This window comes from Rattus rattus, chromosome 10, assembly GCF_011064425.1.
Source record: "Rattus rattus isolate New Zealand chromosome 10, Rrattus_CSIRO_v1, whole genome shotgun sequence".
Classification (NCBI taxonomy): Eukaryota; Metazoa; Chordata; class Mammalia; order Rodentia; family Muridae; genus Rattus; species Rattus rattus.
The window spans coordinates 66,383,565-67,398,564 of NC_046163.1; the positions used below are offsets into that span (position 1 = coordinate 66,383,565).

Genomic DNA, 1,015,000 nt, shown 5'->3' on the forward strand with positions numbered 1-1,015,000 from the left:
ATGTTGATATTATCTTTACAATATTTGCCTACCTGTTGGGACCAACAGTGCTGTAGAGATACCAACCTATGGTGAGTCACAGGCCTTGCATTTTCTTAGATGTGAAAGTAATAATAATAATAATAATAATAATAATAATAATAATAATAATAATACAATAGAGCATGCAAATAGGGTATTCTATTCTGCAGGGTCAACTCTGCCAGCTGGCTGAGGAAAATACACTTTTATGAATGGGGCTACAGTTAGGAGTGCCCACCCACCAAGGACATCATACCTAGTTCCCAAGTTCAGAGGATGAATTCACCTCAGTTCCTTGAGTGTGTGTGCTGCACCTGTGGGCTGACATTGTCATTGCCATTCAGAGACCCAGGTGATGGGCAGTCCATCTTACTTTCATCAGGGAGACAGACAGACAGACACACACTAGGTCTGTAGCAGTGCAAGCCACATATTGATTCACTTTGTGTGGTATGTGGGGGTGCATAGTCCAGTATGGGTGAAGTGATCGGGGGACAACTCACTGGCATCCGTGACTTCCCTCCACCATGTGAACCCTGGGCCTTGCACCCAGGGCCTTAGGCTTGACTACGAGTGTCCCCACCCCGAGCCATCCTGCTGTCTCAACACTGGCTCTCTCAATTTTGATCTGTAAATGGCAAGCTATGTCTGCTCACATAACGGTTCTTAGGCTTGTTCTTCAACAGTCTGGGTGGCAGTCGCCCACGTGCACAGACAAGGAAAATGCACAACAAGCCATACACTTGAGACTTATACACAGTGCACAGATTACATCTCAACAGAAAGACAGTTTAAGTTGAAAATGGAAATGCTGAACACAAATTTTTCTATTAAATATTCTGTAGGTAAAAATTTCCCCATAAGGACAACAATATATTCACCAAATATAAATGTTATTCAATTTAAAATCACGAAATGGAATAAAAGTGAATTCTAACTCCTTTCATAAGGGTATATACATACATGCACACACATACACACATACATACACAAACACACATACTGACACACATGTGCATACACTGACAAACATGCACACACTGACACACATATACACTCATGTGCACACACACATACACACACATATACACATACATACGCAAACACACATACTGACACATGCATACACTGACACACATGTACATACTGACATATATTATACCCATGCATGCACACACATACACATGCATACACACATACACACTCACATACATATACAAACACACACTGACACACACATGCACTGACACACATGTACACACTGACACACATGTATACCCATGCACACACATATACACATGCATATACACATACACACTCACATACATATACAAACACACACACTGACACACACATGCATACACTGAAACACATGTGCACACTGACAAACATGCACACACTGACACACATATACACTCATGTGCACACATACATACACACATATATACGCAAACACATACTGACACACATGCATACACTGACACACATGTACACACTGACACACATGCACACACTGACACACATATACACTCATGTGCACACACACAGAGACATAACAGGAAAATAAAAGAAAATAATTGTAGTGGAGTTGTACACAAATTGGAAGAGAAAAATGTTAACACCCTCGTTGGCTTTCTTCTTTTCTTTTTTCTGTTTTTAATTTGTTCTCCCTGACTGTCTCTCTGAAGCCCCTTTTCTGTTGATTTTCTATCTTAAGGAGAGGATCGTTCTAATTTCTCCTGTTAGATTAGTTTTACATGTGTTTGAACTTAATATAAATCCAAGTGTGGAGCACATGCATCAGCTTGAGGGATTCCTGGCCTTCACTGCCATGTGTGTCACATGAATGTGCAGAGCTGAATGACACTGTCATCCCACTGTGGACAGTTGAGTTCTATCATTGCGGGAATTCAGGGATTATTGATAAATTCCACAGCTGACGGGCATCTCGCTTCTGTTCATGTCTCCTCTTGGATCAGCTTGATTCAAAAGTTTTAGCAGTTAGCCCAGTTTGTCTGAGAATTTAAATTAGTTGACATAGGCATTAATATTTTTATGGGTAACCACACTACATCTGGAGTTTATGCTCCCACGTATCAGTTATTATACGTGATTATCATTTTAATAATAAACCCGTGGTTTACCCCAAATCCAATCAGGGGGTAAGTTTTATTCATGAGCAAGAGCTACGTGTGTGATACCTGGAATCTAATCTCTTCCCGACTAATTACATATAGTGAGTGAGGTTTATGTGGAGAGTAGGGGGTTTCCTCAGAGTTGTATAACTGAATCACAATTTTTGCTAATATGTTATCAAAAGTGATTGTTTTGACATTATGTCTTCACGTCAAGAAAAGAAGGTGGGAATGTGCCTACAGATGCTCACACATTTTCCTCCTTCCTGCTATGTGTGCTTCCTGAGAGGTGACTTTGCCATCCCACATTGAGGAGTTCACCCCACATCTTTGAATATGCCCATGGGCCATCAGCCTGCTCTGACCACTAGAACATTCGCATGTAAGACACAGGCAGAGGCCAGGAGGGAACCTGTACCTTACATTAGTGGGGATTTTTCTATTGCCATCAGAGTGAGCCGAGAGCAGTGTTCAGGAGCTGTCAATCTGGTGCTCATCAAGCTCTCGGCTGGCTGGTCCACTCACGCTGGTCCAGGGCAGAATGAGCCAGCAACAGACGGAAAGCTGGGGCAGGGCTACTCCTGCCTGCCTGTACTTCCCTGTGCACAGTGGCTTTCTTCTCTCCTTTCTTTTTCATAGCTACTTCTCGGGTGCTTATGGGAAGGTAAAACTATTGGTGTGTAACTCACTTGGGACACAGCACAGGCGTGATTATACTAACCTGTAAAACTGAGACAATGAATGTGTCACTTCATTGTCTGCCTTTACAGATGACAAGCAGAGTGCCTCCCTGTGGAGCAGAGCTGCTAAGCCCCTGCAGTCTGTGTGTGAGTGTGCAAGCAAGAGCCTGCAGAGGCTAATGCTGGGATGCCTGCCCTTAATCACCACTGTACTTAGTTCATAGTTAATATTACTGGTTTACTCATCTTTGTATTTTTTTGATTTGTGTGTATATGCATGCCACTGTGTGTATGAGTGTGCATGTCTGTGTATGTGTGTGACTATGTGTATGTGTGTGTAAGAGTGTGTATATGTGTGTAAGTGTGTGTGTAAGAGTGTGTATACATGTGTAAAAGTGTGTGAGAATGTGTGAGAGTGTGTATGTTTGTGTATGTGTATGTAAGAGTGTGTATATGTATGTAAAAGTGTGTATATGTTTGTAAGAGTGTGTGTATGTGTGTGTGTGTGCATGTATGTGTGTGTGAGTGTGTGCGTGTGTGTGAGTGTGTATGTGTGTATGTGTATGTAAGAGTGTGTATATGTGTGTAAAAGTGTGTATATGTGTGTAAGAGTGTGTGTATATGTATGTGTGTGCGTGTGTGTGTGTGTGTGTGTGTATGTGTAGGTAAGAGGGTAAACTTCAGGAGTCTGCTCTTTCCTTCCTTTTATGGTCTGTTCTCTCAGGATCAAACCCAGGTCATCAGATTGGAGACACTAGCCTTTCCCTGCTGAGTTTGTCTAGAAACCAACGCTGGCACACTCTACAGCAGCGCTCAATGATATGTCAGTTTATTGCACTGTGTCGTGTCCTGTGTTACTCTAAAGACTTATTTTCCAAAATCCACCTAAGTCCTTATACACAGCCATCTTTACACTAACATTTTGCTCTTAAAATTTTCCATCTAAGTAAATCAGTGAGTCAAGAATGGGGTTTTAACCAAAGGTGACACAATTAAATGCTAAAATGTTCTCAGGGGCGAGAAAAGAAAGACAAGCAGGGAACAAAAGAGAATCAGGGTTTTTCTCTAGTTGCCTTTTAATGAGAAACACCTTAGAAACATCTCCTACATCTCGAGATTTCTGGAACTATAAATGTTTATAGAGAACAAATTGACTCTTCGCTTTCCAGACCATCTTCATTTTTTAAAAGTTGGGACTGACAGACTACAAAGACTATTGAATTCTTAGAATATCTTAAATGTAGGGTGGTATAATCCAGAGGACAGAAACGACCACTTTGAATGTATTAAGAAGTCCACAGACATGGCAGCTGACTTGTGCATACAAAGCCACAGGTGAGCTTGCAGTTAGGTGACTACAATTGAGTGGGTCCTATTAGTCCCATTGCTTCTCTGGTTGGCTTAGAGTCTGTGTCTTACAAGCCCGGTGTTTAGAAATACAAGGTGTATCTTGCCTAAATTTGTCAAGCACAGTTAGAGCAGGATGTCCTGAGATGAACGAAGAGGTAGAGAGACTTCCATTGACTGGGCAGCTTCGTGCCGGCTCCTTCCAGAGAGAGAGCAAGCAGAATTACGCATACAGTTGCTGTCTTGTAGAATAAGGTCTTTGCGATTAAAGCACCCCATGGAGTGAACTTCATAACAGAAGGGAAGAGGAGGGGCTTGGCAGGATGCCGCAGGATAAGGGTGTACTGCTACTTTAAAAATTAAGCATGCACACCCCACCTGACTCCCTCCCACTGACTAAGGTACCAGCTTGAAAGCTAGGACAGCTCAGTTGCTGAGGGGCCACCAAGCAGCCTGCACTGAGGTACAGGTAACCTTTTGAGTTATGGGGAATAGTAACCTGAGTGCCAAGTCTTACCCGGGGTCTTCCTGTTGCTGGGCCTATTTGCCAGAAGTAATGGGGAAGGGGGTGTTACAGCACGGTTGCCAGGCAACATGGGACGGAGGTCCCGTTCAGGAGCTATTTCTCACACTGAGGGGACTGGTTGAAACGCAATAAAGAGATGGTAAACTCAGCTTATTTATCAATACAATTACTTACACGGTATTAGGAGTCCATATTTAACCTCCAAATACAGAGTCATATGTGGAAACATTAGCACAAATGCTTGATAAATATTAGGCGCAGGGCAAGCAGATGGTATTGAGGTTCTAATCAGCTTTGCCGTGAGCTTAAAGTAGCTGTGCAGGCTGGGCTGGGGGGGAGGCCCAGAGTGCTTAGCTAGCTCCGCTTTGGGCAAATGCAAGTTAGCTCTGGTCATAACATATGGTGTTCCTGAAAAGAACTAAAGGGTGCTTTGCCGCATTAATTAGAGTGGCTAGTGCCAATTCTCTGGGGTCAAGTAACAGCTCAAAGTAGCTATAAGCTTCTACAATTCACAATCATATATGAATACACAAACTGGTTGTTTTATACATTGATGATCGTGATTCACCCCCCCCCCCAAAGTTAAGATCTTTATCCTAATTTTTGACTCTTAAGTTGTATGGTTCAAAAGTTCGCCATTGTTTTATTAGGGATGGGGGTGGGTATAAAGTCTTCATGCTTAGAATAAACTCCCGGTCTCTTGTGCGTTGTTCTCCAGACACCAGCTTCATGTTTCTGTCCTCTCTAAGGACATCCTTACTCTGTCTTCCCTGTGAAAGTGTCTGCGGTCTCCCAGAGATGGAGAATCTCAGTATTCAAGTGCCCAGCCTTCCCAGTGTTCCTGGTGAACAGAGCATCCCTGGACAGTAGTTGAGGAATGCTTTCATCAGGTGAAGAATACTTTTCTGTCATCATGCATTACCTGGCTCTCTTACACGGCTTCCTGGGTCAGGCCATTAGAACATCGATCCTTGCCTATTTGGCCTCAGTGTTGCTGGCTGCCTCGCAGGGCGTTTTCCCAAGGCTGGAGAACGTGGGTGCTTTCAAGAAGGTATCCACTGTGCCAACCCACGCCACGTGTGGATACCCAGGCCCTAGCACCTTTTGTGGTAGCGCCGTGGCAGCTGAGCATGCGCAGTTGTGTACCGAGAGGCTGTGTATCCAGGACTGCCCCTACCGCTCTGCCTCTCCTCCCTATACCGCCCTCCTAGAAGGCCTCAGGAGCTGCATTCCTGCAGACCACGGTGATCTCCACCCTTACTCCAGAAGCAACTCCACGAGCTTCATATTCGGAAGTCACAAGAACTGCCCCTCTCTACAGGCTCCGAGGCTGGCAGCAGAATTTACCTTAGCCGTGTGGTTGAAGCCCGAGCGAGGCGGCACTATGTGAGTAACACCAGCTATGTTTCTGGGTTTCAGTTGGCCCAGAACCCCTGTGAAATGGGAAGTTGTGAAAATTAGTGGAGCCTGAGGTCTCACCTAGGAATTAAGGTGACAATACAGCTGTGAACCTACGGGGGCCTCCAGTTGAAGACCAGCTGCTGTGTCAGTCTCTCCTTTCTGGCTCCACGGTCTGAGTATTGTTTCCTGAGAGGTTTTCAATCTGCTGAAAATGGAAAATGAAAATGAAATAGATTTCCTTTCATTTGAAATAGTTGCATGGTGGGGGGGGGAGGTCAATCTGTCTGAACATAAGCCAAGCACATATGCAATGTATATTATCTGTAACAGTTATATATAGCACAATAGAATTATATAGTGATAAATATCGACCATAGCAGAGTCATTTATTATTATTTCTTTTATTTCTCATAGGCTAGCTGACTAGTGCCCGTAATAGAAATAGTTGTTATGTTTGAAGTCTTGCTTGAGGCTTCCATATACAAAGTGTCCCTACGAGAAAATAAAAATTATTGACTAGGCAGGTAGTTTTCTGAAGGCCTGGGGCTGGTTTACTTACATTTCTTTTCTCAACAAGCTTTTTATGCGATGAATGGAAGACGTTCCCTTCCAGGGTTGAACATGCAGACAGCACCCGCCCCCCTGCCCAGTGCAGTCTTTGACCCACGTGATGTTCCCATCTTCAGATTCGTTAGGACGTGGGTGAACATGAGAGGTTCTCAAGAGCTTCCCAGGCGTTGAACTTGCTAAGGATGCCCTAGACACGATCAGGAATAAAAACCTCCATGGAGCCAACTTCCGATTGCGTAGTCACACGTTCTTCCTGCTGTCTTCCCTTCTCTCGGGAACAGCCGACTGCAGTCCCCCAAGTAACACAAAGCCCGCCTAGGATCACCAGCAACATTTCGACTGAGCTTTATTTAATTTACTTTTTAAATTTTGCTAGTTCTGTGCTTCCGTGCGTGTGCAGTGCCTATAGAGGCCAGAGAGGGCCCTGGAGCTGCTGCTGTGGGTGTTTATGAACCCACAGGTGATTTCCTGACGTGGGCTCTGGGAACTGCACCCAGGTCTTTTGCATGAGCATCTTAGCCTTTGAGCATCTCTCTGCCTCCCGATGCTCTTCCTTTGTTTAATATCCCATGTGCTTTTGCCATTTCCTTCCATGCATCATGTTTGTTTCAGTAACTCTCACCCCACCGTTGGTCTCCTAGCAGCTAGTGTTGGGTGCCTGCCCTTGGGATGTTTGCTTTGTGGGACTGTGTTGGAGGAGCGTCTTAGAACTTACAAAACAGCAAGGAGATGTAGCCATCTCACGAGCTATTATGATTTAGACACCTTACGTACTTAACGTTTCTTCTGCCAAGGGAAGGTTCATCATCATTCTGCTTTTGTTTTAAGTTTGGAGTGAAAATAATTTGCAGTCCATGACCCCTGCTTCAACCGCATTCCCCGCCCCGACCAAAAAAAAAACAAAAAACAAAAAACAAAAACAAACAAACAAAAACAAAAAAGAATGCTGGAAATGTTGGAAATGTCAGGAAATTGAAGGTACTGGTCTTGCCGCCAGCATCCAGACTCTTAAAACATCTTCTCAAGTTCACAGAGACATCTCTGTACCAAACGCCCCTTCCCGCCGGCTTGCTCACCTAATGGTAAGACACAGGGGCTAGCCTGGAGGTGCTGGCAGGAAGTTTATAGTTTGGGGGATCTGCTGCTTGTATCAAGGTTATTTCATTCTTGACGCTAAAGTACCTGTGGGAATTGGGGGAATTTGGGGGTGTTTGCTCTAGATAAGTAAAACAAACAAAGCACGGATTATCCAATTGCTGTGTACTCAGGAGCAGAATAAATCCAGTTCCTAAATATTTTACTACCTGCCTCCGTCTCACATTTATTATCTACCAAAGCTAGAGTGTTTACAAGCAAACAAAATAGCAAGGGAGATAATCAATAACATATTAAGAAAAGCATTTTCAGCAAGCTTGGGGAAATAAGTCTGCATTTGGTAAATACATTCCAGCGTAATGATTGGATTCTCACTTGTAGATTTCATACTCAAGACAAATGAACAAAGAAAAAACTCTTAGACTAAAGGCCCAGAGAAATAGGATAATGGTAGATTATTTTTTTTCATGTCAGTAAATCACAAATATTCAATTACCAAAGCATTAAAAATAGCCTGCAGTAGAATGTATGTATGTATGTATGTATGTATGTACTTTAAAAGCTTTTATCTAAAATTATTTGCCAAAATTAAAAATGCCTATTTCATATCTTACCAAACGTAGGCAAAAAGAATCGTGAGTTAGATCAATAAAGGAGAAAGTGGTGCTCTGAGAGCTTCCTCTCTTCTCCAACTTGGGACAAACATAGATGCAGGTGAAGCAAGGCTTTTAAATGCTCCCTGTGAGGATAATTTTGAAACGTCTTTTGCAGCAATTCCTGGATGGCCCAATGTTCCCTTCACCTCTGGGATTCTCTGACTGATTTTGATTACTTTTGGGGAGGAAGTCTGTAGTATCCCATATATCCTCAGGTCCTCAGAATCCTGGTGCTCTGAGGGAAGGAGTCTCTCCTCCTAGATGGAAAAGCCTGTTCAGTGAGCAGGAAGGAGGATGCTTAAACATCTTTGAGTTGAGAAGAGCGGTTTGTGATCAGTGATGCCTGTGGAGGTGCCTGGCCCGAGTAGACGAAAGTCAGGTGAGGGAGGAGCCCTGGCCTCTGAAAGGCACACCAGACAACCTATAGAGAAAGGGACCTTATAAAAAATTCCCGCCCAGAATGACGTCACTCCCTTATCACCTCAGCACTCAGGATATTGAGCGGGAGAGCCTGCAAGAGCAAACCCAGCCGGGGCTGTGTAACAAAACCCAGTCTCTAAAGTAGCATAAGTGTGACCCAAGACCTAGGTCCTTCCTAAAAGGTGGTTTGTGCCATCAAAGTCCTTCTTAATCTTATTCTTAGAGAGAAGGTTCCATCCAGAATCACTGCACCAGGTCCGTGTTTTGTGGACACCTGGTCACGGAGGATGTAGGTGGCCATCTTGTACACACTGCTCCTGGCTTCTGGCCGGTACAAGATAAAGAGGACGAGACAGGGGTTGTTCAGTCTCCGTTTCATCCCAGGAATCAAATAGAGCAATTCTGACTTCAGGGCTCATAACTCAGAGCCTTCCATGGACTCTAAATTCATTTGACATTAAAAGAAGGAGAAAGATTTGCCCTGGTGACTCAATACCCATGTGGGATGTGGTGTGTCCTACCACTTCCTATAAAAGGAATAGCAGGGAGCTAATGGGCCAGTAGCCTAAATGTTAGTTTTCCAGGAGGATGAGACGACTTTACCTTCCGCCATGAATCTCTAATGAAGGGTGTTGAGGCTCTGGGGAAAATATTGTAAATAAGAATTCCTTTTTTTTTTTTTTTTTTCTGAAGTGAAATGACTTCTGTTGGAATAAGGGTTTCTAGGGGTATCATGAGATTCAGGTACTTACTCATAGCGCACCACTTTGGGTGGGGCTGGCTGGGGTCCCTTTAAGAGGACAATACCTCAGCTTGTCGTTTTGCTTGGATGCTGACCTTTTCTGTCTTTTCTGGTTGCTTCCTTAGGTGTGTGCTCGAAAAGACAGCGGATGGGCAGATTGTGTTCAAAGTTACAATATCTGAGAGAGAGACCATGTTTTATTATCGCACAGTAAATGGTTTGCAGCCTCCAATAAAAGTAATGACACCAGGGAGAATTCTTATGAAGAAATGGATTCATCTCAGTGTGCAGGTGAGTAAAATAAAAAATATTTAACATTCGGTTAAACACGGAGATCCGTCTTCCTGTCTTTTCTTTTAAGTGGCACCTACCCAGAAAAGCTAAAACTGATCTAAATCCCGGGTCTATGCAAATGACAGCGGAGGAAGACAGATATTTCAATGACCTCATGGTGTATCTCATGATGTATTCTCAGTTTCTCCCCCCACTAAGGCTGCTGTAAAGCTCTCAGCCCCAGAGCTGAACAGTAATGATGCCTTGGGCACTAATCACATGTCCAGAGAATCTCTGTTTTATTTGGTCCCTGCATTTTATGTTTAGACGTTAAGCCCTTTAGAGTCCGACACCCATCCTGCCGGTTGTGGCCGGCTTTAAATCCTTGCTCAGTTCCTACAACTGTCTTTCTCAGATTGCGTCTGTTGACGTGAATGGAACTTGGCTGTTGCACTGAGGCGGTGACCTTAGCACTGGTGAACTTTGCACTGGAGGCACTCAGAAGGTGTCATATTGTCGTTGTCGTTGTCACCCACAGTTTGGAAGAAGAACCTTCCAGGCCGTCAGATGCTGAGATAGCTGCAAGATATCTGGCATTTGCAGTGTTGAGAACAGAGACAGGGACCGCCTTTTGTTTCTTCAGGGCTTCCTTTGTCTCAGCGCTGCCAAATCCACTCTTGCTTTTCAAGCCAGAGGTAGAGCATGCTCCATTTCCCAGGAGGTGCTCCTGTATGGGTGCTCACCCAGGGACCAGCAGAATTCCTCCTCACATTTTATGGAAATGATTGTTGACTTTAAACACACATGGATGCACATTGTATACATATGTACAGGTGTGTCTATACTTTTACATATATATATTTATGTATCTATATATAAAGAAAGCAAGCATATACTGTGTATCCATATATATCTATAGCTATATCTTAGAGCAGATAGATAGATAGATAGATAGATAGATAGATAGATAGATAGATAGATAGATGGATGCTGGCTCCTGCCCTGAATCAGGTACTAAATAGATTTCCTTAGTGTTTGATGAGGATCAGACTCGCTTGTGTTTCTGTGCCACACCACAGTGATAGATAGATAGTGGATCCCACCTGATGTCAGTCCTGTACTGACAGCTGGACTCTCTCCTGGCAATCCTCAGTTGATAGTGGTCGGTAATCAACAGATAGGGAAGCGCCTGTCTTATTTCTAGAAGATGCCCATTCTGACAATGGATTGGCACAACCAGGCTGTGCTCTAATTTTAAAAATGAGGACATAAGAAATTTTGTATAAAGGGACTTGGCAGACATCACCAAAACATCTGTCTACAGCAAATCTTGGTGTCTGCAACAATGAAGCCAATCTTTCTGGGTGCCTTTGCTTCGGCTGATCTGGGAAAACAGACAGGGATTCGTCAGACAGCAGTGCTTAAGAGGCAAGTTCCAAGTGCAAAGAGGTAGCTGTGTCTGAGTGAGCATCCCAGAAGCTCGGCCTTGTGGGGGGGCCCCACTGGAGTCACCGTCACTGTTCTGCATGTAGCTGAAGTCATCTCCTCATTTCGGTGACATTTTATTTTTAATTCTTCCCCTCTTTAAAGGGTAGCATACCGATGGCTTAAGATTTTGTTATTTATTTATATTTCATGGGTATGAATGGTGTGCCTACCTTTAGTTAGGAGCACTTCTATGTGTATAGTGCTGGAGGAGGCCAGAAGTGGGGATCAGACTTCCTAGAACTGGAGTCACAGAGGTTATGAACCACCACGTGGGTGCTGGGAACTGCACCTCAGCCCCTAGAAGAGCATCAAGTTTTCTTAACGGCTGGGCCGCAACTCTACTCCCAGCCCTGGTGATTTAGTGAGGCTGCATAGAGTTTAAACTGTTTGTCTACCAAGGGACAAATTATCCTTTCTGATTTATGCATGTTTTTCTTTTTCTTTGTTTTAAATTTTTAATTGGGTTTTTGAGGCAGGGTCTTGAGTGACAGCGCAGACATTAAGCTGTTGCCCAGACTGGCTGTAAATTGCCAGCCCCCTGCTTCTGTTTCCAAAGTGCTGAGATTACAAGTGAGTGTTGCTGTGCCTGGCTATGAAGTTTTTAGAGTAAACTCGCTGGACTCTAATTAAGTCACAAATGAAAACATCACACAGCGAGATTAATGATGCTGATTAAGCACTCGCCCGTTCCCAAATCCATACATGTCACTGAACCTCTCGCTGTCACAACGGCCATTCTGAAGCTCTAGGCTTCTCTTAGCGTCTTAGCCATTCACTGTCAATTTTATTTTTATTCACTTATTGACAACAAAAACCGAAAGCATAATTAACTTTATATCCTTTTCCATGACCGCTGTGTCTGTTTGTTACTACTCGTAAACTGTACAAAACGCTGGATAGCACTGTAACATTTGTAATACTTCTGTGTGGGTCTGCAACATACTCTGTTCATCTTTCCCCTTTTAATCCTTGGTCTTGTGTATGTATACATGTGTGCATATGTGTGCACTTGTGTAGGTGGATGCAGGTATCCATGAAGGCCAGAGAAAGGGATCAGATATCCTGTTCCATCACCCTCTACCTTGTTTCCTTGAGACAGGATCTCCCGCTGAGCTGGGAGTTTGGCTATGGACTAGCAAGCTTGAGTTATTAAATCTCACGTCTCCACTCCTGACAGCACACTAGGCCAGGTGCACAAAGCCATGTCTAACTTCTTATGCAGGAGCTGGGGGTTTGAATGCAGGCCCTCACACTTGCACAGCAATCTCGCTAATTTATCCAAGTTATCCATCTTCCCCAGTTTCTCCATTTTTTTCCCCTAATGCTTCTAAAATCGTGTCTTTTGATTTGTTTGTTTGATTGAGTCTACAGTATGACAGTTTAATGTCTGTCTTTCTATTCGCTTTTGGAAAATGATGCAATTATATCACAATCTCAAAAGTTACCAAAATAAGAGAGGACAGCAAGCACCCACTGTAAGAGAATAAAAACATAGAATAAAAAAATCACACACACAACCAACCAACAACAAATTAGTGTATAAACACACACACACACACCACACATACCACACACTATACATACACCACACACACACACCACACACACACCACACACACATACATACACACATACACACACACACACACACACACACACACACACACACACACACCACATACACAGACAGACACCACACACAGACACACACACAGACACACACACACACACAGAGACACACACACACACACACACACACACACACACACACACACACACACACACACACACACACACACACACACACACACCCAATCAACAACAAAATCATACATACATACATCTGTGGAAACAAATCAAAGGACTAAACAGTATTGGAGGGATGGTTGCTAATACTAAAATGGGTGCTCACTTCTCCTACCCTGAGCTTAGTTTTCTTCTCAGGCTAAACACCCCTTGCCGAGAGCAAATACTGAGAGATGCTCAGCCTTTCCCTTCTGCATGATGCTTCCCAGTGAGTTAGTGGGAATAGTTTAGAATAAGAGCTGACTGGATTAGTTCTCTTTCCTTGCGCAGTAGCCTAAGAAACCCAAACATAACCTGGGAAAGCTTACTTGGGAAAGATTGATTATTTCTCCCAACCGCCCAGGACAAATTTGCACCAAATTCTTCTGTTCCTCTGAATCCCAGGTTCCTTGAGAAAGCCCACACAAAGTGGCAGGACAGGAAACCCACTGAATAGAAAGTGCTTCTGGACTTGTCACCACCCACAGCTGCTCCTTTGTGTGTGTGTGTGTGTGTGTGTGTGTGTGTGTGTGTGTGTGTGTGGCCTTTGTCTTGGTGCATTTATACAATCATGCCTAACACCCAGCCCTAGCAGGCCCCTGTGCTAACAACCACTTTAAATCTTACCTGCTATGTCCTTCCATGAGCTTGCTTCAGCGATGTTTCAGTGTGGCTGCACTGGGCCACAAGGTAGGTGTTGGCTAGGATAACACAGGTCTACTTGCTAGGAGCTCCAAAGAAATAAAACTGTGAACCTCTCTCTCAAAGCACCACATGTAGTGAGACCTTCTCAGGGTGGCACCCCATGACAGCAGCATGTATCATGGGAGTTCAGACAACGTCTGGATTCCCCATATCTCTGCCTTAAGGTTTACTTTCTGTCCCTCCGGAGCCTTTACCTTCTTGTGACATTTCCCGATGCCGAACCACTGTGGCTTCAGTGTTTGCTCAGTACTTCCTTCCCTTCTGTTCCCATGACCTGTGTTCAGAGGGGTCATTTAGCATTCATTTCTCATGGACAAAATGAAAATATTGAGTGATGGAGAGGTGTGGGACAGTAAAAGACACTGTGGTTCCTGGTTGAGGAGGTTTGAAACCCCAAGGGACGGTAGGCATTTCACCTGACTCCCAGGAAACCAGGCCCATCACTAGCCCACAGCCCTCAACAGATTTGTGGCCATCAGTCACATAAGGGCACTGTCCAAAGTCCCTTCACAGGTGGAAGACGTGACCACAGGTCAAGACAGATCTCCATTATAAGGAGGTACCTAAAGGCCTGGAGGCTTAGCCAATGAACTTTCCTTCTGAGACACTCCTCCCTGAAAAAGGTATTTAATCACTACCCTGAGAAGTGATTTTACTCATCCACTGTCCACCATGACAGTAAACACCTTGAAAATATGAGCTGCCTCTTTTCATCAGGATCCACCGTGGGTAGCCAGAGAATGGGTAGTCACAGAGAAGGCCTTCTCTTCATAGCTGCCATCTAATCTCCTCAAGCTCAAGCCTACCTGTCTTCCAGCAACCAATCATTCTTCCTGTGGAACCAGCCAGAGCTCCCCCTACCCCTGCCTGATCCATCCCCCTGGGCCCTAACTCTGTTCTCAGCTCTCCTTCCCCATTCCGGTGGTGTCTGGACATCAAGAGCCCGAGAACCAGCCGGTCTCTGCCTCCTTGCAGGCCCAGGGACCCCTGAGCCAGCTCTGGCTAAATCCTGCCGCAGCTCCACAGACTGCACTTTCCAACCCTGGAACAGTGTTCCATGGCTTCCCAGAGCCTGACACCCACCAGGCAGTGTGGCGTGGGGATAAGCGCAGCCAATCCCTGTAGCAGAGTGAGTGCAGGACCTCACTATTCATCCCATAGAGATGGCCCTTGTCACCAAATCGATGTAATTAGTTCCACCCCCAGGGCTCTGAGGAGTGAAGGGAGAGAAGCATGTCCTGAGACGTGTCCTCTGACCACACACCACTTGACTTCTGGTCACCAAATGCATGCCATTGGATACACATGCACACATACCATGAATAAATTCATGCTGTAAAAAGCAATTTAAGAACTCAGAATGTTAACTTCCCCACAACATTTTTAAATGCCTTTAAATGATTAAATCCCTGGGCAATAAAGATACCAGGAAGGGCGAGCCATTGGAAGCGGAAGAGACCTAACATGCAAACCACACAACCGTCCCAGCGATGGCTTTATCAGCATTTGTGTGAAAGCCAGCATTCTGAGATAAGAACCGTTGGAAAATGGGAAGTTTGTAAATTAATATTCATTCAGGGACTTCAATCTTAAATGGTTGCTGATTTAAATTTTGTTTTGGGGTTTAACATATTGGCCATTTCAGATTATGTAATAAAGAAATTTATTAAACCATACTTTTTATACTGAAACTCTTGGGAAATCAGTTCATGATTTCGTTAAGCACAATTGAGATAATCTTTGTAGATCCTTAAGGGGTCAATATTAATACTGGATTCAGATATATTGTCAAACTATAAGATAGGTATTTAAAATCTTTGGAATATATAGAGAAATTTCCTTGAGTATTTTGTTGTGGATTGGCAGGCAATACTGCTTGGGAGCGTTGAGCTGCGGGTTACCCCAAGCATTTAGCTGCATTTAGCCCCAAGTCTCCTGTGAAAATTGTCTTTGCCGTGTAAGTGACTCACACACTTCATGGAACCTATAGCTTCAAGGGATCACCAGTAGAGTCTCTGTAGAAACCGTGCTGAATTACATGCTGTAAGCCATGAGTTGCAACTGACAGTGTCGGGAGGCTGAAGTTTCAAGGACTGTTTTAGCTATAGGGCCGTTCACATGGTCTACGGCATCTCGAAGGCATCTGTGTACACTGATCAACTGAGTTCCAGAGGAGCCTAGCCAGGGCAGGATGAAGAGAGGCAGCTTAATACAGTGTGGGGAGAATGTATTGGTAAGTAAGTGTGGGCAGCCAGGGAAGGAGGAGGAGGAGGGGAGGGAGGAGGGAGGAGGAGGGAGGAGGAGGGGGAGGGAGGAGGAGGGGGGAGGGGGGGGAGGGAGGGGGAGGGGGGAGGGAGGAGGGAGGAGGAGGAGGGGGGAAGAGGAGGAGGGAGCAGGAGGGGGGAGGAGGAGGAGGGAGGGAGGAGGAGGGAGAGGAGGATGAGGGGAAGGAGGAGGGAGGAGGAGGAGAGAAGGAGGAGGGAGGAGGAGGAGGAGGAGGAGGAGGAGGAGGAGGAGGAGGAGGAGGAGGAGGAGGAGGAGGAGGAGGGGAGAGGGATTATAGAGTGAGCCCTGGTTTATTTGTGAAGTGTTTTGATTTATGTCTTCAGTTTGAAGAAAGAAAACTATTGAGAGCTCTGGAGATAGATATGTAGTTTAAGAAACAATTTGTTAGACTAGATAAAGTAGTATCCTGGCCTTGGAGTAGCTACAGGTATGCACAGTTAATATGGCTGTTTAAATGCCCCTGGTGATGGCCCAGGGCATTGGAACAGGGATGGTATGGAAGCCCTCTCAGGCTAGAACACTGTCTAGCAGTGTTCACAGGAGTTCTACCCTGACCCTCACCCCCATTTCAAGGCCTCCCAACCACACTGCCCCTTCTCCTTCAATAATTCTCATCGACTGCACTTGTACCTTTGTGTGCCTAGTCACATAAGCATGTGTGTGTATTAAATGTCCTCTCTCTGGGCACAGCCATCGCTAGCCATTTGGCCAGCACCTAAGTTAGTTGAATGTTTTTGAGTTACTCAGAGCAAAGTTAGAGCAAAGAACTTATGAAGTGTTTGGAGCAAAGAGGTAATCATTAGAAGCATGGTTTTAGATATGGCGTGTGTACATATCACACCAACAATCTTACATGATCACATTGCAAATGCTGATTGCAGCTGTACTGCATTGACTCGGATTATGCTCATTGTAGAGTTTAGAAAACATGGGGCCCTCAAGAGTTAACACAGCCTGCTCATAAATAGTATTAAATTCATTTAACTTTAAAATAAAATCCACAAATTACTATAAGGGGTGTAAAGTGATTAAGACAGCTTCTTGCTCTTACAGAGGACCAGAATTTGATACCCAGAACTCACAATGGGCAGTGCACAAAAGTGTGTAACTCCTCTCTCTCAGGACCTTCTGTGATCTCAGAGGGCACCCATGCTGACACACAAACATTCACATAGGTAAAATTGAAATATTTTAATAACTTAATTGCCACAAAACTAAGTCATTTTTTAAAACCTAAAGGGTCATTTTCAAGGTTCTGTGACCAACAAGAGCAAAATGCCACAGGAACTGAAAAGACCCGATTGTAACAGAAATATAATTTCGGCATGTTTCTAGATATTCTTACATATTTACAATGTATATATGTATGTGTTATGTTTTACATATTTACACATTCATAGAAAGAGTCTATACACTTTGCAGCTGCATCTCTCATTTCTACAAGTGGTTTAAATGTCCAACAGGATTATTTTTATGTAAAGCACCACTTAACCAGTTCTGTGCACAAGTCAGTGCTAAAGAGTGGCTCAGTAGATAACAGTGTTTACCACCAAGCCTAAGAGCCCAGCGTAGATCCTCAGAACCCACATGATGGAAGGAGAGAACTGACTCATGTAAGTTGTTATCTAACATCCATATGCGCCTTATGATGCACACATGTGTGCGTATATGTATGCACACACACACCCATACACACACACACACACACACACACACACACACACACACACAAGTGTTTCGAAAGGAAAGAGAAATAATAGAAGGCTTGCTAAGCTATGTCCTAGCCTACATCTTACTTGAGTACATCTACTCAGCGTTTGCATGGCTCAGCTTCAGAATGGTATGCTGACAGGGTTTTGGTCAAAATTATATAGCATATTTAAATTTTTGATCTTTCCCTGGGATTACAATATATGATACATACTTTGTCTGGATGCTGGGCAGTTATGTATGGTGAACTGCAGATTCCACGTATTTGTAGAGTTCTAAGAGTAACCCACTCACTTTCTCCAATGTCCTGGGTAGCACAGCTGTCATGACTGGAAGACTGAAGTATTTAAAACTTCATCCTCACCTCAACTCACACTCTTTCTACCTGGATTCCAGATTGCTAACCCTACTGTAACCAGAACATCTGCATTTCCAAAGTTCATATGTGAGCAATAGGACACATTCAAATGAACTGTTACATAGAGAATAAAAAACATTCCATATACACAACATACAGAGCCAGTGCCCTTTCAGACAGGGGATGTGTTGCATGTGAGAGAGAGGCTGCTGGGCTTGAGTGCTGCAGGTGGACTATAAGCTTTGTTACATGAAGAATAGTAGACAGACCAGACTGTACCTTAAACATCATTGGGAAGGGTGCAGCTTCTTAAGCAAGAATCTATAGATACAGTGGGAAGGGGACAGGGATGGAGGGTGAGGGGTGAATGGGGACATCCATGTTGTGGTCAGTTTACATGTTGCTAAGCACTACTTGACTGTAGAGAAGGAGAACAAGTTATCCTGAAGACAAGGGTGAAGGCAGGCCATGGTAGGCCAACTGGAATGGTGCTGGGTGAATGAGAGTCAGTTATTGATAGCTGAGAACAATTCAGTTACCTCAATTCAATTAGGACCTTCGTTGATAGAAGGAATGTAAAGTTGACAGATCCTGGTATTCTGCTCCATATGGTTTCATGTAGTCTAGTTTATCCAAATAGAGGCCCCAGAAAAATAATCATGTTTGTGATATATACCACAAGCTGGGCCTCAGTTCTCAGTCATAATTTCCACCTTTGGAAGTCATTCGAATTAACAAGAAACTGGCTTCCCTCATGCCCACAGGCCAGCATGTCTTCAGTGGCCTAAAAGGGGGCCTGCGTGTTGCTTCTTTCCACCCTGATGATCTTAGAAGAGTGTAAGAAAATATGGCAACCAGGACCCAGTGCAGGAAATTACTATCTTTAGATCCGGGAATGTTGGGACAAGTGCTTAAAGAAAGGGTCATATTAGTTAATTCTTGAAGACTAACAGGTTTCTGGTTGGTATAGAAGAGGGAAACAGAAAAGTCTGTCCGGAAGAAAGAGGGGAGTGAAACATGGAAACTAAAGGAGTCAGTGAGAGACACTGAGTTGTCTAGAAGTATGTCATTGTGTCAAACAAAAATAGCTCAGACATTTAAATGAATAAAGAATTTGGGGGGGGAGAATATCTCTTTTGACTCATAACTTACATTTTTTATTAATGGATTCTAAACATGCTTAATAATTTTTATTATTTTCATTGCCATTATTAAAATTATAAATACAAGATCTATATGATGTATATACCCAAAATAGTCTTGTTTAGCTCATGTGTATAACAGAACAGTACAAGGCCCACTGTAGTGTTTACCTTGATAAGTTTGAATGTCATCAAGATAATATTTTACAGCAAAGACGCGAGACCAGTGAGATAATTTCTACTGGGACACTTCTAATCAAGACATACAGAGAGCCATGAATAAATTAACATTTAAACCTAGAAACTGATATTTGAAGATGAACTTACCTATTTATTTCTGTAAGAGAATGGCTAGCTCTCAACAATAGCTATAAAATATATAATATATATAAGAAATATATACAAATATCATGCTCTATGTTGATTCTGTATGGCACTAAAGTTGAAATTTGCAATAAAAACGTGTTTTCTGTGTCTACTTAGTTCTTTTATTAAACAATGTCTAGTCTTGAAAATGCCATCATGGTGATTCTGTCAAATTTATAATGGTTCACATCCGATGATGGTGCTGCTTAAACCCGTTCACCGAATGGAATTGCCATTCTGAGCATCTTCCCCTAAAAGCCAAGTGTAATAAGACTTGGGTGATTTTCGCTCTTTTGTGGGTAGTTGTTTTTGAGCCCAAAGGGCTGAGTGATGCCATTGGTTGTACATCACTAGGCAGAGCAGCGTGCACACACCCCCAGGGTGGAATTGGGCTCATGGTATGCAGCATTTCGCAAAGGAATAGAAACTATGGCTGTTCTTAAACACAGACTTGAATAGTTTTATTTCCCCATCTATTTTCTTTGGTATTTCCCTCTTAAATATAATATTCTAAATTATTCAAGGTTTCCGTATGAGTTGTATTCAAGGCTAAGGAAAAATAGTTTTAAAAGACATGTTTCTAAGAATGGAAAAGTTATAATGGGTCAACCTACTCTCAAGTAATCTATTTATAAATTAGTGTTTATGATGGGGATAGAACTTTCATCCTTTCCCCTTCAAAATCATATGATAATATGACTCCTCAATGTGTGCTTGGAAAGTAGAAAGATAGATATGTTTTGTTTGTGCTTCATATTCAATTGCTTTTATCTTGGGGATAGGAGGAAGGCAGAAAGAGCAGAAACTCTACAACTTAAATAAGGCTCAAGAGCAAAGCCAAGGGTCATGAGGAGAAGCTGAGGGGTCTGAGGATAAAGCCAATGCCCACGCGAGCATGGGGGAAGGAAACAAGAGAGCGTTCATTACATGTGTATGCTGTGTAACTTACAGTTGACTTCTGGGAATGGAATCCCCTGTGTTGTTCTAGTTATTTGGAAAGAGTGTTCCATACAAATAATTTGGAGGTATTTCCATTACAGTAACTTTACAGAAAACAATTGAGTTCCATGTCTGGGTTAAAAATGAGACACAGGAAGGGATGGTTGAAGGGACGAACTTCAAATGAGGTGAATTCTGTGACCTCACACCTGTGGACAAATACTGACCCCTATGAATAAATTCCTTCCAACCCTCCCCAGGATCACACACAGAAAGCACATCAAAATGTGTAGGAGAAAGGCTTTGGTCATTATTAAAGCAGCGCATGTTGTGAGAATATCTGAAAACCTAGGGGCTTGATACTTGAAGCATAGACGTTGCGTAGATAGTCCTTTTCTGTGTTTTTGTTGATTGATATTTTAATCATATATATTTATGGGGTACATCATGATAATTTGCTACATGTATGCAGTGGGTGAAGATTGAATGGTGGCAATTAGCATCTCTGTCTCTTAATAATTCAATTAACATAATTCTATGTATTTATGAACTGGAGTGCGATGTTTCAATGAATGAACATAATATGTACAGCTCAAATCGAGATGCTAACATTTACATCTCATGTTTACCATGCATTAAGACTGCAGCCCCTCTGCTCGTTACACAGTGCTTGATAGGCTGTGGTGGACTTTGGTCACCCCACTGTGCTGTGGAGTGCTAGAACATGCTGCTTCTACCTAGCTGACCTTTGCCACCCTTCTGTCACTTGTAATACTCATGACAGCTGTTTCACATTCAGATCTCAATTCTGTGTGTGGTGTTCTTGTGTCTGGTTTGTTTCACTTAGCATGATGTCTTACAGTTCCCTTAATTTTACTACAATGAGAGCACTTTTCATTTATTAGAAGATTTTCAATGAACATGAAATACCACATTTATAATCAGTACATATCTTGATGGGTGTCTAGATTGATTGCATAAAATATACCTAGAAGTGGAGTGGCTGGAACTTGCAATAATTCTTTTTTTTGTGTGTGTGTGTGTGTGTGTGTGTGTGTGTGTGTGTGTGTGTGTGTGTGTGTGTGTGCAATCTCTATTATATGGCTTTACTAATCTATATTCCTAAATTTGAAAGTTTTTTCTCATATTCTGCTTAATATTTTCTAGTTGTTTTAAAATAAATCATAAACTAATGGCAGTTATAGTAATCATATTATGCTAGCTAGAAAAAGTCCTCCCTCTTTGACTATATTTTGGTCAAATTATCCATTTGTATTCTCTTCCTCCTCCTCCCTCCCTACTCTTCCAGGATCAAGTAACTCGTTTCCTATTTTACACATTTCAGACACCAGACTAGGCATGTTCAGGGTCGTTAGCGCCATAGACCTTGTTATCTCTATAGTAGGAGATCAGTGCTGGTGTCTATTATGGATGGTTGAGAGCATATGGTACTAGTCTTTCCCTTAGCTTATTTTATCTAGCATGGTATCACCCATTTCCATCCATACTGCTGCAAATCAGTTTACAGTTCACCCAGTTGAGTAATACACAACCAACCATATGCATATCTTCCCCCTTTTACTTAGAAACAGGCTGGATGATTCCCATTCTTTACTGTTGGGAATGGTAAATAAGGATGGGTGATAGTGCTAAAGTTTGGGGGCTTTCTGTGTAGACAATTGTGCTATGTGAAATATAACATTGATTGTTCATCTGTATTTTCATGTTTCCCTTGTAGCATTGGCTAGGATTCCTAAAATTATATTGCGATACAATGGTATCAGCATCCATCTTTATTGTTCCCATTCCTCATCTCAGGGAAAGTAATTGAGTATCTCATCACTGAATGGGATGCTAACTGTAAGGACTTTTGAAGGCATCCCTGTCTGAATGTATGAAATCTATCTTCTATTTTTCTAGCTTGAAATAGCATTAATATTAACAAATTTCAAATACATCTTCTGAACATGATTTTTTGTTTAATAAACACACTCCCGAGCTTTATAATGTACTCAACTGTTTAAATATTAAAAGAACCCCACTCCTGGTAGAAAGATGATTATAACATTTTATTAACTTTAAAGGGTACTCATTTCCTAAAGCTGATAGATGGGATAACACTGTAAAGTCTATCTAGACACAAACAACAAAGATTTGGTGTTGATCATTGTATATCTATCTTCAGTTATGAATGAGTTTGGGTTTGTTAAAGGTTTGTTCTCATTTCCATGTCTAATCATTCAATCACATCGCTTCTCTTTGGCCTGTCAATGTGGTTGATGACACTGATGGATTTTCAAATATTAAACAAACACTATATAACTAGAATAAACCCTACTTACTCCTTTTCAATAATTTCATGTGCTGCTGGCTTTGTTTTTTTTTTTTTTTTTTAACTTTCTTAATGTAGGAATTTAAAGTCAAGAACATTTTCTTTTGTATTATTAGGACTGGCTTTGGCATTGTGCTATACTCCAGTTGTATAATTTAATTTATTTTCTAACTACAATCATAAATTTCTATGTCTGCATTACTTTAGCTGTACCATGCATATTTCAGTGTTTTATCTGCTGTTCTCTCTCTCTCTCTCTCTCTCTCTCTCTCTCTCTCTCTCCCTCTCTGTCTCTCTCTGTCTCTCTCTCTCCTCCTCCTCCTCCTCCTCCTGCTCCTCCTCCTCCTCCTGCTGCTCCTCCTCCTCCTCCTCCTCCTCCTCCTCCTCCTCCTCCTCCCTCTCTCTCACACACCACAACACAAAACACAACACAGTCTTCTCTTGAAGGCTTCTCTTTTTACTTCAATTTGTCTTGAATTGTGTTATGTATTTTCCAATTATTGAAAGAATTTTAAAATCACACTTCTAATACTGATTTCAATTTTGGACCCATTTTAGACAGAGGACATAATTCGTTGGAAAATTTCCCAGCAGATCAGTTTGTCATTTGTTTTGAGTAAATGTTTCCTCTTTAATTGAAATTCACATACATTTTCCTATTGTTCTCTGCATTATATATTTTCATGGACTTTGTTTTGTTGAAATAATTTCCTTTAAGCGTTCTTAAGTGTGGTTTGCCAATGACAAATTTCTCCCACTCTCTCACAGATATTCTCGATGTTTAGGTCTCTTGAATCGTGACAATTTTCTTTTTGGGTAATTAATATCATCTAGTGAGGATTACCTGATAAAATATAATTTGTGCATTTTCCTCATTTTTCTTTGATGCTGTATCAGCTTTTGCTTCATGCATCCAGATATGCTTTTGTTAGGTCTGTGAGCACTACAGTGATTATGTCTTTCACCTCAAGCAATCTTATCCTATGTAACAACATTCCATACTCCCAGATTTTGGCTTGTTTTCAAGTCTGTTGACTGATAGCAAACACGGCACCCCTTTTCTTTATTTGATTGATACCATAATACCAGTCCCTCCTGCTCTTAGTAACAGGTTCATGTTATTGAGTGGTGATTGGTTTTGGTATACATTATGTCTATTTTTCAGTCATGCATTTTGATGATTTTAATATGTTTGTGAAGAGAGAATCTTGTAGTAGAGTCTGTACTGGGACTCAGGACTCTTCTGTCAACTATCTCAGATTGCTAATGTCACAGGAGGAGTATACTCTGTGCTTAGATAAACTTTAACATCTTGTTCTAATCTAACCATTGTCTACCTTTCACTCGTTGGTTGTTTAGGCTTTAAAAATCTAAGTTTCTCAGTTGTATTTTAGTCTTCTTCCTGCAACTTTTATGATGTCTTGTATATTTTGTAGTTGGTGGTGGCCTCTTTGGTTAATTTTTCCTTCTGCCTGTATTCTGTCTTTCTTTCTATACTCAAAGCACCATAGGATACTTTAACAGACTCTATGATCCCTCCTTCAATTCTAAGTATATCATTTATAGAGTGTTTTAGTGGCTGTGGTTGCTTACACATATACAATTCACTTCCCACAGTCTACTGACATCGACACCTTCTTCTGCTGAAGGCCTTACTTCCACCCAGGCCTTTCCTTCATCCTAAGTTAAATCTAATTGTCTTGAGTGATGTGCCCTCAGCACCTCTTCATCATTTCACAACATTTGTGTGCACCTAATGTCACAAACGAGGAGGATAGTTATTACCCAGAGTGCTACCGTTTCTTTGTTTTGTTTGTCTTTTAGAAAAGAGAATTTTAAAGTCATTCCTGAAAGCTAAGCTGAGTGAAGCTAATAAATACCCTTATGCCCTCTCATGTGATGACGTCCTACTTTTCCTCTTCAATGTTAAAGGGTGTTTCCTGCTGGCTTTAATTTTGTGATTGGCAATTAATGTCTCTGATCACTCAGAGTTCTATACCACTGTTCTGGCTGCTTTGCATTTGACCAGGAATCTGCTGTTCCATCAGCTGTTCTGCACTTCAGCTCTATCATTCCTCTGGTGCTTTTTTTGTCCCTACCCCCACACCCTGCAGAGTAGTTTTGCATGTTTCCCTCTTCCCTCCCCTTACTTTCTCTGAGCCTGGGGTAGGGATATTGTTACAGATATTTCAGTTGATATGGGTACCCATGACCAGTTCTGTGTTTTGGCCACTTATATAAAAAATACAAAAGCCAAAACCAAAACACCAGGAACAACACAAACAAAACCAGAAGGGAATTATTGTACATGGAATCATAGACAGTAGCATAATATAAAATAGAAGAAAGCAGAAAGGGGGAATTTTAGAGAATTTATAATTATAAGCCCTTGTATGAGGAAACACTGGTTTAAAATTGATTTCTCTAGCTTTCATTGTGAAGCATTAAAAAAAATTGATTAGGCCCTAAGAATTGGAAGGGAGGGAATAATAACAATAAGGTCAGAACCTAGTGAAACACAAAATAATGGGTTCCTTGAAAGATTGATGAAACTAAAACCCTGATATAGTATGGGTCTTATAGCTTGAATGAGAAAAGAATGGAAGAAATGCAAATTTATACCAGAGGGACAACATAAATACTTCTTGCTCAAAAGTTCCTCTGATGGAGCTATCCCTGTCCAGTTATTTACAAGAGACAGTATGTTACAGTGGTTATTTTATCTGTGCATGCTGGAAGCTCTAACTTAGAGGTTTCTCCAGTGTGCTAAATAAAGGGACATTATCAAGAAGACATGGGGGTTGATTACTGTGTTGTTCCTGCAGCCCTGGGATTTGACCATCTTCTCATCTTAATGTGAAGTCTTCTGTATTTGCTTCCTGTGTTATAATCATGCCTTCTGACTGTAGGAAGAAAGAGACTGAGGAGAATGAGATTGGGTTGCAAAGAAATGTACTAAGTACTTATCTATCACTTAAACTGCTAATTAGTAATAAATTATTGACTAGGTTTGAAGAACATTGGCTGACAAAATGATCCTTAGAAAATTTTCTAACAAAAAAATGAATTCAATATGGAGGGCTTAAAGTAGAAGTTATGCTGATCAAATAATCAGAGGTTGATTCTGACAAAGCTTCGACATGGTCCTATCAACATATAAAAGTTTATGAAAGACTGTCACAGCTCTCAGAGCCTTAGCTAACTGTGAAGTGCTTGAGAGAAGACAGTCCAGAGCACCTTCAGACTTTGAGCACTTTTCTGCATCCCTATGCCACTATGGAAGTTGAGGGCAGCTGAAATTTGTTCCAGGGTGAACGACACTTGTGAAGTGTCTGTTGTTAACTACCATGGTGGGTAGAGAGCCATTCTCACGATTAATTCTCAGTGAGAAATAGGCCTAACTGTGAACTCAGCATCTAGTTAGCATTGGTATCTATTATGTTCCTGCTGCTGCAGTAAACAGCATGACCAAAAACAAATTACAGGAGAATTCATTTATTTTTTGACTTAAGTTTCAGGGGAATTGTTGGTGATGGTTGACAAGGCAGGAAAGCTTGCCAATCACATTTACACACACACACACACACACACACACACACACACACACACAGAGAGAGAGAGAGAGAGAGAGAGAGAGAGAGAGAGAGAGAAGAGAAGAGAAGAGAAGAGAGAAGAGAAGAGAAGAGAAGAGAAGAGAAGAGAAGAGAAGAGAAGAGAAGAGAAGAGAAGAGAAGAGAGCTAGCATTAGGGTAAGACTAAAACCTCTCAAAGTCTGCTCGTAGCAATGAACTTCCACCAGCAATGAACCTCCCTGTGGCAAGCTGAATACGAATGTCCCCAAAGGCTTATACACTTGAGTAGTAGGTCATCAGTGAGTGCCACCACATGGGAAGGATTAGGAGGTGTGACCTTGTTGGAGTAGGCATGGCCATTTTGAAAGTATGTGAATGTCACTGGGGGTGGGCTTTGGAGTTTCAGAAGCCTAAACCAGGCCCACTGTTGCTCTCTCTCTCCCTGCTGCCTATGGATCCTGATGTACAACTCTTATTTACTACTCTCACACCATGCCTGCCAGCATGCGGCCATGTTCCCTGCCATGACGATATTGGACTAAACCTTTGAAACTGTAAGCAGGCCTCAATTAGATGATTTCCTTTGTAAAAATTGCTGAGGTCATAGCGTCTCTTCACAGCACTAGACCACTGAGAAAGACAAAAGTTGCTGTCAGGGAGTCTGGTGTTGCTGTGACAGGCCTGACCGTGCTGCTTGTTGGCAGAATGAGGACTTTGAGACTTTGGATTAGAAAAGCATTTGAATGTGTTAAGTGGGGCATAATAGGCTGTATTAAGCAGGGCATGGAAGACAGTGGTGCTGAGGGCAATGTAGATTTTGATAGTCTGGCTCAAGAGGGTTTCACAGGAAAAGAATATTAGTAAGTAGCCTACAGGCCATTCATGTGATTATTCTGCAAATAATGTAGCTGCTTTCTGCCCTTGTTCCAAAAAAATCTGCCAGAGGCTAAACTAAAGAGTTTTAGGATTAATAATGTTGGCAGAGGAGATTTCAAGACAGCCTAGTGTTGACTGTAGTGCTTGGTATTTATTCTTATGCAGACCTAAAATAAAGAGATGCGAGCTGAGCAAGTAAAAATACAAACTGTTCAGTTTGAAGAGAAAGGGAGCATCAGGAAGTGTGATGGAGTTAAGTTCTGCGTCCAGGGTGATAAACACGTTTAAAAACATCTGATGTTCAATTTGGAATAAAGAGTGGTGATCACAGAACAAGACCCCATCAGGCTAAGCTTCCAACTTGTGCAAAGGAACTAGAGAAAAGTTTAAGCAGTGAAAGGAACTATGGAAGACAGAAAGCTGATAAGATGTATTTGAATGAGTGGGCCAACTTCCAGCCCCACAAGTAGAAGAAACTTAGAAGTTTCAGCAACATGATGTTGGCTTTAAACTCCAAAATACTAGAAAGGGATTGTGGAGTCTTCTGCACTTAAGGAAAGCCATTGAAGCCAGGCCTGTGTCAGAAGTGTCCCTGCAAGGAGGCCCAGAGAGGCCAATTGCGTGAAGCTATAAAAGTGAAGCCCATATTTTGTTAGAAATCACAAGATGTTGGAGGTACCATAGTTCTGGGGTATCTGACAAGGAGAGCTGCAGACTGGATGTGGAAACAGCCCAAGAGACAGAAGTATGCTGCAGTCATACAAACTGAAAAGATTTGGAGATCTGAAGAGTGCTTTGACATCAGACATGGAGAACAGGATCTGGAGTTTGTCCTGGTGATTCCTGGTCTTGCTTTGGTCCAATAGCTTCTCACCATGCTCTTTCCCTCTCTTTTGGAATGGTAATGTACATCCTCTGCCACTGTGTGCTGGAAGTGTGTGATCTTCTCTTTTATTTTATAGGGTGTTATAGTTAAGAGATATCATTGAGTCTCAGAAGGGACTTTGAACTTTAGACTTTTAAATGCCGTTGAGACTGGTATAGACTATATGAAGTTTTGAAGCTGGACCAAATAAAAATTTTCATTACGATATGGCTACCAGCTTGGGGCGGGGAGTAGAATGTGGTGATTTGAACAAAGATCCACCTGATAGGCTCATATATTTGAATGCTTAGTCACCAAGGAGTGGTGCTTCATCAAAAGAATTAGGGATTACATGTAAGCCTTTTTGGAGTTGGTGTGGCCCTCTTGGAAGAAGTGCGTCTGTAGGGGTGGGCTTTGAGGTTGCAGAAACATGCTTGTAGATTCAGATACAGAACTCTAAGCTACTACTCCAACCCCACATCTGCCTACATGCTGCCACACTCCCTGCTATTACAACAATGGACTGAACCTCTGGAACTGTAAACAAGTCACAGTTAAATGCCTCTCTTGTAAGAGTTGCTGCGGTCATTGTCACTTTGCAGCAATAGAACATTGACTAAGACACTCCCCACAAAGCCACACCAGCTGAGAGCTACGTGTTCGAATACATGAGCCCATGGGGGAGCATCTCTCATTCAAACCACAGGCAGAATCAATGTGTCAATGTCTCAACAGGTTTACCAGACCAAGCAGTCTTCCGGGAAACGATACGTTACTAACATTTCATGTTAATTCAGAGTTTAGAGAGTAGACATGGTTTGCCTGCTTTATTTTCCTTGATTTCTGCAGGTGTCATTTACATAAAACTTCAGATGCTGAGTGTCAGTCTTAGGACCTGAAATCTTGTCCTTTGCAATGTTGCAGTTACCATCAACTTACCTACTGTAGGCCTGGCTGGGTTCATGGCATTAAGAAAGCAACTTCAGTAAGATGCTAAGGTAGCGACTGTCATTTCTGGTAGCCCTGGTGGGGAGGGTGTTTGCTTTTTTAATATGTACTGCTATGTGTATTTCTATATTTACTTGTACCGTCTGTAACTAGCCCATGTAATGATTAAAATAATAAGCACAGCCTGATCATGGTTAAGATAAAAACCAAGGATAAATTATTCAATTAATTAGAGCTAATCCAAATTAGCGTCTTTAATTATGAGTTGTTGTTAATTTTTCCTACAGTCTGTTAGATATACTGCCCTAAATCACTAATGCAACCATAACTGAGCACTGTCTATAGGCTACCACTCTAGTGGTTTTTTTTTTAGCTTTTTAAATTTTACTTTTGAGACATATATATTATATATATATATATATATATAATATATATATGCAGTTTATCTACATAATTATCAACCTTGCTTTCCACCTTCAACTCCTCCAATGTCCCTTCTGCTATTACTAAATTTAGGATTTATTCTTTAATTATTATTGTTACAAATATGTATTTTTATGTGTATGCATGCTCACATGTGCTTGCACATGTGTGTGTGTGTGTGTGTGTGTGTGTGTGTGTGTGTGTCTGTATGTACAACCTACTGAGTCCATCCAGTATTTTTCATATGTATATGTGTCCAGGGCTGACTATTTAGGATTTAACAATGGGAATATTTCACAGGGGAAACTGAGTCTCCCTTTCTCAGCAGCTGTTGACAGCCTGTACTTCGTCTTGGAGCAGGGCCTTGTGGAGTCTCCTTTGTCCATGTTTTCATGTCAACTGGGTATTGTCCCCATGCTGATTCTGTTCAGGTAACTGCATTGTTGAGAGTTCATGGGTACATTCACCCTGTTTAGAGGGTGCTGTCTAGCAGCAGATGTCCTGGGTCTCTGGCTCTCAGACTTGGTCTATAATCAGCGACAGTTTTCCTTGAGCCTTGGTGCAAGAAATAGGTTGTAGATATACTTACCAGGATTGGGATTCTCTGGTCAGCCATTTTCTGCATTTTGACAAGTTGCGAATTTCTGTAACACTCTATTGTCTGCTACAAAAATAATATTGTTGCTAGCCCAGTCATTGTATAGTTTTGAAGGATTTGAATGAGTAGGACTACTGACATTTTGGATAACCTTTAAGATAGAATCAGAAATTTCCTATAGACACATAGGCTTACTGTAAATAAAAGTGTATTAAATTTACTCTCTTAGCCAAGCTTCAGACAGTGATATTCTTTGGGATGAGGACTACACTTTTTTTTCTGAGTATAAGGGTACGCGTGTTTATAATACAGTTAGGGATTATATTAGTAGAGGAAATGAAAGCAGTCGGTTCTCCTCTAGGGTCTGTGACCTTTACAGCCCAGGGCAATGGCAAGGTTTACAGTGCCAGGCACAAATGTCCTCCTATTGCGCTGGTCTTAAGTCCAACTAGAAGCTATGTGTTACTCACAGGATAAGAGCGCCATCACTACAGAACAGGGGCTATCTTACCGGCTCCGTCATTGTATAGTTTTGCAGGCTTTATCAGAGTAGGACTACTGACATTTTGAATAACATTTCAAGTAGAATCAGAAGTCTCCTATAGACGTGTAGGCTTACCGTAAATAAAAGTGTATTAAATTTGCTTTCTTGGCCAAGCTTCAGACAGTGATAACCAGAATTCCCTTTCTATACAGGAAGTCTTTGAATCACAGTTTACTCATTTTTGAATGGCTTGAGTCCTTACATATGATGCTGATTTCTGTTATAAATGTTAGGTATGGTTCTTAGGCTGGTTTTCTTTCGTGTTTTTCTGTACCGATGGAGGAGATGCTACTCTGGCGCCTTAATATTGAAAACATGTCAGATTGACAGACGTGTGTATGCGTTGTGTCAGAGATGAAACAGAATACATGGAGTGTGTCTAGATGTCTCCCTGAACTTGGGTTTTGTTGGTGCTTAGGTTTTTATTGGTACACAAGACCCCTCTGTCTGCTGTTGCCAGGCCCCAAGACGCCCAGCATTATCTGGAAGCAAGGGAGGGACATTCTGTATTACAAGTAATGCGCTCATCCCTGAAAATGCATACATGCTTAATCTGGTGAGGTTTGCTGTGCAAACCAGGTGGAGAATGTGGTGAGCAACAAGCAGCATTAAAATAGAACAAACATAACACGGTCATAATGCATTTGCCAGCATCTCTATTCTTGCCTTTCAGAGCTGTTATTTGGGAAATGATGGTGATTTAGATGGAAATACTTTATGTGGTGGCAGCTGTTTGACAACCACGATGGCTGTCAAGTGGCTAGCAGGAATGGATCAGGCTCTAAGTGCTGGACAAAAGGACGGCTTGGGTGGGGTGGAGGCAGATAGCATGAGATGCTTGTCTCATACTCTTTGGAACAGCAGGCGAATGGACACTCGTGCATCAATTATTTCTAGAATTTTTCTTAAGATTCTCTTAGACTGTTGATAGCGATGTGGTTTAAGTGAAATGGCAGAAAGTGGGGTTTGTGAATTAGGGGATCCCACAGAAAGGAAGATTATGTTGGGCCAATTCATCAGTATCAACATTCTTGGAACTGATCTAAGTCTTTGGGTTCTACTGGGGTGGGGAGCAGTGCTGGGAGGTTTCCTGTGCACTGTCTCTGTCTATTAAAATACTTTCAAACCCTTTGGTGATAAATACACATGCATATTACCTAATAGCTTGGAGTAACAGAAGCATCCTTAAGTTGAGAAAAGAAAGATGCCAGGCCACATCCTCCTTGTTGCCTATCTTTATAAATCTTTTCATGGTTAATGTAATGAAGCATATATTTTCATACCATGCCTGTAAAAGGAAAACTTCGTATTTAAGATTATAAGTCACAAAATAAGGAAAACGGAGACAAAGGAAATTAAAACAGAGACCTGCCTTTAATTAGAGTGATCACTAAGACTCTAAATATTAGAAAGGACTTTCCACTTTCCTGGTAAAGTGGAAAATCAAAACCCCCAAGTCTTTGAAGGAACGGCCAAGGTAGTAAATTGGAACAGGAGAGACTCAGCGGAATGAATGGTTAGGCAGAGGTCAGGAGGGAAGCAAAGCGTTCACCCCACACTGTTGCTACACGGAGACTGAGCAGGTGGGCAAAGGCTGGGCATGCTTGGATGGTGAGACTCTGAAATGGAAGAGACAGAGGCATATTCAGCATGAGCACACAGAACCCTGGCGCGGGTCAGGGGAACTATAGGACAAAAGCATCCACCCTCTTTTCCCATATACGCCAGCCCATTTCCAATTATCTGGGGAGAGATGAGCATTAGAGTCTGGAAGACCTAGGTACAGCCCTGTGAAAAAAAACCCAGGGATAAGTCAGGCTATGGGGTAATACCTCCACACTGATGGAGCAAGCCTCCCTGTGGCTCCCACAGGAGGTCACTGGGAAATGGCGGCAATGGATATTACCCTCCCTCTGTTGGTACCATACAGCCAGTAGTTGAGCTATATAGGCTCAACCAAGGAAAATCTGTGGACATAGAAACCAAGGAGTTACCCCAGAGATTCCTAGAGTATCCAGTCACCTCAACACACAGTGCCAAAATAGGGCTAAACTGTTCAGCTCAGGGCAGTTGCTCTGGAATCTCAGTCCAAAAAGTTGCTTATGTAAATTCCACTGGGATGCTCCGTACCACAAGTCAGGCTTTATAGGCGAGCTGCAAGCTGTACCTGTGGGATCATCACAGTTCGCTACCACAAACAAGTAAGGGAGAAAAGCCTTTCAAACCCTTGTGTCAAAGAAGAAGCACTCAACAGTGGGATGGCATTTCACAACTGAGTATGCTTATAGATCCTTGTCTTTTTGTTATTTTAAATCTTGCATAAGTCTTCTTCTAAGGATGTTGCTTCAGTTTCTATGTTATGTGATTAGGTATTGTGATGGGCATGTTTGTTTCTAGACCCAGTCATTGAGTACTCTGCACTCATATCCCTAATTACAACCCAAACTCTTCCCCTTTTATCCCCGCCTCATTACCCTCTCTCTTCCTCCTATCTTCATAAACTATAACCTGCCAGAACTTCAATGATACATATATTCTGTGTATTCTAACAGTAGCTCTACTTTGCCCTTCCAGCTGTTCTTTGGCCTGAATTTTTCTATGGTCTAACACCAATCTCACCTCCTCTCATACTCTTAATCTCAGTAGCTTACCCCTCGGTTCATCAAACTACCTGTGTCCTTTTACCTTTCAAGAGGTATTCAAGTTAAAGGAGCTGCTGTATTTAGCTAACTTTAAGAATATTTGCACAGCAGATCTAGCTTGCGATCACAGTTGCTTCTTAAATTAATATAAGACTCCTAGAGTAATAGAGGGGACCACACTTGTCAGTGTGAACTCGAAGTTTGATGGCTTATCATTGTAACGTCACTAAGACCTAGCTCTACTTGGTTGCAGATGCTTCAAACTTAAAAATTACAGATTCAAATGAATTCAATTAATAGGACAAACAAAAATGCAAGACCTCATGCAGTCATATAAGAATTTCAAAAACAATCAAAATAGCATGATTTCTTCAGAAATAGCATTTCTACAGAACTGGGTTCCATCAAGAGTGAAATAGGTGAAACTCCAAAAAGAACAAGTGGATTAAAAGAGATTACAATGAGTAACTGAATGAAGTAAGAGTGGGCAAAAGAAATAAGAGTTCAGTTAAAGGGCTAGGGAGATGGCTCAGTAGTTAAGTACACTGACTGCTCTTCCAGAGGTCCTGAGTTCAATTCCCAGCAACTACATGGTGGCTCACAACCATGTAATGGGATCCAATGCCCTCTTCTGGCATGTCCGAAGACAGCTGCAGTGTACCCATAGACATTAAATAAATCTTTAAAAAATATTTATAAAAAAGGAGTTCAATTAAGAGAAAAGAAAACATGAATTAGTAGAATCAAAAATTCCTAAAGCACATAGAAAGCAGCACGAGCAAGAAGGTAGAAGCTTCGTAGCCAAGGCAGATGATCTGAAATCAGGCACGAGAACCCACAGTAGCAGCCAAGGCCCCGTGAGTGCACACTGTACTCTGACTTCCATGCGAACACCATAGCACTCACCTCCTACTCAAAAGCCCAACCAATAGAGTAGACACATGCCTTGAGGATGGAAGACAAGGTAGACAAATAACAAAAGGCAGACACCGACGAGGTGGAATATGAAGGTGACACAGTATATGACATTTATAGCACTTCACTGAAAGATCACTATTCATGAAGCTAAAAGACAACCATCCAGTGAGCAAAATATGGATTAAAAAATCACCATGTCAGAGCCCTCAATATGAGGTAGTGGGCACCTTCCTGGTTTAAGGAGACACTTAGAACACTGGACAGAAAAGACCAGGCAGACCAGAAGAGAAACTCCCATCACATGATAGCTAAGGGGACAAAAGGAAAATATGGAAAGTGACAGGGAGGATAAATCCATTGGAATCGTAGCAGGTTCCTCAGCAGAAAGCACAGAAGCCAGGAAGGAGATCATGGGATGGTTTATTTCAAGCTCTGGAAGACAGTAACCCACGAGCCAGGTTAGCACACTCAACAACCTTGTGTCATAACTGAAGAAGAAAATCTGACAATCGGAGGAAAGAAAAGGAACTTCAGCCCTTCAGTGAGCACTCAAGAAAATATTTCAAAGAGTCCTTCCAGTTGTCTGGCAAGATGCACACATCTATGATTGTGAAGGGAAGAAAAGAAACCTAAAGAGTAGTTAATGTAGAAAACACTGAAGAAAACATAAAACAATGCAGAGGTTAACAAATTAAAAAAACTGCATACACTCTGCACAAATAACTTTGGGTGTTAGTGGCCCCAATTCTGTTATCAGAATGCTAAGGTGAAGGGGTCACTTTAAAGAGCAGGATCCATTCATAGGTTGCCTCCAAGAAGGACATCTCATCATAGACGCTACCTCGGAATGAAGGGATAGAAAGCAGGTTTTCTGAGAGAGTAGGACGGGAAAGCAAGCAGCAGCCACAGATCTAATATGACAAAGAGACTTCAAATCAAAACTAGTTAAGCTGTTCACTGCGGCATGAGCAACCACTCAAGAGGATGTGGTTATTCTTACACTGAACCCTAGAACATTCAATTTCACGAGATATGTGTAACTAGAAAAGAACACCAATTGATCCCATACTACAGCAGAGGTTTCAGGCCCTCACCATAGCCATCAGGACATCTTGGAAAAAAATAATCTTAGTTGAATCACAAGATAGATGAACTGGCCCTAACAGAGAGCTACTCAACATGGCCTCTACACGCTGCAGAAGACACAGTGTCCTGAACTGACCGTGGCTCTTTCTCTAAAGTGCATCATGACATAACTCACAAAACTAATTTCACAACAGAGAAATAAAAAACAGAGGCAGCAGAACACACGTAAGTTTGTGGAAGTTTATATAACACAATTGAGTAATTAGCGGGCTATTAAATATAGAAGAAAATGGATACACACAGAGAGAATTTGCTTAAGTGCGTTAAATCAGTCTCACAAAGATAAACATTTGTTTGTTCTCTGTTGTGAATCATAAATTTTTAAAAGATAAATTAAATCATGTACATACATAAGACAAGAAATGGAGGCAAAAAATTGCCCAGTGAAACAGAGGGGTAAGTCAGAAGTCACTGGTGAGTGCAGAGAGAGCATGTCTACTTGGGGAAATAGTTCTCAAAGTTCCCATTTTCTTACATGAAAATATCACGATGGGCCAATATGCCACACAAACTGAGAACGTGGCAGTTTAAAACTATTATTAGATAAAATATTAGTGTTTCGAAGGTTAAAAAAAAGAAAAGGAAAACAAGAAAGGAGGTCTGAACACCATCGTGTGTTGGGGCTGGGAGAGTGTCTGCTGGAAAGCAGTTGTATTCTGGCCACCTGAGTTTAATGCCCAGTGCTATGGAAAGAAGAAAACCACTTCTCGGCTTCTATCCTCTGTGCTACTTAAAACCTGCCTGTGTTAGAATGCGTCACAATATCCCACAAGAGGCAGATCATTTTTGTGCATCAGTTATATAAAGTTTCTAAGTTGGTGACAATTTTAGAAAAGCGAATTCCTCAGATAACTTCAGGGGCTGAAAGATAGTTCAGTAGTGGGGTGCACGCACGCCGTGGGTAAGAACTTGGGTTTTATTCTCAGCGCCACACCCACAGGGAAAAAAATCAAAACAAAACCAAAATAGAAGAAAATTCAAAGACAAATTAAAAATGCTTTTTTGTGATTAAATGCTATAGTGAAACTGACTTGTTCATCCTGCATTTTCATAAAGCCCTGGGTGGCGTCACACACAGTGGGGTGGACTGGGCCACCAGTCATTAATTAAGAAAATGCTGGACAAACCCGCCTACCAGTGAATCATACAGAGACATTTCTCAGATGGGTTTTCCCTTGAGATGATCCTAGCTTGTGTTGACAGGGGAAATGACTCCAGCACGGTATCACCTGGGACACGGCGGTAGCAGATTGGTGCGAGCTCCTGTGTGGCAGTCAGGGTGGGCCAAGATAAGTTCTGCATGAGTCGGGGGATGAAATTAACCGCCAGGGCATCTCATTTCCCACACTTTAGTCTGATGACTCTGAAAGGCGGTAGTGTGTGGAGGTTGGAAAGCTGAGGCATTTCTCTCTAAGGTCCACATGGGAGAAAAGAATGGGTATTCGGAGAAGGTACTTGTTAACTAATAAGACATTTTAAAATTTCATTAAAAAATTGGAGCATCATTTTCAAATGCTTGGAAAATAAGTAATAAAACTAGCAAAGAGGACCCAGTAATTTCCCTCTAATGTTAACGAATCCCCCGGCAACTTGCAAATGTATGGTTTGCATAGTTCTAAACACAATATCCTTAGTCCATATGGCATTTACCTACACGTTATTTTACTTGAACAGTGCCCTGGAGTTAACTTCCACACACCCTTGTGTTTTAAGGTGCAGGAGTAGTAGCAGGGACTCCCTACTGGAAGTTAAAGGGTGTTGTTAAGGAAGTGACTGGAGTGAGAGTTGAGGAAACTAAAACACTCTGGGTTACCCTTTTTTTCCTAATGCGGACATTTATAGATTGAGCAATTTATCTTCCAAACTCTTGGCAAACAGTGGTGTTTGCGTAACACTACTGATCAAGCTCTTTGCCCATTTGAGTCCATTAGTCCCTCGTCCAGTCAAGGCTTTAGCGATGTCATCACATGAGCTACTCTGTGAAGGAGGTAGAGAAATGACTACTGCAGCAGAAACCTTGGACTAAGTCAGTCTGTTGACGTCACTTTTACAGACTAATAATGGGTTGTTACCAGGACATCCCAGTTGGTATGCAAACCTTGTGATGAGATATGGGCTTCCTATCACTGAGCCATGCCTGACTGAAGCACTGGATGAATGAGAATGTTGAACATTTGCAAGCAGGTATCACAGGCCATATGGTACTCAGCACGGCTTCCTTGATGGAGAGTATGGACAGACAGAAGAGGGATGGGTGGAATGTTTGTTCAGTGTAGGGGTAAGACCTGGCACAAAAGCCTATGGGCTCTGGCAGACTCTACTGAGGAAGAAGCAATGCCCAGGGCAAACAACACTAAGAAAGGCATTTAACCTCACTCACCTTGGTTCTCTTGGTGGTTGAACGCAGTGCATAGACAAACTTTGTACATGTCCGAAACTATCTGCAAAGCAATGTTTATAAAGTTGACCCTCTGGATTTCTCCCCACACACCTGGCTGTTATTTGTTAAGGCGGACCGGGGAGCAGGTCTCTAATGGAAACACAAAGAAAAGGCAAAGGAAAGGAACGGGATTATGCAGAATGCAAGAGAAGCCGTAGATTAGCCCAGCAGATTTGACCTGTCAATCAAATCTATAGTCATTATTTTTTTTTTAAAGACTAATAATGGTCTGCTAACTGGGCAGCCCGGCCGCTGCGAGGGCAATAGGACGAAATCTTGAGCCTTCTCTGACTAGTTGACACCCGGCTGACCCATTTTAGGAGACGCCGTTTAGGATCAGAGAGTTGAGTCCGTGTGGATTCTGATGAGAGTTGTATCTATATTTAAAGCCGGATGTCACCGGGAGCCCTCCTGGTTTTGTCAAACTGTCTACTGGCCCGGATGAGCTGCAATTGAATGTCAATAAGACCAAAGCAATTTTGGTTGACTCACAGCACCAGCTTAAACATATTCACTCGCGCCGATTACATTTGACAGATAGTTACCTTCCGCTGAACTCCGTGGTTAGCAGCTTGGGCGCGCGCCTGACAGTGAGCTAGGCGTTGATGCCTAATGTTTATTTCATATCCTGTTTTTCCCTTTCTTAATACTGCATGTGTGAATCACATTTAAATATATTCTCAGCTGATGTTCTCGTCAGTCCCCTTGCCGTCTCAGGACAGAATGGTATAATGATTCCTTTTCACTATTTTAAAAAATGTGATGTGTGCTCTCCAGTTTTTTGGGGGGTTTGGTTGTGTGTATATGGGTGTGTGCTCTCCGGTTTTAATTTCACTAAATGGCACTGAATATGGACTAGTTTTTTCAGGATATTTGGTGAACAGATGTCACGATGTACAGCAGAAACACGCTGGGCTGCTTGGAGAGTTGTCACATCCTAATAAACTTAATCTTCAAATTTGGTACATTATCATGCGGCTAGGAAGTAAGCCCTCGCTTGTTTTCCTTATCATCGTTCCTTTATTTTCATCAGTCTTTTCACTTTGGCAGTGTTCTTTAAATATTTATATCCAAAGTTATCCATTTCAAGACTATTTTGTCACTTTTAAGGCGTCTGTAATTTAAATCACATGTTCTAAATCAACTCGATTGAAAGAATCAAGTGGATATACAAACACACTGTAAGGCATTGCAGTATCATTTCTAAATATTAAACTGGGCACTTACCAAGTGAAGTGGGTTTATGCCGAGAAGGGCGTATGGGGATATTGGGAATCCACTCACTATGGTATCACGCCTCCGTTTTACAGTTTCGTTAAACTCATATAGCACCTGACCGGGAACTTCAGGGATGTGTAGATCTCATGATCTAAGCCTAATCTCTTCCTCTCTACAAATAAGACTGCAAATCCCCAGAATCCCTTTCTCTGACTGGCTGAGTGGCAGTAGTGTTTGCCTCAGCCTGGCCCTGGCTTCAACACTATGATTTTAAAGCAAACACGTTTTGCTCACAGATTTCAATCTATTCTGGAACCTCCGGTTTAAGACATCAAACAATTCCGGTGATGTAGTTAGACATTTCACGCAGGAGAACTTAAGCTCAAGTAGGGAAAAAGAGTTTTCAAAATTACTTCCTCTGCATTTCCTGGCGTTCCTTGTCTTATTCTCTTAAAACTGACAGTTTTTAAATTTTTGTTTCTCTTTTACTGACAGCAACTAAAAGCACTGACAGGTGAGAGGCGAGAGGAAACTCAAGTCATTATTATTTTGTCCACTGATGCCTTGGCACCAGGAGGGGTGCTGCCTAGATCTTACAAACTAATTTGTTTGCAGTGGTTCTAGAAGCTCGGGGACATTGTGCCACATGAGTGCCTGAGGTAGGACAGAGGTACGATTGACACCCTGTGCTCTCTTCAGCAGGGATGGTTGGAATCTGTAGCAAAGTAAATTGTCTACGTCTGTGTGTTTACTTCTGGTAGCCTTGCCTGTAAATCTTTTCAGCATGTAAATTTTTCTTAGAAACAATGGCTATTACACAAGTAGCAAAAAGAGAGAGGGCAGGTTAAGAAGTTAATGAGTATTCGATTAAGAATTTACTTTAATGAAATAGGGGATTCAAGATCAAAAGATAAAATTTGTTTTATTGTAATGAGAAAAATCTTGTGTAGTGAGTTTATCCCTTGTAGAAATGCTTCACGAGTAATTAATCGGAGAGAACTGCATCCTACTGATAGAAGTCTGTTGGACCAACCAGGACCAACACACATTTTAATCATAGACGGGCTAATTCGTTCTTTTGAAAAATGTTAGAGGCTGAGTGATGGCTCAGTTGGTAAAGTTTCTGCCAGATAAATATGAGTTTGGATCACTGGAACCGATGTAGAAGCTGGATGTGATGTCGCTTAACTGTAATCCCAGGTGGGGATGGAGATGGGGACATCTCCATAGCTCAGTGCTCAGCTCATCCTGTGGAACCACTGAACTCTGGCTTCACTGAGGAAGTCTGCCTCAGGGAATAAGGTAAGGTGAAGATTGACCAAGGGAGAGACACCCAGCGTCAATGTTTAGCCTCCACATGAATGTGCACACATATATACATGCCCCTATACACATACCAAAAATACATATCAAAAACACAGAAAAGAAAACATAGAAATATCTCTCTCTCTCTCTCTCTCTCTCTCACACACACACACACACACACACACACACACACACATACTCACACATGCTCACACATATGGCAAGAATCTTTAGGATTCATGTGTTATGTGCACACACACACATGGAGGGGGAGGGAAGGAGGGAGACAGACAGACAGACAGACAGACAGGCAGGCATACCACTATATACTACTCAATTTCATCTAAGACTCTTTTTTTTTTCTTTCCTTATATTAAACATCCAAGGCCCATGTTGTCTGGTATCTTTTAATTGTTTTACACCATTTTGACCAATGCTTTTGATGTTTTTGTTCTTATGTTGTGGAGATGATACACACACACACACACACACACACACACACACACACTATACTCTATGTGTATGTATATATGCTAAATCACTACGTATTGTATTATATTATATGATGAGTATGTATTACTCAAGGTTAACACTGAGTTACATTTTCAGTCTGGCTTCCATAGACTTGAAGCCAAAATGGCAAGCACTCGTCGCAGGAAGTGGAATCTAAGTGTCCCTGGCAGAAACTCCATCAAGTGCCATGTGCACATACGCACTTAGAGATCCTCTCCAGTTTGTTCTCTGGCTTCTCCTGAGACGTTCTTTGAAACCCACTTCCCACACCTGTCAACACAGCATTTGTGTTTCGGCGTGACCGAGAGCAAGGTCGTGTGCAGAACGCTAATGAAGTGTGGGAAGTGGCTCCTATACACAATAAGTCATGCTCTTAGATTAAACCATTTGGAATTCCCATGTGCTTTGTATTTGCAAGGTCACGACTCCTCTATGTACATATGTGGGATGTACACACTTGTGTGCAAGTGCGTTCAAGTGAGGAGGCCAGAAGGGTAGCTCGTGCATCCTACCGTATCAGTCTCTGCCTTGTTCACTTGGCACATGGTCTTCTGTGGAAGCGAGAGCTGAGCCAGCAGCCAGCAAACCCCAGAGATTCTGATCTCCAGTCTCTACCTCTCTCAGTGCTGCATTTGCAAACTCCCTCTGACCACACCCGGTGGATCTGAACTGGGATCTGAACTCAGTGTCTCTGAGGTGTGCCCTGAGAACCCTTTTCCCTAAGTCACCCCTCCAGGTTCAAAGTCATGATATTAATATGCAGTATTAATAGTCAAGCATCAGGAGTGGCTGGCTGTTAACAGCAACAAAAGCATCATCATAAATGCTTGGTGGGTTCCCAGAAAACTCCTTAAAGACTTCAAGCATGGCTTTGATCAGGGTTCTTCAACCTTCCTAATGTAGCCCTTTAATACAGTTCCTCATGCTGTGGTGATTCACAGTAATAAAAAAAAATTGTTGCAACTTCATAGGTGTGATTTTTGCCATTATTATGAATCATAATGCACATATCTGATATGCAGGACATCTGATATGCCACCCCTGTGAAAGGTTCATTCCTCCCCTGGAAGCACCCCATAGGACGAGTCGCTTCTTGAAATGGATAACCCAGAAGGTAGAACGTTAAAGGCACTCAGTTTGCAGAAAAAGTATCATTACCCTGCCACAGTCTGGCTTCGTTTTCCTCTCCTCTTGAGACAACTTTTAGATCCCTTTGCTTTATGTGAAAATTAACTTTATTTTATTAAAGACAAAAGTAATAGTTACAACTATATTCATTTGTGAAAGTTTGTCTTCACTTTATATAAATAACAAGAAACTGCTTCACTGCAGGATGTAGTTTGTTTTCGTTCTTTCTTTCTTTCTTCCTTTCTTGCTTTCTTTCTTTCTTTCTTTCTGACATTGTTGTTTAGGAGAAAGTGAATTAAGTGTGACAGAGCTTGATTCTCAGGAGGTTTGGACATAGAGGTTAGAAGTTGAGAAGAGCCTGACACTGTTCAGCTGAATGGTTTTAGCCCCTTTTGAGAATCGGAGTTATACCTAATGTTAGGGGGAGGAAGGCCGGAGGGGGGCACACAGGTAGAAAACTCTCTTCAAGTTAAATGTTAAAATAAGGTCCTTTATGTCTGCCTCTGGTGGACTAGAGCACTAAAGACCCAGTGACCCATGTTAGAAGTATAGCTATAAAATAGATTTTAATATTTAAGGGTCTGTAAAGGGAGCCCAGTAGTTCATTGATTTTATGTATTTTTGTATTTATTTTTTATTTTGGTTTTCTAACCAAAGTCTCCATGCTGTGAGTATCTACTTCATTAAATTTAAAAGCACTGTGGCCCACTTGAAGGCTCCATGTTCTATTAAAAGTATTCTGTAGCCAGAGTTTTCATGCCTGCTATTTAGAAAACATTCTACATCTGAAGAAAAATGCCTAACTACAATAATATTGGTCTTGCCTGATCTCCCTTGCAAGGAATCATTTGTGAATAATTTGTGATGGTGGGAGATGATGGTGGGAGATGATGGAGGGAGATGATGGTGGGAGATGATGGAGGGAGATGATGGAGGGAGATGATGGAGGGAGATGATGGAGGGAGGTGATGGTGGGAGGTGATGGAGGGAGATGATGGTGGGAGATGATGGAGGGAGATGATGGTGGGAGATGATGAAGGGAGATGGAGGGAGATGATGGTGGGCGATGCCCGGATGAGCATCTCCATCTCAGCTCCAGTACTGTTCTCTTTTGCTTTCTTTCTGCCAGGGTGTGAGCTTCTCTGCTGTTCTTTTCATGCCCTGACAGATTAAAAGCACTGGCCACGAGCACAAGGTTATGAGTTATTTTGGTCAGACGTTCAGTCGCACCAATGGTAAAACTGAGAATGCGGAGAGATGGAGGTTGAGTACCAAAGCAGCAGAGGCATTGCTATGGCTGCCTGGGAATGGGATTCGGAAGCCCTGGGAACCAGAATACGGGAGGGTTAAGAAAAGCTTAGGATGGTGTAAGTGATGATACCGGTAGGACCCGGAAGCACAGGATTCCATCAGGCCACACACTGCAAAGGCCGGGTTCAGGAAGCAGACTCAAGGCCACTCATGTTACATCCTGGAAAATAATTTACTTCCATTTTGTCCTTGCCCTACATCTACGGCTGGCTGGGTTTACAGGCGATGGACTAATTACCCGGAAATTTCCAGGCAGTAAACTGGCTGGATGTGGCATAGTTACTGCTGGCTGCTTTTATCCAAGTTTACATTGAGATTTGTGAACAAAATTAGAGACAGCATACTGGGGGCAACCAATCGCTCCCTGGTTATATTTAGGCCCTCTTCACAGAAGAAATACATATCTAGTGTAGTAAACCTTATAAAGAGTCTGTGGCCGAGGATACCACAGGCCCTGTGAAGGCATCTACTACGGATATTTCACAAAATGTAAGTGTCGTTAAACTGCTTCCTAAATTAGATGCTTATGCCCATAGAATGGTCCTACGCTCAGCCTTCACCGGAGAAGCCTCTTTCACAGTAGGAAACAGTCAGAGCAGACATTAATATCTGGTCAGAGTGCTGAGACTTTAGACTGCTAGGTGCCCTGCCCTGAATGGAACATCTGTAGCATGTACTGTGATGTCCAGGGAACATGGTGGAAGAGAGGGTAGAAGGAATGTGAGAACAGGGGGATGGGGAGGGCAAATTTGGGACACACTTCTCTGTGCATAGCATGGCCACAGCAATCATGAACTCACAGCAGTGGTGTCCATGTGTGTGAGACCTATGCCTGTCTGTGCATAGTGGTGTCCTCAGGTGTGAGACCTATGCCTGTCTGTGCATAGTGGCGTCCTCAGGTGTGAGACCTATGCCTGTCTGTGCATAGTGGTGTCCACGTGTGTGAGACCTATGCCTGTCTGTGCATAGTGGTGTCCGTGTGTGTAAGACTTATACCTGAAATAAAGGGGTAACAGTGGGAGTGAGTAGTTGTAAATCAAGTGATTGGCAGAGGTGTGTAGGGGAGAAGAGGAAGTAATAGGGTAAAGTGATCAATATATATGAATATGCAACTTTAAAAAATTTAAAACTAATTAAAATAGAGTGGAACCAGTGTGCTATGAAGTTAGAGTAAGTGGGAGTATATTACATGAAAGATGCCTCCATGCCATATAGTGTGACCAAAAAAAAAAAAAAAAAACAAAAAAAACAAACAGTGATTTCTTTTCTGCCACTGACTCCAACAGTCTAAGGAAATACTGTCTTACCAAAACCAGTGACTGCATTTGAGGGCCATGAACTGCCCAGCCTTCCTCAGGCCGACCTCTTGGAAATAGCTTCCAAGTTCCTCTCCCATCTAGAGAGCTGAACAGCTGAGGCTGTTCTGCTGGTTCCTCTGTGGAGTGTGTCTTGGTTTCTGTGCTTGTCCATCATCCTCTAACTTCTTTAGAGTATCTGAAGAATATTTTGTCAGAGATGACACATGTTTTCTCATTATTATGCTTACTCTCTTTCCTCTGACCTAATGGAGACAGTCTCTAACCTCCTCTTCCTCCTCCTCGTCCTCCTCTTCCTTCTCTTCCACCTGTGCTGCTGCTTTCTTCTTCCTCCTCCTCCTTCTAACAAATACGTTGTATATCAGTACACTGTTGCTGTCTTCAGACTCACCAGAAGAGGGCATCAGATCCCATCACAGATGGTTGTGAGCCACCATGTGGTTGCTGGGAATTGAACTTAGGACCTCTGGAAGAGCAGTCAGTGCTTTTAACTGATGAGCCATCTCTCCAGCCCTACCTATGCTTATTAAGATCAGGTTGGAAAATGCCAAGGGTAGGAAGTTGGCCATCAGGCTGTACATCTGTCCCAGGACACCTGTAGGGGTCTTCCTGTCTTCATGAAGCCAGTGGCCTGCATTCTATGCTTCTGCCAAGATGGCCTGCGTCACCATGGGATGCAAATCAATGGCTCAAATACTCAAATCCTTCTTCTCTTAAATGATCATTCAAGAGACAACCATGCATCCTCATTTTGCTATTTTTTAAAATCATTCGACCATAGTCCATGCTTTCATTCTGAAGACATATCCACTCCTAAAATAGCTTTTGGATGTAGACCGATTTGCAGCCTGCAGGTCTCGACCTCTGGTTCGTAGCGAAATCCCTGTTTGTTTTGTTTTGTTTGCTTGTTTTCCCTTTCTTTTTTCTTTTAACTTCACAGATTCATCCTCAGAACATTCAGCTGACTGCCTTCTGAGTTGCAATGCATGGTCTTCTGAGTAGGAGAAGGGAATGCACCGGTGTACAGGCTGAGAACACTATAAATTAATGATTTCCACCTGACACTCTTCTCTCAGCACACTGCTAGGGTAAATTTCAGAGAGGCAGTTGTTGACTCAAAGAGTGTGCATAACTGTGTTTTGGGTACATATTGACAGAATGCCTTCAGAAAATGTTTGACTACAGCAGAATCCTACCGGAGGCCGCTCCAGAGTGTCTGACCCTTAGGTTTCTGTCAATAGAAGGCATTGTCTCTTGTTGTCTTCGCATAACGCGTTTTGCGGTTCTCCCCCCACCTTGTTTAAATAATTCGGAAGATAATAAATTTGATCTATAGTCCTGAACTCATTGAGATAAATGGGAGCAGCCCCCTATATAATAATGGGATCTTTATATTTGAATTGTTATTATCACCTCATCATATCACAGATGTCATTAAGAATTTTGTTACTCTGTATTTATTTATTGAGCATAGGTGCATGCATGCATGCTTTGTGTGTGGAGGTGGTAGGTGCCATGGCAAACGTTGGAAGGACAACTTGCAGGCATAGCCTCCCAGTGTAAATGACAGGGTCCCTTGTCACTGAACTCTAACTGTAGGAGTTGAAGACTGAAGGCAAGTGAGTTCACGTGCTCAACCCTCTGCTGATTCCCCTCTGTGGCTGTTGTTTTAAAAGTCAGGATAGTGTGGTAGAGTCCGCACTCCCTGACCATGCTCTATATGGGTTACTTATATAATTTCTTGAGGTAACTGGAGCTTTTTTTGATGAGACCGTTGCCATTGCTGGAATGGATTCAGGTGGTGATCCTCCTTTGAAGGCTTGCATAGCTGACGGTGTGTTTCAAACACCCAGCTGAGAGCAATGCCTTGTATTGATAGAGCCCTTGTTTTCTGATATACTTGTCATAGACTCTATTTTCATGAAGAAAAACATGAGAAAAGTCTGAGAACTACTTTTTTCCGTAGATGTTCATGTGTATGATGTGTGTGTGTAAGTGTATGTGTGTGAGTATGTGTGTGCATGTGCATCTGTGTGAGTGTGTGTATGTAAGTATGTGTGCAAGTGTGTGTGTGTATGTGTAACTGTGTGTGAGTGTGTGAATGTGTGTGTGAGTGTGTGTGCATGTGCACCTGTGTATGTGTGTATGTGAGTGTGTGTATGTGAGTGTAAGTGTATGTGTATGTGTATGAGTGTATGTGCATGTGCATATGTGTGAGTGTGTGTATGTATGTGTAAGTGTGTGTGAGTGTGTGTATGTGAGTGTGAGTATGTGTGAATGTGTGTGTGAGTGTGTGTGCATGTGCAATTGTGTGATTGTATGTATGTGAGTGTGAGTATGTGTATGTGTTTATAATATCCAAGTGAAAGTTAGAGGACAGTTTGCTAAAATCTGTCCTGTTTTTTTCACCATATGGGTCTGAAGGGTCCAACCGAGATCACCAGGGCCAGAGCTTTATCCACTGAACTATCTTGCCCACCCATTTCAAGTCACACAATATTCTAGACTATCCTTGAACTCTGACTTTGAACTTAAAAAGATGTATGTCTTCCTTTATATGTATGAGCACTTTGCTTACATGGATATATGTGCACCACGTGGATAGGTATCTTTGGATGTCAGGAGAGGGCTTTGGAGCCTCTCAGACTGGAGTACAAATGATTGTGAGCTAACATTGAGTGCTGGTGTTTGAAACTGGGTCTTGTGGATGAGTAACGAATATCCTTAAGGCGAGCTCTCTGGACCCTTCCCTTGACATTTTGCTGCTTCCGTGTGAATTTGCCAGTGCAGAGAGCGTAGGTGTGCATCCCAGTGTCTGGTTTATGTAGTGCAAGGGATTGAAACAGTGCTTCCTGCATGTGCGGCAAGCACTCTCTCAGCGGAGTCATATCCCAGCCTGCGTTTGTTTCATTAAAAGTAGTTTGCAGATGTAGAAAGCATACATGCATTAAAACCAAAACAAAACAAAAACCTCCCTAAACAGTTCTGCCAACTGAGTGTTCAAACTCAGGAGTTTATGGAGGACATATCTGCTTCAAGCTACCATTCTCTCTCTCTCTCTCTCTCTCTCTCTCTCTCTCTCTCTCTCTCTCTCTCTCTCTCTCTCTCTGTGTGTGTGTTTGTGTGTGTGTGTGTGTGGTGTATTCATGTTTCATGTTGTAGGATGAATAAGAAGAGAACAAAACCCCTAAATAAACAGAAAATAGAAAAATAGAAGGTAAGGAGACAAACCTGGACAGTATGATAAAGAGTCAGTAGGTGATGACTTAGGTCTTTGTGGGTGTCCCTGGGCTCCCTGGGGAGACAACAGTTAAACTGAGAACTGACTAGCAACATAGTCAGTTAACCCCACATCTCTTAATCCCTACACTTCATTATTAAGAAAAGAAAACCCTCATAATTATTTAGATCACAACTTAAATTAAATAGATGTAAATTCTAACTCTGGGGTGACTTGGTGAAAGGTACTAAGCTACCCCATAAGCCTAATTACCTTTCTCTGGGCAGGAAGTTAGACCAGTTTATTAATCTCCATTGTTGAAAGCATTAGGAGATGTGCATAGCTGGGAGCATCCTGGGGGAGACAATGGTACTCTGCTGCTCCTTCTGTTAGATACTGTAACCATGGTGATTCTCCACCTCACCTTTCAATTGTCTCCTCCTATAATACCTCCCCCCATGCTGGATTCTTTTCTAAACAATTACTGAAAGTACTTGTAAGCTCATTACGTTCCCCGCTAATGAGCAAAATAAACAAATGCTTTTCATACCAAGAATTTTTATCTGGCCCTCACACATCTGAGGTCTGTTGGCCTTTATGAACATCCCCAATATACCAGCGGGCAGTTGCACTAAGTCTCCAGAAAGCTTCCAACAGTGTGCATACCAGGGGAAAAATAGCTTGGGACAAAATACTTAGATCAAACAAGTATGAATTATAAGACAATATACGTACATATGTTTTTTCTGGAAATATATGTTCTGGAAAATTATATATAGTAATAAGTTAATATATTAATTACATTATTAATAATATATTATTATGTATATATAATTATACAGAGAACACATTAGATTTCCTAGTTTTTTTTTTTTTTTTTTCGAAGCTGGGGATCGAACCCAGGGCCTTGCGCTTGCTAGGCAAGCGCTCTGCCACTGAGCCAAATCTCCAACCCCAGATTTGACAACATATGTTATATATTATATACTACTATATGCTAATATGTATTATATATATATAAATTTCCAGAATATTTATATATGGACAAATTTTATGATATATATATTGCTTAGAATACTCATCAAATTTGGCAATCCAATTCCACCATCTAGTTTCCATAAGATTATAAAAAATTATTTTATCAAATCAATGGCAAGAGATAGTTTTTCCCCCAGTTGAGAGTAAATGATCAGACAGCGTTAACTATTTTTGCATTTGACCCACACCTGAATTTTAATCGGGGCTCACATAACTTTAATTTAAGAGTGACTCTTTAAGGGGCTGGAGAGATGGTTCAGTGGTCAAGAGTGTTTGCTAAGGTTCTAGAGGACTCATGTTTAGGTCTGAGTACCTGTGTAGAGAAGCTCACAATTGTCTGCAACTGGAATGGTGATGGAATCTTCCTTTCTGAGCATCATGGCCTCACTGGGGATCTCTCTCTCTCTCTCTCTCTCTCTCTCTCTCTCTCTCACACACACACACACACACACACACACACACACACACAGAGAGAGAGAAATACACACAGACATATACATACATTCACAGAGGGATACACAGACATGAATAAGTTTCACAAATTTTAATGAATGACCATTTAATAGATTCTGCTTTGTTCATTGTTCAAGGTAAATTAAATGTGTGTTCTTCTCCATTACTGAGACAAGACTCTAGATATGAACTGTCAGACCTACATCGAGACAAAGAAGACCTAAACCAGGGCCACTTTGAAATGACATTCTCCACTATAGAATGCCTTCAAGGTCAGATTTCATGATCCATGTATCAGAAAGAGGGTAAAGAGGCCATTGGTATCTTTGAACAATTTTTCTTCTTAGTATTATCTGGAGCTGAAAAGAGTAAGCTGACTCACAATGGTTAGAAGATGGGAACTTATGGAGAAGCACACATTGTAAAAACTTGTCATCTAGGCCTGAGGGAGGACACAGTCTGTAACATGCTTGCCATGTAAGCTAGAAGATCTAAATTCATCCCTAGAAACCATGTAAAAAAGCACGTGCCTACAATCTAAGCCCTGAGCAGGTAAAGACAGAAGATTCCTACAACTGGATTGCTGGTCAGTCTAGCTCTGTGAGCCATAGCTACTATAAGAAAAACTGTCTCCAAAATGGTAGTGAGTAATAGAGGAAAGATACCAGACATCAACCTCTGGTTTCCAAGTGCCCTTGTACATGTGTACATGCACACACTCTCTCTCTCTCTCTCTCTCTCTCTCTCTCTCTCTCTCTCTCTCTCTCTCTCTCTGTCTCTCTCTCTCTTTCTCACATTATCACATTAATAAAAACGTTTATTTAATAGTATAGTTCATCTTAAAAGTTCATCAGCTGTAACTCAAGCAGCCAGTGGCATTTGATTCTGTTTGTTGTCGCAATTTAGGTCTTCCCATAAATGACCTGGGATCCTTAAGACAGCAGTAAGGGCTGACATGGGTTTGGGTTTAGACTGAACAAAGACACGATTCTGTATGTACATGTGGAGTCATTGATTGAGGCCTTTGACTTTGGGTGAGCAGTGAGCTCACCCATTGGCAGAATCGTTTTGTTCTCTCAGTTCAGGAGGACATTTTCATGACCCTCCTCTAGGCCCAGGGGTCTGAATGCTGCTCTATCTATTGCTACAATTTAAAGATGCATAAAAGTGAAACTGGATAGAATTTGAAGGAGGAAGGGTGATTTTAAACTCACACATTGAAATAGTCACTAAGACAGATATGGAGACCCATGCCTGAAAACCCATCACTCAGGATATCGAGGTATGGGAGGATGGCCACAAGTTTGAGGCCAGCCTGGGCTACATTGTTCAGGGATGGTCAGAGCTGCTGAGTGAGACTCTGAGAATAAAAAAAAAAAAATGGAACAGACAAACAAAAATGTCCCCAAATAGCCTTCACTTACTGCTAAAAAGGTCATGAAAGGAACGGACTTTGGGTAATGAACATTCTGATTTTATATAATGAAAGCATGTCTTCGTTCTAGACTCACAAAGGCGACCATCTTATGAGGACAGCAATGTAAAAAGAGAGAGGGGTGTGTCAGCATCATGAAAAGCCCAGCCCCTGAGCTTTTCTGTTGTCCCTAGTTTACTGGCTTGCCACTCTCATTGATGGCTTTAGACACAGAGCTTTACTCATGGGGGGAACTGAGTGGGTACCCAGCAGGCAGTAAATGTAGTTCTAGGGAAGGAAGGAACAGCAGGGAATAAACGAGGGAAGGAAAACAGAAACGCCTTTTCTGGAGTTTATACTCTAGATAGAGAAGAAGAAATAAGACCTGAGTGGGTGGAAATGGATAAGAATGGTCTGAGAAGAAAGGGAAGTAAAGGGGGTGGCCAGGCTGCAGAGTGGTTATAGCTCTCGTCCCGGAAGCGTGAGTACAAATACAAGGAATTCACAGAAAGTAAGGCAGGTAGTGTGCCCCTGCAGTGTCAGGGCTCCTGTGGGGAAGATTGGAGGCAAAAAGGCAGAACAACCCTCAAGGGCCTTGTCTTGAACAAGAAGAAAGGGAAAGACAGACAACCAATGTGTCTTACTTACCTGCACATTAATACCACAGCACAAACACACACATATAAAAGGACTGAAAAACAAAACGAAAGATACAGAAAAGGAAGGAGGAAGGAAGGAAGGAAGGAAGGAAGGAAGGAAGGAAAATAGGAAGAGAGGAAGAGAGGCAAAGAGAAAAGGAGGGAGGGGAGGGGATGAGGGGAGAAGAGAGAGGAGAACTCTAGCAGGGTCCTAGTCTAGAAATTTCAGTCTTTGGATAGTGTGATAGTTAGTGCTAGATTTTTTTTTGTTGGTGGTGGCGATGGTGGCTGTTTTGGTTTTGTTCTTGTTTTGTGTCAACTTGACCAAAGCTAGCGTTATTTGCAAAGAGGAGTATCGGTTAGGGAGAAAGTGCCTCCAACAGACTGCCTGTAGGAAAGCCTGTAGGACATTTTCTTAATTATGATCGGTGTGGGAGGGCCCAGCCCCCCACACCCCCGGGATGATGCCAACCTTAGGCTGATCTCCTTGGGCATTTAAGAGAGCAGTTTGAGCAAGTTCTGGGAACAGGATAAGCAGCAGCCCCTCTGGTCTCTGTCTCGGTTCCTGCCCCCAGGTTGCAGTCTTATATTCCCTCTGTGACTTCCCTTCAAAATAGACTGCTTAGAAGTTGTAAGAAGAAATAAAGCCTTTCTTCATGAAGTTGCCCTTGGTGGTGGTGTTTACTGAAGAAATAGAAAAGTAACCACTGCAGGTAGAGTTAGGAAAGTCTTTGCTAAGCAAATATTTGAAGAATATCCTGAAAAGGTAGGTGGATGGCATAAAAACATCCTAAGAGAGGTGAACTGCAGAGGCAGAGAGACCTGAGGTGGTGATGGTGATGATGGTGGTGGTGGTGGTGGTGGTGGTGGTGGTGGTGGTGGTTTTGTCTTTTACACTGAGTATCAGCTCAAATTCACTTCTAAATACCCTCTATCACTCAAATGTCCCTATCAGCTACAGTTCCTTGGGGGAAAAAACTGATTTTATAACTAAGGCAGGAAAGTGAAAATAAACAGACCTAGATAAGCTTTTTATGTCAGAAAGTAAGACTAAATGGGAGAGAGGGAGAGGGAGAGGGAGGGGAAGGGGAGAGGGAGGGGGAGGAGAAGGGGAGGGAGAGAGGGAGGGGCATGGGGAGGGGGAGGGGATCACAGAGAAGGATACTGCTGTGACCTAGAATCTATCAGGTATATCACACACTTCAGCTTTACAGAGCTTCTACTGTCCAAACATGGATCCACGTAGATGTGGAATTACGTATTGATGGCAGGCCTAGTGGTGTTGGCCTGTCATGGTGGGTATTGAAGAGGCTGAGACAGGGAGATTGCAAGTTTGAAGTCAACTTGAGTCACCTAGTTGGACCCTATCTCAAAACACAAAGTAGAAAGAGAATTGGAGGCACAGCTTAGTGGTAAGTTACTTGTCTAAGGTGTTTCAAGAATGCACTGAGAGCGTGGTGGCTTGGATAAGAATGGCCCTCATAATCTCATGTATTTGAATGCTTAGCCATCAGGGAGTGGGTTAGAATGATTAGGAGGTGTTTTTGTTGGAGGAAATTTTTCTTCTTCTTCTTCTTCTTCTTCTTCTTCTTCTTCTTCTTCTTCTTCTTCTTCTTCTTCTTCTTCTTCTTCTTCTTCTTCCTCCTCCTCCTCCTCCTCTTCCTCCTCCTCCTCCTCCTCTTATTCTTCTCTTCTCCTCCTTCTTTCTTCCTTCTTCCTCCTTCCTTCTTCATTCTTTCTCCTTCTTTTCCTTCTTCTTCTCCCCCTTCTCCTTGTCCTTCTTCCTTCTCATTCTTATTCTCTTCTTCCTTCTTCTTCCTTCTTCTTCTTCTCTTTCTCCTTCTCCTCCTCCTTCTCCCTCTTACCTTTCTCCTCCTCCTTTCTCTCCCTTCTTCCTTCCCCCTGTCTCCTTCTCCTTCCCTTCCTCCTTCTCCCTCCCTTTCTTTCTCTTTATGGATCAGAATCAGGATGTAGGTCTTAGCTACTGTTCCAGGGCCAGGCTTGTCCCCATGCTCCCTACAATATCACTCCATAGAGTCACAGAGGAAAGACTCAATGGATGGCTTTAATGATCTCAATGGCTCTTCCTTCCAAATGCTAACTGGACTTAAGTGGCAGATTAAAGTTGGCTGATTCAAACTGGCTCTGGTACACTCAGACTTCTGAGACCTTGAATGGGTTTTGTTGTTTTCAATTCTGTGACTAATTCTCATTATCACGTCAGCTGTTTTTAATAATCCTAACTATTCAGCCAATACCTCTATGGGAACAACCTGCTCTCATCACAGAGACACTACAGTGCTCATGAGCCAGTGAGAGGCCATCCTCCACGAACTGGAGTTGGCTGATGATAAAAGTTAGAGATACAATCCAATAAAATATGTTAGAAATAAAACCACATTTAGATTTAAAATGGCAAGCAGTTGTTCGGGGTGGAATTCCATGTGGTCTCAGAGAGGGGGGATATAACATACTTGAGATTTTTTTAAAATAACTTTATAGAGTTTGGGGGACAAATTGTCTTATGCTTAAGAATTACAGGCAGTATTATGGGATCTTTTATGCAAATCTGTTTTTTTTTTTCATTTAGAAATAGATGTTTCTATTTTAGGGCATTTTCTATTTCAGAAAGTCTCAGACTGGTTTTTCCTCCATCGAGTTGGTTTTAATTCTGGTTCATGCCACGGTGGTTTTCTTTCTGATTGAATTCCTTAACACTCAAGATGGCTTTCGGTGTATTTGTATGACCCATTGTTTCTTAAAGGTGAATTGGAATCTAGGTTGTGTTGTCAAACACTTCATATTAAGTCTATTTAAAAAGATGTTATTCAAGAGCTGGAAAGATGGCTCGGTGTTAAAGAACACTTGCTGCCCTTGCAGAAGACCCGGGTTAAGTTCCCAGCATCCACGTGATACTCACGATTGTCTGTAACTCTAGTTCCAGGGATCCCACTCCCTCTTCTGGCCCCAAGGCACACAAGGGATGCACATGCATATATGTGTGGAAAGGCAACACACACGCTCATTGAATAAGATAAATAAACATTTTTTAAAAGGTGTTTTTCAGAATTCTTAAGATAGTTTGACTTTAAGACGAGGCCAGATGAATTAAGGAAAGTGACCTTCTTAAGATACTGTGACTTTTTCCAAGGAGAAGTCCAAACATATGCTGTATGGACACACATGAGCCATCTAAGGTACCTTGTCATAAGGATTCCTTCAAATGACAGTGCTTTGTTGACCAGACTAAAATTCAGTATTTAAGTTAAAAACAACTAATGTCATGTATGGTGATCCAAATATCACCCGGTAGGTTAAATGTCTTGTTATCACATATAGCTTCTTGACAGAGTGGTATGTGGGTGATGTTTCTATTTTAGATGGATTTATCCATGCTATCTCTTTAGTAAATGCTCACTAATATATGAATGTCTTTCATATGTTTGTTTATGTGTATGTGGGCATGTGTGTATGTTTAGGTCTTGTTTCAGCAGACTTGGTGAGATTTTATGGGTGTGGCTTCTGGCTACTAAAAGACACAACCTCACATCAAGCTCCCTATTCCTCCAGTCCTTACAAGTTTTCAGCCCCTTCTGCAATGATCTCTGAACCGCAAACATGGGAGTGTTCTGTATCCTTTGAGGCTGGACTCTACAACTCTGAGGTATTTGGCTGTAGTTTTCTGTAATGGTCTCTACAAAGAGAAGTTTCCTCTCTGAGAAGTGAAATAGGAATGTGGACAAGTATAAAATAAAGTTAGAGATTATGCTGCTTTAGTAAAATGGTGGCTGTAGGTTCTCCCCTCAACAACCATGTCTTCTCTGATCCTTGGTGGTCGTCTCAGTGTCCAGTGCCAGCGATGGTCTCCCTCTTATTGCGTAGGGATTGCCCTACCGCGTCATCCTTATGACCTTTCTGTCATGCCGGCCATTGTTGTCAGTCATACGTATCATAGCTGGATACTGATGGTTGTTTTCCTCCTTAGGAAGCTTCCGTGACACATTCTGGTACCATGAAAGAAGTCGCCAGGGAGGGGACATTCAGGTCAAATCCAGCTTGGGTCCTCTAGGTTCCAGGTCCAAACTGCACAGTGTCGTCAGTAATAGGGACTGCCCTTCCCTAGTCAGCCAAGGGTAACATAAGTAACCTGTAACGGTTGGGGTCTCTTGAGCATCCCTGAGCAAGAGCTCAAAAAAAAAAAAATAGCTTCTCATAACCTGGGGTGTTGGGGTTTTTGTTAGACAGTCTATGGATCTTGAAGTGAGTCCTGCTAGCCAGACAGAAAAAAAATTCATTTACTATACATGTAAAATAAATATATTAGTATATATAAAATTTACATATAGACTTAATGTGTTTTCTAGGGTTTTTGAGAATGACAGCATGTAGTCAGCCAAAGCTGGCCTTCAGCTGTGGCGATCCTTCTGCGTTCCTACCACAAGTGCTGGGATTGCAGCTGTACGCCACCAAGCCCTCCTTGTGGTGTCCTTTGAAATATAATTTTTGCTAATCAGGTGTAAGGACAGGAGGATAGCGCATAGAACTCTGCTGCTATTTTTGTGCATACACTCATATGGATAAGGCTAGCCTCTTACAGGGCATATTATTGAACAGCTAAGTAGTGGTTAAAATAGAATAAAGAGCTCCCATGAAATAAAGGCTGGAGAGTGGCTCGTACGTATCTCCATGTGCTTGTGGACCCCTTAAGGGGGTCGGCTTAAAGCCCTCTGCAGATGTGGCTGGATTTGCCAATTTACTCATTCAAAGCACATCAACTTACATGTGTAGGCTGCTCTCATCTGCTCAGGGCCTGAGAATGAGAGGTAGAGGGGGGTTTGTGAGAAGCTTTCTCTTCACAAATCAGAAATCCCATTGTATACATTCTTATTCCCCTCAATAACCAGCGAGGGGGGAGCCCCGGGATGAGCTATTGCAAAAAGGCCACTATTGTCTCCACGGTGTCACTGTGATGGCACTCCAGATCAGAATTGTAAAATAGTTTGGACAATCTTGTAACATAAAACATGGTTCAGAAAACCAAAGATTTAATCTTATTTATAGAAAGATGGTTGGTTGGGGAGGGCTTGGTGTGGGGAGAGCAGCTAGGGATCACCATGAATCATTTTTAAAGGGCCAGGCAAGCGAAACCATCTTCTGGAATTTGCTATGACTGACACGGAATTCTTCTAAGCAGAGGCGTGATGAGTTGATAAAAACAGAAGGTGATGAAGGTCTTGAACAGCAGCAGCGGATACAACGCAGAAAATCAAAAGCGTGCTTTCTATCTGACTCAAAATAAAGGTAGCCCTAAACTTGTAAAAGACAACATTTTTATTTGAATGATATGACAGAGCTGTCACAGGAGTGCTACCTGCTATAAAGAAAGCACAAGAATTATCACCTTTATTAGAGCAGTGGCACCGGGCTTCAGCCATACATTTCTAACTTCTGTCCCTCTGCAGAGACAATTTTCTTTTCTTAAATAAACTGTCATGCTCCTCTTAATATATTGTTGACTCTCTCAAGCTCTGAGAATACTGCTGATATAAAACATGTATATGTTAGATTGGTAATAGTATCTTTAGTGTAACTGACGAGAACAAATGTGTTTCCCTCATGGCTGTGCTAATGTGATAAAGGAAAATTGGCTGTTCATCAGGTTTTGGGCTGGGTAAAGACAGTAGAGATGGAACCACGTTCTTTTTTTATGCATTAATACCACCGGGAACTTTTCTCTGGTTATATTTCATGTAGCCTGCATGTTGTGCAAAGATGCTGTAAAACACCAGATAATGCTACAAATAACAAACTGGAAGAGCCTATATCTTTCATAATGATAACAGTCAAACACCAAATAACAGTAGCCGGCGGAGAAAAATGGGATGCAAGGGGAAAAAAGGCGCGGCGATACTATTCAGTGGAGAGAAATAGATCTGGGCCCATGAGGAGCCGGCTATGACTTTAGGTCTATTTCAGCTTTGTTTAAAATGGACTCTCATACAACCCTGGCTCAGTCTATTTCAAAAAGGACACACTGAAATGAACGAAGTTGGCTAGAAGGAAGAAATACAATGTTGCCCAACTTAGTTGTTGTTGTTGCTCTTGTTAAGGAGATTCATTTTTACCAAGCAGTTTCCTCGCTGACCCCTAGGTTCCTGAGTTTGTTTTCTGAGTGGGGGGCGCTCTGGAAAGGTACGGCAAGAACTCCCATAATAATGGGAAGGTTTCACCTTGCTTCCACGTTGCAAATCCTTTTTAAAACAGAGACAGGGCTGAAAGAGTTTAGAAAGGAAAAGTGGTTGTGGGAGGGAATGGGGTGGTCTTGATCGAAATACACTATATGCATATATAAAACTCTTAAATACCAATAAGTAAATCAAAACCCGTATTGACCCGGTGACTTACGAATAGTCGTAGAGCCACTAGCTCATAGCAGTGTGTGTCTGGTAAAGGCCCACGTGCCCTCTGACCTCACATTGTTCTCTTTACGGTTGGAGTCGGCAGCAGACAAGTGCGCCTGTTTTATCGACGAACCTACAGCAAGCCTAACTCAAACTTCACTATCTGTCAAACTCCATTTTAGAATAACCCTGTTTTAGAATAATTCCCCTGGTTGAGCTTCATTAAAGCATTACACACCAGCCTTTTAATTTCACAATAGCGCACCTCCAATTTCTTTCCCCCTCTCTCTGCCTGTCCCTCCCTCCTTTTTCTCTTTCTGCTCGAGTTGCTTTGCTAACTCGAATGCCTTTAACCGTCAGAGACACGGCAGACAGACAGTTTGGTAGACACTATAGTTGGTGCCGAAACAGCAGTCGGTTTATTCTGAATCCCTGTGCAATCATCAAAGATCGTGCATGACCACAACCAGAAAGGTATTGCCTCCGAAATGGTGACCGATCGGTGATTCGTATCATACTTCCTTTCCACTTCTTTCTGCTGTACCCCAGAAGCCATCAGATTGCAATCAGCGGGCCATATCTGACTGGTCACCCGGTTTTGTGTTTAAACTGACACCTAATCAGGCCGATTTGTTTAAGGACCTTTAATGGCTCCTTTGCCTACATCAGAGATAATGGCACATAAGGAACTATTTAGCCACCACACCAAATTCTTCAACTTGACATACCCTCCGGGGACTTATTGGAAAATTGGCTCTTCTCTGCTATAGATAGCTATTAGAGTGTTTGATTTTTATCAGCTTAGAATGTGATTGCCAAATTTTTAATGTTATTTTATAATGGGAAGGTATATTTAAAAGAAATCAGCTGTAGTCCAGTGACTAAAAAAATGGGTGTTTATGGAGAGCATTTTGCACTAGCGACTCAGGGTATACCCACACATACATCTTGGGTATATCTGGGTTTGCATATCTCTCCCTTATGTATTTATCTGTTTCCAAGTATGGACATGATGTCATTAGCATTCAAAAAATTACACAACCCTTGGAAGGCCCCGGAAGCCTAGCTATCAATCAGCACACACACATAGAACAGCACCATGCAAACCCCATGAGTACCCCAGAACACATCATCGCAGCATGAAAAATCCCAGTGTACAGATCCATATCTGGGTTTGTAACGGGCAGAGATACTGTCCTGCTACTGACATAAGTGCCTCCATTTTCCACCTGAAGGAAGCCGAGAAAGAGCGAAATGCCTTGAAGGAAAGACAGAAAGGCTGTGGGCACGCTGTCCAAGCCAAGGATAAGTTTGTGCCCTCGATGACGGGAATAATTCTTACAGGTGCATGAGACGGAAGTCAGCTTCTTTGTGGACGGTTTGGAGGAGAACAGCACTGCATTCGATACAAGAACTCTCCGCGACTCAATTACAGACTCGGCCCCCAGCACTGTACAAATAGGACAGAGTTTAAACGGTAAGATTTTTGTCTTCACAATTCTATTTCATGTTAGCCAATTGGTCCTGGTTTTGAAAAGCAAACATGTTAATAATATATTCAGATGTATTCATTTCCTAGGGATACTGTAACAAATTTCCACCAATGCATAGTTGAGAATAGGAATTTATTCTTATGTGTTTTGATGCCAGTCACCTGTGATGGGGATCCAGTACTGTGGTTCCTTTTAGATATCTGAGGCGGGTAACTACTCCACACCTCTGTCCTGGTTACAGCCAGCCAACCTGGCCAATCTACCTACCACTGGGCAGTTCCACTCTGCCTTTATTGGTCTCCTCTGTGTATCTCCCTTTATTTCCTTATAAGGAGAGTTGTCATCAAATTAAAGAGCCATCTCATTCAGGGTAAGTTCTACCTCAAGATCCTTAACACTACCCACAAAGACCCTCCTTCTAAGGAGCCACAGTGATAGACATCACATGGACAATCTCTTGAGGGAAACTTTAAAATGAAGACTTCTCTATTCTGATCTCTTTAAAGTAAATGAGAGCTGGGCAGATAGGTCAGTCAGTAAGGGGTCCTAAACTTGTATACCCAACATCGACATTAAAAACATAATCTATGTATGGTGTCCTGAGTCTGAAGTCCCAGCTCAGAATAACAGAGATGGGTAAATGCAGCTCAGTGGCTTCCAGGATCTGTGAGAAACCCTGCCCCTCAAAACGAGCTGGAGTGCTACCAAGGAAGACATCAGATGTCAACCTTTGGCATTCATATGCAAGGAAACATACATAAATAAGTTCACTCCCTAGCCTCACATATATGTGCAACAATATATAACATTTCCCTTTTCAACTCACTGAATATTTATAAAGGTGCTACTAAATGAGAGTCCTAGCATGTTTTGTAGAAACCGAGGCACACTCTTAACATGTACCACGTCAGATCGGGGGCATTTCTATTCCCAACATGTATGGGAACGTACAGATCAAAAGAGAGCTCACCCTAGAATCTCAGAAGAGTAGGAGTCAAAATGGAAATGGTCTTGGAATACCCAACACCATCGCCTCTAGACTTGAAGGTGGAAATAACATATAATGCACGCGCACTACCGGAAAATCCAAACAACGCACAGCTCTGTGAACTAGGAGGACACAATTTAACCTCTCATACGCTCCCAGTCTCTTTTTTTTAACCCATACAGTGAAACGTATGGTGACAAATATACTTTCCCCCAAAGGAAATTATGACACATATGCCTTCACTAAGCTACCTAAAAATAGATCTTTCCTCTCCAGACGTTCGAGATCCACGTGTTGTGTCAATAGCTCTTTCCAGCCCTGTGCTTCCTCATTCAGGGTTTATGTTGCATGCCCTTGTGTAGCCGCTGCATACGTCTAACACAGATGCCTGTGACGAGTCTCTATAGAATTTCTAATGTTTCCAAATTATCAAAAAGCGATTTGACAGAAAATTATGTCTATATCTAATCTAAAGCTAATATATCTATATCTATATCTATCTATCTCTATATATCACACAGATTTTTATCAATATTTGTGTGTATAGGTTAATATTTATATATTATATAGTTTAACAATTATCTGACCGTATGGTGCCTTGATAATCTATACTCTTGTGCTACTTCGCCTAGAGGCACTGTGGATCTCATCTATAAGTGACTATAAAACCAGGAAAAGCTACTCCTGCCCCACTGTGACACCAACTTTAAGATGGTGGTGATGGTGCAGACAGCGGTGTCGTAAGGCTCAGTGCAGCAGTGCGGTGTACAGAATTAGCATGACGGATGCTCACGCACCTGGCATGCACCAGACACCCAGAACTGCTACTTAATTGTCAAAGGAGCAAATGCTCCGCGTGTAGCATGTACTAAATCATGCTGGTGAGTGTGCCTATTGCTAATGTGTGCAATTATTTCCTCAGATACATCCACAGAAGGAGAAGGGCTGGGTTGGAGGATATAGCTCCTTGATATGTTAGGACCCAGCATAAAGGCTGTTCTAATGCATGACAACAGAAAGTTGTGAAGATTCACAACCCTTACTGAAAGGGTATTGTTGCTTTAAACACACGTGTTCATGTGGTGTATGTGTGTGCATATGTTTGTGTGTGTGTGTGTGTGTGTGTGTGTGTGCGTGCATGTGTGTGTTGATACTCGTAAGGATTCTATGAGAAAAATGTTGTTGGGTGTGAGCTGGCCTTTACTAACGTTGACTAGCTTTCCACACTCTCCTCAGTTTTTTTCACCTCATTTGTAGACTCCTTGTCCATGTTAATGTATCTAAATTATACCACGTGATTCCCGCATACTTGGAAAATTCATTAATACGCCTAAGAATATCATGCTGAATGTTTTCTCCGGTGCTTTCAGTGACCTGCTGACTCGGTTCAAGCATTTGGATCTACTATTGAATTCTTTGATGCCTGTCAAAGCAGCCATACGAGGTAGAATGTCAGTCCTGGCAATGCAACTTGATGATGTGTTTGAAGTTTTATTTTTACTAGAATAGACGTGCAGGTGGGGCGGAGTATATGCACTTGTGTGCAGTTGTGCACAGAGACCAGAAGAGGGCATCGGATCCCTAGAAACTGGAGTTAGGGTTGGTTGTGAACAGCCGACTAGGGGAATTGAACTCAGGTCTGCTTGGAAAGCCTAAGCAGTATAAACCACTGAGTCATCTCCCCAGGCCCTGCTTTGTAAGCTTAGGAAATTGTATGCATCTGCATAGCTCTAGGATGAAAATGATCAGCACTAGAGACAGCGTGCTCTGCGTGGATGTGCACAGAATGGTGTCAGGAGAGACGCCCGCCTGCCACTAGAGATGCAGGTTGTCTGTTCTGGAACTAACGTGCAGACACGCAGGGAGCACGCCGACTTCCTGTTACTCAGAGCTATCTCCATGGGACTTAGCCACGTTGTATGTAGAGAAAACATCGCAATCATTAATACTGAGTATTGTGACAGGCTCACAATTTGCCACCATCTTGGCCCTCCCTGACCCTGCCAAATGGCCTGAGGTATATTTTCTGGGGATTTCCACCCACGCGTTGCCATGTCAATGTGCTGTCCTATGAAGCGCCTATTCTAGATGGATTATTTTGGACCAATTTTTGATCGAATACTTTGTCTTTTTCTTATTAGCGTGTGGAAGTTCATTACTCTTTTGAGTGCGTCTTTGATGAATGCATGATTAACAGGCATCATCGTCCAAGCTATAGGTGAGAGTTTCATTGTCTTTAAAGGTAAACGCTGACACATAGTATCACTCCTTTTTAGTAAAGCCCAATTTACAGACCCTTGTTTCATACCTAACATGTTTTATTACTATACCGCGACACACTTGAACGTCATGATGTATGTATTCTTACATTTTATTCTGGAAGCTTCATTATTCCACATCTTTCACTTGGGTCCGCGTCCTATCTAGAATAGATAGATGAACGTGATGTAATAGAGTGGCAAAGCTCCATCGTCTCTCACCTAAACAATTAACATAGAACTCCTTATAGCCATCTGATCGTCTCTGCGTATATTAGGATGGCTTCATTTCTGAACTTTGTCGTCTGTTCTTATGACCCCTGTACATTTGGGTCGACACGTTTAGTCTCAGTTGTTATTGCCTGTATTTCTACGTCTTTCCGGGTCAGTTTTCCGACTCCCTTTTTCTGCCATGGTTGTGTTGCCATTCACTTAAACTTTAAAAGTGGTGTTTCAGTTTCTGTTTACCCTCTATTTAAATCAGAATTATTAAGTTTGGGGCTAGAGAGAAGGGTCCAGGTTAAAAGTACTTACTGCTCTCCCAGGATGTGAGTTGGTTCCCAACACCCACAAGAGTTGGCTCACAACCACCTGGAATTCCAGCTCCAGGAGATCGTATAGTCTCATCTACCTTCTGCATGCTTCTATACATGTCACATTCACACAGCACACACACACACACACACACACACACACACACACACACACAGAGCACACATACCCCACATGCATACATGCATACATGCATACAAACACCACGCTCTGCTCTGTGCTGCAAACGAACTCATGCACATTTAGATGCCTTACACTGGTAAGCACATCCTCCGTGAGGTCATGTATGTAGCAGCTCTGTCATGTCCAGGGTCAGCTTTGCACAGCATTCTTCCCATCACCTGGTTCTTACATTCTTTCTGTTTCCTCTTCCAAGATGTTCTGTAAACAGGGGGAGGAAGTGTTATAAATAGACAGCCTATCAATGGGCACTCATCATTGCTTATTCTTAACATTTTGAACAATTGCGAGTTTCTACATTAACCAATACTTTCTGGAAGCTGTGCTGACCAAGACTGAAAGCAGCCCCAACCTATGAGATAAACAAACTATTTAGAAGGGAATTTGACAACAATGTTGGTTAGCAAGACAACATCAATAGGTTCTCTACCAAAGAAACTGTGGCTTCCTTAGTCATGGGCCTTATAAGACCAGGTATGAATTCCCTCTCATAGATCAGGCTCCCCTTGTGTATTTAGGAGGGAGATGTAGAGTTCATTGAGAGGAGGGGAGGGGAGGAGAAGGGAGGGTCTGAGGAAGAGCTGGGCTGTGGAAATGACTATGATAATTGTATATATAAAAAGTTAAAAATCATTTCAATTTGTATATACTCTTGAATCTGATTGACACAGGAAAAGTAAACTCAGTAGTGGATGTTTTCAGAAACTTGGTTTCAATAATTAGCACATTGGGAAGAAATCCAGTCCTCTGCACACAGAAAGTTTGAGTAGCACGTTTAAACCCCGTGAACCTTATTAGGTATTTAACCCCCACTGGTGTCTCTAAAAGTCTTTCCTCACATTAAGTATTGCTAAGAGTGTTTGTGGGCACTATAAATTTGTCTCCTTTGCACTGTGGGGCTAAAATGACTTGACTCTGTTCTACTTCAGCGCACTAAATGCTGAAGTGATGCTTCAGAAGGCCATTCCAATCTGAAAATGATATTTATTTTTTTTTAAACTCCATGAAAAGGAGTTTTTAACCTATGATTAAAACACAAGCAGCAGGAAATGGTTTCTCACAAATATCTAGTTTTTATTAATTCTTTGTTCACTCACTTTATGGACATTCAGGGGCTGGGAGGAGGCGAGGATGTTTTTAATGTCTAGCCGTACTCCATCAGCCTATAGGTATGATGGTACCTACTGTATCTTTTCTCTAATTAGAGATGGCATGTGGCCTGGTTCATTACTTCTGCCTAATGAGCCAGGCTCCCTGCCACCTCTCTAATCAAAAAAGAGATAGGTACAGAATGTTCCTATGGACTTTCTATAAATCATTTTATTTCTCTTGCTTTCACCATTTTTTTAATAAAAAAAATTAAGTCACCATTCACCATAGTTTTGTCCATATCCAAGATGGCTTTGTTCAGAGGGGACAGTTATGCAAAACATCTCTGCCAGCTAAATTAAAGGTACTGTCATGCAGGACTAGGCTAACTGCCTCTGCTTTCTGTAGACTGCCTCTGACATAGGACTGTCCAGCGGGACCTATAGCACATTGAAAAGTGTGTTTATTGGTCCTCCTGCCTCCTTCCTGTCCTAGCTGATGATAACTTCTCACATGAGTATTGACTGCCATGGAGTTGCTCCCGAGTCATGTCTGTATTGTCATTAATTGTTCTGGGGCACATTTAGGAAATTAATAGATAAAAGGAATGCTTTCCATTGGACATGCCCCTATGCATATTAGTGTGGTAACTTGGTTTGATCAGACTGCCTTTCAAATATGAAAGAGACCATCCGTATTGTGCACACTTTTTTCTGCTGCTGTGTTAAATCACGGTGACCAAGGCACCTCAGAGAAGAAAGGTTATTTAGGATTACTGTCTCAGAGAATTGGAACCCATCCTGGCAAAGTGAAGGAAGAGATGAGGGCTTCCATCTTGAACTGCAAGCATGAGACTGAGAGGGCAAACTCATAATGGGGCTAGTCTTTAAACTCTCAGATCCTTCCGCCAGTGACACACTTCTTCTAGCAAAGTTGTACCTCCTAAGCCTCCTCAAACAGCACTGCCACCTGGAGAGCAAGTACGAAATGCTGGAAACTCCAGGGACATTTTCACTCAAGCCATCATACGTATCCACCAAGGTCCGACTGCACCTCCTAAGGATATATTCTTTCCGTTATCGAGTTAGCTCCATGGTTCCAGCATGTCTCCAGCCTTAGAGAGTTAAAGCGGCAAACATGTATTTACAATGAGCTCCATGGATCATAACAGCTCCTTAAATATTGGATTCAAAATTACAGAGCCATGTGAGTCACCATTTCTCTGAGCTATTTCGGAAGAGATTTATAAATAAATATTCTGTTTCCTATCGAGATATTCACTTTCCTCTCCAGGTGAGGAATGCCTTGGTAGGTATTTAAGTGGGCAACTCTTTCTTCAGAAGATTGTTGGCCATGAGGTGTTAACGAGCATTTGTTGAGTGTTTATGAAAGCTGATGCTGGGGAAGATGGCCCAAGCTCACCCAGTGCCTTTTACTTTGTGTCTGCCGCTTTGGTGTATCTGAACTCAGCGCTCTTGACTGGAGAAGGGGTGCAGCAGGGAGGTTTTCAAAGTTTCACGATTTTAACCTTAAGTATGCTAGGAAATTCACTTTCTTTAGTTCTCCCATGGTTTTTGCTAATCTTGAGAACATTTTGAGAATTACATTAAAAATAATAAATGGAAAAAATATGAATCCATGAAAGAATGAAGAGAGAGGTAAATGTTGTGGAAAAAAAATAAGGCACATGAGAACATGAGGTTGCTATGCCAGCGCAAGGATCTGAGTTTGCTATCCAGGATCCAAATAAGAGGTCGCAGTGCCGTGTGGACCTGTAAGCCACACTAGTGTTAGGAAGAGAGACAGGGAGACAGGATCATACTAGTCTATTGGCAAGCTCTAGGTCAGGGAGAGATCAAAAAACTAAACCAGAGCTCCTGGGGACAAAACTACCAACCATGGAGGGACCCATGGCTCCAGCCACATATGTAAGAGAGGATGGCATTGTCTGGCATCAATGGGAGGAGAGGCCCTTGGTCCTGTGAAGGCTCATTCCTCAGGGGAATGTCAGGGTGTTGAGATAGGAGTGGGTGGGTGGGAGTGGGAACATCTTCACAGAAGCAGGGGAGGGGAGAAGGGGGAGAAGGGGGAAAGGAAATAACATTTGAAATGTAAATCCATAAAATAATCCAATACAAAAAGAAAAAAGTAAAACCAAAACAAAACGAAAAACAGCAAAAACAAAAAAGAAAATCACACAAACAAAAAACCCAAGACAGATAACCCATGACTGCCCTTTGACCTCTAAATGAATACACTCATGTGAACAAACGTGCATGCATACACTCACACATATAAAAAAAGAACAAAGACATATAGACGCTTAGGAGGTCCAAGTTAAATACAAAATTGACTGCAGTTCATTGCACGAAAGTGGTCTAACTGGAGTTTCAGAACAAATAGGCAGTTGCGTTCTAAGAGATACGGGGTGTAGGATTTGCAGCCATGTTGGATAAGAAGTACTGATTAAGAGCCAGTGGGAGCTATGTAATCACGAGTTAGTAGAACAAAGGCAAGCATTTTATACTCTTGTAACTTGAGACCTACTGGCATGATGATATGTCAACAAATGTGAATGGAAGGTATTGAGATATCTGACTAATTCACTTAAAATTAAAATTTATTCAATGCTTATCATTTTATTGTTTGGCAAAGGATGAAAGGAAAAGAAAAACTGCCAAGATAACATTATTGTGGGACAGAGCTCAGCCACCAAAAAAAGAACAAAAGTTAAATGGTGGGCTTAATCAAAACATACTGATTTGGGGACATAAAGAATATAATCACACAATGGCTTGAATCTGTTCTTTAAAAAAAAAAATGCTCATTGTAGAGTTCAAGAAGCAGAGGCCTGGAATAGTGACAGTGTTCAAAGAGAAGCTGGTTGAACAAACATAGTCCATCCCTATAACGTAGAATGAACAGCATTGTGAGGAAAGAGACCTAACCTGTGTATAGCCATGCAAGGGCTACATGTGTTGTTCCCTGAGAGAGGCAGGGGTGTGTGGAATAATCGCTAGCCTATATGTCGCTGAAGCACAGATATTAAATGTCTGGACAGACATTTGCCAAAGCATATTTCAAATGCTAACAGAGCTCCTCTCTGTGTAGGATTTAATGTGTGATCAACACACATTGCTTAATAGTGCTGGTGAGCTTGCTTTCAATATTCTACATGCTTAAAGTATTTTTAAATTTTGGATGAGAGTGACCAATATCATCACTTCATGGAGTATGGTCTGTGAACATAACCACCTGTTGTTTCATAGATACTTGATTTTCATAGCATAGAAAGTGATCTTGGGCCTTTTACATATTAAGATTTCATACAGGGTGTGTGATATTTGGAAAAACTGTCCTCTCCAGACATTTAGATCTTTGTATAAACATTACAACTTCCAAAATAATTATGAGATATGAGCCTTAGAATCAGACAGATTGGGGGTTGACCCCCAACTCTGCCTCTCAGCACTGAGAAGGTGGAAGCTGAGTGTTGTCAGGAAGTGAGGTGATTACCAGCTGTAGAGCATGCTTGAAACAAACAGGCCTAGAGTAAGGGAAAATGGGGGAGAGGGGAGGAGAGTGAGAAAAGGGGAGAGAGATAGATGGTGGGGGGACACAGAGACAGGGAGAGAGACATAGACAAGGAGAGAGAGAGAGGGAGAGACAGATAGACAGAGAGACACACAGAAAGAGACAGAGAGAGACAGACAGAGAGAGGTAGAGAGAGACAGAGTCAGAGAGAAGAGAGAGACAGAGACAGGAAGAGACAGAGAAAGACAGAGACAGGGAGAGACAGAGAGAAGGAGGGAAAGAAAGGGAGGGAGGGAGAAAAAGGGGAGAGAGAGAGAAAGAGGAGGGAGGGAGAGTTTGATATTACAACCACTAAAAGAGAAAAATTAAGTTAAAATACAATTAAAAGAAAATTAATGTATTGAGAAAAAAGGAAAGGGGCAATCAGATCTCTCTACCAAGCAATGGGTAAATGAAGGAAATAATATTTAATTTAAAAGAAGAAAAGAAAAAGCAATAAAGGAATGAAAGAAAAAAGGAAAGGAGAAACACTGAACAGTGCACTGGAGGTAAACACTCATCCCCTCTGTGGGTCTGCCCTGCCCCTGCAGTTACAGGCCCTGGGCAGCACAGGAAAGGTAGGTGTCTGCCCCTTGTTTCTGGGTGCACACAAACATACAGTTGTGTTAGTGACAAGGCTTGGGACTGAGCGCTCATTCAGCGTCTTACAGTGCAGACTAGAACCTTTCGCAGAACAAAACCAAGTTCTGTGGCCGAAGCAAACTCTAGGTACTTTGGATCCAGAAGTTTTGGATGCTTTTGTGAGTATCTGGGTCCCGGGTAACCGTGGATTCCTCAAGGAAGGCAGAGCAACAATTGCAATGTATGGAGTGGACGCAGAACATCCTAGGTGCCCGTAGCCCAGGATCTTCATGTCTTTTAATAGTTTCTTTTAATTTTGATATTATACTACTATAATTACATCATTTCTCCTTTTCCCTTTCTCTTTCCTAGCCTTCCCACATACCTCTCGTTCCCTCAGAAACCAGTCGCCTCTTCTTTCACTGTTCTTCCAGTTGTGTGTGTGCATATGTGCATGTGTGTGTGTGTGTGTGTGTGTGTGTGTGTGTGTGTGTGTGTGTGTGTGTGTGTATGTTCCTAAATATCACCTGCTCAGTCTGTACAATGTTCCCTGCATGTGTGTTCTCAGGACTGACCCTTGGATATGGGACAACCAACTGGTGTGCTGTCCCCTGTGTAAGACGATGTCTCCCCCTCTCAGAATTCCTTAGTTACATGGACTTCTTTGGCGTCGGTCCTGTCTCTGTTCATGGAGCATCTGCTCAGACTCCCACTTCCTTTCAGCTGCTCTAGAGAGCTGGTCTTAAAGGGACAGTGAGCTCAACTGCACTGTGTGTCTCTGTATTGGCTTCTCCTCTGTGGCTGTAATTAAAGACTCTGACCAAGGCTACTTAAGGGAGAAGGTTCATTTTAGGTTACAATCCTTAGGTGGTCTATGTTCAGCATGGCAGGACGTCTATGACAGCAGAATGACGAGTCTGATTTAGCTCGTCTGTTTGTGGTCAGTGAGAGCAGGAAGTGGGGCCAGTCTATAAACCCGAAGCCTACCCCAGTTACCTACTTTGTCTCACAGAGCTCCACAGCATCCCCCAGCAGCACTGTGATCTGGGAGAGGTCAAGTACATGAGCTTTTGGGGACTATTTCTCATTCAAACCTACAGGTTCATGCAGAGGTGGGGTGAGGGTGAGGCTACTGTCCCAGAAAGTAACTGTGACAGGATGGAATTCCACAAAAGGAATTCGAAAGGATGGCTTTCCCAAGGATGGGTGAATTCCAAAAAAAACAGAGGGAAAACAGCTGGATAGAGTTAAGAAAGTCCAGTCAGGAATAAGATCAATACTGAGATGGAGTCTGAAGAAATAGGACTCTTTAAGCTGAAAAGTTTAACCAGTGGGAATTGTATAAAAAAAATTCGCTTTTACATTAGATTAGGTTGGAAGCTTGCAAATGAAATTGATGACCTAGAACACTTGTGAGGGCTGCGGGGGAGGGGCTGTGTCAGCAGGAGGAGTACGGGGGAGGGAGGACATATGACCAAAATACAATGTATCAAATTCTCAAAGTAGTAACAAAAAAAATAAAAATAAAAACATCAGCGATCTCCAATATAGTTCTCATGTTTTTATTTTTCTTGTGTGCATGCATACACGCATGCGTGAGTGTGTGTGCGCGCGTGTGCATGCTGTGTGTGTACCCATGCACCTGTGTGCATGGGGTCAGCTTGTTGTCGTTCCTCAGCAGCTATGCACACGGTGGTTTTGAAATGGGAACCTGAGGCAGATGGAGAGGGTTGGGCTGCTAGCTGACAGTCTGGCTGCTGTCTCTCGGCCTCCCCAATACATCACCCTGTCTGGTGATTTTATGGTCCTGCATCAAGCTAAGTTCCTCATCTTTGTGTGCCAAGTGCTTTGGGGACAGAGCGCTCTCTGAGCCCCTGGTTTCAATGAGCTTCCTCCAGATGCCTCACTGAACTGGTAGGGGCCCAGTCGCCAGGACAGTGAGATGACACATGGGTGGCTCTGACTTGCAGGAAAGCACCGGAGCTTAGGCTTCCCAAAGCAGCAACTTCAGTGTGACCTTCCAAGATAGCTGCCATCAGAGCAGGGCACTTTTGCCTTTTATTTGAGGAACACAGAACTCTTTTTACATGCCAGCATGCTGTGCAGTCCCAAGGTCAGACTAAAGCAGCCCGCCTTGCTGTTGTCTTACTGCTCTCCGCAGTTTTGCTGACTGCATCTTCCCTTTTCCCCCACTCTCACCAGCGAGCACCCCGGCGCGCACCCCTCCCCTTTGGCAGGATCTGAGCCACCCCTCACTCCTGCCTAATGCGTTATTTCTTAAGTCTTTCTCTAATAGCAGCGTCTCTGGTTCTCTCCAAGTCTCAGTCCATTACTACAGTTTCCCAGTCACCACTAAGAAGCTGTTTTCCTAGCTGGTTTGAATTCCCAGCTGTGGAACAGCTGGAGAGAACCGCTGCATCTCCTCAGCCATCTTGGCTCGCCCTGGACTAGCTACTATGTCATATATCTGTACCTTTTAAAAGAAACTCTTTCACATCATGGCAAAATAAGTATCATCTACTGTTTTATTTTCCCATAATGTTAATTTCTGGGCTATGTGTGATATAAAGATTGAACTTAAAGTGATTTTATTGGTACACGTTGTCCCTTTGATTTTTTTTTCGTTTTTTGTTGAATATCCATGAATTTCTTCCTGATTGTTAAGTCACCTTGATCTGCCACTCTAGTTTTACGGTTGTGTACTTCCTGTTTGTTTCAGAGGTCAAATTAATCAACTTCTTGTCAAAAGTGGTAGCATTTGATTGTATATTGATGTCTCAGAGTTTGTTCTTGTTCTGATGTTTCTTATCAGTATTCTTCAAACAACAGTTCTTAGATTCCATTTCCCCAAATGCACTTTAGGATCCCCTTTCATAATAATTATCTAATGGGAATTTTATTAAAATATAATTCAAATTATATTAAAGTATATGAAGGACTTATGTTGTTATTATATTGAATATCTGCATCTTTTACCAGGGTATATGATTCTATTTAGGTATCCTTTTGAAAAATTATTTGTTTTTATTTTTAAGTGTGTGTGTGTGTGTGTGTGTGTGTGTGTGTGTGTGTGTGTGCGCGTGCACTTCCTGGGGAGGTCAGTAGTGGGATTTCCTGGGTCTGGGTTTAAAGGATATTATAAGCCAACCAACATGAATGCTGGGAAGAGACCTAGGCTCCTTACAAATCAGCACATGCTGTTAACCTTTGACTGTATTTCCAGTCCCTTAATTAGGTCTTCTTCAGTGTGTTTTGGTAGATTTCTGCATAAAAGCAATTAATGTATTTTGTTTATCCCATGTGATTTAATGTTTTAATTTCTTCATAAAAAATATTCTTCATACCACAGTTCCTATTATATTTTAAATAAGAACATATTATGGGGTTTTGTATGCCATTTTTTAAAAAAGATTTATTTATTATATATAGGTACGCTGTAGCTGTCTTCAGACACACCAGAAGAGGGCATCGGATCCCATTACAGATGGTTGTGAGCCACCATGTGGTTGCTGGGATTTGAACTCAGGACCTCGGGAAGAGCAATCAGTGCTCTTAACCACTGGGCACCCCAACCCTTGTACGTCATTCTTATTGCCATCCCCATTTTAAAACTTTCATTAGTTCTAGTATTTTAGTTCTAGACTTGTGGCTTTTCTATATAGAAAACCATGTAAGAGAAATAACACACTTGTTCCATTTTTACTTCTTTAACTTTTGAGTTTCTTATAATTATGGAATGTGGATTTTTTTAATTTAAAAATTTGAGACAAGGTCTTGTTCTTTAATCAAAGCTTTCCTGTAACTTATTGTACAGTCCAGGTAGGTTATAAATTCATAATAATCTTCCTGCTTCCACTCCCCTAGTTCCAGGGTCATAGGTGTGAGCTCTCAAACCCAGCTAAGAATTCGTGTACAGCATTGAAAAGAATAGATAGACCAAGTGTCTTCAGACTGCTATTGTTTGATGGAAAGCCTTCCAATTTTCCTATTAAAAAAGACCATCATGGTGTCTTCATAAGAAATTTAGTATTTATTGCTGGCTGCTTAAGGTTTTGTTGTTTGCATGTGAACTTTTAAAACATGACAGCTAGGGTGTTGACATCTGACATTTTCACTGATGGTTACACTGACACTGGGTCTGTACTGTCTCAGTCTTGCCCTGATACAACTTAAGTCATTTCACCACTTCCTTGTTATGGGTATGTTTCACCTACAGACTGAGGGAGCAACAAAACCTGGAAACACTGTCTCCAGGAAGACTGAAATTACTACTGTTATGAATATCAGCACATAGTAATTAATAATAATAATAATAATAATAATAATAATAATAATAATAATAATAATAATGTTCACAAAATGCTTAACATTACTCAACATTCTAATATATTATCCTGATGGGTGCCCATTTATTCTGCTATTTCTCTCCTTTCTTTTTTGAGCCTGGGCACTGTAGACATTTCATGTCTATAAGACATTCAGAATCCTTAATCTTCCACCTGGCTTCTAAGTAAATCTTTATCAGTTCACGAGAATTTCTCAGGAAATCTGTCAAGGAAATCTAATGTTACAACTATATCTCTCTGTGTCTGATCATTCTGTTGTTGTTATATGTAAGAAAACCTTTGCCTACATGAAGGCTACATCATTTCCCTATGATTTATTGTAAATGTGTTGTAGCTTAGAAATTAACCTTGCTGTCTTTATCCAGCTGAGCTGATGCACGTGGTAGATGATGGAGGTTAAGGTGCTTCAATATTTGAAACATAATTTAACAGTTCCAGTACCATTCAGAAGATTATTATTTTTCAATTTAACTTGCTTTGCTACTTTGTAAAAACGCAGTTCGTCTCATTTGATTTCCGGATATCGCCTGTACTAGGTAGATAACATACTTCATTTTTACATATTGATTTCTCATCTTGTGAATTGAGTCGTGTTATTTTCTATAAAATATTTAAATGAGTTTCTTAGAATTGTTCTATATATGTGAGGCACTCTTACTTTTCCAGTGGGGAAGACTAATACCACCATGAATGTAGAATGACATTGTTTATATATATATATATATATATATATATATATATATATATATATAATATGTATGTATGTATGTATGTATGTATGTATGTTGTAGCTATATGGAAAGATTTAGCCATTCACCATTAATTATGATGTGGTCTGCTGACATTTTAGAGTTGATTAACTATCAGAAAATATTTTCTTTCAAAGTGCTTGGATTAGTCTTATAATCTTGAGCCAGAGTTAGAGTTGGGCAATTATTTGATGGAGAGTCAGATGTCGCATCTACCCATTGCTGCCTTAATTTCATGTGTGACTTAGTTCTCTATGCCAAACCCACTTTTCACCCTTAAAATATGTCTACATTTTCCCATGGCGTACCTTCATCTTTATCATACCAATTTACAGCATTAGAACTTTTGGAGGTATTTTACACCATCTCTGTAGAGCCCACAGCTGCCTTGTGATTGATGTCTGTGCTGGTTTGGGCAATGGTGTCACGTTGGTTTCACAAAACGGATTTGGAGACTGTTTCTCTTCAGGCTTTTGAAGAAAGCTTCAGAGAGTTGTTGTTGGTCTTTGAAATGCCCAGCAGAATTTTCCAAGGAAGTCTTGAGTCCCAACATTTTCTTTGTGAGGTTTTTAAACCTTACTCCTGTCTCCTTCTTCCCTCTGTACCTCCTCATGTTGCCATTCCTCTTGATTTGGCTTCAGTACTTAATGTCTCTCCAAGAGTATCTAGTTGATCACAAGTATCTAGTTTTAGTGAAAGGTTTATTTATAGACTTTAAAATTTACCTATATGATATCAGGAATAATATCTTTCACTTCTGACTTTCAAAATGTGTTTCCCCTTATTCAATGTATAATTGTCAAACTTATAATCATTTCACAAAGACCTCTTATCAAATACTAGCGCTTTAAAAGATTCCTGTGATTTTTATCATCTCCTATGTTATTTACATGATTTTGTTTCTTTTGTAACTGTTAAAACTGCCAGGGACACTGCAGTCTTAAGCAGTTGGTAATTTAATTTCAACCAGCATCCTCTGGAAAGGGCTTCTCTTACTAGGAGAACAGAATATCCATCCAGGACTCAAAGGGGGGACTCTTTAGGATGTGCATGGTAAGTTTCTGAGAATGACTTCTGTAAGGCACCAGTGCCATTTCTAATCCTTTAGAGGTTCTCTAACTAGATTTTATTCTGATTGTATTCATTCTGCCGCTCTTGTCTACAGGTCTGTAAGCTTCAGAGAAAAAAATTCAATAGAATTAATTCCATCCAGAAATAACTATTTTTTACAAATAGTTATGCATTTAACTACAAAGCCTCCATATGTGACTTGAAATCTGATTTATTTTCCCAAGTTCTGAAAACATTGGCTTGGCAGTGGTTGGGAGTACAATCCAAGCACTAACGTCAGGACAGAAAGAATTTCCACTGTGACTCTGTCTTAGGCACTGTTCTACCTCTGTGAAGAGACACTGGGACCACAGTTACTCTCATAAGAGAAGGCATTTCATTGAGGCTGGCTCACAGGTGCAGAGATCTGGTCCATTCTTATCATAGAGAGAAGTATGAGAGCACATAAGGAGGCATGGCACTGGAGATGCAGCCGAGAGTTCTTCACAACAAGGCCACAGCCACTCCAACAGGACCATGCAATCTCTCTCAAGTAATGCCACCCCCTGATGATTAACTATGCAAGTACATGAATCCACGGGGGCTGCTCTTACTTATATCACCACACTCAACATCCCTGATTGCATTTTGATATTTTTTTAGCCACATCTTGCAGCTTTTCCTCACAGATGCTGTTATGTTAGACTGTTAGCTTCATGTTTTATTTCATGTTTTATTTGCCTTTATAAACAGACTAAAATTATCTCACTAACATGGATGTGTCTACAGAAATTAAAGTTTTATCTATTGAACTGGCATGCTGGCTTTGTATAGTAATTATAGAGACGCTTCACTGTATGCTCTTTGGGATTTTTCAAAATAGAAGAGTATGTTGTCCAAGACATAGAGGCTATTTATCGTCTTCTTTAAGATTTGTGCTTTGAACTGATTATTCAGCACCTTTGCAAACATATTCATGTGTAGGCATGTGAGCATTTGTTTTACATGCTTGGGTAGGGGTGCAGGTACCTGTACATACAGAGCCCCAAGGAGGACAACAGTTGTTCTGATCTACCACATGACTGTATTCCCTGTGAGGTAGAGTCTCTCACTGAGCCATGAACTAGGCTGACATCCTACAAACTCCTGGCTCTGCCCCTGAGTGGTGCTTGTGGTCCCTCATTACCATGCCTCCTGCACTGTTACCATTGAGCAGCGGTCACACATAGTTGTGTTATGTGACACTTGACTCCTGCACTGTTGCTACTGAGCTCCCCTCAGCCATAACATAGCTTTCACCCTATCTTGTATGTTTGTTTATTTCTTTAACCTCTCACTCACAATGAAGAATTTCTTTCTGTCTTTATTTTCTCCTGAGCAGCTATGGGATATTTCCTTGGTCTCTGTCCTTGGCCAATTTATATAATTTGGACCTATTTTTCCCGTACAGATATTTTTCAAAGAGAGAGTTCTTTAAGGCGTGTTTTTCTCCTATGAGTATCTGCTAAAAATTGTCAATTACCAAAGGGATTGTTAAAGTCTATTCCTGTGTCGATGCCCTTGACCTCCTGTGTGACCTCCTCTCTCACGGTCATAACGCCTCCTCTTGAGATGGATAATATATGTTCACTTTGTGTCTTTGCAAAACTTTCTCTAATTCTTTCACAAAATGCCCCACTATGAATTCTGAGGCACCGGCGATGACTGTCCTATCACAGACTCCAAAGTGTAAAACTCAAATGATTTTTAAAGGTTATAAAACCCAGCCCTTTTATTTTATAGATGATAAAATGGATTTCATTGTCCCTTTGCAGCAGAGCTTGCCTTTAACTATTATTAAGATATAGGAAGTGGATTCTAATTTATCAGCCTTGCCTAGGAGGAAGCCTCCACTCCCAGCACCCTCTCTGCCTGCCATCTTTCCTCTTGGGTGACTACAGTAGCCTCCTCTGTGTCTGAACATGTTTCCCTGACTTTCAAATCTCAACACCTTTGAATGAACCTGAGATCCTGCCACTCACCTGCTCCCAACCCCCCGGAGGCCTCTCATTTCATTCAGAATAAAACCCAGATCCTTAAAACATGCTATAAAGCTTTCAACACTGCATAGATCCATCTTGCCAGCCTGTTACCTTCTGAATCCCTCCTCCCTCCCTACCTCTGAGCCGGGATGCTGTCTCCTTGTCATCCTTCTGACATGCATAGCTCTACGAGCCTTTTCACCCTTTGTTGCCCTCTTGGAACATGCTACTCCTAGATGTCCAGACGAGTTAACCTCCCTCCCCACTGCTGCTCCATTCTTAATGAAGTCTCTCCTTTCGAACGTACCACCCCAGAATAATTTAGCCTGGTTCTCACCCCTACTCTAAGTTTTCTATTATCAACAGTACTTATTATGTTTACATATAATTCTTGTTTATTACATCTATGTATCTATTTCAACACGAGCTCTATAAAAGCAAGGGTGTGTTTCCTTGACTTCATCTTTTGGTCGAGTGGTATACATTTGGCTGCAACAAAACTGACTGGTACACATTAGGATCCGAATAAATATTTGTGGATGAAAATTAATGAGATCAACCAGGCATCCCAAACCGCAGCAAAGACTCTGACAAGATGCAAGCATCTGCTATCTAGGTCATGTCTCAGCGGCAGCATACCGTTCCAAACCATGGAGGGTCGCCCACTGTGTCTGCTACTTTTCTGTTGCTGTGATGAAGCAACTGGATCGAGGCTAATTTATAAACAAAACTGTTTGTTTGGCGTGCGATTTCAGAGAGCGAAGGGTCCATCATGGCAGGGAGGTGCAGCTTCAAGTCGAGGGAGCCAGAAGCTGAGAGACCACATCTCAGCGGCAGAGAGGAAGTAAAGAGTGAAAACAGGAAGTGAGGTCAGACTATAAAACCAAAGCCCATCCCCAATGATGTACTTCCTCTGGCAAGCTTCGTCTTTTTTTTTTTTTTTGGGAGCTGGGAGCTGGGGACCGAACCCAGGGCCTTGCGCTTCCTAGGCAAGTGCTCTACCACTGAGCTAAATCCCCAACCCCGCAAGCTGCATCTTCTAAAGGCTCCAGCATCTCCTCAAATGGTGTCACAGACTCTGGAACAAGTGTCCGATGTGTGAGCCTACAGAAGGCATTTTCATTCAATCCACCACATCCACCGTTTGTTATGGTGTAATTTCTTGAGACAAAACTTTCCCCTCTAAACTGCTATATAGACATTGTGCACAGTATTTCATGTAGAAGAAACAAGTCTCATGGACGGCACATTATACAAATTAGCGTTAGGTCTCTTTGCTAACTTGTATGATTTTACCAACTTCATGTGGCTGCCTTAACAGCAATGGGTGACGTCAACAATAAAAGTTGGTTTTCTTTGAGTACCCTGAAAGAACAACACCACGTTCACACAGGACTTTAATTCCAGAACCAGGGACGACTTCCTTGAGCCTTTCTTGCACTCATTCATGGTTTCAGCACTGCCTTATCATGTTCTCCTCACATGATTTTTCTGTCCCGTGTGTCTGGATTGTTTCTTCACCTTATAAATGCCTTCTCCTTCAAGATGGGCCTTCTTTAGTGATTGTTTTACCTGATTCCATCTGCAAAGACACTACATGTAAATGGAGTGACATTCTCAAATGTGAGGACTTGTATCTTTCTGGGGACACAATTCTGTCCAGAACAAAGCCCTGCCTGATGAACAACCAGGTGTTGACTGTAAAAACTGCACCACGGCATCATTTGTAAGCAATTGCCCAAGGGAACAATGGGAACATTTTTATGTGTCTCTAGAAAAGACTTCAGTGAGTTCAGTCATCATTTCTATTGTCTTGATTTCTCAAATACCTTGCTTTCTGGTCCCCAACACACAGTTCAATGGTCTCAAGTACACAGTGAATTCCTTGGCATCTCTCATCCTCCTAGATTATCCTTTGCTCTGGGATCCACTTCCTCATGCCTCTACCTACGTGTACTGATCATCTCTGTTCCTTTGTGTGGGAACCTTCAGCTCATAGTCCCCTTGGTTAGATAGATGTGCTCTGTCTGGAAACCATCAGTGCTAGACACTGCCAATCACGCAACACTTGAGGATAATGGGATGTGCATTCACCTTGCATGTATGTGCCACAACGTAGTGACCATGAAAATACATCATGGAGAGGCTACAACTGTCAGTCACCCCTCTTGCCCATTCTCATGGAAACCCAAGTCCATCCTCATTCTGCTCCCTAAATTTACATCAGCACCATCTCCCTCACTCCTTTCATTCCTTTTCTTTGATTTCCTGCATCATCAAATATCATTGAATAATTGGTAAAGTTTATTTAATATGTTTCCAGTTTGGTAGGACAGACAGAGAAGTACATAAGTATTTTTAACATAGTAAAAGGAACACAGCAAAGCGGGGAAGAAGCTTGCGGCTCTGTGGTGGCCTTGGAGTATTTCCCAGCTGAGGTGTCTGGGTAAGGGAGGAATGCTGGAAATAAAGGCAATGTGGAGTACAGGGTGTAAGTGTTGACAGTGATGAGCGCTTAAAGAGCCTGCGGAATTTCATCTTCGAGGCTGTGGTATGAGTAGGAAGGTTGTGTGGAGAGCTCTGTGGGGAAGGAGATGAGTAAGAGAATTGATAGGAGGTAATCCACCTTCCCTTGTTCTTTGGCAGATAGTGTGACCTCTTTCCTCTGAAATAAAGTTGATACCATGAGAAATGATGTCCTCAGTTCACTTTGTCTTCCTCCCAAATATCACACAAGAACCCGTGACTCAGAGGAACCCACACGCACCCCTCCCACTTTCTTTTATCTGAAATCCAGAATATTCTTCCTTTTGCCATTCTGTCATAGTCTACATTTCCATTGCTGTTTGAAAGATTGTAGCCAAGAGCAGCTTTAAAAAGGTTATCTCCGTTGATCAGTTAAAAATCCTTCTCATCCTGAATAAATACTCATATATAGAGAATACTCAACCATTTTCTCGACTGCACCATTTAAATATGAGCATTGGATATAAAGAATATAGTTTGCTTGTTTGCTCTGCTTTTGTTCTTACTGGCACTGGGATTGAGCCCTAGGCCCTGTGCTTGCTGAGCAAGTGGTCACCGCCTCTGAGCTATGACCTCAAACGAACAGCATAGGTGTAGCGCTCCGAGCGTGGATACACAGACTCGGGCATAGACATTTAAGATCTCCCTGCTTTTCTCAGAAACCCCCTCCTGACCTTATGATCGATTCAGAATGCTCTTGATTTTCTGGGATGCACACGAGAGGTCATTATGGATTATACCACCCACCATTAAGTTATTTCTTTGTATTAGTGTTCTGTCTCTCTCTATATACATGTCTATGATTAATCCGTGTATATGCCTGATCTCCACAAAGGCCAGAAAAGGGCATCTGATCCCCCGGAACTAGAGTTACAGATGGTTGTGGGCTGCCATGCAGGTGCTGGGAATTGAACCTGGGTCCTCTGGAAGCTCGGGTGGTGGACTTTACCACTGAGTCATCCCTTTAGTCTCCGCTGTTCATTTTTCATTCACTTAGCATCCTTCCTCTGACCAGTTTCCAGTTTCCTCCAAATGTCTTCCATGGACTAGTAGCAAAATAAATAAATGAATGAATAAATAAATAAATAATGACTACTTAGGAAACTGAATGTTTGGAAAAATGGCATTAGTCCGTGCTTAGAATTTAACTTTCCAATAAACATTCAATTAATGAATCAACATTATATATTAGATCCTATCCCATTTGGGATCCCTATGATCCAAACTCCAGCTTGGATTTTTTTTCTTTTTTTATTAAATACAGAACAAAGATTTCAAAGTGGGGGTTGTATTGGTTACCTCTGTGTTGTCCTGAGCACAGTCCCAGGCAGAGCTAACTGAAAGGAGAAAGATTCAGGGGTTCACTGTTCTCGTCTTTCCTGGGAGGGAGGGAAGGCATGGGACAGCAGCTCTGCCTATGGTGGGGATGTGTGCAGGAGGCTGCTCACTTCACTGTGGACTGGGAAGCAGAGCCAGGAAAGAATGGAGGCTGGGAAGCTCGAAAAGCCCCGTCATGGCTGCTCTAGGTGGGCTCTAGCAGGCAAAGGTCCATGCACCTAAACTAGCACCATCAGCTGGGGACATTTCAGATTCGAACTGTTACTGTATTTCATTTCTCTTCTTCCCTTCCCCTTCCCCTTCCCCTTCCCCTTCCCCTTCTTTCCCCTTCCCCTTCTTCCCCTTCCCCTTCTTCCCCTCCCCCTTCCCCTTCTTCCCCTCCCCCTTCCCCTTCTTCCCCTTCCCCTTCCCCTTCCCCCTTCCTTCCTCCCCTTCTTCCCCCTTCCTTCCTCCCCTTCTTCCCCCTTCCCTTCCTCCTTCTTCCCCCTTCTTCCCCTTCCCTTCCCCTTCCTTCTTCCCCTTCCCCTTCCCTTCCTTCCCCTTCCTTTCTTCCCTCCCCTTCCCCTTCTTCCCCTTCCCCTTCCCCTTCCTCCCCTTCTTCCCTTCTTCCCCTTCCCCTTCCCCTTCTTCCCCTTCCTTCCTTCCTTCCTTCCTCCTTCTCCCCTTCCTCCCTTCTTCCTTCCCTTCCCCTTCCTCCCCTTCCTTCCCCTCCTTCCCTTCCTCCTTCTTCCTTCTTCCTTCCCCTTCCTTCCCTTCCCTTCCCCTTCCCCTTCCTTCCCCCTTCCTTCCTTCCCCTTCCCCTTCCTTCCTTCCTTCTTCCCCTTCCCCTTCCCCTTCCCCTTCCCTTTCTTCCTCCCTTCCCCTTCTTCCCCTTCCCTTCCTCCCCTTCTTCCCCTTCTTCCCTTCCCTTCCCCCCTTCCCCCTTCCCCTTCCTTTCTTCCCTCCCCTTCCCCTTCTTCCCCTTCCCCTTCTTCCCCTTCCTCCCCTCTTCCCCTTCTTCCCCTTACCCTTTCCCTTTCCCTTCTTCCCCTTCTCCCCCTTCTTCCCCTTCCCCTTCCCTTCTTCCCCTTCCCCTTCTTCCCCTTCCCCTTCCCCTTCCCCTTCCCCTTCCCCTTCTTCCCCTTCCCCTTCTTCCCCTTCCCCTTCTTCCCCTTCCCTCCTCCATGCTCTCTCTTCACGTGTGTGTGTGTGTGTGCGTGCATGGGAAAGAGGAATATGGGAGGCTAGAGGACACCTTTTTTTGTGGGTTTTGTTTGTTTCCTCGCTCCCCTTGGTCAGGCAGCTCTTTCCTTGTGTTTTGGCTGCATTTCTGAGGCTGACTGCCCCAGGTATGAGTGCTGGGGTGCAGGTGTAGGCCACTGCAAGAAGCTTTTACTGTGGTTTCCAAGAGAGGCTCTAACTCAGCCAGTGTGGCTTCTCTGGCAGGTTTTTACCTGGGCTGTTGCCCCCTCCTCTTCCTTTTCTTTCCCTTTCTTGTGGTTCCAACTCTTTTGAGTTTTTCTGCTCTCACAAATCCTAAGTGTTTAGTAAATAAGCAAATAGTTGTGTGTCTGTGAAGGCTGATATTCTCCTAAGGTTGAAGGGACCACTGATGGTGCTATGGTCTTTGAACCTGATGACCTTAGAAGAATCCTTAGGGGGGATGATGATATTTAGACTGAGTTTGCACTCTGATGTAATATGTAGGTGACACACTATTCACGGGCAGAGAACACCTTGCATCCATCTGTGATGGGGTTTTGAGATTTTTCTGGACAGTGTTTGTTTTAGTTAGAATCCACATTCTGCAGTTTGAACCAAAACGAGTGGGATGTGTGAACAGACGCTTTTCCACTGGCAGAACAAATATTCTGAAAATTGCTGTTGAACAACCAAGCTTAAGGCTCGGCTCGGGAAACCATAGATTTATAAGTTTGTAAATTAAATAGGATCTCAGGGAAGTGTAGCTACATGTTGAGTCTGGAAATCATCCGCTAAAGGATTCGTGTTGACTTCACAGCCTTGTAGCTGCTACAGAAATGAATAGGATCACTGCTAACAGTGACGACTTAGAAAACAGACTCAAGTCTTGGAGAATTCCAGGGGTGCCAGCAGGGACATAGTTTAAAGCTCTGTAGTCTGAGAAGAGAATCGGATGAATAACCTGTATGCCTGCTTGGATCCTGGGGCTTCATCTGAACATATTTTTCAGGTTCAGAGCTGTTTGTTGGAAGAATGCAAGATTTCCGATTGTACAACGTGTCACTTACAAACAGGTAAGCGGAGGCCATCTAATAAAGTGTGGGCCCCAGTAGGATAGGGTCGATTCACTTAAAGTACCGTGGAGACTACACCACATTTTCATCTTCACAGCAACTGGTAAACATCACCTAATTTATATCTGCTATGTTTGCTTAGGCCTGACTTAACATTCATTCATTAGTATTTTCCTGTCAGGAACTCTACAATATGGGGTGGGTGATCAAAATCATTCATGAAAATTTTCTCTAAGAAAATTAATTTTGTCAATGCCACCTAGATTGGAATGTGCTATTTCAAAACTCCCATATAAAGTAGATGTTAATACTTAAAAACTGACTTCAGAATTGCTTTTAGAAATTATAAGTGTTGCAGAGTCTGAAACTGTAGAGCCATTAGCTTGGCACACGAGAGTCTCAAGGGACAAGGACTTTACACAGATAGGACATCTGAAGGGCTGCTGTGCATTTTTCTATATCTGCTTTACAAAACATCATATAGACTGTGATTAGTACCCAGCAAGCATTCTCTCAACTACAGAGTAGGACAAAATCTATCTTAGGGTTTCCTGCAGGCAAACTGCTTCTATCTTACGGCCATGATTCCGCTGGAGTTGAATCCTGAAGAATTCCAGCTTAGAATCTACTTGAGAGAGTATGGGTGTCATGGCGATTTCTGATTGTCAGCTAGATTACATCTGGAATTCATTAAAATCTAAATAGTTGTGAGGGAGGTTTTCTTAACTAAATCACTAAAAGCAAGAAAACCCTTTTCTAATTCTGATCTTTTGTGGTAGGAAGATTCACCTTCAACCTAGGCCACACCTTCTCTTGAAAGCTTTCAAAAAGATCATGGAAAGAGAAACCTTGTTCTCTTTCCTGCTTACTCTTGATAGCAAGTTCATTCCCTCACTGTCATTAGAGGCTATTTGGGGGCAGGGGGTTCCAGCACATACCGAACACCAACTGGGACTCCAACCCCATGGACTGAAAAAGTACTGGATTCTTAGCTGTTTAGCTGGTAAACAGTCATTGTTGGACAAGCCAAACAACAGACTATATATATTTTATATATTACTGCACATGATATATATATTAATGATATAATATATATTACTATGTTATATATAGGAACAGAGCTTATAGAATGTATATATAGATACAGAAGCATAGCTCATAAAATGAATAATATATGATGATAATATATTATACTATATATTATTATTCATTCTATAATTTCAATTTCTCTAGAGTACACTGACTAATACAGACTTTTTGGTAGGAGAACTGGTAGTGTAAGATCACCCATGTAGTGCTGGTTTGAAAGGCATGGACAAGTCATGGAGAACAGTTAAGGGCTGCCCTTGTGTGGAGGGTTTGGGTACATGAAGAGAGCCCAGAGGAGGCTACTGGTGAAAGTGAAGCCCAGTTGTAGCTAGAGGCCCCAGCATTTTTGGTATGTTGGCCATTCACGAAATAATTGCCAAGGAGGGCAGCGAGTGTGGAGTGGATCCAGCCTGGGCCTAGGAGACAAGCTCTTTGCTCTGTGCAGAGAGCACAGCCAGAGAAGTTACCCAAGTGCTTTGGAGAAGTCCAGAAGATCGTGAGTGTATCCCAGATACTGGACAATGTTGGAGACTGCTTTTGCTTTATTCCGATTGCAAATTTCCCCCCCAGGCTCTTTCTCCTTGAAGTAAGAAAATCAAACTTAATTTTGATTTTTACAGGAGCCCACACTTGAGAAATTTTTGAGGTTTAAAAAGAGATGTTTTGGGTTCTTAAGAGAATGGATATTTAAGAGATTGAACTTCTAATGTATTTAAATTTGTAAAGACTGTGGGACCTTTCAAGTTATTTGTGTGTGTGTGTGTGTGTGTGTGTGTGTGTGTGTGTGTGTGTGTGTGTGTGTGTGTGTGTGTAGGAAGCTCTGTACAGAAGTCAATGGACAACGTTAGCTGTCCATTCTTGTTTTTGACCTTGTTCTGAGGCAGGCTCTCTCTTGTTTCACCCATTTCAGCCTACTCCACACTAGTTTGTCTATGGCCTCTAGGAATTCTTTGTCTTTTCTAGCTCCGAATACGAGCGGTAGGATCACAGATGTGCACCACTAGCCCTGTGCATGAGTTCTGGAAATCCGAATTCAGATTGCATGCACTTGCTACAAGAACGTCTAGCCGCTGCGACGTTCCTTGCCCCTCATTTACTGTTTTCAATGGGATTTTTTCATATCTTTTCAAGAAAGACAGAGACTGGTGTGGTAAAATTCTACATGTCAGGACTAGCTCTCACTGATTTAGAAAACATCTCAGTTGAATGTTGCTACAGCCTGCGGTATACCCATAATCAGTTTAACCCTCCTTGTTTATCTTGCCTGGACAAGGATGCTATCACATGGAGTGGGGAGGAAAGAGGATGTCCCTTACCCAGCATCTTTCACACCCCCTTTGTCTTTGCCTATGCCTACTATGCCAAAGACTAATGCTTCTACATTTCTTTGGAATGAAGTTTTTTTCCTAGCCAGAGCAAGGATTTCATACCAGTTATTGACTTTGGAACACATTCAATAGCTGATGTCAGTTGAAAATCACCAGTGAGATTTAGAGTGGTCTCTTCATGTCCCTTAGTAAAAGAAAACACCTCCCACCTCCACCATCCCCTCACTAGGGGCTGAAAGGATGTCTGCTTCCTCTAATCTGACCTTGGTTATTGGTGTAGACTGGGAGACCGTGTTGGGAAGGCTGGGGAGAGAGTGGCCTGTGGTGCTCTGGAGTAGGCGTACTTTTCTTAATGGAAAAATTAAATAGATATGCCTGCCCCGGCATTCTTGTCTGGCTATTGGCAGCTAGCTTATGGTCTGAAGCCATTGAAACATTTCAGGAAGCCAGAATCTATGAGTCACAGGAAGCCATTGACAAATGGCCTTGGCCTCAGTCCCTTCACCCAAATGAGAAGCCTATAAAATGATACATGCTCTCTTATGCTTTCCCCTGGATGAACTGGAGATGTCATCTTAAATCTCATTATTTTCAATATATTGCTATTCACTCAGTGCAAGTCAGTTTAAAAATCTAAATATACGACACCTTTCTACATTATCGCAAATAGGCACAGAGACATTGAATTTATGTAAAAATCCCTTGATAAAGAGCAAGGTCTTGTACAAGCTGCCTCTCTTCCTCTTCCTTTCCTCCCTTTTTTTCCTAGTCCTGGGAGGTGAACTGAGGGACTCAAAGGCAGGCGAGTGGCAAGCGTTGGTCTCTGACATATGCTTCCAGCCCTCTGTCTTACTTTTCGTTGAGACGTGAGTTCAGTAAGTTGCTCGGCTATCCTAGAACTCACTCTGTAGCTTAGGCAGGCCTTAAATCGGAACTCTTCATGAGAGCATCCAGAATAGCTAGAATTACAGGAATGTCCGCTTGCCTAGTCACTCTTGGTGTAAAACATTCACACTTTAGGGTCTTTGGAACGGATCAGATGGCAAAAGTGCTTGCTATGCAAGCCTGATGACCCGAATTCAGTCCCTGGTACACAGCAAGGAAGGAGAGAATGGCTCTGGATTGTACACCGACCTGCTGCACATTCCTCTTGTCACTCACTCACACACATGTACATACTTGCACACTCACACATATACACACTTGCACACACACATGTACACACTTGCACACACCTACACACAGAGACACACACTCACACATAGACACACAGACACACACTCACACACACATATACACACTCAGACAAACACATGCAGACTCATACTCACGCACACACACCTATACACATAGTCACACAAACACACACACTCATAATCTTTTAAAAGTTAAAACCTTCGATCCCCAGCTCCGAAAAAAAGAACCGGAAAAAAAAAAAAGTTAAAACCAAAACCATAGCATTTTTAGCGTACTTTTGTCTTAGCTTCATCCCTGTTGCTGTGACAGAATGATGCTCCCAAAAGCAACCTCTTGTTTTTAGGCTCACAGTTGAGGGTACCATGATGGAAAAGTGAAAGCAGAAGGAGCTCGAAGCAAGGGGTCACATTGCATCCATGGTGGAAAAGCAGAGAGGAATGGATGCTTGCTTGGACGAACCCAGTTTGGTTTAATCTACTTCCTATAAAGCGGCATATTTTCAAAGCGCATGATCCTGACTGCAGTTAGGAGGGGTCTTCCACATCAATCAGTATGATATAGACAGTCTCTCATGGGCATTCACAGAGGATAATGTTAACACAGCCAGCCCCTCACAGGCATGCCCGGAGCCTTGCCTTCTAGGTAATCCTAGAGTCATCAAGTTGATCATCAACACTAACCACCACAGAACATAGTGAATATATGTCCAAAATGAGTTTTATTTTATGTCTCATTGAAAAATTATCAAAGGTAAGTGGTCACCCTGCAAATAACAGAAGAATGGTATTAGTTCTTAGGAGTCCTGTCACTGTGAGGTTGTATGTCCTTACTTTCTTCTCTGGACCATTTCAGAGAGATTCTAGAGCTCTTTTCTGGAGATCTCCCCCACTTGCACATCCAGTCACATTGCCGATGTCCAGGCAGCCATCCCCGTGTCCACCCCTCGGTTCAGCAGTATTGCATTCCCAATGGTGTGGAAGACAGGCTCCAGCATCGAGTGTCACGGCTGAATCCTGAAGCCCACCCTCTCTCCTTCATCAATGATGATGACGTGGCTACTTCATGGATCTCTCATGTGTTTACAAACATTACACAGCTCAATCAAGGAGTGACTATCTCTATAGATTTGGAAAATGGACAGTATCAGGTAATCAGGAGCAAGACTGGGTTGGGTACACATGCTCTAGTTACTGTGGTCAAATGTAAAGTTTATAGCTTCAAGGAAAAGAAATGTGCTGTCACAGTCCTGAAGACTCAAAATGTGCAATCATGGTGTTGGCAGGAATGTACTCCCTCCAGAGACTCTGTCAGGGAAGAGTCTCACTTGCCTCTTTCAGCTTCTGCTCATACCTGTTAATTCATGGGTCTCTAACTCCAGGCTCGTCCTCCGTTTGCACAGAGCCCTCTTCCATGTTTCTCAGAATGTGCTAGCTCCCCCACACCCCGCCCCGCCATCTTCTCTTTAAATGGACTGATCTCATTTTAAGATCCTAGTTTATTAGATCTGTAATGGCTATTTCTAAGAAGGTCACATTCACAGGCACCTGTAGTTACTTCTTGGACATAGTCACCAGGACACACAGCTTATTCTATTATGTAGCAAAACACAGAGTTTCCAATGGAATCACAATATCCAAAATTGATGCCCAATGTTTAGTGTGTAGAGATTGATATTAAAATGGAATTTATGAAATATTTGGACTTTCTTTTATTAAGAACATACATTAACAGAGCAGGTGGTTACTCATAGGTACTTTTTGAGAGTCATTTTCTTTGTGTCTTTAAAACAAACCTAATTTGTTGGTTGTAATTTACAAAATCATCCAGAATAGGAAGAAATATGTAATTACAGAATGGGTTGTCTTGATTGTAGGTTTGAAGTTTCTAGATGTTCCTTAAGTTATCCATCACAATAATTAGGAGGAAGTGAGTCTTAATAGTCAGATATGATGTCTTGCCTTCCTACCTGTGTTCAGTTTCACCACCCCTGAGAATAATGGAGCTCTCCCTCCCTAGGTGTTTCAAATCACCATTCAGTTCTCCAGCCCACAGCCTGTGGCGATCCGGATCCAGAGGAAGAAGGCAGACAAGTCTCTCTGGGAGGACTGGCAGTATTTTGCAAGAAATTGCAGTGTTTGGGGAATGAAAAACAATGGAGATTTGGAAAACCCTGATTCTGTCAACTGTCTCCAGTTTCCTGAGTATGAACATCTCAAAAAAAGTTATTTTTAATGAACCGGTGCTTTAGTACCAGTCTGTGGGCCAGCCAGCTACCTAGGCTGGAAGAAATCTCTCTCCACCATTGGCTTTAGGGAGGTTGAGTGACTCCCAGACCTTAGAGTGGGGTTTTGAATGGCTTACAGCTCCTGTAAGGGGGAGGATTATTACACCCCACTGCTGTTGCATAATGACTTCCATCTTACCCAGCCCAGCATCTGAATTTGCCTTCCCATGAACCCCCTAGTCTTCCTCTCTCTGACGATCCCACTTTACTGATAGGTGAAACAAGTGGAATGTTTCCCAGACTGAAAACTTGAGAGTTAACTGACACCATATGGAAATAAAACAAGCCTGTGATTTCTATTTGATCGAAATCTATTTGATTTGAATCTATTTTTTTGAAATATAAAATTTCTTTCCTTGACAGTTTTATCCCGTTTTCCCATGGTAATGTCACCTTTGACCTCCTAACATCTGGACAGAAGCATCATCCTGGGGACTATGACTTTTACAACAGCTCATTGCTGCAAGAATTCATGACAGCCACTCAGATACGGCTGCACTTCCGAGGGCTGTACTATCCCGCTTGGCACACTGTTGGCTCAAGGCACAGATACTATGCAGTGGATGAGATCACCATCATTGGGAGGTATCGTTCCTTACCAGAGTTTTAAATGCACTGTGCTTTTCCACTGTGAGTTTTCTTCTAAATGAGGTATCCGTTGTACTATTAGAAGCAAATGTAGGAGCTGAAATCTCGGGTCAAGCCAGATCAAAGCTTGATACTGATACGATAAAATAAGTTGTCCTGCCACAATTTTACAGGGAGATTTTCATCTGAGACTTTCCTGTATTCTGCGTAGCCTTGTTATCAATGAATCGTAGAAGATATTTTCAAAGCACAGTATTCCAAAGGTTGGAATGTGTGTTTAGGGGTTGAGTAAGCTTGATCCTCAGATTGTAATTTTACAAGAAAGCAAGCAAGCAAGCAAGCAAGCAAGCAAGCAAGAAAGAAAGAAAGAAAGAAAGAAAGAAAGAAAGAAAGAAAGAAAAGATACAATACTTTAAGCAAACATGACATCAAATTTTTCATGCATTTTACTTTTAGTATATAATTTATAATATTCTCTATATTTAAAATAAGGTAATTAATTTGGGTTGTAGTTACACATAAGTGCACATAAAGTATTCTTGAAATGGATTGTTCTAGCAAAACAATCTATCCTGAAGGTTTAAAGAGATGCCTCCCCCCAAAACCCAGGAGACACAAAATTTCAACAACTATTTTTGTGTAATATAATAACAAAAGGAAATACTGTTAAATAACTTAATATTTCCTATCTCATTGTGAAACAAAGGACAGAAATTGAAATCTACAATTTCTTCCTAAGTGTAGCTTGAATGGTTTCAGCAAATGCCTTCCTATGACAAATTACACATGGTTAAAGGGGTCACTGCGCACTTCACATCCCTTCCTAAGACGTCTTCACAATCACCTTTACACATCACTGGTGCAGGTCACCCATGTGATTAAAGAGAGCCCAGTTCCTTTCTGTGCGGTGTGCATGTGTGTGAACTCTCAAGCCTGCGATGTGCATGTGCGTGAACTCCTGCAGGTGTTGACAGCAACTTGCTTCTGAGGCACGTGTGCCCCTCACATTCACAGATGTCAATGCCATGGCCATGCCGAGACCTGTGACAGAACCAGACGGCCTTACCGGTGTCTCTGCTCACCTCACAGCTTCACTGAAGGGCCCCAGGTATGTCGATTCATCCCAGAAATCTCAGAGGAAAAGGGATGGGTAAATAGAAGTGACTAGAAACTTAATTACGGTCTCAGCTTCCGAATACACTTAAATGGATAAGAACATAAAGTATTGATTTCTTAAAAAATATTATTATAGCTATTGATAAAGCTGAAACGTGTGTGCTTCAAACTAATCCCAGACAAGCTATATCTGAAACGAAACCCGAAGGATTTTTTTTTTCTCTTTCTGTCCCTTTCCTGGTTTATCAGTCTTGTATGTTGACCAAAATAACATCTAAATTGCCTCAGTAAACTGACCCTAGACAAGGAAAAACATCTGCTTCTTCCTCTGAAAAATATTTGAAAGTATCTGTACCACAAGGGCATGGTGCGCACTTGTGATCACAGCACTCGAGGGAGAGATGGGCTTAAAGTGTTTGTGTCACAACCACAGGGACTTGAATTGCATCCACAGCATTCATGGGAGAACCTGGGCATAGCAGTGCACACTTGCATTCCCAGCATTAGTGGATCTCTGGGGCTCACTGGCCAGTTATCTTAGTCCATCTGACGAATTTCAGGTCAAAGAAAGATGCTCTCTGAAAGCCAAGTGGCTAGGACCCGAGGTAGAACACCCAAGGCTGTCTTCTGGCCTACACATGCACCTCACATGTGAACAGAAGTGATCACGATATGGACAGATTCACACAGTTCTAATTTATATCCAGCAGGGAGAGAAGATCCCCGGGTCTGTGTGAGTCTGTGAGGTACACTGAAGGAAGAGCCAGGCTACACTAATTTGAGAAATTAAAAACACTGATTAAAACCTGTGTCTACAAAATGCTGTCACCAAGCCACCATTTCTTATTTTGTGTTCCCATGTCAGTGCACGATCATATGTGTGTGTAGTCCGTTCCTTGATATTTGGAACCATCTTGTCCTTACATCATCTTTCAGGGTTTTGGCAAGGTGCCTTTCTGTCCTCTGAGAGACCTAATCCAGTCTAAACTGCCCTCAACTGCAATGTAAGACACCAGGTCATCTGGGGCTTTGGTGCTGAGCTGGATATAACAACTAGAGACCACTGCATGCAGGGCAAGTGTCCTCGCTGAGCCATAGCCCAGGGCAATGTTGCAGACATTGACTTGTTTGCCACTGTTTATCTTCAGACAGGGTCATTATAGAGCGCTCTTGCTGGCCTTAAACTTGCTCTGCAGCCCAGTTAGGATTTGAATTCATGATCCTCTTGCTTCAGTGTCACCAAATCTAGCAAGAGAGAAAATTAATTTTTAATACTTTGGTTCTGTGGCTTACCATATTGTTTCTAAAATTAAATGAGTTAGATTGATCGATTTACTCATTACTGAGTGTCATGGTTTGAATATGCTTGGCCCAGGGAGTGGCACTATTTGGAGGCGTGGCCTTGCTGGAGTAGGTTTGTCCCTGTTGGTGTGGGCTTAAGACCCTCATCCTAGCTCCCTGGAAGTCAGTCTTCCGCTAGCAGCCTTCAGATGAAGATGTAGACCTCTCAGCTCCTCCTGCACCATGCCTGCCTGGATGCTGCCATGTTCCTGCCTTGATGATGATGGACTGAACCTCTGAACCTGTAAGCCGGCCCCAATTAAATGCTGTCCTTTATAAGACTTGCCTTGATCATGGTGTCTGTTCACAGTGGTAAAACCCTAAGACACTGAGTCATCAGCACAAATGTGCACATGCATGTTACACACACAAACATGCACATACAATTTAACAACTGTTCTGGATGGCTTTAGCAGAACACTGAATCTAGCTGGTACCCACAAGCCAAGCTCTACTCTGGCATATTTCTTTCTTCTGATGTGGGTACTCGCATTTCCTGGTAACATGACACTGGTTAGCTTCCCCTGATGTTAAATGATGCAGTTTGTCCCTCCTCCTCCTTCCCCTCCCTCCTCCCTCCCTCCCTCCCTCCCTCCCTCCCATCCCCTTCTCTTCTTCTTATGCCCTTCTCATTTTATTCTTCCTAATTGGTCACGTTGATGTGCTTGGTATTTTATGATTCTTGGATGATTTCATGCCTCTCCTTAAAAATAGAGGCATTAAATGAATCAAGGTTCGTGATTGGTGTTGGAGTCTAAGTCGTGATTGCTGGGTTTGGACTCAGGTGGTGCCTTCTGGGTTCAGAGCTGGTGACTCAATTAGCTATAATTTAGGATGAGAATGTATTTCAATGCTTCTTATTTAGATAGCATCTTTGGAACACACAAGTGTAGACCTGTGTAGTTTTTCTCTTTGTCCTATTTTGATATTTTGTGAATTTAGTTACAAATGAAAAACATGCTGCATATGCAACTTGCTGAGAAAAGTTTGCCAAGCACCGCTGAAGGAGAAATGTCAATAAACTATTAAGTTGTTTTCAAGTCATCCAACCATAAGCTTTTCATGTTCTGCTCTTTAAAAATGTTTGATTTGAGCCATTCATCTCCTTTGGGACATCATGTTCTTCATGTTCGTGAAGGCCTGGAAAGGTACAGGAGGAATGTCTCCAGTTCACAGGGTCAGGCTAACCCTTAAGGGTAGTCCTCAATAAAGGGGCTTTTGTGAATTATCACCATTGGGCACACCAGTGGAAATGCCGGACTTGAGAGCATGCTGGTTCTGGGCAATTTTCTTTTCTGTGAGCCAAGTGTGTTTAGAGGACTTGAAGGGAGGTTAGCTGCAGAGAAAGGGGGAAGCTCATACTTAGGAGCCTGCCTTGCAGGGCCTCTGCCCACACTCCTCACTTGTTCACAGACATGAGCCGTGATCTGAAAGTGGGAATGGTGTTGAAATTTTTTTCAGATGAAATTTCTCATTGATTTCACTTGATTTGACTAGGAAACCTATGTAAGACATACTGATAAGTTGACTGACAGACCACAATGTTCATTATTCAGAAGACAGTTCAACTGGCCATCTATTATTACCAAGGGCTAACTTGTACGATTTAACCCTTCAAAAAGAAAAAGAAAAGAAATGGAAAACAAAAATCCACTCAACTTAATCCTGAAAAAACTATGCTTGCTCTGAAGTGAATTAAATCTGGACTTATTTTTTTTCTGTATCCTATTATAATTAGTAATTGCTAGACCACGGGCCTTGGGAAGGCTCCCTAGCTGTCATTAATATTTCCGAGGAACTCTGATATATTTTGGCATTACATTGGCAATTTAAGTTCTTGACTTTAATATATGATATATGCGATAAAATAACGGCATATTTCATCAATAAAGCACATTTTCGAGGGCTTGCGATGTGTCCTCCCTAGGAAGACAACGCTGTACATGATTAATGTGCTCAGCCTGTCTGGAGATTGATCTGAGGTAGAAAGAAAAAAAGACAAAAGGAAAGAAAAGCAAAGCAAAATGCTAGCGACTAGCCAGTAGCTAAGTGTTCGAGTGGAACTGAGGATTTCAAAGTAGAAGAAACCATTGCATGGCATTGAACTTACATTAATCACCAGATAGCCGGTATGGAGAACATGTTTCCCAATACTTTCTTTTCTTTCGTTACCAATCAATAATACTGATGCATGTAATGTGGGGCGTCTAAAAGTCTTTCGTTTTGAGTTAACTGTAGATTTCCATTAAGTTATTGATAAAGTAATGCAGCGACTGTACACCTGTGCTCACACGCACTCATAATCGGTTGTAATTTCTTTGGGGATTTACGATTTGCACACCACAGGACACACTTCCAGAGTAGGAAGAGTCAGAGCAGTCGTACAGTCACCAGCCTATTAGGATAGAGGGTGCACCCCCCACCCAGATATTCTCTTCCATTTTGACATCAGGCCTCCACCTCCAACCTCCAGTCCCATTTAGCTTCAGCTGCTGTCAATCCAGTCTTCTGTTACACAGGCTTTCAAATCTTACTCTACCAACTCCCTCTTTAGATCTTTTTCTAACTCCTTGTGGTAAGATCTATATCAAAAGAGGGAGCTGGCATTTTACTTGACCCGATTACCAACTTGACCAAATCCATTAACCAACTTCTCCACTACCCTTCAATTTATTAGTGCACTTTGGAGACAGGGTCTCATGCAGCCCCATCCTTCTTATAAGCTGAGGCAGCCTTTGAACTCCTGACTCTCCTGGCTCTGCCTCTGAGGGACTAGAGCTACCAACCTTCACCTCAATGCCCCGTCTTCTCTGAGGCTTTCTCGTTCGAGCTTGGCTGAATCTACTCTCAAGAAAAGTGTGACCAGGTGAACCGTGCTGCATCAGAATTCAGCCTCTGTTCCTTTCCCTAGCTGCAGTCCAGCCAAGAGTGACACAATGTCCAGGAAGTCCGCCAGCGCTGGTACTCCGCTGGCTGCTTAGTTATTCCTTCATCACTGTGTGACATCATTACCTGCAAGGAGAGCCAAGCCCTCACAGAGTAATTTATTAGTGACCATGAATGATTCTCTTAGTTTTTTGGCGCTAATGTCTGACCCTTTTATAACACGAATCCTGGGTCTTATGAATTAGCTAAGATCAAACACTCAGTGTGCATTTTCGTTAGTATTACAGATAGCAGAGCCAGCGTGACATTTTATTTAATAAGCTTTCCTACATCCAATAAGCCAAAAGATGCCAACATCACACTTCACAATGCTCATTATGTTAAATGGATATTTCCTGTTCTTTTATGGAATACATTCCTTCACAGCACTGAAATCCAAAAGTGTGAGTCACCATGACTAGCCTGCACCTCAATGATGCTATCCCATCCATCACGCTTCCAACACCGCTTCCGCCTCCCTGCGAACAGTAAGACGCCGCTCCAAATGTATTCCCTTTTCCATTTTAATTTTTTGTAATACCAGTGAGTAAATACCATTTTAACTAGCATTGGGGCATTTTCTATTTTAAATATATTTAATGAATCCCAGTATGAGAAATTTAATTTTCTCTCTGACACATGGCTCTACCTTAATAAAACCCTAGCTATTTTCCTGAGGTCAGTACATGCATAAAATATAGTTAAATGGAAAGAGGTTATGGGCCTGTGGACAAATATTGCTTTGTGGAAGACCCAGATATAAAATAAGAGTAATAAAATATAGTATTTGAAGGAGTGAAAGTGAATTTTCTGAACTTGAGGATATCACGGCTTTTCTGAGCAGTCTAAGAAATTACCCATGGATCAAACTTAATAGTTCTAACAACTGCCAAAGACAAAGAGCAGGTCCTACAGGTACCGAAGAGAATGAAACACAGGACAAGACACGGGGCCAGAAGAGTCCAGTGAAATTATGTTCGGCAGTCAGCACAGATGAGCTCAGGGCCTGGAATAGAGCTCGCAAGTGTAGCTTGAGCATACCCCTCAAACCCACATTTTGCAACTGTAGATAGGCTTGCCTTAAAATCAGGAAGAATACATAGTGGCCAAGAAAATTTGTGTCAAGATTATCACCAATAGATGGGATTTTTAAGTTTTTTTACATTTTTTTCTTTAATTTATTTAACTTTTTCTTTCTCCTACTGGATATTTTCTTATTTACATTTCAGCTGTTATCCCCTTTCCCAGTTTTCCCTCCGGCCCATCCCTCTTCCCCATCCCTCTTCCCCCGGCTTCTATGAGGGTGCTCCCCCACTCCCCCACCCCTCCCACCCTACCACCATGGCATTCCCCTACACTGGGGCATGGAACCTTTACAGGGCCAAGGGCCTCTCCTTCCGTTGATACCCCACAGGGCCATCCTCTGCTACATATGTGGCTGGAGTCATGGGTGGCTCCATGTGTGCTCTTTGGTTGGTTGTTTAGTCCCTGGGAACTCTTGTGGGGGTGGTCTGTTTGCACATGGTCACACAAAAGCCACTTTGATGCAAGTGTACGGTGAGCATGCACCCCAGTTCACCACATGCCCTCTCCTGCCTGCCTGCGTCTGAACCAGCTTGGCTTTGTTGCTGTAACACAGACCATGACAAGCCACACGGAGAGAAAAGTGCTGTATTTGCTTTACGCCTCCCATGGCACGGTCTGTCATTGAGGAAAGTCAGGGCTAGAACCCAAGTCAGGACCTGAAGCAAAGACTTCGGAGGAATGGTGCCTACAGGCCTCTTCTCCACGGCTTGTTCAGATTGCTTTATACAACCCAGAACCACCTTTCCAGGCAGGTGGCACCACCCACAGTGAGCTGGGCCATCCCACCTCAAACACCAATCAAGAAAATGCCCCTACAAACTTGCCTGCAGGCCAATCTTACAGACACATCTTGGTCTTCCAAGATGACCTCAGCTTTGTCAAGTTGACAAAAGCAAAGAAAAAACCACCATGCCTTCCCATTCATTCTTCTTTCCACTTGTTTCTTGAGAAAATTTTACTTTTCATTCATTTGTTTGCATTTGTGTGTGTGTGTGTGTGTGTGTGTTGTGTGTTGTTGTTATAAATAAGTCTAGGTCCCACATTGCATAAACAAATCTCTCTCTCTCTCTCTCTCTCTCTCTCTCTCTCTCTCTCAGTCTGTGTGTGTGTGTGTTCTCTGTGTGTGTGTGTGTGCATTCATGTGTGATGTCGTGAATAAGTCTAGAGTCCATACATGACATAAAACACACTATTGATGTATGTGATACTGATTTAATTCATGTGTATGATTATTTCCAGTTGTATTTCCCTTTCAACAGTGTAACTTCACACTTCTTCATGGCTGAACAGCTTATTGTATATATAAATATATGGCATGTTTCCTTGTGAATATCTCTGTTGCCGGATGCCCAGATTGACCCCATAAGGCAGCTGTTGTATACAGCGCTGCACTGAACACTGACGTGCAAGTGTCTCTGTGACAGGCTGATTCGAATCATTTGAGTGTACATTCAGAGACATTGCAGCTAGGTTATTGACCTTAGTTAGAATAAGACGCAAGTTCCAGAATTATTAGAAGAGTAGGAAAATCATTTCAAGATGTGGGCACAGGCAGACACTTTCTAAATAGCACAGAAGTCATTCAGGAATTGACAAAAGCAATTTCATCAAATTACAAAGCTTCTGCACCCCAACCAACAGGAATTTATCTCAAGCATGCAAGGAGGGGCTACTGCAAAGCTCAATTATCAGTTTATATAACACATCATGTCAACAGACGAATGGTTTCAAATGTGATATTATAGATTATTTTCCACTGTAAGAGAAAGCCTGAATCTGGATAATACATAAAGTCAAGAGGTTAGCTCAGGGGGTTAACTCAGGCTCATGGTTCTGGGATTTTAGGAACATGGAACTTTTGAATTTACAAAAGAGCCTCATGTAATTTCAACCATGGGCATGAAGTAGTTGCCTGTTGAAAAGAAGGGAGACAACACATGGGCCCAGGTACTTTGCCATATTCTCATTTCTCTGAAAACTAATTCATTGTTACGATAAAGACGTGACACTCCATTTCCAAGTTCTGCTGTCGTTCTAACCAAATTTCTGCCTAAGCTTTAGCAGCCAGACCCTGCCTAAGCCATAATAGATGTGAACAGTGGAGTGAAAACAGGATAAAATCTGACGTCATTGATAGCAAGTGTGACACACAGTGCTGAGAGGCTAGGAACTCTCCTGCTGAGAGCAAAAGCACAGGATGTGAATGGCTCCACCTACCAATCCTTATGTCACATAAGAAGTTCTAAAAGTGGGTTATTACAGAGATCAGCATGACCCTTCTGCAGGGATGACACAGCTTTGCAAAGCATTCCACGTTTAAACAACAGTAACAACAACAGCAGCATTTCTGTTAACTAAAAAGAGAGAATGGATTTGAGAGCAGACTGGGAAGTTAAGAACACTTGCTGCTCTTACAGAGGACCTGGGTTCAATTCCTAGCTCCCACATGGCAGCTTATAATAGCTCTAACTCCAGCTGCAAGGTTTCCAGCAACCCCTCTAGGCCTCCATAGGCACTACATGCACAGTCCATGTATACAAAACATGTAGGCAAAACAGGCATAAACATAAAATTAAGATGAAGTACTTTTAAGGAAAGGTGTACAGCTTTGGAGAGAAGAAAGGAGCCCGCCCATGTATACAGTTGGCATGACTGTAGACGATTCAGATGGTCTCTGAAAGTGACCAAAACTTTGCTGAGAATTATTGATTCATAGCATGGATTGCAGGGCTCAAGGATGAGGAGAACTAGACCTAGTATATTACTACATCCCAGGCTCAACAAAAGGCATTTGCATTAGGAGCAGAATGCTGTGTGTTAGCACTTGGTGAAAAGAAGTATTTATGTGTAAATCTGACCAAAAAGGCTCAAGATCTCTGTGCTAAAACTACTTATTTCTGATGACACACATCCCAGACCGAATAAGAGATACTCCTGATTTGTAGATAAACTCAATACCATCAGGACTTCACTGTTACTCTGTAGATTCAATGAAATTCCACCTAGAAGACCAACAGATATCACAAGTTAATATTCTAACATTTTCGTGGAGCGGCCAAAGACACAGAATAACTGGTATAACATGGAGGGAGAAAGTTTGGGCTCTCGTACTCACTATTGTAAATCTATAGCAAGACAATGCGGCATCAGCTGTAGGATACAGGAACAGATCAATGGAAAATAATCCCGACCGCAGAGGTAGGCCCATAACACTGTCTACTTATCTTTGACATATCAGCAAAGGTGAGAAAGTGGAGGGTAGGGAATACTGTCAACACGTGACGTGAGAACAAATGGATATCCTATTCTAAAATTAAATAAATAAATATAACCTAGTTCTCATGCTCCACAAACATTGACTCAAATGAATCATATCCCTCAATGTTAAATGTAAAATTAAACTCAGAAGGTTACCTGGAAGAAAAATCTGTATGACTTTAAGTATGATAACAACTTTTTAGATAGACACAAAAACAAACCAAACATAATTGAAAATAAAGAATCAAAATGGCGATAAAAGAAAGAGTAAAAATTGAATAAGACTAAAATTGTGACAAATCTGTGAATCATTGGAGGAAAGGATGAATGGTATAATGTAGAGGAAGAAATATATGCCCCTAGAGATATAGTTTGTGTTTAAGTAACAACAATAAATTAGTTACTAGTTTGAAGTTGAATGGTTGTACTTACAGGGTATACTTATTATAATTATTTTAATAGTTAAGACTATGTAGGGTGATAAATTCACAGAAAAAATCTGAAGCTGTGAGCATAGTAAAAATATTGTATCTCACCATGAGGTATGTGTGTGTGCATATATATATATATACATATATATATATAAAACATATAGTACATACATAAATAATTAACAAATTAGTAAACATGTAAAATAAGTATTTCATGTATATACATGTTATACATATGAAATAATCATTGTCTATGAGCTATTAATAAAAATGACCAAATATATAGAGATAAGAAAAAAAAAGGAAGAAGACACAAGAAACTGACCTGTATTCAAATCAAACCCTCTCATCTGCAAAAGGGAATGAGAATAAGCTGCCCATAGGGAGAGCATCCTTGCAGAAGAGAAGTCTGGTAAATGAACTCCCCAGAATTTGCACAGAACACTTAAATTTATTTTTTTTAAGTCACAACCTGAGAGAAAGCTGAGCAAAACTCCTGAACTCAAGACCCATCATGGTCCTTGGCCATGATGGAGCCATCCTGTAGTCTTGCTGTTTGAGTATCCAGAGTCGCCTTGAGAAGGAGCAGCTGGTGTCCACTAGACTGAAACACAGCTGGACGTCACACATGAGCCGCTGGAGACTGCGGAAAGGAGGAGGAGGAGTCTGGGTGCTTCAGCAGTCGATGTTTGTAAATATATTTATTTTCATATTTGGAGCAGAAAATGTTAGAATCTTTGTTGAATAGATAGAAGGAAGTTCAAAAACCCACTCACAAAATCCTCACGAATTCTTCCCAAAAACCCTGCCAGAGTTTGCCTTGCTCGGCTGAATAGACTGAAGAAATGTAGGACGGGGACAGATGGAGCCAAGGGTTGATAGGTTTAAACACTGAAACCGGAGTACAGACAGCAGTGTCACCCCGCCATTCTTTCATCTTTACACAGTGTTAAAGGTTAGTAATGTTGTCTGTAAGTTAAAAGACCACAATAGATGTCAGGTTGTGCATGCTTTAAAACAAGTGTTAAAATGAAAATTTAGGTAGTGGTTTCTCAAAACTCTCTATTTCTGCAAAACTGCTTTGGAAAAATTTACGTCCTTAATCATCATGCTTTATAACTCACACGTCCAGTCAATCCTGATGCCCATGTTTATGGTGACTTACCACTGTTCCTCTGTCAACCATGGGAAGTGGTTCTCTCTGCTCCAACAGCCGTAAGTGCCTTTAGCTCCTCAGGAACGGGCAGAACATGAGGAGTCTCTCCCCACCTCAAGCTGGAATTTTAATTGTCCTGATTTTTTGTGCAGGTCATGGGCAGGGAACCACAGATCCAGTGAGTTTATGTGTACACCAGCCATGTCATACCCAAAGCCAACCTCTCACGGCCCTCCTGTCTAGACTCCCAGTTATTGCATTTTATATGTGAGTTATAAAAGAAAAAAGACAGTAAAGGCAAAAGGCTGTGAGGGGAGCGCGTCGGAGGACGGGAGTTGGGGTGAGGGAGTAGGAGGTGGTTATGACCAAGCTACAGTGTTTGCATGTATGAAGCTTTCAAAACACAGAAAGGGAAAAAAGGCATCATATCAACTGTATACTAGGCTTTGATTTAGGGTTCTCATCCTACGTGTCCTTAAAAACAAAAACAAAAGCAAACAAACAAAAAATATATTACCCTCTGCCACTTATCTGCACGTCCTTTGAAAAGGAACATTTTAATTTTCTTTGGTATTAGATGTGAGCAATGCAAATACTCTATATCCTTCTAGTACATACATATATATTTTATTTCTTATGAAAGTCAAAAATAACATATGCACACTTCATTTGATTTTAATGCATATTTAAAATAACTCTGAGAACTTCTTACCACAGGTTTTGAGGATCTTCCCCTCCCACTGTTTCCCGACTCCTCACAGATCTACCCAAACCAACTTCAAGTCCTCTCTCTCCCCCTCCCCCACTCATAGTCCGCCAAGTGCGATTTGCACTGAGTATATCCTGCCCCATGTTGAGACATGCACCACGGCATGGCCCACCTACCTAGAGTCTCACTTAAAGAAAACTGATCACCCTTCCGCCAATTATCAAAAATAATGTATTATTATTAATTTTAATATATTGGAATGAATGTACACTGTGGAAAATACCACTTATAAAGTATAAAGGCCACCTGTTTTGTGCCACCCACAGATAATTCCAGCTAGCAGTGTGCACGGCTACCTTCAGCTCTGATAGTATTGGGACTGTGTGTAAATCTGTAGAAGCTTTCCCCATCTCCCTAAAGTTGCCTGCATACATAAGTGAACTGCCTTTACCTAGGAAGTAAAATCGTATTAAACATGCTACTTGAACTTGATTTTAAAATTGAAACTGCTTTATGAATGCCTGGGTGTATTTGTCAGTATGGGCATTCTGTGTAAGCATTATGTATGCTTACCTCTGGGCTTTGAAAACATTACACTCTCTCAGTGTAATAAACCCACCTCAACAGGGCCAGATCTTTCCTTTGAACTCGGAAGCAATTCCACAGAGAAGTTTCTATGCACAGAAACTGGCTCCTAGTAGGCCCGATGTGAAAGGAAATGGACACCCTAGAGGTGAATTTGCACTAATTAATTATCCCGATGAACCCCTATGACTCTAGTATTTATAATGGTAAAATGTCCAAACTGATAAATGTGTTTACCTTTACCAGGAAACATAATGCCTAAACATTTTGCCGATGTCTTAAGGCTGTATGCCAGAGTCTAGCTGTTTCAGTAACTACTAGCGACCAGGGTCAAAATTCATCTTTAATTGAAAACATCAAGAAGCAAGGATCGTGTTTTTGGAGTATTGATAGAGCACTTACTTCACTCTTATCAGAAGGCCTTGCGACTGTGGCTTATAGGTTGAAAATAAGGACAAAATAACAAATGAGGGAGAAAAAAAAGCATTCAGATCAAAAGCAAAAGCAAAAAACCTGTTGTTTCCGTGGACATCAGAGGACTTCTTTTGCTGGAGCTGCTCTTCTATCTAATTCCAGCCTGCGGTTATGTCGTGGGACACAAGCTACATGTGTGACCAGTGTGACAGAACCCCACCCCCACATCCTTACTCTTCCCCGCCAACTTTCATGAAGAAAGTATCATTTGAAACATCACCCTGGGGGGAGAAAATTCTTTCAGTAAGATTGTTTTGAAGTAAATCAAAACAGCAACAAAAAACAAAATTTTAATGGAAAACAAGTTGAGGTTGTTTCTTACAGCGGAATTTTAAAAGTTTAGACACGAGCACAGCTGCAGGGTGGATGGTTCTGGGCAAAGGAGTCTGGGTATTCATTTCCTTTCTTCTAATCCCAAGAATGAGGAGTTGCGTCTCCCTGATCTTCCTTTTATCCAAGTACAGTGTATCTCTTCTGAACCTATAGCCACTAGAGAAAGTGGCATCCCAGTGACATTTGATGGCCCTGGGAAGAGTCTCTGTGATGTCTCTGGTGGTTATAGAGACACGTGAGAAAGTGACCCGGAAATAATGTTCCTTCATATTTTTAATTTTGGTTTATTGCATAGACCAAGGTCTGAACAAATCATGGTCCTTGAAGGTCACAGAATCCCCACGTTTTAATGACAGTATTCCATGTAGCATTGTGTTAGGCATTCTGCTGCAGCCATTCAGACTTGAGGTCACAGACTCTGGTTTTCCCCATTACCATCGGTCATTGGTAAGATACTGACTTTTCTTCACGTTTGAGATGAACAAACTTGGATTTACAGGAGTAAAGTGGATAATGGCTAACTTAATTCAGTAGCTTCGATGATGTCTTGTAGGCTTAGGTTTTTTTCCAATCTACTTTAGTACGGGTTCTTAAATGCTTTAACCTCACTTCTGGCCCACCACCCATCAAAGGTAGTAGAAAGGAAAGGTTAATAGGGCAAAAGGGGTGTGTGGGCCAGCTTAGGAATAGTTATTTCAGGCAATTTGAACCATCATTATCAGGATACCGGCAGTTCAGTTCACACAAATCCGCAGTGGTAGCTCGATCTACTTGCAAACACCATTCACACATCAGCAACAACAGTTTGATCCAGAAGAAACCATAAATTGCAGATCATCTTGAGACCTCATAGAATCAGCAAGAAGCCACCAAAATGCCACCAGAAGCTTTTTCATGCCTTTCTCTTTATGAAGTCATGACAAATGATGATCAGCAAAGGAGGCAAGGTGACCCAATGCCACAGCATTGTCAGGGAAGGCCAGCATTGGCAAAGCCCAGCGAAGACCAGCAAAGAGTGGCAAGGAGAACTGTCCGTTGGGTTATACTTCTCAAATACCGTCTGTCCTCTCACGTGTCTGCTCTAGCAAAACATCGCATGCCCTCTGTCTAGGCAGCTTCCGGAAAGCGCCATGTGTCCATTCTCAGCAAAACATCCTCCCACATGTCTGGTTCAGCAAAACATCGTCACAAGACAGTTTACATAAAAACATCACATGACACAACTGAGTCTCCAAAGAAACCAGGACCTTGCACTTCAGTGTCCCCTAACCAGTTTAACCTTCGGTTGCTAATGCTATCCTAACATAGAGCATTAGTAGGTCATGTTCTCTGAGGGTCACTCATGTGCTAGGTGCTGTAACAAATTTCCGTTTCTTAACTACAACATTATAAAATCGGGATTCCCATTTCCGTGAAATAAGTGGCACACAATAGGCTTGCAGAGGTAAAAATTATAAAATATTACAATGTTACCAAGTCAGGAATCCAATGTGAATGCTTTGTGATGTGGGTCCTACAATATAGCAAAGTAGCCCATTTGTTTGTAAACTTCTCTTTTAACGCACATGTTAATATGGTGCATGTCTATGTGGTGCAGCATGGCAGTTTAGCACATGGGCACAATGTGTAACGATTACCGGAGACTCTGGTCATGTGCTTGTTCTTGAGTGCCTGTGATTTCTAGATCCTTTCAACTGGCTGCTTCAAGTTTACCATTAGTCGGTGCCAAGTACAGTTGTCATCGGTGCTCAGAACATCAGAATCCATTCTGCCTTACCCTATACTCATTGACTCTCCACCCTCCATTCTCCTCCTGGGCTGCCGCAGCCTCATCTGTCTTTTGCCTTTGCTGTTACCTGTGCGGCTTCCGTGTGAAACTGAGAACACACCATGTTTCTTTCTTTGCGCTGATTTATTTGATAGGGGTTCTGCATGTGTAGCTGCAAATGATGCAATTCCACTCTTTTTAGAGTTGCATACTATTCTACTCTGTATATAAACCATTGTATTTATCTATTTTTTCTACTGATGGGAGGAAATTTTAAATGCTTATCTTACGGTTCAGAATAGCGAGAACACATACTTTACATTACACTCACACTTATTTCTTGCAATCAGCAAGCACATTAATTAGACTTTCTGATGTTTATCCCACAACTAACTCTCCCTCTCTCTCCTCCTCCTCTTCTTCCTTTGTCCCTTTTTTCCTTTTCTTTTCTTCCTTCCTCCCTCCTTCCCTTCTTCCTTTTTTGTTTTCTTGTCCATGTGCCATAGTACCTGCCTATAATTTCAGTACCTGGGAAACCGAGGCAGAATAACAACAATAAGTTCATGGCCACCTTGGACTTCATACTGAGTTCATGGCTAATCTGTGATATATGTAAGACCCTGTCTCAAAAGAGAAAATCGCCTGGCCAAGGAGCTGTAACAAACAATAGTTGTGTCTATCTTTTGTCAAGGCTGTAACTGTCTTTTTGAGACTGATCGAATCATGAACACGGTGTGCAAACATTTGCCCACTATCAAGCCTTGGTGTGCCTTAAATGCTTCAAAGAAGAGCTCTCTTTGGGCATTGGTATCAGAGGTGTGAATTTCAGCCATCATCTTAGCAACTCCCCCTCTGTTCTTACTCTGTGTGCAGAGTATGAAAATAGGTATCTAGCATCTCCTGGGAGAGGGTTCTAAGGGAGCCAAGGCTTCAATACAGAAGAACAGGAATATGACACCCAGGTCCCTAAAGGACAAAAGGACAGGACATGACATAAGTGTCTCTAGAGGACAGAAGGCATGGTGAGGGTGTCTCTAGAGGATAGGGAGAAGGTCAGAGGGCAGCTCCAGCCCATGACCTTGAAGTAGTTATGGCTATGAAGAACTTCGTCACCACAAGAATATTGGGGCATCTTGAAAGCTCACTGGGCAAGCTCCTTAACAAGGAACTGCAGATCAGCTCCCCTGGTTTCGAACACTGTGAGCGGATGATGTTATGCATGAATATTTTCTTCTCTATTTGCTTTCCCCTCAGTTAAGTAGGAAGGGAAAACTCATAGCCTTTGCTTTGCGTTCCCTGGGAAAGGGAATGCCTGGGGGTGGGGGTGGGGTGGGTTGGGGCAAGGAGCAGGGAAGCATCCTCTCAGAGGCAAAGGAGAACAGTATGGAGTGAAGAACTTCTGGAGGGGGACCAGGAGGGGGCAACATTTGCAATGTAAATAAATAAAATAATTAATTAAAAAATAAGCTGAAGTAAAATATTAGAATAAGAAATAAATGTATACAAGAGAAAATAGCAATACAAGAGAAAAAAAGAATTCTTTATACTTTTCTCTTTTTAAAAATAAAAAGGGAGACATTTCCAAACTATGTACAAATTCAGGGGGAAAGTGCCTTTTGTCAATATTTAAATTCACTGGTCCTAAATCATCAGTGAGCTTTAGTTTTTTATTTCCTTACTGGACATAATCAGCCGATGTGTTTTCAATCCTTGAATTGCCACCTAAATCATGCTCACGTACGTAAATCGGTGACCAATCACCTTTCCTTTCTCAGGCAGAGGAGTAAGTGTTGTGTCAACTCCATGTTGGTACCTGGTCTGTACAACACTTTACAAACATGCATGTTCAAGAAACAGTAGTATGGAGATCTAGCCCGCACTGCACCGCCCTGTACCACACTGCACAGGATTATGCCAGCACACCAAAGCACGAGATAAAGGCAGATGCGGACGAGATTCTTCCCTCTTTCTATTTCTGTTATTCTTAGGTTTGGTCTTCTCATGCCCTCCCAGGTTTCCTGTGGGTTTTGTGCAAGGAATGGTTTAGACTTAACCCTTTTCCCCATTAGACTTAACCCTTTTCCCCACTGACACACCAATCCCTTCTCTTGTACCTTACATGCCTGAGAGTCTTTCTTCTATCTCTTCTGTTGGCGATGCTTATGTCTGTAGCTCCTATTCGCCTACCTAGATTTTCCATCTCCAGCACCCCCAGTTTGTGTTTTCTTCATGGTTTCTATTTCTATTTCCACGTCTCAAACCCTTTTATTAACTTCCTTCCCCTGTTGGTTGCATCTTTCTGCATTTTTTAAGGGACTAACTCATATCCTCTTTAAGGGCCTCTGTCATCTTCATAATATTGAAACTAGTGTCGCTTTCTTGTGTGTCAGCTGTCTTAGAATACCCATGGCTTGTTGTACTAGGAGACCTGGGCTCTGTGGCACCACGTTGTCCTGTCTGCTGTTGACTGTATTCTCACACTGGCTTCCAGGCTTCTGGATTTCGGTTATTACAGGTTTAGGTATGACTTCTGAGCTTATCTTTGTTAGACAGATGCTTTTGTTTTTCCGTTTTCTCTTTGGTCTTCTGGTCTAAATGGCCCAAGATTCTGGTGACCAGGTAGTCTTAAAGTGCAGTAGGGTGTCTCCGCTGGGATTTTGCAGCCTATGTGACCTCTGGGGATTTGAGTGCCACATCGCCTCTGGGGTTCCAAGCGTCTCTGTGGCCTCTGGGTTTTTGTGTGTTTGCTTGGTTTTTGGAATTCTTGGTACAGCCTGTCCTCCAGTAAAGAGGAAGTCTTCTGACAAGGCTGTGATCTGGGATATGGAGCCCAGGGGTGGGGGAATGCAGTTGGGGTTATTGGGGGAGGGTTTTATGGAGTGTTAGCTGGTGGGAGATAGCATCTTCCCTGGGGCTCCTAGAATGGGTTTGGCTTCTGGTAAAGCAGCTGTGGTTTTGGACAAAAATATGGAGCCCAGGGCAGGGGGTCAAAGAGATGCTTCACAATTGGTTAAATCCGTTCATTTCCAACTGAGTGCAAAGTCTGAAAGGTCAGAGTGATAATTTCATATTCGTTTTCCTGTTTGTTTGTGGTTCCCTCTACTGTCAGAGCTAAGCGTAGAGAGGTTTTAATATTTCAACATCGTTTTAAAGGTTGTAGAAGAATCCTAATTCATACCTTTTATTCTCTGACTTCTGAGAGAGTGTTACAGACAAAGCAGTCAGAGCTTCTTCCCTCGCAAGTTTTAAATTTCCATTGTGTGACAGTGGCGAGTATATGAGAAAGCCATCACGACTTCCCATTTCTCCTGACGTTTTGTCATTCCAGTGTGGTCGATGCTCCCCTCTTTATAATGACAAGCCTTTCCGCAGTGGTAACAATGTTCATGCATTCAACTGTAAGCCTTGTCAGTGCCATGGCCACGCCAGCAGCTGCCACTATGATGCTTCCATGGACCCATTTCCCCTGGAGTACAACAGAGGTGGCGGAGGAGTCTGTGATGACTGTCAGCACCACACAACAGGTAATCCCAAGTCCGGAGTGGCTGGCTCAGCCTGTGGGGCCATGGGTGTCTATCTCTGGACGCAGGGTATTTTAAATTATGACACGGTTATCTTAATTAGGAATGTGCTTTCATGCAATTAAGTTGGGGATCAAATCTGTCTCATCGAACCTCCCCAAGTGAGAAATAGTCCTTCATTGAATATTTGCACAAAGATATGTCTACAAAAGGGTTCACGTCATCCATGAAAACTTGTAATTCTTATAGCTTAGCCTGGCTCAACTTAATGTATACTTACAGAAACTTATGTGTGTCCCTTATGTACCCACCTGCCTTGTATCTGGTTTCGTACATGGCTATGTTACCCCCACTCAGAGTTTACGTAGAAACCAACCATCTTTTGAAGATGTCATAAGTGCCTAGACCAACACAATGGTTCATAGGGTATGGAGCTCACTGGAGAGACTGGCAATCTGAAATAGAGCCCCAGAACCTACATAGTAGAAAAGAAGGGCCAACTCCTGCAGGTTGTCCATGACCTCCTCAGGCACACATGGTGCTCATATATCCATCACACACACACACACACACACACACACACACACACACACACACACACAAAGATTATAAATACAGAAACAATAAACATTCTCTGTGTGTTCAATGACAAGTAATTCTAGTAGTCATTAAAGTCACCATTTTCTGAAGAGCAGTGTTAACATTAAAGCAGAAACACACAGTTTCAGTGTCTGTGAAATATAATGCATCTATAAAGGACCCAAAAGTGTTACCCAAGGACATGAGTGAATGAATTGGATGGGTATTGATAATGATAGGTAATAGCATGAGACCCTGGCCAGGGACCCAACCATGAAGAAGAGTGTTTTTAGGCTTCTCGTGGAAGAGCAGGCTCTAGAGTAGAGACATGCTGGGACACCATCATCATGCATGAATGCCAATATTATAGAAGCATTAAGAATTTATCTAACTTTTAGTTCATCAGAAGCTAAAAATCACTCAAACTGAAAGTTTTAGTTGAGTATATAGTTTTCTGACATTGAGTCCATTTCCAGAAATGTCAGAACAGGGTGTATGGATTTTAAAACGGAAATTGATAATGTGAAGGGATATGGTTTTTAACTGGGAAATTGATAGCTTGAAGGTTTATTTCAGACTCCTTCTGTAGCTTTGGCACTATTCACACTGTCTCTGGAAACTACTCAAAGCATAGGAACCAATTCACTTATTTTATTAATTTATTCATATTTATAGTGTATATATCTTATGCTACTTATATTTTGTGTATTTCTTATTTTATTCATATTTATTACTTTATAATTTTTATATATTTCATTTGCTTAATATTTTATTCATTAAAAATGGCTAGAGGAAAGGGCTACTTCATAAACTGGAAGCCATGGGAACTACGGTACGCACTGAATATATCAGGGCCTTCTAATACTTAATGCAAGATTTACCTGGTGTGTATAAATAAAGCAAATGTCTTATTCTGATACATGAAACAAAAGGAAATGACTGACAAATGCACTAAAAAGTCAGGTTAAGGGCACCACATCCATTATTTTAAGGGCATTCTCCATTTTTCAAGAGTCACTTCTGAAAAATAAATTTCTGTCCATTTTTTGTATCTGTGTAATCCCATGTATGCGTGTTGACCATGTGTATATATGTGGAGGCCAAACTTTCATGACCCTTTACCTTCTCTCTCTACCTGGTTGAGCTGTCCAGTCCGTGAGCTCCAAGGATCCATTTGCCACTGGGTGACTGGTCTGTGCTCCCCATGGGTGTGGCTATTTTTGGGTGTGCCAGGTATCGGATTCAAGTCCTCCTGCATGCACAGCAAGCGTCTGACCAACTGTGTGAGCCCCTTGAGTCACAGCAAGCGTTCCTGACACCTCCAGCATGCCTCCTTCCTTCCTCTTCTGTAGATGTCATCCGCCACATGTGTGGCAATTCCTCGGAGTTCTCTATAGAAATAAGTGCCTGGCCATGGAAGAGCAATTTTAAGTTTAGAAGAGGATTTCTTTAAAGTGAATGCTGCCCGACAAAGCAAAACTTTTCAGAAGTGTGGTACTGCATAGCAGATGGGCTTTTAATGAAGTAAAGCGCCATTTGGAGTAGGTTCACCGTTTCATATGCTCCGGATCACTAAATTGGCAGGTAGACATGAAGGGTGCATTAGAATGGACATCCCCAAAATTACAGAATGTCCTCAGAGGAATACAGTATTCAGTCTTGAGTTACATGACCAACCGTAATGAATTATCCACCCTAATGCATAGCCTGTCCCAACACAGGGAGAAACTGTGAGTCATGCCAGGATTACTTTTACCGACCCATTGGTGCCAATCCTGCTGACCCGGAGGTTTGCAAGCCCTGTGACTGCAACGGGGACGGAACTAGAAACGGCAGCCTCCTCTGTGACCCGGTGAGTTACTTCATGGGAGGTAAGGAATGGGACACTTACCTGCTAGAGGTCAGTCTGGGACACTCACCAGGTGTCTAGACTGTATTTGCAGGAAGTTTTGAGACAACCGAGGTAGATAGGCCCTTGAGCCGTGTCTATCATGAATGTTAACTGACTGCTGTGTGGCGAGAGAAAATGCCAAAGTGGAAGACTCGTTGGAGAGCGCAATCCTAGTCAAACTGCAAAGCAGCCAAGTATTTCTTTTCTAAAAAAAATTATAAATAAGGCACTTGAACCCCAAAGTCAGGAGAGGATAGTCCCAGAGAAGCCAGTTGTCTGAAGACTCAAATGGAAGTCATGTTTCTCTGCTTCTAAACTCCTACCTGCCTCATAGTTTGAAAATGAAATATATGTTTATATTCTTTAAACGTGTTTCTCGTCTATGTGACAAATTCTAATGTCTGACTTACATGGATGTGGGTCTTCACTAAGTTGGGTTGTTAAGTCCTCCTTCTAGTCAGTGTCTCAGTGTTCAATCCCCCGTCCTTATCTCAAGTTTTCATGTGTTGCCCTCAGATGCACAATGGCTTCAGGTAAAGAAGGCTTGTCTCACAAAGCCAGCTCAACCCTGCATCCATTTTAACGAATACGTATAGCTCTGAGAAGTTGAGAACACAGTGGTTAGGACCACAAGCCCCGTTGTAGAACACTTTTATCAATTGCATCGTAAACATAGTAAATTCAAGACAAGCTACACATATCTTCTAACTTTCAGCAAACCCTGAAAACAGGTTTTCAAAACAGGTTAGGTTGGCGATATCTTGTAATCTAAGAATTTGGAAGGCAAACTCACCAGTTTGAGTCCACCCAGCCATGGCTGGATTGCAAACCTGAGCTGGCCTATGCTGTATAGTAAGGCTTGTTTCAAGTCAGTTTCTAAAACTGGAATGATAGAGTAAATAAAGCCAGATGAAGGACATGGAGGGTTGTCAAGGTGTGATAAGGATAGGAGGCCATGTTCATTGAAACGTTCAAAACTGGAAGACTAACAAGATCTTCCCCGTGGTTCTTTGAAACTGTTGAGAACTTTGTTATCTGATTCAGGAGGCTGAAGACGAGGTCCTGGCAGGAGAAATGCCTTCTCCCCAAGCCACATCCCAGCCCTCGGTGCACAGTTTTCACAAACTTTTTAGTGAAATCAGAATTCATCCTCATCATGCTCATTCTGCACACCTCATGTCTTTGTGTTTGACGTCTGTGCTGCCTTACCCAGGTTGTCACCTGGACATCCCCAGCTTCAGAGTGGCCTGTGGTCATGTCTGTGAGTATTTTCTGGATTTCTAATTGATAGAGGACCCAGCCCACAGTGATCAGTGCCACCCCTCGACAGGTGGGCCTAGGCTTTGTAACAAAAGCGGCTGACTATGAACCTAGGAGTGAACCAGTGAGCGGTGATCCTCTGTGGTCTCTGCTTCAGCTCCTGCCCCCAGGTTCCTGCCTGGATTTTTACCCTAAATTTCCTCCATGGAGGCATTAAGACAAACAAATCCTCTTCTGGTTGTTATGATTATGGTGGTTTTTATAACAACCGAAACCAAACTAGAACACACACACACACACACACACACACACAAACTTAAGCAGGTGGCCTGTTGCACTAATTCCAGGACTCAACGAAAGAAGTTGCCATCTCTACTCTGGTCACACCTAAGACGGACAGCATAGGCAGGACCATACCAACTCCTAGCAGTTAGGGCATTTCATAAATAGTGTGTGTGTGTGTGTGTGTGTGTGTGTGTGTGTGTGTGTGTGTGTGTGTGTGTGTGTGTGTGTTTACAGGACTATGTGTGCATGTGTTTTTTTCTGCTCATGTCTCCATGTGTATGTCTATGTCAGTAGGACTGAGGTCAGAGGTCATCAGTAGATGATACTTGTCAACCTCCATCACTGTTTTATACTTTAGAAACAGTGTCTCTCTTCCTCTCCCCCTCCTCCCCTCTCCCCTACCTTTCTCTAGTCTGGAACTTACCAGTTAAGCTGAGCTGATAAGCCATTCAACCCAGGTATCCTCCTGTCTGTGCTGAGACATTAGTATGTATCCTTCTACCCAGCTTTTTTTTTTAATAACCTTAAGAGCATTAGAAGAAGTTCTTGGGTACCCGAACCATCTCTCCAGTCTCCATAATTTAGAAAAAAAATTCTGTGTCAGCCAGTATTTAAGTTTAGATTCTTATTCCAGTGCTGTCTAGCTTAGAGAGCCTGGATTTCCCTGCAGATCAGTAGTGGACTGATCGGTGATGGGATGTACAACTAAGAAGTTCTGAGTCCTGGAATTAACGGGACTATCTATCAAGAAAATTGTCCATTTATTTTAGATTTTCCAATTTTGTGGAATATAAGCTTTTGAAATATGACCTAATGATTCTTTGGATTTCCTCTGTATCTTTTGTTATGCATCTTTTTGTTTCAATTTTGTTAATTCTTTGCACTGTGTCCTTTGTTCCTATTTTATTGATTTCAGCCCTCAGTTTGATTATTTCTTGCTGTCTACTATTGTTGGGTGTGTTTGCTTCTTTTGTTCTACAGCTTTCCGGTGTGCTGTTGAGTCACTAGTATGAGATCTCACTAATTTCCTTAAGAAGGTGCTTAGCACTATGCATTTTCCTCATAGTACTACTTTCACTGCGTCCCATAGTTTGGATACGTTGTGGATTCACTTTCACCAAATTTAGGAAGTCTTTAATTTCTTTGTTTCTGTCTTGACCCAGTGGTCAGAGAGTAGAGAATTGCTCAGTTTTCAGGACTTTGTTGGCTTTCTGTTGTTCTTGTTGTTGTTGAAAGTCAGCTATAATCCATGGTGGTCTGATAGGACACACGGGCTTATTTAAATTTTCTTGTGTTTGTTGAAACTTGCCTTATGACTGAGTATGTGGTCTATTTTGGAAAATATTGTGTGGGGTGCTAAGAAAGAAGCATATTCTGTGTTCAGGTGAAGTGCTTTGTAGATAACTGCTAAGACCATTTGAGTCGTAATATCTGTTAGCTCCATTATTTATAAACAATCTCTGTTTAATTTTTGTCTGGATGACCTATCCATTGGTGCAAGTTGGGTGTTAAAAGTCTCCCTCTCTAATTGTGTGGGGCTCAATGTGTAATTTAAGCTTTGGTAATGTAGCTGTTGCAAATGGGGTTGCCCTTGCTTGTGAGGCATAGATGTTAAGAATCAAAATGTCATCTTTGTGTATATTTCCTTTGGTGAGTGTAAAGTGTCCTTCCCCATCTCTTTGATTAATTTTGGTTGGAAGTCTACTTTGTTAGATATTTGAATGGCTATACCAGATCAATTATTGGGCCTATTTGCTTAGAAAAAAATTTTCAACCCTTTATTATGAGGTAATGTCTATCTTTGATGTTAAGGTGTGTTCCTTGTATGCAGCAGAAGGATGGATCCTATTTTCACATTTATTCTGTAACCCTATGACTTTTTATTGGGGAATTGAATCCACTGATAATAAAAGATATTAATGACCAATGATTGTTAATTCTTATTTTTGTTGTTGTTGTTGTTGTGTGTATGTGCACACACACATGTGCTCATGCTTCCTTTTTTTTGTCTTTTTGGTTTTGCTGGTGTGAAATTATTTATTTCCTGTGTATTCATAGGTGGAGTTAATATTGTGTTGGAGTGTCCCTTATAGTATAATATATGGCTGGATTTGTGGATAATGTTGTTTAAATTTGACTTTTTCATGGAATATCTTGTTTTCTCTATGATGATTGAACATTTTGCTGGGTATAACAGTCTGGGCTGGCATCTATGCTCTCTTACAGTTTGTTTGGCATCTATCCAGGCCCTTTTTCTTTTAGAGTCTCTGTTGAGAAGTTGGGTCTGCCTTTATGTTACTTGACCTTTTTCCCTTACAGCCTTTAATATTCTTTCTTTGTTCAATACATTTAGTATTTTGATTATTATGTGGCATGGGGATTTTTTTAGGGTCCAGTATATTTGGTGTTCTGAAAGCTTCTTGTAACTCTATAGACATCTTCGTCTTTATGTTAGGACATTTTTCTTCTATGATTTTGTTGAAAATATTTTCTGACCCTCTTATCTGGTAATCCTCTTCTCGTCCTCTTATTCCTAGGTTTGGTCTTTACATGGTGTCCCATATTTCCTGGATGTTTTGTGTCATGGACTTTTTAGTTTTAATATTTTCTTAGAACAGTGTATCAGTTTCTTCTATCATATATTTTATTCTCTCTTCCAATTCTTGCATTCTCTTGGTGAGGCTTATATCTATAGCTCTTGTTCACTTGCCTAAAATTTTCATATCCAGGATTCCCTCACTTTGTGTTTTCTTTATTGATTCTATTTCCATTTTCAGGTTCTGAGTAATTCCTTTCCTTCACCTGTCTGTTTTCTTAGATTTATTTAAGATTTATTCATTTCCATTTAAGGGCCTCTATCAACTTTATAATATTGGTTTTTAAGGTCATTTTCTTGTCCTTCAGATGTTTTTGGAATATCTAGGGATTGATCAAGTACAATAGTTTGGCTCTGGTGGTGCTATATTGCCCTGGTCATTGATTGTGTTCTTAAGTTGGCCTCTAGGCATGAAGGTCTGGGGGTAAATACAGGTTTAGGTGCAAATTACTACATTTATTGTTGTTGGATGGATATTTTTTCCATTGGTTTCTATTTTGTAGCTGGTCTTCTAGCCTGAGTGTCCTGTGCTTCTCGTGGATGGCAAATTCTTAGGTCCAGCAGGTTGTCTCTACTGGTATTTTGATGGAAGCCTGCATGACCTCTGGAAAAATGAAAAAAAAAACCCTATCTATTCATAGGAAATAAAGTTCCTATTTTTCAAAAAAAACCAGATGGTCATATTTATGAGTTGCTTTGTGAGCATCATGTTTTCCCCCCATATTTCCATTCTTCTCTTGTGACATGTCCTCCACAAAGCTATTCAAAATGGCTAAATCATGCAGGTGTGTTTAGTGTGCAAAGGCACTGTGAGTAAAGTCCAAAAACTCTCATCATCCAGATCTCCATGATCATCAGTCTAACTTTAAGTGAGAGATCCTGTCTCAAAAGTACCTCAGTCACTTTTATAACACTGTAAAGAGACACCTAGACAACTAATAGGAGAAAAAAACCCATATAATTAGGAGCTTGCTTATAGTTTCAGAGGGTCAGTCTCATCATGGTAGGGAGCATGGTACCATGAAGGAAGGTAGAAGCCTGAAACAACAGCTGAGAGCCTATGTCTGATACATAGTTTGGAGGCAGAGGGAGGAACAGAGGGAGTAAGGAAGGTATGGAGGGAGCGGGGGAAGTAGGGAGAGAGGGACAGAGAGAGAGAGAGAGAGAGAGAGAGAGAGAGAGAGAGAGAGAGAGAGAGAGAGAGATTTTTAAACCTCAAAACCCAGTGGCATGCCTCCTTCACAAGGCCATACATCCTCATGCTTCCTAAATTGCCCACCAACTGGGCAACCAACATTCTAATATATGAGGCCATGGGCACACTTTCATTCAAACCATCATACAAAGGAATAAGGTTGCATGATAGGACACCAAGCAACCTTCTCCAATGTTCCTACAATGAACTCCTACAGATGTACATAAGCCATTACACAGGCATATCACGCACACACACACACACACACACACACACACACACACACACACACACACACACACACACACACACAAGGAGCAAACTCATTGAGATCATTCTGTGTACAGTTTCTGGGTACTGTTAACAATCCTGGAGGGGAAAGTGTTTCCCACTGAGAGAACCCCTTTCTGTAGTCTGACCTTGTAAGTTCACAGGGTGCAGACTAAGCTACTGTGTATTTGTTGACAACTTGAATATATTGCTTTCTACGAAAACCAAAGATTTCTACAAGCAAAGCCACCCATATTCTTCACATGAGAAGAGAATATTTTGAAGAATACATCCATTGATTAAACAGTTCCTTTTCTTCTTGCCAGCGTTTGTACTTTGCCCATTCAGACGAAACTCCCGGATTCTAATTTCCCGATCTTCAGACTTCGAGTTTGCTTTAGTGATTCTTTGTTTGGCAGTATCGCCATTACCTCATTGGCTTTTAGTGAGTTGTGAGGGAAGATGTCATCTGCAGAACATTAAGTTTCCTCTCCCACCAGCCAAATGCATACTTAAGAAGACATAATTTTTGTTTCATTTTACTTACAATGACAGAAATCGTGGGAAATGCTGTGTTCACTTATCATCCTAAAAATCATGCTTCTTGCTTTCTTTAAGCAAAAACATACCAACTTTTAGCACCCCTATAGTAAAATCTGTATATTGATTTACTCAATGCCTTGAATTTACTAGGTGAGAAATTCTCTCTGGGAATCTGGATGAGAGTGGAGAAAGATGATAAAGGTGGGGCTTTTTGTTTGGTTGGTTTTGTTTTGTTTTATTTTACAAGGTTTCACTATTTTTAATGCTGTCATTATTATCCCAGCCAAGTTCATGACAGTTGTCACACAGCAGTGTAGCCATTATTGCCACATGGCCTGTACAACTGATGTGGGTTCTCTTGCTGTCCAAAGTTGGAGAGGTCCTGGTTGGGATCACCAAGCAGCATGGTGGAACCATTACAGTGCTGTTGGGAAATGCGTGTGCTCACAGTTGTAACACTTGACTGACTCCTGTCAGCTCCCAGCAAGTTCAAACCAAGCTGTTCCCCTTATGTGGGCTTAACGTCCTTCCTGTTGCTGTTACTGATCTTGCAGCTTAGAATTCTGGGTAAATTGAGAGCAGTGGCTATGTGCCATGGGAAGGAGGCAAAAGTAATCTATGCGTATAAAGATAGGTGGCTTCGGCTTTATTTGCCAAGCTAAGTACTGTGGAAGAATCAGACAAGGTATGACCCTCGGGGAACATGACCTTAAGGAGGAGTAGTCTTAGTTTACACATGCAGCTAGCACATGTCTTGTTGCATGGGGTTGTACTTGGAGGAGATGATTATACGGAGTTCTGAGGGAAGAGTTGCAGGTGTCGCCTACTCAGCCCCTCAGATATTGAAATTAAAGACATGGACTACCACAACCGAAAACCTTAAGTTTTTGTCTCACAAATACTTAAATGTGTACTCTTCAAACAATGTTCAAAACTTACTGTCTATCTTTCCTTGAGAAGAAATAACTTTATGGTATTTTTTAGCCCTTCTAAACTCCTTGTGGGTGAATTTTATGTTAATTTGTTAATCTCTAATGGAGCCAGTACACACACTCTGCGTCCTTTTAGTTCTTTTGGATACCCCAGGGTGCTCTGTGTTCCTCTTAGTTTAGTTATTATGCAAATTCCTTTACTGTCCAGGATTTCCCTTCCAGAAAGTGTGGTACTGATGGGATAGTTGAGGATTTAGGATCCTAGTTTGGATGCCTTCAAAACTGAATTCTTGAGCAGTTGAAAGGTAGTGTAAGACCTTGATTTATACCATTCCTATCCCTGGTAGTTAGAAGCAGAGGCACCATTGCCAAGCTTCCTGGGAGCTCTCTCTTATTTGGGTTCAAAGCCTGAAGCTTATGTAAAATATCTGAATAAATGTTTCCCAATAGAATTCACTCCATGGTGTGCTAAATGCTGCTAATAAATTCTTTCTGAGTTTTTCATCTACTCTTGTGTTGAACTAGGTTGCAGGGTTTTCCTTTCTCTGCCTTTCTTATGATGAAGAAGTGCTAGTTTATAACCTTCCATGCAACATCTCATTCAAACCGAACAGAAAGTGAGTTCGTCTTCCCACCTAAAGAAACCATGTAGACAAGTTGTATTAATTGCATCCAAGACCCCAAGCATTAGACATTAAAGAAAATGGCCCCTAGGGACAGGGACTAAATTTTATAGTTTTAAAGTTTACCCAGATGTCTTCCTTTAAGGAGTGTCTATACCAAGCTACGGGAAAGGGGCTGAGGGTTTTGGGAAACCAAAGTTGTTAGTATTTCAGAAAGAAGAGATGGACTCAGAGAAGTCATATGAGAGGTCCCCAGAGAATGTTCCATATGTCTTCAATGATTATTGTCATTTTACATGTAAAGAGCTAGAGGATACCATCCCACTGAGGAAGATTGAGGGTAAAAGCACTAAGCAGTCACAGACAACTGAGAAACTTCCGGGCGGGCAACAAAATAGAATAACCCATTCCAATCCACGATAAGATATATACTAAATCCCACTAATTTAAACTGTTTCGGAAGCTAAGGATATGTACAAATGTCAGGTGCATATGTTACAACAGTATATTACAAACATCATCAGTCTATTCGGGGTGTTTTTAAAGGTCGATGGGGAGGTAGTAGGTTTAAAAACAGAGACTTTACATAAGAAAACACTAGAGTGTATGAAATGAAAAACTGATTAGAATTGATAGTAGATTGTCCACTGAATAAAATATTAAGACACAGCGTAACAGCAATATAAATGAGACGAGGAGATAAAGATGACTGAGAATCGTGAAGGCGGTGTCGGTGAGCCGTCACACAAATTCACAAGACTTCATATGAAACCAAGTTCCCGGAGGAGAGGAAGGGGTTGGGACAGACAAACATATAGAAAGAAATAATAGCTAGAAATTCCCAAAGTTGTATATACAAACCATAAAGCCGCAGAGCCAAGAAGTCCAATAAAACACAGAGGGGAGAAGCACAAAGGAACCAACAAACAGGTGGATAATCATCAGATTCCTCAGGAATATTGATTGTTTCCTGTAGTGATGAAAGGAAGATGTTAAAGCATCATAGGGAAGACACACATTCCATACACAATAATCATCAGATGAAGACAGTCCTGACAGATAACGTAAGTGAGAAGAAAATGGAGCAGGAAAACACACAGAGAGATAGCACCACTTAATCTCTTGTCCACTGCAGCATCTTTCTGAGGGCAGGATGGACTTCGATTGTACAGTGTATACAGTTACAGCTCACTGCAGGAAGGACCAGCCATAGAAAATGGTTTGTAAAAGTACTTCAGAGGAAGTGAAATACTAAAGGTTCCACACATTCATACAGCAAAAGATGGTGCTCCAAAACCAGCAGTTCCTAATGTGCATTTCCTGGTCATTTAACTCTCTCTAAGTGGAAAGGGGAAGTTTAACCCAAATCAACATCACCTTCAAGAGTTTATAAGGTGGCACTGGTAAAGGGGCAGAAGGGAAGGGCTTTGAGGGTCTAAAAACACAGAGGAGCTAATTTTCCTCCTAGGTAGACTGTGTAAATATATATGAGAAAATGATAGTCATGTAATGAAAATAAGGCGAGGACATAAAAATGGGGTCAATAAGTTGCCGTGATACAAATTAGGAAGGGACAGAGAAGGAAGTGCATTCCTATTAGTGAAGAGAAGACAGTGGCGTGAGATGTCGGCCACAGCAATAACTGTGTCAGAGTTCGACATCCTAATACTCCATTTACAGGCGAGCGATCAGGAGGTGTGTGAAAATGGGATCTCACAAACTGAGCATGCGTGGCATGTGGGAACTACAGTTCAAGCAGGAGCAACACAACGGCTGAACAGAACCAGTGGGAAAACAGAGCTCACCAGCAGTAATTATGGCAAACCTGCAGTGACTCTGCTAACATCAAGAAATACAGATTTCACCACAGCCATTTTAAGGAGGCTACTAAAAACAGTTATAAATTGCAAAGGGGGGTAATTTTCATTTTAATGATAAGCAATACTAATTCTTAACACGTGTGTGCCCCAAACAAAATAACTGTGCATAGAAAGTAAACTTCAATAGAAGTGAATGAAAATAACAGAAAAATCTCCAATTTCATGAAGAAGAAAGACATCAATACCCCTGTCTTCAATAACCAGGAAAAACAAATGGACAGAAAATCAGTAAGGATATAGATTATGCCAACACTATCAACAGAGTTGACCCCATTGACACGAACAGAGCACTCAGTCCAACCGCAGTTGATCGTTGCTTGTGTTTTTGAAGTCTTCCGAAAATGTCTAGCAACATAGACCAAATTGGGCCATAAAGCACCTCCGAAAACTGTGCTTTACTTAAATCATATAAAGCATATTGATTAGTCGGCTAAATGACCAACCAGCAAGATATTCAGAAACATCACTAAAGCTTTAAAAACTGACCTACTTCTAGATAACCCAGAGACAAAAGAGTCAAAATGTCAATCGGAAGTCAGAGACGAAAGTTCAAATCCTGCAGTCTCCACCCTTGAATGGCCGAAGGGGGAAGATCCTGAATCTATAACCAATATGGACACTCTAACAAGACCCTGCATCAAAAGAAATATAAAGGGAGCCCACAAGAGACCAAGCTGCACATTACACAGCATGCAGGGGTCTCCCTGTCATTGAGGACAAGGAGAGGGGATGTGGGAGAGAGGGTGTTAGGGTTGGATAGGGAAGGGGGGCTGAGATCAGGAAGTGAATAAATACATTAATTACAATTTTAAACGGAGATAGATATTTAGAAAATATTTTGAGTCATTGGAAGTACCAACCAAACATAGCAGAATGTTGGAATGCCGACCTGGTAGAACATAATGGGCTATTCTGAGCCAGCCCAGGCTGCCTTTTGGAAGAAATTTCAAAGAGCTCACATCTCATAAAATGGGAAAGAATCCCACCCAAGCCATGCTTATGAACGTTGTTTCAAATTTGAGCCACATTTTGTGAACAGGTTTCACTTTCCTTTTGTAAACGTGTCTAATGGTGTTCAAGGCCAAACTATGATTCAGGCAAGATCATAACTGATCTAGACAGTGTTTTAAGCCTTGAAGAACAGGGAAATGATCCTGGCCTGAATATGAGGATACACGTGGCTGTTGTTGTGTTGTTGTCGTTGTTGTTGTTATTGTTGTTGTTGTCATCTGTAGTACCATCTTATCTGTCTTTCTTCCCAGTATTTGGAATCTCAATGCTAGTAGGGCATAAGATCTTAGAGACCAAACCACTGTCCTCTCATCCCATTTGACAGGGACATAGAGATGTGAATGAAAGCACAGTCAGCAGCGTTATATATGAGAACTGCTAGACATTGCTGATCAGGTCTGGAAAGATGGCCCTGTAGTTAAGAATACTCACCACTCTTTCAGAGTACCCAAGTACTCACAGCTTCCTATAACTCTAGAAGCAGGGAAATTCAACTGTTCCTGTCTCCTCTGGGAAGCAGGGAAATTCAACTATTCCTGCCTTCAAATCCACAAATCAATATGCATGTATGCAGATGTATACGTAACTAGAAACAAAATAAATCTTAAGAAAAGGCATCAGATTTTTTGAATTGACGGTTTACCTCAGAACTGGATCTAACTGGCATGGCCACACTTCAGTGACCTCCTTCAATTGTCTATGTAGCTGGGTGACCTAGGTGGGACTCATGTATCTGGTGACTGGCAAACAGTCTGTCCACCCTTTATTTTTTACAACTTAGCTATCTGCAGAACTGTTTTATCCTGAAATAAATGATTCCTATAAGCCCTCATTTCTTAGACAAGGTAAGATGAAGCAAAAATTATTCTTTTAAATCTGTTTTCTGAAAGCCCTTCCTCAGACATCAGAACCCATGTGTGTAACTAACAATTATATTAGCAGTCTGTGATGGACTTACTGTGAAATGAGACCACACGTAACTGAGAAAACACTGAAGTATTCCTCAAAGAGGATGCACATCAGAATCAGACTTCAGTGTTGTGCCGCTATCTACAGAGGGCTTTAATAACGGTCACACTTAAATGGGACCTTCTCGTCGCCGGGAGACTTGCTTCTTAATTTAAACACCTACATGCTCCAAACAGATTGGACCGACTAGATAGTAAATGGAAGGAGAGAGCTGGGGTTGTGAAGATTAAATTAGCTGCTGTCTCTTTTCTATTTTCAGGACTTGCATGCCTATATTCTGATTTCTTTATATAGTGCCTAAATGCTTAATTCCCTGTTTCCCCTTTAGTCATATGGGTCTATTCCATGGATCTATTTTCATTCACTTCTAAATTTTCTCCCTGCCGAAACTTCCCGTGTTTTCTGCCACGAGAGGCACAGCCTGACCACCTCCTTGTCTGTTTAACACTTCAAGAATTTTTTTCTCTCCTTCCTTCCCTGTCTTGTACCTAATGAGCAAATTATCTAAAAATAGATATGTTCATCATTCTACAAAATGTTGTATCTGCTGTAGGTTGGAGGCCAATGTGATTGTAAGAGACGTGTGTCTGGCAGACGATGCTTTCGGTGCCATGTTGGGTTCTATGGCCTGCAGGCGCTGGATCCTGATGGCTGCCGCCCCTGTAACTGTAATCCCTCTGGGACCGTGGATGGAGATATTACCTGTCACCACAATTCAGGCCAGTGCTCATGCAAAGCGAACGTTATTGGTACGTATGATGCCCGGGTTTACAGTCACATCTGTATTCCCATCTAGGGGAAGAAAAAGCCTCTATTTGATTTCTTTCACTGAAGGGTAAAACTTGACTTTCTTGCTCAAGGCTGGGAAATACAGTTCAGATGAAATTAGCCGTCTTTACGAAAATGACTAAATTAATAATTCTATCCAGCTATAGTTTGAAGCTTAGTTTAATCAACCCTTTAGAAGTTCCTTCAGTCAGTAGAGGCTCTAGGTACATGGACTTGACTAATAACTCACAGAAAAATGTAATTTGCCGGCTACATAGATGTTTCTTTTAGAAAAATTAGCACTTTTTCGAAATGTTTTACACTTAACAAGTTCTAAGCAAGTCATTTCCCTGCTAGTTTTAATAGACCAAAATAAATGGATTTTTTTTCCCGAGACGTTCTGCACTAAAGGGTACTTTGTGATAAATCTTTTCATTTTTTTCTATTATATTTCTTTGAACTGTCCCTATGAAATGCAGAGGGAGTCAACATAATTCCACACATCATGTTTACTGCTGGAGTTACTCATAAAGGGTCACATAATTTTAATTTTGTAATTCCGTACCAAGTTGATTATAATAAACCGCGGACCTCAGTGTTATTTATCATTTTTTTATACAAGACATGCCTTTTTGTTTGTTACTCCCACAGGTATTTTTCAGAAATTAGATTTGATTATAGCAATTTATTACATCCAGGGCTTTTGAGGGGAACCACCGCCACATAAGGACAAAATTTATCAAGTGCCCAAAATGCACCACGCACATAATGCACTTTGAAATTTTGATGTATGAGAATATTATGAGGGGAAAGTTTGCTGATGAAGTGCGCCCTGTGTTCTAACTGTGCATGCCCTGGCTCCTGCATGAAGTTTAAAAAACAAAACCAAAAAACATTTCTATTGTCACCTAAGACACCAAGTCCTGTGTGGTTTTACTGAGTCTGACCTGAACTTCAAAATAATAAAACTGCCTACCAGTGATAATATACACCACACATAGACAGACACAGACACATGCATGCATGCATACATATGCATGTTTATGTGTGTATTTACATGTAATTCTGAATGATGTATTTTTGTGTGATATAATCCAATCTGTTTCTTTCGTGCACACAGATACAAAACTCCACCTCTCTGGTACACAAACATTTTAGTTAATCAAAAGATGATGGACAGGTCTGATGACATCACCCAGGGCCCCTCTGGCTTAAGGAAAGATTACATAAAAGTGGACAATATTATTCCTGCCTTTAATTATGGCAAGCACACAAACACTAACTTATAAAAACAAAGTCTAGCTGACTTGTGGAGGGCAGCTTGACTCTGTGTGTGCGAGGAGTGACATGCAGAATTACTTCTGTGTGGCTTTCTTTGTTCTTAGGTACGAGACGCGTTTTAAATTCAGGATACAGAAACACGAGTTAACCCATGCCTTTGTACACAATGGAGTGGCGGCTTCTCCATTTCTGTGACATGTGCCCTGTGGTAGTGTGATCCCACAGCCTGGAAAATAAAGAAATCTTAATTACTCGTAATTCATCGTGATCCGTGCCATTTATTATTGCCCTTTACTCACGCCGTAAACATTGTCCGGCAGGGAAGTATAAATATGTATTTTGTGAAGATTAAACCCTCGGTTTAGCAGTACTCTAAATGGTGACTTCCAGAGCGAATCTTCCGCAAGTGAAAGACTTTTAATAAAATTGCAAACTCGACGTGAATATATATTTTCCTAATAGGATTAGCGACCGTCCTTGCCGAAGATTACCTCGTTAATAGGAAGAAACAAACCCCCTGAAAATACAAGGGTGTGTGGCGTGTGTTTCAGGAGGCAAACTGTTTGAGTTAACAAAACTGTTAAATCTTACTAATGATTCTATCACCAGTAAAATACATTACCACCAATAATTTTATTAAAGTGGGTCATTCATCTAGAATAAAGAGGGAGAAGCCTGAGAATTAAATGCCAAGTGTGCGAACTCGCCTGCACTTGTTAGCTGCGAGTGTGATGCCCTGTAGGCCTCCGTGAGTATCGTTAGGAATAGATTACCTGTCAGGAATATGTATGGAGTATTCAAATAAGCACTGTGCATATTTTTAAAACTGATCTGATATGAATCCATGTAGACCGATTTTAATAGTTCAAAATGAGTCATAATTCTTGTTAACAATACAGTTATTTTTAAAATTTGCAGCAATCGCGGTCCTTTTTATTTTCCTTATTGAAATTAAATGATATGCCTTAGGTGAGCCATTCATCATGGTTAAAGAACTTGCCTTCCGCTGGAGTTTGAATGAATTTTTACCCACATACATACATATTAGGCATTTTTTTTTTTTTTTTTTTTTGCAGCTTAGGGCTACTTTCCTCCGTATCAGTGCCTGAGCGTGTGTTCGACTCTTGTTTTAGGGACAAGTTTTTATTACAATTATAGTTTGAAATAGATGTCTCCATTGTTTCAAAGCAATGAGGGCAGCAGGTATTTATGGTCACAGACCTGTGAAGTCGGCGTACTGTAAAGGCAGGCTCTGCGTTTGAGCGCCACGCCCCTGCATTCTTTGGAATCCCTTTCCGTGGCTGCAACCTTTCTCTTGAGACTAACGTGAGTTGTCAGAGGTTTAAGTTTCGGTGAGGAAACATTCTTCTCCATTTGCAAACTGCATGTTTGCGCTCCTTTGAACAGGAGCAGCACGAGGCTCTGTCCGCGTTCACTCCGTGCTTGAACAGGTGTGTTTGGGTCACGTGGTTTTGACAAGCGCCCAGACTGCTGTATGAGCCAAGGCAAGCGTAATTTATATTAATTGAAAATGATAAAATATAGGGCCTACAAAGGATTAAAATAAAAATTACTCTGGATAAGTTATATGTATGCGGATTATTTAGTTTTTAACAGCTGAATGTAAATGCGCCCGTTGCCCTCACAGAGCAACGTTTTGTTTGTGCTTCTACCCCGGGCTTTAAAGGTATAGTCAACAAATACAAACTTGGTGTATTTGTAGGATACAACATGGCACTTTGGCATGCAGACAACTTGTGAAATGGTTGTTTGAGGCTAATTGGCGTATCTACTGTCCACATGCCTAACATACTTGCAGTAAAGACTACTAAAATTTATTCTTTTACCGGTTTTTGCGTGTATGCTTTAAAACAGTTTACCACTGAGATTCTAACCACAGTGATAGGGAAGTGATCTCAGGTCCAGTTTATTCTGCCTATCTGACATTTTATACCCTGCTTATCCTCCTAGAAAAATCTTTAGTTCTCTTCAGGCGATTTCTGGTTTTTAGAAAAGTTACATTCGAGCGGCCATGCACATTTCTTTTTATTCTTCCAAACCTATTCTACTCTAATAATTTTGATGTTCGTGAAAGTGGGTGAGTCCCCATGCGTGCAGCAGAAGTAACACATGTATCCTGCACTTTTGTATCGTGTTGTTTAGCAATGAAATTCCACAAAGCACCCCGCTCTCCGCTTGCATGCGAGAACTAAATCAGTGCCACCATGGCATTTCGCATAGATGGCCATCCTGGAGTGGTCCTCTCTGTGGTTCGGCTGTGTTCAATGTTTGACCTTCAGCCCTCTTCAGGGACGCTGTCCCTCCTTCTCCCTCCCCTCACCCTTTCAAATGTGCTTTGTTTCCAGGGCTCCGATGCGATCGCTGCAGTTTCGGATTTAAGTTTCTCCGGAGTTTGAATGCTGATGGATGTGAACCTTGCCATTGTAACCTCCATGGCTCGGTGAACCAACTCTGTGACCCACTCTCTGGGCAGTGCGTGTGCAAGAAGGAAGCTAAAGGACTTAGGTGTGACGCTTGCAGAGAAAACTTTTATGGGCTGCCCTGGAGTGCTTGTGAGGTCTGTGATTGCAACAGAGCTGGCACCCAGGCTGGGACCGTGTGTGACGCTGAGACAGGGCAGTGCGTTTGTAAGCCCAGTGTCGGAGGGAGACGATGTAGTGAGTGTAAAGAAGGGTACTTCAACCTACGTCAGAATGATTCCCACCTCTGCTTGCCTTGTAACTGTGAGAAGACCGGGACAGTAAACGGCTCTCTGCTGTGTGACAAGTCAACTGGGCAGTGTCCCTGCAAATTAGGGGTAACTGGTCTACGCTGCCATCAGTGCGAGCCTCACAGGTTCAATTTGACGGTGGACAACCTTCAAGGGTGTCAGGCGTGCGAGTGTGACTCCTTGGGGACATTACCTGGAAGCACTTGTGACCCCGTCAGTGGCCAGTGCCTATGCCTACCTCATCGACAAGGAAGAAGGTGTGAGCGGTGTCAGCCAGGTAAGAGAGACTCGCTGTCAGTTCGATGACTGCAGGTAATCCCTCTGTTTCTGGTTGCAGCTTCTAAAGAATGGGTGTTCAACACCATCGCTGCATTTCTGCCATCCACACTGAGCTATTTGACCTGCTTGAGGCTGTCTTGTCTGTGTGTTTGCTGTTTGTGGGGAAGGGGGGCACCTTGCAGGAATCGAACATACTTCCTGAGAGAGGAATGCTATAATTTTACCTTGACATGTGTGAATTTTTAATCAGTTAAAAGATATGTAACTGAGAAAAAGGGTTATTATTTTGTGTATTTTTTAAAAAGGAGAATTTGACCTAATCATCTGTATAATATTGAATATCTAGATGATGGATCAAACTTCTAAATGAAGTGGCTGGTAAAAATATTTTTAAAGAAAGGGATGCACACTGTGGCACCATAAGGATACATCTAGGATTGTTTGTGAATGCTGTCATATAATTAAATAGATGGCTGTCTGATTTCACTGTTTAGAAGCCCGTCTTTTCAATTGTTTCCTGGTAGGAGTAAAGACCTTCGCCTTTTAAAATAATTTTAATCAAAGTAAAACTTTACAATGAGTTGGTCATATTTTAAGTACAGCTGAAGCTACATGGATCTAGGAAAATTGCAGGAGTTTGTTCTTCGCTGGGGTCTACAACACTTTAGCCATGGGTCCTTGGCTGGGTTAAGCAGAGGTTATCTCCTACCGAGTTGGCCTTAAGTCCAGGGAGGTAACTGTTGGTTACTCCCAATATATGTGCCCTTAGTTCACCACTGGGAGTATCTTGTCAGCAGAGAAAGGAAATGAATTCAAGAGGGGCTTGGGGACAACATGAAATGGAAGATGTGTGGATGCGGGGGTGGGGTACGTATGATGCAAATGTAGTGTTCCTACTCCTAAGGGGAAAACGAGATGGATAAAGCTGCTTAATGAGTGATCCCATGAACTTCTTGAAAGTCAGTAAAACATAACTTTATAAGAATAAAGCTAAGATCAGTGCTTGCCAGGAGCTGAGCGAGAGACACTGTGAGAGGTTCAGATACGTTAGTATCGTCTAAACTTCGACTGTGTGAGTAGCTACATAACCACCGGTTCTCAAAATCCATTGATACACACAAGTAAATATAGGAAATGTCACTTTAAGAAACTATGCTACAGTAAACCTGAGTAAAAGAAATCCCACCCCCAACCCCACCCCCCACCCCACCCCACCCCCCCGCCAGGCTACAACATTCATATTCTTCTTTCTTCCCCACAATGAGGCTTCCCAGTTCCCTCTTCCTCCCTTCTTCCCCCTCTGTGGGTGTTTGTCCACCATGTGTTCCTGATGATGCCTAGGATTCTAGTCTCAGTCGTGCAGATGGGCTTACAGTCCACCTGCCTTTTCCAGTTCCACGAGGGGAGGCAGGGGGTGGGGAGCATCTCTTTGCTTGTTTCGACAGGATTTGCACCCCCTAGCTAACTCAGCATGGTCAGAGATGTCAGGACATCTAAAGTGATCAGCATACCCAGGAATCTGTTTTAACTTGGTGTAAGGAGTGGGTGTCCCCAGGAAGTAAGATCATTGTGGAGAGCCCGGCCATCAGGCTTGTGAACACAGCTGCTACTTCTGTGCCTTTCCCCCTTGAGCAACCTCTCAAATTTGCAGTCTCTTGAGGTTTTGCTCTCCTGAACTGGTTTTGTGTTCTTTCTTTAAACACTCTTTTCCTTTAAAAAGATGTCTAATTTTCTCCTGCATGGTGGATAACCAGGAATCCGCATCCTTGATTTTCAGTGGTAAAGGGGTTCCAACAGGTCCAGTGATGCATATTTTGCCTAATTATCTTCTGGTAAAATTAAATGTTTCATTCTGACTGGATTGTGTACACACTGTGCATGTCACCTGTTCTAAACAACTTTTCTGATTTTGGATAAAACTCTAAAACAAAGCTTCTCCTTTTGAAGAAGGTCTGACACATCCTCCAGGTATCTGGACACTCTTAACAACCCTGACTGTGGTCTTCTGTGTGTTGTGTCAATGCAGACATAGAGAAAAGTAAACATCAGCTCTACAGGGGAAGAACAGGCTTTTCTTTCTCTGTGCGCCATGGACTTCTGCCTCATCTGGATCCTTCTTGGACAGAATTCTTCTAGTCTTACATTTCTTTCCATCTTGGTCCTAACCGGGGTGACCCATTGTTTCCATCTTTCTGCTGTTTGCCTTCAGGAGCTCTCTGCAATGGAGTGCTCTCCCAAATGCTCTGCAGTCACATATAACAAAAGGAACCTCACCTTTGCAGATACTTTCCAATTCACCCTTTTCAGGCAACTCAGCTACTCTGGTTCTGGCTTTAGTGTGGGTGTCTGTAGGGCAGGGGGCAGGAGAACTAGTCACAAAGATATTCCTGTCTCCCTGTCCCTAGTGCTGGAATTACAGGTGCACACTACCACACCCAGCTTTGTAACTTGGGTTTCTCTGGACTGAACTCAGGTCTTTATACTTCTGTGGCATTTTCTATCTTAAAGTTAATTCGTCTTGGTACTTCCATGGCCAGCCAGTATAGGATACTTTGCCATTACCCAGACTATTGGTTACCAAATCTCTATTTCTTCTAGAACTAGATTGAAACCGAGCTATGTATTAGCATGTGTAGGATTGGTTGATTTCTTTCGATAAAAGTTCTCATTTGAAAGAACTGCCTAACTTCTCATTGTACGTTTAGTGAACCAGAAATATTTTCTAAACATTAAACATCAGTGTCTTAAAAGGTGAGTTCATTCAAACCTCTGTAAATAGGTAATCATCATAAGGCAACTTTGAAAATGCGCTAACGTTTATTCCATGCGCTGTTAATTATTTGAGTCTGGAAAGACGTTCCAGTTCTAGAAATCATGTTACACTCTCATTCCTAGTGCCTTCGATATGTTACTTCTCTTTGTGAAAGTTGTGTGGATCTGTGTAAGCAGAGGAAGCATTCCTTTGTGTATATATGCCACACTTTACTTTATCTAGCCATCAGTCGAGGGTGAAGAGAACGGGATCCTGCCACTTGAGACACCCTGTGTAGAACCAGAGGTCAGGCGTTTAAGTGACATAAGCCAGGCTAAGGACAGCTGGCCAAGTGTGAGCTCACCCTTATGCGGGAGGCTGCTCAGTTGGGATCACATAAGCACAGGGTAGGGAATAGGTAACAGACAGTGGGAAGTGTAGGAAGGTGGAAAAAGTGGTAACTGGGTTCTAAGAAGTTTTGTCCTGCCACTGAGGAGTGGAGTGAATATGTAATGTCCTAAACACTTCTAAAGGGATAGTCACAAAGGCATCTTTGTTTGCTTTTAATTTTTTAATTAATATATTTATTAATTCCTTGAAAATTTCACATATTATTTTGCTCATATTCTCCCCCTTTTTCTACCCCTAATTCCTCTTGTTTCCACTCACAGTCTATTCCCCTAAGTTCCTGTCTCTCTTTTTAAAATTTAATAACCCATCAAGTCTAATTTGCATTGTCTATATCCTTCTGGGTATGGGGTCATCCAGTCTCATGCGACTGACCTACAGGAGCCACACCCTTAAAGAGAACTGAGGTGCCCTTCTCTGAAAACCACTGGCTGTCCATGATTAAGGGTAAGGGTTCGTGAACCCCTTCTCATGCCAGGTCAGATGCTAACTGGCTTAATCTCGTACAGATTGTACAGCAACCACAACTGCTGTGAACTCATGGACATATCAGTCCTATCATGTCCAGAAAACACACATACACACACACACACACACACACACACACGTGTGCACATACGCATATATATATGTATATATGTGTGTGTGTGTGTGTGTGTGTGTGTATAATTGATCCAGTATATGTTGTTGTGTGTCAGTTTTTAAGGGCCAAATTAAATTTAAACTTGATGCAAAAATGGAGTAGGTGAAGGTAGCATTAAAAGGAGAATGCTTATGTCATTAAGAATGTCAACCTCTTGGCTGGAAAGATTTCTAAATAGTGCAGGGCCCTTGTATTTCTTGCAGAGGACCAAGGTTCAATTCTGAGTACACACCAGGTGACTCATAGCCACTCATAACTCCAGTTTCAAGGGATCAGACACCCTCGTCTGGCCTCTATAGGCACAGATGTGTTAGTGTTGCATAGACATACAAAGTATCCACCTGTATATAATTAATCCATTAATTAAATTTACAACAGAATGGGAATCTCATATGATAATTTAGTGGGAAACACAAGAAAGAGGGAGGGGGGATGTGATTAAGGGACCCAGTTATTATAACTGCTGACTTGTTCGTGGCCACCATTTGCCTTCAGCATTCAACAGCTCTGATCTTCTTCCAGCATCCGTTACTACTCAGTAGCAGACAGTACTGTGTCTGAGTAAGTATATGAATGCTGCCCACTGCTGCTTCCTTCTACTCTCAAACCCTTGGTCAAGACCTCTTTGCATGTCCACAGAGAACTAACTGCAAGAGAGACTTCCGTATATCTGTGTACGTATATGTACATGTATTAAACACATGAGCCCCTGTTACAAGAATGGAAGAGACATTGATTGATACAGATAATTACCAGATCTCAGTGGCACCAACCACCCTGAGTGTTTAAAAGTCTCTGAATAGCAAACTGGATAGGAGTTGTCCTTTGCCTGTAAGGCTCACTGAAGGGTGATCTCCATAGAAGCAGAAACTGCCGTATGCAGAGGAACGGCAGACTGAGCTTGTCATTATTCCTTAGTTTTTCTTCTTTGTTTCCGGTCTTCCTTATTTAAGATTACAAGTGCTCCATTCAAAGAACAGCCCAATCAGCTACTCTCATTATGGATAGGATGCCTGAGTATTTCTCAGGCTCTCCAACTAAGGAAACTCCTGACCAAGCATCCTCAAAGTGTAAGATATTAGCCTGTCTTTGTACACATGCTAGCTGAATTAGGTAGCCCTTGTCCCAAAGACACCAATGCTCTAAGAAATTAAATAGGTGCAGAGTAAACCAGATACAGAAATGCTTTGAGCATGGGCATTATTCTTTTTCAAAGTGGCTGTTACACCCACTTTGCCTTCCTTTAAAGGAGATGGCCATTGTCCCCACCCTTTTGGAAGGAGTTTTATGGCCTCTCTAGTTAGGTAAAGAGAAAAAAAAAAGAGTTAGTCTCCTAAAGGATAAGCAACAATAGCAGTTAAATTCCAAGTAGACAGCTGAGGTGGTTCTGAGGTTGGAGGTACCAGGGCAGAATCAAGGCAGGAGTGGGGTTGGCATTAGGGGTACCCGATGAGGATTGGGTAGAAATAAAGATGGAGAGTAGTTTCTAGTATCTTCTCCCTTTTTAGTTCAATTGTATGTTTCCTAGGATTCTCATGGTTGCAGTTTTACAAACTGTGATTTAAAGGAGTAAATCTGCCCCCGAAGCCCTCTGTTTTAGTTCTACTATGTTCAACTGCGCCATGGCGTTCAGTCCTTTTATACTTATTCAAATGTAATGTTTTTAATATTGTCCATTGTTTGTTCCCACTTACTCTTGTACTTTCTTTAATTGCACTTTGGGTGTGTGCATGTGTGAGTGAGTGAGTGTGTGTTTGTGGGGCCGAGGACAACTTTGGGGAGTTAGTCCTCTCCTTCTCCCACGAGGGTTCTGGAAATAGATTCAGGTCATCAGTGTCTTTATCCTCAGAGACCTCTCGCCATCCTGTTGGCTGTTTTTGAATTTAGAAACTATGTCTGGTCAGTCCATGAGTGCATAGTTCCCCATATGAATCCTAGCATTTCTTTTCTGTGGCTCTGTCTGTGCTCAAGGACGACTGCTGTGACCCCTTTTGAGCTAGCCATATACAGATTATACTTCTTATCTTGATTTAAAAAAAAAAGTGTTTGCCTTTGAAATTATTACCTTATTGAAATTGTTCAGGTATTTTTAAGAACCGAACTCTGTGACTCAGAACATTGGCCATTTTTCCTACTCCATTTCCTACACTCATTGTTTCCCCACGAATGTTGCAGTTGGTAGAACTCAGCAGCTTGAGCGTCCTCTTCTGTTTGGGGGGCATCTTCAGTCCCCATCCTATAGTTGGTCTCCACACCTCACCTTTGCGGCTGCCTCATGTCTGGTCCTAGGTTTTCATAAGTCTCTATCGTGTCTTGGTTTCTTTGTATAAATGGCCTAACAGATGATCCAACAGCATCTAGGAACACGAGGAGCGAAGTCATTGTATTTTGTGTTTCTGGAGTGGTCTTTATTGCTTGAGAATTTCCAACTGCAAAGAGGCATCTGAACCTTGACTTGTGCTTCCAACGGTCTTCAGAAAAATAGCACCCCATTGTCTTAGTGATCTTGTCATGTTTTCCGTCCCCAGCTTTCTAGATGTTTCCATCATTTCTGTATATCTAGTTTTCAGAAAATTTCAGGCTGGTGTACTTTTTATTTAACAATCCTGCTGCTCAGTGAGCTATCTTCATTCATGTATGAGAATTCTTCTGTCCTATGGAAATCTACTTGGTGGATTCATGGCAACCATCTAGACTGGTTTTGACCAGATACCGGCATGCCAAGCCTGGCCAAGAGGAGAAGTAAAATTTTCAGTCTCGGGTAGTTTTTCCACAATTTCCCTGTTGGATGCAAAACCTCACACTTACTCTGCCAACTCTTCGTCCTCTGTGTTCTCCTTCTTCAGCTAAAGATTCCCATCTTCTCCTGAAATGCGAGCCCAACCGCCTCTTCCTTGGGGAGGGATAAATCAGCCCCGTATCTGACTGGAGAGATTTTTTTAAGCTTTGAAGCCCACACTTTCCTTTCTCAGTTTATGTGAGCCTGATCAATATGCTTATTGCGGGACTCTCTACTGAAAAATCCTTATTTTTCCTCTTAGATGTCTGTTATTGACTGCTATCCCCTTTTAGAAAAAATAATTTCATTTGGGTGAATTTTTAGGAGGAAAAGACTGCTCAATCTACCACGTTTAACTGACAGTGCTGCCCTGCATTTTCTGGGCTGTAATCTTGTCATGTCAAATCATTATAACCAAGCTTGACTCCTCTTTCTCCCAGAGCTCCCGACTCATCCATCACAATCAGTCCTGGGGGCTTTACCTCGCGGTGTGACTCTGTTTTGATCACTTCCTAACACTCCCACTCATTCTTCTCCAGTCCAAGCCACTTATTCCTGTACTAACCAAGCAAACTCCAAACTCTCTCGCTCTCTGCTTTATCCTTCTTCAAGGATTCTTGGCCATGCCATGCCAGAGACAGGTGCTCCCCAAAAGTCAGCCAAGTCTTGTCTGCCCACCCTCCACTGGCTTTCCAGCAGAGTGAATGGCAAAGTAGGCAGGCTTTCAAGGCACCATGGTTCGCAATTTCCAGAGGCTCCCTGACTATGTCATTGTCTCCCCAGCCAACTAATGTGACTGTGACTCTGCACGATCATCCGTTCTATCGCTCAGGCACATGGTACAGAGCCTTCATAAACGGCTATCCATAAATATTTATCGAATGAGTAATTATGTATAAAAATACCTCAGTTGCCTTTGCCTATTTTTAGGCAAGGGAACAGCAAAGATCTGTGTGGAAATGTCCTTGTGCCTTACGATGATCACTTTTCTGCTCTACAAGGGGGAATAGTAGCCCAAGTCGTGTGCAGTTTCGAAAACAAACCAAGATGTAGTGTTCACACATGCACACCAGAAGAATGGGGCAAAGTATAATCGGGATGACCGTTGGTTTTCTCATCTTCTGACTTAAGAATTTCCACTTTGAACTTTGTTTCTTTCTGGCTTTTCATCTCTTCAAATGACACTTGCAAGGAGAACACAGACTTTCTATGAAGTCGATATGTTCGACACAGCAGTCTCTACTCTCCCCTACCTTTTTGCATCTCCGAGTCAAAGAAAACACATAACGCTGGGTACCGGTGTACGTAGGCACATACAAGCAATGGGACCCAGAGGGAGAATCCCAGCCTAAAGACCCTACCTGCTTCTCTTCTGTGACTAGAAATATAAACTGGCCCATGCTAGAGGGCCCCACATAGATTCTTGCCCCGCTTTCTTCAAAAGCACCGTTGAGGAAGGTTTGTGTAATGAAACCTCATGTATTATTAGCCTAACCTTAGTATGGACACACAAGGAATGGGCTCAATTCAGTTGAAATTTATAGGTAATTTGTTAACACAGCAATGTGCACTGGAAGGCACGTTAGAGCCGCATTGGTTTTAATACGCCATTCAATAACTTGAGCAGAGGTTAAAAATGCTGCTTAACCCCCATTAAGTATTTTTAAAATGCTTTAATTTAAAATTATTTGTAGCGTGTGTGTAAAGACGAACGTCCACACACCCACAATAATAAATACAGACTGAACGTGTTTCCCCGGGTTCTCTTCTCCAGCTCTGGATGACCTCGTACCATTCAGCAGCAGTACTTAATCAGAGGCCAGAGCGAGGAAGGCAGGGAAGGGTGTCAAGCCATCCTGGGCTAGTGACCCTCCCGTGTCCTTGAGAACCAGAGGCAGACAGGGGGTTTTATTGAGGGCGCTGCAGCTTGGAAATACAATAAAGGCTAATTTATAATGGAAACAGCTCCTCGTGACATGGTGAGTCCTAATAGAACAATGTTTCACATTCTCTCCAGCACCCGATTTTGCCTTTTATTTTATAAGTCACATAGACAATTAGGGAATGAAACTTATCCTCCTGGCTAAGTGACGGGCTCAGAAACCAGAATTGTATGAGGACCCCGCCCATGGACTGGAGTCAGGTGGCTGATGTTCTATTCAAAATTAGAGCATCTGTCGGGGAAAAGAATCTACACTCACCAACATCCTGATGCTTAGTGTGTGTGTGTGTGTTGGGGGGATACTTTTGAGTTAACGTTTTTCCCACCGAGTTGAGTCTCATGATAAGCACATTCCCTATGACGAAGGGCTGGAAAATAGTCTTGCCTTGGAGAACTTGGACTACACTCTTCCCAATGTGTGGAAGGAGGGAAGAGTTGTTTTAACTTCCATTTAGAAAACTCTCACTTCTGTGGAGACCTCATAGAAATGGTTTCAGTGAGAATAGTGCAGACTAAATGCTGAAGCAGTTACTAAGTGCCCGGCTCTGCCTTGGAGCGTTCTTTGAAGTAAGAAATATAATGCAATATGCATATTTCTGTGACGGAGGACTCATTCTCTCCTCACCTAGTAAGGCAAAAGGAAGTAGAGTCTTTCAATAGAATGGGGCATTTAGAAGTCCCTGAGAATCTGATCACAGAAGACATGCCTCAAACTCTGGGACATATTTTGAAAAAAAAAATGTCTTAAATATTCATTAAAAACCACTTGAGGCTGCTGTAAATCACATGTAGTTGCGAATATCGGTAAGGTCTCATCTTCCACTCCCCCTCAGCACGTGATTCTGGTTCTTGCTGCTTCAGGCCCTGGGATATCTCATTTGTTTGGAAAATCCAAGTAATAGGCATGAAAAAAAAAAAAACACCAGAGTTGTTATGGGCTGCCTGAGTGGGTGAGTGAAGAACCGAATAGCAGGCTCTAGAAATGGGATTATGTACACCAGCTGGGTTGGAAGGATTTATAGAAAGTCTCTAGACCACAGAGAAGACACCTGGGAGTGTCCGTTTGGTAAATACCGAAATGCAGTGGAGTGAAAAACACAATATAAAAGTCTGACTTGGATTATGGCAATACGCAATGAGTGTGTAATCATTTTAATCTCCCTGCTTTCATCAGAGATCTCAGTATTTGTGTTTTTATTATTTTCGTGTTTGATGCTGAGAAATACGCTATGACTGGGTGAGAAATCCCACCGCTGAGAAGACAGAGACAGGCATTTTCTCTGTGAGTCCCAGGCTGCATAGTATGTGATTGGCCAGCTAGGGCTACCTGTAAGATGCTGTCTTTAAAACAAAGGGAAGAAGATGAAGAGGAAACGTGCTTCTAGGAACCTTCCCATATGCTCACAGATGCTCGGCCAGGTAAGGAAGCTGAGCTTTGCGTAAAACACACAAGTCCAGTAGAAAGCTTAGGGGTATTGGCTTCTGCCAAGCCCTTTGTTCTAAAAGCAAGGGGTTTTTAGAGGGTTGACAATTTCCATCTCTCATTTGAACCATCAGGTGATTTGTTGAAAGTCACATTTTTATTGTTCCCACACTTACACATCGCTTTCCACATTCCCTGTGAAGCTGGGCCACTCTGACCAGTCCTCTCGACTCATAGATCCCTACTGATCACCTTTGCCTCCCACTGGGAAAAATACGTTCATACTTTAAGGTGTATTTGTCCAACTGTCTGCCCATCCTTCATCCCACTGTCCACACAATGAGCTACATATTCATTTCTTTGCTGTATCCAGTTTCCAGGTGGCACGTCTATTTCATATAGGACCAGATGCTGGGCTCTGGGCTCCTTTAAGGCATAAAATCACATACATACAAAGGCCTTGTGCTTTAAGCTGGGAAATCTGCTTCCTGTAAGCACAAGGAACATGTAATGTAGAAGAAAATGGTGGGTTCTTCAAGGACAGAGGCATGGATAATTTAATAGAGAATATGTGAGCCGGACTTGAAGAGTATATAGGGCTGGAAAGGTAGCAGAAGTGAATGGTTGCTGAAAGAGGAAATACAGGCAGAGCATTTACAGCACATCTAATTTAATAAGAGCACAAACTGCCCTAAATAACACAGGGATGAGTGGCCTTGTGTTTTTACTCCCTGGAACATTGGGTCAAAAGCATGGAAAATGCTGTCAGCATTATTTTTATTAAAAAAAAAAAAAACCACCCAAATGAAGAGAAGCATTAGAATCCTGATTTAAAAACTGCAGCCCTTGGCACTGCATCCAGACACCCTAATTATCCAGCCCTTCTCACCATAGATTCCTCCCACAAACATCCTGTCCACAGTTTAAGGTGCAGGGTGCTGTCTCCTAATGGCCTATAATGAGTGCCGAGCCAAGCGCTGCCCTCCTTTTCTGAACATGGCCCAGAGGTTAAGTTTGTTTTCTTTCTCCCATTTCAGGGCCTTCGCAAAGCCTAGTTGTTCATGGTCCCCAGGAGGGATATTGCTGGGAAATGGGCTCTCGTTTATGCTCAGGACAGGTGCTGTGCTGCGCAAATAACCCCGACAGGAGACGATGCCCCCAGTCGTACTAATAATGTAGCAGTCTGGGGTACTCTGGGCTCTTTCACGTAGAGCAGTGTTCTGATGTGACGGCCACACTGTCCGCTACCTGTTCAGGACCACAGTTAGCTGAACTACGAGAGGGAACGGTAAGTTTTGCCAAGATGGTTTGTGCCTGAGAACTCTCAGCTCTACATAAGACACGGTTAGCACATTGACCTGATGGCCGTGTTTAAGAAGGCAGCAGAAAGACATTCATGAGGGAGAACAGCTTCAGAAAGAAAAAAAAATCACTTACCATGCTACAGATGTGAAGACGCGGACCATGAAGCTGAGCTAATGGAGTGAGCTCAGAGATGGATTGAGTCGCAGCAGAAATTAAGGTCAGTTATAATTAAGCCACACTCAGGAGTGGAAGCTTAAAGCAGGAGGGGAGGGGAAACGTTGTTTTCTATAGTTGGAAGCCATCAAAGGAGGGGTAATGGTCTAGAATTAGGCACATCCAGGTGATGCAGCAAGTAATCTGTGTGCAGGAAGTCGCCTTCTACATCCTAATTGAACTGCTTAAAAATAGGACAACTAAAATACTGGTGGGGTTCACCTTTCTAATCAAGTCCTCAGAGGAGGCTCATTCACTAGGTCCTCCAGCATGGGGGAGAGCTCAGCACTATTCTCTGCACACTGATGTCCACCATGCCTGCTTCCTGCCTCCGTGGTTGCTGCGTGCTTCTCGAGCTTTCTTCAGTGGTTGTCCTATGCTTACATTTCTGATATTTTTTCTGTACAGTGTCTTGCTCTCCAAGATATGCACTACCCAATCTTATAGACCAAAATGCCACCCCTATTTGTATACACAGACATAGCTAGTAAATCATTTCTTGTAAAAATGATCCCTTTTTGGTCGAGAATTCTCTGTGGCTCAAAGCTATAGCAATAAGCCCAAATTACTTCTAAGTACCTGTGCTAATGGGTCATTTATCCAAACTGGAGAGCTGTTAGGACTTCATGATACCTTATGAATGTAAGAAGCTAGGTACATAGCTCTGAAGAAAAGACGTGTTCCTCTCAAAGAGAAGCCTTTGGTGTTTGTGACTTGGATCATAGGACAAACCAGGTCTTGGACCAGGTATGAGTTGATGTGGCTGTAACCTATTCCTGCAAGTGGATATAAGGATAGATATGGAGAAATAAACCATGTAATCTGGCTGTAAATTATCATGAACGTAATACTCCCTGAGCCATCTGCCCAGGTGTTCTAGGTCTCTCCATTTATCCCATTCATTCTTGACAAACACAATTTTTACTGCTTTTGAAGCCGACTGAAAGCATTGCTGGGACCAGGACAGAGTAGACTGATTTTCTGTGACTCTAGGATGACGGCTTCTTTGTAACTAGATCCTCCCTGGTAGGTGAGACCTGAGCAGTTACTCCCTGCTTCTCCCAATACAGCAGACAACACAGGGAGGCATGGCTTTGTTTTCTGTCTTATTCTCTTCACTAAGACTAGTATATCCCAAAACATAACGATCGTGACATTACATTTTCATCATTCATAACTTTATAGGCAGTTTCTGTGGTCCCTCCCTCTCTCCTATTGCCTCCACTAAATATTCCAGGTTGTGTTTGGTATGTGCTTGTGTATCAAGTAGATATGTGCATACGTGCATACACATGCATCTGCACACACTACACCAGGAACCCTTTCTATTTCATTCAAATGGCTAAAGCCTTCATGACTTGGTGTTGCTGACACCCTTCTTCTGGTTCCAGAAGATGTTAAAGAACTCCGGTGTGATTATGAGTCCTGCTTTTCTTTCTTTACTTTTGACATAAGCAAAGGATGTGGATTATAGAATAAAACTAAAATATCTAAACTCTGTGTGTGTGTGTGTGTGTGTGTGTGTCTGTGTGTCTGTGTGTGTGTATGGTGCGGTGTGTGTGGTATGTGTAGTGTGCATGGTGTGTGTGTATGTATAGTGTGTATGCATGCACACACATGCACTTGTATGTCTATGTGCACGCATGTTTTGTGAGTGTAGAGCGTGCAGAACTCCCTGACTCCTTGAGTCCATTTTCATTTGCTCATCAGGGTTTAGTGAAGGCCTACTATGAGTAGTGGAGAGAATGATGATTTATACAGATGAGGTTCTGACCCTGATGCAGGTGACAGACTGATGAAAATTAGATTAATTACATGTTTCTGGGCACTGGTGGGAATCAGCAGGACGCAGTGAAGCTCTCAGAGGCATGCCCGAATTGGCCTAGAGAAATTTGTTCATGGAATTGAGGAGACCAGCTTACAGAGCAGAAGGGATAGATTGAAACCATTGCCCTGGACAGAGCAGCACCCTGCACCCCAGAAAGGCATTCAAGGGTCTTGAACTGTAAAAAGAAAAAAAAACAAAACTAAAAACTCTGCAGCCCTCTGTGTTGGAAAATGACTGCAGAGGGGAAGGGGGGTTGATTACAAAGTGGAAAGTCATGGTTGCAATTATAACTTTCTTGAAGGAAATAAGCCATAGAGGGAAGAGGAGACATTAAAAGTATCTTTGGAGAAAGATGGTTTAAACTCCACTGTGGGATGCAGATCAAGAGGAGGCCAGGGCTTGCCAGTGGGTAAATGGCTTCTGGAGCTGGGCAGCCTGTGCTTGAAATGGGCTTGTGGGAGTCATTAGTTCAGCGCGGGGGAGGGGTTGCAAACCTCCTTAAACCTGTCTTCTAATGTGCACAAAGGACATGACAACTTCTGAACAGATTACTGCATGTGAATCTTCTGCAGCACTGGTTCTTGGTATACACCATGCAAACCTCAGTGGCAGCGTCACAGGGAGTGGGAGGGAAGGGTGGAAGATTGAGGATCCTCTGGAGACCCTGTCCGTAGGTCTCGATGATTAAGGAAGTGTAGATCACGCATGAAGGAGACAGTTTAAGGGGTGAGAACTTTAACTGTGTTCTGTATGATCGATTACATTTGAGTTTCAAATGATAACCAATTAGTATAAGTAAAGCACTTTTTTTTACTATAAAAGTCATTGTTAAAATTGAATGTTAACTGGAAGTCCCGTATTTAACTGACTGTCTTACTAAATGTCTCTCTGGTATATAGGAGACACCACTTCCTATTTGGTAACTATTGGAGCCCAGTGGAAGAGAGCCAGGCTTCAGCTGAAGAACTTCAAATGGGCCCAAATTACTTTAAATTGTGAATTCGTTCCTTTCTAATGTAAATGAGCATTTTGCTTGCGTGTGTGTATATACACAGGTGCCTGGTGTCCAGCGAGGCCAACAGAGGGTGTCAGGTCTCCTGGAAATGGAGTTGGAGAGTTGTAGACCGCATGTGAGCACTTGGAACTGAACTGGGGTCCTCTGCAAAGGCAGTGAGAGCTTTTAACCACTGGGCAACCTCCCCAGCCCCTATATTAAATTTTCATGTATGCAACTGAGTGACTGTTTTTTATTTAATTAATATATTCATCAAGAAGAGCTCTAGCCACCGTTGTAGTAAGGCCCAGAGGTCCCTTGAGATTATTTTGGCTTTGGGTGCTATCAAAACACTCTCACTTTTAGAGAAGATTGAACCAAAGGTGAAAATGAAACCTTTTTCTTACTCCTAGGCTTTTACAGTTCTCCCGGCAATGCCACTGGCTGTCTGCCATGCTCATGCCACACAGCTGGCGCTGTGAGCCACATCTGTAATGGTGTCACCGGGCAGTGCTCTTGCCGCGATCCCTCCACCACTGGGCAGAGCTGTCACCAGTGTCAAGACCATTACTTTGGATTTGATCCAAGGACCGGAAGGTAAATCTTTATTTATATGGATAACAGAGCACCATAGACTTAGTTATTATCCTTAGTTTTCCTTATCCTCAAGAACTTTGGCAGATTTCAAGCGATAATTTCTACAAAAATGTTCTTTGGGGAATATATTTTCAATTCCTTGATATCTTGCTTACTAAACTTAATGGTTATTGCTCCATTCTGTGCTTGTGAACTCCCTTGATATTCTCCCATCATCACTGAAAAACTCTCTTCAATGATCAAGAGATATCCTCATTTTCTCATTTTTTAACTCTGTGTCTGTCTCCTGTTTCTCTGTCTGTCTGTCTGTTGTCTTTGTCTGTCTGTCTGTCTCTGTGTGTGTGTGTGTGTGTGTGTGCTCGAGTGCATGCATGCACATGTGCATGCTTCTGCAGATGGAAGACAGAGGTCATCTTCGGTTATTGTTCCAAAGAGCTGGCCTTTATAATAAAGGATCTTCAGCTAGCTTGGAATTTGCCTATTAGGACAGGCTGAATCAGGGCCGTACTAGACCAATAACTGTGTTCCACCATGACTGGCATTTGTGTGTGGGTTCTGAATCTCAAATTCAAATCCTGCTGTCTCTCACAGTGAGCAGTTTGTCATCGAAACTCCTTCTCCTGCCCCAGCTTAGTTCTTTTTTTGAAGGAAGACACCATTCCCTCCAGTCTATCCCAATCTGAATTCACCCTTCAGTTTCTTTAAACCCAAGCAGTTTTTGGTAAAATAAAATCCTGCTTTCTCTCTCTCTCCTGATTTCCACTCATCACACCTCCTATCTCAGCTTCTTCCAGGACCCAAATCTGCTTCCAGAAGAGTGCGCTGTCATTTGTCACTCTGCGGGATGTCTGGCTAGCACTGGAGTTGGAGTCTCTGGGTTAGACAGTAGATTGAAATGTTAGCATCAAGTAATGAGGAGTAGAAAGAGAAAAAGAAGACAGTAGAGCCTGCAGTATTGGGAGGCACTGAGGTCTCTACAAACTCTGAATCTAGTGAAATTCCATGGTCCACGAAATGGCAGGGTGTAGAGGACAGAGCTGAACTATGACAGGTTGAGTTCAGGAGAGGGGAAGATCTCCACAAGTATGAATTTAAAGAAAGATGATTCATAACAGGTTTTATGCAGAATAAGTTGAATATTTCTACATACCATCTGACTCATATTGACTCAGAGAGAGAGAGAGAGAAAGAGAGAGAGACTTTAATAAAACTACACATTATTCTTTGACAGGAAAGCATTTTTCTCCATCTATGTTGCCTTCATATTTATTCTTCCAAGTTTCATTCATTGAGTACTTGGAGTATCACTGTAGTTTAGGTCTGAAAACCTGGGTTTTAAAGGCTTAGTCCTACCTTGGTTCTTTTAGGATATGGTTCCTTGTAGAGATTAGGGTCCAGTGGGAGGTAGTCATTCCAGTGGGGGAAATGTCCTTGAAATGTGCAACCTGAGCCCCTTTCTCTTTGTCCTTTTCATTTCCCAGACATAAGAGTGGTTTTGCTCCCTCAGATGCTCGTCTGCCATGATGTGTCATGATGACATGTCACTATAGTAACCAACAGTGGGAATGACCACTGAAACCTTGACTTTCTCTCTGTATGTTGTCTGGGACATTCATTACATCGATAAAAAGTCAAAGTAGGGATAATACATTTTTTTCCTTTCATCCCTAATGGCCATCAATATTCCAAACTGTGGACATTTCCATGCCAACAAAGTTCTCCCATGTCTAGCATTGGCCTACGCTATGTCTCCAGTCTTCAAGATTCCAGAAATGCTGTGCTGTGATTAGATGACCTTGTTCCAACGCCCTCATCCCAGAACCACCACTTAATCTGTCCCTAGGCTTTTTCTAATTTTTATGCTGGTAACCTTGCCTGGTTCTCCACTGATCAACCATGTGACCAACTTTGTGATATTCTGCTCATAACCCGGGACAAAGCCATCTTTGTTTTGCTTTCAAGATCTGTCCCTTCTGCTGGTCAGTTCTATAGGTGACTCCCTTGCTGCCGCCCTGGGCTGACTTAACTGAGGATGAGCTTCTGCTCAATGGACCCACAGCCTTGTAGCTTATGTGTATTTCTTGCCACCTTAGTCTCCTGCCCCTTCAGATGGTGGCTGAGATCCCTGGCTTCAGTACCCTGAAGATGCCTTGTAGATGTTCCAGCCCTCCACTGTGCAGATGAAATGGCGGCAATGGAAATGAATAACTCCAGATTGCCTCTCTGCTTCCAACATGTCTGCCTTCTTATACATCCTTGCTTTCTATCTACTCACAGAAGAAAGCAACCTTTGTAAAACTGGCCTATTTTGAGTGTGAACCCTTCCTGAGTTTTGCTTTCTGTTCCTTCCTTTCCTTCTCACCTTCATCTCCCCACCCTTCCACCTGAACTTACTTCATCAAATTCTTCACTGATTTAACTTAACGGTTGCCTCTTTGCTGGATAAAGCTGCACACAGTTATGCTGTCACCACCTCGTTACCAGCTCCTCTCCTTGGCCTTGCCTTGCTTAACAAGGCCTGAGCATTATTGTTTGATTTCCCATTCTTGTGCTCACTTACATTTAAGAACATTTTTCTTGCTTCATCCTGTTTATTTCTTTGCATCTTTTCCTTATCCCCCACCCTTTGTGCATACAATAACCAAACTCATGAAACACAGGCAGCTAAGGGATAGCAGACTCATTATTTTGGTAGTATCAGGGTAGAACATATGGTCTTCCATATGTTAAATAAGTGCTCTACCACTGAGTGACATCCCTAGTCCCCTAAATGACAGGTAGAATTCTCATCTCTATCAAAGACAAATTATATAACAAAACAGGATAGTTAAACACGAGTTAAGGAAAGATGGTTAGGGAGTAGGGTTGCCCTGGAGGGAAGGACAGAAGTATCCATGATGTCTTATACTCTAGTCACATTAGAGGGATCTAGGACATTTGCTGAAGGGTCACATGAATCACCTGCAGTCATGGAGATGGGTAGACTAACAATGTAATTTACACCTTGTAAGTATGAATAGGGGGAGACAGTCTATCCAAGGTTAGGTAGTCGAGCTGAGGTATATTCTGAGACTCAGAGTTTACCAGAGCTAGGGGTCCCATTAGAATAACAAGAAAAATGAAGTGGGTCTGTTAGCATCAGTATAAAGTATCATCTGGAATCCTGAAAGATTCCACATAGAGGAAATAGGCAAGACTCCAGTGGGCTACACAGGGAATAAGAACATTGTTGAAGTAGAGGCAAACCTGAGCTCTAACAAATGTTGGAACTGTTAGTAGGAAAGACTTCTGAGGAAAACAGAAATCATGGAAGAAAGCTTGAAATTATCTCCCCAAGTGGAAGGTTACCCCTGACTGCAAGCAGCAGTGTCTCTGAGCATAGGGGAGATCAGAGTATTTAGCCTGCTGTGCTGGGCCAGTGAGTAAGAGCTCCTCTCAGGACTGATTGTATGTGAAGGAAGAGGTGTTTATCAAAGACAGATGGGGACAACCAGGCAACCCTTGTTTGGAGAGTCCCTGTTGTTATCATTTCTGAACTAGAAAAAAATTTCCCAAGAGAAAAGCTTGGTTCTTATAATGTCTAATTTGAATCTAATTTGAAAGTTGACTTGATACACAACATTTCAAATTCTAGTGTCACACACACACACACACACACACACACACACACACACACACACACCAACCTACCTGCCTCCAGGACCTTTTACTTTCTCTGAAAGGTGAGAGGAGCCATGGAAACACCCTTTATATCCAGACTGAAGGGAGACAGGATCAGGTGGGATGGGTTAGATGCACCAGACCATGGGGTGCTTCAGTCAAAGTCAATTGAAAGGCTGACTCCTGTTTGCTGTTCACGACTCATTCCTTTTTCAATATGGCTTTGATTTAATTGTCGTGACTAGTAACCCACACTCTTCCTTTGGTCTCCGAGCCTCTCCTCTGTTTTCTCTTTGTTTGTCAGCTCTCTGTTTTGCTGTTTGCTCCTATGTAACATGCTCACCCACCAACTAAGCTGTCCTTGACATCAGCTACTACCTTACTTCATCACTGACTGTTGTTGAGAACATGGCCACCTCTTTAGGTCATCAATTATTCCATCCTAACAATAACATGTGACATGTCCTCATCATCCTGACCAGAGAGGTATACAGCTTTGGATGTCTCTCTCTAAATAAAAGGCATCTTGATAGTGCTTCTAGTCTAGGCACTATAGGACACAAGCTATATGCTAGCACTAAAAAACGCTGTGGAAAGTAAGAGTGCTATGTGTAGCAAAGCTTCTCTGCAAAGCATAGAAAACCTAAAGCTCTCAGTCCTGGCTCATCATGCTACACTATCTGCTGGGCAAACATCTGGGCATGTGTTCTAACCTCAGCAGCCCACAAAGATAGCCAGGAATGTTCATAAGCCTACCTGTAAACCGTGCTGTGGAGGAGAGGGTGGGAGAGTCATAGAGTTTAATGGCACCAGTCTAGCTTCAAGTTTTGTAAGAGGCCCCATCTCAAGTGAATAGGTTAGGGTTTGGTAGAGCAAGACACCAGATATCCCACTCTGGCATCTGTGTACACACACACACACACACACACACACACACACACACACAGGCATACATTCATAACATTCTCTACACTATAGGAACACACAAACAAAAATGTGTAAAAAAATGAAAGAGAAGGGACAAAGCTTTCAATCATCCATTTGTACTTTCTGGAGTCAGTCACGTGGGCCGTTTGTGCTGTGAGTTGACCCTCCTATTTCACTGGTGAATTCTGCCATCTCTCTTCACTTTAACGTGAAGAGTCATTAGGGAAAAGTACTTCAAACTGTGCCGTAGGAATCACTCCAGTGTGTGTTTGCTCATCATGGAGAGGGGAACAGATAGACGCTCACCCGTTTATGATTCCCATTTCTTTTCTGAATGACAGTTTTCTAGGATATCTCTGCTAAATTCTGTTTGCTGTCATCACACTTCTCCCACATTATCTGTTTTTTTGCAGTGAAGAGTAGACTAAACTAGACGGGTTCTTATGGGGCATAAGGAGACTTCATCCTACAGCTATGGAGGTAGATGTCTGTGATTCTATCATGTGGGGAGAGAGGAGCAAGCTAGTCAAGGATGATTAAAATCAATCTAGGCCAACTTCTGCTACATAGTAAAGCCAAGGTCAGCCTGGGCTACACAACACCCTACCTGAGAGAAACTAAAAGAAAATTTTATTTCTGAAACAAATCTTGTTTATAGTCTAGATGTATGTGGATATACAGTGTAGGAAATGATTATGTCTTGATGTTTAGAAATAAAAAGTAAGGAACTCATTTGCTGCGACTGTGGTAGGTGATTCCTAAGATGCATGTGTTAATTTCCGGTGTCTACATTGACCTGTTCTGTTGCCAAGCAGGAAGGCATCGAAGCACGTTGTGGTTCTCGCCATATTGGAAAGGTCTGTGATGTCCTCATCCACGTGCCTTCCCCAATCTGATGGCTCTTTCCTTCCCTGTGCTTTTTCAGACTATTGAGGAGAGCGATGCCCACTGGGTTTGGTGGTGGTGGTTTTCTTAGTTTATTCCTGCTATTCTTTTAAAAATAAACCCAAAGAACCAACTAAATGAACGAATACAAGCACTGACCCTAAATGGAAGGGAGCTGAGAAAACTACACCTGTCAATCACAGCATCCTGGGACCACTCTGGAAAAGCCTTTGCCAGCTTTCAAACTCATACGCCATCCTCCAAGTGTAAGCCACCATGCTCTTCCAAGAGCTCATCCCAGTGAAAACATTGCTTCATTTGCCGCTGGTTTAACCAGCCCTGAAACAAGGAAGCAAAAAATACTCTGTTCAGGGTTAAAAAAATAATAATAAAGCAAGAAATGTGTATCACATTGGTCTAACTCTAAAACATAGAGAAGGAAAACATTAAAGTGAGCTACATCTGGCTCACCTCTGAAATGGCCACATGAATTTCCTGCTGTCACCCTCAAGTGGACTGTGAGTGATTATTTCCCAGAGTTGAGGTACCTCAAGTTCCTCTGGCAGCCTCTCTCATCACTTTCTTAAAAATGTAACTCCCACATGTTACAGCCCATAATGTTTCTTCTTTAGTGTTCAAAGCCACTGAGAGTCACTAGTTCAGTTTACCTTGTTTTAAGACCCAAGGTCCCAGGTGGGTCTAACATTAAACTGTAGTTTTGCTCTGGTAGAAAGACCAGGGCTCAGGGCTGGTCAGGTGTCTGAAAGCTTAGACTCCATGAAAACATGCGGTCAGATTTTCCTGCCACAGGATTATATAGATTTGACTGCAGAGATCCTCCACATGAACACCATGTCATAGATTTGCTCTGGTAATCTTTACGACACTGTCACCAGTGGGTCTCAGTGGGTCTTTGCTCTGAGAACCACATCAGTGACTTCAAATAAAAGCACACATCTCTCTTGCAAAGAGATCTCTTACACAGTGATGGTGTAAAACTTGCTGCATGCTGTCTGTAGACCCGGGCTTCCCTGTGACTCTGTGAGACAGGGGCTGCCATCTGAGGTTATAGAGGTGACAGACCCCAGTCACGCTCACAGGACAGCTTGGTCAGGACCATAAGGCAAGGGCAGTTTCAGGAAAACGAGAAAAGAATTCAAAGGCACTTGAGTTTCATGCTGCCACTTCTGCCACTTCATTCCCACTTCTGCCCAATTCTGTCTTTTGAAAGAAGTCACCCCATGTTCCGGAGTGAGAAAATAACTTGTGTCTCATGGACAGCAGACACTGTTTAAAAGGATCTGCTTAGAAGGAAAAGTATATAGTCATTCTTTGAATTATCTTATGGCCGTTATCTATTTAGTCCACCTAATATAGACTGTGGGAAGCTCTTCAAGAAATGCCAGACTTTGTATGTTATTAATGGCACCATGTCCTCGATGTGACAAACTGGGAACAGTACAGAGCTGAGCGTGAGGACAGGGTCCAGCTCGTCTTTCCCACTAGACCAGGTATATTAGCTTGCTCCTGGATATAATAAATTACTGTAAATTCAGTGTCTTAAAACAACAAGGATTTATTATCTTATAATTCTGGAGGTCAGAGGTCCTAAATTAGTTTCAGTGGACTAAAACCAAGGTGTCAACAGGCCACCTGTGTTTCCTCTGGAAACTCCAGGATAAAAATCCATTGTCTTCATCTTGACTCCTCCTATAGTCTACCTACATTCTTTAAGGGGTGAGGAGAAGTAGTGTTTGCTGCGTGTGTATGTGCGTTAATGGGTGGGGGTGGATCATATTCCTGTGTGTGCACATGGGTGTTAAGGGCAAAGATTGGCACTGGGTGCTTTCCTCAATCTCTTCACACCTCATATTTTTGAGAGATGCTTTTCAAAGTAACCTGGGAATTAGCAATTAGGCTTGGCTAGCTGGTCAGATAGCTCCAGGAATCCTTGGCTCTGACTCTCTAGCACTAGGCTTCCAGGTTTACATTGCTATAACCAGAGCAACAAGGATACCAGGCCCAAGTTCAGGCCCTTATGCTTATACAACAAGCACTCAATCAATGGAGTCATTCCCCCAGCCTTTGTTTCTGTTGTTGTTGTTGATGAGGATGATGACAATGATGACAACAGCAATGACAAGACGATGATGATATCCCCACGACACAGCTGCATTATACTCAAGAATTATTTGCAAATTATTTGTATTATTTGTTTTGTTTTAAATTTTGGTTATACTTTGTCTTCTGGGGATTGGACACGAGCTCTCTTGCTTGATTGCAAGGCAAGCTCGTGACCAAGTGGTCTCCTCATCCCTTTTCTTCTGTGACTCCCAGCGCTGTCAGCCGCAGAACAGCTTTCTGCCTTCTCTGAATTGAGCTTCTCTCCTCAACTTGCCTTTTGTTGTTGTTGGTGGTAGTTTTGGCCATTTGCGTTTGTTTGTTTGTTTGTTCGTTCGTCTGTCTGTCTCTCTCGCCACCCTGTCTTCTTTGCATAAAGACCTCTATGATCACATTGAATATTTCTGGACCATTTGTGGTCAGTATACCATCTCAAGATTTTTAACCATACTTGCAGAATTGGTCTTACCAAGTAAGGATATAGATTTTGAGTTCCACCAGTTAGGACTTGGGCACTGTCAGGGCCATACTTCAACCTACTATACTGAAGGTCACCCTTCTATCACTTAGGGCTCAACTGTGGCCTTCTCCCTATTTCTTATTGGAACACAATGGTACTCCTTCTCTGTAAATTGTCCCCTGGCTACTTTCTGAGGACAGCGGTAAAAGTGAGGTATAATAGAGGGCATGGTGTGTGCAGAACCGCACTGAGATCTTAGAACTGTAACTGTTCAGGCACTGAAAGAGCTTTACGAGAAATGAAGATTTACCTAACCAAATCCCCCTTTTAGAAGACCGGGTAAATGGTCCCACACCGGCTTCAAAAGATGGAATTTAAAAGATTCACTGTCTCATGCAGTAGCACATCTTGCCTTTAGCCCTTGTCCTTGCACGTCAGAGGCAGGGTCTCCAATGGAAGGAAATGTTTCCTTCCCGTGACTTTCTATTCGTTCATCTAACTCTGCAGACCCAGAGAAAAGAGATGTAATCTCTCTCCTATTTGAAAACACTCCCACATCTCAATCATTGGCATGGTGACATAGAGTGTCAGCAAAGGAGGAGACACTGGCCGCAGGTCCACGGCATGCTCAGGGGTTTAGTTTCCTGGTAAATAACAGGAATGCTTCGTCACCGGGATCAGATGCCTTGGTTGCATGAAGGCAAGGATAGCACTAGCATGGTCTAGTTTATGAGTTCCTGAGTTCAAGCCCAAAGAAGGGTTTCTGAAACTGGTTCTTGAGTTGCTCACTTCTCCTAGATAAGATACTAGCACTTCCTTGCGAATACATGTATTGCCTTGCATTCACACTAACTGCACAATCTCACCCTATACCCTCCCATTACCAATCTAAGTTTAGCTTCAAGAGAATGCAGTTGCTCTGAGAGACTGTGACAAAGGAGAAGTAAGAAGCTTGGGTGGCAACCTCAAGGCCAGATATCTACCACAGGGTTGAAAGTGCTCAGCCCAGGGAAAGCCATGCCTCTACAGAGGACTTCTAGCCACCGGCCCACCCTGCAGCTGTGAGTCAGCTGAGCGTTCTGCTGCCAGGAACTATGACTGAGGTCAGCTTTGAAAGGGAAATCGCCCAGGGGGATTAGACCAAATAAGCAAGGCTCAAAACCTAAAGCATCTACATCTATCATCCACAGTTCGATCTGTTTCTGGTGACCCCTTCTACGCCCAAGTATTTCTTGGTGCTTCATTCAGTAAAACTTCAACCACACAGTAGGGTGTGTTGCAACCTGACTGTGTGACCGTGCAGCAGTGTGGGTTGTATCCTGACTGTGCGAAGCTGATGATGGAACATTCTCATTCTAACTCCTGAAAATGACCTTGACATCTCATTTTCTTTTCCTCATTGGTTAGCCAGTCTAAAAGCCTCAACGATTTGGCATCTATTCTTCCTCCATGCTCTGTGTTGAAAGATGTCCTCACCTCTGTTAGAAAATTAGAAGCCCAGGAATGGCTCTAGAGTCTTTGTTCCCTCTCTTTCAAATTTTCATTCACAATTCACTAATCTTATTTGCTGAAAACTTCAATTCTAAACCCATCCATTTACTTATCTCCCAATACCCTAGCCCACCAATGTCTTCTCCTCACCTGTACAGCTTCCTGGGTCACCATGACCCACGCCAGTTCATTTTCCAAGCATTCTGATTGCAAGCCCAGGAGATCACTCAGTGGGTCAGAGAGCTTGTGGTACATTCAACTTAACTTTCTGTTAATAGAAGAAACACCATGACCAACAGCAAATGGAGTGGGAAAGTTTTATTTCACCTCTCAGATTCTAGTGAATCATCAGGGCAAGTGTGGGCAAGAGACTGGAGGCAGTAACCTGATACAGACCGTGGAGGAGATCTGCTTACTAGCTTGTTCCTCATAGCTTGCTCTGCCTATATTCTTATATAACCTAGAGCTACCTGGCCAGGATGAGCCCCTCCCACAAAGAGCTCAGGGCTCCCTGCCCGGCACTGGCCCCTTTCATAGTGAATTGTATATCCCCCAGCCCCCCACATCACAAGGAGATGACAAGCTTCTGGTTCAGTGAAAAACCCTGCCTCAAAGGAATAAGGCAGAGAGTGATATTCGGGGAGGATTGGCTTGTCCCTCTGATTTCTGCACACACATGTGTGAACTTATACAATCGTACACACTAACTAACATCCATGCATCTCTCTCTTTGTCTCTGCCTCTGTCTCTGTGTCTCTGTCTGTCTGTCTTTTTCTCTCTCTGTGTCTGTTTCTGTCTCTCTCTGCCCCCCCACACACACAGAGAGAAAGAGAAGAGAGAGAGAGAGAGAGTCTACAGTCTACAAAGTCTAAATTTACTCAGTGCTACATATCAGATGCCCCTGTATTCTGACTGTGATCATCGTATGAGATGTGGGATTTTCCACCTGAGGCATCCGATCAGTATGAAAAGTTTTAGATTTCACAACATTTCAGTCTTTGCATTTTCAGATTGGAGATGTTCTGTTGGTGCTCTCCCTAGGCCATGCCCATACTTGTTCTCAATCCTGTGCTACACACTCACACATACATACATACGTACACACACACACACACACACACACACACACACACACACACACACACACACTCCACATGCATCCTTAGCTCCCAGCTTCCATTCTCTCTTCCTTCACAGTCGTCCATGCACTTCCTGAGGACAGGAGACGCTCCAACACTCAGCACTGTGTTTTTAGTGTGGATTCCCACCCGGGAACACAACTGGTCCTCAGTGAAGGGTACTTAAGTCCCTCCTGTGTCAGTCACTTTCAGGGACATGTGAGTTGAGGTCCGCAGCTGAGGAAGGGTGACTTGTCTCCCTATATCCCTTCAGTTGAGTTCCTTGCAGTATCATCAGCCCTGAAGCACACTGTCCTCGTTATGAGTAATGTTTCTTCAATAACAATAATTAGGACGCCATTTGTGTAAGTAAAAGAACCCCCAGGAAAGCACAGTTGAGGAGATTTGTCGTTTAAGAGACAGGATACAATTATCCCCAGTGTACCTGGTAAATAGTGATTTGCAGAGGGGGTAACAGCACAGCACCCGTGTGCTGGCGGAGCAGAGCCCCCCTCCTGTTTTGTTTATCATAATGAACTGGTCAATAAACATCACAAATTGTTTATCTATATAAATCTTGACAGATTACTCTTTATGAAATCCATTTAGCAACTGAGGTTTTCCCATAAGGATGAAAAATGAAGATTTTAAACAGATTGCGGGAGCAGCTTGGGCTGTGCCAGGAGAGTCTGTGCAATAAAGGTTTCTTTATATTAATATTACGAAAACCATTTATCCTGGCAAAATCAATATCACAATTCATCTTAGTTTGTTGCTTCTTTTCGAAGCCTAAGATGTCTTCTCCTTTATTGTGTCTAATTTTGTTTTAATAAATGTGAATTATATTTCATTTGGTTGATACTCCAAGGAAGGGGCATTAGAAAAACTGTCCCCAAACTTGTGGCGTATTTGCTAAAGAGTCTTTGAAATGTTTGAAATTGTATTTGAGTGGCTGAGAAATTTATAGGAATCGTTTCATTTAAGCCTTAATTACAGTATTATCCTCTGTGTCCTTTGGGCTAGTAGTAAACTGTAATATTCTAGAAAATCTGCGCTGATGAACTTCACTTAAGGAAAATTCTCGCTCACCGAAACTAAGCAATTATAACAACTTAGATATGTCCGATACAACAGCGGCCGGGGGAAGAGACAATAAAACCAGGAATAGATGCATTTAATTACTCAAAACATTGCTTGCTTTCCTAAGAAGTGATTTATTTATTCCATTTGGATTCGGAACTTAATATCCCACGGATATTGACATAGCTGGCTCTGAGCTGTGTGGATAGCAGTCAGCTGGAAGCAAATAGAGCTTCATCAAGGGATGGAATTATGTTACACAGTGCAAGCCATTACTCTAACTGCCCTGTATGTAAAGTAAGTGTGATTGTCCCCTGAGTGAACGGCCATAAAACCCGAAACACTCAAGAGACACTTACTCATGAGTGGTATGTATAGAAAGTGATATTTATGTATAGAAAGAGTGGGGGAAGGGAGCTGCCTGATACCGCTCAGACCCCTGGTATTACACTGAAGCCTACAAACAACGCACGCTAAGTGCTACCACGCAATGAATTAAGAACAAATCAGGCATTTCATTGCTTCTATGATTCTGTTTTCATTCCGATGCATTATTTTTTTTTCTCTTTTCTAACGCTTTGCAAAAAAAGCATCTATGGAAGATGAAATTCTAGTGCACGTGTCCAGATAAAGAGCACCAGTGTCGTCTGCAGGGAGGAAGTCCTTTTTATCAAAACCACAAAAAGGGCAACTACGGAACTGTAGCTTTCGGGAGGAAACACACTTTCTTCCCCATGGCAGATTCGTCCATCAAACAAATTCTCGGGTTATTTTGCGGCTTTCGCTTTTATCGGCCTTTTTAAGGGTGTTGAATGAATTACCCAAGAGATCACGCCATAAAATTTGCAGGAGGGTGAAGTCACCATGTCCACCAGTTTCTCTATAAAATAAACAAGGGGGGAAATCTATTTAGTGCTGTTTTCTATGTACCACCCAGGAAGGCCCTATTAAACAGTCCTCACGGCTGCTCTTACTTCTCTAATCTTTATAATGTCCAGACTGCTTAGCCTAATGGAATGCCACAGGGAGGGAGAGAGACCATGCACGGGAACAACCCACCCTAAAGAGAAACCCTTCCCTCTCTATCGCTGCTGAAGGTTAGTGCTGCTCAGATTACAGATGACTCTAGGTCTTAGAGCTTGGCCGTTACACTGAGCATGCCTCATTGTCCTTTAGTCCCTCTGTAGAGATCAGGGTAACTGTCTTTCCTCCAATCTTATCTGGGTGAATGATGGTTAATGCTAATTGTCCCATTGGCGGCATCTGGAATCTCCTGGGAGGTGGGCCTGTGTGGATGGTGCTGATGTGTTCCGGGAGACAGGAAGACCTGTGTGTTGTGGGTGGCACCATTCCCTGGCTGGGATCCCGAGTTTATGATGGAGAAGAGAGCTGGGCAGCAGGCATCGCTTTCTGGATGTGGTTGTGCTATGACCTCCTGCTCCAGGCTCTTGCACCTTGACTTCCTAGTCATAATGGGCAACTTGGGGGCCAGATTCAACCATTTCTCTTTTAAGGTGCCTTTGTTGGCCCATCTCCCAAGAGATTCCTGATTCTGACAACAGGACAATTAGCACTAACAATCATTTACCTGTATGGTACTGGAGAAAAGACAGTTATTCTGATCTCTGTGATGGGGCTGATGTTATAGGATGCTGAGGTATTCTTTTTATCACAAAACCAAGCAAAAAAATAAAATAAATGAAACCAATACAGTGCACAGACTATAAATGCAACCCATACACAGCGCCAGTAATAATTATAATCTTATCTAAATATGTCAGCAACATTTAGCCTTTATAGAACTAAATGTAGAATTTGAAGAGTTTTAGGGAAAGCAATGGCTTATACTTAGTTTCTGTGCTGTAACTGGATATTTAAATTAAAAGTACTTTTGTGAGTACCTAATTCAAACGTGTAGCTGACAGCAAAACGTCTATTGTTAGAAAGCACAAGGTTCATTGTATTACATAGTTGGTGTTAAGGTTAATCGTGACAATGCTCATGACGTGTAAAGGCTGTCGAGGGGGTTGTTGAGACAAAGGTTTGTGTAGCTCAGGTTACACAGACTCACCGTGCAGCTGGGAACTCCTCCATCTTCCTCCCTCTGATGCACACATTCCAAGATTGCAGGAGTCCATCACCATGCCTGGCTAGAGTGCAATTCTCACCTGTGTGTCTGTCTGTCTGTCTGTCTGTCTGTCTATGTATAGAGGCCAAACATCATTGTTATACAACTTCCCTGATCAGGTCTCACACCGAATCATGAGTTCATCACTTCTTCTAGACTGCCTAGGTGACGAGACTAAGGACCTTTCTGCCCCCATCGCTGAATGCTACCCTAACAGGCAATTGTCACCTGCTTTTCACGAGGGCGCTGGGGACCCAACCTCAGTTCCCCATGTTTGCTCATCATCACGCACCTCAGCAACTGAGCCATCTCCCAGGCCCCATTTCAGGCCCTTAACCCACGAGCATCAACAACAAAGTCTATGACAAAGTGTTTTACCGTGTTCTTGGGCGGTCCAAGCATCCCTTCCAATACGTTGGCAAAAGCAAGCTGTGTTCAACCACAGTGCTGTTGATAGGTATGACATATCCTATGAATTATTAACAAAAACATTCTTCTGATCCTCCATGTGTGTCTTCAGATGCCAGCCTTGTCATTGTCATCTAGAAGGAGCCTTGAATGAAATGTGTGATGTGGTCACAGGCCAGTGTTTCTGCAAAGAGTTTGTCACTGGCTCAAAATGTGACATTTGTGTTCCCGGTGCAAGCCACTTGGATGTCAACAATCTATTCGGCTGCAGCAAAAGTAAGTCTAAGCTGGCCCATTGCTGGCATGTGAGTCCCTGGGACCTGGGAGGAGGATCTCAATGCTTTCTGCCATTAGAAGTTATTAAAAAGACGTAGGCACAGTATGAAGAATTAGACTAAGGCAAGTTTGTTAACCATTCTAAAGGAATTCTGTAAGCCCTTTCTTGATGAAAGAATTACAATTTCTAGGCTGTTAGTAAAACACTGACAATTATCAAAGGACAAAAACAATTCCAGTTTTCTCCAGACGAGGTGATTTTTTTTCCAGAACATCAACATTTGCTGTTAAAATCATGATGTTTCTATTTGAACAAAAATGATTAGTCGCCCTAGCTCACCAATGTACTTCCATGCAATTTACTATAACAAATAGAGATTTGTTATTTATTACAAATTTCATGTTCTCTGATCAGTTTTATGAACATTTTCTAATGTTTTATTAATACTATAATTTAATAGTTATTATTTTCACAGCAAGCTGAGCTCTTTAATTGATATTCTGTTCTTGCCACTTTCTTCTTAATATTAGTCATGAGTCTGCATCCCACATTTATAATTTTAATTATTTTCCACAAATATGGCATTTTAGTGTATTTTTTTTTTTACTTTGTAGCACTCGACAGTGTTCCAAGTTGATCTCTGAAGGTCACCTGCAGTCTTTCGCTTTATAACTATGTTCTATAGTCACAACTATATTGATGCTAGTTCTCTGTTTACTCTTAAGATCACACACACACACACACATCCATACTTTCCAAGAATTCCCAAAAGATGGCTCCCGGGAACATATGACAGCAGCCCTCTGCAGCACACAGTGCTGTGCATTCTGTCCTTGTGGGACTGTTGGTCCATCGTGAGTCAAATGCTAGGAAATTCCCTACATGATGATGTCGTAGTCAGTTTGTTTGGAACAGTGGCTTGCCTGGAACTCTATTCTCTATATTTAAGGGAGCTGGAGAGGGGAGAAAAGGAGAAAGAAAGGGGAAATCAGGAAGGGAAAGAGAGTTGGGGACAGTGGGCTCCACAACTTGCTTTCCTAAACTAACAGCCAGTGAGCACAGCCAACATCACAAGAATGTGAGGTCACAGACGGACATTAGTGTGGTAGCTATTAGTAAAGCTGGGAACTGCTTCCGGCCGTTGTTTGCCTATGCATAACAGGTGTCTGAAGATTTTCCTGGACGTTCTAAGTGGCTCATGGTATCCCTCACACAGGATGTTGCTTTGGGATTTTCACTATGATGGTATATCCTATTTCCTGGAAGCATACTCAAGACAGTTTCCCAACAACATCTGTGACTAGTTAGGAGAAGTCCTCTTTGAGTCCTGGGATCTAAATTCTAGTTGTAGCATTGTATGCAGTAAAAGTAGTAAGGCCCTCTCTGGACAAGAAGTCACTATGGGGTCCTGTGATCTAACTTCTGGTTATAGCAGATTGCATATAATGGAAGAGGTAATGCCCTCCTCTCTGGACAGGAAGTCCCCATGGGTCCTGGGATCTAACTTCGGGTCATAGCAGGTTGCGTTGCATATAATGAAAGTGATAATGCCTTCTCTGGCTTCGTGTTTCTCTCCTGGCCATGCCTCTACTTTCCTGTCATTTCATTTATCCTTTCAAGAGCTAGTCACCTCTGCAGATCAGAGAGAGAAGAAAATTGATGATTCAATGGTTGTTTTTATATTGCTTCCTAGTCTATCATAGCTGGTTCTAAACTTATATGCAGATGCATATCTTCATATTTTGGAGCCACTCACAGCTCACTTGTATTTAGGAATATTAACCTGAAAATAAGATCAAGTAAACATTTTATTTATAACTGTATGAAAACACAGATTTAGGAATACCGCAACCAGAAGGGATATGAGACCAATGTACTGTAAACTACACGATATGTCAAGTTGAGTCCAAACATGCAGGCTCTCCATGCTGCTTGCAGTGGTGCTGGGATCTCTGACACTTTTCATGGACATTGTTTTGAGCTTTGAACCACATCCCTGAAGCAAGTTCATTCCCTCACAAAATTTTCTGAGATTCTCAGTGATTTCCCCTCTGGTAAAGCTAAGGGAAGTGTCCCAGGAACCAGGAACATGAATGAGTGGTACCGGATCCCACGGTTCCTCCAAGAGTTCTTCCAGCTTATAAGGAAGAACAACTTTCTCCATATTCTCCGCCTTTGTTACATTGAATTGCCAAGCATCTTATCTATTCATATATATATATGAACAATTATGTAGAGTTTATTTTTTAATATAATCACAGATAGAGAGATTTCTCCTTTATTTTTTCTTGATTCCCCATTGTCTACTTCTTCTCCCTCAAGAGAATGCAGGACTCAGAGTCATGGTGTTTCTACTTTTTCACATGAAAGAAAGTAAGAGAGAGAGAGAGAGAGAGAGAGAGAGAGAGAGAGAGAGACAGAGAGACAGAGACAGAGACAGAGACAGAGACAGAGATAGAGACTGAGAGACAGAGAGAGAGAGAGAGAAGAAGGAAAGAAGAGAAAGAAGAAAGAAAGAAGGAAGGAAGGAAGGAAAGGAAGGAAGGAAGGAAGAAAGAAAGGAAGGAAGGAAGGAAGAAATTAATTCTTTGAGTAGAAGTGGCATGTGGAACTCCCCAGTCAGGGCCCCATGAGCACAGAGCATGTTTCTCATTAATCCTCCCAGAACCATCTACAGAAGATAATGTCAAACAGGTGAGGGGGTCAGTATGTCTCTTCCCAAGACAGGCCCTTCCATAAGAGGGAGGAGTTTTCATCAAATATTCCATTTCCACCCAATCATTGGGATAGCTGAATCAGGCCAGGAACAGTGTCTTGTCTTGTACATCATTAGTGAAAACATAGTCATAGAATCCTGGGTCTCTTTTTTTTTTTTAAACTTGAATAAAATTCCCACAAAAAAAATCATGTTTGGAATTCCCATCAGCCATCACCAGTATGTTTAAAAATATAATTGTAAATCATATGATAAAACATAATCATCTATACTGTCCATAGTCATCTAAAAATTCTGTCACTAGAATTATATCAGGTCACATCCACTATACATATTAAAGCAAGCATTAAATACATGCTGTGGACCCCTGTTCATGGTTCCCATTTCTCTCTTTTTGCTTCTTTGAAATTTGCATGTAGTATTAAAATCTCAAGTATTCAAATATCTATAAATGAATAATAATCCCCAAAACATGTAGGAGCCAGACATGGTGATGCTTGTCTGTGACCCTTGGTAATAAGGCAGGAAGATTGTGAGCTCAAGACCTAGCAGTTCTTAATCATCTGAGAACTATTATATTTGTGAAAGCCTTGGTACACATATTGAAAGTGGAGATCAAAGGTGTGCTATTTACTAAATACTTATAATAATGCACACGTGTTCTTATAAACATGTTCACACACAGAAGTGACTATGACAAATGCAGGCACGCGTACACACACACACACACACACACACACACACACACACACTTTCTCCTCAAGATGATCCTAAGAGATGGATTTATCATGCTCTTACTGTAAATAAAGAAAGGCTTAGCCTCCAGCTCATACTTGAATACACTCCTGGGTCTAGCAAAATCGCTAGGCTTGGACTCGAGCATCAGACTCTCCATCAGAAGAGCCCTGTTACACTGCTTTGTTTCCTTCTTTAAGAAGTTGTCTCTGCATTTTGGCCTGTGTGGCTTTCCATAATTGTTTCTCCCTGCTGCAAACAAAAGCCTTGTAGATGAGGGGCAAGAGGTTACACTTACCTCTAGTATAAGGAAGTATTCGGAATACAGTTAGGAATTATGTCGGTTTAGGAAAATGGAGGGTAGTTGGCTCTCCTCTAAGAATCATGACTTCATATCTCTGAAAATCCCAGCTCTGGTCACCCTTTATGAGCCTCTCTACCCCCATCTCTACCTCTTCAGGCTGACTGCTTATTTTAAAGGGCCTGCTGACAAAGTTACACCTCGGTTAGCATTAGGAACTTAAAATACTTGTAAGTATTCACTTTGCCCAGGACAGGAGAGTAGATCTGGACACAGGAACTTTCATGGAAACTTGAGTTTATGTGTAGCTCCTTTGCTCCTCCTAGCAGTTTTGATATGTGCCAGATATGTGCTATGTGTACAGCCCCTAGTGACACCCAGGGTCCCCTGGGCACTGAGTGTCTTCCACGGTTGGCAACACCTTTTATGTTCTCACTGTTACTTCTTTTGTCAATGGAACTCAGGCCTTTGTCATTCTAGGAAGAGCCCTGCCACTCAGTTACACCCCCACACACTTTCATAATGCATTGCTAAGAGGTTTAAGTGTGGCCTTGCTAACACTGTCAGAGGAGGGCTCTCAACAGCTTTCACTTGGTTCTCTTGGGTTTCGCTGAGGTAATTTTCCTCTTGGGTAACAGTAATCTGTGACTTCTGTCGCAATAAATCATAGTCAGGAATAGGACCCCATAATGGACCTATGCCTCTCCTAGGAAAGTATTAAACCCTAGGGCTCAGAGTAGCCTAGAGATCATCTCTTGTGCATAGCCAGAATTTACGCTTACCATACTCTGAGTCACTAAACCTTTTAGAAGAACAGTCCTCTGACCATTCACTTCCTGTGCTACACATATGTTGAATGCAATCAGTCTTTTATCTTGAGACCCTGAAAGGTTCATCAGATAGCCTCAGACATTTCATATAACATGGCTGTAGCTACTTCAATGGTCTCAGTTCTTTGCCTCTTCTCTGAAAAGTACCTTTTGACAAAAGGATTGGTGGGTTTAAAGTCAGGAAACACAATGGTGTGTACCTGCCGTGATATCTCGTTCAGTGGGAAGCTGTATCAGGTCTCCTAGCACAGCGTAGATGGAGTTTGGGCTTTGGTAGCTGTTTTCCCAGATTTTTTTCCCCTCTGTCTGCTGTGTATTCTGGGAAAATAACAAAGCTCACACTTAAAAATTGGGAAGATTGCTATGACAGGAAAATCACCAGTGGCAAAATATAGGGATTCTCGAGTCAGTTTCTATATTGTGCTGCACTTGGACGAGTGCCCTATGTTCAGGGAAAGCAATCTAAACACAAAAGCACCCTTCACAGATATTGGTCTAGTCACATAAGGATTCACTTTTTAATTGACAATGTTTAGATTTTTGACACCCAGATCAATTTATGTCAGCAAACAGTCCTTGAAATTATGCCCTTCAAAGTAAGTTTAGCAGAATGGAAAATTCCATCTTCAGCATGAAAGAATTGCTTTAATTTAAATTTAAATTCAAATATTTGATTTAATGTCAAATTTCAAGGGAATCTGTCAATTTTTAAATTCAATAGAAAAAAAATAAACGTTTGGAATCCTTGAGTTATATTTTTGAACTAAGGCGCAGAAATGTTTAAATACCCAGAGGTTCTCTCTTAACCCTATTTCTGTCAGCTGTTCTGACCCACAAGTGTGTTTTGCGCTTGTAGGATAAAAAGCTTTGTCTTGGAGAATTAGTGATGCATATCCTTTGTTTATTAATGTCTTGGTAAACCACATGTCTTCTTGAAAAAGTGACCCTGAATCAGAAGGACCACTTTGCTGAGTGTCTTACTTCAGTTTCCTAGTGTGTTTATCGATTGCTTTGTTAATAAACGCTCTCTCTGTTGTAATTTAGCTCCGTCCCAGCAACCTCCACCCAGAGGACGGGTTCAAAGTTCTTCTGCCATCAATCTCTCCTGGAGTCCACCTGATTTTCCCAATGCGCACTGGCTTACATACACTCTGTTCAGGGATGATTCCGAGATCTACACAACTGATGATCAGCACCCTTACTGTGAGTCCTAGGATTTGGTGATGGAAATACGTGGGGTTCTAAGAACAAATATAAGTTAATTCCCTGGCACTGGGGATAAATGAAGAACAAAGAGCACTCATGCAGAGAGAATCACAAATCTCACAAGGGGGCAGAAAATAACCACATTGAAAATAAGATGTTCTGTGTTTGGTGAGATGATCACCAAATTCCCCGAGAGGAAAGCAGTGACTCAACCCAGCATGATTGGTACATGAAGCCTGGATCTCTCGTGAACTCCAGAGCGTTTGTGTTGGTTCACAGGCGGGCATCTTATACTCAGCAAATTGTTAAAACATGTGAAATATCTTTCCTTCATATCAATAACCATTGCAGTCATCATACTTACCATGGAAATTGTACCTCAAATTAAAAGCTACAAGTGGAGATAAACCCCGTGTCCATTCACTATGCAGTGTGTAGTGTTGAGATGTTGGAAGTAATGAGACATTCAAAGGTCTTGCCGTGTGGGATCCGTAGGGCATAATCGATCCTGGTGTACTCTTAAATATGTTACAGGCTATGAAAAAATGTGTCTCTGCAACTCGATAAAGGAAAACTATGACATTCTGGTGGGAGAAATTTAAAGGTATAAAAGCATATGGATTGTTCTGTTTCAGTTTACAAAACCTGGCGGAGATCTGAGCACAGACGGCCTTTTGAGAGTCAGCTCTCTCTTCCCATGACAGTTTCTAGGTACCTCCCTCAGGCCTTCCACCTCACCCAGCAAGAACTTTTACCTGCACAGCCATCTCGCATGGCCTCCAACTTTTAGGTAACACGAATAACCAGCTTTGAAATGCGAGCTAGGAGACTAAACTTCCATAACCTTCTTGAACATGGATGAAAGGAAGCTGAGTTTACCATGCCCTCTGACCTCAAAGCCCCGCCCACATGTCAGACTTGTTTTTATCTATTACATCAGCAGATATCATTCCAAACCTATTGTGTATGACTTGCTCCAACTTTCTCCTTACTCTACACACCCCTTCCCTGCTTCCAGTCTTCTGTGAAGTTAATGGAAACTCTGAACTCTGTGACACAGATCGGGATGGGAAGCAAACATCTGCCCGCATCTGCCATGTTGGCAAAGCATCCGAAAAACCTGCTACTAAAATGTCTATTTTCTTCCAAAAGTCAGCGGGATCCAGGTGTTCCGAAACTTAAACTTTTGTGACAGAGGATGAGTGGAGTCATAAAAATATTGAAAATGGTTTCTGAGTTGACAGGACCACTGGTTGAATTATCTCTGAAGGTACAACGCCACTGGCTCCCTTCCCCAAGTGGCTTTGAGTTAGATTTGAGCCCATCAGTGACTCATTCAGTCCCTGTTTCTCACAGTAGCATGTTGTGATCTGTTTCATAAAATGGGATATAGGAACACAGCATCACCGCTTTTTTACATGATTGTACACTAACAGTATCCAAACCATGTTTTCTTGGGTAGTAAATATCCACTCATTCGCTAATCGGACATTTCTATAATCCTATTAAATGAAGTATTATTTTCCAAAACCTTATTTTGCACTAAAAATGCCACATCTGGCATTTGTCGACAATCCCCCGTAATTAATGATGTGAGCGTTATCTGCATGATGGCATTTGAACAGCGGGAACAACCCGTGAGCACGGTCAGAACTTTCGGGCTCTCTAATAATCCCCCCGTGTTTATCGCTCCAGCTTCAGTGCCTGGGTAGCAGGAATAAAGAGAAAAGGAAAAATTATTTCTCTTCAGCTGGATGAGCACAAGTCTGTGGGCTAAATGAAGGCAGTTGGAATTGTAGGTGGAGAATCACTGAACTTTTCAAAGAAAATTAATAGTGTTGTCTCCTAAGCAAGTTTGATCAGGCCATTGTAGAATTCCTCATTAGTATAAAAACTTCCCATGGCTAGCCTGGAGTCCTGTGGGACACTCTAGGGCAGTATTTTCTTGCCATCCTCATACACCTCTATATTATCATCTCTAAAGTTCTTGAATGACTTTTCTTTGGTAATAATAACGCACTGTATTAGTTGACATTACCACCAGCCACCAGCTACACTCATTACATGGGATAATTTGAAAGCATCTGAATACTGGTAGTAACTGAGTGCTAGACCCAGTGCTTCCCTAAATAAAATGTACGGATAAATACCCACATGCTGCCGGTAGAAGAGTGTGTGCTTGAGTTAGCTCTTTGGTTTGGTATTTCCTTTTTCATTGATTTAATTGTTTCTATTTTTGAGAGAGACAGCGACAGAGACAAAGAGTTAGCTTATGCTATGTGTATACATTTGTATACATATTATATATAAATAGGTTGGTGATGTGTATACATGTGTATACAGAGACTTGATATGTGCTCATTTGGTGTCTCAGCCAAACCCAGAGCTTACATGTACGTCACCCACTAGCCAGCTGACTCTGTGGAAGCCCTGGACCAGTCTTAGGAAGCCAGCATTACAGACAAGCTGCCCTACCCTTATATGTGTTCTGGGGATCCCATTTCCAGTCTTCATGCTTGGTCAGCAAGAACGTAACCACTGAACCAGCTTTCTAGCACTCAAGGTGGCTCTTTGGACTTCTACCTACTCTGTACTTTGCTCAGACCCCCACGGTGTTTGCAAAGGGCCTCCTCTACATCATTAGTATGAAGAGCACAGTTTTCAGAGGAAAATAACATCCTTCATTTAGTGTTTTATATTTAAGAAATGCCCAGTGATGGGCTGGAGAGATGGCTCAGCCATTAAAGGCTAGGCTCACAACCAAAATAACAAGAAATGCCCAGTGAGTTTCATATATACATATACCAATTATCCTGACATCCGAGCAAGTCTGAGATATATATATATATATGTATATATGTGTGTGTGTGTGTGTGTGTGTGTGTGTGTGTGTATTATACATTATATGAATACCAGACACAATAGAGAGATGGAGTCTAAAACTGAAATTCATCATGCTTGCTGGTGAAATGCATATTCAAGGGTTTGAGGATATGGCTCTGGTAGAATGTCTGCCTAGTGCACTTGAGGTCCTAGATTTGAGCTACAGTAGAACAAACATACACCTGGCTACGGGACTGGAGAAGGGAGTCCAGTGCTTAAGAGAATGTAGTGCATTTATCCAAGTTTATGTCCCAGGACCCATGTTGGTGGATCACAGTCACCTCTAACTCCTGCTCCAGGGTATCTGACCTCTTTGGACCTCCCCAGGCTACTTTCTTCATACGCACATACCAAGACACATACACAGACATATAGAAATTTACACATAATGGAAAATAAAGTAAATCTCATGAAGAGGAATTAACAGTGGTCATGTCACTGATCCACATACATTAATGATCTTTACTACATCACATAGAGTGAACACGATAAGGATTCTACTGTTGAACTGTCTCCACCACCAGCTCCCAGTAATGACACAGAGACATTTTATTATTTATAAAAGCTTGGGCATTAACTTAGGCTTGTTCTCTACCAGTTCTTATAACTTAATTAACTCCTTTATACTCGTCTACATGTGCTAAGTGAGCGTTACCTCACCTCAGCCCCTGTATCTGACTCCCTCTTTGTCTGACTCTTTCCTAGAGTTCCTATCTCTTCCCTGAAGTTCCACCTTCTCTTTCCTGCCTAGGTAGAGGAGGTCAGCTTTGTTTGATTAAAGCCAATCAGAGAATTCTTTAGGACAGAGAGACACCTTCACATGGTGTACAAAAATATTATCCCAGCAGGAATGACCCTAGGTACCCAGTGAAGGATAAACGGATAAGGAAATTTAATGCTTTCTGCATGGCAGAGTACAACTTTCTATCAGGAAGAATACAATTCTGCTTTATAGTAGGAAGACGGGTAGGAGCGAAATTGTCACATTAAGTGGAATGAACCTGAGTAGAAACACAAATATCACATATGTTTTTCTCATCTGTTGGATGCAGATATCTTGTAAAAGATATGGAGATAGGAGTGTAGTATATTTGAGAAGAAAAACAATGGAGGCAGAGTGATAAATTCTGGACATAATATAAGAACATGATGGAGGTAAACTATACGTGGATGAAAGTATCACAAAAAAGAACCCACACTATTTTGTACCATTAACATATGCCAGTCAAAATCTCAGATGGGAGGACACACCGTCCTCTTCAGGGACTCAGGGCAGAAAATTGAGAAGTCGGCAGGCAGGTGTGGCCTCTGTGGCAAAGTCCTTGTTCCCAATTTGCTATTTCTATGTTTCTTCTGAAGATGATGGGGTAGGGTTCTCAAATAAACCTTTCCACAGGAGATGCAGGGCAACTGTATGCGCTCTGTGTAACATCCCTATCCACTCACATATTCCCACTCTGGCTTTCATCCCATTCCCATTTCTTATCAAGCAACACCGCTCCCACACATTCTCATTCTCTGAGATAAGATCGCATTTAAAAAAGAAAAGATAGAACGATCTGGCAAAGCCTTGACATGGAGCGTGCTGTCCTGTGATCTCTAGGGTAAATCTCCTCCTTGGGTGCTGTCAGAAGCAGGTCCTTAAGGAATTCTGCCATTGTGGAGCCCAGATAAACTTCCATTCCAGGGGCTGTGACAGTGCCCTTGCCAATGGAGTCTCTGTCCTAGTGGACTTTTCTGAATATGGGCGGTGATGTTTCTAGGTCTGTCCTACCTCTCACTCCTGTGGAGGATGCCAGACTCCTTAGGTAGCGTAGGAGGCACTCATGTGATGGTTGTTTCAGTGAAGAAACTGCAGTGACATGTGTCCAGCACAGTGAAACACCTCTACCTGCCGTCTCCTCCTCCTCCTCCTCCTCCTCCTCCTCCTCCTCCTCCTCCTCCTTCCCTCCCTCCCTCTTCTCTCTCTCTGTCCCTCCCTCCTCCTCTCTCTTCCTCCCTCCTCCTCCTCCCCTCTCTCTCTTTCTCTCTGTCTGTCTCTGTCTCTCTCTGTCTCTCTGTTTCTCTGTCCCCACCCTACCCCGACCCTCTGCCTTCGGCCTTCCTCTCCCTGACTTCCCTGTCCTCCATGCACGGAGACCCTGCTCATCTTGGACTTCTCTTTTACAACGTCTCTGTTCTTGAGAAATCTCACCAGAATTTAGCAAAACTCATGTATAGTTGTTTGCCATTTTATTGGTCAGGAAAGGATACACTCATTATTAAGCAGGAGGAAGACCAGGCGCTTGGTGGTCGTTTACAGAGGGTTGGGCCCATGTAACAGCATTTAGCAAGCAGAGCACTTACACTGAAAGTAAATATGTGTTTCGGAGATTGCAAGGACTTCCTCTGGGTTCTTCTATCGAGGGACCCCGTGAAGAGCAAAACAAGGACAGAAACAGACTTCTAAGTGTCCTTTGCTCCACTTGACACAAGGCTCTCAACATACTAGACAGTAAAAGCAAACAGCGCTTGCCTGATTTCCCTTGGAAAAGCATCTAACACACTCCTAAGTGCAGGACTTGATCGGTAAACTTCCTAATTAAATAGCACCAGAATAAGACAATTGCAAAAGATTCCTTGACAATTGTTAGTTCTGACTGTCTGACTTCCCTTTTTATTTCAGATACTCAGTACTTCTTGGACACTAGTCTGTCACCGCACACAGCATATTCATATTACATAGAGACCTCCAACGTGCACAGTTCAACAAGGAGCATTCCTGTGATTTACAAGACAAAGCCAGAGGGCTCAGAAGGCCACTTGAACTTGACTCACATCATTCCTGTGGCCTCGGACTCCATTACACTTATCTGGACTGGACTCTCCAACCACTCTGGTCCTATAGAGAAGTATGTTTTATCATGCACACCTGTGGGCCACACTGAGCCCTGTGTCTCCTATGAAGGTCCAGAGACCTCAGCTACCATCAGGAATCTGGTTCCATTCACCCAGTACTGTTTCTCTGTCCAGGGCTGTACTAATGGGAGCTGTTTATACAGCTCACCTATTACAGTAACCACAGCCCAAGCACCTCCCCAAAGGCAGGAGCCACCTACAGTATGGAAAATCAGTCCCACAGAACTCAAAGTAGAATGGTCTCGGCCAGTGGATTCAAATGGTAAGAGTTCAAGGCTTAAATTTATCTTTCTTTTAGAAGACCAAAGCAGTAGAAATGAAGAGTTGTGTAGGAAGACTGGCAACTGTATTTGCTTATATGAATAAGAAGATGTATTTGCTTGGGAAATGCTATGTGAAGATTAAAAATGTGATTTCTTCTGGATATGGAAGAGGGTATTTCATCTAATTTAAGAACAAATTCCACTCAATTAAATTGCTCTTTCAAAGGCTAATATTATCTTTGCTCTTAATGACATCTGCCACAACACAGATGATGTTGATAATTGGACACTCTCTGCTAAAACGCATTATGTTTGACTGAGTCACGTTAGGGCGCCCAAAAGCTGAACATTTTTCTTTTAAGAAAGAAAAAAAATATAAACTAATACCAAAAAAAAAGTTGTATATAGGCTAGTTGATTCCATTAAGTTAATTTTTGTGTTCTTAAAATTGAACCTTGGGGTTCGTGGGTCAGACACATATTCCTAGGTTTTTAGTAATTTGTGTTACACACACATTGTGGTAAAACTTTGCATCAAACTTTTATTGCTCGGTAAAGGCTGGATACATCTTAGCGACACAATGTTTGCACAAGCATGGCATATGCCAAATTCGTAAGTACCCCCCACAGCTTCAAAATACTCATCCTGGAAGTGGAACAGGCAAGTAGTTGAAAAGGATGCAGGAATTTTGAGCATCCATCTCGGAAATGTTGTATTTCACGCCGGACAAGCTATAGTTGTTTTGCATTTATGCTTCCTTTGATGAGTTTTCCCCAACATGGCCTCACGGTAGTTTGTAATCGTCTTTGTTGCTTTTGTGTGCACTAGACATACAGCTCTCTAAACTTCTACATCTACGTTGGTGGGGAGAACCAACAGGTCATATAGTCAGAATGCGGAAAAGCAAACAACCTTAAATAACCCGTCCCCAAATAACGCCTTTCACTCGGTCACTTCAATTTGCTGTCTCTCTCCTAGGTGTAATTGTCAGGTATGAGTTATACATGAAGAGATGGCCGTCCACGGAGGAGAGTCTCGTGTTTGAGAGCCGTGGTTGGTTTGATTCTCACCGAGCCTCACAGTCAGCCAATCAGAGTGAGAATGTGCTGCAGGATCCCCAAGTCAGCACAGTCCTCTCTGGCTTGGACCCACACACAGAGTATGCATTTAGGGTGTTGGCTGTGAATATGGCTGGCAGTGTGTCATCTGCCTGGGCTTCAGAAAGAACGGGAGAATCAGGTAAAGGCCATTTTCTTGGATTCTTATTTTAAAACCCCTCAGTGAAAGTGCTGCCTGGGAACTAAGGTCAAAGAAGATATTTCAGACAGAAAAAGCAGATGAATAAGGTACTAATTCGTTTGTGGAGGGGCCGGGATTCCTCCCCCTAAGTGGCAGTTGATTTCCGGTGTCCGGTGGGTAGATACTTAACCCAATCTTGTTTGTTGTTGTCATGGTTTACCAGTTTTCAGTTTTACAATTAGCTTGTACTTTCTCTTTTCAAGACAAATATTGAAGGTAATAAAGTTTACACAATGGAATAAGCTAACACACTGAAAATCCTGAACCCAGTATGCTTAGAAACAATGGGAATTACAGTGTGGGAGGGGCGCTAAGTCTGGTGTTCGTACGGCATCTTTATCACGGTAACTGATCTATTCCTCACCTTCCACCTTACTCCTCACGTACAGTGCACTTCACATCCCATAAGCACTGAAGAAAACAATTATTGTTTTACGGGTTGAATGTACAGATATAAAAAAAACAAACCGTCTAACTCCTGCTGTAAATTTAACATGTTGAAACTGTAAACGTTTAACCCAGTATGCAGTCTTGTGTCTTAAGCTTTGGGGACTGAGACAAGTTCTCTGTCTGGACTATTCAAATGTCTTACCAAATTACTCACAACCTATTTTCATGAAAACAGAGAGAATTCTATCAGAGTTTGCACATGTGTGTGTGTGTGTGTGTGTGAGAGAGAGAGAGAGAGAGAGAGAGAGAGAGAGAGAGAGAGAGAGAATGCATGCCTATATGCAGACAGAGTCTAGAGAAAGCCATTAGGTATCCTGATATCTCTCTCTCTCTCTCTCTCTCCTCTCCTCCTCTCCTCCCTCCCTTCCCTCCCTCCTCCCTCCTTCCCTCCCTCCCTCCATCCACCCCTCCCTCCCTTGCAACAGGGTCTGTCACTGGGCCTGGTGACTGCCAGTTCACAGGGAGCCTCCCATCATGGCCATCAGGACACTATAGCTATAGATGTGTTTGAGGTGACACCCCTCAAACACCCCTCAATCACGTACTAGGATCCGAACTCAGGTTCTCATGTGTGTATCACGAGTTCTTACCCACTAAGCCTCCTACCATTCTAGATTTTATTTTGTAAATGAAATAATACCTCACCTGATAATGTGAAGCTAGTTGACATCCTTGTGGATGACAGATTAAATATTTTTATTTTTAAAATTAAAAAGAGCAAGTATACATTAATTTTGAAAATAAGAATATTTTACAAAAATTAGGTCTTTCAGAAACTAGACCAGCTCAGTCTGAAGTCCCGTGTGGGTAACGTTGCTTTTGTCTTCGACAGCACCTGTGTTCATGGCTGCTCCTTCAGTCTCTCCACTCTCACCATACTCCCTCAGTGTCTCCTGGGAGAAGCCAGCAGAAAACTTTACAAGAGGAGAGATTATAGGGTACAAGATCAGCATGGTTTCTGAACGTTCCCCCCAAAGAGATGTTCCAGTCATGTGTTCAAAGGTATTTTTATTTTCAACTCATTTCCTTTCAAAATTAAATTATGGCCCCATTTGAGGTTTTATGAATTTCTAGAATTCTGTAGCAGAATCCATCTCCAAACATGTTCATCTAATGGGCATGTTCTTCAGTAGAGCATTGGACGCTCAAGGTCCTCTATGTGTATGTATGCTTCTCACTTATTTTTCTATCATGTTGAACTAAAGTGGTTATAATTTTATTTCATGAGACCTGCTGTTTCCACTTAGTCTTAAATATTTTTAAGAAGTCTTTTCAGCAGCTATGTACTATATAAGATAATCTGAAAACATTATTTGAACACATAATAGCACATTTAACCACTCCACAATCTGTCGGTATTTATACTGTATTCATTTAGATGTCAAAATGACATTGACAAGACCATCTTATATGCATGCTTTGTTTATGTCTTCACTTCCTTGGGAAAAGTCATGGCGAACCAGATTTATCACACCATAACAGAAACCGTGACAGTAGGGCTGCCGATGTAACCCTTTGGTACAGTGCTTGCTTAGCATGGATTAAGCTCTGTGCTTGACTCCCAGTACTGTGTAAAACTAGGTGTGGTAATACAGGTCTGTAACCCAAGCACATGAAAGGCAGAGGCCATTCAAGGTCATCCTGAACTACCTAGCGAGTTTATGGCTAGATCAGGCTACATGAAACTCTGTGTCAAAATTTATATGCAGATGTAATTCATATAAGTTCAATGAACACAATATTTGCTCAAGGCTTTGGATGTATGTGTGGTCACATTGTGTCTTCTAGTAGTGTCTACTCCAAGGATGAGAATACAAAATGTCAACAGTCATAAATGCCTTACTATACTGGCTGGTTTTGTGTGTCAACTGGCTGGTTTTGGTCCATGAGACCCAGCTGTAAGGCATTTTCTCAACTAGTGATCAAGGTGTGGGGGGGGGACCCAGCCCATTATGGGTGGTGCCATCCCTGGGCTGGTGGTCCTGGGTTCTATAAGAGAGCAAGCTGAGCAAGCCAGGGGAAGCAAGTCAATAAGTAACATCCCCCTCCATGGCCTCTGCATCAACTCCTGCTTCCTGACTTGTGTGAATTCCAGTCCTGACTTCCTTTAGTGATGAACAGCAATGTGGAAGTGTAAGCTGAATAAACACTTTCCTCCCCAACTTGCTTCTTCGTCATGATATTTGTGCAGGAAGAGAAACCCTGACTAAGACACTTACTGTATCTAGGTTCTAGCTCATTGGATATGGAGGATGTAAGAAAACAAGAGGGTCCTGTTCTCTCTAGTCAGAGATGAGTAGATTTCCCTGTCTAGCCTGTATTAGAGGCATGATAGTGTATAAAGATAGAGGACATTGGTGTCAGCTACATAGGGCATTCTATGCTCTTGGCTATACATTTCAACTTCTGAGGGACATATCCTTTGATGAACACTAATTTGAAATAAAAAAAAATCTCAATGTTTTTTCCCAATCTGTGTGCTGTGTGTTTCCCAGACTTCCAACACTCTGATCTGGTCTGGTTTCGTGTCCATGACCAGAGAGGCCAAGTTCGATCACATAGTACTCACGTGGTTTTTCTTGAGATACTTCTCTTCCACATAGGGTAGGTAAGAAAGGGCAGTGTCTGAAGTCTGTCCTCTGAGACTATTTGTCTGCACTGCAGTTCCTGAGCAGCACCATGTGGGGGCATCAGCGGCCTCCTAGCCTAACTTTGCATCTACTTTATAGGACAATCCACCTGTCCTCTCAGTGTTCTCCTTTCTTTGTGTTTTAGAGAGAAATCCCATGGTCTGAGAGGCATTCTTTGGGCTGGACTCAAATCTTAGATTGTCATTTTCATCATACGATGTTTTGTTTGAGTCCATCTGGCCTTAAGACTTGACATACCTGAGAAGTAAAGCAGCCAATAGGAAGAAACCCCACCTACACTATTTTTTGATGTGTTGTTGATGCTCTGTTGAAATGTGAGCCCAGCCTTTAGAGTGGTTAATGAATAGTTCAGGATATCTAGAGTTTCCATCACTTTCTGTGCCTTCGCTCTGCCTACTGTCTGTCTGGTGGCTCTCTTTCCATAAAGAATTTACAGTATTTTCCCACTATTATGTGTGGCAGAGCCATGGGCTCTGTGAGGTTCAGTGTCCCAAACAGTTCATGAGCCAACACTACAACCTGGCCTGGGGCTGGTGTTGCGATAAATATTAAAAATTTGATAACCTTTTAACCTGTGCTAGCCCTGGCACCCGTAGGCCACATGGCACTGTGAGGTATCTTGCACTCTCTCTAGTGCTGATACCCATGGATCCACGTGGCACTTGGTTCCCTTTTGATCCTCTCTAGAGCTTGCACCCGTAGGGCCACAGGGCACTGTGGGGTATCCTCATCTCAGAGACTCCACACTGCCCCCAAGTACTCTCTGACCCAGGTGGTCCGCTGGCCATTCCAGCATGGTCCCTTGCCACTCTGGTCCCTGGAGTTAGTTCCAGTACCCATGGGGCTTTGTGAAACTAACCATAACTGATCTCTGATCAGCAACTCTTCCGTGCAGCTCTCTACTAACCACGAACTCTCTGGTTCCAGCTACCTGGTAAAATCAGGGCTCTGGAAGACCAGCATGGGGCTGGCCTATTGTGTCTCCCTGCCATGGACTCTGCTCACACTCCCAACAACTGCACCTTGGTAGTTGAGATATAAACTCCCAACTACCTGGGGAAACCAGGACCCAACAAACTGTAATTTATCAACCAGATTTATATGTTAAATTCGCAATCCACAATACATCCACACAGTAAACTCATAACCAATTGATAAAGATATAAACTGCCCCAACTAGATAAGATAAATCGACCTATAGAAATCCATTCCTTAAGAAATATTCATAACAACCTGTATCTATGCAGGGATGCATGGCGAGGATTGTTTAAGTCTGCTCCGTGTTGTCCCCCCCCCGCCCCCTGCTTCTCCCTCTCCTTCTAAAACCTCTGTTCCCACCTCCTTTCCATCTCGTCCAATGACAGGCCTCATTTTATCTTGTTTGCCTTCACCTGCATAATGACATCAACCTATAGGCTGGGACAAGTCAAGTAGCAGAATTTCACATTGATACCACACTGGTTACAACCAAAATGGTGACTATTAACCTTCAGATGGGAGTTTGTTCATCAAACATTCAGATTCTTCCTGAAGAACGAAACATAAAACTCATTTAGGGGTGCAAGACAGAGTCACCTTTCTTTTAATTTGAACTGGATGGATATCCTAGATGTCACAGAAAACGTGACCTCTTAAAACCCAGCCGTTGCTTCAGACCCTCTAATTGTTACACAGTAAATCTCCTCCTCTTTGGAACACATCTGATTAAGACCCTCTCCCCCATACACTCATTCCCTGCTTATCTGATCCATTTAGTACGACTTTATTGACATGGAGAACAATGCTTTCAAGAAGGATTGTATAGTTTGTCTTAAATTGATGATGACCCTAAGATGGTCTCTCTTGAGCGTGTAGATGACATTGGCAGTGGTCATCTGATTACATAGTCCTAAAACTTAATTCTTTCCCTAAAGTTGTCTTAATGATTACTTAATCCACCACTAGTGCAAGTTTAAAACTTATACCACTAGAGCAAAGTCATAGGCTGTCAAGGGTCCACCTACCCGTGTCTTCATTGCCAGCCTACGGGCGTTGTCCAGCTCCACTATGCCATTTTAATAACTTGACATCTTCCTCCTACGAATCCCAATCCCTGATATGACTGTCACAGTCATGTTTTCCCCAAGAATACCAGCCGTGGGAGGAGAACGAGAGCAGGAGAGATGCGGATTGTACTCAGAAACAGCAGGCGGTATAATGGGGAGAAGAAGAATCTGAGGTGCAGTGCCTCAGTGAAGGGGCCTCAGTGGACACCCCACAGAGTTCAGGAACCAGAGTAAGCTCTGTAGATGGCACACATGGGGTAGAAATCCCAGGCTCTTCAACTTCCACTCTGCCTTCTGATACCACTGTCAAAATCACCGTACACCTGGTGGGTTACAATGGCACGCATTGATCCTCTTGGATTTCAGAGGCCGGAGGACTCATGAGGCTGCTTGGAGAGCCTTGCTCCTTTCTATACCCTATAGGATTTCTGTAGCTGCTTCTTCTAGCTTCCTCCAGATACTTGGTGGTGCTCACTGCGTTGTGCCAACATATCTCACATTTCTGCCTCGTCTGCTCTACCCCCTCTGTCTGTGGGTTTTTTCTTTCCTTCTAAAATGGTAACAGTTATCAGATTAAAAGCTATTCCTAAACACAAGATGTGTTAACTCATTACCTATTTGAAATGCCTCATTTCAAAAGGTAAAATTCCCAAGTTCTGGATAGACATGTATTTTTGAGAGGACCTATTTAATTCACTGTGAATATATTTGCCTTTTTTTTTCTGAGCTGTCTTAGTGGAGAAAATATATACACATGGCACACACATGCACACACACACACACACACACAAAACACAGATGTCTATTATTCAGTGAGACAAAGAGGCAATAAGATACTTATGATTTTATCCTCCTCCATCTGCATATATGACTTTCACTGATCTCACAATAAAAACAACATGTAGTATAATAGCATGTTTTTCAGTTTACACAGCCTCCTGTGCAAATAATCTAGAATGCTGTTGTTCGGTAAATTTATAAATAGGTCTGGTGTTTGAGCTTTGATCCTTACATCCCATATTTATCATAGGTGTTTTTGCTTACACTTACATTTTGCTCTTCTTTTGTTCTTAGGCTCATATAAATTTGAAGTCAATAACCAGATAAACTTTCCCAGTATATTGTGTTGTACTCCTGTAGGAAAACTACCCCACACTAAAATCCGTTACTAAACAATGTGAGCGTCTTCACCTGTGTTTATTTGCCATGTATCATTTTATACGAATGTCAAGCCTAAGGACTATGTCAGTGACTACATAGAATCAAGACCATGGTGAACACAAGGCACAGAGCTATTACTGATGTGATTCACCAGGCTTTCCACAGCTCTTTATAATTACAAAGTTCGTACCCCAATGAAAAAGAAAAGGTGTAGCAAATACATCAACACTGTACTTATTTTTATCATTACCAGGTCTTCTCTACTATATACACAGTTGTATGGTCTATAATATTGTAGCCTTGGTGATATTATCAATTTATATTGGCATATACCATAAGCATTTGACTGCTTGTCTTAGAACATTAAATAACTATGGTCTCCCTAGGTAGTACAAACCTTCAGCTCTTACTACTCTGAAGGGCCACACACAATCACATATGCAGTCTGGTCTATGGTTGACCAAACCACCAGAGTCCATGAGTGCATAGCCCTAAGAAAAATAATTTATATTCATGATTCTGTTTCTGTGGTAGTCCCCCAAATATAATTTGTATCCTTAGTTTAAGTAAGTTTTCATAATTGCTTGTGGTTGGCCCTAGTCGTAATGATGGGATGAATTCTGTGTTGGCTATTCAACTATTTGTCTATAGTGACCCTCCCGGTCTCCTTTATTCAGACTTTCTACTTTCATTTGAAAACGTATTAATGATAACAGTATTTCAAAACTGTAACTACCAATCTAATTGAATGTATTTATTTGGATAAGAAGGGTAAGTGAGATTTGACCTAGAGGGATAGTCACAGAGCATCCATTCTTTTTCCCCTCCTACTGTGGGATTTGAAAGCAAGAGATAGAGAGGCTGACTCAGCACCATGCTATTGTCCCATGCACTGCCATCTAGTAGCATGTGGCATCCCCACCATGAGCTACTGTTGGCTTGGTTTGGACTTTTTCATGGTAAGTACATCAGTGTCGCCATCTTTATCTCTACCATTGGTGACAATAACCATACATCCATGCTGCTTTATGAGGCCATAACTCCGTCTTCTCATTTATCCACTCAGGAACTGCATTATTACCTCATAAAGCAGTGTGATTATACAATCATCAATTAAACCTCGGCTTGTTGAGACTTTTTTCTTTGAAAATCTCTTCCCCGTGTAGGAGTTGGCAATGATTCCCTCTGTCTGAATTTCCATTTTGAATGCCAAGACTATGTGCCTCACATCAGTTGTTATCTGATTACTATTATTGCTGTTTTTGCCTTGAAGCTGGTGCATTTTGCTGAGTCCCAAGACCAGTCTTACATCGTTCAGAGACTCAAGCCTTATAGGACCTACAGTTTTACTGTCTCCCTCTGCTATTCAGTGGGCTGTGTAACCAGTGCTTTGGGAGAAGGACAAACGCTAGCAGCAGGTAAGAACGTTCTAACGAATACGAAGAAATGCACTCAGTTGAGAATCAGTACTACAGGTCTGCTGCACTTTGGGCTTCATATATGTCTTCTCTGTTCTCCACTCCTTCCTCAGCCATCCTGGATGTGGTTTATCTTGAGAGTTTTAAACAAAACCAACATTAGCCAAGGTTATGGGCACATCAGAAGAGCTCCAAATTAGATACAGGAAGAGAATGGTTCCTGTGCCCAGCATCTAACTAGGGCCTCCTAATTTCCTGGTAGTTGTAAGATGCATTTAGGAGCGATCCTATAAAGTCACATGACATTTCTTCCTTAAATGGTAACTTCTCTTCTCGGGTTGGGTCATTGACTCCTGTCCCATGAGGCTCTCTGGCAATGTCTAAGTTGCCTGCCACTGGATGTTGCATCTGTTTGATAGGCAATTGCTTACATATTATTCTATTCATGATTAACAAGAATCCCCTAAGTCTGCACAATGTAATAGGAAGCTTGTTAAATCTTATAGTGTGGTTCATATCGTTTTTGTTTTGTTACTAAGAGCCAACTAGATTTACACAAAGCTGAATGCTATCAACACTATCGGACCACACAAATGCATCACTGCCATCAACGTTCTCCACCAACAGTGTTTAGAATATTTTCATTTGCCCGTGTTTCTGTCAGCTCTTCTACAAGGTTTTGATTCTCTTTATGGGTGTGTCTGCATACACAGAACTTAGGGGATTCCCTGACGAATTATAGGCATTGTATGAACATACATTTAATTATTACCCTACTGTCTGTAGATCTAATTCTAGTGTTTCTGTCCCCAGTTCTGGGAAAAATAATTCTGTTCAAATTATGTCACACAATTACTATTGCTTGTTACAATTTTCAGTTGATGTGAAGTTCATCCAAATTCCATGATAGTGTGGTTCATTACCTCAGTGACTGGCTTACTTGTGTACTGATAAGTTTAATCTATGCCTATTTCAGATGTCTAAGCACATTTAAAGAATGCCCAGTGTGTTAATCATAGGGAATCCATACTTTTCCTATAAGCCTACTTATTTTTTATGAACACTAAGATTCAAAGGTAATACATTTGAGTAAAAGGGGTGGATTCTACCTACTTTAGGCAAAAATGATATAAAATAATTTTTTGACAAAATTTGAAAGGACATTCAATCTTTCGGCTTGAATAAACTACAAGAGAGGTGAAACACAAGCTGAAGATTGACTCTGGTAGGGTGTTGGATGGAGAGCCCTGGCAGTGAGGTTAGTCATAGCTGGGACCAGAGCCTCAGATGAGGCACAGCACTGCAAAGTCATCCAGTGCTGTTGGATACCCAGTGTAACTGAATACATAGTAACATCTCCCATGGGTTTGTCTAATCTCTGTCAGGTTGAGTTCCCAGCACCCACATGGCAACCCACAACCATCTTCAGCTTCAGTTCCAGGGTATGCAGTGCCACCTTCTGACCTCCATGGGCAATAGACACACAACTGGTACACAAACATATGTGCAGGCACAGCAACCATATATGTAAAATAAGATAAAATAAGTTAACAAAATGAAGCAAACTAAAATTTAAAGATTTGCGTCCAAATTACAATTTTCCAATTTGTCATTTGTAGCATAAAAGTCACTTATGTGTCCCCGAGCACGTCATTAATACATTACCTTATAAAACCTCCAATTAGAAAGTAGCCGTCGAATATTCAAAAGTCCATGGGAATCCTGAGGACAATGTACGCAGTGTTTAGTTTAAGGAATTAGCATCGAGTAGAACGATTGGCAAGAGGATGTGTGCCAGGACTCTCAGCAGAAAAGAAGCCATAGGGAAGAGCAGAGGAGCAGAGGATGCATAGCTTGGAGTTTAGAGGTTAGACCACCACTGATGCTACTGCAGATGGAGGCTAGACCATCACTGATGCTACTGCAGATGGAGGCTAGACTATCACTGACGCTACTGCAGATGGATTTGGTGGAGTGATAAAGACATTCATATCTATTTACTGAGTGTATAAAATGTACTAGTCCCCATGTGAGAGGTTGGCACTATTCTAGACATTGCTATGATGAAATTTGTGGTTGACCAAGACTTCTCTGGCAATACCTTCTGAGGGGATACCCATAGATTCTCAGAGTCTTTCTCAGTGGGGACTAAGGGACTCTGTCCAATGAGTAGAAGTGAAGATGGACAGGTGAAATGGATAGAATTGTAGAGAAACTACCCACAGGTTCAGAAGAGGGGAAAGTTGAAGATGACAGCAAATATCTGAGGAGACTGTGGCATTTCTGTTAAGTGAGATGGGGGAAGATGAACAGAAGGGAAAACAAACTCATGTGCTTGCGTCCGATCCCTTAGTGTAGCTATGGCATTTACAGGCAGCTAGAGGCAGAGCATGCAAATTTGAGGGTGAAAATGTTGCCGCTTTTATAATCACCCATAGAGAGATGGAGGGAGAGCTTCGACGCCAATAGGTCAGCAGGGCAGAGAGGATGCAGTGACACAGGCTGAAGGAAGTGTCTGAGCAAACACGTGTGTGGGACACGGCAAGAGAGAAGCAAGGAAACGGAGATCAGAGAAGGATTCCCATCTGGAAAGTTCTATACGGCTTGTTACCTCTAATGCCATATGCTGTCTGGGGAGCAAAAAAGGCATGCAGAGATGTGTGTGTGTGTGTGTGTGTGTGTGTGTGTGTGTGTGTGTGTGTGTGTGTGTGTGTGTGTTGTGTCCCTGCAATGGTCTGAGCTGAAGCTGGGTATAAAGGACTGAGCAATGCAAGACAATGCCTTAAGAAAATTCAAAGTTTGGATAAACATTTCAATCTACCCATGGTTCTACTTAAACCATTACATTAGCTTCTGTTCCTGGGGGAAATCTTTCCTATTCTGGTGGAGAAATTGTTCCAGTGGCTTTCAGAAAACAAAGAGAGCTTAGTGTTAGCCATTGGTATATGCTGTCAGGAATGTGAATTCTCATCTGCCAATAAAAGTAATTTGTGAGATGGTAGTGGGAAGATGGTTTTGGTCATGTTTGTTTGATTGTAAAGCATACTGCTTGCAGGTGTATTCAGATCAGCGAGAAGAGAGATCAGCTTCTATCTGCCTGCGAGCGAGGCTCAGTGACTACTGTCTTCTTCATGCCTCTTACTTTCACAAGATGCTCATGTTTCTTCCCTTATACATCACTTAAGATTAAACATCTAGATAAGCAATGCTGGAGCAGAACTTTCGCGTAGTCCAGCCTGTATCGGAAAGGGATAAGAGCTGTCCGTCCACTGAATGAGTCTCTCTGCTCTATTGCTTCTGTGAATGGCGGGGTGACTATCTGTAGGTTTGTAGGCCATTTAACTCTCAAGTCCAAGTGGGAGGGATGGAGGCCTGCCGTTCAATAGCGTTGTGGTAGAAAGTCGCAAATCCAAACAGGCTTTTAGCTGCTTAGAAGTGAGGGATCTCAATGTCATCATCTCTTCATTAAACAATCTGTCACTATGTTTTAAAAGATGATTGTGAACCTTTATCTGCCCATTTCATTAGAAAGCTTTAGAAGCAGATGCTTCACTTTAAGTATTTCAGGTGTGTTGATAGAAAGGGTGCACTTCGCCGTGAGTCCTGTATCCGAGCTGGGTTTAGTACCTGCATCGCTCTGTACTGATCTGAGGGATTGGGTCTCCAGGGAGCAATTGGCAAAGCTTGACTTAAGGCTACAGAATCATTCCTGGTCACCGGGGAAGTCACCAGAAGGCTGGACCTTCTTCAGATCGATGCTACTTGTGAATTTCTTCATATCTTTCCCACAGTCTGTCAGGCTTAAATCTTCCTTTGGGAGATCCATTTCTAGAGGAATACCATGGTATTTTCTTTACCTGTCGCTGGCTTCCAGACTAGAAGCTGAGAAGTGGCCGTCTTTTAAGCATGTAGCTAAGGTGTGTTAGGTTTTCTCTCTGAACCTAGAGTGTAGCTCTCTCTCTCCTTTTTTTCCTGGGTTGGAAACTCGGCTTGTTTGAATGCAGGGGACATAAGTCTTTTCGTTGTGAATAGGACCCAGGGTGATTAAACAAGCACTCTTAATATGTTAATTTATACTTTTAATTACAACAATCTTGTCTATATAGTCATTAGTGAATACTAATATAAATATTTTTCCACCTCTTTATTCCTGGAGCGTAAGGCAATCACCCAGTCCTTTCTGTGAGGTTGCCGGCTTCCGTCTCATAATTCCATCTTTGTTCCTAGTTATGAATGCATTTTGTTCCTTCCTGTCTTGAATAATCCTTCATTAAGCTAGTCACTTTCTGCTCCATGCTAAAAAGGAAAAATTATCATGCAAATGTGGCAGGCCATATTAAAAAGCACATCACCCGATGCTTTTGTCGCTGTCCTTCAATTAGTTTCCCTTCTTTGAATTTAATTCCATTTGTTGTTAAAAACTACCGACTTGATGTATGGACTCATGAATCTGAGACTGCTGCCAAGAAAGTGAGGGGGGAGAAAAAAAAAATCAAAGGCCCTTGGAAGATGTGCAGAGCCGAAATGAATTCGCTTCACCTTTGACAAGAACACTTGAACCGCCCCGGAGTCCTCTGATGATTCGACCTGGCTAATTATCCAATTATTTATTTCAAAAGCAAAGATGGCGTCCTACAACGAGAGTGGTTTAAAGCGGCCTGAGAAATTTGGGAGCAGCAGATGACTTAAGGACCATCCAAGATAAAGAATATCTGTGCGCCATCCATGGGCACTCCCCCACCTCTGAGGAAGGAGACCCAGACTCACGGACACTTTCTGTCTGTTTTCTTTTTTTCCCCCTCTCAGCAGAGATTATTTTCACACTTGCAAAAACCGTGTCAAATTGCCACGGCTCTTAAGCAATATTTAAGTTGTATTCCTCTTGATTAAAAGCTTTTGGTTCAAAGCAATACTTTTTAATTGCCTAATGATATAAGTCAGTTCTTAGGGGGAAAAAAAAAAACCCGCACATTTAGGAGTTCATTTGTGATATAACTGAAAAATTCATTGCATGGCAGTAAAACAATTTACTGTTAATTACAAGGAGAAGAATTTGCTGTAGCATGCTCACAGATTGCCATGAATCATGCAGCTCTCCTAGAGATTTATAACAGATGTGTAAGAGGGATGAATTAGCAGGGTTTAATAACAGAGGCACAAATCACGCAGACTTCAAGGAGCTTTAATTGATATAGTACAATGTGACGGGCATGAATCACTCAGCCGTTCAACAGCATTGGAACATATGGTCAGCTCAATATGCCGCATCTTAAATCGGTTGGTGAGTCGTTGCTCGTCCCATATGGTGGGAGCAATATATTTTTCGTGATTAAAAATAAAATACATCCATTTTTTTAAAGAAATATGGTTGGCGAAACGTGTCTGTTGGTGATCAGGCATCTGAAAGCCAGGCTAACCTGGGTGTTTTCCGAGGTTTCATTAGGATTATTTTCAAACACGGCAGCTTCCCCCAAATAGATGAGGGACATTGTGTTGGCCGGAGGTGTTAGGAGAAAGGGCTCCGTGCTGTTGGCACATTTGAGCCCCCAGCACAGGCCCATGGAAAGCAAGAAGCTGAGATTGTCAGCAAGGCCCTGCAGACCGGGTGAACAAGATGAAGGGTGATGTCCCTTTGGGGGAAAGGTTAGCACGTCGACTTTGATGGGAAATCTTTAGTAGCAAGGTTTTTTTTTTAAGTAGTTTGGATAATAATAATAATACTACTGTGGCCCCCGATGGAGCAATCACATGGGCCACCCTTTTGCTTCTTCATTATGTATCGCCTTCCTCAGGAACATAAAAAATGGCCTCCATACATAATGGAACTAATGCCATGGCACTAATGTAGAGTCAGGTATCCTGGCTGACACCTAACCAGGACTGTGCAAACATACTTTCAATGCAACTGGGTCCTGGCAGCTTTCAGAAAGGCTTCTGCAGCATTAGTAAATGTGTCAGACTTGAAAAAAAAAAAAGGGAATATTGCAGCCTTAGTCTGTGCTGCCAGGGTTTAATGTCAACAATTAAAATTTATTTTGATCCTTACCTAGTGTTTATTACTGTTTGTATACACAACAGACCTTACTAATACAGAGATGCACTATTAGACAGAAATGCCATCTGTTCCCAGAGAAATGCTGGCATCTGTCTTCGATGCTAAAACTAAAATGATATTATTTCTAACACAACAAAATTAACTGCTCTTTGCTCACCGACTCCACTTTGAAGGGCTGCAGATGTACCTCAAGAAAAGGCTGGCTTGTAGTAAGGGCAATGACCTGGGGCCAGGACTGCGGTTGGATAGTGACTTTTATCAGGTTTCCAGACAGCCTTTGGGGCATGCAGAAGAGCCATGCAGAAATCACCTTTACAAAAGGGAACTTTACCACTGCTGCATTCTCCCTCCGCATCATCCACAGATCATTAAAGTAAGGACTGAAATATATAAAAATAGATGGAATTAGACTCAAGGATCCCACCCCCAAAATTTGACAGGTGCACCCTCAAAAGTAAATAAGTAAATGAAAGGAAAGTTTAAGGAAAGAAATTGAATACGTGAAAATACTAGCTAGCACTCTCCATTGGTCCCACAGTGACCCCTTTAGGAAAATACAAACTCTCTTCTCCGCGGGCTATTAAACTTTTTCTCCCTCAGTGGCATATATAAAAGATTTATAAGCAGCCCCCCTCCTATTTTATTTTTGGGAGGCCTAAGTATCTTATTAAGAAAAGGTCTCTCACTGTTCGAAGTTAAAGAATCCGGAGGACCAAGGACAACGATAACACCCACACTGATGTGAGAGCTGGGATGCTTTCTGAGATGGACCCCTTGGATTCCATATGTCACAAAATAATAAATTGTGTCACACCCATGTTTAATGCGTGTACACAGCGCATTAACTGTAACTACAGTACATTTATTTGTGCTGGAGGAGACTTGAAAATGATTAAAAAATCAATAGAGTGCTGTCAGACAGGCAAGTGTTACGATACGTTTAAGATCCTAATTGCACAGGCCCCATAAAAGCTTCAAGTTTGTGTAGCAAGGATGCCATAATTACAGTCAGAGCAACTACCTCTTATATTAATGCTGGACGTTAGGGAATGGCAGTGGTGGCTGTCACTGTCGGTATGGTGTGGAGTTCAGAAATAGTGGATCCTCTTCTCTCTAGACCTGGGCGGTGTTAGCTATGGACAATTGATCTAGCATCTCTTGAAAGACAGTGACGGCAGTGTTCAGGAACCAAGTTCATTTGAGGTGTCTGAGAGCCGTGCTTTGTAGCCTTTCTGTGACACATAAATGCTGCATGCCACATTCAGGGTAAAGAAATGAAGGCTGGGGTTGGGAAATGGGATTGGGAAAGAAAGCGAAATGCTAGAGGTTGTGGTCGGCTTCCTTGAAGTCTATGGAGACCTGTAAGTCGGCCCACTTGCTAGTTTTCTGATTGAGAATCACTATTTTGCCTCAATTCAACCATGTCTCTCAGTGAAGACCTAACTAGAGAAAAGGAAGTGCAAATGACACACAAGGATATCCACACTGTGCACATACTCACATGGTACAAGTGATGCACAAGAAAATCCCCACTGTGCACACACTCACATGAGTGCTGATGTTGTGGACAAGAACATCCCCACTGTGCATACACTCACATGGGTGCTGATGTTATGGACAAGAACATCCCCACTGTGCACACACTCACATGAGTGCTGATGTTGTGGACAAGGACATCCCCACTGTGCACACACTCACATGGGTGCTGATGTTATGGACAAGAACATCCCCACTGTGCACACACTCACATGGGTGCTGATGTTGAAGACAAGGACAAGGACACACACACAGCTTATGGTAGACAAGGACATCCCCACTGTGCACACACTCACATGGGTGCTGATGTTGAAGACAAGGACATCCCCACTGTGCACACACTCACATGGGTGCTGATGTTGAAGACAAGGACATCCCCACTGTGCACACACTCCCATGGGTGCTAATGAGAGACAAGGACATCCCCACTGTGCACACACACTCCCATGGGTGCTAATGACAGACAGGACATCCCCACTGTGCACATACTCCCATGGGTGCTGATGTTGAAGACAAGGACATCCCCACTGTGTACACACTCCCATGGGTGCTAATGACAGACAAGGACATCCCCACTGTGCACACACTCCCATGGGTGCTGACGAGAGACAAGGACATCCCCACTGTGCACACACTCCCATGGGTGCTAATGACAGACAAGGACATCCCCACTGTGCACACACTCCCATGGTGCTGAGGAGGGAGCAGGCAGCAAGTACAGGAATACATTCCGTTTTCTAGAGTCCCATAACAGTTGGTCAGTGAGACACCAGGGAGTGACATCTGGGCTCCCGAGGGAAGTGCTTTCCTCTTCTACACACCAATGGCTGAACAGAGTTGCTGCCACCTGGGAATTCATTCTTAGGTCCTGGTCTCAGAGTTTATGTGCAGATATTTAGGCCTAGCAATGTTTGGAAAGTAACATTTCTTGACAATGGTTTTATATGTTTGAGAAAAGGTCTAAATGGTTTTTGTAACTTTAATTTTTTCAATCCTTATTTGTAATGATGGCTCTTAAACACTTTAACCTCCCCCTTCTACCAGAGGTAGTGGGAAAGAAAGGATATGGGGGAAGTAGACCTGTTTAGAAAGGTTCTCTGGAGCAACTCCCATCTGTGCTGTCTGGAAATCGGCCGTTCAGCTCACAGGCCAACAGTGGTAGCTCTCCACTCACGAACACTTCATGGATTCACCAGCAGTCCAGTTTGGTAGAGTCAGAATAGCAAACACAAATCAGCAGTGGTGGCACCACCTAGCAGAGACAGCCAGGCCTCAGCTGAATCAGCACAAGTCAGCAGGAGGGACCACAGCCAACAGGAACAGCAGGAGAAGTTCTCATATGTACCTCTCTCAGCCATGTGAAGATCAGTGAAGACTCGAGACCCACAAGCTTGCACAGCTGGCTCTACAAGCAAGGCTAGCTCAGCCTCCATCACTGTCCATCGAGTCCTTTTTAAACTCCCTTCGAACATCACACATCCTCCATGGGTCTTGCCTCGGCACATGAGTCTGTCTCAGCTGACATCACTCTGTCAATCAGCCTGAGTTTGAAGAAGCAGCAAGAAACTGCAGCACACCACCAGAAGTATTTGGTTCTCTCTATGGAGTCTCAACAAATGGAGCTCAACTATGCAATGTAAGGTGGACCAATCCATGCGTGTTGTTAGCAAAGTACCCTTCATCACGTGTCCTTTCACGTGCTTGCTTTAGCAGTGCATCCTTGTCCTGTGTTTACTTCAGCAATATGTTCCGTCATGAGTCTGCCTTGGTCTTTCACCTGTGTCCACTTCAGGAGAACACGCCTTCACATGTCTGCCCCAGCAAAACGCCATCCAACACAACTGACTCTCCAAAAAGCCCTTAAGTTTCCACTTAAGATTTTCTTTTGGCAAAGTACTTAAGGATATCCTACATTAGTCTAAACCCTACACACCCTGATTCATGAAAGCTCTGGTCATGTCTGGATGCCTGGATTCACAGTTGGAAATATAGATACCTGGCCACAGTAAATAACTAGTCTACACAGACTTGATACACAAGGATTTGAAAACAAAATGAAGAGATTTGATTCAAAAGACCCGTGAGTCTGTCTTGCTTAAGACTCCACACTCCATAAATTTTGCAAGTGTAAATGTATTCATTACAATATGCTGTTAATCAGATAATAAGGTAACAAATGCCGCATAAAGGGTGTAGGTTAGCCAAGCATTTTAGGAGACTTTTTATAAGATAAAACATTGGGGAGCTAAGGAGTTGGCTTGGTGGAAACGAGCCCTCACTCTGTAAGTGCAGAACCTCAGGACCCACATGAAAGCCACATCTGGCTGCCTGTAGGTGTTGCTAGCCCCAGTGCTGGAGGTGGGACAGGAATGAACGAATCGCTGGGGCTTCTTGGATGACCAGTCTACCTTTTTATAAAAAGATGAGTTTCGGGATCAATGAGGGAGTCTATCTCAAGAGCATTAGGTAGATTGTTCATCGAGTTATTGTTGATATATTGTGCTGGAAAATCCTTCCTCAATTTTCAGATGGGAAATCTCAAATAATATAAAGTTTGAATCATTTTGCTAAATTACTTGTAGTATAGGAAATTAGGGTGAAATATTTCTAAACATCTGAAGTTGAATTCCTCACTCAACGTTATCTCTTCATTGGCTGTGCTAAGATTGCAAACTGTTTTAAACCTCTCTCTTTCTCCTCTCCTCTCCTCTCCTCTCCTCTCCTCTCCCTCCTCTCCTCTCCTCTCCTCTCCTCTCCTCCTCCTCCTCCTCCTCCTCCTCCTCCTCCTCCTCCTCCTCCTCCTCCTCCTCCTCCTCCTCCTCCTCCTCCTCCTCTTCTTCTTCTTCTTCTTCTTCTTCTTCTTCTTCCTCTCTCTCTCTCTCTCTCTCTCTCTCTCTCTCTCTCTCTCTCTCTCTGTGTGTGTGTGTGTGTGTGTGTGTGTGTGTGTGTGTGTATGTCCCCCAGGTCCAGTTTAATTGATAGACATTTCCTCTCAACTCCCTCTCCTGCCTGTGAAAAGTACCCCAGTAGGAGAGTGTCCATCACCCCCCTACCCATTCCACCCCGCCCCACACACACTGCAAACAGCCATGGTTGACTCCTCTGTGTGATGGTGCTACAATGTAACAGCTGGAATGTTAGATTTTCTTTTTTAAGCAATAAGATGATAAGCCATCAGCTCTCATCCAGCTCCTCCTCTGGAGGAGACTAACCAAAAACATCCCAGTTGCTTGGTGGATCAATTCTCTATGAATAGAGCTGCTTGAACAGTTGTCACTGATTGGACCAGATTCTCCCCGTAACAGTGACCTTCTTGTTTATAACTGTTTGCCAGACTGAAGGCAAAGCTGACCTCTCACTTTATAAGGTATCTATCTTTCTATCTATCTATCTATCTATCTATCTATCTATCTATCTATCTATCTATCTATCATATTTCTAATTAAGAAGTGCTGTGGATTGTGCCATCAAGGTGGAGAGGGTCCTGAATTCAGCCTGACCCACGATTTCACATTCCCTCCCATGTCCTTGGTAGAATTGTAAGGAAGTCAAATTCTTGGGGCTTTGAGGAGGCTCTGAGTAGAGGATGCGGCTCACCCAATGCTGAAAATTAATGTTTATCCAAGCTTTGACTATTTAGTTTAAATATAATAGATATAGAAGAACGCTTTCCTCATTTGAGACAGCCCTATTGGATATCAGTAGAAGAGGGCTATATGGTATTTATCAAATTAAAATGTCAAGTCCACGTGCTCTAAGCTCCAGAAAAGTCTGTGTGAGATGCAGAGACTGTGACAACAGAAAGGCTCAAATACCATTTCTTTACCTTTCTCTTTTTTCCCTTTTGCTTGTCAGTAAGGTAGAAGGGGCAGATGTGTGAGGATGACTTAGTAAATCATTTGACTTGGAGGGACAAGGTCCTGTGAATATTGGTCCCCAGAAGCCATATGAAAATACAGGGTGTTAAGATATACACTTCTAACCTCAGCACCAGCAAAGAGAGACGAGAATATTCCTGGGACTGACTGGCCAGCCAGTCTAGCCTAACTGATCCTCTCCCTAGCTCTAGACCTGTAAGACATTCTGCCTCAAAAAGATTGGCAGAGTTCATGGGTGACATAATAACACCTGAGAATATCCTTTGGCACACATGCACACACACACACACACACACACACTCACACTCTCACTCACACATGCTCTCACACATACACACATAGACGCACATAGATACACATAGGCACACATACAAACACATATACACACACATACACTCATAGACACATAGACACACATACACACACATACACACATCCATACACACACATACACACATCCATACACACATACTCTCACACATACACACACATAAACACACATATACACACATATATATACACATACACACATAAACATTCACACACATACACACATAAACATACACACACACACACACACACACACACACACTCGGAAACGGAAATGAGTAACACATGGACATGCACACGTGTGCACACATACAAAAGGTCAAATTATAAAGAAAAACATGTTAATTGTTCTTTTCCTTACATTGTAGAGCTCGAGACTGAAATAATGGCAGGCCTTCCTGCCCATCTGAGCCTGTAAGCAAACATAGGCGGCCAGAGGAAATGACGAAGGGGAGATGTATCCCCAGACACAAACTGGGTGCCGAGAGTTTCGGGCTGGTTTATCTCATTATTTTGTTTTGGATTATTGCAATGACAAGTGAAAACATCCCATTTAGCTATGTTTTGGCAGAGAGTACCAAGAGAAGCCATGCATATAAAACTCATACATGTATAAAGAGATCACACTGATTCCTGCAGCAGTCAAGGAGTGCACTTGCTAATTTTCTATTTAAGTCAATGAACTTTTCACTCTGTTCCATCTCAAAGTTTAAATAGAACTGTAGCTGGCTGCTTCTCTTCAGAAAGTTGCCCAGTACCTCAAGATAAGAGTAATAGTTCTTCTATGCTCTCAAGGTAAATCTCCTGCCATGCTTTAAGAATCTCAGCTCTTGGCTTCACATCGCTGTGTTTCTTGACACAGGAAACCTTTTCTGTATAAAGCTGTGTTAGTGAAACTATAAATTAAAAGTCTACAAACACAGTTTGGGTTCTTGGTCAAAACCCTTGGATATAGTTGTGTTCATTCCTTTCCTCTTTTTCTAATTCAGCCCACAGGCTTAAAGTAGGGATGAGTGTTAGACTGCAAACAACTTGTTTAAATCAAAAAGAAATCATTGTGTCTGGCCCATGATGGTCCAGGCTTTTAATTCCAGCACTTAGGAGGCAGAAGCAGCAGGATTGTTGTGAGTTCCAGGCCAGCTTGGTCTACATAGCAAGTTCCAGACCAGGAAGAATTATACAGATAAACTCCATCTCAAACAGACAAACAGACAAAGAAGATACCATACTTGAACATTGCCCTACACTTTCAATAACTCCATTGCTAGCCGGATTTTCCTTTCAGTGGGGTACATGGAAAGGTTTTAATCACTGTTTACTAGCAGAACCTCGGAGCAGCTTCAAGGGTTGCCACTACCCAGGACCTATGAGGGTTTCAGGTCTCACAGTCCTCAGCAGTGGTCACTGAGTAATTACTGAGACAAGTGGCTGGTGGCATGGTGGCCTCAGGTCCAGATGTACTCCAGGTACTACAGTACCTAGAACCCACTGTGCCTGCACCAGCTCAGATAAGGGGCTGGGCATCAGTCGCTCTCAGAGTGGCCTGGCTTTCAGAGTGGTGTTTGCTTGTCTGTCTGCTTAATTCCTATCCATTCTAAGTCTAGGATAAAAATCAGGAAATTTCATATGAAAATGACTGACTGAAGGAGAGAGAGAGTGACAATGTGTGTGTGTGTGTGTGTGTGTTTGTGTGTGACAGAGAGAGAGAGAGAGAGAGAGAGAGAGAGAGAGAGAGAGAGAGAGATTGATTGATTGATTGATTAGGCATACAATGACGGTCCTCACTGTATCCCAGACATCAAGTGCACACTGATATCATTTCAAATGCAGGAAAATATAAACTACAGACTGAGCATGTAGCTGGGAGGTAGAGTGTTTGCCTAGCATGTAACACCCTCTAGATTAAACTCCAAGTATGGTAAAAATAAAAATAATACAATGAAATAAACCTAAAGTCATTAATCCTAAATTAGCATTCATTTGGAGGACATACTTGGGGCAAGTCACCCACACCCTGCTCCTGGAAGGGCACCCCTCCATCTCATTCCCCTTGACCCTCCCCCTTATTTCTGCCACCTGGTCAGTACCAGGTCAGTACAGGGCTGGACTAAAGGTTCTGCCTCAGTTAGCAGTGCTGGTCGTACGCTGGTCACAGTTCAAGGAGGTTCAGCAGTTTCCAAATAAGTCAGCTTCCATTCATATATATTAAATAAAGCTTATTTCTTCATCAGTGTCTGTATGTTTTTAGAGTTAGGAATTTGTTAGTTGTTTAAGTTTTATTCAGTCATCTTCAAGATCAACTCTGCATCCTATTTTCCACTCATAGAACTACGTAGACACCTATGATCACAGTTGACTTTGAGTGTGATGTTCACAGAAGCATCTCTCCCTGTGTCCTTCTGTGTCCTTCAGCCCCTGCTCAGCTAAGGTCTCCCATGGTGACAGGAGTTACCAGCACTACAGTCCATATCAGGTGGCTTCCTCCTGCAGAAGTCAATGGCCCACCTCCCTTGTACCGTCTAGAAAGGAGGGAGTCCTTTCTCCCAGCTTCCACGGCTGCTATGACAAAGGGAACCCGCTTCATGGGAGACGGTTACTGCAGATTTCCCAGAACGGCTCACCCAGATTTTATAGGTAAGTGTATTTGACATTTTTATTTGAGAAGTGCTACGCCCCAAGGTGTTGTCTATTATTTTGATATCTCTTTACAATGAATTTTTTATGGTGGCTATTTATAGAAATATGAACTCAGCCTTTTTTTTATAATGGTAGCCTGATTGTGTCAACACATCATGCCTTCAGGATTGTTTGGGGAGCAGAGAGGAGGCAAGGGGGGAAGGGAAGAGGGAGAGCCAGCCTCATTGGATCAAAGTGTGTCCTCAGGCTGCCTCCATCATTGTGTACTACGGCAGGTTACACTGTTTGTGACAGGGTTTGAGGAATGCCTCTTGCCTCCTGAGAACGCATGGGGTCACCAACGCTTATGAAGAGACTCAGAAGAAACCAATTCACCCTTACTGTGTAGACGATTACATCAGGTATCTGACGGCTGTTCAATTTCCACTTTCATAGTTGAGCCCACAACAACTATCAATATCTCTTGTTCTGTGAGAAACATCAGGGGAAACTATTCTTGGGGAACCCAAATTCTCCAGGCAGGCACTGTGGCGAAGCCAAGGAGGTTCCTGGTGCAGGCACAAAGTTTGAAAGTGTTTCAACACTTAAACAATTAAGGCAGTGTTCGGGAACATGGAAATCAATACAAATAATTCACATGTGAAAGGGAAGTTCCTGTTTTATTACTGTGAAGAAACACCACGATCAAGACCACTCACAGAAGAAAACATTTGATTGAGGCTCACTTAAAATTTCGGAGAGTTGGTCCGTCTTCATTGTGGCAGAAATCATGGCACCACACAGGCAGATATGGTGCTGGGGAAGTAGCTAGCCACATCCTGATCCTCAGACAGTAGGCAGAGAGAGAGAGAGAGAGAGAGAGAGAGAGAGAGAGAGAGAGAGAGAGAGAGAGAGACAGACAGACAGACAGACAGACAGAGACAGAGATAGATGGACAGAGACAGACAGACAGAGAGACAGAGAGAGACAGAGATAGACAAACAGACTAGACCTGACCTGAGTTTTTGATACCTTAACACCACCCCCTCACTAGAGAGACACCTCCCCCAACAAGGTCACACCTCCAAATCCTTGCCTGACCTCTCATCAGCTGGGGACTAAGCATGTAAATATTGGCATTCAAAGGCCAGTATCACCCAAAGTGCCACAATAAGTCCCCGAAACATTGAAAATCAAAGCAGATTGGAGCTTCTACTTTCGTGGCCTTATTTCCTGTGGCTTGGGCTCCTGACTTTAGTGTTTCCAGAAAAGTCTAGAAGACCATTGGTTTCTATGGATTTGTACTTTCTGACAGCACTATACTGGTGTACTCCAGAAATTATGGGGATTTATGTCCAGACTTCACTTTAAAAATAAAATAAAATAAATACAAGGAGGTTGAAGAGATGGCTCCATGGGTAACACCTTTGCCATGTAAGCGTGAGGACCTGAGTTCAGATCTCTAGAACGCAAGTGAAAGCCACAGGTATTTATGCGTGATTATAAGGCCAGGCTCCTGTGGCATGGCCGGAGGTGGAGAGAGGAGAACATCAGGAAGCTTCCTGCTGGTTAGCCTGGCCTGTGTAGGTGTGAACAGCATAGCTACCCCTCCTCAAGGGAGGTCAATAACTTATGCCGACCCATACCGGAGGCTGTCCAATGAGCTCCACATGTTATCATAGCTCGAGTGCCCACCTCTACACACATGCAACAATACTCACACACACTCACACACATACACACTCACACTTACACACACTCTCACACACACTCTCTCACACACACACTCTTACATACACACACTCACACACATACACACACTTCCTCACACACACACACACACACACACACACACCACACACACACACTCACACACACACACTCTCACACACACACACACACTCTCTCTCACACACACACACACACACTCACACACACACACACACTCACACACACACACACACACACACACACACACACACACACACACACACACACACACACACACACACACACACACACACACACTCACACACACATACACACTCTCACACACACACTCTCTCACACACACACGCACACATACACACTCTCTCACACACACGCACACATACACACACTCTCATACACACACATGAAATAAACACACAGCGTAGGCTTAATATTGTTATATAAACTCAGATGTTGAATATGTGAGGAAATTTGTTTAAATTCCATATTGTATAAATATTATATATGTAAATTTCTACATTACAATGAAATGGAGTTTGACCTGGAAAAGCAAATGCCACTAGCTTGATTTTTACCTAAAGGAGCAAACAGTTGGCTTCTGAGTGAGACTGGTTGCCGATGTACGCTTGTCGTAAATCATGATTACCTGTTAGCTGAGATATATTGAGATTAATGTGTGCTTAACTATTTCCCCCCACACATCAAAACCATCATAATTAAAAATTAAATCCAAGTTCCTGAACTTCTGCTTAGAATTTTTCCATCATTGAGAAACTACAGAAGAAAGTCAAAGTAGGTTGTGAGAGGAAGTCTCAGCTGGTGGACTCTCTCTCAGGTGGAAATAGAAGCTGTGTCCCTGGTTGAACATTTGGCTTTGGGATGAATTTCTTTCAGGAAACAGCACTCTGCTTCCATTCGGCCGGGTCTGGCTGCTGTAAGTATGTCAGATTGGATTTGCAGGCCAGCCAGCAGACAGGGATTTTGATGGGATCGCCTACTGTTGCTGTGCTGAAAGATAGAGTAGCCTGTCCATTCCTAATAAATTTAGTCATCCTCGCTGTCTCCCTCACTGGCCTCATCCTCTGAGGTGCAAGGGCCAGGGGCAGATGCAGCATCTGGGAACATTTCCAAATTCCACTTTAAAAATCTTAAGCCATAAACACTGGCCTCACTGAGCGAGATCCTTCTGTCTGCTGCACGGCCTCCAGATGCACAGAGAATATGCTTGGGATGCAGATCCCAGGCTGCACAGGAACTGCTTCCCAGAGCACTGGAGATTCTCCTGAGAAAAGGAAGGGACGTGGCTGACTTTCATGGTGAACCAGTAGTTTGATGTTACTTAAGACTCTCTTTAACAGAGAGAGAGAGACAGAGAGAGAGAGACAGAGAGAGAGACAGAGACAGAGACAGAGACAGAGACAGAGACAGACAGAGAGACAGAGACAGACAGAGAGACAGAGACAGACAGAGAGACAGACAGACAGAGACAGAGATAAAGATAGATGATGATGATGAAGAAGATAGATAGATAGATAGATAGATAGATAGATAGATAGATAGATAGACAGATAGATAGATAGATGGATGATAGATTTTTAAATGCCATGCACATGTGTGTGTGTCTAAGTGTGAGTATGTATGTGCATGCTGGTGTCCACAGAAGTGAGAATGGAGTCAGATTCCCTAGATCTGGAGTCATAGGCAGTTATGATCCCCACTGCCATGTGAGTGCTGGGAATTGAACTCCAGTCCCCTGTAAGACCAGCGAATGCTTTTAACTACTCCGCTGTCTCTACAGCCCTCCTTTAAATTCTTAAAACAACCTGCACAACCGGCTCGATCCTTTGGCTCAACTGCCAGGTTCGGTTAAATGATTTTATTATTTTATTGAGATGGGTCATTTATCTACATTTATGCATTTATCCGGTTAGTGAGTTAGAACAGGTTTTCAAAACTACATTTGTATGTGGAGAGGAGAACATGCAGGAGCAAATACGTGTGTGTGTGTGTGTGTGTGTGTGTGTGTGTTGGTGTGTTTGTGTGTGTGTGCATGCATACATGTGCATGCATGCATGTGTGTGAGTGTGCATGTGCGTGTGTGTACGCATTACATGGTATATATGACCAAGGGTGTCATTTGTTTGTCACCACATCATCTGTTTCAGACAGGTCTCTTGCTGACCTTGAACTTACCAAATAGGCCAGACAGGTTGTCCAGGGCTTTCCCATAGTCTCACCTGTCTCTACCTCTGAGGCGTTGGGATTACAGTGTATGCCACCCCGCTTTGCTTTTAACTTGTGAGCTTTATGTTTCAAACTCAAACCCTTGTGTTACACCTTGGGCAAGCACTGTCTTGGCCCAAGTTGTCTCCTATTCCCTCAAAACCAACTTCCCAGCTTTCTTTAAATAGCTACCTTCCCAGAGAGAGAGAGAGAGAGAGAGAGAGAGAGAGAGAGAGAGAGAGACAGAGACAGAGACAGAGACAGAGACAGAGACAGAGACAGAGAGACAGAGAGAGAAGTGTAGTCAGCATTACTTCGGTCTTTTTTTTTTTTTTTTTTTTTTTTGGTTCTTTTTTTCGGAGGTGGGCACCGAACCCCGGGCCTTGTGTTTTCTAGGGACGCACTCTACCCCTGAGCTAAATCCCCACCCCTCCGTCTTTTATTTAGTCCTAACTGTGCCCCACACAGGAGGCATGAGGAAACAGAGCTACACATGTGTCTTGTCCCAGGTACTGGTAATACGGAAGTCAACTTTGGATCAGGCACTGAGCTGACTCTGAACCAAGGAGGTCAGGGCTTGACCTTCACTATGAAAGGGGATTTCTGAAGACTAGTTCTCAAAGTCAGGAAATGAGGAATATGACTCTTAGAAGGAGCTAACGCTGTGGCGTGTTTGGGTTCATGCTTTTGTTACTTTCTTGGTGATGAACTAAATTCCAGAAGACGTTATTTATCTTGCTTGTTTATTTGTCATGTTTCCAAGGACATCTGAAGGCATTAGATGCCTAGAAATTAGTTCCATTGAGCCACAAGGAGGTAGATAGCTGGGTGGGGCAGGATGCCCAGCTTACACGTGTCTATACATTTTGCAGTCCAATCTAATGAGCAGACCCCTAATATGACCTATCTACTGCAATTCTTACCTTCAAGACAAACCAAGATAGTACTTCATTTTAACTACTCTCATCAGATCTGAAAGGCTCACTGACATATTTCCCAAAACACGGAGAGCAGTGAAGTTTAACCATAAGGCAAATGTCTGGTAATGTGTGCCATTATAGTTTATCTTGGGGGAAACGGTCTCCCCTGCCCCATTATTGATGGGTTATGTAACCACGCTCATAAGACCTTCCGGGTCAGGAGCAGTGTCTTCAAGTCCCAGTATAAACTCACTGCAGTGAAGAAAACTCGAATCTCCTGTTTATCTCCTCCTTCAATTTTACACCCGGCAACACGAAAACAAAGCACCCAGATATATATTACAACTGCTGTTTAATATTACAAATTATTAAGATCAGGATTATGAATTCTACCTTCGAGCAAAATCATGAATCAGATGAAGCTTTGCTCTTTAAAATGTGTTTGTATTGTTTCGTCTTCTGATACATGGGATTTTCCAAAGCCCTAATCCTTACGTTGAATCTGTTATAGTATCAATCCTTTGTATCGCAGTATACATTCATGACATGAATTAGCTTCTCATATCCTGGTGAATAAAAGTGAGGACTTGGGAAGCAGAGTAATAGCACTTACTGTCTATCTGTGCTGCCTTATTTATTAGCTAAGCGCATTTGGACAAACCTACTCTATTCTGTGACTGTTTCCTTTCTGTCTGGAATAACTACACTTGTAGGTTACTTGTAGGCAGGAGAGGAGGGATGAAGGGGGGTGGTCCAGCTAATATTCTGTGCACTGTGCCTACACACATGCTGCTCAGCTCTCTTCAAACTGCAGCTACAAGCTACCACACTGTTAATATTATCCAGGTGCCCACTATAAGTGGGAGCTTTTTCCTGAATAAGAATTTTCTGTAACATTGACCAAAGATCAACGAGTGTTCTGTTAATTCATTCATTCTCATTGATACAAGATATGTCTGGCTAGGTGTTATATCTGGGATAAGTTATATGGAATTTTCTACACTAAAATATGATGTTTGATTTTGCTACTGATGGTAGCTTCATGTCTTTGTGAACATGACAGCTAAATGGCTCTAGTGAATCTTGAAGATCGTCTGAGTCTAGTGGATCTTATAAAAGCTAAGTGGGTTTAATACTGGAGAGACTATTGAGAATCAGGTCAAATATTCCACATCAACTAAATTGAGGTTGGTATCACATGTTAACATTCTGAGTTCCTCGAGCTCCAATTTTGTGACCGTTAAGTATTTATGTAGTTCCCTCAAATTCAAATTTGTGACATCACCAAAGAATCATGTGTTTTGAAACTCAGGCAAATATTTTTTATAAATTTATTTGATTCAAAATTTATTTCTTGCCTATCAGATGTGCTTGAGTGTTAATATACTGTTAATCTATGTGTACTGTGTGTGCAGGAGCGAGTGGTCAGAAGAGGGCATGAGAGCCCCTAGCTGGGAAGTTACAGGTGACTGTGAGTCACTATATAGGTGCAGGGAACCAAACGTCTGTCTCTGCGAGAATAGTGTACACTCACAACCACTGAGAGATCTCAGCCCAAGTCTCAGGAATTTTAATTCAACTACTGAGTTTTGATTCTCTCATGGAGAATGGTGTTTATAATTTAAGATCCATAGAAATGTACTCTTCTCTACTCCTCTGAAAGCTGTGACACAGAGGGACCAAGCTCATCATCATAGAAGGAATGTTTGGTTCTTGAAGCAGATCACGGGCGTATATAAAAAAACAGCACACTGAAATCTGTTATAGGATGTTAGAAGTAGGCAGCCATAGAAGTACTCTGAAGCAACGTTCCCTGCTTGCATGCAGCCAGCAATACTTTGGCTGTCCAGACAGCCTCCTCCCCCTTGTCCAGCTCCAGTGAGATGTCTTCACCTGCTGGGTGTAAAAGGAAATCACTCTCATGTTCAGTATTTCTCCCCCAGGAATGCAGAGCGAATCTATCTGATTTACACAAAGAATTTTCTTCTTTCCATGCGAAGGTAAAATCCTAAACTCAGCTAGACTGGCCTCACAAAGGTGATCTACCTTCTCCCTGTCGGTAAATCAAGTCCATAATCATTTGAGGAATGTCGGCTATTTGTAGTATCAGATGTCAATCCTCCAGCCTTTTAAACTCCCTCCACTGCTGACCCTGCCCAGGAAGCAGTGCCTGCCTCTGGAGAGAACTTTGTAGCAGCCGCCAGGGAGATGTGTGCACGTGTGCGTCTTTGTGTCATTCCATTTTATTTGTCTTCGAGAGAAATGCGATCACTGGCGCTGAGTATCCTGCAGCTGACACCCTCTCCTTTCCTCACAGTGCTCAAGGACACAAATGATTGTCATTCCTGTTGGTCTCATGTACTTACCTTCCCCAAGAGGCCTAAGCAAAGATGCTTCAGGACATAAAATACAAGGAATTAGCAAGTACAGAAGGAGAAGCACACTACATTCCAAATCAATAGTCTTTTAAGACATGCATTTTATATCTTCTACTGTATGGGTTTTATGTTTTATTATTATTTTTTGGTGATTGGGGCATTTAAGTACTTCATTAAAACCAATTTGATTATAAGCAGAGTGGAGGCATAAGTTTGGGTGACCTTCTTCAGATAGACTAATTAGGAAAAAGCACCGTAATTCTGACCTTCAACACCCTCCACGTCCTTCTATTTGTTTTCCTTATAGTAGAAACAAGTAATCTGGCTGGAAATTGCCACAAAATAGAAGAGAAAAAAGTAAAACCAAGCTGAGTTTTTAACATGATAGATTTCAGTTACGGATTTTGCTTAACCTTTGATATTTGATAATGGCATTTGTTGTTGGGAGACAAATCTGGGGGTCTACTTAGTGGCTCAGCTGATGGGTAAACAAAAGGAGTGACAGAACAGGAGGAGGAAGGGCGTGTAGTGGGAGAGCCAGTGAGCAATGGTGTTCACATGACGAGGACGGGCTGATGGTAGCCAAATGCTGAGTGATAGCTTCAGAGGAGACAAGTGCGTCTGGGTGAGTTCACCTGTGCAGCCCATGTGCACAGATTCGTGTGCTCACCTCAGAATAGCAGAAGTCCCACTATGTCATAGCAACTGGGAGTCTCAGGAGCAAACTTCACCATGATCTCCTTGGCTGGCTGTAGGAAAGGGGTCTAAAGAGGTGCTTAGGAAACGCTTTGGGCATTGTGTCCATAGCATGATCAGATGAGGGAGGGTCATTTCTAAGGAGCACCAAACCCACCATAAAGCCTGATTTATGAAGACCCATTTTAAGTCTTCACATCTCAATCCCATTCATTCGGTGGATTGGTTTTTCATCCTATTGTCCTATCTTTGAAATAATGATTTTTAAAAGCTGGGGTTTTATTTCAGTGGTAGATACAGTGCCTAGCAAGAGCAAGGTCCTGAGTTTAGGTCCCAGTATGGTATATATACATGTGTGAAACAGATATGCTGTTTCTTGATATATAAACTGCACAAATGTCACACACACTAGTGTCACACTCATAAACATGTGCTCAGATATCTATGCTTAAGCTATCGAATGGCTTTTGAAATGATGGGAGGTTGATTTTGAAATGTGGTGGCATGATGTGGCGGGCCTATGCTGAGGCATGCCCCTCCATCCCCCATATATATGATGGGTCTAGTATAAAATGAACTTTATTTGGGGTGTGAGAAAAGAATGTGGTAAATAAAAAGGAAACAGAGAGGATAAAAAGAGAGGAGAGACAAAGAAGGGAAGGGGCTGGCCAGGAACACTTGGAGAAAGAGGGGAATGGAGGTGGGAGAGGGCAGAAAGGGAAGGAGGGAGAGAGAGACCAGAGAGAGAAGCCAAAGAGAAAAAAAGGGAGGCCAAGCAGTCCTTTCATAGCAATCCATGCTTATTGGCCATTGCTAGGTAACTGTTGGGTGGAGCCTAGAGGAAATGCTAATAGTGGTCATTCTGGTGTCTTCACAAATACTTCAGTGCTCTTAAACATTGGCCCACCCTAACACCATTCTGTATTTATGTGACATGGGTTAATTGTTTGCTATTTTCATCCCGTATGGATAAATACAGAGTGGGACTTGCAACAGAAATGAAGTACAATGAACTATAATGCTTGCTACAGTCACGGAGGCTTTCCTTTTGATTTAACATGTTTCGTGTTTACATATGTTTTCCAAATAATTAATTGGGAATATCTAAGGCATCGTACTCACTTCCACACTAGATATCCACAATAGGGAAAAGTTTCTTTCTTATTATTTGGATCAGAATCTGAGTCACATCACCAGTGAGGTAGAAGCTCTACATTTCCAAGATGATTCCAATGTCCCAGGGAGATGGTTTTGGGAGGCCGTGTGCTAACAGTTCTACATGAGTTGAGAAGTTTTAAATAATATTATGCAGACAGTATGTGAGGTATATCAATGAAGGGGGCTCAGGTCCAGGGACATACTGCTGTTCTTACTTGTCACTGATCACTTAATGCTTGAAAGCCCATCTCTGAAGTGGAAACTAAAGAGTCCTTTGGAAAGTCATTCGGATGGTGTTTTGCCTGGGCAAACATGTAAAGGAAGGTCTCATCAAAGTGGACACAGATGGGAAATGCTAAGGCAGACTTATGAATCAACATTCCCCTGGAGCAGGCACAGGAGAGAGGGTGTTCTGCTAAAGCAAGATTGTGAAAGGACATGTGATGAAGGATTCTTTGGTAAAAGCTCGCGTGTATTGTTCTGCCTTACATTGCATAGTTGAGCTGCGTTTGTTGGGACTCCAAGGACTTGTGCTGATTGGATGCACATGCTGAGGAAAGACTTGTTCTGGGGCAAGTCACGTGGAAGGCACGTGATGTCTGGAAGGTATGAATGGGACTTCATGAGTGATAGACAGAGCTTGGCTTGCTGGTACAGCTAGCTATGTAATGTTTGTGGCTCTCACATCTGTGGAGGCACAGCCTAGGACTTCTCCTGGTGTTCCTCTGATCCCTCCTATTGACTCAAGCTGATGCTGAGGCCTGGATGTCTCTGCTGGGTGACACACCACTGTTTTGCTAAGCAGACTCTACTAAACTGGACTGCTAGTGCATCCATGAGGTGTTTGTGAATGGATCGGGCTGTCGCTGACAGCTAACCTGTAAATTAAACTGCTGATTTCCAGACAACAGAGATGGAAGTCAATGGAAAAAACCTTTCTAAAGGGTCACTTACCCTGCACCCTTTCTTTTCCACTACCTCTGGTAAGGGAGGCGAAGCATTTAAGAACTGTCACTAAAAATAAGGTTTGAAGAAATTAAAGTTCCACATCTCCATCTTCTTGCTAGCTAATTGCTAACCATCATTAAAGTGCTAGCTTTAGTGTCCCTGTAAAGATTTTCCCAGCAGCCCTCACCTTTCTCCCATGTCAAGTCCAGGTCACTGATATCTTTTACGTACTTCTACAGAAATTACATTTTTTTCTCTCCCTTAGCCCATACTACACTCTATGGAAATGGGGTGTTTGCTGTTTTTCCTCTACTGAAATTATGACTGTCTTCTGAGAGTTTCAACATTCTTTCTTACACAGTGTAAAATTATACACCAAATGTCTGAAAAAGAATGCTCATTGATTAAAGAATTGACTGAGTGATGGCAAAGGAATAATCTATAAGAAGGGTTGCTTAGCTAGAAGGATTACTGAAGAATGCAATTTGTTATGCATTAGAATATGTTACATATTTTAGAAGCCATATTATTGAATGCACCGATAGTCTAGAGTAATAATTCAATTTGCTTGATTTCTCTGGGCTTTCCATGTAGAAGTAGGCATATTAAAACTGGGTAGCACTAAGACAAAGTAAGATTATTAACGAGGCCTACCCAGTGGCGAGTAGCTGCTGTGGACATAGTGTTAGATCAGTGGCTGTTTGTTCCACCATTTTTAATAATCTGCTGCTGGAAGGCAGATTGGCACACACCTTTTAGGTTAGAATCTTGGCTTATTAAACTCTGAGCTTAATGACTATTCGACACTGTTACCCTAACAAATCATTAATGCTTATCGCAATAGGTTTAAGATGACAATCGCAATAAACGTATATGGAACAATAAAATGCACATTTAATCTTGAAAGTGGTTTACAAACAACAATGATCAATGCTATGGATGGATTCGCAGTATCATGCTGATTGAAACCACTTCAAGGGCATTGGCGGTATTGGCTCTCACAGTCCGATGCAGAAGATAGTGGTGACAAGAGTAACAGTTCAGGTTTCTGTGTCAGACTCCCCAAAGGTAATACTGTCTGTCCTCATGGCACAAGCAGATCGCTTAAGTCTGTTCTCCCATTCTGAATCTATTTTCCCCTGTGGACCATAGATCATCAATAGGTGTCAATGTAGGACTCTATCCACGGGGTTGACTCCCACACCTGGGAGACGGTTAGCACATTCTACAGGCGTCTAATGGTATGTATTAAATTCCCCTTCTTTCCTGGAGGCTTACATGCCCTGGGTCTCAGTTCTCCATTTGCTAGCTCAGTTTCAATCTGGATACCCTTGTAACCATAACTCCAACATCTTCCCCATTGCTCCTAAGCATTGTTTTTTCTTAAAATGCATGACTTCATCACTGTGTCAACCTGTTCGTCACTTATTGACCTGCAGTGATAAAAAATCTTCTTTGTTGTAAATGCTTTCTTGAAAATTGTTGATCATTTTCCAAATGGTGAACACATAAAATATCTCTACTATGTAGAGTAAATGTCATTAGGGTAATCATGCCCTCTTAGGGAACAGGATGGGGTTACCATGTCCTCTTGAGGAACAGTTTAGGTACATCATGTCCTCTTAGGAAACAGGATAGGGTCACCATGTCCTCTTGGAGAACAGGATAGTGTCACCATGTCCTCCAGAGGAACAGGATAAAGTCACCATGTCTTATGGAAAACTGGACAGGGTTTCCATGGCCTTTGGAGGAACAGGATAAAGTCACCAGGTCCTTTAGAGGAACAGCATAAAGTCACCATGTTCTATGGAAAGGAGGATAGGGTCACCATGTCCTCTTGAGGAACAGGATAGGGTAGCCATGTCCTCTTGGGAAACAGGAATAAACTCAATCGTTCCAACAGGTGTATCCTTCTATTTTCTGCAACCTGTATTTTAAGCCTCTTCTTTGCCTTTTATTCCCTTCAGTCCATATATAGCTCTTCCAATTTCACCCCATTAACTAGACACTGAGATTAGCATTATAAGCAGGATACTGAGCTGGGCAAGTTTAGTCCCCAACACAAAGAGTTTAAAGTATTGAAGTATGATCATTCACTGAACACAGACATATGGCAAACGCTTCTTATATCTTGCTGTGAAACATACCAGAAATCTCTGACAAGAAGATTTTGTTAAAAATATGGTTGATTAGACAGACATTGTCAAGGCTGGGCTGGTGGCAGAAGCTGATAATCTGGGTAACCTGGGAAGCTGGGGCAGAAGAAACCTGTTGAGGGCCATCCTGTGCAACTGTGCAAGCAGAGAAATAGACTGAAGAGTTTAGCTCTGTCCTAAATCACAGAAGGGCTGGGCATTCAAATAAGCATCACATTTATGCACATCACAAGCAAGGTCTTGTGCTTAATTCCCAGCACATGCACACACCCAAATCATACACACCCAAATCATACACACCCAAATCATACACACCAAAAGTGTATACACACACACACACACACACACACACACACACACACAGTGTAAAAGAAAGAATGATAAATAGAACAGACAAAATTGTGGGTTTTTAAAATAAAAACTATAAGTTGTTAAGGCAAGATTCACTTTGAAGATAACTTAGATAATTATATTAATGTCAGAAAGCTTAAAGTTTAAATCTATAAACACCATGCAACTAGATGCTATGATGGCGAGTAGCAGTAGTAACCATGATATAGGACATCTAGGCCTGAGTCTCACAGAGTCCTGCCTCTGCCTCTTGGGGAACTTAGAACTCCAGACCTGTGGCTCAAAAGGAGGATCTCACAGTCACGCAGAGAAATGAGACAGTTTGGGTACCAGTCACTAAGGAGGAGGAGACTGGCAGTCTGGAGATGGTGACTTGTGAGGGACAAAGAAGAATCTAGAAAAGGAGAAGAGATATTTAGTCAAAGAAGAGAGAGAAGAGATGTTCATCATATGGTGGTGTACACTCAAGAATGGTTTTGTCGGTTCTTTAAGTGAATGTGTGTGTGTGTATGAGAGAGAGAGAGAGAGAGAGAGAGAGAGAGAGAGAGAGAGAGAGAGAGAGAGAGGAATATAATAATGATACAAAGAGGAGAAGGAAGAGGAAAAAGAGGAAGAAGAAGACGGCGACTAACGTTGATTAAAAATGAAATGATCTTTATCGAGAAACTGAAAGATAAATCATTAAATGATTAAATGATCTATTACCAGATTTACCAAGAAAACTCATCTCTACTGTATGACCCAGATGTTCCTCTCAAAAATGTTTGTTTAAGAAAATGAAAGAATTTACCTCCACCAAAGGATGTGTGCGATACTTTATGGTACTTCCCTTCACTGGGAGCCACTCAGATGGCCAGCAGTGGTTCCTTCACAAAGGGGGTTCAGTCACACAGGGCAATGCAAAGGGATGGAGTGAGGAGAGCAGTGTGGGTAACTGGCTTTCTGCGCAGAGGAAAGAAAGCCGAAGAGGACTCTCTGCTAATTGCATTCATGCAAACTTTAAAGGGCAGGGCTATTTAGGTGACACGAAGGAGCCGCCTGAGGCTGAAGCAAATGTTCTGTACTGAAGCAGGGAATAGTATCATGGGTACATCGGTCCCCTAGAACAGAATGAATTAGATCCTTCGAGTCGATGCACTGTATTTCTCACATGCTGTACCCCAATAAACTTGGTAAACAAAGTGACCCAGTCTACACTCAGCCTTCCAAATTTCATCTAAACCAATCAGTGTCTAATAACTTACAAACGTAAGAAAAATGCCTTTCAGTGATGCTGCACAGCTTCTGCTTTTGGTGTTGCTGTGTGTGTGTGTGTGCGTGTGTGTGTGTGTGCATGTGTGTGTATGTGAGTGTGTGTGTGTGTGCGTGCATGTGTGTGTATGTGCATGTGTGTGTGTGTGTGTGTGTGTGTCCACATGCAAGTGGAAGGCATCAGGTGTCTCTGTGATTTCCCACTTCTTCTTTGAAGCAGCATATCTTCCCAGATGATGTTTCCTTGGTTAAGCCAGAAGCTTGAAGGGCTGTCATTCTGTTCCCACCTCCCCTTCAGAGAAGGGGTTAGAGGACTGTGAATCGCCTGGCTTGTTTCACAGGTTCTAGAATCCAATCGCATGTCTTATAACTGGACTCCAGAGCTCCCAACCACTAGCCAATGGCTCCAGCCCATATCATGCACAACATCACTAGACGAGCTCATGTTTTCTCCACAGAATGGCTTTCCTTGTGATATTATTCATAGCCAGATCCGTATTTTACAATAAAAAAAATGACCGTAGTTTGTGTATCCCCATCTATTTCTCCTAAGAAAGAAGTTTGTTGAAGCAGGATGTGTTCACTTGGACACACAGCTGGCCACTCCTGGCCTTGATGACCCTGGCATCTCTCTAATGCATTTTCCATAACTCATGTAATCGGTTTTCACATGCTGTTATTCATTTTAAGTGTGAGCAAAAGGGTATGTTGAAAACTGTTTCTTTTTCGCGTACTTACAAATTTGATCATCACAAAAAAAATTTGGAGAAATATAATTAAGGGTCGCAGGATGAATTTGACACTCGGGGAAAGTGTGTGACACAGAGGTGGTCAGCAGCAGCCTCCACCTCTGTGTCGTCTCCTTGTTTACTTCATAAATTCCTGCAAATTAGGACTCTAATTTCCAGAGCTGTTAATGCCTCATTAAAACCTGCAGCCCATCTCCTCTTTCCAGTTCCTTTCTTTCTTCTATCTAACATGCAACATTATCTCTGTTATGTGACTATCTGTATGGCAGTGCATTTAGGAAGATGGATATAAACAAAAAAAGCTCTTAAAACTGTATCTTCGGGAAGTACGTGAACACCTCGAGTTGTTCTGACACGAGTGATCTCCTCGTTACTTGTTGTTTCAGCTGTTGGCGTCTGCGTATCTTGATGCCTGCTCTTCTGTTGCATGAATGTGTTGCTGGGATGGACTAGGTCAGCACTCCGCTCACACAGACCCTGTCAGTACAGAGTTCATGACGCGTTGACTGCTTTAAAATGTATTCATATCTGCTTGTTGCTTTATATGTGTCTGTGTGCACATGTATACAAGTACCCAAAGAGGCCAGAAAATGGTGTGGAACCCCTGAGAGTTACGGGTACAGGCAATTAGAAGCTGCCTGGCGTGAAAACCAAGAACCAGGCTTTTGTCCTCTGAGAGTGTGTGCTCTTAATTGTGGCCACTGTCTCTTCAGCCACAGGGTCGACCTCTCTCAATCATTAAAATGTGCTGCTATTTTTCTACTCCAATCAAAACCAACAACCAGCAAAGGCAATTTTAAGTCTTTGGGTAGATTTGGACATGACGGTGAAGAGTCACGTGTAAAGAATAAAGGGTCCAGGGAGGTGGTTACGCACTAGCTGCCCATGCCTGAGGGCCCGAGTTCAATCCCCAGAACCTGCCACAAAGCGACAAGTAGAGGCACACATGTGTGATCCCGGCACTCACACGGAGAAAAGGCAGAAACACCAGCTAGTCTGAAATCCTTAGCAATGAACGAGACTCTCCCTCAGTAAGGCAGAAGGTGAGAACAGAATCCCAAGTGGTTTTCCCTACCTACCCTCCTCACACTCATTGTGGTGAGCAAAGGGTTGTTCTTGCCAGAGCTGAACTGTGTTCCCAGTCTTCTGTTCCAGAATACCATTATCTCTGTCGATGGTGGTTATATTTTTCCTTCTTTAGACAGACTGGCCAGGAAATATAATCAGAATTTCTCATCTTGAAGAGAGCTACCCCGAGGGAGGAGAGCAAATCACGGAATGAGCCTCAACCACTGAGGACAAGGAGAGACCCTAGCAGGCTAGGAAACAGTAAGAAGGAGGCTCCAGCCATAGAGCCTAGAAAATACTCATGGCTTACACTGTCGCCAACAAACACTGTGGCCCCACAGGCAGGTAGGTAAAAAGGAGTAACACATCTTTCTGTGCCTCAGTATCTGACAGAGATATTTCTAAAACCTATATAATTTGTAATTTTAGTAATTTGTAATTTGGTCCTCCAAATTCTTGTAGAAAGTTACTTGTAAAAAGTTAAGTATTTTATATAAAATTAATATATAGTTATAGAATAATCATAATTTCTTGGAGTTTATTTTTCAACTCAAGTTCTTTTAGACAATGATATTCTTAATGCTTTATGGAAATGATATTTTAAAATAATAATAATTATTGTTATTATTATTATTATTATTATTATTATTATTATTATTATTATTATTATTATACGTGTGTGTGCCTGCTTGTCTCCATGTGGGCCACATGCATGCAGTTTTCCTTGATGGTCAGAAGAGAGACTCAGGTCTCATGGAATTGGAGTTTTAGACGTTCTGAGCCACCTGATATGGATGCTGGGAACTGAGGTAGGGTCTTCTGTAAGAGCAGCAAATGTCCTTAACGAGAGCCAATCTCTCAAGCCCTACAATGGCTTTGGCATCATTCGTTTCTGTGTGTCACACTGAAGATGTTCCTAAGTGTCAAGATCACACATGTGATACAGACATGTCATTTGTTCATCCCTCAATCAGCTGTGGGTCATTGCTCTCCAAGTAAAGGTTTCCTGCTCTGTGACCAGGGCACTTGAACCCCTGCCACTGTGTAAGCCAACACATCCTTACCTACCCGGTAAGACAGAGTGCAAGGTGCTCCGCACATGCCAGGGTGCCATCTACATTATGTCCTCCTCAGGGTAGCTCCTAAGCTGCACGATTTCACACAGGAAGTCCTGATGTAGCTCTTTGGTTCCTGGCTTGTGTTTATGACTCAAATACCAGGTTGAGTTTTTTCTTTTCTTGCTTCCTCCCCCAACCCCCGGGCCCCCTCCTCAGCAGGACAACAGAAGATCCAGGCTTCCTGTGTTAGAGTCATCCACCCTGCCAAATCCTCTCACATCTTCTCACATTTGACCCTGGAAAATATAACATTAAGCAAGTTTGATGGTCCAGCTAAATTCCATAAGGCCATCTCTGACATTATGAATAGCAATTGATTTTAAGTTAGTTAGCTGTTAGTTAGTTTAAATTAGTTAACTGTTAATTTTATGGCTCTTATTTCTGGCTTTCTGGTGTAATTTCCAGGTTAAATGAAGGGTCATCATGTAAATTAACTTAGCGAGTCTCACTAAGTTTCCCTCTGTCTACTTTCTTGTAACAAGTTAATTTTCTAGAAGCCTTGATTTATGCTCCCTTCTCTGCATCTCACTATAATATGATATATATTACATACCATACCCATATGTGTATACATGTGTGTACTTATACATGTACATGGGTATACATGTGAGTGTGCACATGTAAGTGTGCATGCATGTATGTGTGCCCACATGTGTGTATGCTTGCATGTACCCATGTACATGAGTGTGTGCATGTGTGTATGTGTGTGTACGTGTACCTGAGTGCACATGTGTGTATGTCTATGGACTATGTATGTATGGTAGGTATGTGTGTGTATGCATATGCTACAGTTTACACAGAGAAGTAAGAAGACAGCACTGGGTTGCTTTGCCCTTCTGTGTGGTTTGAGGCAGGTTCTCATGGCTTCCTGCTCATTTTTGAACTTGTAGAAACCCTCCTGCCTCTTCCTTTCCTCCGTCTTAGGAGCACTGGGATGACAGAAGCACTTGAGTTCAGCTGTATATCAGGTTCTGAGGATTCAAAACTGGGGTGGCAAGGACTGAGCCCACTGAGCCATCTCTTCAACCCAGATCATATAGATCTTTTTTGCTATAATAAGGGAATTTTGAAACGGTTTCATTTGTAGCTACAGTACTCTCGTCACTGTTTTATTCTTATGCACCAAGCATCTTTGAAATACTTCCAAAGGTGCCACAACCAAAAGGCATTAGTAGGTTAATTTTGCTTCCTCCTGTCCTGGGCAGCCATCCTTTATCCCAGTTAACATCTGAGGAAGAAGTCAGTAGTGTGATGCCATTTAGCGAAAGGGAGAAGAAAGGTGGGTGCCACCTTGTGTTTTATTAGTGGAATTGTCAAGAAGATAAACCAGGTGGTTATTAGGCCCCACTTGGCCATCTCAGCTCTTGATAGAAGTGTCGTGATCCATTTGGGAAGTCACACTATTAAAACCTAGACAGATGGGGCAGAGGCATCAAAAGAGAGTAACAAAAAATGATGAAGGGCCTTGAAAATGGGGCCTGGAAGAAAAGGCTGAGAGGCCCTTGGCCACTCAATCTTGAGGAAAGAACACAGATCACTGCTTGATGCCATTTCTACCTCATTAAAGGGGCACAGCATGGAAGAGAGGGGCTGATTGTTCTCTTTCTTCAGCAAAGATGCTGCAAGACACAAGGAGTCTGAGGCATGCAGAGGTAAACATGGGTTAAACACTTGATGAAAGTGGGTAAGTTTAATAGTTAAAAATTGCATGATTGTAGACATAATCATTGTCCCGGGACCAAAATCAAACCAGATCTGGCATAGGAATCTCAACTACCTCAGGTCTGAACTTGGGGCTTTCCATGAAAGGAGCACAAGTTCTCATAAAATCCTATAACACTTCCTGATGCTCTTACTTGGGCGCATTTTAAGGTCTCTGAACATTCCTAGGAGGCTTAATTGGGTTACCTCCTAGAAGCAGGTAGGGTTTCAGAGAGCTGGGTGCTATGGCTTTCGCTCTATTCTCTTTTTTCCTTTTATTTATTGCTTTGTTTATTTTGTCCTGAGTAGCTAAAACTTGGGCAAGACAGCTTAGAACAGAGCCTATCATATTGTCAACTGCCAGTTTCCCTCTGTGTTTGGTTGTGATCTGATTTTCATTGTACTGGTCTGTTAGTTGGTTGTTAGTTGGTTGTCAGTTGGTTGTCCATTGGTTGTCAGTTGGTTGTTAGTTGGTTGTCAGTTGATTGTCCGTTGGTTGTTTGTTGGTTGTCAGTTGGTTGTCTGTTGGTTGTCTGTTGGTTGTTTGTTGGTTGTCTGTTGGTTGTCTGTTGGCTGTCCGTTGGTTGTCTGTTGGTTGTCAGTTGGTTGTCTGTTGGTTGTCCTTTGGTTGTCCGTTGGTTGTCTGTTGGTTGTTCGTTGGTTGTCCGTTGGTTGTCCGTTGGTTGTCCGTTGGTTGTTCGTTGGTTGTCCGTTGGTTGTTTGTTGGTTGCAAGTTGGTTGGGGTTCTTGCCTTGTCTGTTAAATCCTCTGGCTTTAACATGACATATATATATATATATATATATATCCCCCGTGTGCCCTTTGCCGACCTTAATTATCCAAGATAAGCATCAGATGATTTATATCCTAGCAACCAATGGGTGAGTTTTGTTTCCGTAAAGGAACAAGGACTAGCATCGGAAGTGTATCTGTTGCATTGCTACCCATTAGTTGTCCATGGCTGCATACAAGTGTGGAGGCAATGTAACAAGTCCTGTGCTGGGTTTTCATAGAAAATTCCCAGCGTTTCTGCAGTGGGTGTGATGTGGTGAGACCCCTTTCTCATTAAGCCCAACAGTGGTCTCATTGTGTCCCCTTTATAAATTTCATATTACTCTTAAGCAGTAAAAAAAGTACCCCACAAAATCATATCTTCTGGAGTACTCTGCGGTTACAATGAGAAACCTAGTGAGGAAATAGATACAGTGCACCTTATCTTACTCCATGGGTCTAAAGCAAGCCTTCTAACTGTCCATTCACTTGGAGTGGTAGAAAAGCTTGGGTCATTTCTGGCTCTTTTCTTTATTTGAAAGTTCTTTTCTGGGTTGAGGCTATGCCCAAAGATGGTAGTGGTTGTACCTGGCTCCATTGTTTACTTCTTGGCTGTGAGGTAAGCAGTTTGACCTAACAGGAGCTTCAGTCATGATCATGCATCAAGCCATCTTGCCAAGGGACCTGGCACTTTTGCATGATAGCATCTAAACTATAATTCTTGAGCTTGTAGGTGGATTGTCACAGTAATAGAAAGTTGACTAACAACATATTGTGTCTGAGATGTGAGCAGGATATTGTAAGTCCCCTCAGATAATGGCTTGGACATCCTCCTTGGTGTGAGTGTTATTCTTTTAAATATAGAACAAATCACATGCCATAGTACAATAGATCCTAAAACTACAACCTACAAGAGAATTCAGACTACCCTGACAATACACTGACTAGAAAGGACTGTTGCCCAAGAGAAGATGTTACATAATGCTTCAGTATTGCCAAGAGAAACCATGGGCTGTCTGCTGGGAACCTGTAGAGCCTGCGGACACTTTCCAGCCTCCATCAGCCAGCCAAAACTAGGATTTTTAAGTGATACAGGAGTCAGGCTGGATGCAAGGGCTCTGTGGCTACATGGCATGCAAGGAATAGAGAAGTTTGCTGGAAATAGCAGCCTCCCTTGGCTTCTGGTATTACTCAGAAGGGTGCCAGCCTCCCCTGTGGAGCCCATGATCCCCAGCGGTGTTCTCTCATAGGAGGGCTGCAGCAGGGTGGCTTCTTGGGAGCCTGTGGAAGAGCTTAATGACCCCCATGCCTGATGGCAAGAGAGGATCTCACTTCTCTGTTTGTTTGTTGGTTCGGTTTTGTTTTCTTCTGAGATGATATTGCAGGTGCCCATGGTCATAATCTTAATTAGAACTGAGGCAGTTGCATAATAAACTCACATCTTAGTTTTCAGCACATCGAACAAAAGCATCGACTTGCTAAATCCCAAGGGCTGGTGGGAAAGGGAAACTATAATTTGAGTAAATGGGTTCTCTGCCCCCACTTTTTTTTTTAAAACAGTTACTTACACGGTTTAAACTGTCAAGAAGTAAATCTCCAGCAGAAGCAATTCTATTTCCTCAGTGTGGGAGCCACATATGTCGGTGCTGATGGAGTCTCCGGTAGGGAAGCAGATCCAGCCCCAGGAGAAAGCTGGTGCAGGCTCCGCCTTCAGCAGCAGAACTGCCAGCTCAGTGCTACAGCTCTGCAGAGCTCCTAGCTTCGCCCTTGTGTGTGCTTGTGTCTCTCCCTGTGGCTGTTGCCCAAGGACTGCTCTTTATCTGACTACTCCAGACACTTTTCTCTCTTAAGCACCAAGGTAACTAGTCTGTGTGCCATCCCTTCAGGCCCTGATGGAGACAGTAGACCAGTCTGCACAGATGTCACTTTGGTGCTATGTCAGTGGTTGTAGCATGTTTCTGGGCTTTTCCTGGCCTCACCAGGACTAGGGATTTACTTTCAGAACCCAAAATAGAAGACCAAGTTGCAGCCGCGGGAGAGAGAACTTTGGACTGCCAGAGCATATCATGTCTGCGCTCATGGCTCCAAACACGGGTGGGAGTTTCAGTCATCTTTGGCTAAGTGTTTGTTGACAAAAATGAAGTGCCGGGTGCCTGTGCTAAAATGAGAAGCTTGTGAATGTGAAATGTGGCTGGGGGCTTATGGGTTTGAACACTTTGGTGTATGCCTGGTGATGTTATTTTGGATGGTAGTGGTTCATTTAAGACATAGGAACCAGGTGAAAAAAAGGGGTTGGCTGGAGAAGAGAAGAAGACAGGAGGAGAATTGCCTGCTCCCCTTCTGTCTGAGCTCTCTGCCTTCTTCTTCTGAGTACCTAGGGTTAGCCCAGCTTGTCATGACCAACGGCATTCTGTTTAATTGTAAACCAAGTCCTTCCTTCCTAAAGTTGTTATTGTGATTATGAATAATAACTAATGTAATTACCTGAAATACAATGTTCAGTCCGCAGCTATAGAAAGTCTAGGAGATAGGCCACCCCTCCCAATTTGTTAACCTTCATTTGGAAATATTTATCCAGTTGGTACTGTCTACCAGACACTATATATGACACAGGAGAGCACAGCTATACAGAGCCTCTGTCTTTGTCAGGAACTTATTTCAGGTAGTCTCAGAATGGAAGTGGAAATCCAGCTTATTCACTCACTAAAATAAAAAAAAATATGTGCCCTAAAATTAGCATAAATGATCCACCTCAAATATCATATTAAGGAAGCCCTATTGTCTAACCATATAGGATAAGGACTAGAGCTAACGCCACTGTCTTATTCTGAACACATAAAAAACACCCTTTTCTTGAAGGCTTGTGTTGAAGTTTTCATAAAAATCAGTTAATTACATTCTAATTAATTGTGTGTGTTGTGTTTATTTAAACCAAGGTTTTCATGTTGAATTTGCTTCCCACTAAAAGGAAAACCGCTTCCATGGATGCTGTGAAGAATAACAGAACGGAGGTGAAGGCAGAACAAAGACGCAGTTGAGTTAAGACAGCTGCTGGGGCTGGGAGGAGGGAGGGCAGGGCCGGAGATGGAAAGATTGATGTTTATGCAAATCAGAACTTGGGGAAAGTACTGAGCAGCGGGATCATGTTATCAAAGATGTGGTTGATGGATTTTGAATTCACTGAACTGAATCTGTTTAGGGGCATGTGTTAGGGAGACAAACATCAACACCAAGACCTGTTCTAATTCAGGACTTTGTATCTTCTCTGGGAGGCAGACTGTGCACAGTTAGGAGCGTATTGAACAATCACTCTGTAAGGTGACAGCAACCCTCAGCCACAGAGTCCTGAACATAGAAACAAACATAAAAACGACTTTTTATTTTCTTTTTCTCTTTCTTTTTCCCCCTTTATTCATAGAAGGGAGGAAAATTTCAAAACCTCAAGCTATAGGCTGTGACTCAAAGGTCCATTATAAACTCACAGTTTTTAAGGGTCTCAGCCCAACTTTTGGGGGATGAATTCTTATCTCAACTGATATGCATGGCAAACATAATTATGTTCCTCAAAATTAGTATTGATAAATCATCTTCAAATATCATATTAAGGTCCTATTGCTTCTGACCACATAAATATAAATATAAAAGCTAACTTTACTATCCCACCATGCCTACTTCTCCCTCCTCCCAAACTCTCATGTACACAGCAATGGCAGACAATGTGTAAGTCCATTCCAAGTAACATCAGTGTGTGTGTGTGTGTGTGTGTGTGTGTGTGTGTGTGTGTGTGCGTGTGATTTCCACCCATGTGCCTAACATCACTGATATTTCTCAGTGTAACACACAGCTGAGCATTAATAATTCCTGTGAGGTGAAAAAGGCTAAAGAATAGTGGGTAGCACTAATCATAACCAGGGGATCAGATGCTGGGCAGGTGGAGGAGGAAGGCAGGAACCAGAGATTGGTTCAGGAGCTTCAGGGTGGTGGGGAAATTTTACGTATTTTCTTAGTTTATTTGTATCAGTTTTGATTTTCTGTCCTTTTATCCATCACCATGCCAAATTTGTGTTGTATTCCTGAAATCTTTCTGGTCTATGGCAGCTGCACACGTGGTTGTTGCTGTTATTATGGTAGACTTCCTGCTTTACTTCAGAGGCAGGGAGGAGACTGACAGACACACAGACACATGCATACATACATACATGCATACATACATGTATCGTGCATAGATACATAATTATGTAAATTTATAGGTAATATATACATAGATATGTAGATAGAGAGATACATGATACATACATACATGCATACTTGGATGTTTACATATTATTGTTAGAATAGAGTTAAATTTCAAATTCCATCAAATAATCTGTTAGAAGTTATGAAAAAGGGCAAAAAAAGCCAAGATGAGCAAAAAACAAAACAAAACAACAAACAAAAAGAAGAAAACATTATAGAAAGAACTGCCTGTGGTATCCAGAAAGTGGATAATAACAATATTAACTCTACTCATGAAAAGCAGTACCACCCTTGGGGTGATGGCTGTTCTATTTCTTTGATTTTCAAACTTTATGCTTTGTGTGTATGTGTGTGTGTGTGTGTTTAATTTTTCAATGTTTTACCTTTTAAATAATATATTACCTCAAATTTAATTATTTTACAACACTGGCAGAAATGATTGACTAAACTCAATGTTTATTCTTGTAATTATTATACTTCTAGTATGTCAGAGCTACCATAGCAAATTACCTTGAGCTGGATGGCTTAAACAATAGAAATTTGTCTCCTTGTTCTGGATATTTGCTAGACGTCTGAGACATCCCATGTTATTGGTTCTGTATGATCAGGATTTTTGAGTTAAAGATGGCCCAGATTCCAGAGGTGCCAGACACTCGAAGTCACCGAAGATTGTCTTAGGTCAGTACTGGTGAGTTCTTTGTCTCAGGGCAAAGAAAATTAATGAAGTGAATTTTTATGAGAATAAGGAAAGTGGAATGAGGAATCATCACAGAAAAATGAAAACTTGGGTGAAATATTAAAGAAAAGTGAGGGGTATGGACAAGGAGTTTCCAAAGGAGGAAAAGTCATCAAATGTTTCCTGAGTGGGGATTTTATGCAACAGTGGCAGAAACACTGACTTCAAAGGCTTAGAGAACTTCTATTGTGATTACCTAATTCTCCAAGCCTTTATGAGCTGTGCATACCATGGGCTCAACTACAGAGATTCTGTGAGCTCTAGAAAGAATTGAAGGCCACTTTTGCTTTGCTGGTGTTTGGCCTTGACATTCAACTATCTCTTGGTCATTGGGGGCTGTGTTGTTACCTCTGAGCTTGCAGGTGTCACTGGTGCTGTTATTGGGTTGAACTCTCTTTGTTCTCAGCATGACCAACTTCTTGCTTTACCACCTTGGAGAGTTAACTCTACCCTAGTCAACAGCAGTCTTTCTTAATTACCTTGTATGCAGCTCCTAGTCGGGGGTTCTGTGTGTGAAGAGATAAGCTTCTGGTTAGCAGCCATCTTCATTTTCAAGTTAATCTGTCCCATCACACATAGCTCCATTAAAAATAACAGAGTGTGTCAAGAGCTTTAAAACAGCCATCTGGTCTACTCTCATTCACCCAGAACCCTGTCCCTCCTCCAATGTCTAGGTTGGTTATCCCAACCAAACCAGTTCCTCTTCTTTATCTTTCTCAGTACTCCTTAATCTTCCTGCCAACTGCAGGCTCTGTATTCACTGCTGCACATGTGAGCAACTTGGCAGTTTTTACCATGAGAGCGCCATTCTTACTCCCCGTGGAGTCCTAGCTCCTCGCCCAGGTTCTTCTCTATCTTCGTAGGACTTGCTGACCATATGTGGTGTCTTCTGCGTTCAGCCTCATCATTCCTCTCCCTGCCTGTGTATTCACAGTGTGTCTTCTCTGTATGAGTGTCTGTCTCCTCAGTCATAGTGGATCTGGGACACCCCCAACTCCAGCATGACTTCATTTAAGTTAACACCTGTAACAAACCTTGTCATATAGATCAGATTTTGAAGTACAAGGGCACACAACTTTGGCATGCTGTTTGGCATGAATGTTACAATTCAATTTATAATAAACCGTCCAAATCACCAACAGGAAGTAAAGAACTGGCTCAATGAAGAAAATGATTACCTAATCAACAAGACCATCACATCCTTAATGTATTTTATATTTACCTTACTAAACAAAACTTAGCTTAGTACTGCCATCAATATTACACAATATGGTAACTGAATCAATGGAATAGTAGGTCAAAAGCCCTAATGATTGCTATTTCATCACAGGTGCCGCATATTTTTTTATTTAAAATACAACCCAGGAATGCAACATGAACAACCAGATAATTTATTTTAGCTTAAGACTTTTATAGATACAGAGATGGCCTAGCCATCCTATTCTGAGTTTTGTCAGAATGCTTGGGCTCAGACAATCATAGTGTGAAGACGATAGTTCTATCAGACGTGTGCAGTCACAACTAGGATTCACCAACTGAAGCAGCTGTTTGTCATTTCCCTAGATTGCATCACAAAAATATCAACATGCCACAATGTTCTCAGATGCTAATCAAAGACATACAATTGTCTTCCCAGCTATAAGCAGTATGGTAAGTGACCAACAGACACGTAGCATAATATATTCCATCTGCATTTCTCACAAATATATTGAAGGGTAACCCTTAGTATAAGCTTTGACAGCCTTCAGTGCATAAGAAAACCAATGTTTGACTACAAATATGAAAGTCTTAGGCAAAATTTCTTGTCACTTACTTTATTTTCCTTATACTCTGGTTGCCTGTATCAGTGCTTAACATACTGAGACACACGTACGATCATTCTTCAAAGGTCAATGAATACACATCAAGGTGGTGCTAGCCACACGTAGCTCTTTTCAGATGTGTGCAAGTCCAGCAGGGGAATGACAGTGTTCATTTCTTCATTTGTTACATTGTCCTAACTGCATAATTTGGGAGCAACAGCAAAAAGTCAAGACATCTTCCTGTAGTTCCACCATTAATGGTGTTTCATTGATTAGGGAGTGGGTGACTGTCATTGAGCATGAATTTGCAGTAATTGAGATTAACAAACACAGTCTGAGTGAAAATGAATGAATTAAGTACAGCACCTCTCATTGGACACACGCCTCAACCACCGGACATTTGCTTAAATACAGTAGCTTATATTAGACACGGGACTGGGTCGTTCACTTCACTTCTTTGCTTACAGTTCATTTTCGACAATGTGTGATCATTTCAGAGAAGATAAAGCAAGCTGTTAAGAGTCTTATAAATGACCATTTTGTTTTTCATTATTTATTTACTTATGTATTTATGTTTGAGACAGAGTGTCACTTTGTAGCCCTGGCTGGCCTAGGACTCGCTGTGTCATCCAGGCTCACCTTGGATTCACAGATACGCACCTCATGAGTGTTAGGATTAAAGATCTATGCCACCATAACCAGCACTTGCTTATACTTACGTTTATACTGTGTTTTTCTTAAGGCTTTATTTGTGTGTGTGTGTTTGTGTGTGTGTGTGTGTGTGTGTGTGCATGTACACGCATGCATGCATGTTCGTGCACACATGTAAGACCAGGTGCCCATAAAGCACAAGGAAGGAGGTTCATACTCTCCCCCCACCCCGGGGCTGTAGTTACTAGCAGTTAACTGCCTGATGTGGCTGCTAGGAACCAGCTCCTGTCTCTGTGAAAGCAGTACTCTTTCTTGTTCACTAGCTGCCTCTCCAGCACCAATATTTATATTTGGGACAGGATGTTATAGAGCTCACACTAGACAAACTCACTATGTAGCCAAGAATCTCCTTGAATTCCTATTCCTCTTCTCTCTCTTCCCTGCACACCGAGATTACAGGCATGCAATACCACGCTAAGGAAAGCAATTTGTTTTAAATGTTAAAGAGGTAATTGAAGTGTCCATGGGTAGTAAGCCATCTTTGCTCTATTACTCTTAAAAAGGTATCAACTCTGTCTTTGAGTCCATGACAACTATCTCGGTGCCTAGATGGCAATCTGCTAGGTGTTGAGATCAGTTGTTCTGAACCAGAGAATTCCAAAGAAAATAAATTTTTAGCCAACTAATTTAAAGCTGCATTCTTCTGTGTTAGTAGGCTTTGGGCATCGGCCTCACGCTCAGCCCAGCATAGCATTTTACCTGCCAGCTATTCCTGACAGCCTATTATACAGTTCCTACAGCTGCTGTGTGTAACTGTGTAAAGTCAAGCAGCATTTTTGAATATGTTCGCCTGCTCTCACAGGTAAAGGAATCAATTTCATAGGCAAAGTGTCTGTCTTTCTTCTTTTTTTCAGCTCTAAACACTGACAGTGAGTTGTTCTAGGTGTTAATGACAGAGCATCATGGTGGGATTTTTTTTTTATCTTGTTTATTCCTCACCTTCCAAACCAGCTTTTATGTTGATGACATGGGGTTTCATACGGATCTAAAAGTACCATGTCGTCTCTAAGCATAGAGTGCCCCTAAATCCTCTACCAAACTGACTAATGTGGCTGGCTCCATTGGCCATTCGGTTTTCTGCTTATATCTGTAAAATGGCATTTTTTTTTTTTGCTCCTCTCTGCTGCCGGAGACATTGCTATTTCTACCCATGTTAATTAATAAATAGTGTTTTCTAAATTTGAAATCCTAAACCTCCAGTCATTCTAGCTGTAATTATTAGAAACAGTTATCAAAGATTCTGTATGTAAATTTACCCTCACATCAGAGTATTGTATTCCTTTGGTTTCTTCCACAATGAATAGAAAAATATGAGAGGAATTTTCAAAACCTTTATATTCTGCTTTCTTTCCTTTGATTTGGAAATTAATCTGAGTTTCTTTATATTTTAGTCACGGCAGTCTATTTTGAAAGACACGAGTTGTTTATGCATAGTGTTGAAAACAGCTTTCGGCTTTGATTGTCTCTCTCAGTGTTTCTGAGTCAAAACAACTCTCCATTAGGATTTCCTGGCAGGCTGGAAACACAACACAGAGCAAATATCCTAGGAGCAACACGAAAGATCCAATTGCCTGATTCATTATAACACAAATATTGTAATCAATCATAATCTTCAGTGTTCCATAAATTCACAGTTCTGTGAAAGGGATAAGAAAAGAGAATTAAGCTATCAATGTGTTCACTACAAAAGGAGAAGGTATTTCCTGATTATCATCATTCAGAATTAGTCAGACATATACATGGTAATCATTCATATTTATTCAATAAAATTAAAATCAACACAAACCCCACAAAAGATAGCCTTTATTTTTCATTTCTCTAAAACATGAAACAAAATAGAGTTAGGTTCTAGTTTAGTCCCCTCTCCAGTTGATGATATAATGGGTTTGGGGAGCATAAATATGGAAATAAATATAGCGTTCCATTTCCCTGCTTAAGGTCAATGTTCTCTCCTCTGTCAGAAGGTGGAGTAGAGCCATCAGCAATCATGGCAAGGGAGCTATGTCTGAGTATCCCAGCTTCTTGAGCCTGCAGACACACATGGTGCAGCCTCCTCATCTGGAGTTAGGTCATGAACTCATCCCTGATAACTTTCCCCTGTCATTTTATATAAAATCACATATCCCTGTAGATGGATGGAATTTAGGACTCTCCATTGGTTAAGATTTCAGAGAGTAGCAGAGCTTGTTCTGCCATAAGTGGGTCTGTGAGTGTGTGGTGTTTCCCTGACCCCTGGTCCTGGGAACATACCAGTATTCTGTGATGAGTGACTTTTAATAGATTAGGAAAGTTTACATTGCATCACATTAGACAGAAGTTGTGCTTTGGTTGTGAGTCTGGTTGAGATGAGTGTATGATTTCTATGATATTTTGCATGAAAATACTTATTCTAGAAAGAGGACTATTTTATACTCTTCAATAAACTTGGCATGCCCTCCCATCTCTTGATTGAATTTGTTTTGACCTTACACTCAGCATGGACTCACACATCAACATTTGGGAAATTTTTACTATCAAAAAAGTGAATCCGTATCCCCTAGGGAGAGAAACTACATTAAGCTTTTATCATCCTTTAGCTTTGTACTATGGCTCAGCCATCCTGCCCTTTCTGAACTGTAAGCACTTATGAGCAGGCTTCCATTATACATGAGAGCAGAGGTGGCCAGCAGTGCCATGTACATCTGTATGGAACAAATTTCTAAGTGGAATACCATCATAAGAGCTATTGGGCTAACAGAGGTTTGGACACTAAGGTCTCGTAATGCCACTGAGAGCTTGCTTGCCTCTATTTCTTCACCCAACAGGAGACAAAAGCTTAAGTCGTATCTATTCTTCTCTTAATTCTAACCGTGCAATGAATATAGTTACCTTGACAGCCAAGAAACACAGTGAGACAGGTACAAGTTCTCTCTACATGAAGGCCATGGAGTAAAAGACAAGATTAGAAATGAGCTTGATCTTCAGTGACATTCCACATGAGCCAAGACCTTGATCTCCTAAAGCAACCCAATTTCACACACACCCACACACCCACAAAAGCCACAGGGGAGTTATTGAATGCTTGGCACTATAAAGACTACAATATGTGTGCAATAGATGCAAAAATATGCTTGACATATTTATAATCTTCAATGGGTTTACGACATAAAAATAGCATCTGGGTAGGCAATTCTGGGCAAGCAAACTGTCTTAAGTATGCAAGGTAGCAGAAAGGAAGATTTATTTCTCTCCCTTGAAAAGGTAGTCTTCACGGTCAAGGGCCTTGAGAGACAAGTCAGATAATGCCTCTTCCCTCAAGCTAAGAGAAGATAAAAGGAACAGCACACAGAATAAGGCCAGCATCTGCCACCTCATGTGACAGGTGTGAGAAGCAGGGTGCACCAGGTTTATGGACGTGGGTTGTTGAACATGTGGAGTCACAACCCTGAGCTGAGTTCCACAGGTTAAAACCCTTTCAGCTTTGTAGCATCTTGTAGCTCTCGTAGCTTTACTGTGTGTAAAATGGGGCAATAGTAGCCACTGCCATGACTTTCTGATAGGGCCTCAAGGATTGAAGACATTGTACAGTAAGGCCCCTGAGGAACCCTCGACACAGTGACCTAGACAACACAGCACTCTTGAGAGGCCTTGGTAAAGAGGGTAGAAATGAAATCTATGAGGAATGGCAATGTTTGCAAGCACACGCAGGCCAAACAACATACACTCTGAAGAGGCCAATCCTGGAGAAAAGTGTCAAGGCAATGGGTGAAAGGGCAAATTTGGGAAATGACAAACATTTCTTTCCAGAAAGCATTGTCATTTGTCTGTTCTTTGTGTTAAAATGTAGAAGATAATTCGAGAGCTTTTGTTGATGTTTTTAGTAGGAGAAGAGATTTCTACTTAATTTTCTTTCCAACAGGACTCAAGACAATTTTGTATCAATAGCAATACAAGGAGCAGCGCAGTGGCAAGGGAGACAGTTCAGTCCAGGAAAAGTGCATTCCATGTAAGCACCAAGGCCATGTTCGTTACCAAGACCCAAAGAAAAAGTCAGACACAACAATGGCAAGTGCCTACAATCTCAGTGGTGGGATGGTAAAGACAGCTATGTTCCTGGGCCTCGCCAGTCAGAAAGCCTAACCTCATCTGCAAACTTCAGGGCCTACTGATGGATCCTGTCTGAAAAATCACTCCAGGAAGACCTAGAGCTTCCACAGGCCTCTGCAGCATACACGATCCATCCACACATAGATATGTGAGCACCCACCACTTAAAAATTGTTTGTAAATAAACAATGATTTTGGAAGCTCAACCTCAAAATAGCACATTGAAATTCCAAACACTCTAGAGTCAAGAAGAGACATGATGTTTCCAGTCATCCTTCATGCCTGTGTTAAAGGTGAAGAGAGTAGATCTCAATCCGGTACTTATCTGAAGTGATCAATAAGGTAGATGAGAGGTGACCAGCATTTGTAGATATTCAGTTAGTTTTGTTTTGTTTTTTTTTTTTGGTTCTTTTTTTTTGGAGCTGGGGACCGAACCCCGGGCCTTGCGCTTCCTAGGCAAGCGCTCTACCACTGAGCTAAATCCCCAACCCCTCAGTTAGTTTTTAACCAGTTAATAGTTTCTCCCAGTAAAAGAGAAAATATAAAACTAGAACAAAATAGCAGTCTGAAAGAATCTGTCTCCATCCAATAGTATCTATCCTGTTCCTGTCCTGGTGGTCGTTCGTCTGGCCTGACCACTGGGCTATTCACATTCTTGGTCCAGAATCATCCTCATTAAATACCCGCATCATCCCCGGTATTCCCAGGGAATGAGATGAGTCCTCCTAAGCTGTATCTTCTGGGATGACAGCTACAGAAGGTTTAAAAGTACCCTAGTGTCAGAATCAAATGGTTTCTTTAGAGTACAGAAAACAGATCTGGGGGGACACTTATTTCTTAATCATGCTTTTGTCATGTGACCTATGCCCTACCACAGCTGCAAGAAAACAGAGCTGCAATCACCCTACAAATAAAATTAAAGCTTAATCAAAAACGCTGGGTAATGGATGATTTTGCTGAGATAGCGTTTAGTGAGGACTTTAAGATGATCACCCCGCACTCTTTGCTATGTGGGCTCACCAACTGCTTTTTCTTTCCTTTCTAAATCTCCTTTCTTACCTCTGGAGTGTGAAGTGATACATCACTTGAGAACTCTCCAGAATCGCTCTCTCTTATTTGATGAGCAGTGAGCGCACAGATGGCTATTAGCACAGGCCTCTGTGCACATGCCAGCCATGGAGGTGGCCACATTGTCCTGAGAGCTTTCTCATGGAACAAATCAAATAAAGATTAGGAAAGAAAATGCCAGTCTGGCCACAGCTAACGAAGGAGATCCAATGACAGACATCTCAGTGGATTTGTGGATGGGCTGTAGCCCACTGTGGTCTTTCCTTCCAAATTCTCTTTCAAGAACATATCCAGAATGAGTGCCAAAGAGACTGATTTCAAATCCCTCTGTACTTCCCTTAAAGGAAGTATGTTCCTCTGTGTCCCAGAATCTGATCAGTGTTATAATAAGAGCACCTGGATCTAAAGGCTGTCAAAAGAACCAACTAAAGTGTAGTCAAGCTTCCCCTTGCTTTTGACCTCAACTAATTACAAAAATATGGACCACTTTGCTGTGTGTATTATTAACACCGCTGTGATTTCCACTGCTTCTCAGAGAGCTCACAGGAAGAATTTGGACAGTTACAGAACCTAAATTTTTGAAATATTTTTATAGGTAGGTGTGTGTGTGTGTGTGTGTGTTTGTGTGTGTGTGTGTGTGTGTGTGCACGCTCGTGGGTGTGTGCATACACACATGCATATGTGCACGTGCCCATGTAGACAGTGAAAGTCTCTGGGTGTCCTGCTCTATTACCTTCCAACTGTTCCCTTGAGGCAGAGTTTAGAACTGGTAACCGTCAAATCTAGAAATATGCTTCCCAGTTCTGCCCCTCAACACTGGGCCATTAAGCATGCACATGGTCATACCCAGATTTTAAATTCAGTATTGAGACCTAAATTCAGGTTATAAGCCTACACAGCCAGGATTTTTGCCCACAAAGCCCTGTCCCCAAGCCCTTGAAGTATTCCTTAACGTAAAATGGCCACTGCAGAAACCAGCATCTGCTGCTCTGAGGGGCTGAGGGGTGAGTCTGAACATGCACCTTTGTTTCTCTGCCATCGCATTTGTAAACACTGGCACAGGGAAAGCTATGCACTCTCCCAGAGCCGTCTTTTGTCAGGCAAAGCTTATTCCAGCCCATGGCGTCACCGTGAGTCATATTTCCTAACGTGCCACTATAATATTGTACTAGAAACTGAGGCTCCCTGACCAGGAACTGTTCCCACATATTGCAGTGATGGAAAAATGCCCACAGTGAAGGCTTCAGCTGGGAGTAAAACTGGTAAATGGAAACTGAGCAAAATCACCAAGCATGAAGTTCATTATAAATAACATATCGTGATGATTTCTTCAGAAATAGAGAACTCTGTCCTATGACTTTGTTTAAAAAAATCATAGCTGTGTCTCACTTAAAAATATTACCTTTCTGCCCTGTTCCCTTTCATGGAATACAGAGCTAACAGAGAGATTACAGAATATGGAGCTAACAGAGAGATCACAAATACTGATCGCACATACATTCTCAGAAGAATATGCAACAAAGCCATGCTGCAAAGGTTATGAGCTGAGGAAAGACTTAGTCTCCTGACCTCAGCAAGTCTCCTAAAGGGAGCTTTCTAGAGCGTAGACATTTTTCCTGTCTTGTATGAGTACATACATGTGTGTTGGCATGCGTGTGGAGGGGAGGCCAGAAGTCAACCTTGTATTTGCTCTTCAGGAACCCTGTTTGGGAGACAGAATCGTTCACTAGTTTGAACCTCACCAATTAGCCTTAGCCGGACGGCCATGGGCCTCCAGCTTATGTGGCTGCTTCTGCCTCCCTGGGACTGGGATTGCATGGGCACCCACTTGGTTCAGCTTTTTGGAAGCTTGAGTTCTCATGCTTGCAAAGCAAACACCTTTGCTGCTCTCTCCCCAGCCATTTTCAATCTTTACAGTGTATTCCGATTCCAGCGAGGAGAAAGGCTTCAAAACACATTTTTTTGAAGTTCAGATTCTAAATGTGCAAAGATTAACCTCCAGTGCTGAGATTGCTGAATGCCATTGGCAGTTACCCTTGAAGTTGGTAGACCCAGGCCACTCTTAGATGGACCCCACGGAATGCCAGACGGCTGACCGAGTAAGCCCCTCTAGAAGAGACTAGCCAGGTTCCGTGTCCCCACTGATAGGCATTTCAGCTAAGGTCTCCCACACTGAGTCCTGGGAGACTCCTCCATGCCAGGTCTCTGGGACTTTTTAGATGCCCCCCACCAGGGAGAGGGGATGCCAGGGGCACCCCCTCAGAGGCAAAGGGGTTGGCGGGTGGGGGAAGAACTCTGTGAGAAGGGACTGGGAGGGGGGCAAACATTTGTGATGTAATAAATAAAATAATTAGTAATAAAAAAAATAGAGACTAGCCAGTCCCTTACATTCCTCAGCTGAGAAAATGGAAGGCAGTAAGTTCATATGGACCCATGGATGAGTCTGTCTTAGAAATCAGGTACCCACCACCTCTCACACACCCCACACACGGTTCTTCATCCTGGAACATGTTTTTCTGGACCTGTTATTCAAGAAAAAAATAATAGAAAGAAGTCCTCAGCTAGAGGTGACTCTCTCTGAGATTCAAACTCCTTGGAACATGGCGAATGGATGAGAAGTCCCTCCCACCGAAAGGTGCTCCTTAGGTGGGAGCATAGTCCTCTCCACCCAGCTCTTCAGAATTCCCCTAATTTTGATTATTTATGCACTCTATTTTCTCTTAGAAAGTTGTTTTGACATTCAGTTTTCAAAATGCAGATAATGGGAAGCTAATTACATCCAAGAGGAGCAGGATAGGGACAGGAACAAAGGAAGGGTTTTGTGAGAGTTCTGGGCAGCCGGAGACCCCCAACCACCACCCCTTGTGACTCGGGTGTTAAGTGGTATTAAGCTGCCATCCCAGGTGAGAAACTCGGTGACTGCCCTGTTTAAAGGGATGGCCATTTGGTGATTCTGAAGAAAACGAGGCGCCTTGTAAAACATTGCCATCCCAGTTCCTGTGTTTCTTCAGCCCTTTCCAAACTGAAGCTGAAAATGCCCTGGGTCATTGGTGAACTAGGGCTAGCCATGGCACTCAGCTATTGCTTGGCACGTGGTCCATACCCCGTACTCCAAAGGGAGAGGAAGTAAATAGGGTAACTATTTAAACTAAATAGGGTAACTCAAAAATTTCAAGTTCTATATGAGCTGATCAGGTCACAGAAAAGCTTGAGAGGTATTCATCCTCCTCCAGGCAACAAAGAATATACACCAGGCTTAACAAGATGCTATTATGGATATTCATCTTGTGGGTTATTTTTCTAAGCCTACGTTCTCTGTTAGGCTGGCAGAGGGTTCTACTTCTCACCTGGCGGGGCAGATGAAGGGGGCGTTTCTTCTGATCTTACAGTGCAGACAGAACCCTCCTTGCGCCAGCCGCCCTCAATTACACCAGGTTTTGGGTGTGTCCCTGCAAGAGAAGGTCATGGCGGCCACCATCACTAGGGAAATGGCATCAGGGGAGATGTGCACTGCTCTGTCACAGTTGTGGCCTCCTCCTCTGAACCCTTAGCATTTGGCAGCTGTGTTGCTGAGTCTGTGTTTCTGCCTTAAAACGTGATGAAGGCTGAATTCTTTCTTACCTTCTTCTAATATCTCTGCTGGGACTTGAAGAGTTCTCAGGCTTTCTGGGTAGAATGGTCCTGCAGGGTGGTTTGGTTTGGTTTGGTTTGGTTTGGTTTGGTTTTTTCTGAGCTTTGCCACTGCCTTGCTGTGTTTCCCTTTGGAGGTGATTCTTCTCCCACCCCTATCCTTTCCTGTGACATTTCTACTTTGACCTGTTGTTTTTCTCTGGCCCTGTCCTTAGTTTCTTTTCCTTTTTAAAAATGCATTCTTCTATTCCACATGTGCAGTGTCTAACCAATGCTCCTTCTCAGGCCTGCTGCACATTTCTGTGCGAGCATCCTGTCTGATGGCTTTCAGTACCCTGAGTGGTGTCTGTGTGCCTGGTCCTCTTAGCCTTTCTTGACAGAACCTAGTTGAGCCTTGTGTAGAGCTGTGGTCTCATCAATACCAGTGAAGATTCTAGGGTCTGTGCTCCTCTGTAAGAAAGAGTGTCCATTGCTGATCTGTGCAGACCACAAACTTACAGCAAGAGGGAAACATGGCTTTCTTAGATGCTCAACTTATTATAATCAGCTTGACACCTTGCACTGGGTCCTTTCCTATTGCTGTGACATTGTGTCATGACCAGGGAATGAGAGATGGCATTGTGGCTAAATGGATAGACTACCCTTTTGAAGTACCTGAGTTCAGCCCCCAAGACTGACTTCAGGAACTTCACAACTGTCTGTTACTCCAATTCTATGGACCCTGATAAGCATCGTACCCATATGTACAGAGTTCACACAGACATACACACAGTTCAACAAAAACAAGTTACCATGGCCAAGGGTAACTTAGACGTGAAAGGAGTTTATTTTTAGTTTGTCCATGATGGTGGGAAGGCAGAAGACATAGCAGCAGGCAGGGAAGGGATGGTGATCTTGAGTGTGGGTTGTGTCTTTTCCTCCTGATTTTTCATTAAAACAATGCTTCTGAGCCCTCTACTGTAATACCTGGTCCTTTGAAATCAAACAAAAGAGCCACAGTAATGTCTCTTGCTCACAAAGAGGAAATGAAAAGAACCAGAGAAATAGAAGAATATGGAAGTAGAAACCATGGCACCTGGATAACCCACCAGTGTTTATTCACAGGGCAATGTTACAGATTCTCCATGTATTACAACTGCAGTTCCCAGAAGTGTTCAGACAACTGACTGGATCCCAAGGTTAGCTGAATCTGTAGCTATCAGATATGACCATCGCCTGATCCATGCTTTGGTGGCTTTGTAGGACAGATACAAAGAGAACTGGTCCTATCTCTTCCCCCATCTCTGTATCATTCTTCGTTTCTCTCAGCAGTCTTTGAGCCCTGCGTTCAACACTGTGTGACCACTGGCTCTCCAGGAGAGCAGACAGGTTCATTAAAAGTCTGTTTCTAGTAGCTGTGCTTCTCTAAGGCTGGATCCTCTCTGAACCTTGGCTTCATTATATACCTAAGAAACACGGTCTGTGATGGTTTGAAAGAGAAACAGCCTCTGTAGTTTCGTGCCACTCCAATGCTTTGTCTCCAGTCAGGAATATTTGGGGGGGGGGGTTCGTTTAGATGGTGCAGCCATGTTGGAGAAAGTGTGTCACTGTAAGCAGGTTTGGGGAGTTTAAAGCTAAGTGGCATTTCTAGTCTGTCTCTCTGTTTCATACCTGTAGTTTAAGGTGTGAGTTTCCCTAGAGAGAGAGTTATGGGTAGATGTGGGCACCCTGACATGGGTATTGGGAACCAAACTAAAGTCCCCTGGAAGAGTGCTTTATGGTTAGGTTCTCTAAAGGAACCAAACTGATAGAATGACTATATTTGGGATTGGCTTTAGAGTGGCTGTCAGACTGGGTGGTCTGACTATCCCAACAATGGAAAGGTCAAGATACAATAGACCATCCATGAGGCTGGATGTCTCAGCTGGTCTTCAGGATACACCTGAAGAAGCAGTGGTCGTATGAACTTGCCAGCAACATAAGGGCAAGCAGGCGAAAAGCAAGAGCTTCTTTCTTCCACGCCTTTTATTTAGGTTGCCAGCAGAGGATGTGGTTCAGATTTAGAGAGTATCTCCTAACCTCTGGGTCTTCACTTTAAAAATCTCTCGCAGGAGGACCAAGATAACTTTGGCTTTAATTCCATATAGACAAATTGACAACTAAAAATAGCCATTTCAAGTGCTAAGTGCTCTTAGCTGTTGAGCCATCTGTCTGGCCTCTCACCTTTGGACTTTCGAGGTCTAGTGCAGACACACGTGGGCTTACACAAATCACACTCACTCACGTACTGATGCTCTTGTCTTTTAGGGCAGCTCTCTGTGATCAAGTAGTGTCCCTTCCCACTCTCTGTAGGCAGCACCCATCTCCTGAATCCTTGCTACATTTTAAGTACCAGCTTGACCACATGATTTAGAATGACTCTCTCCCTGAGCCTCTGGCTGGTAAAATGCTAGGTCCATTTCGCTTCCAGCTCTGATCTGCAACTCAAGACAAGTTTACTCTGTGATACAAACACAGACTTCACAGAGGCCAACTGAATGTCATGGTTTTGTTCTTAAGAAATCCCTGGCCTTTTGTTGTGAGAGTTGTACTTGAGGTCTTTTTTTGTGACAATTTCCTTGAGATGAATGTGCTTTTGCACAAAGCCCATTGGGGTCTTCAGAACCTTTCTGGAATGGATTCAGTACAGAAGTGTATTCAAATTAGGCCTAATGTTGAACAACATTGCCAGCAATATTGGGGACAGTTGACACATGAATGTAAAATTCTTATGAAATACAAAACCGTGCTGACTGAGGAGACAAAGCTGTTACATGGGACTGTTAGATAGCTTCAGGTTCCCCCATGGTCTAATTGATTGTTCGTTGGGCTCACTCAGCCAAAAGTAGAGAGAAACTTTGTATAGACATCATTAGTTTTTCTCCATTTAGAGATTAATCATGAAGAGCTCTGGCTCTTTAATTCTGTAATTTGTATATTTAATGGGCTGCTGCAGAATCTATGACAGTAATTAGCATAGCCTGAAAACTCATTAATACGCAACAACATGATTAATGCAACATTAATGCAAACATGACTGGAGTTATTTGGGTTATGTAGTAAGAAGATTAAAGCTAAAATGTCCTGTTTGTTTTACCAGTGGTGAGTGTTACAGGGAGGAAAAAAAAGGAAAATAAAAACAGGTATCAAATTAGAAACGAAAAAGAATGAGCAAAACTGTGAATCAAGGTGAGTTTCTATTTTCAATTAGTTGTAAAATTAAGGACATAAATATGTTTTTTTACTTGTGTGGTTATTCATCCATGCCTTTATTATTATTAAAGGTGGGCTTACAGTCAGCCTTTTAGCTAAATCTAGTTAACCTTTTAGCAACTTTAAGCAATATTATTCTAACATTGAAAACACCTTTTAATTATAGTAATCTTTGACCAGTCCATAACACAATTCTGTTTTGAAACTAATGCACATTATCAGCTATGCCACACGGGTGAAGAGTTTGTTCCTGATTATGCAAAAGTTACACATTATATCTGTCTCACACTGTAATCACTGAAATAGATATTTATGTTTTATATGACATCACCATCAGACTCACATACCCTAATAAACTTATTCAATATTAATTGAAAAAACCTTAATATGCAGCCATGTTTTGGAAGGTTGAACACAAAAGATGCCCTGTTCTTCAGCTCTTCTCATACATGTTATGGCATGCTAAAGGCCTTTTCCCCTTATTTACTATAGTGTGCTTTATATTAAAACTGTCTCCAGCTCTAAAGAACGTAGTTCTCATTCTTAGAATCAAGTATCAAATCATTTCTAATCTCTGAATCTAAATTTCCATCTTCAGGTCTAACGTACATGGAAGAGTAAAGGATTATTTATCTGTTTTTATGTTTTGCTCTTAATTCTCAATCTACACTGGGACAATATTTGTCTCTTTTTTTTTCCACTGAAAATATCAAGCACTGGTTCCTGCTGAGCCTCAGGGAAGAAAACTGAATCTGATGAGTCTGTCCTGGTGTTTATTCTTGGTGATGACCTTGCTCATTGCCATGTAAAAGAATAACACTTTCTACCTTAGAGATCCAACCTAGGGATCTCAACCTAGGGATCTCAATAGACAGACCCAAGTCAATCACCCTGGGACCAAGTGTGTAGGTACAAGTACAAGGTGCTACCACGAGGAGGTGCTGTTAGCAGCTTGTGGCAGGACTGTGGACCCAGTGGCTTCACTATGGCTCTGAAATCCTATTTTTTAAGACCCTCACTGAGTGAATGGAAATGTCAGGACTCCTGGAAGGCTGTCCCAAAGCCTGTATATAGAACATTCCAGCCAAGCCAAGTACTCCTTTCATCCTCTTTCACATCATATGTGAAGTTAAAGTAGAAATTTAAAACAGCATATTCTGAATCCACGCTGTTTTGGAAAACTGGTCCGTGTGTGTGTAGTCTGTAGAATATTTGACCGGCCGACTGATGCTTTTTGAGCTGAACAACTATATTCTTCAAAAAGGTGCCAGCTTTTAACTTACTTTAAAAAGGGAAGGCACAGAAACAGATTAAAATGCACCATTGATAAAGCCATTTGCTGCTCTTGTAGCCACCGTTGTGGTTTTAGTTGACTGGAAGCCTATTTAATGAGACCATTATCAAATTGAATAAATAGCTACATAGTGATCCCTTGGTTGTTTAGAGGTGGAATTTTGAGAGCTTCTCATATGAATAGGCTTTCTTTGGATAATTCATATGAGATCATCCTTACTAGTGGAATGGAACAGAATCTATTTTCCATAGAGTATCTCATGTGATCCTTTATTTCTGTGCATGGATGAAGTGGACATCCTTTCTGTGATATGATCAGGTGGCTTACAGAGTGGCTGGAGGGGTAAGCAGGGTCATGTAGTCATGGGTGGGATCATAAGAAGTGGGATTTCCCACGGTTGTGGATGGAAATCACATGGTAAGAGCATTTGCTGCACAGGTAAGAGTTCAGGTTTCCCCCTCCCCAGTAAAAGGCTGTCTGTGGCTGAGTGTGTTCCTTTAACCTCAGTACTATGAGCAGAGGAGTAGGTTTGCTGGTCACTGGCCTCACAATAAGTTCAGTGAGAGACCCTGTCTCCATGAATAAGGTAGAACAGTATACCAGAAATCCTCATCTGCTTCTGCAGTATGCCAAGGCATTGGCTCCTTTACATGTGAACGCACCACTGCCACCACCTCCATCCCAAACACACTGAGACACACATTCACACACAAACACACATTCACACACAGATACACACAGGAATACACAGACACATACATGAACACAAATGAACACACACACCATAGAGACACATGCACACATACACATATACACACACCACTACCATCCACCTCCATCCCAAACACACTGAGACACACATTCACATACAAACACACACAGAGGCACACACAGACACACACAGGCATACACAGACAGATACATGAGCACAAATGAACACGCATGGGCACACACACACTACACAGACATACGCACACTCACACATACACACACACCACCACCATCTACCTCCATCCCAAATACACACAAACACCTACACATACACACAAGCACACATGGATACACATGTGTGTGTGCATGCCATCCCCACCACTAGCACAAAAACAAAGTACTCATAAGATGGATCTCTCAGTAGAATTTGGAGATTATACATTGGTTTTGGTCTGGATTATAGAAAAGGGAGAAGATGATCATTAAAAATTGCCCCTCCAAATAAAAGCAAGTATCACCTCTAAGTTTTAAGCTTTAGGAGAGTCTGCACCTGCCCCTCCATTTGCATAGTGTCCTTAATGGTGAGCACCATTTGGAAGAGATGCCCGCCATGTATTTCATGAATAAAATAAAGTTTTCTTGCAATTTCACACGGGCCTGAGGGACTCTGTGCTTGTGAGGGCTAACCTGAAAAGCAGCAGGTGCTAAGGGCTAATCCTCTGATATCCCAGAGAGCACTTGGAGAGAAATCCACCTCATTCTTGGAATTGAGTGGGAATTCGAGCCTCTTTAAAGGCTCTGTGCTGTATACACAGTGAATGTAGAGCCACAATACAGACCTCTAAGAGACACTGAGCATAAGTGCAAGCAGCAGAGATGTACACTGCTTACAGGGACTGCATTGCTGTAAAGAACCCCACAGGTGACATCATACGATTACCTAAGTTTGACGATTTCTTATCTGTGTGCATTGACAGAACTTTGCTAGAGGAGGCGGCGAGGTACAGGGAAGTCAAATGTTTTGCTTCTCATTATATATAAATTCAATGCAGCAGTTAGTGTTTGAACATTTAAAAAACATATTGGTTATTTCATTTATTTATACTTCAAATGTTATCCCCCTTCCCAGTTCCCCCTCTGAAACCCCTCTATACCCTCCCCTCCCTCTGCTTTTATGAGGCTGCTTCCCCACCCACTCTGTAACTCCCAACTCAACAGCCTTGTATTCCCCTACCATGGGGTATTGGGCCTTCACAAAACCAAGGGTCTTCCTCCCATTGATGCCAGATAGGGCCATCCTCTGCTACATATGCAGCTGGAGCCACAGGTCCCTCCATGCGTATTATTTGGTTGGTTGGTTGTTCAGTCCCTGGGAGCTTTGGGGGTTAGGGGGTTCTGGTTGTTTGATATTGTTGTTCTTCCTATGTGGTTACAAACATATGATCATCTTATTAGATGCTGAAAAAATGTTGACAAAATTCAACACCACTTCATGTTAGAAGTTTTGGAAAGATCAGGAATTCAAAGCCCATACCTAAACATAGTAAAAGCAACATACAGCAAACCAGTAGCCAACACCAAACTAAATGGAGAGAAACTTGAAGCAATCCCACTAAAATCAGGGACTAGGCAAGGCTGCCCACTCTCTCCCTATCTACTCAATATAGTACTCGAAGTTCTAGCCAGAGCAATTAGACAACAAAAGGAGGTCAAAAGGATGCAAATTGGAAGGGAAGAAGTCAAAATATCACTATTTTCAGATGACATGATAATATACATAAGTGTCCTCAAAATTTTCACCAGAGAACTCCTTCAGCTGATAAATAATGTGGCTGGATATAAAATTAACTCAAACAAATGAGTAGTTTTCCTTTATTCAAAGGATAAATGGGCTGAAAGAGGAAGTAGGGAAATGACATCCTTCACCATAGTCACAAATAATATAAAATAAATTGGTGTAACTCTAACCAAGCAAGTGAAAGGAACTCAAGTCTCTGAAGAAAGAAATTGAAAAAGACCTCAGAAGATGGAAAGATCTCCTGTGCTCATGGATTGGCAGGATTAACATAGTAAAATGACCATCTTACCAAAAGCAATCTATAGATTCAATGTAATCCCTATCAAAATTCCAACTTAATTCTTCACAGAAATAGAAAGAATATTTGAACATTTTAAGTAAGAAAATTTGGCTATCCCATTCAAGGGGATATGTGCATGTATGTCAGCATATTGGGTCTGTGTGTATAAATGCTCTTTTCTTTCTTATTTCCTGTTTTTAAAACAGAGCACCTCTCTGAACTTGGGTCTTTCTGTTTTGACTACACCGGGGGCCCCTAGGCTGCTCCAGTCTTTGATCAGTCTCCTCAGCCCTGGACTTGCAGGCATGCACTGCTTTACCTGGCTTTCATGTGGATCCTGGGGACCCAACTCAGGTCCCCATACATGGGCAACAAGCACTTTACCAGTTAAGTCATCCCTCTCTCTTAGTCCTCTAGCATAAGGGGAATCCATCCATTTTTCTAAAATGCTCTTGCTCCCTGGAGGGTCCTCCTTGCAGGAGGACACTCACGCTTTACCAGGCTCTGGTTACCTCTGACAAATATGGACTGAGATGGTCACAGTTCTAGTCATTTTATGGAGAGCAGTCAGCCTTTGGGTACCATCAGGGGCAGCTCCCCATTCTCTAGTTAGAAAGAGTATGCATGACAATGATTTCATACATGGGAAGTCATACTTGTGGTCATGTTCAACAGCAAGAAGCCTTTAGTACCTTCAGATGTTTTCTTGCTTTGTTTGAACAACTTTTAATTTGTATTACACCTAAAGTGTAGCTTCTTTATTTTACATTTCTCTACACTGAAAATCAGAATTCTTCCATGGAGTGGCCAAGCCTCTACTAGGAAAGGTACATAAATGGAATGCAGATACCTCTCCTTATGCAAGGCCTGAGTAGTTGAGTTCCCACAAGACAAGGACCTATGGGGACATTCATGTAGAATCTTCTGGCTTTTCCCAAGGGAACACTTGGTTCAATTTTGCCTTGTGTTTTTATTCTTGGCTTTACTATTGGAAGTCTTTCATTTTGTCTATGATGGTCTTTCCACAGAATGAGAAAAAGAAAGCTCGGGCTGTGACTCATTCTTGTTTGTCTCTGAGGATCATGGGCACAGAACAGATCATACCCCTCTGTTTGTTAATAATGATGATGTGCTTGAGTCAACACAAGGGCCTGGTCTGAGTTGATCAGCTAATCTGGATGTTCTCTCCCATTGGGAGCTTAGTTATGACAATAATTTCCCCACCAACCTGTTCCAAACAATAGTTAGGTGATAATCAAAAAGTTAGAAAGGTCTGGCTGGTTCATTGGTTCTAAGTGTTAATAGGAACATCCAGAGTTGAGCCAAGCAAGGATGAGAAACTGACTCAGGTTGCTAATTTGCTAAGGGTTCTGGACATTGGAAGAATTTTATCTCCTGATTAATACATCTTTAGTTTTTTTTCAAATATTTAATAATGGTTCTTAAAAGCTTTAACCTCCCTTTTAGCCCACCACCCACCAGAGGTACTGGGAAAGAAAGAATATAGGGGGTGAGGGGAGGAAGTGAACCTGTTTAGAAAGGTTATTTGGAGCAACTCCCATCTGTATTGTCTGAAAACCTGTAGTTCAGTTCACAGGTTAGCAGGCAGCAGGAGCTCGATCCACTCGCAAACACTTCACGGATACACCAGTAGTTCAGTTTGGTAGAGTTGGGATAGCAACAGCTATGGCATGACATAGGAGAGACAGCCAGGCCTCAGCCTCAGCTTGAGTCAGCAGGAGGGACCAATAGGAACACAGGAGAAGGTCTCCGCTGTGCCTTTCTCTAGGAAGTGAAGATCAGCGAAGACTCAAGACCCATAAGCCTTGTACAGCTAGTTGTACCAGCAAGCCAAGCTCTGTCTCCATCACTCCATTGAGTCCTATTTATACCCTCCAAACGCCATGCCTTGCCTCAGCACCTGTATTCCATCAGCCCAAGTTCTCAGAGTCCTGACAAATGCAGCCCTAGTATGCAGTGTGAGGCAGACCAACGCATGAGTGTTGTTAACAAAGACTCCTTTATCACGTGACTTTTCATATGCTTGCTTTAGCAGAATATCCTCTCTCCTGTTCTCCTGTGTCTCCTTCACGAGTCTGCCTCAGTGTTTCACCTGTGTCCACTTCAGGAAAACACTCCTTCACACGTTTGCCTCAGCAAAACAGCATCCATCCAACACCACTGACTCTCCAAAGAACCCTTAAGTTTCCACTTAAGATTAGGATTTAGGAAGAGACTGGGTGCCAGAAATTAAATCAGGATTTCCTGCGTATACAGCATATCACCTCTCTATACTGTAACCACAATTGGTACTAAACACTGTCACTTGGTTATGTGCCAATATGCTGGGTACAGTGTGCACACTATTGTTAAATATAGGAAGTTCTTAAAAAAGATTGTACATGAGAAAATGAGAAAATGAATGTAAAACCTTTTCGGCTGTGAAGAAACAGATTGTAAGTAAAGGTGTCCTGAGCTGTCTCAGTGCCGGACTGTGAGCTGCTCTTCTTGTCCCGTCTTCTCCTGCCCATTCCATACATTCTTCTTCAGGCTTTGAATCCTGCTGGGGCTGGACTATGGCAATATCCCTTATCAACCATCCCCTTGCCTTCAAAATGTCATGTTTCCTTCTGAAGAAGTTCTGAGTGCATAGAAAGCTGGCAGTAGTTAGGAGACAGAATGAGTGTGCATCTTCACTCCATTTCTGGGTCTTACCTCCAAAGGAGTCGGAAGTGGATTCACATTCATTTGGCTGCGTGAGATCCTGTCATGTGGCTGCAGGGGCCTTTGATGGGAAGGTTTGAAGGGTGAGTTTCATCCTGCTCCCTGTCAGTGCTTGTTAATTTATTTTTCGGATTGCCATAAAAGCTACTGAAATCATTCCATGCATAGGTCCCTTGGCCACTGTACTGGTGAAGTGGAAATTTCTGGTTTCTTTGGAGACTCAGTTGTGCCAATGTTTTTCAAAAGGCTGTCCTATGGGAGGTTGTTTGCTGAGGCAGACACTTGAGAGGACACAATGTTTGGAAAGAGTATAAGTAGAACCCAACAGACTGTCTTGCATTGGTTCACCTTGCGATGGTTCACTGGTCTTTGCTGGTGACAATCTTAACATTGGTCTGCCTTGCAACACTGTGGTCTTCATTGATCTTCACTTGTAATGACTTCATAGAGAAAAATGGACCAAAGAACTTCTCATGGCTGCTTCTTGCCTCTTCCACAGACTTGTGCCAATTTGGTGGGGCCTTAAGGTTTCTTTTGGATCTAGTCGCTGCTACTAATTCATATTTTGTTTTTGTTGATTGGACTGGGCTGCCGCTACTGTTTTGTGTTTGATGTTTTAGACTGAATTGCTGATATCATGACAACAAAGATTGGAGTCATCCCCAAAGAATTACTTCTAAACAGATCTACATTCTTTTTGTCCTATTAACCATTCTTCTCCCCTGCCTTTGATCAGTGGCCTAGAAGGAAGATTGAAGCATTTAAGAACCCTTCTTAAAGTAGGTTTTAAAAAATATCTAAGCCTACATACTGCAAGTTGGTGGAATTTGATTAATCTTTGACAATGCTTGTTTGATAACATGAATAGGAGACATTGCTCCATATTTAATATATTTATTATGTTGGCAAATAATTCTTGAACTCTTACTTATCTGGCATGAATGTATATATTTAAAATTATAAAAAATGTATGTTTATTTCTGCATAGTTTCGTGCATATATACACATGGATATTCACTGAGCTAGAAAACAATAATAGAACTGATAAACTTTGGAGATCTGTGTCAAAGTTTTCAGCTCCTCATTGACAATAAAAATCCTATCTTACTTAAAGATGGTTTTGTAGCTGAAACTTTTCTTTAATCTGGGCATAAACACTACTTTTGCTAGAGTCACTTGTTAAAATATTAATAATAAACAATTAAGGCAGATACATCAAGGAACTAAAATGTATGCTGGAAAGTCGGTTGCTTGTCCCAGAAAACCAGGAGGTATACTGGATGGATTACAATTCACCATTCAATTAAATTGTGTCCAAGTTAAACAGCACTGTGTATTGAACGTTAAACACCCCCACAAGCTCATGTGTTTGAAGCACATGGTCGCCAAATAGTGGAGTTGCTTTGAAAGGTTGTAGAACCATGATTAAGTGGAGCCCCGTGGAAAGAAGTACGTCACTGGGGTGGGTCTTCATGTTTTATCCCACTACACTTGTAGTCTACTTCCTACTTCCTGACTGGGATGAACTGTATCCAGCCACCTTCCTGTTATCATGCCTTCCCTACCACAATACAATGTAGTTTTTCAAACTGTAAGTGAACTATTCTTCTTTAAGTAGTGTCTTGTCAGGCATTTGATCACAACAATAGGAAAAATAACAAATCCCATCAGTTGGCTCATGTTTAAATTACCACAACCACAATCTTCGACACAACAGATTCCCAAAAGAATTTATAAGTGGAGTCTGTTGCATAACAAATGAAGCAGGTGTACCTATTAAGATGATTTAAATTGGGGATAATGTATCATCTATGCAAGGCTGGTTGAAAGTCTATAACTGTAAGATATTGGCAAAAGCATTCTAATTGTAAGTGTGATGCTTTAAATAATACAGCCAAGTCTCATGATATCTTGACTTTATAGGAACTACCTAAAAATCTTGGGAAAGTAATCTGGAGAGGAAGAAATTGAGATTTATCTGTATTGATACAGACACTTTTCTGTCGATATATAATCCAAATGTAGATGAATGTTATGTATTAGGATATATGTACCTATTTGGCTGTATCAGTAGATATGTAACTTGCACAGATAGCAATCACTCTCTATTCACCTGTAATGTGACTTTATCTAAGATTCCATCACATCGCTTATAGTTTTTCAATTATAATTAGGCTAACATTGTTAGGCTCAATTATCTGAACTATTTTCCCTGGTTCTTGGTGGTGTTTTAGAGCTCTGGAGTTCTTGGTCGCAATCATGTGTGCACTGGTGACTGTCAGGGCAGGGGATCCCCTGTTCTTAAGTTTATACTTTTACCTGAAAGGCTTCTTGTTCTTTAGACATGCCAAACTGGTCTTTCTCTTAACCATAACTTTCCTAATGGGGTAATGCTCATTACAGTCAGGTTTTATTCTTCCTCAACTTCCCAAAACAGCAACTCAAGAAACAGACATTGAAGGAAGAAAAGTGGAAACTGTTATGTAATACAAAAACAGTGGTTGACAAGGTCAGCCATTATCATCCCACCTACTGCGTCAGAAACTACATCCGTTTTTCCCAAGTCTTTAACAATGAGTCTGGTTTCTCATTTTCACTGTTGGTGTTGTTCCAGAGAAAACAGAACTGAAATACAGTGTTTGAAGAAGAGGAGAAAAACATACCAGACTCTTTCAGAAAGTACACATGTATCTCAAAGGGAGAATGTCTTAGTTGGGGTTTTACTGCTGTGAACGGACACCATGACCAAGGCAACTCTTATAAGGACAGCATTTAATCGGGGCTGGCTTACAGATTCAGAGGTTCAGTCCATTATCATCAAGGCAGAAGCATGGCAGCATCCAGGCAGGCATGGTGCAGGAGAAGCTGAGAGTTCTATATCTTCATCTGAAGTCAGCTAGAAGACTGACTTCCAGGCAGCTAGGCTGAGGGTCTTAAGCCCACACCCACAGTGACACACCTACTCCAACAGGGCCACACCTCCTAACAGGGCCACTCCCTGGGCTGAGCAGATATAAACCATCACAGAATCACAAAACCCTATTCTAATTGCATGTTTACAGTGAAATTCAATATGTGTACAAATAAATATTTTCATTCAATTTAAAAATATCATATCTGATCTTTAACATATAAGTTTTTGTTTATGGAAAGAAAAACAGAAGTTATTTTAATGTTATGTTAATACAAAAAGTGACTGAGTTAAGATAAAATTATGAGTCAGCCTTGGCCATTCAGTTCAACGCATCCTTATTGAGAAGCTGAGTTCTTTTACACCGAGGAATTGAGAGGAAGAACAAATTATCATATATAAGAAATATTATGAGACAAAAATGTTCCACTTCTATAAAGCTGTGTCTGTGGAACAGAATCCAAGCACAGAGACTGACTCAGAACAAAGGGTTAGCATGCTAAAAATAGACTTTTCTCCAAGATTAAACATTTATTTGGCAAATATTTTGAGGACTCTGTTTTGTGCCAGCCACTGTTCAAGGTGTTAAAGACGCAGAAGTAAATAAAGCAAAGTTCCTCCAGCGTCGGGTGCTTTCTGAGGACATTTTAAAACAGTCAGAAGAAAACAATAATCTGGCTAAAACACCGGCTGACTAAATAAATAAAGTGTTAAGAGGCTATAGTCTGTAACAGACAAGGAGATCAAATCCTTTGTATAGAAGGAATACTTAAAAATCAACAATAAAAGCAAGACCGTCTTTGTGCTGGCCACATGGGCTTCTATATTTGGATGCTTGGTTATCAGGAAGTGGGCTACTTAGGATGAATAAGAGGTGTGGCCTTATTGGAGGAAGTATGTCACGGGGGGGGGCGGGGCAGGCTTTGAGGTCTCAGAAGCGCAGGATTTTCCCCGTGACTCTTTCTCTCTTCCTACTGCCTGGGATCTCATTGTAGAACTCTTAGTTACCATGTCAGCTTGCCTGCCACCATGTTCCCTCCCAGGATGATAATGAACTAAACGTCTGAAACTATAATTAAATGTTTTCCTTTATAAGAGTTGCTGTGGTTTCTCTTCACAGCAGCAGGACGTTGACTAAGATACCATGTATCTCAAAATACAATGAAGCTTTATCCCGTTGAGGAGCCTTTCTGTGAGAGAAGCCCAAATTCAGCATTCATTCTAGACATGCAAATCACAAAGCAGAATCAGATTCTATTACCTAATCCATCTGATCCTCACTGGTCTCTCCCGGAAAGGCCAAGGCTGGATTTCTACTAGCGTTCGAACTGCCGAGGCTGACAGTGGTTGTAAAACGATGAAATACGAGTAAGAAGCGAAGCAATTTGAGAAGTCTCTTGTCGTGAACTAAGAAATGAATTGGTGGTTACCTTTCAAGGGGTGACGACGTGGAGGGGGAGTAAAGAATGAGGAAGGCAAAGCCTTGGCCAGAGATGGAGAAGGGGAAGGCAGAGGGCTGGGATCACAGTGGTTAGAGCAGTATGGGGCAACAGGGTGTCTGAAAAAACCAAGTAAAGTGTAAGATGGTAAACTGCATGTCTCTGGAAAATAACAATTACAATTCCGTGAGCCAGATAAACTGGATAAAGAAAGGAAATAATATATATATATATATATATATATATATATATATATATATATATATATATCAGAAACACAATGTAGCCTAGAGAGTAAGGCAAGGAGGCTGGGCCAGCAGGAGGAGAAGGCAGGGATAGGACAGGAATATTTTATCAATATCTAATATATATATATATATATGTATATATATAATATGTTATATATATATATATATTAGATGTGTGCTGTGTGTTTATGCAATGTGTGGTATGAATATGCATGTGTGTATGTGTGCAAGTGTAAATGCACATGTATGCTGTGCAAGTGTGAATGTGTGTGCATGTGAATGATGGGCACACACACAAAACAATGGAATCCAGCTGGGAGAGTGGTGCTACAACCGGGACAAAGGGGATAACACACACCATGCCACTGGACAAAGAAATTCATACACAATTTCAAAAAAATCAACATATTGACGGCTAGTACATCTGAATTTTTGTTGTCACTGATAATATAAAAGTTAGACAAAAACGACCTCAAATTATCATGTTCTGAAGTAATCCATTTCAGAGTATGAGTGCAACAGAGATTCAAAGCAAAAAGCATGTGTGAATGTAAAACTTTCTTTTTCTGCAGCTACTGTAGGATTTAAACTTACAAAAGGATTCCACATTTGCTGTTGGTTAGATTTTCTACTGTCGTATACAGAAAAGCAGGAAAATGAACATGGTGTAGATTGTTTCTGCACAACAGCTCTTGACATTCAGTACTCAAATAGAAAAGACGTGTGCTTGGCTTCCAAAAGCTCAGGTTCAGGTCCTCCGCAAGTCTCAGAAAAATCTTCATTTCTGACTTCTCAAATCATAGATGCCACTCTTGCCTGGCTCTAGATTTGTACACGTGGGTTCTTTCGGATATACTCTCCTTCATGCTGACTGTACTTTGCACAATAGTATTAGCCAACACTTTGGTTGGTGAGGTCATGGACCCCTGAGGAGAACCTGGTATTATCACATTCCTTTAGCAATATGATTCTCAACTACATTCTAAACACCTGTCCTGTATCCACAGATAAGTGAACTGTTAGCCCTTATCAGAGCTAGAACTTACACTCCATCCACTTGTTCATGAATTTGACATTTGTCTAGTCTTATAATACTGTTTAATTTCATATATTTCTTGCTTGTTATAGTATATATAATCTATTATTAACATATTATTAATATAGTATATATTCATCCAATCAAATATATCTGTGTATATATAATCACGGCCATATTTGCTGACACTTGTCCCACTAGCCCAAAGCACTGACCACTTAAAATTTGTTCCTTAAAATTTATTTCCCAAATGAATATGTAAACTTAGAGACAATACAAGCAGTCTATTATTTCTCTTCTCTAGATAATGACGTTGAAGCTTAGCTCACTTCTTCTCTGTCTTGCCTTGAGCAGTGCAGATCTCCATTCTATGGAGTGGAAAGCCGCTATTCACTGTGCTGCCTGTTTGAGTCAGAACTGTACCTTCACAGTGTCTAGAGTAGAGCTTTCGGGATGCTTGTCTGGGGATGACCCGCAAGCTTTCTTCCTCTTGGACCAGAGATGGAAACACGTTTGTGAGGTAGAGGGCAGGGAGGGGAGGGGATGCTCTGAAACACAACTGTAATCAAACCCTCTGCCCTCACACAGGATTTCATATCTGCATTCATTCCTTTGGTCAGTGAAAGTCACGTGACTGAGTCTAAGTCAGCACTTGGGAATCTGTAGATAAGTGACTTCTACTGGGGGAAAGAGGGTGTTAATTATCTTGAATAATTGTGCATTTAACCATTCTATCTCATTGTAAATTCAATAACGTTTTCTTTATTTCACACATCCATCAAACTGTTATTATGTTTATATTTACATATATTTATTTGTGAGTTTAGCTTATTTAAATAAATGACTACACGAAGTAAGCATTCGACTCAAAGGCTAGGATTCGTCTATCTGCGTCGTCATAGTAACCTAACTATTATGAACATGCTTGATAGAATTGTAAGTTTTCAGTTTCCTCCTAGAGTCCAGGAGAAAGAGAATCATTTTCTATTCATCTTGATAACATGGATAAAAGAGATGTCAAGACTGAGAGAGATGTGGCTGACAACGTCAAATCAAGATGCCCTTCCTTGCCTCACATGTTTTACTTCATGTGAGAAACTTACCTCTCCATACAGACTTACCTACTTGTTGGTCTAAAACACATTTCTTTGTTCTAGAAGGCTTGCACATTTATTGTTTTGGGGGACACACATGCATTTGTACAGTCGTTGAATGCTGTGTAATAATTAAAATATTCCCAAATGCATCTTAACTATTTAAATATTTCCATAATCCTTGAGTATTATTTTTCTTTCACCAAATTTCTCAAGTCGCAGTCAACAGTAATATACTGAGATGGAAGGACTGCTCCTCTCTTTCCTCCCTCACACTCTGGCTTCTATTGTCTCCTGGTGCTCTGGAGATGCCATTCTGCCCTTTAGTAGAGAGCCAGTGCCACCTTCCTTTCTTGAATTACAGCTATTTTTATTCAATGCCCTTGAGCTATCTAGCTTGAATTTTCACCATAGTAGTATTTGAGAGGAAAGAGAAGATCAAAAACTGCTGGTCAGGCTGAACCTCTCATCTACCTTCTCCTCACCTAAAATCTCAATATAGTTATGAGATATACTTGTGCACGTTGTTAAGTAATGGAACAGGAAGGTGGACCAGATGACGATATGGCCGAGTCAGTTTAAGTTCAGTACCTGTCAGCTTGACACAAGCCTTGTCAATGGCCAGTGGACATTATCTAGAGATGGTAGACAAGATTACTTTGATGGTTAATAGATGTCAGAAGGCCCAGCTCACTGTGGGTGGCACCAATCCCTGGGCTATAGAATGGTGCTAATCACCAATGACCTTAGGGGTAAGCCAGCAAGCAGCTAGCTCCTTCATCATTTCTGCTCTAAACCCCTGCTCCTGCTTGAGTTTCTACCTTGACTTCCCTCAGTGATGGATTAAAACATGTAAATTCAAACAAATGTCCTCTAAATCGCTTTTGGCCTTGGTCTTTAGTGTTTGTCATAGCAACAGAATGAAGCTAACCCCACCCCATGGAGGTCCTTCAGTTATTAGCCCAGCCCAAAGGGAGAACTTTCGAGTGTTTCTAATCCTGGCCTATTGTGCATTACTGCTCGAGTCAGAATCCATCCATCATTTATTACTGTGCTTTGGCTTCTGTTGGGTTCTCAGGTATGCTGCTGATCTCTCTATTCTGCCCTGCTAATTTTATATTTCCAACGGGACGTACCAGAGCCAACTGTGACAGTTAGATGTCACTGTTAGGTCCAGCACCTTAAGGGAGATGCCCTCTACACAAGGAGGTCTCCACATACGTGCTGCAGAGGTGGGATCCCAAGATGGGAGCAGGGTCCTAGCAGTGCGTTTGAGAGAGGCACTGCAGGTCAGCTTCTGAGAGAAGAGAACTGGCTGGTGGGTGTGTACTCTGGAGAGTCTGAAACTTACCGCCATCCGCTGACTCTGTCACTCAGCTCCAGCAGGCTAGCTCGCCCACAGAATTTCGTTTTAGCACCTATTGTTAAATTTATTCTTTCATTTTCATAGGATTTAAACAATGATGTCCTTTGGGTTTTTTTTTCATTTGTGTCAAAAACTCATTTACTTTTAGGGCCCTCTGATAATATTTTCAAACAGATATGATTAGGTATCCAGTTTGGGGGTTGACAGCCTGACTTTTCTGGTGGTCAATTTTTGGGACACACTTAAACTTCATTTTATATTGGTCAACAGGATTAAACATAGCAGGTAATATAACTTCAGAGTTCCACTTAGCCTTTAACAGGGTATATTTAAACCCATCCAGTAGGGCCAAACACACTGCTGTATTTAATTTCCTGGCTGTATTCACTGCGTCATACGTGATAATGAAGGCAGATGTTTATCAGGAAGAGTCGACAAAACGGCAGCCCTGACTAACCAGTGCCATTCACATCTCCAGGCATCAAGGCCAGCTTCTGGACAAGGGTGCCTGAAGGGCTGATCCTCCTGGCACTGCACCCCGACAACGAGGAAGAGTATTTCGCCCTTCAGTTGAAGAGTGGCCGTCCATACTTTCTTTACAACCCCCAGGTAAATTACTAGGCACAATAGTTGGCATTCTTGAGAATGTCAGTTGGATGCCAGGTACTGAGGTAAATGTTCATAGGACATCCTCATCTGAGGCCCCCAGGGCTTCCAGAAGGCGTCCTGCCTTGTCTACAGCAGAGTTTCTCAAGCTTTCTCATGCTGTGACCCTTTAATGCAGCTCCTCAGGCTGAGGTGACCCCAGCCATAAAATTATTTCATGGCTACATCATCATTTTGATTTTGGCACTGTTATGATGCAGAATGGAAATATCTGATATGTGACCCCCAAGGGGTCACAGCCCACAGGTTGGGAACCACAGATCTGTGTCCTACCAATGAGGAAAATGAAAATTACAGACAAGGAACTGACTGTACACAGTCCAAACAGCAGAGCTCTCTCCCAACCGCATCTGTTCTACTTAAAGTTAGTATGCCTCCCTATGATGGTTGAAAATGGATAGCTGCAATGGTGCATGACTGGGATTTTGTCCTTCAAGAGGCTGGGGCTCAAGGACTGCTGTGGGTGGGAGGCCAGCCTTGGTGCGTAGTGAATTCCAGGCCAGCCTGGGCTACAGGTGAGACCTTGACACAAAAATAAACCAACAAGTTATTTAAAACAAATCTGGACAGATTTTCTCAGAGAATAAATGATGACTTTGTTTTCTCTCAGGCCTGCGTTCTTCTCCCTTCCCTTTGTTTTACCCTTAACTCTTTTTACTTAAGTAGTTAAGTACTTAACTAGCAAATATTTAAGTGTAGTTAAGTACTGTTTAACTTCTTATTTCAGATGCAGAAAGTTTTAAATGGATTGATATGGTCATAGCCCTGGGAAACAACCTAGAAAGTTTGTAATGAAATGATTAATTTAAAATATTCTGTGGATATTTAGAAAGAGATGTTTGAGGTCACATGAGCATGAAATGGAAGCTTCGGTCAGAGTGGTCAGTCTCCTCAGGAAGTTCTAATGGCCATTAGACATTAGGCAGCACACTCAGCCTGTGAGTGATTTACCAAAAAAGACTATTTGCTCTCCATTTGCTTAAGCCTTCCCTCTAAAACCAGCGACTGAGGCCATGAACAATACTTCCAAATAAATATTTTATGTGATGTTATCAAAACTACTGAGGCTTGCCCACGCTGTGTCCAAGGTATACTAGGATCCTGGACTAAGAGCTGTGGGGGAGGGCCTCAGACTCTTGCAACCTGGAAACCTGGTGACCTGGAGGAAGATCTGGGCCTCAGATACCCAGTGACTTTCCAGGAAGGACCAGGATGAGAAGAACCCAGGCTTGAGCACCCACTGACCCAAGGGGTCACCTTTTGGATCAAGTATGTCTGAGGATCCTGCTACGCCCAGCAGGCTGGTGGATGGGGGGGGGGGTTCCCTGCTTAGTGGAGCTGAGAACGGAGCACATGCCAGTAAAGGTTGCTTCGTGCTGTCTTCGAAGTGGCCCGATAGATCCTGAGCTTGGGAATTAGATGACCTTTGGGACAAGAACCACTGGATATCCTACCCTTGCTAAAACTGCAGCTTCTTATTGGAGAGAGAGAGAGAGAGAGAGAGAGAGAGAGAGAGAGAGAGAGACAGACAGACAGACAGACAGACAGACAGAGACAGACACACAGAGACACAGAGAGACACAGAGAGACAGAGACAGACAGAGACAGAGAGGCAGAGAGATAGAGAGACAGAGAGACAGAGACAGAGACACAGAGACACAGAGACAGAGAGATAGAGAGATAGAGACAGACAGGGACAGAGAGGCAGAGAGACTATGCAGATAAATAGCATCACCAGCAAACCCAATCGCTAGGGAGACAGAGAAGCTGCAGCTGCCAGGGAAGGCAAGGCAGATGGTAGCTATAGACAGAAATCAGCACACTAAAGTTGGTTCAATTACAGAACTGAGAACATTAATTTTTTTTCCTTTGAACACTTTAAGGAGATCAATTAGAGAAGAGATATTTTTAAAGCTTACCTTGGTAAAACATAAAGTTGGAGAAAGTTGCAGAACAAGAAGAAAAGGAAGAATAAGATAAAAATAATATACCATTTTAAAATGTGTTGATAAAGGGCCTCTTATGAATTTATTGAAAAACCCGAGCAAATCCCAGTCAGGATTCAGCGGGTGATCCCTGTGCCAGGCATATATCTTCTCTACCCAGAGTTCTGCGTGTCTGAACCCAATCATGGACACATCGATGAGGTGTGTCCCATCACATCCCATTTCCCAGGGGAGCTTCCCCCAATGTCAGCTAGTCACTAAGTGGCAGGATTTAAAACCATGCAGCCTAGGTCTACATCTAGGGAGGCACTCCCATAACTTGGGGAGAGACTGAGGCAGGAGAATTGCCAAGAGTTTAAAGTCAGCAGAGGTTTTATGAGACTCTGCCTCTCAAGAGAAAAGATGAAGCAAGCATCGAGCGGTCTCCAGGACGGTTTAGCTTTCCTTTGGTGCTTCTTTTCATCAACAAACAAGGATGCTTCTGAATATTCAGAAACGTAGGACAAATGGTGGCCTCGGGGTACTATATGGAAGGGCACTGTGGGTAAAGCCTGGGAACTGAAGGTGAAAGGCATCTAAAACTATCCCAAAGAGAGGCCAGGATAAAGGGTAAACCTTACCACATTACCTTAACCCCGAGTATCCAGAGAGTGCATAACCAGTGGTGGGTTTTACAGGCAGATACCACCTTCAATATGGAAGAACGTTAAAGCACGGAAGAAATGAAGACAATGGCAAAGCACAAAGGAAAAAAAATCAACAAATAAGGTTAGCTGTAGGGGCTGGAGGACAGAACAGAAAGATTTTTTAATGTGCCCGCTTAGCACATAGTTAGGAACTCCATCACCCTGATGCCATTTTTCTGTAAGATAAAGAATGATCATTAAATAAAAGTTTTCAGAAAATACATGGATGAACACGATGGATGAAAGGAATGAAATGCTAAAGTGTAGACCTCCTCAGGATCCGGAGGAGAGCAGTGGAAGCGAGCAGCAGGCACAGGAAGAAGAAGGCCGGGGAGCAGTGGAAGCCTGGCTCTGCAGCACACCCTTATCTGGGGATTTCTGAGAAGCCATGTGGAGAAAGCCCTGGCCATTTCAGCACTTACCCCAGAGGCTCTAACGGGAGCAGAGAGGCTCTCTTAAGGGGTGGCAGTTCATCCTTGAAGCCACCAAGTCAGTCAAATGCCATCGCCATCCTAAGTCAGACCAACTGTTTTAGACCACAGGATAGAAGTGGTGTTGAGTGTTTGTGTTTTCCTGTATAACTGGTTAAGAACTTACAGGGCAAAGAGGAGAGTTCAGTGAGTTAAAATACTTGCTGTGCAAATTCAGGGCCTGAGCTGGGATCCCCAGTATACGCATCTAAAGCTAGTGTGGTGGGAGCCCCTGGGGAGACAGGTACATGGGCCAGCCAGCCTAGCAGAATCTCTGACTCCAGGTTCAGTGAGAGACCCTGCCTCAAAACAGAAGACAGAGGGTAATTGAGGAGGATGATACTGTACGTTGACCTATGGACATACAGGCACCTGCACACATATGTGTATACTCACATAAGCACATGTATGTGACACACATGTATACATACATACACATACTCACACAAGCACATGTATGCAACACACATGTGCATATGCATGAACACATACCCACACAGCACACACATACTCACACAAGCACATGTATGCAACACACTTGCACATGCATGAACACATGCCCACACAAGCATATGTGTGTAACACACATGTGCACATGCACGCACACATACTCACACAAGAGAGAGAATTAAAAAAAGAGAACTTGAATCAGGCTCTGGGATTAGGCTCTATGACACAAACATGAAAAAGTGAAACTCGCAGGCCTTCCTAGACTAAGAGTTTAAGGATGGACACGCCCACATCCTTAAACATAGGAGACAAAGCATTTGGAGAATGAAAACTGTATGACTCCAGCTCTGAATGTCAACACCCCGTCTCTTTTGATGTGAGTCCTGCTGCTCTCTTTGAAACTCTAGGGTCCTTGAAGACTGCGGGGGATGAAGGGACCAAACAATGCCACCCCTCACTCAGCCACATGACTGTCATGATCCTGAAGGTGCTGCCAGGAAGCTCTCTGGAGTCCCATCAGGTAGACAGGCTGGCTCAAGTCACAGTGGCAGAGAAACGTCCTATCCTTTCTGCTCTCTTGGTCTTCTCTTAGCCCAGCTCACCCCGCTGGCACCTGGCCAGCAATTCTGCCCCTGCCCCATACAGCTTCATCCTAAGTGTCTACTGAGTTGGCAGATACTGGCCAAATACTAAGAAAACCACGCTAGTAGAAGTGGAAGCTGGTGGAAAAAGGAGGGCTCGGTGATGCTGGGTAAGCACATTTCTGTCTAGAATAATAATCGGTCCGCACGAGGCAAAAGCTGTCCATTTTCAGCACACTGACAATTCACTTACTTTTGAAAATGTAAGGTATTGGTTAAGCAGGCTTGCCCCGGGTGTATTTGAGGAGATGTAATCAGATAGATTATACTAAGTGCTCCCGGGCCAGGAGGCAGTCCAGGAGGCAGCGAGCCCCAGGTAGCAGGGGCTGTACCGTCACCCACCTCTAAGGAATTCATAGCTAATGCAGGTTAACTGGACATGTCCGCCAACTGCATAATGAAGACCGTGCTTATTTTTAGACGAGTATTGAAACTGCCAAGCAGAGAAAATCCGAGCAGTCTCCATTTGTTTTGTTCTCACTTTCGGGTAAGAAACTGAAGACAGATTCATATGGGAAGTGAGAGGTAGCTCACATTTAAAGGGGAAGGTGCGTTTGTTTTGTGCACCTGATATTGACATTATAATTACGTGTGTTTTAAGTACTTTAAGCATCACTTTAAGTCATTATTTCCCTCTTCTCTGGGAATTAAGACAAGGTTGCCTCGTGAACTCTGCATTGTTCCCACCGCGATGGTAATTATATGCTTAATGTGTTTTTCTTATTGGTCTGCCACTGCTCTACCCCAGAACCCAAACCTTGGAAAATGTAGATGCAGGCTAAACACCTCGTGACAGGTTATCTGGTTAAATGTTATATCCCTGTGACTAAAACTGTGCCATAGCTGAATCAGACCATCTGTTTTCTGAGATGAGACTTCTGACTTTGATCCCGCGGTGACAGGCTACTACTTAGTGATTTTACGTCATTTGCTAGATGCGTTACTTGTCCCACAATAAGCTGTGGTGGAGATTTCTAACTGATTCTCCCTGAATCCAACCACCGGGATTTAGTTTTGATTTTGGAAAAAAGGACATTTTCCAGGAATTTTAAAGTTACTGTCTACCACGCAATTTCAAAATAACTTCATATTCTCTTGAATGTCTCCAGTTTTAAAACGGCTTAATAACCCTGAAAGTTTAATTGCTTGAATAACTGTAAATCCTCCACAGAGGGAGACCATAGCTTCTCTTCTGTGTATCCAGAATGCTCCATTGGATAAATATTCAGGGAGAAGAAAAGACGTTATTAGTGATAGTTAAAACTGAAAATGTGCATCCCAGGGAATGCTGGAAATAATAGTTAAGAGATAAAAGTGAGGGGTGGGAGGGAGTGTCCACCAGTTAAGAACACACACTGCTCTTACAGAGGACCCCAGCACCAGCATCTGGTAACTCACAACCACATGTAACTCTAGTTCCAGGGAAACCTGGCCTCTGGCCTCTGAAATCACACACACACACACACACACACACACACACACACACACACACGCCCCCCCACTTGTATATGCACACACACGCACACATGCATACACATGCACCTGCTCATGCAAACGCACATATGTGCATGCGCATGCACATGAACACTCTTGTACATACATGTGCGCGCACACACACACAAACATATGCACATGCTTTATAATAATAAAAATAAAGCTTAAAAAGAGACCAAACTGAGAAATGAATTGCAGCTCTGATTTCTACAGTTTCACGGGGTCTTTCAAAGCTACAGTGTTCTACTCCTTTGTTTGACTTCTTCAATTTTGCAGATACTTGATGAGGTGATAGTTTACTGTTCAACTCTAATCATGTGTCCCTTCCGTATTCTATACTCAGTGGCATTCACAGAAAATACACAGCACGTTACATTCACAGACAAGGAACCTTTGAAAGTAAAACTTAAAAAATGATTCTGATCAGACTGTAATTGCTATGCGCGACATTTTCCATGCACAATACCTGATCCTATTGCAGAATTATTATTATGGGGACCTTGGCATCCTCACCAACCAATGCCACACGAAGTTTCTCTCAGACTTGAAGCAAGTTTGGTGCACTCTGCTGCAGGATACCCCAGTGGATCTGCAACCCATCAACATGATTCCTGGTGGCGAGGACTCTCCCTTGCTTCCGATGATTGCCAAACAAAACGTGCAGAGCCTCTGCCTCAGACACCTGATCTTTAAAATGCAGAACCGTTTGTAACAATTTTAACGCTAACTAAGTACACTTTGATGAGACAGCGTTTAATAAAATGCTCGTTAATTTCATCATTAGCGAGGGTGTGCTCAGAAGTGAGCCAGTTTCTTATGTCACACCCAATTAGCATCCCATGCCAGTAATCCCATTAGTATTGTTGAATTCACTAATGGAAAAACTAATGGGCACGCTACCAGGGCACATTAATTGGGCACGACACCAGTTCTGGTTTTAATTATTAAACTACGATAATGAAATGTGTGTTTGTAAAATATTAAAATGTTGAAATAGAGTTGAGGAAAATAAAAGAATAGGTAGGAAAAAAAAACAGAAAGGAGAAGAGTCTAGGATTAGAGATAACTTTGGAAATGGTCATGGGTCTCGCTGCCCAGGTTATCTACAGAAGTTGGGATTGTCGGTGTAAGAAGGGACGGCCTGTGCTGGTGGGGAATTGAATGCTCCTTGTTGTTGGTTCTGTTGCTGCTGCTGTTGTTGTTGTTTTAATATTAGTAACATAAGTTTCTCTTGTCAAGTATAGTATGAGTCTTAAGAAGGGTTAATTGAATGTATAGAATGGGCATATTCTATCTTTAGGAAAATATAAACAGAAATGTTTTGCATAGGAAAGTGTGGTTGATGTCCTGTGCTCAGCCTTGTAAATCTATCACGAGAGAATGACTGACTTGTTCTCTTAGGTAAAACAATTGACTAAAATTGTTAGCATTTGATGGAACATTCTAAGTACTTAGGACAATTATTTGTATTTTATAAATATCAGTGTTTGCCTGCATGGGTCTGTGTATCCGGATGTGTGCAGTAACTAACGAGGCCGGAAGGGGGTGCAGAGTCCCTCAGAACCGGAGTTGCAGACAGTTGCCAAGCGCCACACGGATGCTGAAAATCAAACCCAGGTCCTTTGTAAGAGCAGCTAGCGCTCTTAACCCAAGCTCTTCAGTCCTGATTCAAGATTGCTTTTTAAAAATATGTGTGCTGTTTAAACAATTCTTGCTTGCAGTGTCTAAGAACTTGCAACGGCTTCGTATTTGATTTTTCTCGGGCAAATGGACCTCAAAACTAAATGTATCTTCCTTAGGTTTGGAGGGGTCTGCTCTCTTAGTCATGATGGTAAATGCTGGCTAACGAGGATGGGGTTTCTTGTATGGATTCTGACTTGCACATGGCTCTCTGTGCTAGTGCTAGTGCGTTTCTTCTCTCTGATTCCTCGCCCTTGCCTCCTTGGTTAATCTTTCCTCTTGGCATCCCCTGTTCACTGCCCTCAAACTCAAGAACTTGTTTTTCACCATGTTATTATGAACACACTAGAGCTACAAATGTCAGATTTTTAGGCTACAAAGCATTGAATACGAACCTTAACTCTACACCTACGTTTAATAAATTCTCACTTTAACATAGGTCACCTCCCATCCCTTCTTTCAGTGCACATTACGGAATTATTCATGAAGAAAGGGGAAATTTCCGGATGCTTGTCTATTGTTAGAATAAATTTTCATTCCTCTTTTCAATTTTAAATCCTTCTCTTCCACTTTACAATTTTCCTTGAACAATCAAATGTGGGTACAAGTACCCAAAATGCCAGTGCCTTTGTAAGAGTCTGCTCTGGAGCCTTCTGTTCATGTTTGGTCACCGTGGCTTTCAGACGTCCACCACAGGATGGCCATGGGCCATTAGTAGACGCCAACTTACGTGCTGAGTATATGGAAGAGTGGCTGCTTTGTGTTGGGATCGTAATGCTGGAATCTGAGAACTGGTTTAAAGCATGTATATGGTGTCAGTGACACCTGAATGTGAGCACTCACTCATTTGTTCATTCATTTATTCACTCATTCATTCGTTGTTCATTCACTCTCTTAAGGGATCACTAGTGGAAGTTACCACAGCTGATGATCATAGTCAACAATACAGTGACGGACAGTGGCATGAAATTACAGCAATCAGATATCAGTCTTTTGGCCAGATCACTCTTGATGGGCAGTACACAGGTAAGGGCTGTGTGTGTGTGTGTGTGTGTGTGTGTGTGTGTGTGTGTGTGTGTGTGTGTGCGTGCGTGCCTTGCCTGCCACGCGTGTTTACCTGCATATGTGAATCTCACTGATTTCTCCATTCAGTTTCACTCTAGTCCCCATGAGATCTGACCCTCAGTTGATCTTAGCTTTCCCACTGGTAAACTCTGGCCATCAGCTCCTTGTCCAGGTAGGACTCCAGTAAAGCAGGGAAGGATATGAAGTCACTCCCAGCCGTTCTGTACTTTCTGCATTCTTCACACCACGCAGGGGCTCCTAATTGCCCAATGAATGTTCCCTTTTGCCTCCAGAAAGCAAGCAAGGAAAGCAAGATCTATGTATAAAATGAGAGAAAAAAACAAGCCTCAGAAATGGTAACTAACTCCTCCTAGTTCCCGCAGTGGGGAGGCAGGACCCTGCCCACATACCTGGGGTTTACATTTGACTATGGTTTCTTCCCAGCTGACTCTGTCTTCCATTTTCATCCAATGGCATAGGTGTTCATGGATTTACTTAGGCTGTAATGGATTCTAATGGGCTCCTACTATGTTCTACTATTATTCTCGATGCTCAGATAACAAAGAGTAAACAGAGTTTGTAGTGGCTGTGGTGTAGATGTAAGTGGTAGAAGGTGACAATAAATAAAAGTATAAAGTCATAACAAGTTAGGAGAATGTAAAGTCAGGATAGATAGGTGTTATCTGTGTTGATAAGGCTTTAACTCAACCACTAGACACTCAGGTGGTTGGCATGGGGCCATTGTCATAAAAGGTTTGTGCATTGGGAGGAGTGTTAAGTTTGACTCAGAACTATTCAGTAAGCAATTTCTTATAACAGTTGAGCAGAAATGAGGGGCCAAGAAAGAAACCATGAAAATATCTAGAAAGAAATGTGTATGTTTTGGGTCAAAACAAAAAACAGTGGACATCAGGCTTAGATGAAGGAAATGGTGGGTAACAGACCCCAGGAGTCTCAGAACACTTTGTTACATGTTAGGGTCTAACAAGGAGGCCAGTTTGGTAGCAGACAGGAAGAAGTTTCTGATGAGATGCAGGCTTACAGCAGATGCCTATCTGGGAGATCTGGGAGCTAACAGACAAGGAGGTAAAGAAGAAGCAGGAGAGCTGGGTACCACAGATCTGCGATGACTTTCACTCTGAGATTCATCTCCTCTCTTACAGGGTCCTCAGCCTCTCTGAACGGAAGCTCCATGACAGGAGGCTACACCACACTGTTTGTGGGTGGGCTGCCACAAGGTCATACCGTCCTCCAGAAGAGACTTGGTGAGTTTCACAGGAAGTGGAAATCCATACTATCCTAGTGTTACTGTTTCTGTGACTGTGAACTGAACATCCCAGCAGCACAACTGCAAGGAAGAAAGCTAGGAAGAAAGGGTGTGTTTAGCATGCAGTTCCATGTGAGAGTACATCCCTGCAGGGAAACCATGGCAGGAACGTAGAGCTATTGGTTACGTAGAGCAGTTGGTTACATCCCCAGCCAAGAGCAGAGAGAGGATGAGTCCATACCTACCTGCTACTTAGCTCACCATCTCCACTCTTACACAACCAAGGAATTACATCCAGGGATGGTGCTGCCCACAGTGGTAATGTCTTCCCATATCAAGCATCAATGACCTTCAGGGTCAATGTCCCTCTGCAAATGTGCCCAAAGGGTAGCCTGCTCTAGATAGTCATTCATTAACACTCTTATCAGGTGATTATAGATTGTATCAAGTTTACAATTAATACCAACAAGCATAATGTTGTACTTAAAACTTTAACCACAATCTATTTACAGTACTTAAAAGTATCAAGAGATATTATTTATTTCATATATATATATATGTATATATATATCTCACATATATGTTAATTTTTAGCCCTCTTCTTTCTCAGAGCAACTTCAACGGTTCTATTTACCTTGTCAATGTCAAGTTCTTACTATTCAAAAGGTTTATTATGGGCTGGAGAGATGGCTCAGTGGTTAAGAGCACTGACTGCTCTTCCACAGGTCCTGAGTTCAATTCCCAGCAACCACATGGTGGTTCACAACCATCTGTAATGGAGATCTGATGCCCTCTTCTGGTGTATCTGAAGACACCAGTGTACAGTGTACTCACATACATGAAATAAATAAATAAATCTTAAGAAAGAAAGAGAGAAAAGGGCAGTATTGTTTTTTTTTAAAAAAAGGTTCATTATGCTTTTGCCAAAATGACTTATATTATGATTCATATAATTTCAGAATGTGTGTAGAGATTTTTTTCTAAGACTTTTAATCCAATGGAAATAACACAGGAATGGGAAACTTGACTTCCAGATGTCTGAGGAACATTCCCAATGTATTGTGTGACAGTCCTAAAAGAAGTTATGGATGGATGATCCTAATCCAATCCTCAAAATTCTATAATTAAGATATTGGGGCTGGAGAGATGTCTTAGTGGATAAGAGTATCGTTCATTCTTTCAGAGGACCTAGATTCTATTCTCAGCACCCACATGGTTGCTCAAAATCTGGCATCCTCTTCTAGCTTCTGTAGGCAGTGTGACCACTCGATGTGCACACATATAAATACAGATATAGAGCTAGATATAGAGATAGATAGATGGATAGATAGATAGATAGATAGATAGATAGATAGATAGATAGATAATAGATAGGTAGGTATATGATAGGTATAGAAATAGATATAGATGATATAGGAATGGATGATAAATAGCAGATGATGGTAGACAGACAGATAGATGATAGATAAATGATAGATGATTGATTGAGACATAGAGATAGATAGATGATAGATAATAGATAGAGATGATAGATGATAGATAGAATGATAGATAGATAGAATGATATATAGATAGATAGAATGTTATATAGATAGAATGATAGATAGATAGATGATAGATAGATAGATAGATAGATAGATAGATAGATAGAATGATAGATAGAATGATAGATAGATGATAGAGAAAACACCACTACATATAAAATAACAGGAAAGTAATGTTTAATGATTTTAGTAGAACAGATCCTATCTTAATTAAGGTTTTTTTCTGTGATAAAATACAATAACCAAAAGCAACTTGGGAAGAAAGTAGTTTATTTCAGCATACAGTTGTAGACTGTCATACAGGAAAGTCAGAGCAGGAACTAAAGCAGGAGCCATGGTGAAATACTGCTTGTTGACTTGTTCTTCATGGCTTGTTCAATTGGCTTTTACATTCCAGGACAACCTAGCTAGGAATAGCACTGTACAAACTGAGCTTGACATTTCCACATCAATAATTAACCAGGAGAATACTACACAGGCTTGCCTATGGACCAACCTCATGAAGGCACCTTCTCAACTGAGATTCCTCCTCTCAGATGACTGTAACCTGTACTAACACACACACACACACACACACACACACACACACACACACACACACCTTACTTTCACCACACAGAAACATACTCCAAAATAAAACTAATGAGAGGCTGGCAAGATGGCTTCACATATGAAGGCTTTTGTTGTCTAGCCAGGCAAGCTGAGCTCAATCCCTGAGCTCCACATGATATAAGGAGAGAGCTAATTCTGACAAGTTGTCCTCTCATCACCACCTATTGACCGTAGCATGCATGTGCTTGCCCAGAAACACACATAGAAATAAACATAATAAAAATTTACATGACCTTGACAGCAATCACCTCCAAATGCTTACTGATGGCCTTAGGATTTTTCCACGTCCTACTAGGACTCACAGGGCACCTCAGGGGTTTCTCTCAAAAGGCTTCCATGGAGTGTTCCAGATGTCCTGGAAGGGCTGGGACCCTGAGATAAGTGTGGTCATCAGTGTGAGGGAGGGTGTGTTCATTTGAGTGCTTGGGTGGGAGGTGCTCATGTGTGTGGGTGCTTATGCACCTCTGAATATGTGCATGCAGCCCCCGAGCACTGCGGTCGTCAGCACAGTGCTAGGAAGAAGGGATTCTGGGCTTTTAAGTGAGTGCTGAGGATCCAAACCCAGGTCCCCAGGCTCTTGTCAGTCCTTCAGCAACTGAGCCCTGTCCTAGCCCTAAACCTCACTTCTGAAAGTTCTAAGCACTTATTTTGCAGGCTTATGAAAACAATTTCTGGGTTAACTCAAAAGGTAGTATTCTCAGTAATAGCAAAATATCACATTTTATTGTATTTTTTTCCATAAATCTGTTTCTACAGACTCACTGCAAATGAGCCAGAACCAAAGAGAAAATTGCAACCGTTCACTGTAGCTACTAGGGTTGCATGACTTGTGATTTTCAGGAACTTGGGGTACCGATGCTTGTAGGTTTCTTCTTTTCGAATGTCAGGTAAAATGGATTGCTGAGCAGTAAAGTCTACGCCATTCAGTGATGTGCGATTCCTAACGCCTTCCACTTTTGCAGAGATAGTCCGAAGAGGCTTCGTGGGCTGCCTCAAGGATGTGTCCATCCTGAAGGGTTCCAGCCCCTCTGGGACATGGCTACCTTTGGATTGGCAGAGCTCTGAGGAACAGGTCAATGTACATCACAGCTGGGAGGGGTGCCCCACCGACCTAGAAGAAGGAGTTCAGTTCCTGGGAGCAGGTGAGGCGTGGCCGGTGACTCAGCCTGTGTTAGTCATTTTTCTGTCACAATCACAGAGTACCCAGGGAAGTTGACTTAAGAAGGTTAACTTGGGCTCTCAGTTTTCCAGGTTTCAGTGGCTTCTGTCTTGTCCCTGAGAGGAACACATCCTGGTGGAAATATGTGACCTTGTAAAACCACTCCTTGCTTGTAAGCGGAAGAGAGGTCCCATACTGCGTCTCATGTCTCCTTGTTGGTCCTCAAGGTCTCCCCCTGGATCCCACTTTTGAATGATTTGAGGGCACCCAAGGGCCACAGGAAAACATCGTATCTGTGTTCTCTTCATGGTTTCATTTTACCTCCTCCGCCCAGTTTACTTTAATGAGTTTATATTGCAGAACTGTATATGTTGAACCATACACTATTTTCAAAGTATGGATAGAAAACGCAACTGTTAAGATTCATGGCACATACTCATGACTGGCATCTCTGGAGGGCCCCAGAGTTCTTGTGTCCCACGTATAAATCAGACAACAGATACCAGCATGCAAGTTACTGTGAAAAAAAAATGGTGCCCAGGAGTTTTTATTGCTAAAATGACTCAACATCCCCATCTTCCTTAATATGTAATTGAAGGATGCCCGTCTTTACAGCTCAGCAGGGGCTCTCTGAGGGACCTCTGGTGAGTAGGGCCATCCCTACCACTGCTGCAGAGGCTGAAGAAAACTGTGAGGTAGTGACCTTCCTTCCCACCCGCCTCTGTGAATGCCCTGACCCCCATGGCATGATCCTGGAAAGAAACAGGATGGCTTGGCAGATTTAGAACATTCTTCATTAAACACCCAAGTCAGCCTCCTGTCTCTCAGTTGATTGGTTATAAAGTAGCTTAAACTGTGTTTAGTAGCATAACCGTAATGATATAGTTTATTTTTTCATTAAAGGTGTGGCATTCTGGGCTTGTCTTAGCTTCCTTAAGGGGTTAAGCATCCTGCAAGATTCATGTGTGCGTGTGTGTGTGTGTGTGTGTGTGTGTGTGTGTGTGTGTGTTTATGTGTGTCCAAGGACATAATCTGTTTCCTCTTCAAAGGTATATGACACTCATCTTGCAGGCCCCATAGACAGCAGGAGGGATATCACGGACTGATCTGTCTTTTGTGAGATTTTTAAACAAAAGTCGCACCTTTCTCGGATGCTTGCCACATTCGTACACTGCCTGCAGTATGCTGATGTGTGCACACACTCTTGTCTTAAAGGATTTCTGGAGCTTCATTCAGATACGTTTCATGCTGCAAAGGACTTTGAGATTTCCCTGAAGTTTCAAACAGACCAACTAAATGGATTGCTTCTTTTCATTCACAATACAGAGGGTCTGGATTTTCTTGCTGTAAGTTGATGAATTTAATTAAGCCTATATTAAAATATAAGGCCCAACTTTGGAAGAGATAAATTGTGTGTTAGTACCAAGCACAATGTTTTTTTTTTCTAAACTTAATTTTATTTTCCTATTTTTCCTCAAGTAGTCTTTATTTCTACAGGCCTGTGAAATGACTTACAGAGTTAAGATACCTTTTTCAACTGACAATTAGTGCTATAAATGTTGTAAATTGAACAGAACAGAGCAGATGTTAAAAATTAAGGGAATTCAATTTAGTTTCTTGATACGTGAAAAATACCTCTTCATTACTTTCTGATATAGTTTCAAAATGTACTTTATATATTTCACTCGGTGTCATATAAAACACAATACAATGAATGCTAATGAGCAAAGCACTTACTCTGAGGGCTCAATTATCATCCTTTTGTGTCTTTCTTTCCCCAACTCTAGCCAGAACCAGCATGTAATCATAATTTTAGGTTTCTTATTGGTATGTATTTTATAGTTTGAATGATCAACATATATGAATGAGTATTATAGATTTTGAGGTTTATGAAAATACACTTTTAGAAATTTCTATTTATTCACAGTATTCTAGGTTATTAACATTTCCCATTGAGGTGTTCCATTTTCAGGGCTGTATAATATACCACTCACCAACAACACCCTGTTGTTTATTTCCATGTATTTGATAGGGCAAATAAGATTAATATGAGTGGTTTGTAAATTTCCCAACATGCGGTGAGAAAGTATGGTGGCTTTTTTTTATTTACCATTAATCATTCAATCAAACACTATCATCAGAATTCAGTGGAACACTGGAGAGATGGCATCATGGTTATGAATGTTTATGTTTATATCTTGACTCTCTCAGCACCATCTCTCTTGGTGTTTTCTTCCTGTTTTCAGCTCAGTCTCCTCTATGGTGTGGGCCCCTCCTGGCTCTCCAGCCTCTTCCCCTGATGTTTGTTATGATGATGGTGGCTAACCCTCCCCCATTTGTCACGGTGAAAGTATGGCAGACGTCTGTACTCGTTGTGTGTCTCTGAGCAAATACCTAACAGAACTAAAAGGAAGAGGTTTATTTTGGCTCACTCCATAGCCCTTGTCGATTTTTTATTGAGAATATCTTGATGACAGAAACACAGGGCATGGGGAGGGGTTGGGGAAACATCAGGGACAGGACAGGGAAGCAGGTGCCCTTCAGAAACTCACTCCCAGAGAGCCACATTCTCCAATCAGCCTGTGCACTCCACCACCATCTCAAAACAATCTAGTCTGATTTTTTTTCAAATTTATTTTTACTTATGAGTATGAGTGTTTTGCCTACACATAGGTCTGTGCACCATATATGTGCAGATTCCCACAGAGGCAAGAAGAGGTCAGTAAATCCCCGTGAACTAAAGTAACTGATGGTTGTATACCACCATGTGGGTGCAGGGAATCAACCTCAGGTCCTCTGCAAGAGCCACACGTACTCTTATCATCTCTCTGGTACTTCTCTTCAGTCTTAACCCAGCGGGTTAACCCATGGAAGACATCTGAACACTGATGGGCCCTGGATATGCCTTCACCTACACCAACAGGGGTGACTTCTGACCTCCCAGGTGACTCAATACAATCAATCTGGCAGTCACATAGCCTTGATTTTTACACACTCTTCTGTACAGTCTGCAGGATGGTCTACCACAGATATGCGCTTGGATAAATGAGGGAGTTTATTAAGTACACAGCGAGTAAAAGTAAAAGAATGTTTTGCAAGTAGCAGAAAGACAGAGATAGAGAGACAGACAGATATCACGGCACCATCAAATCATGTTCTCAAACCCCCTAGCAGAAATCACCTAGGGAAGGAAGCTCCATAAAGTCCATCAGCTAGGTTCCTTGAGGCCTGCACAGAGCAGGTTGTCTGTCTCCTGGGGCATGATTTCCAAGTGAAAGGACAAAGAACATAGAAAGGTGAACTCACCTTATTCCCAAGCTGGTGCTGAGGATAGCCAGGAGACACCAAGAAGGGAAACTGAGGCAGTCTGCGGGAGTTCCCAGTTAAACCTGCTCTGCGTGGGCGAGCTTCCCACACTCAGCTTCAGGCTCCTTACCCCCACCGTTGGCCTCTTCCTACTATGGGATATGCAATACTAACCAATGCTGGGAATAATTCACCTTCTGCTGTCTGATTTTACTCCTGACTTCCTTTGCTCTTTTATTTTTTTTCCTCCTTGTCACATAGTGGGGCATGCTACCCTGTCCCCAGACAAGGGGACACTGATAACACTTTGAGACAAACACGTTTAAGTCAGAAATGGGGCGGGACAGCCCTGCTTCCTGAGCCAACATCTCAGCACGTGACATTTACCAGCATGGGCGCCTTGCAGGTACCTAGCACAGTCAGTTCTGGTCACCCTGCCCACATGAGTTACTTTACGAAACCCTTCTTAGAGACTCCCTGATCATCACTATAATCCGCCTATTGAAATGCCTTTTGATGATGTATCACTGACGAAGCATCCAGCATCCCAGTTTCGGATGGGTGCTTCCTGTGTCCAGGGAAACGAACTTCTGATATAAAATGCAAGTCAATATGAAACAGTTTTTGGTGTCAGATAAGAGATGAACTTTTTCCATCTCACCCCACAATACCTAAGGTCTACCTCTGCACACAGAGCAAGGCTCTCTCAGTCTCCCACACCCGTGCCTCCTGTGTCCTACCTAACTTGTAAGCTTTCTTTAAATCCAATGTCCTCTGACTGCTTGTGTCTACCACCCTGCTTGAAGGACCCATCCATGTATCTCAAATTCCTGTAAATCTTATGTGATATGTGTGCCTGTGTGCGTGTGCGTGGGGTGGGGGCAGCGTGTGGGCTTAGGTTTTCCAAAACCCACTGTAATTAGGGTTCTTAAATGCTTCAATGTCCCACATACCAGAGGTAGGGACAAAGAAAGGTTAACAGGAAAAGGCTGTTGTGGGCCTGTTTAGAAGTAGTTCTTTGGGGCAATTCCAATCTTTACTGTCAGGATATCAGCAGCCCAGTCCAAAACATCAAACAAACATCAATAGGAGCGGCTCGATCCAGAAGAAACCACAAAGCTCCCCAAATTTTCAGGAGTCCACAGAAGCAACAAGAAGCAGCTGGAACACCACAAGAAGTTCTCTGGCATGTTTCTCTCTATGACGTCACAACAAGCAAAGATCAATCAAGGCCAGCAAGGCGTTGCAGGACGAACCAATATGAGAGCATCGTTCACTGTCTTTGGCGTTATATTCATATTCTTTCTAGACATAACATGCCCTCTCAAGTGTCCGTTCCAACCAAACACCACATTCCCTTTCTCCAGACAGCTTCTAGAAGAACACCACATGTCTGCTCCAGCAAAACATCCTCTCATCATACAGCTTCCAGAAAGACACCGCATGGCACAACTGAGTTTTCAACAAAACCAGAAATTTCCACATAAGGGGTGTGGTGCAGTCAAGTGTGTGTGTGTGTGTGTGTGTGTGTGTGTGTGTGTGTGTGTGTGTGTGTGTGTGTGTGTGTGTGTGCAGGTACGTGGGTACACTTGTGTGAATACACATGTGTATGTGTGCATATGGAGCCCAAATTTGACCTTTAATTCCTTTCTGGATATACTTTCCACTGTGCTCGTTGATACAGGGTCTCTTGCTGACCCCAGAGTCTGTTAGTCCAGCCAGTTGATATATCCAGCTTGTTCCCTGGAGCTTCTGTTTGCCTTCCCAGCGTTGTGATCCCAGAATTACAGAAGGCCACATTCCACCTGGTGAGGGATCCCTGAGCTTGGCAAGTGGTTCAGCCTCAGCCTTTAGAGGAGCCTTTGCCCCAGCTCCTCTAAATCTTTCCTGCCTCAGAGGGAGCGAGTGGCTCATCTGCTTCTGTGGCCTCTCCTCACTCTCGGCTACAGGAGTGCTCCAACATCCCCTCTGCTATCAGGAAGATTGTAGGGAGCCGAGGATCTTGGTGCCTCTTGAATGAAGCCTGCTTGCTGGGGATGTATCACGAAGGCATCTACATAGAAGGCATATTCTTTTCTCATCGAGATTGAATTTATTTCATTTAGCATGCTATTCTCAAACTTTCAACTAGTATGGTTGCTGATTTCATACCTAAAACAAAAATTAAAAAAAAAAACCTGGTTGGCAAAATAATTATCGTGTAATGTTTTGAGGGAAAATATGAGTGCTTCTCCCTTACAATGAAGATTTTGGGTAAAATATGCTGACATTAGAAAATGGAGCATTAATCTGAAAGAATACACACAGAGGCAATTACGCTAGAGACTCAGAATAAAACTGAAACATCGAATCAAAATAAATCTTACAAATTTGAAATTGAGTTCACTAACCATTTAAAACAAGCTTCATCAAGCCTGACATTTCATTCTCTTATTGTCCTGTCAAATTTTCTCCCAAATTAAATTGATACATGCAGTCGTATTTTCTCATTTCTGAGAACTCACAAAACGGAGTCATAGTTCACAGTGTTCTGTTCTCCACTTTGCCAGCCGTTTAGAGTGGGATTTAATCTGTTAACTATGTTACAAAAGTAGCTGGTGTCTCCATAATAACACAGCGTGTAGCATAATCATTACTGGGTATGAATCTGTTTGACTGAATACAACATTCTTCGTAGCAATTGTAAGCTTGCAGCATATTTCATTACCCGTTACTTCAGCTCTGCTTAGGATAAAGTGAGCCGCTTTATTGCGTCTTGCCTTTCTTCAGGAAGCTGACCTGTTCTTGTTGAAGCTGCCATCCTGCAGCTTCTTGACGAGCCTCTTTGCGTTTTTTGAATGTGAAATGCAGATGGAACTGAAGAGCGGGCTGCTGAGCTTCCAGTTAAATTCCAGCTGTATCTTTACACGAGTGGATGTCAGGCTGGGACGGACCCACTGTGATGGAAAGTGGAATAGAGTCACTATCAAAAGGGAAGGCTCCATGGTGTCAGTTGGTGTGAATGAACTTACGAAGAGCACCTCCCGGGCCGGGGACCAGCCTCCGCTGCTGAATTCACCTGTCTATCTGGGCGGGATCCCACAGGAACTACAGGACTCCTACAGACATTTGACTCTGGAGCAAGGTAAGTTCTCATCAGAGGCAAACACCATTGGACATGGCTCTGGACCACCAGGCATTGGTTATACTATTTCAAATATGGCCGTAGACGTGCACTAAAATAAGTCCCACTAACCTACCTTCCCTTTGCTGACAGCCCTTTAAGCTAAAAGAAAAATACTTATTGGATATTTCTTCAAACAGATTTTTTAATGTATTTTTATAGTTCTTTTGGTAAGTTTTAAAGATTCATTTCTTTAGTTTGATTTTATGTTTGTGTCTTGCCCGAGTGTGCATATTCAATGCAGTGCCCTCAGAGACCAGAAGAGGGCATCAGACCCACTGGAACTGGACTAACAGAAGGTTAGAGACACCATGTGACTGCTAGAAATGGAGCCCAGGTCCTTTGCAAGAGCAGACAGTGCCCTTAATCTCTCAAGCCGCCCCATACAGTTCTCCATGCTATTCGTAAGAGTGTCTGACCGCGTTCCTTAAATTCAACATGTTTATTCCAACATATCTTCAGCAAATAAGTGTCACACAGATAAACCAATTCTGTATGTATTACATGCATAATTTCCTTGAAAACTCAGGTAATTCGGGATGTTAAAATATTGATCATTATCTATATGTGAAGGTAAACGGTAGAAGTTTGTGTAGATGTGAATGAACAACAAGGAAAACAGTGACATTAATCTCAGACGCTGATGTCAGAGCTCGTCACCTCCATCTTCAGTAGAAGCTTTGTGCAGTGAAAACACATGAAGCACTGAGCTTAGTAGAATTTCAAATATGTCTGTGGAAAAATTAGACAGCTTTATCAGTAACCGTCAGAAGAGGGAAAGCAGTTAAACATAGAACCCAAAATTTAACTCATGCATGGCTGTACTTAACTAGAAAAAAAATTTTTTAAAGGCGCTTGGCCATGTTGGCACTGGAGAGGCTGGGACAGGAGCATGACAATTTTGGAGCCCTCCTGGGCTTTATAGTGAGACCCTGGACTCAAAAACAAAAGGAAGATGGCTAAGAGCATCTGGGTGAAATTCCCCTGAGCTCTTCTCATGAGAAGAGCAAGGAAGTTCTTCCCAAGGAGCCTCTGAGTGAGCCACGGCGGTTCCTGACCCCGCCTGACGATGAGGAAGGTGAAGAACTGGCAAGAAAGCCTCTGCAGGAGACCACACAGTTAGAAAGCAGATGCGAGGGTCCATAGTGCATAACCTGGTGCCACAGCTTGGCCTCCTGACAGTGAAGCATTCTTTTAGTTGGTGTTTGCCATTGCCCTGTCCCTGTGACTTGGGGACAACACAGAAACTTCCAACGTGTGACCAAACGGGCTCTCCTAGAGAGAATGTTCTCCGCTCGTTTTTAAATCTATGCACCATGAATGGTTAAAATTTCCATGAAGCAGTCTTTGCCTATTTGGTAAGTACATAAAGATTTAAATGACTTTGGATCGAGGATATATGGGGCGCTGTAAGGACGCTCTGAACAGAGTAGCAGCAGTAAGGAGTTAATGAATAACCAGGACCTGAGACAGTAATGACATTTTCAAGGCACTTAAGATGTAGCAGCTGCTAAAAATATTACATTCACACAAGATCGTCCCTAGATTTTCAGGCTTTCCGGTATTAGAAGGAGTCTGGCAATTCTCTACGAGTGAGAAGACTCCATCCTGTTTACACCGGGCTGGGTAGTGTTGGATAAAACAATCTCCTTATCCAGGCTTAGACTACAGACTCATACCTGACCCTGTTCCCACTGATGGCCTTGGAGACATGAAGGAAAGAGAATGCTGAACTGATACTGAGGGGGAAAAAGGTAAAGCATCAACATAGACCCAAGGGGAGCAGTTTTACCTTCACTGGATGTAAGGCTACGGTACCAATGCACTTTTTTATTTATGTATTTATTTGTGATTTCTCTGTGTCGCTGGTTTCAAACTATGGATAAACTTTTGAAGTCTGGTTTGCTTGAAGATACTAAGGAACCAGAATTAGCTTTTTTCATCATCATTGTTATCGTCGTCATCGTCATCGTCGTCATCGTCGTCATCATCATCATCATCATCATCATCATCGTCTTTCCAGGTGCACAGGAATGGGATAAGTGAAATGTTGATAAAAGGCTTGAGACCCCCCCGCCTCTTGTTTTAAGACTCTGACTCAGATACTTTGAGACATACTGACCTATTGTACCTGGTTACGGACTCACCTGAGAGAATACCCAGCAAAGAGGTGCATAGCCTACCGGCAGCCACGTGTAACCGAAACGATTCATGTGTGCCCCCTGTATCGCTCCTGGTCCTCTCAGTAGCCGTTTTATCTTTTACCTCATCCTTCCCCTAGCTTCCTAATTAGAGCCTCCTCTTCTCCGGACTCTGTTTTGCAGTTGCATCCATGCTACATTTTTCCTCCCCTAGCCATTAATGTAACTGTTCTCCAAATCAAATGTAAAATTAATTTTCCTTGCTGTTTTGAAAGTTCTGGGCAACTTAATCTGCTAAGCTTGTAACCCCTCACAGAACTGTGGGAGTTCGTCTTCTTGGAAATATCACAACAAGCACATCCCGGCAGCTGCAACTGCCCAAGGCACACAATATCGTCGTGTGTGCTCTGCCTAAACCCTTGGAAGACAGGGAAGGGGCAAGCTAGAACCCATCCTGCCTGCCCCTCAAAGCACATAGCCCCCTGCTGCTTTTCTGATCCTTCCACACAGACACTTGGGCCATCTAGGTATTGAGACGTTTGGGAGCTGGGGAAAGGAAGAAAAGAACAAGAACTTCTGTTGCTTTGTACAAGGGCAGGGGATGAAGAGTCTCCGCTCCTGTCAAAAGCACTTCTTTTCCCAGCTTTTTATTATCCTGTTCATCCAAGTCTGAAGTGTTTTAGGGAGGGTTTGGTGCCATGGTGTTGAAATAGTGGAGTCACCCCATCGGAGAAGTCTGTTCCACCTGAAGGAAACCACAGCAGGGCCCTGTAGGTGAGCTCCGTGGCTTAGCCGGCAGGCTAGTGCCCCAGGAGTCTTTGCTCCTATAGTTGGTGCCTGGAAACCCACTTCTGGCCTCTCTGGATACTTCTCTGTGCAAATTGAAAGGCAGTCACCATACCTGTGCCTTTCCTGACTTTAAATATGGACGCAGTAAAGTAATCTCCATGCCATTAGATGCCTGACTTTTGAAAATTGTAGTGAAACATGATGAGCATGAACCTTCTAGCCAGTTTTCGTTGTGTCTGTATGTGCATTGTGTCTGTATGTGCGTAGACATCCAGGTTTGCACTGTGCCTGCATGCGAATGAGTACACCTTTGCATACGAAGGCCGGAAGTCTACCTTTGTTGTTCCTTGGAGACTGTCCACATATTTATGTATTTATTGATGTATTGTGAAATCAGGGTTCTTCACTTGTCTAAGTCTCTCTGGTTGGCTAGATTGATTAGCTAGAAAACCCCAGGGATCTGTTGTCTCCTCCTCCCAAACCCTTGGGTTACAAGCACTAGCGAAAATGTCCGGCATATTTTTAAAAGACCTTTGATATAACATTCAATCTTTATGACATTTATGGATGTAAACAATGTGCGTGGATCATTTTTACCCTAACTCTTGTCTTCTATCACCTATGGAATCCATTCTCTACCTTTCAATGTCTTGTCATTGTTTTCTTAATAACTCGCCTAGTCCAATTTGTGCACCATATACAGGGATGGGTTGAAGTCTTTACTGGAGAACACTCAACTTGCCAGGCACTGTACTGCTAAAGAGGACTGACTTTCCATCCTCTGTGGGCCATGAATATTCAGTAGCTGCTCAGCTAGTGATGGAGACATGGGAACCCCTTCTTACCCCATGTTGGAACGTGCACTAGCTTGACCTTGCTCAGGCATTCTGCAGGCAAGCGTATTTGTTAGAACTCATGCATACATTGATTGTGTCCTGTCCGGAAGACACTGTTTTGCTGTGGTTGTCCCTGACTCTGGCTCTTGTAATGCCTCCACACAGTCTTCTGTGGTGTCCTCTGAACCTTGAGTAAAGAGTAGGATACAGAGGCTGAGCCTTCACAGCCAGTTTTCTCTGGACATTGACCACTTATGAGTTTCTATATTAATCTTTGCACAGAGAAGTTTCTCTGAGGAGCTCTGAGCTACACTACTCTACAGGCACAGGGCTGTACAGTTAGCAGGCAGCTTGATACCGGGTATTGTTTCAGTAAAACAGTAGCCATAGATTCACCTGTGGGGCCTTCGAACTTCCCAGCCATGGGTTCTTAGACTTATGGTGCTAGGCATGGCTTTCCTTCTCTAAAGCTGGCCTCCAATCCAACACGATGAATCCAATAATAAATCAGGTATAAATTCAATAATGAGACAATCAGTTGCTAACCCTAACATTCACGCGACTACCGCAACCAGCAGCACATCTTTCCCATAGCTTTGGTGTGGGATTCTTATCCCCTAGCAGCCTGCAGTTCACCTTATGGTACTGTGAAAGCTCAGCCAGCAGGGAGGAAGCTTCCTGGCCAGCGGCATCTTGATTGCACCGTGTGCTATGATCAAAGTCTTCAGCCATAGGTTTACCATCAAGTTCTGATGACTGCCCATCGTTTTGATTCGGTTTCCAAAGATAGAAATCAGTTTCTCACAACCGCGTAACAAGCACCCGATTGATCTGAGCCATCCCTGAGTGGCTTTGTTGGCATCTTACGTGGGCCCTTCAGTGGCATCGTGTGTGAACAGCAGAGTATGTTCCTCAACACCCCATCTCCAGACCCCGCCTTGACAGCCCAAAGTTCCAGAAGCATGTGGAATTTCTTAGAGCAGCACAGCCACATTGTGAACGCTGCCTGTCTTTTGTCCTCTTTTTATGGGGATAGAAAATAGGGTGCGGAGATGTGAGAGGATCCTCATACGGATCGCCAGAAAGTGGCTGCCATTAACAACAGGATTCTTCGGTTCTGAAACTTCCAGCGAATATATCTTATACCAAGCCTCACTGCTTCCAACTCAATTCAACCAACTCTTTTCATGCCTACCATGTATTGAAGATAGACTCGCAGTATTGATCAGTCAGGCCTGAAGGAATTGAAATAATAGCCAAAGGCCTTTAAAAGGAAGTAGACTGTGGCTTAACACGACAGAAGAAATAATAAGACATCAGCTAAACACTGAGGAGAACAATTTGGCCATTTTAATCTTTAAGAACCCTCATGGTGTGACCAGACTTTGCAAACTCGACATTGTCTTGTGCAGAAAGGTGAATATGGGGGAATGGTGACTGCCGTCCTCTTCTGTCTTAACATGGGGCATATTTCTGGGCATCTCCTGGCCAGACTTCACAGATGTGACCTCTGGTGACACGTGTTCAAAGAAACAGGAAACAGTGATTTCTTTGGCTTGATTTCTCTTGGTCTATGTTGGTTCTCTGGCAAACAGTGAGACCTACAAATCCACTGGCTCTCATCCCCAGGCGATGTCTCAGGCTCGGCGTGTTAAATGCACATTCCGTGAAGTTTATGGGGTTAACACTGCTGACACTGACTGATGGTCTTTGCTAATTTGAGTGTGAACCCAGTGCCCCTTCAAGGTGTGTATTCAAGACGACGGAGTACAGAGAAAATGGCGGGGCACAGGACTCTTGCCTTTTCCTGGTGGTTTTGCTGGGACACATTCCATACCTATAAATGAGAATTGGGATGATTAGACAGCTCATGCCAGTGTTGGGGGGTGGGGGAGCAATGTTTTCTTCTCTACTGTCCTACATAAACATTTCATGCTCTATCTTGTCCCCAAATCACACAAATGTAGGGATGATTTCTTTCACCCCCTCACCACTTACTCCTACTAACAATTATCCTACATTGACCAGGCTCATGGAGACTCCTGTCTATCTTGTATGAAAGTTTAAATTTTACTTTATAGCTAAAAAAATTTTTTTAAAAAACGTAGGCCTATATAGGCAAAAGAAATTGTTTATGTGCCAAGGTGGGATTGTAATTTTGCATGTGCAGCTTTTCAAAATGGCATCTCTAGGTATGTCTCCGCAACCATTTAGCCAGACGAAAAGCAAGAACGATAGATTTCTCAAACAAGAGTTTAATCATTGTCCCTGACTAAGCCCTCCCCCAAGAGGTGAAACTTTCAGAGCACAAAAACAGTTGGTCATTAATGACCCAAGCCCTTTCTGTGACACGAATCCCTTTTTGTTTGCTAGGGTTCCGTGGTTGCGTGAAGGAAGTTGCTTTTACACGGGGTGCTGTCGTTAACTTGGCATCTGTGTCCAGCCGTGCTGTCAGAGTCAATCAGGATGGATGCCTATCAAGTGACAGTACTGTTAACTGTGGGGGAAACGACTCCATCCTGGTTTATCGGGGAAGCCGGCAGAGTGTTTACGAGAGCGGTCTCCAGCCCTTTACAGGTAACGTGGCAGTCTCTAAATTAAATGCTATAGGTCTGCCATCTGCTTTCTTTTCCCTTGCTGAAAGCCCACTGCAAGCCTGTAGGAAGCTGGCTTTAAACTTTCTACTTCTTATTTCCCTTTAAGAATACCTGTATCGGGTCACAGCCTCACACAAAGGAGGTTCGGTATCCAGCGATTGGAGTCGGGGACATACGTTGGGCTCAGGTAAAGTCTGCTGATTTGCAACCATAACTGTAGACATATGAATATGTCTGTGCACATAAAATCTATGGAAGAAAAATCTATGCCCTGAAACAGCACCAGGTTGGTTTGAAAATGGCTGTGGAAAAATTCAGACCTCTGCATTTGAGTTTGTAAGAGTTAACTGTGTCTTGCTAGGGCTTTTTCTTTCTTCTTTAGACTCAGAGAAAGGGAACCTTAAGATACTTACAGAATTAAGAGGCTACCATGTTATTTCAGAGTGAGAAACATCTACTAATCGTCAATATCACAAGAGGTAGAAGACAGACATGAGGGTACCATTAGTCAGGATGGTTAAGTTCTTGAGTGTCACAGAGAGTGCACTCTAGAATCAGGGACATCTGTCATATCCTAGGAGACATCTGTCATGGTGGTGAGCAATGGCCTTGGAGAGTGACTCTCAAAGGCAAAAAGGTTCAAATAAGTTTGTTTTCCAATCAGACGAAAAGCAGTGAGTCATGTTAGACCAGACTTCAGACTTCCGAGCAGCAGGTGGGTGTTTTGTACTTGTGACTGTGTCAGCACAATCATCCTTAGGGTGGCAGGGCTGGGAGCTATGGATCACAAAGTGTTTGATGAATCAGGAGTTTTCCACCAATCCAGTGAAATGGCTGTCGGAAGTCTAGCACATAAGTGGTGGTTGTTGTCTCTGAGGACAGTTTCTCCAACCACAAAATATTGTCCCAAAGGATGCTTTTCACCATGCTATTCTTTCATATTCCTCAATTATTGGTTACTAGCCCTTCATTTAAAGGGTGTAAAAATATTGAGATAGATCACTGTATTAGTCAGGGTTTCTACTCCTGCATAAACATCATGACCAAGAAGCAAGTTGGGGAAGAAAGGGTTTATTCAACTTACTTTTCCACATCGTCGTTTATCACCAAAGGAAGTCAGGACAGGAACTCACAGAGGGCAGGAACTTGGAAACAGGAGCTGATGCAGAGGCCATGGAGGGATGATACTTACTGGCTTGCTTCCTCTGACTTGCTCAGCTTGCTCTCTTATAGAACCCAGGACCACAGCCCAGGGATGGAACCACCCATAATGGGGCCTTCCCACCTCTCATGGAGGTTCAAGAGTCGCTGCCTATGGGTTTTCTAGAGAGGATGATGGGAGAATCTCCTAAGATAACTAAAATAATTACCTACATATAGACAAGACATTGAGAAGAACATTCTCTCTAGACCCTCCTCAACCTCAGAGTGGGTAGAAGACTCAGAATAAAATAGCCATTGGTAACTGGCATGTTTCTACCTCTGTTTTACCATCCGCCACGTTCTTAGCAGATATGCTACAATTGTCTGCTTTTAGGCAGGTTAGTAAGTGTCTAGAAAATCCATGGTTAGCTAACTTCCTATCATGACTTCACTATGGAGTTCTGAAGGTACAGCCATTATCTGACCACATGTCCTGTATCAGAAATTCACATTTGCAATCTGACCACAACACCAGGCAGCTCCCGAGGGCTGGAGAATAACTGCACTATTTAATTATTTTTTGAGTCCATTTTGCTCTGTCCCTTATGAGAAGACCCTCTGGTAGACAGTACTGTGTTTGCCTTGTACCACATTCACAACGAATAAAATCAGCTTCTCTCTCTCCTTACCTCTTTCCTGGCAACTTGGTTGTGTAGCTGTTCTCTGTAGATGCCTGTAGTGTTTTAAGCACAGAGAGAGCTGCTCTCTGTACCTGCTCTCACCCTCAATGTTCACTTTGCTTTCCTTAAAGCCGTCCTGTTGTATTGGTCTGAACAATAAAGTCTAGGAGGAGGCCGTTTGATGTGGGGAACCCGACTGTTTCCCATTGTCCATCGACAGAACTCAGAAACCCAGGAGCAGTTAGAGCCACTCTGTCGTCCATCTTGCTGTCACACAGTTCCATGGGCTCTTTCTTTGTGTCCCCAGCACAGTCAGCTGTGATGAAGTTGTTAGTGATCAGAGCTGTGTAAATATCTAATAAGTAATTAAAGGTTATGGATTTTTTTTAAATCGGGACTCAGCTTGCGAGATCTTCTATAGTTCCTATAAGCGTTGTTTTGTTCTAAGATGCTCTGAAGGGAATGTCTCTAAAACTGATTTTGAAGTCTATCCAGGGCACCTACTCCCTTAACCTCCCAAATGAAATTAAAACTGTGTCCTATATATCATACCTGCTAGAGCTTTGCTTTTTGAAAACCGTTTTAAGAAAGATTGAATTTGGAAAGTGAGACTAGCCATTCCAGTACCACACACAGTCACATGTGTGGTTTTCCTGGTTTGGGCTACCTGAAAGGCATAAAAGTGTCAGCTCAGTGTGTGTAGTAACAGCCTAATTACCTTGCTCTAAAGAGGCACATCATTATACTGCTTCACCCTGTTACCTACCGACCACGCACCTCCTTCCTGATGAGTGTTGCTTAAACACGTCGGATACAGTCAATGTTTTGGGGGAAACCTGGTCTCAACTAAAAAGGATGTTCTGTCGATAGAGTTTTGATGGTTTTGAAATATAGCTTAAACTGAATGGCTCAAGATGTGCAGTCATATTAAATCAATGCTGAAAAGTTACAACTCTAATAAATTGTATTTATGCTAATGGTCGAGTCTGATTTACGGCTGCCATTAAAAGTGAAGAATAGGAACAGCCATCCCCTCAGACTGGCGCTCGCTCTCCCTCTCTCTTTTATTCATTCCCAGCTCCACACAGTGTGCCAACTCCCTCAAGAGCCCAGAGCATAAATGGATACAGTGTTGAGGTGGCCTGGAATGAACCCGCTATGGTTAAGGGTGTCCTGGAGAAGTACATTCTGAAAGCCTACAGTGAAGACAGCACCCAGCCCCACATGCCCTCAGCCAGCACTGAGTTTAACAACACCGACATCCGCACAGGTAAAGGAGACTCCTTAGAGTCCTGCAGTATTCTTTGTTTGGTTTTCATGCTTGGCTCTCCTGAATACATTGGATATGTGTGCTTGGCCCAGTGGAAAACAACAGCATGAGGTAGACCGTGATGGCACACACCTGTAAGCACAGAGTTGGGAAGCTAAGGTAGAAGAATGGTGAATGCAAGGCCAGCACAGTTTCGTTGTAAGTACGGGACCATCCTAGGCTGCATAGCTGTACCCTATTCCAAAAGAAGGAAACGTGCATGTACATACACACACACACACACACACACACACACACACACACACACACACACACACACACACACACAGACACAGACACACACACACCCCACCAACCAAAATAAGGAAATCAATGTGATGGAAACCTGTGTCTATCTGCCTAGGATAAAAAGGGGAATTCTGCAAAGCACAGATTCCAGTGACTATACATGCATTCAGAGGTTCATCTTCTCTCCTTCTAAGGACTGGGTTGCAGGATTCATAGCCTCTGAATATTGCATAGATATCTTTTTAAAGATCATGTACATATCTATAGATACAAGTGGAAGCCATACATATATATATATATATATGCACATATGTGTATATGACCACTTTGCATATTTTACCATGTAAAACTGTACTCTTTGGGACTAGCTCAAGTTCACAGAACCATTATTTATTGTAAAATTGCTGGTTAAACCTAATTATCTCAAGGTGGAGGGGGGTTATAGCCCCAGCCATTTGACTGGCAAATCGGGGAATCAATTTTTCACAGTGCAGCTGGCCATGAAGAATGATTAGAAGGGAATACACCCACACCTCCCTGACACATCTCACACCAGAATCCATGTGTGTAGGAATAAGAATTTCAGCTTTAGAAAATGCCGCAGCAGATTCAACTAGAAAGCCAAGTAGAAGCCTTTGTTCCCCAAGAGGAAAAGCTCTCCTCCACAGCAAAATATTCACTGGAGTCATCATGTAGACGTGGTCACTTTTCTCTTTCCAGCACATTTATTGTATAAACCCAAGCCTTCATTTCTATCTTTAGAAGTTTTAATGTGTCACCTGGATGTGTACACATTGCAGAATTGTATTTATTTGTTATCACACCTATTTGCTGTGGATGCATTTGTATGAGCACACATGGTGCATATGTCAACATCATGAACACGTTGAGAGGCTCATTCTCTCATTCTGCCATGTGGGCCCCAGGGACTGAGCTCAGGTCATCAGGCTTGGTGGCAAGTACTTTACCCACTGGGCCAGTTCATCAGCCCACAGCCAACTTTCATATAAAAAAAAAACCTTCCTTCTTCTCTCTAATACTCCCTGATGGAAACTCAACCTAAGTCCCCGCTGACCTTTTTCCATGTTGCACAATTGGCAAAATAGAAGTCTATAGTGATAGTCCCCAAGCAGCACCAGTCCCACCCCATTTCCATAATCTATTCTTATAATCCATTTTTCCCAAATCACTCAAGTGTGAACGCCCCCCAAGGTCCCTCTCATTGTTGCATTCGTAGTTGAGACACATTAGAGCCCACAGTGGAAGTGGAGTCCACCTCGAACGCTCTCATTAACTCTCTTTATTTTAATTGGATATTTTATGTATTTACATTTCAGATGTTATCCCCTTTCCCAGTTCCTCCATCTCCCATCCCCCTCCCCCTGATTCTATGAAGATGCTCCCCACCCACCCACTCCCACCTTAACACCTTGGCATTCCCCTACACTGGGGAAACGAGCCCTCACAGGACCAAGGGCTTCTCATTCCACCGATGCCAGACAATGCCATCCTCTGCTACATATGGGGCTGGAGCCATGGGTCCCTCCATGTATATTCATTGGTTTAGTCCCTGGGAGTTTCTGGGAGGGTCTGGTTGGTTGATATTGTTTTTCCTGTGTCTGTCCTTCCCTTGAGCATCATTGTTGCCTTCTAATCTTCCCCGTCCCTCCACATATCTACATGTGGCAATCATTTTCTAAAAGTGTTAAACTCAGCCATGTCTTCCACATATCTACATGTGACAATCATTTTCTAAAAGTGTTAAACTCAGCCATGTCTTCCTACCTACCGATCTAGTCAAACTGCTGAATGTCTTCCGTAGGCTTTCCATGGTTCTTTTGGTACTGCAGGCATGAGTCTGTCCTGCAGGACTAGCCAGGTGTCTGTGAGGGTCTTCCCAGAGAGCTTTGACAGAGGAAGGAAGATCACTCTGAGTGTGGGTGACACTGTTTCAGTGGCTTGGTGTGCAGAAGGAATGAGGACCGGATGCGTACCAGCATCCACTCTGCCCACTTTCTCACGGAGAGCATAGTGTATCCGCTTATCCCACGCTCCCACCACCATGCCTTCCCTGCTCCGATGCACTGTGTCTGCTCAAACCATGAGACAGAAGGAACCCTGTTTCACAGTTGCTTTTATCAGCTCTCCTCACAGCAGTGAGAAACGTAATTAATAAAGGGACTTTAAACCACCTTCTGGATCCTTCTTCCACGTTCTTCTTAACCTGTGAAATGGAAAAGTAATATATACCCAAAAGAATATTAATATTACATGGTCCATTCTGGCCCTGGTACTTCTTAACTGCTGCAAGTTGAAGACATCAGTTCAACTCTACATGCTCCAGACTCCGTTTATGCTAAGGAGAATGAAATACAGCTACTTACCCCATAAGATAACCAGAGAAAATAACACCACATCTGTGTAGAACATAGAAAATGATGCGTGGCACGTGAAGCATTAAGAACGGGAGCTGTCAGGGTCTATACACTATGAACATAGTGTGTAATATCTGGTAACATTTTCTAACAAATAAGTAGTGGTCGCAGGAGCTTATCACTTCCAAAAATTTGTACAAATTTCTCCAAAGGTTATACAAATTATATTTCTACCAGCAAGCAAAACACAAGAATTTATATTTCATTTCATCTTAGCCACCACTATATTTTATAAAAACCTTTGCAAATTTGAGAATCAAAAGTTTGAAGGTATTGTTTTAATTTAAATTTATTTGCTCGTTAGAGACACCGTTTGGATATTTAGTCACTAGACTTCTTTTGAGATGTGGCCTAAATTGGTTCCTTGTTAATTTTTCTAGTGCCTGAGTCACACTTTTCTCTCTAGTTATAAAGCATATTTATAGTTATAAATATCACTCTTCCAAATTTTGCTATTTTTCTTTTAGTCTGTACTTCACACAAAAATTTTAAAAGATATTTTGTATAATTAATATACTATTTCATTTTTTCTATGAGTTTAAAAATGAAGAATGCATATTTTGTATTCAGGGTAAATTAGTATTTGTTCATGTTAGATAAGTCAACCATCGATGCCTTACTTGTTATAACCAATCTACGTTTAGTGCAGGATCAAGTCAGATACTGAGCTTGGAGAAGCATTTTCAAGATTCTGGACGATGATGCCATAGAGTGGTGGTTCTCAACCATTGGGTCATGACCCCTTGGGGAGTCACATATCAGATACCTGCCTATCACATATTTACATTATGATTCATAACAGTAGCAAAATTGCACTTAAGAAATAGCAAAGAATAACTTCATGGTTGGGGGTCACCATAACATGAAAAAACTATATTAAAGGGTTGCAGAACTAGGAAGGTTGGGAACCATAGCCCTAGAGAAAGAACAGGCTAGATTGAGAACCAGGGCAGTGAATTAGTCTGTGTTACCATCAGAGTGGGAAATACAAGGCTGAAGTACAGGGAGGGAGAGTCACAGACTGGTTACTAACTTTCTGTATGCAATCTGTTGATGAAGTAGCAGGAGAATTCTCATTGATTGACCTTTCCAGTTTTCCTCAAAATACTGTTTCTATTGGCATTTTTCTCTTTGTTCTTATGACTTCATATCCATTGTGTATGTTTTCACCTTTAAACTTGTAGTGGATTTTGGAGTTTTGTGGTTGGACTAAGTTGTATATTCATCTGCACTAGAAGCAGAATTTTGTCCATTCACATTTATTTTTATAGTTGAGCGGTTGACTTTGTTTCTGCCTTCAAGGTACGGATGTTATGGTTTTCTCATTGCATGGATATTTATATATGGTATGGTGTGTGTGTGTGTGTGTGTGTGTGTGTGTGTGTGTGTACAGGCACACACATGCCACATTCTATCTAATGCTGGTCATTGCCTTTTGAGACCAAGTCACTTAGTTCTTTGCAGATGAATAAACGGTGCTAACAGGTTGTGGTGGTTTGAATGAGAATGGTCCTCATAGGCTCTTCTGTTTGAATAGTTGGTCCCCAGTTGGTGAACTCTTTGGGAAGAATTGGAAGGCGTGGTCTTATTGGAGGAGGTATGCCACTGAGGGGTGAGTTTTGAGGTTTCAAAAGCCCATTTCATTCCCAATCAGCATTCTTCCCACCCCAGCCCACTCACTCTGACTCAGGCTTGTGGATCACTCAACTACTGCTCCAACACCATACCTATCTGCCAGCTGCCATGTTCCCTGCTGTGATGGTCACAGATTTTAATCCTCTGGAACAGGATCCAGGGGAGTCAGTCAGGTTTACACTTGCATTGGGAGCGCTTCACTGACTGAGCCATTTCTCTAGCCCCTTCTGTCTCCTAGTTTCTGTTTCTTAGTATAGACTGGATTCATTGACTTGATCCCAAAAGGTGTGTGGGCTGCTTCGAGCTCTGATAGGCAGGCAAGGCCACATGCAGATGGAATTATAAGCAGTAAAGACAACTTCAAGTCTGCCAGAGAGCTCTGCTAATACAGAAACAGAGTAACAGAGGATGGGGCGGCATGTACACCGAGTGCCATCACAGTAACCTTGGTAACTATCTAAGGCAAAGAATTCCAGAGTGAAGAAAATAAGGACTAGAAAGCAAAGTGCTGTGAGGGAGAGCAGCACAGATTCCAGGGCTGGGGGTGGGGCGGGGATGGGGCTGGGGGTGGGCCGAGGTGGGGTAAAGTTGAGCAGACTTGGCAGAAGGGTGGCTATCACTTTGTGAAGCAGCTCCTGTCATGCAGTAAGCCTTCGTGTCACTTGAGAAAATAACTTTTCCTTGGCATAACTAAAAGTGACTTTGGTGGAGATGTTAATATTTTCATTAATTTAGCTTTTTAGAGTCACATCTATTTGGATAAAATAATGCTGATACTGGGTAAATACGGGCTGATTAGATTTATTGCCCAATACAGGATTCTTTACCAATTAAGTTGAAAAAAAATTTTTTTTTCAGAAAATGAGTCTGTTTCTTTTCATTAATTATTTCTCTGTTTTATAATGAGCTCTTTTCCTCCACAGACTTAGGTCTTTTGTCTGTGAAAAATTCAGCCTTATGTATCAGATCATTGCTAATTGTAGGAAAGAGCAAGTTCTCAGTTTAACTCTCTCTTCTCAGGTCGCCCCTCTCCTCTCATTTCAGTTCAGAACTTGTATCAAGTCAGTCTGTGCTCAGAGCCCTCTTTGGCCAATGATTTACCCAATGCCCCAGCCAAGTTTAAAGCGATGTCCCTGAACCAAAGTTTTCCATCTCAGTGGGGTATGAAACCCTCATTTATGTAATTACTGCAAAGGTAAAAAGGAACTCCTCGTGTATTTTGCTTAGAATTACAAAGAAAGAAACGTTGAACCATAGTTTCAGATCTCTGAATTAAAGATTTTTGAATTCTGGGTTATTGTCTTATAATTGTTTTGTGGTTTTTGTTTAGTTTCGGTTTTGTTTCATGTCTTTGAGCTTTGGATTCTGTTCATTGACTGACTTTTAGTTCTTTGGTTTCCTTCTTTAAAGTTCCACATCCTCACCTTCTTACTTTACTAGCTCTTACTTCCTCTTATGTCTCTACACTTTTGACTGCTATCTAAGTGTCTGCTTACCACTTAATTTGTCCCTTGGCTCATAGATACCAAATTCATTAGTTGCACACAAGTAGCGCTTTTGAGATAATACAGACATTTTGGCTTGGATGTGAAATGAACTCTCCTCCCCCGCCCCTCCCCCCAGCCTCACCCCACCTCCCACCCCAAAGGCTCATTTGTTTGAACTCTTGCTGCCCAGATGGTGGTGCTGGTTTGGGAGGTCGAGGCTTTCTGGCATAAGGAACCTATATGACAGAGGTAGCCACTGAAGGCGGACTTTTGAGAGTTACAGCCTAATCCCTTTCTGTCCCCTTCTGTGCTCTGTGTGGAGCCTTGTGATCTGTCCCTTTCCTTGGTGACAGAAGCCAGTCTAATGCCATGTTTCCCTCACTGGGACAGACCTGGTTTCTCCATCTGCCGAGTGCATAGCCCAGAAACTCACCTTCTACAATTCAGTAGCCCCACCCCTGGGAAAACTAACTGTTTTACTGGTCATCGAGTTGGTGTCCATGAAGACTCTCACGGGTGGATGGCCCATCTGCTGAGGGAAACTTGCGTTACCCTCTTAGCTCACCAGCTCAGCTCCTAAGAGCCAGAGCCATTGCTCTTTGCCTCTTGTCTTTCAGATATTTGTAAGTATGTGCCCCTGTTATTGGCTTCTCCTAAGGTATGGCTTTAAAACACCCTACCACCCCGCGCCTAATTGCAGAGCATCTGGTTTAATGGCTTTGGGATTGAGCCTGTGTATTAGAGTTTTAGACTGAATAATTCTCTTGTCCATCTAGCATGGTGAAATGGGGTTAAGGGGAGAAGTTTGATGTCATTACTGAATTTCAATTTCATCCAGAAATCCTTGGGATAACTTTTCCCTCCCAGTTGAAACTTGAAGATTTAGAATGGAAAGAAATACATGAAGATGTTTTTTTCCTATAATGTATAAGTGTAGACAACAAAATATTATTCAAAGCTAACAATTAGCAAGACAATTAAGCCCAGTGGGTGTTGGACTCTGTGGCCAGACTCACCCGAAGGCAGAGGCTAGAAGAGCACGAGTGATTAGACGAGAATATCAACAGAACAGCAGAACAGCAGAAGTCGATGGTCAAATATTCGCCTGGTGGATTTTGACCACTAGAGTCAGGTGAGGACAATCCCACCAGCAGTGGAGTCCAAGGGTTAATAGACCCACTTAGAAGTAAATGGGCCCCTTTGGGCCACAGGGGCTAGACTCCATACCCTCCCAAGGCCACAGTTCAGAGATCATCTCCTCCACCTGAGCCTCCGGGTAGGAAGTCCTGCTGCAGTCGCTCCTTATTTCTGTAGACTCGGTACAAAGGGCTCCAATTAGCTCTCTGTAGCTTCTGTGGATTTTCCCTTTTGGCCCTGTTAACACGCCAAAGATGCGGCCAGAGTCCAGCCCTTTCCCCTCTGAGGCTGCGCAGAGAGAGGCGCAGAACCTGATGTGAAAGCACACCAAGAGTAAGTGGCTCCAACGATGTGCACATATATGGTTATTTTTTTCCTTGAGCTGTTTGAGCACATGAACTTAATTATCAGTGTAATTAGCAGAGCACCTGGCATCCTGTTAAGGCTGTAATTGCTCAACAAGAATCCCTTCCTCAATAGCCTCCTCGCATCGCATTGCTCTAAAGTCTAAGGGCTACGTTCCTTTCCCTTTCCACCAAGCAATTATTATTCTGCCGGGATTATTCTTTACTGTTATTTACTATTCAACAACAACAGTAATCATTTTTCTTTAGATACTAACATCCAAATCTACATCTTTGTAGGAACATAAGAGATTTCAATTTATCATACGACTGGTAATGGCTTTTCTCACTAAAACTAGTTCCGGCCTCTGTGGTTGAATTTACTTCTGTGTGGGGAAGGGGTTGGGTTGGAGCAGGGCAGTGGCTTATCTGAAAATCTATAAATTTCTATTCTGTCCTGAGTAGTTTCAAGTAACAGTGTTTCAGCTCCATCGTATCAGGGGATTCCCAAATGGCTTCTGAAATGCAGCCCCTCTCGCAGGATCCCGGGCTAGGACTTTACATTCTACACTTTGCTTATTTTCCAGGTTTGTACTTTGGCATGGGACTCATGGAACACCCAGGGTAAACTCCAGCGTGGAGACACTCTCCTTTGTGAGGCCTTTAACACTGGCTAGGCTGGAATTACTCACACCTTTCCATCCTCCATGGTCCAGCTGGATTAGCTCTGCGTGAGGAAAATCCCAGGGCACACAGGGAAAGGAAGAGGGGTGGGGTAGAGGGCTGCCAAGAGCACACAGTACAAGGAGAGTTCCCTAGGGATTATGCTGGGATACAGATCCCTACTCACTCAGGCTAGAAATGGGATGCCTGGCTTTGATTTCTCTTTTATTTTTAATTTAAAATTAAATTTAGGAATCTACACCCTTTATTTCTATTTTTAATTTGTTTTTTAGGATTTTATATAAGCATACCGTACTTACATCATTTCTGATTATTGCAACTCCCTCTGGTCTTCGATTCCTCTGGCATCCCTCTCATGTCTTCTCAAACTCATGCCCCTTATTTTTTAAATATTCATGTATATTTATATATAATATTTATAAATTTAATCTGCTGAGCTTACTTAAGTGTTGCTCAAATGTATTTGTGTTTAAGGATGAGTGCTTGGGATTGGATAACCTCTCAGGGGCCGTGTCCACAGAGATTGCTCCTCTCTTGGCAACTGTTAATGTCCATAGCTCTTCCTCTTGTCAGATTTTCCCATCTATATTGGGATGTCAACTGGTGTTGCCATGGTTCAGGTCTTGCCTATGCCAGACTCTTGAGATTCCATGGGTTCATCTTCCCTGTTGCCTGTGGAAGACACTATCCCTCAGCAGATGTCCTGTTATCTGGCTCTTAGAGCCTCTTCCCCTCCTATTTCTACACGGTTCCCTGAACCTTAGGAGGTTTGTGTTGTAGATGTGTCAGTTGGCACGAGGTACAACTCTGAATGTCTGATCAGCACACTCCCCACCCTGAGATGCCAAGTAGAACTCATGTTGCTAACTATATGGAAAAGGAAAAGTAAGTCTAAAGTTCATGATGCCCATTTGCTTCAGAGCAAAACCAAGCAGGTGCAGTGACTGGCTGGCCCGGTAACGTCTTACCCACATGTGCTGAAAGCACAGATGTTTGACTGTGTATTTTTAGTTTGGAGAAAGCCCATAAAGTAAAGCCATAGACAAAGGATGGAGGCCACTCCTGAAACTGTCCCTTCCTGTTAACCAGAAAAAGTTGGTGAGCTCTTTTAGCATTTTCCATCTACTGATAAAAAGGGAAAACTTACTAGTAGGGTATCTTCAGAGAAACTAAAGGGTTAAAGGGCTCTGAAAGACCACAGAACAGTGAATGGCTGGATGGGTACCCAAAACCAAACTCTTGTAATTGAAGAACAGTAGCAGGAGTTGGGTGGGGGGACTTTAAATCCTGTTACTCCTGTCTTGGGACTGACTTGGACTAAAATCCAGTCATTGTTTGATGAAGGAGATTTTATTCTGTACTATGTAAGTGGGTATCTTAGGGTTTCTATTGCTGTTAAGAGACTCCATGACCATGGCAACTCACCTAAAAGAAAATATTTACTTGCGACTGGCTTACAGGTTTAGAGGTTCCGTCCACTTTCATCATGGTGAGAAGCATGGCTCCATGCAGGCAGACTTGGTGCTGGAGAAGAAGCCTAGAGTTCTGTCTCTGAATTGGCAGACAGCAGGAAGAGGGAGACACACTGGGCCTTGCCTAGGCATTTGAAACCCCTAAGCTCACCACCCAGGAATACACTTCCTTTAACAAGACCACACACTCTCATGGTGCCCCTTCCTAATGATGAAGCATCTCATATATGAGCCTATTGTGGGATTCAGATGCAAACCACCACAGTGAATGTGTGCAAATGAGAGCCTGTGTGTGTCCTATATTTAAATCATAAACAATATACATTGTGTTTGCCTGAGAAGTTGTGTTGGATCTCTCTAGTTCAATATGATGTGATTTTCCCCCCATTCATGTTAAGGCTATGATTTCTAAACGGCCACTCTCTTCACATACATTTTATTTCCTCATTAGACGATAAGCTCTTAAAGAGGAAGCATTGCATTATACACTAATTTTTAGGTCTTGTGTAACAGTTTTTCTATGAATGAATGATAGAGTGCCTGCCACCAACCCTTAGTTAATGTGAAGTTAATGTTGTGTATTACTTCAGGCTTGGTAGTGCTGAGGCTTGCACCCTTAGTAGGGCTTCAGCACAGCCACTGTTCTAAAAAACTCTCTTATGAAATGACTTACAGAGGTAGTCCTGATCTGAACAGATATTTAGAGTTTAATGCATATTTTCTCCACAGCAAATAATAATAATAATAATAATAATAATAATAATAATAATAACAATAATAATAATAATAATGGTAGACGGAAAGGTTCTAAAGATTGGTTTTGAAATTTTTGCTTCATCACGAAATTCACAAATCAAGCATTTTTCACTACAGTAGTCTGATGATGTGCATAGAGAGCAGACAAAATATTGATTTCAAAAAGCTTACAATAGTTTGTATCATGTCGATAGCTGTACACCTATCAGCTGTACCCGGAATGTATGAAAAACTAAAATAAACAATTAAAAAAAAACTAAAGAGATCATCCAATCATCAATAAGTGGGAACATGAATTCAAGAGAATTATTAAAAAGAAGACATATAAAATGGCCAATAAAAATGTGAGGAGATCTTCAGATATGGAGAAATGCCAGCTAAAATTGATTTGACATTCCAACTCACCCCTGGAATGGCTGGAATGGCTATTATACAGAGAGAGAAAGAAGAAGAAGAAGAAGAAGAAGAAGAAGAAGAAGAAGAAGAAGAAGAAGAAGAAGAAGAAGAAGAAGAAGAAGAAGAAGAAGAAGAAGAAGAAGAAGGAGAAGAAGAAGAAGAAGAAGATGATGATGATATGATGAGGATATGGAAGCAGCAGCAGCCTGCGTACTCTACAGCTGGGGATAAAAGCTGGTGTATCCACTGTGGACTCACTGCACAGCTTCCTCAGAAACAGACATCAATACAGAAAACAGAATGACCGATTCATTCATTCAGATCAGCTGTCTCCTCCTGGCACATGCCCTAAGGAGTCTGCATCAGCACATTACAGAGGCACAAGCACATCCAAGTTGACCCTGGCACTACTCACCAGAGCCAAGGTGCAGAGCAGCTTAGATGTCCTTCCGCAGATGAATTCCTGAGAAGTGAGGCACATGTACACAAAGGAGTTTTGTTCAGCCATAGAGAAGAAAGTAGAAGGGAGTGTAAGGGGTCTGCTCAGACAGAAAGGGGAATGAGATGGTGCTGGGAGTGAGGATGCTAAAAGTATATAAGCCTGTGAGGAAATACTTTGATGAGAACCATTATTTTATAGACTAATTTTCAAAACAATCAATGATCTGGTGTTTTCTAGGCTAGATTGCCTCCTGGCAATGCAGGCAAATGCAGTGAAACACTAAGGAAGAGAAGGAAAGTTTTGTGCAGAATAGCTGAAAGATGATCTATCATTTTCAATTAATTACACTTGAAAAATAGAGAACTCAAAGAAATGACTTAACCAACATGGCAGCCTCTTCTGGAGTTAGATGCCCACAGTCTGTCAGGTGGAGGTAGCTGTCGTAGTCCAGCAACACTCACTACCTTCTTTGGGGTCAAGTCTTTAGTTTTGTGTTCCAAAAAGACTGCTTGGGCTTCACCTCAACTGTGTGATTCCACTCAGCAAAAACTTAGAACAGTTAGAGAAAGATCTACATATTTGCATTAAAGTGATATTTTGAGAGCTAGCCTATCATGGGTGACTGCTGTGATCTAAATTCAGTGACACAGCTGTGTGGACCGCTGGGACTACTGATCTTACTCCAGGTAGCCATTTATCTAGAAGGAAGGAAACCATTTAGTTTGTTGAGGAAAAAGTGCATAATATATACCAAGAGGTCACCTAGTGGTCTCTGCCACCATCAGCAAATGGGGGAAGAAATGAAAAAAGAAATTCAATTCGTTGGGATTGTTCACAGATTAATTTTGACGAAGTCTGTGCCAGTTTTATAGTACTCCATAAATTTATTTGTAGTTTATTACAAACTATTTCTTTAAATGTAAATCTCGAAAGAAATTGGTCTGAAGATTTGCACAGGACAAAAATACAACCCTGTGACAGAAATTGTAAAAATAGAAGTGATGTAATGTTCCCGCTTCGCTAATGTAGAAGAACTGCATTAGACTGGGCCGTGTTGGTGAGTTAGGATCTTTGTCAGTTACCCTGGAATATGTACTGTGCCTGGGCGACTTGCTCATTGAAGGGATACTCTGAGGCTGTCTGCTCTCTGACTTTCTGTTTGTTTTTTGTTTTAACAAGTAATTCATTTGAGCCTGCAGAGTAGGAATTTTTGTTACAAGCATGCGGATTTCAGTTTGGTGTAACACATACCATTGTTGAAAGTGAAGATAATCCTTAAATTCTGCTGCCCAGTGGTCAGCCGTGGTATGCCTGTATGCTCATAATACTCTACGAAAGTACATTAGTGTTATCAATCATGTTTGATAAAGAAAAGGAAGTCCCCCAAATTATCTCTTTCTACTCTTTTATCCTTTTATAATGTATTATACTTGGGCTGATTCAGGAAGATGCACACACACACACACACACACACACACACACACACACACACACACTTCTGAGTCAGTTGTCTTCTTTAAGAAGTTGTCAGCTGGTTTGAAAGGCAAGTCACTCTTTGTAGACCAATTGTGGCAGTGAGGATGAATCTCTGAACACATTTTAAATGAAGTATTCTCTATTAAAAGTGCGGTGCTGTTTTTCATGGTGCTTCCTTTTCCACCCAGGAGATCAGGCTGAGGTCATGTGGGAACAACAAAGACCAAAAGCCAGGGTGTGGCCTTGACTTAGGAGCACAGTATGTTTCTCTGCACATCCACAGCCCTTCTGAGAAATAGGTGACCCCATCAGACTTGGAACCAGCTCCTGGGACAGTGGTCAGCAGAAATGGCTTTCCTCCGGTTCCCTCCTGCCTCAGGCCTTCCGGTTTCTTAGGGGCAGTCCACTGAGGTTAGCACCTGTCTGTTATGTAAGTTAAGGAGTTAACCCACGCCTGTGGCTTCTAACTCCCTTATAATTAAGATGACAGAGACCCTGTGGCTCTCACGAAGAAGCAAGCATTGATTTAAAATTTGACGTTAGCCGTAAGCCTGCTGAGAGACTCTTCATGGGTCAATTCAAATCTCTGCTTAAACCATTTTCTAAATCTGGGATTAAGCCCTATATTATATAAAGGAGATGGTTATTCTCCCTCCTTGGAAACATCAAAACCTGCGCAGCCTTGGACCCAAGGTGTGCGATCTCCTGTGCTTCCCAGTAGAAGTTCTAAACTAGGACACAGAGTTCATTTGAAAGAGATCGACCGTTAAAAACACCAGGCTTAAGAATGAGCTTAGGTCAGAGGATGTGCCAAGGCTCCTCCAGAGTTTGAGCAAATTGAAGGCTGACTTTATTCTGTAAATACCGTCTGACCTTATGTTCTATTAGTCTGTAGTCACTATACATAATAATGTCTTTTCTACTAAATTCCCGAGCCTTGGAAGAGGTGATGCAGATGCCTCATTCAAAGCCATACATTCAATAGCCCCGTGTTCCCATCAGCTTATTGCTATTCAGCATGCAGGATGGCAGAAGCCCCGCCATCTTGCATGCTAGAAACAGGGCAAAGTAGACGAGATGTGGAGATTCGCGGACACCTCCCCTAGACTAGACTATCCAATGTTCATCCATACTTAACAAACATCACTAAACAGTTTCTTGGGGTCAGCGTCCTCATCTGCGTTGGGTACCTGGATGGTGTGCAGAGAACACGGCAACCTGGATTGATTCGCTCCCTCTAATCCACACACTGGGCCAGCTCAGATGCACACCAGAGAATTATAATTCATCAGCCCCATGGCAGGAATCTTAAGGCAAAAACCGTCCCCTTGTCTTCTCTTCTTCCCTGGCTTTTCCATTCTGTCCCCAGTGATGAGCCACTCAGCCTACGTGGTGTCCCTTACCAGATGGCCTCTTAATAAGTGCCTTGCTCTGACCCACCCTCGCATTCTTGATCCAAATGTGAGATGCCAGCAAATGAATCAGAGAATGGCACTTGGCTGAGTTCTTGGGAGATGGAGGAAAGCCCCGGGGACAGGAAGTGAGAGACAGCATGGCCGAGGCTGTGTCTACTCCTCATTATGGCCAGTAAATAGAAGACATGAGAGAGAGACAGAGGCAGAGACAGAGAGACAGTCAGACAGACAGAGAAACAAAGACAGAGAGACAGAGACACTGAGAGACACAGAGACACAGAGACAGAGACACAGAGACAGAGAGAGACAGAGGCAGAGAGACAGATACACAGAGAGACAGAGGTACAGAGAGAGACAGTCAGACAGACAGAGAAACAAAGACAGAGAGACAGACAGGGACAGAGAGACAGAGACAGGCAGAGACAGAGAGACAGAGACAAAGAGAGAGACAGAGGCAGAGAGACAGATACACAGAGAGACAGAGGCACAGAGAGAGATACAGAGACACAGAGACAGAGACAGGCAGAGACAGAGATACAGAGACACAGAGACAGAGAGACAGAGACACAGAGAGAGAGACAGAGGCAGAGAGACAGATACACAGAGAGACAGAGGCACAGAGAGAGAGTCAGACAGAGAGACAGAGACAGGCAGAGATAGAGACAAAGAGAGACAGATACACAGAGAGACAGAGGCACAGAGAGACAGAGGTACAGAGAGAGACAGTCAGACAGACAGAGAAACAAAGACAGAGAGACAGACAAGGACAGAGAGACAAAGACAGGCAGAGACAGAGAGACAGAGACACTGAGAGATACAGAGACACAGAGACAGAGAGACAGAGACAAAGAGAGAGACAGAGGCAGAGAGACAGATACACAGAGAGACAGAGGCACAGAGAGAAAGAGACAGTCAGATAGAGAGACAGATACAGAGACAGACATACAGAAACAGAGAGACAAAGAAAAAGAGACACACAGAGAGACAGAGATACAGAGACAAAGATAGGCAGACAGAGACAGAGACACAGATACACAGAGAGACAGAGGCCCAAAGAAAGACAGATAAGCAGAGAAAGAGACACAGAGAGAGATAGAGACAGAGACAGAGACAGACGCAGTTGAGAGAGAATGAATAAAGTCTCCATATTATTTTGACCATCTCTCTTAACACACAAACACTCCCCAACCCCCTTGAGGCATAATCTTTGCAGGGAGGCCGCTGGCTTTAGACTCCGGGTAGACAACGCCATGCGCGGATTTCAACCACCAGTCTAAAAGTGCACCGGAAATGAGTGGGTAATGAGAGCAGAGCAGCCAGGTCTTTAATTGAATTAAAAGCTGGGTGACATCAGTGCAGACACCTGTCCAATTACAGACAGGCCAAGGTGTTTACCGTTGCTGTACAAGCCATTCGAAGATGACAGAAATCTTTCCGCCCACAGATTAGCATAATGAAGGAGAACAGATTACAGTGGATGCTCGCCAAACACCGAGCTTGGCAGCTGGGGGGTGGGTGGGGGGAGGGAGAGGAGTCTGCTAAAGAACGGAAATAGAAGCACAGGCCTTCTCCAGGATGCTGCCATCTTGCTTTGGTTTCAAATTTTGGCCGGCAGAGCATTTGTGCTTGCAGACATTTAGCCAAAAATTAGCCATAAAATCTCAATGGCAAAGCCACCTCCTCTGTTCTCCCGCCTCTCCATGCTTGGGCTCTGTGAGAGGTGCAGCAGCCTGCATAGCTAATGTTAGCCACACAGGAGGTTTCTCCAAGGGGGTCAGGCTGTCTCCATACTCCTCTTTGCCTCTTTGGGGATTTGAGGTGAGAGGAAAGGAAAGAAGGATGTTGGTGGTATCAACTAGTGTTGGAGATACTCATCTGTCTTTGAAAAGATACAGTCTGGGGCGGGCGTATTAGTAATGAGCCAGGAGCAATGAACCAAATATCTGCTTTTATTAAACCGTAGTGTGTGTGTGTGTGTGTGTGTGTGTGTGTGTGTGTGTGTGTGTGTGTGTGTGTGTGTGCGTGCATGCGCTCACATGCTTATACGAGTACAGTGTGTGTGTGTGTAGGCCAGAGGACCACCTCACCTGTCCTTCCTCAGGTACTGTGTCAACACAGGATCTCTAACTCTCCTGGAGTTAGCAACGTAGGCTCATCCGGCTAACCTGTGAGCCCCTAGAATTCACCTGTCTCCATCTCCCCAGCCCTATAATTACCAGGTCTGTCTCCACACCTGATTTGGTTTTGAGTTGACCTATTTGGGGTTTTGTCCCTGAAGGAGTGCTGGGCCTTGAACTCAGGTTCTTGTGCTTGTGTGGCCACTGGCCATAGCATCACCAGGGAGGATACTGAGAGCAGCAGGACTGACATGGTCTCTGCAGTCACTGACCTGGGAGTCATTGTGAGGGACATTGATGCTGTAGCTTCTCTGTACATGAGCTCTCCTGGGCCAGTCTCTCAGTCTCTCCAGAGAAGACATTTGGAGCCTTATACAGAAGTGGGGATCTTAAATTCCTCCCTACCTGGACAGGCTTCTTTCCCTTAAACAAAGTTCCTGTCCCGCCCTTCACTTGGGCTTTGCAGAGACTGCACTTGACTGGAAACTCCCTTGGTGTGGTTTGTCAGGACATCTCAATGCCAGGCATTAATGCACAATGCATTATCGCTTAGAGTGAGAGTCAGGGCCCTGCTGGGGCTGGCAATTCAGGTCCACACGCTGACGCTCCCAGGCTTGGTGGGCCACTCACACTTTTAAGACATCGATAATGCTTGCTTTATGTTTATTGAATGCTATGTCAGTGGTGCCTCCTTCCATTATCAAGAAAGACCAGCAGGCTTTCTGACACAGCTGGGGCCATTTCTGACTTCACAGAGTTTTGTGGCTAGAAGGAAGTTTGAGAGGTCACTTGCCTGCCCAATGAATGGGACAGTCTCAAACTGAAAGGCGTTCTCAGGGTTGTCCCTCACAAGGACATCCACCCCAACCCACTTAAAGTTCATAGTGTTGGAATCTATTTCTTTGTCCTCATAGAGAGTTAGCCAAGTTCTCTGTGGACACACTTTCTTTTCCTCTAGAGTCCTTTATAACTCTGCTCTGTATTACTCCGTATTATTTTTAAATTCTGATATTCAAGCAAATTTTTATAATTGTCCCTTATCAATTTGCCTTTGCTTAAAGTCCCCCTATTCTGGTATGATTTAACTATCAATGGAACAGCCTAGATTTATCTGACAGAATAGTCTCAGTTGAAGAACTCTCTAGATCAGACTGCCCTGTAGGCATGAGTCTGGGGACTCACCTTGATTGTTAATTGATATTGGACAGCTAGGCCCACTATGGGTGGTGTAATTCCTAGGCAAGTGGTCATGGACTACGCAAAAATTCTAGCAAAGTGGAAGCTGGCCTTCACACCAGCTAGCCAAGAGCATCCTTTCTGGTGGCCGCTGTACTTCTTTGGCTGAGAAGTGAGTTTGGTTGGAGGTCTCTATAGAAAAGCATGTTGGATAGAATAGTAAACAGAGCTCCCTTCAAGTTCTTGCCTTGACCTCAACCCTTGCCTTCTCCCAGTGATGGACTGTGCCCTTGAAGTGGAAGCTGAATAAAACCATCCTATCCTTAACTTGCTTTTGTTCAGAGTGTGCCATTGTAGCAACAGAAACAAAACCAGAACTCCTCGTAGCATCTTAGACTCATGGGTCAGACCATGCAGATGCCTCCCTGCACACAGCATTCCTGAAAACACCCTGCTTCCTCGTGAATCTGTGCATGGCTACTGTCGATGTAGTCCTGGTAGTCTTCTAAAAATAGGGTAGCTTCTCAATCACCTTTGCTAGAGGCCGAAAGACAAAGCATTGATTGATAATTTCTGATGATAGATTATCAGGATAGCACTATTTTTCTCTGGATACAAACAGTCTAAGTGTTTACCTTAGACTTCTAGGGATTCATTTAAGGATCAGGGAGGCTGTATTCAAGATGGGCTACTTGCTGGGGGCTAGAGAGAAGCTATTTTGCTTCCTTTGTTAATTGCACAACTTTTTATAGGCATCAACTTTAATGTTCTCCACACTGGAGCAAAGGGAATCAGATATGTGTCCCAGAGAGGAGGACAGATATGTGTCCCAGACAGGAGGACAGTCACAGACATAGCCAGTTCTTCCTCATGACTCATGATTAATAGTGACCAGTCAAGAAGGGAGAAAGCATGGGATGGTCAGTCACCCTAGGCATCTTTCTGAAGTTCCTAATCTGAAAGTTATTTAGCCACTTTGACAGACACTTGGCTTCTTGAAAATGCAATGCAATGGGCAAATCCCCCTTGGACCTAGGAAAGAATCACCACTCCAACCTAGAAAGGGATAACGCGTTTTTTAAAAGTGTGATGTAGAAGTCATGCAAACTTTGCACTAGGGATCCAAGGCTGGCAAACCCCCAAAATTCAGCTCTCTTCTCCTCTCTGTCTTTGCTCTCTATTCTCTGTACTGTATCTTCGTGTCTTGGTATTTACTATTTTCTCACCTGCTTGAAAGAGGAAACACAAATGCTTTGATAAATGGCCCAAGGAATGATCTGGTTTCTCTCCACGGTCCTTTAAAGTCTCTAAACTTTTCTAGGAAATATAACACAATTTGGTAAACCTCTCCTCCAGAGCAGAAAGCTGGAAAAAGTATTTTGCTGAGAGGTTAAAATGACCATCCTTCAAAGTTTTCTTTAATTAAATAGGCCTCCCTTAACCCTGGAATGGAGTATGCATCTTATTCATTCTCATGTCTATATACTTTAATGACTTTAGGGAAACTTCACTGCTATATGATGAGCTTCTTAAGTAAAGAGGAAGCTTAGGGAAGAATATCATGGTACATTCATGTTCTGCTTAGCCTTGTCAACTTGGCTGAACTTAGAGTCTTCTGAGAGGAAATCCTTGATTGAGGAATTACCTAAATCAGTTTGGCCTATGGGCAAGTCTAATGGGGTCTGTCTTGGTTACTAGGTGATATATGGATATAAAAGGACCCAGTCCACTGTGGGTGGCACCATTCCCTGGGCAGAGGGTCTAGGCCTATAAAAGAAAGCTAGCCAGTCATCTACCTGCATGACCCAGCAGGCAGTTTGCTCTCTTCCACAGCTTTTGCTTTGAATTTCTGCCCTGTCTTCTATCAATGATAGATTGTTACCTATAAGTGAAAATAAATCATTCTTCCTGTGAAAAGTTTTTGGTCACAGCAACAGGATGGAACTAGAGCAACATATATGCAAAGAGACTGATTTACTGAAAACAAGCTAGTCTTAGCAGAACACTGAAGCTCACTTAGTCACAGGCTTTACTTGTAATCCTCTCTGACTATGTAAACCTTTCCTGAGAAGCCAATAGAATGGCTAAAGTCCAACCATGGCACTTCAGCTGTGATTTGAAGGGAGATAATATCTCAAGTAAAGAGTTTGTGCAAGGGCAGGCATCTGTGATTCTCTGTGATGATGTTTCCTTAATTCCTAACAGATATTCCTATAAAGCCTGTTATATTACCAACCAGGATGCAAACTTGTGTCTTTCCTTAGTCAATATTGCTATGCCTACACTAATGCTGTCCATCTACAAGAGATTGCTTTTGTCAGGTGATCATCCATGAGCCTTATATCCCAGCATACCTTGCTCATGTTGATAATACAAATGTCACTCTCTGAGGCCTGTCTCACTTCCTATTGGTACTATTCAAATTCAGTCACATAAGCTGTAGTGGCTTTGGACACTCACAGTAGAGTTGTGCTTCCCAACAAGAAAGATGAGTCAAAAATGTCATAAAGCTAGAATTGCCAAGACTCATGTATGGTGATGATTTTTTTTCATTTTGACACTAGAATTTGTGTATCACGATAGTGGAACTAAGAAATTGGGACCTAGGGAGTTGGGGAGACGGCTCAGTGGGTAAAGATCTCACCACAACAAGTAAGAGGACCTGAGTTCAGAGTCCCTGCACCCAGGTAAAGGTCAGGAAGGTGTGGCAGTCCATCTGTGTTTGATCCGAGTGGTCAGGAGGTAAGAATGGGGTCCTGAAGGGCAAACAGGTTAACTAGCCTAGCAGAGTCAGCAAGCTATTGGTACAAGTAAGAGGTCTTGCTTTGCTCCATTAGGTGAAGAGGGATAGACATCTGATGTGACTTCTGGCCTCCACATGCACTCACAGACATGCAGGTACCTGTATCCATACACACACAGGTGAGCGATGGGATGGAGACCTGGCTCAGTGGTTAAAACCACGTGGTGCTCTTATGGAGGAGCCTAGTTAAATTCCCAGCAACCAGGTTAGATCTCTCCCAACAACCTGTAATGCCATCTTCAAAGGACCCAGTGCCATCTGGCCTCCACAGACACTCACACACATGTAAGCATAACCCCAGGCGGAAACATGCATGACCACAATTGAAAAGAAACATACGTCTTTAAAAAAGAAAATAGGGAGGAGCAGATCTGTGACATAACAATTGCATAGGACTTACATCCCACGTCCCATCCCAAGGGACGAAAACGAAAGCAGTGCACAGCCATGTTATCTGTGGACTGAGGGAGAGCGAGTGGAGTACACCTTTAGGAAGACAGGTGAAGGTGTCCACCCTAGGTGGGACAGCAGGGCCGGCCAATGGGGCATTGAAAAATCTGCATAGGTTATGAGGATCCACGCATGGGGAGGCTTGATAGATTAGCAAGATCCAGAAAAAGAAGACTTGAAGAGCCGGTCTGGTTAAACAGCGGGCCCTTAAGTGTGTCCTTGGAGGAATCAGAGCCAAACAAGGAAAGAAGCAAACGGTCTGCAAGTAAACAGCTCAGGGCACCGGGGTTGCAGAGAGAGCCCATGTCCAGTACGTACAGAGAATCTATGAACCTGGCTTACTTGGTTTTGTATTTAAGAGACAATGACTTATCTTTGAAAGACTGAAGTCATTCACAGGCAAAGGAGGCAGGCGCTGGGTTGCAATCATATCACGAGTTACACTAAAGCCATTCTACATTAGCGTCCTCTGCACACAAATACAGACAACCAAACACATATACACATACATGAATACACACACAAACACACATATATATGCACACAAATATATACACATGCAAATACATATACATACATGCAACCATATCACGAGTTACACTAAAGCCATTCTACATTAGCATCCTCTGCACACAGAGCTACGACGGGGCCGCTATGTGCCTCAACTGCTAATCTCATTAGTAAACTTTTGAGGTAAATATTATACTATCCCGCCACATAGACCACTCCTGGGGCCTTTCCTTCAAGAGAGATTATTATTCGTGTAGATATGAGAATACTAAGGCACTGAGGCCTGGTTAGGCCCATAGAATTTATAAGGTACTCCAACCTAAGCTGCTGTGTACTTGCTATATGATAAGGAGACTGTGATTGGGTTAGCTTGAGTAGGATGAGAGGCCCACTATTGCAAATGTGGAACTCAGGCTACAAGTCATGAGTACTGGGACATGCGAGAGCAAATGGCGGGGTACCAATGGCAGGAGGAGGAAAAGGAGAGAGGTTGCACCACAAAGAAAAGGAGTGTGTGTGTGTGTGTGTGTGTGTGTGTGTGTGTGTGTGTGTGTTTATGTGTGTGTGCATGCATGCGCTAGCTCACTCTCTTGCTGTTTTTGGCCACAAACTGAGGTATTTTCCAACAGATGTACTACACAGATCTCTATAGTCACTAAAATGAAGACTGGGGACAAGCTCCTAGGTGAGGACGACATGAGAAAGCAAATGGCAGCTCACCGTCTTTGTTCATTCCTTCTTCTCGCTCTTTCCAGTCATTAAACTCTTTACTGGGGAGGACAAAGACACATGCACATCTGTTAAAATCTGTACTAGAGTTGGGCTGGGGAGATACTCAGCAGAAGCACACGTTTGTAATCCCAGTACAGGCAAGGCAGAGACAGGATGAGTTTTGAGGCTCATTGACCAGAGACTCTAACCTAATAGGCAAGTTCCAGGTAAATGAGAAAGTTTTTTTTCTCAAAAAACAAGATAAGAACAGGTGAAAAAGATACCCAAGATTGACCTCCAGCTTTCACAAGCATGTGCACATGTGCATACATACATACACACACACAAACACATGTACACATACACACACAAACACACATACCCATACGGATGCATACATACACAAATACAGCATACATACACAAATACAGACAACCAAACACATATACACAAACACATAAATACACACAAAATATGTATACACATACGAATACACACAAGCAAAGACACAAACACACACAAATATGCACATGAATACATACACACAAATACACATACAAATACATATACACACAACAACACACACAAACACACACACACATACACACACACACACACATACCCATGTGAATACAGACATACACAAATACAGACAACCAAACACATGCACAAACACATGAACACACACAGGAATACATACACACACAACCAAACACATATCTACATATACATTCACAAGTAATAAAGTATTTAAAGGGTGACATCTCTCGCCAGTGTTGCTCCTTGGAGCACTAATGTATCGTCTGTTTTACTGAAGGCTTAGTCAGTGGAGGATAACAAAGACTGGACTACCTTTTTAGCAAGAGTGATAACAAATCTACCATTTGAATCAAAGCTTGCCCTAAGAACATTCAGTGGGAGAGACCAGAGCAAATGCATAAACTGTGTGTTCGTTGTGTCTTCAATCCATCAGACTTGCCTGAGGAGAGAGTTTCTTCTTGGTTATATGAGTAGGCAAAAGGTGTTTCAGGACTATGGAAACTTTCGATTGCGGAACAAATCTTCGCACATCGTCTGCAAAGCCAGGTTAATTCAATCCTCCCTGTGCAGCGCTTCCACTGGAGACAGGTGTCTTAATTAAATAAACTAATAATTTCACAAGTAGAAGTAGAAAAGCATAATTATCCAATTTACTAATTGTTCCGTTGTGTGAATTTGCATACTTTTCCTGCCTACCACACAAACAGTTTGTCTCGGTGTATCCTAGCGCAGGAATAATGGAACCCCTCCTGGGAGGAGCGCTCTCTAACGTGTGCTAACAAACTGCACATGGGGCTTCCTAGGTAAACACAGGCGAAAAGTGCCAGGGTCGAGCAAATGGAGCCATTTTTGTTTCTGTGGGAGGTTCGGGCCCTGTAATGAAGCATTATGCAGGAATGGGTGCTTGGCATCAGAAGCATAAATACTGTGTTAGTGCTGTCTTGGCAGTGAAGGGATGTGCTCATGAGTTTCCCTCTCCACCACTAAGTGAGGGAAAAAACGAAAGCTATGCATTGTGGTTCTCTGTCTGTCTGTCTGTCTGTCTCTGTCTCTGAATCTGTGCCCTTTTCTCTTTCTCTGTATCCCACCCTTTTCTCTCACATACAAGCTAGCAAACATATAAACCTTTCGTGCCCCCCCTTTTACCCTAGGCATACTGACAGGACTACATCCCTTCCACAGCTATGCAGTAACCCTGACTGCTTGTTCTCGGGCGGGCTGCACCGAGAGCTCACGTGCATTGAGCATCTCCACTCCACAAGAAGGTAAAGTAATTTCAAAGGTCTTGACTTCCACATTTCAGTCATGAATAATAAAATAGGAGAAGAGCTAAATGCTGCGAGGCCATTTGCTGGAAAACCCGACCTAATTTGATGACAAAGTGCATTGCCAGGCCATAATTGCTCCCATTTTTTGGGGGGGTGCGAAAATGAATCAAACTCCATAGCCTTTAATGACATGCATCTTTAATAGCTGTAATGCAGATTAATGGGCTTTTTAATTGCTGTTACATTGTTCATGCAAGAGCCTTGTCATTAATATGGAGCATCTGAAAGATTAATGAAAGCTTCCTCATTTTACTACGGCTCAGAAGTAAATCTAGAGACAGTCTGACTAAAAAGAATTGATTGTATGGCACAGTATGAAATTGAGAATCAAACGGTTGATTTCCATGGTCTCTTTTAACGGCTAAACACCAGCATGGGCAACAAGGACTTCGGGAAGACGGAGAGCCTCCACGTGCCAACCGAGGCACGGTGAATCCCCACTCCTTTCCTCCCACTCGAGTCTCTCTCCCGTTGTTCTTGGGATGTGCAAACTGTTGGTCTAAATTAATGTTTCAGAAAACATGGGCGAGGGCGGGCAGCAGTGGGGAAGAGAAAACACCTCAGGACTCCAGAAGTAGAAGCTTCACTCAAGCATTCAAACCTCCTCCTCAAGAGACACCAGCTCTTGGAACACTGAAGGGGCTGCACTTCCTCTTGCTGTCTCCTCACACTGCCTAGTAGGAAAGGCATTTACACTGGAAAGCTTGGTCTTCAGGGCAAAAGGCCAAAGTTAGTCTGCAAGGTAGCTCTGGCTCTCTCTCTCTCTCTCTCTCTCTCTCTCTCTCTCTCTCTCTCTCTCTCTCACTCTCCTTGCTTGCTCTTGCTCTCTCACTTTCTCTCTCGCTCTCTTTCTCCTCTCATGATCTTTCACTCTCTCTTTAGCTCACTCTCTCTCTCTTTCTCTCTCTTGCTTTCTCCTGCTCTTACTCTCTCTCTCTCCCTCTCTCTTGCTTTCTTACACTCTTGCTCTCTCACTCTCGCTTTCTCTGTCTTTGTTGCTTTGCTCACTCTTGCTCTTTCACCTTCTCTCATGCTCTCTCTAGCTCACTTTTGCTCTCTAGCTCTCTCTCTCTCTTGCTCTCTCTAGCTCTCTCTCTACTTCTCTCTCCTTACTCTCTCTCTCCTTCTTGCACTCTCTCTCTCTTTCACTCTCCCTCACCCTTTCTTCCTCTCTATCTCTCTTCTTCTGCTTCTTCTCCTCCTCCCTCCCCCATGCATGCTTCCCTAAAATCTCCTTTCTTTATCTCCTTTTACCTCTCTTTGCAAACCCCGTTTGCATAGGAAAGGTGTTAGAAGAGAGAAGGTGAGAGGCAGTCAGAAGCTTGGTGTGATGCCTTGAGGAAAGAGGATTTTGTGACATCCGTCTTGAGACCCTCTATTCTGCTTCATGCTTGCTCTGGAACAGAGTCCAGCTCCCCACTGCCACCCCCACCCCACCACTGCACTGTCAGAGGCACAGTAGCCCTGTCTACTCTACTGAAGTGGTATTACTCCTCTCAGGTGGCATTGTGCCTTCTGGGGCACAGCGTTATCACCCCATTTTATAGTCAGTTCTACCAGCCCTCATCTGGGAAGTTTCTGGTTGCTTCCTCTTCATCTACTTGTCTAGACTTTGCCTGGTATCCCTCATGCCTGCCTCGCCTCCATCCCACCAAGGGATTGGCCACTCATCTAGTGCAATTCCTTTGTCTTGAGGTGAGCAATTCCCAAATGGCTTTTCCAAGGAGCCAAGTCTAATAGGCAGAATGGTGCTTCTGTTTCTGCTTACTTTTTTGTTTTGTCTTTTAATTTTCCGTGATTTCAATTCATTGGTTAGTATGTAAATAAATTCTTTTCAACAGTTACAGTGCAGTTTCAATATACAATTGATCTAAGTGTCCGTTTCCTGGCCATTCCTGTAGTTGGAGAGATTTTAAAGCCTCGCGGTTAGGAACTGCTCACCAGTGCTGCCCGAATCACTCCACAGGCTATGCCAAGCCAGACACAGGCTCGGCCCCAGGAGGACATGATGGGTTAACAATACTTTTGATGAAGTAACACAAACGTCAGTCGACTGAAGTAAAGAAGGGACTCCCCATCCATCACAGATGCAAATTCTCAGAAATTCAGGACAGTTATTTAGCGCCCTTCCTAAAGCAATTACTGACAAGCAGCCTGGGAGTCGGGAACACCTCCGTGCACGGGACTGCAGCTTTAGGCCATGATTTATTGGTCTGAGTCTGGAAAGTTTTACTTAGAAAAGTAAACTAAAATTAGACTCTGTTTCATCCTCCTCAGCACCCCAAGAGGTTCAGGCACCAGTCGCCGAGGCCCTTCCCAATTCCCTGTCCTTCTTCTGGAGTCCACCCAGACAAGCAAATGGAATTATTACACAGTACTCCCTATACATGGATGGGAGGCTGGTCTACACCGGCAAGGGACAGAACTACACAGTCACAGGTGGGCCTTCTGTCACCATCAGGTAATAGATTCATAACTGTCCTTTCTAGATGACCACTGCATCTGTTTTTCCGAATCAGGTGAGTGAGATTTGCCTCCTCGGGGCTTCAAGGGAGCCTTGGGACTGTATTAGCCCAGACATTTCTGGATCCCACAGACTATGTGTTTGAATCTGAGTGCCAGTGTGGCCCTATGCACATGAGTCTGTGAGCTGACTGAATTGGTGATGTCTTTAAACATCTCCATGGTCACATGGCCAGCTATTTGAAAATATATACTGCCGGCATGGAGAATAATTTGAAGATGAAGAAGGATGTCTTGGCATGGCTCAAATCTCAAACCATTTGAGACAAAATATGTATCATAGGGCCAGATTATCTGACTCATGAGCAACACGAAATTGCCAAAAGCTTTCTAAATGCCAGAGGCTCACGACGAGTGCCATCTGGTCTTTGCGTTCGTTGTGTTTGGGGTGCTCCGTGTTTACCCAGACTAGTCATGGTTATATTGTTGCGTTGCTGTGTTAGACTATGGGGAGGTAGTATTACTCAAATGATGATTGATTCAAAAGCTGAGATACTGTGTGTTTGTGAAAGGTTATAGCAAGTTCCAGTCAAAGTTAGAGTTAACCATTCAAGGGTTCACTCATTCCCATGAAAGCCGGGCACTACGATGGCAGAAGTAAGTGGTGTGCTCCTGGTGTTCCTGACTTTCGGGGACACGTTCAGACCCCAGCATAAAGGATTGCTGGGCAGTTGTATTCTCCTTTCTATATATTTTTCTCCTCTTTAGTCTGAGAACATATAGTGGACAAGAACTGTGCCCTTTATATTTCATTCGGGATTAGATGGACATTTGTGATCTCTATTTCCCAAGGTAGACGTGGTCTCTACTTTATTGGTCAGGAACCTGAGATACAGCAGGATCAAGGCTGCACAGCCAGTGAGGGACAGACATGGGTGCTGACCAGAACAGTCTAGCTAGCTGGTGTTCGAGGACTTAAGTCATGCCTTCTCTGAGTCTTCAGGTCTGAATCCATAGCAGGAAGGTGGTGGTTAACCTTCCCTGTCAGCTGGACTGGATGGAGGATCACCTCGGCGACACAGCACCGTGTGTCTCTGGGAAGTTCTTGCACAGAGACTTAGCTGAGAAAGGAACTGCTAGCCAAAATGTAGCACTGAAATGTGTTCCCTAGGCTCACACCCAAACTCAGTAAAAAAAAAAAAAAAAAAAAGCCAGATGGATACTGCCTTCTGCTGTTTCCTAATGGCCACAAGCTGCCCAACATCCCAGCTACTGTGCCCTCCCTGCAGAAATGACTTCACTACCGCCATCCGTGAGCTGAGACCAACCCTTTCTTCCTCCCCTAGTTAGGGTTTCTATTACTGTATAGAGACTCCATGATCATGGCAGGCTCACAGTTTCAGAGGTTCAGTCCATCATCATCATGGCAGGAAGCATGGCAGTGTGCAGGCAGGCAGATGTGCTGGAGAAGGAACTGAGAGAAACTATTCCATAAATGATGGTTCTTAGAGCACACCAGAGAACTCTACACATGGAGTAATGGACGGAGTACTTTCTCAGGTTCAAAGTATATTGTTCATGAAAGGAAACCAACCATTCTGTCCATACAGGTTCATGTCTTCCTCCAGAAGAACCCTTCTTGTGATGCCTGAGAGGCCAAATATGTGTATAGCCCCCTGGGTGCGTTTTTCAATTTTTTTTGTAGTGTTTTCCACTGTTTTGGATGATCACATTTCTCATTCTAAGATGCGCATTCAAGAGGCTCTGAACATGTCTGCTTTGCTGTATAAACCAAACCTACTCCGGACAGGACACCAACTCAGCAGTCGCAGGGGAGCATTCAAGGAGTCGCCTGACTCTCTGGGAGATAGGACATCAGCAAGGAATAGTTCGGTTGCTAAAGTGAGCTTAGGCTCTGGTTCACTCCTCAGCACCACCTCCACCAGGAGTCCCGGATACACCTGACCTCCCAACATGCAGGGGACAGAAGCAGGAGGGCCAGAAGTTAAAGGTCATTGTTTTCAAGGCCATCGTCAGCTGAGCCTGAGACCGAGGTAGACTACAACTGATCCTGTTTCAAATGAGAAAGGAAGAGGACGCACCGAGGTGGAACTGCTGGAGAGTAGACATGCAGGGCCAGGAAATCCAGACAGGAAAAGAAGGAAGAACTGCAGCCATACATCTAAGACCCACGCACAACACAACCCAAACAGGTCACACTGATTGCTTCAGCTCTATGGACCAGATTGGCACACAACACACTGTAGGCTGCAAGCATTTCGCAGGTACACAGAGTTACCATCAGGTGACATTTTGCAAAGCCGAAAGAAAAGTCATGTGGCGAGGGAAGGGCTAAAGAGTCCATAGCAGTTTCCAGTACCACCTGCGAAACCATACGCAGTGCCTTCTATGAATTCTGGAATGACCAGTGGACCTTCAGTGGAAGGCTTCAGAAATGGTGCCACAGTGGACCGGAACAACAGGCGCCATATGTGTTCTGGATACCACACTTCGTATGCTCAAAGCTGCCTTCCTTTTCTACTAACAAGTTCCCCAGTGGGGTCAGTCTGTGTGTCCAGTTTAAAGAACGGTATCTCCAGCATCATCGCTCATCAAATTTCTGTAGCTTCCTCACAGGTAGCTGCCCTCTGTGTTGCCGCCACTGAATAGCTGAAGCAGGAAGCATTCTGAGGTGCTACTGCTGTTCACTGTGGAGAGAACGATGAAGGGCAGGTTGGAAGGTGGATTTGAGTCTTCTGATCTTTATTAAAATTTGTCAGCAGTTCTTTGAGAGTTTCGTATGCGTCTTGAGCATGCTCCCGTCCCTCCTCCTTCCTGTTCCCCGATTCGTCTCCTCTTCCTTACCCACCCAAATCTGGGGATCACCCTCTGTCTCCTTTATAAACCCTCAAAACCAGTTTTGACCTCCACCCATCAGAATGTGGTCGACTTACCAGAGCCCACACTCTGGAAGAAAAGCATCTTCCTCCTCCAGAAGCTATCGGCTGCCAAAGCTATGTGGCTCGGGGTAGGGTAGAGGGTCGAGCCCCTGTCTCCACACTCTGATCTTGTCTGGCTTGGGCTCCCAGAGGCCTTGTGCGTGCTGTCGAAACCACCGTGAGTTCACACGTGTAGCACCCTGCTGTGTGCAGACTGCAGTTTCCTCGTAGCCATCCTCCACCTCTGTCCGTTACACTCTTTCTTTTTGTTTTTCTGAGATGATCCCTGAGCCTCTGCAGGACGGGTGGTGTATGTGTGTCCCTGTTAGAACCGAATGTTATGCAGTCTCTTGTTCTCTGTGCGAATCACCATCTGCTGCAGGAGAAGCTTCTCAGGGGCAACGAGAGATGCTCTGAGCTCTGGGTATAACCGTTCGTCCTTGGAAGTGGGTTTAATTCTCATAGTAAAATGTTCCCCTAGAATCTGGGCCTATCTAACCTCAGGCTCTTCACCTGACAATGCTAACAGGAAGCTGTTTTATCTTATGGTTTTGCATACTCTTGGCTGCATTCAAGAAACACACCTCATGACCAACAGTAGACACTGCTAGTGGGTCAAAGAATAAATGCCATCCAAAGGGAACCAAGGAGCAAATAGATGTCACTATGCCAATAGCTGACAAAATTGACTCCAAACAAAAACGGCAAAAAGAAAAGGGAAAAAAAAATCAGTGGAGATGAGGAGGGATATTTCATATTTGTCTAGTTTGATAGTAAGCAAAGATAAGGCCCAGTAAACCAAGTCCAATGTGGATCTGCATGGTCCCAGGGGTTGGGGGAGAGGTCCATGCTTTTCATGTTGTATACAGTTTGTTTTCACTTCCAGATAGAACAGGAGAAATAACCTAATGGCAATCCCGGGACACCTGCATTTACCTTCTAAGCTGCACAGTAAATATCACTGTCTGGGAGTGGGCAGGGACCTACATGGTCGAAAGCATTCCTCACAGAGGAGAGGCTAAGTTCAAGGTCCAGGTGTTAGCAGGGTTGTCCTCAGATGTTTCTGCTTGCCTTGAGGAAGACAGTCTTCTCACGTGTTCTCACTGGGCCCTTCCCTGCTTGCTGTCTCTTCTCCCAGTAGGGTCAGCAGTAACTTAATTAGGTCTGCAAGTCTATGACCTCATTTAATAAAATTCTTGGCCCCAAATGCAGTCACGTTGGAGGGAAGATTTGTTCTGCATTGGGTCCCTGCATAACATCACATCCTTAATTAAAAAAAAAAAAAAAAAAGACAAAACACTGCAGAATACATTTTCAAAAAAAACCTGATGTAGTAATTTCATCTTATATGCGTACTATTTTGCATGCCTGGATATATGTGTACCAGGTACATGCCTGGCATGTGAGGTACTCAGAAGAGGAAGTTAGAGCCTCTGGAGCTGGAATTACAGCAAACTATCATGTGGGTGCTTGGAACTGAACCCAGGTCCTTTGAAAGAGCAACAAATCCTCTTGACCACTGCACCTTCTCTCTTGCACCCCATTGCAGAATATTTTGTCTAAGAGAGTTACATGATCACATATAATCATGGGGACATTTGTCTTTTGTTGTGATAAGTATTATATGTAGATGTTAATGTGCTATGTTTTAAAGGGGGAGCAAATGTGTTTAATACTGTTAACGTTTCTGACAATTTCACACTTCTGTTCACTGACCTCATACCCACCCCTTCTGCATGAGCTGGCGGCTTCTCTCCCACCCTCTCGACTCTCATGTCTTTCTTTCGGTGTTTCACTTTTACAAACAGGTTGCCTCTACACTGTCCCCTGGTTTCCAGACAATTCATCAGTGATGAATATTGTTTTCAAATCATATTTATTTTTACTAACAAAAAATATTTGGTAATTATGTTCATGTGTAACTTCTGGTCCCATCAACTGCGTTTCTGGGCAATTATTATTATATTAGTTTATTTTTATCAATATAATTTATTATTTTAATCATTATTGTATTTTACTTCAAAAATATTTAATTACTCTTTATGAGTAAAAACATTTATAGGACAAGAAAATTTTTGAAATTTCACTAAGGACAATGATTCTCCACATCCTGGCCACAGTCAAGGGTGCTTTAAACTCCTTTGCTTTCTACTCCATTAAAAGCTTCCTCTGTAGCATGATGCAATGGCCCGTCCTAACTGGTCAAAGTGTCCAAGTCTCTCCCCACTCCTCCACTTGTACGTGGCTTCTCTTAACATCTGCAGTTGAGCAGGCAACCCCCTAGCATGCGTAGGGAATGGGCCTAGCTGGCAAGGGAGATTGGGGTTGAAGCAGGGCATCCCATCCAATAGCCACTTAGCCTCTGGGTGCTCTGAATTCTTTTCTTCTTCGCCTTAAATATGAAGCATTAAAAGTCAGAGGCACCGCTGCTTCTTGGGTCAGTACAAACTATATTTAAAAATGCGCACGGTTCAAGTTTTTGCCTTGCATGGGCCATAAGCTTGTAGTACACTGGGTCAGCTCTGACACTGAAAAATGAATCCAGTTAGGGGACCTCCCGAAGGCTGTTGATGTTGGCTATAATAAATAGCACACACTTTAAGTCAAACTTTTTCATTCCATATTCAAAGGTAATGGATTTTTCGTAACCATAGTAACCTTGGTGTATTTCTGGATAAATACATGAGGTATATACATTCTGGTTTTATTTTTGAATATAAACTACCACATTATGTATTACTAATAATATGAAAAATAGGATGTAGGTTAGTGTAATGACAGCTTAAACTAGTATGCATTTTTCTTCCGCAAAAAATAAATATTTATCAAAAGTAAGGGTTCAATTAATTTCCCCCCAGTTTTGTGGTATTCTGGTGGTGCCATTTATCTTTCCTGCAAGATATCCATTAATCTCTTATTTCTGTCCCGTGACAGATTTTCTAAAGAATTTTGAGTTAAAGGCAATTGTCCTTTTAAAACTTCTGATTAAAAGCATTATCAAAAGATTGAAGAACCTATACTGATAACACCAGCAGGGCTACAGGAAGCTACTTAGATGTGCGTGTGTGTGTGTGTGTGTGTGTGTGTGTGTGTGTGTGTGTGTGTGTGTGTGTGTGTGTGTGTGTGTGTGTGTGTGTGTGTGTGTGTGTGTGTGTGTACACACCTGTGACCAGGTAGGGAAATAGGACCCTCTGTGAGAGCCTTCAAAACCCCAGGACTGCTCCGGAGTTAAGGCCAGAGAACATGGTAATGGATGGAGATGATCCAAGCAGTAGCCAAGCAGATCATCCTCCCCATAAAGGGCCACCCTACCAGAAACAGACGGTCTTTGAGAAGTTTGAAAGAATGTTTCAGAGAAGCCCTTGGGGCCTAGAAGGACAGGAACAGTGAGTTGTGTTGCTGGAACTCAGAAGGATACACAACAAACTGGCCAGAAAGTTCCCCAGGGTCCCGCTACCCTGAGGCATCAAGAATGAAGCCTGAAGCCGCTCGTTGTCTTCTAAGCTGGTTTCGGTTGACACAACCTGAGCTATGGTTGCTGATGGTTTCTAGGCAGCCAACGGAGAAATGGCAGTGACAACTCCTTTTAATAAGTAAGGATGACTGGCATCAATTATAAGAACACACGTGCTTGCTCAGGCCCGTGTCTTGAGTCACCTTGGCTCTGATGAAACACCATGGTTTAGACAACTCATGGAAGAAAGAAGTCCTTCTGGCTTACAGTCCCGGAGGGCCAAGAGTCCATGGTTGTTGGGACAGCAAGGCAGTAGCAGGCATGGTGGCTGGAGCAGGATGCTGAGAGCTCAGATCTTTTTTTAAAACTTGATTGCATCCCATTCACTGCCCTCTCCCGGGTACCCCCTCCCACAAAACTCCCTCCCATTCTCCCCTACCCTTCTCCTCTGAGCAGGTTGGTACTTCTCGGGTATCCCACCCCCCAATGCTAGCCCTTCAAGTCTCTGTGAAGCTATGTGCTTCTTCTCTCACTGAGGCCAGACAAGGCAGCTCAGCTAGTAGGACATATCCCATGGACAGACAACAGATTTCAGGATGGCCCCCACTCCGGTTGTTCAGGACCCACATGAAGACCAAGCTGCACATCTGCTACATACATACATGGAGCCCTAGGTCCAGCCCGTGCATGTTCTTTGGTTGGTGGTTCAGACTCTGAGGGCCCCAATGGTCCAGGGAGAGAGAGAAAAGAGAGGTAAGACCTTGAAACTGTTGGAGAAGTGGAGGAAAGATCAGGGGGGTTGGGGAAGGGATGACGGGAAATTCTGATAACGTCGGGTAGTTAAGTATTTATATCCTCAACCTACTAAAAGTACTGCAACTTTCCTTTGATCTTATTCGTCAAGGTCAAACAGTACCACATATAAAAAAGCAAACAAACTAGAAATGTTCATCTTGAATGTACCGAACACTTCAGTCTTACGACAAGAAATTTATTGGAGATGGAGCAGTATTCTTTGTGACACAATAAAGAAATTTAAAGGTTAGGTTCCCCTAGCCAAGTGTTAGATGGACCTCATCAATACTTTACAAATTTGAACAACATTATATCAATCCATGCTATTGGTTTATATAGATATAGTAAAACTTTTCTAGTAATTCCTTTAGGTGGGCCTTGAACTCCTACTATGCCTGCTTCTACCCCCACTACACTGTTATGGGACCATGAATTCTTCATACAGTGCAAGGGATCAAATCAGGGCCTCATGCATGCTGTGGAAGCACCCTAGTGTCTGAGTCGAATCCCTTGCCCTGATTTTACAGTTTGAATACAGCAGTGCAGTGCTACTCTTTGTACATATTACAGAGAGGAACCCTGCTAAAAGGCTTAGCCCTGAGTCTGAGTATTAATAAGGCAGAGCAAGTGTGGATGATCAGATGAGATCACGATGGCTTCTGTAAGTCGCAGGGTACCTTCACTTTATGCAATAGAATACATGGAAGAATGAAGCCATGGAAAGTCTCTGGAACCTTTATGAGTCAAGTTCTAAAGCAATTGACTCTGTGAGGGGAGGCCCCACAGCGCTTTCTCAGGATGTGACTTGATATCTTAGCACCTTGGGTCCATGCTTTCTTCAAAAGAGTCACATTTACTGAGTGGCACAGGATCAAAAAAGAAATGGGGTAGCATGTATAGAATGCTCACCTACCCCTCAAGCTTTGCTGTAGACGCCGTAACTCAAGGGTCATTCTTCCAGGCGAGCACTTCACTGTACAAGGCATTGATGTGTGAGGAAACAAACTGTGCATATTTATATTTTAACATCTGTTCCCTTATTCACACGTGAGGTGTTGACTGAAGTTTCAAGCTCCTAAGTGGTATGAAAGGATCTTGTGCAGGGAGGGACTTTAGAGGCATCATGGGAGTGACAGGAAGTTACTGTCAATGCAATAGCAGTGCAATTCTTCTCAGAAGTGGTGGAACAAGGTGACCTATTGAGACCTTGACAAATGGAGCCTTTAATTTGTGGTTTTAACTCTTAGGGTGCCTTCCAGAAGAGTGTGTGTTAAGGATACAGCTTGATGAATATTCTTGGCTGATCGTGATATGCACAGCTGTTTTCCAAATCAATCGACAGCACTACCACTCCTGGAGAAGACCCAGCTTCACATGGTAGTCAGGTCTCCTCTGCCACAGCTTAGACGGGTTGTGTGCTGAATATGAGTAGAACCAAGTGTCGTTTGCCTATTTCCCTGGCCAATTTCGAATGTCAGGTGGGGAGTAAATCAGTCACAGCGCTCTTTTTTTATTGTGGTACCCACAGACTAGATACTTCTCAGACTCCAGGCAGATCTAATCTAGGAACTCATCATGTTTCAGCTAGACACTCAGAACCAGCACGGTGAGTCACCAGCCTGTGCATGGCTGCAGAGGAACCAAACCCACTGTTCCCAGTGGTCAATGATTGTGGCCATGGGCTTGCAATGATGGAGCCAAAGTCTGATCTAGGGATACGGTGAGCAAGCAGTCTAACATACAGGATGCTATATGTGTCCTTTAGTGACGTATAGACATGGTTGCTTTTGTGTATATGGGTGAATGTGTGTCATGTTTGCACTTACATATGGGGAGATGCGCTCCAAAGCATGAAGTATTCCCCTAGTAAGAGGATTCTAACACTTGCTTTGTCCCTTCCTCTCTTCTCTCTCTCTGTCTCTCTCTGTCTCTCTCTGTCTCTCTCTGTCTCTGTCTCTCTCTCTTTCTCTCTCTCTCTCTCTCTCTCTCTCACACACACACACACACACACACACACAGGGCATGGTGGTGAAGTTGTTGTGCCTGTAGAATTCCTATCAGCTCTCTCACCTCAATTGCTCTCTGCTTTCAAGTTCTTGAGACAGTGGATCTATAATATCTATATATCTATATTGCATATAGATATATAATAATCTATCTACCTACTATCTATCTATCTATCTATCTATCTATCATCTATCTATCTATCTATCTATCTATCATCTATCTATCTATGAACTTCATCTGTCTGTCTATCTACCTACCTAGCTATCTGTCTGTCTCCAACTTTGGCTTACTGTCTAGGCTAGGCTAGCTAGCCAATGAGCCTCAGGTAGCCTTCGGTTTCTACCCACATTGCTCTGTGCTCATAGGAACATGGCACCTACCTCCTACCTGTGGGTCTGGGGATCCAAACTTGGGTCACAGGCATGTATGTCGGTTGTTCTACTAGAAATCCAGTCTCCCCAACCCGTTTCTTCTTTACCGTGAGTGAGTCATTCCATGTTTTAAATCCCCTGCTGTTTGGAGTCTAGAAATTATATTTTGTTGTTCGGCATTTTCCATTTTAATGTGCTTGATAAAGTTGGTATAAGAGACATTTTAGAAATCCGATGGCACATGTAGACTAATTGTGTTTACCCTCTGCTTCTCCCAAATCTTTCCTCTGATATGGAGTCCTACCCATAGCGTCCCTCATTTGCTCCTGACCGTATCAGAGTTATACCCTGTACATCTAGCCATGTCTATAGCTGCTGAAATGTTAAACACACATCACTTCCATTCATTCCCACATTTTCCTCTGATTCAAGACTCCCCAGGTCATCTTATACGCATTTATCATTTGAATGTATTCCACTGTGTTAACCAATCTTAAATAGGGTGCATCTTTGTGAAAACACGGATTTAAGGGCATGTATAATCATTATATCACTACTGATTTCCATAATCTGTAGTATCTACCATCTAGAACAGAGTTGACATCTCCCAAACTTTTATTGGATTGCGTTCAAATGAATTAAATTGAAAAAAAAATCATCGGGGATCTGTAAATTAATATTTTGAAGTAAATAAGTAGTGATGCATAATTCAGAAGTAATTAATATGCTAAACCTGGTAAATGGCTTTAATGAGGTAGGCTGTTCATGTCGCTTCCTAGAAATTTTCATTTAATCACCCAATAAGTAGCAAAAAAAATTTTTTTTAACTACTTGTGTTAGTTCGCTGGGCTGTCCTGAAAGGTTATGTCATAGTTCTGTGGAGTGTTCTCTAAGACCTAGGTGACTGCAGCACCTGTCGCCACTGCCTCTCCGTAGGGAGACTGCCCAAGTCTCTCTCCTGTGTTCTTTGATTTGCTGGCCTTATTTAGAGCTGATTGGTTGGTACAGATGTTACCGTGATAAGTGCTTCTGTCTTCACAACATGCCCCACCCCTCTAAATTTTCACTTCCCCTGGCATAGCCATCCTGCTGTATTGAGATCTACCCTAATGACCTCATCTTAGCCAATTACAATGGAAGGCCCTTATTTCCAGCCGTCTCAGGAGGCTGCGGGGGCTCAGACTTCAACTTGTGCATGAGAGGGTTCTTAGTTCCTCATAAGTTCTATCTCAGAGAAGTGTCCGGCTGTGTATTCAATAGTCCAATTAGCCATATTCAAACTTTCCTCAAATATTTACTTACTAGAACCAGATAAGGCAACTCTTTGTAAAATCAGTTGAACGTGTCCACATTCAGTGACAGCTAAAACTGACAGTGGGGGCAGATCCTTTCCGTTCATTAAGTTGGCAATTGCAGGGTGTCTTTCATAATCTCTAAAGACTGCAGAGCAGACAAAAAAGTCAAAGCCCTTGTTCTCACATCGCCTCTGTTCAGTAGGAGCTTGAGAGATACTGCAGTTCAGAAACCATGGAGATAGTCTGTAGAGCCTCTGCTTTATGCCCACCACGCATCTTTCCTTCTAGAACATTCTACTCACTGACTCTGTAAGGCCCATGTCTCTTGTATATGGGAGAGTTTTATTCCTCACACATAATTTACCATTCATAACATCCTAACCCTGCACACCCAAAACTTACATTTTCCTCCTTAACTTCACGATCTCTAGCACTGAAGCCTTTGAATTCTCCATGAATGATCGACAGGGAATCTCAACCTTTAGATCCCTTCCTGCCCTTGTTCACAAAGAGAAACTTTTGGGTTACTTCTTCTCAGTCTGGAATCTAAGACTTTTTCTTCACCTCGAAGTACCTCCTGTTTCCAAGATTCACAATCCCATCCTATAGGAATTGCCCATCTTTACATTTAACTAATTTACTTAAATTTAAAATATGTTTTTCTCATTTTATTAATTTTTTTTTGAGAATTTCACACATGGATACTGCATTTGTGTCATTCCTACATCTTTTTCGCAGCCCTCCAGTTCTTGCCACATCCTCCTGATTCCCCTTTGGTGTTTGTGCACATGTATGTGCATGTTTGATACAACCCACTGATTCCATTCAGTTTCGCCAGCATGTATTACATATGTGTTTGCTAGTATGTATATGGGGTCAGATAACCAGCAAGTTCAACATGGAGAAGGCTGAATCTTTTCTCATCCATCACAGCCCTTTATCTAGTGATGGGACTTGGTGAGATTTCCTTCCCACTGCTGTTGGTGTGCGAGCAGGCATTGTCATTGTGCAGGATTTGTTTAGCTGATGACATTGCTGAGATTTCATGGTTGCATCATCCCTATCCTATGTAGAAGACATGATCAGCCGTGCCGATCCTCTGGCTCATATAGTCTTTTAATCCCAGTTCCCATGATGCTCTCTGAACCTTAGATACAGGAGTCCTTGTTTTCTTTGAACCTAAGTCTCTCCATATTTCCCACCATTCCTTTCCTCCCCTCCTATGCTCCCTTCAGGTATAAAATTTGCAGTGTTTTCATCATGATTACAATGCTCTCTGGTGCCATTGGCATTACAGTGCACTCTAATGGAATCTATAAAAGGTACATAGGTGTTCCTCATGCCTGATCCCAAGGCCTGAGGCAGTGCTGAGTAACTTGGATAAGTCCACCAGCAGTCAGCATTCTGCTGTCTGCCATCCCCCAATCTCCAGCAGGCCTCGTGTTCTTGCTCTTCATCTCTCTCTAGTTCTCTAACTTGTGTTTTCTCCCCTTTGCTCTGATCTCTGCTTCCGCTATTACATGACATTCTACATTCCTATAAACACAGCAATCTATATTGGATTTATGGCTCAACCCTAATCGCATATGACCTCCACTTAACTTGATTATGTTTTATAACTTGATTAAGTTGACTGACTTAACCCCTTGGTTTTGACTTAACTTGATTAAATTGAGGTCATATTAAACCTCAAAGACTCCATTTCCATATAAGACCACATTCACACATTTATAGGGGCTTAGGAATTGAGCATGTCCTTTTACAAAACAAAGACTTAACCCAGAAGACCTGAGTTAGATCTGAAACTTCCCCATTCTAACCTGTGTCTTTCACATTTATTTTCTTCCTGATTCAAATAAACATGAATGCCATGCAATTCCAGATCCTCTTTGAATCCTGTGATGCCCCTCTCTTAGTGTCCAGATTCTCCTTGGGTCCTGGGACAATCCTCTCCTTGTGTCCAGATCCTCCTTGTGTTCTGGGACAACCCTCTCCTGGGGTTTATATATTTCATCTTCCTAATTTCCCTGTTCCTGTCCAAGCTCTGGTCTGGTCTCTCTCTTCTTCTTCAACAAACATTGGTTACTTTTGCAGTCTTTGAACACCAAATGAGGTCTTCCTATAATCCCCATTCATGCTGATCGTCAGCTCAGATTTTTTTTTCTAGCCATGAACACATGTGATCCTTTTAGCCCAACTCCCTAGAATTGAGTTTATTTTATTGGCTATGTACACCATTTTGTTTTTCTTCCAGAGTTTCATCTCAGGAGACACCAGTAGTCTTCATTCTTTTGTATTCTGTATATTAACTAACTATATATTAATTAGCCCTGGATAATGTAAACATCTGTGTGTCCATGTATACACACCCACATCTGTAATTGCAAGAACACAAGGAACTAGTGTTTTTGTTCCCTTAACAACTCTGAGTGCACACAAAATTTGATGATTAGATTCACAAAATTTGATGATTAGATTCTCTTTCCTCTACAGCCATTCAAGGGGGCAGGCAGATACAGTGTCTACTGTAGTTAACATTTGACTACTAGGGTTTCTCTAAAATTACCACCCTTAGTACCGTAAATATGAAAAATGAAAGGAAAGATCATTGTTAAAGAGTTTTATGAACCAAGCCAGGGAGTGATGATTCCTGCCAACCATGTTCCAGCAGGTAGAAGTCAGTCTCATTGCAATGCTAGCTGTAGGGGAGATTCAGTAACTCGCTCTCAGTATTACCTATGAATGAGCCCACAAGTCAAAGAGCCACAGGACTGGTGGGTTCCTAAGTCAGGTCCCACAAAATCAAGGAGTTGGAGTTTTGGGATCCTCTGGAAAAGCCTCATCTTCTAGACCCATATAGGCTTCTGAATGTATGTATGTTCCTGTAGCGGTAGAGCTGAGGGCTTGGTTTCAGGTCAGGGTTTTCACTACCAGGTCATTTCACAGAGTCTCCTCTGTCTTCACGGTGGAGAACTTTCATTGTATTAAATCCCCTTTGTGTTAAATTCGTTTACCAACAGCTAAAAATATTGCAGGAGCCACCCAGCTTACTCTGCAGGGCTTCAGTCTCCATGGTCTCCTTACCATAGCACATCGCTACAACTGCTCTGCGTTACTCTTAGCTACTACGAATCTCTTACTAATCCTATATGTTCTAGGTGTGCGTGCGTGCATGCGTGTGTGTGTGTTTGTATGTGTCTGTGTGTGTGTGTGTGTCTGCGTGTGTGTGTGTGTGTGTGTGTGTGTGTGTGTCTGCGTGTGTGTAGGAAAAAACATATCTCACATATGGTGTAGAGCTTTCTTTGTTCTCAAAAATCCTCAGGGAGCAGCACTGTCTTGCAATATGTTCCTAGGAATACAAGAAGCTATGCATTCTAAGCCAAAGGGCTCATAATTAGATGACACCCTCTAGAATAATCTCACTTTTTCTCCATCAGACACCAGTTTGCAGAAAATTCATCAAATCAATCATTTCCAACCTACACTGAAGGGACGGATTGTATGAAGGTACGTGTTGACTGGAGTCCCCTCAGAATTCCTCCTACCACAGGGTTCAGCAGGACATGCTAGCTTGGCAGTCCTAGGCCACCCTGATAGGCTTCAGTCTCCAGGAAGGAGATAAGGATGGAAACTACTTCAGGACTTAGTTTTGGAATTAAATATGATAGTGAATTTGTGATGGTTTGAACATGGGGTTTGCCACTCATTTGTGAATGTAGAGAATTATTCACAGCCACATAGTTATGATTATAAAACTGTAAAATTACTACTGTGATACATATACTCAATGTGAAATCCCCTTTGGGCATACATCTAAACTGCCTGCTCCACTCAATCCAGAACCTATCAGTTGAGCATCTTTCTGCATTGGGGTTTAGCCATCTAATGCCCCTGTGATCGTATCTTCCAAGCCTTTCCGTGGAAAGGCTCAGAAACAGATATAAATGCCATGTGGTCTGTGGACAACTTCTGGAAACATAAGAATAAAGGAAGATGCTACCCATTGAGGAGGTGGATGGCTCCAGGCCAGGGCAGGTAATAAAGTACACACAACACTGTAATGCTCACGTCATGGGAATCAAACCGGGCTCTTTATAATATGCGGATACCATATTCGGGCAGCAGTGAGAAGCAAAGAGGGAGTCCAACAATTGAAAGTACTAGAATAATAAGTTTTAAACTTTGTTGTGAGCCAATGGAGAAGAAATTTTCAGGAAATAAACTAACATGAACTTGGGCTGAAGAGATGGCTGGATGGTTAAGAACATTTTGCTCTGCCAAAAGACCCAGATTAGTTCCCAGCACCCATGTCAGGCAGCTCATAAATGCCTGTAACTCCAGCTCCAGGGGATCCGACACCCTCTTTTGGTCTCTGCAGGTACCTGTCCATACTCATACACAGACAGATACAGACACACATAATTAAAACAAAATAAATCTAAAAAAAAGAAGCGTGAAACCACCATTGTTTTAGGAGATAAAAACATCAAAACGTGAGATTACTGCCCAGTAGTGGAGGCATTGAGACATGCAGTAAGGAGACCTGCAGTGAGGAGACCTGCAGTAAGGAGAACTGCAGTGAGGAGACGTGCAGTGAGGAGACATGCAGTGAGGAGACCTGCAGTGAGGAGACGTGCAGTGAGGAGATGTGCAGTGAGGAGACACACAATGAGGAGACGTGCAGTGAGGAGACACGCAGTGAGGAGACGTGCAGTGAGGAGACGTGCAGTGAGGAGACGTGCAGTGAGGAGACGTGCAGTGAGGAGACGTGCAGTGAGGAGACGTGCAGTGAGGAGACGTGCAGTGAGGAGACCTGCAGTGAGGAGACCTGCAGTAAGGAGAACTGCAGTGAGGAGACGTGCAGTGAGGAGACCTGCAGTGAAGAGACACACAGTGAGGAGACCTGCAGTGAGGAGATCTGCAGTGAGGAGACCTGCAGTGAGGAGACGTGCAGTGAGGAGACACACAATGAGGAGGTGTGCAGTGAGGAGAAGGACAGGCAGGTTTGAGCTTCAGATGCAAGAAGCTAATTGAACCTCACAATGCAGATGGCCGTGGGAGGAGGAGAAGAGAGAAAGGCATTACAGTTATTTGTTGACAGCTCCATCGTATTATATGTATGTATGTTCATCCAGCAGTGTAAAATCAAATCCTCTTAGTTTAAAATCCTTTTAAATAGTGTTTAAATATATTCTGATGACACAATCTGCTGAAGTATTTACCCTTGGCGGGGATTTCCATTAACCTTGTTGTAGATACTGTATATTTTGGGGGCTTTGCCTACGGAGTAAAGCCTTGTGACATCATTATAAGACCACATCTGGATAAGCTTAGAGCCTTTGTCAGTCCACATCTGGATAAGCTTAGAGCCTTTGTTATTCTATCCGATTTGGGGAGTCCAGCAGACCATAGGAGAATGCCACGATTAACAGAGCCCACGCTTTAGATTATTAGGGTGCCCTTTCTTTAATGGAATAGGCAGAAGGAGGTAAAAACCCGAATGCTGTAAATGATACAAAACAAAACAAAATCCAAAACTGCTCAGCACCCACGTATCAGCGCTTTTAAGGAAGGACAGTTGTATGGTGGGATTGTGGGATTTCAAAGGTTAGAGACAGAGGTTGAATTCAAATGGTTTGGTTTTGTTTGTCAAAGTTTTCATCATCCCAAGAGACCTGGCATGTCTCTTTTGGCTTTCTAATCTTTAAAATTCCCTCAACATTTTTGCAAATTGTCTTCAAAATAATATCTCTGTATCACAGAAGCAAAAAATTAATGTCCAATGAAAATTCAGTTTCTTTCTTTTGGTCAGGGCCTTGATAAACTTGGAAAGACAGCCCACTTACTTCAGTCAGCTACCCGGGAGATCATCTCTCAAGGAAGCCTTGTCTGTCATCCTGTGGTTGCTTTCCACGGAGGAGTTGAATGCTCCAAAGCAGCGCTGTGCGGCCACTCTTGCCTTTACAAAGCTTCTTTGCTTCTTTGTTGGTCTTCTGTCTTGATGCCCTTGTTGCAATGGAGAAAGATCCAGCCCTCATCACTTAGTGCTTTTGGTAGGAGTGTTCACTCTTTCCTGTGGTGTGTGGACTTTCTCCACAGTGTGGGGCATTCAGTCGTGAGAAGCTCTGACTTTGTGGCCTTATGGCTGGGAATCCACTCCAACTCGACCAGGTTGAAAAACACTGAAAAGTTCTTTAGTCTGTTGGGAATCATGTGCCCAACTTTAATACCAAAGGGGCAGACTCTTCTTACTTTAAAAAAAAAGTAAAAAAAAAAAAAAAAAAAATATATATATATATATATATATATATATATATATATATATATATATATATATGCGCCTTGGGGAAACTCACAATGACTGAGGGCCCAGTACCAAATATCAAATGTTACAGCTTAAAAATTTGGCTCACTTGTTAAACTTCCAAGTGTCAAATTCTGCCACTTGTAAAGCTGGCCCTCACCAAGCCATCTATACATTTTCCAGCTGTCTGGGTGACAAACATGTCCCAGGAAATCACTTTACTTGGCTGCCCTATCTGTCCTTTTTCCAGAGAACCTCCCTGAACTGTTGCCTGATATCATCAATTTGATATTTTATTGATTCATTTTCCTCTACTTCTGAATTCTCAAAACTTTTTAGCCCATAGCTTTTTCCTCTCAAGTAAGGTTTTCCTTGTGCTGAAGGGAGGCCATTCATTTCTGTACATAGAGTAAAATCTTCAAATTACACTGCAGAGCACTTTGCAGGAAATTGCAGGCTCTCTTCTGGTTGTATATGAAGGTGTTTACATTCTGAGGGACTCTAAAGGGATGTGGAAGAGTAATTATTGGTGGGCCAGTTGCTGGTCGGGAAAGAGCCACTGGAAAAGTAGAGACAGGTTTAACTCGCATGTAAGGACTTTTGTAGCTTTTAAATGTTGTCTGCTGCATGTTGGTTAGTGTGTTGGCCATTTAAGAGTAAGCACAATTTAAACATAGTTCCCCGAACACAGTCTTGTCCTCTCAAAAAGAAAGTGTCCCCAAACCCTCAACGGATACAGGAGACCTGATAATACTACATACACTATTTCCCTATACAGAAATACTGATAATCAAGCTTAACTTACATAAAGCATACAAGAACAAAATAATAAATAATATAATTATCGTGTTAAGACTATGATAAAAGTTATTTAAAAATGTTTCTATTGATATTTCTGGAATCTTCCGTCTCACATTCAGACTCTTGGTGACTATAAGTATCCCAGACTGAGAAAAACAGATCTATAGGTATGGGGAGAATTACCATCTAGAGAAATGATATAAAAGAAAACTTAAAAACATGAGAAAAATAACTTTTCCACATCTTCACCCCCCCAGAGACAATCATTAATTATATTTATTATATCATATATTATTATATTATTATATCATATATTATATTTATATAATTAATTAATTATATTTTGCTTTACATCTTTAAAAATCTCCTGATTTGCTTTTGTTAATTTATAGCTACATATTCCTATATGCGGAGCAGGACTATTGTATAGATTATATAATCAATAGGCATATTTTCAAGCAAGTACATTCTTTTCCTAACCATGCTTCTAGTCTCTTTACTGTACTCTAAATGACACTGCATGATATACTTAAGGAGACAATTCCAATATTTGAATTATCTCTAAAAGTCGTTGTGAATCGTAGTGTGATCTCACATACTTTTAGGTAACGTTTTGTCTACACACATTTGGAGTTTCTTTAAATCCCCTTGATGCTTTTGCACATGAACTTGATATATTCTTTTCCTGTTTGTAAATGTTTTTAACATACATTGCAATGCTTACTGTTCCCCCAAAAGCTGTGTAACATGATTTTTCTATTTTTATCATTTGGATCTTACATTTTGTTTGTGTTAAATCTTAAATGATACTTTTGGTTAAACATGTTAAATATATTACACACACACACACACACACACACACACACACACACACACACACTCTATTAGGGCTAGAGAGATGTCTTAGTGATTAAGAGCGTTGGCTACCCTTCCAAAGGACCTGAGTTTGATTCCCAGCGCACACATGGCAGTGTATTAATCATCTGTAGCTCCCATTCTGGGGGAATCTGATGCCCTCTTCTGGCTTGGCAAACATACCCACATACCTAAAATTAAACTAAATTAAATTAAAATAAAATAAAGATGAGAAAATAGAAGAACTAAATACTTTCTACCAGAGTAACCCCTATAGATATTTTCTCACTTGCCAGGATAAGTATTTTATTGATATTTCTCTAATATGTCCTACTTTCAAAATGTTTTCCCATGTAACAGATCCTATGCATCTATGATGAAAGATAGTTCATCCACTCAGATGCCTGGCACACAAGCACTAGGACCTGAGTTGGGTTCCCAAGTCATACACGATAAAGCCTGGTTTGGAGGCAGGTGTTTGCATCTCAGCCCTGGGGATGGGTGTCCAGTAGGATCCCTGGGCTCACTGGCCTGTCAGCATAGCCTAGTCAGTGAGCCTTATACAAATGAGAGACCGTGTCACAAAAGCACCTAAGTAAGGGCACCCAAGGTTGACCTCTCGCCTAGTCATATTTTGTGCAGACATGTGCATGCCCCCACCCAACAACTTATTACCATTTTATTTATACACTCGAAAGAGCGATTCTGAGACCACCATTGATTTGTCTGCATACATCCATCCAGTTAATGACATAGCTAGGAATAGACTTTTGGCACTCTGATAATATTCTGTCTTCGAAATCACAAGCCTCGACTAAATGTTTCCCGTACAAGGGTGATGGGAACCGTCACCGTCTTATTAATAACAGTCAGCAGTGTCAAAATATTAACACAGCATTGCTGTCTTCCTGCCGTCAGTGCGTGCTTAAGGATGGCGTGTCAGCTGAAGTGTCTCTTCGGATGTGAGCTCCAGATTTTAGGATTTAAAAATATCAAGTAGTTATAGAGATAAATTCTGCAACGTTCAAACAGAAGAGCTATACATACTCATTCCCGTTTGTTTTTGCGAAACGGGGTCTTGCTATATTGCCTTAACTGTGCCATGGTTCAAAGGTCAAAGGTTTCCTTAGTCTGGGTGTAGGACGTGGAATGAGCCCTGGTGAATGACCCCATCTAGACTAAAACATCCGGTCTAAGAACTGAGGACTCCACCCCCTGCTTAACAACTGAGGACTCCACCCCCTGCTTAGCAACTGAGGACTCCACCCCCTGCTTAGCAACTGAGGACTCCGCCCCCTGCTTAGCCATTGAGGACTCCGCCCCTAGTTCCCACTCTGCCCACTCCTCAGATGTAGAATAAGGGAAAGAGCTTGCAGGAAGGAACGCAGCCCAGGACTGCTGGGAAGTTTGCCTTTAATGCCCCGCAGGGAGTTCTGCAATGAGGAATCATTCTAGAACCTTCCCTGTGTGTTATTTCTACTATAAAGTTGTCTGCAAGCCTATGGCCACCGAAGACTACCCTGCTAAACACGGATCCCCAGAATAATGATTTTAGGCTAGATTAGAATGCCACTCTGCCATTCAGGTTGCTTCATTATGAAAAATAACCAAGACAAGGCAGATTATAAATTCTATTAAGTTGAATTGTTAGATGTCATAAAAACCTATTAAAATATAGACAATTCCAAGAGCTTTGGCCCCTGCTGAATCTCAGCTGTAATGTTAGGGTTGGTTTTAATATATACATTATTAAATAAAACATTTCTATAATGCTTTAGACCTTTAATGTGACCCAAACCTAACACACTCCTGAGTAGACTGCTCTCCTACACCACAGCTGTGCAAAATTTGCTTTTTAAAAGCAGTCTATTAAGTGTAGTTTTCATATTTTTATACCATTTTGTTCTAATGACCTCCCTATTCTGGCCATTATTCCAAATTTACTGTTTTCAAAATGTATCATATAAATAAAATTAGTTATAAATGCTAACGTTAACCAAGCATTAAGTAAATCAGAAAGCAAATGTCTTATAAGATGACCACTGTGAGAGGCCTAAGCAAAGTCATCATCACGATTTCGGTGACAGCGGAGACAAATGTAATTTAGAGACAAAAAGACATTTCCTCTAAGACAAACATGAGTATATGCTCATTTACTTTCTCTCTTTCTCTGATTAGCATAATTGCATAAGTAAACAGTTGGATTTCCATTCTAAAAATACTCTCATTACTCATTGTATATATGCTTTGCTGTATAATGTGATGTTTTTAAAAAGAAGAGCCCAGAGAAAATATTAGGGGTTAATATTAAATATTAATCCTAATACCTGGAATTTTATTTCTATATGTATTTTGATGCTACTATCCTCACTTTAATTTGCTATTAATCAGTGACGCTTTAGATGCTAAATTAGCTCTTCTTATAAGTATGCTTAGTAGCCTGAACACAGGTCCACAGTGATTTGTAATTTTGTGAAAATTTCTCCTCAGGTAATTTGCAATCCTTTATTGTAATTTTCTGAATAAAATGGTTTAGAATCATAGTTTTTGTGCATGTGCATAGATATATGTATATGTAGATAGATATAAATAATGATATATAGATGATTGATAGATGATAGGGAGAGAGAGAGAGAGAGAGAGAGAGATGGATAGATAGGTAGATAGATGGACAGATGGGTAGACAGACAGATGATAGTTAGATGATAGACAGATGACTGATAGACTTTAGATAAATGAATGGATGATAGATAGATAGACAGACAGACAGTTAAATAGATTAATAGAGATAGATGCTACATATATACATGGTAAATAGGTAGATCAATAGATATAGATAGGTGACAGATAGGCAGATTGAGATATAGGTAAATAATACATATATAGATGATAGATAGATGATAGATGATAGATAGTAGATAGATGAGAGATAAATAGATAAGATAGTAGATTGATAGATGAGAGATAAATAGATAAGATAGTAGATTGATAGATGAGAGATAGATGAGAGATAGATAATAGATAGATAGATAGATAGATAGATAGATAGATAGATAAATGATAGATCATAATCCAAAACAATGTGTAACTCAAGAGATATGTGAGAAAACCTCATACAAGTTGTCCTATCTTCTGTACTCTGTAAGATATACAGACAGTATAATCATCGCCCCACAAATATTTATAGGGAGGGGTAGATAACTGAATGGTAAGACAGTTATTTCTGAATCTATATGGATTAAGTTGAATCCATATATTTCTATTTTATATGAAATTGACAATATGTCTTGGATCTAGTTAAAAAGCCTGCACAATATCATCCCAAATACTCTGTTCTTGAAGTGCAGCATTTCCAATTCTTTGAATACTTGCTAATAAGAGATATTTCACTGAAAGAACCACTTGGCTTCTGCTTATTTAGATGATGCTTTCAAGCTGCCATCCGTCAGCCGCGACCTGTGTATACCCGTGTGGAATGCAGTCGTTACTCCAGACTTGCAGGCATGATACGACATTGTGACAACATGCCTTACTTGCTCTTTGCCTGTGTCTTATTCTCACACACTCTAAGCTCCTGAGGCTTTGAGGAGCTCTTGTCTCCTCTCTCTTGTTTTTAAACTGTCTTTCCCCAGTGCAACGATCTCATCCAAAAGGGCATTCAGGTTTTGCCTGCCTGCTTTCAAAACGGACCTGCATTCTTTCCGATAAAAACTACACCAGAGGAAAATGGACAGGAAGTGAGTTAAAAGCTGATGATTCAAGCTCAAATGCAGTTTGTGCCATCTTCCAGGTGAATCCACGTTAATAATCTGAATGTGGATCAGTTACTCCTCTCGGGGTTTAAGTTCTAAGAGCCATGAGTTAACTGGTGGTGAAGAGCACTGGCTGATCTTTCAGAGTTCTGGGGGACGGGGGCTTTCATCGCTATGCAGCCACATGGCAGAGCACAGCCTTCTGTAGCCCCTTTTCCCATGAATTCAATGCTCTCTTCTAGTCTCTGCCAGCACTTTACACGTCAGACATACAGACATACATGCAAGCAAACTATCTCAGATAAAAAGTAACTAAGTAAAGAGCTGTGAGTTAGTAATGTAGGGGAAGCTGCTGCTTTTCACTTTGCAATAGCCTGGGTAGTACTCTCAGCATTATTTTGTATCAGCATTATTTTGGGGTGTGGTTTGAATGGGTGTGTCATTGCCAGCCTTGGGTTCTTAGCTCCTCCCTCACTGTCGTGGGTATGCACTCTGTGCTTTGCTCACCACTCTGTGCCGTGGTTGGCTTTGTTGTTCATTTGTTTAGAAGACAGACGTTGTCAGCAATGAATGAAGTTGGTTTGGAAATTAGAGAAAGAAAATAGATTCAATTATCCTGTGATTTTTTTTTAACTACCATTTTCACATTTCTCCCCTAAATCTATTTTTTAAGATGTGCATCATCTATGAAGCATAAAGAGTACCAAGGATTAAACTGGAGATGTCAACCACCCACCGATTTTACCCCCAAATCTCAGAGAGGAAGCACAGAGATGCAGAGATGGACAGTTAAAGGGATAGATGTGTTTATCTCTGATTCCCCAGAACCCATTAATCTGAACGGACAAACACGTCTCATTAGCTGTAATGGTCGTATTTCCCTGGCTCACTCACTGCCTTCACCTGCTGTCCATGAACTTTGACTTCTGTGTGCCACCCCTCATGCGTTTCTGAGAGTCCATATGGTTTGTTTCACACGCATATAGGATGGCGTCTGACACCAGTGGGCTAAGTGCCATAGGTACTCCCCGGGGTGTTTGTCCAGTTCCACTCTGTGCAGACGCCCTTGTCATAGTGCACGGGGATCTACGTTTCCACAGATGTTCTGCCGACACCCAACCGTCTCCTACTGTCATGCAGACTGAGTACCAGTAAATGAAAGCGTCTTCTTAGAAGGGCCATTTTCTTCTGGGAATGAGGCCTTCGTGCCAAACTCCTCTTCTCTTAAGGTGAATCTGTTTCCGGTGGTCATGGACTGAGCAGGGTGGTTACAGGTTCCCTTGGCCTCTTATTCAAAGGATTGAGATAAAGTCTTACACAGATTGCAAAGCATCAAGGGAGCTCTATTCAAGGCAAGATAAAGCCATCAAGATTGACAGCTAGATAAATGAGTCAAGATACTCAGAGGCCTTTGGTTACTGCTACAAGGTTACTTTCTACGGCATCTAAAAGGAGGAGGGACTTGGACTAAGGCTCATAGTGGTTCTCTTGTTCTGATTGGCAGAATTCCATCACCATTTTTCTTCTGTGCCTATGTCTCCTTCTGTATTTGATTTTAATCACATTGACCTAATTATGCTTTGGCCTGTGACAGAGACTCTGGGATTCTCCATAAAGCTTGATGTGGGGACAGGGTTTTGCCTTCTTCTGCCTGCATCCAACTAGTCTAAGTCAGGTCAGCTATTCTGCTCTTCGACCCAGACAAAGGCAGAATGTGGTTAAATGGACTCAGTCTAAATTTGATGGTTTTTAAGACTAGAAGACTGTTCCATTGCTCAGACAGGGGAGTTTGTGTAGCTAGATGCAGGCAAGGATCAAAAGTTGCTAACAGGTTGCAAAGCTGGTTTTCCAGAGAGGGTATACACCCATAGTACATACAGGTGTGGCTCTGAGGCTACCAAGTACATCATTATTAGAAAAGGAGTGTGTGTACACCCTATGCTAAGTTATTGTATGACACTAATCCTGGGGAGATATAAATAACCATCTACTCACCCCAGATTGGGAATCTATGCCAGACCAATATAATGATATCTCCAAAGTTGAACTTGGTGAACCAATGAGTTTTTGGAGTTATTTTCAGAAGTAGAAATTACTCAAAGACAACTGTACCACCAATGTTCATCCCAGCATGGGTGACAGTTTATGAAATCTGGAAACCCAGAGCACAGTGTGCACCCAGTAGCTGGCTCAGCAGATTAGAGTGTCCTTCCCAGGAGTTCCAGTTGATCCAACCCTCTGTCAGGAAGCTCAGGTCTCTGCTTTTTACACTCATCTTGGCTAACCTGTCTCTTCCAGTCACCTTGGTTGCTCTGATCCTCTTCCAGACAGTTCAGCTGATCTAAGGCTGTCTTCCAGAAATCCCCACTGTGCTAGTCTATGCTTAAGGAGGGAGAGCCATAGTGAATCTACTCAATTTCAGGAACTTCCTAAATCTATTGAGTTGCTTTCTTCCTGGACTTAATAAACTTCTCTGAATGATGAAATGCTTCATCTCCCTTAAAACATCCTGTTGTTTCACCTCCCTTCTGACATCCTGTATCTTAGCTAGCTCCCCTGCAAAATGGATCGTAATCTCAGAAGAAATTGCTGCACAACACAAAGGTTGACTTTTTTCCTCCTGTGCTTTCTGGTGTCCAATTCCTCTAAAAGTTTTTGCTCCATGAGCAATGCAATGGCCTTCTGACAGGTTATGCCAAATGTTGAGTTATCCTGTGATACTCACGGGATAAGGTTTCAGAGTTCCCAGTGTAAGAGCCTTTATTACTGTGGTGGGGACTCCACTTTCTTTGCACACGAGTGTGTCTTCCAGTTCAGAACATCCTTAAACCCCATTATTTAGACATTTTTTATGAAGGTTCCAGAATTGTGATCATGAATCTTCGTTGTGAACTTGACTTGTTTTAGAATCACCAGCTCTGGATGTGTCTATGAGGACATTTCTGGAACCTTTAAGTGAGGTGGGATGACTTATCCTGAACATGGGCAGCACCGTTCCTTGGGCTGGGCTTTCTAACTTGACAGAAGAAGCAAGCTGAGCACCAAGCTTCATGCCTCTGCGTCCCGACTGCATATGTAAGGTGATCCGCTGCCTCACGGTCCTATTGCCATTATAGCCCCTCCATGATAGGCTGTACCCTAAAACCATCCAAGACAAATCCATCAGTCCTTCCTTCCTTAGGTCCATCAATTCTTCCTTCTATCCACCATCTTTCCTTCATTCCTTCCATCTGCCCATCCTCCCTTTCTTCTTCCCTTCTTTCCATCCATTCATCTGTCCATATTTTTCCTCCCTTCCCCTTTTCTTCCTTCTGTCCATCCATCTCTCCTTCCTTCCTCTCTTCCTTACTTCCATCCTTCCTTACCTTCCTACCTTCTGTCCTTTTGTCCTTCCTTCCATCCTCCCTTCTGTCCTTTTGTCTGGCCTTTCTTCCTTCCTTTCTCTCTTTCCTCCTTCCATTCTTCATTCTTTCCATCCTCCCATACATCTGTCCTCCCTTTCTTCCTCCCTTCCTCCCTTAAGTTGCTTATAACAGCTATTTTGCCACACCAACTCACTTTTATAGATTTTTAAGGCATTATTAACAAAAACAAAGGGTGACAGTGTTGCGGTTTTTTATATGGGTCTTTTAAAACCTATGAAGTATAAGCTGGACTAGAATTTGTGGCAACCTTCATGCCTCAGCCTACTGAGTACTTGGGAATACAGGTGTGAAACATCATACCCCTTCTAGTCTAGGGTGTGATCCAGGTACAAGAAGACAGCTAGTGACAAAGTCAGGGCTGAACAATGCTCTTCTAACCACACCCTGCCCCACCTACCCTGCCCCACCATGCCCCACCCCACCCTGTTTTAAACACCCATTGTAATCACTCATCCAGGCCATAAGTTGCTCTCAGGCCCTGTCCTGCGCTCGCTCTCTCTCTCTCTCTCTCTCTCTCTCTCTCTCTCTCTCTCTCTCTCTCCTTTTTTCACAGGTCCTGGTCACCATCCCACCTGGCCTATGAGGAAAATACTCCCATTTAGGCTTGTGCTAGATTAGTATACAACATCTTTTTCTAAACCCCTGCATTCAAGAAATCTCTCCCCTTAATTTCCACTTTTTAAAAATTATAACAGTTTTTAATTTCAACGTTATCTCTTTTGGAAAATTTTTGTATTTATACAACCAGATAAAATTCTCTTTGGGGAAATATTAAAGAAATGTAGCTGTACGTGAATGCACAAAGATTTAAATTATCCATATCATAAGCATTATTATTATTATCATTATTATTGTTGTTATTATTTATTTATTAAAAAACAAATGAAAAGCCAGGATGAAACATTTTATAGTATGGTTATTTAATAGAAATTTGCCCACACTATGCCAAGTAACAAACACTGCCCTAGATATTGTATAAAATTAAGTTATTAAAATTATGAGAACCATTCCATTAAATATGAGTAAACTAGATAAATAGGAACAGCAAAGGAAAAAGATATGAAGACAGTAACAACAGCAATATTAATAGAAATATTAATAGAAATACTTAGCACTCATCAAATTTGTGAGTACTTTAAAAATCAGGTCTCAGCATTGATGGAGAACACTTGCAATAATGCTAATATAGCCGAGATTGATGATTTATATTAAAACATAAATCGATTTGTAGTAAGAATTCTCTATGCCCCTCATTAAATTAAATTTTATATACACGTGTGTGTGTGTTTGTGTGTTTGTGTGTGCATGTGTGTGTATATGTGTGTGTGTGTGTGTGTGTGTGTGCGCGCGCATGTGCATGCATGTGCGTGTTCATGTCTACGTGAATGTGTGGAGAGCAGAGGTCAACCTCAAGAGTTGATTACTATTATTCTCCACCTTATTTTTTGAGACAAGGGTTCTCACTGAACCTGAAGATCACTGATTGGCTAGACCAGCTGACCAATAAACCCATGCAATCCTCCTACCCGCAAGTACTCAGAACCGGATGTCTGCCATAGGCTCCTATACCCGGATTTTTACTTGGTTACTGAGGATCAAACTCAAGTCTTCATTAATGTGCAAAAGCACTTTACCTACTGAACGTTCCCCCCCAGCCTGCTGCATTCTCCTTGTGTGTTCTCTCTGTCCCTCTCTATGATGTTCTGTGCTCTGCCTCTGCTCTTTCTGGGTCCCTCCAGTGGGAAGCATTTTAAAGAGATGAGGAAGGAGGGAGCTTCAGATCACATAGGCAGCAGATAAGGTAGAGTTACAGACTTGAGACTGACAGTAGCTCCGGTCCTCCACTAGAAGGGGGGCTCCTACCCACAGTGCGGTCCTGATCTCAGCTTGGTACGACCTTCAAGACTGAGGTGGTCTTGCCTCAATTGCTCTGTGATGATGCCAGTGAATTAGCATTGTGGAACATTCCTCAGTCTTCCTGACATTTTTATACACAACCTTGTCTTTATTTTTCTTTAATACAATTTCACTCACATGTACCATCTGTTCCCTTGTCTGGATTCCAAATGATCTCATCGCATCTTTAAAACTCTTTAGAGTTTATGTTGAAGAACTAATGAAGAATGTTCCTAACAGAACACTGAATCTAGATGAAGTGTCACAGAGTAAAGGATTGGCCCTGCTGGAGCAGGGAAGGGGAATTCATTCACACTGGGAGAACTTGGAAAGTCTTCCCACAGGAGGTGGCATTTGATTTGCCTCTGAAGGCTGGTAGAAGGGTTTGCCAAAAACCAATGTGTGTCTTACCACCTCGAAGAGAGTTCGCGGCTCTTGAGGGCGAAGGCACCTTACTTCCTCCTGTCATACTATTGCCAAGTCGGAGGCTAGGTTGCTGTAAGTCTTAAATTAATGTGGCAGGATTGATAATGAATCTCTATTGAAAATCATTCCCAGGTGAGGTTTGTGTTTGGTAAGGCAGACAGGATCTGTAACCGTGCCTGATAAATGGAAGGTGGTAGCCAAGTTATCCTACTACTAAGAAAAATACACTATAGAGAGACTCTCTTAAAAGCATCACCTGTCAATAAAAAAAAAGCTGACAGCCAATGAGTTGAGGCAGGAAATAGGAGGTGGGACACTGCCAGGAAGAGAAGGGATTTTGAAAAATAATGAGAGAATAAAAGGAGAGATTTGCACGAGATGCTGAAGGGGTCACTGAGGAAGACGGTAAGGAAGAAGCAGGCCAGGAATGAAGGAAAGGCAATGAACCAAGTGGTAGACATAGAATAGTTTGAATGGGCTGAATAAATTATGAGCTAGTTGGGGAATAGTTATAGCCTAGGTATTTAATAACAAATAATTAGTATCTGGGTCATTGTTTTAGGAGCAGGGGCCAGGCAAGGGGGAAAAGTGATTTGTTTTCTTACCACACATAATGTTTTAGTTTTACTGTCTGGTATGAGAACACCAGCTTATTACACATTTCATTCTTCCCCTCACAGGTTGCCAGACACTACCTTTTGCCTTATATCTCATAATTAACTTCTGTTGCTTAACACTCTATCAAGGGCTGGATAGATATCTCGCTGGGTTAGAATGCTTACTGTTCTTCTGAAGAATCCAAGTTCTGTTCCCAGCACTCACATCAAGTGGATTAGATGCCCTCATCTGGCCTCCACAGGCTCCTGAATTCACTTGGTATCTACTGACACAGATGTGCACACACACACACACACACACACACACACACACACACACACACACACACACGGACATATCAAAAAACTTTTCAGAAAACCATATAAGCATATATAATCTTGCAAAATATTGACTAAACTTTACTTTTTAAAGACATTATAGTCAATCCACCTAAATCTGAAACCATCTTTGGCTTTGACAGCCTTAGCCACATTATATAACCAAGTTTGTTCAGAGAGGCGTCCTAGAACATTGTCTCATTTTTCCTTCCAGTTTGGGAAGCTCAAAGCATTGTGTAAAATGAAAAAGGCTACTTCCTTATTAGAATTCCAAAACAGGGTGGGCGGAAGTTTTGAGGGAGAAGCTATGAGGGAGCCACTTTAGACTCATAGTACAAAAGTACCCAGACAAACAGCCTTGGCTCAGAATACTTCGATTCATTGCACACAGATTCAGGAAGCCAGATTGGGAGACAGCTGGCTAAGGGTGTTGTCATCCCGGAGAAGATTTCCTGACAGACGTCTGGTCTAACCATCCAAAGATGAAGAAGAGAGGAAAGCAAGGCAGTGCCCTCCCTCCCTGTCATATGTGACAATAATGAGAAGTGGCCGTCCCATATAAACTGCTCAGTGATGGCACCCTAGTCATCAGGATTTGCCCAGCACGGGCCACTCATGGCAGCTGGGACCAAGGGTCCTCCTCCTCCTTTCCTTCCTCATTTCTTCTTGATTCTACTAAAGGTTCTGTAAAGTCACTAGGAGTGTCTGAGGTATTGGGAGCTGAAGCAGATGCCCTAAACAAAAGGCTTTCCTAGTCTTAAAAGGTATATGGAGCATGGGTGATGGCCAAGTAAGGGACTTGGCAAAGATTGGTATAAAATGGCAACCAGAAGAGGGTAAAGTGTCTGTGTGTTGGGCCCAGTCAGGAGCTGCTCCCTGGAGAGGAGAAATATTGAACCAGATCTTATTAAAGATCCAGGACTCTCCGACAAAAGTGTCTCCTGAAATGCGCTGCAGATGCAATCATATGTCCCAGGCCTCATCTGGACGGTGATTCCCTACTTTACACATTGACTGGGAAGTGCGTCCTGGCCTTTGCTATGAATAATCACCCATTTGAGTCCTGTTGCTAGTCCATGCTTCTCCAGGGAGTGAAAGATTCAAGGATGCTCTTTCAAGCTACATAAAACCTCTGGTTTCTATTATTTATACAAAAAAAAATTGGTTTGGGATATAAAAGTCTGGGCAAACATTTGTGGGGCAAGAACTAGCCCCAAAATGCAGAGTACAGCCTGATACTCCATGCTCTGAGAATTTGCTCTCTGTTTTACAAGTGTCTACAGAATACACAACCTGTTCTCTCTGCAGAGGAATGAATTCTCATTGAACTGTTCCCTAAAAGCGGCCAAAATGACAAAAGAAAATGTGGCCAGAGATTGCCTGGAGAGCTGTCCAGTTTTAAACATCCAAGCAATTATTCATGAGAAGTACACGCAGAGATAAGGAAACCAGGAACAGCTGAAGCGTCCTGTATTATATATAAAACATTAGGTTGTTACCAGATGCAGAAGCAGATTATATGTCATCAAAGAGAAGCAAGAAGTGCTTTTTAATTTTCTAATAAGACAAATAAGAAGATATAAATATCTCCATTCGTACAAGAAATTCAAAGAAACCGTTGCCGGTTCATTTTGCATGTTGCGATCAATGACATTCTGCGAGCAGCAGCATGAGATCAATTGTAAACCAGCATATAATTCATGGTTGGTACTGTAAATTATAGTTTGCCTGACAATAATTGGGAAGGTTCCCATGTAATCAGATCTTTTGCTTGTAACAGTCTGGGGAGGGGCCATGATCCACTTATAATATATATTAGAGTGGTCTGTCTTCTCTGGTCACAATTTCCGGCATTTGAGTTTATAGAAATGATGTCACCATGATAATAGAAAGCAAGATGTCTTGATAAGGGGCTTGAGGAACAGTGGTCTCTTGGTTTCAGGGTTTCCCTACCCTCAATTTACTAGACCCAGAATTCTGCAAGTTTCTGGTTGTTGGACTCTGCAGCCCACACCAGTGCCGTGGAAGGGCCCATTCTCATCAGTAGATGTGTTACCAAACCATTTTCAGTTCAACCAGGAAACAATAGTAATGTTCTTCTCTGCTGTAAGTTCTAACCTGATGGCTTCATTCATGCCTGGCTCCCTGAAACTCCCTGTCTTGTCACATCTCTTCAGAAGGAAAACTCAAATGACATTTGTTCCCTTTTCACATGGCTGGCATTCTGTCCCCAGTGGCTTCCTAAGGATCCTTTCATTGTTTAGCTTTCTCCTCCCAATTCACCAAGAATTTCCCAACTGAGCCGTCTACTGACAATCCAGTCACATTCCATTCCTCTGCCCTTGTCCCCTACCTTTTCTTCCTCTTCCTCTCTCTCCTCCTTTCCTTCCTCCTCATCACTTCCCTTTCTATCTCCTTTCTTCCCCCTCCTCTCCCTCTCCCTTCTCTCCCTCCTCTTCTTCATTCTCTTCTTCTCCCTCCTCCTTTTTCCTCTTTTGTCCTTCTCCTTCTCTTCCTCTTCTTTCTCCCATGTCTGCTCTTTCACACCTATTATTCAAAGAATATTAAGTAGATTTCATTTTCTGAAGGAAGCCCACTAGGAATAGTGCTTTAGGGTAGTCAGGGACACTCATTAGAATGAATGATATCAAAAGATGTTTGAGTATGTTAGCTTTCTCTTTGCACCTGAGCTTCTAGTTGTCCCAATTAAGACTATTCCCACTTCCTACCCTAGTAACATCAGAACACTCAGATTCAGATCTTTATCTGAGAAATGTGGCCCAGGAAGTTATTCTCCTTTTGGAATTAACTGAAAATAAAATTGAGGAAACTCAAAGGAATAGGCCCTGAAAAGCTTAGCCAAATGACCCAGTAGACTGTGTGACAGGTGATCATGGTAGTTTCCTGAACATCAGGCTTGGCTGCAAATCCAACATGTGCTTAGGCCCCGGTTTCTATGAAGGTGATTCTCTCTGCATACAACATCTAACTTCACTCTCAAACAATGAAACTAGAATCAATGACCCTTCTTCTCTTATTTTGAGATCCTCTCTTCTTTCCTTATATAAAGATATCTATGTTCATACACAACTTGGCAGAACTTGGAATTTGTCTATCCAAGATACCTCTTCCTCCATGGGAAGGGACCAATGTAGAAACACCCTGAGAGCCAGTGTGGCTGGGCTCCATCTTGGGAACCTAAAATAGTTGCAAGTCCCCTGAAGCTCTGTCTGTCTGCAGATACAATGGCCTTTCCTTTTGCTCGATTCCTGGCCCTGGCCTGGAATTCCATGCTGGAAGAGAAGCTCATGGCCTATATTTCAGACATCTTACTCTCAAAAGCTGAGGAATCCACATGGAACTTGGAGAGCTATATTTCCTGTTTCCCCAAACTGTTATATCTAAACATTAACCACCCTCTCTATCCCACTTGTCACTGTGCAGAATGATCCCTTGTTCTTCCCTCTGTGTCCTGACCAGTGACTCTCTGCCCTTGTAGATAATAGCACTTTATAGTTAAGTCATAAAATTATAGCTTAATTGAGAAGTTAGGACAGAATCAGAAGAAAGAATGAAAGAAAAACTTCATGGACTAATATGACTGCTATGCTGACACCAACCCTCAAGGCAGACAGAAAGCAAGATAAGAGTAGAGAGGAGGAGTCATAACTGCAGTTTTAGACCCATTGGATTCCTCAAGGTTATTGCCCAAACCATAAAGGAAGGGGGAGAAAATAGCTAATACGATAAAGGGATAAACAAGAGAATAGGACAGTTATCACTGAGTAGTCCCAAAGGCCCATTTCAGATGGAGGAACCAAAAAACTCTTAGTACACTCTCCCAGCACATTCAGTCTGATTTGTCTCGTGTCTGTGCTAGTGATGTAAGAAACATTAAGTGCTTGAGATTTATCAGAGTTGAGCATCGTGATCAGTGAAGGTGGCAGAAGACGCTAGAGTATTATTACATTCTTGTTCTAACATCTCACACAAAGCTATGGGAGGAAGGATTTGTCTTGCCTTACACTTTGATAAGGAATACAGTACATCATGTCAGGAAGGCGTGGGCCATGAGTGTGAGACAACTCGTCACCTGGCAGCCACAGTCAGGAAGCAGAGGGTATACAGGAATCAGGCCCACCATAATGACACACTTTCTCCCGTAGGGTGGCATGCACCTCATAAAGCTTTCACAACCTTCTAACACAGATATAACAGCTGTAAACCAACTATTCAAACATCTTACATTCAAACCACTGTACCCCGCCCCTGGCCCTCCTTAGCCTCACCGGTATATCATCATTAGTGTGTATTCCTCCTATCCTCCAAGCCTCTATGGTCTTCAACAAATACTGTGGAAAAGTCCTAAGTTCACAGTCTCTTCTGATACCCAAGGTAGTTATTTAATGTCAGCTCCCAGTGGTGGAGCGACAAGCCCTGCAGGTGCATGTTTGTCATCTGGAGCTGATTACAGAACCATCTGGACTCCAGTGGCCTTGGAGTCTCACCACTCCAGGTCTTCAGCCTGGTTCCCATCTCGGACATTCGGGATCTCTACTGCAATTTGGACTTCAGTTTCTCAGCTTCATACAGAGGCCTTTCAGAACCTTTATACAGGGAATCTGACTGTGTCTCATGTTGTCTGACCTCAGATTCCTTCTGGAACCTTGGCACAAGCCTCCATAGTCCCTCATTCATACATCCTTCATACCTGAAAATTTGATATCACATGGCTGATGTTGCTAAGCCCTAAAGGCAGCTTGAGATGCATCCTGTGGCTATGGGCCATGGTTGCAATGGTCTCTGTGCCCTGACCTGTAGGTTGATGTCATTATGCAGGTGAAGGCAGGTACAGCATAGAATGAGGCCTGTCATTGGACAAGAAGGAAGGATGGGCAGGAGAAAAGATTTAGAGAGGAAAGGAGTCCAGAGCGAGGGAGAACAGCAAAAGAAGCAACATGAAAGCAGACAAACGATCCTCGCCATGCATCTCTACATAGATACAGGTTGTTATGAATGTTCTTAAGGAATCGATGTGTGCAGGATTTTGTGTGTCTAGATGAGCAAACTATATCTTATCTAGGTGGGTGGTTTATATCCTTATCAATTGGTTGTAAGTTAATTGTGTGGATATATTGTACATTGGGCTTTTAACATATGAATCTGGTTACTAGGTTACAGTCTTCTGAATTATGTCTTTACTAGATTGTTGGGAGTGTGAACAGAGTCAGTTCTGGGCTATACAATGATTGAGGCTAGCATGGCGTGGGGCCACGCTAGCAAGGCCTGTGGACCACTATGTGTGTATCAGGTGTGGTAACAACCCGCCGAGAGGACAGTGTGTGAAAGCGGCTGACAGAGAAACAGCAAGAGCATGTGGATCCACAGGGAGTGGGAACTCAGGGGAACCAGGACATACACCCTTTTTAATTATACCATAACACTGACCCTTGGGAAACACTTCCCTGGGTTATTTTCAAGTAAGAAACTACTTCTTTGGCACTCTGAGTTTGGGTTTACTCATTTCAAATGGATTTCTGTTTGGAAAAGTTGGAGCCTTCCATTGATCATATCTTTCCCTTGGAAAATCCTTCTACTGGTCTCAGTATAAAAGTGAGTTTTCCCTGTAATTGTGGTAATCTCTTTAGCAATTGCAGCTTCTTTCCCTGAACCATAATTATAGGTTTAACCTGACTTACATCCCATCTTCCTCATACTGCAGTTCTGGCCCGATGCCGTTGTTGCTATCTCCATAGACCTGGGTAAGAACAGAGAGCAGTAACTGCGATGGACCTGAATGCTATCTTCTCTGGAACACTTCTCCCCCAGAGAAATCCTATTACTTTTTAACTCAGCCCCATTCAAGCCCTCGAGTTGTAGACAAAGTACAGCCAGGTTCTGATACAGCCCTGTTTCCCTCTGAAACTTGATAAGCCAGAACCCACATTTCCTTTGATACTCTGTTATACTGAACTCACACCAGTATGGCACATTCAGCTTTATCCACAGCATTCAAATTCTTTTCTACCTTGAAGTTCCAAATTCTTCAATTTTCATGTCACAGGCCATGTCCCAAAAGATTACTAAGAAACACACTGCTAGGCTTATCCCTAATGGCCATGTCCCTTGGTACTATTTTCTGTATTAGTTAACAATCATAGTTTCTATTTCAAAATAACTGACAAAACCCATTCAAGAAGTAACACTTATTATCATCTACAGTCCTTAATGGTTATGAAGGCAGAAAAGTATGATCTCAGGGCAACTGGTTTTATTATGTTCACAGTAAAGCAGAGAACAGACACTAAGTGGATGTGAGTGTAAAATCTCAAGGCACGCCTTTATCACTCAGTTCTAGTAAAACCCTACCTTAGGAAGGTTCACCACTTTCTAAAGCCATGTGGTCGTCCTGGAAGCAAGTACTCAAACATATGACTTATGGGACACTATACCCTCAAACCACAACAGTGAGAAATGGCAAGTACTTAGAGAATGTCACCTTATATAGGGTCATCAAAGGCCATAGTGGGGGAAGGCAGCAGTGGTGAACATTCTGGGAATAAGATAGTCTCAGAAAAGCAGAGATAGCTGGTGAAGGAGGGGTTGCGTCAGCGCCATGGGTTAAAGAGGTGAGCAGCAACATGCTTGTGTCTGCATAGGGTAGATTTTGGATTTAGAATCTGGGAGATGGTTCCAGGGATGATGAAGTAATGAGTGGAACTGTGCTGGATGGTGGATAAATGAAGCTGAGGTGAAGGGCATTGCACTTGAGGAAGTTAAAGTGAAGCCAAATTCAGAGATGAGTCATTATTGAGGATGTTGAAGTTGCCAAGAGGGAGATTAAGATTGAAAAGAAAGCTGAGCCAATGCTGAAGTCATTGAGGAAAGGAGACATGTGACATCAGAGGTGGAGTAGGCCATGTGCTAACTAGGTTTCACACATAAATTCTTCTAAGTAATAAATTGATATTAATATCCTCCAGCAATTTCCCATCTACTTCATATGTGTGTATCTGCAACATTAATATACATGTAACTACCCCTAATTTAAGTTGCCTGCATTCTCTTGTCCCATTAAGCTACGTATTCAACAACCTCAATATCCCACTGTTTCGTTTGCCTTGCGGTGGTGGTATTATGAAGCATTAGTGCTTGGCATTCATGTTTGATACTCAGATCCTCACAGCCTTGCCTCATCATTTCCAACAACTCATCTTCTCTCTGTTGGTTTGACAATTACGTTGGGTCCTTTGACATTGGTGTACTTTTTAGAAAGATAATGGCAGTCCAAGTAGAGGCTCCTTCTCTGCTCCTGTCCATTTATCACTCAACAAATGAAAAATATTTTCACTGGGCATCACTTTAAACCTGAGAAAATATAGTCAGCATGATAGAAAATACTTGTTTATACTCAAAAGGTTCCTATTCTGTTGAGAGGGATATAAGGTCGGGATGGATGGCAACTTAATTTGAATCATCTTGATAACTATAAAGAGGAACTAAATCAGGAAAGAGGGAAGCCATAAAAGTGAGCTGTCTGACTATTAAAGAGACTACTCAAGGGGCTCTCAGCCTGGGGTGGGGGGTAAGCAAAATCCATCCAGGAACAAGAAGGAAATGGACTTTAATTAGGGGGCACACCTTCAAAGACCCCCAGGTGTGATGTGAGGGGAACAGAGTTGTGCCTGGGGAATGAATGAGTGGGAATGGGAAGTGGGCGGTTAAGTCAATAGCTGTCCTGTGGATCAGTATTAGATTTCATTTTAAGAGCATTAAGAGGTCAATTCAGGACTCCCTCCCCTCCCCTCCCTTCTCCCTCCCCTCCCCCTCCTCTCCCCGTCCCCTCTTTCTCCCCTTCCCCTTTTATCTCTACCCCCCCACCCTCACTCCCATGAATATGGTTACTGTTGTTTCCAAAGAATCCAAAGAGAATTCTTGGTTGTGAATCCAACTCTCAGATCCCACCTCATCTTCACCATGCCCCACCCCACTCCACCCCACCCCACCACACCACACCACACCACGCGCCATACCACACCACACCACACCCCTGCCATATCTCTGACAGCACTCCCTCCACCCTCATAGTCTCATTCTTGTTACCTGCTTGTTTCTTCCCTTCTACAGTCAACTCTTCCCTTTTTAATTCATTCACAGTTTCTAAAAAGAATGAAACTCTGTAGGGCCAGGAAACCTTGGCTCTCGTTCATTCCCAATTTTCTCTCCTTCAGGTCATTCCTAACACACACAACAAATGCTCTCTTACTCAGATTTTTGAAATCCTTCACTTACCCATTATCCTCTGTCTCTTGTTTCAATTCTGTTTTCCTTGAGAACAAAATCTTTGAAGGTCCACAGTCTTTAACTGTTGTGTCTTCTCTCTTCATGAGTGGAACTTCTGGCTATACCTCCTTCTGCAATGTGCCTGCTCTAGAATTCCTGCAAATCCATATCCACTGGCTGTGGGTCTCTGCTCAAAGTGTGTGTCACCTCAATGAGATGGCCATTGACTCCTGCCTATCAAATCAACTCTGGCTCTCCTGACTCTTCTTACTATTTTAAGTTTGATATAACTTCCCATGTTATTTATAGTTGTGTGTGTGTGTGTGTGTGTGTGTGTAATTTTTCTTTTATTTTACTTTTTATCTTTGAGACAGGGTCTTACTATGTAGCCCAGACTGGGCTTAAACTCACAACAATCTCTCTGCCTCAGCCTCCCAAGTACTGGGACTATGATATGAGCTACAACACCTGCAGTATAAACATTCTTTTTTAAACTTTATATGGTGTGTGTGTGTGTGTGTGTGTGTGTGTGTGTGTGTGTGTGTGTGTGTCTGTGTGTGTGTCTGTGTCTGTGTGTGAGAGAGAGAGAGACAGAGAGAGAGAGAGACAGAGAGAGAGACAGAGAGAGAGAGAGAGAGACAGTCAGAGACAGAGGCAGACAGAGACAGAGAGAAAGACAGAGAGAGACAGAGACAGAGAGAGAATTTTACATCATGCACCCAGTCCTATTCATCTCCCCTTCCCCTCATACCTCCCTTCTACCCTTGCAAGCTCCCCATCAAGAGAGAGGAAAAATGTCCTTCTGGAGCCTGTAGTATGTCACAGTGTGACCATGGGATACCCTTTTGTCCACACTTCTTTGCTTGCAAATGTTCCTTGCAATGACTCATTGATCTGGTATGAGGCCTCTGGCTTCTGCTACACTATCAATACTGGATCCTTACTGGGACTCCTCTGGAATATCTTATTGCCCTGTGTCATGGAGATCCTGTTATTTTGCATGTATGGGACCAGCAGTTCATTGATGGAGGAGATGGTAAGGTGAACCAATTCATAGCCCTATATCTGGGCCTGAGAGGTATCTGAGCTGGTCACCTTCTGCCTCTGCCTTCCTGCTCTCACCCCCTTGGGGTTGGATCACCAGCAACCCCCCAAATGAGAGCCAGTTCTACCCTGATGCCGAGGTGAAGTACAAGGCTCACTCTCCTGATTGTTATAGCCAGTGAGAGACATGCTTTCTCCCATTCTCATGACACCAAAGCCAGCTTTCTTCCATAGATGTTAAGGGGAAAGGGAGAGGAGGAAAGGCATATCTTCCTCCTCTTTGACAACTCCCAGCACTCAAGAGTCAGGGCCATCTCTCCTGCACTCATCCCCTTGATGCTAGCTCACCACCTGCAGAACTCACATCCAGGACCAGATCTGCTGTGCTGCCCAGGGAAGGTGCAGCGCCCACTCTCCTGAGTGCTGCAGCTGGTGAAGGGCAGGGCCAGCTCTCCTATTCTCATGACCAATTGGACCTCTCTTGCCAGCCTCAAATGTTAACAAAAAATGGAGGAGGAGAAGGAGAGGAGGAGGAGGAGGAGGAGGAGGAGGAGGAGGAGGAGGAGGAGGAGGATGCCCATGCCATCACACAGCAGATAAGAGGCAGGTCTGGCTTTTCCATACTCACACCCTTGGGGCAGACACACCCAGAACTCCCATATTCAGGGTCTACTGTCCTGAGTACTGCTGCAGGTGAGGGGCAGGGCTAGCTCTTCTGCTCTGATGACCTCAGGGCCAGTTTTTCTCTCTACTTTATATGGCAAGTGGCCAGGGTAAGCGGTATCTCTCCTTGACCATGTCTTGCACAGTAGACAAGTGGTGGGGCCAGTTCTCCTCCACTCATGCCCTTGGGCCAGTTCCCTTGTGCCCCTATGACCAGTATCAACTCCACTGTGCTGCCCAGGTGAGATGCAGAACTGATAATATATCTGGTAAGGAGCAGGGCCAGCTCTCCTGCTCTCATAACCCTCGGGTCAGGTCTCCCAGGTGATGATGAGGGGTAGAAGGAGAATGGTTTCTTTCCCTCACCCATGCTACCACAGGGGAGAGTAGTTGTGGGGCCAGCTCTCCTGTGCGCTTATCCTCTAGGCTGGCTCACATGCAATTCCCATAGTGTGCAGGGCCTCTCCCCAGTGTACTGAAGGTGGCTAGGGGGTGGGATCAGTCCTCCTGCTCTCACGTCTCAGGACCAGCTCTCCCAGGATTCCTGTGTGAGAAGTGGGACCCATTCTGCACAGCCCTTGGACGTCAACATGTCCCCAGAAGCAGCCAAGACCAAGGATATCTACCTTGCTTTTGGTGGTAACTGATCATGTAGTCCTGGGTAGAAGAATAGGCCAAGACCCCACCTTGGTCCTAGCTACATATATCAGGTTATTTCTCATTACCTTGAGTCTCTAGTTTGAGTCTCTCTCTCTCTCTCTCTCTCTCTCTCTCTATTCTCTCCCAACATCCTTCTGTATATCTCTTCCATTTCTCTACCACTCAGTTTCTTCTTTTAGTGGCACCCAGGATCTCTGAAAGTCTGAGATTGTCTCAAGAGTGGTCTCAGGAGTGCTGTGTCCCATTCATGCATCTTGGCCCTAGGCAGGGGTCATCTCAGTCATGGTCTGCCCCCTAGACCTACACAGAAGTGTAATGTTACTCTTCTCAGGCTAACTCCCTACCTGGGCCTTCCTGACACCAGTGTAGTAGTCTTCTTGGCTTTTTCCTCTCCCAGCCTGCCCAAGTGGCCCCATGCCACTTGCTCATGGTTTTCTCTCTTGGGCTCAGTCCTTGGGGCCTGTGGTCCCAAGCAGGATTCTTCTAGTCTCTGGCTTCTTCCCCATCCTGGGAGCTCATCCAAGCCTGCCATGCAGGACTGGTGGTCATCTCAGGCTGGCTTCCCATCTGGGTCCCCTGGCAACAGACTGGTGGTTCTCTTAGGCTTGCTGTTTTCAGGGAATATTCGGCTACTAATCATTCAGCTATTTATTTGGTCAGAACACTGAGTGTAGACATAACCTTTCTCCTCTCTGCCACCTACTGATACACATATGGCACAGCAGCCACACCAGCCAGGCCTCTAGGAGCAGCTCAGCATGAACATTCTTAAGTCCCAAATGTAATGTACATTAAAGGTATGTTTGTCTTCAGATGAAATGCTTGACCATCCACAGACTGACAGCACTTAGGATACAGACTAGGTAGGGCGAGCTGTATCACTAACTGGGGGATTTAATAGTGTACAGTTCTTCTGTTTCAGTCCCTTCTCAAGAGTAGTGGTGGTTGAATAATAATGGTAGGCTCATAGATTTAAGTGTCTAGTCACTAGGGAGTGGCATTATTTAGAAGGATTAGGAGATGTGTCCTTTCTGAAGGAACTGTGTCACTTGGGGTGGGCTTTGAGCTTTCAAAAGTCTAAACGGTACCCTAAGCCACACCCAGTGGTTCTCTCTTCCTGCTGCCTGTGGATCCAGATGTAGATCTCATAGCTGCTTTTCCAGCACCATGCCTGCCTACATGTGGACGTGTTTCCTGTCATGATGATAATGGACTAAATCTCTGTACGAACGCCCCAATTAAACGCTCTTTCCAAAATGGCGTCTCTTCAAAGCAATAGAGAATGTACTAAAACAAGAATCATGCTCACTCTACACCAAACATGACCCTCCTGAGTGTAGTCACTTCCTCATCCTGATCTCCAGTCCCAACAGTCATAGAAGTCACATGCTTCCCAACCCAAAGAAGAAGACAACTTGTCACCGTACAATCCAAGTGTAGGAAACATCCCCTTTGCTCCTGTTGCTACAGGAGTCTCTTCCCATCTGTGGCAGATATCCTGTGTGCGTTTACACTAGGTCATCAAGGCATGGGGTTATAGTGTGCAGGAGAGCAGAACATTCTACAAGTTAGGGACACTCTGTACTGCTATAACGTGATCACTGTGGTGACAGCTAAGATAACAAAGTCCCAGATGTAAATGACAGATTTGAGATGCTCTTTGAATGAAATTATTTCTTCTCCCAATGCAAACTCCGTGGCTGCATCCTTGCCTTAATACTCTGATATAACAGAAAGGGGAACTCCATTGATAACTGAGCCAAGAGCATGGCAGTATCAAGTCTCAGCTGCTGTTAACCAAGATGTTCAGACAGGGCTAAGATATATTCAAAGGTCACTCAGAATTGGCCTCACGAATGGTGACTTGACTCCTGGCCAATCTGTGCCATCCTGGCTTTCACACCTGAAATGACACGGAATAAAACCCCTCACTTTTCCTTCCCAGAAAATATAAGGAATTCAGACTCGTAGGAAAGAAGAAAAAGAAAGATCACTGAGTTCTTAAACATCAGGGCCAGAAAAGGAAGAGCACTGGAGACTTATAGTAGACTGTGTCACTACGTAAGCACAATATGATCTGGCAGAGTAGCCCTGTGGGCAGGAGTTGTTCCTGGAATTATCTTTTCTCACATCAGGTGTATCATGTATTCTTATTGTGACTAAACACCTAACAGCAACAATTTACAGGAGGATCACAAAGGGACAGGTCAGCCAGGGGCTCCTGCTAAAAGAATAAAATAAAGCAGAATTAAATAAAATAAAATTAAATAAGGTAGTGATGAAGGACAATACCTGTACTCAACATCTGGGCTCCATGAGCTCATGTAAGCACGCGTGCACATGTATACACACACACACCCCATCAGGGTAAGATGTCACTAAGGTTATAATTTCTAGGAACCTACCTCTCTCTCTTGGTTTCACCCACACTGGTGATACTTTGCTTTCTTTAATCGTGCTGACCAGACATCCTAGATGATAGACAATGTTGCAAAAATGTAAGCCAAATAAACTCTTTCCTCCTCAACTTGCTTCTGGTCACAGTGTCACATCACAGCCATAGTGTGCCTGAGTATGATACATGCTTTATACAATGTTTGTCCAAATGAAGACGCTCTAGTTCTTACTTGTACACATTTGATGTAGTTGCTCTCATGGCCTCTCAGAGTCATTCTGCCCTGTGTTGGTTGGTCACCTTCAGTGTGTCCTTGCCGTATTCCTCTGACCACACTGAATGAGGGTGCCTGTCAGCATGGCACCATTAGATACAATACAGAAGCTAGAAAGAAGCAAGGTTTGGTCAGGAGCACACTTAGTGTCATCTGGGTGACCTCTTTTTGTTCTGAAGCAGCATTTGCTACAAAATTACTGGATTGCCTTTCTTCTGGTGACCTACATGCTTAACCAATTGATTGTATTTTGCATGAAAATCAGCACGCCTTTCCTAGTTTACTTTTGCTATCAGTATAATGCAAAATCTATTTGCCTGAATTAGGTTGCATTTCATTAATCTTTTAAACATGAAATTGTAATGGTTCAAGGTTAATGAGATTTAAGAATATGTGTTACTTAAATCATGACATATTTCAATGATGTTTCTCAAAATTACTATTTTTAATATTGTGAAAGTACAAATTATATTTATATATAAAATTATAAAAAATATTTATAATGATATTGGTCCAAAGTTTAGTTAGAGTATTGAGTATTTTTATGTGTGAAAAATTCAGGGTACTTAAGGATGGAGTTGGGGAATTATAGATTCGTGTGTTCTCATTAGGGATGTTGTAGTCACTAAGAAAGTAAACAGAAATGAAATGCCAAGGAAACTCAAGGGAAGGAAAGATTGTTCTGGTTAGGGTACTACCCCACTTTTCAAGGCTGCCTTTCATACCTAGCTCAACTGTATCTTCATCTTTGTCACAGTTCTATATTCATTGATATGGCTATAGAAGCCCAAAGCCTCTAACATGTCAGACATTGTAATACATGCTAAAAACACAGCATGGCTGCAGTGGTGTGAGTGTTGTCATCCTGGAGGTATGAGTAAACTCCTATGGTGTCAGATGAGCGGAGGATAACTGTTGCCTGTGCTAAGGTGACTTTGGGGAGTAACAGGGACATCTGACACATGAGAATAGCTGTGCACCTAACCCGGATGATCTGAAGGTCATAGATAGACCATGGCCAGATAGACAGGAAAAGGGAATTTCAAAGGTTTTGTTGGAGGCTGTATATTTGCATTTCAAAAGCATCTCTTGTTGTCTTCAAAATAAGTTAAATGTCTCATCTCTTTTTAACAGAGTCTTTGAACTAAGACTAAACCCTGAAAATGATATACCTGAACATAGACATGCAAGGAAACAAATTGTTAAGGGGAAGAAGTCAGCCGGACGTGTGACTGACACAGGTCCATGTCAATGCGGCCATGCCATTTACAAGAGAAACCCACTTTATTTCTGCTGACTTTCATGACTGTTGACTCATTTTAACAATTCCTAGAAGTCAGAATAAAGAAGGGGAGTGAGCTCTCCTGAGAAGATGTATTAGGGGGAATAAATTCTTGATTCATCCCTTCCTCCAGATTTAAGAGTATTCACGGCCTATGAGATTACAGTTGGTGCATGCACACGTGCAGGGTGCACCAACAGCTCTCGAGTGATCCTGCACACAGCACAGCTGCCGCCAGAGCGAGTGGATCCCCCAGTGTTGGCTATCCTGGATTCTAGGACTGTACACATACAGTAAGTAGAGCTCTTGGGTCTTGTGAACATGCTGGCTCGAGTAAAAATCCCAGTGAGTTCATTCAGCAGGGCTTGTGACATCAGACTAATTGTATTGTGATTAAATGCACAGAAATGATTAGGCCAGTGGTTCTAGGAACCTTTGATTATCACTCGTCAACGTAATCTCCCTTTTGTCTCTAGGCAATCAGGGCAAGCTAAATGTGTATGCAACTTCTGTGCAGTTGTCAGTAAAAGAAAAGTGACCACCCACTTATCCACTGTCAAGGTCTTTACAGGCAGGGGGTAGTTTGTAATAAATTGTAAAACATCATATGTATATATTTCTTTTTTAAAAAGATTTGTGTGTGTGTGTGTGTGTGCGTGTGTGTGCGTGCGTGCGCGTGCATGTATGTGTGTTGCCTAAGGAGGCCATGAAAGGGCATCAGATCCCCTGGAACTGGAATTACCAAGGGTTCTTAGTCTCCACATGGGTGACAGAGAGCAAACCTGGACCCCCTACAAGAGTAGCCAGCTTCCTTCCCTTGTAGTTCCAGTCAGATAAGAATATGACTTGTAAAACTGTTTAGAATTTTCTTTGATATTAGTGACTTTTGTTCATTACTCATTTCATGAGGTCTAAGGTGGTGCTGAGTTAAAATTTAATAGATTTTTCTTAGCATCGATTCATGGGGTTGTTTTTTTTTATTGCTTACTCCCAGTTTTCTCATCTGTGAACAAAATGTTGACAGTGAATAAATTACAGCATTCACTCAGCCTGAAGAGCTTGCTGTTCATTCTGCTGCTGCTGCTGCTGCTGCCCCTGCTGCTGTTGCTGTTCTGAGCCCAAGCTCTTGTATTGGCCCTTAGTTACCGTCAAACAAGCCCTGTTATTTGTTCTCAAAGATTCCCCGCTTCCCTGAGTATCTCTTTGCTATGCTGTCTTCTGTCTGCTCTGCCCCAAGATACTGTAAGCCTCCTCTGAAGTGCCCATCCCTGCTGCTTCAGCCTGTCCAGATCCTCCATCTGATGTAAAACCTCACAGCGCCAAGAAGCCTTGCCCCTTCCCCCAGCTCTCCTGGGTTTCTCTCTGACTACCTGCTCACTCTGTGCTGGACTGCTGTGTGTTGCTCCTTCTCACACTCCTCAGAAGTACTCAGATGCTCTGTGCCTACCAATTTTTGTCCTAAACCCAAGATTTTACAAAACCATATACGTTTGTATAGTGTTAACTATTTTAAAGTTGCAATGAGCTGTAACGATGGCTCACTAAGAACACCCACTGTACAGTCATGAAGACCTGTGCTCAAATCTGCAGGACATACATAGAAACTGGGTGTGGTCGTGCTGCAAGCCCAGCACTGGTGGGAGATGCAGGGGGGTTCTGTGGCTTGCTGTTCAGTCAGTCTAGCTTCTAGGAATAAGCATTTTATAACCACGTGTGTTTTTAGAGACAAGTACATTTGAAGAAGAAATAAGCATGTAGGGTTTTTACACAGGATGCGTTAATGTTGCTGTGGCCATTACCGACCCTCTATGTCTCTGTTTGGACGTGAATGAGTGCTGCTGAAATGCTGTAACTTTTGTTCCTTTCAAGGTGGAAACAACCAAGGCAACTAAATGGAATCCTGGAGCGCTACATATTATATACATTGAATCCTACCCATAACTCCACAGTGTGGGATGTTGTCTACAACAGCACAGAGAACCTCCAGACCCACCTGCTCCACCACCTTTCCCCTGGGTGCCTGTACCTCATCAAGCTGGGAGTAAGTCGACCTAGTGTCTATCTTTTCTCTTCATCCCATCCTCCCAACTTCCCAAATCAAACAAACAGACTAACAAAATACCCAAAAAAAAAAAATCTTATCCCACAGAATTTATACCATAAATTCCCCTCACAGCCTAGATACGTTCTATTGGTTAATTAGCTGCATGTTTAGTCTGTGTCATTTGAAAGGATATGATAACCTTCGGAGTTAGGAGGTTCTCCTAGAAATAGGGTGAGTTGCTCAGAACTAATTTTTTTATTATTTGTGGGACGTTGTAATTGTTGAGAGCCTTTCCCAAAATGCTTGGATGAATAAGGCAGGTTTCCTGTGGTGTTTGTATTCATTTGAAAGACTCCTCGCAGTGTGAATTTAGATCTTGTATTTTTAAATGAAGATTCAAATGACCCCAAGATAGCCTTGATTGTTATTTTACTGTGATTTATATTTAACTTCTCCTCAGAAGAACAGTCACTTGATGAAACGCCAGAATCAACAGTTTAGCGCTTTCCTTGGGAGGAAGGTGGCATTTTTAATGCTAAATGGCACTTCTGTACATGAAGGTCTTTTAAAAGACCTTGATATTGCTGTGGAATTTGTACTCCCATTTCCTTGTGCTTTTTGATGAAATATAATCTTTTTTTTAAGTTTAATAGCACATCAGAAAATAACTGAATATAAACATGAGGTTGTCCCTATTTGTTTTAAACACCCTCTTCATTTTATAGCAATACCTATATGAGGGTATTTGCTTTGATAAATGCCATAGAAAATATTCTGCTCTTGATTATGAATAAATTTACATTTATGTAGACACTGTGCACGCATTCATTTTACTTAACATGCTCGCGGATGCTCAAAATATTATACCACGAGAAAACAAACTGCAGCCCACTGTTGTTAACTGTCTGCCTTGACAGCCCAAAACAAGAGCAGGCAGGCAGTGTGAGGCCCCGTTCTGAATGGCCCCGTGTGCCTTGCTGCTCAGCACAGCATGTGGATTTGGGAAGTGACAGTTCAGCCTACTTTTAGTCATGTCACTGAAAAGCTAAGAAGCGTACCCAGGAACTTGAGTTTTCAAAAGCTAACCGTGAAGCCCACACTGCTTTCAAAATAGCTTCTGTGCACATGGCGACCCTGGTCAGTCCCAGTTGCTTGGAAGCAACCAAGATTAAACAGAAATTGTTGAAATTTGGCATTTTATCAGGAGGTAAGTGGCGTTAAAATGCCCTGCTCCTAAGGCGGTTTCTAGGATACACTGTGCAGTCAATCAAAACCCACTTCGATATCCTAGAGATTTTAATTTTGTTATAACTGGAAACTAAGGACCAGCGGCTTAGCGGTCTGCTCCCTTGAGTTTTCGTTCAGATTTTCCTACTGCGTAACCCAAGGCAAGCATACAGTGGCACATCAGCTACCTTTTTTTTTTTTTTTTCTTGACAAAAATTAGGGCATTAAGTTTAATGGTTTTTAGTGTCTTTTTGAGAGCCCTAAAACTCTGTAATGCTAAGAAAGGTAGCCCCCAAATGATTGCAATATGTGTCGAATCCTGAGGAACGTTGGTGTCAGAGGTCACAGTGACATGGATGTCCTTGTGCCTCAAAGGTTGTTATGGAGACAAACTTGCTCATTTTCTTGTATTCTAATGCCACTGTGTCTATCAGGGCAGAGCATACCCTAGTGCCTTTTCCAGGAAGTATTCAACCGAAAGTTTTCATCTTTGTTTGTTCTAACTTAACTCTGTTAAGCAGTAGACTAAATGAAGCGTGGCATTTTAGGCTCAACCCAGTTAACTGACGGATTATTGTATATTTCACAGTCTCAATATAATAACCAGCTCTCAAGGTCATTAGATAAGTGGTGGAGAGCAGGTGTTCAACAAAGCAGAGAGCCCTTTATAGATTGTTTCAATGTGTTGACTAAGTGCTCAGACACAAAACACGCAGACACCGAAGCCCTCCAGTGGCCTCTGAAACAGAGGAAGACCCACTGGGGATTTGAACCCTTGGGATGCACATCGAGCGCAGGACCCAGAGCTACTCTGTGTCACTCCACTTTAATGCTTCCGTTAGACTGGGTTATAAGCCCCCAATGCAGAAAGCTGGCATCTTCCAGAATCCTCTCTGCAGAGTGCTGACTGTACCTGCTGGAGAGAAGGCGCTTCAGAGACAGCTCATGTGGGAATGGATGAACAGCCCGCCAACCGCAGTCACTCAGGAAAGGCTCTGGGACCCTGAGTAGTACCACATGATTTCTTTTAGAACGTTGGTTATCGGAGATGCGTGCTTCCACGGCCTGCGCTGTTTGCACGCAGTGACGTCTGTGTTGACGTTTGATAAGTCTTAATGGTTTGTAATGAATACAGTAAGCTAACGATTATGGAAAGGCAGTGTTAATGCAGGCAGAGGCTACTATTTGAAAATACTGTCATGTGGTGACTGTTAAATAAGGGAAATGGTGAGGTCGACTGTGTGTGTGTATGTGATATGTATATGATTGTGCCTGTGTATGAAAGTAGGAGCAGACATAGGTATGTGTGTGTAGAGCCCAGTGATCACTGATATCTGTTCCCTCCCCCTCCCTCCCTCTTTCTCTCTCTCTTCTTTTATCTTTTGAAATAGAATCTTTCCCGGTAGAATACCTTAGGGCTCACTAATTGTCTAGGCTGTGCAGCAAACGCCAGGGACCCTCCTCAAAGCACTGGGGTTACATATGCTCGCCACCAAGCCACCTTTCTACGTGGGTGCTGGAGATCTGAACTCAGGATCACGTGCTAGCCTAGTGGGCACTTTACAAGATGATCTCTCTCCCTAAGCCTCAGCTTCACTTCTTGGGGGAAAAAGACCCGATAAAGCAATTGTGAGGTTTTTGGGGATTTTCGTTTTTGTTTTTGTTTTTGTTTTTGTTTTTCCTTCATCCTTCACGCTTTAAAATCTCCTGCATTCCCTTGGGCCCTGCTTATCTGAAAACAAAACCCTAGGAAAAAAAAATAAGAATGCTATCTTTAGTAGGTTCCTAATAGTTATTGTTCCACAAACTTGTCTCTGTAATTAGATTACCTGCACATTTTATTGTACCAAACAAAGGCCATTTAGATCAGAAGTGAATTTTGTTTTCAAGCGTCTGCGATTGACTAAAAACTGTAGGAAATAGGTCGAAGCAGCTTGCTACCTCGCAGGCTTTCACAGTCCTCTCTGTTTCATAAAGACATCTTCAATTGATCCAGTTATTTATTTATTTTCCTAAGTCTGAATTTCAATCAGCGTTAGACCAATCAGACGTGAGTTGAGGAAGAGCCCTCTAGATACCAGAACTGACATCTAGTTGCAGATACTTCTGTTGTTTCAACACCTGTTTATGTCCCGTTTCGCTGGCCAGAAAGAGCGTCTTACTAACTCCAAGGTGCTTCTTCGCCAAGCAACCAGTTTGCAAATCTCAGATGACAGCCCCCGGGAACAGCCCTCCCAAAGAGGATGTTGTATTTATCTTAGAGAGCATCATAAAATTCTCAAAAAGAAGGCCAATTTTTGTTTATGCTCCATTTAAATAAATGCAATAGTATACGTCACATAGCACAGTGTTTCTCTGGAGCGAGGTAACGGGGGTGGGGTGGGGTGGGTGTGTAAGTCCTGTAATATGAACACGTATGAGGAAGAAAATGGTAGCCATCAGAATTAAGTCTCACTCGGTGATCAGTTTAACAAGCACAGGCTGCCAACCACCTGCTTTGATCTAAGGGATAAAAATCTGAAACTACAACTGAACATATTCCCTCTCTTTGAGAAATGGGGTGGCCCTCTGACACACTTCCTTTGATGGCTCCCACACCGCACATGGCCCACTTCCTGGATAATTTCTGAGACTTGTAGCATACAAGTTACATGCTTGTGTTCTCAGTTCCTTTTTAAATGCCCCGGCAGCTGGTTCTTGGGTCAGAAGGGGCTTCTTACAGCAAGGTTTGGTCACGTGACTGGCTGGTTCGGCCTGATTGTTGAAAGCTCCATCTTCAAGAGGACTAGAGCACGTGCGCTTTCCGCTTTCTTCCGCAGACAGGTTCTTCCACTGAACCTGAAGCGAACATTTTTCTCACGCTGGCTGGCCAGTGAGCCCCGGTGTTCCATCTACTCCGAATCCTGGGGATACAGGACAAGTTTGCCGTGCTTGTCCCGGATCCAGACTCAGGTCCTGTTACTTGGGGCATAGCTGCTTCACTCAGCCAAGTCCACAGGGGGCTACCTGCTTAGTTTTGAAAATGTTCTCACACTTGTCTGGAGCTGCTTACCCATCAGTGTGCGCCCTGCACCTCTAGGCTGTAACTTAGGCTGGTTCTTCCTGCACCCTGGGTCATTTTGTGCTTATGGGAAGATGAACTCTCGGGTCTTAAAAAGCAATCTAATTAAATGCCGTCCCTCACCATGGAAACAAACATAGTTGGGGGCAGCCGTGGGAACATTAATTTAGTGGAATCCAGGACTCCCCTCAAAGAGGTGTCTCTCTTCACTGTTCATCTAAACTTTGAGAGCCAGAACTGAAGTGTTCTTCTCTGTACCGGCTTAGGCGTGTTCCGGCGGCGGTTGTACAACCAGTGAGCCTAACCAAGCCCTGATGGCCGAGACTGTTCCAGAAGGAGTGCCAGCCCCCAGAGCCCACTCCCACTCACCAGACTCCTTTAACATCTCCTGGACAGAGCCTGGGCATCCGAATGGTGAGTGAACTCCTTTTAGCCTGAAGTTAAAAACATGATTAGCAAAAGTAAATTAATATTCTAAATGGCAGCTTATATGTGGTACTTAATTTTTAATGATCATTTTAGCACACAAAATACCCGAGATACTATCCCCGTAGTTAGGGAGAATGAGCTTTTTAGGCTAACATGCAGTTTTAGTGGCTCAAAAGTGCTCCCTCTTGATGGCTCTTGTGTACTGCATGCCATTGTTTAGTGAGAGCCGGGAGAGAGGAGAGGGACAAATGGAGACTCCTGGAGAATGTGGCTTTGAGAGTGACATTGTCTTTAGCAACTTTCCCTTTTCAGTGACCATGAGTTCTTCCTTGGAAAAGTAAAGAGGCAGCAAGTCCGTGTACACAGTACGTTCCGGATGCTTCTGAGTTAATAAGTTTATTTTAAAAGAGGCCACTCGGAACTCACATTCCTTAGAATGCTGTTTATAAATATTTCAACATGGAGATTTAAACAATGCATGCATTAAACATGCATATACTTACACTTGAGTTAAGGTGCACTGTGTTCCTATGTGATGTATGTGTCCTTGTGCTGTTTAGAGAGTTAAGAGATGTCCAGTTAAACACCACGAAAACAAAGCCACATTATAAAGACATTTAATAGCCTTTCTCAGACACTGATCTATTTATCCAGTTACTGGAGGTATCATTAAGACCGGCTAAACATAGCATTTCTGTTTAACTCTGGCAGAAGGAGCAGACTATAAAACCATCTCCCTCTTTGTGACAAATATCAAAATATGTGGATATTGTAGAAACTATTGTTAAGTAACTCACTGCTGGAAACAGAAGTGGCTTCGGTAAGCATAGCCAGAACGAGTAAAGCAGAATCAAACCTAGAAGTTTTACTCGACTGCCTCGTGTTTACTATGAATTAATTAGACTGTTTCCTCTTAGTTAAACTTTTAGCAAACGCAACAGCTATATCTGAGGTAATGGAGAGAGTTATGGTAACCAGAGTGGGAGGTTTTTCTCTGCCACTGAAGCTACTCTTGTATGGTTTCAACTTTCTTAATAAAAGTAAACGCTGTCTATAGGATACTATATTAAGCAGCCAAAATCCTTGTCACATTTCTGACTCCACAGAGAAATCTGTCTAGTCCGTGGGTGTCAGTGAAATGTTGCTGATTTGTTTCTGATTGGATGGCTGCTAACCAGCTGCCTGGTTTGCATAGAGCAGGGCTGTCTTCCCAGTTTGGTAGTTGTCACTCAAATTTCTCCTGCCCCGTGCTCCTGGCTTGCACGCCCTTTTCTCGTTTTTTGAGGGTCCCCACCTTATATTCTGTGCATGTGCAAAGAGTTTGTTAAATAAACCCAAAGGAACAAGAAATAAGGAATATTCTGATAACACTGTCACGGTGGCGTAATGTGTTTAACCGCAGTAGGGCTTTTTATACTTTCATAGTGGGGCAACGATTAAAGGGGTTGTCGAGATTTCTCAGCGCCAAAGATCACGACTGCTCTCATAGAGGACCTTATAGGTTAGCCACGCTGTCCTTTCTTGAGCTGAAGCAAACCCCGCTACTCTTGACCAATGATCTTTCAATGCCTTCCTCGTGGCATCTATGTCATTTGACCTGGGCTTAACATTATTTTATTATCCATCCGGCACTCGCGCAGATGGGCAAGTATATGAGTCATTCATTTATTTCCAGTAGAAAGCCCAAGTACGTGGAATGCCTCTTGTTAGGGTCCAAACTTGGTTTATGCAGTTGTAACTCGTGAAAACTGCCCTCGTCGGCCCCATCTCGCCATGGCAAAGAAACACTTTCAAATGATGCTGAATGCTGTCTCTCAAGCTCACCTACTGGAACCTCGTTGGTAATACTGATTTAAGAATTTGATTCCCAGGCTCCGCCCCAGGGGTTTAACAAGCGGCAGAGAGGATGCTGGGAAATGTTAATGAACTTACCTGGCTAAGATTCTCCGTTGGGGCCCTGTGTTAGTTACTTGTGCCCTTGCTGAGACGCAAACCTCCAGAAAGCAGATTGACGATAGAAGGCTCCATTTTGGATCGCGGTTCCAGGGACTAGTTCTTCACTGTAGTTCTTCACATAGTCATGGCGATGGGAGCTTGAGGCAGCTGGAGGTGAATGGACACACTCAGCTCCATTTGTCTTTGGATCTAGTCTGGGACTACAGCCCGTGGAAAAATGCCACCCACAATTAGGGTGACTTGTCCCACATCAACTTGTTCACTCTTGATCCTCTCTCTCCGAGCCACGCCCAGAGGTTACACTGGTCTACCTAAGTCCTCACAGCCTAGAGGCTCCTCATATAGGCGACTCTGGATCCCATCACACTGACAATGGAAATGAACCATCCCAGGCCCTGATACCCACCCTCATTGCTTCCTGTCTCATTTGAATGTCAGCACATCCAGGTTGGCTTTTCATCCTGTCCCATGTCCCTCATCCCACTTTTTCTTTCATGTTGCACTCCTCTGAGGGACACCACCTGCTTTTTTACTAGACCCAAACCTTGGCCGTTACCCATGATCACTCTTGACCTCATTGTATCCTTTGATTTCTCTTGCAGGGAAGTCAATGTGAAGTTGAGGCATCTAGTTACTTGTACCGTCAAAAGCAGAGTACAGCTTACTCTATCTTTTTCATTCAATCCAGGGCCTGGCCCTCTAAATAACATTACCTATATCCTCAGTAGGTCTTCTCACATCAATTAACCCAATGCAGAAAAATCCCCACAGGCCAATACCATCTTCACAATTCCTCAATGAGTTTATTTTCATAATCGACTAAGATGAAGTTGACAATTAAATCTAACCAAAACACACGTCAAAATAGTTGTTGTACCCCTGTAATAATTTAACAAATTTGGGGCTGTGCTTGTCTCTGAAGACTTACAGAGTACAGCGAAGATGAGAACTCTAGCAGGATCTTGAAGCAGAAGCTATGGAAGAAAGTTCACGTGGATCAGTGCTTATTTAGCCTCCTTATACAACCCAAGACCTAGGGAATGGTGTCGCTCACAATGGGCTGGTCTCTTACACATCGTTTAATAGTCAAAACAAGCACTCACAAGAGATGCCCATGGGCCACTCCAATCAGGGCAGTCCCTCAGTTAAGACTTTCTTCTCTCGTGACTCCCTACTATGTCAAGTTGACAGTTAAAGCTAACTATGACAGTACTTTAATTCCAAAAATTAGTCCATGAAATTTATAATATCCCCATGTACAGATGTAGAAAATTGGATTAATAAGAATTAAACAATTTAATTACTCAAAGTCAAGACAGCTAATTAAGAAGGAATGTGGTATGAAAAAAAAAATCTGTGAATGGCAGAAACTCCTGATTTTCCCCTAAGTCTGCCTCTAGCTTTTGCAGACTTGTCCCCAGCATAAGGTTCCAACTAGATCTATGAAAATAACAGTGGAAGTTTCACTCACTAGCTCTTAACCTCTACGGGCAAGATTCAAATGCTTACATGCCTGTTGTGATTTTTTTTTCCGGGATTAAAGAACTAACTGTGTACTTTCTTAAAGTTTCATTCAGAAATAACTATTTTTCCATAACCAAATGTAATTCTATTTTCTTTCTGTTAGTGTTCAGTTTTAACAGGTGCAGTGGATCCCAGAATTCAGCGAGCCACTTAGGGAGACTGCTTGACAGTTTCGAGCAAACCTTGGTTAACTTTTATGAAACACCTCCTATCAATTTGTCAGGTAGAATTTCCCAAGCACAGCCTTTTTTAGATTCTGTCGATGCCATTTTTAGGCAAGCACAACAGTAATAAGGCACCTTCCACAGTGTGGGAGCTTCTTCCTCTCTCTCTCTTCCTTTTTAATTGAAGGATCAAGTATTCACAGAGGGAGGTATCTGCCATACTCAATAAAGTATCTAAACCTTGGGGGCAGCATACAGTTGATATTCTTACGGCCAAACCTCACTGACAAAGAAACAAACAAACAGGCCTGGAGCGTCGATGCTCGCTGTGTGCATTATTTTTATGGCACACGGACACATTGTTGTCTAATTTCTATGGTAAACATAATTCTTCAGTGTAAATAGAGATACCTTGTATTAAATTTACATTGGGTTGTATTGAATTTCCTTGCTTACATATGACAACCCATTGAGCACCTCAGGAAATACAACTTGACATAGCATGATGAAGAGGCAGGAAGATCTATACCCCTGTGGGTGTACTTTACTGGCAATTATGATTCGGCTTGCCTGCTAAATTAAACACCTTAAAAATTCTATCATCACGGAGACAGATGACAAACTCCTAAGTGCCTTACGTGAGCCAGCCAATGAAAATTAAGTATTCGTGTTGTAAGTTTTCATTGAAGAACAGTGTGGAACTGGATTAAATAACTGAGTTCATTCTCTCTCTCTCTCTCTCTCTCTCTCTCTCCCTCCCTCCCTCCCTCCCTCCCTCCCTCCCTCCCTCCCCTCTCTCTCTGTCTCTGTCTGTCTCTCTCTCTCCCTCTCTCTCTCTCTCCTTCCTCACCCTTCCTCTCTCCCTATGTCTCCCTATGTTTCTATTTCTTTCTCTCTCTTTCTTTCTGCGTGTGTATATGAAGGCACACACACAACACACACACACACACACACACACACACACAAGAGATACACAAAAAAACAGTACAGTTTTGTGTGGCTGTATTACTGATTAGTACCCTGAGGGATTAAACAAGGAAAGGCACAGACACTCTGATGAAAGTTACAATGATGTGCCCCTATTCTTTTGGCTTTACGTGTCCACACCCATCTCTGGTTTCCTCCCTCTCTTCAAGGCCTGGGGGAAATGGATATACAGAATCTGTGACCTACTGTGTTGCATATCCTGTCAGGTCTGAATGTGTGAGGACCAACATGTAGCCAAGATACCTTTTTGCTCTAATATACTCGCATGTTACTAAAATTTATCTCAGGTGTGCTATTCTCTCTGTGACGTGGGGTGAGCCTCACTGGCACATCCACATGCTTGCCCTCACAATACTGTCCTTTTACCCATGTGACAGTACCAAAGAAAGGGACTAAGGGGATGGGAGTCTCAGGTCCCTGCCCTGTCACCTTCCTGCTGGGCTATGAATTCCAGAGCTCTGTTCCTCCACAAAAGGCCAAGCTCTGTCCAATAACCTTTCTTATAAGGCCAGATCAGCCTTGAAGTCCGGAAACCTGGTATAATCCTTTCCCCTTATAGATAGAAGTGTGTCTGTTGGCCCCTTGCCCGTGGGTAGGTTGGTGTGTTGGGAGTCTTGGCTCACAAGCACTTCTCTCCCTCCTTTGGCCCACACTCTCATCTCTGCAAATGATCTCTTAGCTGAAACGACCTCAGCTGCCCACGGACTGAGTTGCCTACCATGGAAAGGTTGATTCTTACATCCCATTTTATTGACCTTTACAATGTTTGTGGGACAGGACAATGGCAGTCGCAGAAATACATGCCAGCAGCTTTCTTTCACTCTAGGGACAGTCACCGGAAAAATAAAAGTTTGCCAATCGCTTGCACCAAAATTTCATTTTGGTTCATCTACATCTTAAAAATCATGAAGGAGCCATGCTGGAATTTTCCTTCTGGAGGCAGATCCTTGCATTTTTCTGTGACATCTTCATTGTAAGCAACTTGCTGTCATCCCAGGGAAAGCCTTTTGCTTCTCATTGTGGAACCTCTGTTATTTATAGTCAAATAATGGCCTATGATGCTTTCTTCCCTCTTGATGAAATCGTTTCTGGTGTGAGGTGTGGCTATGAGATCATTTTCTCAGAAGAGTACCATTTCTTCACCCAGCCCAAACTGGTTTAGTTCCTGCCTCATCACCTGTCACCATTGAATTTTTCTTCTATTCCATGGGGAGTTCCTTCAACACTCACCGGACCTCATCTGTCTTCTTGGTCGTATTATTAAGGTTGTGAGGGCAGCAAGCAATCAAGACTCTTGTGTTATATCTAAGCTCCCTGCATGTTGTTTGATGCCTGCCACACCGGAGACATTCTATCCATAGCTACTGACCAGCAGGGGCACTGTGCAAAACAACAATACAAAATCCTGTAGAGGTTTGACTACAGGGATTAATTCAGTATCCCATTTTTTTTTTTTTGTTGTTCTTTCTGAGCTTGATTGAGGGAGGGAGGATGTAGTGTGCACATAGGAGAACTCTTGGATATGAGCACCACCAGAGAAGGAGGGAGAGCCAGGATTATGAACACAGAGCTTTCTGAGATGTCAACAGACTTCTCTTAACTTGAGTTTTGATTATATAACCTAAAAGTAGTTAAAGCTGTCTTTCTCTTAGAAAAAAAATAAGTCCTCCTAAAGTGTATTGTTACCATACTCTGGTTTTTATTCCAACTGGTTATTCCATATCCCGGGGGAAAAATAGCTTTAACATTTGTTGTCAATATATTTTTTCTGCCTCCCTTTCCCTCACCTCCACTTGATCTTCTTTGTGATTTTGGGTTATTTTTTATGTCCCTTGATCTTGCCCAATCAGTACAAGTTCAGAAAAATGTCAGAGATTCTCCTGGACATTTAAGGCTCCAACCTCCCTTCGAATGATTCTTTAAGGTTACTTTGGCAATGGCAGTGAGAAGACAGTATGGATAGACATAGATGTCATCACGCTCTTGCTCCTTTGCAGTGAGACATTACCACATGGACTCTGGGATTTTTTTTTCTGAGTCACGGGTTTATATAGCCTGTCTTTGATGGAATGTACAAACGAATCTGATGCAGTCCTATTGGAGCCTCTGCTATAAGGAGAGGCAGCCATGCTGAAATCCTTACCTGTAGCGACTCCTCCTATTGCTTAACTGGACCATTAGTTTGCTTTCTAAGATTTTGCTACACTTAGCCATTCTAACATAGGTCTTGATTGGCTCATTATTCAATCAGACCAGCATTTAATTTTCTTCTTACTTATATAGGAGTGGGTTCTAATTCTTATTCTTTCTGCCATTCAGAGTAACAAAAAATACTAACGTATAGGCGATGGACCTTCAATAAATGTTAATATTTTCAGGGGGACATTTTGATCACACTTAGGATCATAATAGCATGTTTAGGTGTAGGAAATTACTACAAACTTAGAGATTAACCAGCATCAACAGTGAGGTAAGCTTGTCTGATCTATACCTGCATCCATGCTCATTAGTTACATGCCCCTCACTTGTCTTCCTAGCAATACTGATAGCAGTTCCGATATCTAAGAACTGTCAGTATTAAAGGACATAATCCACACACACCTCATGGTGTCTAATGTCTGCCTCAGAATAGGCCACCAGTTCTATGTGTTGCTTTAAGGAGTTTTTATGTAATTAAATTTGTTCTTTGGTGATCACACCCAACCTATCATAACCCCCTAAGATCTCCACCTCACAGTCTCTTTCCAAGATTCATGTTTCTTTGTTCATTCTGTGGCTCACTAAGTCTCACCAATGCTGCCATTGCTGTGACCAAGGGTTGGAAACGCCCAATGGAGCCTGGTGGACACTCCAGGTGTCTATGTTGGGTTTTGTTGGTTGGCTGGTTGGTTGTTTTTTTTTTTTTTAACTACTTGTTGTTTTAAGAACTAGCCTTTAGATTTTTCTAGAACTATTCATGCATAACCAACATTCTAGCTAAAGAAGGAAAATAGCTTTAGCTAGAGTTTGGAATGTCTACTGCGTCCTATGAGTACTCAGTTTGGAGACCTGAGATCAATGAAATTTAAATCACTGTGTTAACAGGTTTTTTTTTTATTTATTTATTGCTTCATATAACTATGCCTTCAAAGTCAGTTTTACAATGGCTCTTACTTTATTAATGTTATTTCTATCAAAAAGCCCGCTACTAAAAATAGTTATAAAATTTGCCTATATAACTCAATACAGACTAGAGTGTTCTGGTAAGAAAGCCTTCCTGTGCTTCCGTAAGAAAGCTACGTGAAGCTTAGTTAGTCACTAAGAAAGCAGATACAAAAGTAGAAGAAGAATTAGGTGAATTGGAAGGTAAACAAAAAGGGAGGAACAGGATCAAAATTTATTATAAAGGTATGTGAAAAGTCATAATGAAAACATTCTTAAGTATGATTGGTACATGATAATAAACATATTTAAAAATTTAGGACATTTACCCCAAAAGAATGTTCTTTCCCTACTATATTTCTTATTGTCAATAAAATTAATAAATATACCAGCCATAGTGGTATATTTACCTATGGTATATTTTTAAATATACCATAGGTAAATTTAAATTCAGAACATAATTCAGAGCATGATAGTTCATGGCCTAGCACAGCCTGGACGGGAGGAAATCCCTAGGCTTGCCTCAGTCTCTGTGAGTGAGAGACAGATCTAAATGGAGCAATCTCTAAACCACAACAGCATACCTCTTGACCCTGATTTTGAAGCCTGGTGCTTTGTTGGTAACAGTTGGGCCACAAAGCAGAGTATGCAGACACACCCTCTCCAAGACTGGCTTACATAGCCCAAGTCCCTATTTTGAGAAGGGACAGTGGCTTGTTTCTGTGACTTTGGGCAGGCATGATGGATCACTGATTGCATAAGGCATGAGCAGATAGCCGTTCATAACCTCTCCCTCCCTGGCTGTACCATATAGGATAGCTTGTGACACATGGAGACACCTAAGTGGCCGTTATCCTGAGGTATTCTAAGATGATGTTAAAATAGCCCAGGTGACCATGGAATGGGGTGAAGAGAAATTTGAAATGGATTCAATTGGTAGAGAAAATGGGGGTGGGGTGGATGTCAGGAGGGATTTAAATGACTTATTCAGAAACCTAACTTACCCAGTGTACAGCATGCTGCAATCCTCTCCTGCATTTGCTGTCAGGTGTGGTTTGCCTCTAGAACACAGGGTAACTCGTGTGTGTGTGTGTGTGTGTGTGTGTGTGTGTGTGTGTGTGAGAGAGAGAGAGAGAGAGAGAGAGAGAGAGAGAGAGAGAGAGAGAGAGAGAGAATGTACGTGAATGTGCAGGATGCTTTTTACACTGAAGTTAGACTGAAACGCACCCACTCCGTGTCACACCCGGATACTAAGATTTCTGCATAGTTGAATTAACTGTCAAAATGCTTGGTTTTCATTCCGGCTCCTCTGCCTCATTCCCATCTTTGGGGAGGCCCTGCTCTCAACATATGTCATAGCTACCTGGTTCCTTGGCATAGATTTCTGGGGGTTGACTTGCTGGAATCAGGTAGACAAAAAAAAAAAAGAAAGAAAGAAAGAAAGAAAAAGAAAAAGCCCACCAACCGTAGATGAGCTGTCACTGAAGTGGATGGAGAACTCAAAAGACAGGCTGAAAATTGCTGAGATGGGACTGGAAAATTATGCTCAGGGCAAAACCTTGGGAGCACCCCTGGTCCCCCAGGTATCACTAAATTAAAGAGCAGATTCCTCATTGACCACAACCATAGCTTAACTCTTCCCAAAATGATTCAAGTATACCCTTTGTGATAAAAATGGGTGAGTGCTTAGAATTTACTCCTAAAACCTTCAAAAATGCTTAGGATTTTAAAGCTCATGCTTAAGGGATTTCAATTACTTATATCCACAATTTACTTTTTTAATAAAATGTCTTACTTCCTAGCATGTCAGATAAAGGACAGCTTCCTAGTGCAAGAGAGACGCTCTCTGTTCTGTAGTTGTTTAAGAAAAGGGACGTGTTGATCTCGGTATTTTCTACTTCTGTTGAGCTCAGACAGGGTCTTAGCTTCTCTTTAAGAAGAGAAGAGATTACCTGAGAGGCTGAGGGATTAAATGTTTGTTTCCCATGGTTGGAAATGCACTGTCATTCTTGGTGATGTTCTTATCACTGTGATTCTGTCCTGCTCTCCTTCCCATGACTTCCCATGTATTTGCGAGCCGTTTGCTGTCCCTGTTTCACTTGACAGAGTTATCCACGTGTGCCTTCCTTTGTTCAGTAGCTTCATAGTCATCAGTGTTCCACAGAGAGTCGCACTAGGGACTATGGAGAATGTATGCCAGTAAAGGCAGGCTACCATATTTACATACACAGCCTAGTGGTGCATGGTGGGAAAATAAGGACTTCTTCCTCAACATGGAAACTGAGGAAACTCCCAGTGCAACTGTAAAGAGTTATCAAGAAGGAAAAACAGGCCATAGTGAGAACTGTGTTAAAATATTAACTTATTTAAAATTCTTATATTCTAAGAGGTTGAATTGATCAAGAGATAATTTTAATGAAAGAGAAAGAGAAAATATGCTAGACGTTAAAACCAGAAACTGTTTTTTTGATAAATTATTGATCTGTTTTGATGCTGAGGATTCAACACAAGACATTATTCAACACACACACACGCACACACACACAATTAAAGGAAAATAAGAGGCTGTGCCATGAATATGTCAGGCCAAAGGTCAATGAGGATTCTTATAAAATGATTTGGAGACAGAGTGCTGTGGACAGGTGGAGAGGTGAGTAACTCCCTCTTGGAACAGATAGATCTTACAGTAAGGAAGCCCTGGTATTATTAGCTCCATGAGTATTCGTCCCAATGGATGAAGGTTGGGTCATGTCACAGACATTTACCGAAGTGGCCGTCAAATTCAGGTCAAATTCAGTGAGGAAACCAGCCCTCAGTAACTTCCTCACTGCTCTTGACTTTGCTAGACTTGCTCTTTGGAGTCTTGTGTAACTTGCCATGGCTCCATTCTCCAGGTTCTTCACTTGTAGAGGAGGGATAAGGATACAATCCCTCCTTTAGGGAAAAAGTTAGGCATGTGTCCACTTAGAACATACACAGCTAAATCCCAAGTAGTGTATGCTGCAGGAGCAAAGAAGGTCTCTTTCTATCCGAAGCATCCACCGAGGATGATTTTAGAACACATACACATAGAAACATAAGTGTGCCTACTTCCTCTGTTTGGTCTGGAACCTAATGGCACTTGACGAATGATCTCCAACAACATTTTCCTCCAAAGTGTTTGGTTCCCTTGCTCTCTCCGAGCCAAGTACATTACCAATGTGTGTGTCTGAAGTAAAGCATATCCTTTGAGAAGAGGCAGCATTTAGAGGAGGGAAGTGGGTGGTTCGATGACCGGAGGTAGCTGCTTTCCTAGATACTTGCTATTGTCTTGTGGCCATACTGGAAGCTGCTTTTCTGCCTTCCCAGGGGTGATCACAACATATGAGTTATATCTAGATGGTACTCTGATTCACAATTCTTCGGAACTGAGCTGCCATGCCTATGGATTTGACCCTGGGAGCTTACACACCTTCCAAGTTCAAGCGTGCACAGCGAAGGGTTGTGCTCTTGGCCCATTGGTAAGTGTGTGAATTTACATTCTGGGATGTGTGAGCTGCTGGGAGACACTGGGTATCAAGAGAAAAATGGGAGCTTGTTGAGTACAAGGGGGAAATTATTCTTATTAAAGTTTACTTAAGAGATGTTTTTAGTTCAATGTACATTTCAGGGATGTGTACATTTCAGGGAAAATGCATGTATTGTTGAATAAACAGTAAATTGTCTGCTCTCGTATTCGTACGTATAATCATGCCTGCTTTCATGATAAATGAAAGATACACATTTTTCTTCTTAATGATACCACAGCAACTACATTTATGATTTTAAAAATGAACATCGAAAACTACAATTCCCACAATGCATTTAGATTTCTGTCCAAAGGGCAAGTTAACCAATTAAAAGATGGAACTTACTTCACCTCTTCAAATAAAGTATTTTTATTTCATGAATCTGATGTAGCTTTCTAAGAATAGTATTTAAATTTTTATTACTCTCTGCTTTTCATGCCCACATTTTAGAAGTCTATACTGCGTGTCCCTTTCATTGATGGTTACAAGCATGAAAAAATTATCCTTTGCTTTCCGACGTCATTTTCCACCAGTTAATACCGTGAGGCCATCACAGTCTGACACTGCTTTTTCAGTTTGAAAATAATATACTACACTTGTAGGCATTTCCTGGATTAAATGGATTTAGCCTCTTTTTTAAAAGGAGAAAAACTCACTAGTTAGAGGTATTTTTGGCAATGTTTGCTAATTCCCTATCATTTTAATGCACTGTCTTCGTTGAACACTATATTATATAAATATTACTACAAGAAGCAGATCTTTAATGTAATTGTACTCCTTACTTTGGATCACACCTTCCATTCAGAGATTGGTTGCTCTCTAAGAAACTAAAGCCCCAAGTCACTGAGACTGAGGCAGAGTCCTTAATGTAAAGCATTTACAACCAGAGCGCTCCGATGGCTACCCTTAAAAGCAGAAATGGAAGGAGGCCAGCAGATCTCTATTCAGAGAAAGAGAGGGGGAGAGACACAGAGAAAGAAGGAGGAAGAGGAAGAAGATGAGAAGAAGAGGAGGAGAAGGAAGAAGAAAAGGAGGAGAGAGAAGAAAACAAAGGAACACTCTATGTGCGCTTAAAAACTTGGACTTGTTCCAAGTGTAAACTATGAATTAAAGTCCTGGCTGCCCCACCTCATCTACGAGATACTCCAGAAACTTTAAATAAGGGGACACAGTTATTGATCTCTGTCCTGAACAGACAGCAGGCAATGTTAACCTTAAGAAATCAAATACCACAGCCCCTGATAGAAAGGGAAAGAGAATTGGATTGCGAAATCAGCTCTGCCAGGTCCCCGTCCAGTCTGGTCTGCACGGTGACTTCTGCACAAAACCATCTCCTCCACTTGCCCCTTTCCTCTCCTGCACCATTAGCAATGGCTTCCACATTTGGGAGACAGAAATATGCTGGGCTTTAAAAAAATATCCTTTGCAAATTGAAGAGCCTTCTTACCCTCACATGCAGGGAGACCCTTAGAGGAACGTGTGTCACAGTCTCAAGTGTGGCATCATGTGCCCTTTACACGGGCACATGGTTCATAGGCAGGGAGAACAATGCATGGATTTGGTAAAATAGGGGATTTAAAAGTAAGTCCTTTGTGCATCCATTGCACATTCTTGCTGCTTTGGTACAGTAAGAAGTTGATGGCTCGATGCGTTTTGCCACCACAGTCTGACCGAAGGGAGCTATTTGGGGTGATTAGGACAGAATTGCTCTCTGTTCCCATTTAACTCCCCTGTGGCCTGTTCCATTATTGTCAATTTAAAGAACATATTTGATTTTTGAATGATTCTAATATTAAAAAAAAATTCTTCAGAGGCTGAAGAGATGGCTAAGGGCTTAAGAGCAGTTGTTGTAAACCTGTGGGTCGTAACCCCTTTGGGGATCAAATGACCCTTTCACAGGGGTCTCCTAAGACCTACAGACATTTACATTATGATTTATAACAGTAGGAGAATTACAGTTATGGAGTAGCAACAAAAGTAATTTTATGGTTGGGGTCACCACAACACGAGGAACTGTATTAAAGGGTCACCCCAAAAGGAAGGTTGAGAGCCACTGGCTGAAAGCCAATCTCTGCTCAGGACCTGAGTTTGGTTCCCAACAACCATGTCAGGCTGTTTACAACATCCTAAGCCCCCAGATCCAGGGAAACCAGCATCCTTGTTTGGCCTCTGTGGGCTCCTGTATCCATACGCACATGCCCATACACAGAAGCACATACCAACACATAACTAAAACTAATAAAGTAAATCTTTCAAGAAAAAATATTTTTTTCCTGAAGACGTTGGAGGACCCAGGGGAGGAAACTCTAGACCTGCCATTTCAGGCCCATTCAGAAGCATACATGTTCTATGAATCCTTCGATTTCCCAACACTGTTTATCTTTAAAACATGAGGAGAAATTAAGTAAATATTACTTACCTAAGAGTTTCAGGGGTGTGATAAGAGTTTTATTAAGAATGGAAATTATGTTGAAATGTTTCTGGGCTTTTCCACACATTCATTCTTAAATTTATTATCTGTTTCAAAGGAAACTTTTAGGTCAAAACTGAGCCAACTTCTACCATTCCAGGGTCCTTTTCCATTTTAAGGCAACATAAATATTTAAGAAAAAAAATAAAATAAAGAAACAAACAAAAAAGCCTTCCTGGTCAGGAAAAAATGGTCCAGTAATCAATTTTTGTATAGAGTAAAAGTCAGAATGTTTAATGTTTATCTTGAATTAGCTAGGCATTTGAAGTGAATAATATAATTATCTGAAATTATCATTAATTGCTTGATTTTTCAAGCGTCATTTTGTTGGAAACTCCTTTAATCCCCTGTTTGTATAATGATTGGAACTGTACACACAGTTAAAGTAGCTGCATTGTGAAGAAACATTAAAGAGATGAAGAGAATCTCTCCAATCTAGCCTTTCATCACTTTCTGTACATAGCTGTTTGTGACTGAAGCAAGGTCTGAGCAGACAGCTCAGCGCCAAAGACCCCAGAGCCCTTCTCCGATAAAGATAAAATACCTGCGACCTCACGTTTATTAAGAATGAGCGCTCAGCCTTTTTCACACTTATTTTCATAATTGGAGAAATGCATTCACCTTAATAAATGAAGCCTCCACACTAGAGAACATTTGTCCTCTGCAGGAGCTTGTGTTTGATCTTCTAGTGAGTGCTGAATGAGATTGTTTGTCCTGTATGGCCAGGGCTGGGAACATAGTTGGTAACGTGCTTTCTTTAAAAGAATGAGAACTTTTAGCTGACTCCCCAGAACCCAGATGCGGTGGTGTGCATGAAGGACCCCACCCCAACTCTTGGAAGACAGAGACAGGCAGATGACTAGCACGTCCCAACAAGCAGGCCTAACCTATTGATGAGTTCTAGGCCAGTGGGAGATACTGTCTTCAAAACAAAATAGATATCTATTACAGAGCAAGGCCTGCATGCCTTCTGGACCCCACAAGTACATGTACATGCACATGATTCACCTGCACATGCATACATGTACAGACATGCACACACAAAGAGTAAGGTGAAAACTACCTGCGTATTCAATAAACTTTGAAAGGTCAAATATGGACCACTGATGCTCAGTTTAGCAAGTTCTAGACAATGATTACAAGATAATAAAAAAGACTGTGGGCCCCTTTTTACTTTCTTGCCAACAGTTACCTTTTCCTTTGGACACTTGGTCATTATTGGGCGATTAGTTATTGAGCCATTTCTGATCCTTGTCCAGGTTAAGACTCATTTTTTATTTCAGAGCCTTGCTTTCGAAGCAAATTATTTTTTGTTATAAGCAGGTCAACATCACATCAACCTCTTACATGATTGTTTCTTGGGGAGATTCACTATGGTACATTTATTTCTTGATGCCGTCATGATGTGTCCATTCAAAACACAGCCTTACTCCATGGGGAATCAGCAACAGCTTATTCTGAGCTAAACGTGAGTGAACGTGACCCAGAAATGTGGATTCTGGTCGCTCTGAGTGACAGGTTACACAAATAAATGATTACACAAATATTTCCTAGTTACGTAACCAAAAAATAAGTAAGTAAACAAACAAATAAGTAAATCCATGCTCTGGCCAAATACATTGGTGGGAGCATTAGGTAGGCAGGCACCGGAAAAGCCAGAGACTTTGCTTAGATCCTATACGCTGTTTGTCGATACACTTGGCTTTTGGATTGGTGAAGGCCAGTGGTCTACTCAAAGAGTACATTCTAGGGATTTCCTGAGATTTCATTTCATAGTCAAGAGGTATGAATCAGATTCAGGCATGCATGGTAAAAGACTACTTAGTATAAAAATTTTTAAAAAAAAGATAGCAGGGGTTGGGGATTTGGCTCAGTGGTAGAGTGCTTGCCTAGGAAGCGCAAGGCCCTGGGTTCGGTCCCCAGCTCCGAAAAAAAGAATTAAAAAAAAAAAAGATAGCAGAAGATGATCCTGGTTCTGAATATGCAATGTCTCAACCCTTTACAAACACAGGGGACCCTAATAAGTCATCTGGGCTCTTTAACATAGACACAACTTCTTCAGGACTCTTCAGCTGGTGGTGCCATCTTTTCATACAAAAGAGGAACACAGCTCAGACAAGAGATGGGGAGGGGAAAGGGAAGAAAGAGGGAGGGAAGGGCAGAGGGTAGGGGGAAGGGAGGTGAGGGAAAGAGATCAGAAGAGGAGGCTTCTGATGGCCTTCTCACAAGAGTCTATCCCTCCCATCAAGAAACTGGGAATTTAGGAAAGTGTATCTATATCTATATCTGTATCTATATCTATATCTATATCTATATCTATATCTATATCTATATATCTTTCATTTACAATTACTTAAAAATCATCTTTAAGCATCTCTGAAAATAGTCTTTGGTTATGCACAGACATGAGCACAAGCTCACTGTGAACCAATCAAAATCCTGCAGAAATCACAACCCAGGGTCTCAGTCAGGAACTGGAATTCTAAGCTTTCTCAGCAGGCACACAAGGTCTGTCTAGATGCTGACAAGCCGAGGCTCGCAGACAGGATGCTACTGCCACAAGTAGTTTGCTTCACAGCAAAGAGGATTCTTTGAAGAAATATGCTCTAACCACAGCATGTACACATTTTATTTGAAAACAAAGTAAATCCTTTTTATACTCACAGGTAGAAAATCGGACTCTAGAAGCTCCTCCGGAAGGCACGGTCAATGTGTTTGTCAAACCTGAGGGATCTCGGGAAGCCGCTGTGAGGTGGGATGCTCCTCCTCACCCTAATGGGCGCTTAACCTACTCAGTCCTTATCACTGGAAATTTCTATGCAGATCAAGGTAAATTGTGTGCAAGTCTTAGACCTTCAATAACATCAGAAAATTGTTCATCTGTATCTGAACATTTGCTTTTAGCCTAATTTTCATTTCTGGATTTTTTTCTTTTCCTAAAAAGTTGAACCTTCATAGATACATTAGAGAGGTGTGCTCAGTGCCTGTGCTACCCAGAGCTGCAGTGATGACCACCACCAGGGTAGGGTCCAGCAAAGTGTGTATCAGCACACTGTATAGAGACAGCTGTACTCAGGTGGGGTTCGCAGGACAAAGGTGGTTTTGTTTCTGGTATTTAAACTACACCTGTGGTCAACCGGTCGAACTGTTAAATAGGACATTCCAGAAAGAAACAGAAAGGCTATATATGGTTTCCATTCTATCATATTGAAATAATTGCTCTGTTTAATTATTACTTCTTGTTAGTCTCTGACTTACTAAAATAGAAATTGAACATTCTCACAGGGACGCAGTTCGGCATACAAATGGGGGTTGGCAGGCTCTATTGTTTCAGTCACCTCTGGTTTGTTGAGCTGAGTCCCTAGCAAGTGAGGGTTCCTGTGTGTCCCTTCCTTGTCTGAAACACAATTCCAACCTGAAATCTTTGTGCAAAGGCTTCAGCCTTGATTTTGCACTGCATCCCAGGTAACTTATTTCTGTGTGCCATCTTCATAATTCCCCATCAACTTGGGAGTCTGGGTGCAGCAGGTATTAAGAGGGGTTGGACCATCGGTGTTTCTTGAAAATATCATCGAATTCTCCATGTTGGTACGTTGGGTTCTGTTAGCACGACTCATGTAAGCACAGCCTACCAGAGAAGCAAGCACTTTGGGACAGGAAAATTAATGTGTGTTTTTAGTAACTGTTTCCTCTGTCACTTTCTCCAAAGACGTCACAGTAATTTTATAGGAAGTGTCTTAAATGTTCGTTTTCAAACTAGTAGCAAGTAGACACTCTCTAGTAAAAAGAAAATAGTCCCCTCCAGAACATCATTTGTTTGCATCTGCCTTATGTCCAGTTGTAAGATGATTTAACTGCATTCCCAAAATGTGTAGAAGCAAAGGAGATAGGAAAATGGACCTTTTGAGCCTTTGAAGAGGGTATCCCTCAAGTTCTGCAGTGTATCTGCAAGCAAATAAGCAAATGAACACTGAACAGACTCCAACTCAGAGGCTTGGCTGATCCCCTCAAAGATTGGCCTGTCCCTTTTTTATGCAATCAGGGCTTTGATGTATTCTGCTGTGAAGCACTCGTAAGATTATGAGGTGAAGGAGCGATGATCGATTTGAAAAAAGAAGCAACATTTAGGCTGGACCCATGACAGCCCAGCTCTCTCTAACCCAGGCCTCTGGGTGAATAATGCAAGGGCCACGTTCCCCTCCTGTTTAATCTTGCATTGTTTTTCGTGGAGAACATTTCTGCTTGCCTTCTAAGTCCTGTCATCTCTGGTTGTCATCCCGTCCCTCAAACCATCAAAACGGTATTAAATGTTGCAAAGCTGGGCAGCGAGAGAACTTTCAAAAGTCAGAATCCATTTGCTAAGCAGCCCTTGTAGAAAATGTATTCTGTCCTCGGCAGAATTTTCCTTCACGTCTCTCCACTGAGAAGTTTACTGATTTCTCCCAGTGGAATCTGCTGGAATTTATCGGTTCATGGTTGGCAGTCACAGATTAAGGTAAATGTCGATCCGTAATGACCCTCTACATGTTAGCATTTCAGTAAAGCTGGGCTTTTATGTCAGAGATATCGGAGAGGGAGCTATTACACATGACAGGGGTGATCAAGGGACTCCAGACCAAGGCAAGCATTATTAAATATTGACTAGTTCCGTGATTTATGTAGAGCTGGAGGAAAAAAAGTGACTTTTTAACCATTATATATTCTTCAGCAACGAAAACCAGCCATTTGTCTCCTGCCGGTAGTGAAGGACAGAGCGCCTGCATATTTTAGTGGGGGGGGGGGGACCCAGTCTTATAAATGAGAAGAACTCTTCTGTGATAACATTTCAGCTTGTTAATTGCCAAAAGCAAAACAGACAAATGGGAAGCAATTACGAGGTTTGACTTAAGAGAGTCCTGTGGTGTGCTCTCCGACTTGGCGGGACGGGAAGTGGAGGAACCTCTTGGGATCAGTCCTAGGAACCTCTGTTTGGTGGGTCATTGGGAGTCAAGTACAAGGATTTTTGGCATCTTGTCCTGTTGGCTCTCAGCAGCCGGGTGGCCTCTACACTGAGGCTAGCGAGGTCTGTGTGGCTCCTTAAGAAGGGAATTGAACGTTAATTCATCAAAGTTATGAAAGAGATCATCTGCTTCCTAGAGTTATACAAGGCTCGTGGAATTGTCGGATGGCTCATGGGTTATTTCCTTGACATGATGAACAGCTCTGAGGACTGCTGACAAGAGTCAGCAGTGAGGATTCCCAAGACAGGAGGAACAGGTGCCTGTACCTGGGTCATTATTTCTCAAGCTAGGACAGCTAGCTCTGTCTGCAGACACCCATCCAGGATCCTTGTTCCAAGTGGCAACTCTGGCAGCCAACCAAAATCTTTACCAAGTCAGGGCTACGGTTTGTATCAACTTAGGCAACATATATTGGAAGATTCTCTTTTTCTAAAAATTGTCCTTTATCAGAGGCTATTTCCCCAGGAGTCAAAATTTTAAAGACAAAAATGAAAAGCAGCCAAAACCTTCCAATTCACCCCTGAATCTGAGAGGAAACAGCAGTGCCTAGTCTCTTCTCTCATCCAACTGCCTGTCTGTGATCTGTCCGTCTGTCTACCTAGCCGCCCATGTCTCTATCTGTATATATTCTTCTCTTACATGGTTAAGTTTTTCTTCTCATACACATAATTTCTCACACAAATAATGCCACACTCTGTATTTATTTCCAGCATATTATTTTGTGGAGTTTTCTTCCTTATAATCCTTTAGACAATGAAGTTCCCATTCCACGAAGACTATCTGGTGCTGCTTGTATGAGGGTAGCACTGTGTTGCCAACAGAGATGGGCACATGTTTGTGACATTGTGTTTTTGAATCAATAATAGGGTGGCACTTCCTACTGGGCCCCGTGTCTCCCATTTTCTTCGGTAGACGAGGATATTTTTATGTCTTTATTTTCCCTTACTTTGGAACTAAGTATAGGTTTCTGTCTCTATAAATCATAGCACATGCATTTAGATGTTAATGTCACCAAGTAACTTTTAAAAGCTACTTTTAAGAAAATTACTGACAGCCTTCACTCTCAGATCAGTATAATCAGAACCCTGTGCTGGCCCAGTGTGGATTTTTATCTGTCTGGTAATGGTCATTCATCCACTGACTACACGGAATGGCAGGCTTTGTTGCAAGCATTTGACAAACATTGTTGCAAGTCATTGTCCCGGAAGTACAAGAGTATCGGTATGGGGAAAAGACGTGATTAGTTAGACTTTCAACTAGTTTCTAACTAGGTCTATAACACAGCACCAAAATTTGGACCCAGAGGACACCTGCAAATAGGTGAGTCAAGAGGGGTACACCAGCCAATCTGTCCTCAAGCATGGGAGGCAAGAACAGTAGGTGCTGGAAAGACAAACGGAACAGAGTTAGTCAGGGGAAGGTGTGGGACAAAGCTAACGTCCCCGTGTTTTGACGGTCTAGATTCTGAAAACACAGTGTGATAGAAGCACAAGTCAATAAGAGTCGCAAACTTAAGTAAAGCGCTTCTTCCGCACTAGGAAATGGAAGACCTCACATCCTGCCATTTACGGGAAGATTTGGTACTTGGTTCTTGGAGTGATACCTGCCTTGCCTCATCCGTTCCATTTTCCTGAGGTGAGCAGGTACCATTCACTGGTCTGCAGTTAGGATGCTATTCAAAGGCTCTCAGGAGTGAGTCCCTCGCCTGACTTAGATGAGCCACGAACTCACCGTGATCAGTAGGAAAAGCCCCTAGTGTTTGCAATTTTCTGCTGTTGTAGTGTTTACTTCATATGTAGTCGTTAACAATTTTCATTCTAGGTAACAGGTTTATAACAACTTCATGCATATTTAATTTGTACTATTTTTAAATAAAGAGAATGTGTGAATTCAATAAAATCTGCAGTAAATTACAACAAGTAACAGAACCTTGACTCTCATGAAACTGGCTTCAAGATTGTAAGTGACCATTTATTTAGCCAGATACGTGAAAATAACCTGTGTCAAGAGTTTTGGTGGATGTTATCACTACTGCAGATTCCAAAATTTTCAACTCAAATATTATAAAACTATCCAGTTACCAAGATGGGAAGGAGAGGGGAACTTCATGAAGAGAAAAAGAAAAGGCTCTGAATCCTTCAGGACATTGCTTTTTCTCCTGCTACCCCCCAGCTTTCGGTGCGTCCTCAGCGAGCCTATTTTTAGTAGACAATGGGGTGCCTTAGCCACACATCCTGCTCTTTGCCTGAGCAGTGATTGTGGAGTCTTCTGCGAATTGTTTAGCTGTTCATTATCTTTCCTTTGAATGGCCTGGGAAGTGATCTTCGGTGCTTGAGGGCCTGGCAGATTGTTTTGTGTCTGAGATGTTCTAATTGCCGAGTCCTTTGTGCACAGCAGCTCCGGATTCCTCTTCAAATACTCCTTTCTTCAAATCCCCTATTTGGTGTGGTAGTGCAGAATAAAGACACAGATTCGAGGAAAGAGGCTGCGGGTTACCGGGAAAACAGAAAGCGGGCGAATGGGAGTGGTCTTTCACATCTCCAAGGGAATGTCTTTACTGTGAAGGCGGACTGATAATCTGGCGTTGCTGTAACCTCGACTCTGTGATTTCTGGAAGTTCCACTCCAGACTAGGGACAGGTAGAACACATGAGTTTTCTGTGGCATGGACACCTCTGACAGGAAGGGGTCTCTCCAAAGAACAAAGGCAAGAAGCAGTCTGAGACCAGGAAATGTCAGGGAAAGAGAAGGCAAGAGTGAGGATGGAATTAGCATTAACTGTGTGTTTCCCTTGCTCAGAAGAACTGACAGCCACCGTACAAAACCAAACAGAAGACAGTAACTTAAAAGGCATTATCTCTACATGATTATATTTCGGAATGGCTTCTACTCCCACTCTTCCCCTTTTCGATGAACTAAGACTTTTTTATTTTTTTTTAATTTTCTTCAATAGTTCATTCTCTTTGCGGAGAATGAAATAGAAACCTGGCAAGAACACAGTTTTCTAATGGAGAATAATTCGGAATTGACACAGCGTTTCATACTCAGATGGGACAGGTGACACAGCCGTAGGATAGGTGCCCAGAGGGCCACAAGGAGAGCCTGGTTTAGATTCCAGTTTCCACAGGGCCTCTCACAGGGTTAAACATTCTTGTCTTTTATGATTTGCCTGCAGATCTTTCTCCAATGGTTGTAAACAAAAGGAACAAAGTACAAAGCTGCAAAGTGCACACAGTTAAGAGTGTCCCTAGAGTCAGGATGGCACCGGGAATACTGGAGTGGGAGGGTCTGGCTGTTAGGGGGGATTTGATGTGTAGTGAGGAACACGGTTTTCTCAGCCCACAGAGCCCCTGCAAGGTGGTGCTTCCTTTCATATTAATGGAGTTTGCCTCCAGCAGAAGACAAAGGAGGGGCACATGAAGGAACTGTTTGTTCTCTCCTCTCCTGGGCTCCAGTCAGCTACAGGAGACAGCAGTGCCTGTGTGGTCCACACCCTTTCAAATGCTCCTGCCTCCTGCCCTGTGAGTGGTGACTTACTCTGCCTAGGAGTTGCCAGTCACCAGGAAGGACCTGTGACTAGTCAAACGCTACAGAGCTCAACAAATTTGAAAAGAACTTAGAAAATGCAGAGTGTGGGTCAAGGTTACCTAGGAGAGACAGGGATTTTGCACACGATCTCCTCCTTCCCGGGCCCACTCTCCCTCTCTCCCCACACCAATAAACCATGGTTTTTTTTTTGTTTTTGTTTTGTTTTTTTTTTTTTTTTTTGTTTTTTGTTTTTTGTTTTTTTTAAATTACAAAGCAGAAGGAGCATTTGTTTTCTCAGGAAGGTAAAAGAAAATAACGATCCCTGGAAATCCCTTCTTCCGGTTGCAAGGAGACTGCAGGAAGGCTGGGGCAGTTCAGAAAGGGGCTGCTTTGTTTTATTGTCCCTGGGGCCTGTTTTTCACTGCAGAGGGAGCTGTGTGTTTTCCAAGTCCTGCTGGCAAGCCATGCAGTATATCTGACACGGTGCCCCCTGGGAGGGACGGCAGTGGGGGAATTGTTCGTGGCAAGCAGGACAGCTTCTAACTCTTTGGAATCCCCGTCGGAGAACTTTGTAGCTGTGTGTCAGTCAGTGGGAAGATAAAAGAGGCCACTTCTTTTTCAAGCAATTTGAATTCATTTCCCCGTAATGAGTTGGAGGGAAGGGCAGTCGGACTAAGCTCAACTGAGATGCTGGGGAGTGAATTTTCCAGGGTGGAAGGAACAGGGAGCTGAGGAAAAGGAAAAGAGAAAAGGAAAGTGTTTTGTCAGCCTGGTAACCGCCGCTGCTACCTTTACTGCCAAATATTGACCTGGCTTGTCAGTCTGTTCCTTAGGGCTGTTTGCTCTGATTTCAGGACCTTATGTTTGAGAATGTATGGCCCAATAGTATACATCCTTACCCCAGGTTTACAGTAAAAGTCTGAGATATGGCCCCTGACTCTCAGGAGAATGGGACAGTCACGATAGTCCCTCACCCAACCTCCCATCAAGGGCTGACAAGTGGCAGGGGCAACTGAGTATTTACTCATGGGAGACAGTTTTGACTGCCTGGTTCCTTACAGAGATAGAGAAGGAAGTAAAGGAGCGTTGTGGTAGGGGATCCGTTAGCTTGGAGACAGCAGGACAACAGGCCGGAACACTTCTCCTTCACCATTTTAGATGTTTCTATATCGACATGGGAGACATTATAAATGTAGTCACATAGCTACTATTAATCTGGGAAACAAGAGTTCATCCGAAAACAAAAGAGGAAGAAAGGGAAAGGTTACAGCTATTGCAGCTTTTTTGATGCCTTTCTGGAAATAAATGTAAGTGTGAAAATGAAGGATCCTTAAAGGCGCATTCGTCTGGCTTAAAAGTAATTGCATGTTATTTGCGAAAAATAAGATCCATGTCATTTTAAGTTTTTGGCTAGAGAATGCATATTTAGAGCACATACTGTCATTTCTGACTCTACATCCCGTCGTGGCCAATAAGGCCATTGGATCGTATTATTGGGACAGAGCCTTCCACAAGAATGGAGTTAAGCATTAATTTATCAAACTCGTTTTAGAATCCATCTCCCCTCAACCCTCATACAGCAGCTTATTGGATTTGTGTCTGATACCTAATTGGCTGTTTTCCCGACATAATGAATGAGCGAGCCATCCTGTTCATGGAGGCAACAACCTAGTGATGATGGTTTCTGTAAATAGGCACCATGAACCACGCCCAGAGTCACAGACCTCAGCCCACAGATACCCCAGAGGGTGAGCAGGCCAGGGTCAAGTTCTCACTTGGAGCTCGACATGGCATCCTAGAGAAGCATGCTCATTCCAACTCCTTCCAGAGACACTCAAATGAATCAGCACACCCAACAGGACGCCTTTGGCACAGTTGGGAAATAAAACTCCTCTTCCTGTTACAAACGAGAAAAACTTTAAGCATTGAGCAACCCTCAGACCTTGTTGGGGGGGGGGCCTTCACATCTGTCGGTCAGCCAAGAAGCAGATGTGTTTGAGCCTGTGCTGGCCACACCATTCATCTCTCTGGAGTGGGTCCACTTATTTTCCTAGGGCACAGGCTCAGCACCTGTCCAATGAAAGAGTAACATGAGTGTCTGCTCATAGAGAGTTGAGGAACGCAGGTATTCTTATGAGGTTTAATACTCTGAATTTTGTAACGAGGCATTCTTCAGTAAATAACTGACACACTTAAAGGTTGCCTGTCAAATGATTTTGGAGAATTAGTTACACAGGGAAAGAGAAAATCTCTACCTAGTACCTTTATCCTATGGAACATTCCTCCCAGGGCAGGGAATCTCTTCTCTCGTTCCCAGATTTCTCTTGCTAGGCTTCAGGAGAAGTCATGTGTGTATGGTGAAGGGCTGCTCTTCCTTCTGCAGGCCCATGAGAACCAAGAGTCACATGAGTGTAGTCCTGAGACTGAGGACAACCCACTTGAAAACGTGTCCCAACTGCATGTTCCTAGGGAGTACGCGTTTGCTAAATTAGTGACACCAAATCAAAGAGTCCCATGGAGTGATTTTTAAAAACTCAACTTTGAATAGTTTTTAGAAGTTTGCATTTTTAATTTGTGAACATTTGCCCAAAAGATCACATATTTCCCCAGTCATATAATTTTAGAGAGATATTGAAAGAACTTTTTTACCCAAGAAGAGAAATTTGAAAACAGAGAGTCAAATTCAAATATTTGTTCATTTGTCCACACAGCACACTGGCATCTGCTCATCCCATGAAGCAAGAGAGGTGATGACAGTGCCGGAGAAGCAGGAACTAAGGAAGTGTAGTCCCTGTAGACAGGGGCTCCGGGTGTCACAGGAATTATGAAAATTAGGCAAACAACCATTCAAAAGTACAAGATTACAAACTCAAGAGTAGTTAAGGCAAAACCATTTATCACCTAGTTATTGCATAATACCTCTGAGGGTCAGGAAGGGTCTTCAGGCCAGTGCCATTTAAAGTAACTGGGACAGAAGATTAAGGGCCAACCAATAAGAAGGAATGCATCTGTGAGGTTTATAAGATGGATAAAAGTATGGGGTTGTGCTAATAAACAAAATAATAGATCCATTGATAGATGACAGATATGAACCGTCAGACAGACATAAACAGACATACATAAGTAGATAGATACACACACATATATATGTATATATACATATATAGACAGATGTAGATTAGTAGATAGATACATATATACAGTCATACATACATACATAGCTAGATACATACATATATAGATACATAGATAGAGACAGACAAACAGACATAGGTAGGTAGGTAGATAAGTACATATATATAGATAGAGACATAGGAAGATAGAGGATATATACATATATATACATGTAGATATGTAGATAGCTACATATATACATAGATATGTAGATACATAAATACAAGATACATATGTAGATATATACATATCTAAATAGGTAGATACAGACAGACAGACATAGATAGGTATATATGTGTGTGTGTATGTAAATATGTAAGTAGGTAAGTAGGTGAGTAGGTAGGTAGGTAGGGTAGGTTCATAGATAGATAGACAAATAGATAGATAGACAGACAGACAGATAAATTTGAAATTTGCTGTGAGCATTTCTTGGACTTTGTACCTAACACGAGGCCATGGAAATGTCTTAGCACATCCTGCCACGTGCACACACGTGTACACACATGCACTATGACTAGTATAAACAGTCCAAAATATATTAACAACACCCCTTGCTGGGGGTTGAATTCTTGAGTATTTCTGCATATTTCCTTAGGACTTCCAGTTCTTAAATTTTTTCTAAATTACATATTGAGGAATTTTTAGATAATTTGTTGATGTTCATTGTCATGATGCTATCAGGAAAAGCCACATCAATTCGGATGCCGTCTGACCATGTGCTCATGCGCCCATCCAGCTGGTACTGAGCTGATTTGATTGATAAAATGAGAGGTTTCTCTAGGTTCCTTTTTTATTTTTGAGGCCTTAAAACTTGATCTGATATTCAAGGCAGCTTAAGTATTATGGATGAGGCTTAATAGCCATCCTAACATTACGTATTTTACCCAACTTAATTTTGTATGTTTATGAGGTCTGAAATGGTGCTATAATTTCGGCTAGTTAAATATTTGCTGATTGTTGTGTGAAACACATTCCCCATCTAGAGCGGGAGCATATGTGTTGCTGGACTTGGCTAAGTACATAAGAGATTGGGCTTCACAGCTACACTGCTTCTGGCTTCTGAGATATTTGTTTTCCCCCTATATCCGGCTGACAGATCACCCATGTGCTCAATTAATTTGCTGGTTCCAACAGCTAAAACCTTTTCAACACTTTCATATCTTTAAGTTAAGTTCTCTCTCACCCTGCAGCTCATTATGCACTGTAATTGAAGATTTCGGTTCTCATATGCATATTCGCCTGACCGCACGTCAGATTAACTTGAACAAAATACCACAGGTTTGTTTAATGGCTTCTCTCCCTAATAAATTTATTGTTGAGGAATTAACATCTTTAGATATGTCTCACCTGCTGGAATGTATCATCATTCCATTCATTTAAGTATTTTATATCTTCCAGTAAAGTTTTGTAATTTTCTACATAAAGAAGTCGTATTTCTCATTGTAGTTTTCTTCACATATTTTACTTTTTGCGTTCACTTATTTTATTATAGTGTTAACAGAGTCATTGGTGTCACAGCGGTGTTTTAGAAGCACGCCATTCTTGTCACCAGAGTCCTTGCATGTTTATCAATCTCTGGATTAACCACTTTTCCACCTCTCTGAAGACAGAAAATGTGCTTTACAAATGCACGCTGGGTGACTCCATTATGTGGCGCCCGCTGGATACCACCCAAACACAGAGTGAACAGCCATTTGAATAAAAGGACCTCTCGCTCAAGTCTGTCACCGCAGATATAACCCATACAATTTACATATACCCCAAACAAAGAATCCGCTCAACTATTTGTTCATGGTAATTAATTTCAGATTATTAAAATAAATCCAGTATGAGAAGATTACAGTTCATATCTATTTGTGTAGACTGAGACCACTAGAATTCTACTCTCCTAATTGTTTTCAAAGCAAAAAGTCAGATGGACACATAAAAATATTTGTAAATGTGTGCCCCCAGTATTGTATGTCATAAAAATCGAGTTGGGGCACTGTAGGGGTGAAGCAGAGGCTAGTACCAACAGGGTAGAAAATGTCCCTGAATGTCCATGGATTTGCATTATGATGAACAATAGAAAGATTAAGGTTGTACCAATGCATAGGTATCACTGAGATAACATACAGTATCACATCTGCAGAACAGCAAGCATCAGTTACAAATGTGCCAATAGCTTTAACAGTAGCAAACAGATATGACCGGTACAGGACAAAAGACAACGAAATATTAACAAGGTAACAATGTGTGTGTCTTCAGACTGTAGATATTTTAACCTCTTTTCCTAGTTTCTGATACGCTTCATGAGGGCACGGATGGACACACACACACACAGACACACACAAGCACATGTGCACATTCATGTGCATGCATTTATGTGTGTACAGACATATGTATATGTGCAGATACACACATGTGCATATACATCTAGGATCCAAAGGGAACCTCAGGTACCAATTCTCTAGTGATAGACACTTGCCTTTTGAGGAACAGTGTCTCTCTCTGGCTGCCTATTAAGGCATCTGCTAGCTTTGGTTTGAGCCACCATTTTTGGCTTTTTAATTTTTATCTTTTCTTATTGTATTGTATGAGTGCCTGTGTGCCACGGTTTACATGTGGAGATTGAACTCAAGTCTTCGAGACAGAAAGCACATACATGCCTTTATCCTTTGACTCATCTTTCCACCCATGCCTGGATTTGTTCACATGGGTTTGGGGATCAAATGCAGGTCTTTGTGTTTGTGAGAACTTTACCCACTGAGTTATCTACTAACCTTTAATATATTGCTGAATTTGGCATTCCACAGTGGTAAAAATGGACTATCTGAATGGAAAAGAAGAGGAGAGGACAGGAGAGGAGAGGAGAGGGAGAAGAGGAGGGGAAGGGAGGAGAAGAGAAGATAAGAGATGGGAAGGAAGAGGACAGAAGAGAGAGGACAGAGGAGAGAAAGGGGAAGAGAGGACAGAAAGGAGGAGAGGAGAGAGAGGAGAGGAGAGGAGAGGAGAGGAGAGGAGAGGAGAGGAGAGTGAAGTGGAGGGGAGGGGAGGGAAGGGAATGGGAAGGGGATGGGAAGGTGGGAGGAGGGGGAGAGAGGGGGAGAGGAGAGGAGAGAAGAGGGAGAGGGGAGGAGAGGAGAGGGAGAGAGAGGGGAGGGGAAGAGAGGGAAGGGGAAGAGAGGGGAGGGGAGGGGAGGAAAGGAGAGGAGAGGAGAGAGAGGAGAGGAGAGGAGAGAAGAGAAGAGGAGAGAAGAGAAGAGAAGAGAAGAGAAGAGAAGAGAAGAGAAGAGAAGAGAAGAGGAGAGAAGAGGAGAGGAGAGAGAAGAAGAGAGAAGAAGAGAATCAGTAACATTTTATTAACAAACATACTGGCCGATTTTAGCTCTGAGACCTTAAAACCCAAGAACTTAGGAGCCAAAGACCATTTCTCATTGTGGTAGGAGTGTTTTAGAACCACTCAAAATTCCTCTTCATTATCTTCTTGTGATTAAGTGGATCCCTTAAAGTCTCCCTCTCACTCTCCCCAATAACTGGTTCCCATGAGAAAAGCCCTTTAAATGCAAAGTGCTGAACAGTGCCTGTAAGTCTAGGGAAATGCTTCAGCCCTACGCTGAGTGAGAATGTGTAGGCAGATCTCAGAGCACACACGTGAGTGTGGCTCAGGGGCAAAAGTAAAAGATAAAAGTCAGTCACACAGTAGGCCATGTTTTATCTCCGAGATATTAAGGAACACAGGGGACAGGTTTTTAGTTAGTTTTTTTTTTTTTCCTGATTGAATGCATAGTTGATCAACACGTTCAAGGGACAAAATTAACAACTGTATTGGGTTTTTCTCCAAACCAAATCCTTTTTAATTCCCAGGATACAGTGGTATTCTCTAAGTCAAATACTTGCTCCAAGTCATGCCGAGTACTACCTCTCCCAAATACCCTATTTATCCGTGGGGAAGCCCTCAATCTACCTGCCGCCTACCAAGTTTTAAGTAAACCAATGAACATCTGCATTAAATTTTAAAACCTTGGATGCGTTTGGTGCCACGCACTGCCGGCTTTCGCTCTCCTGTCTCAACTGCCTTGTAAATCACGTAAATAAGCACAACAAACTCTTACTGACCGATCCGCTAATCCGGTGGCCTGCCAGTCCATCAGCGTGATGACATGTTGAAGCTGGCCCAGGAAACCTAAAGGTATGCCATATGTCAAACCCTGCCCTCCATCAAGTTTGGAGTGGCATGCCTTCCCTGGCGTGGTGGCCAAGTGTGGTGGCTTGTAGAACCTTAATGCGACTTCTTTTGGCTAGCTCAGCATTCTTGAAAAAAATAAATAGACTTTTTCAGTTGGTGATTGAAAGGGTTAAATAGTACCAATTCATTACTGCTCACAAAAGGATTTATTTTGTTCTCATAAATCAGTTTTATTCCACATTTTTATTTTTCCCCTGGGTGAGCAACTCCAATTGAAATCAATACAGGTGCAAGTGACACAATCAATCTAGATATTTGACTATGGATTAGAGATTCCCCGGGTCTGCTTTTCAGTCATTTCCTTTCTGATCATCTCCCCGGAGAATTGCATATTCTTATTGGCATCTGTGAGTTATGGATGTGTTTAAAAAGCAGATAATTGTTGGCATCATCATAATCACCCCTGTATACCAGCAAAGGAAGCCCCCACATGAGTAGAGACGGAAAGAGGCAGCCTCTGAACATCTCGCTGCCTCATTAAACTGCTGAGATCTCTCAATAGTTTTCTTCAAGAGAGGTGGAGTTTTAAAAATAACCGTTCTTTTTAACATGAGCCTAGTCATTCGTAGAAGCAAGCTGCCTTCTTACGGCTCTGTGAGGCAAGCACACAAGCCTGTCCAGGGGCAGAGGCATTGTGTATCTTTATACACTTGTTTTAGAACCGTACTGCACCAGCTTCTCTGGGTTAACAATGAGAAAACAGCTAAGGGAAGTTAAACATCTCCGAAGGGATTCGAGCTGCTGCTTTTCCCTCTGTAATTACCCAGGCTACGAAGACACTGTCTGCGGGACTGAACAGAGAAACAGAGCCCAACTTTAAATTGCAGAACAAAATTGATTAAGTTGCTGCTCGAGAGGCCAACATTTATATAGCAGACTCTCTTTGCTTTACAAACAGATTTATATCTTATGACCTTTATATACTCTTGGTACTGTATTACAGTGGCCATCGTGGCTACGGGTTCATACCTAGGCCAGTTTCTTGCCCAGGTTAGATAAAGCACTTAATAGCTCCCTTAAAAATACGTATAACAAGGCAGGATTTTGTTTCCTCCTTTGCTTTTCTTCAATCCGAAGGCGAGAGCAGCTCTGCACTTCCCACTTGTGGTGACTACTCTAGGGTAGCATGGCCTTTTTCTCTTATCTGAAGAGATCTGTACTATCCTTAGACCTTTGATCTCTCCCTTACTTTGTTTCCCAGAAGTGAATGAATGCTATTATAATTTATTTGATGTAGAAAAAGGGGGAAATCCCCCTGCTAAATAACACAGGCTAACAAATGGCGAACTTCCTCCTTGACCTTTAGGTCACGGGTGGTGTGTCAACAGGAAACAGGAAAACATTCAGTCTGTGAACAGGAAGTACTGTAACAGGAAATTTAGTGTCTGGGCAAGTTGGACAGAAGGTAGGGTTGTATGCACTCACTCAGGTTGTATGCACTCAGGTTGTATGCACTCAGGTTGTATGCACTCATTCAGGTTGTATGCACTCATTCAGGTTGTATGCACTCAGGTTGTATGCACTCACTCAGGTTGTATGCACTCACTCAGGTTGTATGCACTCACTCAGGTTGTATGCACTCACTCAGGTTGTATGCACTCACTCAGGTTGTATGCACTCACTCAGGTTGTATGCACTCACTCAGGTTGTATGCACTCACTCAGGTTGTATCCACTCAAGTTGTATGCACTCACTCAGGTTGTATGCACTCTGGTTGTATGCAAGACAACAGATACTAGAGCAGCCCCCGTGAGATCAGAACCCACTTGGTGGTCCCGGAGAATCACAGCTCTGCTTCTGGAGCCTCAACAATCTTAGAGCTTTCTAGAACAACCCTAACCATTGATTCTCTCCATCAAGATTTGGACTCCATGAGTGGAAACATCTGATTGATGAGGCAATGGCCACAGGCCCTGGACCTTCCCTCCTGGCCTTTCAGTCACCACAAACCATCAAGCAAAGTAAACTCCTCCTGGGTCACAATGATATTCCTGGCCACTTGAGTCCCGCTGACTGAAAATCATGCTATCATGTCTCAGTCTTTCTCTTGGTGCTTGCAACGAAAACTTCCATCACTCTGTCCTTGTGGTTTTTAGCATCTAACTCATTTCAACTATGTTGTTTACTAAATACTTAATAAGGCTTTGCTTGTTTGTTTTATTTCTATTTTCAGAGTGTCTCTATGATACTTTCTTTAACTTTTTAAGGTTCATATCTTCCCATCCCACCCCAAGCTACATGGTTGTTTCACATTTTCTGCGTTCCTTTTTGGTGCTATGAATACCCAGCTCACTCTTTCTTCCTTTGGGTTCCTCTTGCTCAATGTGCAGGCAGCTCTGATGTTGGGAACTCAGCCTCCTCTGGCTTTCAGTTTGTGTTGTACCAACGTGAACCTTGGATGTTCTCAGAGCCCTGTGTATCTGTGGCTTGGGAGGATAGAGGGAAGTAGAGATTGTAGAATAATGAGTTAGACAGAACCCTGTGGAATTTAGTTCACATCTAGGATGTGAATGTTCTGAGGATGTTTCCGCTCTGTAACCTCCCATGCATGAGCCATTCCTGGACCCTTGTGTTTTCAGCCAATCTGAAGACCCACAGGACAGCTAGCTCTGACGCCTTTCCCACCTCTGACATGCTTTGGTTGCTCTCTCTTCTGAAAGGCAAGGCTAATTGTGTTCTCGGGATTTTCCTTAGATTCTATGCCTGCTCTGTGAGCAGTGAGCAATTGTGTTGTTCAGTGTGGAAGGAACCTCATCTTATCTGCTTTCCCAGTTAGGGGCCAGAGTGACCATTGTTCTCCCTCCCTCCCTCCCTCCCTCCCTCCTTCCCTCCCTCCTCTCTCTTCCCACCTATCCAACCCTCCTTTTCTTCCTTTCTTTTTTTCAATAGGGTCTTCCTGGATAGCCCAGCCACCCTGTATCTCACTTTATAACCCAAGCTGACCTCAAACTCACAATGGTCCTTTTGCCTCAACCAGCTAGACACTGGAATGACAGACATGTGACACCTTACCTGACTAACCCTCCCGCCCCATCTTCTTCCCTCCCCATAACTGTCCCACCAGAGCCTTCAGCTGCTTTGCTGATGTTATTTCTGTCCTCCAGTTTTCTTCCCATGTGGGTGACTTTTGACAACACTGAATTCATCACTCTTCTCCCTATATACTTTCCAGACTTCATGACTGATTTCCAACTCTCTCCAGCAAGATAATTTGCATCTGCACATTTAGAAAGTGTGTGTACGGTCTGTAAGGTGCACCAGCAATCCCCAGTTCCTGGGCTCATGGCTTTGTGGAAAGCCTTCCTCTTATGGTGGTCAAAATCTGTGACTTGCTTCTAACCTTTCTAAGAAAGGATGTGGGGATATGACCTCTGCAGCTCACTCAATAAGTTTGAAAATGTCTTGTTGGGAGATGATCTCCCTGGACATGGTAAGAGGCCATACTGGGGGAGACCCATCCATACTGGGGGAGACCTTTCTAAGGAAACCCAGCCATACTAGGGAGACCCAGTTGTATTAGGGAGACCAAGCCATACTGAGCAGATTTCCACAGGGAGACAAAGAATCAAAGCCTCACTAACAAGCAGCCAGTGACAGCAGCCTTTAGCCCAGTGCTAGCAATAAACCAAGACCCTCAGTCCCGGCAGCCTGCTAGGTCCAAATTCAGCCACCCTGTGCTGAGAGGGCATCTTCAGAACCTAGAAATGTGCCTTCTGGCCCAGCAGCATTTGGATTGTCCTTCTGAGATCTTCAGCTGAGGAGCCAATAAGGTACGCCAAGGCTTAGAGATAGCGTGAGACGCTATGCATGGGTAGCTCGGCGCTGCTGCTGGTAGCAATCCTGGTCCATGACAACAGGGCACAAGAAGCATAGGAGCCCCAACAGCATGACCCTCAAGGACAGCAGCTGGAAGTCCTTGGGAAAAACTATGCAATCCCCACCTGATGCTTACCTCCCCAGACAGTCGCTGTTCTCAAACTGAGGATGCTTCGCAAGCACATATAACCGCTCACAGTAAGGTCTAAATTCTGAGCATGTTGTGAAACTATAGTTGGGTGGTGGTCAGTGCTCTGGGATCAATAATGGCAGTAGGATTTTCCGATTGATCACAGTGGGGCAAAGGGTTCGGCACCTGTGGTGTGTGTGGAAAGGCGGTGTAGGAACTCTACCAGGAAACATTCCTGGTGATAAAATAGCCCTGCACGTGCCCGCTGTTCAGTGGGGAAGCGGGAAACCACTCTCTGTGACTGGAACTCATTGGCCCAAAGCACTTTTTCATTCGCTCGTTTGGAATTTGCTGTGCCAAAATGGAGAGAAATCTATTGAAGTATGTCAATAAAGCTGACTTTTCAGATTACAGAGCATAGATGACAAAAACAGATCCCGTTTTCTTAATCTCTATGCATTTTTAGTAGGCTGTGCTTTGAGGGTGGTTTTGGGTTCACAGCACCACACACCACAGAAAATGTCCAAAGCATTGGCTTCAGCTCACGCCTGATGTCACTAACATGACGTCCACTTGGGAAAACAGAACCGTGGAACAGAACACCGTTGCCATTCTTGCTCCAAACGTGTCTTTCTCCGTTGTGTTGATGAGATACTGGGTGTGTTTGTTCCATGTAGTGCCAGTGTCTGCACTGCAGAGTGACCGACTTAAAGAGCAATCAAAGAAGACGACCTTTCACCTAATGGCGACTAATTAAAATTACATAGACTCGTCACAGTAGCAGTAAGAAATGGACACTGTCCTTAGAGGACTATGTGACTCCCAGACAACTTCTTTCTTCTTTTGAAATGTCGAGTCAAAAAGAAAGAGAGAGGTGAATGGGATGCAAAGTGAATAAATAAAAAAAAAGTAATGAAACAAAACAAAATAAATTTCATATCTAGACAAGTATTAGATGACTGAGTGCAATACTAAACTTCTTGGCTCATAAATGTTCTCTTTCAGACTCACAAGTAATTTAAGTTCAGTGCATAACTTTAAACACAGTAGGGGTCACTCTGATTATTTCTTTCTGTCTCCAAAATAAAATACTACTCTTAATACGAAGATGTTGTGTTTATAGGTCTGGACAAATGTGACTACATGGTAAAGATGGGGAGGGCCCTATGTGGTATGGTTTGGGTTTAGGGGAGGAAAGGGGATGGAGAAATGATGTATATAATTAATAATTATTAATTACTGTAATATAATATCAAAAATTAAAAGCTATGCGCTAAAGGTGCAGACTGGTCGGCCAAGCACTTGCCTAGCGTGCATGAAGCTCTGGATTCTTTCTCCAACACTGAGTAAACTAGGCATGCTACTACATGCCTGTGATCCCACCAGTGTAGAGGTGCAAGGGTCACAAGTTCAAGGCCACTGTCAGTGACATCCCAAACTCAAGACCAGCTGGAGTAAATGAAACTTAGTCAAAGAAAGGGAGAGAGAGGGGAAGAGGATAAAGGAGAGACGTGAGGTGAGAGACATGGGGAGAAAAACAGACTAGGTATGTAGTTTTCCGTAAGCGTTTAGTGTGGTCACATGCTTCTCTCTGGGTCAGCAGTTGCCGAGTTCACAGATAAGTTACAGAGTGAACCCCCAGCACCTTTGAGACCCCCCTTCTACTCAAAGACCTATAGAATTATGAGACTTGGAAAATATACTGGATGAGTACAATAATCCAAAACAGTATCTCAAAATGTCTCAAAAACGACGAAGCAGCAAAAGCTTAAATGCTAGTAATGGCTGTCTAGAGTGTCTTAGCTCCCTGCGCACCTGTCCCGGTGCTGGCCAGTGAGCCTGGCCAGCACGATCTGCGCTATGGCCTCCCATGCCTTTTCTCTTGGGTATTGGCAGAGCGCTAAGGGATTGGGATGGATGGAGCACACCACTTCTAAAACCGAGAGCTCAATAGGCCAAAATATACAGCTTTTGTAGCTGGAAATAGGAAAATTAGTTAACACCTTTCCTACGTTAAGGTCTAATTGGATTCAGACAAGGGCCGGTACGGAACAGAGGGGCCCCGGGTGAGACACGTGAAATCACCACGACGTAACAAGATTCAGTTTGGTTTGTCCGCTGTCATTTCTCATTATCATCTCTTTCTGGAGAACGGATTCATGTTGTGCCGTTTTCTGTTCTTGTTACAGTCTTTGTCACATGAATAAGATATCAGGATGTTAATGTCTGCCGCTCACGGTGCAGTATCTGTGCGTGAGGGCACGGCACAGCCACGCTGACCTTTGTAATATTATGGACTCTGATTGGTGGTTCGCCTCACCTCCTTCCTACAAGTTAATAAGGCTGTAAAAAGGAAGAGAACAGAAATGGCCAGCCAGTCAAATTATAGAATATTGAAAAGGTCAGAGCGGCACTGCACAGAGGAAAAAATTATGGAATATATGGTGCATTAAAATTTTTGTGACAATGAACATTACGAGAATGAGAAAAGATACCCACTTACATGATTTCAATCAAGAGAATCCCATAGGACAGTGTCCCAGGACAATAACCGTCTTTACATCCTGAATCTGATGTGCAAAAATACCCACTTACACTGGGTCTCACTTAACAAAATAATTGCATAGAAAATATCCTGCTATTATACAAATAAGAGTATGGAAGTTTTCTCCCTAGAAAACATCAATGGTCCATGCTAGGAGCAGCAGGTGAACCTGTTGGTCTGCTGTTAAACCTGGTGACACAGATTTTAGCTGTCTCCTCCTCCTCCTCCTCCTCCTCCTCCTCCTCCTCCCTCCTCCTCTCCTCTCTCTCTCTCTCTCTCTCTCTCTCTCTCTCTCTCTCCCTCCTCCCCTCCTCTCCTCTCTCCCTCCCTCCCCCTCTCTGAAATAAAAATAGAAAGACAGAACTAGATGATTTAATACGTCTAAGGATTCCTCAAAATCTGAAATATCCTGAAGTAGCTAGAGCCATTTATCTTAAAAGACTGATTGATTTTCATTTTTATGTATATAAATATTTTGCCTCTATGTATATCTGTATACTGTGTCTGTACCTTCACCTAACCCAGGAGATTAGAAAAGGGTGTCACATCCCTAGGAACTAGTTACAAAGACAGTTACTAGCCACACTTTTTTTTCTTTAATGATGTGACTTGGGGGCTGAGAAATGGTCAGTGATCAAGAGTGCGCACTGCCCTTCCAGGGGACCTGAATCCAGTTCCCAGTGCCCTCCTAGAGGAGTTAGGACTGCCTGCAAATCCAGCTGCGAGGAAACTGGTGACCTCTCTTGCCCCTTGCACATACATGCATATAACAGCACCAAGAACACACATACACATACAACAGTAGTAATAATAAGATGTCAGTTCTAAGATCCATATAAAACTTTGTTCCCTCCTTGTGGTATAAGAAACCTGTTTCCAGTCCCTGCACCATGAATGAAGAAACACAGGAGAAGAAAATACTAAGTCAGAAATCGTGAAGTCGCTGTCGTCATAGATACCACAGTGCAAGCTGATAACTCACTTTGAAGTTCTTTCGCGCATACATTAATATTTCTCGTACAACAGTTGTGTTAGATTTTGTAGCCTTCAAAGATAGGTCTTGTTTACATATTAGCTCTCTCTCTCTCTCTCTCTCTCTCTCTCTCTCTCTGTGTGTGTGTGTGTGTGTGTGTGTGTGTGTGTGTGAAATGTTTATATACTATACTCTTTCTTTATATAGCTAATTTACTAACAGAATAAACATTTTATAGCCTACATCCAGAGTCAAAAGCTTTTCTACTTAGGAGACCACGTGTGGTCCAGCTACTTTTAGAAGCAGAGGAAATGAACTGTGATCGTTACTGTAAGGTTAGCCTAATTGTTGGGGCTGGAGCAATGGCTCAGAAGTTCAAAGCACTGGCTGCTCTTATATAGGACCTAGGTTCAATTCCCAGTACCCATTTGGTAGTTCACAACTACCTATAACTCCAGTTCCAGGATCCAATGCCTTCTTCTGACCTTTATGGGCATCAGACACACCCATGGTACATAGGCATACCTACAAGTAATGCAGTCATACAAATAAAATAAATCTTTAAAAATAGCATAGCTACAGTACCTAATTCAGCTGTTGGTTCTCAGATCTCACCGTGTTGATGAATCATTCAGTGATTTCTGTTTCCTGTACTGATCTCCTCACTCAGTAGGTTTGAGTGGAACCCAAGCGTGTGCATATTTATGAAACAGCTCTAAGTAACTCCCGTGTGAATGAACCCTGGATTACGGCTAAAAACAGCCATTCAGGAAAGAGTTTGGCTCTCCCGACAGTCCTGCAGTCCAGTGCTTCCTGTTAAGTTACAGCAGTGTGGATCGGAGAGGCTCTGCTAAACATCATCATGACTGGGATTCAGAGTGTGGCAAACTCTGGTTCCCAGCCCAGAAACTTACAGGGACCCACTCACCCACGATTACTCCCACAGAGCACTGGCCGAGGCAGAGCCAACAGGAAGGGAGGACTGTGATGAACCGCTTATCACCTCAGGTTCAATGGCTCCGGTCTTGAGACCGTCAGGCCCAGAGGAACCCATGTACGGGCACACAGCTCAGTCCCGAGGCGCAACCCAGAGCTGTTTGAGAAAGCGCGCCTTTATCTGGGAGTCCAGAGTCATGAAGGTGAAGGAGAAAGGAGAGCGTGGGTGGCGGGATGAAGTAGTACTTTAATATGTCGATCCACACAGGGTTTTGAACGGAGGATTTTTGAGCTTCGTGAAGAGTGGAAATCCTGGCCTTCACCCTGGGTTTTCTGAGCTGAGCCATGCCCCAGTGGAGGCACGAGGGAAGATCACACTCACTCGTCTGCACGGCTCCTGAAGATACACGTGTGCGGATTTTTTTTTTTTTTGAGCTGAGCAAAATGGTTATATAATTGCTTCCTTCTCATAATTATTGAGTAATTATATACTTCTTATAATTACTCAGTAATCATTGTTCTATAGCTAGAAACTAACGTTACAACTAATTGTATAATTACCATGTATTAATGTTGTTATATGGCAAACTTAGAGGAAAGTGGCACTTAATATATTTCTCTCTGCCATGCCGTTTTCAGAGCTTCTGACAGGGTCTCTTTTACATCTCAAAAAAAAAATTGCTTCCAACACAAATAAACAAACCCAACACAAGGAGGACACTTTTTCTCCGGTGTTTTGAGCATAGATGCTGACTCTCGTGTTCACACCTGGTTAGAAATAGGTAAAATTATGCTCTTGTGGCATAATTGTAGAATTGTGTCGGTGTTTGCCGTTCTCAGCCTTTCACATGATGTGCAAATTATACAACTTCTTTGCCAGATGGGCATCTGTCTGGGTCTCAGTAGGACAAGGTGACCTTTCTGGAATTTTACAGCTGAGCTTGTGACAACAGAAGCCTTCGTTTTAGCCATTAGTAAAAATGCTTCCAGAGAGCTTGGCACCCTGGGGCCTGGAGCTGGCCATGTCACTGTCCCGGGACAGCGACCAGACAGGACCTGCATGCTCTGTTAACAGACCTCTCCGGTATGGGGGCCACACTTTATGCTTTTGAGGAGTCCTCTTGTGGGCACCGAAGTCTCAGTGCATACAGTTGGCACTCAGCGGTCTTCAATCAGGCTATGAAGTCACAGAGAAGCCCAGAGGGTTCAAAGGGCACAATCAGAATGACACTCACTTGGAGCGAAGCCCCTAAAACTTAAAACTCTGTCGTCACGGCGTGGCATGTACTGCAGGATAGAGCTCCTATTTCCACCTGGGACTTGGCATCCCTCCATAAACTTAGAATACTTCTTTACTGAAAATAAATAGCACCTACACTCCCCAGTGTTCTAGTGCATAGACAATATTATTCTCTCTGGAATAGCCGTGCCTTTGGTTGTACCAATTTCAAGACCAAAATGACAGATTATTGTGTAGAGTCAGGATTTCTTGTGGCCAAAAGAGACACCTAACTGTGCATATGTTGTCACAGTAAAAATTTCAGCTACTTCCTTCACCTGGAAATTATTGCAAATATTTATAAATAACTTTAAGGATAATTTTGTGTGTGTTTAATCTTACCTGTCCCCCCAATGTTTCGTGAAATGGCCACACCCTAACCAGATCTCAGACTCCTGTTAGTCTTAGAATTTGAAATATTATCTGATAGAAAAATAAAACGACAGGAGATTTGTGTTGGTCACAATTGAACAACATTAGATCTTAATTGAACACCGGTAGATTTTGATGATTAGCACATAGTTAATAGTCACTCAGGAGACAGGATGCCAGGTGCATACATCTTAAGCACATGCCAGTGTTCAGCACTCCTCTTGTGGGTGTGAATTGTATGGATTATATTTCTCTTGTGGGTGTGAATTGTATGGATTATATTTCCCCCATGGGTGTGAATTGTCTGAATTACACTTGTCTTCTGGATGTGAATTGTATGAATTTTATTTGTCTTGTGGTGTGAATTATATGGATTTCATTTGTCTTGTGGTGTGAACTGCATAGATTACACTTGTTTTATGGGTATGAATTGTATGGACTACACTTGTGGGTGTGAATTATATGAATTATATTTGTCTTTTGTGTGTGAATTGTGTGGATTACACTTGTCTTGCGGGTGTGAATTGTATGGATTATATTTGTCTTGCGGGTGTGAATTGTGTGGATTACACTTGTCTTGCAGGTTTGAATTGTATGGATTATATTTCTCTTGTGGGTGTGAATTGTGTGGATTACACTTGCCTTGTGGGTGTGAATTGTATGGATTACAGCAAAACAACAGCAGCAATCTGTCGTGTGTTTTTATGGTAGTGAGAGAGCTGGGTAGATTTGTTCACAGGCAGTTAACCAGACTACATACTTTGATGAGCCGCACACAGAGAATGCTTCTTTGCTGTGTGCTATTATACACATTATGCTCAGAAGGCCAAGAATACCACATAACAGGTGGTTTTGAGCAGATATTTTATGCTGGGTGCAGGAAAGAAAGATCTCAGCTGACTTTCATGGTGGCACTGTGTGAGAATCCAGCTCACGGATAAAAGCTAGATGCTCAGAAACATCAGGTATCGTGGGAGAAGACACATTACTAAAAAAGCTAAGCACGGGTTCTAGCCCTGGGCCTCTCCAATGGTCAGCAGGCATTCTTTCCTTTGCACATTTGCAAAGACCTGTGAAAATATATCTTTATAAATGTTTTATATGTGGCCATCTCATAAAACATGAAACCAACCTGAAAAAATACTCAGGCAATTGCAGAAGATAACCCATTAAGTGCAATTTTCTCTTCAATCAGCAGGAGACAACTACACCCTTATCAGCGGCAGAAAAACCATGCACAGCAGCGAAGGAAACCGGCTCTGGGTGCTGGTGGACGGACTGGTTCCCTGCTCGAATTACACCGTACAAGTGAATGCTTCCAATAGCCAAGGGAGCGTGCTCAGTGACCGCGTCTCTGTTGAAATGCCTCCCAGCGGTGAGTGGGAAATCTTTTGTTGGCTTTCTGATTTTAACTAGAGGAGTCCCAAGAACTGAGTAGCAAGTGAACTCTGTATTTTAGAATGGAGAGGCTCAACTGTAGTTTTCCATGTTTAGGATGTTTTCTTTTGTGGAAACTCTTTATTGATATTCTTTGATTACTTTAATGAGTCTTTTTTTTTTTACTGTGTGTGTGTGTGTGTGTGTGTGTGTGTGTGTGTGTGTCTTTATACACAGGTTATCTCTGATGCCCATATCTTAGAAGCATTAGGAAATTTTTCTGTTTTTTGTTTATTTTTATTTGTTTGCTCATTTCTTCAACTTGTGAGATTTTGTTAAACCTTCTCAATGTTGACAGCATATGAGGAAGGAGACAGGAGCATCAGTACTTACTATTGGAGAATTGTGGAAAGGTACAACCCCTTTTAGAACATATTGACAATGTCAGTTTAAAGATATAGGTCTTCTTGTAAGGGGCATGGAGTGGCTATTACAGTCAGACTCTCATTCACAGACAACGTAAACACTTCATCCCAGCATTTACTCTACCCCCTTCCTATGTGAAATCCAATGCATTCTGAGTAGGTTTATTTTAAATATTTTTATCCAAAATTGGCGCAGTTTGGAACAGCCATACTTATTGATCTTAGATGTGCAGTCAGCTCCATCCCACGCCCTGACTACCTGTGAGGTCTGAGAGCTAAAATGAAATCTCCCGCCTCGGTTCGGTATTCATAGATCCTGAACAGAAAGCAGGTTCAAAGTAACGAGACATCCAATTGAGGCTGGGGAATGTGAGCTTTCAGAAAATGCAGCGGGAGAATGACCAAGGAGATCTCGTCTGCCCTGCAGCCAACTTCCTGGCACGGAAGAAGCTTGGTCAGCTGTGTGTCCCTTTTACAGCATGCGTTCTGACTTAGATCATTCTCGGTTTATGGCAACGTAGTTTGAATTCCCAAGGCACTGATTCTATCCATGGTCCGTGGCGTAGTTAGGCCTGTGTGGTGTGGTAAGTTCTTGTCTGTATGTGATGACAACTCAGTTAAAACAGCACAGGCTTGCTGCTCACGCAGTACTCACACGAGGGTGTGTCTGTTAACGAAAGGATCAATGTAACTGAAATAGGAGAACTAATACATCATTGCTTTAGGAGGGGTGGGGCAGAGCTGAGGCCCACTGGGAACTGAGGCTCCTAACTGGTTTAGGGCAACTGGGATCAGTGTAACCACTGAAAGTAAGTACCCAGAGGAAGATGTGGAAGGTGACCCTTCACCCAAAGAGGAAGCAGCATCTTTGGAGCATTGGCCATGTCTGTGCCGCCACCAGGACTTCCTTTCTCCCGTCGTTGTTAGATTGTTGCTGATCACAATTAGGAAACTCACTGCTTTGAAATGATCTCTTTTATGACCTTGTGGCAGTTTAAAGGTGACACCTCATTGATTAAATAGGTTTTAGTTCATGCTTCCTTTTACTTAATGAGCTGAAAACAGATTATCATGATTTACACATAAAAAGTCCCGCTGAAAAGCATGTGGCATTCGGTAGAATATGTGTGTTTAAGTAGAATTAAATTAGTGCCGAGAGTTATTAAAGAAGTCTTGCATGCCTTCCAGAGAGCCCAGCTTCATACCGAAATGGGCAGGAAATGAAGCAGCAGGCAGGAGGGAGCCAACTGGCAGAGGTGCTGCTGTGTACTCCTCGCTTTCGTGGTGTTTGCCTAGTCCAGCCACCCCCGCCTTTGCTTTCCTCTCCCAGGTCCACCCTGTGGTGATACTGAGTTTCCAGGGTCTTTCTATGCTGGGAAATGTGAGGTTTGAAACAAAGTAGCCTTAGCTATGGTTTGTTTTCAGATACATGAAAGGCGCCATTATAGAAAGTTTGGGGGTTGGGAGGGAAGCGGATGGTTTTCCTTTACCTAGTGTTTGCCATCAAATATTACCTGGGGAGGTGGGATGGCTCAGCAGGTGAAAGGAAGGGAAGTGCCACTGGTTTTCCTTTACGTAATGTTTCCTATTAAATATTACCTGGTGGGCAGGGCTGGAAGAGTGGCTCAGCACGTGAGAGTGCTTAGTGCAGAACTGTGTTTGAATAGTCAGCTCCTGTGTAAAAGCTGGGCGTGACCGCATGCTGAAAACCTCAGTGCCTGGGATGTCGAACGGGAGACAGTAGGTACTTCTGTCTAACCGACCTCTCACCCTAGTACTACAGAGTGAGATCAAAGCTCAGAAAACGGTTCCAACTCAGGGAACTAAAGGGGAGAAGGTTGTAGCAAGATGCCAATGTTCTCTTCTTGTTTCCACAGAAGCCCTTGGGTACAGAAACACTTTCAAAGCATACATACACACATATCACACATGCATATACACACATAAATACACACACACCCCACACGCACATGCCACACATGTATATACACATACCACACACTCACATGCACACACACACACACACATACACACACACACACACATACACACACACACACACACACACACATACACACACATACATACACACATACACACACATACACACACACATACACACACATACACACACACACACACATACACACACATACATACACACATATACACTGCATACATACACATATACACACACCACACACACATGCACACACACACACACATGCACACACACTACACACACCCACATACACACACCATATGCACCACATACCACACACACACTCACATGCACACATACCACATACGTACACATACCACACACCACATACATCATACACCATATACATACAGCACATGCACCACACACCACACACACAGCCCACTCAGCCCACACACTACATACCACACAGCACACATGCCTACATGAATAAATTCACCTATTTCATCAGTTCATCAGTATGCTATCTCTTGCCGACCTAGTCTGAGATTCAGTCCACAGCACAGAATACACTCACGTGTATTGAAGTCATCTGTTTAATTTGACCATCTCAGGTTTGCTGATAAGATCCTACATAGCAGGGACTGGGCCCTGTTCATTTTTATCTTCGGTTCCTAAATCAGACTTGGCACGAGGTAGGTGTGTGATGAATAATTGGTGAGAGCATGAATAAGTTGGTCAGGTCAGCTTAACAAGGGGCTGAGGAGACGGCTCATGGGAACCTGCTTATTATGCCTCATGAAGGGCTGAATTCAGAACCCCAGCACACAGACTAGTCCCCGTAGCTTTCAATGTCTGTCACCCCAGAACTGTAGGGGGTTAAGACCAGAAGATTGTTGTAGATGATTTGCCACCAGGCAGTTTAACCAGAACGGCTAAAGAAATTCAGCCAGAGACCATGAAGGACACGTGGCATCCCCTTGTGTATATGTATATGCACCTGCACACACATAGGCATGTACTGCATACACACCCTTAGATAAATAGCTAAATAACCATTAAGCTGTTGGGTTATCATTTCTCAGTTTCTCACAGACCTAGTCACCACCTGATGACCTTTATGTGATAGTCATCTGCAAAGCTGTGACCTCCTCTGTGCACAGTTGTGACCTCCTGTGTGCATACCTGTGACCTCCTGAGTGCACACCTGTGACCTCCTCTGTGCACAGCTGTGACCTCCTGTGTGCATACCTGTGATCTCCTGTGTGCATACCTGTGGCCTCCTGAGTGCACACCTGTGACCTCCTGTGTGCATACCTGTGACCTCCTACGTGCACACCTGTGACCTCCTCTGTGCACAGCTGTGACCTCCTCTGTGTACACCTGTGACCTCCTCTGTAAACAGCTGTGACCTCCTCTGTGCAACACTGTAACCTCCTCTGTGTACACCTGTGACCTCCTCTGTGCAACACTGTAACCTCCTCTGTGTACAGCTGTGACCTCCTCTGCACACAGTTCTCCAGTGGAGAAAGCTCTCCATGTAAATCTAGCTGCAGTCTGACCAGAGAATTAATGTAGGAAACAGCTCCACATTTCATGAGCTCAGTTACATTTTCTCCAATGAGTATAAGATGAATACGCCTTAGCTTATGCAGGAATCTAGACAAAGGAGACAAGGGCATGCAGTATGAAGAATTTTAAATGCCAGGCTGGAAAAATGGCTCCGTACTTATGAGTGCAAACCGCTCTTTCAGAGACCCTTTCAGAGTTTCGTTCCCAGCACGTGTGTCGGGTGACTCACAATTACCTGTAACTCAAAGTCCAAAGAATCTCATGTCCCTTGTTGGATACTTCCAGCATTGTGTGTGACACACACACACACACACGCACACACACACACGCACACACACACACAGGCGCGCGCGCGCATACACTCACACACTCACACATACACTCACACACTCACACACACTCACTCACGCACAAACACTCACACACCCTCACATACACACTCACACACACACATACACACACACACACACTCACACATACTCACACATACACACCCACACACACTCACACATACACACTTACACACACACACACACACTCACACACACACTTTGAGACATCTCTTCTGCTGGTATCCTACTCTCTCTTGCTGATAGGAGAACGATAACACATAAATAACAGATACAAGGCTGGAGAGCCGATTTGGTGGATCAAACATTTGCTTCACAAGCATGAGGACCTGATCCAATCTCCAGAACGATGTGTTAACGGGTACGAGACCTCACACTCAGAAAGCCAGCACTGGGGAGCAGAGCTGCCGGACAGCCTAGCCTGAGTTCAAGGGCTCCAGGTTCAGAGAGAGACCCCATCTCTAGACATAAGGAGGGACATGATCAAGGAAGATGCCTTATGTCAGCCTATGGCTTGCACATGTACACGCACACACATGCAGACACATGAACAGAGACACACACATACACGCAAGGGAAATCTGATGAACCCATGTTATCTAAACTTAGGAATGGAACACAATGATTGCTACTGAGAGCGAAGTATGTTGATTAATGGTGTCAATCCCTAAAATGGCCTTTGTACGTAAAAACAAAACAAAACAAAACAAAAAAAACAACAAAAAAACCAAAAAAACAGAAAAAAAACATTAATTTTTAGTATTTAGGATCTTTATGAAGTATATCTTGCTTTTCATCCATGGAACACAGCCCCACCTTCCCATGCTCTCAGAATCCCAAAATCCTACAGTCACTACATTTTGTATTATTTCTAAAACATAATACTCCCACTTGGGGCTAAGATACTCTAGGAAATGAAAGATCACTTTAATCCAAGCTCTTGAATAGCATTATGGTCCAGGTTCAAGAGTTCTAGGCAAAGAGTTGAAAAAATAAAAAAGGAATCCAAATGTTAATCCATAAATATGAAACCTCCCTGTGACCTTTACCCCACCAAGGTCTGGAGTTACTAATGGGGTTAGGAATTCAGCGCTTAATGGGGCCCGGTGCATCTGTGTTTTGTATGCATGGGATTCGGTGTTCAGTTTAATAAGTGGTTGACATTGGTGATGTCCCTTAATTTGCTTAAATCTAATTGGCTCTTTTATCAGTCAAACCTGTATGGATTGGCAATTGATCAGGAGGGGTCAGCCATGACTCTGCATGTAGTTAAATGGTGGAAGCCACAGCAGCTGGATAATAAGCAGCGAAGAAACGGGTGAGCGTAGAGGAGGAGGACAAAGGAGCGCCCAAGTTTTTCGGGATCTTCAAGTTCAGAACAAAGGCATTATGGAGTGTATAAATTTTAAATACACTGTGTTTTGCCTCCAGACTTCAGCCTTTTTTTTTTTTTTTTTTTTTTTGCCAGATGAACTGGAATCTTGTCTGAAACTGTCTTTGTTACATCAAAGACCTACTCAGAAGGCAGAAAGAGACAGAGAGGTATGAAAGGGCATAGTTTAAAATGATTACTGACACCCTTCACACTGACGGGCTACAGACGGGCTATTTTTTTTTTTTATGAGTGCTTCATGGTTTTGCAGAAGGAACCACTTTCTTCCGTTTATGCACACGGCTTCGATGTAAGCATGGAAGGAACTCAGGGCCCCCTGTGCTTCTAAACTCCATCCAGTTTTCTCTGGCAACAAACAGTTGGTGATTCCAACCTTTGAGCCGATGAGGATCACAACTCAGAAGAGTCATAAAAATATATAAGGCTTGGGAAGCCACTGTGTCTGAAATGTGTTCTTTGAAAAGAGAAAAGAAAGTCCGGGAAGTGGCTACTGGTGGATCCGCCTCAAGGGTCTTTCTGTAGCTCCTCCCCATCCTTACCGCCTGACACATGTGACAGAGCGGAATCCACAGGGTTAGAGCCCACATCATAGACTGTGGAGTCGCACAGACATGGATCTAAGCCTGCGTCTTCGACTAGCTGGAGGGGATGCCATGGGCAAATGCCCCACATACCTGCACCTCATCCCCAGTTTCCACCTCCATGGATTGGGCTGGCTGAAGATTCCACCCCGACAGAATCCCATCTGATAGAATTGTGTTTCTTGGCAGTGTTTCAGTTAGTGACCATTCCTGCACTGCTCTGCTGTCCTATGTAGGATATGTATGTGGGCATCAGACAGATAAAAATACTTGTACTGTCTATCCTGCCTTTATTCTTATCTTTTTAGGTTCATTTATTTATTTATTATGTGTATCCATGTTTTACTTGCAAGGGTATATGTGTATCTCGTGCATGGCAGGTCTAGTGTCAACAGAGATCAGAAGAAGGTAACAAATCCCGTAGAACAGAAGTAATGGCTTCTTTTGAATGCTGCATGGGTGCTCAGAACAGAACCAGGGTCCTCTGCAAAAGCAGTACATCCTCTTAATTCCTGAGTCATCTCTCCGGCCCATGTCTTTTCTGTGTCAAATGAATGGTGATTAGGCACGCAAAATGTTAAAAACACAGCTCATTGCACTTTTCCTTGTAGGAAATAAGAGGATTGTTCTTACCAGCAAAACTAATATGGGCTTTTCCTTTTATTATAAATATCAAGAAATCTAGATCAATAAAATGGTGTTTAAAATGGGTATAGCACAGGGCCAGCGAGACGGCTGAGCAGGTGAAGGCACTTAGCCTCCCCAGCCTGACAAGCTGAGGAGAGCAAGCCTAGAACCCACGTAAGAAGCAGGATGCAGGAGAACATCTACATCTCAGACCACCTTAGCAAGATGGGGGTGTAGAATCTGCCAGAAACTCACAGGCCAGCCAGCCTGGAGCACTAGCTTGCACATGCAGTACAGGAACAGAAGCAACAAGAGAGACCCTACCTCAAAAAAGAATCGACTCCTGCAAACTGTCCTCCGACCAGCCAGCATGTGCCCACACACACAGACACAATAAATAAATCGTTTATGACTCAGTCCTTGAAGGGGAAGGTCTGTGTTCCTTTCACATGTGGGTGATTTTTAAAAGTTTTTTTAGTTATTTCTAAAATCTGGAATCTCTTTTCGTATTTCTTTTTAGTTCTGCTAGAATATCAAACATTTATGGGCTGGGGAGGCAGGGGCAGTGTTCGATATATATATATATATGCCCAAATATATATATATATATATATATATATATATATATATATGCCCAAATGGCTGAAGTGAGGAATTTGCTGAACAGGTGAACAGTGCACCATGCTGTGGTCATTATGACTTGTACAACAGTCTTTTTTTTTTTTTTTTTGCTCTCTCTTTTACTTGGATAATCATTTTTCAGGGTTTAAAATTAGATTGAAGCCATCTAAATTATTGCTCTTCCTCTTGTCAATTTTGTCATTGCGGCATAAAGCAAACAGCATTAACCCTTGAAGTCTCTGTATGTCTAATTCTTTGTTTTAACCATATTTTCAGTGAGTTATTGCAACCAAGAGTTTGAGAGGCCATTGAGAAGAGCAGTTAAAACAGGACATGCACTGTGTACATGAGTGCATAGTGATATTACATGTGATAAGGTTTACACAGAGCCAGTATGACTAATGCTAATATTCCGTGCGGCTAAATAGTTACCAGAAGTTTTACATGGAGCCAGGCTGCTTTCTTAGGGTGATAATGTGTCATTTATAAGTGTGGGATCCTTATTCCAAACACGATACCTTTAGTGCATAGTTCGTGAACCCACTTTTAAGGTCAATGCAGAACAAGGGGCGGGAGAGGTGGGTCAGCTGCTAAGAATGCTTGCTGTGCTTTCCGAGGTCCAAAGTGCCACATTGTGAGGCACACAACCACCTGTGACTCCTGCTCCATGGACTGTAACACCTTCTTTTGGCTTTGACTTCCATGGACAATGCACACACCTGTGATTGCACATAGGCACGTGCACACACACAAGCACACACATACACACGCGCACACACATGCACACATACATACACTCACACACACATGCACACACATACACACTCACACACACTCATGCACATGCACACACACACTCACACACGCTCGTGCACGCACGTACACGTTCAAAAATAAAAATAAAGTCTTTAGAAGGGAAACAGAAATTAAACGATAATTAAGGCGAATCTAATCACAAGATTTTCTTACCTGTTCCACAACCTCACACAGTTCTGACAGGATAGTTTGACTAAGTCCTAATTTTACATTGCATAAAACAATTTTTGTAGAAACAAATCTCCACTGTCCTCATCATTTAGGTGATATTTGATTAAGTTATAAAATGACACTCAGGAGCACAGCCGATATTAACACGTTTGGTAAAGTAAAACTGCCGCACCATGAATGTGGACTTCTATTGGTATCAGTGGAGTTTTGCCTTTGAGCTCAAAAGATAATTAGATATCCCTCTCCATGCATTGCAGAAGAAACGGGAAGCATGTATTAACCAAGAAAATCAGTTAGGAAGCGGGAATGAGAAGATCATCTGCTAGTTAAGAGAAGGAAGTGAGCTGACGGTGTGCGGACACTGCTCTCAGGGCACCCACCCTCCAGGAGATCAGGAAAATTCCAGGAAGCTCTTAGCTCAGGCCATGGAAAGTCATGGCTCTGCCTTGGAAGAAAAAGGAAACCATAGATATTTCCTTTCAGTTGACCAAGACCTGAGTCTGCGACTCTAAATATAATGTGCTCATGTGAACCTCTTTTCCCCTTCACTTACAAAATTGCATTTGCTTGTTTATATTTATGTGAAGGTTTCACGTGCAATGGCACGTTTGTGGAGATCAGGGGACAGCGCTGCTGTGAATCTCTGTCCACCACGCGGTACCAGGAGGAGATGCAAACAGTCAGACCTGGTGGCCACCCACTCCCCTCCTTTGCTTTTTTAAAGGAAAGATTGGGATTTTGTTTTCTACGTTTTAATTTCAGACCGAACCTCATTCTAAGGCCGGGAAGCAGACTGTAGGTCTGCAGCCCTCTTGACCACCTGGTTTATTTCACGGAGCCACAACAATGCCAGCCTAAGGACCTGCGTGCCTATTGGCCTTTCTTCATTATAGGATAGATAACGTACTACTTAAAAAAATGATAAAACCAATAGTTTCCCGAAAGGTAGGACTTCCCTTTCCCTGATCAAAGAGCTCCTTGGCTTGCATTTGGTGGCGTTCTCTTTCTGATACCCATCCACCCACCTTGATTTATTTGCAAGATTTAAGTAGAGGCTGGATGCATGCAAACATGCAAAGGGACATGGTATGTCTAAAGGCTGGAAGAGTGCGAAGAGATAGAAATAAAAACATAAATGAACAGAGAGATCTAAAGAGCGGGCCAGTATGGTGGGTTACGGTGTTCAGAGGGCACAAGGAAGGGTGAGATTCACTGCCCTTGCATAATATAAGAGCCTCAGTGAAGATGTAGGAAAGAGTTGGTGTTTTCTAAAACAACGCTCTCCCACATAAACAGATGGCTCGTCCTTCCCTCCAGTATATTAAAAAATCCACACAATTTATATTACACCCGGTTCTTATGAATCTTCAGAATAGTTGTGCATTAATGCTTTCCTTCTGTGTATATCTTCCAAACGTGCTGCCATTTTTTTTCCCCTTCCCGGGAGAAAAAGAAAAAAAGAAAAAACTCAACTCACAGAAAGGTAATAAAGTGCATGAACTCAGCCAATAAAATGCATTTAAATTCTTAATAAAACAGTGTGCAAAACACACACTACCCCACCTAACCTTATTCATGGTCTCTCCTAAGTGTTTAACTGGAGTACAGCCATGGTGTTTGCGTCTGTTTTAAATATGTTCTCACACACAAATTCTTATCTTTGTTTTTCTACAGTGGATAGTTTCCGATGTGGTCCCTGTGGGTGTGTGTCTGTGTCTGTGCACACGCTCCCATGCACATTTATAAAATTAAGTGTCCTGAGCCAAAGAAAGGGGTGTATCTCCCCTTACAGTTTGCGAAGTTTCCTTTACTTTTTATGCTGATAGTCTTGGCAGTGAACTTGCTGCTTATAAAAACACTTTAGGATAGGCACAAACTTCTGAGCCACGAAGAAGAAGGAAGGAAACTTTGATGTGCACTTACCAAGCACCCAACAAGCCTCCAGCCAAGAGCTGGTAGCCCTGAACATTTGCATAGCACTCTCCTGTGGTTTACATAGACATACACGCCCCCACACACACAATTAAGGACTATCTTTAGAGCATCCCGGGGCAAGGCAAAGAGACTGAAAAAAATAATTAAATGAAAATCACATTTCTCCTGCTTTACCAAGGGAGAAATACGGGAGGTATTGCCTCTCCCAGTTTCATTGATATTAAAAATCATATTTTTAAAAGGAGGAAGTACAATTCTCCTGTCTGCATTTCATCTTAGAAGAAAGGTTCTTCTTTAACTTTAAGGTTAGAAAAAAATCATGTCGATGTGACGGCTCCACTGTTTAAATGCTGCTTGAAATTTTATTTGAATTCTTAGAATGCCCTGAAGAAATGTTGCCTTTATTTCTTGGAAAATAATATTATTCTTTTCTTTTCTTCTTCGTCTTCACAGAGCAACGCACTATCTGGCTTGCATAAAGTCCTGTGAGCATTTTCTCACCAGTATACACACTCTAACAAACTGGGGCAATCTGTAATAAGGCTGAGACGTTTCAAGGACTCTTTCCCATTTCTTCATTAACAGCATAAACAGTAAAACGTTCCCTTTTGTTAGCTCCATAAATGGGAAAGACCACTCAGACCCAGAGTTTCTAGAGTCCATTCCTAATGCGAAGTCGACCATAGTGGGCGTTCCTTCCGACCGCTGTGCTACTCTGATTACAAACTAATTGGTACAAAGGAAACTTCAATGTGCAGGTGGCAACTGTCCAACCAAAAAATTGAAAGCGTGGAGAGCAGACTTTCCTGAGAGATGGGCTGACTGATGCGGGGAGCCACACCTGGTCCTCACACTTCAGTGACTGCTTTAGGGGCTTTGCACTGACTTCCGTTCTTATTGTAATGGATGATGTCTTATCTGGCAGAAAACAGAATCGTGGAAAAGAGAAAAAAAATGGCGGAACCGTGATGGTTACAGAGAGGATTCAGAGCTGGTCTTCTCCCTCCATGTCTCAGCATGTGCGCATGTGCAAAATAGGCTCACATGCTGGGTCTCTAGGCTCACGATAGCCCACCTGATCTGTGGCTCCCCTTCAGTTTCCAGTTATCCGGGGTCACCTGGGGTCTGAATTGTTACATAGAAAGTTCCAGAAGTAAACAATTAATGGGTTTTAAACCGCGTGGTCTTCTGACCAGCACGTTAAAGCTTCATGCCGCCTCATGCCATCTATGGGTCCAGGGTTTCCATGAAGTATATATTGCTCTCAGTTGCTGTTCTCTTACTACCATCTCAGTTACCAGATCAACTGTCCCATTCTCGCGGGGCTTGCGTTCACTTCACCCATATTTTACTCAAGGTACAAGAGTAGGGTTATTGATAATTAGGATATGCAGCAGCAAAGCTGTAATGAGAGATATTATTAGCTTAATGTGTAAAGAAAAAAAAGAAGTTACGTGCTGAGAGTGCTAAATCTATGACAAGAATAACCAGTGAAAGACAATTGGAAAGACAGAAATTCTTGCAGTCTTGCTGTATGTTGCCATATGTTGGTTTGCCCTCCCTGACTTTAACTTACACACTCAGCTTTGTGGTACAGATAAAGCAAGCATTGTTATACGAGTCCTGTAGTCTGTGGTTTTAGTTCTCTCCTGGTGTGTCTCAGTCCTGTTGCTCTCAGTGAGGAAGGGTGACAGTATCACGTCCTCGGGGAATGACAGTGGCTGCTTGTTTTTCATTCTTACACAACCTGCCTTCATTTTTCCTGTGACCATATGGGTCTCGTTTTCCTCTCAGAAAGATGACTCCTCCAGGGTTCAGAACATGGCCTACACTTCCTTGTTTCTTGCTGTTCACATTCCATTTCCCTCCCCACAGAGGCATGCCTTAAATCACAGCCAGTGGTTTCTGGGAAGGGAAGCAAGGCATGGCAGCCAGGAACTAAGTGACCTCAGGTGGCAGCAAGAACAGACTCCCTGGAAGCAGGCTTCAGTGAGACAGCTCATTTTGATGGGGCTGGAGGGAAAAATAAAAGGCTATCTAAACCTTTGGGAAGTGGGTAAGGGCTTTAGGGTAGGTGGACAGCATTGGCAGGGCCAGGGTGCTTGGGATGTCTCATTTGCATAAGGAGGAATTCCAGGTGCTGCTGGACATTACCTTATAAGGGAAGAGGAATTCTAACCTGGCTACTGGGCAACATGACCTCCTCCAGTGGACAAACATGGAGTTACAGAGAGGCATGCAGGCCAGGGGTAGGGGAGCAATTGACTCCTGCCAATCTCAGAATGAGATTTCCCAGATTTGAACACATCCTTGACCCCACTCTTACTTCAGACCTGCTCCCCAGTCCCATGGCTCCCTGGCCCCACATCTTCTGATAAGTGATATTTGCTTCATCAAAGCCATGAAAGGATATCATTCAGTCACCCGAGAGACATGCCATGTCACATACTTAAACCTCAGACTATATGAATGGCCAGCTATTGTCCTGGGAATGGTCTGAAAATGTAGCCAGCACTGGAGAAAGCAGGGTGGGTCAGAGAAAAGCTACCGAGGATGGTAGATATCTAACGGCATCATTCCTAAGTTAACATAACTGCTACAACTCCCTTTAGTAAATTGGTCTCTGGTCATTTACACTAGTCATAAATTGCTGGAATAAACTAGTCTCTGGACCAGCTATAAGTTTCTATACAAAGTGTCCCCGACCTAAACGTTAACTGCCTGACCACTTACCTGCTGTCTATCTACTTCTGTAAAATGCTAGCTTGCTGCAAATGTCCACAGCTGCCTTTCTGTATATGTCACAATTGTGGGTTTTGTCTTTGAAAACTCAAAGAAACTGGAGGTCAAGGCTGCTTCCTGCTATTCGGCTTGGGGCAGCCCCACTGGTGATAAATAAAAAATCCAGACTTACTCAGTCATCTTGCTAGGTTCTCTCTTCAGGTACTCTATAGTTGAAGATAGATTGGATGCTGGTGGCACTGGCTAGTTGAATCCAACAGTACTGAAGACCAACTCTTTGGATTATTCTCTCTCTCATGGAAGCCAATTAGTTCTTTTCATGATCTAAGCCTCTGAGTTGAGCTTTACCATCTGGAGGGAGGTAGACAAAGTCAAGAATAGGGCCTTCATTCTTATTGCAAACTATATCAAACTGGGAAGCTTGGTATTCATGCCAGCTTTTGTCTAAGCTCTGGAAGGAGTTAATTTCCAGAAGCAATCCTGATACAAAGTAGAACAATCACTTCTAAGACTATGTGACTGCTGGCTACCCATGGACTCCCTTGCCCTGGGAGTGCTCCCTTGCCCTGGGAGTGCTCCCTTGCCCTGGAGGTGCTCCTAGAGCCACAGCACCCAGAGTCTCCTGAGAACCTCTGTCTCCACTTACATATCTCAACACCAAGTTTCACCAACAATCTTTTTCTTTTCTTTTTGTTGTTATTGTTGTTTTATTCATTTGTATTGGATATTTTATTTATTTGCATTTCAAATGCTACTCCCTTTCCTGGTATCCCCTCCACAAACCCCCTATCTCCTCCCTCCCCCTGCTTCTATGAAGGTGCTTCTCAACCCACACACCCTCTTCCTCCAGCCTCCCTGTCCTGGCATTCCCCTACACTGGGGCATCCAGCCTTCACAGGACCAAGGACCTCTCCTCCCACTGGGTTACTCCATGTGTACTCATTGGTTGGTGGTTTAGTCCCTGGGAGCTTGGTGGGGAGGGGAGAGTCTGGGTGGTTGATATTGTTGTTCTTCCTATAGGGTTGCAAACCCTTTCAGTTCCTTCAGTCCTTTCTCTAACTCCTCCATTGGGGACCCCATTTTCAGTTCAATGATTGACTTCAAGCATCCACCTCTGTCTTTGTCAGACTCTGGCAGAGCCTCTCAGGAGTCAGCTATATCAGGCTCCTGTCAGCAAGCACTTCTTGGCATCAGCAATGGTGACTGAGTTTGGTGTCTATATATGGGATGGATCCTCAGGTGAGGCAATCTCAGGATGGCCTTTCTTTCAGTCTCTGTTCCACACTTTGTCCCTGTATTTCCTTTAGACAGGAGCCATACTGTGTTAAAAATTTGGAGATGAGTGGGGTGGCCCCATCTCCCAACCAGGGACCTTGCATAACTTCTAGATATGGTTACTACATGTTCTCCCTCCCCTTTGTTGAGCATTTTAGCTAATCTCATCCCCAAATCGACTGCTAGGTTTGACCTCAGTGCTTGCCTTAGAGGTTTATTGTTGTGAGTAGACACCATGACCAAAGCACTCTTACAAAGGAACACACTTAGTTGAGGCTGGCTTAGAGTTTCATAGGACCAATCATCTGAACTCAGAGGTTCAGAGTTAACAGCATGGCAGCATGCAGGCAGACATGGTACTGGAGGAGCTGAGAGTGCTGCTTCCTGATCCAATGGTAGCCAAGATGAGACCATCTTCCAAATTAGGTGGAGATTGAACATAGAAGACCTCAAAGCCCACCCCCATAGTAACAAACTTCCTCCAACAAGGCCACAGCTACTCTAAGAAGGCTGTATCTCCTAACAGTGCCAGTCCCTATGGCCAACCATTCAAACACATGAGTCTATGGTGCCATACCTGTTCAAACCAGCACAGTGCTCATCAGTGACTTGGGCTTCTCATGGCTGAATTCTCATCCCTGCTGCCTATCAGTGCTTCTCACAGCATATTCCATCCCAAATCAGGGAAGTAGCATTACCTGAGAACTTACTCCATGTCCAGACTTTTTCTTTGCTTTTCCCTGAGTATGTGTATGTGATGTGTGTAGAAGGTATCTACCTGTTTGCATGTATACAGGCACATATGCATTTACAGTTGAGTGTGCACATGTGAGTAACTGTATGTGGAGTGTATACATGTGAGTGCATGTGTATGCATGTGTGTGGAATATGCACATGTAAGTACCTGTGTGTAGAGTTTGTTCATGTGAGTGCATGTATGTGGAGTGTACACATATGAGTGCATGAATGTGAGGTGTGCACATGTGAGTACATGAATGTGAAGTGTGCACATGTGAGTACCTGGGTATGGAGTATGCACATGTGAGTACCTGTGTGTAAAGTGTATACATGTGAGTGTATGTGTGTGGAGTATACACATGTAAGTACCTGTGTGTGGAGTTTGTTCATGTGAAGGCATGTGTGTGAAGTGTACACATGTGAGTGCATGTGTGTGCAGTGTGTACATATGAGTGCATGTATGTGGAGGACCCAGGGTGACATCAGGGATTTCTCTCAATCACTCTTCATGTTATTCATTGAGGCAGAGTCTCTCTACTGAACATGCAGCTCATTCTTACATCTAGTCTGCCTAGCCAGTGGGCTTACCTGCCCATTTGACATGTACATGGGTAGAAATTCAAATTCTGGTCCTGGGGCTGGAGAGATGGCTCAGTGGTTAAGAGCACCGACTGCTCTTCCAGAGGTCCTGAGTTCAAATCCCAGCAACCACATAGTGGCTCACAACCATCTGTAATGGGATCCGATGCCCTCTTCTGGTGTGTCTAAAGACAGCTACAGTGTGCTCATATACAAATTCTGGTCCTGTATCATGCTTGCCGCTTGTAAGTCAAGTGTTTTAACCACTGAGCCACCTTCCCAGTGCCCTAAAATCAAATTCTCCAGCTCCACCCTCCAACTACTAAACCAGATTTTCTGAGAATGAAGTTCTATTTTAATGGCGCCCCGTTTCCCCTCTCCAGCCTCAGTCATTCAGGTATTCTAGTTTGGCAGCTGTGGAGCTGATCATCTTTAAAATACCCTCAAAGCAAACATGTCACATGATCTTTTTCACAATGGTATGCCGCACTTGAAATTAAGACACGAAACACGCAGGCGAGTAGGTCAGCAAGTTTCTGTTCCTAGCCTAACTTTGAATAGAGACACTCTGTTCTTAGGGTCAGAGGCCTTCCCTACAGTGTCCTGGACCGGATGGACACAGTGGGCAGCTAGTTCCAGAGGCCTTCCCCACAGTGTCCTGGACAGGATGGATACAGTGGGCAGCTAGTTCCAGAGGCCTTCCCCATGGTGTCCTGGACAGGATGGATACAGTGGGCAGCTAGTTCCAGAGGCCTTCCCCACGGTGTCCTGGACTGGATGGATACAGTGGGCAGCTAGTTCCAGAGGCCTTCCCCACGGTGTCCTGGACAGGATGGATACAGTGGGCAGCTAGTTGGCCTTCCCCACGGTGTCCTGGACGGGATGGATACAGTGGGAAGTTAGTCCCGGGGGCTTCCCCATGGTGTCCTGGACAGGATGGATACAGTGGGCAGCTAGTTCCAGAGGCCTTCACATGGTGTCCTGGACAGGATGGATACAGTGGGCAGCTACTTCCAGAGGCCTTCCCCACGGTGTCCTGGACAGGATGGATACAGTGGGCAGCTAGTTCCAGAGGCCTTCCCCACGGTGTCCTGGGCAGGATGGATACAGTGGGCAGCTAGTTCCAGAGGCCATCCCCACGGTGTCCTGGGCAGGATGGATACAGTGGGCAGCTAGTTCCAGAGAGGCCTTCACATGGTGTCCTGGACAGGATGGATACAGTGGGCAGCTGGTTCCAGAGGCCTTCCCACGGTGTCCCAGGATGGATACAGTGGGCAGCTGGTTCCAGGGGCCTTCCCCACTGTGTCCTGGGCAGGATGGTACAGGCGGGAGCTAGTTCCAGAGGGCTTCCCCACAGTGTTCCTGGACTGGATGGATACAGAGGGCAGCTAGTTCCAGAGGCCTTCCCCACAGTGTCCTGGACAGCTAGTTCAGAGGCCTTCCCACAGTGTCCTGGACTGATGGATACAGCTAGTTCCAGAGGCCTTCCCACAGTGTCCTGGGGCAGATGGATAGCAGTTGGGCATCCTGGACAGGATGGATAGTTCCAGAGGCCTTCCACAGTGTCCCTGGACTGGATGGATACAGTGGGCAGCTAGTTCCAGAGTGTCCCTGGACAGGATGGATATAGGGCCTAGTTCCAGGCCTTTTCCCATGGTGTCCCTGGACAGATGGATGCAGTTGGAGGCCTTCCCACAGTGTGGGGTAGATGGATACAGTGGGCAAAGGTTCCAGATCCCCACGGGTGTCCTGGACTGGATGGATACAGTGGGCCTAGTTCCCCACTCCCCACAGTGTCCCTGGACTGGATGGATACAGTGGGCAGTTAGTTCCCAGATTGTCCTCAGATGGCTCCTAGTTCCAGAAAGTTCCAGAGGCCTTCCCACGGTGTCCTGGACTGATGGATCAGTTCCAGAGGCCTTCATGGTGTCCTGGACAGGATGGATACAGTGGGGCTAGTCAGGCCTTCCCCAAGTGTCCCGGACAGCATGGACACAGGTCCCTAGTTCCAGAGGCCTTCTCCAGTGTCCTGGGGGCAGATGGACACAGTGGGCAGAGTTCCAGAGGCCTTCCCCACAGTGTCCTGGACAGGATGAATAGAGGGCAGCAGTTCCAGAGGCCTTCCACACAGTGTCCTGGGGCAGATGGACATGGGGCAGCGGTTCAGAGGCCTTCCCCACGGTGTCCTGGACTGGATGGATACAGTGGGCTGTCCAGAGGCCATCCCACGGTGTCCTGGGCAGGATGGATACAGTGGGCAGGTTCCAGGCCTTCCCCATGGTGTCCTGGACCGGATTGGGCAGTTCCAGAGGCCTTCCCCACGGTGTCCTGGACAGGATGGATACAGGCACTCCAGAGGCCTTCCCCCATGGTGTCCTGGACGGGATGGATTGCAGCTAGTTCCAGAGGCCTTCCCCACGGTGTCCCAGGATGGATACAGGGCAGCTAGTTCCAGACTGGCCATCCCCACGGTGTCCTGGGCAGGATGGATACAGTGGGCAGCTAGTTCCAGAGGCCTTCCCATGGTGTCCTGGACAGGATGGATACAGTGGGCAGCTAGTTCCAGAGGCCTTCCCCACAGTGTCCTGGACAGGATGATACAGTCGGCAGCTAGTTCCAGAGGCCTCCCCCACAGTGTCCCTGGACTGGATGGATACAGAGGGCAGCTAGTTCCAGAGGCCTTCCCCCCCGGGTCCCGGGGCGGATGGAAATAGGGGGCAGCTAGTTCCAGAGGCCTTCCCACGGTGTCCTGGCTGATGACAAAAGGGCAGCTAGTTCCAGAGGCCTTACAGTGTCCTGGACTGATGATACAGGGCAGCTAGTTCCAGAGGCCTTCCCCACCGTGTCCTGGGGCAGATGGATACCGTGGGCAGCTAGGTCCAGAGGCCTTCCCCACGGTGTCCTGGACTGGATGGATACAGTGGGCAGCTAGTTCCAGAGGCCTTCCCCACGGTGTCCTGGACTGATGGACAGTGGGCAGCCAGTCCCAGAGGCCTCACATTTCCTGGACAGGATGGACAGTGGGCATAGTTCCTTCCCACAGTGTCCTGGACAGCATGGATGTGGCAGCTAGTTCCAGAGGCCTCTCCACAGTGTTACAGTGGGCAGCTGGTCCAGAGGCATTCCCCCACAGTGTCCTGGGACAGGATGAATAGAGGGCAGCTAGTCCAGAGGCCTTTCACAGTGTCCTGGGCAGGATGGCCTCCAGAGGCCTTTCCCATGGTGTCCCACCTCCAGAGGCCTTCCCACGGTGTCCTGGACAGGATGGATACAACGGGCAGCTAGTTCCAGAGGCCTTCACTGGTGTCCTGGACAGGATGGATACAGGGCAGCTAGTTCCAGAGGCCTTCCCACAGTGTATTTCCAGAGGCCTCCACAGTGTCCTGGGGGCAGATCAGGGCAGCCAGTTCCAGAGGCCTTCCCAAGTGTCCTGGACAGGATGAAAGAGGAGCAAGGCTGGTTCCAGAGGCCTTCCCACAGTGTCCTGGGGCAGATGGACAGGGCATAGTTCCAGAGGCCCCACGGTGTCCTGGACTGGGATGGACAGGGGCAGCCAGGTCTCCCAGAGGCCATCCCCACGGTGTCCTGGGCAGGATTGATACAGCGGGCAGCTAGTTCCAGAGGCCTTCCCCATGGTGTCCTGGACCGGATGGATACAGTGGGCAGCTAGTTCCAGAGGCCTTCCCCACGGTGTCCTGGGCAGGATGGATACAGTGGGCAGCTAGTTCCAGAGGCCTTCCCCATGGTGTCCTGGACAGGATGGATACAGTGGGCAGCTAGTTCCAGAGGCCTTCCCCACGGTGTCCTGGACAGGATGAATAGAGTGGGCAGCTAGTTCCAGCGGCCTTCCCCACAGTGTCCTGGACAGGATGGTTACAGGGGGCAGCTAGTTCCAGAGGCCATCCCCACGGTCCTGGGCAGGAACATGGGCAGCTAGTTCCAGAGGCCTTCACATGGTGTCCTGGACAGGATGGACACAGCCAGTTCCAGAGGCCTTCCCACAGTGTCCTGGACAGGATGAGCTGGAAGTGGCAGCTAGTTCCAGAGGCCTCCCCCACAGTGTCCCTGGAGATGACACAGAGGGCTAGTTCCAGAGGCCTTCCCACAGTGTCCTGGGGCTGGGAGCTAGTTCCAGAGGCCTTGTATCCTGGACAGGATGGATAAGGGCAGCTAGTTCCAGAGGCCTTCCCCACAATCCTGGGGGCAGATGGACAGTGGGCAGCTAGTTCCAGAGGCCTCCCACGGTGTCCTGGACTGGATGGATTTGGGCACGAGTTCCAGAGGCATCCCACAGTGTCCCTGGACTGATGGATACAGTGGGGCAGCTAGTTCCAGAGGCCTCCCCACAGTGTCCTGGGGCAGATGGAAGGGCAGCTGTTCCAGAGGCCTTCCCCACTGTGTTGGGGCAGATGGATATTGGGGCAAAGAGGCCTTCCCATTTGTGTCCTGGACTGGATGGATACAGGGCAGCTAGTTCCAGAGGCTCTCACAGTGTCCTGGACAGATGGATACAGTGGGCAGGTTAGAGGCCTTCCCCACAGTGTCCTGGAAGCATGGATAGTTCCAGAGGCCTTCCACAGTGTGGGGGATTACAAGGGAGCTAGTTCCAGAGGTCCCCACAGTGTCCTGGCCTCCAGAGGCGCTTCCCCACAGTGTCCTGGGCAGGATGGATACAGTGGGCAGCTAGTTCCAGAGGCTTTCCCCATGGTGTCCTGGACAGGATGGATACAGTGGGCAGCTAGTTCCAGAGGCTTTCCCCACGGTGTCCAGGACAGGATGGATACAGCGGGCAGCTAGTTCCAGAGGCCTTGGTGTCCTGGACAGAATGGATACAAAGTTCCAGAGCCTTCCCCAGGTGTCCTGGGCAGGATGGACACAGGGAGCTAGTTCCAGAGGCCTTCCCTCAGTGTCCTGGACAGGATGGATACAGTGGGCAGCTAGTTCCAGAGGCCTTCCCCACAGTGTCCTGGACAGGATGATACAATGGGGAACTAGTTCCAGGAGCCACTCCCCCAGGGTCCCTGGACTGGATGGATACAGAGGGCAGCTAGTTCCAGAGGCCTTCCCCACAGTGTCCTGGGGCAGATGGATATAGTGGGCAGCTAGTTCCAGAGGCCTTCGCGACGGTATCCTGGACAGGATGGATACAGCGGGCAGCTAGTTCCAGAGGCCTTCCCCACAGTGTCCTGGGCGGATGGATACAGTGGGCAGCTAGTTCCAGAGGCCTTCCCCACAGTGTCCTGGCAGGATGTATAAAGGGGGCAGCTAGTTCCAGAGGCCTTCCCCACAGTGTCCTGGGGCAGATGGATACAGTGGGCAGCTAGTTCCAGAGGCCTTCCCCACGGTGTCCTGGACTGGATGGATACAGTGGGCAGCTAGTTCCAGAGGCCTTCCCCACAGTGTCCTGGGGCAGATGGATACAGTGGGCAGCTAGTTCCAGAGGCCTTCCCCACGGTGTCCTGGGCAGGATGGATACAGTGGGCAGCTAGTTCCAGAGGCCTTCCTAGTTCCAGAGGCCTTCCCCACGGTGTCCTGGACCGGATGGACACAGTGGGCAGCTAGTTCCAGAGGCCTTCCCCATGGTGTCTTGGACCAGATGGATACAGCGGGGAGCTAGTTCCAGTGGCCTTCCACACAGTGTCCTGGACCGGATGGATACAGTGGGCAGCTAGTTCCAGAGGCCTTCACCACAGTGTCCTGGACAGGATGATACAGTGGGCAGCTAGTTCCAGAGGCCTTCCCCACCGTGTCCTGGGGCAGATGGATACGTGGGCAGCTAGTTCCAGAGGCCTTCCCCACGGTGTCCTGCAGGATGGAACAGTGGGGCAGCTAGTTCCAGAGGCCATCCCCACGGTGTCCAGGGCAGGATGGATACAGTGGCAGCTGTTCCAGAGGCCTCATGGTGTCCTGGACCGGATGGACAGGGTAGCTAGTTCCAGAGGCCTTCCCATGGTGTCCTGGACAGGATGGATACAGGGCAGCTAGTTCCAGAGGCCTTCCCCACGGGTGTCCTGGACAGGATGGACAGGGCAGCTAGTTTCCCCATGGTGTCCTGCACTGGATGGATACAGTGGGCAGTTAGTCCCCAGAGGCCTTCCCCATGGTGTCCTGGACAGGATGGATACAGTGGGCAGCTAGTTCCAGAGGCCTTCCCACAGTGTCCTGGACAGGATGGATACAGTGGGCAGCTAGTTCCAGAGGCCTTCCCCACAGTGTCCTGGACAGGATGGATACAGTGGGCAGCTAGTTCCAGAGGCCTTCCCCACAGTGTCCTGGACTGGATGGATACAGTGGGCAGCTAGTTCCAGAGGCCTTCCCCACAGTGTCCTGAACAGGATGGATACAGCGGGCAGCTAGTTCCAGAGGCCTTCCAATTAGTTCCAGAGGCTTTCCCCACGGTGTCCAGGACAGGATGGATACAGCGGGCAGCTAGTTCCAGAGGCTTTCCCCTCGGTGTCCTGGACCGGATGGATACAGTGGGCAACCAGTTCAGATGCTGCAATGCTGGAAAGCTACAGACTCACTGTTTATGCATGGAGGGATGCTAATCAGCCCTCCCCTGAGGATGCTGTGAAGGGAATTTCCTCTGCTCCTGGATTCCTTCACAGGACATCTGTTATCAGGATCTCCATGTAACTAGACCCAATCTCGTCCCTCTGGGTTTCCTACGGAGCTTCTCATGACTTGACTACATCTCTATCCCAGATTCCAGGGTTTGATGGCTGTGGGACTATAAGAGTTAAGGTTTTTCCTTCTCGAAGTTCGAGAATACAACTCCACGGAGGCTCCTGGTGTAATTACCAGTTGCCAAGAGGGCCATTAAGATGGCGTAGTGCTTTATTTGACAAAAAGGGTTCTTTGATGCAGTGGTTATTCATACCGCGGGAGCCTCTCTGGGTGCAGGTATTTCTCTCTTACTTTTTTAGTAGCATCTATCAATCGTATAAAACAACGAGACGTGCTGTGGTCTGCACATGCGCCTAAGATGCCCTTCGATCAGAGCTCAGCTCTCACAGTCTGGGAGGAGACTGCTCTTCCACCTCTATTTCTGCGGTCGCCTTGTAACTGGGACGTTAAGCTCAGGCAACTCATGAAGGAAAGTCTAAAGCCTCAGACCCACCTCAGGTTCCCTGGTGTCTCGTGCCTGTGCCGGCATAGCACACATTTTTAGCCCCTGCCCATCAACGGGAACCAACTGCGTCAAATCTAATTTCAAGCCCATCGATTGGCTGAGCCATTGAGAGTTGAAAAGCTGACGGTGGGACGAGAGCGGATCCCTGAGTTAACGCGCTAACTGATGCTTTTCAGCTTGTCATCTAAATAGTGAGGGCTGGAGCGATCCCCTGAAATATATCTTACGAGCGTCACAAAGTAGCACGGCACGGGAGCGATGTGACATAAAACACTGGCCGTGTAGAAGGTAAGGGGACAACCATCTCGGTCCATCCACTCCCAGGTGGTTACAAGGGGAAACTTGCCACCAAGAAGCTAAACAGCCTCTTTCACATTCACCCGCGAACGTCTACCACGCACTTGAGTTAATCAAAATATAAAACAGGTCGGGAGAGATGTCTCTGCCTCAAAGTGCCTGCCGCACAGGCCTGGTGACCTGAGCTTAATCCCTGGAGCGCACACAATGGTGCTAGGTAAGAACCAGCGCCACAAAGTTGACCTCTGACCCCCACAGCTATGCCGTGGCTCACGTGACCACACATACGCACATCGTCTGCTGCTCTCTTTAGGGGATGCCTCGCCTGCTCTGAAGGCGTCTCTTCTGTTCTTCCAGCTCACGAAAGACTTCCACTTGGGATATACTCTTCCTCCTTTGACTTGCGTGCGAAAAATTTAGGTTTTTCCCTTCTATTTGCTCTCGCAGAAGACGTGTTCAGGGGTTGCAGAGAAAAGTTCATCAATGTATGTGCAGATGCGTTTGCTCAGTATTAGTATGTCACAGTGGGGTCATTATAGTTAACTACGGACTTGCCTTCTCATTGGACTCGTATTAAATTTCAGATCTTCCTGTTAATTCTCTCTGTCTCAGAGGAGATGAGTGGGTCTGATCTTTGCACTGAGCAGCGAGTGTGTTCTTCTCAAGACGTGCAATTTTATCTCATGGAACTAACTTTAAAATTTTTTTTTTTAAAAAAAGTCTGTGAAAGACAGGAAGAAAGTCTACTTCTGTGATAGCTAATGAATAAATGAGTTTATCACTAAAGCACCTTTTTGTGGACACTTTTAAAATCCTACAGTGTGGCAGAGGCATTTGTTCACAATGGAATGTGAATAATATCGGGAACAGAATCTACCGCTATTAACGGTGCAACTGGGCGATCAAAGCATTCTCGGAACAGCCACACCAGTGTTTACTTCTGGTAAGAGGACAACCATATCCTCATCAGAACCTGAATTGGGGGCCTTGAGAGATTAGTTGGTAAAGTCCTCCCATACAAGCAAGAAGACCTGAGGTTGATCTTGCAGCCATACACAATGTTTTCCACAAGTAGATCTTCTGCACAGCCACTGCATTGAGAGCAGAGAACCCCTGGGGCGCTGCCAGCCAGTCCGGCCTAACTGGCAGGCTCTGTGCTCAGTGAAAGAAATGTATCAAACAGTCAGGAGAAGAGCAACCTAGGAGACACATCAGGTTGACCTCTGTCCTTTATACTCCTACACGCACGTTTGTATTCAACAGTACACAAGTGCACATACACACTCACACATGTGCACATACACGTGCACGTGCACACACATGCACACACACAAACGTGCACACACACATGCACATACAAAAGAAAACTTGGAGTTGGAAACATGAGCACAGAAAAGGCTTGCATATTTCATGCATACAGTTACTTCTTATCAAATTGTATATTTTTTTAAAGAAATTGACCTGGGTTCCTATAACCCATGGGATTCAGTAGTGTTTTCGCTTGTTTATGATCTTAATCACAGGGTCTTCCTTGGTAGCTTGGTAAAGGGCAAGGAGGGTCCACGCAGAAAAGACCAGATGGTGTGTTAGTGGGTGCCCAGCCTTGTAAATGTAGGCAGTCAGTGAGGAGACTCAGCCAAAAGTGCTCTCCTTCAAACCCAGTGACTTAAGTTCGATCCTAGAACCCACAGGGTGGAAGGAGTAAAAAGTCCCCAGCAAGTTATCCTCTCACCTTCACACTGTACCATGCAGGTCCCGTCCCCTACAATCGTTATCATCATCATCATCATTTTATATTTGATGTAATATAATATCTGATATGGAATGCAATCTAATATAATGTATAATGTCATAGTGATATTTCTAGGTGTAAATATTAGTAATTATTCTTTAAATTTTTGTGAAAAACGAAAACCTAAGTGGAAGGGATGAGTGGACTGGGTGTAGCACATTAAGTTACGAGAGCGAGATGTATTTGAAGATCAGGGCAGCTGTTTGGGGGCCAGGACTTTGGGGATAAGAAAGGCATTGAGTCTGTTTGCCTGCGTCATATCTCTGGTATCTGCTTTCTCTGCCTTGGAAATCTGTCTGTCTCCTGTCTCTGGTATCTGTTCTCTCTGCCTTGGAAATCCCCTCCTCACCCCCAGTTCCTGAGTCTTGATGTTTAATTTAACACAAAGGTCTTTGAGAAACACAACAGGGGGTTGCTCCTGGTCGTTCTGGCGTTGAGGAAATTGAAATGTACATGTTTTTTTCTCATTTATCAAAGAAGGGTAAGAATCTAAAGTGACATTTTATATCAAATGAATTATGAACTGTGTACTTTGTACCTAAGGGAACAACAACTGAATTAGGGCTTTGGATAGGAAGGAGCGCATGACAGACACACACAGAAATAGGTTTTTAATAAAACATACAGTAATTTCTGGAACTGTGTCTGATAACGACATGCTGTCTTATACTGGAAGTTGGGAACGCATGCGGGCTTTTCAGAAATGAGTACGATTTAAGTGTAGTTTAGAGATTTCCACAAAAGATTGAACCTAAATTTCGTACGACATGGGGCTTAGAGCCTGGGACAAGGTCTTGGATATCTTAGGGTTTTTTTTGTTTCTTCTCAACTCTTAGTTTTTTTAGAAAAAACAATTGTAAATCATTTTCTTTCTTTGAAAAGACAAAAGTGTAGGTTATGTAGGGGTGGAGCTATCCTATAAGATTAAAATGACTTCCATAAACATGTCACATGCTGTCCTTTCTCCATCTATGTACCTACGCACAGACTCACAGGTGACCAAGATATTCTCATTAACATTCCAAGTTTCTAAAACCACAGTGTCGGGTTCACATCTCAGTGTCCTGTCCTGTCCTGTCCTGTCCTCTAGGTGACCTGCGTGCTTGGCACCATCAGGTGTGACCTCAGGTTCTCTGTTTGTACGTGGGAAGAAATGATAGGTCCACACAAGAAGAAGGGCTGACGGTTCTCACAGCACAGAGAACGTGATGCCGTGAGCATGGCCATTGCCTCTGTATAAGGTTCTGCTGACAGTAGACTCCTGAGGCGAAGGACCCTCTAGAATTGAGTCCTCCAGGGGGAGCCTTGGGGATGTGGTTCGCAAGCATCTCACTGTACAATGGGAATGCTTGTGGGAATTAGAAACATGCTCTTCCAGGTGATGCTGCTGTGCCGATGCTTCTATGCTTCTATCTTATAACCCTATCATGGGAAATTTAATAGATCGGGTTAAGTAAGCTTGAGAAGTAATGGAAAGCAATTCTTTTTTAAAGATTTCTTTATTTATGTAGATGAATACACTGCCTTCAGACATGCCAGAAGAGGACATCGGATCCCATCACAGATGGTTGTGAGCCACATGTAGGTGCTGGGAATTGAACTCAGGACCTCTGGAAGAGCATGCAGCGCTCTTCACCATTGAGCCACCTCTCCAGCCCTGAAAGCAATTCTTGTAATTGTACCCAAGGTGGCAGATGCCCATAATCTAAGCCGTAGGATAGGCTGTGACATGAATGCAAAGAGTTCTAAGACCAACCTAGACTACACAGCAAGACCATATCGAAAGAAAGAAGGTTTTAGTTTAAATTCTCTTGAAAATGCTACTTATTTATTTATTATTTATTTATCTGATTACTTATTTATAGATTCCCCCTTTATTGAAAACAGACATTTTTTTCTCACATAACATATCCTTATTATGGTTCTTCTTCCTCTAAGTCCTCCCAGATCCTCCCCACCTCCTCCTTTCTGTCTCTCACTAGAAAATGAACGGGCTTCTGTAGGATAATAATAAAAATAATAAAGTAAGACAACAGACAGACAGACAGACAGACACACACACACACACACACACACACACACACACACACACACACACGCCTTACATTGACATTCCAGAATTGGACAAAATAAACAGAAGGAAAAGAGCCCAAGAGAAGGCACGAGAATCAGAGACCCACTCCTTCTCATACTTAGGAATCTGATAAAAATGTTAAACTGGAAGCCGTAACACACACAAAGGACCCGGAGCAGAGCTGTGCCTGCCCTGTGCGTGCTGCCCCAAGCTCTATTAATTCACGTGAGCTTAGATCTCGTTGATTTAAAGGGCCTGCCCTGTTCTCCTGGAGCCCTCATCCCCTCCTGCTCTTTCCCTCCTTCCATCACCTCCCCACACAATGAAGGGACTCGATGGGGACATCATTTATGACTGAGTGTTTCAAGGGCTCTTCCTCTCTGCACGGTGTCTGGCTGTGGGTCTCTGTGTTCGTCCCCATCTTCCTCAGGAGGAAGCTTCTCTGATGATGGCTCAGCAAGGCACTGATCCATGGGGGTAGTGGAATGGAATGAGGTGCCGTTCTATTACTGTTTCTGTTTATAACCGTGTAATGTGTTTTATGCTCAGTCCCTGGGCTCTTGTCTATGCTCAGAATCTTGGTGGGCCAAGCAGTGTCAGGTATGGGAACCACGCATTGACATGAGCCTTAAACCCAATCAGACACTGGTTGGTTGCACACACAAGCTTTGGGTTTCTGTTATACTGGAGCATCTTATAGGCGGGAGACCATTGTCAATCACAGGGTTTGTGGCTGGGTGGGAGCTCTCATACAGACGGGAGAAGGGGCCTTAGCGAGAAAGCATTGGTTTTAGACTTCTACATTCCCCAAGGATCTTTACATCAAAGAGATAAAAGTATGTTAGTACTAATTTCACAGGTGGTCCACATCACTGCTATGATAATTGCGTGACTAGATTGCCAGAGATAATCACCACAATACCCTGAGTGCGTACTTTTTCTTTTTTCCATCTATTTATACAATTAACTGTCAAGTAAGCTGGGAGTCAAACTCAGCGGGGTGTCGCACCTTCTGGAAAACATGCTCAGCCTGAGAATTTGTCATTTTCTATTCTAAAATTTGATTCTAGCTCTATGATTCCTTGAGTTGAAGTCAGTACTTAGAAGTCATTTGATGTTTTCACTTCCTGTTCACTGCTGTCTTTAGTCTCCCTAAGAAATAACGTGAAGGTTGTGACCTTGTGAGGTGAGACATACCTTCCTCGTACATCCACCTGCTGCCACAAAACACCACAGGTTGTTTATTTAGTCATTATCTATTTGTTTATTTATAGATTATCCTTTTATTGAAAACAGGTATTTTTTTCTCAAATAATGTATCCTTATCATGGCTTCTTCTTCCTCTAATTCCTCTCAGATCCTCTTCACCTCCCCTCTTACCCAGACCCTCCTCCTTTCTGTCTCTCATTAGTCAATGAATGGGTTTCTGTAGGATAATAATAAAAATAATAAAATAAGACAGACAGACAGACAGACAGACAGACACACACACACACACACACACACACACACACACACACACATCTGACACTGGCTTATCAATAACCTAATTGTGTTTCTCAGGATCTTGGAGCTGGAAATCTCGAGACCAAGACACCAGTAGGTTTGATGTCTGGTGTGAGAACATCTTCCTCAGACATAGCCATCTGCTCACCGTCACCTTCCATGACAGAAAGACTTGAGAGCATCCAGTAATCTCTTCAAATACCCACTGAACACATTCAAGAAGCCTCCGGGACCTAGCACCTGCCAGCCCCGATCCCTCGTGATCACCTGGGAATGGAGATTCCAATAAATACACACACATGAGGGAGCATAATCAAACAAAGGCAGCATTCTGAAGAGAGTCTGATCGTTTATGCCTAGACGCCATTGTTGGTTGAGTGGTCAGACATGAACTTGAATATTAGATGTAATGGTTGTCATGATTAAGATGACTTTTTTAAAGCAGGTTATCCTGATCCTTCGATAATTTGAATAGCTTTAAAAATGTTTTTAAAGGACTTAATTTTAAGTACTTGATTCTAAGCTAACCCGCTAGACTTAATAGTGATCTACGAAAGGTGGTTTTTCTGCCTAAGTTAGGTTCATTTGGCTATCTTCACATCACACACATTTAAAGAAGTGAAATAAACCAAAACCCCTCTTTTGAATTATAATTTCACTTCTTATCATCTGAAACAATTTTTAAATTTAAATATATTTTTAATGTCCCCTTTCTAAAGAAAGCAGTGTGGACACTTTCTAAAACTATTTGTGAACCTTTTAAACTCCAATAACAGTAAGTTCTTCAATATTTAAACAAAAAAATAGGATGGAATTTTCCAACTAATATATTTGTTGTGTGCGTTTCCAGCTAATTTTTCAATGGACAATAGATTCTAAACAAAGAGCGCTCAAACGGCCAGATAATGAAGTGCAAAAGAATAGCAGTATTGTATAGAAACTAATTGGATGAGAATTATGATATTCATAAGTAATAAGACTACTACGTAAGGTAGGTGTTTAGAAATAGTAAGAGGAATTCACATGTCAAAAGCAAAGACGTTAAGTCCGGCGTCTGAATCTAGCAAAGGTCTGTAAGGAAAGAGAACAAAATTGGTTGGGTGATTTGAGACCCGGGGAAATTAATTCCTGCGGGTGTTCTGGCCACCCCATTCAGGGCCACTAATTAGTCTAACAATGTGACAGTTCTGCTCCCTAGCTGAACAAATAGTGCAGCTAATGAAATTCAAAAGCCCCTACTTCATCCAGAGCTTTGGGGTGTCGCCAGTGAACGGGGGTCCTTCAGTGTGTCGGATGCTCCCCGGCTGACAAATGCACAAGACTCTCTCCCAGAGTCCTCCACAGCCACACTTCCGTGTTTCACAGAAAGGGCAGAGGAGTGGGCTCCCTGATCCGGTGAGTGCTTGGATGGAGTGGATCGTTTTTTCCCAAAGTGCTCCCTAGAAATTAGCATTCAGAGTCATCTTTGTATTCCAGGGGCCCGAGCCACCTCTGCCCCTTCTTCCTGTATGATTGTCACTATGTACTGTACCGGGGGACATCCTCATCTCTTCCCCGCTCTAATTAAACCGTTCATAGTGAATACACAGCCCTGTCTACATATCACAAAACAATAATTACTGGAGCCAGGTGAGAGACGCGCCCATTGTGTCCATATTAGCTTGACAGATAATTTGTGCTAATTTTGAGGCAGTGCTCTCAAAGCCCTGAAACGCTGCTGAACTCTTTAAATTCCCAGAGGAGATATAATCCCAGCAAGTCAGAAACCGAAGGCGAGTGCTGAACCAACGTCAGGCTCTATTCAAGCACAGGCTCCAATGTAATCCATCCTGTCACTGAGATCGTGTGCTTTGTAAATAAAATTCTTATAAGCGTATACTTCATCCACAGAGCTATTGGTGTGTTGTGTGTGTGTGTGTGTGTGTGTGTGTGTGTGTGTGTGTGTGTGTGTGTGTGTGAGTCTGTGTGCATTCATGATGTATGCCCATCAAATGTGTCCTTATATGTATAGAAGCTGAAGGAGGTGTCTAGTGCCCTATCACTCTCTCCAAATTCACTTGTGACAGGGCTGTCCCTGTACCTGAAGCCAGGCTGGTGGCCAGGCATCCCCAGTGGATCCTCGTGACCCCAGCCCCCACAGTGCTGGGCTTACAGACTCGGGCAACCATGCCCAGCCTTTTACATGGGTGCTTATGCCAGATGCTTTCACCCCCTGAGCCCTCACTCCATCCCCCCAGACACTGCCTTCGAGTTCAGCTCTTCCTACACTGGAGCAGAGAGAGACCTTGAGGAACTGTGGTCAGCTCTCAGCATGGGATAAAGACCTGTACCGCATGCATCTAGCTCTCTGGGGCTTTTCTCTCTGGGTCTCTCTAAACCAAAGATACCTTGACGGACACAGGAAACCTCTGGCTACTCAGAGATGGATGGGGTGGACCCAAGAGGCCCAGAACCAGGAAGGTGAAGAAAGACATTTTCTCCAAATCTCTGCCCCTGCCCTCCCACACACAAACGCTCATAAAGATTTAAATGACACAATTTAAAGAAAATTTCTTAAAAAAAACAAAAAAACAAAACCTTTTCCTTCTATACCTTTTCAGTAACCCTTAGGTTAGTATCCTCACTACAAACTGTTCCCCTGTGTTCTTGCAAGCTCACTGATAAGGAAGCAAAGAGATGGTGACTTCTGTGCCTAGGAGGAAGGCCCCATGGGCTTGCCCAGTCTCTTAAGTCTCCATGAGATAGAAAACCAAGACCTTGGGTTTTGCAGGCAGCTGCTAGCTTCATCCGGGCATGCATTTGCCGTTAGTCTGACCAAGTTTCTCTCTTCTAATCCCGTCTACTGCACACATAGAACTTTCAAAGAAATATCTTTGTAAGTTTATTTATTTATTTACCGTTACGTGCAATGCATATTCACATGGAGGTCAGAGAACAACTCTTAGGAATCAGTTTTCTTTTTCTACCTTGTTGGCCCTGGAATTGAACTCACTATGTCTTCGGTCTTGGTGGCAAGCACCTCTATCCTCTGAGTCATCTCACTGACCCCATGTCGAAGTCCCATGATGACTGAATGTGGCAACACAGAGAAAGCATCAGTCCACAGCTTGGCTTACAAGCATACCCAGTGTTGGCGTGGGCACTTCTGTGTGTCTGTCTTTATCAATGAAAATCAAGATGACAGCACTTTATCAAATGGCAACTAGACACATCATTTACGCCGTCCATCTGGCCATTATGTAATAAGTTCAAACTCTACCAGACTCTCAATTTTGTTCCGTTTTCATTGAGAAAAAAAAAATCATTTGACGAGTGTTAGAGTTGTATTTTTCTTTTTAAATAAACCTCTTGTCTTCCCTCCGAGGCCCAAAGGCCTGGCTGACTTGGGCTTTTCCTTTAGGGTTGAGTCTTGGTGTAGTCTTCAAAGATAAGTCTGGACCTGCGGCAAAGTTTGCAGTGGATTAGGGCTGGTCAGGCTTGGTTTGGGGATGGAAAAGGGATTTGCTATTAAACTAGGAGTACGAGTCTATATGTGTCTACAAATGAAGCAGCAATGGCACTGACTTAGCCTTCAGTAGCAAGGTGTATTTTCCTTATTTGTGATAAGGGTCATTACATAGAAATAAAAAAAAACCTGTTGACTTATTGGTCTTGTAGTTTAAAAACCGAAATTATGAAAATCTGGGTTCTGTTTTAGACTCTGCAACATCGATACATTGCAATGTCTATAGAAAGTCTGTACAGTGAGAACCTCTCAGGACCACTGAAAGAAGATTCAGTGGTTGGGTGTCCATCGCTCGGGCTGCTGGTTGGCTTGACCTTGGCTCCCAGGGTCCTGAGGACAAGGTGCCTTGCTGACGACAGCTGCTGTGTCTTTACAACCCAGTTCTCTGATCCTTCCTCTCACTGTTTAGTCCTGTTTCCTGGTGGACTTCCCATTGTTTTCAAAGTACTTTCGGACTACTAGGTAAGCATTCTGAAATATCTCTAGGGTTGAAGCTCTTGCAGCCATTACAGTGTTGAGATCTCGGGGCGGGGGAAGGACTTTTCATCCATCATTCTCCCCCACCCCCAAGTCTCATGTGAAGCTGGCGGTCAGCAGAGCTTTGCCTCTGCTCTTGTTTTCTGTACTGTTTGGTCCAACTCATGAAAACCTTGTTATTTGTAGGTAACCTCGGATCACAGGCAGCACGAACCCTTGCTCTTCAAGGGTTCACAATTTTAAAATGTTATCTGTGTGGATCGGGACTGCAGAGATGGCTCAGCAGTCAGGGTCACCTGCTGCCCTTCCAGTGCACCTGAGCTCCGTTCCCAGAACCTACGTTGTGTGGGTTCCAAACCACCTATAACTGCAGCTCCAGGCCATCTGTCACCCCCTTCTGGCATCTGTTTGCATCTGCACACACATGCACACATACCCGTGTATAGACACATCTATGTACAAATAACATAAACTTAAAACTTTGCTTTACATATGTTCTACAGAAATTATATCTAATTGTGTTACATATTTATGCCATATATGACAGCACAGTAAATTATTCTAAGGTACAGTTTCACATTTATACATGTATGTATGTAGGCACATACATGATTATAAGCTAAATACACATTTTGAAAAGTCCATAAGGAAAATGAATAATGAACCGGAGCTTGGTGATGGGGATTAAATACGATCGACTCTCTAGATAACAATGCATCAACAAGACTGAAGTGATTATCATACCCATTCCTAGCCAGTCAACGACTTTGAAAAACATCACCTGGAGACACATCGGCTGAGATACTCAGAATACTATACATAATGCTGAAAAGAACTTTGCTCTGTTTCCTATGGTGTTGGATGGAGTACTTCCCATATAAGAAAACATTGCATGGAAGATCAAAGCTCACCAAATAATACATAAGTACTGCTCTTTTGTGTTTAATATGGCATAGATTATATATATATATTTTTTTTCTATAGGAAATCATCAATAGTTAACAATGGATATTTTTCAAGTAGTTTGTGAATGGACAACTTCTTTTCATTTGATTGGTCATCTTAAAACTTTGTGTTAGATCTAACACACACACAAAAAAAGAAAAAGCGAAAGTTCTGTTTAGCACTATGGAGTCAAACTGTTAGCGTTGACTCATGTTTAGCATTGTTTTAAGAAGAGACCACAGCATGACAGCTGCCTTCAAATATCTCTTCTTACTTCAGCTCTGGAACATTCTTGAAAAAGTGATGGCCAGACTTGAGTTAAGATTCAGCATGGTTTGACAGAGGAAGCCAGGTCTATAAGACAGAGAAGACATGTGCGAAAACACGGGCTGCTGTTTCCGGCTTTTGGACTTCATGTATGTGGTGCATCCTTTTCCAACATAACATCAGTTTCTACCCATGAGGAAAGGGACCCCGGAATATATCAGGGTGACCGGAATGCATTCTCCCGAACCTCTGACTAAACTAGATATTGCTTCCACGTGAACTTGCTTCCATGTGAACTTTTCTGATCCTTGACTGTTCCAGAGATGCTTGCTGATGTGAGGGAAGGTTCCTAGGGAATGAATGGTAAGGAAGAGAACACCCTTAGTGGAAAGGGAACAAGATGAGAGCAGGAGGAACTGTCTAGGTAATGATTCAAGGCGGGAGAGATGGCTCAGTGGTTAGGAGCACCCCCATGGTGACTCCATAATTTCTAGCTCTAAGGGGTCCAACACCCTCTTCTGGCCTCTGTGGGCATGGCAGATAGATGGACAGATGACACAGACAAACTCTCAGACACATAAAATAGAAGCAATTCTTTGTATCAGAAGAATCTGATTTGAACAAAAAAATTCCGCCTTCACCGAAGCCTAATTTTTCAATATCGCAAATGGTAGCCTGCTGTATTTATTGAATGGATGTAGTTCTTATTCTGTATTATGAAGCACTTACAGTAACAGGGTGCTTAATGGAGTAAAACTAGAGCGGCGTCCTCAAGCTACGAGCCCTAGTCGAAATTCTTTCTCTGAAATAACCAGTTTTGTGATTTGAGATTAAGTATTTAACTTCTATTAGCCTTGCTCTTTTGATCTATACTACAGAAAGATAAGTCTGTGATTTTAGAGCATAATTCCGAGGATTGAAAACGATTATGGGAGGGAACCTGGCGTACGGGGTGCATTTAGAAACTTAGCTCCGCGGAGGCTCCATGTGGCCGCGGGATCTGTTCTAACCGACTTGCTTCTGCTCAGTGCCGCTCTGCTCGTACATCCTTGGGCTCAAGGTTGGCTGTCCATTTGTTAGCACATCTGCACATTGCCCGTAATTAATATCTTTTTAAATGACATATGGTTCCGTGACTGGAAATCGAATCTCGCCTTCTGTTTCAATTTGTTCATGACTCAATGACTTAGTTTATGTGTCTGAACTTTAATTTTCCATTCAGGAAACGAGAATTCAGACATCCTTGCTTTCTCCGTGGCAGTTCCTCCAGAAAGTGATGGGGAAGTTTCTTTGAGCAGCTGCCAGGTTAGCTAGCTGTGTATTAGGAGCACACGTGGATAAGAGGCCATGGTTTTGTTTTACATGAACAGGAAATTTTACGTAATCTTAAAAATAAAATCCCTCTACTCTATACTCTGAGGATAGGGTCAGGTCCTTGGCAGAACCAGCATGGAACCAGTTCCTGAGTTCAGTGAGCACAGGGAACTGCAGCGAAGCCTGAACCAGAATAACGTGGAGACCCTGATTAACCTAGGCAGGCCACCCATGGCAAAGTACCCATGGCAGTACCTAAATAGTCCACGGCCCTTTGAATGGCACAGTGAGGCATGGACATTTGGAACATCTGAACCCTCCGGTGCTCTTGGCCGTCCATCGTACTGACTGCATGCTCCGTGGTAATGTTGGCCATTGTCTTGCCCACCGCACAGAAGGGTGATAACTGAGGACACCTTTGCACATGCTCTGCCTTCTCCTCCCCCAGCAAGAAAGACCTTAACACAGAATAGCATTTAATATCATGTCCATAAACCCAGCAAGTGAAGTTGTTGCAGCCGATGAGTGTGTGGCCCCCACTGGGTGGTGGTCAGCTTACCAGTGACCACGACATAAAGAAAATCGGCTCCCCCTAATACTTAGCCTCATAAGGGGTGAGGCCTCATGCCCACCTCCTCTCTGCAGGCTGGGATTTTGTCTGACGAGATTACACAGGTTTTACGTTGCTGTGATTAAGGTTGAGAGATACCGTGGTATAACAGTGACTCGTCGGAGCCAGTTTAGAACGCTGTCCACTTAGTAGAGTAATAGTAGTGGTAGGTGATCCACTAGGGCTGTGGCCAAACAAGCCACAGATTCTCGGTCAGGTGTGTCTAACTCGAGGAGGCCTTATATCCAGAGAGAGGTTGGTTGCCCTGGTTACTCCCATGACCTTTTTCTCACGCTGGCACCGGTGGCCATGCCTTGGCAAGGCAGCCTTTACTATGGGTTTATCTGTGATTACTTCGCTCTTCTGAGAGCTCACACGCTAGCACTGTGAGGACTGGGCAGGCTTCCTTTCTCCATGTTGGATGACTCAATGTGAGAGTTATCTTAAAGGGGGTGCAAGCTAACATAGGTCTCTTTGGCACCTTAATGCATCATTTGAAACATGTGCATGTGCACACACACACACCCACACATACACACACACACACACACACACACACACACACACACACACACACACACTGATATATAAGGGAAGTACTGAGAAGTCTTTTTCTCCCTATCCCTTCTCCTTTTGGTACTGGCAGACTTAGCAGTCACCTCTATACAAAACAACCAACCCTACATTCGCTGTATAGATGCAGTCCACAGGCTCCCATACATGTGTAAGGATCAAGACTTTAGGGCATGTGTGACCTGTCTTGTCTGAATGGGGGGTGGGGGTGGGGCTGAGCTGTTTTTAAGGTCTGGGTCCAAAAGTCTATTATTTTTAAAGTTTAATAAAATCATGTATCCCAAATTACACCATCTTGACTCGTCCAGTGCATGATTTATTTATGGCCTTCTGTTCTCTCCTTTTTGCCTTCGAAAGAAGGTTGAATTTGAAATTTTATTAAAAACTCCCCTCCTGTGGATTTATAGCCGGGGGTAGCTGTTTTATCCGATTGCCACGTAGAATTAGTATTTACTGGGCAGGATGTGTTGATTCAGGAGGCTGTCTGTGGCGTGCTTGCCCCGCGAGGGTCATATGAAACTTGAGAGAGGCTTTTTGAGCAACATGGCATCCTGGGAACAATATATCAAGGAAATAGATACAGGGCACTCGTGTTGGAGACCAGGCTTGGAGTTATGACTGGCTCCCCGATATTGCTTTCATGCAAAGGAGCCTCTGAGGAAATGGGCCCAGGATAAAAGGGGCTAAGCAGAGAGAAAGAAGGCTTTCGGGAGGGAGAGTCATGCAGAAATCATGGAAGATGGCCGCTTCTTGGCAAACGTGTTACAGTTCTGTATAATCGAAGTACGGGAAAACAGATGAACTTGCTGTTGGCTGGTCAGTCAGAAGAGGCTGTGCGTCACTTGGAGATTACGGAGGACTCGTTGGGGGTCCTTCTCTCTAAGCCTCACAGTATGGTAGCTCTCACGCACCCACAGAGGGATTTTAGTACACATGTTAAAACTGATTTTTTTTTTCCAGGCTGATGACTTAAAAAAAAAACTCCCTCAGAATTCAGTTAATGTCGCATTCCTCCATCTAGAAGCATTAGATAAAATAATAAATAAAAAGGGTTATGATTTTATGGGGCAGCTGGTGTGTGTCTTAAATTTTTAATCCTTGCCTGGTTTCGAAGCATACGTTCTGTATGTATGCGCTTGTTAAAAACCGACTAAAGGATGTGTATCAAGTGAGGCAGGGGGATGATGTAAATTGTTTGTGGTCACAGATGAAGTTTCAGGCTAAAAGCCCTGAGCTGCAGCTCCACCTGGCAGTGTCACCAAACAACTCAGGTCACCAAATGCAGAGTTTCACTGCCAGTCCCTAGCTCTCAACGTACTTGGCACAGGTGACCAGCCCTTCTCTTCTCTTTAGTGACCCTTCCTTCCTTGGCACCTAGTGCCTTGGTACCTTCTCTTAGTTTTTTCCCTAATCCCTAAACCCAAATTATGAGTTGAGTCCTGGCTCTGGTTTTAGACCCCGTCTGTACTCCTCTCCTCTGCTCTCGGACTCTAAGTTCACAAGTCGTAGCCTGTAAAAGCCATCTCTACCCAGCCATCTGAAATGTCTTCCTCAATCTCTCTACTGAAAAATACCACACAGTACACAGAGGATGGATTACACAGCTCTCTCTCTCTCTCTCTCTCTCTCTCTCTCTGTGTGTGTGTGTGTGTGTGTGTGTGTGTGTGTGTGTGTGTGAGAGAGAGAGAGAGAGAGAGAGAGAGAGAGAGAGAGAGAGAGGCCATTACCCGTGCCCTGCCTTAGCACCTGTCAGCTCAGACAGGAGGTTACCAGTCACTCACTTGTCCAGGCTGTAAACAGTGACACTGCCCTTGACTGCCTTACTTTCTACTGACAGCAAACAGGCTCCCAACCAGGCGACAGCATATCTCCCCGCCATCGTTGTTACTGCTGCCATGTGCCACACTTACCTCAACAATGGCATCTATCTCTACTCACGTCCCTGTCCTCATCCCCTCACAGTGGGACCTTTAATTTTTTAATCATTCTGTTCCATTCTCTTTACTAAACACATTGCCCATTTGAGGGGAGATCTTCGGCCCTTCCTGGGGGTTTGAGTTTTACTCAGGAGGAGTTCTGGTCTACCCCGAGGCTTCAGCACCCTCAGAGCTTCCTCTGTGCTCTGGCTTCCTCTGTCCTCTGGCCACATTGCTCTTCACAGACATCCCCATGGCCATCTCTCACATTCCCTATGGTCTCTGCTCAAAAATCCCAATTGCATGCCGTCCTGTGAGCTTCCTACCTACCTAACACATTATCCAATAAAGTTACATACTCTACTCTACTCCGGCATTCATTCTTGTCTCAGGTTGCTGTTTATGGTGGCAGGAGGCCCACATACTTGGAGGTCAGAGGGCCGTTCACAGCAGTGGGCTCTTTCGTCCCCACATGGTTCTTGGCATCAAGCACCGGTCATCAGACTTAGGAGCAAGCAAGCGTCTCTGCCCACTAAGCCACCTCTTGCCTCAGGAAAGGGTTCGCTTCTCCAGGTCTCCATTCCCCCATCTTTTCATTGCCTAATCCCCTCACTTACACATCAGCTCCACAGGGTGCTACCTGTTTCCCTCGGTGCTGCTTCCCCTCCATGGGTAGAACACTACTTAACACAGAGCACAGCCTCCATAAATGTGTATTGAACAAGTGAATGAATTATTGATGAACTCAAGGCCCTTACCGAAGATTGATGAATCATGTAATCTGACTCTTCCCATCTCATTGCTGCCCATTCATTAGCCTCCTGTTCACAGGCAGGGTCTCCCGCACGGTAGAGCAAGAGCCCACATACTTTACCAGGATATATATTATACATATATACACATATGGTGTTGAAAGCGGACCCCTATACTTTGTCTTCATTATAGTATTACTACAATGCTAGTAAAAAAAATTAAATAACTTGAGTTTGTAAATAATATCATAGTAACTAAGTTATGGTAAGGGAAGTTTAACTCAAATGTAGTGATGATAATGATGATGACAATGACAGTGATGACAATGACGACGATGATGATGACGATGATGATGATGACGACGGCGACCTGCCCTAGAATCCAAAGTGAGGTATTCCGTTGATGCCTAGTGTGATTTTTGTACACATAAGGAAGCATGTCCCTGAATTACAGATAAGAGAACATAGGTTCAGAGTCATCCCATGATCTTCCTGAAGCCTAGAGCTCTGTTTGATCTGCCTTTGAGTCTCTGACAAGTTTCATAGCAAGTGATCTGATTGACTCGTGCAAATTCTAATTGTCGAAAAAAATCAAATAATTGTAACAATCCTGTCAAAATACTTTTATAGAAAAGTCTTTTTTTTAAAAAAAAACCATTCTTGCTGTGCTCACAGAAAGTTTCCGGTGGGTAATATCTAGGCATGTTAGTGAGCACGGAGCATCGTGCAAAGGCTTTCAGACTGTGGGAGACACAAGAAGGAAGGAGTTTAGTTTTCATGTGTTCTTGGGAAGACTAAAGATTGGAATGTGAAATCATTACAGAAAAGTGCCACGTCAGCAAACTCCTTATCCTTCTGGAAGGAAGGAACACAGCAGCCCAGGTCCAGTCAGTGGTACAGTTAAGGGACCACAGGTGACATGACCTGGAGGAGTAAGACCCAGACGGCATCAGCCCTCAGCCTGCCTGAAAGCGGGTTAGATTAAAGGTACTTGATGTTTGCTTCACTACATTTCCTCGGTGCTTTCAATTAGATCAACGGTAGTACGTGTGGGGACGGGCTCTGGATTCTTCCGTCTGGAAGCCTGGCCTTTTACGTCTGAGGCGCTGACGTCATTGTGGCGATGAGCAGGGAGGAAGCGCAGCGCTTCAGGAACGAAAATGTTAAATTAAATGGACCGTGTTTAACGTCGCTGTTGATCCTGAGGAACAGTTTTCCAGCGTGCGGAACATTTCCACTCCACCCAGCATATGTCCCCACAGTTTTCTCTGCTCTAATTCATCTGTGTTTCCCGACAGCTCCAGATGGCCTGCTGTCTCCTAGGCTTGCAGCTGCCACTCCAACCAGTCTTCAGGTTGTCTGGTCTACACCAGCTCGCAACAACGCTCCGGGCTCTCCCAGATACCAGCTCCAGATGAGGCCTGACCCCTCCACCCGCGGCCTTCTAGAGTGAGCATTCCACTTAGGTCTCTTCCGATGGGCTGGCTTATACGGTGTCCGCAGTTTTAAAAAGGTTTTCATCGTAAAAATGAGAACTGAAGAGTGGGTCGGTTAATATTTGCAACAAAATGGGGTGTCTTTTAAACGTTCAAATGAAGTAAAACATGAACAAACATTTCTGTGGGTATAAATTTGCTCTGCAAAAAAAAAAAAAAAAAAAAGAAAAAGAAAATCTAGCATTTGTCTTTACAGCAAAGAAAGCAAAATTTTCTCACATTCTTAAGCCTTTCACAAACTCAAGTGCCACACACTGGAATAGAACTGGAACTTGTAAACCGGGCTAAACTGCAAAGAACCTGTTCTTCTGCCCGTAATGTCCTCAGAGCAGCCACTGACCTTGCAACCAGAATTTATGTCCTCAGTATCGTAAGAGAACAAAGTCTTTCCCCATGGCTGTTTATTCTGCAGTAGATAGAATGTGATGGAATAAAATAATGACACTTAAATCTACGTTGGTATGTCTGAACACTTTTCACAGTGTCATTCGACTGATTTCTGTTTCTTTGTCTTAATTATTTGCTGTCTAAACCTTCCCAATGGTCATTTCTTTCCCATGTAGATTACTCCCCGTTCCTTCTTCGTTGTTGAGCTATGAAGTGACCGATCTCCAGCCGTTCACAGTGTATGAGTTTCGGTTGGTTGCCACCAATGGCTTTGGCAGTGCATACAGCGATTGGACTCCACTCATGACTACAGAAGACAGTAAGTAGGCCAACGGTACAAGGTCAAACATCAGCTATGGTAGGGACCCTTAGCTGCCTTATGGTTCTCAAAACAAGGACATAAAGCCCCTCCAGATTTCCTGTTGTCGAATGGCAGTAGCTCCACCAGGTTAAGAGAGGAGAGCGGTGGTTACTCTCGATAGAAGGAGGAACATCGTGAACCCAGAAAGATGGAGGGTTGGACCCAGAGACAGAAAGAAGGAAATACCATAAGTCAGCTACGGCTTGGCAGTACTCAGTCCTTCAGGGTACAGAAGGAACAAGGAAAGGTTGTGGTCTTCCACACATTGGCCACTTGTGACATGCTTTAGAGACCTTCTGGAGGGCAGGCAGCGATGATATGAGGGGTTTCAGTGTGGCATCGTAAGAGGCCATTCAGTCATCACCGGAAGCAGGCACCATCCTACTTGGGCATATGTACTGAATAGAGCATCCAAGGATAGGTAAGCAGAGCCTGAGGAATGATGGGTAACACGGGCTATGTTCTGCCTTATTCAACCAACCAAGAATTCTTTAGGGATTTCTTTTTACATTGAAAATAAAATTATGATTAGTCACATTTAAGAAGTAAACACATACATGTGATATCTGGTTTTCATATTAACTACGTCTATAAAAGCCAACATATTAAGGCAGGCATTCTTTTTATTTATTTATTTATTTTTTTTTAAAGCTGAAAGTGAAATCAACCTCCTCAGTGAAGGAAGGCAATATTTTTCAACAATGAGCTTTTGGGGTTAATCCTGTCAAGCCTTTTAATCACGGGCTCCTAAGGAGAGGTTTATTCAATGCACATTTGCCATTCTGGTTTTATAGCCAACAGGAGCAGGAGTGACCTTCATTAGTGCAAGCCAACAAATGCAGAGGCATAACAATGTCCAAAGCACTGCAGATTTGGTGTTAAGTAGCTTATTTTATTTTTGTAATATCCAGAGTTACTTTAAGTACTTAATGATAAGGCATAAAGTGTGTCTGAATGAAAACAGTTTTTCACCTTTTACATTTACTTTACTTTTAAAAATTCCATTATGAGCAATATAGCTGTCTCCGTGCCTTCCAATTCTTGATTACTCCTGGAATCAAGCTAAACAATTTGATACAAAGGTGTATCAAATGTTTTTGGTTTTGTTTTTGTTTTTGTCCCAGGGTTCTACTCCAAATATCATCAATTAGAAAGAAGAAGTGTGCCCGAGAGTCAGGAATCGTTGATGTCCAACCTTTAGGTAGAGCATGGCACACGCCCTGGGAAATCAGACACTGTGGTCACCACGGTATTCAGATTTATGAACTGGAAAGCTCACATTCAAAATAGATTTTTTTTGAAGAGACATTTAAAAGATGAAGATAGATGTTTAATCTCCTATTAAAAATACCATGCTTGATGGCACTCAATAAAGATTAACTAAAAATAACTATTCAACCCACTGCAGAGGTGATGGCTCAATTGAGAGCCAAGTGGGTAGAAGGGAAAAGGGAATTTCTTTTTCTTTTCTTTTCGTGTGTGTGTGTGTGTGTGTGTGTGTGTGTGTGTGTGTGTGTGTTCTTGGCAGCAATCTGGTCACAGTGTTTACTGAATGGTGGCCATGCCTGTGCTGTCCACAGGTAGGAAGATAGTTTATAAACCACTGCACACTGTCCCTTAGTACAACACCCTTTTTTGGTCAAATTGGTCTCCCATCACCTCTTACTGTATTGCCATTCCTATAGACTGCCCATGGTTAGGGTTTTTATGCTGAGACGCTGCCATCTTGGTAATATGTGGCTTGAGAGCTTGTGCTCCTCTCTTCCCTTCAGAACGAGTAGGATTTGATGATTTGACAGGCATCTCACGCAAAGCACCAGCCGTCACTTCTGCTTAATCACACGAGCCAGGAGATCGATGAAATGGTCTCTCCTCCACTTTGCATATACACCGAGTCACACGAGTCAGCCAAGAGCTGGAAGGTAGCCACGGGCCCTGCAAGGCAAGCTCCCAGCGTACACTCAGCCCTGGGCCGTGGCGACAATACTCTATATCTTTTGGCTGTCAGTAGAGATGGATCCCACCTCTCAGAGGATGTGCAGTCGAGGTGAGGAAGGTCGAGTGATCGGCGTGGGGCACAAGCCGTTTTTCTGTCAAGGCTACGAGGTATGGCTTATACAGCTGCCTGTGTCTGACAGAGCCACGCCAGAATCACCCTCGGCACCTCCTCTCCTCTGCTGGAGTGGTGATCAGTGCAGAAGTGTCTCGTCTCATCTTATGGTGAAGCAGAGAAGTCCTCTCACACGCATATTTGAAGTCTCCCCCACACAAATCTTGGTGCCTGGGTAGAGCACCTATGGTAGTGTTGCTCACGTGGTATCTTGAGGCAGTGCTGTCTACCAAAACTGTGGCAGGGCCGTGAAACCAGAGAGGTAGAGAAGTGAGCTCCCTCAGCAAACTGTGTCAGACCCAGGAGCGGGTGTGTCAGATGGTAAGAGGAGGGCTTCTACTTAGTGCACAAAAGCGTGGGGATTGTTAAGCTAGAAATAACTATTCGTCCAGATTCTATCATCCTACAGAGACCACACCGCTGTTGTATTTTCATGATTATGTGCCGTAAATGAGTGTAGAAACTATAGTTTCAAGGAACAAGTCTCTTTGAACCTCTGGTTAAATATGATTAGCATGTTTTGCCTGTGATAATCTGAAACCAGAGATGTAGGTCGGAATGTGCTTTTACCTCAGAAGCCACTTCTAGGGTGTGAGGAGAAGTTCTCCAGTACAAAAGCTGTGAAGCATTACAATGTTTTGTTTTTTTTCCAAATAATTGATCATTTATATCAGTGTGCCACCAATATCCAGTTCTGTGCATTTTTAAAAACTGAGGGTGCAGACAGCAAATACAAACAATGCATCCTTCCTATGAATTTAAATCCTGTTAAATATGTCAACAGAAGATTTTTGTTGCAGCCAGCTTGGTCACTGTAGTGTTCAAGCATTTGCAGCCAGATAAGTATAAACAGCACATGGACTTTTGTAAAATGTCCTAGTGGTAGTTCAAGCGACTGACATGTGCACCGTTTGCAGAGCTCTACAGCGATTACACTGTACTCAGGTGAGTAAGTTTACCATAGGAGGTAAAATCACCATGGCTAGCACCTGAAAGCACTTTTTAGTCATTTGATTTGTATGTCTCTGTGTGAGTTTGTGTGTGAGAATGTGAGTGCATGTGCATGTGTAAGCATATATGTGAGTGTGTGGGCGAGTGTTGCAAATGTGTGTGTGAGAGAGTATTGTGAGTGTGTACTTGTGAGTGTGTGTACAAGTGAGTATGTGAGAGCACATGTGAGTGTGCATGTGTATGAATGTGTATGAGTATATGTGTGAATGTGCATGTATGAGAGTGTGATTGTGTGCATGTGTGAGTGTATGTGTGTGAGAATATGTGCAAGTGTGTGTGAAAGTATGTGAGTGTGCATGTGTATGTGTGAGTATTGTGAGTGTGCATGTGTGAACAGGTGTGAGTATATGATCGTGTATAAGTGTGTGTGTGTGTGTGTGTGTGTGTGTTGTATACATGCAGAGGTCAAAGGCTAACCGGATGTCATTCCTCAGGAGCTGCTGTACACTCTTTTCTTTGACAGTCTCTCACTAGCCTAGAACTTGTCAGGTAGGCTAGGGCTGTGGTCAGGGAGACTGTAGCTATCTCTGCCTCCCTGGAAATGGGACTTGTAAGCACCTGGCACCATATCCATTCTTAGTGTGGGATCTGAGGACCAAACTCAGGTCCTTGTGCTTCCTAAATAAGCTAGCACTCCAACCCAAAATGGTGTCATTTTCTAAGCCATACATAATGGTGCTTCTGAACCCATAGATATTCTACAGCTCCCATACATTGATAGCTGTTTGTGTGTAGTATATGAATGTAAACATTTTAGTTTGGGGCAGGGTTCTGTGAGCTTCAGCTTCAATATGATGGTAGATGGGCTTCTCCTACTAAATTCCAGCCCTGTGTCAAATATACCTCCACCCACTTTGCTTTAAAGGAAAAATGCTAGACTAGGAAGAGTCATAATCTATTTTTAATAAAGATTTTCCAGGTAAGGAGACTGAAATATTTACTTTTATTTAGACTGAAATTGAAATATTTAGGTGGGTTTTTGGGGAAAGGGTGATAGTTTATCAAAATTGTATCTACGTACAAGCAATGAGTTCAACTAATGAAATTACTTCCTAAAAACCATTGCTGACCTCAAAACCAACCCCACAACAAGTGACTCCATGGTCAGACACTTAAAAGAACCTGACCATTTCTCCAAGACTGATAATTCAACAATTCATACTTATATACTTTAAAGATGTGTCTTTAATGATGCATATGCATGTAGAGAGTATTCGCAATGAGTACAGATGCCCAGAAGGCACAAGATCCCTCCTGGAATTGGAGTCACAGGATGGTTCCCAATGAACTATCCAGTATGGCTGCTGGGAACTGAACTGACGTCCTCTGAAAGGATTGTCTGTCTGTCTGTCTGTCTGTCTGTCTGTAGGTATGTACCCAGAACTGTTGAGCCATCTCTCCATACTCCCCCAACAAACACCTCTATTTATAAGCATAAATCTAAGTGACATTACTAAATAAATTTGGGGATTTGAGCAGTTTATTCTGAGGGTTCATACAGATGCTTTTCCGTATTTGTTCATTATCTTGCTGCAGGTCAAGTTTGTCTTCAGTGTGATAAATAGATACGTCGCTTATATACATTGTGATATCTAGCGGACGTTAACATGCTTTGGTGATCTGTTGCATCAAACCTAGGGTCTTTTGGACCTTTACCCTTGTATGAACCAGTGTTTTAGTTTCTGTCAGTTGCTCTGACAAAGATCATGACCGTTAGGGAAGGAAAGGGTTTATTTGCCTCACTTTAGGTCACAGTCCATCGTTGAGTGAAGTTAGGGACAGCAACTGTGACTATAGTGTAACTGTAACTAGAACCCCTTGTGAAATCAAATCCAACGAGGAGACCACGTAACTTCCAACACACTGTGGCACAGGATATACCAAAACATAGGATGGGAGCAAAGTTCAGAATTCTGGGCCAAACAAGACTGAAATCCAGCTGGGCAAACTGCAAGCTCTGCATCGCTGTGTCTGACGTCAAAGGGCTCTTCAGATCTCCACAGCCTTTCAGCTCCGTGGACTACAACACACCTTTCTCTCTGGGTCTGAATCTACACTCTATTAGCACTTATTCCTCCATTGACACTTTTCTTCTCAGGTGTCCCTTGACCCTGGCGTCTCTACGATCTTGACATCACCAATGCTGCAGATGTCACCTTCACAGTTTCACATAATAGCCTCCCTGGAGCTCCATGCAGGGACACCCCTGACACCTGACCACCCCCCAGTGGCTCTCCTTAGTCTCAGAGGGAGATTCCACAGCTCCTTTCCTGTGACTCTGAAGCTAGAACCACACGGCCAAAGCTGCCAAGTACTGCTGTTTGATGGGGCGAGAATGCGGCGTGTGCACATGTGTGCACTCAACACACACACACACACACACACACACACACACACACACACACACGCAGAGGGTGAGAGACAGAGACAAAAAGACTGAAGGTCATGAACATAGGGAAGGTGAACAACACACTGTTCCTCCCTGGAGGCTTCTGCTGATTGGGGAGGGTAAAACAGAAAACAGTCCATACGGCTGAGACACCTACGAGGTTAGGGTGACTCCCAAAAGATGCTGGGAAATCCTTCATGACAGCAACAATGAGAATATGTATGGACAGTAGACATGGGCATTTCCTTTAATACCATTTCAAATGTGCTTCATGGCAACTGGTCCAGAAGAGAAGGAAAGTGCCCCCCCAAAACCAGAGCAGTGAGGAGGGCTTTCAGGGTGTCGGTGTGAGGAGGAGGGGAGAGCAAGAGTTGAAGTGGGGGAGGGGCATGATGGTTAGTCTTCTATGGCTAGAGATAGGCCTGTGGCTACCTTGGCATTAGCCTTCTCTCCATGACAGAGGACGTTTTAGCCACAGAGGTTCCAAACCAAACCTTGTACTTTTCAAAAGTGGGTGAGGAGACTCTGTAGGGAGAGACAGCCAAACAGAAAGCCCTTTCCTTGTTTTTAGCCTGGCGATGTAAGTGTAGGTGCTTACATTTAAAAGGCAGTATTACGCAGCAAACATCCTCTTTCATCACTAGTGTGTTTTGGAATGTCAAGCCTTCAGCAGCATCCTTAAGAGGCATCTACGCAGAGGAAAGTGGAAATCTTTTAAATTGGGGTTGAGCGCGCTTGCAAATGATTTTGTGGAGCCAAGCATCTACCACTGTGGGAACTTCAGCTGGGCCCCATTTCAAAGGCAGGACCCTAGCTAGGCTTGTAGACTATTAAGTCCTTTTGGGGAGGAGGGGCAGTTAAATCACATGCCTCTCAGCTGCGCACACAGCCACTCCGGTGCAAGCAACTCTGCCTTAATTACCTGCGGTCTAGGGGAGGGGCTGGAACTTGGAGGCTGTGTGAAGCTAAGGAAGGGAGGCTCCCTCTCTGCAGCTATGGGAAGCCCTTGGCCCTGTTGGCTAAAGGCTTTTTGGGTCCAGCCAGTTGCGGGAGGAACACGCACATCCCTGTAAGTAGCCCCTCACCTCTGCTTGGGAAGGAAGCCTAATAAGTCCCTTGTTCCCTGGAGTGGGTTTTGGCAGAACTGAGCCTTTGCCTGTCGTTGCGACCTTAGGAGAAGGGTTAGCCATTGCCTGCGCTTCCCCCTGGGGAGTCACATTTTAGCATCAGCACTTAGATTATAAAACAATGTTTCCATTAATGAAGAGAGATGAGCTAAAAGTTTGAGACGGGGCCACATGGTCATTTTGTTTCTTCTACTCCAGATATCTTCCCCCAAATGCTCTGAATATTAAGGGCTGGATGCTGGTCCGTTTTATGCTTTCACATGTGTACATGAATGTCTGTCCCACAGACAAGAGGAATCTGAGGACAAACAGCCCGTTTTCCCTTTCTTTCTGTGTGTGGGCATTCGCTTTGCTTATGTCTATGCGCCCCATGCACGCTGGTGCCTTGGAGGCCAGAGAGGGCCTGGGTCACCAGGAAGTCTGGAGCTGGCATTACAGAGTGATGTGTCCATGTGGGTGCTGGCAATGGAACGCTGGTCCTCTTCTAGAGCAGCAAGTGCTCTTGCCTGCTGAGCCATCTCTGCAGCCACAGAAGTCCCCTAATTCTCAATACTAAGAAAGAAAGTCTCCACGTTTGTCCCTATAAGCCTTTTCCCCAAATTCCTGCATTTCCAAAATTAGTAAGGGCAAGTGTCTTACTGTTATTTCTTAATTCTTATATCATAATCTTAACATTGAGTGAAGTTGTTCACGCCATGTGAGTGACAGAAACTTCTTTAGGCGATCGACTGATGAACGAAAAATTGCATACATCTGCCTCAGGTTCCTCCCTGAGCTCTTAAATCCCCTTTAAGCGCATTAAAGCAGGCCTGCTCTGGCAAACTTGGTCCCTAATTGCAACATTCCTTACAGCCTTTAGATAAAGCTACATAGAGAAGTAACAAGAAATCCATCCCTGTCTAGCCTGTCTTACACTTAGTTTAATTAATTAATAAGTAACTTTTTTCACAGTTGCCTTACTGCTGCGGTCTCATCTTTACTGAGAGCCTGGTCTATACCAGGCGCCGGACAGTAACCATCTGTTTATTCTGGCCTTTAAACTATGCTCTATCTGGAATGTGCTCAGAATGTTTTTAATAAGTATTTTTGTTCTTTAAAAAAAAAAAAAAAGAACTATTCATGTTTGGAAGTTCTCAGTGGACTTTGTGAGCTGATCCTTTGGGAACTACCACGTCTAGGTCTTAAACAACCAGCATTAAATCATCTCCAATCTTCTTAGAGACTTCAAACATCTGAGAAATGTTAACCATGGCCAAAGGTGGGGTGTTTGTGTAATCATTTTCAATAGATTGTTACACACACACATCTGTCTATCTGAAACATTCGAAGAACATATTAAAACTCTATGAAGACTCTTGTAATAATGCTTTCTCACTCATTGTGATCATAATCCTCCCCCAAATAATACTCTTCCAAGAGTGATTAAAAATGGTCATGATCTAAAAGAGCAGCCAGAGTGTGCATGTGCGTGTGTGTGTGTGTGTGTGTGTGTGTGTGTGTGTGTGTGTGTGTGTGGAGGGGGGAAGTTGAGGGATCAGGAAAGAGCCCCTGTGAGCAGAGCTGACAGTTACACCCACATTAACCCAGGTGGAGCTGATTCTGCATGGGCAGCTACTCTGACAGATATCTACACCCTGGGTCTTTCTCATGTTGGCACAGCACATGTTCTTTGCAACCCAAGACTGTCCACGGAAGCACCTCTCTGCTTCCAACAGTTGCTAGAACGCCACTGTTCTCTCATTAGATCTCGGAGTCTCCTGTTGGGGTCCCCCGCCCCCAGTCACTCGTCAGAAAGCTGAGAGTTGACCCTGTGCCAGTCTCCAGCTCGTGTTTGGAGTATTTGTTTTAGGGGTGCACTGTGGTGCCATCTACATGATTGCAACATGAATATTCCCTTCTCGTTATCCTATTGGTCTTCTTGCATTTGGCTCTTCCGTTATTAGCTGTCAAAAATTCTTTGGGGAAGTTGTTGGGTATAAATAATGAATTGATGGAAGAATTCATGATTACAGAGGAGGCAGAGGGTGCCATGCTTCTAGCTAGCACGTTGCTGGCGAATAGTGTGGCTACCTTAGGCATGTGATGTATAGCTTTGTCTAATGGCCATCTCTATACGGCCCCCGTGGTTTTTAATTCACTGGCAAATTTAGGGGCTATTCACTTAGGAGTTAATATTAGCTGGAAAGAGTTTTTAAACTCAGTGAGGTTCTCTCTATGAGAATGCTAAAATATTAGCTTGAGGGCATTTGAGACTATAACAGGAAAAGCACCACCATCGTTGTTGCTAACTCCATAGCAAACACGTGTAAAAGACTTTTCATCCCGAACCCCTGAACTTCATGCGCACCTCTAGTTGGGAACCATTTCTCGTGTTGGTCCTGTGCACAATGCATGGGTGCGTGCGCGCGCGCGCGCACACACACACACACACACACCCCTCCATCACACACATCAGAGCTTACTGTGAAAAGGCTCACACCCCTTTCTTAGCAAGGTCATGACTTTCTATTAGGCTGGGGCAGAACCTCTCTGGTGAGCTGAGCAGTTTCCTACTAAGATCACGTAAGTGCCAAAATAAGACTGCTTTCGGTTATTAACGCCAAGAGGAGCTCATCGGAACCAGGAGGCCGTGATTTGACCAGAGAGCAGGCTCCTGTCCCCGGCTCCAGGGGGGGTGCTCTCCAAACAATTACGCCTCCGGAGAGAGCTGCTCCCTCGTATCTTCATCACTGGGTAGCTGAGCTGTGTGCCTGTCAGATTTCCTCACCTCCCCTCGAGTGACAGAGGCATTGACAACATGTTATACTCCACATTGATTTTACAGTTAAGGAGCTGATTGTGATGTATAAGGATTTTACGAATTCAGCTGAGAGGCTGACTTTTGCCTTTTATCATTCCATTAAAATTTTATAACCATCTTTTTCATGTCATTTCACCCGTGAATTCTTACTTTAGAAAGTGATAGCTACTGCGGTGAGCGTAACTCTTCCCGTGTTCACGGCTTTTTTATTGTATTAGCCGGCTACCCCAATTACAGTTATTACTCATGTTTTACATAATTGTGGTGACCCTTTCAACGGAGCAGTAGCAGGACAGTTGATTTGTATATAGAATTAGACGATCCTGCTTATCATCTTAGAGCACTAAATTGAAAGAGTGCCAGAAGTCAGGTTTTAACACTTCCCTAACCAAAGGAGCTAATTAAGCCAAGTCTCTCCCTCTCAAAGAGACGCTTTAAAGGACCCTTCTGCAGTGGAAGCAGGGACTGCACTCGGCTTCCCCAAGAGAGAAGCTAATAAAATGTATGCTGGCTTTGGGGAACGGGGATCATGAAATTGAAATTGAATGTCCCCTCTTCCCCAGATAAGAGGTCTTTAAGGAAGGGCTGTGCTCCGTGGGAGTTTGAAGTGCAAGTTGGGCTCATTATCACGGATGTTTTACCTATCACACATCAGCATCTTCCGGAGAAATAAAAGGCTTTATTCTCGTCACAGAGAACAAACTACATCCTTGTTGGTACTTTTCCCTGAAGAAGCTCATGGCTTGATAGCTCACAGAGGAGGGAATAATTATGCGAGACCCTGATGAAAACCTGCTCAGAAACATTCTGATTTTTAAAGTGTATCTTATTCTTCACTGGGGAGAGGGGGTGAGAGAGGGTTAGGCTGAAGGCTTGAATCTCCACCATCGATTTTACAAGCTCCCATATCAGAGGAATTTTTTTCCCCCCTTAAAGATTGCAAAACAACATTCATAGCTTGCAAGGATCTCACTTACTCTTCTCTGGGAGATAGCTCACCGTGCATGACACGCCTGGCTAAGAAAGGAGCCGTATCCCCATGTTGGTATGGTAATTGCTTCGGTACCTATGTACTGGAGAGGTGAGAAGAAATGTCACCGATGCGTTCAGATGGCTTTCAAGTGGAAGTTAACAGCAGAGCAACCTGGGGAATGTCTGTACCAACATCACTAGGACACTAGGATTCTATCTCCACAAAGGACGTGTGACCAAATGGTCAAAAATGGCTTGATATCAGGCCCCTTCAAAAGACAAATTACGATTCTACCATGAGTCCAGTTGGTGGCTAAAAACGTGGACCATTCTGTTTGAAAACACCCTTTAACCAGCTATTATCTCAGCCACTGGCTTTCCGAGTCTGTGGCTGCTTTAACACTTGCACCTCGGTGGGACACTGAATCACACATTCACACTCAAATCAATGCTGTTTTTTAAACAATTATTAAATCCAACTATATCTTTTTAAAAGATTTTCAATAAAATCTAATGTTCACAGGAAAAAAAATCTCATAAATGTCAAAATTGCTATGGGCAGAAGAGAGGGCTATGGTATTTTTTTTTTTTTGATCCGTTGTAGCAATTTATAGATCTCAGGCCATGGTTTATAAGAATGCTAAATGTTCTGGAATTACAGCTGCTACTGATCAGTGATTGAGCCAGATTTGTGTTATTGCTCCATGTTCCTGCTTGTACCCAGAGAGCAGTAAAGCCGCAATATAATAAAAAGCACCTGCATTTTAAATGAAATTTCAATTGAAAAACTTAACAGCCCTTCAAATTGCAGAATTTAACGCAGCCCAGTAAAGCTTAAATAACACTTTGCCTGCGCGGGCCGAGGGGATTCGCATTCAAGGTGACTTGATTGTGTCGCATGGTGAAATTATTTACAATTAAGGAATTTCTCTGGAGGGCTGCAGAGAGCTTGCTGCCCCCCCCCCACCTCTGCAGGCATATGGTGGGCCTTTTTCAGTATTCATGGGGCCTCTCGAACCTTTATGGTAATTGAATCAGTTAGAGGGCTGAGTGGAGCAGGCGCAAAACCTGTTAACCTAAAGGTCAGATGGGTGCATTGTTTATTTATCTGTAGGTGAGGGAGCTAGATCATCGTCAGCTCTGACACAGGCACAGGGAAAGAAAAAAGTCGCCGATAATATTAACAGGGAGTAGATGAATCGCAAACCGTGGATTAGCATGACAAACAGGAGCAGCATCCTATAGAATGGATAATGAAGACGCTGCTGCAGGGTTTCTGTGGGTTGGAAACTCTTGGGTCTGTTAAAACAGAGTTGTTGGATGGAATTAGTGCTGGGGGATCCGGGGAGCAAAATGTGGCCGAAGCCAGAACTTTTGTTAACCCTTCACTTCGTATATTTCACTTTTGATTAAAAAGAAAAAACAACAACAACAAAAAAATGATCTCTATGGATATTTTTAGCATTGGCTTTAATTAAAATGAATGGTTTTGATGGACCTATGTTAGCCAGGGAAGGGCAACTTCAGAAATATTCAGCGAGGAATTCACTACGGTGATGAGCGGGGCAGTTGCGCCTGCCCTCTCACCCTTTACCTGTTTATCTCTTGCCTCTACTGAGTGCTTGTTCATTTGAGTTTTACTGTCAAGAGTCTGTGGGCAGTTTTTAAGGCCAGGACTTCCTGGCTGTGTTCTCCTTTATAGAGCCTGGACCTATGGACGCTCCTGTTCTAAATGTGAAAGCGGGGATGATGTCGGTTGCCTGGCGGAAGCCTACAGAGTGCAATGGGGCCATCACCCATTATAACATTTACCAGCATGGCCGCCTCTACTTAACAGTCTCTGGAGGGGTCACTAACTGCACGGTGGTCCGTCTGCGGCCTCACACAGTCTATCAGTTCCAGATAGAAGCCTGCACCTCCAAAGGGTGCTCCATGTCACCAGCGTCTGAGACGGTGTGGACACTCCCGGGAACTCCAGAAGGTATCCCAGGCCCAGAGCTGTTGCCATACACTCCAACCGCGATCATAGTATCTTGGCAACCCCCGACGCACCTCGATGGCTTGGTTGAGAACATTACCATCGAGAGACGGGTCAAAGAGCAAGAGGGAGTTAGGAGCCTGGTGACCCTCCCAAGAAGTCAAGCCGTGAGGTTTATAGATAATGATCCCGCCCTCCGCCCTTGGACACACTATGAATACCGGGTTGTGGGGAGCACTCTTAATGGAGGCACAAACAGCAGCGCTTGGGTGGAAGCAACCACAAGACCGTGCCGGCCTTCCGGAGTGCAGCCGCCCACGGTGCATGTGCTAGGACCGGATGCAGTCGAGGTAAGGTGCGGGGTGCTCTGCCTTCTCTGCAAACCCACAGACGTGTGAACCCACCCTGGCTGCACTCTGTGTTGAACAGAGCCATCTACTGACAAGACTACCACATACATTTATTGTCCTAGGCGTTTGCTGCAGAAACTGGGCTTTTGGCCTTTAGCCCAAACTATCTCAAATCCAATGTCAGTTTTTCATTTCTCCCTGTATCCCTTTAATTATATTGTTGAGAGACTGCTATTTGCCTCGTACACATGAAATACTTTGACACCGCTGTGGGATGCTCAGCCTCCACGCCACAGCATATTTAAGCGGATCAGAAAATGAGCCGAGATGGGTATCTGATGGAAATACTGAGGGGCACATCCACAAACAAAAATTGCACACCATATTAATCCGACCTTCCTTATTAAGAAAAAAAAAGTGCAAGAACTAAAATTATGGAGAAAGAAATGGAGAAAATAGCATATTGCTGGGATATCCAGAAAGCTCAATTATTTGCCTCATTCTTTAGGGATTGAACTCCAGAGGACGGGGTAACTACCATTGTTTTGGCTGGCATACAAACTTCATTCAAGGGAAATTAGTGTAACCAAACAGGAGGGAGTTTTGCAGCGTAGAAGCCTCTTTTGTGTAAATACACACATGCTTCTGTGGGTTCGCTCTTGTACCACTGCCAAAAGGCTTGGTACGGCGGCAGCTTGCTCACCAGAGCACAAAGCAAAGGGCATTTGCATAACAGCAGAGTTCATCTGTTGGAATTATTCCTTGGATCTAGGCTGCGTCTTCTCTCACCAGTGGAAGGCGCACACTAGGTGATGCTGGATAAGTTAGGTTTGGCAGGAAATCCGTTTAACCCACGATCTAGAAGTAACTCCCTAGCAGTTTTTTTTTCTTTAAAAGTTGGTCTTTGAAAATTAAACACCCGAAATGATCTTAATTGTCTCCCCTCTGAGAATGGTTAACGTAACCCAATGTTGGTGAATTAAGTCAAACATAATGCCATTCTACTGACCGAGTACTAAGTGGAACGCAATTTTTAAATACAGCATATGTGATATTTGCTGTATGGACTGGAAAACTCGTAAGAAGCGATCTTTGGTCAAATAAAAAAGCAAAATAAAGAACAAGCAAACACGGAATCAGTGATCATTCCAGAACTGACTTTCTCAACTTCGGAAACGTTTCGTGGGACTTTGGGGTGGTGGTGGTCGATGGCCTGTGTTGTGGGATGCTTAAGGTAACAGCTACACCACAGACGTTGCTCTGATCTTTAATACCTATCTGACTGCTGGCTGGGTTTTCATTAGCTTGGCTAAGGGAGCTGAATCCCAGGAGTGATCACCTCAGGCCCACGAAACCATTGCAACCCCAGGCCAAGTTTTTAGAAAGAGCTTGCAGTACAGAGCGACAGCAGCCAGGCGAGAACTCCGGTCCTCACCCCTGCATTAATTCCCATTTTAATCTAGGAAATAAAGAGAGCGCATGGAATACTGAACTAAATCTGGTGCATCATGGAGTGCATTTAAATGTGGCTCAAAGAGCAGACTTTCGTGTTAGTATTGCTGGCTCAACATTGTACTTGGGAGATCACTTAAAACTTCACTGAGGTACCCTTACCTAGTGCGATAGCCCCTGGTAAACAGATAGATGCCTGGCAAACTGTGACTTGCTCTCTGCAAGGACAGATCCGAAATCAAAATTGCAGATAGATAAAACATTTATGAGGAACCACAGGATAGTCATTAATGCTCGGGTTAAGAAAGCCATTCAATATTTACCATGCACTACTCTTCTAAGTAAATTGTCAATAATATTAACAGTGACAATATGTTCCACTTCCAATGTTCCCTCAAGCGCATTTATGAATGTCTCCTTTTGACACTGGAGACAGAGAAGTAGGACCAAAAGAAAGGCCCTTACCTCATGGGGCTTACCTCACAGACAAGTGTGGATAATAGAGTCCTGCAACTGGCAAGGATGGGGGGGCCAGGGCAGGAGCAGAATCAAATTAAAGGTTAATAGGGAGAGCGATCGGTGCAGTAAAGGACGGTATTTCGCTGGTCTTAGTCACGCTGTGCTGCTAGTAGCACTAGCGTGGGCTGGGTAAGTTTAGAGAGAAGAGCTGCATTTGGGATGTTGGTGTTGAAGCATCCAGGGCAAGGGGCAACATCTACTGATGTGCTTCTCACCAGCAGCGTCCCAAAGCTGTGTAGGTATTAGAGACTGACAGACAGGAATCCTGTAGTTTCCTGTGTTCCCTCTGGTCCCTCTCCATGTTACAAAGCCACCAGTTCGGTCATCAGTCCTGACCCCCATCCATGGTCCACCTCTAAACACAACAGTCAGATTAAATTTTTACCTCTTTAATACCTCACATGGGGGTAATAGGTTTGAAGATTAGGGTTTTGTGTGTTTGTACATTTTCGAGAGACAAATTGTAGTCGAGTTGGAGTTGAGCATTGATACCACCTTGGTTTATCCCTGTTCTGTATAGTGTCACCTGAAGGAGCTACTGTCTAATAGGGACAGTGGGAGAAGTGATACAAACTGAGTGGACTAGAAGACAAATACAAAGTAACATATTAGTAAGTATTACAAAGTAACACATTAATAAGTAATACAAAGTAACATATTAGTATTACAAAGTGAGATATTAGTATTACAAAGTAAGATATTACTAAGTATTACAAAGTAACATTAATAAGTATTACAAAATAACATATTAGTATTACAAAGTGAGATATTAGTAAGTATTACAAAGCAACACATTAGTAAGTATAAAAGGAGTTGCTCCCCAGGCAGACCTAAGAGACTCCTACTGAGGATGACACATTGAAGTCATACCCAATGTGAGTTCAAGGACAGCCTAAGTAACTTAGTGAACAGCTGTCCCAAAATGTACAGAGAAGCGGACGATGTAACTCGGTGGTGGAGTGCTTACCTGGGCTCAATACCTGACCACTAAAACATTACTTATATATTTGTAAAGATGTAAGTATTAAGGAAAATTGAAAAACACACAGTAGGTCAATATCATAGTCTTAAAATCTATCAGAAAAAGAAAGCATCTCAAAGTCACTATATTATGTGTAAAATGAAATTTATTTACTTCCATATGGTACTTATTTTCCTGAAAAAAAATTCATTTCTGCAAGTCTATAGAGTCTCTACTCAGACTAAAATGGACAGTTCAATAGAAGTGTAGAATAAATTCATGTTTGAATATCAGTCTAAAACTTTTGAATGAAGTATTAGCAAGTGGAGCAGAATATCAAAGATAGACTGGGGCGAGTTTGATCCAATTCCACACATGTAAGGAAATCGCAGCAGCCTACTGTCTGTCAATGTGCCTCTTCCATTAACCAATTAAGGAGAAAGCCTGTTGGGATTTTTTTTCCCACAAAAAGATTTACAAGGGTCTGGAAAAGTGGCTTCGCAATTAAGAATAATTACCATTTCACTGGACTCCAGTTCAGATGTCAACACCCACATCAGGCATCCCATAACTGCCTAACAACTCCAGTTTCATGGGGCCTGATACCGCCTGGCCTCCTTGGGCCCCTGCACACATGTGGTATACATAAACTCACACAGGCACCCACAAATAAGTAAATAAAAACAATAAATAGTTTTAAGTGACCTTATAAGATTTTGAAGCCATTTCTTTACAAGATAAACAAGCAAAGTAAAATCAGATTAAAGAGGAGGATTTCAAATAGGATTCAGCCAATATATAGGTTACCATAGGAAAGCACTTAGTAAGAATGAGAGATAAAACTGAGAAATAAAAAGTAAAATGCAGAAGTCACCAGACTGTGCATCTGTGTCTGTACAACAGAGACATACCTTAGTTTATGGTGCCATAAACTGGGGACTTCTAGCTTTGAACCCTCGTCCACTCAGCTCTCTTATGCTGAGACTGTAATGTATCCTTGCTTTATTTGTATATATATATATATTTACTACCTATTCCCTAGCCTTTTTGTAAAAGTAACCTCTTCAGCCCACATGCCCACAAGGTAAAGCAAGGAGTTTCATTTCATTGAGTTATGAACACTCAAATTCTCAAGTCCTGATGCTGCCCTACTGATGCATGTGGACGTGTGAATTTCCTCCATGTGCTTGCTGTGTGTCCTTTGGAACACCCACATGGAGATGAGTCACCAAGGTATGCAGGAGTCGGACTATCCTAGAAAGCACCGTAGCTAAAGTCAAGCCTACAAAGCAGCTTCTACTTGGTTCCTGGCTTTCTGCTCATTGACCCTGAGGCCTTCATTTCTGTCTAGTTTAGAGGGCTACGTTCAATGTAGGCCTTCAGAAAATGTCTTCCAGGCAATGAGGCCGAAAGAACTCTGGGTGCCGTGAACATTGCTTGCTCAGTTCCGGTGAGTTCTGGGCAATGAGGCAGGAAGAGCGCTAGACACAGTGAACTTTGGTCGCTCAGTTCCGGTGTCCTCGTGCTAATGCTGATGGCCTTCTATTTCAGGTCACTTGGAAAGCCCCGATAATCCGGAACGGAGACATAGTGAGCTATGAAATCCGAATGCCGGACCCGCTCATCGAAATAACCAATGTGACCTTGTTTGTGTTGAGTCATCTGGTCAAGCACCTGATTCCTTTCACTAACTATTCAGTCAGCATCGTTGCTTGCTCTGGAGGTCATGGGTACCTAGGAGGATGCATGGAGAGCCTACCTACCTTTGCAACTACCCACCCGGCCCTGCCTCAGGAACTGGCCCCGCTGTCTATCAGTCTTCTAGGCCAATCTTACGTTGGGATTTCTTGGCAGCCACCATCCAAACCAAATGGACCAAATTTGAGGTAGAGAAAGTGGTTTTCCTTCAGGGTCTCTTTAAGCTGTATCATTCCAAGGAGTCGGGGGGTGGGGGTGGGAGTGGGGGTTGTACTCACATCTCAACAAAGAATTAATCCCATACTGCATATCGTACCTGCCTCCACAAACCCATAATAATTGTACAGCATCCTCTCTCACTAACAGTTGCATAATATTAGAGTGTACATCCTGATTTAAATGGAAGCAAGGACACTCACCAAATAAGAGAGAAAATCATAACGTTCGAAACAGACTAAAAGCCACCAAATACTTAGTACATAGCTGAGATTTCACTTCATTATTCTGTTCTCACTTTTAAAAACGTTTTTATTCTGTTGGACAGCTCTGGCCCACGTTCTGTGTAACTCGGTGGGACAACTGTGTCTCTGAGTGGTAAAGTTAACCCTGAAGTTGCCTCCATATCACCACTATCTACAGACTGTGAGGAATGTTCTCGGAGATAAGACAGGATCTAAGAACCATGATTCTAAAATGGTTGAGCACCAGCCAGAACGGGATCCTTGGCAGAAAAAAAAAAATAACAGAGTAGATAATATCAGTGCTTATGAAATTTTGATGATAGGAGTCTTAGGAAATCATTAACTTGATAAGATTTTTGTAGTCCTACTTGGTGTGAAACTCTCAATAACTGTTGAGCAACTCTGACACAGAAATCTAAAATGTTTACCATTCCCACTGATGTTCAAAACTATGAGTGGGAATGATAATTTCCAATTAGCAGAGTTTATGACAGTTGCACCAGAAAAAAAAATGCTTATCTGGAAACACTGTGTAATTGCACCGGGGTCTTACTATGCTTGCACGCATCACAAGCACCTGCCATTAAACTACCCGAATCTCAGTTAACAGTGTTAGTTGAGACAATCACGATATCCCTGCTTGTCTTTTGCTTTAGATACGAGCTTCTGAGACGTAAAATCCAGCAGCCACTTGCTTCAAATCCCCCAGAAGATTTAAATCTGTGGCACAATATTTATTCAGGAACTTGGCGGTTTTACGAAGATAAGGGTCTTAGCAGGTGAGATTACGAAAACTATAAAAACAAATGCCGGCGTTTAGTTTGGGGCATGTTGGAATAGTTCAAAGCGTAGCAGCGCCTCCGTTGTGTGCACCTGTTATCACTCACACAGGAGAATGTTTTCAGTTGTTATCGGTGGCGTTAATCATCCAAGTGTAGCCAAGGTTTGCTTAGTGTTTGCTGCCTCAGCTGTGTGCTTGCAAAAAGCCTTTCGAGTCACCCTTAAGGGTGCGTGAGCCCCAGCCTGTGGCCTTTGTCACAGCTCTGTCTAGACATGGAGCTTAGGAGAGGAATGTGGAAGTACTGGATGTGGGGGTCACTGTGTGTCTCCTGTGCGTCTCTGTGCTCAGGGTTACCATTCATTGAGTTAGTGAGACTTGAAGGAGTTGAATCTAGGCATTTGCTAAAGCACGAACCAGTGGGTGATATCTGTCAAAAAACATATCCTACAATAAGTGTGATCTACATTCTCTTCCATCTCCTGCTAAGGAACCAGCTTTGTGAACCTACGCAATCCTTTCACCATCTCTGGGTTTAACAGTAACTTTTAATTGTCCTCTCGGTCTGCTAATCCAGGCCTAGGCCTGGGAGCTTTGAGCCTTTGTACAATCTTACTTAGGTCTGGAATGTTTTCAACCTCTGAGGTTTGCTGCCTACTAATCTCTCACCCTTTCTAGGTCTTTCTGAACTCTGGCTGGCTGCTTCAATTTAGCCGTTCTGGTTCAAACCGCTTTCTACTCTGACTGCTTCAATCTGGCTTTTCATTCTCCGCCTCTGACTGAATTGCTCTGCTTAGCCTCAAACTAACCCTGGCAATTCTTTCTAATCCTATGGTCCCTTCTCATTCCCTGACTCATTCCATCTTCACAGGTCTCTAGCTTGTTCTCTCTTCAACCTGTCTCCATAATAAATTCTCCTGGTAATCACCTCCTCTCCTTGTCCCCCTCCCCCCCACACACTCTCTCTTAAGTCACCTCTCTTTCCTCTCTGTTTCTTGTGAGAGTTGGGCACATCCTATTCTGTTAAATCTTTCTGGTTCATCAGTTTGCCTGCCACTCAACTAGACATGACTTTCAAACATGGCTGCTTCCTTCTACAAACTAACTTGACCTTCATTGTTTGGGATTAAAGGCGTGTACTAAGGCTGAGCACAAAGAGAAACAGGTTCACGGTGTGAACAAACATCCTATGACATCTGGGCCTTCACCTGTACTGTCTGTCATTCACAGGACCCACCGATTTCTCAATCTCTCGGTCCAGGCAATGTGATGAGGTTTCAAACACATGCCTGGACGTCTTTTGTGAAAACCTCTCGGTTATATCTTTCAACAACCTTCCCAGGGTAACTGTTGTCTGATATCCTACTCTCCATCCTTTGCCTCTGAGCCCCAGACTCATTCCCACGGTGCTCATGACATGCAATGCGCAGAGTTTGCACCTCTGAACTCGTTCTTCACTAGACCCCTTCCCATCGCCAGAATGAGTCACACTTCTGGCTTAGCTGGGAGGTTCTTCAGGAAGCTGCCTGTCCACTCTCTTGCTGGTCTGAATATGTGATCAAATAAGCACACACCTGGCAGCTATTTCTAGAAGGACTGTGCAGATAAACAAGTGTGTTGGGGCAATCTGGGTAGACTTCTGAGACACTGAGTGTCAAGGACACTTTTTTTTCTACACTGGAACTTGAAACAGTAGTTATTGTTTTTTATTGAAGTAATGGAGGGACTGGAGACTAAGCTCAGTTGGTAGAATGCTTGCCCGACGTGCAGAAACCCCTGGCTTTAATCCTGAGCAAGGAGAATAAATGGGGTGTCCAAGGAAGGTAGAGAGACAAGAGGGTCAGAAGTTCAAGGTCATCTCTAATTATCTAGTAAGTAATTGCTTACACCTCAACAGCTTGGGGTTAAAAGACAAGGTGTGGTTTCTTTTTCTTAACATTCGAAACATGTGGCACGAGCCTTTGTAATGTGAGAGCAGTCTTTTTTTTTTTTAATCAGTCTACTATTTGTACGTCCGTTCAGGCTACTTTTGCTCGAAGGGGGCATCTCACCAGTGTGGGAGGAAGCTGGAAATTAGCCTTCAGAAGGGCTCAGAAGGGATGGGTGCATAATGCCTACTCCAGATGCTGCCTTCATCAGCCCTGACAGTAGACAGGACTCCCCTTCCTGCTGGTAACCCACAGCTCCCAGCACTCCCAGGAACAAGCTGAGTCCACACTGCTGTCTCCCATATTGAGACACCGTAATGAACCTTTCCCCTGGACCCACCCAGTTTCCCTTGGAATCTGGGAGAATTGCCTCTGGGACCAACCCCAATCCGCACAGAAACCAGAAAGCATGGATGGTAAAGACCTTTATGTGAAATTACAAAGTATTTGCATATACCCCACCACGGGCTGGCATATGTTTCAGTCATCCCTGCACGGCTTACAATGCTTAGTAAGGTATAAACATGAGGAGTTGTTGTACTGCACTGTTTAGGGAACAAAACAGGAGAAAAATGGCTCAGTACCAGATGCTGTTATTTTTCTAAATATTTTCCATTCATGGTTGGTTGAATCTGAGGATGTGGAACCCCAGGGCACAGGAGGCTGACTTTGTTTATCCTATCGATTTATCCGTTTGGCTGTTTGTTGTTGCTCTTCTTAATTGAATCTGTCTCTCTTTAGAAGGCATACGTAATTACATATCCTCCCCCATCTTTCCCTGCCCCTCTTCACCTCTGTTTATGTGAGTGAACAGAACACTAAAGTGCCTTTTCACATCGCACTTCTTATATATTTGGTTTTCATGTTATGTCTATGCATGTTTTGCTTGCATGTATGTCTGTGCACCACATGCATACCATGCCCATGGAGGCCAAAGGAGGAGAGCATTAAATCCCTGGAACTATAGTTACAGCCAGTTGTGAGCTACCGTGTGGAGGCTGGGAACCAAATCCAGGTCCTCTGCAAGAGCAGCCAGCACTCTCAGCCTCTGAGCCTCTTCTCCAGAGTTCCTTCTTTATTTTGTATTTCAGTGATAATTCTTCTGATCATTCATATATATATGTATATATGTATGTATATATATGTATGTATATATGCATATATATGTATATACACAAACATACATAGATAAATAGATAGATATGTGTATTGTGTGTGTGTGTGTGTGTAATTCAGCAAAGAATGACTGGGCATTTTTATTAAGATAGTTATGATATTTAAAGGAAGCTGGACTCACTACCTTGCTCAACTGGTCAGTTTACTATGCTGTGTATTTTAATATGAACAAAAACACCATTTACACATTTTTCTATACAATGTCTATATCCTGAAATTCAGAACTTTCTTATAGTGATTTTGCCTTCTATATCTTTTTTTTTTTATTAACTTGAGTATTTCTTATATACATTTGAGTGTTATTCCCTTTCGGTTTCGGGCAAACATCCCCTCCCCCTTCCTTATGGGTGTTCCCTCCCACCCCTCCCCCATTGCCGCCCTCCCCCAACAGTCTAGTTCACTGGGGTTCAGTCTTAGCAGGACCCAGGGGGCTTCCCCTTCCACTGGTGCTCTTACTAAGATATTCATTGCTACCTACGAGGTCAGAGTCCAGGGTCAGTCCATGTATAGTCTTTAGGTAGTGGCTTAGTCCCTGGAAGCTCTGGTTGCTTGGCATTGTTGTACATATGGGGTCTCAAGCCCCTTCAAGCTCTTCCAGTTCTTTCTATGATTCCTTCAACAGGGGTCCTATTCTCAGTTCAGTGGTTTGCTGCTGGCATTCGCCTCTGTATTTGCTGTATTCTGGCTGTGCCTCTCAGGAGCGATCTACATCCGGCACCTGTCGGTCTGCACTTCTTTGCATCATCCATCTTTTCTAATTGGGTGGCTCTATATGTATGGGCCACATGTGGGGCAGGCTCTGAATGGGTGTTCCTTCAGTCTCTGTTTTAATCTCTCTTCCCTGCCAAGGGTATTCTTGTTCCCCTTTTAAAGAAGGAGTGAAGCATTCACATTTTGATCATCTGTCTTGAGTTTCATTTGTTCTAGGCATCTAGGGTAATTCAAGCATTTGGGCTAATAGCCACTTATCAATGAGTGCATACCATGTATGTCTTTCTGTGATTGGGTTAGCTCACTCAGGATGATATTTTCCAGTTCCAACCATTTGCCCACGAATTTCATAAAGTCGTTGTTTTTGATAGCTGAGTAATATTCCATTGTGTAGATGTACCACATTTTCTGTATCCATTCCTCTGTTGAAGGGCATCTGGGTTCTTTCCAGCTTCTGGCTATTATAAATAAGGCTGCGATGAACATAGTGGGCCATGTTTTTTTATATGTTGGGGCATCTTTTTGGGTATATTCCCAAGAGGTATAGCTGGATCCTCAGGCAGTTCAATGTCCAATTTTCTGAGGAACCTCCAGACTGATTTCCAGAATGGTTGTACCAGTCTGCAATCCCACCAACAATGGAGGAGTGTTCCTCTTTCTCCGCATCCTCGCCAGCATTTGCTGTCACCTGAGTTTTTGATATTAGCCATTCTCACTGGTGTGAGGTAAAATCTCAGGGTTGTTTTGATTTGCATTTCCCTTATGACTAAAGATGTTGAACATTTCTTTAGGTGTTTCTCAGCCATTCGGCATTCCTCAGCTGTGAATTCTTTGTTTAGCTCTGAACCCCATTTTTAATAGGGTTATTTGTCTCCCTGCGGTCTAACTTCTTGAGTTCTTTGTATATTTTGGATATAAGGCCTCTATCTGTTGCCTTCTATATCTTTTAGGGTGCAAGTTGTCAAGCCAACTATCCAGATAATTTAGTTCAAATAAAATAAAATAAAATGCCTTTTGTTTCCGTGACTGTCTTAGGACAGGGTCGTTGCTGAGGATGGGCGAGCCGGTCCTTAGATTTGAGTTAGAGTCTCTCAGAGCCACTGGGTAAGGGCTCTGCTCAACAAGTTAGACAGATGAGGAAGATTTCATGGATGCCGCAGCTAACGAGTCTCCTCTCTAAGAGCACCGTGTACAGTGGTGACAACGCGGGGCCACGAATTCTAATAATATACATCAACAAAGCTGACACACTTTTGATTCTGAAGAAAATAACCCAAGTCATTCTCAGCTGTATTGAAAAGTCTTATTAGTTAACCAGAGATTCCACAGCTTTTCAGGTGGCAAGCCTCTATAGGTTTTGACCCAAAATATCAAAATAAATGCCCCCAGCAGACTGAAATCACATAAGGTTAAGAGCTAGCCCAAATCACGTCTCCTCCTTGGTGATGTGAAGCTATAGGTCTGACTGATTTTTCACCCAAAGAGAAAGGGAAGAAGAGTACATTTTAGATGAACAGTCTAAAATTCCTCCCGTGTAAACATCTCCGTAGGGCTGGAGGGTGGTTCAGTGAGCAGAGTCCTTTCTGTCCAAGCATGAAAAGCTTATTTAGATCCTTCAGAGTCCATGCAAGAAGCCAGGTGCTGCAGCCTGTGCCTTGTGGTCCCAGCAATTGAGGAGACAGCAATAGAATCAATCCCTAGGGTTTGCTGACCAGGTAACCAGTGAGTTCCAGATTGAGTGAGAGACTCTCTCAAAATTTAAGGTGGAGGGAAACTGAGAAAGAAAAACAACAGACACCTATTACTGGCCCTCAGGACGCCAGGCCCCAGGGTACAGACGAGCTTGTATAAACACTGGAAAACAGCCCCCTACAAGGTGCATGCCCTGGCTCCAAAAGGACAGGCAGCTTCTTACTCTTTGTATCCAGCCTAACAGCAAGCATTTAGGAAATAAGGTTTGAATGAAGGAAGGAACGAACAAATGAACAAACAACGAACATGGTATTAGCATTTTGGCAAATATTCTTTTTGCTTACGAGGTAGTTTGCCCAGAGAATACTCTGAAATTCAGTACAGATCATCTTTGTGCCGGACACGCACATGTTTGTGTCACGTGCCAAATTACATGTGACCTGCGATCTGCGAGGCTGCTTTTGACTGATTTGGGAAACACCTAAGGAGGAACTTAGGAACACCTAAGTAGTCGATGGATATACAATATTTGATATTTGATAGAGAAGAAAATGGAACCTTCATCAATTACACGGAATCTAGTATAATTGAATCTAGTTCCTCCACTAGTGGAACCCGCTTAACGTTTTTATTCATTCGAGTTAGAGCGGCTGGACTTTGGAGTGAGGATTGTCTCTTAAGATTTTAACCATTCCTATTTTGTACAAAGGGAAATACCATCACCGAGTGTATCACCTTAACATTTGCTGTTGGAGCAGAGGTCTGCAAAGATGGGTCTCGCTGTGATTATGTGGTGTCAACTGTCCTACTGTTCTCCTCACGGAAGTTCGTTACTTCATTAAGTGGGTGCCTCGCTTGGCACCAACTATCAACAGTTTTAAGTTCACCAAAAAGATGGTGTAGAGAATAGGAAAGCCGCTCCCATATAATCAACTCATCCTTCTGGAGGCATAGGGGTAAAGTGTGGAGCACACAGCCATGTAGACCAGCCACGGGAAGATACTGTTACTGAGTAAAGACTGTTTGGGCCGGAAGCAGATAGAAGCACTGTGGTTAAGACTGTGCAGCTCTGAGTTGGATTCTCGGTGCCTAGGTCAGACACTTCTACCTGTAACTCCAGATCCATGGGGATCGACACCTTCTCCTCACGCACAGCATCCTCACTCACATGTGCACACACCCACGCACCAGTACACAGGATAAAAATAAATGTGTTTCGAACTCACAAGGTAGGAAATACGTTTCATGAAAATACAGAAATTTAATTTTTAAAATTTTGTTTGCAATGAACACTGCACGTTTCAGTTTCTCATGGAGTAGGAAAGCGATCGTATTAAAAGCTGGAGAAGGTGGGGCTGGAGCGGTGGCTCAGCAGTTAAGAGCACTGACTGCTCATATAGAGGACCTACATTTGGTTCACATCACCCACGTCAGGGTGCCTAGAAACACCTGTAACTCCAGCTCCGGGGCTGCAGTGCTCTCTTCTGGACTCTGGGGATACCTGAAAGCACTCATGCAGGAAGCCATATTTACAATTCTCTGTAAACATTAGAGAAAGGACAGAGGCAAATGCAGAGTGTCACTCGAATGCACACTGGCCTCTCGGTTACTCGAAGCAGCGTATATCAGCGTGGTCGAATCCTCAGCCATGAGGAGGAACACATAAGCAGTCCTGCAAACCATTTAACTCGTCAGAGTCCTGGGGTTTGGTTTGTTTTAATCTCTAAAACAGAGAAGACATTTAATTATTTGAAGTAGATGAACTCTAAAAGTAGTTCCACTTGGGAAGTTTTAATACATCTTGAAAGCCACCTTTTCAGTTGCACATATCCATATGACCTGTGCCTTCTGTGTTCTGTCTGGTTTGTGTGTGTATATGTATGTGTGCGTGTGCGTGTGTGCGTGTGTGTGTGTGTAATGACCTACCTAAATTACATATTACATTAAATTATAAAATTCCTGGAAGTATGATAGAAAAAAGGCCCCCCAAATTTGTACACAACGAAAAATATTAGCACTGTTAGCTTCCTACAAAGGACTAAAACCATGGTGTTATCTGCAGTCACAAAAGTTGTTAATTATATAACATCACTATGTGGAAGAAAAGCTCAAATATTGTAGTGGAGAAGATCAGAAACCTAGTCTGCAGCTACAGGAATAAGGCCATTTTATGACTTGAAATACAATTATAAGTATTTCACCCAGGGACGGGGCTAATGAAACCAAGGTCACAGGTTCAATTCCCACATGAGCCATTAGTTCCCCTTCCTTCTGTTGCCTCAGACCCACCACCCTCTTAACCCTGACTCTCACACTTCCCATCCATCCTGAGGTCACAGAGGATGCAGAGGTAAATTAGCCCCTCCCCTCAGCTAGAAGTCTCAAAGGTCAAGCCCCAGTCATGTGACATCATCCCAACAGGGGCAAGGCAGATTATTACTGGATTGTTACTGTTATTGTTATTGTCATCATCATCATTATTATTATTATTATTATTATTATTATTATTATTATTATTTCCTCATCCCACTGGCAGTACCCAAAGCTGCAGCCAGTTCAGAGGGCCTCTTTATTCAGACTGCCTACATTTGAATCTCGGCTTGCCTGAGAGGAGTCCAGTGACTTGGACAAGCTATTTAATAGTTCCAACTCAATTTTCCTCTCCTTCAAAATCAGCAGTATAATGGCATTGTATACTGTTACTGTGAGGAGTGGATGTGTTGACACTGGATGGTTGGATGGGCTTTCAGTTGCTTTGGTCCTACAAGCCAGTTCATACTGGGTAAAAAGCACATGGACGTGTATCTTCCCAATATTGCTCAAGTCGAGTTTGACAGGCTGGATGACTGGAAACAGAACGCAAGCACAAGGGCACTCGATTACAGTTCTCAAAGTTAACAGCACCAAACAAGTTATCTTGAAGGCCAAGCTCTCCCCAGAGGCTTCAGAGAGCAATCTTAGCTTCTCCTAACTTCTGGTGGTCCCAGCATGCCTGTGTTTGTGGGAACATTAATCCCGTTTCTCCCCATCTTTCTGTGATCCTCTCCTTGCCCGTGTCTGACTTCAATACAAGTTCTCTCTCTCCTCTTACAAAGATACATGCCATTGTGTCAAGAGTGATCCCTAAGCCGGGTGGCCTCATTAGACCAGCAAATACCCTATAGTGTGAGTTAGAATACACTAGACTTAAGAATGTCTCTCTTTGGGGAGTTTTGGGGGAAGGTATGAATGAACCCATGAAAGGAAGAAAGGGAGGGAGAGAGGAAAGAAGGAGGAGGCAGCAGGGGGGGAGGGAAAGAAAAGACTGAACAGGCAAGTAATGAAAGCCTGTGAAGGGGCCAGTGTTGTAGAGAAAAAAGACAGAAACTTTAGTGCTAGCTCTTGTTTAGAGAAATAAACCAATAATTGACCCCCAAACCCATTGAGCCATCACCTATGGCTACAGCAGCCAAGTAGTGTCGCCCTATATGACTGAGGCAGAACTCCAAGGAATTACCCTTGGTCCTCAGTACGAAGCACAGAGGGTGCACAGAGTTCCGGGTGGGAAAGCCTTCTAAAACTCCTGATGTAACTTTGGTCAAGCCATCTAGCGGAGTTCGTGGAAATGGCTCTCCCCCCTTGGTGCGGTGACTAGCAGGGCGTGTGACATATTGAGACAAACACTTTGGACTTGGCTTTTGAAAGTATCAGAGGCTGAATACTCTGGGAACACATAATGACCCCAAAATAGAAGATCTGAGGCCAAAGCCAGGACAGCCACTTAGAACTCAGGATGTCTAGCATGTCTCTCAATACTGCAGATTATTGCAGAGTCAGGGCCTAATTTCGCCTATAAGTAGCATTTTCCTACTCAGGCAATTTTGAACCAAGAAGATAAAGCTACTGGGCTCCCGCTTGAAAGAGCCAAAGAGACGAGGAATTAAAGTTACAGTTTCAGGAAGTTCCTATCATGCCACACGTCCACATTTCTCCTCTGTCAAAGTGATGGTCTGTTTCCTCTGTATTGACTCAAATCAACATGTGCAGAGTGGGGCCCGGCACACATCGCTGTCACCGAACTCTCAGAGGGACGATCTTGTGCACCCTGCTCACAGTTGAGGTTTCGTCTAAGCGTTTATCTGCCAGCCAATGAGATCCCGGGGACGGGAAAGAGGTATAGGAAGGGAATGATGATGGAGTCTGATATTTGAAAATGGATGAGTTTCCCTAAAGAAGAGAATAGAACTCTGGATGGTACCGGGGCAGAAAGCTGGCAGGCTGCCAGCCTTGTAATTACATCTTGAATTGAGCCCTAATCCTCACCGCTTCTGAAAACAGTAAGAGCGGGGAAGACGATAACCGCGTTTATTTTAAAGACAGATATTTGCCTATTGCTTCCAAATAAAGTACTTTCCTGACGCTCCGGTGGAGGCCAGAGGGCTGTGGAGATAATGGTATGTTTTGTGTACGTAGGAAGGAAATAATGCATTTTCCTAGAAGGAAAAGGAAACGGCGTTTTGTGGAAAGGGATCCTGTATTTTGTGAGGGGGAAAATATGCATTTTGTCTTCCATAGAACGTGTTTTTTTATACGTCTGCTGTTTGTTTCAACAAAACCCGCAGGTTCACAACGTACGAATACAAGCTCTTGGTACACAACAGCCTGGGCTTTACACCGAGCCAAGAAGTGACAGTCACCACCTTAGCAGGCTCTCCAGAGAGAGGAGCCACTGTCACCGCAAGCATCCTTAATCACACGGCCATAGACGTGAGATGGAAGAGACCAAGTAAGAAAGCTTTGCGTGACCCTCCTCTCCTCTGAGCATCAGCACCGCATTAGTCATTTCCTGTGGATGTGATGAAACACCATGACCAAGGCAAATTAAAGAAGGAAGCGTCTATGTGGGTGTGCAATTCCAGAGAATTAAAGTCCATCATAGCTAGGAGGCACACCAGCAAGCAGTATGGCGGGGACATACTGCTCCAGCCAAGCCACACCTCCTCAGCCTCCCCAAATGGCACCACCAGGCCTGGGACTGTGAGGGGACATTTATCCTCCACATCACCACAGTACCATAAGGGATTTCAGTGGCACATTAAGAATACACAAGTCAGGGAGCCTAGGCAATGTATGTGCATGTATGTTCACAAATGCAGGTGTGTTTATGATCACGTGTACGTGCGCACACGTATGTGGGCAGAGGTGTGTGTCAGCCAGAGGTCAACTGAAGGTATTTTTCTTCAGGATAACTGTTTTTCTCACTCTCCTTAAACTCATGGTTTTCCTAGCAAGCCCCAGGGATAAGCCTGTTCTCCAAGCACTTAGTTACAAGCAGACACCACCTTACCCAGTGTTTTTATGTGGGCTCTGGGGATGGAAGTCGAGGTTTCAACATCATCCTCCAAGGCCTGTGATGTTTGACTTAGCAGACAAATGCCTCCTTCCCTCGTCCTGGACTCGTGCATTACCCGGATTCACTTCTGATGGGAATAGTTCCCTTAACAAGTGGATTCTGTGCCGACTGTGACCCTCTGCACTCCCAGACCTAGAACCTCATTCCTCATTAGCAAGAACCGCATACAATGATGTCACCAAGGTGATGGGTTTTCCCGTACGTCGTGCTTAGCACCCGTGTTGGCTGGCGAAGGACTTCCCTTGGCCTGACAGCACACTTGTTCTAGGGGGTGGAGAGAGCACACAGATGAATCCCTCTGCCTCCAGTACTTAGGAAAACACAGTGAAATGAAGCCTCAGCTACCTAACAGTATGGCACTTAGCATCTGATCTGCTCCCACATGGTGCCCTGTAAGGGCAACCAGGAAAGAAGTTCTGAGTCTGTCACGGAAATGTTCACCCTAACCATTTTTCCGGCATCACGTGAGATCTGAAAATGGCTGAAGCAAAACATGTCAGTATTTTCACAAAACACTGAGAAGTAGCAGCTAATTTGTACAGGTTTGATAAAAAAAAAAATACTTTGTTTTATAAACACTCAGCCCCAGAACAAGTATCCACTATTATACAAAAAGGTGTACACAATCTGAATCAGTCTGGAGTTTATTACGGCCTAGGAAGACCCAAGTGGGTTTGCATATACTCTCTGCCATGTGCTACCCATCATGCATCAGGACTAGTGTTTGATGTCATGGATGCAAAGCAGGGCAGTTTGTGGCAGTCACCCTCCCATCATTGATAAAATACCCAAGATGGAAGGGAGGACCATATCATGTCACGGGCTCAGTGCTTGGGTCTGTGGCCACTTTTTTTTGGAGCTAGGAGGTCTCTGGTGAGGGAATGCACGAGGTGAGTGTCCATGACAGAAGAAGCTACTCAAATCCTTGCAGCTTTGAAGCAAAAAGAAAGAGGCCATGTGTCAACATTCATGCCAGCAGCATGTCCCAGCCTACTAACCTCACAGGGCACCAACTCCTAAAGGGCTCCCAACACTACAAGAGGCTGAGAACCAAGCCCAGGGCAGGAGGGCCTAAGGGATGTTATGCATAGAGGCAAACATTGTGTTGGTCTAGGCTTCGACCATATAATGTATTTAAAAACAAAAACAAAAACTTCAGGGTTTTGGCAAGGTTCTTGGTTTTTAATGATCTATTGTGTTTCTATTAGAGTAACTTGAACCATTTTAATGGAAATTTTTAAATTAATTGATGTTATGATTACCTTCTGTCACACATCTCCAGGAAAAATAGGTTTTATCTCAAGCTGAGTTTATTTGTGAGTGCGTATGTGTTACATGTGTGTGTGTGTGTGTGATTTGTGTATATGACTGTGTATAAGAGAGATGTGTATGATGTGTATATGTTGGTGCATGTGTATGTTGGGAGGTTGGGGCTACACATGCATGTGTGGGACTGTACATGATCTGTGTGTATGAGTCTGTGCATGTACACATGTACAGATTTGCATGTGTGAGAGTGTGTGATCTGTGTGTATGACTGTGAGAGAATGTGTGTAATGTATGCATGTGTGTATATGCATTGGTTCAGGTGGGGGGGAGGTTGGAGGTATACATGCATGTGTGAAACTGTATATGATTTGTGTATATGCATGTACACATGTGCATGTGTGCATATGCATCTGTGAGAGTGTGTGTGATCTGTGTGAGTGTGTGTGAGAGAATAGGTGTGACGTGTGTGTGCACATATACATTGGTGTATGTGTATGTGTGTGGGGTGTGTGTATAGAGGTATATGTCTGTGTGTGTGTGAAAGAGAGAGAGAACAGTATAATCTGTGCGGTGTGTGTTTGCACCTTATATGTTACGTGTATATGTGTGTATGTGTGTGTGATCTGTGTGAGTGTGTGTGAGAGAATAGGTGTGACGTATGTGTGTGCACATATACATTGGTATATGTGTGTGGGGTGTGTGTATAGAGGTATATGTCTCTGTGTGTGTGAGAGAGAGAGAGAACAGTGTAATCTGTGCGGTGTGTGTTTGCACCTTATATGTTGTTATGTGTATATGTGTGTATGTGTGTGTATGTGTTTTCACCCATTCTGTTCTACACCTTGCCCACCAAGTTGTCTCAAGAGCTTGTCCATAGGTAGCACATGCATGTACATGCCCATCCACGTGCATGCACACGCATGTGCACGCACGCACGTGCACACACACACACACACACACACACACACCTTGTGATACTTAAACACTGAAGTGAAGACCTGGCTACTGTGGTCTCACTCACACATATCCTCTGTTATGTTGTCGTGTTCCTGAAGTCGCTGTGCTTATAGAAGCTGACAAACCTAATAGATGTGAAGTGGCCCGCTGACGTTCCATTACATCAGTAATCAGCACCTCTGACCTCGGGATGTAGGTAATGCAATCTGCTGTGATTTCCATTCATACCTTGGAAATTTCTTAGATAACTCTCGGCGAGCATAAAGGTTAACTCTGAGAAGGGTTGACTCTGAAAGCCTGCAGCAGGATCCTCTCCCTCCTCTGTGCAACCTGCTCTCTTAAGTAAGTGAACTAGTGCTAGTCTCTCTTTGTGAGAGAACTGCCTGCTTCCTCAACTTTAATTTTGAAGTTTTTTTTTTTTTTTTTTTTTGCTTGAGAGAAGAAAAACTGGCACATAGCCTACTAAGTTGAACAGGATGTAGCTCTGGTTTAGTGCACATCTTAGACTTGAAATTCTTAGGAATGCATTTTTACGTCTTTCCCTAGTGAGCATCATCTTTTGAAAATCATGAAATATATATTCGTGCATATAATATGTGTGTACATGTGCATACATGTGCACAGAAGCACACACGTATACACACACACACACTCATTCTGGGTTGGGAACTGACTCAGTCTGTAGCCCCAACTCACCTATGACATAACAAGACACAGGGACAGGAAACTCCATTGATGATCCCAGCACACCTCATCTGGTAAACACAGTAATGAACAGAGACTATGTCTAAAAGTATAAGGTGGGCGTCAACACATGAGGCTGACCTCTGACCTCCACACATGCCCTCTCACCCCTTTGGCCTTCTTCATGTACACTGTAGTAAATGTTTACTCAAATACATGCACACAGGGAAATTATAGCAAAGACATGTCATTCCTCTGCTGTGATTCATACAAACGCACAGCATTTTAGCAAAAAAAAAAAAAAAAAAAAAAAAAGGAAGAAAGAAAAGAAAAGAAAAAAAGTCCTAGGTAAATTTGCATCAATCTAAGGGTTGACAAAGAGAAGCCATTTGATATCTTTATTTTTATTTTTATTGGGGCAGAGGCAATAAAACCTGTGGTTACTTCGGCTCCCACCCTGGAATGGTTTCAGGTCACTCTTTGAGGTTAACTCTGGAAGGGCGGGCTCAGAACCATTTGATTCACTACCTAACGATTTGCCTGCTTCCCTCACACGCGTTTGTAATGTGAGGAGACAGTATCTCTGCGTGTTCAAACTTTTTGCAGGACTAGGGGGATGGACACTATAAACTTCCAGCACAAATATATTTTCTTTCTCTGTTCTTCATGCCTAAAGTATCAGGAAAAGCAAAAAATTGTATTTTTGACCCATTTTACCCATCAAAAGATGTCACCTGAAGACAATGGTCTCCACCTTCATTTTAAAGATTTCATTTGTATTATTTTAATTTAGTGAGTGTTCAGTTAGTGATATCTTTTACTGTTTCCCATATCCTTGTATTTCACATATACATAAGGAATTAATGAGTTACTCGTATCTTCACTGTAATTCTCAATGTTTCTTTTATAAATTATTTTCATTGTTTAATATTACACACAACTTATATACACACATATACACAATAATTCTTCTCAAAATGGCCCCAGTACTTAGGATCAATCTTTAATTTTCTCAATCCTAAATTCTGGGTTCCAATTCGCCTTTCCACCCACTGGACGATGATTCCAGACAGTTTAATCATGAGCATTTATTTGCATGTCTTACTATTGTTGTGAGTGTCGGTTGTTTTGTGTATGTGTGCATGCCCGAGTTCTCAGGTAAGGTCAGAGGGGAAACAGCTTGAGGGAGCTGACTGACTCTCATCCCACTACGGCTTCCAGGGTTTAACTCAGGTGGTCAGGCTTGTCTTTCCCTTCAGAGACAGCGCACCAGATCATCATGAAAGTTAGTTTTTAAGGTAACCATGTGTTAATTTTTGCCTAGTAAGATAGTAGTTCTGTTCTCCTCCCCACTCCCAGTCTCCACCAGGATGTCCCCACCCCACCCACCCCACCTACCCTACCAACTCCACCCACCCCACCAGACCTCTAAACTCCCTGGGACCTCCAGTCTCTTGAGGGTTAGGTGCATCTTCTCTGACTGAATACAGACCAGGGAGTCCTCGGCTGTATATGTGTTGGAGATCTCATCTCAGCTGGTGTATGCTGCCTGGTCGGTGATCCAGTGTCTGAGAGATCTCGGGGGTCCAGGTTAATTGAGACTGATGGTCCTCTTACAGGGTCGCCCTCCTCCTCAGCTTCCTCCAGCTTTTCCCTAATTCAACCACAGGGTCAGCAACTTCTGTTCATTGGTCATGTGCACATGTCTGCATATGACTCTCTCAGCTGCCTGTGGGGTCTTTTGGAGGGCAGTCAGTCAGGATAGTTCCTTTTTGTGAATGTCCCATGGCCTCAGTAAGAGTATCGGGTCTTGGGGCCTCCCCTTGAGCTGGATCCCTCTTTGGGTCTGTCACTGGACCTTCTTTTCCTCAGACTCTTCTCCATTTCTATCGCTGCATTTCTTTCAGACAGGAAGAATTATGGGTCAGAGCTTCGGCTGTGGGATAGCAACCCCATCCCTCACTTGATGCCCTGTCTTCTGAAGCCTTCTGAAGCCCGTCTGATTCTTTCCCCCTCTGCTATGCTTTGGATGTGGACTGGATAGTCCACTGGCTCATGTGTTTGAACACTTAGTTCCCAACTGGTGGCGCTGTTTTGGAAGGTTGTGGAACTTTTGGGACCTCATGCCTTGCTGGTAAAGTTATGTCACTGAGAACTCACATTGAAGGTTACAGCCCAGTCTCCATCTCCTGTCCTATTGTCTGCTTCTCAAAACCCCCAAAAAGAGCTGACATTATGTATCCTTGCCTTCCCCATTGGGATGGATTGTACCCTCTGAACCCTGAATCTAAATGAACCCTCCCTGAGGCTGTTGCCATTGGGTGTTCTATCCCAGCAACAAGGAACACAATGGGCATATCCGACTTTGTAGATAATCCTTAACTTTTAGTTTGCTTTAGCCAGGGTATACCGTGATACACCTATATTTAGATATATTGTCAGTAATCTGGCTAAGAGAATGTGGTAGTGTGGGTGAACCCAAAGGTTCATATGTTCAATGCACAGTCTCTGTTCGGTGAAACTGTTTGGGAAGGATTAGGAGGTGTGGTTTTGTTGAAAGAGGTGTGTCACTGAGGGGTGGGTGTTAATGTCTCAAAAGCTCATACCAGGCCTAGACTTTCTCTCTTTCTCTCCTTCCACCTTAAGGATAAAAGTGTAAGCGCTCAGCTGCTGCTCCACCACTGTGCCTGCCTGCTTGCTGCCATGCTCCCCACCGTGACAGTCACAGACCCTAATCCTCTGACAGTATGAGCCCAAATTAAACACCTTCTTTTATAAGTTGCCTTGACGATGGCATTTTTGTCAAAGCCATAGAAAAGTAAGATAAATTATATTCTCTTTATAAGCATCTCTTCATTGTGGGTAAGGTTTAACTGATATAACGATGAATATTTGCTGCAGTGTTTGAAGGTTCTCACAGGTCAGCACCCTTAAGGTCTCTGCTTCCTGTCCTTCCTTTTCATTCACACACATGATTCACCTGTACCTTGGGCCCACAGGAATGGAACCAGACATCTCTGGCCTTAATCCTCTAACACTGACTCAAAAGAATTGATTCCCTCCTTCAAGTTGGTCTCCCTAGTATTTTTATTATTTAAAACTTTCATAAGATATATTTTAATCATACTCTTTTTCCCAGATCCTCACAAAGAGATCCTCCCACATCCCTACCCACCCAACTTCATGTTCTTTTTCTCTAAAAATGAAAGTATTAAAAAAAAAAAAAACAACACACACATATACACACACTCGCGCATGCATGCAAACACAAAACATAGAACAGTAAGACACAAATGACCAAAACAACAAAAAACACCATGGGATTTGTTTTGTGTTGGCCAAGTAGCCCTGGCTGTGCCCCTGCCCAGGAGTGTGGCTGATACACCCAGTAACACTCTACTAGCAAAATCTGATTTTTCATCTGCTAGCTTGTATCAAGCGTAAATAGCTTCCTGTGGGGATGGGGTTGGTATCCTTTATCCTTCTCCTTGCTACAATGTTGCCAGCCTTGAACCCGTGCTTCTCTGAACTATGCTGTCGGTCTGTGAGTTTACAGTAATATCAGCCCCATTATGTCTAAGAACACACTGTTTCCTTGGAGTCATCCACCACCTCTGCTCTTACAGTCCTTCTGCCTCCTCTTCACAGAGACCCCTGTGTGCAGGAGTGGACAAAGACATCCAGTTAAAGCCCAGTACTCCAAAGTCTCTCTGTACCTTGTCCTGCTCCAAGTCTCTGTTAATTGCCATCTACTGCAAGAAGCTGCTTCAGGGGCTTCTCTGGGGGTTGAGCAAGGCACTGATCTTTGAGTATCGCAGAACATCATCAGGAGTCACTCCCCTGCTTTGTTCCTGTAGCAGGATAACAGTTGTAGGCTTTCTACTAGGCCCATGACTTACCTACTCTCAAGTTCTTGGTCACTTTAGAAGTGTCAGAACAGGCTTTAAATCCAATTTTTTTTAAAAGCAGCTGGTTACAATTTTTTTTAAAAGCAGCTGGTTACTCCTATAACATAAATGCCACTCTCGCCTAAGTAAGACTTGCAGGTAGATACTGTCGTTTGTATCTTGCTGCCACTTTGGAAGGTACATTTTTCTTTACTCTTTGGTGTTGGGTATCTGAAATTCTGCAGATTTTCTTCATTCGATGCAGGTTTTAATTCTTCCCTGTTTCTGTGTTTGCTTCCCTTTCATATCCAAGGTAGATCTCTACAGCATCCCCATTCAAACCTTTTCGTAATTCCAGGCACATATTTTCCTATGCCTCATAGCTTCTTTTCATCAAGACATGCCCTTTTCAGTTATTTTTGAAGAACATTATTCAAATGTTTTCTAAAACCCCCATCTCCTTATGAAAGGGAAGAATCTTCTAAGCAGTATTTCCCTTGTCTTATGAAATGAAGAAGCCATATAACACAATTTTCCTCCTTTAGAAAACAAAAATTTATATTCCAGTTGCTTCTAGCAATCAACAGAAAGGGTGAATGTTCCTTAGGAGCACGCACCGGCTTTCTCTTCTGAACTAATTCAGTTACAACTCTTCATCTCTCAGAGAGAAAATAAGGTCAATGGAATATACACAGAAGTCCCTAAGTTGTGGCTCTTCTGTCCCTTAAATGGTTCACTGACTAGGAAGCCACGCCATGGCATGAGCAGTGCAAACAGACTATGTATTAGGCCTCACAGAACATCTCTGTGGTGGTGACCAGCAGCACAGAGTGTCCATGTCATTTGCGTATGTAGGTTCTCTACAGTTTAGTGTCTTCAGATTCGGCAAAAGGCAGGACAAGGCAGAACGTTGACCCTTGCTGTCTAGGTACACTGCCTGTTTCTAGTCCAGAAAGAATAACACTCCCAAAGGCTTCTGCATCAGGACTAAGCCACCATCTTGTATCTCGTCCCTGGAGCAGTAAGTAGCTTGTATTCTGTGTCAAGTGGGTAGACAAGGGGAGCCAGGGTAAGAATGGGCAGTATCTGTGTTCTTAAACTCTCAATGCCAGTTCCAAGATGTGTGTAATCTATGAATCTAAGTGGGCTACGTGGAACATCTGTAAAGTAAACATAAGTAAAATGTGTTTACCTTTGTCTGCTTGGCATAGTCCACATGATTGTGACACTCTCTCCAAACTGGAACATCTCTGGGAATGAGGAGAAACCCACCAGACGGGGTTAATAGAAAGTCGGGTGCTCTGGGCAGTTGGAGCCCCAACCCCAGCAACGCAGAAGGAATAATCAGTTGCTGGGGTTGGGGATGTTTGCCAGCCAAACTGTGAAAGGAAAGGTTCAGATGGCAGTGTAGCCTGCAAGCCGCAAGCACAGCCCCAGAGTTGCTGGCTTTGGTGTCTGCCTACCACCCATCCTGGGGTAGGATTGCCAGTAATGTAGGTGCTTTTAAATTACCCATTGTCCTTATCAGTGACCCCTCCCCCACACCCCTGTTAGTGACCCAGAAGAAGGAACACTGGTTCACCAAATCGTGCATTGCTACAATTGACACTTAGGTATTTTGTCCGTAGTGGGCTCCCTTTCTGGGTGAGTGCATGTGTATGTGTTGTGTCTCCCCAGGAAGTCTCTCACGTGAGCATCGAGAAGCACTCGTAAAGTTCGTGTCATAAAGGTTTAACCTTCAGATTAGCCTGATTGCCTAAGGTATCCAATAACACAAACTTGACGTGTAACACATCTCCCGTGTGGTGGGATGGTCACAGATTAGTGAGTGATGCTCTAATGAGAAGAGGAAACTCTCTCACAGACAATCCGCGTGGCTTTGCTGAACAGGACTGATGTTATCATTTAGGAAATAAGAATGGCTATGAGTCCAGTTGATGACATCAGAGGAGAGAAACGCCTCCATCTCCGGGGTTTGCCAACTTAAACTACAAAATTTTCTGGCATAAACCTTTCCAACCGCACTGGCACACATATCCTTTAAAAATATTTCTAGAGATAAAGCAAAAGTAGTATCGTGGCTAAAGAAAAATCAAAATTAAAATTTGCCTTTTGTGCAATGAGCCCCACAATGTTAATGTTCATATAAAGAAATCTTTGAAAAATGTCACATAAATCCTCATCAGTGTGTCATTTTTCATTGCACATAGATTTGTAAATAGGTTGATTTTTGAGGGTTCTTTAAATAACTGTAAATAGCATAATTAGAATATTCGAAGGAAAAATTGAAGTATATGTTCCCTAATATGACTTCTAGTTTGGTTATAGAGTGAAAAGAAAAATAGAATTTGTTTAAAGATAAAGTCTAACTCCTCCAGTTTCAACCCCCAGAGAAGGTTCTAGAACATTTTATAAAACTGAAAGTCTACCATTTTGTTTCTATCCCTTTCTAGAAACAGTTAAGAGAATTTATTCTGCCTTCCCTATCTGCCACATAAGCAACATTCTGTGTTTTCTGTTAATAGCATTTCAAGATCTGCAAGGTGATGTGGAATATTACACGCTGTTTTGGAGTTCTGGGACCTCGGTGGAGTCTCTGAAAATCTTCCCAGATGTAGACTCTCACATCATTGGCCACTTAGCCCCAAATGTGGAGTACCAGGTTTTCCTCTTGGTCTTCAATGGAGTCCATGCGATCAACAGTACAATAGTGCGTGTGACCACGTGGGAGGAAGGTGAGTGAAGAGTTCAAGGGCCTCTTGGCTTCAGTCACGCCAGTGGGATTACTGGATCCTTTCTGGAGTTAAGATCAGTCTCCTTCCTTTATAAAATTCCTGGTGCTGAAAGGAAGGGGTAGGAACCAAAATGCTAAGGTGCCCCTTGTCTCAAAGGGACAGATGAATGGGCCAGGACCCTTGAGACACCAGCTCGGAGCCGAAATAATCAGCCATCAGGCCGGATGCTGCCCGTTCGTTGCAGTGAAGTCTTAGTTGGGAGCCAGTTCACATTAATAAAAGGTGATATTCAGCAACATTTTTTTCTAAGATTAGTCTCAGAAGCATAGTGCATTTCAAAATGACACCCAAGCTCAGGGAGAGCCCTCACTCAGTCACTGGAAAAAAACAAAAAAACAAAAACAAAAAACCAGTAGGCAGAAGCTCAGCCCGGAAGAAGAATTGCATGTCTCGGTTTCTAAGCCAGTTAGCGAGGGAGAGGAAGCCAGAGAGTCAACTTGCGAGTCGGAAATGAGTCTGGAATGGTCTTCCTAATCTTTCTGGCTTTATATGGTCTCATTATAAACATTATAATATCGTTACCTCCCAAGCGAGTGTTCCAGGCCATTAGCAGAACTCTTTAAGTGTGGAACCCATTTCCCTTTGTGATGTCAGAGGTCAGCACCTTTTGTTTATAAAATAGGACGGATCACAAGGACGATTTTTCAACTAGTTAAGATGAGTTCTTATGATAAAAATAGGCCTTGGCGTAGTTATTTCTGACATGCCTGAATAATTGTGTAATTTAACGCTAAGCAAGGTTTTTTTCTAATGTTAGATTTCATCATTACCTATGGTAATCAACACTCAAAATCATTTACATAATGACAATATTGCATTATTGCTTCCTATCGCTTGAGTTACAAGCTAGTAACAGCGAACGATTCTTTTTCTTTCTTTCTTTATTTATTTTTTTTTCTTTAACATTCCAGCAGCTTCCATGTACTTAGATTTTATTTTATTTTATTTGGCTTCAGTAGCGAATCCCTCCCCCTCCTCCGAGGAGACATAAATACTAGACAGCCGTTAGAGGTGCGGACGGGTGGGTGATTTATCATTTAGATCTCCCCCCCCCCACACTGGCCGCAGAGCATTGAAGATTAGCACTATGCTGGTGGTACGGAGCGTTTTGCCACCAATTCCTTTTGGTTTCTGACTGAGAGTCTAATAAGCCAATTTGCAGAGGACTTCAGACTGTGATGGCTTCATCACAGGAGAGCGGATAAGAGGGGAGCCCTTCGCTGAGCCCGCGCGCACCAATCCGCATTTAGTCTAACAAGTGCTTTGGTTGAGACAGCTGGAGCTTATTCGGTTCCTTTCTTTAATTCCAGAGCCTCGGGGCATGCGTCCCCCAGAGGTTGTCATCATCAACAGTACAGCTGTACGTGTCATCTGGACATCGCCTTCAAACCCAAATGCCGTCATCACCGAGTCTTCTGTCTATGCAAATAACGAGCTCCACAAGGCTGGAGCGGGCGCGCCGGGGTCGTTCACGCTGGAAGACCTGTCTCCCTTCACTATCTATGACATTCAGGTCAGACCACTGTTTTGTTTCTTTTTGGATGGTTAAGCTCACGGATGCGTTAAATACAACATGCCGAGCGGGGCCTCTGAGTGTGGAGGCCCTTTGTCCTGGCTACAGATTATTGTCTATTCGACGGGAAAGAGGAGAGAAGAGAATGAAATTGACCGGAATGAAAGCGGTTTGCGGTGAGGACTCATAGACTCGAACCCCTAGAGAAGGGCGCCTGGTTAAGATGGAGCCGGTGCTGCTGAGGGAGGCATCATGGAAGCTAACCGCGGCATCGCCAACACTCTTTCTAGGTTTTCTTCTTCCTCTACCTTTCTGTTCATGCCAAAACCAGAATTCACTTGTTGATGTAGAAGTTTTTCTCTCTGTTCTTTTGTTCTGCCACTTACTCAGGGAAGTAGCCTTGCTCAATGGCTTCCTGGCTGTCCCTCCCCCTTCCTAAGGCCCTGGCACCGATGATGTGAAACACTGTTCCCCGCTAGCATTCAGATTTCAAATGCATCAGGAAAACATAAAGAACAGCCAGCAGAAGAAAAAAAAACAAACAAAAAAAACAAAAAAACAAAAAAAAACCCCGAAAAGCTCAAAAACAAAACAAGCAAACTAAAAGCAAAACAAAGGGTTTTCCCTGCAGATGAGGACAGCTGCATTAAAATGGTTTGTCTTTGGGAATCAAGAAGAATCTTCACGTCCAGGCCCCCCTCCCTAGAAGAGTCCTTACAGCACATGGCGAATTCATCACAGAGTTTAGAGAGTACTTTGTCCACCAGAAGCTTAGGGACCCTGTTCAGTGTCTACTGAGTCTAAACCAGGAGAAATACCAGAGCACTAAAGCGTCTGAGATACAGAGTTACCCTGGGGGCACTGGTAATCTTCTGAATGTCAGAGACAGGAGATAACAAGGCCAAGGGAAGAAACCAGTGACGGAAAGATTTCGGGATCTCGGCATTCATAAAGAAGGCTGAAATTTAGTAAATTTTTAAATAATCTATGCAGCTTCTAAAATTCATGAGCAGTTCATGAATAATTTCAAAAAGGCATTAAATGTAGGAATTTTATTTGATCCCAGAAACATTTTGTCAGTAGTACTGTGTCTGCCCATGTCACATGTCAGATTTTTCCATGTCTGAGAGGGAAGCACATCTACAGTATTTTAATTAATTAATTAACTAATTAATTGTTTTTGGGGTATGGGTATGTGCATATGTGTGAGTGTGCATGTGTGTGAGTGTGCATGTGTGTGAGTGTGCATGTGTGTGGGTGTCTGTGCATGTGTGTATGTATGTAGTCCAGAATTAATTAATTAATTAATTAAAATTTGACTACAGTCTCCAGCCATCCCTACCAGGACAACAGGCTTAGCTTCATAAGCAATCAAAAGAAACGATAGACACACACACACACACACACACACACACACACACACAAACCTTCATGAATTGTTTTTTTCTTTGCACTCTGATTCACAACAAGCCATGTGAGTTACATTAGCACCACATTACATTAGCACATGTGGGCTGACTGACATTTGCGGTCACACTCCTTAAAAAGAGTCCACACATATAAGGAGGACCACATATGGGTCAACTCATAAACCCATGAAGCTACATCTTAGTGATCAAGGAGCACGGGACGGTGATGGATGCTGTACCGTGAGGTCTTCATTGGGTCCCTGTTGTAGGACAGGGCTGAGCTCTGAGAAGGAAGTATGGTCAATTCCCTTACATAAGCTGACAGTCTTGAACTGGAAACGTAGCTCCATGGTCAAGAGCTCTTGCTGTGCTGTGGTGAGATCCTAGTACCCACGTAATAATCCATGTGTCTCGAAATATCCTCTAACTCCAGCTCTAAGAGATCTTGATATCCTCTTTTGGCCTACATACAAACACATGAACACACACACACACATACACACACACAATCACACTCATGCACATGTGCACACACACCCCAAAACTAACTAATTAATTAAAATATTTAGATATCAAGCTGAGCAGGCTGAGTTCAGGCTGGTGGTGAGAACATTAGGGCTGTGTGCACATGTCACTCAATATTGGGCTATAGAACAAGGGCTGTCATAGAAAATCACATGCCATGTCCCCTTTAGTAAAATGGAAACTTTACTCACACTGCTGTGTTGGGTTGGTTGTGACCAGAAGAAAGCATATTTTAATCAGACTTGTGTCACTGAAATGGAGACAGAAGGCTAAAGTTGAAGGCAATATATTTGAATGTTTGCCTTAATCTCTGTGTTGTAAGAGTGGTTGTCTTGGGTTACTGTACTTGGCATACATATGCATGGCCGTATAGTTGAATGTTAAACTTTAGTGACTTTTTATGATGTTAAACATCATTTAAATCAGCACCAAACGGTTATGCCCAATATGTAGAATGAAACTTCCCAAGGTTAACCTCTTCTACAAAATAGCGAGTTGTCCTGTTGAATAAATTAATTCATGCCCCCCTTTTGAAAGGGAATCATGACTTCAATTTTAAAACTTGGTTTTTAAAGCCTTTTCAAGTAAACACGGTAACCTCTCATGTCTACATTTCATTCACATGTTATCCAACATAAGGTACTAGAAACAGGCTCAAGGCAGAGCCTGGTAGCATTACATTAGTTAGAAAGAAGACACAGCGTCATTCTTCCCTCAAGTCAAAAGAACATCTTTTGAAGGAACACAAGCAGATACAAGTAGCTCACCGCATAAACATATGTGTGATATGTTAGCGAAGAAAGCGGTAGGGTGTAGTAAATCCCAGAACAAACACCAGGCAACTGACCAGATCTTGGGTTTCCTGATTTCTCTGCCTTCCAGTTGACAGCTGGGGACAGTTCCTGTGCTGTTGATCACAGTGGGGTGCTAATTCCACAGTATCTTACTACATCACCAGCTGGAAGGGAGGACTTGAACTCCAAACATGAAGAAGCAAGGAGACCGCTCCATTTGTTACACGGATTCCTTCACTGCACGTGGTGAACATGTAACATGCAAACACGTGTTGAAATGCATATCTCATCATATAACAATCATTTTATATCAGAAGACATTAAAAAACTACTTGGTCGAGAGCCCGTCACAAATAACGTCATGCATGCCGAAGACAGAATTTCATTGAGTTTCTTGGGTTGATCCCATTGTGTGCCAGAGTCCAATGTCTTCCAGTGAGCACAAAATCGATGCCGCTGTATTTTAAGATAATCTACCTTAAAGGTTGTTCCTTATTTGTATCTTTAATCATAATGTAGGATCTTGAGACTGTTTAAGTCAATGAACTGTTACTACAAAAGGCAATATTGTAGCTGTGTATAACGTGCTGTAGTAAACGCATGCCCAGTTCCGGTTTAGGTACAACACTGTTTGGAACAGAATGATGTCTATTAAATACAGTGTGAATTTCATCCACTAAGTTCTGATGTAAAGAACTGAAGACCGATTGACTTGAAACTATAACACTAGAATTTAAGAACCATCGGTACATAGAATTCTTTTGCCTCTGTGTGTAAGGCCTTGAATGTCAATTAGTACGAGAAAAAGTACAGTTCAGGGCTGGAGAGGTGGCTCCGTGGATAAGAGTACTTGGTGCTCTTGCAGGCCCCAGTTCTACCCAGAACTCCCATGGCTCCCAACCACCCATAACTCAGCCTGCAAGGGATCTGTCACTTGCTTCTGTCCTCTATGAGAATCTGCAAACACATGTTGCACATAACATACACTCGGACATGCACATTTTTAAAAGTAAATGAGTCTTTTTAAAATAGTTGACTTTATCCTTTAATTGAAAATAGAATAATACTGCATTTGGTAGCTGCTCCATCAGCTTTCCCTGGTGTATCCACTCATTCCTCCTCCCAGCTACTGGATATGCTCCTTTTGTGGGTTACTGATATTTGATGGGGCCCATTTCCAATCCTAAATTCTTCCACCCTCTCAGTTTTTGCTCTAACTAGGTGGCAGGATTTAAGGGGTGAGTGATGATTTTCTGCTGTGATTAAGGGGACAATACTATTGCAGCTGGAACAAATGGATATAAAATAGCTCAGCCCATTGGGAGGTTTCCCTGGGCTTCATTTTTCTCCCATTAGATATTAGCATTTAGGCAATTTGTTGTAAGGTGTCAAGGCTTGCAGGAGATATCATCATTACAGCACATGGTTATAGATCTGGAGAGCACTGTGCAGGGATAAGCTATTAGGCTCGGGAATCAGCACCTGAGCATCTCCCGTTCCTTGGCCGTTCAGAATAGATTAATAAGCCTTCCCCTCGTGAGGGGTTAGAAGCAGAGACAGAGCATCGCCATGCTAATCAGTAAATCAATTGTCATGAGCCCAATGCTGTACTCTGTTCTGAGCTCGTGCCACTGGACTCGATTCACACACACAAAAAAATGAATATTTACTAAGCCTCGTGAGGTTGTAGAGAATTTGAAGAGATTCATGGGAGGGGGGTAGATTCGGAGTGTTACTGCTCTGTTTTGAAGATGATTATATTCATTCCTTTCCACACTAATCTTTGCAGGTGGAAGTCTGCACAAAAGACGCCTGTGTGAAAAGCAATGGCACCCAAGTCAGCACAGCGGAAGATACTCCAAGTGGCATTTCAATACCTATAATCCGTGATATTACTTCAAGGTACCTAGCTTTTTATCAGCCAATCTAAACAACTTTGATCATACGAAATGGAAGCACATATCAAAGAAATCAGGTTAGCCGTGAAAAAAAAAAATCTCACTTAAAAGTTGCTGTAGATGTGGACGCCTATCAAATTTCCTATATTTCTCAAGTAATCTATACTGCATATCAGAGCATTGAAAAGCTGTTTTCCTGATCTCGTATCTCTTGCCTGGTCATCTGCTGCTGGATAAATATAAGAGAGCCTCTCTATTTAAATGTGCCCTTTTAATGAATCCTGTTGTAGAGCAAAATATAATTTTAATTAGAATTATAACACTTTATGACTGAGTCTCTTAGAAAATATTTGATTTGTGTATTTCAGATTATGCCAGAACTAAAAAATATATCTCACATAAGTAGATCAAATAGTGTTTGCATAGCTGTTAACAATTTTACTGGATTCTTGGTAGAATCTCTTTTTTTTAGTCTTTCCTTGCTAAGAAATTACAAGAGATTAGAAGGGAAGTCTTTTAATAACTCAAGAGTTGGGACTGGAGATATAGGTCTACAAGTTTGACTCCAGCCTGGTCTACAAGTTCCAGGTGAGCCAGGGCTATGCAGTAAGACCTCGTCTCAACAAACAAACTAAAGAATAGTAGTAATTGCTTATTTTGGATTTTGGCAACACGTACATTAAAATCACAATAATACAGAGACTATTAGCATGGCCCCTTCCCAAGGATGACACTCCATCATCATCACCATCATCACCATCATCACCATCATCATTATCACCATCGTCATCATTGTCATCCACTGTTAGCAGTAAGATTTAATGCTCTTTCCAAGTATAGAAATGAGGCTATTATTGCCGACCTCCCCCCCCCCGTACTCTGTGTGACTGAAGAAGGAAATGTGTGTGGTCCCTTGTCCTGCTTTGACCCTAATGAGACGAATCACCATCATTCACCTAAATACACGTAGACCGACTCTGTCTACCACTGTGTTTCGAATATGATAGGTTCAGCTGGAATATAGGTATGTCTCTAGTTTTTTTGTTTTGTATTTTGTATTTTTTTATTTTTCCCACCAGTATGGAAAGAGGTATATTGAATTAAAGCAAAGCATAATTATGACAATTAGCAAACACAGGTAGCTAGACATTCGATATTCATGTTAAAAATGTTCCTTGTCTTCTTAAGTGTGTTTTCAAAGAAAAGACCCATACACTCCCATCTAATTCGGATGTTCTAATTAGCATTACCCTTCCCATCCATTTTTGCCATGTGCACCAGGACTAGATGCTTGCTGTGTCAAGGAAAGGTGGACAAGTTAATTGGCCACTAGAGACGTCTATTTATTGTTTACTCAAACATATTTGTTTGAAGCAAAAACAATTCTAAAGGAAAAATACAATTTTAAATTTGCAAAGTTCTATCCTGTAGTGGGGGTGGGAAACTAAATAGATATTTGCAAAGTATGTGAAAATACTGTCAAGTCTGACAATGTGCGAGAGATCCATAAAGCAGAAAGCCCCATGCTCTGGTGAGGATTATACGGCATAGAAGGAATCTTGGATAGGACACTGAGTCCACTGTTAAAGTCTGACAATAAGTACCATTCGGGAGATGGGTATTATGCTGTTCCTGTCCCCCAGCATCTTTATAAATCACACACTCCGCATAGCAAAGAACCGTGCCTCGGGCTATCTATTTATATCCATCAAAATATTGTCTCTAAGCTTTATGACAAACTGAAGGAATGTGTCTGGGGCAACATGATTATATCTGTTCTGTCCTTTATGGGGATCACTGTGGATGATAACAGAGGGACGAGAGCTGGACTGCATCTTCCCAATGTAAGAAGTTGATGGAAGGCCATCAAATGAACATGACCCCACAAGAATGGCGAAAGTGGGTGAGGAGGCACCGGCACAAGCCAGCTCTGAACACAGTTTTGGAAGTAGAACTTACATAGAAGAAGCAACTTGTCTATAATGGTTATTCAAGTTGCATCACACTGGAGACAGAAAGAATGATATGAAACAGCTTATTGTCTGAAGAAAATCTGGGAGTATAGAAACAGGAGACACTGTGGAGGGGTGGGTGGGTGCAGTAAAGGTCAAAGACGAACCTAGCTGAAGATCTTCGAAGTGACCGGTACCCAAGGTCCTTCCCCCTGCAGACCTATCCAAGTGTCGCTCTCCCATCATCTGGTCCAGTCCACCTACCAAGAGATTAGTTAGTTATCCACCAGGGAAACTCGGTGATGTATATTAAGAATTGGGGGCACCAGGCACAGAGTGGCAGAGGCGATGCAGAGGGGTAAAATCAGAGATTGAGACTACAGTGGGAACACAGAATTTGGCTACCTTTTCTAGCTCCGTTCTCTATGTCAAGTCGCCAGTCAGAAATGCCTTCTTATAAGAAACTGCTAATTTTTACCTGGAAAACAATGAATCATGTAATATAAAATACTCCCGTATAACAGATTAAGGGACCTTCCAGAAGATATAGCTTCATATGGGGTGGGCTGGTGCATCACTCTTCAAGTTGGACAAAAGGACCAAGATAAACACAAAAAATTACTTGAGAAACACAAACAGTATATGTGCAGAAAATACACAATCTAGAAAGAAGAGGAAAGCCTCTGTCAAGGAGACAAAAACCAGGATACCAGAAAATTAGGAGTCATTGACCTCTCGGAGAAGAAAGAAGGGACACTGTGGGTGTTGGAAGTGTGAGCGCTGGGGTGAAACTTCGGGAGAAACTCTGAGATGATGTTTCCGAAAGTGCAGTAAGAAAGAAGAAAAAAGGGAAGGCTGAGAAGGTTCGCATGCGCGAGATACACAGCTGCGAATAGCCAGCACTTCATTAAAGAGGAGAAAAAGCAACCAAAGAAAGATGTTGAGAAAAGATTTTTGAACCACAGGCTACTGAGTTAAGGGCTGCCGAGTCACGTGGCTGCCGAGTCGCCTGGCTGCCGAGTCACCTGGCTGCCGAGTCACGTGGCTGCCGAGTCACGTGGCTGCCGAGTCGCCTGGCTGCCGAGTCACGTGGCTGCCGAGTCACGTGGCTGCCGAGTCGCCTGGCTGCCGAGTCACGTGGCCTAGCAAACGCATTCATAAAGCATCCTCTCATTTTCTACTCCTGACCAATATGTGTGTGGGGAGGGAAGGTTCGGGGGGAGGTCTCATGTTTTTAATAGAAATTATTGGTATGTAGGTTCCTTCTCTCCTCACAGCTACCTTAATAGGTATGCAGTGCTATGTCACTACAATTCTAATTTGCATTTCCCCTAATGTTTGATGAGACCAGTTATCTTTTCTTATGTTATTCGTCAATTACCTAGTTGAGGGAAACCCTTGCAAATCTATTGCTAGTTTAATTGGATTCATTATTTTCTTGTCTGATTTGTTATTTTCGTATAGTTATATGCATATATACTTGGAAATTATTCCTGTCTAATATCTTGCAGTAAATGTTTTCTCCAGTCTATGGTTTGTCTTATGGTTTGGGGAAAAACGGGGGGGTAAGGAAGTTGGGGGTTGGGTGGCTTTGATCTGTTCTGAGACCAAGGTCTCATGTAGTCTTATAGTCCTAACTGGCATCGAACTTGCTGTGTGTAGCAGTGTTTTGTCAGTGTCCTATGGCTGTGAAGAGACATCATGGCCTTAGCAATTCTTAGAAAGGAAAGCATTTAATTGGGGCTGGCTTAGAGTTTCAGAGGGTTGGTCTATTATTGTCATTAGCATGACAGCAGACAGACAGACAGACGTGGCGCTGGGGAGATAGCTGTGATTTCACATCCTGGCAGCAAGGACAAAGAGAGAGCCCCTGACCTGGCTTGGGCATTTGAAGGCCCAAAGCTCACCTCCAGTGACAGACACACTTCCTCCATGTCTCCTAATCCCTGTCAAGTGCGCCACTCCCTAATGATCAAACATTCAAATATATGAGCCCATAGGAACCATGTCTGTTCAAGCCACCACACCTAGGGAGACCTTGAGCTTCTCAGCCTCCTGTCTCAGGCTCCCAAATGCTGGGATTACAGGTGTGGGCCACCATGCCAGGCCAAGGTTGAATTTCCTTGTCTCTTAATAGTAGTCTTTACAAAACACAAGACTTAAGTGTCAGGGGCATTGCGTTTGCCTTTTCTCCTTGTCTGGCTTCTACACCTGGCTTTAACACAAGAACTCTGCCGTATTTGAGCTTGGGAGTTTCTCTACTAGAGGTTCAAGTTCAAAACCATCTTGGGCTGTCTGAGATCCTGGGTCAAAGGAAAAACCAAAACTCCAAGAATATAAACTGTATTCCCACTACCTTTCTTCTCCTAGAACAGCTGTCTGTTTATATTTTGAATTTATATCTGTAATTAAAATGCTGTGTGAGAGAAGGTTAGTGTTATTTTTATTTTCTGTTGGTTTTTTACAGTAAATACAATTTACTTCAGTGAGTATTTTCTCTGCTGAATATTCTGGGATGCTGTGAGACGTGAACATGAGCACATTCTGTAGGGCACTTCTGAATCTTCTATTCAGTTTATTAATATGTTAATCAGATCACCGGCATCATGCTTCTATATGCTGACTGTTAGATTCACATGACCTATGAAAACACACAATCTGACTCATCTGTTTTATCTTCTTAAAGCTCGTTTTAGCTTTTTCTTTCAATTCTGTTTTTTTTTTACAAAAGGATTTTGGAAACAGTTCCTCATATCTACAAAAATCTCTGTGGTTTAAATTAGGAGCACATTAAACCTGTGAATCAATAGGGAGAAAATTTGTATCTCAATACTATCCAATCTTTCAGGTGTTAGGCACATAAATTGCTTATGTATTCGATACATCCATCCCATGAATGTTTGGTAGAGCTCAGTACACAGTAGTGAACGTGTTCCATTAGAATTGTGCCTAATTGTTTCCTTTTAGGGGTGCCATTTATTAATGTTCCTTTAAGCAAATTAAAATTTAATTGTTTGTTATTGGCATGTAGAAACACCATTGATTTTGATATAATAAAACTGTGTACAGCAACCTTACTACATTCATTATGAGCCTCCTTGGGCCTGCGATCATAGATTCCTAATCTCTACATGGAACTGCAAAGCGAAGCTTTCAGCCCTTTTCCCATTAAGGATGTTGTTTGTCGCCTATGAAATTTAGAGAGAAACCTTTCATCAGGTGGAGGAATTATCTTTTGGAACTCACTCTCTGAGCATTGTTTATTGTTATAGATATGTATAAAATCGTGTCACATATTTTCCCACATTTTATATCTTTGGACGATTAATTATGTGCTAACTTTAAAGACGTCAAGCAGTCAGCTTTCTCTGGCTAAGCCCCGTGTGGCTGTGATGTGAGCTTCACTTTTTCCGTGCTGCTGGGAGCCGCTTGCTTTAGGCTGCAGGTGTTTCCGCCTTCCGTGTGCCTTGTCCTCTGGCAGTGCATATACCTTGTTTGTCCTGCTGATTCTGTCCCTATAGAATGGGTTGAAGGCTACTCCTTTATTTTGTAGAGAAATCCCCCAAGACGTTATCATATACTTCTTGAATGTTGGTGGAATTCACAGATGAAACCCACTTTTGTCTCGAGTTTTCCTTGGAGGAAAACCACTAACTTGGAATGCGGTTTTCTTAATTATTTGTAATTTTCCTAGCTGTTTCTTTTCAACTGAGCCTTTTCTTTTAACTTGGTTGTGCAAAGAGTTGGTCAATTTCAGATAATTTGTCAGCTATAAGAGTAGAAGTCTGTTTACAGTGTATGCGTTGACTTATTTCCTTCTATGGTAGTCGTCTTAGAGGCTGTTTTAGGGTTTTACTGCTGTGAACAGACACCATGACCAAGGCAGCTCTTATAAGGACAGCATTTAATTGGGGCTGGCTTACAGGTTCAGAAGTTCAGTCCATTATCATGAAGGCAGGAACATGGCAGCATCCAGGCAGGCATGGTGCAGGAGGAGCTGAGAGTTCTACATCTTCATCTGAAGGCTGCTAACAGAATACTGGCTTCCAGGGCAGCTAGGGTGAGGGTCTTAAAGCCCACACCCACAGTGACACACCCACTCCAACAAGGCCACACCTCCTAATAGGGCCACTCCCTGAGCCACGCATATACAAACCATAATAGAGGCTTTTAATTTAGATATTCTCTAAAAACCTCTTGGCTTTATTGGTATTTTCTGGTTTTGTTTTTATTAGTTCTTTGATAATTTTATACAATGTAATATATGAAACTCCCCAAACTCTTCCCAGATTTCCCTACTTCACCACCCCAAGCTCTACTGTGACAATGTATTCAATAGTGTGGCTCTCCACTAGAACATGGTTAACCTACTCGAGGCTATACCCTTTAAGAAAACTACCCCGGGGGTGGGCGTGGGGTGGGGGAGCACCCTTATAGAAGAAGGGAGAGGAGGGGATGGGGGCTTCTGGACAGGAAACTGGGAAGGGGAATAACATTTGAAATGTAAATAAAGAAATATCCAATAAAAAGGAAGGCAGGAAGGAAGAGAGGAGGAGGAGAGGAGGGAGGAGGGGAGGGGAGGAGGAGAGGAAAGGAGACAAGGAAAGGAAAGGAGGAAAGGAAAGGAGAGGAAAGGAGAAAAGGAAAAGAAGGAAAGGAGAAAAGGAAAGGAGAAAAGAAAGGAAAGAAAGAAAGAAAACTTCTACCTGCTCCCCTCTCCTCGAAGCTATCTTTTGCCGATTGTTCCTCAGATAAAGGTGGTTCTTCAAGCTTCCTTCTTCATACTGGGAATTTATCCAACTTGAGCTTCCACAGGTTTTATGTAGGCTGCACAACCACCGCGAGATTTTATGTTAACCACCCTGCTGTGTCTGGAAAACACTGTTTTCTTTTAGTCATCCACCGCCCCTGACACTTAAGATCTTTCCAGTCTCTCTTCCACAGTGGTCCCTGAGGCTTGAGAAAGGGGTGCAAGGATACAGATGTCCCATTTAGAACTTAGTACTCCGTGATCTCTTTTCTGCAGCTTGACAAATTGTGGTCACTATGCTGACCACAGTCTCCTGCTACACTAGTGGTGTCTTTATAGCGTTCCTACTGGAAGCAGTCTTACTGATTCAACATCATTCCTGTCAAAATTCCAACACAATTCTGTGCAGAATTTGAAAGGATGGTCTTAAATTTCTTTTTTAGAAAAATCAAAAACAAGGACAGCCCAAACAGTTCTGAAGAGTCAGAAAAAAGTCGCCTGCTGGAGCTATTCACACCCCAGATTTCTAGTTATACTGCAAAGCCACCACAACGAAAAGACAAGAGGCATGGTGTTTGGTTTAAACACAGACACGTGTGTCAAAGAAATAGAATTGAGGAAACCACATAGAAGGACAGAAACTCATTGCCAACTGACTTTTTGACAAAGAGGCCAAAAAGTCATACTGGAGAAAAGATGAGATCGCCAACAAATGGTGCTATTCAAACTGGAGGTAACTACATGTAGTGTTGTAAGACCCCATAGTGGCCTTACCTCAAGAGCACCACCCACAGAGCACAGATTGACAAAGTGACCGCTGCAATAGCAAGAGGGTATAAGGTTTTTAATCCACATATGTGGGTTTGCTCATCCACTCAGGGAGAGGCAACCCTGAACCCAAAAAGCACACAACTTTTATTCATTACAGAGGGCAGACTTCAGCACCAGAATTAGCTGGCCCATTCTCATTGGTGTACACAGGACAAAGGATCTGGTCAGGTATTGGCTGGCCTGCTCAAGGGGCTGCTCTTGGTTCAATTAGTCACTTTCCTCATCCAGCCCTACACTTGGCCTTGGCGAATCACTGGGAAAGGGCTAAGTTGGCACATCCTTTAGAGGGGGAGTTGAACTGGGTGGTCGGGCAGGGTCAGGATGACATCTTGCCGTTGTTCTCAGAATTTACCACAGGGTGGGGTAGGGGGTCTTTCTGAGAACAGCTGTTTTTCTTTTTTGTTTTAATTAGCTTAGTCAGAATCTTGATCACCAAAACTTTAACACTGGACAGCATGATGTCAAATGTATCTCTCAGAAAGGTCACAAGTTTGTCATAGGCATCCTGACCACCAGATGTATTTCTCAAAACCTTGTTTTTATAACTTTGTTTCTCATATCTAGGAAACTATGAAACTCTATTTCTTCAGTAGAAGGAAGATAGATCTGTAGCTCTCACCCTGTACAAAACTTCAACTCTCGAAAGCTACTCATCCCCACCTAGGATTTCACTATAGATCTGTGACCAGATACATAGAAGACACCATGGGGGAGAAAGTGGGGATGCACTTAAATTCACTGGCAGGCAAGGACTTTCTGAACAGGGGCCCTGTAGCTAAGGCATTTAGACCAACACCTAATAGACAGGATCTCTTGAAGCTACAGCACATCTGTTTTACAAAGGGCACCATCAGCCAAGCACCAAGGTGGCCTACAGAGGGAGGAAGAATCTTTATTGGTTTTCTTTGAAATATTATTTTCAGTTTGCTACTCCAGATAATTCTGCTCTTGACTGTTTCTCTCTTCTTTCTTTCTTTTCTATCCGTTTCCTCAGAGAGCAGCTTACTTCGTTGGTAAGAGAGGAAGTGAAAAGCCTAGTGCTTTGAGGTGTCTTCTAATCTCTGACTTACGCAGAGCACACCGTAAGATGTGACACTCTCATTTGTTCAAACTATTTTTACTTACATTGGACCTTATTGCCCTGTAGATGGTTCACAAGGAGATAAGTTAATTCACAATTAACTTTATACAGATTTTTAGTTTAATTCTCATGTGTTCTGTGGACACTGGTTTGAGATTTCTCAGTTCTCTCACACCAGTTAAGGTTTGTTTCAGGGCAAAGATACAACTATGTTAGTTATTAAGTGCACACCAGTTGCACTTGGAGAGAGTGAAGGTGCCTCTTTGATGGGTGTGTTTTATAAACGCTGGGAAGAGGATGCTGAGTCATGGTGACTTCGGATTATCTATAAACTTCACTGACCTGCTGTTTTGCTCTGTCAATTATTGTCAGAGGCATTTTGATGTCTCTACATATAATTGTGCATTTTCTTTGGTGTGTGAAGAAAAATTCTGGAAAGAAGTCATACCTTACAGTGACCTTTCTGCAAGGCTACTGATTAGAACTTCAATGACCCACTGCCACATTGGAATGGGGAATTCAGGGTAACCTGTGTGTTAATATTATTTAGAATGATGGGATCCTTTCCTGAAATCATCTTTAAGCATTAGGCTGTGGCACAATAGCTTTATTCACAGCCTCTAAGGACGGATCCATTTTCTTTTACCTATGGTTAACAATTGGTTAAGTTTAGGCTAAAATTCTCTGTCAGTAATGGAGCACCCAGCTCCTTTTCCTGCAGGCTTGCGGTACCTCCTGCCTGTGAACACCTTTCCCCATGGCTCACTCAGGACTTGGCTGGGCCACTGTAGAAAGGTTCAGGTGCTGGAGCTTGTCCCTCAGATGTGACACAATCAGGAACATGCCACTCGGAGTTGACTCTGAGTGTACATTACTTTGTTTCTGAATCTTCTATGGCTTCCCAACCCTTTCTTGCACTTCCTTTCCTGGACCTTTGGCAGAAATGTTATTTTCTCTGGGAGTTCTGCCTTCCGGTGACCATGCAGTTTGCACAACTGATGTTACTTTGGAGGGAATGAGGAGAAAGCAAACAGAAAACGGTAATGATCCCCCTTCCTCCCTGAATTTATTCTCTGGGCCACAGGGGTCCTTTTTCTGGTTCCTCTGAATAGAAAAGGGATCTGTCCATGGTCTTTCTGATTCCTCTTAGGCCACAGCAGCCATGGTGCTTCCCCCTGACAAGATCCACCTTTCTGGCAGGGCCATGAAGAAAAACAAAGGAACCAAACAGAATGAGAATTTGCCCCACACTTTGTCTGGCACAGATCTTTCCCTCTTCAGTCTTCGGCCACAAAGGTTGACATAGCTTGCCAGTCTGAGGCTTCATGTACATGGCTCTCTGTCTCACACTGGGGCTGCCCGTGGGTCACATGTGGAGGTTAAGGTAAAACAGGGAGTACCTTCTCTGACACGCACTCTGCATGACTTGATGCCTTTCCTGATGTCACTGCCATGGTTATGTTCCAGAGTCCTCAGATAGCAATGCGTGCGGACTTTCCCACTACGATATGTGGAGAGAGAGAGGGGCAATAGCAGCTTTACAGCACGTGGAGAGATGGGTAATAGCAGCTTTACGGCATGCTCGCCTGTACCAGATACCTCTCTCTGCTGTAGTTTTCTTTAGGGCAGTGCCTTAGCTGATTTGTGGATGTTTTCTATTTTCCTTCCTTCAACCAGAGATCTAACAAAAAAAACCCGAAAGACACCATTCACAACCAAATGTTGGCCCGTAAAATGTTTTCTTTCTTAAAATGAACCATTGTGGCAGAGTACCAGTTCCCAAAGGCAAGGCTGCAAAGGAGCGGGAACAGGGCTGCCAAGACGTCAATCAGAGCACACCAGCACCAAAGCAGTTAGCCCCGTGTGAGCATAACGTTGTCTGTGTAATTTTGTTATACTCACTGGCATCCAATACTTGTTAATTATGTTTCTGGGTTGGTTTTTTTTTTTTTTCCGGAGCTGAGAACTGAACCCAGGACCTTGTGCTTGCTAGGCAAGCACTCTACCACTAAGCTAAATCCCCAACCCCTTGTTTCTGGCTTTCTTTTTTTTTTAATCTCCTTTATGTTAGCAATATGTAAAAATCAAATGTGAAATCCACTCAGGAAAAAAAAGTCAGTAGACTGACTTTACTTCTAGAACACGGCAAATAACTTGGCTGTTTATAAAGCAATACATTCTCCGTGTCCCCTCCCCTTTGATAAAATGCAATGTCAGCAAAACTTAACTGACACACTCTACTAGCACGTGACTGTCACATGAGCCTGTTTGATTGGCTGCCTGGAGTGCTTCCGCTCATCCTTGTCTTTGACCTCGACTTACTCCGAAGTTTTGACCTCATCATCTGCAGTACGGGCTCTTGCCCTGTCCCCTACATTCTGTGTAACCCAGAGGCACACATGCATGCGGAAAGATCCTACAGACCATGGTAGCTTCCAGATCTGCCCCTTTAGAAACGAGCTCTTCTCCAATCCTGCACCTTCCCTTCCTGTCATCTTATCATCGGCTGCTTCCGTGTCCCCAGAGAATACTAACTACTGATCGATACCCCAGACATGTCTGGCCACGGCCTACACGTGCCCTGGGTAGTTCATTTATTTGCCTTGGTGGATTTGCTAGAGTGGAATTTAATCAATAGCTAATTCATTAATTCTGGTCCTTGAGACGTTAGAGAGAGTGCTAGGTGGGGAGAATGGGCCAGCTCCTACTTTGATTGAAATATGACAAGCACTCCAGCCAACAGCTTCCCTGGGTACACGGCTGCCTGGGAAGTTTGCTTACACTGTCTCCATAGAAGGAAAAGCTGAGAACAAAAACAAAAGTTTTCCTGTCCCTGCCAGTCTCCCGAAGCTCATGGTTTCCAGGCATTGGAGCTCCAGGGACAGGCGAGAGGGAGCCCAGGCCTCATCTTTTATTGCCTTTAATTGAGTCCACACTGGTTTGAGGCTGAATCGCTGGTGCTGTGTCTGAGGTATAACGTCCTTGGAACGGTAACAAAATAATTGTTTTCAGTTTTGCCTGGAGATACTGAGTGGAGCCCATAATATTTTTATAATGCAACATTTCGGTCATCGTTATGACAGAGGCAATGATAGGCTGCGTTCTTCCAAAGGAGTTAAACCATGAGCACCATACATAAACCCTGGGGTATTTTCAAATTACCTCAGAGCTGAGTCCAGTGGGAGAGGTCGGAGCTTACAGAGTTTTCTTCACCTCTTGTTTGAGGTGAAACTGAGGCTTCTAGGCTTTAAGACTGCACTTGAGGTGTAAGGCATTTTCTCCGATCCTTTTCAGTGACTCAGAGCTTGAACTGGGGGTGGTAACTTACAATTTCATAAATGTACATGTGCTGTGTATTAAACTCATTTCAATAGGGAAGATAAAAGGCGCAACCTATTAAATTGTATTTCCATCACATGCCTTCTAAACCAGTGGTTCTCAGCCTTCCTAGTGTTGCCAGCCTTTAATACAGTTCCTCATGTTGCTACTTCATAACTGGAAGTTTGCTACTGTTACTCATGGTAACTAATTTTTGGAGATGGAGGTTTGCCAAAGAGGTCGTGACCCACAGACTGAGAAACGCTGCTCTGAACTCCCTAACTTTTTAATATGGACAGTTGGAAGTTAATTTCAATTCAGAATTTCTGTTTGAATCTTTAGAAGGTACGGGCGAGGGTCTTCAGACAGAGGATCTGGTGTAGGCTCCATACTGTGGGACAAAACGCAGTGTCTTGTGACCACAGTGGCTTTCAGAATGTACTCCTGAAGCTCGGCACCTGCACACGACGTGTGTGCAGCCCAGTCACCAAGGCAGCCTTTGTATAGCCACCCCTTCCTCCTCCCTCACCCGTAGATTCACCCATTCTGAGCTCTCAGAAACCCACTTCTGGGCTCGTTTACAAGCACACTCATTAATTCCGGGCGCAGTTAACAGGAAGATGCACTCCTTATTCAGAGAGTAAACACTCAGCATCTCGTGAAGGCCCCTGACCCTGCTGTGTCCCTGAACCATGCTCTCACATCCAAACTGTCTATTGATTTTCTTGTGTGATGTCTCTTGTCACATATGTTACCTGGAAACAAAAGTTAATTCTTACCGTTCTGGTCATCTTTCCTGCAAATACAACCCCTCCCCACCTTTCCCACATCTAAAAAGTTCATGTACTTGACAGTTTTCATCTTTTTGATTTTTTTATTGAGTTTCATGCGTGTACATAAGGGTTTTGGATCCACCCCCACGCCCATTCCCTCTCCTCCAGTTGCCCCACTAACCTCTCCATCACTTTTCCCCAAACTTCACAACCTTTCTTTTTTTTAAAACTCACAGAATCACAGTGTTTCCTGTATGTGCCATGGGCATCTACTGGAGCATTAGTGGCCTTTCAGGGGCTGCATCTCTGAAGAAATATTCCTTTACCTCCCCCGGCACCTGACAACTGTCCACAGCTTCTCAGTTAGGACTAGGACTTCATGAGTAACTCCCTTGTCTTTGCTTGACTTTCGGGGAGGATCCATCCTATACACACGTCTTGTGTATACAGTCACAGCCACTATGAGTTAACGTGGGCGTGGCTTTGTCATGTCCAACAAATAATTCACCACAGACATCCGTTTACTGCTTCTGGATCCTACAGTCTTCCTACCTCCTCTTCTGCTCTGGTCTCTGAGCCCTGGGGAAAGGAGGATATGATTAGACAGATGTCTCACTTAGAGTGACGTATACCACCGTCTCCTCACCCACTTTATGCTGCCCACACGTGGATCTCTGTATTAATCACTGTCTCCTGCAAAAGCAGCTTCTCTCACGAGGGTTGAGAGAAACACTGACCTATGGATGTGAACATAAGGACTTAGGGGTCAGTTATTACTGAGTCCATTAACCAGAGTGATAGTATTAGGCTCCTCCCAGATCCGCTGACATAGCCAGTTACCAGTCTGGGCACAATTAACAGTTCATTCTTGTGACAGGGCCTTTAAATCCACTCAGAAAGCAATTGATTGGTTACTCCCTTAACATTGGTGCCGTAATTGCACCAGTGGGTACATCTCGTCAGGATAATCGTTACTGGAACTTGCAGAGTTAACCACTGGGCCAGATAGTTGATGACTTTTCTCCATGGTAACATTCATAGAGCCTTCAAGCGGGATGGAAGCTTCCAGGTTGGCGCTAGGCTGACGTCTCCATCTCTATGATTCAAGTATGTGGGGCGTTTGGCGTAAGTTCTTATTGAGGGTAACCAGGGCAATGACAATGCCCCATAGTTGCAGAAGGGCCTAAGAGATCTCAGGGACCAATGACTTGGAAACAGCTAACGTGTATTTAGCACTGGGCTTTTGTTAGCCCATGTGTCCAGAAGAAGTATTGGTCCCCATTGTAGGTTAACTCCACTTACACTCCTATTTAAATTATGATAATTTTGGGGTTTTGTGAATATATATATACACACATATATATACGTATATGTATATATATACACATATACGTATATGTGTGGATATATATATATATATATATATATATATATCTGAGTCCACACTTGCCACTGCACACATGAAGTGCCCAAAACACAACTTATCAGCATCAGTTCTCTCCTCTAGCATGTGAGTTCCAGAGATCGAATCCAGCCCAGGTTGATGGTAAGAGCCTGCATCTGCCTTAGCTGCATTACTGTAAAACTCTGAAGGCCAAGTTTGCTAAGCATCGATTTCATTTGCCTTGCAGCCACGCCAGTTTCCCATGCGTGGCTCTTCTCTCTGTTCGCTGACATCATCCTTCCCAGCCTTTGCCCTTTCAGTTTGTAGAACCCTCGTGAAAGCCAACCAAATTCACTTAGATTTTGAGAGAAGAGACTTGCTATCTACCCCCTGGTAGCCTCAGATATTCCCATCTTATGGCTTTCAAATTATTCTTAGCTATGAGTCTCATTTTGGTAATTAATATTGATGATAAACCATTACATGTTTCTTTCCATAGCTAGCAAAAATAATGAGCATGTGCGCCCCTCAAAGCTTCTGTTTCATAGGCTCAGCCCTGATTGCCTGATCTGGCTTGCATTTCTCTGCTCCTTGCTCTGGCTTAGTCCTTACTCTTTATCCAACATGTTTCCTCCCCGTGTCGCTCATTGGCTACTGTCACTGTCCATCATCGACCCCTGGCTATCAAATGAAGCTCTTTTAGACAGTATATGTTTTTCTTATAAAGACCCCAAGAAGATCGTCACATAGCCAGATCTCCTGGTATGTGTAATGATCGCTATTGTTGATGGCTGTGGTGCCAAAGGGCAAAACACCCAAGAGACACATACATATACACGCACATACATACATACATATGTACATACGTATATACATACATACATGCACACACAGACATACACACACAGACACACACATACATACATATATACATGCACACATACACACATACACATACTCAGACATACACAGACACACACACAGAGACACACACATATACAGACATACACACAGACACACATACATACATACATATATACATGTACACATACACAAATACACATACTTAGACACACAGACACACATAGACACACATGTACATACATACATATATACATGTATACATACATACACATACTCAGACACACACAGACATATACACAGACACACATGTACATACATACATTCATACATACACATACATACACACGTACATACATATATACATACATACATAGATACACACACACACACACACACTCAGTGGGGCAGGGGAAGAACTCACTCATTCCCACAAGGCTGCCCTCCTGGGTGAAGTCCTTCAAGGTATCCTAGCCTTGTGTCTTGCCAGTCAACCACTCAGCTAATGGAATTTGCTCAGCTCTACCATGCTAAGCTTGACTTTGTGTTGTCTGTACATAGTCATCAGCGGGCAAAGCCACTGTGCCCTGCCTCTGGCCAGCAGCATGCACCAAAAGAGAGGCAAGAGAGGCAGGCACCATCTTCTATGATCAGTTGCCGAACCAGACTCTGCTGTCAGACCGTCACCTAGCCACCTCCAAGCCACACTCCACTCCAGCCATAAAAGAGCAGTCCTAGTTACTTCCATGCTCCAAACACAAACCTCGAGAAGCAAGGACTGCCAATTTCTCTGCTTTCACTGTCTCTGCATGATGTACTTGGAGCCTGTTTCCAGAACCTAGGAAATGTCGGGAGTGTGGTGCGTAAGGAATGGGAACATTAGGTAAATAACTCCCTTTTCCTATCTTGGCTCAGAAATTTCCAGTGGTTTTCCAACACACTCAGAAACAAATCCAAATTTATTTTCTTAGCCTATAAAACCCCACACAGTTGGCAAGCTCCATCCCAGCCTCCCAGCAGACACTCTGCCTTGTTTCCTAACGTTCCGTCTCTTGCTCAGTATTCTCCAGTACTGGATTCTTCCACCTTTTCCACACAAGTCCTGCACATGGATTGAGTAGCTGGGAGCAGGCAGTAACCCCGTTACTTTGTTTCAACTTTCCTTTGTGTTTCTGCACAGAAGACCCAGACCACCGCAGACCATAACTTGAGGCATTATTCTCATGTTGTTAAGTGCTCACCTCCCTCCAGCAAAATGTAACTTTAATGATCGAAGGGACATCATCCGTCTCTTTCAATTGTAAAGACAGAATGATACCTGGTTAGCGTTGGGTTGTTTTTTTTTTTGTTTTGTTTTGTTTTGTTTTGTTTTGTTTTGTTTTGTTTTTCTAAGTTTAAACTTTGGAAAACTCCCCAGATTCTGTTTAGTTGGATTGGTTAGGAGGATGGACTGCTGGTGTCACCAGAACCTTGATGTTGTTGAAGGAACTCTCAAACTGATAAACTCATCCCCTGGCAGTCCCCTCTGGAGCACTACTTGAAATTCCTGAAGGGAGAAGTGTGAGTGTCCGCTCCTGTCAGAGCACCGGGGCTCATTCTCGCTCCTTGCCGTTCCTGGTTTTACCCACTCTATTCAGCCAGGTTATCAGCTCTGAAGGGGGCTACTTGTTTTTAGAAGGAATAGCACTGGACAGTCACCCTGCTTCACTCTCAGACCGCCCATTGGGCGTTTGATGGCTTCTGTAATTCTCTTCTTTCATTATAATATGTGTGGTGGTTGAGACGTGATCTCAAGCAGCAGAGCGGCCACATTGCTGGCTGCCTGTCTACATGTTGAGTGGATTCTACTGTGGCCTTATTTCTCCTGTCCTGGTCCTTCCCAGAATCCCCTCTCTCTTCTTAAACACATATTCATATTTCATCCACACCTCCCACGATACCTTCTTGAATAACAGAACACCTTCTAGAATGTGATAGCCTTGGTTTATGTGATTTTTAAGGATGAAAGTATTTGACTTTATTATTTCGCAGTTCACATGCTGCATGTACATTTTACCTGCTTTTTCCTTTCTCCCCTGGTGTAGTTCTTAGTAAATGAACCCACAGAGCAGTTAAATGCTCAGTGACTTGACTCAAAACCAAAAGTTAACATTTTGTCAAAATGCAAATTTGGTTTTATATCTAAAGTATTCTCACCATTTCTGAAAACACGGTGTAGACCGCTGTTGAGGAGAGTGTACGCTACGTGAAAGTGTGGCCAAAATGTCCATGTTTAGTTAAGGCCTGTCTCGGTGGATTAGAAATCCAAAGACCCTAAGAGTTTAGTCTGAGGTCTTGAAACATACGAGATTTTTCCCCTTGTGGATCCCACATGCTATTTGGACAAATGGTGATCAGATAATTAGGATGCAGTAGTAAAGTGTCACTGTGAAGCCGAAGTCTTCATGCAGCGTCCTGGCTTATGTTTCAGCATTCTGTATAAAGGTAGCTGAGAAGAATTTATATTCTCGATGCTTTCTAACTCTCAAGCTTATCAGAAGTGACAGCTTTTGACAGGGGAAGCCATGTTATTATGCAGTATAGCCAACATAGAACAATAACTTTAGTATCACATGACAGAATTAAAATGCCCAGTTGGAATGTTTGACCCCCGTTTTCTATAGTGTGTGTACCCATTGTGGCTTATTATCAGAGAATATTAAAGATAGTGTGACTCTCGTGCCCTGCCCTCTCAGACCTCGTCACTTCTTTGGCTAGGAGATACCTCAGCTGGTTAAGTACATATGGTTAAGTAATGTTGGGGATATGAGTTGGATTCCCAGCACTCTATAAAGAGCCACTCATGGTGGCCACGGGGCTTACTGGCCAGCCAGCCTAGCCTACTCAGTGAACCTCAGGTCTGGTGACATACCATGTCTTGAATTGACAGTGAGAAGCCCCTGAGGAATGGCACCTGAGGTTGGACTCTGTCCTCTACACACACATGTGCCCATGTACACGTGCTCCTGACTCCCAGCCACTCTCACAGAAGAGCATGGTCGCTGCTGTAATTCACCGATGCAATGAGTGTAGCTGTGGGGTCTTCACAGCGTAGAGCTGACTTGAAAGTCAGATCTCTGGGAAAACAGCAGTGGTCGTATTGGCCTTTGAAACCCGCATAGCGACACAGTTTGCTCTCTGCAGCGTCATGGCAAGGTGTGCTGTACGTGCACTCTCTGGAGAATGGAAAAAATAACTTAAAATGTCAAGGTTTCTCTTGACTGCTACCTTTTCAGAAATGTTTTTGCTTAACTGAGTTTCTTCGCTGAGGGTGCTGATCAGACCCTAAACCAATGGCTTTAAAACTTAGTCTGCACGGTGGCTGAGAATTAATGCTCAGTGTGAGTTACTGGGAACCCTTTATGGCTAAGACTTGGCTGGGCCAGTGGAGTGGCTCAGTGGGTAAGGTATTCTTGCCAAGCCTGATGACCTAAGTTTGATGCCAGTGACCCCCCAGATAACAGATGGAGGGAAGTGGTCCTCTGACATCCACGGGTACACTATGATGTGCATACCACATACACAAACAATCAAGTCAAAAACGATGCCTTGATGCATAGCCCAGGCCCATGTGTGCTCGCCTTGCTTTGACACATGTGCTACAAGAACGTCCTCTGTGTGGAAAGCACACTACACCCGTGTGACTGGTTACATGTCCAGCCAGAGACTCTAGAATAGCACGATAGGAATTGCCATCCATGTCAGAATTCCATCCAGTTTTCAAAAACGATAATGACAAAGATCATTTTACGGTTCATAGAGAAGGCGTTCCTAGAAGGCCGTGCTGTGTCTCAGAAATACGTGAACTCTCTGGAGCATGGTCTCAAGCTTTAAACCAGTCTCTGCTGACAGAAAACACTGCGTGGAAATCACATGCATGGAACTGAGGCAGATTCCTTATGAATCTAGACATCAGTCTTTTTCTGTTTTGTGCTTTGAGAGAACCCAGACTGACCTGAACTGATGGTTATCCCCCTGCCTCAGCTTCCTGAGTGCTGAAATGACAGATGTGAGTCACCAGGGCACACAGATTTACTTTTCTGATCTCACTCACCACAGCAAATGGAGTAGTAACATGCCGAGAAGGGAGGAAGTTGTTCCTCGTTCACTGCACACCAGCCCCACAAAGTATGCAGGTGTCTGAAATGAAATGGCCAGTCAATCTTTAAAAAAAAAAAAATCAAATATTCTTTCTAAGGGCATTTGTTATGGGAACTCCAGTTCCTAGACTCCTGACCACAAACCACATACGAGGTAGAGTTACTGAAGAAACAAATCTATCTAGCAGCGATTCAAATGCAAAGAAATGCCAGCGACCGTTTGGAGGAGGTCAGTGCTATTGGGGACTTTCTCAATTTGGGAATTGACCATGGCAGACAGTGTGAGAGCCAACCATAGAGATTTGCCCTGCAAGATCCAGACAGAGAGAGAGAATGACACTGTCTTAGAGAGCCTAGATTCTGCATGGACCTTCATGATTCTCAAGGGCTTTCTTTGACCAGCACAGTCAACAGCACTGAAGACTACAGAGAAAAACGTAGAGGTGCCAGTCATGGCCAGAATGCTGACATTGCATGTTGCCTTCACGGCTGTGTGCAGGTGCACCTTTGGCCAGCGCATGCCACGTCATCTGTCTTAGGTTTTGGAAAGGAGAGGGCCTAGAGAGAAGAACTTACATCTGTCATAGTTCAGCTTTTGCTGTGCATACCAAGGCTTCTCTCCCTTGTGCTTTCTTTCAACAAACCTGACGTGCCATGGGTTTGCCTGATTCCTCACGGGGACGTTCTCTGCTTGCCTCTGACACTTCAGGTGAGAGACCACTGGACCCTGCCGTGTAGTGTTCTCCCCAATCTGAAACAGTGTGGGTTCAGCCTTAAAACATGCTCAGTGGCGGTCATGTATATAAGTGTGTGTGTGTATGTGTGTGTGTGTGTGTGTGTGTGTGTGTGGTCACGTTAGCATAGTATTGTGTCTAACCCATTCCTCCATGCTTCAGTCAGAGAACTGCTTATGAAATAAGAGCCTTTGACCAGTCCGGAGGACTGCATAAATAAGCTTGATAACAGTTAAATGTTATCTTTTTTATAGCATTGAATCTAGCCTGGAGTGGTATTTCACATGTGTAATTATGAAGCAGATCTCACACACACACACACACACACACACACACAAATATGCATTCATGTGTATATGTATATTTTTAATCTGTTGCAGATCCCTCCAAATAGATTGGACAGCACCAGGAAATCCAAATGGTATCATTCTTGGGTATGACGTTTTACGGAAAACATGGCGCCCGTGCTCTGAAACCCAGAAGTTAACAGACAAACCCAGGGATGAGCTTTGCAAAGCAGTCAAGTGCCAATACCCTGGAAATGTCTGTGGACGCACTTGCTACTCTCCAGGAACTAAGGTAGATCTCTACACACACACACACACACACACACACACACGGACAGCCAAGCTCCCTACTCCATCGTCCTCTATGAGGATAGATGCTTCTCATGCTAGCACTGTGAAGACCCCGTAGAGACGGAAGTGCTCCCACCAGAACCCTACTGGCCTCATGAGCACTCAGCCTTCCCATTCTTTATCATGCTTTCAGGAAACGTGGGTTTGTTAGGATGATAAGGGCTCTGAATTTTATCGGCCTGAGGGACTTGAAATTTCCACTACTGCAAGTCCATTCCACTCCAAATGTCTGTCTGTTCGCACAGCTCTGATGAGTTGCCATGAACCAGACTGTTCCTGGTTTGTCAGAAATATTTTAGAATTATGGTCATTTATAGATTAATGTTCATATTAGTTGCTGTTTAGGAAACAGATCAATAACACAGCCAGACGGAGGGATTTGTAAATGGCTTTTATTGACAAACAACACAGAAAACTACTTTGTTGGAAGGTAAGATTTCATCTAATGAAATAATGTCCTATTTATCAGTAGCATTGCGTGCTCTCGACGACTCGGGCTACTCCTAAATCCATAAGATTCACTAGAAAGGAGCTCTGTAATTAATAAAGTGAGTTTCTGAGGCAATATAAATCGAAATACAAATTATCATGGCTGCCCCTCGCTTAGCCGTGGTTACTGGGTAAGAGACACAGAAAGCCAACCGCCTGGCAACCTTACAAGTTTTATGTCTCCAGAATTGTTATGTGTTAGTTCAGGTGTATGCATGTGTGTAGTATAGACCTGAACATGCATGTGTACTCGGGAAGGTCATGGTAGGAACTCCTTTTATAAAATACCTGCTACTTAAAATGTATAACTTTTAGGAAAACAAATGTATCCTGTCTAGAGTTTTTATACAGGGAGTTGACACTGATTTTAATGGAAAGTCCGGAAGTGATACTTTTAAAAAGCCTCCTCTCAGAACTCTTCACTGTGGCCTGTAGTACATTCCCATAGTTTTTATGCCAAATATGGCGTTGGAAGAAAAGTCGTCCCACGTACACGTCAAGTGAGACTGACCCCACACACGCACTGCTAACAACTGAATACAACATGGCAACTGTCTTACTCTTTGGTTGGGAGGCTGCCTGGGTGTCTGGATTAGAGTGGATTCCTTTGCTCTTGGGAAACTTTGTAAATGAGTCACTAAGCAAGTGGGCCTGTGAAGCCCCTGATGCTGAGCTCTCCATCGCTGCCCTGAGCTTGCTTCCAACGGGGAAACATCACCAAGGGGAAAATGGAAAGTGTCAATTTTTGTCTGCCACAGAAGTGTCTGTCTAACTGAAGGAACTCAGGCCAAGTACAAGTTCTAAGGCTGTTTTCCAGCCGCCATTCAGGGTTTGATTTGGTTTATATATAGCAGAAAGATACAAATACTTATTTGATTGTTCAAGCATATAATTTTTCTGCGGCTAGCTCCGGGCAAAAACACAGAGTTAAAAGGACTTTTCAACATTAATTTCCATATAAATTTATTTTTGTATTGTAGTAGTCTGTGGTATATGCTTGCATAGGTATATATATATATATATATATATATATATATACATATGTGTGTATATATATGCAGAGAGAGGAGAGAGAAAGAGATTGCCTTATTAGAAAAATAGGTCCATAAATAAATGATCATATGCACTATAAGGAAGATTCAGTTTATTTAATAAAAAGGATGAGTGAGAAGCAGTTTGCTTCTTGGTGTTGTGTTTCAAGTTAAGCAATCATTAGAACGTGTGTGTGTGTGTGTGTGTGTGTGTGTGTGTGTGTGTGTGTGTGTGTGTGTGTGTGTGTGAAGAAAAGGTTAAGTACAGAAGCATTTTTTATACTGTATACCAGGAGCACTGGCATTCTAAAGGTAATTTACGCTCACATAATGCTATAACGCAGAGCACAGCTTAGTTGAATAGAAGGAAAGCCACATTGTATCAACCGACATTTATGGAATCTGTATGATTTACAGCTGTAGGTAATAATGGTCACCCTTCTAGGCCTTTGGAAAATATTATTATAGTCCACTAGACACACTATTCTTAATTGAGCAGATATATTTGTTTTTAAACATAAAGTTGCTTGTATTTAAACTAGTTCTCTAAAACCTATTCCAAACATTCAGGTATGTTGTGATGGGCTTCTGTATGACCCTCAGCCTGGATACAGCTGCTGTGAGGAGAAATACATCGCACTCCTTCCTAATTCCACTGGAGTTTGCTGTGGAGGGCGACTGCGGGAGGCACAGCCAGACCACCAGTGCTGCTCCGGCCATTACATTAGAATCCTTCCAGGTGAGCCTCATCTCCCACAGTGTTCAACAGCTGAGGAGCTGAAACCGTGAGCCTGTGTCCCATGCCAGCAAACCCTTTCAAGAACTTTTCCATCAAAACCTGAACCACAGAGGGACAGCCAGGGGTGTGCTTTAATGGTCGTTTCTCCAGCCATGGTGGGAGGAGCTAAGAGAATGGCTTATTAGACCTTCCAATATCTACTGAAGACAGGAATGTCTATGGAGATCTTGATCTTGTGTGGCTCAATTCATTCACATTTCATCATCAAATCTGTGAAGGATGTGATGGGTCCCCTTCCAGGTCAACTTGGCTGGACTTGAAATCACTTAGGAAACACACCTTAGATGGGGAGTGTGTTTCCAAGGAGCTCTGATGACAAGGGAACCCCATGCTCCAACCCCGACCCCTGCTGGACATGGGCAACACCATTCCACACACTGTCATCCTAAACAGAATAGAAGAGAAAACAGAAGGAAGCAGCTGGGTTTCCTCCCTCTACTTCATAGCTACAGAGCCAAAGTGACCTCATGCCCCTGTATCAGGCCTTCCCCACCACAAGCTAGAGCATCCTCAAGTGTCACCCCTCCTAACTCTTGTTGTTTTACCTCATACCTTGCCACCACAGCAATGAGCAAAGCTATAAGCAGCTAATCCACTGCCCTGGCTGTGAAACCTTCCTCCACTCCCACCATTTCTCTTCTGAGAACCACGTGCCTCATTCCTAAGTGGACAGTAACTGCAGGTTCCATTTATGTGAGTGCCCCAAACCCCAGTGGTTAATTAAGACTGTCAGCTAAGTAAGCCGGACAGTGTTTTCCAAATTTCAACGACATGAAGGAGCGCCTAGCAAATGTCACAGGGAATGAGGATGGTGGCGGCCGCCATTTATAAAATGAAAGATGTCAGATAGGCCTTGTGTTTAAAGGTTTTCCCCTGACTTAGATGCAGTTTAAAGCGGCTAACGAACTGGGTTTAGAAGAAATCCATGGTGCACCATGATATGTGTACGACCTGAAGGTTCAAGGTAGGCATGCTGCTGTGTTCTGTCAACATCCCTCTTCCGATGCTACTGGGAGGGAGCTGCCACCCCAATGATAACAGCACCCAGCTATAGCAGAAACAAAACAGGAGGCAGCGGGGACGAACGTCACAGGGACACACGTCCTTTGGAAGAGGCAGGAGGTGGCAGAGAAGCAAGCGGTGCTGATTAAAACATTCGTGCTACCTTTTCAACAAAGCAAAGCACAAGCCTGGTTGCTGGAGTGGCCTGGCTTACGCAGCCTTCCATTAGTCATGAGTTAGAATTTATTTACTTATTGGCAAGTGTGTGTGTGTACATGTGTGCACATGTATGCATAAGTGTGCCTATGTGTGTGCATGTGTGCTGTGCCTATGCGTGTATGTGTGTGTGCATGCATGTGCTGTATGCATGCAGGCATGTGCAGAGCCCAATATTCAGACCTATCACCGCCTGCCTTATTCCACTAAGGCTGGGTCCAGCCGATGGCTAGAAAGCTGCAGGTTTACAGATTGGCAGTCATTCTCTGCTTTTGAAGTTCTTCACTTTTGCACAGCAAACATTGCCTTTTCCCAGTCCCATATGGGTCAGAACCAGTTTGCTTGGATGACATCATGGTACTGTCTCTTTGCATCCGGTAGGTTTGATATGAGAACAAGGGGAGCGAGAGAGTATTTGCTACGTGTGGCTGACAGGAAAGGGAGGAATGTGACTTTTAGTGGCTCCTTGGTTTTAGACTACGGCCCCCAAATCTTCGTGCCTCCTGTTCCTATTGTGTTCTCTATCTACTTCATTAATGTCCTTTTAAAGGATTACTCTAGACCAAATCACTGTTACTGACACTGGAAAAGTCGCTGTAGTTCTAGATGTTTCCTGTCACCTCAGTTTACCCCTGGTGTCTTTCTCTGTTTAAAGATCTGCTTGTTTGTTTGTTTATGTATATGTGTTAATTTCTGTTGCTATGAGTCTGATCTCTGAGAACAGGAGTTACAGAGTCAGGTGACGAGAGTCACCTGAGATGGCTACTGGGAGTCAAACCCAGGTCCTCTAGAAAAGCAGCTCCCTTGACCACTGGGCCCACAACACTGACATTTTCTTAATGACAAGAAAACAAACTTGGAAGAGAGAGAATGATTTTTTTCAGATATCTTAAGGGAGCTGAGTGTTCTGAGATACACAGCCCAGCATGAGCTTTGTGCAGAATGTGTGGTTGGTTGGGGCGTTAACGTTCAAATGTTCAATGTATCCCATGAGTGTAACCACCAAAACAAATGACGAGAAGAATCCTCTGACCCTGGTGGGGGTTGTTTTTTTGTTTTTGATTTTTTGTTTTCTTTGTTTGTTTGTTTGTTTGTTTGTTTATTTTTGTTTTTTGCAAAGCACGGGATCAAACATGGAAGGTATTAAGATAAACACTCCAAGTTAATTCATGATGGTGAACGTTCACTCTGTCTTGCTTCTCCCTCTGACTCACAGAGGACAAAAATAAAAATCTATATAGCAATGTTATTGTCTCTGATTCTCCAGCAAGAATACATTCACAATTGAATAAATGGCAACAATGTTTCATAGAAGGACATATGTTGCTGGTGGTGTAAAGACTTTGTGGAGGAGTGTTGCCTGGTATTAAATTCTGTTTCACAGTTGTTAGCAACTGATCAAATAAAGCTCATTGTCTCCCAGTGTCCACAGCTGGGGGCTCTCAGCTATGACTCCTCTCCTTTCTTCCTGCAAATAACTGCTTTAAAACTTAGAGGAATGAGACAGACGCTTCCCGGCGTCTCCTCTCAGCTCCCTTCATGCTGGCAGAGCCTGGGTAGAGCCTCTGAGTCTCACGAACCACTAAATAGAATACAAATAGCTTATATGAATAGATGTTAGAGTTTTCTCTCAAAGTCACTTTGAAATTTTTAATATTATCATTTGCAACAAACTATTTAAGCCCTGAAAATACCTCTGGCCCACAAAGTTAATGGTAAATACCGGCTCCCGTTTAGCCATTTAGCACAGCATCTAACACACACTCTGCCTGCCTGTGCCCCTTCTAGCTCAAGAGTACAGGGCTAAGGACACAATCCACTTTTATCTTATTCAAAATAAAACTTAACGTTTGCTCCAACACATTAAATAGATGGAAACGTATGGGGATGTCACTGCTATTAGCCTCCTGATAACCAGCTGTGCCCGCGTACGTCTACATGTCATATGTGTACATGTTCTGTGGACATGCACATGTGTGCACCCTAGAGATTAAAGGTAGAAGTCGGTGTCAGCCTCAATCACACTTTACTTAAAACATTTTTAGCTTAGTGTGTATGTGTGTTCATGAACGTAAGAGGCAGGTGGCGAGAGAAAGGACTAGAAACTCACCAAAGCATGGGGAAGCCAGGGGACAACTTTTGGTGTCCCTTCTCACCTCTCTTCGTGCTGAGAAAGGATCTCTTCCTTTTCTGTCACCACATGCATACTCCAGGAATGGTGGCCCAGAACCTTCTGGCCAAGTCTCTCCCATCTCCTCTCTCCACTCCCCTCTTCCCATGTTTCCTTAGGAGTCCTGGGATCAGGGATGAGTGCCAACACATCCTGCTTTTTACCTTGGTTTCGGAGGGAGGTCAAATGCTCTCACTCGCAGCCAGCTCCCCTAGCTCGCACCTTCTTCGGGACAGTATTTCTCGCTGAACCTGGAGCTGACCGTTCAACTAGACTGGGTGGCCACCAAGCTCCAGGGACCCTCCTGACTCTGCTTCATCTGCTCTGCAACTAACGGCACAGACCGCAGATTGATTGATTTGCTGCCACCACCGTCCCTATTGTTGTTTATGTAGATGCTTGGTAGATCCTCATATTTTACTGACGAACCTCTTTCATCAGCCCCTAACAACTGATTTTTAAAGAAGTAGTTTAAGTTTCCACACCATCGAGATATGTCTGGATAACCTACCTGTCAAAATTATATGTGTTTCTGTGCACATATATCACACACGCATGCCTACGTATGGTTCCCACATAGCATACATACTGAGTCACAGCATTTTAATATCTGCCAAACTGTTGAGCCCACATCCTTTGAAGCACTTGTTTACCACATGCTACATTATCCCATCTTGTCAAGATTTAAAAAAAAAAAAAAAAAAACAAAAAACAAAAAAAAAAAAAACGTGAAGAAGCCCTTCTCAGGGAGAATCGGGCTTTGCTTCCGTTGCTAATCTGTATGTATCTAAATGAAGGGATGTTTTTCTGACCTGGGTCCTCAGCCCATGGTCTTTGTTAACTAGTTTAAGGCCGTTTACATCAAGAAAGAAATGTACTGACCCAAAACTGTCTTGCATCTTGCTGTAATTAAAATCCAATCAGTAGCGTCCATGCTTAAGACTGAAATGCATGCAGGTGTCGTGATATTCATAGAGGAGTTGACATATTGCTTAATAATATTACTCCCTTTCTCTTCTCAAGATTCCGCTGCTCCATAGCAACTCTTTAGGAAGAGCAGTCGAGGAGACTACTCACTCCTTCGCCCCACTTTTTTTTATAAATATGCTAATGACCCCAGAGAAGTGTTAATGTGGGTCATTCTTTGATAAGAATAACAATTAACTTTTAGGCTGCATGCTACCATTTAGAGAGGAAACATCTTCAAGCCTGGCCTGAAAGACTCATTTTTCGAGGTTAATGAGAAGGTCACTGATCCTTGTATCTTGTATCTAATAGCCCTTTTTTGGAGGGGAAAGAGAGTTTCATTTCTCATTCATATAATACACATCCCTTCTTTTTTTTTTCATTTTCTTAAACCTTTTCTATAGGCAGTAAATGAATTCGGGGAACTATGACTAATATAATTAACACGATCCAGGAGAGGCTTCCTACAAAAGTTTGTCTTTCCCCAATATAGATATCAGCAGCACATTTCCTCTAAGCTCATAACTAGGCTAGGAAATGCCCCAGAACCATGTGATGCTTTAGGTTTGCCACTAAGGGGTACTATATTCTCTGGCAAAGAGAGAGCACTTTAGACAAATGGTGATTAGATTTCAGACTAAAAAGAAGATTCGTCTATCAAGAGGAAGTAAAGGGGGGAGAGATAAATAGATGGCAGATAAATGATAGACAGACAGATGATAGATAGATAGATAGATAGATAGATAGATAGATACATACATACATACATACATACATACATACATACATACATACATACATAGAGATAGATACATAGATACATGATGGATGGATGGATGATGGATGGATGGATGGATGGATGGACAGATGGATGGACAGATGGATGGGCAGACAGACAAGAGGTACAGGATGGATGGGTAAATGGACTATAGGAAGACGATGACTACATATAAAGATGTGTTACTATTGCAGTAAGCTCATCTCACCACCATTGTCTGCTGCTGACACTGCAGCAGTCACCTCCGCTCTCTTTGCCGTATGGGCTCTAAGGTCCTCATATAATTGAGTACACCATATTTGAGCACGCCGTATTTGTCTTTCTGTCGTTAGCTTCTTTCACTTAGCACATTTTCAAGGCTCACCCACATTGTACCTTGTGCCAGGATTTCATTCTTTTCTAAGTCTGAATTCCATTCACCACATTTTGTTATGCATTTATTCACCAAAGGACACTTGGCTTCTTTCCACTTAAACCACAGCAAGTCGGCACCCTTGCTAACATCCTGAGTGTGTGTGTGTGTGTGTGTGTGTGTGTGTGTGTGTGTGTGTCTGCCCTCTTCAGTAATAGCTATTATAATTTAACTGTAACATGGTGTCTTTGATTTGCATTCCCCTAGTGAGTCATACTATTAAGCGTCTTTCCACATGACTCATAGGCTATCTGTATCTTTTCTATTCGTGAACATTTTTATGTATGAGTTCTTCATATATATTTTTTCATACCTGTCCTCGCTTTGTTATTGTCTCCGAATGCTCACATGTGAAGTTTGGCCCTCAGTGTGTTGCTCCTTTCAGGGGAGGGGCCTATTGGCAAGACATGGGGTCATTCAGGACGCTGTGTTAAAGGGACTTTGTTCCATTCCTGAGAGCTTCGTTGGGAGTGCACTGGTCCTGACGTTCTCCAGCATCTGGCCATGTGCCTGCCATTCCCTTCACTCACATACCCTTGCTGTGAAGTTGTTAGTAACTAGACCCTCACCAGAGTCAAGGACACGTTTGTGCCATGTTCTCAAACTCCAGAAATAATGGACTAACCAGGCCTTTAAAGTCATATCTCTGGAATTTTGTTACATAGCAAAATGAAATGGAGAAAGCACTCTCCCATTGTTTCACGATTTCCAGTGTCTTCCTTGCGACTCCATTGTCTTCTTTGATGCCCAAAGGTTTGAAATTTTGACAGATACAAAGTCATCTACTTTGATTGCTGTAAGTTTCACGTTATATCTGAAATGAATCATGTTTAAAAAACAAAAACAAAAAAACAAAAAAACAACAACCAAAAAAAAAACATTGCAGTCCAGCACCATGAAGTTGTCCATGGGCATTTTCTGCTAAGATTTTTGACTTCTCATTTTATTTTGTGATTTTCAATACATTTGGAGCTCATTTTTGTGGCTTAGGATAAAGTAAGAATTTGACTTGATTCTTTTACATGTGAATGCTTCTTTTTCTCAACACTAATTGTTCCAGTAGAAATGTTCCTCTCCCCCATCGAGTGGTCCTAGCACCTTTGTTAAAGACTGCTTGACCACACGGGTGAATCTGCTGCTAAACTTTCTTCCTTTCAGGCATGCACAGTTCTTTGTACCAACTCCACATGGATTTACTGCAACAGCTTCAAAGTAGAGTTTGAAGGCAGAAAGTGGAAGACTTCTGGCTTGGTTCTTAGCAAGATCATTTTAGCTGCTTGAGATTCCTTGACAATCATGTGAGTTTTAGAATGTCCCATTTCTGAAAGAAGCATCAGGATTTTGACAGACCACGTTGGCTCTGCAGGTCACCTGGGCTAGCGTGGACATCTTAACGGTGGTTTCCAACCCATGACTGTAGGACTCTCTGACCTCCCTCTTTCCTCCTCAACTTCTTGCAGCAGCATCCTGTAGCTCTCAGTCTGTGTGCATCCTCGGTTGAGCTCATTCTGAAGTATTTTATATTTTTGATGCTGTGCTAACCACTGTCTTCTCGTATTGTTTGTTCCTTTGGTGTAGAGGCCTACTGGATTGTTTGTGTACATTTTATTTATTGAAACATCGATGAGTTCATTGAGTTGTTCTGGTGTTTAGTTTTCTTTAGTAAACGTGGGGTGTTTTTCCCTCCCTTTAAGGTTATGTTGTCTGAGAACATGCATGTTTTTGCCTCTTCCGTTGTATTCAGACGTCTGTTGCCTCTATGTCTATGTGATTGCTTTGGTTCCCAGTTAGTGCTTCAGTGAGCGGAGGTGGAGGCCAGCATCATTGCCTCCTTCTGATCTTAGAAGACCTTCCAGTCTGTTCATGGAGAGAGGGCTGTTAGTCTGAGGGTTCTTCATACTCACCCTACTAGGATGAGGCAGTTTCCGTGTAGTCCTTCCTCGTTGAGGACAGTGAGGGAGGAAAGTTTTCTTCTGCACATTTTCTCCATAGGCTGAGAACAAGTCCCCACCTTTCCCTTACTCTGTGGTTAGGATAATGCTGTCTTACACTTACTGATTTTGATCTGCTAACTTTTAAAGGAAAGTTTGTTGATGAGGCTTGAGAGATGACCCAGTGGTTAAGAGTCCGTATTAGTCTTACAGTGGACCCAAGTTCAGTTCCTAGCCCACATGTCAGCAACCTACAATTACCTGAAACCCCAGCTTTGGCAGGAGGAGAGGGGGATCTGACACCATCTTCTGATCTCCACAGACACCTATGCTAACCTGCAAATACCCCACAAAAAACACACACACACATGATTTTAAACTGGGTTTAATTTTTTTATGCTGGAGTGTGTGTGTGTGTGTGTGTGTGTGTGTGTGTGTGTACACCATATGCTTTTGTGGAAGTCAGAGGACAGTCTCTAGGAACAGTCTCTCTCCTTCCACTCTGGGACTTCAATATTGAGTGCAGGCCCCAGGGCTTGCTCTGCAATGAACACTCTCATCCCCTGAACCATGTCGTCTTGTCGACTCATTTTCTTTTCTCAGAGTAAATCCTACTTGGTCATGAGGTGCTGCTCTTGTAATGTGACTTTAAATTTAGTTCTATGATAGTTTTCTTTTGTAGGCTTTTTTTTTTTTGTCTCCAAAATCAGTATTCCTGAGGAATAGGCATCAACTGCCCTATCTTATTCTAAATGTCATCTGGTTTATTATCAGGGTACTGTAGCACTCACAGATAAGTCAGGACTTATCTCCCATTCTGTAGTTTCTCTGGAAGATTACATTGTTTTGGTTTGGTTTGGTTTGGTTTTGGTTTTTTTGTTGTTTTGTTTTTTTAAGGATAAATAGAATTCACCAAGGAAGCCATTTGACCAGAGCTTTCATTGTGGGGAGTTTCTTGGTAAATTACATACTCTTGCTATGAATTACAGAGTCTCTTCAGATTTTCTGTATCTTCCCATTCAGTCTTGGAAAGGTTATGTATATTTTTAGCAGCTTGTTTCTAACACCTGGTAGCATAGCCTTTTAAGGGATGAGTTTGGGCAGGAAAGACCTAGTGGATAGCTGCTAGGAATTCTTGACTTATTCGCTACCCTTTGTGTCTCTGGCCAGGGGCAGGTACTGCCCCGTGGTTTTCCTACCAATTCATCTTGCTTCCTCTGTAACTACACTGTAGGTCTCGTGGGAAAACGAGCTAATTAACAGAGAACAAGGACATCCAAGACCTTGAGCTCCCTCAATCCTCATTGAACTTGGCCCTTTCCTTATTAAAGCCTGGTGACTTAATGCTTATATTATACAACCTCTGGGCTATGTTTTAAAGTCATCCAACTACTTAGCCTGGCCCCTGTGCTCATGGGCCTTGCAAATGTTCTCAAGGAACACAGTGCAGGGAAGGAACCGTGCCTAAGAAGGGCTAACACAGGAAATGGGAGGAGCTGTTGGAGGCCCCTTCATTATAAAGAGAAGAGACAAGCAGAGGAGGAGGAAATCAAGATTCAAGGAGCATAAAGGAAAGCACCTGTCCTGGGAAGTAGAAAGGGTTGAAGTATATACTCTAGATCCACCCAATACTGCCAGCCACTTCTGAGATAACGTCAAGGCAAGCAGCTTTATAAGGTCTCTCTCTAAGGCCCCTCCATTCAGAAAAGTAAACTATCCTAAAACACTGTAAGGCCAGCAGCGACAAACTTGATGTGGTTTGAATAGGAGTGGCCTCTCTAGACTCATGTGTTTGAATGGCACTATTAGGAGGTATGGCCTTGTTGGAGTGGGTGTACCTTTGTTGGAGGAAGTGAGTCACTAGTGGGTGGGTTTTGAGGTCTCAGAAGCACAAATCAGGCCTAGTGACACACAATTCTTTTCTTGCCACCCGTAGACCCAGATGTAGAACTCTCTGCTTCCTGACTAGCAGCAAGTCTGCCTATGTGCCACCATGCTTCCTGCCAAGTTGAGAATGGATTAAACCTCTAAATGATAGGGCAGTCCCAATTAAATTTTTCCATTGTAAGAGTCACTGTGTATGTGGTGTCTCCTCACAGCCATAAAATCCAACTAAGACACTTGCTATCTGGAATTCTTAAATTTTTGTTCTTGAGACACCAAGCCAAGGACTAATTTATTCTTGCATCTAAATTTTTTTTAAATATTAACTTTATTCTCAGAATCTCACTTGCTGACATTGTGCAGTGTAAGAGCTCTAGGGAAATTTATTATCTCTCATAACTCTGCAAATTATGAATGTGCTTAGCTAAATACAATATTTTACTTCCACTCACTTAATTATCTTCGCATTCTAAGCATTTTGTTTGGTTAAGTAAATACATCCTTATTAAGAAACAATCTTCTCAGTGGGGAAAAAAAACTTCCAAGACATTGTCCTCAGCAAGGACTTCACTTAGGAAGGAGTGACAGCTGACGAGTGAGATCGCAAGAAGGAACAAGTTTTTATGCAACAAAGGAAGCAGTTAAGGAACAACAGTGAGCAAAGTAGGAGAGATCATCCCCAGCTGTTGCTCTGACAGAATTAATATTTAGAACAAAGAACTCAGAAAGTAACAAGCCAAGAGCATAAGAAATGAGTTGATGAAATGAGCGGAGGAGTCACAATAAAATAAAACTCGGCAGCTTTCAATAAATCTGAAAAGGAAATTTCAACCTCCCTAGGTCCCAGAGAAATGCTAATTAAAATGACACTGAGATTCTATCCCTCCCATTAGAAAATGAATAGCAACAAATGCTGGTGAGGATGTGGGCAAAGGGAGCCTTCCTGCAGCACTGGTGGAAACCTAAGACAAAAGTCACAACGGAAGTCAGTAAGGAGGTTCCTCCAAACACGTCACCTCACAAAGACGCTTGCCCATGGTGCTTACTAAAGCCCTATTCCCAGGAGCTGAGGCACAGAACCAACCTGGGCTTCCAGGAACAGAAGAACGAGGGACAGAACACATGGCACATACACAATGGAGTTCTTTCAGTCGTTAAAAAACAGTCAACAGCATGTTGTTTGAAGGAAAATGGGTGAAACTGGAGATAATTTTATGAGACAAATCCATCTCAGGAAAATAAATACCACAATTTTTATTCTCCTTTGTGGTTCTTGGATTTGATATAGATATTTAGAATCATGTATATGTACATATGATAGGAAAATAGAAGTCAATCTTCCCTGACAGCTACATCGAACCCGTAGCTTAGGGGCTGCATAGCCAAGGATACAAATGTGTTGCAGCACAAAGTCATGCTAGTCAGACATTAGAAATGGGACTGAGAGGAAAGGGCCCATGTGTATGGGTGAGAGTAAACACACCTTTCACTCCATTCTTTAATATAAATGTTTGGCGGCTGTGTTGCACTTTTACAACCCCAAATAGAGCACCCTGTCGGTCGTCTGCCTCTCAGAAGGGACTGCACGAACGCCTGGTTGAGGTCGAGACATAACTGAACTCACAAGATAACTGTTATCATCCTAATCCGACAGGAGAGATATGCTGTCCCGATGAGAGGCACAACCGGGTGTCTGTCGGCTTTGGTGACGCCTGCTGCGGCACAATGCCTTACGCCACCTCCGGGAGCCAGGTGTGCTGTGCTGGGAGGCTCCAGGATGGCTACAGACGGCAGTGCTGTGGGGGAGAGATGGTGAGCCAAGATTTCAAGTGCTGTGGTGGAGGAGAAGAGGGCACGGTATACAGTTCCCTCCCAGGTAAGGGCCTTTGTCTGTCCTATAGGATGTGGAGAGGTGACGGCCAGGGAGGGGGAGGGATTTGCCCTAGAAATAGAATAAATGACCAATCCCACTTGAATTACATCTAATGAAACAATTAGGAATATACTATGTAACGGTTTCAAAATATTTTAAGTGTATCTAGTCTTCATAAAGACACACCAGATTTCTTTCTTTGGAGCTGGGGAAGTGGTTCAGTGGCCAAGAGCACTCAGTGTTCCTGCAAAGAGCCCAAGTTCTGTTCTTAGCACCTCTGTGTTGGGGCTCATAACCACCTGTAACTCGAGCATCGGGAGACCCGATGCCCTCTTCTGGTCTCTCTGGGCATTGCAGCCTCAGACACATACATTTTTGAAAAATACATTTTTCAAAAAAAACTTTCTTTATGAATGTTACCCAAAAAAAAAATACTAAATCAAAACAAACTCCTATATAAATGTCTTTTCCTATATCAGAAGAATATTTCCTAATAAGTACTAATAGTACACAAAATAATCAAAGTGATGTTGAGATACTAATCTCTTACTTTTTTCTTCTCATATTTCTAATATTAAGAATATATATTCTAAGACTAAATATTAAATTAATTTACTAATGTCAATATTAATAGCAAGCATTAACACTGGATAAGACTTTATTACCAAGCGTAGGGTCGGTTCTCGTGTACAGTGCTGCCAAAGTTAACCTTTATAACCATTCCATAAGTAATAATATTTTTCTATTCATATTTTATAGCTTAGAAGAGGTGTGCAGGCCTATTATTCAGTGATAAATTACTTAGTAGTATATGTGAGGCCCTGAGTTTAATTCTTGGCACCACAAAATAATAACAATGTTAAAATTAATGTGGAAATTGAAATGAGAGCATGAGAGGCCTACCAGAAATCACACAGGTGATCGATCCAGTATAGAGTTTGGGTGGACTGAACTTGCAGTTTGAAGGGGTGGAGGAAAGGAATGCAATTCAAAACAAATAATTCATTCATAATAAGAAAATAAATTATAAATGTAAAAGAAGTCCAGGAAACCTCATTTATATTATCAAATGTTGTATGCATGTATGCATGCATGTGTATATGCGTGAACAAATATGTATCTGTGTATATGTGTATGTGCATATGTGCATGAATGTGTGCATGTGTGTGAGTGTGTGCATTTGTGTCTGTGTCTATGCGTTTGTATGCATGTATGTGAACATGTGTGTGTGTGTGTGTGTGTGTGTGTGTGTGTGTGTGTATTTCTATACACCCATGTGTACTCATGCAGAGATCTGATGAGGACATCTGTTGTCCTGCCCTGTTACCCTCTGCCATATGACCATGAGACTGGGTCTCTCACTTAACCTAGAACTACGCTGGCGGCCAGCCCCAGCCATCCTCCAGTCTTGACTCTCCATGGTGCTGGGGTTAGAGGTATGTGTTCAGCCATGCTAAACTTTTACCTGAGTTCCAGGGATCTGAACGCAGTTCCTCGTGCTTGTGCAGCAAGCAACACTTACCCACAGAGGCATCTCTCCAGTATCCAGCACAGTTTAAAATGTCTATATCCCATAATTCCTGGCATCCTTCACCATGATTTGCATGTGTCATTCCTTGCCTGTCCAGTCGACCCTGGCACTTTAGCAGATTTTTGTTGCAGTTCAGTTTTTTCCTCTCATGTGATTGATCACAATATTCCAATTTCCAATTGGATGAAGTTTCCAAATATGGTTTTCAGTAACCTCGGCTCATGGTTATGCTTCATAAACAGGTAGGATAAGTGTCAGATTGGGGGAGATCTCTACTGAGGATCTCCTCTGCATCAGAATATTTCAGATTTCCTTCTCTGGAAGGGCTCTGTGGTGACTCTTATCTGTGGAGCTAACTGAATTAACTGTATTCAGTGGATAGTGTCTGTCTAAAATAGCGGTTCTCAAGTTTGCAGGTCACAACCCCTTTGGGGGTCAAACACCTCTTTTACAGGGGTCACATATCAGATATTCTACATATCACATATTGATATTACAGTTCATAACAGCACCAAAATTACAGTTATGAAGTAGCAATAAAAATAATTTTATGATTGGTGGTCACCACAACATGAGGGACTGTATTAAAGGGTCATAGCATCAGGAAGGTTGAGAATCACTGGTCTAAACTATAATTCTCTCTACTTGACTCCTGTTATGGTCAATGTCACCACCTCATCTGTAAATCAGCAAGCTGATTTTGGATACATTGATTCAAGCCCTGATACAGTGTTTCATTTCAGTATTATTACTTTGGGAGTGGTCTGAAATTCATTTCAGTTCTCCACTTCATGTCAGAAATATTTTAATTAGATACCTATTTTCGTGTTTGGTATGTGTATGCATCTCCCCGTGTGTACGGGTAGATGTACACAAATACATACACACACACACACACACATGTATGTATGTATGTATGTATGTATGTATGTATGTATGTATGTATGTGTGTGTGTATATTGATTTCCATTGTGGAAATCATCCCTTAGATGCAATCCACCTTCTTTCCTGAAACAGGTCTCTTACTGCTAAGTTGACGGCTAGTGAGCCCTAGGGATCTGTCTGTCCTTATTCTTCAGTGCTGGGACTACTGTTAGACCTGGAGGTGGGGGGACCATTTCTACGACTGTCTGATTAGAACAAGCTGTGTTCATAAGTGTTCAGGGGACTGCCCATACAACTGCCTGCCTGCCCTAAGTTGGGGTGTCAGAAAGCAGTCCCTCATTGGCCTTGGCCTTGGTCCCTTTTATGGTGAAGGGTTAGAGCGGATAGAAAAGAGCTGTTGAAATGATCAGCTGTTAGCACCAGGACAGAAGAATGGGGAACTCGGGGCTCAAGGCTACCATGGGGTAGATATCAGCAAAAATCCATCATGTGGAAGGGAGGTCGTCACAGGTGTTCAGGAGTTTAGCAAGGCAAAGGAATGGGTATATATCAACAGGTTACACAGTCAACAGAGGTGGAAAGACATGGTTTGCAGGATAGGTTAGGCATAGGAAACAAACTTACTCTTGTAAGGTGTGGAAACTTAGTAACGATGTATAACAATGTATAACAATGTATGACAATGTATAAGCAATGTATGAGAGTGTATAAGAAATTGATGACAGTGTATAACAATGTATGACAATGTATGACAGTGTATGACAATGTATAATAATGTACAACAATGTATAACAATGTATACCAATGTAGCTCCAGTTTTGGTTGCTCATGTGCCACGGTGCCCAGCTTTTTGGCATGGCTTCTGCAGGTCAAACTGACCTGGCTTCTGTGGATCAAACTCTGGTCTCATATTTACAAAGCAAATACTTCACCTGTTAAGGCATCTCTCCTACCATTCTTTTTCATTTTCTCCACGTTTATCTAATGATTTTTCCTTTAAATCTTTCCTTCTTTGAACCCCATTTAGTAGTCTCTGAAGTTTCACATCCCATCTCTCCCAACTGCAGCACGTGTGCATATTCCGGTCTTTGCAGCTTTTTATGGGACTAACCAAAGCCCTGCAAGAGTGAAACTGTTTTCATATTAATACTAGCCAATGTATGCATTGAGGTTTTATTACGTGTGTTTGTTTACTTATCTGTGTGTGGAGGACCATGGGGATGTTTGCCATGGCTCAAGTGTGGAGATCAGAGCAGTCTGAGGGAGACAGTTCCCTCCTTACACCACGAACATCCCAGGCCACAAGGTCAGGTCATCAGGCTTGAACACAAGCACCTCTACCCACTGGGTCTTCTAAGCCACCCCACTCTCACCCTACCTTTGGCGTCTAGTGGCATTTTGCAGGTACTATGTGGCATGAGTTACTGCACAGGAGAAGCTGAGGGGAGAATTAATTCAGTTGCTGTCTGTGACACTAGACCTTAAATTGGCCTACAAATAAAGTGTAAGAGAATGTCATTCTTCTCTTGGTTTGGGGTCTTGGAAAATATATTTATGCCTCAGAAACATTTTTATATGAGTTTATTGTTATTTTTTATGGATTTGACTCTAGAATAGAATGTATCTACTGATTTAACCCACATAAGCAAAGGTCATTTTGCTTTGAGTTTTGTTTTGATTTGGTTTGTTTCACTCAAGATGGGATCTCATCTTGTAGCCCAGGATGACCTTGTATTTCTGATTCTCCTGCATCAGCCTTCTAAGTGCCGGGTTTGCAAGTCTATGCCATTAATCAGGCAGGTATGGTTTTTTTCTTTTCTTCTTAGTCAACTACCATATCCTTTCATTCAACAAACAAAAATGTATTGAGTCTATATTCAAAAAATCACTCTTTTGGGTATAAAATTATTAAAATTTCACACACACACACACCCATCTCTAGATCATCCAGGAGCATCATCATCTGTGAGGTTGTGAAATGCTTTCCTTCTTGCTCTTCCTCTTTTCAATTTTTGCCAGTGTGTCTTAATTATGAAAGCTAATGAGTTTCATTATGACTTTCTCATCCATGCATGCAATGGGCTTTGGCCGGTCTCCTTGTCAGGCCCTGCCCCCATCCCCCATCTCCAACAGTATGATGCACACAACAGTTTTTAAACTGAGCAATCATTGCATTAAGCAGATGAAGAAAGCTAAGTCCGGGTTGCACCATTGTGTCAGAATCCGGAACGCTGTGTCAGGTCTCTAGGGAGACAGCTTGACCCGGTGAGGAATTGACACCCACATAGAAGCTCCCACTTTGTCTTCCAGATGCTGCATCATCTACACAAGAAATAGAGGTAGACAGGCTTGAGCCAGCCCAGGATTTAGTGAGTGTTCCCGGAAGAGTGAACATGATTGTCTTAACTCTGGTTTTAAAAGACTAGTTGAACTTGGGTGGCAAAAATATTCAGAGACAGAGATAACAGGACCAAAATGATAGAAAGGAAAACAGAGTAAAGATCACTGCCCTCAAGGACAGATTTTTAGCCTCCTAGAGAATTCTTTCCAAGTTATGAACTCTCATCTTCAATTAAAGTGCATCAAAACACACTCACGCATACCTGTGCATGCACAAGTGCACACCCACACAAGCACGAATGCAATTGCCTGAGGTCTTTACACCGTTGAAGTCTACCCATAGGCCAATCTTCAGAATCACCCTCTTCTCCTTCAGTATGATGGTGACAGATAACCAGTCACATGTTTCCTTTCAAAAGGAATAATTTTATTAATTTTAACTATATGCTTGTGTGTGAGGGGTGTGTGCACATGCCTGCAGCTTCCCCTGGAGACCACAGAGGGCATCAGATCCCATAGCGCTGGAGTCACAGGTAATTTGCAACCACCTGGCAAACGTGCTAAGAACTGAACCTGAATCCTCTGCAAAAGCAGCACCTTAGTCGCCAAGTCCTCTCTTGACCACTGATTCCTCTCACTGGCAACCAGTGAAGCGTTTCTCAAATTGTGATGTTCCTCAACTCCTACGAAGTGAGACTGGCGTGGTTCTGGAGTGCTGCCTGGACACCTAGCCCTGGTAGCCATGGTGGAAAAGGCAGAGGCCCAGTGCTTGTAAAACAGAGAGGGTGGGGGATTCTCTTTACTACTTTGACCTTCGGACACAGTGAAAACAGACAGGTTCTCAGTCCTCTGCTCTCTCTCCTCCTGCTCCTGCCCCATGGTTACAGCTGCTCATGGATTTCTGTCCACCCAGCCATTCTCCATATCCGCCAGACAAGGCTTGGACCCTATAACACAGTTCCAAAACCTGGCCTCTCTCACCGCCTGGCATTGTGAGCCTTCCACGACACCGGCCTGGCTCGTAAAACAGCCCTTTATGTACTTTATGACTTAAACTCTTTTATTTGCCTGCAGGAGCCCTTTAACAAAATCACATTGAATTGACTTTCTCACACCAAATCAAATCTCCCTGGTCCCAGTTCAGTTGTCTTTGTCAATATGTATTTTATAAATGGAGTGAATTAACAGATGCTGTAGGAACAGAAGTGCTGGGGTAGCGTTTATGGTTTTTAGTGCTCTCTCTGGGCGGATGAGTTGTGTGGAAGTAGTATACAGGTATCTTGGGATGAAAGTCATTCCCTCGGATATGTATTCTTAACCATTTTCCCTGAATATATTTTAAATCTCTTTATTACACATTTTCCCTTAGTGTTTTGCGTATATGGTTTTATCGTGTATGCTGTTAATCTTGGCTTGGACTTGATGTATCCCTTAGCATTAAAAGACAAAATTAAAACCTTCTCCATCACTCAGAGAGAACAGAAATTTTCTGTTAGCCATGAACAAGATTGTTCCCTGACTTAAGATTACGTTTCCTTATATACATTATAAATTAGGTCCATGCGGTCTTTGATAGCAAATGCTTCTGAAATTATTTCATAGCAGAATTCTGGGTTTACATGCCCTAGACTCTGCATTGAGAAAAATTAATGAGGGGCCACCAGAAAAATAAATATTTTCTTTTAAGTTTTGCATAGAAGAAGGGGGTTAGTGCGGAAGTCCAGGGTAGAAGAGCTCTCTGGAGGAGATTGTTCCCAAAATGTCTCCATAGGACCATGAGAGTCCTGAAATATAATCTAATATAATACATGTATGTATATATACATATATTCTAAAATGTATGGCAGTGGTTTGGGGAGCAGGTGGAACTGTTAACTCAGTTTTGTGGTGGTGACCACAGCTCCATCTACTGGTTAACACAAGCAAGAGTGCCCTTTTTTAATTTTTTTTAATCTTTTTTATTTTTTCAGTACTGTCCCCTAATTTTCTAAGTGTTTTCTGAAGACACTAATTGTAATCTGTTTCTTCTCTCTTATATGCCCGAAATGCAGAACCCTTGTCCTAAAACATGACACATGTAAACTAAAGACCAGAGCTTACCATGAGTTTTCCTACCCAGGGCTGGTTTACTCTCTACCGTATTTTTCTTGGAAGGATAGTGTTTATTTCTTAGTTGTCTTTGGTGAAGGCATAGCACAATTTATAGACTTAAACTATTTACAAATCACCAGATGTGTTGATAAATATTTCTTCATTAGTCCTAGACATTAAACAAATGCTCGTGCCACACTTGGGTAACGTGAACTTCCTTCTAGTTCTTTCTCCATCGTCTACAGTAGAGGAGAAGGCATCCACCCACTGTCCACATGTAGTGAAAGACCATGTGGACCTGAAACATAAACACCTACTCTTGTACATATTGATAATTCCTATGTCTTGTTCAGAGACGCTCTCCACGTTCATATACATGTGTTGGGGAGCCCTTGGAAGAACAGACCACGCCATCAATAATGCATGGTCTACCTTGTTTTTCTTTGGGCATATTTAAAATTGTGACTTCTGTGTGTCAGAGTTCAAAAGTCAAGTGCTATGCGTGATAAATTAGGCAAGGGTCAAAGGTTGTTGCCATGCCTTTCAGAAGCTGGCCCGTCTCTGGATTTGCAGCTCATTCATGCTGAAGTGATGCACCATGGGTATTACTACCGGGCCCCGCTCTGCAACATCTGCTCTCCCTAAGTGAGTTAGTGCACGTCAGACATCTTTATGTCAGAATATCACGGTGATGGATGCAGTCTTCAGAAAATGCTGCATAAAAATCTGGTGTGCCGCTCTGGCCATTAAGTGAAATTACTATTTAAATTAATGGCACTGTCGTGGTTTATCTGTGCAAAGAATGAACGCTGATTAGAGTATTAAGTAATTAGCAATTTATCACACTGGAACAAGGTTGATAATAATTAAAGAAGTAATGGTTTACCAAGGAAACTAGAAAGGGAGTCACTTCTTGTTATGTGAGTGAAATCTTGCCTGAAAATTCAGAAAAGCCAGGATGAACCCCTTTGACAAAGAAAGCATCCTTTTTTTTTCTTTCTTCTTCCCTCCGTATAAAAACAGTTCATTATCAAAATTTTAGTTGACCTGTCAAAAGTCCCTCAGAGCGATCAGATGACTGATTAGGAGTTTCGAATTAGGTCAATGTCTGCATTTTGATTTCATACTTAAAGCATGGTGAAGCCATGCAGTAATTTGAAAGTAGAGGGGGGAGAATTGCTCTCCTCCCTAAAAGGCCGGTTTTCAGACTTTGATTGCTCCTTAAAATGGAAACACGAATAGTTTTAAGAAAATTACTAGAGAAAAAGATGACAGTCAAGGATCCAAGGTTGTATTTTAATGTCTGATCCAAAAGCAGCAGAAAGGTAATGGCCACACAATACCAAACCCAGCCTGGGGAGCCCGGTTTCATTTCTGTGTGTCAAGAACACACATGTATAAGTAGGCATTTTGCATGAATAAACCTGTCTTTACCCACATAATTAAGACTCAGTCTACAATGAGAACCCTGCCGTGCATATTTTATTATCGAGAACATGACCCAGGAAGGTTAATAAAAATTATTAATATCATAGTTTACTTTCAATTACTTTGAAGAGTTGTCATGTCACATTTAGGTCAGCATGCTACATCAAAACTCTATAATGACCAGTATCTATTATTAGTCACATATGCAATTTTTAAATATTTAAATTTTTTGAAGTATAAACAGCAGTGTGATTGATGGTTCTCCAGAGCCCTGACTGAACAGCATCTTCCTTTAAGGGACCCACCGCGCTGAGGTCTACCAGATGACTTAAAAAAAAAAAAAAAAAAAAAAAAAAAAAAAAGCTTCAAAAAGTCTTTGGTCTATTATTAAGACTGCTGTTCCTAATATGGGTGTTTGTACAGGACCAGATTAAACAATTCAGGACGCAGAACACTTGGAATTCGAGGTTCTTTGTGATATCAGTCGGGACTAATAATAAACAAACAGAACTCTAATTAAAATGAATGATTCATCAGGTTGCAGCACGGCCAGATGCAGATTCTAATAAGACAGCGTGGTGACATGCCATCTAGGCACCAGCGTTTCCTGCATAATCCAACCCCGGAGTACTGTTTATTTAACCGGTGCCTTTATGTCTAAATGTATGCCAGGTTTCTTCCTCGGCAATAAATGACAGGCGTTTGGTCAGCAGGAGAAAAGTCTGTTGGTTCTTTGGGTAAGAGAGTGAGTGATTCTCACTGTAAGGCCACTTTCCCGAGCCTGATGACCACATCATCTGACAGATCTGAGAGATTCAGAAAATAGTGGCTGGCTACCATGTTGTTTTTCTGTGACCATGAACATGTTCTACTAGTTTGAGGTATATATTTATATGTGTGTGTGCACACATGCATGGCTGCATGTGTGTGTGTGTGTGTGTGTGTGTGTGTGTGTTTTGTGTGTATGGGGTGTTTGTGCATGTGTGTATCTCTGTATGATGTGTGTGTGTGGTGGCTGTGTTGTATATGGTATGTGGGGTGTGTATGTGTGTGTATGGTATATGTGATATGTGTGTATTTCTGAGTGTGTGCATCTCTGTGTAATGTGTGGGTGAAGTATGTGTGGGTGTATGGTCTGTGTGGTGGGTGTTGGTATGTGGTGGATGTGTGTATGCTGTGGTGTGTGTGGTGGGGATATGTGTCTGTGTGTTGTGTGTGAGAGGAGGATATGGGGGTATGATGGTATGTGTGGTGTGTGTATATGTGATGTGTATGTGTGCATGTTCTGATATGTGTGATGTATGTAGTGTATGTGTGCTATGGTGTGGTATGTGTAATGTAGGGAGATGGTATGTGTGGTGATGTGATGTGTGTATGATGTATGTTTTATGTATGTGTATGGTGTGTGGTGAGTATAGTATGGGGGTGAGGGTGTGGTGTGTGTAGGGTGTAGGGGGGTCAAAGCCCTCCCCCAAATTCTTCCAGCTCTCCCTACCCACCCAATTTTGTGTTCTTTTTTATCTTCTTAAATCCATCAAGACCAATTAGTTCCCCCTAAATGTATTCTTAGATGCCTGGCCTCCCACTGGAGAAGGATCATCTCACCAGGGCTCACGCTCTTAGAACAGAGCAGAGCTCTGCAGCCCCCAGCACTAGCAAACTCTGTTATATCCTCAGCAATGGAGAGACTTCCTGTCAACTCCTCACTCCATCCTGGGATTTGGGATGACTTGGGCTTGCACAGACATCAGAAGCAGTAACCACCATGGCTCACTGTCCTGGTGTTCCCTTATAGGCATCCACAGCCCCTTACAATCCTTCTAACCTTCACTCCACAGAGGTCCCTGAGCACTAGAAGAAGAACATGGGGTACACATTCTATTTAGGGCTGAATATTCTATGGCCTCTTCACCTTCACATCTTGGCCAGCATGGCTACTCACCATCTTTTTTGTGACATGCACTATTAGAGGTACAGCTGTTTGAATAGTTGCTGTATCTTGGTAGGCATGGCCTCACGTACCACAGGACCCCAAGGTGGCCTTACACTTACTGTGTCACTGAAAATAACTTCACACTTCCGATCCTCCTACCTCCACCTCCCTAATGTTGGCATCACGGGAGTGTACCGCCTTCTTGGTTTCCATGGTGCAGAGTGGAGAGCAAATATAAGCAAGCACTCTGCCCACTGAGCCACATCCTTGACCCAGTTGTGCAAACCCAGTGTAATTCTGGGAGAAAGAAAGGGAGATAGGGCGGTTTCAGACTTCACAAGAGCCCAAGAGCCAAATGCTACACCACAAAGACAGGCAGGGGCTCACACAGCCCTTACCAAGGACTGCTCACCTGAGATGTCACTACCTTTCCATCTCCCTTGTGAATTTCTGGAGCTTTCTCTCTAGGCCCCTTTAGTCAACCTACTTGTGCAACATGATGTTATCATCGCAAAGGGGACAGGCAGTTTTGACAGAAACCCGATCGTTTATTTTTTTTTTAATGGAGTGCGTGCAGGCAGAGTCTGGCCCAGCCAAATGATTTCCGAACAGTTCCTCCAGTGTGTTCATTTCCTAATGAGTGCCTGGTGCTCCTGGTAAGAAGGACCCTCATCGCACATCTAAATCACCTTGGTGGGGGGAATGTTACCTTTACGGTGGCTCCTCCACTGAAACAGCCCGAGTCTGACGTTTTTACACCAAGCTTTACGGCTGCCTCAGTTTTCTTCCCCTTTTTTATTCGATATTCATATATAACACTTTACTGCTGCAGGAATGCTGTGTTGCGGGCAGGATTATGTGAATATGTCGGATACCATATGCTGTTCAGCTTCCAGTGGAGACTCTAAAGCACACGTTAGAGGGAGTGACCCCGTGCCAGTGAGATGCTGCCACACTGAACTTATTCCAGAGAGCCAGCGATGCTGTGATGGAGTTGGATATAATCCCGTGAAATACGTTTGCTCTGATGAGATTTCAGCGGGAATGGCGACGGAGGTAATTGACACGGAGCCTCTCCGGAGGTGCCGCTTTGGCGACGGAAAGAGAAACACGTTGTTCATAACTATTTTTCTAAAATAGGAATATAAAAACCCACGGGTGCATTATTCATTTTTGCATTCTATCCATATTAATACGGAATGAGTTTGTCATGATTGATGCTAGTGCAGTGAATTCTAAAGGAATTCCTAATGATTAGCTGTTCTCCGGGAAGCTTTACCCGGCACTTCGAATGAGTGGGGGGCTGGAGGTGTGTGCCCCTGTCCTCCCTGGCCCCGACACAGCACCATTTACAGCCCTGGGTGAGGTGGCTGCCAACGGTGACGCTTCATCTCAGCTGTCAACGTCCTATGATGTAGAATTACTGAGAACTACACCTCTGAGTGCGTCTATGGGTGTGCTTTCTAGAGAAAATGGCTGAAGATGTAACACTCACTCCAGGGTGTGTGTAGAGGCATGGGCAGCACCATTCTGTGGGATGGGCAGAGAGAGTGAGCTGAGAAGCAGCACTCACCTGTTTCCTCACCTAAGACCTGTGGTCACTGTCTAATTCATGAAAATGGGCCTCTCTGTGGACTTACTCTGATTCACCCTAAGCCTGGGAGACGGAGCTCACGGCCTTGCACGTGCCAGACGAGCATTGACTGTATCATTGAGCTGTGTCCCAGCTTTTAAACGGTGTAGAAGAGGTATCATTTTATCCTGGAGTCCACCACCTTCACTTCTGGGGAGTCTAATTTCACAATTGGTTTGACAATTTACAGTTACTTTTGTCTCAGTCTCCACATCTCCATTGCTCTCAATCTCCTTTAATCTGTTAGCATTTTCTTCTAGCCCTTCCCATCCACTGATAAATTCTTATTTTTAACCTCAATGAGGTGTTGCTTTGAATTTATGTTTTGACTTTTCTATTTTTTTAAAATGGAACCATCTTGTCTTAAGGGCTTCTGGGTTGGGGAGACTATGTTTATGATCTTGATGGTATTGATAAGGTTGCTTTTTGCTGTTTTATTTTTTGGATAGTATCACTTGTTTACTCAGCAGGGCTTTGACCCTTCTTATCTTTGGTCCACTCTTGCTTGCCCGAAGCCCATTCATCTTTGACGTTGTGCGATCTCTTCTTTCATCAGAGGCTGTCTGGGGGCTGTGCACCGTCATGGTCTGTCTATCAGTGGGATGCATGGCAGGGTCGTCATGCGACAGGGAGCTTGTTTGCCAGGGAGTCAGGTGACTGAGAATGGTAGCAAGTATCCTAGGACTCTAGGCCAGCTTGGGAATGGGTTTGCCTGCTATACAGAGACTAGGAAGCCACCGGGAAGCTCCTGCCCTGCACTCAGTAGGTTTACCTTCCCTTCTGCTGTTTTAAATCTGGGTCCTGACCCTGCCCTGCTAGTGTCCCTCTCTGCTCCTCTCAGACTCATTGGCTCTTCTTCAGGTTATCTCAATCTGGCATGCACTGCCAGCTGCAGACAGTCACAGTACACACACATACACAAACACACACACACATATATATACACACACACACACACATATATACACACACACACAAACACACACACACACACACACACACACACATACACATACACACACATACGCACACTCACATACACATATACACACATACACACAAACATATACACACATACACACAAACATATACACACATACACACAAACATATACACACATACATGCACACACACACATACACTATACACATACACATATATACACATACACACACACGCACACTCACACATATACACACACACACATATGCACACTCACATACACATATACACACATACACACAAACATATACACACATACACACAAACATATACATACATACATGCACATACACACACATACACATACACACACACATACACACACATACACACACATACACACACACACACACACATACACACACATACACACACACACACACACACACACACACACACACACATCCACACACACACACACACACACAAACACACACACACCTACACACACACACACACACAACACACACACACACACGTACACAGTGTGGATGCCCTATCTTAGAACCCACCCCTGGAGCCATCCACCCCCGGAGCCATCCACCCCCGGAGCCATCCACCCCCGGAGCCATCCACCCCCGGAGCCATCCACCCCCGGAGCCATCCCACCCTGGAGCCATCCAGGACAAGTTTTCTAATTTTTCATGCCATACCAGAGACCTCTACCAGACAAACACACCCCTGTTATCAATCAATCCTGCCTAACTACTAAGCCAACCACACAGTTTAGAGTTTTGTTGCTTAAACAGGCGATGCTGGAATAGAAAAGTTCACATAAGTGATGACTCCAAAGAATATGATTTTCAGCTTTAATTAGATATAATTGTGTGTGTGTGTGTCTGTGTCTGTATGTGTGTCTGTGTCTGTGTCTCTGTGTGTGTGTGCATGTGTCTGTGTGTGTGCATGTGTCTGTGTGTGTGTGTGTCTGTGTGTGCATGTGTCTGTATGTGTGTCTGTGTGTGTCTGTGTGTGTGTGTCTGTGTGCATGTGTCTGTGTGCATGTGTCTGTGTGTGTGCATGTTTCTGTGTGTGTCTGTGTGTGCATGTGTCTGTGTGTGTGTCTGTGTGTGTGCATGTGTCTGTGTGTGTCTGTGTGGTGTGTCATGTGTCTGTGTGTGTGTGTCTGTGTGTGTGCATGTGTCTGTGTGCATGTGTCTGTGTGTGTGTGCATGTGTGTGTGTGTGTGTCTGTGTGTCTGTGTGTGCATGTGTGTCTGTGTGTGTGTCTGTGTGTGTCTGTGTTTCTGTGTGTCTGTGTGTGCATGTGTGTGTCTGTGTGTGCTGTGTGTGTGTCTGTGTATGCATGTGTGTGCATGAGATGTGTGTGTGTGTACATGTGTCTGTGTATGTGTGTCTGTGTGTGTGTGTCTGTGTGTATGTTCATGTGTCTGCGTGTGTGTGTCTGTGTGTCTGTGTGTGTCTGTGTCTGTATGTGTGTCTGTGTGTGTCTGTGTCTGTATGTGTGTCTGTGTGTGTCTGTGTCTATGTGTGTGTGTCTGTGTCTGTTTCTGTGTGTAGTATGTAGCATGACTTATATGTATACATTAGAAAGTGATCATTAAGTGATTTAGTATATGTGTTACTTCACAAAAATGCCAGTTTCAGGAGAGGGATGGAGGAGACACAAACACCAGTTTCTTTCTGTTTTTAAGTTTCTGTGAGTAGGGTGTGGTGGAAATGCTTCAGATCTGTCTTTTTGGTGGCTATATTTGGTTTGGATTGGTTGGTTGGTTGAATAGAAATATCCATATCACATCAAATATTAGCCAGGCAGCAGAAAGCAGTGTCATTTCCTGGCACCTCACAGGCAAACAGCCTAGGGATCACAGTGAGAAGGGAAATCAAAGACTGTTGTCTGGGTTGTCCTTGGATACTGTTCTCATTGCCATGAATATATATACACATATATATACATACACATACGCACATATGTGTGGTATGTGTGGTGTGTGTGTGTGTGTGTGTGCATGTGTGTGTATACCTATACCTATACATATACACATATATATATATATAATCAAACTAGAGGGCCTCTGCTAATACACATGGGCTTGGAAGTTGGTATCTTCACTGATAACGGAAGAAGTAGCTGGTCTGAGGAAAGGAAGCCATGCCTCTGACCAGCACTGCTCCTGCCTCTCCGAACAGCTGCTTTCCAACTTTGACAAATAGTTGGAATGGCCTGTGTGTTATGTCCCTGCCTCTTTCCTTAGACATCCTCTCTTTATTTCCTATATGTAATCTGTTCTTTGCTGTCCCTTGGATAGGCTTTGAACAGAGAGGACGATAAACACGTACTTACTTCCTCCTCTTAATGGAATCACTGCCATGTTTTTCTGAAGAAATGTTATTTTGATGAACTCAGAGAGAATAATTTAACCTCTCGTGAAAGAGAGAAGAGAAATCAAATTTTAATATGGAAACTGTTTAAAACCCATTTATTACTTATATACAGGAATGCAATGTGGATCTGTGCCTCGTGACTATTGCCTTCCCTATGGCTCCTATAATTTAAAATGATTAAGCACTTAATTTCCCCAGATTAGAACATTCACTGGTGAATATAAAGAACCTTTTCCTCAGAGAAAAGATTAACAAGTGTAAATAATTATAATGACAATATGTAATACTTAGCTGTTCTAAAACTATGTATTGGGGGTCTAACCTGTCTTTTTAAACTTTTGCTACATTAATTTATTTGTGTCTTGGAGTCAGGGACACCTTTGTGCCACGGAGAAGTCAGAGGACAGCTTTGTGGAGCTGGTCCTCTCCTTCTGCTATCCAGGACCCGGGGATTGAACTCAGACCTCCGGCTTAGCCTCAGGAGTATTATGCACTGAATGGTCTTGCTGGGCCCAGTGTCAACTTTTCTTATGGCACAGAAGTGCAGATTCTCTGAAATCCCATCCTATATTTTTTTTTCCAAAGTACCACACGGAAATATCAAAGTTTACATCGAAACCCGCAGTTCCTGTTGGTCATGTATGCTCTGAGCTCAGGGCCATTTCAAGTGTCAGGTCGTTTGATTCACAGACCAAGACTTCCTGGTGAATTTATTTCCAATTTATGCACTCATACAGAAGACACTTCGATAGTATATGACGCCCACGTTCCCAGTAGAAAGGCACAAACCCGAAACTGTTATCCAAACTATTGCCTTCCATAGTCTCTGCCCCTTTTGGTACACAGCGCTTCTCCATTCCGTGTTTTAAAGTGTTCATTCATCACAAGGGTAAAACGTTTCATTTAAGTGATACAAAGATGCACTCTACAAGGCTAAAGACAGTTGTCCCTTTCCCAACAGGAAACCAGAGTATGTGCCACTGTCTGCCCAGCAAGCATGAGAGCCACAGCACACTGTGGCCAGTGCGACTTCAACGCCACCACCCATATCTGCATGGTGTCGAGAGGGCCTCTCAATCCCATAGGGAAGGAAGCAGCAGAAGGACTGTGTTCTGCAGCAGAGGAAATAGTTCATTCTGGAGATGAAAATACACGCTCTTTCATAGGTAAGGGATGCCACCTGCTCCCCGTGCCGTGAGAGGTCACTGCCGGTGCAGATTCTGTTCCTCTCTGACAACCCCCTACATGTCAATCAATCAGTTCTATCATGCTTTTAGGCCAACTTGTTGCACAGTAATCCACGACACAATCTGGATGTGCTCACAGTCAGTTATTTAGAATTTTAAGTCTGTCCTTCAGCAAGGATAAATGCTATTTTAAATTAAATTAAAAAAAAAGAGAATTAAGAATAAGAAATAAATAAGCTATTTGTGCCTTTCTGGAATATTGGATTGATTGACAAATTAATTTCCATTCTCAAAGTTACGAAGTGACTTTTACTGAGAGCAGAGAATGGATTGTGCTGTGCTTGGAGGCAGGAAGAAGGGAGAAGCCTGTCAGCCTACTTGGGAGACCTGAGAGCATTGCTCTAAGGAAGGAGATCACTCCAGAACAGGGCTGTCCCCCAAATGGTGAATCATTCTCAGACCAATAACCACAGCCATTGAGATATTAACTCCTAGCTACCATTTTTTGCACTTCTGGACTAGTCTAAGTAGAAGTACTTAGCACTCAGCACTGGCTGAGCTGGGTGAGACGCTCTGAAGAGTTGAAGATTATCTCTAAATTAGCTCTGCTATTTATTACGGTTTTATTATTCGAATGTTTACCAAAGTGTCCTTACAGAATAACCTTGCTTTGAGCAAAAAGGTGTGTGTGTGTGTGTGTGTGTGTGTGTGATATACATTGAGCCAGAGAGCGTCGTTTTAAGTTACATAATTCATACACGGTCCAGTTAAATAGACAAAGCAATGTTGTATTCAACATGAACCACAATGACCTTACTTAAGCACAGGCGGTGAGCACATCAAATTTCAGGAATGGAAAGTTCCAGATGCCAGACTAGACAAGAAAGCTTACATAGGGAAGGAGGAGCCGGGCATTTACCCCAGCGCCGTGCGAGGTAGTCAGCACACCCTGCGTACTCCCAAGGCAACTATCTAGTGTGATCCTAGGAGGCGAGGGAACAGAGGGTCAGACCTAGAAAAGGAGCTTGCTGTGGGAAGCTGACAGCCCACATGCAATGCGTTTTGAAGCATGAGGTCTGGAAGCTTCGTGTGGGCAAGCAGCTTCCTTCAGAACGCTTGGCACCTCTCTCGAGGGTTGCTTCCCTCCCGCAGCCCTTCCCACAGCCCCTCATCGTCCTGCTCAGGTCCAAGATGACAATCCTTGGTCCAGGCTTTCTGGGTCAGCCACGAACACTTTTGTCCCTGCAGCACCTGGCTTACAAAGGCCACCCACTTCACTGTATGGCACTTACCCGTCTTCCCCTCCAGCCTGAGATGTTCTTATAAATGGTATATTAGGATTTAACACACTACTCATAAACAAAAGTTACTTAATAAATGAAATAAACAAAATAATATTAAGAAAGGCTTCAAAACAGACCAGAGTCTGACCAGCCTCTGAGTCTCCTGCTGTCAGTTAAATATCACGCCCTCGGACCCTCATCTTAAATGATTGGGTTTCCATCCCAGAGAGGTCCCTGCTTTCATCTGCCACCTGCAATCAAGTCAAGATTTTGAAGGGCTCTCAAAGCATACTTGCAGGAGCCTTCTTCCGAAATAAATAGATGTGCTGCCGATGTGACATTATAAGGGCTTTTAAAACCTACACTCCAGATTGCTTTGCCTGACAGAAAATCGCTATAAACTGAACATGAGAAACAAACTTTATTTGTAGCAGTGCTGTGGTAGAGATCAGCGCCTCATCCAGTCTTAACAAGCACTCTCCGATGGAGCTGCGTCCCTAGCCAACCCCTGTGTATTTGTTTTGAAACAAAGTTTCACCAGCTTGCCAAGGCTGGCCTTGAACTTGCTACATGCCCTGAGCTGACTCTGAGCTTATGATCTTCCTCTACTGTACTTGTTCATGAAAATTGTTAAGTCCGTGCTGAGAAGTCTATTTACTGTGTCCTGTGTGCATTTAGGGCTCGCCACTGGGATTAGAGAGCCTGCCAGGAGGCTCATCCTTCCATTAACTGGATTCATCAGTGTATGCCTCTCCCTCCCTGCCTCCCTGCTTCCCCCACCCCACTCTTTCTTCTTCCTTCCCTCCCTCCCTCTATCCCCCCTCCATCCTTCCCTCCGTCTAGCCCTCTGCATGAGTGTGTGTGTGTGTGTGTGTGTGTGTGTGTGTGTGTGTGTGTGTGTGTTCTTTATATATATTAGATATTAGCCCTCTTCCAGATGCGGAGTTGGTTAAGATCTCTTCCCATTCCGTGTGCAATCGTTTTATCCTATTGACAGATCCTTTGCTTGACAGAAGCTTTTCAGTGTCCCCGTTTGTTAATTGTTGATCTTTAGTGGCTGTGCTTTGCTGTTCTCTTCAGGAAGCTCTCCCATTCCCTGACGCATTCAAGGCTGTTCCCTACTTTCTTGCTCTCAGGTTCTAGTGAAGACGCTTTCTTCTTCCCATTGTATACTTCTGGCTTCTTTATTGAAAATTGGATGTCCACAGGCATGTGGATTTAGGGCTGGGTCTTTGGATTCCGTTCGATTAAATTCCATTGATGGGTGTATCTGTAGGCTAATACCATGCAGTTTTTGTTACTGCAGCTCTGTAGTACAGCTTCAGATCAGGGAAGATGATACTTTCAGAAGTTCTTTTATTATACAGGACTATTTTAGCTATTGTGTGGTTTTTGTTTGTTTTTTCACATGAAGTTGAGCATCATTCTTTGAAGGTCTGTAAAGAATTGCGTTGGAATTTCAATGATGGAGAGTGCATCAAATCTGTAGATTGCTTTTGGTAGGATGGACATTCTTACTATGTTAATCCTACCAACCCATGGGAGATCTTTAGATCTTCTGACATCTTCTTCAATTTCATTCTTCAAAGACCTGAACATTTTATTACACAGGTCTCTCATGTTCTTGCTGAGAATTGCCCTTAGAATCTTAGATACTCTTGTGAAGACAGTTTAGCTGATATTTTTTCCTCAGTCACTTGTCATTTCTATATAGGAGGGCTACTGTTTGTTTTTTACTTTATCTTATATCTAGCTACTTAGCTGAAGGGATTTATAAGCTTTAGGAACTTCCTGGTAAATTTCGGGGTCACTTACGTATACTATCATGTTATCTGCAAATAGCAATACTTTGACTTCATTCCAATTTGTATCTGTTAGATCTTCTTGTTGCTCCAGCTAGAACTTCAGCTGCTATATTAAATAGATACGGAGAGAGAAGACAGCCTTGCCTTGTCCCTAGTTTTGGTGGAATTGCTTTGAGTTCCTCTCCATTGAATTTGGTATTGACTATTGACTTTATTATGTTTAGCTATGTCCCTTGCATCTATGATCTCTCCAAGATTTTTATCTGGAAGGGGTGCTGGATTTTTGTCAAAGGCTCTTTTGATGTCTAATGAGATGATCACATGGTTTTCTTCTTTCAGTTTGTTTATATCATGTTTATATTATTACATATTATTACATTTTTTGTGTGTAATTCTTCTTTATTGAATCTTCGTGTATCAGGATGACTGTGGCTTCATAAAATAAATTTGACAGTGTTGCTTCTGTGTTTATTTTGTGGGATAATTTGAGGAGTATTGATATTAGGTCTTCTGCGAAAGTCTGATAAATTCTATGCTAAAACCATCTGACCCTGGACTTGTTGTTGTTGTTGTTGGTGGTGGTGGTGGTGGTGGTGGTGGTGGTGGTATTTCCTTAGGGGTTACCAGTACATTTAAATTGTTTAGCTGGTCTTGATTTAACTTTAGTCAGTGATATCTATCGAGAAAAATTTCCATTTATTTCAGATTTTCCAATTTTGTGGAGTACAGGTTTTTGGAGTATAGCATGATTCTTTGGATTTCTTCTGTCTCTGTTATTATACCTTCCTTTCTGTTTCTGATTTTGTTGGTTTGGATATTCTTTCTCTGCTTTCCATTTAGGTTGGATAAGGGTTTGTTTGTCTCATTGATTTTCTTAAAGAACCAACTCTTAGTTTCATTGATGCTTTGTATTGCTCTCTTCATTTCTATTTTATAGATTCAACCCTGAGTTTGATTACTTCCTGCCCTCTACTCCTTTGAGGTGTGTTTGCTTCTATTTGAGAGCTTCCTGATATGCTGTTAAGTCGCTAGTATGCGATCTCACTAACTTCTTTATGAAGGCGTTTAAGTGTCATTAACTTCCGTCTTAGCATTGCTTTCACTGTGTCCCATAAGTTTAGGTCACTAATTTTTATTGAATTCTAGGAAGTCTTTATCCATTTCTTCCTTGACCCAGTGGTCATTGAGTAGGGTTGTTCAACTTCCATGAGTTTGAAGGCTTTCTGTTGTTTCTATTGCTGAAGTTCAACTTTAATCCATGGTGATCTGACAGGATACAGTCCATTTTTTTCAATTTCCTTATATCAGGTGAGACTTGCTTTGTGACCATGTGGTTAGTTTTTGAGAATGGTCCATGAAATGCTGTGAAAAAAGAATGTGTGCGTGTGGTGTGTGTATGTGGAGCGGGAGAGAAACGTTCTGGAGATACTTAATAGTTCATTTGACTCATACTGTTTATTAACTCATTGATATGTCCATAGATAAGAGTGGAGTGTTAAAGTCTCCCACTATTAATGTGTAGAGTTCAATGTGTGATTTAAGTTTTAGTAATGCTTAATGCTTAATTTTTTTTTTTTACAAATGTGGCTGCCCTTGCATTCAGAACATAAACGTTGAATATTGAAATGTCATCTGGATTTTTCCTTTGATGAATATAAAATTTCCTTCCATGTCTTTTGATTAATTTTGGTTTAAAATCTATTTTGTTAGATATTAGGATGTCTATACCAACTTGTTTCTTGTGTCCATTTGCTTGGAATCTTTTTCCAAAATTTTACTCTGAGATAATGTCTATCTTTGATGTTGAGGTGTGTTTCTTGTATACAGAAGAGTGGGTCCTGGTATATCCATTCTGTTACCCTGTGTCTTTTTAACAGGGAATAGAATCCACTGATATTGAGAGATATCAATGACCAGTGATTGTTAATTTTTAATGTTATTTTGTTGTAGCAGTAGTTGTTGTTGTCGGTGGTGGTGGTGGTGGTGGTTGATGTGTGTTTGAGAGCTTCCTGATATGCTGTTAAGTTGCTAGTATGAGATCTCACTAACTTCTTTATGAAGGCACTTAAGTGTCATTAACTTTCCTCTTAGGTGTTGTGAGGCTATTTATGGCCTCCATTCTCATTAATGTAGTTAGCTTCCTTAGATTGGAGTTTTTCTTCTAGAATTTTCTATAAGGCTGGATTTGTAGATAGATATTATTTAAATTTGACTTTATCATGAAATATATTATTTTCTCCGTCTACAGTGATTGAAAATTTTGCTGGTTATAGTAGTCTAGACTGGCATCTGTGGTCTCTTAAGAATCTTCAAGACATCTGCCCAGGCTTCTTGGCCTCTTTCCCTTGTAGCTCTCTTTATTCTGTGTGTTTAGTATTTGTGATAATTCTGTAGCGCAGGAACTTTCTTTTCTGGTCCACTTTATTTGGTATTCTTTACACTTCTTTTATCTTTATAGGCATGCCCTTCTTTAGATTAGGAAAGTTTTCTTCTATGATTTTGTTGAATTTTTTTTCTCAGATCTTGAGCTTGGATTCTTCTCCTTATTCTATTCCTATTATTCTTAAATTTGCCTTTTCACACTATCCTAAATTTCCAAGATGTTTTGTGTTAAATTTTTTTTAGATTTAACATTTTCTTTAGCCAACAAATCTATTTTTCTACCATATTTTCAACCCCTCAGGTTCTTTCTTCCATTTCTTATATTCTGTTGGGGATGCTGAGTCTACAGTGCCTAGAGTTTTCCATTTCCAGAATTTCCTCAGCTTGTATTTTCTTTATTGCTTCTGTTTCCATTTTCATGTCTCGAACAGTTTCCTTCACCTGTTTGTTTGTTAACAAATGAACAAAAAAGATCTCTTGGCATTCTTTAAGGGATTTATTGATTTCCTCCAATTTATTGTTCATCTTTTCCTTGATTTCTTTAAGGGATTTTCCCCCATTTCTTCATCGATGATCTCTATCATCATCAGAAAGTTGGTTTTAAGGTCATTCTTAAAATTTTCTTATGCTCCAGCTGCTTTGGAATATTCTGGTCTTTCTGTCTCTGATGGTGCCATATTCCATGGCTGTCATTATATTCTTACGCTGGCATTTAGGCATCTGGGTCTGGGTGATTAAAGTTCTGTTTCCTCTTCGGTCTTCTTGTCTTTGTGGCCTGGACTTCTGATGACCTGCTTGAATGATGATCCACTAGGAAGTCTGTGCCCAGGTTTGGAGCTTGATTTCTGGCAATCAGCTTTGCCTGTCATGCAATGGGGGGGTCTTTGTTCTTCTGACTAGTGTGACCTGCACCTGAGCAACTTGAGCCTTGTGAAATTGGGGATAGGGACCACTCCGAAGGGTGGCTGGTAAGGTGGGAGTAGAGAGGTTGTGGAATGTGTCTTTGGGGACCTAGCCTAGGGAGTAGGGCAGTTCGGCTGGCAGGGCCTCACTCACCTGTCCTTCTGACTCCCATCTTACTTTGAGATAGGTTCCCCCACTGGTCGAGTGCTCTGGGATCCACCTGTCTCTACTCTGCCCACCCCCAACCCCCATGCTGGGATTCCAACACTGCCGAGCATAGCTTTTACCATGTATCCTGGTTGCGTGGCCACACCTGTCGAACAATCACTACACAGTCTGAGAGTCCTCCCTCCAGCTTCTCAGTTGTTCAGAAATGATAGTTCCTTGCTGTGAGACGACCATCTCCACATCTAGTTAACACTTCTTTTTTCATGCTCTATAAAATAGATTTTTATGTATGCACAAAGGGGTAAGCATTAAGTATTAGCTCTAAATGTTTAGATCTTGATTTTAGGGGGTTAGTGACATGAGTCTCAAAGTAAGAGTCTGTTTTTGTGGAAGACCAGAATTCAGTTCCCAATACCCCTGTGGGAGTCTCACACCTATCTATAACTCCAGATCCGGGGATCCAGTGGCATCATCTAGCCACTTCAGGCACAAGCACAAACACACACACTCACTCTCTCTCTCTCTCTCTCTCTCTCTCTCTCTCTCTCTCTCTCTCTCTCTCATATAAACACATACAGAAGAGAGAGATGCAAATAAAAATTTAAAAAGTATTTGACTTTAATTTTTAGTATGATGGTTATAAAGAAAGAAAGGAATAAAAAGATAAGTCCTCAGAGTCTGATTTTTGTCTTGCAGACACAGACCTCAAGCCCAGCACTGTGTATGAATATAGGGTTTCTGCGTGGAACAGCTACGGGCGAGGATTCAGCCAGTCTGTTAGAGCCAGCACAAGAGAAGATGTGCCTCAAGGCGTCATGGCCCCTAGGTGGGCCAGGACAGGCAATCATGAAGATGTCATTTTCTTGACGTGGAAGGAGCCCGCACAGTCAAATGGTATTGAGCTACTTCAAAAGTAGAATTACCGACTTTGTAACTTCCTACAGTTTGGAAATGACTGCATTGCACATTGACATGCCTCTATTCAGTGGGAACTGTTTACTGATAAAAGGAAACCCCTCGTGTCACTTCATTGCTCATCGTTTTGAGACAGAATAAAATAACAGTGCTAAAAATTATCACTCAAACCTCCCGGACCATTGCACCTACAAGAGCTGCTTTCAAATAAGCAGATTATAGTTGAAATCAAAATTGTCCTATTGTCGAAAGTAAATCCTTTTAGTGATGAACAGAGATAAACATAAACAACTCTGTTCTGCATCCTCCCTCTGGTAGTATCATTAAGAACTACTTGAACAAACAAACAAAAAACATGTTATATTTTAAAATGCTACCGTATCCCATTTCTTTAGAAACTCCATGATAGGGCTGTTGAGACAGCTCAGTAGTTAGAGGACATGCTCCACCTTGCCTAACTACCTGAGTTTGATCCCTGGGACCTGCATGGTAGGAGGAGAGAAATGACTCTACAAAGTTGTTCTCTGACCTCTGACCTCTATAAAGTTGACCTCTGACCTCTGATCTCCACACAAATGCACATAAACATATGCATGTGCATGAAGAAGTGTGACTGGGAAAGTTCTATGGCATACATGCTGTTTGAAAATATTTAAAGTGGCATGACACACAACAGTGTTGTTCTACCTTCCAGGTCCTATTACTCGCTATATTCTCCTCCGAGACGGAAGGGAGCGCTTTCAGGGAGCAGCGCTGAGTTTCACAGATACGCAGGGAATTCAGCCACTCCAGGAATATTCATACCAGCTGAAGGCTTGCACAGCCGCTGGCTGTGCCGACAGTTGCAAGGTGAGAAGAACTCACGTAACTGTGGGAAGAGTCGTCCAGGGTGAGGGCTGTGTGAACTCACATCCTAGGTATGATTTTTCCAGAGAACCGTGTCTTCTTGGCACTGAGGAAAGTGTGTATCATTGGGCGATGTTTACATGCGAAAGGGGAGATCCTCGCAGAGCCTTAACCACGTACTAGTCCTTCATTAAGAACAGTAAACTCTTAATTACCAGTGATTCTTTAGTAGCCCGTTCCCATTAATTATCTCTGGGCAGTGACAGTGATAATTCCCCAGCCGGCCCAGCCGGCCTCACGATGAGGGCTGGTGTTAGTGCAAGAAAACAGTTCATGCCCAATAAATGTTCACATTAAGGCCAGGTCTTTACATCCTAAGTACACAGAGTTCATACGACATGAGAAGAAATTTGAGGGTAGAAAAAAAATTCCAATTTTGAAAGAGACCAAGAGTTGAGTGGTAGTGGCAGCTTTGAGAGGCACTTGGTGACAATGATTCCACACTGGCACAGGGATCAATACCCTCCTTTCCCAAGCAGCAGAGTGTATCCTCACACTCTGAGGATCAGATGAGCCACCACGATGCAGGTTATTCTGAGGCCGCCTATTGCGTTCTATTGCTTTCGCACTTGGCCCACGGACCTTCCTCTTTCCCACCGGCATGGCCGTGTGACCATCCCATCCAGTCTTACACCTCTCAGATTCCAGAACGTTGAAGCAGACTTAGAAAACTCTTTACATCCTTCTTAGTCACAGTTCTTCATTATAGTGGTAGAAAATGGGATAGGACAGTAGTATTCAACAAAGCCATAAAGTGTCCAAAACTACCCATCAGTTTATAATATCACGTCATCAAGATTTGCCCGCACTTAGAAAAACAAACATATGAAGGGGCCGTGTGGATAAGCGGTGTCAACCTTCAGCAGCAGCCTTGCTACGGAATAATAAAGGCCCAGATTTAGGTTCCTGGGAGCAGAACGAGAGGCTGGGAACGCAGTCAGTTGGTAAAGGGCTTGCTTAGCCCTTTAGAGTCCTGGTTCAGTGCCCACCCTGGCACTGCAGAAACCAGGCGTGTGCCGCAATCCCAGCCTTCCTTGGGGTGGCAGGAAAACCAGGAGTTCAAGTCATCTTCAGCGACAGTAAGTTTGGGGCCGGCTACACATAGCATCTTGAAAAAGAATGGCAAAGATGTGACAAGATACAGGTGACATAATATGCAGGATTTGATGTGAAGTCCATGCAGAATATACAGGTATGTCCAACCTGCAGCCCATGTTAGAATATGCCCCCGGGGTTGCTGTGACTGAGCCCCGAGACTAAACCAGGAACTACTTAAAACACGAGGGGTTTTGGGCAATTTTTTTCTGTGTTTCTCAAGCACAAAGTTTGTAGATGGCAGTCACAATGTCAAAAGGTGGGATGCCCAGAGAAGAAAGGGAAGGGCTACATTTATTCACAGTGTCAAAAGGTGGGATGCCCAGAGAAGAAAGGGAAGTGTTACATTTATTGTTCAGGTTTGCAGCTTCAGCTCTTTGTAGGTGCGGTTGCTATGTTCCAGGCAGAAACAAAGATGTTACAACAGTAAGATTATCTCCTAGCTTCTCTAAACCATTTAAGAGAAGGAGCAGATAGCAGGGAGGCGGAGGCAGATAGCGTTTGTCACTGTAAATGAAAAAGTGCTGCATGCTAGACCAGAGCTGTGCAAGAAGTTACAGCGGTAGGATTAGATGTGACCACCAAAGGCACCAGGGAGAAACAAGCAGAGGGCCGGGTGGTGAGTGGTGGAGACTGCCTCGAAAGGGAGACTGAGAAGAAACAATGTGTTTTAGGGGAAATTAATCAGGCGCCACTTCACAGAAGCTGGCTTTGTGCGAAGCAGCCTGGGATACACCCTGGCCAACAGAATGGCTCTAATGCTCTTCCTTGGGGTAAAACTTCAGGAAACTGGGTTTGGCAAGAGCCACACAACACTCTCAATCCGACCCATCAGCCACCACACACTCGGGCAGTTTTGTTTAATAGAGCCTCAGGGATAACCAAGCCCACTACTACCACCACCACCACCGCCGCCGCCGCCCTGCTGACAGATGGCAGCTGATTGGCTCAATGAAAGTTATGGTCTGAACAGTCCTTGAACAATTCTGCATTTGCTCATAGCAGGGCCTGTGTCTACCAGATGCTAGAACAATTGGTTAAAACATGAAACCAGGTTCATCCTGGGGGAAACACATCCCTAACAGCAAGTGTTGTTGGTTTGGGATAAGTGTATTTTGACATCCATTTTTGATCCATGCCTTGACACCTTGGACTCAGTAACTGGCTGATTTTTTTTTCTTCTTACCAGGCTAGGTTCTTTTTCTAGAACATTGGTACAGATAGCATGCAGTCGTCTCGGGAAGAATACAGGGAAATCTGCCCTTTACGCTGCTTAAAGCATGCTCTGCGCAAGCAAGTTCAGATGTAGCTCTTGCTCCATATTTACCGATGCTTAACTTTACGAAATCAGGCTGTTAAAATGCAAAGACACTGATGGGCCATATGGAAGACAGTTCTCCAGGAAGACAGTCTGCCAGGCGGGTCGCACTTGTTTAAACTGAGAGCTGCACTCCGCCTTTCAAAATTGTTGCCGGACCTGTTGTGATAAATAGTCGTTGGAGACTTGTATAATGTATTCAAGGTCAGATTTCATTGTTCAAATAAGATGAGAGGGAAGGAACAGAAAGTGGGGAGGGACTGCTTCTCCCCGCCTTTGCTAATGATATGCCACGCCAGACAGCAAGGCTCTAAAGCAAAAGCGACATTTTCATTGATCAGGATTCCTCGTGGACAATGGCAATAAACAGCCGTTTAATTTCCGTGCTCACAGGTAGTCGCCACTGCCACCCGAGGAGTCCTGGAGAGTGTCCCACCACCAAACATCACAGCCCAGAGCCCAGAGACCCTGCACCTCAGCTGGAGTGTCCCTGAGAAAAGGAATGATGCCATTAAAGAGTACCAGCTCTGGCTGGATGGGAAAGGGCTCATCTACACTGACACAAATGACAGGAGGCAGCATACGGTCACAGGTGACAAAACGGGAAATCTACTGGAGGAGGCTGTCATTGCAGTGGTGTTGGGGCGAGCCTCCCAGGGGTGTGTGTTTGATATATGAGGTCACTCCGAAAGGACACATTCTCTTGACATATGGTCAGGTCCCACTTATCCATGCTAATCGAAGAGCCCACACTGGCAGCAATAAGCCAAGGCAGCAGAGAACTTCAGAAATAATTTATATTTGGCTTTGATACGCAGTGTGTGGAGAGGGGGCTCGTGTCGGTATCAACTTTTATTTTGTCTTTTTTTTTTTTTTTTTAAAACAAACAGTATTCTGCATTTTTATTCCTCGGGGAAAATTCACTGGGCTCCCTGGGTCAGCCGAGTAAGGATGAGGAGGGAGAGGAAAGCCAGCACTTAGAGGCTGACTGGGGCTCCAAAGTGAATAGCTTAGCACTCACTCATTGGCAGTTGCCTGCTCGGGACTTCCCGTCATTATTACTTCTGTTAATTACCAGCCGCCATCTTATTTTGCCTGTGTATAGTACTGTCATCATTGTTATGGTAGTACAGTGGAGGAGCAAAATGTTAGCTCGACCCTCCTAGTGATTGTAATAACTATTTCATTTGAAGAGAAAAATGTGTTTTCTTATCACCTTGTTGAACTTAATCATAGACTTCATACCACCTGGTAATTTAATACTTGATTTTGGTTCTCTCTCTCTCTCTCTCTCTCTCTCTCTCTCTCTCTCTCTCTCTCTCTCATCCTTCACTAGCAAATGCAGGCTGTAGGAGAGCAGGGACCTGTCCTGTCTGTCAGGTGCTGCACTTCTAATACCTAAACCCATCATCGTCAGCAGGCCAATGGGAGCTGAGTAACTTGGGGGGCAGGGGTGGTGGTGATAGATAAGCTAAGAGATCTCAAACACCTGTGTGCATTAATTCAGTTCTCAAACCTAAGAGGGCAGAGGCGATTCTTAGCTCTGTTTCATTGGTGGGGGGACCATTTTTGGAGAAAGAACCATCTAGTTTAGTCTTGGGATTCAATGAGTCACCACAAACAAACCTCGAGGTTTGAGGCTCTGAGACCAGGATTTTCCAAACTGTCACTATTTCTCTCACTCTACGACTTCCCAAAGCAGTGACCTCTTTCTGCTCAGCTCTGTGCTTTCAACAAGTATTCATCAAGCAGCTAACAAAACTTTCAGGAAAGCCCAGAAATATCTAGAAAGATGCACCTGCGTTTTCAGGAGCCAAAATGTATGTTGCACTGATGGAAAAGTAACTCCGGGCATGGCGTGGGGCTCCATGATTTTCTGCTCTCTGAGCAAGCCTTGATTGACAGGATTGCTGCTGTTTTTACAGAGCCCCCACAGGTCCTAGGGAGACACTCCACGTGTGCTTGCAAGCCTGCACATCTTACTCGGCATCTAGAGATCGTGAGCTGACCCTGTGATAGTATGGGAAGGGAACAATTTTGTCAGCTCAACCGTCTAGCTGGTTTCTCTCATCTTATTGAGCACAAATAACGCACTAGAGCATTGTTTCAGGTAATAAACTTCACCTTTGTCGATGGCTGTATCATCCTAAAAGACAGCTGCATTCTGACTCATTTGCTCCTCACCACATCCCTCTAACTGAGGGAAGCCTGTAGCATCCCTGCTTAAAAGGTGAACAGAACTCACCCACTCAGAGCGTTCACAGCATTGCCTGGCTCTATCTATAAAGGAATCAGAATGGCGTGCGTGCGTGCGTGCGTGTGTGTGTGTGTGTGTGTGTGTGTATGTGTGTGTGTGTGTTTGTATGCACGTGCGTGTGCACATACACGTACAAATGTGTATACAAATATGTGCCTATTGCTACCCAATGGTTATCGTCTCGCTAATACATAAAACTTTTAAATAAGATGGGGAGGGCTGAGAAGATGGCTCAGAGGGTGAAGTGACCGCTGCAAGTGTTGACATTAAGAAGAAGACAGCCAGTTGCTGAGGTGACATGCATCTTTAATCCTAGCGCTGGCTTGGAGGACGTAGGCAGGGAGACAGGAGCATTCCCCAGAGCTCACTGACCGGCCAATGGAGCCAAATTGGTCAGCACCAGGTTCAGTGAGAGACCCCGAATAAAGTGGAGAGCAACGGAGGGAGGCGCTTGACGTTGACCTCTGACCTCCACAAGCACAGGCAAACTCTACACACACTCACTTCTCACAGAGAACATTCAGTCAATTAGCATCGTGGCCTCCAAGATGCCCTTGGAGGAGGGAAGGCTGCCGGTAAAGGTCTGAAGGCGTGGGCCCAGCACAGGGTGCAGGGCTGGAAATGTAGAGGACTTGGTATTGTAACTGAGTGTGAGTTAAAACCCAAAAATATCAGCAAAAGCCACCAAAACCATGTCCCAGCTCACACTAGTTTGACAACAAGCTGAGACAAGGCTGAGGAGCTGTGGCCCAGTGGTCACTGTCTCCTCAGGTCCCCCGGCTGTGAATTGTTGCCAACCATACTGGTTTGCATCAGAGACTGGCTCTGAGATGCCAGCAATCCAAATTCAATTATAACGTACAAAGCCACAGGATGGACAGCCTCATTAATTATAAAATAATTGCCAAGTCCTCTCTTTGAATCCCTTTGCTCCTCTGATTCTTCCTTCCATTGTCATTCCCAATCAATATTTTCATGTCAAAGAGGAATTTATACACCCACGTTGGTGCCAGAGGTCCTTGCATTAGAATAGGGATTTTAAAGTTTTCCTATATAAGTTAAACTTTTTACAGAGTTCACGAAGTAAAAATAATTCCTGAGAAGTCCTATTTTATATCTCTTTTACTAGTTTTGAGATGTTTTTTCCTACAGGGGTCTGCGTTTGCATCATTTATACCTCCTCTCTGCCCCTCCCACACCTCCCGCTTCCCCAGCCTCCTCCCATATTGTCTTTAGTTCCTGTTTTTTTACATATATGTGTGTTCACATGTATGTATTAATACTGCATGCTGAATTCAGACATGCACGTATTTGGGGCTGACTACCTTGGTAACCTCTCAGGAGGGTCCTCCCTTGGGAAGTCTGGTTGTGTAGCCGCTCAGTGCCTGCAGTGCCTCATCTAGGGGCTGGGCCTGGTGAGATGTCCGCCATATCCACTGGGAAGTCAGTGGATGGTCAACTGGGGTCTTCGTTGTGCAGGTCCGGCTAAGGTGACCGTACTGTCGAGATTCGATGGGTACAGATTCTTTGGCGTGTGTGAACATCATTACCTCGCAGGGGACGTCCTGGTGATCTGGGTCTTACAGTCCTTTTGTCCTGCTTTTATGCTGTCCCCGAGTCTTGAGTGGAGGCTTCATGCAGTATTGGGTGGGGATGTGTCTAATATGGCTGGGCTCCCTCAGTCACCTGTTCTCTGCAGTGAGACCGGTGGTGGGTTGCCGTGATAGTCTCCAGAGTCATCTGGTCCATTGTCTGTCTTAAATTTCACCTGAGCAAGAAAGCCCTAATGAGAGGGAGTTCAAAGCTGGGCTACGTGCAGTTCCTGTGGAGCAGGAGTGAGACAGGCGTGAGCATCTCTGAACCTGGGATTTCCAGACTATGGCTTACTTTCTCTGCCGTGGAGCACCAGGTCCGTGGTCAACTGACTGACCCAATGCCAGACAGATGCTATCTGTGATGAGGTAGGTATTTTTACCGAGTCTATGGAATGAAGGAAAAGAATAGAATTTGCTACCTAGACTATATTGGATGTTTGCTGAAAAGCTGTCTGAGATCCCTGAAGTATTTAGATTTCCAAACCCTAGTATTCCTTAAGCAACAGAGCCCTAAGGAAGTTGTATCGCTAGCCTTCCTGGAGCCTGAAGGATCATGGTCTGGGGAATGGCAGGAGGGACTGCCAGCGCCTTTGCCACAGCCATGTTGTCTCCATGCTTACTTTTAATTACCTCAAAGCCTCAGAAACATGATCCTGTAAATGCATTGTGGGAATAGCGGTAAAGGCCCTCATCCCACGAAACCCATAAATTGCTTATAATCCTCTCAAGATTTTTTTTTTAAAAAAGCATTAAGTAATTGAAGACAGGAAGTCGGAAGTTAATTATTTAGAGGTGTTATCAATGCTTTAAGTAAACTGGAGCATCGTCTGCTCTCTCCACACACCAGGCCCCACGGGACTCGGGAGAGAGCAGCTCCTTCAGTTCCTATTCACTAATGCAAGCAGCACATGGTGGCTCATCAATAGAGACCGTCCCAGGTCACTTGTGACTAAATTCATCCACTGTTCTGCCCTGCACACAACATTTGGATGGCAGCTATGGTGTTTGAAGCCTGCCTGTGTCTTAGGGAGAGAGGGGAGGGTAAAGGATGACCTCACGACTGAGCCCACAGAGAAGAGTGCATCTTGTTTAGCAGTGGGTCTGATAAGGCCCATGCATCTGGGGAAACTGTTGCCAAACGGCTAAGTTATGGGCTGCTCATTACTGTCAAGCGGTCAGAAGACACACCCAGCCATTAAGTAGGGAGCAGGAGTCAATATGTCTTCTCCCCTCGGCTTCAGAGTTATTGAAAGACTTTTGTGCTAGATAATGCAAACTCTAGATAATCAGTTTACAACAGAAAGTCGAATATTAACACTATGCTGAAGCCAATATTATACACACCACTTCTGAAGAAGAGGAAATGTAGTTCGAACATCCATAGGGCAAAATGTGGGACATCTTTGGGAAGGGCGTACATAGCTTCAGATAACTCCATTGTGTGGTGACAAACTATCTTTGCTTTCATGGTATTTATAATGTTTTAGTGGGCTGGGAGATGGCTCAGCGGATAAAGTGCTTGCCTCACAAGCATAAGGACCTGAGTTTGAATCCCCAGGACCCGCATAAACCTGGGCATGGTAGCATGTATCTGTAATCCCAGTGCTCCTGTGTATAGTGAGATGGGAGGGAAGGAGAGAATGAAGAATGCTTGGAAGCTCAACACCAACTAGGCTGGTTGTGGGTAGCAGTGAACAGCAAGAGACCCAGCCTCAAACAATGTTAAAGGTGATGACAGATTCTCAAGGTTGTCCTTTGACCCCCATACATGTGTAGTGGCCACACATATATGCGCGCACACGAGTGCGCACACACACACACACACACACACACACACACACATGGATATGCACACAGAAATACATAAAAATGGATGTACGTACACACATATGCACATATATATATACATATGCACACACTTATGCACAAATACATACATATACACACATACATGTATATGAATGCACACATACATGGATTCACACACAGATGTACACATAAACACATGTTGATACATATATGTGTGCATGTACATACATATGCACACGCAAGCACTCAGGAGCTACATCCTGAATGTTGAATAGAAAACCACAACACATCCATTTTCACTGTAGATAGAAGTCACTATCAAACACGTCTGAATCTAAGGAGGAGAGGTTACGCAATCTGCAAGACCCCTTACAAAGTGAAACTTCAGGCCTCCCTGTTCAAAAACTATTGAGGAGTTGAAGACGGCAAGAGCAGAACAGTTGAGTGGCTGAAGCATCAGGCTCAGAGAGAAGCCTGAGGCTCTGAGCAGGTCCACCCACACCTCCCAGCCACCCTGATGTCAAGCTGCACAGACTGACAGGCAACCTTTCTTACTGACACAGGGCCAAAGACAACTAGGACTGAGACCATGTCCTCAGAGCGGTCAGCAGCCCTCTGCCCTGCAGTACTGCCGCGGTTCTAATTCCCCACACACGGTGCAGCCCCTGACCGGAGAGTGTCGGACCCCTGAAAATAAGCATGAAGACTGACTTCATTTTCTTTTTCCAAAGCTGAGGAAAGCTGCTTGGCACCTGCTTTAAACAAGGAGTAACATGACATCGGCCACTCACTCCCTTTCTTTTAAGCTTGCTACTGGCTATCGTACTAAGCCCGAAGAACCAAAGGCAAGAACCACCTACATGCTGGTTCCTAAGGAACACAATGCTCTTCCCCAAACCCCAAGGAATTCCAAGGTTAGGGCCTAAGCAGTCACTAACAGCATCTTTTGTCTCAGTGGCTCTGGCTGTCCCTTGCTATGTGTGTTGTCTGTGTTTCTGTGTCTGGACATAACAAAACTTGAGAGCCTGCTTCAATATACAAGGCCAACACAGATCTGGGCCTATAGCTGAGTTTCAGAGCCCTGAGAAGCATGCTAGAATCCTTAGGTTCAAGTCCCAGTACCACCCAAACATAAATAAACCAACTGTATATACTGTGATCTTCCAGCAAATGTATTAGAGTAAACGTTACCAGTCTCCTTAAACATCGTATCAGTGTGGAATGAACTTTCTAAATTCTTTAAGATTTTTGTCGTCGTTTTTCATTTTCATTTTTTGTTTGTTTTGGGGGGTATTTTGTTGTTGTTGTTGTTGTTGTTGTTTTTGTGTTTGAGAAAGGGTCTCTCTATGTAACCCTGGCTAGCCTGGAACTGGCTATGTAGACCAGGCTGGCCTCGAACTCACAGAGATCTGACAACTCCTACTCCCTTAGTACTGGGATCAAAGGTGAGAGCCACTGTGTTCAACCAAAAAAATTTTTTTTGAAACACGTTGACATCATTATCATCTGGAGTCGTTCTACAGCAGAACTCCTCCTAACTCATCCGGTCAGCCTTTAGCATAGCATACCACATATCTGGAAACTCCTTAGAAAATAGCAGATAGCTTGACAGCACCAGTGGCTGAATGCTTTGAAGTAGCGCTTTCTATCTGAAGTCATAATGGTCAAAACGCCTTTTCCTGACGATGTATCTGGAGATTAAAAACCAGAAGCCAGCTGTTCGTTCTAGAGTGTATCGCAAACGTAACTGACTTCGACATGGGTTTTCTTTGCCAAATCATATTTTTATGAACCATCGGTGGGTTTTTTTCCAGTCCCTTTTTGACACATATTACTCTTGAAAGTAATGTGAGTTGGAAGTGTGATTATAATGAGTTTGGTTATACGATGCCCCTCTCCTTTCAAAGAGAACATGATTCCCTGTAGGGAAATTCACGGAATTATTCGCCCCAGTCATCTTTGCTATTCTGAACTGTTAAACGCCTGCTTTGTCTCCCTGGGCTTGCCTTTCTCTGCTCTGAGATGCCATTTCCAACTCTTCCCATTCAATATCGGGGACTTGAGTGATGTTTTCTTTTCTCTCTCTCCTCTTCGACTTCAGGATTAAGTTACAGTCGGAATGGTTCCTTTGAGACGTCTCTTTATTCCCCTCTCCGCGTCCTGATCAATTCATGAGTAGTTTTCCATTGGTGTGCCCTTTCATTGCCTGTTGCTAATATTTCCCATATATATCTCAGTGTAAGGACGACCAATAGGGGCTCACTTAAAATGACAGCAAATCCTATTGTAATGTGTAGACCGTATTGAGTTCTACGGAGTCATTGATAGGAAAGGTCACTGGGTACACGTAAATCACCCATGTCCCGTGGCAGCTGACGCTTGACTACAGACTAGTTAAAGGAGCCTCTTAATTGCCAAGAAAAGGGAAAAACCCACAAGATCTAAAACGTATTAAGGATGATGCATTAGATAGTCCCTTCAAGTTCATCTGTAGCTAAGCTTGGCAGCTGACCAATCACAGCTGCAGCTTCAGGCACGAACACGGGCACCTGGAGAATAAATACCTCAACTCTGGTCTTGGTTAATATGTCGGTAACTATCAGAACCCAACGGCCTAACTGGACTCTCTGAACTTCCAACTACCACGCTCTCCTGCCTCTGCGAGTGACTTGTAATAATATTCAGAAGGAAAGGATTGAGATAAATATACCCACTTGGGTGTTTTCTATGACTAGAGCTTTCTCTGGGCTTTGAAGTAGCACGTCATCCTCCTTAGAGGACTAGGGTGCCCAACAGCAGCTCCAATCTGCCTTGTTCAGCCCAGCCGTTGAAGTCGCAGCCATTTCTGATGTCCGTGATCCTACACAGCCCCTCCGCCTCGCTGTGGTTAGGATAGGATCTGCAAAATGAGCAGACAAGAACAGATATCAAAGGGGCCCTGAATCTGTTAACACCCATGGAGACCACAGAAAGCAGTGGGCTTAATAAACACTAGTATTTTAGTTATGCCATTTATAATTTTTATTGTATGCATTCTGTATATGTGCATGCATGTGGGTACATGCATGTATATGTGTGTATATGTATATATACATATATATACACATATATACATACGTACACATATATATATGTATATATACATACACACATATATATACACATATATGAAAACCAGAGGATAGCCATTAGAAGTTAGCTCTCCCTTCCACCATGGCTTCTGGCAATCACACTCAGGTCATTAAGCTTGGCAGCAAGTACCTTCCCTGGCTTCCACTGGCACCGGTCATATAATTTCATAATAAATTCTCTTGATTATAATTGCAGCCCCTCTAAAATTTATCTCTGATGTAGAGGTCAATCAAAAGAGAAGTAAAAGCAGAGATGTGAATGGGGGTGGAGGTCGGACCACCACAACACCAAATTCTGCTGCTTCCTTCCTTCTTGAACTCCATCCATTCAATGGATTGCTTTCATTTGAAGGGCAGCTAAATGTATACAATTAGAGTTATTGACTAAAACTATATTTCTGGAGGAGCTGTTACAGCGTTTTCTACCATCCTTCTGCCTTCATGGTGGCGTTTAATCATCAGAGGAAGAAGCCATCACCAGTGGACTTAAATTCTTCCAGCTAGGCTCTCTTTGATGCAAGAACTCTGTTCTTTGAGCTTCAGTTTTACTGTCTACAAAGCAGGAATAACAACTTCCATGTGGGGAATATTTACGGTAAAACTCTTCGCACACCTAATAGATTATCTGTCTTATTAATTCTCTCTTCCATAAGTTCCTAATTCTGTCTTTCATGAGAGCAAAGCCCAGGAGGGGAGGGAATAATTTCCTCCATGATGCCCATGTGTAACACATGTGGTGTGGTGTGTAACATGTCCCTGTATATAGATAAATAACATTGCTCATTTTTGAAACTAGTAGTGTGCTCCAGTCTGTCAAGCAAACACACTTGACAAGTGGTCAGTTACTGGCTCAAGAGAGTGTAGGTAACTTTGCGTGTTGACTTGAGAGGCTCATCCCAGGTTACCAGGTGATGCCACAGGAGGCCAAGTTTTTTTACTTCTGAGCTCCAAACTCAACGTCAGGAGAGGCGAAGCCCCAGTCGCTAATGCAGGAGTCATTGCCCAGAACCTGACATTGTGTTGCTTGATGTCACACACTCACTTCTGAGCTGCCCACAGCCGGAATGGAGCACTGTGCCTGGGTACTTCCTCCTGTGTCTCAGTTCATGTAGGGTCAACTGAAGGCAAGGCTTAAATCCTGACGATTCGCCAAAGTCTGCTTTCTCTGAGGAAAAAGTAGAGGTTTCTGTGAAAAAGAATCTGGAATGGGCTCTGGGAAGTCATGCGGTATCATGGCAGCCGTCGGGGGAAACAGACCACTGTGTTCCTTTCATTCCCTTCACACGACCCTTTCCGCATACCCACACTGCAGGCAGGCACAAGGCTTCCGTCATGGGGACTCTTGTCCACAAATGGCTTATTTACTTTGCTTTAAGCCTCAAAAGCCTGCAAACATCACAAAACCATGATGATGTGTGCCAAGTCTGAGCACTATATGTTCTATTACTTTGTTTTGTTTTATTTCAGTGTGTAGTGATTTATATAATAATGATGCTTAATATATTCCATCCTTTGCCTGTAGTATACACGGATAATAACATCCATCTTCTTTTATGTACTCCCACTACATTTCGACTTCAAATAATGACTATTTTACAGTTATGGCAACTCTGATTTTGGGGGGTGGGAGGGTGGAGGAGGGGTTGTTTTATTTTTTATGTCTTAGGGTTCTACTGCTGTGAGCAGACACCATGACCAAGACAACTCTTATAAGGACAGCATTTAATTGGGTCCAGCTTACAGGTTCAGAGGTTTAGTCCATTATCATCAAAGTGGGAGCATGGCAGCATCCAGGCAGGTATTGTGCAGGCAGAGCTTAGAGGTCTACATCTTCATCTGAAAGCTGCTAGGAGAAGACTGACTTCCCAGGCAGCTAGGGTGAGGGTCATAAGCCCACAGTGACACACCTACTCCAACTGGGCCACACCTCCTAACAGTGCCACTCCCTGGGCCAAGCACATTCAAACCATGGCACTATACTGCCTATTTCACACAACATGTTTTTAGTTCCATCTAAGAAGCAGGTCTTTATTCTCCTTCACAGCTGAGTATCATCCCATTGTATTCAATAAGCATGTTTTCTTTAGTCATTGACTCATGACAGACGTGAACATTGACCCCACGTCTTGACCGCTTTAAAGACAGCCGTAAACATCAAGCACAGATGGATCTTCAATATACTGAATTACCTCGTCCGTGTGTGTGTGTGTGTGTGTGTGTGTGTGTATCTGTGTGTGTGCATGTGCACATATGTGTGTGTCTGTGTGTGTGCATGTGTATGTGTGTGTTGCACACGTGTGTGTGTGTCTGTGTGTGCATGTCTGTGTGTGTGCATGTGCACACATGTGTATATGTGTCTGTCTGTGTGCGTGTGCATATCAGTGTGTCTGTATGTATGTCTGTGTGTGGGTCGCATGTGTACGTGTGTACCCAGCAATGGGCTAGTTAGATCCTATGTTGGATCAGTCTGTTCTCTCCATAGTGGTAGCAATTATGTACATTCCCAATATCATTTCTTTGTCTCTGTAGCTCGCCGGTATTTTTTATTTTCTCATTTTCTTTTATTTTTTTTTTCTTTTCTTTTTTTCGGAGCTGGGGACAGAACCCAGGGCCTTGCGCTTGCTAGGCAAGCGCTCTACCGCTGAGCTAAATCCCCAACCCCTATTTTCTCATTTTCTATAGTAGCCACTTGGATGAGAGTGCTATGATCTAACGAGGTTTGCTTCCAGAATGGGTAATGACGCTGAGGGATTTCTCCAGTCGGCCATTTGTACTTCTTTTGAATTGTTTGCCCAGTTTGATTGGACTTTTTTAGTTTCTGCTGTTAACTTCTAGTTCCTCTTGTGCTCTGGATAGAAGGCCCTGTCAGATGAAGGGTTGGCAGGGGTTTGCTCCACTCCAAGGCTGTCTTCCATGCTGTGGATTGGCTTCTGCACTGCACCGAAGCTTCTCAATTTGAAGAGGCAGGAGGTTCAGTCCGCCCACGGTTGCTTTCATTTCCTGTGCTTTGGGGTTATAACCACTGCACCATCATCCACACCAAAATCCTGAAATGTCTCCCCTGTGTTTTCTTCTGGAGCTTATGAACTTGGCCTTCTCACATTTTTTCTTCAATGTATGTCATAGTCTCTGTCAGCTCAGCTTAGACATCCTCAGGGAGGGGGGTTAGAGGCCCCTCAATTGAGGAACCAACTCTATCAGATTGGCTTGTGGTCATGTCTCCAGAGCTTGAGAGGGCTGTTAATGGTCTCAGGCTGCTGTGGGCAGAGCCATCTCTGGGCAGGTTGTACCTGGGCTGTGTAAGAAAGGTAGCAAGCCAGGAAGCACCATTCCTCCATAGTCTCTGCTTCAGTTCCTGCCTAAGGTGCCTATTTGCACCCCTTTCTCTTGGTGGTGGACTCTAACCAGTAAGATGGAATTAACCCTTTCCTCCCTAAGTAGCTTTCAGTCATCACAGCAATATAAACCCAATTAGGACAGTCTATCTGGAATCAGTTCATCTCCAGGGTAAGACATCGGAGTCAAGTTTCAATACTCCGAATATCCCAGTATTCGCAGTGGAAACATTAATAATGTTTGTTCGTTTTGTGGACTTGCTGTTTTAGAAATAAATGACAGTTTCTTTTTCATAGTCACGTATTTTCTTGTGAATCAATCTCCCCCCCCCCCTCTCTGTTACAAACCTCCCGTTGTAGCATCAGTTTTGGCAAACCTCCCTAACAGTGCCTTTCCTCTTCTAAATTCTAAAGTTGTCTTTAACACTGCTGATCTGAAACCAGATAAGCCAGAACACGGGAAGACAAAGAGAGTGGGGCTATCTTGTTTTTTTCCAGATTTTTCTAGGAAAACACTCTTGGAAGATAAATTGCCCACAAATAACTTTTTACCTTTTTAAAAATAATATTTATTTCATTTTTAAGTATGTGCATCTGTGTGTGTTCGTGCATGTGTATGCCCAGTGAGGCCAGTGAACTAGAATACCCTAGGAGCTGGAGTTAGAAACAGCCGTGAGCTGTCTACCAGGGGTTCCAGGAACCGAACTAGGAAAGCAGCAGGTCCTAAACATCTGATCCAACACTCCAGCCCCTCCTGTCTCTTCTTTTGCCTTCCATACTAACATCAAAAAGAAAACCTCAGTGTTCATAAATTACACTGACTTGGTTATTATTTAACAAGCGCTTCACAAACCAAGGAGAATGTGCAGAAGAGCAAGGTAGACACTGTGGACAGAATAAGGAAAGATCTGTTTGGTGGGATCACAGGTGGGACTGACGCCTCACAGACCTTACCCATGTCTGCTCCGGGAGACTTTCTCTAAACTAACACTGAGCTCATCGAGAGGCACTGTTGGGGCGTGGAGGCCAGAAACCTTGCAAAGATGGCATCCTTATGTGCAGAGACTGTACTCTGACGAGGAGAGAATCCAGTTTAGCTGAAAGCAGGATAGAAGGGCAGGCACTGCAGGCTGAACCAGCTTGCCCCTGTGACCTCTGGTTCTGGTTCTTGGATGCTTCCTTCCATTTTCTCTGAGTTCTTATGTCTCCTTATCTCAGCATTTTCCTGTCAGCTGTTATCGACCCTATGTGATTCGGGGATGGCTTACATCCTTAGTCATATTTTTTTTATCTAAAAATCGGGTAAATATCAGAATTATGTAAATCCCCTCTAGTAACCAAATGGAAGATTACAATCAAGTAAGTAGCTGCTTCCCGAGGTTAAGTCCGGAAGGAGACAGTAAAGGCCTGGGGCTGGGTGCCTCTCAGCTGCAGCTGCCTCGGGCCACTGCTTCTTCAGAGAACCCAAACCAGACTCTAGGCCTGAATGAACCCAAGGGCTAACTCCTCCATCTCCTAAGCAAGCACCTACTCGGTGCTCTCACCACTGGGAGGATGCGCTAATCGGCAAAGCAAGGTCCCGGCCCTCTGGGTGATTGTGCTGTAGCAAGAAAGACAAGGAAGAGACACCCACTGCACGCAGGCTGTGCGTGGAGAGAATTATTTCAGGGGATAAAAGGGAGTTGGTATATTATTTAGGGTGGTGGAAATCCATTTTAAACAAATGTAGCACTCAAGCAATAAGGCACATGAAGCGACAGGGCAACAGGGGAACAGATCTGTAGGAAGAGTCATGCCGCCAAACGTACAAAATCTGCAAAAAAACTGCAGCTGGAAGTCCGTGGAAAACACACGCACTAACCACTTAGTGCTCAACTCGCTTAATAACCTGACTGTTAGCAAAGCACTAATCGTTTAGCTTACTTTTTGTAAAGAGCACCTTGGTATTGTCTAAATTTCCTCCAGAATCCAAGAAAGGCTTGTAAGCCTCAATCTACTTCTTGTTGAACGCCAGAGAGCCTTAATGTTGCTCCCGCTGATATAAAACACTACCTGGCATCCCATTTCATCTTCTCATATAAGCTACATGCTATGGTGATTCCCCATTTTACAGATCAGTAGACCGAGGCAAAGAGAAGCTAGGTAACTTGGCCAAGGTCATCAGCCACCGAGCAGTGACATATAACCATGGACAACTTCTGTCATAAATAGATCAAGTCATTCTTTGTTCCCTCCGAGGCCTTATTGGGGAATTACTGAGCCGTATTCTTTCCTAAATGCAAAAGAAGTAAATAAGTAGTACCCTTGTTGAAATACCCCTAGCCTACCTGTGGAGACAGAAGCAGTGCGTCCCACACGAGCCAGCGGAGGCGCTACCGTGACACACCCGGTGCAGCGGGTTCTTCCTTCTTTTCTTCCCTTGTCTCCCTCCCCCCACCTCTGAAAGCGTTGCTGTTGGTAAGAACTGAATATGACTTGAGGCTGGACCGTGCTGCGTCTAGCCTTCCACTCAAATGTTTTCTGTCCCTCTTCACAGGAAAACCAGTCACAGGGCCCGGGGTGATTAGCTTAGAGGAGAGAAAACTCAGGGGATTTGGTAACTGTCTACAAATATTTAAAGAACAAGTAATGCAGAAAGGAAATTAGATTTGTTTTATGGTTCCCCAAGGGTGGAAAGGGAGGGGATATTTCAGCACAATGTAAGGAAGGACTTCCAAACAGAACAAGGGAGCCCGGATGCTCTACAGAATGGAATGGGCTATCCAGGATGCTCTACAGAATGGAATGGGCTATCCAGGATGCTCTACAGAATGGAATGGGCTATCCAGGATGCTCTACAGAATGGAATGGGCTATCCAGGATGCTCTACAGAATGGAATGGGCTATCCAGGATGCTCTACAGAATGGAATGGGCTATCCAGGATGCTCTTCAGAATGGAATGGGCTATCCAGGATGCTCTTCAGAATGGAATGGGCTATCCAGGATGCTCTTCAGAATGGAATGGGCTATCCAGGATGCTCGTCAGAATGAAAGCGATGCTCTACAGAATGGAATTGGTCCAGGATGCTCTACAGAATGGAATGGGCTATCCAGGATGCTCTACAGAATGGAATGGGCTATCCAGGATGCTCTACAGAATGGAATGGGCTATCCAGGATGCTCTACAGAATGGAATGGGCTATCCAGGATGCTCTTCAGAATGGAATGGGCTATCCAGGATGCTCTTCAGAATGGAATGGGCTATCCAGGATGCTCTTCAGAATGGAATGGGCTATCCAGGATGCTCTACAGAATGGAATGGGCTATCCAGGATGCTCTACAGAATGGAATGGGCTATCCAGGATGCTCTACAGAATGGAATGGGCTATCCAGGATGCTCTTCAGAATGGAATGGGCTATCCTGGATGCTCGGGCACAGGACTGCGACGGTTTTCAATCACATCCTGTAGGGGAGATCTGGGAGGGATGGCTTTTATTAGTCCAGGAATGTTAAAGTACCTCCCATGGTGGAGTGTTCAGGAACTTCTGTCGTCAGAGAAGCCAAGATCGTTGACAGAGTCCTCGCCTGGCCTGGGTGAGGCTGTGGGTTCCAGCTCCAGTAACACTAAGCCTGTGTTCTCTGAAGAAGAGTCTTAAATGTTCGAAAAGCACATGTACAGCTCTGCATGTGACTTCCGGTGCTTGACTGTTAATGAATGACCCTCTCAAGCTGTGCTTTATTTCCTGTTGGCTCTTCCTAGGTCTCCAGCCACACACAAACTACAGCTTCACACTCGCGGCTTGTACATCTGCCGGATGCACTTCCAGTGAGCCCTCTGTAGGTCAGACTCTGCAGGCTGCCCCTCAAGGTAACAAGGACATATCTGGGGTTCGGAGAAAAAGTCTGTCCGTGCTACTTTGGTTAGCTTTGAAAACTCTGTGATAGCAAACAAGGAAGAAGGAATAAAATCATCACGACAGACAAAACAAAATAACATCCAGCGTCGCCTCCTTCTACAGGGTTGAGTAAGCCTTATGCTGCCACTCACAATCAATGATTTGAAATTCTTTAAGTCACCGAAGTTTGCTTTTTTTTAATGGGATAAACGGTAAATACTTGCATATGAAGCTCCTCAAAAAATTCAACTATTAAACCATTTAATATCTAAGGAGTGCCAAGCCCACTGCTAAAGCTGATAAAAATAGTTGCTGCCTTCAAGAAATTAAAACCAAAGGAATGATAATATAATTACCAGGTGTATATGAAAAGAATGTAACCCCGGGAAGAGATTAAAACCTATCACACGCACAGACAGGCTATGTGGACCCTGAGGAGGAGGGATTTACACACACACACAATGGGCGAGCTGTGCCACCAGGCTGTTTGAGGGGATACGCGGAGAGAGTCTCCCCTCTTTAGAAGATAAATTGGTAATGTCTATAAATTTAAAACCTTAATTCCTTAGCACAGCGGTTATGGTTTTATTATTTATGCCTGAAACTCTTCCATACGCGCAGAAGGGACCTGTGTCAAGACGCCTGCGGTAGCATCATTTTGCTTAATGTCAAAACGTGGAGAGCAACTTAAATATTGCAGAAAGGAGAACTGCTAAGTAAAATCACATTGCGGGAATACAGTGACCTGTCCGTAAAAGGACGCTGAACAGTGCACGCCGTATGTGTAAAACTGCACACAGCAGACCCCGCTCATTTCTAGTGATAAATATACACACAGAAAAAAAATCTGGAATTAACCCCTGTGACGACACTGAGCTCCTGCGGGTAGGGCCCTGCGGCGTGTGATGTCATTTACTTCATGGAGGAAAATATGCTCAGCAGCCTGTGGTAGGGATCTACTGTCTGTCTATCTTTATTGTTGGCCTGTTTTACACAGAGGGAAGTGAACGCCTGCATATATAAGTCTCTAAAGGGACAGTGGTCTCTGTTGCCATGTCAGAATCTCAAGCCACTTGTTCATGACTTTTCTACTGAAAGAACTGTTGTACCTTGGAATATTCGGCCTAAACTTCCTACCAGTAAATGGGGGAACAAATGGAAAATTGCACATGTGGGGCATATGGCTACTCCCTGGGAGCCCACTAATGACGATCTCCAGATAAAGAATGCTCCGTGTCAGCGCTTGGTGCTCCTCTGAAGGCAAGCGAGCAGCACTGGGCTTTTGGAAAGGTAAACTGTCAGGTGGATACTCTGATGATGGGGATCTCTACAGAGGCTATCAACTGGTTTTGGCTAAAACTCAAGCCTGCGAAAGGAAGAGGTCTCTGGTATCGGCTCATTCACCAAACCCATATGCTTAGGGGGCTGAGTTTCTTTAACGAATTTATTCCTTTACTTCCCTTCTTGAAAAGGTCTAGATTTTGAAAAGGTCTTGAAAAAATATAACTTTAAATAGGATGCAGGAGAGTGTGACGTATGAAATGTCATCAATTGTTTATAAAAAAAAATCATATGGTATTCTCTTACCACAAATAACTTCAAAGAAATAAGGTTTTCCTGTGGGAGCAGCATGGCTTTAGACACTCTGGCTGTGCTTATGCCTTCTCTGATAACCTGAGGTGCAGCCATGGATACCATTAGCTACTCTTGGTACTGTTACAAAGTAGAGACAAATGTATCCTTTTAATTTACTAACCCAGGGGCTAGAGAGATGGCATAGCGGCTAAGAGCATTTTACTCCTCTTCCAAAGGACCTCAGTCTAGATCCTAGCACAAACATGAGGTTGCTCCAAGGGATTGGACGTCTCTAGCCTCCCAAGGCACCCTGTATGCATCTGCCCATAACCACATGCACACACAAATACACATGCGTACATGTATGCATGATCTAAAACAATAAAAAAATACCGTACATATCACCCTAGATCTCAGGTACCAGCTCTACCCCCTTAAGAAGGCCGAGAGCTGCCAAAGGCTAAGCCCTCACAGGGGTTCACTCCCGGCAGAAAGCTCTGGGTGTCCACTGTACTGTTAGTCCTTCCTCCTGTCTGAGATACTCTATTCTCTCCCACCCAACCCTTTCCTGCCTTTCTCCCAGTTCTCCTAAGTGCCACCACATCCATCACATCAGCGCCACCACGCCCATCACGCCAGTCCCACACCACTAACCTTAAACCTCCATCTTCTTTATACGTCATAGGTCATTCTTCATATACCTAATTGTAAATCTTGAAACCATGTTCAGTCCTTCTTTTCTGCACCTTCTACCCTGCCTTTGTTCACATCTTTTCAATTTCTCCAGCCTTTGCTAACTGGGTTTCTCTCAATAGCTAGTTTTCAGTTTTCTCCTATTCCCCATGGATTCTCTCCCCCGTGGACATTCCCATGTTAGTCGGCTCCCAAAAATCTCATTTCCTTCTAGTGGAACAAAGCCTCACTGTCTTTGTGAAGCAGATGCCTCAAGTGTTACCTGCACTAATCTGCTGGTCTTGGCCATGTACTAATGAAAAGGGAAGTCACATCCTGATACTCTCCTTCCTCCTCACTTTCTCATTTCTACAAGACTCAGACTTTGCGTGTTGCTCCTGTGTCCTCCACCAGCTGACTTCTGTTCAACATAGCTCACACGGCTCCTCTTACAGCAGTCAACCCCTAGAAGTACTTCCTTCCCAACTCTCCTGGTCTCACCCCTCAGCCTGTAACCATCTCCTCTCCCAGCTACCGCACTGCTCCTTAAGTCCCAGCCATTCTGCATTATAGTTTTTATATTTACAAATCTGCATTTTGTCTGACACAATGAAGTCCTGGATGGATAAGGATGTCTTTATTCCCACATCCCTGACACAGCATCTGACAGAAGGTGATGCCAGTTCATGTAGAAGGCTGAATGAGTAAATTAGCCAATAGTTAAATACTCTGCAAACCTGGGCATCCTTGGCATGCCGAGCTCTTTTCCTTCTGTACATTCCTCCCTGAATTGCCTCAAATCTGCCCTCTCTTATACAGAATACAGATCTGCCCTCTATTACACAGAATACAGATATGCCCTCTATTATACAGAATGATGATATGCCCTCTATTGTACAGAATACAGATATGCCCTCTATTATACAGAATGCAGATATGCCCTCTATTATACAGCATACAGATATGCCCTCTATTATACAGAATACAGATATGCCCTCTATTATACAGAATACAGATATGCCCTCTATTATACAGAATGCAGATATGCCCTCTATTATACAGCATACAGATATGCCCTCTATTATACAGAATACAGATATGCCCTCTATTATACAGAATACAGATATGCCCTCTATTATACAGAATGCAGATATGCCCTCTATTATACAGCATATAGATATGCCCTCTATTATACAGAATACAGATATGCCCTCTATTATACAGAATACAGATATGCCCTCCATTATACAGAACACAGATAATGCCCTCTATTATACAGAATACAGATAATGCCCTCTATTGTACGGAATAGGATTGTCTTCTCATGCTGAGCTCCAGAGAGTAGGAGAAGGGGCAAATTCATACCTGGAACTCATTCAGAATGGTTCCCCCAAATGCAGGTCCTAACTCTATTGTCTGTTTCTTGAAACTGGGAAGGTAACAGCAGCCACACCCACCCTGAAGATAAGTATGTAGCACTTACTAGTTGCCATCTGGACGTCGAAACTGCATATTTCCAATCAAATCTGTGGATTTGCGGTTCCAACCAGTTTCCACAGAACCAAGTGCATGGAGAACTTGACTTCTGTTGAAAACATATTTTCATGTTTCCAGACTTCTGATTCCCATTCATCAATACTTCTATAGGAATGGGCTATCCTGAGGAGTGCATGCTGGGAATTAAGCCAGGGCCTTTCTAGTTCTTTGGCAATGTCTTTGTACGTGAATGTGTATGGGAGTATACGTGGGGGCATGGGGTGCGTGCATACACATGAACACATGAATGTGAATGTGTATATAGAAGTCAGAGCTTGGCATCAGATGTCTTTCCAATTACTCTGTGCCTTACAGATCCAGGTTTTGGCCCTCATTTGAACCCAGAGCTTGAAGATTTGGCTCCCCAAGTTAGCTAGCTTTCTCTAGTGAGCTGGTGTGACTGCCATGGATAAGATTGTAGATGGGCTGCTCCATCAGCCTTTCCTGGGGCACTGGGATTCAAACTCAGGTCCTCACACTTGTCCCACCCACCACACATCTCCTCAGCCCTTCCTTGGGGGTTTCTAATGGGCCCTTCAAGGACAGAGAGATGAGCTCCAAGAAAGTAATCTTCATGCCTAATCTCTTGAGTCTACAAGTTTATGTGTTGTTAGAGTCTGAACTCTGAAACTGTTGGCAGAGAAGCCTAGGCCTCCATGTATGCTGCATCCAGTGTGGAGGGATAACAAGATGGACAGGCTTCCTCTCAGAAAATCAATTGCTCTTTTGAATGCTGGTGCACCCGAGCCCTTTAGAAATCTATCTAGACTGTTTCCTTTCTTCGGCGTGACGTTGAATGAATTTTCCTGAACTTTCTTTTTTTTTTTCCTTCTAAAAATGTCAAGAGCGTACCTTTTACAGGATAACTGGCTTGGGAGGCACACTCAGCCAGAAGCTATTGATTTCAGGAAGCACAATAGAATGGCTATGTAGCATTCCTTAGAAGAGGTATAAGGTCTGCCCAGAGCACAACCTCTGGCAGACTCACCATTCCACGGTCAGATTCTCCATCAGCATCTCTACATCCGCAAGGGTGCCTAAGGGGCTGGAGAGGTTGCTCAGTGGTTACAAACACTTGCTACACTTGCAAAGTGGATCTGAGTTCAGTTCCTAGCATCCTTACAGTCATCTGTATCTCCTGTTCCAGGGGAATGGGTGCCTCTCCTGCTCTCCTCAGGCACTGTGTACGCAATACACCTGGATACATGCAAATAAACACTCATGCACATAAAATAAAAAGAAACTAATCCAAAAACATTGTTTTTAAAAGAGTAATCACAGACCTTGAGTTGCTATTTCTGTATACACTTTATCTGGAGGCTGAAGACTCAACTCCATGAAACAATGAATCTTATCTTGGTCAGCTGTGTGCTTCCCGCAACTGTCTAGACTGACTAATGTGGACAGGAGATATGTTGCCCATATCAGTTTTCTATGCATAGATACAGGTTGGCAAATAGGACAGAGGATCCCTGCCTCAGTGGAAATTATTGCTTTAAAGTAGCTGAAGAGGTAGAAAGACCATCCAGTCATAGCAGCACAAGTAGCACATCAAAGAAAACATTACTATAACGCCCTCAGGGCTGTGAGGGAAATGCAAAGGGGTTTGAGGGGGCGAGGACTGAGCCAGAATCCCCTTAGAGAAGGCTGGAGAAGGCTGGAGGAGAAGGCTGGAATAAGACAGTAGGTGTCAAGCAAGCTACTCGAATGGGGGAACCTACACAGAAGATGGGACAAATAAGACCCAAAGCCTGCAGTGTTAGAAACAGATGTATCCTGGGGCAGTGCATTCCTTGTGGCAGGCAAGAATTTGCCTTGAAGCACCTTGAAAAGGGCGTGGCCATAAGTCCACAATGGAGGGAGACTGTAGTGTTAGGGAGGCCAGGGTTAGAGAAATAGGGAGCAGAGAGACCATGATCAGAAGGGAACAGCGTGAAAACTACGAAAGAGTCCTGCACTTTGTAATTTATATAAATAAGCAGAAATTGCTCTAAGGGTTCCAAGGGCATAGGAGAGCCAAGACTTACAACAGAAATGGCCCAGAAGTAGCAGGCCATCCTAGGTCCAGGGAGGAGATCAGGGCTGGTCTCTAGCTACACAGAAAATCCAAGACACAGGGACCAGCTTAAAGGTGGAGATGAGGCCGGGATGCAACTTCATGGTAGTGTAGTTGCCCAGCAGCACTGTGACTGGGTTCAGTCCCCAGAACTGCAAAAGACAGATGCTAGCACAGAAGCACACAACAGAGGCTGTGGTTGGAACCGGAGGGACAGCAGTGGAGAAGAGATGATGTGGGGTTTGCATAGCTCAGTGACCAGAGAGCACCTTCAGGTAATCCCGTGTAAGAATTTTGCCTAAGAACATCAATCCATGGCCAAGCTTACAGCTATATAGACTGTAGACAGGAAAAGCCAGAGGGCCACTGTTGATGCTTTGAGCTTTGACATGCAAGTACTTATCTAAATGGCGATGTCACATAAACAGTTGGATTCATAAGTCTAAGCCCAGGGGAGAGTAAGTATTAAACATACCATGGGGAGCCTTCGGCATGGGTGAGCTAGAGAGAGAGCATCATGGGGGTGAGTGTGGGCGGAGGATCCAGAGAACAGAGACAGAAGAGGATATGGTGGATGTGTGGAGAGGAACGCAGAGGGAAGAGAGACTCTGCTGCTTTAAGAGGCAGTGGAGAGTCTTGAGAAACCAGGAAGTGAAGCCAGGAAGTATTCCAGGGAAGATGAGTTGAATGGCCCTCAGTAAGAGAGGCAAGCAGAAATTCTAACTTACTGAACTGTGACTCTGGAAAATACCTGATTGTGCTTCCTTCCATAGAACCCAAGAGAATAACATCAAAGTTTCAAATGCCCAGATTTTCTTCCAACCTTGACTAAGTTACATTCAAAGCAATACCCAGACATCAGAAACTTCCCAGGGCTGGCTGGGAGGCATTCCAAAGCAAAGCAGGAGGAGAAACAAATCCATGTTTGGAAATGTGTTTTTGTTTCCTCTACAATGAGACTTAAATCCACAGAGAAGGGTTTGCTGGCTTGAGGGGAGCTGTGCCATTTCACAGCAATGTATTTTATCCTCACAATAAAAACCTCATTGTGTCATTTTTGCCAGGAGTTTGGGTGACACCGCGACACATTATCATCAATTCTACAACCGTGGAATTATATTGGAATCCTCCAGAAAGGCCCAATGGTGTCATTTCTCAGTATCGGCTGAGACGTAATGGAAGCTTGCTTCTTGTGGGTGGCACAGATGATCAGAGTTTCACTGATAAAAACCTGGAGCCCAACAGCAGGTGAGTGAGGGAAACTTTGTTCAAGGTTGAGAAAGAATAGTTCCCGTTCAAATGTTATTTGATTGTTGAATTAATCTCCTTGTTTGTGAGCCGTGCTGTAATGGATAAAAGTGCTAAATTGTTGTTAGTTTTGAGTCTATATGATAACCTTTTAACATAGGAATAATTTGTCCTCTGTTTAAATATATAAGATACAATGTCCAACTTCAAAAATTATCAAATGGTGATTAAACATACATCCCCAAGTTAGCGATCAAAGAGGATGGGAGATCCTGCACCATCACCTCCAGTTCTCTTCTCTCCCTCCCCTTGGCTTGCTCTGCCTGGTCTGCAGGAGTCTTCAGAACCACACATTTGCAATTCATCCCCATTCATTTCTCAGCAGACACAAGATAAACCTTACATCAACAGATGTTTCGGTGCAGAGAACAGAGAATAATTTAGTTTTATTGTGGAAAATAACAGATCAATTTAAATATCTCTGCCTCTAAATGAATCTCCCTGAAAACTCAACCCATTTAGAAATAGAAAAGACTAAATTGAATTTTCACAGCCCAGTAGCACACCCCAAGACATTCCTGAGATCCTTGGGAGAGCCATGAATGACTACAGGGTTCAGCATGGAGTCGAGAGGCAGCAATAGCTATGCTCTCGAGAGGAGCACTGTCTCTGCTAGACTGTACGCTTACAGTAGCGTTTCTCACAAAACTTCATTCACAAATGTCACAAAGAACATTGTTGCCATCCCTCAAAGGCTGGCTGAGTACAGCTTTGGTTTCCTCAGGTACATTTACACACTAGAAGCAAGAACCGGAGGTGGTAGCAATTTGAGTGAGGAGTACCTTGTCCAGATGCCTATGTGGACCCCAGAAGACGTCCACCCGCCATGCAACGTCACCGTGCTGGGCTCCGATTCCATATTTGTTGCATGGCCAGCACCAGGTAAAGAAAGACATGGAATCTTTCTTTTTCTCTCTCTCTCTCTCTCTCTCTCTCTCTCTCTCTCTCTCTCTCTCTCTCTCTCTCTCTCTGTGTGTGTGTGTGTGTGTGTGTGTATCCTCCCTCTCTTCTCTCCTTTCCTCCTCACCTACATCTCTCTCTGCTTCTGTCTCTCTCTTCTCCCCTCTCCCCATCTTTCTCTCTCCCCCTCTCTCATCTTTCCCCCTCACCTACCTCTCTCTGTCTGTCTCTGTCTGTCTCTCTGTCTGTCTCTCTCTCTCTCTCTCTCTCTCTCTCTCTCATAGTTGAATGGAAACTAACTTGAGATAGGGATAAAATGTGACTTCACAGTAAACCATAGATAAATCTGAGTAGAGCAACCAATCACACATGTAAGTCTACATATGTGCATTTAGTTATGCTTCTGTTACTGACACAAACAAAGTCAACTTATGAAAAATGATCCATATTGACTTACGGTTCTGAAGGGAGAGTCCTTAATGTTAGGAGACACATGACCCAAGGCAGCTGGGTCAGGAAGCTGAGAGACGCCGTCTTCAGTTGCAGGCACCAAGCAGAGACCATAAACCCTCAAAGCCCACCTCCCAGTGACATATTCCTCTAGCAAGGCTCCCCCTCCTAAGGGTCACATAAACTCCCAAACACTACCATCACGGGGACCAAGTATTCAAATACTTGAGTCTATGGAGATATTTCTTATTCGGTCTCCCATATCATGTGTCTCTACATTGATGTGCATACATGCATGTCTACCTATATAACTGTGTAGATACATACATACATCTATCTGCCTCACTTTCAAAGCATTGCATCTTGGGAATTCGAAAGTCTAATAACCCTGTCTCACACATAATCAAGGCGAGTCAGAGGTTACAGTCACCCTGACTCTCATCCCCATGGGACCTCTGGGCTGGCTCACTGGCCCAGTGTCTCCCTTCCAATGGCATCAGTGAACAGAGGACTTGGAAAGACGATGGCCTGTTCTAACTATGAGCTTACCGGGGTGAACGGCTCTAACTGCTGGGCATTGCCTCTCAACTCTGTGAGCTTTCATTAGACCTTTAGTCAATGCCAAATTGCTCTGGTGATTTAATGCATTATAATATTTTGATATAAATATAATTCTTGGGTAGAATCCCACCCAACTAGATGCTATGGCAATAAAAGTAAAAGGCTGGGTGGATCAGTGGGTCAAGCTTTTTTATGTACACATGAGGATCTGAGTCCTAAGCCCCTACACCCAAGAGGAGGGAAGGCAGAGGCAAGAGGATCCCTGAGGCCTCCTAATCTTCAAGGCTCAGAGAAAGAAGACTCTGTGTTAAAAATAAAAGTAGAGAAAGATAGAAGATACCTGCAGTGAGAGAGAGAGAGAGAGAGAGAGAGAGAGAGAGAGAAAGAGAGAGCGTACATATGTGTGGGCCTGTGTGTGTGTGCATGTGTGTGTATGTGTGTGCACGTGTGCACACGCAAGCACATGTGTGTGGGCTTATGTGTGATGTGTATATATTGCAGGGATTGCAAGACATATATATATATGTATATATAATATATATACACACACGCATATATATACATATATATATGGTATCTTCATATATTTACATAGAGAAAGAGACAGAGACAGAAATTATCTCTATCTTTTACGTGGAATGCAGGTAAAACTGATTAGAGGCTTAGGCTTCACTTTGAAAATATTCGACTTTACTTGCAGTACCAGGAGTAGAACTTGCGGCTTTTCACATGCTATACGAGAAACCATGATGGACCACTAAGCCATACACCCTGGCCGTAAACCCTTTGGACGCTAGAATAGAACCCCAGCTTTCTATGTGCTAAGTGGGGACTCCATCACGGAGCCCTCAGTCTCTAATCTTATTTTCAATCCTAAATTGAGATCGAAACAAATTCCATTTGTCTGAGTTCAGCCGCAGCTCAGCAGAGCACTGGAGATAGCCGCTCTGGCCATCGGCAGACCTGATTCTTAAAACAGTTATCAAAGACATGCTTCTTGTCGGGTTACATAATCACCCCGAACTGAATGCAGCGTGTTCAGGGCACGGTGTAAACTCTGTATTCATGAACCTCCATCAGCTGTGATTTCCTGCACTGTGTCTCTACAAGGCTGGGCTATCAACAGAGAGTGGTGGATAGAGAGGGGCCCCTGGGCTCTACCCCTCCTTGGTCATTTATAGGCTGTTGGTCGGTGCTGTGAAAGGGAAGCCATAATCCTCGTAGTGTGTCTGCTGTGAGCCCATCAGCCCCAGTGGGCACTTTCTTGTCCATGCTCACACAGATGTTCCTGTGTGAATACAGTGGGTCACAAAAGGAAGGAGAAGACATGACGGGGGGGAAGGAGCTTCTATGGAGGAGATGAGATTAGTGGAGGTAAGAAGGAGACACGAGAGAGTGAAATGGTAGCACTATCTAGAATCCAGTATATACACTTATGGGATTGTCAAAGAAAATCTCAATTAACAGTATATACATGGAACACCTGATGGAACAGCTGATCATAGATAGAGAATATGGAAATTTTCTAACTAGACTTTAATAAAACGTTTCCGCAACTAAAAAAAAAAAAAGACAACAAAAACCCTATGCACTCTTAAAGGTCCACTGTTTAAAATGTATGGCGTCCTTCTCGTTTGAGGACCTCTGGTCAGGGAGAAAGGGCTTCGCTTTGCTCAAATTCATAGAAAAAAATATACAAATAGCTTCATGCACAAAGAAAAATGTAAAGTACTCTAGGGTGTAAAATACAGGGGTTGGGGATTTAGCTCAGTGGTAGAGCGCTTGCCTAGCAAGCACAAGGCCCTGGGTTCAGTCCCCAGCTCCAAAAAAGAAAAAAAAAATACAAACGATTCCACACTAGTTTGCTTTAAAACCAGCACACAGCATGTGAAATTAAACAAGGCACAATAGCTGCTCGTATCAGTAAATGTCACTAATCTTCAGAGCTTAGAAACACAGATAGTCCTGAACTTTGTTCTTAATTTTAATAGAGGGAAGATTCTAGTCTGCACTAGATAAGTATACAGGGTTAGTGTCCTCTATGGAACTGGCTTCAGCTTTCATAGAACCACACTGTCATCTTGTATTATAACCTTTCAGTTTTTTTTCTTGCTCGTATTAAATTACACACACACACACACACACACACACACACACACACACACACACACGACTGGAGTTGTCACAATGCTTGCGGAAGTCAGAGGATAATTTGTGAGAGTCTGTTCTCTTCTACAGTGTGTGTGCATCTAGGAGATTAAAGTCAGGTCATCGGCCTTGCCGTCAAGCTCTTTTGCCCACTGACCCATCTCACTGACCACCCTCCTAGCATTTTTATGGTGTCTTTGTACTTTAGGGACACCAAGTAAAACAAAGCCAGGAGCACCAGCTGGAGACCAGACGCTTCGCACATGCTAGAGATAACTCAGATTCAGACCTGTGTCTTCTCCAATCGATTCTCCCAGTAGTAAGAGAAGGTCCAGGAAGCTCAGTGGCCAGGGGGGTAATCAAGTCATCTTCCTCTTGCTCACCTAAAGACTGAGCACTTGTGGCTTTGAAATTTTCTTTGAGACTACAGAAGTAAGACAAGCAAGGAGATGCCCGGGATCTGTGAACTCATGGCAGCGCTTTGTAGACCTTACTCAGTTTCTCTAACTTTATGATGTTGCAGTCGGAATTCAGGACCATCAGTTTCCTTTATTCGTTGAGACATGCTTTGTGTCCTAATACATGGTGGATTTGGAGAAAGTTCCCCGGGCTACTGAAGAATGAGAATTCTTTTTTGTTGAGGTAGAACATTCAGTAGATGTCTGTTAGGTCCATCTAATTCATGATGTCATCTGACTCCAATGTTTCTTTGATGGTTTATTTTTTGTTTTTTGTTTTTGTTTTTTTGTTTTGTTTTTGTTTTTATCTGGATGATCTGTCTTTAGGTGACAGTGGGGTACTGAAGTGTTACCCACTATCACTGTGCTGGTATTAATTAATTTTAGATGTAGTAGTATGTGTCTTAAGAAACCATATGCCCCACATACAGTGAGTGTGTGTCTAATGTCCGAGTAATGTGTTCTGTTGTTAAGGACCACGTGATAACATGTACCTCTTCCACTTTGGGCTTCACGATAATTTCACAGATATTAGAATAGCAACGCCTAGTTGTGTCTTAGTTCTTTTCCTTGGAATCCTACTATCTGGCCTTTTACCTGAAGATGGTGTTCATCTTTGGTGGTGAGGTATGTGGCCCAAAGACAGCAAAAACATGGGATCTGCTTGTCTTCCAACCTGTGCGTCTGAGCCTTTTTCTTAGAGTTGAGATCACTAATATTGAGAGTTAGCACTGAAAGGTCCTATTCATTCTTTCATTCTGTTGTTTCGTGATTCTGTTGATTTTCTAGCCCTCCTCTGATTGAAAGTCCTGGTATTAGTAGTTACACGTAGGACTGTTACAAAGGTTAAATGATATTGTTTATGTAGCCAGCATTTATTACCTGGATTTGGACGACAGTTCTGTCGATGTGGGTGATCTTTTAAATTCAATTCTTAATACCTTCAACACAGTCATTTAGTAACTCATTTTTACTTATTTTCTGGGCTGGAGAGATGGTCCATCAAGAAAAGGTAAAGGCATTGATGTAGCTGCGCAAGCCCTGATGGCTTAGGAGCCCACATACAAAGCCTGGTGCAATAGCATGCACCTGAAATCCCAGCGCTCCGACGAGAGATGGGAAGCAGAGGCAGGAAAATTGGGTGGAATCTGGAGGGGCAGCTATGATGGAATGAACAACACAGAGGAGTCAAGAAAGGCCTGGGCAAAGGGGAAACTCTTGAGGTGTCCTCTAACCTCCTCGGGCACACCGTGACACATGCACGCACACACATGCACAGACATGCACACTTACTTTTAAAATGTATCTTTTCTAGCATTTGCTTGAATGCCTTTGTTTGCAATGTGCTAAAAACAGTTAGTTCAGTGTAGGGTTGAAATTCTTCAGTGGTTTCCAAACCTCCCAGCAGTGTGCTGTTTTCTTTTATGAACTCAACATCAGATTTTTGCCCCAGCTCTATAATATTTTCTTTTCTTTTTTTTTTTAACTTTTATTTACATGAGTGTACTGTAGCTGTCTTCAGACACACCAGAAGAGGGCACCAGACCTCATTACAGATGGTTGTGAGCCGCCATGTGGTTGCTAGGAATTGAACTCAGGACCTCTGGAAGAGCAGTCAGTGCTCTTAACCCCTGAGCCACCTCTCCAGCTCCAATATTTTCAATAAGAGGAGTCTCATCGTGATAATCTCGCTTATAAAATGTAACCTTAAGTCTTTCCTACCTCAAGCCTGGTAGGAACTTTTCATCCAGTCCAGACGAAGGGAAAATGAAGAATTGCATGCTAACTCTGACCACTTAACCAGTTGTTAACAAATCTATAATTTCCAGACCTCTCAGTTTTTAGATGCATGAAATCCATTACAGAAACACTGTGACACATAGGATGTTCTTTTTCTGGTGCCTGGAGGGATTCCAGACTCGGGAAGCATCAGGTATCACGTCATTCTACCGGGGAGCACCTCATGATACGGAGAACATTTTTTTCCTGTTCAGAGTTAGGCACAAATGTGACTCACGAGACTCTGTCTCTTAAAGAAAAAAAAATAGTAAAAAGAAATATAAATTCTCCACTTGAGGCTCATGATGAAATATTCTCCTGAGGTGCAGTCAAGAAATGTAGGTTTGTTTATTTGTTACTTGTTTGTTAAAAAGCAAAAAGCTGCTCACATGACTCAAATGCACTCAACTCATCTAGCAACCTGGGTCACTCCTACCAAACCAACATGGTCAGTAACACTAATTCCTGGAGATAGAAATCGGTGGCTTTCTCTGGAATGCACAAAGCCAAAATATTGATTGAATTAATTGATTTATTTTTCACATGTACTTTGTGGGGATCAATATGGACAGAGTAACCTCAGGCAGGTAAGTTGCTGGGAGCAAATAGTCTATGTGGTTGCTTGGCAACAGAAGAATTACCTGGGTAATTAACTGGATTTCAGTTTTCAAATTATGTTTCCAATGCTATCAATAAACTACATCTTAGATCGCATCTATAAATCCTGCTGGTAAAAGCAATGAGGACACCCGGGGGAAGGGTGACTGTGACAGTCAGAGCTGATCTTATAGATATGCATTTCTAAGTCCTACTATGTGCCAAGCACTCCCAGGCTCCAATCAATTCTTATGGAAACAGCAGGAGGTAATTCCCCATACTAGGAATTTGTGGAGTAATGGTGTGATATGCTCAAGGTCCAGGCACCGACAGAATTCAAAGGCAAATCTCTTCAACTGTTATCTTTGAAGAGTAATTCCCTACTGCTTTTAGTTTAACGCTTCAATCTGGAAGTTTTGCCGTCCTCCACCCACCCAAAGTCTTACAAATGCATGAGACATAGAGCACTTGCCTAGCAAGCGCAAGGCCCTGGGTTTGGTCCCCAGCTCCGGAAAAAAAAAAAAACAAAAAAAACAAAAAAAACAAAAAACAAAACAAAAACAAAAACAAAAACAAAAAGCACAAATGCATGAGATACACCCTTGCTTTGTAAAGTGGTATCCAGAGGTGGGGCTAGCTGTTGGCTAAAACCTAATGGTTCTAGGAGGGTGGTGTTTTCTTGGGCAAGTCAGGAGCAGGAGAATTAATTGGTTGTGACCCCTCTAAGAGAAAAGAGCCACCAAGCTAAAGTGTGTGGATGAAACAAAAGATTCCACCTGTCCAACCCAGAGTCAGGAAAGAACCGACAGGATTCAGACGTCATGCAGGAGCAGGAAGCTTCCTCACTGGGCAGGCACAGTAGAGGTTGAGAAATGTCTCAAAGGGCTATGAAGAGATTATTTACCCAAAGCCTGGTTTACAGTCCTGCCCAAGACTCTCTGCCCTAGGCAAAACCAGGTCCATTTATCTCCTAGTTACCTGATAAACATTAGCAGGAATAACTCCAAAGGACTCCAACCTCTAAAACATTAAGATACCTGCTACCTGCTCTTTGTATGGTGTTTGGAGGTGGAAAGCCACTTACACACACACACACACACACACACACACACACACACACACACACACACACACACACACACCATTTACAATAAATCAGTGCTGAAAGGGTACTTTGAGGTTAAGAGCACGGATTGTTCTTCCACATGACTAAGGTTCGATTCCCAGTACCTGCATGGTGGCTCAGAACCACCGTCTCACTCCAGTCCATGGAGTTTGACTCCCCCTTCTGGCCTCTGAGGGCACTGCATGCATACACGTACACAGAATTTTTTTTTTTTAAAGTGAAAAAAAATGTCATAAAATCTCAACCTTTTTTAGGGGTGAGGAGTCACTGTAGTAACTTACCTTCCATGGTTGACCATGCGGTAAACAGTTCTGAAAAGACACTAGTGAGTTATTGTTCAAGTTAGAGGCAACAAGAACCACTCAGCTTCCTCCTACACTGTCCTCTGAAACCTGGATCACTACAGAACCAACTGAAAGAAAGGAGAAATATATGTAACCTTAATGGATGAAAAATTATAGAAAATTAAGAAGCAAGAGACTCGATAGAATATAAACCATTTACTCAGAGAAAGAACAGAGGCAGCTAGTCCTGCTGTTTGAGAACCCAAACATCCAAAATTATTTAAACTCTGCAGATAATAATGAGCCGTTCTAATTTATCAAGATGATGACTATGTTTTGAACTATCCACCCCTTAATCACGTCCTAATTAACAATACAGCCGCATTCAGCAAGCGCTTTTTCCCCTCACTAAGGATGGTGAGTTATCTAAGTTTAAGGCGTAATATTGAAACCCTGGCACTTTCTCTTGCCCATTTATCTTTTAGTCCATTAAAGAAAAGAATTGGCAACCATGCTTCTGCTGGGAAATCATTTTAATTAATCCTGTGTGGGCACATAAATACTTTTTATTAATCACGTGTTGATGAAAGGTTAGCTAGCTACAATATGGACTACCCGGAGTGGGTGTTCAGTCACCGCCTCGGCTGTGGTAGATGGGGCTGGATGCCTGTCTGGTTACAAACAAACTTCGCTTGTAAGTGAAATTTTTACCTTGCACTAGTTCGGGGGGTCCAACACTGGCTGTTGAGTGTAGCACCCAAATGACAAGGATTAGCAAGTTTCCAAGAAGACGAAGCCACCAAGTGATTTGTGTTTCCTTTGCTGGTTGACAAGTGAATGAACCTTGTGTTATTGGGTCCTAGTACGGGCTAGGCATGTTTGTTGAGATAAACACACCCCTCTCAGTAATGATCACTTCTTGCCTCCTGTCTAGTTTCTACGTTTGTTTGGGGGTTTTTGTGACAGCGTCTCTCAACCTCTCACCCAGAGTGATCCCTCTTCCATGGGTGTGAGCCGCCACACCCAACCTATTTTCCACATTTTACCAGTGAGAAGAGTCAATGTAGATTTTTTTCAAACTCTAGGTTATTCATTGTAGATTTTTTTCAAACTGTAACTCTCTCTAGGTTATTCATTGCCTAGCTCTCAGAGGCAACTTCCAGGGGATTTATTTCCTCTCGTGGTTTTTCTTTTTTTTTTTTTTTCCTTTTTCGGAGCTGGGGACCGAACCCAGGGCCTTGCGCTCGCTAGGCAAGCGCTCTACCGCTGAGCTAAATCCCCAACCCCGTGGTTTTTCTTTTTAAGCTCTTATTTTGTAAGCGTTTTAATTGTAGCGTATATTTGGTGTGCTAAATGATGGGCTTAATTAGGACATTTTCATAGGTGCGTGTAAGGTCTTTTTCTGCTCGTAGACCCCTCCCCCACTGTTGCCCTACTCCAACCGCCCAGCTCAGCTCGTACTGGCCACCGGATTCTGCCCAAATGGCCGTCTTCCATTTTGCTGCCGTGCGTGTGCCTGCATGCATTCATAAATATTGTTGAAATCCAGTTTCTGTTTTTCCGCCAACTTAAGTCAGATTTAAAAAAAAACATTTTGTTATTATGTCCACAACCTAGTTCAAAATTTAAAAGATAATTTTGCTGTAGAAAATGTGAATGACTGCAGTACAATTGTGGGTCATCCCATGGTCCAGAGGGGTCATTTTATCTGCAGGTCCAAACCCCATAAGAATGTAGAATGCACTTGCCTTTGGGAAGACTGAGTTCTTCTGTTCACTTAGTGGGCAAGAATACATCCACTGGTCCCTACTCATGGGTGTGGTAGGATACAGGACGCCAGATCTCAACCAGAGATCCTCCCGCCTCCGAGGATGTACCACTGCCTGTGGGGGGAAGCAAAGGCTGCAGAGGAGCTCCCAGCCCACGTCAAAGCCCCGTACAGTTATCCTCAAAGTGAAAGCAACCTGCTTCTCTTCCTCACCCCCAGAGAGGACATAATCCAGACACCCCTGGCCACAAGGAGGAGAGTATCAGCCAGTGTGTCAGAGATACTGCTTTAAGGGTAAGCCGGTTTTTAAAGCAAAGGCTGCTATCAAACCGAATTAATGGGTGATATTTTTTTTTTTTACTCTTAGAATTGTTACTGCTCCTGCTCCTTAAAAAATTACTTTAAAAGGGTTCCCATGATTGACTTGTCCCATTGTGAAGTACGCACCTGCTGTGAGACGAAGCCACGGAGGGGAGGAAAAAAAAAGTTGAATAATTTAACTTTTTTATTTGTAAGGATAATCAGGGTTTTTCTGATTACATCTTAACTTCATAAATGTTAAATAACCTATCAGCATCTAGTTGTTGTAAATTATGAAAAGGAACACTGCCAGGAATATTAACCGGTACAGCCCTTGTTCTTCGGAGAACAAGGAAATGTGTTGTGGCAGCTTGTCACCGTGCAACTGGTAACTCTGACACCAAATAACAAAACTGCCATTTGCACTTAGGCGAGATTGGTTCACGCGCTTTTCCGAGGCTCCTTTTGCTCTGACAGAAATTTATGAACTCGGGAACTAACCAAGTCGTAAGTCTCCCCAGCTGGTTCTAACAAATATGCCCATTTCATTTCATTTAGTCATCAGGGTACCAGGGGGGGCTTCGTCGGCTTGGACTCATTGCAGATGGCATGGGGTTTCAGGGACACCGCAGACGGCGTGTCACTGCCCTGCAAAGTGATGGCAGGGGTGGGACCCTCTTCCTGGGTGTTTGTCACGAGTTTGACACGTCCACAGTTTAGAGGTACATTTTCTGTTCCAACACCTCATAGGTGTGTGTAAAGGGCTCTCGATGCCCATTTACTTCGGGGTGAAAAATACATTTCCCGGGTTCACGCTGTGGCTAGCCATGCTTAAACCTAGATCAATATTGTGTCTATCTCTGAAACACAGTAGAAGTGCAATCTTGTGCCCAGGCCCCGTTGGGAGCCCTGTCATTTTTGAACAGAGACATTGAAGGATAGAGAGCGTGGAAGCGGTCTGTTGTAGGTACAGACTGCAGACAAAGGAACTGACCTCAGACAGATCGGGTGGGAGACCAACTGAAATTACCACCGAGGATGAACGACAGACTGTCTGCGCACCACGACTTGGTCTTGTACAAGTGCACACGTAAAAAGCCAAAGGACGAGAGAGTGTTAGGACAGTCGCTTGCATGGACGTAACATTCACATCTGTTTGGAAGAGTAGCTCTGTGAGAGGTATTAGAGGACGCATGGTTAGTTCTTGTTATTACAGCTTTATTATCCTTCCTTCATCTGTTTCTCTTATGTAGAGATGGAGATTTTTGACAGATCTTGTGGGAATGAGCTAGAATACTCTTTTTTTACGCCAGTTTTGCATGGGTATAGCTATCTGACGAATGGTGTCAGCACTTTACAGAGGAAGCAACTGCTGTCCATAGAGGTTACTTGGTGTGTGGTAGTGACTGGAAAATAGGGGCAGAGATGATCTGATCCGAGTCCAGTGTGCAGTTTATTGAGTTCAACAGCACATGAACAGGGCATGTTTTATATAACTGTGTTTTCTAGACTCTTCCACAAGACCTACCCAAGGAACAAAGAGACAGAGTGAACATGTGGTCCCGAGGAATTGGCCTCAAGCACTGACTAGGCGTTTGCAGTTTTTAGTCTTACATTTGATCCTCCAGTCTACCCAGATTTGCCATCCCTGCATTGGCCTTGAGTCCCGCAGTTCACCCTGTTAGAAGGCATTTGTTACAAACCTCCATCACTGAAAAGTGATACATTGTACCGGGGAAACCTAAGAGAACCACCCCCAGTACCAGGTTCCGTGTCTGTTCTTCTTGATTCATTGTATCATCCTACAGGATAGACAGCAGTCCCCTCTCATGGGACTCGGAATGGTGAGGTGTTCAACAATACTCCTGATAGCAGTTTCTGTAGACACATTTTCGTGCTTAAAGGTCAAATTGCAAGCTGAAAGCGCCCCTGGTTCTCTCTCAGTAATCTCTACTGAGTCACGTGGTGCTCTCTGGAGGATGGAGTGCATAGCCTGGTGCCTCCCCCTCACCCGTTAATAAACTGAGAATCTCAAACGACCTCTGTAACCAATTCTCTTCCTCCAACCCTCAAGCTTTATTTAATATCAGCAGCTTGCAGGGATCTCTGAACAAGGTTCCTGGTCTCATCTTGCAGTTGAGAATTAGGCCTTGAAGAACTTCTTCTAGATAAATCCGTGATGTGTACTCATTAAACCAACCAAGAGAAAGGTGAACCTATCTAAAAATCCTGAGGATTTATCTTATCATAGCTTTATATCCACACATGAAGAGAAGTAATACAGAATGTTCTACTGTTACACTGAACACACGTGGCAGAAGCCAGACCAACTGCTCTGTGACTTTCTTCGCCCTATTGCTCATTTCAAGGCAATGATGGAGAGACTGACGTTTGAGTTATCCCCTGAGTTCCTGGTAAACAGTTCTTTCCAGCACAAGGGGACTTCAACATGAGTTTCTTCTGCAGTCCTAGGTGTGACTCACTCTGACGTGTCCTCTGTCTCTAACCTTTTAGGCTCGCAAAACTTTTTATGACTTTATCAAACAGTTTTCTAAATCCAGACATCTCAGGCAGAAAAACCCCCAGCCAAGTTTTATGAACAAGGAAAAGTGAAGCTCTATTAATTTCCATGGCTCAGATAGGAAAATCACACATTTCCAAATGTCTTTGAATATTCTTGAACGTGAGCCCACATGTGTCCAGGATGGGTGGGTCTCAGATGAGGAGACTTGGTATTTAGGACTTAAAATTTAAACCTCTAGTTTTCCTGTTCTTTTAATGGCAATTTGGCAGGTTCAGAATTGGTCTACTCGTCTACACAGCTTTTCTCAGCCCTGCCCTGTAATTTTCCTTTCCTGTTAGCTTAACCTAAAGTTCTATTTTCAAAGCTTAGAATTATAAGCTTCCCTATGCACTCGGACCAAGTCATTATTTCTACTCACAACCAGCCGGGGCGCAATCCAGAACGAGTGGCCTTGACTTAACTGAGATTTAATTCTTGTCTTTGGGGGAAGGGAGCTTGGCGTTTACAGCAGTATTTGCTGCTCTTCCAGAGGCCTGGTTCAGTTCCCTGCTCCTACACCTGCAACTGTAGCTCCAGGTACAAGGGGGAGCTGATGCCCCCTACTGGCCCCTGTGAGTACTGCACTAAAAGCTAGACGCAGGAGCGTTCTCCAACCTTTTGAAGCTGGTGTTTGATAATAAGAGAGAACAGCGTTCTGTGGGGCAGCACAGGGTTTCTGGGAAACTGCTTGTCTAGCTCATATGACTGCCGCTGTCATGATATGAACCTTCCCCTTGAGCCTGACTTCCTGTCTCAAGTTTTAACCCATCATTCGCCAGACAGCCATACTTTACACACTCAAGTCTTTTTATTGTCGTTTGTCTATAATCCCCAAATTTCCTGTGGAGATCGTGAAATCTAATGACCACTTGGGTTACCCCAAGGGGCTTCCTCAGGCCCAGGCTTAGAAACATGGAGAATGGTGTCACCATTAACTGAAAGAAGAAACTTAGGGAGCTTAGAGTTTGTCCATCGTGGGTGGGGAAGGGGAAGGCGAGCCTAGCTCATTTTGATCACAATCTCCTGTTGAGATTGAGGTCACCCTAGGCCTAGGAGATGGCTTAGATAGGAAAGAATGTGTTATACAAGCGTCAGAACCGAGATTTGATCCCCAGACTCAACATTGAAAACAGATGAAATAAACAAACAGGTATGGCACGTACATTTGTAATTTAGGTCCTGTGTTGGGGAGACAAATGGATCCTAGGGCCTCACTGGTCAGCCAACCTCACCTACTTGATGGGTCCAAGGTCAGTGAGAGAGCCTGTTTCAAAAGGAGAAGATGGTTTATGCCAGGAGCAACAGCCAATGATGTCCTCTGGCCTCCACATGCATGCATGAATTACACACATGCATGTCCACTCACATGTTAGTACATGCACACATGTAGACATGAGCATGCGCTGCTCAGTCTGGGTTGCTAGGTTCTTCCCAATGGAGCATATTTCTAAAGAAGACCATGGGGCACCAGCGTGAGAATCTTCCCAATGCATTGTTTGCACCCACTGTGCACACGATCCCAAGCACCGCTGGGTCGGTCAGTGCCACTTCCTGTTGGGGCTCACAGCTATACAAGCAGAGCCAACTCTTCCTCTGTAGACCTCACCTCTCAGGTGTCCTCCGGCGGGCGCTGAGATGTTCACTCTGTGAGGCTGTCAATGAGTTTCCTTGTTTCTATGGTAGCAACAAACTTACGGATACTCAGCATGTAACTAACCCCATAAATGTCCCACACTCCCCCATCCGTGAGATAATTCAGTCAGAGCCACTGTTATTGTCTCCATTCAAAGCACATCTTCTTTCCTTTAAAAAGTGTATGTTTCTTCATGACCATATAAAACTTAACAGGCATTTAATTATAGGAATAGGTTGTGAATAGATTTTAAAAAAAAGAAAGAAAACAAAAGCCACTACTTTCTTTAGGAAGTGCTAGTGGAAAAAAATGACAGTTATTGGACCCAAATTCCATATGTATTTAAGGCCCATAAGTCTCACTGATGGAATGGACTGTCGTACCTCAATAATTAATGCCCTCCAGGTAGACAGTGACTTGGATATTTTATGGACCATTATGTCAAAGATCCATGTCAGATGAGATGCTTACACCACGGTCTGCAGAAAAATTATTGTCACAAGCAAACTGGAGTTGGTTTTTTTTTTAAATGTACTTTAAGTAAACCTAGGGAGGATGTGACACCCTCCTTAATTGCCACATGTTTTAAGTGACAGGTGCCTTCATTTTTATTTACCATCAGAGTGTATCTTTGAATATGACTATTATGAATGTTTAAACAGCTCTTGTCTTCGGAGTGCACACTGCAGTGTTTTCCAACCTGTGTTGTGTGTAGCTTCAGTCCTACCCCAAGCCGCCCCTTACCTTCCAGAGACAACCTTGTGTGTGTGCACGGTTCTGAGGGGATCGAGGCATTGGTGGGCTTGCATGAGGCAATTACGCATCGTTCTTTCTCTTTCTCTCCCACTTCCCAGGGATCCTGCTTCCCAAGATTCCAGTGGAGTACAGCATCTTACTCAGCGGTGGGAACGTGATGCTCTTAACTTTCTCGGTTGGACTCCGTCGGTCTGCATACCTGAAAAACCTGGCCCCATTCACACAGTATGAAATACGGATACAGGCCTGCCAAGAGGGTGACTATCTTTTAGAAACTTGACCTGGGCTTCTGGGAAAAGTATCTCAAAAACATTTTTTTCTTTCCTTAAAAAGAAACAGTTAAAATACAAAGAGTAATGATTAATTTCTGATGTGTGGGAGACTGATTGCCCAGAAAAACCAGAGCCTGGCATTCATTGAAGCCTAAGACATCCCTACACATTGCATGAATATTTAAATACATAAAAAATACATTAAAGGGTACATTAAAACGGTAGCTTTGTAAAGCCTTGTTTTATAATGCCGTCTAAAAGAAAAACACATAGCTCGCAGAGAGGCCATTAGGAATACAAGACGAAATAGGCTCTAGAATAAATGTCATAGAAGAATGTATTAAACTTGATCTTATTTAAACATTTTCAGGAGGGAGGAGGGGAAAGTTATTTAAGAGCCGAGTTGTAAGCCAAGCTTGGTGGCGCACACCTTTAATCCCAGCACTCGGGAGGCAGAGGCAGGCAGATTTCTGAGATTGGAGCCAGCCTGGTCTACAGAAGGAGTTCTAGGATAGCCAGAGCTTATCTTTAAAAAGCAAACAATAAAAAAGAGTTGAACTGCACACAAATGAGTCTCTGTATTTGGTGGTGATTCCTTGGAGCCAATGCCTTGGGTCTGAGGTCTGTGCTCTAGCCTCTGGCCTGGTAGAAGCCTGAATGCCTTGGGTCTGAAGTCTGTGCTCTAGCCTCTGGCCTGGTAGAAGCAATGCCATCTTAGAATGTGGCCCAGTCATCCTTCCCTGTCATGGAGGACTGAAGAGACATAAACTGATACTCAGAAAAAGAAAACATGGAATCCAGAGAGAATATTACACATTACTTATCTCTTCTCTATGAGAAAGACAGATGTATAAGGCCGGGCACGGTGGTACACACTTTTAATTCCAACACTTAGAGGCTGAAGCAGGCAGATCTCTTAAGTTTGAGGCCAACTGGTCTACCCAGCAAGTTCAGAAGCCTACCAGCCTATGCTCTCCCACTTTCCTTGTCTCGTTACCCTAGACTTGGCTCAAGTTTCAGAGCTGGTCTTGATGACTCGTGTCAGAAACCCCAAGTCTATTTATTGACTTTACCTTACAAACTAGGCCATGGTTTGTTTGAAGGGTTTACTCCCTGATCCAGCCTTTCACTCAACAACATGGAACTGGTTTTTGAGTGAAGCTCTCATGACTTAAAGGCAAAATCATCACATGCTATGGATCTATGCTGTGGATCGCCAATAGACTTTTGGGGTTACTTGTTCAATAGAGGTTGGTTTGATGCATTAGGCACTGTTAAGTGTACTATTTGCGGACATCATTTACATGCTCATGAAATTCAAATGGGGTCACTTTTTAAGTAGAGTAACTGTAGTAGAAATGGAGGCCAGGTCAATCAAGCCTGTGGTTTCTTACCTACCTCAGTATAAACAGATGGTTACTGAATGAACCATCTAAAAGTGATTTTGTATTTTAATGTTCAAATTCCATGGGCTCCCCATAGGACCAAACTGAAACATATATGCAATGTATCCAGACATATTATTTTCATGGCCCTGTTACCCTCCTATATGGCTGTGTAACACTTTGCCTAGCTACAGAAATTAATAAATCCCTGGGTTGCTTTTGCAGCAGGCTGTGGAGTTAGCCCTGGGACATATGTCAGAACGCTTGAAGCAGCACCGGTGGGTCTAATGCCCCCTCTCCTGAAGGCTCTGGGGTCACACTGCATAGAGGTGAAGTGGACGCCACCTACGAGACCCAATGGAATCATCACCAGCTATGTCATTCACAGGTGAGCGGTTTGCGATTGGGGCCGTGCGCCATCCCAGGGCTGCAGAATCACGGGCATGAGCCACATGCACAGGGGACAGAAGGGCATTCGTGTCCTCGGGGGCACTTATGTGTGGAGACTGTGTTGGAAGCTGTGACCTCTGACACGTTCCCCAAAGACCAGGACCCACAGTGTGACCTTTCCTTGAGATCTGTTTGACAGTTGAGACCATAGAGCCCTTGGTTTCTGTTTTGTTTGATCTGGTTTTTGTTTTGTTTTGTTTTATCTCCGTGACTCCTACCCTGCGTGCTACGTGCTGCTGTCTTTGTTTCTCCTCATCGTGTCCATTTTACTTTGCTTCTTTGTGTTTGTGCAATTCTAGGGGCCAAACCAGGGCCTCACACATGGTAAGCAAGTGTTCTACCCCTGAGCTGTATCCCCAGCCCGTCCATCCAACTTTAAAGCCTCTTTCCTTGGATGGCTAATACTATATTTCTCCTCATCGTGTGCAGAATTTACTGCATGGGTATCCCTGATGTAAGGGAAGTGAGGGCAGAAAGAGAGGAAATGGGAAAGGCAGGAAGGGCAGCTGAGGAAGGATGAGGTGGGCTGAAGATGAGGGAGGGTGAAGGTGGAGGGGAGGGAGGAGAGGGGGGGGAGGGGGAGGGGGGGAGAGGGGGGAGGGGGGGGGAGGGGGGGGGGGGGGAGGGGGGGGGGGGGGGGGGGGGGGGGGGGGGGGGGGGGGGGGGGGGGGGGGGGGGGGGGGGGGGGGGGAGGGGGGGGGGGGGGAGGGGAGGGGGGGGGGGGGGAGGGGGGGGGGAGGGGGAGAGGGAGGGGAGAGGGGGGGAAGGGAGGGGGAGGAAGGAGAGGAGAGGGGAGAGGAGGGGAGGAGAAGGGAAGGAAGAGGGGATGGGAGGGGAGGAAAAGGGAGAGGGAAGCAGAGGGGATGGGAGGAAAGGAGAGGAGACAGACATACAGAGGGAAAGCCATACATGAGGGACACCTACCGTAGAAAACACAGGCAGGTGTGGCTGGCAGGCAGTGTTGCACATGAAGCTCCACTCCAAAAGCCACAAAAGTGCAGCCTGCCCCCTCCCCCTCCCCCACCATCCCACTCGCTGCTTTCAAACCCTCCGGTAGCCTCTCTAGCATTTTCCACTGTTCTTTGTTTGGTCCATGTACCCTTGGCAATGGCTGCTATAAGCATTAGACCCTCCTTTAGTGGTCAGCTAAGGGTTTGTAGGCAAAACAAATGGGAATGGAGAAACCGTTACATTTCTGGCTATGTCACCTAAAATAGGCAAGCCCAACTTCTCAGCAAACAGTGACTTGAAAACTAATGTTTCTGATTCACATGCACATGGCCATACGAAACCAGCCGACGAGACCGTGCCCTTTACACTAGTACTTTACTACAGAATCTCAGCTATCCGGCCTCCAGAAGTCCTTTCCTCCCAACTGCTTAATGCTAACTGCACGGGAAAGGTGCATCAAAATCCTGTTCTGAACGAGGGGAAGTAGCCACTGTCAGAGAGCCGGACGCAGCTCCAGTCTGTTGGTTTTTGCAAACCAAGCTCATGATTACAGTGAGCCTTCCGTGGCAGCTACAGCAGAGGGAAACAGGAACCAGAATGCAGAAAGGCCGCTTCAATGAAAAATACTGTAAATTGAACTTGACAGCGTTTGATGGCATTTGATTATTCTAGTCACAGGCAAACAATGATATAAAGAGGAATATGAAACAGAATGTGTTACTGCCTAGCGGACTCCGACGCAATAAACCTTCCCCCGGCGTGACACAATCACTTCACCATCATAATTGTGGCCTGTTTGATACCTCCGAGTACAGCGGAAGGGCGCTGACTGACATAGATACATTTTGTTTTTTATTTAAAGTGAAATGGAAATGGTGCACCGGGGCCCCAGATACAATCGTTATTTTCACCTGCCGAGGCATGAATCACTTGGCAGTTATTCCGGCTGAAGCTTAAATGTGCTTAGACAACAACAATATCAAATTTTTCTTAGATAGCTGCAGAAGAAAAAAATCAGAAATTTGTAAGGACAGAAATAGCATGTAGACGCACAGTTCTTTTTCATCCTGCGACGACGCAGGGCCCCTCGCACGGCTCCGGCTCGAGCTTGCGGTGCTTCTGAGGAGCTTATCCCATGCAATTCCCACTTCATCACTCGCCTCCCTTCTGTCACCAAAGGAATCACATTCAGCCGAAACGGAGACAAGGCTTGGCCTATGCAGATGTTCCCATCAAATCGCAGGAAGCTAAGGTGCCTGTTTCATTTGAAAACGCTTGTGGCAATTCTCACTGATCCCCCCCCCCACCCCGAATTACTCCCCATCCCCTGTAATTCTCTTCCGTTGTTTTAATATTGCGCCTACGTATCATACTGCTAAAAATAGAAAGTACCTGCCCTAATAAGGAGGTAAGATGTTCATGATCTCAAGAACAAAACAGAACGGTCCACGTGTCACTTGCGTTTCTTATCACTGGGATTCAGGGAGGAGGGGTTCAGCTCTGCTCACAGTTACGTGGGTGGGGAAGGCGTGGTACCGTTCCAGGTAGACAAAATGGCTTCTTTCCACAGCAGTGGGGCATGAGTTGGCTTCTTCAATTCATGTTGGAATCAAAAAGAGGAAGTTGAGCACAGCCACAGCTCTTGTCTCTGCTCCTAATCCCATACCTCTGCCAGCCCACAGGTTCCACAACCTCTCAAAAGCAGCACCCCCATTGGAGACCAAATGTTCCAACACTGGGGTCGGTGAGGAGCGTCCCATATTTAAATCACCGTAACCTATTAATGACAGACTCTTTAATGTGAATGTCCCAACTTAAATTTCCAGTCACCTAGGCTGCCTGGTTGACTCCGTGCAAATCATAATGGAAGCTTTGTGTAAGGGTTTTCGTAAACAGTGAGGAAGTTTGGAGTGGTGTTTGATTACTTATTTACTATCAAGATGCAGGCAAGGCCAGCCTGCATGGTCACCTCTTCCTCAAAGAGAGGCTGGTTAGGGTAAAGATTCTTCAGTCTGACCACTTCATCAGGTCCATAGCCTATAAATGGTGAAATTCTCACCCCTTGCATCTACAAAATCCACCCACGGTGCTTCCTTAGGAATTGGCAAAGCACTTAGTAAAATTACGTCCGCCCACTAGGAGCTTCCATGTAAATAGAGATGAAATTACATAGTGCTCAGAGTCTCTCGAACCTTCCCTCTTAAATGACTAATGATATTCGAACCGTCTATGTGCGTTAGAAGTCAAAAGTGCATATAAAGACACTTTAACACTGTGGAAAGGGAAGGAATGAATACGATGAAGCTTCCTTCGGGTCCTAAGAACGACTTTAGGTTTGTGTTTCCAAGCAGGGAACAGAAGCGATTGCGTAGAATGGATGGACAAGCTGAGTTGTCTGAGGAAAGGCAACCATTAAGACAGAGAAACACTGATGAACTCTCATTCATGCTGTGTGAAAAGGCAGACATGGGCCTTGAGTTAGATGATAAATAGCTTAGCTGTATACACACACCAAGGGACACGCAGCTCTTTAAACTTTAATTCTTACTACTAAGGATCTTATTTCTACCTAACACAAGCTAAAGTGTGATGAGTAACAGAGTGCGGGGCATGGAAACGTTCGCTGGGAACTTTAGAGGTGCGTTATTTACGTTTCATTACTGTGACAGAACACCGGAACCAGAAGGGGTCTGTGGACAAGTGGGTGTCTCTGGGCTCGTGTTCGGAGGGGAAGGGGTCCATACTGTTGGGGGACGGGTGGCAGCAAGAAGCCAGAGTGAGAAGCTGAGAGAACACATCTTTAACTACAAAAGGAGGCAGAGGGAGACCTGAGAGTTGGGGAGACTCTAGCCTCTCAAAGCCCACTTCCTTCCTCAAGGCTGTGCCCACTGACGGCTCCATAACGTTCCCAAATAACACCAGCAACCGGGGACCCCGAGTGTTCACATATCTGAGCCTATGGGGGGTTGTCTGTTTGCTTTTCAATCAAACCACCACAATAGAGTACGTCTGTTTTCAGAATATTCATGGAACATTTCATGATGCCCATGTTATTGAGACTAGTCCTTCCAAAATAAGACCTTGGTGGCTGCTGACATTTTAAAAGAAACATGTTTAGTAGGAAAGAGTACTTAACCACAGCAGTGTGAAAGGTCGCTCGTATAACTCATCCTTATAACCTCGCTAGGACATTTGTAATCACTATGAGTGGATGTAAACACCGTCATTTAGTATATTAGCATTGATGTATTATGTTCTCTTTTATGTAAAAACAATCACATTTCCCGGACTCCTCTCCTGGAGGCTTCATGTTTATTGGTCTATGATCTTTATGCAGCAAATCTTTGTGTGATCATGTTAAAAATTACACTTGATTATTTCTCCCGATTCTTTTATGGCCCTTCCCATTCCTAAAACTGAAGTTAATTTTGTGAACAGGGCTAAGATAAGAATCCCAGTCTTTATTAGAAAAGAGTATGTCATGAATTGTCAGTTTGATATGCCACCTATTCAAACTTCATTATTTAGTACATTTAAGGAACAAACACACACACACACACACACACACACACATGCATACTTCATATATATAATATATATTATAACATATAATATATAATGCACATATGTATAAATATATACATATTTATATGTGTTGTATATATTATATAAAATATATACATATATAAAAATATATACATATGTATAAATAAACAAATATGTATTTATATGTGTATTGTGTATATTATATATAAATATATTTATACATGTGTACTAAATAATACATATATGTCATAATATATACAGCATACATATATAAATACATATATAATACCCATATGTATATACATGCAGTATACATACAGAAAGACACACATATATGCTGTGGTAGATAGAGTTTACCTGACTGGCGGTGAAGGTATTATAGGTGTCAGTAAAATAAGAAAATTCCCCCATGCTAAAGTCCACAGTTAAGCACTTGTCATGTGTAGCTAGTGCTAGAGTTGAAAGTACTCCTGGAACAGACTTGGATCATCTGAATGTTGACTTCAGAGGGACAGGCCAGGCTGATGGACAGCTGTCTGGATTATTAGACACCAAAATAATGACAGCAGTACATACCTCACGTGACGGTATGAAGGGTCTTCTCCACCCCTCCTACTGTTCATTTACCATCGTCTCATTCTCACAGCCAGTGTGGTAATGTTATGTGGCCAGTGTTATATGGGGTGGCAAAGGCAGAATCGCAACTTGACTGAATCCAGAAGCAATCTGCCATCGCTCTCCATGATTTTCCTATCTTCCTCTTTCTGTGGGCCTCATCACTTTCTATTAGCAATCAAGGTGTAATCAGAGAGAGAGAGAGAGAGAGAGAGAGAGAGAGAGAGAGACAGGGGAGAGGGAGGGAGAGGGAAGGGAGAAGGAGGGGAGACAGACAGACAGACAGACAGAGACAGACTGGGGAGGGAGAGGGAAAGGGAAGAAGAAGAAGGAGAGAGAGAGAAGAAGGAGAGAGAGAGAGAGAGAGAGAGAGAGAGAGAGAGAGGAAGAAGAAGAAGAAGAAGAAGAAGAAGAAGAAGAAGAAGAAGAAGAAGAAGAAGAAGAAGAAGAAGAAGAAGAAGAAGAAGAAGAAGAAGAAGAGAGCGTGCCCAATTACTTTAACCAAGGGATTTAATGTTGGTAGCCATGTGGGATAAATGTGTTAATTAGGTAACTGAAAAGAGAAGAAGAAAATCCAAGATAACTTGGGAATAGGAGGCACCTTAGGGGCTGAGGAATGCAGGAAGTGGACCAAGTTATTAAATCAGAGAAACTTAGAGGCAGAGCCCTGAGCAACTGGGTCCCAGCATTCCAAGGAGAGTGTCTGTGCCGCTGGCTCCTTGGGGAAACAGGGAGACTTAGCTGTTTTCTCAAGTGAAACTAACATCGTACTGGACACACCTCCTCTTCCCGAGTGGGGGATTCCTTGCCGGCAAGATGCTCAGAGTAACAGCTACAGAAGGAAACAAGAAGAGAGCCAGTTCCTCTCGCTTGCATGTCCTGGTCCCACTATTGACAGAACCCAGCATCAAGTTCCTTGATGAAGCAAGAAATGGAGATCTCAATCTCTACGCTACGTAATAAGTATATTTAAAATGTTTAAAGAAGGACATTTTATACACAAAGCGAGAGCAAATGACTGTGAGAAACCTATACTTTCTGGATTCCTAATTCTCTTCATTCTCCTCCTAGCGAGAGGCAACACTAAACCACCTGTTTCTGAAAGAGCTGTCCGAGTATGCTGTATGTAATGAACGGTCCATGCATGCGACTGTCCACTGATTGCTGAGCATGCAGTCCCAGAATACACACTATTCTGGAGGAACATGACCATGCCCATGAACAGTTGACACCCAATAATTAGGAAAAGGAACGTGTTCTCCTCAACCTCTTCTCTGGGCGTGCTCAGATACAAAGAGAACCTGGCTTTAACGCCATACGTGGGTTACGGCGTGTTGTCCTATACTATTAATTTATTAAGAAATCAATATAAGAAATAATTTCCCAGGCTTCACCCTTCCATTGCTTTGGCAAACACACTTGAAGCTACCATCACACTGTATCCCTGAAATAGTGCAGATTCTTAAAATTCCCCCTCAGACAGCATTTTCTCATGTCGTTTTTTAAGAAAACCATGGCTACATCTCAATTTGGGAGTTCACGAGATGTTTAATAGAAATTAATTGAATCGTCATAGCAAGTCTGAAGTAGGACACAACAGAAAATGTAGTCTTCCGGTAGAACTCTGATCAGTTTGCTTACACTGTCCTATCCCTAGCAGTTTCGTTCTAAAATGCTAATCAGAGTCCTTGGCTGTGAGTCCTGGGATTCTCCTTAGAGCCCTTACACACCCAATACCTCAGATATGCAGCAGGCACAAGAGACAAGCTTGGCACACCCACATAGAATGCATAACCTGGTCCTTGACTGGAAGCAGGTCACAATGAAGCCACAGGTCAGCGAGATGAACCTGATGCCTCTCCAGCTCGCTCATCCTTAGACCACGGTGATTGGTCCCCTGGAGAAGCATCCGATTCCCAGCGTGAAAGACTTTCCACATCCTGCTTCTGTTTTGTGAAAGGTGCTGTCGTTTGCTTTGTCTTAATCACCCTCCGAGTTTTGATGGGGCCGGTTAATCTGATGTGGCAGCCTGTATGTTCCCCAGCGTCTGAGGAGGGTGTTAATTAAAGACTTCTAACAGCCTGGAAAATATTGATTTATTCAACACTCTCTTCTCCACTAGAGACTGAGCTGGAAGACGAGGGCCCTGCTTTTCCTTCCATTCTTTGTCAGCCTAGCTCTCTACTTCAATAAAATATAAGAATTGATAAAGATGGGGCCAAAAGGCAGAAAGAAATCATGAGGTTATATACCTTTTAGCCACTCATTTGAGAAGTAGATGCTTGAACCCTTCATGGACACTGGGAACATGGAGCTGTAACAGGCCCAGTTCCCTTCCTGTCACATGTGTGTTGTGACTTTATACCAGAATAAGCAAAAATCTGTTCCCAACTCAACATCAGATACGTGAGGCCATCTTAAATGGCAAATTGTTTCTCTTGCCTCAGTGTTTATTGGTTTATATATTCAATACCAAAAGACAATGCATCCAGCTGAGTTTTGTGAGCAGTGAAACTTTAACTGTAATATGACAGAGTGACCTTACATTGGGAGTTAGAAGGATGTTTTGAGAGTATTCTGGACTGTGATAGGTTTTAGGAGACATCGAAATCGTGCTCTGTCCGTTAAAACTCTCTAACTCAAGCTTCTGGTCCTGTGCTTACCATGTGGTCTCCATTTGCACACAGTTCTGTTTCATGTTCCCAACCCCCCATCCTCTTGGTATAGCCGCCTCCTCTCCATCTCCCTGCTCCTGAGTCAAAGATGGCAAAGATGGCGTTTATGTGTAGTTCTTGATCCATGACCACAAGTGTATCAAGAAGTAATGATAATGAGACTGTTTCCTGCTTTGATGGGGTATGGTTTAATTAAGATTAATTTTAATGGAGAGAAAATAAGTGGTAGGTAAGAAATCTGTCCACGTACTGTTCAACCACCCTTCAGGCAAATGCAAGGCACATCACTCTAGGTAAACATCCAGAAGAACTGTAGGTTCTCCAGTTTAGCAGGACTGAATGAGCACTGGAGGCTTGAACCCATGGTGCTGGGAGGTCTTGAGGTGGGCCTTCCAAGGTCTGTACTGATGACCTCGGGCTGTCCATTAAAACCCACAGTGGGCCAGCCCACGGTATCTGGGCATAGTGATCCCCATGCCGCAGAAGGGTCAGCCTTGCTGTGCATTGCAGTCACCACAGTCACATCGGCTATCACAGAGTCATATGGAACCTCAGGCATGGGTAACATCAGTTAGGGAGAGTCCTATGGAGCCTAGCACAGTCTAGAGGCTTAGGATTCCCCAGACACCAGTCATCGTACGTGCAATCCCGTGGTTCTGTACAAGGGTAGACCTGAATAAGGCTGCTGTGCACTCCCGTGATCTGCTCCTCACGTGGAGGGGTGAAAAGCATAAAATAATCCTCCACGTACTCGACAAAACATGCAAATTGTGACCTGGTGTTGATTTACTCAACCATTCCCAGCTCAGTTAACCAGATCTCACAGGCGTGCCCCCTTGTTTATTTCCCAGGTGACTCCAGACCTTGTCACCTTGACAGTATTAGCACAGACATAGAAAACACAGAGAAACATTTCACCAAAGCATGATCTATGCTCCGAGGTTCTAATTCTCAAACAGCGCAGCATTTGGTCCCTCACACTGCGTGCATTGTTCAAGAGAAGATGATACGGCAAAATCTGATCACTGGTTCCTCTTCTCACAGCTCCAACAAAAGCCTGAAGCAGGAGCCTAAGGAAAGAAGAGTTTGTTCACAGTGGGAGGGTGCGGTCCCTCAGGAGGGAAAGGCCAGTGGCAGGCAGGGGAGTCCTGTTACCTCCATAGTCAGGAAGTGGAGAGGTGCAGGAGTGCCTGTTACAGCCAGAGTCCAGCCTAGAGGTGTGGATGCTGGTACTCAGAGTGCTTTCACCTTTTTATTCTGTCCAGGAGCCCAGCCCATGACATGATGCCACCCTCAGATGGGGCTTCCCAGTTCACCTGACCCAATTTAGACATTTCCTCACAGACTGGCCCAGAGCTAGCTTTGTCTCCTAGGGAATGCTAGAACTTGTCGCATTTGACAATATCAATTGGCATATTAAGCATCATGGCACCGTGTTGTCTAAATTTTTATATCTTTTATATTTACATGTTTCTTTTGACCTGTATGTACTTTTCAACACACACACACACACACACACACACACACACACACACACACAATGTCAACTACATTAAGAAAATGGCCTTGAGTAGACCTCCAGCATATTCCTGTTCAAGAACAATTATCAGGAAGACAATCTTCTTGATAACCAAGATGAAGAGGAAGGAATCCTAATCACCAGTCTGTCTGTCTGTCTGTCTCTGTGTCTGTCTGTCAAGCTGTTTGAAGTGTCTGGGTGCTACACGACTTCCTTGGTTCTTTTGCAGGCGTCCTGCTGACACTGAAGAGGAGTCTCTGCTCTTTGTCTGGTCAGAAGGAGCTCTTGAGTTCACTGATGACACAGACACTCTGCGGCCTTTTACCCTGTATGAGTACCGAGTGAGAGCCTGGAACTCCAAGGGTGTAGTGGACAGCCCGTGGTCATCAGTACAGACCTTGGAAGCCCCACCTCAAGACCTCCCAGCACCATGGGTTCAAGTCACCAGTGCTCATTCAGTCCTGCTAAACTGGACAGAGCCAGAAGCCCCCAATGGCCTTATCTCCCAGTACCATGTGATCTACCAAGAGAGACCAGATGAGGCAGCGCCCGGCAGTTCTACCGTGCATGCGTTCACAGTGAAGGTAAGAACTTAGAAGCCATAGCAAGCCCCCAGATTATCTGGTTAACAGGTTATAATTCATTTCCCTATCTGCTTGTCATTTTCCTCACTTAGAACATAAGTATATGAATTTTTCATATGTGAAAATCAGCAATATGGTCCTAGGAATAAGATAATAAATTAAGTATGAGGAGTATTTGGGGACCAGTTGGCAGACCAGAACTGATTTGTATTACTACAAGCAAATAAATGAATCTCTGTGCCTGATTACCTTTACAAACCCACTAAATGGGAATAATTCAGGATGCCCTCCAGACTGCATAGGAATGATGTCAAGATAAGAACGTGTAATTTTCTAGTATGTCAAAGAATCAATCTTACACACATATGTATGTCTACACACACACAGAGGGGGTCATAATAGTCCATGTGCTGGAAAAGACACATGTGCTCTAACAGGGTATTAATTATTCTCTCCCGAGCTGTTGCCCCTGATGCATAAAACAGTTTCATTAGTTCACCTAGTATTCCCTGAGAGTTTTCTTTATGCAAAATACTCGTGTTCTATGAGAGACGCGGAATTGTGGTGGTCTTTGTATCAGACACTTTTGTATAGTTTTGTAGAGATGAGACCCTATATAGTGTAGGGTCTGTACTATAGTGCACTATAGTGTCCAGTCTCCTGGGATTTAAATACCACACACCTCCACTTGTCACTCATGAGTCACAGTCCAAGAACAGGTATCCCACAGAAAGCATTGCTCCGGAGATGCTAAGAAGTCAACCGGAAGCACTCAGGCTGGAGAGCCTGTATGCAGAAAAATTAAATGTTCGGGTTTTCAAACTAGGCTCAGACACCACCGGCCAACCCTTGCAAATAAGGAGATGTCTAGGTAGTGTTGAATATTACTTTTTAAAATTAAAGCCAGTTGCCTGTGCTTTAAGCCTATGGAAGTCCAAGCCAAATGAAGGTAAGGAGTTTGTGTTTATCAGGATGGAGAAACAGCCCGGGTTCGGGTGCTGTGGTGTAATTCCAAGAGAAGCCTTGTAAGGGGTGGTAAAGCTTTGCATTTACTGCTGTCCTTACTTTTCTCTTATGATCCAACAAAAAGCAGCAGGAGAGACATCAGTGTGGATGGCCTCATCTTATTCCACAATTGATATTTTGTTCTCCTTTTTGACATTCTCTTCCTATCAGCCTTTTCCTATTTAATTTCCAGCTCCCTCTTTATAAGCAGTAGTAGCCACTGTCTCACATAGAGGCCATCATTCAACTGATAATTTGACCTACAGGGAAATGCTATTTTTATAAACCATATTCTTAGAACGTGTACTCTAATCCTTCACCCGTAAAGTAACTTTGGTTAAAATACTGAAACACTGTGATAAATATATTTTCATCAAAGGCACCAGTAACAATGACCAAGCCTTGTTCTTTCAACATATAACTTCCAAGAGTATATGCCTAATCATATATTCTCCCCAGGTCTACTGCAGTTCCTTGGGGAGATTACCATGAGTCACTGCTTATGTGGTTTTATTATAAAACATGCTTTAAGAATCTGATGGATGTGAGAACTCTGTCCTTTGTTTGTTCCGCTGGGTTCTATTTATACATTGCTAACATGTTCCCGGAAGAGCAGCCAGCCAGTGGCCTCAGGCTGGAAGCTACACATGGAGTGCTTCCTGTCATTGACTTCAATGTCCCCATCCTGACAGAGCCATCATGAAGCACTTTCTCTATTGTTCTAAAACTTGCTATCTATACAATGCAGAAGAGACTGGCCAGCATAATCAAGGTATACGTAATATCCCACATCTTATTTTTCAATGTGCATATTCATCCCAAGTGACCTTCGAACATTCCGGATCAATGACCCCGAGAGCAAGCCCCCCCTCTCCCCAGAGATTTGGTTGGGTTCATCCGGAAAGCTCCATCTGAGTTGTTCAAGCAACCAAGGCCAGCTTCCATAAAGCCAGGACTCAGACTCTGGTCACCAGGCCAAATCCCCAGGGCATAGTCACCATGACCTCACATGGACTGAGATTCTGAATGAGATCATCAGAAAAATAGGCCATAGTCTATGACTCTCATTTTCTTCTACATTCCCAGTGTAGAGGCTGTGTTTAACCATATATGTATGTATGTATATAATATATATATATTATATATGTGTATGTATATATATATATGTGTGTGTGTGTATATATATACACATAGTGTGTGTGTGTGTGTGTGTGTGTGTGTGTGTGTGTGTGTGAGAAAGAGAAAGAGAAGGAGAGGAAGAGGGAGAGAGGGAGAGAGGGAGAGAGAGAGCAAGCAAAGGCCACTGTGGAAGAAAGAGCTTACACATCCTGATCAAAGCCTATCATGAAACTCAAGGTAGAAACGTGGAGGTAAGAAGTGAAGTAGAGACTCATCTGCTCTCTCATACACCCCAAGGCCAGTCTGCTGCTCAGGAGTGGCTCCCCATCTTGGCTGGAGGGAGTGACCAACTGACTTACCCCCAGGGCAGTCTGATGGAGGAGGCATTGCCTCAGTGAAAGTTCATCTTCCAAGATCACCTTGGCTTGGGTCAAGTTAACAAAAATCTAACCATCACACTATTATAGCCAAATTTCTTCTCCAAAATTTTAAGCCTAATTTTTTTTATTTGTTTGTTTTCTGAACAACACATCCTCCCTGTACTGCTGCAGCGATCTTTAGGGTCAAGCAGATTTAATCATGGTGGATAAACAGTCATTGGAGACTATGTTCCTTATCAGTATCAGTGTTGGGACCTACTATGAGACTGAGTCAAACAGTGATTGGGTAGGAAGGTAGGCGATCAAAGGTGGGGCACAAGTTATTAGCAGGGCATTGACGTTTCCAAGCCCCTCACTGCAGTACATGGGACTCCATTTTAAATGTTGCTCCAAGACTCCTCCTGGATTTACTTGCTCTGGCTAAAATTTTCCCCAGCAAAGAAGCGATGTTTACTACAAATGAGGCCCCAGAGTAGAACACTGTTAGAAAAGCAAAGCAACCCGGACTTGTGAAAGACATCCCAAATGTCACTCATTTGGTCCCTAGATTATTGTCCCACATATACTCAAGGGACCACCAAAATTTCACCACCCATGATGCAAACCCATCCCTAGCTTGCCCAGGTCCCCCCAGAGCTGTTTAGAAGCAGGTGGAGGTTGCTGGGGGAGCCACATGAAGCAGGTGTGGTAGAGCCATGAATCCTGCTGGCAGTGGCAGTGGATGGAGAACAGGCAGCGGGGGCCCTCCATGGGGGTGAAGAGGAGATATCTTGGCAGGAGGAGCAGCAGCAGCAGAGGCAGCAGGAGAGGAGAAATGGGAACTCTGCAGCTTTTAACGCATCCCGAATTTCTCTCCCAACACCGCAAAAAGCCACCTCTCTTTGAGTCTAAGCTGGTCTCCCTGAAGCAAAAAGACCAACATTCTTAGGGTGTCTTCAGATCTTTGTAGACGTCCTTACTGGAAACAGGCTTCGGTTACAAATCCCTAAACTTACTTCCCCCATTAACTCTGTGATGGATGGTGCTGTGTCAGAAGAGGCTGAATTTAGCCTCTCTTGGCATGCAAGAGTTCCATGGTACTGCTTGCGGGAACACTCCTGGCGAGGCTGGCGAGGCTGTTCACACCACTCAGGTCTGTTTGCTTTTGCTCACTGGCACCTGCCATCACCTTGGCACCTGTCACCGCACTGGCAGAAACACCTTGGGTTTTAAAGGCAAAGGGGTTTTACTTACTAGTCGGTGCTCTAAGTCCCTGCTTGCCCTACAGATTACAGAACACCGAGCCCAAAGCATACCTTTGCCCAGTCCCCTGATGGTTTCTCGCTCCATACGTAGAATCAGACATAAGGTGCCGATGAGATGAGCGAGCGATTTGGGTCACTAAGAGTTGGCTTCTCATCTGGGCATAAAATCCAGAATTACAACACTAGTCTCTACATTCCGGCTGCCAAACTCCCTTTCCCAATGTCAAGGAGGAGGTATTTAAAATTTCCTCATGTGCTTGGCCCAGATCTCCTTACCATTAAACAGATTTGTAGCCAACACCCATTGTGAGAGACTTCATAATTGCCCTATTACGAAAGGTTTGTGAGTGAATTGATGGACTCAACTCTAATCCCATTTTCGTTTTGGCTTACTATAATGTAAAATATCGTTGCTTCTTACGCATGATCTTACATTGGCTGTAGCTGTGACCATGTGGCATTTCTCAGCCTTTCTTCTGCAGACCCATTTATCGGGTGGCGGGAACGCTCTGTAAGATGGCTTCATTCTAGAAGGGTCTCTCGTGTTACAGACAGTGGTAGGGAAAACACTTGGCAGCTGCACCTCAACTCCCTTGCACGCCTGTCCATTAGAGAGATTTTTTCACACTTTGTAGTGCAACTGGGCCATTCTTTCTATTACATGAAGGATGCAGAACATGTACACAGTAGCATCATACAAAGCAGTGAATCTCATCATCGGGGTGTGTTTGGTCTGATGTTGCATTCTTGTTCACAAGCCTTGCGCGATCTCCCTTCACCTACTCCTCTGTAAAACCTTTGTTTGGCTCCTTGTACTTGATTCTGTCCAGCTCCACTAAGATTCCCTTATCTACCCATCAACATTGCCAAAGGTGGGTCCCACAGTCTATCCTTGAGTTGTCTTCACTGCAAAGCACCGACTGAAGAGGATAAGCACCGTCTGAACGCGCTGGTTTAGAGAGGAGACACCATGGTCCCGTGACTCTTACCTTTTTGGTTTTCTATTCTTTCGCTGATCTCAGAATCGTGGGAAGGGGGGAGGGAAGGAGGAGGGAGGGAGGAAGGAAGCGAGAGAGGGAATGTGTGAGGGTCAGAAAGGAAGAAGGGAGATGAATGATGGAAGAATGAACAGATGATATTGTTCTAATTCATCTTCCATTGCCACTGCCATGCAGGTGGCTCATGGGAGTTATATCTGCAGGTTATGTACAGGACCCCATGCAACATGTTCCTCTGACAGAGGCCAGCCTGGTGGTGCTTGGTTGTTCTTGTTGTTTTCATTGCTGTTGTTTTCATTGTTGTTTTGTGTTCCTTTCCTAGCAGTCAAACCCACAGCTTCTCTTTTGTCCCCACCCCCAACCCCAGCTAACGTCCCAATCTGTCACCCTGATATTACTTTTTAGCATCTTTGAGGCCTACAGAACACTTGTCCCACCAATAATGGAAGTGTGTATTATCCACAGTTATCTTTCCTAGGAATGTCTGTTACCAGCTCCCTGAGCCAAGACCCAATTACACCTCAGCCTCAGAGCTCACTGAATAAGAAGCACTCGGCTTCTGTGTTGGGTCATGACCGTCAAATCTTAGAATTACATTAAGAGCCTACAGACACCCTTCTCCATCCATGTGGTTACATCCAAAATATCCCAAGAGTCTCTCTTCCCATCGGAAGCTCCATGCCAAGAGTAGAGTGTCAATCATGTCTTTCTTGGGATTCTCAATTCCTCTAAATAGTTTTCTGAGATATTTATCCCTCATAATCTTTTACAGAGTTGGGGAGGGGACTCACTATATGCCCACCCCCAGAGAGAAGGGAAATAAACAGTGATCTCACTCACCAGCTAAATCCCCCTCTTTGAATGGCTTTTCATGAGCCCAGACATGCTTTCCCAACCACCAGAATGATTTACTTTGTGTGTGTGTGTATGTGCAGGCCATAGTGCATGGAGGTCAGCGGACAATTCGCTAGTGTCCGTTCCCTCCTTCCATCTTGTGGACCAAAAGTCCAGCTCAACGCCGAGCTTTCGGGCAAACGCCCCCGCCCACGTGCCCATCTCAGAGGTCCAAACTTAGATATTCTTTTATGTAGCTTACCTTACACAGACCTTCAGAGAAGAGGAGACCAAAGACCGATCTTTAAGATTTATAGTTCGGGGTTGGGGATTTAGCTCAGTGGTAGGCGCTTGCCATAAGGCCCTGGGTTTGGTCCCCAGCTCAAAAAAAAAGAACAAAAAAAAAAAAAAAAAAAAAAAAAAGATTTATAGTTCCAGTAGATGTCATCACCACCTACTTACCTTGCTTTGTAATCCAGGTTGGCCTAGGACAGGCAATCCTCCAGCCTGTCTTTACAGTGCTGGGATGTATAGGCACTAATCACCACAGCCAGCTCTGGTCGTTTGTTTTTCTAAGCTAAGTGCATGATCCCCCACAACAGATGTGTTTCACACCCTGTTGTGTAACTGCACTGCCTCATCGTCCCTCTGGCTGCTCAGTCAAGCCCGGTCATCTCGAGACCTCCCCTCTTCCTTGCTGCCATATCCGATCCTCCCCTAAATCCTCCAAACTGTGTCCTGATTCCTTCTTAAAGGCCACATAGGATCTCCACCCTCATCATTTCTTCTGCCTCAAACAGTTTTGCCCTTACACATCATCCTTCTTACACTCAGAGTTGAACTAAACTTTCCTGTATCTCACAGGGCTATTGCACTAGCTAACTCACTACATACAGCACTCGGTGTGCAAAGCACTGTGAATGGCAACGTAGCAACCCGAAACTTTAGGTGTCCTGGATCTGCAATGCTGAAATAAATGGGCCAAGGCGGTTAGCATGGTGGTTCACACAGAACAGCTCAACTAACTGGCCCTGAGTATAAAACCTGGCTTTATATTTGCTGCCACCTTGCAACACAAATCTGAGTTCACAAATTCAGGGAATTCCCTAAGTACCAGATTTGGTTGGGTCTCTTTTATAAGTTGCTAAGCAAGAATGTGTTGCTCCCTGCATCTGTGTGTGCGTGTGCGTGTGCGTGTGCGTGTGTGTGTGTGTGTGTATGTGTGTCTTCCCTGCCACAGTGGAAGCCTGCCTCCAAGACCCCTGCTGTATCCCTCAAAGGGCCCTGTCCTTCCTTTAGATCTCAGCTGTATTAACACCTCCAGCCTCCAACCCCTCCCCCCACACTTATTCCCCAAATTACACAAATTGGTATCACCATTGTCAAACAGCGGGCTCTTGAGGCCTAGAGGACAGTAGGTGGGGGCACTCAGAGGCCTTTGGCCCAAGTACGATGCTTCTTTTTGGCTTTTAACTCAACTACAAAGACACTTCACTCAGATGCCCCAATAAGAACCCCCAAGGACCCCCGATAAGCCTTGTCTACAACGCATGAGAATCTAAAATGAACACGGCAATGGGCCGACGTCATAAATTCAGGACATACGCCAGTTAGCAGAGACAGCAAGCTGTAAATGGCAGTGAAGGGCAGAAGTTAATTGAACTATTCTGCTCTTGTCACCAGTGGAAAGTGGCCACTACCTGAGACAAGATGGCTGCCCCTGAAGAACCCCATTACAGCCCCGAAGTCACCTCCTTGGCTCTGCAAGGGCTGATGGGTGAGGGGCTATCATACACAGATGACCAATTCTTTATGGTTCACAGCCGATCAAAGCGAAAGTCAGCAGCTGTTCAGGACAAGTGACCACTGTAACGGCTGTAATATAACCCACTAAATAGAGAGGGAATTGCAGCAGAGCAAGAGGTTAGCCGTGATTATCGGCAGGTGAGTGCTTTATTGAAGTTGAAAGACCATTAACATTGATAGAGTAATTATTTCAACTTGAAAGTAATTACCTTGATGGGTGATAACTTCTCCAGTGTTCCCAGATTTGATTGGGCCAAACAATTGTGAGCTCCTGAAGCCTAGAAAAATATTACAACAATACTGTGGTTTCTAAATTACTGGAACCACTACTGGAGAATATTCTAATCATGCCAACCAGTGAAAAGATTTCGCCTTATACAAGCTGCTGACCTCTCATGGAGGGAGAGACATTTCCCTTTTAATCTAAACGCAATGACCCACACCCACCACCTGTGAACGGTATGTGCCGGGCTTGCAAATGAATCTTTCGAACTCCTTATCATTTTATAAGGTGAAACATCTTGGGAACTTTGTTTTGTTTTAACTTGGCTATTACAAGGCAGAAGCCGCTAGCATCCTCGGTCTTATGAGTTAGGAGAAGAACAGAGGGAATATTTTCTGTCTGTGTCTTAGAGGGCTTAAGTTTGCACAAATTAATTATCTGATAACGACATTGCACCGATTGAAACTTCTAGAAGCCAGACGAGGTGGATCAGAGATCTCAGGTACTGTTGGGGAATTTACATCTTTCAGTGGCTTTCTGGCTTGGCAGTGTTGAAGCCCACTACGACTCTGTTCTGACTAGAATGCTTTCTATATATGTACAGCAACCGGACATCAACAAACAAAGTGAAAGTTGATCTGGACAGCGGCTTCTTTGAAAGCTCACGGGTATGTGAAGGCTGCATGCTATTTGCAACTTCTGACTGAACATCAGACCTAATCTAATGATCATAACCAGGACATACTATAAGGCTCACCTATTCATTAGCTACTTTGGCATTTCTTCTGAGACTCTGTGGGAGCTAGAGTGATACAAAGGGAAAGAGTTCGTTTCTTCACCTGCCTGGCAGAGCTGGGGAAGGATAAAAGGCAAGAAACATTGTAATAAGCATCCACCTACTGGTGCCCAGGCACTGACTGTGAGCGTGGATGCCTAGGAGAACTAAGGAGGGTCTTGACTCATCTACCCCATTCCAGGCTCCCACTGATGCACACACCCATCCTACATGACCACAAGCCACGGACAGGGCAAACACAGGCATCACACCTCCGAGTCCCACTGTCATCAGAGAGAGATGGGACTGCACCCTTCAGCTCCTCCTGATTCCTGAGACCTGTCTGTCACCTAGGCAGGGTTTGGTCGGTGACCTGTCAATAGATCACCATCTTTTGGCAGTATTTCCCAGTATTGTTTTTCTAATTAATGCCTTGCCAGGGATAGAACAGTTTCCACTGGATGTCTAAGCACCAGCAGGGAATGTTTCAACCAAGCAGAGAGTGGGTTACCTCCACCTCCCTAACTTGTTCTGAGTTCTTGTCCCTACACAGAGTCATTGGGGTGACCTGCCCCCCCAACCCCAACCCCCGCCTGCCATGCCAAGAGAGTTCTGAGAACTGGCTTGGATCTGGTAAAAGACAGAAGGTTCAGAATGAAGCCATCCCACCTGGGGAAGTGATAGGATTTATAGGTTAAACTGTAAATGTTACCACTAAGCCGACCAGAGTAAAGAGAACTGACGACATAATATCACGTCTATAGCAATGTGTCCTACACAGCCAGGCTAAAGAGTGCATTGAAGAAGCCCCACAGGTGCTCTGAATTCAAATTAAGTATAATAACTCATTTTTAAAACATTTTATAGGATACCTAGATTATTAAGTTATTCACATTACCAAATCAGAGAATTTTAATCCATTCTAAAGGGAACATTGTCTAACCCTAAAAGATAATGGTCTAGACTAGCTGGTAAAATGACAGTATATTTTTAACAGATGTAAATGTTACCTTTTGACAAGACACAAGCAATGAATTTTATCATATAAGTTCCTATTGGGTGATTATGACCCAGAGTTTTATTTTTGCTCAAGCAATTACTAAAGTCATGGCTGGATACCTATGCCCATTAGTGGCTGGTTCTGTGTTGGGTTTTTTTTTTTATGATATTATTGATCTCTTGCTGAGCTGAGATTCAGGTTTTATGCCAGATAGCTTGATTAATGGGTTGGTTTCTATAAGTGGACTGAATGGGGATAGAAAGCCGGGGCAGCCGGCTCTGCCAACCCCAAATCCGTCAAGACGCATAGCTCATTATGAAACAGTTATCAAGGATACATGAAAAATTAATTGGGCTCAGTTTGATTCTGAAAAGAATCGGCTTTCTCCTCGGTGCCCCTCCCACCCCTTCCAGATGTTCTGTGCCAGCCCCTGGAGGAACAGCAAAGGGAGATGTATTAATACATTGTATTGATTAGATCAAGACCCCTGACAGTTATTTGTAGAGATACCATCTGGCCGCTGCTCGAATTCCTTCACCAAAAACAGGACGTGACATGTTATTAATCTCAACTCTCTAAGTATAGACAGTTGCCTTTTCTGTTAAAGCACATTTTACCATTCCGTAGGAGAGGGAGACAGACCTGAAGGGTGCAGAAATTAAGGTTATTACACAAATTGAGCCATATGGTCCAAATATTTCAGCAAGAAAATTGCCAGGCAATAAAAATTGCTCCTGCCTTCCTAATGGTGTAAATTACAGTTTAACCATGGCTCTAATGATGTCCTTCTGCCGCGCTTAACTACTGTTACATGAAGGACATTGTTTTAAAAATATAAAAAACAAGTAAATGCCAGCAGCGTGTTTTACAATCTGTTAGTGTGTCATTAAGAACACTGTCAGAAATACATACACATAACGGCAGCCAAGCCAGCATACAAAGAACTCAATCAGAAAGACGGAGTATTTTGAAAACTACTCTAATGTCAAGTACGCGGAACCTTCTGGAAGTTTTTCAGGAGAAGAGCCCTGTCTAGGGCTTTCTTCTAACTCTCCATCTCGTCCATCAGCAGTATTTTTGAAAGCAAGCTCCGCAGCTCATTGGGAGTCATCCACCTGTGTGTCTTACCCTGCAGCCTTCTGCCCTCCCGCATAGATAGGAAAGGAGGAGTAGAGCGGAGGAGTGACCAGATCCCAGCCAAGGATGCCTGTGGACCTCGCTGAGTTCATCTGCTGTTGGCCAGAAGGGACAGGACTCCTCTCCCTCTCATCAGTAACTAGTATTCAAAGTGTCATCTTCCTGTAATTCCGATTCACCCTGGACACACACCGTATTTAAAAGCAGTCTATTTTTATGCCGTTAAGAATCACAAGTAAAGATCCGATTGATACTTCAATTCCTCCTCCCAATATTCTCATGTTTATTAGATGGGGAAAGAAATCCTTGAAACATGGTCTGTTAGGTTAAACTTAGGAGAAAAACTTAGTACAATAAGGCGCATGTAAAATGGGGGGAGGGAGAAAGCTTCAATTCCTGATTCTTTCAGTTCTCTTTTTGTTTGTTTTTTGTTTTCTCCTCCATTCCCCCCAAGAGGAAAGTTTTGGTGTTTAATTTACTCTTGAACTAAAAAGTGAAAAGAAAGAAAAAGGAAAGAAAAAAGGAGGGAAAAGAAACACCCGGAAACAAAGAGTGCCTCATTTGCATAACATTAATATTCATGAGGGGCCTTAAGAAACTGCCTCTCACCGAGTCAAGGGCAGGGAGAGTGATTGGGAGTGTGTTTTATGGGAGTGTTCTTTACCTAGGTGTGCTCATGGCTGCCTGCCTGCTGTACTTGTTTCAAGTTTTTGTTTCTTAGAACACGCGTGTGTATGCGTGTGTGTGCGCGTGCGCGTGCTCATGCGCGCGCAATCGGAGGACGACCCTGTATTTGGTTCTTTTCTTTTTTTTTCTTTTTTTTTTCCGGGGCTGGGGACCGAAGGTTCTTTTCTACAATTATGTGAGTTCCAGGCATCAAACTCCACTCAGGAGGCTTACACAGCAAGTACTGTTACCATCTAACTGCCACTCCTATACTTTTCTAAAACATCACCCTCAGCAAGGCCAGATCTAGCCCACACAGCCACAATCGCCTGCTCTTTCCCCCCCCCCAAATACTCTGTCGGGCTTTCCTTGCATGTGTGTATGTGTTTGTATGGCTATGTACATGCACACATGTATGGATGTGTATGGACATGGAGTCCGTGGGTTAATATTAAATGTCTTAGTCCGTTGCTCTCCCCCTTTTTGTAAAAAACAATATTTGAGGCAGTCTCACTGTGTATGCCTGACCTGGAACCCACAGAGATGTGCCTGCACCTTAGGACTTACTCTTCTTGGTCTCTCGGCAACCTGGAGCTCACTGTCTGACTGGTCTGGGAGCTCCACAAATCTGTTCTTCTCCGCCCCCACCCTGAGGGCTGGGGCTGCAGATGCCCGCTGCACCCAGCTTTTTTGTGGGTGCTGGTTATCCAGCTCAGGTCCCCAAGATTCCCCCCTGCAGACACTTTCACAAACTGAGCCAACTCCCCAGCCCCAACTTTCGTTTTCTCCAGAGCACTCAACTTCATCTGTTGTCCCGTTTTATTTTTCCATCCTGTTTCCTGCTTGTCTCCCTGACCTGAGTGTGAGCCTGGGCTCTGGGGCTATTCCCTATGGCCTCCTCTTTACAGCACCTAGAAAAATGCCACCTTTGCAAAGACCCTTGTTAACGAATCATGAATTAACGATGGCTAAAATCCAATACATAAGAAGCAGCTTGTCTTTTATTTCTGGTTCACCCCCAAACTACTATTATATTCTAGAGATTGAAAACAAACAAAAAAACCCTCCCTGAAGTTCTTTTTTTTTTTTTATCCCAGAAGGAAATCTATGTATTCACAGCTGAATCATCTTTATATTCCAATTTCAATCCGTAAGCCAAGAACTGTCTATATAAATAGGCGAACACGTCACAAACTGACACTTCATTTTATCCCCTCCCATCCACCGCATGGAGTGTCAGCACCTATAACGATTAGTGAAAAGAGAGAAGCTCAGAGACGGCACATGATGTGTGCAAGGCCACACAGCGGACGACAGGGTTATGACTCAGCTGGGGCTCTATCCGACTGTCAGTGCTTTGCACTGCATCATGACACCTCTCGGAGCGGTTGCCTGAAGGAACAAGATGTTATTTTTTAAAAACTAAGTATCGATGAAAACCACAGAAGTCAGATTCCACATGGTTTGATATGATTCATTGCCTGGAATGAACATAGTAAACGATGTATAAAATATTGAGTGCATTAGAAATCACTTGGGCCAGGAAAGTTCAGTCCAGAGAGCCTTAGACTGTATACTAGATTCAAAAAAGAAGAAGAAGAAGAAGAAGAAGAAGAAGAAGAAGAAGAAGAAGAAGAAGAAGAAGAAGAAGAAGAAGAAGAAGAAGAAGAAGAAGAAGAAGAAGAAGGGAAGAGGAGGAGGAGGAGGAGGAGGAGGAGGAAGAGGAGGAGGAGGAGGAGGAGGAGGAGGAGGAGGAGGAGGAGGAGAAAAGAAAAAGAAAGTAGACATGATTTTTTTGTTTTTGTTTTTTATTGGTTATTTTAATTACTTCAAATGCTATCCCCCTTCCCAGTTTTCCCTCCACAAACCCCCATCCCCTCCTTTCTCCTCCCTCCCTCTATGAGGGTGCTTCCACCTACTCCTGCCTCAGTGCCCTAGCATTCACCTACCTTGGGTCATCAAGCCTCCCCAGGACCAAGGAGCCCCCCTCTCAGTGATTCTCGATAAGGCCATCCTCTGCTTGCTATGCCGCTGGAGCCATGGGTCCCCCCTTGTGTACTCTTTGGTTGGTGGTTTAGTCCCTGGAAGCTCTTGGGTGGTGGGGGCTCTGGTTGGTTGGTATTGTTGTTCATCTATGGGTTTGCAAACCCCTTCAGCTCTTTCAGTCCTTGCCTAACTTCTCCATTGGGGTCCCCACGCTCAGTCTGATGTTTGGATCTGCATCTGTATTGGTCCAGCTCTGGCAGAGCCTCTCAGGGGAGAGCTACACCAGGCTCCTGTTAGACAGGATCTTGATTTCATCAGTGACAGCGGCAGGTCTAGTTTCAAAGGTCTGATGGCAACTTTGTATTTCAAGATGATAAGAGGTGCTGTTTTTACAGCCAGCCCCCGCCTGTCCAGTTGGTAGTAAACTAAAGACTTTTTAAAATGTATCTAAATAAACCCCTCAGATGAGACTGCCCTGGGCGGTGGTCGGCAGTTAGAGCCAAGGGTCTGGGGTTAGCAAGCAAGGATTAGAGATTGGCTATGGTGCTGACCACACAAGGTGAAGCAGGAAGGTGGTGGTACTTGGTTCAGCTCAGTGAATAGTCATCAGCAGGAACTAAATATATATAGATATAGATATAGATATATTTCTACCTGTGTCATATCTGGACCGACTAGTCTACAATTACATTTTTAAAAAAATATAATGATAATAAATTCTAAAATTACCACAAGAGCATATACTTATAATCCCAGTCTTCCCAAGGCTAAGTCAGAAGAATATTAGGTTCTAGGGCAGCCTGGGCTACATAGAGTTTCAGGCCAACCTGGGCTAAATAGTATTACCCTATTTCAAAATGATTTTTTCTCTCATTGCCTCTCTATTCCGCAACAGAATATCCCAGAAACTGTATCCCTTTAAGAAAATGTGTTAGTTCTCATTCATAACCAAAAGAGTTTGCAGCAGTGACCCCAGAGTTCAGATGGCAAAGGGGAAAGGGAAGACAAAGACAGTCAAGAAAGGCTAGTCACTGAGAAACTTCAGAAAATTTCCTCACTGAGAATATCTGCTGGAGTTTACAGTGGTTTAAGGAGCTTACTTTGTGCAGTATTCAACTATATCCCAAGCACCATGGGGTATGCATGGGGCGACGTTAACATTGACTTGTGACAGTGCCTGTCTCCATCTTACTAGACTTTCAGCAAAGAGCACAGGTCCCTTGAAAGTACTGAAGGCCTGAACCCAGTATTTGTGTCCCTAGAATAACCAGGTGAAAGGCGTGATAAACCAGCCTCTTGACTCGTAGACCCCTGTCCCGGGACCTGCACTGCTGTCTCTCTTACCTGATCTTGTGTCGCCTCTGATCTACAAGAAGCCACAGGGGATTCTTAAAAGTAGCTTTCTGGGTCTAGGGAAGTGGCTCAGTCAGTGAGCAGGAGGACCCAAGACCCATCCCTCAGAACCTAAAGAAAAACTAAGCATGGACTTGTGTATTCGTGACCTAAGCCCTGAGGAATGGAGACAAGATTTTTCCAGACAGCCCAGCCTAGAGGGAGCACCCCAAGTCGGTAAGAAACCTTTCTCAAAAAGCAAGGTGGATGGATGGGTTCTGAGGAACACCACCCAAAGTTGACCTCTGGCCTCCATATGCACACACACAGCATGAATACACACACGCACCACATACAACATGAACACACACACATACTACACACAACATGAATATACACACACACCATACAACATGAATACACACACATACTACACACAACATGAATATACACACACACCACACACAACATGAATACACACACATACCACATACAACATGAATATACACACATACCACACACAACATGAACACACACACCACACACAACATGAATACACACACATACTACACACAACATGAACACACACACACAACACACAACATGAACACACATACCACATACAACATGAACACACACACACAACACACAACATGAACACACATACCACATACAACATGAACACACACACATACTACACACATGAACACACACACCACATACAACATGAATACACACACATACTACACACATACCACAAACAACATGAACACACACACCACACACAACATGAATACATACAAGTAAACAAATAAATGGAGGAGAGTAGCTTTCTAAATCACTGTGTGCATTAAACTGTGGCTAATTCTCTTCCTTCGTGGCCTATCGTGTTTAGAAATGCTGTAATTAGCACTTTTGGCTTCAACATAGTAGGAGTCTCAGGAGATTCACCTTGTCCTCTCAGCACTGGGCGACCTGGCCATCATGCCGTAAGCCTTGGCATTTGTCCTTAGCAGAGTGATAATTATTTATTAGTGGACTAGATGCTTATTATATTCAGAAATTAAAATTGTTAGGGGACATTGTGCAGAGGATCACATCTGTTGGAAATAAATCACTTAAAAAATTATATTAGTCTCACAGACGGTCAAGAGCAAAGCGAGGGAGGGAGGTGTGAAGGGGTTGAGGAGCTTGGCTTTTAAATCCTGTGAAGTAGAGTGTGGTCACTGTGTTGTCAGCACACAGTGTTCAGACAGCAACTCGGCATTTCCCCTCCTTGAACCCCAGGTGTCCAATTAACAGTGTGTGCTACCTTTTCATTCTAAGATAGTCAGATACATGGAGCTGTTAGACTGGCCTCCAGTCACGCCTAGCAAGGAGTGAATTAAAACAAAAGGAAAACCAAACAAACAAACAAAACATGAGAAGAGACAGAAAAGAAAGGAAAGAAGCAAGGAAGGAAGAAGGGAAGGGAAGGGAAGGAAGGGGAGGGGAGGGGAGGGAAGGGGGGGGAGGGAGGGAGGGAGGGAAGAAGAAAAGAAGGAAGAAAAAGAAGGACAGAAGGAAGGAGGGAGGAAGGGAAAGGGAGGAAAGGAGAAAGAAAAGAAAGAAAAAGGAATCAAAATCAAGAAGAAAAAAAAAGATCTTTGGAGAATTTGTAGTTCAAATGATACCAGAATTTCAAAAGAGGCAAGAATATTTAGACTGAAAGCCATGGGGGTTTGGGGGTGGTGGTTGGCACAAGTTACCTCCCTAAGATCCACCCCTCTTTGTGTTTGCTTAGCATACCCTTCCTTGAGACAGCCTGGTCTCTCCGAGGTTACCACTCTGATTCTGGTAGGGTTGCCCCAGGAGACGCTGCTTCTGTTACCTCTAACAGACCCTCTTCTCATCATCCGAGAGACACCTGAGAAGTTGCTCAACCTTTTGGATGCTCACACTCCCAACTGTGAAAGGACTTGGAAGGGATTCTATAGTCCAAGCTGATCGAGGTTTATAGATTAAGTGTATTAGTCCATATAGCCTCAAGGTGTAGCCGGAAGAAAATGCAGTGTGTATCCACCATCAGGGCCCATGCAGACCAATCCTTGTCTCTCTCCCTTTCTTCTCCCTTCCTTTCTCTCCCATCCCTGCCCTGCACCTCTGTTCTCCAAAATGAACATTAAAAGAAGAATGGTTTTGGGTTTTTTTCTACCTGATAAAACAACCAAGGGAAAGGCAGATCTACAAGATTCTAGACATAAGAAATTCTGGTACCTTCAGAGACAGATCCAAACAGACAACTTTCTATAATCTAATATTTTAATGAAATCTTGGAAAATTTTATACAGATACACATTGTACTTTTCTTTGTACTCATTCCCATTCCCGCCCGGATTCCTCTCAGGGCTGCCTCCTACCCCTGCCCTCAATCCCATGTCCTTTCTTTTCAGAAGGATAGTTTTAAGAATCTTAATGTCCAAACTTTGAAATAACTTAGTAATCTTCATCTGGGGGATTAAGGGTCTTGAAGGAAAATAGCTGAAGGCTGCATGAATGTCAAGTTCAGCCTTCGAAAGTCTGCCCTGGCTCCAGCAGCCAATCTCCCTGAATGAACGTCACGTGAGTGCGTAAGGTCTAAAGAGTCCACTTTTGAGCACGCACCTCGGCCCTCTAGAAAGCTTAGGTCTTTCTTCTTGGCGGAAGAACGTCCTCCATGGTGCATGTCTCTATAGCATACACATCGGATATCAGAAACCTCCGTGCACCAAATACCTTGATCATGCTGTTCTGGGAAATTCTCGCCCCTTCTGAGAAGCCTGGAAGCTTGCTTCCCTGCCGTTTTCTTTTTACTGCTGTATTATTGCACCCTGTTGGGGGATACATCTGAGCATTTCATGTGTCCTACTTTTAAAATGCCCAGATGGTGGCTACGTGCTCTGGTTTGAATTGGGTAGCCCTCATCCTTCATGCTCTGTAGTCTCTCTCCCTGGCTATCAAAGAGACGAGACGAGGGAAATTCTTCCATTTTTCAGCTCCTCTTCATCCGCCCTAATCACCCACATAAATGATGTGTTCACCCAATTGGTGTCAGTCGCCATGATAACTGAACATCGCTTCCGTGCTTCCGCGGGGTGGGGAACCAACTCCCTGTGCACCCAGGGCCCCTGCATCCCACTCCGCAAGAACCCTTTACAGCAAATAACGTGGGAGGGAGCGGCCATACAAATCTACTCGGGGAAAACGAGTAGATTTGAGTGGTCTTCTTCACACTAGGCTTTAAGCTTAACAGAGAATTTAAATAAAATCAACACGGCCTGAGACACCCGAAAACACTTTGGGCCACATTCGTGGCGACCTTCCATAGGTTGAATACATCTCATCCTAGGTCCAGTACATGTCCTGCAGGGTGACATTTAAAGCACACTGATGCTATGCGATGCTTTGGGGTTTTACCTATGTGCACCTTCTGTGCTTTGTGTGTGGGTTTTCACACCCACATTCCCACCAAATGAGGGTCTAAGACATGGGCGTTTCCTGTTCCTCCCCTTCTCCCTTAGGCGCTCAGCACTACGCTGGGGAAAAACATAGCCGTGAATAAAATACTCAGCTGAGGTTTCAGAAACCTCCAGGTCTGGACACAATGGCGGTGTCTTTCTTTGGACAAAGCATCAGCCAAGTTAAACATCTGTTCTTCTGAGTCATCAGAACCCCAGGATTCCTTAGGTGCCCCCGGGAGGAAGGTCACAGGGAAAGCACTGTTCTCCAGTGACAAAGGTGTGCAGGGCATTTTCAGAAGGGTCACTCACTTCGCAGAAATTCCTCAGGAAGTCCTGAGGAGTTAGGGGATGAGACTCAGAGCATTAAGATTCTGGGCCCCAGTTTCCTGGGCCAAGACCTGAGCTCCGGTGACTGATGTAATCCCCTTTGGATTAAGAATCTAGAACCTCACCGTTGCCACCTGCCCCAACCCAACCCGGTGTCAGTCACAGGACTTCAAGGGAACATTGCCCCTTCTTATAAAACTGGAATTCATTTTCATCTGTTTGAAAATATTTTAGAAAGTTTTTTTTAAAAAAACCATAGCTTCTAGAACAATGACTTATGCACCCAATATACCAAATTCGCAGCGTGCTTTCTGTCTCTAGTGAGATGTTTTTCCTATTTTATTAAAATGTCAGACAAAAACGCACGAGTTGAAAACCGCCTCGGATCTGTCTATATGAAAGTAAAGACCACAGTGAGTTGTCAAAACAAATGCGAGCTGTTTTTACTTTTAATCAAGCGAGCTTAGCTGAAGCACCTTTTCTCTTTAAGGTATAATGAATACGGCCTGATCCGTCCCTTTTCGTTTATTCATTTAAAACGCAAATAAAAGCAGATAATCAATAGACCATAATCTAAAACCAGAGGCTTTACAAGTTAATAAGCTTGAGTCAATAGATAACACTATAACGGAGCTCCCAATGCTAAACCTGACATAATTTGCTTTACGATAAGCTGGTTGACTTAATGCTTTAATTTAATTCCAATATTAACTGAAAAATCCGAAGAAAGGGGGAAAATTTAAATCCTATTATATTAAAATATTTTTCGAGCAACAGCTCAATGTCTCCAAGCAACTGCTGATGTGTGCCATTAAAGCCTGCCCAACCGCCCAGGTCTGAGGGCTGATGAATGGTTAACCCTTTGGAGCCCGGTTGGCGCGAGCTACAGACTTTCTCGCTCGCCATTTTGCGGCTCTTATGTCACCCTCAGTCGTCATAGGTTTGCCTTTCGTGTCTGTTCCCCACGATTCAGTGCCAAACCGTCGGGGATGTTGTTGGTTTCACGGGTGTTCCTGTGTGTGTCAGGGGGCTTGTGTATGTGCACGTGCGTGTCTGAGGAGACCAGAGGACAGCCGTAGCCGTCACGTCTCACCTCGTTTTTAAGACTGGGTCTTTCATTGGCCCACAGCTCACCAAGTAGGTTAGCTAGACAGTCAGCAAGTCCCAAAAGGTCTGCCTTTCTCACCTCCCTCCGGCAAGGTCTGGAACATGAGCATCTTCATCCACACCCAGAAGTTTATCTGAGTGAATTAAACACAGGTTCCTGTGCGCGCTGTGATGTACCCCACTGCCTGAGTTATCACCCCAGGCCCATGGTCTCCTGATTGTCTTTATTAATTACGCAGCCCGACTCCTCAGGTGGGAGAACCCTGTAGGCAAACCTGGGCCACAAAGCAGTAGCAGGCCTTTCTTAACACCCAGTAGCTTTGCCTTACAAAGTCTGGTGTCGTGAGTGGGGACAGTAAGAGATATGAAGTCATATTCAAGATGCCTGCAAGGTCATGAGCACAGACTTGCTAGTCCAAATGCCTCCTGTCAAATCCTGATGCTGCCCCTGACAAAATGAACAAAATACATCAACTCTCTCTCTCTCTCTCTCTCTCTCTCTCTCTCTCTCTCTCTCTCTCTCTCTCTCTCTCTCTCTCTCCTCCTCTCTCCCTCTCCCTCTCCCTCTCTCTTCCCCTCCCTCTCTCCCTCTCTCCCTTCCCCTCTTCTTCCTCCCTTCTTCCCTCTCTCCCTTCACCCCCTTGTGTGTGTATAAAATGTGTGTGTGTGTGTGTGTGTGTGTGAGAGAGAGAGAGAGAGAGAGAGAGAGAGAGAGAGACAGAGAGAGAGAGAGAGAGAGAGAGAGATTGATTTGGATTTGGAAAGCACCTTAAAGGGTATTTTAACCCTTTAAGACAAGAGACTTCATAAGCAAAGCGTTCAGAGGGTGAAGAACTTAGGCTTCGAGAGAGTTTTGAGAACAGCAGTACTGGGTCACTGCTCACAGTGGTCGGATGTGTCTCCCAGAGCGGCTGTGCTCGTTAGCCTGACACCCAAGGCTCTACTTGCCAGTCGACACTTTGTGGTTTTGATCAGTGTCGTGGCTGTCACACTCTGATCAGGTGACAGTGTGCCTTGGTTGCCGCTTAACCTGGCTGACTATAGGTCTGTGGCCTTGTGAATGTTGTGGCCCAAACCAAGTCTGATCACTCTGCTAAATGGGTGGGGTGGGATGGGTGGGGTACGTGACTCTTTTGTTTGGAAAGGGTAGTCAGAAAATCACACAGATTTGTTTTTAGGATGAACTCCCCCCACCCCCACTCTGAAATCACGGACTCCCAACTTCCTTTCTTGCTGTAGGTAGCCGTTGTCCTGTGCTTGCAGTTCCCCATGTCTGCATAGTATTGGTCAGTGCCAATCACACGCCCACCCCTTCAGCTGATCCTGTGCCAGCCCATCAGTACCACGCTCACTGCTGGTACTACTGCCCATATTGGATTCAGTGACCACTTAAAGCAGTTCTCAACCCTCCTCGTGCTGCAGCCCTTGAACACAGTTCTTTATGTTGTAGCCATTTTGTTGCTACTTCACAATTGTAATTTTGCTACTGCTATGAATTTTAATGTAAACATCTGTGATTTCTAATAAACTTGGGCATCCCTTGTCAAAGGGTCATTTGATTCGCAGATAACCACTGGTTTAAACTGCCTTCAGAAAGGTAATATTGGCATTAAAAGCAAAGCTGTCACATACACAAAAGAGGCCAGAATAAGCCTCACTGTATGGGATTCTTCAAAAGTAATATGTAAGTCCATATAAGCTAAAATCAAGTTTCAACAAATACAAAATTAAAAACTCTACATTTTACCTTTCAAGGGTGTGCAATTGCAAGTTCTCCACACCCTTAGGACTACAAAAAAAAAATAGTTGTTTCATTTTTTTTTTGTCAAGAAGTTGTGTGTGTGTGTGTGTGTGTATTTCTTTTCTAAATAGCCAGCATATTGCCAATAAGATAATGTATTTAAATAAAAGATAATTTATGCATTCTGCAGACACCCATATGGTGCTAAGCACATTCTGAATCCTGGTCATTCTCTGTCCTCTAAGACTCAAGACCTAGTCAGGAGAAAGGACAACGGAAACAGTTCATGGGAATGCTAGAAAAACAGAATAAGCAGGAAACAAAGGAGGTGACTGTCTGGGGAGTCCAGAAACTCTTAAACGGAGGAACTTTTGAGATGGTGAGGCGTCCCTAAGCCTGGAAGGACGCTGACCAGGGTGCATTGTGAGCAAATGCTGAGCTTTATTGGAGAGTGCCCTGGGACAAAGGCAGGGGAGCAGGGTGAGCAGCGCAGAGGGGCAGGCTGCAGAACCACTGCTGAGGGGGCAACTAGGTCTTCTGCTTCCTGACCAGATCTGGCCCAGCATTCCTCAGGCTGGCAAATGTCAGAGAATAGATTTTGATCCTTCTGCTTGACCCTGACCATGAAGTCACTCTTGAAACAATTAGTGTATCTGGGTACCATTTACAAGTTCCAGAACAAAGCCTGCCTGCTTCTGCCTGCAGATAGCATGAGCTCTTCCTGATGGTAGGGAACGGGTGATTTAAAAAACAAACAAACAAACAAACACAACAAAAACACTCTTACCCAAAGGAGGTAATGAGTCTCTTCCAAGGAAATGGAATCAGGGGTTACAGAAATTAGAGAAACCCCACGGACCAGCAGACTCACCAGTCCTCAAAATGGCAAAGCTGCCACCTGATTTGGGAGCATTTGTTTCTAGTGAAGGGCTCAGGACGCCCTCAAGTGAGGCACTAATACCCAGCCTTGGCTGGAAGACATCTGTGGAATGTGTTCTACCTGCAGCTATGGTATCTGTGGTCAGGCTGAGCAGACTCACGACCTGTGTGCACCTATGGTCCCAAAGGTCCCAGATGATCACTTTAAGCCCTAAGGAGAAGGCGCCACTGCCTGGCCTTCCCACAGAACCTGGAGTCAGGCTGTGTCGACTAACTCAGCCCATTGAGGTCCCACCAACTAGCTCCTGCCTGACACTTTGACTCTATCTCGTCAGTTCTGTGTACACTGGCTGCTTCCTGTCAGCTAAACGCCAAGCGTATTCTCACCCTAGAGCACCTTTTTGCCTCTATGTATTGTCCCGGATGCCTCACAAGGCTGGAATCCTCTGTGTTCTTTCCTAAGCACAACTTCCTCAAGGTCCTGCCTCGCCTATTAGAGCAGTGACCTCGCAGGTTCTTTCCCTCAGTGCGTCTTTCAAGGCAGACATTAAGTAGTAATTCTCACTGACTTGTTCTCTTCAGGATTTCCAGCAATACCAGAGCTTTCTGCTCCTCCTCCTCCTCCTCTTTCTCCTCCTCCTCCTCCTCCTCCTCCTCCTCCTCTCCCTCTCCCTCTCCCTCTCCTTCCTCCCCCCCCTCCCCTCCTCCCTCTCCCCCCCCTTCCCCTTCTCCCCCCCCCCCCTCCTCTCCCTCTTCCTCCCTTCCTCCTCCCCCCCTCCCCCTCTCTTCCTCCTTTTCCTTCTCCTCCCCTCCTCTTCCTCCTCCCTCCCTCCTCCTCCTCTCCTCTTTCTCCTCTTCCTCCTCCCCTCCCCTCCTCCTCCTAGATTCTTCTCTTCCTCATCTCCCTCTCTTTTTTCACCCACTTCCCTTTCCCTCATTGTGGCATAGGACAGAATGAGCCTGTCCCTGTTTCCTGTGATTTCTCCGAAGCCTAAGGGGCGTCTAATAGTGCATGCATACCGTACACTGACTGGGGTAAGATTCTCTTACATGCGTGTCACCATAGTTCTCGTAGCTTTCTGCAGAATAGATTATCAGGGTAGAATTGCTGGGCACAGACTGTGCACATTTTTAATTTTGATGGATCAAAAGTGCTGTTCTTTAATATTTAGTGTGACTGATTTGACACTTTAAAATTTAATTATCACAAATTTAATTTTTTTCGTCTTCCCCTTTGACAAATATGCTATCTCAAGCTATTCTTTTTCCCCTCGGTGTTTTTATGGTAATAGGAACATCATCGTATATACTGCAAGGATTCTGGGGAGTTTTTGTGGGTTTTTTCTTTTTTGTCTTATTTGATTAATTGATAGAGCCAATTTTTCCAGAAATCATCTGGGACTCAAGTCCTCATTTTCTACTGACCCCTCTCACTATGAATGAATGGTATACTTAGAGAAGAAATGCCCGCCCTCTTTCCTCACCCTCCTCCTCTCTGTGCAGATGTTTAGCCAAGTGAAGGCATTGAGGAATACACAGCCCTAACTGCTGAATGTTATGTTGGGAACATGTAATAGTTCAGCAAAGAGGTCCTGCCTAGACAAGACTAGCACAACACCTCACAGTCACACGCGAAGGGAGTTTGGGGGTCGTACGTTCTTTAGGTCTCTGTGCCTGGGTTCTAAAGCACAGGTGGTGTCAGAGCTGAGAGTAGGTACTTGCATGGCCTCTGAGCTAATCTTGCTTCCCAGCCATCAGCAGTAGCTCTAACTTGCAGGTGTTTGATCTGTGCAAGATGTTGGGGCAAGGATGCGGCTAGATCCACACTGACTTGTGCCGACTGCAAAAAAGCCTAGAAGGCAGGAGAAAGCAGAAAACCCAGCTATAATTCAACTCATTTTCTATCTTCCTAAAACCCATTGTCTTTATTCATTTGTATGCCTGTCTGTCAGTATATCTATATGTCTGTGTGTCTGTCTGTACATGCATATATATGTGTGTGTGTGTGTGTCTATGTGTCTGTATATATATGTGTGTGTATGTGTGTGTATCTGTGCACCTATACATGTGTCTCTGCATCTGTGTGTCTATGTGTCTGTCAGTGTGTCTATGTGTCCATGTGTGTATAAGTGTGCATCTATGTGTGTGTATATCTGTGCATCTGTATGTCTGTCTGTGTATCTCTGTGCCCATACACGTGCTTGTCCATGTAGGCACATGTGGAGGCCAGAGGTTGAAGTTGGGTGTCCTCAGTTACCCCTTCACCTTATTTTTCTGAGTCTGGGTCTCGCACTGTACCCAGAGCTCATCATTTTGGATAGAGTTACAAGTGTACACCGATACTCCTGGCTGCTGGCTTCCTCCTTCCTGGAGATCTGATTCAGGTCCTTAGGCTTAGCAAATGCTTTCCCCTCTCCAGACTTTGTTTTGTTGCTGTTGTTTGTTTGTTTGTTTGTTTGTTTTTAAAACCTCTCTTGTTTCTTCTTTTTTCTTTATTGGTTTTTTGAGAATTCCATACAGTGAGTTTTGGCTGTGTTCACCCCTTCCCCAGCTCCTCCCAGATTCCCTACCTACCCACCTTTACATGGTCCTTCCCCACCCTCATTCATCAGATTCAATCTCCATTACCCATGTGTGGCTTCCTACTGGGGCCTGGTCAAGGTACCATGGCAATATTCTTTCAGAAAGCTGCCTCTCCTCCCAACAGCTTGGGTCTTGGAGCTCCTCAGCCAACCTCAGCTAGGGGCGAGACTTCGTATTCACACCTCCTCTCTATGTTTAGATTTGGTTGGGCTTGAGCGTGCACAAGGCTGGTGCACGCTGTCATAACCACCATGAGTTCATGTGTCCTGTCTGAAAGCCACTGTCCCCTTGTGTTTACTCACCACCTCTGGTTCCCATAGTCTTCCCGCCCCCTATTCCACAATGATCCCCGAGCCCTGGGAGAAGAGCATGCAGGATAGAGATTCCACTTAGATATAAGCATCCCCTAGTCTCCTATTCTACGTACCCTGGCCTGTTGTAAGTCTCTGTGTTGATTGCCGTCTCCTACAAACAGAAGCTTCTCTAATGAGGCTTGCGGGAACATGATCTACGGCTCTAACAGTAAAGGAGTCCATTGCACACTATGTCCACGTGGCTTGGGCCTGTGACCTGTCTTGTCACAGGTCCTTGTGCCAACAGTTGTGGCAGGTACGGTTGATCTCATGGGGCAGGACTTGCGCGCAAACAGAAGGTGTTTGCTTACTCTCAAGGCATTCATGGCACTCTTGCAGCAATGGGCACGATGCAGGTGCCCGGCCTGCCTGTTTCACAGCGAGGTGAGAGGCTTTAAAAAAAAAATCTTTAGATCTATTCTTTGATAGTTTCATAAAATACGTAATGTGTTGTGATCGTGTTTACCCCTGTTCTCCTCCTACCCCCTACCTCTCCTTCTGGTCCCCTTCTTCCCAGGACGGCACTCTCCTACTTCTGTCTCTTTACGCATACGTCACTGAATTTGGTTAGGGTTGCTCTCCTGTACCCAGACCTAGGGTTATTGACTAGATCGTTACGCCGAGGTACTCTGCAAGAGTGGATAAGGCTGCTCCCAGAAGCTGTGGATTATTACACAAAAACTTCCAAAACCAACAAAACAATACAGGCTACTGACACCACTCCTGTTTTCCACCACCACCACCACAACTAGACGGTAAGAGCGAACATCCTTGCTTTGGTTGCTGGACTTAGAGTCGTCACACGGGAACCTGACTAAAACTCCTGTTTTCTGAAGTAATGATGATGATGATGATGATGATGGTGATGGTGATGATGGTGGTGGTGGTGATGGTGATGATGATGATGGTGATGATGATGATGATATAGCAGACATTTTGATGGAGATGGTGTTGCAAAGGTTTTCAGGCCTTCTTCCCAGAAGTGGCTCTTGGTTGCCTGAGGTGGCGGCAGTCTCTTCTTGGCAGCTGAGCAGCAGTTGAGTACGTGGGTTACGTTCCCGTCTCTCCACAGCACTCCAGGGCAGAATGCTCAGGTCTGTGTGTTACAGCAGCAGTCGTAGTGCAGAACTCTGAATGCAACCAATTCTCACAGATTTCTGCTCCAATGTCACTCAGGTGACATTAACAGCCCCTTCCAGTTCTGCAACCCATCCTCTCATGCTAACTTCCTCTGTCCCTCCTGACGGGCCACTTGCTAGCCTCCAGTGAGACTGCTTCTTCCCGGTCCAGAGTTCCACACCACGCCCCACCAATGCCTTCTGTAAAGATTCACCTCCTGTCTTCTGACTTCAAAAAGGCTGCTCTGTGCTTCCCTCACAGACAGCAGAGCCAGGTTCTGAACTGGACCCGTCTCTGCAGCATGGACCAGCCCCACCCAATTCAGATTAGTCAGAATCCAGTTTCCATCCATGTTCCCCCTTCAGGAAGCCTCTTGTGTACAAAGGCTCGAAGTGGTTAAAGAATATGGAGCCAACAAGATGGCTGCAGAGGGGGGATGGCTCTGGGGGTAAAGACATATTCTGCAGAGCCTGAAGACCTGAGTTGGATCCTGAAGAGTCACATGTTAGAAGGAGAGAACCAACTCTCACAAGTTTTCCAGTGAACACCACACAATCACCGTCTCTCTGTCTCTCTCTGTCTCTCTGTCTCTCTCTGTCTCTCTGTCTCTCTGCCTCTCTGTCTCTCTGCCTCTCTGTCTCTCTGCCTCTCTGTCTCTCTCTGTCTCTCTGTCTCTCTCTGTCTCTCTCTGTCTCTCTGTCTCTCTGTCTCTCTGTCTCTCTGTCTCTCTCTGTCTCTGTCTCTCTGTCTCTCTCTGTCTCTCTGTCTCTCTCTGTCTCTCTCTGTCTGCCTCTCTCTCTCTCTCTCACACACACACACACTCACACACACACACACAGAGACAGAGACAGAGACAGACAGAGAGACAGAGACAGAGAGACAATAAATGTTTAAATGTAATTTTAAAAACATTTGAAGAATTGAGTGCAACTGTCCCCTGACAATTCTGCATGTTTCCCTGACCGTGTAGGCTGCTCCATCTCAACTACCTGGTGGTAACACCTGGCACACATGCGAAACCAGCGGCCAGGAGACTGGGATGCACCCGCCATCCCTTTCTTGTATTGTGAATTGATCTTTGATTTACAACAGTTCTGCATGCATGTGGGTTGACGTTCATAAATTTCTACTCCTTCCAGCAACAGCTCCAGGAACAGAGAAGGCTGAAGAGCCGTTCATCTACTTGCGAAATCAGTAGAAATATTCTAATAAAGTTACCGCTTTTTGGTCTTGGGAGTCTTAGCTTGGTTTACCATGCGTTTAATTATCTCTCCAAGGTTGAGGTGCTGGTAACGAGTAGACATCATAAAGGCATCACTTCTTAAGTCTAATTTCAGTTGTGTAAAGTAAACACTGAATGCAAATATGTTGATCAACATTCGAGGAACTCAAATGTTACTTTTTCTAAATAGAAAAAAAAAATAAAGAAACCCATAGAACCCACCCATAAGTCAGATTATCTGGGTTGATGAAAACTGGAAAAATATTTCGTTAGCATCAGGGCATAGAAAAGGCGCCCAGCTGACTGAAGCTACTCCCTCTAAACCTGTGGCTTAGCAAATGGTAAGGTGCGGTGAGGTACGGTGAGGTATGTGAGGTATGGTGAGGTATGTGAGGTATGAGGGTGAGGTATGGTGAGGCACGGTGAGGTACGGTGAGGTACGGGCGAACCTGGTGCAGCAGGGGAGCCTGCTGGCTTCTCCTGGTCTGCTCCTCTGCTCGGCCTAACTCTCCAGCTCCCATCTTCAGCTTCTCCTTGGCTTTGTCATAGTTGTGCTGGCAGCACTTCCAATGGAGTGCTCTCCTTACCCTTTTGAAGTCGCTTGTTTTCTAGAATTTTGCATTTATGACAACTGAGGGGCCGGAGGAATTTGTAAGCCAGAGCTGATCTATTTTAGGATAAAAAGCCAAGGAGGACAAATAAAAGGCAGAGAGGCAGAGAAATCTCACTGGCGTGGGATGGAGCAGTGGTGCCCCACGAAGATTAACCCTTTTCCAAACTGTAGTTAGCGCATAATACTCCTTGATGGGCAGAGCGGCCCCTGAGCCTCTCCACATTGGCTTCATTACTGGGAGCAGCGTGAAGAAGCCTCCTCGGGGCTGAGGTGGATGGGCTTAGTGAAAATGCTCCACAAAGACCAGAGGGAAAGCTCTGGAAACTGCTGGATCATCAGATCAATAGACTCAAAGGTGACTGAGTTAGGTAGCTTTCTGCCGTTTAAACATTTGCGCAGGGACTATCCCCATGTAGCCTTTTATTGACAGCTACAGATCAATGGTAATTTTTGATCATTTTCAACCTACATAAACCTATTGACCCCTTGGCCACCTTTGGGGCACTTCAAGTCGTCAAAAATAATCAGAGGAGATGGTGTAAAATTGTCAGACTGCCGAAGACTCCAAGTAGTCTCCCGTGTCCCCAGGAGCGGAGTTGAGAGGTTAAAATGTAGTTCGAATTATCAGCAGACCCTCAGCCGGCCAAGCCTCCCATAGACTCCCGTCTTCCTGCTTCATAAACGATACACAGATTCGCATCCCAGCTCTGACACATACGCAAATAAATTTTTAAAAAATGAAAGAGGCTGAAAATCACTGGAACTATCAGACGGAGAAACCAGGTTAGGGTTACCAGAAGAGATCTCGTCCCACTTAGCTTGTGGGGCTAATCTTCATTGGTAGATAACAAAAGCTGATCTACCCCTAGAGTAGACCATGTGGCAAGGTTTCCGGCATAGTGAGGATGAGTCGATAACCAAGAAGGAATTGGCAAAAGCAGACAGCATGAAAGGGCCAACCGAGGCCGGATGTCACTGCAATGGCTGAGTGCTTCCCTGACATACAGGAAGCCTCGGTTCCAACCCAACGCCACATAAGCCACATAAGACAGAGCGTGATGGCCGTGGTGGCCATGCCATCGCTCAAACCTGGGAGGTAGACACAGAATTTACAACCCAGGGTCATTCTCTGACACACGGCAAATCCAAAGCCAGCCCAGGACACGTGAGAATCCCAGCCAAACAAGGAAAACAAAAAGTTGTTTAATAATTAAAATCCCAGGAGAGGATAATGTGGTGGGAGAGAGCAGAGTAGAGGAAACCAGAAAGGGAGGAGAGAAACAATGTCAGGGTGAAAACATCCAGAGAGAGAAAGGAGAGAAGGTAGGAGGAGGAGAGGAGGAAACAGAACCTAGAAAACACAGGAGGGAAAGAGAAAAGTGAAGGTAAGCCTGAGGGGTGGGGGGAGGGGCAGCTCTTCAGAAATAACAAAGTAACAAGAGAACTCTTCCCCTGTAAGATGTAATTATACATATCAAGGTACACGTAGGCCAGACTAGAAAAACACTGTTAAAATCACCCTTCGCAGGACCACACCTTGAAACGTCTGTTGCTGGGTTGGTGCCTGAGACCCACGCAGGCCCCGTTTCTGCTGGAGACAGTGGAGGTTTTCAGGCAGGGCCATCTTGAATCCTTTCGCTTTCAAGGATCTGAGCCATAAATGTTTATTAAAAGAATCTATAATGAAATCAGCTCTGTTATTTTTTTTTTTTTTAAACTGGTTGCCGGGAGTATGGTGGAAGACAGTACAGCCGGCTGTTAATCACTAGGTACTCACGTTGCGGAAAGTGTTTGATAGTATTGCCATCTAGGGGCTGAACAGAAGTCTCTGCTCTGAGGTAAACCGGAGCAGGGCAGTCGCCACTACTGACAACAAGCAAACGCTTTTGCTTTAGAGCCCACGTGGTTCTCCGGTTTCTTGCAACAAAAACTGTCTCTTGAGTGTGCCCCAGCCATCTACTTTCTTATCCACGATCCGTTAGAGGTGACTCTGGGTCACTTTGGGGCGTCTGCCTTCATTGGCATCTATTACTGACTCTTCCGAACAAAGAATTATTCTTTTTTGCATTATTAATCTTACCCGTGTTTGCCCTATTTCCAGAGAAAAGAAATCATTTGTCAGAAAAGGATGCTTGTAATCAGGGCTGGAAGCGCTGTCGGATTTAATATTCATTGTGGTCATCCTGGTTCGATGCTATATTTATCTAAAAGACCAATCCAATGTTGTGGAGAAATAAGTTTTTAAATATTCATGATCTAACTTTTAATATTTTAAAAAAGAGAAATTAGTATTTCTGTAAAATTTGTTTCATAGTCTGGCCGCTTAGCAAATGTTTAAATATTAAAAGATTTCGGGAGGTTAGCGTGTAATATCATAATGGGACTTACTGAAACAGGAAAATTGACTTTACGAGCCTCAGATCCATAAAGGAAATTGTATTTTCTCTGTCCAGGTTTCTCACAGAATAGGAGCGATTGCTCAGCTGAAACTTAAAACCAGGAGTGGGAGGAAAGCTCCGAAAATATATCTACAGTTTTTAGTTGTACTTTTTTTTTTTTCAGTTTCCAAATGACATTTGGAAGTCCCCAAAGTAAGGACCAGACCTTCCTCATAACTGTGCCTGAGTTCTTAGCCACCACCTGTGAGAAATTACTCTTCTCCCTACCTTTACGCAACCAGTAAAAGAAACACTTGATAAACTGTCAATGTCACATTTAAACATCAAACAACGCACACTGGTCACATGTATCATGACAAATAAATGGCATCACTCAGCCAAAACTCAGTCATGATGGTTTATACCCAGGTCATGTTTCACAGAAATATCCCCTCTCAAAACTTGCGTGTGTGTGTGTGTGTGTGTGTGTGTGTGTGTGTGTGTGTGTGTGTGTGTGTGTTTACTCATGCATATGTTGTTACCCCCCTGTTGCAAGCATAATTCCTACCTTAAACAGACATATCTATCTAGCCCAGATTGGCAAAAACGCCCCAGGGCCTTTCAGAGTGCTAAGATTCTTAGCCCCAGCTAAGTTATGCAAAATATGTTAGATGTCTCTCTGCAAGCAAGAAACAAACAAACAAACAAAAGTAATTCTCCAATCCCTTTCTTCTTCTTGATCGGCAGAGGCGAAATTCTCAAAGCCTAGATACCAATCACTCTGGGCGCTTCTCATGGTCTTAGTTACGCTGCTGCTACCAGATAGGAATGGCTTCACGTTTACTTTAATACAGACTTCTCCGAGGGGGTTTGTACGTTTTCAGTTCAGTGGTTTGTTGCTGTTTTCTCAAGTTTGTCTTATGGAATCTGTAAGATATAAATGCACACCAGCATAGTAACAGGGGGAGGCTGCGAGGCAAAGGGGTCTCCTGTACAGACAAGCAGCACTGGGGACTAGGATTGTCCTGTCCTGGCAGCACTCACAAGGACTTTCCATCACCCTGGTGACAGCCCTCTGTGGTCTCTGGTATGCAACTTGGGGCCAACGGATCTCCATGGAACTAAATGGAGTTCTCATCCCGGGCATCACAATTTGTAGGTTGGTGAACTCTGAAAACCCAAAGGTCCCATGTGATTCGACTTCTCCACCGATCTGAAACCATATAACAGTGCGATGGTCTCAGCCTTCCGAAGGCTGTGACCCTTCATTACCATGCCTCATGTTGCAGTGACCCCCCAACCATAACATTCTTTGCCTTGCTACTGTGCAGCTGTCATTTTACCACTGTTACGAGCTGTAACGTAAACATCTGATATGCAGAATACCTGATTCTCCACCCGTGAAAGGGTCATTCAACCTCCAGGTTGAGAATTTCGCTGCATGCCTTGCTGTATTCAAAACAAGAGCAAGCAAGATAACACCTACCTTCTCCCCAGTGCTAGTCGAACCTTGGCTGTAGAGCTATGCTATAGTTGCTGAAACAGTGTGTCCCTGACTTGGCCCTGCAGCTCAGGGAATGACCTTCTATCCTCTTCTTAAGGACACCTAACCTGCCATCTTTCTTACAGGGATCAAGCCGTCAAGCCCATCTCTTTGGCTTGGAACCATTCACGACGTACCACATCGGTGTGGCAGCTGTCAACCGTGCAGGGAAAGTGTCAAGCCCCTGGACCCTGATTAAGACTTTAGAGTCTGCCCCAAGCGGACTGATGAACTTCACAGCGGAGCAGAGAGAAGGCGGCCGGGCTCTGCTGCTGCAGTGGTCAAAGCCAGTAAGGACCAACGGAGTGATCAAGGTAAAGTCCACCTTGCGTCATCGTCCACATGAATAGATGAGCCCTGACACACCATCAGGCCACTGTGAGAAAACCAGCTTCACAGCCGGGCTAATTCTCCTTGATGGCTCCTCTAGGCACTTCACCCCAGATCAGTGAAGAACAGCCAGGGGAGGGGCGCCATGGGCCCAGCAGTGTGCCGAGATTGCCCCATCTAATCCACCCATCAGCCTCACTAGGTGGGACCCACTAAACTTGACGAGGCTCGTAAACGTTAAGTAGATGCTTTGGGGCAAAATTGCCAGAGCAGAGGTGGGATTTGAAGTCAAGGAATCCCAAAAGCTCTGAACTCTAAATGACCCTGGCCTTCCTGCCCCCCAGAGCTGTCTTCCTTCCGGAGTTTCCATCAGACTTACCTAATTCACTAAGTAAGACACACCTGGCCTGCTACCCCTTGACTTCCACGCATAGCCCTCAGAAAACCATCTATAAACTGTAGCACGTAGAAGTGTCTTCTCACCAACCTGGGGATGTAAAGGAGACAGAATTTCCGTGAACAGCTCACATGTGAAGCGCTGAACCCTTACCCATGTGAGGTAGACCCACCTCATCTTTTTGATACCCTCCCCAAGGTTGGCAGCAATTTAACCGTCAGTCCTCTCCTCTGGCTTTCCCACTCTGGTCCTTCCCTGGGTCAGGGTGGCAGAACTCCCAGCCACCGCTGCTGTAGCCACTGCCTGCTCCTGTCTTTCTCCCCAGATGGTGGAGATGGCCAAGGTCTACTTCACAGGAAAAAGTTAGGACTTAGCGTCAACTCAGAGTCCTTTAAGAAGACAGGCAATAACAGCTCTAGCCCAGGGGTCTCTGGAGCCAGCTCTAACCTCCTGAGCCTGTCCCTTTCTGGGCTGCCTCTGCTTAACCGAAGGCCCCCAAAGAGGCAAGCCACCCTTCTACCAGCAGACGTCAGACAAGGCTTCCTCCAGGGCAAGAGACCTAAATCCCCAACCCTAAATCCTGAATCTTGGCTCTCAGGCTCTCCCCAGCAACAGAGCTCCCCCTCTACCCATCAAAGCTCTTCCTGTGTTTATTCTCCCTCCCCAAGACTGCTTCTCTAGAATGTGATTGACAATAGGAATATTGACTTCTCTTCCCTTCATCTGCATTTCACCAAATATTTATTGAGCTTCTACTAAGTGCTGTGCACTTATTCAAGAGGGAACAAGATAGGAAAGTCTCCCGCTGTCAGGGCCCTTACATGGGTATGAATAAATGCAGGGGAAAGTGTTGAGTCAAAGAGGGACAGACGCCCAAACGGTAAGCTGGTAAATAAACAAGCAAGGGAGATTCAGGGAGCCATGGATGCTATAAAGAAAATTAAATAGAGTCATGTAATTATGCCTGCTCAGGCTATTTTAAAATGGATAATCATTTGAATTGAGTTGACATTTGAGCTGAGCCCTGAATGACAAGATAGAGGCAGTCATGTGAAGATATAGGAGCAAAAAAAAAAAAAAAAGTTCCAGACAAAATGAACAGCAAATGCAAGGCCCAGAGGCAGGAGTGACCTTGTGTGCTCAAGAAAATAGAAGCTTGTACAGAAGGAGGAGAAGATGGCACCAGGAGAGACTAGAGGCAGGGTGAGCCCAACCTTCTGGGCTGTGACAGGAACAGGGAGTTTGTTGAGAGTTGATTGGAACATCACCAAAGGCTTTAGCAAAGGAACACCTTCCTCACCCCAACTGCACACCCATGACCTGTGAGAGACTAGGGGAGTTTAGAGCCTGTTGGAGAATTCAGGGTAGAATTCAAATTAAATGGCCCAAATCAGAGTGGAAATTGTAGAATGGAGAAAGATGGGGGCGTTGGAAATGTATGTACAGGGGAGAGAGGAGAATTGTAATAACTGGCCAGATATGAAGGAGGAGAGGCAGTGCCTCCTCAGACTGCCTTCTGGGCTCTGACCTTGAGGTGTTAGCTAATTGGGAAGGAAAAGTTGGAAGAGGAACAGGTTTGAGGGGCAAGTAAATAGAAGTCAAAGTCCGGACCTCCACTGGAGGCTGTCACTCCACAGATGTCGGTTCGAGGACAGCCATGTTTAAAACCACAGTGATAGAAGCATCATGAGGAGAATGCAGTTAGCTATGAGGAGGAGATCCTAGAGTCTCGCACTAAGATACAAGGAATTTGGGGATCATAAAGAGGAAGAATAGCCACAGGAGAATGAAATGAGAAAGGACACTGAGAGAGGGTGGTGAGTAGGCAAGGAGAGAAGAGAAGCAAAGAGAAAAGACTAGATGTTGTTGAGATGAGAAGAGACAAGAGAATGGAAAAGTAGACCCAGACCGGGGAAGGGCAAAGTCACTGCAACCTTGACAGGAAGATGCTGTGCTAGAGGATACCCTAATGTGGTGGATTGTGGGAAAGACGGTGATCAAGAAAGATGGAGACTCATTGAAGAAACTTAGGTGGGAAGGACAGCAGAGACATGGGACAGTAGCCAGGAGACTGAGGTACTGAGGCCTTTATAAAAATCAATGAGATGCTAGAGCACACTTAGACGCTAACAGAGATAGTCAGAGAGGGAGAGACCTGGTGATGGAAGAGATGAGGTGTGACATCCTAAGAGTGAAGATCACAGAAAAGGAGGGGGAGTGACAGGTGGCTTTTAACTGGGCATAGACACTTCAGTCCTGGTGAAGATGACCCCAGGTGCTCTTCAGCTCACCTTGGGATACACCCAAACAAACCCACCACTAGCTGAAAATATTACTGAACAGAAAATGTGTTCTAAACACATAACCTCCGAGTGCCATGATTGGCCTACTCTAGATATTCCTATACACACTCAAATTAGCCTTCAGCGGACCAAAACCATCTCCCACAAAGACTATTTTTATAATAAAGTATTAACCGTGTGATTTGTTCAGTATAAAACTGAAGGTTAAGAAAATGGCCGTTCCAATATGTCTCCTCACCAGACTGTAGGTCAGAGGCCATCTGGAGTATCAGACTCAGGACTGACAGGAGTGGAAGGGTAACCAACAGTAGGCAATGTGAGAGCCAGCGAGCCTTCCTAACTTTATCAGTATCTCAATGAAGTAGACTTGATGTCAACAAGCAACTGTGAGGGAGAGAACAGTGCGCTGGCAGTGAGTGGGGAGAGGGCGAGATATAAAATAATTACCTTGGACAATAAGAGAGCAACTGCAAAGAGGAAACAGGGTTAGCTTCTGATAATTAGCTAATAGAGATTTATGAACCAGCCAGACAGTGTTTGTCAGTTCCGTGTAATTACAAAGGACTGCTGCAGAGGTTAAGACTCTGCATGTGATGAGCACAGATGGGCTCGCCCAGACCAAAGGCAATACCACCAAATGAGAGATCAATTCTTCTTGACTTCAAAGCCATCTCCCTCTCCCATGTTGTTATTAAAACCATGTAAATGGGTGTCCATACTATATATATTGTATATATTGTATACATGTATATATTTGTATAACATAATGTGAGCCTACACACACAGACACACACACACACACATACACACACACACTTTTTCCACCCTCAGATCCTGTAACAAGGATGGTTAGCAGTATAACCCCATTCCACAGAAAGTTTGGAGGAAGGCGGGTTGCTCATATAAACCCCACATACCCAAGTCAAGATGAGATCAGGAGCATAGCATATCCATAAACAGGAGATCTGAAGGTTCTTCTTCCCATTCAAACCTCCTGAGGGCCAAGTGAGCCTCAGTATTTCACAGCCTGAGGTCTGGGTCAATGCTTAGATGTTCTCCAACCTTTTAGATCCTACCCCAGTTTTCTGTGGACCTTCCATTAACTGTGACAGATCCTGTGTCTAAAGTCAGCATGCGAATGCTAATGGGTTAGGACCGCTGGGTTCAGGCAGGCTTGTGAATGTTTCAGAGAGACTAAACAGCTGCAAGGACCTCACAGCGCTGACATCCTCCTCTTCCCTTCGTCCTGCAGGCATACAACGTCTTCAGCGATGGGCTCCCGGAGTACTCGGGCCTGGGTCGACAGTTTCTCTTCCGGCGCTTGGCCCCCTTCACTCTCTACATCTTGACCCTGGAGGCCTGCACAGCAGCGGGCTGTGCTCACTCGGTGCCCCAGCCTCTCTGGACAGAGGAAGCTCCTCCCGATTCTCAAATGGCTCCTACCATCCAGTCTGTGGAGCCCACCAGTGTAAGGCTGCACTGGTCTCAGCCCGCTAACCCCAATGGGAAGATAATTCGTTATGAAGTGATCCGCAGATGCTTGCAGGGAGAGGACTGGGGGAACAGGACAGTGCAGGCAGACGAGAACACTGTCTTCACGGAATACAACACGGAAGGGAATGGGTGGGTGTGTACTGACACAGGCCTGCAGCCATGGAGGCTGTACGCGTACAGAATCTGCACGTGGAATTCCGCAGGGCACACCTGTAGCTCTTGGAGTGTGGTAAGAACATCGCAAGCACCCCCAGACGGCCTCTCTCCACCAGAGGTATCCTACGTGTCTACGAGTCCCCTCCAACTGCTGATTTCCTGGTTTGCACCCCGACACGCTAATGGCGTCATCCAGTCCTATAGACTTCAAAGGAACGGAGTGTTCGCTGCTGCCAGTTTCAACGCCAGCACCTTCAGCTACACGGACAGCCAGCTGCTTCCCTTTACAACTTACAGTTACGCTGTCCTTGCCTGCACGGGTGGTGGGTGCTGTACCAGTGAACCCACCAACATCACTACTCCTGAGGCATCTCCAGCAGGAGTCAGCCCTCCGGTTCTTTGGGCCATCGGTGCCCACCAGATAAATGTGTCTTGGTCCCCACCATCAGTCCCAAATGGAAAGATTGCTAAATATTTGCTTCACTGTGATGGCGAGGAGCACTTGGCTGGGCAGAACTTGTCCTTGCTGCTCTCCAACCTGCAGCCTTTCACCCAGTACAATGTCTCCCTGGTAGCCTGCACAAAGGGAGGGTGCACTGCTAGTAGGGTCGCATCCGCCTGGACAATGGAGGCCCCACCAGAGGACATGGACCCGCCCACACTGCACGTCATGGGCCCAGAATCAATAGAAATTACATGGGCACCTCCAAGAAACCCACATGGCCAGATCAGAAGTTATGAGCTTCGGAGAGATGGAGCCATTGTGTATATAGGGCTGGAAACTCGCTACCATGATTTTATCCTTATTCCAGGTGTCCAATATGGCTACTCAGTGACTGCCACCAACAGCCGGGGCAGTGTCTCGAGCCCACTTGTCAAGGGTCAAACCAGCCCCTCAGCTCCCTCAGGTTTACAGCCCCCAAAGCTCCGTCCAGGGGAAGCTCTTGAGCTCTTAGTGAATTGGGACCCTCCAGTGAGGACAAACGGCAAGATCACCAACTACACGCTCTTCATCCGAGAGCTGTTGGAAGGAGAAATCAGAACTATGTGTATTAACACAACACACAGTTCTTTTGGCACACGGTCCCTCGCAGTAAAGCACCTGAAGCCATTTCACAGGTAAGCAGCCAAGCTGGGGTTTCTGGAAGCAAGTCATTGTTCTTCTGTGATACCGTGGCCAATGAGGCTCCCAAGGCAAGATGCATGAGGCCAGTTCCTGCCCTCCTCGTTTAACTACAGCTCGTTTTCTCAGCCTCTGAAGAGTAGAACTCTTACAGGTGATGTTTCGATTTGAGTTTCCCAGAAATGTTGTCAGTTTGTCACCTAGAGTAGGTCCCCAAGCGCTGAGGCCAATCCCCTACCTGAGTTGCAGACCATGAGCAGTTATTAAGCTGAGAGGAGGGCTGGAGAGATGGCCCAGTGGGTTAAGAACTTGGCACCCAAACCTGATGACCTGAGTTAGATCCTAAGCACACACAGAAACAGGTCTGTTCCTATCACTTCAGCTGGTAGGCACATGAGGGGTAAAGTCAAGACCACCAGGTTACCAGCCAGCTACAAACTGGCTGAGTCAATGACCTGCAGATTCAGAGAGAGACCCTGTTCTCCAAAAATAATGTGGAGAGTGACTAACAACCTCAGGCAACTCTCTAGCTTCCAAACACATATATGTACATGTACACTCACACTCATGCATATTCACATATACACATACATGTACACATCACACACACACTCATGCATATTCATACACACACATACATACATATTCATATACACATATATACAATCACTTACCCACACACTCATACACACAGACATACATACACATACACACATATACTCATACATACACATACATATACATTCACACACATATACACATATACACACAAATTGATATATATACATACATATACACACACAGTCACACGCACGCATACACACACACATACACACACACACATTCATATACACAACTGAAATGTGTCAGCCAGAAGTCTACTGTATCAGGATTTGTAGCCCCCCTTCGTGGGATAATGGAGTCTTGAGTGCTGTATCCTCTGTAGGACTCCCTCAGACTCATGACTGCTCAGATAGCAACACTTTGCTAGTATGTGTTGCCCTAGATCATGTCTGCCTTCTGTGAGATGTATTGAAATATTCTACATCAACACTGACTCCAAAGCTTCAGAACCGCTGAGCATTTTCCCCCACCCCATTTCAGATAGCTGTCATTCCCCACAGAAGAGAGCAATAAAGGACATTTTGTGTGTAAAATGTAGTAAAATCAGTAGAATCCCTTTTGTAAAAATGATTTTGAAGTCTGCAAAGGCATTGCTATCCAGCCACCACAGGTAAAACTGAGCTGTAATTATGATGTCCTGGTGTGGAGATTAGACACTGCCACGATTATCTCTGGTGCATAGTGCTGTTTGAATGAAGCATTCATGGTCTTATGCATCTACTCAGGGCAATTATTTAGCATCATATTAAATATTAAACAGTAATTAAAAGCTCTTCAGGTATTCTCCACAGCTAATCTACATGCTATGTGAGTTGGCTTTTATCTCAGGACATTTAAAAAGCCCACGTTGGCGAGGAGCCCTGCATTTTGTCAGATTCCTCTTTATGTGACCGCAACACAAGTATCAAAATCATTCCCATCTTACCCCTCTTCAAGCCCTGATATCTAAAAGGATTTCTAGAGAAAATGGCTCCCAGATGTCAAGGTGACACCCTTTCTAGAGAAAATAAATACATACAAAAACTAAGTGGTAATCCTAGGAAGGACACATAGGGGTGTATGGAGGAGTGGAGTCCTCTCCGTCAGCTGACGTGGTGACACTGGGGAGCTATAAGAGAGTATCATAGCTGTAGCAGTTGATTTCCTGTCCTTTTTGTTTCTGTGGGTTTTAGATCATATTAATAATTACTAGACACAATGAAAATTAGTATGTCCATCTTCATGCACACCAGCTGGTCAGTAAGTAGGAAGCAGTTTAACAGTCTTCTAGAACCGGAAAGAGAGCACCCCTGACTTTGTTTGTTTGACGTTGTTGTTGTTGCCTTTAGGAGAGAGTCTCATGTAACCCACTGTGGACTAGAACTCATTACATCCTTAAGGATCATCTTAGACTCCTGGTCCTCCTCCCACGTGCTAGAACAAAAAGCTTGTGCCACTGCAGAGAGCTTGTTTTGTTTGTTCAAGACAGGGTCTCATGTCACCTGTGCTGGCCTTGAATTTCTGCTCCTCCTTCCTCCTCCTCCTCCTCCATGCAGGAATTAAAAGCTTGCACGACTCTGCTCAGTCAGGAACTGCCAGGGCTAGGCCTCCGCTCATTCTAGGCAAGCATTCGACCAAGGGAGTCACGACCCTCACTTGACCTAGGACTTGAAAACTACCCACAGCTACTCCAGAATTCCTTCCCTGTGTGGAGAATCAAAACTGACCCGACAGCTTCGTTTAGAAATCTGACCTGGCACGCACACACACAGTGGTGGACCTGCTCCCCGATCAACTGGCAATGCTAGCCCAGTAGAGACTTGTAAGCCGGAAGAGAGAACACAGGAGAGACAAGGTGTGGAGTGAAGAGAATAAAAGAAGTCTGTAGTGGGTACATTTCGAACTGTGATAAAATACTGAGTCAAAAACAGCTTAACAGGGGAAGGGCACATGGGGGTTCCCAGATGAGTCACTTCTTCTCGGTGGGGAAGTCAGAGTGGCAGGAGTTTAGGGCAGCTGGTCACGTGACATCCAACATCAAATAGCAGGTTGGGATGGGTACTGGGGCTCAACTCACCTCCTCCACTTTGTTGAGTCTAGGAAATGGTATAGCCGGCCGGCTCTTGTTTCTGGGTCTTCCCACCTCAATGACCGTCACCAAGGTGACCTCCCACACAGGCATGCCCTTGCCCAGAGGGTAATTATCTCTCACAGGTGTCCCCAGAGGCTCTTCACTTTGGTGTTTCCAGGTCCCGTGAGCTGACAGTTCACACTAACAATCACCGAGTCACAGAGGAAATGGAAAACCTATTGAAGGCGGCCGAAATGCAGAACAGGGAGCAAGCAAGAGCAGAACAGGGACTAACGGAGACGAAGGAGAAAGAGACAACTGGATCTGAGGGCAGTAAGGGGGGGGCAACGGGTAGCTCGAGGGACTGTTGGGGTGTCAGGAAGCCAGCTGGGCACACGAAGAGAGCAGCAAGCACTCACTGGCAGCTGAGACACTCCACGCTAACCAAGGGCCTTTGCCTCGGAAAAGGCTCTGCTATGGAAATCTAACCTTTCCAAGCAGTAGATACCTGTTACAGCAAAACATAATTGATTACTAGAGCTTGACTGGGGAGTGATAAGGTGTCTCTGTGATGGATAATCTAGTGTGTAGGGGGGTTAACTTTGCCCCCCAGAGGTCTTTGTGTGAAGTAAGGGAACCTGTTTTAAGATGTCAGGTATCAGGTGAGAAGATTCATTACCACAGAGACCGGAACATGGCAGTGCCCCTTCATAATCAGAAAACATTCCCAGGGAATGGCCTGGCCCTGTCTGCACAGTAGGAGGAGTCTGGGTTGCATGCAAAGCTGTGTGAAGCACCTTTCACAGTACCTGGGTTTCTATGCTGCAGAGCAGACCAAGACGTTCCTACTCCATACATCTATCTTTCAGCAAGAACTGACCACTCACCAGACAGATGGAGGTCTTTCCCATGAGTTTAAAACTTTTAGAAGATTGAAAATGTTCAACACTTTCCATAAAAATATGATGACTTTATCATCTAAAAAGCTAACGTCATACAAATAAATGTAAATTCTTTTCTTTTTCTTCTGAAAACAAGTAACCTTTTAAAACCTTGACCCAGACAGAATTGAGTCACCCGTGATCCTCCATTGTTTCCTCTAGGTATGAAGTGCGTGTCCAAGCCTGCACTGCCCTGGGATGTACCTCCAGTGAATGGACATCTACCCAAACCTCAGAGATCCCACCTCTGCTGCAGCCAGCCCCACATCTGGAGGTGCAGACAGCTGCAGGGGGATTCCAGCCCATAGTAGCTGTGTGGTGGGCAGGGCCCCTCCAGCCACACGGAAAAATCATATGCTTTGAGTTGTACAGAAGACAGACCGCATCCTGGCCTGGCACGTCCGGTCCACTGTTAATCTACAATGGCAGCTTAAGCTCCTTCACGGATCGAGAACTACTACCTTTCACGGAGTACGGATACCAGGTATGAACTCTGTATGTCTTACAAAATTCAAGCTAGGATGGTGCGTACCCCTCAGAGAGCCCTTCTACAGTGCACCTTGCAATTCCAAAAGCCGCTTAAAGAGTGCGGTTTCACAGAGAAGGTTGTAACACCCTTTAAATCTTTCTAAGCGGCTGGTGAGTGGAGGAAGGCTATCATTTACCCTCTTCATTTTCCCGGTCCTCGGTCCCGATGCTTGGCTTTTCTGTAGGTTGCAGATGGATTGTTTGTTAGTGGTAGGTTTTCTCCTGTCAGGCTCCCTTCCACCTGTGTTGCCTTGCTCATAAGCATTCCTAAAATCGTCCTGAGGAAAATAACCAGTGGGTTGTAACAAAACAAAGTGAAGCAGAGTGTGGACCTCGCAGGTCTCAGTGCTCAAGGAAGAGCATAGAGAGGAATCAGAAGGCTGTAACTAATCTGCCTGTGGAAACGAAGTCAGTTAAAAGCCAATCCACCCCTCAGTCGGTCGTTTAGAAGACATCGCACATCCCCTAAAAGACTGAGAATTAGGAATGATATCCGGAGTATTTGGCGATCTCTGGGATGTTTGTGAGGCCATTGGATCTGCATGCATTATTCCTGCAGCAGCACGGCCATTTCCTAAGGAAGATGGATCTGATGCATTCACCATCTCCCAGATGAGGGATATACACAGGGCTGCACTCAGACACACACTCCCCTAACACTTGGTTTTACCCAGCACCTTGGAATCTTCAAAGGCAGAAGTCAGAAACCCTGGTAGAATTACCCTCACCTCAGACTCAAGGTCTCTCTTCTGCAGTTCCCAAGCACTGTTCTCCTACGGTTCCCTCAGTTTCGTAGGACCCCATAGCATCTCCTCTACTTAAGCCAGACTTAGTTTCTCAAGTTTGCAGTTCAAAGAAGATTGCTGATGGAGAGGCCCCGAAGGTCAGGCAAACACCGAGAAGAATCTTCAGATAAGAAAGACCAAGCCTGAAAAACTTGTCCGAAGGGCTGTGGCTCCATTGGCAGAGTCTGCCCAGCAGGCAAAACTCCCCAGGTTCTGACCCAGCACTGCACAGCATGGCGACCCTTGCCAGTAATCCCAACACTCCAGAGGGTAAGGCAGGAGAATCACATCAGAAATAACAATAAAAATTACCAGCACTCCGACAGATACAAAGAAGTGTGATGATTTGATTAGAAGTAACATTTTACGCACGAAATAGAGCAACGCAAGACAACACTGGACTCACACAAGTTGCCCAAAGAAGTTAGCATCGAAATACAAATCGACTCTTGAAAAAAATACACAAACATAAATCCAAATCGATTGTTTGTAATTACAAATCTAAAAACTCTCTTAAAAGCAAGAGTGTCCCCTTGGTTGGGTGCCAACTATTTGGTTACGAGATCTAATCTGAATGGATGGGAGGGCTATTTATAGTATTTATTTATTTATCCCATTTACATATAAATGTTTCCACAGAAAGAGTTTTATGATAAGATAGCCATCTAGATAATGCTGACGCAGCTGCAGAGCAAACTAGAGATATGCTTTGCTACATTCTCGTTTTCAATTATGTTGATGTCTGCATGTGTGTGTGTGTGTGTGTGTGTGTGTGTGTAACATGTGAGTGCAAGTACATGTGGAGGCCAATAGAGGGCGTTTGATCCACTTCAGCTGTAGTTGCAGGCACTTTGTATGCTGTTCAGCATGGATATTAGGAATAAACTCGGGCCCATTGCAAGTGCTTCAACCACGCTTGACTTCTGAGACCTCTCTTCAGCCTCCAAAGTACATTGAAAGCAGAACAAACTGAAAGGTTTAGGATAGGATTTTGGCTTGTATCAAAGGACAATACCTATTGTCGCCACCCTCAGAAGCAGAATACCACTAGAAATGCCAGGTCCTGCGTGGCTCTCCATTTGCTTTTTTTTCCCATTAGCTTCATGAAAAGGCGTGAAGTTGTCAACAAGCCCTTGGTTCTCAAGCACCTGGTCCTAAGCAGTTGAAAGGGGCGAGGGCTTTTGGATGTCAGTAACACTCTGGGACCCTGAATATAAACTGCAGATCACATCTTGCTCAGAGTGGCTCTCACTGGGGTGAAGCAGGACCAGACATCTATAGAAGTCTCAGCTCCTTAAGGCATTTAGGTACCAAGCATGCGTTGGATCTCTAGTTAGGGCTCTTACCGGGAGTGAAGGAGGATCAAAGGATGCTTGCCAGAGGATGAGGACTCACATGATGCTATTGCTTTATAACTATTCCTGCTAGCTCTGAGTCCTTGTCTTCTTCTCCTACACTTCACCAACACTGCTGGCATCACAAGTGTGAGCTATCACATCCAACTTATTCTAGGTTGTTTTAGAGGCAGAGTCTCACTGCAGCCTTGGGTGGCCTAGAACTCAAATGTAGATCAGGTCAGCCTTGAACTCAGGGACTTCCTTCCTTCTGCCCCATCTTTGTCTGCATCACCAAGTGCTGACATTAAAGTGAGCACCACAAAGGACATCCCACCTTAGTCTTCTTAAAGAAAAGCCCTACTGTTTACCTATAGGGGGGAAATGAGGTCAGGACTTACTACAGAAGTTCCTGTCTCAATCAATCAAACTGTGTTTTCCTTGTAAACGTATTCATTCATCCCCTGTCGTTGTCATATGGTTTTGGTGTGTTCCTCTGGATTTTGGAAGTAAGAGTTAGTGTTGAGTAAAATAACACGTTGAGAAAAGTTGAGTCATTTCCATTTCAACACAGCTCCTGGGAATCTGAGATTCTACAGAGTTGAGCACTGAAAGATAAGTTGTAAAACAAACAAAAAACAAACAAACAAACAAACAAACAAAGACCAGGTAGGGTATAAAATCTGAATGAAGGTGAGAGGAAATACCTGTTTGTATTTCACGAGGATGTGCAGGTGGCTTTGTTGAACAATGCATGCTGAGTCCTATTAGAGATCCAGTGGTCCTCATGAGTACGGAATAAAGGGCTGCCTACTGGAATCTGATTCTTAACCCCACCTGCCTCCCCGCTGAATGGAATCTTTCCAGGAAGAGACTTTCCCTTAAACACTACTGTTAGGCAGAGCCATGGGATACCTCCATGCCCTAGCTGTTTCCCCCTAGAATACTTTCTGCTTTGAACACTTCCCAATTGGACTGTGCTGACCTACTCTTTATACTGCAAACTTCTCTCAGAAATTCCTTGATGGAAGAGTAAGCCACTTAGGACAGTGGTCTTCCACAGGCTTCGGGGAAAGTCTGGTGTGACTCTCTGCTGAGCTGTCCAAGGCTTGTGCAGAGTTGAGGGCGGAACCCAGGGTCTCACACATGCAAACTGAGCAAGCCTTCTACTCTGAGCTTTGCCCCCAGCCCTGTGCTTTAGCTTTTACCTCAGGGAGAGACGTCTGGCTAATGAGCAGCTCCAGGTAATTCTGCATTCATATTCATACTCTTGCTTAAGGCAATGACTCACCATGGAGTTGCTGGGGCCTGCCAGGGCTCCCCTTCACTGACTCGCGCTGACAGGGACTTAATTAGCTCTCCTGAAACTTCCCCACACTGACAGATTTTTGCAATAAGCATCCCCCAACACACTCACAAGCTTCTGGTGCCTAGTGACTGGATGAATGAGAATCTACAGCCCAACCATACAGGAGGCTCTCTGACTCACTGAAGTGAGGCTCTGGTCTTGGGACTAAAGCTGAGGGAGCCAGGGTAGGCAGGAGGCTGCTGCTTTCTGACCAGCTGACAACGTTGTTTCCCAAGAAGAAGATAGAGGGAAGGTCATGAAGGGGGGTCTTTATAGTCCCCACCAAAGGTAAATAGATTAAAACCTCAGTAGGGCACTGTGGGTCCCCACCAAAGCTACCAAAGTACACGTGCTGAGATAGAAGGGCAGGAGAGACAGTGGCATCCGGTCTTTTGGATACTCAAACAATTTTGGCTTCTTCATGCCTTTCCCCATTGTCTTAGTTTACACTTGTAACAAAATGTCCCAGGCCATCTCAGTTAGGGTTTTACTGCTGTGAACAGACACCATGACCAAAGAGACTCTTGTAAGGACAACATTTAGCTGAGGCTGCCTTACAGGTTCAGAGGTCCAGTCCATTATCATCATGGTGGGAGGCGTGGCGGTGCCCAGGCAGACATGGTGCTGGAGAAGAAGGCAAGAGTTCTACATCTTGATCTGCAGGCAGCAGAAGGGGACTGTCCTTTGTAGGCAGCCAGGAAAAGGCTCTGGGTGGAGCTTAGACATAGGAGACCTCAACACCCACCCCCATAGTGACACACTTCCTCCAACAGGCCACACCTACTCAATCAAGGCCACACCTCCTAATAGTGCCACTCCCTGTGGGCCAAGCAAGCATTCAAAGACTATGGGAAGGAGGAGGGACATTTATTCAAACCACCACACAGAGCATGGACTTACACTGAAAACACTTATGTTTCACAATTCTGGAGATTTTGAAGTTCCAAGGTCCAGGTGCCCATAGAGGCCATGTCTGGTGAGGGACGGCTCTGCTTCGTATTTCTATATCTTTGTATCTCACAAAGGAGAGGGAAAGGAGCAAGGCAAGAGGGAAAGGACACAGAGGGGGCATCTAGTCTCCTCTCCTCAGGGCACCCATCACATCTCTGAGGGACCCTTATGACAGGAGCTCATCGCCCTGTAAGACCTACCTCCAAACACCATATCCGGATCCAAGACACCACACAATAAGATAGTTCTTCCCTCCAGACCCAAGCCATAGAAAGGGTTAGCTACAAGGGTACGAAGAAAGTCACATCATTTTGGCTTTTATTCATTTTTTTAAATTTATTCTCTTTTTGTTTGTTTCCTTATTTATTGTGAGTTAGGGTCTTAGTGTGTGGCCCTGGCTGGACTTGAATTCATAGAGATTGGTGTGCTTGTGTCTCCAGAGTGCTGGGGTTAAAGGCTGGTGCCCACACAGCCCATGTTAATTTAGCCTTCTCTCGATCGACCCACGTCATCTACAGCTTGTGAAATTTGACAAAGTAAATCCTGACCCAACCCTTTTTCATTCAATGGCACTGTTTAGCCATAATTGTACTGATACAAGAGAGACTGCAGGATCATCTTCAGACAAAAGAAATGGCTGCTTGTGTTTCATCCCACTTGGCTTGGGTCCTGGAACCATGACTGGGACACTGGCGGGTATGAAGAAAGGACAGACAGACACATGTACAGGAAGGCTGGGGTCTGCAAGGGTTTGCAAACTTCTTGGGTGCTAAACATCCAGGAAGAAGAGGAAGCCTCCATTGTTGGGTTTCGAATGCACCCATCGATGAGTGCAACACTCACACTTGCACAGAGCAAGGCCTTACCTGTGCCTGGCCCATGTGGGGAATGACTTTGCCAGTTTCCCATGAGCCCAAGGCCTTGGCGTGCACAGCCATGCCAACAATACACATTTACTAAGAGCTTCTTCTACTCCCTACAGAGCATGCTGGCCTATCAGCAGCAACCTCTTACTATAACCTAGCCTATTCATTTATTAATACATTTATCTTAAAATTAGAAAAACATCATAGTTCATAAGTATAAATAAGGAGTAAAACTATTTCACTTACAAGCTATGAGTCCTTAGTGTCCTGGAGGAAACCCACATCATCAATATGATATCAAAGCTATGTTCATCCAGTGACAGGGGACACATTAAGCTAGACTGCTGCACCCAAGGGAATTGCCCTTGCTTATCTGGGGAGGAGGCTAAAGGAATTCCTCAATACCGAGAGATAGACCAGACACCAGGCCTTGGGAACCTAAAGCAGGACTAAACTCTGTGTTCTTCCTCTGCTGTGCCTCTCTGTCCCTCTGTCCCTCTGTCCCTCTGTTCCTCTCTCTCCCTCCCTCCCTCATCTTGTTCCTATGTAGCTTTACCATATACAGCACAGAGGCTCACTTTAGGGTTTAATCGACATATAACCCATATAATGTGTTCAAGACACCATACATAGGAGCCATCCAACCAATACAACAGTGGTTAGAATCATCATTACCCTCCCTCCTTAATAAGACTGACTGCCCTTCAGTCTTGAGCCTGCCGCACCAGGACTCTAAACTCAACCTGTTATACCATGGGCCTTGCTAAGAGCTGAGAAAATGAAGCCATCTGAGTGAGCATACCCCACCCCTTGGTCCATCAAGGCGACTTGGCCCTGTGAGAAATGCTTTTGGTCTGAAGCAAGGATTGCCCAGTACTGTCCCCATACCAAAGCCACCTGTGCAGGCTACAGCTCCCTGTTTCTTCAACTTCCGTCCTCCAAACAAAAACAGTTAGGATCACAAAGTTTGCAATGGCTCAGCTGTCAGGCGTAGGCACAGAAGTCTGTGTTCAAATTCCAGATCTCATGTTAAGAGTCAGGCATAGAGACGAACACTTGCAGCTTAAGGACCGAGAAGGCAGAGGGAGTGGGAGAGACAGTTGTCATGTGCTACCAGGAGGCTAGCCTAGCTTACTGCGGGAGCTCCAGACCGGATGATGGCTCACAAAGATGGTAGATGGTAGTCGAAGAAAATCAGCTGAGGTTAAGCTCTTTCCTCTACACCTGTGTATGTGTGCGTGCGCGCACACACGCACACACACACACACACACACACACACACACACAGACACATTTGTACACCTTCACATGCACACATGCACTCATGCACACAAACACCCAGAAAACCTTGGGGGACATTGAATTCCATGTGCCTTCCTTCTATCATTTAATAACCAGGTGCATTATGAAACGAAGTGTTGTGTGTTAGGATGGGATGCATGTGTCTAGCAGGCCCACGCTCCATCCCCCGCCTTTCTGTACAGCCAGACGAAGAGAATTCTGATCCGCATTAGTGAGCCAGTCATGGACTGTACCAATCTCTAATCAAGAGCACAAGTGATTCTGAAGAGGGAGGGGGCTCTTCCAAATCCATCCTTGCCTGTCCTCGACTGGGTCACGCACACAAGTCTCACCCCCGCTCCACCCTGCCCCCATCACAGAAAGTCTGGATGTACTTTCCTGTGACAGATACTTGTCTCCTCTGGCCTGCGTTCTGATGTTGTTGCTGTACCCAACCCCTTCCTAAGCATTTCCAGCATCACTTCGAGCAGCCTTTAACCGAGCATGTGTTCTGTTTGGTTTTGGACTTGCATTTAATGAGGTATTAATCTCGCTAACGTATTTCTGCCCAGCATGGAGGCTTTTGTTTGGTGAGTTTCTCCCACAAGGACTCAGCTCCCTCCATCTCATCTCCCACGGCTCAAGACTTTAAATGATTTATTGATATTGTCTTACTCAGCCTGCCCATGGTTCTGATTCAGCAGAGCCTGTGCATGTGGATGAAACTCCATGGGCCACATCCCACTCGGCCTTTGTCACTTCATTCCCAGGGGAGACTCTGGCCTCCCTCAGGGCTCTGTTCTTAAACCAGCGTCCTTGCCGGTCTTTCACATTGCCTTCCAGACGGTTACATATGCAGCTAATAAACACGCAAGCTTCCACCTGAACACAGGCAGAGCCAGACCTACAGTTCACTTGGGAGAAAACTGAGCCTTCTGTTGTTTGTTGGAAATAAAACACTAAACAAACACCCTAGAATTTCCTTCGTTCCACTAAATGGAATACCCCCGCCCTGACAGTCCTGCCTTTGTGGATGACAAGTGGCATTGCGTCCACAGACAGCAAGCAGAAGGTAACAATGAATTCTGGCCCTCAGCTCACTTTCTCCTTACTGTTCAGTCTCGTCCAGGGCACGCAGCTCACGGAATGGTGCCACCCACATTTACAGTGACTCCTTGCCCCTCGGCTAACAATCTAAATATCTCAAAGGCGTGCTCAGGGATTTGTGTCTGTGTTGGTACTGAATCCCTTCAAGGCAGCAGCAATGAGCGCTAGCATCGGGCTCTTCAAGTCACCCAGCGTTACCTTGGCCACGATGTACACCCAGCTACCAGGTTGAGGAGGAGGTTAAAAACCACGGCCTCCACCACAGCAGAAAGTCTGATTAGTAAGGGCTGGGGCTGTGTCTCAGTGACAGAGAACTTGCTCAGCATTCACTAGCTCCTGAGTATACTCACTGAGTGTACTAGAAGGAAACTCACTGAGTGTACTAGAAGGAAACTCACTGAGTGTACTAGAAGGAAACTCACTGAGTGTCCTAGAAGGAAACTCACTGAGTGTCCTAGAAGGAAACTCACTGAGTGTCCTAGAAGGAAACTCACTGAGTGTCCTAGAAGGAAACTCACTGAGTGTCCTAGAAGGAAACTCACTGAGTGTCCTGGAAGGAAACTCACTGAGTGTCCTGGAAGGAAACTCACTGGAGGAAACTCACTGAGTGTCCTAGAAGGAAACTCACTGAGTGTCCTAGAAGGAAACTCACTGAGTGCCCTAGAAGGAAACTCACTGAGTGTAAAGGAAGGAAACCTCACTGAGAAGGAAACTCACTGGAGGAGAAACTCACTGAGGTACTAGAAGGAAACTCACTGAGCGTACTAGAAGGAAACTCACTGAGAGTACTAGAAGGAAACTCACTGAGCGTACTAGAAGGAAACTCACTGAGCTGTACTGGAAGGAAACTCACTGAGCGTACTGGAAGGAAACTCACTGAGTGTACTGGAAGGAAACTCACTGAGTGTACTAGAAGGAAACTCACTGAGCGTACTAGAAGGAAACTCACTGAGCGTACTAGAAGGAAACTCACTGAGCGTACTAGAAGGAAACTCACTGAGCGTACTAGAAGGAAACTCACTGAGCGTACTAGAAGGAAACTCACTGAGCGTACTGGAAGGTACTAGAAGGAAACTCACTGAGTGTCACTGAGTGTACTAGAAGGAAACTCACTGAGTGTACTAGAAGGAAACTCACTGAGTGTACTAGAAGGAAACTCACTGAGTGTACTAGAAGGAAACTCACTGAGTGTACTGGAAGGAAACTCACTGAGCGTACTAGAAGGAAACTCACTGAGTGTACTAGAAGGAAACTCACTGAGTGTACTAGAAGGAAACTCACTGAGTGTACTAGAAGGAAACTCACTGAGTGTACTAGAAGGAAACTCACTGAGTCTAGTAGAAGGAAACTCACTGAGTCTAGTAGAAGGAAATTAGTTATTAAGAAGGCAGACTCAGCAGAAGAGGCCTCTCTCCTTCAGAGAGAGCTGTTTCCACCCCAAGGTCTCATGGCCACACTTGTTCTGCCATGGGCACACGGTGCTCTGCACACAGAGCTATCTCCATGTTAAAGAACTGCCTGGATGAAACCGTTCCACTGAGAAGCAAGGAGGCAATACAAGACGGGAGGAAGGAAGGGAAACAAGATGGGGGAGGGAGAGGGGGAAGGAGAGAGGGGAGGAGAGCGAACCCCATTGCATTGACTTCCTTGGTTGAATCCTTCCTGGGTTAGAGGATCACCCAGCAGGCTTTTGTTTGCCACTCTCTCATGACTGAAAAGCCACTGAGAAAACTTGAAGGTTGTACTGGATTGAATCAAGCCAAAGGTGTAGTTCTATTAGATTCTAAACAAGTACCTTAGTCAAATGAAGTTGTCAAATCCACAGGTGGGAACAAAAGGTAAGATTGTAAGGAAATCCAATGCCCTCAACGGCAGCCTTTGAGAAGATATGTATCTCATCCATTGACTTATCTGTCCATTGATATATCTGATCGTTAAGTTGCCCATAAGCATCTAGATAACTGCACAGTTCTTCCCTTGATGCCTGTAGACATATTTGTAATAGAAACTAGAAATAAGATTCTGTCTCTGATGGACCCATTGACTTGTTCCAATATTTCTTTTGCTTATGCTTGGTGACTTTTTCGAGAAATTGCAATTGATAATAAGGCAAATTAGAAAATGTTATCCAATGGACAATTTTTAGAGCGGACAATTTTTAGAGCAGTAGTGTGTGTGTGTGTGTGTGTGTGTGTTGTGTGCATGTGTGCTGCACATGCACACGAGTTGCACAAGCATGTGTCTTTATACAGAGACCTGAGTAGCGTATCTGTTGTCTTCCGTTGTTGCTCTCCAACTTATTGCCTTAAGTCAAGGTCTCTCACTGAACCTAAATTGAACTACTGATGATAGATGACTAGCTGTCAAGATCTACCTGTCTTTCCTCTTGATGCTAAGATTATACGAATAGGCAACTTCACTCAGTTATTTTATGTGAGTCCTGGGGATTTGAACTCAGGTCCTTGTACTTGCACAGAAATACTCTTACCCATCAAGCCATCTGCCTAGCTCAAAAAGAAAAAAAAAAGTGTGTGTGAAAGCCAGGCTGTTATTCTTAATCCTCAAAGTTCAAGAGTAAAGAAAGATACAGAAAGAGATATAGATTGAATTTAGAATGCTATAAGGGTTTTAAAAACGTTTATTGATCCGTAGCAAGTAGCTGGAATGCAGAAGTGAGTCATGGGTTGCACACAGCCTTGCCATATCCTCCCACGTCTTCCCCTGTGAACAATATGATGATGATTGATGCTAGTTTTTGATGTTTGCTATGTGCTAAGGAAGAAATATGTGAAGAACTTCACATGTATTAGCTCATTTGTCCTAGTTTTCTTGTTGTTGCTCTCACAAACACCATGACAAAGCAACCTGGGGGAAAGGGTTTGTTTGGATTATAGCTCACATTCCATCATTGAGGGGAGTCAAGGCAGGAACTCCAGCAGAAAACCATGGAGCACAGCTGCTTGTTGGACCACACAGGCTCATGCCCACCTAGATTTCCTAGAACCACCTGCCTAGGGAATGGTGCTACCCACAGTGGGCTCCCCCTCCCCCACATACATCAATTAAAAACCAGGATAATCTCCCATAGACATGTCCACAGACTAATGTGATCTTTGCAAGTCCTCAGTCAAGGCTTTCCTTCCGGATGCCCCTAGGCTGTGTCAAGTTAACAACAAAAGCTATTTAGGACCTTGGAGTAGTCCCATAAGGTGGGTATTGTTGCTTCTTTTGCATTATCAGGAACCTAAGTGACTCAGCCAGTTACCTAGTTGAAGAAAGGAGAAGAACAACCAGATCCTGACTCTCTAACTCACTGTCCCCACTTTTTTGTATTGTCCTACCATAGCATAGCTTCGTCACGCCATCCCTGTGAGAAGCACAGATGGGATCCAGTAAAACTTACCGGTTCTTTAACAAGTGATTTATACTCATGAACCTGTTGTTGTTGTTGTTGCTGTTGTTTCCATTGTTTTCTAGTGTGCTGGTTAGTTTTTACAACTTGATATAAACAACAGTCTTCTGGGAAGAGGGAATCTTAATTGAGAAAATGTCTCCATCAGACTGGCCTATAGGAAAGTCTGTGAGGCATTTCTTTGATTAATGAGTGATGTGGGGGGAAGGGCAGCTTATGGTAGGTGGCACTGTCCCTGAGCATGTGGTCCTGCATAAGATGGGTGAGTAGGCTATGGAGAACAAGCCAGTAAGCAGCATTTCTCCACGATCTCTGCTTCAGTTCCTGCCTCCAGGCTCCTGTCTTACCTTTACTCAGTGATGACTATGACATGGAAATGTAAGCCAAATAAATCCTGTCTTAGTTACTTTTCTATTGCTGTGACAAAACACCATGACGAGGGCAACTTATGAAAGAGAGTTTAATTTGGGGATCAGTGTTCCAGAGGGGTAAAGTCCATGACCAACATGACAGGAAGTATGGTGGCAGGCAGGCATACATGGCACAGTAAGTAGTAGTAGCTGAAAGCTCACATTTGATCCAAAGAACAAGGCAGAGAGGCTGGAAATGGCAGGGGCTTTTGAAATCTCAAAGCTCACTTCTCAGTGACACTCGTCCTCCAACAAGGCCACACCTCCTCATCTGTTCCCAACAGTTCCAACAACTGGGGACCAAGTACACAAGTGTAGAGCTTGTGGTCATTCTCATTCAAATTAGCACAAACTCTTTCTTCCCAAGTTGGTTTTGGTCAGTGTTATTTATCATAACAGAAAAGCAGACTAGCACATCTGTAAAATGGGGTTAGTAAACTAATTTCAGGAAGAATACTCAGTAGAGTGGAGTTAAAGGCTAGCACATTGGCAGCTACACAAAATATTGAAATTTAACATTACATGCACAGGAGGATTCAATATCCACAACCTCATAAAGAGAAAAATCAGAGTAGGGGACTGTTCTTGAAATCCTGTGAATACAGACTCCACTCTACTTCTGTGAGGAGCACCTCCTTGATAGTTCACCTCTGCCTGCATCTGCTTGGCCTCCTGCCCTTATCAGTAAGCCAAGGTTCTACATAGGGCATCTTCACACAGGCTCTTCCTTTGAGATCTCTTCCTCTACATCTTCACATGGTGGCTTCTGCCTACTGCATCCAGCTTGAGTATCCTCCTGAAGATCCTTCTGGGCAAACTGACCTCTTTCCTATGTGCTGTATGAAAACGCATACGCACATGTGTGCATGCATGTGTGTACACACACACATTTCACCATGCACATATATAACTTTTCATATTCTGTACTATCAGTTCCTTTCTAGTTAGAATCATTACCCATTTCTTTCTGTTCTGGTGGATGGCCTCTTCTTGCTAGGTTTTTTGCTCTGTCCTTGGTTACTGTTGTATGTCAGTGTCTGACAAATAGATGTGACTTGATCAATATCTGTTAAATTCATGGATAATTAATTATCTTACCTAGCATCCTAGTTAGCACTAACTGTCTACTTGACATAGCCTGTAATCACATGAAAAGGAGGCTCAGTGACTCAGTTATTCAGTTACTGTTATTATCAGGTTGGTCTGTCGGCATGTCTGTTAGGGATTGTCCTGACTGATAACTGCTGTGGAGGGCCCAGTCCACTGTGGGAGGTACCATCCCTAGTCAGGTGTACAAGAAAGTTAGCGAAGTGTGATCCCACGAGAGAGTCAGAGAGTGACCCAGCAATCAGCATTCCCCTACGATTTTTGCATCATGCTCCAGCTTGAGTTGTGGCCCCAATGCCCCTTGATGATGGACAGTGACTTGAATATGTAAGACAAATAAGCCCTTTCCTCCCTGGTTTGCATTTGTTCTGGGTGTTTTATCAAAGCATCGAGATTCAAACTATAATATCCAGTAAAGCCTACCTTCCCTGGAGATCACACTCCTGCCCTGCTCTACCCACTCACTGTGGAGACTCCATAGTTTCAAGGCCTCACCAGTTGGAGTCCAGCTGTCATTTTATTCAACATGATGAAATCTTGACTCAAAATGCAGAGGTGAAGCTTGAAACCACTTCCCTCTTTTGACTCAATCCAAAGCCTAATCGTGACATGATGCCACCCACATTTAGGGTGGGTCTTCCCACCTGACCATGACTGAGGCAGTACTCCCTCACAGGCATACTCAGGGGCCAGCCCAACCTGGACAACCCCTCACTGAGGCTGATTCCCTGGTCAATCTAGATCCTGTGAAACTGACAGGTAAAATTTACCATTGTAGAATCATGTGGGAAGGAGCACTGAGTCTGGGCTCATATTACATATTTCTAATGGAAAGCCTGCCCTACAGTTAGCAAATTACATCAACTTCTGTGCACTTCAGGTCCCTCCAGAAGTGGGGGTTTAATGCCAGCTGAGTGGCACTGTTACAATGATTAAATACCTTCATTAAATGATTCAATACAAGAGGCATGATCAACCTCTTGACATTGCAGCCTGATGTTCTCCTCTCTTCTACAAAGCTCATACTGGAGAACAACACAATCCAGTTATAACAGCAACAAAAATCTCACTGTTCAGGGCTGGAGAGTTGGCTCAGCAGTTAAGAGCACTGACTGCTCTTCCAGAGGTCCTGAGTTCAATTCCCAGCAACCACATGGTGACTCACAACCATCTGTAATTGGATCCCCTCTTCTGGTGTGTCCGAAGATAGCAACAGTGTACTCATATAACTAAAATAAATAAATCTAACTATGTTTTCAGGAAGTTTATAGTTGTGTGTCAGGCAATTTCCCTCTCGAGGAAGGGACAGCTCCATGGGTCAGACACACCTGACAGCACATGTAACAGGCTAGCTAAAGGGCAAAGGGAACTGTCTCTTCCTCCTGTGCACTCCCTCTGAGACCTGGATGAAATTGAGTTCCTGTTTCCTCCAAAGCAGGACAGAGGAAGCAGCACGCAGTAAACTCCAAAGCCTCATTCTTATGGAACATGGATTTAGGTTAATTCACTGCTTCTCACCACATTTAAGCCAGTTCTCCCACCTCATAGTCATGGTCCGTCTGCCAAGCAGTCCCAAGCAGTGCAGCAGCAGCCACCATAGCAGGAACACTAGACAGCCATTTCTAACAGGGGAAACGGCTCCTAACTTCTTCAGTCACTTCACATCTCTGAATTTCAAAAGTGCCAGTAGAAAGTGAGGCAAGGTCCTCCTCTGTCACCTTCTTCCTCTGGTTCCCAGAATTCAATTAAAATCTCGTTTCTTCTTGCCTGATCCAAAGTCTCGGGGATGAAAGGAACCAGGAATATAGGAAGCCCGTACAAGAGAGATTCTCCTAGATCCAGAGAGGTATCTATCTGGCAGAGGAGCTGGGCAAAGCTCATTTGATGATGAAAGAGAGTCAGGTAGATAATGAAACAGGCCGCTTCACAAAGCCCTCCAAGTAGCCCCGCCTGGCTGAAGCCTGTAGGCTGTTCACAAAATAAAATGATCCCGTACCGTTGTAAATACAGATTTATTGCTCTCTCCCTTCAGCCATGAGCCTCTCTACCCACAGTTCTGGCAAAGCCCGTTCTGGCGCGTTACCATTCCAACATACTCAAAACCCACAGCAAGCTACCCGTTACGAAGGCATTAGCACGGATGCCAAGGGAACATACTCCAAGACTGTGGAGGGGCTGATAGGACTTCCTTGATTGTATCTTTTTATTTATGAGGCATAATTTATGAGTGCCGGGGAGCAAACTGCGCTGACTGATGACTAAGGCGCGCCAAGGCCATAAATCAGAAGCCATGCAAGAAGTGTGGGTTGTGATCGAATCTATTGAATTAGCTGTTGGCCCAAGCCAATACAGGTATTGGAAAGACCCTTTTAATATCTATTTGTCTCCCTCGTGGGAGCGAGATAACCGTCACATTCCACACCCCTAGGGAACAAATAATTTAATTGTTTGCCTGTTAACATGCAACCTATTTACTCTACTGATTAATGACGGGCATGGCTGCTCATGGTCTGCCTTGTATTTTTAATTTCTGACGTGAATTGTTAATGCCGTATTTACATGCTCTGGTTTGTATAAACAGTGAGGTCTCTTCCCTGCCGCTACATGAAATAAACTTGTCCTCAGAACTATTGAAATGATGTTCGGTGAAACATTCCACAAGGAATGTTTTTAATCGGGCATTCCACAAGGAACCGTGTGATAGGACGCCGGCAACACTGGTAAAGAGCACGTCATGCAAGCGTGAGATCATGAGTTCAATCCCCTAGAATCTAGTGTAAATGTAAATAAGGAAATAACAGTCAACTAGTTTAGTAGCACATATTTGTAATTCTAGTGCTGTTGAGATGCGTAGGATCCCTGGGTCTCACTGGCCCATCAAGCTCCAAGTGAGAAACCATGTCTGGAAAATTAAGAAGAAGAATTTGCAGAGGAATCGGCAAAGACACCTGATTTTACCTCGGACTTAGCACGTGCACATATTCACGTAGGTTTCCAAGATGGTAGTACCTATGCTAATACACACTCTACTCTGTGAAGTGACGTAGGAACATGAGTATGCCTAGATTTCTGTCCTTGGTCCTCTAGCATTTTACAAAGAATATTGGATGTAAGAATCAGCTGGCGGTATTCTGAGAGCCCCGGTTCTGAGATCCTCTGACCAGAAATGCTGGTGCCAGGACCCGAAATGACATGGAAGACCCTGGACAGCAGCAGCTCCTGGCTTACTCCTCTGAACGACAACGTCTGCTTTCAGAAAGCCCTTGCTATGTTCACAGCTGCGCGGGGACGGCAGCTTAGTGGCAGGTGTTCACACTTCATGTAATTAAAATTATTTAAGGCAAAATACAGTAATTAGTCTTTGAGGGAAATGAGTAAATTAAAAGAAGAGCTCCGTATTTTTAATGGACAACAAGGAAAAGGATGGTGGCGGTCGGTAGTTAGATTAAATACACATTGCACTGAAAACAGCCGTGCGTGTACATCTAGGTAGCAAAGCAAACTGACATCAGCCCTGTGCTGAAGCACATAGTCTGTGGCTAAACATTCCAGATATTTTTATTTATTAAAATTTTCTTTCTACATCCTGCACTGGAACATTTCCCATTGTTACAACAGAAACATTAAAACAACCCAGCTTGGTCCACTCTGACTTGGTCACCTTTCTAACAATTCCCTACCGGGAAGTTCTAAGTTCACTACATGCACACATATAAGGTGTTACCAAATATAAACAACGATCCTTTCGGTGGAAACTGTAGCCACCATGAGTTTGTTTATTGGGGAAGAACCAGTATGTTTAGGGGATGCCCTAGGTGTACACAGCTTTTTATCTCTACTCTCCATTATGGAATTCATAGTAGACAACTCCATATCTGTTCAGAACATACTTGACTTTCTGGTTTTTGTATCGATCCGTTAATGCTAAAAGGCCTGGGAGCTGGAGACAGCAATTCTGTGGCGGAATGCCTGCCTCGCATACATTAGGTCCTACGTTTATCTCCTAGGATGAAAAGCTGAAATCAAACCAATACACTGTTCAGAATTTCCGGTCTGTAATCTTTGCATCGTTTCCATCCACGTTGGTCGGCTTCCTGCTACTACGACAGATGCTAGAGGAAGCTGTAACACCGGAAGTTAACCTGTAAGAGTGGAAGTTAGCCTGTAAGTCCTACCAGCCCAAGGACTTCCTGGAATGTTGGGAGTTGTAGTTCTTGGACAAAAAAACAAAACCACATGGAAAAATATGGTAGCTGTATGGGTTTGTCCTTTAAAAGCCCCTAAAACGTATGTCTCAGGGCCACTTAGCTGGGAATTCCAGGGAGTAGTCCTGACCAAAGCCCATCCTGGTCACTATTTAATTAAAAGCTTACTTCAAATTTGGTTCAAAGTTATAAAACTGGTTTTTCTCTTGCAAATCTCAGAATTAACAGTAACTTACAGAGGGTGATAATCACGTGGGCTGTTTCAGAAGTGGCATGCATAGCCACCAATGTCCATTGTTTCTGGGCCTGTGGGAAAACACAGCATCATGTTAGGAGGGCACAGTGGAGCAAGCTGCTCTCCTCATGGTGGCCAGGACTAAGGGAGAGGAAGTAAAATATATCCTTAAATGACACTCCCCAATAACGACTTTCTTTTGACTATGTCTTGCCTCCAAAACTTGCCAATATCCCCATTAAGTTCCCAATCCCTAAGTGGCCTGATCCAGTCTCTTCCCAAAGCTGCCACCTGTGAAGATGGGTGCTCTGCGACCGAGCCTTCGACACGTGAACTTTTTGTAGACATTTACCGTAATGCCACAGTGTCAAGTGTTACCAAATTCAGTAATCGTGTCTAAAAGAAATCGTAGGCATAATCTGTGTTCATGTTTTAATTATGAACCCAGAATTATTCTTTAGCCCATGCCTTGCTTAGCTGTACCTAGATTTTTCTTCACAGGGACTAGGCATGGAAGGGGGAGGGGGTCAGAGCAGATCGAGAAAGGTTACCATCACAGCTTCTCTGTCTTGTCTTCCGATGTTTGGTATAACACACGTGGGCTCCTTTCCTGCCTGTGAACCCCACCATGTCAGATTTCTCTTCCCAGTAACCATCTCCATATTCACTGTAGCTCATGTAAATAGGCTGATCCTGCTTTGCATAAGCATGTTGATTTATGTGAATGCTATTTTGATCTCAAATTGATTGAATACTAAAAAGGAAGTCGGGGAGGGGGGAGAGCAGTATGCTATGAAGGTCTCTTGTCAAAGACAAGAGAGAACACTAGTTGCTACGTACATTCCCTGTGAGGGCAGGAATTCTATATTGTCTGAATTTTAGAAGATAATATTCCCAAATGCACCAAAACCTGTACTCTAAGGCCCACTTGTTTTCAAGTATAATGGGCTGAAGTTTGGAAAGACAACCTGAGTTTGGTTCCCAGTACCCACACAGGGCAGCTCATAACTCCCTCCAATTCCAGCCCCGTGGAAGCTGCCGTCCTCTTCTGGCCTTCTCAGGAAGCTGCAGTCATGAGCACATGCCTACACTCTGACAAACAGACACCCACAATTAATAATGAAGCTGATAGTTTACATCACATCTTGAAAATAAGACTCTGCTTGGTCAAAGGAAGGCAGGAAGGTCAACGCTGACTCCCACGGCAGCATTAAAATCCCATGGTGGATCTGCACGGCAAGTGATGACTATTAACATGTTAAATGAAGACCACAATTGGGAAAGAAGGGATCCTAAAGAGAGGAGGAAGAATGAGAGGGGGGCTGTTTAGAGGGCGGCCGTGACTCAGCAAGAAGACAAGATGGCAGGGAACGGCAGTGGGTAGAGAAGCACAGATAACAACAAAAAAATAAAAATAGTGACACAAATGCATGAAGACGCCACCATGGAATCCAACTGTGTTCTCGCTTTAAAAATTAATATTGAAAAAGAGAAGTGAGCCCTCTCAGCCCTGGGCCAGACTGTTCCCTAGGCTTCCTTCCATGACTCTTCTCACCTGTGTCTCTGCCCAGCCTCTCACCTGCATGGCGGCTGTCTCCATGGGCACTCAGCTATCTGCTGGATTTGTCTGCTATCAAACCTCCTCCTACAGACTTCCTTCTCGTGACCCTGACTCATATCAGCACATCCTCAAACTGCCAAGAGCCCGTTCCTGCCAGGGGATCTGATACTGACCTTTGCACGCTACTGTACATCTTTGCTAGTCTTCTGCTGTCAGTGGCTATTCCACAGCATCCCTGCAAGGTTGCTGTTTAAGGCGGTCAGTCTCCCTCACCAAGCCTGGCGCCCTCCCTCTTGGGGCCTCACATCTGACCTCTTCACTAATAATCTAGCCTTCTACCCTACCTTAGGACCGACCTTGGCCTTTTCAGAGGAGACAAGAGCAGTTTGGGAGGGACTCTGACTTGGACACTAGCTGACAGAAGCCACACTGTCATGGAGTTAGCCTCCTGTTTCTCACTCCCCTGCCCATCCCAGGGAACATGTTCAGCTGAGACAGTTTACTCAACATATCTTCCACCTTGTGACTTAAGGAGCCTGACCTAATCTAGGCTTTCAGACCCAGGGTATCTTACGTACCCATGGCAGCGACCTGCAGAGTCCAAAGCTCAGTTTACCAGAAAGAGCACAATTTTAGCCCCCACTCACGGACTCTTACACCATACACACACACACACACACACACACACACACACACACACACACACACACACACACACAATGGAATGTTTTAGAGCGCTTCAAAACAAGGCAAGTAAAGAAATGTGAGTGAATGTGAGCAGATCAGGGAGGGGAGGGAGGGATGGAGAGGGGGGAGAGAGAGAAGAAGAAAGAGGAGGAGGAGGAAGAGAGAGAGAGAGAGAGAGAGAGAGAGAGAGAGAGAGAGAGAGAGAGAACACGCTCTTTAAAGAAGTGGTTTCACTGGGACATAGGTTACATTTGGCAGTGGCTCCCCTTCAGAAATTTGCTTTTACAAAGGCATCTGCCCCAGAAAGAAACATAGACACTGTTAGGACTTGGCCTCCGAGTTAAAGGTCTGTGGAGGTTGTTTCTTCTCTGCAAGCTGATGTGATGTAGGGACAGGAGAAGAGGAAACTCCCACCTCAGGTTTTCCTATATGACTTGTTTTTAAACATCCCGCATGCCTCCCTACCATATATACAAAGTCAGGCAAGCTTTTCTCACTCATCCTTAACAGGCCACGACAATTTGTTGTTTTTAATAAACACAGCAAAAGACAGTCAATGAGAAAAAAATTCCCCAAACTTGGAGCTGCACTGGAGAGCTTAGTAAGGAACACCAGTAGGAGACACAGTCGTCTTGTGTTGCTGTCTCCATCGATCATTCTGATTGATCACCTCGTGGTTGGCTGCTATTGGGCCTAATTTAACCCTATATGCTCACACATCCATCCACTGGGTCTATTGCACCTGACATTCTACAAATTACTCACTCATGCAAATGGTGACCCAAGGCGACCTTTTAGGATATTCGTGTTTAATTATACAAATGGTTCTTGATAAATAAGATTACACATCTCCCCATATGTTTATCCCCTCCTTGATTAAAGGAAATTTGATTTTCATGCAGATTTAATGGAGACAGTGTTTAAGAATTGCTGAGTTTTATGGAGTCCAGGAATCCATCCACGCTGAAGGAACTAAAAAACAAAACAAAACAAAACAAATGCCATTCCACTGCTCCACAGAAGCAGAGAGGAGCATTGTAGCCAGCAATCTACCTGTGAAATTACTGAAACCCTAGGGAGTTACTTTCTTGTTCTATGTTGTGCTATGATCCTTTGTAATTACAAACTTGCAAGATCCAAGTTCATCCTATTCCTTGTGTTTTATGAAAAAAGAGCCAGGGTATGTTTTGTAGAGCCAGGCATGATGAGGTTGGAGGGGTTCCCATGGCAAGGAACCCTTCCCCCTGAGGTACCAGCCATAGGGTATAGTATAGAATAGAGGTTACTTATGGTATGTTCACAGAGAGGGGGGAGGGAGGGAGGGAGGGGAGGAAAGAGGAAGAGGGAGAGAGAGAGAAGAGTTCACCCAGAGGGAGCTATAGAGATGGCTCAGTGGTTAAGAGCACCGACTGCCCTTCCAGAGGTCCTGAGTTCAATTCCCAGCAACCACATGGTGGTTCACAACCATCTGTAATGGGGATCTGATGCCCTCTTCTTATGTGTCTGAAGACAGCTACAGTGTACTTATATATTCATATACATTAAATAAATAAAACAAGAAGAAAAGAGATCAGCCAGGAACAGAGAGAGGGGGTAGAGGGAAGGGGAGAAGGGAAGAAAGGGGTCACAGAGAGAGAGGGGGGTGGAGAGGGAGAGGGAGAGGGAGGGAGAGGAAGGAGAGGGAATGAGAATGGGGGGGGTGTGTGGCAAATAGTCCCTTTTTTTTTTTTTAAAGATTTATTTATTTACTATATGTAAGTACACTGTAGCTATCTGCAGACACACCGGAAGAGGGCATCAGATCCCATTACAGATGGTTGTGAACCACCATGTGGTTGCTGGGATTTGAACTCAGGACCTCTGGGAGAGCAATCAGTGTTCTTAACCACTGAGCCATCTCTCCAGCCCCAAATAGTCCCTTTTATAGAAAACCTGGCAACTGTTGGGTGGAGCCCAGAGGAATACAGCACCATTGTCTTGTGTTTGGCTGGTTTGGTGGCTGATTTATCTACTTTTACCTTTTAATGAGACCTGCTGTTACTGTGTAGCCTAGCCAGTCTGGAACTCATTCCGGAGCGGAGACTGGCCTTGAACTCCCAGAGATTGGCCTGCCTCTGATTCCAGAGGGTAGGATTAAAGGTGTGCACCACTAAGCCCACACCCGGTCCTCTTCTCCCGTGTGAGGGAACCTCGGTTGTGATTGTGAGAAGCCTCGGTTGTGATTGCTCTTGTTGATTCTCTCTGAGGTATGGGCGGTGAATTCTGCAGGCAAAGTGGCAAGTAACTGGACGTGGTGTAGAACCGGACCTGCCCCGCCGGAAGGTCTCAAGGCGCCCACATTCCACACTGTCTCCTCCACCCAAGCGGTGGTCAACATCAGTGCACCGTCGAAACCCAATGGGAACATCAGCCTCTTCAGGGTCTTCTCCAACTCCAGCGGGACGCATGTCATGGTGAGCACACAGCTCTAAGAGCTAACACGGCAAGGCTCTTCCTAAAAACCACTGCCTTGGTGCTCTGGCCCCTTGCCTGCCTCCCTTCCCGTGAGTCTGCCTTCACTTGACTTCTGAGAAACAGGAGTCCTGCTGTGAGGCTGCCCCCTTTAGGGAACAGAAAACATCTGAACTGCGGTGACAGGGATAGCACTGAAGTCTCCAGAGATGGAAGGAGCAGAAACCGTTGTACATTGATTTAATTTAGACATTAATTTGATTTAGAAAAATAGAGGCCAGGTAGTTGAAGAATGACAGCCAGTCTGCAAGATGAGGTGGATGGAGTGAATGTTAATTTGGAAAAGGAAAGAGGAAGCAAGGAATGTTCCGGGACCTCCCGATTTTGATACACACAGATCTCTAAGGAAAGGAAAATCCAGTCTCTGTTAGTGCCTTCGAGAGAGCGCACACTGTCTTCTCAGAAGAGGCAGACCACAGAGCACAGTGCTGACCCCACTGCCTACATTAACACATCTGAGGGAAGTCAAGAGCTAGAACTGAGCGGGGGATCTCACACTGAGCTGTTGCAGAGAAGAGAGGCCAGGCTAGAAACAATGAAAAGCACTCCTGTTGTAAAGTGGAACACACTAAGGAGGCAAAAGCAGCTTGCTAAGCCAGTTGTTTCTGTTCAAAGGGATGCCAAGACCTAAACCCAGCTAGCAAGCACACTGGGAGGGGGACGGACAATTCACTCGGTGTTTATTCTAATGTGGGTGGTGACTGTCGTTTCCCCATTGGTTGGGTCTCACCTCACAGTCTGGAGTTTAAGTCACTTACATTCAGAGAATGGGGGAGTACATGAAAGTTTTTCTGGGTAGGGGTAGCAACACATTTGCGTAAGGGTTTACAAGGTGGGGAAGATAAAAATATTTTAATTTCTTGTCATAAACAAAAGTTTTTTATTATTTGACAGGAAAGACATTCCTGATAGCTAGGAACCCCCAGCTAAGCCAGTACCTCCATCTTGTAGGTGGGACACTGAAAACTGCCTACTCTTTTGCCTCTCTGGTATGGCTGGGCTCTCTCCCCTGTGGCTCAGGAATAAGTGGAGATGAGAATACTTTGTTCCCAGTATTACATTATGAATTATTTAGACCAATTTAGGAAACAATTTGAGCAAGTATGGAGAAATCCTCTGAGGCCAGCATGCCCGGTGTGGAAACACAATTTCCCAAGAAGCACCATACACAGGCAAGGCTCCCAGCGAATGCTAACGGAACATTAGCATATGTTCTACAGGGTTTCATATTCAATAAATATAGATGATGTAAATACAATCAGCCCTTGATTATCCATGCTTATAAAATGATAATATTAATAAACCCAAATAATTTCTATGTGGAGTGCATTGTATGCATTTAAAAAAAATAACAGGTAGCTCCCTAATTATGTTACTCATGTCTATGTGGAAATTAATTCCCAGCTTCTGAGCACTTCTTTTCCAAGTGAGGTCAAAAGTTTGCTCCAAATAAGTCAAAAGTTTGTAGCTCTACAAAGACAGGTGGCTTTGCAAAGCCACTCTGAGAGGAGGCGGGGCTGGCAAACATTAAATATTTGCACCCGCCTCTGATACAGGTCCCAAGGAGTTTTGGATGCGTAAGTTCCAAGCAAGTTATTGTAGTAGAAGGTGAAATTTAGTGGTAAAAAAGATAATTCAAATACAGATTATGATTTTTTTTCACTTTGTTGCAAGGGAGAGACCCTTGGAAAGTCAGTGAATTCAACCTATCTTTTGTGTGCTTGGCTCCATTTTCGTTCCTAAGGTTAGGTAAGGGATAACATCACGCCTTATCACCTCTTTCTTGTTACCTGTTCTGTTTACTGGACTCTTACATTATAAACACCCCACCATCCAGACTGGCCATGCCAAGAGTTAACATTCTGCTGAGAATCTCATTGCTTCTCCCAAAGTGCCCGGCGTGGGGTCATGTGACCCCGTCTCTGACTTGTGACAGTCTCATCTGGTCCTTCCCCCTGCAGCTGTCTGAAGGCATGGCCACCCAGCAGACCCTTCATGACCTGAGACCCTTCACCACATACGCCATTGGAGTTGAGGCTTGCACTTGTTTCAACTGCTGCAGCCGAGGGCCGACAGCTGAGCTGAGGACCCATCCTGCCCCACCCTCAGGGCTGTCTCCTCCCCAGGTCCAGACACTGGGCTCAAGGATGGCCTCCTTCCAGTGGGCTCCCCCTCGGCTCCCCAATGGTGTCATTCACAGGTAACTGTCAGTGGAACAGATTAGTAAACCAAACACAACAGGGCGCAGAGGCCTATGACTGCCCTGCAGTCCCCAAAGAGTGCACCCAGAAGGCAAAGCACTGGTTCGGGAAGCTTTGTTCCTTGAAAAGTATTTAAGCCACGAACCAACCAACAGAAAGATGAACAGCGAATGCATCTTGAAACAAGCGACACAGTGCACTGTGTCTGTGTTCACTCATAGAAGACACTGCCCTAGGGGTTCTCAGGAACCATGCACTGACTGCCGGCCTCAGCCACAGCAAAAGAGATCTCTGTCGTTAGCTGGGAATTGCTCTGAACTACGTTAAAATGTCAGAAGGGGCCACCGTCTCAAAGAACAAAAAAGTCTTCACTCGGAATAATCTGGAGGGAAGGGGATTTTCTTTCTTCTACATAAAAGACAACAATGAATCCCCCTCAAGAGGGCTGAACACCTAGAGTTCTTACCATGCTTAAGAACCCGTGTTTGGTCCAAAAACCCACACGAAAAGCTAGGTGTGGCAGCCCATACTTAGATGTCCCAGTGCTGAGATGGCAGAGGTAGGTAGAGCCCTGGCACACCCGGGGCAGCTAGCCTCGCCTACTTGGCAAGCGCCAGACCAGGGGGAGATGGTCTGCCTCAAAACATAAGGTAGAGATGGGTCTGGAGAGATAGCTCTGCAGTTAAGAGCACGGCTCTCAGAAGATCCAGGTTCAATTCCCAGCACCCACACGGCAGTTTACAACCATGTGTAACTCCAGTTCCAGTGGTTCTTACGCCCTCTTCTGGCCTCTGCTGGTACAGTGTGTACATGCCGTACAGGCATACATGCTATACAGGCATACATGCAATCATAACACCCATACTCATTAAAAACAAACTTTAAAAAAGGAACAGACAGCTCCCACAATGGTCCTCTGGTCTATGAGGTACTCACACTGGCTTGTGCACATGTATGGAACAGCCACACACCTATACACAGACTAGCTTCTGTATGACAATCCATGTGTGTACATGATTACGCTCCGTATATCTTCCCACACACCTTCCTACACATCTCATTCCCCTACAGCATCAACTCAGGGTCTCCGAAAGCAGTTTCCTGAAAATGGAGTTTTCAAAACGTTTGCAAAAATGTCTGCCTCCCTGCCCCCCAAATCTAAGCAACTTTGAAAAAGCAATGAAACCCACTACCTGTCTTCCTTCTTCACACCCATGCCTGTCCCAGCTATGAACTGCAGCTGCACCGGGCTTGCCCTCCGGATTCAGCCCCACATTGCCCTCCCAGCCCCACGGAGAGGAAGTACTGGGGCCCTGGGCACAGAGCCAGCCTGGCGGGACTTCAGCCTAATACGGCCTACGGGGTGCAAGTGGTGGCCCACAATGAAGCGGGCAGCACGGCTTCCGGGTGGACCAACTTCCGCACCAAGAAGGAAAGTAAGTACCCGGGCTATTCCCCGCACAGGAGATGCCGCACGTGAGCCGGGGAAGCCCGTGTGAGCCGGGGAAGTCCATGTGACCGGAAGTTGCCTGGAGTACCACTGAGACATCACGTCCATAATGACTAGAGCAAACTCCATGGCATTTACGAATGTTCAGGACAAGTCGGTAGTCTGGGCTAGCCTGGAACTTACTATGTAGGCCAGGCTGAGCCGCTTCCATGATGTCTGTCCTCCCACTGTTGAGGGAGGAGAGGCAGAGGAGAGAGAATGGGAGGTGGGTGATCATCACAGAGCTCATCATTCTGTTACAAGTAGGCAAAGAGCCCTGGGCGGACGGATAACAGTAAAACGTTAAGAGTTTTAACATGTATTGGCCTTTAAATATAATTAAGATTATAGGGCTTAATTTTTAGTAATGGCTAACTTGACTGACAAGCACAAAACTCCTGATTAACTGACAACCAGAATTAGCCAGTTTCGTCCTACCACTGGGGAGCACACATGGTAAAGTAGTAAATGTATTCTGATTATAAAGGCAGTGGGCGTGGAGTTACTTTCGCAGCTCTGGGTTCAAGTGCTTGGTCACTTCCTACCTTGATTATTAGGCGAGGTGTTTGACCTCTGAGAGAAATCAGTTTCTTTCTTTCTTTATAGTTTTTAAAAATTTGTGTGCGTGTGCGTATGCACATCATAGTACTCATGGAGACCAGAAAAGGACATCCAATTCTCTTGGAACCTAACTCCAGTCCTCTGCAAGAGCAGCCAGTGTTCTTAAACTGGTGAGCCTTCTCTCCAGCCCCAGGGCCCAATCTTCACTGGGGTGTTTTGAGGGTTAAATGGCATCAACTGTCTCAAGGCACAGCCCCACTACCTGTTTCCTCAGACCCCTCCCGGGCAGCTACATAAACCTGAGTCTCCATTACTTTGATTTCTTGCTCTTTCCCTCATCAACGATTCCAAATCCTAAAAGACAGAAATCACATTTATTTCCTTAAAATTTGCAAGTTCCATTTTTTTTTTTTTATCCTGCTAGGACACAGGGAGGTTTATTAGACCAGTATGGTAGAAGAGAGCTTCAGAAAAATAAAACTGCGGATTGGCCTGTGAGGCAAAGCAGGCCCGGGCTGGAAACACACAGCCACTGAAGAGGGTTTTACGACTCTTGGTTTGGGTGGCACATTGCTATTCATTCTCATTCATATTCTCTCTCTCTCTCTCTCTCTCTCTCTCTCTCTCTAAGTCTCCTGCTGTGACATATAATGCGCACCGGTGTCTTTATGGTCTAAACCATATGTTACAAAACATAATTATCCCTTACCTGTTGTAACCTTTGACATGAATAATGTAGCCAATGCATTCACATCCCTCCCTTCTTAACAGCCAGCTGGGGCGATATATATATATCATATATATATGTGTGTGTGTGTGTGTGTGTGTGTGTGTGTGTGTGTGTGTGCGTATGTGTATATATCCATATGTCCATATAAATCTATCCATATATATCCACATATATATATTCACATACACATATATGGATATATATATGGATATATATACACACACATATATGGATATATATATACATAAATGTATATATGTGTGTATATGTGTATATATCCATATATTCATATAAATCTATCCATATATATCTATCCATATATATCCATATATCTATATATATCCATACACACACATATATATATACATATATATATATATATATCTTGATACTTTATAAATATCTTGCTTATTTTGGAGAAAGCAAGGTCTCCTGAAGCCAATCTCTTCCCCTCTGTGATAGTTCATGACTCCATTGTTCCCTCAGCAACATATTCACCTTGACGATGAACTACCATTGAAGTCTCCCGTTCCGTTTCAGTCAGGAACTTAAAACAAGAAGAGAGGACACCTGTAAATGTGTACCAGGTTGCCTCCAGGTCTGACAGAATACCAGGAGAACCGAGCCTGATTATGTACTAATGTACTCGGCTACTGAAGGATTAGTCAGGGCCATGAATTATGAGGCTTGGACTGGTGTTTGTGGCCTTTTTAACTATCTTAGAAATGGTTCAGGGAAAAGCTTTAAAATGAATGGGTACCAAAAGAGCACAATTCACCATCTAAGCAGTTTGGTTTGGTGAGAAAAAAGAAAAAAAAATTAACTTCACCTAGTCCTTGGGGCTTCATAGCAATAAATATTGATCCGATATGAAAAATAGCCGTGTACTGTAGTTAATAGCATTAAGGACACTTCATCCGTCGGAGAGGGAAAATACAGCAAAATATGAGCCCCGGGTTATGTTGCTAAGCAAACCCATTGTGTGTTAATAGTTTTATTTATAAATCAGCACTGGCCATTGATTTTCGGAAGCAGCACAAAGCTGCTGAGAGCATTTCACACACGTCCCCATTGGCCGTCCTCCTGTCTTCCACCCCAGTTTGTTATTTCTAATGGGTTTCTAGCAACACCCAGGGTTGTTTCTGTCTGGTTGGTTGGTTGTCTGATCTCCTATACTGTTGTTTACACTCTTCTAAATGCAGCCCGCTCATCCATCCCGGAAGTTCCCGTGTCTAGGAGCTGTGCTTTTCTCCCCCACAGTGCCTCAGTACCAAGCCCTATTCTCAGTGGACAGCAACGCATCCACAGTGTGGGTGGACTGGAGTGGCACCTTTGTCCTGAATGGCCAGCTAAAGGAGTACGTGGTCACCGACGGAGGACGGAGGGTGTACAACGGCCTAGACACCACCCTCTACATACCAAGGACAGTGGATAAAAGTTAGTAAACGACCCTCTTCTCTGTAAGGTGCTCTGGTCCCCAGCTTTAGGAAGTGTCAAACCAGAGAGGTGACTTGAGGGGGCTCGTCACCAAAATTCCTCAGTTTATAAGGCCACTGTCTGTAGAAATCCCACAGCTCAGAATATGGGTCTCCTCCTTGTTGGTTACTGGATACATCCTGGGACAGCGCTGTCTCCAGGAGAGTTGAGCCTACAGGAAGGAGGGAGACCAGAGGGCAGGTCCATTTCACAAGACAAACAGCAACTAACACGCTTAGTCAGCAGCTGTCCTGGAAACTTCCAGGGTGTCCCCGCTGTGTCCCCACTTGCCGACAGTGTCACCAGTAGGCCAGTTAGTTTTTACCATCCCAGGAAGAGGGAACCTCAGGCAGGAATGGCCTCCATCAGATCGGCCTGTGGGCACATCTGTGAGGGATTTTCTTGTTTCACCTCTTGTTTCTTGTGCCCTGTGGGTGGTGCCCTGCCTAGGCATGGGGGGCTGGGCCATGTACAAAAGCTCGCTCAGCAAGCCAGAGGGAACAAGCCCACTGGCACTATTCTGCACTGGTCTCTACTTCAGTTCCTGCCCTGACGTTCCCCGGGGATGGAGTGTAACCTAGAAATCCAAGTCAACTAAGCCTCCCCACCCCCGAGTCACTTTTTGTCATGGTGTTTATCAAAGTAACAAAAAAGCTCCCAGAACACTTGGTGACCATATCCAGCCCTACAGCCCGAGTGAGGGGCTCCCCAAACCTCGTGGGAACAGTCCCTACCAGAACCTTCCTTACCTTCTAGGACTACCCATCCTCCTTTCTAGCTGTATTCATTCCTCTGTCTTGGTTTTCAGTTGGAAACAAGACTCCACAAGGTACTCCAGGTTTTCAAGTCACCTGCATGGTCACAGGGCCAGAGGAGACCGAACCGTTTGAAACGTGCATTGGATTTAGACCGTAAATCAACCCTGGAGCGTTTGGGTCCTTGAATGGCCTCTTTGTTGAAGCTGAAGGATGACTCCCTTGCTACATTTGTAGAGTTTTAGCCCAAGTGAGATACACACACACACACACACACACACACACACACACACACACACACACACACTGTCACGGCTGTTGGTCACCTAGGGCAGCTTGCTGTAGAGGGAAGATGGCCTGACAGTTGGTGGATCTGGGTTCTACCTGAGTGAGCCTCCAACCATCTGTGTGACCTTGCAAGAGGCACAGGGTCCTGGCAAAAGAAAAATTGAAATGGGAATTTGGATCACATGGTTTGGATCAGTCTCCTTCTGAGCTCTCTCCACTCAAGAATGGAATTCCTGAAAGTCTTAAAAGGAAAAGGTGTTGATCCAGTGCAGAGCAGGCTCTGTTCCCGTGTGGTCCAGATCCTCTGCCAGCACTGCCCTGCCACTCTGGGTAGACGCTCTGGTCTCTCCCCACCCTTATGGAAATGCTACCATTAGCCCCTCTGCTGACTGACTCTTTAATTAGAACTTTGCAAATTAGATGTCAGTCAGCTTTTTCTCGCCATGCCTAAGACAAGCTTACGAAGAGAAGAGATTTATTCTGACTCACAAGGGCTCTCATTTGTGATCCGCTGGCCACAGCTTTGGGCCTGTGGTGTGGTAACACATGGTAGAGCTTCTTCAAGGTCTCCCTCCCAGCAACATCACTTCAGGGAAAAAAGAATCACTACTGTGACATAGTTTGCCTTGGCAGAACCTTTCACATCTAAACCGTCTTTGTTTCCCTTCTGGTGCGTCCCTGACACAGGGAGTTAAAGGAGAGAGGGATTGTGTTAGCTCACAATTCCAGGTTACAGTCCATCGCTGAGGGAAAGTCAAGGTGGCAGAAACATAAAATGGCTGGTCCCATTCAGCCAGTCAAGAGCAGAGAGAAGGAATGAATGTATGCACGGATGGCACACGGCACCCACTCCACTGTTCAGTAAGGTCCAGGAACCCCAAACCAGGAAAAGGAAATGGTTCCACCCACTTTTAGGCTGGGGTTACCCACATCAACTAACAGTCATGACAACCCCTCACAGAACTGACCACCATGGGTAACGTTAACAGTCAGTTCGCTCTGGGGTGTTAGTTTCATGGCTCTTTCCAGACGACGCCCCTGTTAGCTGGTGGTAAACACTGGGCACTTACCCGGTCTTTCTTTTGTCTAGCTTTCTTCTTCCAGGTCACCTGCACGACAGACATTGGAAGTGTTAAGACTCCATTGGTCCAGTATGATGCCACTACTGGATTTGGTAAATGTCTCTCTTGTCTCGTGTTTAATGTAGCAGCTATTCACTGTCCTCAAGAGTCAGGCAAATGTCTGTGCCTAAACACTGCTAATACATAACTGGTAGACTTTATGGAAGAAAATGGTGTGTCATAAAGAGAGAATGAAGGAAGGAAAGAAGGAAACAAACTTTACGGGTCCTAATGAAACTTCTGTTAGCTAAGGAATTAGGGTTACTTTCAAAAGCCAAGTCACTGAATTGTCAGTATGGCCAACACCAGAGAGACCTGATTAAACTTCCCTTCTAAACAAATATTTTATCTAAATAATTATATAACTTCCTCTACAGAATGGTGGCAGCGAGAGTCCAGGGAAGATAAGAAGGTGGGAGACAGTAGGTGGCCAATTCAGTTCCTGATGGGCCAAATGATGTTCTGGGGTCAGAGCCTAAAGTGAACTGGGGACCTTTCTATCCGTATCCTTCATGGGTGCTGATGGCTTACAGGCTAGGGAGATGGCTCAGCGAGGGAAACCCTCACCACACATTCATGAAGACCTGAGTCTGAATCCCCAGGACCCACTTAAAGGCAGGGATGGCGTCACAGTCTGTAATGGCAGTGCTTCTGAAGCAAAATGGGAAGTGGGGACAGGAGAGTCCCAAGACGCTCAGAGGCCAGCTAGCCTAGCACACCGTTAGCAACAGGAGCCCACGTATCAAATAAGGTGGAAGGCAAGGACTGTCACCCAAGGTTGGCCTCTGAATGTTTCTCCCCAACCCTCCTCCCCTCTTGTTTCAATCAGCAGATATTCTTCCCCCATACTGTGCATATTTGGGCATGCCGTAGATCCCAGAGCTAACATGGCCCTTCCCACGTAACTAATCCCATTGTACTCAGAGCTGTGAGACAGAGAAGACTTCATTGGATAAATGTCAAGAAATCCAGTTTCCCAGTTGGGTAGTCCAGGAATGCTCTGCAAACCTGTGTAGATGCTCAGTCACTCAAACGTGGTCTTCTACCCACGCCTGGCTGGGACGTTTCCTTCAGTGCGTTTCTCTGCTTTACGTGTGAATAAGGACCAGCTCTGAGTGCTCCTTAGTTACATAGATCCTCAGGTCCCTGACACATATACGTATGGGAAGGGACAGAGGACTGTGGTCTTTGAAGTAAGTCCTGTCCCCTGATTCTGATGCTGGGCCCCAGCACCTCGTGGGGACTGATTGGTATTCCACATCAGTTCAGAGTCAGACTCGTTTGACTGTGGTTAGTCAGCATTTTCTTTGTAGCCAGCTTCCAAACACAGGAATTCACCCCAACTGAGACCCTGGCATTTGATCAACAAGGCCGGGCCCCCAAACTAAAATTAAACTCTGAAAGGAAAATGGAAGGCTAGACAGGGTCCCGTTTCAGCCTTTATCATGGGGCAGCGACTTTCCAGTCAGCTCTTGAGACAAATGGAGCTTCCCACAGTAAGGAAAGCAGGGCTGAAGGTAGCCCTTGTGTCTGGAGGAGGTCTCTTGGCAGAGCAGAGAGGGGAATTCAGTGGACTGCTGGTTCTGAGATGCGCTGCCCAGCATACAACTCTAGTCACTTTTAATTTTCATGCTGTAATTTCTAAAGAGTCCCTGTTCTGTTGCCTGAAGGCAGCCTCCAAGCGGGAAAGAAACAGACAGAGTCTCCCGCTGCTGAGTTTTCCCCTTTGGAGGCTTCCTCCAGGCACCCTGCCCTTCCTTCCCTGTGTACCCCTGAGCAAAGAGCACATGGAGCCAATTGGATGTCCCTGGGGTCCCAGCCCTGTGCCACGCACACGGAAAAACTTAACTCCTTTCTCCTGCAAAGCCAAGGTTCAGTTTTCAAACACCATACGGTTTCTCACCGTGAAAGCGCTTCCAGCCTGCTGGAGATTTGTCTTCAACCCTTTGTTTCAGAAGAGAGGAAGAAGAGGCCCAGGGCATCAGTGACTTTACAAACCATGTCACCCTTGGGTTCACAAAGGCGTACCCTCCACTCGGGGTGTGAACTTTGTTTAAGTCCCCTCCTAGCATTCTCCCTGAGGATGTGCACACGAAGCCCTGGCACAGCTTCCCTGCCCTCTGACTCTGATCTGCTCAAAGCTGGGAGGAGTCCAGAAAGCAGAGAGCACAGGGCTTTCAGTGCCATCAGCTTCTCCTCTGCCTCTGGTCTTTGGCTTTCATTAGGCAGGGCTTTGGTTCTCGGCTTCAGGCCAGCCCAGGCAGTGGCTGCACCATAGTTATGAATCTCTAAAGCTATTCTCAGCAAAAGGACAACAGCTGATGTAAGACCTTCCCTACCAGTTAGCCAACCAATGGCATGATTCTACTGCCGTATACTGTTCTGTAGGGAGCCCATGGTCCCTTCCCCCGACCCTGTGTCACTCTCCTCTCCCCACATATAAGGTAATTCTACCCGTCATATCTAGAAAGCCTCAGAGCTCAGTGTTATCCAGCTTTTCTTCACTGTCACAAAAGATCTGAGAAAAACAACATAAGGAGAGGTTTATGTAGGCTCAGGGCTCCAGAGATTTCAGTCCAAAGTACACCCTTCGTGTCATGTCCTCAGTGACTTACTTCCTCCAACCAGGCTTCACTGTGTCTCAACAGCCCATCAAGGCACAACCTTGCCAGTGGATTTGCCCATTGGTGAGGTGAGAACCTTAATGATATAGCCATTGACTCATCCTCAAACACTGCTGTCCTAGGGACCAAGCATCCCACACAGATGCAAACTGGAACACTCACTGAACTTTGTTGAATGTCCATGTGAACTTTGGCTGCCCTAGGCTTAGAGGATAATATCAACGTTAGCACACAGATCTAGGAGAGAGGCATGACTGGTCCTTCCCTCTATAGGAGCCCCCCCAGTATATTTGAGATGACTTTTAGAACATTGGCTAATTAACAGAGGCCAAGCGACAAGCCATGGGAAAACTGTAGTAGGAACACACTGTTGATATTCTCAATGGGAAAGATCTGATATCTCAAACTCCAGTTTGCACAAACCCTCCGAGGAGTAGAGCTGCTGCCTGAGGTGAAGGAGCCTTGGGTCCCCTCAGTCTTGGTGACTTGGGGGAGCTCACTGCTCAGGAAACACCATTGGTATACTTGGGTATACTCAGCACATGTCTTGGTGACTTGGGGGAGCTCACTGCTCAGGAAACACCATTGGTATACTTGGGTATACTCAGCACATGTCTTGGTGATTTGCTAGAGCCCACTCACCGCTCAGGACGTACCGCCAGGATGGGGAGGCCCTCCTTTAAAGATGGCTGCCTCCTGTCTACCAACCACTCTTTCTAAGGTCATGGTGGTCTGCAGTACTGAGAGCTGCTAACTCTCCCTGCAGCACACCCAAGCCAGCACTCTTGCTCACATGCAATGATTAGATTGGAATCAATCACAGATTCTGCTTCTCAAATAACAGCACCCAAAACCACAAGGTTGCCTTCTGAAAGACTTTGTTTCCCTGGGTTTTGCAGGCCTGGTGCTGACAAGCCCTGGAGGAAAGAAGGGAGCAGGCACCAAGAGCACAGAGTTCTACAGTGAGCTGTGGTTCATTATGGTAATGGCCATGCTGGGCCTGATCTTGCTGGCCATTTTCCTGTCCTTAATTCTACAAAGAAAAATCCACAAGGAACCATGTATCAGAGAGAGACCTCCCTTGGTACCTCTTCAGAAACGAATGGCTCCACTGAGCGTCTACCCACCAGGGGAAACCCATGTGGTATGTATGGAAAGACACTTTTCCTGGTGTGGCCAGGAAATGCTTTTATTCTTATGAATCCACTTATCACTCTGACGGCTGTTTGGAGAAGTATTTGTGCATAAAGTCATACCAGCAAACAGGTGATTTAACTTCTTCCTTTCCAGTTTAGATATCCTTTAAACCTCTTTCTTGCCTAACTGCTTTTGCAAAGACTCTGGTACTGTGTTAACAGCAGTAAGGATGGGTGGGCATCACTGTCCTCTTTCAAAAAAGAGAAATACCTTTCCCTTTTGTCCAAGTATAATACGTGACTGCCTTTATTCTGCAGAGGCAGAATGTTCTTCTATTGATACAGTATATCACATTTCTTGAGTTGTATATGTTGAACCACCCTTGCATGCCTGGGACCATTTCCATTGATCATCACACATGTGTGTGAAGGAAAATACTATTTCAGGAGTCCATTTCTGATGATGACTTGGAAAGCAGTTAAAAATAAGTGTCTTGTGCACATCTGCACTTGCACGTAGGCTGGTTCAGGTCTCTGGTATATAAGCATCAACTTGAACTTCAATTACTAATATATAATGAGAATGTTTGCTCCTGTGTTTATTGGGGATGAGTCTATAGCTGTGTGTGTGTGTGTGTGTGTGTGTGTGTGTGTGTGTGTGTGTGCGTGCATGAGCATGATTCTGTGTATGCATGAGCATGAGCCCGTGTGTATGTGCGTGTGCATGTGCATGAGCATAAGCATGTGTATGCATGAGCATGAGCCTGTGTGTGTGTGTGTGTGTGTGTGTGTGTTAGTACTGTATGCTTTATTTTATTGGTTTCTATATTTGTCTGGTTTAGTATCAAAGTAATGTAAGCTTCATAAAGAGTTTGAAAGAATTCTGGTTATCTTGGATTTTGGAATAGTTTTTCAAAGTATAGAAATAGTTATCCCTTAAATGTTTCCAGTAAAGCCATCAAATCCCAGACATCTTTAAAGGGAAGATTAAAGTTTTAAAGATTTTATACTATTTTTAATTATGTTTATGTGTCTGTGTATAAATATGTGTGTGTGAGTGCAGGTGCCTGCAGAGGCCAGAAGGCATCAGATTCCCCTGGAGCTTGAGTTACAGGCAGTTGGGAGATGCTCTATATGAGAGCTAAGAACAAAACTTGGGTCCCCTTCAGGAGCTATGAACACTCTCAACAGCTGAGTCATCTTCCCAGCCCTGAGATGAAAGAATCTTAATTGTTTCAACACTATTTGCTGACTACTAGTCAGATTTTCTGTTCACTTTGATTCACTTTGGGGTATATTGTATATGCTCAAAACTTACCGATTTCTTCTAGTTTTTCCAGCTTTTCATAGTTGTTCATAGCAGATTTTATGACTGAATTTCTCTGGGGGACCATTATTACCTCTTGGTTATTAGGAGTGTATTACTCAACTTATACATATTTGTTCACTTTCCTTTCCCCTTGTTCTTAGATTGCAGTTTGAAAATGTCATAGTTTAGAGTAGAATTCTGATATACCAATCTTATTTCAATTGATTGAGTCTTTATTTGTTGCTTAATCGCTCTGTCCTCAAGACCCTGATGAGGGGAATCTGTGTGCTGCCGGTGGATGAGCTGTCCAGTACCTGTTGGGAATGTTAGCTTTGAAGTACGTTTCTGTGCAGGTGTCTTTGATGGTTTGTGTTTGCAAGATGTGCTCAGTGAGGAGATCTGGAAGTTGAAATACCCAGCTCCTACTGAATTAGTCTGTCCTTTACGTAAGAGCTAAATTTGCTTTGTATTGGGAAGCCATGTTAGGCACTGTCTGATATTGCTGTGAAGAAATACCATGACTAAGCTAACATATAAAATTTAAAGGTATTAACAGTTTCAGAGGGTGTGTTAATGATCAGCATGTCAGGGAGCACAGCAGCAGACAGGAATAGCACTGGAACAGTAGAAGAGACCTTATAAACTGAGACAACCATGGTGGTGGAGGAAGTAAACCTGGAATGGCTCAACCTTTTGAAACTCAAAACCTCCATTAGCAAATCTCCTAATCCTTTCCCAAGAGTTCTACCAACTGGGAACCAAACATTCAAACATGAGGGCCATTTTCATTCAGACCAGAACATGGACATATCTTTACAATTAGTGTGTCACTTCTTGAGCAGGTACTTTTCTATGATTATCTCTTTGTAAATACTTTAAGATTTATTTTATCTGAAATGAATGTAGCTATTCCTGTCCCATTTTTTTTTTAGCACTAGAGACTGAACCCAAGATCTTGCATATACCAAGAAAACACTCTGTCACTGAGCTACATATATCCTCCCCACCCCATTTTTTGGTTTTGAGATCAGATTTCCCTTAGTTGCTTAGGCTGGCCTTGAACTTATGATCCTCTTGCATCAACCTCCCCACTTACAGGGATTACAGACCTAAACTACTAAGCTCAGATAATTTTCTGTTTCCATTTGTGTGATATATATTTTTCCAAACTTTTATTTTAGAATACATGGTGTATCTTTATAGTGAAGCAATGAAGTGAATTTCTTGTAGGCAGCATATAGTTGTGTCTTAGGATTTTTGTTTGTGCTCTTGCTTTATGTACCTTGGGAGGCTAGAATGGCTTACAACTCATAATCTTCCTGTCTCTGGTTCTCATCTACTTACATTATAGTTGTATACCACTATATCTGACTTGAAATTAATTATTAATTTTACCAATCTATCATCTCTTGATTGGTGACTTTAATCCATTTATAGGCAAGGGTATTCTAACATCTTCTGTCATTTTGATAGCTGTATTTTGCTTTCCTCATATTTGTTTGATTTGGCAGCGTCTAGTTTTAAATCTCTTTGGGGTGCTGTTCCTATGAGTCTTACACATTTGTGTTTTCACAACAGCAGTTACCATCCCCTCATTTCTAGGTAGAATGCCTCTGTTTCTTACTATTGTCAAATTCCTAAGTTCCTTTTTAGATAAGACAGGAAAGACTTTTACTTAGGGAGTATTATTTTAGCATGTTTCCTATTCTTTATTTTAAATATGCAATACCATTCTCTTCTAGTTATAAATTTTCTGTGAGCCCCTTAATGTTTTAAGAGTTCTTTGTCATACACACAATATTTACTAAAATATACTGTGGTTGAGAGCTATTCTGGATGAAGCTAGTTTGGGTTCTTTCATTGATATCCTTATCTTTTAAGATTTTGGATTTTTAAAATGTGTTATTATGTTCATATATTTATACAATATATATTGATCATATCCATTTACCATTATCTCCCTCTAATTCCCCCACCATTATCCATCTTCTTCTAAACTCAAAATGCTTTTTAACAATTTGTTATTAATACCAATCCCCCAGTACAACTGAGACTGCTCATATGTTCATGGGTGTGCAGGGCTACCCCCTGGAGCATGGGAAACCTATCAGTGGCTACATCCCCAAAGAAAACCATGTTTCCCTCTCTTAGCAGCCACCAACTGCCAATAGCTCTTCTGACAGGAGTGGCACATGCTGGAATGTTGACTGGCTTAGTCTTGTGTGTATAGCCATAGCTGTTGTAAGTTGGTCTGTGCAACAGCCATGCCCAATCCATAAGTTACATACAGCTCTCCTTCCCACCCACCAGCCCTTGGGGAATTTTCAGCCATTATTTTATGAGAGAGTTTTGTCAGCACCTTTTTCTTCACTTTCTGTAATTCTCAAGATGCAAATATTAGGTCACTAAAGAGCCTTGTAAGTTTCATTGGCCCATTTTCATCCTCATGTGCTAGTATCAGTAACCTGTCTCCCAAGTTCTGAATTCTTTCTTTAGTTTGGTGTATGGTATTGTGGAAATTTTCCTTCAAAAAATTTTTTTTCATTTCATCCATGAAAGGCTCTTGATTCTTTTCCTGACTTCTCAGTGAATCCCTCGCTCACCTTCCACACTATCCCATCATTCTTTGCACTGTTTGCCTGTATTTATATCTTAGTTTCCATAGGATCATGTTTATTGTTTCAGGAACTTTGCAAATTTCCTTCAAATTTGGATGTGTTCTTGGGGAATTCTTAATATGTCTACAGTAACATTTCTTCTTCCATTTTTATAAAGTCGTTTTTATAGGGAAAAGGTTGTTGTCTATATGAGACAACCAGATGACAGCTTAAAACAGTGTCTCTTCATCTTCGGCTCGTTATCAGGTGTGTCTGAAGTCCTAACAGTATAGACTGCAGCAGTTCGTGATCGTACTGATTTGTTTTGAGGTAGACATGGGCTTAGAAGGCCTGTGTCTGTAGGCCCAACAGACTCAGCTCCAGTAGCACTAGGGCAGTGAGCAGCTGCCAGTCTAGGTAGCATGGGTACAGAGAGAGGCATATTCTTTGGGGCAAGCACAGGAGATGTGAAGCATTGTGGCCCAACAGTGATAGTTCTTGAGCCCACTTAAGATGGGCCACTTTTCAGGTACCACAGATGTTCAAAGATGGCGATAGCATCATGGGCCAATCAATTGTGGACCTTCCTTAGCCCTGTAGGCAAGGACGATGCAGAAGACAGGGAACAAGCACGCATGGCACCAGCAGGTACGGCTCCAAGTCCATGGGCTGCACTGTCCCTTCCCTAAGTTATCTAGAACACAGTGTTTCATTTAGGCTTGTGCTCTGCCATACCGACTCCTAGGGAGGACATGCAGACAACTTTCTCTTGGTCTCACAAGTCAAGTATGGGTGGTGCTAAGGCTTGTGGCTCTGTTCTCTAATGGCCCTACTGCTTCAGAGCCTGGATGGAGATGTCCCTAAAGGAAGAGCTGTTGTAGGGTAACACTTGTGAGGCTGATAGTTACCTTTCTGGATTTGATATACACAGACTCTTTCCCTGAACCCCAGGGCCAAGCTTGAGTGATCACCTTCTTCCACCTGTAGCCAGTCTTTAAATTACCAGCTAGGAGGGAGAGCTCCTATAGATCCTCTTATGCAGAGTTGACAAGGTTAGAGCCACTGGTTACTGTGTTCTGAAGCCAAAGGGGTTGCTCCCAAAGCACAGGTGAAACTGGTATGCTCCTACAATGGCTGCAGTCCCAAAGTTGCTAGGGGAACTCCCTAGATCACACGCAGTGGAAGGTAAGTGTTGGTGGGGGCCTGGGCCACTTGTGTTTCTGGACCTACTGGGTTTTCCTGGTACTTTCTGTCTGCTGTATCTGTGGAGACATGAATAAAACCAGGGATTTTCAGCAGTGGCTACAGTCTGACTGCAGTGTAGAAAGACCCTTCCCGCCCCACTCAATTTGTGAGCTTGTGGCCAATGCAGCTGCAGGACCCTGTGAGAACAATCATCTGTCCAGAAAGGTAAGGACACATACTGGCCCAAGTATACATACTACCGCTTGGATGAGGCCTATTGTTTGGCTTCTATGCCAAGATGTCATCAAGAGGGGGCTGTTAGGGCCTGGGTATGGTCTTGGGGAAGGTTTAAAGTAAGTGTCTTCCTTGGTTCATGGGAATCACTTCTCTGTTTTATCTTAATTTGTGCTGAGACTGAATGCAGGACCTTGCACATGCTAGGGAAGTTTTCTGTCATTAAGCCACAGCCCTACCTAGCAGTTGCTTTTACAACAATCATCTCCCCACACCAGGGTTTTTGCTTCTAAGTTCTGTGAATGCCTCAGATTGCCTGTTTGATGCCAGCAGCATCTGGTCCCATCCTGACAGGACCCCACTGACAATGCTGTGCACTGCTCCCCTCTGTGCTGTAGGTCACTTTCTGCTGACTGTTCTTCCTCTTCAGGGTTCCTATCACTTCTGATGTCCAGAGTTCATCTTCTTGGCTCAAACTCTCTTCTGTCATAGAGCAGTGTGAAGGGTATTCCTCAGCCATCTTGGCTCTGGACCCCTGAACCAATGCTAAGCGAAGACTGATGCACCCGTTTGTTTTTCCTTCTCAGTTTGATTCTGTGGCTGATATATCTGATGTGTCCAGCAGTGTCACCCTAAAAAGTTACACCATGCATTTTGAGGTACCCCTGTGTGCTGCATGGATGCCAGCTTATCTCTTGCATGCTGTGTTGAGTGTCCAGTGAGAAGCAGAGGTGTTTACTGATGGGACCATTAAATCAGAGACTCCAGGTGTCTCAGTCAGCTGGGATTTACTGTAAGAGCACATCTTAGACTATAATTAAGGAGACACCGTGCCTTGCCGGTGATAATGACTGAGCTGGTGAGTACAGACCCTAGGTTCCTATAAGAAGAAGGGAGGGACCGTTCCCCACACATATCCAGAACTCTGAAAATGAAATACGTACTGTTCATAGTGGACAGCCATGAACCAATACAGTTCACTTCAGATGAAATGGAAGAGAAGCTCCTCAAGGGGCAGGCTGCATATCAAGGTAGAGGGTGAGAGCACCTTAATCCAGACCAACCCCTGGTTTCACTGCTTGGCAGGTCTGGTCCCATAGGAAAAAACAGCCACCAAGGCAGGACATGAATGCCCTAGAGACCAATAGCATTGCCACAAACACGGGAATCAAGGACACAATATTCCAGGTGTTCAGTTCTATTTAGGAGGCTTGAGAAAGTCATCCCTTCCCATCCCCTGTGTGAATCCCAGTTCCCAACCACACACCATCACCTGCCCATCTCTAACGGTGACTTCCTTTTCAGGGATTAACCGACACCAGACTCCCTAGGTCTGGGACGCCTGTGAGTATTCGGAGCAGCCAAAGCGTGTCAGTACTGCGGATTCCAAGTCAAAGCCAACTGAGCCACGCCTACTCCCAGACTTCTCTCCACCGCAGCGTCAGCCAGCTCATGGATAGTCCAGACAAGAAGGCCTTGACGGAGGACTCACTGTGGGAAACTATTATGGGCCACAGCAGTGGACTGGTGAGTGTGTCTGCCTGTTGTACACACACCGCTGCAGTGCACACCAACTGTGTTGTAAACTGGTTTAACAGTGTTGCTGTGTGGTATCAGGGTAGGAACTGCTGTTGACCTGTTGTGTGATAAAGAACTCAGCAAATACAGGGAAAAAAAACAAAATTAGACCTAAACAAGGCATAAAACACACTTGATTTACTTTAAACCTCCAGAAAACCAAGATAAACATGTTACTATATTCATTCATTCATTAGACAAGGATGCCAGTCTCAATGACAAGTTTCTTCTGTCTCAGCCTCCTACATGGTAGAATTACAGGCATGTAGTACCATGTCCCTGCTTTAAAAAACAAACAGGAATGTAACACAGGGGACTGAACCCAGGGTTGTGTGTGCTAGATAGGCACGTGACCACCTGAGATGTGTCACCAGCCCTCTGTCACCATGAATCTAGTCCAGAGGTTCAGACTCTGGCTTGGAGGGGGTCACCTGTCACACCAGCTTCAAGCTTTCCAGTGCCTGAGAAGATGGACCTGGTAGGATTTTTACCAATTACAGTGCTTTTCATCCTAGACATCCGCTGGGCCGTGGGCTGGTAAGAGAAGACACTGAGGACAGGGCTTAGCTCTCTAGTGTCCATTGCTTCAAGCACGCGCACAGGAACCTCACTTTCCCCATGTTTTGTGCACTTTCCCTTCACTGCCAAGTGGGCAACTCCATGACTTCCTTTGTGGCTGAGGGCAAACAGTGCGGGTAAAGGGATCAGATCCCCTCTGCTGCCACCACTTGAGCCTTTGGTGCTTGCTCTGAAAGACTAAATATATAATGAAGCTAAAAATTACCTTCGGGGGCCCAGGTTGCAGCTCAGTTGGTAGAGTGCCCACCCAGCATGCATGAAGTGCAGTCCAGTCCCTACAACCTCACTACAGTGGTACTGTAGGGACACCTATAATACCAGCACCAGGAGGCAGAAACAGGAGACCTTGCCCAACACACCAAAAAACCCTTTGTGAAAATCGTGCTTGAACTTATTAAAGCTCACTTGATTCCAGAGTTAATTAGGCTGAAACAAACAATTGCTAGATTATCTTTTTCAATCAAAACAAACTTATTTGATGTAACACATGAAGACTTACATTTCCCATAATCTTCATGCAAGTCTAGAAGGGCTGTTGGCATCGCTGCAGAACAAGCCTAGGGTCAGAGGTGCCTGGAACCTACCTGAGAACACACTAGTCATCTTTTTGTGGAATTGAGGTCATTGGCTTTACCTAACAGGTGTAGACAGTGGCCATGTGTTTCTGCCTGGTGTTCAAAAGGGGTCAGTGGAAGCCTGTGAGGTGCCAACACCTGGCAAGTTCCCGGCTCATTATGAAATCCTAACAGGGACCCTGCGGATAAACACAGTGCAGTGGAGGAAGCAACAGGGTGAACAGCATGTACTGCCTTTTATTCTTTCTTACCTAAATCTTTTAAATGAAAAACCACCTATACATAGACTCAGGTTTTCCCAGTCTACAGATAACGGAGACTCATGGAGGCTAGGATATTAGCTGTGAGCTGGATTAGCACACGATCCCTTCAATGATGGGAATTTAAAGGAAGAGCTGCCTTAAAGCACATCCTAGTGTTGACCCTGTCTTATATCACAGTGATGGCCTATGAATGAGGAGCAGACGCTAATGACAGTTCTGTATCTAACGCAGTGGCTGGTTTGCTTTTCAGTGTGTGGATGAAGAGGAGCTTATGAACGCCATCAAGGGTTTCAGCTCCGTGACCAAGGAGCACACCGCCTTTACTGACACCCACCTGTAAACAACTGAGGTTAGAACATGGAACCCTGGGGTGCATGTTCTATACCCTCCTTTTTTGCCCAGTTATCATATGTGATAAAAGCTGAGAAACACTGAAACGAAATGTTTAATTCTTCCTAATAGAGACCTAGAAATATTACTTTTCTGCTTGTCTCAGATAAGGAAATTGTATCCATGCTTGCACTGCCTTGCTGATTTTGTGGAAAGCAAAGTGTGCACTTTGCTGGGCTCTGCCTGTGACTCTGTTAAAGGAACATTCTTGTTCAAATCCAAGCAAGTCTGCTAAGAGGCTAGTCTTGCTCTTTCCAACCTGCTAGTTCTACCAGAGACGAGGAACTCTATAAGCAACAGCGGCACTAGTGATCGCAGCTTGGCAAGTGCACAGGTTCTAGAGCTGTGGCGTCCACCTCACCGGCGGGGTTCAGCCGTGCACAGCTCTCATAGCTGTCCCTAAGGACTAAGCAGCTCGCACACTCACTGAAGTCATCGGTTATTACTGCTTGAACTGAGATCTTGTTTTAAAATGAAAACTTGTGAAATCATCGATTAGTACTTTTCATAAAATGTAAATCTGTTATTACTAGAAAACAAGAAAGCCCTCCTTCAGTCTTAAAGGTTCTAGGAAAATTTTCTAAGTCTATGTGACAATATCTTATAGACTGATGCCAAGTGGCATGTGGAAACTGCGTTAAGGGGGAGTAGTAACTCAGTTATTTGGCTGGAGACCCAATTCTTTACTCCCATGATCCAACTGTCTAAGCCTGGACTTTGGGGATGCTGGACTGTCGCCCAAATCTGTGACAGGACAGCTCATAGACACTCGCTGTTCTTAAATGTCACAGCACAGACCTGGATTAAACATATGTAAAGTAGCGGGTGTTCATAGTGCCTGTACAAATCATAACACCACTTAACCGTCTTGCCAAAAGATGTACACCTTTGAATTGGAAGAGAACCGACCAGTCCGCTAGGTCTTATCTCACATCATCTTTAGGCCATAGCAACAGTGGGTCTGCCTCTCAAGACTACAGCTTTGAATTAAAGCGAGATCATGAGGTCCCACACCTGGGCAGCATTCTTCTGGTCAAGATCAGAATCGTCAGTGAGAAACAGTTGTCTCAACAACAACTCTTAAGGACTTAGGCCCAGTCTAGGGAGCGTGACCCCGTGGGGTGCGAAGGAAACATTCCAATGATTTTATTCTTTCTGAGAGTTCCCTGCTGTGTGTCTAGAGCCATGCAGGTGGCCAATATTAGTCACTCCTTTTTAATTGTCAAGGCAAGTTGAGGACCTGGTCCTCAGGGGTCACTGGGGCTTGACAGGAGCCTGCAGCTTCCTCTGGCCTTTCGTTTATATCTATGTACAGCTAAGACAAAGCCCTTGCTTGACCAAGGCTTCACATGAAGTATGGAGGAAATTTCCCTCTGTTGACACTCCTTTCTGTACACTGAACACTGGTTAGAGATGACCGGACACCCTCCCTGAACAAGAGAACAGGTGATTCCGGGACCCACTCGATCTTGAGGGGAAAGGGGGGAATATTCTCCATTAAACCCTCAGAGCAAGTCAGTCTCCCAAGCATTTAAAACTAGCAGTGATGTGACTGCTCTTCTAACACAGGGTAATGGACACATGAAGCCTGGGGTGGGTGGGGCATATCAAACACTTGAACTTTGTTAGACCTGTGTTTCTGTCTTTAACCCAGTCTTTGTAATTGCTACAGAGTAGATCAATAACTCTAGTTTAAGCAGTTTGTTAAAATGTATTGAACTTTGACCTTTATGTACCTTATACAGCTTGCCCCTGTAACTTACCTGTGTTTTCCAGCTTTCTTTCCCATTCTGGAAAAACACCCACCGTTCTTATGGAACTTAACAGTAGCAGGCTGACAGTCTGAACAAACCTACCTGATCTTTCCAAGTCAGCATGGCTGACGTCACGGCTTATGTTAGGCATAGCGGTTTGGCTTCAAAGCTCGTGTTGTGTAAAAACACTGCAATAAAAGAAAGTTGAATCCACACTGGCGCTGAGTTTCCTCTGAGAGTTTACTCCTCATTGGTTGCTTTATTTTCCTCACGATGTAAGTCAGTCATGAAGCTGCTACTCTGTTGCTGTAAAATTATAAAAAGTTGCTGTCTTTTATCCCACACTGGACTGGGTACTGGATCTGGCACCACAGTGCCCCAATACATGTGTTTGATATCTTCATCTCAGTCAGCAAAGCCTCTCACCCGCTTTGCTGCATCCCCTATCACACCGCCCATGGCCTCTCTCTACCCATCCAGTTCCCAAGGCAGGCTGCCACCAGTCATAAACATGTCTCCAGCCACCACATACTCTCTCGAATTCAATTAAATCGCCCCATGAAAGAACACACCACACAATAACCTCGGATCCATCTAAAAATATCTAATTGCCCACCTAGACAAACAAAGCCATCCCTTAAGAATATTCCTAACAACCTGTGAATGTGCAGAGAGGAATCTTAACGTCCGCCTCCATGTTCTCTCCACTGCTTCTCTCTCTCATCTCTCTCACTCCTGTCTCTTCTCCCCCCTTCTCTAAAACTTTTCTCCTGCCCATCCTCCCTTCTCGTCCAACGACAGGCCTCATTCTATCCTATACCTGCCATCACCTGTATAATGACATCATCCTACACTACTCTTTGATTCTGTGGCCAGCCTGACTCAGGAATTGGGGCTGTGGAGAGCAATTTGAGACAAACACACTTGCATCTGAAACTCCAGAGCCAGCTCCTCAGGGCACTCAATGGCACAGGACAATCTGATGCCTGCCAGGCACTCATGTTCTTCTATAAAACTGAAACCTGGTTTACAACAAGCAGACCTGCTCTTGAGTCCACTGACAACTGGCATGATCCGAAACACCTGTTGTTCTAACTAGTAAAGGCTGGTCCAGACGAGTCTCACCAGCCACTGGGCCATGCAATAGGGACAGGGATAGACAGACACAGAAAACAGGTTTCTTCCATTTTGGGGCTTTAAATTTTATACAATCCCAGTAAGTGCTGGAGTACCCATAATCAGGGAGGGTCAAGCTGATAGAAGTATCTGCCTTTCCCAGTGGTCTAACCTGAGACCCTTTCTGGTTAGTCTTGGGGGCCAACTGCTCGCAAGCCTGTACCCACAATCAGTTCTGGGTATTTGCAAATGGAGGCAGACGAGCTGAGAAACTCAATATCCTGTTTCTCCGTTGATTCTTCTAAAGACTAGGCTCCCTGAATAAAGGTGGGTGTGACTTCTCCGTCGTCTCAGGCAAGGGACACATGCCAGGGTAAATTAGGGATAACTGGGGATATACCCAGCAAAAGATCATCAGAGGATTTCGAGTGTCTTTAGAGTCTAGTCATGCCCAGTGCTAAAGCAGCTGAGTGCTGACAGTGGGGAACCAGTTTGTCCGATCTGCACTGAGGCAGAGGGAGAAAGACAGAGAGTCTTGGGTCAGAGTGGCCTTTTCTCTGCCCAAATCTCCCAGTCTGCACAGATGGGAGTCACTGGGCACAGACTGGACCAAGAGTGGGTCTCAGCACCTACCTGTGGCTCAGTCCCCTGCAGCTCCCAGTTCCTCTTCAGCTCAGGTACTCAGTTCCATTTGCTCCCAAGGTATCTGATGCCTGATGGCACCATCCCTCAGAACACTTGGCTTGCCCTAAGACTTACTCTCCGTGTCTCAACGAGACACTTAAGCCACACACGTCCATGTGCACTGCTCTGCTCCTGTGTCACATGATCCTGAAGCCCAAGGTCATTTCCAGTGACTAGTAGTTCACCTGAGAGCAGACCTGGGGGTGGAACCAGATGGGGAAAGGAGGTACAGAGGTTTCAGCTACCTGAGGTGCAGGACAGAAAGAACAGGCAGGGAGACCAACGGAGCCTTCACCTCCCACCCGAGCACGGTGGTCGTCTTCACCTCTGTTGCTAGCAGCAGCTTGTCCTGCACCAGGCCCTGCACTACAGCAAACTCACAGGAACTTCCCGCCCACCTCCTGCCGTCTTAGTCCCAAGGGCACATGACTGGGAAGGCTCTGAGAGAGCTTCCTTCAGGAACCAGGAAGTTCATAGAGCTATGCTGCTGAGATAGGGCCCGCTCCGTTTCTTCCACAGACTGACTGTTGCTGGAAGCAAGCCCAGCGCCTTAAGTATATGCAATCCTGCTACTGACAGATCCAGCTACCGAAGCGTCCCAGCTACAGCCTCAGCCGGCGCTCTTCCATTTGGGGAACCTCGAGAGCCCACTGTTTCTCAAGGACAGAAGGGAGGCTGGTCTGGAAAAGGTGTGTGTGTGCAGGGAGCATCTGTAAGGTTGCAGCTGTTACTGGCTAGATGCTGCAGCCACGGCAGGCAGACCCTGTTCCTGCCACCCCAGCCTTCTCCCACAGAGAGCAGAGCGCAGGCTCGCACTAAGTAGCCAGTGTCCAGGATGAACACTAAAGCCTACCTGGGGCATCAGCAATGAAGCTTTCTACAGAGACAGGCCGTCCCCTCCTCGTAACCTCGACTCACAGTTCAGGCCATCTCTACCTCAAACCCAAAGCAGGCGTGGCACCACTTCCCCAGCTCTGTGTCTAACACTCACGACTAAGTACTAGAGTGGCTCGAGAAGCAGGAAGCTGAACAAGTTTTTCCTTGCCCACATCCAGATGCCCGCACTCAGCTTAAGGTCTGAGGATGATCCCGAGTGACCCAGTGAGGACTCCGCCTTCTCCCGACACTCTGCATCAGAAATATGGTCGGGGATTGTCCCCTTGGGGTCCAGCGTGCTGTGCTTCTAGGCTAAGGCACGGCAGCAGCCCCCGACCCAGTCCCAGGTAAAGGTGCACACACTACCCCCTGCACCCCTGCTGGGTGGAGGTGAGAGCTAACATGGCTTCTGACCTTGCTAGTAGTGTTGCTGAGGGTCTCACTGCTGGGAGAGGGCCTTCTGAGTCGTCCAGGTTTGCAGTCAGGTAGTTTGCATAAACGCCATCTCAAAGCCTGGGTAAGTGCCCCAGGAGATATAACAGGATGCTGGTCCTTGATTGGGGGGTGGGCACTGAGCTCCTCCCCAGGACTGGACAAGGAATTCAACATCTGGCAAAAACAGAAGAGCCTGAAAGCAAGAAGCCAAGAGAACAAAAGGAACAGCTCGATCCCTAAGTCTGGAGTCTGCTGACCGACTCCTCTCCTCCTCCACTGTGCTGTGTACACAGCCATCCAAGCCTCCCCGTCGTTTTTCCAGTCGGTGTCTTCCGGAAACAAGAAGCCACTGTCTCGGGAAGACTTTGGGACTGCCTGTGTTCCCCTAACTCTTCCTCAACACGAACTGCATAAAGACCTGCGTGCACAGGTCTGCCGGAGTGTGCTGTGCTACTGGAGCACCCATGCTGGCGTCCACAGAAGCTGAGAGAGGCGTAGGCAGGGGCATGCAGTCAGCACGCATGAAAAGACGGGCGGGAACTTCAACGTGAGCTAGGTTTAATATGCTTAGAGAATATCCCAGCATTCTTGAGTCATAAAGTGACAGCAGCTACTTAGGGAACCGGAACGTGATAAGTGTGGCCTGATCCAACACACACTAAAACCCACTGGGAAACCCTTTCCAAATGACTCACTCTAACCAGGCCAGTTTAGAATGGGGCTGGGACAACTAGATTTAATGCCAGGCAATCATGATGAGAAAGCCAAGAAGGAAATTATACGTTTTTCAACCAGAAGATGTCAGTTCCTAAGCTGGCTGAGCCCCTGGCTAAGTTTTACCCTCTGCTCTCACCGCACTGAGATGAGACCAACACTTACCCCACTCAGTGTACAGAACGACAACCGAGTGCTTGGACCATTCCCATGAAATGGCCTCTCCCTCTCTGCAACAGTCACAGAGTACACAGGTCTGTCACAGAGTGCACAGGTCTGTCACGGAGTACACAGGTCTGTCACAGAGTGCACAGGTCTGACACGGAGTACACAGGTCTGTCACGGAGTGCACAGGTCTGACACAGAGTACACAGGTCTGTCACGGAGTGCACAGGTCTGTCACGGAGTACACAGGTCTGTCACGGAGTGCACAGGTCTGTCACAGAGTGCACAGGTCTGTCACAGAGTGCACAGGTCTGTCACGGAGTACACAGGTCTGTCACAGAGTGCACAGGTCTGACACGGAGTACACAGGTCTGTCACGGAGTGCACAGGTCTGACACAGAGTACACAGGTCTGTCACGGAGTGCACAGGTCTGTCACGGAGTACACAGGTCTGTCATGGAGTGCACAGGTCTGACACGGAGTGCACAGGTCTGTCACAGAGTACACTGGTCTGTCACTACTGTTGCCTCACAACTTTGGCAATGTAGGCACAGCAACCAGAGAGACAAGTGGGATCCAGCTCTGCTGCAGATGGAAGACCCGAGGCTAGACCTACAAGAGGCTGTGCTTTGGAAGTCACTCTTCCTGTGATTTGAGACACTGGCTCATGACACAGCCGAGGCTGGCCTTCGCCTGCCAGGGTGAGGCTAAGGTTCACATTACCTTTCTATAAAATTTTAGTGCCAACCAACTTTTCCTCTCATCCCTAGTGGTCTTCTGACATAAGTAAGATGCTTCTTTTCACAAACACGTGCGGGTAGAGCTAACACAGGATAAGGTTGCCAAATAACTGAAAACACACTGCCCTAACCTTTCCCACTTGATTTAATCGACAAATAAATACAAGGGAATTTGTGTGAAACTACTGGCAATATAGTAAACTTTAAAGAATTTATTCCACTTTCATTATACTTCTGAGAATGGGGAATATACATCATCCACTTAGTAAATGCTCATGGGTTTAAACCTACATTTTCTCCATTTGCAGAAATATGTAAACCATTCTGATTAAATGAAAATTCTTTTGCTCCCAGAATTCAAAATAAAGCTAAACCAACATTTTTACATATATTACTTAACTCCAAATCCAGAATTCGAATCCTGTGAGACACTGCACACACAGTGGCTCCTAAAGTAGCTGGAGTAGCAAATGGGGAGATTCCCTGTGAACACGCAGACTTCCCCTCTGTCGTTGTTATAGTTACCAATCAAACACAGACGCTGTTCCCACTGAAGGACTTCAGGGACCAAAAACTGGGGACGCATGCTATATTGACTCCAACAACAAGAAGCAGAAAATGACCCACAATGAAATAAACCACCCGGAAGACGTAGTGCATAGTGGAGCCCGCGGACCAATGATAGTGTTCTGAGCTACTGAGACTTTTCACAGCATAGCACCTCATCATGTGGCTAGTAAACACTGCAATCACAAGGGCTGGAGCCCATGTTCCAGGACTATGAGATTAACCTTAGGGTACCACTGCAAGACAGGCCAGGCAACGGCATCAGGAATACGGCCACTGCCTCACATGCTCTAAGGTACTACTGTGGTGCTGGGACAACACCAGCAGGGAGGGCGGCAGGGCAAGACTCCTGCTCACACACTGCTGTCACACGTGCCTGCAGGACTAGAGCCACTTCCGAGCTCTGCTCCTGCTTCTACAGGCTCGGCCCAGAAAACACAAAACAGCCAAACTGTGCCCTATAGAGTTTTTGATGTAAAAGCCAATGACTGAAACCCAGGAAATGTTGTTTTTCACATAGATTTAGAAAAACTGCCATGCACTGGGTGAGCTCACAAGCTGTACTCCTGGCCAGAGGAGTCGCTCTTTCTGTGCCGAGGTGACGGAGTGGTCTTAGTTGGAGACGGGGATGCTGTACCAGGGGAGTCGGTCCCTCCATCAGAGGTACTTGGTGAGGATGCCAGATAGGGAACTTTCTTTCTTCCAAGGAATCCCCCTGCTTCGAATCCTTTCTTCCGGAACTCCACTTTGGGCTCATTTTCATCCTCTGTTGACTTTTTCTTGGGCTCTGACAAACCTTCCGCTGGTCTGTGCACTTCTAACCCCGCATCGGACTCCCTCACACATCTTCCCTCTGTCCCAGGGGACTTCCTCTCACACACAGCACACTCCCCTGCTGCTGCCCCTTTTGCCTCAGCCTGGGCTGGGCCCATGTGACCATTTTCAGGGACAGCTCTCTCTACAGTTCGGTTGAGATTGAGAGTCTGGAAGTCCCTGTAGCTGTGGAAGCTCTCAGTCCTCCTTGCTCTGGCTAACAAAGGGCTCTCCCGGTAAGGCCGAGTGGCACCATAGGTTGCTGCTTCATGGATGGTTTCGTGGTGCTGGAGCTGAAGGCTGAAGGACAGAGTTAAAAAACGTCAGTTATGATTTCACTCCAAGGTCTCAGGAGCCTATCTCAGCAGTTAAGCTGCCAACGAAAACGTACAAGGCACATGTTACTGTCCACACCTCTCTGTACACAAACGTACTTGTCAAGTAGATCTATCACACCAGTTACAAACCGAAGTAATAACACACACATTCACAATCAAGCAAAGATCTGAATAGTAGGAAAGGAAGTCTCTAAAACCAATAAGGAATCAATGTTCTTCAATATTTGGTCCTTGGATTTGCAGAATTGGACATTTTTGTCAGGATGTTTGGAAAAGGCCGAGTATCTCACTGTATGTGAAACTAGAGAGATGATTTAAGCACTTTTGGTTAGCGCTGCACCTGAATGGTAAGAACGAAAACTCCACAAAGTATGCAACTGGTACCTGACCTGTGACCTTCCTAACTCAGGGCGGGCTACTGACCACCCAGCGGCACTGCAGTGCCTGGAATGCTGTGTCCCCAGTCTCGGGCATTGGAACCCTTGTCGTCCCCAGTTGGTGAAGCAGTGTGTGAGGTGTAGGCGGGGTGGTGTGCTGAGGGAAGCATGTCCCTGGGGCAGGCCTGGGGATTTAAGGCCTGTACATTTCTAGTTCCTCCCGCTTCGGGCTTGTGGTTCAGGATGTGAGCCCTCAGCAGCCTGCTCCAGCTGCCATGCCCGCCCCCATGTCCCTCTGTGAAGGACGCTTTGCCCTCTGGAAGCTTAAGCTCAAATAAATGTCTCTAAATTACCATGGTTGTTGTGTTTTATCACAATAGAAAAATAACTAATAAATTTCTGAAGTAAGTCAAAAGGCAGGGGTTGGGGATTTAGCTCAGTGGTAGGCGCATGGCCCTGGGTTCGGTCCCCAGCTCGAAAAAAAAAGAAACTAAAAAAAAAAAAAAAAAAAAAAGGCAAAGGAAAGGGGTTACAAGGGTCAGACTCAGTGGTGAAAAGCACATGTGACATGCGTGAAATCTAGGTATCAACCACAGTACAGGCCAGACACACAAAATACCACAACATTTTTTTCCTTGCATATCACATATGTATGAAACTGTCAAAGAACAAACTCAATAAAAGTTTAGAATGTCTTCCTATGAAAAGATGTGCTATGCATATGGATAAAAATGTATATTTGAACAATTCAATGTCTACATATATGATGCAGACTGTATTTGAAATCATGGCTTTCGCAACTGCATGCTTGCAGCATGTATGTCAGACAAATCTCCCAAGCGCAACCCCATCCCCTCAGGACCCACCTGGAGCTGGACTCACGAAGGCGGCTGTGCTGGAGCACAGAGGTGGCAGGGCTGATGTTGGGCGTGGCGCAGCGGGACGTGCTCAGATCACACTGGTCCAGCAGCTTGAGCAGCTCTTCCTCAGTGGGGCCGCCTGCATCTTAGAGAGAAACACCCATTCAGATGGGCAGTCAAAGGGTGGCTGTGTGGACCGCCGCTGCCGTCACCTGGTCACCTACCCTTGTCCTCACTCTTGTTGACCATGTCCATGGCTGTGGTCAGGTCCCACATCTGGATGCTGCCGTTGGTGTGGCCAGTGAACAGGTAGCGCCTTGGCCGGGAGCCCATCCGGCTGGAGCCCTCGCACTCTCTCACAGTGAACGAGGAGATTGTAGTGCAGTCCACAGCCTGGATCTCACATATCCTGAAAGGAGGAGTGGTGCAGATCAAAGGAAACAATTACACACTCCACACAACTGAAACACTTCCATTTTCAAAGTCACACAAACAAAGAATATGCATCTAAAATGTTTAAAAACGGTCAAAGAAAGTTGACAGAAAAGTCAAGTCTTATTTCTCTGAATGAGAAAAACTTCTCACACATTAGTTTGTCCTCAACCGAAACAGAGAGGTGATTTAGTCACAAAAGTCCTCTTGGGAATAAACAAGCCTTCAGAACGAAGATGTGAGAAAACAGAAAGGGAAAAGAGAGGGAGGGAGGGAAGATGAAAACAAAATACACCAGTGCTAAAAAGGATCTCTACAGCAGTTTATGCACAATATGTCCCTATGTCAACCCACAAAGGCTCCACATCCCCGAGTCAGAAGTAAAGCAGCAAGCAGGGTAAGAGGTGTGACCAGAGTGAGAGGCCCAGCAGCGGGGAGGGGGAGGGGAAGGGGGAGGGGTAAGAGGGGCAGGGAAGGGAACAGAGGAAGCAGCCCAGTGGACAAGGCTGTGAAGCATCCTGTTAGCCACACAGACCACACATGCTGGGGTCATCTGATCTGGAATAAACTTACGATTTCACCACGTGTGAGGTCTAAGTCTTTCTCCTACATTTCAGTTGGTATAACTTTAAAAAGATGTATTTGTATGTATGTGTGAATGCCTGTGTGTGCCTGGTGCCTCAGGAAGCCTGAGGTGGGTGTGAGCGCTGGGGTGAACCCTGGCTTTCTGCAGAAGTGGCAGCCACCTCCCCAGCACCCAGTCTGAACCAACAACTGTTCCTGTTCGTTCTTTTTCATTATTATTCATATAAGAATTAATATTTCTTTATATTTGTAAGGTGACTTAGTTTTTTAAAAAACTATTATTTCTGATTTATTTGTAAAATAAATCAACTGAATTCTACAAAGCAACTTCTGCGTGTTTCTTTTGTTACTGCAGTTTCCCTCTAGATCGTAAAACCCATCACATGCAGAAAGCTTTCTGAAATACACAAAAGGGGATATTAATGAGGAACACTTCTGAGACATAGCACGTCAAACAGAGAACGAGTCCAGCTTAATAAACCTTCTGCTCTCAGTAAAACTAATCATGGTACAAAGTCTAAATTCATTTTCTTAAAAAACATACAAACAAGTCTGTGGACACATTAGCCATTTTCTAGAATTCATTTATGAATTACTAATGACTATATGCTATCTCTGAAGGAAATAAAACCTATCATCACTCAGTTTATTCATTAAAACACCATGTACCCAGAGACATGCCAAACAGTTAAACAGGTAGCTTTAAACACCTCAAAAGCACGAGCAGCGTTTAAAAGGAAGCCTTCAGTTCAACAGCTGCTTCTAGAGATTTTACCGCTCGTTTGCCTGGCATGCAGAAAAAAACAAAGCAAAAAAACAAAAACAGTAGAACTGGAGAAAATTGTCTTCAAAGTTAAATAAAATGACAAAAAAGCTCATGTTTACAAGTGTTTTCTTCACGTTACCAGAGGATGGATGTTCCAGACATGGACCCCTATTCTGTCAGACAATTGGCGAGTTCACGTAAGTTGAATTTACATAGCTAATAGAGGATACTCTCAGAATTTAGTGCATCTGTCTGCCATGAAGTCCACTGTGACCACCACTAAAATTAAGACAAAACCAAAAAGACCCTGAAGACAATAGCAGAAAAGAAGGTTCCAGCAGCACTTGGGACCAGTGTAGACCCCCTGCTCTGCAAGTGCAGGGAACAGCAAGACAGGCCATGACCCGGGAAAATGTGGCAGCTGCTGAGAGGGAGCTGTGGCCAAGTGGGCAGGTTACCTTACCATCAGCTGAGGATGGCTGGCTTCCTTCCTCCTGTTCTACAGAGGTGGTCGGCAGTCTGCACTGTCCCATCTGAGAGACACACTTAATGGACACACATGTGTGCGTGCGAGGAACGCTCAAATCCCAGGGCTCCTGGGCTTTGTTTCTCTATGCTGCTCTCAGTCTGTTCCGTCCAGTCATTACGACTCTGACTGCTCAGTCCCCGTTTCTATAAGTAACCAGCATGGGGACGCCACCCTCACGTGTCCAGTGCCTCCCACCTCTAACAGTGCCTGCATTCTGGGAGACAAAGGCAACTTCTGAATATACATGTCTCCTGTGAAGTGTCACCTTTTTCCAGTCGATGACAGCCTGACAAACAGCTTGTTGGTGATGGGAACAACCTTCTGGATAAACACTTGTTGATCATCTCGTTCTCCAAAAGGCCCTGGGTCAGAAAAGAAAAGGACAAGAGTGAGGAATGGTTTCATTTTATAAAAGCACATTAACACAAACACTTCTCTCCCCAAATAACTGTCATGTTTGATGTGGCACAAGCCTTACGTCAAAGTCATACACAAGCTCTAGGCAAAAGTATGTCAACATGCATTAAATTTCACAACAGAAATCACATTTCTTTCTTTGTGTATGCATGTCTATGTCTGTGTGTATGGAACTAAATGGTCAAAGGTGGGGTAGAAACCCCAGATTGGGATTAAAAGTTTCTACAACAGAGGCAGTAGAGGGCACTGGATCCCAAAGAGCTGCCCTATGTGCCCTCCAGGAATAAAACTCAGGTCTTCTATCTCTTCATTCCCACAAATACTTCAAAGCTGTATTTTATCACTAAGGACTTCAAAGCTGAGGGTAAAAGGTCCTTAGGATCTGCATTATCAGCACTGGAAGGACCCTCTGAGGAGTCGCTTAGACTCTGGTGACTTAAAGGAGCCTTGGGAGTATGGATCCTAGCAACAAAAGGAGTGAGAGCAGATATGAGGCCACTTTGTATACTCCTATCACCGCTTTGAAAGTCTACATGCAAACTGTAACGTCTTCCGAAGATTAACCACAGCAGAGCGCAGTTGGGCAGTAAGGTGCCTCAGCAGCTCAGGGCACTTGTCACCACTGGTGTCTGTGTCTGAGCCCCAGCATCCTCACAGCAGAAGAGACCTGACTCCAGGACGTTATCCTCTGACCTCCAATGTATGTGCTCAGCAAGAGTGCATGCACGCATGGCATTTGCACACATGTGCGCACGCACGCACACGCACGCACACACGCACACACACACTTGTTCAAATGACTTTTGAAATTAAAACACAGAACTCCCACGTCAACCCTGTTCCTAGGTTTCCATCCTTGAAGATGCCTACCGATGTCATTTCCAGAGGAATAGCTGCCGTGGCTCTCTGTCTCCTCCAAGGACAAGATCTTGAACGATGCTAAAGGAGTGGAGCCTGGCTGTGTAGAGATCATCCCTCGGAACCGTGTCACTGTCCAGGTGCGCACGTGGTTGTTGTCAGCACATACTAGGAAAGAAAGGACGCAGTAAGTCACCGCCCCACTCTGACACATGTCTCTTCTACATCAGTCAGATCGGAGTACATGTGAAAAGGCAGACCGCAGATTTACCTTACAATTGACTTACATAGTGAGCCAGTGTGAGAGAAGTGGGTCTGCGAAGGGGACTGAGGGAAGACCCTGCCACCTTAAGACCCAAGTTCCGCCTCTGGACTCACATGGTGAAAGGTGGGAACTGACTCCTACAGCATGGAGAGACCTCCCTGGTCAGGAATGCTTGTTTCTCTTCACAGGACTGAGTGTGACAGCACCCATCTCAGAGGACTCACAACTGCCTACAATTCCAACCCAGGGAATCTCATGACCCCTCCTGGTCTCTGAGGGTAGCCAGACATGACATGACATTCACACTGAAACCATTAGCCAGACGTCATGGCACACACCTTCAATCCCACAACTTGGGAGGCAGACCCAGTCAGATTTCTATGAGTTCTAGGCCAGACTGGTCTACAAGGTGAGTTCCAGGACAGCCAGGACTACATAAAAAGACCCTGTCGCATAAGCCCCCACAAAGGTGAATAATAATAATAATAACAACAACAACAACATTTGATTTTAAAAAAACCTAACCAGAATGTTTGTTTACTGCATACTTTTTGTTTTTTTTAGAAACCTTGCCCAGCTCTAATAAAGACGCTAATGTGACGATGATTGAGTACACATGATTATCCTATAAGATGTGTGCAAAGTGCTAGTTTACAGTTACTCCTGGCTTAGGCTATTTAGGGTCTGAGTAACAGAAAACACCTCTCTCTCAAGCTTGAAAAACTGTTCTACGTTTACATCTTACAGGATCTTGCCCTGGTTGTATTGTTGCTAATTTCTGAGTAGGAATGCTATTAAATGACCACATAGTGCATTGCTTCCTAAACTCCCCACATTTCTGCTCTCAATGGGCGTGCTTATAAAGAGATATGCCCTAAATATTAAGTCACACCGGCAAGCATGCTTATAAAGAGATATGCCCTAAATATTAAGTCACACCAGCAAGCGTGCTTATAAAGAGATATGCCCTAAATATTAAGTCACACCGGCAAGCGTGCTTATAAAGAGATATGCCCTAAATATTAAGTCACACCGGCAAGAAGCATGCTTTTTGCTTGCTTTAACAGGGGAATTAACTTGCCATTTGTAATCATGTTAGAAATGCCTGTGACTGCTAGGAAAGTAAGACTTTTATACAAACATCACCGTTCCTGTGTCATACAGTACCAGTTTTCTATTTTAAAGCAAACTTTAGAAAGAGACTTGGAGAATACGGAGGAATAATTCCTGTGCACGTTTTAGCAGTGCATAATGAAATCCTCAGTTCTCAGGCCGGCAGTGAAGTGCGGGCGATGCAGGCAGGGCATTTAACCAGTCTTGTGGGAAATGGCCCTCTGGTTTCACTAAGCTCAGTAGGACTGAGAAGACAAAGAACTTAAGCGATCCTGGATGATTCAAGTGCTGAGATGGACCTTGTTCATACTCCTCCTACACAGCCCCATTTCAGATTCCAGGATGCGTACCATAGAAAAAGCACATGGTTGCATTTACGCCAATAGCCACCAGGGGGCAGCAGGGCTGAGAACACAGAACACTTCCAGACTTGTGCTTTAAACTGAGCATTTAAATCCAGACCTACAACATACAGCATTTCCAGCATCTTTCGGAGAACACACAACTACTGTTGTGGAACGCCTCTTCTAGGAGGAGGCCAATGACAGGCAAATAAATAATCAGGCACATGGTAAGCCTGGGAAGAGCACACAGGCGATGCTAGCAGACATCTACTTTTACACAGACTCCTTACTGAGGAGAATGTGAGAGGAAGGGTAGGGCAACCAAACAAATCCATGGGAAGCCAAGCATGGCAAACAAGACAAGACAAAGAGTCTGAGGCAACTTCACTAACTAGAAATGCTAATAGCTCAGAGTCTCATGATCCAAAGAAAGTAGGCTAGCACTAGACAAGATCAGTATGTAATGTCATATCTACGTCATTATCTAAATATTTAAAGTTTTGTGACTACAGGGAACTATAAACCCACAAAATGTTACTTTCTTCACATCTTCACATCATGTTATACTGTTATGAACTTTAAACATAAGGCAACTGTTATGCTTTGTATGAGCTCCACTCAGGGAGTGGCACTGTTAGAAGTGTGGCCCTGTTGGAGTGGGTGTGCCACTGTGGGCGTGGGCTTAAGACCCTCACTCTAGCTGCCTTCAGATGTAGACCTCTCAGCTCCTCCTGCACCACGCCTGCCGGGATGCTAATGCTCACACCTTGATGATAATGGACTGAATCTCTGAACCTATAAGCCAGCCCCAGTTAAATGCTGTCCTATAAGAGTTGCCTCGGTCATGGCGTCTGCTCACAGCAGTGAACCCTAAGACAGTAATCAACTATCAATACTCATCTAAGTCTACAGCTTTAGCTTAAAACTGAAGATAACGAAATAAATGTATATTAAGTTTCAACTTGGAAAGTTTGAGACAGAAAAATCTTCTCAGCAGTGCTGTTTCTGGAAATGAAATTTGCCTCAAGAAGGAACGATCAGAGGATTAGCAGAAGATACAATATTTCCTAAGTTTATGTACAGCACATCGAAGCCAAGTCAAAGCCACACTCCCTCAGTTTTTCAGAATGCAGCATAAACCACTCCACTTCCTCTCTGTCTATGAAAAGACAGGCAATTCCAGGCGTCACAGGAGAGGGAGGGGGTCCTGTACCTGACACCAGGTGCTTCTCTGACAGCATGATCTTCGTCACAGGGCTCCGGTGAACCGTGAATGTCTGGAAGAGCTGTGGCCCCGAGCCGACCGTCTCTGGATGCTGCACAATCACTCGCACTGCTCCAGAGCTTGTACCGTAGGCAATCTCGATCCAGTTTCCGCTGACACCTAGGAGCCACAGTTCAAAGGAAGTGTGTTACGTAACAATCGAAAGAGAGCCTGACTGAGAGCCTCCATGATGACAGAGGCCCAGAAGAAATCAGAGCTTGTGACCAAAAGACTCAGCAAACACAGCTCAGGACTGCTTGGGCAGCAGAAAGTCTGTGTTTCCCTTACACATCTTTCTTGATCCCTCACCCTACAATGAAATGCTCCAGCCTCCCGCATTGTCTCTTAGGTTTAGCTGTGGTAATTACATAATTCTGTGAACTCTCATGCCTACCTACCTCTGTTCCTTACTGACAGAAACTGAATCACCTTTCAGAGTGCCTGAGACATGGTACCAACTCAGTATCAATTTAGAGAATAACCCTGCTGTACCAGATCCACCAGAAGGATGCCATCCCAGAGGTTATTCTGCTGAAGTATGCTGGGAGTGGCCTTAGCTTTCTGTTAAGGTACTGAGCCCTCCTTCACTTACGAAGTGTCACATCCGCTAAGAGTGTCACAGGCACACTTCTCACAACTCTCACATCACACCAATGAGTACTCTGTCCCTTCCAATCCACCCTGCTCCACTGTGGCTTCACATTTCTTTTTTTCCCTTCCTATTTTCAAAGGTTTATTTATATTTTATGTGTATGACTGTGCCACTTGCATGAGTGTCTGTGCACCAGCTACAAGCCTGGCACCCTTAGAGCGGGAGCCAGCAGAGAGCACGGGAGCTCCTGGATCTGGAGCTATGGACAGCTGAGACCTGCCATGTGGTTCTAGGGACAGAGCCTGAGTCCTCTGGAAGAGCAGCAAGTACTGAAGCTAAGCCACCATGCCAGCCGTGGTGCCCCATCCCATCCCAAGTCACAAGACAGGCAGACACTGCACTCCAGCAGGCTTCACAGGTAAGAACTGTGGGCTTTGCTTCCTGATCACCTGAGAAACCCACCAGTCAAAGGGAAGAGCAGAGGACCGGGACACTCCAGCCAATCATGAAGCCCCCACCTTCACGCTTCCTAAGTCTTGCCAACGTGAGGAAGGGCTTTTTTCTTTTGGGTAGTTTGATTTCTAAAACTTTCCCAGTTTTACCTCTAATTATAAGTAGATTGGGGGGAAATCCACACTTCATTACACACATTCTAGAGTGGAGCTCAGCAAGCTTTCTCTAAGAAACAAGTAGTAATTAAGTGTTTTAAATTCTGCTTTCCACACAGTGTGTCACAACCTCTTAGCTCTATCACTGCCAAGGATAATGCAATGAACAAATTAAAGAGAGAGAGAGAGAGAGAGAGAGAGAGAGAGAGGGGAGGGAGGGGGGAGGGAGAGAGGGAGAGAGAGGAGAGAGAGAGAGAGAGAGAGAGAGAGAGAGTGTGGGAGAGGGAGAGTGTGTGTGTGTGTGTGTCTGTGAGGATTGGCAGAAGGGTGGTCCCGAGTCCCAGTCACTTCAGCGGCACTGCACTTCTTGGTCTGATGAATCCAGTCAAGTGATGCCGTGAACGAGCAACACATCCGAGCACACGGCCTGTCCGCAGGCACACGTGAGCATGCTAATGTCTCTCAGCACATTTCAGGGCATCGTCAAGATCAGTGAGCTTACAAACACACAAACACACGCAGTCTCAGAACCCCCAAGGCTGGCGGGTACTGACTGGTTTTGGGGGTGAGGTAAACACTCAGCGCAGTGATGGCGTCGTTGGAAGGGTCGTGGTAGAGCTCAGTGACAAGGAGGTCATTATCCTTCATCCGCAACGGGAACTTCTGCATGTCTGTGGACAAGAACACAAGCGGTCACAACTCCAGAGGGTTAGGTCCCCGTGCCCTGTGTATAAAGCATGCTCGGTGCTCACCTATGTAATATATTGACCCATTGTTACATCCCAGGAGGAGGAAGGAGCCTGCAGTGTCGTAGCTGGTTATCGGGACAACGTCCTGCACCTGATGCCATGAAATTGTTAGTGTTAGGAAGAGAGCATCATTCCTCCTTTTCGTTCCAACTCCCTTAGGGCTTTGATTCTTTTGGGTATCCCAATACCCAATTTTAGGAAGCTTAGACAACGAGCTGTCTTTACGCCCCATGCAGCTTTGAAGACATGTTCTGGTCGTATCCCACATCAGCCCGTGCTCTCTGAAGTCAGATGTGTCACCTCTTCTTGCTGCATGTGGTAACTACACCACAGCCTCTGGAACTGAAAGGCCAAGACAGACCCCCTTCCCTGTGTCACTCATATAAGAGTGCTGAAGCCACACAGTGAATAATTAGACCAGCACAAGTGATTTCAGACACAGTGCAGCTGCCTAACAACCTGCTACACTTCTTCATGTGGACAGTGCCCTGTCTTACTGTCCTTAGCAAAGATTCTTCTAGGAAATAGCAGAGGCAAAGCTCCAGTGTCTTGTTTTCCAGGCACTGGAATTAAATAGCATCTCTTCAAAACAATCAGCCTGGTTTGCAAACAGGTAACCATGTAAATCCAAAGGACTAAAGTTACCACAATAAATAAATAAACCCAAGAAACACCACAAAGTGGCAGCATAGGAAACAGAGTGAACAACTCTCTACCATCCTGCCATAGAGACTGTAAAAATCCCTAATGATTCAACATTGTGTAGCCTCCAAGGAGCTAGCTAGCACCTCTCAGGCTTCTTTTCCAGCAAGGATAAGAACTACATGTAATCTGCTTCATGTGTGTCTGCTTTATGCACTACAATCTACCTAATAAAACATCTGCTGTCCACCTCCCACAGAGGGCTCTGGAACCCAACACCAAGAAGAGAAGAGCAAGGCAGAGCCTGGGTCCACTCCAGCTACAGCACAGGCACCTGGGATTAAAGATCTCCCTAAGCTGCTCACATGCAGGATGCTCTGCTGTGTGCACACTGCAGCTTCCGTCGCGAGCTGCACTAGGGCATCTCTGCAGGACCCTGGTCAGGGCTCTCAGAGAACAGGCAGCAACTCATGTGGCATGCCTCTGCCCATACTTCTGAGCTGGAGGTAAAACTCAGAGTGAAAGCACTGTGCCTGCCACTCACCCATGCCTTGTTAGCCCCAGCACTACAAGACAAGTCCCACTCCTACCTGAGGGTCTCCACAGCAGGAAGCAGAATAAACGCTGAGCCCTCTGGAGCCACATTTTCCTATAAGACTGAGCTTCCGAGCCCTTGTCAGGAGAACACTGTTACCTGCTCTGCAGGAAGATGGGTTCTGTGGTAACCCTCCCCTGCTCAGCCCAGACCACTCTAAGGCCACAGTGCTTACACTGGATCCTTGGGCAGGGTCAGGAGCTCCTCCTCAAACTCAGACCTCACTGTTAGAGTCACAGGACAGGTTGTCACTGAACCACTTAGCTGTAAGGTCTCCGAGCCCTCACAGTGAGGCAAACATTCTCTGATCCTTTGAGAGGCAAAGCACGTGTGTCGCAATGTGGCTTTCAGGGCTAATGTCCACATACTCTCCATATTCTGATAGGAGAAAAACTTGTAATCAATCTGTGTTCAGCCCTATCTTCATGAACTTGAGAGATGATGCTCACATAGTGCTGTTTCTGCCATGTTACTCAGGCTGAGCTACCTACTTGACAACACTGAAGAATGCTTTCTGACTGACACTCTGTGACACTGTGTGTGTGTGTGTGTGTGTGTGTGTGAGAGAGAGAGAGAGAGAGAGTAAACAAAGCCCTATTTTTTTTTTATCTCCATAGATTGGTCTTTATAACATTCCATCAACATTTCACTAAGGTAGAGTTGAGAAGCTGACAGAAAAATCTCAATTTTTCAGGTTTTAAGGTTGAATGCAATGAATGGCTAATGATTCACCGGACTCGAATGCTCAAATGCATCCCGACTGCATCTGAGGTTAAGAGCTCAGGGGCTGCCATGTGCACTTCTGCTATTTGTGGCTAGAAGTTGCTAAAGGCCAAGTCAGAAGCCAGTCAGTCAGTGCTGCAGCAGCCTGGGAGGCAGCCTCCAGTCAGAGCTGTCTGTGGAGATCCACAGACAAGGCTGAGGCTGCACATTAGTCTCGTCTCCACAGAGCACTAGGAGAAACGCAGCTGTGCTATGAGGCCAGTGTGCAGCGCGGATGCAAACTTTGCTAGGTCTTTCCGAAATGTGCAACAAATCCACATGTCAGACGTGGTCTTCAGCCACGTATGTCCAGGCTGAAGAGTCAGCTAACACACAGACAAAACTCCCAAGGCTATGATCCACAACACGGTCACTGGAATGACTCTCTGGATCTCAAAGCCATTCAAACCAACAGTGAAAGGCCATCAGGACAGTTAAGGTCCTCTCAGGGTCACAGAACAGCACATCCCTGTGTGGACAGCACAGCCCCCCTGTAACACAACTGGCCCAGAGCAGAACTCCCATAACTCAGTCCTCCCTACAGGGGCACCAGCAGCAGAACAATCCTGACGATGCTTCCTCTCAGCTATGTTGGAGCCTCTCCACTGACCACTGCTGCACTGTCTCTGCCTTTTATGCAGACCCGACCTCTGCGTCTTCACTGATATTCAAACACTTTCCCCAATACAATCCCTAACCTGAGATCTATCCAGTGTTATCAGCTCCCCTGCTCCTCAGTCCTAAGGTCCCAGGACTGTTCCTCCTCCAGAACCTCATGGGTGTCAGTCGTGACAGCCCCCACAGCCTGTCGATTTCAAACCAACCCTTTCACTCTGCTGCACATCTTGTCATCTGGCTCTACCCTGTTTTTTAGTCCTGATGTCTATATGCTCAGACAACACCCCTAGGGTTCCCCTTCACCAGTATATCTGCTGGGTTATTCCAAGACCTCAGCATATCAAAACCTTGGATATACAAATACAAGATGTAGTGTCTGCAGGTCACCTCTGTGTACATCACCATCTCTAGACTACCCAGCATTATCTAATGTGAACGTCATGAGATTAACTGGGATCTGTGTTGTTTAGAACAACAGAAAAGATGTCAATTCTGTTTTGTAACATTCTTAATCCAGCTGGTGAGTCTCCAGATGTGAAACCAGGGGTATGGAAAGCTGGCCACACTTGCCAGTGAGCACAAGGATCAAACAGGCCACCGGGGAGAGCTGCTCCAGTGCTAAGTCCTCAACCTTCACTGCCACTGCTTTCTTCCCAGTTCCATTCAAGCTGTCAATCTGCTCAAGTTCCTTCCAGCGCTCTACAGTCCACACCCTCCTCACTCCTGGAGAACACGTCCCCTCCATCCCTCTGGCCTCCAGAGCGTTCTCTGCAATTCCCTTCGCTGCCTACAGCATGCTCGAGCTTCTCCTGCCTTAGGGAAAACACAGTCCCTCAGTGTGGTTAGCATAGGAGACAAACAAAGCAAAAACATTGTCTTCAAATTATGACTTCAGGAGCCCTTAATTTTTTCCCCATTTCTTTAGTCCTGTCTCGTTCTCTCTAAGCCCTGGAAGGTGTTTAGCAGACTACTACTGTCTATATACATAGTCTATGGTCAGATTCATCTGCATTTCCTTCCACTCAATAAATGAAGTTTACCTCAATTCCTATGCACACAGCATGGCTCTTAAAAATCTCAGAGGTGGGGAAAAATGCCAAGACTATCATTATAAAAGTAAAACAGTAAACTGTCTGTGAGGAACAAGTCTCCAATGTGATGTACTCACGGTTGGCAGGAACTTTATAGGAAGGGACATTGTCGGCGGGCATGAAAGTGTTTTCCCTTGTGGAAGGAGCACTGACTGAGACTAACCTGCCAGTGCTGTGTGACCGCATTCCACACGCCCACTTTGCCTGTGTGACTCGTGGCCACCAGCTGATTCCCAATGAAGAAGAGGGCGTCTACAGGAACCCCGAGGCTGAACACACCTTAACCAGCAAAGCAAACAAACACAGACGTCAGTCCAGCACATCTTCTAGGTTATCACAACCTAGTTAAACATCTGACTCCAGGGTTACCATGGCCTACTGACTGTGCTGTGATCAACGGTGAACAGAAGTCAGGCAGCACCGAGCAGGGTCAGCTGGGCAAGCTCGCATAGCTGGCCAGTGTTGGCTCATGCTGTGGCTCTCAGCCTACGTCACCATAACCACCACCTCACAGGTAGGAGAAAGGTCTGGGACCCAGTAAAACCTGCTGGGAATTCAGAGGTAGCCTGCTCATGGACTAGACCTCGGGGAACCACTGACTGAAGGCATACACTTGGCAGCCTAACTATCTGGAAGGTATCTAAAAAATGCAGAAATAAGGTAACAGAAGACCAAACCATCACACTGTATTCAAAACAAGCATTTAAGTCTTTAATTAAAAGCTTATTTTAACCCTGTTTCCCAGTATTTACATTTCAATCCAACTAACTGAAAAGGAATATAAACTGTATAAAGCAAGATGCCTTCTGAAAAAACACAGATTCATTTGAACTCATCCCCAGTTTAGTAGAGGAAGGAGCACCCACTCTACTACAACACTCGGACAACAGGAGGGAGTGCAGTGAGGACGGCGGTCAGGGATAAAGGAGCCAGGGAAGGGCTGAGGGAAGAAAATCAAAGGAGCTGGGTTTTCCAAAGGTCTATAGGCATCGCTGAGCTGGAGAATCAGAAAGGGTAAGCTAATAAAACTGTAGGAAAGGGGAGTGTGGCAAAGGGACACCCACACTAAGGAGGGTCCGCCTATCGCTGGCCCGTCTCCAGCCATGTCCCACAGGCTCTCAGAGACCATCGCCGCTTGCACTTCCTGCTCCTCGGACATCATCTACGAAGAGCTCCAGCCATGACCCACTCATTCTCACTGCAACGATGGTATATTTTCCGAAAATGTCTTTTAATCCAGTAACTCGTGAATCTGAGTCCAGTCTCTAAATCCTGCTCTATTTGAACCATAATTAAAGAAGTGCCTGTGAGCCAATGTTAACATTTATTTATTATTTATTTATTAACACTTAGCTACCAAGACAAAGACTCAGGAGACCTTAGAGAACTCAGGGGCAAAACAAAGTGTGCTTTAAAACCACAAGCCTGAGAAGACGACTGTTTCCCCTGGCGTCAAAGCCGAGTGGACAGCCTTCTGGGTGCTCACGTCTATACTGTGTGAAGACCTCAGTGTTCTACAGCCGTCCTGAAGCCAGCCACGTGGCCAGTGAGACGGCAGTGCAGGCCTAACACCCTGAGTTGGAGCCACAGAGCCTACGGTGGAGAGAGAAAACCCACGCCCACAGACCTGCCCTGACCTCAGCCGCCCCGGCACTGCTCCCTCACACCATTCTTACTCATGCCCACATCTTGTCTTTAATGTTAGAGACAAAGCAGTAAGAAAGATGGCAGAGATGGACAAAGCCAAAACTCAGAAGAAAACATCAGTCCTGCGGGGAACACCACCTCCTACACACTAAGTGTCTGCATTTAAATACATATCTACATAACCAAGACAGCAAAGTAAGCTATCAGACACACACACCCTGCCCTTAACAAAAACAGGTGAAGGAATAAACTGCCCTTCCAAGCAGAAGGTAGTAATTCTGTGTCATCACAATTATTTACAGAGCAGCACTACGATTTTGAGGCAGGAGAACTTTTAAAAACTGGGGCTAACTCCATTCAGCCCTGCTGCAGAAATGAAAGCAAGCGGACTTTCCTCCTGATCAGGGTGAGGTTTGGAGAGTCAAGGAGGACACCGTGCATGGTCTCCAGGACTGAGTGTCACTCCAGCTTAGGCTGGAGGATCCTGAGCACTGTGGGCAGACAAGGCAGTAGCACGAATGTGAGCAGCTCTGCCCCAGCCGTTCTGAAGCCGTCTGCTGTCTTGTCTGAGTCACAGGGCAGGGGTCCAGCCTTGGAGAGCCTATCATGCATCCGCCAGCCCAACAATGTCCTCTAGATGGTGAAATTCCAAAGAACAGCACCAACAGATGTTCCCTTTAGAGGCCTGAGCAAAACGCTACGGGACCAGCTCCTCCAGTGGCTCCTACCACGCTACCCTCTGCAAATCGAGGAATAAAATCTCCACCCAATAGCACTTGAAAGGCGAGGTGCATAGGTAACTTGCTTTCTGTCTGTTTACCAGCTGGCTCATTCAGATCTCTCTTGCTGAAACCAACGCCACGACCAAAGCGCCCTGGGGAGGAAATGCTCTACTTCACCCTACAGCTCCCAGTCCAACATCCTCAGAGGTGGGGCAGGAACCTGGAGACAGAGCTGATACAGAGGCCATGGTGGAACATTGCTTCCTGGCTTGGTCCTCATAGCTTGCTCAGCTGCGTCTTACATATCCCAGATACCCTGCCCAGGGGTGGCACTGCCTAGATCCTTCATATCAATTAACAATCAAGAAAATGCACCAAGGCTTGCCCATAGACCAACCTGGGGGGGATTTCCCAATGAGGTTCTCTCTTCCCAAGTGACTCCTGGTTGTGTCAAGTTGACACACACCAGCCAGCACAGCAGTATGTCTTTATGTTAAAGTCTGTTTTCTAACAAACCAAAGGGGGAAGCTTATGCCATTACACATGATAAATGGCACTCACTTATTCCACACTTTAAAACAATAACAGCAAAACTGGACAAAACACAGATGGCACTTTTAGGCAACGCACAAAAGGCAGCCAAGGACTCAAGATCCTGGCAACTGTGTCGTCTGCTGAGGGCACTCCCACCACCATACAGAGGTGAACACTGCGAGCAGGGGTGGCTCTCGCTAAGGACAGCCCAGGTACACATGAGAGACGGTGCTGTGGAATGGTGGGAAGTCCCAGCGGTCACAGTAAATGAGGTGCTTTCACCTCAGAGTGGTGTGCTTGGCTGACGACCTCACACACTGAGAGCAGACGAGGAAGGAAGGGAGGGCGAAGGCGGACAAAGACAGATTTGGTCTCGGGCATTTTGCTCCCCAAACAAACAGAGCCTAATTCAAGCAGGCGCCAGTGGTTGGTAACTGTTGCCAGCTACAGACATTCAGTTTCAAGTGAAGTGAGTGTTCTGAAGATCTCAGCTGACAGGAGCATAATTCCCTCCTACACTGTCACATGTGTGACTGCACTGAGTCCCAGGACACATTACAGCTGGGGAGTGAATGGCACCACCATTTATAAAATCTGCCTAACTCGGCAAACCGACATTTCCCAACTGATCAGCACAGGAGTTACAAACCACTCAAAGGACAAATCACACTGGGGGTCTCAATTTAGCTGACTTAGAAAAGTTTCCATGGTTCTGGTGCAGGATTCAAGTGAAAGAGACACAGCTTTTTGAAAATAATATTTAAAAAAATGTATTAATAACTGTTTGTCAGGCTACCCTGTCTTTTGTCTATGTTTCACATAGATCAATAAAAACAATGTATCACAGAAAACTAAATACAGAAAAAGACTTAGAATTACAAAAGATCACCACAGGCTGTGGAGAAGGTCAACCTAGCAACAGTGCCTACTGCACACGCATGAGGACCTGAGTTCAGATCCCGGCATACACCTGAAGAGAGAAAAAGTCCTGCCTGCCTGCATCCTCGCTCTCATGGTAGGGGAGCAGAGACAGGAATCACTGTGCTTGTTTGTCAGTCCGGGCAAACCCAGCAAACTCCAAGTCAATGAGAGACTACCTCAAGGAAATGAGGTGGAAAATGATGGAGCAAGACATCTTTCTGTGACTCAACAGACAGGCAGATAGGCATGTGCACTCACACACAGATATGCATGCACTCATACGCCAGGCACATGTACTCGCACACACAAAAATAAAAGTTTAAAAAAGCTACACACTGTAATATCACTTTGTCTCAAAATTTTTCTTTTTGGAAAACATCTCTTTTCATTAACGTGTTTTACGTCACCATGCAATGAGTTTAGTGCTGCTAATTTTTATATCAGTAAGTACTAAATTTCCAAGTCTAATTTCTAGTAATGTGAATGCAACAGATGAAGACCTATACAATTCCTTCTGGTCTTGACTAACTTAAGAGAGCTTTGGTTCTGAAACCAAACAGTCTGAAAAACTTGGCTACAGAGGCCAGACAGCATGAGCCATTTCCCAGTCTTCAAGAGAGTGCGAGAGGGGGAACCATGTGCTGGAGGGCAGCTCGCCAGGCTCTACCTCAGTGCTTTCCGCTAACACAGCCTTCTCACAGGAGTGCTGTGACCACCCCAGCCAGCCCTCACACGGATGGCCGATCGCTCCTCTGCTCCTAAACTCCACAGCCAAGCACGGTAAGTGCCTTCCTACCAATTTCACTTCCGCTTCCTCCGTCCTGAACACTCCACAGGATGATGCTGCTCTCTGAGGCCACAGCCACCATTTTGTCCTTGTCTCCATGAGGACCTCCAACCACTTTTGCATTCAAAGCCACCCGTTCAATGGTCCAGTCCAGATATGGGCTTGTAAACACTTGCTGCCACCCTGAAGACTCTTTGATTCTGTTGAGAATAGACATGTAGAGTGAACTTAGTAGTGGATGAGAAAAAGAACAGAAATCAACATGGCAAACAGACAGTAACATCCTTCACCTAGACAGCCTGAATATAATTTTTGATAGATCTACAAAGACATTATTCTTTTTTTTTTTTTTTTTTTTTTTTTTTTTTTTTCAGAGCTGGGGACCCAACCCAGGGCCTTGCGCTTCCTAGGCAAGCGCTCTACCACTGAGCTAAATCCCCAACCCCAAAGACATTATTCTTGATCTTACATTTACATATATGACATGTGACCACAAAAAGAACTAGAATACTGTTATTTCTCCAAAAAACTAAAATTTTATAAAACACTTTAAAAATTCAAAGAAAAAATTTAAGATGGTTGAGGTTTGGTCTGTTGCTATGCAAACCTTTTTAAACCAATTTAAAACCATTGGTTAAATAAAAATGGTAGCCAATTACTGAGGGGATTAGAGGTAGGCAGGTTTTGGGTTACCTGTTACCTGACTGAGGGTTGTGGGGGGGCGGGAGGGGAGTGTTTGAGGGGGAGGGAAGGACATGGTGAGAGGAGGAAGCCACTGTGAAAGGAGATGAACCATGAACACATGACCAAGAGAAACGGCAAGTATTTGGGGTACATAACTGGGGAAGTAGTCAGGCCAGCGGCTACAAAGGTAAATTGGGGATACCCAACCCCTGCCACCAAGTAACTGTCAAAGCAAATAAAATAGCCATAATCTGAGTCTCAAACATTTGTAGACAGGGATAAGTTCACACTGGTTTATCTACACAAGATGTTAAGTCTCTCACCTTTTCCCACAAAGCTACTGCTGTGTTCTGTATGATCCATGACGGCCAATAGCTGTCAGCATTTGAGAAGAGCTTGGGTTCGTCCCTCTTAGCAATCGTATGATGTCACTGATGTGACATGGCAAGAACTGAAGTCCCTGCTCCTTAGAGGACATTACATTATAACCTAAACACCTCAGTCTCTGAAGACTGTTCTATACAGGCCAACAGGACACTGTACATCCATGCCCCTTTTGTTCTCCTCCCCTCCCCGTCTCTCCAAGACATGGTCTTTCTCTGTACCCGAGGCTAGCTATCTCTGAGACAAGGTCTTTCTCTGTACCCGAGGCTGGCTCTCTCCGAGACGGGGTCTTTCTGTACCCGAGGCTGGCTCTCTCTAAGACAGGGTCTTTCTATGTACCCGAGGCTGGCTCTCTCTAAGACAGGGTCTTTCTATGTACCTGAGGCTGACCCGCAGTAGGATTTACCATGTAGCCCAAGCTGGTCTCCAACTCAATCTTCCTGCCCCAGATTCTTGAGAGCTGAGATTATAGACTGTACCTCCATGCCTGACTGCCATTTTTAATAGATTCCTCTGTCTTCTATGAACTAGGGTCTTCTAGACTGGGCTTCCGTATGAATGAACGGCAAACCCCCAGGGTTAGAGCCTGATTATAGATAGCGTCACGATGAACAAGTGCGCAAAAGTGCCACCCTGGTTCTACCTAGCAGGAGAAAGGACAAAGCTGCCCTTACACTATGGCACATGGAGAAAGCTAAGCTGGCTGGCCATTGGTACAACATGTACTACTTAATTAGGACATGCACAGGCATGGCCACTGTTGTCATTTATATATGTATGCTCAAGTAATACAAGTACAACTCACAAAGTACATAGGCCTTAAATGAGAATTAATGGTTTCCTTATGGAAGCTTCAAAGCTTTAATAAAGGGTAAAATTTACCACTTCCCCCCACACACACATTGGGAAGGGCTGTAATTGCCCGTTTCAGCCACCAGATGGGAGTGGTGTGTTAAGACAAATATGAGACGACTCATCCAATACACTCAAACTCACGACTGAGGAATAAAATGTGGACTTTTAGGCCCTCTCAGACTGAGCACAAAGTAGGGACTGTCAACACTTCCAGATAAGGACACATGCGCTCAGCACACATGCTGGCGGCCTGCAATCTGAAAGGACTTGATCCTGTGGGCATAGATGCAGGAACACAGACCACACACGGCACAGGCCTTAGTTTCAAGGGTACAGCCATGAGGACGGTAGAGGAAGAAACATTTACAATCTGGAGAGCGTGACTGCACTGTTTCAGAACTTAACTCAGAAAGGCAGGCAAACCTGTGTTTGCAAACTGAAATGAATGCAAAGCAATCTACAGCTGTGTAATCTTCCAGGGACGCAGTGAAGCTTCGAGTACAAAGAACACCGACACTGCACCCAGCTCTTCCCTGCCGACTCTGCAGTTAGCACAGCACACAGGGGCGCCTGCCTCCCAGAGTGAAGCCTTATGAGGTCTGGTAAATGTGAAGCACACCGTGAACAAGCTCTTTCCCAAATGAGCTGTTAAGCTTGATTAGCGTTTAAGAGTTCAAGATACCTGAATACACAGAGACACACGACATATGTACAAGAACACGCTTACACACGTGAAGGGGAGCGTCACACTCAGCAGGAAGCTGACTCACATGATGAATGATGTAAATATAATTAGTTACTCACTTGGAAGAAAGCAAAACACATTCTTAAATTTCATATCACCTATACAAAGGAAATTCCTCTGAGATTAACATCTAAAATGGAGTCCAGATGCAAGAGGGCAGCAACCTATACAAGTTCTCCATTAATTCAGTGACCACTGTCAAACACAGGAAGGAATGGGACGTAAACCACACAGGTCAGTGGCCTATGGGAAAGCACATGTGACTACCACACCACTTTCTGTTTTAATCCTTGTAGAAAAGACTATGATCTTCAAAAATACTGTGAAATTTCTTTTCGAACCGTTTGCCAGTCTGCTTCTTGGTTTGAGTTTGTAAGGAAAGCCAGCACACGTGCCCTTGTCCCTTCCCACCCGAGGCGCCAGCTCCAGTCGTAGGCTAACTGTGCCAGTCTACAACGCCACAAGCAGTCGCTCTTCCTTCTCCCGCCCTCCTCCGGGGGATTCAACACTCTCTGGCAAGTGACAACCTGCAGTGCTGTGACAGGGGCAGAGCTGCCACATCCCATAACAGTCACTGCAAGTTCCTGGAACCCTTGTCAACAATCAACTGTGCACCCCATGCTGAACAACTGAGAGACTGGCCTCTCAGGGCCTTTTCACGTGGGGGTGAGTCTAGAACAACTCCATAAAATCCCATACTGAATGTCTTATGATACATAAGAGCATTAGAACCAATCACCTGAAAGCCCATTCCTGTACAGTCTAGTGATTAAGTTAAAAACCTGCACAGCACTCAGAACGAAGTCTCATCTGTTCACCACTATAACCAAAGCCCAGCCCCAGCAAGTGGCCAACAGCACCCTCCAGAGGCAAACCTGCACCACACTTTGGTACTTACAGGGGACAGTAAAGTCCTGAGGCCTTTCAAATCTGTAACCAGCTTCAGCTATTTTTATTCCTTATCCAAGGTACAAAACAAAGTGACAAAAATTCTAACGTCTTTGACTTCCCAGTAACAATCAAACACAGGCGCATGCTGAAGGAGTCAATCCTGCCCCTCCCTGCTTCAGGGAGCAACAGCACTGCCTGAGGCCCACAGCACAGCCTTGAAGAGTCTAACTCACCCTGTTAGACGCCCGCCCGCCTGCTCACTCTAACTCACCCTGTTAGACACCCGCCCGCTAACTCACTCTAACTCACCCTGTTAGACGCCCGCTCGCTCTGGACTCTGCACTCCTCCTCACTGCCTTCCGCTCTAATCCAGTACTGAAAAGCTCGGTGCACTGCAGACACTGAGCTGTCCACACATCCGACCTCACTGTGTTACTCCCAACATTTGAACAGGACAGAGCTCGTCCCACCTCTGCTGCACAAGACAACGGACGAACGGACGGACTCATGAAAAAGTTACAGACTCAACCCTGCCTAAGGCTTCCACATAAGCGACATGAGTCAGAAGGAGTGAAGTATCTAAGACTGTGTCGCATGTCCACCATCTGGGAAACAAACACTAAGGCTGTCAGCAGTATAAAGTAGATATCAAGTAAAAAACAAACTGAATTATAACCCAGTGCAGTGGATGACACATGCAGGGGAAAACTGAAGGCTAAAAGGAACAGATGTTCAACCCAAATATAAAATATAATTATTTAAAATAAAACCAAATGATGATTAAGGACACAGTACCTGTAACACACAGCAAAGTGAGCATAGGCAGCTACAATCCAGTTGTGGTGACCAGCAACTATTAGCACCTTTCTTGGGTCCACTGGGACTCCTGTCAGGTTTAAAGAGAAGCATCTACATCTTACACAGAGTTGGAAAGTTCTGGCTCAGAGGCCATTTCACACTTCTGCCAGTTTGTGTTAAAGTGGTCGGAGCAGAGCACGCACAGCTTATTAGACTGTGGATCACGCCTTCCCCAGACAGGCAGGTTAGTACCAGCAAATGCCGTAGGCCCCAGGAGCCTAAACTGGGAACCCACTGGCCAGCTCTCAACAGAAAGTTTGTCAACTGTTGTGAGGACAAAAACAACAGAAAGAAAACAAAAACAGAGGATCATATTACACATCAAAACAATGTGTGTTAAATGAGATTTTCTAATATATAAAACAATTATAAAGGGCTGGAGCATAGCTCAGTACAACAGCACTCAGCACCACTGCCATAGATTCAATGCAAAATCATAAGACTAGAGAGGGAAGGAGGGAGAGAAGGAGAGAGAGAGAGGAGGGAGAGAGGGAGAGAGAGGAGAGAGAGAATAGAGGGAGAGAGGGGAAGGAGGGAAAGATAGGAGCAAAAAAAGTAATAGTAAAAATTCATAGCCTGTGTCCCTGCGAGTTAAGTGTGTGCTCTCCTCCTCTGTGTCCTGTGTCACTCACCCAGCCTAATAGTGTCTTCTCCATTCCCAGCAAGCACAGGCTGCGTCCCGCTTCCCCGGGCTTCGCCTTCCATAGAACTTAGTCCATTCCTAGCGTCCACAGAGGACCTAGCTGTGTTAGTTCCTTTACGACTGGGGATGCCTACAAAGCAGAATACATTTCATCTGTTACGTCTGAACTTCCTCACACTTTCAGACAGGGTCTGCTCAAAACAACACCTCTCCCAGAAGCACAGGCAAAGCCCCAACTCTAGGTAACTGAGGCAACAGTGACCTAAGCCTGCAGAGGGGACAGTGACCTAAGCCTGCAGAGGGGACAGTGACCTAAGCCTGCAGAGGGGACAGAGACCTAAGCCTGCAGAGGGGACAGTGACCTAAGCCTGCAGAGGGGACAGTGACCTAAGCCTGCAGAGGGGACAGAGACCTAAGCCTGCAGAGGGGACAGTGACCAAGGCCGCAGAGCTCCAGGCTCGGGAGCTCGGCTAAGGGCCAGTGGTGTACAGGGCAGCCAGTGTAGCCGCGGAGCTCCTGCGTCCTTCGGAAGGGCCGACCCCTGCTCTACATGTGCTGTGGCCTCACTGTCATGCAAGGGCAGTCTGATGAGGACCAGACTTACCGAAACTCAAATAAGAAAGCAGTTGTTCTTATTTTATGCTTATGTTACTGACAAAAAGAGCTTTTTAGAGACTGACCAAACGTGAGCCGCAGTACCTGGCGGGGGCAAGTAGCCGTGGAACAGGACACTGCCGCAGGACGACCTCTCCAGCTCCTCACACAGCAGCAGCCTTCGCACTGCAATAGTCAATGAAGCTCGTCAGGGGCCATGCACACACAGCTGCTCCACACTCACTCTCAGTTAAGGGCGGTGAGGAGAGAAAGGGATGTTTAAACAGCTCACAGCTGCTCTCCAGAGGACCTAAGTGAAGACACTCTGCCTCTGGGCAGCTTTAGCGCACAGGGTCAGTCCCAGGAGATCACACATACCTAGTGGAGTGATCCCATAAAATTCTGCCTCGTGTCTGAGAACGTTGATGCTGACTCCCCTGTAAGGAAGCAAACAAAGTCTGTGAGCTCTCCAACACCAGTGACCTAGGCCACCATGGCGACCACGGAGAATACAGCAGACCCTCAAGGGGATGAGGCCACCAAGCCTAAATTTTGTTTTTTTTCTCACATTCTCTTTCCCACACCGTTAATCACCTGGAAGTGGTTAAGAATTTGTGCTCTTTCCCAGAGCACAGATGCAGTTCCCAGCACCCAAAGGGCAGCTCGTATCAACTGAAACTCCAGTCCCAGGGCTCCAGCTTCCTTTTCTGACCTCCAAGAACACATGCAAGTACTTGTGCACAGTCATGTGGGTGGCAAAACACTCCACACAGGACAAAATAGATATTTAAGATGCACTGCTACCACTTAAAATGGTTACATATTTGATGATTTGTATGAGTAAGAGAGATTTGAGGAATAATACAATGAATTATCAAGAAAAATTCAACCAAAAAAAAGAAAGGCAGAAACCGTTCTCGTGGAGGACTTTTTAACTCAAGTCTCTCTATAAATGCGCTCGCCTTCCCCGTTATCCTGGAAGCGCCCTGGAAGCTTCCTCCTCTTCTGAGCTCTGTGTCTTCCACAGGGCCTGGTGCAGTGCTCATTTACACACCGTGCAGCATTCTGCGTGCAATGAGGACGGCCCTGCCCAGCAGGAGAGCTGGGTAACGATCTGTAACTGACAGGAAGAGGGTGAGCCCCCGAGTCCACAGCACCGAGGCTCACGGTCGCCAGCTCTGCCTTTGAGAACATGGCCAGGCCTCAGCACATATAATTAATTGTGAGTTAACGGTTTCATTTGTGACTAGTTTAACAGAAGAAGGTATGGGCTAGGAAGGGTTTGAGTAAAGCAACGTCCCAAAGATGAGGACCCAAGGGTAAGAATTCAGATCCATCCACATCATAAGAACGCCAGACAGGCGTGGCAGCCCACTTGTACAGAAGTGGGACCCAGATGGCCCCAGAGCAAGCTGGCTGACCATGGGACGGCTAGATCTAGGTCAACTGAGAGACCCTGCCTCATGTAGAAGGCAGAGATCTAAGATGCTGACACCAACCTTGGCACACTCACACTCACTCACACAAAAAACGAAGAACGCTGGAAACGTCCAAACTCCACTTTAGAGTCAAATGCTAAGGATACAGTGGCAAAGGCCCAAGACAAGGAAGGGCTCAGGGCAAACATGGTCTCAGAAGCTCGAGGAGCTGCAATGCAGACAAGTCACCAGCACAGGCTGGCAAACATAATTTGTGGTACCAGCAATACAAAATGTTATGCAAAAAACATGGTTAATGGGTTGGGGATTTAGCTCAGTGGTAGAGCGTTTGCCTAGCAAGCACAAGGCCCTGGGTTCGGTCCCCAGCTCCAAAAAAAAAACAAAAACACAGTTAAAGCAGTGTTTTAAAAACTTCCTTCTTTTGAAAAGTAACCAAAGTTTACATTTGCTGGGCCCCTGCGAAGGCAGGAGAGTAAGAAAGAGTGGGCCTCTCCTGGACCTAAGTCACAAACAAACAGACCTTTGCATGGAATGAGGTGCCTGAAAACCCCTCACTGTGGAGGCTGAGTGCCCTCCTCTCACCCAGCACAGCCCACCTCCCACTGGCTTCAGGGACTGTGCGCCTAAACTCAGTCAAGAAGCAGCTAAAGGGCACCCAAGAGTCCTCAAAGTTGGATCTACAAAAAAATCAGAGCCTTAGTGAAGGTCTGACAGAAATGCTAATAAAGCTGTCTGTAAGAATGCAGACTAATTCAAGATGGCAGACTGAAAGGTAAGAAAGTAAGGTTTAGGTGATCGTTCAGTCATCCATAAACTACTGCCCACCCGTCAGAGGCTGGGTGTGTAGTGGAGAGCGGGTGCCCTTCTAGAGTGGAGAGCTGTTTAAGGATTACTACACGTTAGTGCATAGAGCAGGAGCTGACAGACTGACAGACAAGTGCAAACACGGCCTTAGACAGACACAGCAGAAGCAAGCACCAGAGGGGACAGGAGTATAAGGGAAATTAGGTATGGGCAAGAGACAGACAAGCGAGAGGAAACCCAAACCATCAGCCGTGCGTCCACAATCACCTCTGTTTCCAGCAGAGCAGAGCGCGCTCAGACCACAGCGCTGGCTGCAGGACTGAGAGAACACAGGGATGCGAAGCAGGGACTGGCCAGAGAGCTGCCAGATCGACCTGGAGGGAAAGGCAGAGTGGCCCCGACCCACCCAACTCAGCTGAGGATGCTGTTAGCCATGGGGCCCATCAGAGCCCCTTAGAGGCTGGAAGTGTGAGAGGGGCAAAAGAGAAAGAGAGAAACCAGCAACAAAACTCAGGCCGGGAGTCCGCTCCCTACACAGCACAGCTGCACTGAGGTCTAGAACCAGCTACACAGGATCCCCGACTCAGGAAACAGAATCGCCCGAGGAGCTGTAAGAAGTGACTGCTGCTGTGACTGTGGCTCACTGTAAGCTCCTAAGGCTGTGCCCGGGTGGACAGGGATACAACTGAACCGCAGTCCTTCCTGAACAGCCAGACACTGGCGGCCAGCAAGGCCTCAGAAAAGGTGAATCTCTTACCTTAAGTCGAGTTCTTTTGTCCGAAGAAAATTTAGAATGGGGGCGAATGCTGCCGGGTCCCTATCAATAAATATCTGCAAGTGAAGAACTGCGTCACAGTCAAATCAACATCAACGTCCCCTTCCCACATCTGAGGCACACAGACTCCCTGGGCTTTAATGTCCCTGACCCTGACCGCTCCAGCTGTGCTCCCAGGTGCTTTCATTCTAAAGGCTAGGACGCTGGGGGAGGGGAGGAGACACCCGGGGAAACACTCCCATCTAAACACTCCGGACTCAACCAACACTTTGAGAATAACACAAGTGTCCTGACGCTGCTGTGGCAGTCCCCAAGGTGGCAGCTGCCATAACTCCTGTGACGTAAGAAGACAGCACCGTGTGCTCCAGTGCAGACAGTCGGTGTTAACACGGCCGTCATCAGGAGCAGGGCAGGATATCCATGGGCTTAACTGACAATCTCGCCATCTCTGCTGCAAGGACTTGGGAGGACTACAGCAGAGGACCATAGCACACGCAGAACAAAGACGGAGACCAATGAGCTGGCTTTGATTCCATCTTTAACTAAGATAACTTCATGCAGACACATCTGTTTTGCTGCCTTAGTCGACCTACAATTCTCGCCAAATTAACTTCAAACTGCTTCTGAGAGCTGTCAACTCTCTTTGAACACTAGTTATCTGAACACAATTGCGCCTATGACAATGTTGTAAGTACAGAAAGCCACCTCTTGGTCTACACCTTACAGCCTTGGTCTCCACACTGTAGTCTCACGGGTTCACAAGAACCTGCAGGGCTCTACTCACTCACACCAGGCTTACTGGTGTTTCTCACTCAGGCTTACTGACGGTTACAGTTTCAGCTACTCACTAAGGCAATACAAGTTACACCCTACACTCTCTCTAATCACATCTCAGACGCCATAGACAGTAGTTACTGCTTAGGGCTCTCTTTCCAGTTTACAAACACTGCATGTGACGGTTTTGAAAATGTCACACTAAATTTGTGCTTACTAAAACATGAGCTTTCCTGTCACTAAAACTCATAAGCGTTTGTTGACTGAATTTAGAAACATAACATTTATACTCACAGCACCAGTTTCATCTCGAAGTGTTGAAATCCTTCCACTCAGCAAACTAGGAATCATTAAAGTAAGCTAGCGTTAGTTATAAAAATCTGAAAATAAACAAATTCCTTACCAGATGTCAAAGCCACTACAAGCTAATTTTCTGTTTCCAACTTTTAAAAAGATCTCAGTTTTAATCAGGTGTGGAGTGTTTGCTATAAGTCCTTAGAAGGCTGAGGAAGGAAGACGAGTTCAAGGCCAGACTGGACCACACGGCAAAACCCTTCTCAGCAGTACAAAGACAATAACATTTCTAACTTAAAAGACAACATTTAAATTCAAAATATTTTTTAAAAAAGTCTTAATTTAACTAATGAGGACAGTTTTCATATTTGGCAAGTAATCACATATAATCACACAAAGAATTACATAAGTTACCTGGAAAAAAAAGAATCTGGAATCCACATAAGAGTCTGCCTTGAGGTACTGAACCTGCAATGAGAATCGTCTTGCATTATGAATGAGAACGCACTGAGACGGGCAGCAATGGTCACGGGCTGAGGATGAGTACCCCCTCCATTATGTTTGTCCTGGGCTGAGGATGACTACCCCTTCCATTATGTTTGTCCTGGGCTGAGGATGACTACCACCTCCATTATGTTTGTCCTGCTTACTACGGATAAGCTTTACCAGTCTGCGTCAGAGTTAAGATGCAGCAAAATCAAATGCAACACTTCTAAAACCCAAGCTTCTATCCATCATAGCAAATCTCACTTCTCTGCGTCATGAAGAGCAGCTTGTCGCTGCCCTCTCTCAACTTTATGCTCTGCCTCTGGTGCCTCTGTCCTGGCTCAATCACCTTCTTCATGTCCAATACTCCAAGTCGCACCCATGTCTTCTGACACAACTAGGTTTCCAATCCACAATGGCTTCTTTCTCCAGACATTCTGCCCTGCATGACCTCCTTCTGATCAACTTGAGACTCATATATACTCTGTACTTTAGTCCTGGGCATTGCCAAAGGATGAGGAAAACAGGTACTATTTGCTCCCTGTTCATCATGGTCTAGCACCCAAACTTTCCTTCGTTTCCTTTCACATCTGCCAAGTGGCACAGCAAATGTCAGTGGATGGCAGACCAAACTGAGAGCTGCAGAGGTCAAATCCACACCTAAGCCTAAGACAGCAAGGGCTTAAGACAGCTCATCTCCTGATAAACGATAACTCCTTAAAAACCTGTGCAACTTTCAGGAGTGTCACACACACACACACACACACACACACACACACACACACACACTCACACACTCACACTCGAAAGAAAACAATGTTTTGTTTTTTAAGGGTGGGTAGCAGTGCTTGAAGAATGACCTGTAATCCCATGGCCTAGCACTAGCACAAACCCACAGCTACACTGAAGCAGAGTGTGATCGTCAGAGATGCACTCTATCCAGTTCAGAGTTCTGTGGCCTTTATATGGTTACAACAGAGCATTTACATATAAAGGAAATATTGGTAAACATGTCACCAGGCTGTCCACATGGCCACTGGCAGGATGGGCCTTATGCCACCTAATGTTGGTGACAGTAGAAAACAGTACAAGTCCCCTTCTACAGAATGTCTGCTACAGCCTGATTCTCTCACACACTCTCTGTAGTTATCAAAGTACACTTGTTAATCAGAGGGAAAACATTAGTTGTCCCCCATCCACACCTCTATATTCTAATCTGTAAGGAAAAGTGACCTGCAAAGGGAAAGAGCTGGTTTTTAAAAGATGTATTTACTGGAGGCTGGAGAGATGGCTCAGTGGTTAGGTGCACTGACTGCTCTTCTAGAGGTCCTGAGTTCAAATCCCAGCAACCATATGGTGGCTCAGAACCATCTGTCATGGGATCTGATGCCCTCTTCTGAAGACAGCCACAGTGTACTTCTAGATAATAAATAAATAAATACATCTTAAAAAAAGATGTATTTATTTTATTGTCTTATGTATACGAATATTTGCCTACATGTATGTACGTGCATCGCGTGGTGCCCACAGAGGTCAACAGAGGCCATCAGAGTGCTCTGGGATTGGAGTTACAGATGGTTGAACTACCATGTAGGTGCTGAGATTTAAAATCAGGGCTTTTGCCAGAGCAGCAAGTGTTCCTAACCATACATAAATAAATAAATCTATAATTTATTTCTTATAGATTATGTCTCTATAGAGATACAGATATTTTCCATTGAGAGATCTTAGAGAGATACAAGGATGCTAACTCACAACTAACTTCACAGTTTATAAATAATCCAAGTTGTCAAGCACTCCTATGCTCATTAATCTAAGAAAGGAGCTAAAACCAAGTTAGGTAGTCTATTTCTGTACTCCCACTGCTCCAGAAGCTGAGACAGGAGAGTGAGCTCCACGCTAGCCTGGAATGCACAGCAAATCTGAGGCCAGTGGATTGTGAACGCCTCAAGAACATACACACATACACACACAGATATGAAGACGTAAATAAATAGGAAGGAATTCAACAAACACGTACTCAAAAAACATGGCAGCTTTTCCTAAGGCATTTCTTAGCAAACTCTCAAGTAATTCTATAGGTTCAAGGTTCATAGTTCATAGGTTACTACTGGTCACAGAAACCTCAAGTCAATGGTAAATGGAAGCACGCACAGAAAGGCTCACGTGCAGAAGGCATTAGATAACGTCAAAAATAATGGTGACAAGGTTCATTTTGATTGTCTGGGATCTCCATGGACACAAACCGTTGGAGTTTGTATGAAGGCGTCCCTACAATTAAACAAAAAGGGAAGATCTACCTTTGCCCTAGGTTGTTTTCTGTTGCTATGATAAACACTGACAAAAATCAACCCGGGGAGAAAGGGCTTGTTAGGCTTACAGGCTCAGTCCGTCACTGAAGGAGAGGCCAAGGCAGAAGTGGAGACAGGAACTGAGGCTGAGACAAAGGAGCAGTGCGGATACTGCCCTGGACCAAAGTAGACAGAAGGAGCTGAACGCCTCCACCACTGGGTCCGAAGAACCCGGCACCTTAACTTTCAGTGGCTTTGTCGGGCACTTTGTCACCACAACCCAGCAAACACAGACACATGTTCATCACCTTCAGGAAACCATTTTAAAGTGCATAGGTCTGCTTACAATCACAATGTCACACTAGCATGAAGGACACAGCTGTAGTCACAGCATTCAGGAGGTGGGGCAGGCAGTCACAGACAGTAGGAGGGAAACCTTCACTACACAGCCAATCATTATCAAGCACACCTGAAAAACAATAAGTAACTTCTGGACAGACATTGGACAAGATATATATGATGAACAAGTGTGCCAAAGACGGACAGATGGTGGTAAACACAGCAAACAGAAGACTAAAGAAATTAGCATATCTGGTTATGTAGCACACCCACTCTAGTGGCTTGCCACAAAATTCATCTGCAAATATGAAGCTAAATATGAAAATGTGAAGTAAAGTGATTTGCTATGAAATACAACCATGATAAAGCCTCTAAGTCTCAGTTCATGATCACTTCCTCCAGGTCTTCTAGGGATGCATGAGACTGGCACTATAGTAACTTTCAGGAAACTGACCAATACAAAGTAACTTGCTCAAGGCTGCTAACCTAGAGGGAAGGCCTGCTATATGCAGAAGAAACCAGTTTGTTTCCAACCCTTTCCATCAGCCAGCCCCTCTCCTTTCTGCACTGATACCTGAGTAAACAACCACTCTTCACTGATGCTATCAATAACACTCACTACCAGTTTTTAAAGTCCCCATAGAGTGCCACACCAGAGGACGTGCCAGCAGCATGCTGCCTACTGTCCCCACAACCCAGCAGCATGTTCTGTGACTTTCTTCCATTTCTGAACAAGCGCTTTCTACACCTTAGGCAGTGACTCCAGAGCTTCAAACTGTGCCACAGGTTGTCTTCTAAAACATTCAAACCAGGAATAAATTTATTGTCTTTTTTTTATTAAATACTAACTAGCACTTTGAAAAATTCAGAACCCAGTAAGAACCAAGTTCACCTCTAAGACATCCACTTTTTATTATTAGTTTGTTTTTAATCTTGATGCACTGGTGGGAATGCACGTGGGAGTGCGCATGTGGAGCCAGTCTGCTCCTTTCATTTTAAGGATGGCCCGGGAGGACACTCAGGTGGCCAGCCTTGCTAATAAGTGCCTTTTTAGCCTAGCTGTCTAGCCACATCCATCTCCAATACACAATAAACAAGGCAGGGGCTGAAGAAATGGCTCAGTGATTAAGAACACTTGCCAATCTTGCTGAAGGCCAGAGTGCAGTTCCCAGCACCCAAGTCAGGTGGTTCTCAACAAGACTCACCACACCTGTAACCCCAGCTCTAAGGGCTCCGTTAGCCTCCACATGCAGCTGCATTCACCACACAATTAAGACAGAACAATCTTTTTTAAAGTGATAATATAACGTAGTTTTTTGTCATAAAGCTATATTCTTTTGAATGCCTGGAAGGAAAATACGTGAGCCATCCACGGATGCTCAAAAGCGGTGTGAAGATCTGGCATGAACACAATCCTGCTTCCCTGTAGTAACACACACTACTCACGCCTCCTGCGGAACATTTCACTTGTGCATACCAAGGTACCTGCAATAGTTTCACGTAGTTCTAGGTGGGCAGGGAAAACACACTATTTACATTAGATGAGGTCATCTGCACTTGACCTAGTATGCATGGAATGCAGCGGAGGTCATTTTCATGTGACTTGCTATGGCTGGAATGCAGTAGAAGAGGTGCAGCTTCTCCAACTGTTCAAACTTTGCTTTGGAAGTAACAAGAGAGTGACAGACCAAGTTCTCCAGCGCCTGGAAAGCCCGTACCTTCACTGCTGTTAATTTGTAATTTTTAAGTAGCAAAAGTGTTACTTGTTTAAAATCTTCAACACTGAAACTAGTCTTCCCAGGACAACAAAATAGCCTGTTCTCCAGAGCATTCCTCTCCCTGTATGTATTCTTACTATGCCTTAAAGTCAAGCTTCTCTCAACTAGCACTGACAATAATACTCTTTTCTCAGAAGAGTAATGGGTAAGTCATGGCAAATCCACAAAAATGGGGTTTTGGTTTTTTTGCTTGTTTGGATTGTTTACTTTGCCAACACACGTAATAAAAGGCACAGAATGAGAGTGGAAGGCCTAAGAGTCCAAAGAAGACGATTCACCCGGTTTTCTCCTTGCAGATACCTAAGCTGCCCACAGGTCAGTATTTAGTCACACCCCTCTACATGTGGAAAAAAATCCTTCCTGTCCGTGCACCGAGAGAAACTCTGGAAATGAACAACGATGTTGATCTACCCCGTTCCCCGCACTGACATCTGTATCAGAGTACAAAGACGCTCTCCTGTCCCTTGCAGAAGCTAAGCCCACAGCTAGGTAAACCTGCAGAAAGAGAGAGGCCCGCTCCTTCCTATGCAACAGTGCAAGCCTTAGCACCGGAGACTACAACTAGCTGGAACGCTGACAGCTCGGTGTCAGCACGCCTCGGGAGGCCCCAGTCACTTGGTCAGGGACGTCCACCATGCCAACTGTGCTCCTGTGGACTGACACCACAGGAACCAAGAGGAATAAAGACTGAATTTTAACAGTCTTTGCACTCGATCTGGGACCAGACTCTGAAGAATGCACAGGGATCCTTGGATCATGCAAAACTGTCCCTGCCTGTCGCGGGTACCCTACCCGGCCGTGCAGACGCCACCCTGCCCTGCAGCCCGTACGCCACCTGGCCGTGCAGACGCCGCCCCGGATGCAGCACCTTTATCACCTGGGCTTGCACATGTCACTCCTGCAGCAGCGGTCGTCCCACCCACTGTCCCCGCGTGGACGCGGGCTCACCTGGTCCCCCCAACATTCAGCTGCACGATCTCCCCGCTGCTGGCCGCCGCCGCGGCGAAGCTGCCGCAGTGCCCGCCCGCCATGTCTGCGGTCGGAGACGAGGCTGGAGCCAGGAGCGGCGGCTCGGCGGCCAGAGCGCACTCGGAACGCCGAGCCTCTCGCAGCGTCCGGGCTGGAGCCTGCCTCCCCCGCTGAGTGCTCGCGGCCTCCGCCTCTCGTGGCTGCAGGCCGCCGGCCCAGCCCGGCCTCTCCTCAGGGCCCACTCGCCTCCATGGCGGCCGCCACAACTGTCTGGAGGACGGGTCGCGGAGAGGGACAAAAAACCAAACCGCACCGCTGGCGCTTCACGCTTACGGAGTGGGAGTAGACAGGGCGGGTGAGAGGGAGGAGCTCCTGACAATGGGCGGGGCTGCCACTGATGCCCTTCTTGGGATTTGCCTCTTGCCTGTTCACCAGCACACAGATTCCCTAAAGAAAGAAAACTTCGCAGTTGTTCAGACTGATGCCTAAATACACGTGTTTACACTCAATGAAAAGAAAGTGAACACCTTACAGGCTATTACCTGTAAACTGCATAACTTTCACGCCACTACTGTTCAGGGCAGGAAAAGGCAAAAGGACTGCTGGGGTATGCAATGCCCAGCAACGAGTTTCTAGAATGTACATACACTCGCTTTTATTTGTTTACTGATTGTTCTCTTTTTTCACTCAGCATTATGCAGTGGAGCACCAAACCTTAACGATTTCATTCGTGTGTGTGTGTGTGTGTGTGTGTGTGTGTGTGTGTATTCTCCTGGGGATAGAATATGAGGCCTTATGCTTGCTAGGCATCACTGACCTAAATGCCCAGCCTCTAAACCACACTTTAAAGAGTACTATGGCAATATGATGTAGGTCAGCTAACAAAGACAGCCCACCATATTTCAAAGGTTATTTAATTCATCAAGCTAAACAGTAAGCATTAAATGTCCAATAGTTTTCTCATAAAATTTAAAACTGATGGACTATAAGAGGATTAAAAAACATTTTACTTTCATTAAACATTGCTTAATTTTGCTGCCAAATATGCCACTGAAATGATACACTTTTTCCAGATTTGATTTTTGAAAAGGACAGCTGTACCAGATGTGGTATCCTGTAATCCCACCATTTCAAGGGTGGGGGAACCAAGGAAAGAGAATAGGGAAGGGACTAGAGACCTTCTCAACTATATAGAATTTGAGGTCAGCCTGAGATATAGACACCCTGTCTCAAAAAGAGAAGGGAAAGGAAAAGGGGGTGGGAGGGAGGGAGAGAGAGTATGAGGTGAGGAAGGAGACGAGGGAGGGAAGGAGGGGGAGAGAGACAAAGACAAACAGAGAGATAGAAGAGATTATTTACCCTAGCCAATGGTGCTAAGACTGAAAAACAGCTAAACTCTGGCTCATTGTGAGCAAACCATGTGAGTGGCTTATAGTTTTTTCACACAGTTTTACTGGAGGTACTTGGGGATTGAGTCCAGAACTTCACCCATGCAGAACACTCTACCACTCTCTTCAAAAAAAGAGAAAGTTGAGGTTTATAATCACCCCCAAAACTTGTTCAAAATTACCCAGCAGGCTAGGGAAAGGGGTGAATGTATCCATGTATGAAATTCACAAAGAACCATGCTGTGATGCTGAAGAGGGACAGTGCTCTGGAGTAGATGTGGAAGGGCAGGATAAGCTACTAGACATGTGTATGCGTGTGTATATATAGGTGAACGTATATGTGTGTGTATATATATATAAATGTGTGTATATGTGTGTATGTATATGTGCATATATAGGTGTACATATATGTGTGTATATATATGTGTGTGTATGTGTGTATATATAGGTAGACGTGTGTGTGTGTATGCGTGTGTATATATAGGTGAACGTATATACGTATATGTGTGTGTATATATAAATGTGTGTATATGTGTGTATGTATTTGTGTGTATATATATGTGTGTGTATGTGTGTATATATAGGTAGACGTGTGTGTGTGTGTGTGTGTGTGTGTGTGTGTGTGTGTAGCTTATCCACCTTCCCATGGTGGGAAAGAAGGCTGCCTATTGTAGTCAGGGTAACTATTGCTGAAACACAATGACCAAAAGCAAGTTGAGGAGGAAAGGACTGGTTTGGATTACATTTCTATAGCACAGCTCAGCACTGAAGGAAGCCAGGACAGGAACCTGGAGGCAGGAGCTGGTGCAGAGGCCACAGAGGAGGGCTGCTTCCTGGCTCGCTCATCCTGCTTTCTCACAGAACCCAGGACCACCAGCCCAGGGGTGGCACCACCCACAATGGGCTGCCCTCACCCCATCGATCACTAATGCAGAAAATGCTCTGTAGACCTACCTAAAAGCCTGACCTTTTAGAGCTATTTTCTCAGTTGAGAGCTCCTCCTCTCAGGTGACTGTAGCCAGTGTCAAGTTGACACAAAACCAGCCAGGACACTGACTTCAATTGAAAAAGAAATATGGGGAGGGCTGTCTGTGTGGAGAGATGGCTTTCAATATTCAGAACTAGAAACAGAAAGGGAGGAGCAGATGGGGGCATTGACACTGTGGTTTAATCTCCTACTGGAAAGAAATAGCGGTCTATAAACTTTAATTTTTCAAAGCCTACTTTTAATGATGGTTCTTAAACATTTTAACCTCCCTTCTAGCCCACCACCCCTCAGAGGTAGTGGAAAAGAAAGGTTATTCGGATATGGGGGAAGTGGACCTGTTTAGAAAGGTTCTTTGGAGCAAATTCCATTTGTGTTGTCAGGAAATCGGCAGTTCAGCTCACAGGAGTCACAGCGGCAGCTCGATCTACTCACAAACGCTTCGCAGATGCACCAGCAGTCCAGTTCAGAGGTGTCATGACAGCAGTAGTGGTGGCACAGCCTAGGAGAAGCAACCAGGCCTCAGCCAAGTCAGCGCAAGTCAGCACGTTGCCTACATGTGTGTAGGTGCACTATGTGTGTGCAGTAGCTTAAGTGTATGGCTGAATTGCCTACATGTATGTATGCATACTATATGCATGCAATATCTTATGTGTATGGACAAATTGCCTACATGTATGTGTGTGTGCACTATGTGTGTGCAGTATCTTATGTGTATGAGTGAATTGCCCACGTGTGTGTGTGTATGTGTGTGTGTGTGTGTGTGTGTGTGTGTGCGCGTGTGCGCGCGCACTATATGTGTTCAGTGCTAGTGCCTACAGAGGCCAGCAGAGGGTGCCTATTGACTGGAACTAGAATTACAATTGGTTGTGAGTCACCATGTGGACCCTGGAATTGAATCTGGATCAATGAGTGCTCTTGAATGCTAAATCATCTCTCCAACTATTCCCCCTTTCTTCTTTCTTTTGATATTTCTAAAAGTGAAGATTCACTTAGCAGACTAGCTTAGAATAAAAATACCCCCCCCCCAAACGTACGGAGTGGTGTGCAGTAGTGGTTTTCATCCTCATGGTATTCTCCTCCCTGTGCGATAAGTGCCCACCATTCAGCTCCGTTATGACAGAGATTAAGGCAATAATTGGTGCACCAAACAGTTTAAGTTACATACATTCTATCCCTCCTCAACAGAGATGACCTTTCTTTCATCAAGTATCTTAGCCATTCAAGTGATAACCGGAAGCCATCGTGGTTCACTGCGCTCTGAAATACTCCCGGCTTGCAGACAGAACCACACTTCACGTTCAGCGGTAGCACCTGGGTAAACATCAACTCGCAGGTGTCATTATGCATGAGTGTGACACGTCTCTCACAAGCTCCTTTTCCGATGTGCTGTCCCCCAGTGCTGTCTGGGAAGTTCCCAGCAAAAGTAGGTCACTAGGCATAGGACTGGCCCTTGCTCTCTGCCTCTTGGTCCACTATAATGTGAAGAGCCTCCACCCTGTGTTCCTGAACTAGGGATGGAAATGTTTCAACATGGCTTCTCCACCATGGTGGACTAAGATATGCACCCAAACAAGCCTTGTCTTCCCTTCAGTTGTTTCTGTCAACTATCTAGGTTACAATGATGCAAAAACCAATTAACACACTGACTAATGAGCTGTGAATGGGTTCCCACAAATGCTGCTTCCTTGGATTTGACTGTCTTGACTGTGGTGGTATAGGTTGCTCCTGAATGCCTCCGTCAGCCCCATAGATTAAAGGCTTTAGTTTCAACCTTGGCAATATGGGTAGGCGGTATAAATTTTGAAAGGCGGAGCCCAATGGTCGATATTTAAAATTCCTGGCAGGATATCCTGGAGGAAGACTGGTGGACCCTAAGCCCCTCCTTCTCTTCCATTCCTGGCGATGAAACCTCTCTCTTTACAAGTCAACCATCACATGTATTTGCCATAGCAACGGAAGGCTGATTGACACAATTGGTAATATGCTCACTGGCTACCAAGGATGCCAAGGAAATGGCATATGAGGCACAGGAAGAGGCGGGGCACTTCCTCCAAGAGGGCTCCCAGTGCCTCCCAACAGTCTCTATGTGCTCCACTACAGGGAAGTTCTCAGAACATGGTCCACTGCGTTGTATGAGGATTTTACTGCATACGCACTGCTCAAGCATTGGCAAGAAGATTTGAGTGAGATTGAATTAAAAGGTGCCATGCAAGGCTAATAGGTGGGAGTGTTTCAGGTTCCTCTTAGTCTCCACACAGAACGTTCTTTCCTCCAGGGTGTGGAGCAGACCTTTCTGGAATAGGGAGATAAGCAGATTAGGAAGCTCCTGACAGCCAGCCAGCTTGCAGACCAGCTTGCAGGTGGCTGGGAGGATTCTGTGATCTGCTTTGGGGGAAGAGAACTGCTGTTCCTACAGCTTGCCTTCATTTTGAAAGTTATAAGCCTGGGATTTCACTGGAAGGTGTAGATAAAAACAAACACGACGTAGAAAACTGGAAAACTTCCTGCGGCCAGCCTCCTGAGCCCTTAGAAGGGCAAAGGTCATTTGCATCCTCTAGAATCTAAAGTCTTTTGACACACCCCTGGAGGGGTGGGGCTGGAAGCAAGGGGGCGGGTTCTGGTTCCTTTCCAGAGAACACTACCCAAGAGGATGCTCTCGTCTTCTACTTTGCCCCATGTATTAGTTATATTTTTCTGGTGCTGAGATAAAATACCACGAGCAAAAGAAGGTTAGGCTAGCAAAAGATTTATTTTGGCTTACACAGTATGATTTAGATAGTCCAACAATGGCTGCCTTAAACTGTAGCGGTCCAGCATTTAGTAAGGCTGAATGTCTCATCGGATCCTTGACTTGGAGACCTAGAGGATTCCTAGAGTCTCAGTCTGTGTTGGAAAACCAAATACTTTAGTGAAGGAATTCAGCAACAGCAGCAGGATCTCTGAGCTCACCAGAGCGTAACAGAACAGGAGGAGAACAAAGTCTCTTTCTTCCGAATCTTTTTACCTGGGCTGTCACCAGAAGGAACCGTTCACAAACAGGATGGGCCTTCCTACTTAGAATGCTTTGATCCAGAAAGCTCTTCGCAGGGGTGTCCAGTGCCTTCTTGGGGGTTGGTCTGGTGCTACTGTGTATTCAAATGCTAAATACTGGCCCCCAACATCTGGTTTCCCCCAGAGGAGGGAATTTCCACAGACACCGGTCTTTGTTGTGTAAACCTTGCTCCCAAATTTAAAGCTATTGGTTAAATAAAGGTGGCCACAGCCAATTATGGAGGAGAATAGAGGTAGGAGGGACTTCAGTTACTGGCTTGCAGATCACAGGTAGGAACTAAGAGGATAAGGAGGAAGAAGGAGACCACCATGAGAAGAGATGGGTCATGAGTGTGAAGCCAGGAGAAGTAGACCCAGAGGCCAATGCAGCAAAAATAACCTGAGTGAGACTCGTACAGCAAGTACTTGAGAAATGCAGTTGGGGAATTAATAGTCTATAGTATAGGACAATAGTTTAGGGATATTTCACCCAGTAATCGTGCTAAAGCTGATTTAAAAAAAACCTATAGGACTCTGCCTTGATTATTGGGGAGCTGGTGGCTCTTATTAATAACTGAATAACTGATAGAGTTTATTAAAATCCACTTACAGTGCCCTACATTTTAGTTGATTCCAGGTCCAGTCAAGCTGACAGGTCAGTCAAGATGACAGCCAAGATGATCCTTCATACCACCGTATGTATTAAAGCCATTGCTAGAGGCTCATGGGAAAGGACTTGTGGCTGGTGAGACCTCTCACCTCTCAAGTTCCCAACAACTGTGAGTTGTCCTCTTTGCCCATGCTCAGCCTTGGTTTGCACCTCAACTGCTTCCTCCATGGCTGCTTATTTGAAGGTCCACCCTTTGCGCTACCAAAGTGAAACCATGCATTGGTCAATCTTCCTGCGGAGGGAGGGGCTGCCATTCCTGCAGTCGGCTTTCCTGGTTCCTCTGTAGCCTAGGCTCTTGTGGACTCGGGAATAAAACTGTTAGGGGCCCGAGACATGGCTCACTGATCTTACAGAGGACCCTGGTCAAGTGACCAGCACCCACATCAGGCAGCTCCCTGCCACCTGAAACTCCCGTGCCAGGGGATCCAAGACCCTTTTTTGGTTTCCGTGAGCACACACGCCCAGATTCAGACACATACGCCTAAGTTTTAAAACTTACCTTTCTACAAAAGTAAAATTACTATTCACCTTTCCCTCATTCAGATGGGAACATTATCATCTTGGGTCCTTAGCTCTTCTGTGAAAGCAGAGTTAAAGTGTGGTTTTGGTTATGATCCCAGGGTTAGGGTCTATCTCCTGGGAGCCTTATTGATCTGTAGTTTCTTTAGTAGTTGAGCACCATCATCAGGTCTATGGTAGGTGATGGGTCCCACCCTGGGCCATCTAGGGAAACACTAGGTTAGAAATAAGTTAAAATTTCTACTTTTACGGGGGAAAAGAAATAAGCCAGGTGTCAATATGAGAATTTTCTGTCCAGAGAGAAGAACGCCTTCCCGCCGTTGATCCAATTAGTCATAGGAAGGAGACAGTGAGTATTGATTCAAAAGTCTAAGAGGCAGAACACTCAACAGAGTCTCTCTGTGTTCCTTTGGCTACACAAACAGCGGCACCCCGACAGTGTCCGCATTGTTCCCCGTCCTGCAATGGAGATGTTTTTCCTTTAAAGGTCAGGGCAGAACTGGGAAGCAGCCTTTTCTGCTTTAGACCAAAAGGAGGTCACACAGGGTCAAGCTCTCTCTCCATCCCCTCTGTCTCTCTCCCCACTGTGCCCTTCCTATGCCACATGGTTGACAGAGATGACTGCAATGGAGTTGTTTTCTTTCTCAGTGGGGGCACAGAAAGGCAGACTTCCTCTCTTCTACTGAGGTAAGTAAGCTTCTGAGGTGGTCATGGCATTTGGGAGCACAAAAAGTGTGAATCCCCCTGCCCCCGCCCCCACCACCACCACCATTCTTTCATTCACATCTCCCTAGCTCACTCTGTGAGACTGGAATGGATGAAGGAAACCATTCCCTCCCATCAGCCTATGTGTCCTGCGTAGGCTGATGTCATTATGCAGGTGAAGGCAGATGAGTTAGGTCAAGGCCATGACTGGACAGTAAAACAATAAGACAGGGACAAAGCTTTGGTAAGGGGAGAGAGAAGGAGAAGAAAAGAAGAATCAAGATGGAGATGGTGAAGGATGACCCAGATGTGGGTGGTCTTGAATTGCCAAGGTAGCTGGGATGGATTTCTGTAGGCAAATTTATCTTATCTAGGTGGGCGGTTTATATCCTTATCGACTGGTTGTAAGTTTATTGTGTGGGTGCATTGTGGATTGAGTATTGAACTTGTAAATCTGATTGTTGCGTTATAGTTTGTTAAGTCTTGGTTTTACCAGTAGTTAGAAGCTATCAGAGGACAGTTGCTGGGAGTGTGGGCAGAGTCCTTGGCGGGGAGCCGTGATAGGCCAGCCCTGCTGGACTTCTAGAACCCTGATTTTACCGGTAGCTAGAACCAGAAAGTTCTCGGCTAGCAGAGAGAGAGATACTAATCTGAGATAAATTACACTAGTTCCAGTGGCCTGTTGGAGCCGGAACTATCAACTGCCAGGTGCCAGGGTACACGGGAACCGGTTCTGCAACAGTCCTGAGGTGAAGCGAGTCCATCTGCACTGGTCAGAGAACCGCTGACCCTGGACGTCTAAGTCCCACACGGTACCTGCCACTCATGGGAATCGGAGGGTGGAGGATAGTGAAGCAGTGGGCAAGTGGGAGGTCATCCAGAAGAACTAACCTGCAAAAAAGAAATGTTCAAAAGTCCAGAACCCAAAGCCGAGAGAAGCACAGAAACAAGAGAACCAAAACAAAAGGGTGAGGGGAAACAACTAAGGCAAACCCTTACTGCAGGCAGCTGTGCGCTGGCTGGTTTTGTGTGTCAACTTCACACAAGCTGGAGTTATCCCAGGGAAAGGAGCCTCTGATGAGGAAAGGCCTCCAAGAGACCCAGCTGTAAGGCATTTTTCTCAGTTAGTGATCAAGTGGGGAGGACCCAGTCCATTGTGGGTGGTGCCATCCCTGGGCTGGTGGTCTTCAGTTCTATAAGAGAGCAAGCTGAGCAAGCCAGGGGAAGCAAGCCAGTAAGTAACATCCCTCCATGGCCTCTGCATCAGCTCCTGCTTCCTGACCTGCTTGAGTTCCCATCCTGACTTCCTTTGGTGATGAACAGCAATGCGGAAGTGTAAGCTGAATAAACCCCTTCCTCCCCAACTTGCTTCTTGGTCATGATGTTTGTGTAGGAATAGGAACCCAGAGTAAGACAAGGTATGTCTTTCATTTATGCGCTGTTACCCTAGAGGCCAAGGCCAAGCCCCCACTAACCTGGACTGACTGAACTTATGCCATCCATAGAGCACACGAGAGGCAGAGCTTCTTAAACACCTTCCATTCTTGGCCTGATCTTGGCCCAAGAAAATTTGTAAGGCCTTGGGCATATACATCTATGAAGCAGCTTACAAGTAAAAGCACTTACCAATAATAAGTCATAAGGAGGATGAGGGAGATGGCCCAATGGGTTAGGGTATTTGCTATATAAGCCTTGTGACCTGAGTTTGCATCCTAGAGCCCAGATAAAGGTGGGAAGAGAACCAGTTCCACCAACTGCTCTCTGTGCACCACACAGTTACATCCCAACAACAACAACAACCTATAAAAGTTTAAAAGATCTTGTTAGAAATTTATTATCGATTTTTCTTGGCCGCCATGCTACCTCCTAAACTCTAGGGCTGAGGTGCTGCTCTGTATGGAAAGCCGTGGCAAATTATGAGAAGAGCTCAGGTGAGCCTGGAAGCTGCCCTAGGAGGCCTAAAGAGGGTGTTGAAGGCCTCAAAGGTCTTCCTGGGTGAACTCCTCTGGTGAGCTATCAGAGGAACCTGTACAGTTGATGCTGCTAAAGAGACCAGGCTGTGACTGTCTTCAACACCTGCTCTATCTGCATGAAAGATAGGAAACTGCTTAGCAAGCACCTGGGAATTATGGGATGCCTCTCCGTGCAAATGAGGATTTAGTTGTTTTTGAGGAAGAGTGGGCTTTGCTGGATTCTTCTCAGAAGCATCCACACAGAGATGCAGTGCTGGGAATGTTCAATAAACTTGCTTGTGTCAGAAACCAATGGGAAAACCAGAGCACGGAAGGCCAGCACGCAAATCCTCGGAGAAGTCAAAGAACGGGTATGTGTGAGAGGTTGTGAGAGAACTGGAGGTGGTTAGTCTGGAGAAATCTTTACCAAGACACCGCATCTGACAAACATCTTCCCTGGTACAAAGGCTGAGCTGATGAAAATGGCAGGATGCAATGTGAGCAGACCTGGACAACGATGACTTCCGCCACAAGGACTCAAGCACACACACAGCCGCCATGTGAGTTGACCTTATGACGCATACGGCACGTCCTTGGCTGTCCTAGTTCATTTGGAAGACATCAAGAAACCCCTGTGAGAGAAAAGCACTAGGAACAAAAGGAAAAAGAAAACCCTGTCTTTCTGCTAAGTCATTTTACACCTATGAAAGAAAGGGCAACGCAGAAACCAACAATGAACCCAAACCATTTTGTAGACCTCAGAGTTCTTTCGGTTCCTGTGAAAGTCATGGAAGAATTAATACAAGAAAAAGGTCCTGTGGAAATCTTTCTCGTGTGTCCATCCTTCATTACTTCAAAAACCCGAAATAACTCCTTCTGGTGAAAAACCCTACGGACGCCCACCGTGTGGTAAAGCTTTCAGAAATCTCAGTTCTCTTCAAAAACGTAAAATAGCCCATACTGAGGAAAAGCCTTATAAATGTCATTATTGTAGTAAAGGGTTCATCATCAGGGGAAAAAAAGACGTTTGTTATAAAGCATTTCTTTGGTAAATATGTTTGCCGTTTGCAAAAGCAAATGACTGGGAAGTCTTTGCTGAGTTTTACATAAATAAGTAAATAGTAGTTGACCGTAGATACTGCGGGGCTTCTCTGGTATTTCTCAGAGTTGTTCTGCGTTTTGGTTTCGCAGTGGTCCGTGCTGAGAAGGCTGGTGTGCATACTAAACACTACAGAAGTGTATCTAGGGCCTAAGAAATCATGAGAAACGTGGTGCAACCCCAAGCCGACATTCAGTTTCATGGTCTTTCATGAATCCCAAGAAAGCAACACAAGCTACTGTTCATGATCAAACTCTCCAGCGCAGTCAAATGCCAAGGCCTACCGGTCTGATACAGACTGAGGAACGACAGGGGAATACTGAGAGTCTATGTTTTCTGTAAATCAAACCATTGTGTCTCTGTGAGAGGAGACTTCGTGGGAGGCAGCACAAAACGTGCAACTCACGACATGTGAGTGTCAGATCGGAGTCAGCATGTTCCAGGCAGCATTCCTTGCTGCTGTGTCACACAACTGCATGTGCAGGGCAAAGTGTGTGTGTGTGTGTGTATGTGTGTGTGTGTGTGTGTGTGTGTGTGTGTGCGCGCGCGCGCATGTATTCAGAACCTAGGCCGCAGTGAAGTAACACAGAGCAACACATGTGGGCACTGTCACCCATGCCCTGGCTTGTTATGCATTTGACTTTGAATAGAATTTCCGGCACTACACATTCAGGAACTTTTCCATGTGGCCAGAGGGCTCATGGCTTCCGCCTTCAGTTTCATGGCCCCGTATGGTCGTGTCGTTCATTTTCAGAAGCCAAGCTTAGAGGTCTGAAGACAGGAAGGGAGACTCTGCCCAAGGGATCCGCGCTTTGCTAGTGAATAGATTGCTCCTGTTGCATAGGTGATTTGGGATGGACAGAGCGCCGTGGAAATACAGAAGACCCCGGGGTGTTGTCTGGGGAATTCTAAGTGGGTATTCTCTTTAAGGATGAAGAAGGAGGCCCGCTTTACCAAAGAGGTTGCTTGGGCATAAAATCAAATGCATGGGAGAGGCCATGGTGTGGTTGGGGAGCTGAGGAGAAGGGATGGCTGTCACTCCAATGGGAAGAGCAAGCTGAGGAAAAAGAACAGAGAGAAACAAAAAGAGGCAGGAGGCGTACGTAGTGCCCAGGGCCTCGGCTGCCAATCTGACACTGCGGTTTAATATTATAGGCGCTGGTCACTATCAGTGTCTCTTTGAATGCAGGAATGGCAGGGCTACTGTTCACATGGTGGGAAACGGGGTTTAGAAAAGGATGGTAAGAGGAAGGAAGGTGAGTCTCTCGATAGGCAGCTGTTATGTGAGGTAAAAGAGGATGAGGCATAAGCTAAGCGAATCGACCATGAGGAAATGTGTCATCAACATCTTAACTTGGCTCTCCTGTGGGGACTGCAGTCACCACCCCCTGCAGTGTGTGTGTGTGTGTGTGTGTGTGTGTGTGTGTGTGTGTGTGTGTGTTCAGATGTACACAGGAGGTAGACTCACTTTATCCTGGAGTAGTTTGTTCACAAATACCATATCTCCCAGATGAAACCTCCAGTGAGCACGCACTCAGTGGCTAAAACCTTATAGGTGTGAGTGTGGGGAGGTGACTTCAATAGCAGTTTCGGAACCGCCCTGAAGCTTAGGTTATATATTACAGGGGCGCTTATGACTATCTCTGGGAACCCCGGAGCCCACAGGATGTCGATCTGCAAGAGGCGAGAAGAAAGTTCAGTTCAGCACGATTCAGCATCTGCTGTTGGTTCAAACTTCAAGAGTCTGGATGCCGAGTAGTTTATAGAGTTATGAGGCGCTCTCAGCAGGGCTGAATAGTTTTCGATACAACCCCTCGGTCACGTGGGGCCTTCCACGCATCCCTCCCAGCTACCTGCAGTCTCAGGAGGCAATGGAGTGTGGAGGTGTTGACCGAATGGGGAAAGCCATTTAGGCAGCTTCTGGGAGACGGTGCCCCGTGTTTGGCTGGGACTCTTTGGTGGTGCACCTGTTTAGAGTCGCCCAAGCTTCTGTCTTCTATAAGGAACCTCTCACGCAGGTTTCTGTATGTAAAAAAGAGTCACAAGTTCACCGAGCTGGACTTAGGTAAATCATTTACCTCCAACTGGACTCAGTATTTCCTTGTTGTCCCATGGGTCCCTACCTTGGGTGAACAGAGATGAAGAACAGGATCACCAAGGCACAGGTCATTACATTAAGGTAAAGAACTGAAGTACAAATGACCCCTAAGAGGAAAATCAGACCAAGCCCCCTGAAAGGGAGAGTGAGGGAAAGTATGCAGCAAGGAACCAGGGCAGCAGATGGAGAGCCCACACCTAGCTGTAAGACGCTGTCAGACTCTGACTGCTCATGCTGGCTGCCCAGTCTTCCAGGGTCTGTGACATCATCAAACTACTCAGGTGCACACAAGTACACACAGAAGGAAGTACACACAGGGAAGTACACACACAGGGAAGAGAGCCATGCCCAGAGTATTAGTATCAACTGAGATAAAACATTCCAAATGTCTAACAGATACACATCTTGCTTTGCCCTGGAGAAGTTGCTTCTTTGGGAATCAGGCCAAATATGAGAATGAATTTTTGGAGGCCTGGAAACTGAGCGCAGAGAGAAAATATAACTAGGAAACCGTAAAACGGCCACACTTTTAGAAAATATGATCTTGTCTAAGTGAATTTCTCTGCTTCACCACTAGATGGTGGCATTCTTTCAAAAATTGTTTCATATCTACCTTTAACTTTTTAAACTGGATTTTTAGTTATCACAGAGGGGCACGGTTTGATGGCATTTCCATTCCTTTCCCCCAACTCCATCTCCTATGCCTGGGCCACATATACCCCACCCATCCCAGGACTCTCCCTCTCACCATTACATCATGTGGGTTCCTTTTCCTCTTTCTAACTTAGATGCTAGGATGCGCATATGAGAAAGAATGTGTAGCCTTGGTCTTTCTGAGCCCAAGTTGCCTCATGAATATACTTTTCAAACCACATGGGATAGAAGTAGCCAGGATTACCACTCCCAACACACATATGCACAAATATATAAATACTGGGAGATTGATCGACAATGTACTTTGGAATGAACAGTGGGTGAGTCACTGAAGAAATTAAGGAGACATTTAAACACTCCTAGAATTGAGTGGGAGTGAGGTCACTGCCTATCAGAACCTCTGGCACATAGCCAAGGCAGTCGAGAACAAAGTTTATAACTAAACCCACTTCTCTCAAATATTAGAGAGCTCAAATGAAAGTAAACCAGTGGTCTCAAACAGGAGCCCCAAAGCTCTAGGAAAACAAGAAGCCAAGCCCAAGCCTGGTAGACAGCGAGATGTCATGAAGGACAAAGGAAGCAGGAAGGAAAGTAGAGCTTGTAGACCTAACCAAAGGGGAAGGTGGAGTTCTGGAAAGGTTAAAAGGATTGCCAACTCCCAACTGGAGGATAGGGGGCAGGAAGAGAAAAAGAACGGGGGTCGGGGGGAGAATGAGTAAGAGAGATTTAAAACTATAATCTACACCTATATATGTACAAATAGAGGATAGATAGATAGATAGATAGATAGATAGATATAGATAGATAAATGATAGATAGTAGATGATAGATATAGATAATGATATATAGATAGGTGATAGATAGATAGATAGATAGATAGATAGATAGATAGATAGATAGATAGATGGATGGATGATGTGGTAGTCCATATAACAATGACCCCTAACAGGCTCATAGATTTGAAGACTTGGTCACCAGACAGTGGTACTATTTGAAAGGATTAGGAGGTATGGCCTTGTTGGAGGAAGTGTGTCACTGTTGGTGGGCTCTGAAGTTTCATAAAGCTCATTCCGAGCCCCGTGGCTACTTCTCTTCTCGACGCCTGGGAATCTGGATGTAGAACTCTCAGCTACTGTTCTAACGCCATGCTGTCTGCATGCTGCCGTGCTCCTGATGTGATGACAATGGACTCAATGCCTTCTTTAAGATGAGTTACCATGGTCATGGTGTCTTTTCAGAGCAACAGAACACTAAGCAGGTAGGCAGGCAGGCAGGCAGACAGACAGACAGACAAAGGAAAGAACCCAAATAAAATACACAAAGGGGTGTTGTTAAGTAGACTTCGGTAAGATCCAAAACACCATGCACGATACTTCCAGAACATAATCAACATACTGGAAAAAACCTAGAAGAAATAAAGTTTTAAGTGCTTATTATTACCAAATTTAATATGATAAGATATGAACAATTTAAAAAGACTTAAGAGAAACCACAGAACTAAATAGGAATTAAAGTTTTCTTAACAAGGAAAGGCTCGGGCATGACGGTTCATGGAGAAAGGCACAGGACATCAACAAACTTCTTACAAGGTCAGGACTGCCCTGAGTTCAAAATCAGATAAAGACAGACAAAGACACACACATACACACACACACACACACACTCACACTCACACTCACACACTCACACATACACATACTCACACACATACACACACAATCACACACACACACATACACTCACACACACACTCACACACACACACACACACACAAACACACACACACACACACACACACATACATACACACACAAACACACACACTTTACACACACATACAAACACAAGTACACAAACATACACACAAACACGTACTACACACTCATACACACTCACACATACACTTCATACATACATACAAACACACATACTCACACAGACAAACACACTCACACACACACACAGTTGACCAATTTCTATAACAAATACAGAAAAATTCTCAAATAAACAAAAATTGTCAATAAAAGATGCATAAATTCAAGAACACATGGAAGTCCAACGCTATCTATGATCAAGTTGGTTTCATCATAGGAAAGCAAAGTTGTCCAATGCACACTAATCAGTAAAACCAGGAATCACGTGATCACATCTATAGCTGTAGAAAAGGCATGTGAGAAAGCTCAACACACCTCGATGATCAAAGACCAAGTAAACTGGGGTTCAGTGGAACCGACCTCAGTGTAATAACAGCTAAAGCATGACAAACCACGGCCAGCATTATACTAAGTGAGAAAAGCGGAGAGCATTTTACATAGCATCTGCAACGAGACCCACTGCCACCCTCTCAGTCTTACTCTATTTAACACTCAAAGTCTTCAAGAAAATAAAGCGAGAAAACTATAAAGCTTGGGAAGGAAGCAGTACCAGTGCCTCTAATTGCTGATACCATGAGTGTTTACTTAAAGACCACACAGATCCCATCAGAAAAATTTACATCAGTGAAGTTGCAGGACACAAAATCATCAGGCAAACTGGTGCCTCTCTACGCACCCGTGTCTTCTTCTTGAGTTTGCCTCTTAACACGGCGATATTTCCCCAGTAGAGTAAGATTCAGAATGCATCTTACACGGGAAAATAAGCGTATGCCATTATGTGGTCTGCACTACAGTGATATGATGTATGCTTTTGAAAGTCAAATTACTGTTGTCTAAAAATGACACGGTTGAAAAGAGCCAGTTTGTTTCTGAGTGTCAAGGCACGGTGAAGCTACATAGAAGAAAATGCAAAGTTAATACAGATATAACAGACCCTAGAAGTCAGTGGCCTGCCCCACACATCGCTCAGAATCACTTACCAATTTCTACAGCTTTCTTAGCCTGGCCCTTGAATTTTTCCGAGATCCTCTTTCTCAGTGGTCCTCACTGGGTCATTTGCTCATTGTCCTTTACTCTCAGAACTGACCTGGCTGCCTCCGAGGAGGATCTCTGCCCTTCCTGAGAGTGCTGTCGCATTGCCAGATGGCTGGTTACTTTCGTCTGCCTCCCCAACCTTCTGTGGATCACAGGAAGTCGGTCTGCAACCTGGCATCACGCCTGTCACAGGGAGGCAAAGCTGAAGATTGCCCAAATCCATGTAAGCACAGCTAGCAAACAGACCATGACATTGCTTGGCCCACAAGTCATCAAAAAGAAACTATTGTCTGAATCCTTTTCACTGCTCTCTGGTGCCCTCTGCACTTGCACAGACATGGAGCTGATGGTGTGTCTCAGTAGTACAACATTTACCTAGCATGTGCGAGGTGCCGGCTTCATCATGGGAAAGGAGATGGAGAGACCCTAGAGCCAGAGGACCTAGATGTCTCCCGGGAGAGTCTTTATCTGTGATACTGCATCAACATGTATGGTTTCTAGAACCACACAGAGGCGCTCTTCACTCACTCAAGAGGTTTTCATTTCAAAATTTCTCATTAACTGGTGATTTGTCGAAAGGCAAGGGACATCCTAGGCTAGAGGAGTTCACCATGTTTTCTTACCCAGCAGCTCAATCATTTATAGTTGCATAAACATGACATACTAGTTCTCAGTAGCCAGAGAGAGAACTATCCCCTTGGCAATGTTAACACCAGATTCAGAAAACGGCAGAGCTGACTTTACTCCCGGAAAAATGTGAACGTGTTTGAGGAAAGACCTGGGAGTGAAAGTACCAAACTCAGGGAGCTTCTGAAAAGATCTCCACCATTCCCCACCGTCTCAGGAATGTCAGCCAGCTGACGTGGCTCTCCAAGATGTCAGCCAGCTAACTCTGCTTCCCAAGATAGACTGCCCTATTTTCCACATCAAAGGAAGCAAGGAGACACAAGCCAGGAACAGAACTGCAGGGTGACAGGTGGACCCAACACACGGTATTTACCGAGGTCCTATTATATGCCAATGGCTGGAATCCATTCCATTCAGATGCACTCAGAAGTGTCTACCTGTAGGATGTCATATAAGTGAGGGCGGGTACAGGATAGAACGAGGCCTGTCATTGGATGAGAAGGATGGATGGGTGGGAGAAAAGTCCGAGGGAAGCGGAGGAGACGGGAAACTGGAGGAGACTGGCAGAGTAGCCGTGGAGAGAACATAGAGGCTGACGTTGATTCCACTCTGTGTATTTACAGGTTTTTATAAATGTTCTTAAGGGATAGATGTGTACAGGGCTTTGTATGTTTAGGTGGGCGATTATATCTTATCAATTGGATCAGAGGTTATTGTGTTGTGTGTTCTTTCTTGTGGAGAATTGAGGGTGGGAGAGTGTGTGGTAGCAGAGACACTGGGTCACCACGGAGTTGGGATGTGTGTTTCTTGTAAGGTATCTAGCAGATATCTTGGGGCACTGTGGTGCCGGGTCTAGAGGGGGTAAAAGACAGCTTTTTTATAATTTTACAGTAATATCTACCCATGAGATGTTCACAGCAGTTCAATTCCATCACACCCCTTCCAGTGAGTCATGATGTGCTTCATGTAAAATGAACAACCTTTGTGACTGGAGAGATGGCCCAGTGGTTAAGAGTGCTTCCTAGTCTTAGCAAAAACAAAACAACCCCTCCCCCCCAAAACAAGAGTCTGGTTCCTAGCACCTAGTTTGGGTGGCTCGCAACTGCCTGTAACTCTGCAAATATTAACTGATACAGTCCTCAGAGTAACACCCAGAGATGTGCATATCCTGTTGTTTCTCTCATCTGAAAACAGCAGAAACTCTCACACTGAAACATAACACCTTCCATATAGCTAAGCTAGGAGTCTGACAGAATCAAGGGACACCGTTTCTGACCCTTCGTCCTTTCTTGACTGTTTAAGTGCAGAGCAAATATAACCACACGTTTATTATCAGCCACATCTACTCGTTCCACAATATCTGACCTGGCTGTCAGTTTCAAGTGCAGCTTTTGGGGGGCTCACGTTTGCATCTGAGTCAAATGCTACCCCTAGATTAGTGTTTGATTCCTTACTCAGCATAGTGACTTTTGGGGCAGGCTATGATGTGGGAGCTAAGTGCATAGCTTCTCCATCTCAGCACTGCTGGTGTCTAAATAACTTTTGGGAAGACTGTCCTGAGTGTTCTAGAAGGTTGTTTTGGTTTGTTTTTTAAGTCACCTTTGGCCTCCAGTCAGTAGGTGGCAGCACAGATCCATACTTGTGACACAAAACTGTCTTCAGCTCCTTCTCAGGTAGAATTACCATTAGGACAGAAGCTGGGTTAGAGGTCTATGGGTACGAGTAAGTTTCATTGGCTGGTGACTTGATGGAGGGAGGGTTTCTTACACATCGTGTCTATGGTTCTAACTTTGCAATGAGTAGGTACAGAAAGGCTTATATAATCAACACCAGTGTGTCTTGGTATAGATTTCACCAGTGAAGAAGGGGCAGAGGGGAATCGTGAATCATGCAGGCAGATGGGGGGGAATAAATAGAAGGCATTGCTAACACTTCCCTGCTGGACTTATGCAATATGTGAGTTCATGAATTTTTCATTAATATTGGAGTTCCAAAAAAAGGGTTTCATGGAATTTTGACTTCTAAGCAGGCCACCGTGACAGAAGAAGACAACTGTCAAAGGTCAACATTCTTGTCAGCAGGGCAAGTCCATGATTCCTGCTCCCTTAATTCTGTGTCCTTTCAAGGAACTCCAAATGCATCAGCAGGCACACATTCGTAAGACAAGGAGGGAACAGATGAACGTACGGACACACAGACGAGTGTATGCTGGTAAACCTGCTGATGTCTTTCCTCTTGGGGTTGTGGTGTAGTCTTGAACTCTCAGGCTACTCTCTTGATTTTAGGCTTCTCTTTTTCATACATTCAAGTAGCCTAAGGTGAAGGAAGAGGGTAAAATATATTTAGAGATGATATTATTGTGGACTTCTGGAATGGGAAGCTATTGACATGTTAGTAATTAAGAACCCAGCCTCTGGAAGAAGAAAAAAGTCACCTGTCCCAAACACATGCCATTATCTGTCATGTTATTTATTTATAGATCAGCTCTTCTCTGACATCCATTTGTTTGATTTTGATATCTTCTTATGTGCTTGAAATAGTTTTAATTTAGAAACATTAAATATGCTTACATTTATTGTCTATCTCTGATCATTCCAGTGACTGAGTTTTGGGCTATTTCTGTGATTTGAGTTTCCACAGGATCTAGCTCCCAGTGACTGTACCTCCCATGCTCAGAGCATTTGTGAATGGCCAGTCGATATATGGGCACTTGTAAGATCTAAGCAAGCTGAGACGATGAGGCCAAACCCACCGTGGACTGCGCTTTTGATTCTCAGGGTTGGAGGCTATACTGTGATATCAGGTCCATGTGATATTCGTTCACAGTCCTTTGGATTGCTTTCTCCTCTTCTCTCTCATCCCAACACCAGCAAGTCACCTTCTTCCACTGTGCACAGGATACTTTCTGAGCGTGCCCAGTTCACACAGCAGTCTTCCTTTGATTTCTAGCAAGTTAGGTCTGCCAGTGTGGACAGCTGTTTAGCTGCAGGATCTGTATAGCCAGGGGTCAGCACACTCTGGAGAAAAAGGAGGATTCCTTTTGTCTCTGTAACAAGAAATTGTTTTTTTTCTTTCCCCAGCTGACTAGTCACAATACTCTGTATGCAGCCTCTTTAGTGTCCCCAAAGTTGTCTCATAAGTAACCAGTTATGCCCTGTATATTCCTAATATATTTTAAAGGTATCTGTTTCCCTGTATTTTCATAATTGGTGGTGAAGTCCACAAGAATGTATACAATGTATACATGTACACTGAATACCTAAATCAACACGGAACTGCGAACACTGTTTCTATCCTTCTGTTGACTCTCTGCTTAAGAAGTCCACATGCTTAGTTTATTTCCTTTGCTCATTACTTACTTAAAAATTTCTTTGTTTCTTTGAGATATGGTCTAAAGTAAGTTAGGCTTGTCTCAAACTCACTATGACAAGAATGGCCTTGAATTCCCAAATTTCCTGCACCCATTTCTTAGGGGCTGGGATTACTAACAGTTGATGTCATTTATCCCTAGGAGCATTATCGGAAGCAAATCGTTCTTTGCTGCTGTGGTAATAAAAGACTCTAAATTGCACACACATACACACATACATACACATATATACATACAGATGCACAACATACACACACATAGACAGACATACACATACACACACATATATACACATATACACACTCATACACAATACACACACACAATGCTTCAGATATTTGTGTAAAAGACATCTGCCCAGTAAATGCTTTATGATTATACAGAAAAATAGTCTAATCTCCAGGACTCTTTTTAGGATCAAAATCTAAACCTCAATACTTACAGTGTTAGCTTGTTCTGACTCAAGGGTCTTTTTCTCCCATCTCTAACTGCATTCATCTTGTCAGGGGCCAAACTTGTAACAATAATATAAGTTAACTTTTACAGAGTGCATATCTCTATTGAAGAACTGACAATAGAAACCTGCCACATGTATTCCTGTATTCCAGCTATCCGGTAAAGAGCTAGCATTAAAGGAAATGTAAGCCAGGCATAGAAAAATCTATTTAATAGAAACAAACTAAAAATGAAAATAAGAATAGCTACTATATTTGTATTCAATAAAAACAACTGTTACATAAAAACGATAAAAGGGATACAAAGAGTCATTATATGATGAAGGTTGCCTTCACTAAAGACAGAGAATAACTGTAACTGTATCTGTGTCCAGCACTGTGACACTTAAATATTCAAACGATGTCCATAGATCTGAAGAGAGCCCAGAGTACTACAATAGCAGAGGGCTTCGGTTCCCTACTTTCAACAATGCGCACATCATCCAAACAGAAAATCAGTAGGAAAAACTTAGCCTTAAACTACACCTCAAATAACAATGGCATCAAGTGCACACGCAGGAAACTATTCCCAAGTCTATCGGGAAAGCTCTCAATGGCACAGAGGGTCCTGACAACTTTGACTGAATTTATATCAAGTGCTTCCTCACCACAGCAAGGTGGAACTAGAATTTGCAACCGTGGGAAAATGTGGCTAACTAACCAACAGATCAAGGTGAGATTTACAGGTAATCTACCAAATAAATGTGACAAGATTCAACAATGGAGACACATGTACCAGTGCTCTTGGGCTGTGGTAAACATACATGTAAGAGGGGAGTCAATGAAATAAAGAAGTTTAAAAACTCAAGCGAATAGGCAATCCACAAAGAGCACAAATAATTTGATTAAAACCAGACAGATGACTTGAATAGAGACAGATGGTAAAAGAACATATAAAATACCTGACATGTATGTGATAGAATACTAGCCATGGGATAGAATACTAGTCATGTGATAGATTACTAGCCATGGGAAGAATACTACCATGTGATAGAAGACTAGTAATGGGATACTAGTCATGTGATAGAATACTAGACTAGTCATGGGATAGAATACTAGTCATGTGAATACTAGTCATGTGATAGATTACTAGCCATGGGATAGAAGACTAGTCATGGAGTAGAAGACTAGTCATGTGGTAGAAGACTAGCCATGTGATAGAAGACTAGTCATAGAATAGAATACTAGTCATGTGATAGAAGACTAGTCATGTGGTAGAAGACTAGACATGGGATAGAATACTAGCCATGTAATAGAAGACTAGCCATGTAATAGAAGAAGACTAGAAAACTAGTCATAGAAGACTAGTAGAAATAGAAGACTAGTCATGGGATAGAAGACTAGCTATGTGACAGAATACTAGCCATTCCATGGAATACCAGTGAGTGGTTCAGGCATGCTGAGATGACTGTGACAACAGTAACCGTACCGTGCATTTTAAAAAGCTGGAAGGGAAGACCGTGAAGGATCCTGCTATAAAGATGTGGTCAGCCTTTGAAGACATAAGTCATATTTAGCCTGATTTAAACATCACATGTCATGATGACATAACAGCACATGACTCCTGATTAATACGTACAACTTTTAAGTGTTTATGAAACAGTTAAAGTCAGGTAGAAATAAAAATAAATAACTGGGACAAAAAGCAAAAAAAGTTCAAGTTACTAATTATTAAAGAGATGGTCACAGTGAGAGCTTGTCCTAGTTACGATGACTATCTTCCACACGTCAAAACCTCACAAATGCGGGCAAGAGCACAGAGAATTGGGAAATCTATAGAAATAGAAATCAGTGTAGCCCAGTGGAAAATAGTGGTGGGGTTCTCAAACCTCTGATAATACAAGTACCACACATGGCCTGGTTATCGACTGCACGGATACAAAGCAAGGACACCAGGTATAGCAAAAGCTTTCCCATGACACATCTGCAAGACAGAGTGAGAAAGAGGGAGAGGGGGGGGGGGGGGGGGGAGGGGGGGGGGGGGGGAGGGGGGAGGGGGAGGGAGAGAGAGGGGGGGGGAGGGAGGGAGAGGGGGAGGGGTGGGGGGAGGGGAGGGTGTGGGAGGGGAGGGAGAGAGGGGGGAGAGAGAGAGGGGGGAGAGAAAGAGAGAGAGGACGGACTACAACTTCTGGTGGGAAAGGAATGGGTAAAAAGGTAATAATCTTACACAAAGGAATATCATCTAACTGTGATAAGGATGAAATCCTGTCACTGGTGGCAACGTGGGTGGATATTTTATTAGGTAAAATAAACCAGACAGAGGAAGATGACTCTGCATTGTCTCACTAACCTGTGGCAGCTACAGACATGTTTTCATTTCTCCATGCTGGAACCTTCAGACGCTTCTCTAGCTGTTTTCAAGTGTGCGGTTAGTTGTCGTAACCACAGTTATCCCGGGCAACAGAAAATTGGAACTGTCCCCACCATGGGCATTTTTGCACCTGCTTCCCCGAGTTTCTCGTTTCCCCTCCCCAGGACTTATGCTAGCCTCTAGGGATTGATATCCCAATATTACCCATTTAACATAATCTGTAAGGGCAATACACTGTATACTTGAAAACTCCTAAGAAAATAGACTTTAAATCTTATCACAAAGAGCCCATAAGCGTGTTAGATAACGCACACATCCACTGCCCAATCTAACCACCTATCAAAACATTCTGATTGGTCACTATCTTAACTATATACGATGCTTATCTGTCAAACAAATGGGGAGATCAGGAACTCTCTAGAAGGCTAAGAAACCTTGATTTTAGTCCTTTTTTTGTGGGTTTAAGTGGAGTTCTTTCAGGCCATCCTGAGGATCACTCACACAAAACCTTTGATTGGTGGGAGAGGGAGTACACATAGTGTAAAGCTTGGAGAGGACCAAACAATGGAATGAACTTGAACCAGAAGTGGTTCACTGTGGCTCAGCGTGATGACCACTCACACACGAGCTTAGCAAGGAAGTGCGCAGGTGCCAGCAACAAACGCTGTTTCTATCGGTCTCTAGGTCAGCAAAGATTTAAAACTAAGTTTTTTCTACTTTCATGCCCCCTTAAATAATTCAGGCATCCACACTTAACTCCTTGCTTAATACTAAGTAGACCAGACATTGCTTTGGGAGGCTGTTTCAAAATCTGCTCTCCCTTCTGTGAAAAAAAAAAATCTAGTCATTACTGTTGGGTGGGAGACAGGCATGGAGTTAGTTTTTTTAAACAGTGTGTTAATAGTCAAATTTTAAAAGTCAACTTGGGACAAACTGAGGGTCATTTTCTGTTTTGTTTAATCATTATTGTTGGAGAGAGATGATTATCTCTCTTTAACAAGATTTAAAATTCTAGGGAGGCAGAGGGTACTCTTAATCTTTTGGTTAACAAACAAACCCACGGGACTTGGCAAAGCATCAAGGAGAGAGGAACATGTTGGTGGTTACCAGGTAACACCCTCAGAGCTAATCCACTCCAGTTCGAAATGTACTTGTTTCCAAGGGCTACTTCTGTTCTGGCAATGGGTACCAGAGAGATTTCAGCTGAAGGGGCTTAGACTCTATCAGTGGAGACGAAATCATGGTTAGTAGTTCAAGAGTACATGGCTGTCAATTGTGGAGGCCGTAAGGTCTCAAGTCAATGATCTCTTATTAAAAATTCTGTTTTACACAAGAAAGATGACCCAGGAAGATTTATTCAGCATTGACAAAGGGCTGTCTATGCCCTAGAAATTGCACCCTGCCTTCTCCTCATAGATTTCACAGCAAAACAGAAAGAGAAGGAAGAATGAGTCAGCTATTTTCCTGGGTGAGAGCTGTGCAGTATTTGTCTTTACTGTGGTTTTATGTACACATTCTTAATAGGTAGGACACACCAGAGAAGTAAAGAGTAAGATTAGACATTGCCCCCAAAATATCGTGGTCCCCTAACTTAGAAGCTAGAAACACAGTCTTGTATGGGAGCTGAGAAAACTCCTCAGTTGCCAAGATTAACTGGATGATAAAATTGGATACATAAATGTTTTTAAAATTCTTTAATCTATTTCATCTCCTTGGGTAAAAGGACGTAAGCACTGACTTTTAAGGAGCTTCAGATGTTTTTCTATGATGCCTTCTTATGAGAGGAGACTTTTTGTTTTAAGAATCCTTCCAAGGAGAGCATTAGTTCATTTTATTTTTGCCACCTTTCCTTGCCAGGATGAACTGAACCTTTTGAAACCAACCCTCCCAACATCTGTCTGTTGGGAGCCATTTTGCCTGCTTCTGGGAAAGCCTGCCTGTCAGGCAGAGTCAGGCCAGGCCAGGCTGTCTGTCTGGTATTTGATGCAGTGATGGAGAAGTAGCTGCCACAGTGACTGTTAAAGAAACTGGACTGACTGCTTTATTCACTCTTTGGCAGAAAAAAATCTGATTTAAAACACAGTAAGTGAGCTAAGTGATCTAAAGATGAATGAAAATCTTTAGGAAAATGTCTTTCCCTATCTACCCTAAATCTATCACCTACCTAGCTATCTGTCTGTCTGTCCGTCCACCCATCCATCCATCTATTCATCCATCCATCTATCTATCCATCTATCTTTAGATTCCATTGCAAATTTCTGACTCCAGTCCTGCCCGAAAAAACAAAACAAAACAAAACAAAACAAAACAAAAAAACAAAAAAAAAACAACTGCTATAAAGAAAGCATCCTATCAAACCAGTTTTCCAAATTGTCAACAGAAAGATTTGCCTGTCTTGGGTGCTAGGCACCATACAAGGCTCAGTGGAGATTGCTAGAGTTTGGAGCTTAAACATCTCTCAAAGGAACCCATCAAGGGTTGGTCTCCAGAGTGTTCTGTTGGAAAATGGTAGGACCTTTAACATGTGTGGTGTAGGCAGAGGTCTCCAGGCCATGCCCACCAGAGGAACTTTGAGTTCCTGTCTTTTCCTCTGGCTTCTTGACCATGTGTGAATGCTTTTGCTCTGTTTTCTAATGCGTTTACTCATGACAGGCTCAAAGCAATGGAGGTGCGCTGATCACAAGTGGAGACCTTTCAATTGTGTACCAAAATAAATGGTTTTAAAATGTGTGTGTGTGTGTGTGTGCACTCTCATGTGTATACATGCATGTAGTCGTGTGCGTGCATGTGTGTATTTGTGTCCAGTATATGTGTACACACTGGCCTGCGGAATCCAGGAGAGAGCATCAGATCCCCCTAGAGCTGGAATTTCAGGCATTTAGCAGCTGTTCACTGTGGGTACTGGGAACTGGACTTTCGTCCTCTGCTGGAGCAGCTACGAACCTTAACAGCTGAGCCATCTCTTCAGCCTCGCAAATCATTTCTTAATGAGTTATTTCATATAGTTCATATTAACCGAGGGACACAGTGAAGGATTTAACAGGTTTGTTCTTCTTTCCTTGACTTTAAGAGTATACATTTCTTACCCGAGTGTCTGCCTTTGACATTGGGGAAGTTTTCCCTATGGCTCCTTTGTTTCCAGTGGGTGACTGATGGTCTTGGAGTCTCCTGCTGTGGAGCAAGGTAGACCAGAAGGTAGACCAGAAGGTAGACCAGAAAGTAGACCAGAAGGTAGACCAGAAGGTAGACCAGAAGGTAGACCAGAAAGTAGACCAGAAGGTAGACCAGAAAGTAGACCAGAAAGTAGACCAGAAAGTAGACCAGAAGGTAGACCAGAAGGTAGACCAGAAGGTAGACCAGAAGGGATCCTAAGCCCAACTGGTTTTCATTCCGGCTATATTTTCTTCGTTTGTATCACCCACCACCACCCCAGTTTCCTAGGTAGAATATAGAGTGCAGAGGAGACTTTTTGAGACTATCTATCTAGTGAATCCATTGGAAGGAGCCTCCAGTCCCAGGTAAACCCCTCCCCAACACCTTCCTCACATCATTTGAGCCCCTGGTACTTGGCCGCAGTCTCTGGTTCTGTTCTCAGCCTCGTGTGTCACAGACTCAGCTTCCTCTCTCCAGGGCTTGTCTTTACCTTGCCTCTTACCACTGACACATCTATAAGCTGTTACCCCAGAGTGGTGGGATTCCATTGGATCCAATAGAAAACTCTTGAGGGCTAGGGATATGGTTCAATGGGCTGGGAGTGGAGGGGTGCTTTCCCAGCATGCACCTGTAATCCCAGCTCTTGGGAGGTGGAGGTAGGAAGGTCAGGAGCTCCAAAAGTCTGGCCTGTCTCAAAACAATGGCGCTGTCTCAAAACAAAACAATCCAAAACAAAACCCCAGCTCCCTTTTACTAATCTGACAACAGCATTCAAGTCATCTGATTACCCCATGAACACCTTTTCTACATGATCTATTAATAATCAACTCTGGAACCTTAATTAACAGGTGGGGGGCTGCTCTATGATTTTTTTCGAACATCACCCATTCCTCTTCAAGATGACACTAACAAAGCTCACTAGCTTAATGCATGAGTGTGAGTATTAAAGGTAATTAGATTGTCCTAGCCTCTGTCAGTCACAAGATGACATATTTCACATTGAGGGTTCCTCCAAGACCTTTCCTAATATCTGGAAGAGCCAACGCAGTGATATCACAGGTGACTGACTTTGCCTCCAAACGTAACTTGACATTGTAAGCGGTGTTTTGTTGTTGGTTTTAAACATGCATGTGGCTTTTATCTGTACCAGGCCCTGTTCTCAGAACTGACTCATTAGAAATTCAAAGCAGTGTTCTGAGAATAACGCTAAGGCATTGCTGCTGTCCCTGAAGTGAGCAGGTCACTCTGCAGCGGGTGGCACAGCGGGGCCATGAGCTCAAAGCTCTCTGCTCACCTTTCGGTGCTCCTGACACCAAGCTGCTAGGAGCAGAATGACTGTGCACTGCATTTGAATGTTTACACTCCTTTCTTTTTCTTTCTCTAAATCCCTCTTCATCAGTAAGCAGTGTTTCAAAGGGGAGAAAAGGAAAAAAAGTGATTCTGGATGATTTAAACAGAGAGGGAACACATTGAAGAGATGTTGACCCGTGTAGAGAATGGTCTTCCAAGGACTGAACTTGGAAGTTCAGGATGAGGAAGTCGGGCGGGCCTCAGTCTGTGGGAGTGGTCACTGCTTCTGTGTTACTGGACACAGTGTGATAAAGCTTTCACTGCAGTGACAACTGCATCACTGTTTCCATGGAAACCAGATGTTGATGCTGGTGTTACTGGTGTTGCTTCTTCTGATCCTGAGTCTGAACCTATGCATCTGATTGGCCACCCCAGGTCACATATCCATGCTACCCCCACATCCCATCTTCACAGGAGACAAGAAAATACATATGCTTTTCAGGGTTGCAGAGTGAAACACAGGAGAACTGAATTTTGAACAATGTGGGACAGACTTATTTAAATACATGTGTATTTAAGTTAGATACTAAGCATTATGCTACTTGTACTGACTGGTCATCTTATTCCTTCCTTTATTCGTTTATTTTAGCGACATTATTGTCCTCTTAATTTCCTTATAGGATGTTAATTTCTCAAGGCCCAGGAGATGGTTCTACATTTAACAGGAACAAAAGGACTCATGTTTACAGCAGTCCCGTCTGACAGTTTCCGTATTGTCAAGCACAGGTGCTGTGTCTACACAAAGGACTGATGGTGTGATGGTTTGTGTAGGCTCACCCCAGGGAGTGGCAGTGTTAGAAGGTGTGACCCTGTTGGAGTAGGTCCTACCTGCCTGAAAGCCAGTGTTCTGCTAGCAGCCTTCAGATGAAGATGTAGAGCTCTCAGCTCCTCCTGCACCATGCCTGCCTGGACGATGCCACATTCCTGCCTTGATGATAATGGACTGAACTCTGAACCTGTAAGCCAGTCCCAATTAAAAGTTGTCCTTATAAGAGTTGTCTTGGTCATGGTGTCTGCCTATAGCAGTAAAATCCTAAGAGAGACGGTATCTAAAAAGTACTCAGTTTATTAACCATTTCCCACCAGGTGCTTGGCCAAGGTCCTCGGCTGCATGAAGGATTAGAGGAGCGATGTAACTACCCTATTTAGTGCAGTGGAATGTTGGGAGCCCTGCTATTGCTTCTAATTTTAACCCCAATTTTTTTTTCTTTTCTTTTCTTTTTTTTTTTTTCAGAGCTGGGGACCGAACCCAGGGCCTTGCACATGCTAGACAAGCGCTCTACTGCTGAGCTAAATCCCCAACCCCAATTTTTATTTCTAGGACAAACCTCTTTTCCAATAAATAGTGGAGATCTCGTCCCTACTCCTAAGGGAGAAGTTTCATTCTTGTTGCTTGTTCGAGATGTGCAGGAACACACTTCAGGGATTTGTGAGGCACGGTGCCAGCAAACCAAGAAATTCATTAGCAACGCCCAGGTCCTACTTTGCTTTCTACTGATGTGGTGAAAAGAATGACCAAAAGTAGCTTGGGGAATGAAGGGTTTCATTCACTCAACAGCTAAGTCCATCATGAGGTGAAGTCAAGGCTGTAACTGAAACAATGGAGGCGCACTGAAAACTGGCTTGTTCTTTGTGGCTTGCTCAGTCCGCTTTCTCTGTCTCTGTCTCTGTCTCTCTTTAAAGATTTGTTTATTATATATATATACACATACATACATACTGTTGCTGTCTTCAGAAGAGGGCATCAGATCTCATTACAGATGGTTGTGAGCCACCATGTGGTTGCTGGGATTTGAACTCAGGACCTCTGGAAGAACAGTCAGTGCTCTTAACCATGGATCCATCTCTCCAGCCCCAGTCTCCTTTTTTATACAACCCAGAAACACCTACCTGCTCATGGCAGTACCATCCACAGTGTGCTGGGAATCACACATCAACCATTCATCAAGAAAATGCCCATAGGCCAGTCTAACAGAGGCAAGACTGGAACAGAGGCTCCCCCTTCCCTGCTGACTCTGGCTTGTGTCAAGTTGACACACAACAGCCCACTCTACTCAGCTGCTCCGTGGGCCACACTGGGCACGTCACTGTCTAAGAATACTTAGGAGATCTCTTGGTATCTTCTAGCTGCTTAGAACAAAATTGACCTCGTATGGTGTTTGAGGTTTAAGTGTGGATGACGAGTTTACCTGAGTCAGGGAGAAAAAAGTCAAGAGGTAAACTTTCATTTAGCTTACGAGATTCTCATTCCCTTCTGGTCTGTATGTCATGTGTAAGTAAACACTTAAGAGTGACAATGTTAAGAAATTATTTTTTTTAAAGATATCACATGCATGCAGTGTCTACAGAGGCCAGAAGAGGACATTGGAGCTTGTGAAACTGGAGTTAGAGGTGGTTGTGAGCCACCCGGCTGGTGCTGGGAACCGACCCCAGGTCATCTGCAAGAGCAGCCAGTGCTCATAGCCACTGTACCATCTCTCCAAGCCACATTTAAAACAATTTTTAAATAAAATAAGACCACAATCATTTAGTGTTTCCGTGCTGAATTGGCGTGATACAGAACTTTATCAGTATTGATTTTGTCCATAATCTTTGTTGAAAGAATTCTAATCACTTGATAAACAGTTTAAAGGGCAAATCTATAGAAAGGGGCTCTTAAAGGTTGGCATTTCACTGTATAGTGTGTTTATTATTAGAAAGAATTTGGTATATGTATATGCTATATTTTGAGACTACCACACATGACATATAATGCTGGCTTGTGTTCTAGGCAAGAACATTACACTGCAACTACATCCCCAGGCCTCAAAGTTTAAAAAAAAAAAAAAACGAATTCTTAATCTGGGTGTGGCTACACACACCCATAAACAGCACTTGGAATGTAGAGACAAGGAATAGGAGGTCAATGGCATCCTTGACTACATATTTAAGGCTAGCCTGGTCTACAAAAGACCCTGTCTAAAAACAAAAAATCCAAAGCACCTATGACATAGACAATATGTGTTTTGTTTTGTTTTGTTTTGTTTTAACAATTTTAAGGCTCTATACTACCAATGCCTTTCCATAACATAGATATATAGCTTAATTTTTAATAAGCTATACAAAGTATTTCGATATTTTTATAGTATTATTATCTCTCCTTCCCCCTTTTTATTATTTCTTGGGGTAGTTTTGCTATATAGCCCAGGCTAGCCTCCAGCTTGTACTCTTCCTGCCTCTACTTACCAAGTGCTAGGATCTGGACATGCCCCTCCGTATGTGTAGTAGCACATAAGAGTTTTTAGGACTGATGATGTAGCTCGGTGGTAGAAAAGCACACAGCATGCTAAAGATCCTGCGTCCACCATACCTGCTGAAGGTTTTTTAAAATCATGAAATGAATTCACTCTTAGAGCATTTAAACAGCATTAAAATAGACTTTTTACTCCCCAGGTGATTTTAACTATTCCGTTATTGATGGACAGCTAAGATTGCTTCCGTATTTCTGCCAATACGAAAGCTTACCACAGCAGAGTTTCTGTATGCATAGCTCAGAATACCCAGAGAGCCCGAGAGGTACACATTAATGTTCTAATACAGTCGGAGTTTACCTTGAATAGTCTATGCTCATTCATTTGTCTCTCAGATGTGTTGGTTCTGGTATAAATCTTGCTAGAGTCTATGTTCTGTCTATAGCAGCAGGGCATACATTTTTTTCCTCTGTCTTTCATCCCTGAACGGAAGATGGGATTTACAATCAATCATGGTGTGCATATTGTTAGGACACTTGCATGCAAGACACCTCCTTCTCCTCCAGGTTGGAGGAGAAGCCACCATAAGTCACAGGAAGGCACCTCAGGAGCTTCTAGAGGAATAGGATACAGTCCCTTGTGAGAAGAATCTGATTGTTCTCCCAGAGCTGAGATTCCTCCCCCAGCCTCTAGTCCTGCCTTTGCCCTTTGTTCCCTAAACATTAGTTTCTTACACACTCATTCTCACACACCAGTAAACTACAGCTTCTTCTGCTCCAAGCCTTAGCCCAAGACCATGCTCACAAATGTCACCTTTGCCTCTGTCTCTTTTGTATGTGAGAGACTGGTTTATGAATCAGTCAGCGCTTCTTAAAAGGTTTCTTCTGGTTATCTTCACTCTGTTCCTCTCACCATTGGATGGAGCTCAAAGATGAAGCGCATTCTATGTGTCTCTTCAGCTCCTGTTTGTCCTCCTCATTTGATTTTGTTTACCACTGGTTCACTTTTCAAAGAAAAAAGTTTTGCTTTCTTTTTCTAGTAAAAATCCTTAATTTTACCTCTCCAGGCCCCATTGCCCCACAGACTTCTCAGATTACCTCCATCTGATCAACGTGAGATTGTTTTACCTAATCCTAGTAACATCTGTGAGGTGGAAACAATCGCTCTTCTCATTTTCTGTGAGGAGAAGTTAGGGTACAGAGATAGTAAGGGACTTGTCTCCGATCACACAGGAAATGAGGTCAAATCTGGAGTCTAGTCTGAATAATCTGCCTGAAGTAAATCTGCCTAAATAATCCTGTCTGTAGGAAATGCTCTTCTCATCAGCACACTCTGTCTTCTCTCTCTGCTATACTTGTCTAGCAAGATTGCTTTCCATTAAAAGTAATAGAAGAGGGTTGGGGATTTAGCTCAGTGGTAGAGCGCTTGCCTAGCAAGCGCAAGGCCCTGGGTTCGGTCCCCAGCTCCGAAAAAAAGAAAAAAAAAGTAATAGAAGAAAATCAAATCAAACTGGATAAGGACAAAAGAAAAAGTTTATATGGTTTGTGAATCCTGAGACTTGCCTAGGACAGGGTAGGTGCCAATCATAGCTTAATTTGGGGTTCAAACGGGCTTAGGATAGGGCAGGTGTCAATCACAGCTTAATTTGGGGTTTAAGCAGTGCCATGAGAAACCTGACTTACTCAAAAAGCCACCTGTCATGCACACACTTTATTGTCAAGACTGTGCACAATGGCTCCAAGACTACAGTGGTTCAAGTCCAGTTGCAAAGAGAGGGTCTGTTTTCAGGAAGCTCTTATTAAAGTTTCCTTAGTCACTGTATCAGCTTCAGGCAGAATGACCGAAAGATGGATTCCCAAAGGAAGTTTAGTGTTGTTACAAGACCAGTGGTGGCTCCTGTCAACAGTTGTCCCTGGTGTTTCAACTCTTAACTCTGGAGTCCTGGTTACACAGTCACATTTCCTCAACAGTGTAAGACTTTGACAGGACCCTTGGTTTTTCTTGCACCATCCACATTTTTGCTAGTTTGACTGTTGTCATGGGTGACTGTGCTGAATAATTCCATGCCAACTTGACACAAAAATCACCTGAGATAAAAGAACCTCAACTGAGAAAAATCCACCCATAAGATCACATTGCAGGCAGGGCACTGTCTTAATTAGTGATTGATGGGAGAGGACCCAGCCCATTGTGAGTGGTGCAATCCCTAGGTTGGTGGTCCTGGGTTCTATAAGCAAGCAGGCTGAGAAAGCCATGAGGAGAAACCCAGTTGGCAGCACCCTCCCATGGCCTCTGCATCACGTCCTGCGTCCAGGTCCCTGCTCTGCCTGAGTTCCTGCCCTCACGGCTTTTAATGATGAAGTGTTCTACGAAACTGTGAATGATACAAACCCTTTCCTCCCCAGGTTGCTTTGGTCATGGTGTTTCATCACAGCAATTTTAACCCTAACTGAGACAGTGACCGTTTAATGACATGGTTTTACACCCTACAACCTCTTGAATGTCAATGGTCCTTTATCTACCTTCACCAAAGCGCTAAGGATGTGTTTCCTACCAGACCAGGGCCTTTTTGAGAAAGCAACTGGATATGAACCTCCCTGTAAAGTGTCTACTGTACAGCAGCCTCAGAATAAATGCACGCCTGCTGGACAATGTGCTAACCCAATACCCCTTCCAGCACAGCCTGCCACTCTAGGGTTGTGGTGGAGTTGAAACTGACAGTGCACATTAGTATTGTCAATCTGAGAGGACCTAACTGAAAGCAGCTGCACCATCTTATTAGTGAAATTCTGGCCAATGGAGGGAAGAGAAGACAGATCAAAGAAATGGTAACCAAGAGACTGAACTTGAAGGGGAGGCTTATTCGGGGCAACAGAAAGAAGTTGGGCTGTTAGAAATGCCACAGCGTAAAGTGCAAAGAGCACGCCAGATTAGACAGTGAGTGATGAAATTCATGCTGCAGTAACCCAGAAATGAAGAAACCCATTTCAGTGGAAGGTGAAGGTCACGAGAGGAAGTATAGTTCAGTCATCAAAAGGAGCTGCTTTTGAACCCGGAGAGACGTGAGTTATCGCTTAGCTCCCTTAGCAAAATACTTTGCAAATAGCTAAATGAAAAAAAGAAAATAAGTGTTTCACTTAAAAGACATTTTTAAGTGGGGGTCATGTTTACCGGCAAGGTTCTTTCAAGATTGACACTGGGCTGTAAGTCCAGCAAAAAGAATTATAATTAGTTATCACTATTATCGTAGAGTACATTGAAGCACGACAAGACCAGAGTCCTCAAGGCACCAGGAGGTCTCGTTAGGAGAAGCCAGGCTGTTGAGAAAATATGACATAGAAACGGAAGTCCTCACTGATCTCAGAGAAGTGACCTAGAGAAGAGGGAGAGGAACCACTGCCAGGCCAAGGCTTGAGGCTGGGAGGAGATACGTCTCTTAGTTGAGGACACCACACTTGGGAAGCCAAACCCTTAGCTCTCCCGCCTCTGCTGAACAGCACAGAAAATCATGCAAATCCACCTTCTTAATCGGAACGTCCACAGACCATACACATCACTATTCAGTAGATTTCTGCACAGGCAAACTCTAGTGCACATTTAAATCTCTCTCCACCCTTCCCCTCTCAAGGAAGTTCTTTGTTTGCACAATCAAATGCTGCTCATATTACTATGAAATTATAGATTTTAGTCAGATACTTGCTATGAAAATCACATGATACTAAGTGTGCTCATGGTTCAGCAATGGTCAGCAGGCACTTGGCTCTCGCTTGGTCTTACGGTTGAGGAAAAAAATGCTCCGAGTGGCTAAATACTCCATCCGAAGAGAAAGCCCTGGGAGCTGTAGATTCAGAATTCTAACTCATGCCTTTCCTTTTAGTCAGTACTACATTGCTCACAACTGCCATTTTTTTGTTGTTGTTGTTTTGTTTTTTTCTAGAAATAAAAGCATATTGCTGTATTAAAAATATACAATGTCAAAACCAAACACATTTCACAAACAGTTAAATGAAAGCTGGTCAACTAAAAGGAGTGCTGGCTAGGTGTTCATGGCATTTGACAGCCTTTCCACTGTGATGAAATGATTCAGGAAAATGTCCTTTGACCTATTTCCGAACACCTTCTTCCCAAGCTAGAGTGAGAATGAACTTATAACTTGATTTTGCAATTAGAATCCAATCAGATGCCATTAAGAAGGCAAGAAACCATGGCTTTGGGGGCTCCAACTACTTCTATATATCCTCAAGGATGGGTTGGATTAGCATAATTTTTTCAAAACCAGGCACTTCGTACAAATCTTCTCACCCAGCCTGGAGGTCCTGATTTCTAACCTCTCTTCTTGTCCTACAGCCTCTCTGATCCCAGGCACCAAATAGGCAATGTGCACTTCATTCCCACCTCACTGCTGTCCTGTGCTCAATGCTAACGTCGGGTCCCACCTCGACACCTACCACTCTTGAGCTTGCTTTGAGCTTGACTTTGAGTGTAGAATTTGGAATGGAGATTCTGTACAAAATAACCTTGGGGAAATCACAATTTTAGGCTTGACTTTTTATTCCCAAGAAGTCAAACCCTGGTGGTTTGGAGTACAGATAAAGCTAGCCCTCATATTTCTCATATAGAGAAATAGACTGATTTTAATCTATCCAAAATGCTGTTTTCCACAGTGAAACTAATACTGACACAAGTTCTTTTGAGACCTACAATTCATTCTCAGAATTAAAGGTCCTAGTAATACATTGTCAGTGTTATTTTTATGATTGTCCCTGAGTGAGGACAGCTGTACCAACTGCAGGAGTCTCTGTCACCTTCTACATTTTCTTGAAGGCCCTGTGACATGAAGTCACTGAATCTCTTAGGTTTTCCCCTCACTCCTGGGTTTGGATTGGTTTGGATTGGTCAAGAATCCAGGGTTTAGTCCAAAACTCAATGCTAATGGAAGGAAATGTTAATGGCTCTTATATTAGTAGTTTCTTTGGGATGAAGTTAGAAGATATCATAAACTACTGAGAAATGACATGAACACAAAACATGCTTTGATCTAACGTCTCTAAAGGGAGGCAGGATATTTTCTATTCACCATTTTGTCTCTGTAGAAATACTTGAACACTCACTCTGTGGCAACTGAGAAAAACACTTTATGACTTGAATTGGCTGCCTTGAGTTATACAGAGAAACTCGGCTGGTGTCAGATATGAGCAGCAGGAAAGGAAGATGAACAGTAAGGGTGATGTTTCGGGGACAATGGTGGGGTTCAGACAAGTTGAAGGCTGGGATCGAACGAACCTCACTGAGAATGGAGACAACCACTCCTCTACTGTATTTGAGCTATGTGCTTCTGTGACTCTTTGAGATCTTTATTGTTTAATTAATTAAAATAAGTCCACCCAAATCTCCTCTAACTTATTTAGAGAGAATGATGAAGTTGCAGACAACATTTGAAATATTCTTAAATTTTCTTCTGCATCTCCTAGCCTTCCTTTGCACACAGCATCTTTTCCAAAGACGTCACATCAGTTTTTCCCAACTCACCATGGGCTCATGCTACCTGATCTTTCAATTTCTGTCAAACGGTGGCATTTATGCCCCTTCCTTTCAAAACTGTCATCACCCAGCATAACATAGCTCTATGTGACAACCAAGAGTAGGGACAGCTAGCTCGTTCCTCTTTCAAACCACACATGTTCTCTAAACCTAGATTTTACTCTGTGAGAAAGCCTGGGCTGCACACAGAGACCTTCTACGCACGGTGTTGGCTGGCAGAGCAGTTGAGATCCTGGCTAGCAGGCAGAGTTATGTGTCAGTTACACAGGAACGGGAGCTCATGAGATGACACCAGTAGCCAGCTCCACCTCGCTATAACTTCCTAGACAATCACGGGCTGAGAACTGCTCAGCCGTGCCACGTCAACGTTGCCCCAGGAATCGGAGAGCGAACAAATGGCTGCTGAGGTTTTACTGTGCTGTGTTTAGAGTGATTTATGCAAAGTTTTCCAAGAAGACTCAGTCAAATGGAAGCTATAAAAACAAGAATGAATTTAATTATAGAAAAGGCGTCCATTGTTGATATGAAAATAGAAGGATGCTACACATTATGTCAAAACAAAGAGCCTTTAAAATGAAGGCTGTGGTCTTCGTCTTCCCGTTAGCTTCTTTACAATTCTTTTGAATTCTTTTATTATTTTGTATATGTCAATGCACCACACGTGGCCCTAGAAGGCCATGTCTCATCTCCCTGAGCCTGGAGTCACATATGGTTATATACCACCATGTGGGTGCTGGGGATTGAACCTGGGTCTTCTGCAGAGCACCGAGTGCTCTGAGCTGTGATCCCTTCAGCTCCCCAACCCCATTAACTTCCTTTATGCAAATAAGTGGGACCGAAGACTGTCTGTTTCTACCATATTGTCACCACTGGAGGTCCTTCTTGTGTTTTTGCACTAGAGCAAAGGTTCAGATAAGGACAGTACATTTCCTGTTTCCCCTGGTCTGTCTATGTCTGCATATTGTTAGAACTAATGCTAACGAGGCTTCTGTACCCTTCTTTTATTCTCCAAAGGATCTTAGATTGGGCAGTAGATTACACAGTCATTATGCTCCAAGGTAACTGACCAAGCACATAGTCACACAGCTCATTACTCCTGAATTTCCTCACCTGAACTGAAAATGACAGTAAAAAATTGCCTCGTGTTGATTAGCCTGGTGAGATCCTACCCATGAATTATTCTCTAAAGAGAGGTGGGATGATTAACATTGACCGTCAGCTTGACAGATCTGGACTCACGTAGGAGACAACGTTTGGACATGTCTGTGAGGGTGTTTCTAGATTGTGTTAACTGAGGGAGGAAGACCCACTCTAAATGTGGTGGCACTAATTATGGGCTCAGTCCTGGCAGAACTAGAGAGAATGATAATGGAACACCCTCATTCCTTTCTTTCTGCTTCTTGACTACAGATGAAATGTTGCCTCCAGTTCCTGCCACTGCTTCTTCCCCATAATGAACTGTACACATCCTCAAAAGTTGAATAATAATGTCTTAGGGTTTTACTGCTGTGAACGGACTCCAAATCAAGGCAACTCTTATAAAGGATACCATTTCATTGGGGCTGGCTTACAGGGTCAGAGGTTCAGTCCATTATCGTCAAGGCAGGAGCATGGTCGTTTCCCAGCATGTATGGGGCTGGAAGAGTTCTACACCTTCATCCAAAGGAAGCTAGGCACAGACTGGCTCTTAGGAGGAAGGTCTCGAAGACCACCCCCACAGTGACACACTTCCTCCAACAAGGCCACACCTCCCAATAGTGCCACACCCTGGGCCATGCACATTCAAACCACCACAAATAATAAATATGCCTTTCTCTTCTTATATTTTTGGTTATGAGTCTAGTCTTTTTTTTTTTTCTTTTCTTTTTTTCAGAGCTGGGGACTGAACCCAGGGCCTTGCGTTTGCTAGGCAAGTGCTCTACCACTGAGCTAAACCCCCAACCCATGAGTCTAGTCTTTAAGGGCTGAGCCATCTCTCCAGTCCCACCTTTCTCTTTTTAAGTTGCCTTTTTGGTTATTTTACCACAGCACTGATAAAAGTAATATACTTTTAGGCTTCAACACATTCTGGTCAGGGAGTCCATGTGCTTTTAGGTTCCACACCTGACCATCACTATGGTGAGAGTACAAAGATCCTGTATCCATCCTGATGTTGCAGTGTTAGGAAGCACAAGTGGGCAGTAATCAGAGAGTATCAACAACAGGGAACACAATTGGTCTGTTCCCGGAACAGGATGTAATACAGCTCCCTTGGGTGAAACATTGTTACTCATCTTAGGCTAAGGCGGCAAAGAAATAAGGAGGAAAATCTGTAGACTAAAGCCCAGAGTTATCATTTGCTACATAGATTGGGTTTTGCCTTGCTACAGAGAAGAGAAATAAAAAGTCCAAATGCAAGACAGCTTGTAGGGTGCCGGGATGAATCCTGCAAGCTTAGACAGTTTGTGCCACAGCGAAATGAGCAGGCATCTTGGAAGTTGTGCCGACCGATAAACCCTCTGCTCGGGAAGGGGGCCAGATGGCTCTTTGTTCTACTTTTAAACGCATTCAGGGAAGGGAACTCTACTGTTGTCTTCGTCTTGGTGATGCGTGCCACGCTCTTCAAATTTTTACATCAGGAAAGTTCTGTTTAGATACACATAGTTCTTTTTTTAAAAAGGCAATTTCATATACATTATCTCTAACATTGGGGAGATAAAGAAAGCTGAAATTTTTAGTCAAAGTACATACTGGAAATGTATAATAGCTCCAGTTACTTTTAGAATTCATGAGATTGCAGTCTCTCTTTCATAACTCTTTTGCATTTTGGAAAAAAAAATGTTCGTTCTGACACTTTCCTCAGCCCTCTGCTTCCTTTTGGCAAAACACCCAGAGGGCTTTGCTTAAGCATTCTAGAAGCTTATTTATTGTATGTGTATGGGTATTCTCGCCTGTATCCATGCAGCATGTCTGTGCAGGCCTGCAGGGACCTGAAGAGGGTGTCAAATCCCCTGGAATGGGAGTTTCAGACAGCTGTGAGCCATCAGGTGGGTGCTGGGAATAGAACAGGGGACCTCTGGAAAAGCAACCAATGCTCTTAATCGCTGAGCCATCTCTCCAGGCCCTCCTTAGGCTTTCAGCAAGCATTTTAACTCTTTTTGTCAACATTTTAACTTAAGTATGTCTTGTGTGTGTATATGTATGTATGTGGCAGACATGCCTATGCTGTGGCACCTGTTTGGAGGTCAGAGGTCAGCCTGCAGGAGTCAGTTCTCTTATACTATTGGTTGTCAGTCAGGCTTGGTGTCAAGGGCCCTTACCCACCTAACCAGCTCACCAGCCCCCTTTGTTTGAATTGAATACAATTACCCACCAGAATTGGTATGTGGGTCACCCTCCACTGCCCTATGTTCCATTTGATTACATTCACCAACAGAGCATTATAATCACAGGGAAGGACTCAGTGCACGAAGCGACCACAGAAAAGCTATGTCCTCTGGCTCAAACACGTCGGCAACCTTTCGGTGGTTTTAAAAACGACTTTTCGTCCTCACTTTTCTAACAATGTTCTACAGATCCTAAATTATGCCTCAAAAGTACGTAGACCCGAGGCATAGGCAGCTGACCCCGCTCATGTCTGAAGAGCTGGCCTGTGCGTAAAGAACACGGAATGACAGAAGCAGTCATTAGAGAGAGAACGTTAGAGAGAAAGTAAAATTAAGCACATTTCCCATATCTGTGTTTTCTTGAAAACAGAACATTAGAGGCTGGAGGGATGGCTCAGTGGCTGGGAGGGCTTACTGCTCTTAAGGAGGACTCGGGTTCGATTCCCAGCTCCCACATTCCAGGTCAACAGCTGCCTGCAACTGAGGTTCTACAGGATCCACAGTCAACTTCCTGTGCTCCAGGGATGTGCGCTAAGTCACGGAAGCAAATACATACAAGTAAAATTAATAGCAAGCAAATCTTTTAGAAATGAACAAAGTCAATTAGTACAGAATCTTTACCGGCAAAAGCTGGTCCACGTTTTCCAGGATCTATAAACATCCAATACAGAATCATGGGCACTTTAGTTAGAAGTTATTTTAGGGAGCCAATTTCTCACCTTCAGCTCCCTGTTCATTTTCTCTAATTCCAATACTATCGAACACACTGTGTGTCTGGCATAGTTCGTAGGCTAATGGACGCTAATCTGCTTTTGGATTTCTTTATGTTCATGGAGAATAGTAAATACCACAGCCAGGGCCACGCAGAGTAGGAACAATCAACAGCCTGCTGTTGGCAGCCACCATGATTCATTTCTTATTGTTAAACATTGCTGCGGAAATCTGTCAACCGGTTTGAAGGTCAGTAAATATGAAACCCAGACCTCATGCTGGAAAACAGCGGAGAATCATCAGAAAACCATTCATTTCCTTAGTGGAGATAATGAGGCACTTGCAGGGGCCTAATACGCTCACCCGGCTTTCCCTTACACCTTTAAGTTCAAGGATAAGACTTTTTCCCCCCTCTGTGGGAATAACAAAGCTTTATAATAACTTTAGCCTTCAGACGACATAATAGGATTAAAAGGATATGAAACGTGTCCGGTTGAACAGCGTGCACCGAGTCTGTACCATGAATAGAGACCTCTCGCCTGAGGCTGGAAGCTTAAGTGAAAAGAAGAAGAAGAAGAAAGGGAAGAAGCAGCCAGAAGACAGGGGCTTGTCCTGAAGTACAGCAGCTTGAGGAGTAGGGGGGATTCTAACAGAGTGGTCTCCAGGGCCCAGATCTCCCTTCTGTCTGGATTTTGTGGTTCTGGTTTATTTCAATTCCAACTTCAAAGGCATCTCCATTTCCTGACTTCTGCCATCACTCTCCCCATCTTAGCCTGTGTAGAAGACCAGAACCATGACCAGGCACACAAAGATAACATGGTGCTACATTAAAAACACTCATCAAAGACCGTGCATGCAGCTCCTAACACGAGTGATTCATTGTGAATTTAGTTTCAGACTTTAGTAAGGCTTTTCACATTTAAAAGATCATGCAGACGAGAATTACTGCCTTTAGGTGTGATCTCCCAAATTTTGGGTTTTGAAATGTATCATTAGCGAAGATCCGTCTTTTTTCAAGAAAAATATTTAAGACTTACTTGTTTTTATTTTACAAGTACTAATGGCCAACATGTATGTACGTGAACTACATGTGTGCAGGGCCTGCAAGGGCCAAAAGAGAGCATCAGATTCCCTGGAACCAGAGTTACAGATGGCTGTGAATCACCAAGTAGGTGCTGGGAACCCAAACTGGGTTTTCTGCCAGAGCAGCCAATGCTCTTACCCCTGGGGCCATCTCTCCTCACCCCATTTAAATAAAGGTGATTTGACAAGAATGCAGCTAATATTAATTCTTTTGTGTGTGAACATAACACGTTTTATACAATCACGCCTTGGGAAAGTGTTTCTGAGTGCCACTTACTAGTTACTAGGGATTATAATGTGATCAGGAATAGGAGACTATGGATGGACTATAAATGGTTGTGACCCATTCCTTCCTCTTCACGGAGATTCTCAATATGTGGATTGCTGTGGAGGCTGTTCTGGTGGACTCGCTAAAAAGACAGGAAGAGTAAGGAGGGGCAATCTTATTCTATGTTGGAACAAGATTCCCGCTTATGAGGAGTTCGTAGACTTCCTGTTGGCTCCCGCTAGGCCAGTATAATCTATACTTCTTTTACAAGAAAGAATGCCCCTTCAACGCCACAGTAGGAAGTGAGGCTTCAGGGACAACTGTTCTATGACGTGTAAACTCAGGTTGACATGAAAGGTAGATTTTGGGGGGTCAAATGTTAAGGTTGAAAAGTTCACAGAGGCCATTTAGTCTTGCTAGCTGAACAGCAAAGGGTTCAGTGAGGGCCTTCCAGCTCAGGGTTATGACTCACCTTACAGCCCCATTCCAAGATGGGATGGAAGTGTGGGCCCTTGCAGTCAGTGCGTTCATATAACCTGAAACTCACACTCACTGTATTTGAACCCACACCCTCGTCATTAACCCCTGATTCATCCCCTCACCCATTCATTCAGCAAACATCTCTTTAGTACCCACCCTTCATGCATCAAGAAGTGGCTAGTTCTCTGGAAGACATTTTGAACCCCCGGTCTGTAGGATTTATATTGCACTCATATTGCTAGATTGCCCTCTGGTACAAATTTAATGTTTTGAAAATAATTAACTGTTGAAGCACACCACCCTTGCCAAGCTGTGAACTGTGAGGGTGATGTCATCCTTCTGCAGGGCTCCCGGATGAAGCCAAAGCGCCATCTGCTCAGTCTAACATGACTTGCCACACTTGTTAGCCATCCTCCCGTTGGAGTGGAGCATGCCAAGGTGGGCGCAGTGGTGACTGAAGGCTGCTGGTGGGGACTGCAGAGGGAGCTGAGCCGCTAAAGCGTTTGCTTTGCAAGCTCAACAGCACAGGTTCAAACCCCAGAACCCATGTTTAAAAGCAAATGTCAGGTATGATGGTGTGTGCTTGCAATTCCTGCCTGAGGAGCTGCTGGCCAGTCAGTCAGGCTGGTGGAATCAGTGAGATCTTGCCTCACAAAAGGTGTATGGCACCTGAGAAACAACAGCTACAGCTGCCTTATGACTCCACACACATGCATACAAATATTTATCTTTGTGCACACATGTGTGCATGTACACACAGACACACACACATACATACATACACATACACACATACATACACATACACACACACATATGCATGCACACATGCGTGCGCACACACACTGAAATGCTCTTAACACCTAGCCAACTAAATCAATGTGTTGCCCAACCTGTTGGGCTGTGAATTCCCTTTCAACATGAACTGGTGCCTTTGAAATGCGATTAATTCAAGACAATGGGTTGAATCAATAAAAATATGGAGCACTGTGTGTATGTATCTGTGTTTTTAAAAGCCATGCCCCCTCTTTTGATAAAAGAAAGCTAGCTTAAAACGCCCCCTTGCCTTCTCTTCTGCTCCAATCCTGTGCACTTACCCACACCAAACATGGGCTAAAGACTTTTTTCTATCCAGAGAAACCACCTTGGAACGGACGGACCTGCTGAGCCTTAATAGTCAATTAACTCCCCAGGTGAAGTTAATTGGGCCTCAAACTTGCCCCTGCCTATTAGCTTGAGAATCTTGGGTTCTCTAAGTCTGAAGAGAAAGTTTGGTTTTTCAGGAGCCCTGGTGTCTCTGTGGATACGACGTCCTGTGGCTGACGAAGTGGACATGAAATGCCCTTTGCCTATCCTCCTCCTGTTTCTCCTTCCCTTTCAGTTCTGCTGGATCAGGTCTTCTCAGAGCCATACTTTCTGTCATCAACGCCCCAACAAGAAGCCACTAGGAAGGTTTATTGTAGCAGTTCAAGGGGCTCTTCCCATCACCTGGGAAGTCACGGAAGCAGGAGAGAAAGGCCAGGTAAGTGATTACACATTGGCATTCAGGTAGGAGAGAGTGAGCAGGAAGCCTGGGCTATAAAACTCAAGGCGCCCAAAGGTTCCCCATTCCCAGATAGCTCTGACAACTGGGGAGCAGCTGTTCACACCCCTGTGGAGCCTGCAGGGACAGTTCCCATTAAAACCCCAACAAATGGCCTGCTGGGACAGGTTCATTTCAAACACGAGGGGTAGCTAAATTGCATTTGCCGAGAGGCACCTCAGGGCCAGCTTCTCTTCCTTGTTCATTATAATCAAACCGTGGGATCTGATATTAAGAATAATTTGGAGTAAGTTAATTTCCTGCCACTGAGGAACATCGGGTCTGGGGTCCACATTCGGATACCCTTTTCCTTCACCTGTGATTTGAGGCAAAATCCCCTTTCCTTTTTCGACCTGCAATATGGGTTTGATTTCATAATAATTTCCTGTATTCACGAGTGGCGTATCATAGTACAGAGCATACTGACTCAAACCAGCGTTCATATTGATGAGTGCCTTCGTTCAACTTCATTTCTATTAACCTGTGAAGAATTTAGCGAGTGCCGTCTCTCAAATGTAACGTGTAAGTTGTCAAGGATAAATTGCCTCCCGACTTCTGCCCACTGCTGGAGACTCACAGCAAACACAAACACTTGACCTTCGACTCGGTTTTGAATGGCTGCTTTGCAAGAAACTCATGGATTGGAAGTATAGTTCTGAACTGGAAGAATCCCACAGGAGAAAAACAAGAACAAAACAAAACAAAAACAAATGCCAACCCTTTAATATGGACATACAGAGGTCAGAATCGTGCTGTTTAAGTTTTGCGTTCACGGACTGGTGAAGGTGTAGCTGACTGACTGACTGACTGGCAGGCATCAGGGCGGCAGCCCGCCCCACTACTCTTAGACCCAGCCCATGGCATCGCCTGCCCCAAGCCCAAGGCTGAACTCACACAGAGGTTCTCTCATATCCAAGCTAAATTGTTCAAAGTGGGGTTTCGATCACTGGTGACAAGGTTCACTGCCTTAATTTCCTTTCTTCTTGTTACGATTAAAAGCATCGACAAGAAGTGATAACAGAACCTAGATTCACCTGGGAGACCAAGCTCTGGGTGTGTCTATGAGGGAGAGGGTTTTAGATTGGGTTGAAGTTGCAAGCCCCACCCTAGATGTGGGTGTCACCTTGTCATGGCTGGAGCCCTAGAGTGAATTAAAAGGCAAAGCTTGCCTGGGCACGAGCACCAGTCACTTCCTGCTTCCTGATTGCAGATGCCATGTGACAAGATGGAGGCCCTGTGACCATCAGTGGGAGGCCTTGTCTTCCCTCTTGTGAGCCAGACCCTCCACACACACCACACGATAGGAAAAGAAATGCCAAGCAAGCCCCTTTTGACCAGGCCGGCCCCTGCTTAAGGTTTTTACTCCCGGGATTTGGGATCAGTGGCTCCAAGGTGTCGACCTTCCTCAGTGGAAGGTGATTCATCCATTATCACATAGTTCAGCACGGACCCTCTCCCCTTCCTCCCCTGGGGTGGGATCACCTCTTTCATCCATTATCACATAGTTCAGTGGGCATTGCCGGAGAGGTGATTTCTTTACTCTCCACATTAGAAACAAAGGTGGGAAGGGCAGTGTGAGCGTTTAGACAACACGGTGACAAGGTGGGTATCCAGAAAGCACTAAAACTCTCTAACACTGGACGCCTGGGGAACGGTCAGCTAAAATCCTTCTTAGAAGGGGGAACAAAAATACTCACAGGAGGAAATATGGAGACAAAGTGTGGAGCAGAGACTGAAGGAAAGGCCATCCGGAGACTACCACACATGGGGATCCATCTCACATACAGTCACCAAACCCAGACACTATTGCAGATGCCAGCCAAGAAGTGCATGCTGACAGGAGCCTGATATAGCTGTCTCCTGAGAGGCTCTGCCAGAGCCTGACAAATACAGAGGTGGATGCTCACAGCCAACCATTGGACTGAGAACAGGATCCCCAATGGAGGAGTTAGAGAAAGGACTGAAGGAGCTGAAGGGGTTTGCAAACCCATAAGAACAACAATGTCAACCAACCAGACCCTCCAGAGCTCCCAGAGACTAAACCATCAACCAAAGAGAACACATGGATGACCCATGGCTCCAGCTGCATATGTAGCAGAGGATGGCACTGTTTAGTTCTCGGGCATCAATGGGAGGAGAGGCCCTTGGTCCTGTGAAGGCTCCAATGCCCCAGGGTAGGGGAATGACAGGGCAGGGAGGTGGGAAGGAGCGGGTGGGTGGGTGGGAAATCACCCTCATAGAAGCTGGGGGATGGGATGGGGGTTTCTGGAGGGGAAACCAAGAAAGGGGATATCATTTGAAATATAAATAAAGAAAATATCCAATAAAAAAAGAGAAAAAAAAGATGTCTGATAATGGACATATGTGGAGGAAATCTGTTATATAATCATTTCCAGAAAATGGCACCTTTTTGTGAGTCTACGTAAATACAGCACTCGAACCAGAAGGGGTCCCTGTGTGTGCCTGTCTATGCCCATGAGCCAGCCTGCCTTTTTCTAGAGAGAATGAAGCAGGTCACATCTGCCTGGTGACTCCTCGCAACTCCTAGAACTGCTCCGATTCCTTCAACCCGCCCCTCCTCCGCCTCAGAGCCCAGACCACACCCACGGCACGCAGACTTACCAGAAAGTATCAGAAGCCAGCGCCCACGTGAGAATCTGCTTGGTGACTTCATCTGTCTCTGCATTGGAAAGCTGAAACCTAGCTTTTAAAGCAACATGCTATATAAACCCACAAATGTGTCCTACATTTTCTGGAAGGTTTGTAGTCTGTTTAACTTATGATGCACAGTGACCGTGGCAAATCCAAGGATTCTGGGTGAAGGCACCGTCCTCAGAGGCTCAGGTCTTCCATGGGTAATTAGCGATCTTTTCAGAAAGGCCTCTCCACACTCCTTCAACCCCACTATGCACTTGGTACGCCATGAAGAGCCAGCTTTGAGTCTGACGGTGGCCCACGCTAAAGTAGGACTAGATTTACTTGTCATAGTCTGATCTCCATTGTAGCCTAATTTTGTTTCTTTCGAGTAGTTACTGAATGCTCTTTTCCCCCTTTTTCTCCCTCTCTCCCTCCCCTTCCCTCTTCCTTCATAATCTCATTTAGTTCTCAGTGTGGACTTGAACTTGAAATGTATCTGAGGATGACCTCGAACTTCTGACCATCTTATTCCACCTCCCGAATGCTGGGACCACAGATGCATGACACAATGCCCAGTTTCCACAGGGCTGCGGACTGAACCCAGAGGGGTGGGCAAGCAGAGCAAACACTCTTCCGATTGAGCTATAACTCCGGCCCCTCTTCATTTCCACATACACAAATATCACTTGGATATTCTGATGACTAATTGGTGACGCTACACACAAATGTTCAGACTAGGGCCAAAGAGAACTGAGCAAGAAGTTGGCTGTGTAGATCTTATTGTCTGCGGAGAAGTTTTTTGATCACTGTGACTTAAAAGTACAAAGTTCATACTAAATGCTGTAATGTAGTGAAAGCTTAGATTGCCCCAGCCCCTCTGGGAAGAGGCTTGCTGCTTGAATAACACTTGGGTCAGCCCAATGAAGGAGTTAGGGTTAGGGTTAGAAGATAATTAGTTCTGGAGCTCAAAGTCATCAGGAAGGACCCCGAGGAGCTGGATTCAACCCCTGCTTTGGCTGTCTCTGGCTTCTATCCCTGATAACGCTGAAAACATTAGGCACAAAATCCTAAACGTTCTAGGGGACCTTACAAATAAAAGGTTCAAGAAAGGGACTTGTTCAGATACTCTCTTCCCTCAAGGCTTGTCCCTCAGCAGATCCTCACGATCCTGCCACTGTCCTCAGAGAGCGACTTGCTTCCCTGGCCTTTGTGCAGTCTTCCTGGGGGACTTTTCAAAATAGCATTTTCCCTAAGATGCTGTAGACTGAGGATGATGCTAACGGAAGTGAGAAGAACAGCCGTTCACCTAACATTCCGCTTCATGGTAATTGCCAGACCTGATCCATCCAACAGCTTACCCAAAACCTCTTCTCTCCCATTCCCACTCTCTCACAAAGATAATGCTCTTCACTCCACACTGCCACAGTATTCTATAAAAAGTAACGCTTCGGAAACTCAGATCGGGAGGTAGCACAGAATGGAATAAATACGAGATACACTTTGAACCCGATCGATTAGTGACCGTCAGCGGCTCTTATCCGTGAACTGAACTTGGATAGGGTCACTGGCTTTTAAAGTGCTTTTTGAAAATGGAAAAATAAATCAGGAGACAAAATTATGGGACAAAATGTCCCCAGGGAAGACAGAAATGGCAAATTTAGTACAACTGTGTGATTCCAGCCGAAACGAGAACTAAATGGGAATTTAAAGATACTTTTAATTAATATACTTTAAGTGTTTTGCATTTATTTGTGAATTTGTGTCTGTGTGTGTGTGTGTGTATGTGTGTGTGTGTGTGTGTGTGTGTGTCCACACGTATGCACAGAGGTGTGCATATGGAGGTCAGAGGACTGCTTACAGGAGCTGGTTCTCTCCATCTACCATGGACGATCATAGAAAGTACCGTCTCCTACTTCTGAAGGAGTGAACTCAGGTCACCAGGCTTGGGGGCAGGTGCCCTCACCTGCTGAGCCATACCTCATTAAGGTACTTTTAAAAACATACTTTACTTTTTATGTTCTTAGTAGATCAGATGCAATTGGCTGCAATGTTTACCAAGGAATTTTTTTTTTTGCATTCTATGCAAAAAAAAAAAGGAATTTTTTCTTATACATTCTATGTGTATCCTGCCTGTCTCGGCTTGTCTGGAGCAACAATTTAAGATACAATAAGAGGTAAAGACTTGAAATAACGTGTCGTATATGTTTACATATATGCATTAACAGATCAAAAACAATACCAGGAAGTGTCTCCATGACTTGGCCTAAGCAAGGTAACATCTCAGAAACTGCCTCGATAGAAATTACAATATATATATATATATGTGTGTGTATATATATATATATATACATATATATATATATATATATGAATGACACAGGATGGAATTGTCTGGCATCAGTGGGAGGAGAAGCCCTTGGTCCTGTGAAGCTCGTTTCCCCAGTGTAGGGGAATGCCAGGGCGTCGAAGTGGGAGTGGGAATATCTTCATAGAAGCAAGATGAGGGAGGAGGAATGGGGGGGGAAGGGGATAACATTTGAAATGTAAATACATAAAGTATCCAAAAAGAGAAATCACAAATAATAAATAACCACACTTCAGGAAATATCTGCAGGGATTTTAATCTGGTTTACTCTTTTACTTGTCTTGATGAGCTGTGCCTATGCAGACAGAAAGGTTCACTAAATGCACCTTAAAATCTTTATCCTTCTGAGGGAGATGGAGTAGAAGCTTTCCAATAATTGAGGCGGGGGTGGGGGCCAGAGAGAGGACTCAGGAGCTAAGAGTTCTGGAAGCTCTTGCAGAAGAGCAGGATTCAGTCCCCAGCACCCATGTTAGGGGGCTCAAAACTGTCTGTAATTCCCACGCCAGGACATCTTTCGCCCTCTTCTGGTTTCCATGGGTACTGAACTTACAGGGTACACATAAACACATGTAGGCACAATACACATAAATTTAAATAAAAATAAATCTTAAAAATGTGTCTAAATAATTATACAGGACATCTTATGTTCCAAGAACTTTTCTCATAGAATCATTGGTTTATAGAATGAACTCACTTAAGCTGACTTAATTACCCACTCTGTGTTGATGGATGGTTTTCTTAGTTTCATTTTTATTTATTTTTCTTCCCTCCCTTCCTTTCTCTCTTTCCTTCCTTCTTTCCTTTTCTTGATTTCTTTATTTCTTCTGAGACAAGGTTTCCCTATGTAGCCCTGGCTGTCCTTGAACTCAGAACCTCCTGCCTCCTGGGATTACAGGTGTGAGTCGCCACCATGGTACCAGTCCACACAGACTCACTTGCTGCTTCTTAAGGAAAATCTACAGGGCTGGAAGCGCCAAGACCCAGAATCCACGCCCTCAGAACTTTAACAAATGCCATACGATTCCTCTCTACAGTGGCTGCCATGTTTATTACGAGCGATTTAAGGTAGGTTTCCCCCTCTTTCGGGGTAGCAGCATAACTCTTTCCTAACTGGTTTGCTTATGGAAGTGACATCTCATTTCAATTCCATTTCCTCCATGACAAGTGAGGCTGGCTGCCTTCTGCTCACTGGCTCTGGAAACATTTGAGTGTTTGCATTTGTGTGTACATGCACATGTGCGTGCATGTGTGTGCCTGTGTATACATATGATTGCAATCCTATGCATGGTAGCACATGCATGCCTGTGGAGGTCAGAGAACAGTTTGAAGAGTTAGTTGCTTCATATTTTTTTTTCAAAATTTCAGTTTTCTAATTGAAACGCTGCAGTTCCTCATCCACTTTGCTAGCATTCCTGCTATGCTGCTAGCTTCTCCCTGGGTCTCCAGCCTCCCCACCATGCTGCTGGCTTCTCCGTGGGTCCGGGGTGTAGTTCTTGGCTTCATTCACCTGTTCGTTTTCATCTTTGTTGAGCTCTTTGGTAAGTTTTCCATGCATGCTTTTAATTTTTTTAAAAAGTTCTTTGTATGTGCATGAGGGTTTGGCCTGCAGGTATGGGTGTGCACATGCGTGCACACGGTTCCCTCAGAGGCCGGAGGGTGTTGGAACCTTGGAGTAAGAGTTGCAGATGGGTGTGAGCTGCCTCATGGGTACGGAGACTGAACCTGGGTCCTCAATGACAGCAGCAGACCCTCTTGACCACCGAGCCCCACCTCCAGCCCCTGGATGTTTGAATTCTTATCATTCACTTTTACCTATCCCAGTAGCTCTGAATGGGAGGTTGAGCTATGGTCCTGGAGAGGAGTCACACTGCCTTCCTTGGCCACACCTTCTGTGTGACCATGCACATAGTAGGTCTGGCTCTCTCCCAGCTTTCCAGTGGGGTCATCTCAGTGAGCAGCTACATTTTCATCATTGTTAATTCAGCACCGAAAGGAATCATCTCATCTAGTCATTCCCACACACATTTCCCTTCTGCTTCATTCTTTCCCTTCCTCCCGCCATGATCTCCACACCCTACAGCTGGTAGAATTCTGATACTCAGAAGCTACAGAAATGCCAGGCAGGTGTATGCCTGCCTATAGTAATTCCACCACTTTACAAGGCAGAAACTGAAAGACGCCCGGAGCGGGGAGACCCTCACTGAAGTCTCGGGATGACTCGACCCCCCAAGAACTCACACAAGACCATCCTTGTTGTAATCACATGAGGTTTATCGATAGCAACCAGTGTACTGGGGTCGAGACTCATATCCCACGCAGGGGCAGTGGAGTTCGACCCTGAGAGGCTGGGAGAAGAGGTATTTAAAGGGAGAAACCACAACCCGAGGGGGCAGGGATGGCGTCATTGGAAAGTGTGTAGAATAACAGTGAAAAATCATAAGGAGAAGCTCTCTGTTTTTCAAGATTGTTTCCTAGGAGAAGCTGTCTCCTGCTTCTCAGATTGTTTAACTTCATGGTCTGCTAGTTCCTAGGAGAAGTTGCTTCCTGCGTCTCAAGATTGTTCTCTAAGATTTATGGTCAGCTAGTTTCTGGGAGAAAGCTGTTGAGCTGGCCAATGTAATTACCCATTCTATAGCCCTAGGAGAGGCTTCTTGGAACATACAATTCTGGGGCCTAACCTGTTTTTTTTCTTCTGCTGTAAACTTTGTGTCTAGGGGTGCCACTTTAAAACTTTTACCTTTCAAAACAATCCACCAAGCAATCTTGTTAGAGTAGCCCAATCAGTGAGCTCTGGGTTTGCCTGAGAGACCCTGCCTCAGTGAATAAGGTAACAGGGGAAGACACCTGATGTCAGTAAGCCTTGGGTCTCCAGACTCAGGCCTACACATGAAAGGAGAGATGGCCACAGAGGCTATATAGAGTCTAGGACAACATGGCGGCAGTGCGGTCATCTGGAATGAGCCTGCAGCATTTAGATATACGGTGAACCAGTAGCCAGCTAAAGATCCCTAGGGAGTCATGGATGGGCAGAAAGTAGAGCTATGGTCTACTCTGCTGTGACGCTTTCTGGTAAGATGACACTTTTGAATGTTCTTCCTTAAATACGCCCTTGAGACTAGGATCTGTGCTTTCTTCACCCGGGGCCCCTCTCCTCTGTGGTGCTGTTTCTCTAGGACCCTGTGTTAAAGCTGTTTCATATTCAACGGTCTCTCGGATGTGTTATTACAGAGGGAGGGTCTTGTCTCTCACACAGCAGTGATGTATGAAGACGCCCAGTTAGGGCAATGGACACACAGTGCTGCTGTGTTCAGGGCTGGAAGACAAAGGCAGCCCAGCACACCCTTTCTTAAAGAGTAGCCCATATCCTGCAGGTGAGTTTCTGGCTGGACGGGTGGGTTCTGTGTTGCTCTCAGACTGAAGCGTTCACACCTTGCTCTCAAAGGTTGGGAGATCAACCTGTGCTGCTAAATCAGTGGCATCGGAGTGGCAGATGGTACCCAAGCAGGGCTCGGCCCTGCTTCCTCCTGCCCGCTCCTTCCCTGGCACAGCATCTTTGCCTGGGTAACGGGAACTGATCCAAAGGAGACCTGTCCGTCATGGGGGGGCGGGGGGGTCAGCTTTGCCAGAGCTGGTTTGTGAGGGTAAGTGAAGAGGGGAAAGGCGTTACCACAGAAAGGCTGCCTTGGGTAACTGAAGAAGTCTGGGAGACGGTGGTGGAGACGGAGGTAAAGCCTATCTTTTGTCAGAGGTTGATTATACTTAAAGGTGGGCTGGCTAGGTAGAACACTGCCTGCCTGCTGCCCGCTGCCCGCTGCCTGCCTGCATTTCTTTCTTCCCTTCCCTCCCCTCTCTTCTCCTCCCTTCCCTTCCCCTCCTCTCCTTCTCTCTCCCCTCCCTTCCCTTCCCTTCCCCTCCTTCTCTCTCCCCTCCCCTCCATCTCTCTCCCCTCCCTTTCCTTCACCTTCCCATCTACCAATTCCCTTTTTACCCTACCATTTCCTTCCCAACTCCTCTTCCTGTTGGCCTATCTTTCTTCCTTCCTCTCCCCTCCCTTTCCCTCCCCTCCCCTCTCTCCTTTCGTCCCATCCATTTTCCTGCAAATGGCATCGCTTCACTATCTTTAAATGGTTGGACACAATTCCATTGCGTGTCCATTCTTTATCCATCCATCTGCCGATGGACATCTAGGCTGATTCTATTTTCTTGCCGTTTTGACTGCAACAGCAATAGGTGAATCCACCGTGACCTGGGTCTTCCTGGAACAGGAGCAGCCACAAGGAAGCACCGTAGATGGTGCTGACCCAAACCGATGTGCTGGGCGTGGGTCCTAAGGAGAAACTCCTGGATCCGTTCTTTGATCCAGCAAAGGAGCTGGTGAGGAACAAGGGAGCAGTGAGGCTACAGTGGGCTTCACCCAGCAGATACTCGAGAGGCGCCTCCTACGGTTGGCAGAGAATGAGACGCGCGCAGCCAAGACAAGCTTCACTTGAACTCTATCCAAGATCAGAGGCTCCAGCCACCTGCTCACCCCTCCTGTCTGGCACCACCGTCTGCTTAGAGCCAAACTCTCAGCGGGGCATGAGGTTGGGACAGCTCTGTGCTTGTACCTGTCTGTCCATGGTGACAGAGAAGGAATTAGAGGCAGAAGGCAAGATCTCGAACGATAGTCACCACAGGAGGCAAACTTGTGCCAAGTCTCTGGACAGAAAGGAATCTTGATATGGATGGGAGACAAGATTACCTCAAGTCACCAGTCAGGAGGAGCCTGGGGTCCTCACCTCGGGCAGATCTGTGCTGAAGGGCTGTGCTGGGAGTCCTGGAGTGCCAGCCAGATGAATCACTTTCCCTACACAGGGAAGACTGATCTTTCCCCCAGAAGCTGTGTTTTGGGAGGGTGCTGGGGAGAAAAAAGCCCAAAACGCAGATGAGTGGATGAGTCTGGAAGTGGATCCGTGGTGAGGTTTACAATGTCTGGAGTTTGACGCTAGCCACTGTACGATCACTTAGAGATTTAGCGATTCTTATTAAGCCTGCATGTATTCAATGGGGGTTTTCTTTCTGGTATTGTTTTTTACATGTTTCAGTCCTATACTAAATATACAGAAATAAGCAATGAGCCACGTATGGTGGTCTAGGGAGGTAGGAGCATCTCTGGGTTCACCACCAGCCTGGGCTATGTTGCAGGTTCTAGTCCAGCCAGCGCCATATGGTGAGACCCCGGTCCAAAGTGAAAAAGCAAATAAGTGAATGGATACATAAATAGGTAAAATACGAAATAACCACCCAAATACCTTACACTACATGGCAGTTGTAAAGGGTAGGAAAGACCCTGAAAACCCAAACCCAAAGTAGGAAAAAAAAAAAACTCAAAGCAAGTAATTATATCTTTTGAGCTTTAGAGAAAGGCTGAAGGTCTCATTCTCTGTCCACGCCACACCCTGTGCACATCTGTCACTTTGTATCGGTGTGCAAAGCTAGCAATGTCCGGAGTGTGTATGGGGGGTGAGGGTGGGGGGCTTGTCTAGCTCTCTCAACTAACTGGGACGAGAGATTTGGGTTTGACCCTCTTCACAGAATTTTGCCTTCCTTCCCCAAGCTGCAACCTTAAGTCGAATCAAAACCCTGATTATCTTCTAGAACCAATGAGGAGCTGGGCTTGCTGAGAGAGTCTGGGTGGATGTGTGTGTGTGTGTGTGTGTGTGTGTGTGTGTGTGTGTGTGTGTGTGTGTGTGTGTTCATTCCTTAGCGAGTGTGAACAGCCTGTCTCCGCTGTTTGTGTATTATAAACGCCTGTTCATTTTCTGGTGACTTGAAGCAACAAAAGATGTTGATGGAAACATGTTTTTGTTTTTGCTGCTGCTTCTTTTTTTTTTTTTTTTAAATTACATTCACAAAACCTGATCTCTGGAAAATTAAACTGGCTACTCCCTTTTGTGTCTTTTTTGTTTGATATTATACATGCACGCTCCTTATTTGAAAGGAAAAGAGAAAATGTTGTTCTACAACATCCAAAGCACTAGGTTTTAATGGCTGATTTGATTGAATTTCCTTCAGGGAAAAAAAGAAAAAGAAAAAGAAAAAGAAAACATCGTCCTTGCTGGAGACTAACAAATAGTGAATCCATTAAGAATCTTCCATTAAGTGTAAGAAAATCATTTCTCTATTGTAGAGATGCAGCCAGAAGAAGTCACAGTGCCCTCAGCCATGTTTGGCAGCGGTGGTGAAAATTCAGTTCATTTGCCGGGCCCTGCTGTTTGCGCGACTGTCAGTCAGAGCTTGTAGCCCTCAGTCTCTGCTAAGACGCTACGCTCTCCCTTCCAAGGAATAATTCTGTCTGTGCACTGCTGCGAGGTCTGGAGTGGAAGGAGGAAGCTGGAGAATTGCATAGAGAAGAGATCTGCGCAGATGTATTCTGATGGAAAACTCATTTGAGCCTCCATGAATATGTCCTGGTCCCTCTTGATTGTTGGGTGCCAGTGGGCGGTTCCTAGCAAAAGACCAACCAGTAGGTGGATAAGCAAAGCCAGAGCGGGGCAGATCCACACGTTAATGCCTCGCTTTGATCCGGCTTTTCAAATGTTTTACCACTCCATTGGCTCATTCCTCTAGATAATTGGAAAAAGCGCTCCCACTGGCTTCTGGCCCGGGCCTGTTCCCCTTCAAGGAAGCCGTCTCCGGGGACACACCTGCGCTCTAGCAAACCGTTTGCTTCCCCACGGAACAAAGGGCGGGCGGGAAGACATTCTGAAATGTTCCAAACTGCTTGGAATACCACCTACCGGCGGAACTTCTCAGATGTTAGATCGCTCTAAACACGGTGCCTCCTGATAATGCCTTCCAGGCTTTTGAGAGTAGAAGTCTCTGAACCTCTGGTTGGGGAAAAATAATGATAGCAGCAGCTTCCGCTCCCATGGTAAAAACATAGAATTATTATCAGCATGGTAAGCTTTATCATCATGAACAGCATGGATTTGTAAGGGGGCGGGGGTAAATACATATACGAAACTGCTTGTATATTTATCTGGGAAATGGGATCAAAAGTAAGAGATTTGCAAAACATTCTTTCTTTCTTTCTTTCTTTCTTTTTTTTTTTTTTTTTTTTTAGGGCTGAATTTTTAGCCTTGAGTATGAAGGCCATGTGAAGCAAACCCAGGAAAAGTCAGATGAGTGCCCTGAGAAACAGGGTAAGCTATTTTGTGCAGGGAGTGGTGAAGGAACATGAAGGTCCTGAGGTTTTGCTCTATTTTTAGCTGACGTTGCGGGCACCAATAGAAGACAAGAATGCTGTGTAGGGTGATGTCACTATACAGGTGAAGGCAGGTATAAGATAGAACAAGGCCTATCATTGGATGAGAAGGAAGGATGGGCGGGAGAAAAGTTTAAGAGAGGAGGGGAGACTGGAGTGAGCGGGGGAAGCAGAGCAGAGAACACGAAGGCGGATGTTAAGATTCCTCTCTGCACATTTACAGGTTGTTATGAATGTTCTTAAGGGATGGATGTATACAGGGCTTTGTAGGTCTAGGTGGGCAGTTATGTATTATCAATTGGATCAGAGGTTATTGTCTGTTCTTTCATGTGGCGATTTAATTGAATTCAAGAGAGTATGTGGTGGTTGGAGACACTGGGCCGCCACAGAATTGGGATGTGTATGTCTGGCATGGTGGCAACCTGCCTTGGGAACTGGATGGGTAGAGAGATTGTTGCCAGGCTCAGAGAGAGACCATCAGCAGTGTGGTATGGGATGGAGCAGAGCAGGTGAGAGGCTTTGCTGACTGAGATGAAAATATTCAACAGATGTCATGGGGCACCATGGTGCCAGAGCTAGTGCAGGATAAAAGACAGCCTATATTTTTTTATAATTTTATAGCAATAATGCTAGGCCAGAGGTGAAAGCCAATTGTGTCAGCAACAGCATGAGCCACTGTTGGGAGTTGGTCTGTAGGCTTTTCATAGTGAGACCAAGAAAGTCACGATAACACCTGCACTGAAGGAGAGGAATCGTAAGCTTAGGTCCATGGATCTTAAGAGGGAGCAGCAAGAATGCTTCAGTTTGCTCTTGAGTGAGACGTACTCTTCATTACGGCCAACAGAAGACAAGCTTGCCCTTGGCAAGCTTGCCCTTGGCTGTAGAGTGGCTTGTTATGTGAGACTATTGGAAACAGCGATGAAAGTCAGCGAGTGGCTGAGAGAAAGGCAGAAGTATTAGAAGCCTATAAACAGGGCTGGAGAGATGGCTCAGTGGTTAAGAGCACTGACTGCTCTTCCAGAGGTCCTGAGTTCAATTCCCAGCAACCACATGGTGGCTCACAGCCATCTGTGATGGTGATCTGATGCCCTCTTCTGGTGTGTCTGAAGGCAACGACGGTGTACTCACATGTATTACATTAATTAATTAATTAAAAATACTTAGGTTTAAAAAAAAGAAGCCTATAAAAATCTAGCCCCCAGCAGAAGTATTCATTTCGCAGACCCTAGGGTTAGCCAATAGAACCCGACTTTAACTACAGTAATCAATTACTCGTTCACTCAGTGAATAAGTATTTAGTCATTTAGTCAAAGAACCAAATGGTAATCCAAACCTTTGCAGAATGCCTGCCCTTTGCTCTGTATTTAGGAACCAGAGAAGATACCAATGAATGCATGTGTGCACACGCATGCTGTGTCTTAAGAACGGTAGCAAAATAAATACTGTTTAACATGATAATAGCAGTCCCACCATCCAGCAGAGATAACAGGGCACATTCCCCATAGTTCTGCATTCCTGAGAGAAACACACCACAGCTACACTTCCTGCCTTCTTCTTTCTTGCCATTAGGTTGGGGTCATGTGACCACCAGGTGTGGGCAGAAGCAACAGAAGCTGGCGTCACAGAACCTCACTGTCCATTGTCCCCTGCTATCGACTCCATGGCAGGTAGCCAGAGCTCTGTAAGGCTTCCGTGAGATAGAAGCAGATCTTCAATATCTCTTCTGTGTGAGAGAAGGAGCTGACTGACAATGTGATGCACTGAACACGGGCAGAGAGATTTCCCACAAGCATGAATAACTTCCAGGTAAGAATTCCAACTCATTAACTTACCCATCTCTTGGCCTGGAGGCAGGATTAGACTCCTTTGTAACCACGAAAGAGTGTTAGGTGCAAGGAAGAGCTCTAGAGTCAAGGGGAAGGGATTTTTGTATTTGTTTAGTCTTGTGAAATAAATACTTAAATATAATCCAGGTAAAAGGAATACATCACAGAGAAGCAAAGAATAAAGTTATGAAAAGACAGGTCATAGAGAGCCAGGGGGAAGGTCTAACACAGCGGCTCTCACCCTGTGGCTTGTGATCATCGGAAAACATGTATTTCCAACCGTCTTAGGAATTGAGGCACTGCTCTGTAGCAAACTTACAGTTACAAAGTAGCAACAAAAATAAACTTATGGTTGGGAGTTTCTAAGCAGGCAAGGACAGGATGCCTCGCCTCAAACAAGGGACTGCAAAGAACTAAAAGCCTAAAAGGCTGAAGAAGCATCAGAACCAGAGGAGCTAACCTCTCCCCAAAGAGACTTCCTGCAGATTTATCTCACAGACATAAGGTGCATGAGGCCTGCCTTTCGGTCCAGTGTAGAAGACAGAACCCAGGACCTCACGGGTGCCAAGCAAGTGCTCTGCCCCAGTGGTAGAAAACGGTGAGGGAAACGATTCTTTCACTTCTTGGTTCAAGCAGGAGGAACAAACCCTGTTCTCTGGCCCATTTTCATTCCCCGATGTCTTGGAAGTACGGAGAAACTGTGTTTCTGAGCCTGCGCCCAGTAACACGCTTTCCTGACCCAGGGCATCAAGAAGGGATGGACATGGGAGACGGCTTTGGGATGAGTTAGCTGGGCTTTGTTTAAGGCAAGGACCGCAGAGAGAACCCCAAGCCCTAGTCCCAGGACTGACAGAGGAAACGAGTTCAAGTGCTCTCCTAATTATGCACTGAGCTCTTTTTGGACCATATGCAGGTACTTAGTGACCCCACCTGGAACTCTGAAAGCAGCTACCAGCATCAAACTTTCTTTTTTAGAGACGGATTAATCATGATTCAGAAGAGAACTTACCAGTGCTCTGCAGGCAGTAGCATCTAGGCCTGCCTTCAGACCCGACCTATCAGAAGTCCTCTGAGTACCTTCAAGTTATTACTTACAAAAATCTATATTCCATCTCTGCTGCCCTAGACCCAATGGGAGGGGCTCTCTTGTGGCCGCTTTTCCCCTCTTACCTGGCAGCCATGCTCCCTGTCCCGCATCTTCTCTGGCAAATGGTCTTTCCTCCTTCCCCTGCATGGCTGATATCTCTCTCTTCCTCCCCTTCCTCTTCCCTTGCCCAGGAATCCTTAAATCGCCCCTCTGTTTCCCTGCCCAGCCATTGGCTGTTGGCATCTTTATTCACCAATCAGAACCAAGTGGGGGCGGGACACTGCAAACAGGTTTTTGGGGAAACTAATTAGCACGAGAATACAAACAGCTACATTTACCTTGGTCTTTATAAGCAGATTGTCTCACATCTTTTGTTACAGTGACAGAAGCTATGGCTACAGTGACTATATTAGTTATTTTTCTCACTGCTTTGACAAAACACCTGATTGAAGCAACGTAGGGAGGAAAAGGCCATTGTGGTTCTGTTGCGGTTCATCATTTGAGGGTGCAGCCCATCATGGCGGGGAAAAAGTTGCTGCAAGAGACTGAGACGCGTGATCACACTGAATTCACAGTCAGGAACCAGAGAGTAGTGAATGCTGGTGCTCAACTCATTTCCTCCTTCCTGTACAGCCTTGGAGCCTAGCCAATGAGATGATGCCAACTAATATTTAGGGTGGGTCTTCCTACCTCAGATAACTCCATCTATAAGTTCCTCATAGACATGCCCAGAGGTTTTCCCTCGGATTCTAGACCCTGTCAGAAAGACAACTCATCACCATCACGGGGACTATTTCAGTTTTTTCTCTACATTATTATTGCTCCTGCCGATGAGAAATAGTCATTACATATTGCGAGACTAAATGAATGCCCGAAGAGAACAGAATTTAAACCTAAACCCCAAAACCTTCTGATTCTCCCAATAATGGCATCACTGCTCTTGAAGATGGTTCCTTGCTCAGAGGTTTGCTGCTGGGGCCGGAGGACATGACGGAGGCCACAGTGATCTGTAAGCTGTGCAGATAGCATCATTCAGCGCCTTAGCTGTGTGCTTACCGCGCGCCATCTGTTTCTTCAGTGTATTCTTATGGTGTGTTTCAATTCCTTTCATATGCAGATTTTTTATAATGAAAAGTGTAAATTAATTTTTTCCTCTTGCAATATATTACTTCCTGTTATTCAAAGAAAGTTATGGAAAGTTCGGGGGTAGAAGCTTTATCACCTACTGACTGGTTTAGTGTCATGATTTCCCACCAAGCCAACTGAATTATTATTATTCATATATATATATGTGTATATATATACACACACACACGCACACACATATATACATGTGTGTGCGCGTGCGCGCGCACGAGCCTATATGAGTTTATGTATATCATGTAGGGTCAGGTGTCTGCAGAGCCCAGAGAAAATTGGATCCCCTAGAACTAGCGTCATAGGTAACTTTGACCCAACTGATTTGAGCGCTAAGAACCAACCCAGGTCCTCTACTATAGCAGTAATCACTCTTAGCCACTAAGCCATCCATCTCTCCAGCCTCTGGAAATTAAGTCTATAAGAAATATCCACATACACACATCACAGAGAAATGCTAAGAGGCAAGGCAAGTGGCTCTAACATACATAATCGAATATGAACGGAACTCTACAAACACTGGAGAGGAGGAGATATCACGTTTGATGAGAAACCGGCTAAAAATAATCTAAATCTGATTATAAATGTCAAGAACATTCAAGAAGCTCTAGAGTTCCAATAGAGAATAAAAGAAAAAAAAAACACACCAGGCACATTGCAGTACTGATGCTTTCATATAATTAACAAAGGAATCTGTAAGAGCAAAGACGGCATTGTCTGAAGAGCAAAATAAAGATGAAGAATGCAGCCTCAGCTATCAAAGCTGAAGACAAAGGAATCGCGGTTTTGAAGTCTAAAACAAATGAACGCCTTCCAAGAATGCATTCCTCCAGAGTTACAGAGAAGTCCCGCCAGAAATAAAGAACCTTGCTGGGACCCGTCAGATGGTCAGAACGTGCCGTCCACAGTCACGTGCTAGAAGAAGCCACAGCGAGTTCTTCATGGGAGGAAAATGATAGCTCAGGAGAAGAGGGAAGGGAGGAGGAAAGGATGGTGCCATGTGCCGGCCTGTGGGTGGAGATGCACAGACGCCCCCGCAGAAGCTGGACGGTCACCAGCCTCAGACGCCTCCGCAGAAGCTGGACGGTCACCAGCCTCGTCTTGGCACGCCAGCAGCTGGGCCCTTCGAGTTGTCTCCTTCACACCACGGGGATTCAACAGAGAGAAGCAAACAAAGCTCCTTGGGAATCCGGTTCGCCCGGAGTGCTCTTCCTTACCTCTTGCCTTTTTCTTAGCAAGCAATAGCTTGACGATTAACCCCATCCCATGAAGGGAGATTTTATCCAGATGCCAGGCCTCCATAACTTCAGGTCCCCGCCATCCTGAAGTTAAGTTCTTACTTTCCCAGATCAACAGCTTGCCACAAGCTTTGGCTGCCCGAGCCATCCTCTGTGTCCTTCCTGTGAACCAGGGGGTTATGGGAGCTGAGGAAAGAGCTGTGGGTCTGCCCTGCGTTCCTCAGAGCTGAATGAGGAAAAGAAATAAAAGGGAAAGGAGAGGACACCACTGTTCCTAGGTGTGGTGGTGGAAAAAGTTTATTACAGATGTGTGGGAGAGCACAGCCAGAGGCTGACACATGCGGGAAAGTCCAGAGCAGTCATGACCTTGATCCGTGTGGGGAGGGGAAGGAAGAGAGGAGTAGGCCAAAAGTAGGGGCAGAGTGAGTAGGCAACCAAGATGTTCAGACTCTATAAGAAAGCGCTTCTGGAGGAAGGGCAGCCCAGCCCTTGAAGAGTCCAAGGCTGAGGGCAGGGTATGCCAGCCATGCCCTCTAACAGGTAGGGACTGAAGGATGTTGGGAGAACCTACAGGGTAGGTCCACCGAGCTATGCTAAATAAGAACCCCTGCTGTTGTCCAGCTCTGCTGTTGTCCAGCTCTGCTGTTGTCCAGCTCTGCTGTTGTCCAGCTCTGCTGTTGTCCAGCCTTTGATACTTAACAAGAGCCTTTCTCTCTCTCCCACACCTTGACCCATGCCCTCTCTCTGTTTACTAATTTTATAATAGATCTGAATATTAGGGGCTATTGGATTTTTTTTTCTCCTTCCTTGAATCTTACCTAACTCCCGTAGGCACTTGTGACAGAGGTCTGGTTCAACCTACTCTCAGCATCCCAAGTCCTGAGCCCATGCACTGCACCCTCTCTTCTAAGGCACCATTAAGGGTGAGAGAAAATGTTTAACTAAGAAGTAAGTGTAGGGCTGGGGAGATGGCTTAGTGGTTAAGAGCACTGTTGATCTTCCAGAGGACCCAAGCTTCTCTCCCAACACTGGTGTCAGGAGGCTCACAACCACTTATAACTCCAGGGGATCCAGGACCCTCTTTTGGCTTCTACAAGTACCCATGCACATGTAGCATATTCATTCATTCATTCTCTCTCTCTCTCTCTCTCTCTCTCTCTCTCTCTCTCTCTCTCCTCTCTCTCTTTTCTCTCTCCTCTCTTTTTTCTCTGTCTGTCTCTGTCTGTCCATCTCTCTCTCCTCTCTCTGTTTCTCTCTGTATTTGTCTGTGTCTGTGTCTGTGTCTGTCTGTCTGTCTGTCTGTCTCTCTCTCTCTCTCTCTCTCTCTCTCTCTCTCTCTCTCACACACACACACACACACACACACACACACACACACACACACACACCCCGCATCACACCAAAAAAACCCAAAACTTTCTGGAAGATGAATTGGTTTAGCTGTACTAAAGGTCAGATGCTAAGAAAATGAGCATTACTGCAGACACAGGAAGGAGTCCGACATGGACTTGCGTCAGGAAGACAGAACACACAGAGACTGCTATCTGGACCATCCCACCCCATCTTCCTTTCTGTAAAATGGAAACACACAACTATAGAAATCTACTAGAAAAATGTATGTATATAGTAAGTACCACATGTTGATTTTTAACAGATTTTTTTTTTTTAAAGAACTATGACGGTCTTTCATGGACATGCCAGAAAAATTTCAGCCTTCCAAAAAAATTCGCATAGGAAAATCTGATAACTAAAAAGGACATACAAGTTGAAAGTAGGTAAAAATATTTGTAGCAAGAATGTATTTGTTAAACACAGTCATTAAAACATGCAGAATTTCACCAGGAAACATCTTGCTTTGCGTGACTTAGTACCCATTCCCTGCCAACCAGATTCAACTGCTTTGATCTCTGTTTTAGAATGTCCATTGCTGAGCTCTAAACCCCTACCTGCCTATCCACAGATCAGCTAACCCGCTTTTCCTCAAGTTTTCTGAACTATCCGACTGAAGCCTGGATTTCAGATAGGAATTCAAGCCTGTGGTTATCCAGGGAGCAGGGTTGGGCAGGTCCTTCATGGCGTGGCTGTGAACCCCTCACTCACGTTATTCTTAGGATGGAAGCAATCGTGCAGAATCTCATGGTTTCTCTTAGGTCTCACCCTGTAAACTGGCTCTGAACTTGGTCACTGCGCCCTTCTGTGGGTTCTGCACGGACACACTTGCTGGCTTTAAGTCTCTGCTGTGCTGAGCAGGGGATTCCAGCACAGAGGAAAACATAGGTTGGGGAACGAGGTGATGCCAATGTCTCTGTTCTTTTCTTCTTTATCCAGATGGGGTTTCTGCGCCATTTCAAGGCCTCCTTGAATACCTATTTCTAGTGTGTCACCAGCCATCACACGGTCCTCGGGTTCAGTCCCCAGCTCCGAAAAAAAAAAAAAAAAAAAAAAAGAAAAAAGAAATATGGAAGGTGTTGGTCTCTCCTCTCTGTGTTCTCCCCCTACAGTGATAACATCAAAGACTGCCAGGCTCGGGCTTCCATCTTCTCCTGTGTCTGTCAGCGTTTGTCACCAATAGTAGGCAGACCTCTTTGCAAAATCTGGTGAGCATGGCTTTGACATCTTCTGCTAGGGTCATATGCTGTAGACAGAGATTGACACGGGAATTTGTCAGGTAATTGTCAGGGACGACGTGGGCTGGTCCTCTGCAGGAAATAACATTCTGCAGCCGTTTACTACTCGCAGCACCAGCTTGGTTTGCTGGGTGGCTCCATCGCAGTGTGAAGTCCTCACGTACTGTAAGAGTGAAAGCATTGATTGCTGACTTCAACCTGAGCTCAGTCACAGAGGCCTTCAGCCCCTGTCTGAAGTGGAATCTCAATGGTTGGAGCCTTACGACCTGATGAAGTCTGAAGCACGGGACCCTGAGAGTTAAAAGAGTTGACTTTTTAAAGTAGGTTTTCTGTATCCAACATTCCTGACATTTCTCCTTAAAGATGAAGGCAGAGGAGGGAAACAGAGGTGGGCAGGGACAGGAGAGCGTGGGGAAGGTCTGTAGTTACAGGAAGAGGGATTACAGATTGTCAACATGTCATAAAGGGTAAGTCTGCTCAGCATCTTGTGTCCCGAGAGGCTCACCACAATTGAACAGGGGCGTATCCAACATGCCTCCCCTGCTCGCCCTGGCTGTTGAAGAACCTGTGGTCTGGGTTGAAGAAGACCAGAGATCCACAACCCGTACTTCCCAAGCCACAAGCGAGCTCACTAATAAATATGTTTTATCAGCATATTCATCAAAGAATTGCATCAATCAGAGCATAAATATTGGACGTGACGCAAGACCTTTTCCGATCTTAAAGGGAGCCATCTGGGTGCTTTTTCTTAGGCCCAAATTGCTGACTTTTCAAATTTCCTTCATCTGTAGCATTCACTTCCTATTGCATGCCCGGGTAAGATACAGTAGGTACAATTCAACCTAAAGATGTTCTCTGTCAACCGTAGTTTAATGGCTGACCATCAATCTATGTGGCTGTCACGGCATGTTCCCATCTCTGGGCTGTGTCACAGTGACCCAGAGGACCAGATGGCCCCCTCTTGTGTTAGCCGAGCTCCCTGACACGGCACCTGCTACTGTTGAGAGAAGATGGCCATCTACCTAACTCATTTTGTAGTGGGCATCTGGAGTGCCTTGTTCTGTGGAACTGAACGGGGAGGGGGTGAGAGGGAGTCTGAGCGAGTTTAGGAGAGAGGCAGCAGCTACAGAACACTGCCGTTGGATCGGGAATAAAAGAATCTTCCACCATCATCCTGCTAATTATTTCTTCGCGTCTGTGTCCTCTACTCCAAAGTCGAAATTCCGTCAAACCTGATGGACTCTCAGGAAGCCTCATCTACTCACAGCCTCCCTTGGGTCCAGCCTGTCTTCCTCCCTGCAGCTCTGTTCCGGGAATATGAAGGTATTAAGACCTTATACCTCAGAAAGAAAGCAGGCTTCAGAAATGAAATCTCCAACCTTCTCACAGACTGTGCTGTGAAACAGAGTCGCCAGCCAGGTCTCCGGCTCTACGCTTTCTTATGTTTTCTGTGAGGGAGACCTAAAATCTAAGCCACAGCGGAGTGTGTAACGCACACATCGAACATCAACTTAGCAGTCAGTGTGGAGAGCACATTGGTACCTTTTAGTGCTATACTCTCCTAATGTTCTTCCCATGAACAGACGAATGAAGGACTAAAGCTTTTTGTTGTAGTGTGCATATAGATGTCTAATGTATGTTAAAACAATAGATAATAGTGATATTATTATTAGAGCAGACACCCAGCTACTACGCTTAGAATAAAAAGAATCCTGCTGTCAGTACTTCTTTCTTCCGCCCCAGAAAGATACACAAGCCAGTTGCAGGGTTGTGGTGGTTTGAGTGGGATGTGGTTCCCCTTGATCTCCAGCAGGTGGTGCTGTAATGGGAGGCCATGGCACCCTTGGGAGGAATGGTGAGCCTGCGGAAGTCACTGGGGCAGCCTTCTAAGGGCGAGCCCTTCCTTTCTTTCAGAGTCATGTATGCCTGCAGCCAAGCCAGGAAGTGAGCAGCTTCTCCCTTCACATTCACTAGCGCACTGATGACAAGCTCATCTTGGGCTCAAAGCGATAGACCCAGCCTAGCACGGACTAAAGCCCTGAGACCTGGAAACCCTGAATCCCTGCACTAAAACTCCAGTTTCTTCCAAGTCCTTTGACAGGTATTTGATTACAACAGAGGAAAGAGTAATAAAAATGGGAAATTATCTTTCCAGAGTCATTGCTGCAGCCAGGTATCACCCCACAATCAGTCTTCGGTAATGAAAATCATAGCAGTTAACATCACTGCTACTTTAGCTTGTAGGCAAAGCCCCTTCCTGATACCATGCAGGGAGTGAGGTGGAGTCAGGCTGCGAGGCCCAGGAGAAGCAGTGTGAACGCTGGGACCCCACAGGCCCATGTTCCTGTAGCAGTCACACTGTGCGCAAGGAAGTAGGAGCATCAAGGGTAAAATGAAAAAACACGAGGAACCCGACAGTCGTTCATCTTCCAGTTCTGCAGGCTCTGCACATCAGGACCCAGCCAAGCCCAGGTCGAGCAGGGAGCAGCATTTCCCTGTCCTTATTCTCTAAGCAATGCAGAGCAGTGCTTATTTATATAGTGACCACATGCACACACACACACACACACAAAACACACACACACACACACACACACACACACAGAGAGAGAGAGAGAGAGAGAGAGAGAGAGAGAGAGAGTTGATATCTAGGAAGACGTGCAGAGGTTATCTGTGAACACTAATCTGTGTTACAGGGGACCCCATGGCACCCACAGATTGGGCATCATTGTGTGTGTGTCGGGGGGCACTGAACCAGTCCTCAATGGACTCCAAGAGCTGACTGCATCTGGAATAGGAAGAAAAGTAAGAGATGGTAGGGATGTGGGGAAGGTGGTGCAGAATTAATGAAAGGAAGTTCTCTCAGAAAGCAGGAGGGAAAAGTTACCAGCAGACAAGAAGCAAGGTTTCTGCTACCTCTGCTAGGAAGGAAGGAGGGAAGGAAGGAGAGGAAGGAGTGAGTGGGGGGAAGGATGAGGAAAGAAAGGAGGGAGGGAAGGAGGAGGAGTGAAGCAGGTACCAGGGACAGTAGGATTGAGACTGGAAGGCTTCTCTTGGAAGTCCACTCATTTCATGCTAAGGAAGGAGGTGTGAACTTTGAGATGTAAACAGGAAAATGAATGGTAATGAGCAGGAGGAGAGAGAGAGAGAGAGAGAGAGAGAGAGAGAGAGAGAGAGAGAGAGAGAGAGAGAGAGAGAGACAGTCACGTGTATACAGGGCTGTGTGATGTGTGCTTGATTGTGGTATTTAACATTGTTAAGATCAGTGAGGGGGCTCAGTTTACTGCAGCTTGAGGACGCATTTAGATCATCAGTACACTGGATCCCCCTACAGACTACTTGTAAGCAAAGGATCTGAATTTCTGGGGGAAGCTTTACACAAAATACCTGGCATCATGCATGTGTGTATATTTATACATACAATCAAACATACATACGTGTTTGATTCTATATATAAACATACACACATAAATGCATTTGTATGTACATACATACACACACACACACACACAATTGCATTTTTGCCTTTAAGGGTACATTAAGAATAACGGCAGTTGGGGTGGGAGATGGCTCAGAGGTACAGAGCAAGTACTGTTCTTACCGGAGACCCAAGTTTAGTTCTCAGTACCCACAACAGCAGGCTTACAACTGCCTGAAACTTCAGTTCCTGAATACCTGGCACCCACTTCTGGACCGTACAGGTACTTACACCAACATATCTACATACCCAGTACCCTGCATACGAAATTTGAAAATAAAATAAAGTTTCTTTATTATGACAGGGTCTCACTATGTAGCACTGGCTGTCCTGGAACTCACTGTGTAGACCAGGCTACCTTCCAGCTCACAGAGATCCACCTGTCTCTGCCTCCCAAGTGCTGGGATTAAAAACACACGCTACTCTGCATGGTTAAAAACAAAATGAAATGTTAAAAAAATAACTGAAGTAACATTTTAATTTAACATTTTAGATGCCAAGTATTTCTCCATCAGCCTTACCTTTGTGTATTTAGCTTGCTATTTTAAATATATTATTTTGTATTTAATACACATACACACACATTTACATGGGAGGTTTTTCATCTTTTAACAGTTTTACTTTTAGAATATTGTAAGTTGTGAGCACGATGGGATGCTATTGAAATCACCCATAATCGTAATGAGCGATAGAAGACACCAGTTGGTTATGTCCTGCAGTAATTGAATCAGGGCATCGGGACGACCGACATTAAAATGACTGACTGCGAGTTTCCAACTCTCCTTATTGTTAGTTGGAGCCAAAGGCGTCTCATAAACTGGGCGGAGGGAGGAGGAGTGGTGAACGGGAATCTGGTTAAAATAGCTGTAAACCTCTCAGTTGTCTGAGGGCCGGTTGGAGAAACAGAAATTACTTTGTTAATTTTAAGGGAAAGGTCGTTTACTATGGAGAATTAGCTACCATCACACTCCTCACCTCCACCACACCCCCCACAGAGAGAGAGAGAGAGAGAGACAGACAGACAGACAGACAGACAGATAGACAGATACATATACACAGAGAGAGAGAGAGACAGGCAGACAGATACATACACACACATGAGAGAGACAGAGAGAGAGACAGACACAGAGAGGGGGAGAGAGAGAGAGAGAGAGAGAGACACAGAGAGAGAGAGAGAGAGAGAGAGAGGAGAGAGAGAGAGAGAGAACAAATCTAGAAAACATTGCTCATTCCCCTGAGGCTCCACACATGAAAAATTCCTAGAATAAAATGGTTGAAATGATTGCAAGCACAGTGGCTCCTGTCACTGCCATCAGGAAGTGGGGTTGGGAAGGGTGGATAGCAAGAACTGCAAGATTCAGGGGTGACCTGCTGCAGATTCGATGGCAGCCTCTTACTGAACCCTTCCCCACTCTGAACAAATTGGAGGGCAGTCTTATTTGAGTTTAAAAGAAAAACAGATTAGGTCAAAATCTTAACAGCTACCAAGAATAACTGCTATGTCTTAAGTTAGGTATAGTACAGCAGGTCTAATAAGAAAGGACTAGAGATACACGTAACATTTAAGAGAACCTGCTGCTGTTCCAGAGGACTCAAGGTCTGTTCCTAGCACCCATGTTGGGCAGCTCACAACAGCCTGTCATTCGGTTCCAGAGAATTTTACATCGTCTTCTGCAACATATACACAAACACAAATGCAGAAGTATAACTAAATACTTTTTAATATTTAAAAGAAAGAAAAAGTGCCCCCAAGAATGTAAGTGGGTAAGTGACCTGAAGAAAGGACCCAGACCTTCTACAGGCCTCTTAGAAGCAGCACAGTTGGCAGCTGGATGCCAGCTCATGACCAAATAGTACACAACCACAGAATTATCAAGCAGACATCAGCACGTCCTTATAGGGAGGGGCCAGGTGCCAGCCTCGGATTGCAGAGGGGTTGCCAAGGAAGGGGTGTTAGGAGCAGGGGAAGAACAACGAAAAGTCAATAGTGGGTACAAGCTGACAGCTCTGTAGTCTGCTCAAGATGGCTCCCTAGACAGCTCTCTGCTTGAGACAGCTCTCTCTTGCTTAAAAAAAAATTCTAAAAGCTCTCTGAATAGCTCATGGGTTTTCCAACCAAAGTTAGAAAAGCTGCTAGAAAAAAATTCTTAGATTTTCCAACCAAAGTAAGAAAACCAACCTATTTAAAAAAATTCTTGGGGTTTCGGTCCAAAGTCAGAAAGCTTGCCAGATAAATTCTATAAAGGTACTATAATAGTTCTTTAGACAGCTCATCTCATGCAGACCAAACGCCCGATCTTTTATTTACACATCTATTCAATCAGTTACCAGATTCCCTTTTGATTATCCTATGCATCAGCACGTTATGGCTTTAGCCTCTTGACTCTAAGAAGAAGACAGTAGGTATGTTTTTTGTTTTTCTTTTGTTTCTTAACATGGCAGATGAATTCAGAGATCTGCTTACCTTTGTAGGCACAGACAATAAGCCAGCTGGGTGGGATCCAGCTCGGACATCACTATTTCCATGGTGCCTGGGCCTAAACTTGCTCTGTCCCAGGCTGTCCTTGAACTCAGGAATATGCCTGCCTTTGTAAGCACAGACAATAAACTAGCTGGGTGTGATCCTGCCCTGAGATTACAATTCTCACTACTCTTGTACCTAAATTTGCTCCTTCCCAGGCTGACCTTGAACTCAGTAATCTGCCTCAGAGATCTGTCTACCTTTGTATATTTCTGACAAGATGGCTCATTAGTGCACCTGCCTTTGTTCTTTTAGGTCTATGAAGCCCTTCATACAATTCATATCATATCTTAATATTTTGCATAGTTGAGAAATTATATAGTTTTAAACTCATGTTTTTAGAGTTCTTTCCCACAGCCTTAAGGGCTGTCCTGAAGGTCACAATGTTGACCACCTCACCTTGCTGAGGAGCATATTCTCGTCTACCGCACTGTGTCTAATTATTTTGGAGCCACTAACCTTAACAGGGAGTGCATTCCCTGAAGAAGGAATATGAATATATGTACATTATTTTACAAATAAGCCTTGTGCCTAGCAACCATCAACCCTTGTGGAGGCCCACAACCATGTTAGCTATGCTCCAAGGGTGGGAACTGTGTCATACCATTCCTTCCACATGGCCATGCAGGACTCAGTAGAAAGGCTTGTATCTCTGCCCTTGTATCTCTGTGCTTGCCGGACACAACCCACCAGAGTGCTAGAAATTACACGTTTCATGTCTGTCTCCATAACTCTCATTACTGGGTCAAGCCAACACAATCAAAACCATAGTCAGATCTCACCTGTTAGTGTGAAACATCACTGTCACAATAGCAGAAACCACAACAGAGCAAATCAGCCTTCTATATCCACCCCAACAAGAGCTCCAAACCACAGCATAGGAGACCCTAACACCCACTGATAGAACCTAACAGGAAGCCACGGGAGATCTACTTTATGTGGGAAACCACAATCTTAATCATAGAAACAGGAAGTTGGTTTGTGACTGCCGGATGGAGCTTTCACGTTGTTTGAGACAGTTCTAGGAGGTAATGTGAATACAGTTATTAAGACCATGAATCACACATGGAATCTGTCTGAAAGGGTACATTTAACTGTAGTTGTACTTATAATAATAAAATATAGTAGAAACAGAGCAGACGTCTGCAAAGTTGAGAGTTCTGCTGCTGTGCCCCCTGTACACTCCTCCCTGTCCCCTGTAGCCATATACAAGGACTCAGGCTTGAAAAGGCTTGTGCTTCTTAGCTATTCTTACTGTAGACACAGGGAAATGTTTGCAGACCAGTTTATAGTCAGTTTCTTTCATGAGGGCAAGGTGAAAACCAGCTTAAAGCAGGAGCTTCTACCATCTTTTGTTGCTATTACAACCTTTTAAGGTAATTTATAAAATGTAGAATGTTATCTTGGTTCGTACTTGTGCAGGATTCTAGCCAAGACACATAGGCTTGGTGCTTTAATGATTGTGTGCAGGGTGGCCCATTGTGGCAGCTTCATAGTATGGAGTCAACTGTTGACTTCATGGCTGTGTTAGAGACAGAGGAGGCTAGATCCCACAATACCCACCAAGGGTTCACCCCTCAATGATCTAAAGCCCTCCCTATCAACTCAGCCTTTCAAAGGACCTACCCCCTCCTCGTAAGGTCCTGTTGGGAACCAAGTCTATAACACATGGCCTGGGGAACATTTCCTGCCCACACCACAGAAGAAGGGACAACCAATAAAAAGCAAGAAATCATTGTTCTTTTTTTACAGTAATAACTTCCCTAAAGTTAGAGGACACATACCCAAGAAGCTCTGTTTACAAATGCAAACCTAGCATTGATCTCACAGACATTTTTATTAAATTAATCTCTGTAGAGAATCTGGAATACAAATATATCAGAAGATATTTTCCGATTGGCACCCCCAACAGAGCAATAGAACTTAACACCTTTAGGATGCCCGCAAACTCAACAACCTATCACGAACTACCTGTCTTGCTCTCCCCGCCTCTCATCTGTACATTTGCTCCCTCTGGCTCTCACCCTCTCCCCATACTTGCTTTTGTCCCTCCACAGACAATCTCTAGTTAAGTCATACAAATTAGCCCCAAATTCAACAACCACCCTGCCTCGGTGTCCTCATTTCTGAGATCATAGACTTGTACCCAGATACCTGTGGCTCAGTTTTCTTCAGTTGACGTTTGACAGACTCATCTGAAAATTTAAGCTGCACAGAGAACAAGAACGGTTATTCGGGAAAACTGAATTTGATCTTTAGACTAAAATATACGTATTTGTGTATAAAGCATAGAACACCCTAACATTGAAATCCAAACCCTCTGGAGACTGTAGACAGGCACAGACCTGCATCCTCACCCAGCGCCAGTGAAACCATAATAATAGAAATTTCTTCTGCACTTTAGATCAAGAAGTGCTTCATTATTTCCTAAGCTCCTTGTCTGTATGTGTGTGTGCACTGATTTTTGGAGGGAGAACAGGTATTAAAAAATTGGCTACATTACTGCTGTGAATTTTAACAAAATTTAAGGGACTGAATTGATCTGATAGTCACAAGTTCTGAATCAGAAAAGTCCACATACACACTTAAGGTTGTTTGTTTTAAGGTTGTGACTATTGTACTTGCAATTTCCAGATCAGAGGCAATCGGGAACATAATTTTCAGTTCTCAGAGATGAACACGTTATCTTTGGAGAGTCAAATGCCCAGGACCCATGGCTTATATTTAAAACTGGTATTTCTTGGCCATCCGAGAACCGGGCATTCTACCCTGCATCATTCCGTCCACCTTTCTCCTCCTCCCCAACCCCCAGGATGTGGCTAATGGCTTTCGAAGAGGAAACTTCTCCTCCTAACTCTGAGTGCAAGCATGTTACAGAGGAAACTAGGCTCCCCCGTCCCTGGGTGTATTTCTTAACAAAAGGCTTTCGGATACACAGGTAGCTCTTTGTTTCTTATCTTAACCCCACTTCAAGGTCAGTTCAGTGTGAACTTTTTACCTGCCCTGGATTCCTTCAGCTTCATGTCTGCTGTTGCCATTTTTTTTTTACAGGTAAAATGATGGCTCCCACTGCTAATCCTGATAATACCAAGACCATTTAGGTAGCAGGAAACCTTGCATGGAAAATGTAGTCCAGGTATCTGGATGCTTGATATGGGGAGATCAATGCATCTGGATGGCGCTGTGTTTGCCAGATTTGTGGGTGGTAGCTGGGGTCCAGAGAGATAAGAACCAGGGCTAATAGAAGTGCATGTTGGGGGGGAGTCTGGGGGAGAGAAGATGGTAGGACAGACAGACCACACACAGGAAGTTCCCAGAGCACTCACAGCCCAGAGAAGAAGCAGTTTATAGAGTACGGAGGGTCACATCAAGGCTGGTGTAGGACACCAGGACTGGGCTTGCTGAGGTAAAGACCAGACACCTCTGAAGCCATCAGGTATGGAGGATCTTCAAAAGTTTCTTTAACCAGTGAAAGCCAGTAAAGGTAATTTTATAGGTGCAGTCCTGTGCCCATAAGATTCTCTACATACGCCTGACCATATTTCTGTAAATGAATGAGGGGATCCAGAGGGTGCCACAGAGAAGGGGAGTCACGGTACTGCAGATTCATCTGAATGTTCCAGTTCAAATCTCTTGTGGAGTGTGTCAGTCAAGTCACTAGCAGGACCGCCCATGGCCAGGGTACGCCCAGTGCCACTGAAGGACCTCAGAAGTGTTCTCTTTTCTCCTGGTTTTTGAAGTAAGCCTGTCTCTTCCTTACGTGTTCAGGAGGATTGCTGTGCAAGCAGGGAGAGTTGCTATTCTCTGTTTAGGAAAAATATTAAAAATTGACTCCTTTTCTTTTATCTTTTTTTCTTTGTAGCCCTGGCTGTCCTGGAGTTGTGTAGACCAGGCTGCCTTTGCCTCTTTAGTTCTGGAGTAAAGGCGTGAGCCACCATGGCTGATGACTCAATTTCTTAAGTTGCTGTAGACAGCTATATATGGAGCAGTGCTCCATGTTTTTGTATTTTGTTAATTTCAAGAACTCGGTCTTGACTTTTTTTGGGGTGGGTTGGGGATTTCTTTATGGCCAGCTGAGGGATAAGGAGTGATGACCTCTCCTTTGGAGACATGGAATGTTCTCGTCACTGTCCTCCTTCGGTGACAGAGTAAAGAAGGAAGAGCTCATTCTGGTTCACAGTCTGAGGACACCGTCTATCCTGACAGCTGAAACCTGGCAGTGACGGTGACTCTATCCATACTGACAGGGGCATGTGACAGCTGGTCACACTGTGGCTGCAGTCAGGGAGTGGATGCAAGTGAATGCTGACTCCCAGGCCATTTCCTGTTCCCCTTTTATTCAGTCTGTGGCTGGACTGCAGAGGAAGGTACCTCCCACATTACAGTTGGTGGTCTTCCTTCTCCAGGTAAACCTCTCTGGACGTGCCCTAGACTCCCCCAGCGTGTGTTTCTAAACAATCCCAGATTCAGTCAGGTTGGCAGCCTGGGCTAACCATTGCGGGCATAGTCTCTTCTCCATTGAGGAAGAAAACTTATTTCTTCTATAAACTACTTAAACCAGTTAAAATCATAAAATGGGATATTTCAGGACCGTGTTTCATTTACAGAAATATGGTCAGGAATGTGTAGTGAATCTTATGGTCACAGGACTGCACCTATAAAATTACCTTCACTGGTTTTCACTAGTTAAAGAAGTTTAAAGACCTTGCATACCTGATGGCTTCAGAGGTCTCTTCTCCTGCGTTGAAGTTCACCATTTACAATGATTTTCATGGAATTGGCATTTGGTTTAATTTTATTATCGAGTTCTTCGCCCATATTAAAGTTTTCTTTTTTCTCATTGTTATCAGATGGTATGATCCTTCTCTGTGCAGCTGTAGGATATAAACTTAGATTGATTTTAGAAACGTTCTTTTCTGGCATGGGTGTCTGATGCTGGGCAATTCTCACCGCCCGGTGCATTCCTCACTTTCTCAAGCTTAGATGTGATGCTCTCGCTCCCACTTGGTTAAGATATTTAAGAAATTTCCCTCATATTTCTTCTATAAACTACTTAAACCAGTTAAAATCGTAAAGTGGGATATTTAAGACTCCTAATCGTTTTTCCTTGCCGTACCCCACCCATCTCTTGTAACCTTCAAGTATAGTGTAGAACGGCACAACTTCCTTACCATCCTGTACTCCCTCCATCTCAGCCCCGGCATAAATTTTCAAGGACAAACTACAGGAAACTTTTGTCAGTTTTGTTTAACAATATAGTGCAACTATTTTTAATGTTGCCAGTTCCAAGTAGCACTTGATACTTGTGACTGAAGAGGGAAGGGTTCACAAAGTGTCTGCAACACAAACACTGGCGGGCAGAAGCACCTTTAAACTAAGCCTTTGAAACTTTCTTTCCTTCTTTAAATGTTGAGCTTCGCATTTGAGGTATGGGGTGTTTGTTTTGTTTGGGCGGATTCTGCTCACGCAGTGTCAGAGAACAGAGTGTGCGTCTGTAATGTCATCTGATTGGAAATACTTTCAATACAGATGGGACATATTTTCACATTTCTAAAGTCTAACCAACCACAACTTTTGGCAACTGTGAGTCAGGGACCTGTGATTTCCACTCAAACCATTGACTTATTTATACTGTGGACTGTGGCACAATAAATCATATTTTATGCCCATAAAGGAAAGAAAATTTAATACGGTGTGATCTGTGATGGCATGGATTTTCTCAGACATGGTGGGTTGTCAGACTAATTAGGATATGTGAAATCCACTTAAACCTTACGTGTTTGCAATTTGAAGCCAACCAAGACTTTTACTTCATAGAAATTAATAAATCTGATAGTACTTGAGAAACTGGACATATTCGTCCTGACTTTAACGCTGGACAATGCTCGAGATGCTTCATGGCGTTCAGTAAATACGCACCTCTTCACGTATCAGTTGCATCCAAACATACCATTAGCGAAGAGAGAGATGGTTCAGTGGTTAAGAGTAGGCTCTTACCCAGGAGAGGACAGGGATTGGTTTCCTGTACCCAGAGGGCAGCTCAAAACTGATGTCAGTTGCAGGGGACTGTTGTGGTCTCTATGGCCACTGCACGCACACAGTGTGCTTACAGACAGGCAAAACACCAGCCATGAAATAGAGCTGAACAAACTGAACATACACTCTTACCTTTCCCGAGCTGCAGAGGATTCTCAGGCTATAGAAGTTCTGTGTATTGATTGCATCGGTTATTCCTTAACGAGTTAAAAAGAAGTTAACTGACAGCCTTCATTTCTTCAGTTATTTTGGTTGGAAAATACCCCCAAATGAGTGCTTCAGTGGCCCAAGAAACACTAATCTCAAAGATGTCCAGCTGAGGCTCCACTCTATATGACATGGATAAGGAGTGTCCTGGTTATTTATGGTGTAGACGCTTTTAAAATTCCATTGCTTGAAAAATATTCAGGCATTTTATGCTTCTGCACAGCTCAGTCAACTCTGCTCTTCTGGGGACTTCTCTCCTACCTTTCCCCAGGTGCAGGAAGTTGTTATAGAGGTGAAGGAAGGCATTTTTAAGGCATGCCAATCACAGACATAAAGTGAGGGAGATTTGAACTAGCATAAATAAAATCTCTCTCTCATGGTCTATGTCTGTTACTGAGCTCTCCCTCTCTTTCCAAGTGCAAACTGCTCTCGTGTCAGCATGGGGAATGAAGTAGGGTCCAGCCACCTACACGGCTGTATTTCTGAGGCTCTATTGCAAGCAGGCTTCTACTGAATCTATGAAGGGTTTGTGGTTACTACAGTTTGAACATGAACATTCCCCATAGAATCCTGTGTTTGTATACATGGTCCCCAGATGGTTAACACTATTTTGGAAGTTGTTGAATTTCAAAATGGTGGAGCCTTGCTAGGGGGAGTGGATTACTAGGGTCAGGCTTTGAGGTTTTAAGGCCAGTCCTGGCTTCCAGATTGTGAATGCAATGTGTCCAGCTGCCCCATTCTCATGCAGCCATGCCCTTGCCACTGTGACTGACTCCCTGAACACAAGCAGAAATACATACTTGCTGTCTTACATTTTTCACAATGATGGGAAAGTAACTTGCAGGCTAAGTGGGAGAGAGGGTGATGGGAAGAAGGGAGATGCTCTGTTTTTCCCGTTCATGCTGATGTTTATCTGACACTTATGATGCCTGAACATAGCTGCCAGGCGGAGGTGAGGGTCCCTGAGTCCCTGTCCCCTGAGTCCCTGTCAGCTGTGGTCCCACTTCTTCAACACTAGTTCATCAATACCTCTGCAGGGTGCACCAGCCTCTGGCTAGTCAACATCTGCATCCCAAACTTAAACTCTCCCCCTTTCCATGTTGCCCTCTCACTTCCCACTGCCTCTAGTCAGCCTTTCAGTCTCCTGTGTTCAATAAACCTAAAATGAACTCTCTTCCCTCACTAGTTTAAACTCCAGACTCCAAACAGTACTGGACCACAGACCTTGAATGTTGGTGATCTGAGATCTGCCTTGGTTGGAGTGTCTTTGAGCAAGAGAAAACCTTAGTCATGCAAAAGCAAGATGTTAGAAATCCATGGCCTGTGGAAAACCATCTCTTGTCGTGAGTTCGGGGAGGGGAACTTCTCCATCTTAACTGGGTTAAAAGTGACCGTGAAGGCTCTGAGTGATGCTGAGCTGCTGCACGCCTGTCTGGAAAGTTACGCCGAGGAAACAGGAAGCTAAAAGAATGTTGGACACTCAGCTCTGTGTTTAGTCGGATGAGCTGGAAGGGATTTACCCTCCTATAAACCCAGGGCTGTGGCTACTGAGGAGCCCTGGAGTCCCTTCCATGGGTCGGTCACAGGACTGCGACATAACTGAACTGCTTTCCTAGGGATTTTCTCTACATCTTAGTGAGTTGGACAGTGAGGAATGAGAACCCGAGTGCTGAAAGGTAGACATTTGAATGGATACCGATGAATCCATGAAACCCAAGTCACTAAAATCAACCCAAGATCCTTTGCTTACAGAGATTTACCCCTCTTTTCTGAAGGCCCCACCCTTTGACTACACAGAATTCAGGTGATGGTAGCCCAGAATGCGGAAGCCCTAACAGGTCAAAGTGCAAAGTAAAAGATGGGGGATCCTCAGCCCTACACAGGGCAGATATATCCATCTTTAAGGCTCAGGGAAGACTGGAAGAGGGCTTGAGGCTGGAGAGATGTTCAAGTAAAAGGTATCATTGGAGCATGACATGGACTGTGAGCTCGTGGAACCAATACAGCAGTTGTTACCTGCAAAAGTCATGCAGCCAACATTCCTGGGGCGTGGGGTCCTCCTATGAGGCACCAACACTCTGTGAGGGACTATGGCAGCTAAGTCAATGGTTGTTGAGAGAAGAGGTCTTTTTCTAATGGTATAGATACCAACAACTGTTCCCTACACATAAGAACCAGAAACTCGTTTAAAACAGTGGTCCACACACAAGACGACTACAGGACAGCAGGAGGTAGGTGATACACTGAGAGCAAGGGCTCCAGAGGGAGAGGGAGGGGGTGACAAGGAACGGGGTGAGAATAACTAAAGCTCACTATATAAATGTATGGAACTATCAAATGGTCCCTTAATTCCCCAGCTTCAACCACATATAAAACCTCCTGAAGTGGAACCTTGCTAGAGATCAGCCTGCCCTTTTACCCAGTGTCAGGGAAGCCTGACAAGTCTACTACCATTTCAGAGATCTTCTTAGAAAGCCCACGTGTGTGAGACAAAGCAAGGGATAAACCACAGACAGACACTCAGGGGTGTGGGCTATGGGTAGGGTCCTAGGGTCTGATACCTTGGGGTATCTTGTCCAGAGTAAGCACACTGCTACCACTGCCTTTATGCTCCCTCGGGGTTTTTGAGGTAGACAACTCCATGATTTCATCACACTGCTTGCTGCACTGTCAGGTGCTCTGTAAGACTGTCAAAGCAGGGTGATGTCACGCAGCAGAGTTTTAGGACAGCGATCAAAGTGTCTATCACAGATTGGGCTGACCTGTGGAGTATGACAGGCTGAAGGAGGAAAATTCTAGAAGAAACCCTGAGCTGTCTTGGAGGGATGTGGCGACATCCACTAATACACACAACATCTTCAGAAATGGTTCCCGGTTTGTTGATGTTGCGTTGGTACTGGTGCTGGACCATCTGGTGCCTGAACCGCCTACAGCCACTGTGGAACACACTAAGGCTTAGGGTCTGACACACTAACTCATCCTTCATGGGAAGCAGTGTGTAAAAGATCCAGCCCTTCCGACTGTGACACCACCATCCTCTTAAAAAGCTCATGTCCGGAGTCACAGTCACGTCACAAGAAGAATGGAAGCTCTCAGTGCTTTAAGTCAGGCGATGATTCATACTGGACCTCACACACAGTTGTGGCCACCATGTAGCCTGCAGGACCAGGCTGGGCAGCCCTGTGTAACTCAGTAAAATCAAGATGGATGCACAAGTTCATGGTCCAGGCTTCCTTCACTCCTGCTCCTGCCTACTGCAGTTGTCAATCAATCCCTGGGGAGGTTACAACAAAGCCACAGCCCGTACAAATGCCTGCTAGTCTCTGAGAACCTGCCATGGGCGTTTGCTTCTTTGGATCAGTTAGCAAAGGTGGTAGACTTCGTATTCAAGTATCTATGTCTGTGTGCTGTGGTGGCAGGAGACTAACGGACAGGGAGGAGGGTGGTGTTCCCTGTGGGTCGGCTTCTGGCTTTGGAAGAGTGTCAGGCAGTGTCCCCAACCAGTTTGAAGATGGGATGACTGGGATCTTGCTCCTGTGGGAGAGACAGTCCCAAGACAAGCCTCCAGGTGCTTTCTCAGCATCTCTAGGAATGAGTGACGGCAGCCGACAGCAAGTCAGGCCTCTGAATTCATTTCAGCTGAGGTGGTGGAAGGCAGTAGCAGCAACAGTGGGGGTAAGCTTCCAGTCTTCCACCACCGCAGCCAATCCGCAGCCAATCTGCGGCATGGAAGCCTCCCAAAACAGCTACAGGGATTTTTGCTTCTGTGACTGGCCACAAACGGGTGTATCTACCACTGTCCCTTCAGCAAAGTCTTGTGATGAAATGAAAGGAGACATCGTCATCTCCATTTTCTCTCCATTTTACAACGAGGGAGAAGACTCAGAAATGCTAGCTTGCTTGTTCAGCTGTGTACAACCTAGCATGAGAATCTGGGCCCCATGTTGCTGACTTACAGTTTGTTGTTGAGTCTGAAAATGTAACCTAGTATGTTCTTTGTGGCCTACAGAGCTGGGCATAGCAAGAGCTGCTGCTGAAACCAACAGCCTTCTAACCAAGCTGGTCTCCCCAGGTTCAGCCTGTATTAGCATCCCGTGACAGAACAATACATAGGTAGTTTGCTCAGCAACACCACGAACGAACCCGAAAAGGGCATGCGCTTGAACTGGACATGTGGTGACAACCAAGACTCGTCTACGTGTAGATTTACACGGAAGGCCAGTCTTCCTCCAACTCACCTTGCATTTCCTTATGTTTGCAGCTCCACATTACCCATGGATGGGGATCAGGGGTCACCTTCAACCTCTAAGAGACATAATCCAGGTGTAAGTGAAGGGAAATGTGCAAGAACAGTGGGTGAGAGAGTAAACAAGATTCACTTCTTTTCTCCTACCTCAGCTGTACCAATGAAGTCTGTGACTGCCATGACTGCAATAAAGATGTTTTGACTTAGAGTTATGTAGTCAGCTCTGAAGCATTTCCAATATTATTAATGAGTTTCTATTTCCTCTCTACCCACAGTATGTGACTCCATGTGTGTAACTCTGTGTGTGTGTGTGTGTGTGTGTGTGTGTGTGTGTGTGTGTGTGAAAGAGAGGGAGGAGAGGGAAAGAAAGAAAGAAAGAAAGATAGATAGATAGATAGATAGATAGATAGATAGATAGATAGATAGATTGATTTTGGGTTCATACAAATTAATAGGTAGAGAAACCCATTTCTGACAGGTATGCTTGTGCTTTCCTGTCATTCCATTAGGCAGTAGGCACAGGCAGGAGGATCATGAGTTCAAAGCCAGCCTGAGCTACACAGCAAATTTGTATCTCAACAATGAGTAAATAAAAAGAGATTAAGGAAACTGTCTTCCCTCCACAGTGATGACCTGCCATTAAATGCAATACTGATATCTATGTCATATGATCTTTGAAAAGGTCTGGCTTTCATCTCAGGTAAACACATACATGTGCATGTGTGCACGCACACACACACACACACACACACACACAGAGAGAGAGAGAGAGAGAGAGAGAGAGAGAGAGAGAGAGTGTGTGTGTGTGTGTGAGTGTGTGTGTCAGTCAGTCATGGAGGGCTGGGGTTGCTCCTCACTCAGAAGAGTACTAACTGGGCACGAGTGAAGCCTTAGATTCCATCCTCACTAAGAAACAAAATCTAGAGTCGATGGCCCATGTCTGTGATCCCAGGACAGGGAGGACACAGAGGAGCTGAAGCCCAAGGTCACCTTCAGTTACACAGTCAGTGTACCGGGATGATCAAAGACCGCACCTACAAAACTTGCTACTAGCCAGAGAGAGACTCCTGTTTCTCTGTCGAGACCAGGAAATCGAGACTTGAGCAGAGAGACGTTTGAAAGCGGGACAAGGTGTCCGTTAGCCACAGCTCTCTGGAAGGGCCAGCAGCACAGCTGGTATTTTGGGTGGCTATGAAGCATCCTCCGAAAGGTTAATGGGTCAGGGCTTCATTTTCAGCTGGAAGAGATATTTCAAGATGTTCTGCAAACTTGGGGAGGTAGGACCTAGCTGGAAAATACTGGTTACTGGGTCCAGGTTTCTGAGGTGTCTTCTCCCTGGTCCATTCTGACCCCCCGGCCCCCTTGTCCGGTGTGAGGTGAATGGCCATGCTCTGTCACCATGATGTTCCCCATGTGTGTGAAGCACCCAGGACCTTTGGAAATACGAGCCACGCCAGCCTTTGCTCACCATGCTGCAAACTCACCGGTACCATTTGGTAGTGGTTCTGAGGACTTTCCATTTCACTCCCCTGCATTTCCAGTAAGTCCTCATTAGTTATAAAATTATTTTCAACATAAACAACGAATATTTTATAGGAACCACTCAGGACTTTCTCGTCTGACCTTGTTTCCTGCCCATTAGGTTGGAAATAGCCATGCTCTTTGAGTTGAGTTTATTGACTAGAAATAAAACATGATGTTCTTTTCTGAAATCATAGGAAAGTTAATAACATAGGGTATTATTTATTTCTTTGGGGTTTTTTCCCTGAAATCCTGGAGTCTAGCTAGTTTATTCTATGGCTTGTGGAAAGTAGGAAGGCTCATTAATGTCCCCAAATACATGTACCATGGGTCCTATCTAGAACTTCAGAATGTGAACGGATTTTTGGAGTGTAAAATCTTTTCCTACTCTAAATCACGTTCCCATCTCCCATATCATCATTTTCCAGTGCTTTGTGCTTGTTCAAGCTGCTGTCTTGTCTCCTCCGTGCACAGAAAGAACCCAGAGAGCAGATCTCGAGTTCCCTTGTGGTCATAATTGTTTGTGTGATTGCTCCTTGGGAGATTCTCAGAGCACTGTTAAATGGTGGTGCCCCCTAAGATTCATTAGAAGTCCTTCTGGGACCTGTGTCTGCCGTGTAGAAACAGTAAAGTGTCAACTTGGGTGTGCTGCTGCTTGAATTTACGTTCACTTTCTGGTTCTGTGACCTGACCCAAACATCTCAGTCTTTAATCTGCTCAGTGCAGCAGGCAAGTGCCCCAGCCTGACAGGCTGTGAGTGTCAAACAAGATGGCTCCTCAGCCCTCAGAGATGGCCTGATACTCAGAGACACAACGTAGGTTGTGCAGAACCCGGCCAAATAGATTAAAGTGTTCTGCACGCCTAAGATCTCAGCACTGGGAAAAGGGAGGCAGAAGATGCAGAAGTTCAAGGTCAGCCTGAGCTGCCTCATGAATTCAAGGCCAGTGTAGGCTACACACACATTTAAAAAAAAATAGATCATAGGCTTTAAAAACGGGTCTATGATTAGTGAGGCCGAGTTTCCAAAAACACACGTTCTGATGATCTGACAACTACTGAATTCCGTTGTGTTCCACTTTGACCATATGGCTTTCCAACTTAGGTGGTCTAAAATCCTTCTTCAGGATACTGAGTTCCACCCAGACCTTTCCCTGGACGGTGGGGAGGGATAGTCAGAACATGGTTGTCAAATTGTTCTTGGCCTTGCTGTCTCCTAGGCCACCTCTTTCCGTGATGACTGTTCCCTGTTTACATGAAGCTCCTGAGTTTATTTATCACCGTCGTTGGCTCCTTTACCCTTCTGGATCTTTCCAGCATCATGCCGATACTCTCAGCCCATAGCCACGGTGCTGGCCAGCTCTGTCCTCTAAGGACTGCATCATTTTTATTTTTAATATAGTTACTTTATCCTCAGGGTTGGGGATTTAGCTCAGTGGTAGAGCGCTTGCCTAGGAAGCGCAAGGCCCTGGGTTCGGTCCCCAGCTCCGAAAAAAAGAACCAAAAAAAATATATATATATATAATTATTTTATCCTCAACGAATTGATGTTCTTCCCTCTGCTAGCAAATCTAAAAACCCATGAGTTATTGAAACAAAGAATGCCCAGGAAAAATTGCCTGTCGGGGGTTGCGAATCCTTCTGTGCTCAATGCATCTTACAGGTAACTTGTAGTTCGCACTAACAGCTAATTTTACAGCCCCTCCCCCACAGAAGAGTCCATGTGTTCTATATTTTAATAACGAGGAAGGAGTGTGCAGGGTGTTCTGTCACACTTAAAAGAGTCGGCAGTATAACCTGAATCACTTCTTTTTGGCTTCTGAAAAAAGACTTGGAGACAGGCTAACTACTGAAGCTTTTTAAAAATGGCCTTGCTTCTGTCTCTTTGCTCAAGTGTCTCCTGGGAATGTTCTGTTCCAGGACATCATGCTCAAGCCCATGGTGGGTACTTAGGGTGCGGGGAAAGGAACCTTCAAACAAACAATAGCTCCCAATTTCCCAGAAAATAAAGGTCTAAAAAGAAATAAAGTTTTATGAGAGGGAGTCTTCCCAGCTTTCCAGTGCAGCAACCGTAAAAAAATCTCTCCATGCTCAACTTCCCCATGTTGGATCTATCAAGGAAGGGTTCAGATCTGGTTATTGTTAGAGCCATGTAGTCAAGCTCCATCTGGGGGCTGTGAACTCAGTTTCACCTCTTTGCAGGCTTCTGTGCATGATTAGTACAGAGTCACTTAAAGCCATGCTAAGACTTCCTTTCCTGTCTTACAAATCAGAGCACGTACGAATCTACTGAGGGCTACCTTGAGTGCAGAAGATAGATATATATGGTGGAGTTTGATGCTTCCTTTCTTCCTGGAGCTTAAGTCATTGGCAGGCAGTGGTTAGCAGAGAAATAACTGTAGAGAAGACCATGTGATCACAGGGGCTTGGTTATAGATCTGGGGGAGTTTGAGTGACAGCAAGAGCTGCATCTGTAGCAGAAGCTTAATAGATGGGGCATGGGAGCTTTGACAAGTCTGACATGTCTCTCAGCCTGGTGTGTTGAACGCTCAGAGTCGGCAGTGTAACCAAAATCACTTCTTTTTGGCTTGTGAGAAAAGACTTGGAGACAGGCTAACTACTGAAGCTGTTTTAAAAATGGCCTTGCTTCTGTCTCTTCGCCCAAGTGTCTCCTGGGAATGTTTTGTTCCAGGACATCATGCTCAAGCCCAGATGGAGGTGCCATTTGTTAGGTTGTAGAAGATTTAGGAGGTGAGGCCTTGCTGGAGAACATAGGACCCTGGGGGATTGGTCTTGAGTGCCCTGAGGCTGTTTCTTCTGTTTCCTGTTTTGCAAAGGTGTGAGCAAACACATCCCTACCCCACAAGCTAATGCCACTCCCTTTGCCATGTCTTCCCCTCCATGATAGACAGCATCCTCAAACCAGGAACCTGAATACTCCCTTCCCCTCCCAACACTGCTTCTTGTCAAGCATTTGACCACAGCGGTGGGGAATGTAATGGATGCAGACGGGAAATTCTGAGTGACGATGTTTCTGATGCCGAATGAGAATTTTATAATCCCACCACTGGGAACTACGCAGACTTGTCTCAAGAGAACAAAAGCAAACAGAATGAATTTGAGGGGGGGTAAAGAAGTAGTTGTACAAATGTTTTGAAAACATCCAATAAATCAATATGATCTTTATTCTTAGGCCACAACCCCAAGAGAACAAAACCCTCAGATGTACAGTTCCAGAGACTGGATACAGGAGAGTGTTCCACGGCAAGCATGGCCCCAGAGAGTGTTAGAAATGAGCTGCAGTCAGTAGTATGGCAACCCTGAAGTTCCAAAAGGAGGCTCCTGCTGTTGCCAGGGAAAACATGGGGCAAGGAGGTCACAAGAGCCAGCTCAGCCTTGTCAGAATTCTGACTCAAATCAGACAATAGTTTCAAAGGCTCTCTGGCTTTGTGAATTAAAAATGGGAGGGGTAGGTGGTCACAAACTCAACTCAAGGAGCTAATTCATCACAGCAATGACCCAGAAACCAGATACTCTACTCAGATCTCAGAGGAAGAGGAGGGAATGAGGGTGTTGGGAGGAGGATGTGGGGAGGGCTGTCCAGGAAGAGATGGAGTAGGCAGAAGGGGTAGCTATGATATGAGTACGCTGTACCATTGTATGACATAATAATGACAGCAATGACTATAATAACCCTATATCAATATTTCCAGGCCTAGCTTCAGTTGTACCTATGTGGTTTTAGTTCCCCAGAGCACAGCTTTAAGCTCATGGAAGACTCTAGAGTGAGGGTATCTCTGGGACTTCTGCTTTCATGATGTGTTTTGTAGGAGATAATTTTTTCCTGGAATTTTGAGACATTTGCTTTTAAAACCCGAGCTCATTTCAGAAGGAAGTCTTTTTTACACCACAGGATAGAGTTCTGAGACCATGAACGATAAACTCAGTGATAATGTTCAATTTCAGATACTAAAAACTAGGGTACTAAAATCTGTTCAAGTTATGATTCCAGTTCTAAACTGTATGGAATGTTCTGAATTTATAAAAGCTCCCAGTGATAGTAAAATTAATTTATTCTCCCAATTAGAATATTTTCGCTTTCTGTGTTGGTCATTGGAGGAGGAGAGATGAGGGACAACACCAATGCCAAGGCTGTTTGATAAAGCCTCAAGGAATTGCATTGCTATACATTTACTTACAATTATAACATATATATATATATATATATGTGTGTGTGTATGGATACATATATATATACACATATATGAATGGATATAGCCAACTACATATATACATGCATATACACATGTGTATGCATATATGTATATGTATGCACATATGAATATATATATACACACATACATAACCAGGAAGTCTGCTGTGAAGGTCTCTTCTAGAAAGGGTTGCACAAACAAGAAAGAACAGAACAACTGTAGTATCAATGGACACTGTAATACAGAAGGAGGAGTTTTGAGTGGTCCTGTTGTCTGTAATTTTAAAAATGCATGCTTCCTCCTTTGTCCTGGGCCACATTGCCAGCTCAGCTCTGAGATCACGCTCCCACCAGCCTGTTGGCCACCTCTTCCTCCTGTTCAGCTTTACCAAGCCTCCATCAACGTCTTCTCTCTTTCTCCCACCCACCTTAGCTCTTTGGAAGAATAACACTAGACAGCTTTAGCAATTTAGAACTTGCCACATAACACAAATGCAGGGCAAAGAATCCTCTGCTCTAACCTTATTGGCTAGCCTACCTCAGTCATCCATTTCCAGATACCCAAGATCTTAGATGGTCGCTGTGTGCCTCCCATCCCAAAGCCTTGTTGAAAGCACCTCCTCCTTCCCTGTGTCCCTTCTCTTCCTCCTGGGATCCGGAAGTCCCACTTTTCCCTTTGCCCAGCAATTGGCTTCTGCCTTCTTTATTGACCAAATCAAGCATCAATTAGGGAACCAGATTTTAGTATCAGCTCCTCCCCCAGTATGGTCCCACGCCTAGACAAAGAACTTCAGGCAACTAATGACCGCCTCTCCCAGAAATGAGCCCCTTATTGGTTGTTCAGTGCAGAGCGGTCATATACACACAAATAAAACAGACACAGTAGGATCTAGTCATGCATGTCTGTGCACACACATGCATGTGTGTAACAGTATAATGAAAGAAAAAGACTGTCAACTTGAGAGGGTAGGGCGCATGGGAGGGGGTTTAAGGAAGGGTAGCTGGGAGGGGCTGGAAGGGGGGAAAGGGAGGGGAGAATGATGTATTCAACTAAAAACATGAAACTAGTAAAAGTATCCACCATAACTGGAGGAGAAAGAAAAACTTTCCACGATATAAACAGTCCAAAAAAACTGTTATCCACCACACTGAACATAACGAAAATACAGGAGGCAATATTTTGAGCAGAAGAGAGGAGTGGAATTAGCAGAGAGATAAATATTAAGCTGTAACTATAAAACACAAAGTTCCACTGAGAACACCACACCACCAAAAATCACCTACACATTGGCCAGAGTTAACACACACATTTCAGTAAAAGCTTTAAATATCAAGGGCCTGAGTTCTCCCATTAAAAGACACAGGTTGACAAGTGGATTAAGAAGCAAAATTCATTGGCCTGTTGATCACAACAACAACAACAACAACAACAGAAAACCCACACATTGCCTTTAAAGATAGACACCACCTTAGAGTAAAAACCTGGGGCAAAGTACTCCAATCAGATGGGACCAGGGAGGAAACAAATATCACTGACCTAACACCTGGCACAATAGACTTCACACTAGAACTAATCAGAAGAGAAAAAAGGGGACAACTCATTCTAACCAAGAGAAGAGTTAAACAAGAGTGTGAGATGATGTCATTGTGCAGCAAGGCGGGTCCAGGATAAGGCACAGCCTATCATTGGATGAAAAGAAAGGGTAGGCGGGGAAAAGTCTTGGAGGGAGGGAGGAGGGAAATCAAGGTGGAGATGACGGGAGCAGGATGATCCAGACTAGGTCAATTTCATCTTGGGCAGTTTAAATCTTTGTTAATTGGCAGTGAATTTACTATGTGGATGTATTTTGGATTGAGTATTTAACATATAAATCTAATTGCTAGATTACACGTTTCTGGAACTTTGATTTACCGGGCTAAAGAGGACAGTGTGTGAAAGAAATATGGCTGAGAGGCAGTTGGAGCTCGAGGATCTGGTTCTGTTGCCTGCCAGAGTGAGAACATCCAAGGGCCTGCAGAATGAGGTAGATGCGTGTGAGTGTGTGAGTGTGTGTGTGTGTGTGTGTGTGTGTGTGTGTGTGTATGTAACTACCGGGCATGGTAACTACCACCTAGGGGACTGCGTAGAGAGGGTGGATAAAAGGGAGACAGCCGGGAGTGGGTGGCTTGCAGACCGCGTGGCAGAGTAGCAGCCGGATCTGGCTCGCAGGAACTGATAGAAAATGTTCCTTTTTAATTTTTACTGCAACACAAGAGGATATTACTACCCTAAATATATGCATGCACCAAACTCTGGGACAATCAATGTCATTAAAAAGAAATGTACTATTGGATAAAAGATCAATCCATTAATAGTAGGCAATTTCAACATTCCACCTTCTCTAATAAACAGGTCATGTGGGCAGAAAAAATAGGGGACTATCAAAATGAATTGACATGCACCAAATAGACTTAGGTATCTCCAGAATATTCCACTCACACACTAATAAATGCCTTCTATTCAGCAACACATGGGAGCGTTTCTAGAATGCACTGCCTCCTGAGACTCAAGACCAGTCTTTACAAGTTCAAAAAGATTGAAACAACGTCTTATATCCTTACTAACCACAGCATAGTCAAACTTTAAATTGACAGCAAACAAATACCTAGTAAATATGCAAACCTACGGAGATTAGACAACCCATTACTTAATAATGAATGGGTCAAAGAAGAAACCAAGAAATAAAATTTTCCTGGGGGTTGGGAATTTAGCTCAGTGGTAGAGCGTTTGCCTAGCAAACGCAAGGCCCTGGGTTTGGTCCCCAGCTCCGAAAAAAAGAAAAAGGAAAAAAAAATTTTTCCTGGAAGTGAAAGAAAATGAAAATACAACAAAAGCCTCTGGGACACCTTGAAAGCAATCCTACAAAGAAAATTTATAGCTCCCAGTACCTATATATAGAAACTCAGAAAGAGCACAAATAGACGGCTTAATGGTGCAACTAAAAAATTTGGAAAAACAAGAACAAACCAAATTCAAACCCAGCCAACATCAAGAAGGAAGAAAAAGCGGAGCAGAAATCATTGAAATAGAAACAAAGGAAACAGTTCGAACAATCAGTGAGCTGAAAAGCTGGTCCTGTGAGAAGATGAACAAGATGGTCAGATCCTAGCCTCAAGTAACCAAAAGAGAAAAAGGACTCAAGTTAAAAGAATCAGAAATGACCAGGGAAACATGCCAACAGGCACCAAAGAAACTTAGAATATTATAACGGGACATGCTATAAACCTGTACTCCGTTATGCTAGAAAACCTAAAATTCTACCAGAAAACCTCTAGAGAGGCAAACCCAAACAACTTTGGGATTTCATCTTTTCTCAGACAGAATGGCTGCAAACAGCCTACCATGGAAATCAGCCATCAGGGAAATCACTGAGGAGAATTGTCAAGGAGCTAAAAATAAGTCCACATATGACTCAGATCTACACTTCTTGGCATATTCCCAAAGGACTTAAAATCCCACGCCACAGACACTTTCTCAGCCATGTCCTCTGCTTGTTCTTGTCACAATGTCTAGGAAATGGGAACAATCTAAATGTCTTTCAACTGATGAGTGGATTATAAAAATGGGCTACATATATACCATGGAATACTATTCATATATACATATATACACATATATACATACACACACATATATACATACACATACACACACATATATATATGGAGAGAGAGAGAGAGAGAGAGAGAGAGAGAGAGAGAGAAAATGAAACCATGAGTTTTGCAGGCAAATAGCTAGAATTGGAAAAATATGCACCAAGTGAGGTAACTGAGACCCAGAAAGACAAATGTCACATGTGTTCTTTCATCAGAGGCTCCCAGCTCTATATCTTCAGATGCGAATACATATCCTGGAGTGATTTCAGAAAACAGAAAAGTAAAAAGGGACTGTTGCTGGGTTAGGGGATGGGAGAGTAACAGAGAAGAAAATCGTAGGATACACGTAATCTGATCGAGGAAATGGTAAAAGGGGAGGGGATGGAGATAAATACAGACGGAGGAAAAGGGGTAAAAAATACATGTAAGTCTGTACATATACATGCATACATGTATATTTAAATATATATTTTTTTCAATGAAAATCTCTCATCTGGCCTGACAATGTTCCCTCTAAGAGACAAAGTCTATGTAACCAAAACACCAATGTTAGGCAAGAGAAGCCCCCTTTGAATTGTTGGTCAGACTTGTCCAAGAGACTCCCAAAACTATAGACTATTGCTATTGTCCCCCACTTCCTACCCAGTGGTGGCAGGTGAGTCCCTCTTGCTGAAGTCACCATATACTTCAGACACATGGGCCAGAAGTCCCCAAACTAGAACTGATTTGAACTAGTCTTCCCTGAGGACTAGCTTTTAAGGTACCAGAAGGTACCATGTAAACTTCTAAGAGAAGTCAACAGTCCATCAATCCCACCCAGCTGTGCTGCCTGTGACCCACGACGGTTGCAGCATGGCCTGCGAACCCTAAGTCATGGCCTGCACATCTGGAGGCAACTAACAGTTATCTAATTGGACCTAAGACACAATAAGAAGGAAATCATTCTTGGTATTAGAAACCTAGCCAGTGACTCAGCACTACTAAAGTTATGGATCTTGGAATACCTATAACTATTACTCAAATAAATCAGTACAATCTGCAACTACATTCTAAACATTTGTCCGTATATCCACAGATACATATACTCCTTACCGCTCATCTGGGAAATTTCTCTTTGTAACAGATGGAGTCAATCACAGAAAATTATAACCAATCAAAATACAGGGTCATGGAACCAGGTCCTAATGGATCTGTCTACAAATCAACTCCCACACCCAAGGCTCAGAGAACAATGTGGAGGAGACAGAAAGACGGTTAGAGCCAGAAGATCAGGGAGACCGTGTCTCCTAGTAATGTCGAAAGCTAAACCCACGAAGTCTTAACAACGCTACTGTCCAAACATGGGCTGAACAAGGACAGCACCAACAGAGAAGCCAAAGTAACAGAAGGGAGGGCTCAACTCTACAGAAAGAACTACAGCAGCTAAGCCATTCTGATTGGCTATCAAAACCAAATAGCTCTGTAAGCATATATGCAAGTAACATTTTACAGACTAGCAGATCATATTTAGAAAGATATATGTATATAGAATGCATGTAGCAACAATGAATGAAAAAAAAAAGAGTCTGTGAATTTGAAAGAGAGCCAGGAGGGAAATATTGGAGGGTTCAGAGGGAGAAAAGGGAGAGGGTGTGATATAATCTCAGAAATAACAGAAATAATAAACATTAAGACAAGAACATATTTGTGTCTGCTTTTGAATTGTGGGTGTTTACCATTAACACATTTTTTTTTTTGCTTTAGAATCTGCCTGTGAGGCACAGAGAGAAGTAGCCAAGGCAATTACATAGATGAAAAAGTTAAGGCTCAAGGCCTTAACTGAAGAAGCTTCCCAGGGCCCCGTAGCTCACTGGTAGAACACAGGATTGAGTCTTAATCATTAGTCTTTCCTGCTTATACCATTTATACATTATATATTTTGTGTCTTTTTAATAAAGTATCTTCCAAACAAAATGAAGAATTAAGGGAGCTCTTGGTTTGTTCCACTTGGGGACTTGATTGAAGAGACAAAGATATAATGGGAATATATTAAAATCAGAACTTGGGATTATGCCTGTGTAGTTGTAAAAATGTGTGCCTTCAGGCACTTGGGGAGAAGAATGAGCCAAGATAAACGGAGGCTTCCAGCACAGTTCTTGGGTTTTGCATTAGATCCCAACAGAGGTGAGCAGGAGTTATATCCTCAAAATGTATTATGTGTAAAAACATTTCAGCAATGCTCCAAATTTCCTGTGAGTAAATCATTTGTAGAATGCATTGCTAAAGTTCACAACTTGTCAGGAGCCTATCTGAGAGCACTGGTTCTCTTTGGAAGGCAGCAGAGGGGGTACAGCATCAGTGGGGGTGGTTACAGGGGGCAAAACTTGGTTTTGCTAGAGTAAAGGTTGCTTATAATTAAATAACGTTTACCTGCCTTGACACTTAAGTTAAGCTTCAGACCTCTAGCAATTAACACTTAATTGTTCAGCAACAGGGATTTTGTAAAAAAGCAGTTCTTGGTTCTTTTCCCCATGGTCCTCCTAGGCCTGGAGCCCTGAAGCTGGGAGGTCATTGACTCCTTGACAGCTAGAGAAAGCCACAGAAAGAAGCAAGGACTTTGAGAAGAGACTCTCATCTTTATTTCTAAGAGAAAGAAATGGGGGAACTAACTTTGTATTGATCTTAAGAAAAACTTGATTGTAAGGAAAACAAAACCTGTCTGACTGTTGTCTTTGTTCTCAATACTTATACTTTTTCAGGATACATCACATGGTATGCCAGGCATCCTTTTTTCAAAAGTTCACAAGTTCAAACATAAATTCAAATCATACATTAAATAAGAAGAAACAACAAAGATGTTTACATACGTTTCCATTAAGAACAGTTATCTAAGTATTCATTATCTATCACTAGCCCCCACAGGTTCATTAAAAGTTAAAAGCTATAATTCTTATGTCTAAGTTAACACTGTAGGTCAAGAGGCCCATCATCTGCCTACTATCTCACTAGTATTGAAATTTTGTGTAGATAAATCCATTTACTATTTTATCTTCTGTCCTTGCACATAGAATAAACTGTTCATCCCCTTTTACGACCTTTAGTTATCAGATAATGGTTTTACAGCCTAAAGGAATGTTTTCCTTATTTGTAAATCTCTTTTGTGCCTGCCTTAGTGTAAACGACCTGTGATACATGAAGGATAACAGAATCCTAACTGCGGTTTTCAAATCACAGAGGGCCTAAAATTACGTGTGTAAAATCTAGGAATTCTATAGAATCATTATCAGGAATGAAGAAATCATCTATTTGTCTACATAGATGCACAAAAGAGTACATCTTTGTGGATCTGAAGAAAATCTTCCCAATTGGGTGGGCTAATGCCCAGGGATTATTATACTAATTTAATAATGACAGGAAAGGCATAGTAGGTACAAGAATCGATCCTGAGATGACATCTTCTCGAGCCTTGCCTCCCAGAGCTCTTCCATCGTCGTCCATGCATTTGGTGGACCATTTCAGGACAGTCACCTGCTAGCCTTCAGCCTCTCCTAGATGGCTCCTCACAACAACTCAAGGTTATCGATGGGGGAGGAGAGACTTAACAAAGCTAGAGGCAGAACCTAGCAGCCAGGTTTCTTTCCACCATCTCCAGAAACAGTGAACCATCTGCATTTGCACTGTGAGACGCTAAGAGAGAAATATGTTATCCTGAAAATAACCCATTAAGAATTTTACCTGTATCGCTAGAGGTAAAATAAAAAAAAAATTAAGCAAAAATCCAAGTGTCTTCTTAAACCCTTAGAGCAATGTTTATATCATCTAAATTTGATACAGAGATGACTTCATTGTAAAAATGGCATTTTTCAGGTACCGAGTGCCACCCGAAAAATGGCATTTTTCAGGTACCGAGTGCCACCCGAGTGACTGTGACCACAACTGAGGAACAGAGCAGAAGCCCAGGCATTAGAAGATGCTGCTGCTGCAGTCCTGGTCCTCCTTTTCCTTCAAGAAGTCTGTTTTCAGACCTGGAAAACTGAGGGGCATTGAGGGTGTGACTTCCTGGTTCTCTTCAAAGGCAGGCACTTCCTGAACAACTGGAATGTTGCCTCATTTCATGTTTGCCTTGTTTTCCACATACATCAAAGGTTACTGAGTGAGGGAAACTCAAGGCATTAAATACCATCATCGAGACAGGCCAAACGTTCTTATCCATGATTGAGTCAGAGCAAATGCCCAGGGCACCTTCAGAGGGATCTGTTACCTTTGCAGTCCCTTGGTGCACGTTCATCTCAACGTTTGTGGCCATTTTGCTGGCATCTTCGTTCCCTCTTTGCATTCCTCTTACCTTTGTTTTCATAGGCTCCCCAGCCTGCAAAGAGACTAGAACACAGCATGGTGCGATATTCTTGCAGAATTACAGAGATGGAGCAGAGGCAAATGCCTTGAGTAGAAACTTCAAATAGGATTGTCTCAGTCCCTGCGGCTGTCTCAGGCATCGAGAAAAACAGGCGCTCTGCAGTCTGCAGGTGAGACAGTGGCTCACATTCAATGGAAGTGGGATCGAGGTCTTCAAAGACATTGTTTTCAAAGATGCTGTAGGACACAGCATTTCAGAGTTCTCACTGCTGTTAACTCTTCAGATTTAACATAAGAAACCTTTCTACAGAATCAAAGATATAGCTCGGTTAGTCAAGTATGTACCATGCAATCACTGAAGATGTGATTTCATCCCCGATACCCAAGCAATGATTGACTAGTTTGCAATCCCAGTGCTTGGGAGGCAGAGACAGAAAGAGCCTTGGCTTGCTAACCTGCTAGCCTAGCACAGCCAGGAGTCCCAGGTCCAGCAAGAGATCCTGCACCAAACCCAAACCAAACCAAAACAACAAAACCCAAACCAAACAAACAAACAAAACCAGAAAAAACAAGGCAGGAGCTAGCTGAGATGGCTCATCAGGGAAAGGGACTCCGCCAAGTTAAGAGCTCATGGTGCTCTTGCATTGGGCCAGGCATACACATGGTGGTTCACAATCCTCTGTGACCCTAGTCCCAAGGGATCCACCATTCTCTTGTAGCCTTCAAAGGTACTGTATGTACATGATGTACATTCACGAAGCAGGCAGAACACTCACATATACATAATAAAAGCCAGACCTTACATGGTATTTTAATTCTATTTTCTATTTATTGCTTATATCTAGAAATGTGGATCTTATATATTGAGTCTATGTTCTGTAAATTTGTTATTTGCTAATTATTCCTGGTGTCTTTTCTATAGTTTTTAAATGTATAACTATTTCTTATGAAGAATTTTATACTTTCTTTTCTAATTACCATATTTTATAATGAGGTATAATGTGGTGGGAGGGAGTACCTTGGTAGGCTCATGCTAAGGTGTCCCCCTAAGGAATCACGCCATGCACAGGCCTGGTATAAAGATAATTTTTATGGAGGCCTGGAAAGGGGTAGAGGCAGAGAAAAGGAGGGTGGGGGCGGAGAGAAGGACAGAAAGAGAGAAAGAAATGAAGGGAGGAAGAGAGGCCAGCCAGGAACATGTGGGAACAGAGAGAGAAGGAGAGAGAAAGAAGATGGAGAGGGAGCTGGGGTAGTGAGTAGTACCTCTTTATACACCTGGCTGGTGACTATGCAAGCTGTTGCTAGGTAGCTGTGGGCAGGGCCTAGCAGAATTGTCTGTAACTTACTGTTAACTTGACAGAGTCCAGGAGACAAGTCTCTGAGTGTGTCTATGAGGGAGCTTACAAACCAACTTAAAAGATGTTGGGAGAACCACCCTAAATGGTGGCAGCACCTTCAGGATATAGTCCCACACTCAAGAGAAAAGGAGACAGAGAGCTGAGCTGAGCTTGCTCTTCTCTCTCTCTCTCTCTCTCTCTCTCTCTCTCTCTCTCTCTCTCTCTCTCTGTCTCCCCCCCATCTATGTTTCCAGAATGCAATATGATCAGCTGCCCCATTGCCCCATACTTCCACCATATCTTCCCACCATATTGGACCAGGAAAGAAATTCCTCCCATCACATAATAGTCAAAACACCAAATGCACAAAACAGAAAGAATATTAAAAGCAGAAAGGAAAAAAGGTCAAGTAACATATAAAGGCAGATCTAGCATAATTACACCAGACTTCTCACCAGAGACTATGAAAGCCAGAAGATCCTGGACAGATGTCATAAAGACTTAAGAGAACACAAATGCCAGCCCAGACTACTATATCCAGCAAAACTCTCAATTAACATGGATGGAGAAACCAAGATATTCCATGACAAAACCCAATTTACACAATATCTTTCCACAAATCCAGCCCTACAAAGGATAATAGATGGAAAACTCAAAAACAAGGAGGGAAACTACACCCTAGAAAAAGCAAGAAAGTAATCTTCCTTCAAGAAACCCCCCAAAAGAGAGCCACACAGAAATAATTCCACCTCTAACAACAAAAATAACAGGAATCAACAATCACTATTCCTTAACATCTCTTAACATCAATGGATTTAGTTCCCCTAATAAAAAGAAATAGACTAACAGACCGGATAACTAAAGAGGACCCAGCATTTTGCTGCATACAGGAAGCACACCTCAGTGACAAACATAGACACTACCTCAGAACAAAAGGCTGAAAAATATTTTTTTAAGCAAATGGTCCCAAGAAACACGGTGGAGTAACCATTCAAATATTGAATAAAATTGACTTTCAACCAAAAGTTATCAAAAAAGATAAGGAAGGACACTTAATATTCATCAAAGGAAAAATCCACCAAGATGAACTCTCAATCCTGAATATCTATGCTCCAAATGCAAGGGAACCTACATTCATAAGGGAAACCTTACTAAAGCTCAAAGCACACATTGACCTCACACAATAATTGTGGGAGCCTTCAACACCCCCTCTCATCAATGGACAGATCATGGAAACAGAAACTAAAAGGAGACACAGTGAAACTAACAGAAGTTATGAACCAAATTTAACAGATATTTATAGACCTTTTCATCCTAAAAAAAAAAAAAAAAAAAAAAAAAGGACCTTTTTCCTCAACACCTCACGGTACCTTCTCCAAAACTGACCATATAATTAGTCACAAAACAGATAAAAGAAGATTGAATAATCCCATGCATCCTATCAGATCACCACAGACTAAGGCTGATCTTCGATAAAAAAGCAAAAACAAAAACAAAAAAACCCAAAAAACGATAGAAAGCCCACTTATACATGGAAGTTGAACAACACTACTCAATGATAAATTGATCAAGAAAGAAATAAGAAAGAAATTAAAGACTTTTTAGAATTTTATGATAATGAAGGTACAACATACCCAAACTTATGGGACGCAATGAAAGCAGTGCTAAGAGGAAAAATCATAGCTCTCAGTGCCTCCAAAAAGAAACTGGAAAAAATATACACTAGCAGCTTGACAGCACACCTAAATTTCTAGAACAACAACAACAAAAAAAAAGCAAATACACCAAAGAGAAGCAAATGGCAGGAAATAATCAAACTCGGGACTGACATCAACCCAGTAGAAACAAAAAGAACCATACAAAGAATCAACAAATCTAGGAGCTGGTTCTTTGAGAAAATCAACAACATAGATATACTCATGATCATACTACCCAGAAGGCACAGAGACAGTATCCAAATTAACAAAATCAGAAATGAAAAGGCAGACAAAATAACAGAAACTGAGGAAATTAAAAAAAAAACCCATCAAATCTTATTACAGAAGCCTATATTTAACAAAACTGGAAAATCTTGATGATGAAATGGACAATTTTCTACACAAATACCAGATACCAAAGCTAAATCAGGATCAGATAAACCATCTAAACAGTCCTATAACTCCTAAAGAAATAGAAGAAGTTATTAAAAGTCTCCCACCCCGCCCCCAAAATGCCCAGGACTAGATGGGTGCTGAATTCTATCAGACCTTCATAGAAGACCTCATACCAATACTCTCCAAACTATTCGACAAAATTGGAACAGAAGGAGCACTACCAAATTCATTCTATGAAGCCACAATTACTCTTATACCTCAACCACACAAAGACCCAACAAAGAAAAAGAACTTCAGACCAATTTCTCTTATGAATATTGATGCAGAAATACTCAATAAAATTCTCACAAACCAAATCTGAGAACATATCAAAACAATCATCCATCATGATTAAGTAGGCTTCATCCCAGGAATGATTAAATATATGGAAACCCATCAACATAATCCACAATTTAAAGAAACTCAAAGAAAAAAACCCACATGATCATCTCACTAGATGCTGAGAAAGTGTTTGACAAAATTCAATACCCTTTCATGGTAAAAGTCTTGGAAAAATCAGGAATACAAGGCCCATACCCAAACATAGTAAAAACAATATACAGCAAACCAGTAGCCAACATCAAGCTAAATGGAGAGAAACTTGAAGCAATCCTATTGAAATCAGAGACTAGACAAGGCTGCCCACTCTCTCCCAACTTATTTAAAGTAGGACTTGAAGTCCTCAACAGATCAATCGGACAACAAAAGGAAATCAAAGGGAAACAAATTGGGAAGGAAGATTCAAAATATTCCTTTTTGCAGAAGATGTAATAGTATACTTCAGTGGCCCCAAAAATTCCACCAGAGAACTCCTACAGTTGATAAATAACTTCAGCAAAGTGGCTGGGTATAAAATTAACTCTAACAAAGTAGTAGCCTTCCTCTACTCATAGGATAAACAGGTTGAGAAAGAAATTAGGGAAATGACTCCCTTCACAATAGTCACAAATAACATAAAATACCTTGGTATGACTCCAACCAAGCAAGTGAAAGATCTGTATGACAAGAACATCAAGTCTCTGAAGAAAGAAATTGAAGAAGATCTCAAGATGCAAAGATCTCTCATGCTCATGGATTAGCAGGATTAATATAGTAAAAATGGATGTTTTGCCAAAAGCTATCTACAGATTCAATGCAATCCCCATCAAATTTCCAACTCAATTCTTCATAGAGTTAGAAAGAACAATTGGCAAATTCTTTTGGATTAACAAAAAACCCAGGATAGTGAAAACTATCCTCAACAATAAAAGAACTTCTGGGGGAATCAGTTCCCTGACCTCAAGCTATCTTATAGAGCAACAGTGATAAAGGAAAACTGTATGGTATTGGTACAGATACAGGCAGGTAGATCAATGGAATAGAACTGAAGACCCAGAAATGAATCCACACACCTATGGTAACTTGATCTTTGACAAAGGAGCTAAAACCTTCCAATGGGAAAAAGACAGCATTTTCAACAAATGGTGCTGGTTCAACTGGAGGCCAGCATGTAGAAGAATGCAAATTGATTCATTCTTATCGCCCTGTACAAAGCTTAAATCTAAGTGGATCGAGGGTCTCCATATCAAACCTGATACAATGAAACTAATAGAAGAAAAAGTGGGGAAAAGCCTTGAACACATGGGCACTGGGGAAAACTTCCTGAACAGAACACCAATGGCTTATGCTCTAAGATCAAGAATCTATAAATGGCAACTCATAAAACTACAAAGCTTCTTTAAGGCAAAGGACATGGTCATTAGAAGAAAACACCAACCAACAGATTGGGAAAAGATCTTTAGCAAGCCTACATCTGATAGAGGGCTAATATCCAAAGTTCTATATACAAAGAATTCAAGAGGTTAGACTCCAGTGAGTCAAATAACCCTATTAAAAATGGGGCACAGAGCTAAACAAAGAATTCTCAGCTGAGGAATATCGAATGGCTGAGAAGTACTTAAAGAAATGTTCAACATCCTTAGTCATCAGAGAAATACAAATCAAAACAACCCTGAGATTCCACCTCACACCAGTCAGAATGGCTAGGCTCAAAAACTCAGGTGACAACAGATGCTGGTGAGGATGTGGAGAAAGAGGAACACTCCTCCATTGTTGTTGGGATTGCACACTGGTACAATCTCTCTGGAAATCAGTCTAGAGACTCAGAATATTGGACCCAGCTATGCCTCTCTTGGGCATATACCCAAATGATGCTCTAACATATAACAAGGACACATGCTCCAGTATGTTCACAGCAGCCTTATTTATGATAGTCAGAAGCTGGAAAGAACCCAGATGCCCTTCAACGGAGGAAGGGATACAGAAAATGTGGCACATCTACACAATGGAATACTACTCAGCTATCAAAAACAATGACATCATGAAATTCATGGCAAATGGATGGAACTAGAAAATATCATCCTTTGTGAGGTAACCCAATCACAAAAAAACCACACATGGTATGCACTCACTGATAAATGGATATTGGCCCCAAAGCTCGAATTAGCCAATACACAATCCACAGACCATGTGAAGCTCAAGAAGGATGACCAAAGTGCAGATGCTTCAGTCCTTCTTAAAAGGGGGAACAAAAATATTCATAGGAAGAGATATGGAGACAAAGTTTGGAGCAGAGACTGAAGGAATGGCCATTCAGAGCCTGCCCAACCTGGGGATCCAGCCCATATATATATATATAACCACCAAAACTAGTCAATATTGATGAAGCCAAGAAAACTATGCTGACAGGAGCCTGATATAGCTGTCTCCTGAGAGGCTCAGCCAGAGCCTGACAAATACAGAGGTGGACGCTTGGAGCCAACTATTGAACTGTGAACAGGGTCCCCGTTTTAGGAATTAGAGAAAGGACTGAAGGAGGTGAAGTGGCTTCTAACCCCATTAGAACAACAATACCAACCAACCAGAGCTCCCAGGGACTAAACCACCGTCCAAAGAGTACACATGGACAGACCCATGGCTCCAACTGCATATGTAGAAGAGGATGGCCTTGTTGGACACCAATGGGAGGAGAGGCCCTTGGTCCTGCCAAGGCTGGACTCCCCAGTGTAGGGGAATGTCAGGGAGGCGGGAAGGGGAGGTGGTTAGAAAGGGGGAACTGTCTCATAGGAGAAGGGGAGGGGAATGGGATAAGGGGCTTATGCACGGGAAACCAAGAAAGGGAATAACATTTGAAATGTAAATAAAAAAATCCAAAAAAAAAACCAAACAAACAAAACAAAACAAAAAAAAAGGACCCTCATGTGGCAAGCCAAAATAAACACTTCAAATTGCTTTTTCCAGATATTTTGCCACAGCACTGAGAAAAATAAGGCTTCATGCTCATTCTTTCCTTTATGATTCAGCACATACTGAGTCTCGGACACCAATGACAGGGGACATCACCACTGCTCCAGGGTTCAACAGTATAGCAATTTGTCATTCACTCTAAAGTCTGTGGAAACCGGCAGGCTTTTCAGATTCCTTGTAACAAATTAAGGCAGCCCAGCCCTCACCCCAGCTACATTGTAACACAGTAAACCATTGCTTCAGTGGGTCTGGGCCGTTCTCTGAGGACTGTACAGCTGACGTGTGGGCAAGTCAGTCACTCTCTGACAGATGGGGTTTGTATACCTAAACTATTCTCACTTTTAGCCAGGTACAGGCATTCTCTCTCATTTGTTCTCTCTCTGTCTGGGGAAGTTTCCTCTCTTGTCAGCTTACTCAAGGTTCAGCTAAGCATCGGAAGGAGTTGGTGTGCAGGTCTTGGGTCACCCTCCCTGTGTGATGGCTCTCTTTATGATAGTCAGCCCCTTAAATTCTGTAAGCTCAGACTGTAAATGCTGACTTAAAAGGACTTCCAGGCCCTACTTGGGCTTCTTCTCCCAGAGGACTGACCAGGAAGCAGCAAACTGGGCCAATCCTAGGGTATTTTCTTTCCATTCTTAATGAACCACAACCCTACACTTCCTGTTGCTAGCATGTGAAACTGTTACATATTATATCCAAGTTACCAGCTCACGAAATCTCTCTGTTGCTGCAACATGGCCAGCAGTCAGTCTGGTGCACTTTTAAGATACAATTAGAGTAACACCCTAAAGATTTCACATTTTATACTTATCTGCTCCTCTTGTGAGAGTCAGCACCCAAGCAGCTTCTCCTTGGGCATCCTCAATCTGAAGTTCACAGGTGGACTGCTTTACTCTTCAATCTATGAAAATGAGTGGAAACTTTGAAAGTAGATGAAGAATTTATCTTTTGTATCTATCACAGCAGGGTAGTTGCCAAATATGAAAAGAAAGTGACCATTTCTGTATGTGTTTGCATTAACCCCATGAGGGGCCAGCTGGCTGGGACAGGTCTTAATGGCCAGTCACCATTTACATTGCTTTGATGACAGCTCAAGCCTTGCTAAACAGGAGAGTGCTCCAGCCAGACTGTGGGACCTTTTGAGTGGACCCAATCCTAGCAGCTAATCTATGTGTAAGACATGAGAACTGAAGCTGTGACTCGTCTACGGTTTTTATTTATTTACTTTTAGCCCATGAATTGCATTCCTTGACAGTATCAATAGAAAAATACCAGAGCAGACAAATCTATGTTTGACTAAGTTGGTTAATTATTCTATTATAGGTAAAGAAATGAAATCATCTTTTAATTTTCTCTTTTATGTAGGGTTTTTTTCTGGTTTATTTTTATTATTTTAAATTAAGGTATATGTGCAGGGGAGGGTACATGTATGTGTGCACACCATCTGTGGGAGCAGAGGTGTTGGATGTCTCTGAAGCTGGAGCTTTAGGAGTTGTGAGCTGCCTAACGTAGGCTAAACTCGGATTCTCTTCAAGGGTGGTACACACTTAGCTGCTGAGCCATCAGCTCAGCTACACGGGGCTTATGCATTCCAGGCTGGTCTCAAACTTACTGCGTAGTAAGGATGGTCCAGAACCTTAGATTCTCCTGCCTTATTTCCAGAGTGCTGAGATCGCAGAAGGTGCTGGCATAGAGGGTTTATCTGGTGCTGGGAATCGAACCCAGGGATTGCACACCAGGTAAGTGCTCTACTGACAGCTACATCCTCAGTTTCAAAACTGTATCTTATTGAAATTATCTGTAAAGAGAACGTTATAATATGCCCAGAGGAAAGTCTGAGCAAGAAGGAGAAAGCCTAAGGTAGGAAGCATGGAGGGAAGGGGAAGACAGCAGGGAGGGTGTGGTTTCAAAACAGTAAAGGGAACAGTAAGGGATGCTACTGAGTTTTCACTGTTGTGGCTTGAACTGTGCCCTCTACCCAAATACATCAGCATTCTAACTCCAGGTGTGTGATAGTGAACTTACTTGGAAGTAGATCTTTGGAGACATAAGGACATTAAAGGAGGCCACACTTTCTGTTCCTGAACTTACTGAAGGGGAGAAGTGGCTAACGCTGGGTCACTCATTGTTCACTTACACAATACCAGCCTAAAACCATGTCTTCGGCATTACAGTCCGTGGGGTCTGCATTATGCATGTTTTACAGTAAGTCACATGAGAAGTTATTTCTCTTCTGGTAAAATGAGCCAATTCAAGCCAGATTAAAGTGCTTATAAGTACAGGTTTATTGAGAAACTGTTCTTGGGTGGTTGAGTTCATTGGCCCCAAGGAAGGAGGCTAGGGAAGTGGCTATGGAAAGGGAGAGAGGGGAGGGGAAAGAGCAAGAGAGAAAGTACATGCACAGAGAGAAGAAAAGAGGGGAGAAGAGGAGGAGGAGGAGGAGGAGGAGGAGGAGGAGGAGGAGGAGGAGCAGGAGGAGGAGCAGGAGAAGGAGGAGGAACCAAAATGTCTGGCTTATATAGCAAAGAGGTCTCAGGAAGAAGGTCAGCCCAGCCAAGTCCTTCTGGGACTGTTCTGGAAAGTTCACAGTTAGGGATGGGGTATGCCAGGTAGGGACTGAGGGATGCTAGGAGAACCTAGAGGTCAGGTCTGCTTTGATTTGTAAAATATGCACCATAGCCTCTTGCCAGAGAATCTGAAACCAAGCATCACCTCTGTCGTTTTCCTCCTTTGAAGCTATCACCTGACACTTATTGGATATTTAGTATTTGCTGGACGAGATGGGACTGAGTCTAAGTCTGACCTGATGATGTCCTTATAAGAGCAGAGCAGGCACAGGAAGAGGGGGGTTACTATCTGGTCAAGGCTGGGGGAGAGACCTCCTAGACCCTTCTGAGGTCCTGCTGACTCACTGACTTTGGACTTCTGACCTCTTAACTCTGTCAAAGTTATCCCTGCAGTATAGTATAATAGTATAAGCCTCCAAGCTTGTGTGTGTGTGTGTGTGTGTGTGTGTGTGTGTGTGTGTGTGTGTGTAGGGTGTTACAGTAGCACTAGAAAAATGATATAATCACCTAAACTTAAACTTGACTGAGCTGCTTATCAGTTTACTATCTTGAGGAATTATTTTGGCTTCTTTAAAGTTGAGTTTGACAGAGAGAATTTAAATCTACTTCACACTTTATGGAAGAGAGATAGCACACTGGGGAGGAAATCCCATGAACCATAAAACAAGGTATGTTGTTGATTATCATGAGAAGAGCTTAATAGGTATCCACTAATCAAATGCCTCAAAGGGAAAAACAATACTGGTGAACCTTGCTTTAAAATCCACCTAACACTGTGAGACCCTGAGAATCACGATGCTTAAGGCATACTCTAGACCAGTGGTCTAAACCTTCCCAACCTTTAACACAGTTCCTAATGCCGTGGTGACCCCCAAGCATAAAGTTATTTTCCTTGCTACTCCATGACTGATTTTGCTACTGTTATGGTTGTAATGTAAATATTTTTGGACACAGAGGCTGCCCAAAGGGGTAGCGACCCACAGGTCAGGAACTGCTGCTGTAGCCAGAGGACATATGCTCTTAATTACTTCAACAGCAAGTTTAGAGATAGAAAACAGCTCCCCATGCACCCTTCTGTTCATTCTTCCATCTATACATTCTTTATGTGCCTGCGGGGCAGTGCCCAAAGAGCCTGTAAGGTTGTGAGTCACCTCATACGGGTTCTGGCAACAGTGACAAATGTGCTTCAATCGCCAAATCACCTCGTTAGCCCACCATTCATCTATCTGTTCCCCAATGTGTTCGTCAAGTAGCTGATGCCAATGGCTTCCAGAAGGGAAACTAAACAAACAGAATCATTTATCACTAAGTGGGTTTGGGGGTTTTGTTTTTTGTTTGTTTGTTTGTTTGTTTTTTCACTTTTTGTTTTTATTTATTTATTTATTTGTTGTTGTTGTTGTTGTTGTTATATTTTTCTCAGGATTCAAACCTCAGTTCTGTATTACTAATTCTTTATAGATCTGAGGTTGTCCATGCCAAAGCATTCCACTGGTCCTTTAAAAAAATATTCCAGGAAATGCCTTGTTCAAATTTTTATGACTCGATGCCTAATCCTGGGACAAGCCTGGGTATACCAGAAGTAACTGGAACATACATTACTCTGAAATCTCAGAAGACCTTTATTTAAAGAGAACCCGCAGAGGAACGCAAGGTCTATCTTCTTGGTTTATTTTCCTTTTAGGCCTGACATCTAAAATGAGGCAAGTTTTGGGTCTGGAACTGTACTGCGGTATGATGGCCCATGTGTGGCCCTGGTGGAAGATTCTAGAATTCAGATATCATGAAGTTTTGCCATTAGAATATTCCAGTCATCCAGGCCCTACCTGCTCTCTCCGTTCTGTGTGCGCACATCTGCGCGCTCACGAGAATCATGGATTCTACCACGGTTCACAACTGCTTGCCACCCTACTATCAAAAAGCAACGGGTGATGATGTTAGAAAAAGATGGGTAAACAGAACCAACCAAATAAACAGTAGAGTTGGCAGCAAGTGCCTGGTGGGGATCAAGCCGGGCAAAACAGAAAAGGAAACACTACCCTTTGTTTTATCTTGGTTTTGGTGGGAGAGGCTGAGCCAGGGTCCCTCTCCACAGCCCTAGCTGGGTTGGCATTTGCTGTAGAGCCTACACTGGCCAAGAATTCATGACAGTCCTTTGACTCAGCCTCCTGAGTGCAGGAATTACAGAAGTGTACCATCAAGAGACAGATTTTTAGTGGCTTTCCTCTCTGCACCATTGTTCCCAACAGCCATAAAAGCCCTGGGTTTGATTCTGTGCTACACAACCCCACACTTTTAAAATCACTGCTACTCAGAAAAAGGTTTTCCCAAATGATCTGACCTCTTAGTTTTCTAACAACTTCGGTGTCTGGCCACAAAACACCCAGCTTCGGCCCAACAGTAACTGCCCTTTTTAGCCAGAGAACCTCGACTTTGCTACCCATGCACCTACAAGTTCAGGGCTCTTAGTGTCCATATTACCTATGAGCACTAATGCTTACAGCTTTCTTCCTCAGTGAACCCCTGGTGACCGTACAAGGAGGTTCATTTTAAGAAACAGATGCGTTTGCTTGTCTGTCCCGACAACTATTATACAGCTTTAGACGGGAGGGTAAGGATACGGTCAGCCCTAATTCTAAAGAGCCTGGAGCCCAATGACTGCATAGATAAGACGGTCACCATAGAACGTGATAAATGCACTCACAGCAAGTTATACTTGTGTGCAGCGTGACACTCTCTGAAGCCTAACGGCCAAGCAAGTAAGCCAAGGCTTCCCATTAGCACACCACAGAGCCAGTGCCACACAGAGCGCCATCAAGCTGATGCTGGGAAGAAAAACTTGCAGATAGGCAATTAAGTGGAGTGGATGAACTTTCTCCTCTTTCCCTCTCCTCTCCCTCTCCCCCATCCCTCTCCTATTCCCTCCCCCTCTCCTCCCTCCCCCTCCTTCCCTTTCTCTCTTTCATATCCCAATTACAATTTCCCCTCAGTCTACCACTTTCAGTTTTTCCTCCCCTCCTTTCTTCTTCCCCTCCTCTCCTCCTCCCCTCCTATCTGGATCCACTCCCTTTCTGTCTCTCATTAGGAAAGAACAGGTTTCTAAGAGATAACAACCAAACATAACAAAAATAAAAATTAATGAAACAAAAGCCCTCACACAGAAGTTGGACAAAGCAAACCAACAGAAGGAAAAGAAACACAAGAAAGGTCAAACAAATCAGAGACTCACTCATCCGCAGCTCACTCATCCACACCTTCATGAGCCCCATAAAAATGCTAAACTGGAAGCTACATAAGTATATACACAAGAGGACCTGCTACAGGCTTATGCCAGCCCTGTGCTTGCTGCTTTAGTTTCTGTGAGTTCATATAAACTTTTCTCAGTTGTTAATAAATTCGTCAAAGCCCACACTGTGTGTTTTGGCTTTCCTTCATAGGCACTGGGGAACCACCAATCTTAGAGTATTTATTCTTCCAAAGGAGATGAAAGTCACAGATGACAAAGTCTGTTCTGAAGTGTGTGAGGTGCACAGCTTCGTGGATGCTGAGTGAGGCAGGGTCAGTTTTCATCCCCATGGACAGATAGTCTCATTATTAATAGGAGGATGTGCTCATTTCTGGCCAGAGACCATAATCCCGGCCTCTTGCCACTCACTTCCAAGGCTCTCCTTCAAAAATGGACACCACTCAACCAAACCACCCTGCCTTAAACAGGTTGTCCTCACCAAGAATGGTGGCCCATTGACATGGTCCTAGTATTTGAGAGGTAGCTGTAAGAAGATCATGAATTTAAGGCCAGCCTCGCCTCCACAGTAAGCTTTAGGCTAGCCTGGGTTACACAGTAAAACTCTGTTTCCAACAGAACAAATGCCTAAAAACAGAAAAACAAAACCTGGCTGTTCCCATCCTTCATCCCCCCCGACACACCCCGATGCTCCCAATCCCAACTTATTCTCCACTGAAAGCCTTTCTTCATGGGGACTGATTGCTTTCTCGGGGTGCTCTCTGGACTCCTCTAAGCTGTGTGTGCAGGCCTCTGCTCACAGAGATTCAGGGATGATAACCAGGCTCAGTTTCCCTATTAGAAACCACACGTTCGCCATCCAATACATCCCTCTGGTGTTGTTTTTAAGGGGTATTGTTGTGTTTTTAGATTTCTGTCTACAAGTGTATAGGTGCACAGCATTCATGCACTGGCCACAGAGAACAGAGAGGGCGTTGGGACCCTCGGCACTGGAGTGACAGATGGGGTTGTGGATAACCAAGTGCGGGTGCACTGCAAGAGCAAGCCAGCACAAGCAAGCCAGCACAAGCAAGCACGCTGTCACTGCCCAGCTACTTCTGCAGCCTTCCATTATGTTGTTAGGTATTATCCTGCCAGAGAGTAACCTCATTATTATTCCATTATGGTTTCATTACGTAGGTTTTCTCATCAAATTGATTTCTCAGTGGGATGGAAATATATCCTCTATCTTCCTATTTTCAGTGTCCAACACAGAACCTGACACCCTGTAGACATTCTTGTCACAGGGGCCCCTTGGCAGCAGTTTGTCATTACATAGTATATACATCATCACCCTGCCTCACTCTGCTAAGCTCCTTACATTACTGACATTTAAGTTCGCCCGGGTATAGCCTAGAAGCCCCTTGGCTGTGCCTGACCGTGTTTATAGATTGCCACAGTTACCTAGACTCTAGACTCTAGAATTTCTGGTTGTCTTAATCCATTTTGCATTGCTATAACAGAATACCTAAGACTGTAACTATAAACATCAAAACCTTATTTGGGCTGACTGTTGTAGAAATTGGGACCTTAAAAATAGGCTGCCAGCCTTTGTTTGGTTTCTGCTGAAACTCTCTTGATGCTAGGCCCATGGCAGGCCCAGCCTCATGATTCCGCCTCATTGAAATCTGTTCCTGATACATGAACTCTGAGGAATCAGCAAGAACACAGTGCACTCACCTGCCTGAGAGCACCTTTAAACAAAAAGAGCAAGTCCGACTTGAGTTTCCCCAGGAAGCCAAGCTAGTGTTCTGACAATGTCCATTAAGAGGCAGAGAATCCGCCAGTTTCCTAAGAGTCTGCCTCATAAATTCGCAGGTCAAGTTTGCAAAGTGGACACAACCTGGACCTTTGAAAACACATAAAGCATTCTAGTGCAAGGCTAAAATATTAAAGACATTTAAATAACCAGAGACTGATGGATGGCAGTCAGAACCGTGCAGTGAACAGCAGACAGGACTGTGGAGTGAACAGCAGACAGGTCTGTGGAGTAAACAGCAGACAGGACTGTGGAGTAGAGGAGTAGACAGCAGGCAGAGCCGTGGAGGCATGGAGAAAAAAAGGACAGGATTCACCAGCATAGCCAGACTCACCTAACCTGATACCATGGGTGGGCGGCCTTGAATGTCCATTTAAGATTTTTCAGGCATGGGGATAAGATTCCCAGGGTCTTATCTCTAAGATCTTACAGCTTACCAATGCTCTTAAGAGGGCAGAGATACTCAGAATGTAGTTAAAGTTATCAGAATGGGGTGAGTACCTCAGAATTTCTCCTTCAGAGAAGGCAGGTATACTGCCAGCTCCATGAAAGGCATGGAGTTATTACCCAGCGTCCTCATGGTGATGTCTGAACACATGAACAGCTCCCTGCGTTTTAGAAAATGCTGGAAGGTACTGCTGAGTTACCCACTACATAGTTAATTTTATTATTGAACGAAAAGAATGGGCAAATGTTAGTTTCTTGCTTCTTGTCGTATTCAATACATAAATATTGGAAACATATGGAAATATATACAGGGAAATGACTAAATGTAGCGTGGGTGGTTACTGTATATTGCCAGCCATTTGCAGCAAAGGAAGAGCGAGATGTAGACAAAAATCACTGACAGTTGATATTCCTGGTGACATAAAGACAGTAACTGTTCTGTACACTGTTGGGCTCTTCCAGTCCCACAGCTCTTCTAAATCAATGGGCTGCCTTGTCAGGCTTCAGTGGGAGAGGATGTGTTTAGTCCTGCTGTGTCGGAGAGGGTTGGTACCCATGGGGGCTTCTTCCCCTTCTCTGAGGATGAGAGGAGGGAACAATGGGGCAGGGCATGTGAGGAGAGACTGTAATCAGAACGTAAGGTGAATTTTAAAAAGTTAATCAAATACTTGAATTTTTATGAAAACAAGGACCACAGAAATTACAGAAGCAATTAATACCTAATATTTTAAAAATTATTTGCCAATTTTCTTGCAAAAATGTAGACAGCAACTGACCATTGGTGCCCAACCTCAACTCATATATCTACAACACAGCTCTAAGGCTCCAGCAACACTGCAGACGAATAGGGTGGAGGAGCGTAAAGTGCTAGTGGACAAGGAAGAACGCCATGACACAGTGTCTGTTCCATGTGGCACGACCAGGAAGTCTGCTGAGACACAGTGTCTGTTCCATGTGATAGGACCAGGAAGCCTGCTGAGGCATAGTGTCTGTTATATGTGACAGGGACACTATACCCACTAAATCTCAAAAAAAGAAAAAACAAACAAACAAACAAAAAAACCAAAAAACAAAAAACAAAACAACATGGCTGCCTACATAAGACCTGAAGAATCACAGTCTTTGACTTGTAATATGGAAGGGGGAAATTCACAAGGCTGCATCCATAGATGCTGAGCTATGAGCAATCAACGGCTGCCGAGAAAGGGAGAATCAGATTTCTCCAGCTATGAGTCCCACAATGGGTCATCCAATGCCAAGTGGTCAGCTGTAAATGCGTATACCTATGAGCAACAGTAAATGGATTCTCAGGCTATGCCTGTGTATGTGTGTGTGTGATGCGTGTGTGTGTGCATATGTGTGTAGATATATATTATATAGATATTACTAAAGAAGTCATGAACTTAGAAGAAATCGGGGGTAATGTGGAGGATTGAAAAGGGGGAGAAATGATGTAAATATAGTACTCATGTACAAAATTCTTTTTTTAATTTAAAATACATAAAATGGAAAACTCAACAAAAAATATTATTTCCTAGTTTTCGAGGTACTGAAAACTAACAAAGCAAATGCCCTCTTCAGCCAGACTCAGTGTTCAGGGGAAACCTGTGGTGGGTGAGACATCTGTATGTCCCCAGATAAGATTGTCAATGAGCAGCATTGACAGAAAAAGAAACATGTTCACAGTGTCAAACTCATGTTGGAGAATGCCCACCTTTCTATGGTGGCAATAACATCATTTCCTCAGCCTGTGATATAGTCACATGGTTGCTAGGTAACAGCCTCTTGCCTATGACTGATTCCCATGGTTAATCATGCTACTTTGTGGCTGAAAGCCGAGGAACATAGCAGCTTCTGTCTGCAACCAGTCTTATATATGTTGCTTTAATCATGTCATGTCATGGATTAACCCCAAGGACTGAAGCGAGAGCTTCACGCTGAGCTATACCCCAACCGTGCAGATCAGCCTCAGTCTGTAAATCTTGATTTCTAAGGACATAGTCTACTGAAATTGCCCATTTTTTCTTTCTGTGCCTGCTCTGAGGGTTAAATCACAGGATTTCCTAACTTCTCCTTTTCTCCATTTTCTAATCTTATAAGATCTCAACCATCTGTCCAACTCACTGAAGTGATTTTCTTTGAGTCCACCCTGGATCAGCTCTTGTCTCTAGACACTTCTCTCATGGGGCAACAGGGGCATCCAAAGACACTGCTTGAATTCTGTCCCCTAAAAGGTTTCCCATCATGCATTTTTGCAAGGCTAACTGGAGGGGAGCTTGTAATGCCACAGCTGTCTACACTGATGGTGCTACTTTATTGTATGGCACAAGAACAAAACTACTTATTCCAATTGATGTGTGACAGGGGACTTTCTGGTATGCATTCAGGGAGAAGCAGCAATGTGGTGGGAGTAGAAACCTTAATAATTTGACCCAGCTGTTCATCCAAATAGCTTTTATGTCCTGCCCGTGCCCAGTTTTATATGCATTGTGCATATCTGCTGGTGGGTTTTCTCTGAATCCTTCAGAACATGGAGCATCCCACAATATCTGTCAACTTGTGAAACTATTCCAAATTCTCTGGAGTATATCCTCAGATTCGCCCTTAGGAATTCACTCAGAATCTCTGTAACATACCTTTCTGCTGCAAATGTTTAAAGAACCATTAGATTTGCTGGACTATGAGGTTGTAGTGGCCAAGCAGTTGTAATGGCAGCCTAGGGCAGATACAGAGTCCCTGTTGCCCTGTGCTACAGTCAACCCTGGCAGGACACTCACTGTGGTTGTGATGCTCTCTGTATCCAAAGGACTATACTGTGGTTGGAACTTAGTAAGGGCACGTTAGACACATCCATTTGTCCTTAGCCTTAGAGAGATGTCTTGATCTATTCTAGGCCAATATAGAAATTTCACTGAGACATCAGCCATGGTAGTTTTGGGTTTCCCCCCTATAATCTTGCTGAATCCTGTGGACTAGGTCCTATTCGCATGATATCATCAACATATTGGATAAATGTGATACCCTGTGAAATGGTGTAGTGATTTTCAGCTCGTCCACCCTAAGGTTTGCAAAAGAAGTTTCTATCTACTATGACTTTTAAATACCAAATATTTAAAATAACTGTAACTACAAGGAGTTATTATAATCTAAAAATTACAAAAATGGTAAATTTGCACACATATACACACACATAAGACATGAAAGAAGGTGTAAATATAATTTTTGTTTTTTGTTTTGTTTGTAATTAAAGTTGTTATTTTCCTTAGACTTCCTATTTTAAGTTCAAGGTGTTATATATAAACTCTATAGTAATTACAAGACAAAACGCTAAAGTAGATGTACAAAATATAGGCAAGTGATCCAAAGAAGACTGTCGGCCAAAAAAAAAGTATGATAGAAAAAATTAAGTAGAAAATAAACAAAAGCTTACAAAAAATCAGAAAGAAAATTACATGTGGCAGTAAGAGGTAGTTTTAGTATTTTCCACTTAGCCTTCCCACTACATAAATTCAATCTATTTTTTTCTTCTTTTTCCCCTCTCTCTTTTCCTCCTTTGTCTCTGCTGTCCCCTTTTGTCCCCTTCCCCCACGATAAAAATAAATTCAATCTATTGCTAAAAATTCACATGGCAATCTTGTCAATTATTGAGCATGAAGACCCAATTTCATATTCCCCAAATCTACCTAGAGCTGGTAGTCCAGCCAGCCTAGCATGCACGTACACAGTGCAGGACAGCCTAGCATGCACATACACAGGACAGGACAGCCTAGCATGCACATACACAGGACAGAGAGACACTCTGCCTCAAGCAAGGTTGAAGGCAAGCACAACACCAAAGACCAACCTCTGACCTCCACATGTCCATCATGCATGGACAACCTTGCACACGCTTGGGAAAAAGAAATCTTGGCATTCACATTCAAAGCACAAGGACTTGTCTCTGGACATAGGAGCCCCAAACAACATTGTCTTGCACCAGCTCTATGTTCCATAGCATAGTCAGCACTAATCTGATGCCTCCCTTACTGGGCTGAAGCTTTTCAGCTTTGCGAGACCTCATTTGTTGATGGTTGGTCTTGTTTCCTGAGCTAAACCAGATTCTCGTAAGTTCTATGTGCTTGTAAGCCTGATACTCCCTACACTCCCTTAACACTGGCAGGGTATCAGGTCTTGTAGGGGACTTGGTCCATCTGGAATTGAGTTTTGTGCACAGTGTGAAACAGATGAGGATCTAGTTTTGTGTTTTCTACAGGTTGAACCAGTTTTTCCAGCACCATCTATTAAAAATGCTGTGTTTTTCTTCAACTTGTAGTTTTGGCGTCTCTGTCAAAGATCACCTAACTGCAGTTGCACGGGCATCTGCGTCCTTGATTCTGTTTTTCTGTTTTTGCATCAGCACCATGCCGTTTGTGTTACTACAGCTCTAACATATAATCTGAAATCAGATATAGAGGAGGGGCGAGAATGAGAGCCAGGTGACTGAGAGGAGGGCTGTGATGGGCTGCTTTTGGGCAAATGGATGACACAGGAGTGACTGTTCAAGACCCCAGATGAACCTTAAGAATAGATCATGTTCCTGTAGAAATATGTTGGTGTCTTCCAGATTCTTATAATGATAGCTTTTCAGTGTCAAAATCCAGACTTAAGCTAAAAGCTGGGGCAGGGAGGCTGACAATAAGAACTGAACCAGATCTTTGAACTGTGCCTAACCACAGCTCTGTCTTTGACTATGCCTCTTACAAATGGAAGGCAATGAGTTCTTTGGGATGAATTTCCTATGCAATCTCTGCTTCAGTGAGCCTGCCCACTAACAAGGAAACATGATACACTTTCCTGAATCAAGACAGCACATGTCCACACACTGCATCTTTAAGCAAAGCAGTGAAGGCCTCTCCTGGATGTGCACGTTCATGATCCCATGTGCCCCCTCCTGAGGTCTTATTACTGAAGAGGAAGGGAGTTTTTAACCTGCATAACATCATAACTACAGTATGTCTGTATAACAGAAGCTGGAGATTACTGCAAACCACAACTTCTTTTTCCTTGAAGATCCACTTGCTGGGTTAGGGATGTGGCCATGCACAAGGCCCCATAATTGATCCCAACACAAACTAAAAACAAAAGTTGCTAAATATTTTTAGTAAGTCATTGTATTCTATATTCTAGGATATCTATTTTTGTAACTGTAAACAATTTTATTGTATCTCACCATGCATAGTGACAAGCATATCTTAAAAAATTTAAAGGATGATGGTAAAGATATGAAGATCTGATGTTGATGAGTGTGTGAACGTGTGCACATCATTCTACAGTACTCCCATGGAGGTTGGAGCAAAGCTTTGGTAGTCACCTGTCTCCTTCCACTTTATGTGGGTTCCAGAACTTAAACTCAGGACAGTAGCCCACTACTACTTTTATCCACTAAGCCATCTTGCTGGCCCATGCAAACATTTCTTCTGTTGTGAAACTACAGCATGGTTTGGTTCTTACATACAAATAATTTCGGGTTCATAAATGAATTTCAACCCCGAATTTTAGACAAGCCTAAAGTAAGAAGTAAATTTCTGATTCCATCTCTGCCTTACTGTCTTTTAAATCTTGAAAGGCTGACATCGTGTTGGAACAATTAGCAATTAGAACTTACTAAGGAGGATTCGTTTTAGAAGAAGCGGGGCCACCCACCCATCTCCAAAAGTTTTAACCCAGAATTGCTCCTGTCTAAAGGAAATACAGAAACAAAGAGCAGAGCAGAGACTGAAGGAAAGGCCATCCAGAGCCTGCCCTACCTGGGGATCCATCATACATGTAGACACCAAACCCAGACAATATTGCTGATGCCAAAATCTGCTTGCTGACAGCAGCATGATATAGCTGTCTTCCGAGAGGCTCTGCCAAAGCCTGACCTATATAGATGTGGATGCTCGAAGCCAACCATCGGACTGATCACAGGGACCCCAATGGAGGAGTTAGCAGAAGAACTGAAGGAGCTGAAGGGGCCTTATCTGATATCAATAAGAGGGGAGGCCTTTGGTCCTATGAAAGCTTGATGCCCCAGTGTAGAGGAATGCTAGGGCGGTGAGGCAGGAGTGGGTGGGTGGGGGAGCTCCCTCATAGAAGTAGGGTAAGGGGGGATAGAATAGGGTTTTGTAAGGGGGAACTAGGAAAGGGGATAACATTCGAAATGTAAATAAATAAAATATCCAATTTAAAAAAGAAAACTATTAACTAGCTCCAATTAATTAGGTTACTTTGTTTCTGTTAATGTTGCAATTTTAAGACACAATAAATTAAACACTGTAAAAGGTTCTAAAACATGTTCAGATGTTTAACACAGTTACTTTTAAAAAAAAAAAGCAGTTAAGGTGGAAAGTCCTGCCCAGTACAGACCTAGGATACAAAAGCAAGGGTCCTTTGGAAGGCAGGTGGGGATGCCTGGGTTCCTGATTGTGTCTTGTCTTTACATTGTGCTCTTTATGTGGTCTCTTTAATGTCAAATGGAAGAAACTACATACTCTATGTAGGCTGTCAGAAAGGAGCTGTAGTGAAGTAATTTCATATTGAGACACCATGCCAATAATGAATGATCTTTCAAAGAATGTTTTTGTCAACAGGAAACTGGAGTCAAAAATGAATAATTGTCTAGTTATTAATCCTGTTTTTCAGGCAGTCAGCTTCCTTTTGTGGTTGAATACTCTCAGCAGTTTGCTGAATATTAAGCTAATTTTTCAGTTAGCAACTTACGATTCAACACTCGAGTGGTAGAAACACTGGCTTTAGATAAACCTACTTGCATGCGTGCTTCAAGAGCTTGATTACGATGGACTGACAAACCTATAGCAAATATTCATCACATTTATAGTTTATAATCATCAAAAGATATCGTATAACACTTCTATCATGCAAAAGATGTTCACCTAGCCTCTGTGTTGGTAACCTCTATTTTCACCCAAATACCAGGTATGCTTCATTAATATTTATTCCTTTTGATAGCTCAGTAATATTCCATTGTTGGGCTATCCCACATTTTCTTTATCTATGCATCCACTGGTGGACACTTTGCTTGTTTATGCATCTTTAAAGCAACAGTTCTGTTACAGATCTGATTGTATTCAGTGCGAACACATTTTTGTTCTTCACAGCTGAGTAGAAGTGATAGGAGAGATATTCACTAACCACTTGGACTTCTAAGAAGCAACACATTGTCCCCTTGGGCTTCTGAGAAGCAACACATTACATCTCACACACTGCCTCTCACTCTGCAACTTGAGTACCCTGTATGTCAGGAAGACTTATGCTCCCATTGCTTACCTCTTGTGGTTAGATTACTTGAACATGTTAGATTACTTGTGGTTGAAAACATGAACATTTTACCTACATGTCCCTCTCTTCAACTTACTCCTATTTGGGTCTCACGACCTTTTTTGGACCTGTATTTGCCAGATGTTTTTCATAGTATTTGGGGAGCCTTCAGCAAGTTATTCTTTTATGTATCCCCTAACTCTGGGGCTCCCCTGGGCATGTCTTTTGCTATGTTTTGTAAACCTCTGAGGCTTTTTTCATTTTATTTTTCTATTCAGCTAAATACTGATTTATCTTCCAGTTCCCATGTGCTAGAATAGAACTGCTGCTATGGACAGTTACTACATATCCCAACTGTGAAGTTCAGTTTGTTCTTTGGTAGTTGCTACTTCCTTACTGAGATACTTGGATGAGTTATTTTCACAATACTTTCCTTTAATCCTTTAAACACAGCTTGGCTCATTCTCTGCCTGTAGCTAGAATAACTGTTTTTAAGTCACTGCTATATTTTGGACTAGCTTCTCTTGAACTCTCTTTTCTATCTGTTTAATTCTTTTATTTCCCGAACCCTGGCCACATTATCTCTTTTTTTCTGTCATTAATTCTGTTAAAATCTGGGTTTTTTAGAACTATATATTGTTACATTAATTAATAAAAAGGCCGCCATGGTACCTCTGGTGGGCAGGCTGGCTGGCCTGGCCTGTTCTCAGCTTGGCAGACTCTCTGAGCTGGAGGTCTGAAATCTTTCCACTTGACTTACTATGTTCCTATAGCCAGTTGCTGCCATGCCAGCTCCACGTATCCAAATCCACATGGCTAGTTTGCACTTCTCGCAAACCCACGCTTTGCCTCTGTACCTTTCTCTCTGGATCCCAGCTAAGTCGCGGCATGAAGGAAAACACCACACAATCTTAATTTAGAACCAACAGGTAGCACAATCGCTGGGCACATCAACTATCATCCTAATTTGTAAGCTATTCTAAGTTATCTAAACGGGGGGGGGGCTCTTATTTGCTATATCTTGTCTTCTAAGCTCCCCCTGTCCAAAAGCAAGTCACCTTTTTCCACCTCTTCTCCTCCCCTCTCCAACCCAGAAGTCCCGCCTACTCCTCGCCCAGTGATTGGTCCCCTGACATGTTTATTCATTATGGGAAGGTTCTGCTACAATGTATTATCCACATTCTCATTTCTTTGTTGGTTTCTGATGCAGAGAAGGGTTGCGTCTTGCCTGCTTCCCTTTTTCCTTTAGGTAAGAAGAGTTTTGGGCACAGCCAAGATGAACATCCTAAGGTAGCTATGGTTCAGGAACAGCTCTAACAAAGCAGTCTTCCGCTGTTGGGCCTCCTGTGTACTCTGCCTCGGTCTCACTCCTACAGGTTCATAGACCCTTAGGTGTTCTTAAGCCACATACTAATTTCTTTTTTAATTTTGCCATATAAGAAAGCATCTAACATATTTTTAACTTTCTAAACAACCTACTGTGATAATGTAACAAAAAGTACTATAAATGATTCAAAAATTTATCTGTCAATAATTTGGTCAGTTGTTTACCAACATAGAGTGTTTTACAACCTACCTGTATAGTTAGTTTGTAGCCAATGTAGATATTTATAAGTTTTTGCAATTACATACCATGCAACTAAAGATATTTTTTGTGTCTCTCTTCATATGACTGTACAGATGAATCTTTAACGGATAAATCTGAAATGCTGCTTAGTCAATGGGTTTGAACAACTTCAACTTTGCAATTCCATGGATATCCCTGCTGTCTGTGTTACATGAGTTGTGGAAATTACTAATTTATTGGCCCAGTGCTCATGGTTTAGCTTTGTTGGCATTATTGTTGCAGAGAGTATAGACAGTGCATGGAATTATGTTGGACTCTCTGGAGGGAACTGAGAATAACAAAGTATCCAGCGGAACTGGGCTCCAGCTGGCGCAGGTGGTGAACGAGAGGAAGCGAGCACTCTACAGCGTCCTCTCTGGGCAGAGTTCCCCACTGAAGGAAGCTGACAACGCCATGTAAGCCTTTTGAGGTTCTTTTTCTTTGATTTGTATCATAGAAAATGTATTCCTCATAGGTCAGCTTGAGATGGGAGTGAATGAAAATATACGCAGGGTTTTGAGGGAGAATGCTGTTTGAGAAGACCTGGATTGAGGGGAAGAATTGCCTACCGTCTCCAGGGTCACTATCTCAGCAGCATCAAGGCAGAGAAAGCACCCTGACTTCTAGGTCCACCTTCCAGTCCCAGCTGTGGGAATAGCTCGCACCATTCCCTTTAGACACTACAAGGGTGGTGCCAAAACTTACGTTCCAAGGCTACTATTGTTTCCATTTAAGGGGATATTTGAAACATGCTAAAGTTAGAAGGCATTAAGCAATTAGAAGAAAGTCTAAGTCATATTGCCAGTAGGCAAAACAAGAAATCAGATCATTAGAAGGACAGCATAGCCCGACCACACATACACACACAGACAGACAGACAGACACACACACACACACACACACACACACACACACGCTGAAAGGGAGAAGGATCAAGGAGGGATGGAGGGAGGTGCGGAGATGGAGAAAGGAGAGGGAGAGAGATCAATAGATCAACCAACTGATCAACTGAAAGTTCGATTGTTTGAAGGAGTAGATTGGCAATGCCAGCAATACGGGTAAGAGGCGGTGCTGTGGGCATTAGGACAACTCTGTTCCCAAGCTGAAAAGCTTTGTTGTACGGGCTTCTTATGATGGTCTTGAGATGTCTTTCTCTAGAGAAACTCAGTCTTTGCCAGAGTGTCTCAAACTAATTGAGGTCATACAACAAGATGGGACGTACTTAAATTTGTTCAATATCACATCTAAAAAGTTACCTGTACCGTAACACCTAGAGGGTGCTTGTCCAAGCCACTGGGGACCATCCTTGATAAACTGACTCATAAAATTGTCACTGTGGCTTCCATTCCAGCACTGATGTGTTAATCCCGAAGTCTCATCAGCTCAGGCCCAAAATGATTAAAACAGACACTCCCATAGCCTCGGTTCCTCTCTGTTCCTCAGTTCACCTCACTAATGGGGATTCCCAATGTCCTAAGAATCCCTGACCTTGGAACTTCTGCGTGGTGAGACCGTCTGGCCGACTACTTCCGTAGGCTGCTGCCTCCTTTCTCACTGTGCCGAGCTTTTCCACGTGACCAGTGCAGTCTTTGCTGCTCACATCCTAGCTGCGATATAAGCTCTTAATCTAATTCTCTCCCCATTACAGCCCATTTGGGTTACGTCTACGCCGATTTCCGATGATGAGCTCACATCTCCACAGTATCGACACCATCGATCACCAGGTGAAGTTAAGGTGTCTCTATTTGTTTCATAAATGTCAACATTATCATCTCGGTCAAATTACAAGGCATTGGACTTAGCAATAGTCAGTGTCAGTTAGGGGCTTCGTCAAGGACATATTTGATCCCTGGAATTGGGATTTGGAGGTCTGTCTGAGCTGCACCGCAAGATCTTGCCTCAAAACCACAAAGTTGAACAAATCAACAAGAAAAGCCAGACAAATGTCCTAAGGCATTTCACAACTTGAATTTACTTGGTCCACAACAAGCTTGAGAGTACTCCAGGCTTAACCTTCACCCAACCCAAGCAGAGCCCTGGAGGGACTCTATCTACCTAGACTCTTAAAGCCCGGCACTCCCTGCATGTGTGGGCTTGAGTGTGGGTGTGCATGGGCTTAGCTGTGCATGTTGAGGTCAAAGGTGATTGTCCCACATCTTCTTCCATTGCTCATTTAGCCCCTAGGACTGGCCCCCTTCTAACTCTCAATGCTGGGGTCACAGGCACATGCTACCACGCCCAGGTTTTAAGGATATGGGTGCAGGCCGTCAAGTCCCCACATGATGATTATACAGCAAACACTTCATCCACTGAGCCTTTCTCCCCAGACCAAAACCTGTATTTTTAAACAAGCTCTGCAGGTGACTTTGATTGCGTGAATCGGAACACTGATGCTCAGTAGTTACTGCATACACAGAAGCACCATCCTGGGTAGCGCTCTCACAGTTTGAGAGCATTTACCCTTCACTCCCTCACTGTCCCCGTGATCTTTGCCCTGCAGGCCTCTCTCTCCGCTTTAGTCCTTGCTTCTTGCTTGTTTCTCGCCTGTCTCCCAGGCCTCCCATCAGGAACCCCTGATATTGCCTCCGTGTGGTCGGTGTCTGGGCTTCAGATCTGCAGGTTGATTGTGCTGGGTAGGCACAGCACGCCTTGTCTGTTTTTCCTGGCCCAGGATGATGTTCGAATTCCTAACAGGGACTCCAAGGTGATTGATTCAGGGTCTACTGCTTGTCCTTCCTTCCCAGCCTAGGCTTCCTCCACCGTCCCTTCCGTACTCAACAGCTGGCTCAACGCAGCCCCATCTCCTGTGCTGCCTCTGCAAGCCCTTGGCAGACACAGTGCCCTCTGTCACAGTCATACTTACCGACCTGATACTCTCTAGGCGGTTTGAGACATTATGATACTGTATAGACCAGGCGTTTAAGGGACTATGCATGGACCCCGCTACTAAAATGAGCTGTTCTTTTGAACCTAATAATCTTACAGGAAGATTGACAAAATCTCACCTAATAACAGCTTCTTTGGTGGGGTGACTTAGTATTTTCTAGACCTGGACTAAGAATTTTTCATGTATTATCTTTGCAACGATGTCGCAAGGTGCAGGGCTGGCATCTAGGCCACTGGGATCTGGAGCCCATGGCATGAGGTATTGGGTGCTGTTTGTTACATTGTCGAGAGGGTTGAAAGGAGTCAGGATCAGCCACAAGAAACTTTGTTAATCACTGGTGGGTACAGCCTCCTGAAGATAGTTATGTAAATGTAAATGTTTCCTTCTGCGCTTCCACATGCTGTGCTGTGATTGGATACTGTGTGTATTATGTGTGTGTTGGAGAAAGAGGGGGAAGAGGGAAGAGTGAGGGGGAGGGGAGGGGAGGGGAGGAGGGAGTAGTGCATACCAATAGAAGCCCGAAGAGAGTGCTGGATTCCCTGGATCTGGAAACACAGGCGGTTGGTTTCGAACCTCCTGATGGCAGTGCTGAAAGCTTGTTTGCCAGCCCTAACCACCACGCACCCTCTCCAGCTCAGGCTCACGTTTATTTTCACAGCAACAATAATGAAGAAACTGTGTGGTAGGAACAGAATAAATCTCAGAATTTCCTGCTCCTCTGCCATGACTCCACCACCAGCTCTCACCAACACTGTCAGGGCTGAGTTGAAATCTTGGCTCTGAGCTTCTGCTTGGCTCCTTGCTTTCAGGAAAGTTATGTAACCCCTTTCTCAACTCCCCCACCGGTAAAATGGAAAATGCAACCACCTGTACATCAGGGCTAAGGCTTAACAAATGATTTAAGGAGGAAAACGACACACTTAGGTTTGTATTTCGAGGTTAATGAATACTAGCAACTCTGTGTACTGCCACCAGGCCATTGATCCCATGATTCCCACGTTGGGCCAAGGGCCAGCCGCCATATGAAGAGGGACCTAAGACAAGAATGGGAACGGCAGTGCTGATTCCATAACAACTCAGAGTCAGGAGGAGATGCAAGCTATCAGTTCTGGTACCCAACCCAGGCTTTTTATTGACTAAAGTTATATCATCAAAGCTTTGATCATTATTGGTAATATTTTTAGAAATTTTAAGGTTTACATAAATTCTATGAATCCCACGTCATTAGTTCCAACCTCTGCTTCCTTAAAACAGAAACTAAGCACAAAGCAGAGCACACTTCCTCATAGGTTTGCACAGTCTGTCCTTCACCTGGCACAGCTCTCGTGGTTTCCCCACAGAGCAGACAGAAGTCTTTAGTGACTGTTCTCATGTAAGAACAGAAAGGTGACAAACTAAGGCTAAATTAATTTCTTACAAGGTTTTAAAATTTATGCAAGTAAAGCACCTAGCTGTCTCTCTCTGCTCTCTCTCTAGACATTGTCATCTCTAATCCTGCAAGTAGCTAGGAGGACAAGGTACCAACTTTTTGTGTGCTTATAGGTCACTTTTTAATTCTCTAATCTTTCTTTCCTCATCCTAGAAATTCCATAGCCTCATGTCCTCTCTCTAATACTATTTATTCCTAAATCATGTACAAGCCTTCCTCCTATAAGATAAACCCATCTATCACTCACTTATATTTTATCTATCCATGCCTTTTCTTTGGACCACTTTAACTCTCTCTGTTGATGTCCCCAAGTTCACCCTTGCTGATTAATGCAGCAGTCATTGGGCCAGAGGGTACGTGGGTCTCCTCATGACTGCAAATTCAAGGCCAAGTCTGGCAATGCACTCTTTCTACAAAGACCATGTAGGCTTTTATGGCCTGGTGGTAATGTTGTCTAGATCCTTTCCCGTGGCCCTAAAGGCCAAGAGGAAGGTCTGCTCCTTGTCCTCCCCAGCCTCATGACCACCCCCATTCCTCATTCCTGAGAACCGCATCTGTTTCATTTACTGTGGTATGAATAGCTCTGAGTAATGGGGGAAGTATATTCCCGGAAAGGAGGATTGAAAAGAAAGTTGTAAAGACAGCAGATCAGCTTCAGGGCAATAGCATCCAACAGCACCCGTGGGAATCATGGGATCAATGGCCTGGTGACACTCCAGGGGCGGGAACTGTGTCACACCTCCCCTTATGCAGCCATGCTGGACCCATGCTTAGACCACAGCTGTCTAAGGCAACATATGTCGATGAGCTAGACTTCAGCACTAGCAGCAGATATGGGGAGTCCTCCTGAATACCTGGTATCTAGTATATGTCGTACCTGACGTGCTACAGCCCCACAGCTCATGATTCAAGACGGGAGGCTTGCTCTCAACAACTCTAGCTGAATTTTGACTTTGACAGACAGCCATAAGTGTTGAACCTATTTCCAATGATAATTCTCCGTTAATTACGATCACTTTCTCAGCCTCGATGTAATGAATGGAGGTTATAATAGAAGAACTTCTTATAAAAAGGAGTCTACGATTCTGAAAGGATGAAGCCGTCTAATGGAACGACATGTATAGTATAAAATGTTATACTCTTTGGGTCTAAGGAGATGTATCAGGTGGTAAAGACCTCGGCATGCAAGCAAGAGGACTAAATCCAATTCCCAGAACCCATGAACACATCTGGGTGCTGTGTCACATGTCAGCACGCCAAGCACTGGGAAGGCACAGAGAAACAGACCCTTGGAGCTCACTGGTCATCCGGCGTAACAGGATTTGTAAGTTCCAGGTTCAGTGAGTGCCCTCATCTCAAGAAGTCAAGAGGAGAACCTTAAAAGGGGGAACAAAATATTATAGGAGGGGATATGGAGGCAAAGTTCCTTCAGAGGCTGAAGGAACGGCCATTCAGAGCCTGCCCCACATGGGTATACAGCCCATATATATACAACCACCAAAACTAGATAAGATTGATGAAGCTAAGAAGTGCATGCTGACAGGAGCCTGATATAGCTGTCTCCTGAGAAGCTCGGCCAGAGCATGTCAAATGCAGAGGCGAACTCTAGCAGCAAACCACTAAAATGAGAACAGGACCCCCGTTGGAGGAATTAGAGAAAGGACTGAAAATGCTGTAGGGGCTCGCAACCCCATAAGAACAACAATGCCAACCAACCAGAGCTTTCAGAGACTAAACCACTACCCAATGACTATACATGGACTGACCCATGCATATGTAGGCTCCAACTGCATATGTAGCAGAGTATGGCCTTGTTGGGCACCAATGGGAGCAGAAGCACTAGTCCTGCCAAGGCTGGAGACCCCAGTGTAGGGGAATGTCAGGGGGTGGGAAGGGGGGTAGTTGGGGAGTGTGAACACCCTTATAGACGAAGGGGAGAAGGATGGGATGGGGGCTTATGGATGGGAAACTGGGAAGGGGAATAACATTTGCGATGTAAATAAAAAATATCCCATAAAAAAAAAAAGAGCCACTAAGGAGGACCTCTGCCATCATTCTCTACATACACCATGCGCATGCTCACATGCATGAACACATGGGCACATAGGCGACAAATGCTCACATATGTGGTATGTGTGTGCACATCGTAACTCTGTGTGTAATATGTGTGCACATTGTGATTCTGGTGCATGTGTGGACGAAGGAGTTTAAGCACTCTCAAGGAAACATTATAAATGGAGAGTTGTGACAGAGTCCAGGTTTGCTTAAACACAATGCAGAAGTAATGTGTTTTATAGAAAACATGGAAGTGACCTGTAGAGGTAAACATACGTGACTAAAAGGTGCTGCCAAGGAGCAGCCTTAGAAAGCTCCCAAATCTCTAAGACCAAGGATGTTGGCATTGCACAGCTAGGGCTTCTGTGATTTTTCACAGAGTGCCTGGGAGACAGTAGCCTACAGGGAAACACCTCTGTACACCAGAAGCAAGGCTCCCCACCTGACAAAGATCCTTGTGATGATTAATCTTGATCGTCAAGTGCTTTCCATGATGGCGTGAAATGGGGTGGGCTAAAATCCCAGATGTTAGCCAATTTTACCGAGAGCGTCAAACAATTTACACTGAGGGTTATAGAGAGTTGCCTGAGTAAATTAAACAACAGAACAAGCCACACGTGACAAAAGTGTGTCTTTCCCATAGAAGCATATAAACAAATAACAATCGCCATCATAATGAACTGGAAGTAAACTCATTCCTCTACCCGCTACATCCGGGAAGGGCACGAAAGTATAACCTAAGCCCATTCTGTGTTCTGAGGAAACTAAGGTCAAAAGGCTCATGTCTTGTTTTCTTGGAGTTTCTTGCAAGCACTCAGAAGTCTCACAGGACTCCGTTCCTGGACCGTGTTCTGACAGTCAACATGATGGATTTAGAATTGGGAGACACACCTCTGGGCATGGCTGTGACGTGTTTCCAGAGAAGACAAACTGGGATGGGGATAACAGTCCTGAACAAGAAAGGGAGGTGAGCTAAACACCAGAGTTCACATCCCTCAGCTTCCTGACTACGGACGGACACCATGCCACCAGCTGCCTCATGTTCCTCTCGCCAAGATGGAACCAAACTGAACCCTTCCCTTCTTCCTTACACTGGCTTTTATGAGGCATTTTGTCCCAGCAAAGATAAGAATTAGCTGGAACAATGGCTGAGGGGACCCATCCCACACTGGAACTCTGCCCCCTCAATCAGATGAGCACATTTGAAACTTGTAGAGTTCTAAAAGTTACCTCTTGACATAAAAATCTAATATCCATTAAAAGAACATTCTGCAACAACCATTAAAATAATCTAAAATGAGGCACTTAAGCCTGTGAGTATGGCTTAATAATTCTCTCAAGATTAAACTGGCTTGGTTTTGTAATTTAATGCTATTTTTGAAACGTAATTTTCAGTAGATAAAAAAAAATTCCATATGCTTAACTTTGAATATTGAGCTCCTCTGTTCAGTGAAATTACTTCTCTTAATTACTGTGTTACAAATTGGTGTCGTATGCTAATTTATCAAGCTAATGGGGAAATTAATAAATATTAAGTAATCAATGATACAGACTGCAAAAGAGAGCATATGACTTCAAGTATGTGAAAGTGAGACAGCGAGGGATGTGTGATAGAACTGCCTTGTCCCGTGAGTGTTGCGATGTGGCGATGTGGTATTAACCCATCTTAATATGGTCGAGGTTTATCTTCCGAATTAGCAATATATTCACACGTGTATAATTTATAGACGGAAGCCGGAGCAGTGGTCTAAGAGGGGAGGAGAAAACTCTCTTCCGTGTAGACTGCCAGCTTCAGAATCGAAGCTGGGGCCATGGGAAATTCTCAAAGGGTTCATGTTGGCTCCGTCATGGCAGCAAGCAGAACATGAGGGAGACAAAGGCGAGCTTATAGGAACAGAAGAGCAGTGGTCTCGACACGTAGCCAACCAGCGTTTGTGGCATCTCGGCTGCCTTCCTTGCCTAATGCTCATCACGTTCACAATTAAAATAGTTTATTACGTGTGTGCATGTGTGTGTGTGTGTGTGTGTACGTGTGTGTCATGTGCACGTATGCATGAGTGTCTTCAAAGGCTAGAAGAAGGCTTCATTAAACATAGTCCATGTTTAGGGTAGGACCCGAAGACTCATGTCTGTTCAGTTTTGTTAAAGGTGAAATCCAGACATCTATGTTAGCGTTTGTTTCGTGGTAGCAATGGTAGACAGCACGTTTGCTCCTGTGCGAAGATCCTAACACACATGCGAACCCAGTCTAGGGGCTACATCACAGCCATTAAAAGGTAGAGTATCGAACTCAGTGGATCCTGTGGGGGACAGCTTAACACAAAACAGAAGGAACAATGGACCAAGTATGGGACTGTGAGCTTAAAGCAGTCAAACTCGTGTAAGTGAGACATCGAAGATCCCAGAACGTAGGCTCGGGTGCTAGGTCTCAAGGAATGAATACCGTGACAACGAAGGAAAGAGGAATGGGAACAGATGCGAGTCAGGAATAAACCGTTCTGAGCAGTGTCGGAGCAAATCCAACCAATCCACCAACGTCTGCGTTTGACCACGGAGGAACATGGGATCATCCAGGAATTCCCATGTGTCACAGGGTAAGGCTGGCCAGGAAGGTCTTCTTATGAGGACTCCTTCCAAATATGAGCCTAGGGGAGGCAGAGGCTTGCAGACCCAGAGGAAGCACACTCAAGATTCTCTGAACCGGAGCCTAATATTCCAGAAACTCCAGGGAGCCGGGCTGCTGAGAGGGGAGACACGAGGGAAAGGTATGAGAAGGGTAGCAAGGTCTGGATTTTGTGGAGGCCTTGTGACCTAATGGGATGCTTTAGCTTTCAATCTGGGTGTAGTGGAAGCCACCTACAATAAGGAGAGGGGACATAAATATCTGGCCTCTTTAATAGGGTCACCTGGCTGTTATGTTGGGAGAGTGTGATAGTGAGAGCTTGGCAGGGGAGAGGCAGAAGAGTTCTGAGGGCTGCATGGCGGCTGGTGAGAGCCAGCAGCACAGCCATGACAGGAAGTGAAACTGACCCTGTGAGATGAGACATAGAAAAGTCACCAATGACCACAAAGATTTTGACCTGGGAAGGTGTGTCTGGGAAAGACTTGGGGAAGGCGAGGTGGGAGGCCAGGTTCTAGGACACATCAGTTTTGAGGTGCCTGCCAATCAGCCAAGTGAAATGCTAAGCCGGCAGTCGAGTCGTGGTAATAAAGAGTTTCGAATGCTGCCCTGCTTTCATTTTAAGATGGCTAGCTAGCTTTTATCCACCCTTTCTTCCTTTACTGATCTACACACAGACACTTAAAACCTAATTTACTTTTAGTGGAGCATCTTCAATCTCAATCATGCAAAACTCAGCTCCCTCAGTGGGCCCTCACAGGTATTATGACCGCCCACAGCATTTCCAGACGCAGGACTCATTGCTAGAACCCCCTGCTTTCCACGCATAATGAATGCACGTTTATTGGTTATCGTAGCGCTGCTGAGGCAAAGGGGTGTAAAAATATTCTTCGGCACGGTCTCCTGACTTCACCCTCCTTTTCTCATACATATGAAAAATTCTTATAAATAAAATCAAGGAAGGGATGGCTTCATTCCCAAGTCCTGATTTCTGAAGCTAACTCTCGCCATAAAAGCATTTATTGTGTCTTGAAAATGGAAGCAGTTCCCTGCCAGAACTGATTTTTACGTCGCTGTTGCCGAGTTTCCAGAGTTGTTTAGCCCGGTTCTCCTCCTCAAAGGATCAATGATTCCATCTCAAGTCCCAGTAACGCTGGCCGCTGGCCGGGCCGGCAGTCGTTCTCTTTCTCCCGGAGGTTTTAATTTTAGTTGTGCGTTCCTAATTGATAGGCAGAACATTATGTCAAAATAATCCGTGGGCTGACATTTCCCACAAATTTGTCATCGCCGTGTATTTTAAATCATGTATTTCTCCAAATATGAAGGAAGAAGACGTGGTTTATAGCTCACTAATGTGTACCTACTAAATGTGAGTGGCAGACGAGGGCGGGGGCGGGACTGGGGGGCGCAGGGGGCGGAGCCAACGTTCACAGGGCTGCCTCGGGTCCTGCTGGGACAAGCTGTTCGGTTCTGAGCTCTGAGCGGGAGGTGGGTGTATTTTAGTCTGTGTAGCTGGTTCAGAAACAACATTGGCCTTTGAAAATTCCAATTTCAAACCTCATCTAGTTAGGAAAAACAAGCAATTGGGATGCTAACAGTTCAGCGCATCTTGTGAAATATTAGGATCAGAATATTCTGTTTGTTTCCCAGAGAGAAATGGTGAGCTACAGACAGGCTAAGTTGCCTGTGTTTTTAAATAGAAATTTTTTTTTCTCCTCAGTTAATAGTGTCCTATTCTGTTATGGCTTTTGAACCGTGGTTTTTTTATTCTACAGAGATGATTTCTAAAAACAGATTGTTTTTAATAAAAGGATGTTTTGTTTGAGGACACAGAGAGGATTCTTTTCTCCCCCGTGCTGGCATTCCAATGACGTAATTTTAGCCCTGTCTGCTGTTTATGGACCACCTGTTGACATATTTTCTAGGTTGAGATAGTCATTTTCTGAACCAAAATAGAATAAAATTGGACATCTACACTGCATATACTTATGTGTGTAAGCAACATTTTGGAGTCCTTTGCAAAGGGCTATTTTTAAATGTTCTGCTAGCACATTAAAAAGGTTATCAGGTGGTGCCTTCACAGAGACCACTGAGGGGCATGGAGACCAGATCAGGATAAGGGAGACAGACAATACAGAGTGTGCTGAGAGCCAGGAAAAACGACCGAATGTCTTTCCAGTAGACACATAGACTCCTGAGACGTGGGACTAGGCAAAATCTCTCAGTTTCAGAGAACTACTAAAACCTTCTGTGATCTTAAAAACACAACAGAAAATAAAACCCTCTAGTGCCTGTCCTTCATGATAGCTCAGTTCAAAGTAGAGGTAGGAGATGGGCGTTAGGGCATCAGGGGTTCCTTTTCATTTTACTCTATTTATTTATTTAATTTACTGATTCACACGAGCTGCCAGGGATGAGAGCTACCAGATCTGAGCAATAAACAGAGCAGGAAAAATGCACAGGCTTGGGATGAAAGAGCAGCCTCCCTCCTCAGACTGGAGGACAGAGTGAGCCTTCCATCAGAAGCATGGAATTCCTTTCTTGATTTTACAGAAGCTGTCCTCTTTTTCCATCACAGTATAAAGCCTGAGGGCCATCAGCATCTGAACAGGTCCCCTGGGTTTATGAGGGGACACTGAATTCTTTATCACTTGCAGAGACCCTGTCTTCTCATTCCCTCACAGGATCATGCCCCACCCCAGTCCCCACCCCTTTCTAGTACTTTCCACCTTTAACCATTTTCCCACAAAGGCAACAACAGCTTCATTACACCAGTCTTCATAAAGGACTCATCTACAAATGATTTTGTGTTCAGCCAGCCACGGGTGGCAGTGCCTGAGGAAAACATCCACTGGGTTATAAACCATGGTGGAGGGGTTCCTAGCCAGGACCAGGCACTGTCTAGACCTTATAGCCACAGCAGTGAAGACAGGAGGCAAGAAGAGTCACCACCTGGTCATCCACATTATATTCATGGGTTTAGCAATTTGATTGACACCCTGGAAACTTTTAAACAGGTTTGCCTAGTTTGTAACTTCCTTAAAAACAAACAAACAAACAAAAACCGCCTTCAGCAACTATTTCTGAGAGTTTGGTGGGGCTTTTCCTTTTAAAATGGGAGAAGTTTGGCATTCCATTGATCAAGAATCGCTCCCTAGCAGGACTGACTCTCAGGCCTCCCCTGATTAGCACAGGAAATTTGGATCAGTGGGTCAGGTTGAGTCCCTTTAATGTGACTGACATCATTTTAACTATGCAGAGACCCTCTTTGGGAATGAAGGGGTACCCTGAAGAGGATTTTTATTACTATGTAAATTGTAACTTTTGTTACTATGTAATGTTACACAAGCAACAGTCTAAAGGCTTTTGTTTTAAATTCACAGAACTATTGCAGTTAAAAATGAGCAGGAATCTCCTAACAGAGCAGTGTATGCTCATTTTAGTTCCAGAAATGGAGAGGTGCTAAGGAGAAATGGGGAAGTTTAAGCATCACAGATGGAACAGGGACAGGAGAGGTGGTCTTGCTCCATGTGCTAGACCAGGAGGCACTTCAGTGCAGGAGAGCCATGCTCAGGGTACTCTCAAACTGAGCAGAGCAGTACCAAGAGTCACAAGCAGAGTGGGGACCCAGGTTTGTAGCAAGGATGAAGCAAGCCCAATCCTGTCCCATCCTGGACCCAGAAATCCTTATGACCTGGACCTGGACCCAAAACAGGATCTGTGCAGTGAAGTGATTTGAGATTCAAACTATGAAAAGTAGGAAGAGATGAGAGGTATAGGGGAGGGAAGGAGAGGAGGGAGGGAGGGAAGGAGAGGGAGGGGAAGAGAAATGAGACTGAAAATCAGGTCATTCTCTGTCTAGAGTGACAACCACAACCGGAGTAAAGCTTAGGTACCCGATGTGGGCTAGGCTCAAGATGACAGGCCTAAAGCTCACATTAGACAAAATGAATGACAATCCCCTGCTGCATATAGGGGTGAGGAAGAGAAATGGGGAGAGAACATGAGATTAGGAGGGGGAGTGGGCGGTAGACATGGTGGTCAGAGAACAGAAATAAAATGTAAAAGAGACAGAAGAAGCCTGACCTTATACCCTGCTGCATTTAATCGATGAGACTTCCATTTAACAAATTCAGCTTTAAAAGGCGACTAGTGTGGAAAGCTCAGGCTTACTCAGGCTCAGACATATGCCCTGAGGAACAATCAGCATTCGAGGTCTCCCTCCCTGCTCCCTCCCTTGCTCTAAAGTTTTGGCTGTCTTCAGGTAAGCTAAGTGTTTGTAAAGCTGCAGCTTAAGGACTGATCAAGGCAGGCAACCGTACAGATAGTTAGCAATCTGGGAGACCATTTAGATTGAGCTAAGCACACCCTCCTTCCCTAACAATGCACCTAGGGCCTCCAGCTACAGCAGGCTGCAGGCACACCTGCTTTAAGCAATACAAATAAATTAGCCTCCTTAGCATCCCTTGACAATGCAAGTGATATCCCAAGGCTATCCTGAAGCCAAGAGGTTAGGCCCTTTCAGTCTAGGCTGGTTGGGATGCATGAACAGATGCATTATGGGCAAGCATTTACAGAGAGGTAAAGGCTTATGTAATCCAAGCCTGTCACTCAGATAGGAGAACCATCCAAACTATGCTTCTAGTAACCAAACTCCTTCTCTTCAACTCCATTAAAGCGAGTCCCAGAAAATGATCTGAGCACTTTCATGCACATGGCCGTTGTCACTCTTGATTCGGTATCTTGTATCTGACTTGCATAATTGCATTTCAGGAAGCCTCCCTGCTACTTTGTAACTTGTGCAAGTATGTTTCAATTCACTGAATAAGATGCCAAGAAGCTGGAAACACCTGGCCAGACCCACCAGCTCCTGAACGACCACTTACTGTTGTTTTCCGGTGTAGCACAGTTCTACTCCATCTACAGCAGAGAGCTTGAGGGAGACACGGGTGCCGAACAGCCTGAGGACCGGTGGCCAGAAACCATGGCAGGCGTCCTGCACAGTAGAAGAGATGGTTTCTCTTGGTTAGCACGTCAGTTTTCTGCCTAAGTCGAGTAGAAGCAGTTAACCTGTTTATGAAGAATAAGGACACTGTTTCTGAAATCAGTTTAATAAAGAATATTCTTGTTCTCTTTTTTGTCCAATATATTTTAATCATATTCTTTCCCTACCTCAGCTCCTTTCAGACTCTCTCCACCTCTCTGCCTACCTTATAGCATGTTTTTGTCCTCTCAACACCTACACCCCCAACCAAAATGACTCCAAAATAAAAATCAAAATAACCCAATAAGGCAAAAATACTAAAACAAACATTTGCTTTGTTCTTTCTATTCTTTCTCAAAACTATTTGCCAGTCTGCCTACAGGAGAAATGGCGGGAAAAGAAGAGACACCAGACATGGCATGGATTGCCAAGAAACAAAAAACAGGTGAAAGTAGGTAAGTGACCTCCCGAAGTCCAGTGTTGTGTGGACTTGTTCTGAGTCCACAGGCACAAAATCTATCCACCCCAGACACGGTGCCAAGAAAAGATGGGAAAAGCAATTCCGCCCATGTTTAGCCTGGGAAAACAGTAAGGAGTTACTTACCGATCAAAGGGCAAAGCAGCTTCACCAGGGAAAGGTGTCTGGCTCTGGAAACGTATATAAATCCTCAAAGGGGTGGGGCCTCGTAAGGGGTGGGGCTTTATAAGGGGCGGGGCCTCATAAGCTCCACCACCTCAGAGCATCAGAGCTAAGGGGCCCAGTCTTATGCTGGTCTGAATAATCACAGCTGCTGAGAGTTAAAGAGACCAACGTCCCTGAGAAGCGCCTGGAGGACCGAATCCACAACACCCGGTGTTGGGTGTTCAACGAATGCAAAGCTATGTGCTATGTCTTGTGTTAAAGTACAGAGTCACGGAAAGTATCTTTGAAACACGTTTCCCTCTTTGGGGGCGATGCATTTAAAACACATAACAGCAATTTAAGGACTTTACACAACAAAATACACATTAATGAGAAACATTGCCATGTCAGCCGAATCTCTGAAGAGTCTTTGTGAAAATGAGCTGTGTGCAACAGGAAAGGTTTGGTGAGGAGAAGCTAACCTGCAGCTCTCTCTTTGAAGGGGTCAGGGGAATGGATTAGGCAAGAAGAGGGGCATCTTTCTGCAAACACAGGCAGGTCCTTGTAGATCTGGAGGGGTGTTGAAAGTAGAATGCAGTGACCATGAAGAGCGGTAACAGATCGGTCAGGTTAAGTCGGTGTCACCGCAGACCTGCTTCCTAAATCGGATCCCTGCACAGGTTGCAGCAAACTCCAAATACTGATTTACCGTTTGGAAAAGGAAAGTTTTAAGCAGGAAAGGGTACCCTCGTTCTTCAGGCCATGTAAGTCACAAGGACTCCATTTCACAGCCGTCACTCCAAGTTTAGAGTGCTGGGCCATATTCAAACCACCGCAATGATCTTGACCTTCTGCCCCGGGAGCATTACAGCCAGTGCCGGCCGCCCACTCCCTGCCTACACAGTCCGCCCAATAAACAAGTAGGCCAGTAAGTTCTTTTGAAATAGACACCTGTCCCAGACAGATTGCCCTCATCTGGTCCCAAATTGCATTTTCTGTTGCTTCTGTGGCAGGTACTCTCCTTACTTAACTTTGTGTTGGTTCTGGATTCTGAGGCTGGTTCAGGGCTGTTTGTCATCGCAACTAGCATTTTATCCCCCCACCCCCACCCCACCCGGAGCTAGCTCGTGCCAAGCAATTCCCAGAAACCACCTGTCATCACTGAGGTGGTGATCCAGTCTTCTCTGCAGCTGTTTGACTGAGCAGGCGATACTGGTTTCCTGAGTGGGAGGCCTCAGCCCGGCGGCTGCTCTGCTCTCTCAGGTGTGTGTATGGAGGCCTCTGCCCAGTAACCGCTCTGCTCTCTCAGGTGTGTGTATTCCTGCAGCAGATATGAAGTCCTGGGCTCCAGCACTGCTGGGAGCTGAGCCTTTCTCTTCACTGCTGCTACAGAGGCAGAGGTCTCCAGCAGAGAGGAAGCAGGACTCAGGGAACAGAAGACCTGGAACGGGATGCTAGATTTAGAGAGGCTTGGGAAGAGGATCTGCTAAAGCTCCCTGCATCTCTCAGGGCTGTTAAGCAGTCACTGGAGGACTCCGTTCACCTCCATGGCTTTCGTCATTACTCATGAACAAGAGATTTGAACCAGGAGATTCTAAAAGGTTATTCCGGATCTTAACTGCTGCGGCCATTTTAACCAGAAAACCATGGACCTGACTCCACCTGTGACTACCCAGTCCTGACTCCCGCAGGAAGGAACAGAAACTTTAGAAAGTGGAGACCCAGGCTTTGAAGCAGTTTCTTCAGAGGGAATCAATTTGCTCTGCCCTCCAAGGAAATAAAAATGCCAGGAGGGGCAAATGTCTTCATCAAGGGCTCTGACGTTGTTGGTTACAATGTCTCTACTGGAATTACACTGTTCATCTGACAGCTGAGTTGCTGTTACTTTCAAGAAAAGTAGGTTTTTAGGAAACACTGTCACATGTTTAAATAAAAGCATGTGCGTAAACAGCAGCTGAGCGCACTGCAAAGGACATTACTAATTATGATGGCTCCGGAAACAAGGTTGCTGCTTCCCTCTCTCCCTCCTTTTCTCCATCCCTCTCCTTCACTCCTCCCTCCCTCCCTCCCTCCCTTCCCTTCCTTCTTTCCTTCCTTCCTTTCTCCTTTCCTTTCTTTCTTCCTTCCTATAATTTAACATGAGCTGGTATGCAGACTTGTCGGAGAAAGGAAATTGATTTCACCTACATCCATAGAAGCCATGAGACATGAGGACAGGAAAGCACTTGCAATCCTAGACCTTAATTAATTTCAGATCCCAACCTCCCCCAACCCCACCCACCCAAGAGCACAGGCAAATGCCCTCAGGCATCTCCACCATCCTCCATAAAATAGGAGCGGAGTGCCCATCACACAGTCCATAATTACAACACGCGTCAATACTAATTAATGAGAAGAGAAACTGAAAGACTAAATCATTTACAAGAAAGAACTGAAGCTCAGGAGCAGGTTGAACCCCATCCTGAGGTAAATCCCTCCAAGCTTGGCTGGATGAACCAAGTGCTGCCTGAGGTCCACAGTTGACAGTTACAGAGAGCCAGGCCTGGGGTTTCCACAGTGACACCAGACTTGGGCTTCTCAGTCCATGGCTTATGTATCCTTCCCTCCGCTTTGACTATGTCTTTGCTGCTACATTTCAGGAAAGTCAAGGAAAACACGAAACTTTCAAACTTACTTTTATGTTTTTAATTTTTGAGACAGGATCTCATGTAGCCCAGGCTGACCTCAAACTCACAATATAGCCAAGGATGGACTTGGAACTCCTGCCCCTTTTGCCTCCGTTTCTCAGAAGCCTCCATCATAGGTGTTCATGGTCACATTTGACAGAGGTGAAGGTATGAAAACAGCCTATTTTACTGAATTTAAACAACCGGAAGTAGTTAATTTACTGTGGTGATTGGATTATGAAAACAAAACTATATGCAACATGTGGAGGCTTGGTCTTTTGCTTGCATTGTTGTGCAAACCGCGCGTTCCCAAGCCCTGGTTTTCCCCAGGGGATGAGTGAATCCGCATGTAGATCCAAGTGATGCTATGTGACCTTGCTCCCAAGTTATTCCTGATTGGTGAATAAAGATGCCTACAGCCCATAGCTGGGCAGAAGAGAGATAGGAGGGGTTTGGGACTCCCAGGCTTGGGGTCTGAGGAGAACCATGAGGAAGAGAGGAACAGAGAAGACACCATGGGTTAGGTGAGCCATAAAAATATGGCCACAAGGGATGGCTAACTGGAGTTAAGAGCTGCCCAGATGGGACATGGCAGGTTATAATTTAGGTTATTGATGAGCGAATAGATTCTAATAGCATAAAGGTTAGATATCTTCCCAGCTCTAATATTGATTAAGGTTTATTATAAGTATAAAGGGTGTGTGTCTCTTATCTGGGACTGAATGATCAAAGGCGGTATAGAAATCCAGGATTGGGATTAAATCATTTTTTTTCTCTTTTTTTTTCTTTTTTCTTTTTTTCAGAGTTGGGGACCGAACCCAGGGCCTTGTGCTTGCTAGGCAAGCGCTCTACCACTGAGCTAAATCCCTAACCCCGGATTAAATCATTTTTACAACAACAACATACAGTCATGCATCTTCTACCACTTGCCAGACTCCTCCATAGATCACCTGACAGGGAACTCCCCACACTAAATATTATAAATGTAAAACCTAGGATAATCAACTAAAGCTACTACAAAAGGTAGGCTATCTACCGGGTAAATTAATATGCAAAAGTTAAATGGTTTTATTTATAAATAGTAAGCAAGAAAAATGAGTTAGAAATTTTTGTTAATAAGCTGAGGAAGACAAAACAAAATGTAAATGTAAATCAATCAGCTTGTCAAACCCATGATGATTGTTTAAAATCCTGAGAAGTCAGTGCCTTATGCACATGGAGACCTCGTACTTGAATGCTATCTAAGCTATAAACTATATTCTTCATATGGTCACAACAATAGTGGCAAGAATATTCAATATCTACTTTTGAGACTAAATCAATTGATTTAAAACAGTTGGGACTGAGAACACGGATCGATGATTAGTGTGGATTATGACTAGCAATGGAAGGAGTGTGGCTGCCCATAGGCAGAAATCAGATATAATGCTATACACTGTGATATTGGTTCAAAGTTGGAAGTAAACCTCCGTCTGCTGACCTTTGGATTCCGGGCTTTCTAGTCATTTATTCTCATTGAAATATAAGAGAGATTTTAAATTGGCTTGAAATGAAATTCAAGGAAAAACTCTAACAGAGAAATTGATGGTACCCCCGGGTTAGTGAGAGGGAGGAAAATGTTTCATTGCTTGAGAGAATGTAGTTCCTGTATTTCAGAGCTCTGATGAACAAAACAAAGAAGGAAAATGAGCCCTAAGGATACACATGGCTAAACACCAGACTTCCCATGATTCATTGGGAAAATGAGCTCTAAGTGTATACATCACTAAATACCAGACTTCCCATGATTCATTGGGAAAATGAACTCTAAGTATATACATCACTAAATACCAGACTTCCCATGATTCATTGGGAAAATGAACTCTAAGTATATACATCACTAAATACCAGACTTCCCATGATTCATTGGGAAAATGAGCTCTAAGTATATACACCACTAAATACCAGACTTCCCATGATTCATTGTCAATGAGAATAATATGCATGAATGAGGAGGATTCGCTATGAGAAATGTGACAGAACAGAGCTGGAGAAAGGAAGGCATTATGCGAGGTTTACTATATTTCCAAATAAATCCAAGACCATCTGATAATATTTATCTAATGCTTGGACCACACTTCAGAAAGGACACAAACCACTAGGCTGTCTTTATATAAAACACAGTACAGTTTTCTACAATTAATGAAGGAATAAAAGAGAAAATGACCTGAGGATGGAAGACACTGATATTTGGTCGTACTGGGCACAGGAACACAAAGGACCACCAGTTTGATTCAGAGTCCACGAGACCCCTCTGAGAAAGGAAACAGAATGTAATCTCTAGAATCCTTACTCAGAAAGAACACACACCTACACCAGCAGAGGATGGCCCTCCTGCCGAGGACGGGAGGCCCTGGGATGCAGTGTTCTTCATGTCAGCGGCCTTAAATACCCTTTTTGGGAACAAGATGACAGCCTGTGTCCTAAGACTCACACACACCCTAACGGAAGCCTGCGGAAGAACTGGAGAGGATAGAAGATGCTGTTGGATGAGACCAAGCTGCATGCAGCCAGGGCATGAAGAAATGCACCTGTGGCCTGTCCAACAGTCCCACACAATCCAGGCCAAGGGACTACATGACGTAGCCTCCCAAAGGATAGATGTCCACTTGAGGAATGCCTATGATGAGATTAATCTTTTTTCTCATTGGTGTACCTTAGACCGACTTGTTCATAGTGGACCATACAAAGAAGCAACCCTACAAAATGTGTCTGGATGACAAAACATGGCAGTCTAGCATGAAGACAGCACAAAGTCACTTCTCGTATCTGCAATTCTTTTCAACAGCATAAGCTAAGAGGAAAAACTATGAAAGACAGACATCCTCCAGAGCCCATCTGGAGCTGCCAGGGATGGTAGCATGGAGTCTGGTTTCTGCACCAAGTTCATTTCCAAGACCCTCTGCTGTGTGCACACATTCACTGCCAAGACCTCCTACTGTGTGCACCTGTTCACTGCCAGGACCTCCTACTGTGTGCACCTGTTCACTGCCAGGACCTCCTACTGTGTGTACCTGGTTATTGTCAGAACCTCCTACTGTGTGCAGCCTTCAGCTTTAGTCATAAGACCATGAGGAAAGCATCTGAAGCAGGAGGGTGAGGAGCAGGAGCTCCATCGTGAGTGTTTAAATCTTTGAACACTGGTTTCTTGGGAGAAATGGCTGCTTCTAGACAGAAACTTGTGAGACGGTCCCTGGAGCACAGGATGTTGCCAGAAGGCAGGAAATATTCCAAAACAAACAAAAGCACAATATTGAGATACCTCAAAGGGTCAAAAAAATCAACACAAACAGTTATCAATATTAAAAGTTGGGATGATTCGGAACAATAAAGTCATACAGGAAAATAAGAGTATAAAATAAAATATGCATGAAGCATGCTGATACCAACTAATGGCTGTGAGAAACTATGTGAGGAGCAGTAGACATGTCCCCTGTGTAGAAGAGGAGGACTCATGTGGGGGACAAGGAAGGTTGCTCCCCACATAATGAGTATGCCCAGCATGGTGTTGCTTCTTTGCTTGGGAACTATCTGGAAAGGGGGAAAACGGGGACCCACGGTAGAAATGTGTGGAGGCCCTATGTCAGTATAAGCACCAGCAATGAAGCTTCACCCTGACTGTGTTCCCTGGATGTGATGGGGTCGCCTGTGTCTCCAGCACCGTCCTCCTCCAAACTCAGAACTTCCAAAGCGCTAAAGTGAGGCACGGTCTATGGCATCTATTATATCCCTAAAACCGTCAAGGGCATCACAGGTCATAACTGGGAAGTGCTAAGGTCACGTGTTGACTACGTTTATCGAGGGTTCCAAAGGAATATAAGGTGAGAAGCAAGGACACGTGAAGCCACAGGTTTTAGATTATGGTAATTGGCAATATTAGTGACAAAGATGCTGTACTAGCAAGGGATGCTAATGGTACGGGATATCAGCACATTCTCTAGCTACTAATACAATTTGGAATGCATGTGTATGCTTGAGCACCATACATAGACACACATGTACAAACACACAGAGACACACATGTGCGCACACACATGCAGAGACACATGCACATACACACACACACACAAATGTGCCCATGCACACATAGACACACACAGAGACAACATAATAGATGCACACACATAGACACACACACACACACACACACACACACACACACACACACACACACATGCACTCCAATTTAGAAAACCTAAAATAAATTGAAATCCACTCACCCCACACCCCACCACCACTGTCACAACAAAATAACCCCTGGAAGGTTTCTGCCCAAGTCTTCACTTCCTGCCAACCAACACAGAGCCTCGGACTGATTGTCAGGGACAGTTAGGGCCCTCTAGAGTCCCAGGACTCTTAAGAGCCCTGTGTGGGCAGCTCGTTATGTCTTCCCTTATAGACGGTTTCCCTTTTCACTGTCTATCTGCCAGGCCAGTTGGCATCAATGCTCAATTCTCTCCGTCCACAAAGGCCCCAGGGAAAAAACCCTTCCAAGCAGGAGCCCCCAAGACAAATCAAATACAGACAGTGCCCAGGAGGAGGCTTGGCTCTTCTGGGGAATGAAAGGGAACGTTCGATTATGGCAATTACCTGGAAATGGCTCCCCAGGGAGCTCTGCCCTTACTCTGACCCTCAGTGGCTTCCAGAGCTCTGGCTGCTGGGACTCTGGACTGTTGCAGCTTGCAAGGATCAGGGAGCGAGCTCAGGATCCTTGTGGCTTGTGAAGAGTATGAGGATCACCTGGAAAAGTAAGTTTATAGTCTGAGGATTGCTGAGAAGACCAGCACTCAAGGTCACAGCGGACTTTCACTCCTAGAACCCTAAGATCACTGACTCTAACCATGTTACCCGTGATTATTGTGACTTTTTTTTTTTTATTAACTATATCTTAATAGGGCTACTGGGAGTACTTTCTCAGTGATTTGACCTTAGGACTTATTTATTTTAGCAAGTAAAAATAAATTCATTTAAATTGGGCTAGGATTGGGGGGGGTATAAAAGTTTTTGGTCTTAGCAGGTTTTCCTGCTGGGGCATAATGAGTTTATTAAAAAAAAAAATGGAAGGGAAAAAGCTGGTGCTATGCAAACTCAGATTCTGCTGTGACATCAACTGTCAAAGGACCTTCAGTCCCTGTTCCTCAGCAACAGATTTTAACTAAATTCTTCCCTCCCCAAAGTGTCTCCTGGAGCAGTTTTAATTCTTTATGGTCCATTTTTGGAGGGTCTTTGTTACCCCATCAGTTTGAGTGATTTTGTATGTTGGGCTGTCTATTGGTGGATTGATTAAACATACACACACATATACACACACATACACATGCTCACATGTACACACATACACACACATGCACACACGCATGTGCACATATACACACATATACATACACATACATACATACACACACACACACACACACACACACACACACACACACACCTTTGAAGTGTAAGCAGGATACAAGTCAGAGCAAAGGTTAGGACATTTGGCTAGGGTCATGTTACCACCCAGGAGGACCTCTTCTGTGAATCCTTGACTTCATGCATTTTTGTCAACAGTGGATCTGCGCAACTGACTCCATTTTTCTGTTTGCTTTGAGGTGGGGTCTTGAATGCAGCACAGACTGGCCTCAACCTCAAGGTCTTCCCGACTCAGCCTCCAGGTCAGGGACCACGCGTGTTCATTAGCATGTTAGCATGACTCTACTCGGGTGATGAGTTTTTCTTTGTCTCTAGTTTTTCCTACATCTGTTGATCTTAGCTTTCTTGTGGTTTGATTTTGGGTGTCCCTTATTCCTTTCCTTTCCTTTCTTTTCCTTTCCTTTCCTTTCCTTTCCTTTCCTTTCCTTTCCTTTCCTTTCCTTTCTTTTCCTTTCTTTTCTCTAACTTAGTTAGTGGAAGGGACTGGCTGCTGTCATGGAGGAAATCCATGGCTGCTTTTCTTAGGCAAAGGAATAGCAGAGCCCTGGAGGTGGGAGCTCTTGGGCTGGGTTTATCTAAGCTGCCCTTAAACTTTTCAAGAATATTGAACCTTTTTTTTTTTCTTTCCTGTGCCAGGTAGAGCCTTTTAGTTTGCCGTTGTTCAGTCAGGACATTTAATTTTAACAAATTACTCAGTATGGCTACTTAATGTGTTACAACTGGATTTCAGCCTCACTCCGGGCATGCTCAGTAGGGTTCACTGAACTGTGACTCCAAGCCTTTATTCCTCCCACACTTAGAAACATGAGTTTACTTTTCTCTTTCCTCTAACACTGTCTGGAAACCTGGAGACCCTTGGCTAATGTTTGGACCAATGCCACGCAGAGAGAGGGTGTTAATTATTTCCCTAGTACTTCTCAGTGTGGACGCTCCAATAATATGGTTTTCCCTTTACTGATTGACCCACTAGTCAGAGCATCCTGTCAGGAGTGGCAGAATCCTGTCTTCCTCACACTGAGCATCTAACCCTGTCTAACACTAAAACGCAAGGCCAAGTCACTCTTAAATATCTTTCCAAACCGAAACAGAGCATGTTTATGCAGCTTGGTTTTCTGTTTTAGATCTTTAACCCAAGATTAACAACATCGAACAGGATTTGTGCTTCATGCCATTGAGATCACACCAGGTTTCATACAAGAAAGCAAGAAACAAGAGACACGCATCGAAAGCACCACACTTATTTTAAAGAGCACATCTCAGACTTGCCTGTGCTTTAATTAGAATATCCTAGAGAGTTTTAAAAATACCCGCATCAGGTCTCCTCCCTAGAGAAATTATACCGAAGTCTCTGGGAATAAGACTGGGGCTCTTGTACTCAGAGAAGCTCCCAGGTGATCAGCAGCTCAGACAGGAGTAAAATCCACCAGCGTTCAGTGTGCAGTGCTCAAGGTCTCCACTGTCCTCAGAGACAGGTGGGAAACCTCAGCAGGGGGTGTAGGTGAGGGTGGGGGTAGTGTGGGACGGGAGTGAAGTCAGAGACAAAACACAGCAGGGACCAGAGGGCACGTAGCAGATAGGACAGGAGAATGAAGCCAGTTTCTAAACATCTTTGGACACTAAGTATAGTCATCAAAGATTCCATTGAAAGATCAGAGTCCTAGCTGGGTGTGGTAACACACACACCTGTCATCCCAGCACTCGGGAGGCGGAGACAGGAAGGTCGCCTTCCACTCTATGGAGTTTAAGACCAGCCTAGGCTACATGCGACTGTCTCAAGAAAAGATAGCCTTGGATTCTATCCAAGAATTCTCCTTTGATGCTTTCTGGGGCCAGACTCTGCCCTTTGACACTAAAGTGCCTATCTTTCCCGTAACATATAATCTCTCGCCATTTAGTTCTAGGGCTGAGTTTTAACTTGTTTAAGGAACTCTTCTATAGAAACTCTACTGGATTTTGCTACACTGTATCCCTCTTATTTTTTTTTTAATTTCACATATATAATGGTAATAGATTTTTTTTTTTAAAAAAAAAATAGACGTGTGTGTTTAAAGGTGGCTGCGTGATTAAGAACAGCTAGCACACATGTGCTGCATGGACATAAATGCAGGCAAAACACCCAGTCTCATACAATACAAATAAATAAAATCCTTTAAAATACTCTCGTTTTCAAAATTAAAATCTGGAAACCTTTTATTGTTACTCCCAATGGGAACAGTTCCAGTGTCTACAAAATTTTAAAGTCAAAGTGACTCATTTGGGAGATAATTAATGTGTGTATTTGACTGTTAGCGTAAGGAACACTAGCACAAACCCCTTCAGTTCTAGTGTTGGTGAAATGCAGGTAGGAAATGTCAATGTCTTTATTTTTCCAGTTACAGCTTACAGAACAGGTTCGGGTGGGCTCTCCTTTGAAACATTTACCTGGACTTTTATTTTGTCTGTTTTGCAAGCAGAGCCTCCCGGAAGAATCGATGGTTGTCCCTGACTCTGAGATTATAACTCCGATTTGTTTTACAAGATTTTTCCCCCCTCCCAGAAACCAGCTAAAAGGAAATAAACAATTTATTTGGAGAACTTTGGTTCTTTGCCTGAAAACCCCACGATGAAGAAAAGTTCATCTCCATTCTGGGTTACAGAGAATCTCTTTGGTACAGTGTTCTACATCAGTCCTTGGAGTTCCCCTTAAGATGTAATTGTGAAATGGGCAAACATATTCTCACCGTTCAGTGTGGAGAGCAGTCACATCTTCATGTATGTGTGTGTGGTCTCCTTTTGTCTTTTGTCAATATTCTTTCCTCTAAATATGCCTCTTTTGGAACCAAAATGAAGACTTTAAAATAACAAAACAAAAGATAACTGTTTCCACATAGGATTCTGTTGTAGCCAGCATTTCATTTCGTTGTTGTGACAAAAGACATGAGCAACACTCTGTGAAGGAGGAGGGGTGTGTTTGGATTGTAGCTTCTCTTTACATTGGCCAGAAAGCAACTAGGGAGGGAGAGAGAGAGGAGGAAAGGAAAGGAGGGAGATTATTCCACTAGGGAAAAATAATATACAAAGTACATCCTTCAAGAAGTCTGGGGACCAAATATGCCCTTTAAAGGCTAGCCCTAGTGACCTACGTTCACTTTCAAAAGTGTCCTCCATGTGCCAGTCACCTTCAGCTCTTGGCCCTCGACTAGAGGACTGCGCTGCTGAGGTCACATCCCGTGAGACCTTGCAGGTTTAAGGGTTCTGTTTGCAGTTGAGAATGAGTCCCTGTGTCTTATGTTGGATCCTCTTAACAGGTTGCACTGGATGACGTGTGGGCGGGAGGTGTGTGGGGAGGAGCTACGTCAGGATGCGCTTGCCCCTGATTGGATCTGATGAGAAGTGTGGGATTTGTAGGTCTGGTTCTTTAAGCCTCTGCAAAACATGACTCGCGACTATTATCCAGGGAAGCCAGGGGTGGACCTGGTCAGACATCCACCTGGCCAGTATTTACTTAAAGTTTGCTTCGAATTTGGATTTAAATTGTGGAAGTGGTCTTATCCTTGACTGGGGGATTAGCAAGCCTTCGCGCTGCAATTACCTCTCAACGTCTGCAGCCCAGAACACTGAGTCTTGGGCATCACAGCTCAAAAGCAGTGAAGACTCAGGCCATGACAAACGCCCACCACTTCCGTCTTCCTTCTCCACTGCCTGTTTCTCTGTCATCTCCGTATACAATGAACCATATTACCAGTTAGTTTAAACAGACCAGTCACATAAACATTTCTTCAGGGAGGCCTTCCTTGTTCTTAACTATTTAAAAACAGATCCCTCAGTGTCCTTCCTTAAGACATTCCCCACCCCACTGGCTTGTTACTGGCTTGCTGAATTTTCAAGGTAGCGATACTCATCCAAAATTGCCTTCTTTCAAAAATAAGTAAGATTTTTCTTTTTAAAAACGTTTCTTATTTTTATTGTCTTGTGTTTCTTTTTTAATTTACAGGTTATTTTTATCATTTTGGGTGAAGGAATGGTTTGCCTGGAATATGTTATGTGAACTACATGTTTGCCTGGTGCCCGTGGATATGGGGATGGTTCTGAGATGTCATAAGTGCTGAGGGTTGAACCCTGCTCTCGAGCAGCGTCCTTCGCCACTGAAAATTCCTTCTTTTAGTTTGTTTGCTTGCCGGTTCAATTTCTCACACTATTCTGTTCCAGCGGGATATAAAATCTCATAATTGTATTCCCTACATAATTGTATCCCATTAAAAACAATGATAGTCAACCTTGGTAGGAACCAGTGACCAATAAGGAAAAAGAGTCTGGGCTGAGCAGGCGTTAAGTGACCTGCACTGCAGTCCCAAATTTACCTCAGCCTATTACCTTTCTAACTATCAATCTATTTATTAAATGCGGATATATTGATAATCAAATAACTTTTTTATTATAAAACCGTCAGCACAATTGTCAATGGGTGTGCAACCACATTTTTGTCAAAAAGATAAACATTTCAACAAAAAAAGAGGCACCCACTTATACTTAGGAAGAAAGCCCTCCCTCGTGACTGTGGATCCATCACTAAGTTAACCGCCGAGTTCCGTGATTCAGCACAAGTGGGAAAAAAAAAAAGACATGCTTTATGTTAAAGATGAATTTCTGTGAAGTAGCCCATTAATTTTATTTATTCACTTTCAGTTGGCCTCTGTGCATATTTCAGGCAGCTTTGATTCCACAAATAACTCAGGTAAGAAAGGCCATTGGGCTAACAATGGGAAATGGACTTACCCAACCACATCACACTGGACAGAATTCTTCTGAGGCCCAAACAGTGGTAACTACACAATTAATTGAATTACTAGCAGTAAAGAATTCAAAAGGTGATGCTGGCATTAGTCTCCTGACTTCACAGCAGTTCACGTGTTGTTTGTTTTTTAAAGTAACTTCTCTGAACATACCTGTCTTTTTCCCCTTGAGAACTTCACACAGCGAGCCTGCCTAGCCGTAGACTTGGAGTGTGCTTTCCAGACAAGAACAGACAGAAAGCTATTTTCTGCCCTACGTTGACCTCGCCCTGGGACAAAACCGTCCTCCGTAGCCATAGTCCCCGAGGCAGAAGAGCATCCTCTCTGAGACTGCTTCAGTGTCTGCCTCTGGGCTCATTATCTGGCTAATAAAACTAATTTTGCCACAGCCATTGATAGGAGATAATGTCGGCCCCGAAACACAATAGCTGATCCCAAACCCAAATGATTCTCATCCCCCTAGCAGCTGCTACCCTCTCGGCTATTTCAGAGATGGATGGATTTGGAAAGGATGTTTTATTTTTTCGTCTCGCAGATTGGAATTTTCATCTCGACAATAACAATTTATAAAGATGATGCCTTAGGTCTCTTTTGGAGGAGCGCGGAGTTATTAAGCGCACATATAAATAACGTGGTGTGCGCATACAGGGCTGCTCACAGCCTGCTTCCAGTCCCCATTTGACCCATGCTGCCGGCTGGACGTTAGCAATCACGCACATGCCGATGTGCTCTCTGAGCAGGCAACCAAGCCTCTTCCCTGTGACTGTGACTCTCTCTCTCTTTCTCTTTCTCTCTCTCTCTCTCTCTCTCTCTCTCTCTCTCTCTCTCTCTCTGTGTGATTGTTCTTAGCAACCAAGTATTGGTATACAGCCCTTTGACGTGCCTTGAAATGGCAGGCATCACGGTATGCATGCCTTTTTTTTTTTTTCTTTTTTTTCGGAGCTGGGGACCGAACCCAGGGCCTTGCGCTTGGTAGGCAAGTGCTCTACCACTAAGCTAAATCCCCAACCCCGTATGCATGCCTTTTGAAAAGGAACGTTCATGCTCAGGTGCTTTTTCAGCCACACAAAAGTTCTTCACGAGAGGGGAACTGAGAGAAGAGGATGCACGCAACATGGAATGAACTTGTTTCGAAAAAGCATGCAGGTAAGAAGTAGAAGAGGCTCCTGGGCCTTTGAACCATAAAACTATGAGTCTAGCTGGACCTTGCCCTCCCTCACCCCCCGCCCCTCTCTCTCCATGCAGTTAATATCCTTCCCTGCTTTTCACCACTATTTTGGATTTATTTATAGACGTATAATTGTTGAGGGTGGGATCTGTAACTCCAAGGTAGGGTGCTGGCCTCCTACGCCTGAGACTGCAGGTCCACCCCCCCCTCAATACTGCCAATCAGAAGATGCCAATGTAGTAAGATTTCCAGCAAATGTTTTTCCTGCCCCATTTGGTAGCTTCCATACCTACCGTGTCAGCTAAGGAACCCGGACAGAGGAATAGGCGATCCTTTCTTTTTCTGTCGTGTCTTTATCAATAATATTGAGAATGTTCGATGTCTAACATGGACATGGTTTAAAGGGCAATGCAAGTGGTTCTGGGTGTGAATCCAAGGGTTTGAATCCAAGACCCTTGGATAAGAGCTGAGGTGTAATGACAGTGCATTATGTAGGGCTGAAGCGGTGACTCACACCTGTACCACACCTATGGGGGACTCACACCTGTACCACACCTATGGGGGACTCACACCTGTACCACACCTATGGGGGACTCACACCTGTAACACACCTATGGGAGACTCAACACCTGTAACCTAAGCACTCAAGTAGCCGAGAGATGGGATGAGTCTGAGGCCAAGTCCGACCCTGGAGTAAGACTTTGTTTGGAAAATAAAGATAAATCGTAATGACAATATGTAACTTTAATTTTTTTCTAAAGCCTACGTTTAATGATGGTTCTTAAATGCTTTGACCTCCCTTCTAGCCCACCACCCACCAGAGGTAGTGAAAAAGAAAGGATGTGGGGGAAGTGGACCTGTTTAGAAATGTGTTCTTGGAGCAACTCCCATCCGAGTTGTCAGGAAAATGGCAGTTCGCTTCAAGGGTCAGCAGCGGCATCTCGATCCACTCGCAAGCACTTCATGGATACACTGGCAGTCCAACTCGGTAGTATCGGGATAGCAGCAGGGGTAGCATGACATAGCAGGAACAACCAGGCCTCAGCCAAATCAGTACGAGTCAGCAGGAAGGACCAGGAGGGACCCCAGGAGAAGTTCTCATCCGTGTCTCTCTCAGGGAAGAGAAGATCAGTGAAAATGTGAGATGAACAAGTGTTGCACAGCCAGTTCAATAAGCAAGCCAAGCTCAGTCTCCATCACTGTCTGTTGAGTTCTATTTATCTCTCCCCAAACATCACGTGTCCTCCACAGGCCTTGCCTTAGCATGTGTCTCAGCTGACATCACTCTGCCAATCAGCCCGAATCTGTGGAAGCAGCAAGAAACTGCAGCTCACCACCAGAAGGTTTTTGGGGCATTTCTCTCTATGGAGTCCCCACAAATGTGTCTCAACTACACAATGCAAGGTGGACCAATACCTGCGTGTCATTAGCGAAGGATCCTTCGTCACGTGTCCTTTCACGTGCTTGCTTTAGCAGAACATCCTGTCACCTGTGTCTGCTTCAGCTAAACATTCCTTCACGAGTCTGCCTTAGCCTTTCACCTGTTGTCCACTGTGTTCCTCCACGTGTTTGCCCCAGCAAAACACCATCCAACACAACCGACTTTCCAAAGAAGCCCTAAGTTTCCACTTCAACAATAACAACACAGAGGCTGGAGGGGATGGGTCAGTAAGCTCCCTTTCCAGAGGACCTCAGTTTGATTCCCTGCACCCATATGTCAGCTCATAGCAATCTGTAACTCACATTCCAGGAGATGGTGTTTTCTGACCTCCACAGGGCACCAGGTCCACGCAGAACACACAGGCAAACATACAGGCAGACCACTCCTGCATGTAACAAACAGCTCCACGAGAGGACGAGGGGAGGGTGAGAGACGCTAGGCTACCGTATGTGGAAAGCGTCCCAGTTAACTTTTGATTGCTATTATTGTTCTCCAAAATTGAGCATTGCTAAGTTGAATATTAAAACCGTCTATACCGCCCATGACTGCCTCTGTACTCTGGTGGAGCAGAACACCCTGACCCAGATTTATTAGATCAATGCCTCTTCTCCTCCTAGAACAGCTTCTGGAAGGAATGGTTCCAAGTCTTTAGCTAACAATCTCGTGCTTCTCTCTCCCCGGTCTTTGTGGTAGAGCACCCAGAGCTACTCTTCTATAGACGATACCTATCTCTTCAGGACCCATTTCCCAACCCACTACCCACACTGCAGAGACAAATGCTGCCCCAGGCAGCAGATGCCATTTTCTGTAGGCAGGCACAGGTTAGAAAAAATATCAGTCATGTGGGATTTTCTCAGAAAACTTAGATAAGTGTCAGAGCCTGTCTAGGTTAGACCCTGGCTCAGAGAAGACTTTCAAGAGCAATCAAACCAGGGACGGAGAGATGTTGCCTCGGTTCCGAGGACCCGAGGTGAGTTCCCAGTGCCTATGTCAGTCAGCTCACATGCCTGTAACTCCAGCTCCAGGGGATCCAAGGTGTCTGGCCTCTGCAGGCACCTGCCCTCCCTGACACACACACACATAATTTAAATTTGTAGAATTAAATTGATCTTTTAAAGAGCGGTCAAACTATTTAAAGCACTGAAGACTATGATGACATTGGTGAACCTTACAGGGAAGCCACCACGAGGCAGCCTGCACTTCTGTTCATAGTCACCTGAGGAAAAGGGGGAAATAAAATATGCCCTAACGACCAGTGGATTAGGAGCAGTTCATGTGAAATACATGAAACTTTTGGTTCGCTCCACAATGTGTGTGCAAAATGTACTAAGCCAAGCCATTCAGTCAAGAGGCTGTGAGAGGTCAGTGTAACAGAGACACAACCTCGGTTCCCCCAGTTCAGAGTGCTCACTTCCTGTTTCGTTTTCATATTTTCCCCTTATGGTAAATATCTCAAAAAAGTTTATGAATACACTGAACCTTCCGCTTAGCATCCGACAACACAAACAGAATTAAACTTTACTTAAACCCCTCCTGTTATTCAGTATGGCTCCCAAGACAGGGCCTTATGGAGCCTACACAGGTCTTGAATTCTCTACGTAGTCAAAGAGGACTGTGAACTCCCCCCATTTTCCTCCTCCTCCTCCTCCTCTTCTTCCTCCCCGTCCTCCTCTTCCTCTTCCTCCTCCTCTTCCTCTTCTTCCTCCTCCTCACCTTCCCAAGGGTGAGATTATCACTTCTGAATTAGTCTTTTTTTAAAAAAATGGGGATTGAGGGCTGGAGAGATGGCTCAGTGGTTAAGAGCACTGATTGCTTTTCCAGAGGTCCTGAGTTCAAATCCCAGCAACCATATGGCGACTCAAAACCATCTGTAATGGGATCCAATGCCCTCTTCTGGTGTGTTTGAAGACAGCTACAGTGTACTCATTTGAATAAAATAAATCTTTTAAAAAATGGGGATTGCATTATCAATTATAAAATATTTGTTTTAGTAACAATTTGATGCTAAGTTTTCGTTGTTCATTTTTAACTTTTTGGATCACTCTCTTGCATGTGTAAGGTTAGATTTATAAATTCTAAGTATATACTTGGAAAACTTTTGTTTATCACTGTCTCCATAGTCAGACTAAATGTCCGCTGGGCAATGGCTCATCCTTATTAACCCTGCTCCCTCTCCCTTACTCTCTCCCTCCCTGTCTCCATCCCCCAACCCCACTCCCTTTCTTAAGCAGGGTCTCTGCAACGTGACCCTGTCTGCTCTGGAACTTGCTATGTAAGCCAGGTCAGCCTTGAAGTCAGAGACCCTCCTGCCTCTGCCTCCCAAGTGTCGGCATCAAAGGCCTGCGCCACCCTTCCTGGCGTCTTGCATAATTTGATGGGCATGGATGTTGTTGAATCAAACAGCACTTTTTGTTGCTACGTAGCAAGAAAATAAGACCCCCCTGTCCCCTACACCTCCCTCTCCCCCCCCTCTCTCTCTCTCTCACACACACACACACACACACACACACACACACACACACACACACACACTATTCTGGTAACAGTAAGTCTGATAGTTTGCTCCCCGTTGCTGTAATAAACACTGACTGAGAGTCAGTAGGAGGGGGAAAGGCTTCTCTTGGTTTACACTTCCATGCCACAGCCTATCCATTAGCAGGAACCTGAAGGTAGGGCCTGTAATACAGACAAAGATGCTCCTCACCAGAAGCCTTCTTCTGGCTTGCTCAGCCAGCTTTAACTATATAACCCAGCCCACATAGTTAGGGATGGCACCCCTGTCCTCAGCCATCTCTGCCCTTCTGTCAATTAGTAATCAAAGGCCTACTTATCCCACAGACATGTCCACAGGCCAATCTGATGGAGACAGTCCTTCAGTTCAAGTTCCCTGTTTTGTTTGTTTTCTTTTTTAACAAAATCTCAATCGTTTAATTTTACCAATGAAGACTTCAGAGCTAGAGGCTGGAGTGAAAGCCTGCTAGCTCAGAGAGGCAGAGAAAGCACCCAGCTTACCTTCCTCCTCAGCTGATGTATGTACCAAAATGAAATTCTCCTCCACGCCATCTCAAAAAACTCCAAACTGCATGTGCTTCCTTTCTACTTCCTGTGCGACGGTCTATCCGTCCCCCTGACTTCCTCTCACTCTCTATGACTTGTTCCTATGTTTACTTCCTGTCACCTGGTTGTTTGTTCTACCTGTTGACCAATGGTTGACTTTATTTTAATCCTCTTTATAATACATAGAAAGCTCTTGGAATAAAGGTGTGTGCTGGGGCCCAGCCATGCCTCAACTAGAAACAGGTTCTTCCACTAAATGACACAATCTCCGGGTTCACAGTGTGACAAAATATCCTGTGACATTTCCCTTCCTAGGTGACTCTGGGCTTGTGGCCAAGCTGACAGCTGAAGCTCACCGTAACGCCACCAAATAGTTTGCACCTTGAAACAACTGCTCTAAAGAGACAAAGGTTGATTCGCAGTCCTCCTGGTACGTAAATCATCATCAGAGAGATGAGCTCACTGTTACGGCAACAAAATATCCAGAAAGACAGTTAGGTCTAAGCAAGTTCATCTTCACTCTTCTCTCTCCTCTTAATTTGAGAAGGTCTCTGGTGTCTCCAGGCTGTTTGTGTCTCACGTCTGAAACGGTGAGACAGCTTTCACAAAACTCTCTCCTTGAATCAAGTGAAGACTTTCCTTCTGTGACGACGGCATCAACTTCACCATTGTTCGCCCGAGGCTCTAGATAAGCAATGGGGGCGTCAGCTCACCTGAGCAGCGTTCTTCCTTACAGCGTGGCCCCTTCTGCTGCTCACGGTTTAACTTGCAGGGACCTGGGTGTGCCTGAGCTTCATAGAAACAGAAGTCATCACTCGAGCAGCAAATCCGAGGAAGGAGAGACTGTCAAATAGCTGAATGATACTGAGAGGGGAAGGGACATTTGGAGACAACTCCATGAGCAATTCCTGTGAAGGGTTACTCATCTATGGTGGAGAAGGACCTCATTAGCTCCCTGCAGACACAAAATTATACAAAGCAAAGCCATTAGGTGCAATTCAAGACATCAGGCAATATTCCGAAATGGCTTTTTAAATGTGTATGAATAGCAGTTCGGGGTTATGTGAGGTAGAACAGCTTTTTGCTGTCTCTTGGAGGATTTGGGACAGAATGGGGCTATGGGGGCGGTGGGGATTGTGTTCCCACCACTGAAAGTAGTTCTTGCAGCAAAACAATGGGTTTGAAGAAACCCACCCCTTACAGCTCCCAAGTCAGGGACTTGCAGGCAGCAGGTGACTCCCCATTTTCACCGTGTGCCAAATTCCTCAGAGTTAGATTTGATCAAAATAGCAGGTAGCAACATAGGTGAGCGATAAGAAGTTCAGCTGGGGAGGAAGGAGACTGGGAAGGTACCATCAAGCTGGTGGAGTTTTGCTTGTGTTTTGCTGGGAAATGTAGGTGGCAAAGTCTGTGATGTTATTAGTATTGATGGAAGCACTCAGACATCTGGGCTCTGACTGACTTTCTACAGCACAGCGTCAAAGACAGTCATGTGCTAGAGGACATGTGGTCTAAGGCCTCAGACTATTTATGTTGTGAGGTCGATGAATGTACCAGGTATGGGCAACTCATCGTCTAGGCCAGTGGTTCTCAACCTTCCTAATTCTGCGACCCTTTAACACCCTCATGTCATGGTGACTCCAACCATAAAATTATTCTCATGGCTACTTCATAGCTGTAATTTTGCTACTGTTATGAGTTGAAACATAACTATTTCTTGGACATAGGGGCTTGCTGAAGGGGTCATGGCCCATAGGTTGAGAACCACTGGTCTAGGAGGTTGTTGGAGGCGGGAAGTGAAAACTCACTGTGGTGTTCTGATTGCAGTAATGGTCTTAGATTTGGAGTCTTGAATTCTTAGGCCCCACTGTCAGTCTTCCCAGATGACTCCTTCATGGCCAGGCCACTGACCACATCATTGCAAAGAAGCTGGAGTGGTTTAAGTGTTCTTTTCACCACAGGGCCATTGTCCTTTTGAAGTTTAATGGCGAACCATTTAGCGTGAGACCATTTCCACTGTGGTCTAATTCTCTGTGGCATATTTTCCACAGTAGTATTGAAAAGATTTCCTGGAGATCTTACTCCAGATTACAGAAATGGTGTTCCCCAGAGGACAAATTACTCGACTGGAGTTTAAAATGTGCTGGTCCATGAGGACCACGTTCTCTTAATCCTAGGAGGCTTATATGAGGTCCTGAGATTCAGAAGAGACTTTTGCTGCCTCTCAGAAGAGTCGTGTCTCATGAAAGGACACTTCCTAATGCCCCTGCTGGTTGAAAGCAATCTTTTCACATAGAGGAATCCCTTACCAGGAGAGAGGCTAACCGTCTACAGAAACCACTGTGGACTAGTCCCACACAGCTCAAAATGCAAGGTTTCTGCAAAATTAAGTAGTGTTAAATGGCTTTCAAATTAATCTGGGGGAGTCGCATCCCTCTGAGAAGTGAGATACTATGTCTGATGAGTGAGGCCCCATGCTTAGAAGGTAATCCAGGAGTGACGTGTGTTCTTCAACAGCTCAAAAAGCACAGCCTGGCAAGAGAGAATGGCAGCTGGGGGGGGGGCCTGTAGTGGAAGCCACCACAGAGTAGGGCACGAGTGAATGCAGATGCCCCTGGGAGCCTCTTCCCTTCATCTGTAGACACCGGCTAGATACACGGCAAATGCGATAGGAATTCAGGCAACTGTCTGGGTGGCGACTAGTCTGACGGGGTCAACCGTCCATCGACGTAATGCAGAACAAGGCTGTGGAAGGAGTCCTCCCATGCAGGTTGTGTTCAAATTTTTAAATTTTAATGATACCAAGGGTCAGACCTGGTTTCCTTATTTATTATGGTGTGTAAAAATTGCTAATGCCTGTGGGTTTTGTGCTATGCTTAGACATTTTTCAAGAGCCTCCTGTGAGAAAGAGACAAAATATACCAAAGGGTAATTTTACCATTAGGTTTTCCCACCTATTGTGTAAGTTTTGTTTCACCAAATAATTTTTAGAGCTGATTGTCATGTTTTGTTCATTTCATTAATGCAAAATAAACAGGACAGACAAAGATGTTTAGACTTTGTTTGCTGGCTGGGGCAGAACAAACTCTCAATCAACCTCCCTTTCTCTCTCCCTCTCTTCCTCTTTCTCTTTCTCCCTCTCTTGCTCTCTTTCTCTTCTTCTCTCTCTCCCTCTCTTCCTCTCTTTCTCCCTCTCTTCTTCTCTTCCTCTCATTCTCCCTCTCTCCTCTTTATTCCTCTTTCTCTCAATATAGGAAGAGCAGAGAAGCTGGAGATATGCTCACGCGTCCTGAGAGGTAGGAAGGAGAAGAGCAGGCAGGGGGCTCATGGCAAACTGAAGAACTGAGGAACTGGGCTGCATTGCGTGTGTCTATAATTCCAGCACGTGGGAGGCCCAGGCTGAAGAATCACCACAAATTCCAGACCAGACCAGGCTACACAGTGAGACCTTGCCTCGACCTTTGTAGAGGAAGAGAGTGAATTTGGGTGCACAGCAAGGATGTAGTGCAGTTGTGAGTTTCAGGCAATGCTTCCCGAGAGACTGGGTAAGTTGGAGGAGCAAAGTAGATTTTGGAAAGCTTGTCTGTGCTTCGTGAGGAAGGCAGGCTCTAGAGTCTGTTGTCATAGACCGTACACACTGCAGCCGTTAGTTTTCTTGCATTTCAAACATCATTGTTCCTCTCCTAGACCTCAATTGATGTTGCAGTGATATAATTTGAGTAACTGGCAAACTTAGCTGGCAGTCAACACATTCTGACAGACATAGTTGAATAATAACGGTTTGGTCTAGCTACCTTTGAAGATGAACCTTTGATCATAAGCAAAGGGATTCATTGCAGAAATCAGAGTTCTTGAATAATCTAAAGGGTTGAAGAGAGCTTAGAGACCCTGGCTGCTTTTCTAGAGTGTGGGTTCAGTACCCACATCAGGGTGTTCACAGCTGTCTGCAACGCCAATCCGACTCCCTCTGCTCATGTCTTTGGGCACTCACACAGAGGTGGTATACACACACACACACACACACACACACACACACACACACACAGAGAGAGAGAGAGAGAGAGAGAGAGAGAGAGAGAGAGAGAGAGAGATATGCACTAAAGTAGAAAATGTTTATCCTTCTTTACTATAAAGTGGCTGGTGGTTGGAATGGAATAAGTACTTAAAATTAGTACTTATGATTTGTCTGGAAACTTTCATGAGCTTCCTTCATACTAGGAAAAATAACTTAAATATAAGCATAGAAAGTAAGTGAAAGGAAAGATCTAAAAGAGTGAAAGGTTACTATGTCACGATGGTTGTGCCTTCCTACTCCCGAGGCACCGTGACTCCAGGTTCAGGCTCGTGGGGGATTCGGGCTCCTTAGACATCTGGGCTCCTCAGAAATCTTATTACTATAAGGTCAAGTGAAGGTTAATGCCAGGAGGAAGCTAAGTGCTTTCCAGAACAATGAAAATTAAGAACCGAAATCCCAGATGCTTCTGGAAAGCTAGATAAAGATGACAGGTTTCGTACTTCTGGAAAAATGCAGCTCAGTTTTTGGTTTTGTGTTTTGCCTGCAGGAAAAGTGCCATCCCTGTATTCAGGCCTAAGACTTTAGCAACTGACCACAAACCAGACAGAAACGCTTCGTAAGTATGTGCTTTCCATGAAGGCAAGATCAGGCCATCCCTGTGCTTTTGGAATTCCCATGGTGCCTAGGGATTAACCCAGAATATAATGAGTTTCCGCATCCATACCGAAAGATGGTCACGGCAGGTTGCGTAGAGGGATGGTCCTTGGCCCTTGGGCTTGCATCTGAGGACTCAGCTTGACTCTGACAGACTGGCTATTGTCTCTGCTCTGTGCCCTTCCCTCCTAGAGCTCAAACCATGAAATGCATTATCTTCACGTGTCGACCATCGATCCTTTGGCTCCTTCAGTGCTTTGCCTAATTACGTCTGTGACGCAGTGGTTCAATCAAGTCTCCGTTTTGTGTCCTCCAACCCACCAGATGGATCATGGATGGGAGAAGCTGGGATTATACGCACAGCCTTTGCAATCTGCCAGAACAGATTTTCATCCACTTGATTTGAACTTTGCAATGTGCAAATTCCATGACTTCTCTTACTTTGGGGTTTGTGATTTTTATTCTCTGCCCATCAACTTCCTGTCTCTTCCTTCCTCAGTGTATCTTAGGAAACTGCATGGCTATAAGACAAGGATATTTGCATTTACCCTATGTAGTTGTTCTGAGGAATATTTAAGTCCATATAGGTAAAAACATTACAAATTTGATTTCTGGATTTCTGGAGAGTACTATACATTATGTGACATAAAGTCTACAGGAAGTTATAAAGTAATACATACACATTTACAATATGCATGTGCATTTCAACTGTTTTGTTTTTTATAAAATCCTTGTGGGTATTTATTCATTTTTTTCTTTGCAGTTAACTTTGGGAAACTTCTAGTAGCGTGTGTTCAAACTCCCTGTCTCCATGACGGTCTAGTGGACCAGAGACCCTGCAAATTCATTCTTCATTTCAGTTATGTTATTTTTCATCTAGTTTTCCCCCCTTTTATTCTCTCTCAAAGTTTTCATCTCTTTGTGAGGAAAGTAATTTTTATATGCTTTTTCCATTTAAGCTATTACCTGTGCATCATAGTTACTTTATAGTCCTTGTCTGATGTTTTCAAAAGTTGTGTTTTATGTGAATCTCCCGCTGATTTCAGGTGTTGGTTCTTGTCTGCTGGAGTGCCTTATACGTGTCTACTATGTTCAATATGATTTTAATGCAGGCAGAGTGAGGATAAACAGCTCTGCCCTGTGGGGTCACTCTGGCTAGCCTTGAGACATTTCTTGTCTTGCCATAGCTGTACTTAACCTAATATACCCAACTCATTTATTCTTTTTATCTTTTTCTTTATCTTTTCTTTTCTTTGTTTTCTCGTCCCTGTTGTCTTCAGGTTTTGGTATCAATTCTTTTCACACATGGTGCTGGCACCTTGTTGATCTTTCAGCTACAATCGACTGGTGTTTAGTGCTGTTGCTCCACGGAAGCCCCCATCACTGTGGTATGAGTCTGTGGGAGTGGTACTCTGTGCTGTAGCCTTGTGATCTAGCCCAGTCTTTTGGTGGCCCCATGCTTGATGGAGTTAATTTTCAGTAGCTTTTCTCAGCTCATCTCTATCATAGACCAGACAGGGATGTTGAACAAGACTGGAGGAGCATCAGGTAAAGCCCGGGGAAAGCTGTTCCCTGCTTTATAAGAGCTTGATTGTGGTGAATGTTCTGTCATATTTCAAAATGGGTAATTTTCTCCTGCCCTGCTAGAAAATTACCTGCTAGGGAAAATTTTCTGAACTGTTTGCCCTGACACCCTGATTACAGTTCCAGAGGGACAACCTGGGGTGGGGGGCGGGGAATGGGCTTGTCAATCACCTTCTATGATTGATAAGATGATCACATACGTTTCTCAACAAGGATAGCTCCTTCGACTTCTGCTCCCCATAGGCACCAGCTGTGATTTTCCACATTCCCCCACTCAGATTCCGGGCTGACAATGTCCTCCGAGGCTACAGTATCCTGACAGAATTCTGAACTTGTCATCCGTGGGCACAGCTGTGATGACTCCCAGGCTGTTTCCATCACTGTTTGGGTGGTGCCGACACAAATACAGCACACACTGAAGTCTCATCTGTTCCCTCAGCTTCAGGTCAGCATTTCGGCATTTTCAGATCCCCTTTCAATAAAAGTGTCCTAAGAAGTTCAATTCTGCCTGCGTTTTGGTGCTGAATTCTGAATTTGGCAAATATCTACTATATTCCAAGCTCTCTTTCAGGTTGTGAGAGGCCAGAGGAACAAACAGATGTTGTGGGGATAGAGATGGCTCAGACATTCGGAGCACTTCTTATACTTTGAGAGAACTGGGGTTTGTTTCCCAGAACCCACACTATGGAGTGGAGAACCATGTGCAACTCCTGCCATATGGGATCCAACACCCTCTTCTGGACTCTATTAGCACCCACCTTGTGTGTGTGTGTGTGTGTGTGTGTGTGTGTGAGTGTGTGTGTGTGTGTGTGGTGTGTGTGTGTGTGTGTGGTGTGTGTGTGTGTGTGTTGTGTGTGTGTGCACATATAAACACACACACACACCCACACACACAGGACAGACACACACACTCATACACATAAGTAAGTAAATAAATATATTCAAATGAGCAAGCGGGTGTGATCACAGCATTTGAGACCCACAAACCCTGCTCCTACCAGCGCCTTCAAGTTTGCAACTTCTCTAAGGCATCCCAAATCTACCACCTACCGTCTCGTCCACTTTGGTATTTCTTCCCTGCATCCTCACATTCTTTCTGGGCTTTGGGCCCAATTCAAAGTTTACTGTCTTCAAAACGATGCACATCCTGAGTCTACAGTGACTGTCTGTCCTCTGGGTTCTTATCACGTTCTGTCTTCTGTGTTCGGGTAATATGGAAGAATGTCTCTGGATTCCAAATGTGACACTGCGAATTAGAAGACTGTTTATAAACAGGAGCCATGAAGACGCCCGTGCTCAGTGTTCTGCTCCTGCAATAAAGGGAGGGGCAGGTTCATTTCGGCTCCTTGTCCATCACAGTGAGGCAGGAGTGGTGCCAGGCAGCTGGTAACACTTCGTCCTCAAAAGCAGAGAATGACAAGCAAGTGTGCTTAGCCGATTTACTCCATCCAGAACCCCGGGGAATAGTGTGACCCACTTTCCAACTCAGACTTCTCCCTCAGAGGCAAGGCCAGGGGCCGGTCTTCCAGGTGATTCTACCTCCTGCTGAGGTCGCTTGTCATCATAAGCTCTGTTTGTAACAGGGTGGGGTGCAAGCGACCGGTTAGCTCATTGTTTCCCTATCAGTGGAAAGTTTTCTAAAACCGAGGAAGAATCCAGTCTCACCTGTAGTTACAATCTATGAGGAAGAGAAGAATGCATTCCAACGGTTGTCTTCTGCATGCAACTGAGCACGGAATAGACACAAATAACCCTTTGAGCACATCTGCCCCTCTCTGCCAGCACCAGGCCCTCGTGTTTCCTCAGATCACCGTCTGTGCTCTCATTCCTGTGAAACCCCTAGGCTCTGCCAGGCCCAGGATACACTTGACTCTGAGATGACTGGATGGTATCTGCAAATGTGGATCGTGTTAGGATCAATCACTTCATTTGTAATACAATTATGCATGTGCACTAAACGACTCCAAGCCCTTCTCGTTAAAAATAACTGCGTGTTCCACAGACATTTCTATAAATACATCCAGCATTTCAATGCTTTCTATATATAGCCAGTGCGGTTTCCTCACTATAGACCACGCAGACGCATATGTGCCCGGCGCTATATGCTTGGTTTGCCAGGGTGAGCTTTTGATGAATGTGAGGAATGCCTGTTTTTCCAGACATATGGTTTCGGCATCGATTTTCAGGCCAGCCCCGTGCTCAGCACAAAGATGGAATGTACTAGATTTGGTTGTGTAGGAGCCGCTCACGCAACCCACATTTCCAAATGTCAAGGGGCACTACATCAAGGGCAATCCCCATTCTTCCAGCCCCGGGTGTTTGCGAGAGCAACCATCACACCACCATCGCGCCTCAGGACACTCCACATTGCCGGGAAGAACTAAGTGATTTATCAATGACGTCAAATAGGGACTACCCAGAGACGTCCACATTGATAATCCGAAGTATCAGCAAATACTTTGAATGCTGCGGCAGCTGAACTCGACGGGTTTTGTTACTATTAGATTGTGTTCAGATGTCAAAATGGAAAAGACCATTTGAGGTCTATGCACACCTGTCCTAATGTGTTGGATAGCTTTATGTCAACGTGACACAGGCTAGAGACATCAGGGAGGAGAGAGCCTCAGTTAAAAAAAAAATTACTTCCATAAGATTGGGCTGTAGGCAAGTCGGTAGGGCATTTACTTAATATGATTAAGGAGGAGGTCTCAGCCCATTGTGGGTGGTGCCATTCCTGGGCTGGTGGTCCTGGGATTTAAAGAAAGCAGGCTGAGCAAGCCATGGAAACCAGGCTAATAAGCAGCATCCCTCCATGGCCCCTGTATCGGCTCTGACTTCTTTCAGTGATGAACGATGATATGGACGTGTAAGCCTAGTAAACCGTTTCCTCCCCAAGTTGCTTTGGTCATGGTGTTTCATCACAACGATAGTCACCCTAAGACACGATGAAAAGACAACTAGAAACAACTTTCTTATATTAGATTGGGATTGGAGATATCAATATCAACACGTTGTTTCTGAGATAGACAGACAGACAGACCAATAGCCACTAGACACATGGGTGATACATAGTAGATAGACGGTAGGTGGGCAGGTGGTAACCCTAACTAGGACAACTATCAACCTAACAGAAGATCTATCACTTAAATCCTAGTGAAGCCAAACACTTGGACTTATTTTTCATGACATTGCTAAACTGGAAGTCTCTGGGAAGGACCATCTGCTACACATTAGAGGTCCTGCCATTGTCATGACTGCCAGCTTTTGTTCAAGTTTCAAGTGTGTCAGTCCCTACAGTTTTAAGGACCTTGCTATGACAAAGCAAAGCTCAAACAATGAGCCAAGGTGGGTAGGGATGAGTCTTTTAAACGAAGACATTAAATAACAAGGAGAGGAGAGTGAGAGACAAGATGGCAGCTTAACAGAAGTCTGAATCCGATGAGCAAAGAGCAGTCAAACCAGGATTTGGGACAAGCACATACGGGTAAGAGAGGGAGTGTGTGGAATGATACTGTGACATCATGGAATGTCAAAGCCGGTCCTGCCTCTTCAGAGGAGCCTCATAGGTGCGGCCCAGCAAGCAAGGACAACAGTGTTAGGAAATGATCTAGGATGTGATATGGGTGTGGCACTGTAGATCAAAGAGAAGGACTCGGATCTGGATCAGCCCCAAGGGTGATTTCAAGGATGTTAACAGAGGCGTTCTTTCAGTCCAGTGGAGTAAACTTAGTTGTCTTCATATGAAATGTTTGCTGAGCGAAGAAACAAGAGGACTAAACAGTCAGTTACATAGTAAAGGGCTTTAGAATCAAGTTGTTGTCAGGGCAAAGTGGCTAGGATTACCCTATCTTGGATTTTGCCCTGTGTCCCATGCATGGTCACATAGCTGTTCAGGAAGTTGAAGGAGAAGGAGCTCAAATTGCTGGTCAACCTGGGCTAAATAGGGAAACCCTATCTAAAAGCAAACACAAAGTACACAAGAAAGGGGAAACACGACACTCCAGAAACTGCCACCCCCAAGGAAAGTGTGCTTCCAGACCACTTGTCTCAACTGTTCAACACCTCTCTCTCTTCTCCACTGGAGTATGTGCCGGATTTGACTCCAGACCAAACATCCTCATGCATGAAAAAGAAGCCATGTCTAGAGCCAACAACGTCCAGAAGCAAAGGGAAGAGCTGTAAAATCTATCTCATTAGCCCAACCTGCTTTGCTTCTCTCTGGTGAGAGCCAGGTTACACACTCTCCCGTAAACGCATTCACAGCAATGAGAAAGGAACCAAGCTGTACCTCGGGCTGTGGTTTCCTCACTGAGTCTTGTGAATAGAGTATAGGCGTCAGAGCAAAACCTGAGCCGTGACCTCAAGGAAGAAAAGAGCAGCATGTGGGGCCTACCACAAACGGCATCTACTGTGGTGACCACCCGCACCGTGCAAAAAGACTCACGTCAGGCTCCAAACACACGCATGCTGCAAACTCATTTTTACTTAGTTTGCACACTATCAACTTGGGCAGTGGTCCTGCGGGACTTTCCAATCTTCAGGTATTTATAAAACAACGCTATGTTTTTAAATACTCAAGGAGCACTTAAAACTTCAAGACAGCCCTCCTGCCCCCATTTATAGTCTGAGTGGTCTGGGTGAGCGGTATCTTCATAGCCCATATTGTTGAGTTGGATTTTACCATGGAATCAAGTTCTCACCCTGTAGGATACCAGGAAAATGTGCCGTGGTCAAGGTAGGGCGTGAATTTGCTCCTAAGCTTGTCCTTTCTGGCTTGCAATGATGTTTCTGTGCTTCTAACAGGGAAAGGCGACATTGCGTCTGTGTTTACTGGGCACACCCACTAAGGTGTTTTATTTTTCTCAGTTCTGTGTTCGGTTCTCATCTTGTTGGTGTTTCTAATATAAGACTGAGTGGAAACAGCTGGGGGAAGATTTGATATCATCAGGAATCCTTTTCTAAGAAGTGGTTGAATAAGGAACACAGGCAGGTCACAAATTCAAGATCAGATTATTTTTCGAGCTGAGGGTTTGAATGGTGCCATCATCCTGGCCATGAGACAGCTACAAGGACACAGTCAGCTACAAGGACACAGTTAGCAACGGCTCAGATGTCTCAACTTGAAGTCTGCATTCTAGAATCTTTTCTTAAATCATCAAATTAGATAGTGGAAAACTTTAAGTAAGTAAGGCTTTCCTGAAGTTCGAGCGACCTGAATAACGCTTAACTCACTGGGATCCTTCTCTTCCTTTAAAAACCAACAACCACCAAAAGCCAAGTCACCACCAACCCAAATACCTTCTCCAGGTCTCCTCTCCTTCGCTGTGTGAGGTCTTGAACATTGCTCGTCTGCTGGGACTTGGTTGAGAAAATATAACTACAGAGTCAATCCTGAATGCTGAAGGCATCCGAGGAGCCGGGACCACTGGAGTTCAGAAGTCAGAGGCAGGCAGTAGTCGTTGATAACATACACAGCATAGGTTTACAACCAAGTCCATGGTTTTAAGAGACGCGTCTTTCACTTTAGAGAAGAAAAGCAGAGCTCCAGGTAGTATTCTGGAGGGGCAGTGTTATTGGTCAAGGAGAAACAACTGAAATAATGTATTGCTTGCATTACCAGGGTAAACACACACACACACACACACACACACACACACACACACACACACACAAAACAACAAAAACAAAACAAAACAAAGGAAGTTGACAGAGGAACTAGAGAAAGCAGTAAGGTAAAGAACATATCGCAACTAGAAAGAGACAGGGAGAGCTGAGGATAATCTAATTAATATTCAAAATTATTTCTTTTCAGGGTCAGGAACCGGCCTGGTACTTTTTGAGAAGGTACATATTTGAGAGAATGAACTCGTTCACTCACATCTAGCTGCCTTCTTTGCATTTCACAAGTACACAAGAAGTTCAAAAGTTTCCTGTGCCTGGGGCATAGAGTGGCGCAGACACAGGACCTCAGAGACAAAGGTCCTATGGCACTGGCCACTCCCGCCTTTCTTGATTTCTCCCAGCATCTCTCCTCTGTGGTACAGTAGCGAGTTTCCCTCACTCTTCTTTTTTTGGTGTTTGTGTTCACTTTGCCTCACTGCCTCATAGCTAAGGTTCAGCTCTGCGTGTTACATCCACTTGCTACACATCTCCCCTGACCTGCTTCTAATGCTACTACCACGGAAGAGCTGGTGTGATTCACAAGCTCCCCCCATTGTTCTCTCTTTGGTCAGCAGCCCTGTCTCAGTCACCCTGGTCTGTCATAGTCTTGGGGAATTCTTTTCTCTTTGATCCTCACAGAAGAGTTTGTGGAATCCAACGTGCCGTCCTTCTTCTGGCCCTCACATACAAGTCCTCTTCTGTCCTCATGGTCATTGCTCATGACCAGGTCCTTACATCTCACATAGTTCAATACGATCATTATTTTCTCTTCATGCATCCTCTGCTTCCAGCTGCTTCTTTGTCATTTGTGCTTTCAAAGTATGCTTCTGAACACTGTTACAAAGTGACTGCTTCTCCATTGGCATTGCCAACACTCACTCGATTCTCTCCCGGGTTACTGCAGTAGACCTTGATTGTCTCCTTACTACCATTAGTGAGCCTGACTCCAGTCAAAGTACTCATCCGTATCCAGAATGAGTGGTTTCAGAATCAAGTGGGAACACATTAGCTACCTAGTGGGTCTCTAAATTTCATAGCATAATTCCAAAGGCCTTTCCAGACCAAGGCTCTCTCTCCTTCTACATTTGATGTAATCTCTTGCTATCACTCCTAACCCTGGACAGTCTTTTCTGGGTACAAAACAGAGACATAACCGACAGCAGATGGCCTCTTCCTCTTATCACACAGGCAGCTCATGTGGATAGGCATTCGGTAAGTGGCTTCGAGTTCCTGTGTAAACAAACTCGTGTGTTCCCATGGTGCCCAGAAACCATGACACTTGAAAATGAAAGATCTAGTCACTCGTCCACAGGCATCTCAAGTATCCAGATGTTTGACATCCTGTTGACAAAACATGAAGACGACTGGGAAAGAAATGTTCGGTCTTCCAGTTGGAGTGTGCTTTTGGTGTCTAGAAGTCATCAAAGCAGCAAACACCCTCAAGTGGCTTTCTGGAGAAAATGACTTCCAGGTGAAACTAGAATATCAATGCACTGAGGGGGAAGAAGCAGCGTCGTCATTGCATGGGTAGGACTTCAAGTGCAATGAAGTTGCCTGCACTGTGGCTGACTGTTGATAACGATCTGCCTCCTTGTTGGTCGGCAGTCCCAGCACTAACTATGGCAATGGCTTCCATGTGTAGACTCTTCACTATTTACCATGGCCTGCATTAGGCAGAACTTTATGAACTGAGTGTCTTTTGTCCACAAACCAATCCAGTTACCCAGAAGCTCCGGCATTATGACAAGAGTCTGGATCCAACATGTCTGAACATGGACCTCACAGAAGAGATAAACCAAAGAGCTGGGGGAAGACAGGTCCCTCACAAGGACGGGCATTCGCTCCAAACACAATAAAAACTAGAAGTGAACATGTAGCAACAACGGAAATGATGTTGGTTTTAAGCAACCCTGAAGGGGAACAATGTTGGTTTTAAGCAACCCCAAAGGAGAACAGTAAACAATGATTTAGCTTAACTATTTCAAATTTGTAGAAAACCAAGAAGAAATGATCTCGATAGTGGGTCTGCTGTGCTGCACAAGAAACTTAGAATGGAGAGGTCAACTGTTAGCAGCCCAAGAAAATGCGTGAAGGCACTTTGTAGTCTGTATGTCTGAAACCTCTGGAAATATAGTTTACCAAAAAGCAAATTGGAGCAATTCATAACTGAAAGTGTCCCGTGTGCAGGGTACTTGCTCATGGTTTAACAAACATCTACTGTTAAAGGAGTCAGCTGCAGCTACGTGTGACTTGGACAACCCTGGTTCACATGACTGCTGTCTCACATGTGTGCTCTCCAGACAATGTGTCTGTAATCACCCAACGTGGAGCTTCCCTGTAACATTTATCAGCAGCTGATTGAAGTTTACAGAGAAGATATTTTTCAATGAACAGAAAATGGAACATTTTCAAGGGAGGAGGTTAGCAGTGCTCACGGTAAGGTAGATCCGAAAATAGGAACCTGGAAGCCTGTGGCATGAAAATCAACAGTGACAATTCAATGAAGAGTCATCTCAGAAGAGTCATCTCAGAGTAGGGTACATCCCAGACTCATCTCAGAGTCGGGTACATCACAGACTCATCACAGAGTAGGGTACATCACAGACTCATCACAGAGTAGGGTACATCACAGACTCATCACAGAGTAGGGTACATCACAGACTCATCTCAGAGTAGGGTACATCACAGACTCATCTCAGAGTAGGGTACATCACAGACTCATCTCAGAGTAGGGTACATCACAGACTCATCTCAGAGTCGGGTACATCACAGACTCATCTCAGAGTCGGGTACATCCCAGACTCATCTCAGAGTAGGGTACATCACAGACTCATCTCAGAGTAGGGTACATCCACAGACTCATCTCAGAGTAGGGTACATCCCAGACTCATCTCAGAGTAGGGTACATCCCAGACTCATCTCAGAGTAGGGTACATCACAGACTCATCATCTCAGAGTAGGGTACATCCACAGACTCATCTCAGAGTAGGGTACATCCCAGACTCATCTCAGAGCAGAGTACATCTACATAGAAGAGCGATAGCTTGTCATTTTCCTTCTAGTCTACAAATGGCTTCTCCTGTTAAATTATGTAGAAGACCACATGCACGAGGCTTTTAAATGAATGAATTTATTGCCCAGGTGTGAATATTGATCCCATACGAGCAGCAGAGAGGTCACATTGCACAAACTGTTTGCACAGCCGCATCAGTCTTATATCTCTTAGGATGAATCTGGACAGAAATGAGAGGCCTGGATCAAAGACTCTTCAGATGTCCTCTCAGCTCTAGAACATCCTGGTTCCAGCTGAGATCTGAAGGCCCCCATGGGATTTATGTGCAGGACAGGGCAAGGCTTCATGAAATAGAGCCCTCATTTGTCACACCAGAACAGCTCTAGGTTGTGAAGAATCTTGTGAATTCCGAGAGAAAAAACAAAACAAAACATGTGGTCCAGCTTCCACACACGGATGAGAGGATTTTATTATTTTCAAAAGACGTCAACGGTTGAAAGCTCCCCATGGTTATCAGTTATTTCTTGGAAATACGGATATAATTCAGAGCCCTATTGTGGTTCAAATCGATGTCTATCCTGTCTCTCCTATCCACTCACAGATATTCATACCTAGGGGCAATTCAATCGTGAGAGGGAAGTTCTCTGCCACATGGGATACAAAGACGATGGTGAGACCAAGTGTGTGGAAGTCGTGCTTGCACATCTGGTGATGATTAACCCCAGCTAATATACAGTAAAAACACATTTGGGGAGTGAGGGTGCACGCGAAGAGAGGGCTCACAGCCCTTTAAAGCTCTGTTCTATTAAATTCCTGCCGCTTTCATGTTAAACTTCAATTAAACAGTCTCACTGGTTCCTTGGAGAAGGTCCCTGTTCAGATCGAACATCTGTCATCAGATGCGCTTATAAACAGCTGTGGCTTTCCCTGTCATATAGGCGGCCTTATCCAGACCAACTGGCCAGTCGAGCATGGTGACTCTCACTCCGGCTTTCACCTGACACGGTCATTTATGGTCTTTAATTGGCTTGATTTCTTCAGAGAGAGTTTTTTCCTTCTTCCACACCTCGTGGAACCAAAGTGTGATTTTTTTTGTGTGTTTGTTTGTTTGGTTTGGTTTGGTTGTTTTTTAACAGAAATAGAATCGAAAAGACTACAGAAAGTGACGAGACCTCTCTGAAAGGGCACGGAATGGCCTGACTGGGATATTTTCTCCTTCATCTTTTGCAAACTGAACCCTGGTGAAAGAGAAGGGCCGATATTGGATGGAACAAGGCTGCGTTGTCTCTCTTAACGAAATTGCTTCCCAATGACATTTCTGGGGCTCGTTTGTTTGATTTATTGCCTTCCTTAGTCTTAGAAACCCTGGCCACCTCTCAAACGAGGAAGAAACAATAGCTTGGTTTTTCCATGCTATTTCCATGCTAACCGTGTTTTGTCTCTGAGCAGGCACAACAGTGTAACCATGAAGAGGAAGAGAGTGTGTTTGCCTCAAAACCTCCATTTCTAAGTAGCACATAAGCCTATAGGTGTGCACTTAGCCAAATACAAACATTTATTATCTATCAAATTAGCGACTATTTACCCTTCTTATGTCAGTGAAAGGGGTTAGGAAAAAAGAATAACTGATGATTTTTTTAAAAGGACAAAATATGTAAGAAACAAAGTACTTAAGGCAAAAAAAATCCGTGTGACTATTTCTACTGCATATGCAATTATTGTCCATGATATAAAGATTTATACAACCAACCGTTAGCATGTTACTCACACATTACTTTCATTAATTGTCATTCTTTAATCATTTATTCAATAAACACTTACAATTTGTCCTAAAGGATAAATGACCTTTAAAGCTTTCAAAGCTCCTTGCACTAATTCAGGCCCCAGAAAATTCTCACAATTTCCGCTGAGTCATGTATTCTATAAGAACTTCTGTATTTAACAGCGGTCACATAGGGTTGCTAACATCAAGCACAGAGAGGCACCTGTGTACTTTTATCTTCTACAAAAACAAAACGCCTTCTACAGAACACTTCAGTTGGAACGAAAGTTTAATCCAGCACCGACGAGGCCAGTTTATCTTAATCCCTCTGTCTAACAACTTACAGGAAATGCAGAGAAAAGAAATGATGACACCAGGGGCCAGGAAACTATGGCAGAAAACAATATCTTCCACTGAGACTAGAGAGAGAAAAGGGTCGAGACGTGTAACATAAACTTAGGAGATTTACAGAAGATGCCATAGCAGTTCAGGTAATGGAGAAGTGGGAATTACTGATAGGAGGGGCTGACGTGGCGAGGGAGGCGTTCCATGCCAGTCTTCCACAGTTTTGGATCCTTTCCTCTTACAAAGGCTACTTTCTGAAAGACCAGAGCACCAGCAAGGGCACAGCCTGGACAGTCCTCAAATACTTCCAGGATATTTCCGTCTAGGCCTTCCTCTTATAACCCCACAGACTTGGTACTGGATCACACTCGCAATCAAAGTCTAGGTGCTGGGGCCCCTTGCTAGACAGCGCGTCCGCCATTGCTCTCTTTCCACTGACTTTTCTTTCCAAATGTCGTGCCCAGCTCCTGTCCATTTGAGGTTTATTTTTAATTGTGTGTGTATGTATGCCTCTGGGTAGGTTTGCACATGTGAGTGCAAGAACCTGCTGCGGCAGGAGGTGTTGGGTCCTATGCCCTCAGAACGGGAGTTATAAAGGTGGTTGTGAGCCTCCTGACATGGGAGCTTGGAACTGAACTCTCTCTCATCCTCTTGAAGAGCAATGGGTGCTCTTAACAGCTGAATCCTATCTCCAGTCTAGAATCTGGAGAGTGCTGTCTAGAAGCTATATCCACATATTACCCACAGTGGAATTCCCCGAGGAAGCCAGATGCACCCCACCATCTTGTAGTCCAGGTGTGCTCCAGCATCCTATAGTCCAGGTGTGTCCCCCATCTGTAGTCCAGGTGCACCCCAGCATCCCAGTGAATCCAGTCTGTATTTTTTTTGGTCCCACACTCTAGCTTCTCAGTTTGTCCCTAAATAAGTTTCTGTTTTGTGTGACCTTTTCTGTGAACCCCAGTTCCTGTGTCAGACCTTCTCCACTCCTCCCCAGCAGGCTGCTTCACGAGTCTCTCCTGTCATCTGCGTGTGGGGTGTGGGACTTAGTCCACATGTATTTAAAAGATTTTTGTCTTTTAAGATAAAATGGCGGGGGAAAGCCCAACCTGTTTGCTCTCTGTCTGTCCTGGCCAGCCCCATGTAAGAAAGGACATAAAAGTTAGAGTATCTCCCAAACTCTTTAAAGTAATGTTCTGCTTTTCTTCTTCCCTTAGAAGTGCCTTACAACTCCTGACAAGTTTCACCTTCAGAAAGTTCTCTGTTATATGACAAGGTCTTCCCAGAGGTAGGTTAATTGGCCACGGGGTCTTTCAAAAAGAAATCTCAAGTTCCCTCTCTTGTGGTGGGAACTTACCTTATGGTGGCTATTACCTTGTCTGCTTTTCTGTAAGTTGGACATTTTCTGTGAAAGAACAGATTTTTGAGACTCCTTTGCTTTCTTTTCTCCCATGACCTGTCAGCCACGTTCCCTCCATCACCTAGGCTACCTCTGGAGGCCCCTGCCTGGCTGTCTGGGTTGCCTCTCTTGTCTTAGCTCTGGCCTGTGTTCGTAGATGGCTTCTCACAGTCAGTGGTGTAGAGGCGTCATAAATCCAGTGCCTTTTCCAGCTCCCAACACTGCCATTTGTACTTCTAAACAGAAGCATGGACACAGAGATCCCGTACTGGCTATAGTCTCAAGGGTGTCTTTTCCTCTCTGAAATGAATTAATCCTTTAAGTAAAGTTCAACCGAAAGGAGATAATTGGGGTTTGCCTTCTTTAGGATAGACCAGCATTCTTCCAAAACTGTAACCTGTCATTGAATTAGAATCTGCTTTTCTTGCCAACTGCTCCTATGTTTGACCACATGTACAAGTAAAATTTAAAACAAAAGCCAACTTTTCTCCTTAGAAAACACTCAGACCACACCTCCCTAGCATATTCAAAAGAAGGAGGATTTCTCTGTCTTCAAACTCATGTTTAACCATGCTGTTCATCCTTTCTCTCTCGACCAAACTATCCTTTCATGTCCTCTCACATCTGAGTCTCCTCATCGGTGAGAGCCTCTGTGGCTCTCACTTCTTTGCAAGTTTAGAGGATCCCTTCGTAAGTTCTCTCTGCAGGGTGCTGACGAAATATGCATTTGTTCATTTGTCCAGTGACTATGGAAAGTCCAAGCACTTACTTTAGGTGTTGGAAATTTGCTGATGAACAGGAGCCCCTCACATTTCACAACCATGCTATTCTGGCATTAGAATTCACTGGAAAAACCTGGAAGGATTGGTGGAACTCATTTATCACCATCATCATCATTATCATCATTATCATCATCATCATCATCATCACTATTACCACCTCCGCCACCACCACCACCACCACCACCACCACCACCATCACCACCATCACCATTTTTACAGCATCACCCCAAAAGTTTCTGGCTTACTCAGGTTTTTTTGGGGGGACAGAGCTGGTCAGAGGACGACCTGAGGGAATTGGTTATCTATCTCCTTCTCTCACAAGGATCCCAGGAACCAAAACCGTGTTCTCAGGCTTGGCTGCAAGCACCCTTAACCTTTGAGCCATCTACACCACCTGATGTTTTTGTCCACCCTGCTGCCACTGCTCAGGCACTGAGCCTGACACAATGTCGCTCTAAGAGGAGACATGTGTGCAAGCAAATACGGGGGTCGCAGGACGGAGGACAGGACCTTGCTAACAGAATAGTCTAAGTTATGTTTTGAGCTATATTTCTAAATATAGCAAAAATAGGTTGGCTTAACTGTTATGGTAAAGGAGATCCTTTAACCTATGGGGGTCGGGGGAGGGCATGTTAACGGGAAATAAAATTACGGAATCTACTCATTGATTTGGCTGAAATTAAACATTTGATACAACGCTTGAAGCTGCTACGGTGATCTTTGTTTGTGCTGCATGAGTGATTTAAAAAGACAGCAGCTGATATGTTAGATCAACTCATATTTACTCCGCACTCCATTCAGGACCCAGCAAAGCTCCAGCATGCTCACATCCCTAGGGAAGAGCGAACCAGAGAGAAGCAGACGTGAGGAGATTTTCAGAGAAATGGTGCAATCTGAGACTGGATGCAGATATTCCCAAAGGACAAGATCACCTCCTGAGGCAACAGGTGCTCACAGCTGAGGTGTTCACATGCATATCTAAGACACACCCGGGTCACCAGAAGGCTCCTATATGTAGAGAGCACGTCTGAACTACATGTCCAAGCTGGGGAGAAAACACTGGTTCTGACCCAGTGACGGAACAGGCTACTCTGACCTCAGTTACTCCCTCAGCTGAACTCGTATAATGAAACCTTAGGCCTGAGCATGAAAAGTTGGGAGATGGGGCCTTTGTCATGGGGTCCCTGCCTCTACAAGAAGAGACAGAAAGGGGGCAACTCATCCTGCTTGCAGGGCTCAGTCCAACAGTGTGACAGACATCTGTGAGACACGAAGGCAGCTGTCGTAAGAACAGAGCCTGCTGACAGCTTGATCTTGGAGCTTCCAGAGCCAGGAGGGAAAATAATTATGTTCTTCTAGCCACTCTGTGTATGATACTTTGTAAGAGCTATTCCATCTAAGACACGGGAAACTAAACAAAACACCAGTATGTTAGCATCTCCCCTCATAACACTCAGAATTCTCTTCCTGTGATATGGACTCAGTCTGATTTTGTGAAGCTGGATTAAGGGAGTATGGAGTTCTATGTCATTATTGATTTATTATATATCACTGGAGGCATAAACTACAGAAAGAACAAGAAGACCTTAAATGACTTTTGATGAGGTCTACACACTCATCAGTGCAGGAGCAATCATGGGAAGACAGACGTTTTCCCCCTTTCTTGCAAGGTGATCATGGGATTTCAGAACCATGCAAGGACTTATGATTCACTCCTTTGAACACATCGTTCTCAGGGTATATAATTTGAAATGCCACAATACTACCCTGAACAATAGCTGTGTCTTAAACACAATAAAAAGGCAAGATGGGAGAAATGTTGTGTGTGTGACACAGGGAAGGGGGGTGATTAGCAGGACAATGATTGGCCAAGAACCAAACACATTTATCCTATGAGTCAATCTGATGTCCAGATTTCCAGGGAACATTGCAGAAAGCGAGCGTCTGTTTTCCAAAGCTGGGTTTGTGTACAATCCATAAACAACTGTCAAAGACATCCTACATCTGGATAACACAGTTGCAAAGCTAATTTTGGTTAGGAAAAACCTACAACCCTGGTTTTAATTGGAGTGGAATTTTGATCAGGGGCAAGAATCACACTGTGGGCACATCTACTGCTTCTATGGGTGTGTGGGATGGTGACAGGAGTTGCCAACCATGAGAGATGTGGGTAAATAAAACACAGAGCAGTCTCGGAGAGTCGAAGGGCATTGCCTTGGGGACCGTTTAGCTTTGTGGACCAGCAAACAGTGAGGATACTCAGTATCACACTCTAGACCCGGGGTTCAGGATCCAATGAGGCAAATATATATATAATTTAAGGCATATCTATATATGCCTTAAATTTATTTTGGCTGCTATGAAATAGTTGATGCTCTTTGTCTTAATATATAGTATATAATATAGGGAATTGTTGTGATCGAGGAGGACGGTGTCAACCTCTTACCTCACACACAAGCACACACATGTGGTCACCTGTACACAGTTACTCCTCACATGTGCAAACATACATGTATACATACACACATGCCATGCACACACGTTTCTTCACCTGTACATACTTACCCCACACCCAAAGCACATATAAGCATGCATACATACTTATTCCCTACACATGAACATGCAAGCACACACATGCACATGTATTGACATGTGTGTATACCTAAGTACACTATCCTCCACACACCCACATACATGTACATATACACCGAAGACCAGGAGCCATTGTCTGAATACCTCAAGATCTTCCAGCACCTTCCTTTGCTCAGGTCATTTGTGGCATTTAACCTGTGCAGACATGCACTCCTTCCCTGTACCTACATGATGAAATCTACTGAGACTCTCTCTCTCCACACAACACCATCAGAAACAAAACATCCCTTCCTGTCCCAGTGGGTGGTTGGCAAGTGAAAGATAAGCAAGTGCCCAGTGAGGAGTACATGGGGGCGGGGAGAGGGAAAAGAGCTCTTCCAGAGCCCCAGTGAAGTCAGAGCCTCCTCCCCTGGGTAGGCCAAGGTCACTGTCAAGATACAGCTGCCTTCAGTTCAGCTGCTAGTGGAGCCTTGATGGCTTTCCCCTGCAGTCTGGACCACCTTTGAAGTCCTCTGAGCTCCAGTTCCCACCAGGCCACCGAGTCCTAAGCTCCTTAAGCCTTGGACTGTCAGGTTCGCTCCAGGACTCTGTCCCAGGATCTCTCACACTACAGTTCTGACAGAAAAGGCTCACATTTACATAGGAATGGTTGAAATGCACGATTAACCTGAACTCCATCAGGATACTGGCCTTGAGAGTCTGAGGACACCAAAAAACAGCACAATTTAAGACAAGAAACTTTTTCTTAAATTGGATATTTTATGTATTTACATTTCAAACGCTATCCCCTTTCCTGGTTTCCCCTCCAGAAACCCCCTCTGCCATCCCCCCTCCACCTGCTTCTATGAGAGTGCTCCTTACCTACCCACTCCCTCCCACCCCCCGCCCATCCACCCACTCACTCCTGCCTCCACACCCTGGTATTCCCCTACACTGGGGCTTCAAGAGAGCCAAGGGCCTCTCTTCCTATTGATGTCCAACAAGGCCATGCTATATATGTGGCTGGAGCCATGGGTCCCTCCATGTGTATGTAATCTTTGGTTGGTGGTTTAGTCCCTGGGAGTCCTGGGGGGTCTGGTTGGTGGATATTGTTGTTCTTCCTATGGCATTGCAAACCCCTTCAGTCCTTTTTTGAACTCCTCCATTGAGAGCCCAGTGCTCAGTTCAATAATTAGTTTCGAACATCCACCTCTGTATTTGTCAGGCACTGGGAGAGCCTCTCAGGAGACAGACAGCTATATCAGGCTCCTGTCAGCAAGCACTTCTTGGCATCTAAAATAGTGTCTGGATTTGGTGACTGTATATGGGATGGATCCCAGGTGGGGCAGTCTCTGGATAGCCTTTCCTTCAGTCTCTGCTCCACACTGTGTCTCCATATTTCCTTCTGTGAGTATTTTTGTTCTCCCTTCTAAGAAGGTCTGAAGTATCCACACTTTGGTCTTCCTTCTTCTTGAGCTTCATGTGGTCTGTGAATTTTATCTTGGGTACTCTGAGCTTTTAGGCTAATATCCACTTATCAGTGAGTGTATACCATGTGTGTTCTTTTATGACTGGGTTACCTCACTCAGGATATTTTCTAGTTCCATCCCATTTGCCTATGAAGTTCGTGAAGTCATTGTTTTTGATAGCTGAGTATTACTCCATTGTGTAGATGTACCAGATTTTCTTTATCCATTCCTCTGTTGAAGGACATCTGGGTTCTTTCCAGCTTCTGGCTATTATAAATAAGGCTGCTATGAACATAGTGGAGCATGTGTCTTTTTTATATGTTGGGGCATCTTTTGGGTATATGCCCAAGAGAGGTATAACTGGGTCCTCAGGTAGTTCAATGTCCCATTTTCTGAGGAACCTCCAGACTGATTTCCACAGTGGTTGTATCAGCTTGCAATCCCACCAACAATGGAGGAGTGTTCCTCTTTTTCCACATCCTCACCAGCATCTACTGTCACCTGAGTTTTTTACCTCAGCCATTCTGACTGGTGTGAGGTGGAATCTCAGAGTTGTTTTGATTTGCATTTCCCTGATGACTAAGGACATTGAACATTTCTTTAGTTGCTTCTCGGCCATTTGATATTCCTCAGTTAAGAATTCTTTGTTTAAGCAGTATTACAGAGCAATAGTGATAAAAACTGCATGGTATTGGTACAGAGACAGACAGATAGACCAATGGAATAGAATTGAAAACCCAGAAATGAACCCACACACCTATGGTCACTTGATTTTTGACAAAGGAGCCAAAACCATCCAATGGAAAAAAGATAGCATTTTCAGCAAATGGTGCTGGTTCAACTGGAGGTCAACATGTAGAAGAATGCAGATCGATCCATGCTTATCACCCTGTACAAAGCTTAAGTCAGAGTGGATCAAGGACCTCCACATCAAACCAGACACACTCAAACTAATAGAAGAAAAACTAGGGAAGCATCTGGAACACATGGGCACTGGAAAAAATTTCCTAAACAAAACACCAATGGCTTATGCTCTAAGATCAAGAATCGACAAATGGGATCTCATAAAACTGCAAAGCTTCTGTAAGGCAAAGGACACTGTGGTTAGGACAAAACGGCAACCAACAGATTGGGAAAAGATCTTTACCAATCCTACAACAGATAGAGGCCTTATATCCAAAATATACAAAGAACTCAAGAAGTTAGACCTTGAGGGAAACAAATAACCCTATTAAAAAATGGGGTTCAGAGCTAAACAAAGAATTCACAGCTGAGGAATGCCGAATGGCTGAGAAACACCTAAAGAAATGTTCAACATCTTTAGTCATCAGGGAAATGCAAATCAAAACAACCCTGAGATTTCACCTTACACCAGTGAGAATGGCTAAGATCAAAAACTCAGGTGACAGCAAATGCTGGCGAGGATGTGGAGAAAGAGGAACACTCCTCCATTGTTGGTGGGATTGCAGACTGGTACAACCATTCTGGAAATCAGTCTGGAGGATCCTCAGAAAATTGGACATTGAACTGCCTGAGGATCCAGCTATACCTCTCTTGGGCATATACCCAAAAGATGCCCCAACATATAAAAAAGACACGTGCTCCACTATGTTCATTGCAGCCTTATTTATAATAGCCAGAAGCTGGAAAGTACCCAGATGCCCTTCAACAGAGGAATGGATACAGAAAATGTGGTACATCTACACAATGGAATATTACTCAGCTATCAAAAAAAAACGACTTTATGAAATTAAGAGGCAAATGGTTGGAACTGGAAAATATCATCCTGAGTGAGCTAACCCAATCACAGAAAGACATACATGGTATGCACTCATTGATAAGTGGCTATTAGCCCAAATGCTTGAATTACCCTAGATGCCTAGAACAAATGAAACTCAAGACGGGTGATCAAAATGTGAAGGCTTCACTCCTTCTTTAAAAGGGGAACAAGAATACCCTTGGCAGGGAAGAGAGAGGCAAAGATTAAAACAGAGACTGAAGGAACACCCATTCAGAGCCTGCCCCACATGTGGCCCATACATATACAGCCACCCAATTAGACAAGATGGATGAAGCAAAGAAGTGCAGACCGACAGGAGCCGGATGTAGCTCGCTCCTGAGAGACACAGCCAGAATACAGCAAATACAGAGGCGAATGCCAGCAGCAAACCACTGAACTGAGAATAGGACCCCCGTTGAAGGAATCAGAGAAAGAACTGGAAGAGCTTGAAGGCTCGAGACCCCATATGTACAACAATGCCAAGCAACCAGAGCTTCCAGGGACTAAGCCACTACCTAAAGACTATACATGGACTGACCCTGGACTCTGACCTCATAGGTAGCAATGAATATCCTAGTAAGAGCACCAGTGGAAGGGGAAGCCCTGGGTCCTGCTAAGACTGAACCCCCAGTGAACTAGACTGTCGGGGGGGTGGCAATGGGGGGAGGGTGGGGGGAACACCCATAAGGAAGGGGAGGGGGAGGGGATGTTTGCCCGGAAACCGGAAAGGCAATAACACTCGAAATGTATATAAGAAATACTCAAGTTAAAAAAAAAAAAAAAAAAAAAAAAAAAAAAAAAGAATTCTTTTTGTTTAGCACCGTACTCCATTTTTTAATAGGGTTATTTGTCCCCCTGCGGTGTAACTTCTTGAGTTCTTTGTATATTTTGGATATAAGGCCTCTATCTGTGGTAGGATTGGTAAAGATCTTTTCCCAATCTGTTGGTTGCCGTTTTGTCTTAACCACAGTGTCCTTTCCCTTACAGAAGCTTTGCAATTTTGTGAGATCCCATTATTGATTTTTGATCTTAGAGCATAAGCCACTGGTGTTCAGGAAAAATTCCCCTGTGCCTACGTGTTTGATGTTCTTCCCCATTTTCTCTTCTATTAGTTTCAGTGTATATGGTTTTATGTGGAGGTCCTTGATCTACTTGGACTTAAGCTTTGTACAGGGAGATAAGAATGGATCAATTTGTATTCAATTTGTAGAAACATGGTGACCTCCAGTTGAACCAGCACCATTTGTTGAAAATGCTGTCTTTTTTTCCCACTGGATGGTTTTCACTCCTTTGTCAAAGATCAAGTGACCATAGGTGTGTGGGTTCATTTCTGGGTCTTCAATTCTATTCTATTGATCTACCTGCCTGTGTCCGTACCAATATCATGCAGTTTTCATCATGATTGCTCTGTAATATAGCTTAAGGTCAGGGAAGGTGATTCCTCAGAACTTCTTTTATTGTTGAGAATAGTTTTCATTATCCTGACTTTTTTGTTATTCTAAATGAATTTGCAAATTGCCCTTTCTAACTCTATGAAGAATTGAGTTGGAATTTTGAAGGGTATTGCATTGAATCTGTAGATTGTTTTTTGGCAAGATGGCCATTTTTATAATATTAATCCTGCCAATCCATGAGCATGAGAGATTTTTCCATCTTCCGAGATCTTCTTTGATTTCTTTCTTCAGAGACTGGAAGTTCTTGTCATACAGATCTCTCACTTGCTTGCTTAGAGTCACACCAAGGTATTTTATATTATTTGTGACTTTTGCGTTCGGTGTTGTTCCCCTAATTTCTTTCTCAGCCTGTTTATCCTTTGAGTAGAGAAAGCCTACTGATTGTTTGAGTTAATTTATATCCAGCCACTTTGCTGAAGTTGTTTATCTGGTTTAGTAATGGGAAGCAACAAACACTTTTCTTTAATAGTTCTTAGCATCAGTGGACTCAATTCCTCAATAAAAAGACATAGACTAACAGACTGTATATATAAACAGGACCTAATATTTTGCTGCATACAGGAAACACACCTTAGTGACAAAGACAGACACTACCTCTGATTAAAATATTTTCCAAGCAAATGGCCCCAAGAAACAAACTGGAGTAGCTGTTCTAATATTGAATAAAATTGACTTTCAACAAAAAGTTATCAAAAAGATAAGGAAGGACAGTTCATACTCATCAAAATAAATCTACCAAGATGAACTCTCAATTCTGAACATCTATGCTCCAAATGGAAGGGCACCCATATTCATAAGAGAAACCTTACTAAAGCTCAAATCACACATTGCATCTCACACAGTAATAGTGGGAGGCTTCAAAACCCCACTCTCATCAATGGACAGATCATGGAAACAGAACCTAAACAAGACACAGAGAAACTAACAGAGGTTATGAACCAAATGGACTTAACAGATATCTATAGAACATATCATCCTAAAACAAAAGAATATACCTTCTTCTCAGCACCTTATAATACCCTCTCCAAAACTGACCATATAATTGGTCATAAACAGGCCTCAATAGATACAAGAAGGTTGCAATAATCCCATGCATCCTATCAGATCACCACAGGACTAAGGCTGGTCTTCAATAACAACAAAAAAGACAGAAAGCCCACATACACATGGAAGCTGAAAAATGCTCTACTCAATGATAACTTGATCAAGAAAGAAATAAAGAAATTAAAGACTTTAGAATTTAATGAAAATGAAGGCACAACATGCCCAAATTTATGGGACACAATGAAAGCAGTGCTAAGAGAAAAACTCATAGCTCTCAGTGCCTCCAAAAAGGAAATGGAGAGAGCATACATTAGCAGCTTGACAGTACATCTGAAAGCTCTAGAACAAAAAGAAGCAAATACACCCAAGAGGAGTAGAGAGCAGGAAATTATCAAACTAGGGGCTGAAATCAACCAAGTAGAAACATAAAGAACTATACAAAGAATCAACAAAACCAGGAGCTGGTTCTTTGAGAAAATCAGCAAGATAGATAAACCCTTATCGAGTCTAGCCAGAGGGCACAAAGACACTATCCAAATTAACAAAATCAGAAATGAAAAGGGAGACATAACAACAGAAACTGAGTAAATTAAAAAAAAATCATCAAATTCTACTACAAAAGTCTATACTCAACAAAACTGGAAAATCTGGATGAAATGAACAATTTTCTAGACAGATACCAGGTACCAAAGTTAAATCAGGATCAGAAAAAAAATTGAAACAGTCCCATTACCCCTAAAGAAATAGAAGCAGTCATTAACAGACTAGAAACTTGATTGTTACAAAGAGCTGAAAAATTGGGCAAACCACAATTACACAAGTAACAATAACATCTTTATACATTTCTATATTTCTATGAAATATAGAAACTTTATAGAAAAATTTACCTTTCACTACGTAAGCATACAGAGACACCTCTGTTTATGATACCGTCTCATGTCTGTATCACCTCACCCCATTTATCATTTAAATCAGTCTTGTTCTGTTAATCTCCATAATGGACTGCCCCCTTTCAAAGATATGTATGTATGTATGTTTGTATGTATGTATGTATGCATGTATGCATATATAAGTGTGTGTATGTGTATATATATGCATGCATGTATATGTATGTGTGTGCATGCATATATATGTATGTATTTATGTATGTATATATGTATGTATGTATGTATGTATGTATGTATGTATGTATGTATGCATGCATGTTCCTGGTGTCTGTGGAGGCCACAGGAGGATGTCAGATCCTTTGGAACTGCAGTTATAAGCAGTTGTGAGTTGCTTTGCAGGAGTTGGAAAATGAACCCAGGTCCTCTGCAAGAGTAGCAAATGCCCTAATTGCTGAGCCTTCTCTCCAGTCCCTGCATCACCTTTCTCATGTATCCTAGGTTGGCCTCAGATTTGAATGTAGCTGGAGATAACCCTGGCTCTCTAATCCTCTCAATTCACCTCTCAAGTTCTGGAATTATGCCACACACGGCGACACCTGGTGCACATAATGCTGAGGGTGGACTCCAGGGCTCACTCCACCATCTGAGCTGCTGTCAGCTCTAGGGCTTGCCTCTAGTGAGAATATAGAATAGACTGAGTGACAGAAGATTCCTAACTCAAGCAAGTGACTTATGCAAACTTCAAAAACTGCATTAGGCAAAAGGACAGCAGTCACCTGAGATTGGGGGCTGGGAACAGAAAGGCATTTATCCAGACTGGCATGGAATACTACATCGGAAGAGTTGAATTCAGGGGACCTTCTCATGCTGCGCTGAGTTGACTCAATGTACCTCCTTGTCTGATTCTGGGCAATCTTTTCACAGTGTATTTCCCCCAGGAAGGCTCATGGGAAATGGAAATTCCAGAACTACATTGTGTTTTTTATGGCATTTCTGTACCTTGACTGCAGAAATTTCAAAAACAAGGATCTTTGGGGTTTTATATTTTTTTTCTCATTTAATTTGGCACAGTGAATAAAAGCTCTTGCAACACAAATAGGAGGAGCAGAGTTTGGCTCCTCGGCACCATGTAAAACCTGGGCAGGCATGGCGGTCAGCACGCCTGAATCACAGAGCACAGGAAATGGAGCTGGGGGACTCCTGAGGCAGGGCAGCTGGCTAGACAAGCTGAAGTGGCGAGCTGTGACCTCAGGTGAGAGTTTGCCTTCATATATAATACAGGGAATGGTTGTGATCGAGGAGGACGCTGTCAACCTCTTACCTCACACACAAGCACACACACGTGGTCACCTGTACACAGTTGCCCCTCACATGTGCAAACACACATATAGACGACTCACTTTTCCTAATTTTTTTTAACAACTTCTGTTTTCACAATAATGTTTATGCCCATGAGACAATAGAGAGCACGTGATCCGACGGATGATGGTCCAACTGTTCCAGTCCATGGATGTGACAGAAGAAAAACGTGATTTAAAAACACTCTAAATAGTAGAGAAATTGTAGTAATGGAAGACTGGCTGGATAGCCTATCTCTACTGAGAGTTGCCATGCATTGGGAGGGGTGTGATGCTATCTGGAGCTGCCCCTACCTTGAACAGTGCCCATTGCTAGAGGAACCAGAGGCAGAGCAGTTTCTCCAGCAGGAAGTGAAGGAGGAGGTGTGCTGTAGATACAGGCACAGTGCCACAGCACCTCCAACAGGCCACACCTCCTGATCCTTCTAATCCTTCTCAATCAGTTCCACTCCTTGGTGACTAAGCATTCAAACATAGGTGAGCCTATGGAATCCCCTCTCATTTAAACCACTACAGCTGGAAAATGACTTATTCCAAATGGAAGGTAGTTGTTGCCTTTGGAGGTCGCTGGCATTTGAAAGGTCTGAAAATACCAGGACTGCTGTGAGGGCAAGACGAAAAGGAAGGAATGGCACAACTTGAGGGAAGTAAGCCTGTCAGTGGATCACACCATACCTAATCTTTGAGCTCATTCTCCAGGTGTAGCCATGAGAACCTTTTCAGGGCTCTGAAAGTCAACCCTCCGTTAAGTTACTAAGAAGCACATTCACTTACAAAAGTAGCCATGCCTTTGTAATGCGTTATGGTGGCTCCCTTCCCATGCATGAGCCAGGCATGAGGTTGGGAACCACCTGACTTGAGGCACCGCGAGGCTATCAGTGACCTCTTAGTGGTCAGTAGACTCTTCCCTGCCTCTTTGCTGTTGATGGTGACTTAAATATTTTCTGGCTTTATTAAGCTATAGTTGACTGATCTATATATTTAGAGTATTCAAGACAGAGTTTGGAAATATCCAGGGAAAAAGTTGGTTCTCTCCATAATCAAGATAGATTACTGTCAAGACAGGCACGATCCATCCGGTTTAGTATAAGGTGTGGGGCGGAAATGCTTGAGAACTATCAATTATAAAACCTCAGGTATATCACAGACTACTACCTGCTTTAGGGTCACCAACATGTACAGTTTTACATCTGCTTGTGGGGGCTATTGCTCAATACCTGACATGAACAGTTTGATGAGGAAAAAATTGTTTTGGCTCACAATTGCAGATAGTTTTGCCCACAGTTGTAGACATTTTTGCCTATGGTAGCTTGGCTCTAATGCTTGGGTAGAACATGTGTCACAGAGGAAAGGTAATCATTTCACAGCTGTCAAGCAAGTTAGCAAGAGATGCAATGAGAGTCCAGTATAGGATAGGACACTATGTGCACAGGCCCACCTCCTACTCTTTGATCCCTCCCAACAATACCATGGTGTCATGAATCCATTGAAGGCTTGATCTATTGATTATACTGGAACATTCATAAGCTAACTGTCTCTAGAAATACCCGCAAACTAAGAAGTGTGCTCTCCAATACCCTGGATGGTGTGTGTGTGTGTGTGTGTGTGTGTGTGTGTGTGTGTGTGTGTGTGTGTGTGTGTGTACATGTGCCCTGGTGTGCACAAAGATATCAGACAACAACTTCCAAAAGTTGCTTCTCTTTCTACCGTGTGGGCTCTAGGCATGAAGCACAGGTTGTCAGGCTTGCACAGCAGGCCTCTTTACCACTGAGCCATCTCTCCAACCCTTTATGTGTTCCTTAATCCAATCGTTTTATAATCAAAATTCATGTCACGTGACTCTTGAGCTTACTCATAACTAAAGGCCAGCTTCCTTTGACCAACATCACCCAACCACCCTGCTGTGTCCCACAAGCTCCTGGGAACCCAATGTGACTCTACTGTTATGAATTTAGATTTTTTAAAATAGTCTAGTATGGATTAGATGGTATATTTTTGTGTTTGGCTTATTTCTGTTGGTATATTCTGCAGTTTAGTCCATTTTGTTGTATGTGTTTGAAGTTCCCATTTTTATAAGTGTTGAATTGCTTATACTTCATAGCTCTTGGGTAATTGCTAATTGATAAATATCCCTTAGGGATGAAATGTATCAATAGTCAACTAAAATGAAAGTCCCTCTAAATTGATCAATAAACAAAAATATTTCTGATCTTTGTAACAGAAAAATCTCTGCCGGCCTAGCAGTCAAAAATATGACTTAGAGATACCACAGTCAGGGAGTAATGGCGTCTCACTGAGGTTCCCAACCTATGGGAATTCATGAACCGAGGCTTTCAAAGGAAGTTTGGACCCTGGAGGGAGGTGGCTGCCCTAGACCAGTTATTTTTTTATCCAGAAAACCTTTTATATTTCCCACAAAGAAACTCAAATGAATTTATTAGAGATGTACCCTGGATGTGGGGGACCTCAATGTGCTTCAAAGGCTCCTGACCCTCTCAGCTGATTCCTACAATTCTGCTCTATACTCTACCAATGGAAGTGAGGGTCTATTGAGAACAGGTTAGAGAGTGTTTCAAAGCTCCAGGCAACTGGAAACACGTGATGGCTTGTCCCCCCTTCTAAGTATCTCATAAGTCCAGTGCCCTACCTACACTGGGCAGCTGCATCCCCATCTTTGTCTCTGATAAAAATCCATGGCAGAATTTAGAGTCATCTGTTGAAAGATTCAGAAATTGGTGATGTCTACGGTGTCCAATTTAGGCTGAATGCTTGACCTGTGCACAGTGTTTGGGGATCTAGAATAATTTGAAATTATGAGATGAATACAGTTGTGGCTCCTACGACAGTGGAATTTTAGACACAATCTCTGTGTGTTTGCTTAGTCGTTTTTTGAAGGAGAGCCTTACTATTTTATACTGGCTTTCCTGAAGCTTATTATATAGCCGAGGGGCCTTAAAGCTGTGATTCCCCCTGCCTCTCCCTCCCAGTTTCTGGAATTTTCACAGAATGCAACCATGTAGCGCTTGTATGTATATGTATAACTCCAGGCACGAGACAGCAACCATTAACAAGACAGGTGCTGTTTCCTTTGTACTGATTTACAGCAAGGGCTGCTAGTGGCATGCTTCCTTTCCTACAAGGTGAGCAGTGAACTTTTGTGTTCTTTTCTCAGAACTCTGCCCTGTCTCTAGACCTGGTGTGTGTGTGTGTGTGTGTGTGTGTGTGTGTGTGTGTGCCCCACAGAGGTCGGGGTGCCTTGACAATTCCATACTCTGCCACACTGGCCTACTGTGTGGATCTTGTTTTGCTAAGAAGAGCGCATCTGCATGAAGCAATACGATTGCAGATACTTTCTGATAGGGAGCTTTAGCATGGAGAACAAACTGGGTAAAATATAATTCATGGTCCTGGGGTTCGGAGACTCTGATCATCCCCCGCCGCGCTAGTCAGTTGCTGAGATAAAATACCTGACAGAATCAAGTTTGGGAAGGAAGGGAGAGTCTATGTTGGCCACAGAGTGAGGGTACAGTCTATCACGACCAGGAAGGCACCATAGTGTGGCTCTATTTGCAGCAGCAGAGGCACGAGGCAGCACTCAGATCATGTCTGTGGTCAGCAAGTAGATTGCTGTATCTGATGCTGCACTATCTTTCCCCTTTTAACTCCATGCGGGAACCCAGACCATGGGAGGACACTACCCACGCTCATAGAGTGTCATCCGACCTCAGTTAAATCACTATGGAAACATTTTAAAAGACTCGCCCAGACTTATCTTTTAGGAGAAACTAAATCCTGTCTAGACAACAATCATAGATTAACCATCATACCTGTGAAAGTGATAACACACAGCTCTGAAAGGGTTTTTGTATTCTTCTGTTTCTGAGGCAGCACATGCCAAGTTTCAACATGCCGTGTCAATGTCCCAAAGGATGTTCTATGAGGGTAGAGGAGTCGGAATTGGGCCCCTGATGGTTGCAGAGGGATTCCCTCCAGCAGGCTGGGGAGAGATGCCTAAGATTCAAAGGTACACAACCCAGGAAGTTCCTGAAAGTTACAAGATTCACAAGCCCCCCCCACCCCCCCCAGGTTATAGAAGCAGTAAGGACCTCCGGAGAGAGAAGACTCTCTGGGCAGCGGATCTGCCTGCAAATTGTGCAGAGAGCTATGGAGAGGAAACTCTTGTGAGTCATCTGCATTGGGGTGGCTCACTGACACAGGTGCCTTAGAGCCACCATGTTGTTAGAAGAAACTGCTGCTCACGTGTATACAGCCCCAGTAAACTCTGGTCCGAAGAACGGCGTTTGGATGGAATCATTTCTTGGGTCTACTGTCATTGCTTCTTCACGGATCTATGGGTGGCTTTAACTTCTCCCCAGGAAAAATGACAGTCAGCGCTCTTTATCACGGTGCATTGTGACACCCACTTTCTAGGTAGCAGGTACTTTCCATACTTATTATCTCTGGTATCAGTTTAACTCTGCACCTCCCAGCTAGTGTCTTCTCCCAGCATTTGCTTGGTTCCCCATTAGATGCTGAGTCACACAAAGCCTTCAGGGGCCTGCACTTCCCACTGTTGGCCAGGGCCCACCAGAAGGAAGATCCCAGAAGCAGAGAAAACAAACCTACAGGCGGCATCAGGAGGGAGTGGGGTGGAAACGCTATGGGGGTGGAGAAGCTGTCTGCAATAGGCAGAGCTTTGAAGAACTCTGTGACTGGGGAGAATTCTCAGAGATTTGCTGTACAGCGTGATGTAAAAGCCCTGCCTCGGCCTCTCACAAAAGGTCCCAGCAGCAAAGACCTGACTGTTTTCAGTTCCTGCTGGATAGCACGGCCGGGCTCCTGGTACTGCGGAAAATAACCCGCGGAGTATGACAAGTCTTAAAGACACAGATGCCTCTGGCAGCAGTAAACATAAACAGATTAAAGGCGAGTGAAGGGGGCAGTGGTTAGCTCATTTCCCAGACTCACGTTCAGGCTAAACATAGTTAGCAAAAGAGAATTTGTCTGGAAATCTGGGTGTCTGAGAACGCACCAACAATAAAACTGCTGAGGGCCACCGAAATGCAGCAAATGAGTAATTATTTGTGAATACATTCAATTAAGGAAAAGCTGTAACACTGGGAGAGAGTATAGTAGTTCACTCGGAATGTCTATTCGGTGTAATTTTGAATGAGTTTGGATTAAGTAATAATCATGCATTCAAACATGGGATAAGTAGACACAATCCATTTCCTTTCTCTTTGACGTGGTATTTTAAGAGTATGGTACTCTAACACATCACACCAATGATATTACTGATACTATAGCTTTAACATTGTTCACAGAGCCCAAACAAGGGGCTTCCCTTGAGTGGGGGACTGTGCTATGGCTGTCTTTCAGTTCTTAAGAAATTCCATGTTGTAAAGAGAGTCCAGGAGAGACATTTCTATTTATTAATTTTTAATTCTCTTCAGGAAAAGATTTGCCCATATTTTCCCCATAATGAATGTCTTATTAGTAAAGAGTGAAAAAAAAGTCGTCAGAAAGGGAATTTTATGTCTATTTCCCTATCTCAAACACACTACACACTTGGCCCGAAACTATACCTACTTCAGCAGTCATGAAGACCAGCTATTCTTCCAGAGGACCTGCATTTGATTCCTGTCACCCACAGGGTGACAGACCTCCAGTCAAGACAAACTCCAGTCCAAGGAAATTTGATGCCCACTTCTGGTCTCTGTGTGCACCAGGCATGTATGCATGTAGGCAGAACATCCAAACTCATAACATAAAATAACTTAAAATGAATATGTTCTTTGTAAAAACTGTATCTCCTTCAGGGTTGCTATAGTTACCACCAACAATGGTTACTCAGGAAAAATACCATGATGGCATAGCCTACATTCAGAGAAGCTGAGTCCCCATCCCTGAGGAGTACCCCAAAGTTCCCAACTGTACACAGTATCCCCTGGCACAGAGCGTTTGAAAGTTCCTAGCACTCTGTTTCCAGGGGATCATACCATAGCTACTCCTAGTATGTGGTTGGACTGTAATTCAAACATAAACATGGGAAGCAGACAGAGTGCAGACGAGCCTGAAGTAGCAGATCTCACTGTGAAGAGGGAGGCCTGTAGACTGTACGGGAGCCTTGGAGATCCTCTATAGTATCAGCCATGGAGAGTGCCAAAATGGACCTCAGCATAGAACCACGGGGAGACCTTTCTAACCCGAGCTGCTGATGTCACCCCACATGCGGGCTTGTGATGTTAAAAGGTCTACATTTCAGATAAATTAATGAAATAGCTATGCACGATTAATGAGGCATTAAAGGAGAGAAGTAAAGTTATTACCTCACTAGCAGTTAAATGGCGGGCTAAGCCCTAGCCCAGACATTCCTCAATCTTTATGTGTGTGTGTGTGTGTGTGTGTGTGTGTGTGTGTGTGTGTGTGTGTGTGTGTGTGTGTATCCATTCTAACTTATGACAAGTGCCACCATCAGTGAATTATTTGACTTGTCTAAGAGACGGTTCCCTTATAAGTAAGATGAAATTAATACAACCTACCTCCTTGCATTCTTGGGATGGTTAATTGTCGGTATTTATAAAACCCTTGGTGTTGCCTAATACAAGGGCGCCTAATAAGATATATGGATCCCAGGCAGATGTAAAGAAGCACACCCCAGGCTCCCCAGGCACTTCCTGGATATCAGCCAACAGAGTGAGATCGTAAAGCCAGAAACCTTGTCTGAGAAATGCTTTAAAATGAGTTTGCAAAACTTTGAAAAGAGTAAATTTGAATCTTGGGAATTCACTTTCTACTACATGTGTCTTGGACAATGAGCATTAACATTGTAGAATATAATTTAAATTTGGATTATCGATTAAATTATTAGAAAAATAACAATTAAAATACATTTTTTACAAAGTTGTCAGCTAGACCAGTCTCTGCTAGAAACACAGATTTAAAATTCAAGCTGCTTTTGCCAAAATAACTACTATATTCAATACGATATAAATGTATACTGAATTTTAATTTAATTACTATATTCACTATCAGACTAACCATTACACTGTGATATGTGTATTTTGGGTAAATAGAATTTTAATAAGTAAACTTGAATAGCTTCCACCTTTGCTCCGTTGGTATTAAAATTTCTGGTCTGTCTTGTTCTAGCTTCTGTTGATTCTCAGTCCATTGATCAATTGGGTCCAACAGGGCTTTCATTCTTTCCTGACCGTGGACTTCTAATCTGTCCGTGATACATTGTAGTTAGAATTGCCTTGGAGACACATAAATAGCTACTTCATGGGAAACCAGAGGAACAAATACTCCACTTGGCAGCAGGCCAGCATGCTGTTTGAAAGCTCTGCTATAGGAAAGTAACAAGCGTCAAAGAGTTCCCAATCTCCACGGAGTGAAATACTCCTCAGCACGGAATGCAGCCCTCACTGCCTGCTTCCCGACATACTAATGGCCAGGGTACCCTGGCTTCCCTTCCCCCTGCTGCTGGGGAATGAGGTTGATGGTGAAAGTAACTGAGACCGTCTGGTCTGAAATCGACTGAGCGTCATCCAGTGAGCTGGTAACAGAAGCCAGGATTGCTTGTTACCTCTGGCTGCTATAGCCACTCTCCCTTGGTCCTGTCTGTTTCCACTTACTATCATGGCCGATGGTTACCCACTGCTTGAGAGAAATTACACTTTGGCTTTGAGGGCCTAACAGTAGCAGAAAGTTGTAACATAGGTTACTCCTCCCTAGGGCTATAATCACGAGCTGGGGAAGTTGTCACCGTGCATCTGGTGGTGACAGGATGAACCTGGAACCAAGACGAGGTCACACACTAGGAAACTACTTTCCTAAGCAATATCCGGTGTGAGAAATTCCAGCAAAGACTGTCTCTAGGATCACTTCTTAGATTAAGGGAAACAATGTTTTCCTAAGGGCCCATAGTTCAATTTAGTTTAATGTACATTGTTCAAATGTTAGCATTTCAGGCATAACATATATATCCAGATTTAGGAAGTGATTAGTTGTTGCCTGAGGGGTCTGGATGGTGGTTTATTGTATATAAAGACATTGAACTTTTTCTAACCTGAGTCCTATGTCCTCGAATTGTGTTTATGTGTGTGTGTGTGTGTGTGTGTGTGTATCTTAAATAGAATATAGATACATGTATTACTCTGATTTATATATTATATATTTTATTATATACTAGATTATAGCCTTTTCCAGACCATGAGGGTTCAGAAATAGTCACCAGTCAAAACATTAATTACTAAGACATCAGTTTCCTTGAGTCATGATAGGTAAGTCTTGTGCAAGCATAAAATAAAGAGTTTAGATAGATGTCCCACAGACAAAAAGGGTCACATAAATGACCTTTTAAATTATGGAATTGGCTCATTCATATTTTTTGTAGCAGCCCAAGTATCTGTGTATTCTGGCCTCTGATACATTAGAATCCAGGAAGGATTTCACTATTTCCCTGTAACTGCAGCCAAGGTGTATCTGGGGGGAGGGGGTATGGGTTGGGATGAGGTCACAGAGAAATGCAGAAGCAAAGGCGCGTACTCCTTGATACTCCTGGCATCTGTTCTGGCTCCAGTAGGACCTGGCTACTGTGGATATCAGTGTGATTGACAGGGGAGAGCCAGAACTGGAGAGAGAGACAGACAGATGGCCTCAGAGTTCAACACTGAGATAAATAAATCCTTTCTCCCCAACCATATTGCTTTTAGTCATGGCATTTTGTCACAGGAATATAAACACTAATTAAGGCTCTTTCTGACATAGGGCAGGATAAAACAAACAGTCATGAAAGTTTGTCAGTGTTGGGGTGGTCCTTGAACCCTGGAATCCATATGGTAGCAGCCCAAGCTACCATAGCATAGATGACATAGCAGGCTGTCCCCCGGCCCTCATACATGCTCACTGGTACAATATGCATACCCATGCACAAAATTAACTTAAAAATACATAAAAAGTAAGCACTTTTCAAAGTGACAGTAAGTTACTATACACGTTCTCTTCGCACCTTAACTTTGGAAAAATGTATATTGTAATGTTTTATTGTTTTTCACATATACTTATAATATATATACATATATAGTGACATTTCTAATGTATGCCATGCAATGATTCAATACCTCGTTAGCAGAGCATTGCCCTTCCTAACGATGACCCTATAATTATCAGCACATATAAAGCACATGTTTACCATGACAATTAACATCAAAATCTATACTCACTTCTCTTTCTAGATTTGCAATATTTAGAAAGTCGGTGTTTGAAAAACTGAAATCTTATTTCATTATGGCTTTTTTATTATAAATTACTGAGAATGCCAATTACTTATAATCGAGGTTAATAAAAATGTAGTGGGAATTCTCATTTGAACCTTGCCGGAAATTTGGTTGAGTCTGGGCATCTTGCTGGACAGAAGCAAGGCTGGACTCAAGGCAGGGAAACAAAGTGCTAGGTCCAGAAAGGGGCAGTGGGTGCCAGTCTGCCATGGCGGCGACCCTTTCAAACACACAGGAGCCCAGGGTAGACTCTTATCTGTATCTGAGGCAAAGGACCACAAGCAAAAGTCAATGTCCTGGTATGGGGACATACGCAGAGCTGCCACCACTTACAGCCATTTTATCACCAATGGCGGTATGTGAAGATATACTAATACCAGAGATGGCTTCTCACCAAGGGTCAGGGACTGCAACAGAAGACTGGAGAAGGCACTAACTGGTACGGCCAATCCCACCGGGAAACTTACCGATGGGCACTCAGGGACATTTCTACAACCTCTTGCAGACACCTGGGTGAAGACCATCTGCCAGAAATGAGGAAGATCCCAGAAACTTTATGTTCTTGCTAATGATGTGACTCCCCCCGTCCCAGGAGCCTCCTCACCACTGGGAAAGCTGGGACGTAATTTACACATTTTCCCATCTTCCATTTCTGCAGCTGTGATAAGACATCCTGACAAAAAGCAGCTCAGGGGAGAAAGGAATTTATTTGGCTGACAATTCCTGGGCGTGTCATTGAAGGGGACATGAAGGCAGGGACATGGGGGAGTCAATCACATCACATCCAAGAGCAGAGAAAGAATAAATGTATGCTCTGAACCCTGCCTGGGGAATGGCGCTAGGTCCCGTATTGATTGACAGGCAGATAACCTTCCATAGACACTCTCCCAGGCTAATGTGGCTGCCCCTCACTGACTCCTCTCGGGTGAGCCAAGGTTGGGGCAAGCTGTCCCCAAACTAAGCATTGCACACATCGGGAACGTTTTGTACTTGAAAGTTTTTTTTCATTGTCTTTTCAATTACCCGTTCCTTTGAGACAGTCTCACGGGAATGAGGAGGCTGCAAGGGTAAGGTGATATTGACGAGTCTTTTGAAAATGCATTTTACTTCTGAAGGGACTTTACGAGTCAGCTCCTCTAGGTGAAAAAGAAAAATGAGCTGTGCCAATAGATACCCACGTGATGATGCTGTCTTCAGTCATTCTCCGGGATGTGGTGATAATTGGCACCTCTTCTCGCTCCCTTTGATTGGCCAGAGAAAGAAGCATGGCTTCTATGCCTACTTAATTGGGCATGGCACAATCATACAAGCTTATCTAAGATGATTGCCTCTAATCTCGTTTAAGAGATATTAGGGGGGCGTGTGTACCTCAAAAGCAGCAGAAGACAGCCTGGTTTGTTTGACCTACATTCACAGGCAGCACCGGGCTATTTCAGAAGTTTCCTTATCTCTGGGTTACTTCCGTTGTATTTAGGGTTTGTTTGTTTTGTTTTGTTTTTTAATTTCTTATTTGGTAGTTTAGCCTATGGGTACACACACACACACACACACACACACACAAAGAGTAACAAGGAGAATTGGAGATATGTGGAGAAATGATTCTTAGCAGCCTAAGGAAAACCTCATAAGGGATTGCAGAGACTCCACAAGAGTGGATGTAAAGAACGATTAGATTGGGAGAGATAGCTCAGTAGGTAAAGACACTTGCCACCAAGATTGTCAACCTGACTGAGATCTCTAGGACACACACACACGCACGCACACGCACACGCACACACACAAAATGAAAATGTTTTTTTAAGTCGTGTGCTCCCTTTTGTGTGGGACATCCCTTTCAGGAGGAGGAGATATGATTTCTACTTTTATCTCTGCACCCCACCGCAGTGGGTGACCTCTGCCTGTGGCACAATGATTCTTTCATTGAAGCCATAATTAACATTTCATGACAACTTGTACACAGAATGAAAATCAAAGAACCACAGCCCCGGGGTGTCTCAGACACCTTGGAGTAAAGTTTTCAATTTTTATCACTATTTCCCCCTCAGGACATAACCAAGTATTCCCTTTGATGCCAGCTCACTTCTGGTTACAGGGTGTCAGGCACGGATCTATCTGGCGTTAGAATCAGGGCGCCATCGAAGTACGAGTGGGTGAGTTTAAGGTTGTCTAAGAATGAGGGCGCAGATAACCAATGAAAGTATGATCTGCTGGAGAATCTTCGTTCCGCCTTTCCTTCCGGTCACGTGACTGTGGGTATGGAGGGGTCAGACAACCTTGACAGAGGTCTCCCCACTTGTGAAGCTGCATCGCTTACGTGCACATGTGTGTTTCTGAGTGTGTTTCTGTGTACCCCACAGACACAGGCACCCCAGGAAGTAAGACCCGCCCATAGCCATAGTTACAGGTGGTTGCGAACTTCCTGATGCAGTGCTGGGAACCAGCCCCCGATCCTCAGAAAGAGCTTTTCCACTCAGTCATCTCTCCAGCCCCTGTCCCCACTTTTAAATGAATGCACCCTCACTTTTAAGGGGCCTATATAACTATATATGCTTTGCAATGATGAAATCTCTCACGGTGATGCCAGCACCAACCCAGTACCACGGCAGTGCCCTCCGTAAAATCCAGTTAGCCACTTGAATTCAGGTTTACTAGATTCAGATCTTTCCACGTCATTCCCCAAACACTAGAAGCATGCCCAACCAGAGAAGAACATGTCTTCTGAGAACGGATTTGGCTTCTGCACATCCAAAGCCTCAAAAACAAAACAAAACAAAACAAAAAACCCAAAACAACAACAACAACAAACCCACCATTCACCAGGGATTTAATGAATTCCAGCTCAATAATGTGATAACCAAAGGACCCGCCTCCTAGGGAAACGGATGTGGCGCAGCTGGCTTCATAAGTGTTTAAACAATTACCAAAATTTTATTCTTGTATTATTTTTCAAGAACGACGTGGACAGAGGAGGATGCATATTTAATGAAACCCTCAGCATGGTACTGTGTCCCTATCTGAAGGATATATAAGGAACCAAAGGGGGAGAGACATTTTCTATCATTTCATGACTCCCTGGGAACATTCTGCACGTTGCACCCCAGCTCGTCTCTTGCAGCCGAGATGGGACATGCTCTCACACGTACCCTGCAAACATCCCCCTGACCTCTGCTTGGCAGCAGGGAACTTTCTGCTCTCTGGATTCAACGTCCAGCGGGTAAAAACAAGAGGCAGCATTTTGGCAAAGATAATTTTCTCTTATCAGCAAGAGAATGATAGGGTCACTCGTACTTAACGGAGCAAAGAAGAACTGTGGGACCCAGGTGACTTCCTGGTGTAGCACCTGACACTATCATAAATCTAAGGGCGCAAACAACAATCCGGTCAGATTGGCAGAAATTTCGCGCTTCCAGGAATGAATGTTAGAACCATTTCTTCAAGAACGGTGTGGACCTCCTTGAGGGGACTCGGAATTGTGGATTAAAGGGACAAGTACCAGATGCAGCTTTCAAGACCAGTTGCAGCTATTGGGGCTAAAGATTGTCTTATTATCCTGTTGCCAAGTGGCCTCTCGGAAGGACATAACGACAGGAACTATGTGGAGTTGCTCTCTGGATGTATGGAAGGGCAGAGTCTGTCCTGCTAGGCTCTCCCTCTTAGACTTCTCTAGGGAGCACACTGACAGCCTCTGCTTTCCTCCTGCCAGCTTCTATTCAGACCACACTCCACCAGGCCTTTTCAAGCTGACACCTGAATGTAGTGGGGCTTTTAGAAATGGGTCATTTCTTCTGTGCTTCACCTACAGCTCTTTCCAGAGTCCTCCTTAGCCTGGACAGAACTCTCAGAGATGCTGGGTCTGAAGTTCTTCCCTCCTCTTCTTTCCTTTTCTCCTTTGTAGATGTCTAACTTACATGGCAACAGGAGGACTCTGGAAACTCCCCTAGTCCTCTACGTCATGAGTCTTGTGATAGACTGAATAGTGTCTTGCAGAAATGTAAGTTCTAAACCCCGGTTACCTGCACGTGTGACCTTATTTGGAAACTGGGTCTTGGCATGTATCATCAAAATGAAGACAGCATCCCAAGTTTGAGATCATAGTCCAGTGTTACTTACTGCGGTCTTTACACTAAGAGGGAAACCTGGGAAGAGAGCTAGAAGAAGACTCTGGGAAGAGAGAATCTGATGTCAGATTTACGTAGAATGTGAGGCCTCTAGGAGCTGGAGGGGATGAGAACTAACTTTTCACACAGGCCACGTGGGAAGCATGGCTGCCCACGTTCCTTTTCCTCTACAGTGGTAAACCATGGCAAAGGGAAGTTAGGGGGGGGGGTGACTCTGGCTCGCGGTTTAAGGGTGCGGTTCATCATGGCAGGGAATCAAGGTGAAGAAAATACTCTATTCGCGTCCAGTCCGCAATTGGGACGACGCTGCTTAGCTCCGTTTCTACATCATCCAAGACTCCAGCCAGGGAACGTCCCGCTCACGGTGGGGAGTAGCCCATCATTTGATGTTTTAAACGTCATTTATCTTTCTGCTAATGCTTTGCCCCTGCAGCAAAAAGACGTTTTCTTTGTGTTTTCAAATAAACACGAATTCAGCGTTTGGAGGATAATACATTATTGGTCTTTGATGTGATAGTGGTATGTTAAATTCATTGGACTGTCTCATGAGAAATGTATGAAGTCTTTAAAAGAATGTAGAGTGTCTGGAGAAGCGGTTTCATGGTAGAACACATGTTTGCCATGCACTGGGCTTTGCATTTAACCCACTGTAAATTTTCAAAAAATACGCACAAAAATTAATATTAAAAGCATCTATATAAGAATTGATGTTTCTGTCTGCTATGACAGAATTATTTAGTTTTTACTGAGCTATTCGTAGTCGCCCCACACCTACGTTAATTATTGAGAGCAGACATGTGAAATGAATTTAAAAATGTATCCTGTGTAGAATCTACATGCAGTAGAAGATGCTCTTTACAAATGGGCGTTTGTTCTGTCGGGCCCACAGTGCCCAATCCTAGTGAGCAGCCCCGTCCTATCAGTGAACAGTGAGCAGCCCTGTCCTATCAGTCAGGGTTCCGTGAGCAGCCCCATTCTGTCAATCAGGGCTAGGTGAGCAGTCCCGACCAATCAGGGCTCGGTGAGCAGTCCCGACCAATCAGGGCTCGGTGAGCAGTCCTGACCAATCAGGGCTTGGTGAGCAGTCCTGACCAATCAGGGCTTGGTGAGCAGTCCTGACCTATGAGGGCTCGGTCAGTTGTCCTGGTTCTTCCTGAGTTATTTGCTCACCTGAAAATGGTAGACCGGCATCAGCTACTTGAACTAACAAAGGGTTTGTTATAATTTATGCTACAAGTATGTAGAAGTCATTTCCAGCTCTCATAGGACTGGTATGAAAGTCTTCTCTTTCATACCACAAAGGCAGAGTTATAGAAGTTAAAAATAGTATTTCTGTGGAAATGGACTTTCTGGTAACAACAACAACAACAAAAAACAGGTGGGTAGTGGAGACATGTTTGAAAATTCAACATGGCAGAATACACTTTATTTATGGGGAATTGATATATTCTATTGCTCTCACAGGTAGTTTTCTTTCTCTTGCAAGATTTGCATGTTGGAGGGGAGTTCTGAGCTGTCTGGGTAGTGATCTATCTTGTTTATTTGTGTCAACATCTGAAATCAATTATATAAATATAGAAAAAGCCTTCGGTGTTGTTTTAATCAGTGCATGGTTTTGACAGTTTGTGTATAGCGTCAGTTTCCTCCACTTTAAGTATAATTTAACCTCGTGGTTCATTTTTTTTTTTCTTTCTTTTTTTTCGGAGCTGGGGACCGAACCCAGGGCCTTGCGCTTGCTAGGCAAGCGCTCTACCGCTTGGTTCATTTTTAATAAATACATCTTTGGTGAGATTGGCTATCTGTGATTATAAATGGAGATCCTAGAAATCGTTGTGGCTCTCTGTTTTTGCTCTTTCTCAAGCCCGATGCCCTGCTGTGTGGGTCCTCAGACCTGCGGAGAGGTAGGTTCACTTAGGCCTCCTGTCACAGCCACGTGACACATCTTTTAAGCAGTCACCTGCTCAGTCAAGCCTTAATAGGATGGCCAAGACCTTTACCACAAACACGTTAAATGGCAGAGCTGAATGGCACAGCCGAGTCTCCTGAACCCTAGATACCTGTTGTCAGTTAACTTCCTCTCAGGGTCAGTTAACTAACACAGGCTCTTTATGCTGCTCCTAATTGCTAGCTGGCTCAGTGGGGGCCTTAAATGGAAAATGTCCCCACCATCTCTTGTATTTGAGTACTTGGTTCCCCTTGTATGGTTTTTCTGTTTATGGAGGTCATGGGACCTTTAGGAGGTGAAGCCTTGCAGAAGTGCGTCACAAGGGGTGGCACCCTAATGCCAGCTCTCTCTCTCTCTCTCTCTCTCTCTCTCTCTCTCTCTCTCTCTCTCTCTCTCCCTCTCTCCCTCCCTCCCCGCCCCCTGCTCTGCATCTGACGTTGATGAGTCCATGATTTCTGGGCTTCCTGCTCTGAACACCGTGGCCATGCCTTCACCATGGGCTCTCCCTCTAGGACTGTACGTCAAAATAAACTCTTGGTTTGGCAAGTTCCCTTGGTCGTGGTGTTTTATTACTGCAGTGAATAACACATGGAGTTAGTTATGGCATTTAAGAAAGAAGGATATATTTAAAACATCAAATCACAAAACAACGTGAAGGTGATGATTCATTAAACATCTTTGGGAACAGCTGTCTGGGGAGCTTTGATCAGTGAAGAAATGGATCTATCTGTTCCTTATGAACAATTCTAAAGCGGTCAAAGTAGACATTGCATAAAGCCCTCATGGGCAAGGTGCGTGCCTAGGTAAAAATCTGCCCCACACTTTAATCCTTTGTGCATTTCCTGAGTGTGTGGAGGTAATGGCTTCACCAGGTTGACAGGATATTTTTATCAGAATCTGGTGAAATATATCTTTCTGCTAAAAAAGACATTACCCAAATAATTCAACGAGTGCCTGCCCCTCGTTGGAATATTGCTTGCATCCTGTAGCTCAGCTGTAGAAACAGTGGCTGTGATATTTCAGCCTTTATGCAGCCAGCCCTATCATGGGGAAAGCATCTATAAATTAATAGAAAATGGGATCTTTCTCCCTCTGCTAAAACTTCAAGAGCCTCATTTTGCTGAAGGAAATCGCTACTTGAATTTAGATGCATTTAAGACCCTTTCAAGGATACTCTACCACTGCAGCTGACTTCTTCAGAGAATTTGCAGGGAAAGCCTCAGAGAATGTTTACAAAAGGCTGCCTGTATGAAGGCCTTCACCTAGGACACTTGCCTCTAAAATGCTTCAAACAGAGCCCATGGCAAGAATAGTGTATGAGACTGCTAACTGTCTGACTACTTCTCTCGGTTATGGAAGTTGCCTACAGGCAAGGCAGCATGGGATTGCAAACTATGGTGACTTGACAGGGACTCTCCTGCCACTGGTTCTAAAGCTCCAGCCCTGCCGGAGGGGCCTTTCAGTTAACTGCATGGGAGTCACGAGCAGCTGAGCCAATATCCCTTGTATGTCAGTTTCTCTCTCCTGGGTGATCTCCTCTACTCCCCTCCCTCTCCCTCTCTTTCCCTCTCCCTCTCCTCCCCCTCCCTCTCCCTCCCCCTCCCCCTCTCCCTCCACTTCCTCTTTCTTTCCTATCTAGTAATAGGAGTAAAGCCAGGGAGGGTAAAGGGTGGGAAAAGAAAAGAAGAACCCACAAAGTAGCAAAGACCAGCTACAAGTATTCATTCTTTCTTCTCTGAGAGCATACAGTTTCCTTGTGGTGTGACTACCGTCTGCACTATAGAACACACAATTGATTTTGCCCCACTGGGGACATTCAGTACCATTTGAGGCATTTTTTGCTTTGGACAATTGGGAGCACTGCTAATATGGAGTAAGTAGGCAGGAGCCTCTGATGGTGCCAAATATTCTACAAGGTGCAACAGAGCACACAGGCTTAGACACTGATTTAGTTAAAAGCCACCTTGCAGTGTCCTAAAGTTGTCTGCATTTAGCTTTCAATCAACTCTTCCTCAGTCACAGGAAGCTGAGTCACCGAGCTTCACTGAGTTGGCTATTTGTGACTGGTTTACCCAGATTCCTTCACTTCCCAGCCACCTCTGAAACGTATACGCTAAGGAGAAACTTAAATCTTCCAGACTACATGCAACTTGTGGAAAACTGTACTGACTGTGTCTCCCTCGGCTGACCTCAGCATCGATGAAGAAACCGTACCTTCTCCTTGCATTCAGTCTAGAAATTGATTCGATTATTCTGTGCTCGGTTTATACTAGCATGTCCCTGTAGATTGTTCAAATGTCAAGAAAAGCACTGAGCCCATTTCTGCTTTCTGTTCTTACAAATCCCCTACCCATGGGTGAGCATTTAAGAGGCTCCCTGCCTCCCTGCCTACACTGCTTTTTAACAGCAGAGAGCCAGCAAAGGGAGATGCTTCTCTGGTGACAAGCTCAGCACTTGTGTTTTTGTTCATAGAAACACATATAAAACACAAGCATACCGCACTCCTCATAAGGCTCAGGGACCCTTGTGGAAAGGGGAGTGGAAAAGTTGTAAGAGCTTGGGATCTGGAAGGATGAGAGCAAACTGTATCTCGTCAACTCAGCAAAACCCTGCTGACTCTTGTGAATTCACAGTAACGATTGTTGCCTGAAGAAGAAAGATGAAGCCAGTGGACATTCTCTTCCTTACCTGGGGAGCCAAGGATGGCGATTAGGGTTTTGTTTAGGCAGAGCGGATCCTGGTAGGCCACCCTACCAGTGGATACCCTCTCCCCAGGTCTTCACAGGCTGAACGAACTGGACTCCATGGGTTATTTTTTTTTTTAATGAGGGTATGAAATTAGGAGTGGATAGAAGGTGGGAAGGGGAGGGAATATGATTAGCATATTGTGTATGCTTGTATGACATTCTCATAGAATAAAATGTCTTATTATTTAAATTGTTTAAAGTCTATCAAATGCTAATAAAAAAGCCACCAACAACTCTGGAAACTCAGACCTTTACAAGGGCAGAGGCCATGAAAGTGTGCTAGGACCTTATGGACACCTGAGAAGGAGTGCCTCTGCTCAGCTGACAGGTGCTGCACATAGCACGAGCATTGCACTTGCCATAGCTGTTATCTGTGTGAGCCCTGCTGAGGTCTGTTCCTGGGACCCTGTCTTCTGTCTTTGGTCTTAGGAGGCCTGTGTACCCTTTGTCATCACTGCCAGTGAGCTCTATGTCTCCGATAAATATCTCTCTGGCTGCCCAGAAACCAAGAGCCACATCAGAGTCATCAACTCTCTATCTTAAAAAATGGTTGAATTGTGTCACTTCAGTACCGATATACACTACGTACAGCCATCTTCAAGACAGGACCCAAGGCCCTGCAGGATTCAGGCAAATGTAAGATATAGGGACATGCAGGCATAAAGAGAAAGGAGATGAGGAGACAAGGAGGAGCAGAAAAGGCTGTAAGAGAAGATGTGGTACAGTGGGACCTTCCCACGGGGAGACAAAACCCTCTGCTCTTATTAGCTGCATGTCAGTTAGTGTCTACGGGGGCATCTGCACCAGGACAGGGCTGGAGCTGGTCAGCCACCCATGAGGGCAGTTTCTCATGTGAAGAGTTGTGCTAGGGACAGCTCTGATTGTCCCCATCTGTCACTCAAAGAAGCTAGTGACCAGGCTGATGGTCCTTCCCTGGCCATTTTGTGCAGGAAGAAGCAAGAGTCTGCACTGTTGTTTTAGTATTTCTAGTTTTTTTAGTTCCATGGAAAGAAGATGCCCTGGGAGTATATATAAAAATTAATAGCACCGAATATAGTAGACAGAGCCACTGAAATGTCACACATATGCGCGCTCTCTCTCTCTCTCTCTCTCTCTCTCTCTCTCACACACACACACACACACACACACACACACACACACACACACACACACACACACAGAGGCATGCTTTGCTGCTCAAATTCCCTCACAGTAACACACACCACCATGTGAGACCATGAATGCTGCTTAGTTAAGAGCTAAACAATCCTGTGAGAGGATTTTGGACTTGCTATAAAATGGACCTATACCTGAGCCACACATATTATCCAATTTAGGGTTCATAGTGAAAGTATGAGTTTACTTGTTTAATTCTTATTACATCTATCTATCTATCTATCTATCTATCTATCTATCTATCTATCTATCTATCATGCATGTGTATCTATGCTATCATCTATTGTGTGTATGTGCATTTACATGTATATAGTGTGTGTGCATGTACGTGTGTATGCATGTATGTGGTGTATGTGCATGCATGTGCATATATGTTGAGTATGTAATGGTGAGCCTATACTATGACGCATATGTAGAGGTCAGAGGAAAACTTCTTAGAGTCAGTTCTCTCCTGCCACCACATGGGTTATAGGCATTCCGTGATCAGGCAAGCAATTTTACCCACTGAGCACCTTGCCAGCCTGTATTCATGGTTCAGACACAGATCTGTCTCTCAGGGATCTCTGAGGGTTTCCCTAACTTCCTGCCATGTGTCTCTCCTTCATGTTCTGAGTGGCTTCATATCTTCAATGATTGACATATTGGAGGCGCTTGGTCAGTGCTGACGGGAGCAAGGTCATATTTACTTTGCACACACATTGTCCTCACAGGGGCCAGGCATGCATTTGGCTCACCAGCCTGGAGACCATGGTAATGTCAAAGTCAGCCCTGTTCATGTGTGAGCAAACTCCTGTCTGGCAAAAGGCAAGATGGCTTAATCAGATGTGTGGCTAGAATCTTCACAACACATTGTCCCAAATATAACATACTTGGTTACTGTTATATTTTAATATGGACCACTTACTGATGCTTATTTAAAAAAATGTTTAATAAGCTCCAAACCACAAGTTTAATGGTAACATGATTTAAAGATCTAGCTTGGTGTTTAAACAAAGGAGACAGTAGAGAACGATTGATGTGTTACTGTATCTTAATGTATAAGGCAGTGGGGGGGTGGGGGGGACGCCACCTACACCGCCCAGCCATGCACTGAGTGAGAAGTACTTATTCTGAGTTTATTTAGAAATTATACCCTGCAAATGACTAATAACTCCCTATTAGAAATAACTAAAATGTGCCAAATACTGGATTCACTCCCAGATGGCTTATACAGTTATTTAAGCATGGGGGGAAAACCTGAAATTTTGTTTGGCAAGGATATTAAGTGTGCATTTAGCTAATGCTAATAAAAGGCATCTACTTCTTACCTTTGTATTAGAAAATACGTTCAGATGCTAATTCCTTGACAGGCTTACAAAATTAAATTATAATTGAAAAGTTGTCATAGCAAGCTCCATGGATCAAAAGTAGGAAAGGAAAAATAATGAAGCCCTTATGGATAGGTGTAAATGTTTAAAGAGAAGCAAATGACAAGTCCCTTGGTGAGGAGTGTGTGTGTGTGTGTGTGTGTGTGTGTGTGTGTGTGTGTGATGTTTGCATGTGGTGTGTGTGCATGTGCAAGTGCATGTGTGTGTGTGTGTGTGTGTGGGTGTGTGAGTATGAGTGTGTATGATGTGTGTGTGGTGTGTGTGTGTGTGTGTGAGATGTTTGCATGTGGTGTGTGTGCATGTGCAGGTGCGTGTGTGTGTGTGTGTGGTGTGTGGTGTGTGTGTGATATGTGTGTGTGTGTGTGTGTGTGTGTGTGTGTGTGTGTGGTGTGTGTGGGGTGTGTGTGTGTGTGTGTGTGTGTGTGTGTGTGTGTGTGTGTGTGAGTGAGTAGAGATTTTCTAGCTTCTCAGAGGAGAATAGTAGACTAAAAGAAACAGTACACATTCTGGTGATCCAGATATCAAGTCGAAAGTGATGACTGTACAGTCACTGGCTGGATCAGAGGGGACCTCTCAGACAGAGACTGTCACAAAGGCATGAAGGTCATCCAAGAAAGTGACACTGCAGGCAAGCTCTGAAGGATGCCTTCAGATAGATCTGGTCAGTTAAAAAACACCACCAAGAAGAAGGTGTATTCTTCTGTTTTAGGATGAAATGGTGTGTATAGATATCTGCTAAATCCATTTGGTTCATAACTTCTGTTAGTTTCACTGTGTCTGTTTAGGTTCTGTTTCCATGATCTGTCCATTGCTGAGAGTGGGGTGTTGAAGTCTCCCACTATTATTGTGTGAGGTGCAATGTATGCTTTGAGCTTTAGTGAAGTTTCTCTTATGAATGTGGGTGCCCTTGCATTTGGAGCATAGGTGTTCAGAATTGAGAGTTCATCTTGGTAGACTTTTTTTCTCTTTGATGAGTATGAAGTGTCCTTCCTTATCTTTTTTTGATAACTTTGGTTGAAAGTCAATTTTATTCAATACAAGAATGGCTACTCCAGGTTGTTTTTTGGGACAATTTGCTTAGAAAATGTTTTTCCAGCCTTTTATTCTGAGGGAGTGTCTATCTTTGTCACTGAGGTGTGTTTCCTGTATGCAGGATAATGCTGGGTCCTACTTACGTATCCAGTCTGTTAGTCTATGTATTTTTATTGGGGAGTTGAGTCCATTGATATTAAGAGATATTAAGGAATAGTGATAATTGCTTCCTGTTACTTTTGTTGTTAGAGGTGGAATTGTGTTTGTGTGGGTATCCTCTTTTGGGTTTGTTGAAAGAAGATTACGTCCTTGCTTTTCTAGGGTGTAGTCTCCCTCCTTGAGTTGGAGTTTTCCATCTGTTATCCTTTGTAGGGTTGGATTTATGAAAAGATAGTGTGTAAATGTGATTTTGTCATGAATATCTTGGTTTCTCCATCTGTAATAATCAAGAGTTTTGCTGCATTCAGTAGCCTGGGCTGGCATTTATGTTCTCAACAATAAAAGAAACTCTGGGGGAATCACCATCCCTGACCTCAAGCAGTATTACAGAGCAATTGTGATAAAAACTGTGTGGTATTGATACAGAGACAGGCACATAGATCAGTGGAATAGAATTGAAGACCCAGAAATGAACCCACAAACCTATGGTCACTTGGTCTTTGACAAAGGAGCTAAAACCATCCAGTGGGAAAAAAGACAGCATTTTCAACAAATGGTGCTGGTTCAAATGGAGATCAGCATGTAGAAGGATGCAAATTGTTCAATTTTAACTCCTTGTACAAAGCTCAAGTCCAAGTGGATCAAGGACCTCTAAATAAAACCAGATATACTGAAACTAATAGAAGAGAAAGTGGGGAAGAGCTTCAAACACATGGGCACAGGGGAAAATTTCCTGAACTGAACACCAGTGGCTTATGGTCTAAGATCAAGAATCAACAAATGAGACCTCATAAAATTGCAAAGCTTCTTTCTGTAAGGCAAAGGACACTGTCATTAGGACAAAACAGCAACTAACAGATTGGGAAAAGATCTTTACCAATCCTTCATCTGAAAGAGGGCTAATATCTAATATATACAAAGAACTTAAAAAGTTAAACACCAGATAACCAAATATCCCTATTAAAAATGGGGTACAGAGCTAAACAAAGAATTCTCAGCTCAGGAATATCGAATGGCAGAGAAGCACCTAAAAAAATGTTCAACACCCTTAATCATCAGGGAAATGAAAATCAAAACAACCCTGAGATTCCACCTCACACCAGTCAGAATGGCTAAGATCAAAATCTCAGGTAACAGAAGATGCTGGTGAGGATGTAGAGAAAGAAAAACACTTCTCCATTGTTGGTGGGACTGCAAGCTGTTACAACCACTGTGGAAATCAGTCTTGTGGTTCCTCAGAAAACTGGACATAGTACTGCCTGAGGACCCAGCTATACCACTCCTGGGCATACACCCAAAAGATGATTCAACATATAACAAGGACACATGCTCCACTATGTTCATAGCAGCCTTATTTATAATAGCCAGAAGCTGGAAAGAACCCAGATGTCCTTCAACAGAGGAATGGATACAGAAAATGTGGTACATCTACACAATGCAGTACTACCCAGCTATTAAAAACAATGACTTCATGAACTTCATAGGCAAATGGGATGGAACTAGAAAATATCCTGAGTGAGGTAACCCAGACACAAAAGAACTTACATGGTATGTACTCACTGATAAGTGGATATTAGTTCAAAAGCTTGGAATACCCAAGATACAATTCATAGACCACATGAAGCTCAAAGAGAAGGAAGACCAAAATGGGGATGCTTCAGTCCTTCTTAGAAATATTCAAGGCAGGTAGAGGGTGGGAGGGACTTAGGAGGAAGAGAGGAAATGGAAGGGGAAAAGGGGGACAGGATCAGGTATGAGAGGAGACAGGGATGATATACAGAGGGTCAGGAATTTCAACAGAGGTGTGTAGCCATGGGGGATGAAGGACTGGGGGTAACTACCAGCAACTCCCAGATGCCAGGAAAGCAAGAGGCTCCCAGGACCCAACAGGGGTGACATTAGTTGAAATTGCCAACAAAGGGGAGAGAACCTGTAGAGACCATATCCAGAGGTTAGGCAACCCCCCCCCGTTGGGGTAGGGGACACCCACCCTTCTCAAAATTTTAACCCAGAATTGCTCCTGTCTAAAGGAAATACAGGGACAAAGAGTAGAGCAGAGACTGAAGGAAAGGCCATGTAGAGACTGCCCCACCTGGGATCCATCCCACATGCAGCTATCAAATGCAGTCACGGTTACGGATGCCAAGAAGTGCTTGCTGACAGGAGCCTGATATGGATGTACCCCGAGAGACTCTGCCAAGGCCTCACCAGTACAGATGAGGATGCTTGCAGCTAACCATCGGGCTTACCATGGGGCCCAATGGAGGAGTTAGAGAAAGGATTGAAGGAGCTGAAGGGGTTTGCAACCTCATCAGAAGAACAACAATATCAACCAAACAGAAACCCCAGAGCTCCCAGGGACTAAACCACCAACCAACGAGTACACATGGAGGGACCCATGGCTCTAGCCACATATGTAGAAAAAGATGGCCTTGTATGGCTTCAATAGGAGAAGAAGCCCTTGGTCCTGTGAAGGTTGGTTTCCCCAGTGTAGGTGAACGCCAGGACAATGAGGTGGGAGTGAGTGGGTGGGAGTGGGAATATCCTCATAGAAGAAGGGGGAGGGGGTATGGGAGAGGGGGGAACTTGGACAGGGGATAACATTTGAAATGTAAATACATAAAGTATCCAATAAAAATGAAAAAATTAAAAGATTTCAATAGGAAAAAAGAAACCACCACCAAGTAAAATGGAGTGGGCATCACTGACAAGACAACACCTGCATAAGCTTGGAACCGGCTGTCATGCAGTGGGCCGGGTGGAGAGAGGTGCAGATGGGGCTGAGGAATCTGGAACTATGGAATAGAGTAACGCAAAGACTGGGTCACGTGACAGAGTCTTACCCCTACACTAATAAAAGACAGGTAAGAAGTAGAACTGGAGATTACAACAAGCAAGTTTGCATACTAAAGCAGCCGCTGCACCAGCAGAGAACCACAACATAAAACCAGGTAGTAAAGGGGAAAGAAAGGATGGCGATGGCTAAAGTGGCTGGGTATGAACATTTACGAGGTGTCCTTGGAGTCTGAGTCAGTAGAGTTTAGGGACCGGTGGATATGGAGCCAAGGGAGAGAAAAATTCTATCAAGAACGATTTGCGGGCCTGGTAGATAACAACTGTCCAAAACGGGAAACAGTAGCAGGGTCATACCTGGGGAACAAGGAGGTACCTTTTACAAGTCACGGGAGCCAGTGAGTAGCCCCGATGGCTGTGAAGTCCAGAGAGACCTCAGGTCTGAGAGAGCCAAGCAGACAGAATGAAGACCTGCCAGGCAGTGTCCGGTGTAGTCGCAAATACTTTAGAGAAAAGCAGACACAAGGGAAAGAAATGTAGGTTGAGTCACACGTGACGGGATGTAGACACTTTCTGTAGTTGGTACTGGGGAGATAGTGCATGGGTTTGTGTACAGTGGAATTACAAAACTCTGAGGTAGTGAACAGCATGGAGTCAAAACAACACAGCACAGCCACCTTTGGAACCGTCCTTTAGGTCCTGGACAGGGTGGGAGTGGAGTTCAAGGAGATGCTGTCTACCAGGAAATAGTTTGTTATAAACATGATTAATGTCACAGACAGACAGACAAGACAGACAACAACGTAACAGGGCTCTGAGGAGAGCTCATCCCAAAGCACCAGAGCCAGACGGTATGACAGGGTCTCAGGAGAGAGTCAGAGCTCAAGTGGGAGACTGATCTTCTAGCTGAGGAGAAAGGAGGCTTCCCATCGGGAGCCTGCAGCTAAGCTCTGACTCCCAGGCAGGAGGCAGGGGAGTGGTAAGAAGCAGTTTGTGTGTGGTGCACAGAGCTAAAGCCCTCAGGATGTAAAGTCATTTCCCAGGTGGGAAATCCTGACACGGGGATGTCTTTCAGAGACTTACAGAAAGCAGATGGATTCTAACATTATGTTCTTAAACTCCCATCTCTCAGAGGGAAACAGCTAGGTTTTATGTGGGGATGTATCATGAAGGAAACACAAACGTCTGAGGTGGCAGTGGTGACAGGGACAGGCAGCCCTTATGGCATCTCCTGTTGTAAAGCAGTGGTGTTGTCCTCCAGAGTTCCTGCCAAGTAGGCAGGTATCACCGCACTACTCTGGAAATCATGCCTGAGACATTCAAGTCAGTATCGTCTCTACCAATTATTTCTCCGAACACATGTCAGCACGGGGCAATATTAATCTTAATAATTCAGAGACTCAAGTAGACAAATTCATACCCCTGCCTTAATAAGAAATGAAAACTACTGTAACTATATAATGAATTTTACGAGAACAGCAGACATTTAAGGAAACGTGGAGAGTGAAACTGAACACTGAACACTGCACAGCCATCTCCAGCCTCCAGTGTGAGCTAGGCCTGTCATCTGATGTCCCTTTAAACATCCAGCCTAGAGAATCGAGAGAGTTCTGGTTTATCTGTGACCTGGAAATCCATGGGATGTGATCTCCTTACCAGGCCGTTTATTTCTTGGAATCTGGAAAGACACAGAAGGCCTTGCACGTTGCCCCTCTTCCCTTTACCCCGGGTGCCAAGGCTTTAGAACATCACCCGGCACCCAGGTGTGAAACTAAAGTCCTGGGAACTTCTGACCTTTATTTCAGAACTAAATTTCTTCTTCCAAATGTCCTCCGAGACAGAGCTTGTACTCTTATTACCGATCCAGCAAAAAAACGCCTCACTAGAAAATTCAAGGCTATATCGAGATCCTTAGTGGTATTTGTCACAGAGGAATAAGGAAACGAAGGTGGGAAAAGAAGTGATCTCAGTCGCCCGGCTGTGCATGCTGTGACAAAAAGCTGCCCAATCCGGAGGCAATGGCACATGCTTGCTTCTACTTTGCTGTGACACACCCTGACCCAAGGCAACTTGGAGGACAAAGGGTTTGTTTGGGTTATCGTGTCTGAGTGGTGAAGCCATCAGGGCTGAAAGACGGTAACACACAGGGAAGGCAGGGTGGCAGGTACAGAAAGCCAACTGGTCACTGTCATCTCCACTTAAGAAACAGAGCAAGCAAGACATGGGGCCAGACTGTAAAACCCCAAAACCCACCCTGAGGGACCGGTCACCTAAAGGTTCCACAACCTTCCCAGGCTGCATCAGCAGAGGGGGACCGGGTAAACACATGCACCTGTAGGGGGCACTTATATGCAAACCACAGGTGTAGGTAGGGATCAGTTTTTAGATATGTACACAGAATCAATCCATACATCAGTGCACCATATTGTACATCTGTATCTTGCCTAGGCAACCCAGGGGGTCCCCGTAAGACAACAGGAAAGGGCTCGAGTTACGGCTCTGGGATAGAGCAGTTACCTAGCATGTAAGAACCCAGGCTTAATCCCCAGTACTGCTTAAAGGGAAACAAAGGGAAAGGGAGAACGGTGAGTAGTCAATATCTGGGGCAGAAAGTCTAGACGGTCAGCTGACTTCAGTCCTGTGATGCTTTACCACTACTCAGATGTTGGGCTATCCTTATCTACAAATGCTCCTCCGTGTTCATTATCCAGATGACGTCAGGGTCAAGGCAAGTCCCAACAACCATACAATGGTTTACATGCGCCATAAGATGGAGAAGAAATCATGTAGAACTCAATGCTCTTTCCAACATCCTCTTCCACGAACCGCAGCCTGTTAGCTCCGGACCCCACTGCCTCTGAAGACTGCTGTGTATGCACTGCATTTAAAAGTAGCAGTATCGAGCGTCATAAATACTTCCAGAAGAACAGAGGAGGCAGCACATGCCTCTAGTTCCCGCACTCACACGTTAGGGGCTAGCCTGTGCTACTGTGTCTTAGAAACAAAGCAGGTGTTAGCAGTGGAGCCCTTTGCCTACCATGTGCACATGTGCAAGGCCCTAGGTTCAATTAGCGACAAGGGCAGCCCCACGTAAGCTCCTGGCTATTATGGATAAAGAAAGGACGACAATTCAGCAAGAAAGCTGACCTGCCCACCCCCTCCCCCAGTCCCACAAGGCTTGAATGGGACGGAAGTTCTCACGGCAAATAGGAGACGTGGAAAGAGCCGATTTTAATTACAAACTTTATTTGTCCGTCCAGTTCACAGTTTATGCGTGGTACATCCCACCACATCAGCCTTCAGAAGGGCTATTCAGGAGATGGGTGTAGCTTTCTCTGTAAAAGAGCCCCACACTCTAAAATTTTGGTTAGAATCTTCATAGGTTTATAAAAGTACTCTCTGCAAGCGAACTGGATATATTTACATTTACAGCTTAAATTCAAATTTCGGAAAATATGAATCTTTTCATGTTTTTAAACATCCTGGGTTTACTTCTTAAGACTTTCATCTGAATGCCACGTGCTCACGTAAGCCCATCCCTCCTCCCCCAGAAGGAAAAGAAATCGGTTTTGCGATTGCAGGTAGAGGACTCGTTTTCCTTCTGGGCTTTAAAAATTACACAGACAGTGTTCAGCAGGTGTGAGTACAGACACGGAGGAACGGCGGTGGTTTACTAGATGCAGGTACTGAGTTTTTTTTTTTTTTCTGAATCTTGAAACATCCAAAAAGAATTACAGGATATAAACTTAAATTAAATGAGTTATCAGCTTTCTCTTAAAAAGTAACTCAGGGGGTTTAGATTGTGCTACTCAGCGTTTTCTCTAGTGTTAGAGATGACGCAGGCCAGCAGCCTGTATCTTTCCGTGTGCAAAACTCACAGTGATCCCAAGTCCAGCCTCTGTGCTCACAGCCAGTCATGACCACAGAGGGACCCTGGGCCGGCTGGGGCTGTGCCCCCTTCTGAAGGGCATCGCCTCACCCTCCAGTTTGGCAAGAACCACTTAGGAAAAGTGTGCAAGCCTGCTATACCTCGTGGGCTAGTCCAAGCTGACGGTGAGCGGCGTGTGAGTCAACGCACACCCATGTGGTCTTGGTGCTCATCAGAATGAATCCATACCGACTGTCTGAGGTCACCTTGGAATAACAGTCTGAACAGTTTTCCTCATTACACCGCTTAGACTGCAGATGTATGTGCTTACCTCTTCTGCCTTTAAAAATGACTAGTTATTAATAAATGATAAACTTCAAATACTGCCAGAAAAAAAGGAAAGGGGGGGGGCTGTGTGGAAGCAGCCAAGGTTACCCGCCTGGGAATTATTACTCTGTACATATATAGAGCTGTACCACTGGTACGCCAGTCAAATAAATACTCAGAGGGGCCTTCTCTGACCTCCCTTCTCTGCAGTGCCCGGGACACCAGAGCTCCCGTGTTGCTTCTGTGCCCGTGTTTGGCATCTGTTTCTTCTGTCAAGCTATGCCTCGCTTCCAGCACGGTAAGGTATGCAAGGGGGGGGGGTGAGAGTCAGCAGAGGTGAGCCCAGGGTGAGGGTGGGGAGGGGGAACCACAAGCCCACCAGACAGGGTCTTGTTTCTTCATAAGATAAGGCACTGGCAGAAAATTTCTTAGGTAAAAGGCTGCGTAAGAATCTCTTGCCATTTACAAAAAGAAATGTTGTCATTCCTAAGTGGTCAGGTATCCAGGCTCAGTTAGGTGAACCCTGAAGGACCAAGGGCTGATCCCTCCAAACTCCACGACTAGCAAAGCATTCCGATTCATTCAGAGGCCTTATGGCACATTAGGAGAGAGGGGAAGGGAAACAGTCTGGGCACAAAAAAGGTATCAGACACTGCCCGTCCGTCACTCGCCACTCAGTGGGACAGCTCAGGAGCCTCCTCATGAGTGCCGCCTCAGGACTCCACACTCCCTGGATGTAAGGTGACCAGATGGGTGAATCTATCTGCTTTCCCTTTGAGCTCATCATGCACAACGTTTAGATGCTACCAGCAACAGTCACCAGGAGCCTAGAGAAGCCCTTCCCTAGGGCTCCGCCTCAGACTTCCAAGAGAGAGCTACTTCATGTTCTCAATGACAGCGATGTCTTCACCAGCACAGTGTGGTGTCAGACCGTTCAGATAGATGCTCTCAGCCTTCAGCAAGGGAGGCAGGACTTCCCTCTCGCTGGTCAGGTGGTTCACCGACAGGGTCCTCCTACACGGAGTCAGTTCCTGGTTGTGGTTACCCGCCAGCTCTGCAGAGAGCTTCCGCTTCACGGACGTGGCACGCTGGAACTTGTCATAGATCTCCACACTCAGCCGCCTCCTTGTTTCCTTGAACTCGGCTGTGACATTGGCTGTCCACTCAGCGGCATGCGCTCTGAACTCTCCCACCTGGAGCATGGAGGTCAAGAAAAGAGAAGCCATCAACATGGGAGCCACATCGCGTGTGATTCTTGCATTATTTGGGGGATTTATTGAGAAGTTTTCTATGCTCTCACAGTGACCGTGATTAGCAGCCATACAGAAGCTACTCCCTATATAATTGGCTCGAAAATATTATGAACATAAACTCGAGAGATAAAATTATATTTATAAGGCCTTAGCCACACGTGTGTGTGTGTGTGTGTGTGTGTGCATGTGTGTGCAATAGTCGTGTCACAGAAATAGCATATGTGAAGTCAGGTGCAATGGGGAATACATGATTAATAATCCAAGAACTGTGGAGGCTGAGGCAGGTGTTTTGATTAGATTTACTAGCTGGCCAGCCTAACCTAGCTGAGAGCTCTGGGCCAGGGAGAGACTCTATCTCATTAATTAACCAATTAATTAATTAAAATAGAAGCCACCTGAGAAACATCTGAGGTTAACCTCTGGCTACCACACATGTGCGCACACACCTGCACACATACATAAAGACATTTCAAACGCTATAAAAAAGGAAATCTCTTAATCTGTCCCTAAATCTTCGGGGTGTCATCTATTGCTTTCATCTGCCTGTAGTTACAAGGACTGTGATGTAGAACGTAGAACGGGTCATTATAGAGACAGCAGGACTGAGGAAGAGAATGAAGTGTTAGCCTAGGTGTACTGCTATTAGCTTGAGATGCAACCCAGTGTTTAGAACTCAAAAACACTGGGCAACCTTTGTGTCCAACCTGGAGTTGCCACTTAGGAATTCTCAGTGCCTAAATGAACAAGAAGATACATTATTTCTGTAGTGGAAGAGCAAAGAGAAACAAACTTGCAAGTTTGTTCTGAGGTTGGCTTGAGGAACCATGAAGTTCAAGGCAGTTCCTTCAATGAGTACCTATGGAAGGGCAGAAGCCTTTTGGCCTGCCTGATCTACCAACAATTACACAGTTAGTGCCAACCTAACAGCCTAGCTGAGGCTACAAACTTTACCAACCACAAGGAACTATAGAAATGGTTCTGAGCACATACAAACCAAAGACCCCACTCAACCACAAGGACCTATAGAAATGGTTCTGAGCACATACAAACCAAAGACCCCACTCCGTGACCTAAGCCACTCACAGGTACATTTTGTATCCTAAAAATAGAAGAAAGACAAATCTTTGAGGGACTCCATGGTCCCCTTGTGAACAAAGCAGGCTTTGTCATCGGGAATGATTGTTTTTCAGGGGGAGGTCCTAACAGGAAGCTTTTCTCCATTTTCCTCAGCTTCCTGGATGATGGGGCGGGGGGTCCAGGGTGTTAAGCTACCTTGTCTTCTCTTGCCTGGTAAGCAAATTAACAGAAGTTCTGTTCTGTTTCATCTTTAGATGTTGACTTCTGTTTTCAACGCTGACATCGGAAAATTAATTGATGGTTTCTACATTCCCATCCATTTCTGAATAAGGATGGATAAAGATATTTACTATAATCTGACATGCGTGGGTGTGTGTACATGTGCCAGGTCATAGATATTAATATATATGTGGGCACAAACATCATAGGGACATTAAATACCCTCTGAATGTGGTAAATGACAGGTGGGTCACTTTCACACACAACTTTAAGATTTCTTTAATCTCCTCCTCCAAGGCAGGAGAGGGGTAGAAAGACAATAAGAGTTGGGGTCGAGGGTACCCATAGCACAACAATATATACAGGGCACATGGAAGTCAGAGCAGCTGTGACTCTGCACAAGACCTGTGCATGGTCAAGCCAGCCTGAAGTCTAGCAAGGATCAGGGAGGGACTCATAAAGTCCCATCCCTATCCCTACCTGAGCAGCAAATGATTAGAGATTGATGACTGTTGGTGAATAAGGGGAGAGTCAGTGTCCATCAGGGTATCCCCCCAACCCCCAAGAAGCTACTCGTGTAGATGCCCTACATCCGTGTGCATACAAGCAACATTAAGTGGATACTTTGTGTTTAAACAAAAGAGCATGTGATATTGGAAGTGAAAGTCATGAGGTGAACATGGAAGAAACAGAGTGGATTTGATTAAGACATAATATATACACAAATGAATGTGAAATAAAACATGTTTTAGAAAATAAGCAATCATTTGCTATCTTGGTCTCCCCCTGGTGGGGGTGAGGTGGGGAGGCAAACTCTATGGCCCATGCAGTTGAGATCAAACCTATGGTTACCTCTGGGGCAGCAAGCAAAGAGGCGCTCAAAGGACAGCAGTTGAGCCTGCAGGTGAGGACTGCCACACATGGACGAGTGACTACACTTAACCTTGATCTGGGGAGAGGGAGCTGTTGGGTTTTCATCAGCTTGATAGAAGCTATAGTCATCTGAGAAGAGGGAACCTCCTTTGAGGAATGGCCATCATCAGATTGGCCTATAGGCAAATCTATGGGGCGTTCTCTTGACTAATAATCGATGTGGAAGGGTTTAGCCCACTGTGGGTGGTGCCATTCCCAGGCAGGTGGTCCTGGCTGCTGTAAGAAAGGCTGAGTAAGAAATCCAGTAAGCAGTATCATTCCTCCATGGTCTCTGCTTCACTTCCTGTCTCCAGGGTCCTTCCTGGTGCACTAAAAGGTATAAGGCAAAGAAATCCTTCCCTCTCCAAATTGCTTTTGGTCTTGATATTTATCACAGCAATAAAAGCAAGTGAGTACAGGAATACCCTTGGGCTAGCAGAGCAGAGGGAGTGTATGCTGGTGACACATTCAGTCTTAGATTTGGTTCCCTGTGAATCTCACACACAGTGATAAATCACCATCCACCGTTCATACTGGGTTTCTATTCCTTAACCAGGTATCTTCCTGCCCGGGTTAACGGTGTGCCCAGCTCATACTGCCTTCATGTCTTGAGTGCCTCCTGTCTGACAGAGTGAAGGGCCTGGTGTGATACACAAACACCGTCCTGCAGGTTTGAGATAGCACATTTAACAGGAAAAGTTAAAAGATCTTCTTTCAAACAATTCACAGACCATGTGAAGCTCAAGATGAAGGAAGACCAAAGTGTGAATGCTTCAGTCCTTCTTAGAAGGGAGAGCAAAATACTCACGGGAGGAAATACAGGAATAAAGAGTGGAACAGTAACTGAAGAAAAGGTCATGCAGAGACTGCCCCACCTAGGGATCCATTTCATATGCAGCCATCAAACCCAGTCACCCTTGCTGATGCCAAGAAGTGCTTGCTGACAGGAGCCCGAGATAGCTGTCTTCTGAGAGGCTCTGCCAGAGCCTGACAAATACAGATGAGGATGCTTGCCCCTAACCACCAGACTGACCACAGGGAACCCAATGGAGGAGTTAGAGAACAGACTGAAGGAGCTGAAGGGGTTTGCAATCCCATAGGAAGAACGACAATATCAACCAACCAGACCCCACCAAAGCTCCCAGGGACTAAACCACCAACCAAAGAGTACCCATGGCTCCAGCTGCAAATGTAGCAGAGGATGCCTTGTGTGGCATCAATGGGAGGAGAAGCTCTTGGTTCTTTGAAGGCTCATTTCCCCAGCATAGGGGAATGCCAGGGCATTGAGGTGGGAGTGGGTGGGAGGGAGTGGGAGCATCTTCCTAGAAGCAGGAAGAGGGGGGAGAGGAGGTGTAGGGGGAGGGGATAACATTTGAAATGTAAACCCATAAAATATCCAATAAAAAAACTGCTTTCTCTGCAACTCCAACTTAAATTGAAAGGCAAATTACAGCTTAAAGATTAAATATTGCCTTTAGTAAGATCTGAAGAAGAAGAAGAAGAAGAAGAAGAAGAAGAAGAAGAAGAAGAAGAAGAAGAAGAAGAAGGAGAAGGAGAAGAAGAAGAAGAAGAAGGAGAAGGAGAAGAACAAGAAGGAGAAGAAGAAAAAGAAGAAGAAGAGGAAGAGGAGGAAGAAGAGGAGGAGAGAAGAAGAAGAAGAAGAAGAAGAAGAAGAAGAAGAAGAAGAAGAAGAAGAAGAAGAAGAAGAAGAAGAAGAAGAAGAAGAAGAAGAAGAAGAAAAAATAATAATAATGTTCACATCAAGGTCTCTCTGACCCGGAACTCAGTGTCCTTAAGCTTTCCAAGTGCTAGGTTAATTGTAAGCTTGCCCCTTGGCAGTGCCTGGTGTAAAATTTGTGTTATTACTGATTCTACCTGATTGTCCTACTGCTGATGATTTTATGGAGGAATTTGCCTGCTCTATTTCATAATTCATGATTATCCAAGAGAAAGAACACCAAAGGACACTCTCTCTCCTCCTTTATGAGTTTTCCATAGCAGGAAGTTTAATTTAATAAACTAAGCAAACTACATTCCCTGTGTAAGTAAGTGACGAAAGAATCAGATACGACAAGTAACTTATTGCTAGCCCTATCCCAAAAGGTTGCTACCCTTCTTGAAGACTCACTTCCCCTTTGTCAACATTCTCTCTCTCTCTCTCTCTCCTCTCTCTCTCTCCCTCCCCTCTCCCTGCCTCCCTCTCTCTCATCCTGCAAAATGAACTTTTACCGTAAAAGTTATACTTTGCTTCTCAAAAGTCAACTGTTACTCTTTTCACGGGTTAATTTCCTGTTGTCTCTAGCTAGAATATAACTAGTATCTCCTCCCCACAGGTACCGAGTATGCAGCAGACATCCAGTAAATGTCTCTTGGGTTAGTGAGCACATCATGTAAAGCACTCCCCTCAATCTGACATACCGGTGATAAAAGTTGATAAAAGTCATGAAGCCCACATGCTGCTGTTTTTCTCTTCCTGTATTTGCTAACCTTATTTTCTTCCTTTTCCATATTTTGTAAGGATAAAAAAGTGCCTGGTAAACAAATTGTTTTGCAAATGTCTGCATTTCAAACCAGTCTGGACCCCTTTCCATGTGAGTCCCTGTTTCCCCTCCCAGTTTCTGTCAGTGATCTAACAGTGAGTGTGCCAAGGCTTCGATGTGCCATGTCCCCAATGTGCTCCTGGTTTTGAAGACTTGGTCCTCAGATGGTGGCAATGTTTTTGAAGGCTATAGGAGCTTAAGAGACTGAGCGGGGGCAGGGCTTAAGCCTTCATGGCCTGGCTTCACTTCCTATCCACTCTCTGCTTCCTGCTTGCCAATGCAGTATGACCAGCTGGCTGGAACCCTGCTGTCATGCCTGCCCCACTGTGATATATACCCTGCTTGAACTGTGACCCCTCAAGTAAAACTACCCTCCCCTCCCTTCTGCTCCCCTTCTTCTCCCCTCTCCTCCCCTCCCCTCCTTTCCTCTCCCCTTTACTTCCTTCCCCTCCCCTCTTTTCCCTCCCCTCCTCTCTCCTCCCCTTCTCTGTCCTTTCCCCTCTCCTCCCTCTTCTCCCCTCCCCTGAAGTCTCTTCACATTCCCTATCCTTCCTCCCTCACTGTCTCTCGCCCTCCCTCATTCCTTTTTTGTTCAGTTGGTTTTTCTGGTGTTTTATCTCAGAAGGCACAGCAAGCCGTGGAGTAACAGATAGGATGGCACTGTGACTTCGTATTGCCGGGTATCTGGGCAGATGTTCTTTAGTCTGAGTGCTGTTAGAAGTGACACTTAGTCAACCCTCCTGACCCACATTGTTGCTAACATTTCCTGGTTGTCACTGCAACTGGGAGCAGAGACATACTACCTTTCACTTTTGCAGACATGAGTTTTCTTCCTTCCTTTTCCTTCCTTCCTTCCTTCCTTCCTTCCTTCCTTCCTTCCTTCCTTCCTTCCTTCCTTCCTTCCTTCCTTCCTTCTTTCTTTCTTTCTTTCTTTCTTTCTTTCTTTCTTTCTTTCTTTCTTTTTTTTTGGTCTGATTTTCACTAGGGAAGCAAACCCCAAGTTCAAATCCTCAGTCTACCACCTGTCACTCCACATGTGTGTTTCTCAAGCCTCTGCTTTGGGATAATGTTCTTTGTGGATTGGAGACAATAGAACCTCCCCTATACAGTGCAATAACAACACACACACACACACACACACACACACACACACACAAAATGCAGCAACAGCAAGCATATATACACACCATATAAACTTCTGGGATATGGCATAATCCCTCCCAGACCAGTGTTAAGGAAGATAGCTCCTTTCCTGAATTCTAACTGAGAATTATTTGCAGACAGAATTTGTGGCAGCTCCACTACTATCGTTTTTTTTTTTTTTTTCCTTTTTTGCATACCCTTACACACACAAACTCTGCCTTTCCACATCAGAAATAAGACCTGATTCTGGGCACCCTACCCCCAACGCCAGACAGCTAAATATCTCAACTCTGTCTTTATTGCAACTTGAAAGTGAAGGGGTCTTAAAGGTCTGGAGAAAGCATGACACTTTCCTTGAACTTCACCTGAATTTTCTCAAGAAGCAAATTTCACAAAGTCACCAAGGCCTCACGGGCTGCTCATGACCGAGAGAACCCTCTGCAAAGCCAGAGTCCTGAAGCCATTAGGAAAATGACGACCGCCAAAAGGCTTTGGTTTGTCCTGGGCTGCCTGTCTCATCTTTAGTTGTCTTTGACCTCTGGCAAAGGAGGTTGCCTCTTCCCACTCTGCAGAATGTGCTTTGCCTAATTTGTAGAGAATCCCCAATGGCGGACAAACGGCTGGTGGAAGGCATCATAGCTTAAGTCTTAACAGTCAGAAATGGGCAGGGAAATGGGGAAACGACTCAATGTGTAATCATATCCTGTGTGCCCATAGGCAGCCATAGGCGTCCTCTCTGGAGCATCAGATTCATTAGTGTAAAACAAGAGAGATCAGAAGGGAAAACACGAGAGACGAGTGTGCGCACATGTGCACGCCCATGAGAGTGTTCTTAAAGTACAAAGAATTCTATGGTAGGTGAATATAATGAGACCAGTGCTGATATGATGCCCAAGAATGTCTTCGTTACCTCTTAATTCTAACACACAAACCTTTCTGAGAAACACAAAGAATCCACACTAGACAGAAAGCCACCCTACAGCTGCTGATGGTGTTAGTATGGCTTGAATCCCCGGAAGGAAACAATGTATCAACTCATAAAGATATACCCTTGGGCTATTCATAGCTCATGTTCTCTCTTAATTGTGTCGGTTTTCACAGTGTCATCTTTATGATACTAGACTTAGGGAACATAACTGTTAAGCCTCAAAAAGATGGAGAAAAAAAAACCCAGGTCCTCAAAAACTAAATCAAGGCATGAACATAAAAGAAAAAGTATCCCTACTCCTTAAGAAAAAAATTAATCTGTTCCCATTTCTTAAGAAAAAAATAAACAGTAACTTTATACAACCCTCACAACGTATTCCTTAACCACCAAATAACACAGTGTCCTAAAGTGCAGAATCAGTTTAACACCGAACAAATCATATATTCAAGAAGTAAATGTGCTGTGTTAAAAAGAAATTCTGGAGTTGGGAGACGGCTCAGCAGCTAAGAGTACTTGTTGCTCCCGCAGTGGAGCCAAGTTTCATTCTCTGTAACAACATGGTTGCTCCCAGCTCTCTGTAACTCCCATTCCAGATCTGAGGGCCTCTCTGACCTCTGTGAACGCTATACTCATGTGGTTCACATGCACACAGGTTTTAGACCCATACTCATCAAATGAATAAAGTCTTTTAAAAATTTCAAAACATCAAAATTTGATGTTCCCTAGAACATCAAATATATAAGTAAATTTTTGTTGTCTGAAATGTTGATACTTATAGTCTTCTGGAAAATTACAGTGAATCCTTATGCATTAAATTGGTTTTATTTTGTTGGATTTTATTTTTGAAAACCTTATAGAAGCTTAAATCAGTGATTCCCAACCTTCCTAATTCTGTGACTCTTTCATACAGTTCCTCATGCTGTGGTGACCCCAAATCATAAAATTATTTTCGTTGCTATTTTATGACCATAATGCTGCTACTGTTATGATTCATAATATAAATATCTGATATATGACCTCAGTGAGAGGGTCATTCTATCCCTCAAAGGGGTCACAGCCCACAGGTTGGGAATGCTGACTTAAATCTCACTTCCTCTTCCTTTGACATATCGATGTACATCATGTAGTGACCAAGCTGTCGGCACACAGTGGTCCTGAATGGTTACCATGGATTTCCTCAGCGTGGGCATTTCCTGAAGAGCCTTCTCCTGGATCCCACGTGCTTCAAGCTTTTATCTCACTCTCACAGTGGCTCAGTGACAACAGCAAAGGCAGTACGTGGATTGCACACCACCTCATAGACCATGGGGTGACTTACTTCTGTCACTAAACCATCCATCCCCCTGTCCTAAACTTACCTGATCCCACAGTTGCAAAGGTCATCACTGCCTGGTCTGCTGCAGTTTCAATTCTGCACTGTCATGGCTGTGTGCTAACAGTTCAGATTGGTGCTCCCATCTACTCTGTGTTCCTTTCCGTTTATCTCCTCGTAACTTGCCTTTGTTCCTTGGGGTTCTGGCTCCCCTCCCCCTCTCCCCTCTCTCTGTGTATCCTCCCTGCCCCCCAGGTGACCATGTCTTTCCATTTGTCAACGATCTCAATGATACCTCCATACTTCCTGGTGACTCTTTTATCCACAGCTCTAGTCAGGTCACCCCTGAACCCACCGTATCTAACTGACTGCTCCCAGGGCATCTCACTCAGATGACCCGAAGGCAGTGCAAGTTGCAGGTCTCCCTGAGGACACCGCTGAACTTCTTGAGTGTGAAGCTCCACACGATCACTGAGATCAAACGTTATCGTCACCCACTCCTCTTCCTCCCACGCAATCTCACATCTAAATGCCTGCTCTTCCTGCAGAGCCACCCTTCCTTCCCTCTCAGCTCCTTCCCAGCCATCCACCCCACTGGGCTGTCTCACCCAAACCTCCCAGAATCGCCTAGCATCCCCTCTTCCTCAAACACAGCCCCCACGCAGCAACCATGCCCTCCTGTACTATTCCAACCCTTCCGAGGAGCTCCCGCAATCTGGGGCCTGCCTATCCCTCCAGACTCAAGTATAAACAGCCGCTGTCTCCAGCTCTGCCTTCAGGAGTTCTCTGTATCTTTCCTTCAGCTCCCCGGGCAGGCTGCACTTGCTTGCCAACCTCTCAGTCCAGACAATAATGTTTCCCCATTCCTCTGGGATAGTTTCTGCTCTCAGGGAACTGAACATCCTCACAAAGCCATTTTCCCTAGAATACATTTTGATCATCTGTTTGTTCCTGGGCCACTCTGTACACTCTGTCCTTAACTCAATGCTCTCGGCACGACTTGTTACAATTGTTGGTTTAATTTGCTTATCTGGCTTCGTGACAGGAGACAGGTTTTGACTGCTGGGTCCTGTTGGGTATTTCCAGCTCTGGGAAGAGTATATGCGTTGAGAATGCAGGCGGTGTCAGCTGGATAAATCAGGTGAATGTATGGCAAACCAGTCTTTATACATAATCAGGTCAAAGGGAGGGTTTCCTCATCTGATAAGACATCTTGTTCCTCTCGAGAGGGGGAGGCAGTTTGTGAGAAGCATTCATGCCTAGCCTGGTCTACATAGTTGAGACCCAGCATGTTTCCTCAAACCTAGTCTCTAAGTTTCTAGTGACTGGAATGCCAGGCCTGCATAGACGCCTCTCACCATGCTCTTTCTCACTCCCTCTTCAACTTACCAGTTCTCTCCATTTTCACAGCTCTGACTGCCTTGCATGGCCATGATAAGCAGCCCCAGACTCTGGCCTTCACCACCCGCGCTGGCTAGTGATTGGCCTGCCAGGGCTATTCCAGAGAGGGAAGAGCCACTCTGAGTGTGGATGGAACCATCCTATCATGGAAGGGGTTTTGGGGACAGACTAAATGCAAGGAAAAGGACAAAGTCAGATGGGCCCCAGCGCACATCTCTCTGTGCTTCCTGATTGTGAGAGCAACACGACCAACCACCTCACAGCCACCCAACTGTGCCTTCTCCCCATCAAACTGAGATCAAAGAAAAATCTATCCCTCCTTCAGTTGTCTCCTATTGGGCATTTTGTCCCATCAATGATAAAAGTGACTACCATACTGTCCTCGTGGGGTACCCCAAACATCTTCCTTGGCAGCTAGAGGCCTTTGCTGAGACTCGAAGGCCTTTCGGGACAGCCAAGCATCGTACCCACAGAGCCCTGAGCTGCTTGCCTCTGCAGCAGTGGTTCAGAGCCTGTGACTTCCCTGTTTTTTTGTGTTATCCCAGTGTTAGGAAGGCCATTCGAACTGCAGCAATGTACTTAAGAAACAGGCCCTTGCAATAGTTTTATCATTCGGGGGGAACTTTCCTGAACTGTCTGATTGACCAGCAACCGTGCAGAGGACAACTCTGTGTTTCTTTTGGATGTTTCCAATGTAGAAATCTTGTAGGAAGGTTGTCAGTGTTCACGGGAGTATTGACCACTCTCTGGCTCCCATCACACATGAGGCAGACCCCGAGTGTGCAGCCTTCTGTCTCCCCAAACACTTTATAAAGCAACATCTACGACTGTGCTTCGGAAAGCAGTAACTCAGAGAAATGCACTCATTCCCTGCCCTGATGGGGTGGGACAGAAACATGCGCACCTCTGAACCAGTGAGGAGCTGCCAACTGCTGCCTGACACAGACACCCCCTGTGGGAACACCAGGCCCTCCGTCTTGAGGTTCATATTTGCATTCTGAATCAGTGTAGATTAGCACAGCCCAAAGACAAGGCGACCTAGAAACCCGGGGTCCTATTCATTTGTCTCAGTGCAACCTAAGCATCAGAATCAATTTTAACAGTTCAAAAAAATCCATATCCCGTGACAAAAGGCCAGTGATTTACAGAAACATATCCTGATCAAGAGATTCTGACAAAGAGAAAACTAAACTAAACTAAACTAAACTAAATGTTGAACACAGTAGTGATGAAACCTGTAAGATGGCTCTGTGTTTGGAGAGGCTGTTGCCTATAGGAACTATTTTCTACTGCCACAATGGGGTTGAGCATTGAGTAAAACTGCTTCATAACTAATTATTACCATAGCCAATAATGAATGTATACAAGCAAAAGTACCAAGTGTACATGACATGGTAACTGGACTCTAACCATTATGTGTCTACTAATACAGTGAGTATTATGTTGCTCTTTGGAAGGGGTAATTTTTTTCTTTTATTGGCTGTTTTTTTAATTTAAATTTTAAATGTTATCCCCTTTCCTGGTTTCCCCTCCAGAAACTCGATATCCCATCCTCCCTCCCCTGGCTTCTTTGAGAGTGCTCCTTCACTCACCCACCCACCTGCTCCTTCCCACCCTCCCACCCTGACATTCCCCTACACTGGGGCATCTAGCCTTGACAGGACCAAGAGCCTCTCCTCCCACTGATGCCCAACAAGGCCATGTTCTACTACATATGTGGACAGAGCCATAGGTCTCTTGGGATGATGGTTTAGTCTCTGGGAGCTCTGGGGGAAGGGTCTGGTTGGTTGATATTGTTGTTCTTATGAGGTTGGAAACCCCTTCAGCTCCTTCAGTCCTTTCTCTAATCACATTTTCTGTATCCATTCCTCTGTTGAAGGACATCCGGGTTCCTTCCAGTTTCTGGCTACTATAAATAAGGCTGCTGTGAATATAGTGGAACATGTATCCTTGTTGTATGTTGGGGCATCTTTTGGATTAAGCCCAGGAGTGGTAGAGCTGAGTCTTCAGGTAATACTACTTCCAATTTTCTGAGGAACTGCCAGACTGATTTCCAGAGTGGGTTGTACCAGCCTGCAATCCCACCAACAGTGGAGGAGTGTTCCTCTTTCTCCACATCCTCACCAGCATCTGCTGTTGCCTGAGTTTTTGATCTTAGCCATTCTGACTGGTGTGAGGTGGAATCTCAGGGTTGTTTTTATTTGCATTTCCCTGATGACTAAGGATGTTGAACATTTCTTTAGGTGCTTCTTGGCCATTTGATATTCCTCAGCTGAGAATTCATTGTTTAGCTCTGTGCCCCATTTTTAATAGGATTATTTGATTCTCTGGAGTCTAACTTCTTGAGTTCTTTGTATATATTAAATATTAGCCCTCTATTGGATATAGGATTGATAAAGATCCTTTTCCAATCTGTTAGTTGCCGTTTTGTCCTATTGACAGTGTCCTTTGCCTTACAGAAGCTTTGCAATTTTATGAGATTCCCATTTGTTGATTCTTGATTTTACAGCATAAGTCATTGGTGTTCTGTTCACAAAATTTTCTCCTGTGCCCATGTGTTTGATGTTCTTCCCCACTTTTTCTTCTATTAGTTTGAGTGTATCTGGTTTTATGTGGAGGTCCTTGATCCACTTGGACTTAAGCTTTGCACATAGTGATAAGAATGGATCGATTTGCATTCTTCTACATGCTGACCTCCAGTTGAACCAGCACCATTTGTTGAAAATGCTGTCTTTTTTTTCCACTGGATGGCTTTTAGCTCCTTTGTCAAAGATCAAGTGACCATAGGTGTGGGGGTTCATTTCTGGGTCTTCAATTCTGTTCCATTGATCTACCTGCCCATCTCTGTACCAATACCATGCAGTTTTTATCATTATTGCTCTGTAATACAGCTGGAGGTTAGAGATGGTGATTCCCCAGAAATTCTTTTATAGTTGAGAATAGTTTTTCCTATTCGGGTTTTGTTGTTGTTGTCGTTGTTCCAAGTGAATTTGCAAATTGCTTTTTTCTAACTCTGTGAAGAATTGACTTGGCATTTTGATGGGGATTGCATTGAATCTGTAGATTACTTTTGGCAAGATGGTCATTTTTACTATATTAATCCTGCCAATCCATGAGTATGGGAGATCTTTCCATCTTCTGAGATCTTCTTCAATTTCTTTCTTCAGAGTCTTGAACTTCTTGTCATACAGATCTTTCACTTGCTTGGTTAGAGTCACACCAAGGTATTTTATATTATTTTTGACTATTGTGAAGGGAGTCATTTCCCTAATTTTTTTTCTCAGCCTATTTATCCTTTGAGTAGAGGGAGGCTAATGAGTGTTTGAGTTAATTTTATATCTGGCCACTTTGCTAAAGTTGTTTATCAGCTGTAGGAGTTCTCTGGTGGAATTTTTGTGATCACTTAAGTATACTATCATATCATCTACAAATAGTGATATTTTGACTTCCTTTCCAATTTGTATCCCTTGACCTCTTTTTGTTGTCTGATTGCTCTGGCTAGGACTTCAAGTACTGTATTGAATAAGTAGGGAGAGAGTGGGCAGCCTTGTCTAGTCCCTGATTTTAGTGGGATTGCTTCAACTTTCTCTCCATTTCATTTGTCGTTGGCTACTGGTTTGCTGTATATGGCTTTTACTATGTTTAGGTATGGGCCTTGAATTCCTGATCTTTCCAAGACTTTTATCATGAAGGGGTGTTGAATGTTGTCAAATGCTTCCTCAGCATCTAATGAGATGATGATGTGGTTGATGAGATGATGATGTGGTTGTTTTCTTTGAGTTCGTTTACATAGTGGATTACATTGATAGATTTCCATGTATTGAACCATCCCTACACCCCTTGGATGAAGCCTACTTGACCATTTTGGATCATTGTTTTGATGCATTCTTGGATTTGGCTTGCAAGAATCTCATTGAATATTTTGGCATTGATAGTCATAAAGGAAATTGGTCTGAAGTTCTCTTTCTTTGTTGGGTCTTTGTGTGGTCTAGGTATAAACATAATTGTGGCCTCATAGAAGGAATTTGGTAGTGTTCCTTCTGTTTCTATTTTGTGGAATAGTTTGGAGAGTATTGTTCTTAGGTCTTCTATGAAGTCTGATAGAATTCTGCACTAAACCCATCTGGTCCTGGGCTCTTTTTTTTTTTTTTTTTTTTTGGTTGAAAGACTTTTAATGACTGCTTCTATTTCTTTAGGAGTTATGGGACTGTTTAGATGGTTTATCTGATCCTGATTTAACTTTGGTACCTGGTACCTGTCTAGAAAATTGTCCATTTCCTCCAGATTTTCCAGTTCTGTTTTGTATAGGCTTTTGTAGTAGGATCTGATTTTTTTTTTTTTGGATTTTCTCAGTTTCTGTTGTTATGTCTGCCTTTTAATTTCTGATTTTGTTAATTTGGATAGTGTCTCTGTGCCCTCTGGTTAGTCTGGATAAGGGTTTATATATCTTGTTGATTTTCTCAAAGAACCAGCTCCTAGTTTTTTGATTCTATGTATAGTCCTTTTTGTTTCTACTTGGTTGATTTCAGCCCTGAGTTTGATTATTTCCTGCTGTCTACTCCTCTTGGATGTATTTGCTTCTCTCTGTTCTAGAGCTTTCAGGTGTGCTGTCGAGCTGCTATTGTGTGCTCTCTCCAGTTCCTTTTTGGAGGCACTGAGAGCTACGAGAAGATCAAACTTAAGGATAATAGGTATAGAAGAGAGCAAAGATTCCCACTTAAAGGGCCAATAAATATCTTCAACAAAATCATAGAAGTAGGTGTAAAAATTTTGGTGTAATGTTGTGTTCTTTTTGGTCGTTCCTTGGTGACAATATCTGTCAGATGAAATAGACTGCAGAGACAGCTTCAAACGAACCTGGGAAGCAGGGTCCTGGGATGCTTTTCCTTTGCTCTATACAATCTAAGCTTCAGAAGTAGATGTAGTCGTCCCTGGGAATCTATCCAACCTGGATGTCAATGCACAAAAAACCTGACTTGGTGGAATCCTTAATTTTTAATGTTATAAAAAATAACTGAATCTGTTTGAGTCCAGATTTCTGAACTGTAACTCAGCTACATTTACTAACATTTATTACCCTTCCACTCTATGCAGTGACAAAAATTCCTTGACCAGACTTTTGTGGCTGTCTAAATGAGTCCACTCTTCAAAGCCTCATCTCTCCCCAGCCAGTCTTCATTGGAAGGCAGGAAGCCCAACACGATTTCAGGGAAATTTCTAACCTTGGAAATGATTTTCAAATTAAACTTTTGAAAGCATGGTCTTCTTAAGTACCTGTATAAAGAGATTATTTTCTTCTAAACAACTCTACAAAGTGCCAGCTGCATAGTCTCCGAGAGCACAGAATCTGTGCCTGAGAATCCATCTATGAGAGGTAGAAAGTTGAGTCTGTTTCCGAGAGGTCATGGTGGTCCTACACTTTCTCATCTAACTGTCTAGCCATACATCTAGGAAAAGAAAATATCCCCACCCTGCCTTTTACTTCCTCTTCCTTCTGCTTCTCCATGGCTGGGCAGGGACATGGTCACTGGAAATAATTGCTCTGATATAGCCGCACCCCTCATCTTTGGTAAGAGAATCACTTCCAGGGTAAATTTAATGGAAAAATACCTCCCCTACAAAGCAATACTCATGGTCTTCTGACCAGCAGGGCCTACCAGGATCGCACTGTTGGACCTCAGCCCAGATGGCAATAGCATAAACTCTACAGTATTAAATAATGCTGTTTCATGAGACCTGTTTTTTTTTTTTTTAACACAATTTAGCAACAGTCACCAAGAAAGTAGACATTATTCCATTTTAGCCCTGCTATCTAGTTCTTCTATACTAACTTGGGGGAATCATCAAATTTATAATAGTTCCCCCAAAAAAACTGTATACTCACTATATAACAAACAATTGAACAATTCTGAACCAACTTCACATTATCTTAACAGTGGGCACCTTCTTTATGTCCATTCAACCTCAAAACATTCCAAGACTTTGTCCCCTCAACTTTGTCATCCTAGCCTCTGTGCTTCCCCAACAGAGCTCTCTGTTTCAGTGTACCAGCCACGTAACACACGTCCCCAGCCATCCATCACCTTTTAGATTCTACCATCTTTTGGGTTCCACAAAGAGGGAAATCCAAAATTGCCAACATTCTAAACTGTCTCTCTCCTAAAGATGAGCCTTCCCATGTCTGAGGCCATGCCCTTCCCTCCCTCTCTTCCTCCTTCTGTCCTCTCTCTTCATCCTGCCTTCTCACTTCCTCTCCTCCCTCCCTCCTCTTTCTTCTTCTTCCTTCCAGTCTTCTGTCCCCCACCCCTGCATCTTTTCCCTACACAATCTACCCGGCCTTATGTATATTGTATCCTAATTGGTTTGGCTTTTGCTTCTCAAATGATATTTTTGAGTAGCAACCAGCACGTCAGGCCAGACAGACCCTCTCCTGGACCATCCATGGATGAACAGTTTCTCCCTGTAATTCTGAAGTCTATTCAGCTACCAGCACCTATTTTAAATACTGGGCGATACTTACAGGCATTAGCCCTGTTTCTGTGGCTCTAGTCCTTGTTGTTGGCACAGATAGGATAACACAGAGCCTCTTTTCTTTGAAAAGTTTTGAAGCCCAACACTTAGGACTTGGTGACGAACATGAAGGAAAATGTTCGTTACCAGGAATGAGTTCACCAGGCCTTCCCAGCACTCTTCCTGTTCCTTTAGATGGTGAGATCATAAAGCAATGTACTTTTCTTGGCACTCAGCTGTTCGCAGACCTTAACGCGTCGAGGAAAGTTAAGTATTAAAAGCAGCCAGCTGGGTTGAAAACACCCCTCTGGTTCAATGTGTAAAAATAATCGGAAGCCTACTTTGCGTCCCATTTTCAGAGACTGCCGAGAAGTAGTGCCTAACAATTAGCTTTATTCAGTTTCTGAAGTATTGACATTCCATTTCATTGCTGAACAGCACTGTTAAAAAGAGCAATTTAAACTGTCTCTTCACCAACCAGGTTAAAACAGCCCTCCTTACCCTGAAAGGATTACTTAAGTGTCACATTATCCTGACAGAATGGTATGCAATCCTGCCCCCACTGCTTCAGGAGAGTTTATGTAAGACTCATCAAGTATTCTTAACCTAAACTACCCTTTCTAGTTGGTAATTCTTGAACATCTTAGCAGCCAACATACTAATATCATGCATCAAGACTAAGAATGAGAGCATGAGTTTTTGTTTTTGATGCTGATTACCTTTGAAACTCTCCCTGATGCTCTAGAATTGGGGTTTCTGTAGCAGCCTGTTTTAGGGAGCCTGTCACATTTATATAACCTCTTCCCACACTGCACAAATTTGGATATAGACGTATATCAAACAGCCGAAATCAATTGTGTACTGTTAATGAAAGTCTACACAGTGGCATGATGCACTTATAGAGATTAGTCCTTTGCCTAACCGTGAGTCAATGCTGAAGCTGTGTCAGCATCATGATGAGCTGGTGGGAGGGGTGATGAGGGGGTCAGAGGCAGGGCTCCCCTCATTGTCATCATTCTTAAGGGCTTGTAGAAAAGGCCAAGTCAAACATAGGGACCCAGTGAGGGAGATGATTCAAACTTATAGGCAATCATCCTGAAATAAAGCCACTCAGCATGGATGAAATTGAAAATGACGCCATCTCAAGATACATTAAGAAAGCCTAGACTTAATAACAGTTTATCTCTGCTCTGTAAAGAGCGTTTTATGTTCACCACAAGGATATGGGAGCAATCCGCTAGACATACTGTTCTTCCTTTCCTCCTCTTCTTGCCTCCCTACACAGTGTGGCTCTAACAGGTAAGTGAAAGAGAATTAGGTAAATGTCATTGCCCTAGGTTTGGAGAGGTTCCTTTGGCTCCACTGCACAAGGGGAGCATCTACCTAAGAGGATGCCCAGTACTGGGTTTCAGTCTGAGCTAGCCAAGGAGGGCGATCGCAGAAGGAGCCAGCAGGAAGGGCTGGAGATGAAGCAGCGTGTGGACCCGTGAGGAGGTGGCACCGAGGACAATTCAAAAGGGGCTGCATATATGAGAGTCACAGAAATGGGTATTTTACCCTAGACAAAGTAGAGATACTATAAGGCATGTGCTGACTAGTCTTATGTCAACTTGACACAAGCTAAAGTCATCTGGGAGAAGGGAACCTCAATTATGTAAATGCCTCCATAATATCAGGCGATATATTGGTGATTGATGGGGGCGGGTCCAGCTCATTGTAGGTGGTGTCACCCCTGGGCTGGTGGTCCTGGATTCCATAAGAAGGCGGGCTAATCAAACTACGAGGAACAAGTAGCACCCTTCCATGGCCACTGCACCAGTTCCTGCCACCATGTTCCTGCTCTGCTCGAATTCCTGTCCTCACTTCGTTTGATGATGACAAACGGTGATAGGGAAGTGTAAGCCAAGGGTACGCTTTGGTCCCCAAGTTGCTTTGGTCATGGTGTTTTATCACAGCAACAGTCACCCTGAGTCAAGGTGAAAACATAAGCATCTCTTGTATTAGGTTGGAACTGGAGATATTAATCTCCACACATGGCTTCTGAGATAGACAGGCAGATCAATAGCTAGAGACATGATAGATACATAAGAGAAAGATGCTAGGTAAGTAGGAAGGCAGGTATATGATGGATATATGATTGATAGACGATATAGGGATAATCAAAAACAAACATAAGGAAGTGCTGTGTATCCATGTTAAGATGTCCTTCATCATTGTCTACAGAGAACACCTGGGCAGTGCCCACCTAGCTCACAGCAGAGCATGAGATTCTCAGAGGGGAGATGGGAGTGGCAGCACTCACACTAGCCAGCAACACCCAAGTCTCTGTCCCTAAACACCACTCCTCCTTTGGAGGAGGACTAAGTACTGTGCTGGGAGAAAGGCATGGCTCCAGAGCTGGGCAGAGAGAGTCTGCAACATCGAGAGTACAGTGATGGGGTTCTGTCAGGAGAGTAGGGAGGGCCCCATGGGCAAAGCCTCAGTTACCTGAGCACTGTCATAAACAGGGGCAGTGACACATGAGCACTGTGCACTGCACATATCCTATAATGGCAGAAACAGCCTATGTATTCGTACTGACATAACCAGAAAACAAACAAACAAAAACAGTCGCTTATGGTGTGCTCCTTTACTCTAAGCGCTAAGGAGGCGAAGACAGGAATGTCGTGTGTTTTCAAGGGCAACCTGGGAAATGAAGACAGTATCAGGCCAGCCTGGGCTATATAATAAGAGCTATTTTCAAAACATCGGACAACAGCTGGAAAGACAGCTCAGTGGTTGAGAGCATGTGTTGCTCCTGCAGAAGACTGAGTTTAGTTCCCAGAATAAACACCTGTAACTGAGGCTCCAGGAGATCCAATACCCTTCTGGCTTCTGAATGTATCTGTGTGCATACACACACACACACACACACACACACACACACATACACACACACACACACCTTAAAAATATTAATACACAAATCAGTAACTTGATAATCTCAACATAAGATTTGTTATCAATTACCCAAGGAAAAGAATAATTTCGGTGAAGGAGTCAGCAGACAGCGATTTATGCAATCGAGAAAACCAACCATCAGGACTTCTGATAGAAGCAGCAGGGAGAGTCCTCTCTGTTAGACACACACCAGGGATCTAGGGCCACCTACTGAGATATCTGTGCTTTATTGCCACTCACAAGGAGGTCCCTAGATGACAGAGAGAATCACCACTGTGTTAAATTTCTCACTGTCACCATGGTCTTTGCAACTATCCAAGCAAAACAAAGAATTAGAATTTTACTTAAAATGCATATGGACAGAGGTGTTTTCAAGGTAATATTCTAGGGTTTCAAAAGAAAAAAAAAACCAAAAAAACAAAAAACAAGTTAAGATTACCATTCAGGAGGACTGCTGGTCAAACACAGGATAGCAGGACAGTAGAAATAAACATTTATGCCACTCTACCCATTCCCTGCCCTTGGTCCATGGAGAGAAACAGAGTCACTTTCTGTTTTGGAGCAAATGTGTGTGTGTGTGTGTGTGTGTGTGTGTGTGTGTGTGTGTGTGTGTCCCTGTGTATGTGTCTCTATGTGTCTCTCTATGTGTCTTTCTGTGTGTCTCTGTGTGTATATGTCTGTGTGTCCCTATTTATGTGTGTGTTTCTCTATGTGTGTGTGTGTGTCTGTATACCTGTCTCTGTGTGTGTCTCTGCATGTGTTTTTGTGTGTCTGTGTGTACCTGTTTCTCTCTCTCTCTCTGTGTCTCTCTCTTTCTCTCTCTCTCTGTGCCCCTCTCTCTCTCTCTCTCTCTCTCTCTCTCTCTCTCTCTCTCTCTGTGTGTGTGTGTGTGTGTGTGTTAAAATGTGTTTGACATGTGTGTGTGCATGTGAGTGGAGGTCAGAGGTCAGAGTCCGCATCTTTCACAGTCGCTCTCCACCTTCATTGAGGCAGGGCGCGCTAGGTAGTTTTGTGTTAGTTAACTTCCCAGGAGCTACAGTCATCTGGGAAGGAGGAACCTCAACCGGGAACATGGCTCCATCGGATTGGCCTGTAGGCAAATCTGTAGAGCATTTTCTTGGCTGATTACTGATGTTGAAGGGTCCAGCCCACTGTGAGAAGCACTGCTGTGGGACGAGTGGTCTTGGGTTGGATAAAAAGGCAGGCTGGGCAGTCCCTGGAGAGGAAGCCAGAAGGCGGTGTTCCTCCATGGTCTTTCCTTAGTTCTTGCCTCCAGCTTCCTGGCCTGCTGGAGTTCAGGCCTCACTTCCCTGCTGATGGACTGTGAGGGGGATGGGTAAAGCCAAATAAATGCTTTCCTCCCAAGATGCTTTGCATCACAGTATTTATCACAGGGGTGGAGATCTAACCAAGACACAGGACCTCTCAGTAACCCTGGAGCTCATGGATTCTTCCTGGGACCCCATTGTCTCCATTTCCTTACTGCCCCCATCACAGACACAGGCTGTTGTTATTGCCAGACTTTATGTGGCTGCAGGGGATCCAAAATCACATCCTTGTGCAAGTATAGCCATCCCCTCGCTGGCTGAGCCTTCTCCACAGCCTCTGAGACTCACTCCTTTCTTCTCCTCTACCCTCAAGTTCAGAGAAGAGAATGTAAATATTTTGCACAGTTGATGTGGGTAGGGGCACCTAGTGAGAGACATATAAAGACATCTTAGAGCAGGGTTGGTTACTAGGGTTTATGTTTGTTTATGTTTCTTGTTGGGGAAGGAAGACCATGAGAGTATGTGATGTGTTCCCAAAGATTATATGACTCAGTCAATGCTATGAACCCCTGCCACAGGAAATAAGTCAACGTCGTGATGTGCATGTGTGTGTGTGTGTGTACTATGTGTGCCTTTCTGTGCACATGTGTGTGCACAAGTGTGTGCATAGTCTTCATTTTTAAGAGAGGAAGAACACAGAAAGCAACCTATGTTGAAAGTGTGATTTTGGATACTATGCTCTCTCATAGCAGACTGTGAATAGACACGCACAGCCTAGTATCCTATGCACACATGCATTGTAGGTGCTCAGTAAAATGAGTCAAAGCAATGTCCGTGGATTGAAATGGGCTTTGGAGGGCTGTAGCGAGGTTGGCTGGTGTCATAGAGGAGGACGTGAACAATACAGAGTCCTGGCAGGATGGCCTGAGGGACGGGGAGTTTGCAATTCAGAAACCCACTGGGATGGGTCAGGGAAGAGCCCTGCCCCTGCAGAGCTCACCACACACCGGGTCAACAGTCAAACAGAATTATTAAAAGTGTGGTGAAATAAGATTGAGACAGAAGTAAAGCCAGGCATGGTGGGGTGGATGGCACACACCTGGAATCTCAGTCCTTGGGGAACGGAGGCAGGAGAATAATGAATTTGAGTTGAGTCTGGGCTAAAATATTGAGTGTAAGGCCCACCATGTCCACAGGAGACCCTGTCTTAAAAATAAATAAATAAATAAATAAATAAATAAATAAATAAATAAGGCAAAATAAAGACTTCCAGGAGTTCCTGAGAGGAGTGAGTTCCTCAGAGGAGGGAGGGAGTTCTGAGAGGAGGTAGTTCTGAGAGGAGGAATCGTTTAGGCTGAATGCCAGAAGTCTCTGCTGTTGGCCAAGATATAGCACCAGATCTGTGATCTGAATGGCCCACAGTCAGCCTGGTGGCAGGCGTTGGCAAGGGTGCTCAAGGCCACTGCTCTATACTAGGGAGGGAAGGAGAAGAGGTGTAAAAAGCCTGGTATATCCAGAGCACCAAGAGAATCCCCCAGGTAAACCTACAAGGTAAACCTGAGAACAAACAGAATCCGAAGCGTGTGAGATTACCAATCACGTAAAAGATTTTTTTAACTCCAATCTCAGAGCCACACGGAGAATTTTAAAATATAGGATAACGTTGCCATTTTCGCATTAAAACATTCCTCTTGATTGACAAAAGTGTCATGGGGCTGTGAAGTGGGCGGGCCATCTACTGTAATTTGCTATTGTGCTGACACTTGCTGCCCACGATGATAAAGGTGACCCCAGGGACCCTGAAGTCCGGTGGTCTGGGAGAAGTGCAGCAGGAAGAGCAGACATTTTAGTGGACAGCACACCCTCCCTTCGCTGTCCTTACCACACAGTGATAGATTACAGGCCATAAGCTGACAGAGCTGGGGAACAGAATTCTAAATAGAATTCTTGTCATGATGACCGGGGCAGACTTGACCACGGCCACCTTAAGATCCAACACAATGGCTCTCTAGGGAGCAGAATACTTAAATATCAAATATGCATTTTTTTCTTTAAATTTTACACTCCTCTGTGGTGATAAATGATTTTGCTAGATGGCAGATAATTTGCAAGAGAGAAAAAAAAGACCTACCACATTTACTCTCTTAAGAGGCAGGGGAAGCAGAGGCTGCAGTTCGTTTCTAATATGCACGCATGGTAGGAGGGTATCCTTAAGTGCATGGTTGGAAAAGGACTGTTATAAATGTCCCAGTAAACAGGGCGAGTTTGTGAAGTCATCCTTAGAAAACCTAGAAGAAGGGCTTTAGACTAAAAACCTCTCAAGGAAAGGTTTTCAATAAATTTGGACAGAACCAGCTCTGAAAGCCACAGAGCGACCTTGGCGGACACAGGTGTTTCCAAGCTCCGTTTGCGCAGTCAGCGAAAGACGCTAAAAATTTGGTGTGATGTTAGGAGATGGAGTCAGAGGTGCTCTTTCCTTCATTGGAATCTGTGTATCTGTGGCAGTCTCTGTTTTCCTGCACGGCAGGCATTAAGAATCAAAATAAAGAGCCGTATATATACACAGCCAAATGTAGGCCTGGCCTAACCCTGTTAGACCCATATCCAAAAAGTAACCAAGTGTGTGACTCACACAGCTCTCATTGCCGATCTCTTTTATCAGGGGCAGCAAAGCTCCCGTGTGAAAACGGACCCTTAAGATACATAAAAACTTGCTCATGACCAATTTTTAACATTTGTTTGTGTGCACATATTTTTCATATCTTTCCTGTTAGAGCAGGGACACGTGGGTATGCTTACATAAATGTGCAGACAAATGTGTAGGGGCAATCGATCAATCCTTTTCTTACCGGTAACACTTCACAGCAAAAACCTGGAAAGTACCAGGGAAGAGAAGTGGGTTTATAAGGAGTTACAGAGCAAAGCAGGCTAATGTTGTCAGGATGTTGGAGCGATGGATCGGATGGACTGAAATGGTCACAGGGCTTGGGGGCCTAAGCGACGGTATGGGGACATGGTGTGAGATAGGGACTTTGATGTGCTGTGGCCATGGCATCAAGAAAATCTGCAGTCAAGTATGACAAATGGGGAACCGTTGTTTGTCATGAGCTACTGGGTGGATGTTAGGTGATGTTCCCCAAGAGCTAGAACATCACTGGGTATGAAAAAGCAGGACATTGGGGTCTCGTGTGAGTGGTGATAAAGCTGGGGTGATAATAACTGTGCCTGTCCCCTCGGTGGGAATGCCTGGAGGAGTACACAGCCTCCCCAAGATCCCTCAGCATCCCCTGCGTCTGACCTTTGCTGCAGGTCAGCACTCACTTGGACGTTGACCTCCTGAACCGAATCTCTCACAACAACCCTATCGAGTCTCCTTACCATGCTACCAGACACTATAACTACCCTGTTACTTTCTTAAGTCACATGGTCCTGCTTGTGGCCATTTTTCATCCCTCTAACGTTCTAGACAACTTCCCCTTGGTGTATGATACTCTACTGAAGCACTGCGTCTCAGCTCCTGGTGTAGCCTACCATGTTCCTCACTGCACTCTGGTTGCTATGGGCTGATCCCACATGTGATTTACCTTTGAATCACTACCGTTGATCTCGATGTCTGAAACAGAGTCGTTAAAAATCCGAATTATCAGTATCTACAGATGTGCTAATTTGCCTCTCAACTACCCGGGAGACACAGCTTTGACCGCTTGCAGAGAGGAAGTTTACATAAAGAATAAAATGAGGGGAGAAAACTGATTTTGGACGTGCACAGTGCCATCCCATGACGAAAAAGGAGGGAAGAAATAACCAGAAGAATCCAAGAACCTGTATTGCATTCTCCGTCACCTGATCCACCAAGTTATGGGCCAGTAGCCTCCCAGTGGCAGAGGGGAGTTTGTCCTGAGGCCCTGCCTTCCTTCATGACCGGCTCTATCCCATGAACCAAGGGCAAGAACAAATTCTTTTCCCCTAAAGTTGTTTCTGTCGGGTGTTTTATTATAGCAACAAAAAGTAACTCACTATCTGACGATGTTTGGAGCACAATGGGGCATTCATTATAGGGAATGTTTTATATCTGTAGTCATGGTCACCAGTGAATACTGTGAAGCCACTATACCAGCGCTATTGATACACAGAAGAAACTGATACTTGGAAACTATCCCAGGAGAAGTAGATATGGGTTTTGTTTGGTTGTTGGTTTTGGGTTTTGCTTGTTTGTTTGTTTGTTTTTCTCTGTAGAAGTCACGGGAAAGGTGATTTTTGCTTTCCTACTAAACTAGTCTCTGATCAAGCACATTGCCAGAATAGGGCAGACACCAACTGCAGAGGTGTAGTGGGGGCACTGGAGAGTGTGAAATGAAGGATAGGGTGTGCGTGGTGAGGGGTGCAGGGTCAGGGGCGCAGGGTGATGGGTGTGGGGGGAGTGAGGAGCACATAGTGAGGGGCTCAGGGAGGGGGTGCTGAGTGAGGGGTGCAGGGTGAGGGGAGCAGGAGGAGGGGTGCGGGTGAGGGGAGCAGGAGGAGGGGTGCAGGGTGAGGGATGAGGAGTGAGGGGTGCGGGTGAGGGGTACAGGAAGTAGGGACTCCACCCACTCTGCGGATCTCTGGCTGCTGCATGCAGACTCTAATGCATTCATCTGCAAATCAATGCCCCGCTGGTTCAGAAATAGTTCTAACTGTGCACAGTGGCAGGCTGAAGAAAATATTCATAAGACCCAGGAAGAAGTATTTTTCCAACTTCTTCAAAGGAGAATTCGCTTCCAGAATTTTCTCTTAAAAGTAAACTTTCAAGGGACTGAGGATGGCTCAGAGATTCGGAGCCTGGCTGCTCTTTCTGAGGACCTGGGTTCTATTCCTAGCACCCAAGGAGGGAGGCTCCGAGCCATTTATTTCCAGGGGGTCTGGCGCCCTCTTTTGGCCTCCGTAGGCACGGTACGCATACAATGCACAGCTGTACATGCAGGGGAAAAAAACTAAATACTGTAAACAAACAAACAAATAAGGTATACATGCTATTAATATACAGACAAAAAATGAACTTCACTGTCAGTAAACGGTTTTGATGATAGTGTTTAGAAATTTTTTTTTAACGTGGATGACTTGTGTTGTACCCTGTACATTTTTTTACTGCTAATGGGGATATAAATTTAATATAGCTCATGCTAATTATATCTAGTAATATGTAACCTATGTACTATATGATACCCAACAGTATTAAATATGATGTTATATATGTTTAATAACATGCATATCAATTATTTTATATTATTACATATAGTGGTTTTACATCTAATACTCTATGTTATATTGTGTCATACATGTTGATATGTAATGTAAATATATCTTGTGCATCGTGGTTGTGTTATGAAGCACTGGCCCAGAGCTGTCCTGTCACAACCTTGAGTTGGGATGGTGGTGGCTCACACTTTTGTCATCTTATGAGCAAGTAGGACTCTTTTGGAGATGATCAGGGGTACAAGTTATAGAAAAAGTGAATAAGCGCTCTCTAAAGCCAGCAGTGTCTCCCGCCCTGTTTTAATGAGGGAAGGCAGCAGAGAGGATCTAATAAGGCAGAGCGTTCCCGTACACTGTGCGAGCGCTCCCAGCTGCCGTTCACTGCCAAATATAGCACCGGGGAAATTAGTCCTCAGAAATACTGCCTGCTGCCGGGACTGCTCTGTCTGACAAGAGAGGGTCTGTACTCTCATTACCTTGCTGGAGACACAGGAAGAGAAGACAGAGAATAATGGAAGAGGCCATGGGGAAGGGGTGTGCAGGAAGGGCCAGCATCTCATCATCTGGGAGTGGGGAGGGGATTGCACGCACCCGGAGCCAGGTGAACAGCGATTCCACGACCTGGCCGCTCCCCTGCCCGCTTGAGAACTCAGGGAGAACAGTGGCCTTGATTGTAAGCAGAAACGACAGAAGCCAAAGAGAGCTCTGAAGCTGTGTCTCCCAGTATCTAGAAGGCAGGCTGACTGACAGTCAAGGGCCATAGCTTGCCCTTGGAGAGCAGAGCTGTCCGCAGCAGCCACCCACACACACTGCGAAAAGGGAGGGATTCTGTCAAGACAGAAAGGGAGGTGGAGCTCCCCACCCACACTGCCAGTCTCAGCAGACAGGCCGACTTCCACATTTGGTGCTCATACCATCAGCTTACATCTCAGACAACACAAATCGACCTGTTTGTTTGTGCCCAGGGTTGTACAGAGCTGTGCAGCAAAAAGTCTCTGTTATATCTCACTATGGTTATTTTAAGAAGCCTGCGTTACAGATAGTACTTAGGGAGCAAGGAACATTCTGGAAAGTTAAAAAGACCAAGAGGGAGCAATATCATATCCACCCCTTTCTCCAGGACTTTGTGGGCACTGTCTCTCCAAGACTATGCAGACACCATTGCTATTCATCCTGGATTGAGGAGAATAAACCCAGCTTCATTCTCTCTTGCAATAAACCATTGCTTAGAGTCAGTGGACTTGATGGGCATTTTGCCTGTGTCTGAGTCTAACATCTTCAGGGTTTTAAATAGAACTCCAGGATGTTTGAGTTACTCCCAAGTTTCCCCTTCACTAAACGGTTATCTTTTCTGTCAGATACATCTGACAGATGCACGTGTAATTTGCATAACAAAGAGAACAGATTGGAATTCAGAGATTCTCACTCCCATAGTCTAAGCACCTCATCAAACTATCAGTTTCTCCAGGAGGCCACCCGCAGGCATGTGATTGTTTTGTGGTACAAACATACCTGAGCCCTTCAGAACATACAAGCCTACTGTGATATTCATTGGTGACAACTGGAACATACCTGAGACAGCTGAGGGGCAAAGGATACAGACACGTAAAAACAAATCCTCTTCTGCCTCCTTACACAGAAACAAACGAACCGCAGGGAAAACTAAGGAAACACGGCATGGTATTTATAAATAATTATTATATCTGAGACATTAGATGCTGGACCCCTGACACTAAGGTCGTTTAAGGTTCCACCTCATCCCACTCAGGATGGCCGTAATCCAGAGAACAAATGGCAGCAAATCCTGGCTACCACACACGAGAGAAAGGGGATCCTTCCACACTGACTGAAGGTGTGTAAATTGGTACAGCCCTTCTGGAAGTCAGTGTGGACGTTTCTTTAAAAGCTAAAAACAGGACGACCATACGACCCACTCTTGATCAAATACCCTATGGATGCCATAACACTCCAGCAGCAATGTGTCCCTGACTGTAGTCACTGCTGCTCTCTTCACAATAGCTAGGAAACAGAGTCAGTCCAGGCGTCCCTCAACTGGCGAATGGATAATGAAATTGAGGAACATGCACACGATGGGGTTTTATTTAGGGATAAAGAAAGATGAAATTATGAATTGTCAGGTAAATGGGTGGACCTAGAAAGTGTGAATGATGTTATCAGGGCCCCAAGAGATAAACATCACGTGTCCTTGCTTCATATATGACTCTTTGTCTAGAGTTTTAGATTTCTGTGTTTAGTTGGAGGTACTTGAAGAGTCCAGGAAGCTAGAAAGGGGCCACTGAGCAGAGGGAAGATGCCTTTGAGTAGGGAGGGGAGTGGTAGGGCACCAGGGAAGAGGCAGGATACTGGGGTGGGGGTGGGGGGTAAGTGCAGATGGATCGGATGAAGAGATAAGGAAGAATGTTTACTAAAACTAAGGAAATAAGAAGCTGTATGGAATTCGACTGTTTTATAAGCTATTTAAAAACAGAATTAGAACAAGAGTTAGATTCGTAGAGTTTGACCCAGACAGTGCCGCTCGCAGAAGCCATAGGTCATCAAACAAAAATCCCAGCGCCTCCTTAGGAATTGTTGGCCAGCATCACACTTTGAGAGAGAAACATCCCATGCGGCCTTGTCCTGTATGGTGCTGCTGTTTCAGAAGATCAAAGTCATTTAGAAGGCAAAGAAAGCCTTGCTGGATGAAGTATGACAGTGGGGTTGGGCGTTGAGGTTTCGTAGCCTGGCCCCACTTCCTGTTCTGTTTCTGCTTCCTATGTGTGGGGCGATCTGTGAATCTCACTGCTCCCTGACTGTCAAGTTCCCGATACCACGCTGTCCCGCCATGATGGAACTGATCCTTGTAGAACTGTGAGCTGAAGTAAATCCTTTCTTGCCTGAGTGGCTTTCTGATTGTGGTGTTTTTAGAACAGCAGCAGAAAGGGAACCAATATAGTCAGGGAGCCCCCAGAACCCCCAAAGCAATGTAGGCAATTGCCCTTGTTCCTGGTTGCCCACCTGTACTGCATGGCGAGACCCTACTGCTACTGCTTTAATTATAGGACACTTAACGATTATAGAATCAAGCTGGTGCCTAGCTGACGCTTTCCTCCTGCTGGCTAAGTCACAGTGCCAGAAGGTGCTGTGCAGACTACTGGGGAATAAACCCCATTGGCCATCCTATGCAACTGTGAGACCTGCACACTCGGATAGCAACCCATCAGGCAGACCGTGCTCAGAGCATGGTGACCTGGTTGTTGTGGCGGTGCCAACCACTGTCCGGCTGGATCTGAGGACTCGGAAGGAATTCGTAGTTGGTACTGTAAATTTGGTCAAAGGGTGAATCACGGCTGGAGAGGTCATAGGGACTGGAGAGCATCTGCTACTATTTTACTCGACTGACTTCATGTGAAAACTGCCTTCTAAATAGTTATGTTTATGACACAGATTAGAACTAATCTCAGCCTTGGCCAGAGAAGCTCTGGGTGTGAAATGAGCAGATGTTAATGCATAGATTCCTAACTGGTGAAGGTTCTGGAAATAAGTGACTACCGGGTACCCACCTTAAATGGACCCACTCAGAGGCTCAGAGAACATCACAGCAGAGGAGGTGAAAAGACTCCAGGAGCCAAGGACGGGGAGAGAGGCCGTGTGCAGTGATGTCTTCCACACATGCTGCTGGCCTTCTACCCATAAACGCATAGCAGCAGTGGGTGTCCACGTGGTGCATGTAAGACTGGGCCTATCAGCGTTCTATTGAGAGCAGGGAGGGGCCGTAAGCTCCTTTCCCCACCCTCCCATGAGGAGCCATAGACAGTTGACGGCTGCTAACAGACGAGACTCTATTCCTCAGTGGTTGACTTTCTCAAGAGAAGGAGATGCCGTGCATACTCAGGTAAACCACACAATTAAATATAGCAAGCAATGAGAAAAGAAGGGGCCTTGGGGGGAGAAGAGGGAGTAATTTAGAACACATTTGTAATGAAATTGTGACAGAGTAAGCATAAAACAATCTCGTGGCGAGTGTTCCTCGTGTTTAAAGCTGACGTAATCATATGGGGTACTTCATGGGGGGGGAGGGGACCCTCTTCAGCACAGCAGAGCATCCCTTAAACATTCTGTCCCCCTGTGTCTGTGAGCTTGTCGCCACCAGCACCTTCTTTTATTCCTAAAGCAGGGTCTGCTCTGGGGTATTCGTGGGCAGATCTTGCAGAGCTCCACCCCCTGTAACTTTCTCCCTAAGGGCAAATGCTCTGGCCTTTCAGTGTTCTATCAGATCCTCTCCTGACCTGGTCAAATGCTAAGCACAGCCTGAGCCCTCAAGAGCCATCTGACGATCACAGATCCCCAAAGGCAGCGAGAAGAGAGGTCTTCAGTGTGCAGAAGACATTTACAAGTAGAGCAGGTTCAAGACCCCAGGGACCTGTCTTGAATGAGTGGCCAGAATGAGAAGCCGGAGCAGGAACAGAGCCCGGTTCTGAGCACACGACCATCCTAACAGCCCAAGCAAATGGTTCTACTTTACTTCAATTCTTATCTTGATGCTTCTAGTTTAATGAAACCATCTGTGGGCTTTTATTTGGCTCTCTCTCTCTCTCTCTCTCTCTCTCTCTCTCTCTCTCTCTCTCTCTCTTTCTCTCTCTCTCTCTCTTTCTTGACAAGGTCTTACTTGGCAGTCCAGCCTGTCCCGGAATTCACTATGTAGCGGTGACTGTGACTGGCCTACGCTCACTCAAGGCAACCCTCCTGCCTCAGTCACTCTCGCCAGTGAACCTTAAGGAGATAAGTGTTAACAGCTGTACCTAAACTTGCCAGAGGGTTGGAAGCCAAGGCAAAACACCAGTGTGCACGTGGCAATATGAACTCTGAATACTGCAAATCGAGGTTGCTATTCTAACTCTCTTCCTGAGCTAGAGAAATAACAACTGGACGTCTTCTAGAAGAGTCACGACGCACGGGGGGATCATCGCAAACAAGCCCAACCCCCACCTCAGTCTCAGCGACTTCAGGCAGCAAAGGTTCATTTCTGGCTCTTTTTGAGCACCCAGCAGAGACTCTGTTCCTAATGGTCACATGGGGACCCGGCTGACACAGCCTCTCTACCCATGGGGCGACAGTACCAAGGACAAGTGAGACCTCGGGAGACCACAGGACCAATTAACTCATCCAATTTGCTCAGTGGAGAGCCAGCTCTACTTCTATGGCTCGCTAGCCACAAGGGAAGCAGACGTGACCCACAAGTGTCCCTGGGAGGGGGAGGCGCTTAAAAGCACCTCACTGAGGATGGGACTGACTCCTGCCACTTTTACTTTTACTAGAGAAAGAACAGGTGTCTTCTCTCTGAGATATGAGATTGTGTGTGTACACTCCTGGTGTGCCCACATGCCCGCACACACAGGCATTAATTGGCTCAAATCAAATCAAGTCAAATCAAATCAAATGCAACCTAGGACCATACGCTGAGCACTGGACAAACCACACTTTGGTTGAAAAAAGATGAGCATGTAACTTTAGCTCAACTGCTGAGTGGCTACTCTTGGCCTCAAACGGCCACAAACACTCATTTGGAAAGAATCCTCGAGGCATCTGGGATGGAGGATTAGTGAGCGGAGTGTTTGCTGCACAAGCATGATGTCTTGAGTTTGACCCTAGCACCCACATAAAACAGCCAGGAGTGGTGGTGCCCAACCAAAACCCGTACTGGAGAGCTAGAGACAGAGGGGCTTCATAGCCTTGGCCAGCTAGCACGCCCAAGTTAGTAGCTGCAGAATTAGTGAGAGACACTGTCCTCCAAGTAGGGTGGAGAGGGATTAAGGAAGATATCAGATATCTTATACACACACACACACACACTCACACACATATACATGCATACACATATAACCTCCTCTGTGTGTGTGTGTGTGTGTGTGTGTGTGTGTGTGTGTGTGTGTGTGTGTGTGTGTGTGAAATGTGCTTGCTTTCAGCACACTACTTACTTACTTTGGGATTTGATGAGAGAGCTCAGAGATCCTTTTGAAAGGTAAGTTAATAGTGGCCACTCTCCTGAACATGAAACCTCAGAGATGATGGTTTCTAAACAATTAAACAGGATAGACAGCATCATGCCATCCTGGTGCCCTAAATCTCTATAACATAATCTCTATGGCAAATGAGATTACTTATAAACCGTCTGAAGGCGGACGCTATTAACACCCTGTTGTGCTATGCAGGATCCAAGAGGAAGATCATTCTGGGTTCCTATTGGCAGGCAGCAGTCTGAAATGCAGGAAGCAGGGGTGGGGGTTGGGGGAGAAGAGATTCTTCTCAACAGTGTCTGACCTAACATCTCAAAGAAAGACAAGAAAAGAACAATCTAGAATATTTTTATTTAAGATGGAAATTAAGACACTGTCACTTGCTTTAACAAAGGAAAGATCCATATAGAGCCTACCTCTGTTGAGATAGCAAGACCCAGAAAACTCTGTAGATTTAATTCAAGAAAATAATGCAGAAATAACTAACTGGGTAGATTTAAAGAACACAATGTAAAAACTAGTATTACAGTCACATCGTATCTAACATACTTGAAATGTTATCTTCTTTTCCCCCTTAAGATATTCTAGACTTCGATTTGGTGATGAAATTCTGCCAGTATATTTAATATAGGACCAGTTCTTTCTTGTTTATCTTTTATTTTGAAATCATGTATCATTTCAGTCACATAAACTGTTGTTGGTGTGTAAGCACAGGTCCTCAGAACACGATGAAAGGGATTGGAGCTGTGCACAGAACAGGATGTGGTGCTACGCAGACGGCAGCCAGAGAACTTTACCAAAAATTTCAAGAAGATTTGACTCTTATTGTAAAGTGTGCATGCATGCGTGTGTACATGTGTGTGTGTGTGTATGTGTGCATGTGTGTGTGCATGTGAAGGTGCATGTGTGTGTGCATGTGTAGGTGCATGTGTGTGTATGTGTGTGTGTGAATGTGTGTGTGCATTCATGTATGTGTGTGAATGTGCGCATGTGTGTGTATATGTGTGTGTGAATGTGTGTGTGCATTCATGTATGTGTGTGTGAATGTGTGCATGTGTGCATGTGTGTGTGCATGTGTGTGTGCATGTGTGTGTGCATGTGTGTACATGTGTGTGTGTTCGTGTATGTGTGTGTGAATGTGTGTGTGCATGTATGTGTGTGTGTATGTGCATGTGTGTGTGCATATGTGTACTATAGGCTTCTAATGGAGGCCAGAAAAATATGTTGGAGCCCTGGATGGAGAGTTAAAAGCTATTGTGAGTTTCCTGATGTGGGTACCCAGGTCCTCTGTAGGAACAGCAAGTAATCTTGAGCCAACTCTTCTGCACCATAAAAATCTGACCCCGACAGTCTTCAGATCCAAGAAGGAAACAGAGCAAACCCTTAAGGAAGCATCTGGCTACAACCTGACCTACTCACAGCTTAAGTTCTTAAGGAAATGTTATCACCTCCATTTTGTGAGAAAATAGAGACTCCAAGTTAGAGACCCTCCCACGTCTAACTCACAGCTCTGTGGGTTTCCAATCTCTTCATATGCTCTTCGGAAATCTCACATACTATTAAAAAATCACAGTAATTGATTTTCTAGTTAAAAATAAGTCATTTAGACATTAGACATGCACTGCTGCCTGCCACTTACCATTGCCTTCAGGGGTTAAACGGTCTCATGTAGTAGCATTTGCTTCTTTTTTATGAATTGACTTTCACTGGGTATGTGTGTAGTGTGTGTGTGCTTGTGTATATGCATGTTCGCATGACTGTAGATGTGCTTCTGCTGGTGCACAAGTATGCGCGTGAGTCTGGAGGCCAGAAGTTGGCACCAGATTCTTCCTCCATTATCATCCACTGTGTTAATGAGGCTGAGTTTCTGCTGACTCCAGCTGGTCCAGCCAGCTTGCTCACTCTGAGGATTCCTGTTCGCTGCCTCCACAATGCTGGCCTTACAGAGGGCAACCTTGTCTGCTCTACATCTACGTGGGCCTGGGGATTCGAACTCTGGTCCTCATGCTTGTGCACCAAGCACATCCACTGAGCGTCTTCCCAGCCCTTCTGCTCTTTTCCCTCGACTCTCCTTCTCAACTCCTTATTCACTCAGTACATGCCTCAGAGACGGAGGCGGGGACAACGGTGGAAAGAAACCGCCCTTGGTACAGTGGGCTGGAGTCAACTATCAAGCGGAGAGGTATATGAAAGCCTAACACTCCAGCCTTTGCCCTGTGGCATGATGAGAGGTTCCCTGTCCGCACAGATGTGAAAGCCCGTATTACAGCACCGCCTGTCTCCGTCCTATCTTTAAAATACGACTTTCAATAAAAGTAAGAATATACTTCATTCATATAGCACTTCTGTGAGGCGCAAAGAAATAAGTTTAATGCATACATGTAAAGTATAAATCTGACTAGTCTTAGAATCATAATGTGGCATGTCTGTAGTCCAATGTCAGCCACTTGAACTCAACAGTAGAAAATGTCGAAAGGATTTAAAAATTACACTATCCTATGTCGTCTTTCCCCTGTAATGTATTAGAAACCAGAGGAAAAACTACAACATCAAAGACACAACCCGAGGGGTTGGGGATTTAGCTCAGTGGTAGAGCGCTTGCCTAGGAAGCGCAAGGCCCTGTTGGTCCCCAGCTCCAAAAAAAAAAAAAAAAAAAAAAAAAAGGAAAGAAAGACACAACCCGAAGATGGAAATGAGGCGCGGGGCAGTAAAGGAGGGAGAGAGGGAAAGAGGGAGGCACGCAGACATGAGAAGAAAAGAAAAAGAAAAAGGAAACATCTCTGTCAACAATCTTGTGTGAGGAACCTAGAGGACCCTGTTAGAATATACATGCTGTGGTTGTTTGATGACAAATGGCCCCCATAGGCCCATAGGGAGTGGCATCAACAGGAGGTGTGGCCTTGCCAGAGTAGGCGTGGCCTGATTGGAGTGGGTGTGGCCTTGTTGGAGCAGGTGTGGCCTTAGAGTGGGAGTGGCCTTTGTTGGACTGGGTGTGGCCTTTTTGGAGAAAGTATGTCTCTGGGGGGCGGGGGCAGGAGCTTTAAGGCTTCAGAAGCTTAAGGCTGTCTTCCCAATGCCTGTGGATCCAGATGTAGAATTCTCGGCTACCTCTCCTGCACCACGTCTGCCTGCATGCCACCACGCCTCCTACCATGACAATAATGGACTAAGCTCTGAAACTATAAGCCGGCCCTAATTAAACATTTTCCTTCATAAGAGTTGTCATGGTCGTGTTGTTTCTTCACAGCAATAGAAACCCTAAGACACCCACGCTGCCCTGAAAAGCCCGTGGAATGATGTTTCCACGGTAGTGGCACCCAAGCGGCCGTGGCCCCAGGGGGACATGAGCTACTTTGTCAACCTTTCCATGATGTTAGCCCCACTGTCTTTAGCCAGGGCAAGCCTTTATTTTATCATCCTCCAAAACTTCACTCCCTGGCCTCTTCAACAGAATCGGCCACCATGGGGTTAATTTACCTGAGTCTCCACCTTCAGCCTGACCTCCTTCCATGAAGCTTTTGCCCTAGGGTTCATTTTATCTCTGTGAGTGACTCACTGTGCAAATATTAATGAAGACATTTATCTATACTCTCAAATTCCGTTGTTACGGGTACCATTATGATCCCCAAACTATCTTCCCACCCAACCCCCAACCCCCAAATCTAGACATGCAGACTCGTCTTTTTACACTTAATCATTCAAATATATAAGTTATCTGCCAATCAATATATGTCAAACTGAAATTATCCTCTTCTTTTTGTCCATTTATTATTTTTTAATTTCCTGGGCTCCTTTTTTCTTCTGTCTTGTTTGCATTTGTTTTGTTTTGTGTTGTTATCAGCATTCAAGCTAAGAGATAACCAAAGTCTCTTCCCTCTAGCCACAGACACCAAGTATTCTTTTGGACTAAATATTTTGATCTCAACCTCACCGTCAATGAAGACTCTTCATTCCACGTCCCCTAGACCAGTTCGTCCCAGCTGAGCTCTCTCATCTGACTCTTCGGACCCTCCTTCCTCACTCTCATCAAAATCATTCACCCCACTTCCCTAAAATCCTTCAGGGTCTCCGGGGGCTTTTAGGATACAGTCATAGCTGTTGTAAAAGGGGACATTAAAGCCTCGAGTGTTAGAAATCATTCCGTACATGGGAGATACTGGTAAGTCCCTGCTTTGCAAAGCTCCCAGGTCTCAAGCTGGATGTTTCTTTAGTTGCCTATTTCTGGACCCCACAAAGAGCCCCTAAGTTATCTCCTGGAAAAGGTCCCTGCTGCCCTGAGCTTACTGCAGAGGTCAATGGTGCCACTATGTGTCCAGAGGAGGAAACATTCCTCTCCCCTTCACACACACACAGTCTAGGGACATCTAATGATCCTGAGACCAAGACTTTTAGGGTCCCAGAGCGCTACAGTCCCCAGATGCTCGTTATTATCTTAAGTAACAGAAAATCAACTGGAAGTCTCAAATCCACACAATAGTTTTAGAGACAAAAGAAACAATATTTGCAAAAACCATTTGCATCCATTCATAGTGGCTCTCTTCTGCAAGACCCAGCAGGGCTGTCACTCCATGTGGTGACACAGCTGCTGCCCACCTCACAGGGACTGCATCCCAAGGTGTATCCAGAAGTCCCAGCTTCCACACTCGGGTGTAAACAATAATTAATTAAGCGATGTCTAGGTGAGGATTCATTCTTCCCTACTTGGTTCCTAAGCAAGGAGAGATTTTATTTCCTGAGTGTTGTGACCACACTAATTGTTATTATACCTGCCTTGGGTATCAGAAATATTATATTACACCCTGTAGTAAAAATAATCTTCACTTCCTAAAGGGAAGCATGTTCGCCTCAGAGCAGAGGGTACATGGGTCAGTAGGGTTAATGTTCACCATTAAATGCTATCTGCTTCCTATTGGAACTTTAAAAAATAACAGCAAAAAAAAGCAAACACTTTTCAGACATCCATATGTCCCTGAGAAATGCGTCTGAGCTTGTTACTACCCTCCTTGAGAAGTGCAGAGTAAACTATCTGTGCTACTTCTGGGTCCCTGTCACAGTCTTCCAACCAGTCGCTTCCTCCTTAAGCGCCTCAGATGGGTCCCTGTCCCAACACGCTCGCGTCGTGAAGCTGTGGCAAAAACAACAGTTTTCTTTACTTCCAAACATCTTAGTCCCATGAAAATGACTCTCTGGTGGGAGCAGCATATGGTCTGATGTTTTAAATGGCGTAAACCTCCATATAGCTATCTATATACGTTCAGGGTTTACCAATACGGCTCAGCCGTATTTCAACACATCAGTAGAATGCTGGGACTTGCCGGACGCAATCTGCTCATTCTAGTTGAGCGGTGTGTGAGTCTCACTTGGGATTCTGGGTCCACACTTTGGCTTTGCTGCGGTCAGACCCTCATGGAGATATTTCCAAGTTTAAATTATCTATTATTTCTCACTTTAGCATTCCTTACTTTATTAAATACATGGTTCCAGGTGCCCAAATTAGTCACATGGTACCTTCTTTCCCTCCCCCACTTTCTCTGCTGAATTTGTGACCCTTTTCTGTATTTCCCCAAATTACATCAGGAATCAGAAAATATGCATTTGCTCAAGCTAAAATTCATTTTCCATGGGTTTAACTGGATCTGCTGTGGCTTACACTGTCTCTGGCCACAGCCTTCCACAAGTGTCTCTCCACAGACGCTGTTTCCAGAAAGCACACGCCACTCAGAACACTGGGTAGCCGTCCAAGGGTCTGTGGTAAGTGGGGAAAATTAGCTTCTTCCTCTAACCTTTTCCATGGTGAACTAGCCATGAAAATACACTCAGACTTTTAGCTGAAAGCCATGGAGATCCTTCATAAATGGGCACATGGCCTAACTGTCCATCTATCCTGTTTAGTAAAAACATAAATTTATTTGAAATGACAGTGTCATAGCCTGCACTCTATCCTCCATAAATTCCCACACAGAAGCCCAAATCCCTCAAGGTAACTGAATCTGGAGACAGGGCTTTTCAAAAGTGATTAAGGAGGTTAATAAAAAAAAAAAAGGAAAGGACTGATGTCCGAGTTCAGTAACGTTGGTGTTCTTACAAGAAGAAGAATAGATGCTGGCCTGTGCTGCCCCCGCCCATGAGTGGGCACAGAGCAAAGGCCAGGTGAGGATACAGCATACAAGAAAGGCCAGGTGAGGATACAGCATACAAGAGAAGACACACGAGCCAAGGGGAGAGGCCTCCCCACTGACCAGCCTGCCCACACCTTCATAGAGTCGATGTCTTTCAGAGCAGTGAGGAAATAGAGGTCTTACTGCACTTTGTTCTAATAGCCCCCGACACAACCAGTGCCATTGCCCTGGAGAAGTGAGCTGGTTCCTGCCAGCTTGTCCCACTGCAAAACTCCAGGACAAAAGTTTCAAACGTAAACACATACCCTACGGCAATTTCGCTGATTATATCAGGATATCAAATCCTCTCTCCCTACATTATACCCCAGTGGCATGTGAACTTTATGCCCGTGGTCACAGTAGTATTAATGTATACATGTATTTAAGTAACAGCCATGCGTGTTTGTCTCACAATGGTATTTTCTTGCCAAAGCTCGAGCTTCAAGAAATGAATGCACAGGAATATACACCTGTGTGCCAGAATTTCCATACGGTTGGAAGCACTTTTAGATGAACAGCTGGGTTACTCTCTTTTTAACTCTTATCCAAAATGTTTCATTACTACAGCTTTTTATCCCTGAATCTTAAGATTCAGAAAAGTATACATGAAGTCAGAATAAACATCTCCCTCTTCCTCAGCCCTCACTCCTCTCTCCCAAGACTTAGGTACATCCGTTCAGGTCCCACTGAAAAGAGGACTGTGCCCCAATTTAACATACTGAGCATCCTGTCTTGCTGATTTTCTCACAATCTGACTTGGGGCTGGAGAGATGACTCAGTGGTTAAGAGCCCTGACTGCTCTTCCAAAGATACTGAGTTCAATTCCCAGCACCCACATGGTAGCTCACAGCCTTCTGTAATGGGATTCAGTGCCCTCTTTAAAAATGAAACAACAAAAACTGTATGACTTAACATGCTTCAAAAGCAATAAAGACTAAATTTGTAAGAAGAAATCAAACTCACTCTTTCTTACCTTATTCCCTTTCTTTTTGAATAAGTGTTTAAAGAAGGCATGTTTATAACAAGCAAAGATTGGACACTGGTGCATTCTGGCCTACAAACAGCAGGTAATGAAACAGCCAGGATAACTAGTGCCATGGTGCGGAGCAGAAAGACCTGTGACTTCCCTGAACAATTAGCAAAGTTGACAAGTCCCACCACACACACACACACACCTCTGTCACTCTCCAACCAATAGTACTTCTGGAGCTATAAATACAAAATCAAAATTGAATATCCAAGGAATAAAATTTCAGGATCAACACTTCCATTTTAAAATTCCCCAAATTGCATGTTTTAAAAATCTCAAGACCATTACTATATGTTTTTGTATGAAATGTATAAAATTCCGAATATTTGGAAGTTCTGAAGGCAAGAGCCACAACACACAGCCTTCCAGTGCATATGTGTGGGTCCAGGTGTGAACATGTGTATTTATATAGACAAAGTAAAAGAAATCACAGTAATATAAAACAGTCATTATCCTAAAGTCCGATACGCTCTGTCTCACTGCTGTTTTCAGGCACTGCTAATAAGAACTTAAATTGTGTAACAGTTTAAGCAGTTCCTCATAAAGTTGAACTTGAGTTTAATTTATCAACAATTCCACCTCTAGAAATTTACTCAAAAAGAATTTTAAAAATCTATGTTTACGGACACTTAAAAACATTCACTATTTATTCTGTGATACGCTGATACGTTTTCCCTGTTGTTGTAAACTAAACTCAGGGCTTTACATATGCAGGGAAAGTATTCTGCTGCGAGGTATATTCCAGCCTCAGATGTCTCCTTTTCTTTTCATTTTGTTATGGAATAGACCTTCCTTTGTGCCATTCAACACACAATTCATAACTCCTGAACTTTTATTACTTCATTGTATGCTAGCATTAATACTAGGAGTTTAAACTTCTAAATATTTTCTGAAAGAATGTCAAACCCACCCTTTACGGGATGCTGTTCCCTACACCCTCATCCTCACCTCTTCCTTCGTCTTCTTAGATATCACCCGTAGCCAGTCTCCAATCATGCTCAGAACAGCCGCAAAGTAGGCCAGCCCAACGAGGATCCAGAACCACACAACGGGCTTGTAGAAGTCCAGATATTCAATGTCCGACCCCCCTGCAAGAGGAAAGGTATCAATCGCAGTCCCAGGAGTCAATAGCTGAGATCTGTAACACTGGTGATCTGTGTGCGGCCCAAGGGCAGAACTCTCTTAGCCTCCCCATAGACCCAGGCTCTTCCTTCACACCAAATTTCTCATTTTCTCTTACAGAATTCTCAGGTTTCCAAGGACGAGTTCAATGGGTTTTTCTGAAGGACACTCCCTTGCCTTTCCTGATCATGACGACTGTCTGGGCTTCCTGTTTCTTTTGTCATTTACAGCCATTTGTCTCTCAGGACTCAACTGCTCCACCGCCACTAAAAACATAGGAATCCGAGAATGTGCGTTCACGCCTGGCAGAGGACTGTGTATATCATCCTGTGCCATCCCACGGGTCTGCCAAACTGAACAGGAAGTGGGTGACTCTGGGCATCGATATTGTTTTCAGGTCTTAAGTAGGATGGCCGGTCGGGTACCAAGCTTGAGGCCGGGCAGCTGTGGGTCAGCAGAGAACCCATGGTCTTTACAGGCAATGCCACCATCATCGTCTCTCGGGAAGTTCCATGATGTCATCGGTTTAAGCCCCACGTCTCCAGTAAGAATGAGAAACGGAGCCCTTTCTTTTAATGGCATCTGTGTGCCGACATCACTGTACTGTGGCAATCTGCCGGGTGCATTCCCACATGCTCTCCTGTTGTTCAGTGCACACTAACAGAGATAGTTATAAAGCGGCAAAACCGAAATCCTAACTTATTTACCCAAATAAGTAGTCAAGGCCATATCTTAAGGAGCCCAGCTTTAACCTAAGAAATCCTCACATTCAGACCGGAGAGATGCCTTGGTGTGTAGAATGCCTGTCATTGAGTTCAGATTCCCAGAAGCCATATAAAGGCTAGATGTGATAGCTCGCCTGTGTAACTACAGGGCTCCTACCCAGAGATGGATCATGGAGATAAGAAAACTCATGATGGCCACCATCTCGTACTTGGGAGCTGATGAAGGGACATTGACTAAAGCCAGCACAGTTGCTTTAAGTTGGGACTTGATGGCTGAGGATGGTTAGAGACCATCATGTGACTTCACCCAGAAGATTTCTTCCACGCAGGTCCAATGCATTGTGGGGCAGAGCAGGGGGCAACTAACCGCACAGACGCTGGGGATATGCAAAAATTCCACCCATGGCTAAGAGAAAGCATTCAAATATAGAACACTAATGGGACGTTCCCCTAAACAAATCAGACTCTGGGGCCCTGAAAAGATCTCTGAATGTTAGCGGAACAAGGTAAGCGAGGAGAGGAGGGCTCTGGCAGGCAAGCATTGTGAGCGGACACATAGACTGAGGCCAGCCTAGAGCGTTCAGCAAGATGCTTCCACACCGAAAAGAAACAGGAAAAACAGAAAACAACCCCCCAACTTCTAAATGGTTAGGGCCCACCTAACACACAAACTCCCAGACTTACTGATGTTATTGTAGCCCTCATGCCAAAGATGGCATTTTCTCTATTCCTTGTAAGCAGGTATTACAGGTGGAAGGCAGTTAAGTCAGCCCAATCACCATAAGGCTTATATTTGGGTAAAATGTTTAACCCAGAAGTTTTAGTGACCCTAAGCCATGGGAAAAAGTTTCTTCCATGTTCTTAATCACCACTCTCAAAGTGAAATACAGGCCGCTGATGGTCTGAGAAGAAAAACACTGAGAAAGAAGCCATCGTCGGGCAATTATTCACCCTACCTTACTTTCCCCAACCTGAGACTTGTGAGTCATTTTGTACAGTAATCAGCTGACGGGATGCAAAAGCCTCTCCTTGGTTAGTATATCTGCAATGTTGAGATAACTTGATTTAAAGAGGAGGTTCTTTAAATGGGGAAACGATTTTAATCCTTTTAATCGATGTATGTGTGTGGGCACACATGTATGTGTAGGCACACACATGTGCACATATATACATGTGTGAAAGGAGCCTGCTGAGGTCAGAAGGAGAAATCCCATACCCTAGAGTTGAGATAAACAGTACTTGTGAGCTGATGTAGGTGCTGGAATCAAAACTCAATCCTCTTCAAGAACAGCAAGTGCTTTGAACCCCTGGAAACGCTTTTGTTTTAAACCCATGACTGTCAGGAGTATTAATTTTCTACCTGTTGTTCAGGAACGTGTCCAGCTGTGTCTTATTAAGAAAGTGAGGTAGCTGGGAGTGACAGCTTGCACCTGAATCTAGCACATGGGATGCTGAGATAGGACTGGGGGCCTCAGAGCAGCCTAGAGGACACAGAGAGAGGCCATCTAAAAACCATAAAGGATCAAGGAAGGCGGAGTGATTTCTCTGTCCTAGACAGAAAGCTCGCACCTGCTCTGTTGTCACGCCCACCTGTTTCTTTTCCTTCACTCACCGTTCACGTAGAGTGCAGGATGCTACACCTTCCCTTCACCTCCTGTGTACATACACTCTTTCCATTTTAGGAGCTTTCTGGCTCATTATAAGAAAACATACAGATAGCAATAAAAATAACAAAGAGGAGGGAGGCAGACAGCTTCAGGAACCTCATCAACTCTTCCAACTAGTCTAAGCTTTCCGAGTGTGTACTGGGATGTGTGACAGCTTCCTCTCTCTCCTCTCCTCTCCTCTGCTCTCCTCTCCTCTCCTCTCCTCCCTCTGTCTCTGTCTCTCTTTCTCCCTCCCTCCTTCCTTCTATCCCTTCCCTCCCCTCCTTGACATTTGCAAGAGTAACTCAGCCAGAGCTTGATCCAATCTAGCAGATTAAACTACTAAAAATATAACTCGGGAAGGTTCAAGCTGTTCACAATGCTGGGAAGTGATTCTCTGAACCTCCCCTCTATCAATCACTGAGAGAACCCTCCTGCCTGCTCTCTGAGAGTCGTGGCAGGGGAGGGTGGAGAATGGCTTGTGGGGGTGTGGAAGGGACGTTCTGACTCTGGACGCCCTACATTGCTCAGTCAGTCAATATGCTCATTTCAACTCACTTATAGAATAACCAAAAATTCTACAGGAGATGAGTAAGAACTCGGCCTCATAGATTAGCCTCCATGACTAGCACCACCCGACCCTAAAGGACTACATGAGGTTCCAGGGGAGTCATCCTTCCCTAAAGCTCTGCAGGTAGATGGTGAGGGCGTTGAGACCCTTATATGTGGGTCAGGGCATCAGTGGGGGCCATAGGCATAATTTAAGCTTTATCTCCATCTGCTTCCTCAGAAATAAAGTTGGTGATTCAAGTGCCATCAAGCTCAATCTGCCCAGAACTCAAGAGAGACTGTTAGGTCCCTGCAGCTTCTCTGAAATCCTGGCGACTTTAAATAGAGATGTAAGGGTATGGAAAATGAGCAAGTTCACAACAGGAAGAAAGGAACCACAGAGCTCAAATGCTCACCCAGGCTTGTGTTGCTCAAACCGTGGCTCCTTCCACTGGACGGAGCTGTCCATCACCCATATGCTCAGCTCCTAACTGTCAGCACCCTGCACCTTATACCAAACAGCAGTCCTGCAGCCTGGTGCTGAGGGGATGCTCTCCATACATGATATCGTCAAGAAACCAAGGTCCAACTTGGGGAACCAATGATTTACTGCTCCCACTTACACATCATGAACGAAGGGCTATCTATGCATGAATTGAACTGAGGGCTATGCGCGAAAGCACAGAGATCCTAAAGTAGCCATGATGCCAACACCATGTCACCTCAGCCTGGATGATGACAATCGGCCACGTGGATGGAGTTCCCTGTCAACGAACCTTCCCCAATCTGCATACTGTAGCCCTTCCTGAGACCATGAGTGTGGTATAGTCAGGGAAGAATGACATACAACTGGTCGGGAGGTACTGAGGGGAGCAGCCTGAATCTAATGACCCTTCCATCTACTCCTGAGATGGAGCATCCATGTCCAGCAAGCCGGATCTTTGGGGGAATCTCCTGCAAGCAGTGGGAGCCATTATGACAAGGGTGGCAGCTGTTATACTTGTAGGACGGTGAGCTATAACACTTGCAGCTCCCATGGGCTGGGGAGGAAGGTGAGAGGGAGAGGGAGAGGGAGGGGGGAGGGGGAGGGGGAGGGGAGGCGGAGGCAGAGGCAGAGAACTTACAGCATCAATCCCATTTGCCAGTGAACCCTTCGCACTTAATGACCCATAAAGATATCACCCTTCGTGCCATTGAAGGGGACAATATTCAGAGGACAGGGTCAATAAAACTGTCCCACCCTCGTGGTATGGAAGATGCTTATTTAAGATGAGAGACATCAAGCCAGGCAAGACCAGCATTCCTCTTGGGTTCAAAGTAGCGCCATGGATCTGAAAAAACGCCCTCTTATTTACCTCCTGACTACGGTAGTTTCCAGAAAGTGGGGATGTTCTATTCTATTCTATAGACCTTGGGTTTGGATCAGGCAAGTGTTTGTACAGCTATCACAATAGAGCTGGTGTGTGTGTGTGTGTGTGTGTGTGTGTGTGTGTGTGTGTGTGATTTTACTACAGTACAGTGATTTAAAAATAAGAACTTGAGAATGTAACACTCCTTTCCCTTAATTTTCTTGACTGGTGTTTTCCCCCCTGAATCACAAAATACTGATGATGAAAACCTTGCATACCCTGGTTTTAAAGCATAGTCATTCTTGACTCAGATGAGCGATTCTAGGACCATCCTCCCATCCTCTACAGGGATATGCGTGCTACAGACCATAAACGCAGTGTCACTCTAAAGAAACCAGTGCTTCAGCTTCACGTCGCCATAACAAAATACATGCAACTGCCAAACAACGTCCACCCAGCCCCTGACTCTGGAAGTTCCAATTTGGGTCAGGCGACCTCATTGATTTGACTCCTTGGTGAAGGACACCGAGGAGCGATCATGACAAGAGTGTGTTATGGGCCAAGAAGCTGAGAAAGAAGAGACTGGGGTCCTACATTTCCCCCGGGAAGCATGCGTTCTGTGAGCAGAAGGCGTCCTATGAAGTTGTACTTCTGGAGAGTGACAGTGTGCTTGGCCTGTTGGGGAATACTCATCTAAACCACAGAAATGGGGTGTCGTTTCTCTCTAAGCATTTTAGTTTGGATATCAAATGATGCCCTTAATTTTGGGCTCTGACTATAATTTTATTAACAATAATTTAGTATGATATTTCTGCTTCATGTATTTTTCTCTTGTGTCAGCAAATTGCCCAGAGAACAGGAACATTCTTACAGTGGCACGGTCAATCTGGTGACTTTGGCCTTCAACTGTAGCTCACCCATTAAAACAAGTTTATGTCACTGAGACAGAAAAATGGAAAGCTAAAGGAGAAAATTAGAAGGGCTGGAGAGATGGCTCAGCGATTAAGAGCACTGACTGCTCTTCCAGAGGTCCTGAGTTCAATTCCCAGCACCCACCTGACATCTCATAACCATCTGTGGCTCAGGTTCCAGGGGCTCCAATGCCCTCTTCTGGCCTCTGAGGACAGCAGTCACACGCACAGTACAGAGATATACATGCAGGCAAAGCACCCATACACATAAAAGGAAAGTTAAACTTTGAAATTATTTTAAGGTGGAGACAATTAGAGCTGCCTAGCATTTGAAGTTGTATTTTTGGATGTTAGAGATCAGCACTCAGATTTAGAAACCAGCCCATTCCCACTTCTGTTCTTCACATAAAGTCCGCTGTTGGAAGAACTGGAACCACATGGGTGCAAAGAAAGGGAAATCTATGGGTCATCCCCTCACTCAGTCATCTCCACAAGGGTAGAAGTGTGCAGTGTGTGGTCCGTGGTGTGTGTGTAGTGTGTGGTATGCAGTGTGCAGTGTGCAATGTGCAGTGCATGGTGTGGAGTGTGCGGTATATGGTGTGCAGTGTGTGGTATGCAGGGTGCAGTGTGCAGTGTGCAGTGTGCAGTGCATGGTGTGCAGTGTGTGGTATGCAGGGTGCGGCGTGCAGCATACAGTGTGCGGTGTCCAGGAGTTAAATGATCACTTCCTTTGGAAATGACTTCTATGTCTCCATGGAGAGCAGTTTGGAGTCTCCATTGAGCACCAGCTCCGTCATAACCATCACTCACCACGGCTCCCTCCTTTGCTCCCTCCCCTGGATTTCCACAGTGCCTGCTGACCCCTGTGAGCTCATTTCCTGACTTTCCCAAAGACACCCCCCAATTCCACTGATTAATCATGCGTGCACTTATCAATTCTCTCATCACTGACTAAGTCACGATGAGCAGATTTCTCCTGGTCCACAGAGCCTGATCCCATCCAGTGGCTGCTCCTTAACTTCATGCATTCCTCCAGGGGGAGCAGGAACCACAGCTGTTGTCACTATTGAGTGCTGAGCACTCGTGAACAGTGTGTTCACTGATCAACAGGGTAGATGAACATGAATTAGTGAATGAGTGGTGATTACAAGGCAGAGAGTTAGTGAGGGGGCTCAGTGCACTAAATCGCTTGCTGTGAAGCCTGACAGCCTGAGTTCAGATCCTGGCACTGATGCGGTGAGCCAGCTGCCAGCTAACGTTGGCAGTTCAGAGAGGAGAAGCAAGAGTGGCCTGCCTCAAATGATGGAAGGAGAGAACAGAGTCCCAGAAGTTGCTCTTAATACATCTCACACACACACACACACACACACACACACACACACACACACACAGGCACATATGAACACATACACGCATGCACACACACACACTCAGAGGCACATATGAACACACACACATACATGCATGCACACACACATATGCACACACACACTCGGAGGCACATATGAACACACACACATGCATGCACATACACATATGCACACACACACACAGAGGCACATATGAACACATACACGCAGGCACACACACATATGCACACACACACTCGGAGGCACATATGAACACACACACATACATGCATGCACACACACATATGCACACACACACATGCACACGTATGCACGCACACAACCTGAACATAACATATCTTCCAAGCAGTCACACGGACGTCCCCCTTCTCACTAACATGATTCTTGTCTTTGTTTTCTGAGCTGATCTTGGGAAGGGTCACTGTTCTTCTAGCATCCTTCATCCTCACCAAGTACTTGTTTGGGGTACCTATTGCATTTCCAGCAACAGCTTTCTCAACAACCAGCTTAATGGTAGCAATTTTGGAACTGGCCTTAGGGCTAATTGTGCAAATCTTAGGCTGCATCAGGCCCTGTACCCTAGAGGATTTCTAGCAACAACTGTTCTGAACAACAAACCTTCATCATGGCTTCTAGACGGAGCCTAAGATGTTTTCACAATGACACGCCCTTAGATTGAGTGAGCCCTCTCGGCGGGAGCCATGTTTGGGATTATACAGGAAGGAAACCACTTGGCTATTAAACATTTCCCTTCCAAAGATGACTTACATAATTCTAGGAAATGTTAGTAGGGGACACACAAATTATGTCTTTCCCCAAGTCATGAATGCAATGACAAAGGACAATAGAACTTTGAAAACTAAATTTAAAATGTCATCCAAGTGACATGTCCGGGGAAGAAGGTCCTTGGCTGGGGAAGCTGAGCTGTGCTCTGTGAAGAAGCAGTGTATAATTCCCCACACGTGAAGTCTGACCAGGCAGGGAGGCATTCTGCCTGCTTTGGGATAATTAGGCGCTCAGCAGCTAACAGGACATTCTTTCAGTAATGAAATATTCATAACACATATTCAGAAGCTTAAATATGGTATATGGATTATATTTCTTTTATTTTTAATTAAGAGAGAGAGGGAGTGTGTGTGTGTGTGCATGTGTGTGTGTGTGTGTGTGTGTGTGTGTGTGTGTGTGTGTGTGTGTCTGAATGTGAGTTTGTGCATAAGGCTGTAGTCTCCAAGAAGGCCCTGAATTCTCTGGAGGTACTGTGTGGGTGCTTGGAACTGAAGACCCACTCTGTCTCTTCATGAGCGGAGTTACCACACGAAACTAAAGAATCAGCCACGTGTGTCTGTGTGATGTTGATCATAATGGTCACCTAAAATGCTTAAGTTTAGGGACTAAAATTTTGAGGTTTTCTTAAAGGTGGAGGGAATGTGAGGTCCTGCCTTACTGAAGCATCATTTGCACAGGCTCTCTCCCATGTGCGCCCTTCAGAACCAACCTAGGCTGACTTGGGAAAAGAAGTGTTATAAAGGATTTCACTGAGAAGCATAGGGGGGATTACAAGCCTCCCTTTGTCTGGTTATGGGTATTTAAAAAGCCATCAGCTTTGAAAATGCATTTAAAGTTGTGTTAAACTTGGTAGCGAGACTTTTCTCCAGTCTTCAAGGATCTAAGGGCTCTGTGTCATTTTCTCTTGCACATTCGCAAACCCAGTAGATCAGGTGTAGAAGCAAGCCCCAACAAGGAGGCTTTCCATAGGATCAAGACTAGATCATCTGAAAGAAAGATCTGAGGCTGGCATAATCATATACTCTAAAATAAGGTAGGTGTGACTGGATCACTCCTGTAAGGTAGGCATATTTTAGGATAGACAGGAATGAGGAAAGCAACATTAATTCTCAGACAGGACTGTGCAGCTCATTGTAGCTCACCCTTACCACTCTGGTTACCGACACTTCCAAAACCATCTAAATCACACTGGCTCTGTCCTTCCCCCTTTTCAGGTTCAGGAAGAATCACTGCACACACAACTCTAATTGGTCCTTCTCGGCCTCAGGGTGGTGAGCTTGGGGGAGAAGACAGAACGAATCAGCTGGAAAGAGGTCAATCACCAGTGTGACATACCCGGCCACCGCAGCATGCTCTGATGCAAGCAGAAAAAGAAATATAAAACTAAGATTTGTAGAGAATGTATCAAAGGCTGGCGGGCTGGCTCTTGTGATATCGATCGATTGATCAATAGGGACATCAGATAGCCAGAGGGAAAGTCCTGCAGAGCAAATAGTCAGTCTCTCCCAGGAGGAGCTCTGCCTAACTTAGCAGCTCACTGTAGTCATAAGGTCCCCAGGAGCAATGGTGGACTGTGTGTACTCTCTTTGGCTATACACGCCAATCAACACACGCCAATCAATCCCTTCACAAGAGCTTGCAAGACAAGCCCAGTTTCTGAAGATTCTTACAAAGGGTGCATTCTCTGCCTTGCCTTCTCCACATCCATTCAGAATGTTCCCTGTGTGTAAGGACTTACAGCCCTACAAGCACAGCTGTGGCCTCACAAAAGCCAACGAAGACCAGGGAGGCAGAAAAGTCACTAGACTTCACTGTTTCTCTCTCCTCCCTCTCAGAATTTTTTTAAAGGATTTACTTTATTATTTCATGTGTATGAGTGTCCGTTTGTGCATCACCTGTGTGTGCATGCAGTGTGCACAAAGGCCAGGAGAGGGCGATGGGTCCTATGGAACTGGAGTTACAGTTGTGAGCCGTCAGGCAGGCGCTTAACCACTGAGCCATCTCTTTAGCTCCATTCTCATCAGCCTATCCTTCCAGGACATGGGGCATTAACTCAGCGGTCCCCAGTAGGACCCATGAGATGCTGCCATGAATACCCTTCCTTGGACAGGTGACAACAGCCACTGACAGACAGACAGAATTTCTTCAGATTAAGAGTGTTGACTTCTTTGGGTGAATTTAAAGTATTTTTTTAAACATGCTTTCTAAAAAGCATAAAATAAGTTACTTGGGGTTTTACCCCCTGCAAGACAATGTAGGTGGTAGTCACAGAAAATGTTATTTTAAGACTCCACCCACATTTTCTTCACTTATAAGTTTTGTATTTTTAAAGAGTCTCAGACCATGAATGCCACGCGCCAGATTGGCACAGTCTGTGGGGTTGTTTAAAATATCCATGCCATGCCTGTCTGTTGGCCTAAAATGGAAGACATCACCTAATTTCTTTCTGTACAACCAACGAGTTTCATAAGACTTGGCGATCATGTTCTCATAACTAGATAAAGCGAATGAACCACTAGTATATATATTTTTTCTTTTTATCACATTACTTCCCTTTCCCCCCCATAGAACCACACTTTTTGGTTCTGATTAACACCAGCTACATACAACTTCGAGGGAAGCTAGGAAAAATGGGCATTTTAAGACAGAAATCACCCTGCCTACATGGACCTACGCATGTTTGGACCTCCCTCCTCACCTCATTTTGATAATTGTCAAGCTGAATGGTACCCATTAGGCCCCTGCAGCCTCCCTCCCACACCCTCCACCTGGTACAGAGAAGTGTTCATGGTCCTCGAGGCAAAGCAAGAGCCCTACTCAGGAGAAGGACTCATCTCTTCTAGGACACCCTTGTTCCTCACCGGTAGGCTTTGACAACGTCACCCTTCATGCCTGCACAGACATGAACACCAGTCCCTTTTGATAGAGCAATGGAGTCTCTTCTCTGGAAGTATTTAAATAAAGCCAGGAAGACAGCTCAGTGGGTAAAGGTGCCTGTCATTCAAGCCTGGAACCTGCATCCAATCCCAGAGTCCATGGAGAGCCAATCCCACAAGGTGTTCTCTGACCCAGTGTGTTCTGACACACACACACACACACACACACACACACATACAGTGTGTGTGTATACAAAACCACACACACAGACACACACACACACACACACACACACACACACACACACACACACACACACACACACAACACATAACACACACATACACACACAACCACAGACACACACAGAGACACACACACACACGCACACACACAGACATACACACAGATAAATAAAATAAAAAACATGTAAGAATTTTTTTTAAATCCCAACCAGTTTGATGATCTTACGTTGAAAAGCTAATGACATGTTGCTGTTTCCATGGTAACATAGTATGCCTATTGTATTCTCTGTTACTTCAAACTGGAGTTAACTAATTAAGGGTTTGAATTTGGGGGAGCTCATGAAAAGGATCCCGGGAAAGGGTCATCCCCACATTTATTTTTACTAACAACATTTAAGATGGGTGCTGGAAGATATAGTTCAGTTAATGAAGAGCGCGTAGATACGAGTGACATCCCCAGCGTTCACATATTAGACATCTAAGCTTTGCGGCACAGCCCTGTAATGTCGGATCTGGCAAAGCAGACACAGGAGGACCCAGGTGCCATAGCTGAATCCATGAACTCTGGGTTGAGTGAGGGGTTATGTTTCAGGTAATGCAGTGGAGAGCAGCTGAGGAAGATCTGGCTACACGTATACACATGTACACACACCCCATACACATGTGTGCACACACGTGAACACGCACACATAAGCACAGAGACTGCAGTCGGAGCAATGCCAATGAGGAGAGTGAGATCTGAATTGATAACGAAGGCAGATGAGCAGCAAGGAAACAAACAGCAGCCACCATAAGCAGAGGACAAATGAGATCACGTGACCCACATAGATACCATGTGACCCATGTTAGCTGGGCTCCAAGCTACTGCCCTGCACTGATAATTAACGTTACCAGTGTCACAGGCAAAAGAAGATCTTCCATGACCAAGAGCAAAATCACCCTCTGAAGTCTGCAACGTTTTACAAACTTAAAGCAAAAGAAATTTAAAAGGGTGAAGAGGAGGTGACATTTCTTAAACCAAAAGGTAAGAGGCACACATTTGCATTGCAGAACTGACCCAGAAATACAAAATCCTACTCAACCAGCCTCTGATACTTATTTCACAAAATAAAACACAGATGAGTCCAGCCTAATCCTGGTTTCCCTCCGGTGTCAAGGAATTGCTGTCATTGCTGCCACTGTTAGAGGCTGGATCACCTCCTCCCCAACCCCCCACAAACCACAGGTTGGAAAAGTACTTGGAAACGCATTCCTTAGAGCCGTCCTTAGCAAAGATGAGCTCACAGGGGAACAATGTGGGTCCTTAACACAATAACTGAGTCCTCAGAGGAAGAGGAGTGAGCTCGTGGGGGAGCAGGCTGGGTCCTTAACTCAAATGACTCCGTCCTCAGAGGAAGAGGACAGACTAGGAACACATGCAAGGGGGCTGCCACAGACTGGCAAGGCTGAGGTGGGATTCAGTCTGCTGAGAACTGGGATTACCAGAGCCACGGCAACCTCCCCCAATCGCTAACAAGAGGCAAGGAACCCCACCCAGACTCTCGGAGGGAACCCAGAACTCCCTCTGTTTAAGGCCTCTAAGCTTGGAGACTTGCAAGGCTGCTCAATCATCTCCTAGAGCCTGTGTTCCACTCTAACCCTGAATGAGCCTTAAGCGACAGACCTGGGGTAGGAGAGCAGTCACAGCACGAGACAGTCTTACCTGCCACGTAGTCGCCAAATCCAATGGTGGTCAGAGTGATGACCACAAAGTAGATGGCGTCCAGGGCACTCCAGCCTTCTATGTGCTTGAATATGACGGCGGGGAGAGCCACGAAGAGGACACAGCCAAACAGGATGAAGATGATGGTCGAGATGATACGAATCTTGGTCTGACTAACATTCCACTTCTGCAAAGACAGAGGCGTGTGGGAGAGAGAGGTTACGGGCGTGCCCACCAGACCCAGCTACACGGGACTCTCACAGGAGCACGTGGCTTCCTGCCCTCCAGTTTCTCATTTTCAACGGTCTTCACTCCTTAGAGTCGAGCATACCATAAACAAGCCAGAACGACCAATGCCAATAAATAATGCTATTTGACACATACATACGTTCCCATGGATAAAATATTTCTTTTTTTCAAAGTTACAGTGCATTTGCTCATTTGCTGGGAGAGCGTGACTTCCGACAGGCCTTGGGGCTTACTCACATGAACCCCTTAATAAAATCTGTCTATGCTGTGGGCACACAACGGACTGCGGGCCAGGCACAGTCGAGGGATATGTGACAACCAAGAAACCTGGGCGAGGACGGCATATTCATGCCCGGAAAATGGGAAACAGGGACAAGGACATTCACGTGGTTGACCAGATCTGATACTCAGGGAGTCTACACCTGAGTCCGAGGTGAGCCAGCTGCCTGTGGGACTGCAGGCCACTGGATCTGCAGGCAGGGGTATGACTTGGCAAACCCAGCCACACCCGTCACCACAGCACCTGTTCAGGTTTGGTTGCTCTCACCTGGTTCTTCGATAAGGATTCCTCATAATTAAGTATGGAATGTGGATCATCTCCAACTCCTATTTGAGATTAGCCACTTTCTTGCTATTTTTAAAGCAAGGCGTCCCTGTGGTATAATTCAGTCTGGCCTGCAGCTCTGATTCAGCCTCCCTAGTGCTAGGACTGCAGGTTGGCACTGCCAGTAGCCCGGCTGGCAGAGTTGCCATGCGTTTTTCTTTACCAGCTGACTGTCTTATACACTGTGACAACTGAATGGGGATGATGAGACGGCTCAGAATGTAAGGGTGCTTGCCACCAAGCCTGAAGACATGAGTTCAAGCCCGGGACCCACATGGACCCAGAAGAGCCAACTCCTGAAAACTGTCCTCTGACCTCCACACGATCAACACGGTATGTGCGCATAAAAATAAATAGTGTAATGTTTTAAAAATTGACAACCATTTGATGATAGGGTGAGATCTTTCTAGAGATAAATACATATAAAATCACAGCACGGAGTGGACCACGGGGAACTCTCTCAACCACCGTCTTCATCTCCTGTGAGAGACTTGGAATAAATTCCTATCTTAAAAGTCGTCCCAGAGCGTTTGGCTTCAAACATCGTGACAATGAAAAGGACATCACCACGAAGGCTTGAAGGTTTGTAAGTGACCGACAGGTACATGGTGTGACAAACGCTGAGTAGGATAGGGTGGGTGGTCAAATTTTTGCTGAATGTAGGAGTGAACGCTGTACATTACCAAGTTCGTGCAACGACTCTGCCTTCCCGGTGAGGGAAAAAAAAAGAGTCCAGCGTGTATGAGGAAATAAAAAAGTCCTATTTTGGAACAGCCATGTCTAGTAGCAAAAATGTTCACGGGCTGGCTTTGGTCTCTGGTGCTAAGATTGAAACCGTGAGTCAGTAGTTATATTTCGCTGGTGGTTCCATGAATCCATGCTTCACTGAAGTGCATGTGAAATGACAAAATGGCTGGATGATGCACGCAAGGCTTCGCAGTGCTCCTGAGAGAATGTCCTTAACACCGTGTGCAAACAGAACCATTTGTTCTTCCATGGTTTTCTTCAAGAATATACACTTGACAATCATAGGGCTTTATTTTTTCACTTAGAATTCAGTAATAGCATCTTCTTATTTATTTCTGGTTTTAATTTGTGCAGCCGTGCCTGTCCTGGAAGTTGATCTCTAGACCAAGCTGGCCTTGAACCCTGTCTCTGCTTTAGTTCTGGGAATAAAGGTGTATGGTTCCACCATCACCGTTCTTCCCCCTCGGTTCCATAATAGGATCCTAATGTCATCCACGCGTCTCCTAAACGTGCCACGGTCACCGACATCCTCACGTGGACCATCTGGGTCCTTCTGAACTGCTGCATTTCGTAGATGAGTTTTGTTTAGCTGAGTTCTACTATTGCAGGAGTTTGTGTCTGCCATTTATTACTGCAACCCACTTAAAAGGACCACGTAAGTCAGCAGCAACCAAATTTTATTTTCAAAGTAAAAGCATCGCCAGCTATTTGCTTCCAGGGTTAATTTTTAACATTTACTCTTGTGAACAAGGTAAAGGTGTTGTTAATATTGTTCAAAGAAGAAAAGTGAAGAGTTGGCACGAGAGAGGAGTGTCAGCAGTTAAAAGCATGTGGTGCCCTTGCAGAGGACCTGAGTTCAGTTCACAGCACCCACACAGTGGCTCAGAGCCATCTGTAACTCTAGTTCCAGGAGACCTGGTGCTCTCTCCTGACCTCTGTGGACACAAAGCATTTACACAGTACCCAGACAAGATGCAGGGAACACTCAGACACATAAATAAATAAAGCAGAAATTTGAAGGGAAATCAACTGCTCTTAAAGGACATAAGTGAGGCCTCAAGAGACAGCACAGTTATGTAAAAGTGTTTGCCTTACAAACATGAGGACATCCATTCCATCCACAGAAGCCACGTGTCAGAGCCAGTGGTGGCACATGACTGCAATCCCAGTGTTAGACAGGCAGAGCAAACAGCTCCAGAGACGCTCACCGGACAACCAGCCAGTGAGAATCCTGGGTCATTTAGAGACCTTATATCAATAAAGAAATGGACTAGTATTTGAAGAACAACATTCAAGATTATCCTCTGACCTCTACACACACAGAGTCTCTCTCTCTCTCTCTCTCTCTCTCTCTCTCTCTCTCTCTCTCTCTCTCACACACACACACACACACACACACACACACAGAAAGAGAGAGATGCAGAAGTTTGCATGTGCATACAGAGGGAAAGAGGGAGGGAAGGAGGGAGAGAGAGAGAGAGAGAGAGAGAGAGAGAGAGAGAGAGAGAGAGAGAACGAAACGAACAACTAGGACACCATACAACTTCAAGTGGAGTCCAGGTTTCTTGTACATAATTTTTAGTTTCTTTTGGTCAATTATGCAAATAAGTGTACCACAGTGAGTCTCGTGCTGAGAGGCAGAGAAATTGGTCCCTAAAAGACAACTGAAGGTCTGCATTATCTAAGGTGCAAGAATCTGTAATGCATTTAAAAATCCACTAAATAGCTGTAACAAGAAGTCTGTGCTACTCACAATAAATGTGTCCTCCACTTTGGCAATTCCTTTTCCAAATATGGTTCCAAGCTGATCCCCAACCCCAGCCAGTAGAAAGCCAAAGAGGGGAATTCCCAGCAAGGCATAGATGATACAGAATATTTTTCCACCTTCAGTTCGTGGGGAGATGTTTCCAAATCCTAAAAAGAACAAAAATGGAAAAATTCAGTTGTTTATGAATGTGTCATAGTGTGAAACACCCCATCCCAAGTTCAACCAGAAATCACCAGCTATTACAAGACACGGATTGTTTATTTCAACTGAGGAAGACTCTATTTGTATTGTAACAGTAAAAGTAAAAGCTACTGTAAGCAATTATTCCAATAAAATACGACCTACAGCTAATGTTTGGTGAAACCTTGATCAGATGATGAGCAATGCGTTAATTCACCAAACGGAGTCAATATTTTCATTAGTCTATTTCTGTCTCCCAGGCAAGGATAATTGCTACTGACTTACAAAACTTTCATTACCATTTATAATGTGTTCAGAAAGATGCATTAAGAGTATTCAAACACAGGTAAATTACCTAAAGAGTGAGGCTGTATTACAATTTATGTATTTTTTTGTCCTATTACATTTTAAAAATAGATAAATGCTAACATGTGACATTCTGACTTTTTTAAGGTTCAAAGACATGAACCTGTCACGTTCGAGCCTTGCCTTTCACCGGCCTCATAATCACTGAGGTATTACCTAGACTCATTTGGGGTGAGTCACCCACAGTTCCAGACGCACAGAAAACACGTGTATGATAGATAAGCCTTTCTCTCTTCTCCATGGTAAATTAACCTGGAGCTTTTGTTCCAAATTTCTTTTACTCAGAAGTGCAAATGGGCGGTAAACTGAGATTTAGTCTTCTGCTATTGCTCTCCAGATGTTTTATGCTGACAGTCAAAGATCACGGCTCCTTTTCTGTAATCTGTAACATTCCGTGGAACCACCTAATGGGAAGGTGTACAGAAGCCTCCCCCGGCTTTGCGCAGAAGAAGCTGTGAGCACAGGCGGACCCCACAGCAGGTGCTGGGAACTGAGAGGCAGCCATGCGGCTTCGGACCGGCAGCTGCTATGAAGAACTGGGACGCAGCTCTGAAAGTCACAGGAACTAAGAACTCGGTAAAGTTTACTGGTACATGACAGTGGTTCATCAATCGAGGGACCTTACTCGGATCGCTTCCTCAGCTGTTAAAAGGGTTCATTGTTGCCGTACACTTCCTTAAGGTGTAAGAATGAGGTAAAACACTGCAGGAAGGTGCTGGGAAAAGTCCATTGTGCTGCGCTGATGCAAAAACTACTGTTGTTTCCTACTGGTCATTACTAGCTATCGTACTGAGGGAAGCAAAGACCAGAAAGTCAGGGTACTTTGTCTATCGGCATATAAAATAATAACTAAGCAAATGGCAGTACCGTCACACGACACCATGTTCTAGAATGCTCTGACCTCCCGTGGGTGCTATTCTTCCCAAAGGTCATTAGACAAACAGCTTGCATAGCATAAGGCAACTTTTCACAAGTAATGGTTGCAAGGGCTTGGGTGCTTATAATGACGGGAAGGAGACTGACGAGAAGGAGACTGACAGAACAGGAAGGTGTGATAGGGAATTCTGGCTGAGATCACAACACAGAAAAGGGATTGGGCCTGCTTGGGTGCTTTAGGGCAAAGATCTAGTAGCAGGTGGTGTCACACAAAGGTCCAAGTAGCCAAAAAGAAGCTCCTGGCAACAAAGGTGGGGCTAAGCAAATCACGTGCTGTGGGGTTAAGCCAATCATGTGCTGGGTTGAGGCTGAGCCAATCATGTGCTGGGTTAAGCATTTTGGATCGGCGGTCTTCCACGCATGAGTCCTTCTGGTTCACCAGGCAAACCTGTAGCTGACACGAGGATCAGGCTTCCCTTTGATAATGCTCATTTGGAAACAGCATTGAGCATCTGCGATTTGCCAGATTCCGCAAAGAGCACCAAGACCGCAGGATAAAGCAAGCTAGTCCGTGATGTCACTTCAGGGAGCTGTGAGGGCACAGTACTGGTTGTGCAGGGATCTCTGGGTCCAGAAAATGTTCTTGGTACACATGGACTTAGGAGACTGAGAAAAGTCAAACACAAACGATCCCAAAGTGTTGGCTAGAAAATGAGTAGCCGTTACTGAGGTTTCAGAAAGAAGGCGTTCGTGAAGAGCTGAAGAACCAAAGGTAGAGAGTACCAAGAGAAATAATAGACGGGGATAAAAGGTGTCATCTTTGAGAAACTGAGAAAAAATATCTGAGGGCTGTGTGTGCTTCTGGTAGATAAAGGAAGGAAAAGCAAACACAGGGCACGTAACAAAAGCTCCTTGTTGTGTTAAGAGCTCTGGGCTGAGAACTCCTACTGGAAGGCTTTCAACTGTCTGCAGCGACAGGATCCATTTTAGTACTGCCGATGGCATTTTAACTCCAAAAACAAGGATGTTCACGAAGAGGGCAAAAGAAAATGTTAGGCTTAGATTCTGACAAGGATAACTGGTGATTTTGGAGACTGAAGAATGACTAGTGTCAGGACCCACGGTAGGACCATGGAAGGCAAATGCTGTCTTCCGTGAGTGCTTGACGGCTTGGTTGTCAGTGTGGTGTTATTAGGGATTGGTAGAAACTTCCCAAGGGTGGGAGGGGTCTTAATTTGTTTTCACATCTCTGTGAAATACCCAGGCAAAAGCAACTGATGCAGAAAAGAGTTTACTTCAGCTGGGGGTTCCAGGGAAACCTTCATGAGAGGGAAGAAACAGAGCTTGAAACAGCCGGTGACATCATAGCCACAAGCAAGTAGAGAGACATGGAGGCTTACTGCTGCTCAGCTCCCTTCTCCAATTATACAGTCCCGGATCCCAGTCAGGGATGATCCTTTCTACCTCAATCTCATCAGGCGTGCCGAGAGGCACATCTCCAGGGACACTGGAATCTGCCGAGTTGACAGTTAATCATCACAGTGGAGCTGAGTGGGAGAAACTTCATTGGGAGTTTGCTGTCGGAGGAGACTGGGCTACCCAATCCCTTCCTTCCTCTCTCCTGGATCACAGTGTAACAGCATTGGTCTGCTCTGTTCTCCTCCCACTGGTTTCCTTCACTCACACCAGAGGCCCAATCCTGGGCCGTGGCCTTCACAACCATAGCCACAACAAAACCATGTCTCCATGAAGTCAGTTCCCTCAGGTGTTTTGTTACAGTGACAGGAAGCTGACAATAGGATGGTGCCATCCTCTGGACCAGGCTGATTTTTTTCTCTCTAGCCAATGAACGAAGGAGACACTTATTACATGTTACATTCACAAGCCTCAAACTCAGGAGGAACACACAGAACCCCAAACAGGCATGGATCATGAGATAGGTTAATAATCTGCAAAAAAAAATAATAAATTGTACAGGCTTCAAAGAAGAGAAGTCAAAGGACAACGGCTTGGATTTTGGTAAAACATTTTTCAGTTCCCAAGCTGCCCAAGACTTCCTCAAATGTGTCTTCAAGGCAGGTTGACAAGAACATCAGGCCCTTAACGGTCTGTCACCCCTGGGAGTCCATGACGTCAGCTTATTCCATTAATACTGAGTCTGATTTGGTCAAGTAAACCAATCGACAAGGCTTCCCCACAGATAGATAGGTAAATAGATAGATGGATACAGATCGATAATAGATAGATGATAAATGATAATATAGATGAAAAGAGTATAAAGAGTATATATGAAGGTAGCCATACCATGCTTTGGGTGTCTTAAGGAACTATTGGTGATGTGCAATGCTGTTGGTTTACTTGCCTTTATCCTTCTTCCCAGCACAATGTGTGTCTTTGTTCCCCGTATCGAAACTAGTAGGTATAAATTTGAGAAGCAGAATATGTGTATTATCTTCAGGTCTCTCCAGTTGGAAAGGAAAATAACAGAGGATTTTTTATATAAGGTCTCTAAATGGCCCAGGATTCCCACTGGCTGGTTGTCTGGTGAGCATCTCTGGACCTGTTTGCTCTGCCTGTCCAACACTGGGATTGCAGTCATGTGCCACCACTGACTCTGTCACGTGGCTTCCGTGGATTGAATGGATGTCCTCATGTTTGTAAGGCAAACGCTTTACATACACTGTGCTGTCTCTTGAGGCCTCACTTATGTCCTTTAAGAGCAGTTGATTTTCCTTCAGACCTCTGCTTTATTTATTTATGTGTCTGAGTGTTCCCTGCATCTGTGTCTGGGTACTGTGTAAATGCTTTGTGTCCACAGAGGTCAGGAGAGAGCACCAGGTCTCCTGGATTAGAGTTACAGATGGTTCTGAGCCACTGTGGGTGCTGTGAACTGAACCCGGGTCCTCTGCAAGGGCCCCACATGCTTTTAACTGTTGACACTCCTCTCTCGTGCCAACTCTTCACTTTTCTTACTTGAGCAATATTAACAACACCTTTACCTTGTTCACAAGAGTAAATGTTAAAAACTTAACCTGGAAGCTAATAGCTGGCAATGCTTCTATTTTGAAAATAAAATTGTGATTGCTGCTGACTTTGCTGTTCATACAGATCTTCCCCCTCCCACCTCTCCAACTCCTTCCCACCTGATGTAGGATGATGTCATTATGCAGGTGAAGGTGGGTTCAAGATAGAACGAGGCCTGTCATTGGACAAGAAGGAAGGATGGGCAGGAGAAGAGTTTTAGTGAGGAGGGGGAGACTGGAGCAAGGAAAGAGTGAGGAGAAGCAGCTGAGAGAACATGGAGGCTGATGTTAAGATTCCTCTCTACATTTACAGGTTGTTATGAATATTCTTAAGGGATGGATGTAGATAGGGCTTTCTATGTCTAGGTGGGCAATTATATCTTATGAATTGAATCAGAGGTTATTGTGTTGTGTGTTCTTTCATGCAATTTAACTGAATTCAAGAAAGTTTATGGTGGCTGGAGACATTGGACTGCCATGGAATTGGGATGTGCATGTCTGGCATGGTGGCAGCCTGCCTTGGGAACTGGATGGGTAAAGAGATTGTTGCCAGGTTCAGAGAGAAGCCATCGGCAGTGTGAGATGGGATGGAGCAGAGCGGGTGAGAGGCTTTGCTGACTGAGATGAAGATTTTCTACCAGATATCTTGGGGCACTGCAGGGCCAGATCCAGTGTGGGATAAGAGACAACATTTTTTCTTTATAATTTTACATCAACAGTCTGACTTGAGGCTTTCTTTCTCTCTCTCTCTTTAGGAAGTAAACAGGCAAACAAATAAACAAAAACAAAATTAGTTTTTAAAAAAGAAAAGACAATGCATCAGAAATACATACATATATGCATGTGCACATGTGCATGTACACACACACACACACACACACACTTACACACGTAAAAATCATAAAATCATGTACTCAATGGCACCACCTTATAAATCTTCCTCCACCTGTTATGGTGCTGAGTCTCTGTTCCTGAAGGAAGTGCCCCTCACAGTGACCACTCTCTGGTGCCAAATAAATTAAAAAGTCATGAAGCAGTTTCCTGACACTCAGAGCCACCCTGGAGGCCCCCAAACATCCCCACGGGTGGCAGAGTCCAGTGGATGTGTAGGAGATATTTCTCTAGAGTCTGCCTTCCACATGTCCTAGCTAATGGCTGTGGAGCTGGCTAAGTGGTGATTTATGAGACTCATATGAAGGCTCTCCCTCAGCTACGTAAGAGCAGGTGAGGCTGAACACGCTGATATCTGCAATTGTTTGGGTTTCTGAATATGCCTCGTCAGTAACACCTCAGGGCGGACCAGTGCTCCTTTACAAGATGAGATAACCACACAAGCCATAATTAGCTTTGCTTGAACCCCTAAAATAAGGAGGCCCTACTTGGTGTCCCCGTGAGGAAATCAAGGCTTTCAATATGGCCGAGACTGACAGGGGACGCAGCTGATCCAGCTTCTAAAGGATCAGGGAACGAGACTGCAGATGGGTGGCTCAGGACCTGGGAAGGGTGGGGAGCAGGGCATTTGTGGCACAAAGACCCAGCTTGGGACAAGAACTGTGACATTATTATGTATTTTCCAAGTCTCCTGAGTTCACCTTAACAGCGTAAACTGTCTCTGGTGGGAATACTCTCATCATAGAAGTTGGCAAACACTGTAAATTGCAACTTTCCTTCCTTCTCTGGAAGGTAATAACATTTACATCTGTCAGCATGTTTTGATCTGAAATTGCCTGAAGAGAGTCTTAATGGGGGGACCTTTTATCTAAAGAGCAGATGGCATGGGGGTTTCTCTGTGGGGGATTGTCTTCATTCAGTTAACCTAACCCACCGTGGGTAGCACCATTCCCTGGGCCTAGATCCCGGACTCTATGAGTGTAGAGAGTTTGAGCCGAGCAGTAGGCTTGCAGACAGTCATGTCTCTCCACAATTCTCTCCATTGATCTGTTATGACTGTTTCAAGTCTCCCCAGTGAGGAACTATAGCCTGAAATCATGAGATAAAATAAATGTTTTTTTTTCTCCCCAAAATTGCTTTTGTAAGGGTATTATAATCACAGCAGCAGAATTGAAGTCAGGATGACATCCCAGCCCTGAAAAGGACACAGTAAAGTTCAAGGGGCTTGTGGATCATCTGATACAGAGAGGGATAGAAGCCATGCTACCTGACAGTCACCTTGGAGAATTCTCCAACTCTTCTCTCTTCTCCATCCTGCAGCCTGGAGCAAGGCCTTCCTAGAAGGTAAGGTCACCCTTCCTGGACTGTCTAGTACCAGGCCCATGTATGCCACTCCTGCTGAGCAGTCCCAAAGGATTGGCACATTTTTCTCATCACAAATTGTTTGTACTAAAATAAGTAACCGCCCCTCCCAGCCCTGCAGTCGTGATCATCACTGTTTGCAGCAACAATCCATCGATCATCTGACTTCCTCATTTAATGAAAGTACAAACTCAAGCATCACAGAGAAGGTCGTGGAGGGATAGGAGGAGAAAGGAACGAGTGAGGAAGAGGGAGGGGACAGTTACAGCTCAAACCTTTACCAGAGAACCATTGGATCAACGGGGACATAACTGAAAGTCATCTGATGGGTCGACACACAGACACGCAGTTGCAGAATATTTTTGAAAGAGAATTGGCCTAAGATAGCCAGTGTTAACTGCCAACTTGACAGAATCTAAGATCACCTTCGAGATGAGCCGCTGAGCATGTGGGGGGTTGGGAGGATTATTTTGTGTTAATTGGTGTGAGAAGTGCCATGGTAATTTTGGAGGCGTTCCTCAGGCAGGGGATGCTGGGCCATATAAAATGGAATAAAGGAGCCAAGTGACAGTGTGTGCACATTTGTCCCCTTGCCGACTTATGGATGTGATGTAACCAGCTGTTCAAGCTCCCATTGCCTTGATTTGGACACCATGATGATGTATTATGCCTTGAACTGTGGACCAGAATAAACCTGTCTTCCTTAACTTGCCTCTGGCGGGTAGTTTATGATAGCAGCAAGAAACTAAACCATGGTATTAGCAGCACAAAGAAGAGAAGAAGAAAAATAAAGCGGGTGCCTCTATTTTTGAAGAAAGGAGAAATAGAATATAGCGTTAAAGTGAGGGAAAGGGGAAAATGAAATACGAAGGATTAAATGGGGTGGGGTGGGGTGGGAGGACTGGGCTGAGGAGACTCTTCAGAGGCATATAAAAGCCTTTTGGAAGAGCCACACTGAAACCTACAATGATAGAAGTTTCCGAAAATATAAACCTATATAAAGAAGCTTAAATGGAGTTACCCTGTAATGGGGTGGAGGGAAGGAGGCAACACCCCAACTAGATACTGCACACTACCAAATAAAAAAAAGTCAGTACCGGGAATTAGTTATCTCTTCTTGAGTTGTTAGCCAATGGGGTCCCATAGACCCCGCCCCCTCTTCTTGAGTTGTTAGCCAATGGGGTCCCATAGACCCCGCCCCCTCTTCTTGAGTTGTTAGCCAATGGGGTCCCATAGACCCCGCCCCCTCTCCTTGAGTTGTTAGCCAATGGGGTTCCACAGGTCCTGGCCCCAAACATTACAAGCTATTGCCAATACTACTGATTATCACCCAAACTTGATTATTAAGCACGATTGCTGAACAACGACCACATACTTGAATCATAAAGCAAGGAGATCTAAAACTGGTATTCAGTTGGCAGCTTCATCTGGCTAGCGTTCATGAGCTGGAAGAGACTAGGCTCACTTGGAGGAGAGAATTAATCATCAGTCTTACCCAAGTATGAGCTTCACAAGCCTCGATAATGACCTGCCTGGCAAGACATGCCCACTGGTGCAATAGTGCCATAAACGCTATGGGAGTGACCAACTATTCTTTATTGGATTTGAGGTCAGCTCCAGGGAATAAAACCCATACCCCAAACTGTCAACAAGGCCAAGAATCTGTGGCTAGAAGGTTATGGGCCTTACCGAAGAACCTGCTGCTATTGTTCTGTTAAATGGACAGAGCACGAGATACCACCACACCCACAGATCACTCAGCTCTCATCAGAGAAACCTCTTGCAGTAGAAGGCAATTAATACGGTTTGCAAGGGCCAGCGGTGGTGGATGACATCAGAGAGACAGTAATTTTCTGAAGACAAAAGGGCAGATGTATGTATGAACTTCCAGTGATTGTGAGAGCATGCACAAGACTTGCAAGCCAGGCAAAACCCCAGCAGAGAGGGAGAGAAGTGGGCACAGAATACCACCTCTCGCCTAGGAACTGTTGGCATTAGATTGCTGTTAAAAGGTTAGTCCATTTCCTGTAATGCTGTGACACCTGATGTATCAACCACAGCACCAAGCAGGCCCCATATATCCAGGAGTGGTTGGCCAACCCAGCTTAGACTTGTTGGGTTTAAAAGAAAATATTGACAGAGCATTGATGGGAAAGAACATGCATTCAAGCGTGATGCTGGACGGGTGGGGAGCTGGGGGTATCTGAGAGGCATTTAGGGAGGGTACAAATATGATCAAAATACATATTGTAGGAATTCTTCAAATAATAAAGCATACTTCTAATAAAATTCTAATAAATAAAAATTCTAATAAATAAAATTTCTAATAAAAATTCTAATAAATAAAAATTTCTAATAAAAATCCTTTGTTTTAAAAACATTGTATAATTTGATAACACCATTTTATGATTTATTGGAATAAAAAGTAATTATCAATAGATATTTAAAGAAGACTAAATTGAGATAAAGATTACTTTCAAATTAAAAGAGGGTTGCCTATAGCCTTGATAATTAAGACCATATGGGAAATTAATGAATGAAACCAGTAAAGGGGTGAAAACGACGCCAGCAAATACGTGAACGCAGAATTAATAATTCCATTTAGCAGTAATTTATTGCTCGCTAAATGATGATGTGCTGAGTAGGGAGTAGGAAATAAATGGTGTTGGCGCCGTGGCAATGACTCGTCAATAACTGTGTGCTCGCCACACCAGAATGAAGCCATGAGCTAAAATCCATAGCACTCATGCTAAAAGCTTGGCATGGCTGAGCTCAGCCTGAACCCCAGTGGTAAGGGCAGTGGGGACAGAAGGACCATGAGGTTTGCTGGCTGCTTGCCAAGGCCAGGTTCCTTAAGGGACATTGTCTCAAGGGAACGAGGAAGAGAATGGTAGAGAGGGACACCTAGCATGCTCCTCTGGCCTCTTATGGATGTGTCACACACACACACACACACACACACACACACACACACACACACACACACACACACACACACACAGTAGAGCTCGGTACCTCTGTGAGTCCAGTACTCAGGGATGAAGGCAGAAAGACTGAGAATTACAGGCTTGAGCCATGTGAGGAGATCCTGTCTCAAAAACCAATGCAAAGAGCAAATCTGTGTGTGGCATCCTTTGCTCTGAGAATTGCTTATGGTACCAAGAGAAACACAGAAGTGTTCAAATACCACCATGACAATGCACCGTGACAACTGTTTCAAAGAATACCGTTGGCGGTTGCCACGGTAGATCGGCCAACTAGAAGCTGCATCAGCTCGTGAGCACTGAACCCTTGCTTGTGCCCACCAGGTAATGGAAACCAGGACGGAAGGCTGGTGCCTCTGTTTTCACTTCCTGTCTGTCTCTTGTCACTCTGAGTCAGACACCAGCTTCACTCTGCAGGCACACCGCTCATCCAGGGAGAAACTGTCTTGACTTCTCTCACCCCGTTCAAGGCTGGGGGAAGAAATGAGGCTGACATGACAGTCTTGCAGTCACTAGGAGTCCCCTTGGACTCCAGGAACGGCAGAACCTCACTGGACAGTTTTCAGGTTCTCACAGGGGCCAGTAACAATTGTAGCCATTTTTTTTTCCCTTCTCACTATATAGAACCACCTAGACCAGTGGTTCTCAACCTATGAGTCCTGATTACTGTGGAACCGGGAAAGGCACTCTGGTCCCCGGTTGAGGAAGCTTGAACCCTGGAGACCCTGAGGGACGGTAGGCATTTCACCTGACTCCTAGAAAACCAGGCTGGTCACTAGCCCGCAGCCGTCCATAGATTAATGACCATCAGTCCCGGAAAGACTATGCCACAAGGCCCTTCACGGGCAGATGACATGGCTTGTGGTCATGTAGGCTCAAGACAGATCTATCTCCATTATAATGAGGTACCTAAAGGCCTGGAGGCTTAGCCTATCACATTTTCTTCCCAGACACTCCTCCCTGCAAAAGGTATTTAATCTCAGGCCCATCCTGAGAAATGGGGTATGGTTTTACTCATCCAAATGCCTTGAAACCATGGACTGCCTCTTTTCATCCAATCTGTCATGGGGAGCCACAGAGAAGGCTTCGCCTTCAGAGCTGCCGTCTAATCTCCTGAAGAAGGCCTCCCTGTGCTCCCAGCAGAGGCCACCACCAAGCTCAAACTCACCACTGTCCAGCCAAGGACTTGCCCAGCAGGACCAGCTGGAGCTCCTCCTTCTTCCCCCCCTGGGATTCATTCAGCCCCGAGGGCCCTGACTCTGTTCTCAGTACATCTGAGCCATCCCAGCTGTGTCTGGATGCTCAAGAGCCTGAGAACCAGACAGCCTGGCCTCCTCATAGGCCCAGGAACCCCTGAGCCAGCTCGGGCTGAGTCCTGCACTCAGACTGTGCTTCCTCACCCCGGGAGCAGTGTCCTGAGGCTGCCCTACAGCCTGACACCCACGGTGCGGGGTAACGTATCAGAAAACAGATACACTATAACTCAGGACAGTGGCAAAGTTTCAGTTATGAAGCAGAAGTGAAAGTAATTTTATCGTTTGGGGTCACCACAACCTAAGAAACCGAATTAAAGGGTCCCAACATTAGGGAAGTTGAGCCTAGACTGTGGTAACCCAGAGCGCTCCTTCACGGGACTGCTTAATCGAGTGTATCTCTTGTTCCTCGCTCAAGCCTTCTCCTATATAAACCTAATGCCCTGTCAGAGCCCTGAAGAGGAACTTGGGGCCACAGGAACACTTCGATCACATCCCCAGACACTAAAACTCTCAGCTTTCTTCCTTCCACAACTTCCATCGCCTTACCAGGAATGACAGGGCGCGCCCGGTCCGTCAAGACTCCCAGTGCTCCCTAGCACTCGTCGAATCATACTGCACAGTGAGCACACAGAGATAAACAGGTTCTGAACATTTCCAACTTAGTTCTTTAAAAAAAAGTCAGCAAACTCCACACGCCCTCCGCATTCTTCTTTGAAGCCTTAAGGAAGGTGTACGAGTCAGGAAGGACTTTACATTGAAAATCAAGAAGGTCCATCTGCCCATGAAGACACTCTCCCGTTAAAGTGCCTTTCTGAAATAGCTGGAACAGAACACCCCGGCCCATGTGTACTTCAATCTGTAAGTGCAAGCTACTTTGTAAGCAGAGAGGAAAGTGTGATTTCAGTTTTCTTACTGCCAGTCAGGCCCTATGAACCCCAACGTAAAAGAAGACACCAAGAGACAGATGTTTGTGTATCAGTTTCTATCAACGTCTACAAAATGTATGTGGAGTTGTAATGTAATTTCAACACCCAGGGGAGTCATTTTAAAACTTAAGAGCACAATGATACCTAAGAAATATTTGGAAAACTAAACACATGAGGTAGAAAGATCCCTCCTACGCAGCACCAGGACGTAACTATTAAATATTCAGAAGCAATATGATTTACATGATGCTGTCCTAAACGGTAGATTAGTCGTGGAAACAGAAGGTAATAAGAAACAACCGATCTCAGAAACAGACCCAAGGCATGAGCAGCTGCCCTAACTGTCACCTACTGAGTGAACAGGGGTGACAATGGCTGCTGTGACACTCTAGCCTATGTCTTAATCAACAGCAAGTGGCACTGCTAAAACTAGGTGAAGTTGTCTGTACACCACTGCTCTCTTCACACACACACACACACACACACACACACACACACACACACGTATGTATGTATGTATGTTTAGAGTACTTCTAGATAGTTCTGAAGAAAAAGAGACAAGGCAGTTACTAGATCGAGAAGACCGTAAGCAATATTGTGTGCCTGTCCTTAAAATGCTATAGAAATTAGAGCCCGTGCACCATCCCTGCCTGGAGGGTGTGGCTCTCAGCCCTCACCACAAACACTTTCTTGCAGCCAATAGAGAGGGCTTCAGGGGTCCACAAGTGGTTGATGACAGAGACCAAGTGACACTGGGTATCTGACTCTGACTGATCATCTACAGTACAGCCTGATCCCTAAGGCTCAGGGAAAGCAGAGAGGAGGGGGTGGAAGATGGTAAGAGCCACAGGACAGTGTCACACCACGTTGTAAGGGATTATGTGACAGGGAACTCCCCATCCATGAGATCTCAACAAAATGGTACCTAAACAAGATCTGCATGATGACAACACCAGCTGAGTTGCCAATGTGACAGGGAATCTCTCTCAAAAGGTCTCACTCCCATATAGAGAGCCATGGACAGCCAATGACTGTGGGGAGAGGGAGAATCCATGCTATGCAGAGATGAGGTCTCTCATAGACTCTTAATCCCAAGTGTCAACTGTAAACACATCTACATATGACCATCACTAAGTGGGCTTAGGCATGCGTGTGTATATACATATGCACAGAGACATACATGTATACATGGACTGAAAATAATAGTTTAAGAGGGGGTCATGAATTTGGGAGGGAGTAGGGGGGTCATGAGAGTACTTGAGGGAGGAAGGAGGAGGGGTGGTAATTATGTAGATAGAGTACTCACATGGAATTCTAAAAATAAAAAATAAAAATAAAAACTAGACATGGAAAATGATCGCCCGGTCACAAAAAGGGCTATCCATCTCGAAATAGTTAATATTATATGTAAGATTAAAATGTAACTTGATGAATTCCCTTACAGTCCGGATGATATCCATCTTACAACCATTATTTACTATTCAAAGGAGTGATTGTTGTAAAGAAGACGACAAGCGAATTACTTGTAGGTGGAATTAAATGTCTTGTAAATAAAGGAGAATATTCAACACTGTTACATCAGAAACCCTCTGTAGAAAGCTGACCATATGGAAAACACAAATGATCCAACAGCATTTTAGTATTTGGGCATTCTCTCTCATGTCCTGAATAAGACAGAAAAAAACACTTATTTGAAATGAAAAGAAACATCAAATGCTTACGAAATAGAGACAGAAACGTTAAGAAACAGTTTGAGCAGGGGAGTGGCTGGGGGAGGAGATAGAAACCAAAACACAGCCTGAGCATCAGAAATTTTCAAATACATCATTAAAACAAGCAGGACACATCAGTTGGACGTTGAATAATTATTCATTAGTAATCGTGGGGCAAGTGGTTACTATTTCAGAGAAAAATACCCAATCTGTGAGCCCTCACAGTACCAGGCTAAACCCCACAAACAGATCCCTTTTCCCTATTGGTCCCTTACATTCCCTCATCTGCTTTAGATGCATATGCCACTGCTCATCACTGGCTTGTGTCTAAGTGCCACCCATTACTTGGGTTTGACACCAATGTCTCTATAAAGTCATGTCACACACAGTCCCAGGACCAGACTTAGCCCACCTCCTCCCCTGTCTCAGCAGATGGATTAGAAGTTCCGTATGAGCAAGGCCACGTTTTAGCCATCACTCTGCCTCAATATTTCCCTAGATAGCTAACCAAATACTTCTCCACCTCACTGGCAGCCTCTCGTTATTCTACTCCTGTCCTGGTCCTCCTTCCAGTATGGTATTTTCAAGAGATTGCCAGAGAGGACTCAAAATGTCCTCACACAGCCATTCTGCCACGTCTGCTGAGGACCGGAGGAGGGTATCGCAAGGATCTATCTTAAAATCTACTCTGTGGTGGGTTTTATTTGTACTTCCAATTTATTGTCTGAACTTCTTATCGAATACTTCTCCTTTAAAAGGAGCCAGGCTACAGCTGGGTGTGGCAATCACAGATTTGGGAGGTAGGGGCAGAAGGGCCATCTTCCACACAGACACAGCAACCTCAAGGCCAGTTCTGAACTAAACAAGAATGGGCCTCAAGAAAATAGAAATCTGAGGAGTCTGACTGGTTTATTTTAGCTTCTTCCCTTCGGTTTCAGGATTTTGTCCTCAGCTACAGCAGTAAGGATTGGATTTTATTATGTCTTCCCATTCTCTGCTGTGACCTTTATTAAAGCCCCATGGGTTGCATTACAAGCACATTTATATTGGCCTCGTTTCCACCTTGACATTAATGGGGAGCAGGCCCCAACTTCTGTGATATCCTGGATAACACTGCACATGCTCAGCAACACTACCATGACAGGGTCACATCAGTCACATAGACTAGGGTCAACTAACCCAGGGTGACATCACTCACATAGACTAAGGCCATCTAACCCAGGGTCACATTGGTCACACAAACTAGGGTCATCCAACCCAGGGTCACATCAGTCACACAGACTAGAGTCATCTAACTCCTCCTGTCCCAAACCTCATAAGCTGTGTTGCTTCATAGGCAAAATGGCTGCCCTTTCTGTTTACTCCCACTGTTGATTCATAGCTCACCCTGTTCGCATCCTACAGGGTCCTCTCTTACTTGACTCTGCCTCATAAGTGCCAATGCTCCTGAAAGCACAGTTCCTGCTTGTTATTCTGCTTGTTATTTATAAACCCTGAAATATCCCAAGATCTTTTAATGCAAATCCCCAGTCCTTATCCCCACTATTTCTAGATGGGTATTCACCCTGCTTCCCAGTATACCACAGCCACTGATATTCCCTGAGAGAAACCTGCTGAGCTCTCCCAACTCCTTAGTGCCTGATGGCATTCACTTCTTTTGAATGGCCTTTCCATGACTGTGCTGAAATATCTCCTCTGCTCTTTTAGTCCCCCTCGTGCACAGTAACATCCAATGCACAGCTATGTTTCCCTTACTGTATTAGTTAGTTTCCTTATTGCTGTAGGCAAACCTCTGCCTACAACCCATAATCTCAGGGAAGGCATGGCCATGAGAGGGGCTCTTGGCTCTGATTGTGGATAGGGGGTGGCTAAGTGTATGACCTCTGCAGTCAAGAAGCAGAAAGAGGTCAAGCCGCCACTCCAGGACTCAACCTCCAAGGCTGCCCTCCAGGTACTCACTTCCTCCTGTGGGACTCTACCTATTAAAGGTTCTATGATCTTCCCAAACCACCAACAACAGGGGACCAAGTGTTCACACATATGAGTGTAACACAAAGTTTCATCTAATACCCTAAGGAACTGTGTGTCTAATCCATGTGGCCCAAGTTCTTGGCTTTCTTCTAGTTCACATGTCTCCTGGGAGCAGTAACCCTGCTGCAGTCATCACTCCCTGTCTGTGTGAGAATAAACTCATTACAGCATCTCAAGAAAACATACTGAGTCGAACTGACTGGTCTGTAGATATTCCTATGACCTGTTTTGACCACATGCTCAGATCCAGGCAGTTTATGCTGCTTTAAATTTTACTCGAGACTCATGGAAAAGGCAAAATTTGGTAAATATAAATTAAAGATATCTCCCCAAATTGATAATAAAAATACTATTCTAACACTGAGCAATGTAAGTAATTTTAGGTACAGAAAGACAATTTTGATCCTATAGAGCAAACGTTGTGAAAGACTGGTAGCGGAGTGAATAAGAAGGCAGAAAAATACAAAAGATGCTCCATGAGCTGTGTAGGACATGCCAGTTTCTTGGGCATCAAAGCCGTGTGTGTGTGTGTGTGTGTGTGTGTGTGTGTGTGTGTGTGTGTGTTTCCTCCCATTTTCTCTTTTCCTTCTCACCATTCCTCAAAGAATTTAAAGAGTTCAGAGAATTTCTTGCTGGTCACAGGGATATTGGCCCCAGTAAATCAAGCTTTGTTCCCTCAGAGAAAGTCTGTTGAATAACTCTAGTCACTGGCTTCCATTAACAATAGCCCCTGATGGTTGCTATCTGAACTGACCCCCATCAGCTCTACCAGTGCTGACCCTCACCAGCTGCTAATTGCACCTAGTTGCTGATGCCATACTTGGCCTTCCTTGACCAGCCTGTGGTGTCGAAGATGGTCTTTGGCATGTTCTCACAGTGTTGTTTATTCAGTCAAGAACCACACATGAAACCTTAAACTACCCTACAACCTACACTGTACTATAAATTACTATACTATAAAGTCTTAATACATAAGAAGTGAGAATGGTTGTGCTCTTATTATATACTCAGGATGTACAAGACATGAGAGAAGGTCTGGGTCCTAATCAAACATTGCCTTTAATTACAAGACAAATTCTCTTCAGTCTGGATCCTTGGTCCCTGAACATTCCCATCCAGCCATCACTATACTAGCTAGATGCTCCTTTCCCAGGATAAAATACTAAAATAATTCCATCCCAAAAGAGAACCCATGGCAAACAGCATTACTCATCAAACACTCTCACCCTCTTCTCTAACACTCATAGCAATGATTCATCTGTATTCTTAACGTTTTAAGATGATCTTATGAAGTTTAAGCATGATGAATTACCACCGTTTTCTGGATATAGACACTGAGGTTTGTTGATGCCCTCAGGATGCTGAAGATTAGTTACTAAACATTAAGGTTTGGATTTATTAAATACTCATCCAACTGCTTAGAGCAAATATTTGGAACCAAGGCTACTGCAGAGGTTTCTGTCACTTACATAATGACAGGATTTAGACCCACACTGGGACACACAAGACAGCAAATCTTTCTAAATGGAAAGGAATGTACATGTACCAGAATTTGTGAATCATAGAAACAAAGTCAAAACTTGATTTGACATCATGTATGAACTTCATCACTGGCAAATTCCTCTTGACCCAGGAGCCAGAGGCCAGTAGTTGAAACAGTATTTCACAACTTACTACTTCACAAGATGGCTGCCTTACTACTTCACAAGATGGCTGCCTTGCTTTTCCACAAGATAGCTGCCTTACTACTTCACAAGATGGCTGCCATGCTATTTCACAAGATGACCCCTTGCTAGCCTTAGATGAAACTTACCTTCTTGCATCTACCACTAGAGGCTGTCAATTGCAATTCTACAGGAAGTTACAGATGTCTCAAAGTGTTTTCCAAACTTCTCTCAAGCACGTTTGCTAACAAGATATATTCACACAACCTACAATTATTTCTAAAGTTGATAGGAATTCCCTCTCAAAAAAAAGATTGTGATGGTGATGATGAAGATGAAGAGGAGGAGGAGGTGGTGGAAAAGGTAAAGATGGTGATGATGAAGATAAAGATAATGAAGAAGACGATGGTGGTGATGATGGAGATGAAGATGGTGATGAAGATGAAGAGAAGGAAGAGGAAGAGAAGGAGGAGGAAGGAGGAGGAGGAGGAGGAGAGGAAGGAGAAGAAGAAGAAGAAGAAGAAGAAGAAGAAGAAGAAGAAGAAGAAGAAGAAGAAGAAGAAGAAGAGGGCGCAGCGGCAGCACGGACGACGACGACGGCACGGCGATTATGATTTACATCAATGTAAGCATGTTTCCTAGCTTTCCTGTCTGATTTCTTGACATGTTAGGTTACCTGTGGTTCTTGGTCCTCAGTGTTGCTATAACCTCCATAGTGGCAGCATCTAACCACTGTATATTTGATTCTGTGTTAGAAGATGGGCACTTTTGATAACATAAGATCTCTAAGTCTAAGACAACTCTCCTTTCTGAATCCAGGCTAATAAAAAGATATCTGTCCATTTTGTAATAAAAAGGTATTTCTAACACTGGCTTTACATTCACTATTTAAATGTCGGGTGACCTAACTTTCCTCTTATTCCAAGAAAAGGAACACATGATCTGATGGCATCAAGGGAATGGGAAAACATTGATTAATAAGAAATCTGAATAACAAGTTTTTCTGTGCACAGAGAAAGGCCTACATCAGGAATCTGGATTCTAGCTAACAAAGTTTCTGAAACACCACATTAAATCAAGCATAGAAATACTTCTTCTCCAGCAACTCGGCCCAGTTTGAAGTTATATTCCTGATCTTAGCATCAAGAAATGAGACATAAAGCCAGCCAGCAAAGCTACCTATCTGTCAAGTAGTGAAATGACTGACCTGTGTGGTTCCCTTTACGAACCTGCCCTAGAGATGGTTAGATCGATTGCAAACACTTCAATAAAATTTACTTCCAAGCATACTGAAGGCAGTGGGGCATACTGTGGGCTTCAGAATACAAGGTTCTATTTGAATCTGAGTTCTGCAGCTATCACTGAGAACGATGCTTTCAAAACATCCTATGCCTCCCGGAAACAGCAAGTACGGAGGGGTCGCATGGTGCATGGCAGAGAGCAAGTATCTACAATGGCTAGTTTTAGGCAATCTGACACATTCTAGAATCAAATCTAGGAAGACAATATCTACTAAGGAATTATCTAGATCAGGCTGGACTGTGGGTATTTTGGGAAATTATCTTGATTGTTAATTGACCCAGTCTCTCAACCCTTTGCCTGCTCTACACTCTCACCCCTGCTGTGGGCAGCACCATTCCCTAGGCTGTACCCTGAACTCCATAAGAGTCAGAAGAGCTAGCCATGGCAGAAAGCTGGCCACATGGGTTCACTTGTTTGACCCTGCACTTGACTATGGATGTGGCACAAAGCTGCATGGCTTCCTGTCTTAACTCAGGTAAATCCCCTAAGTCTCGTCAGGACACATGTCCACTGGATGAAGATAACAATGGGAATCATGGAACACTAGTGATGGCAGTACTTTTCTTCCTTAAACACATTTGAGACCTGAGGAAACATCCTCTATATTATTTTCAGACTAAATCAAATAATCTACAAAGTGAAGTGTGCTTCACCTTTCATTCCAGAACCTAACAAGCATAGCAGCTTCCAGAACATATCATTAGCAAGTAGCAAATATACCTGCTGTGTTGATAGAGCCACTCTGACTGGGATCTCTACTAAACATGGGATGGCCAGGTAGAATCTTGTGCAAGATGCCTTATTACATTGCTACCTCCACAAAAGAAAGTTTTGGGAACCAGAGCAAAAAGAGCATTAAATTAAAAAAATTAAATCACAAAATATAACCACCAAGATGGCCAGTGTAGTTTTAACCCCCACCACAATACCAAAGTCAGACTCAAGAAAACTGGAGTGCAGGTGGTAATTAGGTACCACAGCTCGAAGAGGTAAGACACAAACTTTCAAGTGTTGACTGCTGACATTTGAAACAATCTCACTTGAAATTAGTGTGGAAGCCTGTGTCCTTGCCTTGGTTATTATATTAGGATGACAATGCAGAACTCATCAACTCCTGTCATTCTCAGATAAAAGGATCAGGGAAAGAAGACATTGTGGTTAAAATGTCCCCCACCAGCTCCTGTTGGAACACTTGATCCCTAGCTTGAACCCTAGTTGGGTTGCTTTGAGAAATTTAAAACAAGAGAGTTTGGCAGGGCGATACACATCACTCAGGTAGGTCTTGAGAATTATAGCTGAACCCTGCTTTTAGTCCTGTCTCTGCCTTATGATCTACCAAAATGCAAATCAGGTGTGCCTTAAAATTGTCTACCATGGACAGAGGCACCCCAGCCACCCTGGCTTTCTACCAGGAGGACCAAAATCAAACCTCTCCTCCCTTAAGATGCTTATGTGAGAGATGTGGTCACAATGGTAAAGGTAGCCATCCACATGTATAACAAACAAGATAATGACTCCAAGTGACAGTAATTGGATTGTTCAGGTGAAAGTGTTTATCACTCAAACCATAAGGGGCATCCCCTAAATCAAGATTAGTTATTGTAGCCCATGGCACCTTCAGGATGCATCTCTGCTATGAGATTAGATCTTGATACATTCAGAGAGGACAATTCTAGTTTGATTTTGTTAGGTAAAGTAAGAGATTAACAACTGACTAATAATAAAACCCAACTTTTTTTGAAACAATGTTCTTATAACAACTTATGTAAGTGTAAAAGTTATGAGGTAACTGTCTGGAAAGTTCCGTTTGATTTTAGATCATTGTTGCCTGCAGAGGCTGCATAAAGCAACAGTATATATATGGGGGAAACATGGAAGACACCACACACTAGACAGCCCCTGCTGTGTGTCACATACACTATAGAAAGCACAGCAAAGAGCTCTCTCCATCCGCTACTGTGACTTTCATGACCTTTCAGTGTTTCCTGGATTCTCTGGGCTACAAAACAAACCTCCACACTATTACACTTATCTCTCCCAAGCAAAGAGCTATCACAAAGCACAAATTATTTATCCAGGAGCTGTTGGTGACTCCTGGTGATGTTTTATTATTTCTGCTCAATCTAAGTGGTATTTGTTTCCATGTGAGGAACCTCTTTGTTTTCTAGAGTTTTCTCTTAATTTCCAATGGAGGGTAGAATGGGTGCTTTACGTCATGGAATTTGGAGCTCATAGGAGGCAGACCCACTTATATTTTCTGACAGGAAACATTTGAACTGAAAAGAATGTGTAGAAGGAACTCAGCACTGACTGAGAGCCTTCTGTGAACAAAGCATGGGGCGCTGCTGTACAGAATAGAAAGAAAACACAAGAAAATTGAATACAGACAGAAATACAGACAGAAAATTGAATGTGCAAATGTAAAAATCAAAATCAGCATTTAAGATAACAGGGGTTAAAGGGCAGAAAGGGCAGAAATTCTAACCAATGCTTCCACTCACAGATGCAGAAGTTTCCCATGGATTATAGGAAAATAAACATGGGAAGAGTCTTAAGAAGCAAACTAGAGAAGTAAGAGTAGACGGTAAACAGAAACACTGCCAGTGCCACCGTATATGGAAAACCGAACTCAGAATGGGACCAACCAATCTACAAGCTTTTCCTAAAAACAACCCAATAAACGTAGCAAGTGAAACAGTAAAGGGAAGTTTGTAAAACAGAATATGAAAAGGTGAATTTACAGAAAATATCAGGGCTAGGAAGATAATTGAATCAACAAGGTGCTTGTCTTAAAGCAGGTTTACCAGAAACCATGTAAAAAAGCTGGTGGTGGGTGGGGTTGCTCAGTGCTAGAGCCCTTGCCTGAGTAGCCCTGAGATTCCCTCCGGAAAAAAAAAAGGCTTGAAAAGTCAAGCTAGTGTGGGGTGTGCACATACATATCATGACATACCCTTTGGTCAAGTTCACATACACATGCATGCATACCCACAAGTGCACACACACACACACACACACACACACACACACACACACACACACACACACACAACTGAATCTACATACAAAAAAAGGCAAGAAAAGGAAGGGGAAAAATGGTCACTAACAGAGCATACTGGGGAACGCCGTGCCTTCCATACTTAAATTACGTCTCCCTCATGAGAGTGAGTGAAAGGTGATTGATTACAGTTATGTGCTGTTGTCCCAGGTAGGCACCTGTCTGAGAACAGTACACCCATTACAAGATCACCCTGAAAAACTTAACTGTAAGATTGTGTCTCCTAGCAACATCAGAAGCTGAAGCTATCCCTGTAAAGTGCCACCCAAGAGGCCGTTCAAATGTGAGCTGAGCAAGACTGACACCAGTAGACATGCCAGGAGGAGTAAAGCCCATGAAGCTTCAACCCTACACGAGGAACTACAAGCAACTGAGTAAGGCTGGCACAGGAGGGTGGCTCACCCCAGGGAAGAGCACATCCATGGGTTTTTGAGTGCCAAGTGGTCAGACATACACACACGTCCCATTATATGAACTCAACAGGTTATGTTTGTGAATGTATGACTATACATGTACATATATGTATACAACAACACCTGAGGGGAAAAGAGGCCAAAAATGTGAGGGAGAGAAGGCTATACGGGATGATTTGGATGGAGGAAAGGGAAGAGGGTAATGTGATTAAAATACAATATCAAACATAAATAAATAGATAAGAATCTAATGAGATTCTCTGCAGCACACAGTACACTTCCCCTGTGTAAGTAAGCAGCATCTTGGGTCTTATAGACTGCACTACAATTCAGATAACCAAATAACCCTGACTTACAGAGTAAGTCAATGGAACATTTCCCTTTACAAAGGCCAAGTGGAGCATTTGTAACCATGGTTTAAAAGGACACGACCATCAGGTATGGTCTTTTGTACCTTGAATGCTCAGATTGAAAGAATGAAATCATTGTTTTATTTTACAATTGAAAGACTACTGGTCATTCTAGGGGAGATCCAAACAGATGCAACTTAAGGGAAGAAGGCATATCCTGGCTTACAGTTTAAAGGGATACACTCCATCATGGTGGAGAAGCCAGGACGGCGGCAGAGGAAGCTGCTGATCACACTGCAGCTCTATTTGGGAAGCAGAAAGCAAACAGGAAGAGGACATCAGCTGCTAAGTCTCGTCCTCAGTAATGCACTTCCTCCAACCAGGCCCCACCTCCACAACCTTCCGAAACAACACCACGAGCCTGGGACCAATACTCAACTGCATTGACTCTGCAGGGGACATGTCATATTCGAATGACAAAAGCCATCATGTTATGTATCAATAAGTCAAGGGTATAGTGTGACAGGAACCATGGTGGGCTAACATAGGGGAATATTCATGTATTTGTAAACACAGAGAATTTCATTTAAAGTGAGCCCACCATTCATTTCTCACTAGTTTTCCAATGTTCCACACAAATGGCTTCCTCTCTGTACTGACAGAGGTGATCATCTATCTTAGCTGCCTTGATTTATGCTTCCTAACATTTCTTTGAATTTTAAAAAGCAATTAACACAGCACATTTTCCAACCTTCACAAACATTTAGGAAAATCAACCAACAGATGCTGTAAAAAAGACAAAGAATTTCCAACGCGTGATTTATGATCCTCAGGTCCACGAGTCTTTCTGTTTCTGTAGTTTAACAATGCCTTTCATACCAGCCTTTGTTTTATGATGATAAGCCCACATAACTCCAAAAGAATATATGGAATTATTTTTCTAGCAATTAGATTCCCTTTTCTTCTCCTCTCAAATTCTTATTTTATTCCAAACCCAGAATGTCATGACTTGCGATTGGTAGAACTCTAGGTTCCTGAAGCTTACATTGTTAATCGTGTTTAAAAATTCCACTCAGAATCTTGGAGTTGCAGAGACAAGATATCTGATACTATGATGTCACTTAAATGGGCGTGTCCGACCTTTGGACACTGGAGTTTTGGATGCTTACTTAAAATATTATGAGAATTTTTATGCGACTTTTTTTAAACTTAGTTGCAAGTTGCATGGTACCCTAATGAAAACTATAGATAGATAGATAGATAGATAGATAGATAGATAGATAGATAGATAGATATTCATCCATCTGTTCATCTATATATCTACTTATTTTGGCTTTACTGAGACTGGCCAGCATGGGACAGTACACATAGCTATCTTGAGTGACCCTGCTTTCTGAATGCTGAGATTTAAGAAATGGATCATGATGTTATAACTACCTCTACATGCTCAGGATGGAATGATGCTAAGGTGCATTCTAATACTAAATTTTGTATCCCAACATCTGGTTGTCCCAAGATGAGCAGATCCTCATATATACCAGCCTTTGTTGTATAAACCTTGCCACCACCCCCCATTGTCCCTGATTGGTTAATAAAGGTTATTGACAGCCTGTAGTGCAGCCTGTGTGCACCATGCTTCTCTTGGACCCTCCTTGAGGTGAGGTTTGTGGGTACGCTAGCTTGTGGACACCTACTACTCCAGCCATAATTGGATAGAGGACCAAACCTATGAGTTACAGGTAGCTGGCTCAGATGCCAGCCTGTGCACTTCCTGAGGGCTGCTCTGTGGTTGAAGAGAGGCTCTAGGTAAGACTGAGAAAGTCTGAGTAAGACTGGCACCCAATGCCCATGGATAAAGCCTAATGCTATGTAAAACCGAGGTTGGTGGGAGAACCACTGACTCTTTAAGACAATGATGGTGGCTGGGAAAGTATCAGCAGCCCAGTCCCTGCTCAGGACAGACGGTGGTGAAATTACAGAGGCACTGAGTGCTCCTGCTATGCAGTCAGGCTGGCGAGGTCACAGAGACCACCACCAGGGCACAGGCTGCATGCTTCCCCCAGCCGACGGTTGACAACCATGAGTAGAACTACACATTAAAGGCTGAGAAACAGACAAGCAAGCTGTATGTGTCCCACAGCCAAGAGTTACTGAAAGCTAACATGAGGTAAAATGCCATGCTACTCTGAGCACCCAACCAGCCTCCTTAAAATACAGGGCTCCCACAGGAAGAATAATGGCAGCTCACGAGAGCTTACATGGGGTAGGGTGTCACACTCCTCTGAGCAGCCAGCCAATGTCCTTGGAATGTAGGGCTCCCATGGAGAACAGATGGCAGCTCAGCCTAGCACAACATACAGAACCCAAACCCAAACCTCCAAACGTTTACAATATACTTAAAAATATTCTTGACATGCCAGTAGTATTTGCTAAAGGAAACAAAGACAGAAAAATGGGCTCCTTATGAGTTTGAGGCCAACCTGGTTTACAAAACCAGGACAGATCAGGCTACACAATAAAACGTTGTCTCAATAAATAATAATAATAAGCATATTATTTATATTTGGACATTTGAGCTCTATACATCTTGTTTTGATTTATCAACATGAAAATGGTTGTATGTTGAATAGTAATGATGGTATTATACAACCTCTTTGAGAGAGATCAAAATAGAACATACCTAGATAAAAATGGGGCTGCTGAATTGGATCACTCTATACTTATAATGACTTCAATCTGCTGGACAAAAGGTATGTTATGTTTGGAGAGAGGCTTTGTGTTTGTGTCAACAGAGGAGGAGAAGAAGCTTTGGATTCCATCCAAAATAATAAGGATCAGATGTGATAGAGGGAGACCTCCTGAAGATCTTGACTACAGACAGGAAGAAAAGGAAAGTCAAAAGGACGGAATGGGTAGTGTATAATGCTAAACTCAATTGAAACAACTCTGAAACTGACGGGGACATGTCTATGTTTCCAGCCATAACTGCATCTATTCACGTCCTATCTTGTTGTCTACTGAGTCCTCAGGACTCATCAGACCATACTTTCATATGGCATGGGATGGAGATTTATAATACAGTTTGATTACAACCCGAACTGACTTAAGAGGACAAATGTCTTTCACCTGCTCAAAGAACAGCAACAACCAAAATCTTCATTAACTGAGATGTACACCCCACACATTTCAGACATCGTTGGTACAAAACTGTATATTACTTATGAGAGCTTATATGTTCATATAAAATGACACCTAAGGAAGGAGCCTTAACAGTATCCACCCTTGAAGAGTTTGGGATGCCTGATCCTGCTTCAAACCACCTCAATGCTGTTTCCTCGAGAGACTTACTTCCAGAATGACTTTAGGGAGGCTGCTGACCTCAGATCACCTCAGTTCATCCAGACTTACAGACCAATCCAACCAGAATTTCAGTTAAGCCCTGAACTTTCCCACCCCACACAGACTGAACGAAAAAATGATACAAATGGTTCTCCCAGGACTTGGCTAATATCCCAATTTTCTTAGGATCCCCAAAAGATGTCATTGTCCCTAAAAAGCAGAAAGCAATTTTCAGAGAGCGTGTCGCCCCATTCCTAAGAAGTGGAGGAGATTATTTTTGGTCATCCTAAAGGGTAATGGATGCTTGTTGTTAAAAAGGGGTTGGTTGCAAGTTATTAAATTGTCTTATACAAGAAAAAAATAGGGTATAAAAGGTGAGACTCAAGGATTTCTCTCCTTTATTTTCTCTATCTTTCATTATTATGTAGGGAGAGAAAGATTGAAAGGAAAAGGGAGATATAGGAAAAATATAGAAATAAGAGGTGTAATGGGTCGATTATTGAATCTACTCCTCAACTATTAGAGCTACTACTAGCTAAAAGTCTTGCATTGCTATAGTATTTGTATCCTAATACACATCAAGGTTATATTTTGTTAGACTTGTATAGATCTTTATATATTGATACAAAATTTGAGGCTATTTTTACATATTATGTTTCAACTATTATAGAGTATTGGGCCAGTAAAATTCATTTGTAAAGTTCTAGTCTCTTTGAAAGATGATATTACAAACTGTTTGGGATAATTAAGAAATACAAGTTGTTACTCAGAGAGTCCAACTCATGGTCATATTGGACACGAGACTAATTTATTTCATAAGTTGCTTCCTAGGTTGAATAGATAAAAACAAGTTTACCTATCAGATACTCTATGAATAGATAGACGGTCTTCAAAAACCTCCTCAGAGACTCACAGAATATGACATTTAACGATATTTTTAAAATTAATTTAAGGCCTTTTGATATTGAGACGTGTCAGCTCCTGGCAGCATCCCATTCTACTTGGAAGAAGATGATGAGCAGTGAAGGACCTCCATTTGGAGATGAATTCAATTGTGGCAAGTTAGCCACTGGGCAAAGAAAATGCCCCAATTCTCTCTGCAGACAGAGTGCTGTCCAAAATAAACAAAACTTGGACATAGGCAAAGTCAACTACCAAGCCCTGCTAAGACAGGGTAAGCAAGTCCTTCATAGTTCCTGGTTCACAAATATGTCTGTCAGATATACTGGGCCAAAAGGCTAAAAGATAGATGCTCCAATATTATAGAGAATTTGGGGTCTCTCCAGTCAGCTGTCACTTTTTAAATTTTGGAAGGAGCTTGCCTTCACTTCCCAAACACTCAGGTAATATTTATTCCTTCCTGTAATTACCAATCTTAAGACACCTGTTAACACTTTTCCCCGACCTTCATAACACGTCTTCTAGACCCTCTAACCTTCATTTACTAACCTTCAAATGCCTTGTTAAAACTTAAACTTTCATGTCCTCCAACCTTCCTAACTTGCATTTACCATACTTAAAATACCTCTTTAGACCCTAAAATATTTTCTTAGATCCTTTATAACTTAAGTTTAATTGTGAGACTATGACTATCTAGTCTTCAAACCCATCAGAAACAAATCTGGGGGAAAAAAAGGTGTCAGCCTTCCAGGCTGGTATCATACACCTTTAATAAGTAAGTAAGTAAGTAAGTAAATAAATAAATAAATAAATAAATAAATAAATAAATAAATTCTTACAATGGTAATGAGAAACATGATTTAAATAAAGAACTCTAAACTCACCATGATAGGATAGATAACGGAATACTTTCTCCTAAGTTGCCAATACAAATGGACTGGACATCGTGAATGTAATTATTATACCATAGACTGCATACTTGTTTCTACTGTATATAGCTTGTTATTATAAGAGAAAGATCCTTTTTATTTAGACAAAAGAGGGAAATGTTGGGGTTGGTCTGGTGCTGCTATGTATTCTAATGCTAAATCCTGTATCCCAAGATCTGGTTACCCAATGATGAGCAGATTCTCACATACACCAGCCTTTGTTATGTAAACCTTGCCCCACAATTACCCCTGATTAGTTAATAAAAGTTGCTGACCACCTATAGCTGGGCAGAAGAGAGGTAGGCAGGTAAAAGATTCCTCTGCTTGGGGTCTCAGGTTGGGACCACAAGAGCAAGCGAGAAGAAGAGGAAAAAGGAAGTTTCCATTGAGTATTGTGGATCATGAGCATGTGACCACAGGGGCTCTCCTGATGACGCAGGAGCAGCACCAACAGAACGTAAGTCAAGTAATATATTGGGGCTCAAGGCACGAGAGCAGACAAAATAGTTCAGAAGGTTGATTATCTGCCCAGATCCAGTGCTTTAAAACTTATTGTAATTCTAAGTCTCTGTGTCTTTTATTTGGATAAATAGTTGGTTAAAAATACCTGCCCTCCATATTAATTTCTAGCATTACTTATTAACCACAGAATAATTAAATCACATTACACTAGTGGATTTATTTTATAAATATGTTACATATTTATAAACATATCATAACATATATTTTATTTATATATTTATATTATAAATTATATATTTATAAGCATGTAAATATAGTATGTTTACAATATAAAGCATATGATAAATATATTATATAAAATTATAAAGTATATTATTTAAAATGTGCACAGTATGCACATTGGATCACATGGACACAGACACATGTGTAGAGGCATGTGCATAAAGGTCAAAGGACAATCTCAGGTCAGGTCTCAGTCCTGTGTTCCATATTGTTTAAGGTAATGGGAGTCTCTGGGTTTGATGCTTGCTTGTTTTGCTTTTTATTTTTGATGGGTACACCGGGCTGGGAATGTTCCTATCTCTGCCTTCCGTCTCCCCCTGAAGTACTAAGATTACAGACGTTTGCCACTACTGAGTGTCGTATTTTGTGAGTCCAAAGGCCATCAATGCAAGTTCCCGGGCTTGTGTGGCATCTCTTTTACTCCCTGAGCCATATCCACAGCCCAGCAATGGCTTTCCTTGTTAGCATCTTCAGAGAGGTATGATGGACGCAGCCATGAAACATGGACACTGTTTTTGTTGTTTGTTTGCCAACTAGCTAGCTTGCTTTTTATTCCAAAGGAGTGTTGGAAATGATTGGAATTTAGGGCTAGTAGGTTCCATGTGTTTCTGATGACTTGAGCTTTCGATTGTTCTCAAAGCAGTTATTTCTCTGGACAGTTTAGAACCAAGAACTCCCCAGACTTTCTTTCTACCTCCAACAAGTCAAAACTGCTGCACATAAGCCATGATGGTTTATGTGCTTGAGTGCCACCTGGTACTGGCTCTTCTGTCAGTGCCACGCTGTGCCTTCAGTACTACGCAATGCCAACTCTCTAAGGGTAGGGCTTTGCTACTCTAAAAACCTTCAAGGACAAGAAGATGGACAAGGCCAATATGTAGTATTAATTACCAGTGGAAAGTGGACAAGCCTGAGCAAAGGTCACCCTGTGCCTTCCTTATTAAATGAGACACTTGCAAGAACAGTGTTCTTATAAGTATCCTGCTCAGCTCTAATCGGATTCAGAGCAAAGACTGGCCAAATGCACGATAAAATTTACACTCTAGGACCAACAGTATTATGGACCAGAGGAAACAGATGTTTATTCAGGACATGAAAGTCCACTGTTTCCAATGGGGGGTGATTTTATGGTTTATTTTATTTTAGATGTATGAATGTTTTCCATGCATGTATGTGTGTGTGTTGTGTTCATGGCTGGTGCCCACTGAGGCCAGAAGAGGGTTTAAACCCCCTGGAATTGGAGTTACAAATAGATATGAGCCATTGTGTTGGTGCTAAGAATCAAACCTTGGTCCTCTGGAAGGGCAGCCAGAGCCTTTCAGTGATGAGTCATCTCTCCAGGATCCTTTTGGGAAATTTCAAGGTCATAGAAGTTGATTGTCATTGATTCCCAGAAGATTAAAAGTACATCCTTATAAACTGTACAAAAACCACGTACAAATGAGAGAAAAGATCTTTGTGTTCTGATAACAAGCAAACTTGATATTGGTATAATACGGGAAAAAGGCCAATGCTTTGGAAAGACCAAAGGATTCCAAATTCCTTTTCAAGAAGCACAGTGTACTCAGTGTTCTTCTACAGCCCTCTTCTTGCCTGGCATGCATACGTATGCAACGAGAAGACAGAATGACCAATTTAACTCATCCACTTAGGAGCCTGCAACACTACTCACACAGGAACCCGGCTCCACCATCCACCCAGCGTAACTCTGCACTCCACACATCTAACTCTACCAGGGCATCTTCTGTGACAGGTGGTGGTAGGGTCGGGGTGGGGGTGGTCTCCTCCTCCTCCTCCTTCCTCCTCCTTCCTCTTCCACCTTCCTCTTTCTTCTTCCTTCTCCCCTCCCTCCTCATCTTCCTTTTCCTCCTTCCTCTTCCTCTTCTTTCCTCCTTCCCCCTCCTCTTCCTCCTCTTTCCTCCTTCCTCCTCCTTCCTCCTCTTTTCCTTCTCTTCTTCCTCCTTCTCTTCCTCTTATTTTCCTTCTCCTTCTTCCTTCCCCCCTTTCTCCTTCTTTTCTTCTCCATCTCCTCCTCCTCCTCCTCCTCCTCCAGATAATTCATTAAGCTTGCATGCAGGTTTTGAACATGAAGGACTTATGTTAACATCTTTGTGTGAGTTTTACTTTCATTAATTAGTGTAGGGAAGAGTCATAGAGCCAGGGACCCAAAACAATTTCATCTGTACTTCCACATGTAATTAAACTATACCGGTATTACAAGTTTTTTAAGTAATCATTCTCTTTAATAAGTTATTTTAAAAATATAAAAGTCCAAGTTAGAAGTCTGCTTGCAAAATCACTCATCTTTAAATTGCCTGAAAGAACCTTAACTTTCCTTTAAAATAGGCTTGAAACATCCAGTGTGCAGCTCTCTCAGATGCTGGTGAAATGCCACAGACACATGAGTGTGCTGACGTAGTCAGTTAGCACTCAACACTCACAGACATGGGCACTGCACCTTCTTGGGAGGGTCTGTGGCAAATTCTACACCTCTGCTTCAGGGCCCTTCATCTCCACACACTGGTAGAGGTTTCTGTACCCACCATATGGGACACAAACCATTGGGAATGTTTCCTCAGAGTTACTGTTTATAGTTTTCCACTCCAGCCAAAGGCCAGTAAAAGAAAAGGTTTTACAGTTTAGGATACACTCTGTATTTCCAAAACACATTGTTTCTTGCCACCTCCTCCTCCTCCTCCTCCTCTTCCTCCCCCTCTTCTTCCTCCTCCTCCTCTTCTTCCTCCTCCTCTTCTTCCACTTTCTCCTCCTCTTCCTCCTCTTTATCTAGAACTGTTTGATAAAACTACTCTAGATCTTCCTTCCTTTCCTTCCTTCATTTCTTCTTCCTTTCTTTCTTCCTTCCTTTGTTCTTTCCTTCCTTCCTTTCTTCCTTCCTTTGTTTCCCCTTTCCTTTATTCCTCTTTCCTTCCTTCCTTCCTTTCTTCATTTCTTCTTTCCTTTCTTTCCTCCTGCTTTTTACTTCCTCCTTTTCTCCTCCTTCTTCTTTCCCCAATTTTTTTTTTTTTATTATCAGCCAAATGCGATTCCAAACTGGTATAATACAAGTTTGCAGCAAGCTTGGTATCAGTATCATAATATCTTTAACAATGCAAGCCATGTAAAATCAAATAGAAAGCCCATGACTCAAAACTATAGAAAAATACA

The 1,015,000-nt window shown here is 43.9% G+C and overlaps 3 protein-coding genes and 2 non-coding genes across 6 annotated transcripts in view; 2 read left to right on the forward strand and 3 right to left on the reverse strand.

The window, feature by feature from the left end:
• The first annotated feature begins 5,444 nt into the window (after positions 1-5,444).
• On the forward strand, positions 5,445-675,736 carry Ush2a (usherin). Its single transcript, XM_032915475.1, has 71 exons — positions 5,445-6,095; positions 9,719-9,884; positions 59,249-59,381; positions 82,841-82,904; positions 87,371-87,665; positions 88,535-88,719; positions 89,166-89,387; positions 90,405-90,498; positions 107,901-108,096; positions 110,394-110,524; positions 122,681-122,876; positions 126,543-127,184; positions 141,887-142,070; positions 156,461-156,624; positions 162,252-162,410; positions 167,962-168,456; positions 169,436-169,696; positions 171,039-171,208; positions 177,337-177,481; positions 191,693-191,914; positions 245,994-246,124; positions 254,448-254,574; positions 255,777-255,878; positions 258,999-259,178; positions 260,411-260,541; positions 265,352-265,625; positions 271,804-272,007; positions 272,134-272,214; positions 274,929-275,120; positions 298,546-298,659; positions 301,000-301,161; positions 345,175-345,334; positions 346,911-347,082; positions 351,640-351,787; positions 362,923-363,074; positions 368,259-368,421; positions 392,768-392,947; positions 433,175-433,325; positions 433,936-434,078; positions 446,232-446,857; positions 451,341-451,675; positions 452,605-452,727; positions 462,835-462,998; positions 472,948-473,157; positions 474,528-474,730; positions 479,248-479,360; positions 499,560-499,758; positions 501,908-502,076; positions 513,150-513,371; positions 524,409-524,632; positions 529,515-529,719; positions 536,978-537,175; positions 537,891-538,045; positions 540,909-541,107; positions 556,384-556,491; positions 563,423-563,606; positions 564,391-564,548; positions 579,088-579,246; positions 580,872-581,034; positions 590,632-590,986; positions 622,922-623,149; positions 627,118-628,634; positions 632,416-632,737; positions 654,317-654,523; positions 656,543-656,781; positions 658,010-658,218; positions 660,823-660,999; positions 663,172-663,255; positions 666,726-666,970; positions 673,593-673,814; positions 675,533-675,736. Exons 1-71 carry the CDS (start codon positions 5,587-5,589, stop codon positions 675,620-675,622), a joined length of 15,612 nt encoding a protein of 5,203 aa, XP_032771366.1. The 5' UTR covers positions 5,445-5,586; the 3' UTR covers positions 675,623-675,736.
• On the reverse strand, positions 341,711-341,843 carry LOC116911823. The gene has a single exon (XR_004389360.1). It is a non-coding gene; the product is annotated as a small nucleolar RNA SNORA17 (small nucleolar RNA).
• LOC116911891 lies at positions 480,016-480,119 on the forward strand. The gene has a single exon (XR_004389401.1). It is a non-coding gene; the product is annotated as a U6 spliceosomal RNA (small nuclear RNA).
• A 7,387-nt stretch (positions 675,737-683,123) lies between the features above and the next one.
• Kctd3 (potassium channel tetramerization domain containing 3) lies at positions 683,124-717,871 on the reverse strand. 2 transcript variants are annotated; one of them, XM_032914752.1, is made up of 18 exons: positions 717,535-717,869; positions 712,107-712,160; positions 711,693-711,738; positions 710,607-710,680; positions 707,985-708,043; positions 707,712-707,792; positions 707,002-707,142; positions 706,307-706,397; positions 701,962-702,152; positions 697,505-697,620; positions 693,637-693,724; positions 693,439-693,555; positions 691,634-691,804; positions 688,711-688,866; positions 687,689-687,785; positions 685,336-685,520; positions 685,118-685,256; positions 683,124-683,836 (listed from the first exon to the last, which is right to left on the reverse strand). In XM_032914752.1, exons 1-18 carry the CDS (start codon positions 717,615-717,617, stop codon positions 683,275-683,277), a joined length of 2,451 nt encoding a protein of 816 aa, XP_032770643.1. In that variant the 5' UTR covers positions 717,618-717,869; the 3' UTR covers positions 683,124-683,274. The 2 variants fall into 2 exon arrangements, with proteins under 2 accessions (XP_032770643.1, XP_032770645.1); XM_032914754.1 differs by lacking the exons at positions 693,637-693,724; positions 701,962-702,152 and having other exon boundaries at positions 717,535-717,871.
• A 209,382-nt stretch (positions 717,872-927,253) lies between these two features.
• Positions 927,254-1,015,000, reverse strand: part of Kcnk2 (potassium two pore domain channel subfamily K member 2) — a 133,930-nt gene continuing 46,183 nt past the window's right edge. The window contains exons 4-7 of the mRNA XM_032914929.1: positions 983,518-983,678; positions 980,165-980,351; positions 967,831-967,970; positions 927,254-928,138 (exon numbers count right to left, since the gene is read on the reverse strand). Of these exons, the coding sequence (XP_032770820.1) occupies positions 927,821-928,138; positions 967,831-967,970; positions 980,165-980,351; positions 983,518-983,678 (806 nt within the window). The 3' untranslated portion in view covers positions 927,254-927,820. The remainder of the gene's footprint in view (positions 928,139-967,830; positions 967,971-980,164; positions 980,352-983,517; positions 983,679-1,015,000) is intronic.

Coding starts and splice junctions, on each gene's coding strand:
- Ush2a (XM_032915475.1), top strand. CDS start 5,587: ATGCTTTCATCAGGTGAAGAATACTTTTCTGTCATCATGCATTACCTG. Junction 255,879..258,998: donor CGTCCTCCAGAAGAGACTTG/GTGAGTTTCACA, acceptor CCACTTTTGCAG/AGATAGTCCGAAGAGGCTTC. Junction 499,759..501,907: donor GCTACTCTCCAGGAACTAAG/GTAGATCTCTAC, acceptor CCAAACATTCAG/GTATGTTGTGATGGGCTTCT.
- Kctd3 (XM_032914752.1), bottom strand. CDS start 717,617: ATGGCGGGCGGGCACTGCGGCAGCTTCGCCGCGGCGGCGGCCAGCAGC. Junction 710,681..711,692: donor TTCGAGATGAAACTGGTGCT/GTGAGTATAAAT, acceptor CTTCACTTGCAG/ATATTTATTGATAGGGACCC. Junction 708,044..710,606: donor ACAAAAGAACTCGACTTAAG/GTAAGAGATTCA, acceptor GCTTCCTTACAG/GGGAGTCAGCATCAACGTTC.